The sequence below is a fragment of the Ceratotherium simum genome, chromosome 8 (assembly GCF_057802395.1).
Source record: "Ceratotherium simum simum isolate JZ-2026a chromosome 8, ASM5780239v1, whole genome shotgun sequence".
Lineage (NCBI taxonomy): Eukaryota > Metazoa > Chordata > Mammalia > Perissodactyla > Rhinocerotidae > Ceratotherium > Ceratotherium simum.
The window spans coordinates 72,545,007-73,698,439 of NC_141907.1; the positions used below are offsets into that span (position 1 = coordinate 72,545,007).

The 1,153,433-nt window shown below is 38.8% G+C and overlaps 9 protein-coding genes, 1 long non-coding RNA gene and 1 other non-coding gene across 27 annotated transcripts; 6 read left to right on the forward strand and 5 right to left on the reverse strand.

The window, feature by feature from the left end:
• The first annotated feature begins 6,970 nt into the window (after positions 1-6,970).
• HERC6 (HECT and RLD domain containing E3 ubiquitin protein ligase family member 6) lies at positions 6,971-57,709 on the forward strand. The gene is made up of 23 exons (XM_087434576.1): positions 6,971-7,169; positions 9,654-9,813; positions 13,775-13,851; positions 17,093-17,320; positions 18,239-18,333; positions 19,303-19,430; positions 20,339-20,475; positions 21,013-21,080; positions 25,161-25,282; positions 25,856-25,915; positions 28,480-28,573; positions 32,908-33,097; positions 35,396-35,550; positions 41,168-41,278; positions 41,861-41,968; positions 45,198-45,362; positions 47,446-47,589; positions 50,739-50,905; positions 52,190-52,253; positions 52,694-52,764; positions 54,740-54,923; positions 55,011-55,113; positions 56,744-57,709. Exons 1-23 carry the CDS (start codon positions 6,971-6,973, stop codon positions 56,968-56,970), a joined length of 3,057 nt encoding a protein of 1,018 aa, XP_087290702.1. The 3' UTR covers positions 56,971-57,709.
• Positions 57,710-62,337: 4,628 nt separating this feature from the next.
• HERC5 (HECT and RLD domain containing E3 ubiquitin protein ligase 5) lies at positions 62,338-102,505 on the forward strand. Of its 2 annotated transcripts, XM_087434574.1 has the most exons (23): positions 62,338-62,922; positions 65,180-65,300; positions 65,968-66,044; positions 68,339-68,560; positions 69,771-69,862; positions 70,127-70,257; positions 72,264-72,409; positions 73,766-73,842; positions 74,459-74,562; positions 75,912-75,971; positions 77,309-77,402; positions 80,244-80,433; positions 81,685-81,839; positions 87,546-87,659; positions 88,591-88,695; positions 90,237-90,407; positions 92,835-92,978; positions 94,129-94,295; positions 97,859-97,925; positions 99,042-99,112; positions 100,804-100,987; positions 101,070-101,172; positions 102,238-102,505. In XM_087434574.1, exons 1-23 carry the CDS (start codon positions 62,583-62,585, stop codon positions 102,441-102,443), a joined length of 3,141 nt encoding a protein of 1,046 aa, XP_087290700.1. In that variant the 5' UTR covers positions 62,338-62,582; the 3' UTR covers positions 102,444-102,505. The 2 variants fall into 2 exon arrangements, with proteins under 2 accessions (XP_087290700.1, XP_087290701.1); XM_087434575.1 differs by lacking the exon at positions 87,546-87,659 and having other exon boundaries at positions 62,339-62,922.
• A 7,433-nt stretch (positions 102,506-109,938) lies between these two features.
• Positions 109,939-110,661, reverse strand: PIGY (phosphatidylinositol glycan anchor biosynthesis class Y). Its single transcript, XM_014787879.2, has one exon. It carries the CDS (start codon positions 110,659-110,661, stop codon positions 110,446-110,448), a length of 216 nt encoding a protein of 71 aa, XP_014643365.1. The 3' UTR covers positions 109,939-110,445.
• A 98-nt stretch (positions 110,662-110,759) lies between these two features.
• PYURF (PIGY upstream open reading frame) lies at positions 110,760-112,824 on the reverse strand. The gene is made up of 2 exons (XM_004430948.3): positions 112,563-112,824; positions 110,760-110,901 (listed from the first exon to the last, which is right to left on the reverse strand). The coding sequence occupies exons 1-2, from the start codon at positions 112,772-112,774 to the stop codon at positions 110,760-110,762; spliced, it is 354 nt and encodes a 117-aa protein (XP_004431005.1). The 5' UTR covers positions 112,775-112,824.
• A 55,052-nt stretch (positions 112,825-167,876) lies between these two features.
• Positions 167,877-273,971, forward strand: HERC3 (HECT and RLD domain containing E3 ubiquitin protein ligase 3). Of its 6 annotated transcripts, none has more exons than XM_087434578.1 (27): positions 167,880-167,985; positions 169,397-169,526; positions 170,361-170,422; positions 180,326-180,580; positions 212,745-212,904; positions 217,334-217,410; positions 218,240-218,461; positions 219,453-219,544; positions 220,313-220,443; positions 221,029-221,189; positions 223,153-223,229; positions 227,942-228,066; positions 229,662-229,721; positions 232,611-232,722; positions 233,140-233,329; positions 235,118-235,281; positions 235,413-235,526; positions 241,960-241,983; positions 242,076-242,165; positions 243,385-243,555; positions 245,480-245,623; positions 246,543-246,709; positions 249,109-249,175; positions 249,910-249,992; positions 269,779-269,962; positions 270,194-270,296; positions 272,250-273,971. In XM_087434578.1, exons 4-27 carry the CDS (start codon positions 180,355-180,357, stop codon positions 272,456-272,458), a joined length of 3,153 nt encoding a protein of 1,050 aa, XP_087290704.1. In that variant the 5' UTR covers positions 167,880-167,985; positions 169,397-169,526; positions 170,361-170,422; positions 180,326-180,354; the 3' UTR covers positions 272,459-273,971. The 6 variants fall into 6 exon arrangements, with proteins under 6 accessions (XP_087290707.1, XP_087290704.1, XP_087290705.1 ...); XM_087434579.1 differs by lacking the exon at positions 169,397-169,526 and adding an exon at positions 173,225-173,308; XM_087434577.1 differs by lacking the exon at positions 169,397-169,526 and adding an exon at positions 173,238-173,308.
• Positions 259,007-261,313, reverse strand: NAP1L5 (nucleosome assembly protein 1 like 5). The gene has a single exon (XM_014787882.2). It carries the CDS (start codon positions 261,206-261,208, stop codon positions 260,681-260,683), a length of 528 nt encoding a protein of 175 aa, XP_014643368.1. The 5' UTR covers positions 261,209-261,313; the 3' UTR covers positions 259,007-260,680.
• Positions 273,972-289,419: 15,448 nt separating the features above from the next.
• On the reverse strand, positions 289,420-635,935 carry FAM13A (family with sequence similarity 13 member A). Of its 11 annotated transcripts, none has more exons than XM_087434589.1 (25): positions 635,736-635,935; positions 583,228-583,417; positions 576,428-576,637; positions 549,013-549,190; positions 500,864-501,017; positions 470,264-470,347; positions 418,318-418,481; positions 372,177-372,218; positions 356,379-356,420; positions 353,554-353,733; positions 348,222-348,408; positions 334,898-334,974; positions 334,470-334,512; positions 323,487-323,634; positions 315,229-315,442; positions 314,609-314,747; positions 313,523-313,604; positions 312,476-312,696; positions 311,731-311,814; positions 304,001-304,096; positions 302,431-302,514; positions 297,012-297,208; positions 296,337-296,438; positions 296,192-296,263; positions 289,420-294,069 (listed from the first exon to the last, which is right to left on the reverse strand). In XM_087434589.1, exons 2-25 carry the CDS (start codon positions 583,382-583,384, stop codon positions 293,943-293,945), a joined length of 3,084 nt encoding a protein of 1,027 aa, XP_087290715.1. In that variant the 5' UTR covers positions 583,385-583,417; positions 635,736-635,935; the 3' UTR covers positions 289,420-293,942. The 11 variants fall into 11 exon arrangements, 10 of the variants coding, with proteins under 10 accessions (XP_087290715.1, XP_087290714.1, XP_087290709.1 ...); XM_087434588.1 differs by having other exon boundaries at positions 635,703-635,935; XM_087434583.1 differs by lacking the exon at positions 635,736-635,935 and adding an exon at positions 611,578-611,840 and having other exon boundaries at positions 418,330-418,481.
• On the forward strand, positions 541,066-541,214 carry LOC147916502 (small nucleolar RNA SNORA57). Its single transcript, XR_015553079.1, has one exon. It is a non-coding gene; the product is annotated as a small nucleolar RNA SNORA57 (small nucleolar RNA).
• A 310-nt stretch (positions 635,936-636,245) lies between the features above and the next one.
• TIGD2 (tigger transposable element derived 2) lies at positions 636,246-639,582 on the forward strand. The gene is made up of 2 exons (XM_004430954.3): positions 636,246-636,563; positions 636,742-639,582. Exon 2 carries the CDS (start codon positions 637,660-637,662, stop codon positions 639,235-639,237), a length of 1,578 nt encoding a protein of 525 aa, XP_004431011.1. The 5' UTR covers positions 636,246-636,563; positions 636,742-637,659; the 3' UTR covers positions 639,238-639,582.
• Positions 639,583-741,051: 101,469 nt separating this feature from the next.
• On the reverse strand, positions 741,052-802,423 carry GPRIN3 (GPRIN family member 3). Its single transcript, XM_004430955.3, has 2 exons — positions 802,059-802,423; positions 741,052-748,544 (listed from the first exon to the last, which is right to left on the reverse strand). The coding sequence occupies exon 2, from the start codon at positions 748,428-748,430 to the stop codon at positions 746,091-746,093; it is 2,340 nt and encodes a 779-aa protein (XP_004431012.1). The 5' UTR covers positions 748,431-748,544; positions 802,059-802,423; the 3' UTR covers positions 741,052-746,090.
• On the forward strand, positions 755,533-759,200 carry LOC147916503 (uncharacterized). The gene is made up of 3 exons (XR_015553016.1): positions 755,533-755,670; positions 758,257-758,333; positions 759,045-759,200. It is a non-coding gene; the product is annotated as an uncharacterized LOC147916503 (long non-coding RNA).
• Positions 802,424-1,153,433: the final 351,010 nt, after the last annotated feature.

Genomic DNA, 1,153,433 nt, shown 5'->3' on the forward strand with positions numbered 1-1,153,433 from the left:
CATAACTGGTTTATTCCATCTGTCCTCAGCCCCGTGTGCTCCAAGATGATCTTTTGTTAGCTCATCCTCTTTCTCACCCCCTCTCTAATCTCACTTTGAGTCAGTGCTGTTTGGTGGAAAGAGGGAAGAGAAAGGAGACATGGTTTGAATCTGGGGTCCCCCATTTACCTTACTATTTATCCCGTTTATCTTACTATTTACCTGAGCAAGTCACTAAAATTTTTTGAGGCTCAAGTTATTCACATCTGTATTGGGGTACATAATACGGATGGGCATATAATGGGGTGGTTGCAAAGCTTAAATGAGGAAATATATTGTGAGAGAAATTGGCATGTGGTAGGTAGTTAGGAAATTTTATTTTCTTTCCCTTTGTTCATTTTCCTGTGCTCTATAAATCACTGTTTAGGGAAAAATTAGTAAAAAACAAAAAATAGACTATTGGTATGAAATATAAGGTATAAATAATCTTCAAAGTTTGATTTTTAAGATATGATGACAGTCGATTTAAATTGACTTTCTGGTTTTTACCTGGGTGTTCTCTGAGAAAGGGAAGCGCATTAAACATGGTTGTGTAGTGGAAAGAAAAACCATGGGCTAGTCCACTTACTCATCTGTAATTAGAGACAAATCACTTTCACCTCTCTGAGCCTAAGTTCTTCATCTGAGATAGGGACAGCATTCTCTCTCGTGCCTACTCACCCTGTGCTTATGAGGACACCTGAAGTAGAATAGCTGGAAGGAGTTTGTAAAGTCTAAAGTAAATACTAATGTGAGTAATAATTATCATCTTTTGTTTGCTCCATGTTATACACATAGTGGACGTTCAGTAAAGATATTTTTAAAAATTAACCATGAATTTTACCTAATTAATTTCCCTGATAGTCACTGAGAGCTAGCCACTATATTTAGCATGTATTGTGTAACACTTGGCTAGGCTTTGGTGGGGCTACAAAGACGATTAACATCCCTCACAGAGTTGGTTGGGCAAAGATGGAATTAATATAGCAGTACAGAGTGAAATTAGTGTCACGTCGTGGAGTGTGTGCGTGCTAAGGACATCCTTTGTTGTGGGAGCCCAGAAAGGAGTAACTGATGTTGTAGAGTCCAAGAAGCGTGTCACAGAGATGAGGCATTTGAGACATACGTATTTTCGTAAACAGAAATGGGGACAAGAAAATTCCAGGCGGAAGATACAGAATGAACAAAGACGTGGATTTGGAAAAAAGCAAGTAGGAAAAGGCAAGTTGTTCGTTGTGACAGTGGTCCCAGTGTGTGTGTGTGCGTGTGTGCATGCACGTGTGTGTATGATGTCTATAATTGTTGGCGAAATGCAGCTGGAAAGGTCAGTTACAAACAGATAATGGAAGGCCTTAAGTTTTTTCTGTAGCAATAGGCCTACAACCATTAAAAAAGGTAAGTGATATGATCAGAAGTGTGTTTTCTGCAGATAACTCTTAGGAGAACATAAAAGATCCATTAGAGATGCCCGATATTAGAGATACAGACACGCGGGATGTTACTGCAAAAGTCCTGAACTAGGATAGGGGCAGTGGAGATATAAAACGGATGGAAAATGAGATGTTGCTGATATGAGCCTGCATCCTTCAGCAACTCACTGGTTAGGGGAGGATTTTGCAGTGAGGAGGGAATATAAGATGAATTGTCTTCTCCTTCATTGATTTTATTCCTGAGCTCACTGAACTGCCTTTCTGAGTCTTCTTGTAGCTCGTTGAGTTCCTTCATGACAGCTATTTTGAATTCTTTATCAGTTAGATCACAATCTTCCATGACTTTATGTTTGGTTTCTGAAGAACTGTTATTTTCTTTTTGTGATGGCACGTTACCGTGGCTTTTTGTGGTGCTTGCTGAGTTCTTCCTCTGCTGGCGCATTTGTCATAGCGAACTCTTTTCTTATTTAGGTATAGCTTTATTTTGATTCAAACTTTTCCATCAATTGGAGATTAGAGGCCTTTCTTTTGTTTTTCGGTAGGTGGCGCTAGAGCGCTAGTTTTTGGTTTCTCTCACCTGAGCTGTCTCTGCACATTCCACCCTCCATGGCCTCTATTCAGGGTGTCTGCACCCTTGGGGGTCACTGATGCCTTACTGTTGCTGGTGTTGCTGCAGGCGGCAGCTTCGCAGCCACCGGGGAATAAAGGCAGGGATGGCTGATGCCTCCACCATGTCAGGGATCACCTTGGTCAGAAGCTCTGCCGCGCAGGGTGAGGCGGTGTTTGAAGGGAATGAGGGGAGGATGAGGAGAGGGAGGGAGATGGGTTCGAGCGGCAATGCCTCTGTTGTTGCCTGTTGCCTTATGGCTGCAGACGCCGCTGGAGTTGGGGTGTCGGGGTCCTGTACCCGCCTCCGCTCTGCTCCCATCTTTGGGATCACGGGGCTCCGCCTCCGCTGCTCCGATTCTCGTGGCCATAGGTGCCAGCGTGGCTGACTGGCCGGAGTTCTCTGAGGCTGGGGACGCCTGGCTCAGCCGCTGCTGCCGGGGATCCAGGGTCCTGGGCTCTGCCTCTGCTGTTCCCCCATTTAGGCCTTCTATACCTTCTCCAATCCACCCACCTTTGCATGCACAGATGTGTGCATCTCCCTGGTCCTGGTCTGTTGCGCAATGTGGGCTTTGTTGGGTTATGGATATTTTACTCACTGTAGATTGAACGGGAGAGACAAAGGAATCCTCTCAGGCCATCATGATGATGATGTCTGCAAGCTGGGATTTTCTAGATGGAATGGTTGTGAGGATGTGACATTAACCCCTCTAGGGGGCACGAGAGATGAGATCCGGGACTAAAGAGTGTTATAGTGGAAATTAAATAGGCTTTCCAGTCAAACTGACCAGTGTTAATTCATGTAACTTAAGGCAAGTCACCAAAACTCTCTGAGCTTTGACTCTTACCCACAAAACGGGAATGATAATAATACTTAGTTTACATGATTGATGCAGAGGATACTCCTGGGCATCCATCCCCCACTTCTTCCAGCAATGTGCCCAGCGTTCATCTTGGAATCTGCTACCCCTCACTCTGAGAACCTGCGCTTGGGTGAGATTCCATCCCCACCTCACAGGCAGTTCTGCCAGGCGATTGACTCCATCTCCGGGAATCCACAGCGACTGGCTCAGGGGTGGACATGAGACCCAAATCGGGTCATTGAGAGCACCACGACTAAACTACAGGACTTTTGTTTGTGAGCAGATTCCCCACAGGCTGTGAAGCTTGAGAGCTGGATAAAAAGTTTAGGGCTGCTGTAACCCTCTTGCCATCTCAGAGGAGATTCTGGAACTGCGGAGTACACCGCGTGGAGCCTGAAGATGAAGCCCACACAGCCAGAGGCGGAGTGAAGAGATACAGAGAAATGGAGTCATTAGGACACTGTCGAAGTCCTTGTGGACAGCAGTTCCTGAAATCAGCCATGCCGACGCACCTCAGTGATGTGACCGTCAGAAGAGGCTACCTTATGCTCTCTGTGCAATAACAAACACCCTCCAAAAGCTCAGGGGCTTACGACAACAAAGACTTATTTCTCACTTATGCTACATAGACCCGCCGCCACTCTGCTAGACTGTTGTCTTTAATCTGGCACCCAGGATGAGGGAGCAATCTCTGTCTGGAAAATCACCAGTTGTTGTAATAGAGGAAAAGGAGAGCAGGGAAAATTAGTGCTGCCTCTTAAACCGTCTGCCGGGAAGATGCTCCTGCTCGCATGGCATCTGCCAGAACAAATTCACATGCTCAAGCTTGATGCCAAACGGTGGAGAGGGGCAACAGATATTTTTGAATAATAATAATGCACTCTACCAGTAAATTTCCCTTTTGCTTAAGTGAGTTTAGGTCATATTTTCTGTTACTTGCAACCAAGACAATCTTTATGGAGAAAGCTGATGAAAGAATTAAATTAGAGGGCCAGCCAGGTGGCGCAAGCAGTTAAGTGCACGTGCTCCACTGTGGCGGCCCGGGGTTCGCCGGTTCGGATCCTGGATGCATACCGACGCACCGCCTGGCAAGCCATGCTGTGGCAGCGTCCCATATAAAGTGGAGGAAGATGGGCACGGATGTTAGCCCAGGGCCAGTTTTCCTCAGCAAAAGGAAAAAAAAGGGGAGGATTGGCAGATGTTAGCACAGGGCTGATCTCCTCACAAAAAAAAAAAAAAAAGAATTAAATTAGACATTTTATATAAAATAGTCAACACATGGTAAACATTCAATAAATGGGAGCTACTGTTTCCAAGTGCGTGAACACAGATGAACTGAGATTATATCTTTCTCAAGCAATAAAAGTATGCTCAATTTCTTTAATTTACATTTTATTCACTTATCTCACTAACCTTTATTGAGTTCTTTTTATGTGGCAGACACTGTGTTAGGTGGTGGGGACACAAACTGAGAACAATACATTTACATTTTAGTTCTCTAGTAGATTTTTTTTTTAAAGAAATGACTTAATATGAGGGCTCAGTGTCTTAGGCTGATAATATCAAACTCTACAGTTTGTGCCCAAGGAAAGTAATAAACATTTAGGAAATTACTATCCAGAAAATGGTTATATATGGTACATAGTGAAATGGAACCAGAAGTAGGAATGCTATTCATTTCCTCACCACTCATCAACCCATTTGTCCAGGACATACTCATCAGCATCTTGTGCTGGCATTCTTGTGAGAGAAAAACAAGCAATATTTATTCTCACCTTTAGAGAACTTAAAATGTAGTAGTAAAGAGAAGTGAGCTGAGTATACAAATGGATGCTATAATAATAAAAATAAAACAGTAATGGTGATGATGGCTAACTGTCCAAGTCAGCAATGACCCCCATTTTGCCAAACCTAAAGATTAACACTCAATCCTTATCTTGCTGGACAAGCGATTGACAGAGTTGATCATTCCCTTACTCTTCACTCGCTTCGCGCACACCATCCCCCCTGGTTTTCCTGCCAGGATCAGGCCTCTGCTCGGTGCCAGCTACACTCACCCCATCGGTCATCTCACGCAGCCATTGGGCTTTCAGTATCATCTCTACGCTGATGACTCCCAATTTTGTGACTCCACTCCAACTTCTCTCCACAACTCCAAAATGGTTGATCTCATCGCCTCCTCTCATAACAAGTGAGGGGGAGCAGAATATGCCACCCCAAAAATGCCACTTTGACATGTGGGTTATTTCCAGCTGAAGAGAATCAAGGCCCAAAAGACTCAGGAAAAGCTGTTTACTTTCCCCTAAACCACCTAAAAGAGTTTAGATAGAGGGCCTGTACCAGGACCAGAGCCAATACCAAAGATAACTTTTCCTATCAGACAGACTTCTCTGCATAGCAGGGCAAACATTTGTTTACCAAACATCTGCTCTTCTCATCTTCCTGTGATCTGTCTTCCTCCCCTTTTGAAGCCCCAGACCCCTACCCCTTCTCCTTAGCTCAGGATGGCATATAAGCCTCAATTGCCTGACTGTCTTTGGGTCCCATGTCTTGTCTTTGGGTCTCATGTCTTTGGGTCTCTGGTACGTACAAAATTTATTTTTCTCCTGTTAATTGTTTTATGTCAATTTAATTATTAGACCAGCCAAAGAACCTAGAAAGGAAGAGGGAGAAGTTTTCCACCCCTACACAAGCATCTCACGGTTATTACCAGACTGGACTCCCAAACACCAACCCCAAACTGGCGCCTCCCTCAGGGTGCCCATCCCAGTAAAGGGTACCACCATTCACCCCATTGCTCAGGCCAACCTTGGAGTAATCCTAATCCCTTTCCTTCCTTCCTCCCACTTCCAATCCATGAGCAACTCTGTGGACTCTGACTTTCAAAACATCTTGAATGTGATCATTTCTTCTCTCCTCCCCTCTACAATATCACCTTAGTCCCAGCATCATCCTTCTGACCTGGACTCCTATAGCAGCCTCTCCTAACTGGCTTTTCTGCTTCCATTTTTGTTCTATTATTTTCTACACACCAGCCAGAATGATTCTCTTAAAACTAAAGTCAGATCGTGTCACTTCTGTGTTCAAAACCTTCCAATGGCTCCCCTTCACCCCCTACCCTTAGAGATGAGCATGACTCATTCCCTCATTTCCCCTGTCCCCTTGCCCTCTTCTCAAATGTCACTTCATCAGAGACATCTTCCCTGAAATCTTATCAAAAAATACTAGTTCCTGGGCAGCTTTGTGGCATAGTGGTTAAGTCTGGGGCCCTCTGCTGCTGGCCCGGGGTTCCGGGGTGCAGGCGCAGACCTACACCACTCATCAGCCATGCTGTGGCTGTGACCCACATAGAAAATAGAGGAACACTGGCACAGATGTTAACTCAGAGCGAATCTTCCTCACCAAACACAAATAAATTAATTAAAATTTAAAAATACTAGTTCCTTCTGCCCCCAGCCTCTGTTCCTCTACTGTTCTTTCTTCATGTTGCCACATGACATTATACTAAGTATTTATTCATCCGTTTAAAAACAGGAGAATGTAAGCACCATGAGGATTTTGCATTTCCAGTGCCCAGAACAGTCTAGAGGAGGGTAGGCACTCAGATGTTTTTATTAAGCAATCTAGGCATTATTCTAACACATTATGGTTTATCTATTAAATTATCCTAACATGTTAGATTTGCTATGGACATTGCATGGACGTGGTAGCTGAGGCACAGAATCGTTAGGTAAGTTGCCCAAAGTCACAAAGCTCGTAGGTTAGGTGGCTTAGCTAGAATGTAAATCCAGGCGCTCTTCCTTAGGAGTGCCCCTCTGCTCCTCAGACTTGGCGCTCACGTTTGATCCCCAAAAGCCATTCGCGGGGAGACGTCAGGATGACGTAGCGTGCCGGGGCCGCGCTGCCGGTTCGAGCTGGACGGCGGGAGGAAACCGGAGCGGGGCTGACCCATCCAGCCTCCGGGTTTCCCGGAAATCAGCGCACGCCTGTCACTAGCCTCTGGGAGCCGGGCGGGACGGAGCGGACAGACGCGGGGCAGGCGGCCGGCGCGCGATGTACCTCTGTTGGGGCGCCGGCCGCGGGGGGCCGCTGCGGCGGGGGCCGGCGGGCGCGGGCGGCGCCGAGCTGCGGCAGGCGGCCTGCGGGGGGCGCCACTCGCTGCTGCTGCTGAGCGACGGCACCGTCCACTCGTGCGGGGACAACAGCCGGGGCCAGCTGGGCCGGAGGGGCGCGCCGCGCGGGGAGCGGCCAGGTGAGCGCCGGGACCCAGGAGCGGGGCGCGGGGCCGCGGGAGGCGGGAGAAGGGTGCTCCGCGCAGCCTGAGCGCAGCTTCAGCAGCGTCGGTTTCCAGACGCGCCTCGGTTTGTTTCAGTTTCCTGTTCGTCTTCAAAGCGAAACTGAGAGCCTAACTAAACTGGCCGCCCTCCCCCGAACAGAGAGAGATGTCCCTCCCGCTTGCCCTTCGAGACCAATCCTTGCCTGCGCGAATCTATCTGAACAGAGTGATGCTTTACGGTTTGCGCAACTTCATCAGTTTCGATTTCCGGACGCGCCTCGGGTTTGTTTCAGTTTCCAGTTCGTCTTCAAGGCGAGAATGAAAGCTTAAGTAAACTGGACCATCCTCCTCTGAACGGAGGTGTGGTCCCTCCCCTTGCGTTTCGAGACCAATCCTTGCCTGCGCGAATCTATCTGGAACAGTCAGAGTGACTGGTTTGTGGGTTGAACACCTGTAACTCCCTCAGAAATACCCTAGGCGTCTTGTTTCTTACGATTAAAAATATATAATAGCCTTTTTACCATTACTGATTATTGTAGAAACAGGGAAAGAAATCGCCTATAATTCCAACACCCGAAGGCAACTCCTAATATTTTGATGTTTCCTTTTTTCCTGTTATATATTTAATCTTTATAAAATCATGTCATTATACAGTTTTGTATACGCGATATTTATACAACTCTGTAAATTGCGTTTTCACCAAACATAATATTATGAATGTATTGCCCTTTTATTATGTATTTTTTGACAATACATTTTAAGTTGTTGCATAACACTCCAGGCTCTGAGAGTACAATTTAATGATTCAACTTTTGTGGAAATTAGGTTTTTTCTCATTAGGGGCTTTTATAAATACTATGATTGACATTATTGTAAGTAAATATTTGACCAAATTTCTGATTGCATACTTAGAATAAGTTCCAAGAGCTGTGTCTGGGAGGAAAAACTTTTCCTCTATCCTCTTAGTTCTTATCATGAGGGCCTGTGAACTAAACTAACAAAGATAAACTAACAAGAGAAAAAGCATACAATTTTATTAATATTTTATGTGCACAGGAGTTCACAGAAAAGAAGGGAAACACGGAGTGGTTACACTTAGGGGCTTATATGCCATTTTAACAAAGAAAAGGGGGTTTGGGCTTTGAAGGATAATCAGTTGTGGGGAAGTGACTTAGAAATATATGGGAAGAACTAATAGAAGATCACGGTTATTTTAGTAAGGGTGTTTGCAGACTCATATTTATTGATGCTGGCTCTGGTGATAAGAGTCACTCTTCTCTTCCTGGTATGGGGGAGAGGGGACACCTTCACAAGGGAAATTTATGCCCTGCTTTTAGGTGGATAAGGGGAGAGCAGAGAATTCTCCTGCATCTGTTGATTCTCAACTGCCTTCAGCTCAAAATAATCCTTATGCCAAAATGGCATATTTTTGGGGTAGCATATCCTGATCCCCTTCAGGTAGAAATAAGGGACAACATGAGACTTAATGCCAAATTGCTCTCCAGGAAGGTGGTTCCTGTTTCTACCTCCATGAGTGAATGTATCTTTGGGAAAATTTTTATTGTTGCATAGTTTGAAAGTAAATCATTGCAAAGGATAAGATTACAAAGTTAAAAAAAAAGAAAACTTAACTTAAATGTTAAAAACTTTACTGATGTACTTAACTCCAAATCTATAATAATTCAGAGACGAACACTTTGGGAAAGCAGTTTGGATCGGCTTGTAGGGTAATGAGATCAGGTTTTCATCTGCGGGCACATGTGGTGCATTTGGAGGCACAGTATCGCACTCTTCATTGTGAGGGGATCTGGCATCTGCCCCTCACACTCATAAGGTAGGCTCCCTGCCCCTTTCCTCCTGAGCAAGAGATTCACTATTCTCACCGTGGGCTAGGAAGCCAGGAGAGCAGAGTGGAGGCGATCACGTCTTCTCTCCAGCTGCCTTTATTTTGCTGGGTTTTGTTACCATCGTCATAGAGAAACGTTAGGTCAAGCATCATAGTCCCTACAAGTTCCCCTCCTCCATGATGCCCACCCTTTAAATAGCAGCTATATTCCCAAAAGGCAGTGTAACACACATCGAGTTTATTTCTTTCACACCTTTAGTGTGGACTGAAAGTCCATTGGGGGCCAGCCCCAGTGGCCTAGTGGTTAAGTTCGGTGCCCTCCGCTTTGGCAGCCCGGGTTGGGTTCCTGGGTGAAGACCTGCACCACTTGTTTGTCAGTGGCCATGCTGCGGCGGAGGCTCGCAAAAAAAAAAAAAAAAAAAAGAGGAAGATTGGCAGCGGGTGTTATTAGCTCAGGGTGACTCTTCCTCAGAAGAAAAAAAAGTTGGAAAAAAAAAAGTCCATTGGAAGAGATGAAAAATTCAAGTGACCCTTCTTTTTGAAGGCAAGTATTGTCATAAACTTGTTAAATTAATAATCTTGTGGGGGGTCTTGTTTTGTTTTTCTTCCTAAAGAACCAGTTCCAGCATTGGAAACCCTACAAGTTGCTCTTGTGAGCTGTGGAAAGGAGCACTCCGTGGCTGTCTGTCACAAAGGAAGGGCCTTCGCTTGGGGAGCTGGTTCTGAAGGGCAGCTGGGAATTGGAGAATTTAAGGAAATAAATTTTACCCCTAAGTAAGTATTTCAGTTCACTCATTCATTCAATATTTTTTTTTTTTTTTTTTTAAGATTTTATTTATTTATTTATTTTCCCCCCAAAGCCCCAGTAGATAGTTGTATGTCACAGCTGCACATCCTTCTAGTTGCTGTATGTGGGACCCGGCCTCAGCACGGCGGGAGAAGCGGTGCGTCGGTGCGCGCCCGGGATCCGAACCCGGGCCGCCAGCAGCGGAGCGCGCGCACTTAACCGCTAAGCCACGGGGCCGGCCCTCATTCAATATTTTTGAGTTCCATGTGCTAGGCACCAGGCAAGATGCCAGGGTACAAAGATAGACTATGACAAACACAGTTCCTAACCTCAACGATTACAGTGTAGTGAGGGAAGGAGGCAGGAAAAAACTTATAACCCCAATTATTATTTCGATAGAGCCCTGTGAGTGAAAAGGGCGGGGTTAAATGAGAACATGTGCACTCTGAACTTCATCTTATCTGTTGGGAATAACTGTGGGGACCCACTTGGACCCCCAGAGTTGGCATAAAGACTATTTTAAAGTGAAAACATGTGAGCTACAGAAGATGCAGCAACAAATTTTATCTGAACTTCTCTTATCTGACTAAAGCAGAGCCTTCTGAAAATACAGCAGCCATTAACCCTCCTCGGAGGGAGTTTCCTGTGAATTCAGCTGCTGTGAAGACAGACTGCCCAATCAGCATCAAAAAACCCAGTAAAACCTTCCCTACTTTCCCATGGAAGCCCTGAAAGCCCCCATTTTGCTAAGTTGATATATATAAACCTTTATTCAGGTTATTCCACCAATTTTCCATTACTGGGAGCTCCTACCTGTACATGTGAATAAACCTTGTCTTTTCTCCTGTCAATCTGTCTTTTTTTTTTTTAATTTTTTGTTTATTGCAGTAACATTGGTTTATAACATTGTAAAAATTTCAGGTGTACATCACTGTACTTCTATTTCTGCATAGATTACATCATGTTCACCACCAAAATACTAATTACAACCCATCACCACACATATGTACCGAATTATCCCTTTCACCCTCCTCCCTCCCCCCTTCCCCTCTGGTAACCACCAATCCAATCTCTGTCCCTATGTGTTTGTTTATTGTTGTTATTATCTACTACTTAATGAAGGAAATCATACGGTATTTGACCTTCTCCCTCTGACTTATTTCACTTTGCATTATACCCTCAATGTCCATCCATGTTGTCACAAATGGCAGGATTTCATCGTTTCTTACGGCTGAGTAATATTCCACTGTGTATACATACCACATCTTCTTTATCCATCCGTCCCTTGACGGGCACTTAGGTTGCTTCCAAGTCTTGGCTATTGTGAATAACGCTGCAATGAACACAGGGGTGCATGTACCTTTACAAATTGGTGTTTTCAAGTTCTTTGGATAAATACCCAGCAGTGGGATAGCTGGATCATATGGTAGTTCTATCCTTGATTTTTTGAGGAATCTCCATACTGTTTTCCATAGTGGCTGCACCAGTTTGCACTCCCACCAGCAGTGTATGAGAGTTCCCTTCTCTCCACATCCTCTCCAACACATGTTGTTTCCTGTCTTGTTAATTATAGCCATTCTGACGGGCGTGAGGTGATATCTCATTGTAGTTTTGATTTGCATTTCCCTGATAGTGATTTTGAACATCTTTTCATGTGTCTGTTGGCCATCTGTATATCTTCTTTGGAGAAATGTCTGTTCAGGTCTTTTGCCCATTTTTTAATTGGGTTGGTAGTTTTTTTGTTGTTGAGATGCATGAGTTCTTTATATATTTTGGAGATTAAGCCCTTATCAGAAGTATGGTTTGCAAATATCTTCTCCCAATTGTTAGGTTGTCTTTTCGTTTTGTTGATGGTTTCCTTTGCTGTGCAGAAGCTTTTTAGTTTGATGTAGTCCCATTTGTTTATTTTTTCTATTGTTTCTCTTGCCCGGTCAGATGTGGTGTTTGAAAAGATGTTGTTAAGACCGATGTTGAAGAGCGTACTGCCTATGTTTTCTTCTAGAAGTTTCATAGTTTCAGGTCTTACATTCAAGTCTTTAATCCATTTGGAGTTCATTTTTGTGTATGGTGTAAGGTAAGGGTCTACTTTCATTTTTTTGCATGTGGCTATCCAGTTTTCCCAAAACCACTTGTTGAAGAGACTTTCTTTTCCCCATTGTATGTTCTTGGCTCTTTTGTCAAAGATTAGCTGTCCATAGATGTGTGGGTTTATTTCTGGGCTTTCGATTCTATTCCATTGATCTGTGTGTCTATTTTTGTGCCAGTACCATGCTGTTTTGGTTACTATAGCTTTGTAGTATATTTTGAAATCAGGGAGTGTGATACCTCCAGCTTTGTTCTTTTTTCTCAGGATTCCTTTAGCTATTCGGGGTCTTTTGTTGTTCCATATAAATTTTAGGATTCTTTGTTCTATTTCTGTGAAAAATGTTGTTGGAACTTTGATAGGGATTGCATTGAATCTATAGATGGCTTTAGGAAGTATGGACATCTTAACTATGTTAATTCTTCCAATCCAAGAGCACAGAATATCTTTCCATTTCTTTGTGTCTTCTTCAATTTCTTCCAGCAATGTTTTATTAGTTTTCCATGTACAGCTCTTTCACCTCTTTGGTTAAGTTTATTCCTAGGTATTTTATTCTTTTTGTTGCAGTTGTAAATGGGATGGTAAGTTGATATATATAAACCTTTATTCAGGTTATTCCACCAATTTTCCATTACTGGGAGCTCCTACCTGTACATGTGAATAAACCTTGTCTTTTCTCCTGTTAATCTGTCTATTGTCAGTTAATTTGCAGGCCCCCAAGCACTGGACCCAAGTTGGAAGAGGAAGAGTTTTCTTCTCAACATAACTTTTTGGCTTGTCACAAGCCACTGGGTCCTAATATTTTACTCAGTAAAATGGAGGGGAAATGTCGTATTCTCACAAACAACTTCCTGGGACAAGTGATATGACAAGCTGTCTGAATTGTGTGTTCATGAATTACACGCTTTGGGAATTTTCAAAAGCCTGTTTTTTTTTTTCTTTTTTTGTGAGGAAGATCAGCCCTGAGCTAACATCTGTGCTAATCCTCCTCTTTTTGCTGAGGAAGACCAGCTCTGAGCTAACATCTATTGCCAATGCTCCTCCTTTTTTTTTTCCCCAAGGCCCCAGTAGATAGTTGTATGTCATAGTTGCACATTCTTCTAGTTACTGTATGTGGGCCGCGGCCTCAGCATGGCTGGAGAAGCGGTGCGTCAGTTTGCGCCTGGGATCCGAACCCAGGTCGCGCGCACTTAACCGCTAAGCCCCGGGGCCAGCCCCAAAAGCCTGTTTTTTAATATGAGGAAGTTACCTCTTGTTACCTCCTCTGATCATTAAATGGTATGAGAGATCCCTGTGGCGTGGGGGAATGAGTCTTGAATTTGGCATGAAAAGACCAAGGTCTGAGTCTAGTTCTATAACTTGGTATCTGTTTGACCTCTTTGAATTCTGCCAGGTTCAACCATAGGAAATTGCTGATAGTTATGTTTTTGATCCACAAAAATGTCAGTTTAATAGAATTCAACCTAATGGTTTCTTTATCTCACAGGACTTAAATTAGGTGTTGTAGGTGACAGTGTTCTATAAATTCTAAAGCCCTGTGCTATATGTGTATTAAGAAATTTATTTTTCTTTTAGGCTAATAAGTATAGAATGAAAGTTAGTACATTATATAATGTATTAAAAGTCCATAAAAATCACTTTTGCATTATATACTATTTTGGATTCTGCCCTGTACCTTTGTACATGTTGATGTCATGTTAAAAACAGTTTGAGGGCTTTGAAATGAAGGTACTAGTGAAATATAGGAAAATAAAATTATTTCCCTAGACCAGACATATTACCTGAAATAGTTTTGAATCTCTGGAGTTCACTTGATGACCGACTCTAAAGAAGAATTAATGGATTTTGTATCATTTTTATTATAGGAAGATAAAAACTCTGACTGATATAAAAATAATACAAGTTTCCTGTGGAGACTACCACTCCCTGGCATTATCAGAAGGTAAAGAAGGCTTTTTGGATCTCCTAAGTGTCATCAGCAAGTAATTTTTTCAATATGAATGATACCTGTAGATTTCTAATGCTTTGGGGTTCATATTAATGCATTAAGAAGTTTTTAACTCTCCAGATTTCATAAGATGTATTGCTGTTCGTATTTTTTTCAATTTTCTTTGTTCTTATTATACTCCAGGTAGCGCCTAATTCATGTCTCATTGCTGTAAAGCTGTCTCCATTCACGTGACCTGACTGGCTGACTCTCTCTCAAAACTCAGTAGGGTGTTATTTCTAGCACTTTGCTGTCTATGCTGAGTGGCTTGTCTACACTGGCAAACTCAGACAAAGGCCTGTTTGTCTTTTTTACTTAGATCAAAGAAAGACAAGTCAAGATGTCAACATCGTGATTTGACATTTTTTTCTACTAACATCCCCATCCTTTTGTGTGTCCCTCTGGTGATATCTTGGGCATAGTTGCAACTGTGCTGCAGGGGTCGTGTGGCATTTCTTGGTTGCCTTCTGTGTGCCAGCTACTGGGTTAGATGCTTTACATGTGTTATCTCATGTAATCACCTAACAAACACAGAAGCCAGGCATTATTCGTATCTCCATTTCAGAAATGAAGAAATGTGGGCTCAGAGCCTTTCAATAATTTGCCCAAGGTCACACACTAAGAAATAGAAGAGGTGGGATTTGAACCTCTGCTTGTTGACATCCCAGCCCTAAGTACTGAACCATTGTACCACGCAGGCCCTGAGACCAGGGCGATCCCATGGCTCAAGTATGAGTCCTTCTACCACCATTTCTAACTATTTGGTTTGGGGCAAGTTATTTAACTTGGATGAGTCTCAATTGTCTCTTCTGTAGGAATATTGATGCCTAGCTTACAGGTTGTTTAGAAGATGCAGTGAGAATAGGTACATAATATATCCTGTATAGTCTATAGCAGATAGTAGGGTACAATAAATAGTAGTCTCTTTTCCTTGCTTACTTTCCTTCTTTTTATTTATTTATTTATGTTTATTGAGGTATAATTGACGTACAACATTATATTAGTCTCAGGTATACAACATAATGATTTGATATTTATATATATTGTGAAATGATCACCACAATAAGTCTAGTTAACATCCGTCACCATATGTAGTTTACAGAGTTTTTTTTCTTGTGATGAGAACTTTTAAGATTTATTCTCCATGCAACTCTCAAATATGCAATACAGTATTATTAACTATAGTCACCATGCTGTATATCATATCCCCATGACTTATTTATTTTATCACTGGAAGTTTATACCTTTTGACCCCCTTCACTCATTTTGCCCTCTTGCCGCCTCCCCTCCCAACCGCACCCCCTGCCCCCCGACCTCTGGCAACCACCAATCTGTCGAGCTGTTCTCAGTATCAATGAACCTGGTTTTTTTTTTTTTGATTCCAGATATAAGTGAGATCATACAATATTTGTCTTTCTCTGCCTTATTTCACTTAGCATAATGTCCTCAAGGTCCATCCATGTTTTCACAAATGGTCCTTCTTGATTATTGAGATGGTTTGGATATTTCCTTGGGGTACTGATTTGTCTTCACGTTGGTCTGGACTGTAGAGGCTGTGCAGAGCCCAGCACTCAGTGCATTTCTGTGGTGAACGGTGAGTTCTCATAGACCTTCGTGAGAGTTTGACATTTTGCAATATGCCCTCAAAAATTCTTTTCAGGGGTAGAAATAACTTTAGAGGAGTTAAAAATTAAAACTAGATATAATAAATTATAAAAATCTGAGATGTATTGGCATTTCTCTGGGTAAATAATTATTAGAAGAGCTTGATTTTTGTGTGTGTGTGTGTGAGGAAGATCAGCCCTGAGCTAACATCCATGCTAATCCTCCTCTTTTTGCTGAGGAAGACCGGCTCTGAGCTAACATCCATTGCCAATCCTCCTCCTTTTTTTTTTTCCCCAAAGCCCCAGTAGATAGTTGTATGTCATAGCTGCACATCCTTCTAGTTGCTGTATGTGGGACTCCGCCTCAGCATGGCCGGAGAAGCGGTGTGTCAGTGCACGCCTGGGATCCGAACCCGGGCTGCCAGTATCAGAGCGCATGCACTTAACCGCTAAGCCACGGGGCCGGCCCTAGAAGAGCTTGATTTTTGACCTGATATAAATTATCCATCTCTGGTCAAATTCAACATAAAATGTTGTTGTTTTTTTCCCCTCGGAGTCATTCTGCAAGTATTTACTGAGTGTCTACAGTGTTTCTGGCAAAGAAGGTATAGCGTGAACAAACCTAAGACCCTGCGTTCAGGGAGCTTATATCTGGGGAAAGTTGGGGAAGTGACCATTAAACACACACGTAGTTACGTAGTATAACAGATAGGGATAAGGTGTGTGCAGGAAAGTGAGGCGGGATAAGGGGACAGAGAGCAAGCACCAGGGTGGAGGGAAGGGATCTTTTTATTTTAGAAAGGAGGTCAGGGAAGCTCTCTTATAAGGTGACATGTGAGCAGAGACCAAAAGGAAGGGAGAGAGGGAGACATGATGCTAAGGCCATGATCCAGAAGAATGATCCAGATGCAAAGGCCATGAGGTAGGTGCATGCCAGCAGTGTGCTCAGCAGCAGCAGGGGTCTGGAGAGCCTGAGCAAGGGGGAGATGAGGCCCAGAAGTGGTTGTGGGAGGAGTGGTCACGTGGGGCTTGTGAGCCCTAGAGAGAATTGGCCTTATATTGAGTAAGATACCTAGCTCCTAAAGGGTTCGATCTGACTTATATTTTTAAAAGATCACCCTGGCTGCTCGTTGGAGAACAGACTGCAGAGGGCAAGGGTGGACTCTGGGAGCCCAGTGAGATGCTGTTGTAATTTTCCAGGAGAGAAATGATGGTGAGCTGGTAGCTAAGGTGGAAACAATGGAGAGGTGAGAAGTGATTGGATTCTGGATAAACTCTGAAGATAGAGGCTTTAGGATTTGCTGGGTTAAAGAGTAAAAGAAAGAGAGGAGTCAAGGATGAGTCTAAGATTTTTGGCTTGAGTGGCTGCAAGAACACGGTTGCCCTTAACTAGGAGGGAGAAGAGTAGACGTTGTTGGAAGGGGCTTTTGAAGGTGGTCTTGACCATGCCTCTTGCCTTCAGCCAGAATACTTTAACTTCCTTTATCCCTGTTTTATTCTTTAAAGATTTTTAGAATTAGGGTGGTAGTTTCTACTTGATTTGGTATTCCAATGTGTGTGCAATTCTGAATTTCTCTTCTTTATTTTTGTAGATGGCCAAGTGTTTTCATGGGGAAAGAACAGCCACGGACAGCTGGGCCTGGGGATGAAGTTCCCCTCCCAAAACAGCCCACAGAGGGTGACGTCCCTGGAGGGGATCCCCCTGGCTCAGGTGGCTGCAGGAGGGGCCCACAGCTTTGCCCTGTCTCTCTGTGGGACTTCATTTGGCTGGGGAAGCAACAGTGCAGGGCAGCTGGCCCTCAGTGGGAATAATGTCCCAGGTAACGAGATAGTCTTGTTCCTACAATAAACCATTCTTTCTTTCCAGTTGGAAGACTCTGCAAAGGGCAGTCTCAAAGGTTAAAACAGTGGTTCCCAAACTTTGTGACACGTTAGAAATGCCCTGGGGAGCTATATTAATTTTCTATTGCTGCTGTAACCAATTATCACAAACTTAGTGGCTTAAAACAACACAAATTTATTATCTTCTAGGTCTGGTGGTCCGCAGCCTGACGCGGGTCTCACTGGGCTACAGTCAAGGTGTCAGCAAGGATGCGGTCCTTTCTAGAGGCTCTAGGGCAGAAACCATTTTCTTGCCTTTTCCAGCTTCTACAGGCTGCCTGCATTCCTTGACTCGTAGTCCCCTTTCTTCTTCAGGGAAAGCTAAGTCTTTCTCAAGTCACACTACTCTGACATTGACTCTTCTGCCTCCCTCTTCCTCAGTTAAAGTCCCCTTGTGATTACCAAGCTAATCTCCCTATTTTAAGGTCAAGAGATAAGCAACTTGAATTCCATCTGCTTCCTTAACTCCCCTTTGCCATGTAACCTAACATATTCCCAGGCTCCGGGAATGGGCATGGACGTCTTCAGGAGGCCGTTATTCTGTCTACCCTAAGAGCATTTAAAAATCCCAGTGCCCAGGTTGGACCCTATACCAGTTAAATCAGAATGTCTGGAGTTGGAAGCCAGGCCTCAGTCATCACTAAAGATCCCGCAGAGGATTCCAGCGTGCAGCAGAGTTTAGGAACTACTGGATTAGAAGACTGCTAATTACTGCCAACAATACTTCTTATTATTCACTTAAAAGTTATGTTAATGACTTATAAGATAATAAAATGTTAAAAAGTATAAAAAATATAAAAACTCATGATATCTGAGTCTGCTTCTTAGACTCTGGAGATTCTGCTTTCTTCCAACAGTGCAAAGCTACAAGCCTCGTTCGATTAGTGCGCTGAGGAATCTGGGTGTGGTTTATATCAGCTGTGGTTATGAGCACACTGCAGTGCTTACGCAGGTAATCCAAAATGTCTCGCTATTTTTTAAAATCCTAGAGAAATGTTACCACAAGGTACGTGTACTGATTGTTGTTGAAAGCAAGATGTGGATCAATATCTCAGCACATCCGTTCAATGTACAAATATCCAAAGAGAAGAAGTTAACCCAATATAAAGCGTGAAATTTTCAAGATCCCATGACAAAAGCTACTTTCAGCCTTAGGAAATATTTTTAGAAATCTACTAAGTTAGGTTATTATAGGAGCTAATCCCATTTAGCAATTATTCATTCATAATGCAGCGCTACAGATGAAAATTATTATAGAAATAACAAAATAATTTTTACAGTTTTCAATAACCTATATTACAGACTAGAACACACTTTGTTCCATTTCTTGGTTGGCACAGCTATGAGCCGGCTTCCTGAATGTTTTCCTCCCCTTCTTACACTGGCCATACAGTATATTCCAATGGGATGGATTCTCTCCATCACCATAAGGAATAGACTTGAAAACTATGTGGTTGAAATGCTTATTTAAAAACTAAGTATCTAAAATTATTTTTATTATTTGTTTTAAAAGCATGTTTGGATTATTTTATTCTTAATTGGCAGGAGAAAGCTAGAGTTGTTTTAATCAAGAGTCGTCTTTTGAAAAGAGATTATTTTTAGAGTGATGCTCAAATGAATAAAGCAAGCCTATGCTTAAATGTTAGTGTTACTCTTGAACCTGTTAATTGGTCCATCCATTCATTCTACAAACACGTATTAAGTGCTTAGTTCTTAAGGGAATTCCACTGATTTTTTTTTTCATGTTTAATGTGTTAACTCTACATTTACAATTAGAAATGGGTATAAGACCCCCTCCTCTTTATATAAAGCTTATATTTCACATAGTGCTCTCATATAACTCACTTATAATACTTAATCGTTAAGTTTTTAGTTACTTTTTTTGACCTGAAATTAGTCTGATTCCTCCTTTTTTAAACAGAATGGGAAAGTGTTCACATTTGGAGACAATAGCTGTGGACAGCTGGGATACAGCTCCACTGCGGGGGACAGAGGTCCACAACTCGTGGAAAGAATTGACGGCCTAGTTTCGCAGATAGATTGTGGAAGGTAATAGGCTTTATTATTTTTTTTTAGCATGAGTAGAAAGTGTTATCTTTTGTTACTTAAAAGTGACTCATATGGAATGTTATCAAACCTTAAAACCCTAAAATATGTGACTGTTCTTTTTATAGGTCATTTTCCTCTCTGAAAATTTACTTCTTTCAAATAGTATAGTTTAAAGATTTTATTTATTTATTTTTTTCCCCCCAAAGCCCCAGTAGACAGTTGTATGTCACAGCTGCACATCCTTCTAGTTGCTGTATGTGGGACTCGGCCTCAGCATGGCCGGAGAAGCGGTGCGTCGGTGCGCACCCGGGATCCGAACCCAGGCCGCCAGCAGCGGAGCGCGCGCACTTAACCGCTAAGCCACAGGGCCGGCCCTAAATAGTATAGTTTAATTTTTCCATTTTTTTCTTCTTTGTCCTAGGCATTTCACTTATTTAGTAAGAATTTATTGGAAGTTTACTGTGTATAGACCACCATACTAGGTACTGGGAGAGGGGTGGGTTTTTAACAAAAATAGTGGTACTTATCCACTTGAGTTGATAAAATTAATCTCATGCTTGTAGAAGATAACATATATTTGCATTTATATTCAGACTTTTGCATAACGTAATTATGAGGATACTGAGTATCATCTACCCAATTCATAAAAAGCACTTGCATTTAAAACACAAATTATAGAAACCATAGTAGAGACCATCAATAATATTCTACATTTAAGGTCAGTAGTAAGTTAGTACTCACCTCCCATTTGGTTAGCCACATCATCTGGTACCCTCTAAGCCTGACATTGTGATAAGGGATCTGCATGCTTAGTGTAAGATAAACCTGTTATTTTGTGTTGAGACATCGTCCTCCTCAGAAAGCATGAGTATCATGGTGTTTGTTTTAATGTATTCTCCGTCTTGCAGTTATCACACCCTTGCATATGTCTACACCACTGGTCAGGTGGTGTCTTTTGGTCGTGGACCAAGTTGCAGGAGCAGCCCAACTCCTCCAGAGGCCCAGACAGAGAACTTTGACATTAGCTGCCTGCTTTCTGCTGAAGGTATGAATGGTCCCACCAATTCCTGATTTTGTGTTACTTGAGGCAGTGGAAGAGAAATGTTATGCAGCTTCCTTTCAAAGGAGTGCACAGAACTGTGGTTCTTCTAGTACTGTTACTGTTCATTTGTATGATGTACATTTTTTCTTTTGCAATGATCCCTAGAGTATTTGGTAATCATTTCTAAACATTAAGGTAATATAAAAGAAGATCCCAAATAGGTTACTTAAGCATCAGAATGATACGCTTTTATATATTTAATCAAACCGCTTCTAAAGCACATCAGCCTGGCTTCTTTATGCAAGTGCTTGAAAATTTAAATTTTCAGCTGAGTAAATATATGACAAAATTAATCTTTTATGCTGTTTGTAGTCAAAATCCATTTAAAAGAATATAAATTGCCAATAAATAAGTAAATTTAGCTTGATAATACATCAGATTTTTTTAAAGGCTATTTTTTAGAGCAATTTTAGGTTGACAACAAAAGATGTATTTTTTACTTCTAAAAACAATAAGCGTGGATTTATGACTTTCTTTTAGACCTTGTGGATGTTCAAGTCAAACACATTTTTGCTGGAACATATGCCAACTTTGTGACAACTTATCAGGTATCCGTTATACTTTCTGTTTCTTTCAAAAATCATTTTTTTCTCTAGATTTCAGAACAATGTTTGAAACATTGTATCATTTGTATGGCTTCAAATTTCTTACTAAAATAATAAGATCCTCTGTTAGAATACTTTTTATTTATTTATTTATTTATTTATTTTTTCTCCCCAAAGCCCCAGGGCATGGTTGTATACCTTAGTTGTAAGTCCTTCTAGCTCCTCTATGCCATCCGCTGCCACAGCATGGCAACTGACAGATGGCTGGTGTGGTTCTGCAACCGGGAAATGAACCCGGGCTGCCGAAGCGGTGAGAGCGCCAAACTTTAACCACTAGACCATCAGGGCTGGCTCTAGAATGCTTTTTAAAATTATTATGTAATTCTCACTTCCTCGTTTGGCTTCCTAACAGATGAGATCCCAAAACCCAAATTCATTGCTTTTACACTAACTGTTTATTATTAAATAACGATATTAATGATGATAATAACAGTAATGACTAATGTTAATTACAGTCATCACGCGTTAGGCACCAAAGTACTCCAAATGGATCAATATGTTTAATCCTCACATCAACTCCCGTTGGTATTATTTCCCCCATTTTATAAGTGAAAAAACTGAGTCTCAGAGAGGTGGACTTCCCCAGGGTTGCACTGCTCAGAAGTAGCAGAGCTGGATTCAAACCTAGGCAGTCTAGCCCCCAAGCTTACACCATTACCCGTGGAGACAAAAGCATACACAGTTGTTTTCCTAATTTGTACTTTTTTCTGTTGTCAGGAATGTTTTAAACTCGACATCCATATAGCCTCTTACTATATTCCCTGGGACAGAAAATGGTCAGAGGCGAAGGTTTCCGTGCTGGGGATAGTCAGAAGAATGCCCTTGGTTGCTCTGTCATGGCTGTTCAATCAACCAGTGAACAAAGGCCTCCTGTGTCTCAGGCTCTGCTCTTGTGCTTGGGATAAAAGTGAACAATACAGACAAGGTTGCCCTCATTCATGGCCTTTGGATTCTGCAGGGAAGGACAGACAATAGACATGTAAATGCAAAATAAATAAGATCATGTTAGAGAGTGACAAGTGCTCTGAAGAAAATAAAACAGGCCATTTGAGACTGATGAGGTGGGCTTCTTTAGAAATGTCAGTCAGGGAAGGCCTCACAGAGGCTGTGACATTTGAGCAGAGGTCTAAACCATGCCTAGATCCAGAGAAAGGGCATTTCTGGTGAGGGAACTGCACATGGAAAGGCCGTGGAGCAAGAGTGAGTTTAGCGTGTCTGAGGGACAGAAAGAAGGCCAGGCAGGCAGAGCTTGGTAGGGAAGGGTGAAGGGTTACATGAGATGGAGTCAGGAATGTGAGGTGGGGTCAGTTATGAGAGATGGGTCAGTTTGAAATGTCCTCAGAGAGGACCTCCTGAGTCTTAGTTGGATGTCTGAATCTGGAGCTCAGGGAAGATGTCAGCACCAGAATAGCAACATGGTAGTTATCAAACTGTAGATGGTATTTAAAGCCAGGGGCCTGGATGAAAGGTCACCCAGAGAGAAAGTCAAAATGAGAAGGGGGCCAAAATGTAGCCGTGAGGGACTTCTCCATTTAGAGGTCAGGCAGTGAGGAGGAGACAGAAGAGACTGAGAAGGACTGGTTTCTGAGGTAAGGGGAAGCCAGGAGAGGGTGGCTCATCAAAACAAGAGAGGAAAGTATTTCTAGAAGGAGGAAGTGGGCAGTTCCGTCATGTAGTACTGAGAGGTCAAGTAAGATGAGCACAGAGTTTGTTTTTGCTTTGTTAAGGCTGAGTCATCTTGGGGGAGAGAGAATGTAACCGGACAGAGTGAGAGAGACCCAGAATAGGAGGGGAGCAAGTGGAGACAATGACTGACGATTCTGAGAAGTTTTTTTGTGAAGGGGAGGAGAGGACTGTGGGAGGGTTTTGTTGTTGTTTAGAAAGGTGGTATTAAGGTATGTGTATATGCTGGTGAGAATGATCCAGTTCAGATGGAGAAAGTGATGGTGATGAGAAAGAGTGAATAATTGCAGAATTGTCCCAAAATAGGAGAGCGGAGCAGGATCCAATGCGGAATGTAGGGGTTTGAGTGGAAATATTTATTCTGTTCTAATAAGGAACAGTGCAGGTGAGGGTAGGTGGATGGTGGAAGGTGATTATTGCCTGATGGCTTTAGTTTTCTCAGTGATGCACAAAGCGAGGTCTTCCTCCGAGAGTGAGTGCAGTGGAGGAGCAGTGTCACAGGTTTAGGAATAAAAGGAAAGTGTGCAGTAGTTGTCTCAGAGAGTGAGAAAGCAGATGTCATGGGAAATTACTAGACAGTATTGAATGCCTGTTTGAAATCTGTGGTTATAGACGTAAAGTGAAATCAGTCAGCACAATTGTAGGATTTTCTCCAGTGCTGTTAAACTGGTTGGATTGGATTCTGGAGTAGTCCAGAGTTGAGTTTAACTACAGATGGACTTGCTAGGTAGATACATTAGGAAAGGGACAGAAGTGTTAGAGGTGTTGGCAAAGGACCGATTATAGTGCTGACCACAGAGTGTAAGCTGGGTCAGGAAGACGTGAGGAGGGGATGGATAATGAACAAATAGGTCAATGGATTGGAGATCTCAGTGGCCTCCGAGAGTGTTGGACTGGGTTCCACTCTAAAATGAGTGTCTTGGCCTGTTTGGGCTGCTGTAACAAAACACTGTAGAAATGGTATGTAGGGGCCAGTAGGGATCACCTCATTGTTTTAAGGTTCCTGGGATGTGGGAGGGAAAAAAGCTTCCTCATGACTGAGCTACAGGGGACGCTTGGGACTCAGATGAAGAAGCTGAAGGGAACTTTAGGAGTCATGGTTACATATCTTTTTCAAGAGGCCTTTGTTTAAGCAATAAACAAAAGTGATGTGGAATTTCCTGACTCGTAAGTTCAGTGGAGGCACAGGTATAATACATAGCAGAGCACTTGTGTCTTTGGAAGACTGTATTAAAGACAGATTTTTCTTTCCACACACTGATTTCTGATACCTCTGGCTGAGCCATTTGGTTTTAACAGACACTGTGGTTCTCAAAGTGTGCTCCCCAAACCAGCAGCATTAGCATCACCTGGGAATTTGCTAGATTTAAATTCTTGAGCTCCACTCCTGACCTATTAAATCAGAAACTATGGAGATGGGCCCAGCAATCTATGCTTTGGCAAGACCACCAGGTGATTCAGATGCATGCCAAATTTAAGAACCACTGATATAAAAGTAAGTCTGCAGGTGATTAAAGGAGAGAAGGAAACCAATATTTATTGAGCACCTACTGTAATCTTTAGGTTTGTGTACCTAATATCACTTAATCTTAACAAGAGCCCAGAGAGGTAGGTATCGTTATCTCATTTTTTTATTGTGGTAAAAAATATACATAACATAAAATTTGCTATTTTAACCATTTTTAAGTGGCATTAATTGCATTCACAGTGTTGTGCAACCATCACCACTATCCATCTCCAAAACCTTTTCATCACACCAAAAAGAAACCCTGTCACTATTAAGTAATAACTGCCTATTTCCCCCTACCTCCAGCCCCAGGTAACCTCTAATCTACTTTGTCTATGAATTTTCCCATTTCATATAAGTGGAATCATACAATATTTGTCCTTTTGTATCTGGCTTATTTCACTCAGTATGTTTTCATCCATGTTGTAGTGTATATCAGAATTTCTTTCTTTATGGCTGAATAATATTCCATTATATATCTATATGCCACATTCACCCTGTGATGTTGTTGATGGACACAGGTTGTTTTCATCTTTGGCTATTCACAATAACCAAAAAGTATAGGTTGGTGTATAAGTATCTGTTTGAATCCCTGTTTTCAATTCTTTTGTGTTATCCTATTTTCTAAATGATAAAACAGGCTCAGACCAAGCAAAGCAGCCAAGGCCGGGAGTTGGAATGCCAGGCGAGCATGATGCCGAAGCTCCAGCAAACCTCGCTGTCTGAGAGGGCGGGGCCTGTCTACCACCTGTGCACAGCTTTACTGTGTTATTTATTACTCAGCATGCATGTGGGTTTTCCTGATTGTTCTTTTTTTTCTTTCCTCCTTGAAGGCTACTAGTTCCACAAGTGTTTCCAGGAAAACTCTGCCAGAAATAAGCCAAATGAACCAGTCCTTGACAGAAAAATGGATGGTCGTGACAAATGGAAGTACTGAATGTGAAGTGGCTAAGAGGTGGCTCTGTCTGATAAGTTATAAACCACTTTTATTTGGTTCTGAAGCCTTGGTCGTTTTATCCTAGACATAAGAAAGAGGGTTTGGCTTTGCTGTTAAGGCATTTGCATTTTAACTGTGATTCTCTCTTACCGTGTCTGAGTTTGAAGAAGTCATTGATATATTCATTCATTCATTCATTCATTCATTCATTCAACAGAGGTATACTGAGGACAGGCACTATCCCGTCCCCTTGGTAGGTGAGGGACATGCAGGAGGAAATCAGAGTCTTCCTTAAGGCAGACTGTTTTTATATCTTCATAGTTTATTCTCTGGAGCTTATTAAGTTTCTGTTTTCAGAAGGAAGCATTTTATTTAATTCTAGATGACTCAATCAAATCAACTATGAAGGGTTTTGGTGAGATTTAGCAGTAGCACTCACAAAGTATGCCCAGAATTTGGAAGACTCTTAGGAGAGTAGTTATTTTCATTAATAATGATTCCATGTCATCAGTTGTATATTCAGACATAAGATACAAGGAGGCAGGCTTTAGAGAATGTTGTGACTTAACCCTTATGTTATTACTTTCGCAGTGAAATTAGAATGATATTTTCATCACCTGCTTGTCTGACTGCAAGTTTTTTAAAGAACAGGTAATGTTTACATGAGATTGACCTCCTAAAACACATGGGAATATTTAAAATGAAATGTTTCGAGTCAGTTATTTTAATTTGTGAATTTTGTTATTTATGAACCAAAAATCCAACACAGAAAACTCCATAGGTTGTTACAGCATTCTTCCATTTTGTAAAGTGATTTTCTCTGAGACCACTGTAAAGCTGTCATTTCTAATGTACATTGTTCAGTTCCTCGGCCCGCCCTTCCCTGTTATCTGGTCGGCAGGAATGGTGTTTCTTCAGAATCTTTGTATCTACCTACGAGTGCTCAGTTCATTCTAACACTGCTTTAGCCCTCAGAGGCCAAGGCCGCACTTGGCAGTTCTTACTGTGGCAAGATCAATAAGGAAAATACATCTTACTTATTTTATCTTTAGTCTTAACTACTACAGAGGAAAATCTAACTTCTCTATCCGGTTTGATGCTTGGTCTGATCCAGTAGTTTAAACAATTCTTTTTTGAAATGCTCAACATTTGGTCTTCTATTTCTTCTCCTCCCTCTGTGCTCTCCAGTACCATGCCTGGGAACCGTTGAAAGATAAAGTGAGGGATATTACAAATTTTAAGAGCTTGAGCAAACATTGATTCGAATCAGGCAGCAGTGCATCGGAAGTGGTTAGGAGTGCTCCACAGACAGGAGCCAGGGGAAAGACAGATACAGAAGGTGCAGAAGCAAAGAAAGAAAATTATTTCATTGGCTGTAGCTGAAAGCCTAGTTGGCTCTGATGGGTTGTCCTTAGGTTTTGATTCTGTAACTGAGGCATTTGCAGGCTTAGATTTTGGTTGGCTTGCATCCGCCACCGTGGCAGGAGAGCCACCTCAGTGTACTGGCCTCTTGTTTAATTAGTTTACCAGTATCTAAGGGAGGGGAGGGTGGATAGCAGCATAAAGGGGCCCTTAGGCTGCCTCTGCCTTCTCTGGAGGCCAGTGCCTGCGGGTCTGTCTGCAGCTGGTGGAACTCATTCCAGTCCTCCTTCGCTACCTCAGGTCCTATCCCTCCCTGTTGACTTGGCCTCAGGTTGGCTCACTGGCTCAGAAGATAGTTGTACGCATCTCATACCCTCTCCTGGCCACTAGATGTTACGCACTTAACCCTTGTTGCAGGTATTCCTTGCCTCTACGTAACCTCCTGTTGTCAGTCCCTTTGGTTCTTAATCCAACTGCATTCTCAGTCACCGTTGAGGGGGACTGGAGGAGCTGTTGGGTCCAACGACTTCACCTGGGAACCAGAGAAGCCCAGGGAAGCAAAATGTCATGGCTTCCCGCTGGCGGTTCATGAGACAGTATCTTTCTCGAGCCCCCAAAAGCATCCCTATTCATCTGTACATATCCCAGCCAAAGGGAGGAGAGGAGAAATCAGGACACTGCTTCCCTCTGCCTGCTTTCTCTCCCATTTGCCTTCCTCTTCTTGCCATCTTTCCAGGCTGGAAAGGAGGGACTCTACCATACAGTGTATCCTCTTTCTTCCCAACTCTGGCCTCAGGCTAATTCTTATCCTTACTACATACAGGAGAATCTTCTCTACAGTAAGAATATTATCTTTCTAAAGTGGGAAAGTATCCATGCCCCACTCCCAGGAGTGATGAACCTCAAGGTTTGATCTTAAGATGACAAAGACTGCAAAGGAGAATATATTTTAAAGGGAAATTTACAATAGTACTTTGTTTTAGTACTTACATAAATGTTTTAGCCCTAGTATTACAACTGATCAAGTTAATCCAGCAAACGTAAAATATTTCTTGATAGTACATTATAAAAACAAGTTGTTCGGCAGAATGCAGGCTCCTCAAACATTACCAACACAACCCAGGGAAACGCCACACCTAGACAAAACTTTGGTAATATTTCTGAGGGGAAGGCCAGGTCTGAATTTATCGAATCGGCAATTTGGTTTAAGGCAGGTCTTTAAACCAAAAGCGGGGGGAGGTTTGGAGGTTTAACTGGGGTTGGGGAAAGACAAAACAATCCAGAGTTGATGGAAACAGCAAGGCAAGGATTTTGAGACAAGAAATTCAAAGAATCTTAAGGCATAAACTGTCTGTTGATGCTTTCCATTGAAGAATTAATGAATCTTTTCAGGAGGTTCCTCTAATGAACTATCAGGCCATTTACCTGAACAAGAGACTTTTAGGAATAGTGAAGTTATGCTAATGAAACAATGGAATCCCAGAGTAAAGGAAGTGTAGATGGTGAGGCGTGTGGGGGTAGGTAGGTTCAGTTCTCAGTGTGCAGGCTGAGTGTGGGGGTAAACAGTTTCCATTTTCAGATGCAGCATATAAAATTTTGCTATTATTGCAGCCCAAACTTGTTGTAGCTACTGTAGAGGTAATAAATTGTTAACTGCTTTCTTCTAGGAGAATATAAATTTTATAAATTTTTTTTGTGCCAAGTAAATTGATTATTTTGAAAGGAGGCAAGCTTTAAGAAAAAAGTTTATGTCTGATATGTAGTAAAATAAAACAATACATAGTGATATATGAAGTTTAGAAATATTCCTTTCCATCTGTTTATGTGTTTTTCTGCATTTCTTGTATCCAAAGAGAGTCTGGAGAAATGATTCCCATTGATGTGGACTTAGAAATGGCAAGAGATACCTTCAAGAAGTTAACGAAAAAGGAATGGATTTCTTTCATGGTAATAGCCAATATTTACTTGAGAAATAGAGCAATAGAATTTCTTTACAGGAACCAATATGGTTGCAGTTTAATTTTACTGGGAGCTGAGTGAGAGGGAGCTCTGAAAGGGAAGGGGGCTAGTGTTCATTATGAGGTTACTATATTCCAGACACTGTATTGGGTGCTGGCATTTATTTTCTTATTGAACACTTAAATGTACAGTAGATATGATATTTTTATTTTTAATATGAGGAAACCAATGCTTGAAAAGTAAAGAACCTATGAAAAGAGCACTAGTTTTGATACCGGCTCATAACAAGGTTGACATGAGGGAAGCCATTGGAGAAAAGAAAGCCTATTGTAACTTTGAAGGACCTCTGACTAACTAACCCAGCTGATGTGCACCCTCCAGGAGACCTACCTGCTCTGTAGATTGTATGACCCCTGCTTGTGCATGTGCCTCCCAGCTGCGATAAGATGGTAACTTTGTGCTTTTGAGTTCCTTAAGAATGTGATGACCCCCGAACAGGGAGTCTACGCTGATAGCCATCATCAGTGAAACTGAAAGATGTGGTGTGGTGACTCCCAGTCTGTAACATCAGAGGGTCGACATTCCTAACCCCCTCCCCTATAACCCACAAGCCTATAAAACTGCTGTAAGATTTTGTGCCCCCTTAGGATGGTTTTTTTTTGGACGGTTTTTTTTGGACATTAGTCGGCCATCTTCCCTCTTGCTAGCAAGCTATAATAAAAAGTCCTTTCTCTCCTACCACCTTGCCTCTTAACTGTTAGCATGTCTGCTGGCAGGCAGACGAACCCCCTTTTTCAGTGGTAACAGTTTGGGAAGCAGGATGACCTCATGCTGGGCTGGGAGCCTGAAAAGCCCATTCTCCATTTTGGGATGAATCTCAAATCTAGTCGAGATGACTCTGTTACGGATTCATCCCTTATCCTCTTTGGATGACATTTTCTTTACCTATAAATCGAGTTCATCTTGAAGGTCTATTCCAGTTTAACATTTTGTGATTCTGGGTTGTGTTTGGAAGAAAACTGTCTCTCTACCAGTTTAGGTTCATGTGTTTGCGTGCCTTCCAATTAACAGTAGTAGACAGATTAACAGGAGAAAAGGAAACAAGTTTTATTTATGTGCACACAGGAGCATTCAGATGAAAAGGCTCCTGGAACAGCTAGGGATGAGGGTCTGTATACCAACTTAATAGGAAAAAGGGAAGGGGGAGAGAGGGTTTCTATGGGAAAACAAATGGACATTTTGGGGAGACAAATGGAAGATATGATAGCTTGTAATAATGTTTGTTTATGCAATTTCTCATCCAAGTGGAGGTGGTTGGTCTTCTTCCTGGCAGTGAAGCTCGCCCGCTGAGAGGGGATTTATGGCTGCTTCACTCGTGGAAGGCCCTGCCTTTAGTCAGATAAGGGGAACTCTGAAGGCTTCTTTCTGCATCAGCTATATCTCAAATGTCTTTAGTTGAAAGTCATCTTTATACAACTGTGGGTCCCTACATTTGGAGAGGAAATGGGGAGAGTATTCCTTAATGTGCAGTAGATACTACATTTTTATTGTCAAGATGAAGTAAAAATAGTAAATGTTATCAAGTATATTTTTAAAATAAATTTATTTAGCTGATACGGGAGATATCTTGGGGTGCTATTCCCAGTGTAAGTTCCACGGAACATTTAATTTCACAGAATGTTCCATGAAAAAGGGTTCTTCGTGAAACAACTTTGGGAACACTGCATATTATTATGGAGTCATGATGCATATTAGTAAATCAAAGATTCCGAGATGTCATACACTGAAAGAAATCTAGCCTTTTTGACCCTCTTTTTCTCAAAGTTATTTGACTTTGTGACACTGTTTTCCCATATACACCTAGCATTCCACAGAAATCATGTTCTTCTGGACACATGGAAAAACAAATTATAAGAAGATTAATGTAATAATATACAGTACTGCACAGTTTACTGTTGCATAGATCATCTTACTTACCCCATATGACATGTAGAGGCAGACACTGTAGTTAAGCGTATCTGAGATCTATTGGAGTAAATAAACTGTTGGTTTACAAACTGGCTCCTGTACATGGAGGGTAAGAAGAGACCAAGGAAAGATGCAGACCACTACAGATTAGCAGGTGGCAGGTTTAAAAGCAAGGGAACTTACAAACGAGACTTGTCTTGGGCAGCCGTGAGATGGGTAGATCTCTATACCTGCCTGCCAGAATCTTAAAAGTTTATAGAGAGGCCTTAACTGGGTTTAGTCACATATGCAGTCCAGATGGTCTCAACCACACCTTACTCTCTCAAGGCTGCGTCTTTGGAACAGCTTCCATGGTGGGAACGGTAGGCAGAGTGTACATTCCAAGGAAAGAGGAGGGAGTGAGGAGCCTCAGATTGCCTGGGTTCAGCTTGAGGGTCAACCATGGTCACATCCTCTTGATTACCTCCTCCAACATAAGCTGTCATAACGAACAACTTGCAAATCTCAATGGCTTAACACAATTAAGGTTTTTTCTTTCTTTTTTTTTTTTGTGAGGAAGATTGGCACTGACCTAACATCTGCCAATCCTCCTCTTTTTTTTGCTGAGGAAGACTGGCCCTGGGCTAACATCCCTGCCCATCTTCCTCCACTTTATATGGGACGCCACCACAGCATGGCTTGACAAGCAGTGCGTCGGTGTGCGCCAGGGATCCGAACCGGCGAACCCCGGGCCGCCCGCAGTGGAGCCTGCGCACTTAACTGCTTGCGCCACTGGGCCGGCCCCAAGGTTTTTTCTCACATCCTAGTCCTTTGAGAGTCGAGATAGGAAGTACCTGTAGGGAAGGAAAAAAATTATTTTTCTTCTACCCATTTTAGTTTCATTGGGGCCCTGCAAATTACACTGAGAAAAGACAGATTAACAAGAGAAAAACATGTTATTAACATGTGCATCTTGCATATGCGTGGAAGTACGCAGTGATGAGTAACTTAAAGGGGTGGTTAGAATTTGGGCTTATATAGACTCTTAAGCAAAGAATAATAATTTTGTAGATAAGTGAGAAGACAAAGGAAAAGGACTTTGAGCTTCTGGGGTGGCCGATTGTGGGAGGGCAAATATATGGAGGAATGAATGGTAGATAAGGGCTAGTTAGTGAAGTTTGTTTGTATAGACTCTTTCTCAGTGCCAGCTCATTGGTGCTAATAAGGTGGTTATCTCCTTCCTGGTACAGGAAGTTGCAGGCAGGAGGACCCCTTCACAAGGGGAATTTGTGTTCTGTTTTCAGGTAGATGGGGGAGGCCAGAGAGCTCCTTCTATGTCTGCTTTTTCTTACTTGCCTTAGCTCAAAACCATCCTCATGCCAGAGTGGCGTATTTTGGGGGGGCCGTGTTATACTACCCTTCCCACCTCTGCAGAGGTTCATTCAGAATTGACTCAGCCTCCTTCTTTCCGGAATGCTAGGCCCTGGAGCCATGAAATCCTCCCGTGGATCTTTCTTTCTTTTTTATTTTTTTGCTGAGGAAGATTCGCTGTGAGCTAACATCCACTGCCAATCTTCCTCTTCTTTCTTTCTTTTTTTTGCTTGAGGAAGACTAGTCCTGAGCTAACATCTGTACCACTCCTCCTCTATTTTGTGTGTGGGTTGCTGCCACAGCATGGCTGACAAGTGGTGTAGGTCCACACCCAGGATCCGAACCTGTGAACCTGGGCCGCCAAAGTGCAGCACGTGGAACTTGAACCACTAGGCCACGGGGCTGGCCCCATTCCTCTAGTGGATCTTTTGTGTTTGGTTTTCTGTTTTGTTTTGTGTTTGGCAGGTGAGGAAAGAGAGTATGGAAGATCACCTGCGAGGTTTTAGGGGTCATGCCTGGAAGTGTCATATATCACCTTCACTCACATTCTGTTAGCTGGAACTCAGTCACATGGCCCCACCTAACTGCAGGGGAGGCTGGGAAATGCCATCTTCCTGGGAGCCCAGGAGGAAGATGAAACAGGATTGGTGAGGTTGAACGTATGGCATTCCCTCTGCCGTGGTAGATTTTAGGTCGGATAGATCTGGGGACAGATCCCTTCTAATCGAGCAACCTCCACGATTCACTCAGTATGTCCTTGCACATGTGATTTCACTTTTATTTCCTTCATGCGCCCCAATATAAAATAGGGAGAATGGCTCTCACATAGCACTTCAGGGGCATTTGGGATGCAAGGAGTGATGGAGTTTGAACAGCAGGTTTCGGGAAAGCTAAATGATTATTCCAATTGGAACATGGAGGAATGAAACCCCACAGCTTGTTGCTCACAATACCTCTGTATCTAATATATCCTGGGCCTTTCCCTGATCTTATTGCAACTGCAGGTGACTGCATGTCTCAGGGATAATCTTCTCAGAGCTCTTCCACGTCGTTCTCCACACCGAGAAGCGTTATCAGTTTTCCTTCTTCTCCCAGAATGTCCTGTGATGCATGATTCTAGGAACTGGGAGAGTCTAGTGGTGCCATTTGCAAAGGCTGTTTGTAATATGAGTGACAAGTCTTTACGAGTCCTGAGTAAGTCTGATTACTTTTATGTCACTTTATCTGTACTCGCAACAGAGTCACTGTCTGAAGTAAAAGTTGTAGCAAATTTTGGATAGAAGATTTCAAAATAGACAAATGTTTGAGTACGTGGCATGTGAATTATTGCAAAGGTTAACCTAAAGCTATTATAATCATTACTCTTATCATACAAAGCATGGTAATTCTTAGACTTGGACATAGCTTTGACATCGGAGTTTAATAACCATAAAGGATCCACTCCAGATAAATGCATACTTTAAAACTTTTTGCTCATGTTGTTTTAAAACTTTAGATGTTTTGACCAGAAGTGATGAAAAAAAATGTTAAACTTTGTGTTCTTGTTTTTTATTTTATTCAATACTATAGGATGTCCTTTTACAATTTTAAGCTAATGTTCAAGGTCCAAAGCTTAAAAGGTACAAAGGTATATATACAGTGAAATATAAGCCACCCAGTTCCCCTCCCAGAAAGCAGTTACAGAATAGAGTTTCTTGTGTAACCTTTGAAAGATATTCTGTATGCATAAAAACATAAAGAAATGTATTCTTTTTTTTTTTTTTTTAATGGTAGCATACCATTCACATTCTTTGGCAACTTGCTTTTTCCCACTAAAAGTATATCATGGAAACCATTCTGTTATAGGACCTATAGAATTGCCTTATTCCATTTAAGGGCTGAATAGTATTCTATTGGGAGGATATACTACAAATAGTTGTTTCTAATCTTTTGTTGTTAGTAACAGTGCTAACATGCATTTCTTTGTACATACATAAATTTTCACAGGCAGGAAGAATTCCAGAAAGCAAAACTACTGGGTCAGATTATTTGTGCATTTTAAATTTTGAGAGATTTTGCCAAATGACCCTCCACAGAATCAGGGCCACCATGTTGCGCAACTTTAAGTGGTCACCATTCACGGTGTAGTCTAAGTAAATTGCACCCCTGGAGTTGGGCAACATGGCAGCCCTGACAGAGGATGGACGAGTTTACACTTCACCAACAAATGTGAGAGCATCAGCCCACAATTTTCTACATTACTATCAAACTTTGGGCTTTGCCATTCTGAAAAAAAGAATCTCTTAATTTGAATTTGAATTTTCTCATTATGAATGAGGTTGCACTGGTTTTCCTATATCTCAGTTCCATTTGTATATCATATTCTGGGAACTATCAGTTCTTCCCTCTTACCCATTTTTCCATTTGTTGTTAGTATTTTTCTTTTTTATTTAGGAGCTTTGCAACTATTAAGGCAATTAATTCTTTATCAATAATATGAGTTGCAAATTTTTTTCTTTGGGTTATTATTTTTTTACTTTGTGGTATTTTTGTCTTGCATAATTATTTTTAAACATTTTTATGCAGCCTACTATATTAACGTTTTCTTTTGTGGTTTCTGAATTTGGGTCATACTTCAAAAAGTCTACCACACTGGAAATTTTTTAAAAAATTTCTTGTGCTTCTACTAGAATTTTTATTGCTTCATTTTTATGTTTAAATCTTTGATCCATATGGAGTTTATCTTAATTAAACTTTATTTTTTTCTGGATCAGTTTCCAGTTGTCCCCACACATTTACTGAATGATCTGTTTCATTCCCACTAATATGCAATGCCACCTTTATCATGTACTAAAGTCTCATGTGTATTTGGGTCCATTTATGAACTCTCTGCTACGTGGATTTGCCTGTCATGCATCTGGGTCATACTATTTTAATTACATTAGCTTGATAATGTATTTTAACGTTCGATAGATTTATTTTCTGAGAATTGTCCTTTAAAGGTACAAAAGTCCAGCTTGTAACCTCAGTAACATTACAATATTGTTATTGAGCTAATTTAAAAAGTATATCATGTATACCAGATGTTCATAAAGTCTGAAAACAGATAATATTTTATTTTTTACAGATTAAAAATGTCCTTGATGACATTGTGTGTGTGTGTATTCACCTATGTATGTTTTCAGGCTTTATAGATACCTCATAGAATATTCAGTTTGAAAATCATGAAATCAATCAAGTAATAAAGCATAAATATGAACTATCAACAAATTTCTTCAGAATCCTGAATTTGAGCTTTTAATTTCAATGATACTTAATCAGGGAAAACATTTTTTTTCCACATTCATGAGTAATAAATGTTGTTCAGAATGATATCCTTAGGAAAGATATTTTAGGGGTTATACTATAAGAAATGAAAAATATGATCTATTTCTTATATTAAAGAACCTAGTAGAAACTGAGGGAGTTTTATAGAGGGTGCATATTTATCATGGCTGATTTTACACCCCTCAGAGCAGTGTTGGGCATCTTTGCAAGAATCTTCTCTCAACACACTGGTCCAGATGCTTAAAACTGCCATCATTTCTCAAATTCATTATTGGACTGAAACCAGTCAGAGTCACTGCAATGCTAAAGCTCTTCTAGAAATGATGAAAACAGTGTATAAGGTAAGCATTCATCTAAAGGAATGTATATACCATTGTACTAAATCCAAAGCCTTTAGATCTCAGCCAATTGGAGTCTTGTTTTGTGTTGTTTCCCATAACAGAAAGAAAATATTTTATTCAGCCCTTTTTTTTTTACATTATTTATTTATTTATTTCCCCCAAAGCCCCAGTAGATAGCTGTATGTCATAGTTGCACATCCTTCCAGCCGCTGTACATGGGACGGGGCCTCAGCATGGCCGGAGAAGCGGTGCGTCGGTGCGCGCCCGGGATCTGAACCCTGGCCGCCAGCGTCAGAGTGTGCGCACTCAACCGCTAAGCCACGGGGCCGGCCGCTATTCAGCCCTTAATAATTCAAAATTTTGCTTGTTTTGCTAACTGGGTACACTCTGGAGGAGTATATTACATATTATATATAATATATTAGATGCACAAATACTCAAGTATGAGAATGATTCAGTATTTTCATTAGAGTACACAACATAATCTAGAAGGAATCTAAAGTTAGGCTACTAATAAACCTAATGATTGTTGGGGGATCAGGAAGAGCAGGAGCATTTTAAATAAAAGAGCAGAATTAAATTGGTATTGTTCAATTAAAAAATAATTAGCTAAAATAAGATGCTTTTACAAATATAAATTGCTAAATGGCAATCAAAGCAAATTTCACCATAAAATATCAATTGTAGGAGAAAATATTATGTACAAAAGTTAGTGCTTTTCAGAAGTACCAGTGTACTATTTCTAACCCCCCAGCTTTATTGAGATATAATTGACATAGAACATTGTGTAAGTTTAAGGTGTGCAATGTGCTGATTTGATACACTTATATACTACAAAATGATTAGCACTATAGCTTTAGGTAGCACCTCTGTCACCTCACATAATTACCATTTCTATACTGTGGTGAGAACACTGAAGGTCTACTCTCTTAGCAACTTTCAAGTATATATAGTACAGTCGTGTGCCGCATAACATTTCCGTCGATAATGGACTGCATATACGATGGTGGTCCCATAAGATTGTGATGGAGCTGAAAAATTCCTATTGCCTAGTGATGTCGTAGCCATCCTAACATTGTAGCACAATGCATCACTCACGTGTTTGTGGTGATGCTGCTGTAAACAAACCTACTGCACTGCCATAGGTTCATACAGCACACACAATTATGTACAGTATGTAATACTTGATAATGATAATAAACGACTGTGTTACTGATTTATGTATTTACTAACTATACTTTTAATCATTACTTTAGAGTGTACTCTTTCTACTTATAAGAAAAAGTTCACTGTAAAACAGTATGCCGCGTTACACCAGCAGACTTCATACATCTCGTGTTTATACTGTGTCTCTTGATTGCATCCTTTTATCTTGTGCTTGATTTAATCTCACATTGTTTTGCTCATCATGGCCCCTAAGTGTACAAAATCCACTGCTAATGCTGCCAGTAGGAAGGCATGTCGAGTAATTGACCTGGGAACAAAATTAAAAGTGATTAAGGGATATAAAGCTGGAAAATCAGAGATGGTTATTGCTCACCAGTCAGGCACGTCCCATTCCACCACAGCTACCATCTCGAAGAACAAGAACAAAGTGACAGAAGCTGTTAAAGGATCTGCTTCATTGAAGGCAATGAGACTAATAAAAATTAGAGAAGGGCCTCTGTCAGACATGGAGAAACTTCTTATGACCTGGATTGAAGACCAGAGACAGAGCATATCCCTCTCAGCACCATGAGGATCATAGTCAAAAAAACAGTTCGCTTGCAACGTTGAAAGAAAAGGCTGGACCTGACTACGATATTAAATTGACTACTAGCTCTGTGTGGTTAAAGGATTCAAGAATTGTTATTCATTACATAATGTGAAAGTGAGTGGTGAATCTGTGAGTGCTGATGTGAAGGCAGCTAAAGAATTTTTGGAAACTCTAGACAAGCTGACTATGGAGGAAAATTACTTGCAAGAGCAAATACTCAATATGGATGAAACCTCCCTATTCTGGAAACGGATGCCTGAAAGGACTTTCATGCATAAGGCAGCCAAGTCAATGCCAGGTTTTAAGGCTTTTAGGGACAGGATAACGTTTTTGCTTGGGCAGTGTTGAAGGCTACAAACTGAAACCCTTTGTGATCTGAGAACCCCAGATGGGGTTCAGATGGCCTTCAAACATGTCAATAAGCACACACTGCCAGTGAACTACAGGAGCAATAAGAAGTCATAGATGACTCAGCTCCTCTTCCAAGATGCCCTCCTGAATTGCTATGCCAGTGAACTGGAGAAGTACCCTGTGGAGAATAACTTACCTTTCAAGATTTTGCTTGTTGTTGATAATGGTCCCACACATCTTCCTTTTATTGGTGATCATCATCCTAATATCAGAGCAGTGTTTCTCTCTCCAAACACCACCTCTTTGACCCAACCAATGGATCAAGGAGTTATAACAGCTTTTAAGGCCTCCTACCTGAGGGAGGACCTTTGCCCAGGCTATTGCTGCAGCTCAGGAAACACTGAGAAGACACTGATGCAATTCTGGAAGGATTACAACATCTGTGATTGCATCAAGAACCTTGCTTGGTCTTGCAATGATGTCACCAAGGAGTGTATGAATGGCATCTGGAAGAAGACACTCAGGAGGGTGGTCCGTGACTTCAAAGGATTTGCCAAGGATGAGGAGGCTGCAAAAATCAACAAGGCTGTGGCTGAGATGCAAACAACTTTAACCTGGGTGTGGATGAGGATGACATTGAGGAGCTCCTGGAGGTGGTTCCTGAGGAATTGACTACAGAGGAGTTGTTGGAACCGGAACCGGAACGCATAGCTGAAGAAGAGGCAGGAGAAAAGGAAACTGCAGGAGAAGAAAAGAAGAACCCCCAAGATAATTCAGTGTGGGGTTTAGCAGAAGCTTGTGCAGACTTCAGCAAGCTCCTTAAAAAGTTTGAAAGCAGGGACCCCAACACTGAAACATTTTCATTAATAGAGAGGAAGGTTCATGTGCATCATCTGCTTACAAGTGAATCTATGGTGAAGAAAGGAAACAAACCAAGCAAACCACCATGGACATGTTTCTGGAGAGTGACACCTCCTCAGCAAGAGCCTCCGGCAGGCCCTTCGGGAGGCGTTCCAGAAGAAGGCCTTGTTGTCATAGGAGACGACGGCTCCACGCGAGTTACTGTCCTGGAGGACCTTCCCGTGGGACAAGATGTGGAGGTGGAACAGTGATGTCGATGATCCTGGTGATGTCTAGGCCTAGGCTAATGTGTGTGTGTCTTAGTTTTAACAAAAACAGTTTAAAAAGTGAAAAAAAAATTTTTAACAGAAAAAAGCTTATAGAATATAAAGAAAACATATTTTTGCACAGCTGTACAATGTGTTTGTGTTTTAAGCTAAGTGTTATTACAAAAGAGTCGAAAAGTTAAAAAAAATTTAAAGTTTATAAAGTAAAAAAGTTACTGTGAGCTATGGTTAATTTATTACTGAAGAAAGAAAAATATTTTATTATAAATTTAGTGTATCCTGGGGGCCGGCCCCGTGGCTTAGTGGTTAAGTGCGCGCGCTCCGCTACTGGCGGCCCGGGTTTGGATCCCGGGCGCGCACCGACACACCACTTGTCCGGCCGTGCTGAGGCTGCGTCCCACATACAGCAACTAGAAGGATGTGCACCTATGACATACAACTATCTACTGGGGCTTTGGGGAGACAAGGGGGGAAAATAAATAAATAAATAAATTTAGTGTAACCTAGGTGTCCAGTGTTGATAAAGTCTACAGTGTGTCCAGTAATGTCCTAGGCCTTCATGTTCACTCACCACTCACTCCCTGACTCACCCAGAGCAACGTCCAGTCCTGGAAGCTCCATTCATGTGAGTGCTCTATACAGGCGCACCATTTTTTATCTTTTATACCTTATTTTTACTGTACCTTTTCTATGTTTAGATATGTTTAGATACAGAAATACTTGCCATTGTGTTCCAGTTGCTTACAGTATTCAGTACAGTAACATGCTGTGCAGGTTTGTAGCCTAGGAGCAATAGGCTATACTGTATAGCCTAGGTGTGTAGGAGGCTGTACCATCTAGGTTTGTGTAAGTACACTCTATGATGTTCGCATAACAACCAAATCACCCAATGATGCATTTTCAGAACGTGTCCCCATCTTTAAGCAATGCATTAGTGTACAGTATTGTTAACTATAGTCACCATGCTATACATTAGACTCCCAGTTATTAGATATCCATCTCATAACTGGAAATTTGTACCCTTTGACCAACATCTTCCCATTTCTCCTGCCCTCCAACCCCTACTAACAACCATTCTGCTCTCTGTTTCTATGAGTTTGGCTTTTTTAGATTCCACATATAAGTGATATCATACAGTATTTGTCTTTCTGTGTCTGACTTATTTCCCTTAGCATAATGTCCTAAAGGTCTGTCCATGTTGTCACAACATGTCGTTAATAATTAAAGAAAAAAGATTAAGAAGACGAATAAGAATCATAAGGAGTCAAATTTTTTTTAAAGTAATGTATAAAAGGAAAATGTGTGGCATAAAATAATTGGGGATTTTAAAAGTGAGAAACTTTATGAGGATTTAAGATGTTTTGTAATGGACTTATTTCATTGAGGAAAAAGTACCCATCACAATCTGTAGTTTTATTGCATTTTCATTCCTGATAATGGTTATTGGCCTTTTTTTTCTGGATCTGTCTTACCAGGAAGTTTTGTGTTTTTTTACGACTCAGTCTTTTTATTTGTTGGTCTTCTCTCCTATACATCTGATTTTTTCCTTAATTTATGTTCTGAGATTTCTTATTTCCTGCCTTCTGTCTATTGGATTAATTTGATGTGATGGGGCTTATTTAGATCATTGATTTTCTAGCTCTGCTTCCTTTGGGAAGCCTTCTTGAACCCCCTAAGTCCTTGTCCAGTCAGGAACTGCATCCTAGATGCTGGATTACTTGCTGTTTTTACCTACTAGACCATGGGTTGGCAATCTACGCCCACGGGCAGCCTCCTGTTTTTGTAAATAAAGTTTTGTAAATAAAGGGACACATCCACATGCACTTGTTTACATATTGTCTGCGGTGGTTTTGTGCTACAAGATGGCTGAGTTGAATAGGTGCACCAGAGACTGTATGATCCCAAGCTCAAAATGTTGACTGACTGGATTTAAGAAAGAGTTTGCTGACCACTGTAGTAGACAAAGAGCTGTGTGTAAGTCAGGACCATTTTTAGCTTATGTTTTGTCCCATGCCTGACAAATAGTGTGTGCTAAATTAGTATTCATTAGTTAATAGAGAAAGTGCTGAATTCACAAGAATACCTTGAGTTTTTCTGGTGCTTTTATTCTCACGATCTAGAAACTGTTTCCAGTAAACCTGTGCCCTAAGAATTGGTTTCCTAATCTCCACTGCCAATATCTTATATCTTTTACAATATTCTTGAAAATTGGAGACATTATAGATCAAAAAATGGAAGAGTTATGGAAGTCTACTCCATCACTGACAAATATATTGGGTTTCTAGAGCTCTATTCTAATTATCTATGTAATAGCCATATCTAAAAAATAGATTAAATCATTTATTACTAGAAAATGAAATTCACAGGTCATATTCTCTTTAAGGTAAACAAAGCTAACTGTCTGCTACCAGAAAATACTTTCAACGTAAATGAACTCTCATATTTGTTGGACATTTGTAAAGATAAAAGAGTGTTCTTGAGGAAGAACAACCTGGTAAGAATAATATTTTTACTTCTGAAAATTATCATGCTTTAAAGGAGGACGCATGAGTAGCTATGTAGGTATCTCTTTGATAAATGAAGATTTGAAAATTTCCTCATTGAAATATTGAATTTCCTAAATTGGATGATCATTGAAAACTTAAATATCTTTCACTCACCAACAAATGCATTTTCTTAGAAATTTGTTTCTAGGTAATTTGGATTCTTAAAAACAGATCCCAAAAAAGTATAGAGGGAAATAATTTAAGGTTGATGAGGTAAAACGTGGAGATTTTTCGGGGCCGGCCCTGTGGCGTAGCGGTTAAGTGCTCGAGCTCCGCTGCTGGTGGCCCAGGTTCGGATCCAGGGCGCGCGGGCTTGTCAGGCCATGCTGTGGCGGCATCCCACATAAAGTGGAGGATGATGGGCACAGATGTTAGCTCAGGGCCAGTCTTCCTCAGCAAAAAGAGGAGGATTGGCATGGATGTTAGCTCAGGGCTGATCTTGCTCACAAAAGGCTAACAACCATTCTTTCTACTCTCTGTTTCTATGAATTTTTTAATTATCAAAACTATTATCTCTGTTTATTTTTTAGATACCTGCGGAAAATGCCAATCCCCTTATTTTCAGTGATTTTCCATTTATCTTTAATTTGCTATCCAAAATTAAATTATTCCAAGCTGAATCCTTTAGACAAATGCAGGTACGTATGCCTTACTTTTTTCATTATGTAACATTTCAAACATGTACAAAATAGAGATAATGGAGTAATGAACCCCATCACAAAGTTCCAGCAGCCATTAACATTTTGCCACACTTGCATCATTTATCACTTTTATTGTTTTTCTAGTTGGTACTATTTTTGCTGAAGTATCTTAAAGCAAATCTCAGGCCCAATTGTCACCTCTCCATACTTCAATGCATTATTTCTGGTTGTTTCCCTCTTGTTCAGGCTGAGATTCATCAGTGGGTTGAGGTGGTGACCACATGATTCTTCCATTGTAATGTTTCCCCTCAACCTTTTATTTAATAATTCATCCATTGTTTGGTTAAATTTTGAAAAGTGGTGATATTTCTAATCTTATCATTCCTTCCAAAGTTATAAACTGGAATTCTGTAAAGAACTTTTCTTCATCAATTCACCCTCAGGGCCATTTGGTTCCCCTGAAAAATCAATCATATAGGTAGGTTGAATGATGCATAATCCTTTTTCTTTAATTATTAAATGTTGCCAAATTACCGTACATAGAAGTTGTACCAATTTATGTTACTACCAGCAATGTATGAAATGCCCCTTTCACACACTCTCACCAATGCAGAGTGTTACCAAGCTTTGTGATCTTTTCCAGTTCAATGGGTTAATCCTGATACTTTGGTTTAATTTTAATTGTGTTTCTCATTATTATATAACGCCCAAGTCCTCACTTTCTTGAGATGATACTGTTTTCCTACTATGAGCAACTGAAACATCTAGTAATTACTCTTTCCATTTCCCTCCCTCTCTTCCTCAGTCCAGTGTTAGGCTTTAGATTTTCATATCTGCTTAAATTGGTAAGCCCCCCTGATACTCTTTTATTCCCAGATAATGCCTGTAAGTCAGTCAGTCAGTTTATTCTGTTTTCCACTGACTCTCCCTTCTCCTCCTTTTCTGGCAGTTGTATTATTCCCACATAACGTTAACATGCTATTTTGTCTCTCTTATCACCATCAGCCTTAGTTCTTAGTTAAATATACATAATGCTCATCCCGCCCCCAGCCCCCAGACGTTATGCTAAAGATTTTCCAATTTTTGATTGCTGAGACTTATTTTCCAGGCCATTCCTTAGGAAAGGATCATATCTATTTATCTGTAATGTTTATACTTTAAACACTCACAGGAATCAGAAGTCATACCCACTACTTTTATTCATAAATCAAAGGATACGGCCATCTGGGTGAAATGTGGAGAAGTCTGGTACATCACCTGCACAAAGGAGCCATTTCAGTTATCAAACATTTCCTTTTTATACCCCACTAATTATAGAGCTTACCTGACATTTTCCAAAGAGCCATGCCCCATAAATCCATAAGTTCCAGGTTTATTTATGATAAGCAACCTAGACAGACAAGGTACTTCCTGCTAAAAGCATTCCGTAGATAAGGACTCCCCCTCTAGTTGCTGTTATTAGTGTTTGTCATCAGCATGGTTACAAGGAGATTTGACTGGGTCATCTCGTCTTTTGTTTCCCAGCCACATCTTTTTTTATTTTCCTAACATCTCTGGTAATGGGAGAAACTAGATTGAGTCTTTCCTTCCCAAACCTGATTTCCCCTTCAGTTTCCTTTAAACAAGTCCTTCCTTCTATCGTGTTTTCTTCTACAGCAGTGTTCTAACCTGTCTACTCTGTTCCTGAGGGTTGTGTGGATAGTGGACCCAGGCAGGTTGCATATCATGAAGGTTTGGGGAACGTTTGAGGACAAGAGAACTTGTAGTTATAGGTGTCATGGGTAAAGTTAGAAAGCAGACTCCAGAATCGGGCCCTCCAAAGGAGAGATGCTAGACATAGTCAGGATGGTAAGCTCCAAACTGGATTACCAATTCAAATGCATGAATGTAGAAAGGGGAAACCAGTACATGGAGAATAGGGGTAGAGAAACTGGAAACTAAGATGCAGGTTTCCAGTCCCGACCTTGGTTACGTGAGAGAAAGTAGGCGTGCAGCAGGCCCCATACTCCCCTCCCTGCTGTAGTCAGTGGAGGACACTGCTGGCCACTCGCTGTCACTCTGAGCCGTGGGACGTGCTGCTTGCTCAGCAGGCAGTATTAGTGAAGTGTCCCAGAGCTGCAGATGCCTGGGCCACAGGAGGAGCTGACCCATCACCATCACCAGGAAGGACCAGAAATGGCACTTGATCCATCTCCCTACAAACCTGGAGCTTCTTTCCAACAAACATGTTAAGGAAAAACCCAAAGAATCTAGTGGAATCTCATATAAATTTCTGAGGATATAGTGCTGGCAGAGATCCGGGTCAGGGCCTTCCCAAGCCCGGAGCCACATGCACGCTTCTCTGAGATGCTTATAGAGTGCTCATATGGGCAACACCCCCAGCCTGGAAACCTGGAATAGGATAGCCATTGCCCACCTGTCTTACTGTCACTATTGCGGGATAGGCCCCAAGAGGGCTGCATTGGTTTGTGAGTCCTAAATACTCCTTTATTGTCCTTGTGATATAGCAGAAGCCCTAGAAGAGTGTTAAAGGTCAAAGCGAGGATAGCAAGTCCAACACTAGATTTCTAATCCAAGGGAGTTCAGCACAAACAAGATCGGGGGACTGAAGTAGTGAGGGAATGCTGAGAATTCAGAAAAGCTAAACGGAAGTACTATGTGTGGTGACTGAGAACAATGCTAGGTCCAAACTGAGGCCACCGGTGGCATATTTCTGGGGAGCTCCCATGCAGATTTGGTTGATGGATCATAGTTATTTGAAGGGGAAGAGTGGATCTTCTCTGAGCGAGTCTTTCCTCTAGTCTTTTTCCTATATCCACATTATCCTGGAGCTCCCGAACTGCCCTTGTATTCTGGAGGATTATGGTGCTAACACTCTGCTTCTTGAGACTGCTCGTGGACAAATGTCTCAGCATGTTGAATACCACTGTTGCCTTGAAGGATCATGTTTACCATAATATGTGGTCTGAGATAGCTTGTAATTACTCAATTGTACATCCATGGGGACTAATCCCCTGTACACAATTCCTAGGAGCCATAGTTTCACAGATCCCGTGATCTCTTTATCCATGAGTGTACATATGATGCCCTTTTCCTTAAATAGTTAGAATATGAGTATATATAGCAATGGCAGGTGTAAGTGTATGCTATCCAAAATATGTTTATTTGAAATATTAAACACTTCCTAGTATTCCTATGAGGATTCCTAAAATATTTCTTTTTCTAGAATGCAATAGTGTGTGCATCCCTGGGGCAAACAATTCAGCAAGGAAAGGATGAATTCCCTCCAGCACCTATATTTATACTTCAAGTCAGACGGAGTCACCTAGTTGAAGATGCTCTGCGTCAGTTAAGCCAAGCTGAAGTCACTGACCTCCGGAAAGAGTTAGCGGTACAGTAAAACGTCTCATCGGACCTTCTTACTAATGTGGGAGGGAAACATTTATGTAATGTAGCAAAGAAGAGCCTGCATTTGCAACTACAGTTATCAGCCTTATGGTTTCCAGAATTCCTCCCTTACCCTTCAGAGGAAAGCAGTGGGATGTTTAATTGAACACTGGGGTTGTGAGTTAACTGTTAGTTACCTATGGCTACAAAACTTTTGCATAATAAACCATCCAAAAGCTTAATGACTTAAAAGCACAGTAATTTATTTTACCCATCTGCTATTTAGCTGAGGATCTACTGGTATAGGTTGAACTCATCTGGGTGGCTTTGCAGATTTTGTCTGCGCTTGTTTACATATTTGGGAGTTGGCTAGGGACTGGCTTGATCTAGACTAGGCCTGGATAGGGCAGTTTGGCTCTGCTTCCTGTGTTTTTCGTCTTCTTCCTGGCACTGCAAGCATGTTCTTCTCACAGCAATGCCAGAGGTACAAGACAGCAGGCCCAGTCACACAACAAATGTTACTTTAGTCAAAGCAAGTCACGTGGCTGAATCCAAGTCAAGGGCTGGCAAAGTATATTCAGCCTTTTTAATGGGAGGAACTGCAAAGTCACATGCAAAAGACATGGATCAAGGAGGGCTGAGGAATTTGGGCTATTAATGCTATCAACCAGCAGCAGGTGGAACAGATACTTTTCCTACATTTGGGCTCTAGTTTTAGGCACAAACCTTCTACTCTATTGGTTCCAAATCTAGCCATCCTCCACTTCACCCTTTGTGGGCGCCTGTAGGGTTTTTGTTGTGTGGTACCTCAGATCGTCTGCCCTATTGAGGCCATAGAACAATGACTAACTCTGTAGGTGGGAGCAGGAGTCTGTCCAGAAGGGAGTGGCTTTTCCTGTTATCAGCCATTAGGGAAAGAGTTAGGTTCTCAGAGAAGAAAGCAGAACCTGGAGGGTGGGACTCAGATAGGAGAGGGCTATTTCCCAGGATGGGACTCCAGTGGAAAACAAAAAAACTGTGTTATAAGCCAGATTTTCTAGTTGTATGTCTCCCTCTGCACCTACTTTCCTTTATATCTTGATTATGAGGAAATCCATAGAAAATGATACCACCTGCAGGAGGTGATAAAGAGGTAAGAGGGTAAACTTCAAGACAGATTCAATCAAAACACAGACTCTGAACAAGGCAAGGTTGTCAGGGTCCATTATGAGTGGATTCTGACCACGGCGAAGGCAGACTTGCTAGTGTAAATGAGCAGAAATAAGAAAATTGGAGGTAAGCTTAATTTGTTATTGGGGTATCCAGACGGAGTGCGAGGCAGGTCCTTGGAGATGATGGTCTGTGGCCAAGGACTTGGTTGACCAAAGTGTTAGTAGATAAGATCTTTCAGGCAAAGAAGGAGAAAGAGAACTCTTAATGAAGCTTAGTGATGCTTATATTCAAAAGATCCAAAGAAATTAGCCGGAAAAGGAAGTAGAGAAGGAGTCATTGGAGAGGTCAGAGGAAAACAAGGTAGTACTAGGCCACAGAGTCCAAATGTGGACTTTAGAAAAGAAGGACTAGTCAATATTGATTTCCCCACAAGGGTATGGACAGTCAGTCTGATGGTTCCTGCACAGGTGCCCTGCCCAGGCTGGCTGGGAGGGCTGTTTATCAGAAGTCCTAATGAGGGCAAAGTCTGGAGAAACCCAAATGGTTGTTGACTGGAGGCAAGGTTGTAAAGTCTGGATGATGAGATGAAGATAGACAGCAAAACAGAATAACTGGGGAGTTGAGTGGCCCAGGGGTTTGAAGCCCATCAAAGTTTGGTTCAAGACGCCGGTCACTGTAAGTGGTGAATGCTCAGTCTTGCTCGAGTCCGCCTTCACTTGGTTCATGGGGCAGGCCCTCACTAGAAAATAATCTGACAATAAACAGGTTCATGGCATCTGCTGCTCAGTAGCAAATTGAGGCAGAACAGATTGCCATGAGGGAAGGTGTGTGGGCTTCTGGGAATTCTGGTGACTGCAGGAGGTTTGGAACTTTCCCATAAAGATCAAGACATGATATTTTAAATCTGGACCTGAGAGTGTGTTCTTTTTCTTCAGATTGCATTTGTTAAAGAAATTCGTCCTGAGAGTGCAGGGGTCAAGTCCGAGTTCTTCCACTGTATATTTGAAGAGATGACCAAGACAGAATATGGGATGTTCATATATCCCGAAGAGGGTTCCTCCATGTGGTTTCCTGTCAGCGTAAGTCTTCATTGATTTTCTTATGGCATTTCAGAGCAGAGCATTTTCTTATGGCATTCTCTATATACTGCAACACGCAAACCATACACATAATAATGTAAAATTAGGTCACATAAAGTCTGGCTACTCAAAATATGGTCCACAGAGGAGCAGCTCCAGCATCGACTGGGAGCTGTTCAAAAAGCAGAATCTCAGGCCCCGCCCCAGATCAGAACATGTGTTTTACAAGATCCCGGGTGATTCACATGCACATTAAACTTTTAGACAGCTTTAATTAAGAACACTTGAGATAGAGGAAATTGCACATATTTACAGTGTCCAATTTGCTAAGTTTTGATGTCCACATATGTCCCCATGAAACTGTCATCACAGTCACGATAATGAACATGTCCATCATCTCCCAAGGTTTCCCCCGTCCTTTTCTAATCCTTCTGCTCCCCTGCTTCTGCCCCTCCCCCGCCCCAGCACAGGCGACCACTGATGTGATTTCCGTCACTATAGAGTAGTTTGAAGTTTCCTAGAGTTTCACGTAACCGGAATCATAAGCGGTCTTTGTGTGTGTCCCTTTCACTCAGCATAATCGTGTTGAGACTCGTGTGTGTTGTTGCGTGTATCTGTCGTTCATTCTCTTTTATAGCCGAGCAGCGTTCCACTGTATGGATGTGCCACACTTCACTTATCCAGTCTCCTATTGATGGATATTTGAGGGGTTTCCTAAATTTTGAGAAGGAAGAATCTAGAATGTTTCAAATTAGGAGGGAAATTATTACTAGAATCCTAGAGATAGTTGCTAATTCTAAGGTGATTCATTTCTGCAGTGATCCTATTTTTATAAAGATCTTTGAAATGTAAACATTTTCTTAAAGTCACAAAGACTTGTTGTCATTTCTGTATTAGTAACTCAGAGCAAATAATTCTAAAAAGAATCACATGTTGAGCTTCGATTTATTGAGCCCCTTTCCCATAAACTTTCCCATAAAAGCTTCCAAATGGTCTTCCGAATGACATGGTGGAGGTTTGGAAGTCAGGAAGGACAGGGAAGAGGAGGAGAAAGATGAATGGGTGTGAAAAAATACTGAAAGGTGTTTTGTATCTTTTTGAGAAAGAATGAACCTCTAGAAGACAAGAAAGGCCAAGGTGTGCCAGTGGTAGGATTTTTATCAGTCAGTCAACAAGCACTTATTGAATGTTTCTTGAGGTTCCAACATTGTATTAAATATTGTGGGAGTTTCAAATTAGTATAAGACACAATCCCTTTCCTCTTGAAACGTTTTTGTATATGTAGATGGAGCAGTGAGACTGAGACACCAGGAACTTCAGCACTGGTTCTCAGTGATGGATGCTGACGTCCCGTGTAACAGTTGTTGAGAAGCAGGGTGGGTGTGGAAGGAAGCACGGATGTGGGATTTGAAGCCCAGAGTTCTACTCTTGGGTGACGGTGGCTGAGTCGTCTAGCTTCTCTGAGTTTTCAGTTTCCTCACCTATAAAATGGGTGTCATAATTTCTGCTCTGCCTGCTTTACAGGGCCGAGTGGGAATAAAGCAAGATGAGGTGCATCAGAGTCTGAAAGTGCCTGGCGAACTTAGGGCACTGTACAAATTTAAGGGATTTTTTTAATTAGGACAGAAAGAAATCAAGGGCGACTGAAGTGACTGGAGAAAGTGTCATGGAAAAGTGGAGACCCGAGGTTGATGTTGAAGGATAGGGACTAAATAGATCAAAGAGATGCAAGTGGGGGATGGAGAGGAAAAGATTAATCCTCACGTCAACGCTGTGAGGTAGGTGGTTTGTCCTCATTTTACAGATAAATGAACTCAGGCTCAGCAAGATTAAATAAACTGTCTGAGGACATTCAACTAGCAAGTCACCGGGCCAGGATGTGAACTCAGGACTGTCCGACCCCAAAACCGTTACTTTTTTTTTTTTTTTTTGTGAGGAAGATCAGCCCTGAGCTAACATCCCATGCGAATCCTTCTCTTTTTTGCTGAGGAAGATTTGCCCTGGGCTAACATCCGTGCCCATCTTCCTCTACTTTATATGGGACGCTGCCACAGCATGGCCTGACAAGTAGTGCGTCAGTGCAGGCCCGGGATCCAAACCTGCGAACCCCGGGCCACCGCAGCAGAGCACAAGCACTTAACTGCTGCGCCAACAGGCCGGCCCCCCAAAGCCCTTACTCTTAAGCATTGTGCTATGCTGCTAGATAGAACACACAGGAACAGAAGTTTGATTCGTGTATGGCTCAGTGAAGGGACAAAATCAGCCAGAAGCAGGGGACACGTTACAAATACAGGCCACAGGACCAATTAGGTTAGAGGAGGCCACATTTGGATCAAATGCATTTTTAGCATTTATCCTCACAATTACGCTAAGAAGTAAATGGGGCGAGTGGATGGAGGCACAGACTATTATGTGAGTGGCCCAGAGTCATGACCTGCTGACAGCAAGGCTGGTGCTGGATTCACAGTCTTATAATTTTCAGGCTAGTGATCTCTCGGCTGAGCTGTAGCGGTGGCCCGGCCAGATGTGGCCGGTGTTTTCCCTCATCTGGGACTACAAAGTGCAGAGAGCACAGTGAGGCCAATTTCATCAGGACTCCTTCCTTCTTCCTTCCACCCGCTGTCATGGTCAACAGCATTAGGCACCTTCCCTGACCCATGTGCCTGTCCCTGGAAGCACAGCTAGGTTGAGGGCTGTATTGCCCAAGGGGACACCACTCATCTGACACTCACATGACACGCCTGACGCCCACTGAACGTGTAGATCAAGTGCACCCTTCCTTCCACAGTGTCATTTTTCTACGTGAACATAAAGGCAGAGACTGTAGAACTAAAGAGTGAAAATCCTTCGTTTATGAGGCTGTCTGAGCTTATTTTTTATATTCCAGACATGCTGTTAGTAACGAAAAGTAACTTCATTTATTTAATATTCTGAACTGTTAATTCGTATTTTAACTTATGGAAGAAATTTGAATTGTATTATAGCCTACGTAAGAACCTCAAGTTTTTATTTTCCTGAAGTCCATTCTGTTTCTAATTTGCAACTTTTAGAAAATGGAACCAAAATCATTGTCTACGAATCTAATCATCCCTTTGGATTATTGATTCTTTAGACTACATTAGGGATATTTTTTCCTTCTCCTTTTCCAGCCTAAATTTGAGAAGAAGAGCTATTTCCTCTTTGGGATGCTGTGTGGACTCTCCCTATACAACTTCAATGTTGCCAACCTTCCTTTCCCACTGGCTCTGTTTAAGAAACTTCTGGACCAAAAGCCATCATTGGAAGATTTAAGAGAACTCAGTCCTCTTTTGGGAAAGTAAGTAAATGCTTTTCCAGGACTATATCCAGTAAGTCTCAGTTATTTAGGCATAATAACGTTATGCCTAAGACGTTAGACACACACACACACACACACACACACACACACAGATACACATGAACACAGACAAGATCTTTGATTTCAACAAATGTGTGCTCTTTAGAGGAATTTGAATTTTAGCATGAGTTATAATCAAGTAAACCTTCAAAAATGGAGACAAGCCAAATGCTCCTCTAAGTATCGACCAGTACAATAAACCAAGCTCTGGCATGGTCTCTTGAATTTATCCAGATGGAAACAGTTGCTTTGGACAGTACACAATATTCTTAATGAGAATCACGCATGCTATATTTATTTTAAGTAAATCATATTTAATCATATTTAATTTATTTAAATAAATTGGGATATCATCAACTTAATTTTTTAGGGATTGAAAAATACTTGTTCTAAGTTAAAAGGCAAACTATCCTGTGAGGAAAATACAGGCAACATACATGATAGACAAAGGATTAGTATCTCTGATGTATACATATATAAGTGTGTGTCATCACACATATAAATATATATGGCAATATCTCTGTGTGTATCTGTATGGCTAATCAAAAAATAAAAATATGCTCAACCTTACTAGTAATTGAGGAAATACAAATGAAAATGAGATGTCATTTTTCTGCCTACAGACTGACAACTGTTAAAAAGTTTTTCATAAAATATCGAATTGGCAACAGATTGGGGAAAAGGATTCTCTTCTCATGTAGAAGAATAAACTGGCTAGATTTACAATCCTGGATCCCCTGACAGTCTAGAGCAGGGTTTCTCAATGTTGGCAATATTGACATTTTGGTCTGGTAATTCTTTGCTGTGGAAGGCTGTTCGGGGCATTGTCAGGATATTTAGCAGCACATGGGGTCAGTACCCATTAGATGCCAGTAGCAACCTTCCCTCTAATCATGACAACCAAAGATGTCTCCAGATTTTGCCAAATGTCCCCTGGGGGGCAAAATCACTCCTGGTTGAGAATCACTGGTCTAGAGGAAGGGGCTCCTTTTTGTAATTTCCACCACGACTCAGCAGTGTCTCTGTGTTAGCGGTGGTCCAAACAATCAAACTGTAAATAGCGGTTAACTCTAGGCAGAGGGAGTGGGAAGGTGAAGGAGAGGAAATTTACATGGCATTTTATACATTTCTATATTGTCCAAAATTTTTTCCATTGAACATTTATTACTTTTGACATTTTACAAAATCAGTAAGTATAATTTTTTAAACCAAAATTTTCATTAGGAATTTGCAAGAAGTTCTAAATGATGAATCTGATGACATTGAAGAAGATTACATCTATTTTTCTGTGAGTACTAATGAAAGCCAGATTATACGTTACCTTTAATTTGTTTTTTTAAAATAAATTTTATTATAGTATCTTAAATATGGGATTCCTTTCTTGAAGAGTATTTTACTTCTGTACTGTAAGACTTTCCCCACCTGCTCCTCATTTGATACCTTATGTCTATACACTCTCAAATAAAGTGAAAAGAGAGCAATCACTCAATCAGTGTGAACAATGTAAACACCTAAATGGAATGATGTATGCTTAAAAGCAATGTACAACAGATACTAGGGAAGCCTTTTTATTTTTATATGTATTTAAAAGGCTGAACTTTACAAATAATTATTTAGCTCCCAGTTATTTAAAATTTCATAGGGAAGAATGTATTGGCAATAATGGTGTTATGGTTGATTATCCAGACTTTCTGTCATGTTTGGTACCTGAATACGTTTTGGTTATAGATACACTGGGACCAAAATGATGTTGATCTAATTCCAAATGGGATCTCTGTACTTGTGGACCAAACCAACAAGTAAGTTTTGAGACCTGGAAATATCTGCTTTGAATATACATAAAATGTTTATATCACTGTACTTGATAAATGTATTTTAGCTTCTCAGATGATCATTTTAGCTCCTCAGCATTTAGAAAGATAACAAGGTTACAGGCTAAGAGAAGGGCAGAAAGGAGTCAGGATTAAATATTTCCTTTGCAGCACTTTTCACTAGTTATTCGTTTAACAACTAGTTTTGAGCCCCTACTCTGTACCAGAACCTATTCTAGGTGCCAGGGATATAGCAGTGAAAGAGCCAGACCAAATCTGGAGCTTAAATTTCCGTGGGGGAGAAAGACAATACACGGATAAATTATTATGTAACAGAATGTCAGATAAGGATGAGCACTCTGAGGAAAATTAAAATCAACTGAGAGACTAGAGAGTTATAGGTACGCTCGAGTCAGCTGGTACCAGCTTGTGAGAGCTGAGTGTTAAATTTGGAAAATGTTGAGAGTTTATTATTAAAGTGTTAGTAGCTTGAAGTCAGCCATGGTGGAAATATTTTCACCACAGAAATCAGCAAATGCTGCAAGTGAGGGTTTCCTTCCTTTTCTCTCTCCTTTTGAGAGAGCTGGTTGTTAAACATTTACCAGCACGTCAGTGGTTACGGGGTGGGGGAGAGAAGGGAAGAAATTTTTCGTTCTCCTTTCTAAGTTCTTCTGGCTGTTCTAAAAATGAAACTGAAAAATGGATTTGGAGGGTAATAGAAAAAAAAAGGAATTAAATTGACATGAAACAGATTAACAGGAGAAAATCAAATTTAATTTCGTATGTATGGGAACCCCAAAGATATGAGGTTCCCCGGCCAGTCAGGCAATTGAGGCTTATATGCCATCCAGAGCTAAGGAGAAGGGGTCGGGGTTTGGGCCTTCAAAAGGAAGGAAGACGTTTCACAGAAAGATGGGAAGAGCAAATGTTTGGTAAACACACGTTTGCCATGCTATGCAGAGACAATGGGACACAGAGAAGACCTGAATCAAACAGGCCCTGCTCACTTGCCCCAGTCCAGCACACCTAGCTCATATTCCTTGTAGATATCTCTGGTGATAGCTCTTCTTCCTGGAACAGGCCCTTTATCTAAATTCTTTTGGCAGTTAAGGGGGAGGTGAAAGCTCTTCCTGAGTCTTTTGTTTCTTAAAAATCACCAGCTTAAAATAATCCTCATGCCAAAGAGACACATTTTGGGGTGGCAAATTTTGCTCCCCTACAGGTTGATTGAGATAGGGTAGTCGACAAAGGACGCTCAGAAGGTGGGAGACTATCGAGTTTCTGGTGGCTATCTGCTGGAAATACCTCTGGTAGAAACCCTGCCATCAGGAAATTGATCACGTAGTAGAGAAGACAGACTTGGGAGAAATAATTTTCACACAATGAAACTGTTGTGCGAGGGGAGAGAGAGGAACAGAGGACCGACCCTGAGAAAGTCATGTTCACACTGAACTCGGATGAATGATAGAAGTTGCCAGGTGAAGAGGAAACACTGCCTGCTATGGCCTAACTCCAAGAGAAACAGTGAGGCCTGGTGAACTGAAGGTCCGTTTGGCCAGAGATTCAAATGCAAGTGGGAAGAGGCTTCTGAGTGGGGCAAGGCTCAGATCATGGAGGGCTTTTTGATCTTGCTAAGGAGGTCTGGAATTTACCCTAAGGGCAATGGGAAGCCTTTGAAAGATTTTAAGCAGGAGGTATTGAAATTAGTGTTTTGGAAATATCATCCTAATTGTAGCGAGGAAAATGGGAGCAAACCAAAGTCTTCATCCTTCTGCTGTATTCTCCAAGGTTCCTTTTTCTAGCTGACCGGATGATTTTATATCCCTGTATAGTACAGGGCTGTGTGCTACGCAGAAGTAATTTACGTTACTTTCTCAATAAAAATGGTGAGAAGGGCAAAGTAGAGAATATTTTAGTCACTGGTAAAGTATGTTGATGGCCTTTTTTTTTTGCTTCCCTCAAGGAAAGACTATGTTTCTAAGTGTGTTGATTACATTTTCAACACCTCTGTAAACGCAGTTTATGAGGAATTTCAGAGAGGATTTTATAAAGTCTGTGACAAGGAGATACTTAGACATTTCCAGCCTGAAGAACTAATGACAGCAATAGTTGGAAATACTGATTATGACTGGGAACAGTTTGAAAAGGTAGGTGATACTAAAATGTCCCCAATTCTTCGAAACAACTTCTATATATCCCCCCTAAAAACTATTTTTCTCCCTCTTTTTCTCAAGAATTCAAAATATGATCAGCGATACCACAAATCACATCCTACTATACTGATGTTTTGGGAAGCTTTTCACAAATTAACTTTGGAGGAAAAGAAAAAATTCCTCTGTAAGTATTATTTATAAATGGATCTAGAGTTATATGTCTTTTTAAAACAAATATCTGATTGGGGATGAAGTCATTATTAATGGTGGGCCACACATGTTAATGGCAAAGCAAAGATTAGAACCCAGGTTCCTTGCCTTCTAGACCAGTGTTCTTTCTCTTACATAAGCCTGTTTGCCATTTTGAAAAAAATGATAATAATGATAAAGATATTGCTGTTTTCCTGCCTTCTCAACACTGACCCTAATCTCACCTCCAATTTGAGTTTCTCTCTTCTTTGTTCACTCTTGTTGGCTCCTAATCAAGCCTCTTCTCTCACATTCCTATCTTGATTTAATTATCTAAGTCCTATGGAATTAGGACAGCATAAACTGTCTCTAATACTATTTTAGAAATAACAATAGGGGCCGGCCCTGTGGTTTAGTGGTTAAGTTCGGCACACTCCACTTCGGCAGCCTGGGTTCATGGGTTCGGATCCCAGGCGCAAACCTACCCCAGTCATCAGCCACAGTGTGGCGGGGACACACATACAAAGTAGAGAAAGATTGGCACAGATGTTAGCTCAGGGCTAATCATCCTCAAGCGAAAAAAGAGGAAGATTGGCAACAGATGTTAGCTCAGCGCTAATCTTCCTCAGCAAAAAAGAAAGAAAGAATAACAATAGCAATGACCACTGCTGCTAATAACAACAGCAGCATTTATTGTGTACTTATTCTATGCCAGGCATTGTACTGATCACTTTATACCTATTACCTCCCTTTATCCTCATAGCAACCTTATGAGATAGGTACTTTTATTTTTCCCCATTTTACATATGAGGAAAAACAGGCATGAGGCATTTAGTAGCTTGCCTGTGTTCAGACAGCTGGTGAGAGCCCAGGCTCTGGACCACTAAGCTCTGCGGCCTTGTGGTGTGAGAACTTCTCTTGGTGGAAACCCTAAGGTTTCCCTAGGACAGATTTAATGACTTATTCTCTTAGCTTGTCATCCCAGTTTTCAGTTCTTCCTGAGATACACATCTTTCTTGCTATTTTTGTTGCTATTGAGGATGGTGGAGGACAATTCCAACTCCTCCACAAACCCAACCTACTTCTCCACAAGCCCAAACTACCTTTCCAATCTTCTCTCTTACCAGGATATTTTTGCTTCAGCCCAGTGGTTCTATTGTCTGTACATTCAGTGAGTTCACTCACATCTTCCTACCCCTGGCTTTTTCTTGGCTTTTTCCCCCAGCCTTGAAAGCTTACCCATCTCCTCTCCTTGAGAAGAAACTAGGCAGATGTGAGGTCTGAGGTCTCCCTGCTACCTGGGCCTGGCGCCTCTCTCCCTGCCCTGAGTCTCAGGGCTTCATTAGGCTCTTCACCTCAGACTTCCAGCTGAGCTACATTAAACTTCCTTGTATCTTGCTGTTATCGTTTCATGTATGTAATTCCTAGCCAACTAGACTAGGAAGTCACTGAGGACAAAGACCAATGTCATGATTATTCTCTGCTCCCCACGGTCCTGTGCAGTTCTTTCTGCTCAAGGGCACTCTCAATAAATACTGATTGAATAAAGTGGTTAACTGCTTCCTTTTCATTTTAAGTTTTGCTCTTTCTATGAAATATCTTAACCAAAGTTTATTCCTTTCTAGTTTTTCTTACAGCAAATGATAGGTTGCCTGTAAGAGGCCTACAAAAAATGGGAATCATATTTCGCTGTCCTGAAACCTTCAGTGAAAGAGATTACCCGAGATCATTGACATGTCATAATATTCTGGAACTCCCTGAATATTCGACAATGAGAAGAATGGAGGAAGCACTTCAAGTAGCCATCAACAGCAACAGAGGATTTGTTGGACCCAGGGTCACACAGGGATAGTCACCCCTGAGAGTCTCCCTGAGGCCTCAGCTTCTCAGGTCCCCCCACGCTTGGATTCCTCTGGTTTTCCTTAGGTCTAATAGTACAAAGGGTTGATGGATTTTAGTTAGAATTAGTGGACAAATGTTAGGATAAACAATGAAGTGATGAATCAGGATGGTATTTAATGAATCAGCATTTCCTGATCCCTAAACTTGCTGTGAGGATGTTTGCTTTTTACTGAATTATTTCCTGAACAATAATCATTTAAAAATAAACTGAATATGAAAAGCTAAAAGATATTTTTAAAAATATTGTACATCTAATAAAAACTGTCTGCAAATGTGAAAGACATGCTGAAGTTTGAAAAAAATAAAAATATAAACTAATTCCACATGTTTTTGAGGCATCTACAAGTACATTTTATATTCTGGAATGTCTCTAGAGTTTTGATTTTAGCCAACTGCCGAATAATTTATTTGGAAAATCTAAATGTGAAGGGATTCATTAATTCATGGAATAATTACTTAGGCTCAGTACTGTGTTCCAAGAATCATTCTAAATGCAGATTATCATTACTTTGGTAAAACGCTGAACCCAACCAGGAACTCCTGTCTAATTGTAATTGGAGAAAATGAAGAACATGAACTATGTCTCAGTATCATGGTTACAGAATGATTTAAAGGAGAGATATAAGTATGGAAATGGCCAATGATCTTTGTAGGCCAGTCCTTTCTCATATTAAATTTTTAAACTGTAAGCTGTTCTATAAATGCCTGCTGTTATCCCAAACCACATACAGAAGGTTTGTGTCGGTGGTACTTTGGGAAAGGAAAGACCGTGGGGCGAAGTCCTCACTGGGGTTCATACCAAACCTCTTTTTTGCTGAGGAAGATTCACCCTGAGCTAACATCTGTGCCAGTCTTCCTCTGTTTTGTATATGGCTCGCTGCCATGGCATGGCTGCTGACGAGTGGTTTAGGTCGGTGCCGGGGAACCAAACCCGGGCCGCTGAAGCAGAGTGTGCCGAACTTAACCGCTAGGCCATGGGGCCGGCCTGATACCAAACCTCATAACCTCAAGTTTGTGTGCCTGATGTGCAGTAAGCCAGTCACTGAGACATCGGTGCTTGGAGATGGAGAAAGTTTTTTTTCGAATTAGCCAAAATGGGAAGGTGGGAGCATGGGTTCACTCAAATCCACCTTAAGAAGAGCAGAAAACAGGGTTATATAGAGCGAATTGGCTTGTCAGGAGGAGCTTCGGAGAAACAAAGGGGTCACTCTTGAAAAGCCCCTGAGCAATCTGACTTCTGGGGTCAACAGCAGCTGGGGGCTGGCCATTGTGATCACACCCCCCTTGAAGACATTCTCCTTCTGCACAACAAGCTCACAAATCCTCCAGACCTGAGTTACCCCTCAAGTTGAATAAGAAAACTGCAAATGAACAAGATTCATGTATGTCTGTGTGGGGAACAAGGTCGAAAGGCAATCAGGTTCTTATTGAATACCTATGGTAAGCCTCAGCTACCCGGCTTCAGGGTGCTGATGTGGAAAGAGGGCAGGGTCACCTGAGGATACACAGAACAGAGAGAGAGAATTCACCAAGGACACCAGAATGTGTGGTGGTCAGGAGCCCCCAGCGAATCCTCAGAGTTATTTTGGATGTGTCTGGTTTCTACAAGAAATGGAATGAAGGCCCAGATCTATTCTATCTGAATTTTAAGGGAAAAGGTAACCTCTGAATCTTAGGCATCCCTAGGCTCCTGACTGTGGGTTGTGTTTTTCAGGCCTTTCAACTCCACCATTACTTTTTGTAATGCAAATGGATGAACTGTACTAAACATTTGAGGGAGAGAGAGTACCAATTCTTTACACACTCTTTCAGAAAAGAGGAAGAGGGAACACTTCCCAATCAATTCTATGATGCCAGCATTACCCTAATACCAAAACCAGACAAAGACATTACAGGAAAAGAAAACTATAAATCTCTCTCATGAACACAGACACAAAAATCTTTTACAAAATTTAACATATCAAACGTATCCAACAAGATGTGAAAAGGATAGGGCCGGCCCCGTGGCTTAGCGGTTAAGTGCGCGCGCTCTGCTGCTGGCGCCCGGGGTTCAGATCCCTGGCGCACACCGACGCACTGCATCTCCGGCCATGCTGAGGCCGCGTCCCACGCACAGCGACTAGAAGGATGTGCATCTATGGCATACAACTATCTGCTGGGGTTTTGGGGGAAATAAATAAATAAATAAACTATTAAAAAAAATGTGAAAAGGATAATATCTTGTGACCAAGAGGGGTTTAGTCCAGAAATACTTGAAAATCCGTTATATTTCACCATAATAGACAAAGAAAAATCATATAATTACCGCAATAGAGGCAGGAAAAAAATTAACAAAATTCAGTAGGCCTCATGCATGATAAATACTCTTAGCAAACTAGGACCAGAAGGGAACTTTCTCCACCTTTTAGAGCCTACCCACAGCTAACCTCATACTTTTTTTTTTTTTTTTGTGAGAAAGATCAGCCCTGAGCTAACATCCGTACTAATCCTCCTCTTTTTGCTGAGGAAGACCAGCTCTGAGCTAACATCTATTGCCAATCCTCCTCCCTTTTTTCCCCCAAAGCCCCAGTAGATAGTTGTATGTCATATTTGCACATCCTTCTAGTTGCTGTATGTGGGATGTGGCCTCAGCGTGGCCAGAGAAGCGGTGCGACGGTGCGCGCCCGGGATCCGAACCCGGGCCGCCAGTAGCGGAGCGTGCGCAGTTAACCGCCAAGCCACGGTGCCGGCCCCTAACCTCATACTTAATGGTGAAAGACTGAATGCTTTCCTACCACAACTGGGCACAAGGCAAGGATGTCTCTTATTGCTTCTATTCAACGTTGTACTGGAGTTACGAGTCCATACAATAGGGCAAAGAGAAAAAAGAAAAGCCATAATGATTGGAAAGGAAAAAGTAAAACTGTCTTATTTAAAGACTACATGGTCATCTGTGGAAGATTCTAAGGGATCTACAAAAATATTACTAGAACTATTAAATAAATATAGAAAAGTCTTACGATTCAAGATCGATATATGAAAATTAATTGTATTTCTATATACTCACAACAATCATAAGTTGACATTTTAGAAAGTACCATTTGCAGTATCGTCAAAAAAATAAGAAATACTTAAGGGTAAATTTAACAGTGTTGGTCTAGTGGTTAAGATTCGGCGCTCTCACTGCCACGGCCCAGGGTTTATTTGCTGGTCAGGGAACCACACGACCCTTTTGTCGGTTGTCATACTGTGGCGGCCGCATGTTGCCGTGATGCTGAAAGCTATGCCACTGAGATTTCAAATACCAGCAGGTCACCCATGGTGGGCAGGTCTCAGTGGAGCTTCCAGACTAGGCAGACTAGGAAGAAGGATCTGGACACCCACTTCCCAAAAATTGGCCATGAAAATCCTATGAATAGCAGCGGAGCACTGCAGAAAAGACCAGGCAAGATTCCTCTGCCATATACAGGGTCCCTAGGAGTTGGAATCAATGCGACAGCTCCAACAACAACAATTTAACAAAATATGTTTGACTGTACACTGAAAATTAGAAAATATTGCTGAAAGAGATTACCTCAGAAGTTTTCTCTTAATAGATGGAGAGATGCTCATAGACAGAAGAATCAGTATCATTGGCATGTCACTTCTTCCCAAATTGATCTAATTTAGTGCAATCTCAAAATCCCTCCAGTCTGCTTTGTAGAAATTGATAAACTGATCCTAAAGTATATGTGGAAATACAAAGGACCTAAAATAGCCCAAACAGCACTGGAGAAGGACAACGGCGGAGCACTCGAATGAACTGATTTTGAGACTTCATTAGAATCTACAGTAATCAAGGCAGTGTGGTCATGGAGTAAAAGTGGACACACAGATCAACAGGACACAATGAAAAATCCAAAATAAATCCAATCACACATAGCTAACAGAGTTCTGACAAAGATGCCAAGGCTGTCCAATGGGGGAAAGGCAAGCTGGAACGACTGGAAATTCATAAGGTAAAAAATGAACCTTAAACCATAAAGTAAATTCATTTGAAATGTAACAAAGATCTAAAACTCTAAGACTTCTAGAAGATAACATAAAGAAAATCTTTGTAACCTTGGGTTAAGCAAAGATTTCTTAAGATGCAAAAAAAAGACATGAACTATGTAAAAGAAAGAAATGGATAAATCGCATCAAAATTGAAAACTTTACCTCTTCAAAGACACTTGTAATAAAATTAAAAGGCAAGCCACAGACCAGTAGAAACCGTTTTAAAACACATCTCTAATAAAGGACTTGACATATCAAGAACTGTAATATGTATAAAGAACTTTTAGATAATAAGCAATCAAATTAATAAATGGGCAAAAGATGTGACTAGACACTTCAACAAAGAAAAGATAGAGATTAGCACTAATCACCACAGGAAAAGATGCTCAACATCATTAATCATTAGGGAAATGGAAATTAAAACCACAATAAGACACCACCATAGACCACTGCACTTGCTAAAATTAAAAACACTGCCAATACCAAATGTTGGCTAGGAGATAGAACAACTGGATCTCCCATAAATTGAAGGGAATGCAAAATGATATAGCACTTTGGAAAAGTTGGGCAGTTTCTTATAATGATACTCATGTACTTACCCTCACACAGCAATTCCATTTTTAAGTATTTACCCAAAATAAATGAAAACATTTACCCATTCAAAGGCTTGTTCACAAATATTCATAGCACCTCTATTCATTGTAGCCAAAAACGGGAAAGGACTGAAACGCCTGTCGGTTGGCGAAGGGATAAACAAATTGTGCTTTATCCACATAATGGAATACCACCCAACAATAACAATAACAAAGAACTACTGATGAAACACAAGATGACTCTCAAAAGCATTATGCCAAGTGAAAAAAGGCAGACACAAAAGACTGCATAGGTTTGATTCCATTTGCAAGAAATTCCAGGACAGGAAAACTATACGGACAGCTGATGACTGGTTGCCAGGCAGCGCGCTGTGGGCGGAGAGACTGACCGCAGAGTCCTCGTTTTCACTTTCGTTGCGATCCTGGAACAGAATGCTTCCCAAAACTTGAGCTTTCCTTACCGCCACAGTTCCTGGAAAGTCCGCCTGTGGCAGGGCTCCTCCTAGTGGAATTGCGGTGTTTCTTCGAAGGCCACTTGGTCCAGGAGTTCAGGCGGCCACTGCCCGCCTGGGGACACCTTCTCAGCCCTGCCCACCCACCTCGTCACCTGCCAGCGCCCTGTTTACTTTGGCCGCCTCCCAAGGCATTCTTGAATCGTTCGAATTTCTCTTTCCTTTTCCATTTCGATTCTGTCCCCTTAAAAAAAATCAGTTTCGTTTCCCACGCGAACTGCCGGCTCCGCCCCCAAACCGCGCGCGCGGAGCCGGGCGTCGAGCCGGGCCGGGCAGGGCAGCCTGCGTTTCCCCGACGCCGCCGCGCGGTCCGCGAGCTCCGGCTCCGCAGCGCGACGCGCGGGGTCAGTGGGCGCGCTCCGGCCTTGGCCGTTTCCCTCTCTCTCCTTGCCTCGGAAGGTCCGGGGCGCCGAGGCGCGGCCGTGGAACCCAGCAAAGCGGCGATGGAGCGGAGGCCACGGAGGAGGTCGCGGGGCGGCGCGCGCTCGGCGCCCAGGCCGGCCGCCGCGTCCCGCTCCGGGGCGTCCCAGTCCGGGGCGTCCCGGCCCCCTGTGTCCGGGTCCGCTGTGTCCCGGCCCGCCGCGTCCCGCTCCTCGGAGCCGCCGGGCGCGCAGCTCTGGCTGTTCCCCAGCCTCGCGGGCGTCCGCAGCGCGCTGTCCCGGAGGACCGAGGCGACGCGCCAGCTGTGCTGCACGCGCGGGCGCCTGGCGGTGCTGGAGCGCGGCGGGGCCAGCGTCGATGTCCACCAGCTGCCGGCCGGGAGCGACGGCGCCGGGAAGCCCGGTGAGTGGGGCCGGGCAGCGCCCGCTCGGCCCTGCCGCCTCGGGCTGGGGAGGTGAGGGCGGCCGTTCGGAGCGGGGCCCCCACGGACGCTTCTCTCCAGAGTGGCCCGAGCCGCGGGTGCGCGGTCCTTCTCTAAACGGGGAGGAAAGCTCAGGAGGGGACCCGACGGCAGCAGTGCTCGGTGGCCGCAGAGACGCGCCCGGCCGGCTGGATTCCGCGTTCCGCGCGTGCAGCGCCGCGGAGCTCCCCGTCGTCCCGGCTCCTGGTTGGCGCGGGGCTCGCGGGGTGGCAGCGAGACACGCCTCGTCCACTCCTCCAGCTGACCGCGCGTGGGGAAGGTGTACAGGCAGCATCTTCGCCTTAGCCAGTCTGCCTTTATCGTTGGTTTCTGTTCAGAGTTTGTTCTTCACTTACTGCGTTTTAGGACGTGCCTGCTCCGATTTCGTGAGCCTTTGGAGAATATAGTTGTCTCGTTCTCAATGATAGTCTTACATTTGCAAGCAATTTAAGGAGTGCTTTCAGTTGCACTTCTCCAAGGTGATCATCTCCGTGGAGGTTAGATCAGGTGCTGTGGCACCGATTTTTGGGGTGGGGGAAGGCAAATGGCCACATTCTTAATCTTCAACATGTTGCCCAGCGGTCGAGTGAAGGAAATGGTATTCTACTTTTAACTTGACCGAAGTCGAGCATCTTTTCTTTTTTCTATTGGTCATTTGGATTCCTTTTCGGTGAACTGCCTGTTCATGTCTTTGCCTGGCTTTTAAAAAATCGAATTGTTAGTCTTTTTCTTGTCTGTTTGAAAGAGTTCTTTGACGATTTAGCAAGAATAGCCCTTCGTCGGTCGTATACGTTGTAATCTTTTCCCCAATTTGCCTTTAATTGATGTTATTTTACAATCTGCCTCATCAATCTTTTCTTTTAAGGAGGTTTATGGATTTTGTGTTATGTTGGAAAGCTATCCACGCTCCAAGTCTTTTTTTTAATGTACTCATCTTTGTAGTAATTTTAAGCTTTATTTATTTATCTGTTTTTTTGAGGAAGATTGGCCTTGTCCTAACATCTGTTGCCAGTCTTCCTCTTTTTTTTCTCCAAAGCCCCAGTACATAGTGGTGTGTCATAGCTGTGAGTTGTAGCTCTTCTGTATGGGATGCGGCCTCAGCATGGCTTGGTGAGCGGTGAGTGTGTCCGCGCCCAGGATCCGAACTGGCCAACCCCAGGCCGCAGGGCCGCTGACGAGGAATGCTCCAACTTAACCGCTACTCCATCCGCCGGCCACTAAGCTTTTATTTTTAACACTAAAAATTTTGACATACCTGGAAATTATCTTGATTTAAGCAGTGAGGTAGGGGATCTGGATTTGTTTCTCCAAGTGGCTAGCCCGATGTCCCAATACCTTTTTTGAATAACACTTCTTTTTTTCAACTGATTTGAAATGCTGTCTCTAAAAAACGTCAGTCTGTTGGGCCGTTTCTTCTTATTACCAAACTGTTTTGGTTCTCCTAGCGTTTGTAATGTGAAGCGGTTTGTGCTTTGAGATTTTTACATGAATAGATTCTATCTGATTAGAGTGGAAAAGTGAGTCCCAAATCTAACCTACTTTAATTTTTGTGAACAAATTAAATGAGATAAAAGGAAATGGTAACTAGTGGACAATTTTAAATATCTTAACTTGTAGAAAGGGCTAAATATGCAGTAATGCCAATAAAAATTCTTTTAACAGCGTCTTCTTTAAAAATAGTCCCCCAAACACAACTCTTCCTTTTCAGAATATAGGCCTTGGCTTTGTATATGGAGCGGTCAGAAGGGGCTTGTTTTGTTATTCGTTTTGTTTTTGGAAAGAGTATATTTCAGAATACACAATATATTTGCTCCTAAGATGAATTATGTTACCCAAAAGTTGTTATATTTTCTTATCAACTTTTTCATTTCTGTTACTTCAAATTTAGTTTCTCCGTCTCAACTTATTAAACAGGAATCTAAAAGCAAATATTTAATTGGCTATTTTAAAGGTATATTTAATATAAAACAAAGTATGAATCAATGCTGTCCCAAATCAAAAAAATCCAATGTCAAGACAATAGTCATTGCTAATTTGTCTGCTTTCTGTACTTGAATTTTCTTTAAAGAGAAGTTCATGTTAAGTCAAAGGTTGTCTAGTTGAAATTTTTCTCCAGGTCTTTTAGCTGTATTATAATGAAATTAGTAATGTGCTTAATACTCAGAGTGATGATAGTTCTTGGTTGGATTTGCTCTGCAGAGTGCATTAAGTTAGGAAAAAAAATGAAGATACATTCCATGGACCAAGGAGCAGAGCACATGCTGATTCTATCCTCAGATGGGAAACTGTTCGAGTACAGCTATAGCATAGAACATGCAAGGTAGGGAACTTTTTTCTTTTATTAAAAATTATTTGAATTTTACTCAAAAGGCAATAATAATTTTTGTAGGAAAATGTAACTTTATATGACTCTTGTCCCCTGCTTTATATGGGGCATCTTAAGTAAACGGTGAATTCTGAACTGACCGGCGAATTCCATCAGTAAACTACAAAGCAATGTATGTCTCCTAGGGCACTTTCAAATGTGTTGTTTTGACATTTAAAGGAAACCATTGGTTAGTCTGCCGAGCCCCAAATTGCGTTAAACCATTTAACCCTCATAATAATCCTATAAGTTAAGTTTCCAGAAATAAAAATTTTCAACCTAGGAAAAAAATGCATTATCATGGAATGATTTGTGAGACTTTTCCCTAGTAGATCATGTGACTTAGAACTTATTTGCATCTTGTATTATTCCTGCATCATAAAATTATTGTTTGCAAAAGTCTTAGAATCATCTTATTACAATTATACAATGCACATTATTTTCCTTTTAAACCTAGAAGGAAAACCTAAATATAGAGTATTTATAATAATTTTAGATGTACTGACTGTGAAGCAGTAAAATTTTTTTCCTGAGCTTCAGTCCTTATTAAATACAGTTAATAATTCTAACATCAACATTGTGGCTTTCATTATGGTGATTAACATAAAATTTTTTTCATCAGGTTTCAATGCGTTTTACAAGAAAAAAATATACTTCAGATCACATGTGGAGATTATCATTCTCTTGCACTTTCAAAAGGTACCTCTCTGGAATATTAATTGTTTTTTAGAGGGAGTAAATGTGTGTGTGTGTAGAACTAGTAGAATGTGTATTCTTCACTTTGTAGCAGGACAGAAATAGGGTTTTGAATTTGATATGGCTCAGAGCCCTGCAAGATACAAGGTGAGAGAGAATTCTTGGACCTAGAAAATCTTCAGGTTTCCATCATTACTGTTCCTTCCTTTTGTTCTGTCAAGTGAGGAAACAAACAATTTAGTAGCGAGCCTGATGTCCTTTATTCAAGGGGAAACAATGCACGGATTGGGAGAGCGCTCTTCCCGAGGGATCTGGGGCGAGAGGAAGTTTGTTGGGGCGTTAGGAGTGCCACAGGGGGCAGGGTGTGATCGGCTGGGGGTGCACGGCTGGCGGCTGACCTCGTGTAGCAAGAGCGAGGAGCCAGGCAAGAAGTCGAGAGCCAGGGCTGGCTTGGTGTTAGGGGAGGGGCTGACTGGACACACGTACTGCGTTTCTGGTCCAGCGGAGCGTTAACGGGAACGCGAAAGCTCCGTTTGCTGACATGGCGGCCCTGGCAGGGGTGGCTCCATCTTGGGCCGAGAGAGTTATTTCAACAGTTCCATGTGTTTATTTTTTAAATGTGAAACAATGAAAATATTCTGAATAATGAAAATCATTCTCTCTGGAATCAGGATCAGGCATGGGCCACCCTTTTCCAGAACCTTCTTCCCTTTTCCTAGTGCTCTTCCAGGTCCCATGGCAGGAGCTCAGGGTCTGCTTTTGCGGCCAGTTTGCAGGTCTCTGAGGCGTTTTAACATTAACTGTTGAATTTGGGGGTTCCCTCCAGCCCTTTGTTATTTCCTGTTTCTTATCAGATGCTGTAATGGTGGGAAATGGAAGCATCGAGTATGGATTATTTCCTAAAGAAACTTGCCCGTGGAGGAATAAAGACAGGAGGGTGATAAAGGGGAATTCAGGATCAAGGACTCTTTTTTTTTTTTTCTTCTTCTTAATATATAGGACAGACATAAACATAACCTGAGTGGAAGCTGGGATTCAATAGGGGATTTGACCTGTACTGAAGGCTCTGTTGAGGTTTGAGAGTATGAACTTGTATTGGAAAAAATTGGCCTGGTCGTTTGACTTCATCCATTCATGAACAGATATTTCATACTGAGTGTCTGCCATGTTCAGGTTATAAAGATGAAACAGACACACTGTGCCTTCATGAAGCCCAGAGTCTAGTGATGTGGGGAAGGGGATGTTCAGGGTTTATTATTGGTAAATCACCATCTAGGAAGAATGAAAGTTGGGGACGCAAGAATATGGACTGATTATGCTCATCGTTATATTCATGTTGACTGATAGGCGCATGATAAATATGTTTGAGGAAAGCCTCTGCCTCCCGGCAGATCCTGCACAGTCTCTTGCACAGAGGTGCTCAGTAAGCATCAATTCTCTGATATATGTTTTCAGACTCCATTAGATATTGTCAACTCTGTTAGAAAACTTCTAAGAACTTTCTCGAAAACTCTGCTACACATAGGCAATTAATGGAAGATGGTGCTGACTTTCAAGATACCGTGCTGCAATTTCAAATGTGTTTTTAAGTTGTTTATTTAGGATCTTCAGGCACATGAGGGGGGGCAGGAGAGAGCAGTAGTTTTAGCTTTTATTTTCCCCGATGTAGAATGTTGCTGTTTTTCATGGGCCCATCCTATGGGTTTTTTCAAATAAGTATTTTCTGAGTTTGGTTATAATACGTTTGAATAGCTTGATTCTACCTGTCTTTGTTCGTTTGGGCTGCTAGAACAAAAATACCATAGACTAGGTGGCTTAAACAACAGAAATTTCTTTCTCCTGGTTCTGGAGGCTGGAAGTCCAGTTCAGAGTGCCAGCAGATTGGGTGTCTGGGGAGGGCCCATCTTACATGGTGGAGAGGGCAGGAGAGCTCTCTGGGGTCTCTTTTATAAGAGCACTAATCACATTCCTGAGGGCTTCACCATTATAATCTTAGTTATTCCTAATCACCTCCAAAAGGCCCCACCTCCTAATACCATCAGATTAAGGGTTAGGATTTCAATATATGACTCTGGCGGGGTGGACGACACAAACAGTCAATCCATAACACTACCCTTTGAGTATAATAAAAGAAGGTTCTTCGGTGTTTTTCTGACTCAGACATATGGAGTCCGAGAGTCCTGTCATGTTGAATGTGAGAGATTGTGATATTGTACTATGGATAGCGTACATACTGCCCTGGGGTGATGGCTGCTGCATTTTAAACTTCAGACAGCATTGTCTTTGTTTATGTCTAGGTGGTGAGCTTTTCGCATGGGGGCAGAACTTATACGGGCAGCTCGGAGTTGGAAGAACGTTTGACTCAACCCCCACACCACAGATTGTGGAGCGCCTCTCAGGAGTCCCCTTGGTTCAGATTTCTGCAGGAGAAGCCCACAGCATGGCTTTGTCCATGTCCGGAAACGTTTACTCGTGGGGAAGAAATGGTTTTGGACAGCTAGGCCTGGGCCACACCAACAGTATGGAAACATATTTTCAAATTCGTATTATCAGCAAATATATTCGTTAGATATGAGATGCATTGAAAACAGACCTCCTTGTCAAAAATGGCTCAAATCCTGGCTTTTATTGCATGTTCTTCTTGGTTCTCTCTCTGTCTTTAGGGCAGAATTGGTCTAAGAGACGTGCATAGTGTGGAAGTGGTTGCGATAATTGAGACGCCTGTCAGGGCTGAGTGGGAAAAGGGGAACGAGCATTGGACTGGGGATTGGAATACCTGGGTTCTCAGTTAACTGGCTGCAGGGCCTTACCGAGTCGCTTCACTTTTCTCTAGGCCTTATTTGCTTTTTCTGTAAAGTGACAAATTTGGATGAAATGACCTCCAAGGTACCTGTGCATTTAAGTGTATATTAATATAATCATACCATATTATGACAAAAGGATACTAAAATTCTATTTAGAAATACACATATCCTAATTTTACTCTATAAGGTGTAAATTACGTCTGTACATGCACACCACGAAAAGTCATGGAATTCCCATTATTGAACTACCTCTACAAAGCAGAAGGAAAATTTCTCATGATCCCAAACACCTTATTAGAGTTTTCAAGTGTAGCAAGCTCCACTGCTCTACCAGCTGTGGTAATGGACGCGTCATCCCCGGATTCCTGGTCCAATGCTGCATTTCTCCCTGACGTGGTCCAGTGCTGATTACTCAGGAGAACCTCATAAGTCAATGTGAGAAAAATATTTAAAGGAGGGAAGGGAATAAAGGGCACTTATGCTATTTTTGGTGAATCTCTAAGTGCTTGGATGAGATAATCGTGAAGGAGAGAAGAGGTAGTGTGAGGCAAGGGCATTGTAGTAGAGAATTTAAAAGAAAAACAAATGTTATGTTCATTAAAAGGGTGATTGTAGATGAGAATGGGAAATATCAGATGTCTGCAATTGAAGTTAATAATTCAGGTGAAAAAGAGAAGAACGGGCTCTGGGGGCTTCCTGACACTCTCACAAGTGGGTGCCCCCAAGTGTGGCCCTTTGACCTCTGCCTCACCCCCACCCTTAGGCCTAAATATAGCGACATGGAGCCTGTCCTGTCAGCATGTGTTGGGGACTGTCGTTGCTGGGCTGAGAGGAAGGAGTCCGGGTATTTTACCGGCAGCATGAACTCCAGTGTGAAGCTCAGCATCTCCTTTTGGTCACTTCAGCTGCTCTTTCCCTTGCGCAGATCAAGATTCTCCTTCCCTTGTTGAAGCACCGGACAGTAAGAAAGTGGAATTTCTCGCTTGTGGTGGCTCTCACACTGCCATGCTCACAAAGGTGGGTGTACCCTGTCTCTTCTCGACTGTAATTCTGGAGGACCACTTTGTAGTGGGGAAAGCACTAGAACATCTAGGTGTGGGTAGTCGGTGTTTCCCAGGGAAGAAAGGTCATCACTTCTCGCATGCAGGACTGTCCTCCTGATCATCTGGGGCTTTGCTTTGACAGTGCTTTTATTAATTATTCGCTGATGCCTTTGCCTCAGTGAATGTTATGTCTGCATCGTATTTCTCTGGAATCTGATATGAAGTTCCCTTTCCTTAGGATGGGCTGGTGTTCACTTTTGGCGCTGGAAAATATGGGCAACTCGGTCACAGTTCAACACAGAATGAGTTAAGACCCTGTTTGGTGACCGAGCTTGTTGGAAATAGAGTGACCCAGATAGCATGTGGAAGGTAAGTGTCGATGAAAATTGATAAAATCAGAACAATACATCTAGATAGGTAATTTAATAAAATTTCCATGAGTTTCTTTGATTGAGATAAAAGCATCAAACATTGTGGAGAAGATGAAGATGCTTAATTTACATTATTAGATAATCATGATAAGTCTTTATTTTAAGTCTTTATTTTAGTGTACATATTTGTTTTCATTGACCTTTCTTTTAATGAGCAAATATAATTCACTTTCTGTTGCCCCTTTAGTGAAATACCTTTGTAATTGTTCAAATGCACTTTTATCTTTAAGAAAAATAAGTCATTTGGGGAAAAAATGAACATGAATCACAAAGGATTATTCATTGATGTAATCCCTGTTTCTCGTAATCCCTCAGGGGGCTCAGCATACCTTGTTACCATAATTCTTTCAGAGTGATCACAGTAAAGTATAAGACAAAGTCAGTGGTGGTTGGAGTGGAATATTCTGAGAAGTTTGATTTGCATGGCTCTTTTTTTTTTTTTTTAAGCAAAAACAGAAAAACTTGCTCAAACCCCTTGGTTTACTTAATTATTTTCTTCCTTGAACATGAGATTCATCAATCCACTTCTCACCAGTTGGATGTTGGGTCTTGGTGGGGTTAAGAAATATTTTCACCCAGGTGCACTTATTCTTCTTTGGGTGATTGTTTCCTCACGAAACACAAGCAAATTCAGACTCTATCTGAATATTGGGTTCATTTGTTTGTTTACTAAAACCTTTACTATAAAACACTGGTGTGTGTACTTTCAGTCTATGAGATATTCTCTTATGATCTTGGAGTAAAATATCATAAATGGGATATTATTAAGGTAGACCAGATTATTGGGATGGTATGACTCTCTGCATTCCATATCTCCGTGTTAACGAAAGAAACAGCTATCACCACTTTGGATTTTTTGTAGCACACATTCCTCTGAATAGCATGAGTTACAAGAGGAGTTGTCACCTTAGATGTGTCTTAATGCAAACCAGGGCAGTACCTCTAATAACACAGGAGAAATCCCTGGAAAGACCCATGGAACTCACTGAAGGCTAGAATACTCAGAGTTGCATTTATTACAAGAAGAGGATACAAATGAGAACCAGTCAAAGGAAGAGACACATAGGACAGAGTCAAGGAGGGGTCCAAACAAGGAGCTTCTGGTGTCCATGTCCCTTGGAGCCGTGGAAGGTGTTACTGCCTCCTGGCCTGATACGTGACAATACATAGAGTATTGCCAGCCAGGGAAGCTCACTTCAGTCCAAAGTTGTTGCTGGGGTTTCATTGCTTAGGCATGATTGATTGAGTCACAGCCCATATGTTTGAACTCAGCCTCCAGCCTCTCCCTCCCCGTAGGTTGGGCTTATATTCGGCCAGAGGGGCCCTCCATGAGCCCCCTGGGTATACTATTAGGTGTGGTCTCCGGAGCCCCCATGAATAACACGGCACTCCTATCACTTGGGAAATTCTAAGGGTTAAGAGGTTACCTCCCAGGAACTGAGGACAAAGGCTGGACCTCTATTTGAGCAAAGCCAAATTCTTTACTTACACATCTGTGTAGTGGGAGAGACCACTGAGCAAATCAGTAAGAAAATCAGGGTGATAAAGGTCTTTGGGACATAGAGTGGGAGCTCAGAGAGGATCACGTAATTCCATCCTCCAGGATGGGGAGAGGAGGGAGTCAGAGATGGCTTCCAAGAGGTGGTGACTCTCAAGCCAAGGGTTGAAAAAGGAATGGAAGACAAGGGTTGATGCCCGTTCCTGACAAAGGGATCTCCATTTGCCAAGGGGTTCATCATGGTCTTGAGCAGACTTAGGTGTTCCCAGATCTTCTCAGCCACACGTTAATAATTTGGTAGTTTCCAGATGGCTAATTTCATCCTTTGGGAGTTGGTTAACTGGTTTCACTCACTGGGTAACCTAACTTCAGCAGTTTACCCTATTGCTGCTACTCTCGTCATTGCAGATACTTGAGAATTGACTGTATATGCTTTTGTTTAATAGGTGTCACACACTTGCCTATGTTTCTGATTTGGGGAAGGTCTTTTCTTTTGGTTCTGGAGAAGAAGGACAACTGGGAAACGGTGGAACACATAATCAGCTGATACCACTTCCCATGAAATCGCCATCAAATGAAGACCTCAAATTTGGTAAATTCTGTAGGAGCACAGGATTTGGCATAAATACCTTTGTCAAGAGACTCATTTTTCTAAGTGGGTAAGGTGGCAAGAAAAGAAATGCATGATTACGAAGGGAGTTTCTCTAAACATTGGTTTCATTTTTTCACTTGTAAACAATTTAAAATATCCAGTCTAACTTTATCAAGTCTAAATAACTATTAGTTTTCTCTTACCCCATCAGATGAAGATTAATGGGGACTTAACGTGACACAACATAAAATAGACTGTGGGATTCAGAGGCATATGCAGCTCTGATTCCGGTTTGCAGGTTTATTAATTCCACGGTGATTGGTTTTCCTACCTGATAAAATAGACTCATAACCGTGTAAAACCCTTAGAATGGTGAGCGGCTGACATGTGCTGGGCGCTGTAACTGCGCTTGACACTTACATGTGTCATCTCACCAATCCTTCAACGGTGCTGGGAGCTGTGGACTCTGAGTCCCACTGTACTGGAGGGTACAGAGACTCGGAGAGCGGCGGGTTAGCCGTGTCTCATGACCAGCAAGTGATTCGGCTAGATTTGAACGGTGCCCTGTGTGACCTCAGAGCCTGAGCTTCTGCTGTAGAAGTGCCTGGGAGCACTGTGGTTACTTGTTTCTGAAAGCTTCGTGGTGACCTAAAGTATGAAAATTCTCTCAGTTCTTCTGGGGAAATGACCAGTCGAGTTATTTCCTTAAGCAGTTCTATGTATTTGGTTTCTTATAACCACTTACATGGACGTGAAGTACTTATTTACATTCTTCACAGCACAGTCGTTGGTTAAATCTTGAGTTGTAGAATATGGTATTTAGTAATAGGAGCCTAATTAAACCAGGGAACAGTTAACTAATCAAATATTTGTTTGACTGTGTTTTATATACAGTCATGCATCGCTTAACGACAGGGATACGTTCTGAGAAATGCGACATTAGGCGATTTCGTCATTGTGTGAACATCATAGAGTGTACTTAACACTACCTAGATGGTATAGGATCTATACACACCTAGGGTATGGTGCTACTCTTATGGGATCACTGTCCTGTATGTGGTCTGTGGTTGACCAAAACGCCAATACACGGTGCACGACTGTGTAAGCGTTTATATTAATTATGTATATTAAGCTGATGCCACACTTCCGCTTTGCAGATCGCCTGTGTTTGCCAACTAGACTTTACCTTGAAGTAGAAATATATTTCTGCTTTATGAGTGGGAAATGTGCTGAGCCTTTGTGTATCAGAAAGATAAAAGGACTAAGTTTAAGAAGAATCTGAAATTATTTAAATTGAGTGTGTATGTTTGTACCAAATGACTTTCTGAACTCTTACTTTTTGTATGTCCCTTTCAGAAAGCCACACCTCAGAAAAGGAGTTAATAATGATTGCTGGAGGGAATCAAAGCATTTTGCTCTGGATGGAAAAAGAGGTAAAAATAGGTCTCTAGATGTTCTGTAACTTGGTATTTTAAGTAAAACAAAGGGTTCCAGAATCCAAGTTTAGTGAATTCCAAAATCATCAGGTTACTAGGCTGACTTCTGGGAAATCGCTAGACATTATTGATTCTTTACCGTCTAAACTACATAAATATTACCCACAAAAATCAGGAGATTTGTCTCTGGTGAAAGTTGAATCAGCCCGATTTCCTTAGATTCTGCTTACCTTTTGGGAGGCTCTTTGCCAACGGCATTTGGTCAGTGTCCTCGTGAGCCAACAGGTTGACATTCTGAAATGACTTTGCCAGTCAGTAAACCCAGCCCTTATAGGATCTCCCCTCAAGGCTGTCTGATGTTCAGTTTAATCCGTTCATATCTGTATCAAGTGTGGAGTGTTGGGGCACTCAGAGAAACTGACTTTGCATCTAAGCCCCCTTGGACAAGAAGTTGGCAACCAGGCAAATGATTACTCCTTGGTGGAATCTCACTTTATGATTTCCAAGAGCTATATTAGCCATATTTAAAAATCAATATTACCCTGTCTAAAAGTTGGATACCTATTTCTGTTGTGTCTAAACTACTGCATTGTAATTTTTTGTTTGTTTACAGAATCCATACGTTAATCTGAGGAGGAAGATTCCTACATTGAATGAAAGGACTATAAAGAGATGGATTGCTGATGTGGGAACTAAACAGTGGCAAAATACAAAAAGGTACACCCCACGTGTCTGACCGTCTGCTTATATAACTATTGAAAGTAACGTTTCCCCAGCTGGTTCTGCACAATACAGAGATGTAAGATTTTGTGGCCCACTAGTGTCCAGTAGACCATTTATGGTCCATTAGTGGTCCATCAGAGAGCTCAGGAGAAACAGAACTGATAGTGTTTGTGTGTGTGTGTGTGTGTGTGTGTGTATGTAGAGAGAGAGAGAGAGATTTCTTTTAGGGAATTGGCTCATCTGATTATGCAGGCTGGGAAGTGCAAAATATAAGGCAGGCCAACAGGCTAGAGACCCAGGGAAGAGTTGATAATGCAGCTTGAGTCCCAAGGCAGTCTGGAGACAGAATTCCCTCTTCCTCAGGGAACCTTAGCCTTTTCCTTTTAAGGCCTTCCACTGATTGGATGTGGCCCACCCACACTATGGAGGATAATCTGCTTTACTCAAAGTCTGCTGATTTAAACATTCATCTCATTTGAAAAATACCTTCACAGCAACATCTAGATTGGTGTTTGACCGTACATCTGGGTACTGTGGCCTAGCCAAGTTAACACGTAGAATTAACCGTCTCAGCTAGCGTGTAAGTTCCATGTGGGCGGCTTTCTTTCCTGCAGGACTTCTCTGGGCCTTTGATATGTTTGTGTATATTGTGACACTCTGAGCAGGAAAGATAGTCTTCAGTTTCCCAACCCTGTCTGACCTTGGAACCACTTGTTTGTGGACCTCCTATTCACAGCTGAACAGCCTGGGCAACCTTGCTGTAAACCGTAGAACTCCTACCGTCTGTAAAGATTATGCTCATTTTTGCAAACATCTCCTTGTTAGAGATATTGTTAGGTATGGCGTTCTGTTTCTGAAAAGTAGTTGTACAAAACAGTTGCATCGTAATTTGCATAGCATTAAGGATCAAGAATTATTTGCACAGTTATTTCTGAGATGGAACTGAGCATACCTCACCCCGCCCCGTGCCCCCACTATTCAATTTCTGGTAATTTTTTGTTTCCACTTCAGTGGCACAGAAATAAATAGGGTTTGGAAAGCTGGGTGGGTTGGACGTGTTTTATTTGTTCAAGAAGATACTGACCCTCGGTCAAGCCTTTTCCTGTTTCCCTGTGGCTTCTCTGAGTACATACCTTTTTATTTCCCATATTTGCCGCTGAGACTTTGAGATTTAGCAAATGGAACAGATGTTAAGATGCCCAAGGCAGTATGCCAACATATCAGAGACAGAGGGAGAAGTCTGAAGGGCAATTCTAAGACATGCTATTTTATTTATCATGTCTCATGCTATAAGGCGGCATATTCTATGATTTGTTTTAACCACCATCTTATTCTTCATGTAGGGAAATCAGAGAGATATTTTCATCTCCTGCTTGTCTGACTGGAAGTTTTTTAAAGGAAAGGTAATATAGTTAAGATATATAATAAATTTAAAATTCTTTTAACTGTTAAATTTAAATAACTATTAACAGCATGGTGATTATAAACAGCATGGTCATTATAAATAATACTACTATATTGTATATTTGAAAGTTGCTAAGAGAGTAGATCTTTAAAGTTCTCATTGCAAGAAAAAATTTGTAGCTGTGTTTGGTGAGGGCTGTTAACTAGACTTACTCTGTGATCATTTCTCAGTGTATACAAATATTGATTCATTATGTTGTACACCTGAAACTAATATAATGTTATATGTCAGTTCATCTCAATAAAAAATACACTGTGAAAGATTGTGAGGAAAATGGTTTGAAGGTAAAATAATTAGCTATATGCTCATTGTAGAGAATGTCAGAAATATAGACATGCAAAAAAGAAAAGGAAAATCATCCATAAGCCACCACTTAAGAGTAATAGGTAGCATTTGTGTATGTATCTTTTTTTCTATGCAAAAGTGTTCTTTTACAATGAATGGGATCATATTGTTTTATACATTGCTTTACACTTAGTACGTTCGTCCATTTTCCATTTTACTCAGTATTTTCCTATAAGATCATTTTAACGTCTGCATGGTATTCCATGGCAAAGACATACCTTATTTAGTCATTTCCTTCTTGCATGATGAATTTTTTAATATTACGAAAGAACGACTTTACACTTCTTTTCCTAAATATTTGTATAATATTTATTTATTTAAAAGAATTTTTGCTATTTTCAGATACTAAATATATGTATTATTTTACAAAGAATGTGTCTGCTTTTAGACAATGAATATATTCAGTTTAGTATAAATATAGCTCATGGGTTAAGATATTTACATGTTGCATTAATAATTTTCTATTGGAATGCTCAAAATTTACTGCTCTGGAGCCCCTTTTATTGGTCTCCCCTTTCAGTTCCTGTAACCGGGAGAAATGGTCATTTTTTCAGAAACAGGAAAAAACCTTTACCTTTTTTCTGTGACTATTTTTTTTTACCGGAAAATAAATATTTATTGATTATCCATTTAAGATAAGACAATATCTGAGTTAAAGTCTGATATCATATATATTGTTAATGCAGCCTTGATAATTTTTGGCATTTTAGAAGCAATTATATGTTGTCAATTACATTTTCGATTGTATTTGTATTCAGCAAAATTATTGAAGTTATTGTAAAGTTGAGCAAAAAAGGTAATTTTATTGAAATAAAGCAAGCTTTAGAAGAAATTTTTCATCTGGATAGATAATCTAATAAAATAATGAATTTTGAAATGTCTTTTGTGAGTTACATATCCATCTGTTTTTAATTTATCTTCCTTCCACAGATTAACTGCAGAAATGATGTCTATTAATTTGGATGTAAATAAAGCAAGAAACACCTTTAAGGAGTTAACCCAAAAGGACTGGATTACTAACATGGTGGTATTCTTCAGATTGTTATTTAGAAAAAGAAAATACACGAAAACATTTTTTTTATAAGAACTCAAAATTTCAGAAGAAACATTTTGTTTGGAGAGATTCTCTGAGACCCTGTAGCATATCCAAATGCAGTTAAACTCAGATAGCACTCGGGAGCTTGCCAACATAGAACAAAATGTGGTATAGTGGTCATATAGGTTACAGGTAGTCTGAATAGTTCATCTGTACGCGCACACGCAAACACATCTGCACACACTCCCCTAGAGGGAATTTTTTCAACTCAAGGCTTTAGGAAGATGATGAAAGGGTTTGTTGAGATTGGTGCACTAGAATAAGAACAACATTTTATTTGCAGTTCTTTTAAACATAATTATAGAAATGAGAGCACTTTATCTGATGTGACATTCCTTCGCCAAGGACTGCCTGGATTCTTCGTCCCTGTGTTTGTTCCATTGCACTTCCTTTTCTGTAGGTTCTAGAATGTTCTTGTTTTGGGGGGGTTGTTCCTTCTTTGTTTCAGCATTACTACTATCTGTAGGTTTCCCACTTGCAGATGCTTCAAACATGGTTCCTTTATTAATTTGGTTTTTCTTGATGCAACCTTTATTAATTTATTTCCCAGTTCTATTGTCCTGGCTGATCTAGGGCTGGTTCTTTCTGTGTTCTTCTCTCAATCTGTTTCTTTCTGGGTCTCACTCTGGTTCCTTTTTTCTTCTCTCTCCTTCACTTCTCTTCACCTGCCCCTCCCTTCCCTTTCCCTCACCTCCCCTGCCTCTCTCTCTCTCTCTTCTTCTCTGCCTCTCTCTCATTTGATCTTTCCCTCTGTTTCTCTTTCTTCATTCTCTTTCCCTCTCGATCTTGTTCTCATGTCTCTCCCTCCCTCCTCTCAGCTCCCTCACCTGCTCTGCTGCTCTGTCTGCCATAATCAGCATTCTGTATCTGAGCCACAATTTCTCTCTCGCACACACTCCTTTCCGTCTTTCTTTTCTCTCAAGGAAAGATGGAAAGTTGAATTCTGTTAACTTTGGCAAAACCATGGCCCAATTAGGGGTGTGGGGTAAAATAGATCCTAATTATGCACCTTCATCAGGACTCTGCAGCGCTCAGTGGAAAGATCACCACAAATAGACGGCCATTTCTGCGTCTGTGAAGGGAAGAAGTTGGACCAGTTCATCTCTAAGGCTAATTATACTGTGGTTGTGCCAGAGCAATATCATATAATGTGCAAGCGACATAATCATAGAGCCATCTTCCATTGTTTCGGACGCGACAGTTGGATCAGAAGACCTGTAATGTTTCTTTCTATTTTGAGAATTCTGTGATGTGGATTCACAGACTTTTGTCACTCATTCATTTATTCAGCAAATATTGGAATACTTGCCACGTGTGGGGCACTGTGACAAGGACTCCTGACGGCTCCCTGTGCTGAGAAGGTCGTGGTCTAGTTAGGGAGACAGACAGGTACTCTCAGGTCTTACTGGGAAGAGTGGGCGTGTGTTACACTCCGCTGTCCTCCCTAATGCCTAGCTTAGAACGTAGTGGGTATGTAATAAATATTTTTGGGTGAATGGATTCAGGCATTACTGGGGCAGTGGATGGTCAGCTCTACTTAGATACTCAAAACAAGGTGCCCCGGGGAAGGAGGAGTTGACCCAGGTTGCCACATGGGTAAGGGCGTTCCTGGCAGCCAGGAAGTATACACTGGGCACGGTGTGTGAAACAGTACAACTGGTGTGAGAGTATCACAAGAGTTCTGAAGGGTTGGGAGTCAGATGGGAGGTTTGGGGATGTGGCTAATGATGAGCAAAGAGGTGGGAGGGCTGTGTGCTATTGAGACGTGTTAAAATAGAGTTGTCAGGTGTGTGTAACTCCAAAGACTGAACCACGTTGTAGGAGCCCAGTGTAATGTTTTGATATAAAAATAGATAATTGTAAGAACTGTGCATTCAGAGAAAGCATTTAGCTAGTATCCCATAATTTAGTGATTAAGAGTTTGGGCTTTGGAGTCAGAAAGATCCAGGAGAGCTTCCCACTTAGCTGTGTGACCTTGAGCGAGTTAATTTCTCTGAAGTTCAGATTTCTCAACTCTAAAATGGGGTAATAATATCATCTATGTTATAGAAAAATGACAAGGATTAAAGGACCTAATTAATATATGTGAACCCTTAGCACAATGTCTGACAAATACGTATTCCATAAATACTGGCTTATCTTCTTAGAGGGTTTTTAAACAAATTATTTTTATTACCTGGGCGCACATAACAAATCTCAGGATTGCATTTGCATTTTGCCTGAATACTTGCATTCTGGATTAGGGAAACTGTAAGGAGATGGGAAGGGCTGGAAACTAGAGTTTGTGGTCGCGTTTGTGATGGGACAGGTGGTCCTGGGATAATAGGAAACCATGCCGGGGTTTAGGGGGCTTGTTGCTTTTCGTTTGGTTTGGGTTTTTGTTTTTGTTTTGCTTTGTTGAGTTCTGACACATTGCTTCTCTTTAAAAGAAATGAGGTGTGATAGTGGAAGGGACAGGAGAATGCAGTATCCGTTATTGGGAGGGCTGAAGCCACTGTTCATCCAGTCTCACTCTTGCACACGTGATTTCTTCTTGATCTCCTTCATGCACCCCAACAATTGAGTGGGGACAACACTTATCACATATCTACAGCTCAGGTATTTGGGAGGGCAGGTGAGACGGGATGGGACCATGGGTTTTAGACTAAATGATTATTCCAATTTCATGATGGAATGAACTCCAGGTTTAGACTTGATTTTATTACAACAGGTCACACCCAGTTCCTGCTGTGTTGTAACTGTCTTTTCCCTGATCTTTTTTGACCACAGATAACCACATCTCTCAGGGATAATCTGCTCAAAAATCTTCCATTTCATTCTCCACACCAAGAAGCTTTAGCAGTTTTCTTCATTCTCCCAGAATGTCCCGTGATGCATGATGATAAGAACTGGGAGAGCCTGGTGGTTCCATTTGCAGAGGTGATTTGTAAAATGAGTGACCAGTCTCTAGGGGTTCTGGGTAAGATTGATGATTTACATTTGAAACTAGTTTACCATCCTCTCAATGGAAAGACATGCCTAATAAAGTTACAGCAAAACTTAGGTGGATAATTGTAAACACATTCATGTTTTTTTTAGTTCATATTCTTAGCGTATTCTAAAGATGCTATAATAATTACTGTGGTCATACAAAATAGATTTTTCTAGTACATTTATAGAGTTCTTGTAATGATACACGTGTGGCTTGGTCATGAGGTCCTTTGTCCCCAACTTTTCCTTATGAAAAATTTCATACACAGAAGTTGGAAGAATGGTACAGCGAATACCATACAGTCTTTACCTTCGAGTCAATGACAACGAACATGTTGCCGTGCGTGCTTCCTCTCTCTCTGTGTACGGATTACATTTTATTTTTGTTGAACTATTTGAAATTAAGTTGGAGACATCATGACATTTCAACCATAATATTTCAGCATGCAGTCTCCTGAAAATATGGAATCCTGCATTAGCATGACGTCATTATCACACCTAATAAAAGTAGCCGTAATCACATAATATTATGTAATATCCAGGCCATATTCAGATTTCTGCGCTTGTCCCAAAAAGTATTTTATAGCCTTTTTTTTTTTTTTAGAGTCTAGGTCAGGTGTCCTGTAGAATGTTGCACATCTGGATTTGTCTGGTTGTTTCCTCCTTTCCCTCCGTTTCTAGTATACTGGAAGCTAGGTCTAGGGGCTTGATTAGATTTTAATGAAGTTTCTGTTTTTTTTTTACACAAACAGTATGTTCAGCCCAAGGAAGTCCATTCTTTCTTATGTTTTATTAAATTCAGATAACATTGTAAGTGATGAAAAGCTAGTTTAAAGCATTTTTTATTTTCTACAGTGCTGAGAGATTTTTTTTTAAGAGTTAAAAAGTCATGCCAGGAGTGCAGAAAGAAAGTTGTGCAGTCACGAATAGTTCTTAGTCTAGTTTTAGTACAGTATGCCGTTTCATCTGGACAAAAGTAACTAATTGTGTCTGGTTATTTTCACAAATTAATTAGATGAAGTTTGTGGTTCTCTTACTGTCGAGGAATTTTTTCTAGGACATTAAATTCTAAACTTTTAATTGTAGTTGTATTTAGTGAAAGATTTATTACAAATGTGTTTTTGTAACTATGATATATATGACAATATTCTATCAGTTTGGGAAAATATTGACCACTTTTTACTGTTAAGAATCCAAGAGAAATTACATGCTAATAATTATTTACCTTTGTATCCCTCAGAGGAATACTGGGCTTCTCTGCAAGAATCCTCTTTCCACAAACTGGTCCAGATGTTTAAAACAGCCGTCGTGGCTCAACTGCGTTATTGGGCTGAAAGTGTGGAGAGTAACTGTCACCTTAGAGCTCTCCTAGAAGTGCTGAAAAGGCTGCACAGGGTAAGGGTTCTTTTAGAAACCTGGGTATCTTTAGTTTGCAATAAAAATTCACTTGGTTTCAGTGACCTCAACGTTAAGCAGATTCATGAATCATGAAGTTTATATTGCTATTTTTTAAATTTTGTTTTTTGTGAATTAAGTCATGCATATAAACGAGTGTATTAGTGTCTATGTACCATGTGAAGAAAAGTAATAAAACAAAACATCAGTGTAACTACTGCCCATGTGAAAAGAGAAAACATTTCCAGTGCTTGAGAAATGTCTCTCTCTCTCTCACAGATTGTACCTCTCACCTCTTGGAAGTAGTCATGATCCTGGATTTTAGGTTAATCATTCCTTTACTCTTCTTCATTGTTTTATGACTATATATATCTCTCTAGACACTGGGTTTAATTTTGCTGCTGTTTTCAAATTTTGTATGAATGGAATACATGCTTCCTGCACAACATGTGGTTTCATAGATTCCTCCAGATTAGCACTAGTGGCTGTATCTCATTCATTTTCACTTCTGCATCACAGTCCATAGTGTGGATCTACCATAATTATCCATTCCACTATTGACACATATGTGTGCTGTTGGCAATTCTTAGTTTTATTTTTTTGGGGGGACTTACTCTATGAGAAAACATGCTGCTATCAACATTTCTGTACATACCTCTTGTTGTTCCAGTGTCAAGAGTTGGTCTTCAATTTCTATACCTAATCCTGGATTGAGGGGTTGTAGGATATGCGTGTGTTGTTCTTTTTTGGTGGCGACAAATTGTCTTCCAAAGTGGTTGGACCAGTTTAAATCCTCTCCAGGAGATGAGGAGAGTTCCTGTTGCTCCATGTCTGACTTTAAAATTTGGAAAATATTTTCAGTATGAAATGGTACCAAGTTATGATTTTAATTGTATTTCCCTGATTCTAATGCGTTAGAGCATATTTTCATGTCTATAATTGCAATACTTGTCTCCTCTTCTGTAAAATGCCTGTCCTTGACTTTTGCTAAATTTATTTATTTGTTTATTTATTTATTTTGTGAGGAAGATCAGCCCTGAGCTAACATCCATGCTAATCCTCCTCTTTTTTTGCTGAGGAAGACCGGCTCTGAGCTAACATCCATTGCCTAATCCTCCTCCTTTTTTTCCCCCAAAGCCCCCCAGTAGATAGTTGTACGTCATAGTTGCACATCCTTCTAGTTGCTGTATGTGGGACAGGGCCTCAGCATGGCCGGAGAGGCAGTGTGTGGGTACGTGCCCGGGATCCGAACCCGGGCCACCTGTAGCGGAGCGCGTGCACTTAACCGCCAAGCCACGGGGCCGGCCCCAAAATTTAAATGTGTTGTTTCTTTTTCTAATTGATTATAGAGTTCTTTTTATTTTGGACGCTAGTCCTTTGTCAGTTAATTGTGTTGCAAATCACGTGTCCCAGTTTGTACTTGTATTTTCACTTTATGGTGTTTTTTGATGAACTCACATGCTTAATTTTAATATAGATAAATTTGTCAGTCCATTTCTTCATGATTTTTACTCGTTGTATCTTGTTTTAAGCTTTTATTCCTTCAAGGTTTTAACTTATTACCCTAAATCAGGGGTGAGCAGGTTTTCTTTTTGGAAAGGACCAGGTAGTAACTGTTCCAGGCTTTGAGAGGCACGTAGTTTCTGCCGCAGCTGGAGCTCAGTCGCTCTGCAGGTGGTATGAAGGCAGCCATGGGCAGTAGGAAAGCGACCGGGCGTGACTGTGTTCCAATGCGACTTCACACAAATGAGCAGAGGGCCTGGTTTGGCCCCGAAAGCTGCCCTAGTCTTCTCACAGAGATGATAGCTGCGCCCAGAGCAAGAGTACGACCAGAGTCCCATATACCATGTGTCTAATGTGTAACAGGTTAGAAATCTAGCTAACACCCTGTTGAATAAATATACTCTAAAATAAAATATACTCCACCCTCCCAGCTTGACCAACAAACCGGAATGACAGAGGAGGCCGGGTTTGAACTTGGAAATCTCAGACTCCTTACAGAGTTCTGCACTGAAGGGTGGAGGCTCAGACAGAGGCCTCCCCAAGTCCTCTGCCTTCTTTTCCTACCTTGATTTTGTCCCACACCAGGGGGACACAGACAGTGAACCCCTCAGCCATGTGTCTGTGTTTCATCCCCACCTCCCACAACAGCCGCTCCTTAGCCAAGCCTGGAGCCTGGGGGTGTGCTCGCCTGTGACACGGTCCATTCTCCAGAGATGTAGCAGGGGAAGAGGCCTGTGCGGGTCCTGGAAGCTGGCTGGGGGCCATGCGAGCAGGGACTTCCAGGTCTGGGGTGTCGAGCTCAGTCTAGAAGGGGATGTGTGGGCTGCACATAGACAGGTCTGCTTGGCCCTGCAGACCCCTTACTTACCCTTTGTCTGGAGGAAGGCGAGAGCAAGGACCTTTAAGTCATAGATCTAGGGCAGAGGCCACTGTTGCCCAGATCTAAAGGGAGTATTGATTTTAGCTGTGCCTTTCACAATTTGTGTTTAATCCAACTGGAAATTTATTTTAAATTTGTTTTTATTATTTTCCATATGAAAACAATTACCTAGCACCACTTACTGAAATTCTATCCTTTCCCTACTGATAGGCAATGCAGTCTCTGTCATAAAACAACTTGTATGTAGGCCTTCATGTGCAGGCTCTCTTCTATACAGCTGGTCGCTTTGTGTAGCTCTGTATTAATTGTTTACGTCTGGAAAGAGAAGTACCCCTACCTTGTTCTGGAAGTGTATCTTGGCTATCTTTGGCACTTGGCTCTTCCATATAAATGTTAGAACTGGCTTGTCAGGTTTCACACACACACAAAAAACTCTTATTGGGAATTTGATTGGAGTTGCATTGAATTTATATTTCACTTTGGGGAGAATTGACATCTTTACTATTGTGAATCTTTGTGGTGTCTGTTTCCTCCACTTATTGGATCATCTTGAATGTCTTTCAATAAAATTTTGTTATTTTACTACAAAAGTCTTAGATACGTTTAGTCAACTCTATTCGAAGATATTTAATTCTTTTAGGTTTTTGTAAGTGGTATCTTTTAAAAATTATATCTGCTATTGATTTGTAGGAATACATTGATTTTTGGATATTGGTTTTCTTTTATAGCCAATGAATTTGCTAAATTCATCTATATCTAATTTACTCGTAGATTCTTTTGCATTTTCTGTGCAATCGTATCTTTGAAAATAGTAATGTTTTTTTCTTTCCAACCTTTATACACTTTATTACTTTATTTGCCTTGTTGCACTGGCTCGGTTTTCCTGTACAACATGGAGTAGAAGTGGTATTAACAGTGGACGCCTTATCTTGTTTGTGATTTTAAAGGAAAATTTTGAGTATCACTATTAAGTAGAACGTTTACTGTAGGGTTTTTGACAATAACCTTTATAGGTAAAGGATCTTCCCTCTTTTCTAAATTGTTATGCATTTTAAATCTAAACAAATATTGACTCTCTCCTTTCCTACTGAAATTCCAGTCATGTTTCTACGTTAGACCCTCTCACTCTATCTTCCGTGTCTCTTAACCTTTCTGTCATATTTTCCATCTCTGTCTCTTTGCACCCCATTCTGGATGATTTCTTCAGCCCTGCCTTCCTATTCATAAATTCTCTTTTCAGTGATTTTTGTCTGCTATTAAAACTGCCCTTTGAGTTTTTATTTCGAGTATTATGTTTCCCACTTCCACAAGTTCTCATTGGCTCTTTAAATTATTTTCTTGGTCATTATTTATAATTTCTTCATCCTTCTTTCATTTTAAAGCTTTCCTTTTACTTTATTTAAATCTATATGCCTTGTAACTCTGGTATCTGAAGTCTTTTGCAGGTCAGTTTTGCCATCTTTTGTATCTGCTGAATCTTCCTCATAGCGCCTTCATTATCATGTGTTTTGTGACTCTGTGTGTGTGTGTGTGTGTGTGTGTGTGTGTGTGAGCTGCCCATTTTTCTTGGAACTTCATCTTTTGGAATTCTTTGGCAGTTGGGTTTCTCCAGGGAGAATTTGCTTCTGCCAGGCTCCTGGAGACACCACCAGTTTGGTACTACTTTAAATTAAATTCTCGGCTGGAAGCTTTTTAGATCTTTAGGTGGTCTGAATTTGGTGTGCGAATTTTCGGGAGAGCACTTTTGTAATTACAGATTCTGGAGGTGACATTTACTCCCCAAGTCAGCACCATAACCAGCTGCAGTTTGCCTTGTCTTGGAGTCGAGGTGGGGTGGGTTGATGTCGGAGTAGAAGAAAGAGCTTGCTTGTGTCTGGTTCCCTCTCACTCTGATGGTTTAGCCCTTTTGAGTCCCACGTTTAGGAGGTGAGGTTCTCCTATTGGCTCCCTAATTTGAATAGAGTTGGAGCTTTGTCTCATTTCTCTACAGGCCCAACCACAGAAAACTGGAGTTGACATACACCAGGTTTGGCAAATACTCTCAAGGAAATGCCACCTTCACTTAGTTTTTGACCTGATTATTCCATATCTACTTACAAAATCAGTATTGTGTTAGAGAATGTTTAAGTTTATCTTGTATTTCTGATTGTTTTCAATGGCTCAAGTTGCCTAATCTATCATACTGCTAAAAAAGAATCTGCCATACTGCTGAAAAGCAGTGCCTATCCGTGGCTATTTTTAAAGGTTTCGTACAAAAGAGAAAGATTCATTGAAAAAAATAATTTGAGTTTTGAAATATTAGGAGATTTACTGAAGAACTCAGGGAAAGTGGACTCTAGTGAGCTTGTGCCACTTACAAAGAGACTGCTGAGAAATACTGAAGCAGCAACAAAAGAAGTGCTCAAGGGGTCCTGACTTGTCCTCTGACTCTGACAGGTGACGTCAGAATATTTGTCAGACCGCCCCTCCCCCCCTTAGAAAGGGCACCGGAAGGAGCTGTGAGGATGCAGCACCAGCTTCCTCCAGGGCTCTGGAGAGCTTGAGGCTGTGGACAGTGCAAGGCCAACATCGGCAGGGTCCAGAGCACCATGGTCACAGAGGTGAAACAGCTTCACCTCGCTTTGGGGGTGGGCTGGGAGGCCTGGATCACTTAGGCTCCTGGGCCAGAGCCAGTAAGAATATTCCAGATGAATTTCTTAGCTTACACAGCAAAGAGGGGCTTTCGGAAGACTACCCGAGAGTTAGTCATTTAGGCCAGGACTATGCTCATCCAGGTCAAATACTGATGGTCATTGACGTGCAGAGCATCTTGTGTCATTATCAGTGTCTTCACTGACTGATGATTAGCGCTCTGCCAGGGTGTTCATGCATGTCATAATAACCCTGGTCATCTCGGGATGGAAGGGTAGAAAATTCCCCCACGGTTTAGGAGGGGAATGTCCCACATATACCTTGCCAGAGGGGACATCTGTAAATGGTCTGTTGTTAAGCTCTGAAGAGCATGACGTGAAGTCTTGGGCCCCAGAGTACTTTGGAGTCATATTGCGCTGTATTTCTCTTTGGACTTAAAGTTCTTTAAAACTTTTCTACGAATTAAAAGTAACTAGAAGTTTATCATCGTATCATCAATTTCTATTAAATCTTAGGTATTGTTTGTGTTCCTGAAAATCTGGGGCTTTGGCAGTGGAGGAATTGGATAGAACTTGATTATGGTCATTAAAAGAGTATTTAATTTGTTATTTATTCTCATAATCTAATTAATAGCCATTAAGCAAAATTGTCTGTGTATGTAGAACTTTCTCACGGGTCATATTTTATTTAAGGTAAACCAGACTAATTGTCAAGTGCCTGAAAATATTTTCGAAGTAAACGAACTCACACACTGGCTTGATTTTTCTGGAGACGTGTTTAGGAGGTCTGCTTGGAAAATGAACCCAGTAAGTGTGGCATGTTTAAGGGGAGCTTGATCATCAATGAGTTAATACAGGCATCTGTGCTGTAACTTTCTACATATGTTTCCAAAAATCCTTGCACTCTGCAAAATAGCCCAATAGAAATAGCAAGGCTTATGGGAAAAGCAAGACAGACCCCTCAAAACCTATGCAGTTTTGTAGCCAGAGCACTAACAGAAAAGTGGTTGCTCCCTGAGGAGGTAGCTGGGATCAACCAGGCCAGCAGCTCGTGGAGAGTGCCCAGAAACCAAAGGGTGGAAGTCTCTGCACACTCTAATTAGAGCACTGGTGGTCCTGACATAACGCAGCTGGAAGTGGAGCTCTGCCCTCCAGGTGGGCGTGGAGGGCAGCGTGACTCACCAGAGCCAGCAGTGTAGGGCGGCAACTTTGGGGAGGGGGCCCAGAGTGTGAGTGCTCCTCTTTATTTTCTTAAAATAAAGCTAAAGGGCTTTTGCTGCCAGTTCAGCAGCACATACCTGACATTTTTTTCTTTTACTCTGAAGGTTATAATTCTGCCCCCAGTGCATCAATCCTTGTCTGGCAAAAATCATTTGTGAGCTAACCGGCTATCCTCATTGTATCATTCCCCTGTTTTATCAAATGCGTCTGAACTAATTCACATTTCAGAAGTGCAGGTTGCAGCAGAACAGACTCTTTGGGAAGGTGTCCAGAGTTTATAATTAACTGCTAAATTAAATGAGCACCGAAAATACTAGGTTTATATATACCTTTCATTGATGACATATAAAACATTTTCTTAGAATTTTATACGTCTGAGTACAACTGACCAGCAACTTGGATTGCTTTGGCTATAAGTGCTGAGACCTTAAACCATCAGGGATTTAAGGCTATGAGGAAAGGAGTAAGATTTCTCTGTCTTTTCATTTATCAGAATCATTGTCATTTCCATTTTTAGGATACTTCAAGAGACTCTCCTGTCATTTTCAGTCATTTTCCATTTATCTTTAATATTCTGTCAAAAATTAAACTACTATACGAAGACTCGCTTTTAAAAATACAGGTACGTATCTTTTTCTTTGTCTTCATTAACAAATCAAATGATAAATGCCTTCTTAAGCATGCAATACTTTGGGGGTGATAAGGGAGCAACCCACTGGGTAAACCAACGGCCGCAGCATTCAAGGAGCTTATACGCTAATGACGAAGGCAAGAAAGACTGTGGTACTTTGGGGTGGCGTGGCCTTGAGGCACATGAGGGCCTCGGTAGCAAAGGCTAGAGCTTGGGCAGCTGGCCTTGCTGTAGGGTTTTTCCCTGGAGGTTGGTGCCTGTGGTCCTTTGCGTGGTACTCAGGAGGCAAGCAGACTTGGGCCTCATTGGATTGGCCCCAATATATAAGGAGGTCCAATCTAATTAAAAAACAGAGCAGTGGGAATAGAGGTGAGAGAGGATTCTTGAAATTTGGACCAAATAAATGACTAGTACTCTGCGATGGTGCCATGATAAACGTGTGTAAAAAGTATCCCCTCTTCAATGTCCTGTCACCGGCTGAGTTGGTTCTGTTTGTCAGCATATCCGGCAAGCAAGTGGTTTTGAACTTAAAATTGGACAATTGAAAATGCCCTGGGAAATGTACCTCATTGCGTTTTTATATGGATCAAATTTGTTAATATAGGTAAAGCATTTAGAACAGTGCCTCGCAAGAAGTGCGTGCCCAAAAGCTTTAGCTCTTATCATTTCTATTCTTGATGTGCATCTGTATATGTATATGTATGAATAATATTCAAATATATGTCATAAAAGTAGATACTTTCACATAATCCAGTTACCGTAATAAAATAAAATAGGAAATTGATTTATGAAATCTTTGATGAAATATTTAACAAAGGAAAATGAAAGGAGAAAAGACATAAGAACTTTATTTTGCTTCAACTCTTCTAACTGTTCTCTCCTGATTAAACAGCCTTCCAGTAATAATTTTATAGAATTGGTATTGGATTGCTTTTTGTTTTGCTAAGTGCCACGGACTTTAATAATACCATTGCCATTTGGTTTCAGATGGACAATCTGTGTGTCTGTGTGTCTCTCTCTCATATTAACTTCTTAGATTATCTGTCCCCTAAAATCTGTGGTCTGGGTTTTCTCCTAGAATAGGGAATCTTTAGAGAGGTCTCTAATACCTGAATTTTTCCTGCAGCTATTTCCTTGTAAACTTCTGAACTTCTCCAAATGAGAATGTTTTGTTTCAGTGCACTGCTTCGCTGTTGACTAATGGCTCTCTTAGCCTATTGATGATAATTAGCTTTGGTTACTGAATTATTAATAATTGTGTTTACAGGATAAAGTGGTCCAGTGCATCCTGCAGTTTTTCCTGCTCACCCAAGGTGGCTCCACAAAGCTTCCCATTCCCTAGGTCCCATTTTCTTCTGCTCACTGGGGGTGAATAATGAATGTATAGCTTATCTCTAGTGGTGTATATATAAGGCTCTTTTCGTAAATGTTTGTGACATGCACTTAAAATAAAATGAACCGGTTTATTCCACTTCATGAATTTCTACTTAGAGCAAATGGTGAAATGAAGTGAAACGTGTCTGTTTTCCTAGGAGAAAAAACATAGAGCCATTATGACGTGGGTTGGAGTTGTGGAACAAGGAGAGTCCCCATTAGCTTTGGTGCCCACCTTTAATCTAACAGTCAGAAGGAGTCACCTGATTGAGGACGTTTTGGATCAGCTAAATCAATTTGAGAATGAAGATCTGAGGAGGGAGTTAATGGTGAAGTATAATTCTCACTTAATATTTTTGCTGCAGAGAAGGAAAACAGAAGAATGTAACAGCAGGTCTTATGGAGGGGAGATTGGCTCTCTTTGCCTCTGAAGTTGTCTGTTTTGAAGTTCCCCTAATTCCCAGTTACCTGTGAGTTCCAGACGTTAGCTGCAGTGCTCGGTCAGGACGGTTGGCTAAGCAGCAGCAGGCGGAACGGTTGTCTTCCCCCAGCCCGGTCAGGTAGAAAGTCCAGGACTAGCTCCAAGACGTCCAGTCCCTCCTGCAGTCTGACCAAGCCTCACTAGTCACCACCTTTACGGGTTCCAGTGAGATGGGGTTGACACAGAGGAGAATTGAAATTTGTTTCTGCTCTCATGCAGGAACCTAGATTGCTTTGTGGAAGAGAGAACTTTCTCTTTATTGACTACATAGTTTTTTGAGGGTATAATTGTAGATATCACCCTATCTTGAACATTTATAAATGATCTTTGGTTTAGTTACTTTTTACTCGTCTTACCAGTGGCTGTTTGACACAGAATAACAGAATAATAATAATGACTAGTAGATCTAGCGAATGTTTTCCTTGATGTAAATGCTTTACACTTACTTATATAACCCTGTCAACAGTGCTGTGTGGAAATTATGTTTTTCCCTCATTTTACAGATGAGAAAACTGAGGTACAGAACTATTAGGTAACTTATCCAAGGGTAGCACAACTAATAAGTACCAGAGTCAGGACTTGGCCCAACCATCAGGCTCTAGACTTTCCACCTAATCAAGACAAATAAAGATTTGCCTGATAATATTTATTAGAGCGCTTTTGATAGGTGACCCTAGTTTATTACTTAACCTGCTCAGATTAAAGAATAATTGACTTGACTGAAGCTCAACATTCTATTTTAAAAGTATGTTGCACTGGGGTTTGCAGTTAGAGTTGGCATTTCCGCATATTTTTGCACAAAGATAATTTTTTTAAAAATCTAATGAACTCATGTGTTTCTAACCTGTGTCAGCCAGCCAGTCCAATCAGTTATGTTAGTTCCACTTTTATATTTATTCATGTATTTTTAAAATGTAGGTAACATTTGATGAGCAGTTACCATTGTCCAGACTGTGTGAGGCATTTTGCAGCTGTTATCCCATTTAATCTTTCTGACAGTCTTGTGGGAAAAAGGCTTTGTGAGCTCGAGGAGCTTGCCCATAGGATGGGGCAGAGTAAGGGTTTGACACTGGTCTTATTATAAACATTTTCACTAATTCACTGAACGTGAACTGAATGGAAGAGGCGTTCGTATAAATAAAGAAGCAAGTAAATGGAGCTTTCTGGGGGAGTTGGTGATCCATCCAGATGAAAATGTTGAGCATGCCTTTGAAAATGAGTGTGTGTCAATCAGGAGAGAAAATGAAATGGATATGAAGGTTAAATGCCTGCAAGTGATAAACAAAGTTTAAAAAGAAAACGAGCATCCGGGGAAAGAGCAGAGAGAAAGGACAGACGTGCCGGCGTAGAACTGTGGGAATTTCTGGTATTAAGGCAGCAGGAAAAAGAAGAGAGAAATAAAAATCTAAATAGTGCTTCATAAGAGAAAGCAAGGGAGAAAAGAGTGTGAAGAAAAGGAGGTAGTCTGAGTGTAAAATGAGTTAGTGAAATCAAGGAGATGAGACACGAGAAAAAGTCCTTGGAAGTGGGGATTCACAGCTTCTTGGTCCTGTTGGAGAGAACCATTTAAGTAGAGAAATGGGTTTGGAAGTTGGTTACGTTCTTCTCTGCAATTTGGTAACCTGGAGTAGGGGGAGCCAGTATTGTCTGTATTGGAGACAATGGTGTTGAGATTTTTTTTTTCTTTTAAGAATAAGGGAGACCATAACACGTTTGTAAGCTGCAGTGAAGGCTTCCAAGAAGAAAAGGCAGGAACGGAGCAAGTAATTGAAGGAGCAGATGGGTTCTGATAGAATCGTCTTGGAGGGATGAGTGTCAGCAGGCGGGATACTGCCTCCTCAAGGAGTCAACAACCAAGCCAACAAATATTTTATGTGTGCTCTGGTTTTTCAGTTTTTTGAAAATCTTAATGTTTATGATTTTTTAATGTTTCTTTTCATTATACTTATTTTACCTTATGACTATAATAGTGATGCCAATTGAGGTCAATTTAGTGGTAAAGACTTCAGGCTCTGAGGTTTGACAGACATGGGATTAAATGTAGGCTGTACCTCTTAGCAGTTGTGTAACTTTGGGCAAGTTGTTTAAATTCTTGAAGCCTCTTCACCCTCATGGAATTAATGGGAAGATTAAATATGATAAGATGAGTACGATGCTTACCACAATGCCTACTTGGGTCCACAAATAATGTGAGCTCTTACTATCATTAAATGAGATTTAATACATAGCAGTAGAGAATCCTGAAAGTGGTATGTTATTTGCTCTGTTTCCTCAGGTTTCATTTAGTGGAGAAATTGCACTTGACTCTGGAGGAGTCAGGGCAGAGTTTTTCCATTGTCTGTTTGAAGAGATGACCCAGCCGGAATATGGGATGTTCACGTATCCTGAAGAGGCTTCCTACATGTGGTTTCCTGTCAGCGTAAGTTCTCTTTTCTTTGCTTATGGTATTTCCTGACAGAAAAGGTATGTCATGTTCCATAGAAAATTAAATTGTCTAGACTGTTTTATCTTAGGAGAGGAATTACTGATATAATTGTGGAGATAAATTTTAATTCTAAAAAGGTGATTATTTTCTCTAAAATGGAGTCCACTTTCCCTGGGTTCCCATGTCCACACAGGAGAACTTAAGCAATATATGTTTTTGACCGTTTATAGACAGTCTAGATAAAAATGAACTCTTTCTTTCTCAGGCGCCCATTCTTGGTTTCAGTTCTATTTTTCCTGATGAATTTGAAGACAAAGGCTATGAAAAGAAATTGTACAAACTAGTTTATAAGGATTACTGAGCCTAGTGTGTTTCTATTACTGTTAATGCTTTTATTTATTTTTTTATTAAAATATATCTGACATATAACATTGTGTAAATTTAAGGTGTACAACATGTTGATTTGATGCATTTATATATTATAATATGATTGCCATTGTAGTATTAGCTCGCACCTCTATCGCGTCTCATTGTGGTTGGAATAATTAAGACCTAGTCTCTTAGCAAATTCGATGATTACAATACAATATTGGTGTCTGTATTCATTATACTGTGCATTAGATCTCTAGGACTTACTTACTACTCATTGCAGTATTTTTCCCCTAAACAATATCTCTTCTATCCCCTTGCCCCCGCATCCTGTTAATGCTTTTAGTAACCAAAACTGTGGCAGGGATTTAAATTGATTTATTGATTGAATATAAACCCTAAATATTGGGCCGGCCCCGTGGCTTGGTGGTTAAGTGAGCGCGCTCCACTGCTGGCGACCCGGGTTCGGATCCCGGGCTCCCACCGGCGCGCTGCTTCTCCGGCCATGCTGAGGCCGCGTCCCACATACAGCAACTAGAAGGATGTGCAGCTGTGACACACAACTATCTACTGGGGCTTTGGGGGGAAAAAATAAATAAATAAAATCTTTAAAAAAAAAAAAAATAAATAAACCCTAAATATTGTTACCTCAAGCTTTTCAGTTTAAATTCATGATTTGATTTTGTGAAGGGAAAAAAAGGTTTACCTAATATAAATATTCCATTGTACTGGTAAAAATTCATTATATAGTAGGGTTTTTTCCCTCTCTTTTCAGCCCAAATTTGAGAAGAAGAGTTATTTCTTCTTTGGGGTTCTATGTGGACTTTGCCTATTCAGTTGCAATGTTGCCAACATCCCTTTCCCAATGGCTCTGTTTAAGAAACTTTTGGACCAAACCCCATCATTGGAAGACTTGAAAGAACTCAGTCCTGTTTTGGGAAGGTTAGTAAATGTAGTTCCTTTTTCAGAACCCTATCTAACATATATATAGATAAACATTTAAAAATACACACACTCCAGTAATATTTTCATGTTCAACAGTAGCATTCTAGGTGCTTTAAATCATTTTTAAATTTGGCAAGAATTGTTGAATAATAATTTAACTTTCTAAAATTAAGAAAAGTTGATTTTTCCTGTAATTAATCCTCAATGCTTACATTAATCTTTGAACCTTGTGTAGAAACAGTCCTGGACAGAGCACAGGTTACATCTTGGTGCAAAATCTGAAGTGATGTTTATTTTAAATGTGTCAGTTTTGGGCCGGCCCTGTGGCTTAGCGGTTAAGTGCGTGCTCTTTGATGCTGGCGGCCCGGGTTCGGATCCCAGGCGCACACCGGCGCACCGCTTCTCCAGCCACGCTGAGGCTGCATCCCACATACGGCAACTAGAAGGCTGTGCAACTATGACATACAACTATCTATTGGGGCTTTGGGGGGAAAATAAATAAATAAATCTTTAAAAAAAAAAAAAAATGTGTCAGTTTATCATCTTTAAAGTGAAAACTTTAAAACTTGCTAAGTTAAAAGACAAGCTGCCACCTCTCAAAAAAATATTGGTAATATATAACAGAAAGGGTTAATATCCCTCCTGTATAAAATGTTCCTACATATCCGTAAGAAAAATTGACAAAGTATACAAGAAGGCAACCCACAAAGAAGCAATAGAAATGGGTCATAAATAAAAAGACGATCAGTCTCACTAGTTAGTAATCATAGAATGCATATTAAAATGAGAGGCTAATATGTCCCTTATATTATATAGTACATAATATATAGACTATCTGAATGTTCTTCAATAAGGAAATTATATATTTTTGGTATATTTGTGCAATGGAATACTAGGGAGATTTTTAAAAGAATGAGAACAGTAGTCTGATCCTATTATTATCATCCCCATTTTACAGGTGAGGAAAGTGAAACACAGGTTATGTAGCTCGCCCCAGGCCCCGTAGTGACAGAACCATGATTTGAACACAGACAGTCTGGTTCCAGAGTCCAACTATTAATCATTATACTAATTATACTAATAAGGGAAAAAAAATCAAAAGCACAAGATTTAGAAGGGAGGTTAGAGATTTGTTATTTTTTACTGAAAACATTGAAAATGACCTAAATAATGCTTATGCCTAAGAAGACTTAATAAACTTAATGCACGTAAACTTACTAAATGTAAAGATCATTAAATCTATATCAGCATTTCTCAAACTTTTAGATCTTAAGACTCTCTTAAAAATTATTGAGGACCCCAAAGAGCTTTTACTTATGTTGGTTACATTTGTCAATATTTATAATATTAAAAATTAAAAGTGATAAATGTTTTAAATACAGGAATACACAAACACTCACTGTATTAGCTATCATATAGCCTCTGGAGAACTCTTTTCTGTACCCATGACTGAATGTGAAAGAGGCAAGTCACATCTTAGTAGTATTATGAAAATAGTTTTGACCCTGTGGACCCCTGTGAAGTCCTCGGGGAGTCCCAGAAGTTGCTGGTCTGTGTCACACTTGGAGAAGCACTGATCTCTGTATTCAATAAAACTCCAATTTTAATCCCAGCAGGCTTTTTATAAAACTTGAGAAGCTGATTCTAAAATTTATTTGGATGAACAAAGGGCCAGGAATAGCCAGCAATAATTCAGAAGGTGAAAAAGGACGAGGAACTTGGCCTATCATATATGAAGAACTATTGGAAAGCTGTATTAATTAGGACAATATGGTGCAGGTTTTCCGATGGAACCAAAGAGAGAGCTCAGAAACTGACCTGTACGCCTATGGAGCTTTGTTAGAGGGAGTATATTACATCAATGGGACTAGGAGTACTGTTTAGTTAATAGGAATACTGAAAAAAAGAGAGCAGATACCTTATGCCATATACAAAAATCGACTCCATGTGGATGAAGGACTTAAATATTAAATGCAAAAATGATGAAAATAGGGACAAATATCATTCTCACCTTTGGAATTTCTTAAGTAAGACAAAAAGCAACATTAAAGGAAAGATTGATAAATTTAACTGCAATAAGATTAAAGTTCTCTGTTCATCAAGAGATACCTTAATGAAAGAGAAAAGACACTCTTCAAAATGGTAGATATTTGTAACACATTTAGGAGGTGGTAAAAAAATGAGGTCAGGGAGGTATCCCCTGTAGGTAGGTGTAAGGTGTTGGTAATGTTGAAGTTCTTGTTTTGGGAGGCAAGTCTACAGGTGTTCTTCATAAACACACCCATAAATAAGCAAGTAAGCCATCCGTGGACATATAATGACGGAGTATCATGAACCAAGTATTATGACGAGTTCAATTTTGTCAGCTGAGATCCCATTACTCTCCCTCACCCTCAAAAAAACCACAATGAATAAACCATGGTCTGTTTTATCACAATATCATAATAAAAAATCCAGTGGGGAACAAGTCAACTTGATTTCCACGTTCTCCCAGAAGCCTTCCCCAATGATGCATATTCCTTCAGAGTTAACCAAGCTCTTCCAAGTCATACCTGTACCATATACATAGTTTCTGGCTGCACATATCTCATAGTACTGTAGGAGAGACTTTCATCAGCATGTCTTACCGACTAGTCTTATGTTTATTGACCATAATGTCTTAGTCTCAACTTTACATCCCTTATGCCTGCCACATTGGGTGCTTAATAAATGTTTGTTGAGTAGAGCGAGCAAATAATACAATATGGGATGTCCTACAGTCATGCATCCCTTAACAACAGGGATGTGTTCTGAGAAATGCATTGTTGGGCGATTTCGTCATTGTGCAAACATTGTAGAGTGTACTTACACAAACCTAGGTGGTATAGGCCACTACACACCTAGGCTCTATGGTACTGATCTTATGAGACCACCGTCATAAATACAGTCCGTCATTGACTGACACCTTGTTATGCAGTGCTTGACTGTACTTTGAAAGTATGTGTAAAGTATCATAGGACAACGGAGAACGGAGATGTGAGAAGACTGGCTGCTATCCATTCTGCTACAACCTCTGTTCTCAGAGATGCCTTGAAACAATTAAGGTAGTCAGATTTCAGGCCTGTCTTAAGCTTGATACTGGGATGGGAGATACAGAGAACGTCCTTGGACCTACCCACTCCTCAGATTTCCTGAGTGATACCTCATGTTTAAAAGGAGATCTATTATTTGTTCTGTAAGTAAAGCTCAAAAGCTTAAATAAAAAGGTAATGCCAATTTGAATGTTTCAGTATCAGTAAATATGTTATCAATCCTTTTCTAAATAGAAACCTACAGTCACTGAGTAAAGGAAGTTAGAGTGGAGGGAAGAGAGTGGGAATCAGGTGGGGAGCCTGCAGAATTGCAAATAAATTTCTAGATTGACGCTTAGAGTTGAGATCTGGCCCAATTTAGACTATCAATACACAGAGAAGTGGGCGCTGTTAACTAGCTGACTTCCCGCGTTCAGAATAGTCATGCACTTGACATTTATTTCAGATGATGTATCTAGTGCTCATTTTTAAAAATTATTTGTTCTTTAGGAGTTTGCAGACACTTCTGGATGATGAAAGTGATGACTTTAGAGAAGTATTTTACATCCATTTTAATGTGAGTAACAATAAAAACCAGATTACAGATTAGATTTAATCTGATAAACCCTTTACCTAATACCTTTACTTACCTAAACGTGTCACCCTTTACCTTAATAAAAAAACAAACTTCTGAATTAGCTAGCCCAAAAGGTTTTTTTGCCCCCATTTTTCATGAGCTGGGTATTATCAGTTAGATTTTACTATGTAACAAACAACATCTAAACTTGGTGGCTTAAAACAACGAATATGATTCTGTGCGTTTCTGGACTGGGTTGACTTGGCTGGGCTGGATGGTCTACAATGGCCTCACTCACCTACCTGGTCGTTGGCAGGCTCATTGATTTAGGGGGTGTCAGCTGGAACAGTTTGTCTCTGTTCTAGTGGTCTCTTACCCTCCAGTGGGCTGGCTGAGGCTTCTTCACAGGGTGGTCTCAGGGTTACAAAGAGATGGAAGAGATGGCAAGCCCCAACACACAAGCTTCTTTTCAAGCTTTGCTTCTGTCAGATGCCACTAGCCAAAGTACTTCACGTGGCCACACCCACTCCCCCTCATCATGGGAGGTGTTGCAGAGTCACATTGCAAAGAGGCCTGAATACCAGGATGGGAGGAATCTGTGGCCATTTTTGCAAATCTACCACACTAGGTCTGTATTGTATAAAGTGAATCCTGAAACATATATTTCCAATTAATTTTTTCAGAATCAGTTAAAATAGATAATTCAGCTTTTTTTTAAATTCACTTTTCATTCTGCATGATGAGGTGGTCATTTTTTATTTGTATATTCCTTGCTAATTTTTTTGTGTGTGTGAGGAAGATTGGCCCTGAGCTAACATCTGTGGCAGTCTTCCTCTGTTTTTTGTATGTGGGATGCCACCACAGCATGGCTTGATGAGCGTTGTGTAGGTCTGCGCCCAGGATCCAAACCTGAAGACCCCGGGCTGCCAAAGCAGAGTGTGCAAACTTAACCACTATGCCACCGGGCCGGCCCCCATTCCCTGCTAATTTTTATGACAAAAATGTACATTTCTGCAAATTCTTGAGGAAAAGAAGTATGCTTTAAAGTGTTTTTGTTGATGATAGATTGTTGATGATTATTTTGGAGATACTATCTGAGTTTATTTGTGGTTACAGGTGCATTGGGACAAAAATGATGTAGAGTTAATTCCTAATGGAAGTTGCATAATTGTCGACCAGACTAACAAGTAGGTGCAAAGAAGTGAAATATTGTTTTGTTTATATACTATATTTATTTCACTGGGCTCTAAAAATTTCGTGTAGTTATTATAATTTTCCATTCCCAATTAGTCATTTTTCACCAAGGCAGAGAAGTTTGTGTGTGTTGTGTGCATGTGTGTCTCCTGGAGTTTATATTCTGGTAGGGAAGGAAAGGGGTTTCTCAGAGAGGCTTTCCCTCAGCTTCCTGTCTGGAATTATACCACCAACCTCTCTCTTTATCCCCTTACCTTGCTTTACTTTTTCTTTTCATATCACACATTACCACCTGTAGGATTTATTTGCTTATTTACTTATAAGTGTCTCCTCCACTATCGTGAGCTGCATGATGGCAGAGACTTGGTCTGTGTAGCTCACCATTGTGTATCCAGTACCTGGACTAGACACAGTAGTGCCTGGGCCATGGCAGGCACTTAGTATTCGTTAATATCATTAGACTTCCCTGTGGTATCTTGACTGCCAGCACGTTATGGGATGCCATTGGGATTATAGAACGTTCCCTTGATAGTCAGTCAGAGTGGCAAAGAAGATATCCAGTGAGCATTCTGGCCTAAGCCGAATATATTTTTTTTTTAATTTTTAAGCATTATTTAAAAAAAAAAACCTTTGTATTGAAGGATAACTTACAGAAAAGTGCACAAATCATATGTGTACAGATCAAGAAATAGAACATTTCCAGCTCTAGAGTTTATTTTATGAATATACCCCAGTTTATCCACTGCATTATTGATGGACATAATAAGGTTGTCTGCCTCGTGACAACTGCTTTTTGCCTGGCTCCTTCCTGGAAAGAACTGGCAGATGCGCCCAAAGGCAAGAACTGCAGGTAAAATGCTGGGCTCACCTGAGTGGGCTCCCCTTCTCTCTTCAGTTCAGGCCTCTGGAGTCTTGACTCAGATTGAGAAGTCTGGAGCTACGTGTGTTTTGTATATTATCTGGCTTTTCAAATTCTTTTCACTGGGAGCATTTGCTACAAGCTACTCCATCGTAGCTGGAGGTCTAAATCCCCCCTTTGTTTGTGTTGAATCACAAATAATATTAATTACTCACTGTGACAAATTCAGACACTACAGAAGGGTATAAAATAGAATATGGGGCCGGCCCCGTGGCTTAGTGGTTAAGTGCGTGCGCTCTGCTGCCGGCGGCCCGGGTTCGGATCCCCGGTGCGCACTGAGGCACCACTCCTCCAGCCATGCTGAGGCCGCGTCCCACATACAGCAACTAGAAGGATGTGCAGCTATGACAGACAACTATGTACTGGGGCTTTGGGGGAAAAATAAATAAATAAAATCTTTAAAATAGAATATGGAATTTCCCGCATCTCCCAAACCCATTCCCTAGAGCTAATCCCTGTTAGCAAGTCAGGTTTTATTCTTCCAACCTTTTTCTATTCTAATGTGTGTCAGTTCTCTTAACGTCACCTTGAGCAGTCACGTAATTTACTGTGTCTTGGTTTCCCCTTCACTAAAATGTCGTAAGATTCTGCCTCAGAGAGTTTTATGAAGATTAATCTATGAACGCTAGCTATAAAAATCCATGGCACGTGGTCAGCACTCAACTGTTATGTATTCTAGCTCTTATTGTATGTTAACCCCACGCCTCACCCCTGTTTTGCTCAGGGCATTGCAGTAAGCTGAAATCATTTTTTGTATCGTTAAAGGAGAGACTATGTTTCTAAGTGTGTCAATTACATCTTCAACGTCTCTATAAAGGCAGTTTATGAAGAATTTCAAAGAGGATTTTACAAAATCTGTGACAAGGAGATTATTGAATTTTTCCATCCTGAAGAACTCAAGGATGTGATTATTGGAAATACAGATTATGACTGGGAAACATTTGAAAAGGTACATCATAAAGACCAAGTGGTTTGAATTTAAATTTCTTTTCTATTTCCTGAATTCTTTTTTTTTTTGCGTTTTTCTCTAGAATGCACTTTATGTGGAAGGATATGACAATTCACATCCCACCATAGTGATGTTTTGGAAGGCTTTACACAAATTGACTGTAGAGGAAAAGAAAAAATTCCTAGGTAAGTATTGCATCAGGAGTAGATCTATAATCTTATGTCTTTTTATGGGATAAGAGAATCTGGTTTGTTATAGGCGCCATTTGCAACAAATCATAGTCGTTAAGAGGCATTCCTAGTCCAGTGGAATGTCCTCTATGCCAGGTTGTCCCAACATCAAAAAATAAATGTTAATATACGTCTTTTTTCCTGTGATCTCAACCTTGTCTATTTCTTTTAAATTTTTCTTTTCTTCATCCAAGCTAAATATTGAGTCTTCTTTCTGTAGTTATGTCATCATTCCATTATCCAGGCCCTGAGGGATCAGCCAAGTTATATAATGTCACTGTCTTCAAGCGGTTGTACCTCACCTTCCAGATTTTGATCTCGGTTTCATGCCTACTCAGTGGTTTTCCTGAGATTTGTTTAATGAGTCTCTCATTTTCTTAATTTTGAGAAACATTTATCTTTTTATTATTATTTTTGGATAACATGTATGTTGGAAGATATTCAGACTTCTCCAGAAGCCCAAGCTAACTTTCCAGTCTTACCTCTTAGAGGAAATCTTTTTTCCAGCTGAACAGTTTCCTTGTCTGTACATTCCTGAGTGCACCTTGCACCCTCCCACCTCCAGGCTTTCTCTGAAGCTCCTTGTCCTGCCTTGAACCTTCACCCACCTCCTGTTGCCTCTCAAAGTCTTTCCCTCCTTAAAGATCCAGCTTAATTCCGAACTCTCGGAAGTCTCCCATCATCCCAGCCTGATTCTCTCTCTTTCCCTGCTCTGAACTGCAGCATTTACACTCATGAGGCACTGAATTCCATGGCCCCTTGTTTGGCTGTCTTACGCCCTTTTATTTTTCTCTTGCTGTTTGTCTTTTTCTGCATGAGAATCTAACATTCCCAGCCAGACTCTAAGCTGCTTGAGGGCAGTGACTGTGTCAGGCTTTGTCCTAATATGGTCCCCAGTGTCGTCTAATGTGGGACTCTGCACATGGGCCCTCAATAAATGTTTTTAAATAAACATGTTTTCTCTCTATAAATTTTGGTCTCTGTGAAGCAGATCACTCAATTTTATTCTTTTTTTTTTAGTGTTTCTTACAGGAACTGACAGAATTCAAGTAAAAGGTTTAAAGAACATGAAAATAACATTTTGCTGTCCTGCAAATTTGAATGAAAAAGATCCCATAAGAGCACAGACATGTTGTAGTGTCCTCTACCTCCCTAAATATTCTACAATGGAAAGGGTAGAAGAAGCACTTCAAGTCGCCATCAACAGCAGTAGAGGATTTGGCTGACCCCACTTCATACTCTTTACCCCTTTTTGGAAATATTTTCAAAAATAAAATTAAGAACTCAAAAATTAACATAAAATCTTGCTGACTATTCAGTGTGTTTACCTGCTCTTTTAGAATTGCTGTTACTGCAGTAAGATCTATTAGTTAGGGTACAGATTAGGCTGTTAAAACAAGGCAACCCCAAAACACAGTGCATTAAATAAGACAGAAGTTTGTTTTCTCTCATCATCGTTGGGGTAGTTCGTCCAGGGCTGAAGTGGTGCTTCTCCCTCTCAGACTGCTCTAATGAAAGTTACAGATGACTTCCTTGTGGCAAATTTCAATGGAAACTTGCCCATTTCCGTCTTAAATCATATCTGTTGCATTTGAAACCATTGACAACTTTCTCCTCAAAACTGTCATGAACTACTGGACTGTGGCTTTCTTTTTCTTGGCTTCTTTCCCATTTCCTTTGCATGCTTCTCTTACACTCCCCTGACCTCAAGTGTCAGTGTGGTCATCTTCTCTCACACTACACATATTCCTTATCAACTTCATGGCCTCACTTATTACTTCCATGCTGATGATAGCCAGAGCTCTCTCTCTGACCAGCAGTAACTGATATATTCCTGCACCACAGCCATTTTTCTGTGTAGTCTGTGTCTCTACCTGCATGCCCCTTGGCTCCTTAATCTCAACATTTTCAAGAAGAAAATGATCATTTTTCCTGTATTCCACAGTTTGGAGTGGAATATCCAATATCTCCAGGCAGAAGCCTGCACTAATCTTCTATTCCCCCCTCTTCGTCACCCCCACATTCAGTACATCAGTCAAGTCCTGACAATTCTAGTTCTAAATATCTCTCTAACCCACTGCCAGTGGTTTAGTTCAAGCTGTCATCATTTCCTGTCCCATCACTGCAATTGCCTCTCAACTGGTCTCCTTGTCTCTAGACCAGCACTGTGCAATAGAATGTGCTGTGAGGCTGGAAATCTTGTATGTGCACTGTACACTAAGGTAGACGCCGTATCTACCTGCTGTAGATAAGGTTTAGTCTGAAGAATTTTGAAGACAGAAAACTTTCATTGGTAGTAATTGGAAAAACAGTCTAGAGCTGTGCTGTCCAGTATGTGGCTATTTAATTAAAATTAAATAAAATTTAAGATTCAGTTCCTCAGTCACATTAGCCACATTTCAAGTGTTCAATATCTACATGGGAGTGGTGGCTACTGCACTGGACAGTGCAAGTATGAGCACTTGCCACTGCAGGGGTCTGGAACACAAACTGCCTGTAATTTTGCATACGCTTTTTTTTTTTTCTTTTTCTGGGAAGAAGAGCCATAGTGTTTATCAGCTTCACAAATCAAATGATTTGAAGATAGGCAATCAAGTCCAATTTTGTTAACTGTTATTACAGCTCACAAATCCTTCCTGACGTGCCCCCTGTACAGCTCCAGCCTCGTTTCCCACCATTGCCCTGTACACAGTGTACTTCGTTCTAGTCGTTTGTAGCTGTCTCAGTTCCTTGAGTGGGCCACAGTGGCTCTTGTGTTTTCACTTTTACTTCTGCTTGGAGCACTTGCCTCATCCCACCCCATCCCTCCCCCTTTTTCACCTCCTCTCTCTCCAATTCCACGTCCCCCTCCGTCTGGGTTATTCCAAGTTGTTTCCTGGGATTTACTCCAGCGGTCATGGTTATCTAGTAGCTGCCATGATGACGACTTAGTAAATGTTGGTGAGCTATGGCTCCCTAGCTCAGCATTTCACAAGCGCAGTCCTCTTTCTGGTTTCTCTGAGTGCTTAGTTGCCGGTGGCCCCATGAGTTAGCCAGAAGTGCCACCTAGTGGCAAATGCACAAGATGGCAATCACTTCCAAAAGGAGCATTTCACTAACGGAAAAAACTTGGCAAAGGGGACAGGCCTTTCTCCCCACAACTGCACATAGTAGTGAGAATCTACTGTGGCTCTTGCCTATGCAGGTAATTTCATATTTTCTACCTCATTCAAAACTCCCACCAGGTCTAGAAGTAGATACCATCATTTCCATCTTACAGATGTGGAGTCTGAAGTTCAGAGAGGCTTCCTTAAAAGCCCATTCCGCAGGATTGGGAGAAATCGAAGAGGGAGAGTAGGTCATGACGAGTCCTTTTTGTTCCCTCAGAGTGGGAACTTCTCACTTAGAAAGCTGGTGGGCAGGATCCTGTTCACGAGGTGGTTAAAGATGATCCTTGTCAGTGATGAGGACACTAAGGAAGATAATTTGTTAAGAGGCTCTAAAGAGGCAAGAGGTCCCCTGTCATTGTGCAGTCAGCTCACTATTGAAGAGGAGTGAGGAAGAGTCCCAAGTTGTGGAAGAATAAGACGGTGTTTCTCACGGTGGGTTTACAGCGCAACAGCTGGAGGTGGTGAGGTCACTGTCCCGGAGCGCGTGGCATGAGCTGCGTAACGGGAAGCTGGAGAAGGAGAGTCCCCATAACAGATGAGAGGCCAGCATGATTTGCTCATGAGGAACTTGGGAGAGGCATGGTAGAACACAGGTGGAGAAGTCCCACAAGAGGGTGTTGAATCTGAGAGGGTCACAGAAGTAGCACAATGTGGTGGACAAAATTCAGAAAGGCTGACAACCTACATTCCACTTTTGGCCATGCCTCTAACTGTGTGACCTCCAGCAAGTGACCTGGAACCACTGAGCCTTTTGCCGGACATTTAGATATTGCTTTATTATTTTTTTTGGTAACAGCTTTATTGATATATAATTCACACAGCATATATTTCACCCATGTAAAGTGTAAAATCCACAACTCAGTGGATTTAGTATATTCACAGAATCATGTGACCACTGACACAATCAATTTTAGAACATTTTCATCACCCCAGAGAGAAAACTGTACCTTTAGCTTTAACTCCACAATCTCCCCTTCGTCCCCAGCCTATGCAACCACTAATCTCCTTTCTGTTTGTATACATTTCCCTATTATGGTCATTTCATGTAAAGGAAATCAAACTGATATTTTGTAACTGGCTTCTTTCACTTAGCACAGTTTTCAAAGTTCACCCATGTTGCAGCATGTATCAGTACTTCATTCCTATATTGCCAAATAATATTTCATTGTATTCATACTACATTTTACTTATCCATTCATCAGCTGATGGACGTTTGGGCTGTTTTCCACTTTTTGCCTAGGATGAATGATGAGGCTATAAACATTTGTGCACAAGTTTTTGTGTGGACATGTTTTCATTTCCCTTGAGTATATGCCTAGGAGTGGAATTGCTGGGTCATAGGGTAACTCTGTGTTTAACTTTTTGAGGGACTGCTGACTGTTTGCCAAAGAAGCTGCTGCATTTTATAGTCTCACCAACAGTGTATGAGGGCCTGAGAAATCTTTTAAAACTGCAGATCTGTTCATAAGAGTGCCAGTGAGGTATCGAAACTACTTCTATGTAGCTCTATTCCCTCTCCCCCTTCTCTGCTATTATTGTCATGCATATTTCATCTACATGTTAAAACCCATTACTTTATTGAATTTAATGTCTCTTAAAGAAACCAAGAGAAGAACAAGTATATATTTGTAGCATTAGTTATGTTAACCTTCTGATTTACCTTTCCTGGTTGTCTTGATTTGTTCCTGTGAATTCAGGGTACCATCTGGTGTCATTTCCTTACTCCAGGACGGCTTCGCTCCCATCCACTTCCTTTGTGCTGTTACTGGCAAATATGATGTAGGCCCCAAAATACAGTTGTACACATTTCATTTTATACAGTTGTTCCACAAATCAGTTAAGAAAAAAGATGAAATGTGCATTTACACTTTCATAATTACATAATTCCCTTTACTCTGCTGGTGGCCTGCACCTCCTGGGAAGATACCATAGCCCTCAGCTAGGAGCTGGGGGAAGAGGGAGCCCTGTGTCATTGGCTGCGCCCTCCCAGAGTTGCCATCACTCTGAGCTGAGAGGGAGAAAGACATGGGTGGTGGTTCAGATGCCACAGACTCTGCTGTACTTACCAATTTTTAGATTTTCTTGTGTGTTTCCTCATTTGGCTGTATACCCTTAGGACAGTTTCCAGAGACTTTAAATGGTTGCTTTGTTTGTAATTTTCAGCAGTTAGGGTTGTTTCACTGGGGAATTGGTCTGCAGAGCTCCTCCTGCTGCCATTCCGGAAGTCAGTATGGCTTCTTTACAAAGTGCTTTCACATATAAAGTTTAATTTTGTTCCTCAAAATTTTATGAACGGAATGGAAAGGATTTCTAGCCCTAAAGATGAAGGTCAGAGATATTAGGTAACTTGTCTAAAGTTATATGGCTTGTCGGAGCCATGTATTCACTCTTTCAGGAAGGGCTTATTGCCTACTCTGTGCTAAGCATTAGATTAAAAATGTTGAACAATTTACTATCTAGACAGGAGACAAAACAGGCAATTACAGCACAAGGTTAGGTGCTAGAATGAGATAAAATGTATGCTGCTTTAGGAAAACTGTAAGGCTTGATAAGAATTTGAATCTAAGCATTTTGATTCCTAATTCTATTTTTCTTGTAAATAGAAAGGATGAGTTTGCTCAAAAGCAAGTAGTACTATATAGTGGTTAAGGCGGCAGACTGAAGCCACATTGCCAGATGGTTTCAACTTTAGTCCAGTTATTGCCTTGTTACCGTTACCACACCAGGTCCATTTTTGCCCACGGCCCAGAAAGCCAAACACCTAGACGACGAGATTGCAGCAGAAAGGGTTTATTAATCACAAGGCAGCCAAGTGAGGAGATGGGAGAATGAATCTCAAATCCACTTCCCTGAAAATAGGGACTCAGGGATATTTATGGGGTAGCGGGAAAGGTGGTCTGAAATGATTGGAGGTGAGAAGGGATGAGGTGATTGATGATCTGTGCAAGCGTAGTCAGGCTTCATGCCTCTTCACAGGACGCACGTTCACAGAATGGCAGCGTTAGCATGCCCCGAGGGTGGAGTTTTAACCTCTTGATGTCAGAAGGTCACTTATCGGACATGTCTGCATGGGCCCAGTTGATGGGTTGGTGGTCTCAACTGGCCTGAAGTGGACAATGGGTTCCAATTCCTGAAAAAATAGCTCAAACACCCATTACCATGGTAACCCCAGCTCCAGGGAGATGTTACCTATAGGAACCTACTGGGAGTCAGATAGCATATTGCCTAAACAGCACAATTAACGATGGGCAAGTTTATCATGCAGATTTAAGTCCTCCTTCCATTCTGTTTAAGTTTCTAGGTAAGGCCATCCCTCCCTTCTTCCTGGTACAGGGAAGAAGATACCTTTACAAATGGAGATTTCCTTTACAAATGTAAATGTCTCTTACAAAGGGTAACCAGAACTAAGACTGAGTTTAGCAATGACCCTCCCGGATACCCGGAGCTATCTATGGTGATGGCCTGTTCTGGGGGCAGGCCTCCCATCCCAAACTCTTTTGGTCAGTTAGTAGGGGTGGAGGCCAAACTGTCTTTCAGGCAGAGACATATTTTGAGGTGGGCAATTCCAATCCCCCATGGTTACTAGCTGCTTAACCATCAATGGCTAAGTGTTTGCTGGTTTCATTACCCTCAGTAAATCACTTAATCTCTGTGCTTCAGTTTCCTCATTTGTAAAATGGTGCTATTACCTACCCTACCCTTTAAAAGATTAAAGATTTTGTGTAATAATGCTTAGAACTGTACCTAGTATACAGCTTGTACATTATATATAAGTGATCGCTAAATAAATTTTATTAGTAAGAGGATGGAGTTAATACTGAACTCCCCCAGGGGTATGCTTGTCAGTTTCCTCTAAAATGATGAAACGCTTGCAAAAGCTTTAATTGACTTTTCAGAATACAATGCTTATTTTATCAGCAAAACTGTTTCATTTACACTGACCACCGCGAGACTTACGGTAAATTAAAAAGAACAATTTCAGGGCTGGCCCGTGGCTTAGCGGTTAAGTGTGCGCGCTCCGCTGCTGGCGGCCCGGGGTTGGGATCCGGGCGCGCACCGACGCACCGCTTCTCCGGCCATGCTGAGGCCGCGTGCCACATGCAGCAACTAGAAGCATGTGCAGCTATGACATACAACTATCTACTGCAGCTTTGGGGGGAAAAAATAAATAAATAAAATCTTTAAAAAGAACAATTCCATTTCAGTAAATGATGCAAACGTGTATAGTCTTCCAGGTTATTTGTATATTGCCATAGGGTAATTTTTAGAATGTGATTTATACTACAGTATATACATTGAATTAATGCAATATAAAACACCTCTAACATCATGTTTTAATTTTCTTTTGAAGGGGAAGAATCACTGTCTAAATCCTCTGTTTAAGATTCTAATAAGAATCAATTAAGTTTATATTCAATTCTTAGGTTTCTACAAGGTAACTACTGAAACATTTATGTTATACCTCTGAAATAGTTATTGTACTATTCTCAAACAGTCTTGTTCAGAGTTCTGGAAAATCAGTAACTATTAAAGCATCAAATGCTCATGCCCTTAGTAGTGCTAAATAATCTCCCAAGGCAGGAAAATAAACTGAAATGTGGCTCAAATCATAGCTCTAAGCTCAACAGGACACAGCCAGCTATTTGCAAGTCTTCCAACCTCACCTCTACCTGCAAAGTTACATACTTTTCTGGGAAATTATTCTATTTGGGGTATTAAGTGCCTCTTTAAACATAGCCTACATTTTAAAATTTAGAATTTTTACATTTCCTTTCCTTTAGAACCACACTCTTGCAACAACAACAAAAAAAAACAGTAGTCCCCCCTTATCCATGGGGGTATGTTCCAAGACCCCCAGTGGATGCCTGAAACTGTGGGGAGTACTGAACCCTATGAATAACATACCTGTAATAGTTTAATTTATAAACTAGGCACAATAAGAGATTAACAGTAATAATAAAATAGAACTATAAAAATATAATGTAATAAGTTATGTGAATGTGGTCTTTCTCTCAAAATATCTTATTGTACTGTACTCACCCTTCTTCTTGTGATGTGAGATGACACAGTGCCTAGGTGATGAGATGGAATGAGGTGAGTGACCTAGGCATTGTGACCGAGCATCAGGCTATTACTGACCTTCCAAGGGTAAGTCAGGAGGATCACTGAGCCATGGCCACTTTGATTTTTTTTATTTATTTATTTTTCCCCCAAAGCCCCAGCAGACAGTTGTATGTCATAGCTGCACATCCTTCTAGTTGCCGTACCTGGGACACGGTCTCAGCATGGCCAGAGAAGCGGTACATCGGTACGTGCCCGGGATCCGAACCCGGGCCGCCAGCAGCGGAGCACACGAACCTAACCGCTAAGCCACGGGGCCACTTTGATAGCTGGATGTCAGGAGCAGATGATATCTATTGACCTCCCGTAACTGAAACTGCAGAAAGCAAAACTGCAGATAAGGGAGGACTACCGCACTGCAAACTTATTTTATGGAAAGTATCAACATCTTATTATTACTAACATATGCATTTGATGCCAAAGAAATGAAGGTAATTTGACAAACTCAGAATTTTTGCAAGTACAAGAAACTTCCATTTTATTGTACAGTTTCATATCATACTAGTTGAAATGCATTTCTCTGTAACAACTCCAACATAGCTCCTTTGGAATTATTTCAGTCATCCTTAACATGTGACTTTACCAAAGATTTTGAATCTAAACAAACATAAAATTTCAAATTATTAACTTTTAAGTGAATGGGATAAGAAATAAAGTCATCAGATGATGGTTGGGGCTGTTAATTTCCAACAAGACACTTTGTAGAAATATTTCTTCTGATACAGCAGTTATAAATTAGAACCTTCAAAAAATAAGGGCAGAACGGAAGTACAATAAAAGAAGCTTCAGCAGCTTAACCTCCCATGTTCCTAAGCCTCTGACACAAGGCAAAGCATCTTTCCTGCAAATTAAGTGGGTTTCCAGTATTTCCATGCAGTTGAGCTTTCACTGACAGATGCTCAAGACATATCATTAGTATACATTAATATATATATACCCCATCTTGGCTCTGGCTGCATTAATTATGCCTGAAGAGTTTAATACCCATCCAAGTCCAAAGGTGGAAGAATACATAAACTGGTATGGTAATGGGCAAGAGCAGACTGTAAAAGCACAGGCTGGTGGTACTAGTGCAGCCCTGTGGGAAGTTTTCTTCCACAGAGGCCGAGTAGAACAGTCCTGCTAAAGAGACCAGGGGAACAAGGACAGTCAGTGTAGGAAGAGACAGAAACATTCTTCTCCCCCACTTATTACCCGTACCAACCACCCTGACTTTTTAAAAGGTGGAGGGTATTTAGTTGGCGTGTGTGTGGTGGTGTTTTTAATTATGATCTAGTGCTGCTCCATTTCTTCTTGCTTCTTATTTCGATGTGTCATCCTAGCTGCCTGTGGTATCATATTAGGAATCCCATCAATAATTGGATAGGCTATTCCCAACTCTTCATTAATCAATTCATTTGTTGATGCTTCATATCTGAGGGGGAAAAAGAAAAACAAAACACATTGTGGAAAACAAAATGCTTGGAAGAGCTTGATATTCAATAAACAATACCATTTATCCAATTCTTGACACACACTCAATTCCAGAAAAGCAAAATTAAAGTACTTTTAATTCTAAAAGCGGTAACAGCCAATTGAACCGTTTCTCTTAGAAAATGAACCTCTAATTGTTCCCATTTTAGTCAGTTCCTCTCATATTTGTTTCACTTTATTCTCAAACTAAGCCTTAATTTTTTTTTTTTCAATACCAGTCAGAAAAGATCTCCCCTTTTCATCCAAATATTCCTTCATTACTCTGGTCAACCTCAAAACCACCTAAGTCAATTTCCTACTTGGAACAGACACTACAGAAAACTTCAACATCCTTGTTTGCTTAATACAGCAACCTAACTGATCCATCAGAAGGAAACCACTGAAAAAGCAACATACACTAAATAGAAGTCTGAGAAAGATGAGAGGGCAGAAATGAGGCAACTTTGGAAAGCAGCGTGCCTGCACGGAGTTAGTCACACAATTAGCTAAAAGGGGGATCAAATGGCAATTTCAAGGTTTAAGAGAACTGAATGAGTAATATGTTCATTACGGGAAAAATCTAGAAAGAGAAATGCAAAAAGATGAAAATAAAAATTACTAGCAATCTACCACCCCAGGATAAAGACTGATAACATTTTGGTGTTTAGTACATTCAATCTGCAATACTAGTGTTGTCAACGTCCAGTTTCAGTAGCCGGGAAATGCAGAGCTGTCTATCCCAGGACTCTAGGTTAAAGGTTAAGGGGCCTGTACAAAACCAGCCGGTCCAGAACTAAAAGCCAAAGGGCAGCACACAGCTTACACGCTTAAGAGCGTCAGGCATTTTCACAAGAATCTGGAGGCTAATACAATATTTTTCATCGTCTTGGCTTAAAAATCCGGTGAGGCCGCACGGCGTAGTTGGGGTGCTCCGCCTCAGCACCCCGGTTTGTGGGTTCAGATCCGGGCGCAAACGGACACCACTCATCAGCCACGCTTTGGCAGCGACCCACATACTTAAAAAAAGTAGAGGAAGAGTGGCAAGGATGTTAGCGCAGGGCTAACCTTCCTCAAGGAAAAAACGAGAAAGCCTGGCAACAGCTGTTAGGTAACGGCTAATCTTGCTCAGCAATCAATCAATTAATCAATCAATAATAAATCTGAAGGTCTTGGATTAGCCCTGAATCCCGATCGCTCATAAACCTGGCCGCACATCTGAATCACTTAGGGTCTTTGTAAGAAAGTACCTACTTGCTCAGGCCCCGCCCCCAGACCCGCCCACTCGGCCGGCCCGGGGTGGTGCCCGGGAATCGTCATTTCAGAAAAGGTCGCCCTGCGGTTCTCAAGGGCAGCCAGTGGCGGACCTAGGAAGCTCCGACACCCCCCCGCCACCACCACCACCGCCGCGGGTCGCAGCCTGACTCGGGAGGCGGGGGCTCGGTTCCGCCCGGCCCGGGCCGCCTTCCCGCCGCGGGGGAGGTGCGTAGCAGCGGCCGGCCCGCGTCCAGAAGATGGCCGCGGGAACAGCCGCACCGGCCTGAAGGCTGCCCACGGGCGGCGGCGCGCGGCGCCCTGGCCCGCCCCGGAAGGCCGCGGAGAGGAGCCGCGGGCAGCGAGCCCCACCTGAGCGGCTTCTTGGAGAGCGGGCACACCAAGAACTCCAGCAGCGCCGGGTCGAAGCCGCGGGCCGGCTCCTCCGTCCCCTCCGTCCTCTCGCTCTTGTCAGCCGACTGCCGCGCCCCGGACGCGCGCAGGCACCGACGGACCACTGCGGACGGCGGCGCGCGCGTCCCCCGCAGCGCTGAGGCGAGCCAGCCGCACGAGGCCCTCAGCATGGTCTGGCGGCCCGCGCTTCTCCGCGCCCCGCCGCGCCTTCGGCCTGCCCCCGCCGCTCTCGCGGATCCTCGCGCGGCCCGCCCCGCTGGCCAGGCCGCGCCCCTCGGTGCTCGGGAAACGCAGCCCCCGACCGGGCGGGGCCTAGCGCTTTGGTTCCGAGGGCGCTCCTGACCCGCGTGGTTCTCCTCTCGCGGGGGTCTCTAGGTCCCAACGGTCTGCAGCCCGAGGCCTCGGGTGGCTGTCCCACCGCGTTTACAAGTTACAAACAAAACCAATGCTTAAGTCGGGGTGTCTTGAGTTTTCTCCGGGGCCTATCACAGGGGTGCCAGTAAGCCAGTGGCCGGACCTCAAAGTCACACAAGGGTTAGACTTGGAGCGACGTAGTTATCTCCAAAATGAGGTTTCAAACGCACCGTCATTTTGGGTGTGTTAAAAGCATTGATTTGTTTTATGTAAATCTTTACCACACTTCCTGTACCCTTGTTTGGCTTTTTTTTTTTTTTTTAAATAAATGTAAGGGGGCCAGCCCCCGGGGCTTACGCGCTCCGCTGCTGGCGGCCCGAGAGCGCTGGCGGCCTGGGTTGGGACCTTGGGCGTGCACCCACGCACAGCTTCTCCGGCCATGCTGAGGCCGCGTCCCACGTACAGCGACTAGAAGGATGTGCAACTATGACATACAACTATCTACTGGGGCTTTGGGGAGAAAAAGGGAAAAAAAAAAAAAAAGAAAAGGAGGAGGATTGGCAATAGATGTTGGCCCAGGGCTAGTCTTCCTTAAGCAAAAAGAGGGGGATTGGCATGGATGTTGGCTCAGGGCTGATCTTCCTCACAAAAAAAAAAAAAAAAAAATGTAAGAACCTGAAAAGAATGGCTTAGGTCTCTTAACCTCCAAGATGTCCAGATTCTTACCCTGTGGGACTTATTGTGAGTTCAGTTGCATAAAAAAAGCACAACTAATTTACTTCTATAAATGAGCTTGGAGACAGCAAGGAGTCTAAATAACTGTGTAATCAGGCAGATGTCTGTTAGTTTAATAGGTGATCCATTCACTGGATTTTTCGCCCCTTGTTTGCCTCTGACTCTCCAAGCAAGTGATTCCGGTTTGATCTCTTATCATGTAGTAGATAAGGGCTTGGGCTGTAGGGCCTGCCTGACCGCTGGGTTCCAGGTCCATAGTTTACTACCTGTAGAACTCCAGCAAACGACTTAACTACCCAGTTTCCTTATCTGTATAATAAGATTAATAATTGTACCTACCTCGTGAAAGCCCATTGTGGGGATCAAAATGTGATAATGCATATGCAAAGAGCTTTTAGAAAAGTGCCTGGGACAAATTAATGTTCAATTAATATTATCTACTGTTTTTTTTATTTCCTCTATTCTTCCCAGTTCAATGTACTAGAAGGTTCTTTGTTAGTCATCATTTTTTTCCCCTTTGTTTCACTGAATATTGACTTGAAACTTTTTTGCATCATTGGGTTTTATCATTTCACACTTTGAGCTCCTGGGAGGTAGGGATGGAAGTGAGGGATATACAGATACAAATATAGGATTATATTTTCAAATTTCTCTTCCACTCAGCAATGTGAAAATAAATTGAGAAATTTTTGTATTGTTTGTTCACTTTATTAAAAAAGAATCCAGGGCCACCCCTGGTGGGCTAGTGGTTGAGTTCCATGTGCTCTGCTTGGGAGGCCCAGGTTCATTTCTGGGCACAGACTTACACTACTTCTCCACCAGTGGCCATGTTGTGACAGTGGCTCACATACAAAATAGAGGAAGATTGGCAACAGATGTTAGCTCAAGGTGAATCTTCCTCAGCGAAAAAAAAGAAAAAAAAATCCACTACATTATTTGCTGCTCTTTCTTCACTAATGCCCGAAAGATTTCAGCATAGGGCTGTGTCAGAGATATAGCCTCAAGACGGACTATTGTAAAGTTCCTATGTTACCTTCACTTATTTCCTACTAGAGCAGTGAAGGAATTAATTTTTCAGTTGTAGTTAGTTGATACTTTGGGCCGTAGGGAGGGAGTGATCTACAGGAAAGGTATGCTTCAGTGAGGTATGGGGAGGCAGAGCTTGACTTCTGCCAGCACTGAGTGGGCCCAGGCCAGGCTGGGCAGGCCTAAGGCCTTGGCCCCTGTGGGATAGGCACAGGCACTCATGCTTAAGAACAGCTTCATTAGCCTCTGCTCACCTCACCTGGCTGACAGATCGCTATCAACTGGGTTTTCTAACCAGTTATAAATTCATTAGTTTCAGTTTGCCTCAACATAGAAGGTTTGAAGCAGATCAGTTTACTTTAATTTATATTAGTATTGGGGGAAAATGGAGAGTAACAGCAAAGTATTGAAAACATCTTCAAATTTATAACACCAAAAATCAGCAACCAATATTTAAGGAACATCTGAGTGTGTGTTGTATTAGTCCAAACCATGTAAATATTAAGTTGCAAAATGTCAAAGCAAAATATCCCTAAACAACCCTCAGTAATTCAGGAATATAACTCGTTTCTGCATGTAGTATACTAAGCTGAATGTAGGTGATAGTATAGAATTGTGAAATCATTAGTCCTTTCTTACTACTGGCATGACTGTGATCTTTCCCATCACAGTGCCCTGTGCACACATGTAATAACATGCTGGGCTCTGGGCTCAGGTACTGAATAGTTGTGTGACTTTGGGGAAGTTACTTAAACTCTCTGCCTCTATCTTCTCATCTGTAAAATAGTATAATAATAGTACCTACCTTATTAGAGTTGTTGAAAGGATTAAATAAAATTATATAAGTAAAGCAGTTAGCATAGGGGCTGGCATAGACCTCACATTTAAAGAATGTTCGCAGCAAAATTACTTATTGTGGTGAAAATGCCGATGAAAAAGGAAAGTGTAATATACCACTGGGCACCTTAATTTTAACTGACGTAGAATTTTTATAGTTTTCAATGTGGATAATATTGAAACACAACTCTTGGGCTATCCTAAACATTGAGGTAGAAATCTCCAGGCAAAGAAAAGGCTAGAATATATATTTTAATAAAGTCCCATAAATACCAAATTTGGGGACATTGAAATTTGGGAATCTCTGATCCAGAGAGAGAAGTCAAAATCAATTTTCCACTAGATGGCATCATCCAATATTTGAACTAACATTTATTCCTGCTTGTACTTTTCTTTCTGTGATTACAAAGATTTGCTTTTATTTTGCCAGTTTTTTCCTTAATTTGATGACATCTATTTTAGGAACAAAAATCACAAAATTTTATTAATAAGTTGCAATTGTAATGAGTTCTTTAAAATCAAGGGTCCAATAGACAAATGGACAAAAAGTGTGAAAAAAATTCACAAAAGAGAAAATGCAGTTGATCAATAAACACATAAAAAAATTCATCCTCAATAGTAAAGTAATGCAAGTTTCAAACATCAAATAAGTTTCCATTTCTCACCTATAAAAATAGTAAATATTTTTAAAACATAATTCTTAATATTGGTCATTCATTTATTAATTTATTGAATGCCCAGTATGTGGCAGGCACTGTCTGGATTAGTCAGGGTTCTCCAGAGAAACAGAATTAATCAGATGTATATATAGGAAGGGGTTTAATATGAAGAATTGGCTCACATGATTATGGAGACTAAGAAGTTCCACGATCTACCGTCTGAAAGCTGGAGACCCAGGGAAGCCAGTGTGGTATAAATCCAATCTGAGTCCGAAGGCCTGAGGACCCGCTGAGTGGATGGGGTAAATCCCAGTCCAGGGCAGGAGAAGACAGACGTCTGAGCTCAAGCAGCCAGGTGGAGAGCAAAGGGGTGAATTCCTCCTCCCTCAGCCTTTTTGTTCTATCCAGGCCCTCAACAGATTGGATGATGCCCACCTGCACTGGGGAGAGCAATCTGCTTTACTAAATCCACTGATTCAAGTGCTAATCTCATCCGGAATCACTCTCACCCAGAAATAATGTGTAATCTGGGCACCCTTTATCCCAGTCAAGTTGACACAAAAAATTAACCATCACGCTGTCTTAGAGGCTGGAGCTATCCTTTGGATGCACCGTTAGACAGTGTTAAAAATCAAAACTCATCACAACAACACAGAAAATGATTATTAAATATAATAGTGAAAAACAGCAGGACAAAATTTTATGCACAATGAGTACAATTATTTTTTAAACCAAGAACCTAGGAATAGAAAAAAATGAATAAAAACCAAAATGTTGGTTGTTTTTGGGTGGTTGAAATATTGCTAAATTGTTCTTTAACTGTTTCCTTAAATTTTTTCTTTAATGAAGTAGTTTTAAAATAGAAATATTACCAGTTAATATTTAAGGTTAATAATTGATAAAGGTGTATGTTATTTCAAAACTATTGATTCAATTCAATTAGTATTTATTGAGCACTTCCTATATTCTCAGTATTGTATTAGGAGGCAAAAAGGAGGGGTATAAAGGCATAAAAGATATGATCCTGATTTTCAAGAAGTTTATAATCTTAAATGGAGTAAACAACATGGGATAAAGTTAACTAAAAACCCTGGTTTATATATGATGCGTTCTTTTGTGTATTCATTCAACATTTGTCGAATTTATACTGTACATTGGGTGCACAAAGGAGGGAGTGAGACCTGCGCTGATGGAAGGCTTGGGGGTATCAGTAAAATATGGGTCATGTGGCACCATCAAATTACTTAGGTCTCAGGAGACACCCATTTTATCCCCTTTTATAATCTTTTTTAATCCATGAAAATGAAATTTTAATTTTGCAAATAGGATATAGAAGCTTGCTGGCAGAGATGTGTATGATGAACCATCAATACTATATAGCAGCTCAGAGAAGAATGATTAATATGGAGTTGAGTGAATATTGAAGGGCTGCATGTTAATATACATTTTAAAGGGCTTCTGTATATGACTGTCAGATTTCAAAACTGATTACAAAAGTGGCCGAGTATGATCTTCAGCTTAAAAGTTCAACATAATTAGGATATGAACATATGAAAAAAGGAATAGTATTTCTTAAAGAGACTTATAACCACTATTTTGTTCTTTAAAATATTCTATTCATATGTATTTTGAAATACTTCAAAACTAAGAAAAGAGGTCACTAAAACTATAAATATATCAGAGAGGAAATGTCCAGATAATCAACTCCCCATGACATTAATTCATCTATTTAAAATAAAGGAAATCGAGGAAAAATGGCAGGAAGTTCTTTCCAACTCAGCTTTAAATGGGGATAGTGTTAGGACCCACCTGTGCCAGCTACTTTGGCTCTCTCAACCTCCGTCTCACCCTCCTCTTTGGAGAAGTTGGAAAACTAACAAGTACATTTTCCAGACCCTCTTGCGGCTCCGGTTGTGGATGTGCGATGAGCTCTGAGATTTGAAAGGGAGACAGAGGCAAGCCTCCTGCAGCAGGGGGAGCTGACGAGCTGGCTGACCGACACCAGGTTTGAATGGGTTGGATCGGTGTCGCCCTCAAGACACATCTTGAGCGTGAGGCAGCTGTGGCTGCCAGGGCGGTAGCAGCATTCTGCCTTTGGGATCACAGCTATGAGGCATGGCCTTAATGCCAAAAGTCCAGAGCAAGCCCCCTATTTCTGCTCTTTCAGCTTTTCCAATGAATTTATAGGCACGTACTTCTCTTTATTAAATTCCTTTATACTGGAAATACCTAGAATAATTTATTTTTCCTATGCTGAACCCTGAGTGATAAACTACCCCAGAGTTTTGATGTGAGAATTAAATATAATAATATATATAAATCACTTAGAATAGTGCTTGATACTTTGTACTCAATATGTGTTAGTTATTTAAATTTTTATTAGGGAGATGAGTTCAAGCTGAAAAGAACATTCTAGACCAGTGGTCAAAAACTATGGCTTGCAGACCAAATGCAGCCCACTGCCTGTTTTTGTGAATAAAGTTTTATGGGAACACAGCCACAATCATTTGTTTACTTGTTGTCTGTGGCTGCTTTCACTCTACGAAGTCACAGTTGCAGCAGAGACAGAATAGATCACAAAGCCTAAAATAGTTACTCTCTGACCCTTTACAGAAAAAATTTGACAACCGCTGATCTGAACTATCGAAAAGAATGAGGAGTACGAGTACTGGGAAGTACTCATGAAAACAGTCATCCTCTTGACACACAGTTGTCATATTTAGGAAAAATAGATCGGGAAATTTTCTTTCTGCAAGGGTTCAAAGTAGAACATTGAGAAGGGGGGAAGATAACTCTACCATGCAAAATTCTGATTTTATAAGTAAAATTGACGGGATAAAAGGAGGCAAAACTGATGTCACCTGAGCCCCCAGCAAGTACTTTGATGGTACCCCTGCATTTCCCAAGGTTTTCTTCCAGATCCTGCAGCCTGGCTGGGAAAGGGTGATCCCTCAGTACCAAGTGAGAAGCAGCAAGTCTGTGATGGCACTGTCACATCCTGCTGGTCACCAGTTCTTACAATTTGTTTCCTCATAAGTCCTCTGGCGTTCACCCCCTTTAATCTTAATAGTCACTGTTCTAATCTAAGCCTCAGTAATTTAAAACTGTGGCTAACTTCATATAGTCCTAACTTCCTTGTCTTTAATTGTTTCCTCCTTTAAAATCCCAATAATAAAAATTTCTTTATCTTTCTCACTGGCAACTTTGTCAAAAATTTCACAGAAAGAAAAATTATTTTTGCTTGATTTATTTTTTATTATTATTTTTAGTGTTTTTTCTTTTCTTCTTTTTTTTTTTTCGTGAGGAAGATTGGCCCTGAGCTAACATCCGTTACCAATCTTCCTCTTTTTTTTGCTGAGCAAGATTAGCCCTGAGCTAACATCTGTGCCCATCTTCCTCTATTTTGTCTGTGGGACACTGCCTCAGCATGGCTTGATGAGCGATGCGTTAAGTCTGCGCCTGGGATTCAAACCTGCGTGTGAACTTAACCACTATGTCACTGGGCCGGCCCCCTATTTTTTATTATTTTTAAAGATTTAATTTTTTTAGAGCAGTTTTAGATTCACAACAAAATTGAGAGAAGGTACAGAAATTTCCCAAATACCCCCTGTCCCCATACATGCATATTCTCCCACATTATCAACATCCCCCATCAGAGTGGTACATTTGTTACAACTGATGAACCTACATTGACACAACATTATCACCCAAAGCCCATAGTTTACCTTAGGGTTCATTCTTTTTTTTGTGAGAAAGATCAGCCCTGTGCTAACTTCTGCCAATACTCCTCTTTTTCTTCTTCTTCTTCTTCTTTTTTTTTTTTGCTGAGGAAGACTGGCCCTGGGCTAACATCCGTGCCCATCTTCCTCCACTTTATATGGGACACCGCCACAGCATGGCTTGCCAAGGGGTGCGTTGGTGCGTGCCCAGGATCCGAACCGGCGAACCCCATGCACTTAACCACTTTCGCCACCGGGCCAGCCCCTTAGGGTTCATTCTTGATGTTGTACATTCTATGGGGTTGAACAAATGTATAATGACATGTATCCACCATCATAATATCCTACAGAGTGTTTTCGCTGTCCTAAAAATCCTCTATACTCCACCTATTTTTATATTTGATTTTAAAGTTCCATGTGTTTTCAATTTTAACCAAGTTTCTCTTTTATCTCTTGTTTTTAAACTCCCTTTGTCTCTCTTTTCAGCCCCGAAACTTTTTTCTTCCCCACTTCCTTCCTGCTGGTGGGTAAATATTATCCATATAATCTGACAGTGCTTTTCAAACTTGAATGGCATGAGTCACCTGGGAATCTTGTTAAAATGCAAATTCTGATTCAGTCTGACTGAGATCATACTGAACAGGCAGCTTGAAATCCTCACTTCGTAAAAGCTTCCAGGTGATGCTGCCGAGCCAGACTACGCTTTCAGCAGCAAGACTCCAGAACAGTGGTTCTCCAACTGGGATCCTTTTGGCCTCCAGGAAACATTTGGTAACATGTGGAGACACTCTTGATTGTTACAAGTGGGGTGGTGCCACTGAGTAGAAGCCAGGAATGCTGCTAAACACATGACAGCCACGCACAACAAAAAATTATCTAGCCCCAAATGTCAATAGTGCCAAGCTGAGAACCCCGCTCTAGAATGATCTTGAACATTGTAAGTACCCAGCGAGTGTCTTCTGTAAATCTAACAGGCTTTATTTTTTCCTGGGAAAAAGCTTTCCGTGTTGCTCCCAGTCGTCTTCCCTCTTCTGAGCCAGTTTCTGTGACTGAAAGGGTTTCTTATATCATCCCAGGAAGAACTTTTTCCTTTCAAAAGTCTACCGGCCCTCAGGTCATATCGTCTCCAATTTATTAAATGAAAATTATGAATGGAATTTTTCATGGCATTAACATGATTTTAAAGGCCCCATAATCCTGGAAAAGGATAAAAATTAAGGCAACAAGTTTATAGCCTTGAAATACGTGATGTTATAGACTTTTGCATTGTCTGTATTTAGGCTAACACACTATGTTGTCTTAGAAAACAGCTGAGGCGATTCTCAAAGGGATAATCAACAGGTGTTTTACTCTGTGTATGTTTCCAATGAACCTTCTGATTGCATCAATCAAATAGTCCATGGTGTGAAAGGAAAGGCACCTCAGAAGGAGCCTTTCCCTGTATTTAGATGAGGAAGATGGGGACTATCTCGAGAGTTCTTCACTCTGATCATAGGAAGCTGTGTTTTCCATGGTTGAAGAGATTCGGGAATTTGACAGCTGTAACTTGATTTGACCCTTCAGTGGTGTAGCTTGCACGAAAGAATTATTGCATGTGAAAAATGTGATGATTTTGCCAGAATCATGATTAAATGAAACAAAAGGAAACTGAGTCCTGAGTATTTTTATTTAAACTATAGTCACAATTCCATATTTTTGAAAGTCTGCTTTTCCTAATTTTCCAAGCCTGGCAGGCGTCTTTGGCTGACTCATATCCCAACACTGGACTTCCTACCGGGCACTCACTACCGGGCGTGCCAGGACCTGGAGCACAGCCCTGTGATTCACTCGGTCCTGGTTTCTTCTTGATTTCCTTGCAATGGAAAATAATACCAAATTTTTAAGTAGTGTTTGGTCTAGTCACTGAAGATGTTTTCTTTTCATGTAATGATCTCATTGAACTGTACCTTATTCACCAACTTATAGAATTTATAAATTGAAAAATGTTATATAAGGTGATTAAATCAGACAGAATAATCTTCTTAAACTTATTACCTCCAGCTCACCCTCCTCTTTACTAAACTTAGTAAATGATACCACCATCTGCTGAGTCACCTGGGCCCTGGGACTGAAGTCATCCTAGACTTCTCCCGTCCTCTCACCTCCCACGTCCAGTCACCGAGTCCTACCATACGCATCCCTACGGCCTCTGACTTAGTCTAGATCTTCACGCCCTGCTCTGTCCTCTCTTCCACACTGGTCTTCTAACAGGTCCTGCCTCCAGTCTTGTCCTTTTCTAATTCATCTTTCACACTGTTGCCGAAATATTCTTTGAATGTGAAAATCAATCACAAAACTTACCAACTAAAAGCTTTTGCTTAAAATATAATTTCCAAACTCCTGAATGCAGCTGCTTTAGAAGAATTTTTGGCATTAATCCTCTTCGTGGTCTCCAAATTTATATATATATATTTTCTTAATTAATAGATTTATTTTTTTAGAGTAGTTTTAGGTTCATAGCAAAATTGAGTGATAAGTACAGAGAGTTCCTATATACTCCCTCCCCCACAACCCAAACATCCTCCCCAGCTATCAACATCCCTCACCAGAGTGGTACATTTGTTAGAATCAATGAACCTACATTGACACATCATTATCGTGAAAGTCCATAAGTTACATTAGGGTTCAATCTTGGTGTTGTACATTCTATGGATTTTGAGAAATGTATAATGACATGTATACACCATTACAGTATCATGCAGAATAGTTTTATTGCCCTAAAAATCCACTGTGCTCCACTTACTCCCAAACTCCTCCCCGCAAACCCCTGACAACCGCTGATTTTTTTGATGTCTCCATAGTTTTGTCTTTTCCTGAATGTCATATAGTTGGAAGTATACAGTATTCAGTCTTTTCAGATTTGCTTCTTTCGCTTAGTAATATACATTTAAGTTTCCTTCATGTCTTTTCATGGCTTGATAACTCATTTCTTTTAGTACTGAATAATATTTCATTGTCTAGATATACCACAGTTTATTTACACTTTTACCTACTGAATGACATCTTGATTGCTTCCAAGTTTTGGCAATTATGAATAAAACTGCTATAAACACTTATGTGCAGATTGTGTGCACATAAGTATTTGACTCATTTAGGTATACACCAAGGAATGAGATTGCTGGAATATATGGTAAGAGTATGTTTAGTTTTGTGAGACACTGCCAAACTGTCTTTCTAAACAGGCTGTGCCGTTTTGCATTCCCACCAGCAATGAACGAGAGTTCCTGTTGTTCCACATCCTTGCCAGCATTTAGTGTTGTTGGGGTTTTGGATTTTCGCCATTCTAGTAGGTATGTAGTGGTATCTCATTATTTTAATATGCAATTCCCTAATGATGTATGAAATTGAGCATCTTTTCATATGCTTATTTGCCATCTGTATATCATATTTGGTGAGGTGTCTATTCAGATCTTTTGCCATTTTTTAAATTGGGTTGTTCATTTTCTTATTGTTGAGCTTTGAGTGTTCTCTGAACATTGTGGATAACAGTTCTTTATCAGATATGTCTTTTGCAAATATTTCCTCCCAGAATGTGTCTTGTCTTCTCCTTCTCTTTATACGTGTTTTCTATGTGGGAGTAAATAAAGGTTCACAAAGCTGAGACAGATATAAATTAGAAATATTTTTTCATTATAGTCCTTTTGTTTTTACTCGAAATAATCTTAAGTAACCAACATTTATTTCTTGCACTCATTCATCAACTTTCTGATTCAGGATTTCTCTCCTTCACTGCTGAACTCATTCAAAGATGTGAGCAGAGGTTTTCACCCCCTTGTCACCTGATTTACGAGAGCCAAACAAAAAAGAGGTGCAGCCAAGGTCAAGCACGGTGCTCTTGACTGAACCACTATTTCTCTCCCTGGAGTGACTGCAAGATAATTGACAATGATAACATTCAATTACAACCTGAACTTTCTCGTTTGGCACAATGAGAGTCGAGTCCCCTCCAATCTCTTACAGTGTATTACAAAGTAGAAAGAATGCAAATATTTCTCATGTCATAATGTAAGATATAAAGATGGCAGAACATCCCGTTCTCTGTTCCATTCCATCGTTGTAATTAACAGAAATCATCTCACAGGAATGGAATGAGCTACTTCGATGTACCTTGCTTTGTATGTGATAGTTTAACAAGTTAGATATTCACAGATGCAGACAAGTGGCCAAGAACTCCCAACCCCATTTCCATGGGATTGTGCAAAGGTTCCTGGCACAATAGCTTAATGAGGCACTCAGGGAACCAGCCTCTGGTTCTCTCCAGCATCTTGTCTCCCTGTGGCCACTTGCTGTCTTGGATTTAGCCATTTTGAATCATTTGTTGTCTCACTAATACTCTAGGCTGTTTTATAGCTCCATGTCCTTTTATCATGCCATTCCACCTGCCCCAAACACCCTTCCCTCCATTTGTTCATCTAAACTACTATTCATCTTTTGAGACCTTGTTTTAACACAACCTCTATTATGAAGATTTTTCTAACTCCCTCCTTTTCCTTGCTCCCTGGGAATTGGCCAATCGATCCTTTGTGTACAATGGTAGACTACACACACACACACACACACATACACACACACACACACACATTATAACACCTATACTACTTCACTGCAATTATTCATTTACATGTCTGTCTCCCCTGCTAATCTGTAAGATCCTTTAGGTCACATACCATGTATGTTTTATTTCTTTATCCCTGCATCTAGCACAGTGACCAGCACATAGTAGGTTTTTAATAAATGCTTGTAAAATGAATGCAATGTGTTCAGTACCAAGTGTTTAGCTGTCTCTTAACTTGCCAAAAGAAAAAATTACTACACAGTCACAGAACATGACAGGAATATAGCTACCAGTGAAAAGAACAGCACAACGAACTTTTCTTTTTCAATTTTAAGAAATTATAAACACATAAACTTTTTTCCAGTCAGTCTGGTTATAATTTTGAGCAGCATAAGTTAGGGTTGAGGTACTAGAAGAAGTACTGTATTAGATGTGTATTCTAAATTCTTTTTTGGTTGAGGGCCGGCCCCGTGGCTTAGCGGTTAAGTGCGCGCGCTCCGCTGCTGGTGGTCCGGGTTTGGATCCCAGGCGTGCACAGATACACCACTTCTCCGGCCATGCTGAGGCCGCATCCCACATACAGCAACTAGAAGGATGTGCAACTATGACATACAACTATCTACTGGGGCTTTGGGGGAAAAAATAAATAAATAAATAAAATTAAATTCTTTTTTGTTTGAGGTTATATATAAATATTTTTGCGTGTATGTGTGAGGAAGATTGTCCCTGAGCTAACATCTGTGCCAGTCTTCCTCTATTTTTTGTATGTGGGATGCCTCCACAGCATGGCTTGATGAGCGATGTGTAGGTCTGCGCTTGGAATCTGAACCCAGGAACCCTGGGCCGTTGAAGCAGAGCACTCGAACTTAACCACTACACCACCGGGCTGGCCCCTGAGGTTATATATTTTTTAAACTTACATAAGAAGTTACAAAAATAGAACAAAGAATTCTTATATACTCTCATCTAGATTCCCTAAGTTAACAGCTCTCTATAGCTAGATTTTAAAAAACTGGTGGGGAATAACTTACAGACACAAGGCTTAAACACTTAAAAAAAAATAAAACAAAAGACATTCTCCTATATCACCACCGTACAATTATCAAAATCAGGAAACTAATATTAATACAATGTTATTATATAATCTACAGTTATAAATGTTACCAGTTGTCCCATCGATGTACTTACAAAGCAAAAGAAAAAAACATCCAGAATCAAACATTGCACTTAGTTGTCATGTCTCATTTGTCTTTTTTTTTTTTTTTATAATTTTATTTATTTATTTTTCCCCCAAAGCCCCAGTGGATAGTTGCATGTCACAGCTGCACATCCTTCTAGTTGCTGTATGTGGGACGTGGCCTCAGCATGGCCGGAGAAGCGATGCCTCGGTGCGCACCCGGGATCTGAACCCGGGCCGCCAGCAGCGGAGCGCACGCACTTAACCACCAAGCCATGGGGCCGGCCCTCATTTGTCTTTTTTAATAGAAAACAGTCTCCTTGATCTTTTTTTCTGTCTTTCATGATCTTGATATTTTGAAGCATATGAGCCAGTTACTTCGCAGAAAGTCCATTCCTTGATTTGACTTGTCTGATATTTCCTGATGATTAGGTTCAGGTTATGCATCTTTGCCAGAAATATCCACAGAGTGGTGCCATGTCCTTCTCAGTGCATCACACCAGCAAGCATCACTGGTGATGTTAACTCTAAACATTTTATTAAGGTGGTGTTGCCAAGTTGTCTCCACTGTAAGTTACTGTTTTTATGTATCTAATTAATAAGTAATATATGAGGATGCAGTTACGTTTAAGTCTAAACAAAAGAGAGAGAACCAGTTTTCCAATGTGACCTAATGGGAAATTGTTTAGCTCTGTTATTTGACCTTCCTAGAGATTACAGATAAAAATCCATATAAAGCTAATATAACGTGATATATCAATTGTCTCTCTATAAAAAATAAAATTAGAACCAGCCCCAACTTTAACTAGGCCTAGCGGTTAAAGTTTGGCACGCTCCACTTCGGCAGCCTGGGTTTGGGTACCAGGCATGGAACCACACCCCTCGTCTGTCAGTTGCCACGCTGTGGCGGCGGCTCACAGAGAAGAACTAGAAGGACCTACAACTAGAATATGCAGCTATGTACTGGGGCTTTGGGGAGGGAAAAATAAATTAATTAATTAAATTAAATTAAATTTAAAAAATTTGAGGACCATTGGCAATCTTCTGACATTTTTAGTGCTTTAGCTGCAAAATTATTTGTGAAAACAAGATGTAGCTCTGAATTCCGTAGCACTGAATATTCAAGCCGTCAGTGAATGGGAGTTCTGCATTCAGCAGCTCCTCAGGGGGATGAGGCTTGAACAGCAGCAGCACTGTTGTTTCTATGACTCTATGCATTTGGCTCACTGTTGGATCCCTCTTCAAAAACTGTCTGACAAGAAGATAATGTCCCATGCTATTAGTCATACTTTACAATCAAAAGAACAGGTTTATGTTGGTGTTAAAGCAATGAGTCTTGACTTCCAGTCTCTTTGTTCAACCTGCATATTCTCTGAGAGAGAACTATGCTGAAATTGTACAGGTGATTTGATACATGTTTACTTGTTTTCTTGAGGTATAAATCCAGCACAATAAATAGGATGTTTTTAAACTATTCTTTCAAATGGTTCTATGTCATAGTAAAGAAATCACGCAGTTCTTATTTTAATGCTTAATTGCTAATTTTTTTTTCAAACTGAGAGTATAGGACCCACATGCTCTGCACGCTCAGCTGAGGCTGTTTCTTTTTTTTTTTTTTAAAGCTTTTTTCTTTTTGAGGGAGATTGGCCCTGTGCTAACATCTGTTGCCAATCTTCCTCTTTTTTTTTTCTTTTTTCTCCCCAAAGCCTCAGTACATAGTTGTGTATCATAGTTGTAGAGTTGTAGCTCTTCTATGTGGGATGCCGCCTCAGCATGGCTTGATGAGCGGAGAGTATGTCCGCGCCCAGGATCCCAACTGGTGAACCGCAGGCCTCCGAACATGTGAACTTAACCACCACGTCACCGGGCCGGCCCCCACTAATTTTTTTTTTGCTTTATGTGGGTAGAGTTGACAAAAAATTGCATATATTTAAGGCATACAACATGATGTTTTGATATACATATATATCGTGAAATGATTACCACAATAAAGCTAATTAACATGTTCATGGGCCGGCCCCGTGGCTTAGCGGTTAAGTGCGCATGCTCCGCTGCTGGCGGCCCGGGTTTGGATCCCGGGCGCGCACGGATGCACCGCTTCTCCGGCCATGCTGAGGCCGCATCGCACACACAGCAACTAGAAGGATGTGCAGCTATGACATACAACTATCTACTGAGGCTTCCGGGGGAAAAAAATAAATAAATAAATAAAATTATAAAAAAAAAAAAAAACATGTTCATCACCTCACATAATTACCATTTTGTCCCTGTGTGTAGAAGAACATTTAAGATCTATGCTGTTAGCAAATTTCAAGTATATAATACAGTATTATTAACTGTAGTCACCATACTATATATTAGCTCTCTAGAACGTATTCATCTTACACAACTGAAACTTTGTACCCTTTGACCAAAATCTCCACATTCCCCCCATCCCCCATCCCCTAGCAACCACCATTCTACTCTCTGATTCTGAGTTCAACTTTTTAGATTCCACATATAAGTGAGATCATGTAGCATTTTTTTTTCTGTGCCAAGCTTATTTCACTTCACATAATGTCCTCTAAGTTCATCCATGTTGTTGCAAATGACAGGATTTCCTTATTTCTTAAGGCTGAATAATATTTCATAGTAAGTATTCCATAATTCAGCTATGTATGTATGTATATATATATATATATATATAAATATATATACTCACATCACATTTTCTTTATCCGTTCACTTGTCAATAGACACTTAGGTTAACTCTATATCTTGGCTATTGTGAATAATGCTGCAATGGACACGGAGTATAGATATCTCTTTGAGATACTGATTTCATTTACTTTGGATATATACCAAGAAGTCAGATCATATGATAGTTCTATTTTAAATTTTTTGAGGAACCTCCACTCTGTTTTCCATAGTGGCTGCACCAATTTACATTCCCACCAAAGTTGTACAGGGGTTCCCTTTTCTGCATATCTTCACCAACACTTATCTTTTGTCTTTTTGATAATAGCCATTCTAACACTTGTGAAGTTATCTCATTGTGGTTTTGATTTCCATTTTTCTGATGATTAGTGATGTTGAGCATTTTTTCATATAGCTATTGGCCATTCGTATGTCTTTTGCGTATTGTCTATTCAGATCCTTTGCCCATTTTTAAATTGGGTTATTTGTTTACTTGCTATTGAGTTGTTTGAGTTCCTTATGTATTTTGGATACTAACCCTTTATCAGATGTATAGTTTGCAAATATTTTATCTCCTTCTGTAGGTTACCTCTTCGCTTTGTTGATCGTTTCCTTTGCTATGCAAAAGCATTTTAGTTAAATGCAACCCCTTTGTGTATTTTTGTTTTTGTTGTCTGTGCTTTTGGGGTCATATCCAAAAAATCTTTGCCTAGACTAATGTCAAGACATTTTTTCCTCCACGTTTTCTTCTATTGGTTTCAGAGTTTCAGATTTTACATTTAAGTCTTTAATCCATTTTGAGTGAATTTTTGTATACGGTGTGAGATAGAGTCCAATTTCATTCTTCTTCATGTGAATGTCCAATTTTTCCAACACCATTTATTGAAGAGACTATCCTTTCTCCATTGTGTTTTCTTGGCACCTTTGTTGAAGATAATTGACCGTAAATGTGTGGATTTATTTCTGAGCTCTCTATTCTATTCCGTTGGCCTATGTCTATTTTTATGCCAGTACCATACTGTTTTGATTACTATAGCTTTGTAATATAGTTTGAAATCAGAATGTGTGATGTCTTCAATGCCTTGCTTTGTTCTTGTTGCTCAAGATTGCTTTGGCTATTTGGGGTCTTTTGTGGTTACATATGAATTTTAAGATTATTTTTTCTATTTCTGTGAAAAATGCCATTAGAATTTTGACAGGGATTATATTGAATCTGTAGATTTCTTTGGGTAGTATGGACATTTTTAACAATATTAATTCTTCCAAGCCATGAACATGGGATATCTTTCCACTTATTTGTGTCTTCTTCAATTTCTTTCATCAATATCTTATAGTTTTCAGTGTACAGATCTTTCACCTCCTTGGCTAAATTTATTCCTAAGCATTTTATTTTTTTTGAAGCTATTGTAAATGCGATTGTATTCTTAATTTCTTTTTTGGGTAGTTCGTTGTTAGTGTATAGAAATGCAACTATTTTTTGTATATTGATTTTGTATTCTGCAAATTTACTCAATTCATTTGTTAGTTCTAACAGTTTTTTGGTGGAATCTTTAGGGTTTTCTATGTATAAGATCATGTCATCTGCAAACAGAGATGATTTTACTTTTTCCTTTCCTATTTGGATGCCTTTTATTTCTTTTTCTTGCTGAATTGCCCTGGCCAGGAATTCCAGTCCTATGTTGAATAGAAGTGGAGAGAGTGGACATCCTTGTCTTGTTCCTGATTTTAGAGAAAAGCTTTCAGTTTTTCACCATTGAGTATGATGTTAGTTGTGGACTTGTCATATATGGTTTGTTTATGTTGAAGTACACTCCTTCTATACCAAATTTGTTGAGAGTTTTTGTCATGAAAAGATGTTGAATTTTGATAAAATGATTTTCTGCTTCTATTGAGATGATCATATGATTTTTATCCTTCATTCCATTAATATGGTGTATCATATTTATTGACTTGCATATGTTGAATTATCCTTGTATCCAAGGATAAGTCTCACCAAGGTCTATGATCCTTTTAATATGCTCTTGAATTCAGTTTGATAGTATTTTGTTGAAGATTTTTACATGTATGTTCATCAGGGTTATTGGCCTGTTATTTTCTTTTCTTGTAGTGTCCTCGTCTGGCCTTGGTATCAAGGTAACACTGGCCTCCGAAAATGAGCTTGGAAATGTTCCCTCCTCCTCAGTTTTTGCAGAGTTTGAGAAGGATTGGCCTTAATTTTTCTTTAAGTATTTGGTAGAATTCATCCGTGAAGCCATTAGGTCCTGGGCTTTTCTTTGCTGGGTTTTTTTAATTACTGATTCAATCTCCTTACTCATTATTGGTCTGTTTAGATTTTCGATTTCTTCACCATCCAGTCTTGGTAGGTTGTAGGTTTCTAGGAATTTATGGATTTCTTCTAGGTTATCCAATTTGTTGGCATATAGTTGTTCATAATAGTCTCTTATGATCCTTTGTATTTCTGTTGTATCAGGGACAATGTCTCCTCTTTTATAATTTTGTTTGCTTGAGTCCTCTCTCTTTTTTTCTTAGTCTAGCTAAAGGTTTGCCAATTTTGTTTATCTTTTCAAAAAACCGACTCCTAGTTTCATTGATCTTTTCCATTGTTTTTCTTTTTTTTTTAAAGATTTTATTTATTTATTTATTTTCCCTCCAAAGCCCCAGTAGATAGTTGTATGTCATAGCTGCACATCCTTCTAGTTGCTGTATATGGGACGTGGCCTCAGCATGGCCGGAGAAGCGGTGCGTCGGTGCGCGCCCGGGATCCGAACCCCGGCCGCCAGCAGCGGAGCGCACGCACCTAACTGCTAAGCCACAGGGATGGCCCTTCCATTGTTTTTCTAATCTCTCTTTCATTTATTTCTGCTCTGATCTTTATTATTTCCTTCCTTCTGCTAAGTTTGGGCTTAATGTGTTCTCCTTTTGCTAGTTCCATGAAGTATAATGTTAAGTTATTTATTTGAGAGTTTCTTTTTTCTTAATTTAGGCATTTATCACTATAAACTTCCCTCTTAGATTTGCTTTTGCTGTTTCCTATAAGTTTTACTATGTTGTGTTTCCATTTTAGTTTGTCTCAAGATGCTTTTTTATTTCCTTTTTGCTTCTTCTTTTGACTCATTGGTTTTACAGGAGTGTGTTGTTTAATTTCCACATATTTTTGAATTTCTAATGTTCCTTCTGTTATTGATTTCTAGTTTCATACCATTGTGGTCAGAAAAGATACATGATATGATTTTAATCTTCTTATATTTGTTAAGACTTGTATTGTGGCCTAACATATGATCTATCCTGGAGAATGTTCCATGTGTGTTTGAAAAGAATGTGTATTCTGTTGCAGTTGGATAAAATGTTCTGCATATGTCTATTAGGTCCATTTGGTCTATAGTGTTATTGAAGTCCACTGTTTCCTTATTAATTTTCTGTCTGGATGACCTATCCATTGATGAAAGTGAGGTATTTATATCCCCTACTATTATTGTATTGCTGTCTGTTTCTCTTTTCAGTTCTGTTAATATTTGCTTTATATATTTAGATGCTCCAGTGTTGGGTGCATCCTCTTAATGAATTGACCTCTTTATTAATACATAATGACCTTCTTTGTCTCTTTTGACAGTTTTTGACTTTAAGTCTATTTTGTCTGATATAAGTAGAGTCACTCTTGCTGTTTTTTGTCTACCATTTGCGTGGACTATCTTTTCCCATTGTTTTAAACTCAGTCTATGTGTGTCTTTAAAGCTAAAGTGCATCTCTTGTAGGCAGCATATAGTTGAGTCTTGTTTTTTTTTTTTTTTTTAATCCATTCAGCTACTCTATGTCTTTTGATTAGAGAACTTAATCCATTTATATTTAAAGTAATTATTGGTAGGTAAAGACTTACTATTGCCATTTTGTTAATTGTTTTCTGACTGTTTTGTAGTTCCTTTGTTCCTTTTTTTCTTTCTTCATGTCTTCCTTTGTGATTTAAGGATTTTTTTATAGTGGTATGCTTTGGGAATCATGCAGTTCTGAGAGCAACACTTATTTTCCTCACTAGATTCCAGCTACTGAAAGCCTCTTTTACATTGAGATGCCCTCTAGGATGGCACTGTACAACATGGAGATGGCTGCCTATATTAGTTTACTAGGGCTGCCATAACAAAGTACCACAGACTGGGTGGCTTAAAAAAATAGAAATTTATTTTCTCACAGGTCTGGAGGTTAGAAGTCTGAGATCAAGGTGTCAGCAGGTTTGGTGTTTTCTGAGGGCTCTCTCTTTGGCATTTAGATGGCCATCGTTCTCCAGTGTCTTTATATGGTTTTCCCTGTTTGTGTGTCTATGTCCTAATCTCCTCTTTTTATAAGAACATCAGTCATATTGAATTAGGGCCCACCCATATGACCTCATTTTACTTTAATTACCTCTTTGAGGGCCCTGTCTCCCAATATATACAGTCATGTGTCACTTAATGATGGGGATATGTTCTGAGAAATGCATTGTTAGGCAATTTCGTCATTGTGCAAACATCATAGAGTGACTTACACAAACCTAGATGGTATAGCCTATGACACACCTAAGCTATATGGTATAGCCTATTGCTCCTAGGCTACAAACCTATACAACATGTTATTGTACTGAATACTGTAGGCAATTGTAACACAACAATAAGTAGTTGTGTATCTAAACATAGAAAAGGTACAGCAAAAATATGGTATAAAAGATAATAAATGGCACACCTCTATAGAGTACTTAGTGTGAATGGAGCTTGCAGGACTGGAGGTTGCTCTGGGTGAGTCAGTGAGTGAGTGATGAGTGAATGAGAAGGCCTAGGACATTACTGTACACTACTGTAAACTTTATAAACACTGTATACTTAGGCTACACTAGATTTATTTAAAAAATTTTTCTTCCTTCAATAATAAATTCACCTTAGCTTACTGTAACTTTTTTTTTTTTTTGCTGAGAAAGATTCACCCTGAGCTAACATCTGTTGCCAATCTTCCTCTTTTTGTATGTGAGCTGCCATGACAGCATGGCCACTGACAGATGAATGGTGTAGGTCCATGCCTGGAAGCTGAACCAGTGTGCCAGGCCGCTGAAGTGGAGCATGCCAAACTTAACCACTAGGCCACCAGGGCTGGCCTTTACTGTAACTTTTTTACTTTATAAACTTTTTAATTTTTTTTAAACTTTTTGACTCTTTTGTAATACAACTTAGCTTAAAACACAAACACATTGCACAGCTGTGCAAAAATATGTTTTCTTTATATCTTTATTCTATAAGCTTTTTTCTATTAAAATTTTTTTTTCACTTTTTAAACTGTTTTTGTTAAAAACTAAGACACACACACACATTAGCCTAGGCCTAGACATCACCAGGATCATCGACATCACTGTCTCCACCTCCACATCTTGTCCCACGGGAAGGTCCTCCAGGACAGTAACTCGCGTGGAGCCGTCGTCTCCTATGACAACAAGGCCTTCTTCTGGAATGCCTCCCGAAGGGCCTGCCGGAGGCTCTTGCTGAGGAGGTGTCACTCTCCAGAAACATGTCCATGGTGGTTTGCTTGGTTTGTTTCCTTTCTTCACCATAGGTTTGCTTGTAAGCAGATAATGCACATGAACATTCCTCTCTATTAATGAAAATGTTTCAGTGTTGGGGTCCCTGCTTTCAAACTTTTTAAGGAGCTTGCTGAAGTCTGCACAAGCTTCTGCTAAACCCTTCACTGTGAATTATCTTGGGGGTTATTTTCTTCGCCTGCAGTTTCCTTTTCTCTTGTCTCTTCTTCAGCTATGCCTTCCTGTTCCGGTTCCAACAACTCCTCTGTAGTCAATTCCTCAGGAACCACCTCCAAGAGCTCCTCAATGTCATCCTCATCCACACCCAGGTTAAAGTTGTTTGCATCTCGGCCACAGCCTTGTTGATTTTTGCAGCCTCCTCATCCTTGGCAAATCCTTTGAAGTCGTGAACGACCCTCCTGAGTGTCTTCTTCCAGATGCCATTCATACACTCCTTGGTGACATCACTGCAAGACCAAGCAAGGTTCTTAATGCAATCACAGATGTTGTAATCCTTCCAGAACTGTATCAGTGTCTTCTCAGTATCTTCCTCAGCTGCAGCAATAGCCTGGGTAAAGGTCCTCCCTCAGGTAGGAGGACTTAAAAGCTGTATAACTCCTTGATCCAGTGGTTGAATCAAAGAGATGGCATTTGGAGGGAGAAACACCACTCTGATACTGGGATGAAGATCACCATAAAAGGAGGATGTCCAGGAGCATTATCAACAGCAGGTAATATCTTGAAAGGTATGTTATTCTCCAAACAGTACTTCTCCATTTCGCTGGCATAGCAATTCAGGAGTGTAATTTGGTAAAGGAGCTGAGTCACCCATGACTTCTTATTGTTCCTGTAGTATACTGGCAGTGTGTGCTTATTGATATGTTTGAAGGCCCTTGAGTTCTCACTGTGCTAGATCACAAAGGGTTTCAATTTGTAGCCTGTAACGTTGCCCCCAAGCAAGACTATTATCCTATTCTTAAAAGCGTTGAAACCTGGCATTGAATTGGCCTCCTTTTGGATGAAAATCCTTTCAGGCATCTGTTTCCAGAATAGGGAAGTTTCGTCCATATTGGATATTTGTTCTGGCAAGTAATTTTCCTCCACAATCAGCTTATCTAGAGTTTCCAAAGATTCTTCAGCTGCCTTCATATCAGCATTTGCAGACTCACTATTCACTTTCACATTATATAATAAATAACAATTCTTGAATATTTTAAATCACCCAGAGTTAGCAGTAAATTCAACATCATAGTTGAATCCAGCCTTTTCTTTCAATATCACAAACAAACTTTTTGCTTCGATCATTATTGTCATGGTGCTGAGAGGGATATCCTTCTGTGTCTGGTCTTCAATCCAGATCATTAGAAGTTTCTCCATGTCTGATAGAGGCCCTTCTCAAATTTTTGTCAGTCTCATTGCCTTCAATGAAGCAGATCCTTTAACAGCTTCTGTCACTTTCTTCTTTGAGATCGTAGCTGTGGTGGAATGGGACATGCCTGACTGGTGAGCAATAACCATCACTGATTTTCCACCTTTGTAGTCCTTCATCACTTTTAATTTTGTTTCCAGGTCAGTCGCTCAACATGGCCTCTTACTGGCAGCATTAGCAGTGGATTTTGTACACTTAGGGGCCATGATGAACAAAACAACACAATATTAAATCAAGCACAAGAGAAAATGGTGCAATCAAGAGACGTGGTAAACACGAGATATATGAGGCTGCTGCCAGTGTAACATGACATACTGTTTTACAGTGAACTATTTTTTATAAGTAGAAAGAGTACACTCTAAAATAATGATAAAAAGTATAATATAGTAAATATACAAACCAGTAATACAGTCATTTATTATCAGGTATTATGTCTTGTACATAATTATACATGCTATGCTTTTATATGATTGGCAGCCCAGTAGGTTTACACCAGCGTCACCACGAACACATGAATAACGCATTGTGCTGTGATGTTATGATGGCTACAATGTCACCGGGCAATAGGAATTTTTCAGCTCTATTATAATCTTAAGGGACCAGGGTTTTATGCAGTCCATCGTTGACCAAAATGTCATTATGTGACACATGACTGTAGTCACATTCTGAGGTACTGGGGGCCAGGACTTCAACATATGAATTTGGAGGGAACAATTCAGCCCATAACACTGATCTTCCAGTTCCCCTGGCTTGGCACAAAAAGCTCTTGGTGATTCTACCAACTCTACAGGATTTAAAGGAAGGTATCAAACATCTTATAGTTCCTTAATAGATTTTACAATACGTATTCAAATTTGTTTAATTTTTTAAAGGAAGTCATTTGCAGACTTCTTGATGATCAGGGAATTATGTGTGAGAAACACTCATTTTTAAGGTAATAATGTTCCAAAGAAAATATGTTTTCTCTCTTTTTTTTTTAATTAAAAAAATTTTTTTTTGTGAGGAAGACCAGCCCTGAGCTAACATCCGATGCCAATCCTCCTCTTTTTGCTGAGGAAGATTGGCCCTGGGCTAACATCTGTGCCCATCTTCCTCTACTTTATATGGGACGCCGCCACAGCATGGCTTGACAAGCGGTGCGTCGGTGCACGCCCGGATCCGAACCTGTGAACCCCGGGACGCTGAAGCGGAGCACATGCCACTGGGTGGCCCCTGTTTTCTCCTTTTATAGGCTTGAAGGTAATTTGACTATAAAGAGCTTTTACAGACTGAACTAAAATAAATTTTTTTTTCAGGAAAAATTCTAAACTAAATCCCAATGTAAAGTTCTCCGAATGTAAAGATGTAATAATTCAAGTGCTCTTATATCTCATTCCTACTTAATAATGGTATAAATGTGAATAATGACGAAATATTTTAGAAGGGACTTCCTTGCCCTTTGAGAAAGAATGTATTAGGATAGGCTAGGTTATAGTATGGTGAAAACAACTTCCAAATCTCAGTGGCTTAAAACAACAGTTTATTTTGTGTTCATGATGTTAGGTTAAATTACATTAAATTACCAGTATTAATCATTTTTGAACTAGAGATACTGCAAGTTTGTATAGATAAACCTAATCCATATCAGTCACAGATTGATTGGGGTCTCTACTCCTTGTTGTCCTTAGTGAGGGAACAGTCTTACAGAGGTCCCACGGGGTAGGATGTTGCTGGTTACCTTGGAAGAAGGAAAAGAAACTAAGAAAGTATGCACAGTCCACTTACACTCAAATATTACTGGTCAAAAAAGTCATAAGGCTATGTCTAACTTCAATGGGGTGGGGAATTGCTATCCATATGCCAGGAAAAAGGAGAACTTGAAATATTGGTGACTACCAAATCTGGTAATATTTATGTCAATGTCAATCAGTAATAATGATTCTTTTATATAATTTTCTAGTCCTTTCATGCATTATAGAACCTGTTTTTAAAAAATCACATGGCTCAGTTATGCAGATGATTGTTTTTATTTTTGTGTGCTATAAAAATTGAAATACCCTGGACATTGTTAATCCTAGATGAATCTGATATTATTTAAACAGGCTTTGTCACAGAGTTTTAGAAATAGTTTTTGGACTTTGCTATTGTTAAAATAGTAGGCTCCCAGTAATTTTTCAATTTGTGTCATGTTCCCTTATAACATGTAATGTAATTCCTATGCTAGGGCTATTTTTTCAAACTTTTTCTGGGTCTAGAATTGGAATTCCACAACAGTCACTGAAAAAACCATGTTTAAATAGTTTCTTTACCTTTTTTCTTTCTTATTTAAAACTTGCCATGTAATATAATATATAAAATTTCAGATAATATCAATGTTTAATAATGAAATAACTGACATCTTTATTAAACTAGTTGGTCTTATTAACCAGATAAGAAGTTGCTGGTCTAGTGAAATTCCAGTTCTAATTTTGTATTCTTTTCTAACATAGTGGTGTAAGAATTGCTTTTTAATTTTTTGGTTAGGAAGTATAACAAGTATTTAGTTACTGTATTAAGTTAACCTATATCAAAGGAATGTATATTTGTAAATTTGTTTTAGTAACAGCTTTATTAAGATAAATTCACATATATACAATTTACCCATTTAAAATGTACAATTCAATGGTTTTTAGTATATTCACAGAGTTGCGTAATCATCACCAAGATCAGTTTTAGAACATTTCATCATCCCAAGAAGAAACTCCTACTTATTAACAGTTACTCTCTATTTCCCCAATCCCACCCCTCCCTCAGCCTTAGGCAACTACTAATCTACCCTCTGTCTCTACAGATTTGCCTATTCTGGATATTTTCTATAAATGGAATCATACAATATATAATTTTTGTGACTGGCTTCTTTCATTTAGCATAATGTTTTCAAGGTTCATCCATGCTGTAGCATGTATCAGTACTTCATTTCTTTTTATTGTCAAATAATATTCAATTGTATGGATATACCACATTCATTTATCCATTCATCAGTTGATAGACATCTAGGTTGTTTCTAAGTTTTGGCTATTATGAATGATGCTGTTATGAATATTTGTGTTAAAATTTTTGTATACATGTACATATGTTTTTATTTTGCTTGAGTATTTACATAGGAGTAGAATTGGGAAGTCATATGGTAACTCTATGTTTAACCTTTTGAGGAACTTCCAGATTGTTTCCAAAGCAGCTGTTCCATTTCACATTCTCACCAGCACTGTATGAGGGGTTCAATTTTTCCACATCTTTGCCAGCACTTGTTATCATATATCTCTTGGATTATAGTCATGTTAGTGGGTGTGATGTGGTATTTCCATGTGGTTTTGGTTTGCATTTTCTTGATAGCTAAAGATGTTGAACATCTTTTTTTCATGTATTTATTGGCCATTTGTGTATCTTCTTTGGAGAAATGTCTGTTCAGATCCTTTGGACATTTTTCAATTGGGTTCTTTGTCTTTTTATTATTGAGTTGTAAGAGTTCTATATATATTCCGGACACAAGTCTTTTATCAGATATGTGATTTGCAAATATTTTATCTCATTCTGTGGGTTGCCTTTCACTTTTTGATCGTGTCCTTTGAAGCACAGAAGTTCTTCTATTTTTTTCTTTGGTTGCTTGTGCTTTTGGTCTCATGTCTAAGAAAATATTGCCTAATCCAAGTTCACAAAGATTTATACCTATGTTTTCTTCTATGAGTTTCATAGTTTTAACTCTTACATTTAGGTCTTGGAACAATTTTTAGTGAAATTTTTTATATGGTGCGGGGTCAGAGTTCAATTTTATTCTTTTGCAAGTTAATATACAGTTGTCATAGCACCATTTGTTGAAAAGACTATTCTTTACCCCTATTGAATTGTCTTGAGACCCTGGTTGAAAATCAACTGACTGTAAATGTGAGGGTTTATTTCTGGACTTTCAATTCTATTCCATTGATATATATATGGATATATATATATATATATCCATATATATACACACATAGGCCACTACCACACTGTCTTGATTACTGGAGCTTTGTAGTAAGTTTTGAAATTGGGAAATGTGAATCCTCCAGCTTTGTTCTTCTTTTTCAAGATATCATTTTGGCTACGCTGGGTCCCTTGAAATTCCACGTGAAATTTGGGATCAGCTTGTCAATTTCTGCAAAGAAGCCAGCTGTATTTTTGATAGGGAGCACTGCTATCTTCATAACACAAAGTTTTCTGATCCATGAACATGGGATGTCTTTCTATTTAGGTCTTTTTAAATTTCTCTAACAATGATTTATAGTTCTCAGAGGATGAGTTTTACACTTTTTTGTTAAATTTATTCCTAAGTATTTTATTCTTTTTGATGATATTACAAATGAAATTGTTTCCTTAATTTCATTTTCAGTTTGTTCTGAAACTGTATGGCTACTGTATAGAAATATAATAGATTTTTAAATATGGATCTTGTATCTTGCAACCTTGCAGAACTTGTTTATTAGTTTAATAGTTTGTTTTTTACTAGATTCCTTAGGATTTTTTATAGCTGTTAACAGCTATAGAAAGGCATTATTCAACGACTTCCTTTTCTAAAAATTCCCCATCAGATCATTCACAAGTCCTATAAATTCTACCTCTCTATCCTAGCCTTGAGTTTGACCTTCGGTTGCACTCTGTTCCAACCTCATTACTGATCTTGCTTGCTCCTTCTTCTACAATCCATCCTCCATCCTGCCACCACAGCTATCTTTCTAAAACACCAGTGAGGTCATGTTGCCTGCCTGCCTACATTTCTTCAATGGTGCCCTGCAGCCTTCAGCATTAATTTCAAACTCTTCTGCATGGCACTTCTTATTCTCATCTTGGTTTCTCCAGCCTTCTTTCTCACCACATGTTCTCAGGTGGTCTTATGTTCAGACATAGGAAGCTATTTGCAGTTTTACAAAATGACCTCACTCATCTCCCTTTCCTTCACATATCCTTTCCAGGTTCATTTCCTCTGGGAAGCGTCCACCTTTTCTTTCTCCTCCTCTCCTTACCCTTCTGCTCCTTTCTCTTACTTTCCCCAGTTTCAGTTAATCACATCTTCTCTGGGCAACCATAGCACGTGCTCGTACCTCTATCATAACGCTTTCCATATTGACTTGTAATTGGTTTAACTGTTTGCTTCCATCACTGGATTAAAAGTTACTTGAGGGCCGGCCCCGTGGCTAGCGGTTAAGTGCGCGTGCTCCGCTGCTGGCGGCCCGGGTTCGGATCCCGGGCGCGCACTGATGCACTGCTTGTCCGGCCATGCTGAGGCCGCATCCCACATACAGCAACTAGAAGGATGTGCATCTATGACATACAACTATCTACTGGGGCTTTGGGGGAAAAAGAAATAAATAAATAAAATTATAAAAAAAAAAAGTTACTTGAAGACAAGAGCTATTTCTTTCCTTTCTATTTCCTTAGTAGTTAGCACAGAGCATGGCTCAGCGTGGACTCATTAAAGTGGTTATACACACAGTCAAATCTACCTCCTAAATATCTCTCATATAGTTCCCCTCTTCTCCATCTCTGCTGCCATTGTCTTAACTCAGATCCTCGTTATTCACCCGGATTCCTAAAACTTCTGTCACCACTGTTTTTGGTCCTTCCCAGCAACAATTCATTCTTCACACTGTCACTACTGACATAATTTTTTTAATACATAGATCTGATCATTTCATTGAATGACTTAAAATCATCTGTGCCTCCTCATTATATTAAGAATAAAGTATAAAAAAGCCAAACTTGTAGAAACGGAGAATAGGATCGTGGTTACCAAGTACTAGGGGGGTGGAGGAAATGGGGAGATGTTGGTCCAAGAATACAAACTTTCAGGTAGAAGACAAATAAGTTCTGAGGAATCTAATACACAGCATCGGGATTATAGATAATGATGTATTATATACATGAAAGTTTCTAAAAGAGGAGATCTTCAATGTTCTCACACAAAAAAGAAATGGTAATTATGTGCCATGATAGAGGTGTTAGCTAACACTATGGTGGTTGCCATTTTGCAGTATATAAGTGTATCAAATCAACACGTTGTACACCTTAAAGTTACACAATGTTATATGTCAATTATATCTTAATAAATTTGGGAAAAAAAGAGAATAAAGTCCAACTCTTTAGCAAAGCATCCAAAGGCTTTCGGGATAGAGGTCCTGTCACCCTTTCTAGTCTCATCATCCACCATGACTTATACTCAGTACAGCCACATGCTGCCCTGGAAAGTGCCTTGTTCTCTAGCTTCCATTCGTTTGTACACTTGGTTACTCTGCTAGTGCTCTCTTCTACTACATCACCACTGCTAACTCCTAATCCTCCTTTTTTTTTTTTTTGTGAGGAAGATCAGCCCTGAGCTAACATCCATGCTAATCCCCCTCTTTTTGCTGAGGAAGACCGGCTCCGAGCTAACATCTATTGCCAATCCTCCTCCTTTTTTTTCCCCAAAGCCCCAGTAGATAGTTGTATGTCGTAGTTGCACATCCTTCTAGTTGCTGTATGTGGGACACGACCTCAGCATGGCCAGAGAAGCGGTGCCTCCGTGCGCACCCGGGATCCGAACCCAGGCAGCCAGTAGCGGAGCGCGCGCACTTAACCGCTAAGCCACGGGGCCGGCCCACCTCCTTTAAGCAACGCATCCTCCCAGAAGCACTTGCACCCAATCCACCTTGTCACCACACCCACTATATTGTAATGGTTACCTTTCTAGTCTCTCTCCCATACAATTCTTTAATGACAGGGATTTTGTCCTGATCATTTGTCCAATTGCAGATCAATAAACATTTGTTGAACAAGCAAATGAAGGGCATATTTGATACAACTAGATATATCAAACTGGAATTTTATTTACCTGTTTGTTTCCAATGATGATTGCTTTAAAAAGCTTTTTGTTGGTCTAAGACCCCCACAATGGGGTTTAGGCCCTCAGTTAAACAACAGGCTCAGAACAGAAGTGTCATACTCATATTCATTCCAAGAAACATTTTTTTGAGTACTGATATGTTCCAGCTAATACACTCTATTGCTAGAGTTGATTCTGTTATCCTTAGCTGAACAGTCTTGAAATTATTCCTGTTAAACTTCCTCTGACCAACTATTTATCAAAGTCACTTTGAATTGTCTTCATTTAAAACATTAGCAACTTTTTTCAGCTTAGTGTTTAACTACAAACTAAATAAGCATGCTTGCTATTCCACTATTTCAGTTTGAGCACAAAAATATTAAATGACATTACCAAAGGAATGACCTCTGGTTACTGCCTTTTAATCCCTTTTTCCAGCATGATAGTAAATCAGTGACGATACTGTGCTTTAATTTCTAATCTGTTGTGTTTCCACTTAGTAGTACCACCAATGTTTTTTTATTTCTTAACAATGATCACATAATTTCCTTACTAAACTCAAACAGGAAGTTTTCTTTGCTAGGAGTTACCAGTCTCTATTAGCAGATGATGCTTATCCAGAAGATCCATAACAATATTTCAAAGTAACTGATGGTTTTCTTTTTTAGTGAAAACTATTATTTACCTTGGCTGACTTTTTGTTAATAAAGGGATAAGAAGACTTGAATTCTTGTCCAACTAAAATGGTATAGATTTTCATCTTATTTAATATAATGGGTGTGTCTATATTTTTATTATGTTTCTAGTTATTTTTCTTACTCATTAATATGAGACCTATATTTTGGACATGAATCTACAAGCAATTTATCAAATTGCCCAATTGCTTTACGGCTCTATAAAATGTTTATATGGTAATAAATACAGTATACCTGACTCAGGAATACTACAGAATAAGTGGTTTTTTGACTACAGTGCCTATCTTAGTTTCCTAGGGCTGCCATAACAAAGTACCACAAACTAGATGATTTAAACAACAGAAGTGTATTGTCTCACAGTTCTGGAGGCTAGAAGTCTGAGATCAAAGTGATGGCAGGGTCGGTTCCTTCTGAGAGATGTGAAGGAGAATCTGGTCCTTGCCTCTTACCTAATTTCTAGTAGCCTTAAGCATTCCTTGGCTTGTAGATGGTGTTCTCCCTGAGTCTCCATGTCGTCTTCCCTCTGTACACATCCTGTGTCCAAATTTTCCCTTTTTATAAGGACACAGTAGTGTTAGATTTGGGCCCACCTGAATGACTTCACCTTAACTTGGCCATCTGCAAAGACCCTATTTCTGAATAAGATCACATTCACAGGTACTGGAGGGTTGAGACTTCAACATATATTTTAAGAACACGTTTTAAAGACTATTATTATAAAAAACAGAAATAATATCTTCCAGAAAGGAAGATAGCTCTTCCTTTATATTTCCCAAGTTTTAAGAATGGTAACTTCTAAATCTCAATTATCTCAGCTCTTTAACTGTTTCCACAGTTCTAAACACAGTGCCTAGTATACACATGCTCAATAAAGGTTTGTGGAATGAGTGAAGGATACTTTTCCGAAAATGCGATCCACAATGTACACTCCTAGATTGCAAGCGATTGTTACAATGATGGTTTAGAAAAGTTAAGTAATTCTTTCAGGATACCAATATATTCCTGGTTTGTTTTTAGTACTAAATCTCTCTTTAATAATAAAATTGACATTCGAGAAAATGCAATTAATGTTTAAGGGTACAATTCACAACCCTGCCACAATACTGTACCATCGTGTCGTATGGCTTGCTTTGTGAGGTTATTGGTAGGCTGTACAGCTTCAAGAATAAGGTGGCAAGTTATGCTTCCTGGAGCACAGCAGGTTTTGCTTTTTTCATGGTTATAGATCACTTACACTAACTAGTCTTCTTGAAATGTGAAACATGGGAGGGGACAAGGAAGATGGTGAAAAGCATTACAGCTGGTTCAGCACCAGCTAGTTATCACAGCTGGAAGAAACAAATCCCCCAGTCCTCTCTCTCCTTCCACCTATTCCACTCATACCTTTAAAGAACTCTATCACAATATTCTGAAGTAACGTGGCTTTGGTGCTCCAAATTTACTACCTTGGAGTGAGTTAGGCATTGGGAGGCTGGTTCTTATGACCTTAAAATCAAAGAATCAGAGAATCCCAGAACTTTGAACTAGAAGTAACCTTATGCATCAGTTGGTTCAAAGTTCCAACCTAGTGCACAGAACGTGCCACAGCATCCTGCAAGTGTTATTTGTGCTACTTTTAAATATGAAGAAATGAAATATAACTGACACTTTATGATATAATATTAAATAGTAAATACTAAGTATAATGACAAAAATATGATGACTTCCATTCAAGAACTTATGTTTATGCATGCCTCCATAAAAAAAAAAAAATATTGACGGCTTAGATGTTCCAGTCACTGTTCCAGGTGCTTGGATAAAACATTGGGCAAGACAGACACCAACTTGGTTCTCCAGGAGTTTACAGTCCCTTGGGGAATGAACATCTATTTTCAATAAAGTGTGGAAAGTTACAAATGGGGAAGTTAAGAGTGTGATAGGAGCACATAGCAAGACTCTTAGATTATTCTGGGGTAAGACAAGGAAAGCTATGGTAGTGACATTTATGTCAGACTAAGGATGAGGAGTTAAGCATTGGGAGGAGGAGGAGAAAAGCCTTCCAAGCAAAAGCTATGGTATGCATGGAGGCCTGGAGGTCAGAGAGAGCATGTTAATGATGACTCTTACAAAGAATATAGCAAGTTGTTCCATATTATATTTATCTTACTAATTTGATGACAGTGCCACAATAGCCATGAACAGAGAAATATAGATATAGAACACTTTCTTTTCAATGAATTTAATTGTGAATCATCATCTACTCCTCTCATTTTTTAGCTCTTTCTCCTCCCATCATCTCAATGAGATTTCTCGGTGACAATCAGCAGTTCAAGGTCCCTCAGTTCAGGTTTTATTGAATTTATTTATTTCCTGAGCAAGATGCACTGTGTCTATGTTATCTCACATAATTCTCATAACAACCTTACCAGCAAGTATTATTATCTCCAACTTATAAATAGGGAAACTGAGACTCAAAGATGTTAAATAATATATCCAAGGTCACACATGGCCAGAGTGCCTACTCTTGTCTGTCTGCCTCCCTAGTCCATTCTCTTTCCACTCTGCTTTACTGCCTATAAATTACATAGTGGATTGTAAGAGGCCATGTTTCAGAACCTGAGTTAAGCTTTGTAAAATTGAAAGTCTCAGTCACAGACTCCTCTTTTCTATTCTCCTCTCATTCTAGTAAGTCTTCACTCCATTCTCCCACCTACATTACTGCCTTTGAAAAACTCATCTCTACTGAAGGGAACTAGAGATTCCTTAAGCCCTAAATTGTTCTAATATTGAAAATGTACACCATCAAGAAATTTGTTCCTTTATGTAAATTCATTCCTTCATGCTTCAGTTTAAATCAAATGTCTTATTAATGTCAATGGCAGGGAAAGAACAGAGAGGAAAGGGAACTAACAATTCAGAGCCCCTATGCCAGGAACTATGTTAGACCCTTTAAAGACATTAGCTCATTTCATTCCCAGCATAAACTGTAGGGTAGATATAATTTCCATTTAACAAGTAAGGAAACTGCCCTACCTGCCTAGCTGCAGAGCTGGGATTTGAACTCTTATCTGTAAGTATCCAAAGTCCATGATTTTTCTACTCTGCTGATCGTTCATTTATTTCTTTCAAAAATTTCATTGAGAGATTCTATGTGATAGCACTGAGAATATCAAAATGAGAACTGAACTCAGTATTTTAACAAGACTTTTATTTTCCAGTTGGCTCTATATTGCCGATTGGTAGTTTGTAGCATTAGTCCCTGGCGTGTAATAGGAATCTGAATATTTGATACATTGCATGCTTATTTAATTTTCACCCCAGAATTTGGCCACTTGTCACCGTGCACATTTAACTCTTCTCCCTAAGTATATTACTTTGAACTTATTAATTTGCCGCCATTAGATGCAGTCGTATATCCACGTACCCATGAAAGTTACCGTGTGTGTGCCCTGAACCTTGATCCTTTGTTTTCCAGGCCTTGCACATCTGTTCTTCCAGCCCCGTGGATTTGGCCCTGAGCAAGATCTTGAAGCGTGTGGACCTGGCAGCGCCCCCCACCATCCCGGTTGCTTGCCTTTGGGGATTGGACAGCGCCTTCTCACGTAGGACTGCGCATGCGTCCCGGACTGCGAAAGTTGGTGGGGGCTGGGGGCTGGGGGCTGGGGGCTGGGGGCTGGGGGCTGGGGGCTGGGGGGCGTTAAGCAAGAGGTACTGAGGAACTGTACTTCCGTTAACCTTGGTTTCCCTAATTTAATTCTGAGTGGGTGGGAATACATCTATGTGCAGTACAGTGCCAGCTTCTCCGTATTTTTTTCTTTAACATTTCCATCTCCAGACCACACATTTCCAGAGTGGCCGATAGGCAGGGGAAAGGAGGCAAAGGCAAGGCCTGCGCAGGTGGTTGAGAACCATTACGGCGTCTTTCTTTTCCCTTCGATCCGTTGGCATTTCTAAACTGTTTCACTGCATACACAGCGTGGGGAGTGGGTGTAGAAATAATCAATTTCAAGTTTCGAATTATTTAAAGTGGGATAGTATGCAGAGTAATTTGTGTTTTTCTCAAACAAAACAAAATATAAATTCTGAGAAACAGCTCTGACAACTGTGGATTTGAGGGAATTGTTTCATGAACTTGTGAGAGAAAAAATAATTTTCTCAGTAATGAAACAATCTCTTAAAGTCGGAGGGCTACTATCTTATAAAAATGCTCTTAAAATGCACTGACAACTTTCTTACATTAAAAAATTAATTTAAATATAGAGCACTCTTGTCTGCCTCCTGACTCCCCCTGTTTTTGTTTAAATGATCCCCAAATGGCATTGAGGTTAATCCACTGAACACCTATTTGTCAAGTGCCTCCTGTGTCCCAGGAACTGGGTACACAGTAGTGACTGGTCCAGACATGGCTCCTGCCCTCATGGAGTTTAGCTGATGTTGGCTACTATTTATTGTGTACATACTTTGTGCCAGACATCTAATACCATCGTCTCATTTAATTCTCACATCAGCCCTATGAGGTGGGTAATATTATTATCTCTATTTTAGAGCTGAGGATAACTCAGCTTAGGGAAGTTAAGTATCACAGCTAGTAAACAAGTCACTGTGGGAATAAACAGATAATATACAAACTGGTAATGTCCCTAAATAGAAGTGGGATGATCCACATGTTAGAGTGATGGTAGCCTCTGTGGGCTTTGAGTGTTCATAGCTCTAAACTAAGTAGCAAAAATAGAAACTAGCCTTGGTTTGAAAATATTTTCCAAAGATTTCTTCTGAACTCGCATTCACCCTTTTGTTTTTGCCCAGGTCCTAGGAGGACAAACTTGGTATACAAACTGGAGGGCTCAGGTACAGAGTCTCAGGCATATCTAACCAAAGCCTTTACACATTCAAGTGTTTCATTTCATTATACCTGGGACCTTGTTATTCCTGACAGGCCTTTGATATCCTCAGGCCTGTGAGATTTGTTGGTCCCCAAATCTGTCATCCTTGACAATAAGCATTTGAGAGTCTCCAAACAACTTCTGCTTGTGCTGTAATCTGACTATAGTTTGAATATAATTTAGATATGATTTTTCTATATAGAAGCGATTATCTGGGACTATTTTATTCCACCTAAACCAAATGAAAAATATGGGAGGTCTGTGGACTGATGTTAAAAATTAAATACAACATGGAGAGCAGACTTGAAAATTCCTCGGCAGACAAAACCATTTAAGCAACGTAAGCAAAACTAAATCAATTTCAGGAACATAAGTAAAAGTTAACTTAGGTTATTTCTCGTAAATGCCTCTGCTAATCGTAAAAGATACTTGTCATCTCCCTAAAAATGGTATGAGATAATTACTTTTAACCAATCCTCTGCCATCTGGAAACCCCCATTGTAATAACCAATCACTGTAAAGGGTAAACAGCTTCCTCATTTTCACTTTATAAGCCATCCCGCAACTTCATGCCCTGAGCTTCATGTTGGTTTCAAATTTCAAAGCTCCCAATTCTTGAACTGTTCTTATATGCACAATAAACTCTTACTAAATACTATTTATTGATCTGGTGGTTTTAATTTTGCTATTTCTAGATTGTTGACAATGTTATAGGCTGAATTGTGTCCATCTAAAATTCATATATTGAAGTTCTAACCCCTAGTATCTCAGAATGTGACTATATTTGGAGATAGGATCTTTAAAGAGGCAATTAGGTTAAAATGAGGCCATTAGAGTGGGCCCTAATCCAATATGACTGGTGTCCTTATAAGAAGAGGAAAGTAGGACAGACACGCACAGAGGGAAGACAATGTGGAGACATAGGAAGAAGACCCCCGTCTTCAAGCCAAGGAGAGAGACCTCAGAAGAAACCAACCCTGCTAACACCATGATCTCAGACTTCTAATCTCCAGAATTGTAAGAAAATCAATTTTTGTTGTTTAAGCCACTTGGTCTATGGTACTTTGTTATGGCAGCCCTGGCAAATTAATACAATTGGCTTTCAAATATGTGTTGAAAGGATTGTGAATTTCCAATTAGACACATTCAATTTAGGTAATATAGAACAGTGCCAAAGAAGAAATCCTCCAAAATAATTGAATTTGACAATGTAGTTTTCCTGATAATATCAACTATACTCTACTAAGGAATAAGCACTCAGAAATTCAGGGCTATGGTCCTTGTTCACTTGGTAGCAGTTAATGATGTATATGTGGCCTTAAGCCATCTTCTAACAGAAAATTGATTTATCAATATGTAAAGTTGTTATAATTGCAGTTTTTTCTTTCATAAAGCCCAGAAGTAAAGTTACATAAATGGGGAAACTTTAATCATAAATTCTACATTCAAAAAAAGTTGGTAATTTGATTCTGTTATTTGAAAAATTATATTTTGGTGCTACTTCTTCCTTGGGTATCAGATGCAAAAAGTATGGGGCAAGACTATATAGGGAGAAAAAGAACAGGAAAAAGATTCGCTGGATTTTAATTAAAACGTTATTTGTTGAGTGTTGCGCTTTACTAGAGTGAAAGATACGTATATGTTGTAAAAACTGATTAAGACTGCTTTTTGCTCACAAAGAGAAACAGCTGGGTTTTAGCATCTGCGTGTATTCAAGATCAGTATTCACTGAGAAAAAGAAAATCCATAGCAATTTGGAGAAGAAAATCAAAATTTAGCTTACTCATCAGTCATTAAAAAACATTCTTGACGTGCACGTGGAATATAAAGCTCATCAGGTTTGTAATCCAGCCACTTCCAGTTCTTATAAAGCTTAATCTCTTGATTCGATGCCATTTTTAGTTGAACATTTTAAACCTGAAGTTAGAAATTTATACAATGTAACCGTTTATTCACACTGCTACCAGGCAGTACCACTAGGGACCCATGAACCGTGGACTGTGTGCCTACTCTGACTTCTGGAATTCTGGGATAGGATGATAGGATGGTGGTCAAAAGAGTTCAGAGCATCCCTTTACCCGCACATCTTTGCACTGATTTGAAATCTAATTCTGACAACTCTGAAAATCTGAGAAAAGGAAAATCCTCATTATAGATTCATTCAAAGCCCCAAAGGAGATGCCCGTGCCTTAATCTGCCCTTTCCAAAACAAATTAGCAGGAGTAAAGAGAAAGTAATGATTTTATTTTTAAATTTTTTTTGTTGAGGTCACATTGGTTTATAACATTATATAACTATCAAGTGTACATCATTATATTTCAACTCCTGTAGACTGCATTGTGTTCACCACCAAAAGTCTAGTTGCCATCCGTCACTGTACACATATGCCCCTTTACCCCTTTCGCCCTTCCCCACTGGTAACTACCAATCTATTCTCTGTCTCTATGAGTTTGTTTGTTGTTGTTGTTGTTTTTATCTTCCACATGTGAGTGACATCATACGTTATTTGGCTTTCTCTACCTGACTTATTTCGCTCAGCCTGATACCCTCAAGGTCCATCCATGTTGTTGTAAATGACAAGATTTCATCTTTTTTTATGGCTGAGTAGTATTCCATTGTATATATATATACCACATCTTCTTTATCCATTCATCTGTTGATGGGCACTTAGGTTGTTTCCAAGTCTTGGCTCTTGTGAATAATGCTGCAATGAACACAGGGGTGCATATATTCTTTTGAATTTGTGTTTTCGTGTTCTTTGGATAAATACCCAGAAGTGGAATAGCTGGATCATATGGTAGTTCTATTTTTAATTTTTTGAGTAATCTCCATACTGTTTTCCATAGTGGCTACATCAGTTTACAGTCCCACCAGCAGCATACAAGGGTTCCCTGAGAAAGTAATGATTTTAAAGGACACCTGACTTGCAGCCCTGATAGCCTTTCCTAGCTGTCAGTGAAAAGATCTGTCATGTTCTAGAAAAGATGAAAACCTCAAACTCCCCTCCAAAAATGGTAGGATTTCTGAGTCTGTTGCCAGGATCTAAAAAGAATTTCTACCATCCATGAAGCAACAAAACACAACTGAAAAATGAAAATAGTGGACAGGCCACCTACATAATGCTGCCAGAAACAGAATGCTCTTTTCTAATTGAAAGTAGGTATAAAGACCCTTCATTTTTCCTCTCTACCATGCCTGGAAAGTGCAGGCACTACTTTCTGAGGCCGCCAGATTGCAGGCTTCCCTATCCCCACCCACCTCCACCCTTCCAATCAATCAATATCCGTCTGAGAATTGCAACTCCCTGAAAGCAACTGGGCAGGATCTAGGGAGGAACCACAGTGGCCCAGTGCATTCTGGGATGTATAAATCTCACCACACCCCCAACTCCAGAGCACTATAAAAAGGGACAAGGGTAAGAAGAGTCCTTGTGGCAGTGCCCACTGGGGGTTACAGCTTTATGCACATTCCATCTTTTCAGAGTATTAGGGCTCTGGAAAGTGAATGAAAGAATATATCATCTTACTTTTTCAGTGTTGCAGTAGATGAAATTTTGCTGGTTACTAGAAAAGAGTCTAGGTCAGGATTTCTCAACCTGGGCACTGCTGACATTTGGGGCTGGATAATTCTTTGTTGTGGAATGCTGGCATGTATATGTTTAGCAGCATCTCTGGATCTCTGAGATCTCTATCTCAGAATGTTTTGCAGCGTCTCTGGCCTCTACTTATTAGATGCCAGTAGGTCCGCTACTGGCCAAGTTGTGACAACCAACAATGTCTCCAGACAATGCCAAATGTCCCTCAGGGCAAAATCACTCCTATTGAGAACCGTTGGAAGAAGACAGTCAAAGACATAATTGAAGAATAGATTTTTGAGCATAAAAAAATGACCTAGGTATGTAGATCAAAACGGATCACTAACCTCTAGGTAAAATCTATAATTGCTGGTATTTATTGAGAGCTCATTGTGTGCCACATACTGTTCTTAGTGCTTCACCACATTATCTCATTTAACCTCAGACCGCTCTACGAGGTAGGTACTATTATCATCTCCATTTTACAACTGAAGAAATGGAGACGCAGAAAGATAAGGCAGGGGCCCACTATTGCATCAAGTTGAATCAAATGTGATTCAGTTCCAGACAATCTGACTCCAGAGGCAGTTTTCTAATCACTAAGCTGTAAACATGTACACCTGTACAGCACTTTATAAATTGCAGGGCACTTCCCCAGTGAAGTCCTGCCTCCTCCCCTGATTCACCTATATTCCAGATGGTTTCTTCCTACAGGTTTAACCTCAGGCAGGTGAAGAGTCTATTTTGACCAGGCAGGCAGTACAGTTGCAGCACCAGACCCATCAGCTGAGGCCTGGCATTCATTTTAAATGCTTTAAGGCTAGAATCTGAAATACCTAGGTTGAGCCACAGCCTTCTTCTGCTTCCCTCCACATTGACCTATACCCCTGGCTTCTCCCTCATTTTCTTCCTGTTTCGGATAACCCGAATCCCAATCACTTGGCTGAGACTTTGATCAATCTAGAAACATCTGCCCCAGTGGTTGTTCTCTATTCCCTGTGCCCCCCGGGCAATATATAAGAGTGTACTCTTGAGGCGTTTGTTCCCTTGTGAGACTGACCCACCATAGATAGGACTCTGACCCTCATGAAGCCTGAAATTGTTATGCCCCATGGTACACAGTGTTTGGGATTAATACTGCCTTACCCTCAGGGGCAAGCCCTATGATACAGCCAGTTCCTCTGGTTCTGGTCCCTGCTGCCCAGGCTTCCGCCCACCTTCCTCAGGGCTCTCTCTTCAAGTTCATGCATGACTTCTCACCAGTCAAGGTAAGGACATAGTTAGCCTTCTTGTTTTGTTTTTGATTGTTTTAAAATGTTGTTTTGATCCTCCAAAGAATTTATGTAGCAGGCAGGGTTTATATTATAATCCCATATGAGCAAAGCAGCTAAGTGACTTTACCTAATGTCACTGTGCTACGAAGTGGCAAAGCCAGGACTTAAACCTGTGTCATGAAACCATAGATCTTCAGGGCTTGAAAGGCCTTTAAAAGTCATCTAATCCAACTAAGTAAATGAAACTTGGATCTCCTCCATAACATCTCTGCCAAGATGTTGACTAGCCTGTGTTTGAATGCCTTCCCTCACAGGATGGCTCACTTTCATCTTTGGCTGGTTCTGACAGTTATTTGTTTAATCATTCTCACACTCTTTAATTCATTCAATAAGTATTTCAGGGCCTAATATGTGCACCAGCAGGTGCTTTGTGGATGTTGAGGTAATTTCTGGAAGTAACTTATTTAAAGATAGAAAGCGGAAAGTTCTGCAAGAGGGGTACTGATAAAGTGCTGTGGAAACTGTCAGCAAGTTCTTCCTTCTACTGATCCCAAACCTGTCTTACTGTGTAACTTTCAAAATTTGGTCTTAATTCTATTCTTCTCGGACATAGAGAACAGAATTACTCCTTTTCATTATAGCTAGTCCTTAAATTATTTCTCATAAACTATTTCTCAGATCCTTTTTTTCTCCTAATTACTCCTCCCTGAACCCATTTCAGGTTGTCTATGTTTCTCTGAAAGGGTTTCCCTATAGCTGAACAGAACTTGACGTGGACTGGTCAGAACAGAAGAGAGGTGGGCTACTCTTTTCTCTTTCTAGATAAAATAGTTCTATAGGGCACATTGAGACTACATTTGCTTTTAGGTGACCACACTCATCACACTGTTGCCTCTAATTGACCTTTCTATTAACTAAAACCCACTGTACCAGACATTTGGAAGGTAGTGTTGTGACTAGGATCCCACTTTTAAATGTCTTACCCTACATTTACCCACCTTTAAATGTCTTATTACAATATTGCTCATATGACAGACCATGTACTACTTAAAGTTAACTAATTAATATTTTTAGTTGTGGTAAAATACACATAAAATAAAACTTACTATTTAACAATTTTTAAATGTGCAGTTCAGTAGCATTAAATATATTCACATTGTTGTGCAATCATCACCACCATCCGTCTCCAGAACTTTTTCATCTTCCCAAACTGAAACTCTGTGCCTGTTAAACACTAACTCCCTATTTTCCCATCCCCCCATCCCCTGGCAATGACCATTCCATTTTCTGTCTCCATGAATCTGACTACTCTTGGTACCTCTTATAAGTGGAACCATACAAAATTTGTCTTTTTTTGTGACTGGCTTATTTCACTTAGCATAATGTATTTAAAGTTCATCCATTTTATAGTATGTGTCAGAATTCCCTTCATTTTAAGGCTGAATAATATTCTATTGTATGTACACACCACAATTTGTTTATCCATTTATCTGTTGATGGACACGTGGATTATTTCTACCTTTTGGCTATTGTAAATAGTGCTGCTGTGAACATGGGTGTACAGATATCTTTTTGGGATTCTGCTTTCAATTCTTTTGGGTATATACCCAGAATTAGAATTGCTGGATCATATAGCATTAATAATTATTTTTAATACTTTCAGAATATTTAAAAAAATGTTTTGCTTGGCTATCCTAGAGAGTTTTTTGTTTGTTTGTTTTGTTTTAGATATCACTTAGACAAGATATAAAATTTCAGTTCTGGATAAATCTAACTGAGTTTGAAGTGACTCTGATCAAATCTGATTTTCAACGATGGCTAGTGCCAATTTTTGAAAAGCCTTCATTGGAATAGTAAGGACACTAGATGCCAATTACCTGTTGAGAATTATTGACATCTAGATATCTTTTGGCAGAACACCAATGAAGATACACTTTTGTATCCTTCTGTATAGGATTTCTCTTTTTTACACATTGAATAATCCATATTCTAGTAAAGTTGGGACATGCAAACAGCATGTCAATGTGATTATGTAAAAAACCATGTTTCCCTCAGAGTTTAAAAGCTGAGTGCTGATTTGGTCTTAGTGTCCTTTGAGGGCTCCTCGTTAGCCTGTCAAATCTGACAAGCATCAACAGCTGACACAAACATGCTGTCACCAGCTCTCTTGTTTGTTCTCCCATCTACTAAAAGTCAGTGTGCAAGGCTGCAGTGCCTTTAAGAGTCAATTCATGGAAACAATAGAATTTAAGAACTGCAAGCAACAATAAAGAGACTTCATCTGTAGTGAAGTTTTTATGACTTTTTCCTTCCTGAAGAACCAATTTACAGCATTGAACATTCTGTAAAAAAGTCCCTTGCTTTACATAAGGCTCATATATGTAGAAGATATTAACTTATCACTGTCACTTCAATATGCAAATATTTGAAACGTGAATCTTTTAACTATATCTCATGCCCATTTAATATTTCATTTAAATTTACTGGACTCCTTTTTATAAGTGGTGAATCGATAGGATGTTACAAGATTGTCATCAAACCCAGTTCAATTAGTATTCATGGTGTCAGGCAGGGTGCTAGGTGCTGGGTATATACCAGTGAGCAAAGTTTAGACATAGACGCTCCCTCAAGGATCTTATACTTTTAGAGGATGCTCTTGGTTTGTATTCTAAAACCTGTTCCTCCCTCAATCTTCTTCACCTTAGTAAAGGGCATACCACCTGACCAGCTGCTCAAGCCAGAAATCTAGGCCTTTTCTTCGGTTTTCCCTCTCCCAGCCCCTCATTCCCAACTCTCTTCCCTTCTACCCCCAAAGTAGATCTTGGCTACATCTATTCTCTCCTTCTCTACTGCCATTATCTGAGCCCAAGCCACTACTATTTCTAGCCTGGATTTTCCATAACTTCCTAAGTGAGTTTTCTAATTCTACTATTGCTCCCCTTTCATCCCTTACCATCTAGCCGAGAACTAGTGATCTGTTTAAAGCCTCCCAGTGGCTTCTCATTGCAGTTAAATAAAATCAAAACCCCTGGAAGGCTCTGCATGCTTTATCTCTGCCTTTTTCTCCAAACTTATCCCCTCTCTGCCCACTCTGCTCCAACCACACTGCAATCTGCAATCCTTTCAGTGCCTTGACAATGACAAACCCTACTCGGCCTCCGAACTTTCACATATGCTGTTCCCTTGGCCAAAGATGCTCTTCCCCTGCCTGACATCTCCTCACGCCCTAAGATTTAAGCTTAAATATTTTCTCTGCAGGGAAGGATTCCCTAAAAATGTCAAATAGGTGTCTCCATTAATGTGTGTGTGTGCATGTGTGTGTGTTTTACCTACTTAAGACTTCTGCTATTTGTTAGAGTATTTTTTCTTATTTACTGAAAAAGCCTTTGTGATATATAGTACAGATATTTTCCTAGTAAGATGTTGCCTTTTAGCTTTTTTAAGTTTAATTTTCTGCTTTATGTCTTAAGTAATAAAACATCAATCTTTTCCATTTTGTTTTATGGTACCATGCTTAGAGAGTCCTTCTCCTCCACAAAATTTTATGAATAATTGCTTAATTTTTTTCTGAAACTTTTGTTGTTATTTCTTACACTTATCTGGAGTTTATTTTGCTGTATGGTGTAAAGGAGGAATTTATCTTTTTTTCCTCAAGTTGTTGGCCATGGCTAGTTCTTCTCTCCTCCAAGGAGGAGGACCTGCTATAGATTATTGGTAAAGTTAAAGGACACTAGTTGGGTCATGCTTTCTCAGAGTAGAGTCTTGTGGTAGGGGTATAAATAAGCTTGTCATGGGCATTAGAATAGCAAGATCTAAGAGTTGGATTTGAGTGATGGGGCAGAAATAGAGGAAACAGACCCCTGTTTTGCCAAGCTAATGAGGTTAGGCAAAGGTACCTTTTCTCCAAGTTCCAGACTAGTTCCCAAAAGTTCTTCTTTGAGGTCTGGCATTAAAGCGTTATCTAGTAACAAGTGGTTTTTTTTGTTTTGTTTTTTAACAAGTGTTTATTCTTATTTGCTTCTTCCTCTGTGCATATATTTCCCTTGTGGAACTTAAGGGAAGAGGTTGCTGACCTAGACTAGGATTCAGATATTTTTGGTCAAAGATCATATTAATTATACTTTCCTATTTTCTACTTTAATTATACATTTGTTTTTAGAAGTACATTTCATTATATTATCTTCAATCAAATGAACATTTATACGGGGGCTACATATATATTTTGATTTAAAAAATGTTTGCTTTAGAACAAAAGATATTTTAGGCTTATGTATGTGTAAAACAGGATTATAATACCAAAGGTAGTTTCAAATAATAGCTATTCAAGTAATAGCTGTTGACTTAATTATATCTAGCAATTAGCAGAAAACACTTTTATCCTTTGTCTCCGTAAACAGACTTATGTTATCATAAATTGGCACCACAGAATGGCGATATCAAAGTGAAAGCAGTATTTGAGGAGACAATTTAAAAGTAGGAATGGGTTATTTCTTGGTCAAATTAGTTTCTCACCCTATTCACAGAATTATAGGAATAGTGAATTTTAGAGCTTCAAAGGTCTTTAGAGATCATCAAATACAACCTCTTCATTTTTCAGATGATAAATTAGGAGTAAAGGAGACAATGTGACAGGCAGATTCTTGAACACTGGAAGATTCATTCCTTGTACCAATACCTGATGAAGGCCAGCTATTTGCCGACCATTGTCCTTAGGTGTTTCCACAATGAATCAAGTATAAATCTTCTCGAAACAGTTTAATAGAAATGTAAACAGTTTAATAGAAATGTAAACAGTTTAATAGAAGAGAAAATGTTGACTTGTATAACCAGAATGAGAAATAGAAGTGACAAGGACAAGATCGGTGTTCTGAAAACAATATTAGAACGTCCCTTTGTATTATCGTAATTATCATCATCATCAACAACAGTGATAAATGATGGATTTATTGAGCTTACAATGTATATGGCATAATATATAAGAAATAGTCCCTTCCCTGAAGGAAGTTTTAATATAGCTAAGGATGTATGTCATACGCTAAAGAAGATAAATAAGAAGAAAAAGGAGGAGGAGGTAACACTTATTGAGAGCTACATGCTGAGCATCCTAAGTGCACTGTTATTGCTTTGAACCCTTATAACAATCCTACGATTAGAGTATGAGTATTATCAGTTTTATAGACAAGGAAACAGAGGTGTGGGAAAGGAAAATGACTTCTCTGAGATCATGTAGTGGGAAAGTGGTGGAGACATACCCAAATAGCATGTAATAAGTGCTAGGGGCATCATCTCAACAGTAAGTCAAATTGGGAGTTGGACCTGTTGAGATGACCTCACAGAAGAGGTGGGACTTATGTCAGACTTGAGTAAGATGGGAGAATTTTGAAGGTAGGAGGAGGTGTGATCTGAACAAATTCATGAATATCCTTGGTTTGTGTAGGTAGGGGTACAGTGTGGAGATCAGTTTGACAGGAGTGACAATGCTGAGCCAAAGTAAGCTAGAGTCAGGGTCTTGGAATGGGTGTGGGGATGAAGAACTAAGTTTTGGAGAATATTTGTCATATCCAGACTGGCCAAAGGAATTGGGAGAGAAGCTGGGGTCAGGAAAGCCAGTCAGGGAATGATGAAATTGTCCAGGAATACAGATGAGGACTGAAACTAAGGTTGAGGAAGAGGTGATGTAGAGTGTGGTAGGCTGAATAATGGTCCCCCAAAGATCTCCATGTCCTAATCCCTGGAACCTGTGAATATATTCTCTTATATGGTAAAGGGGTTTTGCAGATATAATTAAGGATCTTGAGATGGGGAGATTATCCTGGGTTATCTGGGTGTGCCCAATGTAAGCACAAGGGTCTTTACAAGAGGGAGGCAGGAGTGTTCAAAGTTAGGAGAAGGTGATGTTACTACAGAAGTAGAGATTGGAGTGAGGCAGCCATGAGCTAAGGAATGTAGGCAGCTTCTAGAAGCTAGAAGAGGTGAGGAACAGATTCTCCTCTGGAGCTTCCAGCAGGAATCAGCCCTGCCAATACTTTGTTTTATCCCCGTAAGACCCATTGAAGACTTTTGGCCTCCAGAAGTGTAAGAGAATAAATTTGTGTTCTTTTAAGCCACTAAGTTTGTGGTAATTTGGTACAGCAGCAATAGGAAACTAATACATAGAGGAAGAGATGGATATGAAAGACATTATAAAGGAAAAATGATGGTGTTTGATGATTGACTGGATGAGGGGAGAAGAATTAAGAATCAAAGTAATTCCAAGATTCTGAATCTAGATTATGAAGGCAATGGAATTAATTTCTGGAGATTCAATTTTATATATTTTGCTTGGGTTCCTGGGAGGGCATCCAAAATCAAGCTTACCTTATATGAGGGTTTGATTTTTGGGTTTCAGGAAGGGGCCCTTAGGCAAAGTGCATCTCCCATACTGCACAGTGATGCTTATATCATTTAGATGAGTTATATCAGTTAGAGATGAAGTCACCTCACTTAGAATTCCCTAGAAGAGAATGACCAAATATTAAACCTTATTGCATTTTTTATTTTATTTTATTTATTTTTGGGGGGTGGGGGGAGATTGGCCCTGAGGTAACATCTGTTGCCAATCTTCTTCTTTTTCTTTTTTACCCAAAGCCCCAGTACATAGTTGTATATGTTAGTTGTAGGATCTTCTAGTTCTTCTATGTGGGACGCCACCTCAGCATGGCTTGATGAGCATTGAGTAAGTCCTTGCCCGGGATCTGAACCTGCGAACCCCAGGCCGCCGCAGCGGAACACATGAATTTAACCACTACGCCACCGGGCCGGCCCCCTTATTGCATTTTAGTAACCATGAGCTTATTAGATTCTTAGATTTGGTAAGGAGTTGAGGCAAAGGTTCATAATGAAGAGGAAAAGAGTGCATAAGTCCATCCCTAGATGCAGAGTCCATGAATACTCTTAGAATGGTATTCATAATGATGTGGGTATACGCACCATCTTTGTGAGGACAACATATAACTTTTGTCAGATTCTAAAAAGGATAGAGGATCAAAAAAGAAAGTTAAAAATCATGCTCTAATGGCATGGGGTACGAGAGGGCGGAGGAGGAAGGGCAAAGGGCAAGAGGAAGGAGAAAGGGCAACACAGGCCAACTCCACAGCCATTCTTTTGCTGCAGCTCAATACTGTAATTCCTTCTTCTCTTGCCTCTTACTAGACCCATTTCAAGGCTTCTTTTGTTTCTAGAACCAGCTTGCAAAGAGGCTGCAGAGTTCATTCTGTTGAGAGTTATTTTATTTGCTGACAATGTGTTCTTAAAAAAAATTCTGTTTTGGTGTATTACAGAATATTTTATCTATGTTTCTGAAAGGAGCTTTTCTAAATATTACAAATGCTAATATCTCCACAAAGTGGATATTAAAATAACTCAGTAAATAATTATCATTGGCAATCTTTTTTCAAAGAATAGATGAGACATAGAAAGCGTAGGTACCTTCTAATTAGCAGCAAATTTTTTTTTTTTCTTCAGTGAAATAAATCATGAACAGCTGCCTAGCTGATCTCTAAGTAAAATATTTCTGTAGTTAAATTTGATGTCAGTCCTACATGTTGAAGAGATCCCTCTCAATGTTGCTTAGATTCAGCAGGTTTCAGAGGCTGACCTGGGGTCAGAATTTCTTCCCTAAGCAATTTACTTAGGTAACTGATTTTCCATCTCTCTGAACAGATCAAAATGAACAGTTTCTATTTTGTTTTGCAATATAATGTTGACTTTTTTAAAAATAAAAATTATTAATGTCAAGATTTCCTTTTAATGATATAAAGGAGTGGACTAGATTTACACTTGATGGAGTTTCCTGTGGGAATGAGTGATTTTCCTGGGTCCTTTCCACAGACGTGAAGTTTCACTTTAACATTCAGAGTCTTGCTTTATGGGATGAATATTAATTCAATAAAAAAGTAAAATAAATTTAAATATTTTCATCATCTATAATTATAGCAAAATCATAAAGGGTACCTGCTCTGCTGTAATATCAAGGAAAATATGATTTGTCTTGGAAATGACTAGAATTTCATCAAGATCAAGGCTTGTATAAGTTCAATCTTATATAATTCATATATTTTGTGAATGAAACTGATACAGAGCTATGATTTGACTGATACTATAATCAGTCAAATCAGTCAAAATATCAGGTGGAGAGAGACACTTTGTAAAATGGATTTGGCTAACCTACATTTGTTTGCAAAGGGATGTTAATGCTTGTTGGAAAGATCTAGCCAGAGGGTACAGCTCCCCATATACCTTGACTAAGAATAGACTGTGTCAGTTTGGAAATGTAATTCTTTTTCACTGAGTTGACACTTTGGGAAGGACACACATGGAGCTCTCAGAGGAAGGGAACTCTGGACTGAGATGCCAGATCAGTCAGTCAATCCTGGCAATCAACTTGGTGACAGATGCCACAGCTAGACTACATTAAAGCCTATTATAGATGCTTTTCATAGCAACATACTTACCTTGGTACCACAAACTAGGTGGCTTAAAACAACAGAAATGTGTTATCTCACAGTTCTAGAGGCTGAAGTCTGAAATCAAGGTGTTGGTAGCTGGGTTCCTTCTGGAGGCTCTGACGGAGAATCTGTTCTTTATGCCTATCCTCGCTTCTGGTGGCTGCCTGGCATTCCTTGGCTTGTAGTCACGTCACTCCAATCTCTGTCTCTGTCTTCACATAGTCTTTCCCTGTGTCTCTCTGTGTTCACATGGCCTTCCTTTAACGGCACCAGTTACCGGATTTAGGGCCCTTCTAATCCAGTATGACCTCATCTTAATGAAACTACTTACATCTGTAAAGACTCTATTCCAAATAAGTTCACACTCTGAAGTTCCAGGTAGACATGAATTTGAGGGGAAAACTTTTTAATCCACTACATCTTCCAAGCCATTTACCCTCAGAAATATCAGTACAATTCATCAGAACCTAATACTAGTAAGGCCCAGGATGCACGTTTCATTCCAAGTACTGGGCAGGTTGTTTTCACTGGTTCTAGGCTGACAGCCATATCCCTACCTTAAAATTTTATCTAGTTAATCAAAAAGGGAACCAGGCATGAACTTGGATGGAACAGTACAAATCCACCCTAAAGGCCACAAAAGAACTCAAAGTACGTGTCTGTCTACTGGTTGGTCAGTAAGGTCATTTTCTTCTATAAAGCCTGGGACACACTGGTGCACATAACAAGGTTATTGATGGCAAAGGTGATTGGATCACAATGGATATTATAAATCATGATGCTAAGTTTTCTTTTTGAGAAATGGACAATAAAATGCCTTCTCTGGCTACCATTCTATTGCTGGATGACACAAATTCTGACACTTTGTCTGCTTTCTATTTTGCTATGGAACTTGGTGAACTATCAACTCATTGTTATTGGCTTGTGCATGTGTACTGTAAAATGATTAACAGCAGTTTTAGTTTGTACAGAACTTCTTTTCTGGAACCTTTTATTTTTGGCAGGTGTGTGGGAGGACCAGGAATCACATGACATCAAACAGAATTTCAGCAAAGGACCAACAACCCCAATCACACATTTTTATACATTTAGGTAATTTTTATATGAACATTTTGAGATATCTTACCTAAGCTAATATTTTGATGTGTGCCACATAGCTTTTTATTTACTAGAAGACTTTTTTTTGTTTTTTTTATTTGTTTACATCTCATATATTCTAGTCGAGACTTAAGGTGTCTTACAAAATTAACACAATAAAAAAGATAAAATGAAAACCAAAACAATACCAATACTGGTAAGGGTTGGACAGAGGCCACTTAGCGTGTGTGTATTGAGCTGGTGCCATTTTTTGTTAGGGAAAATTGGCAATACGCCACAAAGCCCTAAGAGTCTGCATGTTGCCTGACCTAGCAATTCCACTTTTAGGAATTTATCTTAAGGAAATAATCAAGGATGAGGGCAAACATTTAACTATGTTCACTATGCGTAGCTATGTTGCACTATTGTTTATAATGACAAAGAATTGAAAATAATTTAGACATGCAACAAGGGGAAATTTGTTAAATTCTAGTATGTTCATTTTGTGCATGTGTGCAATTATTTAAAATGATGTTGTATAATAGTATTTAATTCTTTTGAGGATGTTCAATATATTGTTAAATTCAGAAAGCATAGTGTAAAATATTATATATAGAATGAACCACTTTTAGAAATGCATATACGTGCATGGGGAAATGCAAAATATTAAGAGCTAAAAATAGGTGGTGAAAGGAAAGATCATTTTTCTTTTCTTTTTTTTCTTATACGTATTTTACACATTTTATATAGTGATTATTACATTTGTGAATGGAAAAACAAGTTGTTTTTATTTTTATGTAGATAAGAAAATGAGTACAAAAGGAAAATTACATAGGAAAGATAAAATGATCCTTGAGATGAGGTTACTTCTCAAAATGCGCGCAATAAGATTTTGTACAGGTGGGACATACATTTTGCTCTAGGCTTTCAAAAGCCAATGGAGGGCCGGCCCCGTGGCTTAGCGGTTAAGTGCGCACGCTCCGCTACTGGCGGCCCGGGTTTGGATCCCCGGCGTGCACTGATGCACTGCTTTCTCCAGCCATGCTGAGGCCGCATCCCACATACAGCAACTAGAAGGATGTGCAACTATGACATACAACTATCTACTGGGGCTTTGGGGAAAAAAAGGAGGAGGATTGGCAACAGATGTTAGCTCAGAGCCGGTCTTCCTTGGCAAAAAGAGGAGAATTAGCATGGATGTTAGCTTGGGGCTGATCTTCCTCACAAAAAAAAAAAAAAAAGCCAATGGAAAGAGGGAAACAGAATCAGCTATAGTATCTGTAAGATAAGACTTTATAGCATCTTAAGTATCTACATGGTAAGAACAATTTGCTGGTCAACAACTTAAAAGCAAATATAATGTTTGATTTCACTGGGCTTTTACCTACAGGTAGCATGAAAACAAAATGCTGAAGGCCAACCGAAAGTTAAATACCGTATCAGTTCCCCTTTATATAAAAGGTAGACACAAAGTTTGGAAACACAATACTGTTTTATTTTTTTACAGATATATGTTAAGTAAATTATGTTGTTTTATATCAGCTTTACAGATAGAACTCCGTTGATTACATATTTCTTCTGGAGTACACTAAAGGTATAGGTTTATTTAGCAAAAATGAGAGGGAGAAATCAACTGAGGCAATGTATTGCAGATGCTTCTGCTGGGATTAAGGAAAATGATGTATTAATGCACCACACTCATTGCAACCTGAACTGTGCATCGCTACAAGGGATGACACATTTAACATATCATGTAATGTCATGAACATATCACATATTGCAATGTTAAAACAACAAATCACTTATCATGCATATTTGCTTGTATTTCCAGAATTTATGGCCAATCGATAAAGCTGTCTATTATAGTTATATGTATGCTCTTTTGAAATTCCATAGGCTCACTTTAGCTTTTCTAGGATATAAGAAAATTCCTTAAATTTCATTTGACCCAGATTTAATCAAACTTCAAAGAAAGAGTGTTTTTTATTTTGATAATTTTATTTTGATTTGACACAAGTAAACTTCTGAAGAATTTGGGTTTTTTTTTCCATCTAGAAAGGTAGAACGACTGCCTGATTTTTGGCAGGTAAAATGTGTGTACACTCTGCAGCCACACAGTGACAGACGTGCTCTTTACTGCATGCCCTGTGCTCATTTTGTCAGTACAGCCATAGTGATAGGCTGGATGCCACTTCCAAGAGTACAGGTTTTGGGACCTTGTGAAAAGAGAAAACTTCATGAAAGAAGTCACTTCCTAAAGGTTTATTGCGTGCAATCTTCAGGGACAAATCAAAGCTCACTGTAAAGGCTTTCTTAGGAAATGCTCAACCATCCAATCTTGTTAACAATAATTAACTTTAACCTATAGGATACTAGTGCGTTTCTTATATTTAAAGTAAGGCACTTGTGCTTCATCCAAATGGTTTGATTAGAAAAAAAATGCAAATTTAAACTAGGAATAGTTTCATGAAAAGAAAGGAATAGTCATAATGGCTGTAAGCTCTTTGTAGTCAGGAATGATGCTTCTTGTCCAGCAACACTACATATAGAAGACGTCCGATAAATATTTAATGATTATTTGATGGATGGTGATATTGATTTATCATGATATCTTTCTTCCAAGGTATTTTTCACATTAATAAATTAATGCTGTGTGTTATAGGACACTTTTCAAGAAGCTTAGATAATTTGGCCTGGGTATACATAGGCCTCTTGGATATACTATATTAAGCAACTGAAAACAGTGAAAAAATGTGAAAATTGTTTTACAACCAATTTTTCCCTAGACTGACAAAATGAATATGTTTTGGGGGGAAGGGGGGACCAAGAGACACCTTTGTCATTATGTAGCTTTACAGGATACACACACATTACCGGTTAAATAATCAGTGTTTCTTAGAGGTGAAGACATTTATTCTTCAAAACTACACCGGAAAGACTCAATGTTGTGGCTGACCTGTTTTTTTCCCCCACAAGTTTGATCTGAGATATCAGAAGTCTGTCTCTTTCTAAGGTTACCAAGTGAATCTTTGTCTGCAGGGCAAGTAAATTAAACACAGAAAACCATCATCATTAAATAGTATTCCTACTGTACTGAAAATTTCTTTCAATTCAAAATATACATTTCAAGAAGTGAGCTGTGAAGCGTGGAGCAAATTGGCATCTGTTCAGGTGCAAGTGCAGCAGCCCTGGGAACCATCCCCTTGTCACCAGGGCTTCCTCATCTGCCCAGTGCTGGAGCTGGACCACATGATGCCTTCTGCCCGGCAAAAGTTATTACACCTTTTATTATTTAGTTATTTTTTGTTCTCCAACACTTAAAAATGTTAACTTTTCAAACATACAGAAAAGTTGGAAGTCATGTACAAGGAACACCCTTCTACCCACCAAGTAGAGTCTATAATTAACATTTTGCTATACTGGGTTTATCACATATCTAACCATCCCTCCATCCATCCTTCAACCCATCTTTTAAAATATATATTTCAAAACAAGTCGCAGACATCAGTATACATCCTCCTAAATATTTCAGCATGCATAGCATTAATGGGAGCTCAATTTTCTTTACATTTCTTTTTGGGGTTGAATCTTTTATTTTTAACATGAATGTTTTTCTTTCATAAAATTTATCATGGTTAGCAACTATATTGTCCTTGGTATGATTATTTGGCTGTTTGCCTCCTCCTTCAAGGCAACAGAGACTGTGCCATTTTGCTCACCAACGTATCCACAAGGCTCAATATACAGTATATTTGTTAGGGAACATACGGGAAGTCAGAAAGAAAGGAGTGGAAGACAGAGCTATAGAAATGGAAAGAGAAAGTAAACCATGGCCTCTTCAAACCAGTTTAAACATCTGCTGTTATGACTGTTGTTGCTGCTGGGGCGATTTAAAGCCATTTTGGTAAATGGAGCAGGACATACGTGCTGAGGAAAGTACCATTTTACATCGGTTCAATTAAGAAAATAAAATGAAGTACTGTGGGTATCTTTACTGGCTGTTCTACATATTAGTTCCCAGCGTTCTATTTATTTGGTAAGGAAACTTCAGTACCTCAGCTTGTAATTTAGACAGCACTCCTGCCCCACCTCCAGGCTTGAATCTTTGATAACCAACCTTTTCCTCAAGATGAAATTTCACATGAAAAACACTTGAGCCATGGGCCGGATATATTGACCTAAATGCAGATTGATTACAAACCTCCTATTTGACACATGAAAATAGAATCTCCCTCTTTCCTCAGCCATGGGGAACACCCCTTCCTACCAAGACTCTTCTTGGTCATTCCCCCAGTTCTTTTTGGTAATACCATCTCTAGATTGGGATTAGTCTTTGTGAGAGACTTGGACTTTTGTGGAACTGCCCCACCTCTGGAGCGTAAAGGAATTGTGTTGATCTTATCCCCAGTGTTTATAAAGGTGTCCAGTGTGATTCAAACCTCAAAGGTTTGAATTATTTTCTTAGACGACCTTAGCTACCTGACAACCGAGATTTTGCTGTCTTATTCTTGTCTCAGGAGCATTTGACAACTTGCCTCATGTCATTGAGAGTTCATATGCCAGCCAACAGTGCCCAACCCCAGAATACACTACTCCTCAAAACTTTTTTCTGCTTGGTCAATCTGTCAGATTCTCCGAGCAGGTAATTGCAGACCTGACCTCATTTGAACGTCCTTGGGAAGACTTCAGCCTCAAAGGGCCATCCCGGTTCAAAGGCCAGGTTATAGAAATCTTCCACTAGGAAAGTCATTCCTTTGGGTTAAAGTGGTACTTTCCCAGTGTTCTGGTTCTGTGTTTCAAATTTAAGGGAGGGACAGGGCACGGAAGACACATTAAGTCACCTCTGTGAGAATGTTTTCTTCAAAAGATTATCTGTGGCTCAGACAAGGCCCAGGGGAACTGTGAAAGCGCCGTGACCTTGGGGAGGAGGAGGAAGCGCAGAGAGATTCAGTGCCAGGGAAAGTAGGGGAGGACAAACTTTTATATCCTTTTCTGGGTTTTAAGCCACACGGTGTGTCGCAGATGATAAGATTTCAGATCTACTGCTCAGTGACTTCTCTTCGTGCTCCCTCGGCGCCCATCCTCCAATCTTCCCCCGGCCCTCCTTGCTTCTGCAGCCCCGCTCCGCTCTTCGACCCCCACTCTCCGGGAGGGCCCCGGCAGCGCGGGCCCGCAGCACCGACCTCCTTCTCGCCTCTCCACCGCGGCGCAGCCCCGCGTTTCGGCTCCGTGCATCCTCCAGTCCTCCGAGGGCGAGTGAAACAGAAGACTCCTCCACCATGGGATAAAATGCTTAATAACTCATCCTCAATTGTCACCCTCTAGCTTTTTCCTCTATGCCCAAGGCTTTTGGTCACCTCTGCATAAATAATGAGACTCAGAGCCCAGAACCTGAAAAACCAACCGCTGGTCAGTCCCGCTCGCTTCCCTGACAATGAAAAGCCATCGTATTCCGGCGCAAACGCTCTGTGTCCTGCAGCCGGATCTCGGCCGACGCAAGCCCGCGCCGCTGTCCCCTCGCGGGCCCGCGGGTCCCGTCACCTCGGGCCGCCCCCGCCTCCCTCCAAGGCCTGGGCCTCTCCCCGCCTCCCGCCGGCGGACCTCGCCGCCCCGCCTCCGGCTCCACCGCGGCTGCCATTGGTGCGGGCCCGCCCCAGGAGGGCGCCCATTGGCCGGGTGGGAAGTCATTCACCCAGCGCATTCCGCCGCCCGCAGGCTTGCGGGGAAACTTCCTTATTATTGTGACGCCGAAAACCGAGAAACCCCGAGCCGGGCCAGCTGGGCCGTCACAGTCGGAATCCCGGGGGGCGGTTCGGCGGCTGCTAAGGTGCGCGGGCCGGGGGCCGGGGTTCCAGGGAGGAGGGCGCGCGGCGCTGCAGCCGCGCGGCCGCCGCGTTGCGCGGGGCACGGCTGTCAGCGCGCGGCTCCCGGAGGGGCGGCTGCGGCTGCACGGCGCTTCCCTCGACGACCTGGGGCCGGCGCGCGGGGAGGTCGGGGCGCGGCGCCTGCAGTGCCTGCGGGGCGCGGGCGGCGGGGTTGCGCCGGGGCGGGCGCGCTGGGCGCCCCTCGAACCCGCGTGCGCCTCCCTGGCGTTCCCGGGGCTCCCTCTCTGGCTAAAAAAAGCCCCCGCGCCCGGAAAGGCCGGAAGCAGCGTTAAAGATGGGAGCGCCCCCCACCCCTCCTCGCTGCCCGCAGACCCGGAGGAACTGCGACGCAGAAAGTCAAAAAGAAGATCCTCCCCTTCCTCCTCGCCTGCCCCCATTTAAATCCCGGGGCTCCGGTGACACCCTCGCGGTGAGGGGCGCGGACGCTGCCCTGCGAAATGCGAGCCGGCGAGGCCTCCGCGTTTTGGGGAACCCCGGGGGCCGCGAGGAGTGTGCGGTGACAGCGCTGCTGGGGCCGCGGCGCCCGGCACCACCCACCTGGCGGAGGCCGTGCCCGGCTCGCCTGGCCCCAGTCCACTCCTGGGCGGAGCCGGGGCGAGGGTGTGTGCGGACACGTGTGTGTGCGTGTGTGAGTGTGTGCCGACACGTAAGTGCGCGGACGGGCGCGGGGGTGTCAGGAGCTGGGACGTTCGGGGGCAGGTGGCACTTAGAGTCATTTGTAAATGTGTGGAGTGGGCGAACCAGGACAACTGACAGAGAGGAGCGTGTAACCTGAAACAGATGAGCCGGGAAGTGCTGTCGAGACAGCACCTAAAGCAGCGGTGCATTGATTCTGGGTGTGCACTGTCGGCTCCGGGGAATACGTATTTGAAGTTTGCTTTTGATATGTGACTGTTTCTTGCTGTTTTCTGATTACGTTTTGCTTTAGCTTTTAAATCAGCCCCGTTAGGAAGTGTCTTAAATTCAGAGCTAAGCCTTCCAGGATTTTGCTTGCATTCATTACACACGGAATGCGTTAGGAAAGACGATTCAAGAGCCCTCTTCCATTTTTCTGTCTTCTGGCTCTTTCCACAAATAGGAAGCTATTTCTAGAACCTTTCATTTGATGATTTGATAACGTCGAGTGAGCTGAGTTTTAATTCCAGACTGAGGAGAAAGAAAAGTGAGAGAGAGGGAAAGAGAGGGAGGGAGGGAGAGGGAGGGAGGGAGGGAGAGAGGGCTGTCTTGTTTTAGTGGGCTGGTTACTGTGAGGCCTGAGTTTTTTGTACTGTCCTTTGCCCTGGGTGGACGGGAATAACACTATGAATCAGAAAAGGGGAGTAATATATTCAACCCCCTTTTAAACCAAAATAGATGAATTACACAGCATTGTCTGACCACGTTGAGACTAAGAACCTTCTGGAGAAAGTATGCAGGAATCAAGGAGGAAGGTTTGAAACCTCTTTGGCAGAACTCCTCCTTTGACATGAAAAAAAGAAACACGGTGGGTTAGCATGCAGTTTTACTTGTTCTGTAAATAGTTGGGTTTTTATTTTTGAAAAAAGAAACAGATTCCAAAATGTTCCAAATTGTGGTTGGAGCCATTGGTTATAGCATTTCATTCTGAGTAACGAATTTAAATTTCTTAAGATTTGCATAATAATTTAAACCATTTTTTAAAAACACAATGAATGTTGCACCCCTACTGGAGATAGAAGATAGTTTTGCTTCAGTTTCAGAAATAAAAGTAATATTCTCCAAATTGAATGGCATTTTCTTCATAATAACATAGAAATAAAGTTATGATGATATCTTAAAATCATGAGGTACTTTTTCTTTTGAGAGACTTAAGGCGCCTCTCAGATAGTCTCATCTTGTTTTGCATGAAAGAGGATGTGGTGATGAGAAGGAAGAAAGATAGAGAAGGTCTTCAAAACAGTTGTGGCAAATAAGTTATAGTGTGGGTGGTACATGGCAAAATGAAGGAAAATAGACAAAATTGAATTATTTTTCAGAAATTTCTCTTTTTAATCTAAATGAGAGAGTTAAAAATAATTTTATTTTTACTTTTATATCTACTACAAATGCCAGGAATTTTTTAAGGTGCTGTGTCTCTAGTTCACTTTTAGAGGTGACATCTTCGTAGTTGTTTAGAGGTTATCTTATTGGTATTTAACCTAACTCCAGTCTTGGGAACAATATTTGGGGAATATTTAAGCTTGCATAATTTAAAGATATTCATATTTTCAGAAGTTTACTTCTCAGTTTGTTTTCAATAACATGAAGGCACTTTGTCGAGTTCTGTACTAATGTTAATTATTGTTTGTTTCCCTTGCAGATCTGCAGGGTGAAGTGGAACCATTCTGTTGTCTAGTCCAAATGCCAAGTGGGTGACCTGTGGTGAGTTACTTAATCTCTCTGAAGCTCAGTTCCCTCATCTCATACATGGAGATAATATCTAACTCACAGAATTGATAAGGGGTTAAACAAGATAATCCATGCAAAGGACTTAGGTTAGTATAGCTGTCTAGAGAGAGACCTTAACAAATCCTTACTGACTGCCTTCTGCTGTGATGTAGTGAAGATAACAAGGTGAGCCCAGGAGGTAGGAGACCTAGTTTCCTGTCTCTGCTTCAGCTACTTACTTCTCAGAGGACCTGAGTTACTTGGCCTCGGAAGGCTTCAGCTGGCATTAAAATGAGGTTAGGAATGTAAGTTTCTTGCCTAGAGGTTGGATCAAATGGACTTTTAAGGTCTCTTTAATAAGATGATCCCTTTGATGATATAACTCAGCCCCCTTTAGACATTTGCTGCATGTAGAAATATACTTGCTGGTGTCAGGGGCATGTGTTTCTCAGTGTGAACCAGTAAATGAACTAGTTTTATTATAAGTCAGGGTGGACATGAAGGAAAGTCTGGCTAACTCTAAGATTGCTTCACTCACCGCTCCTTCTCTGGCTAACCTAGGTTCTAGTTTCCTGTAGACATCACCAGTGATTCAGCTAGTATGAGCTCACTTACTGTGTGCAACATCTACTTGAAACGTTTATTTGCAAAGTTGGAGAAGGGATGTAGCTTGACTTCGTTTTATTTGAGAGATGGTATAGCATCATGTTTAAGAGCATGGACTTTGGAGTCTAGTAGATGAGATTCAAATCCTGCCTTTGCCACTTACTAAGTTTCCATTTCACCTACTTATTTACATGTTCTTGGGCAAGTGACTTAACCTTGCTAAGCCTCAAGGTTATTGTAAGGGGTAAATTAAATAATTTATGTAAAGTTTTTAGCACAGACTCAAACGCACAGTAGGTTTGTCGTAATAGTAACTTACTTTTTCTTTATTCAACAAGTATTTTTTGAGTCCCTGCTATGTGCCAGACCCTATTCTAGTCTCTAGGGATAGAAAAATGAACAACAGAGGCTTAGTCCCTCCTTCGTGGAGCTTACATTCTCAATTCTAGCATTGAGAAACACTGCTAGTTAATGACAGCTTTGATTGTAAAAGGACTTCTACATTCAGATCTGCTAAAATGTCATAAGGGGAGAGTGCATTTTAGAATGGAGAAAATACATTATTATTTTTTGTTACTGCATAGAGAATGTTTATCTAACATTACCTGGAAAACAAAACTGTTAACAAATTTAGATTGTGGGAATTTTGGTTTTCGTGGATTTGGGTTCAGCTCACTAGGTACTTACCAACATCTGCTGTGCTCCTACTATGCTGAGAATTGGAGATACAAGGATGAGTAAAACTCAGTCCCCTACGTGGAGAAGCTCCCAGTCTGCGCATGGACGGGGAATTGGTGGATGAGATGCAAGAAGCAGGGATCCTACCTCAATAGTACTTTTCGTTTTCTTTTCTTGTGAAGTATTTGTAAGCATAAAATAAAATATGTAATATATCTGCTAAGAAACAATGAAAGGACAGAAGCAGAACATCAGCCATGCTATCGAAGCTCACTTTGTGCTCCTTCCAGATTGTACTCCCCATCTCTACTGCCCCCATAATCATTACCTTGTATTTTGTATTGATCATTTTTTTGCCTTTCTTCATAGCTTTCCCATCACTAATGTTTTTATCTCCAAATACTTGCTATACTTGTGTTTGGACTTTGTAAAAATGCATCATACCCTGAATTTTTCGGTGACTTTTTCCCCACTTTTTTAAGACTTAGCTACACTGATGCTTGTATATGAAGTTCATTTATTTTTCACTGCTGTACAGTATTCTAGTTTATGCATGTGCTACAGTTTATCCATTTTTTTTTGGATGAACGTTTGGATGGTTTTTGTTTTATGTATTTCAAACAATCCTGAAATGAACATTCTTGTGCATTTATGTTGGGGCATATATTCATGAGTTTCTTGCTGTGTTGTACAGTAAGATAGCCACTAGCCATATGTGACTACTTACATTAAAATTAATTAAAATTAAATAAAATTAAAATTTCATTCCTCAGTTGCATTAGCCACATTTCAAGTACTCAGTAGCCACATGTGGCTAGTGGCTGCCGTATTGGACAGTGCAGATATGTAACATTTCCATCATCACAGAAAGTTCTCAGTTTCGGGTTTTACCCATCTTTGTATCTCCAGTTCTCAGCGTAGTGCAGGAGCACCCTAGATGCTTGATAAGCTGGACAGTACTGGTCATATGTCTGGGAGTGAAATTACTGGGCTATGGGGTAGTCACATCTTCATCTTCACTAGATGATGCCCACTTGTTTTCCAAAGTGGCTACACCAGTTTACACTGCCACCAGCTGTGTGTAAGAGTCTGGGTTGCTCTATGCCCCTGACTTGGCACTGTCAGACTTTTCAGTTCTTGCCAGTCTGGTCAGTCGTCTTTTGAAGGCGGCCCAGAGCTTATGCAGACAGCAGAGAGATCATTCTTTTGTTTCAAAAAGCCCAGCACCAGGCAGTGAAGAAGGCACCACCTGTAGGGGGATCATCAGGGGAGGGGTGGGAATGTGTTGTGTGTTGGCTAAAAGGATCAGAGGACCAAAGACCGGTTGAAGTGAAGGAGAGAGAGAAAACAGCAAGGAGTGGGTTCACGTTGTTCAAACCTTCTCTTTGCCTTCTGTGCCATTTCTGCCTATGTTAGTAAAATTTTTGACAATAAAGCATATCATTATAATGAATCTTCTTTGTTACTGGAGTTAATTCTGCATTTGAGTTTTGGCTCCATATTTATTTAAAGCTGGGATTTGCAGAGCACTGAAGCCTTGGACATTGCCTTTGCCTGCTGTTGAAAAAGACTCTCCTTTCCCCAGACACCAGTCAGGTAATGGCTTCTAAGCTTATTTGAAAGGAAGCTTATTCCTATTATAAATGAGATTCAAAGTCCTGTGTGAGTGTTACTTAGGTTTCAGTGACTTTCAAACAAAGGAGTAAGAATCTGTTGTTAGGCACTGTGTGCACGGTCTGATTAATAAGACAGAATTTAGGAACTACAGCTTGTCTTTTAGCATTCAACTCACTAGGACTGATAAAAAGAGATTTATCTACCCCCTTGCCCTCCCGAGAATTTAAAAGAAAATACATACAAAACACTTTCTCCTAGCACCCTCAAGTCCCCTTCGTGACAGTTGTGACACACGGCGGTAGTGCTGCTGTGCTGTAGTGTGGGTTTGGTGGAGCATAGCTGGTGCTAACCACAGGAAGAAAGGAGGCACCCCTAGCCTCTGTTGGGAACCATCCTGTTTGCTGAGGTCTCTGAGAAGAGCACTGGGAGGAGGAGTAACAGCGACGATAGCAGCTGGCATTCGTTGGTCACTTATACTGTATGCTGGACACCATGCTGAGCGCTCTTTACGTGTGTTCTGTCATTAGTCCTTACAACAACCCTGTCAGTCTTCTCCCCACTGTAGAGACAGGAAACAGGCGTAGAGTGGTTAAAACCTTCCCCAAGGTTTCACAGCTCGCCTGTGGTTAATTCAGGGCTTGAACTTTAGTCCTTTTGACCCTTAAGCTCTGCTAAGATTATCCTGAATCTTTTACCAAAAATAGATGAGGAGGAGGACTGGGAAAAGTATCAGGTGTGACGTTGAGGGAACAGAATGTCCATCTTTCTTCTTTTTGTTTTCTGATGGGGAAATAAGAGGCAGGAAATCGAGGGGCTGGGACTGAGGTGGTTTGGGACAGCCAGAGTTGCTGGTTTATGTGCTGAGCTGGAGTGTAGTCCTGTATTCTCGTGTAGCACCTTTCATTATTGCGTGTTTTGAAGGGAAATAAAAGGTGCTACTCCTCTAGAAGTGAGAGCGAGACAGTGAATGAGGAAAAATGGGTGGGAAGACGGGGAGATCAGAATGCCAACTGATGAAGAACATTGCTGAAGCTAGACCCTTAAATTCGTGGACATCATTAGCTACTAGATTTGGGGGTTCCACCAGAGGGTACTTTTCAGTGAAAGCTATGTTAACGGCTGGCTTCTCTTCAGTGCACTGAACTTCTCTCCTGAAAGCTAGATGATTTCAGTGCCTCCTGCTGTAGTCTTGGCAGAGCATCATGATGACCTAGACCGTATTTCCAGTTAGGGTTAATAATCCATTCATAGGAATACATCTTATTTGTGGTTGCTATTTAATTGCTTCTCTAAGTAGTTTTTATTTGACTACTTGAAGATTTTATTACTATAACTCAGGTGGGGAGGATTTTGAACAATAGTTCTGTTTATCTTTTTTCATAAGTGGTTTCTACTGGTTAATCGGGAATGAGGCCATCCTCCAGGCTGCTTCACTAGGCTTGCAGTTGGCCAAAGCACCCAGAGTTCAGCTGACTCTCAAAGACTGACTCATGCTCAGCCGACTTAAAAGAAGGTGATAGATCCAGGATGCCAAATTAATAATGAGAAGTAGAAATGCCAAGAAGGCTGGGATGCTTTGGTCAACTGGTCACAGTGTTCTTTCTCTGTAGTAGGATCTGCCTTGGAAACCAGGTTATTTAAAGTTGCTTATTAATCATGGAATCTAAGCAAGGCTAGTGGCTCAGTGAATTTAATGACTAGTATTATGGAGTCTGACCTGCGTATCTCCACTATTGGGCAATAATTACTTAGGAGATCAAATAGTCAGTTTGGCTGATCACGGTATCCTTTCTCTCTGGACAGTGCTGGAGATGTTGGGAAGTTCTGACCCTTTGCTGTCCATTTTCTAGGCTCCTTATTATATATAGCATACTGGTCAAGGGCACATAGTCCAGGCTACAATCCCAGCTCTGCCACTACCTAGTTGTGTGATTTAGTCAAGTCACTTCAGCACTCTCTGTCTCACTTTTATTCCTTTTCTTCATCCCTTTTTTTTTCAGTTTCACTTTTTTCATCTGTAAATTAGAGATGATAAGAATAGTATCTACCTCACAGAAGATTAAATGATTTAATGTCTGTAAATCACATAGAAAAGTGCCAGACTCAGAGTAAGCTCAAATTAAGTCTTACCTGCTATTATTATTAATAATGTAATTATTAATATTATCAGTCAGGAGTTTTTTTTTATTTCAAATGACAGAAATGTAATTCAAACAATCTTTTTTTTTTTCCTCTGGTGAGGAGGATTGGCCCTGAGCTAACACCTGTTGCCAATCTTCCTCTTTTTGCTTGAGAAAGAGTGGCCTGAGCTAACATCTGTGCCCATCTTCCTCTACTTTGTATGTGGGTTGCCGCCACAGCATGGCTTGATAAGTGCTGTAGGTCCTTGCCCGGGATCGGAATCTGCCAACCCCAGGCCACTAAAGCAGAGCGGCTGAACTTAATCACTATGCCACGGGGCCACCCCCCCAAACAATCTTAAACAAACAAATAAACAAAAAAGGGACTTCTTAGATTTGTATATGGTTGATTCTCGTTATTCGCGGTAGTTGTGCTCTGTAAAGTTGCTGTGAACACTGAATTAGTGAATACTGAGCCATGCTCCTGGGGAAATACAGGGTTAGGTTCCTGCTGAGAGCCGCTGGTGAACAATTTATATTTAACCTTGTTTTATTGTGTTTCCGTTTAGACATGTTATTTGATGTGTATTTCTTACAAATGATGAATTGTATGCGATATTCCTTTATAATAAAACCCTAGTCAAGAAGGGTTTTTCACGTTTTGCTGACCTTGGGTAACGTGACAGTAAATTAATTTGGCTTTCAGCCTGACAACAGTGCTGTCTACTACACGCTATAATCAGTCATCACCTCATGAACCCACAGATTCAGCTGCTTTTCTTTCCATCTTTTCTAGAGCGTCATCATGTATTATAGATGTTACTTGAGCACTTTCCAGAGCAGCCACATGTACAGATCAGTGAATTTCCTCTTCCTTTTCTTTTAGATGTACCCTATTATTGATTCATGAACATTGAACTCACAGCCAACAGCACTATAACTCCTGCATGAACGAAGCTCATCTAATACATGTGTTTCTCTATAAGGCGCATCATAGCCTTCTTGTGCTTAGGAACACTAGACGGCACTTCAGCTCTATGCTTGGGGGCCATTTTAAACAGCAAAATCACCAACAAAAGAATATAAAAATGTGAAAAACATGGCACTAAATAGACTGCAAAAAGACCACTTGGTTACAGTATGAGAGTTGAAACAAGAAGGCAGAACAGCATGTTGTTTGATTTCAGCTGGGAATGTCTGTGGATGGTGACTCAAATTTTTCATCTCTTTGCACATGTCTGGAAATGACTGCAGAAATGCTCCAAGTATTGATTTTGGGGTTGCAGATAAATTTCAGTGAGTAGGCAAATTCACAGAGTATGGAATCCATGAATAATGAAGAACAACTGTACTTAGGAAGAGTGAAGGTGGTGGTGCTGATACCAGGCAAGAGCGGATCCAAGGCTCAGTCACATCATCGGGACTCTTTCTGTCTCTTATTTTTGATCCTCTGTGGCTCATAGCTTCATAATGACCTACAGGTGTCCTCTGTGTGGGAGGGGAGGTAGCTTTCAGCAGCCTCAGTTTTTCTTCAGAGGGGTAGCATTCTCTGATTGACTTAGCATGGATCATGTGCTTTGGCTTAGGGGTGGCTCTCTGGTTTGGCGTGGGTCATGTGCTTTGGCTTAGAGGTGGCATTCTCTGATTGGCTTGGCGTGGGTCACGTGCTGTGGCTTAGGGGTGGCTCTCTGATTGGTTTGGCGTGGGTCATGTGCTTTGGCTTAGGGGTGGCTCTCTGATTGGCTTGGTGTGGGTCATGTGCTTTGGCTTAGGGGTGGCTCTCTGATTGGCTTGGTGTGGGTCATGTGCTTTGGCTTAGGGGTGGCTCTCTGATTGGCTTGGTGTGGGTCATGTGCTGTGGCTTAGGGGTGGCATCCTCTGATTGGCTTGGCCAGGGTCATGCCCACTCTTGTGCAAGACGGGGTTGAGTTTGTTACCAGATAAAGAGGGACTTGGGCAGAGATATTAGACAGACAAAAAAGCAGTTGATAATACCCTTGAGGAACTTTTTTAAAATTAACCTTTATTTTTCAGAAAGGTTGCACCACAATGAGTTGCAGCTTTCTTTTACATCACTGCATTTCAGTCATGGTCTCCACCCCCCAACCCTTTATTGATGAGTAGTGTTCCATTGTATGAATATACTGCAATCTGATTATCCATGCTCCTGTTCCTGGACATTTGGGTTGTTGCTATTTTTATTTAGTATGAATAAAGCTGCTGTGGGTATTGTTTATAGATCTTTGTGTAGACATACAATCATAGCTTCTTGATACCATATTTTTAGATACACTGTCCTTGGCTGCTGAAGGGGATGGCTTAATGCTACAGCTACCTAATCTCATTCATTATCTCTTAATTCTGACTAGTTTCACTCTCAACTGGCAACTTTATTTTCAAGTTTCCAGGACATCCTCTATTATATACTGACTACAATTTAGTGAATCCACAAGTACTTTTTGTGTTCTTGCTCCTGTAGGTGACATATAAATCTACTTAGGTGGCAGTGTAGCCCAGTGGATAAGAGTGTGGACATTGGCATCAGGCCTAGATTCATAGCCTGGTTCTGGTTCCTTATAGTAGTGTGACCTTGGGCATGCTTCTTAATCTGTCTGAGCCTTGCTTTATCTGAAAATGAGGCTAAAAATAGTACTCATGGTTAGGGTTGTTGTGAAGATGAAATGAGATAATGATATAAAATGGTTAATGGCACAGTGACTGCTGTATAGTAAGCACTATGATGTTGCTTATATAATTATTGGTAGGCGAGATGAGACAAACTCATGGAACATTAAAAATGAAGAAAGACGTTAGTGTGAATACAGCAGTTTAGCAAATTGGGAAAATTAAATTATGGAAAGATTATGTGATCTTGCTGGTCTTTTTAAATGTATATCCAACTCCCGCCTCCAGTTGGCATTTTATCTCTCCTTTCTTTACGGTTAACTCAAAGAATAACATTTAAGGTTAATATTTTTTTAGTTCTAGAGTCTAGACAAGGAACAAAAATCTCGAGAAGCAGCAGAACTTTCTGATTAAGACAGCAAATTGAGATTTACTTTTATATTTTATTTTGGGTCTTTTCATGCCTTTCTTGAAGGCCTCAAGAGTTCAAAGAGTAAGGCAGATAGCATTACCATAGGTAGCCAAATAATATTCCATTGTATGGAAATACCACATTTTGCTTATCCATTCATCAATTGATGGACATTTGGGTTATTTCCACCTTCTGGTATTATGAATAATGCTGTTGTGAACATTTGTGTACAAGTTTTTGTGTGGACATATGTTTGCAGTCCTGTTGGGTATATACCTAGGAGTGAAATTGCTGGATCATATGGTCACACTTCTGTTTTGCCTTTTGAGGAGCTACCAGACTGTTTTCCAAAGCACTTGCACCATGTTACATTCCCACCAGCAGTGTAGGATGGCCCCAGTTTCTCCACATCCTCACCAACACTTGTTATCTGTCCTTTTTGATTATAGCCATTCTAGTGGGTGTGAACTGGTAGAGAGAGATGAGATTTTGTTTTTGTTTGTATGAAAGGGAAGCGTGAATTTTTAAAAGATAGTGAAACTTTAGGCTAGAGTCAGCAGTAATCATCAATTGGCCAAAAGTTGATTGAGTACCTGCTAAATTGAAGAGGTATATGTTATACTATGGTCTCTGTTTAAGGTGATTAAAATCCAGCTGAGGAGTTAAGTTATAAGATACAGAGAAAGTGTCCAATTAGGGCAATATAGTAGATGTGTCAGAGAGCTGCAGGCTGACTCTGGCTGAGTGGTCCCCCGAGGCTCTCAGGTAGGAGGTGAAGCTTGACTCAGATCCTGAAGGATGTGTAAGAGGGAATGGCAGAGAAGATAACGTTTTTTTTTTCCATTTCTCATTTCCATTTTGACTAGTGCGTTACTACTATCCATGCTAACAATAGGTTACCTAAAGGAGTTAATTAGTTCAAAAAAAAATTTTTTTTTTTTGTGAGGAGATCAGCCTTGTGCTAACATCCGCCAATCCTCCTCTCTTTTTGCTGAGGAAGACTGGCCCTGGGCTAACATCCGTGCTCATCTTCCTCCACTTTATATGGGACGCCGCCACAGCATGGCTGCTAAGCAGTGCGTCGGTGCATGCCCGGGATCCGAACCGGCGAACCCCGGGCCGCCACAGCAGAGCACATGCACTTAACTGTTTGCTCCACTGGGCTGGCCCCAGTTCAAAATTTTTTAAAAAATTAAATAAGGAGAAAACTCAAAGGAAAAGTGCAACTAGGAAGGACAAGGTGAATTCATGAGGGTAATTTGAGAACCATTATTGCCATAATGGTTTGCAAAGATTGTTTTAGCAAGTCTCTTGGACTCAAGGTTTCTCATCAGTGATCTGAAAACCACATTCTGTTTGTGTCCACTATTCATTTACACAAACAAAATTTGTGTGGAAATGTTTTTTAAAACTCTTACTAAAACGCAAAAATGGCATTATTATTACAAAACTACTTTCTTTTTTTTTTTTTTTAAAGATTTTATTTATTTATTTTTCCCCCCAAAGCCCCAGTAGATAGTTGTATGTCATAGCTGCACATCCTTCTAGTTGCTGTATGTGGGACGCGGCCTCAGCATGGCCAGAGAAGCGGTGCGTCGGTGAGCGCCTGGGATCCGAACCCGGGCCGCCTGCATCGGAGCACGCGCACCCAACTGCTAAGCCACAGGGCCGGCCCACAAAACTACTTTCAACAATATTAATATGTATTATTTTGGGATGCAAGGTATCTGAAGAATATTAAGGGGAAGTTGTTTTTTTAAATTAATTACAGTTATTACTTAAAGTGATTTTCTCTGACCTATTTTTTTTTTTAACCTCTTTTACAAAACTCTCTTCTAGGCTACATGACTCCCTGAAGGATAAGAACAATGTTATGTTGGGGATATTGGTCTCTGGGCCAACCTGGGATCAGCACCAACCTGCAGGGGATTGTGGCCGAGCCACAGGTGTGTGGATTCATATCGGATAGAAGCGTCAAGGAAGTGGCCTGTGGAGGAAACCACTCCGTGTTCCTGCTGGAGGATGGAGAGGTTTACACGTGCGGTTTGAACACCAAGGGCCAGCTGGGCCATGAGAGGGAAGGAAACAAGCCAGGTGAGTGCACCTGGTCTGCCTTGATGGTCGGGGAGAAAGGCTGAGCAATGGGGAAGAGGTGGTCAAGGATTTCTTCACCGAGCATTGATCTTCCAGGGAGGCTCTTTGAACAGTTCAGGGATCCCTACTTTTTGGAATTTTTGTGTCTAATTCAAGCCTTTTGATGGAAAACCAGACTTTTCCTTTTTCATCTTATTAGGTAACGTGTAATATCAGTTACCAGGGGAGGGAAGTTGACTAGTTAGCTCAGAGTTAGAGAAATAGATTTTCCCCAGTAATTGAATGCTAAGACATTATGATTGTTTTTGTGACTAGGTAATCCTCAGACAATCAGTATCAGAAGCACCTTTCCCTAACTTTTCCTCCTAATTGCCTGTTCATTCATTTATTTCTACAACATGCTTTTGTTAAGCATTTTGGGCTAAGTAAGCACTGTGCTTGGTGTTGTGAGTAGAAAGATGAGTGAGAGAGAGTGATGATGTGGCTCCAGGGGTTCCCTGTGGAAGGATGTCTGAGGGAAGTTGAAGAATATGATGGGAGGAGAAGGGGAGGGGGGGATTCATCCTGCCTTTGGGGGTCGAGTAGGTTGCATGAGTAGCAAGTATGTTTGTGTGTGTGTGTGTATGAATGTGGCAGGAACAGCAAGCTTATTGCACACTGGAATGTTCCCAGTGATAATGTCATGGGTATGAAGTGCAATCCTTGTTCAGAGAATGTCGAATAGTGAGGTAAGACTGGTGATGGAGAGTAATGAGAGGGGATAAGCTGGAAAGGTAGGGGGCTAATTACATTCCTTAAGTTTCAGTGTCTTTCATTTATTTATAACAGGTGCTGTGTATATGTAAATTCCATTGGTTTGAATTTTTTTCTTCCCACTTTTTCTCCCTAAGGAATCTAAGGTTGACCTTCAGTATATATGTAGCATGGACCTATGAGGTATTTTCTCAGTCTTGGATTTCAGCTGCATTTGGAGGAGTAGTGATGATTTTTAAATTCGTCTCCTTTTTGTGAGAAATGATAAGATAGGGTATTAAATTGTGGCCATATTGATTTGTCACACTGACATGGGCATATGCCATTTTCTTTGTTACTTGCTATCTTTTTTATTCAATCCAAATCAAATCAAGGTACCGAAGCTTCATTAAAGAACAGCCTTGCTGTTTTTTTCTAGAGGATATGACTCTTGTGTTCATTTAGGCAAGTCAGTTTGGCATCAGGGTGAGCTAGTTTTTTTCTGTGACACTGTCTCCTTCTTTTCTCATATTTATTCCCTCCCGTAGCAAGTGGCTGTGTTCCAGAGTTCCCCTGCCCAAATGTCAGTATTAATTTATAATCATTGATTTTTATGTTGACCATTGGATAAAGGGCTGCAAGCTGGTCTTGAGCAAAGTATGAAGTATGTGAAGTATGATTTGTGGTCTCCTTCCCTGTTCTTTGCCTCCAGATTCCCTCATGGGAGCCCTCCCTGAGACACCCCACCAGCCTGCTCACCTGGAACCCAGTGTTCCAGCCAGGGGATCCCTAACCTGTGCGCCCTGAACTCTGGGGATTTTAGGGAAGGGGTTTGTAGTGTGGCCTGTATGTACATCTTTATATGTACATAAGCCTGGGCCGGCCCCGTGGCTTAGCGGTTAAGTGCATGCGCTCCGCTGCTGGCGGCCTGGGTTCGGATCCCGGGCACGCACCGACGCACTGCTTCTCCAGCCATGCTGAGGCCGCATGCCACATGCAGCAACTAGAGGGATGTGCACCTATGTCATACAACTATCTACTGGGGCTTTGAGAGAAAAAATAAATAAATAAAATTATGTACAATGTCCCTGATAGTGCAGGTCTTCGAATGTAAGTAGATCTTCTTCACTAAAATAAAAATTCAATTCAAAGTGCCATTCATTCCAGTTAGTAAATCCTATTCATTATGTGTTTTACCAATTAATATAATACAAAAGTATAATATACAGCTATTATGGAGGTGGCAGGAAGGTTTTTGACTAGAAATGGCTTTCGTATTGGAGAAGGTTAAAACCCAAGGTCTTCTTTCCCTTCCTCCTGTTTAGACTCGCTTGTGTCTGACATGAAGCTCCTGCTCTTGCTGTTTCCCAGGTGCGAGCCAGTGTCTGACGGCTAGAGCCTACAGAGTGGTTAGAGGCCTGTCGTCGCCCCGCAGCGTGCTCCTTCCTGCAGGACTGAATACATTCCGCCAGGACTTAGGGACACTTAAGGCCCACTTCGCACCAATAATCCTTGAAGGGCTTGTACCCACCTGGCCAGCCTTTGAAGGGGGTATTTTCGGGACCAGGAGGAGACCTTTGCAGCACTCCTGCAGAGACACCATGGTTAGAGTGAACGCTGGAGGCAGACAAATCTACTGGAGGCTTTACTCCTCTCTGACTTGGGATTTCAGAGCCTCAGTTCCCTTTTCTGTAAAAGGAAGAGACTTCCTGTTGCAGTGTAGCTCTTGATGAAGTTGATTCAAATGGTAAAGGAGACTCCACAAAGCTACCTGTAGCCTGTGAAGGCCGCCATCCTCTGGCCCTCATGTCTGTGTGCTCCGTGACTCTGCCTTCTGTCAGGTAGCCTCCCAGCAGAGCAGTCGCTCAGGTGTGCCTCACTGCACATGCTTGTCTTAGAACCTGGGGTGGCGGTGGCAAAGGAAACAAAACCTTGCAGTACAATGATAGCAAAGATCTGTAGAAGGCACCCTGGTGAACACATCTGAGTGCCGCCTGACACAGCTCCATAGAGCTCCTGGTGATGGTTCGTGGCCTCTGGGAGTGAGCAGTGTCGGAGCAGCCTCTCTGCTGCTGCCTGCACATTGGGTCAGGCCAGCGCCTCAGTCAGCAGGCAGCCGCTCCCCGTAGGCAAGCCTGAGTGATTGCAAGAAACTTGTGCTAGAGGTGTGCCAAGAAGGCTTTCGGATTCAACCACTGAATCCAGCCCATGCTTGTACTCTAAATTTGGAATAAGCAAGGCTCTAGTGTAAATTACAAGAGATTCCAGAAATTTCTGTGTTGGTTAAGCTTTTCTGTTAATTATAAACTCCATCGCTGCTGCAGAATAGTGCCTCTCTGAATGGAAAGATTATGTGGGTGGGCGCCTCCCTCTCTTCCTTTAACTTTCTCATTGGTAGGTGTGTTCTAAATCTGTGTACCATTGGGATTTATTTTTAATGAGTGGGAAAAAGAGAATGAGCTTGTTGTCTATATGTGCTTACTGAGAACTGTTAACTGGAGAGCCACTAGGCGTGGAGGGGAAGACAGTGACAGACAGACCCTGTGCCAGGTAGTCTCTGGTGGCGCTGCCCCACAGGACTGCTACCCTCAAATAACCCCTGTGGTATTTGGGGAGAGAGCTTGGTAGAAGGCCACCTCCCCGGAGAGGATGTTTCTGGGGACAATGGACAGATTTGTGATTTCCACTGGACGTCAGTCCCAGACCAAAGGACTTGGCAGTATGAAGGATTAGAAAGAGTGAGGGGAAAGAAAGGTGGAAGAGGTGGTGCTGTAGGGGATGCACCAGGATGAAGCTGTTCTGTTTGAACGTGTGCCTTGAGTCTGTCCTGCAAGTCATCAAATATCGGTTTATACACTTTGTCTCTAAAGGGCACAGCTGCGAGGTACACGGATTCATTTTTTCGGAGGCATCTTGTACCTGTGACAGAGCGGTGGTACGAGGCACTCCACGGTGATTTAAGGGTTGCTTCTTGTTTTCTTCCTTGAGAACATCTAATAGTTTCCTATGGCTTTTGCTGCTCCCGAGGCTGCTGTGCCTTCCTTACTCTCGTTTCTCTCCTTCTTAGCACTGGCCTTATGTATAACCAACTTGGTGGATGTCTCTGTGTGTGGTGGGCAGAGGATGATCCAAGGACACGTCAGTACTGAAACTCCGGGTTGGGCCAGCCCAGGTATTTTCCCAGTGTGTCAGGCAGCCTCAGGTTCTAGCTTAGGTGTGTCCATGACTCATTTGTGCCTCGGGCAAGGGCACAGAGGCCTGTGATTCCCAGAAGCATATTTCATGGGCAGAATATCAAAGCCCCATCTACATTCAATGTCCAGCTTTTTTAAAAAAAGTGTTGGATTGTAACTGTTTTGCATATTCCTCTTCTGTGAGACTTTTCTCTCCTTCATTCTGTCCCTCACGTTGTGATATCAACCTTATCTCCCCCCAAATATCAGGGAAGTTTCAGCGATTAGGGCATTGTAGGATTATTGCTAACTAATTTCCTCATGTTTTTGCCCATGAATTCATCTCTGGATTTCCTAAGACATAGAGTTACAGAGCTACGTTACAGAAAGGCTTGTGTGCCTCTTCATTTTTAATAAAGCAAGCAAACGAAACATCGGTTTTTTTCCAAATGATGATTTTTTATAAGTGATCAATCTGTAACTGAACATTAAGCAAATCTTGAAATATTTTGTTAAACTAAAATAGAGACTGGTTGCCCATAGGAAAAAATTAAAAAATTTTACCTCGATTCACTGTGCTTCTCTCATTCCCACCCCTGCCACATTGTCAGCACTGCTCTCCAGCTAACCGGACAGTTCTCCTTTCCCCATACATACCCTGATTTCCTGAATTGGGACTTTAGCATAAGCTAATCCTTGTGTTATTAGGGATGTCTGAATTTATGTAAACCTCCTCTAACCTTTCTGCCTATCTTGAGTAGGCAAGAACTGGGGAAGGTGCAGTTATTTAGTTTAATCTGATTTGACTATGGTCAGTTTTAAAAATTCTACGTAGACATTCCAGGAAACCTTTTCATGGCAAACCCCAAGGGTAACAATTTATAAGCAGACTCTTAACATTTCTGTGCAACCCTGTTTGATTCATATCTATGATTGGTTCCTTTTACTTCCTCCTAAGTTAGTTCTCTCTTTCTTCCAGGTAATTTAATCCAATTCGAATTCACATTTTGTATTCCATCTAAGCATTTCCATAATGCCCATCACCATATGTAACAGTTCTCCCGCTGTTTGATAAATAAGGTTTATAAAGCAGAACATCTCAAAAAGCGTCAATTCCCAGAGCTGTGGTTGCTGCTACCCCTGTAGAAGTAACACTTGCAACTAGCTTATCAGGTTGCTCTCGGGCATCTGAAGGACGCGATAACTCTGTCATGTTAATCAGCTTTTGCTGAAAAGCAAACTAGCTGAGCTGAAAGGAAATAGAATAAATCCTATAATGACTTCCTATTATTGAAGTGTATGTTTTCATGGGCATAACTCTGATATAAAAGGCAGAAGGTGCCATAGGAAATGTTCAGATCTCAACATTGTACCTGTTCCAGGTCCCATCCCTTGCTCATTAGGAATGGCAGTTGGTCCTGGAGGCTGTACAACCCTTTCTGATGATGACAATAAGAGTAGTAGTCAAACCCCATGGGATGTGTTGACTTCTTTGATAGCTGAGTGGACAGCTTTCTGGTCCAGAGGCCTAGGGATCATCTGTCATTTAGTAATTGTCATTTAATAATTTTGTCAAATGTCATTTAATAGTTTTATTTTGTGGTGTGGTTCATCAAAAATTCCTTTTTTCTGTTTTTGGTACTCAGCCTACTTGAAAGATATTTGAATGTTTTAGAAAACATATACTTATTAGTGACCATATTCTTTAATGTGAGGTGTTATTTGTGACTTAAAAATTTGCAGTGCTGCTTTTAAGTAATTAACACAGTGGTTTGCATCGTGATACAAGAGACTCAGTTCTTTTATTAATTGTAAAATTGGTTAACTGTACATATTATAAGCTGTCTTCATCTTGTTGTGCTTAGCATTTTTAAGCTGATGAATCCTCATGATAGTCCTGTAAAGTAGGTCAGTAGTATTATCCCAGGTATACATAAAGGAGAACAGGAAAGGGAGTTGAGTTAGAGTCTTGCTTGGGTCCTGACAGTTTGGTTTTAATAATCCTGGAATTGTGTCCATGGACGTCTTTTTAACCTCAGGCTGATCGAGAAGGGCCAATAGAATTTTATTCTCAAAATGTTTTTCTTGTTTACATTTAATTTCCACTTAGTCTTTATAAAAGAAATAAAAAGTATATAAATTTGGCCACCAAGAAGTTTGTATTCCAGAATTTACTGGTTAAATACCAAATATGATCAAGGTGCTTTGATTAAAGGTACGGAGAAACAATTCCCTTTTCATCTTTAAAATCATTAGATGACTGTTTGTCAGGCTGTTCTTTCATGCTCTTTTGAGAACCAGATGATCTGGGGGAAAAGTACACATGATAATTCTTATCTCAGGCTGATACATTTTGCCTCGCAATTTGCCTCTTGTTCTTTGTTCCTTTATTTCCTTGAATTATTTACTTCTTACCATTCAGTCATGGATTCAGCACATGTTTACTGAGTGACTAGACTATTAGGATTGTTCTAGATACTGTCAGAACACAACACACTTAGTGCAGAGCCCACCCTTTTTGAGTTTACAGGCTAGGTGGGAAGATGAGATGTGTTCCTGTAAAGGTTACACAATGCAGTTTACCATGTGCTGAGCCGGTGATGAAGGTCCTAAGTGTGTCAAAATCAGAGTGACAGCGAAGAGTTAGGTCTAAGTCGGGTCACCAACAGTGCCGAATTCTGATTTATAACAAATGTCCTCTTTTACACCTACACACATATAAAGTTCAAGTTTATCTTAGGTATGTGACCTTGCAGGAGGAGCAAGCTCTAGCAGTTCAGAGAAGGGGCAGCTTGGTGGTGGTGTCTGTGCTCCAGGGTTGTTCCATGACTTTAGTGAGTAAGGCCATCCTTTAATTCTGAATTTTTGTGTTACAATAACGATTTCATTGTTTGGCTGTTTTGATGATCTTCTTTAGCTTGGCGATCTGTGATCTTGATAGATCTAGGATAGGTGAAATGTTTCTAAATTTGTCAGTCTGGATGGTGTATTCTAGTCAGCTGATACTTTACAGGTCTTCAAGAGCTACTGGAATCTTTGTCTTTCTGAGTAAATGCCCTATGATAGCATGTAATGTTGAAATCTTTGGTAACTCTCCAGCAGATATATACTGTCTCATATCCTTGTAGACTTTGAATCATTTTTTTCGCTCATTATGAAGACATGTATTGCAATTTCTATTATAATTATTTAATGACTCATAGCAATTGAAATCGTTATTGTGAATGATTTTAATTTAGAGTGTTAGCTAATTATGGAGGCAGTATAATAAATCAGAGCATGGACTCTGGAGCCAGACTTCCTGGCTTGGAATCCTGGCTCTGCCACTCCCTGGCTGTGTGGCTCTGGGAAAGTTGCTTAACTTCTCTGGGTCTCAGTTTTCTTAGTTGTAAAACATAGATAATAATAATATCTACCTATTAGGGGGGTTGTGAGGATTTAGTGAGTTGCATGTCAGGTGTTTGGAATAATGCCTGGCCCAAAGCAAACACTCAATTAGTGCTAGCTGTTAGTAGTAGTAGTAGTAGTAGTAGTAGTAGTAGTAATTTATGTTAATACCTTGCAATACAATTGTTTTGATCCTACTACTCCAGCATGTTAACAAATTGATAAATTCGTTACAAATATATATTTATATATATATAAAGAATTGTGTCCATCATTTTTATAGGTTCCCTATAAAAAGATCCTAAGATTCTTCCCTGGATCTTAGAATCTGATGAATGGTATATACATTCAGGGGAGGGAGATGATGTAAGCTAGAGTCATTAAGAGAGACGTCACACATTATGCTCATTTTTATATTTTGAGTTTTAAAGGACCGTCTGTTTTATTTTCAATTGCTTGGGGTCCTTTACTTTATTGGTCCCAAGAAAAGTACCTTGCATATATTGGCACTCTGTAAAAACTGGTTATCCACATATGGACGTGCATATCTGTATCTTATCTCTACGCCATGGTTAACATTGCCTCCAGCATTCTGGTCCAAAATTGCAAAGATAGGGGAAGCAAATTAGGCCACTGTGGGCACTGTGGCACACCAAGGGCTACTTTGTGATGCTCCTGGAGGACTTGAAGTGATTTGGCAACAGTTAGCCAGGTGATTTGATCTTGCCACAGGTTCAGAAAATAGAGTGAAATCCACTGATGCTGAGCCCAGCTGAAATTTGTGGGCAGTTACTTTAGGTTCCGGTTAGCTTTGATGGGGTGCATCTTTGGACAGGGATATAAATGACCTGAAGGAGGGTAAGTGGTTTTCCTTTCTGCATTCTGTAATTGCTTGAGATCACTCTGGAGTCTGAATCTGTTTGATCCCTGCTCTTTTTTTTTAAATGGCCTGCATCAGCCAGGATGCTTTCATCTGCGAGTAACAGAATACTAAGCTAAATGTGGCATGAACAATGAGTAAAACTCATGATCTCACATAAGTCCATGGAGAGAGATTTCGAGGGTTGGTAAATCAGGGGCCCCGTGACACCATCATGCACCCAGGTGCTTCCCATCTTTGTGTTCTTCCGTCTTCAGTTTGTTGACTTTCTTCCCTTGGCTTGTCCCCTCACAGTCACCAGGTGACTGCCACAGCTCCAGGCATCACATCCTCACACAGCTGTATTCAAAGGCAGACAGGAAGGGGAGTTTTCTTCTCTTGTGTCTCCTTTCGAAATGAGGACAGTCTTTCCCAGGAACCCTCCATATACATCCTCTTTGGTCTCCTTGACCAGGCCTGGGTTAGGTGCCTACTCTAGACCAGTCACTGGTGTGCCTAAGTGAAATAAGTATCCCCTGATGGGCGCAGTCAGTGCTTATCTCCTAGGCTTGGGGAGGGGCCCTGAGGGTTCTGGTGCAAGGCTGAGGGGTAGGCAACCCTAGTGTCTTCTACAAGGCCGATTTCATGTTGTGTGCAGACTTGGGTCTTTGACAGTTAAAGTGGAATCATGGAGTCTTATCTTTGCTCCGTATTATGATCTATAGTTCCTTTTATGAACTCAACACCTTCACATCTGCTTTTAGAACAAAACTAATGGCTGTCATCATGAGGCAGTGACTTTCTCTGTAGTGTTTATTATATATGATGTGGAATTGTGTATTTTCTGAGAGTTAGTGTCGTATTCATCTCTCTATCTTAGTGTTAAGCACAGTGTGGTAGACACATAGTGCAGGATAGTGTTAAATAAAATGGCTCATAGGTTTTATTGTTTTCTTATTTTGCATGTTCTGTATGGGCTCTGGGAGATTGCTGGGATTAGGTCAACAAAGATCACAATGATCTGTGTTTAAAGAAAATCGCTGAATTTTAAGGATGGAGGATAAAAGAGTGACTTGAATGGTAAAGATTTCCATTTATCGGGCCTTACATAACTAAAGCTGAGTTTGGTGTCACACAGCGGAACTTCTCCAAAGGGAGCTGTAGGAGACTCATAGCAGCTTCAGCTCAGTGAGCTTCACCATCAGCTTTACCCATTTTTAGAAAGACCACGAAGATTATGCGAGTGGCCTGAAAACTTTGTCTTTAACAAGTGGTGTCACCTGGTCCATGAGTCAGGCATTCATTTGTTAGTGGTCCTTCCCCCATTTAAGTGTCAAACTAGTTAAAATGAAATGAAGCAGACTCTTTTAAAGTCTGGTACCTTTTTGGTACCTCCCATCCCTTACTACAACATCTTTCCCCAGCAATACATAAATTCCCAGGTGAGTATGAATATGCATTTGTTAATATGATTGATACAAATACCTTCCAGGGTTAGGAGACTCTTTTTGCAGTGTGTGGGTGTGAGTTTATGTCTGAGGCAGTGGTGGATGGGTGGGAGTGGGATTTTGTGGTGATGCAGAGATTTATTCTTCCTGCCAATTCTGTAGCCTGCTGATGTGGTTGTAAGATTTGCTGGGCGCCATGTAAAGCCTGCATTTATTCCCCAGCTGCTTTACCAGCAAGGGTCAGCCCTGCCACTATGCTGTGTTTTTTCTCAGATGCCAGAAATCAGCCTGTTATATCTAAAGTTTTATTTTCTCCCTTGTGATATTTTTCTCCTTTGGTACTCTATCAGCTATTGAAATGGAAATATTAGCAATGGACTCACAGACTCTCCAAAGGAATATGATTTACCTCATTAAAATTTGAGAGTGCCTGAGAACTCTCCATGAGGACTAGTCACAATAACATCTCAGCCTGTTAACTTTTTCTGGGAGTTGTTCATACTGCTGGGAAAAGGGTTTTAAGCCTCTGTCTCTTTTTCTTCTTTTCAAAGTCATATTAATGAGAGCTTGCAGAGAGTACTTAAGAATTTAAAAAACCTGTTTCCCACTTCAAATAGATTTGTGGTAAATCAGTGTACTTTATCGTGTGAAAGGAATCTTGCATTCATTGGTTTGGAATTGGCCTAGTGGCGTATGAATGGTGCCGATCATGGTTAAATAGATTGTGCTGGTTGAGACATTAAGTTCTACGTTCTGCCTATATTCAGGCTGTTTGGGCGCAAAGTCAAAATAGAGAGTGCAAGAAGGTGGGGACTATTGTTTCCTTAAGAAGCAAGTACCCTGGTTTCCTTCAAGGAGGGAGAGGCAGCTGGTGGCTATGCTGGGTCTCCTCCAGGCCCAGCTGGAAGCAAGAATCTTGGGAACAAGGAGGAGAGAAAGGGAATGTAGGAAAAAATGGAGATAGCACTCGCCGTGCTCACCAGGAGGCACAAGTTAAACACTCATTTCCCTTCATGTGAAGGAAAGAAGTAATTTTATTTACTGTGAGGTGGCATGTGGTAGGGAGACCTCACACCAGCTAGTCATGAATGAGAAGTTGGACGTTTTTTGTGATGTCTTTATGAGTGTTAGCCCAGGCTTTAGCCATCTTTCTGTTCTTCATTCTTCGCTGAGGGTAGCTTTTGAAGCAGAAAAGCTTTGGTGAATGCCTTTAGTATTTGCAATATAGAGACATTAGTGGTGAACAATGTATAGTCATTCTGGCTGTTCATGCTCTCCCATTGGTCAGATTGACTAGATCTGACCTGTCTCCTTTCTTCTTTACTATTCTGATTTGTCATAAAGCATCTGTTACCCTATCAAATGGAGGGGGACTCATCTTTAGGTTTTGTAAATAGCTGCTTTTTATATTTCTGCACTGACAACATGTGATTAGGAGTAGGAAGGAGTGGGCCAGTGCCCAGAGAGCAATGAGGGATATTTTCTTCTTCCCTGTCTCTCTCTTTTTGTTTGTTTCTCTTTCTCCCTGACACACACACACACACACACTCTCTCTCTCTCTCTCTCTCCCCCCCCTCCCCCTCCCTCCCCCTCTCTCCCCCTCCCCCTCTCTCCCCCTCCCCCTCTATCCCCCTCCCCCTCTCCCTCCTCCCCCCCCAGACATAGGTTGCATCTGGGGAAGCTGCCAGTACCTTTCACCCAGGGTCGGGCAGGGCCTCTGGAGCTACAGAATTTCTTTTCCTTTGCATTTTAGGAGCTCAAGAATAAAACCAAACTCTTATTCCATTTCCTCACTGCCATCCCTTCATTAAATCACTTTATGAATTACCATTTAACTGCCTTGATCAAAAACCACTAACACCATTTCAAGTTTGTCCATTGTTTAAGTGAACCGATAACTTTGGCGGTTGGGAAGTCACAGCTGTTCCAGCCAAGCAGAGTGGTCTGGAGACCTTCTTAGGACTGACCGCTGAGTGTCAGCCAGGGGAGCTTCAGGCTTCAGTGCTGTGGATGGAACCAACCATGAAAGCTCTGTGACAGGAAAGACTGGAGGGAGCCAAAAATCTCAAGATAAATGAATCCTTTTCTGTTTTAGTTTAAGTGCCTACTCTCTGTCTCTTGCTCTGCACTGCTCATCATGGCAGGGCAGAGCCACGAGGCAAGAAGCAGCCATACTTCTGTCTTCTTTCACTTTTACTGTTTTTCCCCTTCCCTTAATGCATTCTTGACTCTGAATTTTGTATGTCACTGCTCTGTGTAATTTGCATATTTATATAAAGTACTAGGGCGCTTTGACTTTTCTTAGTCAGGCTTTTATGCAGAATTTATTTCTGGTCAGGATTGCATGGCTGCCCAGGTGAGTCAGGCAGATGATAATGGTGCATTTCAGTGGGAAAGGATGGTGTACTTAATAAATGAAGTTGATGTAATTGGCTATTCACCTGCAAACAGACCTAGGCTCCCTCACTCATTTCATATTCAAAAGTAACTTCCAGATGTATGAAAGACATAAATGTAAAACATAAACTACAAAAATAATAGGAAAAAAATTAGGGGAATTTGTTTACAACCTTGGGGATTTTAAAGTGAGACAGGTAGGGCTGGCCTGGTGGCATAGTGGGTAAGTTCGAGTGCTCCGCTTCAGCAGCCCAGGGTTTTCGAATTCGGATCCCGGGCGTGGACCTACACACCACTCATCAAGCCATGCTGTGACCGTGTCCCACATACAAAACAGAGGAAGATTGGCACAGATGTTAGCTTAGTGACAATCTTCCTCAAGCAAAAAGAGGAAGATTGGCAACAAATGTTAGCTCAGGGCCAATCTTCCTCACCAAAAAAATAAAAATAAAAAAAATCAAGTGAGGTTGGTGGTCCAGAAACCATAAAGGAAATGATTGGCAGATTTGCACAAAAATTAAAATTTTTTCTATGATATAAGGCATTCATAAGCAAGGCAAAAGACAAATCATAGACTGGGAGAAATAATTGCCATGAATTACCAGATAAATTTCCATCTCTCTAATTATCCTAGTTATAAGTTGATAAGAAAAAGATAAGCAACCCCGTAATAAAGTGGACATTTTATAGAGGAGCACTTTGCAAATGTCCCATAAATTATGCAAATTGTTTAGGGAAATGAAAATCAAAACGAGATACCGTTTTTTCATCCATTTGGCAAAAAATTTAAAAGTGATATCCGCTGCTCACTGGTGTGGGAAAATAGGCACTGTCATGTACTGATGGAGGACGTGTGAGCTGCTGCAATCTTTTTGTAAATCAACTGGTTGTATTTAGTAAAGTTTAAATTGGTCATACCTTTTGAATCAGCAGGCCCGTTTTTGGGAAGCTTCCTTAAGCAAATAAAAATGTTAGTATATAGCATAAGGAAATATTTCTAAGGATGCTTATTGCAGCAGTGTTTTTAATGGTAAAGTAACAAACAGCTTACTCATCCTCTAGGGAATAGGTTGAATAAACATAATGGATAGTCACAAGATAAAGCTTCAAGTACCATCTTTAGACTATTGACTCACAAATTATTTCCAGCCTCAACTTCACCGAATTCCAGACTTGATGTCCACTTGAAATCTCCGCTTGGCTGTATAATTGGCACCTTAAATTTAGCATGGCCAAAGCCAGACTGATTTTCTTCCTTAAACCTGTTCCTTACCATTTTCTCCATTTTTGTGAATGGCAGTTCCAGTCTCAGGTCAAAAACCTTGAAGTCATCCTTGATTCCCTGCCCCTCCCCCCATCTCCTCCCCTACTCCTCTCTTTCTCCCCATCCCCCTTCCTTTCACTACCCTGTGTATTTCCTACCCACCACCCCCAGCACCTCCTTATTTCTTTTCCCTGCTTTGTTTTTCTTCATTGTTTATCCCTCTCTGATATACCACATTCTCTCTCTCTCTCATATTTATTTAAGCTCCATGAGGATCAGGGCTTTGTTTTGTGTCTCCAATACCTAGAATAGTGTCTGGCACACAGTAAGGGAAGGCTTCAGTAATTATTTTTTGAATAAATGAATGATTATATTGTGAAAAGAAACAAAAAAGGTACTAATTAAGGAGTATAGAATTTCTTTTTTGTACGACTAAAATCAAGCCAAAACTTTATTTTAAAAAATTATGTCCCTTTGATTTTTCCTTCCTGTGGCTGTTACGTGGAATTCCTTTCCAGACACGCTCACGCAGCCTCAGCTGTCAGGCGTTTGCTTGGTGGCCTGTAATGATCTGCACCTCTGTAGGTGTGAAGCTGCTGAGAGAGAAAGATCACTCCTAGAAATTCTGCCTGCTCTCCTGCCGCAGATTTGCCTGATTTGTTTTTGGGAAAGTGTGGAATCAGTTGAAAATATATTGTTGGTGTTAGGGACCCAAATCTATTGAGTATTGATATCCTGCCTTGTGTTAGTTCCCTTACCCAAAACATGTAAGGAGTTTCTTTTGTAATCCTAAAACTCTAAGTGTTCCAGATTGAGAAGCCATATGATTCCATCTGTGGTGGATAATTGCACTTGCATTGCAGTGACAGCCTGCTGACTCAGGTCTGTACCCATTCTCCACCTTGAGACATCTTTCTTTTATTAATAGCTTTATTGAGATATAATTCACATACCATACAGTTTATCCACTTCAGGTGGACAGTTCAGTGGTTTTTAATAAATATACACAGACTTGTGCAACCATCACCACAATCAATTTTAGAACATTTTCATCACCCCAAAAAGAAACTCCATTCTCGTTAGCAGTCGCTCAACTCTTCCCCCATCCTCCAACCCCTGGTCCTAGGCAACTACTAATCTACTTTGGTCTCTGTAGATTTGCCTGTTCTGGACGTTTCATGTAAATGGAATCATACAATTGTGGTCTTTTGTGACTGGCTTCTTTTTACTTAGCATAATGTTTTCAAGGTTCATCTATGTTGTAGTGTATATCAGTACTTCATTCTTTTTTTATTGCCAAATAATATTCTGTTGTATAGATATACCTAATTTTGTTTATACTTTCATCAAGTGGTGGACATTTGGGTTGTTCCCACTTTTAGGCTATTATGAGGCTATTATAATTATTATTAGCCTATTAAATGCTGCTATGGACATTTGTGTACAAGTTTTATGTATGTTTTCATTTCTCTCAGGTATATACCTAGAAGTGGAATTGTTGGGTCATAGCGTAACTCTATGCTTAACCTTTTGAGGAACTGCCAACTATTTTCCAAAGTGGTTGTACCATTTTACATTCTTGCTAGCAGAGTATGAGGGCCTGAGAGATTTTTAAAAAATGCAGATCTGTTCATAGGAGTGCCTACCTCATAGAGTTGTTGTGGGGATTAAATGAGAGGAAAAAGTAAGGCACTTAAAACTGTTCCTGGCACATAGGAAGCAATCAATAAGTGTTGGCTATTTTATTATTATGGATATGATGGGTGCACCATGTGTATAACAAGTTCAGAATCAATGCAGTTTCTTTTTTTATTGTGGTAAAATACATATAACAAAATTTACCATCCTAACCATTTTAAAGTATACAGTTCAGTGGTACTAAATACATTCATAATGTTGTGCTACCGTTGCCACCATCTATCTCCAAAACTTTTTTTCATCTTGTAAAACTGAAACAATAACTCTTCATTTTCCTCTCCCCCAGCCCCTGGCAACCACCATTCTGCTTTCTGTCTCTGATTTTGACTACTCTAACTACTTCATATAAGTGGAATCATACAGTATTTGACTTTTTGTGGTTGTCTTATTTCACTTAACATAATGTCCTCAAGTTTCATCCATGTTGTAGTGTCAGAGGTTCCTTCCTTTTTAAGGCTGAATAATATTCCATTGTATGTATATACCGCATTTTGTTTTTCTGTTCATGTGTCAATGGATACTTTGGTTGCTTCTGTGTTTTAGCTGTTGTGAATAATACTTCTGAGAACATGGGTATACAGATATCTTTTTGAGACTGCTTTCACTTCTTTTGGTTGTATACCCAGAAGTGGAATAGCTGGATCATATAGTAATTCTATTTTTTGCGTGGGGGTGGAGGTGAGGAAGATGGGCCCTGAGCCAGCATCTGCTGCCAATCCTCCTCTTTTTGCTTGAGAAAGATTGTCGCTGAGCTAATATCTGTGCCAGTCCTCCTCTACTTATACATGGGATGCCATCACAGCATGGCCTGATGAGCGGTGCATAGGTCTGTGCCCAGGACCCGAACCCGCGAACCCCAGGCAAAGCATGTAAACCCAACTGCTACGCCACTGGGCTGGCCCCTAGTAATTCTATTTTTAATTTTTTGAGGAACTGCCATACTGTTTTCCCAAGGGGCTGTTCCATTTTACATTCTTGACAACAGAGCACAAGGGTTCCCATTTGTCCATATCTTCACCAACATTTGTTATTTTGTTTTTTTGTTAGTAGCCATCCTAATGGATGTAAGGTGCTACCTTGTAGTTTTGATTTGCATTTCCCTAATGAATAGTGATGTTGAGTATCATTTCATATGGTTATTGGCCATTTGTATATCTTCCTTGGAGAACTCTCTATTCAAGTCCTTTGCCCTTTTTTGAATTGGTTCCTTTTTTTTTCTGTTGAGTTTTAGGAGTTTTCTATATATTCTGGATATTAATCCCTTATCAGATGCGTGAGTTGCAAATATTTTCTCCCATTCTGTGGGTTGCCTTTTTAATCTGTTGATAGTGTCTTTTGATGGGCAAAATTTTTAAATTTTCGTAAGTCCAATTTGTCTTTTTTTCTCTTGTTGCCTGTGCCTTTGGTGTCATATCCAAGAAATCATTGCCAAATCCAATGTCATGAAGCTTTTCAATGCAGTGTTTCTTAACATCACAATGATCTAGCCAACTTTAAAAAAATGCAGATGGCTCGTCTTCCTTCCTAAATTTTCTGATTCAAGTGGCTGGGATGGACCCAGGTATGTGTGTTTAGAAAAAGTTTGCTAAGTGATTCTGATGCTCATTTTCTCTTGTGAATCACTGCTTTAAAGACTGTACTCTGGGCGTGGACTCCTACGAAGCTGTCCTTAGACCCTTTCAGGCTGGTTTGATTACTCATCCTTTGTCCTCTCATAATATGCTATACACAATGTTGTCATTGTATTTACCTCATTGTAATGTAATCTTTAAATCTGTCTCCTGTTATAGACTTTGGGTCACTTTGGATAGATGGATGAATAGCTTATCGCTCAGAGTACATCTCAGATGTTACCTCTTCCAAGAAGCCTTTCCTAACTCTCTCTCTCCCCCACCTGCAGGCTGGATTAGATGCCCCTCACATTTAGCAGCCCGCACATGTCTCTTTGCTGTAATATCAGTTCATATGTCTTGTTTGCCTCTTTGGTCAGAGGGAACTTGAGTGCAGAACTATATCTTATTTATCTTTGACCCCTAATATCTATAAAGAATCTTGTATATGGTAAACTCATACTTTTTTTTAGCATGTACTTTATTTTTAAATCAGCTTTTTGAGATATAATTTATGTAATAGGATTCACCAATTTTAAGTGTACAATTTAACAAGTTTTGACAGTCATAGAGAATCAGGTAATTACCACCACAATCATGATAGAGAACATTTCTTTCACCCCCAAAACTTCTCTTGTGCTCTTTTGTAGTCAATTTCATCTCCCTACCAACTGGTTTTTCCCCACACCCGCTTTTTGTCACTATATTGACTTTTCTAGAATTTTATATAAATGGAACCATACATTATGTAGTCCTTTGTGTCTGGCTTCTTAGAATAATGCTTTTGAAATTCATCTACATCGTTGCATATGTCAGTAGTTTGTAGTGTTTTGTTGCTGAGTAGTGTTCCATTTTGTGGATATTTCACATTGCTTATCCATTAACCAGTTGATGGATGTTTGGGTTTTTTCCAGATTTGGGCTATTTTGAGTAAAACTGCTATGAATATTTGAGTACAAGTCTTCGTGTAGACATATGTTTTCATTTTTTTGGGTAAATTTCTAGGAGTGGAATTGCAGACCCGTTATGGTAAGTGTATGTTTCCCTTTATAAGAAACTGCCATATTTCGACAGTGACTATACCGTTTTACATTTCTGCCAGCAGTTTATAAGAGTTCTAGTTGCTTTCCATCTTCACCATCACTTGGTGTTGTCAGTCTTTTTAATTTTAGCCATTCAGATTGGTGTGCTGGGGAATCTTATTGTGGTTTAATTTATTTATTTATTTTTGGGTTCCACAGCTGCATTTCTCTCTTTTTTTTTTTTTTATTGTGGTAACATTAGTTTGTAACTTTGTATAAATTCAGGTGTACATCATTATACTTCTATTTCTGCATGGATTACATCATGTTCTCATTTCACCACCCAGATACTAATTACAATCCATCACCACACAGGTGCTCTTTGTGATTTTAATATACATTTTGCTAATAACTAATGATCTTGAGCAACTTTTCATGTGCTTATTTTTAGCCATTCATATCTCTTATTTTTGGCCAAGTGTTTGTTCAAATATTTTGCCCAATAAAAAAATCAAATTGCTTGTCCTGTTTTTGAGATGTAATAGTTCTTTATGTATTCGTTATACAAGTCTTTTATCAGAGAGATATTTTGCAAATATTTTTTTCCTGATCAGTGGTTTTCCTTTTCGTTTTCTTTTTTTTTTTTTTATAATTTTATTTATTTTTTCCCCCAAAGCCCTAGTAGATAGTTGTATGTCATAGCTGCACTTCCTTCTAGTTGCTGTATGTGGGACGCGGCCTCAGCATGGCAGGAGAAGCAGTGCGTTGGTGCGCGCCCGGGATCCGAACCCGGGCCGCCAGCAGCGGAGCGCGCGCACTTAACCGCTAAGCCACGGGGCCAGCCCATCCTTTTCGTTTTCTTAACAGTGTCTTTTGAAGAGCAAAAATTTTTGTTTTGATGAAATCCAATTATCAGTTTTTACTTTTATGACTCACGTCTTTTGTGTCCTAAGAATTTTACCTAACCCAAGATTACAGTGATTTTTCTCCTGAGTTTTCTTCAACTTTTATAGTTTGGCTCTTACATTTAGGCCTTTGATCCATTTCAAGTTAATATTTTGTATTTGTGTAAGATAATGTTCCAGGTTAATTTTTTGCATATGGGTATCCAGTTTTTAGGACCATAGTTGAAAAGACTTTCTTCCTCACTAAATTACCCTGGCACCTTTGAAAATCGGCTGGCTATGTGTGTGCTGGTCTTATCTCTAGACATTCTATTCTGTTAATCTGTATGTGTCCATAGTCAATACTACACTATGTTGATTACTGTAGCTTTATAGTAAATTTTGAAAGTATATAGTGCAGATAGTATAAATCCTCTAACTTTGTTTATCTTTTTCAGAATTGTTTTGGCTATTCTACGTCCTTGGCTTTTGCATGTACATTTGAAAATCAGCTTTTTAGTTTTTATCGCAAAGCCCGCTGGGATTTTCGTTAGGATTGCATTGAATCAATAGATCAGTTTGGGGAGAATTGACATCTTAACACTATTGAATTTTTTGATTCATGAACAATGTAAATGTCTCCATTTCTTGAGACATGAGTCATGAGAAGACTCTTTTTTTAGCAATATTTTGTACTTCTTAGTGTAGAAGTCTGCACATATTTGGTACCTAAATATTTCATATTTCAATAGTATTTTTTTTTTTTTTGTGAGGAGATCAGCCCTGTGCTAACATCTGCCAATCCTCCTCTTTTTTTTGCTGAGGAAGACTGGCCCTGGGCTAACATCTGTGCGCATCTTCCTCCATTTTATATGGGATGCCGCCACAGCATGGCTTGCCAAGCAGTGCGTTGGTGTGCGCCCGGGATCCGAGCTGGGAAGCCCGTGCCGCCGCAGCGGAGCGTGCACACTTAACCCTTGCGCCACTGGGCCGGCCCTCACATAGTATTTTTAAACAATTTAATTTTCAGTATTCTGTTAGTATATATAAATTGCTTTATATAGTATGTTATTATATTATATATAAATTAACCATATATATATGGTTAATTGTTTTGTATATTGATCTTGACTCACGTTGCTAAACTCTCTTAATGGTACTAATTGCATTTTTTTTGTAGACGCCTTAGAAATTTCTGCATAAATGATAATGTTGTCTATAAATCAAGTCTGTTTTTTTCCTTCCTTCCCAATGTGTATGCCTTTTGTTTCATTTTTCTTGCCTTATTTCACTGAATGAGCTCTAGTACAATGATGAATAGAAGTGGTAAAAGTGGACATTCTTTCCTTATTCCTGATCTTAGAGGGAAAGCATTCATTTTTCACCATTAAAGTGTAATGTTAGCAGTAGGTTTTTCTTGGATACCCTTTATCAAGTTGAGGAATTTCCCTGATATTTACCAGTTTTTAAAAAATCATGAGTTGAATTTTGTTAAATGCTATTCTGAACCTATTGAAATGATTGTATGTCTTTTCCTTTTTAGTCTGTTAAGGTGGTGAATTACACTGATTATTTTTTAATGTTAAACCAACCTTGCATTCCTGGAATAAGTGCCACTTGGTAATTTTTATATATTGTTGCTTTTGATTTCTAAAAATATAACAAGGATTTGTGCATCCATGTTCATGGAGATTGTTGGTTTTTTTTTCTTGTAATGTCTTTGGTTTTGTTATGCAGGTAGTGCTGGCCATATAAAACGAGTTGGAAAGTGTTCCCTCTTCTTTCCTAGAAGAGTTTGTCTATATTATATATAGGTTTATTATAGGTTATTTCTTTCTTAAATGATTGGTAGAATCACCAGTGAAGCCATCTGAGCCTAGAGCTTTCTTTGTGGGGACATTTTTAGTTACACTTTCAGTTTCTTTAAAAGATATATAGGACTAGTCAGATAATTTATTTCATCTTAGATGAGTTTCATAGCTTGTGTCTTTCAAGGAATTTGTCCACTTCACCTAAGTTGTCAAATTTATTGGCATAAAATTGTTCATAATATTCCCTTATTATCCTTTTCATGTCTGTAAGATCTGTTTTTCTGATATAGATAATTTGTGTCTTCTCTCTTTGTTTTATGATTAGATTCGCTAGAGGTTAATCAATTTTATTAATATTTTCAAAGAAAAATTTGGTTTTTGGTTTCAGTGATTTTGCTTATTATTTTTTTGGTTTTCTTTTCTCGTTCATTGATTTATGCTCTTAGATTTATTATTTCTTTTCTTCTGTTTACTTTGTGCTTAATTTACTATATTTTTCTAGTTTCTTTTTTTTTTTTTTAATTTTTTGTTTATTGCAGTAACATTGGTTTATAACATTGTAAAAATTTCAGGTGTACATCATTGTACTTCTATTTCTGCATAGATTACGTCATGTTCACCACCAAATGTGGAAATTAAACCACTGATTTGCCACTTTTCTTCTATTCTAATAAGCATTTCATGCTAAAAAAATTTTTTAAAGCATCATTTTACCTGTTTTCCACAAATTTTAATTGGATGTTTTATTTTCATTCAGTTCAAAATACTCTGTAATAATTTCCTTTATGATTTCTTCTTTGATTCATGAATTATTTAGAAGTGTGTAGATTAATATCCAAATATATGAGGATTTTACTGATATTTTTTGGTTAATGATTTCCAGTTTAATACTCTGCGGTCAGGGAACATATTTTATATGATTTCAGTTCTCTTAAATTTATTCAGATTTGTTTTATGGCCCAGAATATGGTCTGCCTTGGTGAATGCTCTGTGTGCAGTTGAAAAGAATGAATATTGTGCTGTTGATGGTGGAGTGTTTTATAAATGTCACTTAGGTCAAGTGGGATGGTAGTGTTGTTTAGGTCTCCTATATGCTTACTGATTGTGTTTCTGCTTGTTCCATCAATTACTGAGAGAGTAATGTTGAAATCTTTGACTATCATTTTTCGTTCACTTATTTCTTCTTTTGGCTCTATAAATTTTGCTATATGTATTTTGAAGCTCTATTATTAGGTATGTACATATTTAAGATTGTTAGGCCTTCTTGATGAATTGATTCTTTTAACATCCTGAAATGTCATACTTTATACTTGATGATATTCATTGTTTTGAAATCTACCTTGCCTGATAGGAATATAGAGCAACTTTTGCTTAGTGTTAGCATGGTATATCTTTTTCTTCCATTTACTTTTCATTTTTCTGTGTCTTTATATTTATAATGGGTTGTTTTTTTTTTTGGTGAGGAAGATTAGCCCTGGGCTAACATCTGTGCGCATCTTCCTCTACTTTATATGTGGGACGCCTGCCACAGCATGGCTTGATGAGTGGTGTGTAGGTCCACGCCTGGGATCTGAACCTGCAAACCCTGGGCTGCCAAAGCAGAGCATGCAAACTTAACCACTGTGCCACTGGACCAGCCCCTAAAGTGGGTTTTTTTAAGGCAGCATATAGTTGGATCTTGGCCATCAATCCAGTCTTACTATTTCTGTCTTCTAATTGGAGTTTTTATATATGTATACGTTTATAAGAGAAAATGGACAAAGGACTACAATTCCAGAGGTAAAATAGATGGATCTCAGTGCAGGGATGTTTTACCCACTGTGATAAAATTTTGTCCAAATCTATAACCATCAAGTGGAATTAACACTTAACTGTCTTTAGGAAGCCCCTCCAGAAGCATCTCATCTTGCTTTATGATCGTGCAGTGATATTGTTTATAAGACAGCATACAGTTTAAAATAGTCAGTAAACAGTCTGCTGGCTTGGAAATGGTCTACTGTTGTTAAATCACATTGAATGAAAATGATTTGGGTTGTTGAAAAAAATGTGCATAGCAGAGGGACATGGTAAGCCCTTTTAAAATAACTTTAAAAAAGTCCCTATTACAAAAGCAATACATGTGTATTGCTCACAGTCTAAAAGGCCCATAAGCAAAAAGAAGCAAATAAAAAATACTCCCTAATTCTACCACTCTGAACAGAAAACATCATTACTTTGGAATATATCCTTCCCGTATTTTTTAAACATTAATGTAATTTTTGAAGTGAAGTCATATTATAATAGTTTTTTGTGATCTTCTTTTCCACTTATTGTCTTATGAATATTTTTCTATGATCTTGTTCATACCCATCTATATCAACCTTGTTAATGACTGCATATTTTAATTTATAGTGTATAATCCCAATTTATTTCTAAGTTTTTTCTGTTAATAGCAATGTAATGTACAGTATTTCTTTAGGATACATTTGTAGAAGTTCAACTGTTGGGTCAAAGAACATGAAAAATTCTAAAGCTTATGGAGTACTGTCAAAATGCCTGCCTTAAACTTTGTGCTGATGGGTAGTGTGCTAACATTAGGTGTCTACTGTTTACTTTTTTGGGAGGTATAGATTGGATTTGTATCAGAACTTCAATTTCCTGGTCTTTCCTTGATTTTTTTTTTTCCTAGAAGCTAATAAACTTGTTATCTCTATATCTTTTGATTTAATCAAAGATAATTTTTACATTTGCCACAGTTTAAATGGTGAAATTAGAGACTTTTTACACAGCCTCTTTGAAAAGAAGTGGAATAACTAGTATTTTGTTGTGATTGCAGAGTTAAAATGGGTCACTTTCTCAGTGTGTATTTTGTGACTTAGTATAGAGGGCTTTTTATTCTCTTTTGGGTCAGTTCTTGGGTTTTGGCTGCCTTCCAAGGAGGCCAAAGTTAAAATATTTGAGGTGTAAGGAGGTAGAATAGTGCTAGTGATTAAGTTTAGTTTGTGGTGAGAACTGGGAGGGGTAGGTTTTTATTCTGAATGAGAATAAATGTTTGTGAGATAATAGAAAATATATATATTGGTCTCTGCCTCGGGTTCCTTGGCACACAGCTCCTAAAACCCTTGTAATTTCGTAAGTGATAAGAACACTGGGAGCATCTCTTGTTCTAATATTTGGTCTTGGACCACATCCCTGACACAGAGCTCCTGAAACTCTTGTAAATTCCTAAGTGATAAGAGCACTAGGGGCATCTTTTGTTCTAATGAGGCAACTCTGGGTGGGCTCCTGGATGGGAGCTGGTCACCAGAAAGACCAAGCCGTGAATAGAAGCTTGGAATTTTCAGCCCAACCCTCCATCCTCCAGAGAGGGGAGAGGGGCTGGAAATGGAGATAATAGTTGATCACACCTCCTGTAGTAAAGGAGACATACAGGAGGGGGGAAAACTAGGTTTTCTTACCAATGTTCTATTTATATTAGTGGATCTAGTACAGATTAATTTATTTTCTAAATGGACTTGTTATACTTCTGTCACTTCTCTGATTCATATATCTTTTGAAAATGTTTGTTTATCTCTTCCCCCCGTAAAGGATGATGATGCTTTGAAGTATCCATGAACTCCTCCAGTGTTTTTGAAACAACCAGTTTGTTTTCTCCTCTTTTAATATGAATTAAAACACTGTAATTTGTGTGACTTCTTGGGCAGTCATTTGAGACATCTTAAAGCCTGACCTTTGCATTTTGATATTAAAGATTTTATATCTTCAGCATGTGATTCCTAGCATTTCATTCTCGTGAGGCAGTCAGTCTTCCTAGACTTAAGCTCTGGTTCTTGGAGGGACCACAGCAGGTGCTCTGGGGCTGTCATTGTACAGGAAAGGAAAGCTCTGTGAAAGTTGGAGCTTCCCTGTAACATGTGAGCTGAACTTTGAGGGACTGTTGGCATTTTGTGCCTGAAGACTAAGACTTCAGTCCTCTCGGAGGCGACTTGAATTATCCCCTGGGGGACTTAGCATATAACTCTGTGGCTATGTGGTTATATGCCACTGTATCACCACTGCAGGGGTCCCTTCTGCTTTTAGGATTCCCTCTACTATAGCTGTCAGGTTTTCTAATTTACAGTCTTTCTCTATTAAAATCCTGTTAAAGCATCAGACTATGCCATGGTTGGCAATTCTGAGTTCCTGAAAATAACCGAGTCACTGCAGCTGGTCCTATTCTGACGTGTGGAGTGCTAATGACTCAAAAACACAGAGTCTTCTCCCCTCCGTTGCCTGTGACAGGCCTCCGTATGTTCTGACTGACTTAGTCAGTGTATCTGGCTTATTGCATCCGAAAGCTTACATGGTAAATTTAGATTTATGGCTTTAAGAAGGAAGTATTCTCAGAGACATTTTTCAAGGTATAAGTGTTTTGGGGTTTTGTATGTGAGCATTAAGGCCCAAGATTAAAGTTAGCTGTCCCTGAACTGAGACATACTACTCTGAACTCTATCATAACTGATCTTTCTCTCTGATTCTTTAGTTGAAGAGATTTGGATTAATGATTATTTAAGCTTGGGCAGTCATACACAGGATTAAGCAAGTAAATGTTTGATAAGCTTGGATAACTTCAATGAAGTGTCAGCTGCTCAGAGATACTCCCCACCTCCAGGAATCCAGTCCTTCGCTGGGTAGGAAGGTTAAACACAATTTTAGTGGGAGCATTCATGGGAGAGCTGTGCCTTTTGATTTATTTTTAATTTTATTTATTTATTTTTTTCCCCCAAAGCCCCAGTAGATAGTTGTATGTCATAGCTGCACATCCTTCCAGCTGGTGCACGTGGGACGCGGCCTCAGCATGGCCCGAGAAGCGGTGTGCCAGTGCGCGCCCAGGACCCGAACCCGGGCCGCCAGTAGCGGAGCACGCGCACTTAACCGCTAAGCCACGGGGCCGGCCCTTGATTTATTTTTATTTTTGTTTATTTATTTTTTTAGCCAAGTTGAGCAAAGACAGTTTGTGGATTTTCTCTGATTTTTAAAAAAACACGTAGCAGAAAAAAAAATGTTACTTTAAAATCTGGCTGTGGGTTTCCAGTTCCAGGCAAACCGGAGTCAGCACATTTCTTCCTGTCTCTCCTACTGAATGCAACTATAAAACCTGGACAGAATGCATGGAGCAGCTATTTGGGGACTGTGAAAAGCAAATAATGGCAGGTGGATTGGGAAAGAAGACCAGAATTCTAAGTACCACTGAAGTCGCATTGAGTTTACCATTTTCTCTCTCTGATTCTCCTGCCATTTGGCCCCAGAGGAAGTCAGAGCTGTGAAAGTACAGTGTGTAGGCTGGAGAGCTAAAAAGGAGCCCTAGGAAAGCTGAAAGTATTAGGGAGATCTCAGAGAAGGAGGAGCTTGGGAAAGCAATTCCATATAGTTATCTGTGAACTCCTGGGCTCACCCCTGAGCTGTGTATTTGTGGCTCTGATCCTACTTGGCATATAAGTGACTTTGAGAACTGAACTAACAAATAGACCAGGACCCAGGTTTCAGACTGTCCACTATGTGGTGCATGCAGGGCACAAATCTGAATAGCACTGCAAAAGCTTTGAAAACTAAAACAAAATTAACATTCTCCAGAAGATTTAAATAAGAGCCATGGTCTTACAACATAATATTCAAAATGTTCATGGTATAATCCAGAATTACTTTGCATATGAAAACCCAGGAAAATCTCAAGTAGCACAAGAAGAGACAATTAACAGATGCCAATGCTGGAATGGCACAGGTGTTGGGATTATTGGATGAAGACCCTAAAGCAGCTGTTATACAGATGTTCCAACAAGCTGACTCAAACTCTTATGAAACAAATGGAAAAGTAACATTCAGTGAAGAAATAGATGATATAACGAAGAACCAATACAATAACCAAAATGAAAAACTCATTGGATGGCCTCAATAGCAGAATAGAGGTGACAGAGGAAAGAATCAGTGAAATTGAAGATAAATCAGTAGAAATTAAGCAATCTGAATAACAGAGATAAAAAAGATTGAGAAAGAAAATAAACAGAATTTCAGGGAGCTGTGGTACAAGAACAAAGGCCTAACATTCATGTCATTGGAGTCCCAGCAGGAGAGGAGAAAGAGTATTGTGCTGAAAATAATAACAGCTGCAAAGTTTCTAAGTTTGGCGAAAGACGTAAACAGATTCAAGAAGTCCAGTAAACCCAAGCAAGATAAACCCAAAGAAATCCAGACTCAGACGGATCACAATCAAACTTCTGAAAACTAAAGACAAAGAAAATGCTTGGAAGCAGCCAGAGAAAAACAGCATATTACCTATAGGGGAAATAATGATTCAAATAACTGAATTTCACCCCCGAAACTATGGAGGCCATAAGTGGCACGGCATTTTTAAAGTGCTGAAAGAAAAGAAATCAACCCAGGATTCCGTATCCAGCAAAAGTAGCCTTCATAAGTGAAGGTGAAACAGAGGTGTTCTCAGATGGAGGAGAGTCCTTTGGAAGTTCTTTAGACAGAAGAGAAGTGATACCAGAAGGAATATTGGAACATCAGAAATGAAGGGAAAGCAACAAAATAGTAGATATCTGGGTAAATATAATAGACTATTCTCTTCTTGAGTTCTTGAAAATATATTTGATGACTGAAAGCAAAAAGTGTAAAATTGTGATGGAGTTTTCAATATATGCAGATGTAATGTTTAAGACTACTGTAACTTAAAGGGGAGGGGTAAAGGCATCTGTATGATGGTAAGCTTTCTACATTCCACTTGAAATGGTAAAGTTTTGATTCTATGTAGACTCTGAAAAGATAAATATTTATATTATAATCCCTATAGCTATCACTTAAGTAAGTATACAAAAAGATATAGTAAAAAATACACATTAAAAAGGAATACTAGAAAATGTTTAAATAATGCAAAAGAAGTCAGGAATGAGGAAAAAGAGCAATAAAAAATAGAGGGAACAAACAGAAAACAAATAATAAAAAGGTAGGTAAAAAATCTGAACATATCAATAATTATATTAAAGGTAGTCAAAGAAACAATCAAAATACAGATATTATCATATTAAATTTTAAAAAATAACCCCACCATATGCTGTGTATAAGAAACTGAGTTCAGAAATAATAATATAGAAAGGTTAAAATACTCACTCCTGGGTATTTACTCCAGAGAAAGGAAAACTTATTCTCACACAAGAACCTGTACAGGAATATTTATTGCATCTCTATTTATAATCACTAAAAACTGGAAACGATGCTTTGTGCTACATCCGTAATACAATGGAATACTACTCACTAATAAAAGGGAACAAACTATTGATACATGCAGCAACTTGGATGCATCTCAGAGGCATTATATTGAGTGAAAGAATCCAGTCTTAAAAGGTTAGATGCTATATGATTGCATTTACGTGACAGTAGTGAAAATATGAAACTGTAGGGATAGAAAACAGATCGTGATCTCCAGAGTTAGGGATGAGGAGAGACTATAATTAAGGAATAGCACAAGGGACTTTTTTGGGGTGATGGAACTGTTCTGTATCTTGATAGTGGCAGTGGTTGCATGTGCTTAAATTCATAGAATTGTACACTAAAGAAAAGTTGGTTTTACTGTATGATAATTAAAAATTAGGAAAAAAGCTGACTCTGGTTTGAGCGCTTTGGCTCAGGAACAAGGTAGAATTCCTTCTGTGGAGATAACTCGCTTATGGGAGGGGGTGGTCACTTTAAATTGTGAGTTGTTATGGAGTTGAGACCCCACTAGGTGTAGCCCAGGTCCTTCAAAATGTTTAGATGAAAATAATTATGAAAATAGTTGGAATATGTTAGGAACAGGACCTTTCAGACACAGAACCAAAGAAACTGAGGGAGAGAGCGCCTCGTCATGTTGTGGGAGGCCAGGGGCCCCCAGGAGGAATGATGTGCACTAGGAAGTTCTCTTTGTTGGGAACTGCAGGGGACCTTGGGTTATATTCTGTTTTGATTGGTTTGCTGAGGTAAAGTTTATTTCCATCACCCCAAACCTTCCGTAAAAATCTGCTGCACCCCTCAGACTGGGTTGACAGTAACTTTGGAGAAAAACTGCCAGGAGAGAGCAGAGAGTAGCAGCAGGAAGCGAGATGTGAACTCGGGTTGAGAGTTCTGTGGTAAACTGAAGTCAGGGTTGGGGTGCACCTGAGGACTTAGAATCCACAGAACAGCAGGATGAAGCGCTGGGTTTCCCACAGTGTGCTCTGACTTTTGTTGTCTAGTATTAAAGAAAACTCTAATCTTAGAGTAGACAATTTGGAGAAATTTGCAAAGAAGACATCTAAGTGATGAAAGTTGAATCCCCTTTGGCATACCAATCACTGACATTTAATTTATTTTACTATAGTTTTATTATTAAAAATGTAGTACCAAATATTGATCAGTAATTTTGTACATTCTGTATACTTTCCATCCAACTACTCTTATTGTTAACTGCAAACTATTGGATATATTTCTCATTTGAACAGACAGTAAGAGTCAATTGCCCATTATCCATAACTAGATTTAACTAAAGTAGTTAGTTCATAGTTGCTTTTACCAATTTAAAATCTGCCTCGTCCTTTTCCATGAAGGAAGACATTTAGCTGTGGATAACAGAAAGTCCTGGGCTCCAGTCCTGGCTGCACCACTCATTCATTGTGAACCTTGGCCAAATCACATAACTTTTTCTGATCTGGGCTTTATTGTAGAACCCTTGCCTCACAGGGCTGTTTCAAGGATGAAGTAAGTATCAGCATCATCCGTCTACCCGCTAGGCTCATATCTTCCTTCTCTATTACCACCCTTTGATGGTTTAATGCCCACTTTACTGTTAACTTGAAAATACATAAAAAATTATGATGGGCTCAAAAGCCAAGTAGAAGTAATCCTAATAATATAAGTCCACTGAACTGCTGCCTTGCTTGAAGCAGCATTCCACGTTTGCCACTGTTCTGCCCTGTTACCTTGGCTCATTCAGAGTTGATAACATTGCTAAAGACTTCTAAAGACTTTAAAGTGTTGCTATGAGAGGATCAGAGAGAAAATATACTTTTATCCTCAAAAAATGCCAAATATTTCTTCAGTGTGTTTAATTATTTTAACGTGTGGGTTGAGGTTCTGTCATGATCTGCAAAATATAGCGTGTAGTCTTGACAGAATGAATCAGAAGAGACTGCATGTGGAAACGTGCACCACAGCCTGAATGTTCCCAAGTGGGGCAGGGGTGTTTTCAGGGAGGTTTGAATAAAGCATTCAGTGGCTCATTGGCCTGACCTAGGGAGTAGATTCTAGAAGAGTGGTTATAATTTCACTCTAACAGATCCCCAGTGTGAATCAGATGAGTTCAGTTTTCTGGCTAGAAGAAATAAAATAAGTTGGATTTGGTTCAACCAGTGGGTTAATTCTCCACAAGTCTTTGCATTACTGAACAGTACCCCTGCCTTTGGGGCTGCAAGTTTTGTTGTTGTGGTGACAATAGTTTGATGTCTCTTTTGGTGGCTGCTATGTGAGGGGACAGTATTTGGTTTGCTTAGGGCTTACCTGACTGGGAGTAAATGGTACTGGGAATCTAGACATGTCCTTTTGAGGCTACTCAGCTGTGGGAAACGAGATCAAGAGAGATGCTGTTGACAGATTTTGAGGCCAGGAAATAGGCGGCAGATGAGGTGGAGAGTGTCCTGTCCGACAGTGGAGAAACGTTTGGTGTCATGTTAGGCCGTATGCTAACATCCAGCTGGGAAAGGCTAATGGTAGGCATAGGTCAGGGATTGGGGGGCAGGCCTCAGTCACGGCTGAGGGATCAGGCAGGTACCCAGGCCTGGGAGAACATATAGGCTGCCCAAGTCCTGGAACTATGCTACAAGGCGGAAATTTGGTCAGAGGAGTAGTGTCTGAATCACCTGAGCTACTTTGGTAGGAGTTGTACATTTTTCCAAAGATAGGATGTTCTTAGTGTGTGGGGCAAGGCTGATTTGGGAGGTAGGGCTGAATAGTGAATAGAGGTTAAAGGAGATGGGCAATGAGAACAACAAGAGTTACAGCATCTTTCAGGAGATTTCTCTGACATGAGCATATTTTCAGCCACTTAATTTTAAAAAAGAATTTTTGTTTCCAAATAATATATTTACATGAACTATGTTTAGGTCAAATAGTGGTTCCCTGCCTCACCTGTCCGCACCCTTGAGTTTCACTCACAGAAGCTGTCACTTTCAACTCTCTTAGCTCTTTCTTTTGGTATTTACCTTTATATTTCTAAATAACATACTTATAATACTATTTCTTGATTTTTTTTCAATATTGTATATAATCTAGAGAGTTCCCACTGGGGAAGATTAGCATTCTTTTATATTATCCACCCATCCTTTCCTCTTCCTCACCCCTAGACGCTCATCCTTTACCAAATAGTTGATTTTTTAAAATCAAGTTTGACAATTAGATTTTTAACTATGTAAATGTATATTTATTTGGTTATTATTATTTTATGTACCATGGCTTTTATTTCCTGTAAAACATATAGTGTTTCCTGGAGTTATTTCATTTTTTTCTTTTGCATAGTAACCTCTATATTCTCCAAGAGAACTGTAAAACTCATAATAATATAAAGCTCATCAGATTGTATTTCATTTTTCACCTTGGAGATATTCCTCCCACTTTGCTTCATAGGCTTGCTGCGTAGCTGTCTTGGAAATATTCTTCACTTCTTCCTATGGAAGAGTCCCATTTCCTGGGTGCTGAATCTTCCCTTGTTTTGGAGGCATGATCTTATGGTAACTTTCTGAGAAAGGCAGGATGGGAGGTAAAATATTTTGAGAGCCTTAAATGCTTGCAAGTTGTTCTTTTTTCCCCTTTCCTCACATCTGATTCATAGTTGGCTAGGTATAGAATTCTTGGTTGGAAGTCGTTTTCCCTCAGAGTTATGAAGGCATTGCTCTGTCGTCTTCTAGTTTACAGCATTGCTTCTGAGAAATCTGATGCTGTTGTGATCCCTGTTCTATTGTATACAAACTGTTTTCCTTTTGAAACTTTTAGAATCTTTTTTGGTGTTTTGAAGTTTCAGGATGAAGTGCTCCTGAAGTGGGTCTTTTATCAGCCATTATTGTGAGCCCTTGATAGGTCCTTTTTTTCTTTTTTTTTGTTGAAGTGTAATTGATGATAGGTCTTTTCAGTGTGAAACCACATAGATCCCTGCACGATCTGTTTCTTCATAGTTTATTTTCTTCTGTTTATTTTGCTCTTTGTCTTTCATGTTAAACTTCTCCTCTCATATGTGATGATCCCTGACACAGGCTTTTCTACGGAAGAGTGAGGTACTAGGACCTGAGTGGAGCTGTGTGTGGGCAAGGCTTGTTAACCAGCGGGAAGCCGGGCATTTCAATGGGAGAGTCACAAATGTCAGTATCTGTGGGTCTTTTCTTTTGGGCCAGTTTTCTCAGAGAAATCCTCCTGTCTCCTGGCTAGATGTCTGTGAGGCTGTGTTCTGGAACTGAGGGGAGAAGGTGTTTTCTGGATGTGGGAGTGGGAGGTTTTGGGGAGGGGTCTCATTTCCGAGGCAGACTTAGTCCCACTGCTTTTAGTAATATGCCTCATTCCCACTCACATTTGGGCTTCTCTGGTTCAATATCTCCAAATATTAAACCTTCTCGCTTCTCCCTGGAGAGAAGCAGCAGGCACATGAGGGAACATCTGGGATTTGTGTGCTGCTACAGGTGTGTGTGTTACCCAGTGTAGCTAGGATCTAAACTGATAGCTTTGAGAGACATAAAACTTATAGTCTTTATAAATACACAGATTTAGTGGTTTTCTTCAAAAAAATAAAACTGCCTAGGAAGATAATTCTGTGTAATTCCTGTCTCTGGATATACATTTTCCTCCTCTGGTTTGGTCTCTTTCAGAGCAAATTGGAGCCTTGGCAGATCAGCACATTGTCCATGTGGCGTGTGGCGAGTCCCACAGTCTGGCCCTCAGCGACCGGGGCCAACTGTTTTCTTGGGGTGCGGGGAGTGATGGTCAGCTAGGACTCATGACTACTGAGGATTCCGTGGCAGTGCCCAGGTAAGAATGTCACAGACAGAAGGCTGGGTTCTCAAATGTCAGTTGTTGTAAATTTATTTCCTGTTGTTGCTTTGTTAGACTCTTTGTTTTTGGTTCTGCTTTCTTCATTTAATTGCAATTTCCTTTGTGCCACTGCTGTGCCCTAAACTGTTAGAGTGCTTGTCACAAAAATTGTAATTATTTATAGAAGTGTTTCTATCTCCCATTAAAAAATGTGAGTTAGGGCCGGCCCCGTGGCTTGGTGGTTAAGTGCTCGCGCTCCGATGCTGGTGGCCTGGGTTCGGATCCCGGGCGCACACGGAGGCACCACTTCTCTGTCCATCCTGAGGCCGAGTCCCACATACAGCAACTAGAAGGATATGCAGCTGTGACATACAACTATCTACTGGGGCTTTGGGGCGGGGGGGGGGAATTCTTTAAAAAAAAAAAAAAAAATGTGAGTTGGGGGGCCGGCCTGGTGGCGTTAGCAGTTAAGTGCGCGTGTTCCGTTTTGGCAGCCCGGGGTTCGCAGGTTCAGATCCGGGGTGCGCACAGATGCACTGCTCATCAAGCCATGCTGTGGCAGCGTCCCGTATAAAGTAGAGGAAGATGGGCGCGGATGTTAGCCCAGCGCCAATCTTCCTCAGCAAAAAAAAAGAGGAAGATTGGCAACGGATGTTAGCCTAGGGTTAATCTTCCTCACAAAAGAAAAAAAATGTGAATTGGTTGGGAACTGTACTTTTATTTTATTTTATTTTTTGTGAGGAAGATCAGGCCTGTGCTAACATCTGCCAATCCTCCTCTTTTCTGCTGAGGAAGACCAGCCCTCGGCTAACATCCGTGCCCATCTTCCTCCACTTTATATGGGACGCCACCATAGCATGGCTTGCCAAGTGGTGCATCGGTGCGTGTCCGGGATCCAAACTGGTGAACCCCGGGCTGCCACAGCGGAGAGCGTGCACTTAACCGCTTGCGCCACTGTGCCGGCCCGTGTACTTTTATTTATTCTAGTAGCCTAGTTGCTAGCAGAGTGCCTGGAACTTAATAAATGTTTGAATAAAAAAAGCATCTTTTTACATGATGGACTTATTAAGCTTTAACTTAAAATTGCAAGTCTAAATCAATTACTCAATTAAGCACTTTAAACTAGAATCATAAGGCTGACCTGTTACTCTAATAATAGGCCAAATTACCTTAAGCATTGTGAACAGCTAAAATACCAAATGTACATAAATTCTTTAACACAAAAAGACTAATTCAGTGCTTTTGAGTCTCTTAAGTTTTTACTTAATGCTGCTTCACCACTAGAAAACATCCAACATACTGCGGTTACTTGCAGGTGGACTTTTTGGAGGTGGTGTCTCAGTTTGTTGAGGGTTCTTAATGACCAAAGAGGCCGCCGGTTTATTTCCTTCATTTAATTCCTGTTCCTTTATACTACAAACGTACAGCATACCCCTTTTGTGGTACTTGTCACATTCTTTGTAACTGTTGATTTAATGACTATTTTTAGTGCAACACTGGGAGCTCTTGATGGCAGGAAACCTGCATTATTCATTTTAGCATCACCATAGCTGAGGGTGCCCAGCACATACATTGCTCAGTACAAGTCTGTTTAACAAATGGCCTCTCCTCCGCTGCCCAATTACTGTCCTCTTTAAAGGACAGTATATTCTTCTTCTTCTTCCTTTTTGCCCTTCTTAGATTTTTGTCTCTTTAATCAAAAGCTGTTTTAAGGAAAAGAGGAACATGGAGGCAAGAGTGATTAGATTCGCTTCCTGATTTAGAACAGGTAATGTCTTGGATTCATTTCTTCCAAAAATTAATTTAATTTTGGAGGAAGAGGGAGAGTGGTAGTAAGAAAAAAGGGGAGCTATAATTTTAATGAAATTGTGTGTAATATTAGGGGAAAGATTTATAACATTAATGACAAGAGTATTTCATTTGTTGATGACCAAAGACTCAAGTTAAGATTTTTAGTGGCATTTCATTTCTAAAAATGAATAATCTGTGTTATAGTAGCAATTTAATTTTCATTAGTCACATCTAAATTACGGATGACTTCCAAGGCTTTGGTTTGTGTATAATTTTATATTACAAGTTAATTGAAGTAAATTCATTAATTCATGCCTTAGTGTTGTGGAAAGTAACATAGCTTTGAAGTCTAACAGCCTCAGATTCTGATACTGGCTCTATTACTTATTAGGTGAGTGACCTTGGGCAAATTGTTTAACTTCTCTAAGCCTCGGTTTCCTAACTTAAAAATGTAATTATATATCGTGTGCCTTACAAAGTTATTGAGAGGATAGAATGAGATGAGTAGGTGAAACACACTATATACTTGCACTGTATAATACCCCTCCTCTCCGCCTCAAGAGTGTCATTTCCCTATTGTTTATCTTTCTCCTTTCGACCTACTTCTTTCTGTAACTGTGGTTGTGAAGGCTGTGACAAGAGTAATGTTGACCCATAAAGGGAGAATTGTGCAGAACTTGAGTGGACACTGGCCAGGAAAAAGGGCTGTTCCTGCATAACATTTCTGGAACATTGGTCCCCTAGGCAGTAATGCATTTTCCAATTTTAAAAACTAGTGGGCTTCTACAAACTATTGATATGTGCAACAGCTTGGATGAATGTCCAGGGAATTATTCTGAGTGAAAAAAAACCAATCCCAAAAGGTTACCTACTGTATGATTTCATTTATATAACCTTCTTGAAATGACAGTTTTAGAGATGGAGGATAGATGAGTGGTTGCTAGGGGCGAGGGACAGCGGAGGGGAGGAGTGGTTATAAAAGCACACCACGAGGACCTCTCCTGGTGTTGGGACCGTTCAGTATCCTGACTGTGGTGGTCGATATGTGAACCTACACACATATACTTAACACACACATGGAAATGAGTACTAAGAAAACTGGGGAAATATGAATAAGATTGATAGATTGTATTAATGTCAGTATCCTGGTTATGATATTATACTAAAGTTTTGCAAAATGTCACCGTTGGGGGAAACTAGACAAGTGTACAAGGGATCTTCTGTGTTATTTCTTATAACTGCCTGTGAATCTACAGTTATCTCAATAAGAAATAGGTGGGTGCTATTTGGTGCTAAATGCATATGTGAACTACATTTTAACTTTTTTATATCTGAGAAAATAAAACATTAACAAAAGCAAAATCTACCGATTCCTCTAAATAAACCCCCCTCCCTGCCCCATCTATCTCCTAAGATACCCCTCTCCTGAGGGCGAGTCCGTCTCACTCCTTTGTTCCCATGGCATACATGTAATGAAGAGGAACATGGCAACTTGGGAACTATTCAAAGAGCAGGAGGTATTCCCAGGCTGCCCACCTCTGTTGGACAGTGCCAGGCACTTTACATGGATTCTGTCATTTAATTCTCACCACAACCCTGTGAAATAGGTACTGTTCTTATCTCTGTCTTTCACGGGAGCAAGCAGAGGAGCGGGATTTGAAAAGTAATCATATGATCTTCCTCTTTACCGTCCTGGGAATTAGGGTTTCGGAGGTATTGCCCTTATTTTTTAAAATTGTGGTAAAATACACATAACGTAAAATTCACCATCTTAACCATTTTTAAGTGTACAGTTCTTTAGTGTTAAGTATGTTCATATTGTTCTGTAACCAATCCTCAGAACTTTTTTATCTTTCAGAAATTAAACTCTATACCCACTAAACAACAACTCCCCATTTCTCCTCTCCCCAGCCCCTGGCAACCACCATTTTGCTTTCTGTTTCTATGACTTTGACTACACTAGGTACCTCATATAAGTGGAATCATACAATATTTGTCTTTTGGGGACTGGATTATTTTACTTAGCATAATGTCCTCAAGTTTCATCCATGTTGTAGCATGTGTCAGAATTTCTTTTATTTTTAAGGCTGATTAATATTCCATTGTATGTGTATGCCACATTTTGTTTATCCATTCATCTGTTGATGGACTTGGGTTTGTTTACCTTTTGGCCATTGTGAATAAGGCTGCTCTGAACGTGGGTGTACAAATATCTCTTTGAGACTCTGCCTTCAATTCCTTTGGATCTATACTCAGATGTGGAATTGCTGGATCATGGCATTGCTCTCATTTTGAAAGCCATTTAGACACCAGCCGTATTCTTAGGATGTCTCTTCTGTAGCTTACTCCATTTGTCCCTGAATTGCAGCTCACAGGTGAGAATTAACAGAGGGTTGTGGTAATGGGTTTAAGTGCAGAAGAGTTTTTTTTTTTTTTTAAACAGTAACTATGTAGGAGGCAGGAAGTTAAGGTGAAAGACGTAATAGAATTATGTCATGTTAGATTATATATTTTATTTTTAAAACTCTTTTAGGAAAGATGATGTTATTTATTACAATTGTTTGATTTAGTTGGGAATGTGTCTGATCGTTGTTTGTGAATGCCCTTCTTAAGAAGAAAGCCTTTTCTGTTTCAGGTTAATACAGAAGCTGAACCAGCAGACAATATTACAAGTTTCCTGTGGCAACTGGCATTGCCTGGCTCTTGCAGCTGGTAATATAACATTAAAATATATGCTAATGTTATGTTAATTTTGAAACCATTTCTCTTTGCCTATTTGTGTGATATTATTTAACTGGAAACTTTTGACTGACTGGTTAGGATCTGTGCATTCCTGTGGGACAGTGGCAGTTCTCGGGCAGCCTTTGTGTAGCTCATACTTTGTCAGGGTGTGGATGATGAAGAAGGCGGTTGTCATTGTGGCCCCAGCTCTCGCAGGGGAAGAGGAGCAGGAGGCAGGACTGTACTTAACTGTTCTTGAGCGTACATAAGGTTGGTTTTTTTCAGCTACAGCCTACTATTTAAGCTACATTCCACTATCAAGCTCCCAAATAAATGAAAAAAAAACGAGTTAGAGAAACCTAAGCCAGCAAATAATGCTGTATTCTATGTTAGAATAAATTTGAGGGGAAGTGTGCACCAGCAAGTCGTGCTCGATGCTCTGTGGTGTAATCCAGGTCATAGCTGGACCTTGTGAAGTCCTGGGTCTCGTGGTCAGAACTAATTCAGCTTGCTTAGTGGATCTAAGCCTGGTAACTCTCCTTCAAAACTGAATTGACTTAAACATTTAACTTTGTATAAATGTTAATAGCCTTTGGAGGGTAATAAGACTCAGCTTCTCTCTCTGTTGTCAGGACAAGTGGGAGTTTTGGTTATCGCCGTCTTACAACATGAAGTGTCTCTGTTCCCTTGCTCTTGGTGCCTGTAGGGGGTCAACTAACAAATGACCCTACTGGACAACCATATTGTTCTAATGACATTATTTTTGTGGATGGAACTTGTATCATTTCTGGAAATACACCTTATCCTGTTCTTATTTCAGATGGTCAGTTCTTCACCTGGGGAAAGAACAGCCATGGACAGCTGGGCCTGGGGAAGGAGTTCCCCTCCCAAGCCAGCCCGCAGAGGGTGAGGTCTCTGGAGGGCATCCCTCTGGCTCAGGTGGCTGCAGGAGGGGCCCACAGCTTTGCCCTGTCTCTCTCAGGAGCCGTTTTTGGCTGGGGCATGAATAACGCAGGGCAGCTCGGGCTCAGTGATGAAGAAGGTAGGTAAACTCTTCATATGTACCTCCTGGGTTCAAAAGCACATTCATTTGTTTAACACATGCTTCTTGAGGGTCTACTATGTGCTGGACCCGTGTTAGGTACTAAGGGTACAGCAGCGAACGAAACAGACAACACCCTGGCTTAGTGGAGATTGCATGCTATTGGGTGGAAGCAAAACAACAAACCAGTAAATATATGGTGTGTCAGAGAGTTTGAGGGGAAAGTTTCCTGTTTTACATAAGGTGGTCAGGGAGGGCATCTCTGATCAGATGATGTCTGAGCAGAGCCCTGTAGGAAGTCAGGTAGGAAATGAGATGTGTAGGTATCTGGGCGAAGAATGTTCCAGTCGAAGAGAACAGGATGAACAGAGGCTCTGATGCAGGAAGATACGGGGTGTGCTCAGGAGTGGAGTGAGCCAGGGGAAGAGGGGGGTGATGTAGACTCATTTATGTAGGGCCCGGTGGGGCACGGTAAGGATTTTGGCTTCTTCTCTTGGTGAGAAGGGAAGACACTGAGGGTTTTGAGGAAAACAGTGATCCAATTTGACTTGGGCTATAGTGGGTCCATGGGGAAGCTGGGAGACCAGTTTGGAGGTAGTGGAAATAAAGTTGGATTTTGTATGTACTTTGAAGATGGGGCCAATTGGTTTTGCTCATTGTTGGGTGTGTGATTTGAAATAAAGAGAGGAAAAGCTAGAAGGATAAGGTTGCCATTTATGAAGTGAGGAAAACTGTGTGTGTGTGTGTGTGTGTGTGTGTGTGTGTGGCAGGGAGTGGGTGGGCAGAGTCAGGGAGTGTGGTGACACCATGAGTTGGCTTTTAGACATATTAAAAATGAGATATCTGTTAGACATCCAAGTGGAGGTGTAGGCAGGGACCTGAATATGTGAGTCACGAATCCAAGGGGACCCCAAATTCACACTAAGATAGCTGTGTATATTTCATCTCAAAGGCAAATGGTAGTGACATTCTGATATTTCTCTTATTCTAGATCGAGAGTCTCCTTGCCATGTGAAACTCTTACGAACGCAAAAAGTTGTCTATATTAGTTGTGGAGAAGAACACACAGCAGTTCTCACAAAAGTAAGGGACTCTGGAGTGTTCTGGTTTGTTCTGTGGCGCTTTGGTGCTGGGTATGACATGGATGATTCTCATTGCTTGCTTATTTTTATAGTGTTTTTTAGAGAGAGTAGTGATGGTGTTTAAAAATAGTTCAACATAAATAACCTTAAAATATGTATAGCAACATTCTGTGTTCTTTTAAAACAAGCCATTTAAATTTGTAAAAAAGAAAGAGCAATGTAATTAATGTTGTAAAATTATCAACCTATTTCTTTTGCTTCTAAAGCAGTCACATCTAGAGAGAATGAAAATGTATTTTCATGTTGAACAAATACTATTATAGATTCACTTTAATAAAATGCCTTAGTGTTTGTTCAAGTACAGCTGCTAAAAATATCTTACTTACCAAGGATTTTGTGGAGACTTTAATTTCTTAAATATGAGTGATCATGCACTTAAATATGAATGATCATTTCTGTCTCTGTTTCTCCTTTTTTTGTTTTGCTTCCTAACACATCATTGTACTTTTAAACAATTTTCAAAATTTACGGATGGCACACGTTCGCTTGAGCAGTGCTTTGTTCCGTAAAGTCTTAAATAGTCTTAAGTTCCTCTTTTATTATTTTTCTGTTTAATGAACATTCCAAAGAAGTGATTCTGGCTAAGTATCAAGTGAGCGTAGTGTCCTTGTACAGACCATTGTGATGTGAACTGTGTATACAGAAGTCTTTAGAGGAGTGCAGTCAAACTCAGATATGGTGCAGTCACGTGGTATTTGTTCCTTGTTAGAGTGGAGGTGTGTTTACCTTTGGTGCTGGTTCCTGCGGGCAACTCGGACATGATTCCATGAATGATGAGGTTAATCCAAGAAGAGTTCTAGAGCTGATGGGCAGTGAAGTCACTCAGATTGCTTGTGGCAGGTGAGTGCTCCTACGAGCTTCCTAGTGTCTGTTAAGACCCAGAAATGGATCTTGTCTTTGTAGTGATGGAGAATGTGGTTAGACCCAACCGCCATCATTTTAAGAAATCTTAACTGCGTGCACATCTACAGTGAAAGTTTGGAGAGAGTCAGATCTGAGCAGGGTGTGGCAAGGAAGGGTTTTAGATAGGCAGAGCAACATGGGGACATTAGGCTTCTTTTGGGATAAAGAGCAGCAGGATATAGGGAAGAAATGAAGAAAGGAAAGTGAGAGAGCCTCTAAGAACTTCTTAGAAATTTTGCCTGGTCCACCCTCCTTCTTCCCTCTCATCCCATAGTCCAATTCAGCAGGCCGTTCAGCTCTTTCCAAGTTTTGCCATCCTCCCATGACCTCGAGTGTCAGAGGAGGACAGTATTATGGAGAGCCAGCCACTGCACAAGAGGCACCTGTAATTATGGAGGAGGATTTCTGGGGACACCCCTAGAAATTGCTGTGCTCACATGTGGCAGTTAAAAGTCCGAGTCTGAGTTTATGTCCGTATCAGTAGAAACTACGCTATGGTTAATTTAAATTATTTTTCCCTAGACAACACACCCTAGCCTTTGTGCCTTCTTCTGGACTCATCTATGCATTTGGTTGTGGAGCAAGAGGTCAATTAGGAACTGGACATACTTGTAACGTGAAATGCCCGTCTCCTGTGAAAGGTTACTGGGCTGCGCATAGTGGCCAGCTTTCAGCCAGAGCTGGTAAGAGTGATTTTCATTGGAATTTAATGATAATTTAAATGATAAAAACAATCGTTTTTAGAGCATGTTTCTGTTTTTTACCTTGAGGTCTTTTGGAGGGAATGAATATGAGGTATTTTAACATCAGTCAACAAGTATTTGCGTACTAACTATGCATGAGAGTCTGTAGAGATCCTAGAGAATAAATAAAGCAGAAAATGTTATTTTGGCCCCAGGGACCTTGGTGGTGGTGTATAAGTTTTAATTATTGTTGCTAATCATGAAAATTAATGTTTATTGAATGCTTAACCAAGTTCCATACTATGCTAAGCACTCAAAACAACCTTGAGAACTGCTGGTGGTTATCCCCATGTTGGAGATGAGGAAACTGAGTCCTAAGGTGTTGAGTAACTTGCCTGAGATCACAGGGATTCTGGGGGCAGGATTTAAACCCAGGTCATTGTAAAGCCTGTACACCTAACGCTTGTGTTGTTACCTTCCCTTTGCTATTATTGCTATTTTGGTTACAACATGACAGTTCTTTTTATGCCATATTTTTTTCTCTTAAAAAATAGTTGAATAGCACAGTATCCATTTCATTGGAAATCAGAATAAGGCAGTCACTCAGTATGAATGACTTGAAATAAAATCCAGAGGCTGAGCTGGAGCTGCAGAGTCATTAAAGAGAAGCTTGATTTAATAATTCATTTTGATTTTGAAGACTATAAGGTGACAAACCTACAGCTTTATCAGGATTTCTTTTTTAATAATAACCATCCTCGGTCCCCTCCTGGATTATAAGAAGCTTAAGGACAGGGACTGAGTCTTTCCTCTTTGTAAACCTAGCATATAGCGCAGGGCCTGGCCCAATTTCTCACTCAAGAAATATTTATGAAATGAATATATGAGCATCTGAAAATGTAGTGGAACTTAAAATATAAATAAGATTTTTGCTTTGGTGTTGTTACCAAAAGTGAAAAAATGGTTTCGTGTCCTCTTCTCTGTCATTTGTAAATTTCTTTTTCACCAAGGCATTGTTCTCGTGCTAGGAATGCATGTGTTAAAGAAGTATACCAATTTTGAAAACTCGTGTTTTATAGGTTAATTTGAAACCACAAATTTTTGAAGTTTAATTACAACCTAACTTATGTGATCATAAATTTTTGCTTGGATGAATGCCAAAATGATTTTATAACTTAAGTAGGTAAATTTCAATTTATTCTGTAAATGCTGTGGTTTTAGGAACCTTCATGGTAATGTGGGAGCTCAGAGGAAGGCATCAAGGAGTATTCCGGTTAGAGGAAATTTGAGCTGTGTCTTAAAGAATGATTTGGAGTTAGCCAGGTAGAGGCCTCTGAGGGAGTGGGCAGTGGTGAGTACTACAGAATTGCCTAATTCCAGGAGCACTGTTCCAGTCATGCTCTAGGAGGCGCCATTCATGGAGAACACAGTGTGCACTGCGGGTGGTAGACGGAAAAGACCTGAAGATGTGAAATGCTGTGGTGTATTAGAAATAAAAGCAATGTGGCTGTATCACAGTGTCCCCATGGACACAGTGTGATGGGAGATAAGGCAGGGAGTAGGAAATGGAGGTCCTTATATGCCACTCTTCATCATGAAGGGGGCCAGGGACCCCCACACTCAGATGTTGACATTTCTTAGGCATATAGTACTGTTTATAGTAGTGACCGTTTTAAATTTCAGGTCAGTGGCATGACAGAATGCCAACTAGAAACAAGGTCAGGGTTAGCTGGCCGTTGGCGACGGGGTGGAGGTAGGGTGAGAGTGGAGGGTGCTGTTTTATATATTTATTTTTAATTGAAGCAAACAGTCCTGGGCAGAGAGCCAGGAAAGAAAGTTTCTTTTCTGAAATAATTAAAATGGATAGGAAACCATTCTGAAGCACACTTTTGAATATTAGAAAAGGGAATCAAGGAAAAACTTTAGTTATTGAAAAATATACTGTTGAAAATTTTTTTGACAGATCGCTTTAAATATCATATCGTTAAGCAGATCTTCTCCGGAGGAGACCAAACTTTTGTACTTTGCTCCAAATATGAGGTAAAATTTTCTTTTGACTATTATTTTGGGGGTGGAATGATGATGAACCAATATTTACATTAATAAATAATTACATGAAAAAATAATTACGTGAGAGCAGTGTAGCTCTTTGTTTTTACCAACTTTTTCTTATTAAAATAAGCAAACTAAACCTTGAAGAAGTTATCTCCATTTTACTTGCTTGAAGTGTCGATAATTTTCCTGGTATTTTAATCATAGAGTTCTAATTTATAATTTAAAATTATTTATATTTGTTCCAAAAGAAATTTAAGGAGGCCTAGAAAGTTCATACTTGGCATTATTTGACTTTCCATTTCTTTCCTTCCCCATGAAGTAGCAACAGATACTAGGTATTTGAAAACTCAGTGAGTTTCCTTGTTTGATGTGATTGAGTATATGCTAAACATAAGAGATACCACAATATTCAGATATCCTTTCTTACTTGTAGTCTGCTCATAGCACTACACTAAAATCTCCCTCATAGTGTCTGCTGCATCACTGGAGTGGGTGAATGAGGAGGAATGACATTCCAGTATCTTTTGGGAGAGAGAATGCAGTCCAGGTATCTGCCACAGAGCTTTAATTCATTCCCCTCTTCCTGGACAAGGGAAATTGGTCTGAAATTAGCACCACAGACTTGTTTTCTGCCCTCGACACTCGCCCCTGTTCCTGTGCTTTCTCTCCTCTCCTTTCCCTTGCCCATCCTGCTCTTATTCAACAAGTGTTTAGGGAGGACCAACCATATGTGGTGCATTGATCCCATCCTCTCCCGGAGGAGCAGGGAAGGGCCGGTGGTGATGATGAAGGAATCAGAATTGGTTGGGAAGAAAATGAGGAAGTGTAGAAACAAGGAAACTCTCCCTGTTAGTCTGATACTTTGCCATCTTTAAATACGCCACGTTCTTGCCTTCTAGTCTGCATAGTTCTCTGATCTTGGAGGACAAGGTGGTGGTGGAGCCTAAGGCTGCAGGTGGGCGGCTGAAATGGCCAGTTAGATGTTTTCCAGGTCAGGAGCCTGGAGAAGGTTCTGTTTAGTGCTGCCATTTTGGGTGATGTAGAATTGTTGCTTTAGACCTATTTTAGGCCCAGCTTCCATACTTCACAGAGATATCCTGAGGAAAGCTGAGATTATTCTTTGTCTCTTCAAGATGCCAATAAAGTGAAGTATGAAAAGCACTGAATCTCTGCAGTTAGTAACTTTTTGTCCACAAGTAGTGGAGTTTGAAATATTCATTACTTCCCTAAGAAACTGACTTGAATAATATTATCCAACTTTAATTTTCCTGTGAAATTCAGCATAAAACTTAATTTCCTTCCTTTGATAAATATGGTGTCTAGTATGTGTAGTTGGATTTTAAACTTAGTGTAATGAACACTGTTAGCACTAGCAAACAAAACGTTGATGAGAAGGAGGTAAAGTAGCATAGTGTTAGTGAAACCAGGGCAGGTTAAAGTTTAAACTGGTGACGGTGGTCTGCATTAAAAATGTAAGATAACGGGGGCTGGCGTGGTGGCGTCATGGTGAAGTTCGTGCCCTCTGCTTCCATGGCCCGGGGTTCGCAGGTTCAGATCCCGGGTGCAGATCTACACACCTCTTATCAAGCCATGCTGTGACAGGCGTCCCATATGAATTAGAGGAAGATGGGCTAGGGTTGTTAGCTCAGGGCCAGTCTTCCTCAGCAAAAAATGAGGAGGATTAGCAACAGATGTTAGCTCGGGACTAATCTTCCTCACCTAAATAAATAAATAAAAATAAATAAATCAATAAGATAACAAAGAAAAAAGAAACTAAAAAGAGAGTTATTACTTAGGAAGGTGCTGTTCTTTCCTTTGAAAACTTAAACCTATACTCTTTTGCTTAAGCCATTAAGCATAGATGTTTGTTTAGATAAAGAGACTGATCAAATTTTGTTTACCCATTAACATGTCACTTGAAGAATCACTTAAAGAACCGAGAAAAAGCATCTGTGTAGTGACAGGCCCCATTTTTATAAAACACTGACTCATTCGTTAATGCCAGGCCTGAGGTGGAAGAAGGGAGGGAGGGGTTATGTTCCGATGCCCCTTTGCTGCATTTAATTCTAGGTCCTGGCAATTGAAATTGAGTGAGTGTAAATTGTAGTCTCTCTTTTTTCTTTCGTCTTGTTCCCTGGATTGGATTGAAGAGACGATGTGGTTGGGATTGATAGAAAGAGAGAGAGAGAGCGCGAGTGTGTGTGTGTGTGTGTGTGTGTGTGTGTGTGTGTGTGTGTGTGTGTATCTGCCTGCCTGTCTCAAGGCCTGCTAGGTGATGTAACAGTTATTCTCACCTGTGGTTGCCCAATGAAATCTCCTAGGGGCTTTAAAAGACTGATGCCTCTAGAGATTCTGATTTAATTGGTCTAGAGTGTGACTTAGTTGTCGGGAGTTTTGAAAGCTCTGGTGATCCAAAGTGCAGCCAAAGTTGAGAAACACTGACCTAGACCATTTTTTTCTTTTTGGCCTCTATGTAATTAGAAGGCAGGGAAAACTGATGCTTTTTCTTGGGTCTGTAAGTGATTCTGAGATTATACTTCATCCAAGGCATCTGGTTTATTGGACATGCAATGAAAATGAGAAAATAGTTCCATGTTTATATTTTAAGTATGTGTTAGAGTCTTTGTTCAGCTACCCCTTTGAATGGGGGAACTAATTAAAATTTATGTAACAACAGTAGTTTTAAGACCAGGGTGGAGAGGCAGTCTTGTTTGTGTGTGCTCAAATGTCCACTTTGTCTTAAGATTTTTCTCTATGTAATTCAAGAGGACTTTTGTTCTCTCAATAGATGTCTGTGGCCCTTTTAATAAAATAATTGTTAAGAACTAAATGATCAAAACCCTTGGCAAGTGTAGGGGAGGAAGAACTATTCCTCTACCCTCTAGGTCTTTCTGGCTGGTCTGAGAATTTAATTGATATGAGGCAGAATAATGGGAGAAAATCAAACAAAGTTTAATAACATGTATACATGGGAGAAACGCAGGAAAACTGAGTAACTCGCCAAAATGGCAAAAGCCATTACCTTAAATATCATCTTCAGCTAAGGACAAAGGAGGATGTTGGGGTAGTGGTTTGGGACTTCGGAGAGGAGGAAGGCAATTTAGATGGAGATGGAAAAGAAAATGTGATAGACAAATGTTGACCATGCCTTGCAAAGACAATGAAAGGTGGAGAGGACATTGATTAAAAGGCCATTGCTAGGGGCTGGCCTGGTGAAGCCATGCTGTGGCGGTGTCCCATATAAAGTTGAGGAAGGTGGGCATGGATGTTAGCTCAGGGCCAGTCTTCCTCAGCAAAAAGAGGAGGATTGGTAACAGATGTTAGTTCAGGCCTGATCTTCCACACACACACACACACACACACACACACACACACACAAAAGGCCATTGCTAGCTTCCTCCCTGTCTACCACACCTAGTTTATATTATACTATAGTTGTCTTATGGTGTTAGCTCCTTCCTGGAACAGGCCTTCTGGCTTAAATTCTTTTAGGCAGTTGGGGGAAGGTCAAAGTTTCTTTCAGAGTCTTTTGTTCTTAAAAATAGTCAAGTCAAAGAGACACATTTTGGGGTGGCAAATTCTGACCCCCACATACACATTTCTGATTTGTTGCATGCCCTCCTCTTTTCCCCTTATAGTGATATCTTAACTCGTAACCATGGGAAAGTAACCAAGAAAATTTGAAAGTTGTCTTTTTATGTGTAGATACAAAGGAGAAAAAAATGATCACCCAATGAATGCTTTAATATTAGTTTTTTCCTCTTTTCTAGTGTCAAGTGTAGGAGATATAAAGCACTTTGAACTTGTTTCTTAGTTCTGGATCAAGAACAGGATTTGGGGAAAATAAGTTGAAAAAGAGCAATTATAGAAAATAAAATTGCTTATATTGTTGTTTTTTTAATCTCACTGAATAAAGGATGTACAGTGCCAGGCAACATTTGGAGTTTTCAAGGCCATCATTGACATGTCCTTTTTGTTACCTTTCTTACAAATTTATCGCTTTATACTTAGTGCAAGAAATTAAGAGGTGTTAAGTTTTCATAAATTAATTTCAGATTGTGTTATAGATTATAACTGAACTCTGACGTTTTATGATACTTTTTGTTGGAGTTTGGTGAACAGTTATGACAAATGATTAGTACTTTAAAAGCCTTGATGTTATGGTGATTCGAAGCAGAGAGGAGAGAAGTCTAGAAAAGTTGTATTGGGTTGGTTTCTCTGGGAAATGCTCTGAGACTGAGATTAATTTTTGAGAGGAGTGCACTCTAGAACAACATCTACTTAGGAATGAAGGAGACAGGATTGGGCAGAAGGAGAAGTTGAACTGCAGTTCAGGGTAACAGAGGCCTCAGTCAGTCTCCTGGGAGCTCTGAAGTTGGGATGACCCTTCAGCCAGTCCTGAGTGGAGACGAGGGGCTGGGCCTTTGGGCCACACCTCGACCTGCCACTGGATTTGAGTGGGGAGTGAGCCAGCAACCGAGTGCAGTTCCTGGAGAGCAGCCCAGCTGGGTGCTGCCCGGGCTTCTACTCTCAGCAGCTGGGAGAGTGAGTGCCTCCATTCTGAAGGGGTGATCTGGGCACCCCAGCTCCTGTACGCAAGAGAAACACAAAGTGGAGATATGTGGGGAGAAGGAGAGCAGAAAAGATCCATGCCATTATGTAATTTCTCTTTTTTACTGTTCTATTTAAACCTCCAGAATTCTTCTCCTGCTGTTGACTTCAGGATGATGAACCAAGCACATTATACCAGTTTAATAAACGATGAAACCATAGCAGTTTGGAGACAAAAACTCTCAGAACACAACAATGCAAATACAATCAAGTATGTGGTTGCTTATTTTCCTTTTATTTTTTCCCAGGTGTATTGGAACTTTCTAGCTAAGTGATGTTCTAGCTAAGTTGAGGGTGTGAATATAAATGGAGGTTTACATTTTAGGGAATCATTGTTTTGCACACATTTATTCAGGGTTTGATGCCCTCAGCCCCAAATGACATAGATTGTTCCCCCATTCTCTCACAGAGTGGGTTCCTCAGCCTGCCTTGTTCAGACCCTAGAGCTCCTGACTGACGAGGCCTGAGTGGCCCTTCTGCTCAGAAAGCCCAGTTAGTGTTTAACCCTAGGAGTTTCTGCACGTGCACATCCCAGTGCATCCCACATCGCAGGCAGTTTACCTAATCTGAATAATTTCTAACACTGTCACATTCAATATGATTAGTTGAGATGGTAATTCAGTGTCAAGTAGAGAAAAAAGTATAGTAAAATGGATTTAGGCCTTTTATCAAGTTTATTATATTCTTAAAGGAGAATTTTTTCCTATGCATTTTTCACATTTTAGTGGCTTTCCTCAGCATTTCCATCTTTCTGCAGTCTAACTCTTGGGAATGAATGAATCATGCTCTGTGCTACATGGTGGTCGTTCCCAGAAATGTGTATAATACATCTTGCTTTATGATATAGGTTGTAATGGGGCAAATGCCCAGGGCCCTAAACTTTGGGCACACCAGGTAGCAACTTTCTGAGTGAGGGATCATTGGGAATGCCCTAGAGCACCTCCATGGTGGTGCTCAGAGTCCCGCTAAGCTTTGGGTGGCTCTGCGGAGGAGTTCAGGCTGAAAGGTGGCAGGGGCCAGGGAAGGGGACGAGACTCACCACAGGAGGGCTGGGGGGACTATAGACTCACTTTGCTGGGACCTTGACACTTTACTGGTTCTCAATTTTCTTTTTATAAAACGAAGGTAGGGAAGAAATCATCTCTGAAGATCTTTCCTGACCCAGATTCTATCATGAACAGAAGTCACTGCGATCCCCTCCTCAACCATGCATTTGTTTATTCCTTCCCTGGTCGTTATACTAAATGAGAGGGTCTGGGGTTCGACATGCAGTTTCACTCTGAGTCCTCGGAAACTAGCTATTTTCCCAGAACGTGTGTAATCTAGATAATAGGAATAAACACTCATTTCACTTATTTTTAGTTTCTTTCTCAGAGGAAACAAAATAGAAGGAAGTGGTTATTCACTTATTAATTTGCAAAGATGCTTTGTGTGTTTGGTGCATAACAGCTCAGCTTCTCTTTTTTGGTTTTATTTTGTGTTTGTGTGTGGAGATGAGGTGGGGCGTGTCTTAGATGGTTGGTGGTAGACGAGGGTTCAAGGTCATTATCGGGAGCAGTAGTTTTTCTTTTGGGAGCTTTGCTGCTCTTTTTATTTTAACATGACTTATGGAAAACTTAAATTCTTGTCCGTTTTGAGATGTGACAGTGTTTCCCTAAAGCATGTGCATTGTCCAGGGCTTCACCTGGCTCAGCAAGAGCCGCTATTAGTGAAGCCCTGGAATCGATGACTCATCTATTGCAGACGATTAAATAACCATTTATTTGTAATTACTAAAGTTTTCCCTCCTTTTTTCTTTCTGAGCAGTGGTGTTGTTCAGATATTATCTTCTGCAGCCTGTTGGAATGGAAGTTTTCTTGAAAAAAAGTAAGTGACTTAGTCTTAAAAAATACTCACATATGATGCAGATACTTAGCAAAGGCCGTAAACCACTTCTGCTCTCTTTGGTGGTTGGCCTTACTTAATTCAGTGGATAAGCTGATGATTTGTGCAAAAATTGGAATGTCTAATAATGATGAGTGAGAGGACATAAGGAAGGACAAGGCTGATTCATGCCTGGTCAGCAGAGAAGCAGATTACAAAAGAGAGAGCCTATCTCAGAAAGAGTTGGTGTAATGAAAAGTAGGACTTTTCAGGGTATTCCAAAATGTTACCCCCACCGCGTGTACAGTGTTTGTTCTTAAAGTTTTAATTTTTAAAACCATCTCCTTGGATTCTTTGGTTTGGTTTCCCATAGTTTTTTCTTTTCTCAAGAAGAGTGAGCTTAGGGGGACGTTCCGAGGAGGCTTCAGGGGCTCCTTGGACTCAGATCTAACCACTCACCAGGAAATGACATTTGGGCTGAACTCCCAGGTGAATAGAGTGTTTCTTTGATTGGCCTCATCTCTTCTCCAGAAACCCCCCTTAGGAACCTGATGCAGCAGAAGGGTCTCGTCATGGGATTTGATCTTTGGTGATCTCAAGTCTTGACCGTCTCTCAGTCCTTTTCTGCCAGTACCCAGGCTAATGACTTAGACTTCAGTTCCGTGTGGGAATCCCCCCCAACCCCCCCAAAAAATCTATGTCTCTAACTGGGTTGCAAGAGATCACTTCAGAAATGCTCCTCAGTTACAGTTAGAGATTGCAAAGTCAGTTACTTTTATCATTAGGGCAGCTGGAATGAACTCATCCAATTCATTTCAGATTCAGTGCATAGCCTTTTCCTTTAGGGAAAAAGATTCTGGATTGTGCTGATGTTAGTCTTTTAGAACAGTGGTTCTTAACTGGGTGATTTTGCTTCCCAGGGGACATTTGGCAATATCTTGTTACATTTTTGATTGTTACAGTGGGAGAGGGTGTACTACTGGCATCTAATGGGTAAGAGCCAGGGATGCTGCTGAGCATCTCACAGTCCCACTCACCCAACAAAGAGTTATCTGGCTCCAAATGCCAATAGTCCCAAGATGGAGAAACCTTGTTCTAGGAGGACAAGCTTTTATGAAAGTTGGGAATGGCTCTTGGCCAGATCTTTTAGGTTATCCATCCTTAGTATCGTGGATGCCATGGAGTTGTGGGTAAAGCCTTTTTTGTTTTGTTTTGTTTTGGTGAGGAAGACTAGCCCTGAGCTAACATCCATTGCCAGTCTTCCTCTTTTTATTGAGGAAGATTGGCCCTGGGCTGACATCTATGCCCATCTTCCTCTACTTTATATGTGGGATGCCTGCCATAGCATGGCTTGATAAGCAGTGCATGGTTCCGCGCCTGGGATCTGAACCTGCGAACCCTGGGCCTCCGAAGCGGAGTGTGTGAACTTAACCACTACACCACTGGGCTGGCCCCAAAGCCTTTTTTATTTTAACTGACAGCTGTGCTATTTTAGGAGTCCTGCTCCTCTAGCTTATGCAGAATGTATCACAGGAAACCAATTAAAATGAAGAGTAGTTTTACAAAGCAATAAATACATATAGATCAAGTATTTTGTATTTTCTTTTTTTCTTTTTTTTGTGAGGAAGATCAGCCCTGAGCTAACATCCATGCTAATCCTCCTCTTTTTGCTGAGGAAGACTGGCTCCACGCTAATATCTATTGCCAATCCTCCTCCTTTTTTTCCCCCCAAAACCCCAGTAGATAGTTGTATGTTATAGTTGCACATCCTTCTAGTTGCTGTATGTGGGACGCGGCCTCAGCATGGTCGGAGAAGTGGTGTGTCGGTGTGCCCCGGGATCCGAACCCGGGCTGCCAGTAGCGGAGCGCGTGCACTTAACCGCTAAGCCACGGGGCCGGCCCTGTATTTTCTTAACAGCATAGTAGAAAGTACCTCTAAATATATGGAAGGTTACATATGGGACACCAGAATTAATTTCTGTTTTGGGCAGATTTATTTTTAGAACAACAACAACGAAAGACCCAACAAAACCCAAGCATCTCTTGATTTGACCATTTAGGTTCCGATATGTATAATTATGATTTCTAAAAAGATGTTAGAAACTTTTCTTATGTTTTTATAAATTATAACACTGCTGTCAAATGATGTTCAACTATCTGAATATGTCCATTACTCATAAACAGAGGCCTGTTTTCCAAATAGTTTGTTTTTAATTAATAGATGTGGTATGTTCAAGAGTGGGAATTTAAAAGAGACATTCTGTAAGTCTCTAAAAGGCTGAGACTTTATTTAAGGTTAGAAAAATGATTGGTTGCTAGGAAGTTAAAAACAGTAGCAGTAAAGTTAGTCCTTGGGTGAATGTAAGTGTATCCTTGTGTTAACTAAGACGTTAGCTTTGCATTTGTTGTAGATCTGATTTTTATTATAAATACTTTCTTAGGAAAGGCTTTAAACAAGGAGGTTCTACTTGTCATTTGTTGATGAGCGGGCCAGTTTGCAGAGAGAATGTCTTTTGTTTCCAGGCACAGCCTCTGCATCTAGTTCAGTGTCCCACAAGTGCAGAAAAACGCAAAAACACAAGAGTACATCAGGGAAATAACACCCTGCTTATAAACTTCAGGACCGCCTCAGATTGACCTGATGATCCTTGTACTTTGACTTGAAGGAAAAAAGATATGACTTTTTAAAGAATATCTTAAGAAAGAGATTCCAGGCAGGTTTATTCTGTTGGGCTTTCCCAAAGTGTAGTATTTTTGTGCATTGTGTCTGCCAGGTCAAATTTAAATCTGATCAGTATGGATAAAAGCTTTTGTTTACCTCTTTATAATTCCTATCAGCATGTTTGCTTGGTTTTTCTTTTATTACACACTTGTCTGTTTTTGTTTGTTTAGAATTGATGAACATTTTAAAACAAGTCCCAAAATCCCTGGGATTGACCTGAACTCAACTCGAGTGTTATTTGAGAAGTTAATGAATTCTCAGCACTCCATGATTCTAGAACAGGTATGTTCTTTACACTTACAAAGTGCATGCCTAAGAATGCATTTTTGCATTGCATTCAATAATTCAACTTTCAAGAGAAGAAAAAGAGTAAGATAAAAAAGCAAAAGTCTTGTATGAATCTTAGCTCTGTAAAATACTCACTTTGGGGCTTTGATCTGCCTTTAGCTTTCTCTTTGGTGTAAATCTTTCTAAGGAAATGCCCCTCCAGAATGTGAGGTCTGCACGGGCAGGGGTCTCTGGCTTTTCTTGTCACCAGTGAATCCTGAGCACCTAGACCAGTGCCTGGCTCCTAGTAGGTCCTCAGTGCATACTGAGTGAATGACAGCTGAGAGTCGGTTGATAGCTTACGAATTTAGAGATGAGGTAACTACATGTCAGGTGTGTTTGAATTGCTCAATACTCTTTTCTCTCATACAGATCTTAAACAGCTTTGAAAGTTGCCTGATTCCTCAGTTGTCGAGTTCACCACCAGATGTTGAAGCAATGAGAATCTATTTAATACTTCCTGAATTTCCCCTGCTCCAGGATTCCAAGTATTACATAACGTTGACTATTCCCCTGGCTATGGCCATTCTGCGGCTGGATACAAACCCTAGCAAAGTATTAGGTGAATGTGCTGAACTCAATACCAGTGGTTTTGTGCTTTTCATTTTATTGGTGTGACCACTGGCTCTGGGTAGATTGAGATCCAAGAATCTATTTGTTGTCATTTAATATCCTTAACATTTAAACCTTCTTTTCTTTGCCGTTAATTTCTAACTACACATATTTGCAGTTTGAACAAATTGAACCATTATTTAGGTTATTTGAAATGATTCATGCCAGACTAATCTTGATTTTGAAATATTCACAAAGATAGGTTATCTGACTTTAATCTATTTTTTCTCCTCCTACACTTGCTAGTAGTTAATAGTGCCTTAAAAATTAGTGTCCATCTGTTGCTCTTTCTCCTATACCTAATATAGGGGGTGGGAGTGAAATGAACAGTTTTGGTGATACGCAGGCCTCCAAAAAAGGAGAGGAAGAAAATGACCTAGTGGAGACTTACCAAATGTTTGTTTTGTTTTTCTTTTTTAGGACAGTTGAGTCCACACTGATTTTTGCAGGCTACGGACACTTTGCTGAGATAAGAACCTTCCGTTCCTCAGTGAATTGGAGAGTGTCTCTCATGGGAATAGCGCCTGAGATGTTTTTATTAATCAAGTGCAGAAAATCTGTCACCTGGCTTTTTCCTTTTTTTTCCCCCTGGTAAATTTTTTTCAGGTGTTCATTGCAACTCAGTAACTTCTGCGTTCCATGTGGAGTAGGATGTTACTTGAGTGTGGTCTCCCCATGAGTAAAGAGACCTGTGTTCCTAAGGATGGAGTACTGGTTTTCCCATATTGCTTCCACCTTTGTAGAAGATATAAAAACAGAAATAATAATGAAAGCACTAGTAATATGTTAGTCCTTAATTTTTTTTTTTAAGATCAAAAGCCCTTTGCCGTGTATTTTCTCGCGTAGTCTAATAGACTGTGAGGTAGAGAGATGACAGTTTCTGGAGGAATATTACCTGACTTGTAGGTTTTGGGGTTTTTAACTTTTATTTTTTCCAGGTAGGCTAGCACAAAGAAGTCAAAATTGTTCAGTTTTACACTTAATTTGTTTTTAACTTCTAATTATAGAAATTTAGATTTAAAAGAATATCTCAGAGTAAAGAGAACACCACAGGTACCCATCACACAAATTCATGATTATCAGTATTTTTCCCTTTTTGTTTCATGTATTCCCCCTACCACCACCTTTTTATTTTTGCTGAAATATATTTAAAAATCTCAGGCATTGTATTATTTCATTTTTTAGATATTTTAGTATGGCTGAATTTATTTCTGACCAAGTAGAAGCCAAGTCTTCTTGTCTGGTTATGAGAAAGCATTGTTTGGTAAGAAACAGAAATAGTAGTTTTTCAACTAATTATGCCTCTTGAAGGGAAGGAATAGTTGACATTGGTGCTACTTCTGGGGCATGTGGTCCTCTGCATCCCTGATACAGGATTTAGGTGGTGGCTGAGAAGAGGGCTGAAAAGACAAGGATACAGGAATGTTCCTGCCCAAAATATGTGCCTTAGCATCTTGTGCACATGTCCCCTTGGAATTGAACTTTTAGATTAGTCTTCTGAATGAGGCTTTCGGAAAAAGAGCAGATCAAGCTGTGCAGAAAAGCTCCAGGGATTCTTGTACAGCTGCTGCTCTCTCCAGAAGTGCTTTCATGGAATCCTTTCTAGTCAGTTTTGAGAAACTGTATTTTAGACTAATGTTCATCTTCTAGCCGGGAGCGGTTTTTAGCTAGTAGGCAGAAGACATCAATACTTGATCAAGACTGTGTATTGAAATATGTCTCTTCTTTCTTTCTAAAGATAACTGGTGGTCTCAGGTGTGCCCCAAATATTTCATGAAGCTGGTAAACCTCTATAAAGGCGCAGTCGTTTATCTACTGAGGGGAAGAAAGACATTCTTAATTCCTGCGCTGTTTAACAATTACATTACAGCAGCTCTCAAGCTCTTGGAGAAGTTATATAAGGTGAGGGTAGAGAGGGGCCCATGGGGAGGGGAGTGAATGGATGCCAGCATCAAATGTCTTACTGAGGCATTCTGTGGGAAGCATTTTCCAGTTGTCTGGGTTTTAGTTGTCCTTATTTTGTTCTTCATCAGGTAAATCTTAAAGTGAAGCATGTGGAATATGACACATTTTACATTCCTGAGATTTCCAGTCTCGTGGACATTCAGGAAGACTACCTCATGTGGTTCTTGCATCAAGCAGGCATGGTAAGATTTCATGTAAAGCATATCTTAAAGCTTCAGTCTTTTCTCCGAGGACAAATAAGGACAAGAAAAGCACATCTGAGCCCTGTCATTTGTCCTTGACTTTACTGTTAGCGTCACGGCTGTTTTATCCACTGGCTTTTGCATTCTTGAAACTCTGAGGTACTTTGAGTAATCATAAATAGTCATAAGGAGTCACTCAGAATGGTGTAAATGTTAGTTAGTTGTCAACATTACAAAAATCAAGGTATCTGGAGTAGTTGAACTCATAGAGAAAGTAGAATAATGGGTGCTAGAGTCTAAGGGAGGGGAAATGGGGACTTATTGTTTAATGGGTATAGAGTTTCAGTTTTGCAAGATGAAAAAGTTCTGGAGATCCATTGCACAATAATATGAATACTACTACTGAACTGTATACTTAAAAATGGTAAAGATGGTAAACTTTGTTATGTGTCTTTTATCACAAAACAAGTCAAGACACAAAATGAATGTCTAGCTTTTCTTGCAACTTGGAATATCTGGCCACATGACCTGTCCTCCCAGATGGCATCCATTGGCTGGCGTTCAAGAGTGGCTCTGTAGATGAGGCGCGGGTAAGCCACAGTCCCCGCTGTGGCTTGATTTGGACATTGAGGAAATGATCATTTGCTAATTATCTTCTTCCAAAGGCGAGCCTGCTTCAGTCGTCTTCCGTCAGCTGCCTGAACCATGCAGGCCACCTCTGACTTAGGATTATGTGTGTGACAATGTCACGTACTCCTCACCTAGCTCTACCTGTATATTACTCATGTCGTCCAAGGGACTGTGGATTCCTACCTGCCTCCCTTGACTTGGCAAGAACTGCCCAGTTTGATTGCAGACTGGTGTGGGATACCTGAGAGGCTTTTTTAGGATCCCCTATCTGTGTAGTGCGTGAATATTTGAGTTATGTCAGAAAACAGAATGATGATTTGGTTATTGTGTTTAGTGAAGCCATGTGCAGCAGATAGATTCAAGGTGAGTCTTTGCCTGTTTAACAGATTTGTCACCAACATTTAGGCAATATTTTCCCTGTATGGTTTTTGGAGGTCAGTAGTGTTCTCCAAAAGCAAGGCATTGAAATAGGTTTATTCAACTGAGCAAGATTGTTTTCTTTGTCAAGTAATAGAGCAATGTTGTATTTTTAATAAGATTTTATGATTACCCTGAAAAAACAAAATACTTTTCAGTAAAAATGGATTAGGGTCGGGCCGGCCCCATGGCTTAGCGGTTAAGTGCGCGCGCTCCGCTGCTGGCGGCCCGGGTTCGGATCCCGGGCGCACACCGACGCACCGCTTCTCCGGCCATGCTGAGGCCGCGTCCCACATACAGCAACTAGAAGGATGTGCAGCTATGACACACAACTATGTACTGGGGCTTTGGGGGAAAAAAATAAATAAATAAAATCTTTAAAAAAAAACAATGGATTAGGGTCTTCTAAATGGGTTTACATGGGAAATGTAACATAGAGGCTAGTGATGATCTCTGCTTTCACGTGCTGATTTAGAAATTGTTAAAAGATAAGCTTTTCTGTTTCTTCAACTTGTGAATAATTATTCATTGAATAATAAAATGTTAAGAGTTGAAATAAGCCTAATGAATTATTTAGGCCAACTGCTTTGTTTCTAGGTGAGGAAATGGAGGCCCAGGGAAGTGAAACAATTTTTCCACCAATTCAATTAGCTATAAAAGCCAGTTCTTCTGACTTCTGATCTACCCTTTCTGCAACTTGATGCTGAATAAAATAATTCTAATGAACCCTAATTCTTTTTGACTTTGAAAAAGAAGTCGTGGATGTTAAAATCTAGATTATCATGATTTGTAGTCTCTGAATGGAGGTGTTTAAGTGAGCAACTTTTACAATTTTTTAATAGTTTCTTTCTCTTAACATTTGATAAACAAATATAGGCCTTGAATACCAGGTGCTCATCTCTTCTTCAGTAATTAAGGTAGTTATTATAGAAAGATAGAAAATTAGGTGAAATTACTGTGTGACCTTTTGTGATTTCTGTGGAATTTTTTCTGTTGTGTAAGGTACAATACTATTAGAAATTGAAGTTTAAATTTTTTGATATCTTGGATTTTAACCTAAAATACTAAATATATTTCGTATATAAGTTTAACTACTTTTAAATGATAGTGATGAACATTTTCCCCGGCTTTATTGAGGAATAATTAACAAAATTGTATATATTTAAAGTGTACAGTGTGATGATTTGATATACATATATGTTGGGAAATGATTACCAAGATCAAGTTAGTTAACATGTAGTTATCACATAACAGTTATCACCTCATATAGTTAACTCATTTTTGTGTGTGTGATGACAGAGCTGAAGATCTCCTCTCAGCATATTTCAAGTATATAGTACCATATTAACTATAGTCACCATACTGCACATTAGATCCTCAGAACTTATTCATCCATCTTATAACTGAAAGTTTGTATCCTTTGACCTTCATCACCCCATTCACTCACCACCCCCCCCCCCCCGTAACCATCATTTTCTCTGTTTCTATGAGATTGGCGTTTTTTAAATTTTTGGTAGATATTACTTATAAGTGATACCATATGTTACTTGTCTTTTTCTGTCTGGCTTTTTCACTTATCATAATGCCCTTTAGGTACACCTGTGTTGTTGCAAATGGCAGGATTTTCTTCTTTTTATGGTTGAATAATATTCCATTGTATATATATACTACAATAAATGGATTTTTAGGTGTTAAATTTTTTAGCTTGGTAGTAGCTGAGGCAGTATAGCGTATAGTTCAGAGCACATGCTCTAGTCACAAAAGAAGTGGGTTCAAATCTCAACTCTGGCCTACTAGCTGTGTGACCTCAGGCAAGTCACTTAATTTCTATAGGCCTAGCATCCTCATTTGTAAATGAGAATTATAACAGTATTGTGAGAATTAAATAGGAGAAAGCATGGTCAGGTCTTACTTGGCAGAGTACCTAGTATAAGTGCCTGGTATATAATAAGCCCTCATAACTATTTTTCACCAAGCAGTTCTTGGGCACTTAATGCCCACCAATGTCCCACCAAGTGGGACATGGTGGCTGCCTCTGTGGGTGTTCAGAGCAGAGGCAGCAGTGAAAAAGGGATTACCAAGGGATCTAACACGTGTGTGCAAAGGGCTGTGGAGCACAAAAAGAGCATTCTAAAGTGGCTGATTTTTATCATTTTAAAGAAGAGGTGGTAGCGGCTTGTTTACTTCAGTTAATAAACTGCCATCATCTGTACTTGAGAACCAAATAGCACATAGAATGAGTGACTTCGTGGGCTCCCATAGAGGTCAGCACAAGCGAGAAAGTCAGTGACACAAAGTAAATGCTTCAGAAATACACACTAGAGTCACCTTCACATCCTGTTGTATGTGTCACACGGGGCAGTGTTTTGGCTCCAGGTACCAGTATTGTGCACAGGTGAGACATGATGGCTGTTTCTGCCTCAGCATCCACTGGTGCTGGGGAGCCGGATTTGCCCACGGTGGGTACAGGAACCCCTGGTGGCAGGCAGGCCCTAAGGCAGAGGCACCTGTGTTTCCTCCTCACACTGCAGGTCTTCGTGCAGTGCCTCCTGTCCCCCAGTCACAGCCACAGTTAGGAAGCGGTGACTTGGAATTAAAAAAAAAAATTCCCAATTCTCCAGTTCTGTACCATGTACTTTTTCATTGCTTCTATTCCATGTACTTTAAAAAATGAACTGAGGTCACAGTGCAACCCACTTCCAGCAGGAACATTTGAAATGTGATCCACCAGTACTTGGCTAGTTTGTTTGTTAGACTCGTTTTTGAGGAATGGATGGCCCAGGACAAACAGCCTTTCTGGAGGGGATCGAATATCTTATCAGTTCATATGCATCCTTCTAGGTTAGGGAGAGCAGTCGTGGAGCAAAGTCATAACACTGCTGTTTCAGTATTTATTTCACATGTTATGGAAATGCCAGTACTAATACCATTTCTAAAATATTCAGCATTCACAAAATAAAAATCAGTGAAATTATTATATTTCAAATACAAAAACTCATAGACTTACAAAAAATTTATAAATGTAGATACAGACCTTCATATAGGTCTGCTGCTCCTTTTGACAGAATACCCTTCCCTCCTCTGCCTTCCTTAGAGCTGGCACCACAGTCCTCCTTTGAGGGAGACGTCTTCTGGACCACCAGTACTCTGGCCTTGGCTCTGGTTCCTGACTGAAGCAGTTTTGGATTTTCTTCCAGCCATCCCACCCAACTGAGAGGATAGTGACCCTGCCCTCAGTTTAACTCCTCTCCTTCTCTGAAAGAGAGATCAGCCTACCTCCAAAACGGGGCTCTTTCAGGGAGTGGGGAGGGGTCAGGCAAGGGGCGCTGGGAGGGACTAGGAGCTGCAGAAGGGTGTTAAAGGGGGGCTGGGAGGGCTTGTGGGGGAGCTTGTAGGGAGAGCGTGCTGGGAGAGTCAGAGAACTGGAGTGGTACTGGTGAGAGCCAAGAAATACAGACACAGCTGCTGACTGATGTCTGAAAGAACTGTATTGCACCAACCAAAATACCAGTATTTGAAAATACTTGGTATACTGGGACACTGTAATGCCAGCAACGTTTTTTACCGTCACTCTTATTACTCCTCTGACAGCCACTTTTACATTTGATGTGTTCAAAACTTTGTCTTGCTTTGTAGATCAACACACATTAAAGATCTTTCTTTTCCCTTGAGAATGAGTAAATAATGCTTAGAATAAAATCTCTTCTGAGAAGATGCGAAAATTCTGAATATTGGCACCAGTTTTAAACCCACTTCCCCAGGATGCTCATAGGTACCTGGATTAGAAGATAACTTTGTGGAGTGCTGTTTTATGGTGTGTGTGTTTTTTTTATTTTAGTGATTTCAATTCCTAAATTCAAAGTAATTAGATATGTTGGCATGAGAATGAGTCACATTAGGCTGGGTTGTATGTGCGTGATTTCATACTTTATTTCACTGGATGGAATTGTTTCTCTGATTAGAGTTTCTCAGTCTAGAGAAATGTTCCAAGATCCCTAAAGGAACCTCTTTCTAAAGGGTAAACAGGGTGGATTTTAATTAAAATTGCTTTTAAATGATTTCATTCATTTACATGAAATGTACACAGACACAAAAGGAGGTTGGTATACACTTCTTATTCATATAGCCTTTAAGCAATTATAAAACCAAACCAAATTTACAATTTGAATACAAACAAAACTCTAAAATCAATAAAACGCAGATTAGCTTCATTGATTTAATATGATGAGCAAGAGCGTCTTGTCTTACTGAAACCAAACCCCACTTGTGCTGTGAATGAAGACTGCCTGCTGTCAGGTTCCCCGTGTGTCTGCCCGGGGTGACTCAGCTCTCTCTCTTCCTGTCAGCTGCTATTAAACCTTCATTCATGCAGCAAGCCAGGACTGCGCTGGCCTTTTTTCCTGGGCGCAAATGCATCACTTGCAAAGGAAGACTGCTTTTCTTTTTTTTTCGTTACCCTTGGGCAATTAAGTATAATATGGCACCGATGCAATCATTAAAATAAATGCAAATTATATGGTAACACACCATTATAAGGAGGTAATTCAGAATGTGTTTTTATTAATTTTGTTGAGGATATCATTTTTGAAAACCCCCACAAAATTAAAAAAAAAATCCATAGAGTACTCTCAGATCTCTGAGAATAAATCCAGTTTTCTGTTGGAGAAATATTGCTACTGGTCAACATGATCTATATTGTTGATTTTTTTTGTTTGTTTTATTAAGTTAATGAATAATATTTCTTATATAACAAAACTTTCAGAAGCGATTTCCTTTTTTTCCTGATAAATGAAACTGTAACATGCCTCTTAGATATGTTCGTGATTATTTTTATTTACTGTTATTCCCATCTTCTAAAGTTTATTCAGATTTCATTCACTATTGAGGGAGTGTCTTCCGTAGGCCATGCACTGGTCCAAGTGCTGAGTCAGAGACAGCTTTCCAAATATGTGGTTTCTCCTGAGAGCAACAACCTGTGTGTGTAGGGAAGAGATGGAACATGCTGACACATAAGATGTGATTTGCATTATCCACTTTAACCGAACAAATTCGTGTCTGAAGTAAAGATTGTAAAGCTCCTGTTTTGGAATTAGATTTCTTATAGAAGAGAATTCTATTAATGCTGTGAATTATGGAGTTAGTGAAATGGCTTGTAAAGGTGCTTTAATAACTTTAAAAAAGTGTTTTTAGTTTTTTTCTCAGTCTGTGTTCATCAAAACATCTGGTCTGTTCCGTCAGATATCCAGTTAGCCATTCAAATGTTGTTAGTTCCATGGCCAAATAGTCAGATAAGTTCTATGTTTTGTTATTTGTATTTTACATTTGTAGAGGGTAAAGAGTTGGGGTTTTGCAATCCAAGTAAGAGACTTTATTTTTCTTTACACAGAAAGCTAGACCATCTATAATACAGGTAAGTGATCCTTTTTAAATTTACTTACGTATTTTTCCAGCAGTGTTCTCTGTGGAATACTGTAATATTGCCAATCATATGTTTTGTTCTAGGATGCTGTGACACTTTGTTCCTACCCGTTCATCTTTGATGCCCAAGCCAAGACCAAAATGTTACAGACTGATGCTGAACTACAGATGCAGGTCTCATCTTTTAAAACTCATTTCCTCTTCTTACTGTGCTTCTTTCGTCCTATACATTCAGTTGTAATTGTTCCTAATAGGAGAAAGTATATTTGGATCAAGTTCCATTATAACTGTTAGAACTAGTCTAAATTTTTTCAGCAGTTTTATGTTGAATATAAGACGTACATGTGAATGCATGTTTATGGCGTTCAGGGGTTGGCAAGCATTTTCATAAAAGGCCACGTGGTTTATTTAGTCCTTGTGGGCCACACAGTCTGTCTCAACTATTCAACTCTGTCATAGCACAAAGGCAGCAAAAGACAGCATGTAAATGAATGAGCATGGCAGTATTGCAATAAAACTTTATGTACACTGAAATTTGAATTTTATGTAATTTTCACATGTGGTGAAATAGTCTTCTTTTGATTTTTTTCAACCATTTAAAAATGTAAAAACCATTGTTAGCAGCAGACTGGATTTGGTCTGTGGGCTGCTGTTTGCTGACCCCTGATGTAGAGAAAGGGAGGTAATTAAATGGAACTTGATAATTCTTTATTGAATAAAAACTTAAGGTATTGAGATTTAATTTACTTCAAATACACATTTTTATTATAAACTATGATTGATTTTGACAAGGCTACAAAGACATTTGTGAATTAGCAACCAAATCTACCAGTTCCTACTGTTGGTGGGTATGTAAACGTTGTTCATCTCTCTCTCCATCTCTGTCTGTTTCTCTCTCGATCTCTCTGTTTCTATCTGTATAAATATGTCTGTTTTCACAGTGATATATCCATGATATTTACAATTTCAAGTTTTTCCAGAGAAAAGGGATATTTTTCAAAGAATGAAAACTGTTCTACAAGTGGTTTTTAGGTTTCTTTTCCTGCCATTTTGAAAGTCATAGTTTTTACCCACCCTCCATCGTGTTTCTTCTGGAATGATGTTATTTCAGCCTTAATCAGCGGGTCTAAACATTTTCCTGGAACTGGTTATGGATCATATGATTCATAAACTATTTCAGTTAATCTCTTTGGGTTCAGATTAGAAAGATTTATGTGTTGCATAAACCTGAGTAACTTAGAAAATCTGTGAAAGTTAAGAGGAAGATTAAAAAAAAAAAATGGAGATGCAGTCAGCTTATGCCCCACCCACCCCAGTCCAAAGGCACAGCTGGTTGCTGTCCCCAATCCTAGGTGCACTCTGAGAAATTGTGTTGTTGGATATGCCATTCCAGGTGGCAGTCAATGGAGCCAACCTGCAGAATGTCTTCATGCTTCTCACCCTGGAGCCTCTGCTGGCCAGAAGCCCCTTCTTGGTCCTTCATGTTCGCAGGAACAACCTTGTTGGAGATGCCTTAAGAGAGCTGAGCATTCATTCTGATATCGATTTGAAAAAGCCTCTCAAAGTGAGCCTTTCAGTATATTTCTCTAAATATCTTTCTAGGTTTTCTTTAAATGTTGACAATGTAACAGAGATCTTATTTTTAAAATTGAGCAGTCCAGCCATTTATTATTTCTTTCATTCATTTTATAAGAATTTAATCACCTCTTGTCAAATCACCAAACAGAACATCTCAACAGAACCTCAGATAAAAATGCCAGTGGAGGGCCGGCCCAGTGGCGCAAGTGGTTAAGTGCGTGCGCTCCGCTGCCACTGCCCGGGGTTCACTGGTTCGGATCCCGGCGCGCACCGACGCACCGCTTGTCAGGCCATGCTGTGGCGGAGTCCCATATAAAGTGGAGGAAGATGGGCATGGATGTTAGCCCAGGGCCAGTCTTCTTCAGCAAAAAGAGCAGGATTGGCAGATGTTAGCTCAAGGCCAATTTTCCTCACAAAAAAAAAAAATTGCCAGTGGATTACGTGAGGGCTTATAGGGCTTTCTTTGTCTGTTGTCATCGGTGTAGCTGCTCCAGCTCTACCCCAGACCAGCAGACAGCAGCTGAACTGAAGGTGCAGCTAGAGAGAACTATCAAGCCAGCATCTAGGAAGTCTTTGGATGTCAGAGATTTAAGAGAAAGAAGGTGAAAAAGGAGAAGAGAAGGGTAGTGAAATTGTCCAGGAAGCTGTTGGCCTGTTAAAATAGTAGGCACTCTTAGCTCCCTGAAATTATTAAATTAAGAAATTGTCTTTCCTCATAGACCATGCATGTTTGTATGACTACTTATTGTATTCCTAGAGCTTAGCACAATGCTTGATACACAGTAGGTATTCAGTAAATATTTAGTGAATTATTTGAAGTTGTTTTTAGTCATTTATCTTTCAGAAGACTTCCGTATCTCAATTTCCAATCCTATTGTAAACTCCAGTTTCTGAAACTTAGTAGGCAAGAAACCGATGGTCTCCGTGACTGTCACCCTTTCCGAAATGTCCAGTAACTCATATCAGTCTCATCAGTCTGCCTGGGGGGTTCTCCCTAGAACTTCTGGGTTAGATTTTTGATGTTGCAAAGAGAGGGGGTGCTCTATGCCCCGTTTTCAATTGGTAATTCAGATGAGACAGTTCTTGCTTTGCAGCATGTCTGAATTAAGTCTTCTGCTGGCGTTCATATAATCAAGTCCCCGTGCCCGTCCGCACCTTTACTCTCGTCCTGCTCTAGGTACCTTGAACATAGCCACGAGGATAAGCTTTCTTGAATGCTGTTTTTAGCCCTGTGTGTGAGCCCTTACCTGTAAAATGGGGATGATAATGGTAATCCTTATGAATAAGGCTGTTCTGAGGATTAGGTTAGTAGACGTTACATGCTGGCCTGTAGCAAACTCTCAGTACATCTCATTGGTTGGTTTGCTGTAGTTGTTCCTGTGATGACCGTTACGGGTCCAGCGTGCCCCATGTGAGTCTGTTATAGCCCCTCACAGGGCCCAGGTCTGTGCCTGCTAGAATGCCTTCCTCCCTTCCATGTGCATCAGTCACTTCAAGAACCCCATCAAGAGAGATTTCTTCCAGAAAGTGTTCCTTTACTCAATCATTACTTTTCTCTATATGCCGGAACATTTACCTCTCAATATATTTGACTCTTTGAAAATAAAATGTGTTCTCTAATTGTTATTTTCTGTTCGCCTTACTGCCCCAAAGTAGATGGTAAACTTTCTGCGGGCATTTGGTAAACTTCTGACTTCCTTTGTAGTTCTCGAAGTACTTGGTAAAACTTCTGTGTGTCTGTAAGTGACTTGTTAATGCAGCAGGTACCCCTTGCAGTTCTCGTTGCGTCAGTGTAGTCTCTGTTCTGTCTCCCTTTCTTTGTCCTGACTTGGCAAAGAATTTACTAAAAAAAAAAAGATAAAATGCCAAAGATTTCCCTGAAGTATTAATTCTGCTTTCATTATTTTAAGGTAATCTTTGATGGTGAAGAAGCAGTGGATGCTGGTGGTGTCACAAAGGAATTCTTTCTTTTACTGTTAAAAGAACTTTTGAATCCCATCTATGGAATGTTTACCTGCTATCAAGATTCAAATCTCTTGTGGTTTTCAGATACGGTAAGTTAGTGATGTCCCAGTTAAACAGGTGGATTGAATTAGACTTTCTTTTCATTGTCAGACCAGTCCCCCGACTTCTGACTTTGCAAAGAGGGGAGAGTAACAAAGATAATAATTTAAAATGTCTAAATAATGTATCCAGTCTTCATTTTTTACCTGTTGCCAAGACCTCATAGTATATTTTGTCATCAGCCCCATTTCTGTTTCTGGTAGGTAAGATCTAAGTTTTGTTATCCTTGAAGGGTAGAAAGAGCAGTGTGGTAAAGAAATTGGTTTTATGACATGTGGAAAATAGTAATCAAATATGTCTTATTTTAATAACAATGATAGTGTGTGTCTGAATACTCATACAAACACACACACTTTAGTTTTGAAAATTCAGTAGGAGAGCTAAGTTTTAAAAGGCATTCTAATTTCAATCAGACTCTAATTTAGTTCTTTTAGTTCTACCAGACTTTTCTCCCTAGATCGGCACTGTCCTAAAAAGGTAGCTGTTGGCCACATGTAGCTATTTAAATTTGTTTTATTTAATTAAAATTAAATAACACTAAAGATTCATTTCCTCAGCTATACTAGCTACGTTTAAGGTCCTCGGTAGACACCAAGGCTGCCGTATGGGACAGCACAGAGTGGAAGGTTTCCCTCATTGCAGAAAGTTCCATTGGACAGCATTGCTCCAGATAACAATATGCTGTCCCCTCTGTCACTAGATGAGCTATAAATGCTTAACATTGTCCACATGGCATCTTTTGGGGGATAATTGAACTGTTATCAGAGTGTTTCTCTACTTCAAAAGATAACTAAATATTAATGAGATCTTTATTCTTTTATACTGAAAATATTTTGAGGTAAATGGCAGAGTGTGTTGAGGGCTGCAAATGCTGCATTTCTGTTTAACATATTTGCATATGTACTTAAGTGTTTTGTAGAGCACAACTGGTTTCACTTGATTGGCATAACCTGTGGACTAGCTATCTACAACTCCACCGTGGTCGATCTCCACTTCCCGTTGGCACTCTACAAGAAGTTACTGAATGTAAAGCCTGGCTTGGAAGACTTGAAGGAGCTGTCACCCACTGAAGGAAGGTACAAAGCTAAAAGATAGCAGATTGGTGTGGGAAACTGCTCTGGCTGCCCCTCCTAGGGATTGAAGGTTGAAAATACCACGTGTACAAGTTTGCGCTTATCAAACCATATGGTTAGAGTCTGTTGTGTATGCTTTGTCTTAAGACATAGCTGTACAGCCTCTCGCTTGACGTATTGCCTATGTTACTCTAAGAGCAAGAGGAAAAAAAGGAAAAGGGAGGTCATAGCTCCCCAGGAATACAAAATACTCTCTGCTTTCCTTATCCTGAACAAATAACGACTTTAAGACTTGTCATGGTCCAGAAATACAAGGGGAGAAACTATTGAAAAGGGGGTCTTTTTGGGGGAAAAAATAAAAAAACAAAAATAAAAACCAAATAGTTTAATTGAGATATAATTCACATACCATACAATTCACCCACTGAAAGTGTACGATCCAGTCACGTGTGTATTCAGAGTTGTGTAGCCATCCACCACAATTGATTTTAGAATGTTTTTATCACCCGAAAAAGAAACCTGGTACTCCTTAATGATCATCCCAATCTCCTTATCCCCCACGCCCTAAGCAACCACTAATCTACTTTCTGTCTGCATAGACTTGCTTATTCTGGATAGTTCATATAAATGGAATCCTACAATATATGGTCATTTGTGTCTGGCTTCTTTCACACAGCATGTTTTCATGGTTCATCCATGCTGTAACTTGTATCAGTATTTCATTTCTTTTTATTGACAAATAATATTCCATTGTATGGATATTATGCATTTTGCTTATCCATTCATCAGTTGATGGACATTTCGGTTGTTTCCACTCTTTGGCTATTATAGATAATGCTGCTGTGGACATTCTTGTACACATTTTTGTGTGGACTAAAGTTTTCATTCCTCTTGGCTGTATACCTAGGAGTGGAATTGCTGGGTCATATGGTAACTCTATGTTTGGCCTTTTGAGGAACTGTCAGACTATTTTCCAAAGTAGTAGGGCCATGTTTTGGTTGTTTTGTTTTTTTTCCTATTTTTTTTTCTTTTTTTTTGTGAGGAAGATCAGCCTTGAGGTAACATCCATGCCAATCCTCCTCTTTTTGCTGAGGAAGACTGGCCCTGAGCTAACATCCGTGCCCATCTTCCTCTACTTTATGTGGGACACCACCACAGCATGGCCTGACAAGCGGTGCGTTGGTGTGCGCCCGGGATCTGAACCTGGGCTGCCAGCAGCGGAGTGCATGCACTTGACTGCTATGCCACGGGGCTGGCCCCTGTTTTTTTCTTTCTGGCTTGTAAAACTCCTTTTGTTCTGAGTTTCTCTGTATTGATTTTGGGTAGCATAAGATCAAGTATGTAATAAGACACCATATCCTTGGCTTTCTGTAAACAGCGTAATCTTTTTGGTTTCAATGGAAGGAACATCCCTTTTCTGGAGAAAGAGTACTGGTTTTAAGATGGAGATAGAAGGGTAGTCTCTAAGATACCCTCTGGAAATGAGATTGTCACATCGCCAGGGTAGGACACCAATACTGAGAAACCGTAAAGGATGTGTGAGGGATGGGGACACAGAGAGAGGAAGAGAAAATTTGACAGGAATATACGAAAGTGGCAGAGGAGACCCACGCAGTGTTAATTTTTTGGTAACTGAAAGAGAAGGCTAGAGAATGACAGAAGTGTGTGCTATTTACTTTGCCAGCCTGGCTGAGAATGATATATTCCAAATAACGATTTGGCTGGTTAACTGGTAGTGGATTTAAATTCCACACTAAGACTTTTCTTCCTGGGCAACTCTTGATGGAACTGCTAGACTTGGAGCTCCTAAAGAAGAAAGTGTGAATGAGGTCTGGTTACAAACATATATTCTCTTGAGAGTGAGGATGTGACTGTTGTTAGCATAAACATATTCTTTTTGTAAGAGTACATGTTTCAGTATTCTTTAGTGTGACAGGGTGTCTTTACCATAAAGAGCCCCTTGCATTAACAAGTAAGCCATTAAGATCCCTAAGTGGGTGAAGTGACCTCGTGGTGAAAGGATTATCCTACTAATGTGTATGGATGAAACCAGTCTGTAGGGCCACTGCAGTACCGTTTCCTCACATATCTACTTCCAAGCAAATACCACGGTTAAGTATGTCAGATATAACACAAGTCAGAACACAAGTATGTCAGATATAAATCCATCTGAATTTCTTCACAAATCTAGTAAGACTTGTCGGTAGGAAAAGAGAACAGGCCTACTGCCGTATTTCTTTTCAAGGTACAGGTAACATTATCTGTCAGTCTGGATTTATGTTCATTCTAGAATCTTCTTTTATAGTTTTTCCTTACAAACAATCTGGACATGTGACTGAGGTAGAAACACTGTTGCAGTGTCTGATTTGCCTCCTTCCCTTTCTCCATCATTCCTTGATCAGGAGTCTTCAAGAACTTTTAGATTACCCTGGGGAAGATATTGAGGAGACTTTCTGCCTCAACTTCACGGTAAGGATTTCCACAGTTCACTTATGATTGTGGCAGTCTCTTTCATCGTGCTTACAAGTCATAATTAATATTAGTTTTTCTTCAAATCAAAGAACAAATTCAGAGACTTCTCTGAGACAAATTATTTTATTCATAGTGTCTTGAGTGTTACAGGAGTTCAGTAAATGTGTTGAATAAGTGAATGAATGAATGAATGATTAATCTATGCACTTAAGAAAATTTCTGAAACATTAATCTTAACTCTTTACTCCTGATACATATATTTCTTTTCTAGAGTTCATATCTTTTTCTCCTTGATTGCATTTATTGGCAACGCCATGTCTTAAAACAAAAGATATCATTTTTTTTGGAGGAAGATTAGCCCTGAGCTAACATCTTTCACCAATCCTCTTCTTTTTTGCCCATCTTCCTCTAATTTATATGGGACACTACCACAGCGTGGCTTTGATAAGCGGTGCGTGGGTCTGCGCCTGGGATCTGAACCCGCGAATCCCAGGCCACTGAAGCAGAGCATGCAAACTTAACCACTACGCCACCGGGCCGGCCCCCAAAAGATATCTTTTAAGGTGCTGATGTTTTCTAACTCAGCTTCTCTCTCTTCTCTCAAGAATTTCTGTAATGTTAAATAGTCATTAAGCTACATTTGTTACTAAAGCTTCTCTCAGTCATTTGGGTTCTAGAAGGATAAATGGTGAACAAAATTGAAACGTTTCTTTTTTGCCCCTTAAATATAGATTTGTCGAGAAAGCTATGGAGTGGTTGAACAGAAGAAGCTGATACCCGAGGGAGACAAAGTGACTGTGTGCAAGGATAACAGGTTAGTCTGACCTTGGACTATTGCAGATGTTGCTACTTTATTTCTCTGCAGTTTTGCTTTTAAGATCAAGGTTGAAGTTACGTTTTAATCCCTTCTGCAGAGGAAGGAAGGGTGATAGAGCAAGAATTTGCTGATTTCAATGAATTTTTAACAGTAGAGGAGGCACCAACCTAGATTCAAGAGATAACTTGTTTTCATTCTAGATCTGCATCTTATTGGCTTTGACCCTGAGCAAGTCATGTGAACTGTTTGATCTCAGTTTCTCATCTGTAAGGTCGGGTTGTGGGTCGGGTTGTGATAACTGCCCTGCCTGCCTCATGGGATGGTTGTGAGACTAAAGGGAAATAATTTATAGGAAAACATTTTGGAATGAATGAACTCCCAGCATCTAGCACAGGGTTTCCAGTACCCAGCAGAGTGCCTGGCACAAAAATGCTCAGAAAATATGTGTTGAATAAATGAATGTTATAAAGATGCTTACTATTACTGTTGTTTTACTGCTGAAGAATTTGTAATATAGGTTTTAAGTTATTCTCGCTGCCTCATGAAAATTAAGTATATCTGATTTTTCATGATGATTCGTAATCTCTGTGTTGCCTCTTTAGAGGAGGAAAAAAGATTCCATTTTGTTTATTTTTGCATTAAATTATGAGTGAGTTTGCTGGAAACCCGCATATCAGTTAATTCAGTTTACAAACACTGAGTGTCTGCTGTGTTCTAGGCATGTTGCTGGGTATAGGGAATAAATAACTTCTATCCTTGAAACTCAAGATTAGTCGGGAAGGGTCAATGTAAGTGAATGATTGCAGTACATTATGGTGCACGAGATAGGCGAGTATATAGGCCATGTGCCATGGAACCAGCAGGGAGAGGCTACAACACTGGCACTGGACGCTGAAGAATACAAGTGGGGGGAAAGCATTTTAGGCACAGGGAATAATGTGAGTCAGGACTCTCAGGCTTCACACGTGATAGGGAATGAGGGGTACTTGTTGAGGGAAGGGGCAAGTGTATGGATGGAGAGTGGGTGCAGTAGCATCAGGGTGGAGGTTGTCAAGGCCTGAAGTGGGACTTGGATTGGGCCATGGTTGATGTCTGTTTTAGAAAGATAACTCTGGTGGCCATATGGAAGTAGACTGTGTGCAGGGAGACCCATTAGATGGCTGTGGAGGTAGCTCAGTAAAGGGCGGCGAGGGCCGGAATGAAGGTGGCGGGAATAGAGAGTCAGCTACGTGGTTATGCGACCAGCAGGAGCTAGTGTCTGATTATTTATGGATGATATGCGAGAGGCACATATTGATAACAACACTGAGGTTTCTGATTTGGACCACTGACTAACAGGAAACAGAATCTGTGGAGCAGGGTAGAGGGGAAGAAGAATTCCATTTTGGATATGTTGATTTTGACGTGTCTGTGTGATACCCAGGTAATTATTTTTAGAGCTTAAAACTTCTGTGTATCTCAAGAAAGAAGTCTTACATGAATATTTTGTTTGTTTAGTTACTTACGCCAACCCCAGTCACCAGTGAATTTGAGGTCACTTACAACAAGAACCACAAAGTAAGAAGTAGTGAAATAAGTAAAAAGCGACAGGGAAAATGTACATTCTTAGAGGAGCTATATATATTAGAATAGAAGGTAAAGCCTTGAGGTGAGGATTTAGGGATCATGAGCACATTGGCTAGAGTTAAAGCCACTTGGCTTAAGAAGTGGTAGGGGTGTGAAGGATGAGAGAATGGCAGTCTCCACCTGGGATGCTTGTGAACGAGGAAAACCTTCACAGAGGAAAGCAAAGTTTCATTTAAACTGTGGAAAAACTTACAGATGTAGAGAAGTTGGATGCTGTTTGTAAGCACGTTGGGAAATTAAAACTAATTCACTCTAGGCTTTAGTTGGCTTCTTACTGTAAATAGTTGCAAAGATGGAAACAGAGATCCTATGAAAGTCATTGACTCCAAGTGATCTGCCTTGGCTTTCTTCCATAAATCTTCCCTTTTGAAAACAGGAAGGATAGGAAAACTGACAGACCTCTACCTGCACTCCTTTACATTTTTAAAGACGATTAAAAGCTAGTATGATCTATTGTAGCATTCAGTAACCTTTTTGTCATGTAAACCTTCCAGACCATCCAGGGAGCCTCAGATTGGGGGAACAGTGAGCTACAGTACCAGAGTTAAGTGAAATGGTACACAAGTCCCTGAGTACCCAACAAAGAAGGGTTTAGTGGATCAGATTATCTTGACTCTAGAAACCTAATATAGAGGCTAGTCTTGTCTCAAGTAGATATTTCCATCAAAACTCTTACTTAATAAGAATGTCCTGGAGCTAAGGGCACCGTCCTTTCTTTATCTATATGACATCAGTACTTTTTTTAACAGCAAATGATTTCATATTTTTAATAACAGGCTTATTATTTGATATAGTCTGATAATGTTTCTAGAATTAGGAAATTTATGGCAGATCATAAAGTGGATTTGTTGGCCCAGATGATTTCTCTTCCCTCCTAGTTTTGATGATCACTTTATAACATTTATATGTACATATATAGGTACATAGATAGCCTTTAGTTTTTCAAAGGATGTCTGAGCTTCTGCATCAGGTTTCAGACAAGATAATGTGCACATCATTTGTGCGAAGCTAACAGTGAGCTAGGCCCGCAGCCTGAGGAAGGGGAACATTCAGAACATCTTCATACTCCGGTGAGTCATCAAAACGCTGTGTGTGTGTGATACACCGGTGGGGAAGAGAGGGACCTAGTGCAGGCGTAGGCTGTGTGACGTCGTCTGTGGTTGAGGCAGTTGTTGGGACTTAAAGCTCTTTTTTATATCGTTATAAAATTATTTCTGTTAGAATGCTTTTTGTCTCTGCCTTTTTTGCTCTCTGTCTCTTTCTGAGGCTGAGTTTTTCTCTCTTTCTGGCTCTCTGCTTCTCTCTCCCTATCACTGGTACTGTCTTTCCTTATTCAATAGACGTTTCTTTGAATCAACAGTTGAATTGACTCAATAGTTGAGAGACAAACTGTGCAGGAATACTGAAATATAACCCCGTTTGTTTAGGGTGATAAGCTGTTCTCATATGCAACCATAAATGAAATATGAAGACAAAATTGAGTGGTTGAATTTGAAGGAGTTCGGAGAAATCCACTTGGACAGATGCATCTGGGAGGACAGGTATGGGACAGAGTGAGGCTGGGAAGCCAACTAAGATTTGGGCACTAGAAAGTCGAGATGAGGACACAGAAAGTAAAAGTACTCTGTAAAGTGATGGCTGAATCTTGCTTGTTATTTCAGGCAGAGAACAGGAAGGAGGGCATGAGATACGAATGCTGGGTAGGGGCGTGGCTGGGGGAAGCTTCATTTGGACGACCCACACTAGCTTAGCTGGGGGATTAGACTGTAGAAGTCTTTGAAAATTAGAGAAATTTAGACTTCATTCAACAGGTAATAAGAAGCCATTTGTGGCTTGTGGTTTGTGAGCAAAGGCGTCGCATGATAGAGGTAGGTCCATGGCACACTTTCTTTCTTCATCTTCTTTTTTTCCTTCTTCACTATTTATATCTGTTGCTGACACACACACACACACACACACACACACACTCACGGACATTGCTGAGCCCCACGAGCGGTGCTCAGAATCAGTGTGGAGAGTATGCTTTTGTTTAAAAGGCATGTGGGTTCCTTTTCTCTTACTTTGCAGTTACTTGCCCTTAACTGACTTCAGGGTTGCTCCTACAAAGCATTTTCCATAAGAATGTTCTGACGACACACAGGTTCTTGAATAGAAAGACGATATATAAATTTAAGAGAGTAATAAGAAGTAACCCACATTATTCTTTTACTATATTACAAAACTCCATTATTCTGTTACATGACTTTCTAAAAACTAGCTTCAGAAGTTTTCAAGTCTCTGTAAAATGAAGAATGCTGTCATTTAAAATATTGCCAGGCAGAGGGGATGTTTCCTATTTTTATTGCCAAGACATTGTGTTTGAGATTCAAGTATGAGCAGCTCCTGTGTTAGCTGAAGTTTAGGTTCTGGCTGCTCTGGGCCACTAGCTCTCATCCAGTACGTGGTGAGCTGTCGCACATGCCTCTGTAATTGGTGACAGGAGGCAGACCCAGCTGCTGTCACACAGTTACCTGTTCGACAGGCTTCCGAGCACCTAGCGTGGTTACTGCCATATTATTTAGTGTCGCTGTCATGGTTAGGGAGAACCAGAAAGAGACATGAGTGAATTTTTTCTTTTTCTTTTATGCTGCAAAAAGCAGCAGTCTTACCAGCGAAGCACATTGAGACCCTGCTAGGAAAGGTTGTCTCCGACTGTAGAAGATTCATTATTGCAGCTGTCCTTTCCTTTTGTCTGTATATGCCGTAATGTCGTCACTGGGGGTCCCTTTTGGGTATTTCTTAGATCAGTTTAAGAAAATTAAATGAAAGAACGATAAAAATAATACCTGTTGGGTGTTTATCTTGGGCAGTTGTGTACACAGATACTGCTGGCACTGAAGTTGTTTTTGTTAACTAAAATATTTGTTGTCACCACTGCCCTGGAGGAATTCAGTGTCCATAATTGATCACATTCCATGTGGTCTTAAAATTGCTTTCTAGCCTTGGAGAAGAGCTGCAGACAGTCAAATGAGTTACAGTTGTCCCCCCTTATCTGCACTTTCGATTTCTGTGGTTTTAGTTACCCGTGGTCAACCACGGTCTGAAAATATTAAGTGGAAAAGTCCAGAAATAAACAATTCATAAGTTTTAAATTTTGCGCTGCATGTTCTGAGTAGTGTGATGAAATCTCATGCCCTCCCACTCTGTCCCACCCAGGAAATGAATCATCCCCTTGTCCGGTGTATCCACATTGATAGGCTACCTGGCATTAGTCACTTAGTCGCCGTTCTGGTTGTCAGATCGACTGTCTCCGTGTTGCAGTGTCAGTGTTCAAGTAACCCTTATTTTACTTAGTGGCCCCAAAGTGCAGGAGTAGTGATGCTGGCGATTCAGATATGCCAAAGAAGAGCCATTAAGTGCTTGCTTTAAATAAAAAAGTAAAAGTATCAACTTAACAAGGAAAGAAAAAAAATCATATGCTGCAGTAACTTTTATTACAGTATATTGTTATAATTGTTCAATTTTATTATTATTGTTGTTAATCTCTTACTGGGCCTAATGTATAAATTAATATTTATCATAGGTATGGATATACAGGAAAAAACATAGTATATATAGAGTTCGGTACTCCCCTTGGTTTCAGGCATCCACTGGGGGTCTTGGAACGTATTCCCCGTGGATAAGGGGGGCCTATTGTGTAAGCGTCCAGGTAAAAAAAATATCTGTGGGTGATTGCTGGTGGCCGCATCATAGCCAAATCTTGCCACAGCTGGTAGTCACATCTGGATAATGACTAGTCATGGTTAGGTATTTCTCACACTCTATAACATGGTGTTATTGCCGTTAATGAAAACTCCATATCATTATAGAGTCCCCCAAATTTACCTCAATTTAATGTAATCAAATTAAATGCAATTAAATGGATATCTTCCCCTATTTCTCTTATATTAAAAAAAGGGTGGGGGAGAGAATCGTAAAAAGACCACACAGTGAGAAATGCCAGGCTTAAGGTAAGTGCTCCAGGGCCGGCTCCGTGGCTTAGCGGTTAAGTGTGCGCGCTCTGATGCTGGCGGCCCGGGTTCGGATCCCGGGAGCGCCCCGAGGCACCACTTCTCCGTCCAACGTGAGGCCGAGTCCCACGTACAGCAACTAGAAGGATGTGAACCTATGACATACAGCTATCTACTGGGGCTTTGGGGGGAAAAAACTGAATAAATAAAATCTTTAAAAAAAAAAAATAAAAAAAAAAAAAAAGGTAAGTGCTCCAGAAGGCACCTGGATTCCATAGAGAACCTGAGAATAAAACTCATACGTGACAGACGCTTCTAGCTCCTTAAGCTCTACTGAAGTTAGGACTGCTGACAGACTTCAGTAGATCTTTTGAGATAGTCTGTGAGAGGTGTAATCTTTAAGATCTGCTTCATATTTGCACTGGGCTGTTGTCGGAATAGCAGATAATTAAAATGCCGGGAACATTTCTTGAGTGCTTGCCATGTGTCAGGCACTATTCTAAGTACTTCACATGTAATCCTCCCCACTTTACAGATGAAGAAACTGAGGCACAGAGAGGCATAAGTTGCTTGTTCAGGGTTACACAGCTAGAACCAGGATTCACAGCCAGAGCCAGGATTCCAAGCCAGGTGGTCTGAGTGAGAGCTCGTGTTGTGTGAGCGTCGGCAAGCCACCTCCTCGAGGCCACGACCAGGCCTCCAGAGTTCCCGTCCCCTCCCACCCAGGAAGAAAAATGAGTGAGAAGTTTGCTGTTTTCCTTTCAGGCAGATTGTGCAATTTTTTAAAAAACAAAGTTGGCATAGTTAGAAACGTACTATATAGGTATAAAATTGTATGTCTGAATTTTTAAACTTAGGTTGAATGAAACAAAGGTTATATTTACAGTGTTATTACAAAGCCCTCGTGGTCACCCTTAATGGCTGCACAGTCTACCATGTGAATGTTTGTTTTCTATTCTTTCATTTTTGGATATTTGGCTTATTTCTGTATTCTTTTTTATTTCCCTTTCTTTTTTCTTTTTCTCTCCTCTGTTTTTAATAAGACGTATTATATCAAGCGTCTTGTGTGTAAAGCTTTATTTGCCTTTAAAGTTGCTTTTTAATGATATGGTCCCAAGGGTGAAACTGAATTAGTGTATATCATTTTGAATCTGTTGATAGATATTTTTGCTAAATTGATTTTTCTAATGAATGGTACCAGCTTATATATTATCATCAATGTATGAGAGTATCCATTTCACCTAATCCTCACAAACACTGAGTATTCTCTTAAAAAACAAAAACAAAAAACTACTTTAATAAATTTGATCTCATTTGTAAAATTTTGTATTTCTTCCGCATATAGGCTACTTTACATATTCTATACAGCATCGGTCTGTTTACCTCTAATATATTTTCTGCTTAAAAAAATGAATTAGATAGAAGTGGTTGCACAACATCGTGAATGTACTAAATGCCACTGAATTGTTCATTTAAATAGTTAATGTTATGTTATGTGAATTTCACCTCAATCAAAAAGTGTGTATGTGCAGGAGTGGTTGTGCCACACTTGGGCAGGGGGCATCAGCCTGCTGGTTTTCTGCGTAGTGCTCTTAGAGACTAGGTTGAATGTGTGTTGCATGCTGCCTTTCTTTCTGCCAGTTACTTTGTGCGTTGCTGACTAATTTGGGCTTGTAATGGATTAAACACGGTTTCTGAGTGGTAGTGTTTGACCCACCTTGAAGGGAGGGGATCCTGCTAGATGTTAACATGGCAGTTTTATGGCTGCCTGAGGAACTATCAAATAAGCAGTGCAGGAAACAGAGGGTAAAGATCAGCCCAGTTAGGAAATGGTGGAAATCGCTTGACATTATGAAGGGCGTCGTAAATGTCCCTGTATCCTGGGAAAGGTAGCAAACAGTGGTGTGACTGGTAGCTAGAAAACCCTGTAGCTAAAGTTTTATCATAAGTGAAAGAGAGATTGCTGGCCTGAGCTTGCGGCGTGCTCCAGACCTCGCTGGAGCCCTGGTCCACTTACTGCTGCCCTTTCAGGATGAGTCTTTCTGCCCCACACAGGGCGGCAGTACTTCCTCTGCTGATGTCCTTTATGTGTGTCTCTACTGGGACTAAATGATCTTCATATGATTTGTATGAGCTCTTTATTATATTAAAACTGTTAACCCTTTGCCATCCATATATATTGCGGATTTTATTCTGTTTGCTGTTTGCTTTTGAAAATGTGGAGTGTATTTAAACCTTTATAATTTATTAATTTTTGTGTTGTCTGTTGATTATTTCTTTTGGTCTTATATCACGCTAATCTTAGCCTTTTCCTGTCTGTTAATTGATAAATACTTAATGTATTTTCTTCTATTAAAAGTTATTTTTTAGGCTGTAGTCTAAGGTAAAAATCTGAATTGTTTCCATATTGCTAGTTTTCTTAGCTATTCTTACAGGTGAACATCGGGGTAATTATATTAAGTTCCAGATCCAGTTTGGGTTTTGATTTGAAGTGTGATAAATTAAAAGTTAATTGGGAAGAATTGACACTTTTGTGATATTCAGTCTTACTATCCAAAGATCTTTTTTACATTTCTTTGTGATAGTCTGTTTTTTCTTTTCATATAGGTTATACATATTTTTTATTAGAGGTTTTTTATATTTTTATTTCCTGTTTCCACTGTGAGAGCCTTTTCCATATGTTTTGATCATTATTAGTGCCTAGAAATAGTTATTGGTTTTTGTATATTTATCTGGTAACCGGTCAGTTCCTCAGACTTATTAAATATAATAGTTTTCATTTAATTCTCTTGTATTTTCTGTGTATAATCACATGCCTGCAAAAAAATTTTTTCCTCAATAATTACACCTCTTGTTTGTTTCATTCATTTTTACTTTTTTTGCTGGACCTAGAAAAATATTAAATGACAGTCTTTTATTCCTAGAGATAAATAAATATTGAATTTTATTAGATTTTTTTTGCTTCTATTAAGATAATCATCTGATTAAGATAATCATTGACTTTATATGTAATTATTTTGATTTTCTCTTTTGGTTGGCCTGGCCCTAGGAAGATTAATATTACCTTAAGGTTTTACTCAACTATTGCCATTAGCATAGGTCAGAGCTGCCTTCCATTCCCTAAGGTAAAGCAGTCTAAATTTTGCTTTTGTCTAATTTTAACTCTTAAGGGAAATGGAAGAAAATGCATCTGAGTTTTAAAAATTTTTTGGAGTCTTTAATTTTATTATTATTTGTACTTCATTCAGAATGCCCAAATGTAAAGTTGAAATAGCATTCTTTTGTATATTCATAATGTCACATGAAAGCCTTTTTATCCTTTCTGGGAGGATATCAAAACCTGATTTTTATATTGAGGAAACCAAAACAAGATAGGTTTTTGAATTTCCTGTGTTTCTGAATTAAAGGCCACATTTTTCTCTGACAATAACGAAGCGTAAACTTAAGAATATAACGATGTCCATTTTCTTCTCTTTTGTAACTAGAGAGACAAGGAGGATTGAATTTCCAATCAGTGTCTTTATCTTTCATGTAGTAATAATAATAATAATAGTGATAGCTGAAATTTCTGCAGCACTTAGTATGTGTCAGACACGGTTCTGTGGGCTTTTATGTGTATTAACTCACTTGTTCTCCATAATAACCCGTGAGTAAGGGACTGTTACTATGCCCTTTTCTAGATGAGGAGAAACTAAACACAGAGAGATTAAGTGAATTGCCCAAGATTCATTGCTAATAGGAGGCAGAGCTGGGATTTGATTCCAGGCAGGCAGAGTACCGAGTCCCTTTGTTTTTGGAAAATACTGCTTTATTAACACCACAGTGGTAAACAACTTTATGCTTATGTTTATAGATCACTGGGTCACACGCAATTCAAAATCCACAAAGAAGCTAAGAGTCTTTATATTAAATGTGTCCTTCCTAAAAATCCTTGACTGTATGCCAGTCTATCCTCCAGCAGTAAAATTTGATTATGCACCATTTTATATTTAATATGTCACATTTACGTAGCAAAATAATGAAGGCACAGCTAATACAAGCAAACTTAAACCCTTTCTACTTCTGAGCTGGGGGTGGGGACACACACTTGGATTGGTTCTTCAAGTATATATTTGTTCCAAACATTAGCTTCAGTGAAAAGTTCTGATAATTTTCACAGCTACATTTTAAAAGCTACAGGACAAAAAGACTTTACAAGGATCAAACTACATAACACTGGATACACATGCTTGACAGAATTTGCTACGTTCTACATCTCTTCAAGTAAATTAATATTTCTAAAATGCTAGGTAAAGGGATTTAATACTTAAACATTTGGGGTTTTTTTTTTTTACACTTTTGTAAAGAGACACTACCCAGAAAACACATAAATATGAGACTGTAAATAACGAACACATTATTGTTGACAATATTATACAGGTTATACACCCTCCTTCTCGGAACCATGTTGTTTCTCTAAATTCAAATATTCAGAACATTCTTTAGAATTTGAAGTGGCAGTTTTCCAGCCTTATTAACAGTACTGTCATGATCTCCATCACACGCTTGGTTCCATCACTCTTCTCCTAAGTGTAAAGCTGATGTCTGGGTTACAAAAGCAAAGTCTTAAAGATGGGACTTTTCTTGGGTTCTGGACTGGAAAATTTCAGGACTAATGAAGAATTAGGCATTGAGAACATGTTCAGTCTTGGCTTGGGTGTTCCGTGTGTAGTGTGATGACAGTGTGATGAATGAGTCTCAAAGTGACATTCTTTACTTTACATCTACGTGACACCCTTAATAAGCCTCAGTTCCAGTCCTCAAGAAGACATCATGAAAAAATTATTTTAAACACATTTTCTTTAACATCTTTTGATATATTTGTGTTCCAAATGAAAATCAAATTTGAAACGGGCTGGCCAGGATCTGATTGCTTCAATTTAATATATTTTTGGGAATGTCAGAATTGATTCACATTGTATTTTGGTCCAAAACCTGAGCCTTTTTTAAGTCCACCCATATATACATAATATTTTTAAAAAGTAGCGTTTTTGTCTTCGTCGTCATTCTCCTCTTCAGTCTCTGCCCCGCTTATTTCCTGGCGTCATCAGACAAGGCAGAGTGGGGACCCTCACCTTTGGCACCCTTCGCCGCAGCCTCCTCCTCCTCCTCTTCCTCCTCTCCCTCCTCCTCATCCTCGTACTCCTCGTCGTCGTCCTCCTCCTCCTCCTCACCCTCTAAGGTCCATACACATCCCTCCATCTCACCGGTGAGCTCTTGGATCTTAGCAAGTAAGGGCTTATAGATGTCATTATACTTTTTTTCCAGAGCCTGAAATTCCTTATCAAATTTGGCTTCTATCTTATCGCATCGCTTCTGCAGCTTTTTGAGGGCCAGGACTCGGCATTTTACCGAGTTAGGCAGGCTCTCGATAAAGTCATTTTTAGGCTTTGGTGCATTCTCGGCAGGGGTCTGGGGCTCCTCTGCCGTCTGACCGGCCGCGCTGTCCAAGTCGCCCGCCTGCGCACCACCTTCCGCCATTACCTCCTCCGCCGCCGCCTCTGCCGGCGCCGCCGCCGGGCTGGGCTCGGCCGGCCCCTGGTTCTCCGCGTCTGCCATGTCGGAGGAGAAGCCGCAGTGTCGGGGCTCCCGCAGAGACCCGCGCCGGAGCTGCTCCGGGCGATCTGGCGGATGCGGCAAGCGGCCGTGACGTCGGCCGCGGCCGTGACGTCGGCGGCGGCCCCGCCCTCGGGACTCCGGCCGCTGACTGGCTCCGGGACGGCTGACTGCCGTGCCCACTGCTGCGCCGGCTCTGTGCTGTTGCTACCCTGCGGGCTCCCGGGCATTGCCGCCGACGTCAGAGCCCGTTTCTTGGATACCCCTCCCGCAGTCGGCCCGCGTACCTGCGCCCCTGTGGAGCCGGTGTGGGAATGGCTTCGGGGGCCGAGGCTCTGTCTCAGGAACCGCTTGGCTGGCTTTCAGTTTGCTCCTCTGTCCCCCCCAGGTCCTTGTATACATCTGTCTGTCAGTACGTCTGTCTTGGCCGTTGTCCGCATCTACCCGGGGCTGGCGTTGGTTTGCCGTGGTAGGGTGTCTCTAGCTTACTCTTGTGGGGTCGGTTTGGGCACCTCTCAGCTTCCTCCGAATTCCGTTCCAGAATGTGGAGGCACGGGAGAGCTGACTCCATTCCACCCGCTCTGGGACCTGGGTGCACGTGTGTGGGTGGGCAGCTTGCATGTCAGTGTGCCCACCCAGCAGCCCCCTTGGCCGTTTCTCAGCCTAGCGGCATATATCCTGGTGGCAAGGTCTTGTCTCGGCAGGATGGACCCCGGAATCACTTTGGGAGCCGTGTGGCTGGGGAGCCTCAGGACCCCGGGTATCCTGGAATGTGTTTGAGGAGGTCCCTCAGTGTCCTTGGCCTGTGGGGAGGGATAAAGTTGGAGGAGGGCCAAAGACCAGCAGGGCCCTCCAAGGCCTGCGGCCCAGCGCGGGGGCCGCGGCTTACCCGCTGAAGCGTGTGCTTAGTCCTGCGGTTCCCTGGGGACATGCGGCAGACACGTGTACACACAGCCGCTGTCCCCAGAGCGTTCCACAGCTCAGCATCTGCTCTGTGCGTCTGGCCTGTGATTTGTATCTGAGAACATAAGAAAAAGATCTTGAATAGCCAGCGAACTCTTGTTTTTTAATAGCAAAGTGAGTAGATATTTTAGTTCTTTACTTTGTTTATTAAACCAAAACGATAGCTTCTTAAATAAGGATGAGGGCACATATTTGAGGTATAGAAGACAAATGATCCTTCCAGAAATTCCTCAGAAATGTCTTCAAATTCAGCATTCCTGATTTAAATGCTTTTCTTGCACTATATTGAGACTTGCTGAAACTTTTTCACCAAGCATATGAATGTTAGGAAATTACTTCCCAATATACATTTCGTGCTATCTTTTGTGTCTTGTGAATATTAAATAGTTAATAATATGTAAAACACTTAATGCTGACACACAGCGAGCACTTGATAAATGTTTTGGTTTTTTTTAACAAAATAATTGCATTTATTAATATGCAAAGATAACCTGCAATAATATTCTCTTTTAGAAAAGGACATCTTTGTGCCCTTCCCCAGAGAAAGTAACTGTTTACAAAAGACCCAATATATTCCCCCTAGCAAACATCCTAGTTTTTTATGTACGTGTGATTTCTGTTGTTTATTTTACTTTCTTGATTCTGTTCCGGATCATTTATTTTCCCCCCTTGCCTGTTACCATTTGTAATGACTGAGTTTTATTGCTAAGGCTAAAATTTCCATCTTAGACCTGACTGAATTTGGTGTAATGGTATGTCTATATTTAGTTGGCTGACACTATACGTATTCCATATATCACCATATATTTCATATATCATCTCTTGATGGCTACAGCTACCTTGAGGTTAGGAATGCTTTTTCTCATTTTAAAGATAAAGAACTTAGAAGCAGAAAAATAAAGTGAAGTAAATATTCTATTACTGTATGTATCACCTGATTGGCAGAATCAGGGGCAGAAACCAACCCTTCTAACTCCTATAGTATAGAAGTTGTGACAGATTTGAAAAAAAGCCCAAATTTTAATCAAATCCGTTTGACTAACTTGCTTGAGACAACCTGAATGTGCTCATCTTTCACGATTTTTATGTTCTCATCTTGAAAAATCTTAAAACTTAGTTTTAAGCTAGGCTACTTTTTTCCAAAGGTCTGTTTTATTGAAATATAATTTATGTGTAATAAAATTCACCCTCTTTAGGGTGCTTTGACAAATAAATACAGTTAGGTAAACACTGCAGTAATCAAGATGTAGAACAGTAACTGTATCCCAAAAAATTCCTTCATGGTCCTTTCCTTACTGCCAGCCCCGGTGACCACTGATCTGTTTTCTGTCTCTATAATTCTGTTTTTTTCCAGAATGTCATATGAAAGGAATCATATGTATGTAGACTTTGCGTGTGGCCTTTTTCACTTAGCATAGTGCATTTGAGATTCATCTGTGGTGTTGTGTCTATTAATAGTTTCTTCCTTTTTATTACTGAATAATATTCCAATTTGGGTTGTTTCCAGTTTTTTGTGGTTTTGAATAATGCTGTGATGAACATTCATCTACAGGTTTCTGTGTGAATGTAAATTTTAATTTCTCTTGGGTAAATACCTAGAAGTAGAATTGCTGGATCATATGGTATATGGAGGTTTAACTTTTTAAGAAACTTCCACACTGTTTTCCTAAGTGGCTGTACCAATTTATTTTCTCACCAGCAATATATGAGAGTTGTAGTTGCTCGCCATCCTCACCAGCATTTAGTGTCATTGGTTTTTTCCCTAATCTAATAGCTGTGATGGTATCGTTAATGATTAATGATATTGAGTATCTTCAAATGTGCTTACATGCCATTCATATGTCTTCTTTGTTAAAATGTTTGTTTAGATCTTTTGCCCATTTTGCCCATTTTCTAAATTGAGTTTTTTGCTTTCTTATTAGTTTTTAAATGTTTTTATATATTCTGGATACAAGTCATTTGTGAGATAAGTGTTTTATAAACTTTTTCTTTCAGTCCGTGGCTTGTCTTTTCATTTTTGTGACAGTGTCTTTAAAAAGCAGACATTTTTTTTTTTTTTTTTGGTGAGGAAGAGTGGCCCTGAGCTAACATCTGTGCCCATCCTCCTCTATCTTGAATGTGGGATGCCTGCCACAGCGTGGCTCGATGAGTGGTGTGGGTCCACGCCTGGGATCTGAGCCTGCGAACCTCAGGCCGCCGAAGTGGAGCACGCTGAACTTAACCACTGCACCACCAGGCTGGCCCCAGAAATTTTTTGGTAAATCCATTTAAAAAATTTTTCTTTTATGGATTATGCTTTTGGTGTCACATCTAAGAAATCTTTGTCGAATCCAAGGCCGTAAAGATTTGTTCCTATGTTTTCTTCCGTAAGTTTTATACTTTTGTTTCAAATTTAGACTGTGATTCATATTGAGTTAACTTTTATGTAAGTGTGAGGTATATAGATATATACGTTTTACATATGGATATCCTGTTGATCTAGTATCATTTATTGAAAACACTATCTTTTCTCCACTGAATTTATTTTGCAAATTTGTCAAAAATTAATTGACCATATACATTGGGTCTGTTTCTAGACTTTCTTTTCTGTTGCCTTGATTTAGAGCCATACCTCGTTTTATTGCACCTCGCTTTATTGTGCTTCGCAGATACTGCGTTTTTTACAAGACCCTCCACCACCCAAAAGATAATGATTTGCTTGAAGGTTCAGATGATGGTTAGCATTTTTTAGCAATAAAGTATTTTTTAATTAAGATATGTACATTGTTGTTTTAGACATGATGCTATTACACACTTAATAGACTACAGTATAGTGTAAACATAACTTTTCTATGCACGGGGAAACCAAAAAATTTGTGTGATTCACTCTATTGCGATATTAACTGTATTGTGGTGGTCTGGAACCGAGCCCACAGTATCTCCGAGGTATGCCTGTATGTGTCTCTCCTTTCACAGATACCACCCTTGATAATTGTAGCTTTATAATAATGTCATGAAATTAGGTAATGTGAGTCTTCTTTGTTCTTTTTCAAAACTGTTTTGGCTCTTCTAGTTCCTTTGCCTCTCTGTATAAATTTTGGAATCAGCTTGACAAACTTTTTAAAAGATCCTTACTACAGTTTGGATTCAGACTTCTAAAAACCATTGGCAATGCATACAGTACCTGCTCTTTTAAATTTATGTGTTCAAAAGATTATGTCAGTTTGTTACGAGTTGTCTCATTTTGTAGGCTCTATGGACTCTAGTGTGTAATTGGGTAGCAGTAACACATAGTTGTGTATATTGTAGATGAGCTCTTGTGCTATGAGGTCTTTATCTCAGCATGTTGTAATTTTTTTTTTAAATTAAAAAAAAATTTTTTTGTGTGTGAGGAAGATCAGCCCTGAGCTAACATGCATGCCAATCCTCCTCTTTTTTTTTTCTGAGGAAGACTGGCCCTGAGCTAACATCCATGCCGATCTTCCTCCACCTTATGTGGGACCCTGCCAAAGCACGGCCTGACAAGCGGTGCATCGGTGCGCGCCCGGGATCCAAACCCTGGGCCACCATCAGCGGAGCGCACGCACTTAACCGCTACGCCACGGAGCTGGCCCTGGCATATTGTAATTTCTCACGCTCCTGTCACATTGGAAATGAAAAGAAGCAAGATGGGGGAAGGGAGGACACTTTGGTAAGGTGGTCGGGAGCACAGGTCCATACTCAGGCATCTGGCTTCGATTTCTGCTCCTGTCTGTATACTAGTTGTTTGTCTTGGATTTATTTTTTTTTTTTTTTTTTTTTTTTTTTAAAGATTTTATTTATTGATTTTTTCCCCCCAAAGCCCCAGTATATAGTTGTATGTCGTAGCTGCACATCCTTCTAGTTGCTGTATGTGGGACTCGGCCTCAGCATGGCCGGAGAAGCGGTGCCTCGGTGCACGCCCGGGATCCGAACCCGGGCCACCAGCAGCGGAGCGCACGCACTTAACCGCCAAGCCACGGGGCCGGCCCGGATTTAGTTCTGATATTGGAATAATGATCATATAAACCTCAAAAAGTTCTTTTTTCATCTATTTATTTTTATTGGGACATAATTCTCATACCATAAAATTCACTCAAAGGATAGTTTTGAGTATTCACTGAGACAGTGTATATCCAAGAACTTATTGCAGTGATTAGCACCTGGTAAACACTCTGTAAATGTTAATGATCATTGTTAAGGAAAAGAATGTGTTGAGGGTAAAACTAATTGACATGTAGAGATTAGAGTCTATGTATTAGTTTGCTAGGGCTGCTATAACAATGTACCACAGACTAAGTGGCTTAAACAACAGAAATTTGTCTCAGTTCTGGTGGCTGGATGTTCAAAATCAAGGTGTTAGCAGGGTTGGTTCCTTCTGAAAGCTGTGAGGGAAGGAACTGTGCCAGTCCCATCTCCTTGGCTTGTAGATGGCCATCTTCTTCTCATGTCTCTTCTGATTATCTTCCCTCTCTGCATGTTTCTGTGTCCAAATTTCCCCTTGTTATAAGGACACCAGTCATATCAGATTAGGGCCCACCCTAATAATCTCATTTTAACTTGATTATCTCTGTAAAGACCCTATCTCCAAATAAGGTCACCTTCTAAGATACTATGGGTTAGGACTTCAATATATGAATTTTAGGGGGACATACTCCAACCCATAACACTTCATCCTCTGGCCCCCCAAAATTCATGTCCTTACCCCATTCTTAACCCATTCCAGCATCAACTTTAAGTCCAAAAATCTCATCCGTGATGGTTAATTTTATGTGTCAACTAAACTGGGCCATGAGGTCCCCACATATTTGGTCAGACATTACTCTGGGTATGTCTGTGAAGGTGTCGCTGGATGAGATTAACATTTGAATTGGGAGACTGAGTAAAACAGATTGCCCTCTCTAACATGCATGTGTCTCATCCATTCAGTTGAAGGCCTGGATAGAACAAAAAGGCTGAGTAAGAGGTACTTCTGCCTGACGCCCTTTGAGCTGGGACATCAGTTTTTCCTGCCTTTAGACTCTAACAGAAACAGCAGCCGTTCCTGGGTCTCGAGCCTCTGTCTTTGGACTAGAACTACACTATTGGCTCTCCTGGGTCTTCACCTTGCTCACAAGATCTTGGGGCTTGTCAGTCTCCATAATCTCATGAGCTAACACCTTATAATAAATCTTTTTCTATATGTGTACACACACACACACACACACACACACCACACACACACACACCCCCCATTGGTTCTGTTTCTCTTGAGAACCCTTATGTAAATATTTAAATCAGGTATGGGTGAGACTCGAGGTTTGATTCATCCTGAGGCAAAATTCTTCTACAGCTGTGAACTTGTGAGACCAGACAAGTTATCTGTTTCTAAATACAATGGTAGAACAGGCATAGGATAGACATTCCCATTCCAAAAGGGAGAAATCAGAAGGACGAAAGGGGTCACAGGTCCCAAGCAAGTCGGAAACCTAGCAGGGCAAATTCCATTAGATTTTAAGGCTTGGAGAATAATCTCCTTTGGCTCCATGCTCTGTCCTCTGGCCCACTGGAGTGGTGGCCCTGTTCCTCCACCCGTGCCCATGGGGCAGTGGTAACCCCGCTGGACTTTGATTCACCCTTGGGGTCGTTATTCCCTTGTCTTGAAAGATGACACCTGTTCGCAGTCAGTTACTCTCATCGACTCATTTCATACCTGTAGAATCCCAGAAGTCTGACAACTGTCCTTCATTTCATCCCATCTCTACTCTTTCGGTGCAAGCTGGCAGTGTTTCTGCTGGTATAAAATTCTCAAAAACTTTGTTGACCTCCCAGGCAGTTCACGGGGGTCCAAGCCATGGGAGAAGAGGGTCCTGTGCAGATCCTTTCTGGAATGCCACACCTCTATTCCTGGCTTCTGCTGAGGTGGTTGATTGGGTCCATGAGTGGGTCCATGAGTCACATGCCTAATGTCCTTAGCAGACCACTGTTCAGCCACACCCTGGGCCCTGTTTCCAGAGCATGCTATCTGCATAGGTGGTCTTTTCCAAACCTTCAGGGTCTGGTTTTGTTTTGCTTAACACTTCCCTCTTTAATTTATCCTTTCGCCTTGCATTTTACTATAAGCATCAAGAAGAAACCAGGGCACATCTTCAATACTTTGCTCAGAAATCTCCTCAGCTAAATATCCAAGTTTACAGTTACAAGCTCTACTTGCTACAAAACACTGGAACACAATTTGGCCAAGTTCTCTACCACTTTATTACAGATTGCCTTTCCTCCAATTTCCAGTACATGTTCCTCATTTTTATCTGAGACTTCACTAGAAGCACTTTAACATTGGTATTTCTAGCAGCATTATGTATATGTATTTTCCAAGACAACAGAAGCTTTCTCTTCAGCTCTCCTCTTTTCTCTCTGAGCCATCACCAGAATCTCCTTTAATGTCTATATTTCTGTCAATAGCCTCTTCAAGGCAATCCAGGCTCTTTCTATCAAGCGCCCAGAACTCTTCCAGCCTCTATCTATTACCCAATTCCAAAGTCACTTCTACCTTTTTAGGTATTTGCTATTGTAGTACCCCACTTCCTGGTACCAAAATCTGTATTAGTCAGGGCTCTCCACAGAAACAGAACCAATAGGATATCTATCTATCTATCTATCAATATTTTAAGGAATCTGCTCATGTGATTCTGAGACTGGCAAGTCAGAAATCTGCAGGGCCAGCTGGCAGGCTGGCACTTCTGGCAGTAGGTGATCTTGCATCTTAAGTCAGAAGGCTGTCTAGAGGCCAAATTCCTCCCTCTTTAGAGAATCTCAGCGTTTTAAGACCTTCAGCTGATGGGATGAGGCTTACCACATTATGAAGACTAATCTCAATCTGCTTTACTTAAAGTCTACTGATTTAAATGTTAATCACATCTAAAAAATACCTTCAGAGCAACATCTAGATTGGTGTTTGACCAAACAACTAGGTATGGGTACCAGAGCCTAGCCAAGTTGACAAGTAAAGTTAACCATCCACTTCCCCACGTCTTCACTCATCATTGATATTCTCTGACTTTTAAACTTATGCCAGTCCAGTGGGTACAAATGAGAATTCACTATTGTCTTAATTTGCATTTGCCTGATTATTAGTGAGATGGAGCCATTGTATAAGACAGTTCTTTCCAGAGGTAGTTAAGGGATTTATAGAAAGGAGTTATGAAATTACCTTCTGAAATAGATCATGTTACAAATATCAGATGGTCTAGCTTTATTTGTTTCCAAAGAGAGGCGAAGTAGCCTTGAACCATTATCTTAGACTTTTTCTTTTAAGCAGAAAAAGGCTTTTATTTTTTTCTAAACTAAATTTTAAGCAGGACCATAAACAAGATGAAACGTGGAGCACCTCAGGTAAAATAAAGTCAGTAGCATGGTTCTACCTGCCTGGCCTGCTCTGTCCCAGGTCACCTGAGACTCCTTGGTGGAATCCTAGGACTGGGCAGTTACCTACACAATGCCTTAGGATGCCTCCTGGCGTGAGAATTTGATGCAATTCCATTTTTCATCCCTCTCAACCTCAGTGTAGAAGGGGAGCCTGATAGACTCTACAAGACTTTGGGCTAAACATATTCTATTTCTTTGTCTTCTGACAGGCAGGACTTTGTGGATGCTTATGTGAATTATGTCTTCCAAATCTCAGTTCACGAATGGTACACAGCCTTCTCCAGTGGCTTCCTAAAGGTGTGTGGTGGCAAAGTGCTTGAGCTCTTCCAGCCTTCAGAACTGAGGGCCATGATGGTGGGGAACAGCAACTACAACTGGGACGAACTGGAAGAGGTAAGCCTACGAGGCGCTGTCTTTTACCTGTGAGGAAGCAGAAGCGGCCTGGGTAGGTGTGCCCAGGGCCTGCTCTCCTTCCCAGCCTTCTGTGGTTGAGGAGGCTTTGGAGGCCTCCTGCGTCTCAGTAGTTATTTCTTACTCTCAAATGCAAATGGTATACAGATGTCCACTGTGATAGTCGTCGTCTTCTGTAAGATACATTTTTTTCTTTTTGTCGTTTTTGGGCAGACTGCCATCTACAAGGGTGATTACTCAGCCACACATCCCACCGTGAAACTATTTTGGGAAACATTTCATGAGTTTCCATTGGAAAAGAAGAAGAAGTTTCTCTGTAAGTATCAGTAATCTCAATATGGTATTTGTCCACATTTTAATGTTGCATATGGTATAGGGTGATATACTCCACAGGTAAAGTTTGAACTCTTTTAAATGGTAAAGAGTAAGGAAGTAAATACATTTACACTTTTGTCTTAATCATCTCAGGCACATTGGTTGTTAGCCATAGCTATTGCCTAACAGGAGGGATTGCATGAAAGGAAGGAAAGAAACACTTCACTTATTTTCAATTGCTCTAAAAATACTAGTTTTTTTAAATATGTGATTCCTTTAAGTGTTACATGGATGAAGTCTAATCATTTGGATTAACCTCCCTTATCTCTCTAGCCTTTGGAAAATGTTACAAAGTGTCTACTGCAGGTTGCACTGGGGAGATGTGATTTGTAATAGCTTTATTGAGATATAATTTCCATACCATACAATTCACTTATTTAAAGTGTACAATTCAATGGTTTTTAGTATTTTCACAGAGTTATGAAACTATCAATTTTAGAACACATTCATCATCTCAAGAAACCCTGTACCCATTAGCCATCGTTCCGCATTTCTCCCTACCCTCCTCCTCCCAGTCAGCCTTCTGTTTCTATGGATTTGCCTGTTCTGGACATTTCATATAAATGGAATCAGACAATATATGGTCCTTTGTGACTGGCTAGATGACATTTGAGAAGGGTACTATGTTTGGAAAGGAGAATGAAGTCTAGTTTACATGAACAAATTCGGCCTTTTAAAAATAGTTGCAATCTTTGTGTCAGTGTATATAATCAGAGTCAGAAATTAGCCAATGAATATGATAAAAATTTTTATCCTTATAAAATAAACAGGATTTGCAAGCAGTCTCTCTTGCTTTAAGAATAAACATACATTAATATTAATGCAAGATTTACCCCTAGATTCTACTGCTCACGGGGAGTAAGGACGAGAGGAAGGGGGTATCTTACACAAGAATTCTTAAAAAGAGCCCCGCTTCTCCTCGGCCTGGTTACACTGGCTCTTGAGAAGCAGTGGCGTATGAGTGGAGTGACAGGTTGAAGTTTGCCAGGGGAGCTTGTAGAGCAGTGACAGTCAAGAGGAGCCTGCTCTTGGTCCTGGGGATTTCCTTAAAAGAAGACACTTCTATGTTCAGAGACCATTAGACTTAACAGAAATTTTTATTAACTCTACAGATTTTGGCAAGAATATCCTGTATCACAGTCTCAGGTAATGGCAGGTTATTTGAAAGTGCTCCTTAACTAATGATGTCATTGTAGTACTTTTCAGCACTTCAGCTATGAGAAGGTTATCCAGCACTAGAAAACAAGACAGCTGGGTCTGTTTTTCTCAGTCTCTCTTTTTTTTGCCAAGTCATAGTGTATGTCACAAGAGTGAAATCTCTAATGTCAGTCTCAGCGCTTCTGGTTTAAGAAGAATAGAGAGAGAGGGAAAGGAAAGCAAGCAGATCCCAAATGGAAATCCAGTAGCCAAGGTGGTAAAGGCCCCAGACCCTTGAGATGTGAGGAGACCTTGAGGTCACATAGACTGCGTTCTTCTTCCTGGTTTCCCCCTGAGGTCAACTCCTCTTGTCCTGTTCAGTAATTCCCTTTCTCTTTGATTTTGGGAACGCTCATAGCATTTATGAGGGTATACATTTGACTGAGGGTGTTTTTTGAGCATCTTTCCATTGGATGGATTATTTGTGTCAGTGTATAATCAGGGTCCAAATTAGTCAGTAAAAGGTATATAATTTTTATCCATATAAAACCAAAAATTAGGACTTGAAAGGCAGTCTCTTTTGCTTTGTAAGAATGAGCATATATTAATATTAATGCCATACATTTTGGCACATAAAAGTGGTTGTACTTCTCATGCGAGCCACAGGGTGTCACGTCTTCCTCTCTTTTCCTCAGAGGGCTGCTAAGAGCAGCTTCTCGTTTGTGTCGCTGGTAATGCCAATTCCCTTTCTCTGCAGTGTTCCTGACAGGCAGCGATCGGATTCCCATCTATGGCATGGCGAGCCTACAGATTGTCATCCAGTCCACAGCCAGCGGGGAGGAGTACTTGCCGGTGGCCCACACTTGCTACAACCTTCTTGACCTCCCCAAGTACAGCAGCAAAGAGATCCTGAGCGCACGGCTGACCCAGGCCCTTGACAACTACGAGGGCTTTAGTCTGGCCTGAGGCTCCCCTGCTGGCCCTAGCTTGCCCTTCCTTCCTCAGTGTCCACATTGAGGCCTATACAGAAAATCAGGGGGAGTGAGTTCTATTTTTTTTTTTTATCGTATAAGGGGATTGGGACCTGTGAATCCTGAACCTGCTTGATGTGTTTCTGGGGTTGTAAGCAGTAAGCAAACTTTTCAAAAAATCAGGGTTTGGAGATGGGGTGAAAAATCGGCTTTCGTATGGGAGGTGTTTTGTTTTTAAACCAGATCACCCCTTGTGTCTTGCACTTGTGAGTATGTTGCACTCTGCTGGACACGATGGCAGTGGATTTTTAAACTCTCTTTTCCCGAAAGTCTCAGCCCTGATCTTTCCTCACCATGCTTCCTTGTCCTTCTCTTAACTTCTCATTCCTCTGCAAGAATGATTTGACTGATCTGTCCTTTCTTAGCTGCACATGCAGAACGGCTCCTTTCCCTGCAGCCTTGGAAATGTGCCTGGCTTGTTGCAGCCCTACTCTAAGCACTGAGGAGGAAAGGACTACTTCAGAAATTCCCAACTCGAACAAGCTGAATCTGGGTCCATTACTTTGGCTGAACTCTTGAGACTTTGTGGGAGCCTTTATGAACAGATCTTGCTTTAAAAAAAAAAAAAAGAGTTCTTGAGGGGCTAGCAATCTCCCCATGGCTCTGCCTATTCCTGGAGCTCTTTAAAGTCGTGCAGAGCAGCTTAGAGTTGCAGCTGAGCCTGATTTTATTTTGTTGCTCAGACAAGTCTCTTTGACAATAAAGTGAAGCAATAGGCCCCCACCCCTTCCGTTATCTCGCTCTTGGAGCAAATTGCATTAATTTTTTTACGGATATCTTCTCCAAGAAAAGTAGAAATAACTTCTTGTCCCTTTCCCTGACTATCACTTTATGTCCTCTACCACTTTCTCTTTCCTCCCTCACTTTACTTTCCTCTCTTCTTCCCTTCATCCCATTCTGTTACCTGACTTAATGCTCCCTTCCTCTCCTCTCCTTCTGGCAGATGCATGCAGTCTATTTTTTTTATTTCTATTTAAATTGCAAAATTTCTACTCAGATTTTTTTTTTCCTCTTCCCTAATTGCTAAGACTTAAGCCCATTCTTTATTATGGAACTTTTGTTTTTTGCATTTGAAATGTTTGTTTACAGTGGGATTTCAGGGGGGATTGTGTTTAAAGCAAATATATGTATCTCGAAAATGACCACATGCTCATCCTTCTTCTTGGGATAAGAAAATTCTACATGATCAAAGAATCCATGTCAGCCTAATTTTAAATTCTTAGTCACTAGAGAAAAGACTTATTTATATAAAATGAAGTATTTATGAACCGTGACACAGCATCAAATCTCAATGAAGGATTGTAGATTTATTCCAATTGCTAAATTGGTAGTTTTTCAGTCTTTATAATACAAGATTAAAAAAAGATATAGTTATATGAAATGTTTATTTTCTATGTGTGTGCATATAGTTAAATATTATGCAATAAATTTGGTGTTTTAACTTAAAACTATTTCTTATTGTACTTGCAGAGTGGGTAGCTTGCTTTCAGTAGAAGAATTAAGTCATACACGCAAGTAATCTAATAGAAGGTCAAATTTGGTTCGAGCTATAAGAAAGTAGAACCGAGTGCTGGGGAAACACAGAGGAAGGGAGGAGCCAGGGGAGGGGGAGCAGGTGGTATTCAGTACGGATGGGCTTTCTGAAGGTTGTGATGGGTAAAAAGGCATTTCCCATGGAGGGGAGACCTTAGCAAAGGCTTGAACATGGACAAGGGCCAGGAACAATTTGAAGGGAGCATCAGAGGAAATAGGAGAATAATGGTAAATAAGACTGGGGAGAAAGAAGGTGGTAGGTTTGGGATGGAGGAACCAGGCTAAGCATTGGAACTTTAGTTGGTAGCCAAGTAGGATTTGTTAAAATGTTCAGAATTTTGGGGTGGGGGTAGGAGGCAGTAATAGGACTTGAGCCTGGTTTTAAGAAGAAAAAAGGGGATGGGGGTACATTTGGAGGAATGGGAAGACAGAGCAGAAAGACAGCTGAAAGCAGTGAGGGTGGCGGCAGTGGAAATGGAAAAGAGTACATGAGTGGGAGAAAGGGGAGAAGTGGAGGCGATGGGAGCCTGAAGGGAAAAAGGAGAAATTAAAGGGGAATCAGACTTGTTATCTAATGATGGATGCTCATTAGCCCACTTATACAGACCAAAAGTGTGTGAAATGCAGCAAAAAATATATATTTTTTTCAATAGATTCTAAAGACAATTACAGTGTATCTGTCGTTTTACCAGACTTAATAGATGATTTAAAGGTAATAAAGAGAACAGTAGCTGTCCATTCATAAGTTCCATTCAACAAACGTTTAATAGCATACTTAAGTACTAAGTTTTAGGGACAAAAAGCCTGCCACATTTAATTTTGAATGGAAATAGTGAAGTTATTTTAAACTTCTGGGCCTCAGAATCCTCAGCCATGAAATAAGGAGATTGGACTAGATAATTTCTAAGGTCCCTTTGAGCTCTGCAATTCTAAAATCACCAAGAACAGGGCATGCACATAGAGATGCCCACTACATCTTTCTAATTATTTGTTGCATGAATGAAACTTTGTGCTGTTTCTACAACGCTAAGATTTTTCTGGGGTATTTTCCTCCATTCTCTTCATCACTTATTGCTTTAGAAGACTCTTCACATTTCTGGCATAAATCCTGATAGGCTTTTCTGGATTTACTTACCTACCCTTCCTCCCCTGCAAACCTTTGGAGGTTTCTTCACTGTTTCGGTCATCTACCAATTTAATGAAATTATTCAGTAACTTTTGGTGGGTGGGACTCAATGAAAGTGTAACTAGGTAATTTACTAAATTCTGATGGCTCCATCTACCCCATGGGAAAGCCTACTGATAACTTGAATGGTTTTCTGTTAATAATCCTGGAGAGCAAGGGTTGGCAAACTATAGCCCAGGAGCTAAAATGGGCTTTACATTTTTAAAAGGGTTGAACATAAAAAATGAAGGGCATGTCGCAAGAATTGTATGGCCTAAAAAGCCTCACATATTAATATCTGGCCCTTCACAAAAAAAGATTTGCCAACCTGTGAGACCAGACATGCAAGAATCACGATGACAGAGTGGCCAGCCTTACTGAAGTCTTAGGAGGGACTCGGGTCATAGTTTGACATTGAACCAGAGAGAACAAGTGTTTGGGCCTTTCTGCTGCAGCAGTAAGAAACTCAAGCTTCGTCTAAGATTGACTCACGGAAAGGGATGCCAAAGTTTTGACCGTAATAACAACTACCACACATTGTGTGCTGTGTGCCAGACCCTGCACCAAGCCTTTGCTATGCACCATCCAGTTTAATTGCCACCACTGGCTTCCTGGCTCTACTACTTACTAGTTGTGTGGCCTTGGGCAGGTTTCTTAACCTCTCTGTACCTCATTTTCTTCCTACTTAAAACGGGAATAGATATAGTGCCTGCATCATGGAATTGTTATGAGAATTAAATGAATTAATTCACGGAAAGCACATAGAACAGTACCTAGCATATAACAAGCCGTCAGTAACTATGATTACCACTGTTATTCAAATGTTTCACATGAAGAAATGGGTGTTTAGAGAAAATAACTTGTTCACCGTCCCAAAGTGGTGGGACCTGGACTTGGCCATTAACTGTATTAGGCCCAGGTGCTAGAGATGGTAGCAGATTTGACTACAGATGGGCGGCTAGAGATGAGGCTGCTTTGTCGGCAAATAAAAAGGGATATTGCGATGTGGCAGGTAACCTCCTTGACCACACACCTGCGGAGACATCACAGTGAGTTTTGTTTTGCTGCCCATGTGCATTCAGTAAGGCAGTTCTCTAATTGTGGGACTAAAGTACCAATCAGGTGTGCAGTTCTCATGTCGTCTGTAAGTGGGTCTCAAGTGGAATTGGGTATCACTGCCTGGCGGGGATCTCTGTTGGCATTTAGTTGTCAGGGGCCAAGGATGCTTCCATGTTGTGTAGGACAGTCCCTCTTTATCCTGCCCAAGATGCCAACAGTGCCCCTTTGCAAAACAGAGAGGCCTGGACTTCATACCCTGCAGGGGATCCCTCTCTGTAGAATTTTTTTCCATAGACTTTTTTCTTTTTAAATAAACTTTCTATTTTTCAATAATTTTATATGTATGGAAAAGTAGTAAAGATAATACAGTGAGTTCTTATATATCCCTCATTCAGTTTCCCCTGATGTTAACATCTTACATTTATATGCTACATTTATCAAAACTAAAGAGCCAACACTGGTACATTACTATTAACTCAACTCAAGACTTTGGATTTTACCAGTTTTTCCACTGACCTCCTTTTTCTGTTCCAGGGGCCAATCCAGGAGCCCACATCGCGTTTAGCACAACAGGCTTTTAGTAAGTCCTGGGATTCACGGCTTTGCCCCTGGCTAGACTTGGAGTGCAGATATTCTGTGCCCTCCCGGGCAGCTCTGCTTCACAGTCTCGGCGTCAGAGGGTAAAGTGAAGGTCCTCTTAGCAGGCGGGTCGTTAGGCCGCTCCACGGGTCCTGGAGACCATCACGCAGGTTGACCCTTCCTCAGCAAGTGGCTGTGTTCTCAGAAGTAGGAATAAGTGGGCATTGAGGCCTCAGTGGTTGGCAGAGGGCAGAATTTCCCATGGAAAAACATTTTATGAAGAGGAAAAAGGTTTGTATTTATATAAGTTTAGGTTATCTCTGGGTTAAAGCAAGTTAAACTTTGTTGCAAGACCTCTTAGCTTTGTGAATCTCTAAGGGGAATAGAGTGTGTAGCATTTCCCAATTTTACTTTTCTACTGAATCCCCTATCTTATGGCAGGAGTGTGTGCGTGGGGAGCTTAGTAACTTAGCTTCTCCCAGAACCATAGTTTGGAATTTATGGTCAGATAGTTTTCCAGGTTGGTGGATGTGTGGAGGTGCTGGGAGAGTGGGTCTCCCGGAGAGGGCGCTGAAGCGCTGTGCCCCTTCCCACTACCTTGCCCTACGCAGCTCTTCCATCTGGCTGTTCCTGATACAGGACAGGAGGTGACGTCACCAAAATGGCAGCGTAGGAGACCCCAGCCTCCATGCCCTCACAAAGATCAGTAGTTAGACAGTTATCTATGAACAAAAACAGCTCTGAGAGAGCTCTAGAGTCCACTTAAGAAACTTTAGCAACACAGTGGAACAAAAAACCTAAGAATAACTGTACAAAAAGAGAAGGAGACAGCTTCATTTTGCCTGTATCATCCCATCCCCCAAGCCAGCACTGCTCAGCACCAAGAGGGAGAGGGAGCTTCCCAGCTAGAAAGAGATCCCCTTGCCAGGAAAGGAGGAGTGGGCTGAGCAACCAGCTTCCCCAGCCTTTCAGGGCACTGCATGAAGGTCCCACTTTGGGTTCACCCCACACCCAGAGACTGGCAAAGCTGAGACATGTCGACATGGCTAGGACCAAGGAAGAAAGGCAGGGGCTATGAGAAACAGGCACATGGAGGGAGCAACTGTGGTTCCCAGTGACCTGCTCTGCAGACAAATCCAGCAGCTTTCAACACTGAAGAAACCAACAGATCGCACAGCTGCCATGGACCCCCTGCAGATTTCACCAGCTTTCGCCCTACAGGTAGTTCATTCACTAACATCAGCCACCTGAGTCCCTATCTCCTCCCTCCCCCTGCCCCTCCCTCTGGCCCCTGCTGGAGCCCAGGAACTGCACTGGCAGCCAGCCCAGGCCTCTGTGGCTGCACAAGTGCAAGACGCCAGCCTAGACCCCCACAGCTGACCCCCACCACCATGTGTGCAGTTGGGGTAGCCCCTCCAGCTGTGCATTTGCACACTGCCAGACTGACACCTGTCACTGATCGCCATCACTGTGCACAAACATAGTGGGGACTGTGTAGCCACAGGAGAGCATGCCAACAGCCAGGGCCCCCACAGCTGCTTGAGGGCCCATATCAGGTCCTGTTTTCTGTCATTGGCCTGCATCATTGTGCTTACCTGTAGCTAGCTGCTTCTGCTGTGCACCTGCACGTCCTGGCCTGATCCTTGTCACCAGCCTCCACTGCCATGTGCCCATGGCAAGACCCAGCAGCCATGGTGGTGCACATGAACAGCCGGTGCCCCCTGCAGCTGGCAGGGTGCCCGCGTTTGGCCCCAGCCCTGGCTGCCTGCCCTGGCACTCACCACTATGTGTGTGTCTGCAACTGGCACCTGCCACTACATGAGCAACTGTAGCTGGCCCCTGCAGCCAAGTATGTGCACACCACTGGCTCTGGCTACCACTGATGCCTGTGCTGGTTCCTAGCCGCTGGACCGGGAGGTGTCACTGAGGACCCCAACAGCCACTGAAGCCTCTGCAGACTCCCCACAGTGCTCATCAAGGATCACACAGTTGTTGAAGCTGTGGACCCCAGCAACCTGAGCCAAGGAGACGTCATAACCCCCTGGACCTGTTGCCACCACAAGCCCCTGCACTTGGCACCCTGCACCACTAGATCTGGGGTCACAGCACGTTGTAGCATGCCCCCAACCTCAGGTGAAAGTCTTCACTTACCAAAGTTAGCCCGTAAAGTCTGGAAGAGGTGACTACTTCTTCATATGCACAGAAACCTACACAGGGCTACAGGGATCACAAAGAATCAGGGAAACATGGCTGCACCAATGGAATACAGTAAATCTCCAGTAAATGGCCCCAAAGAAATGGAGATGCAGGAATTGCTTGACAAAGAATTCAAAATAATTGTTCTCAAGATGCTCAGAGAGCTACAAGAGAACACAAACAACCTAATGATATCTGGGAAATAATACAAAACCAAATAAGACATACAACAAAGAGATAGAAAACATACAAAAGAAACAAACTTTGGAGTTGAAGAATACGACTGAGCCGAAGAATTCAATAGACAGCTTTAACATCAAACTTGAACAAGCAGAAGAATCAGTGAGCTTAAAGACAGACTGAAATTGAATTTATTCAATTAGAGGAGCGAAAAGAAAAAGGAATGAAGAACACCTACAGGACTTATGGGACACATTAAAGGAAACAATGCACACATCATTGGAGTCACAGAAGAAGAGAGGGAGAAAGGGGTAGAAAGCTTATTTAAAGAAGTACTGGCTGAGAACTTCTCAAACTTGGGAGAGATTTGCACATCTAAATTCATGAAAGTAATAGGTCACTCCAAAATTTCAATCTAAAATGATCTTCTTCAAGTCACATGATAAAATTGTCTAAAATCAAAAACAAAGAATTTTAAAGCAGCAAGAGAAAAAAAAATTATTTCAAACAAGGGAACCTCCATCTATCAGCAGATTTCCCAGCAGAGACCTTGTAGGCCGGGAGAGAATGGGATGATATATTCAAAGTATTGAAAGAAGAAAACCTGCCAACCAAGAATACTTCACCCAGCAAAGTTGTCCTTCAGAAATAAAGATGAGATAAAGACCTTTCCTAACAGAAGCTGAGGGAGTTTATAACCACTAGATTGGACTTATAAGAAATGCTGAAAGGAGTTCTTCAAGCTGAAATGAGAGGACACTAACTAGTAACATGAAAATATAAGAAAATACACAACACACTGGTTAAGATAAGTATATAGTCAGATTCAGAATACTCCAATACTGTAATGTGGTGTGTTAACCACTTAACTCTAGCGTAAAAGTTAAAGGACAAAAGTGTTAAAAATAGTTATAGCTACAATAATTTGTTAATGGATACACAATATAAAAAGATGTAAATTGTGACATCAAAAACATAAAAGGGTAGAATTTTTGTATGTGATCAGAGTTAAATTGTTATCAGCATAAAATAGTGTTATATAAGATGTTTTATGTAAGCCTCATGGTAACCACAAAGCAAAAACATATAGTAGACTCACAAAAGATAAAGAGAAGAGAATCAAAGCATTCCACTATGGAAAGTCATTAATTCACAAAGGAAGGCAGCAAGAGAGGAAGAAAGGAACAAAGGAACTACTAAATAGTCAGGAAACAATAAGATGGCATTAGTAAGTCCTTATCTATCAATAATACTCTAAATGTAAATAAACTGAATTCTCAAAGACAGAGAGTGGCTGGACAGGGAAAAAAAAAAAAAAGACAACTATATGCTAACTACAAGAGACTCACTTCAGCTTTAAGAACAAACATAGGCTCAAAGTGAAGGGATGGGAAAAGATATTCATGCAAGTAAAAACCAAAAGAGACCCGGGGTAGATATACTTTTATCAGACAAAATAGACTTTAAGCCAAAAATGGTAACAAGAGACAAGGTCATTATATAATAACAAAATGGTCAATTCATCAAGAAGATAGAACAACATTGGGGCACCAAATATATTAAAATACTAACAGATCTGAAGAGAGAAATAGACAATAATATAATAATTGTAGAGTATTTCAATATCCTACTTTTAACAATGGATAGATCATCCAGACAGAAAATCAAAAAGAAACATTGGACTTGAACCATACTTGAGACCAAATGGGCCAAACAGATAGATATAGAACATTACATCCAACAACAACAGAACACACATTCTTCTCAAATGCACATGGAACATTCTTCAAGATAGATCATATGATGGGTCACAAAACAAGTCTTAGCAAATTTAAGAAGACTGAAATCATACCAAGTATCTTTTCCAACCACTAGTATGAAATTAGAACTCAATAGCAGAAAGAAAGCTGGAGAATTCTCAAATATGTGGAAGTTAAACAACACACTCCTGAACAACCAACGGGTCAAACAAAATCAAAAGGGAAATAAAAAAATATCTTGAATCAAACGAAAATGGAAACACAACATACCAAAACCTATGGGATGCAGCAAAAGCAGTTTTAAGAGAAGTTTATACCAATAAATGTCTACATTAAGAAAAAAGAAAGATCTCAAAACAACTTAACTTTACACCTCAAGGAACTAGAAAAAGAACAAACTAAGCCCAAAGTTATCAGAAGGAAGGAAATAACAAAGATGAGACAGCAGAAACAAATGAAATAGAGAACAGATAAACTATAGAAAAGATCAATGCCAAGGAAATTAAGAGCTGGTTTTTTGAAAAGATAAAATTGACAAACCTTTAATTAGACTAAGAAAAGAAAGAGAGAAGACTCAAATAAATAACATAAATGAAAGAGGAGACATTACAACTGATACCACAGAAATACAAAGGATCATAAGAGACCATTATGAACAATTATATACCAACAAATTGGATAACCTAGAAGAAATTGATCAAGTCCTAGAAACATACAACCTACCAAGAAGACTGAATCATGAAGAAATAGAAAATCTGAACAGACCAATAACCAGGAAGGAGATTGAATCAGTAATCAAAATTTCCCAATAAGAAAAGCCCAGGAAAGCCCAGGACCTGATGGTTTCACTGGTGAATTTTTTATGAAACATTTAAAGAAGAATTAAAGACAATCCTTCTCAAACTTTTCCAAAAATGGAAAAGGAGGGAACACTTTTATGAAGCCAGCATTACCCTGATACCAAAGCTAGATAAGGACACAAATAGGAAAGAAAACTACAGACCAATATCTCTGATGAATATAGATGCAAAAATTCTCAAGGAAGTATTAGCAAGTTGAATTCAACAGCACATTAAAATGATCAGACACCATGGTCAAGCAGAGTTTATCCTTAGAATGCAGGGATAGTTCAATGTATGTAAATCAACAAATCCGATACACCACATTAATAGAATGAAAGATAAAAATCATGATCATCTCAATAGATGCAGAAAAAGCATTTGACAAAATGCAACATCCGTTCATGATAAAAACTCAACAAAGTGGGTATAGAAGAAACATACCTCATCATAATAAAGCCCATATATGATAAGCCCAGCGCTAATATCATACTCAACAATGAAAGGTTGAAAGCTTTTCCTCTAAGATCAGGAACAGGACAAGGGTGCACACTCTCATCCCTCCCATTCGACATAGTACTAGATGTCCTAGACAGAGCAATCAGGCAAGGAAAAAATAAAAGGCATCTAAATCAGAAAGGAAGAAGTAAAATTGTGTTTGTTTGCAGATGATATGAGCTTATATATAGAAAATCCTAACAACTCCACCAAAAAAAGTTAGAACTAATCAATGAATTCAGTAAAGTTACAGGACACAAAATCAACATACAGAAATCAGTTGTGTTTCTATACACTTAATAATGAAATATTTGAAAAAGAAATAAAACAATTCCATTGACATTAGCATCAAAAACAATAAAATACTTAGGAATAAATTTAACCAAAGAAGTGAAAGACCTGTACACTTAAAACTATAAGACTTCGATGAAAAAACTGAAGACACAAAGAAATGGAAAGATATTTATGTTTATGGATCAGAGGAGTTAATATTGTTAAAATGTCCATATTTACCAAAGCCATCTATAGACTCGATGCAATCCCTATCAAAATTCCAATGGTATTTTTCACAGAAATAGAAAAAATAATCCTAAACTTTGTATGGAACCACAAAAGACCCTGAATAGCCAAAGTAATCCTGAGAAAGAAGAATAAATTGGAGGCATCACACTTCCTATTGCAAACTATACTACACAGCTATAGTAGTTAATACAATATGGTACTGGCATAAAAATATATACATAGACCAATGAAACAGAATCAAGAGCCCAGAAATAAACCTTCGCATATATAGTCAACTAATATTTGACATGGAGCCAAGAATACTCAATAGGGAAAGGATTGTCTCTTTCATAAATGATGTTGGGAAAACTGCAAAAGAATAAAATTGGACCCCTATCTTACACCATTCACAAAAATTAACTCGAAATAGATTAAAGACAAATTTATAAGACCTAATACTGTAAAACTCCTAGGAGAAAACAGAGAGAGTAAGCTTCTTGACATTGGTCTTGGCAATGATTTTTTGGCTATGACACCAAAAGCTCTAGCAACAAAAGCAAAAATTAATAAGTGGGACTACATCAAACTAAGAAGCTCTTGCACAACAAAAGAATCAACAAAATCAACCTACAATCAACCTACAGAATGGGAGAAAATATTTGCAAATCATATATCTGATAAGCAGTTAATATCCAAAATATATAAAGAACTCAACTCAATAGCAAAAAAAATTCTCAATCTGATTAAAAAATGGGCAGAGGAACTGAATAGGCATTTTTCCAAATAAGACATATGAATGGCCAACAGGTAAATGAAAAGGTGCTTGACATCACTAAATATTAGGGAAATACAAATCAAAACCACAATGAAATATGACTTCACAGCTGTTAGAATGGCTGTCATCAAAAAGACAAGAGGTAAGTGTTGGCAAGGATGTGAAGAAAAGGGAACCTTGTGCACTGTTGGTGGGAGTGTAAATTGGTGCAGCCACTATGGAAAACAGTATGGAGGTTCCTCAAAAAATTAAAAACAGAATTACCATATGACCCAGCAATCCCACTTCTGGATATATATCCAAAGGAAATGAAATCAGGATCTTGAAGAGATATCTGTACTCCCATATTCATTGTAGCATTATTCACAATAGCCAAGATATGGAAACAACATAAGTGTCAGTTGATGGATGAATGTATAAAGCAGATGTGGTATATATAGACAATGGAATGTTTTTCAGCCATGAGAAAGAAGGAAATCCTGCCATTTGTGACAACATGGATGGACCCTGACAGCATTATACTAAGTGAAATAAGTCAGACAGAAAGATTAATACTGTATGATCTCACTTGTATGTGGAATCTAAAAAGCCTAACTCATAGAAACAGAGTAGAATGGTGGTTACAAGGGGCTGGACCGTGGGGGGAAATGGGGAGATGTTGGTCAAAGGGTACAAACTTCCAGTTATAAGACAAATAAATTCTGGGGATGTGATGAACAGCATAGTAATTATAGTTAATAAGACTGTATTATATCCTTGAAAGTTGCTGAGAGAGTAGATCTTAAATGTTCTCACCACAAAAAGGAAATGATAATTCTGTGACACAATGGAGTTGTTAGCTAACTCTATGGTGGTAATTGTTTTACAATATATGTGTTTTAAATCAACACGTTGTACACCTTAAAAACTTACTCAGTGTTATATGTTAATTATAGCGCAATAAAACTGGAAAAATAAATAAAAGAAAATGAATTAGTCAAATCAGTGAACTAGATGATAGAGGTAAAGGTGGGATGAGGGAGGGCATGCGATAGAATACCAAGATAGGTTTGAGGTGAAACCCACTGAAGAGAATATTTTGTGTTAGGGTTAGGAAGAAAAAGTAAATAAAATCAAAGCTCATCTGCAGAATTTTATTATTTCCTTGTAAAAAGAAATGTAAGTGTTGGTTGTCTCCAGTTTTCTTTGGCTCTTAAAAATGGAACCAAGCAGATTTTAAACCAGTTGTTAAGTCTCTAAAATATCCAAGAACATGATATGCCCGTGTTGCCTTTGATAAGCTTAACTTTGTTGGTAGCCCAGGTTGCTTGAGTATGAGTTTTCTGGTTTGTGAATTTTGCATTTTTAAGAGATGCCTTCGTGGACCGTTGATAGGAGCCATTGGCGGGCTCCACCTGCAGCCTTATCTCAGGAAACAGGTCTCACAAAGCTGAGTAGGAGCTTGCGATAAGGAAGAAGAGGAATGAGCAGGTCCTCGTGTCTTCAAAGTGAAAATTCTCCTGTGGATTAGACCAAGGGAGTCCTCCAGTTGGAAGTGACACAGAACCTCCCATCGTGCCTTTCCAACTCAAGTTCTTGGTAAAGAGGGGTTAGTTACCCTCAGGAGAGCAGAGTCCTGTTGAAGGGTGTGGCAAATGTTGATCTCTGACTATAACTCTCTGCTTTGGGATGCTAACCCAGACTGGCTCAAAGGCAGGTAGAAGCTGCTTGCCCACACAGAGTCAGGTGTGGATTTGGGTTTCCATCTGGAATGCCCTTTACTTGTGCAGTGAGAAGCCAGGATATGCAATAGAATAGGTGCTGGAGGAGGTATCCACCCCACTGTGGGCAGACTGTTTGGATCTGTATTAATAACAGCCTCTCCCACGGATTAGCTAGTCCAAGCTTTGGCGCTTTATTTCCTTCCAGAAGTAATGGAGTGTGTACCCCTCTGTAGTACGGGAAAAATTAGTTCAGATGTCAGCTTTTTTTTTTCCTCCCAAGAGGGGCTGGACGCCTGGTAGGGTGCACAGTCACATGGTCTTCAGATCCTTTAAAAGCTGATTTTCCTGGGCCTAATCCCAGGGGACTTGGACATAGTCTGTGGTAATTGTTGATTCAGCTCTATTGGTGTTGAACCTCCATGAGAAATTCAAATAAGAATTCTCTCCCACACACACACCCCTGTCCCCCTGCCCCCTCCCCACCGCCCTGATAAAGGCAAACAGTAAACCAGATTAGTCCTTCCTGGTTGCCTTTTCTTTAGGATTAGGAGAAAAAGAAAGCCAAGGAGCAGATTCAGAAATAACCCCATTCCCCCATGGTGTCATAAGAGGCTGGAACTCTTGAGGGCAAAGGTCAACAGCAAGTGCCAACTAGGTGCTGGCTCGTGGTCCCAGCAGGACTGTCCTGCCACTGCCAAGAGTTTCTTGTTAAAAATGGGTCTTCTGACCTTTCGTGCCTGGGCATTCTCAGGAGCTCAGATGTTTGTGAAGCAGGCTCAAGGACTCGCAAGTTCAAGTCACTGGCCGATTGTTGGGAGAAACCCGGAGTTTCTGAATTTCTAGGTAATGGGGGTGGGGCAGGGCCGCATTCAATGAGACTGTGAAATCTTGTGAACCCAGAGTTTGCCCTGTTGCTGGCCTGAGCAGTTTGCCCCCTTGAGGCTGATGAGAGTGAAGGACCCCAGGTAATCGCCCGGTCTCAACCTTGCCCACAGGCTTGATGAGATTTAATATGCTACTTAGGAGCTTCCCAAAATCGGCGCAACTCTCTTCCTAGGGTACGCTGCATTTTTAGTTGTTTAAAAATATACCCTGAGACAAATTTCAGGACACCAAGTGGCCTAGAAATCAGTTCAAAGGTTATTCTCTTCCTTCACTCCACAGAACTTGGGCATTCCCATGTTGGTCTCAGCTGCCGTCTCAGACAGTTAATTCTTTTTAGTACATGTCTGAGCAGATGTGGACCTCCCAAAATGTTCTGAGGAGAAGTAGACTTAGAGGAGTTTGCCCTGCTCTGTGAGGGAAGGAATTTAACAAGCATAGATCTTTCTGAGAAAGCCGCACACAGGTTTGTGAGATTGGCCGGAGAATACCAGTCGTCACAAAAGAGTGGGTCAGTGTTCCCGTAAAATCTTGCTTACCCGGTTAGCACTAATGTGTGCTAAAGTGCTAGAGGTGCATTCTGTTTTAGGAATCAGAGGGTGAGGAGGGTGATGGGGGGGGACTACACTTCCTTTCTGCAGCCATTCACAATGTCTTGTTGGACTTGAGCATAGAAAGAATCTTTGTCTCAGTGCTGATAACAACCTACCACCATCATTTACCGAAGATTTATTGTGTGCTCACTTTATGTTCATGCAAGTAAACTCCCATAACAACCCCATAAGGGAGACACTATGATTATTCCCATTTTTCAGATAAAGAATCAGAGACTTAGGGAGGGTAAGTGATGTTCCCAGATCGTGGCGCTTAGCCATCTGCCTGCTGTCTGGGCCTTAAACATCGAGCAGCATTTGGCCTCCGCTGACGTTGTCAAACGTGCTGGTCTCTGTTAACTTAGGATTTTGAATTGATTGGAGCTGCTCATTCTCACAAATACCCAGGATGCAGTCTGCACCTTCTACTGAAAGTGAGGTCCTTGGACCAGCAGCATGGCAGCACCTGGAAGCTTGTCAGAAATGCAGAACATCGGCTCTACCCCCGTCCCCCGCCAGGGATACTGTACCACAAGACCCCCAATTACACGCATGTTCAAGTTTGAGAAGCACTGCTTTCTGCCTTCAGAGAGGAATATATACTTCACTGTCTCCCTTCCTTCCCTCCCCTTTGTCTAATCTTGTCCAGTAGTTTTAAATTCTTTAAAAGTAACAGTTACAGAAAAATCACAATGTCTCAAAATATCTTACCAAGAAGTACTCAAAGCTGTAGAACCAGAAGCATGACAAGGATTTCTGAGCATTTTTGAATTGCTTTTGAGAAATTAAAGAAAAATTCAAATATCTAAAACGTCATGACTTTCAGAATTCACAGTAACATATAATTTATACACACGTGGGCCCAACTGGAACACGGAGGTCCGAGTGGTCCCAGAGACTCAGTTCATGCTGGTTTCACTTTGGGCCACGCTGCCTGGGCAGACGCTGCACAACACGGAGCCACCCACTGGTATATATGAGCCCTGTCGCTGGAGAGGAAAAGTGAGAACCAAGCTGTCAACAGCCCCAGTTCCTGCCAAACTCCATTTGCCTGCCTGCCAGCCAGGATTCTAAAAATGCATTTGGGAATTTTGACTTTTGGCTTTCACTGAATATGAAATTCTACTGTGTATATATAGCCTTGATAAGCTGACCCAGTTTAGGGATAACTCGGATATATTTTGTCTTACAAGATTCAGAATCCATTTCTAGAAGAGGTAATAATGAGGCCATTGAAAGGATTCAAAGTGACTGTTTCTCCCTCTCAACCTCCTCCACCATGCGTAGGTCCCCATTCTGAAATTCCCATTCAGGTAGTCCACAGGACTGCAAACTATGATAGAACTAGGAGCAAAAACATTTGCTGGGGGCGGGGGTGGGGGTTCAGAGGACCATGGGGCTTTGTAACAGGCTGTAGAACCTGGTGTATTGGGCTAGCATCACTTTCTGGTCCCTCATAGGGGCAACATCAAAACACGATGTAAGAAAATGGAGGGGCTGGCCCAGTGGCGTAGTGGTTAAGTTCGGCATGCTCTGCTTTAGCGGCCTGGGGTTTGTGGGTTCAGATCCCAGGCGTGGACCTACGCCACTCAAGCCATGCTGTGCCAGTGACCCACATACAAAATAGAGGAAAGACTGGCACAGATGTTAGCTCAGCAACAATCTTCCTTAAGCAAAAAGAGGAGGATTGGCAACAGATGTTAGCTTAGGGCCAATCTCCCTCAGCAAAAAAAAAAAAAAAAGAAAATGGAGTCACTAAATGCTGCCTGCCACTTCTGCCTAAATTTTATTACTTTGGACTCAGTGTTTCAAAAGTTGAATTATTCAGGGTAAGCTTCAGTTTTGGCAGAATGGCATCAAACTGCGCCATCGTTACCAGTGCTGGGTCTTTGTTCTCCGAGAGGCAGATCTCAGAATGGTGAGGTGTCAGAATGAATGGTGTCAGCACTAGGACAGGGTCCTTACACCAAAGCCTTTTTTTTTTCTAATTTCAGATTAAATACATAAGTAAACACTTTTGTCACTCAGAGCATACATAACATTTAAAGAACGTGCAGTTTAAAGAACTGCCCACCTATCCATCAGGTGGTGTGTCCTGTGCTGCATGCTGGGGCACTGAACTACGACTGCCCTTCTCTGGAGGCTGTTGAAGGCTTGGGGAGGGAGCGCCTGGGATGTGACAGGTGACACAAATGGTGAGGTGCTCACTTCACACAACTGAAATGAGCCTTTTCTCCCAAGTCAGTTTCCTGCTGGCCTTACTAGCTTCAGAACAGTAAATGGCTAATGTACTTACCTCTGATGGCCTCATAGACTTTGGAAATGTACTTAAATTTTTTTTTTCTTAATGCCTTTGTTTCTGCACCCCTTCAGCCCTGCCCATAAATTGTTTTAAAGGCAGCTGAGCATAGAGCACAAGCCCATTTTTCTCCCTACAACCACAGGCATGCCTAACCTGTACCCAGTTTGCTTCACCTTCCAGTGCCCTCCCTGAAGACAGAAGAACAAAACTTTAATCCTCATGGGGCTTCTGAGGAGCCCAGGGAGCAGCTCGATTCCTACCGAAGGGAAAGGTCAGACCCCACAGGTGGCTCGGTCATACGTTCCTGACGCTGTCAAAAATTTCAGAACAGTCACAATTAAAAATATTTTATTTAAGTTTATACAAAATACAGTCATGTACTAAAATGTACATAACATTTTTCATTCAGTTTACATTTTAAAAAAGGACAACCGTAATTTCAAATACTTTCTGCTTACATGTCATGTAAACATTGTTCTGGGCCCATATTATTTACTAAAAGTGTGTCCACTTGTGGAGAGTTTCATGACCGTATAGGTGCTTTCAGATGGAGAATTAGACCTGCCAAACCGACTTCTCGAGCCCTGCACAGAACCACAACTTGCCGGATTCCAGGCAAAATGAGATTCTCTAGAGACATAACTGCAGCTTCACTGCAATATGAAGTTGTGGATGTACAGATTTCATTTTACACACACCAGTGTGCAAATCCTTAATCCATCTCAGCCTATCTGCATACATCTATTAGAAGGGTCGTGGCGGAAGAACGCAGATGCCCACAGGGGCACAATCTCTACTCAGGAACGTGGCCAGTGCCGCAGTGCAGGGCCCGACACACAGCTCACTCTTGTTTGGAGGTTGCCATGTTGGCTGCCATGTGAAGAAGTGCCAGTATACACAATTTGAATATATAAATATTTGAAAATGTTTGGACAGTCTTTTGACAAAATGTGCTCTTCGGTACATTTTGAGGGTCAAGTGGGGAAAAAAATAAAAGGGAATTAATAAAAGGAAAGTACATTCTGGGTTCTGCCAAACACATGGGCTTCAGAGGAAACACTGCTTCACATTTTAGTAGTTTTGTCCCTCCCTATTGATGTAACCATGTGAATACTGAAAAAGAACATCAAGGAGTGTGGATCTTGGTGCAGAAACCACCTCTCCCCACCTAGGGGGAAAAAAACCCAGGAAGCAATGTGTCAGGAAGCTCTCTTGAAAGCAAAATACAATTTACTCTACAACCAACTTTTCACAAAGCAGTTAATAGTGTGTGTATGGCGTTCAACTATAAATGTACCATCAAAAGTAGGAAGGTGTCACCATTAAGAAAAATGGCATCTTCGTTACTAGATTGTCTTTAAATAAAGTTAATCAACAAACTTTAAAATTTGATTTTCCTTGTAAATCTGTGATCAGTTCTGGAGACTGGACCCAATTCTGTCTACTGAGAACTGGGCAGCCCCAGAAAGAACCAAATTAATTGGCACCCATGGCCGCCCCTTGATTCTGTTAATAAACCTAAATATTCAACTTATAAGGAATTTCAAGCTCAACCACATTAATAAGCGCTTGGCCCTCAGGGCCTCCAAGACCGCTGGCCTCAAGCCATCTCAGTGCAATATTTATGACACAAGCACAGCCCTGAAGCATTGGTCCAGGTAGAAATGCCACACTGGGGAGCAGGCACACCCTACATTAGGCTCTTCTGCCACCACGAAAGCATTGCATCAGAGGCAGACAAAGCAAAAATTACACTGGTGTTGCGAATAGAGACATCACTGATCCCTGCCTTGGCAATAAATAATAATCTTTTGACTCCAAACTGGCAACCAAAGGGAAGAAATCTAATTATTAGCTTGCAATGCAGTATAGCTAGCAACTAAAAAAAAAAATTAGTTCTCCAGTCTGAAATTTGACTTGCTCTTTCACGGAAATTTTCCCTGAATCGGGAGATCACTGAGATTATGTGAGCTTTCTTCTCCCAGCGCAAGACAAACTTCAGCTGTCTTGAGAAACTTCTAAGCAGGCCCTTATCCTACACCTTGCACAAACATGTCTAAAAAGTGAAATCCGGACTAAATGACTCAAAGATGAAATGCAGTAATGATTCCATGCCTAATATAAACATCTATTTCAATGTTTACTTCAGACTGAACACCGTCAAAGCAAATGCTAGTGAAAATTACAAGCCTCTGCTATCTCTGGTTCTTACAATCAGACAATCAAGTTTATTCATGCTTCACCTTTACTTAGCATTGTTATTAAATAACCCTTGACATTTATTTTGTTGGCATGTGCTAATAAACACACACATTCCCAAGAGCGCAAAGGAAAAAGCCCAGTCCAGAGAGTTCTGTGTGAAGCCAATTAAGACACTGCCTCTGGGGCCTTGAGACCCTGGGCTGCAGAAATGGTTGCTGTGGAAACAAATTTGTCTCAGCATTTTTGGCAAAGCCAGAACCTACTGACTAACATGTCTTTAGATAGGATCTAGTGTAAACAGGGCTTCCCCGCTTAATCTGGGCGCCATTCTATGAAGTATATAGATCATTAGAAATTACAAAGGAAAACACGACATTCCGTACACAATTTATTTTACTATAACTTGGTGTTTTCTTTTATTCAATCATACAAATTTGAATGTGGATTCCTGAACGAATCTTTTACTTAATTTAACTTTGGCAAAAACAATAGATTTCGCAACATTTAGTAGCTTCTCATTTATATAGTTTTTCTTTTTAAATTCTGTAGCATATTAGTATTTTCAAAACAATACTCGTAGATGTGCTTTAAAAGTTAACTGGTAATGATCTGATTTCTACTATAACTTATTTAAGAGAATAATTACTGAAAAAGGACAGACTAGACGTATTTTTTCTAAAAAATACAATTTTTGGTCATGTGAATGATTCATGTTCAGATTTCAAAAATAGAAAAGGTTCTAAAGTGCATCATTTATTTATAATATAACTCCTTGAAATTATAGCGATCTGCAATGTAAACAGTAGAGCAAAGAATACCAAACTATATTTTCACGAGGATTAGGTACTGTCTTTCAGTGTGTGGAGTAAACCAGGGCATTTCCAACACATAGCTCATGCTTCTATATGATTATTTTTAAGAGCAAACTTAAAGGTATTCTTTTTCCCCTACTCCTGACTTAAATGATTTTCTGCTAACAGAGGCTGTTCTCTCACTTCAGCAATGGAAAATGCTGCTAGAAATCCAAGCTGATCAGTTTCTCAAGAACCCATTTTTTTTTTGAAACTGACAAGTAGTCAGTAGAGTTTTACAATCTCTTTATTTTCTTCTTATTATTAAACAAAACAAAATGGTACCCTTTAAGAAGGCAAGTCTCAAAACATACAGGAGGGCATCCCTGCTGTCCTGTTCATCCTGCGACGTTACCTTCAAAAGGCAGAGCCTGCTCAATGCCTTCTCTTGGCATCAGTGGCTGGTGTGCAGACACCTGTGCTCGACCTCACCAAGCACACAGGTGGGCCTGGGATGGACAGGCAGAATGAGAGCCCGCCTTCCTCAGTGCAGACACAGACCCTCAGAGAGTAAGGACAAATCACAAAGTGACGTCAGCACACTACAGAGATGCATCATTTGGTGTCTTAAATTCCTGGTCCCTCCAAAATGTCTAATATGGACAGCTTTGTGACACAGTCTTTGCAAAAATTATAATCATAATTGGCCATACCCCATTATTTGTTCTCTTTATACACGATCTTGAAAAGAGCGTGCTTTTAGATTCTGCCTTGGGCTGAGCTCTGAGGGCTACATTTACCCCTCAGTTAGGGGATTTTAGTGTAGGCTTCCTTTAAAAAAAAAATTAAACTCTGCTAAGTCCTCAGGAGGCTGAGAACACAGGCTCTTTCTCCCTCTCTCACAATCCTCTACACTTAAGCTAGGAATTAAAAGCAAGACCCTATATGTCTGGCTAGTGCCAAAATGAAACTAAGCCCCCTACAGTTTGCCATGGCAAGCTGTCCTCGCTTAGTGTTGGATGTTAAAATCTGAGACTGATAAGTGCAGTCAATGTGTAGCAAAGAATCCTCCAGGCTCTTCACCCTGTTACCTGATTTAAAAATCAGCATTAACATAGCTACTGCTATATTCTCTCTGTCCTCTACAGATGATCCAGCCCTAGTCAGGGATCAAAATCCTGTCAGCTGAGGAAGTCCTGAAGAAACACACCTTCAAGTAGATGTTTGCCCTGCCATTCTGGGCAGATGCAGCTTCATCTACCTGAGAGCTGAAGGGGAACAGTTCACATGAGCGGGGAAAGGTGCGGCTCTGGGGAAAGGTCACAAGAATGGCCATGGCAGCAAACAGGGCTCCGATGCATGTTCCCACTTGACTGGGTCCAAAGAGAACACGGGCCTGCACAGCACGTTCGCTCTACAGAATGAAGTCCTGAGCTTGTTTTTATCACAGTTAGACAGAGAATGGTTTCATGCTTCTCAGTTATCCAGGGAAGAACAGTGTGTATTCTCTGTAGATGAGTGTGTCTCAATGTAGTGATTCATCACTGCTAGTGTTAGTAAAACTTCCACTACAGCGCCTGTGTGTGGGTGCGTGCACACGTGGAGGCACGCAGGGATCCTGACTTTCCCTTACAAAATTCTTAAGTCAGGGTGAGTTGCCTTCTTCCATCTGGGCGGTTTCTAAGGTAGGCGATGGAAACTGGAGCCAATCCCAACGGCCTGGAGGCAGAAGGGCTACATGCTTTGCAGGTCCAGCTCCACGGCTGCCTTCCAGTTTCCGCAGAGCTGCTATTTACCCGGGGGGGCAGGTGGCAAATTCACTCCGTGTCCCCAGCCCCCTCGGCTAGGGCTGGGGCTGCCCTTACATGGACTTGGAATCAGTGTCTCTCTTGCTGATCAACACCTCCAAGAGCCTTAGTTTTGCCTTTATGTGCTTATATTCGTTGTAGTCTTCAGCCATAGGAGTGCGGTCTTCCTTCTGGACATTTCTAATGGAAACAAAGGGAAAGGAGCCTGAGGATCATTTGCTCTCTCTCCTAGATGCTACTGCTCAGCAGGTGAATTCTCGTCATGTGGAAACTTTGTAGTTTATCACCTGTAGAATCAGTGCTGCCAAGTGTCACTTGGTATCCAGACTGCAGCTGGGTTTAGACAAGCAGCAAAAGGCAGCTTCCCCGCAAAGGCACCACGTGACGGAGTTTTTATGTTAATCTGGCATCTCGTAGAATGAATATGAAGGACTAAGAAATATAGAAATTTTCTCTTTCTGCTGCTGGTGTATATGAATTCACATTAAGAGTCTCCATATACTGAAATGGTTTATTTATACTTAATAATTTCTCACTTTTAATGTTATTTCATCTAATGAATCATTAAATTTCTAATTAGCAATTGGTATACCCATAATTTACAGGTTTTTCAAAAACAGATAGTTAATACTCCTAGTGATTATAAAATCAGCCTTGGAATTCAGCAATTGGATCATATAATACTAATAAGCCTTTACAATTTACTGCGTAATTTTATATTCATACTTTTTACATGCACAAGTATTAATTGGGAGCTTATTATGGGTCAGGCACTGTGCTAGCTACTCTGTATCCATGATCTCAGATAACCTCACAGGAACCTGATAAAATGATGCTATTACCCACAGCCTACACCCACTGAGACAGGAACAGGAAATCAGGCTGACTGCACAGCCACTGCTCTCAACCGTCGGGCAGGGCGGGCCTGCTTCTCATTTCACTTGGAAACGTGCACGTCACACATTCAGATGCCAGGCTTCCTTGACTTCTTATTAAAGAACAAATATGGGAGAGGGGGGAGCATGGGGCTTATTTAATTTTGTTCAATGAACTAAAAATAAACGTATTTTATTCATGCCCTGACTTCTTCAAGGAAAGGATTCTAGATGGCTTCTCAGCAGAGGGTGGTGAAGGGAACAGGGCAGTGGGAATCAGACTATCTGACACCCCAGCCGTGCCCTCTGAGGCGCTTCCTTGCCTCAGATACGAAATGACAGAACCAGATTTTATGATAGCTGAAGTCCCTCAGAGTTTTAAACTTGTATGATGATGATTAATTCCCAATTATACTTTCTTAACACTTGTGACGTTTATATAATTACATATAGTTTCTCCTCTATAGCCTATCTGAGCATAATGTGACTATAATTATGTGGAAAAAAGATAAGCAGACAAATCAGAAACATGCCTAGAAAGAAGATTGGAATGAAATACATCAAAATATTAATCCTGGTTTGTCTTTGGGTATTATTATTATTTTGGGTGTTATTCCCTTTTATCTGTTTATCTATATTTTCTAAATGTCCTGCAGTGCATGGAGAAAGAAAAGCAAATATTTAGATACAAAAACTTATAAATCTTAATAAGGTCATTACAGGACAGATGCAAATTACAGATCCTAAAAATAAATTTATACAATAATTGAAATAAATTGGAATACAACACATTTTAAATGCCAAAGTTAATTTTTATGAAGCTTTTTATTTCCCAATACTTTTGAGAAGTATGAAAGGGCAATTAAAGAGAAACTATATTTATACTGTTTAAATAATTTGGAGTAAAACAAAATCAATTTAAAATAAAAGAACTCCAACGTAAGAGATGCAAATCTATTCCTTGTTCTACCTTCTGTCCTTGTCTCATCCTGTGACTTGAGTAAGACGCTCTGGGGCAGTCACTCGCAAACAGGGAAGACCTTCCTCAGTGTAATGCTCTCTGAGGATGATCACACTATGCCTTAGACTTTCTCCAGGGACCCTATCCATCGGGTGGGCCTACTGCTTCTTGTATATTTTTATTCAAACTTGACAACCATCGTCTTTGCTTTCAAAATGAGCTTAAAACCCAGCAAGATTTAGAGTTCTCCTTTCCTCATTTCTCCTTCCGGTTTAAGACAAAAAAAAAAAACATAGAAAAACAAACCAGTGCTGTCAACTGGAAACTTAGCTTCCAGTTGCTCACTTTAGATTAGAATTTGATGTGACAGGTTAGTTTTATGAATGTTAGCTGAATCTGCATCAGTCCGGGGTACTGCCCCAGGAGCATATCTTCCTGCAGGACCACACACGCCTCACCATCTCACCTGCGCACAACCCCAGGGACTAGGTTACAGGAAGGATGCAGAGTGGATCCCACCTGGAGGGACTGCACAGACCTGACAGAGAAAAAAGAAGGACGTGTGTGTGGAGGGGGAGGGAGAAAGGGAAGGAAAACACAGCATGCACTACCTTCCATTTTGCCTGAAAAAATTGTCTTCAAAATCACGAAGTTTCTTTCGAATCCTTTTCTTTTCTTCTCTCATTTCCTGGAGGTGTTCCAAGAGTTCAGGTCTAAGAGGGGCAGAAACAGTTCAAGAAACTTGAGTTAAATCCGAATTGTTATAAACGTAATGAATATGCAACTCGATAGGGGTTGTGGACAAGGGGGAAGCACATAAAAGCAAAAACTACTGAGGGAGCTGAGGGGCAGGAGGAACAGACGAAGCCCAAGCAGACGGACAAGAGACACGGCTTCCGGGCTCCTGCAGAGCTCCTGCTCCTTATTTAGGGCTTGTGAAATCCCATGGCACTTTGTCACACTTTGCTTTGAAAGGAAGAGATGACATCTGTGCTCAGTGAGTGTTAAGTGATGAGCAGTGGAGCACAGAACCACACAACGCCATTTACAGAGACCTTCTGATTGTTCAAGCAAGATCTCAGATGCTGCCTTGAAGAACATGGGAGGAAGCATATAAAAACACTGAGCCAGAAGTTAAAAAAATTCACTGTTTTATCCATGCCGATGCACCCCAGGTAAATCACTTGGGTTTTGTCAGCCAATTTATTTAAATACAAAAGCTAAAATAATATTTAATAAAGTGATTTTCACCAAAACATTTCAACACCACCACCCAAATGACATACATTGAAGCAGCATGGAGATTTGAAAGCCCGGTGTCCTGGCTGCACTTTGATGGCATTTTATCATCCATTGGGGAAATAAACCCGTCAGCATCATCTTCAAATTGGTCCAGAAAGCAACGTGCACTGAAATCAGTCTTCAGAGTGACTGTGAAGTCTGGCTTTGTATTGGTGTCATCTTCTGAGCACTCTTCTTCTTCCTGGAGATAACAGAGCAACCCCAATAAAAATGTGGCCACTTTTTCTGGCACTCTTTCATTGCAAGTATCATATAACAATCATTTAATTATCCAGATACCATAGTTTCTTCTATATCTATACTTGGCAACACACATGCACATTGTGGATCTATTACAGAATATCTATACACAGTAAACAACACAAACAGTAAACACAGCCACTCCACAGAGAGAAAGACTATAAAATTATAAAAAATGAATGTACAGCACAATTAACAGTTATCAAGGCTGAGGGTAGGAAGGAACAACCATCATATTTTATACCCTAAATCAAATGAAGGAAGAGAATCTGAAAATTCCCAGCTCTCTGACAATACATAACAAAATCCACCACCAGCAATCAGTGCTTTAAGGATTCCATTACTTGTGTACCTCAGAAAATATTTTTTATTAAGCTATGAACATTTTCAGAAATTGAACAATACAGTCTTTATATTTAAGAGTTGAGATTATAAAATATTGTGTGGTTGTTTGATGCACAAAATTTAGGGAACTTTTGAGAAGATCAAAACATTTATCTTCCCACGATTGGAATCATAAAACTCTAAGTTTTTTCAAAGAACTTCCAAAGGCCATGGCTGTATTTTTCAGCATCCAAGATTCTAAGAAAACTATGATATTCTCTGTCGTGATGATAATGCAATTAGGAAAAGAATGAAGTCAAATTAGAACTGCTTAATGCCAATTTAAAGTTATGTAAGTCTATGGGAGAAATAACATCAGAGTCTGAAAGAAAGATTTTAAAAAAAGTAATTTACTGCCAAAATGTACAGTCAGATCAGAAGAGAATATCCTAATATCTTGAAAAATTAAAAAATTGGTTAGGAGTACAGTTACATGAACAACAGAAAGTGTAACATCAATTGTTCTAGTTAAACCAAGTGGCTTCAGTGCCAATGCAGCAAATGAATCTCAGAAGGCGGTGTAGTTACCACTGGTTGTCAAAATACCAGTATGCAAACTGCCTGCAGTGGATTTTCTTACCATAAAGTGTGGTATGTTTATGATGGTGCTTCTGAAGAGAAATAATGTAAACAAACAAACAGGCAAAACAAACAAAAAAAGGACTATTACGTAACTACAATGAAAGTACAGTTACGAAGGCATGAAGTTAAAATTGGCAAAAATTGGGTGGCTTTTCTCGATTCTGTCTGCTGTGACTTCAGATCTTCAATCTCTTTGCTTGGTCCATGGTCACTATTAATTTTTTAAAATTTAAATAATTAAAAACATTTTTAAATTTACAGAGTAAAAATGACTTTTAAATTAATAATTTAAGAGTTTCTCTTTTTTGTAGGAGGAAGTGACAGTTCCCCCCGTTGGTCCTGATAAGGACTGAGACACCCGATGAGGTTCACCTGCACACAGGCAGTGCCGCTCTGCCTTTTGCTCCCTCCCCCTTCCCTGGATGAGGAAGACCAGGTGGAATCACCCAACTGTAAACTCGACGGAGGTAGGGCTTTGGGCCTGTCTGTTCACTGCTGTCCCCAGAGCCTGGCCAATGCCTGCATACAGTAGGTGCTCAATAAATGTCTGTTAAACAGTCTAGTAATTCAGTTTTAAAAGAGAAATGCAAGTTACTATTGTGAGTATTAAAGCCTGAGATAGATAAGAAATGAAGTCAGGTGTCCAGGCCTTATCAATTATATCCCAAGGTCCTGAGAGAATTTAAAAATGTGAGAATGGGTCTTGCCCATAGTGAGAACTCAATGTTTTTTAAGATGAAGATAAACAAAACTATTCTCAGTAAGCTTTGAAAATTATGGGAAAAAAGAGAAATAGCAAAATAGATCTTCAAATTGTAAGACCATCAATCAGGTTGCTGTGGCTACTGGCTAGATTCTAGAAGGAATGAATACATAGATAATGCATGAGCAATTGAAAAAGAATCAGTGATCGACAGTGACTAGCGGTGGCTCCTTAAATACAAATCATGACAACTGACCATTTTTCCTTTTTTGATAGGATTGGCATAATATCTGGATTTCAATAAAGAATGAGGTGAGCTGATCTATCAAAGGAAAGCTGGTTGTGAAAATTTATGCAGAGGGATGATGCAACTGTGACGTGAATCTGGAGGAAAGTCCATAGCAGGCTCTTTCTCTGACCCTGCCTTACTCAACATTCATCAGTCACTTAGATAAAGACACAAAAGGCATATTCACAAAATGCGTAGATGATACAGAGTGGGCAGGGATATCTGGTGTGTTGGAATACAAAATTGATCTATTTCATAAGGCTGGAATAGAAGTATGAAAAGTAACTGGAAAACTTCAAGGTCCTATAATTAGGTGAGAAAGAAAAAAGCTGGACACAGACGATAAGCAGCCCACGGACGCTGGGGATCGCACACATCAACAGCAACACAGGCCCAGGAGGAGAGGTTCCCAACAGGGGCTGATTTTGCCCCCTAAGGGCCCTTTGGTAATGTCTCAAGACATTGTTGGTTGTCACAGCTGGGCAGGCGTGGTTGTAGTGCTCTACTGGCATCTAGTGGGGAGGCCAGCCCCCCAAACAAAGAGTTATCCAGCCCAAAATGTCTACAGTGCTGAGGCTGAGACACCCTGCCCTAGAAAGACTAAAATGAACTCACGATACATCGACAGTCATAGTCAATCTGTCAGGACTAGTCCTTGGTCCTCTGTCCTGCTGGTTAAACCAGATCATGAATAGTGTTCAGTTCTGGGTATCAGTTTTTAAGAGGGATAGAGATAAACTGGTATGTGCGTACAGAGCAGAGCCACTAGACTGCTGGAAGGTCTGGAACCCGTATCACACAGGCATAGTAGGAAGAACTTGGAGAAAAACCTTTCACAGGGTGTGCATAGGAGGGGGCAGGGCAGGTGACTGTAAATATACGAATTGCTCTCAAGGATGAAGTGGTATGCTTATTCTAAGTTGTTCCAGAGGGCAAAACTAAGCCTATGAAGTAGAAAGTAATATATTAATAACAACTATAGATATTATAATTTTTAATTATTTTCAAAAATTGTGATATTTTATAGTTATCAAACTTATTATGCATTCTAAAATTACATATATAATATTTTATAATTTTAAAAATTATAAAATAATACAAAATAAGTTTTTAGCTATTATTGATATTTTGCCCATTTGATGAGTGACCTTACTTTCCCCATTGCTATAAACTTTTCAAGCTTCAGGATGGAATCACTTCTTCGGGACAGTGTCTCTGTTAGGTGAAACTCTTATGTTGGATAGGAGAATTGACTAGACAATCTCTAGGATTTGGGGGTTGGAAGATCCAGGGCTTCCAAACTTGAGCTGGCTCTATTTCATACACAGCCGGTTTCCTGCCATAAGCATTTAAAACCAGGGACGGCTTTTAAAGAAACCACTTAGATACAATCTTCTTGTCTGCACACACACCAAATTCTAAATTGTACCAGAATTGCCAAGAATTATACAATCCAAATACGTGCTAATAAGCCTGGCCAATTGGAACAAAATGAACTAAAAGACAACACTATTTACAAAAGCAATGTAATCATTGAAAATTATCTGAAATTTTGACCATCATGTGGGCTAGTAGAAGAGCTATGGCTAAAACATACTTGTGAAAAAAATAAAAACTAAGCTAAAGGATAAGATTTGGGAGAATGTCCTCTTTTAAAAAGAGCATTATTAGTATATCTTCCGTTTGTTTAATGAGCCAATTATTAAGTGTCATATAGTGGATGCGTTAAAGAACACATTTGTATCTAGTAACAGTTCTATCACATGCTTCTAAGAGAAATATGCTAATTTTCATACACACAATTGCCCAAATTTCAATTAAGATTTAATTCTTGTGAAATTACCAGCTAGCCAATACTTGGTCTCTTTTCATCAACATCAAGTCTTATTGTTAGAAAACAGCTCTCATTTTTAAGATACAATATAGCATATTCCCTTAAATTTCACATTTAGAGCATTTTCATAAAATAAGTTCTATTTAAAATAACATGAATAGTGAGCATGAATCATTGCCTAACACCTTAAAATTAGGTATATGAAGTATTTAAGACCCCTAAGAGGTAAGAAAAGGAAGAGGGTAAATAAAAGAGAAGACTTCGTAGCTTCCAGTACCTTACCTCAGTTAGAATGATGAGAATCAGGCAAGAAAATGGAGTGGTTCTCAATTGGTGTCCCTCGGTGGGAACGAGGCCCCCATATTCTGAAATAATCGTTCCTAACTACAGCAAATAGGTGAGCACCCCAAGCTTGGAATTGTCATAGCAATATGACAACTGAAAACTCTTAAAACTCACTTCTGCTTTGGGTTTTACTCCCTCTTCCAATTTAACTGCTGAAAAATGACCACTGATTTTTGAAAAATGAGTGACTCTGACTTTTCATCCCTAGAGCCCTGCATGAGGCAGTCCGGCTTGTTAAGATGTCTAGAAACAAAAACATGAAAGAGGTTGATCCCAGCCCAGGCCAATTAGGTCCCTTCAGAGACGCACAGATCTGTGGGCACAGATTATACCTCGCATACTAGCAAAAGTAGCCACTGAGGAGAGGATTATCTGTATAAAATCCAGAATTGCTACTGGGAAAAAATCAGAGCATGTGTTCTCATGACTGCCGGTCATAGCACCACATTCACAGACCAAGAACGGATTATAAAACTCATACTGAGGACTAAACTTGCCGGAGAAAGACAAGAGGAAGGAAGAGTGGGTGGAAACGCACCGGCAAATCTGTCAGAGACAACTAGACATTTGTCTATGAAATGGTAACTTTTTATTGTGTGCTGTGTATATTGGCCTTTATTAATTTTGGTTTTTCTATAAACTCAGTAAATGAGGCTTTTTAAAAAAGTTACCCGATGAGCTAATGTAATAAAATTTTGGAATACAGAAAATCCATTCTCCAGATAGGGGAAAAAAATCCCAAAACAAAAAACATTGTGAAAATAAAACAAAACAATCATCCCTGAAAGCAAACTAAAAACAAAACAAACAGCAAAAAGCAGGGGCACGAAATGAAACAAAGGAAATCAGCTCGTCTATAATATAAATAAAAGGGATTGTTCAAGTTGGTTACACGCAGCTACCGATGTTTAGGGAACACAACAGGAAGCCATCACCCTAGCGCCCGATCAACCCCTCTCCATCCGAGGGAGGAAGGGAGGGAACTGGTGCAGACTGAGCAAGTGGTTAGCTGCTGGAGGTCTTCACCTTGATCTCCTTGAAGAAGGAAGCAGTTTCGCCCTCGATAATTGGCTGCAGCAAAGGGCTTCTCCGCTTGCTGGAGGGGGAACCCTGCGACAGGCGTTAACAGGGAGGTTACATGGCGAACTCCTTTCCCTTGCCCGCCAGCTCGCCGCCTCCTATGACTCACCGGGGTTTATACTGCCTTTTAACTATATACTCCAACCCCTCCCTGCCAAAATTCCCCAGGAAAAGCAGAGACAACAAAGTTCTTTTCCAAGTTGATGCTTCACTTCAGAGCCCACACACACAAACCAAAGGGGCCACAGAGAAGCAAGAACAGCACATGAGCATGTTAACCAAACATGCAGAAAAAACCTGAGGAGAAACACCCGCCTCCCGCCCTCTTTCCCCCCAAGCACAATAACTACGGGAACATCTCAACTGTCGTAAGCTTTAACTCGAATAACGTAAGCTCATCCAGCCATACACAAAGGCTGCCCCTTCACCCTATGTAGGGACACTAAGGGCTCCTGACTGGAGAATGAAAATGGTTCCTTAGATTTAATCCTTTTATTGGCTGGTTTACTAATTTATTCTGCAGAAAAAAGTAGATTTTGTCAAGCACACCTGCGTGAGGTCTCAGGAGCCTCCCTCATTCATATGAACAAGTACACTGCTAAAAGACACACAAAGACTTTATCTTAGGCCTAGAAATACAGAGGGAGATTTAAAGCAGGAACAGAAGAGCGGCAGCTAAGATGAATATGCATTTCAATGAAACATAAAAGCGAGGCTGTGTCTGCTAGCCAAAAACCAGGCAGAGGAAGCCCCAGGGCCCTGGAGATGAGGGCACTGACGCCCAGGCCAGTGATTCCCTGAGACATGGGTAGGGCACTAACTCTGCACTCACGAGCTGGGGTGGAAAAGCCGAGACGGGGACCAGGGAGGACAGCAAGCTGGCCAGAGCCCGAGAGGCTTTCCCAGAGCTGAGGGCGAGCTGCTGCTCCCTATTCTTGCCAAAATCAAAACTCAGAGCCCAAAGCGGCTAAGTCCAAGGATGGAGGCCACTGAGAGCAACTTCACAATCATTAGCCTCCCTCTCTCTTCTTCCAACTTACACTTCTCTGCATCCTCCAAAAAGAGGAGGCTCTCTCTCCTGAGTTCCTTTGAGGATTTCTCCCTGGATGTGATTCCCAAGGGCTTATCCCTCTCCCAGAGGGGAAAAGGAGACTGTTAACTAGAGAGGCACTCTTTGGAGAGGAGAGGCCTGGAGAAAGCACAGCCCTGTCTGCCTGGTGCTCTTTGAGGAGAGGGTGGGGGAGTCAGCCCAGCACGAGTCAGGTAGATGGATAGGGCCAAAGCACGTCTCCCAAAAGAAAAATACTCTATCAGCTTCAGATTTGCTCGTTTTTGGCAAACGTAGCCTCAGAAGTCTTTGATAAGCTCTTCATTTCTCAAGCTTACGAGCCACAGATATGAATGGCAGGTTCAACTATTAAAGCCTATTCTTTAATGAGAAAGTAGGTTAGGGCCCTATTAATACAGCCAGGGCCCATTCAACCAGGTAATCAACAACAGCGAGCGGCGTACTCACAACGATGGGTATGGTGTTGGCCCGGGACAGGATCTGTTTGACCAGCCGGTATCTGTCATAGAGTGGCTTCATCACCTGCCGTTCATTCTTGGTTACCTGAAAAGCAAGAACAAGAGAGCTGAGGAGCCTGCTCCTGACGGTCCTGCTACCAGCTGACAAGCATGCTCTGCGCCTAGAGAAAGCACAGATGATTCAACTGAAGTCGCAGTGTTCTCACAAAATGTATTTAAACTGACAACAATATTTAGTCAACGACTGTTTCAAGTATCTACGTCAGCTGCAGATCAGTGGAAATCACTCCGTCAGCAGTATTGCTTTTCCTAAATCAAAAATATAACCATTATTAGCTCCCTGCTTCAAACTCCTCAAGGTTCAGAGTTCCCAGATGATTTACTCTATTTTCTAGGTCCAGGGAAGAAGAAAGCACGTATTTCTATCATAATACTTATCATGCAGTTCTGTAACCAGTTTTTTTTACATATCTCTTTCTCCCATGACATTGTTGTGTTTTTAAGGATAAGATTTTGGCAAATAGTAGCTATTCAAGGAACATCTACTGATAGAATACATGGATTGATTCATCTCTGTATCCCTAAAATCTGGCACAGGGCCCCAGAATGTTCAAGGACTGGTTCTGTAGGCAGTGGGGAGGAAGTGAGCCCAACTCCCAGGTACAGTATTTGAAGCCCCTCATCATCTGCTTCTCCTCCCCCTTCATACCTCAAGCTCCAGAGAGAAACTAAGTTGTTTCACACCTCCTTGTCTAGTTCCCTCTGCCCTGAAATGGCTTCCTCTCTGCTCCTTAGTTTGGCAAATTCCACCTCCCCTGTGCAGCATTCCTCCAACATCTCCCATTCTGGGAGAACTGCTCATTCTTTCCTTTGTGTCACCTACTGCAACCTCTGTATACCCTGTAATTTCAAGATATACTTTTGCTATAAACTGAATGTTTGTGTCCCCCCAAAATTCATATGTTGAAACATCTCTGATGTTAGGGTATTAGGGCCTTTGGGAGGTGATTAGGTCACGAGGGTGGAGCCCTCATGAGTGGGATTAGTGCCCTTATAAAAGAGACCCTAGAGAGCACCCTTACCCCTTCTGTCATGTGAGGACACAGCAAGAAGATGGCTGTCTGTGAACGAGGAAGGGGGCTCTCACCAGACACTGAATTTGCTGGTGCCTTGATCTTGGACTTCCCAGCTTCCAGAACTGTGATAAATACATTTCTGTTGTTTATAAGCCACCCAGTCTGTGGTATTTTGTTGTAGCAGCCCCAGCAGACAAAGACACATTTTTACACTCTCAGTAATTATTTGGTGATGCACTCGTTTCCTCCTTTAGACTTTAAGCCCCTTGAGAGCAGGAGTTCGTGTTTTTGTATCCCTGGTAACTCTTTCAGTGCCTGATATATTCCATAAATATCTGTGAAATGAGTGAATGAATACTTCAAACATAAATAAGTGTGCCCAATTCATAGGTATGCAGGCATTTCCCCTGTTCACTTAAATGGTGAATGAGATGACGTATCTTTGTTTCTCAGTTGCTGTTTGCCTTCTGCATTTTACTTCCATTGCACACGTAATAAGGCAAGAATTACAGAGGTACAGAAGGGCAGGCACTATTAGCTTTGACCTTTTCTCTAATGGGCCTTTTGGGGCTCCAACTTGGAAGACACCTCTGGATTATGCATAAATGGGTTATCCTTTGTGCCCTTTTATATTTGCCTTTCCCAGAGTGACCAACAATAAGTGAACTATGGATAAACTTCACAAGCTAGGATAGGATACTGCCACTATGCAAAAACATTTTGTGGATTTTCTATCATCAGCAATGATAATAATCTTTTATCTCTATCTCTTCCTGTGATCACAATATTAAAAGGAGGATGGCATTTTCCTGCTTCTACTATCTACTGTAGCAAAGAATTTTAAAATTGGTATTTCATAAAAAAGGACTGTAAAACTGGAAGGGAACTCAGAAATTGTTTTATACGAAAAAGATTGAAGATCAAACCACAGGTGTTACTACTACACACCTACCACAACAGTGAAAATGAAAAGACAGAGCATCAAGCGTCAGTGAGAACGCTGAACAACTGGAATCCTCTGGAACCACTAGAACTCTAGTGGGACTAGATGTCCCACTCTAAGGATGGAACATTTTGGAAAACTATTTGGCAGTATCTACTGAAGCTGAACATATGGCCCATCAAATTCCACTCTTACGTATATACCAAATACATGTGGCCTTAAATTCACCAAAAGACATATATAAAAAGGTTCATAGCAGCACTATTTATATTAACCCCAAACTGGAAACCATCCATATACCCACCAACAGAAGAACGAATAAGGTACGTTCCCAAAATTGAATACTACATACCAATGAGAAGGAATAAGCCACAGCTATATGCAATATCGTGGATTAATCTCACAAAAATAAAGCTGAGTAATATAAGCCAGATACCAAAGAATACACACTGTAACGTTCCACTTATATCAAATTCAAAAATAAGCAAATTGAATCTACAGTGCTAGAAGTCAAGACATGGTCTCTCTTGGTCGGGGGGATGTCATGGTATTGACTGGAAGGGGACATGAGGGGGCGTTCCAGAAGGTTGGCAATATTTTGTTTCTTGATCTGGATGCTGGTTACCTGGATGTGTTTATAAAATTTGTGAAAATTCATCAAGACATATATTTATAATTTGGGTCCTTTTCTGTATTTGTGTTATATTTCAACAAAAGTTCAACAATAGCCACAAATAAGTCTGAGGAATAGAAATGGAGTGACTTGTACAAGCTCACATGTAAAATGATAAAATTTAGGACTGGAACACATGGAATAATTTTTTTATACAAGATGTATCTATTAAATGTGTTGCACATGAGGTTAAGGCACATCCTAATTGTCAACACATGACATGTGGTGAAATATTATTGTGTAAGATAAACAATAGATGGTTTCGTGATCAAAAGACATACTAAAAATAAAAATAATGACAAGGAGCCAGCATTTCCCCATGGTAGACTAGCAATCTATTACTAGTTGCTCGGCAGAAACATCTTCGGATTGTAGGCAACTTGGGATTTTAGAAGGAAACTTAGCTGGTAAAATCATCCAGATATAGCAAATTTGACAGAAATCAATTTCCTGTCTAATTCTTTGTTCAAAAACCAAATTTTCTAGTTGGAGTAGATGAAGAGGATCACTGGCTTAATTCTTTGGCTTATGATACTATTTAGATTTTCTATGAGCTATTCATATTTTAAATTAATGAGCCTCAGGAACTAATCCCCTGTGAGTGATCTGATAAAATCCAGTTTTTGACTGTGGAGAGTTAAAACTCCTCATGATTCCACCAAAGTTAACACTGGCATTTGATAGAAATATCTAAACACCAAAAATATCAAAGATCTTTAAGTCTGAGGTGATAGAAGGAATACTACTTGATTTACACCAGAATTATTTTCATGATATATGTCTGAAGCCAAAGGCTTGGTGATACTAAAAGTTAATACAAGTGTCACCCATCGTAAATCCACGTCACCTGCAATTATCAGTGCTGGATTTGTGAGTAGAGTCAAAATCTAACCAATAGTTAGAGAAACAGAGCAGGACCTTGGTTGAACTGTCGAAAAAGGGCCAGCTGATATTAAGTGGACCATGGGAAAACTTTTCGGAAGTTGACATCTCTTATTCTTGAGTCATCAGCTGCTCAGGGATTCTGCTACTAATTAAGAATAGGCCTTTGAATGAGTCAGTGAAGTTCTCAGAGTCTCGGTTTCCTGGGTAAACTGCAGAATTCAGATTCTGATTCATAATTGCTTGGAAATGACTTGAGGCCAAGCATGTAGTGTATTGTCTTTTCAACACAATTTCACTCCTCTTGCTTCAAACCTTTATTTAGTTTTCATTTAAGTGGTAGCTCTGAATGGCTTTCCAATGTGTGGAGCAGGATTATTACTGAGATGTATTTTTGCACACAAATCAAGACAACATAAAAACCTAGACATGAAGATCTAATGGGCGAAAGCAGCGCCTTTCACTCTATCTTTGCTTTTGATTGAAAGAAATCTTCATCCACTGGACTTGTACTACCCTATTTGGTTGCTCTGTAAGCCTCAGATAATATTTCAAGGTACAAAGGGAACACCAGCCAATAATTATCCACACTTGAGTAGAGGCGAGTCCTGAATAGAGATCACAAAAGCCTGGTTAGACAATTGCATTTGCCTGCCTTTACCTTTAGTGATAGTTTTTGTCTTAGCCTCAAGCAAAACTTCTCAACAGGAGCAATTTGGTTGCTGTTACCTGGACAGTGTCACAGAGGTGAAAGATAAAATGATTGATGTTTTTAATTTGAGGATAAAGATTAGAAGCATGGAATGTTAGAGCTAGAAGAGCCTTATTTTCATAAAACTAAGCACTGGAGAGGGCAATGATTTGCCCAAGGCAATAGATCCGGGGCAAGAACCCAGGGTTACTGACTCCCAGTCCAGTTTTCTTTCCATTCACAAATAAGTAAGACATGAAGTAGGATCTTAACACAGTGTCACAATGTAGCCTTATCCTCTATTAGGGTTTGACCAAGTTGCCTTCTTAATATAAAGAATCTGCCTTCCAAGCTGACAGCTCTGCTTATACTAAATTCACAAAGATCTCGAGCTATGAACAGTAGCATGGAAGCACCATTTTGTGAGAAATTATGCCACAGACAAGAAACTACACTGCCTCAAAATCTTCTTAGTACAACAAAAAGTGATTTGAGTTTGTGTGTGGAGGGGTACCTCTGAGTCATAAAACCACTAGCAGGAGAAGACAAATGGGATGGATTCTTATAGCTATTGCATTCTTTACCTAGTGACTGGGAAAACGGCAACGCTCCTTCTTCATTTTCAGGTAAAAAATAGTAGGCTGACTATGCAAAGATCAGATGATCCCAACAGCACATAACCAAAGGATAGTATTTACTTATATTTGGTTTTAGAATTTGCATTTAAATTTGGACATGGTATATTTAGTGTCATGTTAGTTCCCAAAGTTTTAAAACACAAGATTAAAATATATCAATGAAGAAGAGACTCCAGAAGAACCCAGAAGCTCAGATCAAGGAGCCCATTCTCCACCCCTCTGCATTATTATTGAGGCATGATCTATAAAGGTGATCCAGGGAGCTGCAGTTATCTGTTTACTTCTCTCCATGACATGGTCTTTTGATTAAATTCTTCAATGTTGAAATGGACATACTTTAATAATAATTAATAGGGATTTATGTGCCAGTGTGTAAATGAGTGTGTTTTTGCTTTTCAAAAACGTGCCCGTCTGTCCGCAAAGTGCCCCATTAAAGCAAACAGCCTAGTTAAAGAATGCGTAGAAGCGGCATATAACAGTCTGGGCCTGTGATTTCAACAGCCAGTGTCCTTTTGAATCAGAATCTGCAGACTCGGCAAAAGCCCATGAGCTCTGAGCTCCTGCTTTTCTCAAAAAAACTGGGGTCTGGAATGGTAGTTTAGCTCCGGAAGTACATGTATTTTTCTTTTAAGAAGTGTTGCCCAAATGGTATTTACAGTTCAGGGTCCATGGCAATACCACAGATCTCAGAATGAAAAGTTCACTCTTCGATTTTCAGACTGGCCAGACGTCAAATGAACTCTGCTTTTCCGCTGGAGGCTGGAGCATCACGTTCCAGACAGAGGCAGAGAGCCTGACCTGGGACGAGGAATAAATGACACCCAAACTTCCTAGAGCAATTCTTCCCTGCCCTACGAGATGCTAGAACCTGGACCCAAAAAGGTTGTTCTTCCTTCATCTGAAAGAATGATGGAAAAAAGGGAATAATAAGGCAGGGCCAAGAACTGATCTTTCATATTTCTAATGATAAAAGTGCTAAAAAATGTGCATTTGTTCTCCTGATTCAATCATTTAATAGCAAGTCGGCCTTACAGAGCAGAACATAATTGTAACAGAAGTGAAAACTACCATTTACTGGGCAAGTCTCCTCCCCAAGCCACCCCCCCTTCCTCAGTGCCAGACAGTACCTACAGGTAAACGTGTATGTGTGTGTGTGGGTGTGTAATGTCATTCAGTCTCCGTGACAACCTACAACAGACTGCTATAATACAGACAAAGCACTGAGCCCCCGAGAGGTTACCTAAGCAGCCCAAAGTTACAGAGCTGGTCTCGGGAGGGCCAGGTTCTGAATCAAGGTCTGCTGATCCCAGTGCCCACAGGTTGCAACAGTCCAGGCAGAATGAGAGAGTCTGTGTCAGGGCGACCAATACCATGGCACCCAAAACCCAGGACTGGTGGTAAGTTTAACACCAGAATGCAGCTGAGAGCTCTCGGGGCCTCGGGCACGGAAGTCTTTAAAGGAGTCTATCAGTGTCATAACCCCCATCCACACAATGAAAAGAAGGAAACACACAACTCCTGCCTCCTTCCCCGAGGACTGGGCCCACAGTGGAGAGGGGTTTTCTCCCAGTCAGAAGTTCAGTTCTACCTCCGCAAGTTCTGAATAATCCAGGAGAGAAGGACAAAGTTTCACAACATATTTGACTCCAGCGCATTTACTAGTTGGTTCATTGCCTTTAAAAAATCCAAAACAAAACTTGGCTTGAAACATGACCATTATCCTAGAGCGTCAGTATTCTTCCACCGCAGGGACAGGCCAGCAAAATCAATCATCACCAGCTCCAGATTTAAAATTTTTTTTTTAATTTAAATTTGATAAATTCAGAACCAAAATACTGTGGAGGATGCATTCTACAGATAATTCACTGGGCACGTGCTATGGGTCAGGCCTTGTGCTAGATGCTGAGGATTAGGTTCACCATTAGGTGAACAAAACCCAGAATCCCTGCCTGCACAGACCTTAGAGTCCAGTGCACTATTCTGTAAGCTTCTTTATTTAAAAGAGCATATTTTAGATAAAAAGAGTATCTCCATTATATAGCCATGGCTGAGACTGGAAAAGAGACCTATGCGTTTTGGCTATATAAAAAATTCTTCTGTGAACATAAACTTCATGCTCAGTACTTGCTCTTAAGAATTTGTTTTATTGGGTTCTTGACAACATTCTGAACAGAAGGTCACTGCGAGAAACCAACAAGGCTATCTGATTACAAGTTCCGTAAGGAGGAGAGCAGAAGCCTCGCACGCTCCTGTCTCCCACAGAACTAACAACAAACATTCAATAGACACTTGCTGAATAACAAACTGGCCCCAGCGCTTCCTGCCACATTCTGGGTTCCTCACACTTTTGGTTCTGAAGCGCCGCTGGAACTTCTCTACAAACACTGGTCACAACTGCATTGCAGAGATTGCATTTTAGGGCAGATCGTTCTAATTTAACACTTTCATTTTATGGGTAAGAGTGCCCACAGCCAGTGACAGCTTATGGGGGCAGACCTGGGGACACAGAAGTCTCATCACTCCAGGGCTCTGTGCACCAACCAATACCCCCTCCACAATTTTTCCCCTTGAAGCAGGACACCAGTGTCTAAATTTTAGTTGCAAACTAATTCTTTTTTTGGAACTCAATTAAATTCAGCATCTACTAGATAGTGGAACTCTTATCAGCTTAGCCTTCAGAAAGCTTAGTTATGGTGAAAAGATATAGTAATCTCCTAAACATCAGGAAACCTCATTTGCAAAATACTGAACACGGAAGATCTGTTTCTAAAGCCAGATAATTAACCCCAATCAGAAAATTCAGTATATTCACATACCGGCCGTCCATGAATGCTTTCATAATATAACAGAGCTTTCTGCAGAGCCACTTTTTCATTCGCAATCTGGTCTTTGGTCATATCCTGTATAAACACAAGGATAGAGAAGTGAGACAGAGGGAGGACATTTGTGAACATTCCAACTTCTTTATTTAGTTAAACAAATTTCCTAAAGGTTAAAAAGCATCCTCATACAACAGCTCTCCCTAGCTCTAACCAAAGCTCACGTGGGAATTAGCTACTCCTGACCTTTTGCTAGAAATACGGATAGCACAGCAGAATCATCATCAACCACTTGTATCTCCCACGCAGCAGTGAAGGCATGTTGAACACTGAGGTAAGCAAGGCTGTGAGGCACAAGGGGCTTAGCTTAATGGCCCCCGCAATGACTACAGTTACAGGTTACCCAGTCCCAAAGGTTTGTCTATAATCCTTCTACCTCAGAGAATCAACAAACCGTCTATTAATCTAAACAAGTTCATTCTGCAATCTGTACAACAGAGTTTCCTGCTTTCAGTTTTTAGTCAAAAACCAAAGTTCCTACACTTAAAACACTCTAAAGTTGTTTCATCTGCTTCTCTAGACATCTAAGAGTGTGGAAGATAAGGGAGGAGGAGGTTTAAAAAGGCTTCGCTCCGTCACTCTTTCCACTGGGATCTATGTGGCATGCCCTGTGTTTCTACCATGTTGACTGGGGCGGTTTAGGGTTAGCAGTCAGCTTGGGGCCTTCACAGAATCATCACACCTTAATGTCCTCAGGACGGCTGCTCTCCGCCCGCTTCTCCTGGAGCTTCCTCTGGATCGATTCCAGCGTGGCCTCAACGCTGGGCTTTATTGCTTTATCTAGCAACTCTTGCTTCTTCTCATCTTCTTTCTCAAGTTGGGAACCGAAACTCTTGGGTAGGGTGTTGCTTCGCTGCCGCATCCTGGGGGTTAGGTCCTCTTCAGATATCTTTAGTTTCGAGTCTATTTGAAAAGATTTGGGGGTAGAGCTATATGAGAATTGATGTCTGCTGAACCCAAACTGTTTTTCTGTGGTGTTAATAGCTGCTTAGCCCCATCTTTTTTCAGAGTATCTAATTATAATATTAGTTGAAAACCCTGGGTTATTACATAAAACCCGAGATAATGATAACGTCCTCCTGGATTATCCGGGACGTCTCCCTAATGCTAATTCCTGAGAAAGCTTTAGCTATTTAGCATCTGTGCTTTAGCCACACCAACCTGTTTGCTGGCAACTTGGCAGATGCCTTCCTATACTGTTCCCTTAGTGTTTACAGGTATTTACTGATCTAACACCCAGCCACTAGCCAACTTTTTCTGTATGACTTATGTACCTCATTTTGGAATTATTTCACTTTGTATTATATTTACTTGTTTATATGACTCTATTTCCTAAAAGACAGCAAGTTCTTCAAGGGACAGAGACAAACCCTTTTCAGATTCATCTTTTGTGTCTATATGTCTTCTCTAAGACCACAGCAAATGAACCTTGGAATAAACAGGTACTTAAGTGTTGAATTGAAATCAACATCCTTACATTAGTGACTTCAGGAAATGAAGAAATGTTGCAGAATTTGCATGTTAGCTGATCTGGGTTACCCTGTGATTGAGACCATGGGAAGACACAGGGAAGATACCATCTAAATACTGAGAGCACTGGGAAACAGCTTCAAGGAACCTATCTTTTCTGAAATATTTTAGCAAAGGCATTCGGCACTTGGTGAGATCATGGATTCTGCTCCTGGTTTATTTTATAGAAACCATGCCATAGGTCTAGACCTTCACCTACCTTTAAGTTGTTTTCGGAATTTGGCAAGGTCATTTGTCCATTTCAGAACCTCTGGATTGGCTGCTTTGTCACTGTGGGAAGGCTGAGAAAAGGAAATCTAGAGTAAATGTTTTGGAATTGGGTCAGGACAAAGAAGAGGAGTTTGATGATCAGTTTGTTGTAAACAGGAAGGAAAAGTTGAGTTCCGTTGGGATAAGAAATGAACTAAGATCAATCAGAGCAAACTTCACAGGTATAATTCCATCATCCTTCTTTACATCTGGTTATTTTTGATGCTTTCAAAGAACTTCTCAGAGGCGAAATGCTGGATTTTAATGATGATGGACTTCTATGAAGTCCATGGCCCCTTTCCATTAGTTGTAGGGTTCAACCCATCAGGCTAACAGATATGTGATATTTCACACACAACCACCATGGAAAATGCCCTTTTGCCACCCTTGTGGAAAATACTAAGGATAGAGCTGAGAGTAGAGTGAGGTCTGTACTAATGAAACTTTAGAAGATAATCTTGAATTAAGTTTTAGCCAAACAAGACTTCATTTAGTGACTTTTCCCTTTCTTCCTTACTGATAAATATACAAAACGTAGAGTAAAGCATACAATTTATTTGTAATGAAACATGCAAGGACTATGTAAGGAAATTTGCAAAGAAACATGTAATATTTAATATATATGTAATTATACATATATATTATATACAATATAATTACATATATATTATATGTATTAATATTAATATATAACATTAATATATATTATTGTACACACATAAAATTACACACACAAGTACATACATATGTATATACATAATACATTTAATATATTATATATTAATATTAACATATAATACACAATATATAAAATTGAATACTATATGTATATATAATATATAATATGAAATTTGTAAGGAAATGTTCAAGAAAAGTGCTGATACAAGATGTTTGGGGTTTATCGTCCAGTTTTTATTGCCTTTTTGTTTTGAGCTTCCCTAGAACTCTCCCTAAACCTTGGTCACTTCTCTGTATTGCTGAGGCCGGCATGTCGGGGAGCGGAGGCGAGAAGAGAAGATGGCGAGGAGGCACTTACTCTGTACTTCCTCTCTTCTTCGAATCGGTCTTCAAACTTTCGGATCTTTTTTTTAAGGCTCTGAATCCTTCGTGTGAGCTGGGCGGGTGTCAGGTCCTCTTGCTCATCATCGTAGGACCCCAGGGAGGAGCTCCGCCGCCTGGGAGGGGTACAACTCAGGTCACTGCCTGCTGGGAGGGGCTCTGGGGATGAGGGATGCGGCAGGGATGGGGAGGGTGCAAACAGTCCCCATCCTCTCCAATACAAAATGCTGACTACTCATTCATTTTGTGACCTTGAGCTCTGTATGTCCCGCCCATTAACAAGTCTTACCTTCTCTAGCTCACATTTACAATTAGCAAAGTTAGGACTGAAATGTGTGCTGCGGACTTCAAAATTAAATTTGACAGAGCTTTGGAAGGGAGATGCTAATGAATATTCAATAGGTGATACTGTAGTTGGGCCACAGTTCAACTGAAAACTTACAACAGGGCCTGTGTACTAGGACGGAGACTTTTAAATATGTTCCACCACAGACTTATAACTTAATTTAGACAATTACTAGCCATCAGCAACACTCCTAACCTTTCTAACATTATAGTGATGATGCATTTGCTTATCAGCAACACAAAGAAACATACCTCATGAAAGAATGGGAATCTGGCGGAGAAGGCGGCACTTCCGTGTCATCCAGGTATTGCCTACTCTGCCCGTAAGCGTAGAACCGAGGAGAGAGCATTGGGTCGCTGTCTCCGTCCAGAAGCTGACGAATCAGGCGCCCAGCCTGTGGGGAGAGGTGTGCTTCGTCCGAGTCCACGTTCTCCTGCTGCCACGAGGAGAAAGTAGGGATGGGCTCTGGAAAATAATGAGGGTGAGAGGTCAAAACTATTCTTTAAAGCACAATTATTTCTCAAGTTTTCTGAATGCATTAGGAAGCACCGAATTTAGGAGGCATTGAATGGTTTCTCATTTTAGATTAAAGGTTCAGACTAGGAACTCTATGCCCTGACCAGAATCACTAAATATATCTGACAGCCATCATCTACCTTCTATCTCCATCCTCACTTGCTTTCGAAAGAGAACTTGCTAGGGCTGCCCTGAGGAACAGCCTTGAAGGAGGAGAGCCGAGAGTGTATGCTTCCAACTTCCCACGCAGATCACTGACGAGAGCTTTCCATGTGAGGGCATGATGGAAAAGAAATGCCAGTGTGTCAGGGAGGGGGACATCCGGCATCATGGCTATCCATCCTTCACGTAAACAACTAAGGAATGAAGCTAAGGAATCACATTAACCTGTGGGAGCCCTTTTTTTTTTTTTGGTGAGGAGATCAGCCCTGTGCTAACATCCACCAATCCTTCCCCCCTTTTTTTTTGCTGAGGAAGACTGGCCCTGGGCTAACATCCGTGCCCATCTTCCTCCACTTTATATGGGACGCTGCCACAGCATGGCCTGCCAAGCAGTGCGTCGGTGCGCGCCTGGGATCCAAACTGGCGAACCCCAGCCCACTGCAGCAGAGCACACCCACCCAACCACTTGCGCAACCGGGCCGACCCCAAGAGCCCATTTCTTTAGGAGTCGGCACCTTCCGTTGAGGTCATTCAGTAAGGTGTTTTGTGTGCTTCTGCTTAGTGTGGTGGGATTAGCATGTTTAAGATGCATGCTTTGCACTTGAAACTTCAGAAGTTACTCAAGACTACAGTCAAAGTAAGATGTATACAGAAATTCATCAAAAAAAGAAAAAAAGAACACCTTACAAAGGACAAATCTGTATAAATTATTTTAGACAACCTTTAAGAAAATAACATACTTAGCACAAAATCCTGATTTGTCATTTTGGGAGGGAACAGGGTGATATTTCTTTCTATTTACTGCAAGACCCACCTCAATATATTCCTCTTCTCATTAAAAAAAATCCTATCTAACATATTTTAAAGATAGATCTGAGATGATGTAGGGTATTTCATTTGTAATACTCTCTACTTTAAAAAAAAAGTTATACTCTAAATACATGTGTGGATTACTGTGATTTATACAAGGCTGGAATCTGGCTAAGATCTTAAATTCTGGGATTCCAACAGTTTGATTCATGAAAGAATTGCTCCTTCAGCTATCAAGGTATTTATAAAATCTACAAAATTATCCTAAACAAGTTCTTAGTATTTTATTTAAAAAGATCATATTATAATCATAGAACATTAGAATTGGTTGAAGTGTCACACATCATCTAATCTAATGATTTTTCAACCCTGGCTGCACATTAGGGTCACACAGGGAGATATAAATAACTCCTAATGTACAGGTCCTTCCACCACCCAATTAAACAGAATTTTTATGTGAGGGCCCAGATATGCAGTGCACACACACACACACACACACACACACACACACACTTTTAAAAGTGATCGAGTGATCCTAAACGCAGTCAGGTTTAAGAACCACTGATTCAACCCAACAGATTGCAGACAAGGAAACTGAAATTCAAAGAAGTTAAGAGCAAATACCTAATCAATCATAAGAGTTGGGACTAGCAACCAATTCTCCTGACCTCCGGGACAGTGCTGTAATTTAGAACGTGTCAGGTGCTTCAACATCAAAGATGACTGTCGGAAATTTTGGAAGACCCCGCAGTACAGTAGGAGAGATAAGAACATTAATTAAAAAAAAAAAAATTAACCTCATGTGGAATGAGGTACGTAGGTTCTCAAAATTTAATGAGAACCAAGTTATCTGGGAGCCCAGGTGATGATATAAATATTTTGAAAAATGAAAGCCGTGTTAAAGACAGATTCTTGCCTATTGAGTTTCAAAAAGCGGCAGAGAATCTGCTGGCAGATACACTTGGCTAAAGCTGGAGAAGAACAGGAGTTGTTTCATCATTCGTGCTAACGCTATCAGCTAGCTCCTCCTAAGTGGCAGGGCTCAGATCTGAGCAGCTCAGAACTGCCAACAGAAAAGAGTAAAAAATGGATTGAGAGGTGAGGGAAGAGAGGGTGAGTGGAAAGTAATCCCTAGAAAAATAATAAAAATGTAGTGTTAAGTTGCAGAAAATGAAACTCTTAAACTGCCCAGATTGCATCTTCCATTTCATGATATGTCATAAGACAGCAGTAATTTTCTGTAAGGACTAAAATCAGTGGAGCCAGAACAAGCAAATGGTTAAGATGGCTTGAACAGTAATGCAGCAGGCAATAACTCACTGCAGACTGACAAGGAGCAACACAACGGGGATGGGGAGGGCAAGGTGTTTTCGGGGACAGAGGACATGGCAAAACAGTCTGATGTTGATATTGGCATATGGGTGTGCTGGCTGGTTTGACATTTCTGCTCATCAAAACTTAGTTTGAAAAGGTGTTACATTAGATCCTGAAGCCCTTTAATTTGTCTGAATCTAGCAGAATCTCTCTTTAAAAATGTTACTACTAACCTTTAAGTTTTCAACTATGTGGTCTCTGTTTACAAAAAATTTTGCAGAAAGAGTGTATGTCTGTGACTGTTAACCAAACATGTCTCCAGTAGAAGATATACTGTAATCCCGAATTAACTATAAAAAACTAATCATGGAACTGAATTACGGGTGGTTGATGCTTTGTGGCTAACATGGGGCCATCCTTCAGATTTTGTTTTGTTAACACAGCTGTATTTTGTGGCTCCATTCTTGACCAATCACTTCACTGATGAGAAGACCAAATATGTCATTTTCCTAGTGTCACCAGTAGTATATATGAAATATACAGCTTAAGAAATTCTACCTTATGGGTGACATTTTCTCTTATAGTTAGCATGAATGAATTCACTTATTTAAAAATGAGAAATGTAAAATCATTATGAATTTCAACCTTAACAAAACAAAAATGGATGTTTCATCATTAGTCTGCACGTAGAACAGAAGTGAAGTTTCTCACCTATGCAACATGAAAATGCTTGTATGATTTCTTTCCTTTTATCCTAAAGTCTTATCGTTTAAGACTCCTATTCAAAAGAGGTGTAAAATTACATGTAACACATAGTTCAATATAACTAAAGAATCAATGAAACCAACTATTCCTCTATTTTAGTTTGAACTAATGTAAAAATACAAGGCTATCTCCTGTTTTGATAGTTGGCACTCAAACAGAAAAACAAGAAAGAACCAAAAAAGACCAGTGCGGTACATGAGAGTACTTCCAACAGCATTACCTGCCCAGAGAGCCAGTTTTGAGGGTGTATTCCTTCCCAATTTTGAGGGTGACATTCCCAATTGCTGGTTTGGGAAATATTTTATATTTTAACCAGTAATTTGAGAGCAATGAAACAGACAAGGATATTGCAAGAAAATTATTCAAAGAGAAAACAGAAAAGATTTGAGGCTTCAAACTGGATTCTGGACCAGTTTGTCATACATAAGTATGACATGTCTCTATTAAAAATTAATCCACCCAGGTCAGCTGACATCACAGCAGGTCAGAAAGAGAGAGAAAAGCTGTATGCTTGCTACCTGAGTAATAAAAAGAATAGGTCCTGGGGGCGTTCCAGTTCACATACTACAGCACACATGAAATAAAGGAAATTCACTGCACAAGAGGGGACATAGCTCTGACTAATGCTAATGTGGTCACTGGGACATAACTGCTCTCTGCTTGTCGGGCTGGATCCATTTACTATACAAAAGAAAATTGGCTACTGAGATGATTTATTTCTAAGAAATCTGTACAGAATTAAGGAAGCTGATGTTTTCCACATCTCATTTCCAATTATATGTTATTTAGAGTCATTACTACCTGGCATGATGTCATACTGTCTTCCAAGGAGGCTACTCAGTAGTGCCAGGAGATACTTGCACATCCCAGACATGAAAAGATGGAAGCCTCATTGGGGAGGGTCTTTACTGGGGGAATATTTTCAAAAAATTTTCATTGCTGTTCCAAATTTTAACCTTAGCACAATGGTAGTCCTATTAAATTGTTCAAGTTGTCTTGCAAACTATCAGAGTTAGAAGGAACCTTAGTAGTCAGCTTTATCAATCCAAATTTAATCCTTAAATTTCATAACCTGCTTTGCCCCTATTTGCCAATTTAATAAGCAGACCCTCAATAGCTCCACTGAAGTCATTACTAAATGTGTGGAACAGGGGAGGGCTGAGGACTTTACTAATGAGAACACCCCATTTGTGTTGACCTTGATCCAGGCACCTGCACATTTAAGTGCAGTTGCTTAATCAGTTACTAATTCACTGTCTTCTATCCCTTCTACACTTCTCACAGGCTATCATAAGTCCCTGCTAAAGGCCCAGCTGAGTACCATTTCCCAAATCCAGAGTCAAAAAGAAAGAAAGGAGGATGGTGTGACATGATTAGTCCTTGGTAAATTTGTGGAGGACCTGGTAAATACTGATTTCTCTTATGCGTTCAGAGCCATCCATGGTCATTAGGTAGAATTGGACTCCGGTTTCAAAGAAGGCAAACTTAGGCTGGTTTTTCCTGAAACTATACTTGGAAACATTTACGGAAGATGGTAATAACATCACCTAAAACCCACATAGCACCTCCTATGTGCCCGCACTGTGCTGAGCACTTCCCATATATTAGCTCATTTAATCCTTACAACAAACTTACTAAGTAGATACTATTATATACATTATTCATTATTATCTACTGTTATACCTATTTAAAGAAGGGGAAGTTGAGGCCCAAACTGAGACACTATTACTAACTTATCAACAAAGCTAGTTAAGTGTAGAGCCAGGATTTGAACCCAGGATGCCTCAGGCTCTTAACCATTATGGTCCACTGCCTGCCAGGATACTTAACTGGCACTGCTTAGAAAGAGGCATCCGAGTGGAAGTCAGAAGACTTTGTTATCTTGAATCATGACTTTGCCTCTTTCGGCCTCAGCTTTCTTATCTGTATAATGGGAGGGTTCAATTGGAAGATCTTTAAAATCCCTTGCTTCTCTCTCATTCTTTTAGAGAATTTCCTTTCCCAAGTTATTTTCTATCAGCATTAAGTGATGAATAAGATATATGAAGTATTTTACGCCTTTTAAAAAATGTTCTTTTAAACTTAATTTCGCCAAGACAAGTCTAATAGGGTAGCTGAGTGTTGAAACCGCAGCACTTCCACAAAAGATACCCCCAAATCAACATGAATTGGCTGAGCAGGAACATTCTAATTATGCAACTCTGAGGAGCTTTAACTGACAAAGAATAGTATATTTGATTTGTGTATTCATTTAATTTTGGAGAGTGGAAACCCTAATAATAATAATAATAGGGTCAAGTGGATAGATCAAATAATGTGCCCTAATACATAGAGGGGAAAAAAAGATAAAGCATGTATCATTTATCTGCCAACAAGCACAATTAGACTTTGATCCTACATGGACTTTGAGAGGGTTCCACGCCATGTAGGCCATGGAATCTACTTATCAGTTTCATTTCCCTTTTTGCTTCCCTGCTACAATATGCCCCAAAGCCAGAGAACATCATTCCCATATGGCAGCACACACCGCAGAGGCTAGTAACCAGCAGGCTGCTCATTAAATACTATCTCACCTGATATTTTATGATTCTGCACGGATGTGAGAGTGTGAACTATGGTGTGGGGACTGAGAACAAGCAAGCAAACCAAAAAGGGGTTACGCTACATGGTGGCTTGGAGACTGGTGATGGATATTGGCTCAAATGGCTCTGGTAATTATTATTTCCATTTATATATTTTATTGCCTTGGTTTCACATTCACAGTTTAAATTAGTGCAAAGTTTACTCCTTACGGAGAGCCACCATTTTATTTGTTTCTTACTGAAGATATAAAAAAAGGGGGTATTTTAGTGATTACTCTCATGTTAACTACCCTTTACACAAGAATTCCTTTATTTTGACTATACTTATAGCTATATTACTGCTATAATGTAACTTGGAAATTTAAAATAAATACATAATAAAAAATGGCCACTGAAAGCAGTAACCAAATGATCAAAACAGCCTTGAAATGAATCCATGTAAATTTTTAAGATACGCAGGTTCAATGACAAATGTAGTAATTGGCTAAAAAAGTTAAAGCAAGTCATTTCATAAGTTACATGGATAATTTCACATTCCCAAGCCTATTGAAATGTATTTTTCCCCCCAATAAGCTTTTTTATTCCATCTAGTTTCCCAATACAAAATAAAACATTGGTTCCTTCATATTATTATGATTTTTCTGGAAGAAAGTTCTCTATATTAATTAATGAAATAGTTTTAAGGAAACTACAAGTTAGACTTCAACCTCTCTGGAGAAAATTTTCAGCTTTATAGTTAGCCTCTTTAAATGTGCTGAAAGAGATTATAATCTTAAGGTTAACCAAGATAAAAATAATCCAACTGAGTCCATTTCAAAACGAGGATGAAGACTCTACCTGCCCCTTTGCTGAATAAATCATCAAGATAATGTGGCTAATTTGTATTCTGACCAAAGATCCCAGTTTTTATCTAGAGCTTTACGTTCATGATATGAGGAGACCATATTACTGAAACCCAAATATAGCATTTGTTTTGGCTACTGCTTTTTTCTTTTATTTGGATGACAGTGGCTACTATGGGACTTTTTTTCGTGGGGGGTGTTGTTTTTAATGTATGAATTAAAAACACCTGATTATTTCAAAGTACACAAAACAAAAGAACAAGACACCACCCAGGAATGTATCAAATTAAAAGCAAAACAAAACAAAAAAAACCCACACTTTTTTTTTCCCCAGTGAACATATCGTGAGCTAGGAAGGTCTGACAAAATCTCAGATCACTGCCCAATTATTGAAAAGAACTAGAATGTGTTTCTGAGATTGCAACTAGGGAGAACCAGAATAAAAATCAGTTTGTTTTTGCTTCACTAAGCCCTGGATTCAAGGAGCATACTGGAGCTATTTTTCACCTTGTAGTCCTTTTTGGATCATCTTTTGGTCCTTCATCTAAGATCATTAACACAATGATACTTTGGTTAAAAAAGGGAGGGGCAGAAGACAAGGAAACCCAGGTGCTTTTAAAAAAGGCTGGGTTTTCATAGTTGTGCTTCTCTGCCAAGTCATTGTGTTAGGCCACGCTGCTGTTCTCAACTCAGGAGTATAATCTCTCCCTCTTCGTAGCTTCAAACACACATACTGCAGAGGGGCAGATGGGCATTTATTTTGGATACACACTGATATATGCTGGATGCAGACCCACGGATAACGAAAGAATAGCAGCTTCATGGAACTCTGCTGCAACATCCTTTCCGAAACACAGTTCTGACAAAATGAGGATTCCCTCTTCTTCCTCACAAGTCCATTTCTACCATTTTTGCCAAAAATCTCTAGAAAAACCAGTCTAAAACACTGTATTATAGGCTTTCAATAAGGAGCACTTTTATTCAGTGTTCTCTTTGATAAGCAAATCCTTTATGTTAGCTAACCTGGATTTTAAAAAATCTATCCATAAAAACAAACATACAAGCAAAGCAACCCAAAATATCCTCCCTTAAAAATGGGAAGGAGACTGAATGAAGGAGGTAGATGGTTGGCGTGTAGTAGGGGAAGATCAGTTATACCGAGACGAAATCCTAAATGCATACAGGTTCCCATTACTCTGCTTGCTACTACCAGAGGGAAAACACATACACATACCAGCACTCCTACCGAGTTAAAAATTTAAAGAAGGACTTCAAGGTGACACTATAATACAGGGCAAGCACATTTTCTTTTCTTCGATTGCAATTACTCCTGGCAGTGTTTAACGTGACACATTCCTATGGCAGGGAAAGGATTATCGGGCATTTAGAAATGCAGTTACGTCTGCACGCATAGCTCTCTCTCTCACCCATACATCCATACGATTACATGCCTCTCATGTATGCTAATTTATATCTGCTTTCCCATTATTAAATCCTGCAGGCATCAGTCGACCCTACCTTCCCAGCTCTTCTCATCACACAATGCAGTCAGGTCCAGCGGGGACACTTCGGAGACAAAGCTTTCCTGCTGGTCATTGGCATCTTGGGTCCTCTGCAGCTTGGTGTCAGGTAGGCTGGGATGCTCCTGAATCTTCATTGTGGGGCTCTGCAATAACAGCACAATATCCCCAAATATCTACTGCTCACCAAAACCCAAAAATGTCTGCAGCAATTCCACTCCTTCTGGATGAAACCTCCCAGCCACAGTTGCTGATGCACCCAGCACAGAAATCACCATCATAGCCTGATGCCCCCTGGATACTAGCTGGCCACTGGCATGCAAAAAGCAGCCATCCAGCTGCGCTCCTTTAACTTTTCTTCTGTGAGAAAGACAAGGTGATTTCCTCAGGCTGCTCCTCCTGATAACTGCAGGCAGCTGACAGTCTTGAAGATTACTGATTGGGGCCAGGAATGAGGAAAGGAGTTTGTATTTCCTTAAAGGAGTATGGCTCTCCAGAATGTAAACAACAACAAACCAGCTACTGCTGTTGCTAAGGCTGTAGAAGCAACATGGTGTCTTCTGCACGCAGACTTCTTTGCCCTTTAGGTAAACAGTCCTGCGAGGCCAGAAGCAGAGGCTGTGCACACGAATGCTCTCCTGCTGGCCCTGCAGGCTTAGATCAATTAAGCGGGGCTAGCTGCACATTCCCAGATTTCCTGTGGTTGCTTTCTCCCCGAGTGTGGGCAGAACAGACTATTTATGGAGGAGCACTGGGTAGTAAAGCATTGTTGCGCAAATTCAAACAGCGCTGGGGTTTGGCGTCTCATCTCGGCTAGCAGTAAGAAATATGGACTCTGGAAATGAGCCAAAATTACACAGGGAGCATGACTTTTTTTTTTTTTTAAGTAAAAAGCCAAGAGCTGGCAAGACAGCGATGCATAATTTATATCTTGCAAATATGCAACTGTCACCTGCTTTCCTACCATTCATTTACTCTGAATATTAAATACTCAGCTACACTTGGTTTTGCCCATTGGCAGCACCTACACCAGGCTAGGGTATCTGGTGGATGGGAAAACCCTTCCCCAAAGGCTGCTATTTTAGCTAAGTGATTTTATGTAAAAAAAAAAAACTGCATTGAAATTATTTCTTTTGTACCTTGCTCTTTTGACAGCTTGCAAACCCAACCATTGTCACTCTCCCCTCTCCCATAAAATTATAAACATAAGTGTTTATTCACAAATATATTTCTCAAATAGCACAGATTTGAACCAAAGATTTTCTTTGAGAATAACTGGAAATTTGTTTTAGCAAATACACTATCATTAAATGAAAAAACCAAAAACATCTGGAAATCATAAATGATTCCATTAATGTATGAGAAATGTTCTTATGCTTAAAATAAGGCACTACACTAAGACTTCCAGCTACTTTTAATAGCTGTTCAACCCACTTTCAGATCCCCAAGGGAGTAACAGGGCTTTTACCATTACGTTTCCACGAAATGACGCATGAGGACTGGTATTTTCTTCACATTTGGGATAAAATGAAATACTGTCAATCAGTTAATGATGAGCTACTAAAGTCAGATGCCAAGTACATCTGGGGCTTTAAGATACTTTAAATATGCTGTTTGTCTATTGGGGAAAAAAAGAGATTTTGCATTTATGCCACAAAAATGATTGTTCCTTGAGCTGAATCCTAAGTGGGTCAGGGGTGATTGACCAAATCTGCTGCTCAGCTTTTTGAAAGTTACAGGGTCAAAACACAACAAATGCAGGAGAGGGTGTGGAGAAACAGGAGCCCTCATACACAGCTGGTGGGAGTGCAAACTGGTGCAGCCTCTATGGAAAACCGTATGGAGACTCCTCAAAGAATTAAAAATAGAGATGCCCTATGATCCAGCCATCCCGCTACTGGGAATCTATCCAACGAACCTGAAATCAACAATCCAAAGAGACTTATGCACCCCTATGTTCATTGCAGCATTATTCACCATAGCCAAGAAGTGGAAGCAGCCTAAGTGTCCCTCGACTGACGATTGGATCAAGAAGATGTGGTATATATATACAATGGAATACTACTCAGCCATAAAAAAAGACAAAATCGTCCCATTTGCAACAACATGGATGGGCCTGGAGGGTATTACATTAAGTGAAATAAGCCAGAAGGAGAAAGACAAACACTGTATGATCTCACTCATATGTGGAATATAAACCAACACACGGACAGAGAAAACTGTATTGTGGTTACCAGGGGCAATGGGGGTGGGGGGTGGGCACAAGGGGTGAAGGGAGATATGTATATGGTGATGGACAAACAAAAATGTACAACCAAAAATTTCACAATGTTATAAACTATTAAAACATCAATTAAAAAAAAAGTTACAGGGTCAATCAATCACCAATCGCTTAATGTGTATGTCTTAGAATCTGCATATAGCAAATAAACATTTTCTCAATAAGGACTGATAACACTTGTTACACTTAGAGACATGAAAAAAGGAAGAAGAGACACGATCTCAGGTTGTAAGTATGGCATTTTCTTTATGAGGAACACGTATCAAGCCAGTGACACTGTAGCACGGTGGACCAGACATGGATTTTGCTTACTGGAGACCTGGGTTTGAAGTGTGACCAACATTTACTAGCTTCGTGCTCTGACTGGGCCACTTCACTTCTATGAGCCTCTATTTCCTATCTATAAAATAGCATTAATATAATACCAATCTTGCAAGGTTCCTTTGAGGACCTGAGAGAAGGTATGGAAGGCGTCTAGCTTGGTGTCTCAAGAATAAGACACACATGAATGGAAGCTGTTATTCTTTTTATTATTAGTAGGCACCATATGAAGATGAGTAAAACATTGCCAGATCTCAAAATACCAGAGAGAGGAGCTGTAAATGAGGCATATACACTGCAATTCGAGGTGAAACGTGCTACAACAAAGGGTGAAGCAGAGTTTTAGATGCATCACGCAAGAATATTAAAGAGCCACTCATGTTCCAGCCACGAATCAGCAACAGCAATTTTGATTTGGGGGCAGACAGTGTGAGTCAGAGGGGTCGGGGAGGAGGGCACTTCATACAGAGGGAGGAGGAGGAGCAGGCACAAAGGCAGGCCTGACAGCAGGGTACGCTGGAGCACAGCAGGAAAAGGGGTTCCGGGTGGCCAGCCCTTGGGATAGGAAGTGGGGATGGCAGATGATGAGGGTGTTGGATAAGCAGATGCTGGACTGAGACAGGCCTTGTATGCTGGCTAAATTTGGACTTTATCCTGTAGTAGATAATGGAAAGCCACTGAAGGATTTAAAAAATGGAGTAATAATGGTGAAATGTGTGTTTTCCAGGCTGAGGCCTTGCTGATGGGAATGAATGCTAGTGGGAACACCTACAGGCCTGAGAGCTGGGTTGTGCAGGCAGCCCACGTCCTCCCCCCAACGCCAGTCCTCCCCCCAACGCCAGTCCTCCCCCCATGCCAATCCTCCCCCAACACCAGTCCTCCCTCAACGTCAGTCCCCCCCAACGTCAGTCCTCCCCCCAACGTCAGTCCTCCCCCCACGCCAGTCCTCCAATGCCAGTCTTCCCCACGATGTCAGTCCTCCCCCAAATGCTAGTCCTCCCCCAAATGCCAGTCCTCCCAACGCCAGTCCTCTCCCCAACACCAGTCCTCCCCCAACGCCAGTCGTCCCCAAACACCAGTCCTCCCCAACGTCAGTCCCTCCCAGCGTCAGTCCTCCCACCACCAGTCTGCCCCACAATGCCAATCCTCCCCCAATGCCAGTCTTCCCCACAACGTCAGTCTTCCCTACGTCAGTCCTCCCCCAACGCCAGTCCTCCCCCAACACCAGTCTTCCCCACGTCAGTCCTCCCAACACCAGTCCTCCCCAACACCAGTCCTCCCTCCCCACACCAGTCCTCCCTACAATGTCAGTCCTCCCCCCATGCCAGTCCTCCCCAAACGTCAGTCTTCCCCCCAACGTCAGTCCTCCCCCCAATACCAGTTACTGGCTCTGCTCCCTGCAGGGCCTGGGTCCCCTCAGGGCACTCAAGAGTCTTGCAGTGCTTGACATGACACATGGAAAACCCCCAAATTCCACACACACACACACAAATTTAAAAACGTGTACTTTTTATAATCGCTACATCTGAATTAGCACCAATTTCCAAGTAAGAAAATTAAAATTAGAAAATTTTTCCTTGATTTTCTTTCTTCAGAGTGTATGGATTTATTCATTCCTTCAACAACATGGTCTGGCACACCCACCCACTCCTTGCTGGGCTCTGTGTGAGACGTGCAAGCAACCTGCCCGGAGAGAGCACACAGTTCATGGAGCAGGCTCTGGTATGCTCAATGGAGTTTTGAGGACAGTCAGTTTTGGCACAGTACAACACTTGTGAATCACAGTGATCAAATGAAGTCTGGGAGTCAGGAAGGAAGGAGATGGAGAGAGTACCACCGTGGGAAGGAGGTGGAACAGGTAACCTCTGTAAGAGTCTATTATTCTAACAAAGAATCAGGTCAAAATTGTACTAGTTTATTTAGCAATATAATACATATCACGTATTATATACATATAGTAGGGCTGTCTGTTATATGTCAGGGGCTAGAGATACAAAGATAACATTTATTTGCTTATTCATTCAAGAAATAATTGAGTACCTACTGTGTGCTAAGACAGTTTTTTAGACACTGGGGAAACTTCAGTGGACAAAATGAAGTCTCTGCCCTAATGAATCTTACAGAAGGGGACAGTTAATAAAGAAAAAAAGTCAGGTAGTGATATGGACTACGGAGAACACGAAAGCAGGGTAGGGTAGATGATGGGCAGGGCCAAGCTCTGCTATTTTATATTGGGTGGTCAGGGAAGGCCTTTCCAACAAGGCGCCATATGAGCCGAGTCATGAAGGAAATGAGGGAGTGAGTCATCTGCAGAAGAGCATTCCAGGAAGAAGGAAAGCACGTGTAAAGGTCCTGAGGTCATTTTGTACGTTTGAGGAATAGCAAAGAGGTCACTGTATCTGGAGTCAGGGCCACCATATAGGGGTGTTTAGAATGGTGTGCCACATATAATGGGGAATCATTCATACTATAGATGTATGTTAACGTACACGAGCTTCTGGACCTGCTGGCTGATTTCCTACACTGCAGTGCAGAGGGGCTTCCTACATAAACCCACACCAGCTTGTGCAGCCATGGACACACACGGCACGGCACTCACTCACCAGCACATCCACACGCTCGGTCCTGTCCTGCTGTGCTCTGATCAATCCCTGGGGTTGCTCTTTCAGTTGCCTGCTGCTCCTAGAAGCCTGATTCCCAATTTCTGGTCCCGCTGGTCTCTGAACCGGACACGGTTGCCTTGCCTGAGGTTGCAGAGTGGGCTGCTGGTACAGGCCCAGGGTCTATGTGCACATGGGAGCCAGGGCTGCTGCTCCATGGCTGCGCATGGTGAAGCTGCTCAGGCTCTATAGCAATATCCTAGCATAAAAGCCACTCCGCCTGCAAATACGACTTAGCCTAGTCTGGGTGAGGCACTCACCAGGTGGGTCCACACTCTCTAACAGTGCTTATCACAGAGTATTGCACTTGCCTATGTGCTTGTCTGTTTCTCTTACTAGATCATTAATGTTAAAATGTCAAGGACATTCTCAAATACCAAAATATTTTTAGTTTCAACTTTGTTGTTTATACGTCTTCTATCTTCTGTTAAATCAGAGAGTACACAAATTAATTTCCCAATTTTCATCTCAGAGCTCCTTTGCTATGATGTCCCACACCAAAACCTGTCAAAAATGTTGCACCATATGAAAACACACTAAATATTCATGTACTGAAAAAAATGGAGTGTTTGGTTCTTAGGAGAGACAATACAGTATGGCAGATAGAGGTGGGCTGTAGAGTCAGAGACCTGAGTTTAAATACTAGCTTACTAGCTGCAAGATCTTGAGTGAGTAAACCTCTTTGTATTTTAGCTTCTTTTTCTCTAATACAGGAACAAGACTTCATAAAGTTGTTGTGAGGATTAAATGAAAAACGTATAAAAACAGCTAGCCCATAGTAACTGTAAAAGACATGTTATTAACATTTATACCTTACCTCCCTTTCCTATTCATTCATTTGGCAAGTGTTTATTGAACACATACTATATCCTAGGCACTGGAATTACAGAAATTAACAAGATAATGGTCACAAGAAAAAATAATTTACTATGTATGGTGATGGATGTTAACTAGACGTGATCATTTTGTAATATATGCAAATATTGAATCACTGTTGTACACCTGAAACTAATAAAATGTTGTATGTCATTTATATCTCAATTAAAAAAAAAAACACAAGATAATGGGATTTAGTGTAGAAGGGAGACATTGAACATCTAAGTGCCAAGCGTCATTCATGTTCTAAAAGAAATACACAGGATGCTAGGGAGCAAATACAGAGAGCTCACCTTGCCTGTGGCCTCAGGTGACACTCCTCATTCAGGTCAAGGCACCATTAACTACAAGTCTATCCATCTGATCTTTGTCAACACTTGTCCCTGTCTGGCTGGGCCTGGCTTTTTCTATCCCCAGACTCTATTGATCCTGCTCCTTCCTTGGCTTCAAATAGTTGGTGAATTTTTGTTCCATTCCTTCTTCCCTGCACAGGATAGGAATAAGTAGCCTAACTAAGAGCTTACCAGAGCCAGCAATGACAATATCAGAGAGTGTACTGTATAATGCAGTTTGCACAGGAAGGAACCACACAGTGTTAATAGAAGAACCACATGGAACATAAACATTTACTGTTTGGCCTGACAATAAAGGAAAATGGACAAATTTCCAAAATCCATGTGAACTGCAAAGCTTCAGTAATCTTTTGAGACTGGACGGAATTGGAAGTGAATCTAAATAAATAGAGCTTTTTAAGTTTTCTGGTTCTAATATTAAAACCAATAACAAAATCCTAAAGCTTCCATGAAATACACTGAAGCTGAAATAACAGAGTCATCCATTTCATAAATACTTGTTGATGGGATATTTCAGAATCCATCTCAAACTTTCTTAGGGCAAACAAAAGCCTGCATTTAAGATCTTGTGATCATTAATATTAATTCTCAGTCTTGACTGGAAAGCCTTATCTTCTCTCCTTTCTCTCTCTCTCTCTCCTCCTCCTCTTCTTTTTTTTACAGCAGGATAAGAAAAAGGGAAATAGTCTTTTTTGTTTATTATGAATGTCTTATTTGTTATCAAAGGTATGCTTCTAAGCTCTCCTAAGCAGTAGGCTTAGAAAGCATAAAGAATGTAAAAATATCTTGAAAGAATTTAACACTTCATTAACTTTATATTTCTGACATAAAATAACCTCTCCCAGATAATCTAATACCCTTCAATGTAGTTAATAATTCTTACAGATTTTGCTTTCTTGACAAAGAGATCGAGTATAAGGTTATAGTTGTAATATTCTGGATTTTACACAGAAGCATAAAATATTTCCACAGTAGAAAATAACTTATCAGAAGGAATCAAATTGAAGTGTAAGGTATGAACTCCATTGTAAACAGAATTCTGAAAATCTGTGTTTTCAGTGATATCTTTAAGAATCTAGAAATTGCTAGCTTTAAGGATAACCTCTCTTCTGGATAATTTCAGCTGTTAATTGAATTTAAAAACAAACAAAAAACAAAGACTCTGGACTCCACATGCTCAGGGAACCTCACGCTGGGTTCTTCCTTATGTCATCTCATTTCATACAGCCCAAACAGGATATTTTATTAAAATGTCAGCCTTTCCAAAACCTACCTGAAGACATCATACTTTAATTTTTGGCATTTTGAAGTGACTCTAACTTTTTTTTCACTGCCAATATGTCACTAAACAACTTTTTTTTTTTCTTTTTTGCTGAGGAAGATTTGCCCTGAGCTAACATCTGTGCCAATCGTCCTCTATTTTGTATGTGGGTCGCTGCCACAGCATGGCCACCGATGAGTGGTGTAGGTCCGCGCCCAGGAACTGAACCTGGGCTGCTGAAGCAGAGCACGCCGAACTTAACCACTAGGCCATGGGGCCGGCCCCTAAACAAATTTTAATACAAACCACATAACAAACTCAGATGAAACAGAAAATAGATAACTCTGATTGACCATCCAAGATCTGAGAACTCTCTTTTTGGATAAGATTAGTTGCATAATTAAAAGAAACTAAAAAGATGTGCCACAAAAGGATAAACCCATGTTCACTTTTCAACACATTCATTCAAACAAAAACAGATTTAAGACTGCAAAATGATGATTTAAAAAATAAAGTCACAGTTTGCCTGCATTTGCCTTTGAGAAGCAGACTCTAAGAGGAGCCTCTCCCTGCCCATCTGTCCCTCTAAGGAGCATTTCTGAGGCTGAAGGTGAATGGAATGTTCCTCATTCAAATGGAAATACTAGTCAAAACAAGGACAAACCACCGTTCCCCAACAGCTGTCATTTGCTGTGTTATCTTGTATGAATCTGAGAGTTTCAAGGACAATATTAATGAGGACAAAATCTGCCTTAATTGAAAATGAAATGATCATATCCATTCATAGAGGGCATGTAAATTTTGGCATCTCAATCTGATGTTATATGAGACTTAAATAAAATACTGGCCAGGGGCTGGCCCCACAGCCTAGTGGTTAGGCTCAGTGTGCTGCACCTCAGCGGCCCAGGTTCGGTCCCCGGCCGTGGTCCTACACCACGCCATGCTGTGGTCGTGACCCACATACAAAATAGAGGAAGACTGGCACAGATGTTAGCTCAGGGCGAATCTGCCTCAAGCAAAAAGAGGAAGAGTGGCAACAGATGTTAGCTCAGGGTGAATCTTCCTCACCAAAAAAAAAAAATACTGGCTAAACAGAATTGTAGACTTAGTTTTCATCTCTGAAATTTAGGAATTATTGTGGTATTACCAGAAAATCATATTAACTATTTGGGTTGTATAATAAGTTCCAGAAAGTGCTACATATATTAAAAGTAAGAAATTACAATACACTGTAAGTAGGGAAAGAGCTTTAAAAATGGAAGACAGATATTTTCACATTAATTCATTAATAATGAATTATTAATCATATATTATTAATCATATAATACATTCATTAATAATAATAAAATATATTTCCTTCAGTGAAAGCAGCACACGCCTTCATGAGGAGAAACACAATCCCAATCTTGTGGAGTGATGGCTTTTTTCTCCTTCAGGGCAATTGTGAAAGAAAGGTGACACAGAGAGCTTAGTCTAGATTTTAACTCACCACCTAATTTTATCTCCTAGCTGAAATTATTATGACGACAATGATTATTAATAGTGAGTGCTTACTGAGTGCCAACAGTGGACTGGGTCCTGCCTGGTAAATGCACATGGGTGACACATGTAAGAATAGGTCCTGGCACATGGAAGAAGGATTTGAGATTCTTTCCCCATGATTCATCCACTGCCATGGGGCTGTCCACAAAAACACCAAGGCAAACTGAGTTCAGCAAGGATTTAGTTTGGGTGCCACTTGGAAGTTATGAGTTAATGTTATGAAGTCCATCCACAAAGGTTGCTCTACACCCTTTTATCTCATTGAGGATGATAAGCATAAAAGGGAAGAACTGAGAAGACCTCTCCAGGAGGCCGACAAAGCAATTTTCTTTAAAGTCACGTTCAGTGGCATGATGACTAGGTTCTCGCTGTGAGCAGAGGAAGAGCAGAGAAGGATGAAACGAGAAGAAAAATAAAACAACACTATCATGGGGAAACTGTGCTCTGAAGAACAGTGCCTAGAGACAAGGAAAGAATGTCAGCTTGTAGCCTGGGTCCCAAGGAAGGAAGCAGAGACCAGTTGGCAATAACAGATCAAAGAAGTGGCTCAGAAGCCATGAAGTCAGGGAGAGGAAGCGTTCCCCTCCTAGTATCTGGCTCAGTTAATGAAGAAGTACACATGGCAAGAAGTGAATAGAGGAAATATGAGGGGGCCACAGCACTGGGGAGGGGGTGGCCATTAATTTCCAGCAACTTTACGCCAAATTTTACGTGAGTGTGCGTTTTTCTAAGAAGGGGGCTTGCAGCTTTCAGATTCTTAATCTGCTAGATTGTAAAACTTGATGCAGGCAGGGACTATAGCTGTTATTAAATCCCAGCTCCTAGCACAGTACCTGTACACAGTAGGACTCAATATATATTACTGAATAAATCCCTCAGTGAATTAGGTCAGTGCCCAACAAAGATTAGGATTCACTGGGTTAGAGGGAGAGTTCTATGTATAATTAATAAACCAAGAGTCAGAATCCAAGAACAGGTTGAGAAAAGTCTTCATTCTCGCCCCCCAAAAAGCTGATAATAAGACTGCAGTGCAGTGGGCAGCGTTTGGCAGTAGTAGATTACATACATATCCATGACTGAAAACTGAGGTTGAACACAACGAATGGAAACTAGAGTCGGGGGCAAGGAAAACCCAACACCGAGGTCAGCAGGGAGGCCAGCAGAGAAAGTGGGACATCGAGATAGAGACAACATAAGGTAGTTACATGTTTTTTCTCTGTTGTTTACTTAAAATGAGACACAAAACTCAGAAAGCGAATTGCATTTAATAACTCAAGCTGATTTTATGTTAATTTAAAAATTAATGAGACCATCCCTGTGACAGATCCACTAAAACTCACTACCTATTTATTTCAATCACTTAAAAAGTGCATAAAATCATGGAAAAATCAAACCAGTAGCTTTGGCTTTTTGTTTGTTTCATTTTATGGAAAAATCTAAAGAGAAATCTCCATGCTATTGAAGTTTATCTTCACAAGCAAAATAAAAGAATTTAAAAAGCAAAAGAGTGGAGTTCTTATGATTTCTCAAGGAATCTTTGCATCTCGATACTTGCCTTTCTAACCAGTCACAGTCCTGTCACTTAATCTCATTATCCTTTACTGACAAGCTAATAATACTTCACACGTACCCTCAAGAATGTACGACCGTCCTGTCACAGTCACAGTCTTAATCGTTAGCTACTCACCTCAAAATGCTGGGTGTGTCCGCCACCTTTTTCATTTTCTTTGCTATAAACAACAGCAACAACAATAAAATATCATAAAATGTCACTGTTTTATAACAATGTTTTTCATCCATTGAAATTATGATTCAATTTATTTTAAAAGTAGGCTGAGTATCTCTAAATCAAATTCTTATGAAAATCAAAAACAAAACAAAAAATTATCAAAATAAAACAAAACTAGAAACACAAACAAGAATATGGTTATTTTCCTTTACAGCATCGTGATAGATTTTCCATTCTAAGCATTTTCCTTGCTATGAAATACTGTTGGTAAACATATAGTCCTTTAATTCTATTCTTTTTAGTTCTTATAATGCACATTGCATTAAATGAAAAACAAATCTATTCATATTCTTATAAACAATGTGAGGAGAAAATTCTAAAATTACCTTTCATCGGACATCAGTTCATCATCATCAGGTCCAGCCCTCTCATGAGATGGTGTGGAATTGAGACTTTCCATATTCTGTAACAAAACAAATCATTGGTTGCCCAGTAGGAATGGTAAGAAATATCCAACAACAGATCCTCCTTTAACATAGAAAAATCAGATGATATGCAGATATAAGTTAATTCCAGTCCTCATATTTCTATCTTTGTTAAAACTAGTAAAATTATGACAGTTTATTATATGCTGCTTGCATAAAATTGTATGTTGAACTTTATCATCCCTTTAATGAAGATTTCTGAAAGCATCAAGAAATGGTCATTCTGCCCTATGATGTCCTTGTTAGGTATTATCCCCATTTTATAGGTAAACATAGCAAAACCCAGATTGACAGAATATCAGGGTGGCATTAGAACTAGAATTTAGGAATCTGACCTCAAATCTCATCAGAAACTAATGTAACATTCATTCCTTATTTAACATCTTCTCTGTATATATTGCCAATATGATCTGGGGTAATATGCAGCTTATACTTAAGCTGTAAAATATCCATGAAAAGAAATGGAGTTAACTTAAGAACCTTTCTTTCTGTGATATTTTATGTTAATCTTTATATTAGCCAACATGGAAAAAGTATAAACAGGAAACTTATATTGAATAGCATGTATTTCAGGCTGACCAAGGGGGCTTAATCCTTAACCAGAGGCATATCTGTAAGATTTTTTGACTGCCTCTCTAAAAATGGGCAATGCTTCCTAAATACAATTCAGATGACTGAACACAGAACAAGTAAGCCATCCCCATGAACAAAGATGACAAATAAGCAAACAAAAGCACATTTACATTCAGTAGATTGAAAAACATAGCTGCCTTGGAGATTTGGACCTGAATTTCACTGAACTTAAAGATTCACACCTGCATTAAAAGGACATTAAGCACAATCCATCCATTCTGTGTCATTGAAATAAAGGACGAACACATATTGAAGCAACATGTGTTCATCTACATACTTATAACTTCCCAGTATGAAAAACCCTTTGCAAAGTAAATCTGATTAAGGTTCATAATAAGCCCATGAAATTAAGATATACAAAAATCTCCACAAAATAAACATATAATTAGAGTGGATAACTAATCTTTGGCTTGGTAGATGGATGAATTATTTCCATTTTTGTTGATTTGGCCAACTTGTCTGGAATTCTTAAAGTTTAAAACCCTAGGCTCCATCCAAGAATAGAAACAAAGGGAGATGGCATAACATAATAGTTGTAATGGTGGCTCTGGAGTCAGAATGTTTGAGTTTGAAACCTAGCTCCATCATTTACCAACTGTATGACTCTACTTGACTCTCAGTTCCCTCATCTGGAAAATGGAGATGGCAACAATACTTAACATAGGGTGGTCACGAGGATTAAATGAGATAATAAACATAAAGCACTAGTATAATACCTGGTACATTTAATGAATATTAGCTATTGTTGTTGACGTTGTTATTATTACTTCTAAAACTATGAAATCCCCAAGGAAAATATTTTACTACTATTTGTCCACAGTTAAGACAATGTCCCAGGAACTGGAAAGACAGTGTTTGTATCTGCCATGACTGAACATCGATTTACATGCTTCGATAATTTACATAGATAATTTTAGAACGGATCTGAGAAATCAAAAATAATTACAACATTCAATTATAGTTACATTTTTATACCTCTACAGTTTGAGTTAGAAGAGGCCTCTCTAAAATGGGTCTCATTAAACCAAAGCACAATTACTCTTACTTCCTGAATGTGATCTTCCTGATAAAGAGGGATATATCTATAACAAAGAATCTTTGTTTGTTCTCATTGGTAATCTTCAATAGACTATCAAAATCTTTAGTGTAAGATCTAGTGCAATAGCATTAGGTTTTCCTGAAGTTCTGACATGTGAATTCCTAGGGAAGGCACAACCCTTTACCTTCAAATCATTTTAATACAATGTCAAAGAAATACATTTATAATTATATGCAAATGACTATTTCAGGGGACATAAAAATCTTCAGATTAAGGCTAAGAAATATTCAGAAAGAGAGAACAGAAAATAAACCATAATAGCATTATATAAATTTAAAGATATTTCAGTTAGAAGGTGTTAGAAGATTGATTTTTTTTTTCCTAAAGAGAAAAAAACCAAGATAGAATCAATACAGGTTTCAAGAATTACAGAAAAAAGAGAGTTACATTATACAATAGAAAGCTTTGCAAAAAGCAGTTGCGAAATGTGAGAAAGTTTAGCTGATCTCCAGGTTTAAAACAAGCAATAACTTCTTCAACCCCCTCCTCTATCCCACTTTTAAAAAAATGTTTGATCCATATGGTTAAGAACTCTCAAAGGATCTGAGTTTTCATAGATGCCATTGATAAAGGGTGACTTTCAATATTGTTCAGTATTCCTCTCTAAAGATTTAAAAGAATCCCAATTTTCATGTTGTCCTCCACGCATTTGAGACTGTTGACTATTCATGGTCTGCTTTCACTAAAGCCACATGCAAGTGCACAGTGTTCCTTTGCTGAGGTAGTTGGGTTGCCCCTACACCTTCTGGAAACAGGGACATGTGAAGAATGTGTTACAACTGGCAACCTACCCCAGTTTTTTCAGAATGGAACTAACGAAGGTAGTAAAGATCTATGAGCACAGTAACAGAAGTACCTATTTCCATGGGTGCAAAACATTTGATAAATTCTAATTTCCGTCCTTTGCCTAAGGTTTAGGGAGGGAAGACTAAGATGAAGAAATAAATCAGCAATTCCCCCTCTTCATTGAGATGGGGGAAGGGGACAATGGAATGTACAGGTCAAAATAATGGCTGAAATGTAGAATGCTTCCATTGTACGAGAAGTACGTTACTGGACTTTCAAATGTTCTGTAGTACTTATCTTATGAGAAAATACTGACTCAATGTCTTTGGAAGGTTTGAACTGTTTTATGTCCCAAACGCTTCTCTAGATGTGGTAAAAGAGTAGTTCATTAATGTTTTCATTTATGAAAGGTTGAAGTAATGTAATTCTTACAAAATGTGTTATTGCATTAACTTTTATTTTAATTAGTCTTATAAAGTTAGGATCTTTTAAAAGTGATAGGTAATTTTAAGAAATAGCAAAGAAAAGATTATGACTTTAAATTACACTTTAAGTGTAATTTAATAAAATTGCTTTTTGAATTGCATTTTTTTAAAAAAAATAAAACAGATCAAGTCTAGTTTATAATCCATAAAGTTCTGCCTCAGCTAAGTGCTACCAGGGACTTTCAAAACACAGAGATTTACTATAATTTATTTGTACAATTTTTGGGTGTCAGAAGGAACTGAATTTTAAGACCCACCTTCTTCAATTATAAAACTAACCTCAAAAGTAAAAAGAGCAAAAGCCTTGAAAAAATTAGCTTTAGACTGTGGAATTTATTTCCAATTCTTTACCCTGGCCCCCTCTCTGTTTTGGCATTGAAACCTAGGCTCAAAACCTGTTTGACCACTGAAGCACTTGAAAACACTTGGAGCAAAAACAAATTTGTCTTCTAAAACTGTAAAATGTTGACAAAGCCGTTATAGAGGACACTAAAAAAATACCTTCTCTCAATGTACAAACAGCTCAGTCTGAAGGCTGCGTGAAACACTGCTAGTCAAAACAGGTTCATTATTCTAACCTTGATCTCTACAACAAGGAGAATATTTGACATATTCTCATTAACAAGGGATTAATGGCATATTTGAATTTATTTTTGTACCCTTTGTACCTTTTATGTTTTACTGCTTAAAACTGTATAAATTAATCCATATTCAAAAAGAACTACTGGTACTGTAAGCAGATGTCTATGGAAGAACTTGCTAGCTGTCCACCTAAATCCATTCTTTTTTTTTTTTTGTGAGGAAGATCAGCCCTGAGCTAACATCCATGCTAATCCTCCTCTTTTTTTGCTGAGGAAGACTGGCTCTGAGCTAACATCTATTGCCAATCTTCCTCCTTTTTTTTTCCCCCAAAGCCCCAGTAGATAGTTGTATGTCATAGTTGCACATCCTTCTAGTTGCTGTATGTGGGACTCGGCCTCAGCATGGCCGGAGAAGCAGTGCGTCAGTGCGCCCCTGGGATCCGAACCCGGGCCGCCAGTAGCAGAGCGCGTGCACTTAACCGCTAAGCCACGGGGCTGGCCCCACCTAAATCCATTCTACTTTTCCTCTATGGTAGCTAAGTAGCCACATGCCCAGCAACCACACATTTCCCAGCCTCGTTTGCAATTAGCAATGGCCACATGATTAACTCCTCTCCAACAGGATGTGAGAAGCCATGTGTGTGGCTTCCAGGTGTGGCCCATAAACTGACCCGCCAGGTACATTCCTCGATGTTCAGTCCTTTTGTGAGCTGGAACGGAGATCAAAACCACCACAGTGCCCTGGAAGCTACCTGCTGAAGATGGCACAAAGGCAGTTGGCCTGGGTCCCTGAAAAACTGCGTGGAGCAAGTCCTCCACTCCTCTCTTGGGCCCTAAACTCCTGTTTTAGATTGTCGAGGGAAAAAGAACTTTTACTGTGTTCAAAACATTGCTTTTTGGGTCTTTTTGTTATACAAGTTACCCTATACAATATGGCAACCATTCATTCACTCATTTTTTCCAACACATTTTTTGTGAGTGCTGAACTATGCTGGGCATTGGGGTACAATGGTGAATGGTGAACCAGACGACACCAGTCCTTATCATCACGACTTTTGTATTTTGGTTACTGCTCCAACTGTAGTTTGTTACACTGTTAATATTATCATCATTTCTAAGATAGGTTCTATCTGAATAGTAATGTTAAACATTAATCGACAAGACATAAAATTCACAGTGGCCAGCACATTCTTTCCTTACTCAGTAGTACACAAAGGAAAGGAATCTAGTTGTGTGCATAAACATGGAGAGATTAAAAAGTTAGGAGAGTAATCATTTTTCTTAGAGGAAAGGTAGGTTGTGGTTAGAACGTAGGGACGGACCTTTGCTGTTATGTGCAGGAGGCAGTGGGGGAAAACCGCTCAAGTTTCTGATGAGACGGTCTTTAGATTAAAGTAATTTATGATCAAACCCCTCCTCTAGGTCCCACGCCCTATCAATTACTCAAAAACTGGGTCCTTCAATGGATCCCTTTCTATTGCATCGTCATTTCTCCCTCTCTATTGGCTTCTCTTACACAAATACCCTGTAATATCATTGCCTTTTAAAAAACCTCTCTTGATCTTGCATTGTTTTTAGCTGCTGCCTTATTTGTCTTCACTCTATAGAGCAAAACCTGACTTTCCATATTTGCAGTACCCAATTCACTTCCTCCTCTTCTCTCTTGAACCCATCTAACTAGTCTTTTTCCTCCCTCTTCCCACCAAAACAGCTCCCATCAATGTAGATGTGGGTTAGCTAGATATAGGAGAAATTATCATTCACTTACTATTCAAATTTCTTTCTTCTGATTTCTTCTGACTCAAATCTACTAAGGCTCTTGACCCCATGTTGTACTGACAATTGCTAGCTGCTGCTTCTTAATCTCTTTTGCTTGTACCTTCTCATCAGCCTACCTTCTATATGTTGGTGTATCCCAGGGTACAGTCCTTGGACCCTATCTTTTTGTTCATTCCCTAGCTGTCAGCTCAGCCTCTCTCGAAGGCTTTAATTTTATTTTTATTTATTTATTTCCCCCAAAGCCCCAGTAGATAGTTGTATGTCATAGCTGCACATCCTTCTAGTTGCTGTATGTGGGACGCGGCCTCAGCATGGCCGGAGAGGCAGTGCGTCGGTGCGCGCCCGGGGTTCCGAACCCCGGCCGCCAGCAGCGGAGCACGTGCACTTAACCGCTAAGCCACGGGGCCGGCCCTCTCAAGGCTTTAAATACCAACTGTGTGCCAAAGACTTCCAAATTTATTTCATCTCTCCCCTGAACTCCAGATTCAGATATCTAACTGCCAACTTGACTTCTTTACTTATAAACATCTCAAGGTCAACATATCCAAATAGAACTTATGATTTTTTTACTCCAAACTTACCCCACCAACAGTTTTCTCCATCTTAGTAAATGGCAACTCCATCCTTCTAGCTATTCCAAAAATCTTGGAGTCATCCTGCCTTCTTCTTCACATCCCACATCCAATCCATGAGAAAATCCTCTTGGTTCTACTTCAAAATACATCCATAGTCTGACCACTTCTTACCACCTCCACTGCTATCATCCTGGCCTAAATGGATATCATCTCTTGCTTAGATTATGTCAATTATTTTGCTTTAGTTCTTGTCTATCCCTTACTGCCTGTGGGCTATTTTTAACACAGTTACCAGAGTGATCCTTTCAAAAGGTACATCAGAAAATGACTTTCTTCCCTTCAATCCTCTAATAGCTCTTCATCTCACTCAAGGTAAAAGCCGAAGACCTAAAAACGGCTACAAAGTCTTAAGGCATCAGGACTCTTGCTACGTGTCTGACCTCATCTCCTACAATGCTCCTCCCTCAACTCTGTTCCAACTACAGCAGCTTCTGGTTATCCTCAACAGGCCAAGCCTGCTGTCCCCTCTGCCTAGATAGTCTCTCCCCAGATATCCTGATGGCTCACTCCCCTACCGCCTTCAGGTCCCTGCACCAATATCATTCTCAGTGAGATCTGACCTGAGTGTCCCCTGTACAACATCAATCCTCAACCTCCCACCACCTCCTTTTTCACTCTGCTTCATTTCTCTCCACAGCACGTGTCGCCGTCTGACTATATATTTACTTTCATTCCACGAAAACGTAAACTTCAGGATGGCAGAAAGTGTGTCTGTAGTTTTGTGTGTGTGTGAGGAAGATTAGCCCTGAGCTAACATCTGTTGCCAATCCTCCTCTTTTTGCTGAGGAAAATTGGCCCTGGGCTCACATCTGTGCCCATCTTCCTCTACTTTATATGTAGGTCGCCTGCCACAGCATGGTTTATAAGCAGTGCGTAGGTCCGAGCCTGGGATCTCAACCTGCAAACCTCGGGCAGCCGAAGTGGAGCACGTGAACTTAACCACTATGCCACCAGGCAAGCCCCAAGTGTGTCTGTTTTGATCACCAGAGTGCTAATGGAAAAGAGATAATGAGAATAAAAATCTGGGTAACATTTATACCCAAGCATGCTTTGTGGAAGATTAGCCAGTGAAGGATATAGCAAAGAAGAATATAATCACTGTGGTAAGAGGACAAGGAGAGGTCGACATCATTGGGGTCAAGGGAGGAAGAGTTCTGAGGAAAAGGGACAAAGTATCAAGCACCACAAGGATTTAGGGATGCCAAGGACCAAGCTGACGTCATAGCACAGGGGTCTTAGAAGGCCAGTTCCCACCACATGTCCAACCAGTGACATGCTGAAAGCAGTTTCTGCAAAGAAGTGGAGGTGGAACCGGGACTACAGGGGTTGATGAGCAAGCGTGAAAAGAACTGGAACTAACAAGTGCAGACTGTTCAAAATGTTTGACAGCAAAATGAAGGAAAGAGATTGAATATCAGAGCAGAGGGACAGAAAGGAACTTGAATATGCACTGTTTGCGGGTTTTCCTGTTCTTGAGCACATTTTGTTGCATTTAAATCTCACAAAAAACCACAGTGAGATATTAATCTCCCCATTTTACAGATGAAACAACTGAAGCTAACATTCCCACTTGCCATAGTTACTAAGCGATAAAGTTGAAACTGAATTTCAGTTCTGATGGCAAGACCTACGCTCCTTCCTTGAACCCTGCCTGTGATTACAGAGGGTGTACATGGCATTAAATAGATGTTGCTTATGAATAAGAGAGCTATTAGGCTATGTTTTTGTCTTTTATATATTAAATGTAATGCTTATTATAGAATTAGTATAATCACATATAAAATGTTTGGAAAACAGGATGGAGTAACAATTGTCTCTAATACTACCACCACCACCTAATACAATCACTTTTAGGTATATTTCCTTTCCATCTTTTTTCATAGGAATGAACATTTATATATATATAGATATCCATACATATATATAAATATATACACATACACAAATGCATGCACTATAGATATTGCTTCATAACCTACTTTTAATATTGAGGAAGAATATAGGGGAATCCCAGCTCTACCACTATGTGTGACTGTGGACAAGGTGTTTAATTTCCTATGCCTCATTTTCCTCATGTTCATTATGAAGGTGATGATGATAATAAATATCTACTTTATCAGGAGGATTAAAATTAATAATATATGCAAAGAATCTAAAATATGACTTGTCAAAGATTTTCCATTTTATTACATAGTCTTCAGAACCATAATTTTAAATCATTAAATAATATTTTATTGAATTGACATACAAATGTTATTTATCTGGTCACCTACTTTTGAACATTTAAATCGCTTCTAATTCTCTATGATTGCAGACATCCTTGTGATGAGCATATTAATACTTATAGTCTTTCCATATTTAAGATTATGTCAGTGTAACAGAGTAGCAAAAGCAAGACTATTGGATAAAATGCATGACTGAGTTATGGCTTTGGATTCAAACTGTTAAATCGTGCCCTAGAGAGCAAGTTTTTAGAGATAGAGACTTTTTCTAGGCCAACAGAAATGAGCCAATAGAGAAGAAGCAATGAAAAGTGTGTGTGTGTATGTGTATGTCTATATATTTGTACACATACATGGGGCAGGGTGGGGAGAAGAATGTAGAAAATAGGATTTCCAAAGATACTTCTTTACCTTAGAGGTTAACCTTAGAATTTAGAAAAACCACTTTATCATTTGAGCAGGTGAGAAAATAAAATGAGTAGAGATCTAGAGAAATTGTGAAGCAGGAGTTAGGGAAGTTGCTGAAACACAAGCTGGCTGTCTTAGCTCCTCAGAGTAAACCACGGGACGCGGTTTCCTTCTGAGAGAGATTGAAGCGCACAGCTGTGAGCAAGGAGTTGACAGAGACACGGCAGAACACTCTAAATTTTTATTTATTTATTTATTTTCCCCCAAAGCCCCAGGAGATAGTTGTATGTCGTAGTTGCACAGCCTTCTAGTTGCTGCATGTGGGACGCGGCCCCAGCATGGCTGGAGAAGCGGTGCGTCGGTGCACGCCCAGGATCCGAACCCGGGCCGCCAGCAGCGGAGCGCGCGCACTTAACCCCTAAGCCCTGGGGCCGGCCCCGGCAGAACACTCTAATGCCACTTACCTCCACTAATTTCTGAGCTCTGAATTATGTGTAGTCTCTTGGTCTCGGCTCATCATGACAGCCTCGAGAGGTGAAAGGACAAAGGGGAAAGTGCCCGGATTGTTCCCACTTTGGAGATTCCAAATCTACAAGATGCTTTTTTTTAGGTTGACAGCAAATTCTCCTTTTTGGCTGTGTTGTGGGCTGGCAAGATCATTGGGAAATTATTCCTGTCTTCAGTTACTCTCCTCTCATTTTCTCTGGAAAACGGCTTTTGCTCCCATCTCTCCAACCAAACTGCTCTTCTTAAGTGATCTCCAGCTTGCTAATTCTAACGGTCAAACTCTCAGTCTTCTACTCGACCAATCATCTGACCCTCTCTCCAACTGGAGATATTGGGTTCATCTGGCTTCCAAGACACCAAACTCGCCTTGTTTTTCTACTTTGCTTCTTCTGTACTTTGGTGGTTGCTCCTTCTCAAGTCTCTTCTCCTGGTACCTTCTCACCTCCCCCATCTCCTAAATGCTGGTGTGCCTCAGGGCTCACAGTCCCCGAGGCCACTTCTCTTTTCTGTCCAGATTCGCTCCCTCGGCTTTAAATACCCTCTATCTGCTGATGACTCCCACACTGCATCTCCAGCCACAATATTCTCCCTAAAGTATCAGCCCAGAAATCCAGTTGCCTCCTTGACCTCTCCTTGTAGATATCTGATGGGCAGCTCAATCTTAACATGTCCCAAACTGAACTCATGATATTATCCCCAAACTTCTGTCTTCTCCATCTTAGTAAGTTGGCAACACAAATCTTCTAGTTGCTCAGGCCAAAAACCTTGGAGTCATCTTTGACTCCTCTATAAATTTCATACCCCATAGGTAATGTGAGGAAATCTTGTCAATTCTACCTTCAAATATATCCAGAATCCATCCACTGTCTCATAACTACTGCAACGCACTACTGCAGGAGGAACCATTCACGTTTTAGTTGATGTGAACAGTGCCCCCTAGAGTAGTGCATTGTACAGCCTGCAAGGCACTATGTGCTGGCTCTGGTATCACCCTAGTTCAAACCATCATCATCCCAAACCTAGATTACTGCAACAGCTTTTTAATTGGTTTCCCTGCTTCTGCCCTTGCCTGCTTACTGTCTATTCTCAGCATGGTAGTTAAACCAAATTTCAGTAAGTCAGATTACCATTCTACCTAGAACTCTCAAATGGATTCTCATCTCACCCAGAGTAAAGGCAGGTTCTTACAATGATCTATGAGGCCCCACTTAATCTGCCCTCTCTCCCCCATTACCTCCTTCACTTAGCTCACTGTGGTGTCTTTATGGTTTCTTGAACATTCCAGATAAATGATTGTCTCAGGGCCTTTGCACCTGCTATTACAGTATGGCTTGCTTCCTTACTTGCTCTAGATCTTTATAACTAAACGTCAAATTCTTGGGAGGCCTTCTCTCACCACTCTATTTAAAATTGCATCCCCAGGCCCCTCACACTTCCTTGTCCCCACTTCCTGCTTTATTTTTCTTCCTAGTAGTTATTGATATGTAAAATATTTTAAGCTTTACTTATTTATCTTGATTATGGTCTGTTTCCCCTACTAGAATTTAAGTTCCTTGAGGGCAGCAATTTTTCCCTGTTCTTTTCACTGTTGTATCCTCAGGATCTGAACTATTTCCTGGTACATAGAAGACGTATAATTACGTATAATCTTTTTTTTTCTGGCTAGAGAAACAAATCTTTAGTCAAGGTGTAAAGAACTTGGAATGGAGCAGGAAATGTTTTGGAGGACACGTGGGGAAAGTAAAATTAGAAGGTTAAAAATAAGTGGGAAGTTAAGAGGCACAATTTAACTTGCAGGATGTAGTCTAAATACTGGTCATTGCTATGTTCCCTGGCTCTTGCTTTGTGGTTACTTGTGAAGATTAGATTTAAAAATTCATGGAATATGAGAGTTAGAAAAGATCTTCGAGAACACCCTCACTTTACAGATGAGGAAGTTTTTCTTTTGTCTAAGCGGTGTTGGCAGGGTTTTAATTATTCATTGCAACAAAGACATGGTCCACTTGGCTCACTTATGCTAACACGTGACACGCACAATCCTGGAATGTGGAAACCGGCAACTATGGCGGGGGCAAATCCTTTCACTTAAAAAAGACCAAAATGGAATTAGGCTCTCCTATCCAAATGTTTTTAAACAAAGACTATGTCCACAGTTTTATCACACACACATATTCTACAGAATAAACGTACTTTTCCACTTTTATTAGCTATTACCACCTAGCTGACTTAAGGCACTATTCCTGGTGAAAAAAAAATTATTGATGAGTCAAGGTCATGTAAAAAGGGATTCAAACAGAGAAGTACATTCTTTTCAAAGAAGCCAAGCCCGACTTTTAGTCACTGTAATACATCTCTTTGGCAGATAAGCAAATCATGGGCCAAATAAAGAGCTAAAGAAGTTAGTATCATTTATTTTATTCAAAAATTTACTTTTCTCAAAAATAAGAATTAACTTAATGTTAAAAAACATTTAATGTGTAATGGTTCGAAAGCTTACATTCTTTATTTGGAGAACTGTGTCAGACATGGGTCTGAGGTAGATGATTGCTTCTGTCCATTCTAGCTGATCAGTTTACTTCTAGAAGCAGAATATCAAGACATTTTGGAGGGGGTGGAGGAGATCAAAAAAACATGTTTCCCCCTAGATTTGCATTTATGTTTATTTTACTTAGGGAAAAATTAGGAACCTTCTCTGAGCGCATGCAGAAATTGACAATGGGAAATAGGTGGCCCAGAAGTTTTGCTAAATGTGTGGAAAACCCAGCATGGAGCTAAAAACTGGTCAGAGATAAAGTAGATCAGAGGATTTAAACACTGAACAGTAAGAATATATACTACCTACTTTTATTAGGGACTCCAGTTCATGTTATATTATAAAATTTATCTTCAGTTTTTTTGTTGTTGTTAAAGTTTTTAAAACTAAAGAGATGGGGCCGGCCCGTGGCTTAGCGGTTAAGTGCGCGCACTCCGATGCTGGTGGCCCGGGTTCGGATCCCGGGCGCGCACCGACGCACCGCTTCTCTGACCATGCTGAGGCCACGTCCCACATACAGCAACTAGAAGGATGTGCAACTATGACATACGACTATCTACTGGGGCTTTCGCGGAAAAATAAATAAATAAAATTATAAAAAAAAAAAACTAAAGAGAATTAGAAGACAGACTTTAGTTCTCACTTTTCAGAGAAACTGATGTACACACAAAAAGGATGATGGATATTAATATTTAAATCATATAAATATTTAGTCATTGACTGAAACCACTTGTAATAACTTGTATACCAAATTAATCATCCAGGGTTCAGGTCTGAGGTAACTGTGTAGGAGATTAATTTTTTGTGTGTTTCTGATTAATTTGGAAGAAAATACTTTATAGAATATAGATTTGAAACTAAATTTCTGAATATGAAGATATTTCTGAACACGAAGATAGATGATCCTCTTTCCCTTTGTATTTTTCTTTCACCTTGCTTTACATTCTTTCAGTAAATTTTTTCCCTACATGTTCACATAAACAAGAACAAATAGAATGGGGGAGGGCCGGCCCTGTGGCTTAGCTGTTAAGTGCGCGCACTCCGATGCTGACGGCCAGGGTTCAGATCCCGGGCGCACACCGACGCACCGCTTCTCTGGCCATGCTGAGGCCGCGTCCCACGTACAGCAACTAGAAGGATGTGCAACTATGACATACAACTATCTACTGCAGCTTTGGGGGGGAAAAAAAAAAAAAGAATGGGGGGAAAATAAGGAAAAATGCTTTACTGACATTTTTGTTCCAAAAATAAAATTTAAAAATGCTGTAAAGAATGAGACAAAAATCAGATCAATTTGAATAACATGGAAATCAAAGTGTGTGCTGTCTCTGGTTCTTTGGCAGAATGTAATCTTTCTCAGCCTCGGTTTTTATACTTATTAAAAAGAAATACAAGTGTGTATACTCAGTAGTTCTAAGGTCTCCCTCAGAACTCACATTCTATAATTCTGTGAAACTCAAGATTGAAATTATTTTTCATTTTGTACAAAGCAAGGAAAAGAGATGTGATATTTCCTAACCAGCTACAAGTAAAAATTTTATAAGATTATTCACTTACCACAAGACCATCTTGATTTTCATTGAGCTCAGAAAGTTTGGAACTGGATTTCTGACGTTTGGGTTTGCCCCCTTCTCCAATATAACTGGAAGTATTTTCATGTAATTTTTCCACTTCCTGAGCATTCAAAATACAATCGTCAAGGTTGCTGAACCCAGAAGGAATATTTTCTTTGTTGATAAGTCCCCTTGAATTGAAAAAAAAAATGAGCTTAATTTTAAAAGGTAAAAGGGATATTTTAATGACACTGCCACTGCATCACATAGGAGGTCAGAAGAGTGCCTAGAAATCCCAGTTTGCATCTTGGATCAAAACCTGAGCAAAGTGCCACTCCTGAGAGCACTTGGTGCCAAATAAATCACACTAAGAGAGAAATTAATCCTAGAAGCAAATTGGCAAGGGCTGTTTTTCTACCAACGAAAAGCTTTTGTGATTGTACCAAAAGTAATTTGTATTCAAACAGGGAGAAAGTGCAAGCTTACAAAGAAATTTTGCATTACTCAGATTTTACATATATATACACACATATATACACACACACGTACATACATGCACACACACACAAATGTTATAAATTAATACAATGTATGGAGAAAAATCTGAAAGGGAAATATGATGTCTTTTTCTCTAGAATGGGACATACTGATTTTCCCAAATGATAAAGACATTTTAGCATAGTAGAAATGCATTAATCCTAAATCTGACTGCATTAGATAATCTTGGTAGAAATAGTATAGTAAAAACTATGCAATACAAAGCACTTTAACTGAACTATGGATTTGTTACTTCCCAGTACAAAGAGTTCCAGGATGTAAGCTTATAACTGGAGGTCCTTCATGACTTAGTCTTAGAAATAGATATCAATGTCACAATTATAGAATTTAATTCATTTAATGTTCTTTAAACAGTTTTCTTTAAGTTTTTAAAACATTCCCTATTAAGAGGTTTTCACAAAAGTGAATTACTTAGCAAAATGTCTCTTTGTCTTTTACTATATCACGGAACAAATTAAACTGTCAGTGCAGCACCATGGCTTGGTAACATACAAACGAGTGCGATTTTACTCTCCCTCATGGTATGACCCTAAGGGTCCCTCCCTAAACACCTAAAACTATATCTTGAAATAAATGAGCTCTAAAGAGTAAAAATAGATGACCATATTTTAGTATTGGTTCAACCATATCCGAAAATGAGATATCACGTTATATATTTATTCTGCAATCTAAATTCATATCCTGTCTTAGATAGGCTATAATGGTGGCAAAATTCTAAATGAAATATTGTTATAATATTTTCAAAGTTATACTATCTTTGGGACTTTTTTTTTTTTTTTTTCCCCCCAAAGCCCCAGTAGATAGTTGTATGTTATAGCTGCACATCCTTCTAGTTGCTGTATGTGGGACGTGGCCTCAGCATGGCCAGAGAAGCGGTGCGTCGGTGCGCGCCCGGGATCCGAACCCGGGCCGCCAGCAGCGGAGCACGCGCACTTAACTGCTAAGCCACGGGGCCGGCCCGTCTTTGGGACTTTTAAAATTCCAGTTTACTTTAGTCTTATTTTATACAACTTTTAATGTAAAAATCTATAGATTCAGTAAAATTATATAAAAGATTTATGCATCTTTCACCAGAAATATCCTAAGGATAAAATACTTGAAGGCCTGAGGAAAAGCTGATGGGGCTAACATGCCAGCATGTACGCTCACGCAACACCCTTCATCTCTCCCCTCTGCGCACTGAGAGCACGGCCTTCTGTGGATGGCTGGGTGAGTTTGGTCTCAAATTCAAAATTATTTGTCTTACTATTTAAATTCTATCTTCTTATCACTTTTCATATTTTTCCTAACTCCTGAGGTATAATTTTTTAATGGAGTGGGTTTTATGTTTGAAGGCTGTTATGGACTAAATTGTGTCCCCCTGCCCCCCTCAATTCATATGTTGAAGCCCTAACCCACAGTGTGACTGCACTTGAAGACAAGGCCTTTCAGGAGGTACTTAAGGTTACATGAAGCATGACCTCATAAGGTGGGGACTTAATCCAATAGAACTGGTGTCCTTGTAAGAAGAGGAAGAGGCACCAGGAGAGCACGCACACAGAGAAAAGGCCACATGAGGACACAGTGAGAAGGCATCGCCTGCAAGTCTAAGAGAGAGATGTCATCAAAAACCAGCTCTGTCCGCACCTTGGTCTCCAACTTCCAGCCTCTTAGAACTGTGAGAAAATAAATGTGTTGTTTGAGCCACCAGCCTGTGGTGCTTTATTATGGTAGCGTAAGCTGACTAATACCAAAGCTAAAAATTATTTTTAGAAATTAAAAGACAAAGTTTATTTTATAATCTTTTTGAATAATGAGTGAATGACTGGAATAAATCTTGTCTAAATAAATTTATGACAATCTGCCTGCGCAGTTGTGCTCATGTGGAAATCCTGTTCTCCTCAAAGGAAAGTCTTTGCTTTTGTGTAAGTCAAAGCCTTTCAGCCACGGTGCCTGTGTGACTATGAGGAGCACTGTGCACGGTTCCTTCCTGTGACATTCTGCCAGCTCTGATCATATCTGACATCACTTACATCTGACCTGAACTTAGATCTCTGTGGTCTCTCACTTTCACTTGCTAGATTTTATTTCTAGTTTTCTTTTTTCAGTTTCCTTCTCACCCCTACATACACACTTAATGTTCTAGCAATACTGAACTATTTGTTATTCTTCGAATATAGCACGCTTTTCTTTTTACTTTGCAGTAGGAATTTAATATAATACTTATACAACAAATTTGTATAATTTTCCAGTTCATTGTGTTTTGGAAGACTGAACCCATTTTCACTTAAATAATGGTTTGCTTTTGAAAAAATATTTGTTTTGAAATTTTCAAATATATAGAAAAATAGACTATCACAATGAACTTCCATATACCAATCAACAAGATTCAACATTTCCATGTACCTGGCAGATGGTAAATTTTTTAATAAATGAATTAAACTGAACCCTTTCACATAATGAATATATTCCTTAAACTTTTACATTTTTATTGTAATAAATAATAATATAAGCCTGATAATGTTTTCTTAGGAATTCAGACAAATAAGAAATCATGTGCAGTAAAATGAAGTATTTACAGTCTTAGTCTATCTTCTGTATTGCTTATTTTAAAAATCTGCCATGATGATTTTAGTACAGACTTTATTGATTCTTTAATCTCACCTTGAAATATGGTCACCATTGGCTTCAAGGATATATCTTTTAAATAGTTGCAGCTCTAAGATATCTGCCTGTTAGTGCATCTCCTGGGGACACGCTGGCAAGGACCTTCATGGGGGCAAAAGTAGCAGGTCTGGTGCTCTGGGAGATAAGGGCCTTGCTCTTCCAAAGACCTGGAGAGCTCAGAGAAGCGGTTCAGTATAGGCCGGGAGTTGAGGAAGGGCTACCAAGACAGGACAGTGACCCAGCGCCAGGTTAGGTGGGGACCTCACGACTAGGAGGGTGAAGCCAACAAGGAGCACACGAAGGGGACTTCTGAATGCCCAGACCACGTACTAAGGAAAAAGAATAGTGAGACTGTTTGTCACCTGCCTCGGCTACATACAGTCTGCACCCAAAGACTCTCTCCCTCAAAGCACAGCTCTGTTCTGACCACAGTGAGTGACCAGAACGAGCAGTGAAGGGGATACCAGAGAAGAGAAACTAAGGGAGACACTCGAGTTTCATGGGCCTTTAGACAATTCGTCAGTCTCCACCCTCCTTCATCTCCTTTTGCTCCCCTGATGCTGACAGAAAAATACAATCAAGATAAGTTATACTAGAAACATCTCTGGGCTTGGGAAGCTCCATACTTGAATTTGCAGGAGAGGTCACCCTCTGTTTCCTATCTTTCTCCCTGCCTACCCCCTCCATTTTGACCTCACCCCACATGCTGTCCCCGTGATCCACCGTGCACCCACCATCACCACTGCCACCGCCCATCTTTGCCTCTCTGTCACTCACTACCACTTCCAGCCTCCGCCTGCTAACCCTCTGTCCAAACAGAGTGGAAAGCACGATGCTGTGACACACAAGGACATTTTAAAAATGCAAAGTGTTGCTACGTACCATTTGGTAAAAAACGAGGCAGAAGATAAGAGTGTTAAATGAATAATTTGTACTTGCTGTATAACACAATATAGGAGGTACACAAACTAATTATACTTCTAAACACATCCTATAAAGTTTAGTCAGTAGCTAATTTTAAATGTAAATATCTCCTGTATGATACTTTTTCTATTTTCTAAAGGGAATATTACAACACCCGCTCCCAGCTACCAGCTCCAAGACAAATGTTTAAAAAGCGCTGCATATGCCCTGTGAAAAGTTAGCGGGTTATATCGTTGATACTGTTTTATTTCTAAAATTACCTTTGTTACTATAGCCCTTAAACATCTCAATGATGTGCAACACAGAATTTATTTATAATATCTACCTTTTGTGTCTTTAAGAAAAAAATTTTTCTTTGGTCAAGATTTTGATGTAGATTATGAATCCACGTGAAAAAGAATGAGTGGGACTAGAGTCTGGTTTAGTCTTTGACATTTAATCAGGAGTTCAAAACAGTAACTATAGAGACTAAATGCTACAGTAGATACAAATAAACTTAAAACTTTTGGGAAAAATATAGGAATATAGTCTATTATATACATTTATTTTCCTTGACAATTTAAACCATGATTATTCAATAATATGAATAGTAATTGTTCATTTGCATTTTATAAAATCTTTTAATGGGGAATAAAGTTCCTTGTAACACTATTCATGAAATTCATGCTGTGGGAATGCCTTAAAATGAGTCATTATAATAACAAAGAACTCAAGCCTTTCCTCTCTTGATTAGACTTCATCTCAACCCTTCTTATACTGAAACATAATCAGCTGTCAGACTATAATAGTGATAGTCTAGTATTTAATCAGGTCAATACAGTAGGGAAATCTGCTGGTTCATCAGCTAGTCTAACAGCCAACTGAAGGTTGTCTTACAAAAAAAACACACCGCTGGATAGGCACATGGCAATTTTCTCCTCCAATGGTTCAGCATCCTTCTAAATAAGATATTCATGAGGAAGCCATGAAAAGTGTTAATCAGAGGTGGCTTCTTACAACACATGAAATATCTAGACAAAATTGAAGTGTTTATTCAATCGCATACCAATTTCCAAATGTCAGCTAATTTTAGAATGGTCAAAATGAAACTTTTAAAGTTTTAACCTAAATACTGAAATGAGAGTGACTATAACACAGTGACTAATTCAGGTGTATATTTTTAAAAGAAGAAGAGAAAATACAAACAAGAAGTATCAATGCAAACTCACAGGTCTCTGCCACATAGAACTTCATCCTGCTCCTTGGATGGGCGTCGCCGCTGTCTGGTGGATGTGGTGGAAGATGCTGACGATGTTCCAGATTCCGAGTCCTCTGAACTTTGGCCTCCAGAGCTATTAACATCAAAAAGATGCTGTTCTACAGCTGACCGGATGGTTCTTTCTAAGAGTCTGGTAAAAAAGAATCAAGTCAATCAAGCAATCAGATTTATCAATGACTGCCTTTAAAAACAGGTGCCTGTAATTCTGGAAATATCAGTATTTCCAATGGAAGATCTACTACAGTTTCATGAGCAAAGACAGTATACGAGGCATTAATCTCAGAATATTTGCATTGTGCGTTAAAAAGAAAACTAATTCTACCAATTTGATAGTCATGTTTCTCATCTTTGTGAGTCCAGGATTACTGAAACGCTCACAGCAAGTCTAGCAACAATTACAGGAGGTATTCAGGAAGTAAAGGTCATTTAATATAATGCAGAATGAGGAAAGATTTTTTTTCCCCATGGAATAATAATGGACCTATTCTTACAAAGGTGAATTTCCTCCAGATTTCATACCAGTTCTGCAGAGGACAGTATGATTTACAAAGCAAACTGGCATGAATAATCTTACGATGTTTATTACCTATTTAGAATCCCTCTAAGATAAAATTATATAGGGAATAATGCTATCAAAAAAGAACACCTCACCAGAACAATTACTACTCATAACACAATGGCAAAATCTTTCCGAACCTCTATTTGATTAAACTGTGATGTACATAATTGAACTTGTACTCATGCAAACACCTCAAAGTATGTTACTGAAGAAAGGGCTGATTTACTTTGTTCAACCTGAGGGAAAGAGGTGAGCACGGGGGCTGAGAGGAGTGCATAATGAGACAGATAAGGCGTCATTTTTAAGCTATATAATCTTTCACTGTGTCTAAACCTTCTTTTATCACCACACTATTTAATTCTGAAGAAGCTGGCGTGGAAAATCTAAACTTATACTCCTCAAAGCACGTTTTCCTTCGCTTGAAAAAAGAATCACATCCAAACTCATCAAATTGGATACATTAAATATGTGTAGTTTTTTGTATATCAATTATACCTCAATAAAGCCGTTAAAAATTTTAACAAAAGCCACATATATATTTTTTTAAATGTTCAGATTGAGAAATACACTCACTTAAATGAGTTTTCAAAAATTTAAGAACTTTAGATTTTGCAAACGTCATTTTATAATAGGCTCCTGGTAATTTCATTAAAACCGTTTTAATAAAACAAAAAATTAAAAAATTAAAAAAAAAAAAAACGTTTTAATACAATGAGCAAGTATAGTCTAACTTGGGCATTAGAACTTTTATATTTAGAACTCCACATCCCAATGATTCAAGATTACCTAATAGTAGTACATAGGAATGTGAGTAAATTAATATATACACACAGACCAACCCCACACCTTTTCCAAACTATACAAGACGTATAAGTAAAGGTTATCAGGACACAAACAGGCAAGAACATGTCAGTCTTGGTATAATTCTGGAACCTCTTTAAAACTCACAAAGCTAAGAGAGGTCCATCCTGCCCTCTGATTGCTTTCTTACCTAACAAAGAAGAAAAAATATTCCCAATTCTTCCTATTAGATCCAAATTCATACCAATTAGTGCTTCTTCTAATTTTTCTTTCATCCTCCTTATCACTTCTTCCCTTCGTCCTCCACCTGATCCTGGCTGATGGAAGATGCTCCAAAAAGGCCCACCCGTGTCCCAGCAAGGAAGGAATAGAGGTGAGTGCGATGGAAAACCTTAGGACAAGGAACTATTCACAAACATTTATTTAGTACCTAATATATAGCAGGTACTTTTCTAGGTGTTAGGGATACAGCCATAAATATGACACACAAGGTCCCTGTGTTTATGGAGCTTACATTGCTATGAAGCAAGACAGACAATAAACAAATCATGGAATTTCAGATAGTGATAAATTTTCTACAAAATAGAGTACAGAGTTGGAGAGTGACTGTGTGTCGTCAGGGAGGCTTCTCAGATGAGATGACATTTGAACAAAGGGGTGAATGATAAGAAGGTGAATGGCTAGGCTGAGGCACAGCAAGGGCTCTGAGGTAGACATAAGCTTGGCCTGCTCCAGAAACAGAAGGTCGTGTGGTTGAAGCATAATGAGCGATGTGGTCAGAGAGGTAGGCAAGGGCAGATAACTGGAGTTTAGATTTCAGTCTAAGCGCAACTGGTAGCCTTAGGAGGAAAAAGATGTGATGAACATAATTAACAGAGCACTGTGCTGCCTTGTGGAAAAAGGACTTGTTGCCATCACTAATTTGCTTTCTTTTCTGTGTCCCTATTAGACTGTCAAGTCCCTGAAGGCAGAGCCCACGGCATATTTGACATTACACACTTCACACTACGCTTGGCATATTGTAGGTACTCAATAAACGCAGGCTGACTAAAAGTAACAAAGGAGTAAGTAAAGACACTGTTAATACTTTAACCTTTAATGGCATTCTCCACTGCAAAATACATCCCAAAGCATGCAGACTGCTTTGCAAATATTAATTGACTCTCACATTATTTTGACTGAAATAAACAAAAATCTTGCATGTTCAAATGGCTGAGCTGATTCTAGCCACACACCCACACGGCAGCTCAAATAGGAACACTTCTTATTTAAGTCTCTCCTCTGTGTAGTTTTAAAAATCATCACTAGTTGCTTATTGCATTAGTCTTCCAATACTATACACTATTAGAATAGCTTTTTTCTATTTAATAAATGGGAAGAGAGGGTAAAAAAAAAATCCAATCCAAATAACTTACTCTCCAGTTGTCGAAACATTGTTCACTTGGGATACACGGGTACTGTGGAAAAGAAGAAAAAGAGAGTCAGATTAGACAGAGGATCAGAGACTGTGAACCAAACATTTAAAGGAGATCCCAGACTGAAAGCATCAGCCAGACCCTCATGTGACGTTTAACCATCCACTGACATGCCGATTTTCACTTGTTTCTAGAATTAGAGATGACCCTGGGTGTTTATTGGTGAACAGTGTTTTTTCCTCCATGTTAAAGATGTCCATGACAGACAATTTCACCAGTGACCTTTGAAAACCATCTTTACCTCTCACCCTACTGCCACAGTCCTAGTTCAGGTTCTTTTCATTTTCCCCAAATGTTAATGCAGTTGCTGCTGACTGCCTTCCTGCTACCAACTCTACCCATTCCCCGCTCTCCCCAGCCCAAATCCATCCCAAGCTTAAGGTGAAGTTCAATGGTGAAATCACAGAGCACTGTCTCACTGCCATTCTTCAGAATTCTGCCCCTCTTGCCCAACTCTACGTTCATATAACCACAGTGAGGGCTGGGGCTGGCAGCTCTTTCAGTGTTATCTATAGCACTACCTTCTCACATTCTGCCCTCTAGTGCTTAGTGCACTTCTAAATCAAGATTCCAGAGTATCTAGGCTTAAAAAAATCTTTAGTGTATGTCAAACTATAGTTTTGCCTAATACATCTAATAATTCTCTCCTTTTTTCTTCCTTTATAGAAGACACCTGAAGAAAATAAAAGCTGTTGATGACCAGTATTGATGAGTTGCCTTTCAATTACTCCAAACATCCTAATTTATCCTATATAATTTTCAACATATGAACATGTTGCTTTGGAATCATCTGTCGAGATTTTCTCCATATATGTGTATATCTCATCTCTTTCCATTCAGAATCTAAGTGCCTCTGGATTGTATGACATTTTTCATTTTCTTTCATTACACTCCCTACCACTACCACCACCGTCACACCCAGTACAGTACTCATTCATTACCCCAGAGGTGATCAACAGACACTCGCTCTTTAACCCAGAGAATTCCCTTTAGTTAAAGCTGCAGCTCTTTGTCATGGCCACACACCACAGACAAATCCAAGAAAAACCACTTAAAATAATGCTATTGTGCACAAGGGAAACTGATGAGAAGAATCTTAATGAATAAGCGAACAAACAAACAAATAAATACACCCTAACACTCACCAAGTACTTATTATGTTTCAGACAGAGAAAATGTTTTTACAAAGATTTTCTCATTTGCTGTTTACAATAACCCCATAAGGTAGCTACTATTGTTTTTTTCCCCCTATTTTCAAATGAAGAGTTTATAGAGGTTAAGTAACTTGGCCACAGTCCTAGAGCGAAGAAGTAGATGAGTTGGGATTTGAACCATGCAAGTTTTAGCTTAGAGTCTAAGCTCTTAATCACTCTAGTAGACTTTCAATCCATCACTCACTAGAGTCATCCTTGCATATGGAACCCTGAACTTAGGTATTTTACTTTGCTTTTAATCACAACCACTTCTCCTCTGCCTCACAATGCCTGTTATTCACTGTGGTTCCCAGGTTACATAACCAACAATAAATCCTTTGCTGCTCTCTGTCCTCAACCGGAATAGGCAGTCTCTGCTCTTGATGTTTTGTGGCTCACCCTCTGTCAATTCAACACTGTATAATTAACTCCTGTACTCCACTTCTCAATGCAGTTACACAACCTTGCTTTTGGGAGCAGGGACGAACGTGAATAATGGCTCGGGGGCAACTAGAAGAGGAAAAAGAATGTAGACCTGCTAGATGCTAAAAACATTCCAAAGACACATAAGTATAATTAGCTAATTAGTCCTCCACGCCATCTCAGAATGAAGAGATATATTTCCCTTCCTCCCTTCTATACACGTTTGATTTGAACTTCTTTTTGCTTATTAAAGCACACATTGATATCTTTACGTTCCTTTTTTGGGGGTCGGGAGGAGGACAGAAAAGGAAAGGTGAGGAAGAAAGAGATAAGGAAATGACAAAAAACAAGACCAGGTTCTGAGATTACTAACTCTCTGAGTAAGTGCTTCTCAAACTCCAACGTGCATCAGAATCACCCAGGATCTTGCTGACACACAGGTGCTGATTCAGTAGGTCTATGTCTAGGGAAGCAGAAGCTGAGATTCTGCATTTCTAACAAATTCCTCAGTGATTCTGATGCTGTTGATTTCTGGAAGACACTGACGAGCAAGGCTCTAAATCCTTGCAACTAAAATTCTTTAAGACTTCAGTGACTTAGATCTATCACAATAGCTATCTTTAAACATTCTAATCTAAGTCATGAAGGTATGATTTGGAAAACTTATGCTACCCTGTGTGAATAAAAGGCAACATCAAAATTTTCCTCACCCAGCTTACAGAAAAATGACCAGAGCCATCTAAATCAGTCTTAAAAAGCCTTTCTCAGAATGCACAAGAAATGACTAAATCACAAATAAAACCAAGTTAAGTCATATTCATTTTTGCTAATATATTGATCTTAGGTTAAATTTACGATACATTTATATTTTTATGTTTAATAGTACTTTGGAATATTTTGGTATACTTAACGTGTCCATACTCCCATGTTTTTTAAACTGAATTTCTATAAAGAAAGTATTCTGAGAAGAGAATATTTTCCATTGGGAATCAGAAAAGAGAAGTTCTGGTCTTGGCTCTGCAGTTTACGTAGCTGAAATCACAGTCAGATTGTTGGTTAGCTTGCCATTTTGGGTTGGTTTCTTCATACAGAAAATGAAAGGCTTGGTTAGTGATCTCTGTGGTTTTCTTTTAGCTCTAAACGTTCATAACACTATCTCAGATTCAAGTTTATTGCCCTCAAGGTTAAATCGTTATGAAAGCTATAACTGCATATTTAGTGTTATGACACAGTGTCAATCATAGTTACGGCTTATTAGATACCAAAATGGCTTTGGTCAGGTGTTCAGCCACCTCCATAGTTCCTGTGGGATGTGTTTAACCATTCACCAATAACAAGATTTCTAAGAATATTTAATGTGAGACATAGGGACTGCTTCCATAGCTATAATTGGCTCATGGAGGTGATTCTAAGACACTGACAAAAAAGGCAATAAGCAAATAAGCTAAAGATATAGATTTCCTTCATCTACATGTAGCTTTTTTTACCCTCTGCAGACAACTAAGAAGAATGAACTTTTCTCAGAGTCCTTGACTGATTTGCTAAAACAATTTCTTACTTATGCAATATAAACACTTGAATATGGAAGAGTTCATTTCCTAATGTTGATAAAGCAAGTCTTCAAAACTGAAAGAAATAAGCTCACGTGCAGACTCCAGCATTATGGTCAATTTTATTACTCGAGCATAGTGTAAGTGATGATGCAACTGAATTCTCTGTTGCTATGGTCATTTAAAATAGATTCTAAGCCTACTCTAAAATATATTCTATGACATATTTAAATATATTTAGTCTTTATCTCTATTAGCAAACCCAAACTACATTTCCATAAGCTGATTATGCTCAGCAATATTCGTCTATAAAAATTTGCATGTGATAAGACGCACAGAATGCCTGTTGACAAGTGATTTTTAAATTAAATCTCTTGATTTGAAATTAAGAAATCTACATATAAAAATTTCAAATCTACTAAAACCAGACATCTTGAAAAAGCATATGTTCTCTTTTTCTGTATGTTTTCTTACTTTGGTATGTTCTCTTTTCTGCGGTGTAAAAAATTCTACCTGTACAATATTACTGTTTTAATAGAAACATTAAGTCTAACAGAATTATCCTTTTTGTCTAGAAGATAATATTTACATTTATTTGATTTTTTTTTAACGAATAAGGATTTAAAAGACAATTATGTGATGCTTCTTTAAGCCTAAGGATGAAGATCATGTAACCATCAAAATACGATGAGGCTCTAATTTGTTTATTTAACAGAATACAGTATTCTAAATATCATCTTAAAATACAAGTTGATATGCAGCATCAACATAATAACATGATTGTAACATTATTTCCTTATAATCATATAACAGATTTCTAAATTAAAATTTTTTCATGATTTTAGTTCATTCTTCATATTGCTATTCATTAAAACGAATATACTCAATCCTCAATATTTATTCACTTTGCTTTAACTTTTATCTATGATTATCATATGCAGAAATTTAATGGAGCATTTATAGGTTTTTAGACTGATAAAAATTGCATCATCCTTTTGTGGTGGAGTTATAGACAGTTTGGATACAAAAAGCCTCACATTTTGGTTTTAAATTATATTCTATGTACATAATACTAGAACATAAATTGAAAACATACTACATGGATATGACTCAGTAGGAGGAAAGTATTTATCCTCATACTTTATCAAACCTCATACTTCCTATTCCTTTAAATATTAGGACAGATTTGAAGGAAAAAAATTATTCTTTATTCCTATATCTTGACACTCTATTAAATATTTTCTAACAAATTAAATAGAGCCCATTAAAATGTCAAAATACTCCCCTCTGTATAGCTTCTTTCAGGCTCTAATTATTAAGAGTTTTCATTTTTACATATTTAGCATGTTTTTGCATAAAAAGAAATTCAGCATTTCTTTCGTTTTTAGACTAAGGTCTTTATAAAGCAAAATTATGAAATGAAATAGCTAGTTCACTATATATACTGTACCCATTTACAGATGAGGAAATTGAGCTTCAGAGAGGTTTAGTATCTCACTCAAGTTTACACAGCTCTGATTCTATCTCAAGTAATCTGGCTTCAGAGTGTGTCCTTAATAAGGTCATAATCTTTATTCACAAATAATGCCACTATTCACATAAATCTTTGGCTATACATCTAGTTATTTTCTTAGAATTAGAATAGATTACTAAAAATACTTTTTTGGATTCAAATGGAATTTTAGTCTTTTCAAAATTTATATATTCTAGAAAACTTTTTATCTAGATTTTCGTGTTTATTACTATAAAATTGCATAAAGTATTCTCTAATCTTTTAAAAACTACTATATCCCTTACAGCAAACTTCAATTCTGACTATTGGTACTGCTCTGTTTTTTCTTAAGTTTACCAGAGGTTTTTCTATTTTATAATTTTCATTTTTACTCCCAAGAACCAGTTCCTAGATTCAAATACCAGTTCTGCTCTTTTCCTGTTTTCTTTTATTATTACTAAATCCTTTTAGGTTTCCAAGATGTTGCTTTTCTTCCTTTTTGTAACTTCTTATTCTGAATGTGTGGCTTAGTTATTTTCAATCTTCTTAAGAAGGTAAAGTTATCTTTTAAAACGAGCTTAGACCTCATTCCACAAATTTTGATATGTACTTTTTCCCTTTTTCTTCTAAGTTTTCATTTCCTCTTTGAATTTTTTCCACCCTTTAGGAAAGTTTTCATTGGCTAGCTGGAAATTTTTTTGTTATTAATTAGACTGTGGTCAAAAAACATGACTGTTAAAATTTCTACTCTTCAAGAACTTTTACAGATAGTTGAATAATTTTTTAGAAAGTAGCAGGAATGCTTGAGCCCTATTTGCAGGGTGCAAAGTTTAGTATATGTAATGCTCATTTATTTTAAATATTATTAATTATATCAAATTCTCAGCGCTATTTTTATAAATTTTGTTTGTTATAGATATATAGTTGTATGTATAAGTTCCATACTTCAAATATATTTGCCTGTTTATCCCTGTTAGCTTAAGAGTTTAAATTTATACGATTTTGGGCCGGCCTTGTGGCTTAGCGGTTAAGTGTGTGTGCTCCGCTGCTGGCGGCTCGGGTTCGGATCCTGGGCGTGCACGGACGCACCCCTTCTCCAGCCATGCTGAGGCTGCATCCCACATACAGCAGCTGGAAGGATGTGCAGATATGACATGCAACTATCTACTGGGGCTTTGGGGGGAACAATAAATAAATAAAATTATAAAAAAAAATTTATACGACTTGATGCTATGCTATTTTACACATACGTATTTATAAACTTCTGGTCCTTAGTATGGATTTAACCTAACAGAGTAAGTCTAGGTTTGTTCTCTTTAACAAATTTGCCCTTGAACTCTAGTTGTTCTGGTATTGACGTCGCCATTTCTGCTTTCCTGTCGTTCACATTTATAAGATGTAAATTCTGTCTGTTTATTTTTAACCTTTTTGTGCCATTTTGGTTTAGGCATGGCTCTTTTGAACAAAATATAGTTCAAGTAGTCATTTTTTTTTTTAGTAATTTTAACCTTTATCAAAGAATTTAATCCATTTACATTTATTGGCATAGCTGATACATTTGTTCTAGTTTTGTGTTTTTGCTTTATGTTTTCTAATTTGGGAGCTTGGTCTTCCTTTGATTTCTGCCTTTGCTCTTATCTTCTAGCGGATTTGGAATACAAGAATCCTATGTACAATTCTACTAGTGGTTGCCTTTCATATCCATACATCTCTAATTATTAAAACTGAAGCAAAACCCCCAAAACTCTTGACTTCTGTTTCTATTCTCCTACCTTCCATGTAAGAGAAGAAATTAAGAATTTCATTACTTCCCTGCCTCTCCACCAATGAGTATAATCAGATTTCTACTTCTTAATCAAAAAAAATTTTTTTTGACTCACTTCTCAATTAGCAGGGCATATATTAACTTTGATTTCTACTTCTATTTCTATTAGTATGGTTTCTTCCTTAGAATCATAATTTTCAGGTTGGCTTTCCAATCTCTGACCTTCATATCTAGCATTATTTTTCTCACAGTTTGTTCTTTATCCTTTTCTTCTTCATTTTGGAAGAGCTTAAGTTTTTCTCTCATCATGTACTTGATTTGTTTTTAACAACTTCTGCTCTTTACTGCTTCCCACATAGTTTTTCAAGTCTCTGCTAATCCATTTCCAGGATTCCTTTTCCTCCTTATTTCAGCTGTTCTTCTGTGTCTCTAGCCTTTTAATTCTAAACCTACTCTCCCCCCACAGGTTCCTACTCATGTTTCAAAGAGGTTGGTTATGTCCTTCAGCATTTTTCAAGAAGATAAGCAATATGACTTTTCAAGCTTTCCTCTGAATCATATAAAACACAATTCCTGAAATCTATTTTTACACTGAGTCCTCAGAGAAAATCATCTTTTCCCTTAGTTTGTAACTTCTCTTCATAGGTTCCAAATAGTTCTTTATGTTTAGTGGTTCTTAAGGAGGATCCATCAATCCAGGCAGAGCCATTACCAACAACCTGAGTGGGTAGATTGTTCTTAGTTTATCTCATTGTCCTTTGGCTGTGGGCAGATACCCTCTCTTGGATTTAGACTTTAAGAGCCAGTATATGAGTCTGCTCTAGAACAATCTATAATGCATACTTGGGTGCACTTGCTGTTTGGTCCAATTTTATGACTAAGCTGGAGAATCAGAAACAAATTTGTAGTTGGTCTTCAGTGTACTCTTGACAGCATGCATTAAATCCAACAATCTTCCTGCCTTTATCCTTTTTTCAAATGCTTTAGTTAGGTGACTGAGCATCCCAGGGGGATCCCCTCCCCTTTCCATTGTTTTGTACTGAATGTTCTAGTCTCTGAACCGATACTGAAATAAAGAAGCTGATGGGAGAAACTCTGGATGGTTCAGAAAGTAAGTTTCTCTTCAGCTAGGGGAATGTCACTTGCTTTTCTGGTCAGTGCAGTAGACAGTGGAACGACTCCAAGCCAGTTTTTTTCCCTTTGTTCTCTCTTTGTGGCCATCTGTATTATTTAGATGGTGGAACATGAGGTCTGCAGGCAAAAATATGTTTCTCAATCCATCCCATTGATGTGTGACCTTTGATATATGGTTTTATCAGTATTATAAAGCTGTCTCTAGTTCTTGTCTTTGGTATCATCATTAAATGTAAATGGGAGGCTGGGAGTAGTTAGATCAGGAACAGCTAGCCTGCTACTTATTTAACTAGAGGTTTACATTTTATTAAAATCTGAAATTCTTATAAACAGAAGTCTATACGGAGGCAGGGAGACTGAAGAATGAAGCAGCAAGAGGTCTAGACAGAATGGCTACAAAGGTGTCATTTTCTACAAGTAAATTTTCTCTTTGCTTTATCATGCTAAGGGAAGACACGAAGAGAAGCATAAAAAACATAAAAACTTATACAATTTATCTTTATCAGTACAGCCTAAACATATGCTTAGTATTTTAATATTGATAGAATTAAACCCAGAATCTATATTTATCTATTACTAAGCAAAATATGATTAGTGAAGCTCAGATGTCAAGAACTCAGTATTGAATCTGCAAAGAATTGTATGATAAACAGTAGTAAAGTTTCTAACCAATTCTTCAGTATAAAATAACCACGCAGTTGGTCTGGGTTAGTGGTTTTCAGCTAGGGGCGTGCATCAAAATCTCCTATGACATTTTCTTCCTTCAAATTTTTTGACTGTGGTAAAATACACATAATACAAAATTTACCATCTTAACCTTTTTTTTTTTTTTTTTTTTTTGCTGAGAAGAGTCACCCTGAGCTAACATCTGTCGCCAATCCTCTTTTTGCTTGAGGAAGATTCACCTTAAGCTAACATCTGTTGCAAATCTTCCTCTATTTAGTATGTGGGCTGCCGCCATAGTGTGACCACTGACCAGCAGCGTAGGTTTGCGCCTGGGAACTGAACCCGGGACACCAAAGCAGAGCACACCGAACTTAACCAGTAGGCCACTGGGGCTGACTCCCATCTTAACCATTTTTAAGTGTACAGTTTAGTGGTATTAAGCACAGTCATGTGCCACATAACAATGTTTTGGTCAACAAAGGACTGCATATACAAAGGTGGTCCCATAAGATTAGTACCATATAGGCTAGATGTATCGTTGGCTATGCCATCTAGGTTTGTGTAAGTACTGTAGAGGAGGAAGAAATTTTCCTCTACACTTCTAGATTCTTCTGGCTGGTCTAAGAATTAAATTGACATGAAACAAATTAACAAGAGAAAAACAAACAAAAGTTTAATAACATGTTCATATGGAAGAAACCCAGGAAAACCGAGTAACTCCCCAAAATGGCCAAAGCCCTCACCTTAAGTACTATCTTCACCTACAGAGAAAAGAGGATGTTAGGGGTGAGGAGAGCCAGGGACTTCAAAGGGAAGGAAGGCAAAGGTAGGTGAAAAGGAGCAAACGTTTGGAAAAACAGTGTTTGGCCACAAAGAAACAGAACAACAGAGAGAGGCGCCCCACGAAGAGGCTTTTCTAGGTTCCTTCCTATCTATCACCTAGTTCACGTTATGCTAAGGTGATTACTTGCTTTCTGACATAGGTTTTCTAATCTGAATTCTTTTAGGTAGTAAAGGATGATGTAACAAGAAAAACTTTTTGAGTCTTTTATTTCTTAAAAATAATCAGCCTAAAATAATCCTCATGTTAAAGAGATACATTTTAGGGTGGCAAATTTGTTCCCCTTCAGTATACTCTATGATGTTTGCACAACAACAAAATTGCCTAATGCCGCATTTCTCAGAACATAATCCCATCGTTAAACGATGCATAACTGAATGTTCACATTGCTGTGCAACCGTCACCACCCTCCATCTCCAGAACTCTTTTCATCTTGTAAAACTGAAACTGTGTACCCATTAAACAATAACTCCTGATTCTCCCCTTTTTCCCTGGCCATGGCAACCACCATCCTACTTTATGTCTCTATAAATTTGACTACATTAGGTATCTCATATAAGTGGAATCAAACAGTAGCTGTCTTTTTGTGACTGGCCTATTTCACTCAGCATAATGTCCTCAAGGTTCATCCACGTTGTGCATGTGTCAGGAGTTCCTTCCTTATTTAAGGCTTAATAATACTCCGTTGTGTGTATATACTGTATTTTGTTTATCCAGTCATCTGTTGATGGACACTTAGGTTGCTTCTACCTTTTGCCTATTAAAAATAATGCTGCCAGGAACATGGGTGTACAAATATTTCTTCAGGACCCTGCTTTCAATTTCTCTTCATCTTTGCCAACACTTGTTATTTTCGTTAATTTTGATAGCCATCCTCATGGGTGTGAGGTGATACCTTGTTGTAGTTTTGATTTCCATTTCCCTGATGCTTAGCGATGTCAAGCGTCTTTTCATGTGCTTATTGGCCATTTGTATGTCTTCTTTGGAGAAATGTCCATTCAAATTTTTTGCCCATTTTTTAATAGGGTTGCTTTGCTTTTGCCGTTGTTGTTGAGTTTTAGGAGTTCTCTATTCTGGATGTTAATCTCTTATCAGATTTATGATTTGCAAATATTTTCCCCAATTCCATGGGTTGCCTTTTTACTCTGTTGATAGTGTCTTTTTTTGATGCACAAAATCTTTAAATTTTCATAAGTCCAATTTGTCTACTTTTTCTTTTGTTTCATGTGCCTTTGGTGTCATAGCTAAGAAATCATTGCCACATCCAATGTCGTGTAGCTTTTGCCTGATGTTTTCTTCTAAGAGTTGTATAATTTTAGCTCTTACGTTTAGGTCTTTGATCATTTTGAGTTAATTTTTGTATATGGTTTTGGGTAAGGGCTCAAATTCATGCTTTTGCATGTGGATATCCAGTTTTGCCAGCACTATTTGTTGGAAAGACTCTCCTATGACACTTTTCAAAAATATGGACACCCGGCCCCATCTTGGCCAGTGCGACTGAAGCATCTTTAAAGAGTTTCACATACTTCATACCATAAAGATGGTGTTATCAAAAACCAGAAAATAACAAGTGTTAACAAGGATGTGGAGAAATTGGACTCTTGTGCATTACTAGTGGAAACGCATTTAAAAATGGTTAAGGTGGTAAATGTTACATGTACTTATCACAATTTAAAAAACAATTAAAAATGGTTAAATGGTAAATTTTATGTTATTTATATTTACCACCTCCCGCTCCTCCAAAAAACGAGCTCCACAGGCAGAGGTGACATGCCTCCTCAGTTTAGAAATAAAATTTCAGTAAAAAAGGACAAGGAAAGCAAACATTTTTAATATACAGTTATTTGTGTCTAAAGACACCCAAATATCTAGCTGATTTTATCATCTGGGAAAAAATCAAGTAGATAATTAAGTAAACAGCCTGCTTGTTTCCTCCACATGTTAGTCAGTAGCCTGAAACAGGCCTATAAACAAATATAATATCTTAAATGCTACACTTCTCCAAACACTCCCATCTGATGAGAGATTTTTACCTTGAAATGATAATTTAGAAAACATACAGTATGGTTAAGGAGAAAAATAAACCATTACAAATTTAATGAAATATGACCAACAAATCCTAGCACAAGTTGTTTGGAAAGGTAATCCCCAAAAAGCTATCTAAAAATGATCTAGAAGGAATTTTTCTACATATTAAGATAGGAGTGGTATGATATAATTGCCAGGTCCCATCTAATGTCAGGTAATATTTCAATCTGAATTTATGCAAAGCTAAATTTTTTCTTCAATGTAAATTCTACAATTAAAAGACTTTAATAAAATTGATGGTTCCTAGTTTCTAGGGAAAAAAATTAGCAAAATCCTAAAGAATGAGTTTGTAGGCCAGACAGCTAATTTAGAAATAAATCTATTTGACGTTCCTGATTCAGGAAAATTAGAAAACATATGAAATACTGAAACTGACCCTAAGCAATTCTAAATCTGCTAAAACAGTAATTTAGCTTTAATTTGCACTGTGAGTATTAAAACTTGGACTGAAATTAATAAAGACAGTCAATTTCAGAGTTTCAACAGAGCATAAAATGAGAAAGAGAAAGCAGAGGAAGATCAGTGTAGATGATAGAAGACAAGTATTAGGAACCAAAGAGCCACCATTCAGAGGCCAGGTGCCCAGTGAACAAGACTGGTTACAGGTTATGTGGCCCCAAAGCACATATTTAGAATTTTGATACAGCACAGGCAAAGAGGGATTCCAGGTACACAGGCTATATGTATAATCCAGGAACTTGTAAAGAAGGAGGAATTCAAGGGTTGAAGTCTGACAGGATGGGAGGAGGACAGGATCTGACCCTGGTCATAGGGAACCAGAAGGTAGTGAAGGTGAGGTGGGAGCAGGCAGAGATGAAGAGGAACAACGTGCAGATTAAGAACAGCAGTCCAGTGGAAACAACCCCAGAAATCAAAACCCGGGCTTGCACACACTGAAGACGCAGACAAACAGAAGCAGAACTAGCAACAGACCCTAGACAGATCTGACTGGATGCCAGGAAAAGGAATTTACACAATAACAGTTCGAATGTGGCAGAGAACAACCACCACAGCGAGTTGCTTTGATGCTAATCTGAGCAATCAAGGTAGGGGATCCTTTTCCGGGATTCCAACCCAGATTATGAAAGAAGCCAGGGTACGGACATCCTGGCCAAGAACGTTCTTCACCGTAAGTTTACAGGTTCACATTTATTTTCTGCAATCTCACTAAGGGTTTGGCATAACCTGCCTTTCCCTTTCATTTCCTTAATCACTTCAACACGGTGGGTAATCTCTAATGAGCATCTGGGGAACAAGGACACCCACTGTTTGAGCTGCAATAAACCTGCCACATGGGACGGAGGCAGGTGTCGATTTGTAGCTACCATTTCTTTCCTTTGCAAAAAAGGACAAATGGCTCTGTGGTGAGTTAGGTTAGGCTGGAGACGTAGTGAAATCAGAGAAGACAGAGTTCTTATCACAGAAGACATTGAACCTAGAAGGAGAATATATGAGTGCCTGTCTATTATAACAGCCTTACCTTACTACAGAAAGGATCGAAGCCAATTGAAATGTACAGCAGACTAACATGTGGTTCAGCCATGACTGTTAACATAGAATCACAATCACAGAAACTGAAATTCTACAAGGTGAAAAGTGGAGCAAGCTAAAGACTGAAATGGCCTCTCTGGTTCCCTGTTCTTGCATCCCACTCCCCTTCCCGTAGCTACAAGAAGGTTCTGGAATCTCCACTAGTGCACTGCAGCCTCTCTGTATGCTCTCCATCTCTATCCCTCTACCCAGACAGACTGTCTTGTCATTATAAATAATGCACCTTGTCTCCACTCCAATAGCTGGAAGCCTGTCGGATCTCCAGTATCCGAGTTCCTTTATGGATCATTATTCTTCCTCTGAGACTGGAGCCCTGCTTTGCTCTTATCTTCTTTCTGTTTTGATCTGGTCTCCCTGAAGACTGCCCACTCCCAGGCTTGTAGCCACTGAGTTTTGCCATTCTATCTCATGCTGGACCTTTCAGAATAAACCACCAAACTGAATACCCCACCACTGACTAGCTGTCCCATGCCCATCCCCTCTGCTGGCTGCTTGTGGCTGGATCTACTACTAGTGAGTACCCACCTCAGCTGACTGTCTCATCTCTTGATGGGGCCTTTCATCCCCCCTTGCCCCCAGTCCCCCAGAAAAAACCTGACCAATCAACACTGTCAAAATACAACATACAGCATTCAATATCCCACATTCCTACTCAGGGAAGATATCATTTTGCAAATGATATCTTTTACCAGTTTACCAGTCACTTTTCAAAGGCAGAGTAAGTATTATTTTGGATTTAAAAGAGCCAATTTAGTTTTTCATCATGTCAACAAATCATTCTGAAATCCATGAGTCTTGCAATAACTCCCCTTTTTGAGCATTGCATTAAAGAGATCTTAAGTAATCAAGTGGGAGGGAACGAAATGGAACAAGGAAGCAACAGAAATTTATTTAAAACATTGAAGCAGTCATTTGCTCTTACTGGAGGTAGTGCAAAAAAAGGTGCACTAATTTATAAATTAAATTATCATTGGACATGTTATATTTCTAGTTGAAAAATCTAGAATTAATCATAATTAATAATCGTGTTTTCTGTCTTCTACTTGAATTGTGTATGCTAGAATAACCCAAGAAAAATCAATCTTAAACCAGCCATGCAACTAATTTGAAAAAAAAAAATAGGTTCACGTTTTACCAATAGATTTCCCTGCTTCATGTCAAGTGGGTAACACAAAAAATTAACTTGTACCAACCTATTCTTACCTAATTTCTAAGACTATCACATAATGTTAATTCAGAAAAAGAAAGTACATTTGAATATAATGTTATTCAGAAAAAGAAAGTACATTTGAAATTTTAATTTCAGGCCAAATAATTACTATTTTTGCATTCATGAAATAGCTCTACTTAGTTTAAACTCTCATATGAAAAGAATGCCTCCTGGTAACTTTTCTTTTTTCTGCAATTTTACCTCTACTGTAAATGTGGGCTAGTATGCATATTAATTTTTTTTCTATTTTTACCACATTTAATTTTTTTGACTCTTAATATTAAAAGGTCAAATAGCTTCTATCGAGAGTTCAGTAAATATATTAATTATATTTACATTCTTTTACTTTCATTTTCCAAGTACAGCATTTCTTTTTCAAGACTACATTATTATTAGTCTAGGTAATTGCAAAAATTATCACACTATAAAACACAATTATGTGTCTGTGAGGACTTGACTTACAAACTCATTTCCCTATCTGCTTTTTAAAATAGTGGTAAAAAAAAATTCAATACTATGCAAAACATAGATTGATGTTACTCAGAGTAATAAAAATAAGACTTTCAGAGAACTAATAGTTCTCATTAGTTGGCATGATCTAGTGCTGTAGTCTGCTGTACTGTGTAAAACTTAATCTCCATTAATATATGATAATCATTTATTTGATATTACTGTGTATATTTACATAATGAATACCAGAGTCACCATGTACTCAGCAACAATATCCTCATGTGTTTACAGTAATTGCACAGTTGAGATAGCCTATGAACCAGAATATGCTGATTTGGTTGGCAGGAAACCAGGATGAATCAAATGGACCACCATGTTGTCTCAAACTGAAACCTCAAACGTTCCCTCTCTTTGCCACCAAGTGATTATGCAATAGGCTTCAAGTCCCTAAAGGGTAGAACATTTCTGAAAAGCAGTTACTTGGCTAAGCCTGAAGTCCTATGACACATTTCTGAACTATTGGTGGTTCATATTAAAGTCTAAATCTAACTCTGGGACTACTGCAACAAATCAGATTCAAAAACAAACAAACGATGTATCATATATCCTGACATTTCTTTTAAAAAAGATTTCAAAATTGAGGAAAAATTTTTTAAAAACTTCAGCAATTTTAACTTTAATTTATATGGTCATATTATCTTCAAATATATTTTCTAAGCCTTTGAAATGGGTAAGTAATGAGGAAAGAAACGTAATAAGTAAGAAAAACTTGGTTTTAGGTTACACATAAGTCAAATGGTTTCATTGAAAATCACATCAATATAGCAACTTTTTAATCTGGAGAGAAGAGATTTCGTCTAATATCTACTTTGAATTCTGTAAACTTAGGTGTTTTAATAGTTGTTATTCTTGATTTATAAACTTCAGAAAATAACCCTGAACTCCACGAACTTGCCGAATATTTGGTTTCACCCTGCCCTACTATATAGAAAAAGATCTAACATAACCCAAGAAAGTGAGTGTGTGCTCACAACCGTCCCCCATCTGTACAGATGTACAGAATAGAGATTTTTAAATTTAGGTGACAGCCTAATCATCGGGCAGTTTTTGAAATTAAAATGCCTACCCTGACATTTCTGAATTTAAACAAATCTTATTTTAGTCTTTTCAACTATATTAAAATTTGTTTTAAGATTTCTTAAACCAAAGAGAAGAAAAATACAGCATGGACAATACGGTGAAAAGCTCCAATAAGGTTAGTCTGGCCACAGTGTAGAATATTCTGCTGAAAAGAATTAAAATGGGCAAATAAATCCAAAGAAGCCTTAACCCTTCTCCATTCCCTGTAACAGACCAACCAAAATCAAATAAATACCTCAAATAGAAAGGTGACATAGGTCTTTCATCTTCCTGCGAACTAAAAGGAAAATAAATTTTGAATTAATATAATTTCTGTTAATATTATGTCAATTTTATAAAACTCTGTCCTACCCGTCACAAATTTTGTTTTGACACATTAGAGCTGATCTAATGAGTAAAGTTAGTAAAATACTCTCTACATTGGACCTAGCCAAGGCCAATTACTACTTCAAGGAAGACCATCGAGAGAGGTTTCTTTCGGGGCCGGCCCGTGGCTTAGCGGTTAAGTGCTCGCACTCTGATACTGGTGGCCTGGGTTCAGATCCTGGGCACGCACCAACGCGCTGCTTCTCCGGCCATGCTGAGGTGGTATCCCACATACAGCAACTAGAAGGATGTGCAACTATGACATACAACTACCTACTGGGGCTTTGGGGAGAAAAAGGAAAAAAAAAGGAGGAGGATTGGCAATAGATGTTAGCTCAGGGCCGGCCTTTCTCAGCACAAAAAAAAAGAGAAGGATTGGCATGGATGTTAGCTCAGGGCTGATCTTCCTCACAAAAAAAAAAAATAGAGAGAGGTTTCTTTCAAGATTAGCCTAAGGCAAAAGTAATTCACATCACACTTTCAAGAGGAAGCTTTTGACAACCTGATTCTACAAGCCCAATCTAAGTATTCATACATTACACATAAATCCTTAAAGTAATTACATCCTCAGTTATCTCAATAAAGCTAATTACAGCTCATTAACACGATGATGAAAGTAAGAAACAGCCAAAGAATATTCCTGTTAAGTGAGAGCCACTTCAGGAATGACACCCTAGCAATGAAAAGCATGTCAGTAAGCAACGCTCATGCTCTGTCTTCTGTAGTTACTCTAGGTATTAACGAGTGTGGACAACACGAAAGGACATAAACAAAATTGAAAAAATAGGTTAAATTCCTTGAACGACACAGATGCAATATGAAGCTTAATACAAAAATATTTAATTAAAAAAATGTAAAACATATATTACAATAAAATATTTTTTCCTTTCTTTAATATGTTTTTTTCTTCTGAGAAATGACCTCAAAACAAAGAATGAGTCTCTCCCCCTTAGTGTCTCCTGGAGTGGTCTTTGAACATTTTTGATTATGCACTTGTATAAAATTTGCTTTTAAGCAGCCACTCCCCTCAATATATGACTAAGTATCTATCAGATTATGTGCATCATTAAAGAGACAAAAGTAAAAAAGTAAAGTATTAGATAAAATTAGAAAGAAGCTCTAACATTTTCTTTTTGTACTTGTATGATTAATCTTGTACACCACCTTTGAGGAAGCAACTTAACTTCAGCATTCTTTCTCTCTCTTTCCTTTTTGGCTTATTTTTTATTTTCTTAAGCATCATTGATGAAAAGAGAAAAGTTTGCTTCAATTGGTAATATTACACTGACAATCACCAAAATCTTATTACCAAGTTATAATGCACGCGCACACACACACACACACACACACACAAATCTGTCCTGAAAGTTGAAAAGGTCTCAACATTTTAGTTGGAAGATGGCACATAAAATATGACATACTATTTTTCATTCTCTCAAGATTTTGGTTTCCAATCTCAATACGGCTTAGCTGTTCTAATGTTTACGTTGCCAAAGATTTTAATGTTTGTAACTGATTGTGCTAGTTCTTCCCAAGTGAAGGGTAAGTGATGGATCAGCTTTACTATCGACTCCAATGTGGACGGGCTGAGGGCAAAGTTTGTTGAGTTGGGTTGCAGAGCTGAAGAGTTAGAGGCGACGACATCTTGGGAAGAAACCACCTGGAGCAGTGCTGTTACAGGACGTGACTACTTCAAGCCAAACTGATACAAGGAGCTTACACACTGGACTTCAAAATAGTCCTTGAAAACAGTTAAGTTATAAAAATGTTAGAATTGGGGGCTGGCCCCATGGCGTAGCAGTTAAGTGCGTGCGCTCCACTGCTGGAGGCCCGGGTTTGGATCCTGGGCGTGCACCCATACACCGCTTGTCAGGCCATGCTGTGGCAGCGTCCCATATAAAGTAGAGGAAGATGGGCATGGATGTTAGCTCAGGGCCAGTCTTCCTCAGCAAAAAGAGGAGGATTGGCATGGATGTTAGCTCAAGGCTGATCTTCTTCACACACACACACACACACACACAAAAATGTTGGAATTGGATTTGTTACCTAATCAAGGACTCAGTGTCAAAAAGTGCTAATTATAACCAACACTATGCAAAAAGGATGCAACTAAAAACCTATAATGATTTTGTTATCACAGGAAAATTGCCTCCATGTTATAAAATGGACACTGTATTAAATACTTTTTTTTGCCCAGAACGGATCCTTAACTCTAACACTTAACGAATTATAATGAAAATTAACAAGGGTACTTTATTGAACATTCAATTAGCAATATGGTTGGTTTTCTTAAAACTTAGAACTGCTGTGGGGAGATGATTTAGATGGTGCAGGGTGGGTTCTGAACACAGCTGTTCACGTGTTTTAGCTAATGATTTTTGTGTGTGTGCTACATTTCTTTGTAGCAACACAGGCAATCAAAATCAATCCATCCTTTCTTCCTTTATACCTTCCTCTCCCTCACACATGTATTCATCAGCTAGGCACTACTAGGTGCTCTATGTTAACTACCTCGTGCAAATCCTCACAAAAATTTTCCCTGGTACTTGCCCCACACTTGAGGAAAGCAGGCTCAGAGTGGGCACGTAACTTATCCAGGTCACACAGCCAGTGATGTGTAAATCATTTTATTACATGTTAGGCCATTTTTGTTGTTTACTCTCTTCCCTTCAATTTCAACCTATCAAAATATGGTGGGATGAATAGGTGAGTGAAGAAAATTCATGTGATGGCCAGTCTGCATTCTTGTAGCCCTCAACAAGATCTCGTGGACATTATAAGCTCTGTGTCATGCTTCTGATTATTGCAACTCTACAGCGACCTCAGTCAAAGTCCATTCACAATGCCTCATGCCTGATAGCACGTACAAAGTGATTAATTTATTAAAATGTACTGGCAGTATGTCAAGAATGTCTCTTGATAGAAACACAAGTTTTTAGTCATAAGCAAATATTTTTCAGGCTGCGTTTGCACAAAGTAAATTTGTCAATGAAAGACAAAAATCAGAATTCCTAATTTGGATATGTCCCTGAATTCTGAACTGTTTTAAGTGTTCCAAAAAAGAAAATGTGGGGCCAGCCCAGTGGCGCAAGCAGTTAAGTGCACGCGCTCCACTGCGGCGGCCCGGGGTTCGCAGGTTCGGATCCTTGGCGCACACCAATGCACTGCTTGTCAAGCCATGCTGTGGCGGCATTCCATATAACGTTGAGGAAGATGGGCATGGATGTTAGCTCAGGGCCAATTTTCCTCAGCAAAAAAAGAAAAGAAAAGAAAATGTAAGCAATTTAAATAAAATGAAACCAACTCACTATTAGATTTACTCAATCAGCAGTAGTCAACAGGGCAGCAATCCATGCACCATACCCAAGAAGAACAATATAATTTGAAAAGAAAATGAGGATAAATAAATCAATTTTGATCTTTAATTAGCATATTTCTCTTTTCCCTTTCATAAAATTACCCTTGCCTGGGGTTTGGTAATGTAATCTTCCCAAAAGTGCAAATTCTAAAACAGCTAAAGCGTTGATTTTAAGTTGATTAAATCAATTAATTCTAAAAAGCAATTTAATGCACTGATTAGGCCATTTTAAAGAAAAATGGCCAAGGACAATTATTCCAAGTAGAATTGAGAAAATAAAATTTTCCACAAAATTTATACATCCAAATGCAAAACATTTGAAAAGATCACCATTTCTACATCTGTGCAAAATGGATATTGCACTATTACGAAGGCCCCCAGGCATCTATGTAGAGAGGGTACTTATGCCTGTGCCTGGTTTGTGTCAGTCGCAGGCATGTCCAATGATATTAAATGAGTCATGAATTTTTGCCTAAATTTTAAATTGAGAATTCTGATTCACTTTTAGTTTTTTAAAATAAGCACATGTACTGTGAATGAAAAAGGGAGTGTGTGTCATGAAATTAAGCCAATGACAAATTGTAACAACTTGGAATTCATTCAATTTCCTCCTTGGATACAAGTATAAACCCCATGTTTTAATTATTTCCTGTTTGCTGACTCTGAATAACGGCCAAGCTTAAGCAGCCAATTATCTTCCCTTTTTTGTTAATTCAAACATACATTGAGAGATTGCCTCATCACCTCATGTATGTCAGGCAATCAGGCTGCTTAATGTCCTCCGACATGTGGTGTTATATTTATATTCCCTCAAAACAACTGCCTGTGGGAAGAATATTTATCAAATAGACCCAAGTAATAGTCCAAATCTAAGAAGCTACCACTGAGAGGGGCAACATAGATATTAGGGTTATAGCGAGCAGGACCCTATCTAACTTATTTTTTCATACGGCTCAACATTCGTAAATGCACATAAATGAATGACACCTAGACTGACAACCTCTCCATGAGCCGCGCTAATTTCTAAACTGAAGCCACAGAATGCAACGCCTATCAATATAATTACATAGCAAGCTAATTGAAATCACAAAAAGCACGGCCTTGTCTATGTCTAAGAAAAAAACAATACTGTTGGGAGAATTCCCAGAGTGAAGTATTCAGAATGGACCTTCAATTACTGGATCAAACCACCATTCCATTCAATTCCCTTTGAACTGTCCTGATAAACGTTCCAATTAGTCCAACTTTCTAATTGGTTAATGTGGCTGGCTACCAAAAAAATTAACATAATCAGCATATTTAGCTACATTTTCAAGGGATTTGAGCTAGAAGAAATAGTTTGTAAGTGTTCCTTGAGTACTGAAAAGTACAGAAAAATAGGTAAATGCTAAGGATTAGGATCTATTCATTGAAAAAACTAGGAAAACCATCTACGGCGGCTTAAGAAAAAAACAAAGAGCAAAAGAGAGAGAGGAAGTGAGGGACAAGTGAAAGGATAAAATTAAAAGTATTAAGTAAATATTTTTTCTGGAATTTAGATTTTTTCCTCATGTTGCAACAGAATGTGCTAAGGGGATGAATTTTCTTAGAGGATGATGAGGTGAGTGAAGTTAACACATTTTCTTTCCTTCCTTCCTCTGCAAAACATAAAGTGCCACGCTTACTCAAGCATTTGTGATTCGTCCACAGTCTCAGGCACTAACCATGCCCCACTCCAGTTGCGGAGGATGGAGTAACTGGTGTTCTGCTGCTTAGATTTTTGGTTTGAACCCATTCAGGTTCACGGAAAAAAACAATCTCCCTATTCTTTTTGGAAAATAAATGTAAAAGTTTTCAGATCAGTTCGTAGCTAAGTGTTGGTAGCTGTAATTTGGGGGAGATATTTTTGTAGATATATGTATACTTCTTCACTGTAAACCCAAGCAGCTTTGTTCACAGTTTTATTATTTGTATGTTGTGACTCGAATGCAACACCTGGCCAATAGAAATAAAAACAAATCATTGACGTTCCAGAGCAAATAGATTTTCTCAACCAAAGGGTCAATGCAAAGAGCTGAGGATGTTAATATTCACAGGACATGAATTTTTAGCCAACACTAAGAGGTATTATTTTGGAGGCAAAACAAACAGACAAAACAAAAAGACTTCCAAAAATTTAGAACTTTTTTCTCAATAATATAGGAAATTTCTACCATTGATCGCTAAGTGGAAAATTGATATATATTGTTAGAGGTTGAATTGTGCCCTCTCAAGAAGATATATTGGAGCCCTAACCCTCAGAACCTCAGAATGTGACCTTATTTGGAAACAGGGTCTTTACTGAGGTGATCAAGTTAAAATGAAGTCATTAGAGTGGGCTCTAATTCCATGTGACTGGAATCCTTATAAAAAGGGGCAATTTGGACCTAGAGACAGACATGCACACAGGGAGAATGCCATGTGAAGATTAGAGTTGTGCTGTCACGACCCAAGGAACTACCAGAAGCTAGGAGAGAGGCCTGGAACAGATCATTCTCCAGCACCTTCAGAGGGAACATGGCTCTGACAACATGTTGATTTGGGACTTCTGGCCTCCAGAATGGTAAGACAATCAGTTTCTGCTGTTCTAAGCCACCCCATTTGTGGTACTTTGTTATAGCAGCCCAAGGACACTAATACATCTACTAAATTTTTTTCCCCCAAATTCAGAAATAAGAACCTGCCTAATGAAGGTGTTTCCATCTTACAAAAAGGTTGTGCTCTGAAAGTTCATTTGTAGGGATGCTATCACTAGAATCAATTTCCCATACTGACATGGGATTAGATTTCCAGGCCTCTACCTTGCTTGATGTATATAATGCACACTCAATGAATGTTGCTGAATTAAGATTATGTTTCCACGAGACTCAGAGAAAACACTCTTTCCTTCTCTGTCCCACTGAAAGAATCAGCTCTGGGCCAAAGAAGTACAGATTTTGTTGAGTCTGGATAGCAGAGAAAATCACAGAGAGGAAGCAGGTCCAGATATGCCTAGCAGTGGGCATGAGAACATGGTTCTGGAAGGCCATGGGGATGCTGATAGAGTTTTTCCAAATCTCTTTCAAATATTCTTTTCCTGGTTGTACCACAGAATGGTGTCAAGAATGAGATTCAGGGACACATGGTCCCTTTGGATTCCTCCTTACTTTATGATGCATGGTCCCTTTGGAGTCCTCCTTACTTTATGGCATTCTTTATCACCTGCATTCAGTCTTTTAATTCAAAGAACTATTATACTTGGAAGGAACTAAGGAACGCCTCGTTCTAGTTCAATCCCATCCACCCAGCTAGTTCGATCTCTCGATGCCTGTCTGATTAAGAGCTTTCAACCTCTAAGAAATTGATGTATGCATGTAGGGGAAGAGGAGTAAAGGTTTTAAGCAGGGAAGGGTGGGGTTGCTTTATCTTCTACTTCTTTTGCATCTCTCCACACAGTTAGAAGGTCAAAAGTGAACCATAACTACCTGCTGATTGACTGACACACTAGGAGGCTCACACTGCCCTTCACAGGGGGTCCTGGCTGGAGACATGATTAGAAGTCACAGAATGGAATTCTCATTCCTGTTATAATATTTCAGTCATGTTAACAAGCCAACAGCTCTCCTTAAAGAAGTTTCTCTATTAGCCCCACATTTGGTCAATCACCAATTGTATTGATTCTATCTCAAAAAAAAAAAAAAAAAAAAAAGACAAGTCTCTTGAATCTAATCTGTCCTTTCCATTTCACGGAGTTGGTCTTTCACAGGGGGAATACTCTCTTTCCCTGCCACCCACACCAGTTTATCCTTAATACATACGCCCACCAGATTCATCCTCTTACCTTAAAAGCCTCTCCTGCTTCCCCAATGCCTTTGGGGTAAAATCCAAATGACTAAACCTGGCACAAAGGTTCCTCCCAACCGAAGTCCAGGATACCTGTGTAGACCTCTCACCACACTTTCGTAATGCTCCCCATTTGTACATGCTGTTCCCTCTCGCTTAAATGCTTCCTCCACCTCTCTCTGCCTGGTAAATACTTCATCTCTCAGCTCAAGTGTCATCTAATCCAGGAAGCCATCTCCAGCACCCTGGAGCTGCTTCTTCCTCCAGACTCTGAGACACTCTGTTCACAGCTATAAGTGAGTGCTTAGCACACCACACGGAAATTCGTGAGTTCAGACGCTGGCTTCACTTCCTGGATTTGTCTTTATCTTTGTACCCCTAGCACCTAGCAAGGTACCTAGAACACTCTAGGTGCCCAGTAAATCATTAAGACTTGGCTGAGTGCTAACAGTACTGTCCTAGGAAATATTCTGAAAACATACACTGTTTGTAAAATTAATTCTGCCAGCTAGAAGCATTCTCAGATATCTATATGTTGATTACTTTAAGTTATCTTGTTCCCTTCTATTCAAAACTCAATGAGATTGCAACTATGCCGTGGGTTTTCTCCCATTCTTACTTAAATAATTTCTTTTCTGACTGCACAATTAGAGGTGGGAGTTCTGCCATCATGCCAGTAATGTAAACGCTGTACTTTCTGTGCTGTACAGTGAACCCAGAAAAGGATATGTTCAGGCAAGGGAATGTTTGAACATGGCCTTGCCACACACTGTATCTGTTTGTTCTGGCTGGAGAGCAGGAAGAGAAAATTACTTCACCTCACTGCAAACCCAAAGGTTGTTTGGGGCTTAAAGAAATTTTTGGTTTAGTCACAGAACTATTCTCAAGGCAGCTGGAAGCTTTCATTTGTCTCTGAGATTCTTGGTCAGAAAAGTGATGTTTATCATTATTATAGACATGTAAAGACTGCCTTAGGGAGGCAGTAATTTAGAATGTAAAATACAGTAACTTTATTTTAGGGGGGGTTGATATTAGTTGAGAAAATATTTTTAGAACATTAGTAAACAAGTTAAAATATTTTCTAATCTTTAGTTACTGAAAGAAAACCAAAAGAATATGGGGATACCTGCAGAAGGAAAGAAGGAAAGAGTAAATTATTCTTCCTAATTTCAATAGTCATCTTTTTTATAATATTCTTAAAGGTTTGTTAATATAGTTTTTATTTAAAAGATATGTAATTTCCAGAACTGTTCATTCTGAATGTGGATTTCTTGAAGGAGACAAAAATGTGCAGAAAGCAATGCACGTTACCCCATCGCCCTCCCCCCACGAACCCTCCCTCTGCCAGGGGAGGGCTCTGCACAGAGAAGTAAGTTAAGGACTTGTTTCCACAAGTCACCATTTTATGTTGGTTTTGAGGATGATGAGCACCTGGTGAGTGTATGAAGGCTTGATGTCTGCCTACGTTGGGCTTTGCGAGCTTCCGTAACCACGTGCAAATGCTCACTCAGCATTTTTTGAGTGTCTACTACTTATCACAGCCTATGACGGATGCTGGAGATACCCAGGCTAATAAGATATGGTCCCAACCCTCACAGAATTCATAGCCAGGGAGAAACAGAAACTTGAAATTTAATAACTCTTATGAAAAAGAGACACTCAGCTACCATACATTGAGGGCTCACCAAATGAGCCAGGCTTTGGACTAAGAGTTTCCTAAAAATTTTCTCATTCAATCCTCAAAGACACCCGTGGAGGGAGGTATTACTAACCAGATCTTTCAGATAAGAAAAACGAGTCTTAGAAAGGTCAATTAATTGGCTGAAGGCCACAGATCCAGGCAGCGCCAAGATTCAAATGCAGGGCTGTTGAAGCCAGGGCTCCAGCCCTTACACTGAGAAGCAGCACGCAGTCTGGCAGGTTAGGGGAGGTTAGGTGATGTGAGTGACACTGGGAGTGAATTCTGAGGGTCACAGAGGCATTATTAGGAGAAGATAATGGACGGGAGAAGAACTCTTCAACAAAGACAAGAGAATGTGTGAGAACGCGTGAGGAGACACTGCCGGGCGCTCAGCACCGTGGACACAACAGGTAGGAGCCCGGCAGTGGCACTTGGTGACCCGAGAGAGGGGCAGGCGCTGGAGTTTTTGCTGCTAAGTCAAGGAGTCGAAAGTGAAGGAGAGTCACTTATAAAAATACGGCACAGTATATCAGTGGTCTCCTCTGGCTGGCTTCTGGTTCCTAATTTTAGTTTTAGGAGCTATTCTAACCTAGACAGTGAAGTTAACATTACTTTCCATCATCATTTTGCTGACAGCAAAATACTGATATATCATCCTAAGCTTTTTCTAAACCCTTCTTAACTTTTTCTAGCGTTTTAGTTCCATTCAATATGATCTGAGTAAGGCAGTTCAGTTCTTGGCTTTTATTTCTATTAAGTTCAAGTTTTCTGACTTTTATTCTTATATTTGATGAGAAGATACCATGCATGTTTCCTGACCCCAAATCTTAAAAGTTTTATAAAATGTATCCTGCGTCTCTCCCCTCTCCCCCCACCCAGGATTTTTATTTCTTCATTTAGACACCTTAATTTTAAAAATCAACTTCTAGGGCTTTCTACTATTATTTATTGATTGATTGATTTTTTTACTACCCCGTCCCCACTATTTGCCATTAACATGTCTTTCTTATGCAAGAACTAAAATCAATTTCCACATCTGGCTTAGTGACGATCTGTGCAAGGGTTATGATGTAGTGTCCCGAAGAGGCACATCTATAGAGATGGAAAGCAGATTAGTGGTCGCCTAGAGCCGGGATGGGGCATTGAGGGTGGCTGCAGTCAGTTTGGGCTGCTATAACAAGATACCACAGATTGGGTGGTTCAAACAACAGAAACATTTATTCCTCACAGTTTTAAAGATTGGAAGTCTGAGATCAGGGTGTCAGCATGGTCAGGTTCTGGTGAGAGCTCTCCCTGGCTTGCAGACAGCTACCTTCTTGCTGTGTCCCCACATAGTTGGGGTGGGGTTGGGGGAATGGGGAGAGCACGATCTGGTCCCTTCATGTCCTTATAAGGGCACCAATCCTATCATGACCTCATCCAAACCTAATTACCTCCCAAAGGTCCCACCTCCAAATACCATCACGCTGGGGATCAGAGCATCAACATAGGATTTTAGGGGGACACAAACATTCAGTCCATAGTAGGGGTTGATTGCTAAAGAGTACAGGGTTTCTTTTTGGGTGATGAATATGTTCTAAAATTGATTATAGCAATGGTTGAACAACCTTGTGAGTATACTAAAAATCATTGAATTGTACACTTTAAGTAGGTGAATTGCATGGTATGAGAATTATATCTCAATAAAGCTATTACCAAAAGAAGTTACATCTGGTTCTTCTCAAGGGAAGAATAAATAGTGCTTTTAAAAGGTTTTGTATAGTATAAACTATTTCTTTGGCAATTCATTCTGATGGTCACATAAGTATATAAGGATTACAGGAAAAAAATAGGGTAAAATGTTTTGGGAGTTTAAAGAAATTTGATTCCATGGTATTTTCAATGATACTTCCCACACGTCACTTTCCAGTATTCATCCAACGAAATGGAACGCAATGATAGAGCATCTCCTTAATTGTGTTAAGCACTCTGGCATTCAAGGAATTGAAAGGTATTGCAAGTATAAGGATAACAAAACCAAAAGAAAAGCCATATGCTACCCTTTATATCTGAGTAGTTTTACCATTTACAAAGAACTATCATATTCTTTAACTTCAAAATTTCCCCCATATGTAAGTATGTCAGGTGGTATCAGCCCATTTCATGAGTGAGGAAAATGACCAAATTCACAGGGCTAGCTAGCTGTCAGTGTCTGGATACGTTTTCTGATGGCAAGTTGACTACCTTTCCACTGCTTTCCCCACTGTTTTGTGCTGAATACCTAACACCTTTATTTTTTCAATGGTTTAGACAGGGTGATCTCTGTAAAATTTAAAAATATCCTCACCTTAGTTCATACTAACTTCTTAAGTTGGAGTAATTAGCAAATATCTAGACTCCAGAGGTACTGCAACTATCATGTAAGAGTAGAGCCCACAGAGATCTTATTTGTTCTCAATGACTTCTGGTTACCACCAAATATACACCATATTGGTGATGAAGTCTAAGTTCAGATACACAGCCCCTAAGGGTTAACCCAGATTTGAAGTGAGGCAGCTTTTAATTCCCTCTTAGGCTGTGTTTGTGGAAGAGGAAGGGGGAGTGCAAGGAGTCTATCAAAATGCCAAGAAGTTAGGAATCCTATGAGTTAATGGATACATGAACTGAAGGTGTCACCACCACAAGCAGTAGAGGGCTCTCTAACACCGCACAGGAGATGCACAAGCACGACCACCGTTACCTGGCGTGGTCCCTGGTTAACTCCCATATGACCCCCCGTTAGCAACATTTACTTGTTTGCAACAGGATATTCTAAAGACCAATAGTTAGAAAGACCAGATAAATTCTGCTGATAAGAAGTTTCAGTGAAAATTTCCCACGCTGGATCACTAACACATGTTCATTAACGCCGTTGCTATAATTCTTCTTATAAGAGCCACTGGAATTTGGAATTACAATGTATTTCACCATCATAAAATAAATGTCCAGTAACATATTGAATATCATAAGTTGCTAGATGAAGCAATGAAAAAGAGAATTACATAGACATTATTAATATCAGTTTCCCATTTTCGTAAATAAGGCAAGGAAAGAATAGGATGCTAACACGTGAAAGCAGATGCCAATGCATTAAAATCAAAGGAATCTAAATTAATCATTAGCGCTATTAACTTCATCCTCAATCATTATTCTTTGTGGATATAAATTGAGTTAGCGGCTATTGGAAAGTTAATCTAGCAAATCAAATTACTGCTATGAATGTTAAGAGTTTTGTCATAGACATAAGACACAAAGTTAAGACTTTGTTTCTTAGCCTATTGAAGTCTTTCTATTCATAAAATAGAGATCCTTACCTACAGATCCAAATACCTAAGGAAAAAAATCCAATGGAATACAACTCATGCAAAGATCCTGAGGTATAAGTAAACCCTGGAATCTGACAAAACATATGATCTCGTTACTGACAGAAGGTAAATTTAGTCACCTGAGAAAAGAAAACTTTTATTTAAATTCTTAATTTAACATAGTTTCTCCACTTATTTGCAATATTATTTTTCTTCTTTTGGGGACCTTTTTCAGATGGCAAGAATATCCATACAATGCTATACAGTGTGTTGAGTTTTATCATTAAGTATAAGAAGTACATGTAAATATCTTAGTGTCTTTAAAAATATTTAGGGCAATTTAACCATCTCAATAGATATGCAATAAGATCTCATCTTTAATTTAAGCCATTTGAAGTGAACTGTAAGAGCTGAGTTCACCTTACAGAAGGTCACATTTTAAACATTCAGCCTCTGCAGTTTTCTCCTAAAGATCATGAGTTTCTAAATAGTCAACTCCATCCTGGAAAGTCTACAAATTACATTAAGTAATAAACAGATAGAATTAAAGGGAACCAAAGTATTTTATTTCAGTCTTAGCCTTCAGCCTCATCTGTTATTCTTATCTGAGTTACAGATGAGCAGGAACAAATTTATCTTCTACATATTTTCACAATATGCTAAGAAAGGCTAAAAAGTCACTCGTGGAAATCATAAACTAAGTAGACATCAGGGTATCAACATGCCCTCCAATAAGATCACACGCTTACATGAGGTTAAATAAAACTTGGGTAATATTATCCACGTAGGCACATCTCCATTATCATGCTAATCACACCGTCCATTCATGTATTGTAATTGTCTGGTAATGTGTCTGCATCCTCACTAGCACGTGAGCTTTTCGAAGCAGAGCTTGTATCTTAATTCCCTTAGTATCACTAGCAGTGCAGAGTAGTATTCAGTCATAGAGAAAATATTAAGCAACACTGTAAGAATGCTCTGTTTTAGCATGTGACCCTGACCATGGAGTAAATGAAAGCATCAGTCACGAAAAAAACACCTCACATAAGGTCATGATACTAAATACACTATTTGGGGATGCTGAGCAGTATAGTGTTGGGTTCTTATATATACCTGCTGTCAATGGCTTTATACAAGCTATAATCATTAACTAGAGTTTAGATCACTGTTTTTCTGAGTGTGTGGGTCATTTGTATCAGCTTTACTTTTAGGAAGCTCATTAAAATGTAGACACTTTCCCTGTCACACCCAGATTCAGATTTAGTGAGTCCAGGGAAGGAGGGCAGTGGGAAGAAGCTGATTTTAAAAACAAGTTCCTCAGGTAATTCTCATGCACCTAAAGTATCAGAAGTATTGGCCTCTTTGCTTGATACAAATAGTGAACATTAATTTCTTATTATTTAAAGTATTTAAAGCTATTTGACTCATCCACTTTTAATTCTGTTTCTAGCCCCTTAAAGAGAACGGAGCAGAGCCTCATGCCGTCAGTCCTTATGGCACGTAGACCGCAGAGCTCCACAACCTTCCTGCTTCAGGCAGGGTAACAGCTGGGGCCGCCGGCAACACTCGTCACCCCCAGAGAGTCACAGAAATCTCTAGCCAAAGATATGGAACTGGGATTGGAAGCAGCAATTATACATAGGAACAGGAAAGTTGTCTGCCCAAGTGCTTAAATGCACAAGAGATCCTTAACGAAGAGAGCCACACAAACCTGGTCCTTGCCTTCAGGAGGTTTATAATCAAAGGGAGGCACAGGCCGGAAGTGAAGATTGCAGGTAATCAATCTTATTAAACTCTCAGAGCTAGGGAAACAGTGAATGCACTGATCAGCATTCTTGAATGCAAATTCAAATTAGTCTTCTTACATAGGTTTATTGGTAAGGACTAACGGTGCAAAATAATTTTGCAGGAAACTATGCTGACTTTATTTTAGCTCTCACCAACTTAACTCCCTAAACAATGTTTTACCAGTATAAAGATCCATTTTCTTTAATAATAAAGAAATAATAATTCAGTAATAGCCAATATTTTTATCTAGAATACGACTTGCTTAAGACCCTTAAGAACCGACGTCATTTTAAGAAAAACAAGTCTCTCATTTTAAAGTTGGAAACCAAATCAAGACTCCAAAGAGTGTACGTTAGTTTTAGTCTCTTGCAAGCTTCAAGCATGTGGACCTTGCCACTGAGCTAACATAGAAACATTTAAGATCTGTCCACAAACTACTTCCTGCCCCCTTGGGTTATTAATTTTTAGGAAAGGAATTCTTGGAACATCTCCATCAAGTTCCCATTCCAGTGCACCTGTCATTACAGCGAAAGAAAAATGACGACACTGGTTTATCTCCCAGTGTACATCTGCAGGAACCATTTTGCAAATAAACACTAAATTTTTGTTTCCATTATTTTCATTGTTAAAACATAAACATTCAGGAAAATATTGGTGGCATGATTTTTAAAGATGAAATACATTTTATCTAGTTTTTTTCAATCTTATTAACTGTATTTACTATTTGATTTCTAAAATCATTTCCACTAACAAAACCCTCAATTGTTATCTTAAAGGAAGCATTTATATGGAATTGAAGGCCACCGCATGTAAAGCAGTTGAAGTTCAAATATGATAACATGATTGGCAAAATAAACTTTAAAAAATCATAAAATGTGACCTAGGGCACCTCTGAGACTTCCTCCATACCTCAGTTTTTCTGTTGTGAAACTGGAACACTGGCCTCCGTCATCGCGGAGGTGACTTCTAGCTTTAACATTCCAGGACACATTATTCATTTATTATTTCACCAGCAGTGTTCTTTTTAACAAGCCCCTTTGTTTAACTTCACCTTTCTCTGCTTTGGTATCACTCCTCCACCCCACCCTCCACAATCCATATTACAATCATTAACTGAACAACACAGAGCCTGTGCGCAATCATTCTTACAGAGCAGTTTTTTTAAAAGTGTCATTTGTGTAATAAATCTATCTAGAATTATTCATGGAAAATATTATCCTTAACATTTATGTCCACATATTATAATGAATTGATTGATAGAAAATCCTTGCCTGGATCTGAACTCCAGAAGGGAGGGATCCTAAGATGCATTTTAAAGAAGTCTTTAGCCCATCAGTATCCTTAAAATGGGCTTAGCACTTACCACAGCTTCACAACGTCGGTAAGAAGCTGATTCAGTTTTATTAGAAACCTGCTCAATACATTCTTCAGTTTCTGCTTTTCCTCAGATTAAAGATATTTTCTTATATTTATTTTCATTCAAGGAAGGAACTAACCCAATAATCAAGTGAAACAGACAAGAAATTGGGCATAAATGTCAGTAGAAAGAAGCAGCATGATGTTAACATTTTCTAGTCTTAGGGAAGAACATTATGTACAATGGACTCTACACAGTTTGCAACATATTACTAAAAGATGCCAAGTATTGGCAAAGTTATATGGTTTTATACTACTCAGAAAATACAGAACAGAATAAAACAAAACGAACAGGAAAGAATACTACCTTTGCAGAGGCATGATTTCACAAGCCATTCTTGTGTCTAAATTTGCAAGGGACCCTCACAACTGTCTCTTCCACGCCAAGTTTGGTCGTCTGTACAGGGAATGTCTTCTCACAGCGGCTAAGCTGGGCTTGGGGCTTGAGGCTGCACCTCACAGCTGGAGAAGAAACTTGCTCTGCAGTCAGCCAGTGTCCTGCGGCTCTCAGCCTCCAAACTTCTTCAAGCAATGCTGTTTTATCGGCTGCCTCTCTACATTTACGCTGCAGTCCACTTTGACCTTTTGTTCCAGGGAAGCAGCTGAAGCCTCCAGCCAATCAGAGGAGCAGCTGCGGCAGTGCTTAAAGGCGCTGCCGCTTTTGCCGCTGTTCCTCCTCCTCCTCCTCCTGCTCCTCAGTGGGCTTGCCTAATTCTCGTAACTCGAAACTCTCCTCTGAGCAGTTCCACAGACAAGCTTGTCAGTCTGGGGAAAACAACCAATAACCGCAGCAAGGGCGAAGAGTCCCCTACTTCTCCACTTTACAGAGACTGCCAATAAGGAAATCCATTTGTCAAGGACAGACACTGCCTCGGAAACTGAAGGTTTCTGTGACAGAAGGCGAGAGCTAAGCTCCGTCCCCTTTCTTCCTTTAAAAAGCAAACCAGCCAGTAGCATCGGAAGGCACGATACTTTTCTAGAAGGAAGGCATGCTTCTAGACCCTTGCCCTACCCACATGTATTTCCTGCTGATGTTTGTGTACACTGCGGTGGTGACCAGTCACTGGTGACATCACCCAAGGCACGTAGCTCCCACTTCTGGGGAGAATACGTGTCCTAAGACCGCCAAGTTCTCAAGGGATCAGTGTCTACTCCCATGGAAGTTATTTCAACTTATTATTTCCGCATTTTATCCTTATAAAATCTAATGTGTTTATTTACATAGTCATTTTCCTCTAAGAACATCAACAGCATCTTTTGGTTTGCTGGTTACTTGTCTATTTATCTGTCTATCTATTTACTCACTACAGGTAACAGCAAATCAATTTTTCCGTAAAGTCTGCCAAATGCTTGTTAATGTTCCAGCTTTTCCCGACAGTTTCTTCTTCAGTATGGAACACTAAAGTGTTATTTTTAGGAACATAATTGCTAATCCATAGACTTCATGCGTTGCAAGAACAATAGTAGAAATACATTTTAATAAGATTTCTTTCACATCATGAGAGTGGAAAGAGTTACAACAAAGTCCAGAGCATTGCTTTTAGTAGAAGAAAGGCCACAGAGCCAGAGGCTACGGGGTTCAGAAAGAGTAGGGACTTGGAGGTCCGAAAAGGTCTCCTCCTCCCCTGTTGTTTTTCCCAGATTTTTCTTTTTTACAGACCACTCAATTCTGAATTTAGAACACAAAGTCCTATTGTGTCTACTTTCCTTTGCTATACCTGCTAATAAAAACATGTCATTGTCTGACTAAACCTCTATCATATATATGAAAATGGATTAGTCATCCTGAAACTTATGTTCAGACATTATGATAAAATATAACTAAAATCAGCCTTTTAAAACAATGGAAGGTGCCAAGTCCAGAACTTATTTTAACGGAAATTGTCAATATATTCATTTTTTGATTCGAGATTTGGAAATTCTAATTTGATTCTCCAGTAAAAATAACTTAGTTCTGTATATTTGCTTAAGTTTTTTATTTTTCAAAATGCCTTTACATCTTGCTTAACACTTCAACTGCCTTCAATTCTAACTCACTGCCTCAGTTAGAAAATCACTACAGTATATCCTAATATCTATTTTATTGATGAGTAAACTTGGTACTAGAAAACTAAGTAATTTGTTCAAATTCACATAGAAAGTCCGTGGCAGAACAGAAACTGGATTCAGAACTTCTCAGGTCTGCTCCAGAACTCTGCTACACATCACAGTGCTTACTCTATTCTACGTAAGTTTTTAAAATATTTCATAAGATATAAATATTTTTAGAAATAGTTGAAATTCAAATAACAGAAATATTTGTCTTTTCTGAATTTTATGAACACATCAATACTAGATGGCTAAAATAAACATATGAGTTCAACAATAAAGGACCTAGCATTACAAAAACATGTTCAACTACAATTTACATTCAATGCATACTAGAGGTAAAATACTGATGAACAGAAGCATTCAAATTTTAAAATCCGATTCCACATATATTTCCTGATAAATTAAGTCTTCCTATCAACCTTCCTCTAACATGCCGTATTACTAGTGAGATGTCAATGGTCATTTTTTAAAGTCACCTAACACTATAACTCAGTAAATACCTGCCTTTTCAAGTCTCTATCATTTATTGATAACAATTCCTCCTTTTTTTTGTTTTTGGTTTATTTTCTGGGCATTACTTGATGATCACTTATGAATTTGTACCTGGACTGCGGCCCTTCCTTTCTACCACCCACCGCCAGAGTCCTTGATCACTTAAATGCCTGTATTATTTCTATTTCTAACCTCCTCATGGTCAGGTAGCAGGAGCACATTCCCTGAACTCTGCCAGTTCTAACTTCTCAAACACTGATATCCTGACTGCATTTCCTCCCCACTGAGCCCCTTAACGTGCATCACTCTTAACCACCTGACTTCTGTCTCCTCCATTCCTCCTCCCTTTCCTTAGCTCTCGATGCAGCTCTGGCTGTTTTTCTATGTCTGCAGAGGACAACCTGCACCCAAACGAACTGGCATGCAGATTAAAAAAAGGCACATTCGTGGCTCTCCTCAGCATTTAGTTATTTCTAAAACAGAATCACTAGCATCCTCCACTTCTTCACCCTTTATAAATCCTGCCAGCTGGGTTCTCTACAGCCAGACTGCTAAACATTGCAAAAGAAAGTCACATAACCCTGGCAACTAGTTATACTAAAAATTCATGCTATTTAACCTCGGCATGAACCTCAACACTGTGCGGCTACATTTTTAGTTATCTTTAACTGATTTTTCACTGCATTACCACAGAAACTGTTGCAAATCTCCTCCAGTGTCACAGTCACTCACTACCTCGCCTCCTAAATTTACTGAGAAAGTCAAGATCATCAAATATAAGTGCCTTTGGTCTTCTTTGCTACACTTAAGGGCTTGAGTGCACCCTCCGCCCAAACACACACACACCTTGCCTCATTCTTTTTGACTTCTTCCTAGTCTAGGAGAAAATGTCCTCACTCATAGGACTCAAACCTCTTATCTGTGTGTTGGATCTCATCATTTTCTCCTTCCTCTGGAAGAAGCCTGATCTCTCCTACGTCTTAAATCTGTCCCCCTTCCAATAGGCACCCAAGTAAGTGTCCCCCAGCCTTAAGAAGTTTTCCTCAGCAGCCCTACCCTCTGGCCTCTCCTTCCTACTGACAGACTTCCCCAAAGCCTACCTCGGCTGCTCCCACTTCCTCATAAATTACTCCTCCTCCCCATGCCGACAGACTTGAGACTTCACCACTCTTCCGAAACTGTTTTTAAGGCCACCAATGCTCTTTTGGCCACTAAATCTAAATGCCTTTTCTTTGGTCCCTTGCTACTCTTAACTTTTCAGAAACACCCACCTTCAATTTTCTGAGTCTGGCTCTCTGTGATCTTTCCTGGGACTTCCCCAAATGTCTCTGATCACTCCATCCTCCTTTCATTTCATTCGTCTTTCCTCCTCTCTTACCTCGTCCCTGCCTCCCAGCCCAACACCATTCAATACAGGCATTCTATCAGGGCTTAATAAATTACTCTCTGGAATTGCGCTCCTGGGGACTGGATCCTGACTCGACCACAGACAGGCAGTGTGAACTGGGGCAGGGTGTGTAAAAGCTCTGAACTTGCTCTGAGGAATGAATGAGATCATGCATGTAAAACACGTAGAACCGTGCCTGGCAAATCATAAGTGCTCAATAATTCTTAATATTATCACCCTAATCAACACTTTCAAAGCCTCATATTATCTGGTTCCCAAATTTCTCCTCCTCCTCGTCCCTCTGGTTAATGATGTTATTATTCTCCTCATGAATCAAAGCATGAGTCATCTTTACTCCTCCCTCTCCTCTCCCTAACCAACTCTGTTGATTGTCCTGACATGTCTCTTTAATCAGTCGGCCTTGGTCATCCGCCATATTACATAACCTTCAATATGCTCTTTCCGCCTCCTCTCACCCCATCTCCAACACATACATTTCATTATCAGAGTGAATTTCCTGTGATGGTGATCTGGTCACTCACTCCTCTGCTCAAAAATTTCAATAGCTCCCAACTACTTCTTAATGAACGCCACTTCTTGTCACATGATGATCAAGACTCTCCACTGATTACCCCCAGTTTACCCTCCAGTTCAGCTGCTTATACCTCCTAAGGGAACTACTCCAGACCTATCGGGACACTATTTTCCAGTCTGCTCTGAACTTGTCTACCCCAAACATTTGTTGAAGCTGTTTCCTCTGTCTGGAACATTTTCCCATTCCATTTCCTCCTGGCAAAATTCTACACATACATCAGGCATAGGCCAGTTGGAAAATACCTGTTGCCCCTTTTAACTTATATAGCCCTTTGCAAAGCTTACGATATTTATCTTTTATTTTCCCACACAGCTTTACTATTATCTGAACCTATATATTATCTTCCTACTGGAATATAAGTTCTCCAGGACAAGAACAGTATCTTTCCTGCAGCCACTACACAGAACAGACACTCAATAAGTGTCGAATGAATTAATTGATAAATTAATCACTTCCAGACACTGAAGCATACCTCCTTTGATTAGAATTTATCACGCAATGTCTCGATCCACTTTTTAACATTTCCCATTGTACGCCTATACTTAAAGAAGATGCCTCAGGTAGGTTCAAATGAAGGATAATGATAACTAATAACTGACTAAAGAAACTATCTGGGGATATACACTGATGTGCAATCACAGAGATGTAAAAAGATTCTATTTAAAACTTTTGAAATCTTTTAAGCATTTTACATTATCGAATTTCTCCTAGGTTGTCTATTTCTTTTTCTACACTTCAGCTGGCTTGCAGACTTCTAATTTTCTTACATAACTTCTTTAGCTGATTCCAAGTGTTTGGTAATATGTGTGTTTGCCCCTGTGCTATCAAGAGCAACAATTGCTCTAAAAATGATGTGGCTTCATTTGTCTTAATTTCAACATTAATTTGAAACAAGCAAAGAACCAAGAACACTCCTTGGCCACATTAATTTGTTTTCATATATTGTTTTAAAATCAGATTGATTTGTTTCCTAAGAAAAATGATATATTAAAATAATATCTTTCTTACAAGTTTGGTAATAAGGTGCTTCTTAGGCAAGGTTTCTTCCTCAAATTTGTATCGCTCTTTGTAAAATGCACTAACGAGCAATACCTTCTACAAGACAGTCACAGAGTATACATTAACGGTAACAACTAAATCTGATAGAAGATTTTCATAATCATGAAGTCATGATTTTTAGGATAGATATAATTTAGATATTCTAGTATTGCTGCACAGGATCCTGATTAAACTTGTTCTCTGGCAATCTGTGTTAGAACACTAGCGAATTCCAGGGCCCATCAGAGGACACCATCATCATCAACAACAACAAATGTAAAAAAAAAAAAAAAAAAAAGAGAGAGAGAGAGAAGGAACTGGAGGGGTGGTATATATAAGGCAACTAGCATTTATTGAGAATCTATGCTGTGCTCATTTTAACAGTCGTGGAAATGAAGAATTGAGCACTCAGCTAGCAAATGGATGACGTGAAGCCAGCATCTGAATGCTACAGCGTTTCTACCGCACAAAAGCTCTTAAAGTTAATAAAGTATTGTACTTTACCCATCAATAATACATGTTATCAATTGCCTATAGGAAATAAAGAGCCCGTTCTTTTGGTCTTTCTTATATTTAGATGAATGTATATATATATATTAAATAAAGTCTATATAGTCTTATAATGGCTATCTGAACCAAGGAAATACACGGGACCAGAACAAACCTCTTCTGCTACTCTAAGTCACCATTGCATGTGTGTGTGTGTGGGTGTGGGTGCAGCTGTAGTGATAGAAGCCAGTTGTAGTTGCAGTTGGGGAAGGAAGTGGTTGGGGTGGGGTGTTGAGGGAAACAGAAAGGTAAAAAGAAAAAAAGATGGAAAATCAAGTTTTAAATTGTATTCTTTTTATTAAAAAATTAATATGTGGAAATGACAGATGAGCTATCAGTTGTTTTAATGCAAAAAAAAACAAACTGTACAGTATTTCTTAACTCAAAGAATAATTATAAGATCTTATAAAAGATTTACTTTAGAAAGCAAAAACACTGACATTCAAAACAGGCTCACGCTAATAGGAAAAGGAATTTCTAGTTAGGTAAACTATTTTCTTCAGTAACAGCAGAAATAAATATGAGTTCTTTACTTAAGGCCAAAATAAAAAATAACTAATAAAATCAACGTAATTAAAATGTTTCCTCATTTATTAGACTTATCTAGTCTATATTAGAAGATTGCTGAAAAAAATCCCATGGGGATGGAAATTATACAATTTCCATTTGTTTTTCCAAAGACACACCTCTTTAATTCTAGAGATGGATCTCGTTGTTAAAATTGTGTATGAGTTTATTTCATTAAAATATATCTGACTAGGGCCGGCCCTGTGGCTTGGTGGTTAAGTGCGCACGCTGCAATGCTGGTGGCCCGGGTTCGGATCCCGGGTGCGCATCGAGGCACCACTTCTCCGTCCATCCTGAGGCCGAGTCCCACATACAGCAACTAGAAGGATGTGCAGCTATGACATACAACTATCTACTGGGGCTTTGGGGGGAAAAAATAAAATAAATAAAAAATCTTTAAAATATATCTGACTAGTCTTGCTGGACTCTCAAATGGCCACAGGGTTCATTTATTCAGATTCTAAAATCCTGCAGAGCTGCCAGTGAGGGGCAGAGGAGAACGCTGCTAACAGTGAGGCAAAGTTCAAAGGCCACGACAACCAGAGATGCACTCCTCAGGGTTCCCTTCTTCACCCCACGGATGGCTTTGATTTCACTAACTGGTTCCAACATTTCCAGTATAGAAAATAACATTCAAAACATTCACCAGAAAGACTGAGTAATGATTTCAAATCAAAAGACAAGTAATTATAATTTATGGTATGTGAATACACAGTTATATACAAATTCATACAGAAGCTTTCTCTATTTTTTCTTAAAAACGTGAATTTCTTACAACAACTGAGAGACTGCAATTTTTCCATAAAAAGTTGCTAAAAATAAATTCTGTGAGACAACTTACATAATTGTTCCCCAACTTTCTGGGACAGGGAAAAATCCACATTTTTGCCAGATGGAATCTCAGTTAGTGATCACTGCCAATAAATAAGTGCTCGAGCACATTTTCCTGGAATGGGACTCCCTGGGCATGACTTTCTCCAAATCCCCCTTGGGAGTCCAGATAATAGTGTTTCTGTTCTCATAAAATAAGTCATGTCCCACACAACAGCTGCTGCCACACCTGAGATCAGCTGCCTTAGATTGCTCCAGTGACCTTTCACCCTGTTAAATGATATTTCCTGGAGGGGAGAAGCAGGCTTCAGTGGGGCTTCCTTAGAGAAATGTCAAAATTGTTTAGTGTGCTATGGTAACTGATTGGTAATCATAGCTGATTCTGTATCCATAAAACATAAACTCTTCACATTTCTGAGACATGAAATACCAAGCATGAGCTTTTGATGTCAATACACTGGCTGGTAAAATTAATTTACTTTAACACAAAGTGGCATGCTTTGCTTTAAACCAATCCAATAAATGAATAAGTGAAAATATATTTAAAAGGAAAATAAGAGGAGGTAGTAATTATTTGTATTACATAAGTCACACTAAAAAAAAAAAAGATCATCACAGTAGCGGTGCTTTAATGTGTCACCATCCCTAGTACATTTTAAATGATCTGATTTTTAAAAAAATCCTCTTAAATTCAGTGTCTCAGAGAATCGAATCCATTGCATCAAATAATTGCGTATGTGTTACATCTTCTCTTTGTAGTGCAATTCATGTATAGAGCATTATTAGAATTCATTATGAAACCGCAAGACTTTTTTCCTCATTGAATTTTAGTGAGGAGATATATAAATTGGAAAAATAAATTTGGAAATAAATTGGTCTTATAAATAAATAAATAAACTAATAAAACCAATGGTCCCTCCAAGTAGGCAATGCAATTAATTATTTAAATAGATAAAGAAAATACCTTGAAAAATGAATTATAATCCCACAATAACTTTCCAAAATATTACTTCAGAAAGACAACCCTAAAACATAAATGAATCCAGTTTGAAGAGTCCGGAAACAACCTAGCGAGATATTTTTCAATAAATATGTGTACTTCTGGAAATAATATCATCCTAGACTTCAAATTACTCTACATAAAACAGATAAATAGTACAGAATTTGGCCAAACTAAATGATAACTGAATGGATACTCTGTTACTGAGAAAGTTTAAATGAGATAATATTCTCTCTCTCTTCCTTTTCTGCCCATTAGTCCACTACCATCATCAATTCTTCTCCATTCCCCTTCCTCCTTCCCCGCCAGTTTAAATTTTTATTATTTAACCCCTGGATTACAGCTTTTTCTTCATAATAGGTTTTACTGATTTTGGTCTTTCCCACCATAAATCCAGATTATACAGATGTGGTCTTCCCAAAACACTGCTTTAATAATGTCAAAGAGCTTCGATGATTTCTCTTCATACCTTACAAAATAAAATCCAAATTCTACACACTCAACAGGGCCCTTCTACTCCTCCATATCCACACGACTATCACTCTCTCCTCTACATGAACTGGGAGTCCAGGCAGGCGGAACTACTCTCGCCCGCTGTCGTGCTTTGCCTTCCCACTTGCTTCTGTTTCAGGCATTTCTCCTAGCCTGGAATCTCCTCCGGGCCCCATACCTACTCACCCAAACAAAGCTCAGCCTTCCTGGGCTTCTCATACACTGTCCTTTCTGATTCCCCCATTCAGGGGATTTTATCCTCCTGAATGGGTGAAGCCACAATTACCAAGTCCAAAAGCAGTTCCGTTGTCATCCTGCGTGTTTTCTCTAAAATCTGACAATTACTACTTCCTCCTTGAAGCATTTACCATCCTTGATTTAAAAGACAACAAAAGGGCCGGCCCCGTGGCTTAGCGGTTAAGTGCACGCGCTCTGCTACTGGCAGCCTGGGTTCGGATCCTGGGCACGCACCAAGGCACTGCTTCTCTGGCCATGCTGAGACCGTGTCCCACATACAGCAACTAGAAGGATGTGCAACTATGACATACAACTATCTACTGGGGCTTTGAGGGGAAAAAAAAAAAAAAGGAGGAGGATTGGCAATAGATGTTAGCTCAGAGCCGGTCTTCCTCAGCAAAAAAAGAGGAGCATTAGCACTGATGTTAGCTCAGGGCTGATCTTCCTCACAAAAAAATAAAATAAAAGACAACAAAAACATTTTTCATATTACAAATTATACAGTATATGTTCACACAGAAAATTTAGAAAATACAGACAAGATGAAGGTAAAGGTCAAACACAATCCCATCACTTGCATAACCAGTGTTTCACAGGATTCTATATTCTTCCATTTTTTCTATTCATACACAATATACATAATTATATATAAAGATGGGACAATGTGAAGGTACTTAATGCCACTGAACTGTACACTTGGAGTTGAAATGGTAAATTATGTTATGTATATTTTACTACAATAAAAAAAATATGGGATTATGCAGTTTGTAGTTTTATAACATTTTTCATTTAATAATCAGTAACACATTTCTAGTCCTCAAAAATATTTTTATGCTTGTCTTATATTTTTATCCATGATGATGATAAGTTTAATCATTTGGTTCAAGTGGTGACTGCCAGATTTCTCCATTGTAAAAGGACTTTTCCTCTTTATAATGAAAAATTATTTGTGAGATGATAATTTGAGACTGAAAATTTAGATTCCAGATGTATTTTCAGTGTATATTTTGAAGGTAGAGCCAATAGGATTTGCTGATGGATTGGCTGAGAAAAGTAAAGGGATCACAGATTTTTGGCTTGAGTAATTGGGTGAACGGTGGTACAAATTATTGAGATGGGGGAAAACTTGGGTAGAAATGAGACTGTCTCTTTTTAGGCAGGAGCATCAAGTAGGAGTTCTGTTTCACATAGATGGAGTGTGAGATGCTCATTAAATATCCACAAGGGGGCTGGCCCCGTGGCTTAGCGGTTAAGTGCGCGCATTCCACTACTGGTGGCCCAGGTTCAGATCCCGGGCGCACACTGATGCACCACTCGTCCGGCCGTGCTGAGGCGGCGTCCCACATACAGCAACTAGAAGGATGTGCAACTATGACATACAACTATCTACTGGGGCTTTGCAGGAAAAAAAGGAGGAGGATTGGCAATAGATGTTAGCTCAGGGCGTGTCTTCCTCAGCAAAAAAAAAGAGGACTGGCATGGATGTTAGCTCAGGGCTGATCTTCCTCACCAAAAAAAAAAAAAATCCAAGCGGACTTGTCAGGTAGCCAACCTTGAGAGGTCTGGAAAGGAAGACAGATTTTGCAAATAAGACTAAAAAAGGGTGTCCGATAAGACCAGAAGAAAAATAGGAGAGTGTGGTATTTCAGAAACAAAGAGAAGAAAGCATCTCAAAAGGGAGTGATAAGTTGGGTCAAATGCTGCTGAGAAAGTAAGATAAGAACAGTAGATTGACCTTTGGATTTGGCAAGATGGAGATTGCTGGTGTCCTTAACAAGAATAATTGCAGTGGTATGGGGGTTGAAGAAAGAATGGGAGAATGAATATGGGATATGAAGACAGCAAGTACATATTATCCTTTACCAGAGATTTGCTCTAAAGGAGAATAGGGATATTGTTTCTAGGGAGGGATTTTTAAAATAACGTTGAGAGCCATTATAGCATGTTTCTATGCTGATGGGAAGAATCTAGAAGGGAGAAATTGATGTCATAAAGGAGGGAGGAGATTACTGTAAAACAGTCCTTGAGTAAGAGGGAATAGGATTCAGAGTACAAGCACAGGGAGGGGTTGACCCCAGAGAGGTACAAGTTCAGCTCATCCATGGCAATAGGAGAAAAGGCAGAGTGTAAGGGTACAGACATAGATACACTGGTAGGTTTGGGAGGTGGGAGGATAAGAGCAGTCTTTTCTGATTGCTGTGTGAAATAAGGAAAAGATCTTTTGATTATGCTGTAATATTTTATAGATCTAAGCCATGCTCATTTCTCTACTAAACTGAAGTTCATGTTTTCAGAAAATAAAGGTGGCAAGAGAAGAGCTAGGATGCTAATTTAGTTTTGTTTTTGTTTTTCTAAAATCAGGCTCAGATTTTTGATGATGGGACCAAAAAGACAATTCAATGGGAAAAGAATAATCTTTTCAGCAAATGGTGCTAGAACAACTGGATAGCCACATGCAAAAGAAAGAAGTTGGACCAGTACCTCACCCCATATATAAAAATTAACTCGAGGGGCCAGCCTGGGGGCTAGCGGTTAAGTTCACACGCTCCGCTTCAGCGGCCCGGGGTTCACAGGTTCGATCCTGGGCACGGACCGACACACCGCTTGTCAAGCCATGCTGTGGCGGCATCCTATATCAAGTAGAGGAAGATGGGCATGGATGTTAGCCCAGGGCCAATCTTCCTCAGCAAAAAGAGGAGGATTGGCAATAGATGTTAGCTCAGGGCTGATCTTCCTCACACACACAAAAAAATTAACTCAAAATCGATCAAATGTAAGAACAAAAGTATAAAACTCTTAGAAAAAAATACAGAAGTAAATCTTCATCATCTTGGATTAGGCAATAGTTTCTCAGATAGGACATCAAAATCAAACAACAAAAGAAAAAATAGATTAATTGGACTTCATAAAAATTAAAAATTTTTGTGCTTCAAATGACACTACCAATAAAGTGAAAAGACAACCCACAGAATGAGAAAATATTTGAAAATCACATATCTGATAAGGGTTAGTATCCAGAATATATAAAGAACTCTTCCAAGTCAACAATAAAAAGACAAATAATCCCATTTAAAAAATGGGCAAAGTATTTGAATTGACATTTCTCCAAAGGAAATATAAATGGCTAATAAACACAAGAAAAGATGCTCAACATCATTAATCATTAGGGAAATGCAAATTAAAACCACACTGAGATACAATTCTACACCCAGCAGGATGGTTATAATAAAAAAGACAAATAATAACAAGTGTTGGCGAGGATGTGGAGAAACTGGAAACATCATACATTGCTTTTCCCATTGAGCGCAAAAAGGAGCAGCTGCTTTGAGAAACAGTTTATAGGTTCTTCAAAAAGTTAAACATAGAGTTACCATATGATCTAGCAATTCTAGCCCTAGGCATATACCCAAGAGAACTGAAAACATATGTCCATAGAAAGATTTGTACACAAATGTTAATAGTAGCATTATTCATAATAGTCCAAAAGTAGAATCAACCCAAATGTCCATCAACTGATTAATAAACAAAATGTGGTGTGTGTATATATATCTATACACACATACAATGGAATATTATTCAGCCATAAAAAGGAATGAGATATTGATACATGCTGTGATATGGATTATGCTAAGTGAAAGAAGGTAGACACAAAAGGACATATATTGCGTGATTCCATTTATATGAAATAGGAAGGGTTAGAGGGAGCTTCCTAGAGAAGAAGAAATTTCATTGACCATTAATCGACCATTGACAAAGTGGGACAAGGGCACTCCAGATAAAGGAAATAACGTTAGCAAAGATACAGAGGTGTGAAATCACTGGGATATATATGAACACATGAAATAATGTGGTTGTGATGTAGCCTGGGTATAGGATAAAGAACTGTGGAAGAGTACGTCAGAAAGGTAGGCTGAACCAGATTTTTAAAGGCCTTGAATGCCTTGACCTTTTTTTTTTAATAAGTCCTCTTTGCTTTTATAGAACCTCTATTATGCCCCTTTTAAACCTCCTGCATTAAAAATCATTGTTAACCACATAAAAGTTTGTCTCACTTAATGGACTGGGAGACCACTAAAGATTAGAGACCACGCCCTAGTTCTCTCTGGCTTCTCAGGACCCAGGGCAAAATGTGCAGTACATAGAACGTGCCCAATAGGAGTTTGTTGACTTTGAATTATTAAAATAAACTCAGTTAACTCCACATCATGCCAGACTCTGGTGATCTAGATGCTACTAAAAATGATCTGCAAACATGATAATAAACTTCTTCACCATTATTCACCTTCTCTTTCATCAACCACTCACACTGTAAACAGATAAAAAAATTTTTTTTAACTGAAGTTTGGATCCCAGTGAAATGTCAGTTTGAATAGGCAGAGCAACTGTACCGAGCAGCAGATTTTGGTGAATGGGTAGGGAACTATTTGCTCTTTAATAATTGAAATACCAGAGACTTTCATTTTAAACTATAAGAATAAAAGACTGAAGGTAAACACTGGAAAATATTTTTAATATATATTCAGTTTATATGAAATAGTTTATCTAAGATCTTGGAATATTTATCATGGGAGCTAGTGGTGGTTAAGAAAAGATTAGAAAACTATCTGTTGAGACAAAGTTAGATATTTGTTCTAATTCAGTCTGGGACCTTGGCACCTTTTTCAAATCTAGTTTTCTATGAACCTTTGTTTTGAGGGCCAGAGAGAGGGAACAGCTCAGAAGATGGTAGCTCTGTGGGGGCCCTGTGTGGTGAGGTTTACCACTGTGCTTTTGACAAGATGGTTTTAAACTCTCCTTTTCTCGTATAGGAGCTACTGCAGAAAACCCTGCAGTCAGCAGCACATTTATAATATTCGGTAATTTTTCAAATTATATTGTACATGATATGGTTATGAATCTTGTAGCTAAGAATCCTAATTTCATTTCAGCTTCACTAGTCAGTTAAACATTTTGAAACTTGGCTCCAAGTGGCAGAGAGTGAAACACTATAGGGAACAAACACATGTTCAGGAAGTCACTGGAGTGCCCTTTATGAAGTACAAACACAGGATAGTTACAACTACTTTCTGTTGCTGGCTGGACTTCAGAAAGGAAGAGAGTCATATTTAACTGCAGGAGTTAACAGATTAGATAGCCTGAAGGGCAATGGGCACAGTTAACATTGCTGAATATTGATTCATTATTAATATCATTGAAAATCAATCTTATAAAATGCACTATTATAACACGTGACTAAAAGATGAAGTGTTGCTTGGCAAACATCACAAGGCACACACTTTCTGCCACAAGGGCAGAGAGTTGCACAACGTTAGGAGCCTCATAAGACAATGGATTTCTCCTGTATAAATAAGCGGCACATTACTGATAGAAGTTCAGCATCAGGGTCAGGGCCCCTGTGGGGAGATGGCACAGAGATTAAGTGGGGACAATGAGAGGGCACAACTGTCCTGACTTCTATGACATCTCTAAGGGTGGGCAGTGCAGGGTTCCTGTGAGTGAGTACTTTCCAAGGACCAAAAGAGAGAAAACTGACACATAAAATTCTATTCTTTTAGCATCAGACGTCAACCTCTGAGAGGTCTAGGTCAGCTAGATGAGGAGAATGGAATTTAAATCCACATTGAGCACATATAATAAAACCACAACGATAAGGACTATGGCAGCAGCATTTAAGTATATGTCTACTAGGTAGTGTCGTGGATGCAAAAAGTAAATAAATAAATAAAACATAAAACACAGTCCCTCTCTGTCAGGAAGCCATAATCAGGTTGAAGAGAGAAGTATAAACACACAAAAGGGTGAAGTAACTCAAGGTAGAAGACAGGCAGGAAATAACTTGTAAAATAATCAGAAGACATATATTAATCTCAGCCTGTCAACTAAATATATGATCCTAGATAATTCACCTAACTCAATAAATATTTGTGAAATGAATAATCTTTTCAGAACCATGGTTTCTTCATCCAAGGTTACGTTTCAGATCTGAAATTCTTTTTACAGGGCTACATGACAAAACTGATATAGACAAGAAAAAATGTTACATGTAGGATTATTATAATGTTTTCCAGCATTGAGGTATAATTGATAAATACAAATTGTTTTCCATAATGGCTGTATCAATTTACATTCCTATCAACAGTGTACAAAAGTTTCCTTTTCTCCACATCCTCACCAACATTTGTTATCTCTTATCTTTTTGATAACAGCATCCTAAAGGTGTGAGGTGATATCTCATTATGGTTTTAATTTGCATTTCCCTGATGATTAGTGATGTTGAGCACCTTTTCAAATACCTGCTGGCCATTCCTATGTCTTCTTTGAAAAAATGTCTATTCAAGTTCTTTGCCCATTTTTTAATTGGGTTATTTGTTTATCTGCTATTGAATTGTACACGTTCTTTATATATTTTGGATATTAACCCCTGATCAGGTATACAGATTGCAAATATTTTCTCTCATTTAGTAGGTTGCCTTTTCATTTTGTTGATGGTTTCTTTTGCTGTGCAGAAGCTTTTTAATTTGATGTAGTTTCTATTTTTTGATTTTTGTTTTTGTTGCCTGTGCTTTTAGTGTCACATCAAAAAAATTATTGCCAAGATCAATGTCAGGGAGATCTTCCCAATGTTTTCTTCTAGAAGTTTTATGGTTTCAGGTCTTACATTTGGGGCTTTAATTCATTTTGAGCTAATTTTTGAGTATGGTGTAAGGTAGGGGTCCAGTTTCACTCTTTTGTGCATGGATATCCAGTTTTCCCAACACCCTTTATTGAAGAAACTATCCTTTCCCCACTGTGTATTCTTGGAATCCTTTTCAAAGATTAGTTGACTGTATATGTATGGTTTATTTTGGGGCTCTCTATTCTGTTCCACTGTTATGTGTCTGTTTTTATGCTAATAGCATACCATGTTGATTACTATAGTTTTGTGATATAGTTTGAAATCAGGAAGTGTGATGTCTCCAGATTTGTTCTTCTTTCTCAAGATTGCTTTAGCTATTTGAGGTCTTTTGTAGTTCTCTATGGATTTTAGGATTTCTTTTTTATTTCTGTGAAAAATGCCATTGCACTTTTGACAGGGATTGCACTGAATCTGTAGATCTCTTTGGGTAGTATAGACATTTTAACAATATTAATTCTTCCAACCTATGAACACAGGATATCTTTCCATTTAGTTGTGTCTTCATCAATTTCGTTTATCAGTGCCTTATAGTTTTCAGCGTACAGATCTTTCAGCTCCTTGGTTACATTTATTCCTAAGTATTTTATTCTTTTTGATGTTGTTATAAATGAGATTGTTTTTTTAATTTTTTTTTTTTTTTTTTTGGTGAGGAAGATTGTCCCTGAGCTAACATCTGTGCCAATCTTCCTCTATTTTGTATATGGGATGCTGCCACAGCATGGCTTGATGAGCAGTGTGTAGGTCCCTGCCCGGGATCTGAAGCCACGAACCCTGGGCCACAGAAGTGGAGTGCGTGAACTTAACCAGTATACCACTGGGCCAGCCCTCTTAATTTCTTTTCTAGAGTGTTCATTGTTAGTGTATAGAAACACAACTGATTTTTGTATATTGATTTTGTATCCTGTAACTCTACTGAATTCACTTATTAGTTCTAACAGTTTTTTAGTGGAGTTTAGGGTTTTATATATATAAGATCATGTCATTTGCAAACAGAGACCATTTTACTTTTTCCTTTCTGATTTGGATGCATTCAATTTCTTTTTCTTGCCTAATTGCTCTGGCTAGGACTTCTAGTACTATGTGGAATAGAAGTGGTAAGAATGGGCACCTGTGTTATTTCTGATCTTAGAGAAAAAGCTTTCAGCTTTTCACCAATGATTATGATGTTAGTTATGGCTTGTCATATGTGGGCCTTTATTATGTATTATGTTGTACCTAATTTGTTGAAAGCTTTTAATCACAAAAGGATGTTCAACGTTGACAAATCCTTCCTCTGCATCTATTGTGATGATCATATGATTTTTATCATTCATAGTCTTAACGTAGTGCATGATATTGATTGATTTGCATATGCTGAACCATCCTTGCATCCCAGGGATAAATTCCACTTGATCATGGTGCATAATTCCTTTAATATCCTGTTGAATTTGGTTTGCTGTAATTTGTTGAGGAGTTTTGCATCTATATTCATCAGAGATAGTGGCCTGTAATTTTCCTTTTCGTTGGTATCAGGGTAATTCTGGTCTCACAAAATAAGTGTAAAAATGTTCCCTCCTCTTCAATTTTTTGGAAGAATTTGAGAAGAACTGGCATTAATTCTTCTTTAAATATTTGGTAGAACTGGATAGTAAATTATAGAAATTTCCAGTGTAGTGCATGATCCCCATTTTGGACCAATTACAAAAATAAATTCTATAGTTTTACATATGGATAGGGATATCTGGTAGTACTCAGTAAATATTTTTGAACTAACCAAATTAAACCTTTTTTTTTTTTTTTTGTGAGGAAGACTGGCCCTGAGCTAAAATCTGTTGGCAAATCTTCCTCTTTTTGCTTGAGGAAGATTGTCCTTGAGCTAACATCTGTAACAATCTTCCTCTATTTTATATGTGGGATGCCTCTACAGCATAGCTTGATGAGTGGTGTGTATGTCTGCGCCCAGGATCCAAACCCGTGAATCCCGGGCCACAGAAGCAGAGCGCACAACCCAACCACTATGCCACTGGGCTGGCCCCCAAATTAAACATTTATTACTCTTTCATTTTATATTTGAATGCACTTTATAGAAATTTGAAAAATATATAAAAGTATAAATGAAAAAATGACCCAATCTCCATTCCACCACTTAAAGATATTAACATTGTGGGGAATAGTCTTGAAGTCTTTTCCAAATAAAGAGTGTGTGCATGCAGAAAAACAATGTTTGGTAGAATTCACTCATGGCATCATCTGGTCTTTGGCTTTTCTTTGTTGACAAGTTTTTGATTACTGCTTCAATCTCATTACTTGCTATTGGTCTGTTCAGATTTTCTATTTCTTTATGATTCAGTCTTGGAAGAGTATGTTTCTAGAAATTTATCCAGTTCTTTTAGATTATCCAATTTGTTGCTATATAATTCTCATAGTAGTCTCTTGTGATCCTTTGTATATCTGTGGTATCAGTTGTAATGACTCCTCTCTCATTCATAATTTTATTTGAGTGCTCTCTTTTCTTCGTTAGTCTACATAAAGGTTTGTCATTTTTATCTTTTTGAAAAACCAACTCTAAATTTTGTTGATCTTTTCTATTGCCTTTCTAGTTTCTATTTCATTTGTTTCTGCTCTAATTATTTCCTTCTTTCTGCTAACTTTGAGTTTAGTTTGTTCTTTTCTTTCCTAGTTCCTCAAGGTGTACAGTTAGGTTGTTTGAGATTCATTCATTCATTCATTCATTTATTTATTTATTTGGAAGATCAGCCCTGAGCTAACATCCATGCTAATCCTCTTCTTTTTGCTGAGGAAGACCGGCTCTGAGCTAACATCTATTGCCAATCCTCTTCCTTTTTTTTTGTTTCCCCAAAGCCCCAGTAGATAGTTGTATGTCATAGTTGCACATCCTTCTAGTTGCTGTATGTGGGATGTGGCCTCAGCATGGCCGGAGAAATGGTGCATCGGTGCATGCCTGGGATCTGAACGCGGGCTGCCAGTAGCGGAGCGCACGCACATAACCTCTAAGCCACGGGGCTGGCCCTTTATTTTCTTAATGTAGGCCTTTATCACTATAAACTTCCCTTTAAGAACCGCTTTTGCCATATCCCATAAGTTTTGGTATGTTGTGTTTCCACTTTCATTTGCCTCAAGATACTCTGACATCCATTTTGGTTTCTTCTTTGACCCACTAGTTTTCAGGAGTGTGAAAATTTTCATATATTTGTGAATTTCCCAATTTTCCTCCTGTTATTGATTCACAGTATCATACCATTGTGGTTGGAAAAGATACATGATTTTAATATTCTTAAATTTGATAAGACTTGTTTTGTGGCCTAACTTGTGATGTATCCTGGAGAATGTTCCACGTGCATTTGAGAAGAATATGTTTTCTGTTGCTGTTGGATGGACTGTTCTGGATATGTCTATTAGGTTCATTTAGTCTACAGTGTTATTCACGTCTGCTCTCCCTTTACTGATTTCCTGTCTGGATGATCTATTCGTTGTTGAAAGTGGGGTAGTGAAGTCTCTGACTATTATTATATTGCTGTCTATTTCTCTTGTCAGTTCTATAAATATTTGCTTTAATATTTAGGTGCACACATATTTACAACTGTTATACCTTTTTGATGAAGTGACCTCTTTATCATTATACAGTGGCCTTCTTTTTGTCTTGTGACAGATTTTGACTGAAAGTCTATTTTGTCTGATGTAAGTGTAGCCACCTCTACCCTCTTTTGTTTACTATTTGCATGGAATACCTTTTTCTATCCTTTTGCTTTCAGTCTGTGTGTCCTTAAACTAAAGTGAGTCTCTTGTAGGCAATATATTGTTGTACTTTTTTTCATCCATTCAGACACCATCTGTTGATTGGAGAATTTAATCCATTTACATTTAAAGTAATTACTGATAAGTAATGACTTATTATTGCCATTTTCTTAATTGTTTTCTGTTTTGCAGTTGTTTTGTTCCTCTCTTCCTGTCTTCCTTTATGATCTGTTGATATTTTTTGTAGTGGTATATTTTGATTCCTTCATCTTTTGTGTATCTACTAGAGGTTTTTCTTAGTGGTTACCATGAGGCTTACATAAAACATCTTTTATATAGTTATAACAGTCTATTTTAAGCTGATAATTTTAATTGCATACAAAAATTTTACAATTTTACTTCTCCTTCCCCCTGACATTTTATGCTATTGTGTCACAATTTACATTGTTTTATTTTGTATATCCATTAAATTATCACAGCTATAGTTATTTTTAATACTTCTGTCTTTTAGCTTTTATACTATAATAATGATTTATTACATACCACCATTACAGTATTAGAGAATTCTGAATTTGACTATATATTTACCTCTACTAGCAAGTTTTATACTTTCATGTTTTCATGTTGTTACTTAGCTTCCTTTTGTTTCAACTTGAATAACTCCCTTTCACCTTTCTTGTAAAGCAGATCTACTGTGGTGATGAATTCTCTAAGCTTTTGTTTGGGAATGTCTTTATCTCTCCTTCATTTCTGAAGAACAGCTTTTCTGGGTACAGTATTCTTGGTTGGTAGTTTTCTTTCTTTCATACTTTGAATATATCATCCTATTCCCTCCTGGCCTACAAGGTTTCTGCTGAAAAATCTGCTCATAGCCTTACAGGGGATTCCCTTGAATAAGATGAGTTGTTTTTCTCTTGCTGCTTTCAAAAATTCTCTCTGTTGTGACTTTTGACAATTGTATAATGGTCTCAGAATAATCTTGCTTGGAGTCCTTCGAGCTTCATGCATCTGCAAGTCCATATTCCTTCTGAGATTCATGAAGTTTTCAGCCATTATTTCTTTAAACAAGCTTTCTTCCCCTTTCTCTCTCTCTTCTCCTTCTGGGACTCCCAAGTAGTATACATTCATTTGCTTGATGGTGTCGTATAGGTTCCCCATGCTTTCGTCAGTTTTTCATTCTTTTTTCTTTTTGTTCCTCTAGCTAATTCTAAGCAATCTATCTTCAAGTTTGCTGATTCTTCTTTCTTTACGATCAAGTCTGTTGTTGAAGCTCTCTACTGAATTTTCAGTTTGTTGTTGTATTCTTTGGCTCCAGGATTTCTGTTTGGTTCTTTTTTTTTTTTTTTTTTTTAAAGATTTTATTTATTTATTTTTTCCCCCCAAAGCCCCAGTAGATAGTTGTATGTCATAGCTGCACATCCTTCTAGTTGTTGTATGTGGGACTCGGCCTCAGGATGGACGGAGAAGTGGTGCCTCGGTGCACGCCCGGGATCCGAACCCAGGCCACCAGCATCGGAGCGCACGCACTTAACCACCAAGCCACGGGGCCGGCCTGTTTGGTTCTTTTTTATGGTTTCTATTTCTTTATTAAAGTTCTCAATTTGTTCATGTATTGCTTTCCTGATTTAATTTAGTTGTCTATCTGTGTTCTTGCATCCCATCAAGCTTTTTAAAGATGATTATTTTGAATTCTTTTCAGGCAATTTGTAGATCTTTATTTATTTGGGTTTGGTTACTGAAGGTTTATTAGTTTCCTTTGGTGATGTCACGTTTGCCTGATTCTTCGTGATCTGTGTAGCCTTGTATTGGTACCTGTGCATTTGAAGGAGCAAATACCTCTTTCAGTCTTTACAGACTGGTTTTGACAGGTAAAAACTTTCTTCTGTTGGGTCCCTGAACTGATGAAACTGCTTCTAGGATCTCAGTTGAGGGAGGGTGGAGCCAGGTCTTGTGGCTGCTGCTGGGTTTGCAGTGCGGTCTGTGGTTGGCAGACCTGTTACCAGGGGCTTAGGCAGGCATGGATCTTGTCTGGTCCCTGAGATGATGAGACTGACTCTAGGATCTTGGTCAGTAGGGCTGGTGCTGGGACAAGGGTCTGCTTCAGGATCCACAGACAGTGGGCCTGTTACTAGGTAAGCAAATAAGTGTGGCTTCTGCCAGGCAGTTCCCTGGGTAGGTAGAACTGGCCCCTGCCTGTAGCTTAGAGAGGCTGGAACTGAGTCACAGGGCTGCTTCAGGGTCCTCAGCTGTGCTGAGGTCTGCAACCCTGCCTCTGGAGGTATGGATGGGTGTGCCTCCTGCCAGAGTCCTAGGTGGGTAGGACTCCCCCTGGACCACGGCTGAGTGGGGTTGAAGCTAGGTCACAGGGCTGTTTCAGGATCCAGAGGCAGACCAAGTTCAATGGGCCTGCCTCCATGAGCTCAGAGGAGTGTGTCTCCTACCAGGTCCCTGGGAGGGCAGGACTATTCCTCGACTACAGCTGAGAGGGGCTGGAGCGAGTAACAACACTGCTTTAGGATCCTCAGTCAGAACGAAGTTGGCAGGCCTGCCTCTGGGGACATGGATGGGTGTGTCTCCTGCCAGGTCCCTGGGTGGGCAGCACTATTCCTGCCCCCAGCTGCAAGGGGCTGGAGTGAGTCACAACACTGCTTCAGGATCCTCAGTCAGAAGGAGGTTGGTGGGCCGCCCTCTGGTGACATGGATGGGCGTGTCTCTTGCCAGGTCCCTAGGTGGGAAGGATTGTTTCTGGACTAAGGCTGACAGGCGCCAGAGCCAGGTCATGGGCCACTTCAGGGTCTACAGCTGGGACTGAGGTTGGTGGACTTGTTATCCAAAGCATGGGAGGGTGCATTCCTCCCTTGGAGGACAGTGCTGGTGGCAGGACCAAGGCCAAATGAATGAGGCTGTAGCTGAATTCACAGGGGGACAGGGCTGTTTCCAGGTCTGTAGCCACAATTATGGAACCATGATTTGTGAGCCTGCCTCTTGGTTGCAGGCATGCCTTCTCAAAACAGCCCTCCTTGGTCGTGGGCTCTACTGAGTTTTTGCAACCTGAATCCCAAAGCTCCCTCAAAGGCTGCCAAGTTATTGTTGCCATGGGTGGGATAAGAGTGGGGAACCTCCTATTCTGTCATCTTGCCCTATAATTTTTAAAGCAAATATCAATACAAAATCTGACACATGATCTAATCTTGAAGAGAATATCTGAAACCAAGACAGTCCTGGAAAGTGTGGGTTATATGGTTGCTGTAGGTATAAGAAAAAGCCAGGCATAGAGTTGAAGAAGAAGGGGCTAGAAAGACAGGTAGAGGACAGAGGAAGGAGTCTCTTATAGGCTGGGCACATGTAAGCCACTAAACAGTTCTGAGCAGGAGTATGATTTGTTTAAACTTATGTGTCTGCAGAGGTGATGAGGAGTGTGGTAGTAATAGGGCAAAATAAAGACAGTGAGATTGTCAAAGAGCATTCTGGAATTGGCTGGCTATGGATGGTGATAGGGGTATGGGGCAAGGGAAGAGTTTGAGGTATCTGATGGATTAGGCTGACATGTCTACTAGTTAGAGTGACCTATGAGTATGGCTCAGTAGAGTATCCTGGATAGGAGATACAGATGCAGAAGTCATTGTATAGAGTTAGGAGTTGAAGACAGAAGCATAGGACCAACTTGAGTGAAGAAAATGAATCCATTAGATTAGTGGAGTGCAGAAAATATAGTAATTATCACAAGGTGATGGAGGCCTAAATTAGAGTTGATATCGCGGTGTGGAGGAATGGGGAAAGGGATTTTGGAAATACTGAAAAGGAAATACTGACAAGATTTGGTGACTGATTATATAGAAGGTCTGAGTCTAGTGTTTGAGAGAATGAAAGATATAACAAAGTTGAGAGGGAAAGAGGAGAAAATGAGTTCTGTTGGGGCACAGTGAGTTTACGGTAAAGGCTGGAGTGGAGACGGCTGGTAGGCACAGGCAACGTAGAACTGAGTTCGGGTCTAAAACAGTGATTTGAAAATTATCATTCTGTGACTAGATTAACTGTGGAAGGGACAGCAGACAGAGAGGGAGCAAGCAGCCAAGGAAGGAGACTTGGAGATCACTGAATTTAGATACAGAAGGGAATAGGAAGGAACATCACAGGAGGAAGGAAGGAGGAAAAAATATAGGAAACAGGAAATTTTCAAGAATACGTGAAGCACCACTATATTATCAGTATGACGAAAATTGTTAAAAAGTGGAAAAGTATGCAAAATATACTCCTGTGTAAACACACTGAAAGAAGTCTGGAAGAATATACAACCCAATCTATAATAGCAATTACCCCTGGAGGAGAGAGGAGGGAATTAGAATTGGAGAGCAAGAGATTCAACGGGAAATTTAGTCTCATTACTGATGTTTTAAATTTTCCTAAGAAAAATGTATTCCCCATGTAATTCAAAAATATTGAAAAATGGAATAGATAATAAAGGCACTTTAGAATACAACTCTTTCAGGCAGTACACGCTATCCCTGGGAAAGATTTGTTTTTAATACACATTGAAAAGTGATTTATTATAGTTTCCCTATTTGTCTATCAAATTAAGAACACCTCTGCAATATAAGCAAAGATATTTTCTTTAACTCTATATTCTTCATCATATTCTTTTAGGTAAATAATTGGCATAATAGTAGCTATTTATTTATTCCCATTGCAGAAAATGAAAGCATTTTAATCACTCCTAATTGCTTTAACTCTTTACATAAGAGCCAACTACAACACTTTGACTAACCGTCAATGTGTCTACAGGACATTCACCTAAAGGAAAGGAGACCATGAACTTCTGTTGACACTCAGACCTACTGACATTTTTCTAGAGTCGCAAAGCTCACCTTAATCACAGTAGCATACCAGGCAACTTTTCTGCTTATGAACAATGGACCTATGACATTTTTTCTGAAACTGCCAAGATGTTGGAGCTTTTTCTGTTTCGATGTCTCCCTGAAATAGTGATCACTTCACTAACTTGTGATTATTGCACAGTAAACCACAATCTGGAATCCTTCCAGGGATGAAAAAACAAAGAGCTTTGCCCACCTCTTCTTCTCCCTCCTTATGAGTCACCTTTCATGAGGACCTGACCCTTATCCTGCCACCATGCTCTGTAATACACAAAGAAAAGTATGAAGGAACAAATTCTTTTAAAATGGAACAAACACAATCTTCTCTGAAGAGAGCATTTACTTACAACAGTAGTTGTATTTTAGCAATTTGCAATCAAGTGACTTTCTTGTTAAAGCATCTCCATTTCTCCTTACCCCAACTTTTTTCTTCTGTATTTGTATTTTTTTAAACAATGTTATTGAGGTCCATTTTACATATCATAAAATCTACCTTTTCACGATTACAGTTCAATGATTTTTAGTAACTTTACCAAGTGGGATAACTATCGCCATAAATCAGTTTCAGGATATTTTCATTCCCCTTAAATACGGTCCCTCAGGACCATTTACAGTGAATCTCTGTCCCTCCCTGGCCGCCACCCCCAGCCTCAGACAGTCACAACTCCACTTTCTGTTTCCATAAATTTGCCTTTTCTGGACATTTCATATAAATGGAATCACCCAATATATGGTGTCTCGAGTCTTCACTCTTGTTTACAGAACAAAACAAGAGATTTTCCTTTGGCCAATCACACATTGAAGGAAATATATTACCTCTCAAATAAAACATTACAAGAAATACTATTTAACATCTAAAAGACTAAAAATATTAACCCTGTTCTCTAAGTTCTAAAATTAAAAAATTCTTAAAGTAATATTGTAGTGCTAGAAACATGAAAAATGATCATTTATCTATTTCACATATGAAACAGATAATAAGATAGCTATCTCTGAAGCTTCAAATCATTTTAAGATCTTAAACTTTACATATAATACGGAGCTTTCCCTTTTACTTTTTTAGGATAGATATGTAACTTTTCTTTTCAGAAAAACCTTTAAATGGCTTGTTTCTTAACTACCAGTTAATACCTGTAGTTTGGTTTTTGTGTTATTTTCTTCCTCAGTATCTTTAAAAGGAATAAGTAGTGAGAGGGACTGGAATGTTCCAGCCTTGCTCAAGGGCTGCACCTGTCCAGTTACCTCCTCATTTCTGCGAGGGACTCTGACCCACCAAACCTGTACACCTACTTCCACAGTGGAGAGGGACAGGCCTTCACTCCTTAAAGCAGGCATGTCAGATTAGAAATTATGCTTTTCAGTCTATTGTGAATTTTAGTGATGCATCTGTTTTAATTACAAAAAAGACTTAAAAGTATTTTAGGAATAAATATGCTGCCAGTTTTAGAAGATATAGATGGATTAGTTAACGCTTTCATTGAATGAAGTGAACATGTCACTAAGCACTTCTGTCTTTGGCTTGGAATTCAGTATAAAAAAGATCATTCCACTGCACTCTAACAAAATCAAGAGATATTTGTCTTTAGGCTTTTCTCATGAAGCCACTCTAATGGTGAGAGATTATGAAGATTAGAAAAATGATTGCTGTTTATATGATTACATCCTCAATGCCAATTTTAGACAATTACAGAAATACAGAAAAAATGCTATTCATCTAAATAAATAATGTTCTAAGATGGAAATCAGCCAATAAGCAATAAATGACATCCAGCTCTTCTTTGGACTCTCAAAACATCACATTTTAAAATGTGTTACTCTTCTATGCTTTCATTTTTACTGGCACTATCTGAAGAGTAGAAAAATAATGAACACTTGCTGATAAAAATTTGCATTTGTATTACATCTCAAGAGGCAATGAGACTATGTATAAGATTTGAAACTAAGAAGAAAAAAGATCAAAGTGACTCAACCTGGGAAAAAATATTGAATAAGGTCTAAACTTTAAAAATTCAAAGTTATCAAAAACACACTGTTAGCCAAAAATTACTTCTCAAAAGCCCTAGAAATCAACCTTTAACTTGCTGTTGAGAAATCACAGAACACTTCATCATTCGGGAAATCTCAGTACCAAAAGTTCTTTCTTGGTTTTATCTTTGCTGTTAACTGATATGGCAACTCTGCTGAAAACCACATTGTTATGTATAAATGTGTTGCACTGATTTTAATAAGTGCAAACAGAATGACTCTATTTTTCATTTTATAAAGTAAATCAAATTTACCAGATCATAGGTCAAACAAGAATAGATTTTGCTAAACTGTTTTTTTTTTTTTTTTTCTTTTTCAAAGAGCAACTAAAAAAAATAAAATCAATACTAGGAAAATCCCAGATAAATGCTTCTTGACAATTCTTTGGAAAAAAGTCAGTAGGCCAAAGTAAATATTGCATTAGAGAACACAGGAATAACCATATACTTCATAGACATTGCCAACCTTTGTACTTAAGACTGGGGTGACTAATAAACTGTTGAGAAAAGTGGAAACTTCCCTAAAGAAATGATTTAGAGAAAGTTGTGTGTGTGTACAAAACACACTTTTGTATCTATTTAAAATTTATGAACTAAACAATAACTTGTTCTGCAAAGTAACTGCAGATGAAAACAGCTTCCCAAGTTCATTTTTGAAATGAAATTGGCATAATATCTATTCTGTTACTTCAAAGATATATATAAAGCATTTAAAATTTATTTTTCGTTAAATTTATTTTAATTATCTCCATTTGTCTTTTGATAATTTGTCTTACAATCTATTAAGAGGTATGTAAAAAGTAAAAATCTCTGCACAGACCCTCTAGATTTATGGATAGACAGGAAGTTGAATGCGTTTCTGCGTGATGGCAAGTAGCAAGGTTTGACATGGAGGATGTTGTTCTATCTAATCCTTTAAGGCTTCTGAGTGTGCAGGAATCAGTTCTTCGAGGCTGGACTTCAAAAAATTGGAAAGTATATAAGAAATTCATAAATACTAATATTTGTTTTAACTGGAGATATGCTGACCAGGAACAAACATTGGCAAGAGCAATGTTAGCTGTGCCTTCTCTCCATAACCTCACTTCTTGATGTGTATCTCAGAAACACAAATTCATTCTCCAAACAAGAAGCTCTTTGTCACCTTTAGAAGCAGGCAATTTTTTTATTCTTTCATTTTCTGACTGGATGAATAAAAATAATGATAGAAACAACAAACATCTGAATTTTCCTTTTCATTATTTCACTTAAGACATTCTTGGCATAATTCTTCACAAAGTAGTTTGGGAAGATAATATCTACACTAGCTTGTGTCAGCCAGTCACTTGACCCTGGTTTTTAAACTAGAGAAGAAAACTTTAAAAAGGCCCAGTGTTTTCTATCTGTGCCCCTTATTCTTTTCTGGACTTTTCCTCACTGACCAAGGCTACTTCCTCTACGGATCACACTCTTTCCCCCTCCGCAAGGAAGACTGCCCTGCACAACACTGGGAGCCTGCTCCTTCACAGAGGCCCCAACGTGCAGAGGGCACGAGGGGCCCACTCTCCCTTACTCAGGGCGTGGCTGCCTGGTCTAGAGTCCCTCCTGGAGGTGCCTGTTCTATTATCTCCTGGCCTGTAACATCAGCCTCTGTCTCTCCATGGACTCTACCTGTTAAGCATACAAATCTGCCCACATTTCATTCATTAAAATATTATAATACCCCAAACGAGGCAAACAAACAAACAAAACGACCCAACCCTTTCTGGACCAAGTCCACTCCTCTAAGCAATAGCCTGTTCTCTCCCTTCCCTTCAAGGCATAGCCTCGTTCACACCTCCTTGTCCTCAGTGACTGATGAAGACTTCCCCGAGGCTCACCATTTGTACTGGATTACTCCCATGGCCTCCTGGCTGTTCCCTTTAATCTTTCCTTCTGCACAGTCGCCGCAGGATCTTTTCTAAAATACAAATCTGTTTTACATCATTTTCAAGAGAAAATCCAAACTCCTTACTACGGGATACAGTTTTTATGATCTGAACTATTTAGCTTTGTCTCTGAACCCACTTTTAGCCTCTCCTACATTCTCTATCTAAACTCCAGACATCCTGGATCCACTGCTGCATGTGCAGTGCTCCTCCAGGTTCTCCTCCCCGCCTGCCTGTCCTGGCACACGCTGTGGTCCTCCCAGGAGCACCTTATCTTGATGTCCCTGCCCAGTGAACTTCTGCTTATCCTACGAGCCTTAGTTCAGAAGTCGCCCTCTTTTTGAAGCCTTCTCTGACCCTCATCTCCCCACATGGTCTGTGTCCTTCCTCTGTCCTCGTACAGCACCCTGTATTTGAAGCCTTGTAAGAGGAGCACCTGAATATTACTTATGACTTTATCGCCAGCCCGCTTCACAGTGCCTGGTATATGATAGGCACGGAGTGCACGTGTGTTTAATGATAATTACTGAATTTTTATTCATGATCCTCTGTCTCCCCAAGTGCAGGACTTATGTCTCTCATTCTCTGAATCTCCAGCACCCACAAGTAAATGCCACATAACTAGATCTCAACGAAGATTAATAACTATTAAAGGAACCAACACTCTAACCGCCTCCCAACTCTCCTTCTTCCAATTGATCCTGCTGCTGATGGAAGATTGCTTTTCCTAACATACCACCTTATCATGGTTCCCATCACCCACCCCTAGCTGGCTGAAACTTTCACCGGCTTCCTATTACCTGTAGGATGAAGCCAAGCTTCCCTACCTCAGTCCTTTTGCTTAGAACTGCTCTTTCCTTGACTGTCACAGACTCTCTCCTCCTCCCCCTGTATGTCTCAATTCAGGCCTTCCCTGCCTACTCAAACTAAACTGGTCTTCGAGTCAGTCTGTTACATTCACCTGTTTTAGTTTCTTAATATTCCCATTTATTAGACCTGAAGTGATCTGCTTCACAGGCTTTTTTCCTATGTGTCTCGCTATGGACTCACTCACTGGAATGTAAGTCCTTAAACACCGAGGACTGCCTGGCCTTGCTCACCACTGCATCCTCCTCCATCCTAAAGCACTCCCTGGAACCAGAGGTTAAGTGCTGAACATTTGCTTAATGAAGGCAAGACTGAATGCAAAAATGCTTCAGGCTGGCACTCAAGGTCCTCAACGACCCGGCCTCACCCCACTCTCCCAGCCTCCAACTAATTCCTCACATGACACTCCGTTTGCTATTTCCCAGATACCCACCATGCCTCCTAACTAGGCCTATCTACAAGAGCTTTGTCTTCTTTTCTTTCTATTTAAGTTATCTTCATCTTTTAAATCCATCTCAAACTCCATCTCTTCTATGAGGCAATCCAAAGTGGTAAGCTCCTTAACTACATTATTTATCTATTTAATGTTTTAAACATCTTTCAGTTCTCTAGAGCTCTTTGTCTTGTATTTGTAATGGATTTTTTTAATTTTAGAAATAGGTTTTAAGTTATAATAAAAGATAAAAATATTCTTAAAAGGAAAAAATCTTAATGCTAGGAATAAATAAGATTCAGACCCCATTTTCCTTATTTTAAGAAAATTGCAAGCCTTTTTCTTCAAGTATACCAAAGAAGTTTGCTCTCAGGTATAATGTGCAACATAATGGTTAAAAAGCAACATTCACAATTTGTTAATGAGAGTTGGTTTTAGTAACAACTCTGATGTCTGCTTTAATTGCAGATAATATTGGCCACTGAACATACTGAAAAGGCATCCAAAAAGTAACTCTTCCAACTTTTAAGTGTGAGCCTACCTTAGTCCAATTGATTAAAGAATTTGTTTTAATCCAGAAAATAAAATATAACAAACCAAAATAAAATATAACAAAAAATATAGTGCTTCTGTGATAAGAACTATTAGTCAGAAAATTCTCAAAACTTAGAGTGAATTTTAAATAGTTTTACTGATCTGCATCCTGTTGACCCCAGTATCAATACAGGCAAACACACCTACATATGTGGGCCTACACATCAGAGCAGGCAATGCAGTATGTAACATGGAAACAAAGGAAACATGCCAACCTGGATACTGACTTGGCACCAATAGCGTCCTCTGCTGAATTCACGTCACCCCAGCAGAGTTTTCTGCGACTTAGCCGTAGGCTGACGTGAGGAACGCCATCAGATAGCTCTGGCTGAGGTACCCCGTGGGCCTTAATAGATCCCTCACTCCCGGACTCTGGGATCTAGAAAATAAAATTTAAAAAAAGAGAGAGAGAGTGGAATTAAAAAATCTTTCAAATTAAGTTATTGAAGATAATTTATTCTAATTTATTAATAACACTCCAGAAAAATATCAACTTAGGTATGGAATTAAAAATACAAAATTAAAAATACAAAAATTCTTATATAGCAAAGGGCACAGTGAAGGGGAAATACCAATATTTCCAAGGGGAACCTTTCAAACCATATATGGCCCACATCCCACTCCTGGATTCTGATACAAATCTTCCCCAGGCCTAGCCCTCCTTAGAATAATCATTCTATGTAATGAGAGATTATAAGAGTATATCAGACTGCAACCTGGAGTGGAGGAAAGAAGCAACAGAAAGAGGCAGGAAAACAAAAGGCTGAGAACCACTGAAACAAAGGATGCCAACGCCAGAAAGGTGTCCAGAAATATTTACTACCAATAAGCAAAATACACACCAGTTTGCTAATGGTTTCTATTGTAATCCTCTCTTATAGTGCAAAGTATGGTCTAATAAATTTTCAATTAAGAAAATAAATAGGAAAGACACAATCCTTTTAGTTCTCTTATATCTCTGGAAGCATAGGCAACACAAGTGCCAAATGAATACCGGGTGTATTGACTTCTCATATCTGAGGTTATGTGCTCCCTCCAAACCCCAGAAACACCCTCATGCTCTCTTATTTTAGATCAGAAAGAATGTGAATTCAACCAATATTCGTTTCCTAAAAATGTGTAAAAATCATGTCAGAATTGCAGGAAAATTTCAAACCTTCAGATCAACTCTGTTCGTTACACTGGAAGTTTTTTCTCATCTCTAGGACTCTTCTCATGCTTGTCCTTCCACCTGGAATGTCATCTGTTCATCACTGGCCACTCACCAATTGCCCAAGACCAAACCAAACCCTAACTTCCTTTGAGGCTGAGATAAGAATCCACTGCTCACAGAGCTTCTCTAGCTAACCTCAGGTCTTACTAACCTTTCCCAAGTCTGAACTCCCGTAACATTCCACCACACAATGTACGTTTGGTTATGTGTCGTCTGAGAACCTTAACCTCAGTTGTCTCGTGTTTCTAGGTTATATGGCCTCAACCAGATCCTGGAGATGGAGATTACAGCCTCATCCTCTTCCTATTTCTCCCCTTCGACCCCTTCCCCTTCTTCCTCTTCTGTATATTATTTTTAACATTTTTACCATAAAGTCTAGCAAAGTTTTGAACTCATTAATAAATACTTTTTGTCAGATAACACACTTTTCAACTACAAGATATTCCCAAAACACTGACTGGTCAAGAGGCTAAGATAACAAACAATTTTAAAAAGTAATATGGGGACAATTATGAACATAATTGTTTAATAAATTCATACCTCCCTGAGGATTACATTAAAATAATATATGAAAATAATTTAGCAAAGAGTTACATTTAGCATAGAGCAAAGTAAACATTCAACAAAAGCTAGCTGTTATTAACATTGTTGTTATGTAAAGTTTGCCCAAATCTGATGATTAGCAATTAATTGTTTGGTTGCATTTTTCTGCAGAATATTTATAAGCTCATGAAAATCAAGGAAAGAAAAAAATTTTTAAAAATTACGAACTAACTATAGTTCATAGAGATATTTGTCAAGATTACTTCTAAAAGAAATATTCAGATAAACAGCAAAAGAATATGAAAAGCACAAATATATGCTATTCTATATTTCATAAATGGGCTCCTTTTGCATGTGACTCTTTTTCATAAAAGCAGACATGAAAAATCAATGAAACACTGAAAAACTAGTAAGATTTCAAATTAGTTAGCTAAAAAAAATCTTACCCGATTTAATTCTCTCTCAAAACAAATACAAGAGCAGTTGTTTGGTAACATTTAACACCATAATGTTAAAATAAGGACACGACATGTTAGGTTCAGTGATAATTTCTGGGTTCTAAATTTGATTCAACAATTTATGTAAAGAAGAAATATTCTAAGGTAAAAAAGGTAATATGCAGCTTATTCCATTTTGTCAGTTTACACTAAAATATACTACATAATGCAAATCACTTAGAACTCAGATACCAGCAACTACACCAGATACATTTATCTGTGTATTTCTGTGATGACTTAATTTCTACGGAAATAACATAGACTGATTGTCACTAACCATGAATATTACAATATAAACTCATTATCAATATATATCAAGGTAGTACAAAGAATTGAACTTGTGCACAGAGAAAATACCACATGAAGCTTATGAGAGAACAAAATTGTTAAGAAAAAAAGTAGCTCAGTAACTCTGAGACTACTGGAATATACACACATATTTTAAAAGGAATGCATATTTTTAAAGGTCATTAATGATATCTTCTTGAGGATGTATCTCGAAGATTATACATTTTCACATAGGAAAAACGAATAGAGTAATAAAATTTTAAAACCTGCTATTTTACTGATGCAATTAATTTTAGTACAAATATATTCACTTTGATGAAAAGGAAGAGATCACTTTCTTTACTTTAGGTGGAAGTGAGCTTTTTTAGGAACACATGATTTGAGCCTTGGCCTTATAATGTAGGTAGAGAGATAGTTTTACTTTTATGCTTCTGGGTGTCCATGTCAAACTGTACACAGTTTAGTGGCGGACTCTTAGGTGGCACTCAAGGCCCCTTGCCTCGTGGAACTCTCTGAGGAGGAGTATGACACAGCCAGCCAAGACCAAGGATATAAGGGGACGTTGTTACAGTGTGGCCTTAAATCAGAGGTTCTCGTCTGGAGCCAATTTGTCTGGAGACATTTTTGGTCGTCATGATGGAGGTGAGGGTGTGTGCTATTGGAATGTAGGGGGTAGAGGCCAAGGATGTGACTAAACATCCTACAATGCACAGGGCAGCCTGCTATAAAAGAGAGTTATCTGGTCCAAAATGTCAGTAGAGCCGAAGCTGTGAAACTCCACCTTAGAGGGAATGGTAAGAAGAAACCTGTACTGAGGCAGTCCTCTCTTTATGTGCTTTTCTTCTTGCTCCATCCTCCCTTTCTGCCACGGGCATGTTGAGACATAATGCACCAAGATCAGCTCTGAGTTTAGCAGAAATGGGTCAAGGAGGCCACTTAGGCCTGCCTTGTCTAGGCAAGAGTCCTAGGGGCTCCAGGAGGTTCAGCCAAGCTCTGTTGGGCACAGACTCCAAATAGGGCCGAAAGCCTTTCTGTAACAAACAGGGTGAATGTGGGAGACCCATCTGCAGCCTCCCTCATAACATGTGGCTGCAGTAGGAAAATGGATAAGGACTCAGGATAATGACTGGAGTGGACAGCTTTCTCTTTCCGTTGGAGATACCCACTAGTTCACACTAGTTTGCTTCTTTATTTTAGTAATTTCTTCATGATAACTTTTGTACTTGAAAATGAAAAATATAAAAGCCCCCAAACCATCACTGAAAAAACATTTTGCTCAGAGGAATCCTGCCATGGGCCGTTTGAGATACGGATCTAGGCACATGCTGTATGATTTATGTGTACAACTAAAATACTAACAATTCTAGGAATCTTTAAAAAAGCACATTCCATGCATGTATTTGCAGGTATGGAATAGTCTAACTGAGAAACAATCTGAGCTACTTTAGTATTTGAGATGCCATGGAAATAGAAACTAAAGAACTATCTTTGAAAATGTAAAATGAAAATATATTTACTTACATGCTGTTGTTGTTATAAATAAATATTTAGTGAGCATTTACTCTGTACTAGGCATGGTTCTAAGATATTTACATAAATTAACCCATTTAATTCTCACAACAATGCAAAGAGTCAGGGACTGTTATCATTACCGTTTCACAGATGAGGAAACTAAGGCACAAAGAGTTTGAGTTATTTGTCCCAGTAAGTGGCAGAGCTACAGTTACAACCCAGAGAATCAGGCCTCAGTACCTGTACTTATCAGGAATAGCTATATTTGGTTACATGTTAAACATTGTAATTGCCAGAAGAAGACAAGGCATTTTTGGATGCAAGTCACATTGCATTCCATAACGCGACCCATTTTCTTCTTCTTTTTTTTTGGCATTCGTAGTTAAAACTTTTAAAAAATTTCTCTCTCTAGCACCCGCTGAACCATTCTAGCAATATAATCTCAGGGAAAAAAAATCAGATATGAGGGCAAAACTATATGGAAAATGTGTTCATCATATTTTTATTTATAAGAAGCCAAAAATGTAAGCATTCTAATAGCCAAATTACTATAATAGGTAAAACTCAGATCATCACTATACTTAAAACATACATAAATAAATTTCAAAGGCCAAAAAACAAACTCTGTCACAGTCAACACTACAAATGTTTTAAGATGGTCTCATCTTTAAAAATTGAACAAGGAATCCAGCACCAGAAAACCATATCTGTGATACCAGGCTCTGATTTACCCTGATACACTGACGTGACCAGAAATAAAAGAGACATAAAACAATACATGCCTCAACTTAATATTTATCATTTAAATTGGTCACTGTGAGGGCCCAACAGTGAGCCATGGGGTATAGGCCCTCCAACTCACGGGCAAGTTAGGGTAGGAGTTGTCTGTCCTGCAGGACTGAAACAAGGGAATGGCAGGTGAATCAGGAGGAGGGACTCAGTTTACTGGACAGGGACCTGCCTCTCCAAAATTTGTAGCTCCGCTTTCTTTGTGTAGGTGAAGGGGGTTTCCTGATTATCATAAGTTTCTTCCCAGAAAAGTAATTGCATGTGAATAAATTGCAGGAAAATTTATAATAATAATTTAGTATGCTATTATGAAATAGTATTATTAATACATAATTTTTAAAAGTTTAAGCATAACAAAGTAATGTTTTGGTCTCAGCAGTCACTCTAAGCACTGGTCAATTGCTGTGCCTGCATTTTGAAATCACAAAAAATTAAGTCTGTTCTTTTCATCATCAGATACTTTGAGAGATGATTAGAACAGGCAGAAAATTATATTCAAGGCTCAAATGATGAAGGAAGACAGCAGTAGAAGGAAGAAAGCAGAAAATTTAACATTTAGATCTTCTAATCAAATTCCTCAGATCTCATATCCTTGACGTTTTCTCTACTCCATTTGTCATCTGTAGAGGGCAAGGCCTCTTGCCTTTCCCTCACGCTCACTGAACTCACAATCTTCACAAAAGAAATGGTGAAACAAAGCATGAGAGAAGAGATGCTCAGCTCTGATTTTTTAAAAAAGAAGATAGGCATTTCTAGTTGAAAAAACCCTCTAAATCAGAAAGAAGTCTTTTTTCCCCTCAAAACTGTTTAATTTTGCTTTTCAAAAGTGAGGTTTGTCACGCCTGTCAGAATGGCTATAATTAACAAGACAGGAAACAACATGTGTTGGAGAGGACGTGGAGAGAAGGGAACTCTCATACACTGCTGGTGGGAGTGCAAACTGGTACAGCCACTGTGGAAAACAGTATGGAGATTCCTCAAAAAATCAACGATAGAACTACCATATGATCCAGCTATTCCACTGTTGGGTATTTATCCAAAGAACTTGAAAACACCAATTTGCAAAGGTACATGCACCCCTGTGTTCACTGCAGCATTATTCACAATAGCCAAGACTTGGAAGCAACCTAGGTGCCCATCAAGGGACGAATGGACAAAGCTGTGGTATATATACACAATGGAATACTACTCAGCCATAAGAAACGATGAAATCCAGCCATTTGTGACAACATGGATGGACATTGAGGGTATAATGCAAAGTGAAATAAGTCAGAGGGAGAAGGTCAAATACCGTACGATTTCCTTCATTAAGTAGTAGATAATAACAACAATAAACAAACACATAGGGACAGAGATTGGATTGGTGGTTACCAGAGGGGAAGGGGGGAGGGAGGAGGGTGAAAGGGATAATTCAGTACATGTGTGTGGTGATGGGTTGTAATTAGTATTTTGGTGGTGAACATGATGTAATCTATGCAGAAATAGAAGTACAATGATGTACACCTGAAACTTTTACAATGTTATAAACCAATGTTACTGCAATAAACAAAAAATTAAAAAAAAAAAAAGTGAGGTTTGTTTACTAAATGGTTGCAATTCTCCTAATAATTTAATCAATCTATTATGTGCTAGCTAATTAATGTCCCAGGTTTTTTCAGAGAAAGTTATTAACAGGCTTTAGGGAATTTTGGGGGGTTAGTTGCTTACACAGACCTTTCTCTCTCTCTCTCTCTTTTTCTGTAAAAATGGGTCAATGTTAAAGTTATAACTAATTAAAATCTCATCTTGATCTAATTTTTAGAGTGAATCTGTACTTTAGCATAAAATCAGTTTTCTAATTTTAATTAGAAAACTTACTCACACGTGAAAAGACAGGAATTTCACAATTTAAAAAGAGCTCATCTTCAAATATAAGAGATCAGATCAATTACAGATTCAGTGTGGCCCAAGGAAGTAACAAACCCCTCAACACTTGGTTTTCCTCAACTCTTCCCCTCTCACCTTCTCTCCTCTGGCAAAAGGGAAGTGCCATTGCAGCAAAAATTTTTGTCTGTTTTGTTAATTGCTGTAGCTCTGCCTCCTAGAACACACCCAGCAAATATTTGCGACCATTAAATATTTGTGTAATGAACAAATGAACAAATGACTGAACAAACTAAATAATATCTTTTGCCTTTCTCCCAGAAATACTAAAATGTTAATAGATTATCAGTTGATACCATAAAGCACATTAATTCCATTGTGTAAGCATCACTCTTATTTTAGAAGTTTTGTTTATATTCAGTTGCAAAATTTGTCAGTTTAAAAAATAGCTATGGTACAGAAATGGGAAGAATCTGAATTTATAGAGCATAGGAATTACTAACACAAGACCAGGGGCAGGAGACTACATTTATTCAGACTATGCGGCCCACGGTAGAGCCATCTGTCCTGCGACTTGGGCTCAAGAAGTCTCACCTTTTAGAAGCTGCTCACAGACAAATCTGTACACGGCAGTAAGGTGAGGCCTCTTATTAACACCAACACAGATCTATCTGCTACTTTACAAAGTTACTCATTTGAAACCCTGACTTCAGGTCTTTTATCAGAGAAAATTCAGGCAAAAAGTAACTGTGTAAATGGAGCAGTTTAGGAATTTAGATATAAGATTTTTACAAATTTTCCTTCTATTAGTAATATAAAAATTTGCTTTAAAATTTTTGATCAATTATCTCTAATGATCAAAATCAATGATCAATGGGAATGTTTGCCATCCAATCCCAAGTGCAACCCCTTTAGCCTCAAGTTCTTGCTAATTTAGAGAACAGGATTACCCAGGGTGATGGGGACTTAAAAAAAGACGCTCTCTGGAAGCTTGTTCCAAAGGGATGCTACTAACACCAGATGGAATGCCACGAAGCAGTGGTTCTTACCCAGGGGTGCACATCAGAATATCCTCTGGAAATTTTAAAAAGTACACTTGCCTAAACTCATCCCACCACCTCACTTCCTAGTCTCAGGGAATATATCTGAGGTGGATCATGGGCAGGCGAATTTTTGAAAAACCCTTGGAATAATGTGTGCTGCTGATTCAAAGTTTTAAATTTGTCAAGAAGTAATTTCTCTCTGAGGTTCTTGAAAATAAGTGTTAAGGTAAAAAAAAAAATAATAATAACATTAAATAACTGAATTGCTTCATTATAGCTGGTTCTACAAGTTTCATGTTTATGTAAGAAAAATTAGGTGGAAAATTAAGAAATTAGATGATGATTTTAGAACCACTCTGTTGTCGAGTTGAAGGGAGGTACTACTCCAATCCCCTCATTTCAGAAATGAAGGCCAGAGGCCCAAAGAACTGAAATGATCTTCCCGAGGCTGTACAGATAGTACAAAAATTGGCTATTAAAAACCTCTTTCTCCAACAGGAACCCTCATACACAGCTGGTGGGAATGCAAACTGGTGCAGCCTCTATGGAAAACGGTATGGAGATTCCTCAAAGAATTAAAAATAGAGATGCTCTATGATCCAGCTATCCCACTACTGGGAATCTATCTAATGAACCTGAAATCAACAATCCAAAGAGGCTTATGCACCCCTATGTTCATTGCAGCATTATTCACTAGAGCCAAGAAGTGGAAGCAACCTAAGTGTCCCTCTACTGATGACTGGATCAAGAAGATGTGGTATATATATACAATGGAATACTACTCAGCCATAAAAAAAGACAAAATCATCCCATTTGCAACAACATGGATGGCCCTGGAGGGTATTACGTTAAGTGAAGTAAGCCAGAAAGATAAAGACAAACACTGCATGATCTCACTCATATGTGGAATATAAACCAACACACAGACAGAGAAACCTGTATTGTGGTTACCAGGGGCAATGGGGGTGGGGGGTGGGCACAGGGGTGAAGGAAGACATATATAAGGTGATGGACAAACAAAAATGTACGACCCAAAATTTCACAATGTTATAAACTATAAAAACATCAATAAAAAAGAAAAGAAACCTCTTTCTCCTGACCAAAGAGAAGGTGAGAAGTGAAGTAATGAACTGTAAAATCCAGGGCAAACTAAGCGATTAGTGGTAGTCCAGGGAGACAACACTGCCTTCTGCGGTCCATAAGGAAAGCAGAAGGCAACATCTAGGGCCAGGAGGACCACACTGCTGTTGTGTGGAGTTGCAAGCTGAAGGAGCTCGGGTCTCTAGCAACCTCACAGAGCCTCATTACCAGCCCTGACCTGACATACAGGTTTTGTTTATTTGAGAGAAATACATTTCTATCTTGTTGAAGTCAGTGTTGTTTGGGCTTTATTATATGCAAGAAAACCTAATCACACTGATGCAAGATTTTGCTCAAATACTACCGTAGCAGTGAAGCTTTCTCTAACACTACACGATAAATAGCAAAATTCTCCCTTACGCACCACTGCCCATTTGCTTGGCCCTGCTTTATTTATCTCCATTGCACCTAGCACCATCTGACACACTGCATATTTACCTGTGTTTATTTATTTGTTGTCTTTTCCCCCTAACCAGCTATAAGTTCCACGAGGGCAGCAACTTTGGTTTGTGTTGCAAGCATGGTGGGATGGAAGGGGGGCCAAGGAAGGGCATGCCCCACCCTTAAAGGGAAATCCAACTGCTTACTTTTATTGGTCAAAATTTAGTCACATGGTGATACACAGCTGCCAGAAAAGTTGGAGAAAGTGGTCTTATAGCTGTGCATCAGTATACCCATCCAAGGAAGAGAGGGAGACTGTATCTTGGGAGGCCAGTAGCAGTCTTGACTATAAACCTAAAAGAAATAAAGGAATATCCTAGGAGGATGTCTGGAGAGGAGCATTCCAGACAGAGAGAAGAGCAGTGCAAAGGTCCTGAGGAAGAAGCATGATTTGCAAGTCTGAGGAACAGCAAGGAGGCCATTGTGGCTGGAGCCAAATGAATTAAAAGAACAGGTCATTGAAGTTACAGAAGGCCAGATCATGTAGACATGTAGGCATTTTAAAGACTTTGGCTTTTATGTTAAGGAAAATAGAAAACTTTTGGAAGATGTTGAGCAGAGAAGTAACATGTCTGACTTTCATTTTAAAAGGATCCTTATTGCTACATTGAGAGAAGACTGTACAAGGGTCAGAGTGATGCAAGGAGACCAACTAGGAAGTAACTGAGATGCTCGTTGATTGGATCAGGGAGATGGTGAGAAGAGATCAGAATCTGGATTTATTTTGAAGGTGGAGTCAACAGGATTTGCTGATGCATTGGACAGGAGGTGTGGGGCAGGTAGGAGTCAGGATGACTTCAAAAATTTTGGCCTGGGCACTGAAAGGATGGAACTGCCATCATGGAGTTGGAAAAGATAGCAGAAGGTACCAATTTTGAAGGGTAAGTCGGGAGTTTATAGATTTGGACATGCAAAGCTTGAATGTACATAAGATAGACAAGTGGAGACGTCATATAGGCACTTGGATATAAAAGTTGGACTTGAGAGGATTGAACTGAAAATACAAATTTAGGAATGATCTATATGTATACAGTATTTAAAAACCAAGTAATTAGAAGAGATCACCTAGGAAGTGAATCTAGACAGAGAAGGGAAGAGGACTAAGAACTGATCCCCAGAGGACTCCAAGGTTAGAGAGAGGACTCCAAGATTAGAGAGAGGACTCAGAGAGACTGAGGGTAGAGGGGAAACCAAGACAATGTCCTGAAAGACAAGGGGAAAGGTTTTCCACAAGGAAGGAGTAAATACAGTTACCATATAACCCAGCTATTCCAAAACACATGCCCATATAGACTTGTACATGAATGTTCATAGCAGCATGATTCATTATAGCCAAAAAGTGGAAACAACTCAAATGTCCGTCAACTGATGTATGGATAAGCAAAACGTATATCCATACAATGGAACATTATTCAGCTATAAAAAGGAATGAAGTACTGCTATAGCCTAGATAAATCTTGAAAATATTATTTTAAGGGAAAGAAGACAGACAGAGAAGGACATATACTAAATTATTCCATTTATATGAAATGTCCAGAACACACAAATCTACAGAGACAGAAAGTAAATCAGTGGCTTCCAGGGACTGAGTGATGGAAAGTCACTGCAAATGGGTATGGGATTTCTTTTGGGGGTGACAAAATGTTTTGGAATTGGATGGTGATGTTGGTTGCACAACTTTGTGAATAAACTAAAAATCATTGAATTGTAACTTTAAAAGAATGAATCTTATGGAATATAAATTATATCTCAATAAAGCTGTTATAAAAATAAAGGAAGGGGTGATTAAGTGAGTCAAATGCTGCTGACAGGGTGAATGAGATACACTGAATGTGGCAATGTGGCATCACTTGACAAGAGCTGTTTCATTCTGTGGTGGGATTGATTAGAGTGGGTTCCAGAGAGAACAGACAAGAGGAAGTGAAAATAGCAAGCCTATATAACTCTTTTGAGGAGTTTTGTTGTACGTAATAGCAGAGGAAATGGGTGATTGCTAAAGAGGCTGTGGAGTCAAAGGAGAGGTTGGTGGGTTTTTTTTTTGTAATAAGATGAGAGATATTACAGCACATTTCTATGCTAATGGGAATGATTCAGTAGACAGGTGAATAACTGATGACCCAGGAGAGAGAGGAGGAAGGAGAGAATTCAGGGTGCAGAGCTCTTGACTGGGTCAGAGGGTATGGGGTCATAGTGGAGGGCTGATCTTGGACAGGAACAAGTACAGTACATCTCCAGTGACTTGGAAGGAAGGAGAGAACACAGCACAGGGGCAGATAGTAGATGGATGTGAGGGTGGGAACAAGTGGACATTCTTTCTTGATGTTCTCAGTGAAAGAGAAAGTAAGGTCATCATCTGAGAGTCAAGGGTGAAAAGGGAGATGCAGGAGGTTAGGACCAAGGAGAAGGTATGAAACAAGTGTTTAAACGAGAGGAAGAGCAAAAGGAATAGGGAGGGCAGTAGGACTGCCAGTCACATGAGGGCCCATTTGAAGTTGGTAGTCAAGTATATAAGGTAAGACATCAAGCCCAAAGTTAGAAAGTAGGAAGGAAATAATAAAGACCAGAGCGGAAATAAATGAAACAGAGACTAAAAAGACAATAGAAAAGGTCAATGAAACTAAGAGTTAGCTTTTTGGAAGGATAAAAAGAATAGACAAACCTTTAGCTAGACTCACAAAGAAAAAAAGAGGAATCAAATAAAATTAGAAATGAAAGAGAATACATTACAACTGATAACACAAAAATACAAAGGATCATAAGAGACTACTATGAACAATTATATGCCAACAAATTGGAAACCTAGAAGAAATAAATTCCTAGAAACATACAACCTACAAAGATTGAATCATGAAGAAATATAAAAATCTGAACACAGCATCATGGCAGAGTGAGTTGTTCCCTCTGTCTCTCCCCTCCAAGTTACAACCAGGAGGACATCCACTGACCAAGAAAGGACTCTGCACAGCATGCCAGGATGCCTGAGAGATCTATACATCTATACATCTGAAGGTGGGTGGACTGGACTGCCTAGAGGCAGCAGAACTAGGGGAGCAGCTCCTGAGAGTGGAGGTTCCAGGATCTGTGGCTGTGCCTGCAAACAGAGGCCCCAGGAACTGAGGTAACACCCACGAATGGAGGCCCTAAAAGTCCAAGCAGCACACGCTCCCAGAGGCACCAGGAATCACTGTGGGTCTGTGACTGCAGACTCTGGGAACTGTGAGATACCTGTGACACAGCCCCTTCTTCCTCCTCCGGTGGAAGACCCTTCAACATTCAGCCATTCCAGCAGAGGGGCTGGCTCAGCCCCTCCCCCAGCAGTGGTGGGTGGTGCCCACGACTCAGCTCCTCCCACCTCCCTTGGCAGTGATGACTCTGACACGGGCCCTTCCAGCAGTGGGGGCTGCATCCAAAACACGGATACTACTGGCAGTGGCAATGGTGCCCATGACTTGAAGTTTCAAAAAGTGCACCAGTACCAGACCAGAGGCTGCAGGAGCAGCAGCAGTGCTCAAAGCTCAGACTCTACCCCTCCCCTAACAGTGGTGGATAGAGCCCAAGACCTGAGGTTTCAGGAAATGCAGTGGCACTTGTGGCTTAGCCTCTGCCCCTCCCCCAGCAGTGGTGGGTGATGCCTGTGACCTGAAGCTACAGGAGCCACAGCATTACCCTGGACCCAGCCCCTAATGGCAGCACCCCTGACACCAGCCTTACCTAAAGCGAGGGCTGCATACAAGACCCCGGACCCTGGTAGTGGCAGCAAAACCTGTGACTACAGTGCCACTGGCAGTAGTGCTGCCAGCACCCCTAGATAACCTGAAAGCAGCAGTGCAGGTGGTACACATGGCAGCAGCACCTGAGCCCAAGGAGAGCTCACTGAAAGCCAGTAGGGGAACACAAAATCCAGGCAACTCTGGAAGCAGCAGAGGTGCTTGTGGCCTGGTGACCCCAGTGGCAGCACCCACAACTGCAGTGACCTTGTAAGCAACAAGGCGTCAGCAACCTTAGAGGCACAAGCAGCACAAGGAGGGCACTGACGCCACCTCCAGTGAGGCAGTAGAAGGTATAAAGCATATGCTCTGCAATACAACCAGAAGCAGCTCAGAATCAAAGTAACCAAAGCCTTACTCAAATAAGAGAGGTGTTTACTACCAAAAATATGTTGGCAGAGGAACAACTCATCGAGCACCAAGAAAAACTACAGTAACATGGTAGCACAGAAAGAAAATGACAACTCTCCAGAAACCAAACATGAAATCATGGAAGACTGCAATCTAACTGACAGGGAATTCAAAATAGCCATCATAAAGAAACTCAAAGAGTTACAAGAAAACTCAGAAAGACAGTTCACTGAATTTAGGAATAAAATTAATGAACTTCACCAAGAGACTGAAAGGAGAACTTCAACAAAGAGATTGAAATTCTGTAAAAAAACAAACACACAGAAATTCTGGAGATGAAGAACACAATTAATGAGATGAAAAATAAAGTAGAAAGCAACGGAAATAGAGCAGACCATATGGAAGAGCCAATTAGTGTGCTCAAAGATAGAGATCTAGAATGATTCAGATGGAAGAAGAGAGAACTAAGTTTTTTTTTTTTTTTTTTGCAGGGAAGGATTCGCCCTGAGCTAACGTCTGTTGCCAGTCTTCCTCCTTTTTTTTTCTCTCCTCCCCAGAGCCCCAGTGCATGGTTGTATATCCTAGTTGTAAGTCCTTCTAGGTCTTCTATGTGAGCTGCCACCACAGCATGGCAACTGACAGACGGTGGTGTGGTTCTGTAACTGGGAAATGAACCCAGGCAGCCGAAGTGGTGAGTGCACTGAACTTTAACCACTAGTCCATCAGGGCTTGCTCGAGAGAACAAATTTTAAAAAATGGAGAAATTCTATGAGAAATATTGAACTCAATTAGGAAAAGCAACATAAGGATAGTGGATATCCCAGAAAGAGAGACGGGGAAGAGGGAGAAAGGAGCAGAGAGCTTATATAAGAAATAATAGATGAGAACTTCCCAAACCAGGGGCAGGAACTGGATATACAAGTACATAAAGCTAAGAGAACTTGTAATTATCTCAATGCAAAAAATACCTTTTCCAAGGCACATTATATTAAAACTGTCAAAAGTCAACGACAAAGAAAACATATTAAAGGCAGCCAGAGAGCAGAAAATAACTTACAAAGGAACCTCCATTAGGCTATCAACAGATTTCTCAGCAGAAACTCTACAGGCTAGGAGAGAGTGGAATGATATATTCAAAATATTGAAATACAAAAAATATCAGTTGGGCCAGCCCTGGTGGCACAGTGGTTAAGTTCAGTGTGCTCTGATTCAGCAGTCCAAGTTCGGTTCCCGGGTGTGGACCTACACCACTGATCTGTCAGTGGCCATGCTTGGTGGTGGCTCACGTATAAAAAGAAGATTGGCAGTGGACGTTAGCTCAGGGCGAATCTTACTCAGCAAAAAACAAAACAAACAAAACAACTATCAGCCAAGAATATTCTATCCGACAAAGTTATCCTTCAGATATGAAGGAGAAATAAAGGCTCTCCCAGACAAACAAGAGCTGAGGGAGTTCATCGCCATCAGACCTGCCTTATAAGAAATGTTGAAAAGAGCCCTCCTACCTAAAACAAAAAATGAAATGTATACAAAGTTTTGAAGAAGGTGATAGACAGAATCAGAAAACTGCAACTCTGTATCAGAATCTGTTAGTAAACACTTAATTATAACATAAAGGCTAAAGGAAAATAAAGCATCAAAAATAACTACAACCAAATTTGGTCACAAACTTACTATACAAAAAGGGATAATTTGCCACAAGAAAAACAGAAGAGGAAGAGGAAGAGGATGGAACCTGCATAGGCTAATGGACATAAGATGCTATTAGCAGAAAAGCACTACCTCATTATGAAATCTTTTATCTAAACCTCATAGTAACCACAAAAGAAAAAATCAGAGCAGAGCCACAAATCACAAATAAAGAGAAAACTGAGAAACATAACACAGAAAACCACCAAACTGAAATGACAGCAGAAATACAAGGAAAAAGAAACAATGGAAATATAGAACAACCAGAAAACAAAAGATTAAATGGCAGTATTAAGCCCTCATATATCAATAATCACTCTAAATGTAAATGGATTGAATTCACCAATAAAAAGACAGAGAGTGGCTGGATGGATTAAAAAACAAGACCCAACAATATGCTGCCTCCAGGATACCTACCTCAGCTCTAAAGACAAACATAGGCTCAAAGTGAAGGGATGGAAGATAACACTCCAAGCAAACGGGAACCAAAAAAGAAAGCAGGTGTAGCCATACTTATACCAAAGAAAATAGAGTTCAAGTCAAAAAAGATAACAAGAGATAAACATGGACATTATATAATGATAAAAGGGACATTCCACCAAGAAGACATAACATTTACTAATATATATACACTTAACATAGGAGCACCAAAGTATATAAAACAATTATTAACAGACTTTAAGGGAGAAACTGACAGCAACATAGTAATAGTAGGGGACTTTAACACTGCACATACATCAATGGATAGATCATCCAGATAGAAAGTCAACAAGAAAACATTGGCCTTAAATGAAACACTAGACCAGATGGACTTAATAGATATATATAGTACATTCCACACAAAAGCAGCAGAATACACATTTCTCTCAAGTACATATGGAATATTCTCAAAGACAGACATATTTTGGAAAACAATATAAACCTCAATAAATTTAAGAAGATTGAAATCATATCAAGCATCTTTTCTGACTGCAACAGTATGAAACTAGAAATCAACCACAAGAAGAAAGCTGGAAAAGGCACAAATATGTGGAGACTAAACAACATGCTACTGAACAACTATTGAATGAATGAAGAAATCAAAGGAGAAATAAAAATATACCTGGAGACAAACAAAAATGAAAACATGACATACGAAAACTTATGGGATGCAGCAAAAGCAGTACTGAGAGGAAAGTACACAGTAATAAGGCCTACCTCAAGAAACAAGAAAAATCTCAAATAATCTAACACTACACCTAAAAGAACCAGAAAAATAAGAACAAGTAAAGCCCAAAGTCAGTAGAAGGAAGGAAATAATAAAAATCAGAGCTGAAGTAAATGAAATAGAGACTAAAAAGACAACAGAAAATGATCAATGAAACTAAGAGCTGGGTCTTTGAAAAGACAAACAAAATTGACAAACCCTTAGCTAGACTCACTAAGAAAAAAAGAGAAGGCTCAAATAAATAAAATGAGAACTTGAAAGAGGAGAAATTACAACAGATACCACAGAAACACAAAGGATTATGAAAGAACACTATGAAAAACTATACAGCATCAAATTGGATAATCTAGAATACATAAATTCTTAGACTCATACAACCTCCCAAAACTGAATCAAGAAGAAACAGAGAATTTGAATAGACCAATCACAAGTAAGGAGATTGAAACAGTAACCAAAAACCACCCAAAGAACAGAAGTCCAGGACCAGATGGCTTCACTGGTGAATGCCACCAAACATTTAAAGAAGAATTAATACCAATCCTTCTCAAACTCTTCCAAAAAACAGAAGAGGAGGGAATACTTTGAAACTCAGTTTATGAGGCCAGAAAACACTGATATCAAAACTGGACAAGTACAAGAAAAAAAAATTACAGGCCAACGTCACTGATGAACATATATGCAAGAATTCTCAACAAAATATTAACAAGTCAAACTCAACATACATTAAGAAGATCATACACCATGATGAAGGGGAACTTTTTCCAGGGATGCAAGGATGTTACAACACCAGCAAATCAATCAAAGTGATACACCATATTAACAAAATGAAGGATAAAAATCACATAATAATCTCAATAGATGAAGAAAACGCATTCCACAAAATTCAACATACATTCACGACAAAAACTCTCAACAAAATGTGTAAGGAAGGAATGTACCTCAACATAATAAAGGTCATATATGACAAGCCCACACCTAACATGATACTCAATGGTGAAAAGCTGAAAGCTTTTCCTCTAAGATCAGGAACAAGACTAGGATGTCCACTCTCACCACTTTTATTCAATGTAGTGCTGAAAGTCCTAGCCAGAGCAATTAGGCAAGAAAAAGAAATAAAATGCATCCAAATCAGGAAGGAAGAAGTAAAACTGTCTCTGTTTGTAGATGACTTGATCTTATATATAGAAAACCCTAAAGACTCTGCAAATAAACTGTTAGAAGTAGTAAACAAATTCGGTAAAGTTGTAGAATACAAAATCAGTTGCGTTTTATATACTGATAAATTAAGAAAACAATCCCATTTACTTTGCATCAAAAAGAATAAAATACCTAGGAATAGATTTAACCAAGGAGGTGAAAGACGTGTATACTGAAAACTCCAAGATATTGATGAAAGAAATTGAAGAAGACACAAATAAATAGATATTACATGCTCATGCACTGTTAGAATTAATATGTTATAATGCTCATACTACCCAAAGCGATCTACAGATTCAATGCAATCTCTATCAAAATTCAAATGGCATATTTCACAGAAATTGAAAAAACAATCCTAAAATTTGTATGGAAACACAAAAGATCCTAAATCACCAAAGTGTTTTGAAGACAACACACTTCCTGATCTCAAACCATATTACAAATCTATAGTAAACAAAAACAATATGGTATTGGTATAAAAACAGACCCATAGATCAATGGAGAAGAATAGAGAGCCCAGAAATAAACTCATGCATATATAGTCAATTAATTTACAATAAAGGAGCCAAGAATACTCAAGGACACAGTCTCTTCAATGGATGGTGTTAGGAAAACCGGACAGCCAGCCACATGCGGAAGAATGAATCTAGACCCCTATCTTATACCATACACAAAAATCAAAATGGATTAAAGACATGAATCTAACACCTGAATCCATAAAACTCCTAGAAGAAAACATAGGCAGTAAGCTCACTGACATCGGTCCTGGCAATAATTTTTTGCATTTGATATCAAAAGCAACGGCAACAAAAGCAAAAATAAACAAGTGAGACTATATCAAACTAAAACGCTTCTGCATAGCAAAGGAAACCAACAAAATAAAAGGGCAACCTGAATAAGAGAAAATATTTGCAAATCATGTATCTGACAAGGGGTCAACATCCAAAATACACAAAGAACTCATACAACTCAACCGAAAAAAAAAATCGGATTAAAAAATGGGCAGAAGATCTGAACAGATATTTTTCCAAAAAGACATACAGATGGCTAACAGACACATGAAAAGATGTTCAACATAATTAATCATCAGGGAAACACAAATGAAAACCACAATTGAGATGTCACCTCACATCTGTTAGAATGGCTATTATCAAAAAGACAACAAATAACAAGTGCTGGTAAGGATGTGGAGAAAAGGGAACCCTTGTGCACTGTTAGTGGGAATGTAAATTGGTGCAGCCATTATGGAAAACAGTATGGAGGTCCCTCAAAAAATTAAAAACAGAACTACCATATGATCCAGCAATTTCACTTCTGGGTATTTATCCAAAGGAAACGAAATCACTATCTTGAAAAGATATCTGCACCCCCATGTTCACTGCAGCATTATTCACAATAGCCAAGACATGGAAACAACCTAAGTGTCCATCGACAGATGAATGGATAGAGAAGATTCAGTATGTGTATGTATATATATACCCAAACATGTGGTGTATGTATATACATATATATATACACACACACACACACACGGAATATTATTCAGTCATAAAAAGAAGGAAATCCTGCCATTTGCGCCAAGATGGATGGACTTTGAGGGCATTATGCTAAGTGAAATAAGTCAGACAGAGAAAGACAAATACTGTGTGATCTTACTCATATGTGGAATCTGAAAAAGCAATGAACTCACAGATAAAGAGAACAGATTAGTAGTTGCCAGAGGTGGGGGTGGGAGGTGGGTGAAACAGGTGAAGGTGTCCAAAAGATACAAACTTCCACATATATGATAAATAAGTCTTAGGAATATAATGTACAGCATGGTGTCTATAGTTAACAATACTGCATCGTATATTTTAAAGTTGCTAAGAGAGTAGATCTTAAAAATTCGCATCACACACACAAAAAAATTTGCAACTGTGTGGTGATGGATATTAACTAAACTTACTGTGGTAATCATTTCACTATACATATATTTGAGATATATATCAAATCATTATGTTGTACACCTAAAATTAATACCATGTTAAATGTCAAATATATCTCAAAAAAAAAAAAATAGCTTAGTTTTGTGGGTTTCTCCAGCTCTGCTCAGCTGCTAGGGTAGGCAAGGAGTAGGCAGAGTGTTGGTTTTAGAAAGGGCTGGGGTTTTAAAGTGACAGATATTAGTTTCTTTATTCTTGTGTTGTAATTGCTTATTTACACACTGTCAGCCTTATTAGACTGAGTGATTTCCAAGTGTATGTCTTTCTCATTGTTGTCTCTCCTGCATAAGTCTTTGACACATAGGAGGTGATTTATGAACGTTCAATACAATATTTTCTAATGAAAACAAATTTATAAATTACTTTGTTGATTATTTTCCTCCTCCCTAAACCATATAGCTGATGAATCAGTTAGATTGACTTACTTATAAATTGTATATTATAAAACTATAATCAGTTTTTCCCTGCAAGGTCTTTATATTTAAATCAAACAAAATAATATTTTCAAAAAGAAACTACATTTGCTTTTCTGAGCACTAATCAAATGAGTTCATCCAAGTACTAATCAAACATGAAAACATCTTCTGATATGTTATTCATGAGTTCTTAAAAATATTCTCTTATTCTTTTAGGCATAAGTATGGCAGGGGCGGGGGTGGTGTAATGCAGCCTAGGTTTCTCCAAAAAGTGACAGTTAACTCCCCAGGGAAAGATAAGTACGTGTAGGATTCCATGCTATAAGCAATGGAATTGCTTAGCAATAGTTGGGCTAATATCAGCAATAGTTGGGCTGCTTCCTCTGGAAAACCTCTAGAAATCATTCTTTCTTCTATGGCTGTGAGTAGTAAATACCACTATTATCTGGTGATCTGTTTGTATTTCTATGATAAATCCATAGGTAAAGGTATATTTTTCAGGGGAGGGGAAGCACCTCCCACATCAATAACAGTGAAGGAAGACTGCATTTAAAGCTCTTTCTGAAGCTGCTGTTTTGGTGAGCAAGACAGCACATCTGTATCTGCATGTATTTGTCAATGTGTGTTGTGAGCGTGGCTGCCAAAAAATGATTAAAGGGATAAAACAAACGCTATTTATAATCCAAGCTTTCTTTTAATGTAGTTCTTACTATAAACAAAGAAAGCTGATGGAATGTTTTGCAATCCTTCTGCCAAACTCTGAAACTAATGAACCCTCGTCCACAAAGCTGCCTGGAAGGTACAAGGCCTGGAGTCAGTGAGGTCTCTTCCATTTTGGAGGAAGTCTCCTCCATTAGAGCGCGGCTCAAAGTAACAAAACTATGACGCATTACTAGTTATTGGTTTTAGTAAAATGTACATTCCCAATGGATTAAAAACCATTTCCATTGTCATAAATATAAGCAAATACTTTATTTTACAACATATTCATTTATAGGCAAGAAAATGGCTTTGAATTCTATTTCTCCCTGTTGCTAGCTGCATGATTTTGGGCAAGTCCCCAAACTTCTCTGAGGCTCAATTGCCTCATCTGTATAATTAAATCCTACAACTCATAAAATGTGATGGAAATTGAATGAGATCATTCATGTCCCATTAGTGCCTGGAATAGATAAGTACAAAATAAATGACAGAAGTGAGAGCTATTAATTTTAATTATTAATAAAAAGAATAAAGGACTTCAGAACTTGGAAAGAAATGCCACTACTACCAAACTAACCTAGTGGTTTAATCTTAAATAACATTCTTCAGATTTGACAACAATGCAATTCAATAAGCATTTATTGAACAACTACGACATGCTGGACCTCGGGCTAGGCCCTGGCATCATTGATGCTGCTGGCCGTAGTCTTCAAGAAGTGGATGGTCTAGCAGGGAGACAGACACACACACTCCTACCTGCAGTAATAAGCACAACTGCAATAATAGCTAACTGCTGGGTGCTTACTACATGCTAGGCATAATATTTAAGCACTGCATATATATTTTCTCATTTTCAATTAAAAACAACCCTATGAAATAGGTTTCCATTTTATTGATGGGAGAACAGAGAGAGAATTTAGGAAACTTGCCCATGAATCCAGGATTTGAATTTCTGGCAGTCTGGAGGAGGATTGTTGCAGGAGCCAGCAACCTTAACTATTATGCCACCCTGCCTCTTATATTTTTAAAAACATTCAATAGCAACAAATATTTACTGAGCACTTACTACTTATGAGGCACTAAGGATAAAGGGAGAATAAACCAGACCTGACTTCCACACTCTGCAGCTTGCAGTCTAGTGTGCAAGACAAATATTAATCACATAACTGTACAAATATATACATATGAGCTGTGATAACTGTTAGGAAAAATTATAGGTGTTAAGTAAGGAAGGTATAATGTATGCAATGTCACTGGAGAATATACACAAGGCACACAATTAATTCTGCCTGAGGGAGATAAAGGTGAGGAGGGAAAGCTTTCTAGATAATGTGAACAGGAGCAAAGGTCCAAACAGGAAAACTGAAATGACTGGACAAGGAGGGCAACAGAGGTGGTAGCAAGAGTTGAGGCTGGTGGGTTGTGTTGGAGGCAGACTGTTAAAGGCAATGTGTACTGTGCTAAAGTATTCAGTACTTAGTATTTAGTACTCAGTGGGGGAACAAAGCATTTTGTAATAGTTATTTTGGCCAAGGTATGCAGGAAAGACTAGTGTGATATTAATATCTTTTTTGACTGAAACACCCCAAAACACTAACCCTTATTGATAATATATAAGGCCCCAGATTACATTCTTACTTTTTCATCTTCTAAGTTGATATTCATTAACTAGAGCTTGTGTAGTGGACAATTATTGGTTGCCTTCCTGGTGCTCATCTCTTTTCTTCTGTGCCAGTGTCCCCAATTTCCATTGGTGTTCCATGGGGTTCCCAAGAAGGTAACTCCTCTCGTGGCTCTAGGGGTGAATCACGTGACCTAGACAAAGCCAATTAGTGCACCTCTATCTCCTAACCACAGTAATTCGTTCAGGAAGGTCAACCTTAGGAATTCTCCTGGGAATGCTAGGACAAAAGGTTCTCTCTTGTTCCAGTGAACATGGTAGTTCTGGGAGAGAATTCTCGACAGGTCTCTTATGTTTCTGCATGTCTTGTAAGCAGAGACACTGACTGCCTTTGTTCTGGATTATCTTTTCAAGGATGTTTGTATAGTGAACAGCCTTGGAAGATAAGATAGTCTTTCCATCCGGAGCAAAGCCTGGTTTCCTTATAGCCTTGAAAGACAGAGATAGTATCTTCCTCTGGAGCAAAGGGTAGTCATGCTTACTGTGTGTTATAAAAGATTCAAGTTCCCTAAGTTCAGGATACCTCTCTTATAACACAACTGACCGCTATAGGTTTCATCTGAACCTCTTCACATCACTCTTTGGGAACTGCAGTTTAGGTAACCAGCACAAGAAAATGCTGGCTATTGATATTGCTGTGAGCAATAAAGTGTCTTTCATCTCAGATCCAGGAATCTCACGTCTTCTACTAGTATCCATGAAACGGTGGCAGATTAACCTGTCAGCTTGCAAGTAGGGTAAAATCTCAGACCCTTCACAGTTCTCAATCGGTAGCACACAGTCCTAGAAGCCATTGGCAGTCATCTTGGGGCTATAAGAGGGGTTGGCAACCACATGAAGCTATGGAATTCAAAAAGATGGAAAGCAATTAGACATCGTCTAATTGGTAGACATCGTCAAGCTATGTGATAAAGATTTGGCAGAAGCTCACAGTATTTCTAGGATTTTTGGTATATGAGCCAAAAAATTCCCTTTGTTGCTTAAATAAATTGGAATTGTGTTTGTCTGCTATTCGAAACCAAAGGCATTCTTACTTGTTCCATGTGAACTATATTTTAAATTAGAAAATATATCTGATTTAAAACACAAGCCAAATTAAATCTGGAATAATCACATGGTACTTTGTTGCTAAAAGCAATAGTATTATCAACTTACAGGTCACTGATTAATCTGAGTGCTTGGCAGAACTGCTTTCGACTAGATCACTTTCTGTAACAGCTCTACAGCAAAAAGGACTCACAAAAGTTTTTTGGGAAATGAGAATACTACTAGTTAAAACTTGTTTTAAAATTGAACTCTGCTATCCTGTTTTCAATTGTGTAGCAGGTCCAGCAGAATATAAGAATCCCATTTAAGAGGTTTGGATAGATCCAAGTATTGCTAGGCTAGTTAGCAGTCCTTCTCATTCCATGCTATATAATATGGTCACAAAGAGATACTTCTGACTGGGGATATGATGGGTATAAATAACTATGTTTTTCTTTCTTTCTTTTTGCTTCCCTCATTTAGGAAAAGAAAATGAAAAAGATGGGATAAAGGGATGTGAGGTCCCCGGTAACAGTATGAATAAATAAATGCCCGGTAGAGTCATCAGGGTTAAGAATCCAATTAACGAGTTTTAACATGAAATAGAAAACAAGTTCAAGTACAAATTTTCATGATGTTCTCAGATCCCAAAGTTTAAATCTGAAGAACGGAATTAAATACGGTTGTATTTTAGATCAAGATGTAAGCAAAAAACTGGAACACATTGTGATAACAGAATTCGAGAGGGAGAATAAGTCTTTCAGTCATTCAACAAGCATTTATTGAGTGTCTACACCAGGCAGTACGTCAGACTCTAGGTACAGAAGGATGAATACCACATGGCTTTATTCTGAAAAGAGCTTATATTCCACTGAAAAGTAGAGAAGTAATCAAGGAATGCCACACTGACTTTCCAGCAGGGAGAAGGACGCCAGGAAAGGCTTCCAAGAAGAGTCTTTGTGAGACTAGTGTTTGACTGGCAGACACGAATGCTGGTGCAGGTTCAAATACATTTCTTTAATCTTTCCACTGAATCATAATCTTTCCTTAGGAGTTACTAAATCAAGATAACTGCTAGAATTTCACTGGGTTTGTGATATTTTAACAAGGAGCTATCTGTGTTTATGAGCTAACTGATTTCCTTTATTAAGAGCATGTGCTGTGGGTTTTTTTTTTTTTTTTTCCCGGTAAGGAAGATTGGCCCTGAGCTAACATCTGTTGCCAATCCTCCTCTTTTTTTTTTTTTTTGTTGCTGAGGAAGATTGGTCCTGGGCTAACATCTGTGCCTATCTTCCTCTACTTTATATGTGGGATGCCTGCCACAGCATGGCTTGATAAGCAGTGCACAGGTCCGCACCTGCGATCCGAACCCGCGAACCCCGGGCTGCTGAAGCAGAGTGCGTGAACTTAAGCACTATGCCACTGGGCCAGTCCCCACTTTTTTTCTTTTTTTGGTGAGGAAGATTGGCCCTGAGCTAACATCTGTTGCCAATCTTCCTTTTTGCTTGAAGAAGATTGTCCCTAAGCTAACATCTGTGCCAATCTTCCTCTATTTTGTATGTGGGACACCACCACAGCCTGGCTTGATGAGCGGTGTGTAGGTCCGTGCCCAACACCCGAACCTGCGAACACTGGGCTGCGAAAGCACAGCACGCAAACTTAACCACTATGCTACTAGGCCGGCCCCTGTGTTTTTTTTTTTTTAAGTGTTTTTCTTTAAAAAATAGAAAAAAATGAAATATTGCTTCCTCTGTCCTTCATAGCTATAAGTAAGGAATCAAACTGAAATGTGGTATCTACTAAACTCCAGGCATAAAACCCACGAGGTAATAAATATATTCTCCCAAATATCTCTAGTTATTACGTGACTGGAGAACATCACAGGGTATTTGAAGGGAGTAACCAACAACTTGTGATAAACATCAGAAAAAATTTTCATGTACAGCCACTCAGAGAGAAAAATAAAATATCTGAAGAAATACAATTGAGTTCCTGGGGCCATATCAATACATAATTGAGTCTGACTTAATGAGTTGATTCTCATTATTTGTGGTAGCTACATTCTATAAAGTCACTGTGAACACTGAATTAGTGAACATGGAATCACTGTTCTTAGGGAACACACAGGGTTAGGTTCCTATGAGCCTCTGGTCACATTTTTGTCAACTGTTCAATATATAACCTTGTTTTATGTGTGTTTCTGTTTAAAGACACCTTATTCAATATATGTGTTGATTTATTAACAGCCAACAGCACCATAACTCATGCCTAAATGATACTTATGAATACGCACATCCTCCGTAAGCTACATCATGGCCTTTTTGTGCTTAGGAATGAACTCTAGACAGCGCTTCAGCGCTATACTTGGGGGCCATTTTAAAGAATGAAATCATGAACAAAAAGCACAAATTGTGAAAAATGTGGCTAAATAGACCACAAAAAGGCTATCTGTTTACAGTATGAGAGCTGAAACCAGAAGGCAGAGCACTGCCTTGTTCAACCTCAGCTGGGAATACATGCTTCGAGTGCTTCAAATTTTTCACTGCTCTGTTCATGTTCACAAATGACTACAAAGTGCAGCACTGATTTGTGGTCTATAAATAAATTTTAGTGAGTAGGCAAATTCATAAATATGGAATCTACCAATAATAAGGACCACTCTACTATATCTACATGTATCAACACACATCTGTCTCCAAAAAGATATCGAGCGGGGAAATACAAGTTGGAGGTTATATACAGTATAATTCTTTAAATAAATTTACTCATAATATTGAGTGATTTGTGTACATGTAATAAAAGTATAAAAACATGACCGAGAATGATAGATACCAATCTCAGAATAGAGATTACTACTGGGGAGGGAGAGAGCCTAGCAGTATCAAGGAAGGATACACAGAGGGTTTCAAGCCCATCTGAAATGTTTATTTAAAATAAAATGCATTTGAACCAGCTACAGATAAAACAGAATCTTAAGATGTGACAAAATTCAGAGATGGCTACACAAAATGTTTATCATATTATTCTATATAGTTTTCTACATGATTAAAATAATAATGAACATTACTAATGATGATAATAGACGTTCAGAGTTAATTCTAATGAGCTGTCCCTCATGCCCCACCCCAAGTGAGAACTCTGGCCATGTTTCAGTCTGCACTATTTCTCAGAACATTAATGCTGGAAAAGATCATCTAGTCCCACTATCAGACAGAAAGTTTTATTGATCAGAGACTATCTTCCACTTCTTAATCATTGGGCATACCTGTAGTAACAAAGGTTATCTTTGGAGAGTGAGTCTATAGGTGAAACCTTCCTTTCCCCTTTATTTTACTATTTTGTAATTTTTCTACAATAAGCTACTAGAGCCAAAAATCAAAAACAAAACCAAAAAACCCCCAAATACAATATTTTTAATGTTCAAAAACATACATAGTTTTTGCTTTGGCTTGAAATGGCCAAAAAGCTCCTATTAGATTCTCCAATAGATAATAATTATAAACTTTGGACAAAATATTTTTAAAAACCTATTAGAAGACACAGGAGTATGACCAAAATCAGGCACAACTTGGAAGGGAATTGTCATTAGGAAGAGGGTATGATACTGGATGAGTCTACTGTTCACTGAGGGCTGGCTCCAGACAGCACCATATGGAACAGCTAAAACAAGAGACTGCTGACTTACTGGCCTAAAAACTAGGGGACAGAGTTTGGGGTGAGCACAGCAACATGAAAGTGAGGGGGTGAATCCTGGGAAGGAAAAAGCCAGACATGAGGAGCCCCACAGTGTGTATGTAAACTTTGCCCAAATCTCTGGCTGCTCCCTAAACTACTCGTGCTCAGGTCAGACTCCAAGCAGCATAGCTAAGGGGAAAAGAGCTGAAGAGAAATTTGATCCGTTGCTCCCCTCAGGGAGACAGAGCTTGGAGTTTTTGTCCAACTAATATAAGAAAATCAAGAGATATTATAAGATATTATTCAAAATATCCATGATATAATAAATTACTAAACATAGGAAGAAACAGGACAATGTTTCTCACATACAAGAGAAAAACTGAGGAAGTCTGATCTGAGATTATCCAGATGTAGGATTTAGCAAAGATTTTTTTAGCAGTTACTATAACTGCTCAAGGATTTAAAGGAAAACATGCTCATAATAAATATGTTCAAATATGAAATATCAGCAGGCAAACAGACTCTATAAAATACAAGAACCAAATAGCATTTCTACTAAAAAAATAACACAATATCTGAGAGAAAAATTCAACAGATTTGAGATGACGGAGGAGTCATTAAACTTTAAGACAAAACATTAAATATCCAATTAGAAGAAAGAAAAAATAAAAAAAGATTTAGAAGCACCTGGGACACTATTAAAAGGTCTAACATATAGCTCCTTGGAACCCCAGAAGGAGACAAGAGAGACTGAGGCAGAAAAAAATACTTTAAAAGAAATACTGGTTTAAAACTTCACAAATTTGTTGAAAGACATAAATTTACAGTGAAAAAAATCACACTAAACCTCAAGCAGGATAAAAGAAAACCCATTATACATATCACAATCAAACTGCTGAAAACCAGCAATAAAGAGAAATGTTGAAAGCAGCCAGAGACAAATGACATTTTATACATATATACAGAACAATCATTCTGAAGTTATCATCAGAAAAACAAAAAAGAGACCAGAAGACAATGAAATGACAGTTTTAAAGGACTGAAAGAAAAAAAAAAATCAAACAACTATAAACATAGAATTCTTTACTCATCAAAAGTATTCTTCAATACTGAAGCTACTGAAAGCTAAAGTCATCTTTAGATTAAAAAAACTTAGATTTCATAGTACACCTGAAACTAATATGTTAATTATACCTCAAGTTAAAAAAAAAAACACAAAAAACTAAGATTTCATCACCAGCAAACCTGTACTATAAAAAATGCTAAAGGAGAGTCTGTTAAACAGAAATGATAACAAAAACTGCAGCTTTAGAAAGGCGTGAAGAGTGCCAGAAATGTCAACCATATATATATATGTGTGCAAACATAAAAAATTGTGTTTCTCTTAATTTATCTGAAATACATATGACCCTTTAAAGCAAGAATCATAACACTGTGTTGTAGAGTCATAAAGATATAATACATATGATAATTACAACATAAAAAATGAAAGGAGATAAATGGATCTATGATTACAAGGGTCTTACATTTTATGTGAAATAGTACAACATTAACTGAGTAGACTGTGAAATGTTAAGGATGTGTATTATAATCTTGAGCGCAATCATTAAAATAATAACGCAAAGAGCTATAGCTAAAAGCCAATAGATACATTCAAATTTTTTTTTAAAAAAAGTTCAATTAACCCTAAAGAAGGCATAAAAAAAATCCCCAGAGAAACAAAAACAGAAATAACATACAGAAAACAAATAAAATGAAAGACCTTAATCTAACCATATCAATAATTACATTACTAAAAGGCAGAGCTCAATCAGAATGGATAAAAAATAAAGACCCAATTATATCTGTCTACAAGATATGCACTTGAAATATAAAGACACAGAGTTTGACAGTAAATGACAAAAAAAGATATATTCATTTAAAAGTAAGCATAAGAAGGATAGAGTGGTTTTATTAACAAAAGATGAAGTCGACTTCGAGACAGAGTATTACCAAAGACAAAGGTAAACATATTTTTATGATAAAAAGTCAGTTAGTCAGGAACATTTAACAATAAAAAATGCGTATGTGCTTTAAAACAGAATTTCAGAGCCAGCCCTGAGGGCCTACTGGTTAAAGTTCCACTCCACTTCGGTGGCCCAGGTTCAGTTCCCAGGCACGGAACCACACCACTCACGTCTCAGCCATGCCGTGGCAGTGGCTCACATAGAAGAACTAGAAGGACTTACAACTAGAATATACAACTATGTACTAGGGCTTTGGGGAGGGAAAAAAAAAATAAAAAGAGAGAGACGAAGATTGGCAACAGATATTAGCTCAGGGTGAACCTTTCCCAGGGGAAAAAAAAAAAACCTTTAAAGAAAAACAAAACAAAAACAAAAAACCAGAATTTCAAAATACAGGAAGTAAAACTTGGCAGATTAACAGAAGAAATAGATAATTCTCTAGTCAGAGATTTTTAACACCCCTCTCTAAGCATTTGATAAAACAAGACAAAAACATCTGTAAAGATATACATGATCGCTAAAACTATCCTTAAAACACAATCAACCACCTTGACTTCATTGATACTTGTAGAACATCAGAATAAAAAAAAAAACATAGTTTTTTCAAATGCACATGCTCTATTCACTAAGATGGATCACATCTGAGTCATAAAATAAGTCAGTAAATTTAAAAAGATTAAAATCATACAGAACATGTTCTCTGATCACAATGGAATTAGAAATTAACAACAAGGTATCTAGAAACTCCCTAAATATTTGAAAATTAAATATCACACTTCTAAATAATCCATAGGTCATTCAAAACCGAATGATAATGAAAACATAATACGTTAAAATTTTTGTTGATGCAGATAAGGAAATGCTTAGATTAGAAAAGAAAAAAATTTATGTCCCAGTGTTCTACCTTAAGAAGCTACAAAAAGAAGAGCTAAGTAAACCTACAGACAAAAGTTGAAACTGTAAAACCTCTAGAAGAAAACAGGAGAATATCTTTGTGGATTGGAGGTGGGTAAAGGTTTCTTAGACAGGAGAGAGAAAGCAATAACCATAAAAGAAAATAATAAATTAGACCATCAAAATTAAAATCTTTTGATTATAGTACTCTCCTCTTATCCGAGGTTTCCGTCACCCATGGTCAACTGTGGTCTGAAAATATTAAATGGAAAACTCCAGAAATAAACAACTCATAAGTTTTGAACTGTATGCTATTCTAAATAGCATGATGAAATCTCATGCCAACCTGCTCCATCCCTCCCGGGACAAGATTCATCCCTTGGTCCAGTGTTTCCATGCTGGAGATGCTACCTGCCGGTTAGTTATTTAGTAGCCATCTCAGTTATCAGATGGACTGTTGCAGTATCACAGTGCTTGTGTTCAAGTAACCCTTCTTTTACTTAATAATAGCCCCAAAGTATGATGTTGGCAATTCAGACATGCCAAAGAAAGCTGTAAAGTGCTTCCTTTAGAAAAGGTGCAAGTTCTCAGCTTAATAAGGAACAAAAAAATTATATGCTGAGATTTCTAAGATCTATGGTAACTTTTGTTAGAGTATATTGTTATAATTGTTCTATTTTATTATTAGTTATTGTTGTTAATCTCTTACTGTGCCTAATTCATAAATTAAACTTTATCAAAGGTATGTATGTGTATATATAGGATTCAGTACCATCAGCCGTTTCAGGCATCCACTGGGGGTGTTAGAACATATCCTCCATGGATAAGGGGGGACTACTGTATAAGAAGACACCACTAAGAAAATGAACAGTTAAGCTTCAGGGTGGAGAAAATATTTACAAAACATAACTGACAAATGATGGGTACCCAGAATATAAAGTACTCCTAAAACTTAGTAAAAAAAAGACAAAGAACTCAGTAGACAAACTGGGCAAAGGATTTGAATAGACATTTCAAAAATATATATAAATGGCCAATAAGCACATGAGAAAGTGCCCCAAATTATCAGTCATCAGGGAAATGCAGATTAAAGCCAAATAAGATACCACTATACATTCTTCAGAATGGGTAAAATGAAAAACACCCAAGTCCCGGAACAGGAAAAATCTAATTAAAGCAAAAAAACACAAAAAATAAAATCGGAACAGTTGTTCCTTTTGGGTGGTAGTGTCACGGAATAGGTGCCCTGAGGAACTCAAAGGTGGGTTTGGAAGCAATTAACTGTTTTTCCAAGTTGTTTCTTTTCCTTTTGTATGTTAAGGAGATGTAACCACCAGCCATCCTGAAACTGACCAAGCCTCACCACAAGAGCTATGCCCATGACCTTTGCCTTATTTTTAATACAAAGATCTCTCCAGGAGCTTAGGCCTCATAATGTGGAAGCATGTTCTCCAACTGAGCCTGTGCAAGTGAACACCTGCCTCTCCCTTTTGAATATTCATTCCCCAACCAAATAAAATTTCCTGCTTTCCTTTGTTCAGGGACGCCATGACTTTGGAAACAATTCCTCATGGCCTCCTATTTGCTGCAAATACACTTTACTTTGTGAGACAACTTCCACTGGTGTAGAGTCTTATTGAACTCACCAGGAGGCCAGCCCACTTGGTTCAGTATCAGTAGGGATGGGGATGAACTGGGGAGGGGCATCAGGGAACTTTCTGAGGTGTTGGCAATGTCCTACATTTTGATGAAAGTTTAGATTACACAGGTGTATGCATTTTTAATAGTCATCAAATGACATATTTAAGATTGTGTATTTCACTACACAATGTATTTCACATTTGATTTCACATCAAAAAGTAAACAAGTACTGAACTCTAATGAACTGCATGCTCAAGTATTTAGAGGTGAAGTGTGTGTGTGTGTGTGTGTGTGTGTATATAACACGCACATATATATATATTATGCAACTTACATTGAGATACAGTCACGTGCTGCATAATGTTTCGGTAAACGTCGGACAGCATATATGATGGTGGTCCGATAAGATTAGCACCATATAGCCTAGGTGTGTAGTAGGCTGTACCATCCAGGTTTGTGTAAGTACACTCTACGATGTTTGTACAATGATGAAATTGCCAAACGACAAATTTCTCAGAATGCATCCTTGTTAAGTGATGCATGACTATACATCAAAAATAGCATGGGTTGAAAGATGGATAAAGGATGGATAGATCCATAGGTAATAAAGTACATAGAGTAAAACAATTATACAATGTGGGTGGTAAGTATATGTGTGTTCATTGTAAAATTTTTCCTACTTTCTATCTTAAAGTTTTCATAATAAAATGTTGGAAGAAATATATAAGTAAGAAATCAGTATAGTTTTATTTACATTGAAAGCCGGTCTAATATACCAGATTTTGTTTTCTAAAAACATAGTCTCTGCCAAAAGGAACTCCTTGGAGAAATGGCTGGTCCCAGGTTCACGCCAGGAAAAGTGCAAGGTAAGCTCAAGATAAATGAGTACATATTTCAAGTACACAGGAGCGAGATAGCCCTGATGGCCTAGTGGTTGAAGTTCGGCATGCTCTGCTTCCGCGGCCTGGGTTTGGCTCCCAGGGGAGGAACCAGGCCACTTGTCTGTCAGTAGCCACGTTGAGGTGGTGGCTCACAAAGAAGAAGAACCTCACAAAATTGTAAGGAGAACTTACAACTACACACAACTATGAACTGGGGCTTGCGGTTGGGGCGAGGAAGAAAAAGGGAGGAAGACTGGCAACAGATGTTAGCTTAGGATGAATCTTCCCTTGCAAAAACAACAAAAAATATTGTATTCGTTAAAAAAAGAAAAAAAAAGTATACAGCAGCCGGTTTGAAGGGTCTCCCACTGGCAAATGTGGGACATTTTAAGCAAACAATAAATAAACAAAAGGCTTATAACTCACTGAATTATAAGGAATCCATGAGTCTGTAATAATAGTAGAAGACTGGAGTGGGATGGGTGGGACACTCTTCTTACAGAAAAATGCCAGTTAATAAATGTAGAAGAAATGCTAGAATTAGAAAATTACTATTTTGTATTCCCAGGAAAATAATTGATTCATACAAGGAACATCAGTATAAGCTTACAACATTATTATGTGAGAGGTGTTGCGGAACAGGATATTCACTTGCTGTCAAAGATTACTTATCAGTTACACAAGGAGAAAGGTAGCTTTACAATGGAGAGATCTGGCAGACACCACCGCAACCAAGTTATCAAACTTAGCACCAGCGAATAATGAAAGAAGTAGATGTTACGTGCTTCCTGATGGGATGCAATGGGAAGCACACAACAAAAAAATTAATCTCAATCCACTAATGAAGAAACAATCAGATAAATCTAAACTGTGGAATATTCCACAACAAGGATTGGCAAATTTTTTCTGTACAGGCCCAGATAGCAAACATTTTAGGCTTTGCAGGCAGTAAGGTCTCTGCTGCAACTACTCAAGTTTGTGTTGTGGTGTGAATGGGTCTGGCTGTATTCCAATACAATTTTATTTTCAAAAACAGGTGGCGGGTCTTGACTGATGGGCTGCAGTTTGCCCATCTCTATTCTGTCCCATGAAAACTGTCCAAGAGTTCAAAAAATGTCAGTATCACGAAAGAAAAAAAAAAAAGGCAGGATGACTGTTCTACATTAAAGGAGTCTAAAGCTACATGGCAATAAAACTCAATGTTTGATCCTTGATCAGACACTGGACATTAAAAGCATTTTGGGGACAAATGGAAAAATTTGAATGTGGACCAAAAAAATTACATTATATTTATTGTATCAATATTTTTTTTTTAAAGATTTTATTTATTTATTTTTTCCCCCCAAAGCCCCAGTAGATAGTTGTACGTCATAGCTGCACATCCTTCCAGTTGCTGTATGTGGGACGCGGCCCCAGCATGGCCGGAGAAGCGGTGGGCGCCGGGGATCCGAACCCGGGCTGCCAGCAACGGAGCGCGTGCACTTAACCGCTAAGCCATGGGGCCGGCCCTATTGTATCAATATTAAATTCCTTCAGTGTGATAATGGGATTAACACGATGCCCTTGTTTTTATGAGATACATGCTAAAAACATGATGTCTGAAAATTACTTTCAAAAAGGAGAGATAAAGCAGATGTGGCAAAATGTTAAAACAAAATAAGCTGTCTACTAATCTGTGTTCATCAATAAAATGGGTACGTAAAAGAAAAACAAACAACAGTTCATTGAAAAGAAAAACAATGACCCAAAGGGCAACACATAATGGAAATTTTCTTAAAAACTGCAACTACTTTTTGGACCTTCAAAGAATGTAATTACATTTTATTGTACCAAGAACAACTTCTAAAGTTTCCAAACATACGAAGTAAGATCGATTTTGCCAAGGATGTTTAAACATCAACACCAAACTGGTTGTCTTGTCTCCATTTTCTGATTTCGAAAAAAGAATGATCCACAGGCAGCCTTTAATTTTCGCTAAGGTCTAATCAATAAACAAGATGCTGTGCTTGTATCTGCCCTGTCAAAGTCTATAATGAACGTTCAGTCAAAATATTTTTGTTAGTCTTAGCACTTTATGAGAGAAGCTCCCCACATTTTCTCAAAATATCCCAAACTCCACATGTCCCAAACTAAACTCATCCTCCTCCCAACCCTCAAATAAACTCCTTTTCCTTTAGTTCTCACCTTCATGAAGAGAAGAAACATCCACCCACTCTGATCTGGAAGTCATCCCTCTGTTTCCTCCCCATTTACCAAGTCCTGAGGTTTTTATCTATTTACCTTCCCTCTCTACCTATCACTTAGTTTGGGCCATTCCCATTTCTCATTTGGACCACAGCTTCCTAACAAGTCTCCTCCGTTTTCAATCTATTCTCTCTGTTGAGAGGGGTGATCTGATCTTATTCCCTGATTGAAATCGTTTAATGGCTTTCCACTTCCTATAGTCTATAATCCAAACTTTATGGCATCACATAAATTGCACCAGACTATTGCCACAGGTTCATTTCCTGCCACTTCTCTAGACACACTATACCCTGTAAGACCAAGATTTTTGCAATTGTATAAACTGGCACATTCTCTCTGTACCCCCCTCCCTTTGTACATGCTGTTCCTCCTGCAACACACCCTCTCACCAGACTTAAATTCTATCTTGGCTACTTAGTACGTATGAAATTTCTCTAGGACTTCAACACAGGCATAGTAGTAATCACTTGCCTTCTTTTTAGTTTGCGTATTATAATACAAAGAAGACTATGACTCCTCATTTATGCACCAAATTCCATCTATATGCTAATGATTCTTGAATTTGTATCTTTGTCAAGATCTCTCTTCTGAGCTCCAAGCCTATATCCAGCCATGATGTTCAATTAACATCTCCATTTAGAGGATAGTGAAACTAAAGAAGAAAGCTTACAGAGCACACAGCAGGGCCAGGGTTCAAACCATTAGGTATATGGTCTCCAGCCAGCTCCTTCCCCAGCCCTGGAAACTGAGAGTCATCTTTGACACTTCCCTTTCCTTTATCTCTCACACCAAATCCATCACCAAGTTCTAATTTTATCATTAATAAAGATCTCAAATAGGTCTACTTCTCTTCATCTCTATTCATTCCAGGCTTCCATAAATTATTGCTTGGACAACTAACTGCGACTGCTTCCTAACTGGTTTTTCCACTTCCACGTTTGCTCTCTCCCAACTGTATTCACCACATAGGAGCCAGATTTATATTTTCTAAACATAAATTTGGTTACAGTTTTCCTTATTTAAAGTTTATCAATGTTTTCCCCATTTGTTTTGGCGAAATCCCCAAATTCCTTTTTTTAAATTACTTTATTGAGGTGACATTGGCTTACAACATTGTGTAAATTTCAGGGGTACATCACTGTATTTCAGTTTCTATATAGACTATATAGAAATTGCGTATAGCAATTGTATATAGCATTGTGTTCACCACCCAAGTCCAGTTTTTATCTGTCACCGTACATATATGCCCCTTTACACCTTTCTTTCGTCCTCCCCCCACCCTCTTCTCCTCTGGTAACCATAATCTGTTCCCCTTACCTATGTGTTTGTTTATCTTCCACATGAGTGAAATCATATGGTATTTGTCTTTTTCTCAAATTCTTAATAGCCTACAAGGCCATTCTCCAGCCTATGTGGAGGTCCTCTCTGCTTCTCATACTGGCCTTCAGCCTCCTTCCAGGGGCCTCCTTCAGTTATCCAGCCCCAGGGCCTTCTCAAATGCTGTTACAACATTTGAAATTCTCTTCCCCCATTCCTCAACTATTGTCACTTACCTTTGGTCTCAAAAGAAACCTCTCTTCCTTCAAGAGGCCTTCCCTGATGCGTCAGATTAAATCAGCACCCCTGTTATATGCTTTCAGTGCACTCTATTTTCCTTCCTAGCAATTCACACAATTTGCAACTAAATGTTTGAGTGTTAGTCTGTGTTCCTCACTAGATTCAAAGCTCCATGTACCAAGTGCAATATCTAAATGCTCAGCTTCTACTTCAATGCCTGTCATATGGTAGACAATTAAGTATTTTGAAAAAATAAATTAATTCAGGCTAAATGCCTGCTAAGACAAAGAGAAGAAATAACCAAAACAGATATGACTCAGCATGAAACGACCAAGAGGATTAACATCAGAAGGTGAATACAACTCAGAATATGTAAGCAAAATCACTATGGGCCCAGATGACATACAACCAATTGCAATAATGTGCATAATTTATATTTTTACATTCTAATTATGCCAATTTTCAAAACCCAAGATTAACTCTAAACTGAGACTTTGGCAATCTAAATTTATGTTTCTATCCTGAGCCTATGATCTAAAGCAAATTATTTCTCTGTGCTTCCTTCTTCCTTAAGGACACTTAACATTTCTGTTGTGAAAATGAACAGTAATGATTAAAATTTAAACTTAAGAGGAAAATAGTTTGAAAAGTCCAGTATTATTCTGTAGTATGAATGAAATGGAAGTATAACAACCAACTCTGCCCAATGTCAGACCGGCATCATAATAAATAACGTAATACGGTTATTCTGTTCTAAAGTCTATTCAATAGACCATAGGCAGATTAACCTTTGTGTGTGTGTGTGTGTGTGTGTGAGGAGATCAGCCCTGTGCTAACATCTGCCAGTCCTCCTCTTTTTTTGTCAAGGAAGACTGGCCCTGGGCTAACATCCGTGCCCATCTTCCTCCACTTTATATGGGACGCCGCCATAGCATGGCTTGCCAAGCAGTGCATCGTTGTTCGCCCAGGATCCGAACCTGCCAACCCTGGGCCGCCTCAGCGGAGCGCACGCACTTAACTACTTGCGCCACCGGGCCGGCCCCTAGGCAGATTAATCTTAATACACACTTACCCTCTGGTCATGTCACTTCTTTACTCACAACTTTCACTGCCAATATTTTTAATATATAATTAATTCACACAGCTACTTAAGAAAAACACTAAAATTGCAATTGAGAGCTATATGGAAAAGTACACTGAACTGAAAGATACTTCAGAAAAGAGGAAATGTAAATAACAGCAAGCCTGGATACAGAAATACACAGAATTTCATTAGCAATAAATAAAGTATGCAATTTGGAACAGTCTTACTTTTAGTCCTCTTTGCTCATAGACAAGGATTAAATTTTAACACCCAATGCTGGTGAGGATGTGTGCAATTGGCACTCTCATATTTTCCAGTGGCTGTGCATATTTTTATAACTCTTTAGTAAAAACTTAACTTAGCAATAGGTTTTAAGGGCCATAAAAATATTTATACTTTTGAACTAGTGAATCCACTTTTAGCAATCTATCCTGTGGAAATAATTCTAACTAAAAAATAAACCTCATGCTGAAAAATGTTTAACAAAACAGTATTTATAACATTGAATAATATTATAACAATATATTAAGGGAAAATAGAAGAAAATTGCTTATAAAATATATCTTTCTCAAATACACCCACAAATATGTAGGAAAAGAGGCAAAAATATTACACATCAAAATGCTATGAGTGATTATATTAATAGAGGTAGAGAAAGGGGAGCTGGCTTTTTGCTTCTTTCCTCTGTTGTCTTTCTTTTTCCAGTGTTATTTGGCTTTTATAATCAAGAAAATTAACAAAAAAAACTTCAGTGGCTCCCCACTGTCTGTTTAATGAGGTTTAAATTTATGAGTATCAATCTCCTATTCAAAGTTTACCTCCACTTCCCCCTTTAATCTTATCTTATACCCTCAACCCTTATACTGTACACAGCCCTTAACAAGGCCCCTCACAGCAGGACCAATCGTGGTGCTCATTCCAGTTTAGGTAGTTAAATGAACGAATCTTTTCTTTCTGAAAATTTTCTGGCTCACTCCCTCCTGGAGAGTGATATATTTTAGTTAAAGCCAATTTGGTACTTTTAAGAGAGATTATATTTCCATAAAAAGACTATAAAAGTAGTAATCTATTTAATTTGGAAATAGGCATTAGATAAAGTCAATGGGGACACTATACCAGTAATTTTTTTTTCATTTGTAGACATATATATTAACTTACTTTATTTTCTACTTACTATATTTCTCTTAAAATAGAAAGTATAATTGCTTCAATAAATCAATTTAAAGTTATATTCCATACCTAGAATTTTGTTTTCTTATTTAAAATTCATTCCATTAACATTTGAGATGCAAAGTAAACTTGAACATTCTCAATATTGGTTTTCAATATAATTATTAGGTAAAGCTAATGATTTAGGATTATAAGAATTAAGGCAGTATTTAGTTATTGCTCTAAGAATCTTCTCTAGCATTTTTAGAACTATTTAACGCCTACAAATTCTGGATACAAGAGTCCCCAACAAACAAGTGGATTTTACATTTGCATCTGATACTGTGGGGCAATGAATAAACACTTGTTATCACAATGAGCAGAAAGTCCAAGCTTACATGGCCTGATGATATGAAACTTAACATGTAATTCTCCACAGCAACAGCCACATTGCAGGCAAGGTGCTAGATTCCTAGGATACTCTACTAAGGCCTAGTTAGCTTATTACACTGACAGTCTGGTAGGCTGGCCCGATAGAGTCTTGTATTCCAAAAGCTCATATAAAATGGTTTTCAGAATGGCTGATGAGAAGAAGTTGTGTGCAGTCAGACGCCTTTACATACAAAACATGTCTAATGTTGGTAACTGAGAATAGCTGCTGTCATCATGGAGAAAAATGTACAGTCACTATAAAAAAAGTTCAGACCTTTTGCACTTAAGACGGACTGTGAGTTATGGGTTAAGAAGTAAAATAAGAGGGCCGGCCCGTGGCTTAGCGGTTAAGTGCACGCATTCCGCTACTGGTGACCCGGGTTTGGATCCCGGGCGCGCACCGACGCACCGCTTCTCCGGCCATGCTGAGGCGGCGTCCCACATACAGCAACTAGAAGGATGTGCAGCTATGACATACAACTATCTACTGGGGCTTTGGGGAGAAAAAAGGAGGAGGATTGGCAATAGATGTTAGCTCAGAGCCAGTCTTCCTCAGCAAAAAGAGGAGGATTAGCACGGATGTTAGCTCAGGGCTGATCTCCCTCACAAAAAAAAAAAAAAGAAGTAAAATAAGAAAAAAAGATAACTTGCACTAGGCCCTACATGCTTATTCCATGTTCCAGACAGTATACCAAGTACTTAAATGTATCATCTTTAATTCTCACAGCTACTCTTCAAAGGAGGCAGTATCACACAACACGGCAGGGAGGACTGCGGAAATGGGAGGACTAGGAGGGCAGACTTTGAGCTTTAGGATCCGATGTCTCTGGCACTTACCTATACAACCTTGGGAAAGTTAAGTCGTCTCTCTAAGCTTCCATTTTCTCATCCATAAAGAAAGAAGGAAAATGCAGTAGAATCCTACTGCTGTTTACCAAATATTGGTAAAGTTCCTACCAGGCACATCATAGGGTTGCATTTCCTGTCCCCACACTGGCTGGGTGGAGCAATGTGATTAGTTCCGGCCAATGAGTCAGGAGCAGAAGTAATGAGATTACTTCTGAGCCACAGCATTTAACTGTCAATGCAAGATCCTACAGAACCCCTTATTGTTCCTCTGATGCAGTAACTGGCCACATTTGAGATGGGCTGCTGTCAGTACTGGTCCCCGAGTGACTAGCATAAGCAGAGCCCCCTTGTCAATCTAAATTGGACAGGCAACATGAGCAAGAAATAAACGTTGTTTTAAGCCACTAAGATTCTGGGATTGCTTATTACTGAAGTATAACCAGGGCTAAGTAGACTGATAAAGGTCATTTTTACCCCATAGTGTTATGAGTATTAGTGAAGTAATATTAGAAATATTTTTCACAGTGTCTAGCACACAGTAAATGTTCAATAAGTGACACCTATATTATTATCCTTCTTTTATAAATTAGAACACTGAGACAGCAAAATATTCAATAATGTGTCCAAGGGCACACTACTGTCAAGTGACAAGAGTTGCTTCTGTAAGACTGTAGAGCCAGAGATCTTTTCATGAAGTCACCCTTTTCTGGTCATTTGACCCAGCAAAAAAATCAAAACTCTCTAATAATCATCTTTTTGTACATATATATGCCTTTTTGTCCTTGTTCTAAAATACTCCCTCTGTTACAGAAAAATAAATTTTCTTTTATTCTTTGCTTTCTGTTAGTTTGGTGTTTATTTTGCATAATAAATTTTCTCATAAAGCAAGGCATTCTTTCTGCAAGATTTAACAATTAACCTCTTCTACAATTTGGCTGCAGCCTGTCTTTCAGAACTTATCTTCTGCTTCCCTTCATAAACCTTCTACCCATGTTAGTCTGGTCTACAAATGCTGATTAAAATATACGATGCCCATTTTCTCCTTCTAGCCTTTGCTTATGTTATTCTAACTGAAATCTTTCCTCTGTCCAGTTTTCCAATTCTTTTTTAAGATTTTGACTTAAATTCTATTTCTTCTACAAAGCCAGCTCTGACCAATTTAATAGCACATATGGTCTATTCTACTTATTTGAAATATAATTTCATATGCTTTTATAAGACACCCTTGTACTACTGCAGGGTCATAAAGCCTGGAAACTGCATTTCCCAGAATCCCTTGCCAGTAGGGTTCTGGTTAATTTCTTCCAATGAGGAATCCCCTTGAGATCTGGAAGGCAGAAGATAAGATGACCTACTCTGAGTACTGTTAACTGACTCACAGAATTCACTGAAAGCAAGTAGATCAGAAGAAAATTCGGTTTTTATGTTTTTGAGGGAATTTAATGTCAATCTCCCTCAAACCACAACAAACAAACGAACAAACCACTACCCCTACCAGAAAAAAACATCCGCTTGGACTAAGAAAAAAAATTATTTGCTGTTCAAGAGTTAAAACAACCCGTCACCAAACTTTCACGAGCGAGAGGCAAGCTGTAGTTTAAGGAAGACACACTCGCTATACCCACTTCAAGAAGAACGATAACAAGAAGGGGATTCTAAAAAGGGAACACAGAGCCAGAAAGAAAATGGACAACCGCGTTGCTCACAGAAAGCAGAATCTAGGGCTAATCAAAGCGCCTCCACTACTTCCTGGGCACATTTGTGTGTACTGGAGTGTGAATTGGATTGTTTAGTGTCCCATTTGTACATGGGGTGGGTGTGTGTGGAGGGAGGGACAGACAAGTTTATTTCATGGATTCTCAAACCAAGAGGAACCATCTCTAGACCCGATGGAGTATTGATGTATCCCCCAGAAATTCTGGAGCTTGAGCTGGTAGTAATGACTGGTTGGTTCTTTGGATTTTCACCCTTGTGGAAGGATTATGTTTTCTACTATTTTCTAATAAATGGGAAAATACATTTGGCAAACAGAAGGGCGGGCTGTGGCAACAACAAGGTTATGTATTCACCAACGCCTATTTCATTTTCCTCTTCCTGGGCACACTGGAAAACTACATTTCCCAGACTCCCACGAATATTACTGAGGTCTGGAATGTGAACAGAAGGGACAAATGTTGCTTCCGTGCTGAGGTGGTTAAGTGTCCGTAAACTTTGCATATGCTTTTTCTCTTCTTTTTCACTGCTGATATTAGAAGCCACGTTTTTATTTTGATTTTATTTATTTATTTTTTGGTGAGGAAGATTAGCCCTGAGCTAACATCTGTGTCCATCTTCCTCCATTTTATGTTGGACGCCTGCCACAGCATGGCTTGATAAGCAGTGTGTAGGTTCGCGCCCAGGATCTGAACCTGCAAACCCCAGGCCGCCGAAGCAGAGTGCGCAAACTTAACCACTATGCCACCGGGCAGGCCCCAGAAGCCACGTTTTTAGATGATACAGTTGAAAGAAGGAAGCAGCCTGTGATCTGAATCACAGCTTAGAGGCTTGCTGCCTAGGAATCTCAGCCCACTCACATCACACTGTGAGAGGAGTGAGAAATAAACTTTTTGATGGAAGCCAATGATATGACGGGGATGTTTGTTACAGAAGTTAGTGTTAATAACCTTGGTCATAAGTGTAGAACAGGGGAAATTGGAATAAAAAGGTCAGGGAGATCTTGAGGGTTAGTCAACAGTTATGGCAACCAGGCTAAGATTTGGTTGTTGGCAAAAAAGAACCGCAAACCAAAAGGTAGATCTGAGATCAGAAAGTCAGTCTAGCACATGTGATGTTTTAATTTAGTTGCTGTATATATGTCTGGTCTCCTGCTCGACCGAGTTCCTTGAGGTAAGAGACAGCGGCTTTCCACCTTTGCATCCCTAGCACCTGGCATAGGATAGATGTGATGAAATGTCCAAACTGAGCCTAAGCTTCGGGGTGTTTATCAAAGCAGGGCAGAAACCTAAGAGGAGATGATTCAGGCCAGGAGTGGTCAGGGATCAGGTATCCAGACTCAGTCTTAGCAGACTGGGTACTCGAGACCAGGGAGTCCAGGCTGGCTGTGCCCCAGAGTCCACAGCAGTGTTAACCTAGATACTCTCACAGAGGTCCTGCTAGTCCCTGGGTTAGGGTTACCACTGCTGACAGCATCAGCAAAGAGGCGAAGTATAAAGATGGGGATTAAATGAGCCAAATGATCAAGATTAAGAGATTAGGCAGGGACACCCAGATACACCATCACTTTCATATTATTATTTAAAATTACTACCTTACCCTGTATTATTGTCTATTTGACAATATATCTGTATGTTATAAAATATCACAGAACACAGGCAAATACACCCATTAGCCATTAATTCTAAAAGATTCCAGGAATTCTTCAAATAGATTAGTAGTGACTTAAGATACCAAATAAAGAATATTCTTAAAATAAATAAAAGATTTAGTCATAGATATAACTCTAATGATAAATGAACAAAGTTATTTATTTTTTAAAATCTTATGTCACTAAGCATTGAAGAGTGATTTGCAAAGTGATTTCCCAAGATAATGGAAAAGGCAAAAAAGAAACAGATTTTAATCATCCAGCACCTATGGGGAGATGGCAAAATATGGAGCTTTTTCTATCTAGTGAAATAAACATACTTTCATATACACAAACACATGGGGGCAGAAAAAGCAGATGGGAAATTTTAGCAAGAAAAGCTCAAAAGAGACAAATCAGGAAAAGATACACATAAACCCCCAAATCTTAAATTCCAGATATAATTATGTCTTTAATGGTTATTGAACTCTTTCCAAAGGAAATACATACTAAATTTGACTAGATTCTTACAAGAGGAAATTCTCCATAACCAAAGACACACACACACACTCACTGCACTCATTCGGAATAAGAGAAAAAATTGATTGATTCATTCATTCATTTTCAATATTTATTGAGGGTGCACTATGTGTTTAGCACTGTGAAATTATTACCAAAAACAAAAAAAGAAAGAAAAAAATCAAGGATGAAAACAGCATGATCCTACAAGAGAGTTCTCTAATGTAGTAAAGGACACTCACATCAAAAGAGGTTTTTATTTTATTTATTTATTTGTTTTCTTGGTGAGGAAGATTGGCCCTGAGCTAACATCTGTGCCAATCTTCCTCTACTTTGTATATGGGCTGCCGCCACAGCATGGCTTGATGAGCGGTGTAGGTCTGAGCCAGGATCCAAACCCGCGAACCTGGGCGGCCGAAGCAGAGTGTTCCGAACCCAACCACTACACCACCGGGCCGGCCCAAAAGAGGCTTTTAGTAAACAGAGCAAATACACTCAAAAGAACTGATCATCAAGCTTCAGTATCACATCACAGAAAAACCATATTTAAAATATATGTCTATGAAGGAAAAGCTGACAGACATTAGGAAATAAAGAAGGTCTACCATATGAATAGCAGATACAGAGAAGAAAGGAAATAATAACAATCAGAGATCAATGAAATGAGAAACAAAGATATAATAGAGAATCAACAAAATTAAAGCTGGTTCTTTGAAGGGACTAACAGAAGAGACAAATCTCTGGCAATCCTAATCAACAGCAAAAAAGAGAAGGTCCTAAAAGATAATATTAGAAATAAAAAAAAAGGTTCTAACTACAGATAAAATAAAGATTTTTAAAATAAGGGGAAACATGGAAATATTTTATGTTGATAAATTTAATTAGTTAAAATAGGCAATTTCCTAGAAAATATAACTTAAAGCTGATTCAGAAGAAATATAAAACATAAATAGAACTATAAGCATTAAAGAAATTGAATCAGCAGTTAAAAATCTACTTGCCAAAACAAATTTAAAAACAAACAAAACGAAGTTAAAAACAAACCAATAAACCTCACCGGACCCAGACAGTTTTATAGGTATGTTCTGCCAAATACTGAAGGGACTGATAATCCTCATCTTAAACTGTTTCAGAGATTAGAAAAGACAGACTCTCTTCAACTCATTTTATTAGGCTAGCATAACCTTTATACCAAAAGTAGATAAAACAAAAAACATATTTATAAACATAGATGCAAAAGCACCAAACAAAATATCAGCTATCCAAATCTTACAAGGTATTTAAAAATATGTATCAAGGCCAAGTTCACCACTGGTTTATTCCAGTGATGCAGTGTTGGTTTAAGGTTAGAAAATCTATCAGTATAACTTCCCACAATAAAAGAATAAAGAAGCAAAACCATGCAATTATCTTAACATATGCAGAAGAAAACATTTGCTAAAATTTAACACTCGACTCAAGATAAAAACTCTTAGCAAACTATCAATTTAAGGGCAACCTCCTTAAGCTTATAAAGCTTATCTACCAAACACCTACAGCAAATATCATAAATCTAATAATAAGTACATGTGTGAAAAAATATATATGAAAACAGAGACACTAACTACTTCCATATGAAACAAAAGAAGCAATTAAATAATTTATTTTTCATTTTCAAGTCTTTACGAGGGTCTGCTATGTGCCTGGCATTGTGAAAAAAAGGAAAGAGAGAGAAAGAGAAAGGAAGAAAAGGAAGGCAGAAAAAGAAGAAAGGAAGAAGTCATGCTAATACTAAAAGTCAGATGTAGAAACTTTCCCTTAAAATTAGGAAGCAAGTCAAAGAAGCATGTTATCACCACCTCTATTTAACCTTATACTGGAAGTTCTAGAACACAGTACAAGAAAAAAGAAATTAAATGATAAAAGGCTTGAAAAGGGATAAACAATGCTCAATATTTCCAGATGATAGGACTGTCTACTAGGGAAGTCAAAGAGAACTGATCAACAAAATATTAGACCTAGTGAGAATTTGGCAAGGTTTCTAGACATAAAAGTCAACAATAAAAATCAGTTTTGACACTAAATATCAGGAACAAAGTTTGAAGACATAAAAAGTATTCCATCTCTAATACCTACAAAATGTGAGCTACCCAGGACATTTAAGAAGAAAATTATAATTTTTTAATCAAAAGATTCAAGAGGACCTGAGCAAATGGAGAGTTATATGATGGTCATGGATAAGATACCAATTCTCATGAGATTCATCTATCAACTCACTTTAAATTCTAACTAAAATTTCTCATGAAACTTGACAATATTCCACTGTAAAACTAAAGAATCAAGAATGGCCAAGATAATTTTCAAGAAGGAAAACAAAGTTGAAGGAACGTGTCCTACCAGACATCACTAATTAAGACACTGTGGTAATGACACAAGACAAACGAATAGATAAAGCAACAAATAATACAGTCCAGAAACAGAAAAAAATTGAGGGTCGGCCCCGTGGCTTAGCAGTTAAGTGCGCATGCTCCGCTACTGGTGGCCTGGGTTCAGATCCCGGGTTCACATCAACGCACCACTTGTCCAGCCATGCTGAGGCGGCGTCCCACAAATAGCAACTAGAAGGATGTAAACTATGACATACAACTATCGACTGGGGCTTTGGGGAGAAAAGGGGCGGTGGGGAAAGGAGGAGGATTGGCAATAGATGTTAGCTCAGGGTCGATCTTCCTCAGCAAAAAGAGGAGGACTGGCATGGATGTTAGCTCAGGGCTGATCTTCCTCACACACACACACACAAAATTGATATGTAATAGAAATGATATTTCAAAATGGTGAAAAGATGAGCTAAATATGTTAATTGATTTTCATACATAAAATTAGATTCCTACTTGATGCTTTACACAGAATTCAATTTCAAATGGATTAAGATCTACATATATGTAACGCAAAATTTAAAACTTTTGTAAAACAAAAACAGGCTTTTTATACACCTGAAATTTATAAACCAATGTAAAAAAAAAGTTTTCATTTGAACAGAAAAAAAAAAGGCTTTTTAAATGACATCAAGGTAGGTGAGAATTTCATAAACAAGATGCAGAAAAGCACAAAAACTAAAGACTGATAAATTTGACTACATCAAAATAAAAAGCTTTTATAAATTTTTTACATTGGGAGAAAGTATTTGGAACATATATAATTGCCAGCTAACAAACAAACTCTTACAAATCATTAAGAAAAAGACCAATAACCCAACAGTAACATTGGCAACAACAGGGGAAGCAGTATACAGATTAATGATCACAGATACGGCCAAAGTTTAATAAACATATGAAAACATAAACATATGAAAAGCTGTCCAGACGTATTAATCAGGATAGACCACATTATAGTGAAGGAACAAATTAACCCAAAAATCTCAGTGGCTTAAACAAAACAGAGGTTTACTTCTCAGTTATGAGACAGATCCAATGCAAGTTGACAGGGAGCTCTGCTCTACAAAAGTCACTACAGGACCATGCTCCACTGTCTAGTTGCTGTTCTGTAAGAAAGGGCTGATGAGTCATGCACAAATTTTTGAATTCTCTGCCCTTGAAGTGACATCTGTCACTTCTGCTCATTGCCTATAGGCCAGAAGTAGCTGACTGGCCCCACATAACTGCAACGGGGCTGGTAAACATTGGAGGAACACACGGATACTCAGTGAATAATAAATGTCTCTGTGACAACTAGAAATTAGAGAAATGCAAATTAAGACAATAGCAAGAGTCGCCTCACATTCACGTTGGGAGAAACAACAACAGCAAAAACTCTAATATTACCAAGGATTGGTAAGGACGTGAAAAATGGAAATAATCATACACAGCTGTTGAGCATGTAAATTGGCACAACATCCGAAGAGAGCATTTTTAATTCCTGGACAAAGATGTACCTACTTATAACCCTACTTCCAGAGGTGCATAAAAGGTGTCACGTGAAAATGATTCACTTAAAAATGGTTTGTAGGGGCTGGCCCAGTGGCACAAGCAGTTAATGGGCGCGCTCTGCTGCGGCGGCCTGGGGTTCGCTGGTTCAGATCCCCGGCGTGCACTGACGCACTGCTTGTTAAGCCATGCTGTGGCTGAGTTCCATATAAAGTAGAGGAAGATGGGCACGGATGTTAGCCCAGGGCCAGTCTTCCTCAGCAAAAAAGAGGAGGATTGGCATTGGATGTTAGCTCAGGGCTGGTCCTCCTCACAGACACAAAAAAAATGGTTTGTAATAGCAAATATTGGAAATGATCTAAATATTAGAGACAACCTAAATGTTGGAAAAACCTAGAATAATGGCTAAATAAACCGTGGTATATTCTTACTGAAAGTGAATATTAATAGAGCATATTAAACAGAAAAAAAGTTTCAGAAGGTGATGTACCGTATATTTTTTTATACAAAGTTTTAAAACCTGCAAAGCTATAATAAATATTGTGTATAGATATATAGGTATGTAGTTAGCCTATGATAATGTGCATGGAAATGATAAATATTAATTTCAAAAGTGTTACCTTGAAGGAGGAGAGATGGTACATTAGAGTACATTAGTCACAAAACTATTCATATCCACTAATTCTACTATAGGTAATAAAATCTAAGAAAATAATACTCTTCAACATTCAAAAGTCATTCTTGATTAACACTTACATAGTAGTCCTTTTTATATTAATGATAAATTAGAAACAGTCCCAAATATTCAAACTGTCTAAATATATGACAACACATGAAATATGATGATTATTAGATAAGATAATGTACATTAAGTAGTTAGTATAGTGTCTGGCATTTGATCAATGTTAGCTATCACCATCATCACTATTACTTCTACTACTACTGTTATTACTTTTATTAAAAGTAAGCATGCAAACTAGGTTGATGCATGGAAACATATAGTGGAAATAATGTTAATCGGAAAAAGTAAAATACTAATTAGAATGTACACTTTAATTGAAGCAACATAAAATAGGCACATGTCTGATTAACAACGATTTTAAAATAACTTGGAAACTTGGTAGAATTTAATGTTTAAGTTACTCTATTAATTTACATATTAAAATGAAGTTATATTGCCACTAAATTTTCTCAAAACCCTACATTATTTTAAGTTTCTAGTTTACATTGACAATAGGCATAGGCATTTTTAAAAACATTCAAGAAAATACAACTGTGACAACTAATCTCATTATTTTATTGAAGAAAATCTCCTTCATACATGATTCATGGTCCCTGAACCCATTAACCTTTGAAAAGAAAAATAATTTAACAGGTGCTTCTACTACATAACTGTTTACTTGATAACTGCACTATTTTTATCACACATTTTATAGTTAATATGACTCTGTTTACTAAAGGAAACTGTTTACAAAAGCATTAGGAGAATTTTAACTTTAATTTTTATTAGTATATTTTTATCCACTGATAAGTCAGAAAGAAAATAGATTATCATTTATTTCATATATTCATCCCAGCACTGAACGAATTTGATATTCATCCTCATATAATGACCTGACCTTGAATTTTTTGCTGAGGTCAAGAACACAGCAACTGCAGTGGGAAGTCTAGAGCATATCCCAAAGGAAGACAGAAGAAAGATAGTTTTCTTCCCTTAGTTCACTGGATCTTCTTCAGGGTTTACACTACAGCCAATGAATATAGGTTGTAAGGCTTATTCAGAGTCATAGCGCCTGTGTTTGGTAGAAAAAGACTTTGTCTCCTCTCCTCTAGTCATGACTGTACTAGGATACCAGGAGGTGTGTCTTTCGATGTTCTACACCTCTGTAAAAATCTACTTAATGTTCTCTTCTGTATCATCTATTCCAATTATTTGTTTGCATATGTAGTCTATACAGTATTGGGCATGAAATGGTTATATGACTATGTCCTTGAGCTAGCAGGGCTGATGATCATTGCTCATCCAGGAAGCATCATGGCACTATGTAATAGAGGTATCATTTCTTTTCAGCTTGGACTCAAATCAAGAACTGCTTTCCTACCTAAGGAAGAGAAACATAATCCTTCCCATTGCCTAAGAGCAGAGACAACAACTGGCAGAGGGAACACAGATGGGGACAGATGGCTTAGAGTAGACAGACATCTCCAGAGCCAATGGACATATGCCATTTCTGGATTACCATTTTACATCTCTAGCCATATAGAGGTCAGAAATACTTAGCTGTCCAAGGCAAATACAGCTGTAACTAGAGATGTCTGAGAAAGACAGCTATGGAGGCCAAATGGAGTAACATTAACATCAAGGATACACATCATTCTCATAGCTCACTAAGTCACTCTAGAAAGGACACACTAACCATATTTTGAAGGTGTTCTCAGCTTTAGCTTTCAAAGATAAACTGGAAGACCAAAGATCTCAAGACAAAATCTTGGTAAAAGAGTGCCCTATAATCTCTTGTAGCTCACATGCTCTGCCACATTTCTGGGATTTGAAATTACCAAGATTTTTAATCACCCCTTAACTAAGCAGAGCCTAGTTTGCTCATGTGAACTTGGAACTTGCTCACGTAAGGCCACAAAGAAGGTAAAGTTACAAACCAAGGCTTAACCAATGAAGTAATTTCTCTATTGAATTAGTTTGGTCATGAACCATATAGCAAGACTGATAGAGGATAATAAGTGCACATTAATTATTGTTCCATATATGCCTGAAATATTCTAAATGGGATTAATTTCATAAGAGTAGTAGAATCCCTTCAAACAGTTTTTATGATAGGTTTCAAGATTATCTTTTATTTAGGAAGTGATTCATCTAGGGTGTCTTCACCTGAAAGTAGTTATACCAATATAAATGACGTTGATAAACAAATGTTACCTAAAAATTTTCCTCAAATCCTACATTTTTTCAATGCATTAGCCTGATTAGTATATTTTTTGACATTGAATATTTATTAACTGCACAGTAAACAAAATTACTATACATTTGAATTAACTATATGTAAGTTTGCACACACAAATGTTTCATTGAGAAAGATAGAAAAAATAGTTTGAATCTGGAGAGGAGAGCATGATAGATAATTAAAATAATTTTCCAGAAAAAATCAAGGTGGAATAAGTTTTATAAAAAAAGATGTTTTTATTTCTTTTTATTTTTTTTTTTTATTTTTTTTTTTAATTTTATTTATTTATTTTTCCCCCCAAAGCCCCAGTAGATAGTTGTATGTCATAGCTGTACATCCTTCTAGTTGCTGTATGTGGGGCGCGGCCTCAGCATGGCTGGACAAGCAGTGCGCCAGTGCACGCCCGGGATCCGAACCCAGGCCGCCAGCAGTGGAGCGCGCACACTTAACCGCCAAGCCACGGGGCCGGCCCCTTTATTTCTTTTTAAAATAAACCATAGACTCGAACCATAAATAAGACACTACTGACTCAATACTTCACTTGATACGCCTTTAAAAATAAAGCCACAATTATTTTTATAATAACTTGCGATTAAAATCAGAGACTAGAAATTTTTTTTTTTTTTTTTTTTTTTTTTGTGAGGAGGACTAGCCCTGAGCTAACATCCTATGCCAATCCTCCCCTTTTTTCTTGAGGAAGATTGGCCCTGGGCTAACATCCGTGCCCATCTTCCTCTACTTTTTATATGGGACACCGCCAGAGCATGGGTTAACAAGCAGTGCGTTGGTGCGCGCCCGGGATCCGAACCTGCAAACCCTGGGCCGCCGAAGCGGAGCACGCGCATTTAACTGCTTGCGCCACCAGGCCGATCCCTAGAATTCTTTTATATTTTGCCTACAGTGGACTCAAAGTTTGGAGAACATTTTGTCTTAGAACTAGAAAACAAAAGTAGCTCTATAAATGTCACAGTGGCCAGTGAGGAATATTATATATGCCTAGTAAATAGGAGAAGTTCTACCCAAAAGAGATTCAAGATTGGAAAGGGGTCTTAAAATTAATGCAATCACTTTTCTGGTTGGACAAAACAAATGATCAAATTCTCATGAGGTATTTTGCGTTCAAGGAATTTTTCTTTTCACTGGCCAAAACAATTACGTGCATTTTGGATTTTTCTTAACAAAGAAAACAAAATTTTACACATCACATCCTTTATTCTGTCATATATGTGATAATTCTTATTTTTTCTTATTAAAATTTACTTAAATACTTTCCATTGATTACGTGTTACTTCTGTATTTATGAAAATCAATAAAATGATTTCTATTTTGAAAAAGAAAAATGATAGTTGGATACTTTACCCCTTGAAGTAACCCAGGAAAGGTTTATGACACTTGAATATTTCCTATGTTGTAGGCTGGAAACAATTCTGATTGAGCAGAAGTAAAATCACTACTAAAAAATATCACTCTCTGTTAAATAATAGGAGTATACTGAGAATTTTTGGATGAATATAACCTTGAATTAAATGTACTCAATAAAAAGTGCTGTTTATACCACCAGGTGCAAAAAAGAAAAAGAGGCTGAGAGAAAAGCAAGCAACAGAGCATTGAAACATGACGACATCAAGAGCCCTGCTAAAGCTTTCGCGTGGCAGCCGCAAGAGCAGACATAACTCACCCTGGTTTTTGGAGACGGTTTTTGCATATCTCTCTCTATGTCTTTTGTTAGAAGGATGGGCAAGGAGTTCTTACAACTGGCCTCCTATAAAAGAAGTATAACAGAAACATTAGAGACTAAAGAACATTACCCTAGCCAGAAATTACAATGCAGTGAAAAGCAGAGAGATGAGTCATTTCTGCATTGAGTTATTCATATCAGAAGCTGGCAAGATTATAGTGAGGAGTCAAAACGTTCCTTTTTTTGTTCGTCACATACAACAGTGAAGTAAGACAAGATAGTGATGGAATAGGTGTGGGACATACAGGGCATACATATTCAGAGATGACCATTAAAAATCTCATCTCCACTATCAAGTCCCTTACACATCCGCAGACAGCTCACCTCTTCTTTGGAGAACTGAATAGTTAATTCTCTAAGATATCGACCACCAAACTTAGAGTTGCCAACTTTCCCCACAGTATTTTACAAATGGGTTCTGATTCTGTAAATATTTTATCTTAAATTCCTTCAGATAGTTCAGCAAACTACTATTGAATAGTGATAGTTTCATATCAATATCCTGAGGAAAAATATCTGAGTGTCTGTTTCCAAAATTATTAAGCTTCTACGTCCTTGGTTCACACCAAAATAGTACTTGCAAAAGTAATAGCAGAAATGACAAGGAGGCAGCTTACATGGAGTTGGATACATTTACTATTTATCTCTACATGACAAACAAAAACAAAAATAATGTTGTTATTTTTGAAAAAATACTGTAGGGCCTCACTTCTGAATAGCCATTAACTTGGTTAAATTTTCCATGGATGATTCTATCTCTAAATTAAGATAGAACAAAAATACCTAAGAGGAAAATTACAGACAACAATAAAGCCAAGGAAAAAATAAGCCAGGTTTCTTTCACTTGCTTCTTTGCATCCCATTTCTTCCCCAATCATGCCTAACACTCAATCATCTAAGTAATGTTTTCTTTTCCAGTTTACTTTAGGGTTGATTATAATCTTTTAAACAAAATTGTAGTCTACATACTTTACAATATTACTAAAATTTTCTGGAATTATATTCCTTTATTTCTAAAGGGAACACTATGTTATCAGGATAAAATATCCCTAAAGAAAATAACAATACTGCTTACTGCTAATAAATATTTACTGAATCTTAGGATGTATCAGGCACTGTGCTAAAGACTGCACTCGTAATATCATTTTTGCTCCCAACAGTCCTATGAGTTAGGTACTATTTATCATCATTCCCCTTTTAAGGGTAACACAACAAAAGCTTACAGAAGTTAAGTAACTTGCTCAATGTCACACGGGACTCAAAGATGGTTCTGTTTAACTTTAAGGTTTGAGCTCTTATCACCTTTATATACTACTACTCATTCAATATACGTGACATCTGAAATCACTGGGTTCTAGAGCTATAGCATTTTAAAGCCAAGAGTTTTTCAAGATCAACTGGTCTACCCCCACCCCCCACCCCCTAATTTTACAGATGAAAGACTTGGATCTTGAGGTGATGTGCCCAAGATCATACAGAGAGTGGCAGAGCTGAGACCTATGCCTGGACCACAGGGCTGTACACGGCACAGGGAGGGCTGTTCCCTAGCTTTGTGCTAGGGAACAATATTCCCAGACTCAGAAGGGATCCAGAGCCTCTTCTAAGCTGAGGGGTAGCTGCAGTGCTGCCAACACTCTCAGCTGCCTATGGCCTCATGTATGGCCGTAAGCAAGGACTCAAGGGTACACTTCTGAGATCCCAAATAAGTGTGCATTCCGGTCCTCCCCTTTCCCACCAGTCACAACACCTGCTGGTGGTAAGCTGCTTACTGGAAATAGCGAATGAACCCATTCCTGCTTCTGACTCACTGTGAGAGGGATAAACTATATCCAGCATGACATTTAGAAGATCCAGGTGATTAACTGCATAATCCATTGCTCAATTTGACTACACTTGGATAATATAATCATGCCTTATCCTTATACCCTGTTTTTAAACTACTGGTTTGTAAATGTTAGAATGTGATTAGAATAAAAAAGGCTGACCTTAAGGGAAATGAATAGGAATAGTTGAACCTTTGTTTATAATGGTCTGTTTACAAATGCCTATAATTCTTCCTTCCTTATGCACAGACTCACAGTGAGAATATTTCTTTATTGCTCCTATTTTCTCCATCTTTCCCTATAAATTATAGTATAAAGTAATAGCTTTTCAAGACTCTGAAAGCATTTCCTGTAAATTTTTATCTGAAAATGCCACCTACATGAATTATGTTTATTTTTTATGACTTTAAATTCATAAAACAGAGACAAAGTGAAGTTTAGTAGTCAGAGCACTGAACTAGGAGGCAAGAGATCTGGCTTCTCATCCAAGTTCTCTAACTAACCAGCTGTAGGAACTTGGGCAGGCATTCTGACCTCTTGGACCTCTCCCTCAGTTCAAAGATCTATAAAACAAAGGGATTGGATTAGATAAGCTCCAAGAATCCTGTCTACTTCTTAAATTGCAAGATTTTATGATTTTATGATTCTTCCAGGAAGAAGCAATATTTACTGACAAAAAGATAAGCCACCACCTGTTCAGAGTTGCATTCCCAATGCCCCACCAGAATGCCGCTGAAATACTGGCATGCACCCATGCAGTGGGCAGTGAGCCCAGGGGCTGCAGAGCCACAGCACACAGGGAACATTTCCTTCAGGGCCAATGTTACTCAGATTTCTGGAGAAAAATTAAGTAATGCAACTAGCAGCTTAAATAAGTAACTGGTAATACATTAATGTATTCTTTCAAAACATATATTATAAAGTTAGAATCAACTGATATATGAATACATATGGTATATCCACACAGCAGGACATAATACAGGTATAAAAAGGAATGAAGTCCTAATACCTGCTAAACACATAGATTAACCTTGAAAACATTATGCCAAAGTGAAAGAAGCCAAACCCAAAAGGACACATATTGTGTGATTCCAGTTATATGAAATGTCCAGAATAGGCAAATAGTGACAGGAAGTAGATTAGTGCTTGACGGGGATGAGAAGAGGGGGGAATGGGGAGTGACTCTTAATGGCTCCAGTCTGTATGGGGTTTCTTTTTTGGGGTGATAAAAATGTTCTGGAATTAGGTAATGGTGATGGTCACACAACTTTGTGAACATACTAAAAACCAATAAATTGTATACTTTAAACAGGTGGATTTTATGGTATGTGCATTATATCTAAATTTTTTAAAAAGCCATTTAAAGCAAGTCCCCACACTCCCAAGGCAAAGAGAAGAGACCTTGGGTTTATGTTCGAACACTTCCCTTAGAAGAATTTCTTTGAAAAGGTTTGAAGGGGGAACGTTTTATGTTTGTAGGTATTAAACTATATATGGGCATAAAAATCCACTCAAATATTAACTGAATCCCATTACGGGTGGCATTCCAATGCTGGTCACTGGAGAATGAAATGATAAACAAATTAGACATGAATCTATTATATAGGGTACATTTATATTTATTTTACACTTTTGGTCTACCTAAATGAGACTTCTGACTGAACCAATTGTTCACTCTAAAGACTTGTGCAACAACCGATTGCTTAAACCAGCTGTGTGACTTTGGTATGCATGAAAACACCACTTAAAAATACAATAGGGAAGGAAAAAATACCTTGTTTATCATGACTTCGCTGGCTTTACTATTCAGCTGCTAATGACATTAAAAAATAGAAAAGCACTGGCTGTTCCCTGAGCCTAGCACACTCCACCCATTGTCATTCACAGGTTTGTCCCATCACTCCATCCGGGTTGGTCATCATTGTTCAGTTTTACTAGAGAGCATTCCCTTCCTGGGACACCTATCTCAATCGCCTCTGCTCTCCCCTCCCACTTGATGCTATCTCCTGACCCCTTTCACACTTCTTCATAGCCCTCAGCCAATATCTGACTTTAATGCCTATTAGTTTGAATTCTTTATTGTCCATCTCACCCTACTCTGTGAAAGGACTCGATCCGTCCTGCTCACGAACATATCCACAGGGCCTAGAACAGTGTATGGCACACAGTAGGAGCTCCATTGTTCTAGCTAATGAGTAAACCAATGAATGAATAATATCCCTTTTCTAACCTTTCCCAATCCCCTGTGCATTCTTCCTGTTTTTAATTCCCTCCTTAATCAGCTTACATTTCACGGCCCTTCATTCCTTCACTAATACCCTTCATTTCCTTCCTCCAGTCTTCAATCATTGCATTCATCTCACAAAAGTACAACAGTGGATGAATCCAGCTATATCTCTTCTCTGTGCTGGGAATGGAGCAACTGAAAGTGGCTGGAAAAAAATTATAGAATTAGTTGACTGTTTCATATTATATTTGTTATCATAAATCTTGAATGAACTCTCTCTAATGCACAGCAACCCTGCTATACTTCTTTAGTAACCTGACTTGCCACTCTCCGAGATGATATTTTATGTCTTCTCTCTTCTCAAACCCCTTTCCTTCCACTCTCGCTTCATACTTCACTGGAAAAACAGAAGCATCAGAGCAGAAACTGCTCCTTTTCTCACCATCAAATTTACAAACCTAGCTGCAACCATCCATCTTCTCTGCCCTCCCTCCAGTTACAATAAAAGATAAGACCCTGATCCTATCAAACAGCCATTCCTTCCATAAGCACCCTGGATTTTATCTCTTCTCGCCTTCTCAAGGACTTCACTCCTTCAATTATCCCCTCCCACTCTGTCTCCACTAGATCATTCCCATCAATTGCAAGCATGCTCTGTAATTATATCTCTTTTTGTTTTTAAAACACTTCCTTAATCCCATTTCTCCCACTAGCTGTGGTCCCACTTTTTTGCCTTCCTTTATAGCAAACACCTTCAAAACAACCATCTTCACTCACTATTTCTACTTCTTCATCTTCAATGCCCCCAAACCTGTTTATCACTACTGCACAGAAAGTGCTGAAAACAGTCACAGCTTGGTCTCCATCTTCCTTGGGTTCTTAGCTACATCTGAGCCAGGTGATTCCTTGTTCCTGAACTATTTTCTTGTATTAGCTGCCACTATTTTCCTGTATTACCAGCATCACTGGTAGGGAAAACAAATTGCCTATCTGTCCACCAACTCCACATAGTCTTCTTGGCTGCTGCTTCTCCTCTACACAATAAAGTCACTTAGCTATTCATTATTGGTTTATTTTCTGTATCCTCTACTAAATAGAAGTTCTATGAAGGCAAATAATTGGTCTCCTTTACTCACTACTATAAGTACAATACCACAGAAAAGTGCCTAGTACAGTAGAAGCTCAATAAATATGTGTTGAATAAGTGAACGAAGTTGGAGTGACTCAAGGGTTGATGCAGACAAGTCTTTTCCCAAATGATGCAATGATCTCATCACACTTTCATGGCTTTTAAATACAACCAATATACTAACGACTCCCAAGTTTGTATCACTGCCTTTGACGTTTTTCCTGAGCTACTTATATTTAAATGCCTTCTTGGCAATACCACTTGGTGGTCTAACAAGCGCCTACATTTAGTATGTCCAAATCTGAGCTTTTGATTCATCAGCCAAAAATTCAGTCAGTCCTTGAGTTTCTTCCCCAGGTTAGCAGATGGCACCCAGTCGCTGAAGCCAATGTCTTAGGTATGTACTTTGATTCCTCCCTTTCCCATACCTCCCACCATCAGGTCCAGTCAGCACTTTCCAAAATAAACAGGGATTCATTCACTTCTCTCCATGTACGCAGCCACCCCCGTTACAACCATCATTGTTCACCTAAATTACTTCAACCATCCTGCCTCTAAAGCTTCGTATACGTAAATCAGGTGATGTCACTCCTCTATCAACGTCTTATCATTATTCCTGGAAGAAAAGCCAAACTCTTTACCATAAACTATGCAGCCCTGCAGGATCCAGCTCTTGCCTACTTCTCTAACCTCATCTTATACCATTCGCCCTCTCCCTTACTTTGCCTCAGCCACAATGGCCTTCTTTTCTATGCTTCAAATACCGTTAAGTCCCTTCTTGCCTTTAAGCATTCGCCCTTCACATTCCCTCTCCCTAGAATGCCTTTCCACCATGTCTTCGGCATGGCTAGTGCATTCTTATCCTTCAGCTCCTATATCACGTGCTCAGAGAGGCCTTCTTGAACAACCCCATCTGAAGTGGCTCCCCCTGACTATGCTCTTCTCTTATTAAGCTGCTTTATTTCAATCACAGTACTTATTCTCATTTGTAATTAACAATTTTATTTATTTTATATTTATTTATTATCTATCACCCCCAGTAGACTTTAAGGCTCATGAAGGCAAGGATTAGATCAATGTATCCCCAGCATCCAATAGGTATTTAATAAGTATTTGTTGAATGAGTATATAAAACAATGTCAACTCTTACATTTCCCTTCCCTTTGATATTAATTTCCAACTGTAAGTGAGCATAAGTGAGGCCACCTTGTTACACTAAATGGCCCCAGCCCCTCCTCTGTGTGCCTACTCACTGCTCTGCACGTACTCTAAAAAATTCACATGCTCTCCTGATTTATGGCCTCCACTTATGTAGGTACTCCCCCAATAGCTTGATAAATTAAAAACTTTGTTCTATGAGCTTCTCTCCAGGAACAGGCTGAGCACAGGCGGGAAACAGACGTACAAGGTATCCATCACAGCTGACAGAAGAATGGAACAATGTGATGCCCGGAGCCCATCACGCCTAGAGCCCAACATCCCTGGACTCCCTCCTTACTGCCCATTTTCCCTATATAACTGCCTCAAGATTCTGTAATCTTTGAAGATGGTTTTTTTGAGACATTAATCTGCCATCTTCCCAATTATGCTGGCAAATCAAATTAAAATTTCCTTTCTCGATCTCTAACTCAGGATTAATTGGCTCAGATTGCAGCGAGCAGAGTGAGCCCATTGCCTGGTAACACAACCATTTAAGAAATGTGATGGATCTCCATGATGTTGGGAATCAGATAATCATACAGTTTCTCATTGGCTGGGTAATATAATGATGGGTAAGGGTACGTGGAAAAGAAGCTGTTATTATGACAAGGAAGAGCTGTCAGAAAGCTGCATTTGGTGTGCTGGGGTCAAACCCACAACAGGTGATTTGGTTGAATTCCAGAGAGCAAATCATAAAGAGCGATGCTGATATGATCACAAGTTGAGGTAGCAGCCCTTGCCTGAGGCCTCCTACAGGAAAGAGCGTATGGAACAGTGTTACTTTGCACACAACCAGGATCCAACAAATGTTACCAGCAGATTACAAACCACTCTTGACAACAAAATAAACTCTCCTCTGTAATTCGTCTGCATCTACAAAATGAATTTTATTTGACTAACTAAAAAATAAAAATGATGTTTTCCTAAAACTCAAAAGCAATATGATGTCATCTTCACATAAATGAAGAGAATAAATTGAATAAAAAAATAGTACTTGATCGATCTTCACTACACATACTTTTGGGAAGAAATGTGTAATTCTCAGTCTCAGGCTTGGACCAGGGAAATAGAAATGGAGGAAGTGAGAAGCAGCCAAATTCTGGACTTATTACACTTACTTTATAAACTGCAAATATAATATTCAAAAAGTATAACCTTAATTGTCTTTAAGTGTATTAAAAATTGCTTTACAGGGAATGGCAACCAGTCATTTACATGTAGAGAAAAAAGGAATGAGAATGAAATGTAGCAAGGAGTGGTTAAATTAAATCAAAGATTTTAAGCATCATTAAACATTAGAATTTGGACTCTTGATGTTAATATTACAACCCAATGTAGTTTTCTCTTCCTTCAGCTCCTCTCTCACCTCTTTAGAGAAGCTTTTTGTAACAATCTCATCAAAAACAGCTTTCCCCAGTTACTCTCAACTTGCTTATTTCTGTCACAGTACCTAGTGGTTTAAGATCAGTTTAGGTGTCCATACGCTGCTCTGGTGATTTCAGATCTATTGTGAACACAGGCATACCTCATTTTATTGTGCTTCGCTTTATTGCGCTTTGCAGACATTGTGTTTTTTACAAACTGAAGGTTTGTGGCAACCCTGCATTAAGCAAGTCTATTGGCGCCATTTTTCCAACAGTATTGGCTCACTTTGCATCTGTGTGTCACATTTGGGTAATTCTTGCAATATTTTAAACTTTTTCATTATTATTCTATTCGTTATGGTGATCTGTGATCAGCGACCTTCGATGTTACTATTCTAATTGTTTTGGGGCACCATGAACCAAGCCCATATAAGATGGTGAACTTAATCAATACATGTTGTGCGTGTTCTGACTGCTCTACTGACCAGCCAGCCGTTCCCCCATCTCTCTCTCTCTCCTTGGGCCTCCCTACTCCCTATGACACAATATTGAAATTAGGCCAATTAATAACCCTACAATGGCCTCTAAGTGTTCAAGTGAAAGCAACAGTCACACATCTCTCACTTTAAATCAAAAGCTAGAAATGATTAAGCTTAGCAAGGAAGGCATGTCAAAAGCTGAGATAGGCCAAAAGCTAGGCCTCTTGTGCCAGTTAGCCAAGTTTTGAATGCGAAAGAAAAGTTCTTGAAGGAAATTAAAAGTGCTACTCCAGTAAACACATGTATAAGAAAGTGAAACAGTCTTACTGCTGACATAAAGTTTTAGCGGTCTGTATGGAAGACCAAACCAGCCACCACAACATTCCCTTAAGATGAAGCCTAATCCACAGCAAGGCCCTAATTCTCTTTAATTCTATGATGGCTGAGAGAGGTGAGGAAGCTGCAGAAGAAAAGTCTGAAGCTAGCAGAGGTTGGCTCATGAGGTTTAAGGAAAGAAGCCGTCTCCATAACATAAAAGTGCAAGGTGAAGCAGCAAGTGCTGATGTAGAAGCTGCAGCAAGTTATCCAGAAGATCTAGCTGAGATAATTAATAAAGGTGCTACACTAAACAACAGATTTTCAATATAGAGAAAACAGCCTTCTATTGAGAGAAGATGCCATCTAGGACTTGCATAGTTAGAAAGGAGAAGTCAATGCCTGGCTTCAAAGGACAGACTGACTCTCTTTGTTAAGGGCTAATGCAGCTGGTGACTTGAGTTGACCATTCGGAAAATCCCAAAGCCTTTAAGAATTATACTAAACCTACTCTGCCTGTGCTCTATAAGTGGAACAACAAAGCTTGCATGACAGCACATCTGTTTACAACAGGGTTTACTGAATATTTTGAGCCCACTGTTGAGACCTACTGCTCAGGAAAAAAGGTTCCTTTCAAAATTACTGCTCATTGACAATGCACCTGGTCACCCAAGAGCTCTAACAGAGATGTACAAGACGATGAATGTTGTTTACATGCCTGCTAACACAACATCCGTTCTGCAGCCCATGGATCAGGGAGTAAGTTCTACTTTCAAGTCTTATTATTTAAGAAACAAGGGCTATAGCTGCCATAGATAGTGATTCCTCTGATGGATCTGGGCAAAGTAAATTGAAAACCTTCTGGAAAGGATTCACCATTCTAGATGCCTTTAAGAACATTCATGATTCATGGTAAGAGGTCAAAATATCAACATTAACAGGAGTTAGGAAGAAGATGATTTGAACCCTCATGGATGACTTGGAGGGGTTCAAGACTTCAGTGGAGGAAGTAACTGCAGATGTGGTGGAAATAGCAAAAGAACTAGAATTAAAAGTGGAGCGCGAAGAGGTAACTGAATTACTGCAATCTCATGATGGATGAGGAGTTGCTTCTTATGGATGAGCAAAGAAAGTTGTTTCTTGAGTCGGAATCTACTCCTGGTGAAGATGCTGTGAAGATTGTTGAAATAACCACAAAGGATTTAGAATATTACATAAACTTAGTTGATAAAGCAGAGGCAGGGTTTGAGAAGACTGACTTCAATTTTGAAAGAAGTTCTACTGTGGGGAAAATGCTATCAAACAGCATCACATGCTGCAGAGAAACTGTTTGTGAAGGGAAGAGTCGATCAATGCGGCAAACTTCATTGTTGTTCTATTTTAAGAAATTGCCACAGCCACCCCCAGCTTTCAGCGATCACCACTCTGATCAGTTAGCAGCCATCAACACCCAGGCAAAATCCTCCACCAGCAGAAAGATTACAACTCGATGAAGGCTCAGATGATGGCTAGCATTCTTTTTAGCAATAGAGTATTTTTTAATTAAGGTATATACATTTTTTAGACGGAATGCTATTGCACATTTAATAGAGTACAGTATAGTGTAAAAATAACTTTTACTAAATGCACTGGGAAACCAAAGAATTCATGAAACTCGCTTTATGTCAACATTTGCTTTATTGCGGTGGTCTGGAACTGAACCCACAAAATCTGTGAGGTACGCCTGTATCTGTGCTTTTCTTTGATAATCTAGCCCACCATGCTTCCTTGTTTCACAGTCTTGACTTGGAGCAGCTCTACTTTTTATTGATGTGCATGGGGTTTGAATAGTGACCTACTGTCATAGGCAAGCTAGCGAGTGCCAGACTCAGGGCCTTTTACTTGCTGTTCTGACTACCTGGAATGCTCTTCCTCCCGATGTTTACATGACTGCTCCACCACATCATTTTGATCTCCACTCAAATGCTACCTCAGAGGGGCCTCCCTCATTTCTCTCTATAAAATAGTGCCCTCGACTTCCCTTTCTCCTCTCATATACCATTAATGTCAAGTCCTTCCTATGGTTCAATTACCTTCACAGAATCTATCATCAAATGGCATATTAATTTCCTTAATTGTTTATTGTTTCTGTCTCCCTATTAAAAAGGCAAACTCCATGAGAGCAGGGATTATTTTTTCATTCACTGCTAGTTCTCCAGCTCATAGAATACTGCCTGCTGCATAGCAGGTATTTAATAAATGCTCGTTGAATGACTGAATAGACTGATGATACAAAGACAACCTTTTATGACTCTTCTCTCCTCCTTCATTGTCCTGCACACCCCTGTGTTCATTGCAGTGTTATTCACAATAGCCAAGACTTGGAAGCAACCTAAGTGCCCATCAAGGGACGAATGGATAAAGAAGCTGTGGTATATATACACAATGGAATACTACTCAGCCGTAAGAAACGATGAAATCCAGCCATTTGTGACAACATGGATGGACATTGAGGCTATTATGCAAAGTGAAATAAGTCAGAGGGAGAAGGTCAAATACCGTATGATTTCCTTCATTAAGTAGTAGATAATAACAACAATAAACAAACACATAAAGACAGAGATTGGATTGGTGGTTACCAGCGGGGAAGGGGGGAGGGAGGAGGGTGGAAGGGGTAATTTGGCACATGTGTGTGGTGATGGGCTGTAATTGGTATTTGAGTGGTGAACATGATGTAATCTATACAGAAATAGAAGTATAATGATGTACACCTGAATTTTATACAATGTTATAAACCAATGTTACTGCAATAAACAAAAATTAAAAAACAAAACAAAACAAATTACGTTTTCTAATTTATGACTCCAATTCAAGTCACTCCTTTCCTGAAAAGTTTTAATTATTCTGCCTACCAGATCAAATGTAAAACCCTTATTCCTGCCATCCAATCCTTTCAACCCACCCTTCTTGTCTTATTTATTTCACATGTACATTATAACCTGTTGCCTGTGCTAATTACTTATGTGCGTGTCTCATTCTCTATCCTTGACCCTAAAAACACAAAGGGTGTTTCAATCTTTTCTGTCTCTTTATAGCACCAAAGTGGACAACTAACTGTCCTTAAAGAGTTTTAAAAGACTTAGTTTTAGGAAACTACCCTCATTCTGTTGGTTACAGTCTTTCAATCAGTGTGTCTCTGACCAACACTTGGGCATGTCTTTCAATGCTCTTACAAGTATCAATTAGATATTTATTCCCTGTCATAGCAGGAATGCAAAGACCCAAGAACTGAGAACAGCTGAAGCCGATTTATCCCAATGGCAGCTCTTTGAACAGACCGCCCTGCTCTCACACTGCAGGCTGCCCAGAATCCAGCAGCTGCCACAAGGTTAACGTCCTTTGGGAAGTCTGGTCATTAGCTCTTCTTTCTTTTTGATTTTCCAGCTTTATTGAGACATAACTGACCAAAAAAATTGTATATAAAGTGTAAAATTTGATGTTTTGATACACATATTCATGTGAAATAGCATCAAATCAAGCTAATTAACATATCTGTAACCTCACATAATTACCTTTTCCTTTATTTTTGTGGTGAGAACACTTAAGATGTATGCTGTTAGCAAATTTCAAGTATACAATACATATTCTTAACTATACTCACATTGTTGTACATTAGATCCCTAGAACTTAATTATCTTGCAAAATTGAAACTTTGTACCACTTGACCAGCATCTCCCCATTTTCCCCTCTGCCAGCACCTGTCAACCACCGATCTACACTCTGCATCCATGAGTTCAATGTTTTTAGATTTCACATATAAATGAGATCACACAGTATTTGTCTTTCCACATCTGGCTTATTTCACTTAGCATAACGTCCTCCAGGTTCATCCATGTTGTTGCAAATGACAGGACTTCCTTTTTTATGGCTGAATAATATTCCATTGTATGTATGTATGTACATATATACATATACATACACACCTGCAAGCACACACACACCATATTTTCTTTATCCATTCATCTGTCAAACATGTAGGTTGTTTCCATTTGTTGGCTATTGTGAATAATGTTGCAATGAACATAGGAGTGCAGATGTCTCTTAGAGACTTGATTTCATTTCCTTTGGATATACACCCAGAAGCAGGCTTGCTGGATCATATAGTTCTATTTTTACTCTTGAGGAATCTCCACATTGTTTCTCATAATGGCTGAACCAATTTACATCCCCATCAACAGTATTCCAGAGTTTCCTTTCTCCACATCCTCACCAACACTTGTCTTTTTTTTTGATAATAGCCATTCTAACAGGTGTGATATCTCATTGTAGTTTTGATTTGCATTTCCCTGATGATTAGTGATGTTAAGTATCCTGTCATGTGTTTATTGGCCATTTGTACGCCTTCTTTAGAAAAAATGTCTATTCAGGTCCTTTGCCCACTTTTTAATTGTGTTGTTTTTTTGCTAATGAGTTGTATAAGTTCCTTATATATTTTGGATATTAACTTCTTATTGGATATGTGGTTTGCAAATATTTTCGCCCATTCTGTAGGTTGCCTTTTCATTTTGTTGATGGTTTCCCTCGCTGTGCAGAGCTTTTCAGTTTGAAGTTCCACTTATTTTTCCTTTTGTTGCCTATGCTTTCGGTGACAAATCCAAAAAACCACTGCCAAGACCAATGTCAAAGAGCTTTTTTCTACGTTTTCTTCTAGGAGTTTTACAATTTCAGGTCTTATGTTTAAGTCTTTAATCCATTTCAAGTTAATTTTTAGGTATGGTGTAAGATAAGGGTTCAATTTCATTTTTTTTGCATGTGGCTATCTGGTTTTCCCAGAACCATATATTGAAGAGACTATCCTTTTCCCATTATGTGTTCTTGGCACCTCTGTGGAAGATCAATTGACTGTAGATGCATGGATTTATATCTGGACTCTCTATTCTGTTCCATTGGTCTATATGTCTGTTTTTATGACAGTATCATACTGTTTTGATTACCATAGCTTTGTAATATATTTTGAAATCAGGAAAATATGATGCCTCTAGATTTGTTCTTCTTGCTCAAGACTGCTTTGGCTATTTGGAGGTTTCCCGGTTCCATATAAAATTTAGGATTTTTTTTTCTTCTATAAAGAATGCCATTAGAATTTTGATAGGGATTGCACTGAAATCTGTGGATACCTCTGAGCAGTATGGCCATTTTAACAATATTAATTCTTCTAATCTATGAACATGGGATGTCCTTGCATGTTATCTGCATTGTCTTTAATTTCCTTTATTTATACTTTATAATTTTCAGTGCACAAGCCTTTCACCTCTTCTGTTAAGTTTATTCCTAAATATTTTATTCTTTCTGTTGCTAATGTGAATGGGATGTTTACTTCAATTCCTTTTCAGATAGTTGTTTGTGTATAGAAATATGACTAATTTTTGTATGTTGATTTTGTATCCCACAATTTTACTGAACTTGTTTATTAGTTCTAACAGTTTTTTGGTGGAGTTTTTAGGATTTTCTCTCCATATATAAGATCATGTCATCTGCAAACAGAGACAATTTTACTTCTTCCTTTCCAATTTAGATGGCTTTTATTTCTTTTTCTTGCCTAATTGCCCTGGCTAGGATTTCCAGTACTACATTGAATCAAAGTGGCAGGAGTGGGCATCTTGCCTTGTGCCCAATCTTACAGGGGAAGCTTTCAATTTTTCCCCATTATGATATTACCTACAGGATTGTTAGATATTGCCTTAACTGTGTTGAAGTAAGTTTCTTCTATACCTATATTGTAAAGAGATTTTATCAGGAATGGATGTTGAACTTTGTCAAGGGCTTTTTCTGTGTCTATTGAGATGATCATGTGTTGTTTTCCTTTTATTCTATTAATGTAGTATATTGCATTGATTGATTTGTGTATGCTGAACCGTCCCTGTATTCCAGGGATAAATCCCACTTGGTCATGGTGTACGATCCTTTTAATGTGCTATTGAATCTCGTTTACTAGTATTTTATTGAGGATTTTTCCATCTATGTTCATCAGTGATAGCAGGCTGTAGTTTTCTTTTCTTGTGATGTCTTTGTCTGGTTTGGTATCAGGGTGATGCTGGCCTCATAAAATGAGTTTGGAGGTGTTTCCTCTTATTCTACTTATTGGAAGAGTTTTAGATGGATTAGTATTAATTCTTCTCTAAAAGCCATCTGGTCCTGGACTTTTTTTTGTTGGGAGGTATTTGATAACTGATTCAATCTCCTTATTTATTTGTCTGTTCTGGCCTTCTATTTTTTCTTGATTCAGTTTTGGTAGGTTGTATGTTTCTAGGAAATTATCCATTTCTTCTAGGTTACCCGATTTGTTGGCACATAGTTGGTCATAATAGTCCTTTTATGATCCTTTTTATTTTTGAGATATCCATTGTAATGTCTCCTCTTCTGATTTTATTTACTTGAGTCTTCTCTCTTTCTTTCTAAGTCTAGCAAAAGTTTGGTTGATTTTTTAAATCATTTCAAAAAAGCCAACATACTTTTGTTGGTTTTTCTACTCTATATTGATTTATTTCTCTTCTGATTTTTATTATATCCTTCCATCTTTATCATATACTTCCATCCTTTATTATATCCTTGGGCTTACTGTGCTCTTTTTCTAGTTCTTTGAGTTGTAAAGTTAGATTGTTTATTTGAGAATTTTTTTTTTTTAATGTAGGCATTTATCACTATAAACTTCTCTCTTAATAGTGGTTTTGCAGCATTCCATAAGTTTTGGTATGTTGTGTTTTTGTTTAAGATGCTTAATTCCCTTTTGATTTTCTCTTTGACCCAGTGGTTGTTCAAGAGTATGTTGTTTAGTTTCCACATATTTGTGATTTTCCCATTTTCCTACTGTTATGGATTTCTAGTTTCATTTGATTGAGGTCAAAAAAGATACTTGGGATGATTCTGATCTTCCTAAATTTGTTACAATTTGTTTTGTGATCTAAGATATCACCTATCCTGGAGAATGTTCTTTGTGCACTTCAGAAGAATGTGTGTTCTTCTGCTGTTGGGTTGAAAGTCCTGAATAGGTCTGTTAGGTCCATTTGGTCTACAGTGTTCTTCAAGTCAGCTGTTTCTTTATTAATTTTCTGTCTGGATGTTCCATCTATTATTGAAAGTGGGGTACTGAAGTCTCCTACTATTATTGTATTGCTGTCAAGCTCTCCTTTCAGATCTGTAAATATTTGCTTGATATATTTAGGTCCTCTGATGTTGGGTACATATATATTTATAATTGTTAAATCTTTCTGTTGAATTGACCATTTTATCATTATAATATAATCTTCATCTTAGAGATAGTTTTTGACAAACTTTATTTTTTTTCTGATTTTTTTCCAAGTATAGCTAAATCTGCTTTCTTTTGGTTATCATTTTTATGAAATATCTTTTTCTATCACTTCACTTTCAACATCTGTGTGTCCTTATATCTAATGTGAGTCTTTTGTAGACAGCATATTGCTGGATGTTATTTTTTCAATCCAATCAGCCACTCTAGCTTTTTGATCAAGGAGTTTAATCCATTTACATTTAAAGTAATTATTGATAGGTAAGGACTTACTATTGCCATTTTGTTCATTGTTTTCTGTTTGTTTTGTATTTGTTTTGTTCCTCTTTTCCTCTCTGGCTCTCTTCCTTTGTTATTTGATGATTTTTTGAAGTGATTTGCTTTGGTTCTTTTCTCTTTATCTTTTGTATATCTATTATAAGTTTTTCTTTTTGGTTACCTTGAGGCTCACATAAAATATTTTGTAGTTATAATCATCTATTTTAAGTTAATAACAATTTAAATTCAATTGCATATAATAACTCTACACTTTTACTACCCAGCACACACACTTTGTGTTCCTGAAGTCAGAGCCTGCTTTTTAAATTGTGTATTTATTAACAAATTTTTATCTTTTAACTTTTTATAACAGGGTTAAAAGTAATTTACACATCACTATTACAGTGTAACATTATTTTGTATTTTTCTATATTTTTAACTTGACCAGTGAAATTTATGCTTGCATATGCTTTTGCCTTATTGTTAACCATGTTTTTATTTCAATTTGAAGAATTCCCTTAAGCATTTTTTTGTAAGGCAGGTCTAGTGGTGACCAACTCCCTCAGTTTTTTTTATTTTGTTTGTCTCTCAGTTTATTTATCTTTCATTCTTAAAGGATAATTTTTTCAGTTATAATATTCTTGGCTGGTAGATTTTTTCTTTCAGTATTTTGAATGTATCATTCTACTCTTTCCTTGCCTGCAAGGTTTCTGCTGAGAAATCCACTGATAGCCTTATAGGGGTTCCCATATATGTGATGAGTCACTTGTCTCTTCTTACTTTCAAAAATCTGTCGTCGTCCTTGACTTTTGAAAATTTGGTTATAATGTGTCTCAGTGTAGTGTTCTTTGGGCCGATCCTATTTGAGATCCTGTGAGCTTCATAAACCTGGATGTCTACTTTCCTCCAAAGCTTTGGGAAGCCTTCAGCCATTATTTTTTATTTTTTACTTTTTAATTTTTTCCCCCAAAGCCCCAGTAGATAGTTGTATGTCATAGCTGCACATCCTTCTAGTTACTGTATGTGGGACGCAGCCTCAGCATGGCTGGAGAAGCAGTGTGTCGGTGCGCGCCCGGGATCCGAACCCGGGCCGCCAGCAGCGGAGTGCGCGCACTTAACCGGTAAGCCACAGGGTCAGCCCAGCCATTATTTTTTTAAATAAGCTCTCTACCCCTTTCTCTCTCTCTTCTCCTGGGACTCCCACAATGTGTATATTGGTTCACTTGATATCTCATAAATCCCGTAGGCTTTCTTCATTCTTTTTTCTCTTCTGACTAGGTTATTTAAAAAAAAATAACCTATCTTCGAGTTTGCTGATTATTTTTCCTGCTTGATTGAGTCTGCTGTTGCTCTCTATTGCATTCTTTCATTTCATTTATTGTATTCTTTTGCTCCAGAATTTCCGTGTTTTTCTTTTTTATGATTTCTCTTTGCTGAACTTCTCATTTTGTTCATGTACTGTTTTCCTGATTTTGTTGTCTGTGTTCTCTCATAACTTGCTCAGCTTCTTTAAAACAATTATTTTGAATTATTTGTCAGGCAATTCATAGATCTCCATTTCTTTGGGAAGTCAGTTACTGGGAATTTATTGTGTTCCTTTGGTTATGTCATGTTTCCTTGATTTTTCATGTTACTTGTTGCCTTGGTGTTGGTGTCTGCACTTAGCTGTTGTAAGCATCAGCAAAGATGGTGAGGGTCCTTGGCAGTGAAAGTTGTGGGTGTCCATGGTGGCAATGACAGTTGCTGGGGTCCTTTTGCTCTCATTTACCTCCACAGGAAGTCACAGACAAGGGGATCCCTCTTGATGCCAAGTTGTGCTGGCCTGTGGAATAGGGTGGTGCAGGTAAAATGCTTCCTACATTTATCTATGTGGTCATCCTTGGTTTTTGTGCTCCATTGGTTTGCTGGAGCTTCTTCATTGTACTCTGGAGCTTTTCCAGAGCTATTTTCATCCATTAGTCAAGTTGTTTTTGTGAGGAGACAGGGTTGGGGCCTCCTAGTCTGCCATCTTGCTGATGTGCTCAGCTTTGCTTTCTATTTTGTGAACTACCCCATGTCCTTCCAAAAAATTCTTTTCTTTCTTGTTTTATAGTCTTAATTTTAGCCAGGGTTGCTGTTTGTTTTCAACCAAAGTACTTTAAGTTACACATATATTTATTATAGTATCACTTAGAGTATGGTCACTCAACAGAAAACTAGGGAATTAAATCTTACAATGATGATGATGATGATAATCAAAAAAATCACAATACTGGCTATCACTTATATAGCGCTTACTACATTGGCATGGCATTTTTCTAAGAGCTTATACATGTATTCATTTGATCCTCACAATAAGCCGATGAGATATGTATTGTTACTATCCAAATTTCTTATATATGGAAAATGAGGTACAGAAAGCATAAGCAGGTTGTCCTACATCACACACCTAATGAGTGGCAGAGCTGGAATTTGAAACCCAGGCAGTCTGTCTCCAGACTGCTCTTAACTGTATAAAATAATGCTTCTCTAGAAGAATCCTTTCTATTTAATTAGAATGGGAAACGTTGCCGGTTAGGTGACCCCAAAAGCAAACTAAAACAGGAAGTCATTAGAAAAAATGATATATATAAATGATACATACTTAATTTTTTTACTTCGATACTCTTAAATGTTCATTTATTTCCTAGTCTTTAGATGTGGGCCTTTGGGGATGGCAATAGCTTGGAATTCCATACCTTCTTTCCCATATAAACCATAATCATAATGTGTCACCTAGGGGAGTGAAAACAAAGCCTTTAATCTTTATCAAGTTTTTCCAATGTATTCAACTTAGCTTTTGTAACAGAGATAATTCTTTGCGAACCCCATACCTTCTCCTCATGTCCTCTATGTCCCCTCTCTAGGCACCAGGAAGACTACGTTTCCAGCCCCTTTACAGTTAGGTTGGGAGCTGTGTGACTGAATCTACTCATTGGAATGTGAGCAGAAGCATTATAAGCCACTTCCAGGTGTAGTCATAAAACTATTCCATATTATTCTCAACCTCTTCTTTTCTTACTCAGGCAAACTTGGAGGATGGTGAGGCAAAATGGAGGAGGGCTGCTCAACCACTGGACTGTGGAGTGAGAAATAAATTCTGATTGTGTTAAGCCACTAAGATTTCAGAAGCTGTTACAGAAGTTTCTATTAATTACTCTGACACATTTTCCCAGAAATAGCTGTAATGTTACATTCACATTGCATTTGTTTAATTATATAGGTACCATAAAAAAACCTGACATAAATAGTTTTGGAAACAAACACAATTGACCCTTGGTTAGCATACAGTAAAACTGGTAATGAACAAGTATGTGAGAGAACAGCCTAGCAGCCATAAGCGTTCAGAGTGGCTATAGACAGCACTCAATATGCTTTAAAAGCAAATGCAGAGAACTGATTAATCTGCCAAATTAGTTAGAGGGAGTCCTGTTAAGCAAACTTTTATTGTATACTCTAGAAATGTGAACCAATACCAATGCCTAGAATAGTTACCATCACTTTCCTGAAACACGTTTGAGTTAACTTTTATCTAGACATACATGGTGCAATTCAATGGACATTTTTGAGTAAATTAAAAAAAACTAGAATAAGTGCTTTGGAAGACACAAGAGTGTATGAGTTACTCCATAACTTTTAGAGAAAAGAATGTATAAGTAAATATGAGATATTGTTCCTACCATTGATGAATTTATAATGCAATACAAGAGAAAAAGGCAACTCACCCCAAGGCAGAATGTGAGACTTGTTCTCGTAGAAGGAGAAAGAAAAGCGCTAAGACAACAGAGGAGATGGGATTAAGTGTACCTGGAGGATGAGAGGGCTTCCTAGAGGGAGTAGAATTTGAGATGTCTTAGTTAGACGCCCCCCTCACCCAACTAGAAGTAGACCCTGTGACAAGGATTGAGGGCAAGTTGTTGATTTGGGTGGTTCGGCAGGGAAACATGGTGATGATAGACGGAGAAGCTAGTTAGTAGGGGGTGTCATTATTAAGCTACTAGAGCTCTTACAGCAGTTCTGAAGCTTCAACTTGGAGGAAAGCTCTGAGAAACACCATGCAACACACGCCTCCTAATTATTCCAACCACAGAGTAACGGAACTGGGAATTTATATCCCCATACTTCTCGGTCATTGGTTAAGGGCTGCCCCTAGAGGGATATTCTTTTTTAGGCTCTTCTGGTCCCAGAAGTATAACTTCTATCCCTAAGAGACCAACTGAAGAAAACAGCAGAAATTCATTTCTAAAGCAAATACAAATAATCTAAAAGTCTACAAATATTCACTGGCCATTTACTGAGTACCCGTATTTGCCAAATACACACAATACAATGATTTAAAGTAGGCACCTTCTGAGGTGTCAGTTCCAAAGTATTGTCATCTCACTGGAAGCAGTTTAAAGGTTGCATAGCATAATGATGTTTTCATAAGCAAAAAGCAATTTCATCTATCTTCTGTTAAACATTCCTTATAATAGGAAACAAGGAATTTAACACCTGACAGATATAGCTAATCTATTCCAATGATTCCTAAACACTAGAAAGTCATGTCTGCTTATGTGTAAGTAGTCTACAAAACAAACATCTGGGGAGAAGAAATTAATAGTAATCGCAATTGTAGATATGTGGCTATGATCTAAAAACTGGAGCCATAAAAGTACCCCAAGCTAAGCAATAACTTCTAACAGTACTTTTATAACTTAATGCCTTAGACTTATTGATGGTCTAATCAGTTTCCACTACTAAAAATGACCATTTGAATCATACAAGCAAACAACATTCTATCATGCTGTTTTATCGTTGCTTTTCTTAAAAATCACTGATTATTTTTTAACCTTCAAACTTAGAACCAATCTAGAAGGTATAGCTCACTATTCAAGGTTTGATCTGAAGAAACAGGAAATGAATTTTAATTCAGCGCTACCTCCGAGTTCCTAGGTGCTCAAATGATAACATACAGATTTCGGTAGGTACAGTCAGTCATTCGCACCATGTAAGTTCACCCACACAGAGAGACAAGACAGCCAAACCACAAAGTACCAAAAAACCGGATAAAAACCAAAATATTTTTTATTTCCTATGATGACTCCACTGCTACCCAGTTTGGAGTATTCTTGAGGGGCTATAGAAGATGCCAGGAGTCCTGCAATGAGTACTGAGATCAAAACCCAGCTCTGTCATTTCCTGCTATTGACCCTGAATAATTTACTCCATAGATTTCCTCACCTGCAAAGTGGAATTAGGATCACCTACTTTACAGGGTTATGTGAGAAGCAAATAAGATAATATGTATAGAAGAACTTAGCACAGTATCTGGCATAAAGCTCCCTTCTTCCTTTGGCTGCTCTGTTCCTGCACTGATTTTGTTTGTGTGCTATAGACTGTAAATTCCCTGAGGGACAGGGACACATCTTATTTATTTTCTGAAGAGGCCCAGCACTCAGTCCAGAGCTTTGCTGAGTAAGCAGTAAATAGGGAACAGACATTTGTTGAAATTAATTTGTTTAGACGGTAGCCCTAAATAAAAAAGGAAGACTCATGCAATGTTTTTGAGCATGAAAAAGAAGTGGGAAATGTTTTAGGAAGTTTATGTGATATATCAGTTTACGTGGTACATGACTTTGACTCTGGGTAAATTCACAGTCAATATGGACAAACCATCAAATCTTTATTTGTCACGTCTTAACCATCTCCTTTCCAATGATTTCTCTTTTTCTCCACTTCAGTCACTCATTTTCATGAACACAACCTATCATTACCCCAGATTGCTCCACCTCTAAAAATCACTCATGCAAACATCCCACTCTCTGTTCACAGCCCCCTACTCCTCTAGCTTGCTTGCTCATGTACTCCCATCTCAAGTATTCTCTGGCCTAACTGGGGTCTCTAGTACCTCCTATCATGTTGCTCTTTCATATCCTAACTTACCCTTCAGCTCTCCTCACCACCTTCCCTACCGTTACCCCGGTCCAAGCCACCATCGTTTCTTAATCTGACTATTGTAATGAACTCCCAACAGGTCTCCCTGCTTCTGCTTCTGCCCATCCCCCTCAACAGTCTATTCTCTGCCTAGCAGAGTAATCCTTTTAATATATAAGTCAGATCACAACCCTCTTCTGTTCAATACTGTCAACATAAGCCAAAGTCCTTACAACAACCAATATATATGATCTGGTCCTTTGTTGCCTATGTGACCTCATTTCTTTTAACTTTCCCCCTTGCTCACTGTAATCCAACCACAGTGACCTTCTCAACTCTGCTCATCAAACAGACCAGCTATACTCCCATCTCAAGATCTTTGTATTGCTCTTCTCTCAAGTGTCTTCATGGCTTGCTCCTTCACCTCCTCCAAGTCTCTGCTCAGATATCCCCTTGTCACTGAAGCTTTTCACCATCCCATTTAAATGAGCAAATGCCACTCCTCTATCTTATCTGTACTACTTCTCTCCTTCCCTGCTTTTTCTCCACAGAGCATACCACCACCTGACATACTACATATTTCCTTAATTGTTTATTGCTTGTTTCTTTTTTTGTATCCCCATTAGAATATAAGCTTCATAAGGGCAGAGACTTTTGTCCATTGCTCACTGGTGTATTCCCTGTGCCTAGAACAACACTTTGCACATAGTAGGCACGTGATGATTATTTAATGAATGCAGTTCAGATTTCACGGTCCATTATTTCAACCATATTTTTTGCTACTGAATTTTGAGTATGTAAATATCTGGGTGGTTAATTTAATTCTTGAGTAGATATGAGGGAAAAGCTTCACTAAAGTCTGTATTTAGATGACCTTATGGAGACTCTCAAATTATTCTGAAGTTGGAGAAATTAAACTATGGCCATTAGATGCCTACTTGAAAGATGTGATTCTTTTAACCCAGTTATTCAAAAAAACAGATTTGACCTTCCAGTTTGGCAAAATAAAGGCACTTCTACTTATGCTCCTTCCTTGAAACCTCTAAGAAACAAAAATAAAGAAAAGGAAAAAAGAAAGCTTCACCTTAAGTGAAGTAAGAAATGGCCATAACTGTAGACAACCAACTATGAAGACGACTTGCTAAGTTCAGCAAAATGTGGACCAAAATGCCAAGAGCCAACATAGACATTCTCAGACCTCTAGCAGACTACAGATTTCTCCAAATGTCATAGTCCTAAGAGGTCTATCCAAAATTCCTTTGATTGAAGTAACCAGATCTGGTAGACATGGCTAAACCACTGCAGAATCTGGAAAAATCTTCTAGGGACCGAGGTTCACTCCAGAGAATGGCAGTGAAAATGCAGTTGAAGGAGTCGTCATGTAGGTAAACCTTTTTGCTAATCTTTGCCTTGGCGTCCTGGTAGAGGAAGCCTGTCTGGAAGTGAGGCTGATGAACGCGTTGTACAAGCCATGATCAATTCTGCAGCACTGACTGGAGTCAGCTAAGCAGAAGATAGTTGTTAGGCTACTCCTCTGACAGCCTATGACAGAAATGCTTCACTGAGAGTCACACCAACTTCCTGGTTGTGCCAAAGGGATAAAGTAAAAATCTGAAGTACAGCTTAAATTAAATCCATCCTGTTCTTAAAACCTTTCATCGTTCTCCCATTCCTGTAAGTTTTAACTACATAGTTACACTCCATACTAGATTAACTCTAGTATCTAGCTCTCTCCTGCTACTTCCTATGGTCTAGCCGGAAATGTCTGGTCACCACTACACAAACACTCCATGCCCAAACACTCCAAGCATACTCTTTGGCCTGGAAGGTTTTCTGCACACCCACTTCCCTTCCTCTCCTCAGCAACTTGTTGAAATCCCAGTCATTTTTAACAGGGCCACTTAAATACCCCATTCTTCCACAAAACTTCCACTTAAATGAGTTTTGTGTTTTTGTTGTTTTTTTTTTTTGAAATGATTCATTTTCAAAAAGCAGATCTGGATAGATCCATTAAATACTAAAAAATCACACACGTTTATCCATTGAGGGTGCAATCAGATTCTTGCCTTTCCAAAGACAAAAGGATACTTAATTTAATCATACTGAAAAGCTAGAATACTGAATGAATAGTAAGAAATGTCTAGAGGCAGTAACTCTTCTGTCATGAGCAACACATTTGATTGGCAACTTTTCTGCTTTTGACTGTGTTCCCTCTATCATCAGGCCTGATTCCCTTTAAGGTAAAAGGAAGTCAGGTGACATCATAAAGGTGATTTGACCCTAATGATTCTTTATTTTAAAGGTAAAATTTAGGGGCCGGCCCCGTGGCTTAGCGGTTGAGTGCGCGCGCTCCGCTACTGGTGGCCTGGGTTCGGATCCCGGGCGCGCACTGACACACCGCTTCTCCGGCCATGCTGAGGCCGTGTCCCACATACAGCAACTAGAAGGATGTGCAACTATGACATACAACTATCTAATGGGGCTTTGGGGGAAAAATAAATAAAATAAAATAAAAATTTAAAGGTAAAACTTATTAAAAACTTGCTATCATTATCTCATTTAATCATAATAAGACACAGCCAAAATATTTACTGATATTTCTCCTATTTTACAGATGAGGAACTCAAGGTTGAAGAACAGAACGAGTAACTTGAGCAGAGTGACACAAACTGCAAGTTCTCATTGATTGTGATTCCAGACCTGGAGTTCTTAACTCTGTGCCCTAAGCTTATTAATGTATCTACTGAAGTATCTCTGACCAGATCGTTTCAGAGTAAGTCAACGGCTTCATCAGTTACTCCTCAGCCTATATTATCACCCAAGCCAAAATAGAAAAGTAATACTTGATATTTTTATAATACTTAACTGGCTTTGAAAATACTTTCACAAGTGTTAATGATTTAAATCCCACAATAAATCTATAAGATTTTCACCATTTTAGATAACAGGAAAGAGGAGGAGAGATATTATTCATTACCCAGCCACACTGCTGAGTAGCCAGGGTTACAGACTTCTTATTCTAATATTATTAGATATTATATAATATTATCTAATATTATTCTAAGCCTTCTTATTCTAATATCAGTGCTCTTTTCAGAACTGTTAAAAACTTTAGAAGTATCTAGTACCTGTTCTTAAATATGGTAGTCATAAAATATTCAGTGAACTATCATGTTTCCAATCTCATTCAATTAATTTAAAAACATTCATTATTTCTTTCATGCTATGTACAAATTATGATCATAGACATTATTTTCAGTAAAATAAATAGAGTCTAGACATTGACTTCAAGGAATTTTCAATGCCAAGCACTGTGCTCACTAGCTTGACAAGCATGAGGCCTGAAACACATGGTTTCAACCGCTACGTCAATCAATGACTTCTGGGGAATCAAATGTATGCGAGGGAGCGGCAGAAAAGAAGTGTAAATAGTTAGGGTGAGTTCAAATCATGAAAAGCCTTGTTTGTCACGCTAAGATTTAGATTTTATAATACAGGGATAGGTGAAGAGGAACCACTGAAGAATTTTGATATGGGAAGTGACATGTTCATATTTGCATGATAGAGAGTAACTTCGGCAGCAGAAGAGGGAAGATGGCGTCAAGGGCAGACTAGAGTCAGGGAAACCAATGAGAAGGCTATTGCGGTAGTCTCCCAAGGATCAATCAGTTCTCAAATCTGGCTATTAAAATTGCCAAGGAAGCCTTTTAAAATACGGGTTTTGGAGCTCTGCCACGAGTTTCTGACTCAGTAAGTCTGGGTCACCAGGTGACTGTGATAATGAGGCAGGTGTAGAATTCTCTTGCCTGGATGAGAGGCGATGAGGAAGCACTAATGAGGGTGGGAGAGACTGAGAGATACTTAAGCAGAAATAACAGGTTTTAGTGATTGATGGACACCAACTTGGAGCGATTGTATAGATAAATGGGCCATTCATGAAGCCCCAGAATCCAGTGGAGCATTAGATCTTCCAGGGCAAGGAAAGATGAGGAGAAAATCCGTGGGACATGCAGATGCAAATGACAACTAGGCAGTTGGATATGTACGTGTGGTTTGCCAGGCAGAACTCTGGAATGAAGACCTAAGAATGGCCCAGGAAATAATATTTAATTCTAAGAAGGAAAAGTCCTCAAAGGAGAATGAAGACAGGCCCAAGAAATAGGAAGAAGACAACCATTCAGTATTCATTCAAGTACTCATTCATTCAAGGCAAAAGTTTGGTTTGGGGATAGAGTGTAAATGGCCTAAATTCCAAGTAAAGGAGTCTTAATGGCATAATGTCAGCAAAAGGGTGGGAAGCAAAACAACAACAGCAAAATATCTGTTTACTCAAGGCAGGAACATGTTATGAGGTTTGTGTTTTAGGAACATCATTCTGTCACTGGTGGGAAGGGCGTGAGCCTGGAAGTGGGAGAGAACAGATTGAAATTGTGTGGCTGTGGTAAGGGCCTGACCTAAAGCAGTGGTGGTGGGTGGACACAAGACACTCATTTCAAGAGATATGTCTAAGATAGAATACGAGTCCCAGTGGGAATGGTAAAGGAGGACTAATTACGGATAAACTCAAGATTCTAGCTTGGCAGGCGGGGGGCTGGCAAACTAAGCTTGGAAAGGACAGAACACAGACAGTGTTTTGGAGATGATGTTTTGGGTGTGAGCAATGTGAGGTACCAGTATTGCTTTTTATAGGTAGCGGGAAACATGGCTCTACCGCTCTTCTGATAGGTTGGGGCTAGAGCTATGATTTAGAAGTCATCAGCAGCATGGTAAGTGAAGCAAAAGATAGTCACCCAGGCAAACATATATTTAGTGAGAATAAATGAGGACCAGTGGTGATTGTCAGGCGAGTCAGAACGTAGTTCTCAGAGTCAGATATGATAGTGCAGATACTGCCTGACCTACACCAAGGGCGTTGAGACACATTCTCTATTCTGGATACTATTGCTGTACTGGGTGAATGAATTTGTGGGGTTTTTGGCAATCACATCACGCTGACATCTCATATCGTGCTAGGAATTAACTAAAACCCATGGATGATTCTAATTAATTTATTTATATAATAATTTAACTATTATTAATTTTGGTCTCCTCTTGGAGGAGGTGTAAATCATTTTATGTAAATCATTTGTGTAAATCATTTTATGAACCTAAGTATAGGACTTTCTAATTATATTGATTGTATCAGATATGATGCGTTTGGTGCAAGAAACAATATTCCACTAAAAGTAGTTTATACTATGAGGAATTTATTTCCCTCATGCAACTAGAAGCCCAGCAATACACGTGTTCAGGGTTGGATCAACAGTGGTAAGGAACTGAGCCTTTTTCCTCCTTTAGCTGCCAACCTCAGTGTGTCAGTGATACATTCATCAAGGGCAAAAGATGGTGGCAGCAGCTCCAAGCACTGTACCTGTACATGAAACATCCGAAAGCAGGATGGGAGGGGTGGGCATCTTGACTCGGAAGCCTGCTTTCTTTCTCTCTTATTTTAATTAAAATTTTAAACAATAATTTACATACAGTAAAATGCATAAGTAGTATACAGTTGAATGAGTTCTGACAAATGCATACACTGGTGTACACCTACAGAACATTTTCATCACCCCAGAAAGCCCCTTGGACGCTTTCCTGGTCAGTCATCACCACTGCCGCCACCTCCAACTCCACCCAGGGGCAACCAAAGCTCTGAGCTCGTAAATCATTCTTTTTTGTAATAGGGATGAAAACCTTTCCCAGAGGCACTCTGCTCCCAGCACAATTTCCCTGACATCTCCTTGGCCAGAACTGTATCACAGCCAACCTTTAAGTCAAGCACTGGCTGAAGAGGATGGTATAATAGACCATTTATGATTCATCCATCCTTTGGGGGCTGAGGGAGGGGCCCGTTGACCTCAGCACATTGGTGCAGGCCCAAATAAAACTTTTTTTAGGCAAGGAAGGAGAGGGAAATGGCTGTACACACACACACACACACACACACACACACACACTCCACTTTGGTTGGTCTACATACCCAGCTACCAATATCTGGCCTGTTGTGCCAGTTTTATTTCACTTGCAAATGTGCTAAATATGTGCTCATTCAAGTCAATGATGAAAATACTGAAAACAACGCAAACAAAAGTAGAGACCTCCCCTGAAGTTAACATCAATCCACATTCTAACACTCTGGTCAAAGTTCTTCATCCAAGTCCAAATACAGTCAAATGTTTATTTGTCTGGGCCCCAAATCTCCATTTAGCCCACAAGGATATCAGGAGAAACTTCAGTCAACACTTGCTGACTGTTTCCCACACTGGGCTACACAGAGGCATGTCAGTGGATACATTTAGTCTTTTTTCCTCTTAAAAGTTGTTTTCTATATCTCAGAAGTTTTCATGAGCCTAAGCTCTTTTCAGCTCAGACGTTTTATGTCTTGGTCACTCTTGTGTATTTATCACTTGTTTTGTGCCTGTTTCCTCTTTTGGTACACATCCTTCTAAAAGCTGAGCTCATGAGAATGATCAGAATGAGAATTTGGTTTTTTTAGTTACCCTTCCATTTTTACTACTTTTCTATCTGTTAATGATTTCATTGTGAGCCTCCCACATCCTTTTTAATCCAGCTGCCTTTTGGTTTATCTCTAACATTTCTATGACCTTAGGAATTTAAAAAAAAAATTTGCTTTCTAAACAATGTCCAGGTTTACATATCTACCTGTGACTAGCATATTCTTCGTTATTATGGACTCTAAAATGGCACTGGCACAACTCATTAAAATGATTTCCATAACTTCCATTTCATCCATATTAGTTATAACTAAGTCCAGAAAATCACATTCCCCTGTTGCATTATCTACCATCTCAGAAATGAGACTATCAGCAAGATCAATATGAAAAATGCACCAAATATTAGCAGAATGATGCTTCAGAGTACAGACACGTAGTTTCCAATCAGGACATCTGTCTGACTCTAGGCCAGATATGAGACTTGCATCAGGAGAGTAGCAGTCATACTCATCCACCTAAGACTCCTGTACTTGGCTCCCAACAGTATTATCAGTTTGTGTGTCTTGCCTTGTCCTCTCATGCTGTGTTCTCCACCGTGCTTAGGCTAGTAGCTCAAGCACGTCCACGCAGGGCACTCGTCCACACAGCTCAACAGGTGTTATTTTACTTGCACAGCATATAACCTCCCATGCGTATTCCACCAACTGTCTGTATCTCAGCAGGTATCTCTTGCCTAGGAGATCATATTTATCTAGTATCTATCTAAATACTTTCTTTATATTTTAGGTTTACCTTATTATCTTATCAGCCCCTGTTAAAAGGCACAAGTGTTAAAAAGTGCCTATCAAAGGTACAGCTGGAACAAAGTCAACCATTTTTTAATATTTTAAAAAGAGACCCTTTGCAAAGTACAAACTTAAGGTAGATTTTTTTCCATTTAAAAAATAACGTATTTTAATTTGGGGGGGAGCAAAACTAATATAAGAGAGGTTTTTTTTCTTATTTTCTCTTGTGAATCACTGACATTTTCTCAGCTACCATGTTACCTCCACCTTAGGTTACACTTGATATTCTCCCAAGTATCTCATTTTATCATTTTATCTGAGCATTGTTCTTCCCTTCCCTCAAATTTCATTTTAAGGTTCTCTTTATCAGGTTGGCAAGATTCCTGCTAAAAGCATTCCTCTCAGATGTTCTCTCCCTCATAGGGAGTCTGTTGTATTAATAGCGTAAGCCCTAATTAAGAAAACCTAGTTTGGGTCTTCTTTCACTGTTTTGGTAGGGTGCTACTTGATACCCATTACCTTTTATTTCTTCTTCAAAGTCATGGCCTCCACTGGAAGAGATGAAAACACTCCTTCAATGCCCAAACCAAGTGCCTCTGGTTTTATCATTCATTGCCATATGAATCAACAAGAGTATAGTGCGGTCTGTAAATCTGATAAGTCTCAGGACACCTCCTGAGGAAACCTCCCGTATCAGTTCCATTATGCTTTACCTCAATACAAATGAGCAAGAAATAAGACACTTTCTCTCTTTTCCCACATCTGGAGGACTTGGTTTGGACGTTTATCCTCTGACTCTCAACTGTAAGTCTCTAGAGATCTATATGCATTCACCTAATAATGCATTCATGTTATAAATTATCAGCCAACGTATAAAAAGATTTAGATAGTATTGTCCAGGACTCTATAGGTTTTTAAAAGACTCTCCTTCACTGATGATAGTTACCAAGGACTACCTATATGGGACTTAAAATCTGATGTTGAATTTGAAAGTGTGCCAGACACAAGAGAGACAGAAAGACACAGTAATATTATCTTCAGGAATTTGCAACCTAGTCAGTAAGTTAGCACTCCTTAACACAGCCATCAGCATGTATCTCTGCTGTAACCAGGCTTTCATAAAAAGGTGGCACGCCCAATCGACCACAGCACTGGGCTCATATAAGTGCTTTAGAGAGAATTTTTATAGCAGCAAGGAACCATCAATCACAAATTTGGTACTTTACTGAAGATTAAGTACCAAAGTTACTTACTTTTACTATGATAAGCCTGGCCCGGCTTTCACACCTCTGGTTATCATTTTCTGTATATTCCACTTCAAAGAGGGTATTGTAATTCTCCAGTATTTTAGCCATTATCTTGTTGCAGAGGTCTTGTTCTTTCATGCCTTCAAGCCCAGGTGGCACACTAGAAATAAAGGGGAAAAAATTGAGAGGAATTACTTTGGAAAAACAAAAATGCCAGCACAGCTGACTCAGGCTTATATTTTGACATCTCCTGAATGATTGATTAGCCTTCTTACAAGGACACATGGGATTTTCAACAAGCTCTATGGTGACACATACGATGTTGCTGCGACAACTGGCGAGTTCCCAAGATCCGAATCAATAGCTGGTGCTGAATAAGAAAAGTACATGTTGTTCAGGAAGAAGGTTTAGGTGCAGTACTACTTTGTATATATTAGAACTTACTACACATAAGGTAACATTTATATAAAAGTTAAAGTAAAAAAAGAACAAGTGTTATGACAAAAAGAATGAGTGTTTTATCAAGACAGAAATAGCCACATAAATACTAGCAACACAATCATTATTTAAGGATTTCTTAGATAATGCACAAATATTACAAAACTTAAAGGAAAAGATGAATACTTCTGGGAAAAATACTAATAATTGTTGAAGCTGAGTGATGGGTACATGGAAGATTTATGACACTATTCTCTCTTGAGTATGTCTAAAAATTTCCATAATTAAAAAAGGTGAAAAAAAATCTTCTGAATGTAGAAGATACCATGAATAAGGTAGAAAGATAAGCTACAGATTAGAAGATAAACATCTCTTCAGGAATATGGAAACTGACATAGGATTAGTAGTTAGACTATGTAAAGAATTCCTACCAATCAATAAGAAAGTGAATTTAAAAAGAAGGAGACAAAGGGGGCCGGCCCAGTTGCATAGTGGTTAAGTTTGTGCACTCCGTTTCGGTGGCCTGGGGTTTGCAGGTTTGGATCCCAGACGCAGACCTACACACTGCTTATAAAGCCATTCTGTGGCAGGCGTCTCACATATAAAGTAGAGGAGGATGGGCATGGATGTTAGCCCAGGGCCAACCTTCCTCAGCAAAAAAAAGAAAAAAGAAAAAAAGAGGAGGATTGGCAACAGATGTTGGCTCAGGCCTAATCCTCCTCACCAAAAAAAACCACAAAAAAACAAAAAAGGAGACCAAGGACACAAGTTGAAAAACTCATAGAAGAAAACACTTGGACAATCAATAATCTTATGAAAACATACTTAACATCACTGAGTAATCAGTGAAATGCATTAAAAAAGCAACACTGAGGTATCAATATCCATCTGTACTAGTTTCCTGTGGCTGCTGTAGGTGGCTGAAAACAGCAGAAATCTATTCTTCGTTTTGGAGGCCATAAGAGCAAAATCAGTATCACTGGGCAGAAATTAAGGTGTGAGCAGGGCCACACTCCCTACAGCGGCACTAGGGGAGAGTCTGTTCCTAGCTTCTGGTGGCTGGCAGCATTCCTCGGCCATGGCTGCATCACTTCAATCTTCAATCAGGGCCTTCACAATTTAAGCACCTTCAAATTTCTCTGTGCTCTGTCTGCACATGGGATTCTCCTCTGTGTATGTGTCTAATCTCCCTCTGCCTCTTTCTTAGGATACAGGTGATTGCATTTAGCGCCACCCAGATAATCCAGGATAATCCCCTTATCTCAAGATCTCTATCTTAATTACAACTTCAAAGTCCCTTTTTTTTTTTTTCACCAAATAAGGTAACATTTACAGTTTCCAAGGATTATAACCTGATATCTCTGGGGGACGTTATTCAGCCTACTATACAACTTTGGGGTGCATGCCCTAAGGTGACTCCAAATGAGTCACACTCTTGTACTCCCCTCGATGCAGGCAGAACCTGTGACTTCTGATCAACAGAAAAAGGCAAAGGTGATAGGACGTCACTCCCACGATCATCTTACGTTACCCGAGACTCAGTCTTAGCACACTGGGGTGAGGATTCTGCTGCTGGTCTTGAAGAAATGAGCTGCCATACTCAGAGAGGGCCTGTGAGAGAGCCACACGGCAGGGGACCAATGTGGACCTAAGGCCTCCAGCTCACAGCCAGTAAGAACCCGGGGTCCTTACATGCAGCTGCAAGGAAATGAGTTCCACCAACAACCTGAATGAGCTTGAAAGCAGATTCTTCCCTAGACTCAAGCCTCCATGTGAAAATGCAGCCGAGCTGATAACCTTGATTTCAGCATTGAGAGACCAAGAGCAGAGGACTCAGCTAAGTTGAGCCTGGACACCTGACCCACGGAAAGCATGAGATAGCAAATGTTTGTTGTTTTAAGCCACTAAATTTGTAGTGATTTGTTACACAACAGTTGAAAACTAATATAGAGTTTGGTACCTGGAAGTGGGGTGCTGCTACAACAAATATCTAAAATGTGTGAGTGGCTTTGGAACTGAATAGTGAGAGGAGACTGGAAGAATTTGGGTAGCATGAGAGAAAAAGCCTAAAATTCCTTGAACAGATTATCAGTAGAAATCTGGACTTTACAGATGCTGCTGGTGAGAGCTCAGAAGGAAATGAGGAACATGTTACCAGAAACCAGAGGAAGGGAGATCCTTGTTCTGTTGGCAGAAAGCTTAGTGAAACTGTATCCTGCAGTTATGTGGGAAGCAGCACTTGTAAGCAACAAGCTTGGATACACAGTTCAAGAGACTTCCAAGCAATGTTTTGAAAGTACCACTTGGTTTCTTCTTGCCACTTACAGTAAAATCCGGGAGAGAGAGAGAAATTGAGATAAGAACTGTTAAGTAAAAAGGAAATAAGACTTGATTTAAGAAATTCTGACTCCACAGATGGCAAGACACTAAAATTAAATGTCAGGAAAGCAGGGTGGATAGAAAACGTTGCAAGTGTGACTACACAACCTCTTGCTAAAACCTCAGAAAGACCAGAAGCTGAGATTATTCAGTCACACAAAGGTCCCTTTCGGATGATTGAGGGCATGTCTCACAGATCCTTTGAATCAAACTAGAGAGCCTGTAAAGGTATTGCCCCTCAGCCATCTTAACATGAACCTGAGATAGAAAATGGATTATTTTGAAAAGATGTGTGAATGTGTCTTTTTTCTAATGGAGTAAATTCTAGCGAAATCCACCGAAGACTTGTAAGTTTTTCAGAAGTTTGTTTCAGCAGAAACACTGCCAACTTGGAACAAAAGGGACAGAAATGGTACAAAATGAAAGGAGGCTGTTGGATCCCCCAAATTTTATTTGCAGGGAGCAGGTTGATAAAACTACTCAGCTACAAACACGTGCTGCCTTTTGTGAAAAACAAAAGAACCAAGAACCAAGAGGGCGAAGTTGAAACCCATGGAGAAGTATTCCCAGCCCTTGAAACCTAGTCAAGAGATTCCCACCATTTGCCTGACAGATAGCAGAACTGCCATTGGCCAGTGACTTCTTTTTATCTTTAATTTCCCTCCTGTTTGAACCAGAACATCTATGGCTGTTATCCTATGTTTGTTCCATCATTACATGTTAGGTGTGTTGGGGTAGGTAATTTATCTATTTAGTTTCATCCTCTGAGGACCAGCCTTTCTCAACCACAGAGTCGCAGCCAGTTTTGAGATATATTTGTTGCATGTCATCTGTTACAACAAAGTAGAAACTTTTTCACATTTTTGCTTATTTAGAAATTAAATTAGATTTGAGGTATTCCGTATAACAAATTTAATCTCAATGTCTCAAATGATTGAGACATCATATGTTTCTTTAGTCAGATGAAAGGGTCAAGTTTTAGTTAAGTGATGGGACCCACGCTTTCCTTAAGGCCTTTTTCAGCAGCACTGTGTTGGAAACAGCTGTGAGAATTATAACTTTCTGTGATACAGTTATTTCCATTCACAAAAGCTTACCAATTTTAAATTTACTGATTTTTAAATAACCAACAAGGCAAAAAAAATGAAAAAAGGTAAGGAGAGGATTCTAGGAAGATGATGGGGCAGGAAGCACCATGACTCTGTCTCCCCACCTAGACAACAACTGCACTGGCAGAATCTGTCCGATGTAACTATTTCGGAACTCTAGAGACTATTGAAGGCTTGTAACTTCCAGGGGAAGGCTTGGAAGATAAATTGCAGTTCATTTTGGTCAATTTCAGCTCTTAGCACAGTGGCAGCCACTCATCCCGTACCCCAGCCACAGGGCAAGCAGCTGTGCCCCTGTTCCTAGAGTCGCTTACACACAGTTTGTGGGAGCTAGGATAGGCAAAAAGGACCCTGTCCTCCAAATATTGAGGATTAGTGCTCTGAATGCTGACTGTTGCTTCTAAGGTGCCAAGAGGTGGGCAGCCATGGTTGTTGCATCCCCGTCCCTTGTTGCAAGTACCTCTCTTTTGGCTGGACTGACTTCTAGGAGATTTAAAGGGCTGGCACCCTTTTAGTCCCCCCTTTGATGTTTTGTTTTTTCCTTCTTTCAGGAGCCAGACACTAAACACTAGAACATTCAAAAACGACTGCGTATATGCAGAAAATTAGAAAGTGATTACACATACCCAAGGAAAGGCTCAAAAAAACCCAAGAAGACCTTAAGTTTACACTTCAGGCTGACTTTGGCAGAAACACAGTCTACATCAATAAAAAAAACAAAAACAATCAACAAAAACAATAAAAACGGCAAACTCTGGGGAAACAGGAGAATCTGATTTCCAGAGTTATCTCATAATTAGATTCAAATGTCCACTGTTCAACAAAAAATCACATAGCATACAAACAGGAAAGTATGGCTCATTCAAGGAAAAAATAAATCAGTAGAAACTGTCCTTGATAAAGACCTGATGGCAGATATACTAGACAGACTTCAAAACAACGGTCTTAAACATGCTCAAAAAACTCAAGATTTGTATAAACGTCAAGAAAATAATGTGTGAACAAAATGGAAATATCAATAAAGAGAAAGAGAACCCCAAAAGAAATTTTGGAGATGAAAAGTAAAATAACTGCAATGAAAAATTCACTAAAGGGATTCAACGGCAGATTTGAACAAGTAGAAGAAAGAACCAGTAACCATAAAGATAGGACAATGGAAATTACTGAGTCTGAGGAACAGGAAGAAAAAAGATCAAAGAAAAGCAAACAGAGTCTAATGGATCTGTGAGACACCAGCAAGTGGATCAACATATACATCGTCGGAATCCCAGAAGAGAGAGAGAAAGGGGCAGAGAGAATATCTGAAGAAATAATGGCTGAAAATGTCATGATGAAAGACATAAATATAAATATTCAAGAAGCTCAAAAGACTCCCAAGAGACCCACATCAAGAAACATTATAATCAAACTTTCAAAAGACAAAGACAGAGAGAATCTTGAAAGTGGCAAGAAAGAAACAAATCATCACATACAAGGGATCCTCAATTAGATTATCAACAGATTTCTCATCAGAAACTTTGGAGGCCATATGACTGATATATTGAAAAAAAAATTAAAAGAAAAAAAAACTGTCAACCAAGAATCCTGTATCTAGCAAAACTGTCCTTCAAAAGTGAGGGAGAAATTAAGATATTCCCAGATAAACAAAAGCTTAGGGAGTTAGTGACCACTAGACCTGCCCTGCAAGAAATGCTCAAGGGAGTCTTGCACAGTGAAATGAAAGGACACTAGACAGTAACTTGGAGCCATATGGAAAAATAAAGATTTCAATAAAGGTAAGTACACGGGCAATAATACAAGTATTATTTTAACAATGGTTTGTAACTGCACTTTTTGTTTTCTACATGATTTGAGACATACATTTAAGGTGCAAAGATAAATTATTAGTATAAAAGCTAGCAATACTGTAACTTTGGTTTGTAACTCCAAATCTTGTTTTCTACATAATTTAAGAGACTAACACATTTAAAAGAATTATTAGTTACTCCCATATCAAAACCAGACAAGGATAATACAAGAAAAGAAAATTACAGGCCAATATCACTGATGAACATGGATGCAAAAATCCTCAACAAAATATTAGCTGGCAAAATTCAACAATACATTAAAAAGATCATACACTGTGATCAAGTGGGATTTATTCCAGGGATTCAAAGATGGTTCAACATCTGCAAATCAATGTGATATAATGCATTAACAAGATGAAAGATAAAAAATCATATGATGCTCTCAGTAGATGCAGAAAAAGCATCTACTGATTCAAAATTCAACATCCATTCTGCAATACATACATATATTAAGTCATTATATTGTACACCTCAAACTAATTATGTTATATGTCAATTATATCTCAATAAAAAAAGAAATATATTAAAACTCTAAGAAAAAGAATGATCAGGTTATGTTTTGGGGCACACAATGTATAAAGATGTAATTTTGTGACATCAACAACTGAAAAGGGTGGCAATGGAACTGTAAAGGTGCAGAGTTTTTGTATGTTATTGAAGTAAAGTTCGTGTTTATTCAAATCAGAGTGTTATAACTTTAGGATGTTAAATGTAATCCTCATGGTAACCACAAAGAAAACAGCTATAGAATGTACACAAAAGGAAATGAGAAAGGAATCTAAACATTTCACTACAAAAAATCAACTAAACACAAAAGAAAATAGTAATGTAGGAAACGAGGGACAAAAAGCTATAAGGCATAGAGAAAATAAATACCTCAATGACCAAGTCCCTACTTATCAGTAATTACTTTAAACATAAATGGGTTAAACTCTCCAATCAAAAGATAGAAACTGGCAGAATGGATAAAAACACATGATCCAACTACATGCTGTCTACAAGAGATGTACTTGAGATCTAAAGACACAAACAGGTTAAAAGTAAAAGGATGGGGAGCTGGCCTGGTGGTGGAGTGGTTAAGTGCATGCACTCCGCTGCGGCGGCCAGGGGTTCGGATCCCGGGCACACACCAACGCACCACTTGTCAAGCCATGCTGTGGCAGCGTCCCACACAAAGCAGAGGAAGACAGACACGGATGTTAGCCCAGGGCCAGTCTTTCTCAGCAAAAAGAGGAGGATTGGTGACAGATGTTAGCTCAGGGCTCATCTTCCTCACACGCGCACACACACACAAAAAGTAAAAGGATGGAGAAAGATATTCCATGCATATAGTAAGTAAAAGAGAGCAAGGGTGGCTATACTAATATCAGACACAATAGACTTTAAATCAAAAGAGGTTACAAGGGACAAAGAAGATCACATAGAAAGTTCAATACAGCAAGAAGATATAACAACTATAAACATTCATGCACATAATGACAGACCATCAAAATATATGAAGGAAAAATGGACAGAATTAAAGGGAGATATAGACAGTTCTACAATAGTAGTTGGAGACTTCATTACCCCACTCACAACAATGGACAGAACAACCAGACAGAAAATAAGGAAATAGAGGACTTTAAAAGCAACACACAAACTAGATCTATCAGACATATACAGAATATTCTACCTGACAACAACAGAATACCCACTCTTCTTAAGTGTACATGGGACATTTTCCAGAATAGACCATACGTTAGGTCACAAATTAAGTCTTAATACATTTAAAAAGACAGATGTCTTACAAAGTATCTTCTCTAACCACAATGGGATTAAGTTAGAAATCAATAACAAAGAAAATTAGAAAATTTACAAAATTGTGAAAATTAAACAACACGTTTAAACAATCAATGGATCAATGAAAAAGTCACAAAGGAAATTAGAAAATATTTAGAGATGAATGAAAATGAAAACACAACAAACTAAAACTTACAGAATGCAGCAAAGTGAAGTTGGGCAGGAAATTTATTCCTATAAACACCTATATTAAAAAACAAGAAAGATCTCAAATCAAAAACTGAACTTTACAACTTAAGGAACTAGAAAAAGAAGAAAAAATTAAACATACAGCTAGCAGAAGGAAGGAAATAATAAAGATCAGAGCAGAGATAAATGACATAGAGCATAAAAAAACAATAAAAATCAGTGAAACCAAAAGGTGGTTCTTTGAAAAGATCAACAAAATTGACAAACCTTTAGCTAGATGGATTAAGAATAAAAGAGAGAAGGCTCAAATTGCTAAAATCAGAAATGAAAGAGGAGACATTACTACCAACTCTGCAGAATTAAAAAGGATTATGAGAGAATACTATGAATATCTGTACACCAACAAATTGGATAACCTAGATAAAATGGACAAATTCCTAGAAACCACAAAACCTACCAAGACTAAACCACAAAGAAATAGAAAACCTGAATAGACCTATAACTAGTAAGAAGACTGAATCAGTAATCAAAAATCTCCCAGCAAACAAAAGTCCTGGACGTGATGGCTTCATTGGTGAATTTTACCAAACATTTAAAGAAGAACTAATACCAATTCTTCTCAAACATTTCCAGAAACCTCAAGAGGAGAGAATACTTCCTAACTCACTCTATGAGACCAGCATTACCTTGATACCAAAGCCAGACAAAAACACTACAAGAAAACTACAGACCAGAATCCCTTATGAACATTGATGCAAAAATTCTCAGCAAAATACTAGCATACAGAATTGAGCAGCATATTAAAGGAATTACCAAGGAGGATTTATCCCTGGAATGCAAAAATGGTTCAATACACAAAAAATTGATCAATGTAAAATGCCACATCAACAGAATGAAGGAAAAAAAAACCACATGGTCATTTCCATTGATGCAGAAAAAGCATTTCACAAAATTCAACACCCTTTCATGAAAAAAACATTCAACAAACTAGGGATAGAAGAAAACTACCTCAACACAATAAAAGCCATATATAAAAAGTCCACAGCAAACATGATACTCAATGGTGAAAGACTGAAAGCTTTTTCTCTAAAACCAGGAACAAGGCAAGGATGCCCACTTTCACCACTTTAATTCAATACAGTACTGGAAGCTCTAGCCAGAGCAATTAGGCAAGAAGAAGAAAAACAAGGCATCCAAATTGGAAAGAAAAAAGAAAAATTATCTCTGTTTGAAGATAACATGAACTTATATGTAAGAAAACCCTAAAGATTACACAAAAACCGTTAGAACTAATAAATGAATTTAGCAAAGTAGCAGTACACAAAGTCAACACACAAAACTCAATTGTTTTTTCTATACACAACAAATAATCTGAAAAGGAAATTACAAAAACAATTCCATTTACAATAGCATCAAAAAGAATAAAATACTTAGGAATAAATTTAACCAAGGAGGTGAAAGACTTGTACAATGAAAACTGCAAAGCACTGGTAAAAAAAAAAAAATTGAAGATATAAATAAATGGAAACAAATCCCATGTTCATGGATTGGAAGACTTAATATTGTTAAAATGTGTATATTTCCCAAAGCAATCTACAGATTCAATGCAATCGCTATCAAAATTCCAATGGCATTTTTCACAGAAAAAGAAAAGCCCACCCTAAAATTCACATGGAATCTCAAGGGAGCCCTAATAGCCAAAACAAACGTGAAAAAGAACAAAAAATGGAAGACTCACACTTACTGATTTCAAAACTTACTACAAAGCTACAGTAATCAAAACAGTGTGGTACTGGCATAGAGACAGACATATAGACCAATGAAATAGAATAGACAGCCCACAAATGAACCCTTGCATATATGGTCATATGATTTTTGACAACGGTGCCCACACCATTCAATGCGAAAAGCGCAGTCTTTTTAACAAATGGTACTGGGACAACTGAATATCCACATGCACAAGAATGAAGTTGGCCCCTTACCTAGCACCATATACAAAAATTAACTCAAAATGTATCAAAGATCTAGAACATTAAAACTCTTGGAAGAAAACAAAAGACAAAAGTGTTAAGACATTGGATTTGGGAATGATTTCTTGGATATGACAACAAAGGCACAGGCAACAAAAGAAACAAATTGGACTTCATAAAAATTTTAAAATTTTGTGCATCAAAAGACACTATCAGAGGCAACCTGGTAGCTTAGTGGTTAAGTCCACACACTCTGCTTCAGCAGCCTGGAGTTCACAGGGTGGAATCCGGGGCATGGACAGATGCACTGCTCATCAAGCCATGCTGTGGAGGCACCCTACATACAAAACAGAAGACGACTGGCAACAGATGTTAGCTCAGGGACAGTCTTCCTCACCAAAAAAAAAAAAAAAAAAAAGACACTATCAATCGAGTAAAAAGGCAACCCACAGAAAGAGAAAATATTTGTAAATCGTGTATTTGATAAGGGGTTAATATCCAGAATATATATAGAACTCCTAAAACTCAACTACAAAAAAAAACCTGATTCAAAAATAGGCAAAGGACTTGAATAGACATTTCTCCAAAGAAGATATACAAACGGCCAATAAGCACGTGAAAAGATGCTCAATATCACTAATCATTAGGCAAATGCAAATTAAAACTACAATGTGATACCACCTCCAACTCATTAGGATGGCTACTATCAAAAAAACAGAAAACAAGGGCCAGCCCCGTGGCTTAGCGGTTAAGTGTGCACGCTCCACTACAGGGGGCCCGGGTTCGGATGCTGGGTGCACACCGACGCACCACTTCTCTGGCCATGCTGAGGCCGCATCCCACATACAGCAACTAGAAGGATGTGCAACTATCACATACAACTATCTACTGGGACTTTAGGGAAAAAAAAAGGAGGAGGATTGGCAATAGATGTTAGCTCAGAGCCGGTCTTCCTCAGCAAAAAGAGGAGGATTAGCATAGATGTTAGCTCAGGGCTGATCTTCCTCACACACAAAAAAAACAGAAAACAAGTGTTGGTGAGAATGTAGAGAAACTGGAACTCTTGTACACTGTTGGTGGGGCTGTAAAAGAGTATAGCTGCTGTGAGAAAGAGTATGGCGGTTTCTCAAAAAATTAAAAATAGAATTAACATATGATTCACCAATTCCACTTCTGGGTATATGCCCAAAAGAATCAAAAGCAGGGTCCAGAACACATATTTGTACATGTTCATAGAACCATTATTCATAACAGCTAAAATGTGGAAGCAACTCAAGTGTCCGTGGATGGATGAATGGATAAGCAAAATGTGATATATACATACAATGGAATATTATTCACCCTTAAACCAGAAGAAAACTCTGCAATATGCTACAAAATATGGATAAACCTTGAGGACATTATGTTAAGTAAAATAAGCCAGTCATAAAAAAGACAAATACTGTATGATTCCACTTACATGAAGTACTTAGAATAGTCAAAAGCAAAAAGACAAAGTATAATGGTGGTTGCCAGGGGCTGGGATGATGTGGTGGGGTTAGCGTTTAATGGGTATAGAGTTTCAGTTTTACAAGATGAAAAGAGTTATGGGGATGGATGTTGGTGATGGTTGCACAGCAATGGGAATGTATTTAATACCACTGAACTGTACATTTAAAAATGTTTATGATGGTAAAATGTTATGTTAGGTGTATTTTACCACACACACAAAAAAGTAAGGACTACATCTGCCTCTACATTGCACATAAGGCAAAAGAGGACAATGACATGTGGTTATCAAGACTCTTCAGTTATGACTGCTTGATGAAAGGCAGATAAAGTGATGAGGCAAGATACATCTGCAATAATCATTCACATTAACCAAAAGTGAAAGCTATACGTGATACGCATTGCAGCATTTAACAAAAATAAGATTAACGTATATTCTTCAGTAGAACTACCTTGTTTATCTTATTAATATTATATGTTAAAGTCTGGATCTAGATTACAAGCCAACATTTAAAAAATTATTTTAAAAATTAGATTAGCCATACTTGAACTTATCCTGTTAAATAATATTTGAAGGTTACCCTAAACCGCTTTTACTTATCTACATGTTCTTAAGATGCTTTCATGAACATCATGCCAAAAGTCTACCATGCTATTTACTCTAAAATTTTTAGTGTTGTAAAAACTTGGATGTAACCTTGCATGTATTTCATACTCACTCAAGGGTCATGTGTCATGCATGCCAGGTGGGATAACAGATGAAGACTATTGCTCTAGTCTAAGCATTCTCAATGGGGGTGATACTGCCCCCAATGGGGGCAAATTGGTTCTTGGGGGAAGGGTGAAAAAAACTTACTCTTTTTATATATAAAGTATAGATACATACAGAACACACACAGATATATAGTATATCTGTGGTGTTAAAATTTAATTGGGGGGCAGTGTGATTAGGGGAAAAAAAATCTATAAAGGCTCCTTAGGGGAATGATAATATAAAAAAGATTGAGAAACACTGCTCTAGGTTCTCCTCTAGTATGTTACCGTGAAAGTTAAATACTGGCTCCTAATATAGGATCCACTTGGAGGTGACTGAACAAGGCAGAGAAGAGTGGGTGGGGATCCTAGAGAAAGGGGCTAGGCGGAAGAGTCAATGGATGTATTCAGGATTCTGTTAGAAAGTGAGGGTTCAGGTCTTGGCTCCACTACTTGTATAGTGTAGCTTTCAGAAAGTTGCTTAACTGAGACCTAGTTTCTTCATTTATAAAATAGACACGTTGGTAATATCCACGTTGAAGAGATCTTGTGAGAATTAAATTTTAAGAAGTTATGTGAAAAATGCTTTGCAAAACTATGTGGTCAGAAAACAATGGTTAACAGGAGCTGGGAGAAGGGGAGGGGTCAACTAAAAGGGACAAGAGGGAAGTGTCTGGATTGAAGGAAATGGTCCATACCCTAATTGCGGTGGTGGTGTTCTGACTGCAGGAAGTCGTCGAAACTCAGAACGCTGCGCTACACTAAAGTGGATGTATTTTACACTATGTAAATTGTACCTCAAGAAACCCAACTTTAAAAAAAGTGCCTTGCAAACTATAAATAATCACATCAATGCTTTTTATTATGCAGAGTAAGATTCTAGCTCTCACAGTAACACCGTTGGTCTACACTGAACTTGCAATTAGCTAAAATTCTCACCTTCTTCATAGGAATTGCCATTAAACTATGTCTTTCTAGTCCTGATCTCTCTTGAGAATCAAAGATCAAGACTAAACGTTTATTCACTGCATATATCAGTCTGCTAAGTCTCCATCCATTTTTCCTACCTATGATAGAATAAAAAGAAATGACTAATATTTTTGTAGTCTTCTTCAATCTTTTATTTCTAACTTTGCTATTCAACATATTAGTTATCCTTCTCAGCCTTGTTTCATTGACTACCTTTATACACATAAAATCTTCTATGTCTTAACCTAAGTCATTAATAAAAGGCATAAGTAGGTAAAGAGTGATGCGATACTTCATTTGCAGCTTCTCTTTGGACTGTCATCTTTTGGTTCATCAGCACCCTTAGAATATGATTGCTCACCTGGGTCTGAACGGACCCAACGGCATTATCACTAGATCACACTGCCCAATTTTGTCCACATACATTCCATGCCAATACTATGTCCTTATTATTTTGCAATTAAAAAATGTTGACACGCTGGGACATACTGCTTTATGTTGTTCTTTGCAAAATAAAAAAATCTATTATTGAAAGCAATCACTGGAGGCCAGGTTTAATAACCGTTTTAAAAGGTGTAAAAGTTTCCAAGTGTGTACTGTCCTATCTATGAATCTATTGTGATTGACCTATATTCATTTATACACTATGAATTAAAATTTAGTATAAATGAAAAGCTGGAAGATTTTTTTTAAAAGATAACATTCAAGGGGGCCAGCCTGGTGGCATAACAGTTAAGTTCGCACACTCTGCTTCAGTGGCCAGGGGTTCGCAGGTTTGGATCCCAGGTGCAGACCTACGCACCGCTTATCAAGCCATGCTGTGGTATGCATCCCACATATAAAGTAGAGGAGCGGGCCAGCCCCGTGGCTTAGCGGTTAAGTGCGTGTGCTCTGCTGCTGGCGGCCCGGGTTCAGATCCTGGGCGCGCACCGACGCACCGCTTCTCCAGCCATGCTGAGGCCGTGTCCCACATACAGCAACTAGAAGGATGTGCAGCTATGACATACAACTATCTACTGGGGCTTTGGGGGAAAAAATAAATAAAATTAAAAAAAAAAAAAAGAATGATACTGTTAACCCCCCAGTATCATTAAAAAAAATAAATAAATAAAGTAGAGGAGGATGGGCACAGATGTTAGCCCAGGGCCAATCTTCCTCAACAAAAAGAGGAGGATTAGCAACAGATGTTAGCTCAGGGCTAATCTTCCTCACAAAAAAATAAATAAGTAAATAACATTCAATAATAAAGCTCCTAATGTTTCTTGGCATTGAGGTGAGGCAGTGGAAACAAAAATTCCAGAATTCTTTTTTGTACCTGGCTCCGCCCTAGGCAATGTTTCTCTTCCTAAGAACTACCGATGTTGGCATTTCCAGGTATTCAATTTATATTACATATGTCAGCTTCATTTCTTTCCCTTCACATTGCAGATTTTATAAACAGTGCCACTTATCAATCCAATTGATGAGTTCGTCTTTTTCTATTCAAAGGAACTAACAGAAAATAACACTTCCTAAATGAATGTTCTAGACTACTACATCAACAACTACTCAACCATGTCTATATAATAATATTTTGGATAAATTGGAAAACTTTACATGAATTATTTAGATATTTTCAAATATCCAAATGTTTGACATTGAGTTACCGATCATTTAAGTGGATAAGTAATTTTTAAAAATTTTATACTGGAGAACTAGATATGTTTCAAGCTATTTTAGATACATGGTTTTGAACAAAACAGTGAAAAATAACTGACTGTTATTCTTAAGGTTATTAAACACAGATAAAAATCAAATAGAAATTAATTGATATACTTAACTACATTAAGATTGGAATATCATTATTGTCATTTCAAGAGTTCTCAAAAACTTTGCCATGTTATATTACAAGAAAATATTTCCTTAGGTGTCCTATAGGAAAGCTGTCAATAGTATAGAGGCAAGGAAAATACTGATGTGACGGTAAAGGGGTGGATGCAGTTTTTCTAGACCACTACTAGAATTAAAAGAGAGTAACAGTGTCAGCCTCTCGAAGATACATACTGTTTATCTGAAAGGGTCACAAATAGCAAGGATCTAACAGATTGTGGGTCAGGAGGAGTGCCCTAATTTAAAATCTGAGAGAAATTTTCCATTACTCTCATTTTTATACAAGGATGTAGCTGATGTTAAAGCAATAGATTTTAACACTGATGGGTTAACAACTCCATTCAACTCTTGTTAAATTGTAAGACCCAGAAGCAGCCAGGCAATCTGTGGAGTTTCAAATAACCTGCATTAGACAGAAAAGCTAAAATATGACAAGAAAAGACATGCAGAGGGAAGTGGGGCTCGTGTACAGAGGTGTAAGCCCCTTGCCGCTTCCTTGCTGTGCTGTAGACTGGGAAGAGCAAGGGGTTCAGAGCCAGAGCGACTGTGCTCTTGCACTGCTTCTGTACGTTACATTTGTCATCTGGGCACTTAACCTCTCTGGAAATCTTCTCATTTTCAAAATCAGAGTTTTATCCCGAATGGTATCTTGGATCTCTTCCATTTCTGTAATTCTACTTGTCTGAAGAAGTACACTGATGAGTTGGGGTGAGTGTAGACAACTGACGACCTTCGAGCACCAGTGAGTGAACAGAAGGGCAGGTGACTGTATGTGTAGGAGTTCTACCAACTGTAATAAAATATGAGGATTCTGTAGACACTCAACTTTAGGACAACTTCTCATTTTAAAGCAGGAGGGAAAACCTCACTTTCCATTTAAAGGATTAATTGTAGGGCCCTACCTACAGAAATTTTTTGAAGTCATTGTTAACAGGGAATATCAATCTAGTCCTGGGCTTGGTTACAAATTTTATGTCCACCAAAAGTGATTGGTGTCAGATTGTTAGTGGTCTGAATGCCTCAAGTAAATTTTAGTCTTGTTTTTCATCATTTTCTCCCCTGCACCTTAGGGTCCAGTGACATAACAATACATTTTCAATCTCAGAGCTTCCACTCATGATGTTCTCTTTTTCCCCTAGAGAAGTCTTTCCTCTTCTTCACTTACTAAAGTCTATTTATCTTCCAAGTTTCAACTAAGTTGTACCCCCCACTCCATCTGAATTAACTTCTTCCTTATTCTCACAGAATTCATTTAATCTTCTATCACAGCATTTATTCGAGTCTGTTTTGTATCATAATTTGCTGTGAAGGTATTTCTCTCCATCACACTGTGAGTATCTGAAGGGCAGGGAATCTGCCTAACTTATCTTAAATCTCTAACAGAGCCTAGTACTATAGAAAGAAATAAAAACTTTGCAACTAAAAAACTTTTGGAAGCAGAAGTTATCTTTATAGTTCCTTTTCAATTTAGTTAAAAAGTTACTTTCCACTTTCAGCTATAAGATGAATAAGTTCTGGGGATCTAAGGTACAGTATGGTGATTATGGTTAAAAATACTGTATTATAGACTTGAAAGTTGCTAAGAGAATAGATCTTAAATGTTCTCACCACAAAGAAAGAAAAGGTAATTATGTGACATGATGGAGGTGTTAGCTAACGCTAGGGTAGTGATCATTTTGCAATATATATCAAATCAACACATTGCACACCTTAAATGTACAAATGTTATATGCCAATTATATTTCAATAAAGGTGATATAAAAATAAGTGTTAATGGCAAGAAAAAGTTAATTTCCTCTTTGTACATAAATGGACCATGTGCTTATATAGTATAAAATATCGTGTAAAGAATATATTCAATGTTCTTCCTGTCCGTTATCAGAATAAACAGCATATATGACACACTGCATCTCCAATAAGAAGGAATACTCATTTTCTTCCATTGCTTCCCAATGGGCTGAAAAAAACACTGGCAAGGTCTGTGGGGAGATAAATACCAAGGAACACATGGTCATTGCCAAGACTTCATCCTGTAATGTCATGTTACTGAAAATAAAGGAAAACTTGGGTCCTCCCTTGCTATAGTATCAATCCATTTTCAGGTCTCGGTAGAGATGCATAGTGGGGGTTACCAAAACAGCTCGGAGTCTCAAAATCATCTTTATAATAGTTTGAAAGAAATTGTTTTGATATCATGCCCAGCTTCATGGTAACTGGCAGTCTGTTATAAACTGGCAAGAGTCCAATGAAACTTAGTTAAAACCTGGTGAAAATGTAAAGAAAAAGATGACCATCTCACTCTTGTTTTGCTCTGTACTATATACAGATACATGTGCTTTATTCTAAACCTTAGCCCACTGAATGCTATGGAAAAGTTTCTTCGAGTAGCAAACTTGACTAACTCAAATTTCAGCTCCTTGCCTCTTCTTTTTTTCTTATTGTGGTAAAGAACACATACCATAAAATTTATAATCATAACCATTAGTAAGCGAAAAGTTCAGTAGTGTTACGTATATTCACCTTGTTGTGAAACAAACCAAAAATTTTTCATCTTGCAAAACTGAAACTCTGTAGCTGTTAAGCTCCCCTTTTCCTGCTCCTCCCAGCCCTTCGCAACCAATAGTCTACTTTCTGTTTCTATGAATTTGACTACTTTAGATACCTCAAATAAGTGTAATCATATGATATTTGTCTTTTTGTGGGTTTATTTCACTTAGCATAATGTCCCCCAGGTTCATCCATGTTGTCACAAATGACAGGACTTCCTTCCTTTTTAAGGCTGAATAATATTCCCTTGTATGTATACACCACATTTTGTTTATCCATTCACCCATCGATAGACATCTGGGTTGCTTCTACTTCTCGGCTATTGTGCCTTGCCTCTTTTTACATGGAAGTGTTCAACAGCAAACAAGTGTTTAAATAGCAGGACAAGAAAGAATAGAGTAAGAACAATGCACAAATTCTAAACTCAGCCTTTACCCAACCAAAATGAGCCAAACTTTTGGTAATGACAAACATTTAGTGAGGCTGTTTACTTCTGAAAAAATAAAAGAATAAAAGCTAGACTACCTGAATTTAGTTGGTCTGCCCACAGCTAAGCCAAAGTGGGTCTCAAGAGAATTCAAAATAAGACAACTTAATTTGGACAACATATAATACCTTATAAGGTACTATATATTTCTGTATTCTTCAGCCAAAAGGTATTTTGTCAATTTTCAGAAAAGCTAAATACTTTATCAGTAGCAAAAATGAAAATGGATTCATGACCATGAACTTACTCCCTTTATCTGTTTCTTGAGGGTAGCCCAGAGGAACACAGGAGAACACTACTGTCCAAGAGTTAGAATACTTTTCTAAGCATTAACCTGTCAGCTATCCATCCATAAATCCAACCATTCATCCATCCACCAATCAATCAAAGTCTCAGTGGCTAGGCAAGTCACTAACACTTCTAAGACAAATAAGTCAGATTCTCGCCCTAAAGAAGTTTACAATTGGGATAATGGATAAGAGTCAGGAAGACAAATGTTAATAGGCTTAAAAAACTATAGAAAGATGATAGGGATACAAAATAGAAGGATATTCAAAATGCTATGACAACTCCAACAACAGTAGTGGTTACTTGTTATTCCGACCTCCACTGTCTTCCTCTTTTCTGGCTCTTGCTTCTTGATTCTAAGCCCATCAGGACATCACTCTGTCAGGTTAAATTAGCGCAAATTGAAGCACTCCACAGTGCTTCTTTAATACTCCTCACAGGTTTGTGACTTTCACAAAGATTTTCCTAAGATTGGATGCTACTTAGTCGTTATACTTCCTCTCCGTTTTGGTTGCGACAGAGCGCCAGGTAAAAGACCTCTCAACCTCAAAGTAAGTTCAGAACACTAATACAATCTATCTGGATAACACAGGCAGTCCCCAAGGAGGAAACCATTGTGCTCCAAAAACTCATGTTGTAAGTCAGTCACCTAGAACACAGAACATACTCTCCCATAGGGAAAAAAAGCAAGCAGGGTGTTTAGGTTCTTACGCCACACCCAAAGTCAATTTAACACATGAATTAGTAGATTTACATTACTCACAACATAAATAAGACTAAGAGAGTGACAGTTGCATATTATATTGTGTGTTAAAATATACTTTTGTGGGGCCGGCCTGGTGGCGTAGCGGTTAGGTGCACTCGCTCTGCTTTGACAGCCTGGGGTTCGCAGGTTTGGATCCCGGGCGTGCACCGATGTACCCCTTGTCCAGCCATGGTGTCTCAGCGTCCCATATAAAGTAGAGGAAGATGGGCATGGATATTAGCCCAGGGCCAATCTTCCTCGGCAAAAAGAGGAGGATTGCAATGGATGTTAGCTCAGGGCTGATCTTCCTCACACACAACAAATATATATATACTTTTGTGAGGTCCAGCCCCGGTGGCCTAGCGGTTAAGTTTGGTGTGCTCCGCTTTGGCGGCCCAGGTTCGGTTCCCGGGTGTGGACTTATGCCACTCCTCTGTCAGTGGCTGTGTTGTGGTGGTGGCTCACATACAAAAAAGGAAGAGTGGCAGCAGATGTTAGCTCAGGGTGAATCCTCCTCAGCAAGTAAAAAATATATATATATAATATATATATATATATTTTAGTGAATTTGTTCATGAATCTAAAAAAAGCTAACAAAGAATAAATAGTAGAAGACAGAGAAAAAGAACATTTACCGAGCACTTACTGTTTGTTGGACACTGTGCTAAACACTTTGAATTTGTGATCTGATTTAATTCTTACAACAATCCTGGGAAGAAGGTACTGTTACAAAGCAACATTATGCAAAGTGAAAAAAAACCAGACACAAGAGACAACATACTGTATGGTTCCATTTATATGAAAGTCAAGAGAAGGAAAATTTATAGAGACAGAAAGCAGATTAGTGGTTGCCTGGAGACTGGGTTAGCTGTAAAGTGGGCATGAAGGGTCTTATTGGAGGAGTAAAATGTTCCAAAACTGATTTGGTGATCGTTCTACCACTTGGTAGAGTTACTAAAAATCACTGAATTGTACACTTGAAAATGGGAGAATTTTATGATATGTAAAAATATATCTCAATAAAACTGTTATGAAACAAAAAAGATGGAGAAACACAGGCTTACAGTTTAAGGAATTTACCCAAGATCACTACCCCAGTTCCCTGCTGCTGCTGTAACAAATTACCACAAATGTAGTGCTTTAAAACAAGACAAATTTATTCTCTTACAGTTCTGGAGGCCAGAAGTCTAAAATGGGTGTCACTGGGCTGAAATCGAGGTGTTGCCAGGGCTGCATTCCTATCTAGGGGAGGATCTATTTCCTTGCCTTTCTAGCTTCTAGAGGCCACCTGCATTCCACAGCTCATGGCCTCTTCTTGCATTACCCTGACTTCTGTCATCACATCTCCTTCTCTGACCTTCCTGCCTCCCTCCTATAAGGACTCTCGTGATTACATTGGGCCCACTGGATAATCCAGGCTAATCTTCCCATCTCTAGATCTTTTTCTTAATCACATCTGCAAAGTCCATTTCACCACAGAAAGTAACATATTCACAGGTTCCAGGAATTGAGAGATGGACATCTTTGGGGGGCCCATCATTCTGTCTACCGTAGTCCCTTCTCTAGGCAGGTTTAAAACCAAATCCAAAGCCAGGCAGTCTGCGCACCTGCTTGCTTAAGCTCTACATCCCTACCCACCTGGTACACAGAAGCTGCCTGGCCCACAGCAAGAAAGCACGGGACAGCTTTGAACATGTTTTCTCAAAATAGCGGACACTCTGAAAGAAACGATTCTGGGGTCTTAAAAACACACCCCTCTCTCCCGAGTTCTAGGGGCAGCCATCCCAAATCCAAAGTGGTTGGCATTCATAAGCACGGAAATATCTATACTAAAACAAGAGCAATTTCCTACCTCTATGCAAACCCACAGGAAAATGCTACAGGAAATCCTCTAGGAAATAAACTGTCAGTTATCATCTCTCTACCTCTCTCTTGTTTTTGTTTTATTATTTTTTTAAAATAAACTACACAATTTTCGACATCCCAAGGCTTATTTGATTTTTGAGTGAGAAAGGCAGTTTAATAATTTTTATCCCTTGCTTCTACTCCCTTTATATGATCTGCTTCAAAGAAAGAGAAAATACACAAAAGAGCAAAACAGTAAACTGAATTTATTTCTTCCTACAACAACAAAACTTCAGTTGAAGTTAAGATGACTAATTGGGCACTCTCACGGAGAGAAGAGAAAAGAATGAAGGAAACAGCAGGTAGGAAGAAACAGAGGTATCCCCCAAACCATCTTAAACCACAACCCAAATGTAGGGTTTCTTTCCAAGTGTAGACATTGTCTCTTGCAAAACCGCTTCCTGAGAAAATTTACAGGATTATTGCTTAACACATATGTAACAATTTACATTTGCAAAGCAGAAGTTTTGTGCTAGTTGTAACACAAGGAACGGTGACTAATTAGAACAACACAAACTCTAGCGAGAGGAACATTCGTGAAGAAACTTTAACAAAATTATACTTGTAATGGAGATTGATAAACTGCCTCTTTAAGGAACACAAAAAGTATACCTGTACTTGAATACTTCTTTAAGGAGGCCCCCCCCCTTACAGTTTGTATTCCAAAGTTCATTTTAAGTCAGTTTTAGAACTCAGAATATACTTTCTGATAAACACAGTGATTAAATGGGGATTTAATTCCAAAGTTAGCCTAGAGCAAACAATATAACTCATTAAAGTTTTGAAATACCACACACCTGAAATGGGAAAAAAAAACACATAAAATATAGTTGCAATGAGAGCTTTAAAACAAAATACCCATTTAAAAAATAAGAGAAATAAGTCATATTTTACTTAAAATTCACTCATTCATTTAACAAATAGTACCTACATTTGCCAAGAACAGGGAAATACCAAAACAAATTCCCGCCTTCGTGGAACTTACCTTTTAGTGGTGCAGGGAGGAGGCAGGGGAGAACATATGAATAAACAAATATATGATATACCGAATATTGAATGTATCTCATATACAGATACTTGAAGGACTAATTCAATGGAAACATTTCAGATTCTGTCCATTTGAAGGGCTGTAAAAATAGCTTTTTATTTTAACTCTGTTTAATTGCACTTCGGAACTTATGGATTCTTGTTCTCTTATATTCAGTAGATGGTTTTATCAAGCCACGGAAAGTGGAGGGGGGAGAGGGAAAGTGAAAGAGGAGGGGCAGGGAAACAGGTAACTAGATAAGAGTCAGAAGAGAGGAGGAAAGGATGAAAGAGATTAAGGAAGATTCTGAACAATCATTTGTATAATAAAGGACTCTCTACTGGAGAACAAATGAATTCATGGCCTGTGAAAAATGGAAGGGTAAGAGGAAGAGTTCAGCATTTGCACAATTATCCAGAGGGGAAAGAAAGCACGTAGGAAACACACTGGAAATCCGAGTTCCCCAGATCAGGGAGTTTAACTGTAACCTGAGCAAGGAGTGGGCTGCTGGAGGGAGGCTCCAGGGTGGTGAGAGCAAGGGGTTACTGTGTGTGCCCCCAAGGAGCTGCTGCGTGTGTGTGTCAACCATGAAATAGTCATCTAATAAACTGTGTAGACTTTAATATCATGACATAACTAGAAGCCCGTGAAATATTTATGGGATATGCACCATTCACTCAGAGTAACCATCAACCTTTCTGGACCTCTCCGGCCACTGAAATGTGAGTGGCTAAAACTCCAAAATTGAAAACAACATATATGTTCATTGAGAGGGAATCAAGTAAATTATAAAACATAAAGGAATACTATAATGACTATTACAACAGTGGTGTACAGATTAATGTTTGCCGACATAGAAAGATGTTTATGGCATATTATTTAAACGATAAAGTTACTAATAGAATAGCAAGTGTGAATATTTCTTCTATGTAAAAATGCATTTAAATTTCTGTTTAGAGATTTCTAAAAGAATGTTCAGAAAAGTGTGAGTAGCAATAGGTCATTGGGTAATTTTCCCTTCTTTTTGTCCTTTTTGGTATTATTTTAGTTACTTACTAGGAGGCAAGTACCATTTTAATGAAACTAATAATGCTACTTAAAAAAATTTTAAAGTGATGAGAGTATATGCTTCTGTGAAGCTTAACAATCTGATTACATTATCATTACCTCACCCAGACCAAACAAACAACTTGTAATAAGATGTTCCCTTGTTCTACAGCAACAGCTGGCTACCCAAAGAAAGATTACTAATACTGAAAACATTTCAAATGAAACCGTTAGAGTAAGAATGAGATAATAATTTCACCTCCGTGTTACCTCTAGCAAAACAATTTTCATTAGTAAAAGAGGCATTACTAAATATCAAACTGTGTACTTTACATAAATAATTTTTATGAAAAAGTAAACAAAAATATACTATGTGAATGATAAAGAAAGCCTCTTCTACTTGTAAGTAATAAGTGGCATTCCTATATGTGACTCTTTTGGAAGATATTTGACATGTATACTCTTAGATCAACTAAATAAAAATCAGTTCCCTGGTAGTATTGAAAATTAACCTTATACCAAAATTTCATTATAGTATGTTTAACCTTAAAAAAATAGGTCTCTTTGGAAGAAGTAATGCTGATGAGTGAGTGTATTCTTTCTACCTCTATAGAATGGTTGCAAATTTCCCTAGAACAATAAGACGACCAGGGTCTCCTTTCAAAAGTTTTTTTAAAAACATAATTATATTACATAGCTCCTTGTTTATATGTTTGAGGGACCAATCTGTTAATTGGCGCTAAAACTTATAAATAATATGATAGGACACCTATATCATTTGAAACAAAATACACTAACATTAAGGGTATTTCAAGCTTGCAGACATTCACATGAACAGGTACAAGCAATCAATGAGTCATCTGACGGGTGAGCCAATGAATAAATGAATGCTTAGTGTAAACTGTTTGGTGTACAGTATGTTCCTCAGGCAGGTCCCATTGAACAATAGCACCAACAAAACAGAGAAGCTATAAACAACCTCCCATGTGCCAGAGAACTCAACAGGTCTGACTTCCATTCAACACAAACAAAAACTTCCTGAACAGTCAACAAGTAATTAAAGTAGCAGCAATATGTTTACCTTGGTTGGGCAACAGGAAACAGTGATAGAGTGGATTAGCATATCTTTCATATGTCTGGGAACAACCAGAACAGTTAATTTAATGAATATGTAAACAGTTTGATCAACAAATATTTACCAAGCACTTGTTTTCTTTTGCTGGCAGGAGGTGCTTCAGACAACAGGAGGACTAAGGGCAGGATAGCCCTTGCCCTAAAGGAGCTTATGTTATGGGGTGAGGGGTAAGAAAATGAAATAAATATCATCATTAACAGAATATTTCCATAAGCAAGGTACAAACTAGTGCAAGATAGGTCACGAGAGTCAGGAATCGTGTTTGGACTGGGGGGGGTTGTTTGGGGGGGGGGTTGTGTGTCTATTAAAAAGTATTATTATTAGGAAAGACCTCCTGAAGGAGGTAGTATTTGATACAGGACTTAAAGATTGGGTAACATAGTTATTACAACTACATTTTTCTAGAATCTCTTTTACAGAGAGCATCAACTAGTAGGCATAGCGAATCACGAAATTAACATACACTCTATTCTTTACAAGATGAAGTATTTAACAGAATAGCCACAAAGATGTATTTGCATGCTGGTACTAGTTTTCTCACTGCCTCTTCCGACATAATGGGAAAACAATCACAGACAAGTCTATATCTTTTATGTCGTCTTTCCTTTTATAATTGAACAGGCAATACAAGAGTTTGCCTCACACAACAAATGCTACAGTTGGAGGAGTTGCAGGCTTTCTGTCCTATGCGATGAGCATTAGGTCATTCCTGACCATCAGGGAGGAAAACAGTGCCTTTCAAAGAGGAAGAAACAGAGAAAGGAAAGACACCTGCTGATTATTCATGAACTACAAGGTGATCCAAAGTAGACTCTGGGTTTGCTTCCGGTGCACACAGTGCTTCTAACCCCAGAATGTTCCTCTATCAAAAATATACAGTAAATTTCTCTCTCAATTAAATGAAACGCTCCTCTCTACATTATAAACGCCAGACAATGGGGCAGAATGGAAAGTAAACAGCAATTCACTCCGAACATTATGAAGGAAGGAAAAAATGTTCAAATTTTGTGGCTACCTAAAACACAGAAAAGGAAGCTGAATATAGGCAAAACTATGTTATGTAAAGACTTTTTGAAAAAATTGTCTTAAAAAAACATGTAACATAAAATTTACCATCTTAACCATTTTTAAGTGTAGTGTTCAATACTGTTAAGTATCTTCACATTGTTGTTAAGCAGTTCTCCAGAACATTTTCATCTTACAAAACATAAATTCTATAGCCATTAAACAACTTTCCTTTTCCCTCACCTCCCGGTTCCTGGCAACCACACATTCTACCTTTCATTTCTATGAATTTGAATAGATATCTCATATAAATGGAATCATACAGTATTTCTCTTTTTGCAACCAGCTTATTTCATTTAGCACAATGTCCTCCAGGTTCATCCATGTTGTAGCTTGTGACAGGATTTCCTTCCTTTTTAAAGCTGAATAATATTCCCTTGTATGTATATACCCCATTTTGTTTAGTCATCCATGGAAGGAGACATGGGTTGTTTCCATCTCTTGGCTACGGTGAATAATGCTATAAACATGAGTGTGCAAATATCTCTTTGAGACCTTGCTTTCAATTCTTTTGGATAAATACCAGAAGTGGGATTGCTGGATCATACAGTAGTTCTCCTTTTAATTTTCTGAGGAACAGTTTGAAGACCTCTTATGTACTTTTTGACTATTAACATGGTTTCCAAAGTGAACTTCTATTTATTAAATTGTAATTAAATAGACTATTAATAGAGTACAGATTAATTCTGGGTAATTGCTTTTCCCCAAATAATTAAACATTAGACTCTGGTGGGCTATATCCCTCTGTCTTTTTTCTCGAGTATTAGAAACAAAATTTATCCCTCGTATTCATTCATTCATTCCACAAATACACATTGAGGGCCTACTATGTGTTGGCCATTGTGTGCTAGGCTAGGCATCGGCACCAGAATGAAACAAAGCGAAAATGAAGTGTTCACCTATCCCCTCTCCCTCTGGCCTTTTACCTGCTACAGTCAAGGAATTACAGTATTAAGGGTACCACGGTTAATCCTTCTGCCGAGAGGCTAGGCTATACCTAAATATGGCCAACAGATAACTATTGTATTTTTTCATCTCATTTATTATCCACTTTATTAATTCTAGGATGTAGGTTCAACTAAAGTTGAATCCCTGACAGTCCATGACAATATTCATTATTTTTAGTCCATTCTGTTATTCTAGGTTAAAAGGAATCACATTAGTGCTTCTTCCAATGAACTACAAGGAAAAAAATTCTTATAATCAGAAATGTTATATTCAATTAAGCACCACTAGCGTAGCTCAAATATATGCCAAAAAAATACTCCAGTCAGTCAAGCAGAATTGAAACATTTAACCTGCTAAAAAATTATCATCCTTTCTCTTTAGTATTCCCTAAAAGCACCTTGTTTTTCACTCCAGGGCCCTTGTTATGTTTTGTAATTAGAGTGTATAAGTCAAGAATTCAAGACGCCTGTATCCAAGTTCAAATCTTGGCTCTTTATGTTACAAGCTACATGACATTGTGTATCAATTACTTAATCTACATGTGTCTATTTCTTCATTTGTAAATTTGGGATAACATTACCTAACTTATAGGGTTGTTGGTTGAGTTAATATATGTAACTTGTTTAGAACAGTGCCTCATACCTAATAAACACCAAGTGCTAGCTGTGATTATTATTATTGTTATTTATTTATATAGTTTTTGTCTGTCTCCTTCCACAAAAACATAAGTTTACTGAGGGCAAGGAGCATGTCTCTCTGGTTCATTGACTGTATATCTGGTGCACAGTACAGTGCCCGTGACATAGGATGAGCTCAATAAAAAAAAAAAATCAGTGAATCAACAATCTCATTCCTTTCCCAAATTGTATTCTTATGTGACTCTTTTTTTACGAGAGCTTTCCCTAATACCACCAGTATTTCATATGTGATATCTCCAGTTTAGACATAATATACCAAATTCTTTTATTAGAACTTTTATTAGTGAGTTCCATGTTCAACATTTTAACTATCCTAGAAGATCAGCAACGACTATTGTCAGGGTCTTCATATTTATTTTAATTTACAGTGCAAGCCCTCCGTGGGATGATGCCTAAGTGGTCTTATCTTTGCTCATCACAGAAATAAGAGCTATTTCCATCTGACTTACAATATGGCAAAGAACAATGGGAAGAAAAATCAGTGGGACAAGCATTGTATGATCATAATTTTAGGGAAAAAACTCTGATCAACAACCAGTTATTCCCACTGTGGGCACGGGATGGGTAACGGGGGAGGAAGAGAAGGGAAATTCTTTTGGAGACCATAAATCAGTTGACACTTGGTTGTCACCAGGAGTTTTATGCATGTTTTTTCCAGTATCACATCCCTAAACAGTGCCTAGTACTGCTACAGGGAGGGGACTGGCTGAGTGACAGAGGCCACGGTGGTGTGTTTGCTCTCCACAATTACAGTCCACTGCATACAAACTTTTCCTGTTTATTCCTTTCCACAGGAGACCTGCCATAATGCCCATGCTTACTGACTAAAGGTTTGTTGACTCAAGGTGGGAGGCTGTCTGGGTCCAACGGCCAAGAAGGGCAGATAATAAAAACTGACTATTTGCATTATCTCTGATATCAAGCACCAGCATCAGGGCCCCAAATACCCCAGTTATTAAAATTGCATTCAACTCTTGGCCACATCACCCACTTCCAAACAAAGGTCATCCTCTGGTTAGGAAATTCTTTTTCTCCTGTTTGCTCAGGAGAAAAACAGAACACGCCTCTCTAAAGTTTCAACTTTGTATCACTTATGTTCTCAACAATGGAGGGAGTGGGATGCCGGCAACCATTGCTTCCCAAAAGAGCAAGTATAAAAATACTTGGATGGGGAGTAAGGTAAAATTGAATCTCCGAAAAAGGCTTTCAAATGTCCTCTTGGCCCTGACCTAGACTTCTCTTGGCCCTGACCTAGACTTAAGTTTTTTGTTTTTTTTTTTAGATTTTATTTATTCATTTTTTTCCCCCCAAAGCCCCAGTAGATAGTTGTATGCCACAGGTTCACATCCTTCCAGTTGCTGTACGTGGGACTCGGCCTCGCGTTGGACGGAGAAGTGGTGCCTCGGGGCGCGCCCAGGATCCGAACCAGGGCCGCCAGCATCAGAGCGCGCGCACTTAACCGCCAAGCCACAGAGCCGGCCCCTAGACTTAAGTTTTGATGAAGTGGGGATACAGTAATTACTCACTCCACAATGAAACATTTTGTTTTGAGTTTAGAACCCTTGGCAGTCTTGCTCAATCTTTTCTTCTGCCCTACAGGCACGAGACGATATACACTGTTCTTTCTTAATGGCAAGGGAATCACTGACAACTTCCAAAAGTATTTTGGAGGTTTTTATCCATCTGTGACCCCTTTTCTCCCACTTTTTAAAATTTTTTCATATTTCTTTCTTCATGTTCCTGAACTTTTCACCTTATCCAGTATAATGGGTATTTAAACTCCAGGATATATGAGCTAAATAATTGCCTTAAGTTTTTTCCCAAAGAATCAAGTGGCACTTATTTTAGCTCTGCATCCTCAAACTTTTATTTATTCATTCAACAGAAATCCCTATAACACTGTTAAGGACTTTTTGGGTCACATAAAGCAGTACAACCAGCCTCTTTCATCAAAGGAGCATATATTTTAACTAAGGGGATATGGAAATTTGTGAGGAAATTAAATAATAATGTCATCAATATAAAAGATGTTCCAAGGATGTCATATAATTGAATGTTATAAGTTATTAGTGACAATAGTAACTAACATTAAAGACATTCTTTCCACATTAGCTCATTAGATTTTATCCTTATGACAAGTCTCTGCTGTAACCTTCATAATTTCTACGTTAAATACAGAAGATTGTGGATCAGAAAAGTTAAATGACTCATCCAAGTGGCACAGTTTTTAAGTGGCAACGATGGAATTCCACCCCAGGCCTTAATTCCAGGCCCTCGATTGTTGTCTAAAACAGGATGGAGAGCTCATGGGTAGGAGAGGCTTCCTAGAGGATGCTGGGAAACAACCTGGCTTCCAGATAGGCTCATAGGAAGGTTCAGGCAGAAGGCAGGGATGGGAAAATGAGGGCACCCCCAACTGGAATAAAGGAGTGAACAGTGCATGTAAGTGGGAACATAATGGGATAGTTTACATTGAGCGGAGTGTTCAAGGCAGGAACAGAGGGACATAAGTGGAAACCAAGTCTGTCTGGGGAAAGCTTTGCCTGCCAGAGTCAAATTTTTTCCTAGGCAGCATCAGGCTTTGAGTAGAGAAGTGACAGGACAAAGACCGCATTTTAGGTGGATTAAGAGTGGTGTTGGAGAAGACAGAAGTGGTTGCAACATAACAGAAGGAGCGCTGGATGTGAAATCAAAGGCCCTGGGCCAGACCTCTGCTCAACCACTTACTAGCTGTATGATTTGGGCAAGTCATAGCCCTTCACTGCCACACTTTCCTCATCAGAGGACGGGAAGTCAAGTTTTTTATGAAAATCAAATTAAATAGATATGAAAGCACTTTTAAAATTAGAATGTGCTACACAAATGCAAAGTACTATTTCACATATTATTATGGATCAGAGAGGGAAGAGTCTTAAGGGAGAGACTTCGATTGGCAGGTTATTGTAATAATTCAGAGAAGAGGACAAATGTCTGGAGTAGGATGATGGGAGGAAAACCTTAAAAGATGATTCAGAATTTGAAAGACATTATAACGGAATAGTCAACAGAACCAGACACTGATTTTTATTATGAGAATCACTGAGAAAGGAAGGCATCAATTCTGCCTAAACAGGAGAATGGCAGAAATAGGAGGGTCGATGGGAGGCAGGGACGGAGGGTGAGGGGGACAAGTCAGATTTGTGGACAAATAAAAGCGACCACGAAGTGGGGCCGGCCCAGTGATGCAAGCGGTTAAGTGCGTGCGCTCAGCTGCAGCAGCCCGGGGTTTCGCCGGTTCCGATCCCCGGTGCGCACCGATGCACCGCTTGTCAAGCCACGCTGTGGCGGCGACCCATATAAAGTAGAGGAAGATGGGCACGGATGTTAGCCCAGGGCCAGTCTTCCTCAGCAAAAAAAAAGAGGAGGATTAGCAGATGTTAGCTCAGGGCTGATCTTCCTCACAAAAAAAAAGTGACCATGAAGTACATAGTAGAACAAGAGAGAAAGGGCAGGGCTAGTGTTAGAGATTTGGGGCCTGGACCTTCTTCTTTATCCCATTTCACTCTCTCCCCCCAGGGATCTCTTCCACATGATTTCAGGTGCTCAAAACACTTCCAAGTCTGCGCAGTACTCCACCTGTGACTATTACCCTAGGTCACAGCATCATCCCCCTCACCAGGACCGCCCCAACAGCCAGTCTACTGCCCTCCACACATCTGCCACCGCAACCAATTGTGATCTATTAAAAATGTGAATCAGACAACGTCACTCCCCTGCTTAAAACGTTCCAACTACTTCCCACCATGCTGAGAACTAGGTCTAAGCTCTTCACTCTAAGCAATAAAGCTCTACACAATCTGGCCCAGCCTCCCCTTACATCATCATTTCCTACCATTTTCCAGAAACACAGACCTATTCTTTATTTGTGGAACATACCAAGCTTATCCTCGTCTTTGAGCTTTTGTACCAGGTGTTTCCTCTACTTGGAAAAAAAAAAATAAGAGGTAACACTTACTGAGTGCTTACTATGTACAAGCACTTTACATGTCTTAACTCACTGAAGCCTCCCATCTCTACAAAGTAAATACTAGTATTAAGCCCATTTTACAGATGAGAAAACAGACTCAGAAAGGTTAAGGAAACTGTCTTAGGACATACAGTTAGTAAATGGCAGAGCTTGGACCTGAATCCAGTCAGTCTGGAGCCAGAGTCTATGTTCTTTTCTAACTGCTCATGCTTCTGTTCTTTGCTTGGCTGACTTCTTGTACTTCAGATCTCAATGTAAATGTCACCTCTACAGAAAGGCCATCTCTGACATAATCAAAAGTGGTCCATCCAGGCCCCTGCTATTATATCACCCCATCCTCAGCCATAAAACAGTGCCTGCCACAGAGCAGGCCCTCAAATATTTGCTGAATGAAGATTAAGAAAAGTTTGTTACAATTACTAGAATTTTAGAGCTGTAAGGTACCTTTGAAATAATATATTCCAACTTCCCTTTTTATATCTGAGGAGAGCAGAAGAGACAGTGAACTGCCTAAAGGAATTAGCCATGCTGTGATAAAGCAAGGACTGGAATACAACACTCCTAACCACCAGAGCTCCATCAGTAATATTATTTTGCTTCCAACTTTGAGGGAGTTTCAATAGCGTATTTTCAATCAAATTTTGAAGCCATATTTTATGCTTACTTAAGGGAAGGACTATTAAGAAACTAAAAGTCCATGGATACAGAAACACAGCTCATTTTATGTGTAGGCTTATGTTTTGTTTTGTTTTTAATATCCCTATATCACCACCTTCACTTGGCATTATCCATTTTTCTAATTTTGGCCAGTCTCAAGGATGTAAAGTGATAGCTCTTAAAAAAAAAATCCCGATTATTAATGAGTTTGAACATCTCTTCATATTTTGGTTTTCTCTTCTATGAACTATCTATGCACTATCCTTTGTTAAGTTTTCTTTACAATTCAGCAGTTTCTTGTATATTCTAGATATAAATCCTTTGCTGGTTTTAAATATTGCAAATATCTTCTCTGACCCTGTCATTTGTCATCCATTGACAAAAATCTTTAATTTTGGTATAATAAAATTAATCGTTTTTTGGTTTTCCCTATATGACTTGTTCTCCATATGGGATTTTATTTAAGAAGCTCTTCCTCTCCCCTAGATAACAATATTCTCCTGTATTTCTATTAATTTTATCTTTCACATTTAGACCTTTAATTCATCCGGAGTCCACCTTTGGACGTGATGCTAGTTAGGTATCCTGTTTAATTTTTTTCTCCATGTAAAAAGCCAGTTTTCCAACACCATCTACTAAAACAAATGTGTAGGTTTTAGTTTTATGTGTAGGTTTATGTTATTGAGTGGAACTGATAACATTAACTAACATTAAACCAAAAATACATGCCAGTCTTTAAACTCCCAGTCTGCCCAATTTTCCCGTCATCCAGATTGTACGGTATAGTACAAAACTCAGGCTAAACATTGTGTACCAAGCTTTGCACATCCAAGATTATCAGTACCTTCACCTAACTTAGTGTAACTCTGCCACGTCTCGAGGTGCACATGAACTCTCCTAATAAGGAAAGTACTATTGCTGCCTTTCATTTCTTTGGGCAAAGCTGTTTTGAGAGAGAGAGAACTAGGATATGTACCCATACCATAAAGAAAGGGTGAAATCAGGGCAGAGCTGAACATGAACTACTATTGAAATGAGCCACCTTGGTTTCTCTAAGGTAATTATATTTGGAATAGGGCCATTTTATCCATTAAAAAGAGCCTAGGGTTTATGAGTTTTCATGAGACAATGAAAATGTTTGAGATCTCAGGATTCCAAAGTACTAAAACAACCAAAAAAAGCCCCAAACAATGCAAAATTAAAATTGGTAAATATTTAAATGCCTAAAATATAATACCAATTATTAAATTACAGCTCAACAGAAGTCAATTCTTAAATTATAATTAGCATGGGTTGTGAGTGCATTTTAACAGGGTTTGATATAACATGGCGTGGGGCTGCCAAAAGCAAGAGAGTTTAAGACCTGGGAAAGTCTTTGGGAAGATGAAAACAAAATAGGTCTAGAAAAGCAATACATTGAAATAAATGCAAGGAATATTTGCCCTCTATGTTTAAAAGTACATCTACAAGCAAGAATTATTAATCCCTCAGATTAATCCATGCTCATGGAAATTACATTATTTTATATTAGAAATAAATATCATAATTATATCTAGGAAATAATAGTGCCTAAATATATACATGTCCTTGGACTTCTCTCTCTCTTCCAAAACACAGATTTATTTCCTATGTTAAGGACAAATTTGCTGTTGTAATACTGTCACTGACCTGAAGTCCCATGATGGGTAAATTTACAAACCAAAGAGAAGCAGCTTGTCTAGAAAATCACTAAACTATAATAATATGTAATATTAGTAGGTTCCAGGAACTATTCTAAGCTTCACATATATTATATAAATATATATTCATATATACACTTATATACATATATGTTCATATATATTATATAAATATATATTCATGTATACACTTATATACCTGTATGTTCACATATATTAAGAACCACTATATATGAAAGCTAATAATATTTCATAAAGAAATAAGAGGTTATTTCATAAAGAAATAAGAGGTTAAATAACTTGCCCCAAATCCTTAGAAAGTAGAGCCAAGTTTAAACTCTTAAAAAGTAATGGAGTATTTAAACTGAGAGAGTCTGGCTATACTGTCTTTCCACATAAAATTATATAAAACCTGGGGGCTGGCTCAGTGGTATAGTGGTTAAGTTCACGCGCTCTGCTTCAGCAGCCCAGGGTTCACAGGTTCGGATCCTGGGTGCAGACCCACACACACCACTCATCAAGCCATGCTATGGCAGCAACCCACATACAAAATAGAGGAAGACAGGCAGAGATGTTAGCTCAGGGCCAATCATCCTCAAGCAAAAGGAGGAGGATTGGCAACAGACGTTAGCTCAGGGCCAATCTTCCTCACTAAAAAGAAAACCAAACAAACAAACAAACAGTTATATAAAACCTGAACCATAAGTCTTATTACATCTTGATTTATCACAAAATTGTTCCCATGACCCTTCAAGGTAATCCTCTAGCCTCATTAGGAGGGATAAATTTTTGCTTATTAGCAACATCAAGGAGAACAAGATACCATATGACCAGTTTGCCTTTAAATATTCTATTAGTCTTTAATCATGAATGGGCTCTCTTATTTCCAGTTGTAATAGTTAAATCGTTAAAAACCAAAGTGATTTAACCTTTGACTTGAGCCCAATCTAACACAAAAATATTCCAACCAATTATGTACATAGCAAACACGTTATTCAATCACAGATTCTATAGAACTCATAAAAAATTAAATTCTCATTCATTTACATTCTATTTTGGGAATCTACACCAGAAAACAAACCTACCCTCATTTCTTCCCCCCTTTTGTTCTCATGGAAAACTTAGAGGTAGCATGACAAATTTAACAAATACTTTATGTAATAGTAAAAAGTTGAGAACTTTAAGTTTAAAAATTTAGTCAGCCACAATTTATATTAATACATCTTAAATGAATAATTCTAAAAACATAAGCGTCTTTTCTAATCCCAGAGGTAGATTTTTTTCCTCATGTAACATTATGCTTCTCATAATATTTTCTTAATGAGTGTTATTCAGAAGATTGTTCTTTTGAAAACAGTATCAAGTGTCATTATGTGTCTGCAATTATTGATTCTAGTGACTCTACATCTCCAAATCCAGGATAATTTTCTCAAGTTGTCTTTTTCCTTGATCCCTCTCTATAGTTCACCCTTCCTTGAAATTCCATTTTCTTTGGCTTTGGTGATGCTACACTAGCTTATATTCCTCTGATCTCTCCAATTGTCTTTTCCAATCACTTGGCTACGACATTCCCTAGGATACCACTGTTTCTGGAGAGTTTGTCCATTTTGTCTTCAAGAAGTAAATTAGAATGAATGACTTCCAAACTCTACCTCAACCCCAAGGTTTTCCTCTAATCTAATTATAGTTGCCTATCTTTATATCCCTGATGGATAGCTCTTGGGAAGTAGAGATGAGGCTACACAAGAAATTATGGACCAAATCTTTTTTTCTTTTTTGTGAGGAAGATCAGCCCTGAGCTAACATCCATGCTAATCCTCCTCTTTTTTTTTTGCTGAGGAAGACCGGCTCTGAGCTAACATCTATTGCCAATCCTCCTCCTTTCCCCCCCCCCCAAAGCCCCAGTAGATAGTTGTATGTCATAGTTGCACATCCTTCTAGTTGCTGTATGTGGGACGTGGCCTCAGCATGGCCGGAGAAGCGGTGCGTCGGTGCGTGCCCGGGATCCGAACCCAGGCTGCCTGTAGCGGAGTGTGCGCACTTAACCACTAAGCCACGGGGCTGGCCCTGGACCACATCATGAAAGGCTTTGAATGTCATGGTAGAGAAAAGACATATCCTTGAATGGAGGTCTTGCAAGCAAGAGAGATACGATCTGACTTATGTTTTAAACAGGTAATTGTAGCAACAGCATGGATTTGGATTGAAGTCGGTGACAGCAAAAAGGAAAACCAATTCAGAAGTTATCAAGACCAGCCAAAGAAGAGATGAAGAGAACTTGGGGGATGCGGAGTGCATTAAAGAAGAGAGCATACTCTTAAGTCAGCTAAGTTTGAATGAGCTACAAGCCACTTCTCTGGCACCCACACTCATATATTCACATGATCAGGATCTCTGTTATAAACCCCATTGCAACATGTATCACAACTGTAATTCAGCAATTATTTAAGGAACCTCTCCTTTTTCCCATAGTGTATGAGCTCCCTGAGGGCTTGAACCATGTTTGGCCAACATCTGGCACACTGCCTGCTGGCATATAAAATGTGTTCGAAAAATATTCGGTAAATTAATAAGTTTATCACATAAAAATTATAGAAAACTAAAATCACATAATAAAATCTTAATGCGGAAAAGAAATTCATATACCTAGTAGCAAGTAGAGGATTAGAAACATTAAGTGACTTGCTTAAGTCGTAAAGCTGGTTAATAACAGAGGAGGAAGTAGAATTCTTGCTCCTTTAAGACTGAGTCTCTATAGTAACCTCATGAAAGAAAATAAAAGACAACTATATTTGTAGAAGGCAGAGATGGGGGTGTTAGATAATAATTCTGGAGATTATTATATAAGTGTACATACACACTCCCACACAGAATGTTGAGAATATAAATTTGCCACTGGATTTTGTCAATGGCTAAGAAAAATGACTCAATATACATATATTTGGTTTTTTTATTTTCATGTATGCCTAAATTTGCTGTTTGTCATCACTGGATGATGAGGCAAAGAGTTTAAAAGGTCAATAGCTATTTTCCAGATTGTGCTTGAACAAGACATATGGCACTAGTTTTCATTTTGAAGTCTTACAGATAGCAACCACACTCCATGAGTAAACTGATTTTGCTTTCACTTGAATTTTCTGTGAGAGGCATGAAAAATGAGAAAAGCAGAATTATCAGAATCTGCATTTGCTTTTTTCCCCCCAAAGCAAGAGTATTCATTTAAAATGCTGTCTTTAGTTTTTCAGAGTTGTACTTAAAAACTGACTACACACATCAAGGCAGGCGCTACAGTGAAGCTCATTAATCCCACAAATACCCCACAACTGGTGAGATAAAGTATGGTGCAGCAAATAACAACATCCATAGTATTATCTTCAGAAAATATATGCTCTTGTGGAAAACACAGCAGCCCAGGAATCAGAAGACATCCTATTCTTAGTCGTCCTGCTTACTACTTACGTAACTTGACAACCCACCCACCAGCCACCCCACGGAGCCTCACGTCAGCCTTTGTAAAATAAAATCATCTGGCCTGCTCTCTTCCCGAGATTGATATAAGGAATAAACAAGATCATGAGTGCAGAAGTCCTTTGAAAGTATGTTTGAAGGGAAACATGCAATTTCATCCTTTAAAGTAGTATTTAGCAGAGTAGTGTTGATGTCTTCTGGCTGGGCATTTCTCTTTAATAAATAACTGACTGACTTTAAAAGACCGTGAACTTAAGTTGGACCATATATTTCTCCAGGTGATCATTAACTGCCAGGCAGATGTTATTGCTTAATCACTGCATTCCCACAGAGATTGAAGAACTCCAGGGATTATTTTTAAAAGTATAAGAAATCTTCGACTCCGGCCCTAGTCAGCAATGTTCAGCCACTAAGCCTGGCTATTCTTGAGAGATTCTGAGAGAACTCTTCAGAGAAGAGTTCACACATTTTAGAAACATTGCATCACACTGATGGGGTAAAAGACCCGCAAACCATCTACTTCATCCTTCCTCACATCAGCATTGACCTAACATGCACTGACTCAAGATTACTAGGAGAAAAAAAAAAAAAATCACTGCCCATTGCAATATAACAAAGTAAATATTTGTTATTTTTATTTTTAAGAAAATATTTATTTTCTTATTACATAAGAAAAAATGTAAATTACACCATATATTTTTCAATACTATTGGTTGCTAATCTCATATATTACAAACAAGCAATTGATTCGCTGGGCAACCACTTGCACATCTACTGCCACCTCTTGAGTGAGACCAAGGTCAAAAGCATCCTTTCTGATTATTTTTCTTTGAAAATCCAAGGCTTGAAGCATCATTATTACCACTAACCAGAGTAATAAAGTTTACTTTACCCTTCACGCAGAATACAGGGAGGAACAGCATGCATGGTTCATATAAAATTATAAACCATCATGATTCCTGGAAAAAATAAGTGGACATCTAATGGAGAATTTGTAATATCATCTTCAATATCTGTATTTAATTTCTTATGTGATTCAAACTCATGTTCTTAGCTGATAATAATGGGAATAAAAGATGAGCTTACTATTAGATTGAATTATATGAAATTGCAATATTTAGTCATTTTGAACTAGAAAAATGGCAGTTTTATATGGTTCAACCTAATACTTCTATCCATCTGATAATAAATCCAAGGGACAATGATAATGTAGAAATCTTTCTGCACCAATCTGGTTTTTTTCTCTCTCAAAAGCAATTGATTATTTTCTTGCCTACTTCAGAGTTTCAATTGGAACAGACAAAAATAAATGCTCTCAGTTCTTTTAGCTCTGTAATCCTAAAAACTGACCCTCTGTACACTTCAGTTTTTAATCCATAAAAGTATGAGAGTACCAACTATGCTTATGGATTCACCATGAGAAACAGATAATTCAAGAATATACTTTTTGTATACACAGATTTTAATATATACAAGTCTGTCATCTTCTGTATAAAAAGTCTTGACTCTGGGCAAATAAAAATGATGTAAACAAAGGATTTATGACATGGAAAACATTTATAATTTAATGTTTTGTAAAAAAGCAGAATTAAAAAGGTATATAAACCATAACATTGATAAAATTTTAAAAAATAATATATACATGGGAAAGAAGCTTGAAGGAAATAGATAAAAAAATTTAAAGTTATTATTTCTAAGTAATAGGAGTAGTGGATGATTTTCACTGTATGGTTCACAATTTTACTTTTTTTCCTCAAGCTTCTACAATTTTAGGAAACAAAAATACATACGTAAAAAGTGGACTAAATGGGGGGGTATGTTATTTTATTAAGTGAATGACTCAATATTAAATATTTCAACTATACCTGATAAACCTAAACACTCAATGGAAATTTTTAAATCTAGAAAAATATTCTGAAGTTCTTCTGGGAAAACATATGCACAAAACTATTCAGGACAATCCTGAAAAGGAAGAATTAAGTGGACGAATATCACTTGTGACATTAAAATATGAACAGTATGGTACTAGCATCAGAGAAGTAGACAGATTAGGGTAGAAGAGAGCCCAGAGAAGCCCAAAATATATTTAAGAATTTGATATAATGATAAAAGTGACATTTCAAATCACTTAGCAAGGTATGAATTACTCTCTAGATGTTGTTTGGTTAGCAGGCTAATTATTTCAGTGAAAAACCACATCCTTAAATCATACCTTATTCCAAAGTAAATTTCACTAGGATTCAGTAGATAAAAATTTCACTAGGATTCAGTATCTAAAAAATTATCTATATGCTAAGATGAAATGTAATAGAGTATTTAATAACTTTTAGATTTCTGTCATACCTTTTCTAAAATAATGTCCACATATATTCAAAATTTAAATACTAAAATATGAAACTGTAAAAATATTGAGACAATATAAGTAAATATTCTTATAACCTTGAAGTAGAAGGCCCTTTAAGGATAATATCAAACCCAAACAACACAAATTGATTTATAGGATTAGTAACATCTTTAAACTTTTTCATAGCAAAAAGAATTATGAGGTTCAAATTTAAATTATAAGCTGCAAGAAATATTTCCAATATATAATAGATTAATAGTTGTACTACAAAAGGAACTTTTACAAATCAATTACAAAAAAAAAAGAGCACCAACAGAAAAAAATGAAAAAGAATAAAAAGGCATTTTACAAAAGAAAAACTATGCGGGGAAAAAAAGGCTTTTAAATACGTTAAACCTCACAATAATAAGCAAAATTTAAAAAAAACTAATATTCACTTATTACATTGGCAAATATGAAAAAGAATGATAACATCAGTATTGGAGAAGGTGTGGGAAATGGGACACCATGATAGATTGCTGTTCACAGCATGAACTGGGACAAACTTTCAATGAAGACAAAATTTAATGACACGAATATTCTTCGACGAGGCAAGTCTACTTCTAAAAGTACATCCAAAGAAAATAATTAGTAAAGTGTGAAAAATGTATGTTCAAGAACAGTCACTGCAATGTTGTTTATAGGGGAAACAGTGACAGAGTGGTGATTAAGAGCTTGGAGCTGAGGAGCCAGGCTGTCTGGATTCAGAATCCTGATGCTAACCTCTTCCTAGCCGTGTGACCTTGAGCAATTCAACTGCCTGTGCTTCAGTTTCTTCATGTATAAAGTAGAGATAATAATAGTACCTGCCTCATAGGGCTTTAAGGATAAAATAAGCGAATAAATGATAAGTACCTAGAACACTGCCAGGAACTTAGTAAGCCCTCACTAAATATTACCTATTATTATTGCCAAGAAAAAGGAACCATGAAATGCCATTTATAGGGATGGCTTAAATAAAGGATATTGATCAAAAGATTAGAATGCTATGCTGTCATTAGAAATGACGATGTAAAATTATATTTATAAGCATGGAAAAATGCCATAATAGATGACATAAGTTTTTAAACAAAGATAAAGCAGGATTATTTTATTATCCCTTCTTTAATCAAACACAAATACAAATATATACTTGAGCATGCAGAGACAAGAATATGGAAGCACATAAGCCAAAGTGTGAACAGTGACTGAGTCTGGGTAGAATTATGGATGGTTTTCATTTTTCATCTTTATACTCTTGCTTTTTTGGATTGAAAAAAAGTTTTGTTTTACAACGAACATATTACTTTTGTAATAAAAAGTAAACTTATACCCATTTTGGAAAAAAAGGCACCCTCCTTTTCCCGGTGGAGATCGGGCGTGTGGTCCCGGTCCCTGTAATGTAGAGCGGCAGAGGGAAAGGGCTCTGGCCCCCTCGGCGTCACGCCTTTGGTGCCAGCGGCTTCTAGCCCCCTGGTTCTATCATCAAGCTTCGGGACACGGGCTCCACAAAAAATAAAAAAATTTTAAAAAGGAAACTGGAAAGTGAATTATCACGGTTACAAGTGACCATGGGATTGATAACACAGAAGTACAGGCAATGCAGTAACCACTGGAAAGGCTGGTACAGGTTTCAGCAGAGAAAAGCCAAACTTTCCAATCACCCGTTCTTTCATATGCCAAAAACATGTTTATGGAGGATGACAATAATAAATACAATTGTGCTAAAAAATTAAATGAACAGCTTGCATTTTACAAATAGATATGCTAACAGGTTATAAATCTATGCCTATGTGAGACTAGAGCTTGGGCTTAATTTTAAAAAATTTCAACTATCTACACTTTTCAATCCAAATTACCAATTTTCCAAAAGTAACATTTGGGCTGTAAACCAAACAAAGCTGCTTAGTAGCAGTCAGCAGATAAGATGAGGCAACATTATAGGCTTATCTGGTTACACATCCTGTTTGTGTCTACAAATTTAGCTGATCTCATCTAATATTTACTGACGTCTTCCAGATACCTAATTACTCACTCATACACACAAAGATAATGCAACTACAGGTTACCGGTTAGTAATTTGGTACCATTAACTTATTATGTCATTTTTCTGCAAGATTGGAAGGAGCCCAATAGCAGCTTTAAAACCTTTTTAATGCTGCCATTAAGCAAAAATGTAACATCTTGGATAGAAGCATATGTGGAAGGCCTTATTCAAAATCTAAAATTGTTTTATCTCTTTAAGCTTCAGAAATACCTATAATATTACTAATTACCTTATTGATTAGCATTGAAACACTTGTTTCAAGGGATAGGATTAACTTACAGATCTATGGACAAAAGGCAAAGGAAGCAAAGAAATAAAGCTGAATTTGACCAAAATGGCTTACTCATCAGTAGCAATTAGCAGATTTGTTTTAATTATTGGAGATTAAATTTTGACGTTATTGGTGTTATTACATGATGGAAAGTAAGCGTGCACAATGGATTTAATGTAGTGTCAAGAATATTAACAAACAATACCCCCCCAAAAAAAATCTCAGCGAAAGGGCATTAGGGAGTCTGGTCTCTTCATCAACGTCATTTAACAAATAGATTTTTAAATTAATTCTAAATAACACTAAACATAAATATTTGGGTTTTTCTAATATTATTCTCAGCTTTGAACGCTTTCTTGTCCAAGGAAACTTCAAATTCAAAGGAGTCATATAATAATACTGGAGAAGTATAGCATTTACAGTGGAATTGCTGTTTATGAGGAAATTAAGTTCCAAAGTCAGCATGTGAAAAAAAAATCACGCATAGCAAATATTACCCTTTTAAATTCTCGAAGTACTCTCATCTTATCTCAAGAAAATAGGTTTTCCTCTTGTATTGGAACAGTCTGCTGTATCGTTAGGTGCATGGTGCCTTAGAGCAGATTCTCAAGAAAACAGCGAGTGAGCCAAAGATGAGGATGTTGGTACACTGTTTTGGAACAGGGTACAGGGCAACATGGGTGAAGAAAGGAGGCAAGAGGGGACGTGAAACAAGGTGTACAAAGCTATTGCACAAAGAATCCCAAAGACATACAACAGTTTGTTTGACAGATGCTTTGCTTGGCAGTATGGAATCCACCAGATGGGCTGCAAGGAGAAGCCACGGGATGGAGTACTCCATGGGAGGGAGAGAGAAGGGATCTGCCTACCAGGGGAGATCAGTAGGGAGATCAGGGATCTACCAGTTTCCTTCTGACTCCTGTTTCCCATTGCCAAGGTTCACTCAGAGGGATTTAACTGATCTAGACTTCCAGGTTGCCTTATCCAGCCACTCTGGCAGTCCATCAGGAATTCAGATCCTAGTACAGGGTCCAAAAGTGATGGAGGAAGCCAGAAACTCTAGGCAGGTGGCTGGATGATCCAGCCGCAAGGCAGCAGCCAAGGAGAAGGAACCAGCATTCCCAAGGCAGATGAAAGGTCAATCCCTGGTGGCAGATTGGTCTGGGAGATTTGTGTCTGATACAAGCACTAAGCTGAAGAAGTTGGTTTGTATTTAGAAGTTTAATTGGACAAGGAAAATTTTTTCTTTAAATATTAAAATATATACTCAATACTGTAAGAAGCCTGTACTATATGTAAGAATAAACTGAAACCTAAGACAACTGAGGTAAGAAGAAAGTCATGTCTCCCATCTCATGTTTCTAAGGAGCCCAGTTCATTAAGTGGCATGGGCAGAATCTATAGAACCTGATCTTTCCCTTAACGCAATTTTCAACGTGTTCAGTTAAATGAACATGTATTCCAACGCCACTCTACCAATTGTGTACTATGCACCAGGACTTTCTCTTATGGTCTTGCTTAAGCTTCAAAGCAAACTCTGTAGGTCCTGTTTTACATAAAATGTAACAGAAAAATAAATAATGCAGACGATCAAACCTACCAAGTGGTAGAACAAGGGCTATATTAACTTTCTTTTATTATATCATGCTATCCAAACCACTGAAAATCCAGTACCCATTTTAATAACTATCAAAACTTGGAGAAAGTAACTCCTGCTGATCTCTAAGAATAACATTCTTCAGAAGGATTTTTACTTGCCTTAGAAACTAGGATATTAGGAATTTCCTTAGAAAAATCATATATAACATATACAGCTTACAGTCCAAAGTTGGCTAAATTTTTCATAGAAAAATATTTATTACCATGCCATAGTACATTATAAAAGCATTATTATAACATTATTATAAAAATGTAGTAGACTCTGTGGGGTGCTATTTAGATGCCCCCTTCATGCCGGAAGTATTCATTACCCCAGATGCTGAGTATGTTGCCTGCTTACGGCTCATAGCTGAGTCCCTCCCCTAAGATTACACCACCTCTCTGGGCACAGCTCACCTCCAACGACTGATGGAAATGGGGTCAATGGGCCAACTCCCTTGACTCAATTTGGTATATCTCAGAAAGGCCATCTCAGCTTCTAAGCAACCCTGGGACTGAGTGAGGCCTTTGTTACAACTATATGGCAGTTCAACTTCTTCTGCCTAATCCTACTTCCCTCTATTCCCTCCAGGTGTGGTTCCAAAGAGCACCACCCAATAAAACTTGTGCTTGAAACCTCACTCTCAGGGCTTGTATCTTGGACAATCCAACCCATGACAAGAAGTAATACAACAGTATTGAAAGTGAGTGACAAAATGATACTGAGAGGAAAATTAGAGTTTCAAATGTGTTTACAAGGGGAAAAAGAAACTAAAATAAATATTCAACAAGGAAAAAAAAACCTGAGGACCTGATAGGAGGATGGGCAAAAGACATCAACAAACACATCAAGAGAAAGATAAACAAATGCTCCTTAAACTTAAGATGCTCAGCTTCATTCATAATAAAAGCAAATTAAAACTTTGTCAGTACTAGCAATAAACAATCTAAAAATAAAGAAAACAATTATATTTAGAATAGCATCCAAAAGAACACATATTAAGAACAGATTTAACAAAAGAAGTGTGAAACTTGTACTCTGAAAATTATAAAACATTGTTGAAAGAAATTAAAGAAGATACAAGTAGACAGAAAAACATCCCATGTTCATGGACTGGAAGATTTAATACTGTTATGATGGCAATACTCCCCAAACTGATCTACGGATTCAACAGAATTCCTACCAAGATACCAGCCAGATTTTCTGCAGAAATTTACAAGCTGATCCTAAAATTCATATGGAAATACAAGGGACCTAGAAGAGCTAAAACAACCTTGAAAAAGAACCAAGTTGGAAGACTAACACTTCCTGATTTCAAAACTTACTAAAAAGCCACAGGAATCAAAATAGTGTGGTACTGGCATAAGGACAGATATATAGATCGATGGAATAAAATTCAGAGTCCAGAAATAAAACCTAACAATTATGGTCAATTGATTTTTGACAAGAGTGCTAAGAGAATTCAATGGGGAAAAAATCGTCTTTTCAAAAATGGTACTAGGACAACTGCACATCCACACACAAAGGAATGAAGTTGGACTCCTTCCTTGTACCACACAAAAATTAACTCCAAATAAACTCCATAGACTTACATAGAAGAGTTAAAACTATAAAGCTCTTAAAAGAAAACATCGTTGTGGGCTAGGCAAAACCTTCTTAGCTATAACACCAAAAGCACAAGTGACAAAAGAATAGATAGATTGAACTTAATCAAAATTAAAAACTTTTGTGCTTAAATCAACAAAATGAAAAGGCAACTCATGTAAAGGGAGAAAATATTTGCAAATTCTATATCTGATAAGGGACTTATACCTAAAATATATAAAGAATCTTACAACACAATAATAAAGACAAATAATCCAATTAAAAAATGGGCAGAGGGTCTGAACAGACATTTCTCCAAAGATATACGAATACCTGATAACCACATGAAAAGATATTCAACTCATTAGTCATCAGGGAAATGCAAATCAAAAGCACAGTGAGATATCACTTACCATGGAGACTCCAAAATTTCTCTGCAAGAGAAAATGTAATAGGAAAATGGAGGAGGACAGGAAGGAGCCATATAAAAACCAGAAACAAACTCGAGTATGCGCAGGAAGTTATTATGTGATAGAGTTGGCATTGTAAATTAGCAAGGAGGTATACTACTCAATGAATGGTTTGGCAACAATTAGCTATCTATCTGAAGAAAAAATCAAACTGGATCCATATGCGATATACAAAAAAGTAAATTCTAAAGTAAAAAGCTAATCATAATAAGCTATCAATATGACACAAGAAATTATGTGTTGTAATACCTTTATATTATTATTATTAAGCAAGAAATATTATTTAGAAATATTATTAAGCAAGATATAAATCCCCATAAACAAAAAGGGGAAGGGGTGACATTAATTAAATTTTAAAAATATAATAAAGGACCATAAATAAAGCTAAAAGGGAAACAACAGAATAGGAGAAAATTTTTGCAATTTTTATAACAGAGAAAAAAATACTTTTTAGAAGACCTAAAGAACTCCTACAAAGCAATAAGAGCCAAAAATAAAAAATAAAACAAGAGCACAAACCATGAACAGAAGATACAGAGAAACACAAATACTAATGCTCCCCTACCAATAAAATCTAAAAATATACTTAATTTCACAAATAATTAGAATATAATTTTTTCCCATTTGATCAACAAGAATGTAAATATTTGACAATACTCAGCATAGCAAAGTTACAGGGAAATGGGTATTAAACATTGATCGTGGAAACATCAATTGTTACAGCCTTATGAAGGGTACCACACATTAATTCTGAAATGTGTAAACCCCTCAGCCAAGCAATTCCACACCCAGGTCATCTATTCTAAAGAAATAGTTGCAGATGTACATAAAGAGTCACACTAAGGACGATCACTGCAATTCTGTTTTAATATCAAAAAACTGACAACAACCTCAGTGCTCACCAATAGAGGGCAAGTTAAACAAGTTAGGGCAAATTGATACTATTTAATAGATAAAAAGAATGAGGTATATAAATATTCTGACATGAAAAGCTCCAGTGCTACCATAGAAACAATCAAGCTTGACAATATATGCATCATGATCCCATTTATATGTAAAAATAGATTTATGGCTGTGTTCAGAAAGAAGGATAAAAGGAAATATACCCATAGGTTACTGATTTTATCTCTAGGGAGGAGAGGTTGGAATGGGGGGGACTAATGGAGGACATTTTATTTTTATTCTATATACCTCTATAGTGTTTGAATATTTCACGATGATAATATTACCTAATCGTCTAAATTCAATAAACCTGTAACTGAAAGTACATGTTAAAAACCCGGTAATTACAAGTTACCTAGCAGCCTAGCATCCAGAACACCAAACGATCATATGTTATTGGTAATTTTCCTCCCATTTTTATGATTATATATTTCATAGCATCATTTTGTATCTAAAGTTTTATATCCTTTAAAAAATTGACATTTCATGAGGATGTCCCCTTATTAGAAAAAATCTTCCTCATCTATTGACCATACAATGTCTTCACCTTAGTTATTAAGTAAAGCATTTCCTTTGTCTGTCTTCTAGTGGTTCATGGAGAGAGAATAATCCTTGAATGGCAGTTTTCCACTGTCCATCTTTATAACATTTATGGGCTAACTGTGGTCACTGGAGTTGAAGTATCTACTTATTCTCGACCTAGATAGGGGAACTTCAAGGACTAAATAAACCACCTCTGCCTCTTTAGAATCAGTCAGATAAATGAGAGAGTACAGTACTTAATAAGTACCCAATAAATACTATCTACTCTAAGTATTATACTCTATTTCAATGAGAAAAGTACCTAGTATGTAGCGACTTCTATATCCATAAGTTTAGAAATACATATCAATTTGTAGATCACAACAATGTGAATGTGTATTTAACGCCATTGAACTGCATACTTAAAAATGGTTAAAATGGTCAATTTTGTTATGCATATTTTACCACAATAAAAAAATTCGAAAAGCTATACTAATTAGTAGAACCTATAATAAAAACTCATTATTTAGTCGATACTTTGATTGACTAATTGAAGCAGGTTTACCAGAAAAGCCAGATCAAGCTCAATAAGTCAGCAATGAGGTATGGATCTGCGTGTTATTAAATAAGCATTCTACTTACAAATTCATTTTCACCTCTTCTAGAACCTAGGGTTTCAAAATTACTGAATGGGTCTCTCTTACCTTTGTTTCTTACACATAGGTCACCAAAGGTTAACTCTGCAGATAGCAGTAAAAAGAACAAAGACAGCCTTTTTACTTCCACAGAGCTCCTGAATAAGACAAGAAATTAGTGGAGCCCGTATTTTATATATTTACTCACGAGACTCGACTATATCCTACGAAATACCATTATTTAAAATTTAAATCTCTAAGGTTACAATGGGGACAGAAATTATTTAAGGTAGAAGTTCTCTCCACGGTGGGCTGTGAATGTCCTGGAACTCTGCAGTCACCAGGACCTAAGCCAGAGTTTATATTTAGACAGCCATTCCGGGGACTGGCATGTTACTAGCTCTGGACAGCTGAATGAGTCTGTAGATTAATGGAGTGGATAAGCAAATCCACTATTAAAAAAAAAAAAACTTGCTGAGAATTTCTGAGAGCTTTTAAGTATGAGTGTTCTCTTTTTCTCTTTCCTTATAACTAGAAGGAACGTGTTTGATATCAGCGAGGATTAATAGGAGAGTTAAAAGCAAAAAATCCAGATCCCTGGATTGCACGATCATGGTTCACATATCAACAATAAAGAGCTTTAAGGAATAACAGGGAAAATCAAATATAAAGCTTTACAAAAGTTCTTGTGGCTAGTGATATAGTACCCACCAAGGAGACTAGTTTCTTTCTAGCCTAGTTTATTCCTAGAAAATAAGTAAATGTAGCTAAGGTTACATTTTTCTGTCACTGACACATCTTGCTTGTCATTTTCTACCTATTAGCATTGATTTGAACTTTATTAAAAAAAATACACACTAAATCATACTCCTTCCTTTTCTGCTAATCAATGTTTCAGACTAGATTTTTTTTAAATGACATTTTTAATGAAAGTAAAACTTATTCCCAGAATTTTAAATAAGGTTGTTTGAAATAGCACACATTATGGTTTCATCAAAAGGCATATCTGCCCTCTTCAAAACTGGGACCAAAAAAACAAGGCTAAAATGCCCACTAGCAAGGTGGAACTTCTCCAACATCAGCTGATTGACTGTTCAGTCTGAAATATTCCTCTATAGCCCAGTAATTTCCGGCATTAGGAAAGGAAGTGGGGTACGTGATGATATTAACAGCAAAGCGCCACTAACTTACTGAAAGCAATTTGGCCCGAATACAGTGGCGAGATTGTGAACATTCATGCGATTCTGCACATGGTGCTTGGCTACTTTTGTCAAGAACTGGCACAGGTACTTGAGGAGGCAGTAGTGGGCGTCTGGCAGTTCTCTTATTAAGTCTCTTAAGCCACTCTCCTGAGCATCGTTTCTGTCATCTGAAAAGAAAAAGAATGAAAAGTGTTCTCAGGCAGATTGCACACAAGAACAAAAGCACACAGGTATAATAAATTCTAACATTTTATTAAAAAAAAAAATTCCTCAAGACTGGGATAGACCATCAAAAAAGGGGTATCTTTGCGTTTTCTTTGATCCTTAAGCATTGGACTTGTTTCTTAATGTTAAAGAATTACTAACTTATTCAAGACATCCTGAAAACCATGAGCTTTATTCAGTACATAAAATGGGTTCAATTTTGGGTTTTCTTGCCCAAAATTAAGATAATGTTTGGGTTTTTATCCACAGTGGAATCTTCCATTTGATTTTTCTCTTTAAGTTTGTTAAAAACAGGAATCTCTTGGTTGAATAAAATTTGATACAAGATACCTTCCCGGGTCACCATTAGTGACACTACACAGCGATCAGGAATCTATGCACAGAGAAAACCGAAGGAAACTTTTAATTTCTACATAGCTTTTTAATCTCTCACACGTAATAGAGTTTAGAATGTGATATGTGCCTCTCATACAAAAGCCTAATAAGCTCGGATACAGCCAAAAATATCCAACAATGTGCCAAAATTCTCAGGCAGCCTTTAGAAAAGTTTCCCTCAATTCTCCAAGATTCCTTTGTTTTGTCAATATTTAAATACAGTAAAGTTGCTATCTTAAGTAATTTTGTATACTACTTCCTATCAAAGGAAATACAAACCTTTATAGCAAATACTTTAGGGAAATAATCACATTCCATCCTTTAGACAGACATCTAAGAGAATGAAAACTTAATCTAGTTATTATACACATTGGATTCTCTAATTTACAGAGGTCAGCTGCTTTAGCCAGTCAAGTGAGTAAGAAACAGAAAAGTGAGGCAAATGAGATGCAAAGGAAGAAGATTAGTCAGTGTTACAAAATGCATGGGTAACATGATGCCATTGCAGCAAGTAAAAACAGAAAACACACAGAAAGTCACACAAAGTGCAACCGAGTGGCCGAAGAGCACAGGAAAAGAACGCAGGCTCCGAGTCACCTCCTGAGTTAGGATTCTGCTTCTGCCACGTGTTACCCGTGTGACTTTAGACTCTTTACTAAACTGTCCCCTTGTTTGTCAATGGGAATATTAACTATCTCTTCGGAGTGTGATGAGGATTAAATGAGTTGACAGTTGTAAAGTACTTAAAGCAGAGCGGTTGACACATAGTGAGTGCTATGTAAGTATTTGTTGAATAACAAAATAAAATAACTTTTAGTTTACCTTCATTAATTTGGTTTTATGAGCGCACTGAGGTTTTAATGAAATGCTTTTCAATAGGAGCCCATTTCACCTTTATGAATGTTAATAAGTGATGTTGTCAAAAATAGCGATGCCAAAAGTGTGTGGATTTAATCTTTGTTAGAATTGTGTTGGAGAGCATTCTACTTATGATTAGAATAATTATTTCTTACTGATCACAAAAAATGTGATGCAATAAACTACATAATGTTTAGGGCAAAACATATTCCTTAATATTAGAAGTTTTTCATATTAATTTAAGTTACTTTTAAAAAAGAAAAATCATATTCAAATACTTTGATAATCCATAAAAACATGTGGTATGTTGCTTATGTTGGCATTTTCCACTGCACTGTGATCTTGACTAGTAGGAATATGTAAGAAATAAAAATAATTAAGTCTGGAGTGATTAAAAACTAATTGAAGACTAACCATCTCTCATATCTTTATATTATAAAGATAGATAAATATGAACTAAGAGAAAATGTAATCCTGTTTTGCCTTTTTTCTTTTGCACAGTGACTAATCCAAAGTGAGTCTGGATGTTTTCATGGGTGTGTGCTCTCTGTTTAAAATTGTGGTTTAATTCCCAGCATTTCAGGGAACAAGCAACAGCATTCCAACAGCCTCGATAATAGGCCTCTGGCCTTCTGGCTCCGAAAGGAAACATCAAACCCTAAGGCAGACAATGTGTGAAGACACCAGATCAAACAAAAACAAATATTCAAAATAGCTATGAATTTAAGACAGTAACATCTTTGAACAAGAAGCACCCCTTTCATTATTTATCGTATTTCAAAAACTGGAAGTAATTTTCCCAGGAAATAAAACCAATAAATAATGGGAAGGGAGATAGATACAGTCAGAGAATCTCAGACTGAAAATAACATTAAATTCTTTATGGAATGAATGGAAGAATCACTAAATATGTTCTCAAAAAGCAAAAGTAACTGAAGGGATAAATGTTCTATCTGTCTCTTACCCCAAAACATTTCCACTTCCTATGATGGAAGATGGATCCATTGGTTCACTTACTGGGCGAGTATGTGAGTGTCCTCTACTTTAGTGGCCTTAACAGCAGCACACCACATTTGAACCTTAAATATTCATAATTTATTTCCTGAATCTTTGTTCAAATTTATTGACAGTGCAGTTAAGATCTTATTTTATTAGCATGACATTTCTTCTCACTTTTCATACTAATTATGTGCTACCATAATACTGAGAATCTGCAATTTGCACTGTTTCCAGAAATGTAAATATCACCATTATTGCCAGCCTGCAGCTATCCCACAGACAAGATTTCCTACATGTGAGAATAATAATTGCTGAACACCTTTAGAGGGGATTGCAGAAAAATGCCCAGAGTAGCACTGATCAGGGTTGTGTGGGTGTGAATGTGCCTAATAAGAATATGACTTTTGATGCTTAATGAGAAACAAAGTTCATAACGATTACTTTATTATTGCTTGCATTATTTTTAGATTCACAGACATCTAAATATAACAAACAATGCTTTATTCATTCATGTTCTTGCATTTATACTGGTAATTACAATGGCTCCCTCAACATCTCACATTATAAATAAGAGCACTGCTTCTATTGTTTGTGCACATTTATTCATAATATATCCTTATCGCACACCATGTGTGATATTTATCGCATGCTTCCTGTGTGTCTGACATGCCCTAATACCAAGGACACAGCACTGAACAAAATAAACTTCACGCTTTTAATAAACTTATATTATAATCAGGGGAGACAGACAATAAATAAATTAATATTTATGTGAAGTGGTAACATAAGTGCTGTGAAGAAATATAAAGCAGGATAAGGGGGAATAAAGCAGAGCGATGCAGGGGTGGGGGATGCCAGGGAAGGCCTCTGACTAAGGTAGTTGATGCATTTGCCTTATTAAGGTCAGGGAAGGCCTCTCTGATATGGTGACAATGGAGCAGAGAGTGAAGGAGAAAGGGAAGTGCATTCTAAACAGTGGAAACAGCAAGTGCTAAGGCCCTGAGGGGGTCCTCGGGCGGGGGGGGGGGGGGGTGGGGGGCTGGGGGTGGTGGCCAAGTGGCAGTAGGTGGGAGAGTGGCAGGAAGTGAAGTCAGCAGACAGTACGGGAGGGACAGGGTGGACCACTACAGTCTTGTTATAAGCCATGGTCTTTTATTTTTCTAAGTGAGGGTTTTGAGCTGTGGGGAGACTTAAAAGGACCACTCTGGCTGCTGTGCTGAATCTAGACTGTAGGAGGCACAAGCAGGGAGACTATAGTTAGGGGACTATTGTGACAGTCCCAGAAGAGACAGGCCAGTTGATAGTGGCCAACTATCAACAGGTTGATAGTGATAAGATGGCAAGACATGGGTGGATTCTGTCTATAGTTTGAATGTGTCTTGTTTTTCTTATGAAAGTTGTTTGTTTTATACATGAAAAATAAACATATAGAATACTCACCCAATCATCCAACAAATATTTGAGTGACTACTCTATGCTAGGCGCAATTCTAATCCCTGCCTCCATGGAGCTTATATCCTAGTGGGCCAGACATTCAACAATAAATACAGTAACGGCTGGGGGAATTGGGAGTGCCGCCAGTGTGAGGGGTGTTGATTGCAATCATAAATATGATTGTCAGGAGGGCCTCAGTGAGAATGATTTGATGTTTGTAGGCATCTCAAGTAAAAAATCCACAAACTGGCAAATGTAAGCTCTTTCCAAGTTGGAGGCTGAATTTTAAACATTTGTTAAATCCCTTCAATGCCTTGCATATAAAAGTGATCAAGAAAGAGTTTTAATAAATTAATACACACTTAAGATACACTTTTAAGAACCACAGATAGTAAGACAAAATAGTATAGCAATAAAGAGACATGTATCTCTTATATCTTTAACACAGAATAATTTAGTCCATTTACAGAACTAGCTGGGTCAGCATGTTACATAGGAATTGGATTACAGAGTATCTAAATGAAAGAAAAGGGTCATTTGGTTTTTGGGGGATAAGGATCCTCAGCAATGAAATTCCACAGAAGGGTCTCAGAAATACAAGTGAAATGCACCTTTGTAGATGTATTAAAATATTTTACCCGTTTTAAACTTGCAGTTATTTCTAGATTTAAATTAGAATAAAAATTAGAAAAATGTTATAATTCATGAGTCCAAAAAGATTTAAGAAAGCTTTGTTGATGGAATAGTGGTTAATAATTGAAATAGTCATCATTTTCCTTAACATTGATCTTCTCCTAGGACAAGAACTAAATGTCTCCATTAGACAAAAGTGCCACTTTAAATTATTCAAGTTTCTTGAAAGATTGCATCTGTCATTGGCTAAATTTGACCCATTTCTCAAGCTAAAACTCACACACACACGTAGTGTACAGGTAGAACTACTCAGCACTTAAAGGAGACTGTACCATAAAAACTTCTGTTCCAGGTTAAGCAGCAAACATTGAACCCTGTGACAAGGATTTGCTCTCATTAAAAAAAGATTATGATCATAATCAGCAAAGCTAGACCGGCATCACGGGACAGCACCTCACTCTAATCTGGACATTTATCCTTGTGCTTGTCACGTGCTTCGACTTTTCAAGGGCCATGAAGTTATACTGTACTTACAATCTTAGCCTCAAGGAAAAAAAAATAAAACAATTAGCAAAATGCTAATCTCTACCATGATATATCTCAGAGCCACGAGAAGGTCAGCCTCTAAAAGAACCAAAATATTTAGCTTCATGGCACCAGATTTATTGAAGTAGCTTTTTATTTCCTCATTAAGCCCCCCAAAGCATTTATGAAAACGTGCTAATCTACTAAACAGAACAATGAACTGTTGCTGAGTCTCAAGATGAAGAGAGGTCACAAGCCTGAGAATGCGGACGGCCTCTAGAAGCTGTGAAGCCAGCAAGGAAAATAGAGACCTCAGCCTTACAACCACATGGAACCGAAAACTGCCAGTGACCTGAATGAGCCTGGAAGCAGTTGCTCCAGGCTGACTGACATCCTGATTTTGGCCTTGTGAGACCGGCAGTAGAGAAACCAGCTGAGTCTACACACTTCTCACAGAAAACTGAGATAATAAATTTGTGTTGTTTTAAGCCACTACATTTGTGGTAATCTGTCACAGCTGCAATAGGAATCTAATATATCCCCAGGTAGAGATGACTAGACTGAATCAGAGAGATTAATTAACTTGTCCATGTTCACACAGCTACCAAGTAGCCGAGCTGCAATTCAAATCCGGGCAGTCTGACCTCACAGCATGTAATTTGATCAGTGGACTCTAAGAAAGTTAGCTGCTGTTATCCTCATTATTACAGAGCACCTAGCACGCTGTCTTGTACATGTAAATATTTAAGAAATGTTTCCTGAATCAACAAACAAGCAAAATTGGTATGAGGTGGGGGGTGGGAGCCTTAATCCATTTATGATAAATTACAGCTTCTTAGGTCCTGGGGTGTATGTGGCAGAACATTTTAAGAAAAGCCCACAAGACTGTCTGGGCACAAAATGCTTTATAAAATACATGAAAACAAGACGTGAATTATATTCCTTTATAAATATGTGTTTGCAAAGAATGGGAAAAAATAATCATAGAATGCCAGCTACCCTGGATTAGACTGGGTTTTCCCCGCTACACTCCATGCCCCAGGAGCAGAATCACTTCGTGAGAGCAACGAGAAGCCCCTGTAGACAACATAATTACATCTATGGTTAACGGAACTGGTATTTTTCTATGTAAAAGGAGGGGTTCTATTTTAACAGCTCTCCCACATCCCTTGCCCATGACAAAGGTCTCAAAGGTCTCACACAAATTTTTCAAAGTGCAGGATGATAAAATGACTAATAGAAAGTAATAAATTAGAGTCTATTCTTAGATAAATGAAACTACAAATCTTATCATTCTGATTAGATTCTGCAAGATGCAGAGATGTGTTTATTGCCAAATTAGCCAACATCTACCCTGATACTCCTGCTCCCAGGAGGAACCTGCATGTCAAAGCAAAAGCAAAAGATAGGCTTGCAGGAAGAACAATGAACTAGGTGATCCTTTCCATTTCAGTCCTAGAACAAAAAGTAACTCCTGTCGACACCTACGGAGTAGGTCAGCAAATCTATTCCGTGGGAATTTACTGAGTGCTGAATGCTTATCAGTGAGGACAGGTGGCAGAGATAAAAACATAGGAAACACAAAATAGTCTAGCTAAATTTCAAAACTGGGCGCTCACATCTGGGCTCTATGTTAGACACAAGCATTTAACAGCCGAAGAACTTGTTTGTGTGGGAATGTCAATACACGCGAGAATAGGAAAAACAATCACAGCACACAGGACAAGGAGGCTCCCACAATATAATATGCTAATCTTGAACAATATTGGCAATAGAACCAACTAATAATAAAACTTGGCTTTTTCCATAAATTTAGTGCTATATTAAATGGGCAAAGTACAGTGAATGTATTGCTGCAGTGGAAATTCTATTACCACTACCCCTCCCCAAGCCCCCAAGATACCCATCCAGCTGACCCTACTGTTCAGCTGTGAGTGGACTGACTGGGTGTCCTACGAGTTAAACCGTCAAGTCCAGAGTTTGAGCCTACTTTGGATGTCTCCTCCTTCTCTCTTACGTCTTCAAATTGTTTATGTATGAACTCAGTGTAAAGGTTGATTACGTCCATGGGTTCAGCAAAGTAGGTGTTCAGAACATTGCTTAACAGAGTTAAGGCAGAGACGTAGGTGGCTAGCAGGCTAATCATTTGGCGCCCCTTCAAATTGAAATTCTTTAAACAAATTTTCAATATTTACTTTATGGGAGTTGTTTTTCTACTAACACAAGTTGTATACTTGTTTTTTTGTAACTCATTAGTTGGCTGTTCTCTCTTTTCCTCTTCCAGATCAACTCAAATAAGATGCTCCTCACACAAAAGCATTAGTGAAAAATGCAGCATTTACTGAGGATTTCACTCAGTTCACAAGAATTCATTCCAAAAATCCCCAACAGACATTATCTTCTTGGCCTTGCAGTGGCTGGATCTCCTCTCTCTTTTTCCTCTTCAAGCCCATAATCTTTCTGCTATTACAAAATTCTATTGCCTGTATCAAGAGGATGTCTAAAATAAGAAACACAGACAATAACAGGTGCTAGTGAGGAGGTGGAGAAATTAAACCCTTCATTCATTGCTGATGGGAATGTAAAATAGCACAACTACTTTGGAAAATTGTTCTTTAAAATGTTTAGCACCAAGTCACTATTTGACTCAGCAATTTCACTCCTAGGTAGATATCGAAAAGAAATGAAAACATATGTCCACACAAAAACTTGTACATAAATGTTCATAACAGCATTATTCATAATAACCACAAGGTGAATGTCCATCAATGGACGAATGGATAAATAAAATGTGGTACAGTCATACAATAGAATATTAACCAGCCATAAAAAGGAATGAAGTACTGATACATGTTGCAACACGGATGAACCTTGAAACTTATGCTAAGTGGCAAATTCCATTTATATGAAATGTCCATAATATGCAAATTTATATAGATAGAAAGTAGATTACTGTTTGCCTAGGGCTGGGAGGAGGGGAGGGGGGAAAGGGAGGAAGGAATGGGGAGTGTCTCCTAATGGGCTTGGAGTTTCTTTCTGGAGTGATAAAAATGTTCTAAAACCAGATAGTGGTGATAGTTGCACTCGGAATATACTAAAAACCACTGAACTATACACTTTAAAAGGTCAATTTTATGGTGTGTAAATTGTATCTCAATAAAGCTGTTATAAGGAAATTCTGTTGACTTTAAAATCAAGGCGGGGAAAAAGAAAGAGAACTTGCAGTTAAAGATGAGTTTATCTACTTTTCCTCCTAATGCCTCACTAAAATGACAATAGAATAATTTTTAAAAGGTATAAGTGTCAAGGATAAAGAGAACAGCTAAAAGGACAACAGTACAGTAGATGAAAGATTTAAACAAAATTGACACACACACATACACACACACATACACTTCAAGACCAGTTGTTCTAATGCACAATCACTTAGCACAGTCAAGAAGTCTCTTTCCAAGTCTGCATAATCCCAGGGGCTACTTACTACTATCTCAATGTCAAAGGCCAGTATAAGGGAAATAAAAGACACAGACGTACTCGGCAAACAAAATCCTCTAGTTATCAGGATCTACAATCTTACAGTCATGGAGGATTATAAATACAAATAAGGTTTTTCCTGTCACATGGATCTGGATGGAAGCAGAACAAACTGGAACACCATCAAAATGTACAGAGTCATGTGCAGAAACCTGGGTTTCCCGGGACCACATTTCCAATTTATTTCAGTGAAGATTTCACACATCTGAATGACTGGGACCCTAAGCAAATATGCAGATGGCAACCCTTTAATTCTGCTCTGAATTTAGGTCTTCACCCAGAAAAAAGAATAATTTATATATTTGGCACTGCTTATTGCAAACCTAAAAGGCACAGACTGAAAACAGAAAGGGATTAAATTTGGAGTTTAATATAACGACTCTGTTTTTCATAGAAAAAGAAATTGGTGCGAGTTGAATAATTTCAAAAGAAAAGGAACTTCTCAGTAAGAAGGAATTAATCTAGGGAAGGAAATATGTCATATGCTTCCTATGGAGTTCCAACTATCCAAGTAGTGATGAGTTAGTAACTAGTATTATAACTAGCCAACATCTTCACAGTACTTTAAAATTTGCAAGGCAAAACCACTCAGCTAACCTCCAACAATGCAAGTGGCATTATAACATACAGAATGGATAAAAGACAGGCTTGACTCAAACTTACCTAGTGAATTCCTCACATAATGAAGAAAAATAGAACTCAAATCTCAAGTGCAAGTCAGCTTATTAAATTAGATTTCTTTATAATTAGGCATTTACTGATTAAAATGGCTCTATTATTAGGGTGGCTTTCTTAAGAAAAACAGTTGTCTAAATTATCAAATACTCATAAGCTAAAATTCACAAGCACTTAATTCTCACATTGTTTTGCACAGCTGCTATTATAAAATTCTGTTCCATTTAAAACCAAGTATGGCGGGAGAAGGCAAAAGGGAATGTCCATTTAAAGAAATAGATTGATCACATCTTCTTCCCAACACTCCACTGAAATGACAGTAAAATAATGTTTAAAAAGGAAAACACCTAAGAAGGGCAAAAAAAAGAACAGCAGAGAAGACAGAAGTAGATGAGATTTCAAAGACTTGGAAGTGAATGCAAGTGACTGAAAACAGACAGACGAAAGCCTGTCAGGCTCCAGGGAGCCCCCCACCCGAAGGCATCCAGGAAGAGTTGCTGAGGCTTAGTCTCTGGGTAATGTCAATGGATTCTTGGACACCTAAGTTAGCTAAGGTGAGGAATACAGTTGAAAATGTGAGGATTAGTGAAAATCTGCTACGAAAGTCTGCCCATTAGTACGCTTCCCACCTCCCTCCCATTCCTGCTTTTGAGGAATTCAATGGCTGACGAGAAAAATACGTCCACATACTGATGTTTGTGAGTCCCCAAATGAAATAGCTAGATTTTCCCTCTATCTATCCCTCTATCTAATCCTCCCAAAGTGAAGTCCACCAGTAGACAAGCCCACCAAACCCACATACCAAAAGTTATTCTTGAATCACAAGAGCCAAGGATCATATGTTTGAGTAAAGAAATATAAAAAGCAGTTCCATAAACAGAAATAATATAGGAAAAACAAAACCAAAAAAACCCAAAAAGCCATGTTAGTATTCTCAGAAAGATAGGAATAAGAATAGAAAGCTATAAAACAATAGACTGTTTTAAAAAAGAAACAGCATGAATATTTTAGATATTAAAAATATAAAAGCTAAAATTTAGAAAACAAACAAGGTTGGAAAATAAAGTCGATTAAATTTTGTAGAAAAAAGAATTAAAAGACAGTGATAAGACATCTAAAGGAACAATATAAGAAAGATAATACAGGAAAATTTCCAAGACCAAATGACAGTATTTTCCAGATTGAAGGGATTTACTGAGTGCCCAACACAACGGATGAAGAGAGACTCCAGGGAAGAGCAGGTCCAGGAAGACTGGTGAGGGAAGCTCAGGTCAACCTCTACAACCAGTCCAGGGGGGAGCAGAAGAAAAAGGCTCAAAGAGGAATCTCCCCAGAAATAAAGAATTGATATATTATTTGATAATTTTGAAAAGAAATATAGTTAACAGTGGATTTGTTGGAGTAGTTTGAAAAAAACTGCAGATAGAAAGTTATGTGAGTGAAAACATAAGACAAATATTAATATCAGGCAATACATCTCACACACATACACACACCCTTACAGAGTCATAACAAGTCAAACATTAACTATGAATTCAGCTAAAATTGTGATATAACAATATTGGAAGAAATCATTTGGAGTAAGTGACAATATAACAGCTAATTCCACATTTCATAAGCAGAAGCGATGAGATAATGTCTGAAAGCGAGAAATCAAAATATAACACAAGTATATTATCAAATGGAAGCAAATGGCAAAAGAATAGCTAAACAATGAAAACTGAATTCCTCTGGGAAAGAATTGAGGACTGCCAAAGGGTGTGTAGGAGTTTTCTTTATAAATCTTTCAATTTTATTTCATTTGATAATAAAACCATATGCACACATTAGTTTGATAAAAATATTTCTTTAAAGTAAGGAAGGGCCGGCCCCCTGGCTCAGTGGTTAAGTGCGCGCGCTCCGCTACTGGCAGCCCGGGTTCGGATCCCGGGCATGCACCAACGCACCGCTTCTCCCGCCATGCTGAGGCCGCGTCCCACATACAGCAACGAGAAGGATGTGCAACTATGATGTACAACTATCTACTGGGGCTTTGGGGAAGAAAAAAAGGAGGAGGATTGGCAATAGATGTTAGCTCAGAGCCGGTCTTAGCAAAAAGAGGAGGATTAGCATGGATGTTAGCTCAGGGCTGATCTCCCTCACCAAAAAAAAATAAATAAAAAAAAACTATTATTAAAATTTTATTTATTTTTAAAGGAAAATATGTTCAAGGCAATGAAGATGATAAATTTTATTGAGGGTAATAAAATTACTTAGCCACTTTAGGATTCAATTAACAGGTTTACTGAAAGATCACCAAATCCTATTACATTAACCACTCCCCCACAACACATATACTATGCTCACGGTTGCAATCACATACCTGTGTTTTCCAAACACCTTTGTTCATGTACTCTTCTCTCCCTGATGTACACACCACCTATGGGAATTCTACCAGTCCTCCAAAGCCCAGCTCAAGTACTACCTCCCTTTTCCATAAAACACTTCTGATCATCTGACTTAGAAAGGATCCCTCCCTCTCAACCCCACTTTATTCTGTGTATCCTGGCTCTCTGTGTACATGTTATATTTCCCTAATAAAACTGTAAGTTCACTGTTGGCAGGACATTATCCTAATTTTCTATGTGAGCAATAAAATATCAAACCTAATGTCTTCACCTCGATTTAATACAGTCATGTGCTGCATAAAGATGTTTTGGTCAACAACAGACCACAAATTCGATGGTGATCCCATGAGATTAGTACCATATAGCCTAGGTGTGTAGTGGGCTATACCATCTAGGTTTGTGTAAGTATACTCTATGATCTTTATACGACAAAATCGCCCAACAATGCATCTCTCAGAATGTATCCCCGTTGTTAAGTGATACACGACTGTAACTGAAAAGCAATTTTTCAATCATCAGTTTCATATAAAAAAAGAGTCCTGTACTACACATAACATGCAATATATATTTGCAGGCTTAATCTTTCACTTGAATTATATAAAATATAAAAAACTAAAAATTCTTAACTGGTAGCCAATTCAAAAATATTCCCAAATGAATTTATGGAAAGTTTGGTTCATCTTGTGTGTTTTACCAACTCAACCAACAATCAAAAGTTCAAGCAGGGGCCAGCCCCATGGCTTAGAGGTTAAGTGTGCATGCTCCACTACTGGTGGCCAGGGTTTGGATCCTGAGCACACACCGACGCACTGCTTGTCCGGTCATGCTGAGGCGGTGTCCCACATACAGCAACTAGAAGGATGTGCAACTATGACATACAACTATCTACTGGGGCCTTGGGGGAGAAAAAGGGAAAAAAAAAAAAATGGGAGGAGGATTGGCAATAGATGTTAGCTCAGGGCTGGTCTTCCTCAGTAAAAAGAGGAGGATTGGCATGGATGTTAGCTCAGGGCTGATCTTCCTCACCAAAAAAAAAAAAAAAAGTTCAAAATAAAAAGTTCAAGCAGTTTCAATTAACTTGGGTAAGAATTTTGAAATTTTCATCTTAATTCCAAACTGAAACCCATTTTTTTTTCCTTTTCCTTCCTCCTTAATTATTAGGCAGGTTAGTGTACTTATTCACCCATAACTCTTTTGTAATTTTCTGTTTTTTTAGAGACAGGGAAGTTAGGATACAGAAAGGGTAAAGAGACAAATTTTACGCTTGAAAATGAAAAAGTTGAGGGAATCACACTAAATGGTTTGCCATCTTCTAACCAAGAAAACAAAGGGCAGGGGGGAAGGCTGAGGATAAACTGGAACATAAGCATGGGGAAGGAAGACTGCATTAAAAATACAGATGCCTGTGTCCCATCTCTAGAGAGGACAATTTAATTGGTGTAAGATGGGACTTTAACTCTGGGATTTTTCAATGCTTCCCAGGTGATTCTTCCAGGCTGCTACAGATGAGCAGCTCTGGCTTAACATTTATTAAATATTTATTATATGACTAGCATTGTTCTAAATGCTTCACACGGATAAACTCAGTACCTAAAATAAGCTCAGGAAGTAAACACTAGTATGATCTCCATTTAACAGGGAAACCAAGTGTGGTGGTTCTAAAATGTCCACAAAGTCTGACACTTCTCCCTTCAAAAGATGGCGCCCAATGCCCCTCTTGAATACAGGCCAGCTTGATGACTCACTCCTGATGAACAGAATGTGGTACAAATGATGATCTTTGACTTCTGGGGCTAGGTCATTAAAAGGATAGCTTCTCTCTCTTTCAAACGGCTCTCTCTGGGGGAAGCCAGCTACATGTTATGAGAACACTCAAGTAGTCATCTGCAGAGGCCCATAGAGAAAGGCCCTGAGGCCTCTCACCAGGAGTCAGCACTAAATTGCCAGCTATGTGAGTGAAACTACCTTGGAAGCAGATCTTCTAGCCCCAGTCAAGCCTTCAGATAATTGCAGCCTTGCCAACTCTTGACAACAACTTCCTGACAGACCCTGAACCACTTCTGCCCAGCTAAGCCACACCTGAATTCCTAACCCACAGAAACTGAGAGAAAACAAATGTTTATTGTAATTTTAAGCCACTAAATTTTGGAGTAATTGTTATGGTACAATAGATAGCTAATACACTAAGGCACAAAAAGGTTAAGTAACTTGCCCAGCTAATAAATGGCAAACTGAGATTTGAAACTAGGCAGAATGGTCCCTGAGTCTATGCTCTAAGCCACATGCTGTAATTTCTTTCTTCAAAATGAAGATTATCCTGTCTACATCCCGTTAGAGCTGGCGCTGGGATCAAGAGAGATTATATAAATAAAATATCGGCTAGGCATTAAACTAAACAGTGAGTAGTCACTTAATAGCACCACCTATTATTATTATCACTAAAACGAATAAACTCTCAGAGAGAATCAATATTAAAATACAAACAAAAAACATACAAAAAATTATCTATACAAATGAGGAAAACACACCCCAGCAATGCTTTTTTCCCCACAGCATATCATTTATTTGAAACTCACTCCTTACTCTGCTAGGTCATAAGATTCCCAAGACAAAACCATATCTATTCTGTAATAATGATTTCTATCCCAGAGACCACCTAATTAGCATCCACTGTAGGCATTTTACTCATTAATTTTTACTCATACACTTATCAAGTTGTGATAAATTTTTAAAAGCACAGTGTTATGAACCGAATTTTGTCCCCACAAAATTCACAGGTTGAAGCCCTAGCCCCCAATGTGGCTGTTATCTGGAGATAGGAACTTTAAGGAAGTAAGTGAGGTTACATGAGGTCATCAAGGTGGGGCTGTAATCCAGTAGAACTGGGGTCCTTATAACAACGGGAAGAGGAGAGTGACATAACCAAGATGGAAACAGAGGTTGTTCCTGACTTCGCTCCTCCTCACAAGAACAACGAACAACTATTCAAGAACAAGACGCCACTGAGAGAATCCTAAGACACGAAGGTGAGGCTGAAACACCCCCTGCACGACAGAGACCAAGGCAGGCATCAGAAGGGTAAGGGAAGCAGCTACACACCGACTGCATTGCCCTCCCCCAGGCCAGCACAGCACCACGCGGAGAGGTCTCCCCAGAACCCCCGGTTCCTCCAGTGGGAAAAGAACTCAGCAGGGACAACCAGCCCACCCCACAGAATTGTGGGTCGCTTTACAGGAGCCTGTACTCTGATCTCGCACCACAGGGATTGCACTGGGAATCTGACTGAGTCGGAGAAGTGGGGAGGGGCTTGCAAAAACCAGCACACAGATCTTGGCAGACCAAGTTCATACCTGCAGTGCTTAAGTAGTAATTCCAACCAGCGGCCTTGCTCATCTGCAGAGCTAAGTTGTAGGCGCACTCTGACCAGGGAACTCAGCGGGGTGCAGATCTGCCTGATTCGGATCCTCAGAGGAGGAATTCTGTCTGCCCTATAGCCTTGTTTGCCCTCACCCATGCAAGAGGCAGAGTCACAGCCCCATCCACTGTGGAGAGTGCCTTCCGAACCCATCTGACAGGAAGGACTGGTGACAACTCCTGGAAGCAGCGTGGCCCAGCAGCACTCAAGCTGAGAAGCAGGCAGGCAGAGCTGATCACCCCCAGAGCAAAGCCAGTATTTGGTGTGGAGTGTTCCTGTGCCTCAGGCAGGGGGATTAATTCATAGCCAAGGCTGAGGGTAGCTCCCAGCCCCTCCCAACCAGACAGCCTGCTTAGAAAATTGAGAGTGGCCAGGCAATGGAGCTGAAACATAGCCCCACCTACTGTGAAGAGCGTCTTCTGGCCCTATCTTACCAGAAGGGCTGGATACAACTCCCGGAAGCTGTGTAGCCCGACAGCACTCAATCTGAGAGGTTGGCGGGCAGAGCTCATAGTCTGCAGAACAAAACTAATGGCCTTGTTTGGCCAGGGAAGTTGGGGTGCAAGTAGGCTTGAGTTAAGACAACAAACAGAGCTTTACTGGCTTTAGAGCTGCTTCTCCAATTCCCCCCGGGGAGGGAACTTAATTTATAGTCCTGCTCATCACTGAATACAGCCTTCCAACCACGGAACCTAACCAGAGCACACAGGAAGCTTCGAAGCCTATTCAACAGCCCTATGTAGAGTGGAACTTGAACAGAGAGCATAGCCTGTGGCTTCCCCTGCCTGCAGAGCAAAACCAGTGGCCTCACCTGACCAGGGAATTCAGTGCACACTCTGGGCTAATGCAGGTCCCAAACAACGAGATGTAAAGGCACTGGGTCCCATCCTGCTGGGGAACATGTAGGGAAGCTAATTCATAGCCCCACCTACTACTGAATACAGTACCCAGTCCTGACCGTCTAGTAAGCCTGATCAGAGAATCCAGGCAACCACCGAGCTCATCCTACAGCCTCACCTGGGTAGGGAACCAAGCCAGCAGTCCTATCCAACTGTTCTCAGCTAGTGGCACACACCCCTCATCCCTGTCCTCAGAGCTGGAACAGTTGCCTCACCCAAAAACAGACCATAATACCAGGCCCCACCTGCCTAAGGACATTACAAGCACACACACCCAGAAACCCAAACTGAGCTGACTGGTGAAGAATTGTCTCTGCCAAAGCAAACTTGTCAAGTCTAGGAGAGGAGCCTAATTACTCAATTGCACAGATACCAATGTAAAGAATCAAGGATCATAAAAAATCAGGTAAATATGACACCACCAAAGGAAACTAATCAAGCTCCAACAGCTGACCCTAAAGAAATGGAGATCTATGAACAAAACAGAAATCCTAGAGTTGAAAAATACAATAACTGAACTGAAGAATTCAACAGTGGGTTTGAAAAGCAGACTCAATCACACAGAAGAAAGAATCAGTAACCTGGAGTATAAGACATTGGAAACTACCCAGTCAGAGGAGCAAAAAGAAAAAAGAATGAAAAAGAGTGAAGAATGCCTATGGGAATTATGCAACACAATGAAAAGAAACAATATTCGCTGTATAGGAATTCCAGAAGAAGAGAAAGAAAAAGGGACAGAAAGAATATTAAAACCAATAATGGCTGAAAACTTCCTGAACTTGGGGAGAGAAATGGACATCCAGATCCATGAGGCCCAAAGAACCCCAAATAGGTTGAACTCAAATAGGGATACATCAAGACAAATGTTAATTAAACAGTCAAAATCAAAGACAAAGAAGTTTAAGAACAGCAAGAAAAAAAGAGACACGTTACAAGGGTATCCCTATAAGACTATCAGAGAATTTCTCAACAGAAACTTTTCAGGCCAGGAGAGAATGGGATGACATATTCAAAATATTGAAAGAAAATAACAGTTAATAAAGAATTCTATACCCAGCGAAGTTCTCCTTCAGAAATGAAGGAGGCATAAAGACTTTCCCAAACAAAAGCTGAGGGAGTTCATTAGCACATCTGCCTTAGAAGAAATGCTAAAAGGAGTTCTTTGAGTGGAAGTAAAAGAACATTAATTAACACCATAAAAACGTAAAAAGGTAGGGTAAATCTCACTGGTAATGGTAAATAGTCATAGCTAGATTCTGCAATACCATAATAGTGGTGCAATAATTCACTCACAACTCTAAAGTTAAAAAAAAGCATAGTAAAAATAACCATAACTACAATAATCTGTTATTACACAATATTAAAAAAACATGTAAACTGTAACAGCAATAACCTAAAATGTGAGGGAGAGACATAAAAGTGTAAAGTTTATGAATTCTATTGAAGTTATTATCAATTTAAAATAGGGTGTTATAAGTTTAAGATATTTTACGTAAGCCTCATGATAACCATAAGGGAAAATCCTGTAGTAATTACACAAAAGAACACAATAAAGAAATAAAAGCATACTGATACCAAAAGACATCAAAACACAAAAAAAGACAGCAGCATAAGAAGCAAGGAACAACAGATCTACAAAACAACCAAAAAACTGTTAACAAAATGGCAACAGTAAGTCCTCACCTATCAATAATTATCTTAAATGTAAATGTATTGAATTCCCCAATTAAAAGTCATTGAATGGCTGAATGGATAAAAAGACAAGATCGAATAATATGCTGCCTATAAGAGACTCACTTTAGCCTTAAAGACACACACAGACTGAGAGTGAAGGGACAGAAAAAGACACTTCAAGCAAATGGTAACCAAAAAAAAAGCAGGAATAGCTATACTTATATCAGATAAAATAGACTTTAAACTAAAAATGGTAAAAAGAGACAAAGAAGGTCATTATACAATGATAAAGTGGTCAATACACTAAGATACAATAATTGTAAATATTTATGCGCCCAACACTGGAGCACCTAAATATATAAAGGAAAAACTAACAGAGGTAAAAAATTGAAATAAATAGTAATAATAATAATAGTTGGGGGCTTTAATACCCCAGTCTCAACAATGGACAGATCATCCAGACAGAGCATCAATAAGAAAACAGCAAATTGAACAACACTATATCCAACAACGGCAGAATACACATTCTTCTCAACTGCACATGGAACATTTTCTAGAACAGACCATATGTTAGGCCACAAAACAAGTTTTAGCAAATTCAGAAAGACTGAAATCATACCAAGTATCTTTTCTGACCACAATGGCACGAAACTAGAAATCAGTAACAAGAGAAAAACTGGAAAATTCATGAACACACGGAAATAAAACACTCTCCTGAACAACCAATGGATTGAAAACGAAATTAAAGGGGAAATAAAAGTTTCTTGAGACAAACAAAAATGGAAACACAACATACCAGAATTTAGAACTGCTTTTGTTGTATCCCACAGAGGGAAGTTCATAGTAATAAATGCCTACATTAAGAAGAAAGATCACAAATAAACAACCTAACTCTATGCCTTAAGGAACTAGAAAAAGAACAAACTGAGCCCAAAGTTAGCAGAAGAAAGGAAATGATAAAGATTAGGGCAAAAATAAATGAAATAGAGAACAGAAAAACAATAGAAAAGATTAACCAAACTGTGAGCTGGTTCTTTGAAAAGATAAACAAAATTGACAAACTCTTAGCTAGATTAACCAAGGAAAAAACAGAGGACCCAAATCAACAAAATTATAAACGAAAAAGGAGACATTACAATTGTTACCACAGAAACTCAAAGGATCATAAAAGGCTACTTATGCCAACACACTGGACAACCTAGAAGAAATGGAAATACTCTTATAAACACTGAACTTACCAAGATTGAATCAGGAAGAAATAGAAAATCTGAATAGACCAATTACCAGTAAGAAGATTGAACCAGTAATCAAAAATCTCCCAGTGAAAAAAGTCCAGGACCAGTATGGCTTCACTGGTCAATTTTACAAAACATTTAAAGAAGAATTAACACCAATCCTTCTCCAACTCTTCCAAAAAATCAAAAAGGAGAGAACACTCCCAAACTCATTTTATGTGGCCAGCACTATCCTGATACCAAAACCAGAAAAGGACACTACTAGAAAAGAAACCACAGGCCAATATCCCTGATGAATATAGATGCAAAAACTCTCAATAAAATACTAGCAAACCAAATTCGGCAGTACATTAAAAAGATCATACACCATGATCAAGTGGATTTATCCCTGGGATGCAAGGATGGTCCAACATATGCAAATCAATGTGACACATCACATTAAAAGAATGAAAGAAAATCATATGATCATCGGAACAGATGCATAAAAAGCATTTGAAAAAATTCAACATCCATTCATGATAAGAACTCTTAAACTAGGCATAGAAGAAACATCTCAACATAACAAAGGCCATATACGGCAAGCCCACAGCTAACATTATACTCAATGGTGAAACACTGAAAGCTTTTCCTCTAAGAACAAAACAAGGACGCCTACTCTCATCTCTCCCTTCAACACAGTACTAGATATCCCAGACAGAGTAATCAGGCAACAAGAAGAAATAAAAGGTATCATAATTGGAAAGGAAGAAGTAAAATCATCTCTGTTTGCAGATGACATGATTTTATACATAGAAAATCCTAAAGACTCAACCAAAAATCTGTCAGAACTAAATCAATTCAGTAAAGTTGCAGGACACAAAATTAACATACAAAAATCAGTAGCATTTCTATAAACCAACAAAAAGTTTTCTAAAAAAGAAAGAAATCAATCCCATCTATAATAGCATCAAAAACAATAAAATATTTTAGAAATAAATTTAACTAAGGAGGTTAAAGATCTCTGCTGTGAAAACTACAAGACAGTGATGAAGAAATCAAAGAAGACACAAATAAATGGAAAGGTATCCTGTGTTCATGGATTGGAAGAATTAATATTGTTAAAATATCAACACCACCAAAAGCCATCTATGGATTTAACGCAATCCCTATCAAGATTCCAATGGCTTTTTTTTTTTTTTTTTAACAGAAGTAGAAAAACACACAAATTTATATGGAACCAAAAAGATCCCAAATAGCCAAAGAAACCCTGAGAAAGAACAAAGCAGGAGGCATCACCCTTCCTCATTTCAAGCTATACTATAAACTTATAGTTATCAAAACAATACAATACTGGCATAAAAACAAACAGACCAATAGGACAGAATTGAGAGTCCAGAAAAAACCCAAAGCATCTATGGTCCACTAATATTTGACAAAGGAGCCAAGAAGACTCAGCAGAGAAAAGACAGTCTCTTCAATAAATAGTGCTGGGATAATTAGATAAACACATGTAAAAGAATGAAACTGGACTCATATCTTACACTACTCACAAAAATTAACTAAAAATGGATTAAAGACAAATGACCTGAAACCATGAAACTCCTAGAAGAAAACATAGAAATAAAGCCCCTGACATGGGTCTTAGTAATGACTTTTTTGGATATGACACCTAAAGCACAAGCAACAAAATAAAAAACAAACAAGTGAGGCTACATTAAACTAAAAAGCTTCTGCATGGCAAAAGAAATTACCAACAAAGTGAAAAGACAACCTACAAATTGGGAAAAAAATATTTGTAAATCATAAATCTGATAAGGGGTTAATATCCAAAATATATGAAGAGCTGATACAACTCAATAGCAAAAAAACCAAATAACAATTAAAAAATGGGCAAAGAATCTGAATAGACATTTCTCCAAAAAAGAAATACAAAAGGCTAACGGGTACATGAAAAGATGCTTAACATCACTAGTCACTAGGGAAATGCAAATTAAAACCACAAAGAGTTATCACTTCACGCCTGTTAGAACTACCATCATCAAAAAGACAGATGAAAAATGCAGGCATGGATATGGAGAGAAGCAAACCCTCATACTCTATTGGCAGGACTGTAAATTGGTACAGTCACTACGGAAAACACTATGGAGGATCCTCAAAAAATTAAAAATAGAACTACCATATGATCCAACAATTCCACTTTTGGGAATATATTCAAAGGAAACAAAAACACTAACTTGAAAAGATATCTGCAGCCCCATGTCCACAGCAGCATTATTTTACAATAGTAAAGACATGAAACAATGTAAGTGTCCATCAATAGATGAATGGATAAAGAAAACATGGTGTGTATATATATATATACACAACAGAATACTATTCAGCCATAAAAAATGAGTCAATCCTACCATTTGCGACAATACGGAAGGACTTTGAAGGCCTTACGCTAAGTGAAATAAATCAGACAAATACTGCATGATCTCACTTATATGCGGAATCTAAAAAAAAACAACAAAAAAATGAAACTCATAGAAAAAGAGATCCAACTTGTGGCTACCTGAGGTGGAAGGCGGGACGAGGGGCAACGGGAAGAAGTGTCAAAAGGTACAAACTTCAGTTATGAGATAAATAAGTACTAGGGATGTAATGTACACCATGATGACTACAGCTAACACTGCTGTATGATAGATAACAAGTTAAGAGAGTAAATCCTATCAGTTCTTATCACACACACAATAAAAAAAAAGAAGGCGAGGAGGCACCAGGAGAGCACGCACAGAGAGGAAAGGCCTCATGAGGTCACAGTGAGAAGGCGTCATCTGCAAGCCAAGGAGAGAAGCCTCACCAGAAACCACCCCCGCCAGTACCTTGATCTTGGACTTCCAGCCTCCAAAACCGTGAGAAAATAAATTTCTGTTGTTAAGCCTCCCAGTCTGTGCTATTCTTTTATGGCAGTCCAAGCTGACTAATACACACAGTATGACGGAAAAAGCTTGGGCTTCAGAGGGAAGCAGATCCCAGCTCTGCACATTCTAGCTGCTTACTCTTTGGTAAGTAACAGCCTCACTGAGCTTCACTTTCCTTATTTATTTGAAATATTTGTAGGAGTAGCTATAATGGGGTTTAGAAGCCACACATATGTAAAGAATCTAGGCAAATCTCAGCATAGAATAGGCACTTAAATCATGATGCAAGGTATAAAAAATTAGCTTACCGCCATCTGTGTACAGCTATAATTGTCCAAACATAACTAACGCTCAGCATGCTAAGTGTGAACACTGATGAGTCTCCTAAGCACTGACATTCATTTTACTCATCTATTTAAAATGAACTCCTCATCAAGGTCCCACAATGATCTTCCCCTCTTGACTTCTATTATTTTTATGACTGGACCATTGTCAAGACACCACATCAGGATCTCTCTTTTTTCTTCAATAAAAACAGCTGGACTTCTGGGACAGACAACTAATAAAGCCCCCACAAAGAGATCATTAGATCCTACCAAGTTAATAGCTTCTGAGTCTTTGGGCTGAGTCCCAAATGCACCTGGAGGTAGGGAAAAAGAATTAGTCACAGCAAGTTCCTGGAAGGTTGAAGACTGTGCTTCTTCCTTTCAGGACAAAAGATCTCATCTGACAAGCTGAAGTATTCTAAAATGTAAAGGCCCCATCCTAGCTACAGATGGAAAAGATTTTGCATTACTGAAGACAGAAGAACAACAGGCTGTGTCAAAGCAGTTTGCAGGGAGCTCTCCCTGGTGCTACTTCAACCTTGCCCTAAAACTGCCTTCCTAGTTTCCGTCTTGGTTTCCACTTCCAACAGTCGGACAAATGCCCTCAGCCCCTGTGGTCCCTTTGGTTCTGCGGGGTATGGGCATCTCACCAAAGGTATGGGCATCAGAGTCAGGCCACCACACAACTCCTCCCTAACGCACTGTTTCTCAAGTCACCTAAACTCAAAACCTTAGGGTTATCCTTGACTCCTGTCTTACCCTCCTTATCTAATTACTGGCCATCATGTCCTGTTCATGTTTTCTTTCTAATGTCTGGTAACCTTCCTTTAAAATTTCATTGCCAGTGTCTGTTTAAGATGATAAGCAAGTTCTGGAAATGGATAGTGGTGATGGTTGTACAACACAATGAATGTACTTAATGTCACTGAATTGTACATTTAAACATGGTTAAAATGGTAAATTTTACGTTGTATATACTTTACCACAATTAAAAAATTCCACTGCCAACTATTTACCAGATACAGGTCCTCAGGACCAAGACCTAGATTTCTGCTAGTCTTCTAGCGTTCTCCCTGCACCCAGCATCTTCCTATCCAACCATCTTACACAGCACTGCCTAACATATTGCTTCCATCATACGACTTCTTTCTTCAAAAATTTGCTGCTTACAGATAAATATTAATTCCTTAGCCTAACATTCCAGACCCTCTACCATCTAGTCTCAGCCTACTATTTAAAATATATCTTTTACTAATCTCCTACAGCTACGGACAGCTCTGTCAGACATCTCTGTCTAACTGACAGTGTTTTTGCTCATGCTCTTTCCTTGCCTAGAAGATTTTTCTCTCCATCCAAATTAATCTTATGTACCCCAATGTTACTTTTTCCACAAAGTGTTCTCTGACTACCATAATCCAGACTGACCTCCCTCTCTCCTTGTTACCACTGACTGGATGTTCTTATCACTCATTTGAAGTACCGTAGAATGTACACCACACACATTCTGCCTCCTCAGTTAGGTCACGCACTCCTTGAAATCAGAACATTGAATCTTTTATTTCTTGGTATCATCCAGTGTCTAAGTAGAAGGTACTAAAAAACGATTGATGGATTGATCTAATATAACTCATCAAATAACAAAATATTCAATTATGAACTAGAAATATATGCATTTATATTATAGAAGATTTTTCAATAGGGAGCATTCGAGTAAAGGGATTTCTAGTTAATGCTAAATAAAACGAATCCTTTCCTAAAATTTTTGCTTGCAATTCACATCTATTCCCAAAACACACCTAAGATAATTAAAATAAAAAATACATATACTACTGGCCCACTGAGATAAGAATAAAAGATCAAAAGTCAAGGAATATAGCCAAGTGGAGATAATTATACTGGAAATGTCAGTTAAGGCAAGATGAGTTGTTGCAATCAGAGATAAGTTTAACATGACAACAAGAGAGAGAGATCGCTGAAGGTCCTTTGGAGTCTCTCTCAAATATGAATTGTCTACACTGGGCTTTTGACACAAGCAAAAGGTTCTGGCAGTCATCAACTTCAGATAGAAGTTTTTCATAAATGTTTGGTATGCAATACCAACTAAAACAATAAGTAATCTCAGAGCTTTAGACACCAGATAAGTCTACAAGTTGATAATTTGTTATAAAAATGAAAGAGCTTAAGTGGTGTTCTTCCACCCGAGGGCCACTGTTGATCCACATGATTGAGGATGACCTAGAGCAGCAGCCAGACTCTCCTCAGTGGCAGTTTTCGTTTAGCTTAAATGTCTGAAAAAATACTTAGTTGGGGCTCCAGAATTCCATCCTATAAAGCATGGAAGAGAGGATCTTGAGCTAAAAAATTTTAAGTATATTCAGTCATGAAATAGCTTGCTCTTTACACAGAATATAATTCGAAGGCCCATAACATTTTTTTAAAAAGAAATCTGGCATTGAGTTGTGAGAGAATATCAAGAAAACTATTTAATTTATCATTATAAGGACCGAAATATGAAAACAGCGTAGTCTTTCTAAGGAGATTATATCAAAACAATTTTATTAGTAGAAAAGCAGACATGCAAATACTATATAACTGGCTGAGCGTAACATCTGCTTTTAGTGAGTCTGTCAAGAGTCACCTCCGGCTTTAGAGGGACCAGCTGCAGTGCGTACCCTCCACGGTAGGAGAACTGCACACAGGATAAACCAGCAGAGGCACAGGGGCTCTTTTTATTTATTTTCTACCTGAATTACTAGAGAGCAAAGTTTATTTCATAGAGGCTATGCTGTCTGACACCTAACGCATTACTTAGCAGCTTACATAACTAGTAGGTACTCCATTAATACTTTTTTTTTATGGAATATCTCAAATCTAGCCCCTGGGGTTTCCAGGGAATGAGAGAATAATACCGATAAAGCAAAAAGTTAGTTTCTCTGCCCCATTCAGAATTTGTTATTTGTGCATAATCACACAACCCCTAAGGCTGACTATATAAACCAGTCTTCCTTTTAGAATGATACTGCTTGCTTTTTATGATGCATATCAACTTTTTTAGCCACCAAGAAAACATGTCAGGAACAAGGAGATAATTTATAAAGAAGACTTAAATTATAACAAAACATTACTATAATGTAAATATTAACAAAAATAAAGAGTGCATTCTCATTATCAAATGAAAGTTATTCTAGGAAATGTAATAAAAGCCTTTAAAATTCACAAGTATTCACAAGTTTAATATTGGTATTACTATTATTAATATTATACCTTAATATTAAAATATTAAGAATAAGATTCTTAGTAATACTAAATACGATTACAAAATATTTTGTATTAAGCACACAATATTTAAATCTTCAACTGGCTTTTATAGCAATTATTTAAAAATGATTTTCAGAAATTTATCTTAACATTTCACATCCCCATGATATGAATAAAATATTACTTGTAAGCAGTTGGTGGGAATGCAAACTGGTGCAGCCTCTATGGAAAACGGTATGGAGATTCCTCAAAGAATTAAAAATAGAGATGCCCTATGACCCAGCCATCCCACTACTGGGAATCTATCCAACGAACCTGAAATCGACAGTCCAAAGAGGCTTATGCACCCCTATGTTCATTGCAGCATTATTCACTATAGCCAAGAAGTGGAAGCAACCTAAGTGTCCCTCGACTGACGATTGCATCAAGAAGATGTGGTATATATATACAATGGCAGACTACTCATCCATAAAAAAAAGACAAAATCGTCCCATTTGCAACAACATGGATGGGCCTAGAGGGTATTATGTTAAGTGAAGTAAGCCAGAAAGAGAAAGACAACCTGTATGATATCACTCATATGTGGAATATAAACCAACACATGGACAGAGAAAACTGTATTGTGGTTACCAGGGGCAATGGGGGTGGGAGGTGGGCACAAGGGGTGAAGGGAGACATATATATGGTGATGGACAAACAAAAATGTACAATCCAAAATTTCACAATGTTGTAAACTATTAAAACATCAATTTAAGAAAAAAGAAAAAAATTATTTGTAAGTATCATCTAAACAGAAGCAATGGTTACCTCCTTGAACTGCTCATATACTTCAAGTAAACATAACAAAAGTTTAGTTTCTAACAAATAAGCCTCAAAGGTGTCACTTACCAATTGTCACTTACTGATATAGAAAGCTTAAAAGCACTGTAGGTAACCAGAACAAATGGTTCTGCAACTTCTGCTTTCATATTTTATCACTATTTTTCAATAGAACACAACATGGCCTTTCTTGATTGTACTACATGTGAACAGTTACACCACCGCTTTAAAAGAATGTAGCTTTTTAGTAATATCTTTCTTAATCTGGGAACTAACATTCTGAAAAATACATTTTTCCCTTTTCACTGTAACTTGGCAAAAATAAGGAAAGAAATAGCTTTTCAAGGCTGAATTATTTTTCTTTCTCTTTTTTTTTTTTTTAAAGATTTTATTTATTTATTTATTTTCCCCCCAAAGCCCCAGTAGATAGTTGCATGTCATAGCTGCACATCCTTCTAGTTGCTGTATGTGGGACGTGGCCTCAGCATGGCCGGAGAAGCAGTGTGTCGGTGCACGCCCGGGATCCGAACCCGGGCCGCCAGCAGCAGAGCACGCGCACCTAACCGCTAAGCCACGGGGCTGGCCCCTGAATTATTTTTGTTACTGTACTTAGGAGGGAGAACTCAATGATTATGCCTATAAATATTACCTTTAAAAATGAAATTTCTTCATTTAAAAATCATTTCATAATATAATCAAAAATCAATTTTTATTTTCCTACATAGAATTTAATGTCTTATTCTCACTCCTTCTATGGCAGTCACTAGTCTGAAAAGAATTTCTTTGGCCCAAAAGCATCAGGGCTTTTCAATATTATGTTATTTAAGTATTCATTTGCCAATTGTCTTAGAAAGTACATTTAGGGCCGGCCCCTAAATGGGTTGGGTGCGTGCACTCCGCTGCTGGCGGCCCGGGCTTGGATCCCGGGCACGCACCGACACGCCGCTTCTCGGGCCATGCTGGGGCCGCGTCCCACATGCAGCAACTAGAAGGATGTGCAGCTATGACATACAACTATCTATGGGGGCTTTGGGGGTAAAAATAAATAAATAAAATTAAAAAAAAAAATTTAAGAAAGTACATTTAATATTGGTATTTCGTAATCGGTTTAGTATTATTTTAGGGTAGAAGATGAGGGCCTAGAGTGAAATAGCAAGATGGCAGTTATGGAGAGACCACAAATATTTAAAAGCTTAGTTTTAACTGAAAACTAAAATTGCTTTAATTCCTAGACGGATTTACAGTACGAACCCTGAAAGAGCTGGATGAGTCGAGGACGCAGAGCTGAGGGGATCACGCTCTCCGGCAGCTCCCTCAGGAAGAGCTTTAGCAGGCTGGCTGCCGCACAGACATCGCCATCCCTCCCGAGCTCCACGGGCACTCCACTCTCGAACTTCAAGCGCAGTTGTTCCACCACCTTCACGTTGCCGTTCACCCTAAAAAGGCCTTCCTGGGTGAGTCCTGGAACAGTCAAGTAGACACACAGAAAGTAGAAGTCGCTCACAAACAGATACAAACCCTAAAAAACTAACAACCAAAATAAATAAGTCTCAGTTAAGGATTTTCTGAATGCAATAATTATCAAGCGTTGGAAGATTTTTACATTTTATAAAAGTGTGTTCTTAGAATAATAAATCTTTACAGTTACTACATATCAACTAAAAAGATCATATATGATTGTTATAAAAACTGACCTCTGAAAATAAGGTTAGGACATATATAAACATAGAATATATACTACTCTACAAAGAAATCTCATTCATATAATCTCCTACAGTACATCACAGAAACTTACCCTGGGCTCCAATAGCAGCTTAGCATTTTGAGTACAACTATTTTAAAAAAATAACATATGTAAGAAACTTCTAAACTACATGTGATTACTTTGGTAATAATTAAGTAATATTTCTTTAGTAATCACTAGATTCAAAGCATAAGACTCTATGAGACATAAAGTAGCATAAAACAAGAACCTTGCTTTCAGCCAATTGACGGGGGTTATTAGTGTTGGCTGGGGCCAGCAGAGAAGACTCCACAGAGGAGCCTCGGGCTCCTTCGCATAATCTGTGGCTAAAGCCTAGGCAAGATAGGAGGGCTGGGGCTGATGTACTGTGAAGCCAATGCAGTTTCAGCTTCAGGGCCCTTCGTTTATTTGGGTCCTTTTCAATGCTCTGTCCCTAATTCTATATTCTTAATTTTGTCTTCTTTTTCTTAAAGAGGGTCACAAAAGGATTAAGCATCAGGACCCCCAAAACCTTGATCTATCCCTGACAAAGAGGAACAAATACATTAATTGAGAAGCCAAGACAGGACAGCATAAAGAAAGGTTGACAGACGAAAATACAGAGTGTTTAGGTCGGAGAGCAATAGGGTAATAAAATGGAAGAAATGGCACAGTGAATCTCAGGTTAAAGAGTGAAGACTTTATCAGTGGAGTATTAAGCATGTATGTGGGGACAAGACACAATATAATCAAGGTTTAAGGAAGATCTAGCTAGCTAAGAAGTTGAGAATGGAGAGGACAGAGAGCTTGCCCTAGGGAGACTACATTCTATTGTAAGGCAGTAAAACAGAGATTATGGTGGGAAGGAAAGAATAAAGATGATTTGGTAACTTAGTACAGAAGGGAAGTAAGGAACAGGAAAGGTTGAAAGGTAACTCTAGGGTCTGAAATCTAGGAATCCAGGAAAAAGTGCCGTAAAGGATAAGGTGAAGTGGGGGTGAGGGGTGGCAGCTGGTTTAGGGTAGAAGGTAATGATTTCCAGCTTGGTTTGCTGAGTACGAGGAGACAGAACGCCACGTAAGCAAGTGAACCAGACTGTGGAGGAATGTCGAAGGTATAAGAAACAATCTTTCTAAGAAAGAGTAACCCAAGGACCCAACTTGCCACTCTGCTTTTGAGAGCCTAATGGTGAATTTTAGCAATGACATGAGCACTGATGCTTGTTAGAATCATTTAGACGGGAGGTGTTTGTTTTTAGCAGCCTTTGCTTTTTATCTTACCTGCTAATTGTATTGCTCTTCTAAAGAAAAAGGAGAAAGCTAATTTCATCTTAATTTGTAATTTGATAAAACATTTTATGAACCCTTTCATTCAACAATTATTTAATGAGCAACTAGCACTAAGTTAGGTACTAAAAAAAAATCAACTGTGAGAAAAAATTTGAATACTACCATTATCCTCATTGAGTTTGTACTCTGGTAAGATATTTTATATATGTTCTTGAATATACACATATTATTTGGCCATGAAGATGATGAATATCAAAAGTTGACATTTTAGCTCCAATTTACTCTATTTTTGACAAAAATCTGTGAAATCAGGGATGATATTAAAAATATTTAACAGTCAGTATGGCCAGGGCACCACGTAATCAGAGGAGATACCACTCATTATGTGTCGTAGGCAGCTTCTCAAATGGCCCCAATGATCCCTGGCTCTTGGTACCCACCACCATGTGTACTCCCCTCCCTCTGAGTGTGGGCTGGACCTAGCGCCCTGCTTCTAACCAACAGAATCTAGCAAAATGATGTGAGTAGGTTCTAATCTCACTCCTGAGATTAGGTTATAACAGACTGTGATACCCATCTTGCTTGCTCGTGTTCTCTCCCTCTCTTCGGCTCTTCTTGCTTGCTCACTCTGATGAGTCAGCAGCTATTTATTTTGTTAGCTAACTTATGGAGAAGTCCACGTGGCAAGGAACTGAGGGCAGTTTCTGGACAACAGCCACTGAGTAACTGAGACCATCAGGTCAACAGCCCACAAGGAACTGAATCCTGCCAATAACCATGTGAAGGAGCTTAGAAGTGAACCTTTCCCCAGTTAAGTCCTGATATGACTGTAGCCTCAGCCAACACCATGACTGCAGCCTTAAAAGAGACCCAGAAACAGAAGACACAACTAAGCTGTGCCAGGATTCTTGACCCACAGGAACTGTGAGTTAATAAACCTTATTGTTTTAATCTACTATGTTTTGGGGTAATCTGTTACGCAGCAACAGATAACTAATGATATGCCATTCCCTTCAACACTGCAGAATATCAGTTACTGTTGGAAGACCTCAGCTTAGTCATTTTTAAAACTTTCAAGGTCTGTTTCCTCTACTCTACAAAGCTTCATCTGTAAGTTCAGAAATGTCTACTGGCGTCAAGCAGAGAATCCCATCCCTGGTCAAGGCCCAGATCCTGAAAATTTAGAATCTTGCATCTTAGTCCTGTATCTCTCCAGCTCCTGAGCCTGTTTTTGGCCCAGCAAATGCCCCCTGAGTCTGATTTCAGTGCTTTTCTAGCTTTGACCTTAGGTTTTTCTCTTCCAACAAGGTTTTTTGACCCTTCCCTCAAATAAATATACTTTCAGTTACTCCAAAATAACTACCCAGCTCCAAGAACTGGCTTTTGTCTTCAAGGTTCCTAATCCCACTAGACCTCGCTAGTGGAGAGATAAGGTATAAATAGAAGTCAAAGTTAATGCTTCTCAATCATTTTTTTCTGTTTCCATTCCATTTATTTGCACAACTCTCTTCCCTCAGGAACATCTTTCACCCAAACAGCTCTTAGGATACCTAGTGATTTTCAAGCAGGGGAAGTTTACCCCAGGACATGGCTATATTACACTCTGGGGAAAAGAATCCATACAGTTTCTACGAGTCTTATGAACTTATAATATATCCAATACCCATATAAGGCTTACCAGACTATATAATCTCTAAATTTTCCTACTCTAAATTTTTAGGAAATTATGATTATAACATAAATGTTCAGAGGAAGGAGATATTCAGAAGGCTTTGTGGAGTTAGTCTCATGCATTTCCAAGATTCTATTGTATTTGATTTCAGGAGATATGAGTTAATCATCCAGAAACAGCAACTTAATAATGGTTTAGAAATGAAAGAAGAATTATATACGCTAAATAACAACTCCTAGCATTAATAGCTAATTTTTTGTACAATTGAAATATTTATTTCAAAATAGTGTGAATACATCATTAGAAACAAAAGATATCTGAAGTCAGAATTTGCCTAAGGGGCACACTTTGGCCCAGAAAGTAGTATGACAATATGTAAGTGCACGCTGACACCTGGTGGTGAGTGGAGAATCCTACACTATTTAAACGGCATATTGCACAGTATCTTCCCGGAAGAGAGAAGGAATCCAGTTAACTGTCAGCAAGATTCGTTGTTTTAAAATAGTAAAAAGATGATATGCCCCATAACTCATAAAATTTTCCTTTGAATGGAAAAAAAATTTTTTTTAAAGAAAAACAGTCCCAAGTCTGTTTAAAAGGCCTCAGTATAGGCCTTAATAAACCCTTCTGTCCTAAAATTTCTTAATAATGAGTTTTCCCTCATATCAAGTTGTTAAAAGTCTGCATTTACATTAAAAAACAAAGTATGACCAAAATATCTACCTATGGTTAAATTATATGACCAATCATCCCTAAATCCCACACCTGACAGAGTGCCTACTATATCGGAAGTTTACTTAAAAACACTACCAAGTAATTAAATAAAACTAATCCAAGTATCTTGCCCTCAGATTTTATACCACTCTTCAAACTTATACACGCTCTTTGACTTATCAACATGATAGTCTCAAATACAATGAGGAGCTTATGGTTGTCTACATAGTAATTTAACTACACACCCTTACAAAATACAGGGTAGGTGCCCTACCCTAGCTTGCCTAGTCAGGATTCTGATTCAGTAGATCTGAGGTATCACCCACGCACAGGTATTCTGAAAAGATTCTACTAGTGATTCCATTTCACATCCCTAGTTAAGAATGGCTGATTTAGCCACTAAAACATTTAGTTTGCATTACCTGAATACACCCTGTCAAAGTATAACTAAGGTATGCTAAGGAGAGGCAGAAGAAATCCAATCCCTAATACAAATTTTGCCAAAATTTTCATACATTGATGGTGTGAATATAAACTGGTTAAACTCTTATAGAGTTGATAATAAATGCACATATCCTTTGACCTGGCAGTCCACTTCTAGAAAGTTCATCTACAGAAACACAGTGCTTGAAATGACACATGTTAAAGCTTAGTCACTGAATCGTTGTCTGTAGACAGCAAAAACTGGAAACAATTCAATGCCCATTAGTATGTGACTGCTTAAAGAAATGATACATATAGTAAACAGTGTGCAGGGGTAAAAAAAAGAATTAAATGAGTAAAGCTCTTTATGCAATATGGAACCATCTCTAAAATATACTGTTAAGTGATTTTTTTATAAAAAAGATTCATATAGTGTGCATGGAATGCTCCGTTTATGTTAAAAGGGAAAGAAAAAACATATACACATATGCTTATATATTCAAATATCTTTGTAAGACTATATCAGAAACTAATATAGTAATATTGTTTCTGGGAAGGGAAATGAATGGTCAGGGGACAAGGTTTGGAGGAAGAGACTTTTTGCTGTATACACCTCTGTACTGTGAACCACATAAGTATATTAACCATTCAATAATTTTAAAAAAATTAAAAGAGGCTATTATTCAATCATTGTTGGGTAAAAGATCAGAACTCTGATTACACCAAAACCAAAATATTATTTTAGGTGGTCACACTTGGCATCCAAATGAGTACTGAACAATCCTATTTAAGAGACTAAATGAACTACCTGGAGATCCATTTGTATCTAAGTCAGCAGGACACAGCTTCACTCAACACTGACTGGGTAAATGAGTCCCGTCAAAGCTCTAACTTAATAACTTCTGGCTTCACGATCTTGTAGGCCAAGGTCCCATCTTCCTGCCATGTACATAACACCTTGTGTTTAACCTGTTTAAAGTATTTGAACAAATTCAAAGCTGTTCTCTAAGAATCTCGCCCTTCTGCAGCTTTCCTTCCTCCAAAAATAATGAGATAACTACCACAAGGTAAGGACGCAAGCTTGGCTCCTCAGTTCTCTGAGCACAATACCATTTTGTCACCTACATACCTAGTAACCTGAGCAAAAGGCTGTTCTGTCAATGAACACAAAGCACCTGACCTTCTGAGGTCTGAACTGTCTGCCGTACAGTCCCTGTCACAAGCTGACCCACGTTCCTGCAGAGGAACAGATGCACTGTGCTCCTCACGCATCTCCAATGAAGGACTCTTTTTAGCAGGGGGAATGGACTCGTAATCACGCGAAGACCTGGGGCCTGGAGCGAACTGCACCAAGGACAGACTTTCTTTCAAGTTAAGTTTTACCTCTAAAAATTCCCACAAATTTCATATTCTACTCTGCAGGGTCTTGTTTTAGTTTAAAAATGTTGTTTCAGTATAGAAAATAATGAAAATTCCAAGTTTTTCCCTCAAAATATTTCCTTTCCAAATCTTTTAAAGTTTATTGATATAGTTTGGAGTTCTTCCATCATACTGTTTAAAAGGCATGAATGTAGGGGATATTTTCTCAAATTATCCAGCTTTTTAAATCCTATTTTAAATAAAATCATAAAAAAGCTATAAGACAACATAGTTCTCAATAACTACAAGATATAATTTATCTTTTTATCATGCAATGTACTATGTTACTCTTCAATGGTTTCATATGCTTAATTTTATCACTCCAAAAGTAAATGACTCCCCCAAAATAGGCTATATACTTATTTTGGTATCCCCATTGAGCTTATGAAGGCAATCAAGGCATCCGATAAGTTCATGAATGACCTCAGCTGAAAAAGACACCCTAAAAGTCTTCTATTACGTTAAAAATTGACTACCAGTTGGAATTTGAAGAATCGAGAGAACTCACTATTAATATTAGAACAGTGTATTTTAGCATTTAAAACTAGGAATCATTCCAAACTAGAAACTTCTATAATTAAAGTGATTGCTCCACGGTAAACTGAATTCTTGTCAAAATAATGTCAAGCAGTAATAATGCTCTTAATGTCTTTCTATAAGGGAAAAGTATATTACACAATAATTTGATATTCTGATTAAAGTGTTTGAGGGAATAATCGAATCATACACTATAAACTAATTCACACAAAAACATTTTTCTCCTCATACCTGAGAACAGTAAAAATGACAATTAAAACACGACTTGACTTACCATGCTTCGTCAAGTACTCCACTATCGTCCCCACTATGGCTGGAATGCCATTCTCAGTCAGCCCCTGCTGCTGAAGGTCTTGGAGACTGACGCCAAACAGCTTCTTATAGGTCGAATTCCTCTGCTCACTGAGTGGCACTGCCACTATCTTTTTCATGTCTTCTTTCAGCCGCACGGCTGCTTTACTTTGCTTAAAAGAGCGTAAGAAAAAAGAGCAGTCAGTCATATTCACCACAGGAGGTTGCATGGTTACAATAGAAACACCTCAATTAAAACGTAAGCGTTTAGAGATGTACAGTAGAGGTTGTCACTTATTTTCACTTCCACTCAAATCAAAATCTCTAACATCTCTCACATGTTGCTCAGTGTTATGAATGACGCATGCTGATATAATGGTTAAAAGGAGTGAAAAATAACGAGAAACCTAAAGCCACAACTGAAGTGTAGCTGAGAGAGAGAGCAATACACTGCAGTATCTAAGATATATTACTACAGCAACCAAGGGGTGTGACTCAGAAGTACCTGGTTAACAGGAAAATAAAACATTTACAAGAACATTGAAACCTCATGCAGATTCTGAAACGGTAAGATGTTTCCAAAGATGAAAATTTATCTAGATGTCATTTTAAGGTAGCTTTAATTTGAAGTGTTTGAAATATATATATATGCACAGAGTGAACATTTACTTCTCTGATTTGATCACATCTGTGAATATCTCAGCAATATTTTGGCACGTGAAATCAACTCGATTCTCACTGAGGTTCAAAATGCTGTATCTATGAAACAGCAACATTTCAGGCAGTCACAATTTTAAAAATTAACAAGAGTGTACATATTATAAATAAAAAATACAACTTACATTCAGTTAATTCAAGTTATCATCATGGTGAAAAATCCATACAAATTTGTTTCCTCCTTTTACCAGTAATTTGTTCCCCAAGGAAATGTTACAAACAATAAATTTTAATACGGTTTAACATAACTGAGGGATTTTTTTTTTTTTTTAAAGCATGTGTCCTATATAAATGTATCTGTAAGTCTAAATGCTGAAAAGATGGCAAAATGCAAACAATTTCATTTGGGGACAGAGGTAGCAGATGGAGGAAATGTTCACTTTTTGAGAATGAATGTAGTAACTAACCAAAGTGTCAATATTATAAGTGCAAGCTAACGTAGCTGTTAGTATCTACTAGAAACATTACCTTCATTTTAGAGCTGAGAAAACAAAGATCAGACAGTTTAGTAATTTAGCAAAAGTCACAGAACTGGTAAGAGACAGCTTCATCCTACTCAAGTCCATGTTCCGCTTCTTAGATTTATATTAATGTCACATTGCCCTTTGTGTATAGTTACAGTAACGAACTATGATAAATGCTACGTGTGACACAAGACAATTACACCAAGTTAATTCCACAGCCTTGATTTTGAATCGAGTTCCTATAATTTCGATTCTGAATCTTACAATCTACAGAATCAGACCAACCTTCATGGACGTATTTGCATCTTTTAATATGTCACCCTTGAAAGTCAGATTTCTCTAGTGAAAATTCAACAGAAGTTACAATATAGATTTAGTTATCTATCCATATTATAGATAAGGTGCAGTGTTAGCTATTATGGAGTAGGAGTTTGGGCCAGAACTATGAGCTCTGTTACCAAGGAAATGATGAATTTGTTACTTAAGCCAAATTTGCAAGAGCTAATAATTTTTTTCTTGCAGGTTTAAAAATATATCAATCTTCTTCAACTAAACACATGGGGAATTTCAACCAACCACGTATTATCTGGTGAGTAAGCAGCCAAAAAGTACCAGTAATAATGAAATTTGAAAATAGTCTCAAACATAGCATTAGAAACAGCTGACAATATGTGGTTACATTACACAAATTTTATCTTACTTTTATTTTCATCTTCTTACAGAGACAATATAGCATAGTGGTTTAGAGCACAGACTGTGGAACAAGACTCCCTGTTTCAAATCCCATGCTCATCTAATTAGCTGTCAACCTTGGACAAGTCAGTTAACCCGTGTGCCTCAAGTTTCCCCATCTATGATATGGGGATACTAACAGTTCTTATCTCACAGGAACATAGGAGGCTGAAATAAGTTCACATTCATCAAGAACTGATAACAGTGCCTGGCACCTAAGTACTGATTGTTATAATCATCATCATCATCCTTCTTCCAGAAAATTGTTCTGATTTCTTCTCAAAAAAATGGAGAGACGCTTAACCACTCCTGTACTCAACATTTGTGTAGACTAAAGATTGCTGTTTAAGAAGGCATCGTGGTCAAATTGTGTTTGGTTGGTAGATAGTTTGATGATTTATTACTATTCTCCATATATCTGTAATCTCCTAAAATAGGACTGTTGAATGATAACGACAAAATAATTTTGTATATAAGTATCAGAATTCCTCAAGTTTTTATTAGAAATTCTCAAGGTTTTCTGTCTATATTTGAGTTTAAAACCTTGACTTAATGCTTTTTCTGCTCCTCATTCCGTCCCTTAGTCAGAATGTTGTGTCTCCTGTTAATCGACAGTGTAAATAAGCCATCTTGGCATTATGGCTCGGAAAGTTTGAGTTAGAGACATGCAATTAACCTCACACATTCTGAAGTAATTGCAAATTACACTACCTGTTTAATTTATACTACCTTACACTACATAGAGTCACACTACGTAGCAAATTTATATGTAATCACAGTAATAAAGGAATATCTGATTGTTTTTAATTGGTAATCTAATTTAGGTTAACACTTTTTTAAAAAGTAAATATTGTTTAAAAACAACCACAATGAAACAAAACAGCTAATTTTCAGAGACATCTGAATCAATTCTTCAGTGACTAAAAATACATATATTATAAAGCTTTGCTCCTCTAGCCTAGTTGGGGAGGGAATCAGCTAACAGGAAGCAATAATAAGATGTTACTTGTAGTTTACACCTAAATCACTATACTACTTCAGTAGTTTAAAAAATATACAACAGCTTAGAACAAATAGAAAATATCCTTTCTGGTAAGGAAGAAATATTCAATAGTCCCTTAGTCATGGAAAAATAAAATAACTGTGGAAATGAAAAGCCATGTGGAAATGTGCCTAAATTTACACGATTATCAACATTAAGAGCTAGAATGTGGGGCCGGCCCGGTGGCGCGAGCGGTTGGGTGCGCGCGCTCCGCTGCGGCGGCCCGGGGTTCGCTGGTTCGGATCCCAGGCGCGCACCGACGCACTGCTTTGGCAGGCCATGCTGTGGTGGCGTCCCAAATAAAGTGGAGGAGGATGGGCACGGATGTTAGCCCAGGGCCGTCTTCCTCGGCAAAAAAAGAGGAGGATTGGCGGTTGTTAGCACAGGGCTCATCTCCTCACAAAAAAAAAAAAAAAAAAAAAAAAAAAAAAAGAGCTAGAATGTAACCCCCGGTGCTCTGGCTTAGTGCTTCAGCTCTTAACCATGACACATTATCGCATTTCCAGAACCTTCAACACTGGGGGTTCTATAAGGGCCCAAGGGGGATGACACCACATGCAGCTCTCTGCAGAGCTTAATACAAAATCGATTTTAAACTACTGAAATCAACACCTGTATTTCCTTAAGGCATTCCTCCAAGAATGTAAGGACCATGATTTTAAGGTACTTGGAAGGACAAGCAGATTACATTACTGGTTAAATTCAGAACTGCATGCCTTAAAACTGTGCAACTGGGGCTAGGACTAATAAATCTAAGCAGGAATGCACAGACTAGAAAGCCACTCCACCACCAAATAAAAGGGGAACAAGGAAAGCACAAGAGGAGCCTGAGACATCTTGTTCCAGAAAGCAAGGAACGGCTCAAGGACTAACGGGGCATGCCCAAAAGACCTGGGGCCACTTAAACAGACTTCTACTGGCCAGATTTGGGGCAGGGGGAGCACCAAGAGTAAGAACTGGAAATGATTATAACATCCCGTTTAAATAAAAATCCTTGAATCCAGTGATGCTAAGAAGAGTGAGAGAAAGAGGTTAAGAAGCGGAAGTCTTCTTTCCAGAAGAATGCTGCAGCTAAACAGAGAAGGAATGACAGAATTAGAAAGTCAACATTTTCCACAAATCCTTTAACGAATGATTCCATCAAGGATTACCGATGGATGCTAAAACATCAGCTGAAAGGTTGCTAGAGAACAGGATTTTCAGTGTCAAAGATCACATACTATTTGCAAAGGGAAAAAAAAAATTTATCTTACAATGGATATCCGGGTGTAATCACCTTAACTCAAAAGATCAAATTTATCATCACTAATCAGGAGAAGAGTTGACATTATGTGCTCCTGCTGTGATGCAATATGCAGAACACATCATGTATAAAGAATTCTTGCCAAAAATGTTCCAGTTGATGCTAATCTAGCCTCTAAATCTAACTTACAGTTTACAGGAAATACAGGAGATTAAAGAACACCTTAGGGCCAGCCCGGTGGCATAGTGGTTAAGTTCACAGGCTCTCCCTCAGCAGCCTGAGATTCACGGGTTTGCATCCCAGGTGCGGACCTATACACCGCTCATCAAGCCATGCTGTGGCAGTGTCCTACATACAAAATAGAGGATGACTGGCACAGATGTTAGCTCAGGGACAATCTTCCTCAAGCAAAAAGAGAGGAAGACTGGCAACAGTTGTTAGCTCAGGCCAATCTTCCTCACCAAAAAAAAAAAAAGTTAGAGAGACCGTGAGGAAACAATCAGACAAATTCAGAATGCGAGACATTCTACCAGACAACCAGCCCGGACTCTTCAAAACATCAATGTCACAATGGAAAGACTGATTCTAGATTTAAATACACAACCTTCAAATGTTAAATATGAATCTCGACTGCTTCCCTGGTTGGAAAAAAAAAAAAAAAAAAACCTAGCCAATTGTCTCTTTGGGACAAATGGAGAAATTTCAATACATGTTGAATATTAGATGGGATTATTGTAAATGTTATTCAGTATAACATTGTGTGAGAGCTAATGTATTCCAGCTGTAGTGTGTTCCTTATTCTTATGAGGTGCACTCTGAAGTAGGGTAAAGTATCGCGATGTCTTCAAATACTTTAAAATATGTGTCTTTGCACATCTATATGTATGTATATACACAAACACAGAGTGAGCACAAACATAGAATAATTTCTAAGTGGACAGTATATGGCATGTTCATTTTATTATCTTTTCAATTTTTATGAATGTTTGATATTTTTTCATTAATAGAAATTGGAAAAAAATAAGGACCTCTCAAAGAGACTCCCTGCTAACAAAGAGTAACACCATTTTTTTGACAGCACAATTAAGACGGAAAGGAACATGTTCTCTTCAAATTGCAATTAAAAAGTTACTAACGGGCCAGCCCAATGGCATAGTGGTTAAGTTCTTGCACTCCACTTTGGCAGCCCTGGATTCATGGGTTTGGATCCCGGGCGTGGACCTGAACACCACTCATCAAGCCATGCTGTGGTGGCATCCCATATACAAAGTAGAGGAAGACTGGCACAGATGTTAGCTCTGGGCCAATCTTCCTCAGCAAAAAAAAAAAAGAAAAAAAAAGAAAAAAAAAAAAAGAGGAAGATTGGCAACAGATGTTAGCTCAGGGCCAAGCTTCCTCACACACACAAATAACAATTATGGGACTATTCTTACACAGAGACCTGGACAATCATATTAGCCTGGATGCGGCTGGATCATTGGGAAAGACTGCATCTGAAATTAGGGTACCTGGGTTTGAACCCAGGTTTTGCCACTGATTTGTGTCTTCTCACTGGGAACGTCAGCTTCTTTGGTCAAGTGTGCAGCTTTGGAGAGGGGCAGTTGCGATAATAAACAAGGACGGCCATGCTCTCTCTGTGCAGCCACGTCGGCTGAGTCAAGCTTAGGGATCTCTGGGAGGACAAGAGCTGTAGCCTGCTCACCTTCACACTCAGCCTATGGACCTTAAAAAAATTCTCATCTACACCAAGACAGGGTCCTCACCTGTTAAACTGCAATAACACCTACTTTAAAGTGTTGTGCGAGTCTGATAAGATAACGTATGTAAAGGTATATCACAGGAGAAGAGAGTTAATGCTGAAAAATGTTGATTAAGAATTTCTTTGTGGTGGGGCCGGCCCCATGGCGTAGCAGTTAAGTGCACGAGCTCAGCTGCTGGCGGCCCTGGTTCAGATCCCAGGCGGGCACCGACGCCCCACTTGTCAGGCCATGCTGCGGCAGCGTCCCATATAAAGCGGAGAATGATCGGCACAGATGTTAGCTCAGGGCCAGTCTCCCTCAGCAAAAAGAAGAGGATTGGCATGGATGTTGGCTCAGGGCTGATCTTCCTCACAAAAAACAAAACAAAACAAAAGCAAAAAAAAAGAATTTCTTGGGCTGGCCTGGTGGCGCAAGCAGTTAAGTGCGCGCTCTCCGCTGCGGTGGCCAGGGTTCGCCTGCTCGGATCCTGGGTGCGCACCGACGCACCGCTTGTGGCGGCGGCCCATATAAAGTGGAGGAAGATGGGCATGGATGTTAGCCCAGGGCCAGTCTTCCTCAGCAAAAAGAGGAGGATTGGCAGATGTTAGCACAGGGCTGATCGCCTCACCAGAAAAAAAAAAAAAAAAAATTTCTTTCTGGTAACCAATTCTTTAAACGACACTGGTCGAGTTTGAGTTAAGGAATTCTCCTCTTCCTTCATAACAGAACTCTAATTTTGTTTCCGAGGGTGGGGAGCAGTTAAAATAGACCCACCTTCCTAGCAGCATATCCTTGTAGATACAGTCGGCCATAGATCTATGTTTGGCCGATGAGATGTAAGTGGAAGTTGTTAGGACTACCAGCAAAACTCCTTAAAAGGGAGGCCAACTCAGTCTTTTTTCCCCGTACCCACTTTCTGCTTGGATCACAGATGTAATGCTTGATAGCCACCTTGTGACTATGTAGCAACCCAGAAGCTAGAAGCTAATCTCTAAGGGACAGTAGAATAGAAAAAAAGGGACTTATATCCTGATGACATCCTAGAGTCCGCCCAGAATACCCATCTATGGACTTTTACATGAGAGGGGGGAAAAAAAATCAGTTTCAAATATGCTCTGTCAGAATGTCAAAAATTATTTACTGAACATATTGTCAAGGAAATCAGCATCCTTTAAATCAATTTATCCAAATCTCAGCTCACTAATTTTAAAAACCAAAGCACTTTTTGGATATCTTATTACTTATCCTTACACAAACATTTTGTAGCATCTATTATCTACGGGCATTGCAAATCTAAACAACGGTTCTTAACCTGGAATCCATAAAAGTACGTGAAACATTTTTAGAAATCATCTCAAAGAGATCTATGATCTGAAAAGTTAAGATCCGAGAATCTTTAAGCATTTAAAGAAAAGTTAGGTTTAATTAAAAGATTTTTTAAAATAATGATTTCTCTATCCAAATAAATATGTACTTAATAGCTTAGATCACCTTATATCTCACAAATAAGTTAAACTAATTTCCATAATTTAGACTAAAAAAGATTAAAAAGTAAAGTCTTTATCTACTATTATTGAAATATTCAAGAAACTATTAAAAATAAGTCCAATAAACATTTTGTGAATTTTATCACTTCTCCTGAAACCACACAGACTAAGAAGATGATGAAGAAAAGTAGCAGAAGACGGAAAAGCTGTCAACTGTAATTTGTGTGTGAGTGCTGTCACAGGCGATGACGACGGGGCAGGAAGCTCCAGGCAGACCTCACACCAGCACTGCGAGGAGTCCGGAGAGGACCAGCAGGAGCGCAGCGGTGCAAGGTTTTAGGAGCTCCTAAAAACATTTATTACCTTAAAGATAGAGCACACTTAGAGAGGGAGGTGAACAGGGCTCAACTGCTTAGCGGAAGAGGAGAACAAAGGTGCAGGAAGTACCTACGGGGACCCTAAGGGGGCAGATACCAGGAAGCACCAGAAAAATACACCACCTACTAGAGCGTGCATTCCCTTCGAGGGCAAGTTTATGAAGAGAAGGCAGTAGAGCTCTCCTGCCCCAGGTTAGCTTCTGAGAGGCAAACGAAAAATGGGCAAACGGAGGGGCCGCATTTAAGAAAACAGTCCTTTTTGTAGCAATAAAGGAAGGAGTCCCAGGGATGTGAAACTTGAAAAGCTACCTTGGCCCCCAAACACTACACCCCACAGGAACCTCTTGCTACTGATACCACAAAAATCCATCACAGTGAAATATGAGTAAGAAAAAAGGAATATGGCCAGTTAACTATACAGAAACAGAACTTTAAGAAAATATTAGAAAGCACCATGACTTTCCTGAAATAACTCATCAGAAAAATGTTACCAAGAAGATGGAAACTGTAACCTAAGATAACAAAAAGAACTAACAAAAGTTAATAAGGAAATAACACCAAAAGCACAGGCAACAACAAAATTGGATTTCATCAAAATTAACTTTTGTGCATTAAAAGACACTATCAACAGAATGAAAAGACAACCACAGAATAGAAAATATTTGCAAATCATATGTCTGATACAGGATTAGTATCCAGAAAATGTAAAGAACTCCTACAACTCATGCAAATAAAACAAACAACCCAGTTCAAAAACGGGCAAAGGACTTGAATAGAGATTTCTCCAAAAACATACAAATGGCCAATAAGCACATGAAAAGATGCTCAATATCACTAGTCATTAGGTAAACGCAAATCAAAACCACGCGATACCACTTCAGGCCCATTAAGATGGCTATTATCCAAAAAAACCCTAGAAAATAACAAGTGTTGGCCAGAATTTGGAAAAATTGGAACTCTTGTGCATTGCTGGTGGGAATGTAAAATGGTACAGCACTGTGGAAAACCGATGGTTCCTCAAAAAGTTAAATATAGAATTACCATGATTCAGAAATTCCACTTCAGGGTATATACCCTAAAAGCAGGGACTCAAATAGATACTTGTACACCAATGTGCACAGCTGCAGTATTCACAATAACCAAAAAGTGGAAACAACCCAAATGTCCATCAATAGGTGACTGGATGAATAAAATGTGGTATACACACACAGTGGAACATTATTCAGCCTTATAAAGGAATGAAATTCTGATACACACTATAACACATGAATCTTGAAAACATCATGCAGAGCAAAATAAACCAGGCAAAAAAAGGACTAAAATTGTATGATTCTACTTATGAGATATCCAGAATAGGCAAATTCATAGAAAGTAGAACAATGGTTACTAGGCCTGGGAGGAGCAGGGGGACAGGGAGTTATTCTTTAATGGGTACGGAGTTTATGTTAAGGATGATGAAAAAGTTCTGGAAATAGATAATGGTAATAGTTGCACAACACTGTGAACGTACTAATGCCACTGAACTGTACACCTAAAAATGGTTCATTTTATGTTATGTATATTTTACCACAATTTTTTAAAGGTAATCAATCGATCACAATGATGAAACAATACCACAAAGCAGAAATGCAAAAATTTAGGGAAGAGATAATTAGTTAGTAGGAGAATGTGAAATGAAGACTGGCAGAAATCAGGAAAGGAAGAAAAGGAAAAGACAAAAACATTTCAGAAGTGAAGACTTTATAAAGCGCACAAAAGAGAAAAGAAACCATTGACAGCCCAGCAAGGAATATAGAGGACACAAATGAGAAAAGACGACATAATGAAACAACAACAACAAAAAATCAGATCTGAGAGCTACAGAAAGCAGTTAAATGATTCAAATACATGTGTTATTGGAGTCCCAAAGTAAAAAAACCAAACAATAAAGTAGAGTATTTAAAGATGTAATTCACAAAAACTTTGTTTAAATAGAGGCCTCGAATCCACAAACTTAAAAGGCACTCCACAGACCCAGAACAGTCCACACAAAGATATATTCTAGGGAAATTATTACACCAACAATAAAGAATCCTTTGGGCAGCCACGCAAAAATCATGCCTTAATAAAGAAAGAAAATAAGAGTGGCCTCAGACTTATAGATTGCAGTATTAAACACTGGAAGACAATAGAATAAGACCTACTAGATGGTTAAGGAAAGACAGCATGAGTCAAATTTAATAACCAGTCAAGGTGTCCTTCAACTATAAAAGTTACAGTTTGAATATACAAAGGCTAAGAGAACACTGCACACTTGAACCCTCCTCGAGAAAACTACCAGAGAACCAACCAACCAATTAACAGAAGGCTGGAAAGAGACGTCAATGAAAGGACGAGCAACGAAATTTTTTTTAAAAAGAAATTTAAAATTTAAAAAAGAAATTAAAAATAAAATGAAGTGTAACCATGTTATGTGAGGAAGGAATGAAGAATCTGGAACAAGTATACTCAGAAGACTTGGGGTTGAAATATTTCCAGATTTTAGAAGAGCTGCCATGTGGTTCAGAGGACAGAACTAGAAGTGAGTAGTAGTTATCTGGGGACAGATTTTAAGATATATAAAGACACAATAGTCACTTCTAAAGATGGAATAGATTTCCTCAGGAGGAGGTGAAGTTCCTAGTAATCAAAGACAGGCAAAAACAATAATGTGATACAATTTATCATCCATTCTACTTGTGGAATTTTTTTTTTTAAAGAAAAGAGAAAATAATGTCGGCCAGAAGAAAAGAAGTGGGATGTAAAGTGGTTCAAATTTCTGGAGGGCAATGTGGCAATGCCCAGCAAAAGCTGGGGCTCCTTTCCAGGGCAGGTCTCCAAACACAGAAAGGCAAGTGACAGTGAGCGAGACTCAGATCTTATACAAATGGGACCTCAAGATATCACAATATACTGTTATTTGGGGGGAAACAAGGCCATAGAACTAATGTCAAGTATAATCTGTCTTTATAACTTTATGTACTACAGAAAAAACTACAAGACATAAGCAAATATATTACACTCATTTCTGGGTTATGGAGTCTTAGATGATTCTTATTTTCTCTTTTATTTTTTCGTATTTCCTAAATTTTATATACCAGACATATTACTCTTATACCAAGAAAAATTAAATGTTATTATAAAAGTTAAATTCTCTGTATAAAATAAAGTCAAGACCTACTGCTGACTTCCAGTGATGGTGGAATAAGAGTCTGCAAACCCTCTACTGAAAAAAACAATATAAACTGGACGAAATTGTCAAAACAACCATTTCAGGGCTCTGGAAATTGATCAAAAGCAACAAACAAATTGAGAAATACTTATTCATAAAAAAACTGATGAAGTTAAGAATAGTGGGAATTTGTGGCACACTTGCCTGGGCCTGCTCCCAACCCCTTCCACTCCCCCAGGCGCTGCGCTGGCACAATAGTGCTAACACGGGGGAACCAGCAGCTTTGGTTCTGGCTGAATTAAGTTGGAAGACAGGACAAAAACCCCACACCCAGTGGGTCATGTATGTGGATAACAGACTTGTATCCAGAATATATAAAAAGAACTCTTAGGGGCCGGCCCCGTGGCTTAGCAGTTAAGTGCGCGCGCTCCGCTAAGTGGCGGCCCGGGTTTGGATCCTGGGCACGCACTGACGCACTGCTTCTCCGGCCACGCTGAGGCGGCGTCCCACATACAGCAACTAAAAGGATGTGCAACTATGACATACAACTATCTACGGGGGCTTTGGGGAGAAAAAGGGAAAAAAAGGAGGAGGATTGGCAATAGATGTTAGCTCAGGGCCAGTCTTCCTCAGCAAAAAGAGGAGGATTGGCATGGATGTTAGCTCAGGGCTGATCTTCCTCACAAAAAGAAAAAAAGAACTCTTACAACTCAATAAGAACAAACAGCTCGGCCGGCCCTGTGGCTTGGTGGTTAAGTGCACGCGCTGCAATGCTGGTGGCCCGGGTTCGGATCCCGGGTGCGCATCGAGGCACCACTTCTCCGTCCATCCTGAGGCCGAGTCCCACATACAGCAACTAGAAGGATGTGCAGCTATGACATACATCTACTGGGGCTTTGGGGGGAAAAAATAAAATAAATAAAATAAATAAAAATCTTTAAAAAAAAAAAAAAAAAAAGAACAAACAGCTCAATAAGGAAATGGGCAAAAGATATGAAAAGACATTTAACCAAAGAAGATATACAAGTGAATAATATGCATATGAAAAAATGTCTAACATCATTTGTCATTAAGAAACTGAGACGGCACTACAAATTCACTAGAATGACTATAATAGAAGAAGATTAACAATACCATATGTTGGCAAGGACGTGGAGAAACTGGAATTCTCATACACTGACAGTGGGAATGTAAAATGATGAAAACATTTTGGAAAACAGTTGGTAGTTTCTTAAAACATTAAACATAAACTTACCATATGATCTATTAATTCCACTCCTAGGCACTGACCCGAGAGAAACAAAAATACATCCACACAAAGACCTGTATACGAATCTTCACATTAGCATTATTCATAATAATCAAAACTGGAAATGACCCAAATGTCTACTAGTGAATAGATAAACAAAATGTGATACATCACATAATAGAATATTACTAAGTGATAAAAAGGAGTGAAATACTACACCCTACAACATGGATGAACCTCAAAAACATTATGCTAAGTGAAAGAAGCCAGTCACAAGAGAACATATATTGTATGATTCCATTTACATCAAATATCCAGAAAAGGTAAATGTATAGACACAAAGTAAATCAGTGGTTGTCTGAGATTGTGCGGGAGGCAGGCAGGTGGTACGAATGGGAACTAACTGTAAATGAGCGCAACGGATCTTACTGAGGTGACAGAATATTGTAGAACTAGATTGTGATGATATTTGCACAATTGGTAAATTTACTAAAAATCATTAAATTGTACACTTTCAATGAGTATATTTTATGGTATGTAAATTACACTTCAAAAGAGCTGTTAAAAACACAGAAAAATAAGTCATGAAGTCTTGGTAATTACCTGCCAAAATAAGACTACGTGTCAGTAGAAAGAATATACTGAAATTAATCTGCTTTTGGAAACATTCCACATTCTTCATTGTAATAGCACACTTTATCCCTCTTCAATAATTCTAGATGAAACAGGTAAGGTCTGGGGTGGCTCACTTTTAAGTGATTACTGTTGCTATACCAATGTATTAAAAACCTGGAAGCACAGAAACATTTATGTGCTTAGAATCCCTTGGTTATTTGGAGAATAGAGGGACAGTTCTTAATGTCGCTAATGTTAAACCTTTTGTTCATCATTGTTGGCAGTTTTAATAGAGCTGAGGAGGATTTAAACAGAAGAGAACTCTCTTGCACGAGGTTGCTATGAGTCAAATTTGCAAAATGCTCTTGGAAAGGCTATTCTTGCCATTGTTTCTCAACAAGTTTAGCAGAATGTAAAGTCAAAAACAGAAGGATGTTTTTTAAAAAGTTACAGAGACTCATTTAAAGTGAAAGACCTAAAAAAAATAAGAGCTACAGTTAAACACATTTTGGTTTTGGAAAAATTAAGACTCTAAAATGTATAGCTTCAGAAAAGCCAAATGTGCTTAAAACTAACGTTGCATGTCAGTACTTGCAGGCCTATGTGATTTATTTATAGTGTAAACCACAGAAATAATTTCTGAGATCATTTATTTACATTTTAACTAAAACTAGTTTCTTAAATATTAAAGGAATCTCTGGAAATTAATTAATGAACCATTCAACTGAGTTCTACTGTATAATTTTAAGTAATTTATACATTTTTCATATAGTGAAATGGAGTAAAAAATTTAGCAATCCTGTAGTAATATTCTGTAATTCCTTCATTTAAAAAAAAAATCTGTTTTTACACTTAATAAGGCTCCATTTACCGATTAAAATGTTAGCCTTCCCAAGGACCTAGCTCTATAATTAAGTCCTGGAATCCTGCCTTCAGCTTTGGCTAGTAATCCAATCCTCCACATAAAGGAAGCCCTAACTGAAACTACTACAGGGGGGAAAAAGGCACATCTGTGTTAAATTTCTGACAGTTTAACAAATGAAAAAGTGTAATTGGCTGAGTGCTACAAATTCTGGGAAGTATACAACAACTCAGAGAATCCTAGAACACAAGGAGGGCATCTCATCTTATAACTCTAATTCCATGACAGAATGCCTATGACAAGTCGACCCATGACCACTCAGCCTTCTCTTTCTTAGTTTTGGTGACAGGGCACTGACCACCCCATAGGACAACCAGCTTAATTTTTAGACACTGGAATCTTTAGACATTTCCTCCTACTGGATTGAAATTGCATTACATTCTACCCAGCTCTTGGTCTGCCCTATGAAATTTGCAGGGAAAATCTATTTCCTTTTATACACTAGACAATTTCAAGTAATTAATATATTTCAATATGTATCTGTAAAAGTACTGTACACATTCAAATTTAATATTCATTGCCTTTACGATTGTAAACCAATCTATTGCTTCTGGACAGAGCTACCATTCCCTGTTCTTTGAGCAGTCTTGACTTTTACTAATTTAAATTTAATAAAAGTAAAATATGCACATGATCAAAACTCAAACAACGCACAAGAACTTAAACTGAAAATTCTCCCTATCCCAGCACAATAGTTCTTGTGTTTCCTGCAGAAATTTTCTATGTCTAATTAAGCACATATATGCATATTATTTTTAAAAAAGCAAATGTAACTATACTATTGTACATATATGCACCTTGTTTTTGCTACTTGATCAATTTGGGAGGTCTTTCAATATTGGCACATGCAGCTGTTTAATATTACATTATATAGAGATACTATAACTGATTTAATCTTATTTACTAACGTTTAGGTTATTTACAGCTCTTGCTATTATAACTATTTCAGCAGTTAACATTTTTATATAATTGTATAGTTACCTGTAAGATAAATACCTAGAGGTGAGATAGCTAGATCAACAGGTATATCAATCGTAAGTTTTGGTACGTATTATCACACCGCCCTACAAAGATGCTTCAGCAGTTTACAGTGTGATCGACAGCATGTGAGTGCCTGTTTCCCATTCTCTTGTCATCCCTGGGTATTAAATTTAAAACCTTGCCAATATTTATAACTATGAATGAGACTGAGCCATTTTCATGGTTTTTTTTTTTATAATTTTATTTTATTTATTTGTTCCCCCAAAGCCCCAGTAGATAGTTGTATGTCATAGCTGCACATCCTTCTAGTTGCTGTATGTGGGACGCGGCCTCAGCATGGCCGGAGAAGCGGTGCGTCAGTGTGCGCCCGGGATCCAAACGCGGGCCGCTAGCAGCGGAGCGCGCGCACTTAACCACTAAGCCACGGGGCTGGCCCTCATGTTTATTAACACTTATATTTCTTATTTGTGAACCTACTGTTCATGAGCTTTGCCCATTTTTTGAGTAGTTTTTTCTCAATGATTTGCAGGAAATTTTTTTTTTTGGAGGAAGATTGGCCCCAAACTAACATCGATTGCCAATCTTCCTCTTTTTCTTTTTTCTCCCCATAGCCCTAGTACATAGTTGTATATCCTAGCTGTAGGTCCTTCTAGTTCTTTGTGGGATGCAGCCTCAGCATGGCTTGATGAATGGTGAGTAGCTCTGCATCCAGGATCCAAACCAGCAAACCCTGGGCCGCCGAAGCACAACACTCGTGAACTTAACCACTGTGCCACTGGGCCAGCCCCTGTAGGAACTTTTTGTATATTAAAAAAATTATTCTTGGAGTGACATCAGCATCATGGTGGAGTGAACTTTCCCGTAAACTCTTCCCCTGATAAGATACAACTAAAGGGTCAAGCATAGACCAACAAGAAAAACTCACACCGGACAGAGAGACATCGGAAAGATCCACACTGCTGCATATCTGTGAGTGGACCTGCTGGGGTCCCCAGAGGAAGTGGGGAGAGGTAAGGAGAAATCCTCTCCCTCTCCATCAGATCAGAGACTCGGGTCACATGGCTCCCAGAGAGAGGGGAGGGGCGGCCCTCTGCAGGGAAACCATAGCTTTTCAGGCTCTCTCAGCCAGTGAGAAACTCCACACAGAGGACTCAGAACTGCTGCAGGGGTGCTATCGACACCTGAGCGCCCCAGGAGAGCAAATAACGAGGGGCAAGTGAGAAGCACCCCCCACCCCAGAGACCCAGTGGGCAAGGGAGAAAGCCCCTTGCCCCCCGCATGCCCAACACTGCAGCTCAGCTGACCAGTCTGAGCAGCCCCGGCAGGGTGCAGGCAGCCCATGGCAGCGGAGCAGCCGGGGTGGAGTGTGGGCAGCCCGAGGTGGCAGTGTAGTAGCCGGGGCAGAGCATGGGCGGCTGTGGAAGACCCAGGGCGGAGCACAGGCGGCCCTCGGTGGCAAAACAGCCGTGGCGGGGCGGAGCAGAGTGCAGGCAGCCCGTGGCAGCGGAACAGCCACAGTGGAGCACAAGGGCCTCAGATTACACAGCCCTTGACCCCCACACAGTGACGGCAGGTGGAAACTGCAATCAGATATTTCCAGGATGAGGAAAAACAAAGCCAATACAGCAACCACGATGCAAAAGTACATTAAATCGTCAGACCAGAAGCAAAATGACAAGCACCCAGAAATCAACCCTGAAGGCACAGAAATCCATAACCTAAACCACAGAGAATTCAAAATAGCCGTCATAAAAAAGCTCAATGAAATACAAGAAAACACAGATAAACAACTCAACAAGATAAGGAGTTTCTTCACAAAAGAGATTGAAATCACAAAGAAAAACCAATCAGTATTGATGGAAATGAAGAACACAATAGAGGAGATAAGGGAGAATATGGAATCTTTAAAGAACAGAGCTGACAATATGGAGGAAAGAATTAGCATTATAGAGGATAGGAATACAGATAAGCTCCAGATGGAGGGGGAGAGAGAACTAAGAAATGAAGAAAGTCTCTGAAAAATATCCAACTCAATTAGGAAATGTAACAGAAAAATTATAGGCATTCCTGAGAGAGAAGAGAGGGAAGGAGGAACAGAGAGGCTATTCAAGGAAATAATAGCTGAGAACTTCCCAAATCTGGGTAAGGAGCAGGAAATACCAGTGAGTGAAGCCAATAGGTCGCCTAAATATGTCAACAGGCAAAGGCCCACTCCAAGGCATATAGTAGTAAAACTGGCAAAGGTCAATGACAAAGAAACAATATTAAGGGCAGCTAGACAAAAACAAAGAATAATGTACAAAGGAATTCCCATCAGGCTCTCAGTGGATTTCTCAACAGAAACTTTACAGGCTAGGAGAGACTGGAATGATATATTCAAAATACTGAAAGACAAAAACTTTCAGCCAAGAATACTATATCCAGGGAAAATACCCTTCAAATATGATGGAGAAATAATAACTTTCCCAGATAAACAAAAGCTAAGGGAGTTCATCGCCACGAGACCCCCACTGCAAGAAATGCTCAAGAAGGCCCTCAGGCCTGAAAAAAAGAAGAGAAGGAATACAAAGCTTGGAGCAAGGACAAAATAGGTAGACAAAATCAGAAAAATTGTAGGTCTTCATGGGAATAGGATAGCAACCACTTAAATACCAAAATCAAAGATCAAAGGAAGGAAATCACCAAAAATAAATATAACCTCATCACTTTAAACAAAACAAGACAGAATAAGCGTGACAAGAATAACTTAGAAGGGCAAGAGGAAAGAGGTTGAATTGACTTAGTAAAAGGGAATAGGAGGCCATCAGATAATGGACTATCTCATACACAAGATTCTTTACACAAACCTCAAGGTAACTACTAAACAAATAATCAGAACAAAATCACATAGCATAAGTAAAGAGAAAACTAAAAGAGTCATAAGACAGAACAACCAAACTGAATTGGCAGTCCGAAACACATGGGACAAGAAACAAAGGAAATGCAAAAGAACCGGAAAATAAGTAATAAAACAGCAAAATTAAGCCCTCATATGTCAATAATTACTCTAAATTTAAATGGTTTGAACTCTCCAATCAAAAGACACAGAGTGGCAGGATGGATTAAAAAGCAAGACCCAACAATATGCTGCCTCCAGGAAGCACATCTCAGCTCTAAAGACAAGCACAGGCTCAGAGTGAAAGGATGGAAGACAATACTCCAAACTAATGGCAAACAAAAAGAAGCAGGTGTTGCCATACTCATATCAGACAAAGTAGACTTCAAGATAAAACAGGTTAAGAGAGACAAAGAGGAGCAATATATAATGATAAAAGGGACACTCCACCAAGAAGACATATCAATTATAAACATATATGCACCCAACATAGGAGCACCAAAATATGTAAATCAACTATTAACAAACCTAAAAGGAGATATTAACAACAACACAATAATACTACACCAATGGATAGATCATCCAGACAAAAAGTCAAAGAAACAGTGGACTTAAATGAAAAACTGGACGAGATGGACCTAGTAGACATATACAGAGCACTCCATCCAAAAACAGCTGACTACACATTCTTCTCAAGCACGCATGGAACATTCTCAAGGATAGACCATATGTTGGGAAACAAAGCAAGCCTCAATAAATTTAAGATTGAAATCACAACAAGCATTTTTTCAGACCATAATGCTATGAAACTGGAAATCAACCACAAGAAAAAATCTAGGAAAGTGACAAAGATGTGGAGGTTAAACAACATGCTACTGAACAACCAATGGATCATTGACAAAATTAAAGGAGAAATCAAAAAATATCTGGAAACAAACAAAAATGAAAATATGCCATACCAACTCATATGGGATGCACCAAAGGCAGTCCTGAGAGGGAAATTCATAGCAATACAGGCCCACCTCAACAAACGAGAAAAAGCCCAAATAAGCAACCTTAAAGTATACCTAACAGAACTAGAAAAATAAGAACAAAGCCCAAAGTTAGCAGAAGGAGAGAAAAAAAATTAGAGCAGAAATAAATGAAATTGAGACCAAAAAAACAGTAGAAAGGATTAAGGAAGCAAAGAGTTGGTTCTTTGAGAAAATAAACAAAATTGAGAAACCCTTAGCCAGACTTACTAAGAAAAAAAGAGAAAAGTCTCAAATAAAATTAGAAATGAAAGAGGAGAAATTACAATGGATACTATGGAAATACAAAGGATTATAAGAGAATACTATGAGAAACTATATGCCAACAAATTGGACAACCTACAAGAAATGGATAAATTTAGACTCATACAACCTCCCAAAACTGAACCAAGAAGAAATAGAGAATCTGAATAGACCAATCACAAGTAAAGAGATTGAAATAGCAATGAAAAACCTCCCAAAAAATAAAAGTCCAGGATCAGATAGTTTCTCTGGTGAATTTTACCAAACATTCAAAGAAGATCTCACACCCATCCTTCTCAAACTATTCCAAGAAATAGAGGAAGATGGAACATTTCCTAACTCATTCTACGAGGCCAACATCACCCTGATACCAAAGCAAGACAAAAACAATACAAACAAGGAAAACTACAGGCCAATATCACTAATGAACATAGATGCAAAAATCCTCAACAAAATATTGGCAAATTGAATACAGCAATACATTAAAAAGATCATATACCATGATCAAGTGGGATTTATATCAGGGACACAGGGATGGTTCAACATCTGCAAATCAATCAACGTGATACACCATATCAACAAAACAAGGAATAAAAACCACATGGTCATCTCAATAGATGCAGAGAAGGCATTTGACAAGGTCTAACATCCATTTATGATAAAAACTCTCAACAAAATGGGTATAGAAGGAAAGTTCCTCAACATAATAAAGGCTATTTATGACAAGCTCACAGCCAACATCATACTCAACAGGGAATGTCTGAAAGCCATTCCTCTGAGAACAGGAACAAGACAAGACTGCCCACTCTCGCCACTCTTATTCAACATAGTTCTGGAGGTTTTGGCCAGAGCAATTAGGCAAGAAAAAGGAATAAAAGGAATCCAAATAGGCAATGAAGAAGTGCAACTCTCACTATTTGCAGATGACATGATTTTGTATATAGAAACCCTAAAGAATCCATTGGAAAACTATTAGAAATAATCAACAACTACAGCCAAGTCTCAGGGTACAAAATCAACCTACAAAAATCAGTTGCATTTCTGTATGCTAATAATGAACTAACAGAAAGAGCTCAAAATGATAATATCATTTACAATTGCATCAAAAAGAATAAAATATGTAGGAATAAATCTCACCAAGGAAGTGAAAGACCTATACAATGAAAACTACAAGATATTATTGAAAGAAATTGATAATGACATAAAGAAATGGAAAGATACCCCATGCACATGGATTGGAAGAATAAACATAGTTAAAATGTCTATATTACCTAAAGCAATCTACAGATTCAATGCAATCCCAATCAGAATTCCAATGACATTCTTCACGGAAATAGAAACAAGAATAGGAAAAAGAAAAAATTCATATAGGGCAACAAAAGACTCTGAATAGCTAAAGCAATCCTAAGAAAAAAGAACAAAGCTGGAGGCATCACAATCCTTGACTTCAAAACATACTACAAAGCAAGAGTAATCAAAACAGCATAGTACTGGTACAAAAACAGACACACAGATCAATGGAATGGAATTGAAAGCCCAGAAATAAAACCACACATACGGACAGCCAATTTTCGACAAAGGAGCTAAGAACATACAATGGAGAAAGGAAAGTCTCTTCAATAAATGGTGTTGGGAAAACTGGACAGCCACATGCAAAAGAACTGAAAGTGGACCATCTGCTATCACCATTCACAAAAATTAACTCAAAATGGATCAAAGACTTGAAGGTGAGACCTGAAACTATAAAACTCATGGAAGAAAATATAGGCAACACACTATTTGACATTGGTCATAAAGAAATCGTATCAGATGCCATGCCTAGTCAGACTAGGGAAACTAAAGAAAAAACAAACAAGTGGGACTTCATCAGATTAAAGGGCTTCTACAAGACAAACGAAACCAGGATCAAAATGAATAAACAACCTACCAGCTGGGAGAAAATATTTTCAAAACATATCTGACAAGGGGTTCATCTCCATAATATATAAAGAACTCACACAAGTGAACAACAAAAAAACAAACAATCCAATCAAAAAATGGACAAAGGAAATGAACAGACACTTCTCCACAGAAGATATATAGATGGCCAAAAGGTATATGAAAAGATGTTCAACATCACTAATCACCAGGGAAATGCAAATCAAAACAACATTAAGATACCACCTCACACCCGTCAGAATGGCTATAATCACCAAGACAAAAAACAACAAATGTTGGAGAGGATATGGAGAAACAGGAACCCTGATACACAGCTGGTGGGAATGCAAACTGGTGCAGCCTCTATGGAAAATGGTATGGAGATTCCTCAAAAAATTAAAAATAGAAATACCCCATGATCCAGCTATCCCACTACTGGAAATCTATCCAACAAACCTGAAATCAACAATCCAAAGAGGCTTATACACCCCTATGTTCATTGCAGCATTATTCACTATAGCCAAGAAGTGGAAGCAACCCAAGTGTCCCTCGACTGATGATTGGATCAAGAAAATATGGTATATATATACAATGAAATACTACTCAACCATAAAAAAAGACAAAATCGTCCCATTTGCAACAACATGGATGGACCTGGAGGGTATTATGTTAAGTGAAATAAGCCAGAAAGAGAAAGACAAACATCTCACTCATGTGGAATATAAACCAACACATGGACAGAGAAAACTGTATTGTGGTTACCAGGGGCAATGTGGGTGGGGGGTAGGCACAAGGGGTGAAGGGACACATGTATATGGTGATCGACAAACAAAAATGTACAACCAAAATTTCACAATGTTATAAACTATTAAAATATCAATAAAAAAATTATTCTTTTTAGTCATGTGTGTTTCAAATATCTGTCCTAGTTTTCTTTTGGCATTTTAACTTGTTTATGATATCTGGGGTTGTGCAGACATTTTCGTTATTTGGCAGAAAAATTCACCAATCTTTTTCTTTAGGGCTTCTAGCTTGGGTCTTCTTTAGAAAGATATTCCTTGATCCAAAATAAATTTTTAAATTCACACATATGTTCTTCTAGTATTTTTATGGTTTCACTTTGATATTTATATCCTTGATCCATCTATAGTTTAAAGAGTAAGGAAGAAATCCAGCAATTATTTTTCTTCAAGTGGCTAGCCATTATTAAACTGTCTTAATTCCTATCATTTTAGTATCTGATATGCTAAGCCCTCCAAACTTAGTCTTCAAGGAGTAGCTGTAATAATTCAAAGTGGTCATAAAATAAAACCATATAGTCTTTTCCCATAAATGACTCATTTTGAATGATAAATTTTTACAAGTCTCCAATCTGCCTGTTATTTATATGAACACATAAATATTTACTTAAATAACTTACATAAACTTAAGAATGTTATTACTTGCCACAGTACCTCTTTGTAAACAATTGTAGCTTCATGGTTACAGACAACAACTCAAGTAAGCTTTCTTATGGTTTGTTTCTGAAACTATTGGACACAGACCTCTTGTCTTTGGAATTTAATTTCCCTAAGTAAGCTTTAAGATTTAGATGAGAATTAATCTAATTTATCATCTTAACATAGTTTTCTCTACCCAATAACCCCATTCTTTCACTTTATATGCTACTTCATGCTAGTTTGCACTTTCCACCACTGTCACGAAAGCTCACTAACAATCTTCTGCACAGGAACATTAGCCAGAGCCACACAACCAACTGTGCTTCAAAAAAAACATGACCATGAAATAAGTAAGCTAGATACGAGTGACTTTACCTATACTCAACCTTTAAGCCCTAATCTATAACTGTGTTATCAACCACATTTGATTTTTTTTTTTTTTAGGTGAGGAAGATTGGCCCTGAGCTAACACCTGTTGCCAATCCTCCTCTTTTTGCTTAAGGAAGACTGTCACTGAGCTAACATCTGTGCCAATCTTCCTCTATTTTATATGTGGGACGTTGCCACAGTGGGGCTTGATGAACAGTGCATAGGTCCACACCCAGGATCTGAACCCGTGAACCCTGGGCCGCCAAAGCGGAGAAAAGCAGGTGAACTTGACTATTATGCAACTGGACTGGTCCATGATTTTTGAATTCTGTATGGCAGAGATGAAAATTCTTTTGGAATACAATTCAGATTTGCAGAAGAAAATATACACGCCTTCATTTGACTATTACTAATCTAGTCTGATACCTCATCATTGGTTTATTGTGGAAAAAAGCAAAACTAAATGTTTAATCATGTTTAAAATTTGGTCTAAGTCCAATAATATAAACAGTCCCTTCAGATCATAGAATTCTTTTCATTTTACATAAAATAAAGTAGAATCCACCTAAAATGACAATAATAAGGAAACCACCTTAAGGCGAGACACCTTAAAGCAGCCTGCCATATAACAAAGGTAATGTTTTTATGATGCTGAATAGTTTACAATGTATTTTCATTTTAGTGTCTGATTTGATTCTCATAATCTGATTTAGGCTGCTATTATCCCTATTTGATAGGTGAGGAAAGTGAGCGAGATTAAGCACCTTGCCCATGGTCACACAGCCCGAAAGAGGCTGAGCCAAGACTCAAAGCCATGTCTCCTGCTTTCAAATCCTGCCTCACTCCAATTCATGACAAGCTTCCCACAACCACTGAAGAGCAAGCCATTGCATGATGAGGTGTTATCAGTTAGGATGTTTTTAACTGCAAGTTAATTGAAATTCTAGCTGCAACTGGCTAAAATAATTCACTGGCTCATGAATGTCACCACTATTCTGCCATTCACTGATGTATTAAGTTATCCTTAGACTGCCTTCCCTCTTGATCCATAGATTAGATGTCTGCCAGCAGCACCTTGGGTGTATAATTCCTTGTTTACATTCAGTAGGTAAATTAGAGACAGACTGCTATCCCAATCATGGAATATACGTCCTTCTCTTTGTTTGATTTGAGCAATTAAGTTATGGGCCAGAGACAGCATTTACGAACATTCCATGAGATATCTCTCTACATTTCCCAACCACCTTTGCCTTTAGGTGGAACGTATGACTAGTTCAAAGCAATGAACTGTGAGAAGAGAAATAAGTCACTTCCAGAATGAGGCAGATAAAAGCATGTGTACCTCCTCCATCCCCTCCTTTCCCTGACAGAAAGCCTAGGGGATATGAGTCACGTGTTATAGCAGGAAAGACATCACAGCATGGAGGCAGCCTGGATACCAGAGTCACCAGATGGAGGAGAGAGTCCGTCAACCTGCACCAGACTTGGAGTAATCTACAAAATAATTTTTGCTTCCCTGAGCTACTGCAATTTGGGGGTTTGTCTGTTGGGACAGTCAACATTAATTACCCTGATTAATGCAGGTTACATGCCCACCTGTAGCAATGACGAACCTACATATCATCTGCGATGGAATGGACATGCACAGGCACCTGCATTGACCACATGCAATTTTACAGTAAGAGACAGTAAGAGAATTCCCATGCTCTTCAGTTGGAGACTCAAGATTTTTTTTAAATACAAAAACATTTACAATTATACTGCTAATTTCTGCTAAACGGAAAATTGTGCCATTTTCACAAAAAGCACCATCAAGATAGAATGCCTTTGCAGACATGCCTTTAGCTTCTTGAGGCTCTTCAAAAGATACATTTAAAAATAAAATACACTTAGGTAAAACTGTAAAATTTAGTGCATGACTTATCTGTTCTGTGAAAACATTTATTGAACCACTGCCTAGCCCCGAGCAAGAGGCAAGTAATGTGAATAAGATATAACCCCTTCTGTCCAAACTTTACTGCCTGCTAGTGAAGACAAATTGTGTCAAGGAAGTCGAACACATGATTATATATTTCCTAAAATCTGCTATCAAGATAGCCTACTGCTCAATAATGTCTAAGATCAGAGTATAATCAGTAACATAACCAGGATTTAAGCTCAAGTCTGCCAGGCTCCAAACAAAACCCATTTTCTTTCTAAAACTCCAAATAAAAAAATAGCAGGTTTAAAAAACAAAAATCAAGAAATTCATCATGGCATTTGAAAAAACCTATATGTAGCCTGTGTGGGATGAAGGTGGTATTAAACATCAAACTAGAAACTACAAAGAAGATAACTGTGATGGTTTGAAACTTGAACTTGCATAATATGTGTTTGTTGTATTATTTAAGAAAATTCAGTTAAGCTAAATAGAGAACAAGGAAAACATATAACTAAGTATTGATAACATGTAAGGGGATAGAGCTTGGTAGACACATTCAACCTAGATAATTATGTAGAGATGGAAGAACCAAGTTAAGCACCCAACATTTATGAGACACCACATAATCATGTCTGAGTCACCCATTGATTATACCCATTTTGGCCCCATGTGTTCTCTGCCTGAGATATGCAGATACAAATCCATAGCTGTTCAGTCGTTTATTCACAAGTTTATACACAGGCACACTTGCCCTGATGATAGAGCAAGCAGCGTTGGCTCCAGACACATTCCATCTGCTGAGCCTCCCACTGACACTTAATACTGGTCCTCAAAAACACACCATGATCAGGGAAGGCTGACGCGGCAGAGAAGACAAGACAGGCAGGATAAATGAACTTGACGTAACACAGGACTCAGGGAGTGTGGTCCTTTCATCCTACTTACATCCTTGCTACTAAGTAGGTAAACCTAGCCCATCTTGCCCCTCTTGCTTCATGTTGTGTTTTAAGATGATTCAATAAATCCGCAACTAGAATATCTTAATTTGGTCTGTGAGCCTTTCTGTATTGTGACCATAAACTTCTGCCTGCACTATGCGAGATGTGTAAGGTAGCTGATGGTACCAGGGGGTAAGAATACAGAAATGGAGGTGCCCAAGTTAGGGACAAAGGCCTGGAATTGTTTAGAATTGGAATTGTTGCCAGCACCAGCCAGAGTAAGGATTAAGTTAGGACAGATGGACCACCAATTCCCAGAGAACTGATCCACACATTCACCAGTCACACATTTGATACCTGAAGTCAAAAATCAGAACACCCAGAGAATATTATAAAAACGTATTACTGCAATAAATAAAAATTTAAAAAAAAAAATTAAAAAAATAAACACACATCATTATTTAAATAAAAAAACAAAAAACAAAAAATGTACACACGTATTCTAGGCCCCCTCTTTCTTCATCCACTAAAATATGCAAACTCCCCACTCTCAGCCCCCCTTTCTTCAAAATGCCCAGATATCACCTTGGACAGAGCAGAAGAGAGGCGGGGAATCTGCAAGGCTCAGGCTTCACCTGAGAGAGCCTGAGTCATCCAAATCTAACACTTAAAACTAGAAGAGACCAAGATAACATTACATAGGCAAGTATAATTTCCCAGTCTGCCTGGGGGTGATTTACTGAGGAAAAATAGCTATGTTACAGTAAAGAACCTACCTCTACCTTGTACATGAGTAGTAATATAGGTAAACTTGTGAGCCCACTTGAGTTTTACTAACAGCACTACCAATATGGGAAAGAGAAAAACAAAAAGAATGAAGAGAAAGTTGGTTAGTCAATGGACTTAGGAACTAAATACCTTTAAATCAGTCTGTGTCCCTCTTCAAGAATCCCTAAACACACACACGCACGCACATACTCTATAAATAACTGGTATTCTGTTATTTTGTCTGAAGAACGACTATCTTAAGTAGCAGGATCCCTGAGCAGTTGCACATATAAGATACACTATTCTTTAGTTTTCGACTTCTCTACTTAGACATATCAGCCCTTATGCATGCATTTGTGTGACTTAGTTCTCACTTTTCTGCCACAAAACAAAAAGGTGTTTTGTTCTCCAATAGCTATCTTTTTCTAGAAATACTATGCTACAATTCCTAAAAATATAAGTATTTACTTTCACAGTAAAACTGGGACATAGCACAATTCAGGCCAACTTGAACCTGAAGGATAGGAATGATTGAAAACCATCATCTACCAGAATGAATAATCTTAAACAATATGATCTTTATGTCAACCTTAAATGAGATTTCGTACAAGCTTTGGATATAAAATAAGGAAAAATATGGAGTCTCATTCATAGTCTGCATTTCAGTCAAGGCAGATATCAATGTATGCAGGCTGAGGGCAAGAAGTAAGGATCTAATCAGACAACCAGAGATGACAGCAAATCTCATGACAAATAGGTCAGTCAGCTGCCTCAACTCTACACATTTCCACTTCTAAAGTATTTCTTTGATAAAGCTGGAAAAATGCAGACCTGTGTCTGCAGTAAAATAAAAGCTCAGTATTTTACACAGTCAAACCAGATCTTGAAGGAAACTCTTTGGAGTGATAAAAAGATAACCAGTTGGATACCTGGATGCTACAAGCCTTGAGGCTCAAAGGAAAAGAGACAAAGACAGGTAGGCTGGCACACAGGATGCTGATGAGTTCTGAGCAGGAAAATGAGGGAGTCACTCTGCAGTTTGACTAAGAAAATTCAATCTGTGGAGCTGATACACCATCTGGTGACCATTCGGGGCCTTTGTGTCAAAAATTGCCCAGATGTTTCTAGATATTTTGGGATGCCATCACAACCTACAACAAATTGCAGCTCCTTCTGAAACTTAAGGAAAAAAAAGGGTCTGTCTTAAATGTAATAAAACACAAGTAAACAAAGTGACAATGAAGAATAAGATATTTCTCATTTAGTACCTCTAGGCACAAACAAAAGGCCCCCTTGGAATACAATACCAACTTGAAATATAGATATGTGTGCTATTTATGCATTTCTATACATTTAAATAAAAGTTTAATTACAGCATTAAATTATATAATTGACAACACTTAGTTATTGCAAAACGTTATGTATAAGCACCAACAGAACTGCTTTTGAAATTCATGAATTTCAGCCCTAGAAATATATACACATAGTTTTCCATGGATTTTATATCAGTGTTCTCTATTGATGCTACCGTATTATAACAACCAGAGGTTTCCACAGTTGATTAAGGATTCACAAACATCAACCAACCTCTTTCGCCATCACTTTCAGCAGCTATGCTTAAACAGAAATTCTAGAATTACTAAATGATAATAAGAATGTGAAATAGAAAAATGGCATATACGTACTCAGACGTAATAAATGGTTATTTTAATTCTCACTCTAGCCACAAGATTTTTCCAGTAACTACAATTAAGCATTCATATTTAACTCTTTCAGAACAAGAAAGTCTAAAATGCTTGAGAGTGCTCTACAGTAAACCAAGTTGACTGAACGGAATCAACTCAGCATGCATCTTCTTCACCTTTTTTGGAAAGGAAAGTGGACAAAAATGCCAAATGCTGCCCCCAGTACTGCTTAATGTCCATTTGAATAGATAGGAATTTCAGTAACAAATCTTCCCCCACCTCCTCGGAAGGAAAAACAGTCACACAAACATCTCAGCACAACCAGGAGGGCAGAGGCCTCTCCCGAGCCCCGGCCGTGTCCACCCAAGACAGAGGCGGCCTGTACTCACACAGACGGCGAGCGCTCCTGCCCCCATTCTCGCAGGAAGTGTCTGGTAGAACTGAAGAAGCCCAGAGGAAAACATCAAAACGACAGCAAAATACTAAAATTCCATTCAGTGGATATGCTTTGATTTGAAAAATCAAATTTTACAGCTCCTAACCCAGAGGCCCCACAGTAAGTGAAGAGCAGCTCCTAACATTTTCGGAAGTGTGGTTTTGCTTCTTAGTCCGCTAAACCCACATGGCCGGGAGGACGGCCTGGAGTTGAAATTTGATCCCGAGCGTCTAGTATTGGCAAGTAGAGGGAGTCATGTGACGTGGGTCTTAAGTCGCTGACATCTTTTTCTTAAACCTGACTTGCTGGATGCCACACACAGGCTTCTTCTGTTCAGGCAACTGCCAATCGCCCGGTGGTCTTCAATTGAGAGGACCGACAGGGCAGAAAGCGAAAACACAAACTTGCTTCCTTGCCGCTGCTCATCTCTAAGGAAAATTCACATATTCACACTCCAATTCAAGACTGCAGGCATATTCCTCACTTTTCTGAGGCAGTTTTGACTTCTATTACCCCCTAGAAACCAGTTAAATTCTATCAAAATTTTCTTTTCTCCACCTTTATTCTATCAGAATTGTTCTAAATGAAAATGCTCTATTTTATGTAGCTGTACCTTATGGCTTCTAATTACTTTCAAATAACCTTATTTGCATATACTGGTGATAAATATAAAAAAGCATGTTTCTAGACATCCACAATACTACATATGTAATTTACACTCTGGAGAATTAGCCTCTAGCCTACCTTTCAATAACTTCCTACTCCATATGCTGGGTCATTACAAAATCTGATTGATTTTACCATTTCCAAATATTTGAACTGATAGGTAAAATATCCATTTCATATAAGCCAGAAGGGAACTGTCCTATTTTTTTTTTAATTACCACTTTTCTGCCAAATCATTTTTACTGGCACATTTAAGAAAATGCTGACTAATATTACATGAGAAATTTCACTTGACTCAAAAGACTTAAATTGCCCCCAATAACAAAATATAATAAGGTTATATCTTAAACGGAGGAGGTGAGAGGAAAAAGGAAAACTGAAATCAGCTCCCATTTCAATACTTCCCTTCAAATCTAATATTTTTTGTGTATCTCTAGCCAACCAACACTATCCACAGCAAAGCTAAGATAGCAAAGCGTGTTGAGCAAGCCACAGGACAGGACAGACTGTATTTTATTTCTACATGTGCACAAAAAACACTGCACACACTCTACTTCCACAAGGCAGAACAACACAATCCCAAGGCCATACAAGGGAATGCGAGCAGAAGAATGGAGATAATCTTCTCCATTAAAAAAAAGAAAAATTTTTTCTACTTCTACCTTAATCTAGATTTTATCACTTCTGCTTCTGATTTACCCATTAGAAAACTAGGCTGATTACTAAAGAAAATCATAAAACAAACTAATACTTTAAAAATTTGTCTTCTTTTTCTGATTATAGAAGTATCACCGGTCCATGGTGAAAAATAAAAGCCTAGAGAATAGGTCACCTAGGTGCCCATCTCCCATCACCCAATCAATATTTATTCTCTACACTGGGCCAGGCACTATGCTAGACAATGTACATATGATGACAAGACAGACTTGGGACCTTTTCTCACAGATCATCCAATAGGGGGAGGGAGGAATAAAAATAAGTAAATAAATCTTTTGATTAGTAAATGCAGAGGTGCTAATAAAGCAGTAGAGATGAAGTAGTGAAAGAGAATAACGGAAGACAACCAGAAGTATTTACATATCTTCTTATCTCTCTTTATGGTTTTTTTTTTTTTTTTGCTGAGGCAGATTTGCCTTGAGCTAACATCTGTTGCCAATCTTCCTCTTTTTTTTGCTTGAGGAAGGTTAACCCTGAGCTAACATCTGTGCCAGTCTTCCTCTATTTTGTATAGGGGTCACCGCCAAAGCATGGGTGACGAGTGGTATAGGTCCACGCCTGGGATCTGAACCCGGGCCACTGAAGCAGAGCACACCAAACTTAACCACTATGCCACAGGGCTGGCCCCTCTTTTATGCTTTTTAAAAAACATAATTTAAATCTATTTTCTGATCACTTCATACCCTAATTTTTTCATTTAACACTGTATCAGAGGCATGCTCCCATATGAACACTATAAACAATTTTTATCATGTGTAATATTATTCTATAACAGTTTTAGTCATTTTTAGACATTTACATGGTTTCTTATGTTGTATGTGTGACTGTAAGTAATGCTTTGTCCCCATTCTGATTGTTTTCTAGTCAAGTCTCCTGAAAGTGAAATTTCTGGATCACAGAGAATATGAACATGTGCTGAGGTTCTTGACGTACATTGGCTCTGACAGTTTATATTTTCCAACTCACGCTACTGAAGTTTAAATATTTTGTAAAATATTTCCTAATAAAAAAATTTTTAAATGAGATAATTTTCACTTATCAGTAAAATTAAAAATATGAAAAATCCTCATTAGTCATTTGTATTTCCTATTCTGTGAACTGTCTTTGATGCATTTTCTTTGTCCATTTATCAACTGGAGTCTTATCAGTTGAAGTCTCTTTTATAGGGTCATTATAAGGATTAAATGATACTATCCATAAAAAATACTTAGTATAGTATTTGGCAAATAGTAATAAAATAATTTTGGATGTTTATCATATGGTTTGATTATATACCTACTTGGAATTTATTTCAAAATATAGTAAAAGATGAGAATCTAAATTAATTTGATTTTTATTTTTCATATAACTACTGTCGCCCAGACTGTTAACTCTCCCCAGTATGCAGACTGTTAACTCTCCCCAGTATGCAATCTCCCTTTCTGATAATATTAGAGCTCTTTGTCCCTCTTAGTTGTGGGTGAGCTCATGGTTGTCCATCTAGAGATTACATTTCTCAACCTTTCATACAGGTAGATAGACCCATGTGACCACATACTCATTAACAGAATGAAGAAATAGGATATGTGTAACTTCTGTGTCACATGCCTAATGGAAAATCCCTTGCCTCACATTTACTCTCCTTCCCTTCATCACAAGCTGGAGTGCGGGTACACCGGAAATCTAACTTCAACCTAGGAGAAGAGGGACAATGTCCCAGGGGACGGCAGAGTAACTAGAGGGAAGAAACTTAGACCTCTGAATGACCTTGTGCAGTATAAGTTAACTTACAAGCCTAGATCAACTGAACTTCTACATGAGAAAGAAATAAAACTCTCAATATGCTACTATATTTAAAGGTCCTGTATGTATGTTTGTGTGTGTGTGTGTAAAATAAGTTTGTCTTTACCCTAATAGACTAACCAAATAATTCAGCCCCATTTATTGAGCAAATTTTTCATTTTCCACTTATTTGTAACACTATCCATACTATATATTAAATTCACATATACACAGACACATGCACATACCAAGGCCTTTTCCAGGTTAATATATTCTATCTAGTTTTTTCTTTCTAGTTTTATACCACTTCTTTAATGTTTGAATAACTATCTTTATAATTCATTTAAATATCTGATCAATAGCCCTCTCTCATTAACCATCTTTTCCAAAATTTTATTGCTCTTCTTTCCAATCAGTTCTTCATGATGAATTTCAAAAACATTTAATAACGTTAGAACAAGTTAGAGCACCAAAATATTACACCTCTTACTGTTTCTAATAGGTACATACCATCTTCTGTTTTGGATATTATTACATAAGGTTGATGTAAGAATGACAAAAAATCTAGTCCTAATTTTCACAACTTCTTATATGCCATTATGAAGTAAAATTAGTACTGTGCCTAACAAATTTTTATCCTTATTCTTCTCAGTAATGACTAGATTTCACTTGCAAAAAAGAAACCCTGAACAGGCCATTTACCAAAAGTGCTAAAAGACACTCTACTTCAAACAATGTTTGTTTTCCCATGGAATATATCTGAAATTAGAATCTGAAGTATCACTTTTTTTCCTGACCCCAAAATGGATACAAGTAGTAGAGTCCAATTAATTCCAGAAAGTTCTGAGCTGTCATCCATGTACATTTCCATGTGCTGATTTATAAAGAACCTTAAGATACACAAACCATAGCCAAGAGATGTGCTGATATAAAATATGAGCTATTGCTTTTTCCTCAGAAAGGTTATAAAGGAATTTTTAAAAGTGCTTTTCTAAATAGCCTAATAGGCTAATTCCATGACTACTCCCAGAAATGCTGAAATACCACAGCAGGACAAAGGATATCCCATTTTCAAGAAGATCTATAGGCTCCCTGGGGGGAGGCTTCCTCCCTGAGGAAGGAGTCAAGGCGACTTCACAACTGATGGTCAGGCCCCTAGGATGCTGTCATTCAGATCACCCCCCGACCTGAGGAAGGTTGATGGAAGAAGCTAAAAAGGCCAGGCTATCCTGTAGCCTCCAAAAAAGCCAAAAGTGCTTTAAAGTCAAGCCCTCTGATGCTAGGGGCAGAGCTATCAGTTTTCAAAGGACAAAATCTCTTCAGCTGGAGTAGAAATAACACTTGTCAGAAGAACAGCAGTAGCCTATAGACACAAGTACTGTTAGCCACGTATGTAGCAGAGACCAGCGAGTATCATGGCGAGTGGCAATGGTGGCATCGACAGCGTGAACCACCTGAGGTCCACTGGAAATGGGACACTGGAGGCTCTTTCCTCCAAACTCAGTCAGTATCTACTCCAGCCCTAGCCCTACCCCAGCTATTGGTCAATGAGTACCTTAGCCTGATCAGAATCAATGGCAGCCAACCAGACAGGATATCAGAAGTCAGTCAGTCAGCAACTATTTAGTATTTATGTACTCTCTCTTGACCAGTCAGAGAGGTTCAGATATTTTGGTTTTTGAATCCCTGACAGTGGATATACCTGCAAGATTACTTGTTCTAGGCCAGGGGTCAGCAAACTACAGCCTGTGTGCCAAATCCAGCCACCACAGGCCAAATCCAGCCACCCTAGACCAAATGTGGTCGCACCCATCTGTTTACTTAATGTGTACGTAAGGCTGCTTTGGCACCACAACAGGCAAGGTGAGTAGCTGCAGAGACCAAACCTATGGCCTTCAAAGCCTAAAATATTTACCATCTGATCCTTGCTCTAGGTTGTTTAGTAAGATTGGGCATGAGTCCTCACATATCCATAGAAAGACTAATCTATGTGCTTTGGTTTCTTGGAAAACAACAGGAAATAGGTCTTTCTTGGGTTTGCTAATCTACTTTATTACAACTGCCCCATTACCTGGGGTTGGGCCTATTCTTACCTTTTCCTAATTATTTTCTGAAGGATTTTCCAGAAAGAGGTCTACTTCATAATCTGATGATCCCATTTCTGTTCTGAAATCTAGATGCATTCTCATCCCACTTCAGAAAAAGAAATATTATCACACTTCTAGGAAAAGATCAATTGTTCTGTAGCCATGGAAACAAATACCCAGCATAACTAATTTTAAACCTGTTCAATCAATTAGCAACTTGCCTCAGTCAACAAATGGGTTTTGCAAGCCAATCCATCAGTGACATCCCATCACTTCTGGCTAGTCAAGAATGGCTTCACTCCTAAAGAGTTTTCCAGACAAGCAAAAACTAAAGGAGTTTATCACAAAAAAGCCAGCCTTAGAAGAAATGTTAAAGGGACTTATTTAAGTGGAAAAGAAAAGACCACAAATAGGAATAAGAAAATTATCAAAGAAAAAAAAAAAATCACTGGTAAAGGCAAATATACAGTAAAGGTAGGAGATCAACCACCTATGAAGATAATATGAAGGTCAAAAGACAAAAGTACTACAATTATCTATTTCCATGATAAGAAGGTAAGGGATATACATACACACAAAAGAGGTTAAATATGATGTCGAAAACATAAAACGTGGGGAGAAGGGAGCAAAGAGTAAGGCTTTTAGTACAAGGTCAAACTTAAGAGACCATTAACTTAATACACATTGCTATTTACATATATTATATATGAACCTCATGGTAATCATAAGCCAGAAACCTATAATAAACAAAAAACTAAGAGAAAGGAACCCAAACATAACACTCAAGAAACCCATCAAACCACAAGGGAAGAGAGCAAGAGAAGAAAAAAGGAACAGAGAACTACTAAAACACGCAAAAAAAAGGAACAAAATGACAATAAATACATACTTATCAATAGCTACTTTAAATGTCAGTGGACTAAAGGCTCCAGTCAAAAGACATAGGGTGGCTGAATGGATAAAAAACAAGACTCATATATATGCTGCATACAGGAGACACACTTCAGACCTAAAGACACTCACAAAGTGAAGGGATAGAAAAAGATACTTCATGCAAATGGCAATGAAAAGAAGCTGGGGTAGCAATATTTACATCAGACAAAATAGACTTTAAAACAAAAACTGTAACAAGAGACAAAGAAGGACACTACATAATGACAAAGGGAATAATCCAACAAGAGGATATAACACTTGTAAATATCTATGCACCCAACATAGGAGCACCTAAATATATAAAGCAATTAACACATAAAGGGAGAAATAGACAGTAACAAAATAATAGTAGGGGACTTTAACACCCCACTTAAATCAATGGATAGATCATCCAAACAGAAGATCAATAAGGAAACATTGGCCTTAATGACACTTTAGACCAGATAGATTTAGTAGATATATACAGAACATTCCATCCAAAAACCACAAGATATACATTCTTTTCGAATGCACATGGAACATTCTTCAGGACATCACATATTAGGCCACAAAACAAGTCTCAATAAATTTAAGAAGATTGAAATAACAAGCATCTTTTCTGACCACAATGGTATGAAACTAGAAATCAACTACAAGAATAAAACTGGAAAAGCCACAAATATGTCGAGATTAAACACAATGCTACTGAACAACTATTGGGTCAATGAAGAAATCAAAAGAGACATTAAAAATAGCTGGATACAAATGAAAATAACATGTCAAAATTTATGGGATACAGCAAAAGTGGTACTAAGAGGGAAGTTTCTTGCAATACAGGCCTACCTCAAGAAACAAGAAAAATCTCAAATAAACAATCTAACAGTGCACCTAAAGGAACTAGAAAATGAACAAACAAAGCCCAAAATCAGTAGAAGGAAGAAAATAAAAATCAGAGTGGAAATAAATGAAACAGAGACTAAAAGAAAAACAGAAAAAAAGAGTCAAAGAAACTAAGAGGTCGTTATTTGAAAAGATAAACAAAATTGACAAACCCTTAGCTTGACTCACCAAGAAAAGAGAAAAGGCTCAAATAAAATCAGAAATGAAAGAGGAGCAATTACGACACCTCAGAAACACAAAGGATTATAAGAGAATACTATGAAAAGCTATACACCAACAAATTTGATAATCTAGAATAAATGGATCAATTCTTAGAATCATACAGTCTTCCAAAACTGTATCAAGAAGAAATAGAGAATTTGAATACACCAATCACTAGCAGGGAGACTGAAACAGTAATCAAAAATCTCCCAAAAAACCAAAATCCAGGACCAGACGGCTACCCTGGTAAATTCTACCAAATATTCAAAGAATAGTTAATACTTATCCTTCTCAAACTCTTCCAGAAAATTGAAGAAGAGGGGAAGCTTCCTAACTCATTTGACTAGGCCGACATTACCCTAATAGCAAAACCAGACAAGGATAACACAAAAAAGAAAGTTACAGGCCAATTCACTGATGAACATAGATGCAAAAATCCCCAACAAAACACTAGCAAATCGAATACAATACATTAAAAGGATCACACACCATGATCAAGAGAAATTTTTCCAGGGATGCAGGGATGGTTCAACATCTGCAAATCAGTGTGATACACCACATTAACAAAATGAATAAAAGTCACATGATCATCTAAATAGATGCAGAGAAAGCATTTGACAAGATACAGCATCCATTTATGATAAAAACTCTGAATAAAATGGGTATAGAAGGAAACTACCTCAACATAAGAAAGGCCATATATGACAAACCCACAGCTAATATCATCCTCAATGGTGAAAAACTGAAACATATCCCTCTAAGAACAGGAACCAAACAAGGATGCCCACTCTCACCACTCCTGTTTAACATAGTATTGGAAGTCCTAGCCAGAGCAATGAGGCAAGAAAAAGAGATAAAATGGATCCAAATTGGAAAGGAAGAAGTGAAATTGTCACTATTTGCAGATGACATGATTTTATATATAGAAAATCCTAAAGAATCATCCAAAAAACTTTTAGAAGTAATAAATGAATACGGTAAAGTTGCAGGATACAAAATCAACATACAAAAATCAGTTGCATTTCTATACACTAACAACGAAGTAGCAAAAAGAGAAATTAAGAATACAACCCCATTTACAATTGCAACAAGTGCCGGAGAGGATGGGAAGAAAAGGGAACTCGCATACACTACCATTGGGAATATAAACTGGTACAGCCACTATGGAAAACAGTATGAAGATTTCTCAAAAAATTAAGACTAGAACTACCATATGATCCAGCTATTCCACTTCTGGTATTTGTCCAAAGAACACAAAAACACGAATGTGTAAACATATATGCACCCCCATGTACATTGCAGCATTATTCATAATAGCCAAGACTTGGAAGCAACCTAGGTGCCCATCAAGGGATGAACGGACAAAGAAGATGTGGTATATATACACTATGGAATACTACACAACTATAAAAAAAGATAAAATCTTGCCATTTGCAACAACATGGATGGACCTTGAGGGTATTATGCTAAGTGAAATAAATCAGAGAAAGTCAAATACCGTATGATCTCACTCATAAGTAGAGGATAAAAATAAAAACCAATGAACACACATATAGATACAGATTAGACTGGTGGTTACCAGAAGGGAAGCGGGGAGGGAGAAGGGCGAAAGGGGTGACAGGGCACATGTGTACGGTGATGGATGGTAATTAGTCTTTGCGTGGTAAACGTGATGCAGTCTACACAGAAATTGAAATACAGTGATATACCACTGAAATTTACATGTTAGAAACCAATGTTACCTCAATAAAAAATAAAAAGAATGGCTTCACTCCAATAAACATCTTTGAGTGTCAACCAATCAATAACCATCTCATTTGAGTAACCATTCTCCTTCAAATGATGTCAACCCTCCTGAAAACCCATCAATCCTAATTCCACCTCCCCCAAAACCCAGTATAAGATCAGCAGTCTGCTCTGCTCAGCAAAACTATGTCTGACCAGTAGGGCTTTCCCCTACTACAACAGTCAATAACTTCAGCTTGGTCTTTTTATTTTAGGTACTGAATATTGGTCTCATCATTGTTTTACACAACCCACAGTTTAGACACCCCACTTCCATGGGTCATTTAAGTCCCATTGTTTGACCTGCATTTCTATTATTTCCTCACTAGCTTGCCCACTGCCCCTTTTTCCAGCCCTATCTATGGCCCCATCTTAACTCTCAGCATGCCCCTTGCTGAGGCTTGACTGCTGGATACCATTCTCTCTCCTCCCCTGGAAGCAAAGCAGATCTACTATGCCAGTCTCCACAGGAGGAGGGCATCAGAACCCAGTCCCATAAGAAGTGGGCTGATTTGGGAATAGGAGGCACCATATCTGCGATGATCATCCAAACCTCGGACGTGGGAAACAAGAGAACAGCTGCCTTTTCTTTTGAAGACAATTTTACTTATTTTCTCACTAAGTTTGCTAAAGCCATAGTTGAACTTTTTAATTTCACAAGCACTTATCCAATGCACAATGTGTACCTATTACTATTCTAGGAATTATGGCTAAGGGGAGGTACAGGGAACGGTGTGTTACTTGAGCTATGAAGTATATGTTAAAGAAAACTAGAACACAATTTGCAAATCATGTGCACGTATTCTGTTTGGCCGTTCTGCCTCACCTGCATGGTGACCTGAAAGCCCATGGACCCAGGTGGGAATTACCATTGCCTGCAATCAACACACACTTGAACACCGATTGTTCTTCACTCCACCAGCTTCCCAGTTTATGATTACCTCATGGCCCCTGAAGGCACCTGAGTCTTAATTCTTCAATTAGCAAATACAATACACTAAATTGTACAATCAAATTTGAAATGTGGGGGCCGGCCCCATGGCGAAGCAGTTAAGCGCGCACGCTCCGCTGCTGGCGGCCCGCGTTGGGATCCCGGGTGTGCACGGACGTATCCCTTGTCCAGCCATGCTGTGGCGGCATCCCATATAAAGTGGAGGAAGGTGGGCACGGATATTAGCTCAGGGCCAGTCTTCCTCAGCAAAAAGAGGAGGATTGGCATGGATGTTAGCTCAGGGCTGACCCTCCTCACCAAAAAAGGAAAAAAAAAAATTTGAAATGTGTGCCCTTAGAACTTGAGAATTAGACGACAGGAAAAACGTGCTGCATGCGGTGACTGGACCTAGGGCTGCAAGAAGGCAGGTTGCGGAGCTGACTCACACAGAAGTCACTGATCAGGACGGCAGGGGAGAGGGCGTTCTAACGGGTCTGTGTGACGAGCACAGACACAGACGTCAGCACGAAAAGTCAGGAGCTTTCAAGAGAATAAGAAACCTGAGCAGGACCTCATAACCAACCAGGAACCACTGTTAGGTTCTTAAATAGAATGAATAGCTTAATAAAAGTAGTGCCAGATTAATCTGGAAGTCTGACTAAAACGTGCTAGAATGGGATGGAGACTTACTGCGGATAAACGGACCCTGTTAACAATAGTCCACCTGAGATGACAATGTCTTGAATTTAGACAGAAGGATAAATCACCAATTTTGTAGAAAGAACTCATAAGACTGATAACTGACATTATATAAGAAGCAAAGAGGTGCCACGCTAGTCGAGATAAGAGAAGCACGCAGGATGATTCTCAAGTTTGTTTCCCAGCACACTGGAATAGTGCCCAATAACTAGGGTACCTTAAACTCCAGTCTGCCTGGGAAAGTTCCAATTTATGCTTGTTGACTCAGTGTCTATTAATAGCGTCCCCTTTCGCTCTTAAAAGTGTTCTGGGAAAGCTGAGGCTAAGGGAGGTGACAGAAAAGCTGTTGCCAGTGTAAGAGAAGAAACCCCCTTCTACCAGGATCCTAAGAAGGGAGAGATCAAGACTTCCATCTGTATATGTGGAATCCGGGGAAAAAAAAAAAAAAAAAAAAGAATGCGAGTAATCTGGGGGATAATATCAAGTCATCTAATTAGAGTCTGACAAGGACATCAGAGTAAGAATTGGACTGGAAAAGAATTTTGAAAATAAGAGCTGAAATGTTTTAAAATTGATAACAAACATTAACCCTCAGCCCCACAAACCCCTAGCAAGATAAAGAAAACACATATTTTCAAACTGCTAAAAGTGAAAGTTAAAGAGAAAATCTTAAAAGTAAACCAGAGAAAGAGACATTTAGCGGAACAAAAATAATAACTTACTTATCCTAAGAAATAAAGGAGACCAGAAAACAATGGATTGATATAGCTCAAGCGCTTCTGCGGAGTGGGAGGAGGCAGAGAAACCCTTACAAACCTAGAATTATATATCCAAGGAAAATATTCTTCAAAAAAATGAAGGTGAAATAAAAACAATTTCAGATAAATGAAAGATGAGTGAATATCACACTGTAAGAAATGCTAAAAGGAGTTCTCTGGGCGAAGGGAAGAGATACCAGACGGAAAAATGGGATCTACTCAAAGAAATAAGAAATGCTAGAAATGGTCAAGGAGGAGGCAGGTTTGATTCTGAGCAGAAGCTGTGGGTGGTCTGTGTGGTTTGCTGTGGTTCTGTGGGATACTGGCAACCAGAAACAGCTCAGTGATTGACTTTGCAGCCATGAAGGGACTGTGGGCAGCCTCATCGTCAGCTTCAGCATCTCTTAAAAAAGCTGTACAAGATTATGGGAGCTGAAAACTTGATTCCACTCCTCATCACTTCTAATTTCCTTGGGAGATGAGGGCATGGTCAGTGATCCTTGGATTTTTTATTGTTCTCTCATTTGGGGCAGAAATTTTTATTCATTAATATCAACCCTATAGAGAAGGAAGAAACACCTCAGTGTACAACTTACTATTTGAAATGTAAAATTCTTAAAGTTTAGCCATCTTAAAAGTAGGATGACCTAAAATGATCCTTAAGAGACACCTCAAGAACAGCAAGAAGGGAGACAAATGGTGAAAAGCTAAATAGGTCCAACTCTGAACTTGAGGGTGAAATATACTTTAAAAGAATAAAAGTTTAAATATTCAGACCTAGATGAAGTGATCTCTAACTTTATAAGAAGGCTAAAGCCACTAGAACATAAATCAAAGTCCACGATATCCTACCATGGACTCCTCCAAAGAGAGCATCCAGCAGACAGTATTCAGATATGGTCCTTCACCAAAAAGTCTATTTTTATGGAAAAGATATTTTTTCTCCCCTCCACATGCATTTGCATCTTGGCAACAAGGCTTCGCCCCTCCACCTCCAACTTCCACGCAAGGTCCTGTGGGCCAGTTCACGAGACCAGGACCTGAGAAGGCACATGTGACCATCCCAAAACACTGCCCCAGGAGGTACCCTGGACCACCACATCCTATTAAGGAAGCTTTACAGAAACAGAATTTTTAGGTTAGTGTTTTATAAGTAAGTTTGATTTAAATAGTTTAAAAATGGTTATAAAAATCATTGTCCCAATTTGGACTACGTACTGTATGGTTACTCCACTAACAGAGGAAATTGTTTAGTTGGGAAATAGAACATGTTTGAACAGAAAGTTGCACTTGATTTAGGCAGACTAGAAATCAGTCACACAGTGGGAGAAAACTTCAGAAGGGAGTGTACATTAGGATCATTTTCATAAACATTTCAAAGGTTGCTGCAGCCTCCTCTGGCTTCTTTCATCACCACAGCCTATTTATTCTACCTCTAAAAAGTTTTTCAAATCAATTTCCTCTCTGTTCCTACAGCCATTTTTTTTTAAAGTTTAAGAATTTTACAATGCTGTACCTCATCAGCATTGCTTTGGTACAACTACACCATTATATTTCTGAAACAGATTTGATTGTTACTTTCTTGCTTATTCTCTTTAAGTCTAAGGCTCCACAGATGGGCTTCAAGGGATCTGTGATCATCTATGTACTTGTATTTGAATTTTGAGTGTAGGGTAGAGTGAGCCTCTATCTTAATATTTTTAACCTTTTTTTAAAAATAAAAACTGCTGGCCTATACAGTAGACTAAATTCCAAACTCCTCAGCATGGCTTTCGAGGTTTTTCAAAATCAAATTTCATACTAGCCTTATCTCCATTATATAACTTAAATTCTAGCCTTCTTGGTCATGGGAGACTGGATAACGGCCCCCCAAAATGCCCACATCCTAGTCCTCAGAATTGGTGAATATGCTACCTTCCATGGCAAAAGGGATTTTGCAGGTCTGATTAAATTAGGGATTTTGAGATGGGGGATTAGCCTTGATCATCTGAGTTCAATCTAATCACATGGGTCCTTATAAGGAGGTGGCAGGAGGGTCCGAGTTAGGACTATGAGCATGGAGGCAGCATTGTAGTCAGAGAGACTTGAAGATGCAAGGCTGTGGGTTTGAAGATGGAGGAAGAGGCCACAAACCAAGAAATGAAGGTAGTGTGTAGAAGCCAGACAAGGCAAGGACTCTCCTAGAGCATCAAGAAGGACCTTGATTTTAGCCCAGGAAAACTGAGTTGAGACTGCTGACCTCCAGAACAGTCAGATAATAAAGTTATGTTGTTTTAACTCACTCAGTAGGCAGTAATTTGTTATAGCAGCAATAGGAAGCTAATACAATGTTGTTCCACAAATTAAATAAGGTATACATTTTCTCACTTCAAAACCTTTGTTCATGATCTTGTCTTTACCAGTAATGTCCTTGTCTCCTTTTTCTACTTGGGGAACTCATACACATCCTTCAATGCCCGGCACCAGTGTCACTAGCATTCCTGACTAACGTTGCTCCTCCACGTGCACATATGTCTAGTTTAAACCACTAGTATCGTGTTTATACGTGGCATTATTGTTGTTTGCAAACCCATCTTTCCAGATTGAGAACTTTTTGAGGGACAGGGCAATATTCTATTCCCTTACATGCTTCAAGTGTAAATATTTTTACAACTAATGCATCAAATGCATGGTGATAAATCTTCGGTTACTCCTGGAAGCACTTTGGGACTCTTTTAAAAGTTAGGACAAGGGGCCAGCCTGGTAGCATAGTAGTTATGTTCAGCACATTCCACTTCGGCAGCCCAGGTTCACAGGTTCAGATCCCGGGCACGGACCTACACCTCTCGTCATCTATGCTGTAGCAGCAACTAAAGTAGAGGAAGACTGGCACAGATGTTAGCTCAGGGCTCATTTTCCTCAGAAAAAAAAAAAAAAAAAAGACAAGAGGGTGAGCCTGGTGGCACAAGCGGTTAAGTGCACGCGCTCCACGGCGGTCAGCCCGGGGTTTGCTGGTTCGGATCCCGGGCGCGTACCAACGCACTGCTTGGCAAGCCATGCTGTGGCAGCGTCCCATATAAAGTAGAGGAAGATGGGCATGGATGTTAGCCCAGGGCCAGTCTTCCTCAGCAAAAAAAAAAGAGGAGGATTGGCAGATGTTAGCACAGGACTGATCTCACACACACAAAAAAAAGACAAGAAATAGGGATTACATGAGTAACATAATCATTAGAAAAAGAGTTGTAAGGAGTGAGCATAGATATGATTTCTAAGGTATTTCAGAGAAAAAAGTTCAGAGATCTGAGAAAGAAAAAAGTCAAGAATAATAAACACAGGGTGGGGGACACAGGTGAAGGTGGTCAAAAGGTACAAACTTCTAGTTGTAAATTAAGTTCTGGGAATGTAACGTACAGCATGGTGACTATAGTTAACAATACCGTATAACTGAAAGTTGTGGAGAGTAGATCTTAAAAGTTCTCATCACAAGAAAAAAAAAGTGTAACCACGTGACTTATTGTGGTGATCATTTTGCTATATATACATAAATCATTATGTTGTACACCTAAAACTTATAACATGTTATATGTCAATTATACCTCAAAACTGCAAGAAAAATACAAAGAGAAACCAGTAAGATAGAACAAACCAGTAGGAGTACAGTGCTCATGGGAAGATCTATTTGTAGTCCTTAATATCCAGTCCTTCACTTTCAACCTCTTTTTAATTAGGAAGAATCCACTGCATTTTTCAAGTCTTACTTCTGAATCTTGATATTCTTGCAGCAATTACTTTTGATTTTTAAAATAAGAATCCAGTCCACTAAGAATTTTTTATTTAAAAAAATTTTTTTTAAATATAAGACCTATGGCTGGCACAGTGCCTAACCTATTGCAAGCCCATAATAAAAACAGGACTTTTAAAAATTATTTTATTGAGGTCACATTGGCTTATAACATTGTGTAAATTTCAGGTGTACATATATTTCAGTTTATGCATAGACTGCATTGTGTTCACCAAGGTACTTATATTCTTAAAATCCAGAAAAGTAAAAACAAAAAACTTCCTTTGCATAAAAAATGAGCAAACCACAAAACATTCTTATTAACCAAATAATTCCCAGAACTAGATTTAAAAGAAGTTTTAACTTATGAAGAGGTAAAGGCAACAGTCACTAACATTTGTTTATTGCCAAAGGCTTTCGCATACATTCTTATTTAGTTATCTCAACAATTCTATAGTACAGGCATTATTCACATTCATCCAATGAGAGAGTGAGGCTCAAGAGAGGTTCAGACTTACACAGCCAGTAACAGACAAAGCTAGGTTTCAAACCTGTGTTTCTCTGACAGAAACCTATGTTCTCAAATGCATTAAATTAAGATCAGTAAACCGCTCTCTTTGGATCACACTTGATTTCCAATTGCCACTAGGCTAAGGGTAATGAGGTACTATGAACATCATTGCAAATCATAAGTAGTGGACCAATATTACAACTGAGAAAAATATTAGAGAAGAGGTACCCTCGAGATTTTATGTTTTTAAAAATTATTATGCACTTTTACCTATATTATCTCATTCAACCAACATGAAAAAAGGATATAAATGCCATCATTCCCATTTTATAACAAAAAAATTTGAAACTCAGAGAAATCCAATTACTTGTCCAATCATACTGCTGGAAAGATGTACAACCAGCTAGAAAACACTATTTCACTTATTTACTCATTTAACAATCAAATATTTACCTAGAGAATACCATGTGCCATCTACTATTGCAGACACTATGTTCCTCTCCAGTAGATTTTTTTTTATAGGATTATAAAATCCTAGAAGTCTTAAAACTCATATGAGTCATAATAAGCTAGGCTATCACGGACTGTTAGGAAAGATGAAGGGGGCACTGCTTTAGGATTCTCGTACATCCACGCAGCAGTTAACTGTTTAATAACATCGCACATTACCATAGCTGTGTAGTTTATTATTTACAGATGTGAATTGTTACTAAATCTCTCTATATGACAATGTTTGTTACCCTTCATTGGAGTATAACACAGCTCCTAGTGGTCAAGCAATTAACTAATACAATCTGAGTCATTTACATCAAAGAGTCTCAAACTACGCAAAAAGGGAATCCTTCTACCCCGAAAAATAAAAAAACAAAACGGAAGGAAGGTAGGTTAACTTCTCAATACTATATGTGGAAGTTTTCAGAAAAAAACTAAATATTCTGTGACTACAGCAATAACAAATTAACTAAAACTACCTATTGATTAAAAAAAAGAAAAACTTGGGAACAAACAAGGTCAGCACAACATTAACTCCTGTGTCGTAGTAACTGATATTATTAAATAAATTAGCCTGTTTCTTTAACATTGTTGGAAACAAACTACCAACTGAAGTGAGAAATTTTAAAAGTCCAGTCAACTTTAAAATGATGATTTAATAATCCCATAAAGGTCTCCTTATCACACAATCATGTCATTGCCAATCAGTTTTGGCACCCTGTTTATAGGGACTTTCCAAGTTGTTGGCTCGCTTCCACCGTTACATCCCCAAAGCAGAAGAACACAATGTAGAAGATAACGGAGAGGGGAAACAGAAATCTGTGAATACTGCAGGCTTAAGTGTGGAGAGGAAAGGGTTGGGGAAAATATGAAAAGCCAAGGGAAAAAAGATAATTATTACCTACCACCAACTTTCAGAATTGAGAAGTCAGGGTTTAGGTTGAGAGATACAATAAATACAAATAATAGGAAGGGCGAGTTAGACCCCTCTCTCCAATTTTTATGGTTTTTAAACCTTATAAAGGAGAACAAAGATAATAGAGTATATTTCAAATGTTTCCCAAAGGATGACTATTTGAAGACTGTGAATTGCATCATACCCACATTTTACATCTTTACCCTCCCCTTCAGATACCTATAATCAGGCTAAATATCTGCCAAAAACCATAGTATGTGTAATACGCTGTGATTTAGGTTTAAAGCAAAGAAAGAAAATGTGCATCTGTTTTTTATTAATGAAATGAGAATGTTCAATAGATAATTCTCACGTGGTTTTGTGCATCTCCTTATAATTACAACCATAGATATATAATCCACTCTCACAAATACCCTATACCATTACATGTGTATGAAATAATCTAGCCTTTCCCACTACACTTGTCTTTTAGCTATCTATAGCTCATTTAACAGCCTCCTTAGGAGGTTGAAAGAACGCAAGTATTTCCTTCTAGCCAAAAGAGGTAGGAAATAAAGTTATAGCCAGTTTTACTTAGTGCTTATTATGTATTGGGTACTCTGCAAAGCAATTTATACGTACTGTTTCAGTTCATCCTTACAACAAAACCAAAATCAGTATGATTTTTATTCCCATTTTTCCAGATATGAAAGATTGTATATAACCAGCCAGAGATACCATGGCTGGTAGGTGGCAGACAGAAGTACAAACCAGAGACTGTTTCCAGAGCCCGTAAAGTTTATTGCTAAGATGCACTGCCTGTCAGGTCTCTTAATTTTATTGTTCACATGCTTCCAAAGCAACGGTTGAGATAATTATAATATAAAAAGAGTTAACATTAAAATATTAAAATTAAAAAAACACAATCAGTCGATAAGAAAAAGAAAAGTACTAGGTATTCAAAACGAATTCGTTATAGCAATTAAGCACAAACTTAAGCTCATAGATTTGTGCAAGTCAGTTCTAAAATTCACGTGTCTAGTTCTCACGTCTGATAAAAGGAAGCCAAATTTCATCTGGAAATCATAACTTTTTTTCTGACATCCAAGACAGCCAGAATTTATCCTTAAGTAAAGTGACAGTATATCACCAGCAGTATCTTCAACATCAGTTGGGCTAAATACAGCGATATTCCTCAGAAGGTTATTTCTTATGACTCCCCTCTAGGAAAGCCCCTGGCAGAACAGTCAATTGGAACATTTAACTAGTAACATTGTAACTCTTATAACCCAATTAAAAACAGAGCTAAGGATCTGAAGAAACGTTTCTCCAAAAGATATGCAAATAGTAAATAAGCACACAAAGTGATGCTCAAATTAGCCATCAGGGAAATACAAATCAAAACCACAATGCAATACTACTTCACACCCACTGCGATGGCTATAAATCAAAAGACATAAGTGTTGGTGAGGATGTGGAGAAATTGAAGCCTGCTGTGATCTGAATGTTTGCGTCCCTCCAAAATTCATACGTTGAAATCCTAATGCCCGATGTGATGGCATTACTCATTAATGGAATTAGCGTTCTTATAAAAGAGACCCACAGAGATCCCCCGCCTTGCTACCATGTGGGGACACCCCCAGAAGGCACCATCTATGAACCAGGAAGTCAGACCCTCACCAGCCATCACACCCGATCTGCAGGAGCCATGATCTTGGACTTCCCAGCCTCCAGAACTGTGAGAAATAAAATTCTGTTGTCTATAAGCTACCTAGTCTGTGCTATTTTGTTATAGCAGTCCGAAGAACTAAGACAGAGTCCTCATACACTGTCTGTAAAAACGTAAACTGCTTTAGAAAATAGTTCCTCAAAAGGTTAAACATAGACTTACCATATGACCCAGCAATTCCAATCTCAGATATATACCTAAGAGAAATGAAAACTGTGCCCACACAAAAACTTGTACATGGATGTTCATAGCAGAATTATTCATAATAGCCAAACAGTGGAAACAACCTAAATGTCCATCAACTGATGAATGAATAAAATGTGGTATATCCATGTAGTGGAATATTATTCAGCAACAAAATGATGTGCTGATACAGGCTACAACACGATGAACCTTGCAAACATTAAGTGAAAGAAGCCAGCCACACAGGACACACATTGTATTATTCCATTTATATGAAATGCCTAGAACATGCAAATCCACAGACAAGGAGCTGCCAAGGGCTGAGAAGAGGAGAGAGGGTTGCGGGGGAACAGGAGTGACTGCTAATGGGATGTGATTTTTTTTGGATGATGAAACATTCTAAAATTGATCAAAGCTGAGTTTGAGAAATACTGTCATGAGGTCTTTTAATCTAGAAGCATTGAAGCCAGGTGCTAATAATGGTCTTCCTCAAGCATGAGTCTCTCACCAAGGCAGGATTGCATCATATCTCCCCAGATGAATTAGGGATAGCTCCAAGGCTGAATGAGCTCATCTATCAGTGATTATTATTTAAACTTTTTTGGATCATGGGTCCTCTGAGAATGTGTTGAAAGCTACGAAGAAGGTAGGGATGGTATTACCCTGGTGAATCTAAGTAAGTTCAGACATTAGAGGAGGACTCTCCGTGACTGTGGTGAAACAAGACAAAAACAAGACCAGTCTATAATCCTGCCTGAATAGAAATTTAACAAGGAGGGAGTGGGACTGCTGTACAACCACAAAAATGACCAAACATCCCCTCTCCTGGCTCGCAGGAGTGACTATTACTTCTTTTCCAGTGCTACCTCTGACCTCTCTGTTCCTCCAGCTTCTAGATAAAAATTAAGATGCCCTATAGCCAAATTGCCCCTGCTTTCTTACAGCACCCAAACCAGAACCGACTCCCCCTTTCCTTTAAACCTCTCTCAACTCTCCTTATCCAAATCCTATAATAAGCTCCACCTGGCTCCCTCTTATTGAGACACTCATGGTTTTGCCAGGCATGGATCTCCTTTGCTGCAGTAGTAAGCCCAATTTTGGCTACAGGTGTGTTCCTGGCGATATCTGGCTGATAATCAAAAATATCATAAAATATTTATAATGTTGTTAATAAGGGCATGTATAAAATTTTATGTATGACTTCATGTTCTCATTTTTAAATGTATATACATATATACACTATATATATGTAACTAACTACATTGATACAAGAGATAATGGATACACACCAAAATGTTAAGAGCAGTTTTCTCTGAATGTTGGTATTATTTTCCTTTTTTGCTTTTCTGCATTTCGTATTTTCCTTCAAAGACTGTATATAACTTAAGAAGAATGGGGGGAGGAGGGGAGGAAGGAAAACTCCCTCCTCAAAAAATGTTATGGGGGAGGAATCTCATATTGACAACCATTTTGAATGTAAGGTTTTCGAGCTTTAGCATGTTAGAATCACTTGGGATGCTCACTGAAGATGGCGATTCCCAGGCTTCTCCCCTGGAGTGAGCCCCAGAATCTAGATGTCGGACCTCAGGTGATTCTAACCCATCAAGTCTGAGGAGCAACCTTGAGAAATGCAGCTTCTTGGACAAACTAGAACTTGAAGGCTGTACAGAGGAACGAAGAAAGGAGAGGGCTTTCCAGGCTCAAGAAGCATGACAAGCCCCAAAGCATGAAGCTGACACGCCAGGGACAGGGGAGTCAGTGCCCTGGTGCACAGCGGGCTCTCAGGAATCCTGATCTGACCAACCTGACAGAACTGAGGCCTCCTTTCAACAGGTGGAAACTGGGCAGGGTTAGAAAGGTAAGGTGGGTACATCCATCAATTTCACTCAAGTTTCCTACCCACATGGCTCACATCAATCAACAATTCACCGATTTCTTCAACTTATACCCACACGTTTTTCTGGAAACAAGTCTGACTTTTCCTTAAACATTTCCACCAGCAATTTTCATCTTTCTGACTCTATTAAATCTTTTCTACCCTCCTAAGAACTCATTCTCTTATCTTTGCCTATGCTGCCAGTCAACTGAAAACCTACCACCAGCCAACAAAGGAAACATAAAAAACAAAATTAAGTTTAAAAGTCCCCTACTGGGCATCTATGTAACTCAAGAGTTTAAGAAATCGCTATCTTTCAAAATCATGTTAAACTTTTAAAAAAAAGATATGCGAATTTCCAATGAGTAATCTGACCTTTCACTCGTGTCTAGAAACTTAAGTGGAAAAGTGTTCCTACTTCTAACCATTTAAAAGAATTTTTTATATTAAAAATGAATAATTTGGGCTTTTGTCTATAATATAAAGTAAAATAACTTTAGAGCTAAAAAAGACTTCAAAGAACAAGCTTTCATTTTACTGATGACAACTGTTTCACATCCTGTCTGCCCTAAAACAGACATCCCAAAAGAAAAATAATTTATATTTTATCTGAAAAGTTCCCCTCAATATTTTACATCCCTTAAAGTAGGTGACAGTAAATGGTTTTTGTGAAAACCATTGATTTTCTGTTGGCAATAAAGATTTTTCAATTAACAGATAAATAGTATTTGGTATTAAATTGGTTTAACACACAAGGAATAATATGATCAAAAATTTCACGTCCTCCTTTTAAGCTGAAGAGTTTAAGAAAGAGTAGGTAATTTACGTATCATAAAAGTCTCCAAGTAAATGAGGATCAATGATAAAGTAAATGGAATCCCCCCAAAAGAAGCAGTTCCTTTAAAATTAAGAATTTACCCACTAATGTCCTATTCTACTACAAAACTATTATGCATAAAGACTACTACGGAAAGTGAGGCCACATAAGGTATTTGCATCGATATTATCTCAGCAGAAAAGGTAATTTAGAGCTTGTAACAATGAGAAACACAAGCTCCTTTCAGGTGATTTGGAGCAGTTTTCAGAAAACTCACATTCCCATGAACCAGATGTCATGTCTGGTGAACACCGTTGCAGACTTCAGTGCTCTCGTGACTAGATGCCTTTCTGGTAGGTTAATGTCAAAAATTCTATCTTAAATGGCAACTTTAATTATGCAGAAATAGTCACAATACGCTTTTTCTTTTCACGTCGCTGAGTTAAATACTTCGATTGTGATGGTGTGGGCCAAGCATGTTGCTTTAAAGCCAGATAGACCTGGCTCAAATCTCCATTCTGCCACAGATATTTGAAAGAGTCATATACTCTTTTAGCCTTTGTTTTCTTGCACATAAAATAGAGGTGACATCAACCTCAGAGTACTATTATAAGGATTAAGCGAGATTGTATCTATGTAGAATAAAAGAAATACTGCTGGCAGAATTCCCCAAAGAGTGAAATGTCTTTTGATTAGAGAATAAAACACAGTGAAGGGTAAAGGACATTAGAAAAAAGATCAAGAATACAAAATTGCTCTGCATAATAAAAATACATAAAAAGAATCTTAAGATTTCACAAGCAGCTGAGAGGAAAACAGAGAGGGGACCCTGAGGCAGAAAAATGCTGGGGAGAGAAAGGAGAGGATGGCACAGCAAGAGGGAGCAAGGCTGTGACCCAAGAGAACTAGCCATAAGGAGTTTCCTGAGGCCAACCAGGCTTTTAATAAAACAAGGATGCCCCATATCCTATTTTAAGGTCCTCCAGCCTTGTGCTCTAATATACATCTGCCACAGTTAATGGCCCCTCCCCCAATACAAAGGAAAAGTCGGTTAGATGAAACTAGCTTTGTAAAGACACAGCTGTCTTGGGTAAAGTCTTATTAAACGTCTGCTAAATACAACTGCCTTGTGTGAAGCGGTATTTTGAGGAAATCAAGGAACGTGGGCTGTGTTCCACATTTGAACTTAGACAAGGTGATGAAAAGAGAACAGCTCTAAGAGATAAGACACCAGCAAGCTGGAGAATTCAGCAGAAACGAGAAATGATGCAAGTGGTATCTGGAAGAAAATTAAAACCCAGAGGCATTGGGGGAGGGAGATAAGAGGCAGGGTTCATTATTCTTCAATATCAGGGGCCCGTGATCCCAGCAGTCTGGAGGGCGAGGGGGAACGCTAGGCTGCTAACATCTGGTTAAACGCGCCTCCCTTGGTTGGCAGTCAGTAAATGTTAGTTCTCTTCCCTGATGAGGAACGAATAACGTATCCCATACAACTGTTTTCACGCTCCTTACAAGTATCAGGGAAAAGAGGCAAACTTTTTAAAGTGATACAAAACTAGCATGAAGTTGTACTTGACTCAAAATAGTCAACCAAAACTGCCAAAACTGGTTGATGTGGGGCGGGGGGCGGGGAGGGAGAGCCACCTTCAGGAAGGCAACTGAGCAGCTTGGGCGGGGGAGTCAGCGAGGTGAAGGCTTAGAATCAACATCTCTTTTCTGCAGAATGAATGCTCAGTTCCCTTTGAAACACTCTAGCAACAATAGGGCCTTTGCAAATAAATGACGAAGTACTATGCTACTTTGAGTTAACGAAAAAAGTTAGACATTTATGTTCAGGTGTTAGAGAAACTAAAAAGAAAGAAAGAAAGAAAAGGCTAAACGGGTTTCCTCGGTAAACAGGTGCTGCAGGATGAAGGTGCAGCCGCTCGCTTCTCCCGGGAATGCTCCGAGGGCCCTGGGGGAACCGAGACCGGGAAGTCGGAGAGGGCACGGTTCACGCAGAGGTTATTAGTGCACAGGTGCCGGCTTTCGCTCTATTTAGAATGCCAACAGAAACGTATGGTATCTCCGTTTGAAACAAATCAAGGGAGTCTTTGTCAAACTGCAATTCCCTTATTACTACCGAGAAGCAGGGCGAGTCAAGAGGCAGCAGGAAATTCACGAGGGAGCCTCCCACAGGCTTACGCGTCTTCCAGGTGCAGTCGGGTTTACACAGGGTCCACTTCTACGGAGAGTTTGACTTAAATACTCGAGCTTCCCCCCAGGGAGGGGAAACCCGACACCCAGCTTGACGGCCCCCCGCTGCGCCCCAGCCACCCAGGGCTTGCTCGAGTGGGTGTTGCAGAGCGTAAGCCTCAGCTCCTCTCCTGAACCCCGTCCCCACAGGGAGCCAGCCTACCTGCCCTCGGCTAGGCAGTCCGCTCGTTCCTACCGTGGCTCATGATTCTTGCTCCGGCTCGTCCTGTCCCGGCGGGCGAGCGCGGGGCTCCCGGGAACCGGCGCGGGGAGACGCGGGCGCCGGGGCGGCTACTTGTAAACACGCTCCACGTGCGCTCGCCCTGCCCCATTTGTAGCTCGCTCCGGGCACCTGAGGCTGCTCAACTTTCTCGCGAGCCCGCAGAGGGTGCGATTTTTATTCCCCCTGAGGATGGAGGAAGCCTCGCCCGCAGAGCCGAGCCACTGGGAGAAGGGCCAAGACAGGGTGAGCTTGTACCGCCCCCTGCTGGCCGTCGACGCATCGGCAGGCTGGAGCAGCCGGACCATTGCCAGAACCCACGCGGTGCCGAGGGACGCGGCGGCGGCCGGCCCCGCCCGCTCGCCGGAGTCCCCGCCCCCGGGCCGCGCGCGCTCGCCCGCGCAGGCCCCGCCCCCTCGCCGACACAGCGTTCCTGCGGGGGCGCGCGCGTGCGCCCTAATCCCCCGCCTTCCGGCTCCGGCGCTGGCCCGTCGCCGCCGCCGCCGCCGCCGCCGCCGCGCCGCCGGTGTCAGCGTCCCTCCGGAGACTCCATTAGCTCTCAGGGCGGGCTGGCAGCGCGCGGGCAGGCGGAGAGCAATGTCCCTGGCCCGCGGACTGGCGTGCCGTGGGGCGGGCGGCCGCTCGGTGGCTGGCGGGCTGCGGCGGTGACACCCTGGTCGCTGGAGTCCACGGAGGAACCCGGGCTCCCTCCGCGTGAGCAAGGACGTCCCGCGCTCCGGAGCTCGCCCTGCGGGGAGAGGCCCTCGCTAACACGGCTTCTCTCTGACCTCTTAATTTCAGGAGGTAGGCAATTCAGGTCCCGCTCTCTGTGACTCCGGATGACGCTTAAAAGCATTATTGTCGTATTTAGCCATGACATTGATAGGAGGCGTTAATTTTCTCAACATAGTTGCAGGATAGATATGGGTAATGCCACAGACCCTGATATTGAAAAAAAAATGTTTTTGGTATTTTCCTTTAGGTTTCGGAGGGTCCGAGTGCCTATACAGCCCCCCACAGGAACTACTTCTGTTGGCCCAGCGAGGATCATCTTTCACCAGGATTGTTGTAACATCTTCACTGAGCCTTCCACCCCATACCTTCTACCATGGGCCCTGATTTCCACCAATGAAGTTTTTTAACGCTTTCTTTAATCACGTGACACCAGCTCCTGTCCACCTTTTTTCCTTTCCAGTTGCCAAATACGTTAGGCATAGTTTGTGTGTTAAAGTACAAAGTTTTCTGCCTGTCCGCTCTCACCTTATTTGCACCGTTCACTTCTGTCTAGCTCGTCTTACCTTGCTTGCCTGTAATTTCCATAACCACTTGCATTGTAACCTGTAGCAGCCCTTGCCTAGAAGAGGCAGCATTCCATACCATGCACTGCCTGACAAAGACGACAGTCAGGGAGTGAGTTTTCCCATTATATTTCCTGTATATCAAATCTGCAAGTCCTCTCTTGACTTTATTTATTCCCTAGCACATTTCCCAAAATACTCCCACCTGGGTCCTAGTTCCTTTAGCAAAGAACCTCACTTGTGATGTTGGCAAGAAATTGAGTATGCATTAGGACCATTTTAGAGACCTTGCTGGTTCAGTGTTGGTTGCAATCTCCATTGAGACTGCAGTTCATGAAAAGACCTTAAACTAAGTGAGGAGGAAGAAAGAGAGAAGATAGGGTTAGTTGGAGCTAGTCTTTGCTGTAGGAACTTTGTTTTAAAATGGCAAAGTGAAGAGAGTCACTTAGGCCTCACCTGGAAATTGGCCAGCACACTATCCATCTAAGTCCTAGGGGAACAGGGGAGAGATCTTAAAACCCAGTTTTCTAGTCTCATTGTGTTCAAATCTAAGTTGTTAAATATCTTGTTCTAGTAATCGCCTGAAATATTAGAAAGTTACAATGTTGGGGAAACGTAAGCGTGTGGTGTTGACAATTAAGGACAAGCTTGACATTATTAAGAAACTTGAGGAAGGTATCTCTTTCAAAAAACTCTCGGTGGTGTATGGAATTGGGGAATCCACGGTTCGTGATATTAAAAAGAACAAAGAAAGGATAATAAACTATGCAAACAGTTCGGATCCTACCAGTGAGGTATCCAAACGTAAATCTATGAAGTCGTCGACATATGAGGAACTGGATAGAGTTATGATAGAGTGGTTTAACCAACAGAAAACAGATGGGATTCCAGTGTCCGGAACAATTTGCGCAAAACAGGCCAAATTCTTTTTTGATGCATTGGGGATGGAAGGTGATTTTAATGCATCATCTGGCTGGCTAACTCGATTTAAGCAGCGCCATGGTATTCCAAAGGCTGCTGGTAAAGGAACAAAATTGAAAGGGGACGAGACTGCTGCCACTGAATTTTGTGGTAACTTTCAGGAATTTGTTGAGAAGGAGAATCTACAACCAGAGCAAATTTATGGTGCTGATCAAACTGGATTGTTCTGGAAATGTCTACCATCAAGGACAGTAGCTCTCGAAACTGAGCCGGGTACTTCTGGTTATAGGTCAAGCAGAGAGAGAATCATTATTATGTGCTGTGCGAATGCCACAGGTTTACACAAACTTAATCTTTGTGTTGTGGGAAAAGCAAAAAAACCCCGTGCATTCAAAGGAGCTGACCTTTCAAACCTTCCTGTCACTTATTTCAGTCAAAAAAGTGCGTGGATAGAATATTCTGTTTTCAGACAGTGGTTTGAAAAACACTTTGTGCCACAGGTGCAGAAGCATTTGAAATCCAAGGGGATTCTAGAAAAAGCAGTGCTGCTTTTGGATTTCCCTCCAGCACATCCAAATGAAGAATTGTTGAGTTCAGATGATGGCAGAATAATTGTGAAGTACTTGCCACCGAATGTCACAAGTCTTATTCAACCTATGAGCCAGGGAGTTCTAGCCACAGTAAAAAGATACTACCGAGCAGGACTTCTCCAGAAATACATGGATGAAGGAATTGACCCAAAAATGTTTTGGAAGAACTTAACAGTGTTGGATGCAATTTATGAAGTATCAAGAGCTTGGAACATGGTAAAATCAAGTACCATAACAAAAGCATGGAAAAAACTTTTCCCTAGCAATGAAGAGAATTCAGGCATGAACATTGATGAAGGAGCCATTTTAGCAGCTAACTTAGCAACGGTTTTGCAGAATACAGAAGACGGTGAACACGTCCATATTGAGAATATTGATCAGTGGTTTGACTCTCGGAGCAATGACTCAAGCTGTCAGGTGCTCACGGACAGTGAAGGTGCAGAGGATCAGGCCAGGCCTGCTGAACAAAAGCTTCCCAATAAGACTAGAAAAACAGAACTGAATCCAGAGAAGCATATTAGCCATAAAGCTGCACTTGAATGGACTGAAAATTTACTGGATTATCTGGAACAACAAGATGACATGCTTCTGTCTGATAAACTGGTATTGCGGAGGCTTAGAACAATAATAAGAAAAAAACAAAAGATCCAAAATAACAAAAGTCATTAATGCTCCTAAGGGTTTCAGTGTATTTGCATCTTGGACACTATCTGCAGTGGAACTTAATTATCTTGTTTGAAGTGCTGTGGATTTCAACGCCAATACATTTTATAAATGATTTTAGGATTTGATGCCATTTTGGATTACTGAAATTACTGCTCTTTAATGTCGACTCTAGTAAATGAGCATTGACATATAACTTGTCTGGCTACTGTTTTTACTCTGTATTATACTATTTAGATCATAAGGTACCTAAGGCCGGGGATCTTGTGTCTGTTTTGTGCCTGAATTTCATTGTGTCTAATAGAGGACCATGCACACTATAGGCAATCAATAAATCTTACATTGAATTTTTATGACTTTCTCTGAACTTCAGTTTCCAAATTGGAATATGTTGGGCTTAAGTTTCCATTTCCATGATTTTTCCATCAGCCGAAATGTTTAGAACTCAGCAAAGATTATGCTTGAAGTATTTTACTGTGAAAGCAGAGAACTGAAGGAGAATGGTCTAAAGCCTTAAATATGGCGTGCTATACCAACAATCTTTGGGCAGGCAGCAATTCCAATTGGCTATCTGAGTATGTAAGGTTAAAATGTCCCCAGGGAAAGGGTTTGCACTTCACTTTTATTCCGTCTGACAACAGGGAGAGTTCCTTCATAGTCATGGAAAGGGTGCCATCCCTGTTCCAGAAAAACAGATTTCAGTTCCCAAACCATTGCGATTAGAAGAGATAAGGTTAAAATTTTATCTGTCATTTTGATCCTTTATTAGTACTGTATAGATACGTCAGTAGTTTTTCTCTTTCATAAGCTATTTGATATAAGTATGTCATTTGCTTCTGTATAGCTTATTTTTCTGTGAGAACTAATACTGAGAGTGTATGCAAACATATAATTTGTGACAGTCATATAAACAATGGACTGACATTAAACAACCTGAGAAAGGCCCTATAGAGGAGCATGGGCTGTTGTATGGCCATGGCAAGTTACTTAACCTATCTGTAAAACAGGAGTAATACCTGCCTCAGAGAGTTTTTGTGAGGACTAAATGAGTTAATATCTGGATTTTAATTTATGTGGACTTAGAACAGGGCCTGGCTCCGAATAAGTCCTCTTTGAGTGTTGGCTACTGTTGTCGAGTTGTAGAAATTCTGAGTTTCAGAAGTATGCTGAACAGATCCAGTGTGAGTCAACTGTAACGTTGCTGCCTTGGGAAAACCCTTTAGAGGGAAGTGAGATAAGAGATACAAATAACTAGTTTCAGCTGAAATTGAGTAATAATTTATTTCAATGAAAACTGAAAGGTTATTGCAATTTACTGACCAGGTCCTGCTAGGCACAGAGAGGAATGCAGGCATGTTTAAGACATCTTAGGTTGAATTATAAAAGGAAATGAGAATGGAATTGTAATTTCTTTGCTCCAGGCCTGTTAGCATCCTGCTAATAAAATAAATAGATGTGGGCTTTGTTCACAGAAGAGAATCTGTGTTACTAATATTGGTGTAATTCACTGAAGGAATAAAATAGCTTTAAAATAGATAAGAGAGCAGTAAGCAGGACACTTGGAATATTTTATCAAACTAACAGGATCAGTAGAAAATCAGAGTAAAAGAAGTCACAGGAGCCCCTGGTTATGCTAACTAGGCCCAGCTGTGTATAGGGAGCTTCGTCGTGATTTGATTTGAGGAGATTTGAGAGCCCGTATGTGACAGTCCTTCATAAGGTCATCCTTAGAGCTCAGAATTCTGCCTTTTGAGCTGAGGCTTTGGGTTCGAGAAAGCCCTTTTCAAGAAACCTCTAAGGATCCACTTTCTTTGCAAGAATTCATAGTGTTATTATTAACACACCTTCCTTAGTCTACACAATTAATTTCACTTATCAGATAGGTCTGAGGAAATGAGACTGCGTGGATGAGTCCTGAGACTGGTCGGCTTCCTGGAGACTGAGGGATCCTGAAACTTAATCATGGTAATGACATTCGTTTGAATACTGGTTTGCATTTTTCACAGAACTTTTTGCTGACAAAACTTCTCAAAATTCTTCAGTCATGACGTTGAGATGGTTTAATTCTGTGTTTTATCATAAATGCTAATATTAACTGTGCATTCTAATTCCATAATTGAATGTACTGAAAAATCTTTTCCCCCTTCTACGTATTGTAATATATTAGATTCTCCAGGAAGATGCATCATGTTATCTTTGTTAACCACATGCTCCTTATATGTATCTTAGTTTGAGAAGCACAGAAATAATGTGCTCTCATTTGCCTTTGTGCACCTTAAAGAAAATATCCACAAATTGACTAGTGAGTACCATTTATAAATGTCATATTTTTTAAAGAGGATTTGAAAGACCAACAACTCAGACTAAATGGAAAGTGTTTGGCAACTAAGAGTATACTTTTTTTTAATTGCATAGTGGGAATGTTTACTATTTCATAATTCAGTCTCAGTAATACAGGGGTTGATTGAAAAACTTTGGAGTACTCAATAAATAACAATAGAATCGGCAGAGCCCAGATCAGTAGCCACAGTCAGTTCAAGCAGAATTATAGGATTAAAATGATGCTCTGTTCAATCTGGCTTCAAACTGAGCTGTGAGGTCACTTCCTCATGAATATTCCAGATTTAGGGAGGATCCCGGTGGAGTAAATGGCACAGTGTACATGAAGCGGAACATGGCTACTTAGAGACACTCTGCCTCCACTGATGTGGCTAGAGCCACACAGCCAAAGTACTACAAATCAAAGGTGGGCCCTGCACTTGGAGCTTGTCTTTTTCAGGAGGGCCAAGTCCATTATTACCTTAATATTTTCACAAAGGTGACCTTTTCTTACATATACACTTTACATCCTAAACAATAATATCTGCAAAATCACAGGTCTTGTGTGCCAATTGTGTTCTTTTTCTAATTCAAGCTGAAGTAAATATAAAGCTTTTTTTTTTAAAACTTGACCATCTGTACCCTAAAATCTTGCATGCTGCATTGGCACACTTTGAGAAACACTGGCGAAACAGGAGTAGGGTTGTGGAAGGCTAACGGATTGGAGCGCAAACACCAGCTTCTCCACTTTCTGCCTAGATAACCTTGGCCGCTTTCTGGACCTCTCTGAACCTCAGTTTCTTCATATGTAAAAGGGTGACAGGTTAAATGGGCACACGTTCACAAACACCAGCTGTCGAGCAACCTACTGCTGTTCATTGAGAACCGCTGGTCTCCAGGCTTGTCCTGGAGAGTGAGTCACAGCCCTTCTCTCACAGTGACTCTGCAGACCTCCAGGGGGCCTGGGCACCCCTGTTGAGGTCTACGGCACTGCCTCATTACTGAATGCTGGCTGGGGTGTCTGCATAGGTTGGAGGGCAGCGTGGAGTCCCCCAGGCCCCTAGAACTACAGTGTGTGCTGTCAATCACCACAGGAGCCCGTCCATTAAAAAAATAAAGAGGTAGGGTCTGCTCTAGCTGCAGTCTGGGATAACAGGGCTCAAAGAGAAACGGGTTTTTCCAAGCAGCTGAAGGCATACTTGGGAGATGATGAGCTTGTACGCTATAAACAGAAATGCAAACTGCCCGTGCAAATGCACTGGGGAAACTGAAGGAGCAGACTTGGACCCGGACATGAAGTAGCAGCTGCAGTAACACCAGCACCAGCAGTACCAGTAGCAGCAGGGTCAGCAGTAGCGGGACTGCCCACCATGTAACTGATGAGTCCAGGGGTCACGGCCTGGGTCGCCCAGCAACGTCCTGGTTTACGCTGGTTGTCCCAGAGTGCTACAGTGCCCCTTTCACTCTCAAGTGTCCCAGCTTAGAAGAGAAATTAAATGATTTCCCTACCAATGACCCAAAAAAGGGAGATAATCTGCCCAAGGTCACACAGTCGCCAGGGGCCAAGAAGGCCCTAGAAGTTGCTTCTCGGCTCCAGACAAGGTGGCCTAGTGGCCAAGGGCATGGGCTCCTTCCAAACAGCCTCTGAGGGCTGGACTGCGATCCCCATCCCATTTCATCCTGGAGCCCAGCACAGCACCCACCGCCTCGACACAGGTGGGGTGTCCCCTGTTGGAAATCTCTTTCCTGGAGGACAAGGAGTGCTCCCCGTTCATGTGCTGAATGTCTGCTCTGTACCAGGTGCAGTGGTGGGTGTTCCACAAATCAATGTCTATTTTGTGATCCTCAGCACCAATTTTGTGAAGTATAATACTTCACGAGTTTCAGAGGGAGCACCCAAACGGAGCTGGCAGAGACCCAACCAAAAACATTCCTGTCTGAGACAAGGACAGAGGGCTCAGCCCCTGCAGGAAGCTGCGGTCCTCCATTCTCCCACGGGCATCCAGGCTGCAGGAGTCCATGAGGCACTCAGCCAAAGCTCTCCTTAAAACCACTTTTAGCATCGAGAAATGTGCTGGTGTGTGTAATTCCAGAGAATGCTTCCACCAGTGTTATTCCCCAGGTGGCTGAGTATCATTGCAGATCCATCAGGCTCAGAAAATCCTTGAATGAAGCTCCATGCAGCTTACAGGCGCAGTCCTCATGAGGGCATCTTTTTAATTCCCTTCAGGCCTGGGCCTGGAGGGTACTCCAGCCATGTCTCCACAGGTCACTTGGGTGGCCAATATCCTTTCTGTGTGGAAATCACTTGGGGGGTGCGGGAGCCCCTCCTTGTTCTTGGCTCCTCACTCTTCCTCCTGGTCCAGGTCGCCCCAGCACCGAGCCTGCCTGGATCGCGAGCCCATGTCAAGAACATACTTGTTTAGTATAGTTTGGAGATCCAGAAACAAAAGTTGCTATAAATGCATGATGAAATGTATAAGGCATACTGTCTTCCACATTTGTGGCCGGCCTGAAGATGGATGTGAACATGTTTAGTGTAGTTCCTTTTCGGAACTTCGGGTGTGATTTTTGAAAATCCCTAGAACTTTGAACATAGACCTTTGGGGATTTTTATTTTCATAGTGACTCTGTAATGAGATTATCAGCTATTATCCCTGTACCTAACTGAATCACTGGGGATATGATATATTAGAGTTACTATACAGATATTAAAGAAATCAGATTTTGGAACATTCAGCATTTTGTTTTTAAGTTAGAAGGGAAAAATTGTAAGACTGAGCCCTATCAACCTATGAAGTAACCTCTACAAAAAGTACTTTTGTTCTCCTGGGGAATCTTAACAGCTGAACTTGTAACCAAATCACATCTAATTTCTTCTAAGACCAACAGAAATGACAGCTAATTCTTTCCTACGTTTCAGAATGTGTTGCTCTTCCGGAACTTGTTTACAAAGAAAACACAAGTAACCTTCGAGCCTAAAAAAAGACAAAGCAAACTTAAGGCACAGTTTTTCTCATCTACTGAAGCAATTAATTTTTTTAAAATGTCATAGAATAAAGTTTTAAAGACACTCTTTTTCTTAATGAGAAATGTCTGAGGTTGTGCACATAAACTCGGTATGTTCATTTAAGATGGCAGATTTTTTTTCATTCCCTTTTTGGCTTTAAAAAATTAATTTAAAAGTTGAATTCAATGGGAGTTTTGACAATCTGTGTGATCTAATCCAAACTAACATACTTTAAGCCCTTTCAATATGATAATCTCAACACAAAGCTGCCTCACAAACTATGGTTGTATTTTTTAAAATTATTGTTATTGTGGGAGAATATATAGAGATAGCATTTCCATTATCTGCTTATCAGCTTTTTGGAGCCCTTTGCCAATTTCCTTTAACATTTTCGGAGTTTGTGCCCCCTCAGTGTCTTATAAGATATTCACTTATAGCATGTAAAATACCTAAATTACTTTTCTATAAAAACTAGAGAATGCAGGGTTTTTTCCTGCACTGTACAAATATTCAGTACTGTTAATTAGACTCAGTTAAATTGACACAGTATATAATAAAAATGTTTCTACCATGAAAAAAACTATTTAATTGATTCTAAAGACATTTTAATACCTGTGAAATCAGGATACTTCTTTTTTTTCTAGTTTTTTTTTTTTTTTTTTTTTGTGAGGGAGATCAGCCCTGAGCTAACATCCATGCTAATCCTCCTCTTTTTTTTTGCTGAGAAAGACCAGCTCTGAGCTAACATCTATTGCCAATCCTCCTCCTTTTTTTCCCCAAAGCCCCAGTAGATAGTTGTACGTCACAGTTGCACATCCTTCTAGTTGCTGTATGTGGGACGCGGCCTCAGCATGGCTAGAGAAGCGGTGCGTCGGTGTGCGCCCGGGATCTGAACCCGGGCAGCCAGTAGCGGAGCGCGCGCACTTAACCGCTAAGCCGCCGAGCCGGCCCTCAAGATACTTCTTACAATCAATAGCATTTTACAATCATAGTTGACAGCATTTTTGTCTTTCTTAATGGTACGTAAAATAATGATGTGTTTTAGATTCTATGAAATATGATAAAAATTTTTGTGTAAATCTTGCCTTCCTTTTGAAAACAGAACTAGAAGATGGCATACATAAAAATTTTCCATTTAGTAGATTTATATTTATAAAAGCATAATATATTACTGTGAATATGCAAAAGTTAGATATTAAAAAGATAATCTAGCTCCCAAAGTCTTATTTCATAATAATGTTAATTGCTTGCATGCACGCATTTATGTTTTACTAACTGAGGAGAAAAGGTAGGGTAATCCTTTTAATTTTTGAATGTTTTTTAAAGACATGCTGCTTTATTTCATTTAAATATATAAAATAAATTGTAGAGCTATCAAAGTGTAGCCCAATAGTGGTTTTACGGGCCATACTTCTAGTGATTTGTATGTGAATTAATCTTGGTAAGAAGTTTTTAGATTGTTCAAGAATAGTGTTTTCCTTGTTTACATGTTCTAGCCATATAACATACCATAATAGGTTTTTGTTTGTTTTTCTATTATTCATATTTCCTTAGTCCTTTTATCCTTTATTTCCTAATATCCTTTTTCTGTTCCAGGGTCCTATGCAAGATACCACATCACATTTATTTGTCTTGTCTTCTTAGGCTCCTCTTGGCTGTAACAGTTTCTCAGAATTTACTTGTTTTTGATGACCTTGAGTTTTGATGAGTACTGTTCAGGTGGTTTTTAGAATGTCCCTCTACCATAATTTTTTGTTGTTGTTATTTGTGCATTCCTTGCCTGTTCTAACACAAAACAGATTTGTGAAAGTGCCGTGATTAAAGATACATTATAAAAAATAAAAGTGCAAGAGAGAGAAAGATAAATTTTGATGAGGATCTTGGAAGGCTTCTCACCACAAGTAGGGTGTAAACTTGCCCTTGAAGAAATTAGTTGTGTTTGCAGTGGGATGGGGGAATGAATATGAGGAATGCTGGTCATATTCTAGTAACAAACTCGTATGATTTCAACATGAAGTTTATTAAAGGTGTAATGAGGAGTAATGGTGTAAAGTTTGGTAGGGGCCTGAGGGTTGTTTTCCTTCTAAACCCAAATACATGGTGTCTTTCCAACACCATGTTTCCAACTCTCTGACACCAACTTGGGGTCCTACAGTTCTGACACTAACTACCTGCATTTAGACTCCACAGGTTTAAAGGCTGTCTTCCACAAGGCTGTCGTCACTTCAGATGCCTGCTGTGGGTATCAGGCCCCCAGGTTACCCACACTTCTGTCTGACTTGGCTACAAAGTCAAGGGCTCCTGCAACCCACTCCCCCATTACTATTACAGTTTATTACAGAGGATACAAATAAACAGCCAGATGAAGAGATTCATAGGCTGAGGTCCAGATTGGTCCTGAGCACAGGAGCTCCTCTCCCTGTGGAGTTGGGGTGTGCCAACCTCCTGGCACATGAATGTGTTTCCCAATTTAGAAGCTCCCTGAACCCCATTATTTAGGGGTTTTTAATGGAAGTTTAATCATGTAGGCATGATTGGTTAAATCATTGGCCATTGATAATTAACTCAATGTCCAGCTCCTCTCCCCTCCCCAGAGGTTGGGAGGTGGTACTGAAAGTTCTAAGCTTCTAATCAAAGCAACAAGCTCCCATCCTGAAGCTATCTAGGGGCCCAACAAGAGTTATCTCATTGGAACAATTATCACCCTTTTCACTCAGGAAATTCCAAGATAACCTAGAGAAAAAAATGGAGAGTGAGAAGACACACATAAGTGGAGAAACAAAAGTATAAATATTTGAAGAAGTAAGAATAAAAGAGAGGGATCGAAATGCAGAGAGATGAGCAAGTTCTCTGTGCTTTGAGGGAAAAGCTTGGAGAAGGAGGGTGTACCCTCAGAGTCATTGTCATTATCTTAACTTATTTGACAATGTGATGTATGTACACACAGCAGAGGTGTGTAAAAAGCAAGATATTCAAGAACACTGCAAGTGTTGTTGGGGGATTGTTTAGTTTCCTATTTCTAGACTTCTCTATTCCAGTTAAGCTAACTTATTCTCATCTTGGGCACTATCTGACACTCTGAACCTAGATTTGCTTCTAGAATGCTCTCCTTAGGCAGCTAATTTTAACTCTCTCTGAGTCCTTTTTGCTGCTATTTCTGTAAATGAAAACTTACCCTCTTTTGTGGCTGACACTTCTCTTTTCTTCATTCCTCTTGCTACTCTTCATTGGATCATTCATTTGTTTTGCTACACTAACACTTTTTGGAACACCTACAGTGTGCTCTAACACATTTAAGCTCCAGGACAACAGGGCCTTAAATGCCTTGGCAATTTTTGTATATCCAGTCCCTGAATAGTCCTGGCACAAGTGTGTTCAGTAAACATTGGTTGTCAGAATGAATTAGTACCATATTGAGCACTATAGACATGATTAAGATAAAAGTTCTAATCTCAAGGATGTTACAATAAAGGAGGGGGAGGGCATCATTTACTCAAATAATTACAGTAAAGAATTATTTAATAGAAGTCAGAGGGATAGGAGAAAATCTCCCATAAAGTTGGGACCACAAAAGACTTCATCTTCAGTGAAAGAAAATTAGAAATAAACTTGTAGCACAGGAGGGGCAGCAGGAAAACTTTCCTGTCTTGACCTTGGCATTGGGTAAGAGAAATAGAAACATTTTTCCTGAGAATTTGTAAACATGAGTCTGACCTCACAGAGATTTGCAATATGAATTTATTCTGTCTGTGTGGTCTCCAAACCATCAAGCTCTGTGCTCCCCAAACCATTAAGGTGGTCATGCTTTCAGGAGATTGGTAGGCATAAACACAAATCCTCTCTGAAGGAATACAGCTTCACCAGAGGCCTCAAAAAATTTCCATGGATAAAATTCTAGTGAACAAGAGCTCACAAGGCACCATAAGTGAGAGCCAGCAGAAACAACTGATAGCAGAATCAGATTCACTCAGACTCTAATTGGAATTATTAGATATAGAATGCAAACGTAGCAAAGTTTAAAGAGAGGCTTTAAAATAGGAGCAAAGAATAGGAGACTTAAAAAAAGATCAAGCAGGTTTTAAAAGGAACTAAATAGAACTTTGAAAAATAAAATATAGTTATCAGTATAGTAATTACAATTAAGTCACTGTGACCCTTGTCAGAGCAGGGTCATTGGAGGATGAGGGCATAATCCAAACATAGTCAGTTGAAGTGTTAATGGCAGTAAATAAACTGTACCTATATGTTTATGTGCTTTTCTGTATGCATGTAATATTTTGTAATTTTACAATATTACATAGAAAATGAGAGATGAAAAAATATGAATGGTAAGTGCAGACTATTTCTAGTAGCTTCTGTGCTGACAAAACAGTGATGGTGATGAGCAAAGAGAGGGAATCCCTTCCTCTATCAGTGTATGTCATTACTCCCAGATGCCAATTTTACTTCCTTCTTTTTGACTAAAGGAAAATGGGAGATGATGGAAAGGGAGGGAAATGGGAGGGAGAGTAGGAAGATGAGGGAAAGGGGAAAAGAGAATAGGAATAAGAACAAAAGGGGAATTGAAGGGGAAAAGGAGGGAGGGAAAATTCATGTGACTGCACTGAGTGATCCCCTGGACCCTGTGCTGGACTTGGTGGCCATGGAGAAAAACAAAATGGTGGGAGAGCAAGGACGAACATGTGAAGCACATTCTAAATAAGTCACCTTGAAAATTAACAGTATATTGATTTAGCTTTTTCACTGGAAATCATAGATTTCACTTAAAAAAATTTTAACACTAACCTAATCCTTTCTAATTTCATTTTCAACTAGAGGAACTGGATTTGAACCTAAGCAAGTGACAAGCTCCATTTTGCAAACCTTGAAACATCACTACCTCTTGAAGATAGAAAGTGTAAAGTAGGACATTGAATTGTCAGCTTAAATTACTTTTCCTTTTTAAAAAAATAGTTTAGGCATCTCAGAGATTCAGGCCTAGGACAAGGGGAAGGGGATGACGCCCACTGTGGAGTTCGTAGTGCTACAGAAACATAATTCATCTTGATTTTGTTGTATAAAGGATTCAACATCTATTCTATCCAACTAACTTGAATATAGTTCAAAGTCAGTTAATGTTGAAAAAGCGCAATATAATTTTTAGACAAATTGAATGGGTATGTCCATTTTAGTTCTTTTCAAAACAGCAAGTCAAAGCATTTTTCAAATAAAAAAATAACAGCATAATTATGTAATTAGAAGCAATATTTCTCAATTCTAGTGATTGTTCTCCCTTCTTATTTTACAAAACACTTTAGAAGATCATCACATTTTCTGCACATCATGCTTCTGCTTGAAAAGTAGCCTGACTTGGAATGTTATATTCATTATGACTCTTTATAATGCAAATATCATCATCCAGCCCATATTAGTTTCAAAGGAGGAATCTAGTAGATTATTGAGCACTACACAACAGTTCAGAGGGAAGCCTGGCTTTAGATGTCGCTTGATGACTCTCACTATGTTCTTAGGGTCCATCTTGGGAGTCAGCATTCCCTGTAAGTCAGCTTCAGCCCCAGGCTGCTTCCTCTCATCACAGAAAGGTGTTGTTAAGCTCCAAGACCCATGTTCTCATACCTTTAAATCCACCTCCAGCAAATGTCTCCTCATCTCTTATTGTCTCTGATAACTTATGGGTGCGCCTAGGCCTGAACTGTGACCAGCAGGATGGGTCTGACTGCCTGGCTTGACTCAGTCAGGGCCCATAGCTCTAGAGATAGGGCTGGGACTGTCCCTTCTAAACAGCATTGCTGAGAATGGGAGAGGGGTGGTTTTCCAACAAAACCGAAGCTACCATTACCTCATATTTTTGGAAGAGGAGTGGATGCTTGGTGGCAAAAAACAGATGTTTTGGGCAAGTATTGGTCAAAGTTGGTTCTAGGAAAAATATTGAAGAGGTAAAATTTAGTATTTTCTCACAATACCCTTTCATCCTATTTTCAGTTAATATTTGACTCATGCATAGCCTAAGGTTATTAAAGCAAGAGTCATTTTTTTTGTTGTTTTTTTTTGTTTTTGTGAGGAAGATCAGCCCTGAGCTAACATCTGCCAATCCTCCTCTTTTTGCTGAGGAAGACTGGCCCTGGGCTAACATCCACGCCCATCTTCTTCCACTTTATATGGGATGCCGCCACAGCATGGCCTGACAAGCGGTATGTCGGTGTGCGCCCGGGATCCGAACCGGCGAACCCCGGGCCGCCCCAGCAGAGTGCGCACACTTAACCGCTTGCGCCACCGGGCTGGCCCTTCTATTTTCTACTTTATTGATTTCCACCTTGATCTTTGTTATTTCCTTTCTTCTGCTTACTTGGGGTTTAATTTGCTCTTCTTTTTCTATTTTCTTAATGTGGAAGCTGAGGTTATTGATTTGAGAGCTTCTTTTCTAATATAAGCATTTAGTGCTGTAAATTTTCCCCTAGGCACTGCTTTAGTGACATCCCAAAAATTTTGATATGTTTTCAATCTCATTCTGTTCAAAATACTTTCTAATTTTATTTTTGACTTTTTTTTCTTTGATCCATGTTATTTAGGAGTATATTATTTAGTTTCCAAATATTTGGGGATTTTGCAGAGATCTTTCTGTTATTGATTTCTAATTTAATTCTATTTTGTTCAAAGAACTTATATAAATTCAATCATTTTAACCTTATTGAGACTTGTTTTCTGGTCCGGAATATGGTGTATCTTGGTAAATGTTCTGTGTATACTTGAAAATAATGTGTATTCTTCTGTTGGGTGGAGTGTTTTATGAATGTCAGTTAAGTTGTTTGATAGTATTGTTCACATTTTCTATTTCTTTACTGATTTTCTGTGTACTTGTTCTATGAATAATTGAGATAGACATACTGAAATCTCCAACAATAATTCTGGATTTGTTGGTTTATCTCTTCAGTTCTATCAGTTTTTGCTTCATGTGTATTGAAGTTCTGTTACTAGGTACATAAGTTTTTAGGATTGTTATGTCATCTTGATGAATTGACCCCATTATCCGTAGGAGATGAGCTTTTTATCCCTGGCATTATTCTCTGCTCCTAAATTTGTTTTCTCTCATATTAGTGTAGCTACTCCAACTTTCTTTTGATTAGTGTTAGCATAGAATATCTTTTTCCATACTTTTACTTTTAACCTATTTGGGTCTTAAGAATTTGAAGCGGACTTCTTACATGCAGCATATAATTGGATGTTGTTTTTTAAACCAATCTGACCATCTCTGTTGTTTAATTGGGGTATTTAGATCATTTCCATTTGATGTATTTATTAATATGGTTAAGTTTAAATATATAATCTTGCTATTTGTTTTCTAACAGGAGACATCTTGTTCTATGTTTACTTTCTCTGTTTCTCCTGACTTGTTTTGGATTAGATATTTTCTGATTCTGTTTCATCTCATTGGTTGCTTATTAGCTGTAACTCTTTGTTTTTTAGTTTAATTGTTGCTTTAGGGTGTATAGTATATATTTTTAACTTATCACAATCTGTCTTCAAATGATATTCTACCACTGCATGTGTAAGAACATTTCAATAGTTCCGTTTCTCCCCTCCCTCCCTTTGCACTCGTTGTAATATATTTTGCTTTCACGTGTGATAAACCACATGCTACATTACAATTAGTTTTGTTTAATTACAGATTTTAATAGTAAGAAATTGAAATTAAAAGAAAAAAATCGTATGTTTAACCATGGAGTTACCATTTCTAATACAATTTATTTCCTTGTGTAGACTCATATTTCCCTCTGGTTTCATTTTCCTTCTGACTGAAGAACTTTCTTTACCATTTCTTGTAATGTGGCCTGTTGCTGATGGCATCATTCAGCTTTTGTGTGTCTGAAAAGTGTTTTGCCTTCATTTTTGAAAGACATTTTTGAAAGACATTTTGAAAGACATTTTGGGAGCTATAGTATTCTAGGTTGTAGTTTTTTCTTTCACTATTTTAACGATTTTGCTCGTTACTCTTCTCACTTACGTTGTTTCTTATGAGAAATCTAAGGTCATCCTTACCTTTATTCTTCTGTATGTAATGAGCCTTTTTCTCTGGTTGCTAGAATCTTCTCTTTATCACTGGTTTGGAGAAGTTTGATTATAATGTGCCTCGATGTAACTTTCTGCGTGTTTCTCATGCTTGGGTATGTTGAGCTTCTTTGATCTAAATTATTACAACGTACTGTTTTCTTCAGAGGGAGGTACTAATGTCAAAAACTCTCATAGATGAAATGAAAAAAGTTCTAAGTGATGCTACAAAATAGTTAACTTTATTAAATAAAGACCAGTTCACTCAGAATGTTTTAAAATTGTGTTATCATTTGGACAAGGATCACATAAACCTCCTGTTACATACAGAAATCTTGTGGTTAAGCAAAGGAAGAGTTTGCAGCAGTGTGTTTTAGCTAAAAGGTAAATTACAGGAGGATTTTCAAGAAGCAGTATGCCAGATTTGGTCAAGTGTTTTGAAGAAGGCTGCAGCAACTAGCTACTTGTCAGGCATTTTTCATCCCATGAACAAATTGAACGAGTATTCACAAGACCCTGAAGAAAGTAGTTTGACTTCAAGTGACAAGATTCTCCCATTTATAAGAATCTGAATGTTTGGAAAAACTATATTGCAAGAGGAAATCTTGAAATTTTCCCACTGCTGCTTCGGCTTCAGAGTGAAGAAGGACATTAGCAAGACTTAAGCTTTATTGAAACCACCTGGAAGAACCACAGAACAAAATGAAACAGTATTTTCTCTTTCTTTCAACACAAGGGTGCGAGACCCTCTCTCTGAATCTTGTGCTCAGCCTGAGAACCTGACCTTGAGAGAAAAGCAAGGACTTTGTGAGCTGCAGTTTGATCATGCAGTCAAGATAAAGTTTACTGATCTGCCCCTAGACAAGTTTCGGATTTCTGTGAAGGATGAGTATCCTGCCATTCATAGGAAAGCAGTGAAGATTTCGCTGCAGTTTTTCACTCATTAGATATGTGAACAAGCTTTGACTTGTTTACCAAGCATCATGAGCAAGGAGGAAAATCATCTCATTTTAGTTGAAAATGAATTCCTTGTGTCCTTATCTCAAGTTTGATCTAGAATTGGGTAATTGTGCAGCAGGAAAACAAGCACAAGTTTCAAGTAATTTTATTCTTTATTTATAGTTTCAAAAATAACAATTTTTACGCATAATAGGTATATAAAAGAGATTTTAAAATAGATGTATAATATGTAATGTATACATAGATGTATAATAATTTCATAACTGCTAGGCTTATATTTGAGCCTGATCATATTACTCAGGAAGAAAATGAGTTTTTCAAAGCTTTGTATAAAAATCTATCTTAAGATATACTTTTATTCATATTCTGTTGGCTCATATTTAGTAGCTGTACTAATCATATTGTCAATAATTTTCATGTTGTAAATAACTAACTAAATCATTTTATAACTTTTATTTAAATTAAATCAACCAAGCCTACCTTTCGAAAAAGTAAATCACATATTTTGGCTTAAACCAGCTATTTAACAGGAATTTAATAATGTGTGCCTTATATGATTTTTAAAATAATTTGTGTAAAGGAAAGTAAGACACTAATTTCAAGAAAGATAAGCTAATGGGGATGTGATTATACAGCATGGTGACTATAGTTAATACTGTATTGCATATTTGAAAGTTGGTAAGAGAGTAGATCTTAAAAGAAAAAAATTTTGTACCTATAGTGACAAATATTAACCAGACTTATTGTGGTGATCATTTCACAATATATACAAATATTGAATCATTATGATGTACACCTGAAACTAGTATAATGTTATATGTCAATTATATCTCAATAAAAAAAAGAAAGGTAAGCTAAGCCTAACTTCTTTTCTTTAAGAAAGTTTGAGTAAAAAGTTGTTTTAGTTTTAAATAGGGAAAAAATCACATGGCTTACTTTATTAGCTACTTGTTGATGAGAAGTTTGTGATAAATGTTTAGGCCCACTTAGGTATGGTGGCCCTGAGAACGTCCATTGCAGACCTCCAACTGCAGGGAGCTAATTGACCACGGGCCCAGTGGCTGTGCTCTGACCTTCATCACTGTGCTGGTGCTCAGGCCACAATTGCCATAAACTGCTCCCAGTCAGTAACTGAGTGCAGCAGGAGCACTGAGGCAGGCTCATTCCTGGATGTCGTTAGACCTGTCTGATGGCTGACTTCGGCTCAAAGACTCCCTGAGAGCCTTGTTGGCCCTTCCTCAGACTTCATGGCAATCTTGAACACTTCCCCCAACCTTCCTCTCTCCTTCACGCAGGGTCAGACGTGCTTCATGGTCTGACGGATCACCCAGTCTTCCCAGTCCCCTGCCCCATTTTCTCTCAAAGGTGTTTCCTCTAATAAAACCCCTGCATGTTTAATCCTCCCTGGTGTCTTGGAGGACTTGGACTAACACACTGGGTATGGTTACAAAGCCAAATAGTAAACAAAAATAAAAGGGGAAGATAAATTTTCTCTACACTACCAATTTATGTTAGAGTTAGTGTCTTTTGTGGGGAGAGAGAACTACATAAAAAGACCAGACTAATAAGTTATTCACAATATTCACAGACAAAGATCATTCTCTTCTTCTGTGACAATTATTGACAATTGTTCTTGGATTATTATATCTATAACTTACCAATCACATTAACATTCTCTGATTTGTAGATATAAGAATATTTATGAGGGGTTCCCTTAGACTTGAAAATTATTTCAAGAATTCCTCCAGGGTAAAAAGATTGAAAACAAGTACTCTAGGCTATTTCTGACAGGCTTCAACTCAATTTCATTTTATTCCTTGATCCTCTGGGTGTTGTATTTTGTGTTGAAGCTGAAATATTCTGCTCCCACTTTGCAGCTGAAAGTAGCCCAGTCCAATTCTTGCCAACACAGAAGCCCATCCTAAAAGCCCTTTCCTGTCTGTTTCCTTCTCCCTCTCCCTTTATGTGAGTGACGGGGTCTCTGATAGAGTCTAGCTGCACTGCAGTTAATAGGCTAGATTCCAGTCCTACAGGAATTACAAATTTTTACAAGGTTATGAAGACAAAATTTATGTACAGGGGCATGATAGAACTACTTTCACAGATTTACGGGAGAAAAATCAATATATGGGTATTAAACATGGCAAAAATAATCCCAGTTGCTATTATTGGCACTCAAAATCAGGGCCAAGAGAGGAGCAAAGTATGGTCTCTCAGAACATCCTACATTGGAATCAGCCTGCTTAAAACCTGGCTCTATCACCGACTAGCTGTATGACATTTGGCAAGTCACATTATCTGTACAGTTTGCCTATCCTCAAAAATAGGAATAATAATACCTGCTTAGAAGAATGAAATACAAAAATATATGTAAAACGCTTAGCACTGTGCCTGGCACAGTGTAACCACTCAATAAAAGGTAGTTCTTATCATTAGCAAGGATGATTTGATACAATTGTTCATCTCAGTGCTATTCTATATAGTCATTTTGCATCTTGCATTGAGATCAAGTTCTTTTCATAAATTAAATTTTATCGCTATCAAAGAAATACAGGAAAATATGAAAAAAATCAAGGGTGCTGAGGCTCCCACAGTTCGGCATGCACATTTTCATTTATTGCCTCTCCTTGAAGGCCCTCATCTCACTCCAGCTCTCCATGGTGTCCCTAAGCCTGGGGCTTCTCCATTCATCTTCTCCAGAGAAGAAATGTTTGAGGGGAGAGGGGGGGATAGGAGGTTGTGGGAGGAACTAGAGGTCGCTGCTTCCTTACCTAGGCAGGAGAGGGCCCCCGGCCATCGGAGCGAGTTGCATACAGTCTCAATCAGTCCTCCATTTCCAGATCCTGACTTCACGGCCTTCTGAAGTAGTTGGTGCCTCCATTGCTGAGCCTCCACTTGTACAAGGCAACTGTGCTCGCTTCTGATCTAGGGTAACCCTCTCTGCGGGTTTTCAGGATGTCACTTCTACTCTGTTCAGTTCGTTACTACTCCTCCCTCTGCTCTCTATCTTCTGAGAACTTGTTGAAATATGTTGTTTCCTGTGGTCCCCTCTACCATTCTTTTTGTCCTTCTGAGTTAATACTTTTTTTTTTAATCCTTTCCTTTCATTTCAGGAAGATCTGGAGGACTGGGAGAGAAGATAAACACAATGTGGTCAATCACTAAGTTTAAACTAGAGGTCAGATTCTAATATCAGCTCACAAGATGAGAATTGCATTTCACCAAAATTAGTCTTGAACCCATATAGTATGGAAAGAAAACTGTCTAAATATTAGAATCTCAGTCAGCTTGGTGAGATGCTTTTGCTGTGACAGGCACAGGGGACCATAGGCAAAGGAGCAGCAGATTCCCATCTCCCATCTTATGCTCCCATCAGAACAGAATCTCATACAATGGCATGGAAAGTGGAATTGCCCATGCTATTTGTTACTTTTTATGCTTGTACTTCTTTTTAGTTCTAAGTCTGCATAAATTAAATGTGTATAAGATGATAAAATGTAAATGTGACTCTGCTATACTTTCTCAAACCCCCTTTAAAGAGACAATTTGGTATAAGAGAATCTAAGCTGAAAATCAAGGCAAGGTTAAAAAGTCTCGACACAGGCAGGGACAGTTGGTAGGTGCCAGCGAAGGCCTGGACAAGAGCTGAAAAGTGACAGCCCGTCAACTGGAAACACACACTCTTTAGTCTCTGACCTTTCTACGCCATGGACCCAACTCAGAGTTTAGAATCAAATTAAAATTGTGGACAGACTTTGACCAATGGTTGTTTCGGTTTTCCATGGCATGCCTAATAATGCAAATGAGTTGTACTTTGTGTTTCTATTCATATAATTTGAAAGAAAACAACATTTAAAATGAGATATGTATCAGCACTTTATGCTTTAATTCCTTCGGTTTCTTTACCTCACTTAATCCTCACAATAGGTTAGTAAAATAGATATTGTTATTACCCCAGTTTTACTGATGAGTAAACTAGGGCTTAAAGGGATTGAATAACCGACCCACCTGGGTGGCTTAGCTGTTAAGTGTGCGTGCTCCGCTACTGGTGGCCCGGGTTCAGATCCCGGGCGCGCACCGACACACTGCTTCTCCAGCCATGCTGAGGCCGCGTCCCACATACAGCAACTAGATGGATGTGCAGCTATGACATACAACTATCTACTGGGGCTTTGGGGAAAAAAGGAGAAGGATTGGCAATAGATGTTAGCTCAGAGCCGGTCTTCTTCAGCAAAAAGAGGAGGATTAGCACGGATGTTAGCTCAGGGCTGATCTCCTTCATAAAAAAAAAAAAAAAAAAAAGCGTTGAATAACTTCTTCAGGTCACACAGTGCCAGGACGGGACTCTGTGATTATTTTCACCACTGTACTCTGAGTGAGGGGGAATCTCTGTTTATGTAACTCAAATACTTAACAAAATGTGATTACAATGGCCAACACTTAAATAGCTCTGTATTGCCTCTACAAGTAAGTTCATGGCCCTTGGAATAGACAAAATTTTAGGGGCAACAAGGGGAGGAACGGGAGAAAAGAATATTTTGTGCTTGCCACTGACTCATCAAAAATAGAAGACTATGATGACAGTCAACTCACAAAGTTTTCTGGACATGTAGGTAAGAATTTTTCTCAAAACATACCTGGATTCAAAAATCATATTAGTCTAATGTTGCTGTTTTCTAGACTTAAACTTAGAGAAGTAGTTATTAGAGCTACTTTTTGAAAAACTGTCCAGTTTTACTTCAACTTTATAATGCCCCAGATTTACCCACACTAATGAAAACCTTTTTGCATAATGGCAATCTATTCTAAAACTACTTATCTAAAAATGCTAAATCTGCCAATGATGGTAATATCATCGTAATTAATTTTTTCACTTAAAAAAAAACACCCTTCCCTCCTTGCTCCCCCTTCTGATCCAACATTACTGTAAGATTTATCTCAGTTCATATTTTCAGACTACATTTGCTATCAGCTATAGAAAAATGAATTGCCTAAAACTTCAAATGATATCCAGACCAGCTATTATAACTTATGAACACATTTTAATAAGCTGACCTTTTTATATTTCTAGTTGACAGAAAACTGTTTTATGAATAAAGTCATCGTTTATTGAAAAAATATTTTTATCTACATTAAGGCTTGCATGATCAGCCTTTAATGTGATTACCTCATGCCTTTAAGATTAATAAAATAGAAAGTTTTTTCCTGATATAAAATAAAATAGTATTTGGAATCAAGTAATGCAGCTATTACACTCAGGAAATCACAAACTGGTTAACTGGGTGTGTATTAACGTTACAAGGATCAGTTTCATTTTATAACACGCTTTCTTAACAAAGCTACATGTTTAAAAAAGTCAGCGATGTAATAAAATACAATGAGCTATTGAAAGAAATCTGCAGCGTAGAATATTAAATATTTCCTTTAGAATATAATTCAGAAAACTCTTGTGGGTTTAAAAGACGGATTCTCTAAAAATATCTCTTATGTGCATTCAGTTAGAAAAATATTATGACCAGTTTGGTAACTTTGACATGTTCTACTTCCTAAAAATAGTATCTGCCAGTAATGTCCCAGTGCCTTCAAAGACAGTGGTCATTGAAAGATTTCTCTCTTTGCCTATAGCACTGCTGCTGCATGCAAAATTTAATTGCTTCCATTTATGAACATTACTTTTTAAACATGAATTATAATTGCTTGTAAAACATTTCTGAAAAAATAATAATAGCCTTACAGTGAAAAGTAATATACCATTTCCCAGAGAAAAAAACCATGAAGTTAAAAGATTAGTACAATTAAATTTAATCTAAGTGGGTCTTAAATTAAAACACAGCAGTTTGGCAACACATCGTGTCAAAACAGAATCAAGGACCCAGACAAACTGTTGCTTACAAGGAGAATACATGCCATTCAGTGCATCTGGGACTCCCAGTTCTAGTCACGGATATAACCGTTAAGCATATTGGCTAAAAATTGACTCGGACATGATCAATGCTAAGGCTTTTTATATCAACACATTTTTGTTTAAAAATGTGTTAAAATATAAAATGGCCCAATCAGAAATTTTAGACAAACTAAAAGCTCAACAGAGTTGTGATTACAATTTTAAGATTTGATAATTTTTTTTAAAGCATCGAGGTTATAATGATACATCCATTTTTTAAGGCCACTGAAGAGGAATATTTAAATCAATAAATAGTAATGTTTCTGTTTAATTGTGTATATATGTTAAAAGTATATAAATATTTTTAAATAATTTAATTTTATGAAGAGGACTAGATAGAAATTTTTGGCCAAAAGGACTATATTTTCTAGGATAATAAAAATCCACTAAAGAACAAAAAATTCGCTTAGCATGTTTAGGAAACACATTTCTTCATCATTAAAACAAGTGCATGTTAAGTTTTTCTAATTAAAAAAATATAGTTTATATTTCTAGTTAGAGGTTCTGTGAAAATTGGACATTAGATAACCTTGTATGCATAGACCAATAGCTTATTGGTCTGTTTCTCAGTGCTTGACATCCTTCTTTCTAATTAGCATCCTTTCACAACATAATGATCTTTTAATATCTTTGATATAAAAAAGCTAGTCAAACTTATTTTCTTAATAAACTTTGCTCAAAGAACTATAAGGAATGGAATCTATTACTAAATGTACCGATCCAGCCTTTTAAAAATTAGCTTTACAGTCTTGCACGTTTTCTGTGTAACATTTTGATCTCTCACAGGTACCAAAGACTGTTTGTTTTTAAGTCACTTCATGGTGATATGTCTTGCTTCACCACTAAAGTGTAAATCCAGGAATTCATTCATAGTGATTATTAACAGCATAGCTTTTGGGGCCAGACTTCTTGAGTTCAAATCTTAATTTTGCCACTTAATAGTTGTGTCGCTGTGATCAAGTTACTTAACCTCTTTGTGCCTCAGTTTCTTTAACTGTCAAATGAGGATAATAATTCTCACCTTGTAGGGTTATGGAAGGGACTAAATGTATTAATACAGGTCAAACATTTAGAACAGTGTCTAGAAACTAGTGAGATCTAAAAAAATCCAAGCTATTATGAATATGAATATTTATTCCCGCAACATTTTATTGCCAAGATACTGACTCAGCCAGCTAGGCAAAAATTATCTTAATCAGTATCTCTCAATTTTCTGATGGTTCCAATAAGCTGGATCTTGTTTATACAAGTGATGAAAGCCCTGTGTGGCACTTCTTTCACTTCTTGGTCCTTGAGAAAACTTTAAATCTTGTGCATTCACTGAATTTTTTCATGGAGGGAGATATATTATTATGTGCTGAATTCTGTCTGCACTAAAAGGTACATTGAAGTTCTAACCCCCAGTAACTAAGAATGTTACCTTATTTGGAAATAGGGTCTTTTCAGGTTTAACCAGGTTAACATGAGTTCATTAGGGTGGGTCCTAATCTAATATGACTGGTGTCTTTATAAAAAGGGGAAATTTGGACACAGACACACAGAAGGAAGTTGTGGGGACAACTGTGGGACTGGAGTGATGCACCTACAAGCCCAGGGTTGCTGGCAAACACTAGAAGCTGGGAAGAGGCAGGGAAGGATTCTTTCCTAGGACCATCAGAGAGAACACGGCCCTGGGACACTTTGATTTCAGCCTTCTAGCCTCCAGAACAATGAGACAATCAACTCCTGTTGTTTTAAGCCACCCAGCTTTTGGTACTGTGTTATAGCAGCCCTAGGAAACGATTACAGGTATCATATAGATTTATCCACTTTCTGATTACTTTTCCTCACATTTAACTAAAAACTGAGGAGGCTACAATTAATCATTCCCTTTTTTTTCTTGAGGATCATGCACTATGGATTTGAAGAAATGAATACTTAATTTCTAGGTATAAATGAATTAATGAAATTATTTTTGATCAGTGAATGAAAAACAAGCTGATGAGTGATTTACCAATGTCACGACAAGGTGATTGGACCTAGATGTTTTCATTTTGTATTTTCTTACTGTTACACTTTTCAAGGGCTGTTGTCGTTAACATCTTTTTTTTTAAACCACCACCGCTGTCTTCTAAAATGATGTATTTTTATATTCTGGGAGACAAGTGCATCTGTAAATTAAACTGTCTTTAGCTCCTTAGGTGCCAACCACAGTCACAGAACCACACAGTGGTTGGTTTAGCAGGGAATTAACAGATCAGGTAGTTCAACTGCTCTATTTCTCAGTGGAGGAAACCGAGGTCAAGAGAGGTTAAGTAACTTGGACTTCTGATACACAGTCTCAAGATTGCACTTATTAGAGCTTTCCTTTCTGCATCACATCACTAGGCATTTAGACACAATTTAAATCACACTTAAAAGATCAGATTTCCTGGATCTTTTTTATATCCTCTTCATAGCTTGAACACAGTGGCCTAGTAAAGAGTGATAACTGTTTGTTGGAGAGAATGCTTATTTGCCAGCTATCCTGAAGCTGTAAACGTACTTGCTATAATAGTGATATAGAATGTTGGTGTATATATAAACTTACCTGTCCTTGTTATAGGCATAATACCTTGAAGCCAGTGCATGTGAGGTCTACACTGTTTTCTAAAGGCAGAAGCCTCCTGTCGGGTGGTTAAGGCAGAAGGGATATTTCTAAATGAGACATCAAGTAGAGACTAACCCTGAGTTTCAGAAGCACATAGACATTTTTAGTATGACCTCATATCCCATCATAGCTGACTTTGGAAGTACTGGGTGAGGAGGTCATGAGAAAGATCAACAAACCAAAATAAAGAGAATCTAAGAAAAACTGTCAAGATTAAAAAAAGTGAAAAGGCATAACATCTTTAATAAATGACTTTGTCTAAAGGCAATAGTCAAGTCATAGCTTGCAGATTCTCCTTGGTAGATAATAGCTTAATTAATATCTACTTAAGTGCAGTTACTTAGAGATCTCCTTTCATCTTCAAATAATATTTGCTTCAAATAATACTATTACATTTACTTTCTGCCAGAAATCGTGCTGATCACTTCACAGATGTTGTCTTTTTTAATGCAACAAAACTATCAGAAACTACAATTATTGTCCTCATTTTACAGTAATGAAAATTGAAGCTTAGAGAATTTAAACAACTTGTCTAATGTTGCATTGCTAGCAAATGGTTGAGCCAAGATTTAGACTGAGATCTGACTCCAGTGGGCATTTCCATTCATTATCTCATCATGGAGTTGATGGAATCCCTGACTGGGCAACTTTCCCATCTCCCTGCTGTTAGGTAACATACGGACCCGCCTGCTGGTTAAGCACTGGGTCATCCTCTTCATCTGGGGTCAGCTTTCAGTATAATCCTTTTTTCCTGCAGGCCCTAGAGATTTGGTCTGCTTACTTTTCTTTTTTCCAGCTGTCACTACAGATTCTCCCTCTCTTGATTCATCTCCTACTAGAATTCTCGAGTAGAATACAGATTCCCTCTTTTCTCTTCCTGTTATTTCTGATTAAAAAAAAGAACTTCAAATTTTTAATGAGGATCTCACTAGCAACTTCAAGTTGTAATATAATAATATTAACAATTGCTACTGTGCTTCACTAATAAAGGGTTACTTTTGCTATTGCTGTTAAATTTACTGTTCATAATTATTTTTGCATATGTTCTTAGATACGTTTATGGCAATGAGTAGAATTTTAGTTTGACTCATAATTACAATTTCTTGACCCTTGACTTTTTGCAACCTTGCAACTGCCCTGATTTATCTTGCTATAGCTGGGACTTGAGAGATAATAAAAGATATTATCGAAGATCATATATATCAAGATTTACATTTTAAGAAATAAACTAAAAAAGAGAGACTTGAATATTAGGAATTCCAGAAAAAGCTTTCCTAATATTAGCCAATCTTGCCTTTATGGAGACTAATATTTATTGAGTACTTAGTGTTCTAAATGCTTTCCATATAAAAAGTCATGATAATGATTATCCACATTTAACTGATGGAGAAATTAAACTACAGAATCTGTTTAAGAACACTAGCCAGTGATGGACCTAAGGTTGAAACCCAGGGGTCTGTATAAACAGATGCATTAAGTGGCTTCTCAAAAATGCAGTATATGAACCCAAGTCATGAGTGTTATACAAAGAACAAATTTCATTTTCTATACTTTTTATCCTATGTTCCTTTGAATTTTGTGTTCACATTTGTAGTATTGCTTTTGAAAAATGGATCTTATTTTACTCTAAAACGTCGACCATTAAATAATAGATGAAATGCTTTGTAAATGTGAATTTTTTAATTGAGTCATTGTGAGGCTAGTTGGTTAGCTAATTCTTTTGGGGTCTTTGGTTTAAATTAGCATCTCTAAATTTAAACTGTTTCAAAAACTTAATGCTTGCTGTTTATCTTCTGAATTCCTTGATAAATACGAGTACGTAACACATATATGACAAATCTTCAGTTATACTATCAATTTCACAGTCCTCTTCTTATAAACTTTACTGGGTAAACCTTCTTTCTACAGTTAAGTGACTTCTGTATGTATTAAACCTTTAAAAGACATCAAGCATCCTGAATGAATTAACAATTTTTATAGAGGTTTGTTTTTTTCTGTTGTCTCTTTTTGAGGGAAAGAGCAAAAATGCACCTCCCCCATAATCCGAAAAAGAAAACTGGCATTGACTTCAGAACCCATTATTTGTGTTTAATAGACAGTTTTATATAGATGTATTTAGGAAAGTGTGCATAGGTCTTTTAACAGCATGGCTCTGTAATATCAGGAAAACTTTTTTAAGGAGAGATTAAAATGAAGATTATTTATCCAACAATAGAATGTTCACTTTACAGTAAAAATACATTATACTGCATAAAATATCTCCCCATTGTCATAAACTTTCTTGAAAATAGTCCTATGAGCTTACGATATAGGTGATATTGCTCTAACAAGCTTATCTTTTATCCCATTTTATTAGATTCTTTAGAGAATTAAAAAAAAAGATACTTTTAAAAATGAAACAGAACACGTAATAAGTGAATGGGAAATATTTTAAAGGTTATTGATAACAGCCAAAAATCAGTGATGCTAGAGAACTCCAAGCCCATTTTGGGGGCAACGATTATCTTATCAGTATCTTTCTTGATGAGATTATTTTTCTTCTATATCTATAGTGAGTTAGGTTCGAAAAGTTGAAGCAGGGAGCTTTCATCATGTAGCTAAACATATACCAGGCCCAGCAGTAGACAGAACTGAAGGAGGGTCCTGGGGAAGATGGAATAGTTGCTGGCTGCTGCTTCACACCAACGAGGTGAGAAAGCAGGTAAACAACAACGTGTGTGAGCTACAAAAATGGCCGCTGCTTCACCTCCACGCTCCAAATCTTACAAGAATCTCTCTTGAGACTCACCCTATCCAGAAATATACACGAAAAAGAGTTCTGGGAAATGTAGTTCAGCCTAGCCAAGTTGACACATTGCAAAGCCACCATCCATCTCATTGTGGAATGCTGCTTTAGTCATATGTAACAATCTTTTGTTAACTTCATAGAGCCATGTGTTAAAGCAACTAAAGACTACTTTAGGTATTTATATAGACAGATACTTAAATGGAGTGGATTCTGACTATTCTAGTGCCCCAAGGGGGCAAAACCAGATAAGCATCACTTCTGAGAGAATTTTATCTGGATGAGGAAAGGCCTATGTAATGTTAACCAGCACAGCCACATGGACATACTACCTTCTTGGGGGTTAGAATCACAAATTAGACATGGGCTTCTTCGTAAGTATGTAAAATTTAACTAGGGAGAGAGAAACGACAAGATAAAATTCTTAAGTGTCTCTTGACATTTACCCATGAAGTTGAGAAACCCCTCTATGCACGAAAATGAATATAAACCACATAAATATATCTCACTAAATCCAAAATGAGGTATCCTCTACTCAACTTGTATTTAGCAGGATCTCAAAATGCCTGGGTACTCTAAAAGCAATGAACATGAGGGGAAGCAGGAATTGAAAGAGACGGCGGTCTTAACTAATTGTGGTTAAAATTTCTCATTTTGCAAATTTTATAAAACCATATAAACATGTGAAACCACTGCCAAGTCTCCTTGGAACCATGAAAGTGAAGTACACAGAGCTTAAGTTTCTTTAGCTGGGATGGTAAATCTGCCTCTAGGTCATGCTTTATTACCACCAACCGTGAGGTCCCGAGATCACTACCCACACTGCTTAGCACAGTTATTAATGCATAGTTATCTCTTGTTAAAAGTTTGTTGAGGGGAGAGTAAAATAAAGGACGATGGTGAGAGAGAGAGAAAAAAGAAGGAAGAAAGAAAAATAGCAAAGAAAAGAAAGAAAGGGAGGAAAGGAGGAAGAAAAAGAGAGACGGAGGTGAAGGAGAGAAATGTACAAGGTCACTGAATCAATGCAAGACAAATCTTGGACTAGAATCCAGGTAATCTAGTCGGTTCCTTAAAATATCACATAAAACTACACATGTATTTTGTACGTCCATACTTGGTAATCTATGATTATAAGAATATTAGAAACATCCTATATTACATATACATTCATTACAGCATAATGTGGGAAAGTAACATATGTGAGAGAAGAATTAGTGTTCTGTTCTTCAAAAATACCTTATTAGAAGAACATTTCCAAGGATTGTAGGGTCTTAATGCAGATTTATTTTTGAAAGTTTTGATGTCTTATATTTTCTTGTAGTGATCAAATTTAAACTAGATTGGGGTCAGAAATGATGAACTTGGAGTCTCTGGATCTCAAGGGGCCCGTGGCTAGAACTAGGTTCATGGTGGTCCATAAACTTAGGAAAAAAATAACAAATTTCCCACTCATTTCTAGCTGTAATTTAGCATTTCCTTCAATTATGAATATAGGCAACAAAGCACAATAGTATTTGTCATGACACACATTTTCATATCTCATTACTGTTGCTTGCAATATCTTGAAATATGTTTCCATTATTTACTAATTTGAGATCATACTACCTATTAGACTCAACACTAGATTTTGTTACTTAATGTGTTAATTAAGAATCACACATATTAGGGGCCGGCCCTGTGGTATAGTGGTTAGGTGCTCGCGCTCCGCTGCTGGCAGCCCGGGTTCAGATCCCGGGCACACACCGATGCACCGCTTGTGAGGCCATGCTGCATGCTGTGGCGGCATCCCACATAAAACGGAGGAAGATGGGTACGGATGTTGGCCCAGGGCCAGTCTTCCTCAGCAAAAAGAGGAGGATAGGCATGGATGTTGGCTCAGGGCTGATCTTTCTCACACACACACACAAAAAAAGCACACATATTAGTCTATTACAGTCATTTTAAATCTTTTGGTAATTATATTTTAATATAGTTTCTAATACTAGTATTTTATTTTATACGTTTAAAAATATTACTATGAAAAGAGGTCCCTAGGTTTCTGAAGAGTTCCATGAGCACGAAAAGGATTAAGAAACCCTGCCTTTTGCAAGGACAAAATGTCTCCTTTCTTTGCAATATATTTTTTTGATTAATATTCTAGAGATGCTAATGGAAATGATGGTTCTTATAGGCATAGTACACAAGGTGGCAGCACATCATAGTTTAATTTCCCCAAATCCAATTCCCCCAAATCCAATTCCCTGATTTCCTGGCTGCATCTGGATGCTAAGTGTAAACTAAAAAATAATTAGAACGTAATATATTTTCCAAAAATAGCTTTTGATACTTTTCAGCTTTCTAGCTAATATTAATATGCTCTTTTTTTGTATGATATACAGCACACATAAAAAAAGTTTCTCAGTTTAAGAAACACAATAATAAATTAAGTTAAACTATTTTCAGAGCTTTCTCTAAATATATTTTCTAAAAACAAACAAACAAAAACACTCTTATGAAGAAACACTTTTTTCTTTCTGTAGGTGCCATGGTCTTGTCACTGGCACTGGTCAGATTGGTGCAGTGGGGTCCCAGGTTCTTGGTCCACAGACACAAAAGAATTTGAGAGCGGAAACACAGCAGAAGTTTTAACACAGGAGGATTTATTAGCAAAGCGAAAGTACACCCCAAGGGGAGGGGCGGGCAGGCTCGAGGTGAGCAACTGCCCCGAAGTCGTGGTGGTCGGTGGCTTTGGAAGGTCGAGTCCTGGGGCTGGGTGAGTGTCTTGGAAGGTGGACCAACCTGGGCATTGTCTCCACCCCCACATCAGGAGGAGGAGATTTTTTCCTTACATAGGCATCTTCGGAACTGTCATGGTGGTGTTCCCCCACAAGGGGGGTCAAAACCGCAGTGCAAATGAGGGTACAATGAGGCTTGGGGCTACTCTCAGTCAGAATCAAGGGGAGTCCTGCACTTCCAAAGAGCTACTGCCAGGTAATGAGGACGCTGCACCTGGTGGAGTGACCTTGCTCCCAGCTCATATCTAGCTTCTTGTCTATCCCAGTCTCATTTACATAAATACAGTCTATGTGCCCAAAGGGTATTGATGAAGTACATAAAACTTTTCCCACCAAAATACATTATTTATAATCACATGTTCTCTCTTATTAAAATTTGTGATTTTTTTTAAACTAGAAAAAAAGGAGGTGGGGGGAGGTGGTAAGATGATCTTTGGTGGAGTAGATTGCAAATGACTATAATTCCTCATTCCTCCCATGAAGGGGCTGAGTCTGTTTCTCCATCTTTTGCGTCTGAACTCTCCTGTGACTTGCTTTGACTAGCAGAATGTGGCAGCAGTGACAGTGTGCTGCTTCTGAGGTTAGGCTTCAAGACACCTTGAGAGTTTCCTTCTGCTCTCTGCTTCCTGGGCTGGTGACTGGGCTTGTTTGAATCTGTACCTCATGAGAGAACATGCCTGGACTAGTCTGTTGGAAGGATGCGAGAGACGTGGAGGATGAGACCTGGGAAGCAGAGTTGAGTTACCACAGCCAGTTAAATCCTAGAAAAATGAGACCTCAACCAACAGCCGGTCTACTCCCAGACAAATGAGACAGGCCAGTTGAGGTCAGGAGAGTCACTGAGCCTAAGTCTCTAACCCGCCCCTGACTCCAGTTGGATGAGCAATAAACTCTTATTGTTTTTAGCTACTGAGTTTTGGGGTAGTGTTTCATGCAGCATTGTTTGTAGAAGAGGTAACTGTTACAAACTATTGCTCATTACTAACTAGACACAAGCTTGTTGCCTGAGGAAAGATCACTACAATTTAAACAGCAGATATTTATTTGATCAATTAGAATTGCAATTCAGGAGACATAGATTCAGGTAGAACCCCAAAACATATTTCAATTACAGGAGAGGGGCTTAGGGTTTTCATGGGGAAAAGGGAAGATGAGGTGAGTAGTATTAAAGAAGAGTTCATTGGTGCTAGATGTGTTACCGCACAAACAGCACAATCTGCTTGCTGCAAGACAAAAGCCAATTGTCAAGAGGCCAGATGGTGGCAGGGAAAGGGCATTTCTTAAGTGATAAGCCAGCAACTCAGAAGATGGGGGGACTGGTGTCCTAAAAAACCATCTTAAGCGTGGCACAGAATCTTGAAGCACTTATATAGGCCAGTGGGTCGTGGGGGGGTGGTTAGGAATGTTGACCCTCTGGTGTTACAGACTGGGAGTCCCCACACCAGATCTTTCAGTTTTCATTGATGATGGCTCTCACCATAGACTCTCTGTTTGGGGGTCATCACATTCCTAAGGAACTCAAAAGAACAAAGTCATTATCTTATTGCAGCTGGGAGGTACATGCACAAGCAGGGGTCATACAATCTACAGAGCAGGTAGGTCTCCTGGAGGGTGCATATCCAGCTCGGTTAGTTAATCAGAGGTCATTAAAAGTTACAATATAGTTTCTTTTCTACAATATGGCTTCCCTTGTGTCAACCTTGTGTTGAGCTAGGTTTGTACTTCACAGATTGGCTTGAGATTCGGTCATCATGCAAAAGGCTAGCCTTGTACTTCAATGATTGGTTAGCGATTTGGTCATCAGCAAAGTCCAGTTTTATCAGTCCTTACAAACAGGATATTCTTGTCCTTACTGACTTCTTGGAAGGTTAGCAGTTTGGTTCAGTTTGGAGGATAAAGAAAACAAGATGTGCAAGACAATTCCTCTGAAATGACTGCTCTGCCTCTGTTTTAATATGGCTCCACTCATGTCATCTTTCACAAGCTCATGACCAACCCAGATGATATCTTTTAACAAAACACAGAAACTGTGAAGGACCTGTGACCTAGTATTCCACTGCATATTTTGGCCTGTGTGACATTCACTGTGTGTTTCTACTCATTTAGTAAATCTAGTTTTGACTTTAGGTATAGGAAGTGGAGGTAAAAGAGGAAATTGAGCATGGGTATGGGGAGGAATGTGTTATGGATGAACATTTATGTCCCCCTAAAACTCATAAGTTGAAGCCCTATCCTCCAGTATGGCTGTGTTTGGAGATGGGGCCTCTAGAAAAGTAATTAAGGTTGAATAGCGTCATAAGGATTAATCCCTGATAGGATTAATGTCTTTATAAGAAGAAATACTGGAGATCAATCTCTGTCTCTGTCTCTCTCTCTCTCAATCCCTGTGTGCACACAGAGAAGTGGTCATGTGAGCACCCAGCAAGATGGCAGCCACCTACAAGCCGAAAGAAGATGCCTCAGAATGAAACCTACCTTGCCAGCACCCTGATTTTAGACTTCTTAGCCTCCAGAACTGTGAGAAATAAATTTCCTTTGTTTAAGCCACATGATCTATGGTATTTTGTTATGGCAGCCTGGGTTGACTAACACACAATGGAAAGGCAAAATAGAGGGAAAATAATGATTACTAATAATTATTATTGCCCAGCATTCTAAGGACTTACCAAATATAATTTCATTTAGTCCCCCACAATAACCCAGTGAGGTAGATACTATTACTAGCATCCTCATTTCATTTACAGATGAGAAAGCTAAGACAAAGAAAGGCTAAGTGACATGACCAAGGCCTCATGGCTAGTAAGTGGCATAGTCAGAATTTGAATCAAAGATATCTGTCTCTAGAATCTGTGCTCTTAACTGCTACTTTGCATTGCTAAGAAGATATAAGGAGTGGCAAACGAAGGCAGGGAGAGAGAGAGGAAGGAGAAAATGATTTGCCTGGTGAGCTCAGTGCTGTGATCAGAATCTGTTGTTGTCTGTCAGGGCAGCTTTCCCTGACTCACAGATTTTACTCTGAGGGAGCATCTGAAAGCTGGCGGGTTCCTGGAGGCCCAAGTCAGTGTGAGATCTTAGATATGGAGATCTGCACAGGACTTAAATATGTTCTCCATTTTTTCCTTCCATTGTTTTCACAGACTGAATTGCTAAACCTTTTCAGGACCCCGTGGGCCCCCAGCCCTGAAAACTGGCTTTAGGTAGAAACATGATCATGACTTAATGATAAATGCTGTGTGTTCTGCTACATGATACACTGCCATGTATGGCATGCTGTTTTGTTGAAGACATGAATAGGCATGTTTTACTATAATAAAGCAAAAATCTATGTACTCTTGTGGGCATGAATAAGAAGGTATTTAAAAGCATTTATCTAGCATTGCTCCATATTGAATATATACAGGATGAATTTACAAATTGCTCATATTACTAATTCTACCTACAAGGTGGAAGGTTAACTTGATGATGATAAGGTCTCCCATACTTAATTGGCTAGGTAGACCATCTGAAGTATGGAAGAAAGATTTCCCTAGGACTCCTCCTGGCCAGAGACGGAGTTGCTGCTGTCTTCATGTAAGTAAGAAGGTATTAAAAATTCTGCAGCACTCCGACAGACTAGCTGGAGAAGAAAGGACTCCCTGAGCAAATTAGCCACCCCCACCCCAGGGGCTTCTCAGCTCCAGAGCATGTAGAGAGAAGCAAGACAACTTCCACATTTCCTCATTTCCACATTTTCCTCACTGAGAAGTGTGAGGAAGGTCTGAGAATCGAGAGCCACCATGCCTGCCAGAGGGTCCCTATTTTTAGGGACAGAATGGATGTTCTTGTGAGGCTGCAAGGTGACTTGATCAGTAGCAGCACTGATCTTCAGCAGATCAGTAGCACCAGAATGAGCCAAGGGCAAGAGATAGGTGGGGCAATGTGGAAAGTGGGGACCATAAACTAACTCTGCAAGAGAATAGTCTCCGCTAGTTACACCAGCCCAGATGCCTCAGCAGCCAAAGTGGTAGGAGAGAGAATGTCACTAAGCAAGGGCTCTCTCCACCCATGGGCCCAAAGCCAATAGTGGGTACACCAGTCTCTGAGGGAAGAAAGTTTATTACGCAATCGATTGGCAAGGAGACAGGAGAAGGGCTCTCAAATCTGTCTCCCCGATCCAGGGTATGGGGTGAGGTTTAAGGGATCAGGGAGGGCAGGCTGGTGTGCGGAAGCACCGGCAGGATGAATTTCCATGGGCAGATCAAAATTTTCTCCTCTGTGCATACTCCTGGCTGGCTCCCAGCCCCTGAAAAATAGTCTTAACATTCTGTTGTTAAGATGAGGTCAGCACAGTAAACAAGGGTAAAGTTGTTGTGTAGATTTAATTCATCGTCTTCTCCATTGATAAGAGTTTCTAGAGATTTAGTCATCCTCTCCTTCCTGGCACAGAGAGGAAGGCACCCTTACCAATGGAGATTTCTCTTATAAACGTAAATTTCCCTTACAATGGGTAACTTCTACTAGGTTTTCAGAGCTTTTCCCTGTGTCTGCTGTTTCTTAAGAATAATCAGCCTAAAATAATTCTTATGCCAAAGAGGCATATTTTGGGGTGACAAATTCTGTTGCTGGTCCTGTGGTTACAAGAACACCCCCCAAGAAGAGGCAGGACAAGCCACAGCTTAGAGAAGGCCAGTAAAGATGAGAGGCCAATACACAGATCAGATGGGCACCCTCACCTCAGATTTCAAGGCATTATGTAAGCTTCTGGCTGGATCCAGACCCTGTTCTGGGGAGCAGGTGGGAAGGAGAGAACATGTAGAGGCTACTGTCCAGAAATGAAGTTTGGCATTTGAATGGACTGACTGAATTCCCAGGAGACTTGGAGTTATGCAGGAACTGACTTCCTTACCTTTAATTGGCTGGTGTCAATGAGTCTCATTTCCTGCATCCCATCCCCACATCCAACCAGGTGAAATAAGGAATGCGCAAACTGAGCTTAGCCGTAGGCTACAGAAAAATCTGCCCTAATGCATTGTGACTATAAAAATAAAGCCGCCACATGCCCAAAACACAAGCTAATTTCCTATCAACAATTTACTTTCCTATCAAGAATTTAGTCTGCTACACATTAGAATTATGTTTATATGCAGCAACATTTCTTGTTACAAGTTCTGTCTGATATCCACATTACACAATATTGACAGAGATTCTGGTCAGAGGAAAAGGAGTGTGGAAATCATTGTTTGCACATTCAAATCAATGTTTTGAAAAGGTACTAATCCACTTACACTATGAACATGAAAAAGTATTTTTCTAAAATACAATTGGAAGATACTAAATATTCAAAACATTTGTACTAGTTGTCTATTGCTACATAACAAATCACTCAAAACTAAGTGGGTTAAAACAACAATATTTATTATCTCACGGTTCCTATGGGTCAAGAATTCAGAGAGGGCACAATTGGCATGGCTAGTCTCTGCTCTGCCATGTCTGGGACCTCAGCTGGAAGACTGAAGGCAGAAGCGCTAGAATCTCTGAAGGCTTGGCTCGAGCTGGAAGATATACTTCCAAGGTGGCTCTCTCACATGGCGGCAAGGTGGTGCAGACAACTTGGGTCCTCCACAGGGTTGCTTGAGTGTCCTCATGACATGGCAGCTGGCTTTTCCCAGAATGAACAATCCAAGGGTTCAAAGAAGTTGCAATAATTTGTAGAACCTATCTTTAGAAGTCTCACACCATCACTTCTGCAGGGTTCTACTGGCCACACAGGTCAGCCTGATTCTGTGTGGGAGGAAACTCCACAAGGATGTTGTATTAGTTATCTATTGCTGTGCTACAAATTACCCTGAAACTTAGCAGCCTAAAGCAACAAACATTTATTATTTGCAGTTTCTGTGGGTCAGGAGTCCAGGAGCAGCTCTGCTGGGTAGTTCTGGCTCAGGGTCTCTCAGGGGGTTACAGCCAGGCTGTCAGCCGGGCTGCAGCCATCTGAGGTTCAACTAGGGCTGGAGAATCTGCTTCCAAGCTCACTTGTTTGTTGGTGGGCTTCAGTTCCTCACCATGTGGGCCTCTCCAGAGGCTGCCTGGGTGTCCTTATGACATTGACACTGGCCTCCCCCGGAATGAGTAATGAGAAAGACAGACATAAAGAGTCCAAGACAGAACCCACAATCTTTTATAACCTAACCTCAGAAGTGACATACTGTATTAGTTCTCTATTGCTGCTGTGACAAATTACCACAAACTTAGTGGCTTAAACAACACAAATTTATTATGGGGACCAGAAGTCCAAAATGGGTTTCACTGAGCTAAAATCAAGGGGTTGACAGGCCTGTGTTTCTTTTCGAGACTCTAGGAGAGAATCCATTTCCCGGCCTTTTCCAGTTTGAAGAGGCCTCCTGCATTCTTTGACTTGTGGCCCTTTCTCTATTTTCGAAGTCATCAGCATAGCATCTTCAAATTTCTCTGACTCTGACTCTCTTCCATCTCTTAAGAACCCTTTTGATTACATGGGGCCCACCCAGATAATCCAGGATAATCTCCTCAGCACAAGATCTTTAATTTAATCATCTCTGCAAAGTCCCTTTTGCCATACAAGATAACAGATTGAACATATTCACAGGTTTAGGCTGTGGGGATTAGGATGTAGACACATTTGGGGAGCCATTATCCTGCCTCCATACACACCATCACTTTTGCTGTATTATACTGGTCACCCAGATCAACCCTGGTACAGCGTAGGAGGGGATTACTCAGGGGTGTGAATACCAGGAGGTGAGGATCATTGGGGGCCATTCTGGAGGCTGGCTGCCAGAATATTTTTATGTGACTGTTATATAACTTTGAAAAGTGTTCATTATTGCTTTAAAATACAATATCGAAATAAAAATCATACAATTATTAACATTTTGTTTTTATTAGCCTAAGAGTAATAACAATGATAAAATAACAATAGCTACTATTATTCACTGAGTGCCTAATTTGTGCTAGTCACTGTAGCAAGCATTTTACGTAACATCTCTATGTTATATAACATCTTTAAATATAAGTTCAATATTTTTATCATTTATAATGATAAATATAAAGATATAAAGAAACGGGTTCAGAGAAGCTAAATGATTTGAGTAAGTTCACACAGTAGTAGGTAGAGAGAGGGTTCAAATCCAGTTTGGTCAGGTGTTAGGAAAAGTGAGTTCCAGTCCCTCTTTGCCACTAACTACCCACGATCTTGTAGAAGTGATTTCAATGCTCATGACCAAGTTTTCCTCATTGTCATTACTTGGACTATAGATTCCTCAACTGTGTGATCCTGAAAGGGCAAAGGATCACAACTAGTCATGCAATTCATTATCAACCCATAGATGGCACTTTTGTGTAACTAGAAGCTCAACATGTGTAGAGAAGCTCAACTCCCAAATTTATGCCAAAGACAATTATATCAGAAAATGAAGTCCTCACACATTTAAATAGCATACCATTGTTCTTGGCTATATCAAAGTAAAAGGAAAGAAATAGTCTCATGTAAGAATTTCTAAATGAATTCTAATGTAGTCACATAAGCCACCCACTCAGACAACATAAAAAAGATCCTTTGTACTTAGGCATATCCTCAATTTACCAAACAACTAGAAAAATCCATTTTGTGAAACACCAAAGTTCTATCTGAGAACAAGACATAAGAATTCTTTCTGCTACCTTTTTCTCCCTTTTTCCTTTTTTCATGTTAATGTATAGAGTCTTTTCAGTAACGAATATTCACTCTATTTTCCATAATTGGCTTTGTTGAATAGCTCATGGGGAGAACACTTCTGGAAAGCTATTGTAATTTTAAGTGGCCCTATTACGTCCCCATGCATTATTCCATCTCTAAAGCAGTACCAGATGGTCGAGGAGATGTAGTTGGGGGTATGCTGGAAGGATTGTTACAGAGAAACGTTTGCCCAGAGTTAACTATTTCAACCTGGACACAACAAATGTTAAGTAATCTGCATCACAGTGGGAGGAATTAATGCTACATATGAAAGGTAATATTAAGCACTGTATCATTTAATCCCGTGTTCCTGTGTTCCTAGGAGGCGGAGTACCTGTCCAGCACATTTTAAAGAAAACTTCACAGGTAGTCCCTCCTCTGTACTCCTTCGAATATTGCTGATCCACTTAAATAAGAGCTTTAAAGGATCTGTATTTTACTTTGGTGAAATTGTGAATGGCAACACTACACCATAGAACTCTTTCCAATGACTTCAGAATCCTTCTTAACATATCACTTGTAGCAGCTATGACCAAAAAGAGTTTTGCAGAAGACAAGATTGAAACATTCAGACAACTACCACCTGAGAGTGCTACCAGCACCACCCTGTTTTTGAGAAAAAAACACAACACTCATCTTCAGAGACTTTGTGGGTCAATGAGAGAGTTGTGGTTTCTGCCCTTGAAGAGAAGGAGCTTCCAGTAAGATGAGATAGAAAATGCTCACATGTAAGAGAAGGTGTAAGAACACTGAGAGGCAAACAAATGCAAATGGATTAAATGCTATATTTGTCTCATACTTAACAGGAGAGATAAGAAAGGGAGTTAATAACTGTTGGGTGCCCAAATGTGCCTGCACTATGCTAGATTTTTTACATATACTGTATCACTTAATCCTCTCAATGGCTGTGTGAGGTAGGCATTAACACCCTTCAAAAAGGTTGGGGAACTTGCTCCTATCGTGCATTCGACAAGTGATGGGGGGTTGATTTCAGACCCAGTCTTGTGTAACTCCCAAAGCTTACCTCTTTGCACTTTGTTGAGCGGGCACATTAATCAGGTAAGCTTTCTAATTATAAAATGGGAGAAACCTGAATTAGCTTGGACAAACAAAATGTGTATATTCCACAAGTACGTTTGCTCAAGTATTGGAGAAGTGAAGGTTCAGTGTTAATGCTTTTTCAGCTATGTCCTCGACATAGAAATGGGTATCCAAGATCTGGCCCAGATTCACTGGTTTCTTTTCAGCTCAAATTTACAATACAAGTTATTCCAGCTCTAAAATTTCTTGACTAAAGAGAGGCACAATTTAAACTTCTCATATGCTAAAATCTTAAGAGAGGTAGGGTAGTTTAATGAGGGAAAATCTAACTATTGAAATTAGGTCAATTCTTCCTTAACCACTTGATAACTATGAGACCTTAGACATATCATTTAATATGTTTGGAAAAAAAGAATAAATAATACTAGACTTTTCTTCCCACCTATGTAGACATTTTCCTGTTTCTTCTTTATTTGAAACTGGAGAAGGAGGAAGTTTGAGTTGACACCTAAGGGAAAGGAAAGCGAGTTACAGTTGAAGAATATATTAGTGTTTTACCAGTATTATTCAGGGGAGAGTATTCCTAACCAGAAGATGTGTGCTTCAGGCTCCATGACAAGAATGATTCTTGTAGTAAATATCAATACTTTTAATTTCTAGAATAACAATAAGCATCCAGCAAGTTTATATAGCACAGAATCAATCTCCTGAAGTTCATTATCAATTCCCAACGAACTGGAAAAATTGAATTTTTGATCTTGTAAAGTTGAAGGCCACATCTAGATTCATGGTTACCAAAAGTACTTTCTTTCCCTGTGAGTGGAAGTGATATTCAAAATATCCAGCATGGTATGTGTACTGACCAATGGGAATGGAATCACTGACTGATTCACATTCTCTGGCTGTGAATGACCAATACAGCCCGGCCTGTGAAGATCTCAACCAATCGTGAGCATTGACATCAAGGAGAGAAGTGGCTTCTCTTTACATTTGATCTTTTTTTTTTTGGGCTGAGGAAGATTCGCCCTGAGTTAACATCTGTTGCCAATCTTCTTCTTTTTTTGCTTGAGGAAGATTGGCTCTGAGCTAACATCTATGCCAATCTTCCTCCATTTTGTATGTGGGTCACCGCCACAGCATGGCTTGAGGAATGGTGTAGGTGCATGCCTGGGATCTGAACCTGTGAACCTGGGCCACCAAAGCAGAGGGTGTCAGACTTAACCACTATGCCATGGGGCCAGCCCCTACATTTGATCGTTTTAAACCACAATGATCTTTTTTTCATCTAAGATTGAGTATCTAAGATGGACAAAGAAAACCAACATTGGCAAGTTCTAATTCCAGTAAGTAGCTGCTAGAGAGGCACACCCCCTATTGTCTTGAATATTTCTAGCCTATGCCAAAAAACAAAACAAAACAAAAAACTTTAAGAAATAATAAAGTTCTGTGAAAATGCATAGTAACTGGAAACTCTAAAATTAAAAAGAAGCTAATAGACTCCAATCCATGTGAAAGGAGGATGTGTTAAATAATTTTATGATTGTGTTTTCTCTTTTGAATTTTATTATGAATTTGATAATTGAACTTCAGGACATTTATTTTGGGGACATCACTGTTATTCCATGAATCATTAAACTACCAAATTTTTATTGAATGTTATTATGTACACAGTTTTCTCTTTGTCTCTCTTGTATTTATATATGCTATGTAACCTGCACAACACTGACATATGAATCAAACTGAACTTCAAAAACAAAGGAAATTGGGGACAGTACTTTACATAGTACGAACTATATACTACTAATGTTTTTATTGTGCAAACTCTTTTTTATATTGTTATACTTCCAAATTTGTATGTAATTTTACTGAAAATGTATGACTAAATATGCCTGTATATGGAAAACTTATTTTGTTACCTTGGAGGAGGAAGGGTCTTTCTAACTGTGATTCACAATCTAGACCCATAAAATAAAAGATTCAGAAAATTAACTGCATAAAAATAAATATGTATGGCAAAAGATTATGAGCAGAATCAAAAGCCAAATGTTGAAATGAAAGAAATAAAAACATATGTAACTCATGTTACAAAGAGAGGGCTAATTTCACTAATATATACGGAACTCCTAGAAATAGATTAATCAAAAAAAATCCAATGAAAAATGGACAAGAAATTTAAAGATAGCATTTACAGGAAAATAAATACAAGCAGCTTTTAAGCATATGAAAATATGCTCAACTTCATTAACTCATATAAGAGAAATACAAATTAAACCAAACTGATACCATTTTCCATTTATTAGATTGTGACAAACCTGAAAGGTTGATAACACAGTGTGTACATTGTTATAGACCCCATGGAGGGCAACTGGGAGATTGAATCCAATTACAAATGTAATCCTTTGACCCAGGGGATTCTCCATCTAGCACGATATCTTTTGCATATACTTGCACACATTCAAAAAGACATGCAAGAATGTTTGTAAAAGCAAAATGTTGGGAATAACTAAATGTTCATCAATAGGACACTGGTTAAATAAATTACGGTAACTCATATAATGCAATATCATGAAGCTTCAAAAAGAATGCTCAAATCTCTTGAATGTTGAAAAGAAAAGGGTCTCTAAGGTAAGGTGCAGAACACTGCATATTGTATGTTATCTTTTGTATAAAAAGGTAGAAATATGAACATATATTTGTATTTTCTTGTTTATGCATAAAGAGGTTCTGGAAGCATAAACAATAAACTATTTACAGAGGTGGTTAATTGGGTGGATGGGGGCAAAGATGGGAGGGAGATTTTTCATTGTTAATTAAGAATAATGTAATTAAAAAACATGTATATATATAATCCAAGTGTTAATCCAAGGTTTCTTTGTTTTCTAAATTAAGTTTACTGGAAGATGTGATCTTTAGGTGCATCTTCTAGATGCTGTGGAATCAAATGAGACAAGAGTTATAGTGTAGACAACCAATGAGCAAATTCCAAGATAACTACAGAAACTTTCATGGAAAGTATCACTATTTACCAACTCTATTTCTCAGAATCATTTCCTGAATTTAGCAGGCAGAACTTTTGATTAAAAAATCCACAGGCTTAAAAAATTGAACTGAACCCATGGGGGCTTACCCACGTTGACAGAGAAAGAAGCAAGAAGATTCTGGGGACTGTGTACGATGGTCATGTTTGTGACATCTGAGGGTCACAATCATATCTTATGTTTGAAATTTCACAAGGAATTACGGTTAGAACTCTGTCCTCATGCCTCCAGGCCTGAGGTTTTTTCTCTCGCCACGTTTACTATGAAAGTCGTGTACAATATGGCTGAGGAGAAATCAAAAGAAATAACCCTAGAAACAGCAAAATTGCTTCCTTTCATAACAGAACATATATAACAAAAAATGAGGACAAAAAAATCAGCTTTTGTTACCTTCAGAAGCCTAATAACAAATTTGAGAATGACGGAGTAAGATAAAGTACATACTTTCTATCTCCTTCCGGTACCCTTGTCTCGTCTAGAAATTTGTCCAGTAGGAACTCTGATATAACAAGTCCACTCTCAAACAGATGGTTTCAAACTGCTCTTTTGTTCTTGAAACTGGCAATTATTTTGTGCCTGTCTACTCATGGCTCGGATGGGAATGATTTTTTCACAGCTATCAAGCACAACATGAATGAACAGAGGCCTTCATTTACTGGAAATAGACAGCAAGAGTGGAAATCTCTATTGCACATATTTCAATGTTGTCATATAAAGCAGTGTTTCTTTTTATCAGCAAGTGGTTTATAAATGTCAACAGCATCCCAAAACAAACAGCCTGGTTTATAACAACATATTTGGCGGTGTTTTCAATTTGTAATATTCAGTGCCACGCTTAAAGTTACTATGCTCATGTTTCAAGTAGACTGTTTAATTAAAGCTTAAACAAGTCTCTAGAGTTTTAATAGCAATGCCTTATATTAGAAAGCACGGTAATGAATTTTTGAAAATTAAGTATGGACTCCTTATGCCAAATAAATAAACGTATATGAAATCTTGCCTAATATTACAAATCTTGCATTCTGAAAATCTTACATAAATACTAATCTAAAATCATACTTTATGAACCATATTTACATACTTATTTAATCGACAACGTATACCCCTAGACTTGAATTCCAGTTCTGCCACTTAGAAGCTACTTCACTTCTCTGAGCCTTGGTTTCTTCAGCTGTGAAATGGGGATAACAACTCTTAGCTCACGGGGTTGACGTGGAGTTTAACTGAGAGAACACATGAGACACTGCTCAGCGCATGGTGGAAGCTGGCGAATCCTGCATGCCTTTCCCCTCTCGTTTCAGTGGCACGCTTAGACTCACAGACACACGCACATCGGTGGTAGCAGAAGCCAACGGACTTGGCAAAGAAAAAAGAGTGCCCAAGTGGAGCCAGTGCCTTTACCTCAGCATCTGCATTTTCTACACCAAATTTTCTATTTTAGCTAAGTCTAAAAGGGTAGAGAGAGTAAGTATTTAATTAAACAGAAAAGCCTTTAGTACCCATGGCTCTTGAAGCCACTCTGGAATATCTATAAAATACCAAGAAGAGACAGAGTAACTATTTTATGTTGTTCTTTAATCTAATAATCTTATTCAGCAAATTGTGAAATCTTGCCAATTCACATTTTAATTTCTCTCCTCTGAAAGAGGGCCGTGTGAGGAAAGGATACATTTTACTACTGAAATCCCTTTTTATAATCCTAATATGTTATTTAACTGTATTCTACTTGAGGCAGAGTCATGTGTTCTGCAGTGAAAAGCTTCGGAGTCAAACAGTTTGATATTTGAATCTTGTTCCCTCTCATATTACCTGTGTGACCACTGTGAGCGAAAGACAGTTTGTGAGCCTTAGGTTTCCATCTGTAAAATGGGCTGTGTACCTCATGGTGTCATGAGGATTAAATGAGATAATATATGTAAAGCTTCCATCTCATTGACTCTGACACAGTAAGTACTCAAGGAAGTGAGCTGTTATGATACTAAAGTATTCCATAGATTCAATGCAATCCCTATCAAAGTTCCAACAACATTTTTCACAGAAATAGAACAAAGAATCTTAAACTTTATATGGAACAACAAAAAACCCCCGAATCCAAAGGAATCCTGAGAAAAAAGAACAAAGCAGGAGGTATCACACTCCCTGATTTCAAATTATGTTACAAAGCCATAGTAAGGAAAACAGCATGGTACTGGCACAAATACTGACACACTGATCAATGGGATAGAATCGAGAGCCCAGAAACAAACTCATACATCTATGGACAGCTAATTTTTGACAAGGGAGCCAAGAACATACAATGGAGAAAGGAAAGTCTCTTCAATAAATGGTGCTGCGAAAACTAGAGAGCCACTTGCAGAAAAATGAAAGTAGACCATTATCTTACACCAGACACAAAAATTAACTCAAAATGGATTAAAGACTTGACTGTAAGACCTGAAACCGTGAAACTTCTAGAAGAAAATATAGGCAGTATGCTCTTCAACATTGGTCTTAGCAACATATTTTCAAGTACTGTGTCTGACCGGGCAAGGAAAACAATAGAAAAAATTAAAAAATGGGACTACATCAAACTAAGAAGGCTCTACACAGCAAAGGAGACCATCAACCAAACTAAAAGACAACCTAACAATTGGGTGAAGGTATTTGCGAACCATATATCTGATAAGGGGTTAATATCCAAAATATATAAAGAACTGATACATCTTAACAACAAAAAAACTAACAACCCAATTAAAAAATGGGCAAAAGACCTGAACAGACATTTCTCCAAAGAAGATATACAGATGGCCAACAGGCACATGAAAAGATGTTCAACATCATTAACTATCAGGGAAATGCAAATCAAAACTACAAAGAGATATTACCTCATGCTGATCAGAATGGCTATAATTGACAACACAGGAAACAAGTGTTGGAGAGGATGTGGAGAGAAGGTAACTCTCATACACTGCTGGTGGGAGTGCAAACTGGTGCAGCCACTGTGGAAAACAGTATGGAGATTCCTCAAAAAATTAAGAATAGAACTACCATATGATCCAGCTAATCCACTGCTGGGTATTTATCCAAGGAACATGAAAACATGAATGCGGAAAGATACATGCACCCCTGTGTTCCTTGCAGCGTTATTCACAATAGCCAAGACTTGAAAGCAACCTAAGTGCCCATCAAGGGACGAATGGATAAAGAAGATGTGGTATATATACACAATGGAATACTACTCAGCCATAAGAAACGATGAAATCCAGCCATTTGTGACAACTGAGATGGACATTGAGGGTATTGAGTTAAGCGAAATAGGTCAGAGGGAGAAGGTCAAATACTGTATGATCTCACTAATAAATAGAAGATAAAAACAACAGAAAACAAACATATAGAGACAGAGATTGGATTGGTGGCTACCAGAGGGGAATGGGGTGGAGGAGGCAAAAGGGCTGATTCGGCACATGTGTGTGGTGATGGATTGTAATTAGTATTTGGGTGGTGAACATGATGTAATCTATGCAGAAATAGAAGTGAATGATGTAAACCTGAAATTTATATAATGTTATAAACCAGTGTTACTGCAATAGAAAAAAAAAAGTATTCCAGATGTTAGTTTTAGTCAAAATTTCCAGTTGTTGGCTATTCTTTGCCAGTGCTCTAGCTCCAAACCAAAACAAAAAGCCCATGTGGTGAATACTATGAGCCAATTCTGAAGGGGGAAGGAGACGTGGTTTTAAAATAAAACTTAGGGTGCAGGAGAAATGATCCAGTTTGTATATGAATGTTTTTGATGAGACCAACACAACAAAAGACACTTATGACTGGCTTTTCTAAATAGAAAAATTCACTTTCCAGACCATCCCAAGGTCAAGTTCAGAAAGTCAGCAGTGGGAGGTTGCGGTTGGAAGCTACGTGTGAACATCAAGAATAAATCAAGTGTACTTACCTTTCTGAAAGCAGGGAGAGAAAGTACAAGAGGCCTTTGTTAATCAGACAGGAAAATCATAGCCTGAAAATGCTGACAATGACATTTCAAAAGTCTCGATTCCTCAGTAACAGGCAAGAACATGTGAAGAAGGAGAAAAAAAATCCCTTGAAGTTTTAAAAACAAGAAAAAAAAGGATCAAATATCTATTATACGTGGGAACTTGATCTTGCAAGGTTACTTCAGTTCACATTTCCTAAACGGGGACACCTCTGCAGAGGGAACACGAGGCCCCCACTGTAAGGCATTGCGCTGGTAATTTGGGACCGTGACAAACGCAGTCTGATTGATGGCCCCGCCCACCCTACTTTAGGCAGTCAGAGACGTATTGAAGACAGTCATCCAAATCCAAGTTCACTTACAAAACACCAAAGAGAACAGAACCTCTCATGCCCTCCAACTCTCCTCCCCCCGGATCTGTACCAGGGGAGAAGTGTCCACTTACTGAGGCTGGCCCAGCGATGGGAGACACTGAGGGGGACCAGCGAACGTCCCAGGTACATCCCAGACACGGGAGCAGACAGGATCATCATTAGCCTCAGTAGAGAAAGATGTCGTGCTCTCTACCCCCACCCGCTTCCTTCCTCTTGAGCAACGACTCCTTCATTTTCTCTCTCTTCCGTCTACCACAATGAATCCACAAAACTTCTGGAGGCCTTAATAATGGAGTCCTTTGTCCTGAGAAGTTCCTCCTGTTCTTCCACCCACCCATTTTCCCCCAACTCTATCCCTTCCCTCTAGAATCTGAACCGTAAAGAATTTGTCTCTCTGTCAGTGTGACATCTGGGGATTCAAATGGTGAAATACTACCTAGCTCAAACTGTGGCTCCCCCAAACTGCAAATACAGACTCCGTTGTTCCAGTCACAATAAGCTCAACTGCCACGAAGGCAGTACTGGTGCATATTCTTAAATCTTAAGAAAGAAAACCAAGTAAGTGACCTGGTGGTAGTTGCCCTGGGAGAACTCTGTCTCTCCTTGTTACAGTGGCCACAGACGTGCCATTGCTGTTGTTGGCCATCCTTGCTCACTGCTGAAGGATTAGAGCAATCTCCATGCTAAGAAAAGGAGCAGGCTGCTTCCCACATCCATCGTCTCCACCTGGACGAGGGACACTGGGTTAAGGTACGGAAGAACATGGCAGATGGCCCAGAAATGATTGGAAACGGAGGCGACAACTTCAGACTCACAGAGGACACACGGAGGAAGTAGAGACTTGAGAGGTACACTGGGAATTGGCACAGAAATGAACTTGGGTCATAACGAATGGAAAAAAGGGTAATTATCTCAAGTTAAAAGCTCTTTTCTTCCTTTTGTTGAATTAAAAATCACAACTAAAAGCATAGAGGATTTATAGGCTTTTGTTTAAGGAGTATACCTTTTCTTTGCTTCAATAAAACAATATCTTTAGAGGTGAATAGGACTGCAAATGAATTTTTTAAAAAAATCCTGGAGGATACATTAAAAAGCAGGGAACAGTATAAACATAAATATTTTTGTCCAGTCATTGAAAATGTTTCAGCAAGCATGAATAAAGTGACCTTTAAGCTCTCATTATTCAGCCAAAAAAGATCATTTCAGCAAAGGAGGGAGACTTGCCGAGCTCCACACAGATAACAAAAGTAGCTTAGAAATAGACACAATTGTATCCACTTACAATCCAGATGGCTATATGAATTGGGATGCACTGTACCCCCAAAGTGCCATGGAATTCTGGGGAAAAACTTGAGCTGGGAGTTGCTCTGGCTTTGCATCTCCATGACTTTGAGAGAGTTCTTGAACTTCTCTGGGTCCTGGGTCCCCATCAATAAAAGGAGGGGGCTGGGGCTTGGATCACGTCAAGGTCCTTCCTGCTATAGAATCACTTCATCGTCAAGATGTATAGAGAAAGCATCGTAAACTCACAATTAGCCTAGAGTTTGGGCATTTGTTCTGTCCCTTCACACTTCATCAAGGGGTTCATTGGCCCCTTTCTTAATGACTAGTAGCAAAGCTCCTTAGTTGGAGTTGCTACATTGTGGGTTTTGGACACAGCCGGACCTAGGATAGGTCTCATCTCTGTCACTCACTAGCAGTGCGATGATGGGCAAAGGCCTGTGATAGACAAAGTCCTGTGCCTCTCTGAGTCCACTTGCTCATCAGTTAAATGTAGTAGTTATCTCATAGGGTTGATAGGACTAGAAGGGCGACGATCACATAAAGAGCTCAGCGTAGCACCTGACTTGGAAGGAGCACACGATAGGTGATGTGTTATAAACTCGATGATGCATCTATAATGTGAAAAGTGTTTGAGAGAGGCAGCAAAACATAACAGCTACGTGCGTGGGCTCTGGCCTCTGGAGCCAGACTTCTTGGGTTGAAATTCCCCTCTGCCATTTCTTAGTCATGTGGCTGTGGGCAGATTACTTAAATTCTCAGTGGCTCAATTTCTTCATTTATAAATTGGGGATCACGATAGCAGTATTTACCAAATTGGGTTGTTGTGACGTGTAAATGAGTTAATAATAAAACTCTTAGAACAGTGTCTAGCTCAGGGAAGGTGCTATTAAATAAAATACTCAGATCATCTTTTAATTAGAGGCTGAAGCCCAGAACATACTTAAACAAACAAAAAAATTTTTTTTAAATTAGCAGCCTGAAGTGTAATCACTTGTATTTACTTTAGTCACCTCCTGCTTAAAACCTTGCAAACAAGTGTTTGTCTTTTAGAGAGCAATCTAATGCCGTCAGGCTTGTGGGTGGGGGCAATGGTGTCTCCTTAGGAAGTTCTTCCTCTAATCAAGTCAGAGGTAACTGGCTCTAAGCTCCTGGCTGCCACATTTTATCTTTGATTAGTATGCATTCTTTCCGGCATGACATTAGAAACCACAAGATGAAATTAGCTGCCTTTGTGTTACTAAAATAATAAGTAAATTATCATAGCAAATGAATTTTGTGACATTTCTCAGATAGTCTTTGGGCTCAGGGCTTTCATAATGAAGCTCTGCCCTTTTCCTCTTGCATCTCTTCAGAAATGCTCTTGATTTTCCATTTACTTGAAAATGCACATGACTCACACTAGCCAACAGAGCCCTGTACCTCATTATCTGATCCTGTTTTATGGCCGGGTTAGAACAATATGTTAGCTCTATTTGGTACAATATAAGGCTTTTGGTGAAGAACATTAAATTCAAGTATCATTGATTAGTGAAATAAAATAGAGATTTTAACAGCTGTGATTTCAGGGAGATAAAGATTCATAATATTGATTAACAAGTCAAATGTCTTTTGTGATATAACTTATTTGAATGCACTCATCTAAAGTCGCAAAAAGTGATGTCAGACTTGTGCAAAATAGTTTCCAGTTAATGAAAAATGAAATGATGAGGCATCATTTCTTAAATTACAGGAGGATCCTGAACGCTACTGCTTTATGCCCCCAAAAGCAGATTTTACTCTGACGGTAATAAATGTGTGAAAATTCACTTTGCTAATGTGTGCTCTCGATGTGTTTTCAGGAAGGAAGAATGTCAATCATAATCAGTTACTTTGATCTCAAATGTCCCTTTCATCTGTAAGATTTTGATTCTGACTTACTGAACACCCACACCGTGTAAAGCACTTTACTCAATGTTGGCTTTTATACCAAATGCGGAAACAGGCTCCAGAATCTCCTCAGGGACCTTCCTTCACAAGAGAATGCAGACGTACTCTCTCCAATCACTGGAGTATTCTCAAAGTAACCCATCGTGCCTGCAAAGACAAATGATGCTTCTATTATGAAGTTACTAGTGAAATAAAGGTGATTTCTTGAAATACTCAACTGGCAATACTTTTAACATTCACAAATATTGGGAGAGCCTCTTTTGTTGCATCTTTCTCTTGTATCTACTTTATTATCCACCAAAAATTCAGAGAGGACTTGATGTCACTCAAACTGTCAGATACAGACAGTGGCTTGATGGTTATTTTAAGAAATAAGAAAAGCACCATGCTTGGCACTCAGTAGGTGCTCACAGAATAGTATTTGAATGAATAAATTCAAGTTTTACAGACCTAGGAATGAGTTTAGGGGTAAGAGGAGAGAAAATTACTGGAATAGGTCAAAGGTGCCATTTGAGATACCAAAGGAGGAGCGTTCACAGTTAGTGGTTCCACGAAAGATGCTCTTAAAATTGGGCACATTTTAATAAAGAGGCTCTAATTAATGATTACCCTAATTCTGCACAGGTAGGTAAAAAGAGTCAAAAATGAAAGTAGCTGCTTTTGCCTTACAGATTAAAAAAGGAATATTTTCATATTAATTTTGTATCTTTCACATGTAGATCTTTGGACTCGTTTTTGAAAAGAAACATAAATCTGTGTTATCTTTAGAGAACATCTTAATTTTCACTCATATGAAATACCCTTGATATTGTACTTTCTGGGATTCAATGTGAAGTGACCGTATTTTAATGATATCTGCTCAACACAGGTTGAAATTCTACGAATACTTAAAGAAATTTGTCATGTCTATTGATCAGCTATTTGAATGAAAAAAAGACAAATGTGAAAATAGAAATTCCAGTATTGCTTTCCTAGGCTCCCACATGAGTGCTGTGTCTATAATGCTGTCTAAGGACACAGTGTGGTCTGGGGAGGGATATAGGAGCTTCAGCAGCAGACGTAATAGCTGGAATTCTGGCCCAGCCACTTTTCTAGCAGGCCTCAGACATGTTACTTAACCACCCAGGGCCTCCATTTCTGTCTTTGTAAAATGAGAATAATATTTATACCATAAGGTTATTACATGCATTACCTAGAATATAGCAGATTTTTAAAAACTTTTTATTTTGAACAAATTTTAGACTTACAGAAAAGTTGTAAAAGTAGTACAGAGAGCTGTTGTGTAAGTAGGTTTTTTATTTATTATTTATTTATTTATTTATTTGTGAGGAAGATCAGCCCTGAGCTAACATCCGTGCTAATCCTCCTCTTTTTGCTGAGGAAGACCGGCTCTGAGCTAACATCTATTGCCAACCCTCCTCCTTTTTTTTTTTTTTATTTCCCAAAGCCCCAGTAGATAGTTGTATGTCATAGTTGCACATCCTTCTAGTTGCTGTATGTGGGACACAGCCGCAGCATGGCCGGACAAGCGGTGCATCGGTGCATGCCCGGGATCCGAACCCGGGCTGCCCGTAGTGGAGCGTGCGCACTCAACCGCTAAGCCACGGGGCCGGCCCTAAGTAGGTTTTTAACAAGTGTTGATTTCCTTCTCTTCCCATGCAACATAAATTTGGTCTATGTTTTCCTATTTCAAAAACAAAGCAAGAGCTTTAACTATTTCCATTCCTTTGATTCAGCCTCCCCAGTACATCAAAGATGTGCACGTATCTACCTATTTTGTTAAGTCAATAGACTTTAGATTTTAGAGCAGTTTGAGGTTCACAGCAAAATTGAGCAGAAATTGTAGAGTTCCCATAGACCTCCTGTCCTCACACATGCACAGCCTCCCCCACTATCAACATCCCCCACCAGAGTGGTAATTTGTTACCATCGATGAACCTAAATTGACACATCATAATCACCCAGAGCCCACAGTCTACATCAGGGTTCGTTCTTGGTGTTGTACACCCTATGGGTTTTCACATGTATCCACCATTATAGTATCATACAGAGTAGTTTCACTGCCCTAAAAATTCACTGTGCTCCACCTGTTTATTCTCCTCTCCTCCCTACCCCCTGGCAACCACTTATCTTTTCACTACCTCAATAGTATTGCCTTTTCCAGAATTCCGTATAGCTGCAACCATATGGTATGTAGCCTTTTCAGATTGGCTTGTCTCACTTATTAATACGCATTTAAATTTCTTCCATTTCTTTTCATGTGTTTTTATTTCTTATTGGCTCTGAATAATATTCCATTCTATGGAGATACCACAGTTTATTTATCCATTCACTTATCAAAGGGCATCTTGGTTGCTTCCAAGTTTTGGCAATTATGAATAAAGCTACTATAAACATCCATGTGCAAGTGTTTGTGAAGATAAAAATTTTCAACTCATTTGGGTAAATACCAAGGAGTGGGATTGCTGGATCCTGTGGTAAGAGTACATTTAGTTTTGCAAGAATTTGCCAAACTGTCTTCCAAAGTGGCTGTACAATTTTGCGTTCCCACCAGCAGTGAATGAGAATTCCTGTTGTTCCACATCCTTGCCAGCATTTGGTGCTGTCAATGTTTTGGATTTTTGATGCTTTAATAGTGTGTAAGGGTGTCTCATTGTTGTTTCAAACACATATTGTTTCAGTACTTGAACTCTTGGAAGGTCAGAGTTAAAGTCTTTTTCTCCCACAGGCCCCTGGGTTCTTATATAAATCAATGGATCAAATTGATAAATTAAGAGGAGATTAAGTTTCACTTTATGTTAATCAACAGAGTCACTTGAATACCAACTCCTGCTGCCAAGAAAACCAAGTCCATAATGAATATCAACAACTGTCTTCTTCCACTGAAACTTCAGCCTAGCGTTTTAGAGTTAAGCTTAGCTGCATAACATCAGATGGACTAGTTGCTTCCTATTAAGAACAATGCCATTCAAAGCTGTGTATGTGTGTGTGTGGCATAATTGTATATCCATCTGGAAGAAAGTAAAATTGGACTTATATCTCCTACCATATACAAAAGTAAACACCAAATCTATTAAAAACTTAAATGTAAAAAAATGAGACTACAGAACTAGCCTTGATGGCTTAGTGGTTAAAGTTCAGCACGCTCTGCTTTGGTGGCCCGGGTTTGGTTCTCAGGCATGGAACCACACCACTTGTCTGTCAGTAGCCATGCTGTGGCGGCAGCTCACGTAGAAGAACTAGAAGGACTTATAACTAGAATATATAACCATGCACTAGCGGGCTTTGGGGAGAAAACAAAAAAAGATAATACAGGAACACTGGCAGCGATCACAGGCCTTATGTTTGTGTCTGTGGCTGCTCATGAGGTGTGGCTGTATCTCTGACCATCCGCTTCCACAAAAAAAAAAAAAGAGAGAGAATAAAAATCTTAAAAGAAAATTTATGAGATTATATGCGTAATCCAGAGATTGAAAAAAAATTTTAAATCCAAGATAGGAAAATAAAACATATTTGACTATAATAATAATAATCAAGAACTTTTGTATGGTAAGGATATAGGAACAGTTGAGGAAATATATTTGTAATTTACATGACAGGTAAAAGTTTTTCTATAATATACTATGAGCTTTTATACGTTGATAAGAAAAAGATAAAAACTAAATTGAATAATGAACAAAGGATATACGAAACCATTCACAGAAGAATAATTCTAAGTGACCAATAAACACGTAAAGACACTAAACCTCATAAGTTGCAGGGAAATGGAAATTATGGTAACAACGTGGGAAGAAAGGTAAGTAGTAGGCCTGAGGTCAGGGAAAACCTAATCTTTCTCTATTACAGGCTTCAGTGAATAGCCTCTAAATAGTATAAGTTGAAACCTTAATTACTATTAAAAAAATAAAAATTTTTAAATGCACATCTGAGTCCCAAAACCAGAAACATTTATACTAAAACACTACAATTCATTACAATGGAAATAGCTCACAGGGGAAGGAGAGGCAACCTGGAGATTCACAACTGTAAGAAATTGCTACTAACTCGAGGGCTGGAGGACATTGGGAAAGTGTTTTGATTAGAGCCCAGGCCAGCAGCCTCAGCAGCTAGAACACTGAGGACATCCTGTTGGAATGGTCACCTCCTCAATAAAGCTGAAAAAAATACAAAATAGTTCTTATAAAGGAAAAAAAAAAAAAGCTTACTAAGCTTTTCAACGAAAGATTTAATAAAGCAGAATTCTCATATCCCACTGTTTTTCAAGATTTTACTGCATTATATATTGAATTAATTACTTTACATCTGCAAATTCTTTTAATCTTCCATAAGGATTTAGGCACTATTATTCATATAAAACAGAAAAATAAGGATCAGAAAGATTAAATAATTTCCCCAAAATTCTTTAGTTTTAAAAATTAAGCAAGAGAACTGAGATCTGAACCAGGCTCTGTCAGACTCTCATACTCTTTCCACTACATCATGATATAAAAATAATTAAATAACCACTAAATAAATGAAAAATGCCAATCAACCTAAATTTGTATGTTGAGAATTTGGGCAACATCACCTAAAAAATTAAAATTTACTTAATCTAAACTAGACAAAACCAATATAAATGTATGATATTTCGTCTCAGGTTCATGTTTTTTTACTAGACCAATATTTCTCACCATGTTCTCTGCATTATTTGGGGAGCTTTTTATAAATTTAGATTTCAGAGGCTCGCTTCAGACGACCTGAGTAAGATTCTCTGGGAGCAGTGCCTGGGAATGTGAGTTTGAAACGAGCTCCCTCGTGGATTCTTAGGCAAATTAAAGTTTGACAATCCTCATGCTACCTCTGCACTTGGTCATACTAACTCTCTTACCAAGAGTTACTTTTAAATGATTTTCCTTAAAAAAGGAAAAAAAATAAAAACAATCAAAAAAGACAAGAGATAACAAGTGAGGATGTGGAGAAAAGGGAATCCTTGTGCACTGTTGGTGGGAATGTAAACTGGTGCAGCCACTATGGAAAATAGTACGGAGATTCCTCAAAAAATTTAAAATACAACTACCATATGATTCAGCAATTCCACTTATGGGCATTTATCCGAAGAAAATGAAAACACTAACTCGAAAAGATATCTGCACCCCCTTGTTCATTGCAGCATTACTTACAATAGCCAAGATATGGAAACAACCTGAGTGTCCATTGATGGATGAATGGATAAAGAAAATGTGGTATATATACAATGGGATATTATTCAACCATAAAAAGAATGAAATCTTGCCATCTGTGACAACATGGATGGACCTTGAGGGCGTTATGCTAAGTGAAATAAGTCAGAGAAACACAAATACCCTATGATGTCTCTTATGTGTGAAATCTAAAAAAAAAAAGTAAACTCATAGATCCAGAGAACAGACTGGTGGTTGCCAGAGGCAGGGGTGGAAGAAATGAGTAAAGGGAGTCGAAAGGTTAAAAAAAAACCACAGTCAATATGGTGCACTACTAAGCAGAAAAAAAAAAATCAAAACAAACTGACCAGAGGGGAAATTAAAACCCTGAAACAAAAAGGAAACTACCTACTATCTTCTATATAGAACCTTAATTCAAAGATGCTAAAGCCTATTCAGGGTGGTAACATATTTAAAGAGTAACATGTCATATACAGTTTAGACATCTCACTTCTAAAAAATTTGGCCAAGTTACAAATACGAGGCTAGTTAGTAACTCTAAAATTCAATAATCCAAATATGTTATAAAAAAAAGAAATTTCCAGGTACAATATTTTAATGAACAACTTAAACTCTTCCTTAAACTACCAACTAATTAATTATTTCATAGTAGTATTATTACCATCAGCAGCAATGGATATCTAGTTTTATTCACATTAAAATTAATTTTGTTACTAAGTCAAATTTGCTCTTATTTGAACCTAATATTCTGATTCCATTTAACACATGAAAAATTGGGACTTTGTCTTAAAATACATACATTTCAGTTTATCCTTCTGATATTACTTTCCTCAGTCTTCTAATTTCTGAGAAAATCTCAACCAGGCAACAAAGAAACAGGTTTTATAATATGGACTCATACAAGACTTATGATGGATCTTGGACAGTTAATATATAACATCTAATATATATATCTTTTAATCCAAATGACAAAGCATTCACTCAGTCAATCATTCAACAAACATTTATTGATCACCTACAACCTGCAGGGAGCAGGGAGTGTCCTAGGCTCTCGGGATGTGTCAGTGGAGAAATAAAAATCGCTGCCCCTGTGGAGCATGCATTCCTGCGAGGGAGACAATAAACAACAAGCTTAGTAACGGACTAAATTATATAGTACGTTAGAAGGTAACACGTGCTGAGGGGTTAAAGAAAAGGGAGGGCAGAGTAAGGGATGAGGTGGGCTGCAGTTGCTAAGTGGGGTGGTCAGGGTAGGCCTTATTTGAGCAAAGCCTTGAAGAAATTGAAAATAAGCTGCTTTAGTTTTATAAATACGATGTTACATAATAAAATACAACTGCTATGTCTATTGAATACTCTTCTACTAGTTCTTCTAAGATGAATTAATTATCCTGTATCATGCATGTGTTTTCTCTTTTGTTAGACTCTCATCTCCTTGAGGAAAATTTTCAACTGAATCTCATTCATCTTTCTTTTCCAAGCCCTTACCACTGTGCTTGGGACAGTGTCTGGGGAACATGTATTGAACTGTTTAATAAGGTATGTTTAGAAACTGAAACAGCTCGTGAGAGTTTTGGCGATGGGATTTTAACTGTTGCAATGAAAACAAACCACTGCCGTTTTTCTTGTACTTGTTTCTTTAACACTCTATATAAACCATACCCTGTGATTCCATAATTTGACCATTTACTCAGAACTGGAAGAAAAATTGTCAGTAGTGCACTCCCGGTATGCATGGAGGGAAACAGAATAAGTCCTAATGTTGTTTTTTATCTTAAATAACAACAATTAAAATATATGTTAATACATGTAGCCTACAAAAGTGAATAAGAAACAGTTAAGTAATAAAAACTCATGATCTTCAAACAATCTAACTTTTTAATAGTATAAGATAGACTCCATGATTTTGGGTAGTAGGCATAATTCTTGGGTGTTTGGACAATTATTGTACGCTTCCAGTGTAGGCCCCTTATAACATCATCACAGCTGAGAGAGAGAGAATTTCTGGGTAATAGTCATAACCAGATTGTTTCAGAAAAGGAAATCAAACACCTTTGGAGGTGGGGTTGATAAAGTGAACTTTGAGAAACTGCAATCAGAGACATGCAAAGAAGTAATCATCCCAATAGTAGGCATTAGGGTCTATGAACAAGAGTCAAGAGAAGGAGAAGAGGGTTAGCAAAATACTGCAGAACAGAAAAAAAAAAAAAAGAAAAGAAAAAAACAACAATAAAAACAACTATGTCTATATATGTCAGCCTGGTGGTCTAGTGGTTAAAATTTGATCTCTCACCTTTGACCCAGGTTCTTTTCCTGGTCAGGGAACCACACCACCCATCTGTGGGTTGTCAGATTGTGGTGGCTGCATGTTACTGTGATGCTGAAAGCTATGCCATTGGTATTTCAAATACTAGAAGCATCACCCGTGGTGGACAGGTTTCAGCAGAGCTTCCAGACTAAGACAGACTAGGAAGAAGGATCTGGCCACCCGCTTTAGAAAAAACTGGCCATGAAAGCCCTGTGAATAGCAGCGGAGCATTGTCTGATACAGTGATGGAAGATGAGAGGAGGATGTAAAAAGACCAGGCAGGGTTCTGCTCTGCTGTCCACAGGGTCACTAGGAGTCAGAATCAACTCAACGGCACCAACAACAAATGTCTGTATATCTGTATCTGGATCCGCGTCTGCATCCATGTCTACGTCTGGATCAGACGTGGACATAAACAAATCTCCGTCCTAACATTGGTTTCAAAGGATTCCTCCAGCATCCTTAGAAACAGGATTGGGAGTTAATACCAGAACTACACTACATTCTTTGTGCTTTGTTGTGTGTAATATATATATATCCAAAATTAACTTAATATAACAGTAAATTGCATAAGTGTCGTGGCCAATGTAGCAATTCTAAATAATAGTCATTCTTGTCTAATTTTTTTTTATGGTAACCTGAGTTCAAGAATGTCAGATTAATTAAAGGTAAATATTGGCTCTGGCTGGAGCCAACTGAACATGGCAGTGCCTCTACAAGTTGTGTTACTGTCAGTGTGTTAAGTATTTTATAAGAATTGATTAAAAAGAAAAGATTTAGAGTGAATCCTCTCAATCTAGTTATCGAACACAGCAAGCAACCATAGCAAAAAACGCAAAAATCCTTTCTCAAAGGCTAGATCATTACTAATTCCTTTCTTGGCATAAATTTAGGCTTTAGCCCAAGAGTAGTCTTGAAAACCAGTAAGCTCTTATCATTTTGTACTTGGTTTCCTTCTGTGAGAATGCTAAAAGAAAGATTACAATTTAAAAGGTGCAACAGAAGTTGCTAGGCACTTTGGTATAAGTGCTGCATGGTATCAGCAGGAACCAGTTTGATCTTCTGATGTGTTTGACACAGTGACTACTGGAATATGTACCAAGAATTTCTGAGACATTTGTAGAAAATGCCTTGTAAATTTGTTAATGTAGGCATTAACAAATTCAGTCTTTGCTCACCAATCAGGAGCAGCCACTGAAATGACGAACCTTCTCCAGTGCCATGGGAACTCTAGAGGTCCCATCAGCCAAGGGAGGAGGAATTTTCCTGCCCAGACCAGAACTCAATTTATGCTATTCACTGGCTTTCTCCCAAGAGAGCACAAATGAACAAAAAATTCAAAGAGCAAGGGTCTACTTTTCTTTTTAGTCTTTACATTTTTAAAATATATAGAATTATCCAGTTTCATTTTAGCCCTGTCAAAAGATGAGTACTTATTAATTAAAAGGGGAACAACAGAAACAGCTGCCTCCAGCCTGGAACGATTCCGTATCTTTTTCTCTCTGTGAATAAACAAAATCCTCACTTCATTGCATAGTGCACAGATAAATATAGTTTTGAACTTCATTCTGCTTCCATTCTGACCAGTCTTTGCAGTGACCTTTGGCAAGTGATTTCTTTTTGCACTCCTTTTAGCAGCTGAAATGAATTTACAGGACAATCTTTCGACCTTAGTTGATGGTTTTAAAAGTGCTCAAATTTCGGGAATAGGTGTATTATATAAATGTTATATTGCCAGGTAGTTCTTTGACAGAATATTATTTGGGGTATACTCTTTTAGGGAATCATATTGAGGACAAATATATTTTAGGAAAAATAAAATTGTCTTAAGAAACTATTGTTTATTTGTTACTGAAGTCGTGTTTATCTTCGACAAGCTGGGCATGTTAGACACAGGGCTGTATTCAAAGAACTATATGATCTTTCTGCTAAGGAGGTTGTATTTGTGGTGGTTAATAATATGGGTTCTAGAATCAGGTGGATCTGATTTTTAATTCAGGCTTCATCATTTACTATCTGTGTGTCCTTGAGCAAGACATTTAAACTCTTTAAGCCTCAGTTTGCTCACTTGTAAAGTGAGAATACAAATTCTACCTATCTCATAGGGTTATTGTGAGGCTTAAACGAGAGAAAATATGTGGCATAAAAATACTAATTTGTATTTCATTTTCCTGTATAGAAACCAGTAGGAATGGGACTGTTACTATTTTATTTCCTTCCTTTCTTCTTCCTCCTCTTCCCCTTCTCCCTTCTTCTTCCTCTTCTTCCTCTCCAAGGTAGCCTGAATCAAATTCCTCTATTTCTATGGAGAGGGTGGGGTATGAAGGGTATGGGGTATGAAGAGAATTTTCTTTTATGGTGATGGGGCTCAGGACATGCTACCCCAGAATATGGCACCTTGGCATATTCAATATTTTTATTTCTTTATTTATTTTTTTGGTGAAGAAGATCAGCCCTGAGCTAACATCTGTTGTCAATCCTCCTCTTTTTGCTGAGGAAGACTGGCCCTGAGCTAACATCTGTGCCCATCTTCCTCTATTTTATGTAGGACGTCTGCCACAGCATGGCTTGATGAGCAGTGCGTAGGTCCGTGCCCGGGATTAAACCTGCGAACCCCGGGCCGCTGATGTGGAGTGTGTTAACTTAACCACTACGCCACCAGGCATGCCACCCAGCATATTCAATATTTTAAGCTGAAGGAGTTTGAGAAGATGGCAGAAGGTCACTTTGACCTCTCCCCATCTCCCTTCTCCCCTGAAACAGGTCATAAAACCCTCATGTGAGAGGGGCCCTCCCTACTATACCCAGAGGAAAGGAGCATCCTTAACTCTGAAGACAAAGGGATGCCAAGAAGAATCTGAAGCACCCAGACTCCCAGTCTTGAAACATCTCCACAAACAGGCTTGGCACACCAATGGTAGGACTGCCCTTTTTCAAAAGACCAAAGGGTTTGAGCAATTTTATGAGAGTTTATAATAGCAGCAATAAAAGTAGATCAAACAACAGAGAGGCTGTTCCCCAATTTCTGGAAATCACATACACCTTACACATTTTTGGGTGACCCCAGTCAGGAAGAAGCAGCATCTCTCAATAACGACTGAGATTGAATTCCCTAGTCGGTTTGGCAGGGTTGGGTTTGGTATATAATTTAATTTGATTTAAAGACTGTAGAGATAAACAACTTTTTTTTTATACCAGGTTTATGTATATAGAACATTCAACACAGTGCCTGGCAAATAGTAAGCACTTAGTAAATGATACCTACTGTTATGGCATTTTTAATTTCTGTAGAAATTCTGCTCAAGTATTAGCTGTTTGGAAAGCTTGTTAAGATTTCTGTGCTACATTGACCACCAATATCTAAGTAGTTCACGTGTTTCACTGCATTGTAGAATGGATGTAGGCTGTAGATAGCAAGAATGTAAAAAACGTCATGTTCAGTTTAAATAGGATGTTGTAGGTACACTGGGATATGGAATGGGAGTTGTCAGATGTCTGAAGCTGTCACCCCATTGTCAGCTAAGATTCCAATTCGTGAGCTGATGTGAATGAGTCAGAGGTCTTCTGAAGATTCCAGTGCAAGACTGTTAGATCTGTGTTTCTCTGGTCTCTGTGGCCATATAATTGAGCTTGGAGGCTCCACGCTGGAACAGAAGTTATTATCTGGAGGAAATGGAATAAATCCCCAGGGTTCTAACCAAGTCCAGGTCTAACCCAGTGCAGGAAAGCTCGCTTAACTTGCAGATCTTTGCATGCGCTTCTGACAAGTTCTTCCTTCCCGAGGATTGTCTTGTCAGCATTCATCTCTCACCCTCGCCCAGGGAATGCTACTCTGACAGGTATCCAAGAAACAGAAACACAGAAGTGAAATTAAGTGGCTCTGGCACTGCTGACGTGGAATCACCAACAGTTCAAACATCAGAATTCTCAAAAAGAAAAATTTAAGAACTCTGTTCCCATTATTACTCAAATTACAGTCTTTGGACACTTTTGTCTCTCTATTGGACCTGATTAAAGTACCAAGAAATGTCATTTTGCAAAATGTCTCAAAGTTAGTAAGTGTTCTGAAATGAACACTTGAAAAGCTTCATGTTAAACTAAAAGCTCTCATTTCTTCTGCAGAACTGCACCTTAATTTAAGAAAGTCCAGGGGCTGGCCCGGCCCCGTGGTGTAGCAGTTAAGTGCGCGCGCTCTGCTCCTGGCGGCCCAGGTTCAGATCCCGGGCACACACCGACCCAGCGCTTGTCCAGCCATGCTGAGGCAGCGTCCCACATACAGCAACTAGAAGGATGTGCAACTATGACATACAACTATCTACTGGGGCTTTAGGGAGAAAAAGGGAAAAAAAAGGAGGAGGATTGGCAATAGATGTTAGCTCAGGGCCAGTCTTCCTCAGCAAAAAGAGGAGGATTGGCATGGATGTTAGCTCAGGGCTGATCTTCCTCACAAAAAAAAAAAAAAAGAAAGAAAAAAGAAAGTCCAAGGTGGGCAAATCTGAGCTGAACAAACAGGTGAGAAAATAGAGGCAAAGAGCAGTAGCAACTTGCCCAAAGTCCCATAGCTAAATGCCTGTGTGGACACGGACAGTCTGTCTCCAAGCTCTGCGCTCACCCGTTGTGCTGTACATGTTTGATTGTTATTCGTATTTCACCTTTCTGACTTGCTTATTCCTGTCCTTTGCCCATTTTTCTCATATCTTCAGAAATATGTAAAATTCTCGGAATGTTAAACTTTTGCCATAACTTGTTGCAAACATTTTCCCCAATGTGTTCTTTATCTTTTACACTGTTTATGTGTTTTGAGGGTTTTCTATCAGCCTTTTGACTCATTTAAAAAGCATTTTTAACTACTCTTAGATTATAAAAAATATTTGTTATTTGCTGTTTGCTTTTATAACTTCCTTCCTTCCTTCGTTCTTTCCTTCCTTCCTTTCTTTCTTCCCTCCTTCCCTCCCTCCCTCCCTAATCCTCTAGCATTCATTTTGGTAAAAGGCAAAGCTCAAACTGAATTTTTTCCTCCAAAGGGCTATACAACTATCCAAAAATGAGTTTTGGTCAATACATTTTTTAACACTGATTTAAACTACAACTTTTATCATATATTTAATCCTCATATATAATTGGGTCCCTTTTAATACTATCTTTCTGCCTAAATCTGTACCAATACTGCATTATTTTATGATTTGATTTTTATACATTGTAATATCTAGTATGAAAAGTCCTTCCTTCATTAGTCTTTTTCAGAAATAAACTGCCCTTCCTGCAAGTTTATTATTCCAGGGGAATTTAAGAATAATTTTATCAATAATCTCCCCTCACTCCCCAAATTCCACTAGAATTTTTATAAAGATTTTATCAATTTTGTAGATTAATTTGATGAAACTGAAATTTTCAGATTATTGTTTTGCTATCTAAGGACAGGGGTTTCCCCATCCGTTCAAGTCTTTTACTAATTTTAATCATATAAATATTATACACTGCTTATTAGGTTTATTCATAGATTTTGTATGAATAAAATCTTCTCTTTGTATTTTCTAACTCGTTTGTACAAAGGCAAGTTTTTTATTTTTTGTATATGTATTTGTTTTTTAGCTGTATTAACTGAACCCTCTTTTTATTTCCAATATTTTTTCAGTAGCTTTTCTTGAGTTTTCAGGTAGACAACTATATTACCTGCAATAATGATAATTTGATGCTTATATATGCATGTTTGCATATGTATACTTTCATATATATCCTTTATGTTTTTTTAAAAAAATAATTTTATTGCTCAGCATTTCCAAGCGTACCATAAAGGAGCAGCCTAGTCTTTATCTTGATTTCAATCAAAATCAACTTTTCAAAAGCCATAGCCCTTAAGTACCTTATCATTCTATCTTTTGCATATCTCACACTGAAGAAAACATTGTCACTTTGTGCTTTCTGATGTCAAAGAAAAAAATTAATTATTCATGACACTTGTTAAAGAACGGTCAGGCGGACTTTATTGAGGGGGACTACTGCGATAGGTATAGGGACACCTGCAATGGGGTTTTGCAGTGGGGGAGAGAGACTGGGCTCAACTTCAAATACAACAAGGAAAAGTGGGAATTTACAGCTAAGGAGCAGGGTGGGGTCAGTGGATAGACAATCACTAAGAAGAAACATCAGGAGTAAGAGAGGATTCCGGCTAAACTGACCTCACAGGATTCTTGCTGAAGGTAGAGCAGGGTGATCAGACATCACCCAGGGGATGGTGGAGGATGAGGGTCCTTATCAGGTATCGAGGGTGCAGGATTCTGGCTAAATTGAGTGAGGATTCTTGTTAAAATTAGACAATGCAGAGACAAATATGGAAGCCCAAAAGTCAGGGCCTGGTTGAGAAGAGTTCAGAGGAGTCTGACTAAAGTTTGGTCAAGGAGAGAATCTTTGAAATTGGAGCTTTTTTAAAATCATGAAAACAATAGATAGACTGCATATATATTTTTTCAAACTATATCACTTTCGCTTCCAACCCCACCCCCGTCCTAAAGACTCTGGCAGACTGAGATGGAGGCTGTGGTTAAGAATCATTGTGAGGCTTTTCACGTATAGCGTGATTCCAGTTCTTTGTTTGCTGAGTCTTTAGGTATTTTGAAAGGTTTAGTAAGTAATATTAATGTATCTTATAATCTTGAACTATCAGCACATTACTGGAATGAACCCTACATTGACATGATATATTGTTCTTTTAATCTAGTGTGAGACTTAACACTTCTACTTTAAAATAAGAAATTTCCCATAGATCCTTTCAGCGTGTTACAAATCATAAAGCTCTTAACAAAAATGTTTTCAGGCAAAGTGATTTAAATAATTGATTAGATATCTAGAGTCGATTTTTGATTAATTAGATGTAAAAGGAAAGGCAGGAATTCTGAAATCATAAGTAAAAAGGGAATCTAATTTACAAAAATCTCAGCTACATACATTTTCTACATATTGAACAGCTTTGAATGTAACTATTTGGGGGCTGATTCTCTGAGATAAGCACTTTGATGGACCTTCAAAACAAAGCACCCAGAAGTTTAAAATGGTTGACTTTACTAAGTCTTTAACCCGGAGAACAACAAACACAGTGAAAACAGCTTTATTTCAGCAGGAATCATGTTTTATAAATAAAATGAAAATGAAGTGTAGTATTAGCTTGGAGAAACGAAAACTTCATAGACATCTTCTAAACCTCGTAACTCTTGCCCTAAGTTTACATCAGAATCGTTCTATCAGGTAAACTGTCAGTTACTTTGGCATAATAAAGGCTGAGTTAGCCATCACTTTCCAAGACACCTCCTGTGGTTGTCTTTTTCTGATGGTCCATTCAAATTCTAAGTCTAGTTTAGTTATCTAAGTAAATTAGATTTGTTGCAATACAGTTGTTGGATTATTTAGAGTTTTAGTCCTTTTAGGCTGCTATAACAAAATACTACAGACTGGGTGGTTTATAAACAACAGAAATTTATTCTCATGATTCTGGAGGCTGAAAGTCTGAGATCAGGGTGCCTGCATGGTCAGGTCTATGTCTGGTGAGGGCCTTCTTCCTGGTTCATAGACGACCATCTTTTCCCTGTAACCTCACATGGTGGAAAGAGCTGGGGAATTCTTTGGGGCCTCTTTTATAAGGGCACTAATGCCAGTCTCCTCGTCACCTCCAAAGGCTCTGCTTTCTGATACCATCATCTCGGGGATTAGAATTTCAACATATAATTTTGGGGGACACAAAGATTCAGACCATTGTATTCAGTTACAGTAGGTGGCCAGATGACCATTGTTTATTTTTTCTTGTGGGGAGAAGGGGTGAGAGGGTGAAGAAGTGGATTAAGTTAAGGAATACTTAGAGCTCTACTTCTTGGGGAAATTGACAATTTCCAGATAAATGGATAAATTTTGGTTTTTTTTTATTAGTAGCTGCTCTTTCATTTACTTATAAGCCCTGGAAGAAAAACAAATAAAAAATAAAATGAAAATAATCTAGAAGAGTTAGCTTCAGTTAACTTAGTTTACTGAAAATTTTGATAAGCCAGTGTCCTTATGCCAAAGAACAGAGCTTTTACAGTGTTTTGATCCATGGATATACAGTTACTGAAGTTGGAGGTAAGGAACTCATCGTCAGCACTTAAAGTGAATTTATTTCTGTTAGAAAAATAGGGAGGTGTATGTGGTTTCCTCTTAGCATGATGGAGGGTGCTATCATGATCTCTTGGTGTGATGGTACCAGTACAACTTTAGTTGATGGAATGAAAACAGATTCTGAAGAGGAAGGCAAAAAGTCAGAAAAGTAGGAGGAAGGAGTAGAATTATGAAGAATGCTTTTCATAGTGCTATAATAATAAACAGAACTTCTAAACTCATGGCTTTAACATACGTGAAAATATTTTAGAAATCATTTGTAGGAAATCGTAATGGGCTGAATTGTGTCCTCCCCAAATTCATATGTTGAAGTTCCAATCTGCATTTCCTCAGAATGTGACTGTATTTGGAGATAGGGTCATTAAAAAGGTAATTAAGTTAAAATAAAGTCATTCAAGTGGGGCCTAATCCAATATAACTGGTGTCCTTATAAGAAGAAGGGACTCAGACACAGACGTGCACAGAGGGAAGACCATGTGAAGATACACACAGAAGATGGCCCTCTATAAGCCAAGGAGAGAGGCCTCAGAAGAAACCAACCCAGCTAACACATTGACCTGGGGCTTCCAGACTTCAGGACTGTGAGAAAATAAATTTCGGTTGTTTAAGCCAGCCAGTGTGTGGTACTTTGTTACGGCAGCTCCAGCAAACTAAAGAAGCAAAGTGCATACCCATCTGAAATAAAAGTGAAAAAACATAACCCTCTGAAAAAGAGGTGATATGAAACCACACTTGATTCCATTTTCCCTTTTCTCCCGATGACATTTCGTTTCCTAGTTGATTGCTGTTGTAAATCTGGAGCTGGTCAAGCACCGAACAATGTCATGGTGGGGCGGGGCCAAGGACAACATCATGATAGAGTCACCACGAGCCCTGATGAGGCCCCTCATGACCAGGCCCCTGATCCCAGGCCGGGGTTTCCAGGGCTCCACCTCGTTGAGTCCAAGCAGATCTTCTCTCAGTGGACAGAGGATGTAGTACTTTGCAGAAGGAAACCCAGTCTTAGGAAGATCCATAGGAGTCTCAAAGGTGTATCAGCAGCTTGGTGGCTTGCACAGGTCAGTTCAAATTGCAGGATTCCCTTTGACGGGGTTCAGGACACACTACCCCCAAATATGGCACCTTGGCACACCGAACATTTTAAGCCTAAGGAGTTTGAGAAAACAACGGAAGCAGGAAGGTCACTCTGACCTTCCCCACAACCTCTTCCCTGAAACAGGTCATAAAACCCCCCTGTGAGAGGTGCCCTCTCTATACCCAGAGGAAAGATGCATCCTTATCTTCTGAAGACAGAGGGACTCCAAGAAGAATCCTAACAAACAGGCCTTGCTAAGGCCCCCTCAGTTACTACACTTACCTCATACTCCTTAACCTGTCATACTCCTCCACGACTGTCCACTCTTCATCACACCTAACATAACACACTCAGGTCTAACTGTTTCCTTGAGTCTTCATTTCCTCCTGAAAGCTTCTGCATCATGTAAAACTTACATTAAATAAATGTGTATGCTTTTCTCCTGTTAATCTGTCTTTGTCAGTTTAATTTTCAGACCCAGCCAGAGACCCTAAGAGGGTTGAGGGAAATTTTTTCCTCCCTACACCTTGATATCCTTCACATCTAAGTAGGGCTTTTTGAACTTAAAACTCCTCTAAGAGAAACAGCTTCCTCATCTCCTCCCCTCATCAAGAAACGCTGCTGCTCACAAATGAGCAGAAAGGGCAAAGACTTCATCTACGTTCCTTCCCTCTTTCCAAAGGCACCATCAAAGGCAAATGGACTGAGGTGAAGAGGCTGTGTCTAGTTGTATCGCCTTAGGCAAGAGTGGTGTCTGTAGGAGAGAAAGTATTTTCTTCCGACCGTGCTATGCATCTGCTTAAACCTTTTCTGATCATCATTGAGTGAAGCTTGTCTTTGTAGAAACAGGATTCTTGCAATATGGCTAAGCTGTTGTGACCTTCAATGATCTGTCAAGTAGATGTTTGTCTCATTAGATAAGTTACTCGGCCTGAAGGCAAATATGTTATCGTATTTTCTGCTCATGCTGAAAAGCAACTATAAAATGGGTGTCTGTGCATATGCAAAGAGAATAAAAGGAGGCTTTGAGAAGGCAACTACTTTATCAAGCATTCTGTGCCACCCATCTGTTTTGCATTTTTACATGCAGAAATCTGGGTTACTATGGCTTCCAACTGTCTTAATAAAATATAAGTACTTATGCTTATTTGCTTTAAGTACATTTGGGGTAAGGGGATCATTCTATGTAGTTTTCGATAAAACTTTTGCAAACGGTGGCCCCCAATATGCAACAAACTTGCCAAGCAGCGCAGCAAGATCACCAGTAAATGGCAACCTGTGGTATCCCTTCTTTGTTCATATTTCTTGTATCTTGCACCATTATTTGTGCTTCATCACACAAACTTTGATCATAGTAACCCAAATTGGGATTAAGGTTCTGACTAAATGCCAGACTATAATGGACACTTTTCAGTGCATTATCATTGGTGCATTAAAATTTCCCTGGAAATACAATAAAATGGAGAAAACGATATTCATCAGAATTCTTCCTAGGGAGAATTCTGTATGCAACTGGAAGGTATACTTTGATATCGCGCTCTCTGGTAGCAAAGCATATTTGCAATTGCCAGGCTGCCTTTCAGGAGGGTAGTGTTGGTTGCACATAGGATTTTATTTTGCTGAGTCAGGTATGTGAGTTTGGGGCCAGAGTGGATTTGTAGAGATAATAAGTGAAAGGACAGTCTACAGCAGTGGTGCATCACCGCCTGTTCTCCAGGTAGCCTGTAGCATCACCACAGTAAGACTATCAGTGATTGTGAGAAAATATATGTGACCCAACAGAAATATGGGGAAAGGATATTGAATTGGCAGATCACAGCACAGGGAGCTCATACAGCAAATAAACATATGAAAAGATGCTCAACTTCATTGGTCATGAGAGAAATGCTAACTAAAACCATAGAGATATTGTTTCATTCTCATTATATTGTCAAAAAGTTAAAAGCCTAATAATATTAGGACACACAAAAGTTCATTAGGTTATTCTCTATAATTTTTGTTTGTGAAATATTTCAACATAAATGAATTTGAAAAAAAGCACATTGATCTGAAGGGGTTCCCGCAACGCCCACGAGTCTTGGTCTGGCACTGTGCTGACCACTTGTCATTTGGCCTTGCTCCATGTCATGTGAGAGACCTTCTGATATTCCAGTGCTCATGTGGATATACCCGCACCAACTACAATCACTGAAATTCCTTTCAGGCCCTGGCAGTTTAAGTTCCAGGCATTTTGTCAGGAGCTGGGGGACTGAAGGAGGAGCTGGGGGACTGAACGCCGAAGGTATAGGTGCTGGAAATGGAAGGAGGTTCCCAAAATTGGACTAAATGTTTCTTGTTTTCTGTGAAAGTTCAGAAACAGAAAGTTAGAGATTTTGTGTTGGGTTGCATCATCTTCATGATTCTTAAAATATGGCCAGAATTAAGTAATGTGCTTTGGACTTAATGAGAAGTTAAATGAAAATATTTTAAAGACCGAAATAGGAAATTACTGCAGAGACAAGACCATATGTTGGCCAAATCATTTCATTCTCCTTCTGTGTACACAGGAAGATGACACTTGTGCCCTTCTTGCTACTACTTGTGAGCATGTGACTGAGTTCTGGCTAAAGCAAAGCAAGTGGAAGTGATTTTTGCCGCTTCTAGACCTGGCCATAAAACACCTTGTGCCATCTTCTACTCTGCCTTCCCCTGTCCATATGTCTGGAACTGTGAGATGGTGGAACAGCCTCATGAAAGAAGTCTGGATCTCTGAGTCATCACTTGAAGTAGAGCCACCCAGGAAAGCAAGATAACTAGGAATACCTACATAGGGTCTATGTGTGCATGCAAGCAATACATCTTTAGCGTGTTAAGCCACTGAGATTTTGGGGCTGTCACAGAAATTAGTCTATTTTGACTTCTCTACTAATTTATTATAATAAAATATATTTTCTTAAATGTCCTACGAAGTCCCTCAAATGTGCCAGGACAGCTACCATCTAACTTAGAATTATTTAACTATTAGGTAGACGTTTAAAGTAAATGGCTTTGAAATGCCTCAATCTATTTCTCTCTTGCCATTGTCACTATATGGGAGAGATAATGCCAGGAATACAACATGCTTTATGAAGAAATGATATCAAAACTGGAGAGGAAACTAGATTTTTGAACTCTGCTATATACATCTCAAGGTTTGATGTTAGTATAGCTTCTCTTTTCTTTTGATGTGATCTGTGTGAATGGTTTCCAGGGCACTCTACTCTTTCTAGAGGCGGTAGCTTACCAAAATATGTGTCTGACTGATATGACTTAGATTTTATCAGTATTTAGTCTTGGATTATAGTTACGACTAAAAGTTGGGGTTTTAGTTATGTTTTATGTTGGAGGGTTTTTACTTTTCAAGTGGGATAACTAAACAAGATCTGAGATATAGTGAATTTTTGAGGATAGATCTGAGCACATCACTCCAAAATTTAGATATTGATTGGAGCATAGACCACTTGAGACCAGAAAGCAGTAAGTGTGTGATGGTAGATAATAGTACCCCTACAGGGTGAAGCTGTGACTCTCATATCCCACCCCCGCCTCAGCATCTCCTCAAGGATTCTTAATAGTCATCTCAAAATTGACATGTTCAGACATGAAATCTGGTTCTCCTCCCACATCCTGGTAAATGCCACTCCATCCACCTCAGCATCATCCTTGATTCTTATCTTTCTCTGTCCTTTCATTTCCAATCTGTCAGGATATTCTGTGTTCCTTCTCTCAAAATATATCCTAAATCCAACTACTTCTCAGCCATCCCTACCACCATCTTTCTTGGATTATCTTAATAGCTTCCAGACTGTTCTGTCTGCTTCTGGTTCTATTCATGGTTTTCCATGTCATTCAGGTAAAGCCAACTCCTTAAAATGGCTTCCAGGTTTTACACCATCTGTGCCCTTCTCTCCTCCCACAACTCTCCTGCCTCATCAATGATCCCTCTCCCTAGCATTCACTTTATTCTAGCCACACTGATTCTTTGCTGTTTCTAGAACATATCAGACATGATCTACCTCAGGGCCCTGCATTTGCTGTTCCCTCTATTTGGAACACTCTTCCCTCATTTATCCACATGGATTAAATGTCACTCAAATATCACTTCATTAGTGAGGACATGCCTGACCACCCTAAATCAAACCCTTTCCTCAGCACTCCCATCCTCTGGAGCATGTGCCTCCATCCCAGTGGCTGCTCCCTAGTTCTCCTTACTTGTTTTATTTTCCTCTGTAGCACTTATTACCACCTGATATTCTTATGATTTTTTGTGTCTTTTTTTTGTTACCATCTTAACCATTTTTAAGGGCGCAGTTCAATCGTATTAAGTATATTCACATTGTTGTGGAACAAATCTCTAGAACTTTCTCATCTTGCAAAACTGAAACTCTATCTTCATTAAATACTAATTCCTCCTCTGCCCAGCACTTGGCAATGACCTTTCTACTTTCTGTTTCTACGATTTTGACTACTTCAGATGCTTTACATGAGCAGAATTATACAGTATTTGTCCTTTTGTGACTGGATTATTTTGCTTAGCATACTGTCTTTGAGGTGCATCCATGTTGTTACGTGTGACAGAATTCCATTTTTAAGGCTGCATAATATTCTATTGTATGTCTATCCCACATTTTCTTTATCTGTTAATCTGTCAATGGACAGTTGGGTTGCTTCCACGTCTTGGCTCTTGTGAATAATGCTGCAACAAGGTGCAGATATCTCTTTAAGATCCTGCTTTGAATTCTTTTGGATATATACTCAGAAGTGGGATTTGTCTCTTTTTTTATTATCTATTATCCCCTGATTGGAACGTGACCCCCAACAGGGGAGGAATGCTCTTTTATTTACCACTATCTCCCCAGTGCTGGGCAGAGATAGATGCTCAAAGCACACCTGTTGAACAAGCAAACGAACATTCTCTCTTTATTTGTGTGCTGTCTGCCTCCGCTGGAATGCCAGCTTTCTGAGGACAGAATCATTTTTTGTTTTGTTCTCTGCAGTGGCCTCAGTGTTAGAATTGCCCTAAGATTGTGGTAGGTTCTCAATAAATATATATATATATATTTTAGCTGAGGAAGATTCACTCTGAGCTAACATCCGCTGCCAATCTTCCTCTTTTTTTGCTTGAGGAAGATTGGCCCTGAGCTAACATCTGTGCCAATCTTCCTCTGTTTTGTATGTGGGTTGCCACCACAATATGGCGGACAAGTTGTGTAGGTTCACAATCAGGATCCGAACTCTTAAATACTTTGGCCTGTATCTTGTAAGAAAAAGGAAATTCTACATAATCACTATTCAAAATCACACACAGATAATTTGTCATTAATATAACACTACTGTGTAACATAGGGCCCATATTCAAACTTCCTTAGTTGTCCCAACCATGTTCTTTATTGGTATTTTTTTTCAAATCCAAGATCTAATCAAGGCTTATAAACAACAGAAATTTATTTCTCATAGTTCTGGAGGCTGGGAGTCCAAGATCAAGGTGCTGGCAGACTGTGGCAAGGGCCTGCTTCCTGGTTCACAGACAACTGTCTTTTTACTGTGTCCTCACGTGGTGGAAGGAGCAAGGGAGCTCTCTGAAGCTTCTTTTATAATCACCTCCCAAAGGTCCTACCTCCTAAGACTATCATATTGGGATTAGGATTTCAACATATGAATTTTGAGGATCACATTCAGTGCATTGCAATCATTTTTGCAGGAATATTGCTTAATTGGTATTGCATCTTCAGTACATCCTATTAGGGGCATGTAAGGTTGAGATTACATTAGTTTGTCCCAAATCTAAAAAATATTAAATTAACCCCAGACTTAGCAAGAGTGCAGTTTATTGGCACTTGTATACTGCTGTGTACAAAGCTAACTGGTGACATCCATATTATCCATTTAAAAAAATTGCATGAATTTTAGGTAGTATATTTAACAAATAGATCTTTCTTGTGGAAGAAGTAAGGTCAATTGTTTCCCCTCTCCTCTAGTGGAGGAGAAATGGGAAAGTTTGCCAAGCAGACACCGTGAACGTGAGCTAAGAGAACTGTCAATCTGAGATTCTGAGCATTGCTGCACTTCCTGTCCTTATCGTCCTTGCACAAGTTATTTAGTTATTGGTCATCTTGTTTCATCTTCAAAATGATGGAAAATCCTCCTCACTGCTCACCTAATCTCCCACAAAGGTACTGGTGGTCTGGGCCAAGCAAAGGCATTCAAGGGGGTGCCAATTTTGTAATTTAAATGAACGACACACAGAGAGGCAACACTCTAGAATTATACAGACTGTTTTCATAATTATCTTAAGAGTATCCCTTGGAAGCTGCAATTTCAATATATTGTACAGGTACTAAAAAGTAAACAACAGATGAGACGGGACAAGCATATCCTGAAGAACAGATAAAACACTTATCTTCAAAATCTCCCCTACAATTAAAACCTACCATCTTAAACACAATCCCATAATTAAAATGAAGTCTCTTTTTATTAAGAAAAATCAACGGGTCTTTTGTACAAGAGTAGTTTATAAGATGAATGGATCAAAATCTCTTAGAGTAGGTAACCCAAGTGTCAAGGCTTTGGGGGGATGACATTGCAATTAATACACTGGTACACAGTGTAGAAGACAGACATCATGTAGCTGAACAAAATTAACCATGTTTTAGCCTGTTACCTACTGAGGTAAGATCTACACATCCTTGAAAAATGCACATAGCTATTGCCATGCTCTTCCTCCCTCATCGCCTTGACTAGAATTTGGTTCTTGACAGAGGATACCACTCTCTGTGAAGCAACTTATTCTCCCAGATGTCATGTGTCAAAGGGTCATGAGTAGCATTGACATTCTTCTGGCTGTCTGTTGCTTCCAGACCTTGACAATTCTACATTTGTGAAGCTTAGGCATCTAGCTAGAGCCTTCAAAATCCCTTTTCTGTCAATGACCTGACCTTCTGACCTCTTCCCCTTGTTTAGTCGACATCTTGGGATCTAGCTGACCCATCCACCTCGACTCCTGCAACTGGAAATCTCAAAGAATATGTAGACTGTTGTTATCACTGGCTTCGTGGGTGTGCGACCTGTGCTATTACACAGAGCTCCACGCTTAGAAGGGCCCAACACTTGATTAAATGTTCTGCTATTTCCATCTTGAGGTTGTTAATTTTTGAACAACTTTCATTTTGCTCTGGGCCTCGCAAATTTTATAGGCAGACCTGACTTTGTTACAAGTTAGGTTTCCTAGGAAGCAGATTCTCAGATGAGATTAGCATAGAGGAGGTGTGCTGGGGACTGTTGCTGGTATCACCACTTGTGGAAGGTGAACGGAAAGAGGGATCCCCGGGCAGGGGGAGAAGCTGAGTTCTGGCACAGTCTCAATGACAACCTTTCCAACCCCACAGGGAACTCTGACACTGGGGTGGCCTTTAGAGTTGTTCTAAGCTGAGGCAAGAGAGCCAGGCTTCTATACAACTGCATTAACCTCACTGAATGTGAGATTCTCCAAGAGGGGAACACAGCCTTGGGAGAGCTGACTCGCTTCAAGGAAATTCCAAAGAGAGCTTGCAGCCACGGGCTCTCTCTCAGCAGCTGGGGGAGTGTGGGTGGCCCTCCACAGCATCCACTACAGCCATCCATCCAACCATTTAGCCCTTAGTTCTTCAAACGTCATTCTTCTAATAACCTCAATGCATTCTTGGGCACTTTGTCACTGCGTGGACTTGCTTCACCTTAGAAATCTTCATGTCCTCACTCCCACTGCTGTGACTGAGTTAACATTATGTATTTGTCACACGATTTTCTCTTTCTTGGGACAAAGAAGGACTACTTTTCCCTTGTACTTAGGTTGTAACTGAGTCCTTCTCAACAGAAATGTGAGTGGATATAATGTGCCACTTCTCATGTGAGACCGTCAAGGGTGGATGTGGGTTCTCTACACTCTCTTTTTCTTTTCTCTTGGTTGGATGTAAACATCTTTGAGGTGGCAGAGTGACAGGATAGGAGCAGCCCCGGTCCATGAGTCACTTTTGGAGGAGATCTTTGAGGGACAGCTGCCTCTGACATATTGGACTGTGATGACAGTGACTGAAGCACTGCTCTTTCGCTCCAAAAAAACAAAACAAACAAAGAACAAAAAACATCAACAAAACTCCAGGCTCTTAATTTCTGCTTTTTCCCCCAGGCTATTGGCCCCTCTTAGCCATCTGCCTTCGCAAGCCAGTCTGCAACTCACAGCTGATCATGAGAAACAATCTTTCAGCTACGTCTTTCTTTGCCTTGCACAGTTTTCTCCTGTTGTGCCCTCTCAGCAAAACCTCAACTCTGGAGAAATTTAGCAATCCGTTTTTCTACTCCTATACCAAAATGGCTGAGTACTGTGGGAGACAATCACAACAAATCTGTCAGACTAATACCACCAAAAATCATGATTTCCATTTTCAACTAGGCCTGTCGCATTTCCTGGAAGTCCTGGGTCAGAGCTCTCCTTGATCACCTCAACAACCTTTACCAAATTCACCTGCTTCCACCCGCCCTCTACTCAGTCCCCATCCCAATCTTAGTAGAAACCTTATTTCTCTTCAGGAAAAAAAAAAAATCTGTGGACAGAGTCTCCCTCTAACCCCCTTTAGCTATAAAATTTTGGATAATACTCAAGAGGGACCTGAGGTAGATGGGATGATTTTCCCCCTTCACATTTTTCTCAACTAAATTACAAATTAAGCCTGTCTTTGAGTCCCCATTCACCAAGATTGTGAGACATTCAATTTCCTCCTTGTCCTGAAGTTGTACAAGGATCCAGGGAGCTTGTGTGGGGGCTGGTACATGGGGAAAAGGTCTCTGGACTCCCGTTTCTTCGGGGTCTGAACCTGTGGGCCAACACAAAGACTGGCATCTCTACTATTTTGTTCCTATCTTCTGCTTGTTCTCTTAGAGGTCAGGTACCTCTCTGTCCAGTGTCCAGCCTTCTTATATGGCCCATATCTAATTTCCCTCTGAGTTTTGGCCATCTCCTGAGATGCCTTCAGAGACTGGCAACTCTGGTCTTTGCTTCTCTCAGGACCTTTCTAAACTTCCCTGCCTTCCTAGTTGAGGGAAGTTCCATGTCCTTTTTCTCTGACTACGTCAGCTTCTCCTCTTAAAGTTACTCAACTCTCATTCCACTCTCCAAAATGATAACCTAGCATAACTCCCTCAGTGACTTTCAGCTTGCAAACTCAAAAACTTGGAGGCAGTCTATCTTTAAGAAACTTCTGCTTGACAACCTAAAAGAAATGATAAATTCCTGGAAACACACAACTCACCAAGACTGAATCATGAAGAAATAGAAAATCTGAGGAGACAAATTACTAGCAAGGAGATTGAATCAGTAATCAAAAACTTCCGAAAAAATGAAAGTCCAGGACTAGACGGCTTCATTAGTGAATTTTACCAAACATTTGAAGAAGAATTAATACCAATCCTTCTCAAACTCTTCCAAAAAACAGAAGAGGAAGGAACACTTCCAAACTCATTTTATGAGGTCAGCATTACTCTGATACCAAAATCAGAGAAGGATATCACAAGAAAAAAAAAAAGAAAAGAAAATCACAGGCCAATATCCCTGATGATCATAGACGCAAAAATCCTCAGCAAAATATTAGCAAACCAAATTAAAAGATATATTAAAAGGATCATATATCATGATCAAGTGGGATTTATTCCAGGGATGCAAGGATGCTTCAACATCCACAAATCAATCACTTGTGATACATTACATTAATGAAATGAAAGATAAAAATCAGATGAATATCTCAATAGATGCAGAAAAAGCATTTGACAAAATTCAACACTCATTTATGATAAAAACTCAACAAAGCAGGGAAGAAATGTACTTCAACATAATAAAGGCAATAATAGTCAGTCCTTGGTATCTGTCAGGGATTGGTTCCAGGACTCCAACCCCACCTCCGAAAATCCCTGGATGCTCAAGTCTCTTATATAAAATAGCATAGTATTTGCATATAACTTATGCACATCCTCCCATATACTTTAAATTATCTCTAGATTACTTATAATACCTAATACAATGCAAATGCTGTGTAAATAGTTGTTATACTGTATTGTTTAGGGAATAATGACAAGAAAAAAAAGTCTTTAGTACAGACCCAACCATAGTATGCCTTTCCATCCTCGGTTGGTTGAATCTGCAGATGCGAACCCGCAGATACGGAGGGCTGACTGTATATGACAAGTCCACAATTAACTTCATACTCAACGGTGACAAGCTGAAAACTTCTCCTCTAAGATCAGGAACAAGACAAGGACGCCCACTCTCACCACTTTTATTCAACACATTATTGGAAGTCCTAGCCAGAGCAATTAGGAATGAAAAGAAATAAAAGGCATCCAAATCAGAAAGGAAGAAGTAAAACTGTCACTATCTGTAAATGACATGTTGTTATATATAGAAAATCCTAAAAACTCCCCCCAAAAACTGTTAGAACTAATAAACAAATTCAGTAAAGTTGCAGGATACGAAATCAACATAAAAAATCTGTTGCATTTTATACACTGATAACAAACTATCAGAAAGAGAAATTAAGAAAACAATCCCATTCACAATTGCATCAAAAAGAATAAAATACCTAGGAATAAATTTAACCAAGGAAGTGAAAGACCTGTATACCAAAAAATCTAAGACGATGATGAAAGAAATTGAAAAAGACACAAATAAATGGAAAGATATTCTGTGCTTATGGATTGAAAGAATCAATAATATTACAATGTCCATAATACCCGAAGCAATCTACAGATTCAATGCAATCCCTAATAAAATTCCAATGGCATTTTTCACAGAAATAGAACAAACAATCCTAAAATATGTGTGGAATCACGAAAGACCCCAAATAGCCAAAGCAATCTTGAGAAAGTGAAACAAAGCTGGAGGCATCACGCTCCCTAATTTCAAACTATGTTACAAAGCCATAATAATCAAAACAGTGTGGTATTGGCATAAAAACAGACACATAGATCAACGGAACAGAATAGAGAGCTCAGAAATAAACTCATACATATATGATCAATTAGTTTACGACAAGAGAGCCAAGAACATACAATGGATAAAGGACAGTCTCTTCAATAGATGGTGTTGGGAAAACTGGACAGCCACATGAAAAAGAATGAAACTGGACCACTACCTTATATCATACACAAAAATTAACTCAAAATGGATTAAAGACTTGAATTTAGGACCTGAAACCATAAAACTCCTAGAGGAAAACATAGGTGGTAAGCTACTTGACACAGGTCTTGCTAATGATTTTTTTGGATTTGACACCCAAAGCAAAGGCAATACGAGCAAGAACAAACAAGTGGGATACGTCAAACTAATAACTTCTGCACAGCAAAGGAAACCATCAACAAAAAGAAAAGGCAACCTACTGAATGGGAGAAAATATTTTCAAATAATATAGATGATAAGGGGTTAATATCTAAAATGTAAAAAGAACTCATACAACTCAATAGCAAAAAACCGAAACAATCTGATCAATAAATGGGCAGAGGATTTAAATAGACATTTTTCCAAAGAAGACATACAGATGGCAAACAGGTACATGAAATGATGCTCAACATCGTTAATCATCAGGGAAATGCAAATCAAAATCTCAATGCGATTACCTCACACCTGTTAGAATGGCTATTATCAAAAAGACAAGTAATAACAAGTGTTGGCGAGGACGTGGAGAAAAGAGAACATTTGTGCACTCTTGGGTGGAATGTACATTAGTGCAGCCACTATGGAAAACAGGATGGAGATTCCTCAAAAAATTAAAAATAGAACTACTGTATGATCTAACAACTCCACTCACTTCTGGATATTTATTTGAAGAAAACAAACACACTAACTCAAAAAGATATATGCACCCGCACGTTCATTGCAGCATTATTTACAGTAGCCAAGACATGGAAGCAACCTAAGCGTCCATTGACAGTTGAATGGATAATGAAAATGTAGTATATATATACAATGGAATATTATCCAGCCATAAAAAAGAAAAAAATCTTGCCATTTGTGACAACATGGATGGATCTTGAGGGCATTATGCTAAGTGAAATAAATTGGACAGAGAAAGATAAATACCATATGATCTTACTAATATGTGGAATCTAAAAAAAACCCCCCCAAAAAGAACTCAGAGATATAGAGAACAGATCAGCATTGCCAAGGCGGGGGATGAGAAGTGGTGACTGTAGTTAATAATACTGTACTGTATATTTGAAAGTTGCTCAGAGAGTAGATCTTAAAAGTTCTCATCACAAGAAAACAATGTTAGCTAGACATTGTGGTGATCATTTCACATACACAAATATCAAATCATTGTGTTGTATTCTGAAACTAATATAATGTTATATGTCAATTATAGCTCAAAAAAAAAAAAAAAGACAGGATTAATGTGCTGTCTGGTTTGAGCTGCTGCACTTCAGGGCCTCTTTGTTATCACAGCCTAGCCCACACCCTAACTAATCTATGTTACCCATTTTATGAATTATTTTTTAAATTATTGTAAAAGTTTAACTTATGAGTCTTAGAAAAATACGTTGTTCTCTACTCTTGCAAATTCATTGCGAGGCTACACATTTATACTCCACTATTACTCACCATTATTGTACTGCTTTCTTAACAAGGATATTTCAGGTTTTAAAATTATGAGACTTTCATTTCAGGAACAAAATAAATTGATTATGTTTAAAAGCAAAAAAATAATAGAATGAAATAAAAAAGAAACTTCTCTCTGCTTCCACTATGCAAATGCCCCTGAAGAAGGGAACACAAATGCCTGGCCACCTCATTGGAAAGGAGAAAAATTTAGTAAGAAAAAAACACAAATTTGTAACTTAGTTGCTTATTCTGCCCCTCTTAATTGCATCTACATCCATCCTTCCTTCCTTTCTTTAGGTTTAAGGTAATTCCTTAACCCTGACTTTTATCTCTTCCCTATTTTTTTCCACTGAAACCTTGATTGGGAGTGACTTTTCTTTGCACAGCATCCTTGACATGTCTCTCTCGTCTTTCCTCACCCCAGAAACATGCTGTAGTCTCTCCCTCTCTCAAAATTGCCTTTCAACCCCGTGTTCCTCTTGAGTATTGTCCATTTCTCTTCTCTTTCACATCCAAACATCCTCAGCGAGCCAGTCTTCACTTCCTTGTCTCGCACTCACTCCTCAAGCCCCAGCTCTCTGTCCTCTGACCACAGTTCATTGAAAGTGCAGTTGCTAAGGTTGCTTGTGACTTCCAGTTGCCAATGCCAATGAAAACATTTTAATTCTGATTTGATCAGACCACCTCACTGCATTTAAAATTGCTGATTAGTACTCTTTCTGGAAATTCTCTATACTGTTTCTCTTTATACCCATGATCTTTCTCCGACTCCTTTGAGGGCTCATCTCCCTCTGGGGACCCCTAGCATGTTGATGATTCCCAGGGACTGACCAAGACTCACTGCTTTTCTCATTGTACTCACTCTTCCTGGGTGATGTCATCCACCCTTGTATATTTTTGAAATAGGGAAAAAATAGTTAAAAATTTATATTTCATGTCTCCTAAATTAAAATCTCCAACTCTGAGGTTTCTGCAAAGGCTCAGACTTTCATATCTAATGGTCTCCTGGGCATTTGTGCTGGGTGAGGAACAGACTGACTCTCACAAACCCCTGTGTAGACATATGCAGCAAATTCCTAATGCCTTGTGATATTTGCATATTACTTTAAAATACTGTCTCATAGATAGTGCAAAAGTATATATGTGCTGAATATTTTAGAGACATTCACCAACCTTGCATAAACAGAGTTTATGAGTTCAACAAGCCCCGTATACTGGTGACCTTTGGCATGGAGTCCTAACCTTAATCCCTAAAGTGTCCCATGGGCCTCAGATAGTCTAGATTCCTTGACATCATGTATTAAAAAAAAGGTTAGCCCAACCCTATCTCTGGAATGGTATGACACTTGCCTCAGGTGAAACTTTTTCTGAAAAGAAGTTTTGGAGCAACAAAAAAGGACAAATTGCTGAGACTTCATCCTTCCTAGAGAACAGGTTGCACGACTGCGTTGTGCTGGTTTGCTAATTGTGGCAGATTGTATTTTCCACAGACGATGAAATGATCTTCTGTAATGTGACCTTGTCACTCTCCCATCAAGTTATAAAAGCTTGCAGCCACAGGCCCTGTGGCTGCACTGGTGATAGAATATGGCAGAAATGACTCTGTGCAACTTCTGGGTATAGCCCTTAACTGCCCTGCTTCCAGCCGCCAAGTTGTGGGAAGCCCAAGCCACGTAAAGAGGATATGCATAGGTGTTCTGGCCCCAGCTGAGCTCCCAACCAAAGCCAGCATCCGAATCAGCCATGTGGGTAGCCATCTTGGATGTTCACTCCATCTGTCCCCCAGAACCCCAGCAGACATGACTCCTGAGAGACCCCAAGGAAAAACCACTCAGCTGAGATCAGTTATATCCCAGAACTGTGAGAGATTAACAGTGACTGTTTTTTCAGCTTACTAATTTATGGGGTGGTTTGTTATGAGAATAAATAGCTGAACGCTAATAAATGCCCGAGTTTACGGCAGAATTTGGTCTGAGACTTGCTTCCTTTATAACCTGGTATTGAAGTGGGAGGAGGCTTAGCCTTTACCCACCCACCTCCAAATATTGTTGGCTATGGAGATATAACAAAAAGAATCCAAGAGTTGTACATGACCAAATAGACTTGAGGAGATAAGCTGTTTTCCCTAGTGCTAACAGAGCAAGAATTTCAAGGCTCAGAACCCAGACCTTAGGCTTGTGTAATGGTTTGTGGAATAGCAAAATTGTAGCTTCAAATGTTACCATAAGTTACTGGGTGCTGACATGGCTGGGAATAAAAAAGTCAGTAAGCCTATAGATTATAATTCTTTTGTCCTGGTGGATAAATTGTCCATCTAGATTGCTGAAACACTGAATTTACAACCCATCTCCTTAAGATAAAAGGGAGACAATGAGGAACTACATCCTCCATTTGCATCTTTATCTTTGTGTTGCTTATTTGCTGCTTCAGGAGCAAGCCAGAGCAAAAGCAACCTTGAATGAGTCCAAGTTAATATTCTCATCCATCCTCAAGCCTGGACCAGGTGGCCTCCTACAATATCTCCACCTGAACGCTCCACAGGCATCTCGAATGCATTGTGTTCCAAACCGAGCATGTCATATTTCCTCCTAAACCTACTGCCATTACTGTCTTCTCTGTCACAGTAGGTATTAATCTCCATCCACCTGTTCACCAGATTTCTCCTTCTTCCTCTCACCACATCCAAATGATACCCGAGGGCAGCTAATATGACTTCCTAACCAGTTTTTAGGAACCTCTTCCTAATGCTGTTTCAAGATTCTGGCCTTAATCTTGTCTCATTTGGATCTCCTGATTCATCTCCCCGCCGCCAGTTTTGTCTATCTCAAACTCCCCCTCTACTCAGCCAGCAGAGAAAGCTGTCTATGATATAAATCTGACCATGTCATTTTCATCCTGAAAGCAGCACCTGGCCTCCTGCTCACCTCTCTTGCCTCATTTCCTGTTGCTGCTCTTGTACACTGAAAGCATTCTGATGCCTCTCACAAAACTGAAACGCGTCTGACCCATCACGCACCTAGCTCTTTCTTGCCTCAGTGCCTTTGCTCGTGTTGTTCTCTGCTTGACATACCTTCTTTCCATGCCCTCCCCCACCTTCCCTGTCCTCAGCCTGGCTAGTGTCTACTAATTCTTTAGAAAAGTAGAGCTTGAAAAAGTTCCGATGCCTAGGCAACACCCCAGGACAATTACAACAGAATTTATGCGAGTGGCTCCCAGAATTGGTATTTTTTAAAGCTCCCCCATGATTTCCTTGGCAGCTAAGGCTGAGAACACTGCTTTTGAGTCATGATGCTCCTTTTTCCCCCAGATTAAGATGCTCTTTTATGATCCCATAATGTGATCCACAATCACATCTCTATTATTGCACATTCCACAACGCATTTCAACGAGCTGTTTACAAGTTTGACTCTTTAGAGGATCTGAGCTCCTTTGGGGTAGGGACTGTGTTTTTTCAAAGTTTTATTTTCAGTATTTAGCTTAGTGGCTGGTAGGTACTAAACAATCAATCACACTTTATGGAAGAATGAATGAATGAGAAAACAACTGAACTTATGCTAATAAACATTTTCAGAATATTCATGTAAAAAGTAAGTGAAAGGGCCATCTTATTTTACTCCAGCACTATTCATTTTTTGTAAGTCCCGGAGCACAGAGGCACGAGCAGGGTGAGAAGAGATGGTTTGCTTTATGATTTGGAATGAGGATATTAACACAGCCATGCAAACACTGCAGATTCGGAGAAGGGCCCCCTCAAAGAGGGACTCACAGGCCCAAGAACGCGACATGGGCTAGTGAGCTGGAAGTGAGAGGTCAAGTCTCACTTCAAAGAGAGAAATAGAAAAGAGACACATTTAGGGCTTACTCAACAATTTTATAGGAAAAAAACTCTTCTCTTATTTACTGTAGTTTGATCAGAAACTTCAGTGGGTTGGGCTAGATATAATAGAACATAAATGTGTACTTTTGAGACTTGAAAACACTGTAAAGAGGTCAATAATAATTTAGAGCAGAATATTCAGTAAAATGAGAATGTTTGACAAACATATCAACCTGAAAAACCACGTGCTGGAACCACTTCAATGCATTAACCCATTCCTGAGCATCCCTACTTCAAGCTTCTGTGAACTTGAACAAGAAAGTCCCTGGTGCCAAGAAACTTAGTCTAATAATAATGGTAACGGGAACAATAATATAAATGTATATTTTAAGCATCTACACTATGCCAGGCTTTGTCCAAAGATCTTTATGCATATAATATCATGTAATCTGTGGTTAATTTATTATTCTCACTTTTTTAGGTGAAGAAACTAAGGCTCAGAGAGATTAAGTCATTTGCCCAAGGTTGCTAGACCTAGGATTTAAACTTATATTTTTTTGGTTTGAAACCATTTGGCCTCCCTAATAGGTGAAATTAAACATATACATTAATGATAAAGGTTAGAATGTGATATGTGCTGTAAGCAAACGAAAGGTCATGAGAGTATGTAATGTAAGTTTTACTCCTCATTGGGGGGACAAAAGCAGACATCATGGGGAAGGTATCTGATCCAGCTTTTACGTGAGGAGTAGAATTTTGTTGTTTTTGTTCTAAGTTTAGTGACTCTCCTAAAGTTTTTTTCTTCAGTGGTTTATTATGAAATACATTTGGATTTACAGAAGAGTTGCAAAGACAGTGCAGAGAGTTCCCTTACACCTTTCACCCAATTCCCCTTGTGTGACCATCTTACACGCCCTCGGCACAATGATCAAGACTAGTAAATTAACATTGATACAATACTATTCACCAAACTACAGATGTTATTCAGATTTTCCTATTTTTCCCATTAATGTCCTTTTTCTGTTCCAGGCTCCAAGGAGTAGAATTTTATCAGGACAAGATGGAAGGGGCAGATATTCCAGGAATAGGGAAGTCCTTGTCCAATGAAAACGAATACAGTCCAGGGTACTTCTTCTAAGATGATCAATAACATTTATTAAATCTAAATTACTCTATTAGCAAGTGGAGAATTCTCCATTGCTGTTTTCCTTCCTGTCAGTCTGCTCTGTCTGATTGAACATAAAGTGATAAATGAAGAGGGAAATAATTCGCGCTATTCCCTTGCTGCACTGCTGTATTTTTCCTCTTGTATCACCAGTAACAGAAAATTAGGCTGCGTGCATTTCAGTGTTAATGCACTCTCAATGGCTCTTCTGTCCTGGTCAGACAGTTCTGGCCTAATCGTAACATACCACAGTTCTGAGAAAAATATGCCAGTCTATGCTGGGTTTCCTCAAATAACTTTTTCATTTTGCAGGGTAGAAAGAACCTGCTCTACAAAATAGGATAAACAAAGCCATTACGTCCATCCTAGGTCTTCTTCTAAAAAGTTTTCAAAACAGCCATATTAAAAAATATAAGTACCATAAACCCCATAGAGCAATAATACACTAGACATGAATTTAAAGAGTATGTCTCCATTAGAAACAACTATGACAGAAACATTTACCTGAGTCTTTGGGGAAACATAAATGATAGGAGATCTTGAACGTTGCCAAGTTCTATGTGAAGAATCAAAAGAGCACTTTCTCTAAGGAATACGTAATATGTCTCCAAGTTCATTTTCTTTTTTCTTATTCGATTTGATGCAATCCAGCCATGTTCATTTACTCGTCCATCTTGCCCTGTAGATGGACCTTCTATATCTATATATATGGACCTTCTATTTATGTGTGTATATATATAGAGAGAGCTACTGTCAACTTCTTTTCTTTAAGATAAAACGTGTGGACATATTCTGGCACAATGCCTTGCAGAGGCAGGGCTGCAAGCTAGATGTGCCCACGTTGTCAAGGACAATGATTCAAAAGTCACCGGTTGTCACTATTTCCTGATGTTGGTGGGACTGCAAACTGGCACATTTTTAGTACATTACTCATAACCACACGGTGGTTGTTTAAATTGGTAGGAATGATAATGAGAGTAATTTGTGGGTAATTAAGCCTCTCCTTTCCACCTGACAGTTATGCAGACTAAAAGGAGATGAACAGCATAGTCATGTATTGCTTCAATTAAGAAAAATTTCATGAGGACTTTGAATAGTATGGGTAGGCTATTACAATGTTGAAGAGGAAAAAGTTGAAATCTGTTATACTTCAAAAGAGTTTTATTGAGATATAATTTACTTAGCATAGAATTCACTCATATTAAGTGTACAATTCAATGAATTTTGGTATATTTAGAGTTGTGCAATCTACCAGAATCTAATTTTAGAACATTTCCATCACTCTAAAAAGAAACTTTGTGCCCATTTAGTCACTCCCTATTCCCACTTCCAGCCCTAGGCAACTACTAATTTACTTTCTTTCTCTATATATTTGCCTTTCCTGGACATTTCATATAAATAGAGTCATGCAATAGGTTTTCTTTTGTGTCTGGCTTCTTTTATTGAGCACGTTTTTGAGGTTCATTCATGTTGTAGTACATATCAGGACTTCATTCATTTTCATTGCTGAGTAATTATCCATTTGATGGATAGACACAACTTACTTATTCACTAGTTGATGGACATTTGACTATTTTCACTTTTTTGGCTATTGTGCATAATGCTGCTATGAATTTGTGCACACATTTTTGTGTGGACATATGTTATTCTCTTGGGTAGACACCTAAGAGTGGAATTGCTAAGTCATATGGTAAGTCTGTTCAACTTTTTAAAGAAACTGACCAACTGTTTTCCAGAGTGGCTGCATCATTTTACATTCTCACCAGCGATGTATGAGGTTCCAGTTTCTGCATATCTTTGGCAACATTTGTTATTGTTAATCTTTTTTATATACCCATCTTAGTGGGTGAGAAATGGTATTTCATTGTGGTTTTGATAAGCACTTCCCTAGTGAGAAATGATGTTGACCATCTTTTCATGTTCCTATTGGTTTATTGGTAAAGTTTATTGGTATAGCTTCCCTGCTTAAATGCCTATTCAAATTCTTTGTCCATTTAATTGGGTTATTTGTTTATTCCATCTCCTTCTCTACCCCCGGAGGACACCACTATCTTAAATTTTAGGGCCATTATTCCCTTGCATTTAAAAAGTTGTTTTCACAATGTATTGCATTTTAAAAATTGTTTTATCATGTATTCCTATATGAACATTGCTTTGTTTTGCTTCTTCTTGGGCTTTATAAAAATGGATTTATATTGTATGTAGTCTTCATCAATAGAATGTTGAATGTTCTCATAAATTCAGTTTTTGTGTTGTGTAAACCCAATTATTTTTCAATAGTGGTGCTAGAATACTTAACGTGGAAACTTATCTTCAGGTAAAAAAAAGAGTATAAATGAGAACATGTAGCTGTTGATTCTTGTCTTTTGGAAGACTTAATGGAGTTATTGTAAGTAGAGTACAAGGGTGACAAAAACATGTCTCCAGGATTGATCAACATCAACTACTGCACTAATATGATTTTAGATTGTAGAGCTATTTGCCTCTAAATAGTCTATCCTCCTGGGAATTTTTCAGTTTGCGAGACAAATTTTTACAGCTTTCCTTTCTCTTTTTCGGTCTGAATATGATAATTGCATCTTTTATTCCTCTCAGTACTTTCAGCACAGTGTTTCCTATCTGATGTAGATTTAGAAAACAGATAATCTAGAATTGTGATTAGGATTAGACTGAATATTTAGGCTCTGATTAAGAGCCTGGGGGATTTCCTTGGAGATGAGTTAACAAGCTTTAGAGCATGGATTATGTGAAATTTATTTCGGTTGCAGGGGCATCTTTTTGTTTCCTTCCTTGTTCTTAGCTTTTTCTAAGCAGAGATTTAAGAGTACGGGTTTGAAGTCAGATTTTGTTTTGAATCCTTGCTCTGCCATTTTATTGGCTATGAACAAAATACTCTGTTTTCTTTATCCTCTAAATGGGGATAGGAATGTGTTTATCACAGTATGACATAAAATAAGACAATATATCCTTGCTCTGCCATTTTATTGGCTATGAACAAAATACTCCGTTTTCTTTATCCTCTAAATGGGTATAGGAATGTGTTTATCACAGTATGACATAAAATAAGACAATATCTCTAAAGCACCTAGTAAAAGCACTCAACAAATTTGTGGGTATTATCTTTTTATAATATATAAAGAGGTTTATCAACATCAAGCTCTCAAATTGCTCTTTGGTGACATCTGAGAATAGGAAAAATAAAAACTATGTAGGCAATAAACATAGTACTTCATAGATATGTGATGCTTGTTAGGACAAGAGAGGAAAGAATCGAGGACAAGGATTGGATTGGTAGGAATGGTGATATGGAAGAAGTATTCCAGAAAAGCCACATACGGAAAACTCCCACATTCCTGGTGAGGACAAGTTGATGCCCCAAGGGCTGTACCATCAAGAAAGTTCTGAAAGGGGTCTTCCACATTACGCAGCTCAGAGTTCTCAAATTTTAATACCATTAAGATTTTCTTTTATTACTTTTTCCTCCACTGACTCCATTGAGTATATCTGTTTACCAAGAGATCTGCTGCGCCAGTGAATTAACTAATTTACGTGGGAGGACAGAGTCTGGAGAGGAGTATAATCTTTCTCCCCATTGTTCTCTTCAAAAATGAAGCAGGGATGGGAGTGGGGCCTCAGAGACCGTAAGATAGAGGTTGAGAGCATGTGGACTCTTCCCTAGCTCTCAGCTGGCTAGGGTCCATGGCTCTATCTGAGCTTTATATAAAGAAGCCATTCTCCCTCCTTCTGTGCTGAAGCTGGCTTAGCCTTAGTGCAGTAAAAACTATAGGGTACTGAGCTTGTCAGCAACTCAAGCCTCCTGCAGCACTGGAAAGTCACAGAGATAGCCTCATGGGCTTGGCACACATCGCTAGAAGGTGTCTACAACCAGGGTGGTGGTAATTACAATGTCAGATGGATTTACAGACAGTAGACACCATCTAGTTGACAGGAGAGCAAGAATAAGATTTCAGTGGTTTGTGGGCATTTGTCTTAACTCCCCAGGTATTCTCAGAAGTAACAATGGGAGAGATGATTAATGAGGTATCTGATAGTCATACAGATGAGGGTGATGAATCAGATAAATTTTGGCTTAAATGATAGCGTAAAGTCATTTAAATCCACAGAGAGCTGAGGTCCCAGGAGTTTTGAATTGTGTAAACAATAATTTACTAATTAAAACAAAAACAACTGAATGTAGTAATATAGGACAAAAGTAATTATTATAATGATATATTTTGCCAATCATTATGTAATTATAATTAAAGTCTTTAGAAATATTATATTTTAGTTAGCATATGCATTGTCATCCATGCATAGGCCCCTTGTAGTTCATAGTTCCTTTCTGTCGCATTCTAGAATCTATAGGAATATAAGGACCTTAAAGTGGGAATAGTGATGTAGTTCATCTCTCTCCATTCAGATATGGATAAATGAGGCCTGGAGTGATAAAGCTAGTATTAAAACTCAGCTCTCTTTTTCTAACTCAGGGTTTTTCTATACTTGTACTCTGTTCCTTCCAGTCATTTTTAATATCAATAGCCCATGTCATGTGTTACAAGAAGGTAACTCAGAAAATGTATAGAGCAGTTAGTGTACAATTGCACAGCAGTCAGATATGCTGGTAGCCCATTTCACTCACCTCGGCCCTAAAGATGAAGTACTTTGGTGTTTTGGGTGGAACTGGGGAGGGAGAGATGTCTCAGGCTTGTGGCAGAATATCACCTTGGCTAATAATTCGGTAAAGCAAAAATCTAAGGCTTGCTTACTTAGCGCTACTTAAGAAGCCACGGTACAGACCTCAGGAGAAGAAAGAACTGGCATGGTGGCAAGCTGGAACTGGGAGAGTAGAGGCAACTAGTCCAGAGACTAGTCTCTACGGGCTTAGTTGGCGAGGGAGCCTGGGGGGAAAATTGGCCTCTGGGTCCCACCAGAGGCTGAGAGCGGCTGGTCATCCAGGCCTTCCCAGCAGAGGGCAGTCGCGGCTTGGTTTTTCTCAGGCAATCCATGGTTTCATTCCTTGAGTGTCACCGCCAGGTCTGAGCTAAGTCCAGGGTCCTGGAGCACGCGGTAGGGCAGCTCCCTCTCTTATGTGGGGGGACTTTTCCTCAATCCATAGGGAAGGAAAAGGCATTTAATGAGGTCTCACCAGTGAGGACCTTGGTGGAAATCTAGCTACAGTTTCTCATGCAGGGCACTGAACTGAGGGTCCATCTGTACAGATTTTATTTTTGCTTCCCCGCTGCCAAGTTTGATCAGCTCTCTCTTTGGAATACGTCTGTTCGGAATTCAATATGATTTAGACAAAGGCTTGACTGATGTTATGGTTGCTTAACTAAAAGTTTCTTGCAAGAGAGAAAAAAATATAGATGACTGAAGAAGGAAAACAAAGTATTTAACAGATTTAAGAAATGTATGAGGAAAAATAACCCCACCTATTTAAGGGACTTCAAACACCTGGAAGGCATTTATTGTTCAAATAATTATTTTGCTAGTGATTCTTGCTAATGAAGGGTAGCAGAATATGCCGTCTCAAAACCTGCCGCATTAGTAAATATGGGTTATTTTGAGCTGTAGGCACTTGAAAAACAGCAAATGCAGGAAAAGGCTTTCTCTGAACTCCCCTTATCTGCCTAAAGACAGATCCTCTAAAAGGAGCACAGTTGTTATTAACCCCCTGCCCAGGAGTCTCATCACAGCAGAGGAGACTAGAAGTCAACACACACCCAGACAAACTGTCACAGACTATCACACCTCTCATCTATTCTCCTAAGGCACCATTCATCTTTCCTAAAAATCATTTACTCTCTCCTAAAAGGTCTACATTTCCCCTCCCCTTTCCCTATTAAAATGGTATTTAAGCCTGAATTCTAAGCTGCCTCAGAAAGTTACTCATTTTTCCCTGGGTGTTTCCCATGTTTACATGAGGTATACATACTAATAACCATCTGTTTGTTTTTTCTTGTTAATCTGTCATTTACTAAAGGAGTCTCAGCTAAGAACTCAGAAGGGTAGAGGGAAAATTATTTTTCTTCCCCTACGATAATTTATTAAAGTCCATAGTCTACAAGTTTTTGTCAATTAACTTTACGTCTAAAAATTAAAGAAAAAGGAAAGTTCTGCTATTCTTACCAGCAACTATGTTTTAGATCATCATGTGGCACAAATGATGTCAATTAACTGCCATTTGTTTCTCTTCTTTTATTCGATTTTAGGATTCAATGCATATTTCAGCTAAATTATGCAAACTGGTTTTTTATTCCTGCAGGGAAGTTAATTCAAGAGACTTACTTCCCAATAAACTTCCAAGTGGTTTATCATAAAGTCTTACCTATTGCACTGTTTTTTTTTTTTTGGTGAGGAGATCAGCCCTGTGCTAACATCTGCCAATCCTTCTCTTTTTTTGCTGAGGAAGACTGGCCCTGGGCTAACATCCGTGTCCATCTTCCTCCACTTTATATGGGACGCCGCCACAGCATGGCTTGCCAAGCAGTGCATCTGCGCGCGCCCGGGATCCAAACCAGCGAACCCCGGGCCGCCGCAGCGGAGCGCGTGCACTTCACTGCTTGCGCCACCAGGCCGGCCCCTTACCTATTGCATTCTTAATTGGGTATGTGTAAAGGTTATTCATTTCTTGCCATATTTTCATGACAGATATAAAGTGACTAGTCACTGATATTACAACTGAGTAAAGTAACCCTTCAGTTCCAAATTGTAATATAACTCAAGGGTTCTACACCCAATTCCAATGTGTATGTGGGAGGGGTTTCCCCATACCACCAAGCAATTCTGAGACTACAGCTGGGTGTCCTACAATTCAACTCAATTCTGACACTGCCTGGAGATAGCATCAGATCCCATAGGTTAAGGGTTCAGACCTACAAGACTGTCCCCCTCTTTCAGACACCAATTGCAAGTCTAGGTTGTCACCTGTGCTTCTGACCAACTGGCTATAGATCAGAGGTTACAATGACGCCCATCCTGGATTTAATTAATTTGCTAGAGCAGCTCACAGAACTCAGAGAAATATTTTACTTACTGGATTACCAGTTTATTATAAAAGGATATAACTCAGGAAGAGCCAGATGAAGAGATTCATAGGACAAGGCGTGGGGAAGGACGTGATGCTTCCGTGCCCTCTCCAGGGAGAGGATTTGAGACTTGTTCTCCCGTTTTCCTCACTTGGCTGCCTTGTGATTAAACCCTCTCTCTCTGTAATCTCGTCATCTCGGTGATTGGCTTTCTGGGCAGCTGGCAAAAACGGACCTGGTGTGGGTAACAGTGTCTCAGACAGGATGCTCTGTGATTTCTAATGCTAGGTCATAGAAAGGATGTGGTTTCTGCCTGTCTCTCTCTCTCTTTCTCTTTCCTGGAGGAATATTGGGGTTGTGTGCCCAGATGTAGGGGGCACTGAGAGAGGAGTGGGGTTGATACCTACAAACTTCAACATTTTTGAGGTACCAGCTTATACCTTAGGGAGCATATGGGCTCAGAGGACTCAGATATTAATCCTATTCATGTTATAAGGGCAGAAAGTCTCTGAAATCTAGAGATTAAATAGTCAAATGGTGAAGAGAAGAGGTTTGCTCCTCCCTGGCTCTTTTAACTTAAACTGAGAGAGTTTTCATTTTGAAGACTCTCCAATATCCCAAGAGTGGAAGTGGAAACTGAGAAAGAAAATCCAGACCATTGTCACCTTGCCTTTCTCCCCGACTAAGACATGTGTTACACACAAGATAAGCGTCATGAGACAAACCATGCAACTTCTGACCTGTTAGTTCAAGGTTAGAAAATAACTGTGTCAACTTTCAAGAGCTTGAAAGGACATGTTAGAGAGTTTTTGATTAAAGGCATAATTTTTGATTCATTACTCTTGCTTCTTGGCATCTCATTTTGAGGTTGATCAAGGACAGGCAAGATATGGACAGTGAGGAGCCCTGTCACCTGAACAGAGCTGCTAACGTGCATGGTGTTTCCTAGTACATGAGCACAGTCATTAAACTGCTTCTGCCTCAGATCCTCACGTACCAAATTCCTGATGGTGGTGTGAGGACCCCCAAACCCCACATACTGTAATTCCTAGAGGGCATACTGAGCACCGTGTGGTGAATTCTGTTAGAGAACCCCAAGCTGAGCACAATGAGAAGTACGTGTTCCTGTTTCACACCAGTTTTGTGCTGACCCACATGACTTCTCCACTCGACAACATCATGTGATTTATTGTTTTTGTATTAATAAACATTGAACACTGGTAGGCCATTTTTTTTTACCCTGCTCTGACATCTGGCATTCTTCATTATGCTATGTTCCAGAGATCACAAACACAATAAGTAAAACGAAAGGAAACAATGGGCCCCGCATGTTTTTACATAAAAAAAAGGACATACTCTTAAAAATTATTTTGGATCAGATGTACTTTCCTCAACTACTGGTTCCAAAGTGATTTATGGGTTTTGAATATTGGAGGTTCCTCTCTTTATATCATGTCTCATCATATATCATCTCTTCATATTTTATATATATGTATTTTATACTATTTTTCTTTTCAGTGTTCATTCACACAATGATTTTTCATGGTAATATCCACTTAAAACTATTGCATCTCACCAGTTAATGTGTGACTAAAAAAAGTACATTAAAATTTACCAATATAGTGATATTATATGCCTAGTGACAAATTGTGACATTTTAATACAAGATACTATAAATACACAGGAGTGCAAATATACACTCTGACATTCTATGCACTGTGTTTTCCTTTTTCCATCCTTTATCTTCTTGACTGAACTCTATAGGCAGGGTCAGCGCTTCATCTTCTGGGCTCCTATAGTCACTGGTAATAGCTCTATGGTGGCCCTTTTGATATTGCTCTTTTGTGGTTTACACATCCAGGAAACTCTGAAGGGTAAGAGCCCTGGGTCATTCACATTTCTAACACCTGCCTATCACATATGTACTTGGTACAGGTCCTTAATTTACACCTACTGAATGAACGAATGGTTCTTTTGATGTCATTTTATTTAAATCTATTTTGGGTTCTTGGATTAAGATTCTGGTTGACATTTGACCTAGTGTAGAAAAATTCTCCCAATTAAAGGCAGAGCTGGTTACTATGCCCCGAAAGTTCTCAGAAGGAGATATAATCTGTTTCTGCTTTTTCAAAATTGAGAATTTATCTGTCAACTCATCTGTGTCCATGCTTATTTCTTTGGTCTTTCTAATATTTTTCTCAGAAGAAGTATTAACACACTGTGTCTGTGGCTTCTTTTCCTTCTTTATCCACATCAAACATGTTGATGGCTCCTGTTCTGTCACAATACAACTTCTTGGAAGATAAATCAAAAACCTTCTCAAAATGAAATGTTTATATCACTTATAAATTCATAATTACTTTAAATGTCTCAGTCTATACATTGATAGGCTGTATGTTATTAGGATGTTATTAGGATGTTATTAGGATTTGTATCTTCAGACAAGCATTTCACCTTCAAGGGAAAAAAGTTACACAAGCTTTGGTTCTTTCATAAAGGAGGCTATAATTAAAAATTTATGCCTTCCAATAATTTTATTAATTATTTTAAAATATGCTCAAGGCTTTTTCATATATTTTATGAGTTACTTTTATAAAGTTCATAAAAATTTAACTTAATAATTAATTATTAAAACACTTATGCTGGTAGAAAGAAATTTAATTTGCTACAAAAGACAAGAAATAACTTTTAGTCAATTTGTGCAGCTTCAGATTGTACTTCAGATTGTGTGTACTTCAGATTGTACATAAAATGATGTCTTCATACATCCAGATCTTTTTTTTGCTTTTCCCCAGAAAAGGGCAAGTAATTTCATATAGTTTCAGTAAATATTCTCCAATTTTTTTTCAGTCTTGGTATAAAATTAATTGTTGTTATTGTAAATATGAGATTTGCATGGAGTATGAATGGATGTTTTGATACCTTAACCTGTTTTCTTTTCCTTCTTCCCGTTATACACTCTATTTAGAGCAATAATATTTGAGTGAACCTCATTTTCTTCTAGAAGTAATTGTTCCCTTTTTTTATACTCCATCCCTGATTTGGGGAGGTTTGTTTCTTTATTAGTATCTGACATCTCGATAATTCCTTTTTTTGGTTGTCAGCATTGGCAGTGTTACTGAATTAGTTAGGTACATATATGATGACACCAGGTTGAGTGGGTTTGAGTCTTGGTGCTGCCACTAACTAGCTACACGCACTTAACCTCTCTGCATTTCAGCTTTCATCTGTAAAATGGCAGAATAATAATAATAATAATAAATAATAATAATACATCATAGGGTTATTGTGAAGAGTGATAAGATAATGTATATAAGAAACTTAGAATAATGACTAGTATGTAGCAAACCTTAGCTATTACCTTAGCTATTATCAATATACCTTAGCTATTATTATTATGAATTGTAACATTCTGGAAAAAAAGAGTAAAGTATAATCATTTATATATAATTTTAATTGTGAGCAAAGCAAAGGACAGATAATTCTAATTGTCCCACTTTGTGAATGGGGAAACTGAGGCATGTCATTTCATTAAATGTTTATCTTAAGAGCCCTGAGATAAGGGCTAGTGCCTGAAGACATCTTGTAAAGAACCTAGTCTCTATTTCACACCAGAAGGCTTCTCCTCTACTGAAAATGACACTGTATCAAATAGTAAAGAAAATCTTAAGTGGGTATGTGCTACATTATTTACACCAACACATGGTTTTCAAACTTTATGCAGTATTATCTTTAAAGGTAGGTGAGAATAATAAGCTAACAATACTAGAAGGTGAAGGGGCATAGCTGAAAGAGGCAGCCAAAAGAGAGAAATTTATCTGAAATTTATTTATCACGTCTTTTTCATTTAAAAATGGTGAATTTGTCCTTTGACTCCTCCATCAGTCAGATTCTAGTAGGAAACAGTTGGCATTTTCAAACTGGGTAATTGAGGAGAATTTTATAAAGAGATTATGTTTAAAGGTATACGAGTGTTTTAGGGCAATCACAAAATACTTATGCTGTATTCACAGGTCTAGTGACAGTCTAGGGTCAGGCACATCACTCTTAGGCCTGAGGAGTCAAGGAAAGCATGAGTAAGCGGGACCCAGCCTAATGGAGAGGTCATCCTGGCAGGGGTTCTGGCTTTGTCGAGCATGACACAGCCAACACGGGGCACCCTGATGGGGGGCGAATCCAGGAAATAATTGTCCCAATGTTACTCTCCTGCCTACCACCCATCTCCATCCAGCACCTCTAACAGGCTGAAAGCAATAGGTAGCAGGAAGGCAAGGGATCCTGTGGAACTTGTCTATGCAAGTCAGCCTCCAAGTGCACAGAACTGAGTGAGGGTGAAGAGCGGATAGAGATGAGCAAATGGAAGATTCCAGCACAACTACATAAATCTATGTTTGCTTCAATATTAAAGTGACTTAAGTACTGACTCATTAAAACTACCATCAGGTGTTTTATTTCGGAAAGTTGATACTTCAGGATGGAAGGGTTTGTGTGTCTTGAAATAAACAAGTAGCTTAGAAATAAACAAGTTCTTGACTGCAAAATCGATCTTTGGTAATTTCAAATCCCTAATTGACTGCTGTACTACTTTTCTATTGCTTTATTAGTTTTCTACCGCTGTGTAATAAATTACCAGAGACTTAGCAACTTAAAACAGTACAAACTTGTTATCTCACAATTCCTGCAGGTCAAAAGTATTGATACCGGCTCAAGACAAAGTTGACATAAGGGAGGCCATGTTGTAGAAAAGAAATCCTATTGTAACTTTGAATGATCTCCAACAAACTAACCCAGCTGGATATGCACCCTCCAGGAGATCTAACTGCTCTGTAGATTTTACGACCTCTGCTTGGCATGTACCTCCCAGCTGCGATAAGATGATAACTTTGTTCTTTTGAGTGCCTTAAGAATGTGATGACCCCCGAACAGAGGATCTATGCTAATAGCCATCATCAATGAAAACTGAAAGATCTGGTGTGGTGACTCCCAGTCTGTAACACCGGAAGGTCAACATTCCTAAATTCCTAACCCCCTCCCCTATAACCCACCGGCTTATATAACTGCTGTAAGACTTTGTGCCCCTTAAGAGGTTTTCTTCAGACATTAGTGGGCCATCTTCCCCCTTGCTAGCAAGCTGTAATAAAAAAGTCCTTTTTCTCCTACCACCTTGCCTCTTGACTATTGGTGTGTCTTGCGGTGAGCAGAAGGCCCCACGTTGCGTGGTAACAATATGGGTGCAGCGTGTCTGGATTCTCTGCTCTGCAAGGGAGGTGCTGGTCAGGGCTGCAGTGCTCACCTGAGGTTGGGGCTTCTCTCCCAAGCTCACTGGTTCTTAGCAGAATTCATTTCCTTGTGGTTGGAGGGCTGAGTTGCTGTTTTCCCTCTAGTTATCACTGGAGACTTCTCTCAGCTCCTAGAGAATGTCTGCGAGTCCTCGCCATGTGGCCTCCATTTGCAGTCCACGTCACGGATGCTTCTTTCCAGGCCAGTGGGAACGTGTGTCTCTGACTTCTTCTGGGGCCAGCTGGAGAAAACGCTGTCCTTTAAAGGGCTCACATGATTAGGTCTGGCCCATGCAGGTCATCTCTCTATTTTAAGATCAACTGATTTGGGACCTGAATTACATCTACAAAAATCACCTCACAGCAGTGATTGAACAACTGGGGGAAGATGTGAGTACATCACGGGACTGAGAATCTCAAGGGCCATCTTAGAATTCTGCCTACCACAGTGGGCCTGAGTCAGTCGAAGTGGAATCCCCTGGACTCTCCCTCCACAACCTGTGGAAGGTCTGATGTTCTTGCTGACCTCTAAAACCTAGGGCAACCTTGAGGCCTCTAGACTAGTGGGAGCTGCCCATCCAGATACCTTCAGGGGCCAAGCAGGTAGCATGGCTCAGTCACATGAACTTCCAGTAGTTTCTGTCCACACAAAGCTTTAGGTCGGGTGGCAAGGCCATCATTAGTGACATCATCTATTTCAGTTTTGGGGACCCCCTCCCACTTGATTCAGCAGGCACAGGTCATTCAAAATTGCAAATGCGGTAGCAATTCAAATTTAAAATGCCCAGTGTCATGTAATAATTGTTATTCTGTTTATAATTGAAGTTCTCTCCTTATCAGCCCCACAGACCCACATGAAGAAGGGGATTGTGATTTGGACTTTTGTTTCTTTCCACCCCTTAGAGATTCTATTTCTGCCAAATAACCTGGTTAAAGGCCAGGGAGAGATAGGAACGGGGGGATCTGGAGAGTTCATACCTTGCTGAGTGTTGCACTCTCTGACAGGTGTTTATGTCTAACCTGCTCTCATGGGCTTCCTGTGGATTCTTTAGAGCACCCTCCACCCACTGTCTCCCCTCCCCCGTTACATGTGCACGTGCGCTGCTCATGGGCGCGCATGTGGGTGTGCCTATGTGCGCACACCCACACACCCTCCCTCCCTCACATATACACATCACCAGGGATCTCCAACTTGCAGATCTCTTAATGCAGGTAAAGTATTCTCTTTCAACTTTTGGACATAAAGCTCCTAACTCAGCCTCATGAATCTGGAATGTCTCTTCCAACAGCATACAGCTGTGGGGGATAGAGGTTTGTTAGTGAAGTTGAGCATATTTTCACACGTTTATGATGCTTGCTTATACAGTTTGACAAATCTGTTGTATTGTTCATGTCTTTGTAACTGATTTGTAGGTGTTCTTCCTATTTTTCTAGATTCTAATATTTTGTCAGTTACATGACTTCTCTTTTAATTTGCATATGGAATCTTTTATCATATCTAAGTTTTAAATTTTAGTGTAGTTAAAGTTACCAATTTTTTCCCTTTTTTCTTCCTTTTTTGAATTGGTAATATTTTTATTAGCATTTAACTTTATATCTTAAAAGTCATATTTGATGTGACAAAGTTAAACTTTAACCAAAAATCTTTTCCTAATTCTTAAAGATCTGACAACTCTAAATGCTTGAATGTATTATCCTCATGCTTTAAACAAAAACGGAAATGCATTTAAAGTCACAATTTAGGTATCTCATAGTCATATTTAAAACTATTCTTAATATTAATCTAGATTTACAAAAAGTTTACTAAATAGAAGAAGGTGGCAAAATGCCATCCTTTTTACAGTAGATTGATAAAGTTCAAGTACAGGAGAAAGCAAAACTCCAAGGAGTAGGAGAAGGAACCAAGGTTTGTTTTGCCTGTGTCATTTAATCCACACAATTTTGCAAAGTATGTATTGTTATCCTCAATTTACAGATGAACACACTGAGCCTCAGAAACATTAAGTGACTTAGCCAAGGAATTTAGCTTTACAGCTGAAATTTGAACCCATGGTTCTTTGGTTCTAAGCCTGGGTATTTGCCACTATATCTTTTTGAACATCCAGTTTACACGTGTCAGGTATCTACCACTGAAAAAAAAATTGAGGGAAAAACAGTGTGCATTTGTATACAATACCTCCCAAGGTTGAGACGCATGTGGAAGTGCCCAGTAGAACGTTTGGCGCATAGCCATTATTCTTTGTCTTGACTTTGGGCAAAAATAACATAGATAACAAGCAAATACTTTCCAGCCCTTTAAGAAATCTTATCTTGCTTCTAAACACCTACAATGTCTTTGACAATGACACTCTGCTTAGTTTTTTTTGAATGGCAGGCCAAGGTTTCTGTGCAGTTTGATTGAGAGGTGTCAAGTGGGAATATAAAAAGACACAGGGAACTAGCATCCTTGAGATGCCAGTACTCCCAGCAGAAATCTCTCCGAGCACTTTCAGCTTCCATCCTGGCAATTTGCATTTCGATTATGTCAGTCCTCTACACTATATGTAGAAAAATCGGCTGCAGAATTAAGATAGTTCTAAGGGTCTAAAGACTTTAAAACTCTTAGCTCACTGATTGTCTAGGATGGTGTTGAGGAAAATTAAACAACGTTGGTATTCATGAGTTCATTAAGGATGTGTGGTAGACCAAAAGTGATCCTATATGGTTTACAAAAGGCAGACCCTTCACAAGAAACAAGAGGTATTTGGAGTTCGAAATCAGTCCAGTGAAGCTAAGAACTGCTCTTGTGTTTACTACCCAACATGAAAGATGTGGATGAGTGAGAACAGTTGGCCGGAAATGGCATCTAATGAGACAAACGCTGGCTGGTGCGACAGAAACAGCTACAGGCGTAAGACAAATTATCTCAGCCCCCTGGGGACTGTTGCATGATCCAACTTCTCCATGAAGAGCATTTATATCTTTGGAAATGCACAAAGTTTAACTTTACCAAGAATGAATGTCTAAGTATACATGCGTTAGATAATAGCAGCCCTAGGACATCATTTTAGGCTGAAATAGAGTGTATTTATACACAGAGTAGTTGGAGGAAGAGTGTGGCCCTTGGAAGTTTTGAAGCAATCACTGTTAAAAGTTCATGGAAAATTCACTAAATCATTTTTTGAGACTTGGGATTCATAAACATTGTACCTCTTCCACTCTACAGTTCCTTGATGAATTGGAAAACAGATTTAAGGCGGCAAAACGGGATCCAATTATAGTGTTAGGGTTATTAATGCTTAATCTGGATTGGAGGACATTGCTGGGCTTTCTCTCTCCTTCTAGGAACCTAGACTCAGGACCCTGACTTATTTACCCAGGAGTAGGCAGAGAGGCTGGAACGACACAGCACACACCTGGATGGCCCTGGGTAAGAGGCTGTTAAACCTGGACATGAGACAATGTAAGCTTCAACACAGGTGGTCCATGCCATCACAAAAGTAGATGCGCCCTGAACTCCCACTGCTTCCTGTATTTCCATGAATGCTAAGCTCTTATCATTCTTACCAAACAAGAACAAAAGTACATACGTGTACACACACACACACACACACACACACACACTGCTATGCCATGAAGAGCAAGAAAAACCATGCTTCTGATGACCTGCAGGCATGGTGAATTCTATGGGAATTCTATTTGAATTAAAGGAGAAAAACGTTTCATTGTAAATACTTTCAGCTCCACTGCACATTCCTAGCAGAAGTGTGTCACACTGAAAATCAACTGATTCTGAACATCTAGGGCTAAAATAATAATTTTGACAGCAGTGGCAAAAGCAATAGCAATAACAACAAAAAACAAAGACAGTAAATTTTAATCTATATTACGTTTATTATGGAAAATGAATTGCAAAAAAGTCATATTTGAAATGTTTTCGAGGGTAAAACTAAGTCATCAGTTGAATTTCATTCATTCGTCCATTCGAAAATCAAATCCAAAATGAGGGTGGAAGTATCTGTAATTCCAAAATTTTGATCTATCACTATATAAATCATAACATTCCATCTTTTTTCTAGGAAATGAAATTTTATTGGTAGGTCAATTTCTGGAGGATGGGGACTTTCTTAACTAAACCATTTTATGACTTTTGTATATAGACATCATGAACAGATAACTTTAGATTCTAATGTTGGTACATTCATAAATGGAATTTCATTTTGAAAATTACTGGTTCTTTAGTGATTTAATATTACACTACACTTTTGGTCTTTCTCAGCTGAGTATTTACACACACGAATGATTCTCACATTGACAGCTATAATTTTTCCGGGTGGCATTTAAAGTAATACACATCTTCCAAAATAATTACATAAATTTATCTTTTAAGCAGCAGTAAATATTGACAAACATCAAGATTTCAGGTATGCAAACAGGTATGTTTTTAGTAGTTAAAAAACATAGCCAGCTATAGTTGTAACTGTAGTGTTCTTATGGTTGGTTAACCTTTTCTTTTTATGTAAGATATAAAGATGGCACAGTCATTCTCTAAAACATAAATATATATTACATGATATTATTAACTTTCTACTGACGGGTGGTTATATTTGCACTTTACCACACAGAATTCTCTATTAATGGGCAATTCTGATATTTCCATTCATAACTTCAACATAATACCCAGCCAACATAATTTTTAGTGTCAAGGAATCAAGATCAAATCATATTAGGTTTTAGGAACCAGATCAGACTTTTTGATCTTTAATAGAGTATTTCCTTTTAGAAGAAATGAGAGAAACTCAAGTAACATCAATTCACTGATGTTGTCTAGTGTTGACAGTCGGTGGCTAATGACTCTAATCTTGTTATCTAGTCCACACAGCATCACTTGTTATCATTAACAGTAATTTATTTGAGTCCATCTTAAGGAACTCTCAGTTGCTCATATTCTATTATCCTATCAATATCATCTGCAATTAAAAAAAAATTTTACTCTTTGACTTCTCTTTGGTGTTGCTAAACATTGTTTTGCTGATTTCAAGAGAAGAATGCCTGCAATCATTTTCCACTTCGAGTGATTACACACTTTTGAAATCTAGGAATATATCTCTGAAAAAATGTAGGGCTTTTATCAGCCTGTGCAAATAAACACACTAATAAATACAATAATGGAGTCTATAAAACATGATCGATTTTCCCCAGTGTTTGTCATTTCCAGATATAAAATTAGGTGCTTAAAGAACAGCATTAAAACTTTGCAGCTGTTCAGGTAGCAGTCTGCGCCTCAGTAAGATGCTCAGTAGGTGTTCACGGCCCAGCGGGGCTCGGCTTTCCTAAGCACCAAATCTGCTACCAGGGAGTAACACCACTTAACGGGGAGCATCTGATCCAGTGTTAATATATGTAAAACAGAACAATCATGGAAAGGTGCAGTTTTCAATGAGTTGTTTTAATTTGTGATTTATTTAAATATACCAGTATGAATAAAATGCATTTGTGTGCATATATATATATGTGGGTAAGCTATTTACAGTTATGTTATGTATACATTTTTATGTGTAGAAACTGAAAATACACATTGATTAGCCCTTTTGAGGCTTTTGAACAACTGTTTCTTCTTTCTGCTTTCCTGCCACTGCTTTGAGGATTTAGATAATTCATACAAGGTATGTACACAATCACACCCATAGTATGTACATCCTGGCCACACACTTAACACAGCGAGGATGTGTGAGGAATGTAAACCATCCCGGTGGTCAAAGAACAGACCTTACCTGTGACTAATGGCGTGGGTAATTAGCCCCGGCATATTTAGGAACATGCCAGTGTACTGATTACTATGTTCAGCCTTTATGATAATTATGTTATCTACTCTGGGAGATGATTAAGAAAAAAATAAAACAGCCCTTTCTGACCTTCAAAAATGAAAGGACAAATTCTGTTACTGAATACACATGCACACTTTTGTTGGCTTTATTTATTCACTTTCGCACATGTGCCTACCTGATGACAGAACTTGCCCTTAAAAAGGGATCAGCATGTTATTTTTTTCTACACATAAAAATAGAAAACCAACCACTCACAGCCTGTACACACTTACAGAATGTATTGACGTACTACAACCGGCTACAGTATTATGATGCACAATGTATTGTTTACACATTAGTACAGCAGAGATACATACATTTAGAAATGTAGTAATTGTTAGTATATTTCTTTCTTGAGTTGTCAGGCCCTGTTGACCTTTCTTAACCTCCGTAAAACGTATCTCCAGACACCCTTAAAACAAGAATTAGTCTCTCCTCTCCTCTAGGGATTGAGGAGTATGACTATAATACTGCGCTTCCTAATTTACCAACATAATTTTGAGACATGATGGAAAAGATTATGGAAAATAATTTACTCAAAGATGTGGTTAAAATAAATGATAAGGAATCTAAACTGAAATCATTAGGAGATACCGATAAAGATGGGTAAGCCCCTTCTGCTCCTTTAATAGTTTGCACTGTACATAACCTTTACGTGATATTAAAAGCAATAATACAAATCAGAAAAAAAATTGTCTTACTGCTTAAAAGTTTTGCTAAGGAATAGTCAATTTAAGTTTTAAAGTAACAAAGAGTAATGCTAGCAGCAATGTCAAAAAGCAAGCTATAATTTTCACCCCAGAAATAAGTGGATGACATCCCCACATCTGAAGAGATCAAGAAAGAAGTTAGCATTTCTCTCCCATTTAATTCTCCTTAACACACTTAAATCACTACAGTATCTCTCATCATAATTATCACCATGCTAGTTGATCATCAGTATCTTTTTCTGAAGTGTAAAATATGTGATTTTTATTCCTACTGTTTTGCAGCCAATCGATTTTGAGCTTGAACCCAAAGAGATACTTAATGAAGAATTAGCATTTAGAAACGCCCGTCTGGAACATCATTTTCTGGAAGGCTTTATTTGAGGCCCCTTTTGATATGAGTACTCATGTTTTAGTTATTTTTCCATCTGAGAACGCATTTTTCATAGCTAAGGCCGGTAATCCTCCAGGCAGAGTTAACCGAATTGCTTGTCTACACGCTAGCGTCCAGGAAGAGTAATTACCATAGAGTTGACCCCTCCAGTTCCGGTTGGAACTGTCTTGAGTTTTAAGCTAGCAAGACTTTTGGTGACTCCTTTTCTCTCGTGTCTAGCATTAAAACAGAGATGTTAACCACATGCCTACTAATGCTCACTAGGCTGTACCTCTTTATGGAGTTTTTCCAGCAAGAAAGCAGAAATTATGCCTTTGCTTATTTTATCCTGTGTGTTACAGTCAGTCTTCATGGAGCAAACCATAATTATATCACGGTATGCCCATAATAGATGCACTTGCTGGTATAACTGCCTCTTTTTGGCACATTATTGCTTGTCTTTAATTTCATATTCAACAATCTTTATTCTCATGATTAGTATCTGAGATATCTGGGTCTTAAAAAACAAATCCCACCAAACGTGTAAATGACATCTTGTTGCACCATTCTGGCCTCCGCAGTCATTTCACCAAGGCCCACGGTTATTTAAACGTCCTTTATAATTATCATCACCTTGATATACCTAATAGCCAACAGTAATTTTTCAGGACTTTTTGTTGTTTCTATCTACACATATATACAGATGTATTGGATTTACTTTGAGAGAGGTTATTTGGTTGTGGCAAGTGAGTAGATTAGCTGGTGAGTGTTCACAGTTAAAAGTAGCAGTAATGACCTCTGGCAGATGTCACTGATTACTTGTGAGACAGAATTTTTCCATCTCAATCCATCTTCATTTATGTCCTTGGTCATTGCAAATCAAGTTTATTTGATTTCTGTAGCCAAGGAAATTTTTTTTTTCCCCGAGAGTGGGATAAAGTTCATGGAAATCTGTTTCAGTATTTACAAGACTCTTTTTTCCCCTTTTGCAAAAATGTCTAAAATTTTGTAGCCATCCTTAAGCCTGTGTGTCTGCACAGATGACATTTATGATTACTCAGCCAGCTGCAGAGTCTCATTAAGAAGGCCGTAGTGACAAGGATGGACAGGAGATTCAGCACATCTCCTGTCATTTGCCGGGTGGCAGCAGCTGCCCCGCATTTGGAGAGATTCAACCAAAAGGGCCACACATGGCATCAAGGAACGTTGCTAACAGAAAACAAAATGCCCAGATGTGAATATAAAATAGTAAACACTGAAGCAGACGTGGACAAGACTTCTGATTCACTGTGTAGACAAAACAGGGGTGGGGACAAGATAGTCATCTCGTTTATCCAAGATACTGCTGAGTTCACTGTGTTATTATCACAAAGGGAAATGCGCAGGCCTCATTTCTCAAACACCACTTAGGACAAAGCAGGAGAGAGTCAACAGCGTCATCTCCATGGCAGCATTGTAGACAGTTAGTCAATCAGACAGGTAGAGGCCTACACAAGGCTACAATGGCCCAATGTTCAGTAAAAACATATATACGTATATGCAAACCTTATCCTAAAGGATTGTTTTTCTTTATACTGATTCTTAAAAAGTAGATAAGGGAAGTGGTGAATCATACCGTACTAGAAGTGGACAAAATTTTTAACACTTGCTCAATACGTAGGAGGAAGAGAAGATAATTTCTTACATTTTGGCAGCAAAACAGTAACGGAATGGATACAGCAAAGGCCAAACAATTTACACTGACAGCATACACTCGCATATATCCTCTGTAAACAAATTTTAAGTCACATCATATTCTATTTTTCATGTGGTATTTACAGGTATTTCCAGAATGATGGGAACTCCCAGTAATGAAAGGAATAACATTAGAATAAGCTAGGAACAGTAAAACCTCAACACCCTGGGATGCAACCAAAAGCATTTCCTCTTCTGCTTTGTACTTTAAGAGGGCAAGCTCCTATTAAGGATTTGGTTCCAAAATTCAGCCTCTAGGGAATATGTTACACATGCATATTTAGTGCAATTTATTTCAATTTTGATATTTAACCTATAACATGGAGAACACTGGTATCCAAAATAATGAATATCAGACAATTCTAAAGATTAAAAAATCATCAAAAATCAAATTATATTCAGTACAGCTGAACTTGTCAAGGTAGGAACACATATGAATGTATTTTATAAATATCTCATTTTGGATGCAAACAAAAAGGTTTCTGGTTAACTTTCACCTAGCAAAACGTTCAGCTTACGCCACTGATCCAAAACACAAAGGTTAATTAGGATTTTACTGTATGTACAGTAGTTGGTCTGTGGCATCAAAGCCAACAATCCAGAAAGACATAATTAGAAAAGCATTAAAAATAAACATGTGACAACTGAAGCGATGACATTTTTTCTCCTGGTCATAAAAACAGCAAAATCAATATTTAAATCAAAAATTCTAGTATTCACTGAGTAAGCTGTATAACATCTTAACATTTCAAATGTTTCATTATCTTTCATACACTGTGTTCTAACTCATCTCTCTTTTACTATTGGTTTAAGAAACAAAAACAAACCACTTTCAAACCACTGCATGTCATGCAGGTAAGGAACAGCAGAGCAAGTTCAAAGAGTCTGCCACGCCGGGAACATTGTTTTGCAACTTCATTTGTTGAACAAACCTAAGGAGTCACACGTGATGTACTGAATGTCTACGCTGTCACAGATTGAAGTGAAGGGAAATTTTCAGATAAAGGCTTTATTGTGAGAATACCTAGGATACCACAATGCCAAAACACTGCAGTCTTGAATAGGCTCCTATCTTACTCATCCATTTTGATGATCAATTTCTGTTACTGTTTTTAAAAGCTGTTCCTTCTATAAGATTCAATAGTAACATGAAAGCTTTTGTAATATTTTGTGACAATCTTTAGAGTGTGGTAGAAGTTAAAGATTAAAAGCAAAAAATTAAAGATTAAGAAGTAAAGGTTAGTTCCAGCACCAAAGAAAACCAGTTCAAGTTAGTACATCAAACATTAAGTTTCAATTTGAGAGGCACAACTACAACATCAAATTTAGTTTAAATTAAATTAAATTAATTAATTTAATGTTCGACAAACGCCTACAACTCTCTTAGGCCTCTGCTTCATTGAACTATTTATAAATCATGTGGTTACTCCAAACTCATGAAAATAAATATTATTGCCAGATGCTGAATTCTTCCTTTTCTCCCATTTTAATGCAGAAACAGCCTGTTCCAGCCACTTCACAGCAGAGGATAACCTGGGGCCCACCCATCTGGAGTGGGTATTGTTGACAGCTGCTACTGTGTACACAGGGTGTTCTCTGTGTACGCACAGCACGTATGCCAACCGGTGAGGGAGACAACCAGTGAGCGAGAGATGGAAGTCAGGTTGCATGCTGGCTAAGGCGTCTTCTACTGACGCAACAAGAGCACTGCTACGAATGGGTATTTAAGGCCAAAAGAGAGAGTTTTAGACTAAATCTCTAATCATTAATAGTAATTTGATTGCTAATTAGATGATAATTTCTACTTTAGATAGCATTCTTAATAGAAGCCAATTGGTAAAATACTGAAAAATATGCCTTATTAAAAAATTCATTATAAGTTCCAAGTATAACAACTGTAATTACATTGTCAGGCTCTGAGAACGCTGTGACTGTGGTCTACACGTATGCAGGCTTCATATCAGTCCAATTGCTGTGAAAGATATCAATGGCTATTTACTAATGTAGGTTGTGTCCAGTGTAGCTTGTGGTGTTGAAGTAGAGGTATGATTTTCCCTCATATGTTCAGAATCTGCAAAAGAGAATTAAAATAGAAAAAAAAAAAAAAAAAAAGCCAAAACGGAGATGGGAGTTTACTACACAAATGGCATTTATGAGTCTCTGGAGAGAGAACACACTGCCAGACACTGTGTTCTGGCTCATCCAGGGGAACGAGTTCAGAGAAGGCAACCAGCACCCCTCTAACGTCTAACAGTCTGATTTTCTAAGAGCAAGGTGGAGACCAGCGCTCTCCCTACAGTGGCTCCAGGAGGAGAAGGCTTCCCGGGCCCCAGCTCATGCTCCTCTTCCACACTCCCTAACCCTCAGGCCATTGCTGGTCATCCCAGCCAATGCCCTGCAAGACACTCATGAGTCCCAGGGACACGCTCCTCTTGTGGAGACAGGCGAGGGCTGAGCTCAAACAGCTGCTTGTGTTCTCAAGGACCACAGCTCACCCAAAGCTCAAACAGTGTTCTAGTAAAGGCCGCTTCTTTTATTGGGTTCGAAGGATGAGATATGATGGTATTTCTCTTAAAATCAACAAGTTTGCAGAAGTTATCTTTTTACCACGGATTAGAAATTTAAGCAATCAGCTGATTCTAGTCTACATACAAAAACTGTAAGAAAGCTCATGTTCTACTTGGTGCTGCCTTCATTTTCTATTAGAAGCTACTGAACCAAATCAAAAGAAAATCCCAAACTACATCCTTTTTACAAGTGTCTAAATTAAACATATTGTTTTTGTTACTCAGGGGGCTTTCCTTTTTTCAACACAGAAAAATGAGTGTTTGGTAATTGACTATTTATGATTCCTTACCAGAACCTTAACATTCTCAGTAGAATGTTATTGGAGAACACCTGTACAACAAAATTTAGCATTATCAATAATTTGATGACTCTCTTCAAGAATTCAGTCGTATGTCCTTCCTCTCGGGTAAGGAAATATGAACTTAATCTGGTCATAATCACAGAGAGGCACCCTGCCTTCAGTGCAGGAAAATCTATAGAAATAAATTCATGTTTTACGTGGGTAGTCTTCATGTTCAAAAGCTTAGCTAATTTTCCTAATATAACTTTCTTACATTTATTAACAGGTATAACAATGTTTATAAACAGGGTTCTCTGCAGATGTTTACAAATATTAATTCCTATTTGCTATTTTATGCATTTAAATGCTTTTATTCAATGTCATCTGAGTCAAATTTGTTTCAACTTTTTACATCACAGTTCTATCACCTACTTAAAGTTTATGTGGTAACAGCATTCTTATTGCAACAGGACCAGGAAGTATAACAGTGTTTTTGCTAACAGTGTTTTTGCTATTTTTAATATAAAGCAGGGACTTTAATGGAGATACCACAGTGTGATAAATTGAGGCAGTAATACAAAATGACCCATGTATAATGATAATGATAGTTCTATAAGCCACATCATATTAAAAAACCCAGTGAATGTTGTTTCCTCTTAATTAAGGTCGTAAAGCTTCAGTGAAGATTGCTTCTCTTCTCTTATTCTAATTGAAATGATATTTTTATTTATGGAGCCCCAGGCAAAGGACCTCACAATTCTCAACAGCAATTTCCTATAGTTAATACTCGCTTTCTCTTCCCCGTCTCTCAGGAAAAAACTACTTAGGCTTTGACACCGGCGGACACTCACTAGACGGTAAATGCATACGAGGGCTCCATACATGTTCCTTTCAATCTAACACAGAAGAAGGGGCAGGACGAACACAGCAGTTGGGGCGTCGGAAGTTCTGCAGCATGGACTGGAGCACGCTGTGCTGCCTTCCTTTGAGCTTTTTATTTGAAGAAGCATCTGAAGAAATGGATCTCCGGGTCTGGCTGTTTTGAGCTTTGATGAGTTTCTCGTGTTCTCTGATCTGTCTTTGTAAGTGGTTCTGGATCGCGACCCCCAGGGACTCCGGGTCCAGGGAAGCGCCGTACACTTCCCAGGTCATGCCCTGCTCGTCCCACACGACGTCCCTGACGCGCTTGGACTGCTTCAGCTGGAGCCTGGCGTCGGCGCTCAGCTGCTTCTTCTTCTCGCCGGCGGTGAGCCCCACCTGCGCGGCCGCGGCGCTCACGTTGAGCTTCTGCTCCTTGAGGAACTCGCTGACGCGGCTGGGCCGGCGCGGGCTGGCTTTGACGGCGCGGGAAGGGGTCCTCTTGCCGGAGCCTGGACTGGAGTCGCCCACGGAATCGGACGGCAGGCTCAGGCTGGCGGCTGTCTTGGCCTGCCTGTTTTCTTCTTCGGCGCCCTCCTGGTTCCTTCTAACTGGGGAGGGTGCGGGACTGGCGGCCGATCCTGTGCCTTCAGTTTCTTGAGATTTAGGATTGAGCAGTAGGGTCTTGCCCTCTGCCCCTGCCCTGGCATCGAGGACAACCGTGCCGCTAGACTCTCGTTCTTGTACTATCCGAGGAGACGCAGGCTTCTTCTCTCTTGCGTCTCCTTTATTACTGGGATCTAAGCTCCGGGTCTGGTCAGCTTTGCTGGCAGGGCCAGCGGAGATGGAGAATTTGCAGTCTGGGTCTGTTTGGTGGCCATTTGTGGTTTTCGCTGCAAGCTCGGATGGCTTGGTTTCAAATTTCCCCAATCCATGACTTGTTTCAGCTTGACTGTCTTCGCTGAGAGAAATCTGGTCAGTGGGGCTGGCTTTCAGGGAGCTAGAGTTAGTTCCTGAAGGCTGTTTAGAGGTGTGCTCTTCCCTCGCTGGGGTCATTCCTGCTGACCTCTCATCTTTACACGTATCCTGAGCATTACTGGATGCCACACGGATTGATGAGGTTTCAAGGACCTCAGCTGGTAGGCTCACTGATTTACTTTCCCCTCGGAAAGCTGTGGAAACAGCTGCAGCTGCCTGGATGTGCACCTCTGGCATGATGCCAGGGCACCGACTCGACTCCTGGGGGGCGAGGGTGTTGTCAGACAGCTCCAACGGGTGGCTCCCGCCGCTGCCGCCATGGCAAATGACACGCAGCTGCTCTTGTTCACAATGCTCAGGAGCAGGCGTTTGCTTTAAGAATGCAGTGAGGATGCTGGGGCTAGTGGAGACAGATCTGCTCTCCACACTCACCACCGCCTGCACCTCAGCATCCTGCCGAGCCGGGTTGGGAACTTCCTTGATCTCACTTTCAGCTTGGTTGGTCATCGTACCTGCTTCTTTGAACTTTGACACCTGATGCTGTCCTGGCAGCAGCACCTTCTCCGGATCTGGGGGAAACGTCGACCCTTTGCTAGTAAGGTGGGATGGTGGAGGTGTTACAGAAGTCACAGCCTGGGTGTCTGAGGTGGTGGCCGAGGGCTGTTTGTTCCCTGAACATCCATCTTCTCTTGCTGGAGGTTCACAGGACCTGGTCTGGGAGTCACAAACAGCTCGCTGCCTCTCCCCGTCAGACGACGATGCATGACTGGACACCTTGGCTGCTGTATTTGCAGTTTGCACCGATCCCTGGATTGTTTCTTGAGAAGGAAAATCACAGGGCACTTGATCTTTGCTGCTGCTACGGGTGCCCCCCACAGGACAACTTGGCTTCTCAGGTTGCTCCCCATCTGAGGTTCTTTGTGATTCCCCCAGGGTATCTTCAGGTCCTGATGAGGGGCTGGCGTTGGGCTGGTCACCTGGGATGGCCTGGTGGGTACGTTGATTGGCTGGCATCGTAAATCCTGCATTTATAAGATCCTTTCCTGCTGCAGAACACAAGCCTGGTGCTGTGGGCTCACTGCTTCCTGGCAGCTGGGTATTGCCAGGATTGTTGAGTGTGGGAGACGCTTTCTCCACCTCGTTGAAGACGCCAGGAGAAGACATGTCTGGCTGGGTGGTCTCATGCTCACAGGCCTGCATCAGGGCCTCAGCGGCTGCCCTGGGGCTGAGGTCTGGTTCTGCGGGAGCGCTGGGAAGGCCATTAGTGTTCTTACACGGGAGGGCCGGTAAAGGCGGAGATGAGGCAGCCTGCACCTCTCCTAAATCGTCTTCTTTTCCAGAAGCTGCGATCAGGGAAGTTTTAGCCGATCTCAGAGAGTCAGGTACAGTCCCCATGGAATTTCTCTTCAGGAAAACGTCAGAGCTCTTCCCTGAGCAGTGCTCCCACTGGGAAGCAGTCGTAGCTTGGAGTGAAGAGGCGGTCAGAGACGAATCCTCTGAAGGACCAATCTGCGAATCAAGAGACACTACCATTAATACGGTACCGCATGTAAGGATTGAAACTACACCAAACTGTCGTTTGTATAAGAGCTCAATAAGCACGTTAACCTTTTCTTCCCATATCTGTTGATATAAAAATAGACCTTGGGAAGAAAGATTTTGGGAAAAATATTTTAATTACGCAAGTATTATTTTGATACATTAGTTTCTGCTTGCATCCCACTGCTGTTTAGCAAATAGGTTTTTAAAGTATTTACCGAAGCATTTGATTACCTCAAAAGTTGTTTGTGTAATCTGATTCACCAGATATCAGAAAATCTTGTAAAGCTACTGTAATCAAATCAATAAGTACTGAAATAGGCCTAAACAGATATAGGAAGTAGAATATCTAGAAATAGATCCACATATAAATGAGGATTTAATATATGACAAGAGAGGCACTTCAATTTAGTGGCAAAAGGATAGATTATTTAATATAAAGGGCTGGCAAACTGTTTATTCATCTGGAAGAAAAGAAAACTAGATCTTTATCTTACACCAGCTCCAAAAATAAATCCTAGATGGATTAAAGGTTAAAATGTTAAATAAATAAATAAATATCCTGTAAGAAAATCTAGGAACCATAAATATAATCTAGGGACAGAGAGGGTAGGCTTCTTTTGGCAAGGCAGAAAATACAGAAACTATAATAAAAAGTATAAACGTAGGTGACTAAATAAAATTCAAAACTTTTGCATGGCAAAAGATACCATAAAGAAATACAATAGATTTGAAAAAAAAAAATGTTTGAATTCTAGAGGCCAGGCAGAAATGTCTATAATATAGCAGAAGCTCTTAACAATTTATAAGGAGACAAAATAGTACATCGGGAAAATGGATAAAGAATATGAAAACGCAGCCTGCAAGATAGGAAGCACAACAGCCAACAAACTTATGAAAAGATGATCAAATGCATCTATAGTCAAAGAAATGGAAATAATGTAACAATGAGATTTTGCCTTACACCAATCGCACTTGCTAAAATTAAAAAAGAAAAAAAGAATTATAACACTGTGGCCTAGGGAGACCCAGCAAAAGGAAGTATTTTTATTAATTGTAAGTGCAAATGTGTATGGTTACAGCTTTCTTAGGGAAGCAGTTCAGTTTTAAAACTAAAAATATGTATGTCCTTGACCTATCAATGCCAACGTTATTAATGGAAATAAAATACCAGCATATATAGATACAGGTACAAGTATGTTCACTGAAGTACTATTTGTAAAGGCAAAACACTGGAAACAAACTGATCTCCATAAATGGGGGACTGGTACACTAAATCATGACATAGCTCTACTGGAGAGCATTATGCAACCATTAAAAGAAACAATTAATGAGGCTATAATTTTTCACTTGGGAGGTATTTCCCCAAGGTATGGTCGAATGAGAAAAGCAAGGTAGAGAAAGGGCTATATATGTTTTCGTTTTTGTAAAACAATAATCTAAAACACTCCATAGGTATGTCTTGTGTGTGGGTGCAGATACGTTTGTATATGACTATCTAAAGTCTAAAAATATTTAGAAGGAGACATATTAGGTGTTAAATGGAGGAAGTGTGATGAGTTGGGGACAGGGAAAGAGAGATGGAGGTACCCAAAGGTGGGAAGATACTGAATTTTACAAAGTACATCTGAAAATTTATCTGTATGTGTTTACATATAAACATTTTTTTGGAAGAATAACCAAGCACTAGGTGATGTAGATGGAGCAGTGGTTCAGAAATCAGTGGATGACTGTTTTAATGTTACCTCTATCACTCACAGGCTCTGTGACCTCATGCTAAGCACTGAATCTTTCTGGACCCCAAATTAACTCGTTGGCAAAATGAGTTATATGATTTCTAAGGACCCTTCCAGCTCCAAAATTCAAGGATCCTACTTCTTTGCATGTGATGGATAATAAATCAAACAGCACAATCTTAACTCAGGCTATAAAGGGTCAAAATAAGGCAACGGCAAATCTGTTCAGGTCCAGATTTTGAAAATATATCATTTTTATCTTTTGGTTCAATGTTATTTGGCTGATCTACTATCATATGAAGTCTAACAATAAATCCAACTTATTGGATAGCTCTTCCTTCTAATTTCATTATTCATGTTAATGGTTGAATATTTTCCCATCCTTAATCTCAATCGCTTTCTGCTCATTCAAACTACTTCCCCAGGTTTACATCCATTTCTTCCTTTCTGGAGTTTTCTGTTGCACTCACTTGCTGTGCCCCAAGCTCTGTCTTTCCTTCTCCCTCTCTCACATCCGTTTTATTACACCTTCCTCCCACTCTCTGCCCCTCTCATCCTAAAAAAGCCTAACCATTCTTCAAGGCCCCACTTAAATCCCCTTTCTGTTCTGAAGGCCTCTAAAGCCTTCCAGTCATAAGTCTCTCTCTCTTTTTAAAATCCTACAGCAATGGTCATCTGTGTCCCTTGTATTGTGCTTTTTATGCACTGTTTTTGTACCGTTGTTACTTGTATAAATGCCTCATTTCTCCGAAAGTACTTCAAGCCCCAGGAGAGAAGGGGACAAGCTTATTGATTCCTTCCTGCTCACTCCACAGGACACACTGCAGAGTCTTATGCATGAAAAGGTGTTAATTGATCCCATTTCCCTCCAAAATGGTCATTATTAATGCCCTGCCAAACTTCAAAATAATAGGAAATTTTAACCTATAGCATGAAATATTAATGAAAACACAAAAAGAGTGCTGTTTTTGGAAGTAAGAACATGGTTATTCTCATTTATTAAACTTCATATATCTGTAATCCAGGTTTAGACAATGAAAAATAAGTACATTGGACACCTGCTACAAAAAGCTGGAAGGTGTCCTAAAGCCAGGAGTACAGACTGTCTCCTGTGTCATACACCTGCAGCCAAGAAACCTGGTTTGCCAAGAGGACTGTACAATACGAACGGCTCAAAGTTCAGCAACTGAAAGTTGAGAGACTTAGAAAAAGATGAGGGACTTCATAAAGCTCTCAGAAGCATTGCATTTACTTCCATTTCCCACAGATAGCTGATTGTACTAGTTTAACTTTGAAAGGGTGTTTTCTTTTGTTTGCTTTGTTAATGGAGGGTAAATTATCCATCAATTCAAGAATCAAGAAGAAAAGCCCAGATTGCTTGGCTAACACCTGTAATTAGAAATCTCTTGATTTATGGGCAGAGAGGAAATCAACACGACTCACATAACTGTCACGCATCTCCGTGCACCCAGGAGAGACAGCCTGAGACAACCCCCCAACCCATGCACTTTCCCCTCCCCTCACCAACCAAACAGCAGAAATCTTTAGTCTCCAATACGTTAGACACATAGGAGATTTTAAAAGCGTAATTACTTGGTGGTTTAGAGTGAGGAGTATATGTCTTTAAAATCAACGAGAGTCCATTATGATAAGATTTAACCTCTAAAAATGAGGTTGCAAACAGGTGGCCCACAGACTGAATGAATCCCTCCTGCCGGTGTGTGTATATATGTGCCTGTCCTGCGTGGTTTTCCCTTCCCTTCCCTCTTTTTCCCTTTCCCCTTTCTCTCTTTCCTCCTCCCTCTTTCCCTTTCTTTTCTTTTTTTGTCTTTTGAATTGAAGAGATCTTTCATAAAAATCCAGATTTTGCTCTCACTTCTCTCTTTAAATACTTGGAAGCTATGCATTTCCAGATAACGACACTAGATGGCGCTGATAAGGACTGGTCCCCGTGAGGGCATGGTCTCTCCAGGCGGCCCATTCCCCACCCGCCCTGCTTCACTGGTTTACATTACCTTTCCAGGACCTGGGCTCCTGTGGGCAGCTGCGTTTGACAGCTTTGCTCTAAGAGCACTGACGTAGTAGTCTTCCCAACTGAAATTTTAGTCCTCTGAGGGCAGTCTGGCATTGCATTTAAGAGCATGGACCCTGGAGCCAGAATCCCTGGATTAGAATAGTTCCACTACCTAGCTCTAGCTCTGTGTGCTTGCGCAAATAACAACCTCTCAGGCCTCAGTTTAATCTATAAATTGAGGATAATAATAATAGTACTGCCTCACTGGGATGTTGTGAGGAATAGATTTAGCCTTCAGAACAGTGTCCTGGCACATATTAAGCATTTTATAAGTGTTAGCCTCTTAAAAAACTCAATATTTAACCTTTGATCTGTGTTAAGGAAAAAATTATTCTGACACTTGTTAAAATGGTAAGGAAGGCTTTTATTGCGATAAGTGTCCAGACTATGGCAGGAGGGGAGAAAGGTCGAGCTCAACTCCAAATACAACAAGAACAAGTGGGGATTTATAACCAAGGAGCAGATTGGGGGTGGTCAGTGGACGGAAAATGATGGAGAGGAGCCATCGAGGGTAGGGGGTTCTAGCTAAACCGCTTACAGGACTCGTGCTGAAGGCAGGCCAGGTGATCAGCGATCACCTAGCTGTCAAGGGTGGGAGAATTCTCTCTAAACTGGTTTAGCAGGATTCTTGCTAAAACTGGACTCTGCAAGGAAAGCCATGGAAGATGAAGGTGGAGGCCTAGTTGGGAAGAGGGCTCAGAGGAGCTGAGGAAAGTTTGGTCAAGGAGGGAGTGTTTGTCATCCCCACTGGCAGTTACTGATTTTCTTCTAAGACTCTGTGGCATCATGAATTCTTCCTGAGTTGGTCATGAATCACACAGAAGGTAACGGTATCTCTAAGGGAGTTTGTCTTTAAGTTTGATGGGAACTGGACTCTCGAGAGCAGCTCCCGTTAGCGCTTTTGCCCTTAAAATCATGCGCAAAGATTTAAAGCCTTGTTCTGGCAATGCAGCAGGCCTGCAGGGTAAACATTGTCCACCTTCTACAGGGAAGGAAACCGAGGCCCAGAGGGTAAGTCACCTTCTCAAGGCTATAATTCCTGTTGAACTGAATTCTAATGGATGCTAATGTTTGGGCCCCTTCTGTGCTGTTTCCTTATTAGCTGTAATTCTGGAAAGAAAATGGAAAGAAAGGAAAAATTAAAAAAAAAAACTATATATATATATCTCTAGAGGAGAGGGAGTCTTCTTTTTGCAAGTGGTTTGCAACTCAGGGGCAGCCTGGATGGCTTTAACACTGACTATAATGACATTCATAACTGGTCACTTGATGAAAAGCCTGGCTTGTTGAAAGCTGACACCGCCACTGCTCATTCTGAAAATAGTGGGTTCCACTACTATGCCGTGCCACATATTTTCATAACAGACACCCACGCTTAATAAGACAGGCGGCAGGGAATCTCATCTGTTTGTGACTTGCTCCAAAGCTGCTCTGGTGGGAAGAGCATTAAACAGAAAGAATGGAGAGACGCTCGGCGGCCCTGGACCAGCAGGATGCTGAGAGACTGCAGGTCATCGTGATAATTCTGTGGGCAGCAATTACCTTTGCCCATGTTGTTAACCAATTGCACACAGGGGAGAGAGAGGGGCATTTTTTTTGTGGAGGCAAGCTCAATGATCTGGGCAAGAAGTATCATCAGACAAAAAGAGAAACAACAGAAAACTCAAAATACATAGCTTTGAAACCATCTGACTAATTCAGGCTGATAGAGATCCAGGCAGCACAGAAGTTCTTGCTCTTCATAATGATGAATCCCCCAGACTTTTCTGAGAAGCTGATGAAAACTAAGGGCTCTCTCTCTAGAAACACACGAGAACACACACATACATGTATGCAGATAATTTTAGGGGATTCATGCCTGTGAACCTTTCCAAGACTGCACATTAATATCCTTTTGTCTAAGGAAAAATGTCACAAAATTAAATTTACCTGCCTCAAGTTGTTGTTATAGAGCTTAAATGAAATAAGTTAAATACTCAGCATGGTTTTTGGAACATAACAGATAACACAATCATGAATTATTATTATTTTGGCATCATTTACCTAAGAAGGCAGGAACTATGCAATGTATTTTATAGAGAGTCCATATTAAATGATCCAACACTTAAATAAAGTTTACTTTATCTTCTCCTAAACCCCTGCCTAACGACTATCATTTGAAGAAGAAGCTTTTCGCTAACTTGAAAATTAATACAATAATGAGCTCTATTTTTTTTAGATTATGTGGGAGATGTGGACTTTTGAGTTCTTTCTCAGCAAAATCAAGACTCAGGTCTTAATAACCTTGAAAAATTAACCCCTCAATAGCTCCAATTTCCTACGGTGGAGATAATTCATAGCCAAATATCAAAGTTGCTGTTTAAAAATGCCTAAAATAAGGTTTTTTTTTTTTTTTTAAAGAAATTTGAACACTTCTAGGGAAGAAATTATTAAAATATTTGTTTTGTTATTTTTTACCTTCTCTAATCAAGCTGGCTTTTATCATTTACTTGGTTTGCCTGACATATCTAAATTTGAATGTTTTCCTTCTTTTTGTGCAAGTCAGCTTTGAAGGACTTCAATTGCAAGCTTATTTTAATTGCAAAGAGAATGCAACAGGATCTCAGGGCTAAATGGTGGTTAAACAACAAGCTATTAGAAATAAACTAAGCAGTTCTGCATTTGTATTTTTTTGCATTTGCATTTTAAAATCTTGTGTTGATACGATCAAAGCCGCTCTGCATCCCAATTTTCTGCGGGATAGATTTAGCGCCACTCAGCCTCACACACTAGGATCCTCATCCTTGCTTCGCTCCTCCCTGACCTTGCCGACCGGCCGTCCTTTTCCCTGGCCGCCACACGTCCCCACCCCATGGTTCTCATTAGAAGCCGGCCTCCACTCCACCTGCTGTCCTCAGGTAACGTGTCTCCCCACCCACGCCGAGACCCCTGCTACTGGGCTGCAGCTGAAAGCTTTTGAGCGATTTCTGCTTTGAGCTCATGTCAGACACCAGCCACGGGTCTTTCCTCCCAGCCCCACACTTGGATCTTTAATCATGTTGAACGATGGGAAGGTGTCTGGTGGCAGTATTTGCGGTGATGGAAAGAGATGTGAAAAGGGGGTTGTGCCAGGAGCTGCTCAGTGGGCCCTTCTGCTCCTAGAGAAACAGGGAAGCCCAGGAGAAGGCCAAGTTACAAAGTGGACCGACGCCGCAGTGTTGCTTTCTGCTGTCTGTAAGGAGGGCCCGCGAGTCTGAGGGAATCGGTGGTGCTCTGCTCTTGAGAATGAAGAGTTTCTTTGCTGAAGGTAGGATCTTCTTTGGGTTTGGTCTGAGAGTTGTGATTTTAAAAAAAGAGAGAGTCAAACAACCTGTCACTCTCCTGCATTAAAGCCTGTAAAACACTACATTGTACATCATGAGGTGCTTAAACGTTTTGATTTTTGCCCTTAACGCAGATTTCAATCCATTTGAGGAGACAAGACAAATTCAATCAGAAGCTATAAGTGAGCAAGAGTTACTTAATTAAGTGACTGATGCTGTGGTAGTAAACTACACTTTATAGAAGTCATATCAGGGGAAAGGCCAATATTACTTATTCCATCGATATTTCCTGGTACAATTCTTCCGTAGGATAGAAAAAATTGCCTGCCTAAGTCTAAAGAAAAATGGACATTTGAAATCAAAGAAAGATGAAGCAAGAGTAAAAAAGAATAGTCTTTGATTAAAAATAAAATAATCCCTTAAGTCACCCAGAAACAATTAGGAAGCACTGTTAACATCCATTCATTCAACAAGCTGACTGCCTACTTCGTGCCAGATAGTCAGGACACAAATATAAATAAGATACATTCATGTTTTTGAGGAGCTCATGGTTCCAGCAAATCATTAATTTCAGTACAACACGAATGTTGTAAAAGAAACAAAAAGCAAAAAAACAGATATACTATGGAAGCACAGAGGACCTATCATTTTATTCGTCACAGACCTTAGGTTAGAAAGAGTGGAGAATGCTAAGCTTTGTAAGATGTATTTAGTATGATCGAGATGAGGTAGATGTTTATCTAGGACAGATTTTCTTACCTCTGCACTACTGTTCTTTTGGACCAGAAAATTCTTTGTGGGGAGAGAAGGCGGGCGGGACTGTCCTGTGCATTGCAGGATGTTTCGCAGCATCCCTCTACCCACTGGATGCCAGCAGCACCTCCACCCCCGAGTTGGGACCATCAAAAACGTCTCCAGACATCGCCAAATGTCTCCTGGGAGGCAAAACTATCCCCAGTTGAGAACCGCTGATGTAGAAGGGGAGTGTAGATAGAAACATCCTTGGAAGGAATACCTGTGAGTTGATGTAAGAGACTTTGAACCTACTCCAGCTAGATAGGAATTAATGATACAGTTGTCTGCTCTCAAGTCAAAGATAGTGCTCTTCATACTCTACCTGTGAGAATGCAAATTAGTACAACTTCTAGAGAGAACAAGTTGACATTTGTCAAAGTCACATACACTCTGACCCAGCAATTCCACTTTAGGTACTAACCTGTGAGTAAAATAAATAACTGTGCTCATTGATATATGACAAGGTTATTCATTGTATAAAATAAAAGATTAGAAGCAATCTAAATGTCCATTAATAGGGAGAGAGTTAGTTGCAAAAATTATGGGACTTTCATATAATGGTATAAGAAGTGCCATATTCAATAATGAGGAAACTCTTTATGTATCGATATGCAACAATCTCCAAAATACATTAAGAAAAACAACAATAGCTAAAACAAACAAAAAAATACCCAACAATAATTAAAAAAAAACTCATTAGATACCAAGCAGTATATTTAATATGCTACTATTTGTATTAAAAAGGGAAAAATGAATATCTTTTGCTTGTATATACATACAATATCTCTATCACTCTATAGTTTGAATTTTAAACTATATAATGTATTATCTATTCAAAAATAATAAGGAACTTAAAAGCTGGTGCTCCTCACCTAGGCAAAACTGAACATGCATGGTTTTCTATCAGTGATGATGGATTTACTCTGGTCTATCCTTCCACACACTTTCCATCTGCTCTTTGCTATGCAAGGATGTCAGCCTGGCCATGCAACTAGTTGAAGGAAACCATAATTTCCTTATCCATCTCGGTTATCTACAAGCTCCAAGCTCGGTAATGTAATTATTTTTCAAAGTCAACAGCTGAGAAATGCTTTTTAAAGTGAAGTCTGTTGGGTCACAAAATAGAGTTTACTTAAGTTTGTTTTCCCAGACTCTCTGACTCCTGTTTATCAGTTGATTTCTTCTTTTCTTACCCCCTTTCCTATTCTTGGTAGCTCTAGTAGTTGGTCCTCAAATTATACATTCTTGAAACAATAAATCCAAGGATGACCTAAAGCCAAACTCTATGAAATTGGGTCAAAACATCAATGAAAATGATTAAGAAAAATTTATTTATTTTCTCTATATTATGCGAATTGACTAAATGTCAAGATATAAATTTTAGAAAACATATTTTAATTGCCAGTTATCAAATCCACCTCTTCTGTCACTACCAGGCTTAACTGAATTGATCATGTCTCACAACAGTGCCATATCATACCACTTGGTCTTGTTTAGTCAATTCCAAAAACTTAGCCTCCACTTGCTGTTAATGTTATCATTCTAAAACAAACATACAAACAAGACAGTTCTCTGCGCAAAACAATTTTAATGGTTTAATCACCTATAAAATTAGATACATTTTCCTTAGCACAATTTAAAAACTGTCCTATGCTCTCTGCTCCATTTATCTTTCAAGACTGGTGTCCTCTCTCATGATCATTTGCCAGATCTTGTATATTACTCAGTTTTCCTACAACAAGCTTCAAAGAAGGATTATTATCTTTATTTTACAGATGAGAAAACTGAGGCTCAGAAAAATCCAGCTCACCAGAGCTGTACATTAAGTGGAAGAGTTGGAATCCGAAACCAAGTGAGTCTAATTCCCAAATTCTACTGCCTCCAAGAGAACAAAATGGGAGGTAAAAATAATTCATGACGTATGTGGATAAGAGAAAAGACAGTAAGTGGTAAATTTGAAAAGCGTTTTTGAAAGATGATTCCTCCCTAAGACCTTTTCTGATAACATCAACCAGAAGCAATTGTGCTGTCTCTCATCTCCTGTAGCAGTTTGGTTATTGTTTTACCAACCTCAGGGCTCACATTTGCCTCATCCTTTGTGCTCCAGACAGAGGCCACAGCTAGTGCAAAGGCAGGAGTCGTGGGGAAGAGCTAAGAGTTCAGCAGGCAGTTGCGGCTGAGTAGGCAGGGAGGTTAGAGAAGTAAGGTGGAGGGATCACCCAGGGCTTCTTTCTGTCTTTGCTCTCGTGTCACATTCTCAGTGAGGTCCCTCCAGACCAGGCTACTGTTAAATACAAGTCCTCTGACTTCCACTCTCTGTCACTTCTGAAGTCCTACTGTGCTTACTTATAATTTTTTCCATAGCACTAATCACCTTCTAAAGTACCAAAACATTTACCCACTTATTGTGAGTATTGTGTATTGACTGTCTTCCCTGCTGGGATGTAGGCTCTGAGAGGGCAACACTTTTTGTCAGGGAATAGGTGTCTCGAGAAACGCAAAGGTGGGTTTGGAAGCAATTAACTGTTTTTCCAAGTTGTTTCTTTTGCTTTTGTGTGTTAAGGAGATGAAACCACCAGCCATCCTGAAACTGACTAAGCCTCACCACAAGAGCTATGCCCATGAACTTTGCCTTATTTTTAATGCAAAGGTCTCTCCAGGAGGAGCTTAGGCCTCATTATGCAGAAGCATGTTCTCCAACTGAGCCTGTGCAAGCGAATACCCACCTCTCCCTTTTGAATATTCATCCCCCAACCAAATAAAAGTTCCTGCTTCCCTTTGTTTGGGGACGCCATGACTTTGGAAATGATCCCTCATAGCCTTCTATTTGCTGCAAATACACTTTACTTTGTGAGACAACTTCCACTGGTGTATAGTCTCATTTAACTCACCCGGAGGTGAGCCCACTTGGTTCAGTATCATTTTGTCTACTTTTGCTCATTGATGTGCCGAAAGCGCCCAGTGAGGTGAATAGCTCATAGCGCGCTCTCAGCAAATGTACTGAATGAAGGAATACTGCCTTTTTCATTTTAGCCTGTCTTCATAGCATGCCACGGTTTCTATGATTTTCATTTAGCTTTTACTGACTGCATTTGAGGATAGGTTTTTCCCTAAGGACATACATACGCAAAGCAACCATACATTCTGGATGTTTTTGGGATAATTGTAGTTCAAAATACTGAGTTACATTGCTACCATAAGTATTCTTATACTTGCCTCAATTTTCATTTAAGAAGATATGTTCTTAGTGTAAAGGGATATATATGTATCAGTGTTCTTTTTCAGCTGGCTAATTTAGACAATAAATTCTACTCCTCTGCTGTGACATCTGCTATGTATGAAGACAGGCAATTTGTAATTCCATCACTAGATGGGGTACATCTCATTTGGGGGCTTGTAAGTAACTTATTACAATACCTGTTTTTGCTTAAAATACTTAGGAGAAAGTGTAATCTATAAATAAATTTATAGCAAAACGCCAAAAATTAAACAATATCCTTTCAGATTTGTCCTTCCAACAAATTATACTGGAACATTTGTAATTATACTGGAACATTTAAAACTTGGTGATGAATTCACTAAGATAACACTGGCTAGAAACATATGCTACACTAAAATTCCAGATTACTATGATTTTGTACAAGGTTAAACATTAAAATGTTGTCTGAGTTCCAATAACATTTCAGCTAATGCTTATTTAGTATGCTATTGATGGACCTTCCTTTCCTTCCTCCCTCCCTCTTTCCTTCCTTCTCTTCTCCCCTCCCCCCTTCCACTTTTTTTGTTGGTATAGGCCTAATATAATTTATTTACCAATATTTTATAATAGATTATAAAGCAAGAAAATAAATTAATATGCTGTTTTTATTACTTATAATTGTAACAATGCAATACACTTTGTAGCTAAAATTATAAGATGCAAAAATTTTTAAGAAGCTTCCTAGGTGAAGCTGACATGCCTGCAGAGTTAAAAATCACATTATATGATACCATATTCAGCTAAATTAACACAAAACACCATATTGTTGCTTATTTATTTGGCAAAGTTAAATATAATGTTTAATGGTTGCCATGGTGGGGTAAGAATGGCATTCTCAGTCTTGCTTATGGGAGCACAAATTGATGAATAGACGGGAACATTACAAATATCTATACCCTTTGAACCAATAATTCTATTTCTAGGAATTGAGCCTAAGAAAGTAAACAAAATAACTGGTAAGGGTTTATGAAAAATGAGGCTCATTGTAGGGTTACATAACTAAATAACCTCCACCTAGCATATGAGCTTTCCGTTCCCAGTCTGAGAGTTACTGATGAGGCCCATGACTCATGAAACCTTGGCAGCTGGTACACCCTCTCTGGTGGGCCTGCTCGGTTCTGCTCCTATCACTTACGTTGTGTGATGGCCAAGAGTCAGAGACTCTTCCAGAACTTGTTAATGCCGCTTGTTCTTGTTCTTGTTACCACAGAATTTGACTACAATTATATAACACAAAAAGGATGAAACATGAATGCAAGATTGTTTTTGTTTCTTTGAAACTAAGTTGAATGCTTTGGTTAGTCTTGACAAAGGTGGGTAGCTAAAAAAAATATGTAGCTATTGAATTAGGAGTGAGTGAGACAACTGTAAACTAGATGAAAATAATTGTAAACACAACATGTTTATTCTTAATTAGGAATTATTTGCTTCACTATAACAAAACTGAAGTAGAAAAATATTGAGGGTCCCATATTTTATATAAGTTTATATAAGTTAAATAAATTTATATAAGAAAGAGGATACAAAACTGTAACTCATGGTTCCATCATCAAAGAAAACATCTTCCCTGTATAAAAGGCTAGTGAATGATGCAAACTGAAATGTTTTAAATTGGAAGAAAAATCTTAGGAATATATGTATCATTTTCATAATTTTTCATTTTCCCTAAGTTTTGATAAATTGTGTCAATAAGTTGTTATGCTATAGGCTGCAAGAAATATACATCTAATACAATATGTAGAGAAAATACATATGTAGAAAAAATATTAGAAGGAAATATACTAAAATATTAGTGGGTTAATATACAGCGGGATTACAGGTGATTTTTAAAACCCTGTAAACATAGTCTTATTTCAACTGTGTAAAATGCAGCAAAAAATGTAAAGAAGAGTAGGAATGGAGAAACAAGATTACTACCAAATCGAAACCCGTAGCCCCAAGGTTTCCCATTTTATAATCCATGTCAAATCTTTGAGTTTCCCATTGCAAGAATATGCATGGTGCAAAAATAGGAAGCGTGTCCCTCTCTGAAGTGCACTTTTAGATCTTGTATTATCTTGACGCACTCTGGGTCTTCGGATATTACACGAGCTTTTTACTTTGTCTAAACCAGTTCTGCACACGAGGCCCAAGTATCTAATTAGACTCCGCTACATATCTGGGAAGAAATCTGGGGTTAAACCTGAGTCTTACATGTTGCTGTTTTAGAGTGCTTACCCAGCTTTAGAAGGGTTACAATCACCCTGACTTAGAGCTCATGAGGCTCCAGTTCAATAGCGTTAACACGCCTTTCCTAGGAGTTGCTCATCACTGCTCCCCATTGGTCGTTGACATTCTTTCCTATCTGGGCCCCAGTCAGTCTCTGGCATCCAGTTTAAGTCATTTAGATGCCACAGTCGTTTCTCTTTGACTTCTAGTTTTGAGAAATATTATCTCTACTTTCTGTTTTTTTAATATCTATGAGTGCTACATGCATTTGAGTCGGACCTTGACTGATAGGGAAGATTTCAACTGTATGTGGGGTGGGGAGGAATTCAAAGGAGCCTGCAAAGAGAAAGGTGCAGACGGAGGAGAATACACCATTTATTCAGGAAAGGGTAGGTTGTCCTGAATGTTTAAACATGGTATACTCAGAAGCAGGATATTATTAAAAATATTTATCAACTAGTACATGGCTGGATGTGCCTGACTTATCAGATTGGATGCTATTTGTAAAACAACTGTATTGGTATGCAGTAACATGACAGTGGCTCTTGGGAGCTAAAAGCTAGGATTTTAGTTTGGGCCAGACTAGAGAGTCTTAATGGCTTTGTCGACAAATTTGGACTTTTTGGGAGGCAGTAGAAAGCTACTAGAGGTTTTCCAACAGGCCAGTGAAACAATGAGGAAGTTTACAAAGGAAGCAGATTTCAGGTTGCACTGACCTAGCAGGGAAGAATCCACAGGTAGGGAGATCAATTACAGGGCTATCGCCACATAAGAAGTAGGGAGGAATCTATCAATGTTGTAGTATAAAGAATATAAAGAGAAAAGGGATATGACAACCATGGCAGAGGTAGCACTGGCAGCATTTAATGACTGGTGGCACGTAGGAAGCAAGGCTAGGGAAGGAATCAAGGATGATCCCAAGATTTCAAATCAGAGTGAGTAGGGGAAGGTTGAGATGGTTGCCAAGATGATTCAAGAACAGAGACCAAGGCTGGATTAGAAGACTTCTAATGGATGGCCATGCCAAGGGTGGGTGACTGACATGGAAGGAGGAGCTTTAGCTACTTTTACCACTGCTCTCTCTCTCTATGCCCCTAATTCACTCCCAATAAACATATAATCCAATAGAAATAGTGCACTTACCATACAGCCTCCCTTTCCGATTAGGTTGGTCTTGCAATTCCCTTTTATATAAAAATTCTGGAGCTACTACTAAGATACATAAGTGGTGAAAGATGGGAAGAGTAGGCCTACAACCAGTAGTGTGCAGGAGCTGGCTCACACAGCTGATTGTGTTCCTCTCTTCCTAACTCGATGATCAGTAACATCATGTAGGTAGCTTGAAATTGGTCATGGTGGGAGTATTTACACCACGGAAATCGGCAAACTACGAATCTGGGTGTTTCTCTCCCAGAGAGTCAGTTGTTAAATATTTATACCTCTCTTGAGAAATTGGCTATGAAAGTAAGCAAAATACTGAAGTTTTTAATAAACTCTTAAATGATTGTAAGGTAAAGTTTAAAAATACCAGTTGGAAGGAGAAAAAGGCGCAGCACATATGATTTTGAGGTATGCTTGATACACATTGCTATCAAGGTTCATGGAAGGTGGGACGGCAGGATTTATTCCCACCCAGAAGGGATCTCTAAAGATTTAAGGCTTAGTCATTGGCTCCTTGAGGAAAAAATTTCTTCTGATTTTTAAAACAATATTTAATCCTTTGGTACAAATTATATTTTTCAAAGATGACCATTATAGTAGTTCCTGCTTCTTATTCTTCCTGTTGCAACGATCTGCTGGGTTTCCTCTACAAATGTGTTTAACAATTCAACTGAGCAGTAATGAATTTTTCAGCAGACTAGCATGCTGAATGTGTGAAGCTATTATTAAAGAGAGAGAAAATCACCTCAATAGTATATCGCTAGACTTCTCTTTCATGGCACCTGTCTGGAACTAGGTCTGTGTTAAAATGTCTACGTCATCCCTCTATAACCCCACCTGCCTGGTCTTTCTCCTTCCTCCTCCAAAAGGCTAGTGTAGTTTGTATTACTCTTCAACATTAATCATTTCTAAGGCTTAATCCCTCAACTGTGAAATTTATTACAGAAATTGTTAACCAGAGCAGGCAGGATACAAAAGGTGATTATGCCTAAATGACATTTTGGTTGGATTAAGGTTAAGATACTCATTATTTAGAATCATATTCTCCCATACGGGATAAAACATGGTTCTTCAAGCCTCCTCAAGTGTTGAAAAAAGCTGTAGGTTGTGCAACAGAGATTCACATTTTATTCTCAAGAAAATTATTAGGCACTGCAAAAGAATGCAATCTCTTGCCTTGTGGTTTGATACACAATTTGTGCTCAAAAATGTTTTGAGCGCTATACTTTTCTATAGCAGTAGGGTTCCATTGCACTAAGCTTTAAATCAAATATTTGAGGAACTAATGGAATAAATGTCTCTTTCTCTTAAAATACTGTTTTAGAACTGTCAGATTAATTTACTCAATCAATAGCACATAAATCTTAAGCATTCATTCTTAGTCAGCTTGAGTATCTTTACTCCTCATTTGGGGAGAAAATATTACACAAGACCTGTTGATTAACTACCACTTTAAAGTTACCAAAACAACGTATAGTGACATTAAAAAAGTAAAAAAGAAGTGAGGAAAGGGAAGTGGTAAATTTATTCACCATAAAAAGGATAAAAGGAGTGGGAGAAATAGAGATAAAAGAGCTTCCCCTATCTGGTGCTGGTAGCACAGCTTCTCAGGGCTGAAAAAGGTGGAGTGACATTGATAACTTCTGAGGTCTATATAAAATCTGGTGACTCAGTCAGTCTCCCTGCAATTCACTTCTATGCTAAGAAAACAAAGGTCAGCTAACTAGAATCAAATGAACTTATCAAAGTTGCCAGACAAATGTGGTACCTCACTGAATTTGGAAGTACAAATGACTCATTTATTTCTTATTCTTTCACACATTTATTTTCCTATATCTATTGCACCAAACTTGGCACTTGCACTTTTTTGTTTGCCATGGCATCTCTCTATAAATTTCATGCATCAAGATACACGTAGGAGAAAAAATAACTAATCATATATATTGCTAAGGGCCAAATGAACGAAAGAAAACAAGAAGTACGATGCAGAAGTTGGAACTTGGTGCAGCTGAGAAGGATAAGTGTGCACTGTGGAAGTGGCTATTCAGGGAGAAGGCAAACATTTCAGAGGCTACAATGCTCTTGGATAGGTACAGTGGTCAGGCTGTGAATCAGGAGGATCTGACTAATATTATGAACACAATATGTCAGACTAAGGACAGTTGAGTATTGTCGTGAAGAGTGTACACCCCATCATATAGGTTAGCGATGTGTTATGATGTGGAAACTTATTTTATTGAGCACTTACTATGCTCTCTCTAGGTGTTCTTATGTCCTAAAGACTTCATAAGCATTACTTCATTTAAAACCCACAATAATCCTGTGAGGTGGTACTCATTTAACTCACATTTTATACTGGATGAAACTGAAGCTCAGAAAATTTAATTAATTACCCAAAGTCAATAGCTAATAAGCAATACCACTGATTTCAGAGCTCAAATTCTTTCAAACCATTGAAGTGCTAGGAATGAAGTGCACAGGATAGGAATAGCAGCATCCTGTACAGTTGGCAGTATGTGGGATTTGTGGGATTTATGGGATATATTGAGGGGAGTGGAGTAACGGGGATGGACAGGTGGTTAAAGCAACAGTATGGACAAGCAGTGAGAAAGGCTGTGAAAGAGATAGACATGGAAGCAACATATCTTTTGAAGGAGAATTACCAGGACTTTGACTCTAACTGGTTAGGGAGGATAACGGAGAAAACAAAGACCTGGAGGCTGGGCTTCTATGTTGGTGGGAAGGCAGTAAAAATTAAGTTTCTAATAAAATACTGCAGGAAGTGAGTGGAAAGGGGGAGGCAGTAGTCACAAAATGGCAATTGCTGGTGTCGGGCATTGAGACGGGTCACGCTCTGCCACTCCACACACATTTCTGCTAATCCCATTAGGAATTTCCTGTCGGAGTTTCATGGCAGTCATACCATCATGGCAGTCACGATTACCATAGCACTGACTATTTTAAGATTTATAAAAATGAAATTTTCTTTGCATATTCCCAATGGTTCTTTGGGCTTTCAACTCAAACTTTCATTTCCCCTGATTTTGTTTGATACTTTTCTGATGGCATGTTTCTAATTGTTTTAAAACAACTGCTAATGTAATTTTGTTTCAATGGAATATTTAGGATATCATAAATTTTCTCTGTCAATATATCAGTTATACCAGTGTATTTCATGCTTTTGACATGGTCCAGTGTAAAAAAAAAAATTACGTCACAACCCAGTACACACATTCGTATCCAACTGTTTATCTAGTCTACTAAAATAAAACGTGACTAAAAACATTTCTTAATTCTAATATTTCCTATTCAATTCCATTCTATTTAAAAATGCTAACTAAAATCCACCAAACTGATATCTATAATGACCCATAGATTGAAAAATGGAGCTTAACTCGGAGCTCCATATAAGAGACAACCATGTGTTCAGCTTGAGCCCTCTGGTGCGTAACACAGAATCTAACACGTAGAGCTTTAGAAATGTTGACAGCAAGAAAGAGGGAGGGAATCACATCTTTTTGGTAGATCATTTATTTTTCTTAATTTAAGAAAGATTCAATAAATTCATTACATGGCAATCTCACTTGGTTTATGGCATCTGCAAATTTAGTAAATTTTTTCCCACATCCCAAATTCAAGTCAATGGATAATCCCAATCATAGAATTAAACCAATAATCACTACAAACTGTGGTTTAAATCTCCCGAAGGTCATATTCCTATCTAATCGGAATATTACAGTGATTTAGAGAATTTTAACAAGCTGTAAGAAAAGTTAATCTGTAGTAAAATAGACTTATAGTAACAGAGCTATAATTGCTAGGACATATAGTAACTTTAAAAAACGTGCCTAATGATTACAGAAACACTTTCACACACTCCCTATTCTAGCAAGCATATCTATGCCCTGCAGATAACCTGTGTGTATAATATCCATGACTTGATATGTGTCCTTTCCAAATGACATCCCTTCCTCCTTGCTCTAACCAATTTCAGTTCAATTCCGTTCAACTAATAGTGTACTAAGGACTAACTAGACACTGAGAATACAAAATGAGCAAAAGTGGACTCTGCCCTTGAGAAGTAACATAATGAAGTAAGAAAGACAGATGTCTAAGCAAACGATAATTATAGAGCGGGAAGGACAGACAATGGAGAGAGCCCTCCCCTCGCTGGAAGAGGAGAGTATGAGACAAATGGGGATGACGGTTGACCAGACAGACAAAGACTGCCAGATGGGTGGTGCCATTTCTCTCTCATCTCAAGGAGCCTAGTACGTACAGCAGCACACCAAATAAATCATTGGTGATTGAAGAGAAAATAGCCCCCAAATCCTTTTAAAATATTTTGCTGAAGGTGAAGCATGCTTGCATTTAATTTTGCTTGTTGAAATGAAGTTTATGGATTTTTGTGTATTAAAATGAAGCATGTTTATTTTTTCTTGTTGCTGCTATTCTTATTAAGGTGTGGGATAACAGCAAGAAAGCCAATTGTCTACTTCAGAAGTTCTCCAAAGACAGTCTGTGGGAGTCTTTTTCTGCAGGTCTGTGAGGTCATAACTCCTTCATAATAGCATTAAGAGGTTACTTGCCTTTTTGGCTATGTTGATATTTGCACTTACGGTACAAACAGGTAATTATCTGATAGTAATCACGTTGAATTTCATAGTGTCCTTGAAGGCATTTGCTAAAGAAAATTTGTAGGAAGGCCGGCATGGGGCAGTAGGAACACTGTTATGTAGAAGACCTGAGCCTTGATCTTTTAGATCCCCAGTATCTTTATATGGATTTGAGGGAGTCGGCCTAGATTAGTGGATCCCAAACTTAGCTGTGCACCAGAATTATCTGGAAAGTTTTAAAGAAATTACAGATTGTTGTGCTCCCCCAAGCTACATAGAATCAATCTAGGTGTTGGTTAGGAACAGCTCCATATAAAGCCAGACAAGGTGGAGGTGGGGCTTACATCCTATTAAGGAATTTCAAGTGGCCCAGGTGAGCCTTTGCCTGAATAGCAGGCCATCCCTCCTGCCAAAGGGACTTCCTACTCACAGGGTCAAAATTTTCTTCAGAAAACTATTCTAGCTCTCCTCCAAATGTTCTAGAACATAATACGTGGCTGCAAAAAAATCCAAGTGGGCATTATCAAACACCCACTGCAGACACAATCTCAATAGAACACACAGGGGATGTAACTACTGGGTGAATGCAGCCCAGGTAACCTAGTGAGTTGGCTTCCTGTGTCAGAGAGCCCTACAAGATACACATTTCCTGGGGACTCACTCCGTCTCCTACTTGCCAAGCTGTGCAAGCCTGTACTCCCTTAACTCCCTACCACTGGCAGACGTGCCCGTTGCCTGGTGGGCCAGGGAACAGAGGTGTAAGGAGCTGGGTGAGGAGCAGCTCATGAGGAATCAAAGTCAGGTATTTATGGGACCAGACAGGGACTGAGACCTCCTGGGCTGATGCTACAGGAGGGGAGGGGAAAAAGGGGCTATTCTGTCAGCAGTTATTTCTCTCCTAACCCCTTGCTTCCCAGTGCTGCCCTCCTTCCTGATAACCTCTCGTGGCTAATTAGATCAGCACTGAGATGTGGGAGTGAAGACCAGGTGGCTGCTGTCTCACCTGGGAATGGTCAATTACTGACCGATAAATGAAGTAGGTGTGGGTGGCTGGGGTTTGGTATCAAATATGACCACTGAGATAGGACAGGCAGAGGAGCTATAGATGTGGCCAGAGGAGCTTCAGCCTCTTCGGCAAGCACCATGACCTGATGGCGTCTGCATTTCCCAGGAAGGGGCCCGGCAAACTTTGTGTGTGTGTGTGTGTGCACGCGCGTGTGGTGTGTGCATCCACACATCGGGGTGGAGGGTGGAAGGCAACTAACCTAAGAGGAAAGCAGTGCTTTTGTGTGGGAAGACAGCTTGAATCCAAGACAGGGTTGGCTTGTGATTTGAGTAATAGAACAAAAGCTAAATATATAATTTTAAATTTTGATCACTGATGTCTACATTTTGCTATTCAAGATATTCTAATCAATAATAAAATAACAGCAACCTGCCTAGAGCCAGCAGCTACTTAATGCTAGATGGAGTTAGCATATTCTTTGACCTTAGGATGTATTTGAGTATCTTGAAATCAGTAGAAAAAGGAATCAAAACAGAGATAAAGGACAAAAAGATAGCTTTCCTTTTCCTTCTTCAGAACGGATTCCCAGACAGTTGGATAAGATTTGCTCTGGCAGTTCTGTGCCCTGGCTAACACGATAATAATTGCATCCATTCTTGGAGGAGGAGCAGAATGTAGCTCTCCTTCCTCCTCACTCATTTCCTACCAGCCTTGCAAAGAGCTGCAGAAAAAATGATTGTGCAACCCCTTCTTTGGTTGCTGTTTACTCCTTCTTTAAGGAAATAGATCTTCATCTGCCTCCTTGTCCATGTCGCCTGTAATGACCAGCAGTAATGCCGTCACTGTAATGCAATCTGATCAGCCTGCTTACTCTTGGCTGACACATTTCATAAAGAAAAAAGAAAACCAAAACTCCAATCTGCCTAACTGATGTTAAGAGTGGGTCAGTTTTATGTGGAGCAGTCAGTTCTCTAATGAATAATGTCTACAGTTAACCTAGGCCAGGCAGACATAATTTCAAGGGAAGGTTCTGTGAGACTTACCTGCCTCAAGAGAATTGAATTCCAGGAAATTCTTGCTTAAATTAGTAGAAGAGGGATAAACAGTATGACCTGTCTTGGTGCTCAGAGCTCTCTTGTCTCTCTGCCACACAACAAATAATAGAGAATTTTTTGGTACTAACAATGAATTATCACCCATTCTTTCACAAACATTTATTGATCACCTACTATGCACCAAGTATAATCACGTCTAATTGTATTTTATACAACTTTTACTCCTCTTCTTATTTATTCTACCAATTGTCTATGCATAGATCTTTGGGTCTCTTTTGGAATATTTACTTTAATTAGATTATTATAGCTTTTGCTAATGATATTCTAATTCATACTTTAATGCAATCTTTCTTAATTAAAGATCCCTTCCATTAATTACTATTGCACTAGTCACTTCTATTATTAACAAGAATTTGGACTTTACTTTTCCTTATTATTTATATATGCAGAAAGACTAGATGAAAAAGATCAGCACTTAGTTTCTCTTTTTTTATTTTATACAGTAGAAATGCTTATAGTTGATATAACATCCTTTTTTATAAGGATACATAAAAATGGGAGATCAGCTTTGGTGGCCCATGGGGAGACAGTTAGAAGTGCAGTTGCAGGATAAAGAAAAATTAATTGATTAATCAACTAAACAAGATAGTGTCCTTACAGACCAGTGCTCATAAATTAAAATGAATTGAGAAGTATGATTAAATCAACCATCAACAATAACTATAACTAAATTTTAGAATGCAAAAAATTTAAAGAAGAAATTTTTTTAAATCCCTACCCTCACCATCCAGAAACACTCGATCTTTTTTTTTAAAAAATGGACTGTTTTTTTAGAGCAGTTTAAGGTTCACAGCAAAATTAAAAGGAAGGTATAGAGATTTCCTATATACTGCTGTCCCCACACATGCACAGCCTCCCCCATTGTCAACATCCCCCACTAGAGTGGTAGATTTGTTACAATTGATAAACCTACATTGACACATCATAATCACCCAATATCCATAGTTTACATAAGAGTTCATTCCTGGTGTTGTACCTCATATAGCTTTGGAGAAATGTTTAATGACATGCATCCATCATTACGGTATAATACAGAGTATCTTCACTGCCCTAGAAATCCTCTGTGCTCTGCCTATTCATGCCTCCCCATCTCAACCCCCATCCCCATCACCCCAACTCCTCCTGGAAAACACTAATCTTTTTACTGTCTCCATAGTTTAGTTTTTCCAGAACGTCATATAGTTGGAATTATATAGTATGTAGCCTTTTCAGATTGCCTTCTTTCCCTATCTTTGATTCATTGTATTGCCTTTGCTCTTTTGTCAAAGATCAGTTGACTATACTTATGTGGGCCTATTTCAGGACTCTGATGACATATCAATGTTACATTGATCTATTTGTCAGTACCAGACTGTCTTAATTACTGTAGCTTTATAGTAAGTCTTGAAGTTGGGGAGTGTCAGTCCTTCAACTTTGTTCTCCTTCAATATTGTGTTGGCTATTCTAGGTCTTTTGCCTCTCCATATAAACTTTAGAATCAGTTTGTTGATATCACAAAATAACATGCTGGGGTTTTGATTGGGATTGCATTGAATCTATAGATCAAGTTGGGAAGAACCGACATCTTGACAGTATTGAGTCTTCCTATCCATGAACATGGAATATCTCTCCATTTATTTAGTTCTTTGATTTCATTCACCAGAATTTTGTGGTTTTCCTCATATAGATGTTGCAGATATTTTGTTAGATTTATAGCTAAGTATTTCATTTTTTGGAATGCTAATGTAAATGGAAGTTAGTTTCTTTTGAAAAACTAGATATCTCTTTGATGTTCCTCTACAGAAATCACAGGTAATCTGTTACACATGAGAAGTATATTCTCCTCTCAACCACCCACAAGGCTTTAAAAGTAAAAGAGAAGAAACACAAATGTTTTAGAAGAAAATGTGTGTGCATTGCAAACTGTGAAGAAATGGGGGAAAAAAGTTACATATTATTATTATTGTCAGGCACAGTGCAGTACTTCTCAGCCTCTTCTCTCTTACCCCCAAGATGGGAGTTCAAAGTCAATGGTACAATTTCTCCTATTCTCATTTGTGGGGTGGGCATGTTGGCTGGGTGGTGCTCTGCCTGCTGAAAACGTAGCAGGAGGAGATGGGCTCCTGCAGCTCTGGTTGGAACTCATAATTAATATTCCCCTGGTAGTGGAGGGGAGGATATGTTCATGAAATGATAGCTCATAGGATATATGTCAAAATATGCTTGTTTGGGTGAAATGAAGTATAAAAATTTCTTTTGTAACAATTTTCTAATGTCTTTTTTTCTTTTCAACAATTCATTCTTTTTTTGTGTGTGTGAGGAAGGTTAGCCCTGAGCTGACATCTGTTGCCAATCCTCCTTGTTTTTTAGCTGAGGAAGACTGGTCCTGGGCTAACATCCATGCCCATCTTCCTCCACTTTATGTGGGATGCCGCCACAGCATGGCTTGACAAGCAGTGTGTCGGTGCACACCCGGGATCCGAACCGGCAAACCCTGGGCCGCCAAGGTGGAGCACACGCACTTAACTGCTACACCACTGGGCCGGTCCCTCAACAATTCATTCTGATACATGAGATTCTTATACATTTTGGGAGGGGTCTTCAGCCCAAACAAAGACATTTTCTCCTAGAACCACTAAAGTCAGGGCTATTGTGGCCTCAGAAGAGTCCATTCTCCATCACAGTGGCTTTCAGGGCCACAGCTGAGTCCTCAAAATGGTTTAGGAATTTTAGATCTCAGCCCAAATGGTGACCAGGGTAGCCAGTGTTCCCTCTATTTGTGGGCTTAACTCTCGGGACAAGTGGCAGATTCTGCCCTTGTGGGGTCTATGCCTAGGTGGGAGGCAAGATGGTCCCAGGGGAAGGCATGAGAGACCTGGAAGAGGCAGGGGCAGTCTGCAGTCCACAAACTGGGCACACCAGGGGAAGGACCAGGACCTGCAGGGAAAGCAGGACTAAAGTGTTTCCTGCTTCAGAATCACTTGTGCTGACCCAGATGTCACTCTACGTGAATGCCTGCCCATCATCACCCCACCCATCAGACCTATAGCTTAGCTTTGCCTCCTTTGTCAGAAGACCTTGTAGAGTTAATCACCAATGCTGACCTTCAGATTACTTGCCTGCAACAAGGAGACTGTCATGTCTGCCCTGTCCACCAACTGCTAGGCCACCTGACATGGACATCTTAGTCATTCCAAACTCCTTTTATCTGTCCTCTGCCCTTGGATGTCTGAGGCCCCTGCACATATTGTTTTGTCACCATTTGCCCATTATTTGACTCATAAAGACCAGCTTTCATCACTGGATTCCATGGCTACAATCACTGGTGACCTTGACGTGGATGAGACCAAAAGACTTTCTGCCTTCACCTTATTGACCTCTTTGCCACATCCAACATGTGCACGTTTCTTCTTTGAAGTACGTGCCTCTCTTGGCCTCCGTGACCCACAGTCTGTTCATTTTCTTCTGTCTTTCTGTCCAGTCCATCATGGGTAGCTCCTCCTCCTCAGCTCTAAATGCAGAGTTTGTCAGATTTATTCCTACCTCCTTTATTCCCTGGGTAATCTTACCTAATCCCATAGCTTGATAACCCACCTTACCAGTTACCTATTGCACCAATATTGCTGTGTAACAAACTACCCTGAAACTCAGTGTCAGACAGCACTGAGTGTTTTCTGAGGGAAGAAATGGAAACTCAGTGAGGAAAATTAACTTCTTCTAGGGGATGTAAGTGACGTGAGTCTCCAAATCTGATTCCTGGGTCACTGCATTTTCCACTGTATTGTTAACTTAGAAAGAAAGGAACTATCATATCCATCCAACTATTGAATCCATCTCATTTTTATCAACCAATGTGGAGTTATTACACTTCAAAATAGATTTTAAAAACTCTCTCCTATTTTAGTTCTCTAAAACTCTGTAGAAACGTGCCACTAATGTCGCTTGTTAGTCTCTGATTCTTAAATGAGAGCTTTCATCATTTGCCACAGCTACAATAACACATTCAAATTCTCCCTCTTTCTCCAAATCGTTGTAAATGGTCAATCCCTATAAAATTATTAATTATATCTACATTTTCAAGTTCAGTACAATAAAATCTTACTCATTTGGAATAAAGGAGGTATCCATTAGGATTCTTTGGTGGCACACAGAAACAAATGATGCTGGCTAACTTATAGCAAAGAATAATTTATTGGAATAATAACAACAAACCCCAAAGCACTTACTTTGATTAGGCACCATTCTAAGCACTGGACTCATTAATTCCTAGAAAACTCTCTGTGCATCGTTACAAGTCCCACTTTACTAATATGGAAACCAACGCACAGAGAAGTTTAGTAACTTGCTCCAGATCACAAAGTTAGGATGTGACCAAACCTAGATTTGAACCCAAGCTATGTGGCTCCAGAGTCTTAGGCAAAACAGCCTGTCCAAGGTTAAGAAGTAGTCACAGAACTGAGGGAAAGGCTACAGAAGCAGGTTCAGAAGAGGGTAGAAACCAGGGCATACAGAGAACTGTTACTGGGATAAATGAACTCTAATCACCCCATCCCCATCCCCAGACCCCTGTATCAGTTAAAGGCTCCAGATCAAAGTCCTGCGAGAGAGGCCAACTGGTCCTTGCCTAGGAGAAGGCAGGACACCATGACTGAAGGTTCTACTAAGGCTGCATGCAGAGGGGGAGAATCAATTCCCCCAGAGGAAAGGACAGTGTTGTTGTGAAAGGAAAGGGAATGGATTTGGGAAGGGTGGGCAGCAAAAAATACCCATTACATGGAGCATGAAGGAAAGAAGATTTTTATTCATATTAACAAAATGTCCACAATGGCAACTGTGTGATAAATCCCTCAACTCCCTTAAGAACACGTCCTCAGTAGACTCCTTTATTTGGAAGAGATGTCCCTCTCCTTTTCCCCATCCCCGCTACTACCCCCACCCCAAGGCCACTCTGTAGAGCCCATATTTTCCCACTTGAGTTGGATCACAGCATGCTCAAATCTCTATCATCAGCAAAAAACTCTCCCCAACCCCATGTAACTGTTGGTTTCTATATAGCTCTGATTTCCTCATAATCCAACTTCTTGAAGACAGTCTACAATCCCTACACCCATCCCTTCCTGCACAGTCACTCCTGAATCTGCTATCATCGTGTTTTTTTCTCAGTCATTCCTGTCATTCCTCTAAAACTGCCCTCGCTAAAGTCACCAATGACTGGATTTTGCCAAAACAAATAAACACTTTTCTTCTCTTTGTTGACATCTCTGCAGCATTTGACATTCTGAGCACACTGTCCTTCTGGAAGCTCTCCTATCTGTGACACACTCTGATTTGGCTTTCCTTTATTCTCTATAGATGTCTCCTTAATGCCATTCTTTGGTTCTTTTTTCCTCAGTCATTTCCTAAATGCTGGCATTTCCCAGACCTTCTGCTCTTCTCACTTTATACACTCAACCTGGGGGACACAATTAATTATACGTTCATGAATCTCAAATCCATCTCTAGTCAGAACTGTCTATCAAGCTCCAAAACAGCAGCCCTCCATTTAGAAGTGTTATTGATACTTCAAATTAAATATGTCCCAAAACGCATCCACTTTTACCTCTAAGCATGTTCCTCCTTAATTATCTCAGTCAATGTCACCTCCATCTCTTCACACAAGCCAGAAACTTCAAAGCCACTCTTGCCTCTCTCTTCTTGTTCCTCACACCTAACTAACCACCATGCTCTATAGATCCTTCTTTTTAAATATTTCCTCTACCTACCACCTCCTCTCCAGTCTCCCTACTGCTGATGTCGTGTAGGCGCTTATCACTTCTTGCCAGAATTATTTCAAGGACTTCCTATATAATCTCTCTGCCTCCAATCTGTACCTTCTCCAGTTCTCCACACTGCTGTTGGAGAGTTATCTAAAATGCAAATGTGATTATGTAACTCCTAGAATTAAAATCCTTCAATGACACAGACACATTTCATGAGGAAGTTCAAATTCCTGGGCTTGGCACACAGGCTGTTTGTGATGAGGCTCCTGATACCTGTTAAGCCTCATAACTTCTTAGGATCCCCAGAGCCTTTCAATCCAACCACTGAGAAGGATCTATGGTGGCTCAAACACATCAAGGCCTCTCCACCTTCATCCACGCTGCTTCCTGTTTCTTGAATGCCCTCTGTACTGGGTTGAATACTGTTCTTTAAATTCAGATCCACCCAAGAACCTGTGAATGTGACCTTACCTGCAAATAGGGGCTTTGTGGATATAATCAAATGAAGATGAGGTCATACTGGGTTAGGGTGGGCCCTAAATCCAGTATGATTGGCATCATAAGAAAAGGGAAATTTGGACATAGACACAGACACAGGGGAGAAGGTCCTGTGAAGATGAAGCAGAGATTGGAGTGATACATCTACAAACCAAGGAACACCAATGACTGCTGGCAACCACCAGAAACTACAAGAGGGACACGGACAAGATTCCCCCTAAGAGCCACTGGAAGCAACCAACGCTGCCGACACTTTGATCTTGGACTTCCAGCCTACAGAACAATGAGAGAATAAATTCCTATTGTTTTAAGCCACACAGTTTGTGGTATTTTGTTATGGCAGCTCTAGGAAATGAATACACCCTTCCTAACGCTTTATTCCCGTGCTGACCTCAATTCAGCTCAGTATCTCCTCCTCTGGGAAGACGTCCTTGCACTTTCCCACTCCCAAGCCTTTCCTACCACCTGATTCAGATGCCTCTCCCACCGCATCTATGCGTATCTCTATTATAATGCATTGCCATGCTGTCATCATTGGGTTTTTGGTTTTTGGTTTTTTTCTTGGTTAGATGTTAAGCTCTGAGAGAGCAGAGAGGGGGCCTATCTGGCAGCCCCAGCATCCTGCATGGCACCGGCAAGAAAAAAAAATGTGTGCAGTTAATATTTGGTGAATATTAACATGCCTCAAAAGAAGTGTGATGTTTATTTCCTTCAAATGGAACATTACAAATCATCAAGTAGAGTGAATATAAGTTAATGGGAAAAATAAGATCTCATGTTAGACCAACAATGTGCAATGCATTGCCAACAAAATTACCGAAACATAAAAAAAGATCTGTTCCTATCACTGAAGTTAATTTTATTCACTAACAATGATGAGAATTGTGTCCATGCTATCTCAAATCATGGATTATTTGCTTTGCAATTTTTTTTACTGCTTTGACTAGCAATTTATAACGAAAATAAATATCATGTGACTATTTAAGTAATAGAAATACCCTTCATGAATAATAAACTAAATGGAAGTCAGGAAAGTTTACATCACGCTTTGTTAGCTTAACCATTGAGCAGTTGTCATCTCTCACTTGCTTCAGTGCTGTGCTTCCTTTTTTGGGATAAACCCATGAATTTATAAGAGTTCATTAAGAAAGGATCAATCCAGAGTGTGCATAACCTTAGCCTGAGAACTCACTTGTCAGAAGTGTCAGTACTTTACTCACTAAAAATGACCTCCTCATGGCCTCAAGTGGCTTAGTGGGGTCTTCTCAGGTTGTTATGATGGGAATTGTGAATCTGTCTCAGAGTTTATGTTAAAGACTTCACAAATCTGTGGAAATTCACCTAATAAAGATATAATAAGCTGGACTTCTTTACTTTTCAGAATTCATTAATCTCATTATTTGCCATACATGCAATTATATTACCCTCACATGGTAATGGATGATATTTTTTTCTAATAGTGATAAGAACATCATCTACATATGTTTGGGCCTAAGAAGACCAACTATTATTAAGATTAACAAAGCTAGCCAAGGGCTTTAGTGTTTTGCTTGTAAACCCTCTTGCTTAATTGAAGGCTATGAGATGAGATTAAAGTGGGGCCTTCACAGTGATTATTTTGTTTATTCATTCAACTCTTAACAGCTAAATAAGAGCCTGAAGTACTAAACATGACACATACTACTTTTTTTGGTTATCCCAAATTGTTTAACGTATACTAGTGCTGGGTCTGTGGTAGGTACTAGAGAGCCACGAAGATGAGCAAGACTCACTATCTGCGTTCAGGGGCTGGCATTTGCTGGGGAGAAAGGCAATTTCAGTGCCAGAGATTTCAACGGTAACACGAGAGGAGAATGATTCATTCCAACTTGTGCAATCTGGGAAGGCTTCCTGAGGAACCAGTGGAGATCTGCACAATACTGGGAAGGAAAACGCATCAGGAACAGTGTGTAAGTAATCCCACAAGTCATGGTACATAGAAGGTGGGCTTCGAGAACAGCTCCAAATTTAATGACGAGTGAGTGGCAAGGAGAGAGAGTAAAGAGTGAAAGGGGGAAATAATGTTAAGTATATGTACTGATATATGTGACATTTTTACATGTATATTAACTCAGCAATTCATTCTCCAAACATTTACCAAGTAGTTGCTATGTCCCAGGAACTGAGAATATCCTGGTGAATATACCAGTTTTCCTCACCTTGAGGACATTCCTATCTAGTGGTGGAGGCAGAATCATAAAGGGATGATTGAAACACAAGGGATTGAGGCCCTGGAAAGAGTGAGGCACAGGGCGTTATGAGATACACTGTTGGTGCATCTGAGAGAGGGGCCACCCAGGGCCTCTGAGTGTAGGTGACAGCAAAGCTGCCTTGACAGGGGCAGGAGAGGGCATTCCAGGCGCACATGAACAACGACGTGGGAACAGATGGACAAGTGAGAGACAGCGTGTCGGGAGGCGTGGCTGCGGGCGGGGTGGGAACAGTAAGTAGTCAGCACTGCCGGAGCTCCAGAGGTGAGGCGGACGGTACAGAGCAGCCACCTGTCAAGAGATGAGGCTGAAGGGAGCGACAAAGCGAGACTGGGCTGGGCCTTGTCTGACTTTACCCAGGTCTTGGGCAGTCACTGAGGGCTCGAGGGACAGGTGTGGGAGGTAGAGGGATCTTTCAAAAGGCTATTGCAGAAGATACTGTGAGAACTAGGACAGGGGTGACAGGAACAGAGAGGAGGGGGTGAATCTAGACATATTGAAGAGGTCAAATCACCTGTGCACCGTGACTGACTGAACGTGAAGGAAGAGACAGCGGGAGCATCCCAGGTTTCAAGATGAGGCAGAAAGGTGACAGGATGCTATGGTAAATGTGATGATGGATGCATTCATAGGGTACCACGTAAGTCTGTGAAGTGAGGGACCCCGCCCACCTTGAGGAGGATTCTGGAGAGCTTTGCTGAGCAAGATGCCCCCTGAGCTGAGATCTGAAGGATGAAGAGTTAGCTGGGTGAGGAACGGGTGGGTGGAAGGAGGCCACTCAAGGCAAACGGCACAGCGTGAGCAGAGGCAGGAGACTGAAAACAACACACTAGAGAACTAGCAGCAGTTCAGAATTACCATATCCCTTACCTTCTGGAAACACTTCTTTGTGTGAGAGCCTGTACTAGCATGGTGGTTCAGAGTGTGCTCTAGGATCAGATGATTTAGATTCACACCCAGCTTGCCACTTATCAGCTGTGTGGCCTTGGGTAAATTACTTAGCTCCTTGGTGCCTAAGGCTTATAACACTTGTAACACAGGGATGAAAACAGCATCTACCTCACAGGGGTGTTGTGAGCTCTTAGAAGAGAGTGGGGCACACAGCGTTAGCAGCAGCACTATTAGTTACAGCGGTAGCAGAATTACTTGGGCTTTCTTACTAATACAAACTCAATGCCAGGTCTGCCTTCCAAGTCCACTGCCCCTTCCCTACCTCCCTTTCCTCACCCCAGCCACTCCATAATCACAGAACAAACAAAGGGTCATGGTCTGTAACTTGACATTTTAATTCTGTAAGTGTGTTGGAAACCTCAGGTTGCATTGCAAAAATCTCAATTCTTGACTCTGTCATCCAATTCACTTCTTTTTACTTTTCTTAGGTCTCACTATGTCCTTTCTCTATAATTATTCCTAAAAGAAATTACGTTAAGATTCACCTGTATGTAATCCACAATTGACACTGATGGAGAAAAGGCATATACTGTAAATCAGTGTATTGAAGAAGAACGGTGGAGAACCTGGTGTTCGGAGGAATCCCTCTGGATAGGGGCCTGTTAGAAGGTCCACTCTGCCTCAGTCTATAACTCTGCTGCTGCAACTGCTTAATTTACCCTCAGGGGAAAAAGCAGTAATACACTAGTTTTTCACTTCAATTAATCATTTTCTAACTTGACTTCATCAGTTGCTCATATTCTCAGCACTCTTTCTTTTGCAGAATATATCTTTTTCCTTAACTTCTAGACGTTTTCCTTTTTGTAGAGTTCGCTCAATTACACTTAAAGATTTTTTTAATAGAAAGAATATGTTTTCTTTGTGTATATACACATAAAAATTAAGAGAACACAATGCTTGAGCAGTTGTTGTATTCTCTGACTGTTTTAACAAGAGCAGTGTAGGGAAGGAGAAGGCAGGAGGAGCACCAATTTGCAAAATATGAAAATGTTCACTGCCAAAGCCCAACTTGCTTCAACAAAACTATGGTTTTTGCTGATCGTCTTGTTAAAGTTGTACAGATGACAGTGTGAGGCGGGTGATGCTCATAACCAGCACAGAATGATAATCTTGTACTCAATTTTTTGATTCCTCGTTCTCAGTCTGGGGCTTGCTTCTGAGCAGATTTGATACCTCCCTTTCAGCCCAATTCACCTTTCACTGGTGCTTTCCTATATGCTGTCTTTATCACATCAGATAGACTTTCTTTTCATCTGAGAATCCACCTCATATTCAGAAAGCTTACTTTAAAAAGTACTATAGTTCTTTTGTCTTTTTTTCTTCATATTTTAAAAATATGACTCCAATTTCAATGTATTTCTACTTATGTACATCTCTTCTTATACATTAATTTCCTATTTTTCTTTTATTCCTTGTCATTGGTTCCAGGAGCTTCTTGACTTTCAGAATGAGTAGAAAACAAAAATCTCAAAGAAGGAAAGTCACCAAGTACTGACAGGGAAAATATGTGCTTTCTCTCATTACCTGAAACGTACCTCAAATACCATAAATGCCTTAGATACAATAAAGACACTCACAAAAAACCCCAACTGTTAATCTTAGAAGGATTTGGAAGGTAGTACCACAAAAATACTTACAAAGCAAATTGTTTTTTTTAAATCTACTCCTCTAGCCTCAAAATCTTGAAGAATTCAGCACCGAACTCAATGGAAAATTGAACTGAATTCAAACATTTACTGAGGATTCCTATGTACAGGGCATTGTGCTAAGTTTTGTGGGGGCTATACAAAGATAAATAAAGACATACAAAAGCTGGCTGATATGCTCCCAAGTTGAATATTTTAGGGAAGATATACCCCTATAAACAACACTTGTAGTAGACATGTAGAGGAAAGTGCGACGGGAGTGAGGGATGGCAGTGTTAATTAACAATAGGGTGAACTTAAAAGGCTTTTTGGAAATGTTGGTAAAAATTTTAAAAAATATGTACATGTAATTTTATCTCCTTAAGCCATTGAGATTCTGGGGTTATATGATATTAGAAGTTGATCTACTGTGGTTGATACATCTACACTGACCAAATTGGACTGTGTGCTAGTCCCAGCACAGGATAAAGATTTAGCTGGGTTTTAAAAACTGAGCCATCAATTTCTTTGGGAGTTCCCACAATTTTTGATTAATCATTTGAACACATGGAATAATGTGCCATTGAATTTCAGAGACACGAAGGTCCTTAAAGATCACGGAATCCTGCTCCTCGCCTGGGGTGGTTTTCCCCCGATTAACTGCAGACATCCCCCAGCCTTTTCTGCTTTCTCACCATGTTTCCTTAATTGCATACATTTTCAAAGTCGCTGATTTGAGATGAGACACAAGATGTGATCCTGGAAAGGAATGTTTTTTTTTTTTTCCTCTTTGAAAAGCAAACTGACTCTTATATGAATCAAAGCAGAGATGCTCAGCCTTTAGATAAAAATTTAAAAAATAATCAACACAACACAAATAGACTTGATGATGGTTCTATGCTGTCTTGGTCACTTAATGTAAAAGTATGTATAACAAACCAATATTCTTTTAAATTTTTCCCCTTCACTAATGATTTTCTGGGTCAACTAAGTTTTCATTGCCACCTTCAGGACTGAAATTTAGCATTAATTCCACATAAATGATAAACTCCAGTGTAGGGCAGAGAGAAGCAGATGAGCAAGTTCCTCTTACCCTGTGTACCTACCTTGCTACGATTCAGCTTTGGCCTGGATGGGAAAAATTTGTTTTTCCATGCAGGACACCCTCATGAATTACCGAAAAACAATATGCTTCTGTCAGAACAGTAAGGAGCTCTTCTAAAACTGGGGTGGAACTGTTTTACCTTTTAAAGGTCAAGAGACGTGATTATGCAGCATATTTAGCCTATGATTTATCTTTTAAAAAGGCAACATCACACACACACGAAACTTACAAGGTCAGGGTTACAGTTTTAAAAATTTCCAAAGGATACTGAAAATGAGCATTAATTTCCAATAACAACACTAATAGCTCCAATTTAAAGCCTACGATGTATAAGATATTGCACTAAGTACTGTCTCTTATTTACTCTCCACCACAAGCCAGCCAAGAAGGTATTATTTTCTCAATTTAAAATGAGGAAACTGAATTTTATTCCTCATCTGTCTTGAACTGCTGGTACGGTTTTCACCACGGATCCCGTCTCCCTGACACTCTCCTTTGTTGACTCTCCTTTCCACTTCTGTGGTCCCTTTGTAGCCTTAGATCAAACTTATTCCTCCCTTTTTTTAAATTTTTGGTGGGGAAGATCAGCCCTGAGCTAACATCCGATACCAATCCTCCTCTTTTTGCTGAGGAAGATTGGCCCTGGGCTAACATCTGTGCCCATCTTCCTCTACTTTATATGGGATGCCACCACAGCATGGCCTGACAAGCGATGCGATGGTGCGCGCCGGGGATCCGAACCTTCGAACCCCGGGACGCCGAAGCAAGCGTGTGAAATTAACCGCTCTGCCAGCCGGCGGCCCCAAACTTATTCCTTTTTGACCCCTAAGTCTGGGTTTTACCCGGCATTCTCTTCTTCAGTCCTCTTCTTTCCTGTCCTGGGAACTCTCTTCCCCACTTAGAATATCTGACGTTGCTGATCTAATGGCTGAAATTCCAGGCATCACTTTCTCCCCACCTGCCCGTCTCCTCCATGTTATAACTGTGGGCCAGATACCTGACCTGCATGTTGCATCCCAAATTCAACTTCCAACCCAGGATTCGACATCATTCTGCCAAAAAGAACTTTCCCTCTTGACATCTCTATTTCTGTTAATGGCACCAACATTCTCCCAGTCAGGTCTGGCTGCAAATCCTGGAGTCATCTTGACAGCTTCCGCCCCCTCACCCCCTATAATCAATCATGCACTCTCCAATTCCTGTTACATCTCTACCAGAAATATTTGCAACTTGCTTTCCAATAACTGGGACTTAAATAACAATACTTCTCACATTTATATAGCTCTTGAAAATATACAAAGCTCCCTCAGATATTATGTCTTCTAATTTCCACATTAATCTCATAGATACAAAGACTGAGGCTTCAGAAACGTATGTGATTTGCTCCACAGTTTAGAAGTGGAGTTAGGACCTGATCCCAGGGCTTCTGACTCTGTCTTCCAGGTGCAGTATTCCAACAACTGCCTTCTCCAAGCCCTGCTTGAGCAGGTACAGGTGCCTCAGGCACGGTCTCTCTCCTTTGCTCCCATACAGCTTATATAATCACTAACAGTCACTGTCTCATAATCACTGTCACATGACATCATTTTAAAACACAGATCTGATCACAACATTTTCAGCTTCAAATCCTTCAGTGGCTTCCTATACTGAAAATGTTCAGATTACTTAACCTGGCTCTGAAGACCCCCCTCCAGTTTGATTTCAACACAATTTGGGAGCATTGCTCCCCATAAGCCCCCTATACTCCAGCCACATCAAACTACTCCTAGTTTCTCAAACACGCTTGAAGCATTTGCTTGATTCCTCTGCTCAGGCCAGGGACCCTTGGAATGCAGTCTCTGCCTTTTAAAATACTATCTGTCTTTTCTTTCTTTCATTCATTAATTCCAAAACATTGTTGAATCAATAGCGTACCAGGGACTGGGCTAGGTATAGGGAAAAATTAGTGAATAAGACAGAAAGGATCCATTTCTCAGAGCTTAGGATCTACTGGAATCTTAAAATTCAAGACAAATGCCATAATCTCTGCAAAATAAGCCTTTCCTGATACTCCTGGCAGCAAGCGATGACTTCCTCCTCTCAACAGCCATAGTGCAGCGAGGAAACCCCTATTACAGGATTTATCATCATCTGATTGAATTTTAGTCATTGAGTCACATGGCTTATCTCTCATCCTGGGTTGTAAGCTCCATTTTTGATAGACTCTAAGGAGCTCAATATTTAGCCTTCACAGGATGCAATACAGCACTTCTCAAATAATAAAACCTCAGTAAATAATAGTGGAATAAACGATTTCTCCCAGAGTCTGTGAATATGAGACTGGGGAGAGAGAGTGGCATGCCCCATTCACACACAGACAGTAGAGGACACAGCAAGCTCACACTCTCTCACACCCACCCACCAGATGGTTAACATAACATCACTTTAGGCAACAGAACTGTCAGAATATCCAGGGTCCCAGGATAGTTGCCCCCATCCATTTAAAGAGAGTTTTGAGATAGAAACTAACTCAAGATTTCTGGAAAGCCAAGCACAAATCTGTACAGTTAGCACATTTTTCTGTGTCAATAAACAGAGAATAGGATTAGCTTTTTCTCCATATGGACTGCTTTTCCCACCCCAGAACCAGGAGGATGCTATACTCTGGACCATGATTCTAGACTGAAGTTTTTTTTAATAATAAAAGAATTTACAAACAGTTATATTTACTCTTTTTGGTGTACCATTCTGGGAATTTTGACAAATATGTAGTTGAAGGACCACCACCACAATCAAGATACAGAACAGTCCTATCACCCCCCAAAGAAATTCATTTGGGAATTGATTATTGCTTTGTAATAAAACTCTCCCCAACTCTTAACCACTCTGTTCTCTACCACTAGTTTTGCTTTTATGAGAACGTCATATAAATATAAAAGTGCATAGCTGTTTCAGTCTGGCTTCTTTATTCAGCATAATATATTTGAGATTCATCTGTGTTGTTGTGTGTATCAATAGTTTGTTCTTCATTGCTGAGTAGTATTCCATTACACAAATGTGCCACTGTTTGTTTATTCATTCCCTAATTGAGGGATATTTGGGGTATTTCCTTTTTTTGGCGCTTATAAGTAAAGCCACTATAAATAGGTCTTTGTGTTACAATAGGTGTTTATTTCACTTAGGTAAATAGGAGTGGAATTGCCAGATCATATGGTAAGTGAATGTTTAACTTTATAAGAATTGCCAAAATATTTTCCATAGTAGCCGTACCATATTGTATCCCCACTACCAACGTATGGGAACCCCAGTTGCTTTACATCCTTGCCAACACTTGGTATTGTCACGGCTTTTTGTTTTTTGTTTTTTTTGTCTTTGCCATTCTAGATGTGTAGTGTGGGACAGAATTTTAAAATTTCATCTTTTTAGAACCATAATATTTCTGTTTCCATCTTAAGCTCACACTCCACACTTCCTCCTCTCCCTTCATTTGGATCTTTGCATAATCTCTCCCACTGGATTATAGACTCCTTTGTGGGCAAGGAGCAAATCTTAACCATCTTTGTATATACGATGCAGTGCCACCCCAACCCAAGTGCAGAGATTGGCAACAACAGGCAAATAACACGTGCTATTTAAATACATGTTTCTAGATGATCAGATTGGACCAACACACACAATGATATAACTAATGCATCAAAAATGTAATATAACATTGCCTAATCTTATCAATTGTTGTATACCAAAGAAATTTTAATAAAACTATACATTTTCCTCCCTTTTCATGGATATTTCTATTTTCATTTGCTTTTGTGAGTATTTATTTAAATTATAGATTTCTGTTTTCTTGCTTTACCAAGGGGTAAATTAGAAAATATTGTTGGGATACTGAAATATTTGAGTAGCAGATTTCTTGTGCTTACATGAAAGACAAGATTTTTCTTCCTAGTACTTAAGTAAGAGATAATGGAGTATTTTTTTAATAATTTATGTTACAAAATAGATCACTTACTTGCATTTCGATGTGCTTTTTAGGTGAGAGGAAAAGTTAGAATTACGGGAGGACCCACTTATAAACATCATTTATCTAGTGAGTTGGGGGAAAAAAAGAGGTTGTCACTGATAAACACTCAAAGAACCTCGAAAATGGAATGAGTTTCAGAAGCTCTGTAGTCACTGTAGCCATCGCAGTCAGAAGCTCCCAGTCACTGCAGGAATTCAGGCTATAGCAGCTGGTTGAATACTTCCACCATCGGTAAGCTCACCACTTCATACAGCACCACTGAATACATCCTTACAAGCAAAAGAGTCTCAAAAGAAAAAATAAATAAATAAAAAAAACACTGGGAAGGCAACTTCTTTCCAGCTGAGTTTTTGCTTCTCTGTAACGTTACATTATACGAACCTTCTGCAGCACCTACAGAAATCTAAAAATGGAGTTTGGAATCTACTGTGGCAGAAAATATGTTCAGCGTTACATCACCCAGCCATGTGCCAAGTTAATCTCATTAACTTTTATATTGCAAGATGATATATATTTTGAAGAGATGAGCTCAGTTGCTTAAATGACACGAATTTTGGAACTTTTTTTATAGATACTCCTTTTGAAACTTTAGTTTTTGAGCAGAAGTAAACCAACAGCTTAGAGTTGTGTATAGGAGAAAATTTGTATAAGTCTATAGAAGAAAACGTCTTACACATAATCCATGAGCAGACTGGATTCCGAGTCCTTCAGCAGAAAAGATGCTTGCAGAACAAGAGACTTTCTGACCTTAGACATTTCTCTTTCTATTGGGTAGCTTCTGTGGTGGTTTTATACTAGCTGTCAATCTATCAGATAAAAATCCGTTCCCAGAATTCCCTTCCCAAAATGTTTCTTCATTACACTTGGCTACAGGGCAAATTTATGTGATATTTGGAAGGCAGAGGTGAACAGCAGTGTCACTATGCTGGGAAGGGCGGTGTGGTGCCACAGGTGCTGCACACTGATCTCCTGGCTCACCGGACGTCAGGCAGCACCAGGCTGTGTCCTTCGCTTCCCACCAGACCCCACCTCCAGCTTCTGTGCCAGGTGCGTGACAGCTTTGCGTGGAGAGTGCCGCTCCTTCTCCAGTTCTCCCAGGTCACTGAAGTTGGAGGAGACAGGAGTCCCACACAGGTTCCTGTTTGTCTGGATGGGTTCAGTCCTTGCTCGGCTCCATTTCACATCCAGCTTTTCTTCCCAATCGCCAGCTCTGCTAACCTGTGATAATGCAGGCCTAATACCAGATGCAAAAGCAACCACTTCCCATAAACTTCTTTATAAGCTCCCACAATTGTGTCAGCTTTCAAACTCATAATAAATCCATTATTCCATATCACCATAGTGGCTCTGCTTTCCTAACTGATATGGCTTCCATTAAATCATTTCTATTCAGAATGTGTACTTGGTTACAAATATTCTTTTTGTGCATGACTTTCTCCTTTTCAAATTTATGATAGCATCAAATGCAATAGTACTGATTTATTAAGCCTAAGTACGTCATTTTATTTTACCTTGTTTTTGAGAAAGGGACTTGGAACGTGCTCTTTTGCCCAATTCCCCTCAAAACTACTGGGCTGGGGAATTGGGAGTTTGGTCCATGACCAGAGAACTGAGAAAAACTAACAAACTAATTTGAACTTTGGTGCAATTACTAGAGCTAAAAACCACCTGAGGTGTTTCTTCAAAATATGTTTTAATGCAACACTTGAAAAGTTATATCTACTCCTGATAAAACATGAAATTAAAACTTTGAAAAAAATTTCAATTAATTAACTTTTATCACAATGTATGTACATTGAAAGTAGATACATACTGCCGTGACTGCTTCAACCTCTACTTTTGCTTAATATTAAGATTTTATCGTCTTTATAGGCAGGGATGTGTCTTTTCATTTTTACATCCTCCCATAGTGGCCACAGATAAGTCCTTACTAAACATCAGTTGTAAAGAATAAATTTCAGCTTCCTGTTTTTACAAAAAAGAACAGAGCAGCAGTGTCTGAGCAAACACTACACCAACTGCATCCTCTGATGCTTTTCTCATTATTATATAGAAACTCCAGCAGGAAACCACAGCCATATCCTCTTCACCGGTATAGAAAAATCTTATGAATTGTTGGCAAGTGTAAAACAGTTCTATTGACATTAAATACTTGCTTGTGACAATTTATACTCATTACACTCAGGTGCTTTGCAACATTTTAGTGATGTTTCTCAAGAATAAATTCCCAAGGAAAAATAGTCATAATAATAGTTACACCTTAACCACTTGTTTGAGGGTAAACTATATAGAAAAACAATATACGCCACTGAAATTGAATTCCTCCCTCAATGTAACTGATTAAAAAAAGACTGATAGTGTTAAAATTCCTCATTTGACTCAGACTTGTAAAACTTTCTAACTGACCAAGGATGCATTACCCCTCTACTCAAAAACTATGAGAGTACTAATTTTTTCCCTTTGTGTTCAAAATGGCCCCAGAATTGGATCTTTCTAGCTATGAAATGTAGAAACCCCTTGTGTCCATTCTCACGTATAATCCCATTCAGGATTTGCACAAAACATGTTTTAAATTTGTCATATGAGCTTGATAATGTGCTTTTATCAATGAAGGGACTTTCCATTGAAGATCTCTTAGTTGTTCAGGAAGTACAAAGAAAAAATTAAGTCCAGAGCTTTAACTTCAATGGGAATCACAAACACGTATACTCATTCAACACAGAAGTCAGAAGTGTAGAACTCTGTAGCTTTTGTGCATGCTCACATTACCTAGTACCTAAATTCTCCATAGGATGTTTGTTTCATGAGTACACGTGTAAATGAATGAATGCATGAACACTTGGTGGTGATGGAGACAGGGAGATAAGAAAGGGATCTCTAAGTTCCAGAAAAGGCTGAAATGACCTAAAATTTAGAAGACAGGCCCAAGAATTTTTTTTAAAAAATGAAAGATTGTTAAAAAAAAAAAATCAGGCATTAGAGCTAAAATTGATCTTATGGATTTCTGGACCAAGCTTCTCATTTCTAGAGAGAACCTGACGTCGCCTGGGCCACTTTCACAGATTGTGACATTTGTGTACCTCTTTCATAATTTTTGCCTTATGTGCTTCTTATCTAAGCTATTTTTTACTTAACATTTTTCACTCAATTGACTTTAACTGGTCCACTGCTTGAAAATATTAGCCTAGTCTTAAGAAATGATATCTGTAAAATCACAAGTTTGATGTGCTAATAATAAATTTTTTCATACAGCATATTTTTAAAAATACAGTTTTAAGTTTGTTAACATATTTTTATATTAAAATAAATTCATAATTATTAAAATAAAAAGTAAATCTTTATCTTGAGATCGTCTCACAGGTCACTGATGGAAATCTCCTGCACTTTTGAAAAGCAGTGCATTCTACTGTGCCACCCTCTGGAAGAAAGAGTGCGGATTTTGACACAACACAAAGTGGTGATGACATGCCAGATTGACAACAAGTGTCCAGCAATGAGACTAATGCCTGTAGGTAACTTCCATCAATTTTTTTTTAACTAGAAAATAAATCAATTGCTTATTAAGGGACTAAAAAAAAAAAAATTAAGGCAGAAGTCATGGCTTTAAAAACAATTAAAGGAGTTTCATCTTCAAAATGGACAGAGATATGCATATTCATCTTCCTGTCAAATACCATTAACTTATTAGAAAGATAGTTTTAAGAAGAAACGGTCTCAGATGGGCCTCCTGTACATAGATTATCCTTTTTTAGCCGTCAATTTGCAACTAGAACACTTAACTGCAAGCTATAATAAGGAATTGTTCAACTTTCATAAGTAAATGAATGTCTATGATTAAAACATCAATCATGGAAACACTGGTTCTATAAATAGTTTCTAAGTCCAAAGTCCACAGGTAGGGCTAAACCCAGACACATGCCTGGTTTTTCTTGTTATAGGTGCACGCGCACGTGTGTGTGCACGTGACTATGTGAGATGTATTTAGTTTTTCTTTTGAGAAACAAAGAAACACTGTTTGCTGAACATATGTGTCATCTGGATATTTCAATAAAAAGTTTTGTTTTCTAATTTTACTGCATATACAATGATTTATAAAGTTTTAACCTAAAATGTTTGTCCTTTAACTCATCCTGTTTGTTTAAAAAATGACTTATGGGGCTGGCCCGGTGGTTGTTAAGTTCATGCGCTCTGCTTTGGCGGCCTGGGGTTCTCAAGTTCAGATCCTGGCCGTGGACCTACGCACCACTTATCAAGCCATGCTGTGGCAGGTGACCCACATACAAAATAGAGGATGGGCACGGATGTTAGCTCAGGGCCAATCTTCCTCGGCAAAAAGAGGAAGATTGGCAACAGATGTTAGCTCAGAGCTAATCTTCCTCACCAAAACAAAACAAAACAAAACAAAAGACATCACTGATTTAGAAGCGTTCACATTAGGTTTTTAAGCAACACAAAATGCAGTCTGAGATAGGAGAAAGCAGTCTATAAAGTCCTTTCTATTCCTCATATTTTGACTGAGTGTTCACAGTATTAATATTAATGATGTTAATATATTGCAGCGTAGCACAGTGGGGAAGCACATGGCCTTTGAAGTTGGATGACTCTTAATTCACACACAGCTCAGCTGATTTCTATCTGTGGGACCTTGGGCAAGTTATTTGATCTGTTTCCTGATCTCTAAAATGGGGGAAATAATAGTACAAACCTCATAGATTTCTTTGAATGAGAAATGGCTTTAGCAGGACGCCACTGGCAGAAAAGCCTAAAGAATGAAGTTTTGAAAGAGTTGGAGTTCATTAACTGTGCAGATCTGGAGTCCACCATCACCCATTTCCTCACAGTGGAAGGTAGACGGATAAAGAGAAGTGGATCAGGACTCTCATGCCCTAGAACCACGATGGCACAGTGCCCTGAGTGGGTCCTTTAGTCTCTTGCTCCCCCTGTGCCCCGCTTTACTTCCTCTCGCCTCGTGTACTCGGTTGGTTTTTTTGTTCTCCTCCCATCATCATCACCACCACCACCACCACCACCACCACCACCATCATCATCATCATCATCATCATCATCATCATCATCATCATCATCATCACCAGTTCTGTAATCTCGATACTCCCCCTTCTTACTTCCCCTGTGCCATGACCTTCTGGGCAGCAAGGCAAGGAAGTTCTCCTCTCAGCAGGGTGAACACACAGAAATGCAATCATTCACCAGGCATTCCCGAGACATGAATTACCGCTTGAACTTCCAGGTCCTAACCCTGGAGAGGACGACCAGGGAAGAGTGCTGAGAACTGCCATAGAAAAAACAGACAGCACGAGGGCGTGTGGTATTTCACGGAGCAGCTATGAAAACAGCCGGGTATTTTCAGCACCCTGAACTGGGAACATTACCCAATAATGATCTCATTCAAGGTCATCCCTCAAGGGTGGAGGTGATCCCTGAGAGTCCAAGCAATAATCTAAACAGTGGCCTTTAAACCATATTAAAATACACTAGCGTATCACAAATCACTTATGAGCAACGATCAAGTACCAATGACAGCAAACGATTTATTAGAAGAATAATTTAGAGCAGTTTTCTCTAATGTCACTTTTGCTAATCTCGATAATAAAGTAATTTCTGTAATAAAGTTACTCTCATTCACCTTATTTGCATATGTAGATATTTTCTTGAACAGAAAAAAAGACAGGGGATGAAGTTACATTGAGGTTCTGATCTACTCATGAGGAGGAAGCTTCCTATAGCGTATGGACTTGCCACCAGCAGAAACTTAGAAGATTTTTTCATCTTAGAGCTGCCCCATCTTGGTCACTCTTGCTATTCTCTATTTCTTAGTTGTTTTTAGCAGAATAAAGCAGAAAATACATGTGTCTGTGTTTTTATTTTCGATGCCATTAAGGAAGTGTAGTGTGGGAAAGGTTTCCTCTCATTTTCAAGTTGGCCCGGCTGGGAAGAAAGGAAGCCAGGTGTGGGGAGCAGGTGTGGAGCTGTGAAGAGGAGCGGAAGTCAAGCTGAATTGCTGGAGCCTCAGGAAGGAAGAGACAGGTACAGGGGGTGCTTGGGGGACAGAAAAGGGGCCTGGTCGTTAGGCTGCCAGGGGAATTCCTGGAGATCCCGGCCAGGAAAAGAGCCCGCTCTAACTTTACTGAACCATAGTTATTAATAAGTTTATCTAGTCCAGCAGTCTGGGAGTTATTTGAGAGTTCAGACTCTCAAATAATTTTATTCAACTTTGAATCCCTAGCACATATCACAGGGTCTAACAGATATATCAAGTGCTGAATACAAATTTATTCAATGATCCAAGCATCCATCTTCCTTAAATCAGGGCCTCCTGCCAACCCCCTTTCACATTCTATACTTCATCTCCTAGATAAATTCCTGTTTCCAGTTTGAGGAATGCTTTTATTTGGTTTGCAAAGGAGAAGTACTGATGTAGCCTCCATCCAATCCAGCTCAGGTTAGTAACTTTCATCATCCTTCCCCGAGACTTAGACTCACCACTCAAAAGCCACAAACCCCAGAGGGACGATCTTTTAAAAACCCATCATTACAATTTTAAACATCAAAATAACCACCAGGGGAATAGGAGAATAGTTTCTTCATAAGACAGCATAAAAGTTTCAGTGTAACTAAATTTATGTTGTTTAAAATCATTAAGAAAAAATTAACTTTATCCTAAAGAATTCTAACACCTATGGTCTATTATATATTATCGATACATTTCGGGTGACATGACGCCTCATCCTTAAAGACCTGGACATGGTTCTACAAGGAGATGCATCTGTCCAAAGAAAGCATAGAGTCAATGTCGCACGGTGTCCTCCGGTGGCTTCCACTGATACTATTCTCAGCACTGTCTTCTTGGAGTTAAGCTGCTGAAGCATCGACACTTTAGGATTAATAATTAGATGCGAGGATGTTTTTAGAAGTGAAGTAGGAGGCACGAGGTGGGGGTGGTATGCAGCGAAGTGTGCATGAGGACGGAAAGTGGCAGCAGAAGTTGAGAAAGAACGAGAGATTACAGAGAGCTCTTAGGAGCTTCCTCTACTCTAGAGATCTGCCTGCGTTTTCCATCTTATTGTCTCAGAAGGGCATTTGTCTTTATTTACAACCTGAATAAATCAACCCTCACACAGTCACCTCATTTTTAGTGACATTACCAGCAGTTGCACACAATCAAGTGGCCAGACTGTGCTGTGATCTGAGGAGCTTCAGCGATGGGCGGAAAGCATAGCCAACTGCTGTCGCTAGATGAGCATTTCTCAGCTGTACAGACACAGCCACACACTGGGTATGAGTCAATACTTCCCCTGACAGTTTATTCTCCACTGCCAGGCCTACTAAATGGAATGCACTATTACTTGAAAACTTGAGATATGCTTTGGGCTTTTAGGAGGCTATGCATGTTTGGTGTACACCTAAAGAGCTGTACATAAAATAAAGATATGGTGCATTTAAAAATACATAAAGCAATCCAATGTAAAATGTAATCATTGGTCAAGTTAAAGAATAAATAAATTATTGTTAAAACTACTCTTTTTTTTTTGCCATGTGTGATACAGTAAAAAGCAAGCAAGCAAATAGCTATAATTAACTAGACAAAAAATAACAAATGTTGGAGAGGATGTAGAGGAAAGGGAACTCTCATACACTGCTGGTGGGAATGCAAACTCGTGCAGCCACTATGGAAAATAGAATGGAGATTTCTCAAAAAATTAAAAATAGAAATACCATACAATCCAGCTTTCCCACTACTGGGTAGTTATCCAAAGAAACTGAAATCAACAATTCAAAGAGATTTATGCATCCCTATGTTCATCATAGCATTATTCACAATAGCCAAGATATGGAAGCAACCCAAGTGCCCATTGACTGCTGAATGGATAGAGAAGATGTGGAATATATATACAATGGAATACTACTCAGCCATAAAAAAAAAGACAAAATCATCCCATTTGCAACATGGATGGACCTTGAAGGTATGAGGTTAAGTGAAATAAGCCAGACAGAGAAAGACAACACTGTATGATTTCACTCATATGTGGAAGGTACACAAACACATGGATAAGGAGAACAGATTAGCGGTTACCACAGGGGAGGGGGGTTGGGGGGTGGGCGAAAGGGGTAAAGCAGCACATACGTATGGTGATGGATAAAAATTAGACTATTGGTGGTAAGCACGATGTAGTCTATATAGAAACTGATAAATAATAATGTATGCCTGAAATTACACAATGTTATAAGCATTATTACCTCAATAAAATAATTGGGAAAAAAAAGAAAAACAAAAAAGCAACCAAGCAAAGAAACAAACAAAAAATTCCACTATTCTCTTACTAACAGACCAGGTCAACTCAGTTTGTATGAGTTAACTACAGGCAGTACAATAATCTCTCTCATTTGTAGAATCACATGAATTGCATGAGTACAGTCAGAGCACTGGAGAGCTCAATGGTACTTAGAAAACATCTAGTCCAGACCTCACAAACTCAATACTTATGGGTTCTAGGTAGCTAACACAATGAAGTGAAGCTGTTGAGTATAAGCAACTTATATGAAGCTTCAGTGTCAGAGAGACAATAGGGAGTAGTGGGGACTGTAGTGTAATAAAGAGGTAGCACATATAGTTATTCAGCTGCAGCCTAGAGAATGTGGGTTGGTATTTAATTTTTTATAATAGATCATCCGATTTTTAAATATTGGCCTAATTAAAAATAAATACCTGCAAGCCAAATAAAACATGATCTTCCTGCTGGGCCCACAGACTGCCAGTTTTCAATTTCTGATCTGGTACATACATCCCCAAACTTGAAGTCTGGGCAGGTTAAGTGAAGTGCACCAGGTCTCTTAAATGATCACGGTAAAGCATTCTTCTAGCCTGAGAATCTATAATGGTTAGACAAGAAATCATCCCCCATGTGAAGGAGATTGCACAAGCATTTTCACTCACTTAATCAGAGCTTAGCCCCTGACCCTGGCGTTGACAGATTTCTGCTCTCTGACTGCTTTCAGAACATGTTCAACATGAAAACAAGACCAATCCTCCACACCCATTTATCATAAGCAATTTTTACTCATTCAAAGATGCAGGGGGAAACGCACATCCATTTATTAACCTTAGCTCTCATTAAAATTCTTATTAGCATTAAAATTCTAGTCACTTCATTTTCACCTGCATTTTTCGAGGAGAACAAAATAACTAAGTATAAATTAAAAATTCATGCTGTGTATAAAATAGTAGTTAGAAACAGGTCTTAAGAATCACGGAGGGTTTGCTGAAATAATTGAGCTTTAAACCACGTTTTAAGGGGATTGTGAAACTAATTTAGGATGAAGGAATAAGAATTCCAAAATGATGTAATGGCAAAGGCAAACCAAACTCCAACAAAGTAGAACCCACAATGAATCAAATACCACAATGAATCAGATATCTTTTGCATTTTTGAACAACAATTTTTTAAAAAGTTAAAAGAGAAAGCACATTCATATTACAGAGTAAAAAAGAAGAAAAACAACTAAAAATTTCTATATTATACTCAGCCACCCTGTTCTACACAGCCATAATTCAGAGTATAAACCCAGAGGCGATGCAAAATTCAGAATCCTGATCATATTTGCCACATTGTACTTATTAAGGCAGACACATAGGCACAGGCTATTACATTTTAGAAAAATTGTCAACAAGAATTGAAACAAAAAAAGATGCTCTGATTACTCAGAAAATATAGTGAACACAAGCACTTAACTGCCTTAAGCATTTCATTTACTCAAAGTTGTACGTTATAAAGAAAGAGAAGAGTCTCCCATAGACACAGTATGGTTATTTTAATTTCAGCCTATTTAGAAATCAATATCCTGAAAAAACAATCAAGAATCTACCCACTTAAAACATCTTGATTATTCTCCCTAAACTAGATCTTCCACTTTGCTGGACCATTTTGCTATCCAGGCTTTAAAAAAAGGATTCTCCGCAACCCCTTTTTCTCCAGACAATCAGTGGATGCAATGTGATTTTTAAGGAGCCCTGGAGCTCCCTGTCCAGCTGTCCGTCACCAAATTAGCAGCAGCGCTGAGGTCCCTGTGGGCGCCTGGGACTGTGTGGATTTTTACTCTCCAGCCTCGAGTTTTTTCCAGGGTTTTCTTGGTTCTGCACGTGTGACAGGCTGTGACTACTGACTAAAGCAATCTTCCTGGGGGTGGCTTGGGTATCCATTGGGTTTAGGACCCAGGAATAAACATTTTTTAATTGAATCTGATGTGTAAGGCCAAAAAAGCGCCTTGCCTCATCACACAGCTGATCCCCACAATTTTTCTGCCACATCAGACCCTGGGGACAGAGATCACTGCACTGTCATTTAGAAAGCTCACTGCATGACTCCCAATTTTGGAGGAAGGGCTGACTGAGTAATTTGATTCCATTCGCCCCCTCACTCAGGAGATGCCCAGACCTCCCTTCAGGTCCTGTCCTTCCTCCCTTTCTTTAGCTGAGAATCGGTGGAGAATTAGAAAGAGGAGTTCTAGATTATAGCCTCAGTTCCAACAGTGAGTTAGGACAAGTTATTAACTTGTCTAGGACTCATCTGTAACCTTTTTATTTCCCTGTAAATAAAGGCAGGACTAAACAGTGATGTCCAAATCTGGCTATTGGAATCCTCTTGGGACCGTTATAAAACACAGACTTCTAAGCCCCACCTCCAGACTTGAACTCAGATTCAATAGGTCACAGCATTTAACCTCCTAGCTAGGGGTCAGTTATTATTGGCTGGTAATAATAATTTGAGCCCCCAATTATGCTGCTGGCTTCAAAACAAAGCCGACAATCTAATTACAGACATGAAAAATTAGAAAGCTCTTACTGTGTCGCCAACTCCAATCTGCCCAGCTAAAAAGCTGTGAAAAATGTTCTCCCTGGCATTCAAGACAGTAAGTCATCTAAATCATAAGAGTATATCCCCTTACCCCCATGAAATTCAACAAATGTCTTTTCAATTCAAATGCAACCTCTAAATGTTTTTATTATTCCAGAATTGAATGCCATGCAAAAAAGTTTGATTATCACTAATCTAAACATTCTTATGTGGAGAAGGAAGACGAAAGAGGAGTCCATGACATCTTTATATAAAAATGAATTTCCATATTTGACGGCACTCCAAATCAACTAATTTAAGCACACAAGTCTCTATTTTAACTCGCACTGTTCTTCTGGTTAAAGGTATAGCTCTATCCAAAAGGGTATCAATGTCACAACATTGTTTTATTCTATAGGAAAGGCAGCAACAGCCAAAAGAAGCCCACTAAAAGTTTTCAGAAACACAAGTAAAGACTTTCTTCTCTGATTTTGTCTCCTCAAATTAACTACTGGGCTACAGCAAAAACACTCTGACATTAATTTCTTGAAATGCATACAAACATACTTAAATATTTAACTAAATGATGGACAAGTCATAGAGCAAGTGAAAAAGAAAATCTAGCAGATTCTGCCCTTCCTTTTGGGTTTACGAGCACCACGTGGTCTGCTTCATCTTCACAGGGCTTTGCACTTACGAGGCACTCAAGAAAGGACTTGTTGAAGAGAACAGAACGGTTTGCTCAACTTACGACAATCACTCGATCACCCTTGCCCCTCTGTGCCAAAGACTGTACTGTGTTCTTAGAAATGAAATAATCATGCCACAATGTGGTATATCACATAATTTCAATAGTTCAGCCATCCAATTCAATTGAAACAAGGCCTAGACAGTAGATTATTTCAAAAGAAATAAAAAGACGGCAGGAGATGACAGATTTATGAGATTATGGCCATTTTGCCTAGATTTTCTTAAAGTAGCAGTATTAGGAAAAGAAATCTGATATATAAAATGAACAGCAACTCTTGAGTAATATTTCAATCTAAACAGAAATTCTGCTGTAATTCTCTCCCCCCAACTTGATATTCATTTTTTCTTTTCTAAATGATTCTTAAATAAACCTCACATTACCTCACCTTATTCTTCACTTCCTCCTTTTATATCACCACCCCTTCCTCAGTGCCCACCCAGAGCCATTCATCTTTCATAAACTAGCTCAAGTACCACCTCTTCCTTGAAGCCTTTCTAGATTAATTCAGTCCCTAAGGATCTCCCCCTCTTCCGACTTTACTGCCATGAATTTACTGGTAAGTCATAAGGTCTTGCCTTTCTCCAGGCAATTCTGCTATTGAGAATATTGCATAAATGCTTGTGTGTCAGATTTCTTAGTTAACTCTTGGAGTCTTTAAAACTGGAAGCATCTCTTCTTTCTATCACTTAAAGCAGTAGCTTTCGGACTTTTGGAATATGATGCATAATAAGATATATGCTTTACATTATAGTCCAGTGCATATATATCTATAAACATACACTAAATTAAAAAGTTCAATGAACAATGCTTATTTACCCTTCTATTCTGCTTTACTCTAATAACTTTTCAAAAATAAAAATGCTATTGGGGCTGGCCTGGTGGCGTAGTGGTTAAGTTCACGCATTCCGCTTCAATGGCCCAGAGTTCGCTGGTTTGGATCCTGCACAGACCTACTCACCACTCATCAAGCCATGCTGAGGTGGTGTCCCACATAGCAGAACTAGAAGGACCTACAACTAGGATATATAACCATGTACTGGGGCTTTGGGGAGAAAAACAAAAAAGAAAAAGAGGAGGATTGGCAACAGATGTTAGCTCAGGGCCAATCTTCCTCAAAAAAAAAAAAAATGCTATCAGACCCGGTACACTGACTTCACAGTGGGTTGTGACCAGTTTTAGAAGGGCACTTATTTTTATTTTTATTTTTTTAAAGATTTTATTTATTTATTTTTCCCCTCAAAGCCCCAGTAGATAGTTGTATGTCATAGCTGCACATCCTTCTAGTTGCTGTATGTGGGACTCGGCCTCAGGATGGACGGAGAAGTGGTGCCTCGGTGCGCGCCCGGGATCCGAACCCGGGCCACCAGCATCGGAGCGCGCGCACTTAACCACCAAGCCACGGGGCCGGCCCAGAAGGGCACTTATTGATTACTATGGGATTGCTGTATATATTTCCCTCACTTAAAAAATACTTTTAAAATTGTCTGTGGCCTTGGGGCTCTCCTTAGCCTGTGTTGCTGAATTACTTTTTTCTTCACTTTTTTCATACTGTCATATCTTTGCCTTTTGGAGTCCTCTGGGACAATTAAATGCGTGGAATATACAGTACTTTCCATCCTTTTACACTGAGCACTGTTGACATAAGGATAAGATTCCCTGCATTTCTATGAGACTCAAATCTCCATTCCCTAATTCTTTTTTATTTTCACAATAGGCAAAGTAGATGGCAGGCATTTTGTGGATGAAGAAACCGAGGCACAGAGAACTATGACTTTCTCAAGGACACGTCTCCCTTTTAATCAGGCTACTGTCAATTAAGGTTAATATGGCTTGCAGATATTTGAGGGACATAAACTTGGGTAATGTGAACAACATAGAGCCTCAACACAAATGCACTCACCTCACTTATCCAGATCGAATGGTCTGCTGACCAGACGAGTTAGCAGCTCTGCTGGACTTCAGTCTGAGGAAGGATTCCACTTCCTACCCCACCCTCATCTTTCCATCTTTATCCGCTCACACTGTTTTTCAACCACCTAGAGCTTCTTGTTCTTCCTGGGTCTCTGTGTCGGGACTGCCCTTCTCTCTCCTCTTTACCAGGCTGGTTCACCTCATCCTTCAGGTCCCTGGAAACTCTCCTTGTCCTTTCCCCCTCTATGACCTGGCTCCCACAGCACCTGTACTCACCCTGCCATAGCATTCAACGAGCTGCCATCCCTCCCTCCCAAGTTCTGCAGGCTGAGATTGTCTCGTTCCCTCTTCTCCACAATCTGGGACCACATCTAGTTCGAGATAAACGTATGTTGAATGCATGAATGAATCAGCGAACAAGTGCGTACAGAGCAGAAACAGCCGCCACTGAAAGAGCTCAAGTGTGAGCTGGGACTGGGACTGTGTCCTGACTCTCTGAGGCTAATCCTTTATGATTTTGTGATTCCACGACCGATATTTTAGTGCTTCCCCACAGCTGCAGATTTTGTGACTGGAAATTCACACAGTAAAGGATAGCTGTATCTGACAATATTCTTTCAAGTATATTTGAGGCACTATCAAGGAAGTGTTGCAGGGACAAATAAATAGATGTGCTGGGCAGGCGTACTGAGGCAATTTACAAAAGACCCAAATTTCCAAACAGCTTGTTGGAACCCACCTGACCTTCGATTGAGAGTGATCTGATTCACAGCACGCTTCAGTCCTCCACTTCCCATATGAAGCTGTGTGCTTGCAATTCTGTCCTCATCATTTTCATAACAGTCTGGTTAGTGATTAAGTGAAGACTCACCACGCCACAGCACACTCTACACGGATCTCTATGAGTTCCTTTGCTCTGTTTCCAAAATAAATCCCAATGATATAACACCTAGACTTGCAACGGCAATTACTAGTTTTTTCTTCTGTTTATGAATCAACAACCCATTCCCCCCATTAAACGTACATGAAAACTTGAAAAATGTTCTTCGTAATTCTATTTCAAAAGAAGATTCTCTAATACAAACTCCTGCCGTTTGCAGATAGCAACAGAAAAAGATTTTCTTCCTTATGCTGTGACTCATGTGTCTTTATTCTCACAGTTGTTACTCAGGGCAGGCCAATGGTGAACAATGGGAAAGAAAGAATAGTTTATAACTGGAAAATAAGCACACTCAGGAGAAGTACACTCAAAGCATTGTCAAAGTAAAATATGCAGCAGCACCAACAAGAGCAAACAAAAGCCCACGCAAGAGATGTGTAAATATTTCATGAAGCTAAGCCTTCATCAACTGGCTCTCCAAATCTTGCTGGTGGTGCAAACACTTCAGTTTCTTCCAGTCCCACCATGACCCAGATTCCTTGCAGAAACAAAATGAAAACATGGACCAAGGGATCTTTAACAAATGTGTTGTGAAAAATATTTAGATGGAGCATATCCAAGGTATTGCTCTAACAGGAAGAAGATACCTTAACTAATGGTGGTTGCTTCTTGGTGACCCTCAGAGCTCCGATTCTCCTATCCCCCTCCAAACCTCCTTGCCTTTTCCCCACCACGTCTGCTGCTTTCTGGACATTCACATCATCTTAGCCTTGAACCGCCTACACCCCAGGCAGAGATTTCTCCCCATGCCCCTTCAGAGGGCCCTCTAAACCTGACAGGGACTTGCTGTCTTCCCACCACCCCAATTCACTTTCCAGTGTCTAAGTACCCCTCCCTGCCCCCTTCACTGTCCATTGTTGTGTCTGAAATTTTGCCGATGTCTTTTAGATCTGCCTGGATAGCATGAAGATCTGTTGTGTGTATTGGTTGACAGTGTTCTTCAGAGCTTTTCTAAAATCTATCTCCAAAGAACCGTTTATAGTCTCTAGTCTCTACCCTGATTTAATGTGGTTCCAAAGTTCACGTCTAGATACTGAACAGGTCTCTGCAATGATTTTCCTTTATCAACCTCTGCTCGCCCGTCTCTCTCGGTCTAGTTCAAGAAAAAACTATATATATGTAAACATGTATATACCCACACAAATGCATATATATTATATATAACTATAATGTTTTGACCTTAAAGGGAATAAGCGTAGGAAAATGAGAAAAATGTCAACCTAGTATTGTCAAACACACACACACACACACACACACCCCTATTTGGATATTCACAGTGTGCAGAGCCGATGGATTATAAATCCCCTGCCCAAGAACAAGAACAGCAGGCTCTTTTTCCATTTACCTTCCAAGCCAGAGCCTAAGGGAGCAATGACCTTGCAGAGAAATTCATCACCTGCGAGAAAGATGGTCCCTGCCGGAGCGCAGGATGGGATGGGGACAAGAGCAACAGGCAAAAATCACCGGGCAAAATGCGGGACCGAATCCACCCCCAGCAGTAGCGAGCACACCGCCAAGCTCCTGTCCCCCAGGGTGGGACGCCAGGCAGAGGCAGCGCGGGGGCCGTCTCCGCCCGCGGCCGCCGGTCGCCTACCTGCTGTCGCCCGGCTCTCCCCAGCGCGGCGGGGCCACTGCCTGCGCTGTGGCGGGGGCTGCCCGTCGCATATCCCAAGCAGCGGCTCTCAGCGCCACACGGATGGCTCCGGTGTGCTCGGGAGCGGCGGTCCCTTTCAGACCTGTTCCGGGAGCGAGCTGGGTGCTCGCAGGAACTGAAATTACTATGCAAAGAGCAGAGGCGGCGCGCAGGAGCCGAGCAGAGACCGCGGGGGCCGCCCCACCGCGGGGCTGCAGCCACCGCCGCCGCCGCTGGGCACAGGGCTAAACTGGAGGTGGGAGTTCACGTGCCCGACTGCTCATCCGTCAGGCCCGGGGCGCGCCCATCTGTCCACGCAGGGCAGCGCCGCCCGGCCGGAGCATCCGAGGAAGGGGAGGCAGCCTCGCAGGCGGCGGCAGCAGCAGCAGCAGCAGCAGCAGCAGCGGCAGCAGGACGTCGAGCTCCGCCCCCACCGCACCCCCGCCCAGCCCTCCCGGTCCCGCGGGAAGCGGTTGCAGCGGCGGCTGCTGCGCGCCAGGGGGGTAGCTGGGCAGGGGCTGGCGGGTTGTGGTTCTGCTGCAAGGATCCAGTAGCAGATGGAAAGTTAAGAAGGGGATTAAGGTAGAGGGCTGGGGCGACAAAGCGGGAATTCTGGCCCTTGCTCCCTCCCACAGGTCATCAGACTCCATGGCTGTGTCTAGACTGGAGCAGAAGGTTTCTAATAAAGCCACTTGCAGTGAACATCTGAAAACAAGGAGATCACCCGATGTTTAATGTGTTGCAAAATGTACACTGTCTTGCGTATTTGGAGCTGGCATTGCCCCCAGTGCTCCTGACTCCCCTCCCCACTCGCCCCCTCTTTCCATGGGCGTGGATAGCTTTGGAAATCGTCCCTGCTGAGTGACTCCAGCAATACTGAACGGATGTGTAGTATGGTTAGCAGCTGTAGACGGTGCGAAATGATACAATGAAAAGAACCATTATTAACTAAGTATTTGTTGGCAGACACTGCAAAATGCCTTATATGCAGCCTCTCTAATTCTTCTGACAACTCAATGAGGTGGGTCTTCTCCACTTTACTGATGAGAAGACTGAAGCTTTGACGGTTTAGACACTTTGCTCCAGGTCACACAGTAGTAACTTGCACAGCTGGGATTCAAACCACTCCAAAATATATCCTCTCAACTAGTACATGGGACTCACCCAGGGATCTTGTTAAAATGCAGCTTCTGATTCGGTAGGTCTGGGTGGGCCTGAGGATCTGCATTTCTAACAAGCTCACAGGTGATGCCATGCTGCTGGCCGAGGGACCAAACTTTCTAAACCATCAGGTCAGGGATTTTAAATAAGTTTCTTCTTTCATGTCAGCTCTAGCTGATTGATAGCAACTTCCTGAAGGTGGGTTAAGAAGGATTGTAAGGCTGTGTCTTGGCTCGTGGGCAAAGAAAGCTGCAATTACCCATGTTCAACTTGGTTGATGGAGGGAAGATTGTGACAAGTGTGCTGGGTGGCCCTCCCTGCAGTAGGCCACGTCTAAAACAATATGTTTATGACAAGGGTGGTTATGGTGCAATATTTAAGGTATCAACACACTAAGGACAGATGTTTTCATTCCAATTCTCGCCCTTATTAAGAAAACCTTAAGTCAAAGTTTTACACCTAACATGTGTATAACACAAAACCCTTGACAAAGAGCTCACATGAATAATTTGCTCTGTCTTCATGACAACACTGTAGGGCAGGTATAACGTCACTTTACAGGAAAGAAACTGAGGTTGAGTGATTTTCCTGAGATCACACAATTACTGTGCATGTAGTAGGGGCTAGATTATGACAGGTCTCTAGTCAGGGCTGTTTTTACTATACTACCGTATTAGTTTCCCACTGCTGCTGTAACAAATTACCACAATTGTGTGGCTTAATACTACAGAAATTTATTATCTTACAGTTTTGGAAATCCAAAGCCTGAAAATAAGTCTTCCGTGGCTAAAATCAAAGGGTCAGCGGGGCTGTGCATTCCTTCCGGGGACTCTGAGGGGAGAATCTGTTTCTTCTGGTCTTTTCCAGCTTCTAGAGGCAGCCTACATTCCTTGGCTTGTGACCACACCACTCTATTTTTATCATCTCATCTCCTCTGACTCTGACCATCCTGCATCCCTCTTATAAAGACCCTTGTGATTACATTGGGTCAACCCAGATAATCTAGAAAAAGCTTCCCATCTCAAGATCCTTAACTTAATCACATCTGCAAAGGCCCTTTTGCCGCATAAGATAACGTATTCATAGGTCCCAGGATGTAGATATTTTTGGAGAGTCATTATAACGCCTACAAAAACCTCACTTAATACTTATCTTATAGTTTCTACGGTACCTTACTCATCCTTCTCTTCTGCTTGATTTCTCAGACTGCTATGAAGTTCTTTCAATGGAAAAACTCACTTGAAAGTCCTTCAAGAGACAAGAACAAATGTGTACCGGCAAGAAATACCCCAAGGTCATAAAAAGGCCATAAGGATGTCTAGGATTATGGACCGAAAAGGACACATAGGGTTAGGAGCTGCTTATTGGTCTGAATAACACTGAGGTAACCCTTAGGAGAAGTTCTAACCACAGTTAAAAGCCTTCTTTAGTAATATGGAATTTTTCAAAATTCTTCTTCTCAAAGAGTACACTGTTTCACAGTAAATAAGGCAATTCGAAACTCATGCAAAATTGAGAATAACACCCAATTCCAACAGAGTGATGTTTTCAGAGTGATGATAAACCAATATGTCAAACAAAATCAACAAATATTATTGAAGACCTTTTATGCTCAAGGCACTGATAGAAAATTCTGACATACAGAAGTGTATCATTTCATTGGAGACACAGAATTTATGAAAAATGAAATACGGTAGGACTTAGAAGAAATAATAGGAGAAGCAACATGACATGGTACATGATTAATTGCCAAGTTAACTAGAAAAAGTGAAAATTTTATTTGGAAGTTAGGTTTATACAGGGGAGTGGAGATAACACTGGAAAGGTAGGTTGGAATGTTGGGTTGCAAAGGATCATAAATGTCAAGCTAAGGAGTTTAGACTTAATCTGCAATAATAACGATGATAACACCTTGTGTTCACATAATGCTGAGTAATTTACCAAGTGCTTTTTACATATTTTCAGTCATTTGACTTCCTTCCTTCTGCCCCCAGACAAGCAAGGCAGTGCACGCACAAGCATGTGAGCGCACGCACACACACAACACATGGGGAAGGAAATGCAAGCCTCTTATCAGAGATTGTCTTGACTACTCTGTGTAAAATAGCAGGCCCCCTCCCCACTCACCTGACGTCTTTCTATCCTCTTTATCCCACTTTATGTTTTTCCCATTGGACTTACTACTGCTTCTTGATGAAGTATGTATCTGTTGATTGTATGTCTACTATCTACGAGGGCAGGGACTTTGTCTCTTTTGTTTGTTGCCATATCTCTATCACCTAAAACAGTGTCCAACCCTTATTCAATGCTCAGTAAATATTTGTTGAATGAATCATTCTCCCAAATTTACAAATCAGGAACCAAAATGCCAGACCTTCACGACCACAGCTGTTAAGTGTCTTTACCAAGAGGAAAGCCCAATGCCCAGCCCAATGCTTTTTTGATACTATGTTTCCTTTCTGAGTCAAAGCTGTTAATGGTGTTTAAACAGGGGCAGGAATGTATTTTAACAAGATAAGAATTTGAGACTAGAATCTTCTCTAAATGTCACATCCTTCTTAAAAACTTCATCAGTTTAGCTGGATTGGCAAGAAGCACTGGCAGGACAGAGTTACCAACAGTAGATTCTGGAGGGCTGCCATCAGTCCTCCGTTAGTTGGCACTGAGGAATACTGTAAGTTGTTTTGTAATTGTTCTCAAGTGAATTCATGTGTGCATGTCTTGACACCCTGTATTATAGGTTCTTTGGGCTCAGGGACCATAACTTTTATTTCTTTTATATCCCTGCATTCTGCCCAGTACTGGGCTCTAAATAGACTTATCACTGCATGGTAACAAGATGGCTGCCGTCTCTCCAATAATCATATTCTTACAAACCACATTCAAGACAGTGTAGGGGATCCGAATACGCCACCACAAAATATGCCACTTTGGCATAAGGATTATTTGGCGCTGGAGGCAAACGACAATCAACAGATGCAGAAAAAAACATTCTTGGAGCTTCCCTTATCGGATTAAAAGCAGAAACTTCTGAGAAATGAGGACTGCCACAAATCCCCTCTCCTGGTGAAGTTTTATGGCCATGAAGAAGACAGAAAGTTGGCACCAAGATGGGTCTGCAGATAAATCTCACTAAAATAACCCTTTTGTTCCACTAGGTTCCCCCGAAATATTTACCTTCCCACAGTTTGCTGACCCTAAATGCCTAAACCCCTTTTTCCTTTGTCTTGTCACTTCTCTACAAATTTATTGTTCTTTTTTAGGATGTTATATAAGCCCAAGTTCTAACCATCCCTTTGAGTTCCTCTTCACTGAGTTTCTCCTGCATCTATGCATGCTGGATATGTTAATATACTGTTTTCTTTTCTTTTGTTAATCTGTCTTTCATCTGTCTAATTTTCAGGGCCCCAGCGAGGGAAGGGTAGAGGAAAAAGGTTTTTTTCCTCCTCTACAATAGGAAGAAAAGAATTCCAACGGAAAAAGGAACCTCTGGTTTTGTTTTTTTTTTCATGGAAGAAAAAATATTTTCCAGAACCCACTCTCCTACACTCAAGCCATTGGCCAGAACTAGGTCACCAAATCACCCAGGGGGGCTGTGAAAGTGACACCTAGCAAGGAGGAACAGGCTTGTGTTGATTTTTTCTAGGCTAGACATCTTGATGCCCCAATCCAAACTGAGGTTCTGTTAGTAACAGAAAAGGAAGGTAGGCTCTAGGATCCTCACTTAGTGGTGTCTTTCACAGAGAATCAGTATACAAATACTGAAGACTCTCATATCTATTTTGATGTTAACCTGACTGCATTTGGATATCTGGAACGCCTTTGCAAACCATATAAGTCAGGCTCCTGTTTATTTTCCTTTGCCTCCCTTTCTCCCTCCCTTCCTCTCTTCCTCTTCCTTCCTTCCTTCCTTCCTTTCTTTCTCCCCTCCTCCTCATTCCCTCCCTCCTCCTCTGGTAACAAATAGCCTTCTGCAGCATCATTTTTTTTTGTCATACTTAGTATTCCATTGCATATTTAATCAATGCCTCATTGTCAAATGTTTAGATTATTTCCTTCTAGGATACACTTAAGGTAGGCTTGTCCAATTGATTGGATAAGAGACACCCAAATCATTGCTTGTCCTACTGGTGTCGTCCCTTGCTGCTCCCTAAACTCACATTTTCCATTCCTGCAAGAGTAGTTTTCATAACACATCAGTATATTGTTCCACAACACTATGACTTTGCTTTCATCTGTGGCCTCCCCCACCCTGCTCCTGAAATGCCCTTTCTTCATAGCTGCTTATCAAATTCCTATTCATCTGTCAAAATTCATCTTAGCTATCACTCCCTCCAGGAACCCTTGCCCAAACCACCCATTCCCATATTTAATTACTTCTTCCTCTGTGATATGTCTATATCTGGTATCCATCTTTGTTGTGGTTAAAACACTGTACCATAATTTGTGTTTTTGTTTGTCTCCTTTACTAAACTCTGAGTTCCACGAGGACTGAGTCTTTGTATTATATTATTTTCTGTTATCAAAGTTGGTACAGTGCCTGTTGATTGTTAACATTTGTAGAATTTAAGGCAAACTCAATTTCTTAAAGGACCTACTCTGCTTCAGCTGTTGTGCTCGGCATTTTAAAATCTATTACTCGAGTTAATTAAAGTCAGAGAAGATGGAGTGATCATTTTATGACAAAAGATATCCAGCTGACTTTAAGAGAAGGGAGAAGTCCTAAATTGCTTTAGGCTCTGAAAACTGTGGTTGTGTCTACACTGCCATCATGGGTATGCAATGTGGAAGTGTTTGGCCTTTGTATTTGGCCATTTTAGCCATATGTGCTTATAGAAAGCCATCACTTTCTGTTTAAAAATTACATGTCAAACGTGAAAATCTATTTCATGCGGGGCCATTTTTCAGATGATTGTTTTTGCTAGGTACTTTTAGGCCAGGAGGAGCAAAAAAATGTGTTCAATTGACCTCAGCTACTTAGGACTTGGTTAAAGGACACAGGGATAGGATGGCCCCATGGTCTAGTGGTTAAGTTTGGCACACTCTGCTTTGGTGGCCTGGGTTCAGTTCCCAGGAGTGGACCTACACCACTCATTGGCGGCCATGCTGTGGTGGTGACTCACATACAAAATAGAGGAAGATTGGCACAGATGTCAGCTCAGGGCCAATCTTTCCCAAGCAAAAAGAGGAAGATTGGCAGCAGATGAGCAGATAGCTCAGGGCAAATCTTCCACAGCAAAAAGAAATGGACACAGGGAAGTAAGGACATACAAGGAACAGCTGCTGTTTCTGTCTTCTCGCTTCCGTTCACCCCTTGTTGATGACTGCATCTCAATTTTCCATTGAGAAACTGCACCTCAGTCCATGTGATTAGGTGGGGCTGACCCTGACCCAAGGATGAACGTGTGACCTAAGACAGAGCAGTAGGAGAACCACCTGTCCCTGGCCACAGTGATTGGTTCATGGATGGGTGCAAGACCCAAACTGTTGCTGGAACTCTTGGGAAAGATAGGGTCCGCTGGCTAGTAAAATGTAAAACTGGAACTACTAGTGAGGACCACTTGGAGGAAGTTTGTATGAGGGAGACACGAAAATACAGGAAAGGAAAGCAGAGCTGGGAGATGGAGATAAAGAGATGGAATTCTCTTTTTGGTGATGTAATTTAAACCACTACATTCAGCTATCCTTGAATTCAAGTTCTACCATTAATTTTACATTGCTTAATTTTTTTCAAGTTGGGTTTGTCTCCTGCAACGGAAGAGTTCTTATAGGCTCTCACAACAGCTGCACAGAAAGACTTCATCTATCGCTCAGAATATAGCAGCAGACCCAGTGGTCCACACTGATGCTTGTGGTCCAACAAGACGCTCTCTGGTGATTTGGTCACACTGTTCATTTTGAAGCAGGCATCTGCTGTTGCTTCTTTTTCTGAAGCTTCTGAAGGATCTTTTAACTGTGCTTCTTTCTGCTTCTCTGCTAACACTACTATTACTTGAACTCTTCTTTCTCTACACAACTTGCATTCAAGCTTCCCAGGAAAGAGAATCTGATTGGCTGCTTCATACTTTCCCTTAAATGTATTAAGCGCTTTCTTGCATGTTGTTCCCTCTGGCAGGATTTCCAGCCCCAAATATACTCCCATCATTTGGCTAATGCCTCTATGTCTTTCAAGCCTCAGGTAAAGCCATTTCCTCTGGAAAGGTGATTTGAGATTCTGGGATCGGGTTAAGGACTTCTCCTTTGTGTTCCTAAAGCACCGACCTGCTCATCACTCAGTATTTCATTACCTATTTACTTGTCTTCTTCACCACTTCTAGACTGTAATTTCTTTAAGGACAGGATATTTTTCTTGGTTTATGTTTAGCACCTGGCACAGTACCTAACACATAGTAGATACTAAAAATAATATTGGTTAACGATTGAATAAAATAGTTGCCAATGAGATTATGGTGTTTCCTAAGTCTCTACCAACAAAACCATTGACCAAAACAGGAAGAGATCTCTGGAGTTAGTTCACTCAACATGTTCAGGGTGTAACATCAGGCAAAAAGGACTGGAGTATAACTAATGTAAAGAAAACTGTAGAGTGTTGAAAGTTCATATGCACATTTAACTTATGTCAATATAAATACTTAGTGTTGGGGAGGGTGGGTGAGAGAAATAGAGAAATAATACTTTACACAGTACAGAGATTTGGGAATGACATCCCACCATTTAACATTTGACCCAGAGTTAGCATGGGATAAGAGCCAAAACCTGCTGTTCCTGTAGGGCTGCTCAGTAGGGCTCTCATGTGGGGTCCTCTTGACAGATTGGGGACGGTTCTGGTGTTTAAAGGTACATTTGTTTTTATACAATATGGCCCCTAAACACAAATCAATCACTTCATTTCGTATTAGACTAAAGATTCAGGAATCTGTTCCAATAATGGAAGAAAGGGTTCAAAGGAGGAGTTAGTGCTTTCTTCTAATGAGAAAGATAGATAGATAGATAGATAGATAGATAGATAGATAGACAGACTGACAAGCTAGTGTGGAATGTATCATTTGGTTGGAGAGCCTTGGAAATCCCTGCCTTTCTCATGCTCTACATCACTACAGACCTCAGGCTTTTTACCACATAATCTCAAGCTTTTCAGTTCCAAAGCCATGTCTGACCAAGACAGGCAGTAGACTCACACTCTCCAGCTGGTGAAATATGGAAATAATCTCACTGAATTTCCACACTGAATATGGAATAACTGGGGTGGGCCTGGAGCCACCACATCTGTAATGATGATCAACTTTCCTATCTGTTCTCCGCCAAGTTTTCTTGGTTCATATGGTCCCACTTCTGCCTTGTTTCCCAGTAATGTTTCATCTGCTGGTACTCCAGCCTGCTTGTTTCAAACCCTGACCCTTCTTAGCCCTTGCCAGCCCTTTTTCTCCAAGGGTAGTGGGCTGATGGTACCTAGGTGCAACTTTCTCCAATAATTGGATGAAGCCCAGCTCTAAATTGGATACACCTTCTGGAAAGAGAATACAACTAGCATGTGGCTCCAAGTATAACCACTATCTAGAGACTGACTGTCCTGCCTCATTTACTGCTAAGACTGCTCCACCTTCCTCCTCACCTTAAAGACGCTAGCTTTATGTAATAAAATTTTCCCCTTCTTTCAGACACTATTATTTTTTCCTGAGTCAGGCCTATAAACCAAGTTAGTTTCCCTAATCCAAATTTCCCTCCTTCTCCATCCTGCTGAACTCATCAACATTCTCCGTAAAAATACAAAAATTATTTAACAATGCCATCAACTGATGAATAGATACATGAAATGTGGTATAGTATTATTTGGCAATAAAAAGACTGAAATACTGATACATACTTCAGGTAAAAAATGAGCAAAGGATCTGAATAGACATTTCTCCAAAGAAGATATACCGATGGCCAACAGGCACACGAAAAGATATTCAACAGCACTAGCTATTAGGGAGATGCAACTCAAAACCACAATGAGATACCACCTCACACATCCATTAGAATATCTACTATCAAACAACAGAAAGCAACAAGCGGTGGTGAGGACGTGGAAAAATTGGAACACTCATAATTGTTGATGGGAATGAAATATGGTGTAGCTCTTTGGAAAAAAGTTTGGCAGGTTCCCAAAAGGTTAAACATAGAGTTATCATATGACCTAGTAATTCCACTCTGAGTATATACCCAAGAGAAATTAAAACATATATCCACACATAAACTTGTACACAAATCTTCATAGTAGCGTTATTCATAATAGCCAAATAGTGCAAACAATTCGAATATCCATCAACTGATGAAGGGATAAATAAAATGCGGTATATCCATAAAGTAGAATTTTATTCAAAAATAGAAAGGAACAAAGTATTGACATGCTACAGCATGGATGAACCTTGAAAACATTATGCTAAGTGAAAGAAGCCAGTCACAAAAGACCACATATTGTAAGATTTCATTGATATAAAATGTTCATAATAGACAAATCTATAGAGACAGAAAGTAGATTAGTGTTTGTCTAGGGCTGTAGGGCTAGGGGGAGAAGGGAATGGGGGAATGACTTTTAATAGATATGGGATTTCTTTTAGGAGTGATGAAAATATTCTAAAATTAGATAGGGGTGATGGTTGTATAACCCTGTGAATAAACTAAAAACATTGAATTGTATACTTTTAAACAGAGAACTGTATAGTATGTGAATTATATCTCAATAAAGCTATTGAAAAATATTATTTTAACAACTAGTTTAGCCCAATGGAATAAGTTTTAAGAATTCTTAACTCCCATTATTCTAAGGCTGAGCTCGTGAGCAACTTTTCATCTCTAATTCAGTTTCCTTGGTGCATTATCCCAACCAGTGACACTCATCCTGGCAAGTATGTCAACCTCTGGTTTGCATGTTCATCTCTCGTGAGTTTTTTCAGTCTAAACAATTTCCCTAGAGTTTGATCACATTTGGTGTGAACTGATAGAATTTATTTTAGCAAACCACAAAGCTAAACACCTGGCCTATGTTAGCCTCACACAGGTACTACCTCCCTAAGAGACCTGCCTAAAATAGCCAGCCAGTCAGCCAGGTGGCCTCTTTCTCTTCCTTTTTGACAGGTCTCACCTATGATAAATTGGATGGGATATTATTTTTTCAATGCAGAACTATAAAGATTCCTGGTGGAAATGCGTAGGATGGCATCACAAAAGAAAAATAAACCAGAAATAAATTAAAAGTAAGATATAGTTCCCAATTTTGTTTTCTGTAACGAATGTGAAAATATTGCAAGAATAAACAGTGATTTGGCATTCAGCACCACCACTACATCAATAATTAATGAGGATTGAATTAACAAGTGAATAAACTCATGTCACAAGCATACGGTTTGTGGATTAATGAATGTATTCAGTTTTCTCCAAATTGGTTGAGTTTATCTAGTTATCATGAAATTATACAACCCAAGGAGTACAGCTTAAATTGTATTCTATGTAAATGGTGCCCTCTGGATTTGTACAAAATGGAAAGTCTGATTTATCTAATAGCTCTTTTAGAATGGTAGGAGAACCAGAAACCTCAAAGAAAAGTTGTTTTTCATATCCTATCTTCTTCTTACTTCACTCAAGGGTAGAATTTTTCCAGGTATCTCATTTTGCTTTCTGAAACCTGAAGTCACTACAGTACTCATTATTGATGAGTCAATGGGGTTGATGTCAGTTCAAGACCCCAGAAAAATTTAGGCTATATTTGGTTCTCATAAACTCATATGCACTGATGACTATATTAACATTATGATATCCAGTTGGCTTAGTTTTCTATGGCTGGTCTTCACCATGATGTGGTAGCTGAGACATTACTGATTTTCACGTAAGAATCCGAATAGAAATGGGCCAAATGTGTTTTGTGGAATCACATGCAGTTTGGCTGCTATGTCTTAGGCCTGCTCTCTTGGCATGGGTAAAGATAGAACTAAGCATTTAATCAGTTCATAAAGTGTAAATAACATGGTAGAACAGAACTTAAAGACCTGATTCCCTATCCTGAGAGAGATGATTATTAACCGTGCTAAATATGAAGATTTAATATATATATATCACAGAAAATGTTATATATGTGTATATATATATATATAGTCATGTTCCATATAATGATGTTTTGGCCAACGATGGACCACAAATATGGCAGTGGTCCCTTAAGATTAATACCATATAGCCTAGGTGTAGTAGGCTATACTATCTAGGTTTGTGTAAATACTGTAGGGGAGGAAGAAATTTTCATCTACTTTTCTAGGTTCTTCTGGCTGGTCTAAGAATTAAATTGACATGAGACAGATTAACAAGAGAAAAACAAACAAAAGTTTAATAACATGTATACATGGCAGCAACTCAGGAAAATCAAGTACCTCTCCAAAATGGCCAAAGCCTTCACCTTAAATAGCGTCCTCAGCTAAAGACAAAAGAAGATGGAGAGAGTCAGCGACTTCAAAGGGAAAGAAGGCAACGCACAGATAAGTGGAAAGGGGCAAACATTTGGAAAACAAGTGTTTGACCATACAGAAACAGAAGAACATAGAAGGGAACCCAAAAAACAGGCTTTTCTAGGTTTTTCTCTGTCTACCACCTAGTTCATGTTATGCTAATGTGATAGCTCCCTTCCTGAGGCAGGATTTTTAAATCTGAATTCTTTTAGGCAGTTAAGGCGGAGGTAATAAGAAAAACTTTCAGAGTCTTTTGTTTCTAAAAAATAATCAGCCTAAAACAACCCTTGTGTTAAAGAGATACATTTTGGGGTGGCAAATTTTGTTTGCCTTCAGTACACTCTAAGATGTTTCCACAGTGACCAAACCACCTAATGAGGCATTTCTCAGAACGCATGCATGTCATTAAGTGTCACAGGACTGTATATAAAATATACAGTATGTACAAAATATACATATATAAATATGTATGTGTGTGTGTGCATATATCACAGAAAATGTATACACATACATAGGGGGTCCACAAAGTATAGATACATAGATAATATATTTTATGTTTCATAGGTGGAAGGTGTCTCTGACAAGATGACATTTGTTTAAATGTTGCCAGATTTTGTGGAAACTTTTATACACAAGAAGGATGAACGCAAAAAAGACTTCTCTAGTTAAGAAAAATACTTGATTTTCCCAATCACCTAATGGGTAATTGTTTCTGTTGGATATTCCCAGGAGTAACTTGTCTCCCTAATTATCTCTTTACCATCAGGAACCTCCATGTTCCTCTCTAAGACATTCCTAGAAGTTATGTCATGAAGCATATCAGTGTGAATGGATCTTTTTTCCCTATAGCAATAATGTTACCATTAGGTCTGGCTTCTCTGATCACAAATTCAATGCAAAATGATTCAGAGTTATAAACCAACAAATACTAAAATCTCTACAGTCATTTAAAATAAGATTATGTTCTAAATTCTATAAAGCAACATAAATGTGCACATCAATTATTCAAGGAATCTCAATGTACTACAATGTACATATATAACCCTCAACTATTATAACTATACTGTATCATGATGACTTATTTAAAACAAATAATCCATCTCTAATAACCATTGCGTTAATTATACATGATTCAAGGAATAATTTTGTTCGCATTCTTGTAATTCAGAAGGAGTTGGAAGGAATAATGTTTTGCCATATTCTTACTAAAATTTCTTAGAGAAGTGTGATTGGAATATACTTTTTTCTCTTGGTAAGTTTACCTGCAGCAAGAAAAAGTCATCTTCAAAATCATTGAGCAGTTCTGACTAGCAGACATTTGTTGTGATTCTTCCATATGCCAGACATTCTTCCATATGTAGGCAATGAGGACACAAAGTTGAATAACACACAGCCCTGCCCAGGAGGAATTCATAGTCCTATGAAGGAGAAAGATGCATAAGCAGTTGATTTCCATACAGGCATGAGCTATGCATGAGGCACTACAGAGCACAGGGCAGCTGGAGTGTTGGGAAGAAAGAGACTCTTTGAGATGAGACTTAGATTCAAGATGGATAGGAGTTGGAGGGATGAAGACGTGGAATGAACAGGAAATAGTTTAGAGAGGGTGTAACCTGTGCTGTGCTCAAGATTGGGTCATTAGAAAATAGAGCCATTGCAGTATTTACATATTGAAAGTCCTTATTAAGGAACATAGTTCATTCAATAAAATGCTTACTGAGTGTTTTGTCATGTCTTGGGCAATGTTCTAGGTGCTGCAAATGCAGCGATTAACATGCAAATTCCCTGACCTTCAGGAGATTTACACTCTAGTGTGGAAACAGATAAAAATTGAATAGACAAATAAATATATGTTATAATGTCAGAGAGTGATGAATATCATAAAAGAAAAAGAGCAGAATAAGGGACTAGAGAGTAACAGGGTGCTATTTTAAATGGGGAGAGGGGCGGGAAATCCTCTCTGAAGAGGTAGTTTTGAGCAGAATGAAGTTAGGGGGAAGTTATGTGAATATCTAGTGGGGAACAGCATTTCAGATACTGAAACATCTTGTACAAAGGCCCTGAGGCAGGACTTTGGATTGGTATGTTTAAAGTTCAGCAAGGAGGCCAAAATGGCTGGAGGGCACTAAATGAGGAAAGAATAACAGGAAATGAGTTGGTAGAAGTGGCCAGAAGTCAGCTTATCTACAGCCTTCATATTTACCAAAGCTGTTTTCTCTAGGTCCTAGTTCCATAGCTGTAATGTATTTCCCAGAATTCCTTGCAGTTAGGCGTGGATAGCCATATGAAAGAGTTCTGACTGCTGGGATGTGTAATGTATTTCCCAGAATTCCTTGCAGTTAGGCATGGATAGCCATATGAAAGAGTTCTGACTGCTGGGATGTGTAATGTATTTCCCAGAATTCCTTGCAGTTAGGCATGGATAGCCATATGAAAGAGTTCTGACTGCTGGGATGTGGTAGAAGCGCTGTGTACCACTTCCAGACTTATTCACTTAAATGTTCTGAATGATTCTCTCTTCTCTCTGCTTTCCAATCTCATGGAAGACTCCAAGGCCCTAGGGGGTTCTAGGTCTCTGACTAATCACATATAAGACTGATTGTTGACTAGGAACATTTACTTTGGGCTTTATATAAGCACAAAATACAGTTAATTATGTTAAGGCACCAAGATTCAGGAGTTTGTTACAGCAGTCATCGACTCTGACTAATCAAGCTTTGTAGTAGGTGGGGTTTGGAAACAGATGTCTATTGTATTTGATATTTGAATTCGTTTTCTTTTTTATTCTTTATCCTATATCCACCCACCACCAAATTAGGAAAAGCTTAAAGAAGCAAAGTGGCCATAGAAGATCAATATGAAGCTTTTGTTTTAAAGAGAAGGGGGATAGTCACCCTTCTTTGTCTTAGTGACGCTGAGGGGTATGGACATGAGCTTCAAGGTGTGTAGGAATCAACAGCTTCAGCCTCCTCCACATAACACCACCTTACTGATTTCCTCTTTCCCTGCCTAGTTCCAGGAATAGCAGGAGTGATCAGAAGCGTGGAAGAAGAGAAATATACTTATTAAGCAGAACTGAAGTTTGGACCACCTCATTCATAAATAACAAAAGATTAAATCAGAAAAGGATTGGTGTATTGGAGAATTTGGCTGAATAATTAATAAATTCACCTTAAAATATATATAATAATTCTCCCGCATCTGCATCTTTTGGGTGTAAACATGCGGCTAAGATATAGTTATTTTTATAGTTCCCAACAGCATTTTTAAACATTTTTTTTCTCCCCACAGGAATGTTCCTCTAGCTTCATTTTTACTTCTCATGTCTTTCTCAAGTGTCATGGTACTACTAGGAACATTCATTGCTTTGTTGTTTTTTTAATTGAACGTATATTCTATTTCTTGAACTGTTCTAGGTTCTGAAAATATAAAACTCCCTGCTCTCATGGAGGTCAGGAAAAAAATGAAATTTGGTTATAGTATGACTTAGTTTGGTTTTACTTTTTATATTAGTTTCCCGCTGCCATGGTAAGAAATTACTATACATTTAGTGGCTTAAAACCACACCAATTTATTCTTATAGTTCTGGAGATCAGAAGTTTGAAATGAGACTTATGAGACTAAAATCAAGGCACTGGCAGGGCTGGTTCCTTCTGGAGGGTTTAGGGGAGAGTCTGTTCTTTGCCTCTTCCAGCTTCTAGAGGTTGCTGGCATTCCTTGGCTTGTGGCCAAATCGCTCCAATCTCTGCTTCTATCATCATAGTAACTTCTCCTCTGTCTGACCTCCCTATGTCCACCTTTTAAGGACTTTTGTGATTTTATTACCAGAGTAATCTCACCATCACAAGATCATTAACATAATCACATCTGCAAAGTCCCTTTTGCCATATGAGGTGAGCTATTTATAGGTTCTGGGGATTAGGACACGGGTATCTATGAGAAGGAAAGACACACCTATCAGCGTACCACACTTTTTCAATATTTAAAGAACTTATTTCCTTTTTGGGAAATTTTCAGTTGGAGTGCCATAGCAGTTGTTTTTTATGAAAGAATGATTTCATTTTCTTTCCCACAATTTGCAGGTAGGCTGCTACAACACGAGGGCACATATGAGTTCCATTATACCAGTGAGCAGGGTGCTCAGAGGCTCAGCTCCACCACTGTGATCTCGAGCAAAGTCTTGAGCCTCTGTGATCCTTAGTTTCTTCATCTCTTTAAAATGGTGCTAAAACACCTCTGTCAACTGTTGTCTTCTATTGTCTGAGGATCAACTGAGATCCTATGAAGAGCATCTGGCTTATTGTAGGCAGGAGTCCTCAACAGCTGGTACACAGACTTCTAGGGAATCCATACACAGGATTCAGTGAATTTTTGATCCTCTAGATCTACATGAAAATTTTTGTTTGTATGTAAAAACACTCATTTTAGGAAGGAATATTATCTCTATTTTTCTTTACATTTTCTAAGGATCTATAAACTTGTCAAATCCTAAAAATAATTGAAAATAATTGTACTAGATAATCATAATGATATTTCCCTTTTTCTCTCAACTTCTCCAGGAGTGGGATTGGTACACTCTCTTCCTTCACCAAAACCACGAACCTGACATGTAGGCAAACTCTTCTGAGTGAATACTACTACATCACCACATCAGTGGAGCATCATTTTCTCTTTCTATAACGATGGTTGCAGGTACACAGAACACATCCTATTTAAAGCAGATGATACGCTTACCTAAAACATCAATATCTTTATGATATTTTTGCATTTAATGTTTCAGGTCCCATTCCAACTTCCGTTGTTCCTCTTAGAGGAATAAGCACGACTTCAGCTGCCAGTAACAATTTAGCCTTGATCTAGCAGGATTTTTTAAATCACATTTCCATCCCCATGATTCAAAACTCATCAAGCCCTCCTGTCTTCGCTTTGCCAACACTCACTGGCAACTTTTTCAGCTTGTGCATCTCAGCCCAGCTCACTGAACCGTGAGTGTGTTTTGTGGACTAAAGTGATTCGAATGGAGTCACTTTATTGAGCCCATGTACATGGCTTGCTTATTGCAGGACACATACTTTCCTAAAACTGTTGCTCCACGACACAATCTTATCACATTGTATGATAGACTATGAGTTCCTTGAGAGCAGAGCTTATATTTTGTCCATTTCTTTATCCCTTACACCTAATACCACACCTAGAAAACCGTAAGTGCTCAGGAAATATTTCTCATATTAAACCACATATTTATTAATACCAATCTTTTTCTTTTCTCATGAAATCTACCTTTCCTTATATCTCCTTCTCTATTAATGGTCTCAGTTTGAAACTGTGATCATTTGTATCAGGGGTCAGCAAACTACGGCCCTCGGGCCAAATCCGGCTGCCACCTGTTTTTGTAAATGACATTTAATTGGCACACAGCAGAGTTGAGTACTTGTGACAGAGACTGTATGGACTGCAAAGCCTAAAATATTTGCTCTTGCCCTTTACAGAAAATGTTTGCCAACTGCTGGCTTATGTGATGGTGCCCTGGATAGTTTTCTCCTGGGATGGACAAGATTTCTATTCACATTGCTTTCTTAAATACGGACTCTTCTCACTAATTCTTCCCCAACTTATCTTTAATCTCCGCTTATACCAAGTGCTACCTTGTTGTTGAACTCTTCATATGTCAAGAATAATAAATGTGAGCTCTGAAGGGCAAGAATTGCATCATATTTATTTTGCCTTCTCAACTGAACTCAGTAACTGTTGCTTGTGTGAAGTGTGTTTTTCTCCAAATATATGACCAAATATCTTACTGTTTGTGATCATCTCTAGGCTTTCTTGTAGGTATTTCGTGTAGAGCACGAAGTTCTTTAGAAGGTATTTACCTGTGTCTTACTGCAGCTTCTGCACAAGCAGAAGCTTCAGGCTTCATTAAAGGGGAGTCTTTATAGTGGGAAAAAGCCCAGGAACAGCGTTGTGGAAAACACAGAAAATTATGGGAGGGAATAAGAATGAAATACTTGCTGATTTTTATAGCACTTTTAATGATTTTAGAGTGTATTGTTTAGCAACAAAATAATCAATAATAATAAGAAAAGGAAAATCTATGTAGCATGGAGTGGTAATTTATGTTTCATCTTTTATCTGAAAAATATATAAACTGGTAATATAAAAACAAGTACAGAACCTTACTTAGCAATGGTAAGAAAGACATGTCTTATTCTGGACTGGTTGAATAACCACAGAGGTTACGGTAGATGAGATCAAATGTTTTAAAACACTTCTCTTTTAGGGCCCTCCCCAGATTCAAGCCTCAGGAAGGGTTAGTCTCCTCATCTCTATGTTGTCGTTGGAGGAAGACTTAAAACTGATGGACCTGTTTCCTTAGGGATTCTACTGACCTGATGATAGAGAAATATAAGATTTCGTAGGGCTGCCAGAAGTGTAAAGACACCTCTTTGATCTTAATTTCAGAACTTTATGCATACACTTAAAGGCTTGGCACATGTGACACACGTTTCTGTCACCCAATGGCTACAAAATAGCATTAGAAACTATCAGGTGCCTTGAGATAAATGGACTCACCCTAAACCTGAGCTGACTACCACACAAAGAAATGAAAGCACAATGAAGGTTACCTTAGGGTAGGAATGGTCTGTAGGAATGTGGGGGGGGTGAGGGTGAGGGGGTGGGGGGGCAGTAAGGGTATTCATTTTCTTCTCTTTTTTTGTATTTTTTCTCTGTGTCAACACAGGTTAATTTTGTAATTTCAAGATGTTTTAATGCCAAAAGTCCCAAAGACCACAAGTAGTCATATATGAGCCTGGTAATGGGTATTTAAAAATTCTCAAATCTAGAAATATTTCAATTAACCAAAAATTGATCAAAAAAATAAAGTATACACACATCACACAGAGACATATGCATATCTTTGCCTGCCTATCTATTCATCTATCAATCACCTACCTATCACTCTATAGCAAATGGCAATTTGCATGCCAGCTATTGCCAATATAATTACAATAGTAATGCGGCCTGTAAAGGTTAGGGTGAATAGTAACAAGATTTCCTCTTTTATATTTTGCTTCATAGCTGAGTCCTAGGAAACAGAGATAATTCATTTTTTAGTTATGGGTTACAATGAATGGACTCTTTACCTGTAGTCCCTTATAATCCATTATTGTCTTTGAGCATAAATATGCCACTCCTACTAGGGTAAAGATGAGAGTCAAAAGCATCAGTAGAATAGGAGAAAGATACTGGATTTGGAAATTCTATTTTTGTACAAATTCAATATATAAACCAACTTAATCATTAATCTCACTAAAAACATAAAGCCTAAGTGTTCTTGGGCAATATCTCAATGTTACAAGATTGTTGAATAATCCTGGACAAGGTTTCACTTATGTTAATGTGAAGGGTAGGCCAATTTTTATTATTGGAGGAGTCAACATAATTATGTAATATTTTGCAAGAAGTTCAGAGATAGTAATAAATCTCCGATCCTTCGAGTCTCTGTACATACCTTGTTCTAACCTAGAAACGACTCCTCTGACAGCTTATGTTTAAATCTTATTAGGTATACACTTAAAATTATGCCAAAACTCCACCGCTGCCAACCACACTATCACCCTCATCACCTCCTACATTCTTTCTATCTTACTTAGTATTTCTAAAACCTTTTTAATCTTATTGTTTCCTTCTCCCACTCTATCCCATAGTTAGTACTTATTTTTGCTCCACTTTTTGGATTTGAATATTATTCTGATTAAGAAGTGTCAAGCTTCAATCTCCAAATTTTCCTTTGCTCAAATATCTTCTTAAACCCACTCAAATGCTTATCTCACCAGGGTCCCCAAATGCCCTGCCGTGTTTGGGAGTCTTATAATGTGGATTGCACTGTTCTTCCTATTGAAAATGTAGACTATAGGTAAAACAAAAAGCACAACTAAAAACAATTTTGGCCTTCTCCAATTCTTCTCCATTATTGAGACCCTAACCATGGAAAGCAAGCAAGCCATCTCCATTGCCAGAGTAGGGGCAGTCTCGCTGAGGTTGGGCATCATTTCCAAACCTTCAATTTAGATCTAATACAGCTAGAGGATGGGGATTATAAACCAGAATAGGGTTAGAGAAGAGGAAGCTGTAAGAACACCTGAACCAGTTGAGATGCAAGTGGAAGTAATCTCTGTCCTTAATTTACCTGTTAACTTAACTGTTGGGCAAATTCTGGGCTTCTCAGACTCATCATCTGTAAAAGGAGCATCATAAGATCTATCTTGTATGTTTGTCATGAACGTAGGCATAATGTATTTAAAGCGCATAGCACAGTACCTAACATGTAAGTTCCACATAAGGGAACTCATTTAATGGCAGTTTTTGTTATTATTTTTTACTTCAGAGAGAGCAGGGCTTGTAAATGAATTTAGAAAGAGTTAAAGTTTTCAGAGGCATTGGGGCAAATTATATTTATCCTGGAGTATCAAGTAAGTGTGAGAGGGGGTCTAAAGGGCTTGGTTGTGACAAGATTTGTCTTCAGCACTCAATTAGAAAGACATCCCCACTAAATCTACTCAATGCTTTTCTCACCAAAGTCCCCAAATGCCCTGCCAAGTCTAAGAGTCTAGTAATGTGGATTTCACTATTCTTCCTATTGAAAATGTAGACTACAGGTATCTTAGTCAGTTTGAGCTGCTATAACAAAAACACCAAATTCGAGGTGGCTTAATCAAGAAACATTTATTTCTCACAGTTCTGAAGGTTGGGAAGTCCAAGATCAAGGTACCTGCAGATTCGATGTCTGGTGAAGGCCCACTTCCTGGCTCATAGATGGCCATCTTCTTGCTGTATCTTCACATGGTAGAAAGAGGACAGGAGAGCTCTCTGGGGTCCCTTGTATAAGGGCACTAATCCCATTTGTGAGGGATGCACCCTCATGCCCCAATTACCCCCCAAAGGCACCATCTCTTAATACCATTACCTTGGGAGTTAGGATTTCAGCATATGAATTTTGAGGGGAAATAAACATTCAGTCCATTGCAATAGGTTAAGTAAAAAGTACAACTAAAAGCAACAGTCTCCTTCTCTTGACCCATTAAGCACTGCTCCTCCTCTAGGACCTGTTTTCTCTTTTGGCTAAAAAGTGACATATTGGAGCTATGCTCCAATGGCACCTGATAATCTCTATTTTTTTATTGGAGCATCTGGAATGTAATTATAATGTTCAACCCAAGTTAGGACAGAAGATGGCTCTGTCCTTGACATATAACAAGAAGGGAAAAGTGAGAGGCAGGTTAATGTGTTTCCTTTCAAAGTCCTCTTGTATGGCATCATCAACCTAAGGAATTTAGGAATGTCTTGAGGATCTTCATTATTGGGGCTTTTGAAATAGTTTAACTCACTCTGTTTGGAGAAAGTCACCTACACAAGACTCATCTATGAGAAACAAATAGGTGAAAGAGCCAGTGAGGTCCCAGGAGTTGGCCTCACTTTTCCAGGTCCCAGTACAGAGAGCACGGTGACTTCTGATGGTGGTGGTGGGGAGAGCAACTCCATTGGGTTCTGCTTTTTCTCTGGCAACGCATATGAGCTCAGACAAATACAAATCTATCTGCCTCTCATATTTTTCATCTAGAAAATATGTGAGTTGGACGAGATGACTACATGCCTTCTAGCCATAACATCATATCAACATCATTATTTGGATTATTGTTCTGACTCTTCACATCCTCCAGAGACCCTGAATGCAGGAAATGAAAATTGGACAGGAAGTTAGGAGCCCTACTCTCTTAGTGGAGTGATAACGGTCACCACTCTATAGGCTTCAACTTCCTCTTCTGTAATAGGGTTCAGTGAAGAGCAAACCAGCCATTCTCCTTGTCCAGAGAGCAAGGCTGTGAGGGGACAGAGCACGCAGCAGATAATGTCAAGGTTCCTCCCACCTCTTAAATTCTCTGACTTATCTTAGACACTTTGTCCACCATTACTCAAGCAAAGCTGAAATGAGAGGACTTCATGGAATCTAAATTCCTGTTTTTTTTGTTCTGTGTTAGGTTTTTATTTTTATTTTTGGCAAGTAGAGAGAATGACTGACTAGTAAGGAGAAAAACACACTTCCTAAAAATATTTTTAAAATCCAGTCTCCTGGTATATAGAAGGACTTTTAAACCCAGGAAACAAAACAATTCGTAGAAAAACAGAACTTATCCACAAAATTGTTATTTTGTTTGAGAGTGTGAGTTTAATGAGCAACACTTGCTTAATATTTCTTTAAACTCTTGCCCTTATTTGTTAAGAAAAACAAAGCTCAGAAAAACCCACATTGTGTTACTGTATATTATTAACCTGACAAATTGCTATTTCTGCAAATTACAAAGAACAATTAATCTTAATGATCAAAGAAAGGCAGTGCATTGCTCTTTACCATTGGGTCATTTATCTGAGTGCAGTTAACTGCCCTTCCCAGTTCAGAGGGTCACAGAGGTTAGAAAGGACATGCCATTGTTTTCTGTTTGGTAGACGTAGATTGGTAAACCAGAAATCAGATTATTTTATGTTTGCATTTCAATTAAGCAGCAAGGAAGATAAATAAATAAAACTAAATATAGCATTGCAGAAAAGACTCTTTCCAGTTGTCTTCTTTAAAATTTCCCAAGCTCAGACTACTATAAGAAACATGAACTAGAATTCTTTTTCCAAGCTGTGTGTATCGAGACGCCGCCAGCCCCTGTTTTATAGATTATCTGGGAACAGCTCAGTTGAGCCATTAACGGTTAAAGGCATTGTAGCACTGTAGGAATAAACAAGTAAAAGAATGCATGGATAAAACTTCTAGGCTATGATTTTTAAAAATATGGTATTTATTTCTTATGATTCCTCAGCACACAGAAAGGATAGACCCTAATCAATTCTTGTTCTTGCTACTATTGTTAATTTCTCTATTTTTTTTTCTCGATCTGCATTATTTCAAAGTCCAAATAGCTAGAAGTGTCTTTAAATTGGGTTCTGGTATTTTTAAAAAGTTAAATGAATAATTCAAATATTCCTCGGATTTTTCAAGTATAGGACAGTCTTTCATATGACATAACCTTTCGTTTTAAGAGTATAATCCTAGCACATTACAAAAAAGAAAAAAATATAATAGTGATTTACTTAAGAGAGAAAGCTCGCTTGGATACTTTAGTAATAAATGCTACTTTCCCTGAATGAAGAATATTTCTTAATATTTCTGCTTTTAAGCTTCATTTCTTTCTCTCGAGAACTATCTTCAGAGATTTATGGCTAAATAACTCCCTGATTAATTATCTTGCAAAGACATCTGAAACCAGGTAAACCCAGAAGTGGAAGGACCAGCCTGCCAGAAGTACCTAGGCCCTCTCTTCATTGTGTCAAATCAACACAAGTGAGTAGTAAGTCTGCAACCTTGGTGTCCTGCCATTGCTGTATGAAATGGTTATTAATAGACTCATGAGCCTTGAATGGGAGACCTTGAGAGGGCCTCCAAGGCATCATCCTGAAGGCAGCAACAGTTTTGAAAAAATGGGCATGAGTTCATTTAGAATATACTGAGAAGGTTTTGTAAATATAAACTAGTGTGCCTGGTAACCCTTACGTTGCCAAAGTAGGGGACCTTGGGGGCACTGGGGATTTGTATCATGATTGCAATAGTATTTCCTTGATTGCTCCACCCCCACCCCAGAATTCTCATACCCACTCCCCATTCTTTCCTCTCTCCGTTCGAGGGTTCTGGGGACTTCACTTTCTTTCTCAGTGGCTGCTACCACGCTGCTGCTGCCGAATCCTAGATCATGCCAGGCCTGCAAGTGTTGCTGCTGCCTCTATTCTCATTAGATACTCTCTCCTCCTATCACTACTTTCCCTTGCTGTCAAAACTTCTGCCACTGGTAGTAACAATGATGGAGAGAGGTTTCTCCATCCCTGGCTAATCTTTCTAGGCCTCCAAGTCTCAACCTTCTGCTTGTTCCTTACTAATACTGTATTAGGAATTGTGAACACGATTGACTAAGCCCAAGGGTAGCACAGCAAAGATATTTCTCGTCAGTGATGGCTCAGCGACACAGAATGAGGCACACGGGCTCCATCAGCCTAAGATCTGATCTCTGCCTTCTCTTATGTTAAATTTCTGAGGCCTTTCCTCCCTCCTCCTTCTTTGTGTGGGTGTGCTAACATACTCAACTTGCAGTTTAGGCCCAAAGTTTCCTCCCCCAAACTCCAAGGAATCCTGTTCATAGAAATTTTGCATTATAGTCTGATCCCCCAGACTCTCTGAGGCAAATATTAGTGATCAGAATCCATATTCGTTTTCTATTGCTGCTGTAACAAATTAACACAAACATAGTGGCTTTAAAAAACATAGATTTATTACCTTACAGTCTGTAGGTCAGAGGTCTGGTGTGGGTCTCATCAGATTAAAATCAAGGTGCCAGCAGGCTAGGTTCCCTTTTGGAGGCTGTAGGGGAGAATACATTTCCTGCTTATTCAGGTTGTTGGCAGAACTCAATTCCTTGTGGCTATAGGACTGAGGTTCTCATTTTCTTGCTGCCTGCTGAGGGCCATTCCTAGCTTCCAGAGGACATGACATTCTTTGGCTCATGGCCTGCTTCTTCCATTTTCCAAGCTAATAATGGCAAGTAGAGTCCCTCTCATGATTAGAATCTTTCCTCATTCTTCTTCCTTCTCGTTTCTTGACCTCTTTCTGCCTCCCTCTTCTGCCTTTAAGGACTTACATGATTAGATTGGGCCATCTAACCTTGAAGTCCTTGTCCTTAATCACATCTACAAAGATCTTTTTCCATGTAAGATAACATATTCTCAGGTTCTGGGGATTAGGACATTCACATCTTTGGCGGGAGGATCATTATTCTGCCAACCACAGGATCTGCTCAGTGATTCTTGTTGTCTTAGTGTTTCCAAAAACATAAGTAGCATCTAATAGAAAGTTACAGACTGAGATTGTGCTCTGTATGAGAAATCTTTTGATTGAATTAAGAAACTGAGATAAGGAAAAAAAAGATATCCATCAGAGAATTAAATGGAGAAGTCCAGATGGCTTCAGGCACAGATAGATCCAGAAATTTGCCTTTCTTTATCATGTGGCACTCCAATCCACTGCACTAATTACAAATTCAGGCAGGTTGTTTCTTTGTCTCCAAACTTTTGCCCTATCATTCTAGCAACTCCAGTGGAGAGAAAGATTTTCTTTCTCAAGAGTTCTAACACAAGTTTGAGGAGAATTCTCATTTTTCATGCTTGGTCATATGACCATCTTGGAACTAGTTGCTCTGTAGCCAGGGTAATGTAGTACTTAGATTGGCTAGGCATGACTCACATGCTCAGCTCTGGAGTCAGGAGATGGGGTCAGGCCCACCTTAATCACATGGACTGAGACTGGCGAGAGGTTCTGTTACTCCAGAGGGGGTGAATGCTGGGCAGGCAGAAACAACAGATGTCTACCATTGTTTCTCAGAATTTTGAGGAAATACTATGTAGGGATTTAACATCTAAAGATAGAAATATAAGTTGCAGGAGTGAGAGAAAACAGAAATAGGTGGTCTTTATATAATGCACATTACAAAATATTCATGTGAATAAAGCAAAATGACTTTCATGTAAATATTGCAAGTTTATGTGCACTCTTCCATGTATTATCTGTGTGATTTTAAGCAAATTACTTAATCTCACATATCTCATATGTAAAGTAAATAGCCTTTACCTTTCAGAGTTGTTACAGGGACTAGAGAATGCATGTGAAGAACTCACCGCATAGTTGATGTTCAGTGAAACGCAGATATCGTTATCATTATCATCATTGTTATTTTAATAAATCTCAACCTTTCCCACTGTTGGAAAAACAGTTTAAGTTATAGCACTTCTACATCTAAGTTTTTCTTGAGGGCAAGTAAGCTACTTGTAAGGCTCTGCTTTAAATGTCAGACTTGAAATGAAACTTTGATCAATCTGTTCTGAAGCCATTAGGCCTTTTTATTGATTTAGCTCTGAGGAAATCCCCAATAGTTTTAAATATATCAATGCTGGTTGAAATTAATTTTAATTTAACATAAACCAAAGGCAAAATGAGGTCAGACTAGCAATGTTGCCAGGATGAAATTTGCACCTTTCCAAGATATTCATTCACTGCTGCTCTCCACTAAATCGAGTTTCATTTTATTAGTAAGATGGATATGATTCTGAACCTATATATCTCTCTTCTCAACCCCTTCTTCTTACAGAGGGCTACCTCCTATTGATAAATAGGATTGTCTGTAAGCTCCTTAATGTCAGGGAATGTGTCTTATTCATTGTTTCATCTGCCAGTAACCTTGTGCTGAGCCTAAATTTAGCTGCTCACTAAGAATTTCTTGGATCGATACTTGTTTAGAAATCAAGATGCAGAAACGAGTATGTACACGTTTGTATGTAGTTTGGTTGTTAATAAAATTGGGGGGTAAGTATAAGTGAACTGGGGTGGAAGAAAAATGAAGGAAAAATTAGAGAATGGCAATAAAATGGAAAATGCCTTTTAACAGACAATTAGGAATTAACTTGGGGTCCATGGCCAGATTCAGGAGTTCTGTGAACCTTCTGAGATTCTGTGCAAAATTTCAAGCAAATGTGTGAATGTGTGTTTTCTGGGAGAGGATTTTCATGAGCATCTAAGCTGTCCGAGAGGTTTTCTTTTTCTAGTGTTACGGGGCAGAGTGCAAGGATTTTATGTCAGAGAATCATCTTAGCGAGTGCACTTGAGATAATTTGTATTGTTGTTCAGAATTCTTTTTTAAAAAGGCTGAAGGACAGAGGAAATTCTCCTGCACATTAACAACCCTCCTCCTCCTAAGGATTCCTAAAGCGACAGATAAATCCAGTGTTCTGTAAGGCTTGTTGGGAGGTCCTAGCACATGGCATAGTCCTGAAATGTGAAGCAATCGAGAGTTTGCACTTTGACAATCAAATCCTCTGCTCAAGATCCCCAAATCTGAGACTTCAGGGCAGTTCTGTTGTGCAGGGCCAGGCTTGTTAATGAGGAGCCTGGAGGAGCATGCTGCCTAAATAAGATGTGTGAGCGGCCAGCGGGTGGTGAACACAGGTGTTTGGAATAGATGGAAACTGGGCCTGGCTAGCTGAGCCAGACCCCGATGGGGTAGAGGGTGAGAGAAGGGGCCTGAGCCTGCATGCCACACCTGGGAGGAGGAGGTTGTTGGTAAGGGGAATTCCACACGTAAATGAGGGGTGGACGGGGAAGAAGGAACGTTCCGAGGGGCAGGTGATAATAACAGCTAATATTTAGTGTAAGCTTATTATGCATTATATACAGTTGTAAACATTTTACAAGTATTTTCTCATTTAGTCCTTCCAATGCTTTGTCAGGCGGGTTCTATTATTATCCCTATTTTTCACTCAGGAAACTGAGGCCAGAGAGATGAAGCAACTTGCTCAAGGTCTCCCAGCCAGTCAGCAGCAGGGTAGGAGTTGAGCCCAGGCAGGGGCTCCATTGCCAGCCCTCATCACCACTGTGCTACATGCCTCATTATCCATCTAGTCCTACTCTAGCCCTTTCCTGCAGCCAGCAGAAAGGGCCAAGTACCAAAAAGTTCAGCCCCGCTTGTACCCCAAATCAATGAAGACCAGCACTGAAAATATAGTGGGACCTTCCTTCTTCTGTGTCAGTGAAGTCTGAAAGTTCCCTGCTCCCACTACCATGTCCCATGTGAGTGGGAGGAACTTAGTTTCCCTGGGTTCCCAGGTGAGCATAGGGCTGCAGCTTCACTTGGCTCCAGGTCCTATCGTCGCTGGCCTTCCTGCTCCTCTTCTGCCTTTGTTCTTGCTTCTCTAAGACTGGAGACCTGTCCTGGACTCCACCCCCATTAGCTGCAGCCCTAATACTCTCATCCCCTTCCCACTTAGCCTCCTAAGGCTCCCTTCCCCTAGGAGGTAACTGCTGACTGTATTAGTTGTATAGCCTTGAAACACATCTGCCCAAGACCTCACTGTATTGCTGCTAGAAGTCTCTGCACATGTTCCCAGTTAGATTGCCTGGGCTCAAGTCCCAACTGTACAATGTTAGGCAAAGTAAGTATGTTCCAGAATAATCCTCCTCAGTCCCCTCATTTGTAAAATGAGGGTAATAGAATACCCCCTCGTAGGCATTGCTGTGAGGATTAAATAAAATAATGCATGTAAAGTTCCAGGCACAAATTGAGCACTTAAAGAAATGTCAGCTATTGTTTATGTCCTTTTACTAGATTAGACCTTAAGAAGTTGCTCTCAGCCTTGTGGTTTAGGATGTTGATTATTCTCTAAAGGGGTTTAGCTTCTCCGTTCTGCTTTGTTAAGACCCTGCTCTGTGTCTGTGTGGGGCCCTCCTTCCCCGTGTGCCTGTGGCTGGGTGCACACAAGTTAGGGTAGCCATGGCTCCGAAAGCCTGGGGCCTTGGTCAAGATAGGACCAATGGGGGTCCAGATAGGAGCTCAGTGTTCAGAATAGGTCCACATAGATTGGGGAAGAAGGAGTGGACAGAAAGTGCTGTGGTTTCAAGGGCTACGAAGTCGCCATGTTTCTCCCCAGTGAGCTGTTTATTGGGTCAGACTGATGGCATAATTTAATTCATGTTCTAGTAGTGAGTGGAACTGGGGGTCTTCTCATGACATTTTCAGGACCAGGAAAGGGCTTGGGCTTGCAGCGAGGTCCTGCAGTATATGCACTGAGTATTCGTTTCCTATTACTGATGTAATAAATCGCCACAAATTTAGTGGCTTAAAAAAACAAATTTATTATTTTACAGTTCAGGAGGTCAGGATCTAAAATGGGTCAGCAGGGCTGTGTTCCTCCCGGAGGCTCTAGGGAAAAATCCGTTTCTTTGCCTTTTCCAGCTGTGTTCTTTGACTTGTGGCCCCTGCCTCCATCTTCGAAGCCAGCAGTAGCATTTTTAAATCTCTCTTTCTATCTGTCTCTGACCTCTGCTTTCACGGTCACATCTGCCCCTTCTCAGAGTCTCCTGCCTCCCTCTTTCACTTATGAGGACCCTTGTGATCATATCATACCACCTGGTAATCCAGGACCATCTCCCCATCTCGAGAGCCTTAAGTTAATCACACCTGCAAAGTCTCTTTTACCATTTTATGTAACATATTCCAGAGGTTGGGATGTGGACTTCTTGGGAGGCCTCAGCCTACCACACACTGCTTTGTGGAGCAGGAGAAGCTCATGCAAGAGAAACACAGCAGGGCCTTGCATATCACGGCCTTCTGGGTCTTTTCCAATGAGAATCTTCATCGTTGTGTGGCACATGTAGACACCTCAACAGTGAACCACTGTCCTACTGACTGTGTCTAAATGACAAGTCTCTACTAGAAAAGGAGACTTCTTGTTACACAAAAGCTTTCAAAATACAGAAAACGAGTTAGCTTTTTCCCATTGTTTGATATATAAAACATGTGCCCATCTTCAAATTCTGACAATTCTTTTTGGCACTAAAATGAAATGTTGATATTTTATATAACAAACAAACACACATGTATGTGTGTGCACGCACACACACATGTGTTATTTACAGAAGTAGTAAGAGAAAGCCCCATCTCAAATATAGGCTCAGTGAAGTAGCAAAGGTAAAAATATTAAATTGCCAGAGAAAGCAAGAAAAATCAGAGAAAGAAGAATTTTTACATAGAAATTGTCATTAGTTCCCAGAATCCACGGTGTGTGCTTAAGATGCCCAACAGCAGGTGAATAGGTCCTATTGCAATATTGGTTTTTAGGACATTTCCACTTAAAAAATGGCTCATCAGTGCCCAGAGGGGATTGATAGATATGGGATAAAAATTGGTAGAAATGGTAGATATAAGTGTGAAACTATTTAAAAAAACTTTCATGAATACCATGGTCATTTATGGGCATCTTCCATTTTGCCCAGATCCCAGTTTGCCAGGGCTGCCATAACAAAGTAACCACAGACTGGGTGGCTTAAACAAGAGAAATTTATTTTCTCACAGTTCTGGAGGCTGGAAGTCCAAGATCAATGTGTTGGCAGGGTTAATTTCTTCTAAGGCCTCTCTTCTTGTCTCCTAGTCAGCTGCCTTCTCACTGTGTGCTCACATGGTCTTCCCTCTGTCTAAGTTGTCTGTGTCCTAACATCTTCTTTTCATAAGGACACTGGTCATATTGGATTAGGGCCCACCTGAATGCCTTCATTTTTAACTGAATTACCTCTTTAAAGGCCGTGTCTCCAAACACTGCCATGTTGTAAGGTACTGGTGGTTAGGACATCTACATATAAATTTGTCGAGGATACAATTCAGCCTATAACAGGGACCAATCGAATTTATTCCTTTACGTTATCTTTTGATGGAGGAGTTTGTTCCAGCTGTGTCCATCACTCTTTCTGGTGAGAAAAGGGTAAAAATAGGGGTAAGCGTCCCTGCCCATCACCAGGTGGTGGTTCCAAACCTGCACAATCGCCAGTCAGTGTCACACTCAAACCAAGACAAGAGAAACCTGTTCTGGGTGCATGCCTGTCAAAATCATCCAGAATCTTGGGGATTTAGAGGTTACCACAGAAAGTTATTTAAAGCTGTCCAAGCTGTTATCTGTTCCTTTTTTAGCATTTCATATTAACTTGGTCCTTTTACAACAGAGGGTTAAATTCCTTGGCTTTTCTCTGTTTCAGCCATTTTCTTTTCAGATGTAGTGAGGTTTATATTTAAAGTCACTGCTTAGAAATGCAGAAATGTAATTTTATTTTCTGTAACTGAACTCAATTTTTTCATGAGCCCCCCGATTCTGGTCAGGAATGGGTAAGAACTTTAAGTTGCCCATTCAAGTTTTCTTAGTCCCTTTCAGTTTAAATCTTCTTCTTTTCCAGGGTAGGTCGGTATTTCTGCTCCCTTCCCTGCCCCCAGCATGAGCTCTCGATCCCTGGGAAAGGCTGCTGGTCCTTGTTCTGTTGTCCTGTTCTCCTTGCTCTTCCCTGAGGCGTCTCACATCCAGAGTTGAATTTGCTGTGCAGTTAATGAAGCTTAAACGTCAGGGCTTCTCATTTGCAGGGCTTCTTCTGACTCTTTGGAAGGGGCTGCAGTAATGGGTTCACAAGGTCATAGATTTTATAACATTTACAGAAGTAAAATATCTTAACAGCAATTGATTAAGATCACTGTTGCTTGCCACTTGATTTCCACTCCATCAGAACTTTCCCTCTAGTAAAGTGGCTTTGGAGTGGCTGTAGGAACTTTGGACATCTGGCTAAGGGGGAGTTGACATGGGAATAGATTCAGTTTGTATTTAGTGTGATATATTTGTGTGGTTTACAGTCACTTCCGTGAATAGTTAAATTACATGCTAGTCAACCTTGGGTAGAAATGCTTCTAGAAATATTCCTGTCACCTGCTGCACCAACTCAAAAGTGGGCAGGCTGGGGTGGTATCAGGACACAGTGCCTACAATGCCTGGCACCGGAAGTATGTGGGCAGTGGAGGAGAAGAATCTTGTAAAAAGCCTATGGAAGGTTCTTCTAGTCACCAGAGGGGTAAAATTATAAGCAGAAGATTTAGTTCTCATTGACAACTTGACATAGAGATTTTTGGGGTCAGTAATACACTCAATAATGCAGCATATACAATTATAAATGTTATATATATATTCTTTTCTGATGGAAATTATGCAAAATAGAATGTAGAATTCCTGGTGTTTGTAGGGCACAGGCACAAATAGCAGGTACATCTGTGTGTGAGGCCACGTGATTCATACTTTCCAACTATCAGCTTATTCATAAAAAAATAAATGTCAATCAACTATCCTTGAGGAAAACCTGAATTATCTACCTTTTTATTCTCTTTATAGAATATATCACAAAATAGTTACCATATGAGGAGGTGATTAAAGAGTATGCAGCCAAAAATGTAGGAAAAATGTCTTATTGAGGCATAAACATAATTAATTTACAAAACTGTTATTATCTAGATTTAATGTTATTTGTATTTGTTAGCTTTTATACATTTGTTGTTTTCTTTTCTCAACTTAAAGAAGTATTCACTTTCGTTTTTAGCATTGTATTTATCATGTTGTATGCTTTTTTCTCAGAGGGCTCCCCAAATCCTAAAAGCTTCAGGCCCTATGAACCTGATCTGGCTCTCCTTATGCCCCTTGAGCTGTGAACATTGTGTGCTGAAGTGATGGGGGCCTGGATTCCAGCCCCGAGGCAGAAACTCTGCTTCTCCTCGTCCCGACCCCAGCTGTCTTCCAGACCAGGGTTCCCTGAGCATGCTTATTTCAGCACACTTTCCCCCATTTCTGAATTCCAGGAGCACCTGATGCCCCAGTGACATTCAGGGTGCCCCTCTGGCATGCAGGGGCATATAGGACGTGGGAAGCAGAGGGCATGCCACTGCAAGTCCTGCTTCTGAACAAACACTCCATGACAGTATGTCTGCTGCTCCAGTGTTGGCATGAGTGTGACAGAGGTGGGGGTGGGGAGTGGGGACCCTCTGTGAGGCCATCTTTACACATCCTCCTCTGCTTTGGAATTTGTAGACATGACTGGAGATTTTTTCCCCATCCCCCCCAAGTGTTTGGATTTCAGATTGTTCCTGCCACTCTCCAACCACCTCCTCCCAAGCCCAGGACCAGGTTTTACAGCACCATGGGGCAATAGCTAAGAGCAGACTGGAGCCAGTTCACATAGGATCAAATACCAGAGCCATGGCTTACAAACTGTGTAACCTTGGACAAGTTACTTAACCTCTCTTAGCATCAGTTTTCTTATCTATACCAAAGGTTGTTATGAGGATGAGTGAGTTAATGTTATCGAAAGTACTTGGAATACAAAGTACATATGTTTGGGCTGTTTTAATCGCCTCGCTGTGGGGTATGTACCTCTGCCATATCTGGCATCTTTCCTCCTCTGTGGCTGATAGTAAAAAGACTATGCTCTGACCTCCAAGCCTGGTTCCTTGATATTTAAAGAGAAGCTTTTGGGATTTAGAACATGATTTTTATCACAAAGGCCCAGAAGTTACAATCAAAGCCTGGATTTCAGGACTATTTTTTCAGAGATGGATTTCAAGTGCCTATTTTGAACTCCAGAAAGGAGCATAAATTTTTGTTTATGCTTACATCCCAGCTATGAAGAGACTAAACTTCTCTGAGGCAATGGACATGTCTGGCTAGTAAGAAGGTCATGAGCAAAGATAAAAAAGTGCAGAAATTAAAGTAATAGCGTATTTCAAAATGCTATATAAATAACAATTTAGGAGAACCAACACTTTTAGTTTCCTTTAAGGTTGCCAGGTATCAGGTCATGAAATTTATATACATTTCTTAATCTTTACACTCTCCTATCATGTGGATAGTTTTATTTCCTTTTTACTGAGTAACCTGAGGTTTGCAGAGTTTCACATTTCTTGCCCAAACTATTAAGTGTAATAAGGGGTATGCCATGATTCAAGCTGACATATTAACTCCAAAAGACACGCTCTTTCTACTCATTGCTGTTTTTTTTGTGTGTGTGAGGAAGATCAGCCCTGAGCTAACATCCATGCCAATCCTCCTCTTTTTTTGCTGAGGAAGACCAGCCCTGGGCTAACATCTGTGCCTATCTTCCTCTACTTTATATAGGACGCCGCCACAGCATTGCCTGACAAACAGTGCATCGGTGCGCTCCCGGGATCTGAACCCGGGCCACCAGCAGCAGAGCGCATGCGCTTAACTGCTACGCCACAGGCCCGGCCCCTCTACTCATTGCTCTTAATGCCCCACCTCCTGCTCCCTAAAATTTAATTCTCTGAGAGAAAAGCAGCTAACTGGAAAAGAGCATTTTTCTGTAAATAAGAGGTTTTTATCGTTAGCCAAAGGCCTGTCAATTGTGGGGAGCATCTTCCTGAATCTTTAGAGCCTTCCCTCTGTCAGAAGAATAACCTTAACTTAATCAAAAAATCTAGGGTACAAGTTCTATCTGCAAGTTCGACATCTATTATGAAAGTATATCTCAGTGTGAGTGTGTAGTCAATTCTAATTAACACTCCTCTTCCAGTAAATTCTGCCAATACATTGATTCTATTTAAAAAATCCAAGCTGTCCTTGTGGAAAAACCTCATTCTGTCTTTCTCAATTATTTGTGGCTTTGACTCTAAGCCTCATCTTAATTCTTATCACAAATGCCTCAGAAAAATTGTGCCTCCTATTCCCATAATGAATTAAACTGATCATGCCTAAGATGGTGACAATGAAATTTTGCTCTTACTTCAAAATAGGAATACAGAGATCAAATATGTGAACTCATTATTCTGGCTAACAGCAAAAATTAGCACCATACAATATGTCATATGTGTTTTCAAGCTTGCTCCCAAGTGAAATCACGAGGAAGAGAACATTTGTTTTATATGATCCACTCTCTCCTTTCTCAGCACCTGCCACCTTGCCTCTATATCCGACTCACAACACTGTCTCTAACGTTCTCATTCATCCTTTACTTCTCTCTCTAGATCTGGTTTCAGGGAAGGGTCTGGTGTACTCATTCGTACTATCATCAGACCTCAGCTTTTTTCCTGTGTATCTTCCTTCTCAGTTTCCCATATGTGGATTCGTGAATACGCTTGTCTCCCTCCCACCTTCCACCCTTCTCTTACAATTATTTCTCTTCTGGTTTTCAATTTAATTATACATGAGTTAGGAAGCGTTTAAACTATTTCCGTTTTGTCACACATGGAAAGGCTTAAAAATAGATAATTCGGCTCACAATCACATTATCATTTAATGTTTTGTAAGTTCTGGTTAATGTAATAAGATGGAAATAGAAATAAGCAAATGTACATTTTGCAAAAGTGAAGACAACATTATTATTTGTAGATGTGAAGATATCCCTAGAAAATGTATGTGATTAAACTAAAAAAGTATTACAATAAAACAAGTTCAGTAAAATGGCATAGATGAAAAACATTTAACAATAACTGTGTCATTCCAGTAATTCTCATTTAGAAAATATATGAAAATATATGAATAATATATGAAAGAAAATATATGAAAAGAGAGGTCATTCACAGTATTAGCAAAATACACAAAATAAGTTAGAATAACCTTATCAAAAACTGCAGGGAGTATATGAAGTAAATTCATTTTTTTTATAAACAGACAATATGTTTTTGGAATATTTGGAAACACATGCCTTGCCCTAATTATGAGAAGACTGAATATCACAATGGTATTTTTTTCAAACAAATATATATGCAAAAAGAATTCTAATTAAAATTCAAATGGAATTAAAAATCAACAACTTTACAAATGTTTCCAAGATTTATCTGGAAAAATAGACAAACAAAAAGAACTAAATTTACTGCTAATGAAACTTACTTAGTTGGATTATAAACAAGTTTAAATAAAATATTGTATACAAAGATTTTGGGATTGATTAGAATTTCAATAAATTGCGTGTTATACATGGTCATTTAATACTTACTTGTTCTAGAATTCCCCCAGATCTCACCAACCTGTTAAAGTAAGTCACATTAACATTAATTTCCAAATTATAGTCACTTAGCCTCTATCTTTGCTACTGAAGGACTTCTTCAGTCCCCTGTCAAAGTCACCCCTAGTTATTTCTGGGATGTCAGGGTGTGTCACTTGTATCCAGGAACAAGTTAGCTCATGTTCTCCTTTATGAGTGACATCACTATGACCTCTGCTGCCAGTGTTCTCTGAGAGAATGTCCCAGGGTGGTTCCTCTGAGCCCATGGGCTGCCTGCCCAACCCCTCAGTGGCCCATGGTAAAGCTGGGGAGAAATGTTCACCTGGACCCAGAGCAGTAATGTTTGTGCCTATAGCCTCGAGTGTCCTTTATGAACACATCTCCTAAACCTTCTGTCCTTCATCCGTCTCATCATCACGACTGAAATCTAGTATGTCAAGCGGGGAGAGATAGATCCACGCCATCCCTGTTTTACCCAGTCCTGTTCCCCTCCTTTTTCTTTTCAGGCTTTCAAACTTCTTCATTCTATTTCAGCCCCAAACGAAAGCCCTGTGCTTCATCAAATCACAGAAATAGACTAGACTACCAGGTCATCAAACAGCCAGATCCTGAGTACAAGTTTGTGCTCAGCAGAGACACTCTGCTGTGCAAGAACTGTCCTAACTCTATTATAAATTGTTCATTACCGATGATTTATTACAGTGTATTAGGTGCCAGGCATAGAACATAGTTAAAAGGTCATGGCTTCTGTCCTCAAAGAAACTTACTAAGAGTCACAGCTCTTGTTCACTGGGGTATCATGAGAGGGCTTACCAAATGCATTTCTAAAATACATAAACTACATTTTCCTACTGTACCAAGCTAAAGATGCTACAAAAGAGCAATTAAATTTAGTCTGTCGTGACTCGTTCTCAGTTAACTGATGTTGACTCCTAGAATTCTTTACTCCATTTTTTTAATATTCTTAGAGTCCACTTGATAGTATTTCTGAGAATCCACATCAAACTCACCTGAATGTAGAGAAAAAACAAAACGACATCAGGCTGCCACCAGTCTTTTGGCAGGTCTCTTGTTCTCTGCAGATCTGCAATAGTGATTCATTGCCTTCCACATTCTGTTAATATGTTTACGTACAATCTACTAAGACAGAATGCCTGAATTCTGAAAATAATCATGTGCTTTCTTGCAATATCGCTACCCACATTATAGCTTGACATGACATAATTATTAAACAAACATTTATTGATCATAAACTCTTAATTGGCAGCTGTGTTAGGTAGACAGGGAAAATGGTGAACAAAACATAGTCTTGTTCAAAGATGCTCAGGGTTTAGTGGAGAAGTCAGGTTTATAAACACATGGTGATGATGGCGGTGATGATGATAATGACAATGATAGTGTCCATAATATGATAATGATAGAAGTACAATAGGGAGAAGGATTTTTTTAATTACAAAAATGGTGCTGTGTTAATTGACCATCTCACACCATACTGAAGAATCAATTCCAGATGGATTGTAGATTTAAATGCAAAATTAAAATAGTAACTTTTAGAAAATAGCATAGGAAAACATCTTCATTGCTTTGGGTAAGAAAAAAATTCATAAACCAGACATAAAAAGCATTAACCATAAAGAAAAAGATTGATAAATTGAACTTCATTAAAATTAAGAACTTTTGTTGACTAAAAGATGCCAGTAAGGGAGCAAACCACAGAGTAAGAGAAAATATTTGTAATACATAAATCTGGCAAAGAACTGTCTGCAGACTACTTGTACATCAATAATAAAAATGCTCCAGAAAACATCATCAGAAATGGGTAAAAGAGTTGAATAGGCACTTCACCAAAGAAGATATCCAGATGACCAAAACACATTTGCAAAGCTGATCAACCCTATTAGTCATCATGAAAAAGCAAATCAAAATAACTGTGGGAAACCCATACAAGAAAACTGAAGTTAAACAGAAAAACTGACAATACCAAGTGTTGATGAGGATATGGTACTGCCAGTTTAGAAACCCAGCAATTACTAAAGCTGATCATACAACACCCAAACACCCTGCAATTCTACTCCTAGACAAGAGAAATGTGTACATGTTTATCAAAAGACTTGCACAAGAATGTTAATAGAAGCACTCTTTATAATAGCCAAAAACAACAACGACAACAATAACAGAACAAAAACAAAAACAACAACTAGAAATGAATCAATTGTCCATCGACATTAGAATAAAGAATACACCATGGGGAAAGGAGAATCTCGTCAACAAATGGTGCTGGAAAAACTGGATATCCACATGCAAAAGAAGGAAATAGGACCTCTATCTTATATCATACACAAAAATCAACTCAAAATGGATTAAAGACTTAGATGCAAGACCTGAAACTACAAAAATACCAGAAGAAAACATAGGAGAAAAGCTTCAAGACATTGGTCTTGGAGATGATTTCTTGGATATGACTGCAAAAGCACAAGCAACAAAAGCACAAGCAAAAAATAGACGAGTGGGACTACATCAAACTAAAAAGCTCTGCATAGCAAAGGAAGCAATCAACAAAATGAAAAGGCAACCTACTGCATGAGAGAAAATAGTTGTAAACCATGTATCTGATGATAAGGAGTTAATATCCATAAGACATAAGGAACTCCTACAACTCAATAGCAAAAAACAAATAACCCAATTAAAAAATGGCCAAAGGACCCAAGTAGACATTTTTCCACAGAAGACATACGGGTGGCCAACAGTTACATGAAAAGGTGCTCAATATCACTAACCATCAGGAAATGCAAATCAAAACCACAATAAGGGGCCGGCCCCGTGGCTTAGCGGTTAAGTGCGCGCGCTCCGCTACTGGCGGCCCGGGTTCGTATCCCGGCCCCGCACCGACGCACCGCTTCTCCGGGCATGCTGAGGCCGCGTCCCACATACAGCAACTAGAAGGATGTGCAGCTATGACATACAACTATGTACTGGGGCTTTGGGAGAAAAATTAAAAAAACAAAAAACAGAAAAAACCACAGTAAGATGGCACCTCATCCCTGTTAGAGTGGCTGTTATCAAAACCAAACAGACAAAAAATTATAAGTGTTGGCGAGGATGTGGAGAAATTGGAACACTTGTGCACTGTTGGCGAGAATGTAAAATTGTGCAGCCACTATGGAAAACAGTATGGAGGTTCCTCAAAAAATAGAAATACCATATGATCCAGTAATCCCACTTCTGGATATTTGTCCAAAAGAATTGAAATCAGAATCTCAAAGAGATATTTGCACTCCAGTGTTTATTGCAGCATTATTCACAATAGCTAAGATGTGGAAGCAACCTAAATGTCCATCAATGAATGGATTTAAAAAATGTGGTATATACACAAAATGGAATATTATTCATCCTTAAAAAAGAAAGAAATCTTTTCATATGCGACAACATGGATGAAACTTAAGGAAATTATTCTAAAAGAAATCAGTTAGTCCTGGAAGGACAAATAGTGCATGATTCCATTTATATGAGGTATCTAAAGTAGTCAAACTCATAGAAACAGAAAGTAAATGGTGGTTGCCAGGGACTGGGGTTTGGAGGAAGTGGGGAGTTGCTGTTCAAAGTGTATAAAATTTCAGTTATGCAAGATGAAAAAGTTCTAGAGATCTGCTATATAAAATTGTTGCTTATAGTTAACAATAATGTACTGTATACTTAAAAATTTGTTAAGGTGGTAGATCTCTTGTTATTTTTTGTTTATTTATTTTTTACCACAAAAACCCCACAGTAGAATGAATAATTAAATTGGGGGTCTATTCAGATAACAATATTATAGTTTGCTCTACAGTAATGAAAATGAACAAATTATTCCTGCATGGTATATATCAAGATGGGTGGATCGCACAAGCACAATGTTGAGTAAATGAAGCCAGACACAAAATTACATATCGTATCATGCTATTTGTATAGAGTTAAAATTAAGCAAAACCAACCTATGCTGAGAGAAGTCAGAATTGTGGTTACCTTGAGGGGATGGGTAATGACTGGGAGGGGCCACTGAGAGGTTTTTAGAGTGCTGGTGAAGTTCTGTTTCTTATTTTTGATCTGGGTGGATATGCAGGTGTGTTTCACTATGAGAAATTCATCGAGCTGTACATTTATGAATTGTATACTTTATGTACGTTATGCCTCAATATAAAGTTTACTTAGTAATAATAACAGCCATCATTTATTGAACATATTAGGTATCAGACACTTTACATGTATTAGCTCAATTAACTTTCTCAAGTATCTTCTGCAGTAGGAATTGTATTATCTTTATTTTCTAAGTGAGGAAACTGGGACACGGAGCAGTGAGGTGACTTGCCGGGTGTCACACAGCTTACGTAGTGAGCGGTAACTAGGAATTTCAGTGCAGGCGATTTGGCTTCCCAGCTGGCTTCCTAACTCCTGTGCACAGAGTAGGACATCAGAAGAGTGAACCAAGGGCTGTGCTCTCAGTAATTAAATTTTTCTGGGTGAACAAATTCATAGTCAGCTTCTGGGGAGACCTGATGCTTGAGCAGCCTTGAAGGAAGAGTAGATGTTGTCCGGGCACAAGAGAGGAGGTACTCCGGGTAGAATAAATAGCATATGCAAGGGTAAGAGACATTGAACTTGAAAATGCCAGTAGTTTGGTGTGGCTGGTAAAAAGTGTGAGTGAAGGATCCCCAAGAACCTGTGCATAGACAAAGAAATTTGGATTTTATTCCTGATGAGGATGAAACTATTTTAAGCAGGATAATTATACGATTAAATTTACATTTTAGAAATAACATCCTTGGCAGCCTGGAGGAAGGATCGGAGGGGAGAAATTGGAATCGGTACAACCAGTTAGGATGTGAGGTCCTAGTAATGGTGAAGGTAGAAGAGGCTGAGATAATGGATATTTCAAATAGTACATTTCGGATATTACCACAAAATACCTATTTGGAAGGAAAAATGTTTCTCTTTCCTCAAAATTATAAAGAAAAATCTCTTCTTTCAAGTGTATTCAATGACTATTTGAGCGCCTTCTCTGTGTGAAGCTTTGTGTAGAACACTCTTACAGGTGGGCTGCCCTCTGGCCTGCCTGCAGGTGGTGCGGGCCAGAATTTCTGCAATTTTGGTCAATAAAATGCTGCAAGAGCCTGAGACACTTGTTTTTTAAAAAAGAAACCAACTTTCAGATGGTGACACCGAAGTAAATATGCAGATAATTCTATTAAAATTCTTAGTAAAAACATGTGACTATTGTAATAATAATAATAATTTAAATCATTTTAACAGTATGGCTAACCTAGCTCCATCCCATTTCTCCTTTGTCCTCTTGGACAAAGAGCTTGGATGGCCTGTGAACAAAAAGGAAACTATTGTATTTATACCTAGAGAGTGAAACATCCAGGTTGGAAAGTATGTGAAGAAATGGATCTAAGAATCTGTCTTGGGACTACTGCTGAATCAGTAGCCTGAATTTATTCCTCAAGTATAGGAATTCCACACCGCCAGTGCTGAGCATTCTAGCTCCCTTTCTCTGATGAAGGAATCAAGTTCAAGGGTGAACGAGGGAAGCCGTGGGTGGGGACAGTTCCTTCTGTCCAGGCAGGCTGGGATGGCTCCTGGCATATGTCCAGGCCTCCAGTAGATACAAGTGGGGACCGTAGCTTCTCTGGGCCCCATCCCACCACATTTCTCAGGCCCAAGCTTTCTTGGCCATAGGCAACAGATTTTCTGTTTACATTGGTTCCATTTTAAATTTGGTGATGGGCAGCGGGGACCATTGACTTGACTGGCTTTTAAGATATACAGTTGCCCAGCCTGTCCTACAGGTATGGACAATATACCACAGTTTGGCCTGGCTGTCTGCCTGTGGGATCCAAATCTGTTGTCACACAGGAAACTTGCCAACCCCTCTGGAAGCCATATGCTCAAGGCAGCATTCTTTTAGAGCACATCTCATGAAAGTATGTGGAATTCTGCCATGAACACCATGCTCAGCCCTCTCTATTTTCTTGGGGGCAGTAAGCCAGATTTGAATTTCTGCCACCACAGATACAGAATGAATTTGGTACAGTTTTAAAGGAAAGTGATCCATGATTGCATGTGCAAAATGGCTTTTTTTGGGTCTCCCCTCAATTATAAAAAGATCAGAACAGTCAGCTTGAGTTTTGCCTGAGAGGGGAGAACTGGGGAGAGTCCGGATGCTCATTATCCATAGTAGCTTTTTGTGTGTGTTGCTGAAAGAGAGATGCAAAAGTCAGAATCAAAGACCTGTAACCATGAGAAATGAGACTTGCAGAGTGCTTCAAGGAGGAAAAGCAAGAGCTTGGTGAGCAATGATGACTGTAACCATAATTGCGAACAGAATGAGGCCAAGGTCTGACGTATGGAAAGGATGGGGCAGGTTAGGAAACTGAGTCATTGAATAAATGTGTTGCTTTAATGTGATGCCCTGCTTAAAGCGTCAGGCCAGGCTGAACCCAACTCCTATGGAGCATATGTCCTTTATGTTTATACACTCTGTCTCTCTGTCTCTGTTTCTTCTAAAGGAATGTCTGAAAACTTCCATCAGAGATCCAATCCTAGTCAAGAGTCCAATTGTTCTCTGGATAGACAACTTTCACCAAATTCCTGCTATGTTCTTCTAATGGTGCACTGGGTTGGTCAACCTGAAAAACTCTTAACTCTTTTCTTTTTAACTCAAAATGATTACCGAATCAAAGTGATCTCAAGGCCACTTATATCTGAATCACCAGGGATAATTGTTAAAATGCAAACTCCTTGTTCTACTCAAGATCCACTGAATCAGTACCTCCCAGGAGTAGGTTCTGGGAACCTGTATTTTAAACAAGCCCTCTTGGTGATCCTTAAGAATTCTGAACTAGGAAGGGATTCTCCTAAGTGTCCTCTCTCAGCTCTTTTCTCCTGGGCCTTGGCCTCATCTCTTTTATGTTTCTAGAGCTCAAGATATTTTCTAGGCAAAAGATACAGCATCCACAGGAAAAACAAAACAAAGCAAAACAGCTAATATGATTTTCTTAAAAATGTTAGACTGTACGACTTTCCTGCTTGAAAATGTTCAGGGGCTTCCTGATGCACTGGGAATACAATGTTTTCATGGCTGCATGCCCTGCTTTGTGATCTCGTCCCCTACTACTTCATCCCTCCTGGCTTGCTGTCCTCTGGTCCTGCTGGCTTAAGATCTGATCCTTGAACCTGCCAAGATTATTTCTCTCTGGGAGCCTCTGAGGTAACTCACTCTCTGCGTGGAAAACATTTCCCATATCTCCCCACTCCTGACTCCATCTCATCATTCAGTTCTCAGCTCCTGCTCTACCTCCTCAAGAAGCTCTCCCTGACTTCCCTGTCTAATATGCATGTGCTCCCCATCTGTCTCTCTCTAGCACATCAGCTTATTCCATTTAAAGCTTACCCGCTGGCATTTATCACCATCTGAAATCAGCCAATCATTTAACCAATCTTCTATTCTTCGTTTTTACTTATCTGTCTCCTTCCCCTCCATCCTAACTGAATGGAAGAAGAAACTTCATCTGTGTTAATCATTGTTATATTTTCAGTGCCTGAAATTGTGCTTGACACACAGTGAGTTTTTAATAATTATTTAGCAAATGTTGAATTAAAAACATCAAAAGTGCAAAACATAAGGGATTTTAAAACCCCTAAATCAACCCTTCAAATCCACAATGCCCCCAATTCTTCTGATTTTATTTTGCTCTTTTTTCTACCCACGGAACTACCCCCAGCACTGTGATACCTGTCCCTAATTGTGTATGTGGGCAGAGGAAGGACAAAGACTGAGATAATATAATTTATAATTCTTCTGTAAATGGGACCTTAATCGTTAGTATAGAAGCTAAATGGCAAATCATTTCAGCTTCGTTCTCTACATATAAAGTAAAAATATTGACCTTTAATTAATTAAATTATCCAACAAGTATTTATTGCTTGTTAACTAACTCAGGCCTATCCTAGGCCCTTGGAATACATGAGTAAGCATTAGAAAGTTTCCCGCCCTTGTGGAGCTCACTCATATTCCTATCCGCTAACTAGGCCATTTGGTTCAACCCAGGGAAACTTCGAGTTGTGGAAACCTTGTCCTTCATCCTGAATTATCTTCCTCTTTATTTTTAAAATAATAGTGATATGCTTAGAAACCTCAACTCTTCTTAAATATGCAAATAAGTTGTTCTGAAACACACATATCTAATCATCTCAAAAATTATCATACATTATAAATTGAATATATGTCAATTCCATTTCCAGTAGGAAATTATCTGTATAATAATAAAGCTAAGAAAGTAGATGAATTCAGAGGAAAGAGTGGATGATAGAGATTATTCAATTAGGAAACTACAAACATCTCTTTTTCTAGAAAGAGATACCATTCAGTTACTAGGTCATTATTCTATTTTTTTTTGACAGTATCAATCTGCTCAACATTAATGTAAGGAAAAAAATTACTTGAACAAAACCCATAATTTAACTTGCATTCCATAGAGAGGTATCTGTGTATATAAAATGATGCTTTGAAAATTTATCTTAATACTATATTATTTGTAAATCTTAGGAATTAGTAAAAACACTTGAGCTCATTCAAGATTAAAAATTCATTGAACAATTTTATCTATATATTTAAGGACAAATAGAACCAGTCATTTAAAACAAGCCAAAGCACATGTCTTTTATACACCAGAAAGATACGATAAAGCCATCTTTATTTCTCTGTGTAGAAGAAAGGACCACCATCCTTGCATCCTGGGTGTTCTCAGGAGACACATGAATATTCAGTCTTCATTCTGTTCCAGAGAGCAGCACGCACATGTGAACAGGCCTAAGGCAGCGAAAGTGGGAAATGTCGACACTCCTTGTTCTAGACACCAATGGCTGGTGCCTCTGCAATTGTGCTCTTTTTATAAACAACCCAAAAGCTGAGAAGGGGGTGGGGACATGACTGACATTATTGTTTTGAATAGTATAAAGCCTGACTTCTATTGTGTGTGTGGCCTGTGCAGATCATATTACATTTAGGAAACTGCTTTTCTTCCTACGTGTGGCTCTAGATTCTACTCTCTATAAGAATGAATGCTTGGGCCCGCCCCCTGGCTTAGCGGTTAAGGGTGCGTGCTCTGCTACTGGCAGCCTGGGTTCGGATCCTGGGCGCGCACCGACTCACTGCTTCTCCGGCCATGCTGAGGCCGTGTCCCACATACAGCAACTAGAAGGGTGTGCAACTATGACATACAACTATCTACTAGGGCTTTGGGGAGAAAAAAAGGAGGAGGATTGGCAATAGATGTTAGCTCAGAGCCGGTCCTCCTCAGCAAAAAGAGGAGGATCAGCATGGATGTTAGCTCAGGGCTGATCTTCCTCACAAAAAAAAAAAAAAAAAAGAATGAATGCTTATCTTTGGAAGAGCTGAAATGTATATGCCTGATTAAACCTATGCTCCTAGAAGACCGGGACAAACCTTGATTCCTCGCTTTACGTTAGAGAGCACCAAAGCTCTCTGGACTGTATAGAACCGCCTCTGCCCACCCCAGAGGCTAGTCTGGGCCAAATAATCACAGCGCTGGAAAATGTGCTGTTGAGGAATATCTATTCTCCACGAACCATCTGATGACAGGGGCGCATTTTAGGGGACAACCAATCTTGGATAGGGAGTGAGTTTCCTCACAATGATTTGGAGACTTGCTTGGGGTCTGACATTCTTTCTAATAGTATGAATCTGAGGATAGGGGAGTAAGACTAAGAAATCTAAAGACTAAATGTAAAAAGTTGTAAAATAGAAAAAATGTAAAAATGGTTGTATTTTTGATGCCTGTTTTTTGGACTTCTAAAAAAATCAATTCACATGTACAGTTACAAATTTTTTCCTTTATATTCAAATTCAATGTATCTTAATCCTTAATCTTAATCCTTCAATAAACTCTGATACACCATCAAATTTTGCTGGTGATGTGGAGAATAAAGGGATGTGTCAGTAACTAAAAATGAGGTACATCTCATATTTACCTCTCCACTGATGTCCAGGCAGAAGATCCTATTATAGCCCAAGATTCAAGGTAGGCCCATCAGCAAATGATCTGTGGCCTCAGAGCTAAAGAGGTGACCAGATCATGTGATATAGATGAGCAACTAGCTGGTAGAAAATGGTTCAGGGATAAATACTAGACAAACCTCTTCTTTCCTCAATTAAAGTGGAAGAGAGTAACAGTGGAAGAGAGAGGACACTGATGCTCAGGTCACAGTTCAGTGGCGGGAAAGAAAAAACCCTCAAAATAATACCTTTTACATCTAATGAATTTTTTTGTCTTTCCAAAATTTGTGACTTTCTAGAATTTGATATCTTATCACTGTTTATCATACTTTCAGTCAAGACTAGCAGTAAGTATTCAATCACGTTAAGAGTGTTGAGCTAGGAAAAGGGTCAATATTGATGCTCTGTGACAAAAGAGACAAGTAAGGTAGTACTTACTGTCACTTTGAGTGAAGTATGGCTGCTGGAGTCGTCAATAAAAGAAAAGAATACCAAAATAACAATTGGCAGGGTGTCTTAACTCAATAACATGTAGTCTTTTCAAAGGAGTAATTATTACTGGTACAGTGAGTAAATTAGTAATATTGTGCATGGCCAGTTCATTCTGAATTTTGTTAGAGTCTATTAAACTTGAGAGTTTAAGTGATTTGCTAAAACACTGATTTAATCTTGAGTGTGTCCCACTGCTCCAAAGGCAGCAGACACAATGCAGAATTGATGAAAAGAAAGAGACGTGATTTGGAGTCTGGGAGCCACAGAGGGCAGTATCTACAAAAGCAAGTCCTATAGACGGACTGCCTGGGTTTGAATCCCAACCTCACCTAATCTCTCTAAGCTTAGTGTTTTTGTCTATAAAATGGAGATAACATTTGCATCTATTACAAGAGGTTATTGTGAGGAATAAATGAGACAATTTATATAACGCACTTAAATGGTATATTGCTAATGTTTAATAATGTTTAGAGATCAATGTTGCCTTCAAAGGTATTTATTTGCTCAGATAATTATATCTAAGAAAAGAAAGTAAAAAGTGAATTCTGAAATAGGTTACAGGGTCAAACCAAACTAAAGCTCAAGGCTTCATTAAAATTCTCCCACTAATCTTCTGCTAAGCTCATGTCTGCACAGGCAAAGCCAGATGAAATCCTAAGCTTGTATATTAGTTTGCTGGGGCTGCCATAACAAAATACTACCACAGACCGAGTGGTTTAACAACAGAAATTAAAGTTCTCACAGTTCTGGTGGCTAGAAGTCCAAGATTAAAGCGTTTACAGGGTTGATTTCTTCTAAGAAGAAATCTTTCTCTCTCCTTGGCTTGTAGATGGCTGCTTCTTGCTGTGACCTCATATGGTCTTTCCTATGAGCATGCACACCCCTGTTGTCTCTTCCTCTTCTCTTTTTTTTTTGTGAGGAAGATCAGCCCTGAGCTAACATCCATGTTAATCTTCCTCTTTTTGCTGAGGAAGACTGGCTCTGAGCTAGCATCTATTGCCAATCCTCCTCCTTTTTTTCTTTTTTTCCCCAAAGCCCCAGAAGATAGTTGTATGTCATAGTTGTACACCCTTCTAGTTGCTGTATGTGGGACGCGGCCTCAGCACGGCCGGAGAAGCGGTGTGTCGGTGTGCGCCCGGGATCCGAACCCAGGCCACCGGTATAGGAGCAGGCGCACTTAACCGCTCAGCCACGAGGCCGGCCCTTCCTCTTCTTATAAGGACACCAGTCATATTGGATTAGGGCCCCACCTTAATGGCCTCTTTTTAACTTAAGCAACTTTTTAAGGACTTTATCTCCAAATACAGTTATATTCTGAGGTACTGAGGGTTGGCACTTCAAAATACAAATTTTGAGGGACACAGTTCAGTCCATAACAACATGCATTTGTTTATTACAAATAATCATTAAATCATGAAATTTATATTTTGAACATTTCATAATTTTTAATTACAATGTAATGCAAAGTCATACATTCACATTATAAAAAATAGAAGCACATAGAGTAAAATGTTCAAGTTCTTTTTACTATTTGCCCTTTCACCTCTCTCAATCAGGGCATCTCTGGTGGCGATAGTTGGTATGTTTCCCTAGAGAACTTTTATGGATATACACGTGTGTGTGTGTAATATATTGCAAAATAAATATATGTCATTATGTCATAATTATATTATACAATTTTATTACATATATAATATAATTAAATTTTTTTCTAAGTTAATAGACTTAGTCTAACTTAATTCTTCTTTGATGTGCTTTTTTCACTTTACTTGCTTTTTTCTTGATGACTTTTCCATTTCAGTACACTTAGACATAACTCATTATCTTTATATATAATATATAGTTTTTACATATAATTTCATATATATATAATGTATTTACACTATATTACACAGTGTGGATACTCTGTCTCACCATTTCCCTACTGATGGGTATTTTGGCTACTTCCAATTTTTATTTAATTCAAACAATAATGTATATATAGCTTTGCATTTATGTGAGAAAGCTGTTCCTGAACTATATATGATACATGCAGTTTTAGTTTTGAAAGATCTGCCAAATTACCATCCCGTGTTGGAGTTGCAACAATGACAGAGTGCTTCCCCACACTCTGGCCAGCAGCACGTGTGATGAGCAGTTTATAAACTCTTCATCTAACACTGTTTTAGCTTAGAGTATTTCTTCATATATCTTTTGGCCTTTCGTGTTTTTTTTTCATGAATTGCCTCTTCATATGCTTTGCTTTTTTAATCACATCATCTTTGTCTTTCAGAATTGAAGCTCTTTATGTCCTGAATATTAATCCTTTTTAAAAGATATCCATTGCAAATATTTTCTCCCAGTGCTTATTTTTTTTTATGTGTGTTTGTGGCACTGTTGGCCTTTATGACTTTTGGGTATTATCACTTATTTAAGAAGGCCTACTCAACCCAATATTCTAAATTACCCCCTATATTTTATTCTAGTATTTTAGGCAGAGGAGTGAGGTGCTAAGAGAAAGGTTCAGTTTAATTGGCTCTGCCAGTTATTAGCTGTGTGACATTGTGAAAGGGCTTCAAACTCTTCAAATTATTGGTAATTTTATAATATCTTCCATTAACCCTTATTTAGACTTAATTACAAGTTTTACTGATTCATTTATTCACTCTTTGTTTTTAAAATATGCTTAATATTTATTGAATTAATTGTAAAATATTTGACTATTACAAAACATTTTAAACATACAAAAAATATGGAGAAAAATAAAAAACAATCGGGTAATTATACACCAGTTTTATAAAATCTTAACATTTTGCTATAATTTCTACACATATGAAAACAAAATTGCAGACACAGTTGAAACATTCTGTGTACCCCACCCTGATCCTAACACCTGACTTCCCTCACTTCTACCACTACCATGAAGCGGTGCACGTCGTTCACATGCGATTTTCAACATGTTGAATACACACACACACACACACAGGTAAATATGATGTTGTTTTGTGTCTGTTTTACTTTAGGCAGGCAGTATTATACTAGATGTACAATTTTGCAGCTTGCTCTTTGGGATTTATTTATGTTGATACAAGTCGCTCTGGTTTGTTTTTGTACTTACTGTATAGTATTTCATTGATTATACCACTATTTGTGAACATACCGTCACTTATTCTCATATTGATTGATGTTTAAGTTTTCAAATTTCATTTTATTTTTTTTATTTTTATTTTCTACTTTTTGCTATTTAAATCACCGTGTAATGTCTTCTTGAGAATATGAGTAGTTTTTCTAACATAAACATCTAGACATGGAATTGCTGAGTCTTAGGATATGCACACTTTCAACTTAAATTGTTATTAATAGATGTTAAATAGATATGGCCAGATCGCTGTCCAAAGTGGTGGAGACAATTCCACTCAAGCCATGAGTGTATGGACCTTCCACATTTTATGTCCTTATTTAACAGAATATTTTTCAAATTTAGTTTTACAAGTTTAGAGTTTTGCTTTTCTCACGTAACTCTTTAATCCACATGGGAATGATTTTTATCTTTGTAAGGAAGAAGATGGGATCCTATTCCCACATGGCTAATCCATAGTCCCAGTGCCATTTATGGAGTGGTTGTACCTTCCTGATTGTTTCCTCTTCAATCACGCACCAAGTTTTCCTAAAGGCATCACTCTGTTTCTGGGCTCTCCACTAGGTTCCGTAGCACTATTTGTCTTTCCCTGTCCTAGACCACACTGTCTTAATTACTCTGGTTTATTATGTCTTGCTATCCAAAAAGGCAAGCCCTCCTTTTTTGTTCATCTTACAAATTGTCTGTTTTTCTTCGTTCTTTAATTTCTATATAAATTTTGGGATCAACTTGACTTAATTCATTGACCAGAGTTATTGGAGTTATTCAGACTATAAACTAGAGTATTTTTTAAAGAATAGAGCATTTTAGTGTATTTGTTTTCTTCTTCTTCTTCTCTTCTCTCTCTGTGCTTCCACAAACAAGCACTTGGTCGATAGATGTTGGAATTCATAGATCTATACTCCATGCCTCATCTCCTAACTCTTCGCTCACGCTTCTTATCATTCAGCTTTTATTTCTTTACTTATTTGCATGGCATTCTGAGGCAAAATCTAGGATTGACTTTTCAGCTGCGTTTCATTTTTTATTCGTCCCACTTATTGATTGTTTTAGTAATTTCTTTCTCTTAACAGCCTCACTCTTAATGGATGAGTTATCCTTTTGAATCTTTCATAAGTTACTAGTTGTGCTTATTTTCAAATGCTCCTTGGTTGCTTAGGGCATTAGTTCTTTTGTTTATAGATTTTATTAGCTTTCCTTCATGTTGTTGATTTTGCTCAAATGGTTGCTGAATATTCATTGTCTCTTATATCTTCATTTGATATTGTAGATTGCTGTTGGGAGCAGGAGAATATTTCAGTGTTCAAATGACAGTTTATGTTGTCTTGGCAGTGAATATGGATTCAGACAACAAGAGATCTCACTCCTTGTGTGCGTGCATGTGTGTGTGCATGTGTGGGTGTGCATGTGTATGTGTGCATGTAGCAAAAACAGGGCCAAGCAAGCTTTCTTTCAGGGACTGCTGGTCACACATCTTCTGTGTGCAGGGGCTTTATGTCATTTATGGCTGCATTAGGTCACCTGGAGCACTGTCCTTCTCTGTCCTCAGGCTCCCATTTCTAAAGGGCTCTACTTGTGGAGGGCAGTTGCTCAGAGTCAGCTTCTGGAAGCAGGGGACAGGTATAGTCAACAAAGAGAACCATAGCTCACTTTTTTTAGGCCCCATTGCCTTTGAATTTACTATTACTTCATGATTCAGCTCTGCTGCATTTTTGCATCAGTTCATCCTCATCAGGAGCGCCTTTCTGTTCTGGTGTGCTCATGACACATTTCCTAGCTTGACAGCTTTGCTGAGGGTTTGTTTTTATGTCATTTCAATGTGATTTTTTGAAGAAAGATAAAGTCAGACATCTTGAACCAGAAGTGTTGAGTCAACAATATAGAAATGAGTGCTACATCATTTATATCGTGTTGTGCACTATGATTAGAAACAAATGAGATGATAAGTTCTCTACACTGAAAAAACATGTCATATATTTGACTGTATCTTCCACAGGACTTAGAACAATAAGTATTTTTACTGTTGAATGATTAAAACCACTTTTACTCAAAATTAGATTCATTCCTCTGAAGTATCTAGGTAAATGTTCCCAAAATTTCCACTTACTGTTTTAAATTCACTTATATAGTGCTATTTTTTTTGCCCGAAATTCTCCAGATATCATCTCTCTATTCCCCAAACTAAGCTGAGAAAATATTTTCAGCTTTTCAATTTTGATGCAATATTTTTTCTATCTTCTTTTTAACTTCTAACGCCCCTGTGTTACACCAGTTGCTGTGGACTGAATGTTTGTGTCCCACCCAAATTCACGTGCTGAAGCCCTAATCCCCAATGTGATGGTATTAGGAGGTGGAGTCTTTGGGAGGCAATTAGGTTTAGAGAAGGTCATGAGTATGGAGGTCCCATAATGGTATTAGTGTCTTTATAAGAAGAAAAGACACCAGAACTTCCTTTCTTCATTATGTGAGGATGCAGCAAGAAGGCAGCTGCCTGCAAGCCAAGAGAAGAGGCCTCAGAACGAAACCCAATCTTGCCAGCCTTGATCTTGGACTTCCCAGCCTCCAGAACTGTGAGAAATAAGTTTCTGTTGTTTAAGCCATTCAATCTATATATTTTGTTATGGAAGCCCAAGGGGACTAAGACACTAATAAACACTGAGATTTCCTGAACTAAGATGTCCATAGTGGCACCTCAAGTATAAGGCTCCAAATGAAGACTTGGGGGTGATTAGTTCCGTTATTAGCCTATGTTCAACACTTTCTCTTCTATTTCATTTATAGTTTTGTGCTCCTATAGGACAACATACATGTCTCTATTCTAGAATTTCTCATTTCTCTTGTATTTAGACTTGTGAGTATCTCCAGGGTGTTCATATTTTCATCCTTAATACTGTAAATAGAATAATTTCTGAGAAATAACATTGCTCAATAATGTTCTCTGAATGAATGAATCATATTTTTAAATACATATTTCTCTGTTACATCAAGTATAAATGGCTTAAGCAAAGGGGAAGGTTTTTTTTTTTTTTTTATCATTTTGAATCCAAACAAAAATTTAAACAGCTCTAATAGCTTAGTATTCACATAAGAAGAATCTCTATTATTGACAACTAAAGGTCTTGCTTCTGAGCTGGTGTTTAGCTAATTAACTTGACCTAATCGCATTATTGAATTGTGTATTTAGAACAAAGATCTGCCTCAGAGCATATTTTAACATGTTATTTTAGATTTTGATACGTACACTGAGCTTTGAGAAAATATGTAGGTTCTTTCATTGCATTCTGAATCAAAATAATGAGCAATTAAAATTTATGGTTGTGAGGGACGGAGAGCTGGGAAAGTATCCCTTTATTACATTTTCTTCCTAAGTCTAAATCATTATAATTGCTTTTGAAATAAACACAAATATGACTCAGTAGTCTTATCAGTTACCTTTTCAACCCCTAAGATTTACCATGTGGCCCTATGAGAACCATAAGTAGCTAAGGAACTCACTGAGGAAATGACGACAACAAAATAACCTTTTGAGTCCCAGTGACATGGGCCTTCCCATTGTTGTTACTAGAAAGCTGTAGTAGGTGCTGGCAGCCCGCACTGCTGTTGGGAAACGAGAGGACTTCACTTATGTTCAGCATTGTTTCTATGTGATAAATCATTTTGACTGAATTACTAAGGTTTAATTTTGTTTGAAATGTCCTAATCAGATAATGGATGCTGTGGCTTAGCTGACGTGGGTAGGAGTGACATCACAACTGTCTCATGGTGGCTGCTAAAAAGCAGCATTGAGGGTGTGTCTCTATTAATGACATGATTCTCTATTGACGGCACTTAAAAAAATCAGAATCAGTAAATAACTAGGGGGACATTTTTTTTTCCTGAGGAAGATTTGCCCCGAGCTAACATCTGTGCCAATCTTCCTCTGTTTTGTATGTGGGTCGCCACTACAGCATGGCCGCAGATGAGTGGTGTATGTCCACACCTGGGAACCAAACCCAGGCCGCCGAAGTGGAGTGCGCTGAACTTAACCACTAGACCACGGGGCTGGCCCCTTGGGGGGACTTTTGTTTGAAGCGAAAAGATCTCCAGGGTATGATTCATGAATCAGCATTTTTGATAAGTGTAAACTTTATAGATTGCTTTTTACACATTTTATTTTGATCACCTTCCTTTGCCAACCAATCTATTTCCCCTTCCTCATCAATAAGGCACTGTGCACCTTGGTGCACCACACAATTATTTATATGTTCCATTGCAAGCACATCTTGGTGAACAGGATTTGAGGCCCTTCCCAATTAAATGGGAATTGAAACATGTAGAGAAAGCCCAACGATGATTTGTGTTTACAGCCAGTCTTACATGTCAGAATTTCCAAGTAACATTACACCTATTTCTGTAATTTTGTCTCCAGCAAGCAATGTGTGGTTATATAAGCTGCACTTCATCCAAGTAATAAAACGTGCATGTTGACTAGGAATGTATCCTAAATCTATTATATTCCTACGAGGCACTATTTTCTCCATTTTAAGATAATTAAGACATTCATCATTTTTATTCTGTTATTCTGGTTTGTGTTAGATGAAGTTTCATCTTTTCTCAGAACATCTTGATTTTATTTTTTTGCTAAGTGACAGGTTTACTTTCAGGATCCTCCAGATGTGCTCTCTCAAAATTGTTAAATTAAAATTTCTAGCTACTCTTTCCTATGACTTTATCATTTTGGTGAGTCCTTGAAATTGGCAAGTGGGTAAACCCAACTCCCTCCTCTGCAAGCAAAGAATCCTTGTGCTGTATAGCAGATCTGCAGACAGAGATTCTAATCCCAGCCCCACTTAATGCTTGCTAAGCCATGTTTGAAAGTCATTAAACTACAGTGTAGTTTCGTTTACTAAATGGATTACTTCCTGACCTCAATGTGCCCTCTCTAAAATAAACCTGAAGTATTCTGTGCTTTGTAAGTACCTCATAACATGTTTGGCAATAAAACAGCACAGCGCAAAAGAACTCCATTAAAATTATATTACTAGAGGCAAATAATCAAATTTTTATAAGTGTAGGAGTAGAAAAGTACTAAAATAATGGTATGGACTGATACTAAACTCTAATGTTTGAAAACAAATGTGATAAAAGTTAAAAAAACAAAACACAACACCACCTGGGGTTCCATTAGTACTTTTAATAAAATAACCCAAGTATACTTAGAGACTTGATCTATATTTCCAGTTTCACAGAAGCACACATTCATAAGATTGGAAGGGACTTCTGAAACTATTTAATCCAATCTCCATCTCACTTTCATTGGGTACTTGAATCTTTTCCATTTTACCCTTGACAAGAGATTATTTACCTTCAACTGAAATACCTCTAGTGATACACACACTTCACTAACTACATTTAGCTGCTTAAAGATTCTTCCAAATTCAGCTTCCTTATAAATTCTACTCATTGATACATGTTTTGCACCCTGAGGGAACAGGAAAAAAAACAACAAACCAAACCAGACCAAAACAACTGTATCCTTACATTAATGGCCTTCAAACATTTGAAGATAATTATGATAGTCCCAAATGTATTATTTCTCGAAAGATTTTGTTCTTTGTGGCATCCCATGGCATCATTCTGTCTTAACACCTACTGCTAACCATGATCTACACGTCCTTCTGAAAGTCTGGTTCAGATTAACTCGGACTCCAGGAATGGTCAGAACAGTCTGGACTTGAGCAGAATTAGCCAATATCCCCCAGGCTCCATTATATTGTGAACTAATAGGACTCCACCTGCCAAGACAGAGGATGAAAGTGCTACCGTTTCATGTGTGTCTTTTAGATCTTCCCAAGAGGATGGACGTCTTCATTGGTATATTCGTTCATTCAAGAAAATAAACCTTTTGAGCACATACTTATTTTCAGACATTTTCCTATATGTTGGAGATCAATAATGGATAAGACAGAATTGACATTTGTCCTTATGGAATTTATAGTCTAGAAGAAGCGAGAGAAAAAAAGTGTTACAATTTTGGACTTGCTAAGTAAGACATCAGGTGCTAAAATGGATAGTAATGTGGTAAAGGGAAGAATGTAAATTAAATTAGGTGGTCCACAAAGTCCTCTTTGGGGAAGTGAGAAGTAACAAGTCATTAACTGTGCATTTAAAGCTGCCCACTGTTGCTTTGCAACTCCACTGTTGCATGTTTGTTGTGGTTTTCCCCATCTAGGTGGCTGTCCACCTTGACTGCCCCGCTCCTCTGGACCATACTCGAAGGGCTGCTGCCTTGCTCAGGCGATCTTCTGCAATGTGCGGCCTGTCTGTGCCACCCAAGCTCCAGCTGGGCTTCCCATCTTGGAGCAATGAGCTTTCTTTATATTCTGTTAATTGCCTAGGGTTGCCGTAACAAATTACCATGAACTTGGAAGGCTTTAAAACAAAAGAAACGTATTGTTTCTCCATTCTGGAGGCTAGAAGTTCAAGATCAAGGTGTCAGCAGGCCATGTTCTCTCCCAATATTCTAGGGGAAAATCTGTCCTTGACTCCCAGCTTCTGTTGGATGCCAGCAATCCTTGGCCTTCCTCAACTTATGCATCACACTTAGATGCATCACTCTCGTCTCTGCCTCTGTAGTCACGTGGTGTTCTCCCAGTGTCTGTGTCCAAACTGTCCTCTTCTTAAAAGGACATCAGTCATTGGATTAGGGCCCACCCTAATCCAGTATGATCTCAACTTGGTTACATCTTCAAAGACTATTTCCAAATAAGGTCACAATTATAGATGTGGAGGGTTAGGACTTGAACGTATCTTTTGAGGAGACACAATTCAACCCACAGAACACACCAGTGTTCCCAGGTGCACTGAGTCTGCCCTTGTAGAGCTTCTTGCTGACCACTTATGGGTCTCCTTGTTTAGCCAACTTCTCTTTCACAAGCAGGGAGAACTTTCCCCTTATAATGTCTAGCTCTTTCAGAGGAAGTCCCCTCAAAATAAACAGACAAATGAACAAACTGTAGCCTTGCTTGGGCCACTAGTGATAAAATTATTTCTTTAATATTTTTTTAACTATAATTCTTTGTTTCCCAGAGAGCAAACTACCCCAGGTAGGGAAAGATGAAAGTCAGCCTTATGAGCACCCAAAATCATCTTTTCCTCTTTGCTTTCCATCCTACAATGTTAAAATTTCATTGTACTTTTGGTGATTTCTCTTTTAGTAACTCCTGTGTTTCTCCTGCACTGCTTACTTTCTCCCTGAGTTCATAGGGTAGACACACTGTTCTATGTCTGTTCTCTAATAGAGGAGAGGGTTGCATTTTTATTGCACAGGTCTCCTGAATCCCATGCAAATTTTGAGATCTTTAGCAATTAAGGAGGCTTGTTTTCCAAGAGAAGTAAGTAGAGATCTGGGGAGACTGATGCCAGTTCTGGCCCGGTTAAGATACTTTGTTATACCTGTAACACCAAGAACATATTCTTCTCTCTGCCTAAGGAAGAAGATTTGAGAGTGATCTGAAAGATGGGAAACATCAAGACTCCGCCTTGGGGCCATCTGTCCTCCCTGCTAAAGTTGGTAACAGCGTGGGGAACTTAGCTGATGAGCCTGAGCAGCTTTAAAAAAGATATATGCGAAGAGAAATGGTGGAGTGAAATGTGGAGTTAGGGGCTCAACTGGATATTGAACTAAGTGAGGAAGAAGAAAAATTGATTTTTCAATCTATCCTCACATTTTTAGAACCCTTTAAATTATGATATGAATATATGTGTGCACGGGCATATGTATAAGTCTGTGTGTGTGTGTGTGTGTGTGTGTGAAATTTGTGGTGGACTCAAGTTTTCTGATTATTGGAAAGATAAACTACAGAATAGAGCAGCAATAAATCAAGAGGCTCAACTCTAGCTCTGTTTATAATTTTGCTTACTAGGAAATTTTCCTATTACTATTTTACATCATCACTTATAAGATGCACATTTTAGTTACATTTTAGCATCTCTAAAATCAGGGCATGTCTTACAAATGGTAGTGTCTTCCAACTGTTGTTGGCCAGGGGGCAGTTAGGACAAGGTTGTCATTGCCTTTAAACACAAGAATGTGGAAAACCTTTACATATTGTCATGGTCACTTCAGTTGAGTTATGTGCAATACATGTTGACTTTATTTGCTGTTTAAAATTCAAAAAGAATACAATATGCTTTAGCTTTACAATGAAAATTTATTGCATATGCAGAAAAGTAGAACAACTCTTAAAAAAAATTCATGTTTAAATAATGCTGAAACGACCCTTTCAATAAGTGTGAAACAAAATATCTCTATGATAGGAAAACTTTGTGTCATCATTTGAGAACATTTTTTTCTCAGTAGTGCATAAAATCATGGTGTATCTTCCATAAATGACATATTAGAGTCAAGAAAATGCAGTAATTTATTCCCTCAAGTACAGAGAAACATGAACGACTCAAAACCCGGTCTTCCATAACTTTCTGACTTCTAGACTAATTATACACTCGTGTCTATATAGCTAGGAAAAAAACTCTATAAATCTCAAATAAACAGCATCAGAGGACCCAGGGAAAAATGACTATAGTTGATAGAAATCTAAAAATAGTGTTATGAATCCCATTACTGCTACCCTGACCCAAACAACCGTCATCGCCCACTGGAACTATCACAACAGCCTCCTATATGGCCTTCATAAATGGCCTCCCTGCAAATTCTTCAGCAGCTTCCTACTGCGTTGGGAAGAAAACCTAAATTCTTAGATTTTCTAAGGGCAGAGCCTGCAAGGCTGCACTTTCTGGAGCTGAACTGGTCTTGCCTGCCTCGTCTTTCTGCTACTCTTCCTTGCCAGGCGTCTTCCCACTTTATTGCCTTCCTAATGGCTCTTCTCTCCTCCTGCAATCCCCTCCTCCCAGTTCTTCTGACTTACTGCCTCTTGTCATTCAGCTCAAAGGTCACTGTCTCAGAGAGACCTTCCTTATCCAGTTAATATAAAATAGTCCTTTAGTTATCATATCACATCGTTTTATTTTGTTTTTATAGCATGTACTACTCTCTGAAATGACCTTATTGGTTCTCCTCTTAGTTGTCTGTCTTTCTCTCACTTAAATATTACTGCACCAGAGGTGGGGGCAGTAGGGGCTTCTCTGTCTGTTCACTGCTGTTTCCTAACCCTATAACATTGCTAACTATTTGTTGAATGAATGAATAAATAAAGTGTAATTGGACCATCTAGTATGAAGGAAAAACTGCTTTAATGGGCTGGAGAAATCTATAAAATCTTATTTACATAAAAATATAAATAAATATAAATATAAAAAATATAAATATATAAAAGTTTATTTACATAAAAATCAAAAACCATTTCAGAAGGAATTGGAAGCTTAAGAAATAGAAAATGGAGAACATTGAAGAGATAGAAGAAGGCAAGAGTGACAGAATCCAGCCATGATGGTAGTGACGTAGGCATGGATTAGAACCAGCTATGTTGATGATGTGTAACGAACACTGATCCTGGAGAGGAGAGACAGACGGCAGAGCAGCTTGGAAGTCTTGAGGTGAGGAGAGTGCACCTGTTCCACCGCAAAGCCCTGCTGGCATTAATGTGTATCACTCCAAGCTGCCAAGCCGCTGAGCTCAGTGGTCTCGGACCAGGAGGTGGCATTCACTATGGACAGTACTGTGGTATTAATAAATCTTTACATTTCCAAAGTATTTCTGGCAAAGTCAAATGCTCACGAAGATCAGGGCAAGTAATGTGAGTGGGAGAAGCAGGCTGGGTGAGGAAAGCTCACGCCCCACCTAAAAGGGCCAGCTGCTGCTTAGCTCCAGCCATTGCTGCCCCCTGGGAAGTTGGGTCCAGCACTATGAGATCTTCTGACTTTTCTAGTAAGCCAGATGTATGGGTTTTTATATGAAATTTCCCTACATTTCAATGCTGGGATGAGGGAGCAGAATTTGCCTGTGTCTCTTTGGCTTGATTATTTTTAAGAACAAAGGACTCAGAAAGAAACTTTGACCTCCACTCACTGCCTAAAAGAATTTAAGATAGAAGCCCTGTCCCAGGAAGGAGCTATCATCATAGATAACTCTAGGTGTAGTAGACAGGAAGGCACCTAGCAAGGCTCATTTTTATCAAAGTTCTCTCTTGGGTCTCATTATCTATAGACGGCCCAGCAAACATTTGTTTATCAAACATTTGCATTTCCATCTCCATGTGAATTGCCTTCTTCCCCTTTGAATTCCAAAACCACTACCCACAACATCCTCCTTTGTCTTTAGCTGAAGGTGGTATTGAAGGTGGTGGCTTTGGCCATTTTGGTGAGTTACTCAGTTTTCCTGGGTTTCTCCTATCTATATGTGATATTAAACTTTGATTTTCTCCTGTTGTTCTGTCTTGTCGACTTAATACTTAGACCAGCCAGAAGGACACAGAGGGTAGAGGAATAGTTCCTCCTCCCCTACACTGGCAACAAGTCAATTTACAAAAATATACTGTGGAAACAAAAACAGATCTGTAGTCCAAATCTAACCCACAGGCAACCAGTCTGCAACCTTTAGTTTAGATAATACTTTCTCAGTATTATCCTTTTAGAAGTATCCAAGAACCTTAGGAAATAAATAAGTGGAAATATAAAATTTTTGATTATGGAATGAGCACATTCTTCTATTAAAATAATTTGAAAGTACAGAAAATCATAGAAATTTGGAAACAAGCACGTCTATTGTGTTCCTACACCAGATAACACTCTGATGTATTTTTTCTATAGTTAAGATGGATGATCACCGATAAAATGCACATATATATGCATATACAAACACACATACCTATGTATATATAGGTAGCTAGGTAGCTTTATGTCTGCTGTCTCTCTGAACATCAGAATATAATATTAAAGCATTTCCTTATTATTTAAATTTCTCATGAATATTATTTTAAAGGCTGCACATTACCATTGTAATTGTGGATGATCATTTACTTAAAGTGTTCCTTATTTTGGATGTTGCATTGCTTCTATTTTTTTACTATGACAAATAACTTAAATAATAAACATCTTTATGCCTATATATTGGCATATATTTCACTAGATGCGATTGCTAGAAGTAGAATTATTAAGTAAAATACTGTTGATGAATGAAACCAAATTAATTCAAAAAATTTTGCCACAAAATTCACTTCCAAGAGAAGTTTTGAGAAAACATAGCATATTCCTTTTCATCATTCAAAATAACAAAAAGAACACATTTCCCACTTGATGTAAGTTTATTTAATTACTAGTCAGAGTGATTATATTTTATATGACAATTAGCTACTACATGTGTGTTTTTTTTTGGGTTATTACCTTGTTTGGTCATTCTTTTAAGTATGGGGGTTTACTAAATATATTAGTCTTCTTTTTTCTTGTATAGGAAATAGGAGACTATTTTCCTGTTGATGTTTTGATTCTGGTATGTTTTGGGTGACAGAAGATGTCAGTAGACTGACAGTGACCTTTGGTGGGAACAGGGCTGCTCAGGGGCTGGAGGGTCATGGCATGGCCTGGGGAGGCTGAGTGGTCTTCCAGTGCGGGAGTTATAGTAAGAACCCGAAGAAGCATGGGGATTAGTGGTCTGAGCAGGTAGATTACACTCACTTGAATATGACCAGCAAGCTATCGACTGAGGAAAGCGACTAAGAAAGACAATGTGCAATAACAAAGACAAGTGTGGGAATTTCCTCATCATATTCAATGTTACAAACAAGTAGGCTGAAGACAGCCTGACTTTTGTGCCTTTGTAGGTAGACATATTTTATCCCCTTGGTTGGATGATCCTTAACTTTTTTCTTTATCCTTACAATTAAAATTGTCATAATATATGTATTTTTGGTTACTTTTTCATGAAACACAATGAAACTTTTCATTGTACCTTCTCATGCTTTTGTTCAGTTTAGCAAAATTTTCCTCTATTTATTATTGTTGCATTTCCATTTGTTCATATTTGTTCTTCAGTGACACCCAGGATTTGTAGGTTGGCTGTCTATCTCTCTATTTTTTTCTCTTAATCATTTCATTTTCTCTATTAAGTTGGTTCTTAGCATCATTTATTCAGTTATCCACATTTCACATTCTGTTTTCTGACTGCCACCAATGCAGATTTTAAATTTACTGTTGTATTTGGGCATTTATGTGTTATTTTCTCATTTTACTCAGTTCCTATTTCACCATTGTGTTCATGTTAAGCCTTTCTCTCCCTATGGATTCCTTCTTCTTTCCGTAAGAGGCCCTGTCTTCTCAGAGCCCTCTGGAGCATCAAACATGTTTCCTAAGAACTCCTGTATCTCATAGTACATTTGGTTTTATGCCTCTGTTCTACTAGTGTGGGCAGTTGTGAAAGAGAACAAAATAATGGTGCTGAATTCATGGCATGTGGGTTCTTCAGCATGAGGCCATATTTCTGCTCATGGGAAGCGTGTTTTTCTCTTTTTTCCATTTCCAACTTTTAGTAGAAGCTTGTCAGTTTCAGGGTCAGTTCAGGTCCTTTGATAAGCAGATGACAAGATGGAGTTAGGAATACAAGAGATTTATTGGAGGTAATGCCCATGAAAGGTAAAGAGGAGAGGGAGCAGAAGTAACTGCTTCAGATGGCAATCCAGGTCTGAATCCTGTGAAAGGAGAGAGTGGGGAGGAGGATTGGGTAGAAAGAGGTTGGGACTGAGGTGCTGGTCTGAGCACGTTTTGGCCAGCCCAACAGAGATTGCTCATTAGAGGACTCCCACATTGGGTAGAAACTGCCAAGCCCCAGGGCCCCCACTGTGCATGTCATTGGCTGGCAGTTGCCTGGAGAGAGGGTGGTCTGCAGTGGACCCTGCAAGCACGGCAGCAGGAGAGGCATTTGCAGCAGGCTCCCTTGAAGGATGATCCAAGGAAATACCACCATGGCTACTGCAGAGGGTAAAAGAAAATCAATACTTTTCATTTAAACATCTTAGTTTCTGACTCCAAGTGTATCATAGTTATTGAAGATGCTATTCTAGTATCTTCTGGAGGTGCGATTTCTTCCCACATAAAGCAGGAGGAGTGAGTCGTGGGCAGTAGGTTTGACAAAACTCAGCAGGCTCTATAAGATGTTGATAGTCTGTTCTCTTCCCTGAACACTATACATTTTTGCGTAAGCATATCTGTCCCATAATAGTGTCCTTTCACTTGACCTGGGTCACCTGTTTCAAATAATCCTTGAATCCTTTGTACTGTTGTTTTTGTACAACCTGCCTGCTCTCTGTTTTCATTTCCTCTCCTTCCAGGGCCTGTGTCAACCTGAAACAGAGAACTGATTGTTGATTATGTCCTCCTTTTGTGCTGTCTTCTCTGAAGAATTTAATAATTTCAAATCACACCAACTTACTCCCAGTTTAATGCCCTCCAATAGCCTTCCACTGCATTTAAAATAACCCCCAAACTTCTTACTGTGATCTACAAGATCCTAAGTGATCTGCTTCTTTCAACCTTCTGACCTCATCTTCTATGGCTGATTGCCCTTGCTCACCATATTCTAAACACACTGACTTTCTTACAGTTACTTGAATGCCTGAAACTTCATCTGGGCTCAGATTCTTCCCTCTGCTCATGACATTCTTCCTCCAGAGTTTTGCACCATGAGGCTTCTGCTCAAGTATTGATATTTCAGAAGACTTCTTTGACCACCCTACTTAGAATACAGTCACCACAGTCACTCTCTAGTCCCTCACCATGCCTTCCCCCTCCTTGACAATGCTGTCATAAATCATTTGTGTTCTGCATCTTACTATTACTTTGTGTCAGCATTTTCTTAGGCTTGGCAGAGACTTTCAGGGTATTCATGTACCGGTTAGATCAGATGAGACCTAATCCCTGCTACAGCAAGCTTGGAGACCTCAAGGCTTCTAGAGAATGGCAAATAATGTTAGCCAGTCTGGGCTGCACCCAAGCCTTCACCATCTGGCTCCAACTCTTTACCTATTTTTTTATTGTTTGAAACTATATTATTTACATGTTGTCTTATTTAATATCTATGTTCCCCAACTAGAAATAAAGTTCTAGGATGTCAAGACCTTTGTTAGATCAATAAATTACTGTATGCCTGACCCTAGAATAGTGCCTGGCACATAGAAGGCATTTCAGAGAATGTGTGTTCAGTAAAGGAGCAAGTGAGTGAATAAATGAATGGAAGTCTTTCTGTGAAGAAACTATATTTTATATTGACAGCACAGCTTCTCTAATCTCAACTATGTGCATGATGACTGTATTAGTCAGGGTTCTCCAGAAAAACAGAGCCAATAGGATACGTATATAAAGATAGATGTAAGAGGAGATTTATCATAAGAATTGGCTCACATGGTTATGGAAGCTAAGAGTCCCACAATCTGCTGTCTGCAAGCTGGAGAACTGGGAAAGCTGGTGGTGTGATTCAGTCCAAGTCGAAGGCCTGAGAATTGGGGGTTTGGTGATGTAAGTCCTGGTCTGAGACCGGAAGTTGGAGAATCAGGAGCACGGATGTCCAAGGGCAAGGGACGATGGACGTCCTGGCTCAAGTAGAGAAAGCAAATTTGCCCTTCTTCCGTCTTTTTGTTCTATTCGGTCACTCAAGGGGTTGGATGATGCCCAGCTGCATTGGTGAAGGCAATCTTCACTCAATCTACAGATTCAAATGCTGTTATCCTCCAGTGGCACCCTCACAAATACTCCCAGAAATAATGTTCTACCAGCTCTCTGGGCATTCCTTTGTCCAGTCAGTTTGACACATAAAAATAACCATCACAGTGACCATAATATTTGACAGAGGGGACTTAGGGAAGATATTATAGAAGGTCTTATGAGGTGAGGAATATCAGAACACATATTACCAAGTGAAGAATATAACCAACATCATTTCATATTAGGGAATACAGATTGGGCATTCTGTCGAGTAGCCAATTTAACTAGTCATTCTGAAGCCAAAGCTGCTGCAGATTTAAGAGCTAATCCTCTCAGGGCTGATTATTTTCATTCTCTTTCTAGGCCTCCGTGTAGCCTGAGGCCATGCCAGCCTGTCCTTCCTTCCCATCTTCACTATCTAGTCTTTGTCTCCTGGTTCTACTTTCTGTCTCCTGGTTAAAATTGGCAGTTGGACCACAGGTCACATTATAGCATCTATTTTGCTCCCCTATACAAATTTGAATTTTTAAAGCAACTTCCATGGGATTTTTTAGTTGACACTGAGGACTTTTTGAAACCAACAGAATCAAGATGCAATCAATACTGGATTAATTTTTTCTCAGCACCGCCACCTCGCAATGCAGGCCTCTCACGTTTGTGTCGAGACAGAAGCAACTCCAGTCATTTGTTTCTTACGAATTTCCCTCAAACATTATGACTCTTTTGGAGAAGATGGGGGCAATTCCTCTCACCATGTTAGATAGTTTAAACCCTAATGGAAATAGGTGCTTCAGTTCTAGCTATGCTGTGATGATATATGATGCACGTGGATGGTTTATTTCTTGGGAATTCCACATTCAGAGACTAGTTAAAGGACAAAAAAGGCCCAGAGACAATAAGTGATTAGAAAAACAGTGCTGACTATTTTTCTATTTAAAAGCTCTATCACTGTGGGAAAATATGATGTAGGGAGCACACTTATAGGTCTGCAGTGGCCCACGTGGCAAATGCCTGGCTTCTGGTGCCCTCTCCATGGACTGGCGTGTCCAGATTGTTTTCTGTGTGAGTGTGTGGGTAACACACTGCAAGCTGAGGGGATACTATGGTGCAATGTTGGCTGTCATCAGCGTCTGGCTTCCCGAATACTGAAAACATGATTTGACATTTTTACTCTGATACTGAGGGCTCTTCAATTTTTACAGAATCGAAATGAGCTTTATTTTTCTACAACTGCTCTGACTGATTAACTTTCTCTTGTCTCCATTTTTTGCTCTCTAACAAATTACTCTGATTAATCTTGCAGATTTTCATGTCAGCAGAATTTGAGCAGAAAAAATAAATTGTTTGTGTTAATCAGTCATCGGTTGTTCTTATTAATTGATTAAGCTATCCTAAGTCCTTTTTGGAATCCTATGAAGGTAAATATTATGAATTGATTATTACATTGCCATTCAATAGATGTCATGCAGTATTTTTTTCTGCATAACTTTGTGTAACAATGCAATAATGTTTGCTTCACAGATAAGAGAAAATAGCAAAAATCCTTCTACACAGTAGGAAAACCAGGGGAGCCAAGTGGTTTTGAAGGATAACAATGTCTTTTTCGATGTTGCTCCCAGCAGTAGTGCCAAGCCTCTCAGATTGTGAGTCATAAGAGCAAGATGCCTGACGCTTTATGCTCCAAAGCCCAGCCGGCGGTGCTACCAGCCTTCCCAAGGAGCCTCTGGCAAGTTGCAAGGACTGCTGATAGACAGGCTCTCGGGTGACAGTGTGCTTAATTACTCAGGCATATAATAACTATATTAATTAACATTATTTGATTCTTAAAAAGGTAAAGCATGCACACTATATTTAGCCAGACCTGAAATGCTTTCAAAACCATGTGGTTTCTCCCATAGTCAGCCATCTTTTGACTAATATCTTAATGGATATTTTAAGGAAAACTGCATTAGTATCTTTTAATGAAGATCTATTTGGAGACAAGAGATTTGGTGAGATGGTCGGATACCCGAGTCCTTATTTTGAAATTCTTTGTGATCACAGGCAAGTTAGTGCATCTCAGTTACTGAATTGTGAAAAGAGGCTAACAATAATTAACCAAAGCGGGGTGGGGTGAATTAAGTGATCTAAAGGATGTAACCTTCTTGGTACAGTGTCTGGGATATAGAAAGCAATGAATAAATGAATTCACTCAACAATATGTACTGGGGACTTATGTACCAGTCGTCGTTCTGGACCGGAGCTGCCTAACATGGTTGCCACTGACCATATTGAGCACTTGAAATGTGGCTAGTCCAAATTGAAGTGTGCTGTAAGTATAAAATAGATGCTGGATTTCAAAGATTTGGAGCAAATATATAGACAAAAGAACATAAAATATCATGTTAATATTTTTATGTTGATTAGACATTGAAATAATATTTTGGATATATTATGATAAATTAATACAATATGCAAATTACTTTTACCTTTTTTTTTTAATGTGTAGCTTACATTTGTGGCTCAAATTACGTTTCTAGTGGACAGAGCTGGTCTCAATGCTCATGAAAAAGTGAAAGAAAACCAACCAGAAAAAGTATCCTCTATTATAGAGCTTAGATATCAAGATAAGAAGACAAATAACACAACATGAACGAATAAATACAGTCCATCCTCATTGTTTGTGGTTCTATATTTGTAAATTTGCCTACTTGCTAAAATATATTTGTAACCCTCAAAATCATTACTTGTGGCACTTTTGCAGCCATTCACAGATATGTGCAGAGTGGCAAAAAATTTGAGTCACCCAATGTGCATGTTCCCAGCTGCAGTCTAAGACGATGCTTTCTTGTTTCTTTTCTCATACTCTAAACTAGTGTCCTTTTCATGGTCTATGTAGTGTCACATTTTTTACTTTTTATGATTTATTGAGTGATTTTGCTGTTTCCATTGGCCTCCAAGGGTGGTGGTGCTGAAGTACTGTCTAGTCTTCTTAAGCTCGGGAAAGCTATGATGTGCCTTATGGAGAAAATATGTGTATTAGTTGAGCTTTGTTCAGGCATGAGTTATACTGCTGTTTGCCACGAGTTCAATGTTAATGAATCAACAATACATATTAAATAAGGGGTCTTTAAACAGAAACACACATAAATCAAGGTTATATATTGATCAGGTGGTGAAAATGTGTCCAGAGGCTTGCAGGGATCTAACCCTGAATTTCCCTTAGGAGCAATGGTTCAGTGTTCGCTAATTCAGCACTCACAGTGACTTTATAGAGCATAGCTGCCGCGAGTAGCAGGAATTGTCTGTATATAATACAACATCAGGAAGTGATCAATGCTATGTAGAGTATGAATATAGAGAGGGATGGATGTGATGGGGGTGGAAGAACTGCTAATTTGGAAAGGACAGTGTGGAAAATCTCTCCCAGGTTGTGAAATTTGACAACAGTAGCAGAAGAAGACCTCAGAAGCATCTGAGAGCCAGATCATCCAAGCCTGTAGGTCTTGGTTAAGACTGGGGATTTTATTCCACATGTGATTGGAAGGCGCTGGAGGATTTTCAGGGGATGATAAGTTTCTATTACATTTTAAAGGGTCACTAGGCTTCTGTGAGGAGGACAAGTTGTCAGGTGGGAAAAAATAAAAACAGGGAGCCGAATTAGGTGGCTACTGCTGTAGCTCAAGTGAGAGACGGTGGTGGGTTGGAACCCAAATTGCGGCACTTACCGTGCTGTGACTTTTCCCCCATCATCTGTCATATTTGCCCAGAGCTCAAGGCATATTTTCTCTCTTGGTTTCCTGGTTGGCCCTCAATCTTCTGTTAAGAGCTTTTGTGCAGCTACTTTACCAGAAGCGATCCCAGGAGGCGGGAGTGAGGGACAAGGAGAGTGAGACAGGGTAGAAAGCACCACCATTACAGATGCGTCAATGAGCTGGTTACTGCTGTGAGCGCCTGGGCTCAAGCTCTTTGGAGCCCTCTGAGGAACCTTGAGAATTAGCCTCAGGATTGCAGCTACTCTCCGTGGGCGGCCGGGGCAGCCTCATCCCAACTGATTGAGGACTGTCCCCGGGGATATTAACTCTCTGCACTCCCGGGCTGCCCTAAGTAGGCTGGGTGCGCTCCTGTGGCTTCAGGAAAAGCCCCGAGGCGGCAAAGTAGAGAGACATGGTGGGCACCTGAGGTGGGATGCTGGCAGCAGGCATGGGGACTGATCCTCTCAGCTACAGCTAAAATTGTAGGTGGGCCAAAGGGATGAGGCATCGGCCACAAAAACTTCTGCTCCACCCTTCAATTCCTAGCTAGAAAGTGAACTTACCTAGGAACCTTGGGCTGCATGACTTGCTCTTTAGAAACCCATTTAGTGCCTGCACTCCCAGGAAACTGGATTCTGTACCAGACTGACCCCCTGAGACTCTGATATCATCCTCACCCTGTTGCAGTGTGAGTGCTCTTCCTGCCGAGAAACTCACTTAGATATTTGCCACCGTAATTGATCCTGATTGGACACAACAATTTTAACTGCAGGCCAGCTCTCTGGTGGACCGAACCTGTTGCTGGGTGAGTTCTGGTGCCACCACTTGCTAGATGACCTTGTGAGAGCCACATAACTTCTCTAAACCTCATTCTCCTTAATTACAAAAGAGGAATAAAAATAAGACCTACCTTGTGAAGTTGTTGTGAGAATTAAATGAAATTATGCAAATAAAGCCCTTAGCCCAGCGCCTGGTACGTAGTAAGTGCTCAATGCGCGTTCATGGTTCTGTTATCCCGTATGCCTGGGCTTCCTCCCATTGCTATCTCCACTTAGTTCTCCTCTTCACCAGCCACGTCATGAAGTCCGGGCGCTCACCAATTCTGGGAGTGCTCTTACCATTGGATTTGCATGTCTCTAGGCTCAGGACTCTGATCCTGGTTTCTTTCTGGCCAAGGATGTTAGCCTTCAAGGATCTTCCCCAACACCCTCTTTTATGAGCAAATCCTGAATTAAATCTCATTTGCCACTAAGGATGTTGTTTCTTTTATTTATTGATTTCTAGTTCACATAATGGATTTTGTCAGATTCTTAGTGGTGATTTTGTTTATCAAGTTGGAGTGGTTGTTGCTATAGCTGTTATTTTTACTGTTTTATATCTTTATTTCAATGAATAATATGTCAATTTATTTTGCTTTTATCTTTTCTTTAAAATGAAATAGGAATAGTAGGGAAAGGGGAATAGTTCAGAGGATGAATAGTGGAAACTGAATGCCTTCTATATTCTGATTATCTTTGCATAGATCCTTCCATAAACCTAAGGGATTCTCTGAGTCCTCAATGGAGCCTTGATCAAAAATTTATATATCTAGGAAAGACTGATAGAGCAAGTTAAACTTATGTTGGGATAATTTAGGAGCCTCAAGGCTGTCTTACTTCTGCAGGAGAGCAATGACATTAGTTCCAATGAGAATCCGAGAGTATTCCTGGAAAAATCCTGCTCTCCATTCTAGTTTTTAGAATGTTCCAAGCTCTTATGAGATGATTTCATATGGTGAACTCTTTGAATTCCTTCTGTGGTGAAACATGCCTAGCATTTGGGGGAAATGGGAGAGACACAAAGATGCATAAAATACAGCTTCTGCTCTCAAGTGGCTTTCAAATTAGAGAGGACAGTCAAGACAAATATAATACGAGGTGTTATGAGAAGGTAGAAAAGATAATAGCAGTGTTCTTTTATTTCTGTTATTAGTAAAAGTGTCAGGGGAGAAGTCACATTTGAACAGTCATTGCAAATGGGTGGGACTTAGGTACACGGAGTTATAAAGTAAAAGGAGACCGTGGGCATTAGAGGCAGAAAAAATAACTTGAGCAAACGCACAGGCATCAGAGCATATTGTGAGTTCAGAAGATGGCAAATGGACCAGTTGGACTGACATATAAACTTCCTTCTTGATATAAAGGGGTATCATCTTGAAATTTCTTTGCTTCCATCTTTGTGAAATCTTTATTTATTGGGAAAGAGGTGTTAAATTTCCTACAGTCCTAAAAAATAAGCAGTGTATATACATTTTATTCTTCAATGTAGATGTCAAAGAAGCATGCTATCACATAGTTTAAAGTACATTTTCGAGGCCAGCCCGGTGGCGTAGCAGTTAAGTTTGCACGCTCTGCTTCAGCAGCCTGGGGTTTGCCAGTTCAGATCCTGGGTGCAGACCTACTCACCGCTCATCAAGCCATGCTGAGGCCGCATCTCACATAGAAGAGCTACAGCTCTACAACTATGATACACAATTATGTACTGGGGCTTTGGGGAGAAAAAAAGAAGAGGAAGATTGGCAACAGATGTTAGTATAGGGACAATCTAACTCGAAAAAATAATAAAGTACATTTTCTATTTGTGTATTCTCTCGATCTTTGTATTTTGTGTGTTGGACAGAATTTTTTTCATGTATTTTGGTCTTTGTGATATTTTTAATAATATTTGAGGTATATTTTAAGTGAATGGAAGGTAGCAATTATTAACATTCAAACAAAGTTGTATAAGTAGATACCAAAATGAGAAACCACAGGAAATTCATTGATTAATGACCTACTTATTCTTCAATTTTCTGCTCAGTTCCTTTATTTGAGACACCTTTTCATTAGTAACATTGTGGTGTGAAAATCAGATCAACCTGGATTAAATTCTACCTCTGCTATTCACTAGATATATAACCTTGGACACATTTCTCAACCTCTCTGAGCCTCAATTTATTTATGTGTAAAATGGAGATGGCAAATATAGGGTCATGACAAGAGTTAGGGAGAACATAGTGAATCTTTCTACTCAACTGTAAGTCAATTGCTAGCTAGAAACCAGCAAGTGCTCTCCTTTTGGATCAGTTGCCCATTGCTTTATTGCCTCCTTGAAAAAGAGATGCTTTGTGCTGTGGGCGGATGTCCCCAGACAGTAACATAAGGCAGGGGATCTTGTTCCCTGGGGAGTTCTGAAGCCCACCAGGCGGCACCCTTCTTGATTGCCTTGACCTCTCGGCCATCACACAGCCTCGGAACTCCTGCTTGCTTCCTAATGCCGACTGACCCATATCCCTCCAAAACGCGGAGGTGCACCCTCACCTTACATCTTAGTCCCCTCTGACTTTTTTTGTTTTTAATATAGTTTTCACTTCTCAGAGTTTTTCTCACTATTGGTGCAACCAACACCAGCTGCTTCCCATTCTTGATATTGTTTACTGTCTATTGTTTTATCTTGTGGTAACTTTTCTGCTTACAACAAAGCAGGAAGCAGATGTGGTAGCAATAGATACAGCTCATTATCTGGATAAAAATTTGACTTGGCAGCAGTTCACCTGGGAGTTGCCAAGTCAAATGCAACAGAGGGTATGTAATTTGATTAAATAAAATATGGAATTTCCTTTTGTTGACCACATCTCCACATTTGGGGGCAGCTGGGGCTCTAGGCAGTTAGATGGGGAAGCAGAGACCTCAGCATAATCACAGCGGAGGTCCTTTCAGAGTTTCTCCTCCTCCTGCTCTCCAACTGCCTCCTTTTCAAGTCTGTCTGAAGTTGCTCAGGCATCTCAAGTTAGCCTGTCCCAAACCAGACTCTTGATTTTCTCCCCAAAGCCTGTGATTCCCCCAGGCTTTCCTATCTTATTAAACACCAACAATCATCTACCAAGATATTGAAATCAGAATCTTCGGAGTCATTCTTGATCCTTCCATCTTCTTGTTTTTCTCAATATAATCCCTTGCAATGTCCAATCCACTTTCAGTCGTCTGCCCGTTTCCTCCACCCCAGCCTCAGTCCCAGTCATCATCTCTCATCTGGATACTGAAACAGCCCCCACTTGGTCTCCCTGTGGTCCTTCTCGGCCATTTGTCCCCTCTTCAACCCTTTCACCACACCACATTGAGAGTGGTCTTTTAAAAATTTCAGTCTAATCAGTTTCTTCTCCTGCTAAAAGCTCTTTAATGGCTTCCCAATGCATTTAGAATAAAATCCTATTTTCTTACCAGAGCCAGTAAGGCCCTGTATTACCACTTCCTACCTAGCCCTCCAGCTCCCTCTCCTCCCACCCTCCTTGCTGCCCTCTCTGTCCCAGCCATTCATGCAGTGTCTCCTTCACTTCCTTTAGCCAAGCTCTTCCTAGCCTGGAGGCACCTCCTCTCCCTTAATGACTAGAAGGCTCCCCCTCCACCTTCGTATAGATGGCTTCTTCTCCTTCAGGTCTCAGCTTAGATATAATCCGTCATGACTTAATTCACAGTAAACCCCACCCCCTGTTATTGTTTGCCATAGCAACAAGATTTCCCTCCCTTTTCTTAGTATTTATTTGTAATTATGTATATATATATTTTTGTGCTTTACTTATTTAATATCTCTATGCCATACTAGAAAGTAAGACCCTTGAGGACCGATAGAGAGCCTCTAGCACTGTGCACACATAGGTGCTCTGAACGTTTATTCTGGATTGGTGAATGGAGTGGATAGCAATGGGAACAGAGAATTCTGAATAGACATGGAGCTAGAGGAATGCTCAGACTCTGTTTCACCACACAGAGAAGTCACATTGATCTTTTATTTGAATCCCTTTGCTTCATTCAATAAAAGCTTTTTGTCAGTAAAAGGAGGTTGAGAATATTATTCTCATTTTCATTTAAGGAGCAACATTGTTTCACAGAGCTAGGTTACTGGGGAGGATTGTCTCCCAGGCCAGGATCGAGGCATCCCCTCCCACCTAACTATCAAACAGAAATAGGTGTCTTGGTCTTCTTCAGAATCACACACTCTCTTTGTGAGGCAAAGCCCTTTCCATCTCAGTAATTACTGGGCTACAGTCCTGGGCTCCCCATTGGCGACCTTAGAGTTACATCTTTAGGGCATCTCAGTACATAAGCTGGTCACATCCAAATGATTAGGGACCTTTTTCCTATTGGGAGCCCAAGAGAACCTTTGTTTAGTTGTAGCAGGGACATCCTAAATTTAATAAAACTTAATTTGTAGAGTTCGAGCACTTAATGCTGAATTTATCATCTGGTCAGTAGGGACTTCTCAGTTCACAGGACGTTGCCAGTGCTCAGTCTCCCGAGCCTAATTGACAGCAAGTGGATGCTGGCTAGGCTTGTGCTCAAGGGCAGGGGAGAGTTTAATACAATATATTTACTCTGTCACCTGTCCAGGGCTAGTGTCACTCATCTAGAGTGTCCTATGCAACTCAGATCATTCTCAAAGTGGTCATATTCTGGAAGTCATTCTTGCCAAAAAAGATACGAATGTAAGTGCCATTGCTGTAAAGCAAGTAGAATTCAGGGAGAGCTGGGCACAAGCTCAATAAACTCAAAGAAGCCAAAGTTGTGGGGTCAGGCAAATATCAAGGAAGTCATCTCATGGCTATAGGTTATTGATGGAGAGTAGTAGTAGACAGTGGCTTTCAAAACATTTTTTTGGCTATGGTTCTGAGTAAAAATACAACTTCTATAATGCAATATTTACCCACACTGTAGGTGCACTTTTTCCTCTCTTCTCCTCTCCCCTCCTCTTCTCTCTTTTCTTTCTTTCTTTCCTTTTTTTTTTTTTACCCCCTCTCCCCTTTCTTTCCAAAATGACTGGTCCCAACTCATTGGGTTAATTTCTTGATCCTTTGATGGGCATTGACTTGCAGTTATGAAAAAACAAACAAACAAGCAAACAAACTTTGTCTTAGGACATACTGGAGAGTAACAGAGCCTCCCTAACAGTGTAATTGATAATAGTTCTGTTCTTAAAGTGAACTTTGAACAAGCACATCAGCAAAGACTTAGAATTTTCTGCACATCGTTATAAGGGTCCTGATGCAGGGAATCAATAGCCCAGCACTGAATGGTGTGAGACAAGAGCAGTGTGGGCTACACAGCAGAGGATCAATAGAAATTAATCAACACAAGAAGAAAAAATATGTTACATCAGAAGAAGTGGGTAAGAGAGTAAATATGTTCCTTGGTGAGGAATTATTATTAGAAGCCCATCTATTCTTTTGTTTGCTTATTCAACAAATATTTTTGAAAGCTCTAGACCCTAGATGGGAAAAAAACACACCCTCTGCCTTTAAGGAACATATAGAAAATATATTATTTGTGGGTTAATATATATGATATAATAATTAATACAGTATATAATAATATGTAACATAATAAAGCAACTGGAAAGAAGAAAACTACATATAATTCACATTCCACATTACAGTTTTAGTTGTTTTCAGTTAACTCTTTTTATTAGCTGGGTTAAGTCCAGAGTCAGGAACACATTTCTAGGTGTTATACCTCTCTAGGTAATATCGTATGTAGATGTTTAGACTATATGGACACCAAATCACAGTTGCAATCAAAATGCTGGTAGTTAAGAGTAGAAAGGTTGAGTAAAACCTTTAAAATAAAGTTGATTTTAACAGTTTATTTGTCTTTTGGAGTATTTTATATTATGCTTACACATATTAAATACATAACTTAAAAAGATAGTTTTCGTAGGAGATTTTTATATTAATGTTGAAATTTATAGTACTCTTACACTGTTTAATTTAGAAATGCATTAGACATTGCCTTTTGTTGATTTTTAATTTGGTCAGTGTCTTGCCTAAAATAAACTCTTTATAAGTAGAATTTTATTCCACCTTTTACATATTTCTTAAATGAGTGTGGGGTATAGAACACATATTAGATCAAGTTATGTGCTTGTTAAACGATTACCATGGAAAATTGTTCTCCTTCCTGAAAACAGGAAGTAGAGCCATGACATGCATGAATATAAGGTTAAGAAAATCATGTTTATACCTGCGGTAAATAGTTTCTTTGTTTTCTTAATAATCTGCACCTTGTTGCTGATATCAGAATTTATCCTCCAGTAGCTATAGCCAGTTAGGGCCTGAAGTAACAAAGAATGTATGAAGACTATTGTATTGGTTTCCTGGAGCTGCTGTAATAAGTTACCACAAACTGGGTGGCTTAAACACTATGAATTTATTGTCTCATAGTTCTGGAAGATAGAAATCTGAAACCAAGGTATCAGTAGAGTTGGTTCCTTCTGAGGGCTGTGAGAGAGAATCTACTCTATTCCTCTCTCCTAGCTTCTAGGGGTTTGTTGGCGCTCTTTGGTGTTCCTTGGCTTGTAGACAGCCATCTTCTCCCTGTGTCTTCATATCATCTTCTCTCTCTGTGTGTCTGTCTTTGGGAGTAAATTTCCCCTTTTTATAAGGACACAGTCTTATTGGATTAAGGTCCATCCTAATGACCTCATCTTAACTTGATCATCTGCAAATAAGATCACATTCACAGGTATAGGTTAGTATTTCAACATCTTTTTAGGGGACAGAATTCAACCCATAACAACTATTTTGTGAGAATACTCTTTGATTTTATTAAGAACATCACCTAGACCGTGCCAAGAGAGTTAGACAACATCCTCGTCTGTGCCTGACTCGGGGAGAAAGACATTTACCCATCTTTTACCACAAATTCTAAAGGGTCCTTCCAATTCCTGCTGTTAATTTTGTCAAGAGATCTTGTCAGCTTGATGATTCCATGGTTTAAAGTACCATCAAATAGATCATGTCTAGATTCTCAGTACCTGTGTCATGCATCAAATGTCTTAAATTACTGAAATTTTATTACTACATATTCCTTTGCTTATAGGTGGGAAATCATAAGGGAAACTGCCCCAGGGACTTCACATTTATCTGGAAACAACAGAAAAAAAATAGGATGTCTGTTAGAAAACTATCTAGCATCTTAAGACTATTTTTGTTTCTTGAGGAGAACGTGTCATGTTGAGTACCCACAAAAGAAGGAAGAAGATTCAGAAATGTTACATTTTCTGGGTTAACTCAAATTCTGGCACCCATAGCATCATGTCTCTGCCATCTCAAGTTGTTAATACACAACATACCTAGTATATGAATGTGTTAAAACTTGTCCTATTATAAATACATGCACTTTGGGTTTTTTCCCCAGAAGCAAGGATGGATGGACCACATCTACTCCAGCCTCTCATCCTGAATCCAGCTTGTGACTAAGGGCAAGCAGGTTAAGAAGGAGATGAAATGGTGGCATGTTCACTGACCCACATAGGTATGGTCTCTCTTGTGACATGTGGTAATCTCCTGCTAATGTGAACAGTGGGAGGATATTACCAAAGCTCAGATAGGATATTATTCATAAAGGATATGACTAACTGGAAGTTTGCTTGTAAATACACCGAAAAAGGCCAGGTGTTCACATCATTATGAGAAATTTTAGAGGGCCAGGATGAGAGAAAGAAAAGAGAGGCTTAACTTCGGGTATAATTTCAGTGTTTATTAGATTTGTCTATGTTTTCTTCAAAAGTAGCTTAGTATTTTAGATAGAAACCCATTTTGTCTCAAAATATATCATTTGACTTTTTTGTCTATTCATTATACCAATGATACTGAAGTAATTTTCTAGGTAGTTTTGAGTGAAATATATTTGTACAAATATAAAATAAGGATGATAATTTGTATCATCATAGTATCAATACAAATAAAGCATATTGGTTAAGAGCATGAATCTGGAACCAGAATGCCTGAGTTTGACTACCAGCCTTACCACTTGGTAGCTGTGGATTCTGAGAAAGGCGCTTAACCACACCTTGCTTCAGTTTCCTTCTTTGCAAAGTCGGGCTAAAAATAGACCTATCTTCTACAGCCATTGTGAGAATTAATTACTTAATATACTTAGAATTAAATGACTTTACATGCTTAGAACAGAGTCTAGTAAAGTGCTATGTAATTAATTTTATAAATATTAATAGAAAGCATAATATGTGCCCAGGTCTATATTAAGCATTTAAGAAATTTCAAGAAAACTGTGTATTTTGAATTTTTATTTCAAGGAACTGATATCATAATTTGGGAACCAATTAGATTAAAACATGTAATTGGAGAGCAATAAAAGAGGGTGTGTCATTATATCCCCAGCGTTGTGTATTGTTTTCAAAGATGACCATAACGTTTCTCTTCTTCCCCTCCCATTCTTCTCTGCAATGTGACTTTACTGCTTGTCCTGCCAAGAGATGGAGTCATTTCCCTGACCCTTGAGTCTGGGCTGGCCCTGTGATTTATTTTGACCAATAGAATTTGGTGGAAGTGATATTATGTTGAGTTTTGGAGTCTACACCTCAAGAGGCAGTGCAGCTTCCACAGTGACACACTTGGAACTCTGCCCTGAGACTGCCACAGAAGGAAGTTGGTCTAGCCAGCTGGAGGATGACAGGCCCATGGAAGAAAATGGAGGTGGCCTAACCAACACCACTGCCACCTATCAGACATGTAGGTGAGGTCATCTTGGATCCTCCTGCCCAGCTGACACTTAAGCTCATGCTCCATATGAGCAAGCCCAGGTGAGACCAGCCAAGGAACTGCCCAGTCAACCCAGAGAACCATGACAAACAGCAACCTACTGTTGTTGTAAGCCACTGAGTATGGGAGTAGTTTGCTATGCATTGATAGGTAACTGGAGCGCCAAGTGATGCAGAGCAAAATGCAACCACTTTTTAGAGGTTTAGAGAAGGGGGTGGGGCATGGGGAAATTAGGAAAGGCTTATGAAAGATGGGACATTTTAACAGGCCCTGGAAGATGTCTTCGTCCATTTGGGCTGCTGTAACAGTATACCACAGACTGGGTAGCTTATAACCAACAGAAATTGTATTTCTCACGGTTCTGGAGGCTGGGAAGTCCAAGATCAAGCTGCCAGCATGGTTGGGCGAGGGTCCTCTTCCTGGTCGACAGCCAGGCCCTTCTCACTGTGTCCTCATATGGTAGAAGGGTTAGGGATCTCTCTGGAAGCTCGTTCATAAGGCACTAATCTATTCACAAGGACTTCGCCCTCATGACTTAATCACCTTCCAAAGGCCCTACCTCCTAGCACCATCACTTTTGGGGACTGATTTAACATATGAATTTGGGCGGGATGCATTCAGATCATAACATTGGAAGATAAATAGGAGGTGAATAGCTGGAGAGGAAGAAGTCAGTATCTAAGCTAAAGAAGCAGCATGAGCAAATGAACTTGAGTGAAGAAGAATAAGTCGTGCATGTAGGTAATTAGGGGATCAGGAATGGGAACACCAGGGTCAAGGAGGAAATGACACCAGCCAACAAACGAGCTTTGTGTTGAAGTACTGTGAGAATTAAGATTGAATTTATAAGGTTAAGAAAATAACAGAGAGCTTTAAAAGCTAGTCAGAAATACCAATGTGATTTTAAAAATTCCTACCTTCCTTATAACACTTCCTATTTCATACTGTTTCTCTATTCAACAAATATTTATTGAGTGGCTGTTATGTGTTAGATACTGTAGTAGGTTGGCTGAATAGTGTCTCCTCAAAATTCACCTTTGCCTGTAACCTGTGAATGTGACCTTGTTTGGAAATAGGGTCTTTGCAGATGCGAAGATGCAGTCATACTGGATTAGGATGGGGTCCTAAATTCAATGACTGGTGTCCTTGTAATGAGAAGGAGATTCGGGGACATAGACAAAGACACAGAGATACACAAAGGAGAAGGCCACGGGACAACAGAGGAAGAAACTGGAGTGTTGCAGCTGCAAGCTAAACAATGCCAAAAGCTAGGAGAGATGCATGGAACAGATTCTTTCTCAGAGCTTCCAGAAGGAATTAACCCCGCCAAAATCTTGATTTTGGACTTCTAGCTAGAACTGTGAGAGAACAAATTTCTGTTGTTTTAAGCCACCTAATTTGTGGTAATTCGTTATGCCAGCCCTAGGAAACTAATAAAGAACTATCTATGTGTTGGAGATACAACAGTGAATAAAGCAGATAAAAATTCCTGCAGTTAGTCGTCTTTATATGTTATCTTTCCTCCTAGACTGTAAGCTCCTGAAGGGAGCATCTCCTTCTTCTTAATCTTTGTTTTCCATGCAGTTCCTTATGCACTACAGATGCTCAAAACATACAGGTTCAATGAGTAGTGTGCTAGATAATGAGGAAAAATTGAAAGTTATAGAGTCAGCAGGTGGAACTGAGATAGCACAGGTTCAAATATCAGCTCCCCTGATGATTAGCCAGGGGCGATCTTGAGCAAGTTATTAACCTTTCTGACTCTTACTCCCATGATCTGTAAAACAGAAATCCTAATATCTGCCTCATGGTATTGGGTGAGAGGACTTCATGAGGCAACATATGCAAAGTGTCAAAGTCATGCTTAGCTGCTCAATAGATTTAGTTGCCTCTCTTCCCCTTCCTGGTAATGGTGTAAGGAAAGCAGATTTTAGGAAGACTAATTTGGCAGTAGAATATCAGGTGGATTAGAGGGAAAAGGATGGCATCATAGCATTTGTTTTGGAGACAGTAGACGGAATCTGGCTGTGAAACTACGAGGGCATGGATTGGGGTGATGATGATGTGAACTGAGAGGAGAGGACAAATACAGAAGTGTATCTCAGGAACAATCTATAGAATTTAACCACTAGTTGGAGTAAGAAAAAAATAAAGTGAAGCAGAAATATTCAATGAGGGCCCTAGTGTAGTAGCCTGAGATACTGGCAGCGTTACTGACTTGGTCAGGGATATTTGGAAGTTTGGTTACTAAGGCTGGAGGATAAGCTTGGTTTGGTCCAGGCTGAGTGATGATTGGACAGAAAAGTGATGCCTTATAGAAGAAAATGAGGCTGTAGTGGAGTAAAGGGTTGGAAATGTAGATTTCACCACCCTCTGATGATAAGTAGCAACAGAAACCGTGAAAATAGATGAATTCACTGAAGGATACAGTATGTAGGAAAAAATAAGCAAACAAACAAGGCGTCAGAGCAGCATTTTGAGGAGAAATAAGAAGGACCAGCAATTGAGAATAAGAAAATGTTGCAGATTTCATGGTAAAATTAATCCTTTGACTTATCAATGGTTATGAAGCAAAGGTCTCACTTAAAAGAATGCTGGACTTCTAAATGGTCTCTCATGGGTGGCCAGAAAAATATTCAAAAGTCCCTAGGAGAGTCTAACTGCCTTTAGTGAACATAATTAAGTCTTTTTTTGAATAGATACAGAAAATTTGTTAATGGGTTCTAGGAATTGGGGGATGGGAGAATGGGGAGTCACTGATAATGGGTATGAGGTTTATTTGGGGGATAATAAAAGTTTTCTAAAATTAGGTTGTGGTGATGGCTGCACAGCTCTGTAAATTTACTAAAAACATTGAATTATACACTTTAAATGAGTGGATTTTATGGTATGTTAATTATATCTCAAAAAAGTGCAAAGCAGGTAATTACGCTGAAATGGTGTTATTCTCAGAAGAAGGAAGCCTAAGATAATTTGTCACAGGCATGCCTTCCTTAAAAGAATGGCTGAAAAAATTGTTCAAGAGAGCAGTAATGATAAAACAAGGATGTTTGGAATACCAGAATTGAAGAGAGAGCAATGGAATGAGTAAATATAACGGTTCATTTTCCTCCTCATGACTTTTATGCTGAGTTCATAAATTGAGTTTAGGAATGTTCCCTCTTCGATTTTTTGGAAGAGTTCAAGGATTGACATTAATTCTTCTTTAAATGTTTGGTAGAATTTACCAGCAAAGCCATCATGTCCTGGGCTTTTCTTTGTGGGAGGTTTGTGATTACTGAATCAATCTCCTTACTCAATATTAGATTGTTGAGATTTTTTATTTCATCACGATTCAGTCTTGGTAGGTTATGTTTCTAGGAATTTATCCATTTCTTCTAGGTTATTCAATTTGTTGACATATAATTGCCCACAGTAGTCTCTTATGACTCTTTGAATTTCTATGGTATCAGTTGTAGTGTCTCCTCTTTCATTTCTGATTTTATTTATCTAAATTGTCTTTGTTTTGTTAGTCTAGCTGAAGGTTTTAAAATTTTGTTTATTTATTCAGAAAACCAGCTCTTAGTTTCATTGATCTTTTGTATTTTTTTCTGGTCTCTATTTCATTTGATTTCTGCTTTGATCTTTGCTATGTCCTTCTTTCTGCAAACTTTGGGCTTTGTTCTTTTTCTACTTCCTTAAGGTGTAAAGTTAGGTTGCTTATTTAAAATTTTTTTCCTTAATGTAGTCATTTATTGCTATATACTTCTATCTTAGTACTTCTTTTGCTGAATCTCATAAATTTTGGCATGTTGTGTTTCCATTTTTGTTTGTTTCAAGTTATTTTTTGATTTCTGTTTGGTTTATTCTTTGACTCATTTGTTTTCCCAGAGTGTGTTTTTAAATTTCCATGTTTGTGAATTTTCCTCCTGTTATCTATTTCTAATTTCACACCATTGTGGTTGGGAAACATAGTATGATTTCACTCTTAAATTTATTAAGACTTCTTTTGTGACCTAATATATGATCTATCTACCCTCTTGGACAATATTCCATGTGTGCTTCAGAAGAATGTGCATTGTGCTACAGTTGGATAGAATGTTCTGTATATTTCTGTTAGGTCCATTTGGTCTAAAGGATAGTTCAAATACAATGTTTCTGTATTGATTTTCTGTCTGCATGATCTAGCCATTGTTGAAATTTGGGTATTGAACTCTCCTACTATTATTGTATTGTTGTCTATTTCTCCCTTCAAATCTGTTATGATTTCCTTAATATATTTAGATGCTCCATTGATGGGTACCTATATATTTACAATTGTTATACCTCTTTTTTTTTTTTGAGGAAGATCAGCCCTGAGCTAACATCCATGCTAATCCTCCTCTTTTTGCTGAGGAAGACCAGCTCTGAGCTAACATCTACTGCCAATCCTCCTCCTTTTTTTTTTTCCCCCCAAAGCCCCAGTAGATAGTTGTACGTCATAGTTACACAACCTTCTAGTTGCTGTATGTGGGACGCAGCCTCAGCATGGCCAGAGAAGCGGTGCGTCGGTGCGCGCCCAGGATCCGAACCTGGGCCGCCGGTAGTGGAGTGCGCGCACTTAACCGATAAGCCACGGGCCGGCCCTGTTATACCTCTTGATGAATTGATTTCTTTATCATTATATAACGACCTTCTTTGTCTTTTGCTATAGCTTTTAACTTCAAGTCTATTTTGTCTGATATAAGTATAGATATCCTTCTCTATTTTGATTTCCATTTGCATGGAACATTTTTTTCCATCCCTTCACTTTTATGCCGTGTGTGTCCCTAATGCAGAAGTGAATCTCTTGTAAACAGCATATAGTTAGGCCTTGTTTTTTAAATCTAATCTGCAATTCTATGCCTTTGATTGGAGAATTTAATTCATTTACATTTAAATTAATTATGGATAGGTAAGATCTTACTATTGCCATCTTATTAATCGTTTTCTGGCTGTTTTGTAGTTCCTTGGTTCCTTTCTTCCTCTTTTATTGTCATCCTTTGTGAATTGATGATTTTCTGTAGTGGTATGCTTTGATTCATTTCTCTTTATCTTTTGTGTATCTACTATAGGATTTTGCTTTTTTGGTTACCATGAGGCTTACGTAAAACCTCTTATAGATATAACGGTCTATTTTACACTGATAACAAATTAACTTCAACTGCATACAAACGTCTATCCTTTAATCCCCCTGCACATATTTTATGTTTTTTATGTCACAATTTACCACTTTTTTATGCTGTGTATCCACTAAAAAATTATTGTACCTATGGCTATTTTTAATACTTTTGTCCTTTAACCATTATATTAGAATTAAGTGGTTAACACACCACCACATTACAGTATTAGAGTATTCTGAATTTGACTATATACTTACCTTTACCAGTGTGTTTTATATTTTCATATTTTTTTGTGTTATTAATTAGTATCATTTTATTTCAGCTTGAAGAACTCCTTTCAGCATTTCTTGTAAGACAAGTCTAGTGGTGATGCACTTCCTCAGCTTTTTGTTTGTCTGGGAAATTCTCTATCTCTCTTCCATTCCTGGAGAACAGTTTGGCTGGGTAAAGTATTCTTGGTTGGCAGCTTCTTTCTTTCAGCATTTTGAATATATCATCCCACTCTCTCCTGGCCTGCAAGGTTTCTCCTGAGAAATTCTCTGATAGCCTTAAGTGTGTTCACTCGTATATAAGGATTTTTTTTCTCTTGCTGCTTTAAAAATTCTCTCTTTGTCCTTGTTATTAGACAGTTTTATTATACTGTATCTTGGAGAATCTCTCTTTGGGTTTTAATCTGTTTGGGGACCTGTGAGCTTCATAAACTTGGCTGTCCAAATCACTCCTCAGATTTGTGAAGTTCTCATTCATTATTTCTTTAAATAAACTTTCTGTCTTTTTCTCCTTCTCTTCTCTTTCTGGGACTCCCATTATGCATAAAATGTTTTGCTTGATAGTTTCCCATAATTTGGGTGGGCTTTCTTCACCTTTTTAAACTCTTTTTCCCTTGCTCTTCTCTGATTAGATAACTTCAAAGCACCTATCTTCAAGTTCACAGATTCTTTCTTTGAGTTGATCATGTCTGATGTTGATGCTCTGTATTTCATTTTTCATTTTTCATTTCATTAATTGCATTCTTCAGCTCCAGTATTTCTGTTTGGTTCTTCTTTATGATTTTTATCTCTCTGAAAAACTTCTCACTTTGTGTATTATTTTCTTGATTTCACTGCATTGTCTTTTTGTGTTTTCTTGTAGCTCACCGAATTTCTTTAAAACAGCTATTTTGAATGTTTTTATCAGACAAATCATAGATCTCCAGTTCCTTGGAGTCAGATACTGAAAAATTGTGTTCATCTAGTGAGGTCATGTTTTCTTGATTTTTCATGTTCCTTGAAGTGTTGCATCATCTTTGGTCTCCCCCAGATTGTGTCCTTGGCGAGGCCAAACTGCTCAGAGACCAGCACCAGGTCCAGTACAGCTCTGCTCAGAGCCATCCACTTTGCTGTCTCAATTAAGTCTTGACTTAGAAAATGTTATATTTATCTTAACTTTCAAGCTATATCAATGTATTGAAGAAAAAACCAGAAGACAATGTAGACATTTAGTCTTGATCTCAGTTGGAGAAGACAATATCTAGCATATGTATTTTTCTTTCCTGTTTATAGGTTCCATGATTCTTTAAACTAGTCAAAAACATAACAGCTGTGGGAAAATGCTTTGTGATTAAGTATAGGTAAGTGGCATGTTTTCACTTCCAGCTGAGATAGGTTCATTTTAGAATTTAGACATGTATAGGCAGTATCTGGGGGGGGATAGACGTCCCAGAACTCTATTCTGTGAATATGAGAAGCCTCCTAGAAAGGAACTTGTACTGCGAAAGATGTTGAATTAATAAGAGAGGCTCAAGGTCATGGACTGGTGTGGAAACTGTGGAGTCATTATGAGTCTGTGCAGCTCATATAGTCCCTGTTCTTGTCCATTATGCTACACACATCTCATGACCCCCCAACACAGACCCAGGGATTTGCACCACCTGAGTCCTGACAATAAAGCTCAATGGTAAAAACAAAACAAGACAACTACTTCCTTTAAGTCTCTTAGACAAAGAAGGAACAAGACAACACTCTTTTGGGGGCAGATAAAAGAGGTAATGCAAAAGAGGTATTCTTTTGGCCTTTTGAGCAACAATATGGAAACAGGGCCACGATAGAGACACTAGCGATATTCACATCAATCATTGGCAGCCTCTGGGCAAAATAGAAAAAAAATAGAAGTACATTTGACAGGCAATAACTTGATGGAGAGCAGAGGACTTGGAAAGAAATGAAAATAAGAGGTAGGGAAGCTGGAGTGTATAGCATCTGCTAACTTCATTAAGGGCAGTAGCACTTTGACTTCTAAATATATTATTTTATTTAAAATCTTTATGGACTCAATCTTCCACAAAATTCATTTCTGTCAATTTATTAACATAAAGAGATGTTATGAATGAAATTATCATCATAGATTATTAAAATAAATTAAACCTAAAATATAAAATACTTCTTTCCTTTTCTTTTTTGTCCCCTACATTTCTACCATCCATTAGAATACTATATTACAGAGATAAATATCCCAAATTTTAGCTCGGAAACCACACTTCTTGTAGAAGAGTATAATTGCATTATCTTTGGTAAATTTATAAATCTCTCATGTAATGTTGAAAAAATTATTTTGCATATATTGATTTTAGTGTGTAATTTGTGCTGGCAGTAGTTTTCCACTGGCCACAAGAACTATTTTAATTAACTCTGAAAATTCACGCATGTCAATTGGAGATGCACAAAAGCACACACACATGCAAATACACCAAACACACACACACAAAATTGTTACTCAGAAATGAAGCAGAATTTTAGCTTATTTTGTATAAATGAATCACAGTTCTTGGCACATAATAAGTACTCAATAAAATAGTAGCTACTATCATTATCAGCATCATGGCTATTATTAAGAAGTGTCACTGGCTTATGAATAGGCCCTACTGAAAAGTAAGAGCTACGTTGTCTTGTTACCACAAGACACTCTAAGAAAATGGGCTCGGGGTAGGGTTGGTTGATTTATGTTGCTTTATCGGATAATGGTTCGTGAATATGGCTACTTTAAGGCAAACCACATGCAACAGGAGAGGCAGATATGCTCCTAGAAATTTGCCGCAAGAACCCTTCTGTTCAGTCTAGTCCATCGTTCCATTCTGTTCACCATTTAAATCCCACTTTGGCTTCTTCCAGCAAGAGGTTGTATAGCCTAGTGCCCTGAGGTGTAGACTCTGATCCCAGTTGGACCTAGGTTGAATCCTAGCTTCATCAGTTTCTAGCTGCATGATCTTGTGCAATCTATTTAACCTCTTTGTGATTCATTTTCTTCAAAAATGGGGTTTATGATAATAATTCATAGGGGTATTTTGAGTATTAAAAGTATTGATACAAATATGCAGCACATAATAAGCCCTTGATATAAATCAGCCCTTTGTATTACCTGATGGTATCCTGGTTTCTCTTTTGGTGATGACGCTACACTACTTGATTTCATCTGTGACTCAGTGCTCCTTCGTGTCTTTTTTTTTCTCCCCTGATCCAATCTCTCATGATAGTTTGGTTGGTATTTCTGATTCCTTCCATTGGGCTGCTATCTCTCTTAGTCTATGACATATCAATTCACACTTAGTGATTGCAATCCGGCTATTTGGGTTCCAAAAGAGGGTCTCACAAGTCAGAATAAGAAAAGATCCCAGAGATCATGATACCACATGGACTGTTCATGGAGTATTAATTTTATCCTTATGACACATGCATGACACACTGAAAGTGTTGATTATTTCCTGATCATTGCATAAAGAACCTAATATTAACAGTATATGCTGCCAATAACCTCTTAGGGAAAAAGAATTACATGGAAAGTTGCTTCTTAAAAAAGACAATTTTAGGGCCGGTCCCATGGCTTAGCGGTTAAGTGTGTGCACTCTGCTACCGGAGGCCCGGGTTTGGAGCCCAGGTGCGCACCGACACACCGCTTCTCCAGCCATGCTGAGGCTACGTCCCACATACAGCAACTAGAAGGATGTGCAACTATGACATACAACTATCTACTGGGGCTTTGGAGAAAAAAAAAGGAGGAGGATTGGCAATAGATGTTAGCTCAGAGCCGGTCTTCCTCAGCAAAAACAGAAGGATTAACATGGATATTAGCTCAGGGCTGATCTTCCTCAAAAAAAAAAAAAGAAAAAAAAAGATAAAAAAGACAATTTTATTATTAGAGATTGTTTCTTTAAGTATTGGTAAATATAGGCAAAAGATAGTTTATGACAAAAAGTAGGACTTTTTGTATGCTCACGTTTTAATTTAACAATTTTGGTTGGTTGAAATCAACATAAAACAAAAACAGAAAATAGTGCAAGATGATGACCCTATTACTTTTTAGGCTCAGAACTGTGCTAAGTGTCTTAAAAGTAGAGTGGAGAGAGCTGCTGGTCATAACACCATCTTCTCCATCCACTGTAGAGGTTTGCAAAGCTGCTTTTGCAATAGAGGTGCATGCAATAAAAAGCTTATACCCATTCGTAAGTTAATAGAGACTTCCATCTCTTTAGGTAGTTTCTCTTCATGTTTCTTGGGGTTTGTTTTGCTTCTTGTATATGCAGATTTATAGTTTTGTCAAATTTTGGAAATTTTGCCTACTATTTCTTCAAATTTTTTTGTCTCACCCACCCTGAGAGTCCAATAACACATATATTAGGCTTCTTGAGCTCATTGATGCTCTGTTTATTTATTTTTTCAGTCTTTTCTCTTTTAACATTTCATACTGAATAGCTTCTCATGCTATGTCTTTAAGTTCATTACTCTTTTCTTGTGCTCTGTCTAACCTGTTGTAAATCCCATATCTTGTAATTTTTCCTCTCAGACGTTGTATTTTTCATCTCTAAAAGTTTTATTTGAGTCTTTTTTTATGTCTTCCATGTCTCCAACATACTCAAGTGTTCCTCCACCTTCTTGAACATGCGAAATATAGTTTCAAAAACTCTATCATCTTGTCATATATTAGTCTGTTTCTATTGAATGATTATTCTCCTCATTATGGCTCGTATTTTCTAGTTTCTTTATATGCCTAGTAATTTTTGATTGGATGTCAGACATTGTAATTTTTTTATCTTGTTGGGTGATGGACCTTTTTTGGATTCCTGAAAGTATTCTTGAGCTATATTCTGGAAAGTAGTTAAGTTACTGGGAATTAGTTTGACCCTTTAAGACATCCTTTTAAGCCTTATTAGGTGGGACCAGAGCATCTTATAGTCTTAGGCTAATTTTTCTCTACTGAGGCAACATCCCTCTGAGCACTCTACCTGTTGTCCCATGACTTGTGAGGATTTTCCTCTCTGGCTGATACAAACAAATTGTTCCCAGTCCTGAGAGAGCTTCAGGATTCTCCCTCTGCTCCTTTCTTCTGAGTATTTCTTTATCCTCAGAAAATTTTCTCACACACATATGTTGAATAATACTTAGCTTAAGACTCGAGAGAAATCCTGAGCAGATATCTGGAGCACTCAATCTCTCTCTCTCAGCAGAAATCCCTTCTCTTGTACTCTGCTCTGTGAATTCCAGCCACTTTCCTCTCCTCTGACACTCAACTCCATCTCTTTAACTCAGGGGAAACCCCTGAGCTTTACCTAAACTCCCTTTCCCTACTCCTAAGCTATCAGCTGAGGCTATTGTAGGGCTCACTTCTTTTGTTTTCCATCTCTCAGGTATCATTGTCTTGCACTTCCTGATGATCTATGTCTGAAAACTTTGTCTTACATAACTTGTCTGTTTTTTAATGTTGATTCAGATAAAAGGGCAAGTCCAGTCCATGCTACTCCATCTGGGCCAGAGGTGGAAATTCCCCAAGGTAGTTGCTCTTAATCATAGTTACTAAATTTGACTTATTTATACTGTAATGGATTTAAATTTCCATGATATAGCCGAATCCTGGATCATTTATGCTGGTTCTAAAAACTGTGTTCTAGAGTGTTTTAAGGCTGCCTCATAAATTCAAGCCTGTTCTTCTCATCATTCTCACAACAAAACTGACCTCATGTTATACACTTATGGGATCAGAAAGACACAATTTTTTTGACCAGCCCTGGTGGCCTAGTGGTTAAGTTTGGTGTGCTGCACTTCAGCAGCCCAGGTTTAGTTCACGGGCATGGACCTACACCACTCGGTGGCCATGCTGTGGTGGCAACCCACATACAAAATAGAGGAAGATTGGCATAGATGTTAGCTCAGGGCAAATCTTCCAAAAAATAAATGATGACTGGATGACTACTTTTGATTAATAGTAGTCAGAATGGCTCTAAAGAAGTAATATTATCTGAAAGGAAAAGGAGAAGTTTTAAGTGTGAATAGATCAGAGAAAAAGCTTTCCAGGTAGAGGGAACGAGCACAAATGTCCTAAGATGGGGATGTGTTTGAGGTGTTCAGGGCCAATCTTCTTCAAGCAAAAAGAGGAAGATTGGCAACAGATATTAGCTCAGGCCTAAACAATAGTTCTGTTTAGGCCATTTTAATTTTTAGATATTTACTAGAAAATTTTATGGAGATTTTGAGTAGGAGTTGGATATATAAATCTGTAAGTAGTTCCAGAAAGAGACCAAGGCTGAAGAAGTAATTTTGGGGAAGGTCACAAATAGCTGTTAGATGAAATGGTGGGTTTAGGGGAAGGCACCAAGGAAGAGTATACAGATAGAGAAGAAAGGGGAATCCAGACACAGTCCTATGCAATGTCAACATCTGAAGTTTATCAGGGGATAAAAAGAAAAAAGGAGACTTAGAAGGAGTGAGCTGTGACGTGGGAGGAAAACCAGGAAATGTGTTTTCCTGTATTAAAAAATAAAACACTTTCAAAAATAAGAGAATGGTCAATGTATCAAAAGCTGATGAGAATATCTGATAAGAACAAAAAAGTGACCGTTAGACAGGACAATGTGGAGGCCATCAGTAACCTTGATTAGAGCGGGTATAGTGGACTGATGGGACAGAAAAGCTGGAGAAGGAATGGAAGGCGAAGAGATGAAAGGTAGTGAGCATGGACCACTCTTTCAGGGAAAAACTGCGCTGTGAATGGAAGCTGAGAGATGGGACAGAAGCTGGAGTAGGAAAGGGGTCAAGAAAGGATTTATTTTATGAAAGAGAGAAAATACTCAACATCTTTTAGATACATGGCAACAATTCATTAGAGAAGCAGAAATTGATGCAGGATAAAGAGGAAGTATTCTCAGTAAGAGAGTCCTTGAAAGCAAAAAGAGAGGGCTCCAGAGCACAAGTGCAGGAGTTGGTCTTGGATAACCCAAGAGAAACTTCATGCATATCAAAAGGAGGAGACAGATACGAGTAGATTGGTTATTTCAAGGCATTAAGATACATAAGATATTGTCTGATATTTCTATCTTCTGGCTAAGTGTGAGGCAAGGTTTCCAGGTGACAAAGGGGTAGAGGAGAAGGGATATAGGGGGATTGATGATAGCAATGTGTGAAATAGTCATTTTGAAGAGTCACGTGACAAACAGAGTTTCTGAGCAGTGTTGTACACCCCTTCAAGTTTTGTGGCCATACAACACATTCAAACTCAGTAGATGTGTGTTTTGTTCCAGGAGAAATTGTTTGGTTGCAGGCTGAGACTCAGTGTATTAGTTGAATTTAATTAGGACTGGGATTTTGCCAAGAAAGTATGATACAGAGAGAAATGGGAGAAATAGTGAAGATTTTGGCAATAAATTATTTTAACGATGGACCGTGGAATCTAAGCTCTAGCTAAGGAAGGAAGTGAGCACGTGAGGGAGGTAATAGATAGTGAAAAAGCTGTAGAATCTGTGGACTGGGGGCTTTGATGAGGTGGAAGAATAGTTGATGTGGGCTGCTAAACAGGAATTCTGAAAAGAAAGGAGATGGTTGGACATTTTTTCATCTCTTTGCTGCATAATATTGAAACAAAACATCTGAAGACATAATGTGATCCCTTTCATATTAATACTGAAAAATAAGACATCTGGAGATAAGTTAACTGGCTAGACTAGACAAGACTAAGCTGTACTTGACTGAAATTTTTAAGGATCCAGTAAAAAGACGTAATTTAGGATGTCAACTCATTTTGAATTATTAGACCTTCAAGAAGTGTGGGAAGCATTTTTCGTTTTATATTTTTGGCCTACAACCAAAACTTCTCATCGGCCACTCAATTACACCTGAACTTTGGCCTTTCCCCAACTTTTAGATACTTTTTGGCTCTCTCCCTGTGTCAGAATAGGAGTAGAAAACCTTTTCCACTGAAAAGATTCACACACACTGAGTTTGGGTTTTGTCCCATATGTATGTTTTCGTATTTATTATAAGATTAGAGTCACCATGAGGCCAAAACAATAGAAAGAGAAGTTTATATTGCGAGCCTTGCCTGTATCAGACACTCCAATTCAGTATTGTGCACTGACTTTCCTTCTCAGACCCACCTTGATTCAGATTCTTCTGTCATAGAAGGCACATTTTTAGGCAGTCTGAGCTGAAACCAAATGCTTTTTTAGTGCAAGGGTTAACTTTATCCTCAGAGAGGACAGCCATGGCAACCAGGAGACCCTCTGTTCTCAACGTATAAATAGCTTCTCTCTCTTATTTCTTCCATGGCCATTTATAGAGCAGAGGGAACCAGAATATGGCCAATTTGTCATCCAATGCCATATAGTTCAGAAAAACTGAAATCATTAAAAGCTATCTCCAATCCTAACCAAAAACATAAATGTGATTCTTTGATATTTTTGTCAGCTTAATTCAAAAAACTTCCTTAGAGGAAAAGAAATTTGAGAAATGAACATTTGACAAGAGTTGTTTCTTCATGTGTCAGTTACTGGTAGTCACATTATTTTCCTCATTCTGTTGTTTGTAAAAATTCAAAACACAATCTCTGTTTCTGGTCTGACAATCTGAGAGTCAGATAGATGGTCATGAATGGTTTCTCTGAACTTATATGGAGATTTCACATCAATGTGACAATATGAAGAAGTAATCGCATTTTCCACAGTGCTGGTGTTGAATTCATTGAGCATGATTCCTTCATAAATAAAATATCTCATACAAAGTACGTCTTTCAGTTTTTCCATGTAAAGGAGAAGCTGCCTCTTATCAGACAATAAGAGTTATAACCCATTTTCTTTTTCTGTTTGCTTTGGCTTCCAAGAAATTTGAAAATTTTGATGCTTAATATTTCTAATTGCTCTACAAAATCAGGTCTCCTGTCCTTATCCTGAAATTTTATATTGTATCAGATATTTCTTTTTAACTTTTTTTTATTGTTTGATTGCTGTTCGTATTTTTAAAATACTGTTTGTATTTTAAAAATGTAAGTCATGGAACAACGTTTTGGAAAATAGAATTGGAATTTCAGAATATTAAAGTTGACAGGAATTGAGAAAACATACAATGTAATCTCCCAGTTTGTACAATGTGGGAAAGTGGGCTCAGAGAGGCTATGTCAATTACCCAGCTAGTAACTGGCAGAGTCAGTACCGAAACTAAGGTTTTCTCCATCTAAGTTTGGTGCAAGCTAGAAAAAAATTAGTCTAGAAATTGTATTTGATATACAAAGTTTGCTGTCTATTTTAAAATTAGTGTTATTGCCTACAAATTGTTCTTTACGGGTGAGATTTATCATCTCTGACTTGACTCCAAGCTTTTCCAGGGTAGGCCCTGTTTAGTTTTCCAGTATTCAGTAAACGCTTAATTAAATAAATCACAGACTGAAACTGGACTTTTTTCAGTTATTTATTTATTATCAGTGGTAATGGCCAACTTATTTCTTTCCCTGGAATATGATAGGCTTACCCTATCCTGAAATCCTAGAAATATTTGGAATTTTATGTGGTACTTTTTAACCATGGAATTATATTAATATGTTTAATTTAAAACAGCACATTTAACATTTACTCATAGAATGCTATGTAAAACTGACAAATTCTCTTCCTACTCCAACCTTAAAATACACACACACACACGTACATTCCACACAAATTTCTGTCATGGAGAGGTCTGAAAGCTTAATTAGGGTGATTGAAGACATGGGAATTGTGGTTCCCTTGGAGGCCTGTGGTGACAGGACTTCTCTGCTGGACGCAAGGACATCGCCTGTGCCTGTTCAGCCTTATCTTACCAATCATTTCTTTGATTTCCACTCCCCTATGTGGCACATTCCTGAGCCGTTGCTCTATTGCAATTACTTTTCTCTACAGTTAAAGCACCCATTATTCTATAGTATTTTTAAATGATGTTGTTAATATCTAAAATAGACTGATTCATGTTCACTACTTTTCATTCTCTGCTCCCCAGCGAGGTAGGTGATAATGCAAAGTGAAATAATGACAAAGAATAGCAGCAGGAATGACAAAAATAAGAAAAAGGTGTAGATATAGTAAAAATTGGCTAATTGCCCCTTAACATGTAATTCTTGTTGTCCATCATCCTGGTGAGTGGGAGGAAATGACCCTGCGTGACGAGGAGTGTGGTGGCAGCACAGTCTAGGGCTGGGTCTGCTGGCGACCAGAGGAACCCCTCCTATGGCACTGGGCCTGGGCTGAAAGGTATTAATGCACAAGAAGGGGAGTTAGGGTTGGTGACAGGTGATAGCAGTTAACTCAAGGCGAGCAAATGAAAGGCAAGATTGGGGAAAGAAAAAAAGCAGTGTACCTATATTATCCCAGTTGATATGAAAAAACTCTCAACCTAGGTGTTACTAGCTCCGTTTTACAAAAGATGAGGTGGAGGCATTAGTCAAATACAAGTCCATTTGGTTTAAAGCCGTGTTCATTCTCCTGTATGACTCTGCAGGAAGCCCAAGTCCTAGATTCCCAAGTCAAGACCAGAGCACGTCTGCAGGTAGTGAAAGCAAGAAATGTGGGGTTCAGTGTGAGGCAGTTCTGCCAATTTTAATAACAGTTTGTGAGTCTTGAGTTTTATCGGTTCAATGTAGTCTACCTCCTCTGGGTTTTGACTTTGAGTCATGCAGTATTAACATATGCAAAACTTCCTGATAACTTCTATTTGAATTTGGAGAGCTTAGTGTCTAGTATTTTAGATATTAACAATACTTTTAACAAAACAAAAACACAAAACTGAGCATTATATTTCTCCTTCACTCTCTGAAAAAGAGATCACTCAGAATAAAAAGAAAAGTACCAGAGTCTCTCTCTACACGCCCAATATGGTAGCCCCTGGCCTCTGCAGTTTGTTGAGCACTTTGAGTGTGCCTGGTCCACACTGAGATGTGCTTTCAGTGTAAAATACACACCAGATTTTGTAAAATATTTCATTAATAGTTTTGGTATTGGTTGCATAGTGAAGTGTAATAATTTGGATATATTCAGCTAAATAAAATTCATCACTAAAATTAATTTCATTTGTTTCTTTTTACTTTTTTTAGTGTGGCTACTAAAAAGTTTAAAATAACATATATATTTTGCATTTGTGGTTTGTATCATATTTCTTTTGGATGGTGTTGGTCTAAGTTGTCCCTAACTCTATCTCTCCAGGGGCAAATTCCTGCTTTCTAGGTATTTCTCAGTTCAGGAAATGTCTAGTTATATGTATTATATACATAATTTATTCCACACTTTTCTCTCTCAAGATACATTCCAGCTTTCCATGTATTTCCCAATTCAGCGAATGCCCAATTATGCCCAGTTATTCATCTCTATACCAAGACGTGGCGATATCTGTCACTTTCCCTGGCAAACCTACAAATGGTCTCCAAATTTTATAGTGGAATTTTACTAAGAACGTAAGTAAACAAAATAATTCAACCAAGGTAAGTTGATACACATAGGCAGTTAATATTTTGACTTGATGGAAATTTTGGCTGGCGTTCACTTATTCCTCCTTTCACTCGTTCATTTATGCCACAGACATTCACAAGGGCTTCCTGGGAAAGATGCCTGTTATGTAAGACTGTCCCACACCACAGGGACTGAAGAAGTTCAAGGAATGCAGGACACACTGTCAGTTGTTGAAGATGTTTTCACATAGATTGCTTATTATATTTAATCACTCTCAGCCCATGGCTTTGAGCATTCATCTATGTATTTGTTAAAATTTAGGAACTGCCTGATTTTTTGTGAGTCATTATACAGGCTAGAAAACCTCTCAAAGAAGGAAATAGACCCTGGATTTTATTTTTCCATAAAAGGAAATGTTCCCTGGGTTTTCGAACAACAACAAAAACAAAACTCCCTGAAATATTTTTGGCTCTTTTAAGGGTTATACAATATTTTAAAGATATTGTTGATGTTCGTTCTAATATTACATTGGGCTCATTGTGCCTTTGAGGCTTGTCATCATAAATGATACATCTAATAATGAGCTGGAGTTGTCATAAATACAGATGAGCTCTTAAACCTCAAGAGGTTCTTTCACTGAGTTGGGTTTCTACCTCATGTCTCATATCTTTGTTTTCTTAATCTATTAAATAAAATAATTCTTTAGTATTATTTTGAAAAGAAGAATAAAAAACCCTCAAGTATGTTGAAGTGGGTGGATAAAAAATATCCATATGCCTAAATTTACTGTTGAGAGACAGTAAATTATTTTCTTTTAAAGGTTTGTTGTCAGAAAAACGTTAGGCCACAGTCCAAAGTAATCAAAGTACAAATAATAGTCAGTACTAGTCATCAAAACAAGTTACAATCACCTAAAAATAAACATATGGTACTTTCTTTGTATGTAGGAATAGATCCATTCTGCAAAAACTTTCAATATCCTCATGGGCAACATCTCCAAGTACCCAGAACTTAGTCATGGTCAAAGAAATGCTTCAAGACTAGAACTGCCAAGACAAGACACTCAGTTTTATTTTTTCTTTCAGAGGCAAAAACATGTAATCATTATGAATTATTCCATAACATTTAGGTATGTAAATATAAATTTCTAAGTAAAATTAAATCTGATACCAACTCCATCCTCCTGGCCATTGGAATTGCTCAGGCACAGATTTTTCTTTTTCTTTCTTTCTTTGTTTTTGAGGGGGGAGGTACTCTCTTGGGTTCTTACGAAAAATTTCAGGGCCTCTTGAGTTCATTAGGGTGTAAGTTAGGCTACAGTAACAAAGACACTTATAAATTCAGTGCCTTACAGAAGTTAAAAACATTTCTTTCTCACATAAAATTCTGGGTAGGTGGCCAAGGGTTGGTGAGATTGCCTTCTGTGTAGTTGATTTGCTTTTCTCAGCTCAAGGTTTTCAATTCTTGCTCCACGATGGGTTAAGACCCACATTCCAGCTAAGGGAAAGAGAGAGGAGAAGTCAGGCCACCTCTTTTTATGGGTATGACCTTAAGGTTGTACACATTATTTCTTCTTCAATAGCCAGAAGTTGGTCACATGGCTACATCTAGTTGCGGTGGAACTTGGGAATGTAGTCATTGGTTGGGTGGCCATGTGCCTCACTAAAAATTCTATCACCATGGAAGTAGGGGGAACACATAGAAAAGCTAGAAGTCCCTGCCACGTTAGTAATTGAAGAAAATTAGGAACTGTCCTCTAGATTGAAGCCCATAATTGTCACCACTGGAAATGATTGTGGTCTAATCCATACAGTCCATCTGAAGTTAGGTTGCTCTACTTTTTTGGTGTTTGTGTCATGGAAATCCATCTCTCCATGCAGCCAGGTCTGTCATCTCCTGGAAATAAATGGCTCTAGGTCTAATAGAAGGACTCTAGGCTTTGCCATTTGGAAACCTGCCTCCCCTGTGTCTCTTAGTCCAAGGAAACAGAAAATTCTTTTCTGAGTTTGTGCCACTTTTTTCCCCTTATATCCTTCAAATTCCAGTCTCTGTACTCTCATATCCTGAGACAATTCCATTCTATTTTTCATAGGCCCCTGAACTCTCAAAGAGTAGAGGTTGTTTTTAAATTTTTTTTTCAGGAAAATAAAACAAAATGAATTTTTAATACCCCCTAGGATTAAGAAAATTACAGTCATTAAACTGGATGTCACAAACTGGCAGCTATGGACAGACTAAGTCCACTAATGTATTTTGTTTGGTTTGCAGGTGTTTCTTTTTGAGGGGGAGGGGTTGTTGTTGAATTACTTACTAGCATTAAAGAAAAAAAAAACACAATCCAGCAATCTCCATATGATCCAATAATCCCACTTCTGGATATATATCCAAAGAAAATGAAAACAGGATCTTGAAGAGATATCTGACCTCCCATGTTTATTGCAGCATATTTATAATAGCCAAGATAAGAAAAAAACCTAAATTTTCATCAGTAGATGAATGGATAAAAAAGATGTGAAATATATATACAATGGATTATTGTTCAGCCATGAGAAACAAGGAAATCTTGCCATTTGTGAAAACATGGATGGAACTTGAGGGCATTATGCTAAGTGAAATAAGCCAGACACAGAGAGACAAATACCGCCTAGTATCACTTATATGTGGAATCTTAAACAAAAAAATGTCAAATTCTTAGAAACAGAGTAGAAAAGTGGTTGCCAGAGGCTGGGGGTGAGGGGAAAGAGAGATAGGTTGGTAAAAGGGCATAAAATTTCAGCTATAAGATGAATGAGGTCTGAGGACCTAATGTAAAACATGGTGACTATAGTTGAGAGTATTGAATATTTGAAATTTGCTAAGAGAGTAGAACTTAAATGATCTCACCAAAAAAAAAAAAAAAAGATAAATATGTGAGGTGATGGATGTGTTAATTAACTAGATGGGTGGGGATCCTTTCACAATGTATACATACATCAAACCACCATGATGTACACTTTAAATAACTTACAATTTTATGTCAACTATACCTCAATAAAGCTGAAATTTAGAAAAACCCAAAAAACAAAAACAAACGTATTTCTGCCTTCTTTCAGGAAACTGGAAGATGTGGAACATGGAAACTGTGAGCTTGTGTTCCTGCGGGGTTGGAACTGAGAAGCAGCCATTCTGTTTAGAAAGCACCTGCCATTTCACCACTCACAGGTGCCTCTTCCACATCATTCAGTCATGTTACCTGTCTAGCCCTCATAGGCATTTTCTTTGAGATGCTGCTTAGAACAAAGAGACCTGGCTCTTGTGTAAGGGAAGGGGAAATATACCTAATTTTCATCTTCTTTTGAGTATCTGCACAGCAAAAATAAGGTACAAATTAGTAGCTCCCACTGCCCCCTCCCCAAAGAAACCCACAAACAAAAACTGACTTGAACGATATTTTGCTGATATTGTGGAAGTATATAAGAGGACAGTACAATGATCCGAGTATGCTGAGAGGCTCCACTTTCCAGTCAAAGAAACCACTACATCAAGAGACTGAAATCAAGAGATCGAAAAAGACACCAATTTGTGTTCTGTTTGCTTAAAGATCAAAACCATCAAGTAAAAATCCTATGAGGATGCTAATTTTAAGAATAGAGAAACATATAGGAGGAAGTTATTTTAACTTTTCACTTAATAATGATGCTGAAGGAAAGTCTGCAACAGTTTACTGCTTATTTCTCCTAAGTGGAATCTCAGCAGACTCTTCTCAATTGTGTGTCTGTTCTGTCATTTCAATTCTCTGTGATTTTATCATTATGTGAGGCAACGAGAAATACACATTGGATAATAAGCCCTTTGTACTGTTGATTCAAAAAAGTTATTTAACATATATGTCAGGCAGTTTGTTTGGTTCAAGAAATTCAGAAATGAATAGGACAAATGGCCCTTAAGTTGCCTCTGTGGGTCAGTGAGTAACCCCCACAGAAAGATCTTGAAAATTATAATACTATGGGATGTTTAACTCAGATGTTCTGTCAACTGAGTATTAATACCCTACCAATCAACAATGCCAAAAATCAAGAACAAATAACTTAAAATAACTTAAATTGGTGCTATAGGATTAACCTTCTAGCAATGATAAAACCCAAGGTAGACAATGGCTTCTCAAAACAAAGAATCATGGGTTAATTGGGCCAGAAGCAATCACAAATTAAAAGAGAAGGATTTAACCTGAAGTTTAAACTTCTGAGTGCTGGGAGTGTTAGAAGTCATAGAATGTTCTGGATGGGGAGTGCCATCAGGAAGAATTTCTGTGTAAGCATTTCTGGTAAATTGCCATAAAGAAATTTTAGAAAGTAAGAGTCCAAATCTTCAAGCTTCTAGTAATCTGTTATTATTTATTTTCTCATTCTAAATAAATATTAACTTTTACCTTAATTTGGCATTTATGAATTTGTATTCTTTTTCTTACGGAGCCCAATTCCTCCCCTCATTTTATTATCTTCAGGACCCACAAAACCTGCCCTGCTTTGTGGGCATCACAGTGAGACCAGGATGGATGGAAAGAATGTAACAGGTCCAATCAGAGGAAATAAAGCATTTTTGTTTGTTTGTTTTAATGGGAAAGAATACAGAAATTTATCATATGTGAAGACTTCCCTACAAATTAAAAGAAATGCATTATCCTTCCTGGTGGAGAGCAGCTTCCCAGGCTTCCTCAGGGTCCTCATTTGGGACATGGGCTGCTGATGCGTGGTGAAGACGTGTCAGGTAGCAGAATATGCCACCTGAAAATATGCCCCTTTGGCATAAGGATTATTTTGAGAAACAGCAGACACAGGAGAAGCTCTGAAAACAGGTCAGAAGTTACTCCTTTGTCAAGAAAATATTCATTTGTAAGCGTGTCTCCTTTTCTGTACCAGGAAGAGAAGAGTGACTAAATCACAAGAGAATATTATTACTGGAGAAGGCACCAATTTAAATCTGCATAACAAACCTTACCCTTATCTACTGGTACTTTTCCTGGTAACCTCTCCATAACTGGCCTCCCTCTACCCCTTTCTTCTTTGGTCTTTAGTTGAAGGTGGTATTTAGGCTGGAGTTCTAAGCCACCTCAAAGAGTTACTCATTTTCCCCTGGGTATCCCCCATGTATTTGTGAGGTGTACGTGTAAGGTATATGTTAATAAACTTCTCTTTGTTTTTCTCTTGTTAATCTCTCTTTTATTATAAGACTCTCAGCCAAGTATTCAGAAGGGAAGAGGGAACATTATTTCCTCTTTCCCTGAGAAGATTCTCCTTTGCCATTTTCAGTCCTCAACTCATTGTTTCAGCAACTTTGGTGAAGTATCTGCCTGCTAGCCAGGCTCAAGTTTAGAGAAACACCCAGGGTATAGCTGAGCTTTCCTCCCAGAGCTGGGTGGGTGGGAAGTCCATTCTTAGGGATCCCAGGTGTTCCACCAGAACTAGGTGCTGCATGTCCCTGAAGGCCTGTGTCCTCAATCCACTCCCAGATGGTTTGGATTCTGAGATTGTTTTGAGGACCATAATAAAGAAAAAAATTCTCTGCCCTTTTTTCAGATGTAATAGGATTGCTATGCTGGAGCGTGAAGCTTTTTGAACACTTTAATGAGACCAGAAAAGGTGTTATTTTAACATTGCAAGCTGAGTGGCAGCCTCCATGCTTATCTGTGATCTCTTTTCCTTCCCAACTCCCTGCTTGGGTGCCTTAAGTTTGGTTTAATAGTGGAACTGAAGCTAAGTATAAGTTCATTAGCATCCTGAAAAGAAATATGTGTGGGGCCAAATTGTTTATAACATGAGGGAGATAAAAGGAGCCCACGAACTTTGGAGGAGGGTTGCCTTTTCAGCAGTATCTGGGTCAAAGACCACTCACCTTCCAGAGGGGGTACCTAGCAAATGGGCGACTTAGTTGACTTCTAAACCCAGAAGAAAATTATCACACTAATATAGTTATCTCTGGAGAAGGCCAGATCCCAGAAATGTCAGCAGCTTTAGGGGGGCAATTGCATTGTTGATCCTGTTTTGTAGGGTTAGTTGAGAACACATTCCACCATTCCTTCATACCCAGAGTAACTTGAACATCACCTTCACACCTCAAGAGAGACCTCAGTTTGCCTACTTATCTTTCTACTGGAAAAGAAACTTCTGTTTTAACGGCATTACCTGTAAATCCATTTCTGGACTGGTCTGCATAGGTGCTGAGGTAACCATGTGCCCTGATATAAAAGGGCAAAGAAATGGCACAGATTTTTTAAAGGGCTCAGTAACTTAATGGGGGAAGACCAAGCACAATATCGGAATAGAGGGCTGCTACTAAAGCAGAATTAATAGTAGTAGCAGAAGCACACTCTGCTAAAGAAATAAAATTTCTAAAGGAGATAAAATTACTGAGAGAAAACAAAAAGAACTTTCTGGAATCAAAAAACATAATGTCTTCACTTGACTTTCAGAAAATCACAGTTTCTTGTTGATCCTTCCTTATTAACTTCTTTTCCTCAGTCTCTTTTGATGGATTCCTCTTTTCTCCCAGAGCTCAAACCTTTGTCTTCTTTATCTAAACCACCTCTACTATGTGACTTATCTGTAGGCCTACTATTCCCAAATTTATTTCCTTAGCCTAAACTTCTCTCCTGAATTCTATATTTATATATCTGTAGATGTATAAGTAGACAGATATATTCTGTAGGCAGAATAATAGCTTCCCAAAGATGTCCACGCCTCAATCTCCAGAACCTGTGAACATGTTGCCTTACACAGCAAAAGAGACTTTGTGGATATGATTAAGGTTAAAGACCCTGAGAGGGGGAGAGTAGCCTGGATTATTCAGGTGGGCCCAATCTAATCACATGAGTCCTTAAAAGTTGAAGAGGAAGGCAGAGAAAGCACGTCAGAGAGATGAGCTGAGAGGAGGAGGAGGAGAAATTTGAAGAGAGAGAAGGACTCAACCCACTCTTGCTGGCTTTGAAGATGAAGGAAGGGAGAGAGAAACCAAGGAAGGTGAATGGCCTCTAGAAGTCCAGAATGACCCTCAGATGACAGTCAGCAAGCAAACAGGGATCGCAGGCCTACAGCTGCAAGGAACTGAATTCTGCCAACAACAAATGAACAGGAAACTGATCCTCACCTAGAGCCTCCAGAAAGAAATGCAGCCCTGCCAACACCTTGATGCTAGCCCAATAAGACCCATGTTCTGACCTACAGAATTGCATGATAATAAATGTGTTGTTTTAAACTACTAAGTTTGTGGTAATTTGTTGCAGCAGCAATAGGAAACTAACATAATATTCAACTGCCAACTTGACATCTCCATTTAGATATTTAATAGACATTTTAAACTCAGCATGTCCAAAACTGAATTCTTGTTCTTCCCCAAAATACCTGCAGACTTCCACATCTCAGTTAATGACAACTTCATTTTTCTAATTGTTCAGGCCCAAAACCTTGGAGTCAGGCTTGATTCTTCTCTTTCTCTCACATGCTCCATAGTCAGTCTGCCAGGGATTCGTGTGGGTTCTGTCCTCAGAATTATCCACCTCACCTTTGCCAATGTCACTACACTGGTCCCAGCTATCATGACCTTTCACCCAAATTACTGAAATACCCTTCTTGTGGTCTTCTTTCATACTTGACGCCTAGAGTCTCTTTTCAACAGAGTAGAATAGACAGAATGAGCCTATGAAAACATTGGTCATGTTATGACTCCTCTGCTCAAAATCCTGCAGTGAGGATTTCACTGAGAATAGAAGCCACCAGAGGGGACTACTAGGTCTTAGACGATCCACTCCACCCTCCCCCATTATTTCTGACTTCATTCCTACGACACTTCCCATCACTCGCTCTGCTCTAGCCATATTGGTACTTAAACCAGACACTCTCTTATCTTAAGGTCAAGGTTGTTCTCTCTGCCTAGAAAGCTCTCGACCCAGATATCCTCGTAGCTAACTACCTCACCTCCTTCACATCTTGACTCAAATCTCATTCTCTCAATGATGCCTGCTCTGCCTATTAATACAGCCATCTGCTCCCACCTTCCTGCAATCTTAATCTCCTTTACCCTACTTTATTTTTTTTCCTTCTCTTCCATAGCATTTATCACTTTCTAATCTTTTATATAATCAACTTAATTATTATGCTTATTGTTGATGTATGTCTTTCCCCCCAAATTATAAGCTTTGTGTAGGCAGGAATAGTTATCTGTTTTATTCATTCATAGGCCCCAAGAGTCTGGACCAGTGCGAGGAACACTGTAGATGTTCAATAGCAGTTTGTTGAATGAATGTATGATTAAAAAACAACAACAAGAGGAAAGTAAAAGAGAATGGGCCTTGCTCAGTTGAATTAATAACTGGAATATCAAACTGATGTACAAACTAACAATATGGAGCAAAATACCAAGAAATGAGAATCATGATTTAAAAGATAAGGGATAAGGTAGCTAGATCCAGGAGTTTAATATGCAAATAAAGGCAAGTTTAAGAGGAGAAAAGAAGAACAGATGGAAAGGAAAAGCAATAAATTATAAAACAATGGGAAGAGAAAAAGTTCTGAGCTGAAAAAGTTTTGTATTTTAGATCAAATGAGCTTAACAAGCACCTTTTATCTTTTGAGAAAATTTGACAGACCAAATAGCCAAAGAATAAGTAAACATCATGTAGGGAAGGAAAAAATTTTCCTTGACCCTCTCAGGGTCCCTGGCTGAGTTTGAAAATTACATTGACAGAGACAGGTTAACAGAAGAAAAGCACATAAAATGATTTAATATGTTTTATGTGACGTAAGAGCCTTCATAAGGAAATGAGGACCTAAAAAGAGAGTTAGATCTGGGTATTTTTATGCCAGGTTTGATGAAGAGTGGGTGGTCACGGAGGAATAGGACAGGTTAAGGAGGTAAGTGAAGTAAACCAGGGGGACACAGCAACCCTTTCCTCTGGGGGTAGGGAGGGCACCTCTGCATGAGGGTTTTACGACCTGTTTCAGGGGAGAAGTGGGGGTGGGTTGGGGGGAGGGTTAGAGTGGCCTGCCTGCTTTGCGGTTATCTCAATCTCCTTCCGCTTAAAATATTCAATACGCTGCTGCCATATTTTAACAATATCATATATAAAAAAATTGAATACTAAAATTAATAGATTAATTATCCATATCCACGTCTATTTCTATACATGACAAACATAGAGTACAGGTTCTTTCTTTCCTTATGGCTTTGGGACATTTACCAAAATTACTCACATCCCTGAGAACCAATAGAAGACTGTAAGGTGTTGGTATGGTGGTGTGGGGTGGGGGAGACAGAGTTTGGAGTCTCGTCCACCTGGCTTGGATCTGTCACTTTTGCTCACTAGCTATGTAAACTTGGCCAAATTACTGGACTTCTCTAAGTCTCGGTTTATGGTGAGAGTGGGATAAAACCTGCTCCACAAAACAGCTGTGTGTGGTGATGAGTCAGTGCTTACGCAAGATCTAGCACGGTGCCTGGCACGCTTTGGCATTTAGCATATAGTGATTACGGTTATTAATAACTGGGAATTGGGATAGTAGGGAACTTTGATGATGTGTAAGGAGATCAAATATAGATGCCTTTCTAGATCTCTCCATTCCTTTTGTTGAGATAACTTTGAAAATAATTTCTACAGAGAGTTCTCAGTGGAAGGCAGCAATGAAACTAAGTAAACAAGACCTAGAAAGAATATTTGAACTCTTTAAATTGGTTAACAAGCATGATTGATGAGACAAACTTTAAAATAAATAAGCACTCTTGTATAGCATGCATTTCAAAATTATCTATGACTGACACTTTAGAATGTTTTATAATGTATTAATTCCACATTATTGCCACATTAGTGGTATTAAAAGGTTTAATATTCTTCTCTAATAACTAACAGTCTGTCAGAAAATGATTAGGTAATGGGAAAACTCGGAATGAAACTGTCTTTGAGGGTATTAAATATCCTTGGTTAAAGTACTTGAAGCTATACTAAATCGTTTCATAATTGTTTAATGGCTCTAATCTGTTTTTTTTTTTTTTTTAATGCATGTTTTAGTGTAACTCACTGAAGGGAGTTCTTGGTAGCTATTACAAAGACAAAAGGTAAGCTATTCGAACAAGTCAGAAGATTCGGGCAGACTGCGGCATCACAGTCACACTTTCCTCATTCTTCCAAGGAGTGAATCATCCAGAACAATCTGCTAGCTTAGAGGAATGCAGGACACGCAGGGCAGGGTGTGGGAGTTCATTGCTTCACTCACTTGGATATCGCCAGCACCAAGCCCTGGACAGGGCACATAGTGGGCATTTTAGTGAAATATTTGCTGAAGGAATAAAATGAATAAACGCAAGAATGAAGAGTCCTAATGACACAGAGCCTAAGGTCGTGTCAGTAAAACACAGAACCCCTTTCCCACTCCTTCCTCCTTTTCCCGTCAGCCAGGGGTGAACCGCCTGCTCCTTAATCTCAACTCTCTATGGGCTGGCTTTCTAAAACTTGCTTAATGACTACTGTGTTGCACATTATCTGTCTTCTTGCCACAAAAGATTTTTCCCTTGATCTTCAACTCCAGGTCTTTTCCCTGTTCTGTGCTACTTGAGCTCCCAGATGTAGAAGGTGCCCATCAGCATTTCACACAGAGACACCGATATATTAACCCCAAGGGGAGAATTATATGGGAATTTCTGCGTTTGCTAGAAGGATCGTTTAGGAATGTTGAGGAGATTGCCTTACTGAAAAACCGAGAAGGCTGCCTTTCTTGCCTTGCTAAACATCACACCACCATTGGGCACACTATTTGTTTACAGCAGCTGCCCCAACAGGGGTACAAGAAACCTTACTGATGAAAGCCATTCCGAGTTTCTCAATATTACTAAGAAATGGTCCTTTTTAATCTTCAGGCAAAGGAAGATAATCCATGAATGAATATTCAATTTTACATGATGTTTACTTATATAAAATAGTGTCCAGTAATATAGTTTGCTTCGTAGAGTTATCTGTAAGGATGAACACCTTGGGGAATTAAAGAGCAGTTTCGCAAACTGGCAGGCAAGTCAGCTATTATTTGAGACAGTTCTCCCTCTAACCAGCTTGGTTTAATCCTGATCCCACAAAGCAGCTGTCTTTCCTAAGCTTCACCTATTTTGATTTGCCAAATGCCTTTCTTAATCATCTGCTGCTACCAGATGTCAGAATTCCCTGCTGCTATCTCAAGTATTGATAGTCTTTCACTTGTGGTAAATATAGCTCATGTTGATTCAGTTGGTTTGTTCTCTGAACAGCTGGATGAGTATCAGAGGGGCTTGGGAAAGAGACGGAACACGTAGAGAAGAGTCCCGAGAGACTTGGTCACAGCTGGGAGAGCCAGTGCCTAGAAGAGCTGGAACGACCACAAGGCTTGCATCTTATGCAAAAGTTCCCTGTAAAATGGAAGCTTTTTTTCCATTTGCAGACATGCTTTGTCTGTGCTTGCAAAATGGTATGGAAGTCTGACACTTACTTTCTGTGTCCCTTCATCATAAATTACCACTATGGAAAATGTTAATCACAAACCGTTTTTTTCTTCACAAGGTTTGCCTGGAAAATGTTAATCACAAACCGTTTTTTTCTTCACAAGGTTTGCCTGGATCACTTACTACTCCAGTGTTTTCAGTGTGTGGCTGTTGGATGACCTGCATAAGCACCACGTGGGGTACCTGTGAAAAATGCAGATTTCAGGGCTTCTCCAAGATTCTCTGAATCAGAATCCAAGTCCTGAGAACCTGCACTTTAAATAAGCTTCCTGGGTAATTCCCATACAGACTAAATCTGAAACTACAAGCTTAGATTAAGCTCCATGAAGTTAGGATCCATGTCTATCTTGTTTCCTACATAACACACATAACACAATAACACATAACACATAACATAGTATATAACACAATACTTGACAGGCAATAGTATTTTGTTTTATTTTATTTCTTAAATAAAATATCCAACTAAATCCCAAATATATACTTTATTTTTCTTTTGAGGATCCTTCCAAATGATGGAAAGATAAATATACTATATTCTGTAAAGCAAGAAACAGATAATCTTGTTTTATAGACATTTTCAACTTTTGAGAAATGACTGCTGAGGGTAGCTTATCTTGCTTGCCAAAAGCCTATTTTTTTTTTTGGTGAGGAAGATTGGCGCTGACCTAACATCTGTTGCCAATCTTCTTCTTTTCGCCAAGGAAAATTGTCCCTGAGCTAACAGCTGTGCCAATCTTCCTCTATTTTGTACATGAGACACTGCCACAGCATGGCATGATGAGTGACCAGGATCCGAACCCGCAAGCCCTGGGCCGCTGAAGCAGAACACATGAACTTAACCACTACACCATTGGGCCAGCCCCCCAAGAGCCTATTTTTGCAAGCGTTTTTCAATTTACATCACTGGGTAACTCCACAGCCATCATGGCTTTGCTGTAATAATGTTACAAATGGAGAGAACATTAGTGTTGGATGTCTTCTGAGTTACTGAGAAACCAAAGACACAGATCCCCGAAGTAAGAGATGCCTGCTGCCGATCCTGCAGAGCTGGGCTTGGGTTGCTGTCATAAAGGAACATGCATTTAGTAAGGAATTCGACTGGAAGAATTAAAAGAACAAGTTGTGACTATCAAATCAGTACCTCATAGAATTCAGTAGCTCATTCATGACTGTGTTTTCCAGAAAAAAAGTTGAGGAGGAGGAATGTATTTTCAAGAAGAAATGCTTTTGTCACGTTTTTAACCACAATTAGCTGACTTTCTCTAAGAAAAGCAATAAATTTAATTTTATTTCTTGATTTGTAATTTATACAACTCATTTATAGTTACTTTGTCCTTCAGGTCTAAAAAAATGTAAACTACAATAGCAGGGGCACTGCAAAACCCCAGAGATGAGGCTGAATAAGCATAGAGGCTGTGGGCCTCCCTGGCTAGAGATGAACTGGGCACAATTTTGAATAATATTCTTGAAGTTTTTTTAAGTAACTGTCATTAATTGAGCACCTTCTTGTGCCAGGCTCTCTTCTGTGTATTTTAGACGTGTTAATTCATTTAACCCCCTCAACATACCTTGTGGAATGTTCTGCTATTTTCAGATAAGGGAGTCAAGTGAACGAGAAGTTGCAGAACTTGCTCAGCAGCATATTCCTCCAATGTAGCCGTGTGGCCCAGCAGGGGTTCATCAGGCACTTGGAGTTCCGCTGCCCCAGCAAAAGGCAGAGGAGTCCCCGGGGGCCAGTTCTAATGCCCAGTCCCCTGAGAATCAAACTGAAGCCCTGCAGTTCATTTGCCTCACCTCCTAAAATCATCTGTTGCTCCAGCATGCTCTCTTTTTTGGAGGGGGGCAGGTTTCCTCCATTAATTCCCCCAAGGAGCTTTCTGCAGTATTCCTTTCATTATACCTACTGCCTTCTGGGGCAGCTTCTGTAAATACAATCTTCACCATTCCCTAAAATTGCCAGTGAAGCTTTCAAGAGCCTTATTGAGTAGTCCTCTATGATGAACTAGAAGGCTGCTCAGATCCCCGGAAAAAAGCATTTACCTAATAGCCCTTAGAGTCAAGCCAAACTTGAGACATTTTGATGCAAATGCCTACATCTCCTGGGTAACAAGGAATGCTGATTTCAGCTCCTGCTTTCACTGGCCCTCCGCCTCATGAAAGGACAGGAGAATTATTTTGGGTTGATGTGACTGTAGGCCATTAACCTGTTATTATTACTTTTTCCTCCTTATTAGCCTACTTAGGGTTTCACTAACTAAGTGAACTAGGATCCCTAAGAGTTGACATCGTCAGACAATATACCAAGAATCATATGGCCGAGCAGAGAAGGCTTCCACTATCCCTCCACCATGCCACACAAATCCGAGGCTCTGAGGCCCAGTGCTCACAAAATGTGCAGCTGACTAACGTTATCCTTGCAGTATAATAGGCTGAAAGGAACCTCAATTAGCTCCACTTTTAAACATGATTTTCAGTGCTGATATGCACATCACTGGCTTTTCCCATCCTTCCTGAGATATATCAAAAAAATTACACCTTACTAAGAAGGAAGTTTGGTTTTACGGGAAAACACAGTTCCACACAAACTATAGAAGTTTATTGAAATACCAAATGCACACTTAAAGTCTCAATTTGGTAATTGAATCTCCTAGCAGAATCTACTTACCATACACATTTTTCATTAAAATAGCCAACCACGTGTGTTTGAAAAGTAGCAAGCAGTTACTTGTGATTTGGGGTCCTATGTCTTTAGTTTCTTGAGAACCCTAGGTAACATCCAGTAATAATATATAAGCATACCTCATTTTACTGTGCTTCACAGATATTGCATTTCTTACAAATTGGAGATTTGTGGCAACTCTGCGTCGAGTAAGTCTATTGGCACCATTTTTCCATCAGCATTTGCTCACTTGGTGTCTCTGTGTCACATTTTGGTAATTCTCGCAATATTTCAAATGTTTTCATTATTATTAAATTCTTTATGGTGATGTGTGATCAGTGATCTTTGATGTTACTATTGTAATTGTTTTGGGGTGCCATGAACTGCACTCATATAAGACAGCAAACTTAATGGATAAATGTGTGTGTTCTGACTGCTCCAGAAGCTGACCATGCCCCTGTCTCTCGCCCTCTCCTTGGGCCTCCCTGTTCCCTGAGACACAACAATATTGAAATTAAGCCAAAAGCCTACAATGGCCTCTAAGTGTTCAAGTGAAAGAAAGAGTCACATGTCTCTCACTTTAAATCAAAAGCTAGAAATGACAAAATCGTCCCATTTGCAACAACATGGATGGGCCTGGAGCGTATTATGTTAAGTGAAATAAGCCAGAAAGAGAAAGACAAACACTGTATGATCTCACTCATATGTGGAATATAAACCAATACATGGACAGAGAAAACTGGACTGTGGTTACCAGGGCAGTGGGGGTGGGGGGTGGGCACAAGGGGTGAAGGGAGTCATATATGTGGTGATGGACAAACAAAAATGTACAACCCAAAATTTCACAATGTTAGAAACCATTAAAACATCAACAACAACAACAAAAAAGCTAGAAATGATCAGTTAAGTGAGGAAGGCATGTTGAAAGCTGAGATAGGCTGAAAGCTAGGCCTCTTGCACCAAACAGTTAGCCAAGTTGTGAATGCAAAGGAAAAGTTCTTGAAGGAGATTAAAAGTGCTACTCCAGTGAACACACGAATGATAAGAAAGCGAAACAGCCTATTGCTGATATGGAGAAAGTTTTAGTGGTCTGGATAGAAGATCAAACCAGCCACAACATTCCCTTAAGCCAAAGCCTAATCCGGAGCAAGGCCCTAACTCTCTTCAAATCTATGAAGGCTGAGAGAGGTGAGGAAGCTGCAGAAGAAAAGTTGGAAGCTGGCAGAGGTTGGTTCATGAAGTTTAAGGAAAGAAGCCGTCTCCACTACCTGAAAGTGCAAGGTGAAGCAGCAAGTGCTGATGTAGAAGCTGCAACAAGTTATCCAGAAGATCTAGCTGAGATAATTAATAAAGGTGGTTACATTGAACAAGAGATTTTCAACGTAGACAAAACAGCCTTCTATTGGAAGAAGATGCCATCTAGGACTTTCATAGCTAGAGAGAAGTTAATGCCTGGCTTCAAAACTTCAAAGGACAGGCTGGCTCTCTTGATAGAGGCTAATGCAGCTGGTGACTTTAAGTTGAAACGAGTGCTTATTTACCATTCCAAAAATCCTAGGGCCCTTCAGAATTATGCTAAATCATCTGCTCTGCCTGTGCTCTATAAATAGAACAACCAAACCTGGATGACAGCACATCTGTTTACAACATGGTTTACTGAATATTTTAAGCCCACTGTTGAGACCTACTGCTCAGAGAAAAGATTCCTTTCAAAATATTACTGCTCATTGACAATGTACCTGGTCACCCAAGAGCTCTGATGGAGACGTACAATGAGAATAATGTTGTTTTCATGCCTGCTAAAACAACATCCGTTCTGCAGCCCCAGGATCAAGTAGTAATTTTGACTTTCAAGTCTTATTATTTAAGAAATACATTTTGTAACTCTATGGCTGCCATAAACGGTGATTTCTCTGATGGATCTGGGCAAAGTAAGTTGAAACCTTCTGGAAAGGATTCACCATTCTAGATATCATTAAGAACGTTCATGATTCATGAGAAGAGGTCAAAATATCAACATTAATATGAGTTTGGAACAAGTTGATTCTAACCCTCATGGATGGCTCTAAGGGGTTCAAGACTTCAGTGGAGGAAGTAACTGCAAATGTGGGGGGAAACAGCAAGAGAACTAGAATTAGAAGTGGAGCCTGAAGACGTGACTGAACTGCTGCAATCTCATGGTAAGACTTTAACAGATGAGGAGTTGCTTGAGAAAAGACAGCGGTTTCTTGAGATGGACTCTACTTCTAGTGAAGATGTGGTAAAGACTGTTGAAATGACAAAAAAGAATTTAGAATATTACATAAACTTGGTTGATAAAGCAATGGCAGAGTTTGAGAGGGTTGACTCCAATTTTGAAAGATGTTTTATTGTGGGTAAAATGATATCAAACAACATCGCACGCTACAGAGAAATCGTTCGTGAAAGGAAGAGTCAATTGATGAGATAAATTTCCTTGTTGTCTTATTTAAGAAATTGCCACAGCCACCCCAATCTTCAACAACCACTGCCCTGATCAGTCAGCAGCCATCAGCATTGAGGCAAGACCCTCCACCAGCAAAAAGAGCACAACTCGCTGAAGGCTGAGATGATGGTTAGCAATTTTTAGCAATAAAATATTTTTTAATTAAGGTATGTACATTGTTTTTTTAGACATAATGCTATTGCACATGTAATAGAGTACAGTATAGTGTAAATATAACTTTTATATGCACTAGGAAACCAAGAAATTTGTGTGACTTGCTTTATTGTGACCTTCACTTTATTGTGGTGGTCTGGAACCGAACTTGCAATGTCTTCAAGGTATGCCTGTACCTGTAACTGTGTCGAATAGCATTACGGAAATTTAGATCTGTTTTGTATCAAGAATTTATTTTTAAATACCCTGCATGAGCACTGGTAGTAGAGACACTTGAGAATTATGATGTAGCTTACTCTAACTCATACTGAGTACCAAGTGTATACTAAGCACTGTATAGTTTGCTGGGGTTACTATACTAAATTGAGTTAGAGAGAGTCTAATCCCAGTTTCTAAGGAGCTCATGGTTAAGCAAGAGAAACCGACTCATATAAATAAAAAGGTTCAAGAGGAGATCAAGGAAAGCCTCACAGAGGAAGTGGTGCTTAAGTAGGGTTTTAAAGAATGAGTTTGCATTCCCTAGTTAGACGTGAGGAAGAAAGAGGAGGGATAAAAACATTCCAGGTAGAGAAGTGACCTATGTCAATCGTGGTCACGTGGTAAAGGAGTCCTTTCAATGAAGTGAAGGCCCAGGGGACTTGTGATGAATTCTGGGAGAGAAATCTAGAAGAGGAAAATTGAAGGGTCTTAAACGCCACGCTAACTGAGTTCAGACTTGACTTGTAGACAATGGAGAAACACCTAAGGTTTTTAATTGGCAGAGCGACATAAGCACTTCAAGGTTTTAGAAAGATTACTCAGGTGGCGGTGGGAAACAGGAATTCTGGTGGTCATATGGAGACAAGGTGAACGGTTAGGGGTTTATTGGAATAGTTTGGTGAGAGACAAGGTTGAACAGAAGCAAAACCTACTAATGTGGATGAAAAGGAGAGGAGAAATTTGAGATGTTTAACTCCAGTCTCAAATCATTGGATTTTCAAAGTTTATTCTTTTAAAGTATTTTAATCTTCTATATCTCTAAGAAAACTTATCTGCAATACTAATATCATGTAAAAATTGTATTTGGTTAATAAATATAACATATAAGTTCAAGTATGCATTTATTTATAACAAACTTAATTATTGAAATCAATGTAGCTCATTTATTAAGACAGATTTGCTAGTAAAATCTATTTTATCAGATGAGAATTACTGCACTTTATCAGCATCAACATACAATTAATTTAATACATTTTTGGTTGCATATACTGGACTCATAAAAATAAGTTGTTGTAAAAGTGTAAATGATCATCATTAAAAAAACAGATCATTGGGGAGCCGGCCTGGTGGCATAGTGGTTAAGTTCGCGTGCTCTGCTTTGGTGGCCTGGGGTTTGCAGGCTTGGATCCCAGGCGCAAGCCAACACACTGTTCATCAAGCCATACTGTGGCAGGTGTCCCACGTATAAAGTAGAGGAAGATAGGCACAGATGTCAGCTCAGGGCCAATCTTCCTCAGCAAAAAGAGGAGAATTGGCAATGGATGTTAGCCCAGGACTAACCTTCCTCACCAAAAAAACCAAAAAATAGATCACTTTAAAATATCAGATACTTCTCATTCAATTCATCTGGAAACTTGAAAGAGCAGTATTCAGTCTGTTTGTGTCAAAACTGTATCCCCAATAATATTTAATTACGCTTGCATTCCCTATAACAAATGTGCAAGTCTGAAAAGGCACACCTAAAATGTAAAAGTACTAAATTATCTATGACATTATGTTATTGCAATATGATGTATTATACATTCACTCGTTATTGCACAGCTGATTTTTTTGGCCAAGAGAAGTGTATTCCCTGGGCTACTGTGCCCGAGTTTTGCCAGCATATGGTTGAGAGTAGCACACATATGCTTTAGTAATGAACTCTCTTGCACAGTTTTATGTGAGCAGACCTGGGCAAGTCTGATTTCCAAGAATGTGTGTGTGTGTGTGTGTGTGTGTGTGTGTGTATGCATGTATACATGTATATATATGGCAGAAGCACCACGAAAGTAATTTTAACCACCAATATATCTCAATATGTTAATAATCACCAATATGTTAAATTATGGTATATGGCATATTGAGCTATATAAAAATACACAAAACATGGAATTTGGCTTAAACATATAAAAATATACAAAACATGGAATTTGGCTTAAACATTTCCCCAAAGTCTGGATTATTCTGTCTTATAATTAACCACACACTGGCCATGACAACATCTGGAGTATCTTTAATTTCTTCTTCTGTATCAGGTTAAAATATTACCTAAACTTTTGTACTCTAGGAAATAATTTTTGTAGAAAATGCTTTGTGTAGAATGGCTTGAAATACATCTGTATATGTAGTTCCTACTTTATTCTAGCTGAGGAAGAAAGACAGTACTTATTGAGCACATCAACTAGGATTCTTACAATTTTGGAGAATGCAGACACTTCAAGAATCTATAATGGGAAGTTAGTACTCAATAGACAAAACTTATTCAGGAAAACATCATTGGATATCTTCTATGTTGGTTGTCCTCCACCTTGGCTGACCACTGGATTACCCAGGAAAGCTTTTTAAAAAATCCTGATGCCCTGATGCCTGGGTTCCTCCCCCAGAGATCCTGATTTAACTGGTCTAGGGTGAGTTCCGGGGGTTGGTATTTTTAAAAAGTGCTCTTGGGCATTCTAACATGAAACCAGTGTTGGAAAGCCCAGTTCTATCTGGCAGGCCTTATTTTGGGTACCAGAGGACCAAAGATTGTCAATGTCTCCAACAGGAGAGGAAAAGAAAGAATAATTCAACATACTGTGTTAAGTGCTTAAAAAAAAGGGGAGAGACAATGTACAAAATACCATATTGAATTAAGAAATGAGCAATTAAATCTGTCCTTCGGCTCATTCTGATAGACTTCTAGTAGTTATAATGCTGGACAGGCTTTTGGTGGATTTCTGGAGGTGATGACAGTTGAGCTGAAAGTAGGGTTCTCTTAGTGGAAAAGAAATGGTGTGAATAAAAGCACAAAGCTATGAGCTATAGGGAGTCATCTTCTGCTTTTGACAGTGGACAAAAATGCTTAGGCACTGTAGAAATCATCTGGCCCATTTTCCTGATCCTGAGCACAACTTCCCAGAATGAGTCCATGATCTCCCTTTTGTGGCATCCTGTGTGTACTGGAAGCCTAGGTCTTAGCAGTAAATTCTGTATGCTGAGAAAGAGCATTAACTCTTTCGGATAATAATGCCCAAGTAGATGTAATTTCATAAGTGGAATTTATATAGCTTGAAATGTTAATGCATCTTCCCAATGAGCATCTTAGTCACTTCTCAAGAGCAGGACAAGAGCCATTATGTTGTTAGAGTAAAACATAAAGCAAAGAACTCTTTTTCCCCATGGGGTTTAATGGAGCAAATAACCTACATGGAAAGACATTATTTTTGACTGAAAGATAGGAGCACATGGTGAGTCACAAATCAATAAAAACATAAGCATAAGCTATTTAGTGATTCATCCATTCCTTATTTCTAAAATAAGCTTCAAGCAGAAGAGCATTTTACTTGTGTCCTCAGATTGTGCTCTGAGATGCACCCATAAAATTCTAGGGTCAAACCATACCTTTGACTGCTAGAATAAAATTCCCCTTGACGCAAAACCACAGGAAATCTGTGGTTTGCAGAAAAAAGTTAACAATACCTATTTCTCTGCTTCCATTTGAGAAAGCTTTAAAATTTTCTTTTCTCTGCAGCTAAATGAAATTGGACCTTATTTTTCACACTTTGCTATTTTTGAAGAGAAGTTTGCTAAACGCGGCAAACTATATTTTCCAAAAATGGCCAAACCAATATTCCCAGGACCAGGTGTTCTAGTACTTTGCCATTCCCCCATCAAGAAGAATAGTCTACTTCCGTTCCCTTTGAAACTTGGCAGACCTTTGTGACTGCCTAGATGACAAGAATGTGGTACAAGTGACTTAGCATGTCTATTTCTCTTCTCTTCTCCCTTGAATTTGGGCAGACCCTTGTGACTGTCCCAATGAATAAAATGCAGTCATGCTTCTGAGGCTCAGTCATAAAAAGCAATACAACTTCCACCTGGATCTCTCTCTTGGGATGCCTACCTCAAGAATCCAGCCACCATGCTGTGAGGAGGCCCAGGCCACATTGAGAAGCCACTTGTAGACGTTCTGTAGACAATCCCGGCTGATGTCCAAGTCAACAGCCAGCACTGACTGACAAACATGGGAATAAACAAATCTTCAGACGATTCTGGATCCCAGCCTTGGAGCCACTCTAGCTCAGGCTGGGTAGAGCAGAGTCAAGATGCCACCAGTGAGACCTGCCTAAATTGCATATTTGGGAACAAAATAGTTTTGTTTTAAGTCACTAAGTTTGGGGGTTTTTTACACAGCAACATATAACTGGAATACTACACAATAATAATAAGCTGAATTTTTCATTTCAAGATGATTTTCAAGATTTAATCAATGCCACTTTGAATACATTAAAAAGGCATTAATCAATTAAGTCTACTGTAAAATAGCAGAAAGAAGATTCAAGAACTACAGTAGAATGGAGGGAGAGGAATCTGTGTTTCAGAATTACCTCCCACTTCCCACTTCCAACCTCTCATCCTCTTCCATCACCTAAGTTGGTTTGGAATTATAAGTCTGACATTTAATAGTCAACTTATTTAGGGAAGACCAGAGCTCAGAAATTTAAGTCAGTATACCCGTACCTGACTGATTTGCCTCAGACATCCTATTTATTAACATGCAATAAATATATCAGTCTCAAGAAATGGTGCAGGTTATCTTCCTAGGATCCTCTCTTTCTTCTCAGGTGGACGGATATATGGCCTGTACCCGATGGACAATTTTCCACCAGTGCCCTTCTCCCCAACACAGAGCAAGATTTCAATAATGGTAGCTGCCCTCCAGCATGCTAGACTCCCTCACCCACTCCCCAGCCTTTTTTCCCATGTCCCCTTGTGGCCAATCTTGAGCTACTCTTTTCTCTGTTCTTTTTCTAGGGTTGCTAGTGTGGCATATCATAGCTACAGCGACACTAAGTCACTCTGTATTAATTTCAAATGAACATTCACTGTTATTCGACAAGTCTTTTAAAAATTCAGCCCCGATGACTTCTTGAACTACTAACAGTTTGGAAGTTAGCTGTCCCAGACTTTTTCAAAATCCCTACTAGTACTCCAATAATAATAACAAAAAAGTCCAAATGACAGAGACTTGAACAAACCAAGGTGGGACAGAGAGAAAAAAACTTTAGGAAGCAAGTTGATATACACATTTAGAGACTCAAACCCAGTGGAAGGACAGGTGGGATACCTCATAAGTAAGTGGGCCCTAATCCTAAATACACTGGGATTGGGGTCATGCATAGTAGACAGAGAAGGGCTGGCTTCACGTTCCCTGCTGGGTTCTGGGGGGAGTCACAGTTCACTCGAGAGATTTGCAGATGAGCTGAGCAAATGCTTATGGAGGAGAAGAAGAAATCTAGAAAAGTTAGATTGGATAATGCAGAAAGATTAGAAAGAAGGCAGATACGTAGCCTCTCTGTTGAGGGAAGTTTCAGCAGTTGGAATATCTATGGGAAGGTGGATACAAGCAACAGAGAAAGAAGTTGCTCGCTTTAGAGAAAGCTCTAGGCTTATCCAGTTCTATGTGGGATGGGGCATTTGAGGACAGGAACCAAGCAAAGCCTTATTGCCTAAAGAAAAAACACAGACAAGCGTGCTAAAATTTCCTGTGTCTCTGATCTAGCACGGGTAGAAGGCAAACGGCCTTACGGTAGAAGGACCACCAGCAAAAGTATGGGGGAATTATTCTTAACTGTTCTGTGCCTCAGTTTCCCTAACTGTAAAATGTGGGTCATAATAGAATCTCCCTCATAGGATAATCGGAAGAATCAAGTGAATTTATAAGTGTAAAGAATTTAGAATAATCCCTGGTACACAGTAAGCATTAGGTAGGTGTTCCCATTATTGTTATTATTGCAAACTTCAAAGTAGTATGAAAACTTGATTCCAAAATTTCCAGAAGTCTTCGGGATTCTTAGAAGTTGCTGAGCAACTTCAACAACTGAGGCTTCAGCTTGAATAGGATGGAGAAAGGTGCATGTTTTGGGAGAATCTTCATTCCCTTTCAGCCCCAGTAACACTCCTGGGCTCTTCCCACCCCGTCACTCACCCAGGGAAGAGGAGCAGCTTGCCTAATGAGGGAGCTTGGGAAAATAGCTTAGACTGTGTCCCTCTATCCCTTCTCCTCTCTTTCACTTTTGGATCCAGTCTGCCTGTAGGAAGTATGAATCCTCTGCTCCTCCGTGTTACAAACCTGCGAGGTCAGGCCTAGAAATGTCCCGAGTTATCTGTTACTGGCTGGGGACATTGTCTAATTCAGGGGTGAAGTAGAGGAGGCCTGTTGTGGCTGTAAGTCTAGAATCCTAAAGTCATGCCTTCCGATCAGAATTTACTATAATAAAGCTTGTATCTCACTGTCCATCTCTCCAATCTCTGTGTCTTTCTCTCAGTTGGTTTTAAGCCCAGGAGCTGAAGGGAAGGGTGCTATTTTGTGGCTTCCTAAATCTTGGGAGCTGAAAATCATACAAGTCACTAAAGTTTTAATTTCAAGGCAATTAAGCACTTTATAAAAGGTATATTATTATATTTAGATGTTTATTTCTTTCCTGTCTTGATCCTTTTGAATATTCAAATATTTATTTCCTCCTGACACTGTATAGCTGACTAAGCCATTAGCAACTTTAATAAAGTGTTCTATTTTTACAAAAGGATGTTTTCCTAACATGTGCTCTATCCAGGCCCAATGAGTACTTGGTAGTCACCCAAATGGGAAGCCAATTTCCATAGTGGTAATTAATGACAACAGTGCCATTCCTATCACATTCAACCCTATGTCTCAATTAATATTCCCAACATATGGCAGCCTAATGAATCACTTGTATCTATTAGTGGGGTGCATCTGTCCAAACCAGTGGTTCTCCACAAGGAGGGTAGATCGGATTCACTTTGGGAGCTTTTATAACTGACACGGGAGCACCCTTCCCTTTCCTGGCACAAGATTCTAGCCACTTTATGGTCAGAGTGATCTCCAATTAGGTCAGAAAAGACTGACAGATTCTTAATTTGTCTTCTTTATTTATATTTTCTATGCTGGTACATGTCTTCCGATTTCTGAGTCTTTCGGCCTTGGGTTACTTATGATTTTATTTTAACGTATTTCCTATTTTCAAATATACATCAGATTGGTCTTTTGCTTGTAGAGGTTGATATTATTGAATGGATAGGAGCGTGCAATTTTATGCTATTAGTGAAATGTGGATTAAGGCCTCTGTGTGCATTTTCTTAATCAGTCTTAAGCCCTGATTTCTTTATCTATAAAACAGAGACAGCAGGAGTATCTCTCTCAAAGGAAGACTGTGAAGATTAAAAGACAAAAAGAGATGATGCATATAAAATGCCTGGCGAAATGTGCAGCCCAAATATGTGAATAATAGCAAGCATTCAATAAAATCTTGTCTATTTCTGTTATTTTTATCTTGTGTTAATTTCAAGAAGAGAGGTTTTTTTTGATCTTTGTCTAATCATCTTTTTTTATTTCTTACTTTCTATGTTGCTGTTCAAACCTCGAGGAGCTTTACATGACAATTATACATTTTTGTCAAGGGAATAAACTCACTACTCCATCAGCCTCAACTGGAATTAATTAAGAGCCATGCAGCTATACAATAGTGGACAATTTATCTCACATAATTCTTTCAATAAATATTTTTGTGTGCCTGGCAATTGACTAGATAATGTAAGATTTCTTTCCTTAAATTGAATCATTTACTTTAAAATATTTTACTACTTCAGACTGGCCTTCCCCAGTTATTCTGAATTAATTACGTGTGTCTATATAAGAAACAATAAACTGATCTCATTCTATCTATAGTGAACTATCCATCCAATAATTAATATTCCCATATGAAATGTCACCCCTTTCCATCTTCCACATCTTACTAAGAACTAGAGCTTCAAGATAAAATGCAAGATTCTCAGCTAAATTTGGATTTCAGACAAAAAATTGAATAATTTCTTAATATAACTGTGTCCCAACTATTGCAGGAGGTATAGTTCTACAACATTGTTCATTATTTATCTGAAACACAAATTTAGCTGGCATTGCTAAATCTGGTATTTTTGCTAAGAATGCAAGCAGAAAGGAGATTTAAAACCTAAAATAATGGTAATACATTTAGTATGACTGCTAAACTCAGAGATTGCCAGGCCATGCTATTCTCTTTTGTTTATATATATACATATTTTTTAACTTGATCAATCGGTTATTTGCCATAACTGAAGAAAAGGCAGCCTGTGCTCCTTCATTTTGTGGTTAGAGGAGACACAGTTCAATCGACAAATTCAGGACAAGAATGTTGTTGGCTGTCATGCTAGTCAAGCTTAATTGATATAATATCAAAGGCCCAATTCAAGCCTGCTGTCTTTCCAGGAGCCCTAAGCCCCACCCTGCTTTCCTGCCTTCCTGAATCCTGTCTGTGTACAATTCCTCCATTGATTCCTCAGGCTTCATCTGGAGTTCCACCTGGATAGAGCCTGCGGGGTCAGATTAGCACATCAAACACAGAAATAGCTCCATAAATAGATTGGTGAGTAAAGGCTATGAGATCAGTACTTACCAATATGACTTTTGCCTATAATTTAGCTGTCAACTTTATTTCTGTGAACTCAGACTTAATGACCATGTAACACAAACCTCAATTTTAGAAGAAATTAATTTGGCTTTGCGCCTGTTTTTGTAAATGGGAAAACAGAACTCCCTTTCTCTTTTCTGCACTGCACAATTTTGGCTTTCATTCTGTAAATATCCAGTCAACTTTACTGCCATTAACGTATCTTTGGTTGGCCTCTATTCCTGCCACGTAAACCGGTGAAAGGGCCAAGGTAATTAACGCATGGAAACTGCATCCTGAGCTGGGTAAAAGGAAAGTAAACTCTAAGATGGGTTGACAAATTACAGCCCACAGGTTGGATGCCTGTTTTTGTAAATAAAATTTTATTGGAACACAGACACACCCATTTGTTTATGTATTGTCTATGGCTCCTTTCATGCTACACAGCGGACTTGAGTAGTTCCAATAGTGACTATTATGCCCCACAAATAATTTTGGTAAAACACTTATCTATTATTTATCTGGTCCATTAAAGAAAAAATAATCTAAGACATGGTTATTGTATCTATAACCACAAAAAAACATTAAAAAATCATGTCTGTTTTAACAATTTCATAACATGAAATTCAATTTAGCTCTTCTGTGTTGGCAGAGGAACATGAAAGAATGTCAGCCACTGGGTGAGGATTTTAATGTGTGTGAGATAAGTAGAAGAAACTTTCCTGTATGTCTACTCCCATTTTCTTCTTCTCCTTATAATTTTGCTTATATTTTTCCCCTCTAATTTTTATTATTCTGTTTCTATCTTCTCTTGTCATTTATTTCTCTTTTAACATCTATCCATTTCCCACAAATATTTAAATTTGGGGATTCACGTAAAAGCATAAGGACTTTTTGCATAGAAGATCCATTATCTGGGTCCACATGAGCAATGTTGAAAACTTTTCACCTCTGATGAACTAAAAAGATAAACTGATGAAAACAGTATGGAGATTACTCAAAAAATTAAGAACAGAACTACTTTGGATGAATACCCAGCTATTCCACTGCTGGGTATTTATCCAAAGAACATGAAAACGTGAATGAGTAAAGATACATGCACCTCTGTGTTCATTGCAGTGTTATTCACAATAGCCAAGACTTGGAAGCAACCTAAGTGCCCATCAAGGGACGAATGGATAAAGAAGATGTGGTATATATACACAATGGAATACTACTCAGCCATAAGAAATGATGAAATCCAGCCATTTGTGACAACATGGATGGACATTAAGGGTATTATGCTAAGCAAAATAAGTTAGAGGGAGAAGGTCAAATACCACATGATCTCACTCATAAGTAAAAGATAACAACAACAAACAAACACATAGAGACAGAGATTGGATTGGTGGCTACCAGAGGGGAAGGGGGAAGGGAGGAGGGCAAAAGGGATGATTAGGTACATGTGTGTGATAATGGATTGTAATTAGTCTTCGGGTGGTGAACATGATGTAATCTATGCAGAAATAGAAGTATAATGATGTACACCTGAAATTTATACAATGTTATAAACCAATGTTACAGCAATAAAAAAAAAAAGATAAAATGAGCAACGTGAATAGACCTCTTGACAGTTTCCCCAAAGTTCGTTTGATGTTGTGTAACAGCAAAGCAGGAAAAATTCTGTTTGGTCCAACATACTTGTAATAAGCTTTGGCAGTAACTCTGGTAATTTTCCAGACACTGGAGATTAAAAGACAGATAAGATAGGTCCAGATCCCTTTTTGTTCTCTCTTGTACTTTCTTCTAAGTGGTTACGATAATTTGTACTTTGTATGTGCAAGGGTGTGTGTTTTACCTGGATCTTGCACTAGATTGTAATGTCCAGGAAGACAGGGATGATGTCCACTCTGCTTGCTCTTTTATTCCTTGTGTATATCAAACACTAGGTTCTCTAAGAATATTTATTGAGTGACTTGAATGCATGACAGAGAGTCATTGAAACATTTTAATATTTGGAATGGCAAGATCATTGAAGGTGAGATAAATCATTCTGGCAGTAGTTTGAAGTTCAGATTTAAGGAGGATTCCATTGGAGACCGTGAGCTGGATCTTGTAGTTTTCCAAGAGAGAAGATTCGGAAAACTCTTTAATTCAAAGAAACATTAATTGAACATGTTTCATAGGCCAGATATTGTTTTAAGTATTGGACAATCAAGACAAAATTGATTAAGACACAGTTCTGACACTTGAGATGATTACAATTTAGGATGCCCATGAAATGTGTGATGAATTCTGATTAGGAAACTCAAAGAAAAATATTTAATGGAGAAGATGGCATTTGAAAAGGGCATTGAGGGATGAATAGGAATCTGATTGGTAGGAAAGGTAGGTTGTAGGGTGTAAATAAAGCCAAAGAGGGGTGGAAATGTTTGCTGTCTTAGAGACTGGTGGGCAAGAGGTCTGTGTGGGAACAGCACTCAGGAAAAGTAACAGCTTAAACGATCAAGAAATGTGGCAACACATTTACTCTGACAGAAAGCAATGGAGAAGCACTGAAAGTTTCCCAGTGGATATAACATGATACAACCTGTATTTTAGGAAGATAAGTTTGGTGGCTTTATCAGGAGTAGGCTGAAGGCAGGAAATCTGATAAGAAGGCTATGGTAATAGCTCCAAAGAAAGACAATGAAACACTGAACTAGTGAATTCACCATGGTGGAGGAGAGGAAGACCAAACACTAGGACACTGAGGAGAGGAAGACCAAACACTAGGACACTGAGAAGAGAAAGATCAAGGAATTTGGACGTGATTTGAGTGTTATGGGAGCTGAAGCTAGCACCATTGGAAGATTCCAATTCATTGGCACTTTCCCAACACGAAAGAGACGGTGGAACCTATTCAGGATGAAAGATAACAGGACCCCCTTTCAGCTGGGAGAAATATGGGTAAACGGTTAAAGCAAAGATTGGATAAGGTTGTTCCCTCAGAATGCACTTCAAGCCTCAAGTACTTCAAGGTGAACCATTTTGGAGTCAGTGAGGGGCAGAGTCTATGTATCATATATTACTTGTCTTTACGATTTCATTTAACATTGAGAAGTTACAATGCTAAGAACGAGAATCACGACAGTGAGAAAAAGAAAAATAAGTCTCTCCAACTGAGAGTCTATCGTTTGAATTGACAGTCACACCATAAAATTAGCTATTGAAGTCTTAATGATACCATCCTTTCTAAATGCAGTGAGTTTGTAAAACAGAAATCTGAGTGAACTATAATCATTTTTGTTTCCACACTTGGTGAACCAGGGTATAGACTAAATGCAATTCAATGGGGTTTATTTTATTAAGGTAAGTTGATAAACTGGTTATAATCATATGAATCAAGATAGCAAAACACTGATAATAATCTCAATACAAACAACATCCCCAAAGTTACAGGGAAAAAGATGTCCTGAAGAAAATGCACAAATAATTTAAAATAATTATTTAAATTGGTAACTAGAATTTATTTTTTTAATAAATTCTTTAATAGGACTAGGTAGCAAATAGGATTGAAACTTCATTTCTTCAACCATCAAACAAGCATAGTTAACACCAAATTTCAGAAGCAGAGGGAAGAAGGAAAAAAAAGATCACTGTTTACTTGATAGGATCCTAATATTTAGTTTAGTTTTTTTTTTTTTGTAAAAGAAATTTGATCTTTCTTGTGCAGGAGAACAAAATAAGATAGTCATGTAATTCCTCAGTTTGGGGGTGTGAAAGGCATGAACCGAGAAATAATGCTTCTTCAATCCAGTCTGTTTTTTTGCCCCACCATAGTTACCACCTTTCCCCATCCCCTCAGTCGTGCCTCTTAGTTCCCAACTACTAGTCTTCATCCTAGTTGCCAGTCTACCTTTGACAGGATCTATTTGAGCAGCTGCAATCTGCTTTCAAGCTTTACCCCAGTCATGTAACTGGGATTCTGCACTGTTCTAGGAGTTATTCCTGCACTGTTCTAGGAGTATTCCAAAAGCACATGACAGGTGCTTTTGACATAATGGCAAGTTCTAGGGATAAAATGATGAATAAGACAGACCTTGCCCTGTCACAATCTATAAACAGAGGAAAAAGAGAAACATCAACAATAATATTGGGTGATAATTGCAATAAAAGATTTTGTACCCATTATAGAGGTGGAAGAACAGAAAGAGTGATTATGTCTGTGTTATGGGCACTGCAAAGGTTTTGTAGAAGAGGAGACATCAGGGCTGTATTTTCAAAGACTAATTCAAATTGTCAGATTCAAGAAAAGGGGATATGGGGAGATTGGGAGTAGGTATTCCAGGGGGAAGAACAAAAAACGGCACGGAAGAATTGAAAAGTTTGCCCCACTTTTTTTTCTCTTTTGGTGAGGAAGATTAGCTCTGAGCTAACATCCGTTGCCAATCCTCCTCTTTTTGCTGAGGAAGATTGGCCCTGGGCTAACATCCGTGCCCATCTGCCTCTAAATTTATATGGGACTCCGCCACAGCATGGCCTGACAAGCCGTGGAACGGTGCACACCCTGGATCCGAACCTGCGAACCCCGGGCCGCCAAAGCAGAGCGCACGAACTTAACCCCTGCGCCACCGGGTAGGCCCCTGACATGCTTTTTATAACTAGACCTCTGTGTTGGTTCCTCTTCCCATGTCCCTATTCTTATAACTTCCCAAAGTCCCATTCTCCTCCAGGAGAATTGAGTTCTGCCCCTGAATATCAATCCCTTTTGATAGTGGCCCTGAAAATTCCCTGATGCTGCTTTTTAGCCCCAGATCCTGATTCGACCGTTGCTGCCCCAAATCCCCGATTCTGCATCTACTTTCTGTCTTGGATACTTGTTTGCCTGAACTGAGACAGCGTGATTGTGACTCTTGGATTCAGAGCTTTCCCTCTGTGGTAGATCAAGCTCTCTCTGAGGTAGAACTCGAGTTAAGGATTGGATGCAAGCCCTGGAGAAACAAGTGAGGGGAGAAAGAGAAAGAAGCCAAGCAATAGTGTGATCTCAGGTGTAGCTCCACGGGGAGCTCTGGAGTATACGTTACATGTCAGAGATTGTCTTCTCTGGAGGCAAAGGAGCTGCGATTGTGTGCCCTCCTAGGAATCAGTCATTGGCTACAGGCAGACCTAGTGGTCTGTGTTTGGGGGAACCTAACCTACCAGGCACTTGCAGGCAAGGCAACTCCAGCACTCGAGGGTGAGCCTCTGAAAGCCATAGGTTCAGCTGTTAGCAGCCCAGCAATCAGAAGATGGTGAGTGTTGGGAAAGGGGATCAGAAGGGATCTGAGGAGGTACAGTGTCCAGCACAGACTCACACTGAATCTTCCCCACGTTCATGCCTGTGATGCCTAGTGGGCAAGAGTGCTTCAGGTGCCCAAATCTCCTCGGCCTTTTCCTTCCTGCCAGAATTAGCTGGGCTCTGCTGTGCCATTAAATGCCTGCATTCCTAGAAAGCTACAGACCCTTCAAAACAGGAAACAACTGAGGATGTTCTTGCTGCTTAGGAGGCTAGTAGAATCTCAGATGAGCAGAGCTTTTGGTTCACATCTACACACCATTCCATGTTACATACAGAATTTGCAACTGTAATATGCACACAAGAAAGGTAAGATTGATCTTTGGATTTGAAAAGCGTAGGCTGCTTCCTGATCAGTATCCAAAAGCAGGATAAAGTATTTCCAGGATATTTTGTATTCAAATTTGTTTATGCTCCAAATTCATCTTTTTGATTAGAAGATTTATTCTTGCTACACTATAAAAGTAAGTGTAGGACAGGGGTATATGGCTTAAATAACTTTTTGCAGCTTCAACCAGAATTTTTGAATATTTTAAACCATAATTCTTACTTTTGAATATTTTAAATCATAATTCTTATGATTAGTAATTAGATGTAATGTGCAAAAAACATGTGCCTTTTTCTCTATTATTCCCGTATGAGGATTATCATTAGAGTGATTTTCTCTCCTTTCTTCCCCTTTCTCTGAAATGAAATATTTAAAAAGCTGAAATTACAGGAGTTATAAAAAGGTTTTATGAGAAAGACAAATAATAATGATGTAATCATACGGCAAGAGTTTGTTGAAATTAACAACTTTCAGGTCAAATTAGAAAGCTAGCATTGATTCAACCCAGCATCTAGCAGCCTAAATTGATATTCGTAATTACTAGTATGGCATAGTTACTGTTGTGAACCAAATGAGTTAACTTGTACTTACTATAGTTTAAATATATTCTATTTTTATTCTACTTCTTGGAAAATTGGTAATCTATGTACAATAATTCTTACCTAATGAGACTGTTCAACTATCCATTTTCCTGTCATTCTGGATAAATGGGCACTGGCTATATCTTTGTTTCCATCATTCCATGTTTGTGGTGACGTCATACTCCAATTTTGAAGATAATTTTATTTATCACACCGGAACTGGCCAATGCCTGGAAAGGTTACATCTGTAAAGTAAACATAAAACACTAAGGAGCCAAGTGGAGCCCAAATGATTTGTTTACATTTAACATTGATTTTTTAAAACCTCATTTCCCTGTTTTGTTACAGATGGCAGTGGAAAAAACAATAGAATCTCTGAATGAAAAAATCCCTAGATTACTATGTTGTAAAAGTGAGTCCTTGACATTCTTCCTGTTCATCTAGGGAGATGCTGAAATCCACTTTGCTACCTTTGCCTCTGAAGGCAGGAGTGAAAGTCATTCACGCCTAGATGCTTGGATGTTTCTTCAAACACAAAATGGTAGCAGATAAAAGGAAATGACGTGTGGAATTGGCATGGATGACAATGGTCAGTGGGAGGAGAGATTATACTATTTATACACATTTGTGACTATAGATTATTTCCTTCCATGTTCTAATTTTGATAACTTTATGCAAATAGCAAATAGAAGTTAGCATATTCATTTTGTTCCCAACAAAATACTACTGTGAGGACAATGCTGATTTTTGACTTGTTGTTACCTTGCTACATTTGAATAATAATTAAGAAAAATACAGATGATTAGTCAAAAACTTATTACATACATTAGTAAATTGAGAGTTTTACAACCTTACCTTAGATAGTAGAGTTTGAGCAAATTGGTAGTCTTTCAAGAAATATCTGTGAAGTTTTATTTTATAATCTTGTTGGAATTGTCATTTGTAGGTTGAGTTCATCAAGTGGTACTTGATTTAAATGGCCTGTAAGTTAAAAAAAAAAAATCTTTTAATATGTTCCTATTTAGTGGCTGGATCCTTATTTGGCCTTTTATATAAAAGACTATAAAAAGAAGAGAAATGATGCATTTTCTCAGTACTCCTGAACAATGTATCGAGATTTAAATTGAAAAGAATTTCACAAAATGTCAAAGGCACTGTCTTTTTGTAGTAGACTCCAAATGTGGTACATGGGAGATGTTCTTTTAGCAGTTACTATGGATGTGAGGCTGGTTACCGACTTATCGATACATTTTCTTATTAAAGCTCTATGGTTTATATATTTATACACATGACATATTCCAAAAAGTGTTCATTAGTACCTGGAGAGCAAGAATTTTAATTTAATTTCTCTACCAAGGGATATGTCAAAGTGAGTCCTTCTGGACCAGTCTTCACCTTCTGATTACATTGTGAGTAACTTGAATTGCAAAAGCTCCATTTTAAATTATTAAAATATGGTCCCTACAGAGGCAGGGGTCACTGATGGACTTTTCTAGGCTTATTCAGTATTTCCTAAGAGGCTGTTATCCTGGAAAGTGGTTAATAGCAGAGGCTGTCATATCCAACAGCCAATTCATCAGGAATTCCTCTTGGCTCAACCTGTACAATATACCCAGAATCTGAGAACTTGTTATCATTTCTGCCCCACTCCTCCAGGACACCGTCACCTCTCACTTGGGTGGTTGCCATAATCTCCTAAATGGTTTCTCTGCTTCTATACTGCTCCCTCTCGGTTCCTTGTCAACACAGCAGCAAAAGCAATCCTTTGAAAACATAAGTCAGATAATGTTCCCCTGCTTGAATCCTGCAGTGGCAGCCTACATGGCTCTGAATCAAGGCTCAAATCATTACTACAGCCTTCACTGTTCTACATGACTGCTTCCCCTTCCCATCACCTCGTTGACCTCTCATCCCATGATCTCCCCCTCTCTTTCCCTCCACTCCGTCTTCTCCAGCCCACCGGCTTCCTCACTCTTCCTGCCTCAGAGTTGTTTCCCCTAGCCCTGGATATCTCCGTGGTCTACTCTCTCACTTTTTTCAACTCTTTGCTCAAATGTTTCAAATATTAGGCTCTCAATGAGGCTACCCTCTACCTCCCTATCTTACCCTGCTCCCCGACTGGACACTCCCAATTCCTTTAACCTGCTTTTCCCCCCACAGCACTTACTTACTGTTATTTTTATATCCTCTCCTTCCTCCTTCACTAGAATGTGAACTTCACTAAGACAGGGATTTTGACTGTCTTGTTCACAGATGTACCCTCAGGCCTAGCTCATTATAGATGCTCAATAGATATTTTTTAAATAAATGAATCCAGTGCTATTTTATGACAGAGGCAGAAAAGAGTGCTTTGGGTCAACATAACATGGATTACTACCTTCTGCTGAAATATGTAGGCATCTTTGAGGGGGCACCAATCAATAGCTCCCGCTGCCTGATCTAGGTCTAAACCAATTGATAAATAAAACTAAGTTTCAGCAGACAGAGGACAAAATATCACCACATTACTGAAGGGACTAGTGAAAGAACATGCTCATGTCTGTAGGCAGGTTGGTTACCTAACGCTGAACCCCCAGTTGGACACATGTGTCTATAAAGCAGCACTGGACCACGGCAGATCTCTCCCAACAGGAGCAGAATGAGTCCCTAGAGAAGCAGAGAAGAATTCTCACTCTCCAGAATAGGAAAGAGGAAGGAGCTGCGCTATCTGTGCAGTTTCTCCCTCTAGAGTCACAAATAACACATTTTCCTTCTTGGAGGTGGGTAGCAGGTGAGCAATTGAGGTGGATGTAGAGGAAAGTGTGGTGAGAGGATAGAGAGAGGCCGGTAGTGCTACTCTAACAGATATTCTTTCATGTAGAAGAAAACGTTAGGAGTGGAGAAGAAGCACCATCCCCTAATGATATCTATATTAGTCCTCTTTTGAAAATTTCTTTTGGTTAAAAGTAATATATCTCAGATATTTGGAATTGTTACTTTTGCTTGCAGCAAACCCATAGAGGTGAAAAGTCAGTCAACAAGCTTGGAATGGAAGGAATTGCTCAAAATATAAAACCGGGACCTAACCCATCAGCTGTCAGGGAAAAGTTAGGAGAAGGCTATGCTTTCAGCATAGAGATCTTTCAAAGGCCCCGCAACCCTAGTAAATTGCAAACGTTTCCAATCACAGACCACTCCTGTGGGTTTTCTTCAGGGTAATGAGAGGCACATCATAAAGAAAGGACAGATTTATTTGGGTGTTTGTTATGTGTCAAGCACAGAGGATACAATAGTGCACAAAGTAAATATAGCCCTTGACCTTACAGAATCTATTGAGGAGGAAGTATAAGTAGATGTCGGGTGAAAATAGTACCAGACAGGTATGCATATTGAGGATAAGGTGGGAAATAGTCAATCAATGTTTTCAGGATGCCTCTTAGTAGTATATCTTATAGTATCAAGTATGGGGGATATAATGATAAGACACAGTCCTGCCCTCAAAAAAATAGAGAGTTTGCAATGGGAAAGAGATAAATAATCAGGTAATTAAAATACAGTACAAAATGTATGATGTCTTGGCATGTACACGGAGCTCTGGTGACCCAGAGAAAGAAAACTTAATTCAGGTTCAGGTTTCAAGAAGACATCTTGGAGAAGTGAGTTTAAGCAACAGCATAGAAACAGCAAAAGACAAAAGAAAGTGAGTTGGAAGATAGACTTGAGACACTCACTCAGAAAATATCACAGTGAGTGATAAAGAGATGAAAACAAGGAATGAGAAAGTCCGAGATAGGCAGTATCAAGTGATCAAATTCTACATATGTGTAGTTGGAGTAAAAGGAGGAGAGAATAGAAAGGATGGGGGAAAGATAAAAGCTCAGACTTTTCCAGAATAAAGTGCTTGGAGCCCTCAGACTTAAAAAAATCATGCGGAGGGGCTGGCCCGGTGGTGTAGTGGTTAAGTTCGCGTGCTCTGCTTCGGCGCTCCAGGGTTTGCCAGTTCAGATCCCAGGTGCAGAGCTACACACCGTTTATCAAGCCATGCTGCAGCGGTGTCCTACATATAAAGTAGAGGAAGATGGGCATGGATGTTAGCCCAGGGCCAATCTTCCTCAGCAAAAAAGAGGAGGATTGGCATCAGGTGTTAGCTGAGGGCTAATTTTCCTCACACATCCTGTGTTCCAATCAGTGAAACTAAAACCAAATCACTCACACCTGTAAGAGTGAAACTGGAGCACAGTAAGGAAAATTGAAAAACCACCAAGTAGAGAGAAAAAGTAGGTTATTTACCAAGGATTAACAACTGGCATAAGAGCAGTGTTCTCGTTAGCAATGATTTATGAGAGAAAACGTTAGAATATTATCTTCAAAGGAGGGTGGAAAAATAACCGTCAGGCTAGAATTCTGTTCTTGGAGAAGTTATCACTCAAAAGTGAGAATGAAGCAAAGCCACTTCAAGATATACAGAAACTAAGTGTTTATTACCCACGGGCTGCTGAAGAAAGTACTCTACAGGATGAAGTTGAACACAGAAGAAACGAGTGGGTGCAAAGATCAAGGGTAATCAAAGGAATAGGGACAAGCTGGAAGTTCGAGTGGTGACGGTCCGGGGGAAGGGAGAGGTGGAGAGGGATGCAGGGAGAGGTCAGCAGGGGCCTGTGACAGGCACTCTGGTCCTCCACAGGGATCTGGGCTTCTCCGGAAGCTTCAGGGAATGAGGGAAGGGTCTTAGCAGGGTCGTGGCATGGTTCTATGTGCTTTAGTAGGATCGTTCCGGCAGGAGGGTACAGAATGTTGGAGGGGAACAAGACTGATGCCGCGAGGCCAGTTAGAGGTTGTGGGTGTAAATTTAGATGAGAAATGATTAGGGCCTGCACGAAGGTGAGGCGAGGAGGAAAGCGGTCGGATTCCGGGACTGTTAAAGAGGGAGACCTCAGGACTCACTGAAGGCTTCCACATGGGGAGAAAGAGAGGAAGCGTCAAGGGTGTATTGTTTTGTTAGGGCAGCTTCCATGGAGGCCAACTGCGGGAGAGGAGGAATGGGAGGTGGCAGTGGGGACACATAGCCCTGCAGACCTCACCTGCGCGTGGATGGTGAGACTTAGAGGAGGAGCCAGGGGAAGAGAAGAGTGAAGAAAGATTTAGGATGGAGACTTATTAGCAAGTTTAAATGCTAATGGGTGGAGGACAAAAAAGAGAGGCAGAGGCCGAAGGCAGAGAGAGAGAACAGGAGATGCCTGATAGAACAAGGGCATGGGAGGTGGGAGGTAGAGAGCCTTCTAATAAGGAAGGACAGGGAAAGAGGCAGATAAAAGAGACTCGCAACTCCCTCCTCCTTTGAAAGTAGCAGCATGACAGCACAAGGCAGTGATGAACAATGTTAAGTGAGTTAATGAATCAAGGCTTGAAAAGATGGGTAAATGTCGGGGCTGGCCTGGTGGTGTAGTGGTTAAGGGTGCGCTCTTTGTTGCTGGCAGCTCAGGTTCGCATCCAGGCGGGCACCGATGCACTGCTTGTGGAGCCATGCTGTGGCGGCGTCCCCTAAAAGTAGAGGAAGATGGGCATGGATGTTAGCCCAGGGCCAGTCTTCCTCAGCACAAAGAGGAGGATTGGCAGATGTTAGCTCAGGGCTGATCTTCCTCACAAAAAAAACAAAAAGATGGGTAAATGATGGATTTCAGGCAGGCCCAAAACATAGTATAATGATAAACCACGGTAAGCATGTTCTCAAGATAGGTATGGTAGACCTCTAGTGGCCAAAAAGAAAATGCAGAAATCTAATGGCTAAGAATAAAATGTGAATAAAATAACTAGAGTAAATTTATTTGCAAAAGAATATAAAAGCATTGCTCTACAAAGATCCTGTCCTACCTAATCTTTGCTGGGTTTAGCTTCTTATCAACACAGTTTAATGGCATGTGAACTACGAGTTCACTTTTATAATTAACTATTTAGAGTGAACGGCCTATGGAAATGAAGCCAGTAATCTTTTAATTATGATTAAAACTTAAAAAAAAAAAAACCCGCAGGAGGGGATTAATTACTTATGTACAGCTAGATAAGATAAAAGTACTTATTCATTTTTAAATAGAGAAAAGGAGAGACAATTTTAACCAAATGAGCCCTTGATTCCAGAAGTTTCAAATATGATGAAAAGAGTGTATGTAAAAATAGAGAGTATGTAAAAATAATAGCAACAGGGTTTTTAAAAATTAACTAAAAATATAAAACTGTAAAAAGAAGGATTAAAAACTATTTCAATCCTTAAAAATTAATAATAATGTCCTAATATCAACTTACTTTGAGTAAGCTCAAGAAAGAATTATTTGTTGATGTAAACTACGGGTTTTTTTTGATAAGCCTGAGTGTTTTCTAAAGGAGATCAAGTTGGGTGTGTTCTCAAATTAATCACAATCAAATAAAATATTTGGCTCCTACTCTAAGTGAATTAAACTGCAAAAGATCTCCACTGTGTGAATCAGGAAAGTATTTTAGATGACTTCTTAGGTCTACTTCAGCTTTCCCATTTCAATACATTTTATCAGCAATGTACACTGAAAGAAAATAAACCCATTTAAGAGTAGAATTACTTGTGGGAATTGCGTACAGCTGGTGAGGGGTAGTGTGATAGAGTGTGAAAATAGTGGATATAGGAGTATAGATGTAGAAACTTGTCTAATCTATCTTTGCAGAATTTAAAAGCCTGAATTAGCAGAATTGAAAGAAGCTCAGTTCCTTGGGGTTTCCTGTTTGATTCTGAATCCTTTTTAATGTTCAATTCATTCCATTCACAGCACTGTATTTGAGAATAACATTATTTAAAATGTCATACTTATTCTCTAGACTTTTTTAAGGTACCACTTTACCTTTTTCTGTTTTTATCTATTTTATTTTATTTTTTGCATGTTTTCCAAATTATCTTTATTGAATTCAACAAACATTTATTGAGATCCTAAGCTAAAGGCTCTGAGCTAGGACAATGATGTATAAGGCACTGCCGTGTTGTTTACTAATGCGCATGAGTTATTTTTATAACATTCAGGACAGTGATTTTCTCCCTGCAGAAGAGTTCTCAGGGAAAATAGAATGATGCGTCACAAAACCATCCACTAAGTTTATCATTACACAAAGTTTTGTGGTCTAAGATTATATCTATTTTCAAACATGTATAATAAAATACTATCAAGATTTAATAATTTTGGTTTACAATAACAACTTCCAAACTTCTAAACATCCAACCACTCTATCAAATATGAGAAAAGAGATAGAAATGACTTTTCTGTTTCCTCAGATCCCTGACAAGTTCATGGTGATACAGGCCTACCTCAAGAAACAAGAAAAATCTCAAGTAAGCGATCTAACTTTACACCTAAAGGAACTAGAAAAAGAAGAAAAAACAAAGCCCAAAGTTAGTAGGAGGAAAGAAAGAATAAAGATCAGAGCAGAAATAAATGAAATAGAGACTAAAAAAACAATAGAAAAGATTAATGAAACTAAAAGCTGTTTCTTTGAAAAGATAAACAAAATCAAGAAATCTTTAGCCAGATTCATCAAGAAAAAAGAGAGAGGGCCCAAATAAATAAAGTCAGAAGTGAAAGAGAAGTTAATTACAACTGACAACACAGAAATACAAAGGACCATAAGAGACTACGAACAACTATACACCAACAAATTGGAAAACCTAGAAGAAATAGATAAATTCCTAGAAACATACAACCTTCATTAATCATGAAGAAATAGAAAATCTGAACAGACCAATTACAAGTAATTAAATTGAATCAATAATCAAAAAACTCCCCAAAAACAAAAGTCCACGACCAGACAGCTTCACATGTGAATTCTACTAAACACTTAAGGAAGAGTTAATATCTATCCTTCACAAATTATTCCAAAAAATTGAAGAGAAAGAAATACTTCCAAATTAATTTTATGCGAACAACATTACCCTGATAACAAAACCAGACAAAGACACCACAAAAAAAGAAAATTACAGGCCAATATCTCTGATGAACATAGATGCAAAAGTCCTCAACAAAATAAATCAAATTCAACAATACATTAAAAGGATGACAAACAATGATCAAGTGGGATTTATTCCAGGGATGAAAGGATGGTTCAACATTGACATTCTTTATTGGCTTTGATTTGCCCAGGATTTAGTCATTAGGCATCACTGTATATTTAAATAACAACAAAGTTTTGAATTTGACAGGAATATGAGAAGTAACCTGGAAGCGAGTACAAAAGATTTCCAAGAGATATTTAGGCACCTATAATGAAAATATCTCTTAAAAATACAATTATATGCACAAAGAAGGAGTGATTATCTCTGGATTTTTTTAGTAGGTGGTTTTATTCTGTGTGTTCTTCTATTGCATGTATGTCTGAATTTCTCTACATTGAGCATGTGTTACATTTGTCATTTTCTTTCTTTTTCCCCCTCAGCTTTATTGACGTATAACTGACAAATAAAAATTGTATATATTTAATGTATACAATATGATGATTTGATATATGTATAGACTGTGAAATGATTACCAAAATCAAGTTAATTAACACATCCATCACTTCATATAGTTACCATTTTTTGTGTGTGGTGAGAATACTTAAGACCTACTCTCTTAGCAAATTTAAAGTGTAAAATACAGTGTTACTAACTATAGTTACCATACTGTACATTAGACACCCCCCAGAAATTATTCATTTTATAAATTGAAGGTTGTTCCCTTTGACCAACAACTCCCCATTCCCCAACCACCCCGCCCACCACCCCAGAACTTGGCAACCACCATTCTACTCCCTACTTCTACAAGTTTGACTTTTTTAGATTCCAACATAAGTGAGATCATACAGTATTTATCCTTTTGTGTCTGGCTTATTTCACTTAGCATAATGTTCTCTTAGCATAATGCATCCATAATATTGCAAATGACAGGATTTCCTTCCTTTTTAAGGCTAATAATATTCATATATATATACGAACATGTGTATATATACCACATTTTCTTATCCATTCATTCATCAATGGACACTTAGGTTGTTTCCATATCTTGGCTATTGTGAATAATGCTGCTGTGAACATGGGATTGCCAATGTCTCTTTGAGATACTGATTTATTTCCTTGGGATATATACCCAAAGTGGAATTTCTAGATCATATGGTAGTTCTATTTTTAATTTTTTGAGGAACTTCCATACCAATTTCCATAATTGTTGTACCAATGTACATTCCCACCAACATTGTATAAGGATTCCCTTTTCTCCACATCCTCTCCAACACTTGTTATTCCTTGTCTTTTTGATAGAAGCCATTCTAACAGGTGTGAGGTGATGTCTCATTGTGGTATTTTTTGTGAGGAAGATCAGCCCTGAGCTAACATCCGTGCTAATCCTCCTCATTTTTTTGCTGAGGAAGACCAGCTCTGAGCTAACATCTATTGCCAATCCTCCTCCTTTTTCTTCCCCCAAAGCCCCAGTAGATAGTTGTATATCATAGTTTCACATCCTTCTAGTTGCTGTATGTGGGACACGGCCCCAGCATGGCCAGAGAAGCGGTGCACTGGTGCGTGCCCGGGATCCGAACCCGGGCAGCCAGTAGTGGAGCGCGCTCACTTAACCGCTAAGCCAAGGGGCCAGCCCTGTCTCATTGTGGTTTTAATTTGCATTTCCCTGATGATTAGTGATGTTGAGCACCTTTTGATGAGCCTTTGGCCATCTGTATGTCTTTTTTGGAAAAAGGTCTATTCAGGTCTTTTGTCCATTTTTTAATTGGGTTATTTGGGTTATTTTGCTATTGAGTTGTATGAGTTCTTTATATATTTTGGATATTAACCCCTTAGCAGATATGATTTGCAAATATTTTCTCCCATTCTGTAGCTTGCCTTTTCATTTTTTTGATTGTTTCCTTTGCTGTGCAGAAGCTTTTTAGTTTGATGTGGTCCCACTTGTTTATTTTTGTTTTTGTTGCCCCTGCTTTTGGGGCATTTCCAAAAAATCATTGCCAAGACCAATGTCAAGGAACTTTTTCCCTATGTTTTCTTCTAGGAGTTTTTTGGTTCAGATATTACATTTAAGTCTTTAACCCATTTCAAGTTAATTTTTGTGTGAACTGTAAGATAAGGGTCCGATTTCATTCTTTTTCATGTGGATATCCAGTTTTCCCAGCACCATTTATTGAATAAACTATCCTTCCTCAATTGTGTGTTCTTGGCACCTTTGTCAAAGATGACTTGACTATATATGTGTGGATTTATTTCTGGGCTCTTGATTCTGTTCCCTTGGTCTATGTATCTGTTTTTATGCCAGTATCATACTGTTTTGATTACTATAACTTTGTAATATAGTTTCAAATCAGGAAATGTGATACCTCCACATCTCTCATTTTCTGAATGTGATTTTAAAGGGTTCAGTCTCCCTTGTTGACTAGAAACTATAGCATGACTGCCACAGAAGATACTGTGTTTTCGTCAGCAAGTTCTGCAGCATCTCTTAATATTCTGAAAACTGTCCAGAGTCAATCTACGTGCAACTCCAGACAACAATACATATTTTCTGGAACAGTGTGATGATGTCAGCCTTTGTTTAATCATTTTTACAATTAGGGAAATGTTAGAGGAAAGTAGGAAATGCTAAGGGTAGCTATTGATTAGTTCAAGACTTTGCAGAGAGTAGCTGTGAATGCCAGGAACAAGGAAGGCAGGAGGGGCCTGGAGAAAGTTTCACATTTGATTCAACAGATTTCTAACATTAGAAAAGTCAGACTCTCGCAAACAAATATCTGTTTCACTATGCAACGATATTTGTGCCTGGAAATAGGAGTGCTGTGGTCCTGCTTCTCAATAATGCCATTTACTCTGGTAACACTGAGTTCCCTGGGCTTGTGACCTTCACTGATGCTCTTGGATTTTGTCCCTTTCTCCAATCCTCCTCTTCTCCCCCCTTTTCTTTCATCTCTCTTTGTCCTTTAATAATTATGTGTTGTTCTCAAAGTCAGAGAAGGTGGTAAGTTCAGATTCGGAACTACTGGGCATGTGATGCCTTTGTGTTTTTATTTAGCCAACTCTTAATTTGTTCATTTAACAAGCATTTGTTTGTTAATAAATATTAACACATAATTACTGTTATAGAAAGAGTTTGCTTAGTGTAATTAAAAAAAGGAAAGAAAGGAAAACTCAGACACAGTCTCTGCCTTCAGGAAATTTACAGTCTAGTGGAAAGGAGTGAAAGTAAACAAATAATCACCCCAAATAATTTTTATTACAAATTGGGATGAGTGCTACAACAGAACAGCACAGGTAAATGAGTGAGAGTGGGATGCCAAGAAAGAATTCCCTGAGGATGTGACATTTAACCTGAGACCTAACACAGTGGTTCTCAACTGGGGCAATTTTGACAACGTCTGGAGACATTTTTGGTTGTCACAACTGCGGTGTGGAAGATTTAAATTTCCTGATTATGTAGTGAGACTTTGGTTTATGTCTATATCAATAATATTTTCAAAATTAAAAAAAAATCTATTTTGATTCCCCTCAATTTATCTTTTCCTGGGTATCCCCACACAATGGTTAGGGTTCAATTGTTTCAGGGTGAGAGTAGACAGCACCTAACAAAGAAGCCATTGCTCAGCTTTGCATGTCAAATTAGACATTTTTTGAGCACATGGTAAAACAATTGCCTTAAATATCAGAATTTTTAGAGAAAGAAAAGTTTTTCTTAGAATTCTAATATTTTCCTTTCGCATATCAAGGCACCCACATTTGACTCATGTCATAGAGTTTTACTATAAGACATGCAGTAGATTGAAAGAAGGTTCTGACGTCAGGGCAGTTCCCATCAGGTGGGAAGAAGTAGAAAGGAATCAAGGGACAGAGAGGAAGAGGAAAACAAAGCAAAGCAATCTGATTTGGATGTCTTTGCTTTGTCCTTGGTAGTGCTGGGGAGGGCGTCTCAAGCACTGAGATAATTTTGAGGGAATCCAAGATTCAGAGGCTTGTTCAGCATTTCTCAGGGGTTCTCTCTGCTTTGTCCTCCTCTCTGAGTTGCTGCCCTTGTCCTGACACTGGCTTCCCTCAGGTTAGCAAAATGGCTGAAGCTGTTCTCATAGCTCATATCCAATCACCACACCGTCTGGACCAAGAGAGAATGTCTCATTCTCAGCAAGTGTTCCAAGATCCATTCTGATGAGACAGGCTTATGTCACACATATGAACCAATCGGCATGAGGACCTGTTACTCTGAGGGGAATAAAATGTGTTAATCACTTAGTTATTGTCACATCCTCCACTAGACTCCAAGAGAGAAGTCAGCTTCCCTACAACTATGTGGATCCCAAATGGAAATCAGGCATTATTGGAAAAGGGGAACGGATTCTGGAGACAGACACAAATGCCCACTTTAGTCTACTCCTTAAGCTACCCGATAGCCATACAGACTCTTCTTTCAACACATTGCTTAAAACACGCCCAAGTTTACATAGAATGTACACACCTCACCTCAGAGAACACAACCCAAAGATTGATCCAGTTACTGAACCCAAATTCTAGGAGCTCCCATAAGAATCAACCATATGTAATCACACAGTTTATGATCCACATTAACATGATTTGTATTTGATTGACACCCTACATAATTCCAGGAGAGTATTGCCTGGAAGATGAAGTGGCAAATAACTTTTCTCAACCTGTCCTCACCGGGGTATCTCAATAGATCACTCAACTGTGATGATTAGACTGTTTACTCTTCAAGGCTTGCTTCAAAACTTTTCCCTTGTTGGGTCCACCAATCCTAACCTATTATATAACAAATTTGGCCCAATCCTCATCTGGCCCTCACACTAAAATATCCACAGATATAATAAATCAGAATGAAAACCCTAATAAATATCCCACCTTTGACCTTGTTATTCTGAAACACCACTACCATTCCATCAATGGTTACCTTTACTGTGGTAAATAATAAACTTGATTTTGTTTTAGCAACGTTATTTTGGGGAGCTCTTCAGAGAGTGAGTAGTTGACCTTGGGTGAGGTGCACTTTTTTTCATTGGATTCAAATATTGTTTCTCATGATTTGCTAATTTATGGCTAAATGGACACTTATCTATATGGAACACATATAATAATACAATGATGCAGGAAGAAAAGAGTAACTGAAGTAAAAACTCCCATTTGGAAGAAAGGAGACATCATAGAGGAAGGACTAGTCCTGATATCCATTATATGACAAGACTGCCTGCCCTGTGAGTTCCTTAGTTCACCAATCTGTTCACCTCTGGTTTGGCTCTGGGAGGATGCTTCTCGTCTACTGTCCTCCACAGCCATCTCTAAGGTGGGCACTAAGTATATCACCCTTCCTCCTATGCTGCTTAGAGGATCATTTCCTATTAGTTAAGGAGCTTAGAGATTATATTCAGGGCCTAAGAAATCACAGGCTTGGAGTTGATGTGGCAATAAAGCTCCATAAACAGTTTAGAGGCACCCAGCATCATGGTGGAGTGAGTTGTTCCCTTTGTCTTTCCCCTCTAAGTTACAACTAAATGGACATTTATTAACCAACAGAGGATTCACTACACAGCACAATAGGACACCTGAGAAATCCATGGAATCATATATCTGAAGGTGGGTGGACTGGACCCCTGAGAAAAAGTGGAACTAGATGAGCAGACCCCTACCTCTCCCTCTCCCCAGTGGAGCAATACAGGTCATGGGTCCTCACACTGTGGCCAGCATGATTGTAAAAGGAGGCGGGGGCATCCTGGCCCGCGTGCGAATGCTTTTGGAGTGGTAGCCTGGCCCACAGGAGTGCCCCCTGAGCCACAGCAGCCCCACCCATGAGAATGCTCCCCACTGAGTGGCAGCAGCTCAGCCCCTGTGAAGGAGCCCCACCCACCAAGCACAGCAGCTCAGCTGAATCTCCCTCTAGCGCAGAGCCGGCCTGTGCATGAAAGAAAGTACCCTCCCCCTCCAGCCTAGTGCAGCAACTCAGCCAGTCCACTGCCGAGTGCAGCAGTCCCGCCTGCAAGACAGCGACCTACCAGCAGAGTGCAGAGGCCCTGCCTCTGCCATGACCTGCCAAGCAACTGAGGCCATTGTGCAAATGCAGAGCGGCCCTACTGGTGCAACTTCCAGCAGATGGGGTGGGATCAGAAAACACAGCTCCTTCCCCCCACTGCAGTGGTGGCAGGTGGAATCTGCAACCTGATACTACTACAATTGTGCCCGCAAAGGATCAATTATCAAACACTGTGAAGAACCACAGTAACACTTCAGAGCAGAAGGAAATAGACAAGTCTCCAGAAACCAATCCTGAAGTCACAGAAATTTACAATCTAAATGACAGAGAATTCAAAATAGTTGTCATAAAGAAATTCAACGAGTTACAGGAAAACTCAGAAAGACAGTTCAATGAGCTCAGGAATAAAACTAATGAGCAGAAGGAATACTTCACCAAAGAGATTGAAGCTCTAGAAAAAAAAAACCAAACAGAAATTCTGGATATGAAGAACACAATTGATGAAACAAAAAACAACCTAGAAACCGTAAAACATAGAGCAGACATTATGGAGGACAGAATTAGTGATTTAGAGGATAGAAATGTAGAAGTGCTTCGGGTGGAGGAGAGAGAACAAAGATTTTTTTAAAAATCAAGAAATTCTTCAAGAAATATCAAACTCAATTGGGAAAAGCAACATAAGGATTATAGGTATTCTAGAGGGAGAAGAAAGAGAGAAAGGAGTAGAGAGCTTGTTCGAAGAAATAATAGCTGAGAACTGCCCAAACCTGGGGAAGGAACTGGACTTACAAGTATGTGAAGCCAGTAGGACTCCTAATTACATCAATGCAAAAAGACCTTCTCCAAGGTGTATAATATTAAAACTGGCAAAATTCAATGACAAGAGAAAAATATAAACAGCACCAAGGCAGAAGAAAATAACCTACAAAGTCGCCCCTATTGGGCTTTGAGCAGATTTCTCAGCAGAAATTTTACAGGCTAAGAGAGAATGGAACGATATATTCAAAATACTGAAAGAGAAAAACTTTCAGACAAGAATACTCTATCCAGTGAAACCATCCTTCAGATACGATGGAGAAATAAGAGCTTTCCCAGATAAACCAAAGCTGAGGGAATTCACTGTCTTACAAGAAATATTGAAAGGAGCCCTCAAATCTGAAACTAAAAAGCAAAGGTTTACAAAACTTTGAGCAAAGAGAGAAATAGACAGATAGAATCAGAAAATTGCAGCTCTATATCAGAAAAGGTTAGTAAACAATTATAACATAAAAGATAAAGGGAAAGAAAGCATCAAAAATAGCTATAAACACTTCAATTTAGTCACAAACTCACAACACAAAAAAGAACAATTTGTGACAACAATAACTCAGAAGGGGAAGAGGAAAGGAGTGGAAACTGCTTAGGCTAATGGAGATAAGAGGCTATTAGAAAATGCACTATTTCATCTAAGATCTTTTATACAAACCTCATGGTAACCACTAAACAAAAAATCAGAGCAGAGACACAAATCACAAATAAAGAGAAAACTGAGAAAAACATCACAGAAAACCACCAAACTGAAATGGCAGTCAGAAATACAAGGGAAGGGAAATAATGGAAATATAGAACAACCAGAAAAAAAAGAGGTAAAATGGCAGTGTTAAGCCCTTGTATATCAACAATCACTCTAAATTTAAATAGATTGAATTCTCCAATCAAAAGACATAGAGTGGCTGGATGGATTAAAAGACAAGACCCAACAATATGCTTCCACCAGGAAACACATCTCAGCTCTAAAGACAAACACAGGCTCACAGTGAAGAGATGGAAGATGTTACTCCAAGCAAATGGCAAGCAAAATAAAGGAGGTGTTCCCATACTTATATCAGACAAAGCAGACTTCAAGATAAAAAGACAATGAGAGACATAGAGGGGCAGCATATAATGATAAAAAGGAGATTCCGCCAAGAGGATATAACACTTATAAACATATATGCAACCAACACAAGAGCACCAAGGTATATAAAGCAACTATTAACAAACCTAAAGGGAGAAATTGACAGCAATACAATAATAATAGGGGACCTCAACACCCCACTTACATCAATGGATAGATCATCCAGACAGAAACTCAAAAAGGAAACAGTGGCCTTAAATGAAATACTAGACCAGATGGACTTAAAAGATATATATAGAACATTTCATCCAAAAACAGTAGAATACCCATTATCCTCAAGTGCACACGGAACATTCTCAAAGATAGACCACATGTTGGGAAACAAGTCAAGCCTCAATAAATTTAAGAAGATTGAAATCATATCAAGCATCTTTTCCAGCCACATTGCTATGAAATTAGAAATCAACTATAAGAAAAAAAGCTGGGAAAGTCACAAATATGTGGAAGCTAAACAACATGCCACTGAACAACCATTGGATCAATGAAGAAATCAAAGGAGAAATCAAAAAATACCTAGAGACAAGTGAAAATGAAACCGTAACATACCAACTCTTATGGGATGCAGCAAAAGCAGTACTAAGAGGGAAATTTATAGCAATACAGGCCCACCTGAACAAACAAGAAAAATCTCAAATAAGTAATCTTAAACTACACCTATCAGAACTAGAAAAAGAAGAACAAACAAAGCTCAAAGACAGCAGAAGGAGGGAAATGGTAAAAATTAGAGCAGAAATAAATGAAACAGAGACTAAAACAACAATAGAAAGTATCGATGAAACTAAGAGCTGGTTCTTTGAGGAGATAAACAAAACTGACAAACCCTTAGCCAGACTCACTAAGAAAAAAAGAGAGAAGGTTCCAATAAATAAAATTAGAAATGAAAGAGAAGAAATTACAACAGATACCACAGAAATACAAAGGACTATGAAAAAATACAATGAAAAACTATATGCCAACAAACTGGATAATCTAGAAGAAATGGATAAATTCTTAGAATCATACAACCTCCCAAAAATGAATCAAGAAGAAATAGAGAACCTGAATAGAACAGTCACAAGTAAAGAAATTGAAACAGTAATCAAAAACCTCCCAAAACAAAAGTCCAGGACCAGATGGCTTCTCTGGAGAATTCTACTAAACATTCCAAGATATAATATCTATCATTTTCAAACTATTCCAAAAAATTGAAGAAGATGGAATGTTTCCTAACTCATTCTATGAGGCCCATATTACCCTGATAACAAAACCAGACAAGGACAACACAAAGAAGGAAAATTACAGGCCAATATTGCTAATGAACATAGATGCAAAAATCCTCAACAAAATATTGGCAAACTGAATACAGCAACACATTAAAAGGGTCATACGCCATGATCAAGTGGGATTTACACCAGGGATGCAGGGATGGTTCAACATCTGTGAATCAATCAATGTGATACCTCACATTAACAAAATAAGGAATAAAAATCACATGATCATCTTAATAGATGCAGAGAAGGCATTTGACAGGATCCAACATCCATTTATGACAAAAACTCTCACTAAAAGGGATATAGAAGGAAAGTACCTCAACATAATAAAGGCCATATATGACAAAACCACAGCCAACATCATATTTAAAGATGAAAAACTGAAAGCCATTCCTCTGAGAACAGGAACAAGACAAGAGTGCCCACTCTCACCACTCCTATTCAACATAGTACTGGAGGTTTTGGCCAGAGTGATTAGGCAAGAAAAAGAAACAAAAAGTATCCAAACTGGAAAGGAAGAAGTAACTCTTGCTGTTCGCGGATTACATGATTCTATATATAGAAAACCCAATGACTCTGCCAGAAAACTATTAGAAATAATCAAAAACTACAGCAAAGTTTCAGGGTACTAAATCAACCTACAAAAATCAGTTGCATTTCTATACACTAATAACAAACTGACAGAAAGAGAAGTCAAGAATACAATCCCATTTACAATCAAAACAAAAAGAGTAAACTATCTAGGAATAAACTTGACCAAGGAGGTGAAACACGTATATACTGAAAACTATAAGGCGTTTTGAAAGAAATTGAAGAAGACATAAAGAAATGGAAAGATATTCCATGCACGTGGATTGGAAGAATAAACATAGTTAAAATGTCCATATTACCTAAAACAATCTACAGATTCAGTGCAATCCGAATCCGAATCCCAATGACATTCTTCATGGAAATAGAACAAAGAATCCTAAAATTTATATGGAACAACAGAAGACCCCAAATAGCCAGAGCCATCCTGAGGAAAAAAAAAAAAACAAAGCTGGAGGCATCACAATCCCTGACTTCAAAATATACTACAAAGCTATAGTAATAAAAACAGCATGGTATTGGCACAGAAACAGACAGACAACAATGGAACAGAATTGAAAGCCCAGAAATAAAACCACACATCTATGGGTAGCTAATCTTTGACAAAGGAGCCAAGAACATACAATGGAGAAAGGAAAGTCTCTTCAATAAATGGTGCTGGGAAAACTGGGCAGCCACATGCAAAAGAATGAAAACCATTATTTCACACCTTACACAAAAGCCATTATTTTACACCTTACACAAAAATTAACTCAAAATGGATAAAAAACTTGAATGTAAGAACTGAAACCATAAAAATTCTAGAAGAAAATATAGGCAGTACACTCTTTGACATTGGTCTTAGCAGCATCTTTTTGAATACCATGTCTACTCAGGCAAGGGAAATAAAAGAAAAAATAAACAAATGAGAGTACATCAGAGTAAAAAGCTTCTGCAATGCAAGGGAAACCATAAACAAAATGAAAAGACAACCCACCAACTGGGATAAAATATTTGCAAATCATATATCCAACAAGAGGTTCATTTCCAAAATATATAAAGAACACATACAACTCAACAACAAGAAAACAAACAACCCGATCAAAAAATGGGCAGAGGATATGAACAGATATTTTTCCAAAGAAGATATACAGATGGCCAACAGGCACATGAAAAGATGTTTAACATCACTAATTATTAGGGAAATGCAGATCAAATCTATAATGAGATATCACCTTACACTTGTCAGAATGACTATAATTACCAAGACAAAAAATAACAAATGTTGGAGAGGCTGTGGAGAAAAGGGAACCCTCATAAACTGCTGGTGGAAATGCAAACTGGTGCAGCCACTATGGAAAACAGTATGGAGATTTCTCAAAAAATTAAAAATAGAAATACCATACAATCCAGCTATCCCACTACTGGATATTTACCCAAAGAAAATGAAATCAATAATACAAAGAGATCCATGCACTCTTATGTTCATTGCAGCATTATTCACTATAGCCAAGATGTGGAAGTAACCCAAGTGCCCATCAACTGAGGAATGGATAAGGAAGATGTGGTATATATATACAATGGAATACTACTCAGCCATAAAAAAAGACAAAATCATCCCATTTGCAACAACGTAGATGGACCTTGAGGGTATTACGTTACGCAAAATCAACCAGACAGAGAAAGAAAAACACCATATGATTTCACTTACATGTGGAAGATAAACAAACACAGGGATAAAGAGAACAGATGAGTGGTTCCCAGAGAGGAAGGGGGTGGGGGGGGTAGGCGAAAGTGGTAAAGGGGCACATATGTATGGTATGGACAAAAACTAGACTATTGGTGGTGAGCACGATGCAGTCTATACAAAAACTGATATATAACAGTGTACACCTGAAATTATACAATGTTATAAACCAATATGACCTCAATAAAATAATTTTAAAGAAAAAGAGTTTAGAGGCATCCAGGCTATTTGTTTCGTAGGCCAGCAGCCAAGTCAGAGATCTTGATGAGTTGAAATCTTGAAGTCCAGTTCTAGCCATCAGAGATTCTTTGATGATGAGCCCCCATTTCCCTGCTTTCCTCCTTCCTCTAGTGCTGTGGTTTTCAACGGTTGGTTCCTAGACCAGCACAGCATCACCTGAGAACTTGTTAGAAATGCAAATTCTTAGGTCCCACCCTAGAGATACTCAGAAACTCTGGGGATTCAGCCCAGAATCTGTGGTGTAATGAGCATTCAAGGTGAGATAAAGTTTGAGACCACAGCTTTAATGATTATCACTTTGGGGCAATTTGAAACAATAAGCTGGGGCAAGAAAGTGCCATTAAAATCCTCTCTCCCTGCAGGCTGTGTGTGAAGGGCTTCTTCTCAAGGGGAGTGATTAGCCTTGTTCTTTCTAATTAACAGGAGCTAATTAGCAGAGGCCTGTATGAGGGACAGGGAGCAACAGCATTGTCCTGAGCCACAATCACATCCTAAATTGCTCCCCCAGCTAGCACCCTGACCTGCAGTAGATTACTGCTTTTCCAGTCTTTCAAGGTTCCAGGTACTAGACTCAGGCAACTGAAGAGAAATCGAAGGTAGCATTGCTCTACGCAAGGTCTTATTTTCTTCCTCTGCTTTCAAATGCTAGCATTAAACTCTCTTATCTCTTTCATGTAGGGATTTATTGGAGGCCATAAAACTTAGTCAACACACTCTAACATCCTAATTTATTTTCCTCCAAAGTCCCTTAATGCTATAGCTTCAATATGTACATGATCTGGTTGTCCAGAGTGCAGACAGACAAAAATGATTATTTTCACTACCATAAAACAGTAACTGCAGTCTTCCAACCACTGGATAGATGTGTCCCACTGGCCTCCATCCAACCTCCTTGGCTCAACTAAGACCACATTTTAGAGTCTTTTAATGTTAATCCTGCTCTCGGTCCCAATTTCTGCATCAAGGGTCTTAGTTTCAAACAACAGAAATCAACTATGGTTATCTTACAGGAAAAAAAATGTGTAGAAAGAGAGGGAGGGTTTGTTGGAATGAAATGGGACTGCACAGATTCACCTGGGGGCTGGGAGACAAGACAGGGTGAATGGGCAGGATACAAGGGTGATGAAGACAAATCAGTGGGAAGAACAGCCACGGTCATGCTGCAGGATGGGTCAGGTCAAAGTGCCACCACCAGCATTGCTGGCAATGAGTCATGGCTGCTGAGATGACCTGACATCTAATTATCAAGGCATGTTCTCATGTCAGACACCCAAAGTCTAAGTGCCAGGATGAGTACAGGGTTGAGCTAAGTGGCTCCACTGTGATTGTGTGCCCATCCTTGACCAAAGTGAGAAGATAAAAGAGGATCTGGGCCCTCTCATCTTCCATAATGGTGGGTGGACACCAGAGATCACAAAGTAATAAGAATAAATTAAGGAGGAGAATGAATTCTGGGAGGTGAAAATAACGGACACAAATGTCCTATTTATATCCTCCCTTTCCATTGACTAATGTATCATTAATAGTGTTCCTTATCAATAAATATTTTTTACAACTAAAAAAATTTTCAAGATCAAGATTGCATATTCACAATTCTATTGTGATAACTTGACATGGAGGCCTGATTATCACTGATTTATACAAATATAAATAAATCACTGATTTATACATAATATAAGCAATTAGAAAGATCAATGATCAAGAAATCTGTTATGTATTCTGTACGGAATAAAATCCGTAAACTATCTCTTAGCAAAGAATTGTTTTTTTAAATGCCATGTTTGGGGAGTTTTTTCTCAACATCAACTGTTTCTATTTCTCTATTTTGTTTATATGCAAAATTATTATTTGGGACACGGTAACATCCATGTGTGAAGGGTGGAATAAAGGGAAAGAGGGATGTGGAATGAGAAGGACAAAGAAAGGAAAAAAGAGAGCTAACATTTACTGAGTACTGTGCAACTTTCCTTTACACAAATTGTCTCATTTAATCTTTCAAATAACTCTGGACCATTTAAATCTGCAGAACGCATTCTGCAAATAAAATTTTACCTGAAAGCCATCATAACAAAGAAGGTAACTATTGAGTGAAGGGTTCTGAATGCGCAGTTGAGAGAGTGGGTACTCTCTTCATCTTCCTTGGGATAACACTCAGCATTATTTAAAATATGTATCTAATTTATATTTTAAAAAAAGGCTAAACTCTGGTGTAGTTTTGGCAGTTAAGTTAATTGTGTTGTATTCTAACTCTTCACAGATTGGTAGCATATACACTGAGTTGAAGTCCACAACTAACTTTTCCATGACTATACGAATTTTAAATTTCATCTTGAAGTGTGGAATCAAAGACTATCTATACTTGATAGAGACATTTCAAACATACACATATGCACACAGACTCAGTAAACCAAAATATTGTATTTTGCAGAATTTTTCATTCCTTAAATATTATGCATGAGGGAATTTTATGTGTAGTTATAATTTTAACATGTAAAAATAGACTAAGGATAAGGCAAAAATTCAACTAGTCTCTTGCTAAATCAAAACACCCTTAACTTAACATCACATGCTAAGCTCCTAACTACATGGAATCACTTACTAGATGAGGCAGTTACTGGTTCAGTTATTATGAACCAGTCCCTCACAGGTGTTCTCTAGGCTATCTTATGATATCTAGACTAAGGCCTAGAGATCTAGGCTATCTTATGATCTCTAGACTAAGGTCAAATTCAGATGGCTGAAAGAGGCACATATGAGGTTGAAAAGCAAGCTCGAGGTTGAAAACAGCATATAGAATCTGTACATATTACAGAAGGAGCTGCCAGTTAAAAGCACTAGAGTTGGAATTATCAAGGACATAGGGTATTATTTTGTTACTTTCATCTGTAGAAAAAAATGAATGGAAATATTTACAGATATTTGTTTCACCACCAAAATATCCCATCAGAGCTCCATCTCGTGAACATCATTATTCTGTAAGAGAAAATTTTTCCCTTGTGGACTGCAAATATGAATACATTCACAGCAAAATACATGAGATTTGAAATCTATGCTATATTTTCCCTTTCTATTGGCACTGGTTTATCTTTACAACAGCAGGACATGTACCCAAGAGGATGCTGGATCAAGTGCCCTGCTTACTCCCCACATCCAAAATCTTAGCTGATTGAAAAAAAAATTTGTAACCAGGTATAGATAGTCTTTGCTTACATACTTAAAGATGAAACAAAATTTATACATTCATGGAAAAGTTAACTCTGTATTTTAAGGTATTATAAATGGCTAATATCAAACCAAGGAAAACATGACTACCCCAAAATAAGTGAAAGGAGAAATTTGGACCTAGAGGCTGCAAGAGATTCACAGTTAATATCATTGAAGATGAATCTCAGAAGCCAGCACATGGCACTCCTGCATCTGCCATTGCAAGAGCATCTCGCTGGCTTTCCTACACCTCCTTGGCCTCTATTGAATCTATCATTTTTTCAAACTAGTTAAAAGCAACTGCTCAAAATGAAATTCTAATCATATCATCCCATCCTTAAATCTTTCATTGTGCTCGGGATAAAATGCAAAATCTTTAACATGACTTACACACTCCTTTTACAATTCCTGTGTCTGCCCTTTCTAGATCAAGGGCCTTACACTTCCTAACCCTTTGCCTGAGTATGATCCGTTCCAGTTTTTGGTGGTCTACTCCTATTCAGGTCTCAGCTGGAGCACCACTTTTTCAGGAAAGCTTTTCCTAACCCCTCAGATCTATGACAGAAAATAACAGACAGGAAATAAATAAACACATATTAAGACGGTATTAATTGCTATAGAGAAATATAAAGAGTGATAATGGGGCTGTTGTTTTGCATAGGATGATCAAAAAAGGCCCTGTTGATCAAGTAGTATCTGAGCAGAGACCTGAAGGGAGTGGAAATAAGACTTGCAGCTATCTAGTGAAAGAGCAGTCCAGGCAGAAGTGGAAGCTGGTGCAAGGGCCCTGAGGTACGATGGGCTTAATGTTTGAGAAGGAGCAAGAAGGCCAATATGACAAGCACCAGGTGAGGGAATCAAGCAAGGAGAGCACTAGAAGACAAACTCAAGGAACACGTAGACCATGGTGAGAAGTTTGGATTTTTATGTGAAAAAAGATTATTGTCTTTTTTTGTTAGAGTGGAGTGAGTAGAAGGCTAAACAGTAGGAAATGAGGCTAGAGAGGGAATGGGTTAGGGGTTTGGCCAGGGTGTAGTGCAAATAAGAACTATTGCATGCGCCTTGGCTCTTCCTCTGAGCAAACTGTGATGGCTTTGGATGGTTTAAGCAGGATAGTGACATGATCTGGCTTATCTTTTGGATGATCACTCTAGCTGCTATGTTGGAAATAGAATAGAAGGGGAAAGAGAAGAGGTAGGGATCTTAGGTGCCTCTTGCATTAGTCCCATTGAGTAATGATTGACTGCACAAGGATGGTAGAGGTGCTGATGAGTGTCTGGGACCTGAATTTATTTAGAAGATAGAGCTAACAGAATTTGCTAATATGAAGTGGGAGGAAGAGAAATGTGAACAATTATTTCAGTGTTTGGCCTAAGCAACTATAAAGAACAGGGAATAGAGTTGTCATATACCACAGGTGGAAAACTGGGAGAAGCTCTTTTGTGGGAGAGGGGCTGCTGCTGCTACTTAAATAAAGAATTCCCTTTAGAATATGTTGAGTTTGAGATAACTATTAGACTTTTAAGTAGAAGTATCTACTAGAGAGTCAGAAATAAGAATCTGGAGTTTAGCAAAAGATTCACGGCCAGAGGTATGCATTTTGGAGTCATCTGCAGTTACATGGTATTTAAAGACTGAGACTAAAAGATATTATATTGGGAGTAAGTGTAGATTGAAGCGAGGAGGTCAGAGGACTTCCAAGTGCACTCCAAATTTTAGAGGTCAGCAGCATAAGGAGGATACAGCAAAGCATTACGCTGGTCTATGAGATAGAAGGACACCCCAGAGACTGGTGTTCAGAGAGAAAGTCGAGAGTGTGTTTTCAAAAAGCACAGTGCCACATATTACTAATATCAGAATTGAAAGAGAGGACATTACTACAGATCCCATGGACATTAAAAGAGTTAAAAGAATACTATGAAGAACTCAATGCTTACAAATTTGATAACAAATATTGTTATCATGTTGGTCCATATAATAAAATGGACCAATTCCTTGAAAGACACAATCTACCAAAACTCACACAAGAAATATATCATCTGAATGGGCCTATGTATATTAAAGAAATTGAATTAATAATTAATGATCTCCCAAAACAGAAAACATTAGACCCAGACAGGTTCCCTGATGAATTCTACCAAACATTTAAGGAAGAATTTATGCCAATTTTCTAGAATATCTTCCAAAATATATAAGAAGAAGGAATGCCTCCTAACTCATTCTATGAGGCCAGAATTACCTTAATATCAAAACCAGACAAAGACATTACTAGAAAAGAAAACTATAGATTAATATTTCTCAAGATGTAATAGATGTAAAATCTATTAATGTAAGATAGATGTAAAATCTTCGACAAAATATTAGCAAATTGAATCCAACAATGTATAATAGGAATTATACACCATGATCAAGTGGCTTTTATCCCAGGTGTGCAAGGCCGCTTTAGCAGTTGAAAATTAAGTAATGTTATCCATCACATTAAGAGGCTGAAGAAGAAAAATCACATGATCATATCAATAAATGCAGAAAAAGCATTTGACAAAATTCAATACCCATTCATGATAAAAACTCTCATCAAACTAGGAATAAAGGGGAATTTCTTCAAATTAATGAAAATCATCTATAAAAACCTACAGCTAACATCATACTTAATGGTGAAAAACTAAAAGCTTTCCCATGAAGATCAGGAAAAAGACAAGGATGTCCCCTCTCACCACCACAATGTTGAAAAACATCGTACTGGAAATCCTAGCTAATGCAAACGAGAAAAAACAGACAACAGAAATATATCTAAAGATGATCCATATATTGGAGTTATCAGACACAGATTTTAAATAACTGTTATTTATATTTGAGAAAATAGATGACAAAATGGAAAATTTTACCAAAGAACTAGAGTCTATAAAAAAGAATCAAACAGAAATTCTTGAACAGAAAATCATAATAACTAAAATTAAGAATTCATTATTTGGATTTTTAGCAGATTGAACTGAACAGAAGAAAAGATTAATGAACTGGAAGATAGACTACTAAAAACCATGCAAACTAAAGCACAGAGTGAAAAACGTATGGAAAATACAGAAAACAGTGTAAGAGACAAAATTTATACTACAAAGATTTTGTGTCTGTAAGAGTCACCCAAAATCTGTGTGTCTGCATCATTTCATGGGAAAAATCTTATGTGATATCACGAAAGAAATTCTGTGCTGGTTGGTGAGGATGATCTGCTCACCAGGCCACCCTCTTGGAAGCAGGGTCTGGCTCCAGAACCTGACTTCAGGGCCCCAGGACAACCCTATAGGTACAGTTCTTGGAGCTCTCAGGCATCTGGTTGACCTCAATGAGTGCTGCAGAGAGTCAGGGAGTGCTCCTAAGGGATCTGACCCTTGTAGGTCCTAGTCTAGGTTCCAGGCGCCCTGCCTGGATAACACTCCAGTTTCTGGCTGACTCCAGTGATCAGAAGGTGACTATGAAAACTTTGAAAAAGGCATTCTAAAGTGGTGGGAGCTGGGGGCCTGAAAGGGGCAACTGAAGTGTGGGGCCCACGTCAGGGGTTCCACTTACTTGGGTCTAAGGCAGACAGTGAGAATTTTAATGATCATTTAGGAGCATGTGACCTAACTCAAACCAATGAGAATCATTTCTTGGCTTTTGCTTCAATTATTGGAGAAGATATTTCTTCCCGCTCAAATTCTTAAACTTTCTATAATATAAGCTTTTAAATTCTGTTGCCCATCTTTGCTACTACTGGGATGAATATGATTCAGAAATGAGCCAGCAAAGTTAAAAACAAAATTAAGTGACAGAGAGGAGGGAAACAATATTCTTGAAGACAGTGATTAAACAACTGGATTGAACCATGTGTGCAGCTGGTTTATTTAAGAAATATATGAACCAATGTGTTCCTTATTTGCTTAAATTGAGTAGTTTTGGAATTTTCTTACTTGAAACAGAAAAAGCCCTGACTCATATGCACAAGACTTTTATCCTCTCACTTCTTGGGTGAAGATCTTGAGGTACTATTTCTTGTGTTACTACCTAGACCATTGAGCAGAGCAGAGTCTGAAAGGTGACAGACTGATGGAATGACAGTAAGTTTTACACTAGTTTAAAACAAGGGATATCCTCGTGGGACATCAGGTGCTTGGAAACACGAGAGCACAGCTCAAGGGAAATGTTATAAATTTTGGTAGCACTACCATGTTAGTAAGAGAAACTTTGGATATTATGTGAGATATACAGTAAGAGAGATGACTGAGCATGAAACATAAGGGAGCTGATATTTAATAGGGAGCTAGAGGACAGGAATCAATGAAAAGAGAGACTAATCTGAGACGTAGAAGATCCAAGGGGGAACAATGCAGAAAGAGAAAGGAGAACAGAGTCGTGAGGAGATTTTGGTACCTGTGGTAAAGCAGAAGATAAATGACATGAGGCTATTCAATTTAGCATTTAAATACTGGGTTTGGCAACTCAAGTTAAATAATGACTTTAAGTCATATAAGATAGGATTTTTGTTAGAGAAAAGGGATGAGAAAAAATTTCAGAGTGTTGCACAGTGTATCAACTAAGATTAGGTTTGGCTCAAATAAAAATAATTTATATACAAGTAAAATTTTTAAATACCATATTTGTCTGATGAATTTTAAATATCAATAGTGATTGCATTCTTCTTTAATGTTAAATTGAGATTATTTTCTATGATCTCTCTCTGATTTTGAGACTTCACAAATAACTAGTGAATAATTTTTATCTAAAAATTTCCTAAGCTGATTCATAAAAATCAGGAAACAATCGAGCTTTTATAGAATCATTTTTACTTATATTCTTGCATCTATATGCATATATAAAATATCAACTATTTAAAATCAATGTAGAATATGAACTGAACTATATTATGTTAAAATATTATTTATATTTTAAAATTAAAGTTTAAAGCCTTAAATAATATCATCTAAACTTATATAGTTTACTACATATACAAGTGTTTAAATATATGCATTCAATACTGCATCAATCAATAAAAGAAGATACAAAGTGTAGTTAAAAGGAGAGTAATGATAATTGAAAAAATAATAATAATGAAACAAAACAAAAAGTTAGACGTTCATTTCTTTCTTTCCTGAAAGAAGTCAGGAACAAGACATCACAGAGCTAGTCTGAAACTCCATAGTTACCTGGTTCATAGACTCTTTTATCTTTACTTTACTGTGTTTAGTCATGGCTTCCATCCTGACGGTTTTTGACTTGTCCCAGATGGTTGCTGGAGCTCCAGACACCACACATGTATTTCAGACAGCAGGAAGGAGAGAGGACTAAGGGCAAGAGAGAACATGTCAATATTCCAACCACCTGTTAAGACACTTCTTTTGAAGTCCACCTATTTTCTGTGTAGAACCCGTTGAACACCCCTCGCTGCCCCAAAGACTGAGAAATAAAATATTTTAGCTGGGCACATTGATCAGGGTCCAGTTAGATACAAAGAACAGGAGCATGGATATTGGATGGGCAGCTAACAGTTTTGTCTTAATGGGCTATGATATAAAAAGGAAAATGCACTACATTTTCCAAGACATTTGGTAGAGACGTGGGGAAGTATGTTGAACAGATTTTGATAGAATGGAAATTTTTAGGACGGGAGAGACTTGAGTGTTTTTGTGAGTTGAGAGGAAGAATAATTAAGATAAAGTGCAATTAATTGATGGAGCAAGGCACCAGGAGAGATGAGAGACAGGGATCAAGAGCACTATACATTTGCTTCCTTTATGCTTAAAATATGAATTAATTAATCTAGTTTCATTTTAGATTTATTCAATGTCTAAAGTTATGGGTCAAAATTATAATTTAGCAATTACCATGTTTTCTGCAATTAAAAAATAATTAATGTTTTCAAAAGGTCAGTTGAGATGGGAGGCTTAAGAGAGACATCAAAATCCAGCCCATGGAGCATTTTCAGTTTGTATGACAGATAATTTTTTAAATCATCAGCATCTTCAATGAAGGACTGTGATGTTGAAGTTACAATGACTTGTAAAGACGGTGATATTCATATCAACATAGAAATATCACCATCACTACAAATACTCTATCAGCTTGATCCAATCCCTGCACGCTGTTACTCTCCTTCCCTACTCCAAATTAGTCCCTGGCAAATAAGATATGTGAAGGAAGGGAGAAGAAGGAAGCGTGGAAGAGATGGAGGAAGAGGAAGAGAGAGAAGGAGGGAGGAATGTTGGAATAAATGGAGAGAGCTCCTTTGACGTACAGGTTTAATATTTTAGAGGGAGGTGAAATGAATTCCACATAAACTTTTCATATTATTTTACTTCTTCCATGAAGTGTTTCCTGATATCTCTCACTTGCTCCAGCCACAATTCTACTTTCTCTCGATCTCCTTAATGCTTATTGTGCCTTTTAAATAATATACATCACTTGTATTATGGTTTTTTAAGTGTCTATTTTTCTTTTCTACCAGAATATCAGATATTTCATAAGAGGTATCAGGCCTCATTTATCTTTATAATTCCCATATACTTAACACAATATTGGCTACATGGGAGCTCATTAAATATTCGTTGGGCTAATGAATTAACTCAGAAAGTTTTTTAGGTGTTTTGGAATCCATTAGAATTAGAAGTATTTAAAGGGTAATAATGAGACATTAAGTATTCTTGTTGATTGCCATTATAATAATAATCACAATAATAATAAATATTCAGGACTTTTGAGCTCTCTTTTAATTATGCTAGATTTAAAATTTAAGTCTTTCACAGCAAATTTTGCTTTTCTTCCTTCTCTTTATAATATTAATATATTGCTGATACCAAAGAAAGTGAATACAGATAGATTTGCAAAAGCTGATACTTACTAAGTAACTGTCAACAGGGAATGTGAGTTATCAAGTCTGTCACCTTGAACAGTTTGGAAGCTACATTTAATAAAGGAGACCACATAAACAGCTATTTTTCACAACCACCACCACCACCAACAACAACAACAATAATCTCAAACCTAAAACAAAAACATGTACTTCAGCATCCAGGGCAGTCACATTGACCAACCCGTATCTGTTCTGATCAGAGGTACACAAATATATATCCTCTATTTGCTAGATTTAGGTTAAAATTACAAACATTAAAAGATGCTACTTCAAAACGAACAATTTTATTTTCTTTACAAATTATAAATTGAGTTGGCCAACGGTATCCAATAACCAATTTTTACAATATTGTTTACCATCTTTCTAATTGACTTGAAGAAATCACATAAAGGTGAAGAAGAAGAAGAAGACAAGAAGACAAAGAAAAACAACTATTGCCAATTTGACTTCTGTATAAAGCAATTTGGCTTTAGATGGCTTCGATGTCTAAAGAGAAGTGAAGGAAGATGGATATAAAGTGAAAAAGGCACAGAGATCCTCTTTGAACTGAACTTTTCAATACTGTCTTCAGGCCTTAGTGCCAAAAACAGCAAAAGAAGTGACTTCTACTGATTTTGAGAGTTGAATTTAATTTTAAAGTAGTTTGGTAAGAAAATAAGCATTGTGGGGCATTTGCTTATTATAAGCATTTACAATAAGTGGAAGCATTATTATAAATTCAACCCTAAATCAGTGGAATAGAATTGAGAGTACAAAAACAAGCCTTTACATTTCTGTGCAATTATTTTCAACCAGTGTGGCAAGACAATTCATTAGAGGAAAGAATAGTCTTTTCAACAAGTGAGACAACTTGCATGGATACCCACATGCAAAAGAATGATATTGGACTGCTACCTCACACCATATACAAAAATTAACTAAAAAATGGATCATAGAACTAAAACTATAAAACTCTTAGAAGTAAACATAGGAATAAATCCTTTTGACCTTAGATTAGGCAATGATATCTTAGATAAAACACTAAAAGCACAAGTGACCAAAAAACAAAAAATAAATGGACTTTACCAAAATTTTAAAATTTTGTGCTTCAAAGGAAACAATCAAGAAAGTGAAAAGCAACCCACAGAATGGGAGAAAATATTAGCAAATCATATATCTGATAAGGGACTGGTATCCAGAATATATAAAGAACTTTTACAACTCAGTAATTAAAAAGACAATCCAACTATCTTAGTCAGTTTGGGCTGCTACAAGAAAGTACCATAGATCGGGTAGCTTATAAACAAGAGATATTTATTTTTCAGAGTCTGGAGGCTGGAAGTCTGAGATCAGAGTGCCAGCATGGTCAGGTTCTGGTGAGAGCCCTATTACAGGTTGCAGACAGCCGACTTCTCCTTGTATCCTTCCAGCAGAAAGAGAGCAAGAGAGCTCTCTGGAGTCTTTTATAAGGGCACTAATCCCATTCATGAGAGCTCCATCTTCATGTCCTAATTAAATCTCAAAGGCCTTACATCTTAATACTACCCACATTGGGGGTTAGGATTTCAACATGAATATGGGGTGGGGAGAGTCACAAACATTCAGTCCATAACACGAACTTAAAAATGGAGAAAGGGTTTGAATAAACATTTCTCCAAAGAAAATAAACAAATGGCCAATAAACACATGAAAATACGCTGAACATCTTTAGCCATTAGGAAAATGCAAATCAAAACAACGATGTGATACCACTTCACACCCACTAGGATAACTATAATAAGAAAGACAGACAACAATAAGTATTGAGAAGGAAATGGAGGAATTAAAAACACCACGCACGGCTGGTGGGATTTTAAAATGGCTCAGCCACTTTGGAAAACACGTTGGCAGTTCCTCAAAATTTTAACCTCGAGTTTCTATATGATACAGCAATTCCACTCCTAGGCATATACTAAAAATTGAAAATATATGTCCAAACAAAAACTTATACACAAATGTTCATAGCAGTGTTATTCCTAATAGCCAAACAGTGGAAACAACCCAAATGTCTATCAACTGATGAATGAACAGATAAAATGTGACATAAAATCCATAAGATTCATAAAATGGCATATTATTCATCAATAAAAAAGAATGAAGTACTATTACATGCTACAATATGGATAAACCTTGAAAACATTATGCTAAGTGAAATAATTTACCCACCAAGCCCACATATTGTATGATTAAAGTTATATGAAATCCAGAATAAGCAAATCTATAGAAATAGAAAGTAGATGAGGTTGCTAGCAGCTCGGGGAAAGTGGGAATGGGGCACGACTGCCAAGGAGTACTGGGTTTCTTTTTGGCGTGATGAAAGTGTTCTAAAATTAGATATTGATGATGGTTGTACAACTCTGTTAATCTACTAAAACCCATCGAACTGTATACTCTAACATAGTTAATTTTATGGTATGTCAGTTATATCCCAATAAAGCTGTTCTTAAAAAAATAGTTCAAATCAAGATATTTAGGACACTTCTTTGATTATTGGTTAGAGCCCAATTTCTAGTTCAATAAAGTTTATATCTAAAACAAAGAAATTGAGTAGGTAATTTCTAACATTGCCTTGGATTTTATGATTCTATAATTATATCTTGAAATCTAAAGGAAATCAAGAAATCATGATCAGTATTTGCCTCTAATTGAAGTTCTCTCCCTCCCTGTCTCTGTCTCTCTTTTCATTTTGATGTATATTTTTGATGCATTGAGAATAAGAATATTCAAAATAGTGATAAAGGACATCAAATTAACATTTTATATAACATTTAAAGCTCGGTACTTATTACATAAACACAATTACATTTTAATAAAGTGGGTAGAGAAATTCAAATGAAAAACACAGAAGATTTGCTCACAGAATCCAAACTAAATATTATGTCATTGTTAAATTTGTATGTCTTTAAACCAAAAAAACAACAAAAAAAACCAAGTCAATTTACTTGTATGCTTATTCATGATCATTATTTTATTTGATTCCATGGTAGCTAATTTCACAAATAAGTCTCATTTACTACACAAGGCCACTGTAGTGATCACTTTAGCTTAAAAAAAGCATTCCATCTAACATCATCTGTTGGAAATATGTTTCAGGCCATAGCAATTTCTTTTAACTAATGGATTGTAAACTGAAACTCAAATCAAATCAATATATTTACTGAACGCCTGTTACTGTACCGAGGCTCAGAAAATACTAAGAAGCATAAAATTACTGCTTTTAACCTCAAGAAAGTTTCCAATTTCTCTCTAGTTCAGAAGATCCTTTTCAGACCCTATTAATCGTTCAAGATCTACATACCTCCTCTCTGAAGTCTTTTTTGCCCAGCCTAGGCAGAGATGCTTGGATAGTACCATATCTTTTATTAATGTTTGTTTTAAATATTTGTTTACATGTCTGCCTGCGTCTCCAGGTCTTGAGCTCCAGGGCAGTGAACTCATTATTCATTCATTCATTCACATGACAAATATTTATTAAATATCTATTATCACAGCATACAATGGTAAAAAAGAAAGATGCAGTTTCAGTTTCCACAGAACTTTCAGTCTAATGGTACACAAAAGTAAACAGGTATTGTTAAGCTCACTAATTTAGTAATTGCTTCTCATATTTGCAAATGAAATGTAACTTTTTAATCTTCTACAAAACACCCCACTTGAGAATATAAAGTAATGGTCTCTCAATCTGTTCCAGTATAAATAACCTCTTTGGCTTGTTTCAGGCTTTTTGGTGTAAGTAGTCAGTCTTTTAAATTTTCTACTTCTCCCCCTTGCTCTAATTCCAGATGATTTCTGGGGTTTTAGGAGGCTTAAGTTACTTTGTGGGAACAGAAGAGAAAGGGGTTTGGGAGGCATATTGAATTATATGAATCCTTGCTGGTTTTTTGTGAGGTGTGGAGTCTTATCTAGCCCCTAACTGGTATCCACTGGGATATAGCCACTTACGCATGGTGTTTTGAGATAGTGTGCTGGCACCTGCCGTGAAATCAATGGTTCTAGTCATTTGCCTACAGTGTTGAAATTTTGGAATATTTCAGCCCTGACCCCCAAGCCTTTGTTGGCCCATTGGTCCCCTCAGTACTCTGTATCTGGGGTCATGTGGACACTTCTGGATCCATACATACAGGACATGGAGATCTATGTATTTATTTGACTCAACTAGCTCAGGACCTTCCTGCATTCGTCTCATTACTGGTTCTGGGCTGAGTTGGGCATCACGTCAAACAATGGGCTTCTCACAGAGGCCTGAGGCTTCTGCCAAGCTATACCAAGGGAAGCAGATATTATCTCTGATGCTGTTAGATCTATCTAATTTCTTCAGAAGTAGACCTTAAAGACAGGTGTCATATGTCCTTTCACCCTAAGCCTGTAATGACAAATGGATTACAATTAGAAAAAATGTCTTACTCATAAGGTAGTATTAATTGCACCGCATTTATAAACCAGTGTGGTAGGTTTTTAACCTATCACACCTGAGGCAATTATATTGTGCTCTAATGACAATTTCCCTCATCCCTTAAATCTTTTTACTTGGAAATCTTTTGTAAAGAAGACTAATCCCTTCTCCCACATTTATTTATTTACTTTTTAAAAAAATATCAGTGTGGATATTTCTTTCTTTTTTTGGGTTACAGTCCAATACTATTGTTACTTATTTTGGTTTTCAAATAGTCCTATTTTTGGCTATTGGGAGCTTTTTTCGGCTTGTTTCCTGTGCCCTTTCAATACGTCTTGATCTTTTATTACTTATTTTTGATCATTTCCTGACTTTCTGGCATCACAAACTGTTCCAGGATCATCTTATGTTTTCGCTGTCCCAGCCCCGGAATAAACCAGTTTTCCAAGGAGTCTTGGTTCCTTTTATTAGGGATGATATTTAGAAACCAAGCTCATTGCTGCTGGGGTGACACTTCTTCTAGTACCTCTTAGTGGACAGAACTAGGGTATATATGTGTGTACCTAACTCATGCCTACAAATAGATCTGTATTCATTTCTGTCTATATTTGTAGGCATTTAAATAAAATCATGAGTTCGTTAAATACCCCATCTCCAATCCAGTACCACATGATTCATTCTAGCATTCACCCTTTCCTTATTTGTAACTTCTGCTGACAATAAGAAACCCAACTCTCAATTCCTGTGAGGAACACACTACCAACTGTAGCAGGGATTGGCAAACTAAGGCTCACAGACCAAATCTGACCCAGCGCCTGTTTTGATAAAGTTTTATTGCAACATAGCCATGCTCATTGGTTTGTGCATTGTCTATGGCTGCTTCTGTGCTCCAAGTGCAGGGCTCAGCAGTTGTGACAGAGAGTATTGTCTGCAAGGCCTGACATATTTACTATCTGGTCCTTTAGTGAGCAAGTTTGTCCATCCCTAAACTAGAGCACAGTGTTTGTGTACATTTCTTGTTGTTTTTAGCTTTAAAGTATCCAAATACTGTTTGCCAAAGTTACTTAAGTCAACAACTTTCTGTGATTATGTAATTAATTTGTAATATAGCTAGATTTGTCACAGTCCGCATCCTTCCGCACATGCTGCTTGATTTGATTTTTAAAAAATTAACATGCAGTAAATTCACTCCTTGTGATGTACAGTTCTTTGAGGTTTGATAAATGCAATGAGTCACGTATTTGCTGCCAGAGGTCCATACAGAACCGTTTACTGACCCCCAAGTTCCCCTGTGTTGTTCATTTATATTCAACTCCTGCCTTCACTCCTTTATCACTGGCAACCACTAATCTGCTTTCTGTGCCTATATTTTGGCCTTTTCCAGAGTGCTATATAAATGGAATTGTACAAAATGAACCTTTTCATGTCTGACTTCTTTCACTTAGCAAAGGGCATTTAAGATCTAAGCATGTTGTTGTGCTAAAATATTTACTACCTGGCCTTTCATAGAAAAAGTTTACTGACCCCTATTGTATAGTGTAGAAAAGAGTGAGAGGATATGGGTGACTGTGTTAGACATTTGATATGGGAAGCAAAGAAGAAATTAAAGATGGTTTTATAATTTTGAATTTGGGTAACTGAGAGAATGTTTTACCTTAATAAAAATAGTGAAACCCTATTTTTGGGTTTTCCTCAAATGGCGAGCTACTTTTGTATAATTGATCAGTATTTGAAGTTACAAAAATGAACATGAAGTAGTCATGAATTGGCCAAACAGCAAACCCCATCAAAGTAGCAAGGGTATCAGTTTTCATTCTAGTTGCTGGGAATGGGAGGCCATTCAGTACTAGGAGTCAGGAGGCAATCAAAGGAGAAAGAGTTTCTATGTCATTTGGCCTGTGTGATTTTCTCTGTCTAAAGGAGGGTTGTCCAGAAAGCTCTTCATAAGACAACAAAGGAAGTCATTTCATAATATCTTTTATTTTTTTCAGGTAACATATTCTCATTCTAAAATTTCAAATGGTCGAGAAGAAGTGAAAGTAACCCTGCAATCCTACATCTTCAAGGATAACTACTGTTACCCTGTTGGGTAATTCCTTTCAGAATTCTTTATGCATATAGATACATAGAGAGAGATTACTGTGCTATAATACTCTCCCATTAGCTGCTTTTTAATGTGATAATATATTGTCTATGTTCTTTTCTTATGATACTTTCAGTTCTACTTTATTATTTTTTAATGACGACATATTATTCTATTGTATAGTTGCATTGTTATTATGTAACCAATCCATTTTTTTGTGTGTTAATATAGACGAGGGCTAAATTTTCACTGTTAAAACTCAAAGAGCACCATTCTATGCATACATATTCATAATTTCTTCACTATTTTCCTAGCATAAATTTTTAGAAGCAGTACTTCTAGATAAAAAGATGACTTCTTTTTATCATTTGTATTTTTAAGGCTCGGTCCAAAAGAAAACACATTCTCCTTTTTTGTTTTTTTAAGCTCAGGAAGTCTGTCCATGATAATTATAAAGGGATATAACAAGGTTGTTTTGAAGGGTGGGAGAAGCACACCAAAGTTGTGGTTGTTAACCAAAAAATATCAATATTAAAGAAAAACAGTGGAGGAAAGTATAGACAATTAAGGATACTATTGTCAGCCTGTCTTCATCCTTGTCTGAATTTTGGATAGATTTCAGCCCTAGAGGATGAAGTAAAAAGAGATAGGAGGAACGGACAGGAAAAGATCTCAATTGTCTAACTGAGACTTTTTGTTTAAACTTCAGAAGAGTGTTCTGTTGACCTCGAGCATGATCAGAAAGAAGATTGTGTGTTGCATCTATAAGCAAAAACCTTAGAGAAAGCATTAACATCACTGTTTATCACTTCATTTATCCCATGGGTTTTTTTGTTCATAATTTCTTCACTATTTTCCTAGCATAAATTTCTAGAAGCAGAACTTCTACATAAAAAGATGACATTTTTTAATTTTGTGTTTTGAAAGAAAATTTCACTCGTATTACCAGACATTTTGGAATACTTTTTAAAAAAATTATCCATTTTTTTATTGAGGTAACATTGGTTTACAACATTATAAAATGATCAAAACAGAAAATATGTTTTAAAAAAGTATTCCATTGGCGTACTTAGCAAATACCACAATGTGCTGCTGGTTCTTTTATGAGTTTGGTCTCAGTACACCCAACTGGTAACATTGTTTGAGAGTACTATCTTTTCTATCCAGTGGATATGTTGAAAATGTTTGTTGATTGATTCATGTTACCTAGATATTGGTTCTATTGTGCTATCATTTTTCATAATCCATAAAGACAGGAAGTGGAAAAATCTACCATTTTAAATACGTATAAATGATCCTCATCTCCTACCATATGATTAATTTATCATAATTCTGTGAGTGGAGCATTTCCATTTCTGAACTGTGCCTATTTGGCTTTCTTTACTTTAGTGAAAGACATCATCATTTATCTAGTTGGTAAGTCTGGAAAACTTAGTTTTTCCTTCTGCTTAATGTTTCTGAGATCCATCCAGATCTCTCTATTCCCAGAATTACTTTTGGTACATTTTACTTTTCTAGACCCTCCAACACCCTCCTAGCTGGTCTACCTGCCTCTGGCTGTGCCCTACTACCAAACATTCACTTTGTTACAGCTACAGAGTCTTCTAAATGAAAAACAAATCTCATGATGTCACTCTGTTTAAGACCCTTTAATGCTTTCCGTTTGCCCTTAGAGGGAAAAACTCTGTAGCAGACCCTTTGAGACTCTAGATCTTGACTTACACAAATACACTGGATAAAATAAGACTTAGAAAAAACAAAGACTTTCAGTTTAAAAATGGGAACATACAGTCAGTATTTCCTCCTTCTCTAAGAAGTTACAGGAAGGCAACAAGAAGAATGAGAAAATTAAACACAAATTTCTTCTTTGATGAAACTAGTTAACAGGTGAAACTCTAGACCCAAAAATAATTGGAAAGAGTTCAATAAGCAGTGAAGACTAAACATTGAATTCAATGAGCACTTTAAGAAATTAGGGACGGACCCAGTGGCATAGCGGTTAAGTTCACACGTTCTGCTTCGGTGGCCCAGGGTTCCCCGGTTGGGATCCTGGGCTCAGACCTACTTACCGCTCATCAAGCCATGCTGAGGTGGCGTCCCACATAGAAGAACTAGAAGGACCTACAACTAGGATATACAACTATGTACTGGGGCTTTGGGGAGAAAAAAGAAAAAGAGGAAGATTGGCAACAGATGTTAGCTCAGGGCCAATCTTCCTCAGAAACAAAAAAACATAGAAAGTTTTTAAATAATCTCAGAGAGGAAAAGTCGATCTAAGTATGATTCAAAATTGAGAATATATAAAATAAAAGCTTGATAATTCAACCACATAAAACAACAACAACAATAATAAAATAATAAAATTTCTGCAAGGTAAACCCCTAGAGAAAAATGACCAACTGGAAGAAAGATTTGCAACCCCTTACATTCAACAGTCTAGTTTCCCTAATATAAAAAGAACTTCAAAAAATCAATACGGAAAGGATCATCAATCCAACGGAAAAGGGCAAATGATGTGAACAGACAATTAGCAGAAAATACAAATGGTTCTTAATTATAAAAAATGCCCAACTTCACTCACAATAAGAAAATACTATCACTGTAATATTATTCTTCACCAATCAAACTGGCAGATATAAAAAAAATAGTAGCATACTAGTGAGAATGTTAATTGGTAATACTTATATATTTTGGAAAAACTCTTAAGAATTACAAATATTGTCGTGTGTGAAATAGTAATGTACTTACAAGGTTGTTAATTATAGTACTATTTGAAACGGCAAAAGATTGAAAACAACCCTAATGTTACTAGTGTGGGTTGGGCTAAATAAATTATGGTACATGCAAAAAATTGAATACTAAGTAACTATAATAAGAATGTAGAAGATCTGTAGGTACTGATATGAAACTATGTCTACACATATTATTTAAAAATTAGCAAAGGGTAAAATCATGTGTATGGCTTGCTCCTTTTCTGCAAAAAAAGAACGAAGAAAGAAAAGAAAAAGTATATGCACCTGTTTATATATTCCTTGAAGACCTCTGGAAGAATAGAAAAGAAACTGGTAACAATATTTTTTTCCTAATAGGAGTGGGGAAGTGAATAGTTGAAGGATAGAGGAGTGAGGATGACTGTTAGTGTATATATTTTTATATCTTTTGAATTTTGAACCATTCAAAATTTGTACTATATTTACATTTGTATTATATATTCAAACAAAATTTAAGGCAAAATCAAATAAAAACTTTGACAATGTATACACTCATGATCTTGCACAATGATTATTATTTTTTTTAGTGAAAGAACATATAAATATTTATTTTCAGATTAAGGATAGCTGAAGAATCTTTATTAACAAGTGAAGATATAATTTGTGTTTGTGTTATCAGAAAAACAACTCCAGTTGTCAATTTATCTGCTAGAAAAATAATTAAATGTCTAAATGCAAGCAGAGTAAAAAATATAAGATTCTGTCTTCAATTTGCATTAATCTAATTGTACTCCATGGCTTGCTTATCAAATTATTCCTCTCTACAGAAGCTATTTCTTTACTGTCACACATTAATGGCAATATATAATCACTACACTGTCCAGAATTGTCTTTTCTTTTTGATGTGTAAAAAGCCGTACATATTTAATGTATACAACTCAATGAGTTTGAGGATAAGCATACACCCGTGAAACCATCCCCACCATCAAGGCCATAGACATTCCATTACCTCATAAAGTTTCTTCTTGTCCCTATTGTTATTATTAATATTATTAATTTTGTAGAAAGAACACTTAACTTAGATCTATGCTCTTAGTTTAAGTAGTATACAATACAGTATTGTTAGCTATAGGCACTATGCTGTATAGTAGATCTCCAGAACTTATCTTGCATAACTGAAACTTTGTATCCTTTGACCAACATCTCCCTACTTCCGCTCCCCCCAGACCCTGGCAACCATCATTCTACTCTCTGCTTCTATGAATTTGACTATTTTAGATTTCATATATAAGTGAGATCATGCAGTATTTGTCTTTCCATGCCTGGCTTACTCACTTAGCGTAATGTCCAGGTCTATCCATGTTGTCACAAATGGCAGGATTTCTTTCTTTTTTGAAGGCTGGATAATATCCCATTGTATGTATATACTACATTTTATTTATCCATTTATCCATCGATGGACATTTAGGTTGTTTCCATATCTTGATTATTTGAACAATGCTTCAATGAAAATGGGGGTGCAAGTATCTCTTGGAGATCCTGATTTCAATTCCTTTGGATATATGCTCAGAAGTGAGGTTGCTGGATTATACGGTAGTTCTATTTTTAATTTTTTGAGAAGCCTCCATGCTGTTTTCCGTAGTGTCTGTACCAGTTTACATTCTCACCAACAGCGTACAATGGTTCCCTTTTCTCCACACCTTTGCCAACGTTTGTTATCTTTTGTTATTTAAATTATTAATGACGGGCGGGCTTCAGTTTCAGATCTGAGCTTCCTGGTGGCCAATGCAAATAAGGGTACACAATCAATATCTAAATTTGTTTTACCCACAATAGAAAGCTAATATCTCTTTTTTCACCATGAAGAATGGGCCCTAAAGCAGATATTAATAATTTCCCATTTGACTGTAGCAAATCTGAATAATTCAACTCTGGAATATTTGATTTTAAGCAACATAACTTCCTGATGGAACTTCTAGGGTGAAGTTGTAGCAAAATACACATGTGTAAAGAAGTGAATATTTTTGCTACGTACAGTGTTGATCATAAGTCAAGTATATTTTGAAAGATGTCTCCTAAATTTGCTGCATTGAATTTTAGAGAAATTCACCTCTAACTTTTATTTCTGCAGTAGTTGATGGTAGAACTTGCACCATTGAGGCTAAATCTCTTCATAAATGTAGAGGAGACTAATCCTCTTTCCATCTCCTATAGCAAGAAGACACACATCTAGTATTTTAAAACAAGTTTGAAATAACTAAGATTTTAATTTTGAGAAGAGGATCAAAACATATCTGCTTTACACACCAGCTCTAAACTATAATCTGACCGGTCAGTGGTTCTTACCCACATTTATTCTCATTGTGGTGTTAAGATACATATTCTAAGATACATATACATGTTATTACCCTTGAACAGCTTGTCCCATATATTCTTCCTCTTTACAGAGTTAAAGGAGAGGAAATGATGATGGTGATGATGATAGTAACAAGACCAACAGCATCTGACATTTATTGAGCACATTTATTGAGCTAATCTATTGAGGCTCTATGATAAGTAAATTATATCCATAATGGCACTTAAGTCTCACAAAAAATCTGTGAGGTGGGTACTATTACCATGCCTATTCTACAGAGGGAGAAAAAGGATTTTAGAGGTAATGTTCGAAGTCCTATGGCTACTACATGGTAGATCCTGATAGTGTGATGCCCAGATTGTGTACTTGGTAAATTTAGAACAGATTCTGTTAAATGAGGGATCTCCTGAATTTTAATTTTTTTTTCATTTTGAAATATGTAAATATTGCCACCCAAATACATTCACACTTACTGTAATTTTTGTCCCCCCTTCAGGGTACTTTTCTTCAGCAAATACTTTTACTAGACAAAACCCATCAAATATATTGTCTCTATTTGTAGTTCTTTTGAATATTTTACCCAGTTTAGCTTCATCATAAAATTTCCCCACAAGTTGAGATATTCTGAAATGCAATTATAAAATTTCAAAATTAAATTTTTATGCCAGCAGAATTCTCATTATTTAATTTGTTTGATTCGTCCTCTTCATTTGTAAGGATAAATTTCAGTGTCTTCCTGTTTGTTAAGTCTGTTACAGTCATTACAATTCTCAAAAAGTTTTGAAAGTTGAAGATTTTTTTAAAGAGCTCTATTAAATATTTTAACTAAAAAATTTCAACTCTGAACAAACTGCGAATACCATTGTAGTGCAACATTGTTGTAGGACACTTAGGTTGATTTACAGAGTACAATGTTCTCAGACATTTTTAAATTAAAGCAATATAGGGACAGCTTTGGTGTCACTTGAAATGAAAACGGGACTTTTGATTATGGAACTGTGATTCTAGGCAACATTAGAAGGTTCCGTTTTCTTGGTTTTATTACCCTGGGGTGCTGCTTGCATCTTTCAGGTCCCATCTCGAACTGGAAACACTCTGTATTTTTGTTAAAAATGCTGAGCAAGGTCCTATCTGGGTGGCCTCTGATCTCCCACTGCCTTAAACCAATAATACCATTAGTTAGTGAGACATTCCATCTAACATGTATCGTAGTTAGCTACTCCACAAATTGCAAGGTTGGTTTATCAGACCGTTTTCCGCATGAGATACTTAGCTTTGCCATTTTGGCCCCTGTTGCATTTATTATTACCTTGAGGAGAAATCTATCGGGAACAATACGAGACCATATGACAAGGTCTGCCATTTAGCAGAATTTACTCTGAAAATTGTCAAGTACGTCAGCACCTGCAGAGAAAGTATTTTCCTAATTATAGCCTACAGAGAGGAGTTGATTGACTATATCAACAATTTCAAATTTATTAACCATAAAATATCCTTTAAAAAGTTTTCAGCAAAACATTTATAATTTTAAAATACAAAAATAATAAAATTTTATTAAAAATACACTTAGAAAAATTCAGGTGATGTATTAGAGACAGATACCACTACAAAATCTATTAAAGAATGTGAATATGTACCAAGAATATTTATTCTGCTTATGTTATTTTTTAATGTTCACATAATGAATATGAAGAAGTTTTAAAATTTTTCTTAGTTGATGCAGATATAAAATTTTTATTTTTAGAAAAAAAAATTTATATAGTTTTGAGAACGATGTAAAAAACTATTTTTTCACTCTCAAAAGTGTCCTGATCCGGACAATAAATTACATGGTTATTCTTCTTAAATCATCTTACTTAAGTGCCGCCTGCTCTGTCAGTAGATGGCAGTCCTCACAATGTTATCTAAGGGAGAGGCACGTGTGCAGGGAAAACCAGTATAGTGCATGGGTATAAATTACAGAGATTACAACTGGATTATAGAGAGAACTGTGGCTTATTTATAGCCATTTCATCAGTTTACCATAGATTTGTACAGAGATAAATCAAGATGCCTCACTCATGCAGAAATTTAAAAAATTAGTACAGAAATGTGAAATATCTTTATAATTCTGTCCATTGAAATTGTTCTATTTTCCTTCTATAGATTGTGTGAAGTTAAGTTGAGACTATGAACTAAAGAAAAAAGACAGTGAATTAATTTTTATTATGTGCTGAGGTTAGTAGAAGAATAATGATAAACGATGAAAAAAATAAACACATAAATTAGAAATTAAAAATTACACTTGTCTGGGGTAGAGTTGAGAACCCAAAACTTGATCTAGTAGGAAAATGTTTAGTTATTTCTAGAATTACGATAAATATTAAATTCTAGGCAGAATCTCAAATACCATGTGTATATTTATAATTTGCAGTTGAGTTGTAATCTGAATTTAATTAGCTCTGAATAGTTTTATGCTTATGTATTAGGCATTTCAAATAAGCTGTTCATATATTTTATTGACAGGTCACAGAAAGGATTATTTCAAACTTTAGGAGAACTGAGGTTTTTTTTGGAAGATGAGTGAAAAGAACTAAGTTGGGTGAGGTTCCCTCCTGCCTTCTCTATGCTATTACCTTTCCATCTTCTGTGATCAGGGGAGATGATGGATGTGTTCCCACAATGTCCCTTCACTTACTGGAAGTGGTAAGGGAAAGCCTATGCCTGAATGTGATAGAATGTATTCGGAGAGAGAAATCTAAAGTACTTAAAAACTGACAGTGAGCATAAAAAAATAATTTCTCAGGGCAAAACCGTGGTTATCTGTAATTTATAATTTTTAGAGGAAGTGGGGGAAACACAGATTTTTCAAAATTGAAAGTGTAAACTCATCTGGTGTGAAAGATCTACAGCTAATAACTTGCCCAAAAGCGTTAATCTAAGGTCAGGAAGAAATCGAAAGTACAGGAAGAATGAAGCTGGAAAACCCAACCCAGAGCAATAGCTTTGAGATGAAGCTGAAAGAAAGTTGACTGAAACTCAGATTTGAAGATATTTCCCTTCCATGATCTAGGGATCTGGAGTAAGGAAATCAGCTTTCCTGGTAAAAATATGCAAACTCTTTAGTTTGCAAGTCAGGGCCCTTTGTGAGACAGTTCAGGCTCTGCCTGTTTCCTGGTCACTCCTTTCATAGCCCACGCCTGTCCAGTGAGCAAATACACTGGGCTGCTCAGTGTCAGGCACATGTCCAGGCTTCTGGCCTCTGCGATGACCTTGAATTCCTCCTTACCTAGACTACCCACACCACCACTTTGAAAATGCACACACTCTTCATATTTGATCAAATGGATCACTTTCTCCATAAATTTTCCTCTGATTCCCTCACCTGGAAGTACTCTTCTAAATCATAATCTCATTGCTATATTTCTCATTTAGTCGCTTAATGCATTCTGATTTGATTTGAACTATTGAGGCATCCCTTTTCTAGGCTGTAAACTCTTCAGAAACAGCATATATTTTATTGTTCACATAGCGAGCCAACCTTGCCAATACATATTTACAAAATAATTAATAATTATATATTTAATTATTAAATTGTAATTATAAAAATAATGACAGAATAATTAGTTGATATGGGTTATTTTATTCATGCAAATTATTGGGCCTTGGGGTCATTAATTTAAAAAAGATACTGTGGGGGATCAGAATTGGCCATCTCAAAATATGTCTCTTTACCTTAATTATTTTCTCTGAAGGGCATTTGACATTCCCCCAAACTTCCTAAAAGCAATAGACTGGAAGGGTCCCTGCTAAGCCCATTTTTATCAAAGCTCTGTTTAAGGGAAATCTCCATTTGTAAAGGTATTTCCATCTCTGTATCAGGAAGAATGGGGCATGACCTTATCTCTAGAAACTCTTATCAGTGCAGAAGGCAAGGACTTAAATCTGCACACTCTTGATTACTGTGCTTTCTGGTCATCCCCCATAGCTGACTCCCCCACCCCCAACATCCTCCTTTGTCTACCTGAATATTCTATTTAAGGTAAAAACCTCCTCCATTTGTCAAGAAACTCAGTTTCCCCGGTCTCTCCCATGTATACATGTTATAAAGCTTTGTTTGATTTTCTCCTGCTATTTTGTCTCTTGTCAATTTAATTTGTAGCCCACCCAGAAAGGACCCACAGTGGGTAGAGGATAGTCTTCCTCCTCTTCAGTACATTGGACTGAAAAGAAAATCACACTGGGGAAGCAATTACTTAATAGTTTAAACCTGTTTATGTAACGTTATTTGAACTCTAGGTTTGTTTACTTCTACCATATCTGGTTTTTACCCTCCAGTGAACTTGAAATGGCTGTCTGTCCACTGGATTACAAGGGACAGGTTAAAAAGGTTTTTTTTTTTATTTTTATTTTTTTAGACTGAAGAGGCATGGTCAATGGGGAAATTCTCTTCTCATCTCTTACCAGAGTGGGTGAGACTAGGTTGTGTTATGGAACATGGGGCCCTTATTTTGAGGTTTTCTTTGGAGCTATACCATCTCATCCTATGTTACACTGGTGAAAGTATCTAGCATAATGCCTGTATATAATAGATACTCAATGAAAAATTGTTTACTTTGTTGTTGAATTACCAAATGCCTCTGAAAGAATTTCCTAGTTATAATCATGAGCTATGAAATGAAGTGTTTAGGTCTTCTGCAAACTATCAGCTGTGGAAGAGGTGGGGCATAGGTAGGAGTATAAATGATGCTTATTTCCTGGTGCACACCAGATAATTGTGCTTATTTTTTTATGGCTAGAATGAGAAATAGAAAGTCAAGTGGACAACCAATTAGGAGCTTTGATTTCCTTTAAAATTCAAGTTCTACTATAAATATTACTATTATAATATTAATAACATTTTAATTGGTCCTCATAATTGGTTGTCTTTAAATGTAAGAAAATGCATTTAAATATTCACTTCAATGTTTTTCCTAATATTTGAACAGAGGTTGAGCAAAATCTCTAAGTTGAAATGATACCTTTAAACTATGTACCAGAAAATTGTTAGGATTTGTCAGCATGGAGTGATATTTCTATAGCTCTGTAGTGCAATGAATATGGAAATTATTTAAATATCCTTAAATTTTTTTAAGGAGGCCAACTTATACTGACAAGAAGTATCAAAGTTGTAGCATTTTAAATACAAAAATAAAATAAAGTCTAGAACATGTTCTGGGTATAGAATGATTCCATGGAACTTCCCTCTTTGTACAGTAGATGTCACCAAAAAGCTAAAGATGCCTGAGTAACAGCTGCCCTTTTTACACAGAAGTGGTTATTATTTGAATCTAGTTGTGAAAAAATACTCGAGAGAGGAAACGTGATTTTTCATAGCCAGGGCCCCATTGATGCCTGTATCTACTAAATGCAATGTTTCCTCCTATCGGACAGATTTGAAGCCCCTGAAAGGACAATGTATTTTATTTTTTTTTATTATTCTATCCGTTTCTTTCACATCTTGAAATTCCATTTATGATTTTTATAGGTGGTCTGCAAGCTCGAAGAATAAAAATACCTCATTCATTAAAAGTTAACCAGCTAATTTCTATAAACCTCTAAGATTCTCAGATGAAAGGTGTTAAATGTAATGCATGCTTAATTGCAATATGTTCTAAATTATCATATTTTTCTTTTAAACCGGGGTAGAGGACCCTCCATACACTATCACTAATGCCAGCATCATCATGTTTAACTATTACTGCCTAATAGTCAATTAAGGAGGTAGAGACAGAGGGTAAGGGTGCTTTCTCCCAGCTGCTTTCTCAAGTTACCAAAGGCTGACTAATTCCAACCTTGCTCTGAAGGTTTGATCCCCAAACAACAGCTACAAAATACCTCAGCCCCTTGGGCTCAGGGAAGAAGGGGTGAGGCCATCCCACCTCCCGACCAGGGCAACCACATTGCCTTGAGGAAATCAAACTCATCAGCCAGAGCCCCAGGCTTTGTAAGGAAAATTGAGCCATCAATGAATTAGCAGGCCCTGGAGGGTAACCATGATGGGCCTATTCACAAGAACTTTTAGATCACAGTCATTTTCCCGCTAGTTCTGAGTCCAAAAAATTGTGTCTTATATAGGTGTCAAATGTGTCAGTGTAAACGCCTCTGGGACCAGGCAAATAACAAAAATGAATGAAGTGGTCGAGATTGCTTGCTCCACCATAAGGCATTCCAATTCAAACTTTCATCAGCACTGTACCCAAACATAAATGTGTAAACCAGACTTAGCCCCCAGGCCCTTAGCTTTTGACCTCTGCTCTAATGCTCGGTTTGGGTATTGATGTATAATATCTAGAGACAAATGGTTAACTTAGGCCTTTATGACAGCAACCAAAGGATCTGTGCAGACAGACGAAGCTTGCATTCTAATGAAATCCATGCAGCACTTTTTTTTTTTTTTTTTTTGGAAGATCAGCCCTGAGCTAACATCCATGCTAATCTTCCTCTTTTTGCTGAGGAAGACCGGCTCTGAGCTAACATCTATCATGCAGCACTTTTTACACATAATCATACAGGTAAAATTATAAAGGATATAGAGGAAAGTTCTGGTTCTCCTCACAAAGCACCTTGAGGTGATTTCTAATCAGAACTGTTCTGGTTCTGCTGTGTGGCCTTTTCTATCATCCTCCACCTGTAGCAGACCTCAGTGCCTTGCTCTAGAATTCAAAACACTATCAATTAGTTAGGTAAAACACCCTGTCAAACCTCGTATACCTGAATTGACGGCACTGATCAAATCTTTTATTGAATATAATTTCACAGCACATATATAATTGAAGAATGTTGTTTTTGAAATAAATTGCAATGCAGGTTTAGTTAGAAGAGCTTATATTTAATTATCTTGAAATTGTTGAATTCCAATAGAGGCCTGAACAATCTTTTACTTTATTATCTTTCTCCTCAAATAGGTTCAAACAAACGTGGATAAAAATTAGGTTCAGAATTAACAATATTTCCACTACTGAAGTTTTTTTCTTTTTCCACATTCTTTTCTATTCTCTACACCTATGCAGTTTTTCAACAGCTATTTTCACTTAATACTTATGATGTGTTGCTACAGAATCCTCACAAATAATATTTTAATTATTGCCCAATACTATTCCATCAAGTTGATAGGCCTAAATTTAATTAATCATTTCCTATTGCTAAATATCCAGGGTTTTTGCTACCATAAATAAATCTACAATGAGTATAGGTAGTCTTTCTTTAGATAATCCTTAGGAAAATTCCCTTGAGTGAGATTACTGCATCAAAGGATATAACATTTTGGAACACATAGTAAAAATGATTTCTAAAATATTTATCAACTTACATATACACATTACCAGCATAGATAATTATCTTATTTTTATTTTGCACACTTACTAAAGTATAACATTTTCAAAATTTTCATTTGCAATTTCTTTAATTTTTCCAATTGTTTGCTAGTTTTTTCTTATATGTTTCTTTTCAATTTTATGTCCTTTCCTGAAAATGTTTCCTTAGCTTTTTCCGATTTATTTTAGTTATGATATATTTTATTATAAAGAAAAAATCGTTAGTATGTGGAAGAATCTGTTTATCATTTCCTTTGTGGTATTTTCTCTCCTCCTTTTTATCAAGATTGTAAATGAGACCACTTTCCTCGAAGGTCTTTTGTTAATTAGTTTGTATTATTCTTCCTGGCAGCCAAGCTGTGGGTAATGTCCCTATTTAGTTATTAATCTCCTGACTTTGTAGGGAAGGCATGTGATAAAAATTATCTTTAATAATTCTCATTAACTTTGAAACACTTGCTACAAATATACCATTATTTACTGTCTTAACTAATTTCGTTGGGAGTATCTGAAACCAGGAAACAGTTAGCCATTGATGATTAAGTAGCTAGTAACTAAAGTTTTTTTCCTTTTTGCAATTACTGATTATAGCTTTTAGTTGTTCTCCTGCCCATTGTTAACTGTGCTATTTAGGCAATATGCTGACTCCCACTAGGTTCCTATAGATAACATCTCTCTGGCCCCTGGGTCATCATGGTAATGGGTGTTTGAACTGTTTTTCAGGAATTAGAACCACTTGTCCAGCTCAGACCTGTTGAGACCACCAATCCATCAACTGGGCCCATGCAGATGTCTGGTAAGTGACCTTTTGATGTCAAGAAGCTAAAACCTCCATCCCCGGGTCATGCCAACACCACCATTTTGTGAACATGAGCCCTATGAAGAGGCATGAAGTGTGACTATGCTTGTGCAGATCATCAATTACCTCACCTCTCCTCACCTCCAGTCATCTATCTCCACACTTCAGACCACCTTGCCCCCTATCCCATAAATATCCCTGAGTCCCCATTTTCGAAGAGGTGGATTTGGGACTTGTTCTCCCATTTCCTCACTTGGCTGCCTTGTGATTAAACTCTCTCTCTGCTGCAATCTCATCATCTTTGTGTTTGGCTTTCCGGGCGACAGGCAAAAACGAATCTGGTTCGGTAACATATCTAAAAATAAAACCTTTCTAATAATTGGAACAATTGAAAGTGTTATAAATTTCAACATAGTGTTTCTCAGCTCTGTGAATTTTAGACTATATTTTTTTCTCCTAAAACTTATCTTAATATCCAACTCTAAATACCAAGGAACCAATTCTTTCAAAGTTTTTTTCCAATGATGTAACAAAATCAATCATTGCTTTATTTAGAACATACAATTTGTTTTAACCAAATGACTAATTTTCAATTCTAGTTTCTAATTGGTTATTTAAAATGTTAACATTTGCTTTCAAGTTAATTTGCTTTTTTTTTCCCCCAAAAGACTGGTTGAAGCCACATGATTTATGAATGTTTTGGTTGTGTAGACACAGCTGTCCTTAGAATATTCTGATTTATGGGTCAAAGAATGATATTCTCTCTTTTCTTATGTAAGAATTTGAGAAGATGAGATGATATCATCAACTTCATAAATATGAAATGTATCAACTATACTACTCAGAATCCAGTTTAGGAAACTTTTTATGCACAAAAGGATTTACTACAACTTGCTGAGTGTTCCCAACAACCCTCTCAACAACAATTATTAACCTCTTAGGCTTAGTGTACTCACTCAAACAGACTAAAATAGCCTGAATATTTGCTTAGGCCTTCTCCACATATTTCAGGTGTAATTTTCTTCTTTTTGGTCTTCCTTTGTGACATCTAGTGATCTCCAAGTCAAGAGATAAGAGAACATGAATGTGTGCATGGAATAAACTATTTAAAGTTCACTACAAATCAATGTCACAGAAACTAAACCACCAATTAATGGAAAGGCATGAGAAAAATCATTGCATTTCTCATTAGGTCCTCAGCCCACTTTCTATTAGGACCGCTGTGTGTTTCACATTAGGCCCCCCTGATTTATTCTAAGCCCTAGATACCGTGGGCTGGTGCTTATTGTCATGGTCATTATAAGCCATTATTATTCATTCCTAGAGTGTAAATGAGCCCTTTTCCTTTTAATCCCTTTCTGGGAAAGTACCCCAAAAGAATGATAATTTGCAAAAAATAGCCACGTGATTTCTTTTTGCCTAGTGAGTTTAAGTTTAATTTTGGACTTTGAAAAGGAAAACCTAATGGGACCTGAGACCTGCAATGGTTAATTCTAATTGATTATATTAAGGATATTTCATACCCATAGATGACAGAATCTCAGGATCAGAAGGTATTTTGAGGGTCTTCTACTCAAGTCACACTAGTCTCAGGAGACTGCTGTGAGAAAGATAAAGAGATCTAGCAAAGCACACAAGGTATCAGTCTCTGGGAAAGGTTAGAAACAGGCAACAGGATGGCATAAATCAGTGGAGAAATTCCAAGCTTTTTGGAATCAATTTCAGTATATTTTACTCAGGAAATCTTTGTAAAAATGCATTTCTTTGTAAGGATCTTGCGAGATTTGTTTCTTTGGTATTGTAGTGAGATTGTTAGTGAAGCAAAAATATCGAACAACCTGGTGATCCACAGCTTAATAGAAGTATTGAACCTCCTAAAATGTCATAGAGGAAAAAAGTGCAGGGTTAAGGGTGAAGTGGCAGATGGTTCGTGCTGGCAACTTTGTTTGATTATGAAATTGCCTCTTTTTGTTTTGTAAGTGAGACCTTTATTTCCCAAGCTGCTGATTATTGCAAAATAGCATTATTCCAATATTTTCTTTAAAAACTGAAATTACTTTTATTCTTTTTCCCCATCCATGAGAAAGTCCTCCTCAAATATGGGATTTATATTAAAGTAGCGGTCAGTAACGTCTGAATGACTCTTGGTAGTCCTCTGATGAAGTATTCTGGATACGTAGGAAATAAGTGTGCTTGCCTTTTAGGCTCTATTATGCAGGAAATTCAGGGAGAAGCAGGAACACTTCCTTTCTTTAGCAGTTACATGTTTGGTTTCTCATGACTATGACTAATAATACATTTTTAATTTGGAGCATCTTTTTCCAGGAAAGTGGTTTAGGAAATACATAGCCGGAATACAGAATTCTTTTTCGGCTCTCCTTCCCGTTGCAGTGTTTTAGGATTATCACTAATCTTTGTCTGGGACCCAATACTGTGTTCTTTCAAGCAATCGAATAAAATAAAACCTGGACACATTCCTCATATTTAAAAAGGATTTTGTCTTCCTTGTTTAACAGCGGCTTGTATATGAAAAATCTCTTCATTTCTCCTTGGTTTCATTAGCCTTCTAGATTATTATCCAGTCCCTAAATATAGCATGTGAAGGGGTTCAGAATAGGCCTCCCCAAGATGTGTCACTTTGGCACGTGGAATATTTTGAGCTAAAGGCAATTGAGACCCTGCAGGCTCAAGAGAAACTTTTACCTCTCCCTTAAAGAATTTAAATTGGGGGCCTTGCCCATGATAAGAATTTTTGCCAGAAATAAATTTTTATGACCTATCTATATGGCGGGGCAAACCTCTATTTAGTGAACCTCTGTTCTTCTTAGCATCCTGTGAATTATCCTCATCCCCTCTGAAGCCTCAGGCCCCTCTCCCATTCCTCAGCTCAGGATGGCATAAATACCTCATTTTACCTCTCTGTCTCTAAACCTCTCATGTATGTGAAGTCTCTGACTCTCTCATGTTTGTGAGGTTCCTATACATATGAAATTAAATTTGATTTTCTCCTTCTAATCTGTCTCATGTCAATTTAGTTCTTAGACTAGCCAGAAGAAGGTAGAAGAGTAGAGGAAAATTTCTTCCTCCCCTACACAGGGCTGGGTTTCTGTACTGCCAATTACCGTGATCTGAATCTCTCTTACACTTCTTTCTGCGGATGATTAAAGTGCATTCCCAAATTTACCTTCAAATAACCACTTTATATCTCCTTTTTTGATGTCCTTCTTTATTTCCTGTTTGTAGAATAAAAGTTAAGTCTTTATCTACCTTTGAACTGCTGATTTCTTCTGATCCTGGAGGCTCAGCTTATGTACAATTTCTGTGAACTTATCTTTAACCATTCCAGTCATAAGTGATTGAATTCTTTTCACTAGATGTATTTTGAGCACATACTATGTATGAGGCATTGGACTGGGCTCTGATAGAAGACTTCATGGAGGACATGTCATTTAGAGGAGATGTCCTTTAGGAGATGCCTTCAAGGATAAGCAGAATTTGACAGGCAGATTTTTTTTTGGAAAGCTTCTTGAGTGGAGATAACAGAGCAAAGTCACATCAATGGGAAAGTCTGCAGCATGTTATGTTAGGAGGATATCCAATAAACTAGACAAACTAGAGACTGAAGTACAGGATTTACGAAGGGAATAATGAGTAAAAATGCTGGAATGGTAAGTTTAGGCTAGGTCATGAAAAAGTATGTATACGTAATTTTTTAAGCACTCTCAAACTTACAAAAAGTTGCAAGTTCAATACCAAGAACTTTTTTCTTCAACCATTTGAGAGTAACTTGTTGATCTGATGTCTCACAACTCCAAGTACTTTAGTATGCTTTTCATATAAACAAAGACATTCTCCTACACAGCTATCCAACATTCAAATGTGGAACAATCATTCAAATATGGAAATGGATCCTACTATTTATCTTATCCTTTTATCTCATTCAGGTTTCTCCAGTTTTACCAATAATGTCATGTAAAGTGCAAGGACTCTGTTAAAATCTTATGTTTTGGGGTATTTCTGGGCATTTCAAATACCCACATAGTCCCATTAAGGCTCTGTGTGTGGTGCTCCAGGAAAGAAATATTTAGCTTGGCCATAAGAGCCTTACTTTGGTCTCAAACTGTTACTGGATACATTCCCAGGTTCTTTACCTGCCACACAAGAGGGGCCAAATAAAACTAGAACGCCAGGCTCATGGCAAGGAAAGAGTTTTTATTTTGGGAGACGTCAGCCGGGAGACGAGAGCTCTCAAATTTGTCCCATTTCCCCGAAAGATGGGAAGCAAGAGGTTTTAAAGGTTGTGAGGAATGTAGCTGCTTGTAGGGAGGGGGAGCCTGTGGCCTTGCTGGTCAGCGCTTTCCCACCAGCCTGCGTTTGGTCTTGTGAGGCTGCCTGCAGGGAGGAGGATGGCCAGATAAGGGAATCTGGTGGGTGGGTGTCCTTCAACCGTCTCTGTCTCCATGGTGGATGGTGAAGTCTGGTGCCAGGAAGCCAAGGAGTTGAGGTCTGAGAAGCTTTAGCTTCTTGATATCAATTTCCCTGTAACAAATCTCAAGAACTGGTAATTAGCCAAAACTTCATTTGCCTTGTGGAATTCAGGGATACAAAGGTTAAAACAACCAAAATCTACCTGTGAAGGGACCTTAGAGAAGCAGGGGAGGGGAGTGACTGCTTTTGGTTTTTAACCCCATATATGCTGGGTTCAACGTAGCGGAACTGATATTAGGGCCAGCATCAAAACCACGCCAGCACTGTGTTCCCAGTGTATCACAGCATTTTTTCTGTAAAATCAATTTCTTTTTTTTTTTGTAGGAATTCTCTCCTGATGACTTGTATAGGAGACCATGTGGTTTTGACTAGACAATGAAGCGAGGACAATCTGAGTGATATCTTTCCTCCAAGACCAGGTGATGAAATCTTTCTCAGGAGACTGTGCAGGGGGCCTCTTGGTCAGCTCCACTGAACCTCCAGCTGAGTCCACGTGGGTTAACTTTCACTATGACAACACAGAAAATCGCCTGTCCCACATTTAAATTGTCTGGATCCAAGGTTTGAAATTTTAAGACAGCTGTTCATGATTTCTATTTAACCTGGAGCATGGAATAGATATATAATCATGAAATTATGCTGGGGAAAACAATGTAAAGGAATGTTCTTTATTACCTTCACTCTCCCTACCCCAGGGTTGGCATAGGCTTATTCATGATTCAATATTAGTTTTGTTGCTGATTGATCTGGGTTCTACCCACAGGTAGGTGCTCACCTGGCAGCACAGAACAGAGGTGAGCCTCTTCCCATCATATTATTTACATTCATAGTGTGGTCTCATCAGGGCCTTTGTCAGGACGAAGTCATTCTGTGTATTTTGGTGGGACTTCAGATCCTGCTTCAGTTAGGGAAATCTTTTCATCTTATTAGTAATGAATCTTTAGGTCAGAAAATGATTTTTAAGGCAACTTTTTGGAAAACTAAAATAATACCCAGCATAATTTAAAATTTTAACTCTCTTAAAACATTAGACTACCAATGGTATCGAGCTAAATAAATTTCAATGCTGTGTCTCCATGTTGTGATTACACTTGGATATAATATTTCTATTATATTATTCTTCATGATCTTACATATTTTCTTACTTTCATCTAGTTCTAGTGGAAAAATGTACCTGAAAGCATCCTAGGTTTCATGGTGCAATTTTATCAGACTCTGTGGCCGTCTCCTCTCCATGCTTCCTTAGTGAAGAGGTGGCCTTTTTGAAGTTGGCTGCCCAGCATCCTCCTGATCTCATTCCCACTGGTGTGGTTGGATCTTGACAAGGACAGGAGGGAAAACAAAGGATAACTATCCTTAACCGAAAGCCCTTGTGACATTTAGGAGAAAAATGTTCCCAATGGGACCTTCCCGACTGAGCTCCAAGGTTTGTACACATACGCTTAAATAACATTGGATTCACCTTTCAAAGCATATCATTATTTTTGAAATTAAATGTGAAACACAAACTTCCACATATGTTTACAAAACGTATAAAGACTGAGGCAGAAAATAATAAGAATATCCCTATTGTATCCATATTGTAAGAGGAAGAGGTGCTGAACTGGCATTTATAAAGGGAAGTGGAAGGAGCGGAGTTTCCAGTGCAGTGTGCCAGTCTCTTCTTTCGGGAAGATGTCCTTCCATCATCCCAAGCAAGTGTTCCTGCCTTTGACATTTACTGGTAGAATATTTGGTCATAGCAATGGAATACAATGTTTGTTGCTTTACTTTTTTAAAAGGAAATTTATCACTTATTGTACTAGTTCTGGATGAAGCTTACAGGATAACAGGCAATTCCTGATAAGAGTGTTAACAACGTAATTCCATAGCCACTTAATAACAGCTTGATCTTAAAATGCATATCAATATTCCTGCTAAATTATTTTGACTTTATTTTTTTACTTATACCAAAAAAAAAAAAAAAGATAAACTGTACCTTAAATAGAGTAAAACCTATTACAGCAGACATTATTATTGGAGTCCCAGTTAGATCATTGAATTCTTGTCCCTTCACATCACTAAATATAGCAAAAGTAGAAGATACCTTATATAGCTTAAAACGTGGGTTCTAATTCATCGAATCACCATGTAGTTTACAAGTGTAATCTCTGAGAGATGAAGGAGTGGTTCTTCTCTGTCTTATTGAAGGTACCTGCAGTCCAACATTTAGGTAAAGCAAGTTAAACCTTCTGGAAGTCAGAGTTCCCTTTGCTGCTAAGTGAAGCTAATAATAACTGATATGTCTGCCTCAGTGATTTGTACTGCTGATCAGATGAGAGCATGTCTGTAAAATTTATTTATAATTTATAAATTATATGAATTTGCATGATTGTTATTACTATTGTTTAGATTTATAATTACTTAAAGTTTCCTTTTTTCTGTAAAAAATTTAAACTACACAAAACCAGAGATTTAGTGTCATTAAATTAGTCATCCATTAGATACAGTCCCTCCCTTCCATGTTCACAGTCCAGCAGGGATGACACCAGTAAGAACGAGATGTGGTGAGTGCTGAGATACGGGGCACACGGGGATTGAGGAAATGAGGCAGCTGAAGACGAGCCGCTGCTTCATCTTTTAAGTAACGGTTTGAACTGTTTATTGTGAGAATATGTGGGACATCAAACTTTCTTTTGGAAGAGCAATTTTTATCCTAGTGACAGCCTGTGCACATTATATTATTCCATTTCCCTTTACTTTCTTCATTTTAAAGAAAATCTGTCAAAGGAATTCTAAGTAACCTAAATAGATTTTGAGCTTTCCTTTTAAATCTTCTTGATAGCTCTGTTAACAGCTACCTTTAAGATTTTTCTAGTTTTAAAGCTATTGAATGAGGAGGACACCTACAAAACTCAGCTTTGGAAGATATGAACATTTATCTCCTGTAGGGAGGAAAAAGGTTTCCTCGATCCTCTTAGGATCTGGCTGGGTCTAAAAATTAAACTGACAAGACAGATTAACAGGAGAAAAGCACATAAATTTACTTAATATAAGTTTTATGTGACACAGGAGCCTTCATAAGGAAATGAAGACCTGAAGAAACAGTTAAACCTGAGTGTTTTTATACTGGGTCTGATGAAGAGTGGACAGATGTGTAGAAATACGTTAGGTCAAAGAGTATGAGGTAAGTGTAATAAATTGGGGGACACTTAGCAAGGCCTGTTTGTTCAGATTCTTCTTGGCGTCCCTTTGTCTTCTGAGACAAGGATGCTCCTTTCCTCCCAGTATAGGGAGGGCACCCCTCACATGAGGGTTTTTATGACCTGTTTCTGAGCAGAAGGGCGGGTGGGGGGAAAGTCAGAGGACTGGAGAAAGTGGTATGTAATAAAGTATTTAATTAAATATAACCAAGTTCTAAATCATATCTTATGGGCAATTAGTGTCACAACAACTATCTATATAGGATCCATTTTGATCTAAATTGTAAAATAATTGAAACTTGATTTTGGTCTCTTTCCCTTCTATCAATATTTTGCATACTTACTTTTTCCTGTTCCCTTCCTACTCCTAACTTACTTGGATCTTTAAATGATCAGAATGAACCATGCTAAAATTCCAGTGTAATTGCCAACACTTTGCTCTTGTCTTCTCCTCCTCCTCCTCCTTTTTTGCCAAAGAGACTTTTTTCCATTTTATAATTTCAAAATTGGAGGATAGGAAACTGAAACTTTTACACATTTAAGTTAATTTGAGAATTTTAATAAAATGGTAGTTCTGGATATTTCCAAAACCATTCAGTGATATATGAAAATGCTACTGCTGAGATTTTGTTTTCATTAAGCCTTCCTGAAAGTTGCATATATTGTGCTTTTGAGTGAAATTGTCTCACTGTATAATAAAGGCAAAGTAATATGGGAGGATTGTAGGTTTGTGATTCCAATTTTTAAATTAGACAAAGAAAACAAGTACCTCCTGCTTTTGTAATGAATGTTTATCGTTATACTTCATGTTCCATTTCTTTCCTCATTTATCCCAGCCCTTCCCGAAAATCCTTCAGTCTCACTTTTCCTTTTCTCCTGCTGTACAACCGCATGCCTCGTTTTTGAAGAGCTATTTTGTAGGATGATTTCAAAACTGTTTTCTCCAATGGGACAGTGAATACATTGGTGCTTTCTCCATTTGGTTTATCTCTTGTTTACAGGTTTATGGGAAATGAGATTATTGCCATTTTCAATCCTCTCTATGTTATAGTTTTCTTGACAACCAGCAGAAATCCTTTACTGATGTAGAGTAGCAGTGAATGGAAAGCTTGAGCTGGACTAAAACTCAGAGAAACCAAGCAGTTTCTAGGTCATTCTTGAGTTTATTGATTAGGTAGTGAAATGGCTATACTCTAAATTTTAATAGGTCTGTATACAATATTAATCTCACAATGGAAAATCACTTTCTGGGATTTTTATGAATTCCTCAAAATTCCTTGTTAAATTAATTTGTATAATATAATTTTCTAAATGGGAACAATCACAAGAGTTTGAGAACATCACGCTTTTATAGGAGAGTGGAAGAGATAGTCTTGTCTCCTCCACTTATGTATATCATATCATTGTTTACTTGGAAAGAAAAAGGCCTTGAACCTTCTGGGCTCAGGGTTTATATCTCTGCAAAGATTTCCCAAAAGAGGTATCCCCTAATTTTGGGAGGAGTGTGGTTTATACCACAGAATGAGTATGTTATCAGGTACTTTCTTGTTTTCTAATTTTACCATATAATTGACTGAATTACATCATAAATGCAGTAATCACAAGTTCTATAAAACTGATAATGCCTTAATCACTAATTATTTCATGTATAATGTATGCTTCAGGTTTCTACCATGTTTTAAATTCCCTATATATTTTTGTTGTGTTGTTGAAACAGTAATAATTAGGTACTATAAAATCTTATTGATTACTGTGAGGTGAATTCAACTAGCATGAGAATGACAAACAGATATTATATTTTTTGGAATAAAATAATAGTGCTAGTTTTCAAGCTTCGCAGGGAGCACGTCTGTCTTATTCACATTTGTTCTCAGAGGGTTTGGTATAGTGCCTGGCTTATGAAAAGGATTGAGAAAATTTTTGTTGATGGATAAATGGAAGAACTTTTATTAAAAGAAACTGTAACTAGACTTCTATATGTTCTATAACTGGAAGGCTTTTCCCCTACATGTACTAAAATAGAAATACCATGCAAACACATATATCTCCCAGCAGGAAAAAAAAAAAAGAAAAAGAAATGGTAGAAGTGTTTTTAGAACACAAAGTGTTCTTGTCTAAGGGACTTTATTCATCATTGTAACCTGGTCAAGATTGTGTTACTTCAGAATTCAAAATATTAAAGGAATGATTTGCTTTAAAAATGACTAGTGTCTATGAAATAATTAAATTTGATATTTCAGCAGCCATCATCAGCTTTTTGCATATTATTTTCTTAGGAAATACTGAATCCATGCACAAAAACACATGTACAGGTCTTGATGTTAGAAACATCAAGGCTGATGTTTTAGATTTGTTTTGTCATAAGGTCTAATCAGCATTAATCTCTTCTTTTTAAGGTATTGTTATTTTTGAGTGAAGAATTTAGAAACTAAAATGGATGTGTGTTTGAACTACAAGAGCAACATTAGGAAAATTTTATGGGAAAAAATACCATTAAATTTAGCTAAGGGTCCTTGCTTTTCAGGACACCTTACACTGCCTTTTTAATGAATGACCCATTGAGATTTAATTTATACCAGTTCTGCAGTGCTGTAACAAGCAGCCATTATGTCACCAAAGCATGAAGTTAATGAAATAATGCCTATTTGGAGCTGATCATTATGTGCACAGAGATATTTTTTCTTGTTTAAAACTAATTAACATGAAAGACGACTTGACCATTTTAAATGAAATGAGAAGAAAATGATAATGATGTGTCTACAATGAGGCAGACAATGGAAATTTTAGCTATCTAAGAGAAGTGGAACAAGTAAAATCACATACACTTTTCAGATTATTCTAATGAGAAAAGAAACATTTTTTAACCATTATCAGCTAAATGATCTATTCTTCATACAAGTGTAACCTAATTCTGTATTATGTTATGTATATGAGACTTGATATTATATCATTAGTCTAGAAAATCTGGCAAGAAATCCATTGAAGAAAGTGAAGCAAGTAAATGGAAATAATGTTTAGATACATAAGAACGCATTTCAATATAGCCTCCTGTAGCTAGGTCTTGGAAGGGGCCTTATTTGGAAAGGGCTCTTGGAAATGCTGAGATTGAGAAATAATCACAAGAAGTTTTATTTCTATGAGTCCTTTATTATGAGATTGATGGACTTTTCCAAATAAAGAGTTAAGAATGAAGCTTTCTTCCTTTCTTCCTTCTTGTGAAGGAAGCTAAACCTAAGGGTGAAAATTCCTTGGAGATGTCCAGAGAGTGGTAACCTCCTATAACGGTGGACAAAAAAGTCACCTGGGAGCCAGTGTTAAAATCAGATTTCTGGGCCCCCCTCCAGAGTTTCTAAGTCAGTAGGTCTAGGCCAAAAGTCAATATCCCAGCAGGTACTGAAGTAAGTGGTCTTCACACCAGTCTTTATGAAACACTGACCTAGAAATAAGACTGAAGTGGTCAAAATAACTTTGAACACTATCCAACACTGATCAAAATTTATAAAATTTGTGATGGAAATAAAGCTTAATTTGTGATGGAAATAAAGCTCTTCTCCAAATTCTGTTGCTCTCTCTCCAAACAACAGAGTAAAGAAAAGGCAGTGATGGCAGAGAAGCAGAAACAGAAGCAGTTAATGAGGCTGCAAGACCTCATCTGGAACTAAAGCATACACCAGTTGAAGAGAAAGAGTGTGAAACACTATGAATTAACAGGGAAAGTAAGGATACCTCAGGTAGATTAGGGATCTAATAATGAGTGTTAGGTGAGTACTGAGAGAAAAATCTTTGAAGCTTTTACTCTGTGGCATAATGGTGTCAGGTTTGATATAGCTTGGAGAAAATTCTCCCTTGAAAGCACTTAAATAATATTAATCTTTTATTTGCTTGTTTCAGGAATAGGAAGTAAGCTGGTATAGAAAGACTTTCTGAATTGTCACAAAGAACTAGAACCATATTAAATTTTATGCATAAAACTTTCATAATATGTCCTTGGCTTCTCCCCTCTAAAATGCACCTAATTCACATTTTTTAAAAAATTACCTGCATATCATGTGTCAAATAAATGCTTTTTGATAGTTTTATCCCTCATGCTGTTGTAATGTTGACTTTTATTTTTTTCAATATAGTTTTTATTTTAGAATAGTTTTAGATTTTCAGAAAAGTTGCAAAGATAGTATGGAGAATCTCGTATACTTCTCAGCTGGCTGTTCCTATTGTCAACATCTTACATTTCCGGGGCACATTTGTCAAAACTAAGCAACCAAAATTGGTACGTTACTAGTAACTTAAACTGCAGGATTTCACTGGTTTTTCCACCAGTGACTTTTTCTGGTCCAGGATCCAATCCAGGATACTATATAGTGTTTAGTCATCATATTTCCTTAGTCTCCTCCGGTCTGTGATAGTCCCTCAGTCTTTCCTTGTTTTTCATGACTAATGGTTTTGAGGAGTATTGGGTAGGTATTTATAGAATGTCCCTGAATTTGGGTTTGTCTAATGTTTTTCTCATGCCTAGACAGGGGTCATGGGTTTGGGGGAAGAACCCCACAGGATGAAATGCTATTCTCATCACATCTTATCAGGGAATACATGCTATCAACACAATTTATCACTGATGATATTAACCTTGATCATCTGGCGCAGGTAGTATTTGCCACGTTTCTCCGTTGTAAAGTTACTATTTTTTCCTTTTCCTATTCTATTCTTTGCAAGCAAGTCACTAAGTCCACTCCACATTTGAGGGATGGAAGAATTAAGCCCCATCTCCTGAAGGGGAGAGTATCTACATAAATTATCTGGAATTCTTCTATAAGAAAGATGTCTCCTCTCTTCCATTTGTTCATTTATTCAGTCATTTATTTATGTCTGTATGGACTCATGTTTATTTATTTTATACTTTGGATTATAATCCAATACTAGGTTAATTATTTTGTTGTTCAAATTGTTCAAACTTTGATCATTGGAACCTCTTTCAGGTTGGCTCCTTTGTCCCTTTGAAATTCCTCGTCTTTTTTTTTTTAGCACTTCCTTACTTTCTGGCATTACAAAATGTCATTTTGTTTCCTATATATAATATCTTGTGCAATATCATGAATGATTTTGGTGATACTGATGGTACAAGGCCTAGAACAAAATAGATCTTATTAGGTTCATTTTATGCTAGGACAAAATGTAATGAATGCTCAAATCTGGCCTGAAGACATTGTTGGGAAAGTGATAAAAGTGACACTTGAGGATGGATTGCACACTTTCCTTTTCACTTCCTGTCATTATGTGAAATAGTTTGGAGAGAACGCTGTGGGGAAGGGCGGCGGTTTCACTGCTTACCACACACAAAATCTTTGTTTTATTCACCAACCTTAGTTTCCACGGTAAACAACCCTGGACCCAGACTCAGAGCAGCTGAGAACCATCTTCAGCAAAAGATATGAAAGAATAATTTATTGCTTTATTCTTTCTCCTCCTTTCATCTCCCTTTGTTACTTGATTATCATGTAATAAAAATTCTGGTACTTCCATTATTTCAGGCAACAAATGAGTGGAATTGTCCTCTTACACCTACTTTTTGATATTCTTATCTTTCTCACCATTGTTGTACTTAAAGCAAGTACAGACGTCACAGATCCTTTCTACCTTCTGGTACAGCTGGAAATTAAGTCAGTGGCTGAGTTTGCCTCCTTTGTGCCTTCTTAACAATTGGGGGATGCGCTGCCAAACAGGTAGTGACTATACAGTACAGCTTTGAGGGGTCAGGGTCCATTTAAAAAAGAGTCTCCTGCAATGGTTTTACTCTAAGCGAGGAAAATAGAGACGTATTGCCTCCAATAGGTATTAGGAAAAACAAGCAAATGAACAAATGAGATAAAATACCTCTGCATGGCAGAGGAAATCACCAACAAAATGAAAAGACAATCTATGGAATGAGAGAAAATATCTGCAAATCGTATATCTAATAAGGAGTCAACATCCAAAGTACATAAAGAATTCTCACAACTCAATAGCAAAAATTCTCCAATGAATCCAATCAAAAAATGGGCAGAGGAAATGAATAGACCTTTTTCCAAAGAAGACATACAAATGACCAACAGGTATGAATACAAATGAAAAGGTGCTCAACATGACTTATCATCAGGAAAATGCCAATCAAATCCACAATGAGATATCACTTCACACCTGTTAGAATGGCTATCATCAAAATGATAAGAAAAAACGAGTGTTGGTGAGGATGTGAAGAAAAAGGAACCCTTGTGCACTGCTGGTGGGAATGTAAATTGCTGTAACTACTATGGAAAACAGTATGGAGATTACTCAAAAAATTAAAAATAGAACTACCATATGATCCAGCAATTCCACTTCTGGGTATATATCTGAAGGAAAAAAATCACTGTCTCAAGGTGATATCTGCACCCCCATGTTTATTGCAGCATTATTTAGAATAGCCAAGACATGGAAACAACCTGTGTCCTTTGACAGATAAATGCACAAAGAAAGTGTAACACAAAATGGAATATTATTTAGCTATGAAAAAGAAGGATATTTTGCCATTTGCAACAACATAGATGGACCTTGAGGGCATTATGATAAGCAAAGTAAGTCAGACAGAGAAAGACAATACTCTATTTTCTAACTTTTATGGAGAATCTGAAAAAAACGAACTCATGGAAACAGAGAACAGATTGGTGGTTGCCAGAGGTGGAGGAAATGGGTGAAGGTGATCAAGAGGTACAAACTTCCAGTTGTAAGATAAATAAGTACTAGGAATGTAATGTACAACATGATGACTATAGTTAACAGTGCTGTATTATATATACGAAAGTTGTTAAGAGAATAATAGATCCTAAGAGTTCTTATCAGAAGGAGAAAATTTTTTCTTTCTTTTTATTGTAACTATATGAGATAATGGATGTTAAGTAAACATATTGTGGTAATCATTTCACAATATATGTAAATCAAACCATCATGCTGTACACTTTAAACTTACACAATGATGTATGTCAATTATTTCTCAATAAAACTGGCAAAAAAAAGGTACAAACTTTCAGTTATAAGATAAATAGGTCCTGGGATGTAATGTACAGCATGATGACTATAGTGAATAATACTGTACTGTATATGTGAAAGTTGCTAAGAGAATAAATCTTACAATTTCTCATCACAAGAAAAAAAATTTGTAACTATGTGTGGTGATATATTTAACTAAACTTATTGTGGTGATCACTTCACAATAGGTACATATATAAAGTCATTATGTTGTACAACATAATGTAAATAATGTACTTAAACTAATACAATATTATATGTCAATTATATCTCAATAAAACTGGAAAAAATTTTAAAAAACAGTCTGAATGTGTCTCCATAGTTATTTTACAACAAACTCCTGCTCTTGAAAGAAGCCATTTATACTGGAAAATCTGCAATGATTTGTTGGTATATTCACATACGTAGAAAGATGTATCACTGTCAAAAGGCATTCATGAAACTAAGGTTCTGGAGCCACCTAAAATAGAGCTCTTGGAACATTTAATCTCAACACATAGTACTTGAGACTGCCAGATACTCTCTCCCTAAAGATTTTGTGTTCTCTAATATTCTTTCCGTTATCCTGATTCTATTTTGGATACAAGTAATTAGCTGGTTGTACTAGATTGCAAAGTCTCATTCAAATTGTTGACAAACACAAACACAAAAACCAGATTGTCACTACTAATGGCACTATTAAAAAAAAACCCACTATTGGGTTTTAGTACCTAGAGAAATGGACAATGACATTTTGGTCTAAAATGTCATTGGGGAGATGTCTCAGCAAAAAGGAAAGAAAAATAATGCACTGATCATTCCTCTAGACAAGTGATTTTCTAACTTGGCTACACATTAGGATCACCTAGGAAGCTATGAAAAACTAATGATGCCTGGATTATTACAGCTTGATGAGTCCTAGCATTGGCATGTTTTAAGGCTTTCTAGGTGATTATAATCTGCATCCAATGTCATAGAACAATAATTGTCAAATTTTAGTAAACATTTAGAATATCTGGACAATTTGTTAACAATGCAGATTCTTGGGGCCAACTCTAGTACTCATATTTATTGCTCAAGTGTGGCATCCAGAAATCTACACTTTTAAAAAAATAAGTCCTCAGGTGCTTTGGTTCTTTGCATGATGCTTCAGTCTTAACCGCCATAACTGCTCGTGATGCCTATCAAGGTGGGGCAACAGCCAAGCCCAGACTTCTGCTGCTGCCTGGAGCTGGACAAGCTCCAGGGAACTGCTTAGTTTCTTTGCAAGATCTGAGGTCTCCTTATTTCACTTATGCCCTTCTTCATCAGCTGACTGGATACCTCATCCTTTAACCTTCAGCTCATATGTTACCTATTCTTGGAATGTCTTGATTCTTCTTAGCTCCCTATCCTCTGCCCCTGTGTCCCTATGCAATTGCCTTACTGTTTTGTAAACTTTAGTATCCTTATCTTTTTCTTCCATGAAACACTAAATTCCTTGAGGTGACCTTCTGTGACTTGTTAATTTCTATATTTCCAGTGCCTGCCTCAACTCCTTGTCATTGGGTGACCCCAAAACTCCAAGTCTCATAGACAAAACATTATAAATAATTATAATATATTGTGAAATATTCTACTTCAATGATAAATGCAATATGCCATGGAAATACAGATATTTTTGTTCATCTGTACATTTAATTTATTCATGACATTTCTTCTCCTTCTCTGCAATTAGCATGAATAATTCAGAGGCTATATTCTGTCTAGCTGTGAATAAGAAGCTCACATGCAGTTGACTCAATTTTCCAAGCTATTGGAGAGGAACAAAAGCAGATAATCCAAAAATCACTTCGATGTGTGTTTGGAATACATTTTGACATTTCCTTTGGAATAAGTGTGGCCGATGCTCTAACAATTCCCAATAACTCATACAGAAGACTGAAGTTACATCTGTAAGACCTGATTGTCCAGAAGCCAGCAACTGCCCTCCTATTTAGTTCTTCCGCACACTACCCATAGGGCCTGCTTTCCTGAGGACTCCTCTGGGGGTAATTTATTTATTGAAATAAAAAGGAACAAACAAGGGATTGACATTTGTGGCATGCTGTGTGTTTTAATCTAGGGCTCCTCCCCCTCAAATGTAGTGCTCTCCTTCTATTTCTTTCCATATGTAAAGGAATATTCTATTTATGTCAGCAAAAGAGTAAGCGAACTAGTTTGTGGCAACACTTTAGATCTTAAATCCGAGTTAAAAGAATCAGGGGTAATTTCTAGGGGTGATAGAGTGAATTTATATTTTTCCCCATAAATATTTAACCATTTATAGTCAAACATTTTTTTCAGAAAGATTTTTAGGTGCTCCTACAAATTGGACAATTTAACTTCCTTCAACATAAGTACTCTTAAGAAAAACACTGGAAGTTTACAAATCCAGGTTAGAATTAGTTATCGTATTTTCTATTAGAAGCATAAAAATATGTTCAGAGACATGTAAATGTGATGGGTTTTTTACTATATTCTTCTGTCTCTGTACATGATAGTGATATATTCCCCAGTATTGGTAAAGTTTACAAAGCAGTAATTAAAACATTCTCATGAAATCTTTGACTTTCATTGTGGCCTTCATCAGTTGCCTCTCCAGCATTCTCTCTACCACTTCTCCATTGGGTGAAGCCATGGGGCTCTGAGTAGGCAGAAGCCAAATAGCAAAATCATTTTCTTTCTCACTGTGATTGGTTCAGGAAACTGGACAAAAGTTGATCCACTCAGAGGAAAGCCCAGACTTTTAGTCAATAGTTGGGATGGCAAGTACTCTCCCTTTGGACTGGAAGGAAAAACATACATTACTCCAGTTGTACCTGGCAACCATCTTGTGACCACGAGAGGGTCAATCTTGGGATAAAGTTGACAGGCTCTCAGTGAAATCACTCAGTCGTCAAATCAAGCCATACCTGAAGCCTGTCGTCCTCTAGACTTTTTTGGCTATGCTAAGTAATCGTCTTTATTGTGTACAACAATTTAAGCTATATTTTGTTATTCGTAACCGAAAAACTCTTAATAGATAAGAGTACCTATGGCTGACGTGTTTATTGATCAGATGAGAGAGAAGCAAATTGGTTTTTCTAATATGTGACAGAAAAAATAACAATCCCACAATAAAATATAAAAGGATTTACATCTGTGGTACAATGTGTTTGAACCAGGCCTTAAAAATGGAGGCTAGTTTGTCTTGTTCATTTTGCATTTCCTCCTGATCACGACAGAATGAGAAAATGTCAAACAAAACCCGAGTGGCCTCCTGGGAAGGAGTTTTTCTTTGTAATTTTCTTATGTTTGCTTTACACTCCCTCTAAAACATTTAGTTGCTTAATCCAGACTAGAGGGTACCTCTCAGATGATCTAGTTCAATCCTTTCATTTTATAAATAAAGAAGCTGAATCTGGGTGAGGTGAAGTGAGATGGACAAGAGCCGAGACAGATGTCACTGCCTCCTGACTTCTGATGAGCCCTCTTTTCGCTGCCGTATGCCGTCTACAAACAAAAACTAAGAAAACAGGAGATGGAGTGAGGTAGACTGAGTTACTGTTCACAACTCATTGTTCCTTCTCCTGTAAGAGGATTCTATCTCATTGCCATTGCCATGTGACTTTCAGTGCCTCCCTGCACTTTCTTCTCCATCAGCAGGCCTGACCATGTGACCCACTGAGGTAAATGTGAGTGGATGTGGCAGAATCATGGGATATAATTGTGTGAGGCAGCTTGCTCTCATGCATCATAACAAGTTCCAGATGGTGGCTATTATTTCATTCCTGGGTCCTGGAATGAGACCATGGAGCAGTGCCACTGCCTGGAGTAGAGATGCAGTTACATTTAACATTAATAAGCAAGAAACATTTGTGATAGTAAGTCATGAAACTTGGGGCTGTTTGTTACTTCAGGAAAGCTGACTAATACTCTGAGAATCAGGAGCAAGTATACCATGTGTTGTAGGATGAGAAAAGAGGAATGTCCTGTGCGTTTAGAACACATTCCTTGCTTTCCTCTGGCTGTTTAAAGGACATAATACTAGTTGGTTGTTTCTCACATCACTAACATGTTACAAAACCTGGGTTAACCTATTTCATTATTTTTGCTAATTATAAAAAAGGAGAAGAAATGGCGTGAACAAATCAAGTTACAGAAAAACAACAATATCTTTATTAATATGGTACCTTAAGTCCATCCTGTGGTAGGCCATACCCTACTATATGAAATGTGTTTTAGTGTATCTCATACTTGACTGTGAGCTTTTAGCAAAAGGCACTGTTTCAGGGACTAAACTCATAGCGATTAGGAAGACACGGTTGTGACCTCAAAGAAGTCAGAGTAGATTGTTTCATTCTTGTTTAGGCTTTGGGACAAGTAGTAGAGTACCATGGTTTACACAAGAGAAGGAGAGACAACACCCAGGAAAGAATATGGCACACCAATGACACTACATCCATCTGGAAGAGCCAGGGAATTTCCAAGAGAGGGTGATAGGTAATCCAAATGCTAAAGAATGAAAAGGAGTTATCAAGATAGGCTGAAGGGGAAGGGACCTGCCAAAACAGGGAGTCATCAAGTAGGTCCTCATGGCTAAGCATAGGCTGAATGTGAGGCAACGGGGAGAAGCAGACCTGGGCTCGGCCGTGACAGGCTCTATTTATCATGCTGAGGACCTGGTCTTTATTTGTGTGTAATAAAACGTCACTGAAAAAACATGATCAAAGTACTGACATGGTCAGAATTTAGTTTTGCAGATATCTCTTTTTTGGGAGAATGAAGAAAAGAAAGTCTGGTAAAACTGGTGAGAAGACGTTAAAGATTATCTGTATTAATGTGGATAAGTAATGTTAACATCCTGCATTAAAAACAATGGCTGTGGGATAGAAGGGTATTTAAACTTATTTATAAAGTACACTCTGCCGAATTTTGTGAGGGTTGAGGTAGAAGAAGTCACTTTCCCTAGGCAAGTAGGTGTATAGGAAAGTTGTGTCAAATATCTTAATGAAAAAAAGAGAGAGAGAATCAGTCTAATGTAGTAATTTTGGACTCAAGACTAGGAGAGTACCATTTATTATCTCTTTGGTCTTAATTATTAATCTTTTCCAAGTCTCAGTTTCCTTAGCTGTAAAATGGATACAATAAAGTATCTTTCTTGTAGGATTATAGTGACAGTAAAATGAAATGGCATAAAATATTTTAACACTGATTCTGACGCATAATAAGGGATTTATAATATTTTTTAAATTTTTATTAAGGTCATAATAGTTTATAACATTGTGAAATTTCGGTTGTACATTGTTTTGTCAGTCACCATACACATGTGCCCCTCTACCCCTTATACTCACCCCCCCCAACCCTCTTCCGCTCTAGTATCCACTGATCTGTTCTCTTTTTCCATGTGTTAGTTTATCTTCCACATATGAGTGGAAACATATGGTGTTTGTCGTTCTCTGTGTAGCATATTTCGCTTAACATCGTACCCTCAAGGTCCATCCATGTTCTTGCAAATGGGACGATTTTGTCTTTTTTCGTGGCTGAGTAGTTTGCATATATATACCACATCTTCTTTATCCATTCATCAGTTGATGGGCACTTGGGTTGCTTCCATGTCTTGGTTGTTGTAAATAATGTTGAATGAACATAGGGGTGCATAAGTCTCTTTGATTTGTTGATTTCAAGTTTTTTGGATAAATACCCAGTAGTGGGATAGCTGAGTGATATGGTATTTCTATTTTAATTTTTTGAGAAATCTCCATGCTTTTTCCATAGTGGCTGCACCAGTTTGCATTCCCACCAGCAGTGTATGAGGGTTCCCTTTTCTCCACATCCTCTCCAACATCTGGTATTTTTTGTCTTAGTGATTAGAGTCATTCTAATGGGTGTAAGGTGGTATCTCAATGTAGTTGTGATTTGCATTTCCCTGATGATTAGTGATGTTGAACACCTTTTCATGTGCCTACTGGCCATCTGTATATCTTCCTTGGAAAAATGTCTGTTCATATCCTCCGCCCATTTTTTATTGGATTATTTGTTTTTTTGTTGTTGATTGTATGAGTCTTTTATATGTTTTGGAGATTTAACTCCTTGTTGCATATATCATTTGCAAATATTTTCTCCCGGTTGGTGGGTTGTCTTTTCATTTTGTTCCTGGTTTCCTTTGCCTTGCAGAAGCTCTTTAGTCTGATAAAGTCCCACTTGTTTATTTTTTCTTTTGTTTTCCTTGCCCGGGTAGACATGGTATTTGAAAAGATCCTTCTGAGACTGATGTCAAAGAGTGTACGGCCTATATTTTCTTCCAGGAGTTTTATGGTTTCAGGTCTTACCTTCAGATCTTTGATCCATTTTGAGTTAATTTTTGTGTGTGGCGAAAGATAATGGTCTACTTTCATTCTTTGTGTGTAGCTGTCCAGTTTTCCCAGCACCATTTATTGAAAGGACTTTCCTTTCTCCATTGTTTGTTCTTAGCTACTTTGTCAAAGATTAGCTGTCTGTAGATGTGTGGTTTTATTTATGGGATTTCAATTCTATTCCATTGATCTGCATGTCTGTTTTTGTACCAGTACCATGCTGTTTTGATTACTATAGTTTTGTAGTCTATTTTGAAGTCAGAGATTGTGATGCTGCCAGCTCTGTTCTTTTTTCTCTGGATTGCTTTAGCTGTTTGGCATCTTTTGTTGCCCCATATGAATTTTAGGATTCTTTGTTCTATTTCCTTGAAGAATGTCATTGGGATTCTGATTGGAATTGCACTGAATCTGTAGATTGCTTTAGGTATTATGGACATTTTAACTATATTTATTCTTCTAATCCATGTGCATGGAATATCTTTCCATTTCTTTATGTCATCATTGATTTCTTTCAATAATGTCTTATAGTTTTCCTTGTATAGGTCTTTCACCTCCTTGGTTAAATTTATTCCTAGATATGTTATTCTTTTTGTTGTGATTGTAAATGAGAATGTATTCTTGGGTTCTCTTTCTCTTAGTTCATTATTAGAGTATAGAAATGCAACTGATTTCTGTTAAGTTGATTCTGTACCCTGCAACTTTGCTATAGTTGTTGATTAATTCTAATAGTTTTCTGATGGTTTCTTTAGGGTTTTCTATACATAAAGTCATGTCATCTGAAAACAGTGAGAGTTTCACTTCTTCGTTGCCTATTTGGATTCCTTTTATTTCTGTTCTTGTCTAATCGCTCTGGCCAAAACCTCCAGTACTCTGTTGAATAAGAGTGGCAACGGTGGACACCCTTGTCTTGTTCCTGTTCTCAGATGGATGGCTTTCAGTTTTTCATCTTTAAGTATGATGTTGGCTGTGTGTTTATCATATATGGCTTTTATTGTGTTGGTGTGCTTTCCTTCTATACACATTTATTGAGAGTTTTTATCATAAATGGATGTTGGATCTTGTCAAATGCTTTCTCTGCATCTACTGAGATGATCATGTGGTTTTTATTCCTCATTTTGTTAATGTGGTGTATCACACTGATTGATTTGCAGATGTTGAACCATCCCTGCATCCCTGGTATAAATCCCACTTGAGCATGGTGTATGACCCTTTTAATGTGTTGCTGTATTCAGTTTGCCGATATTTTGTTGAGGATTTTTGCATTTATGTTCATCAGCAATATTGGTCTGTAATTTTCCTTCTTTGTGTTGTCCTTGTCTGGCTTTGGGATCAGGGTGATGTTGGCCTCATAAAATGTGTTAGGAATTGTTCCATCTTCTTCAACATTTTGAAAGAGTTTGAGAAGGATAGGTATTAAATCTTCTTTGCACGTTTGGTAGAAATCTCCAGAGAAGCCATCTAGTCCTGGACTTTTATTTTGGGGGAGGTTTTTGATTACTGTTTCAATCTCTTTACTTGTGATTGGTCTATTCAGATTCTCTATTTCTTCTTGATTCAGTTTTGGGAGGTTGTATGAATCTAAGAATTTATCCATTTCTTCTAGATTGTCCAATTTGTTGGCGTATAGTTTTTCATAGTATTCTCTTATAATCTTTTGTATTTCTGTGATACTGTTGTAATTTCTCCTCTTTCATTTATGATTTTATTTATTTGAGCCTTCTCTCTTTTTTCTTAGTGAATCTGGCTGAGAGTTTGTCAATTTTGTTTATCTTCTCAAAGAACAAGCTCTGAGTTTCATCAATCCTTTCTACTGTTTTTTGGTTTCAATTTCATTTATTTCTGCTCTAATTTTTATCATTTCCCTCTTTCTGCTGACTTTGGGCTTTGTTTGTTCTTCTTTTTCTAATTATGTTAGGTGTAGTTTAATATTGTTTACTTGAGATTTTCTTGTTGGTCAAGGTGGGCCTATATTGCTATGAATTTCCCTCTTAGGACCGCTTTTCCTGTATCCCATATGAGTTGCTATGTTGTGTTTTCATTTTCACTTGTCTCCAGATATTTTTTGATTTCTTCTTTAATTTATTCAATGATCCATTAGTGGTTCAGTAGCCTGTTGTTTAGTCTCCATATATTTGTCACTTTCCCAGCTTTTTTCTTGTAGTTGATTTCTAATTTCATAGCGTTGTAGTCAGAAAAGACGCTTGATATGATTTCAATCTTCTTAAATTTATTGAGGCTTGCCTTGTTTCACAACATATGGTCTATCCTTAAGAATGTTTCATGTGCACTTGAGAAGAATGCATATTTTGCTGTTTTTGTGTGGATTGTTCTATATATATCTGTTAAGTCCATCTGGTCTAGATTTTCATTTAATTCCACTATTTCCTTGTTGACTTTCTGTCTGGATGATCTATCCATTGATGTGAGTGGGGTGTTAAGGTACCCTACTATTATTTTGCTGTTGTTACTATATCCTTTTAGGTTTGTTAATAGTTATTTTATGTATTTTGGTGTTCCTGTGTTAGGTGCATATATATTCACAAGTGTTATGTCCTCTTGGTGGAGTGTCCCTTTTATCGTTATATATTGCCCCTCTTTGTCTCTCATTGCCTATTTTATCTTGACATCTACTTTGTCTGATAGAAGTATGGCAACACCTACTTTCTTTTGTTTGCCATTAGCTTGGAGTATCATCTTCCATCCCTTCACTCTGAGCTTGTGTTTGTCTTTAGAGCTGAGATGTGTTTCCTGGAGGCAGCATATTGTCGGGTTTTGTTTTCTAATCCATCCAGCCACTCTGTGTCTTTTGATTGGAGAATTCAATCCATTTACATTTAGAGTGATTATTGATATATGAAATCTTAATACTTCCATTTTAACCACTCATTTACTGGTTATTCTATATTTCCCTTATTTCTCGTCCCATGTATTTTGGACTACCAATTCAGTTTGGTAGTACTTTATGATGGTTTTCTCAATTTTCTCTTTATTTATCATTTGTGTCTCTGTTCTGATTATTTGTTTAGTGAATATCATGAGGTTTGTGTAAAAAATCTCGTAGATGAGATAGTCCCTTTTCTGATAGCCTCTTATTTCCTTAGTCTAAGCTTATTCCATCACTTTCCTCTTACCCTTCTAAGTTATTGTTGTCACAACTTATTCCATCTTGTGTTGTCGGTTTGTAGTTAAAATGACAAGATTATAATTATTTTTGATGTTTTCCTTCCCTGTATCTTTAATGTTATAATTAAGTGTTTGTTAACCTGTTCTGATAGAGAGCTATAATTTCCTGATTTTGTCTGCCTATTTATCTCCTTGCTCTAGGCTTTGTAAACCCTTTCTTTTTCTTTTAGGTATAAAGGCTTTCTTGAGCATTTCTTGTTGGGGGTGGGGAGTCTTGTGGCGATGAACTTCCTTAGCTTTAGTTTATCTGGGAAAGTTTTTGTTTCTCTATCATATCTGAAGGATATTTTCACTGGATAGAGTATTCTTGGCTGAAAGTTTTTGTCTTTCAGAATTTTGAGTATATCATTCCACTTTCTCCTGGCAAGGTTTCTGCTGAGAAATCTGCTGAAAATCTGATAGGGGTTCCTTTGTAAGTTATTTTCTTCTGCCTTGCTGTCCTTAACATTTTTTCTTTTTTATTGACTTTTGCCAATTTTACAACTATATGCCTTGGAGAAGGTCTTTTTACATTGATATATTTAGGAGTTCTATTAGCTTCTTCTACTTGTATTTCCAGCTCCTTCCCCATGTTTGGGAAGTTCTGAGCTATTCTGTCTTTGAACAAGCTTTCTGCTCCATTCTTGCTCTCTTCTCCCTCTGGGATACCTATAATCCTTATGTTGCATTTCCTAATTGTGATGGATATTTCTCAGAGAATTTCTTCATTTCTTGTTATTCTTAGTTCCTTCTCCTCCTCCATCTGAAGCATTTCTATATTTCTGTCCTCCAACATGCTAATATCAGCTCTGTTCTTCAGGGATTCCAGATTTTTCCTTATTTCATCCATTGTGTTTTTCATCTCCAGCATTTCTGATTGTTGTTTCATTATAGTTTGAATCTGTTTTGTGAAGAAGTCCCTCTGTTCATTAATTTTATTCCTGATTTCATTGAACTATCTGCATTTTCTTGTAACTTGTGGAGTTTTTTTATGTTAGCTATTTTGAATTCTCTGTTGTTTAGATTGTAAATTTCTGTGTCTTCAGGATTGATTTCTAGGTGCTTGTCCTTTTCCTTCTGGTCTGGAGTATTAATATGGTATTCGATGGTGTGGATTTGTGCATTCGCATAGTGATAGTATTTAGTCGCAGATTCCACCTGCCACCATTGGGGGTGGGTTAGGAGCTGAGTATTCTGAGACTGCTGTGATATCTGGCATCTGTAGCTGCTGCTTTTCTAATGTATGCACAGGTGCTCTGGCTGACCAGCGGAGTTGGAGCACTGGGCAGTGGGGAGGGGCTCTTCTTTTTTCACATGGGCTATCCTGGTGGCGTTCTCACTCTGCCCTCCCTATCTACTCTTCTGGGGTGTTGGCTTGATGAAGACACCTCCACAATAGCTTATCCTCCTCTGTGTGGGGCTTTCCTACCAGCTGTGAGGGAACTTGGAGAACTGCCACCTCCTTCTTTTCTCAGAGCCTGTGCCTGCAGTCCTGTGCCCTGGGTCGCTATTGGGGAGGGAGAGGAGATCCCCTTACCTCCTTCCACTTCCTCCCAGAGGTTCCAGCACCTCCACTTTCAGACGGTTGGCTGCATGGGTGTCTCAGATGTCTTTTGTGTTGTGTGAATGTCCACTATTGGTTTATGAATGTCCTTTTCATTGTATCTTAGGGTGAGAGCTTAAGGGAAGTGCTCAGTCCCCCATGATGCTGATGTCACTTTCCTCAGGGATTTCTAATTTTTTGGTCATGTATTTTTTCTCCTTGTTCTTATTAATTCTGTAACATCAGCTAGGATAGGAAATATGGAAGATTTGGGGTGAAAGTAAGGTAAGGGATAAAGCTCAATTTGAAAATCTAGAATCTGATTTTCCTGTGAGAAGCCCAGATGGAAGTATCTAGAAGGTAGTTGGCAATTCTAGGAGGTATCTAGTAGGTGATTAGCAATTCAAGTGTGAGACTTAGAAGAAGGTACTAGTGTGAAGTAGGTCATATTAAAGTTGATGTCATAGGTGTGAATGATATTGCCAGAGAGAATATATAGAAATAAGAAGGGAAGAGGGGCAAGGAACCAACAAAGGACTGAGGAATGGCCTGACAGTAGGTGGATAATCAGTATTGAATAATTTTCTTTAAAGCCAGGAAGAAATTTTTAAAAGAATGGATTTAATTATAGAGAGACACTCCAGGTAGAAGGGTATAATATGTTGAAAGGATTAAATATCAACAATTAGAAAGAAGTTAGATGACAGAAGCTACATGTATGAAGGAGTGAATTCAAAGTGATCAAACAGAGTAATTTAAGATTGTTCCTTTAAGACACTCAAGTGTGAGGGGAAGGAGACTGCAAGGACTCCTAGTTACCTACTCAGTATCAATTATGTCCTTCTGATGGAGTAATAGACTCCTTATATTTGTGGTCATAGTAATCTGCCCAGCTTAAAATTACATCTCCAAGCTCCATGTAATTGGGTGTCTACTGAGATATGATTGATCACAAGTCTTTGGGTGGGGCTTCCAGGAGAGCTCTTTAGAGGGCTGCCTCAGCTGGGACCCATGTCCTCTTCCCTTCCCTGCCTCTTTCTGCCTTCCTGAAATGGAGATGAAATGGTTGAAGTCAGAGCAAGCATCTTGGGACCTTGAAAGAAAGATCAAGAGAATGTCAGTTACTTCAGCACTAATATTCTTGAACTTCTGAATCAATGTCATCAACTGTTTACTTGTGTTATGTGAGAAAAATATATATTTTAAGTCCCTGTTGTTGGACCTCTATTTTTAGCAGCTGAATGAAATTATAAACAGACAAAATATGATAGCCAGGTGACATGAGGTTAAAAGAATATACATATATATATATTTTCAAAGCGTTGGCTTACAACCTTCTTGTGGTTATTTTCTTTGGATTATTTTGCTATTCTTCCCTCAACAGGGAACACTGATGAATCAGGAGCTGTACTTAGGAGGTTACACACAGGGGCCACATTCACGCCTGGGCCTGGTCTAAATGATTTTGAGTTGATGCTCTAATGGGATGAAACTCTTGGGAACCTTAGGAAGGAGTGGCGAATAAATGTATGAACGGATGCTTCTCATCACTGGTCATCAGGGAAATGCAAATTCAAATCACAATGAGATACCATTACGCACTCACTAGAAGGGCAGAGATTATGAAGACTGACAATACTGTGTGTTGGAGAGGATGTGGGCAACTGGACATCTTGTAAAATATACAGTGACTCAAACACTTGGGAAAAAGTTTGGCTGATTCTTATAAAGTTAAACACCACTTAGTGTATGACCCAGTAATCCTACTCATATATTTTTGTAAGAGAAATGAAAGCGTGTGTTTACAGAAACAATTGTACATAAATGTTCACAGCAGCTTTATTTATAATAGTCCCAAATTGGAAACAGTGCCAATATCCAGCAACAAGTGAATGGTTAAACACACCGTGGTACATCCTACAATGGAATACTATATCAGCCAATGGCCGAGCACAGAAGAGGTGCTGTTCAGGCGGATTCCTAAATGACACAGGACTCCTCCACTGCGAGACTGCCTGGAGGACACCTCCTTGGCCTGGCCAAAGCTTTCTTGGAACTGCACTTTGCAGCCTGAGAATCTCTTTTTACTCCCTCCTCCCGCCATCCCCCTTTTTTTTACAGGTGTCAGAGCTGCAATGTGCTGCAGGCTCTCCACAGCTTCTTGGCTTCCACTTTATCCTTCACATCATTTCCCCTAAATCTCTTTCATGGCTAATCGTGTCTTGGCATCTGCTTCCAGCATATGAAAATTAATAAAATGATTGCCTGGGGCTCAGGGTGGGGGCATAAAGGAACTTTGGAGTGATGGGAAAATGTTCTCTAGCTTTATCATTGTGGTGGTTACATGGGTATATTCATTTGTCAAACTTAATGAAGTATACACTTAAAGTGAGTATATTTTATTCCTCAATGAAATTGATTTAAAGAAGCAATAATCCCAGTGGTGCCATGGCTTACTGGTCAGGTCAGGTAGTGGTCAGGTAACGTGTTTTCTACAGACTACAAGGCAAAGGGGATTAACAAGAATCTGCATGGGGGGCCGGCCCCGTGGCTTAGCGGTTAAGTGTGCGCGCTCCGCTGCTGGCAGCCCGGGTTCGGATCCTGGGCGCGCACTGACGCACTGCTTCTCTGGCCATGCTGAGGCCGCGTCCCACATACAGCAACTAGAAGGATGTGTAGCTATGACATACAACTATCTACTGGGGCTTTGGGGGAAAAATTAAAATAAAAAAAAGAAGAATCTGCATGGCATTGGCAAAAGCACATTCTTCACCTATTGAGGGGTTGCATTTATAAATCTTTAGGAATTACAAATCTCCTTTTAATAATAAGCCTATATCATTAGGCCACTACAGTGACTTGCTCATAAGTGGGCATACAATGGTTAAATAACAAAAGCCCAGATGGCTTTAGCAGGGGCAATATTAGAATGAGACAGAGAAATTACCATTAGGTAATGGCTTCCTAAAAAAAAGGGATGAAGGTTTTGAGGTAGCTTTTTATCTAAAAATTATTTTTCCCCCATAAATCTGGAATGGTCCCTGAATTCGTGGCCATTGACGGTGCAGGGTAAGATGATGTGCTGAGGCAGACTCCAGTGTTTTATACAAGGCACAAACACTGGAGGAAAAAGGCAGCTCCAGCATTTATCAGTGTATTTGAATTCTCCTTTCCTTGTCTGTCATTCCTCCAGATTGTGACTTCCATAAGCCGGAGAACAGGGGCTTTGTTCTTTCTCTCTGTGTCTAGATCAGCTAGCTCACTGTGGGCAAGCAATATTTTTATTGAATAGACTACTGAATGAATAAATAACTTTCCATCATAACTCTGCTTCTCATGGGGCAAGCTTTCAAAACATACCTTGTTCATTTTCTTCCAGACTAGGCTGAGTACCTACAATGACAAGGTTGTTTTATTGATCTTGTTTTTCCTCATTTACTATCTATTAATTTTTACTATCTATTAATCAGGTTTAGCCTTTACTAGGAACTAAGGAGCCAGATCAAAAGAGGATTCTGCTATTATAATTGAGGTCAGAGAGCTCATGTCTTGCAAGATCCCCAGTCTAAGTGGTTTGATGTGGCATATAATTGAATTGCTGTGTTGCTCAATCTGAATGCAATCTTTTCAAGGTGACTTTAGCACAGCAGAACAATTAGAAATGTCAAAATCCATCTCATGTAGAATTTTTCATTACATACCTTTTAAGAACTCTATAGAGCCACAACATGAAGAAAGCAATAGTTCTCTTCTTTAAAAATGAACTTTTAATTTTAGAATATTTTTTGATTTATAGACTAATTGCAAAGATAGTACAGAGAGTTCTAGTTTACCCTTCACTCAGTTCCCCCTAATGTTAACATCTTGTATTACTATGGGACATTTGTCACCCTAAGAAAACAACATTGGTACACTACTATTAACCGAACTCCAGACCTTGTCCGGATTTCATTTATTTTTTCCTAATGCCCATATTTGTTCCAGGATTCCCTCCAGGATACCACATGACATTTAGTCACCATGTCTGCTTACTCTCCTCCACTGTGTGACAATTTCTCCCTTTCTCCTTGTTTTTTATGACCTTGACAGTTTTAGGAGTATTTTGTAGAATGTCCCTCAGTGTAGGTTTGTCTAATGTTTTTCTCATGGTTTGACTGGGGTCATGGAAGAAACTGGGGTTATATGAGAGAAAGACCAGAGAGGTGAATTCTCATCACATCATATTGAGGCTACATGCTATCACCATGATTTACTAATGATGATGCTCGTCTTAATCACCTGGCCGAGGTAGTGCTGGCCAGGTTTCCCCACTGTGAGGGTACTTCCTCTCCCTGCTTTCCCTGCTCTCTTCTGAAGCAGATCATCCGATGTAGCCCACACTCAAACAGTGGGGGATGTTTTAAGCTCTGCCTCCTGGAAAGGGGAATAGCCACAGAAATTCTTTAAAATTCATCTGTAAGAAAGAGTTATCTCTTCTTCCTCATTTGTTTATTTATTACATCATTTATTTTGTATCAGTATGGACTTGGGGTATTTATTTTATACTTTGGGTTATCAACCAATACCGTTGTTTGTTTTGTTGCTCAAATTATTCTAGCCTTGGCCGTTCGGAGCTCTTTCACGTTGGCTCTCTTTGACAGGCCCGGTCCTTCTGTTCTCTGAGCACTTCCTTGTTTTCTGGCATTATAGGATGCTCCTGATTCATCTTGTCTATTTCCTGCCCCAGCTCTAGAATCAGCCATTTCTCCAAAAAGCCTTGGTTCTTTTTATTGCAGAATGGTATCAGAACCCAAGATCTGGGCACTGGGTAATAATTCTTTTTTTGGAGCACAATTGTTGAAGTTTCAGCAGATACTAATGTATCATTACATCAGTGTATGCCTAGTATTTAGCTAAAGGAGAAGTGTTTTTCATATATTGGATATATTTATTAAGGTTTTCTGTCTTATATTATTTTTCTTAAGTTCTGTTTACTCTTTTATTTACTTTTAGATTCTCATAAGATGCATGGAACAGCGCATTATGATGAGCATAGTCTTGGCAGCAAGAAAGAGCTGGATTTGTAAATGAACTTATCCCTGGATTAATTTCCTCCCAGTAGCTTGCACTATGCCTATTAAGTTGTGCAGACTCACTGAGCTGAAGAGGGCTGATGAATGGATATAGGTACGTTCCTTTGGTGAATTCATCATATTAAGAGTTTTGTCCCTTATTTTTGTGCTATTTTATCGGGGCACTAAGAACTGATCTGTCTTTCAGGAGTGGGCTCATGTTATTCAAGCTTGTAGAAACTGATACACCTCCATAATTCTGATTTATTCATTTACAGTAAGAAATGTAATGGTAAGCAAACTAGAATCAGTAGAACTTGCATCAGTAGAATCTTTCCTATTAAATGTGATATTCAGGAAGCAAAATTACAATCAGAAGCCTGTCTGGTGAACATGGATCAAAACAAGGAGAATTTCACAATTTACATGTTGAATGGCACACTGTCAAAGTAGCCTGACTTCTCCTTGACAAGACCATCTCTGCCTCCAGGGGTAGAAAGTTCTAGATGGGCATAGCCTGCTTCTGGCTCTTTGGGTCTCTTCTTTGGTCCTCTGGGCTGACAATTCTTCCTTCTTTTTGCAATTACTTACAACATAGTACAATGCACGGGGGTAATTTTCTCAATGCAAAATTTCAGTCTTACTCCAGTTATACCTTTCCTGAAAATAACTGCCTGGCAGTTATGTGATCTGCTTGGTTCAAGATTTTGGTGTTTACAAATTCTTTAGTCACACATTAAAAAAAATAAAGAAAAGAAATCTGTATAGCACTTTGGGGTTTATGTCTACAAAAGGCTTAAGCAGATATTGCACATGGATTTTACTAGTTTAATCCAAACAGAGCAAATTTTTCCTTTATCCCTAATTCCACTCCCCACCCCCTTAAGCCTGGGCCTCCTACTCCTCTCCCTGGGAGAGGCACTTTTCTGTTATTCCCATGTAATTGTGTGACCTTGGGGAAGTTACTTAACTTCCATTATCTGTGTTCTTTATCTGTGAAATGAGGAAAAGTATACAGCTTCAGAAGGTTGATGTATGGATTAAACGAGATAAAATATAGCAGTGTCTTAAAAAAGTTGCTGGCAAATAGTAAGCATTCAATAAAGGTTAGCTGCAGGCAGTACTAACAAGATCCCCAAGTAGCAGCTTAAAACTGTAGTCAACATTTCAAATGCTGCGGCAATAATTTCACCCTGACTCAGTGCTGCCTGTTGCGGCAGTGCAGATGAGCCAGCGTTTATCTAGTGAATAAAGAGATAAGCCAGGCTAAAATATTCGCGTTGGAGCCTGAATTCTCTACATCAATCATCATTGCTGTGTAGATGCAGCAATTAATTGCTAAGTATTTTTTTAAATATAAAACTGATCTAAGAGCAGTTTTTCATGAACATTTATTCTTACTCAATAAAAGTGTCTAGCAGGGGTTGCCCAGTCTGGATTATGTTTATTAAGATATTTTTGTTTTAGAATAAAGTCTTCATATTAATAGATTAATAAATATATGTGCGTATTTTAAATTAATCATTGCAATTTTACAACTTGGCTTTATTTGAGGCAGCTCTATTTGGAAATTGAATGACTAGCCTACAAAACAACAAAGGCTGTCGTTGAATGGCCTTCCTCTGTTGTTGTGTCATAAACGCAGGATTGTAATGAGAAAAGCCTTGACAGAATGTGATCCGCTTGGATTATTGTGCACATGATAATCTGTCATTCAGGTCCTCTGGAGAGCCAAGGACAAGGCTGCTGTGCATCATGTTAACATGTGTTTGTGAAGAGATATTCACCAAAGATTAGGCTCAGCATTCATAGAGTCTCTCAGCAGATCTTGAATTTCATCTGTTTCATTAGCTAGATATTGGCTGTTAGAATTATTAGTGCTCCAGGGGGACCTACCTAGGTGCAGTCACCAGTGTCTCCTTCCTGTTGAGCAGACTGTATCTCGGAGGCTTATCTGTTCCCCAAACCAGGGGTCATGGGGCACACAGCTGTGTCCTACAATAGAAAATCACTCATACTTAGTTCTTTTGGGGAACAATTGCTAGTTTTCAATCCCCAAATTTAAACTCACCTCCCATTTGGACTCATTTCTCCTGCTTTTTCGTCCTGAATCCAGGCCGAGTGTACGTTGTCAGGTTCTGCTCTGTCCCCTTGTCCAGTTTGGTCATCTCAAAGCTGACCCCAATATTTGACTCTAACATATTTTCTGCCTCATGTAGCTGTTTGGACATCAACTCCCTGTTTTTACCCATATCCACTTGGGACGTCTGAAATTTAACTGCGGCCTCCTACTTAGAAATGGTCCTTGTCTATGTCCCTGGTTTTGACCTTATCACCTTGGAAAACAAGCTTGAAATCCACAGTCCTGCTTGTTCTAGCCACTCTGCCACATGGCTAACTGGTCTCACATCGGCACTGGACAAATGAAGGTTCACATATTGTACACGATACAGGTGATGGGGGAACAGTTCTTCTTTTTGAGGATCATGAGCACTTCTTTCCTGGAAAATCAGAAAAAACTAGAAACTATGTTATTGGCAGGTTTATTTTATTTTATTTTATTTTTTGTGAGGAAGATGGCCCTGAGCTAACATCTGCCAATCCTCCTTTTTTTTTTTTTTCTGAGGAAGACTGGCCCTGGGCTAACCTCCATGCCCATCTTCCTGCACTTTATATGGGACGCTGCCACAGCATGGCTTGCCAATCAGTGCGTCGGTGTGCACCCGGGATCCGAACTGGTGAACCCCGGGCCACTGCAGTGGAGTGTGCACACTTAACCTGTGCCACCGGGCCAGCCCCGGCAGGTTTATTTTTATATCTTAGAGATTTTTGTGAAAAGTTACACATTGGTAAACTTAGTAATTAAGTTTATTATTTTATTTAAACAAAGACATTCTCTTCAATTTCTTTCCTTCTTATATTTTTCAAACTCATATAACTTCTAAAATGTTTGAGATGATAATTATTCTGATTTCAACTTTAATAGTTAAAAGATATTAAAATGGGAAATGTGAAAAATGCATGTCTTTAAATCAATGAAATATAGTAGTAAGATCCACCTTCTAGAATTGCCGTAAGCATCATATGAGTTTATGCATGTAAAGTACTTCACTCAGTGCCTTGCACATGAAGTGTGCAATTAAATCTGTTATTATTATTTGATTTCATACTTATAAAATGAAATGAATAGTTTGTACCATATGGCTTACAATGTCCTCACCAATTTTTGAATATTTAGCCTGAATTTTACCCAAAGTAGGATCTCTGATGTATCTATGATATTGCTCACTTATTACTCAAAAAAATATTAAATGTATAAAATGTGGATAACATATACACATCATACATACATATGTATAACAAGAAGTGGCAAAGTAAGCATATAGTATATTAGGTGATAATTGGTGCAGGAAAAGCAGGGTAAGGGGATGAAGCAAGAAAGCAAGAATGTGGTCCTATTTTAGATCAGGTTGACCAGAAAAGGCCTCTCTGGTAAGGTGATATATGCACAGGTAACTGATTGACATGAAAGAGTAAGCCTTGTGGATACATCCAATGAAGAGAGTTCTTATTTTGTTTCTGAGAAGTGATATATGCAAAGCATACAATGGTCAAGTGGGCAATTCCACAGTGTCCAATTCAATAAAAAGTTTACCTCTCTGTTTTCAGAACAAGGGAGAGGCCATTCAGCTTTCCCTAGTGCATCTGTGACACATGGACTGACCCGTGTCCAAGAAGATGAATTTTCAAACAAAACCCCTTGGAGAGCTATGTTGACAGGATAAATATGCAACTTGGTAAGAAAGTTGTCTCTCGGATCACTGGCTTAGACCATTAGATATCACCAATAGATTTTTATTACCAGTTAAAGGTTAGCTTATATGATTGATTTAGACTATGTCTCCATGAAACCAAAGCAATCAAATGTACATGAAATATCTGGTGCCTTTGATGTTGTGTATGTTGATCTCATTGCCTTATTACTCACCTCACTGAAGCCAAGGAGCCAGAAGCATAGTAAAAAAATGAGATCTGATATATTTATTATTGATCAGAATAGTGCAATAGAAAGTTCCTAGGAACCATTGATTTATTAAGCTATTGATTTATTAATTCCTTAGATATTTGTGGGTTCTATGAAAGTCATCACGCTAAGGGCAGGGCATTTGAATTCTAGTACAAGCACTGTCATTAATGAGCGATGTGATCTCTGAAAACAGCCTCTCTCTGGGCCTCAGTTTTCTCACCAGTTCAGCAGTATTTATTAAGTCCATACTGTATGCCGGGCTCCGTGCTTGCTATTAGGGAGAGAGAAATGAATAAGACGGCATTGTGAGGGAGACAGATATGCAAACAATGAAAGCAAGCATGTTAAAAGTATATCCAAGCTTTCTGCTTAAAGAAAAAAGAGTGTTAGTGATTAATGCCAGGGGAAATAGGGTTAGAAAAAACTTCAGAGAAGAGATGTTTAAGAGTAAATAGGAGTCATTTAGACAAAAAGTGGAAGAAAGTCATTTTATACAGCTCATTAAGGACAGCTTAAAATTTCATGATTTTGGCAATATACTTTTGAACTTTTGGAGAAAGATGTGGGGCTAGATGCTAATAATATCAATTAACTATTAAAAGTGATATTCAGGTGCTCTGAAAATGTTGAAAGCCTTATAAAAAATTCCTCATCATATAGATATTTTAAAATTCTGTTTGGGATTTTTTGGGGGGTCCTTATTTGTACATTTCCAACTAGGAATGTCTCCGCCTGAAACGTGGAGCTCTTTCTACCATAAAGTAGCCCAGCTCTCCTGAGTCATTTGGCTAACAGTTCAAGAAAATGACTTGATTTTATCTTATGCTTCCATAGCTGTTAAGATATAAAAGTTTTGCATCATTATATGTAAGTTCACTTAAAATATATATTTCTATTTTTCTCACTTTGTGGATTTTTGTGAAATACAGAACTAACATCTGTATTTTTACTACAATATTGATATATGGCTTATTCCCTCAATGATTGCTGCTTTTGATTGAGATACTACAGAATTCACTTTTAAAAATATAAATCTACCTAACCCACCCCCTTTCCCCCTGCCAAGTTATCAGCTGAGGCATTTGGATTCACAAAGATTTTAACAAAAGATTACTCAACATTTTCTCTTATCTTACAATAGGACATATTCCCTTGGGATGAGACCTTGTCCAGTACTAAGACTACTCAACCAAATGGATTTCTTGCCTGGCTGAACTCGCAGACACTTAGGCACATCAACAGAAGAGCCACTGCTTTATCCAGTGACTGTATCAAATAGCTATTGTTAGGATATAAAGGTCTCAGTCAATCAGGACTCGAGAGTCTCACACAATTTGATTTCTCTTTAAGAGTCATTTAGAGCAGACTTGAGAACACAGAGCCATCCTTGTTCAATAAGAGATGAAGTTGGCTGTGAGACTAAAGGGACTTTTACTTCAATGGAATGTGAAAGGGAAGAACAGGAATAGATCTCAGAATAATAGAATTTTAGTGTAGGAAGGGTGCTTAGAAATAGCTAAGCAAATACTCTCCCTGCACATATGAGAAAACTGAAGAGCAGAAATGCTAAATGTCTTCTGAAAGCCATGTAGCATTTTCCTATAAAGGGCCAGAAAGTGCATTTAGTGTAGGACTCAAATTCAGATTTTTGACATTATCTCCAAATTAGTTCATATGAATACACACCAAGCTACAAAGATAACATTGAAATATATTCATCCCACAAATTTAAATCTGCCACAATTTCTATAATGCTGGTCTTTTCACAATTTGTATAGGCACCCCCCTTTTTCAATATTCTTTTCCAATATCCTGGAAATTTCCAGGTGTAGATTTTAATCATTACTTTGGCCACTGTCCACCTGGAAATAAACTGAAGGATGCTATCTAAAGGATATGAATTTTGGAGGAAATATACACAGAAAACATATGGGAAAGCATAGCTGTAGGCAAACTAGAACCAAAAAGTCTTTGGGGCTACAAAAGAAAAGTTCAGGGTAAATCAATGGTATAACAGAGTCGAAAGGAAAGCAAGACTAACGTGGTGATACATGATCCATTAATATATGAGAGCTCTGAGTAATCCTTCATGAGTACCTGACTGGAGAGGCAAGAACGACGGTTTTCACAGATTCTCATCTGGAGTACGGTGGGGCTAGTTGGCCGTTGGGGGTATCGGCTGCATGTTCACCAAGGCCCCGCTGCTGCTACTGCTATGGCTCCTGAGGAAGGGGCGGAGGAGGGAGGATGGCAGTGGAACCAGCAATTTAGAACTCCCTGTCCTTGTTCTGAGTTGGCAATATTTTTCTTACTTCTCCTAACATAATTATGGATGACAGAATTCAATAGGCTTCTGAGATCATGGCCTCAGATAGTCTTTACAGATCCTTGTGAAAACACTGCTGGTTTTGGGTTCATTTCTCAACCCAAGATGAATAAAATATAGTTGATTTAGTAATTAAACATCTATGATAAAAAACAAAACAAAATTAAATTGATGATAAAAAAGGTTGAAGGAGTTGATTAACCAAATTATTAAAACTATTAAATATGCTGCTTAATTACTCATCAGGAAGGTAGGTAGTCACTTTTGCTGGTGATCACCTCATAGTGTAGGAAATTTAGGTCAGCTACAGAAAGACTTACAGCTAATTAGGAAAAAAACTGAAATAAATCACCAGGGAATACTAACGGTTTTCCATGATGGAACTTCTTTAGAAGGTATATATATATGCCCATCTGTTAAAAATGGCTTTGCTCTTAAATATGTCTTGCCTCTCACAATAGATGAGAGGTTTGGTTTTAACTTTTTTTTTTTTTTTTTTTTTGCTGATGAAGATTCGCCCTGAGCTAACGTAGGTGCCAATCTTCCTCTATTTTGTATGTGGGTCGCTGCCACAGCATGGCCACAGACAAGTGGTGTAGGTCCACACCCGGGAACCAAACCTGGGCCACCAAAGCGGAGCACACCGAACTTAACCACTAGGCCACGGGGCTGGCCCCTTAACGTTTTTTAAATAAGATTTTTGTGATATAACCTCGTTGTGGAGAAGTTGAAAAATTCTTTTTTCAAATATTTTAGAAATTAGAAAAAATATTTTCTAAAAATGTAAGATCACTCATATTCTCACCACCTAGAGAAGTTTATATTAATATGAATATTTTGATGAATTTTCCTTTATTATTTTTAATATGCACACTTGTTCATACACATAGTACATTTACTACATACAACCAAAACTTGGCTTCATACTTTCCATGCATAGTTTTAAATTTTATTCTTTTAGTTTGGCCTCTCCCTTGACATTAAACTTTCTTTGAAAGTGGAGTTTTGATTTAAGCGACTTTTTTTCTTTCTAATTCCATGATTTTGAGGTATTAATTATTTTCATCATTATATTCTACCCAAAGAATATAAATAAGAATAGACAAGACTCATAGTCATTGAATATGGTATTGTCAAGATAAAATAATTTCAATTTGAGTTACTAACTAACCTTTACTAGCTCTGTTTTACTCTGTTCACATCTGAATTAATGTTGATAAGGTCCTTTACTCCAAATGTCCCTCAAAATACTTATAGTTGTTTCTTGTTTAAAAAAACATCAATACACTAAGACAATTAAATTTATAAAGCCAAATATTAGAAGATGATAACTTCCATCATGAAAAGATTTTTTTCAGTTCACAAAAAGCGAATGGTTATAATGTTCTACTTAAAGCAAGCATCCCTAGGACGTGACATGTACCGAATGTTTGCCAAGTTTCAAGCAAATTGTTAAGAACATTCCAATAAAGTTAGGCTGATGTATAATTCTGCTAAATTTGCCAACACCTCTGTCTTCCCTTTGAGGGTGTCTGTTTTCTCTAACTTACTGTGGCTAAGCTTACTGAAGTTTAGATGTGAAATGCCTGAAGTGTATCCTTCGCAGAAGAATTTTCTAGTATCATTAGTTTCTCTGCCTGGTTGCAGTTTGCAGTGACTGCCCTCCACTGTTACTGCATACTGCTCCTCTTTAGCTGGTGCTCTGGAATTAAGAGGGAAAAAGGAAAGAAACAGGTCTCTTTCTCTTTTGCTAAGTTCTCTATGCAGTCCCATCGTATTGCACAGTTATACGTGGATTTCTTTTCTGAGGGCCATTTCAGAAGGGAATTACAGCAAATTCTTCCCGGTCAGGAGACTCTACATTCTCATATGGCAGTTTGTCCTTCTTTTGGGGACAAATAGTGTTAACAGACTGTGGTTAGGGTTCCTCAGTAAGGTGCTGCAAGGCTGTGTGTGGCTACATCCAGTTGATAGTTTATACATAGTTTATACATTTTGCAAGAAAAGACATGTAATATTTGTGAATTTCCAGAAAAAGCTCTTTGTCTAAAAATTATATTTGATTGCTTTTCAGTATTTCTATTAGAGATTAGAATGAAAATTGCCCTTTAATATATCTAACGAGATAGCAGGATGCCCCCAAAGGCTCTTGATTTCTGCTTAAACAGTCATTATGACAAGGGTTGGAGCATCTCTCTCCTCCTTCAAAGGAGCTTCCCATCTGCCCACAGACTGACCCCAGGTGTGCCCCTAAGGCCAAGTGAGCTGTGCCAACCAAGGGTTCTAGGATTTTATGGCTGTTCAAGTAAATCCCATCTTTGGCAGAAGTCAAGTAATAGCTGAACACTGCTTAGCATCCCCTTACATGGGGAACCAAGAGGTATTACGAAGTTTAAGCGGGTCTGTCTCTTATCTCTGTAATGCCTGTTCATTGTTATTATAATTTAAAATTCTATCCAACTTATATTTTCCCTTGAATGCCCAAGTAAAAAGCACCTAAAGACTTCAATCTTCATGAAAAAAATAGAGTGGATGTCTTTCTTTTGCAGAGTGGGAGGAGAGGGAGTCCATTATTAATCCCTTCCCCTTCTTCTGGTAAGAGCACAATGTACCTTCACCCCCTCTTCTGGGTTATGTTCTTTAACCAACTTTTGTAGTTTTGTGGGACTGTCCATAGAGTATCCTGCCCACCCAGACAGCTTTCCAGCTGCCAGGGTGCATATATGACCCAGTCTGACTAGTCATAACACTCCATCCCTAGAACTAGAGTTGTTTATCAAAGGGTGTGTGACCTAAGCCAGGACAGTTCAATTTTATCTCTGGGATTTTATGTGAACAAGAAGGAAGAGATAAGCCCTATTTTCTCCAGGTCACTAAGCTGGAAAAAGGTAAACCCAGAACAGATAGTAGATCCGTGACTTTCCTTCTCCAACCCATCCTACCTGTAGACGAAGTTGTCCACAATGTGGGCAATGAACTCAACCTGCAGAGTAGAAAGAAGAGTGTAGCATGAATTCCCGGTTTCAGTTTCCACACTCCCAGACCTGCTGGGTTCCTTAGGTTTTCCTTTCTTCCTTTGAGTATTTCAGCAACTCCAGTAGCTTTACAACTCTGAAACAAATTTCTATCTATCTGTCTATCTATCTATCTATCTATCTATCTATCTATCTATCTATCTACTTGCTTAGGCTCGTTGAAGTTGGGGTTCTTTCGTTTAGGATGGGGAGAATCCTTACTAAGATGATGCTTTCTTTGTGAACTCTTTCCCCCATCCTACATGCGTTCTTCCACCATCAGGTTTGCACCTGTGCCTCCCAAGAGCCCCGCCTTCAAGTGCCTCAGTCTGAAAATCCACTTTGCTCCCTGCGTTAGTCTACCTGAGCTGATATAACAAAATACCACAGACTGGGTGGTTTAAACAACAGAAATTTATTTTCTCACAATTCTGGAGGCTGGAAGTCCAAGATCAAAGTGTTGACAGATTTGGTTTCTCCTTAGGCCTCTCTCCTTGGTTTGCAGATGGCTGCCTTCTTGCTGTGTCCTCCCATGACCTTTTCTCTGTGCACAAGCAACCCTGGTATCTCTCTCTCTTCTTAAGAGGATACAAGTCATATTGGATTAGAGCCCCACCCTTATGACCTCATGTGACCTTCATTACCTCCTTGAAGGCTCTATCTCCAAATATCGTCACATCAGGGGCTAGGGCTTGAACATATGAATTTTAGGGGGACACAATTCAGTCTATAACACTCCAATGCAGGAAAAGTCAATTATTTTCATCAGAAATAAAGATTTTGTTTCTTGGCCCCCTGCTCTCATCCACATAATGAAATGCCTTGGCCTGAGTCCCACAGTCCACTCTCTGGAGACCTGAACTCCCCTGGCCATCACTGGGACTGTTACTGCCCAGTTTCACAAACTGGAGGGAGCAGGGCTGGGGATGGTTCTGCGATATCCTTTTTGATGTTTCTGCCAGTTTCCCAGTTTCTTGACCAGTGACCTATTCAAGACAGCACATCTCCCGAGCACAAACATTATTATTATTATTATTATTATTATTATTATTATTATTATTATTATTATTTTCTGAGAGTAAATGTAAACCCAAATTGAGGGGAGAAGACATTTCTTCCATTAGAAAGGCATCTGCTCTGCCCTTGGTGTGGATGAGACCCCATTATTCATGGAAGCTCCTTTAATTCCACTTGGGCCTGTCAGAATCATAAAGACTTACACCAGCCTTTGACCTGGGTTCTTTTTTTTTTTGTAGAGAAGCTTTCTAAACATAATTACATTCTGATTCCTCTGACCTTTCTACCACATATTTAAGCCAGCCTGCCGCATGGCTGTGTGCCTTCTCTCCAGCACATTCAGTTCCTTAGAGGCAGGCAGAGAATAGGCAGGCAGTTGAACTTCACCAGAGGTATGGTTATGGTCATAGCAGGCTGGAATGATAGGGAAAAAGAGGGGCATGGAAGTTGAGGCTGTGTGCAAGGGAGTAAGTATACTGATGGATTGTGGACTTTAACATAGGGGATGAGAGAAGTGGGGAAAAAGTGATGACAGCGTCAATAGGATGGTGGTTAAAGATTGTTCAAGCAAACCAGAAGGAGAGGAGAGGGCAGGCAGTGAGAGGGACTTTTGAAACTGAGATTTTGAAAATGCTGCAGTTATTGGTAATGAGAAGTCTAGGGCTGGGGTCAGCAAACTTTTAAGTAAAGGGCCAGATAGTAAATATTTTCAGTTTTGCAGGCCATAGCATCTCAGTCTCAACGACTCATTCTGCCACTGTGACACAGAAACAGTCATAGACAATATACAAATGAGTGAACATGGCTGTGTTCCACTTAAAAATATAAAATCCACCCTTAGATGATTAGGCACATGTGTGTGGTGATGGATTGTAATTAGTCTTTGGGAGGTGAACAAAGGTGATGTAATCTATACAGAAATTGAAATATAATGATGTACACCTGAAATTTATACAATGTTATAAACCAATGTTACTGCAATAAAAAAAATTAATAAAATAAAATCCACCCTTAGTTTGTAGATGGTACAAAAACAGGCAGTGGGCTAGACTTGGCTATGGGCCATAGTTTGCTGACCCTCTGGTCTCGGTTATAACCACGGACGTTAAGTGACAGAAAGTGAAGTGTAAGACATTGGATGTGAAAACAATTATGAGTTGAAAAGCTAGAAGGCTGGATTAATCATCCACATAGATGTTAAACTCACCATGAATGATGACAGGATTTCTGTAGGAATAAACACTTGAAGCCAAGAACTAAAATCTTCAGTGAATGTAGAGAATGATGCGGTGGATGGATAGCAGACACCTATGAAAATGAAAGGTGCTATAATGATGACATATGCTTCAAGTAGGTCTTATTTTTTCCTTCTTTTTATGGCAAAGGGAGGAACATTGATCTGGAAGCCATGATGAGGAACAAGGAAGCTGCCAACCCCACCTGCTCTTAGTGTTGTGTGAGAAGAGGGAAAACATTCACCATTTTCGAGGCCTGTAGAGAAAGTAGTGTCCTCAGGGCATAGCCTGGTTTCAACAGAAGCAAGAAAGTTACAAGAACATTCAGAGAACTTGAGGATACCATCCTAGAGGGCACAGTGATAGTGAAAAGGCAGCCCAGTGGGAGGCTGAGTAAGCTAAGGGGCTAGACAGAAGGAGATGAGAGTCTGAAAGACTAGTGTCTGTGTTGAAGGAAGAAGGTTGTAAATGCAGTGAGGTTAGTCTGCATGATTTCTTTTTTTTTTTGTGAGGAAGATCAGCCCTAAGCTAACATCCGTGCCAGTCCTCCTCTTTTTTTTTTTTTTTTTGCTGAGGCAGACTGGCCCTGGGCTAACATCATGCCCATCTTCCTCCACTTTATGTGAGACGCCGCCACAGCATGGCTTGACAAGCGGTGTGGGTCAGTGCACACCCAGGATGGAACCCGGGCCACCAGCAGCGGAGCGTGCGCATTTAACCACTATGCCACAGGGCCGGCCCCTGCATGATTTCTTACAATGAGAAATAATGGTGAATAATGGTGAGTAATAACAGTGAATAATGTTGAATAATGGGTTCTAATTATAGTCTTCTCTTGGATACCGATCTCTTTGGCTATTATAGGGTGAGGCAGGCAATATTTTGGAATGGAGTAGGGAAGGAGAGAGGGGCTGTTTTTCTAGGACTGTGAGGATCCCTGTGGGGTTCCCCTAGCTCTTGCTGAGGAGCCATGCATCCTCTATCATCGTATTCCCAGTGTCTGGCACAAGTACCGGCAATCCATCTTTGTCTAATAAAGACAAATGTACAAACAACAATAATAAAAGGCAGAATAAAAGAACAGTGTAAGAAATGTACTGATAAAGTATTTGGGGGACAAAAGAAGAGAAAAATTTATGAGGTTAAGGCTTCAAGGAAAGATTCCAGAAGGCAATGCCTTTGCCATGGGCCTTGAGAGGTGAAATTTTGACAGGTCACCGACCGCGGCTCTGATGCTGCCGGAGTGACTGCGAGGGTGTTTATGTGCACAACCGCCTGACAAGGATTGCTTCCAGGCATTCTGGTTACATCTATATATGTTCAAGGATATGAAATAAAAAGATTTGGTCATTCCAAATTGCTGTGTTCTTTTTTTACATTTCCCAAGAGATAAGGAGCTAAAAATGGCCAAACGAGTAGGAACAAATTGAAAAGTCCAAATCATCTCATCAGTTGTCTGCTTTAAAAGGAAGCTAGGGCCCGTTTGGAAAGATATCAAAGGTGGAGCCAAAAAAAGAAATGGAAGATTATCTCCATTATTTCTCCAAGGAAATAAATGGCATCAAAAAGACAAAAAAACTGACTTCTCCTTCTAGACAAGTTTTGGTAAAATGTCGGTATTGTATAAAACGCCGTGTTCAGTCAGCCTCTTCAATATGTTCAATTTAGCCAGCAGAGAGCCTGAGGGTCCTTCTAGATATAGAATGATTTCCTTGTGCTGTCAGAGCAGGAAAGTAATAACTCAATGCTTTCAATTTGGATTTGCTCCTTTGGTCTAGTTTGCAATAAAATTATAGCCGTAGGCTATTTTCATAAAATTCCCAAGTTAGTACAAAATTACTTTCACCTTAAGGGTTCTTTCCCACGCTTAGATTCACTTTATCTCAGGTTTTTCCATCATTCTAGATGTAATCTGTGATGGACAATATTCCCTCTTCACAGATACGAACATAAATGAAGAAAGAGTCTGGAGTCCTCATAGCAATCAGATTTTTCACTTTGGAGAAATGGTTCCGAACCTGGAGTTTTTATGAATAAAAGTAATGTTTAAGCTCCCCTCACCCCCTCAACCAGGGAGAAGTGTGCAAGCCACCTGAAAGAAAAAAAGACATTTTCTCCATCTGGTTGTCTTTATCGTCAATATTGTAAAAACAAAATTAGTTAACTATTGCTGAGTAATAAATTACCCCAAATATAATAGTTTAAAATAACGAATATCAATTCTCACCCGGTTTCTGAGGGTCCAGAGTCTGAGAGGGTGAGGAATCTGGCCAGCTGGCTCAGGGGGTCTCCTGAGGTTACAGGTGAAGTTTTGGCAGGAGCGGCATCATCTCCAGGCTCCATTGCGGCTGGAGGATCCACTTCTGAGCTCACTCACAGGGTTGTGGGCAGGCCTCAGTTCCATACTGGCTCTTAGCTGGAGACCTCTGTTCCTTGCCAAGTAGGTCATGTCCTTATGACACGGCAATGCCTTCCCTCAGAGTGACTGATGAGCGAGAGACAACCCAAGACAGAAGCCACAGTCTATTATAACTTAACCTTGAAAGTGACGTACTGTCACCTCTGCCATTACCCATGGTCACACAGACCAACCCTGGCACAGTGTGGGAGGGGACTACACAAGGGTGTCAATATCAACCGGTGGCCATCATTGGGGACCATCTTGGAGGCTGGCTGTTACTAATATTGATTTAACTTAACGTTCTACTATAAAAGAATCACATTTTGGAAAATACAGACACGGAGACTTAAAGAAAAAAATTATAGTTTTGCTCCCCTGAGACAATCCCTGTTACTACGTTGGTATATGCATACCCTTCCAGGGATTTGCTGTGCAGCTGTTGATCACATGGCACATACACAACTGTTTTTTCTGAGTTAAAATCTCAAATTAATTAACTCTTTCCATTACAGACAGTTGTTTCACTGTAGAATTTTTACTTTTTGTCTAGAAATGGGACTCCTTCCTTTCTTTGTGGATAAATTACTCACTTGTACCTAGGCACGTATTGCCTTTAGTTCCCAGACCTGCCTTGCCCGACCTCCTTCAAAAGAGTCTGACCCCTTCGTCTGACTTCAGGGTGTGGCGTGTCAGGAGCACCCTCACACTCTTCACCATCGAGATGTTTTTCATTTTGGCAGAAAACCTTTAGCAGAGCAACAGCCACCGAGTAAAGCATTGTCACCACTAGCCTTGGACTGGGTGGATTTGGGGATAGAGACCAGGAGGAAAGGCAAGCTGGAATTGTAGAAATGATCTGAAGAGCTGAAGTGGGTCCACAAGCGAGAGGAAAGCTGAAAGACATGGAAGTGTCTCCTTCCCGCAGGGCAGAACTGATGTAGTCCTTTTGTCTGCAGTGCTGTTTCTTGGAAAGCTCTGAAGGAGGCACCTCTAGGTGGCAGCTAACAGGAAAGGAGGAGGTGGACAGACAGCTCTAATTCTCGTCCTCTGGGTGCTCAGCTGGCGACTTCCCTGTCCGTCTAGGCAGGGCTAGAGGTGGGGTTAGTGAAGAAGTGCAAGTCGTGGGCGTGATGCCATTTCCCATGGATATTTTATTTTGCTTTTTGCCTCTATTTTTCAAAAAAAATCTTTTTTCCTTATAAAAATAAAACTCTCCACTTTTTTAAACAGATATTAATACTAACCATTGATTTGGTGTTGAGTAATAGCCAACTTTTATTGACATTATTATAAAAGTATTTTAAATGTTTATCTTATTTAATCCAAGCAACATGATAGTTGCTGTTATTATCTCGCTTCTACAGATAAAGAAGGTGGGGCACGGAGTATCAAGGACCTTGCCCCCGAGTTACTAAGCTAGTGAGTGCCAGAGTCTGGCTTCCAAGGGAGCGCCCTTAACCACTGTGCTGATATTGTCTCCCAATGTGTCCCAGGTACTGAGCTAAGCAATGTGCATATATTCTCTCATTTAATCTTTATATGCCATTGTGAGGTAGATATTTCTTTTCCACGTTTTATAGACAGGGAAATTGAGTCTTAGAGAAGTTAGTTAGTTACTTTGGCCAAGCTCCCATGGCTGATATAGACAAAGTTTGTATCCAAACCAAGGTTCATCCAGGCTTCCTCTGCTGCTCATGTCCTCATGTTCCCATGGTCAGAGAACAAATTATTTTATGGTGAGCAGCAGATACATAGAGAGTGCTTCATGTTTCTTCTATGTAAATTAAATAGAAAAAAAAAGGTTTGAACAGAGCATACCAACTATATTTTAGACCCTTGGTTTAATTATGACATGATTTCTTGATTTTCTTAATGTTCATCTTCAGTCGTTTTCGGTCTCAGATTTAGAAGCAGTGCGTATTTTCATAATTAGATCACAGAGATCTGAAGTGTGATTGTGAAGTAACAAAAGTTACTTCTGATGTGACGTCTAGATTTATTGGCATAACTCAGTAAATAATGAAACGGAGATATAGATTGCTCTTTTTTTTATTTTTTATTTTTTTATGAGGAAGATCAGCCCTGAGCTCACATCCATGCTAATCCTCCTCTTTTTGCTGAGGAAGACCGGCTCTGAGCTAACATCCACTGCCAATCCTCCTCCTTTTTTTTCCCCAAAGCCCCAGTAGATAGTTGTATGTCATAGTTGCACATCCTTCTAGTTGCTGTAGGTGGGACGCGGCCTCAGCATGACCAGAGAAGCGGTGTGTTGGTGCACGCCCGGGATCCGAACCCGGGCCGCCAGTAGCAGAGCGCGCGCACTTAACTGCTAAGCCATGGGGCCAGCCCAGATATAAACTGCTCTTGATGCAAAATTTTCCACAAGCATGCAAATGCATACATATGAACATGTAAATACACGAACATACATACACACTGAGAGCACACAATCTTTGACTGGGCTGTAAATGTGAAATAAATTCACTGGGAAGGAAATCTAATTGTAAGTTCTATATTTGCCTGCAGATATTCGGGAGAGGTTAGACAATGGAGAAAGAATAGTGTTATTCCTATATTTTTTAATATTGTATTCATAAAAAAGGACTTTAAAAGCTTTCAGTAGTCTTCATTAATGAAGGAAAACAGTATTTTAAGGTTCTTTGTAACAGTGTGTAATTTTACAGTATTTTCGCAGAATGTATTTATGCAGTCGTACATGAATATTATGTCTGATGTTTTGCAACATAAGAAAATATTTGCAATTAATCCAAATCACAGGAAGGACTAGGGATTCATTCCATTTCCCATTCTGATTCTTGGCTCAGGTCTTCCCTAACATGGAAATAAAGAGCTTATGTGAAAATAAAACATTGACCTTGGTTGGAGCATTTTTTGTGGTTAAATGTTGAAGGTTCACACAATTTCCTTTCTGAAAGACAGACATTTATACACAACCAAGAGTAGGTTGATAAAGGAAAAGCACCGAGAATGTTGTCTGTTTTTCAGTCAGTACTTTGGTTTTCCATGGATAAACTACAATGAGGTTAAATATTTCAGGTCAGCCCTCGCCCTAATTGCAAAGTTGGAAACTGTTTTCTCCAGCATCTTCCTCCTTCTCCTTTCTGTTTTCTTTTTCTCCTTTGGGTTCTTGTCTCCTCTTCTCTTTCTGCATCACTATCACGCCCCAGATTCCCCTGCCCTCCTCCTCTCCAGAGGCCACATGGTATACGTAATGACTACAGCACAACCTTGTAATCAAATCCTCGTTCTCAAGTCCTGACACTGGACCTGTTACTTCAGATAATTCACATGATTTCTCCCAGGTGCTTTCCTTACCTGCAAGCTGGGATGAATGATAGTTAACTTACAAAGTTGTCAGGATTCCCAAAAGATGCTTATAAAATGCCTGATACAGGTAGCTCTGATCTTGAGACACCCAGGCTGTCCCCCTAAAACTACATTCCTACTTCAAAATTATTTCTGCTCCCTTCCCTTATCAGCACCCCTATTTCCTCTGTGACTTCATGTCAGATTACTAAATAAGGAAAGGATTAGACAAACTAACTTAAATATAAATTACTGATTACAATGTGTAAACGGATTAACGAACAATGTGAATTTGTTGGGACACAAATATTAGGTTGTTAATCACTTTCTTTTTAAAATCACTTCCTTCAACTGTTCTCTGTAGAATTTCCATTTCTATTCCTTAGCGACATCTTGGGAGAAATCGCATAGCTTTCTTGTCACTCTCAGTTATTAAACATCAGCCTGGGCTAGCTTTATATCCAATTTAAATCTTTCTCTTCCTTCCATCAGCAACAAGACTTTTGGCTCAAAGGAGTTGGAATTGGGAAGTGAAAAGGTCTGATCCAGGGACTCTTCCCCATCCTCCCTTTTCTGAAGCTCTTTTTCTTCTGGTCTATTGAGGGCAGAGAAGTGAGTTGTGAGAAAAGGGTCAGTCAAATGACTCTTACTTAATTGGGGTTGGTCTTTTTCTCCCTTGACTGTGACAGTTTCCTTGGTGATGACCTCTGAGTGAAAGACAACCAAATGCTGATTCCCTCTTGAGGTGCGTGTATGAATCTTTAGGAGACACTGCAGGATGCTCCCTGCTATAGTGTTCTCTGCCGTAGAACATCTGCTGTGCCTTGAACTCTTCCATCCAATGAATCCTTACGAGTGTAATTTCAGACAATAAGGCAGTTGTCCAAGGAGATTCAGGTTGGAGTTTGGGAGAGGTTTTGACATTATCTCCCAAATCATACTACAGTGTCTAATCCATGCATCCATTCCTGGATCCACCACTGCTTAAGAGAATTGTATTTGTGCTGTCTTTATTTGTCTTTGTTTCAAAGAATGTGGTGGCAGGGGCAGGCATAGCATTTGAAAAGTGAAGGAATTAAAATGGCGGTAACAAAGATGGGAAAAACTGCCGAAATTTGGAACCAGCAAAAGCTAAGATATATTTTGTCCACGCAAGCCAAAACCTTGGGGACTAAATACTCTTAGCATTCCTAATTTCATCTGCTCTGACAACGTGAATAGCCCTCACAGAGAGGGAGGATTTTCCTCTTGGGGTCTTAGGGATGTCATCAGATTTGTGCTATCAAGAAGGTGACACTCACATTTGACACCTGGGCTGCCAGAAAAGCCTGACCTTTTTATACTCCGGTCATGTAGCTGAGCGAGGTGAAACTTCAGCTGAACTCATTACCACCCCTAAAACAAACTGTGAGCCAATATTCATTACAAGAAAGCTGTTAAGAGAAAGTATATTGTACCACTTCTTGTTTGGTTCTTAACAAGAAATTAAAGTTCAGGTTTCTTTTGTACAGAGTAGAAATTCTTCTTCTTTTTTAAAGAACCAATATATCTTACTCAGAAAAGGGTTTACATCTCCATTATGGCAAGGGCAAGGCCGAATAGTCTTCCTCTCATTAGCTACTAAAAATGAAAGAGATTTTTGTATACTTAATCGTCTGTGTGTGTACCCACACTATAATGAAATGCAGACACTTAAGCCATTTTTACAAACTTCAGCATGAACAGCTCCTTTGAAATCGCCTATCAAGTGAAGTTAGAACTTGTGATCTCCCTCTGGGTTAGTAAAACTGTTACATTTAGGGTCAGTTAGCTTTTTACTAACCACATTTCCACTTGGAAGATGAATCCCATTTTGGACAAGAGTCTTACTTCACGTCAGGAAGCTTTGCCTTTCCTTTCTCTTTCTGTTTCCTGTTTAAACTGGCAAATTTCCCTGTGTTCGTACTTCAGTTGAATACTCTTTGCCCTTCGTATTATTTATTTCCGTCAGGGCTTCTCTTCCAGTTTCTTTCCTGAGAGTCAGGAAAGATTTGCCCAGCTGTTTTTAATAACAGCCTTCAGATGGACGTCAGCTCCTGCCCAAATGTGCCCCCCGCTCCCGAGGAGGGAGTGAGCCAGGGCCCATCGCGCAAACGGTCTGCACAGCAGCACCCTTCCCCTCGCACAAACATTCCAGTGCCCACCAGTGCTCTGTGGGTCCTTCTTTCTCTTTTGTCCAAATCTGGTGAGTATTGAATGTTTAATTGGTAAAGCCATACATTCAAAATCTAATTTATGACTTGTCGGCATTAACAAAATATAAAAATAAAGCTGTATATAAACCATTCAGGTTACAAAAGATAGAAAAATATTATTTTAGCAAAAGTTTCAAAACCAAAATGACTCCACACAAACTCTGAAATTAGTGTGCATATTCTAAATAATAAAACAGAATCTGGTTGGTGTTTTTGTTATTGTTGTTAAAATTTTATGGAAGCTTACACTAACTCCAACAGGGATAATTGTGAGAAAATCTTTATAGTGCTTTTCAAACGTACTTGAAGGTTCTGAGTGGAAAAGGATTCTCTAGGAATATTATATAATTTTTAAATATAAAAATACAGAATATAATTTTTCAGCATAAAAATAATCTGGCATCTTAACTAAGGGAAAATAGTCTTTATCAAATTCGCTGGAGGTGTACTGAATACATGATTTGGCCGGAGGTTGAATGGCCGAATATTAAAATCAACAATTGGCCAAGACGGGTATCATAATATAGAAAGAACTTGTCAAATGTGAAAATAAATCTGAAATGTTGTTAAATAAAGCTTAATTATTGAAATTTTTGTTATAATGTTAGTAATTGCACTTTAAGTGACATTATAGAGCAGAAACATTTTTTCGGCATTGGCAGCTGGTAGATTGCTCCTATGGTAATTGTTGTATTGCCAGTGAGACTACACAGACGTTCATTTTCAACTGAGGTTGGTGGAGAAGCAAATTCCTTTGTTTAGCTCCTACAATCTAAGGTACTGCTGATGTAATAATGTGACCAAGTTATTAAAACCCTCACCCTCCTAATTGTAACTAAGTTTCCTGCCTCTTTGGTTCCTGGACCACCTGATGATGATAAGGTTGCTAGTGATGTACCGCACAAACTGAAGCTCTGTATCTATCCTGAAGAAGATGTTTCTGGATATTTTCAGAAGCAGTTTTGCAACTGTGACTCTCACTTATATTTTTATACCTAATATTTTCACATGCATATTCTGCCTCATATAATCACTTGAGAAAATATTTCCTTAAACCTAGAACTATAATTTTAGTAACACAGCAATAGGATTGACTTTCAGGATACTAAAACTGTTCTTAAATTTCTATCTGCCACTCAGGTTTCTATCTGTCTCTCATCGGCAAGTATGATGTTTGAGCTATTTCTCCAGAGAGGAATGATAGGAGGGTCTGTCCATCAGGTAGCACATAAGAAATACTCATATCCTGAGATGTTGGTATTGTTATCTCAAAGTATGAAATAAGGCTTGCTTTCTTTCATTCAAGCAGCCTTTGAACATGTAATAGCTTTAATTCCATCTTGGCTGAACATCTTCTATAAGTGCAAGATAAGGCAGTTCAAAATATCTTGATAACATGTAGTCTGTCTTTGGTGAAGTAGATTTTCTTTGCAATTTTACATTTTACAGTGATTACCAATATTTTAAATTAAATATTCAGATGTTAATAGTGAATCCAAGATAGATGGATAGACATCTGATAAAGCAAATATAGTAAAATGTAAATGTTAGAATCTAAGTGGTAGATACATGGTGTCACTGTAATGTTTTTTCAACCTTTCTATATGTTTGAAATTTTTCATAGTAAAGCGAAAGGAAAACTCATAATTCTAAAACAACATGCCTTATATTACAGGTTAGGATCTCTGGGGAAAGAGACAGAGATTTGCAAGCAGATAGCACATTGGGAGTGCTCAGATAAGAGACCTGTGAGGGATGGAGAGCAGGATTGGGCAGAAGGAGAAGATGAACTGTGATGCGGTTACAAAAGAGACCTCAGCTGATCCTAAGGGACCATCAGAAGCTGGGATGACTTTAGAATACTAATGAGTCTAGGAGTCAAGGCCTTTGTACCCTCACTTCAACCAGTTCTGGACGCAGGCTGCCTGCAGGTGTAACCATGGGCAAGGCAGCTTCCTTCAGTGGGAGGCAACTCAGGCAGAGGGACTCAGCAATGAGCCTCAGCAGTCAATGCTCCCCACTGCAGGAATAATGAGCACCTCAGTGGTGTACCACAGTGTACCACAGTGTCCACTGCACCTTATTCATATTTTTAGTGATGTTAAAATGACTATGTACTAAGGTTACCTTTGTTGTCAGTGCCCTTGAGTTGATTCCGACTCTTAGCAACACTGTGGACAGCAGAGCTGAACCCTGCCTGGTAATTTCGTGCCATTCTCTCACCTTGCAGCACTATATCAGACAATGCTCAGCTGCTACTCATATTTTTTTGGGGGGAGGACGATTGGCCCTGAGCTAACATCTGTTGCCAATCCTCCTCTTTTTGCTGAGGAAGATTGGCTCTGAGCTAACATCCGTGCCCATCTTCCTCCATTTTGTATGTGGGTCACCACCACAACGTGACTTGATGAGCGGTGCTGAGGGCCCAGCCCTGTCATACGGTTTTTATGGCCAATGTTTTTGGAAGGGGATGGCCAGGTCCTTCTTCCTAGTCCATCTTAGTCTGGAAGTTCCACTGAAACCTGTCCATCATTAGTGATCTTGCTGGTATTTGAAATCCCAGTGGCAGAGCTTTCAGCATCAGCAACAGGCAGCCACCACATTATGACAACGAACAGATAGGTGGTGTGGTTGTATGATGTGGTTCCTTGATCAAGAAACAAACTCGGGCTGTGATGGTGAAAGCACCAAATCTTAACCATTGGACCACCAGGGCTGGCCAAATGTTACCTACATAATCTTGTATCCATTGATCATGGAAGAGTTCATATTCAGCTGAAGCCAAAGAGTAACACCATATTTTGCCAGTACTCATACCCAAAGCAAACATTGGTACAACCTACACATGCTGGCATTAGAAAAGATCAATGATTTCTTCAGAAAACCAATCTGTAAATTATTTTGAAAAACAAAGCAAATCAGTACAAGTTAACAGAAATTTATTTAAACTGCTAATGCCTCGTACAGAAACTACTGTCTATGTCCATTCTAAAAATTTCCATGTTATTTTTTTCCCTTCATGATTCTGTCTCCTCCTTATACGAAAGTCCAATTAAATGAGGAGATATCAAGGTTGAACATATAAATTTACTGACTAAGGAAGTACACTAATAAATAAATTTATTTGGTATGATACTTGCCATTTCTTATATGCTCACTGTGTATCAGAAATTTATTGTATGCTTTAAATACGTCACATGTATTATATCCAGCAAATCTGCAAGATATTATTATCCATTGAAATATATAGGAAAATGAAGATTAGAGAGATTTTTGATTTTTCTATTTCTCCCTTTATCATAACTTGCAAACTCTGGTGGTCATGGAGCATGCACAGAGGTGAGGATGTGGCCATCACTGGTATACATCATTATGTGTGGGGGTAGAGGTCGTAATTCATAACTCATCATTCTGGCAATATGCTTTGACTGCAGTGGTCACAAGGATGATTTCTTTCTTTGTTTTTTATTGTGGCAAAAGACAGAACATGAGCTCTACCTTCTTAACAAAATTTTAAGTGTACATCACTTTACCGTTAACTGTAGGCACAATGTTGTACAGCAGATCTCTAGAACTTTTTCATCTTGCATAACTGAAACTTTGTGCACATTGAACAGCAACTCCCCATTTCTCCCTTCTCCCAGCCTCTGGTAACCACCATTTTATTTTATGCTTTGATGAGTTTGACTACTTTAGATACCACATATAAGTGGAATCATACAGTATTGGTCCTTTTGTGACTTGCTTATTTCACTCAGCATAATGTCTTCACGATTCATTCATGTTGTAGCATATGACAGGATTTCCTTCTTTTTATGGCTGAATAATATTCCATTATATGTATACACCACATTTGGTTTATCCGTTCATCTATAGATGTACATTTCGGTTGCTTCCACATCTTGGCAATTGTGAACAATGCTGCAATGAACATGGAAGTGCAGATATTAAGTTTTTGTGTGTGAGGAAGATCAGCCCTGAGCTAACATCCAATGCCAATCTTCCTCTTTTTGCCGAGGAATACTGGCCCTGGGCTAACATCCGTGCCCATCTTCCTCTACATTATATGGGACGCCACCACAGCATGGCCTGACAAGCGGTGTGTCCTTTGGATCCCGCGTGCCCAGGATCCAAACCTGTGAACCCGGGGCCGCCGAAGCAGAGCGTGCGCACTTAACCGCTGCACCACCGGGCTGGCCCTATTAATTTTTTTTTTTCTTCAGTTCTTCTGGATAGATACCCAGAAGTGGGATTGCAGGATGATACAGTAGTTCTATTTTTAATTTTTTGAGAAGTCTTCCTACTGTTTTCCATAGAAGCTGAGCCATTTTACATTCTTACCAACAGTGCACAAGAGTTCCAATTTCTCCCCAAGCGATGATTTCTTACAAGAATTTTGTTGTGTTAACTTCAAGGTGGTTCAGTGAACCCAGATATTGATTGGGTGGCATCATTGCTAGCGGCCTGGACATCCATCCTAATGTATAGCTGTATTAAAAATCTCCAGGTAAAAGAACATGATGGCTTTTTTTCGCTCTGCGCCAGGTTATATTTTGAGGACCCATGAAACTGTAATCACTAGTCCAAGAATCATTGATATAAAGTTCAAAAATGTTGTAGTGATCTGTTTATGAGATTTTTTTCTGTATTATGGAAAGACAAAAGAGGAACTGTGACTTTAAATGTGGAATCTTAAAGTGAAATGATTTATTTGTCAGGCAACTCTGTTAATATTGTTGCTAACAGCAAAAAAATTTGCTGATAAGACTTCCCTGATAAGACTGTCAAACGGGGCTTCCATCAAAATTGAGGTATTTCTTGAACACAAAAACAGCCATAGGCATCATTTAGATCACTGTGGAGTGGTGTGACTCACAGGAAAGTGAACTCTGAAAGAGCACATGCTATTTCTTCCCTTTTGAGTGAGTCACCTCCTAACAGAATAGTCCAATTAAACAAGCTGATGTTCTGAGTGTTGTACATCTGGGAATCACATGTGGGAAGTAAGTACAGGGTCACTGCTAATGAACGTCACCTACCATATTTTGTGCCACGTAAGATCTTTCTATCAGTGCTACTGACATTTCAAACTAGGATATCACAGAGCTGATGACAGTTTGGAAACAGGATGCTAGAACTCAAGTGACTAAGTCAGCTGACACGCCGATAATTGCCAACTGAAATGTAGTCCTGACCGGTTGATAAAGAAGATAGCCCGAGGCATAGGAGAATTACCTTGGACCTTCTACCATCCTTGGAAGAAAAACATTAATACATGTGTATAGCATATCTCTCAATGTGCAAGTTATTCTTAATCTGAAACTGGAGTAAAGGAAGAGCTATTTGAAATGAAGTTAATTCTGAAGCATGAGAATGAGAATTTCCATCCCATGTCCATAATTTGGGACTGTAGAAAAAGATGATAAGAAGGGACAGGCAGGAGCTGAGGGTAACTGCTTAAATTGAATGCTCAAACCGAAGCCAGTCTTCAGTGCGGTAAGCCTGAAGAACTGAGAATGACAAAGTAAGGTCAGACAAAGGGAAAATGAAAGAATAATCACATGAGGAAATGTTTTTAACAGCTTCACCATAATCAGAAGAGGAGGTTGAAGGTCCAAAGTAAGCACAGGGCTGCCCATTACACCCATTATAATCTGAACAGTGATTATAGGGTTTAAGTGTGTTTAAGAGACCTCAGAGACGAGGGAGCAAGGGTAGACATTTTATAATAGAACCTGCTGATATTTCTCATCTCAGTGCTGGCCTGAGATATGCTGGATTCAGTTATAGATTAATTTCCTTTTTACTATTGGGGAACTATAATTAAAAACAAAATCTTCTCCCAACCCAGGAAATCTCTCCACAAAGGTAGTAAAGGAAACAGTTTTATTGTTGAATGAAGGTAAGCATAAGAATATGACGCACATCACAGGTAATCTGCTGAGAGATTGCAAAAACAGAAAGAAATCTCACCCTTTTGTAGACTTAAGCAGATAAAGCCCGTTACATATGTGTTCTTAAGATAAACAATGACTAGTCCTCAGGTAAGAGAACTTGACAGCACCTTTTGTCACATGTAGTTCATCCTAGATCTGCCTGCTAATTGGGGTGACCATTTTGTGTTAACTAATTAGCTTTATTCAGAGGAAAAATAAACTTGTCATATCTTTATGACAGGAGGTAGTTTTGCAACTTAGAACAAGGCCACTGAAGTTAGACTCCTACCTTCCCACAGGAACTGGGAGATAGAGACACTATCTCCTTTGATGTTTACATTTGGAGAGATGACTCCGGAGTCCTTGTTAATCCTTTTTCTTTTTTTTTCTATTTTTTTTGTTGCAGTAACATTGGTTTATAACATTATACAAATTTCAGGTATATGTCAAATACTGTATGATTTCACTCATAAGTGGAAGATAAAAACAACAACAACAAACAAACATATAGATATAGAGATTAGGTTGGTGGTTACCATGCCCTTGACAAATTTCAGGTATATGTCAAATACTGTATGATTTCACTCATAAGTGGAAGATAAAAACAACAACAACAAACAAACATATAGATATAGAGATTAGGTTGGTGGTTACCATGTCCTTGAGAAAGACATTCTTAGGTCATAAAGCAGGCAAAAGGCCTATCTGGTTCTTAAAGGATTTGTATACAATTCAAAGAGAGGAGAAAATACAAGTTTTTCTAAAGTAAATTCTCCAAGAAAAAATAGTGAAAGTAAACCTGTTCCCTTATTTCCAACAGGGAGAATTAATCCTCCTATTTTTAATTTGTATTTGTCTCTGCATTGCTCACAAGTAACATTTCTGGGAAACTCCACGCTCTAGCACAATAGCTCTTAACATTTCTGAGTATTATGACTCCTTTACATAAAAAATCTCCACTCTATCTCTCCGTGATAGTAGTTCTATAGTAAGAAAATACATACTAATCAAACACTACTATGAATTCAGATATTCTTTTAGGTCAACTTGCAGTTTATCACTCTAGATATTATCTACATCTATTTAAAACTAGTGGTATTTATACATGCCAAGCACGATAGTCTATAGTCAAGTTACATTCCTTAAAATAACCCAACAGCTCCCACTCTATCATTGGATCAAAATATGGAAAAACATTAGTATTAGCTAACATAGCTTCTGATCAACTGAAAATTGTTGTTTAAAAAAATCATCTGGCCACTGAAATTATTGCCTTTCAGTATCAAATTGCATTTCAAAATCGATTACTTGATTAACAAGAAATGAGCCTCAGGATCTCATTTAGGTCTTCCTGATTCCAGTTTACACAGAATCTGGTAGATCTGATTATCTGAAGTCTCAGATCATTGTAGGGAGGGTCTAAAACAGAGGGGAAATGATGAAAAAAGTGTGAGGGATAAAATTGTCACATTTGAGATTGATATTATAATTGATATTCATATGAATAATCATGGACCTTCAATAAAGATCAATTAATATCCAGAAACTTTTGCCTAAGAATATAAGAACATGAGTAATACAAACAGAAAAATTTTCTTTTCAAATCAGTAGACTTTTTCTTTGTTTTTTGGGGGGGTGACATTTGGTGGTTGAAGGAGTTTGGAGCTTGCCCTCTAAGACCCACTCTCCACTAACATTTGTCTTCTCTGTTAGGAAACCTACTTCTGTGTGACACTTGCCTGGTCAGTGAAACTTAAAACTAGGTATTTTTACCTGTGGAGTGAATATAGTGCCTTCTGTCTCAAACGGAGTTCCAATATTTGCCTGTTTAATGTGGCTGCCCTAAGAAGGGGAATCTAGGCTTGTGCCAGGGGCTGGGTTGTGGTGATGTTTGTAGAGGGCTATTTTTCTGACATCCGCTAGCAATCACCATTCCTCAGACTTACCCCTGGGTTGAGAATTATTAGAAGGACCTGTCATATAAATGTCCAGCAGTACTGATAAGATCTCCATACTGTGTGTAGAAATTATTGATTCCTGGAGTGAAATATTTACCTAGAACAGAAATAACCTGCATGTATCAAAGTTCAGTGCAAAAAGACAAAAAAATACTGTCTTAAATATTTTAAGCAAAAAGAGATATAATACAGAGAAGGAAGTGATTATAAAATTGTTGAAGGAACTAGAGGAGTGGATTCTCGCCCCACTGGAATAACTCTCTCAGCATCATAAAATTGACTGGTAGGAATTTAGGAGGCTGCCTCTGGAACCGCTGAGTTGAAGACCCTTTCACCATTGTGGTCACTAGAAGATCAGGAAGCTCCTGCCTCCACCCCGGCTGCTTTCAAAACCCGGGAGGCTGGTGACGGGAAAGCAGATGACTGCTGCAGAAAAACACGCGTCTTCGTGACTTTGCTTACTAGCAGAGAATAGCCCCAAACAACAGGAAGATGCATTCTATCTCCTTTCTGCCTTCAAGTTTTGGAGGAACTGAATTCACATTCAGAACCCTAGACATAAAGAGAGTCTTTACGGTTTTTGCTTTCTAGCCTCTGTAGTTCAGAAGAGCCCGCTAGAAGAAGATGGGAATGAATGCTGAGCACAAGTGAATTACATTCTACTCACTATGGTGATCACATTCAGTAATTAACAAAAGTTGGCTCTGAAAGGGAGAGTATCCTATATTATTTAGTTCTTCCACCCTACTCTCTTTACAGAGACAGAGCCCATGTACCCGAGAAATAAAGTGATATTCTCAAAGATAATTAGCAATATTGCCAGTTTACTAAACTGCCTTAGCGTGGCTTCTCCCTAAAAGCAGAACCTGAAGTAGGGCTTGCACACAGATAGTTTATTTGGGAAGTGATCTCAGTGATACAGAGTAACAGTTGGAGAGTGCAACAGAGGAGGGAAAGCAGGTGCAAAGCTCACTGTTGGAAGCAACTGGAATTGATCCTGTCCTGCAGCCTTCTGAGAAGCCAAAGAGAACGTGCCTCAGAGTTGGCCCCCCAGCGGTCGACCCACTGGCTTCCTTTGGTTGTGTGAGTGCCAGGTAAGTTCCTGCGGAAGTCCCTCAAGGTTGTGTTAGAGAGGCCGTGGGTGAGAAAGCGAGAGGTAGGTGGTGTAGCTGGGGCAGCGAGCTGTCAGGTTTTATCTGCTCAGTGCCGATTGCCTTAGAAAGGCTGGAGTAAATGTGGGTGGCCAGGGACAAGTGAGGGAGGGTATCAAAGGTGTTGGATCCTGTTCACAGATTATGCCACACAGTTTCACTCGTTAAATTTAGTTCATCACAAAGCCTTTAGCACGGTATCTGACAACAACTTCTGAAAAAGACATAAGAGCAGAGGGTTAGTGAAAACAAATTATTACATCCTGAGACCCTCACCTTATATTTGATGAGTGAGCGATCTCATCCCAGCATCCCATCCTGAAGATTTGCTTTCTAGTATTTGCATGCAGATGGTTTATTTGGAAAATGGTTCCAGCGAGAAAGACTCAGGGACTACAGACAGTACAAAGGAGAAGGAAGGAAAGCCATTGTGAAAGTATATTATAAATAGGTTACTGAAGGGCCAGCCCGGTGGCGCAGCAGTTAAGTGCGTGTGTTCCACTGCAGTGGCCCGGGGTTCACACGGATGTTAGCCCATGGCCAACCTTCCTCAAGAAAAAAGGGGAAGTTGGCATCGGATGTTAGCTCAGAGCTGGTCCTTCTCAAAGAAAGAAAGAAAGGAAAGGAAAGGAAAGGAAAGGAAGGAAGGAAGGAAGGAAGGAAGGAAGGAAGGAAGGAAGGAAGGAAGGAAGAACAAGAAAGAAAAGAAAGAAAGAAAGAAAGAAAGAAAGAGAGGGAAAGAAAGGAAAGAAAGAAAGAAAGAAAATTACTGAAATGGGTTCCTGGAGTTTGATCTTGCCTCGAACTTCTAAGGAACTATTAGAAAGAGCCTCAAAATTGCCCACCTGAGGGATGGAAGGAGGGAACATGTATCTACTAGCTCTCATCCTCCTTTGCTTGTGGGCTGCCCCATGGAGTGTTAGCTACTAAACACATCCAGGGCCATTCATGTCAGTCCCACACCTAGGGCTCAGGGAAGCCCCAAGGCAATACAGTGGGGCAGGTGAGGTCAGTCTGGGTCACAGCACACAAAACGAGTTGCAGAAGCAACAGTTGGAGTAAAAGTTGGGTCAAGAGGAGGAGAGGTAGGGTATAAGAGATATCCAATGCAGGAACTCACATCCCGGCCTCCCTCAAAGCTGCTTCAGTGATAAAGGTGGGCCTTCTCCTGGATGCTTATGGTGCCACTGGGGAAAGGTCTTTGGTGCGGAGCAACCTAATTTTTTCAAACTTTATTTTCTTGATTAAGACAGTTGGGATATAAGAGTAAACTATGGACATTTTACTGGTATATCTTGAAGAACCTGAAACTGAACATGTCCCAAACCCTTGATTCTTCCCTATGACCGCTCCAAAACTGCCCTTTCAACAGTACACGCCTTCTCAATAAATGGCACCGGCATTCACTCAGTTTCTCAGACCACACCGCGGAGCCATGCTTGCCCCCTCTTTTTCCTCATATTCTGTATCCAACACACCAGCTATCTTGTCTGCTGCACTTTTACAATGTAGTCTAACCCTCCACTTCACACCACCTCCACCACTACCACGCTAGTCCCAGGAGCACCACATCTCCTGTGGGCTATCCCAACAGCCTCCTGACTGCTCCCGTTTCCATTCTTGCCCTCTACAGTCTGTTCTCTGCACGGGAGCCACCGCAGCGACTTTTAAAAGTGTTAAGCTATATGATTTCCCTGTCTCAACTCTCCCATCATTCCCATCAGGTTTCAGATAAAATCCAAAATCCTTCTTATGGCCTTGTTCCTATGTAATCTTCCCTTAGATATATAGATATCTCTCTCTCTATGTGTATATATATATACACACACACATATATATACACATATATCTGTTTAGATTTGTATATCTTATCTCTCTCTATATATATATTTATATATTTTATATATATATATTTTTTGCCTAAGTTTGTGGCCTCCTTTCCTCCCACTCTAGCTCTCACTTTCTAGCCTCTAGTCACTCTTACCTCCCTGGTATTCCTCAAACTTACCAAACAAGTTTCTGCCCAGGCCTTTGCATTTGTCATTTCTTCTGCTTGGAGTGGTTCATTCCCTCACTTCATTCATACTTCAGTTCATTCCCAAAGAAATGTCCCAGAACCTGTTCTTTAAAATAGTCCCCTGTCATACTATGTTCTCTTATCCTGTTATATATTTTCTTCATAGAACTTATTACCTGTTTTATATATATAAACAGGCAATATATATAATATATAATATATATTTTATATATATACGTAATATGTGTGTGTGTGTGTGTCTGTGTGTATGTAAATTTGCTTGTTTATTATTTCACTCACTAGAATGTTTGCTTCATAAGGGCAGAGACTATGTTGAAATTGCCATTCTGTTCCCAGTGTCTAGAACAGTTCTTGGTCCATGGGTTCAACAAATGTTGTTAAATAAGTTAATTACTTAGATCAGATCAATGGCACTTGGGTTGTCAGACAGTAGATTTCCCTTTAACTTTACGTGTGACTCAGAAGCTACTAGTTAATAATGGAGAAAGAAAACATCAACAACAGCATTTCCGTAGTATTTGACAGTGTCAGCTAACTTCTGTACAACTGTAGCCATAGTCAAATTTAATTTATGCTCCCTTCCTAGTCAAATGAGTCTTCTGAGAGTACAGTAATTTAGGGGCCAATTCTGATGAATACTCCACATTCTTTGATGTTCTGATGTCATCTAGTCAGCAAGTGAGAGACAGAGCTTGGAAGATTGTGGAGGACATTTTAGGTGCCTCTGTTAGAAATGGCATACATCATTTCCACCAACACCCTGTTACCCAGAATTTAATCCTATGGCTCTACCTCACTGTTGGGGAGCCTGGAAAATAGACTTCAGCTGTGTTCCCAGGATGAAATATAACTGTATTAATTCTGTCATAATAGACATATGGATGATCTTCTTTAATCCTTAAAAATCCCTGAGAGATAAGTACTCTATCCCCATTTAGAGATTGAGAAATCTGACCTTCAGAGAGTTTGAGCTACACAACCAAGCTCATGCAGCTAATGTTTAATGTGGCAAAGCCAGGGCTTCACTCCAGGAGTCCTGTGATTGCCCCTGTCATTCTGGACAGTGGAAATTCCAGACAGAGCACTGATCATTCTGATGCAGCTGACTTTGCTAGTGATTTTTTCTACACTTACACATCAATTAAGAGTGCATATAGGTCTTGGACTTGAATATTTTTCAACATGTTTGTTAACATCCTGTGTTTTTTCTTTATAGTTCAGTCCCATTCACTCTGTGTTGTCATTTTTTGTGTGTGTGAGGAAGATCAGCCCTGAGCTAACATCTGATGCCAATCCTCTTCTTTTTTTGCTGAGGATGATTGGCCCTGGGCTAATATCTGTGCCCATCTTCCTCTAGTTTATATGGGACACCGCCACAGCATGGCTTGACAAGTGGTGCACTGGTGCATGGCCAAGATCGGGATCTGTGAACCCTGGGCCACAGCAGCAGAGCACGTGCACTTAACCACTGGGCCACCAGGCCGGTCCCTATAAGTGTCTTCTTTAATCTTACCAAGCACAGTATTTCAATAGTTTCAATAATGAAGATAATATAAAAAATTCTTTTTCTTCTTTTCCATCAACTTGGATAATGTATTTAAAATCTTACTTGATGGCCTGAAAAACATAGCCTTACTGCTTGATGTTTCTGATTTGTCTCATTAAATCACTCCCACTTTAAGAGAGATATGAATTATACTTGATTGCCTCCAGTTGTCAAACATTGACTCTTTAGGAAAACTTATATTCCCTATCAATTGAGAATAATTAACCAGAGCATCAATAAAATAATATTTGATTTGAATCAGTGGAAGTGTAAATTCAAAGCCAAGATGGAGATTTCATAGAAAACACCAGCTGGAGGGCCTTGTTTACATAGAATCTCTGTTCCCCAGGTGCTAGTCTTCAGTGTTGTAGGTCTAGAAACTCTATGAATAGGCCCTTCAAAATCTCACTCACCAAAAAAATTCATGAGACAGTGATAACTAAAATAGAATTCTAATTCTTCATTTATAGTAAAATATGTGACATTCAGCGACTAGAGACTGATTTCCTTTATCCAGGCCACCCATTCCTGCTTTTAAGGAAAAAAATTATAGGTCTAATGATTTCAAGGCTAATAAAACATTATATGAAATTTGGTAGTTTGAAGGGGACATTTTGTCCAGGAATTGTTAAGACCTGGCAAAATTGTTCCATATCACAAAATTAAAACACAAAACAAAACAATAACAACAATAAATCTTCCCTAGGGAATGGAAAGCTCTTGTACACTAGATATAATATTTCCATACCTTGAAGAGAGTTGGATAAATACATGACCAAATTCATGTTATCTCTTTCAACATTTTCTGAGATTCATATATCCCACCCAGGTCCCTCTATGAACATATTCTTTCTTCAGAGAGATCACAAACATTAATAAGACTAGAGTCTTCTGCAATCAAAATTATTTTGGGAGGAGCAGTATTTTTAGTGGAAAGGGCATAGAATCTGAAATTGGGCAAAACTAGGATTAAACCCATTTAACAGCCATTTACCTGATGAATAATTTTTTTAAATCTTATTTTACTGTGGTAAGAACACAACATAAAGTCTACCCTCTTAACAAACTTTTAAGTATACAATATATTATTGTTGACTGTAGGCATAACGATGTAAAGCAGATCTCTAGAGATTATTCATCTTGCTTAAATGAAACCTTATGCTTGTTGATTAGTAACTGCTCATTCCCCACCCCACTCCCAGCCACTGGCAACCACCATTCCACTCCTTGATTCTATGAATTTGACTATTTTAGATACCTCCATATAAGTGGAATTATGCAATATTTGACTGACTTATTTCACTTAGCATAATGTCCTCAAGATTCATCCATGTTGTCACATATTGCAGAATTTCCTTCTTTTTTAAAGACTAAATAGTGTTCCATTGTACACATATACCACGTTTTCTTTGTCCACTTATCTGTTGAAGGACATTTCAGTTGTTTCCACATCTTGGCTGTTGTGATGCAGCAATGATCATACAAGTGCTAAAATCCGAGATCTTGATTTCAGTTCTTTTAGGTAAATACTCAGAAATGGGATTGCTGGATCATATGGTAGTTCTATTTTTAATTTTTTGAAGAACCTCTGTATTGTTTTCCATAGCAGCTGCACCATTTTGCATTCCCACCAACAGTATGCAAGTGTTCCAACTTCTCCACATCCTTGCCAATGCTTATTGTCTTTTGGTTTTTTTGATAATAGTCATCCTGACAGGTGTGAGATGATAGTTCACTGTGGTTTTGATTTGCATTTTCTTGATTTGCATTTCTTTCATATACATGTTGGCCATTTGTGTGTCTTCTTTGAAGAAATAGCTATTCAAATCCTTTGCTCAAGGTTATCATTCAAAATGGAAGGAGACATCAAAAATTTCCCAGACAAGCAAAAATTAAAGGAGTTTGTCACCAAGAAACCAGTGCTACAAGAAATGTTAAAGGGACTGATTTAAGGGGAAAAGAGAAGACCACAAATAGGAAAAATTATCTATTTCCATGATAAGAGGGTAATGGATACAAATGCACAAAAAAGAGGTTAGATATGATATCAAAAACATAAAAGGAGGGAGGAAGGGAGTTAAAGAGTAGAGCTTTTAGACAGAGGTCAAACTAAAGAGACCATCAATTCTGTATAGGAAAAGGTCAAATACTGTATGATTTCCTTCATTAAGTAGTAGATAACAACAACAATAAACAAACACATAGAGACAGAGACTGGATTGGTGGTTACCAGAGGGGAAGGGGGGAGGGAGGAGGGCGAAAGGGATAATTCAGCACAGGTGTGTGGTGATGGGTTGTAATTAGTATTTGGGTGGTGAACATGATGTAATCTATGCAGAAATAGAAGTATAATGATGTACACCTGAAATTTATACAATGTTATAAACCAATGTTACAGCAATAAACAAAAAATTAAAAATAAATAAATAAAATAGAGATGCAGAAAAAAAAAACAAAAAGAAAAAAACAAATCCTTTGCCCAATTTTAAATTAGATTATTTGTTTTATACTATTGAGTTGTAGGAGTTCTTTATATACCATAGATATTAACCTTTTATCAGATGTGTGATTTGCAGATATTTTCTCCCATTCCATTGGTTGTATTTTCATTTTGTTGATTGTTTCTTTTGCTGTGCAGAAGCTTTTTAGTTTGAGGTAGTTCAACTTGTCTATTTTTGCTTTTCTTGCCAGTGCTTTTGTTGTCATATCCATGAAACCATTGCTGAAACCAATATTATGAAGCTTTTTGCCTATGTGTCTTCTAATAGTTTCATGGTTTCAGGTCTTACATTTAAGTCTTTAATCCATTTTGAGTTGATTTTTGCATATGGTGTGAGACAGGAGCCCAATTTCATTCTTTTGCATGTGGCTATCCAGTTTTCCCAACACCATTTGTTGAAGACACTATCCTTTATAGGCTGCAGATAAGATAGCACTTCTCCAGAATCTTCTGTAATTGGGGCTTACTATAAACTCCGCATGTATTCTTTTCTTATTGTAGTTATCTCATGGGCCTGAGCTACTTGACTCACAGCCTGAAGCTACTGAGGGATCTTCCCTTCTCTCTGTGTAGAAAGATCTGAGATGCAAAAATTCTTTCTTTACTTTGAGGGGATAGCACGGCATGCCACAGACTACAGGGTGCTTGAAAATTTCACTGATCAAGCAAGACCTTGAATCTTTGTAAGGTGGGTTTTCCACCCTCTAGAGCACATTTGTTTTACCTAAGCCTCCCATTTACATTTTAATCCAATTAATATGTCATTAATATAGTAGTCAACGTAATGTTCTATGGAATGTTTATATGGCTCAAGGTACTCTGGACTATACCTTGAAAGAGACCAGGAGAGTTTACATAGTCTTGGGGTCAAACTATACCTGCATACTGTTGTTTATCCTATTTGAATGTGAATTCTTTCTGATCCTCCTTACTGATAGGGATGGAAAGGAACGCATTCATCAAATCAGTGGCCAAATGATATGTGCTGAAGCCTATGTTAATTTGCTCTAACTTGGATATTGTATGTGACACAGAAGCTGAAATTTGGCCTTCTACTTGGCTGAGTTTCTGGATTTATTTAATTTTTGTAGGGGCTAGACTTTTGAATTAAGTGGAAGATTACAGGGACCAATACCCAGCAGATTTTATGTCTTAAATGTGGCACTAATGTCTTTGATTCCTTTGGTAATATGTTGTTGTTTTTGATTTACTATATTTACTATCTTGGCCAGAAGTGGAGGGGCAGTTTCAGAGGCTTCCACTTGGCTTTTTCCTCTATTATTTCTCTTATACCACAGCTCAAGGAACTAATGTGAGTGTTCTTCCAATTACCAGCTATGTCTAGTACAATTATTTATTTAAAGACTGGGAAATAACTATTGGGTATGACTACAACTGTGAGCTAAACCTGCTCCAGGACAACATTTATTACCTATATAACATCTATTCATATTCTATTAGTGGGGGTATGGTGGCACTTTAGATCCCCAAATATGAATGCCAATATAGACCCTGTATCCTCACATTCTCAAAAGATTTGAAGGTATTCTCTTTTTCCCAATGTACTGTTAACCAAGTAAATGGCTGAGGTCCCTTTGGGGAAGGATGGGGGAAATTACTAGTGAATATACTTATCCTAGTTTTGTATGATGCTTCCTCACAGGAACCTAAGATTTCCTTCAGTCAATGAGTTTTGGGTCTGAGAACTGGCTTAAGTCCAGAGATTATGCGTAAGATCAATTATATTTTTTCATTAACTTTTTTTAACATTTTATTATGAATTTTATCCAAAATACAGAAAAGTTGAAAGAATTATTCAGTGAATACCCATAAGCCCATCACCTAGATTCTACAATTAAGATTTTACTATAATTATTTTTCAAATATCTAACCATCTTCTTATTCATCCCTCTATCAACCTATCAAATAATTTTTGATGATTTCAAAGTAATTTCCTTCATCAGTACATTTCACCCTTAAACATTTCAGAATGCGTATCCTCATCTAGAATTTAATATCTGTTAAGAATTTTTTCTACAGTATAATTCCAAGCAAATTCATAGAGTAGGGAAATAACTATCACATTATTCCTTTTCATTTTCTTTTGGTGAATGTCTCCACTGTTTGCATTGCCTGACAAAGGGTTTTAAATATCTATACTACCCAGAAAACAAGAAGGGACAACAGATTGTCAAAAACAAATGCTACTTTTGGTCCAGAACAAAACTCTTACTCTAAAAGAAAATAAGAGATAAAATAGGCTATTTTTTTTACTTACATTGACCTGCTTGACAAGCAAAGAAGAGCTTTTCTAACATGAAAAATGTGCCTTTGTTTTTATTTGTGTGAGATCCTGTTTTCTTTGATGTTTAACAAAATTGTTTGGTCCATTTCTTTTTGATTTGTCAGATTATGAGAGTAGTGGGTATTAACAGGAAATAGTTGCCTTTCAAGTCTAGTCATTTATTGATCATTCAAGTTTGGAAGAGATAACTAAGGCAAAGTAGGTCTTGAATTTTTGGAGTTTGTCGTTGGAAGACTTTGCTTGTAATGTGGCTTGTTAAAAGAGACAGAAATATCCTTTCTTCTCTAAATAATACAAAGCAACAGAAAATTGCCAATAACAATATGAATAGAAATAGAGATTTGTGGTGGCCTGACTTAGATTTTATCTTTTTTCCTCAGTTCTCGTAATACTAACTCTTTCCTCTCCATATACAATTTATTTGGGCCTTGGGAGATGATGTGGCATAGAGTAAGGATATGCACCTTGTATTCATGTAGACAAAGATTTGCAAAATGACTTTGCTATTTCCCAGCTGCGTACTTGAGGAAGTCTCTTACTTTCTCTAAATTTCATTTTTTTCCAGAAAAAAGTGGGAAATAATGCCTTCCTTAGGGTGTACTTTTAAAAATGCCACACAATGCATAGCATCTATCATCACTATGTTTTTAGCAGACATTAATTGAGGAGTTATTATATTCAGACACTCTGATGTATCTCAAAAATATAAACTTAATAAGTTCCTAACCTAAAGATGCACGTTTTCTAAAAGAAAATTAAGAAATCAATAGTTAATATACTTTCTAATAGTGTTATCAGAGAAGAAGACATTGAATGGTAAAGAACTACAGAGAGACTGTGATAAGGAGCAACACCTAAACCAGCCTTGGGTTGAGAAGATGTGAGGGAAATTGGTGAAAGCTTTTAAGAACAAATTTGAGGGCCGGCTCCGTGGCTTAGCGGTTAAGTGCGCGCGCTCTGATGCTGGCGGCCCGGGTTCGGATCCCGGGCGCGCCCCGAGGCACCACTTCTCTGTCCAACGCGAGGCCGAGTCCCACGTACAGCAACTAGAAGGATGTGAACCTATGACATACAACTATCTACTGGGGCTTTGGGGGGAAAAAAATGAATAAATAAAATCTTAAAAAAAAAAAAAAAAAAAAGAACAAATTTGAGTTACTTCTTGAAGAATGACAGACAGTTGGGTGGACAAGAGAGAAAGATGTTACAGAAAAAACACAGCTGATGTATAAAGGCACAGAGGTAGAAAAGTGCATGGCTTATTTGGGAGTTTTGTACAATTGATACAAAAAGTGTGGGGACGTAACATAAAGAATGAGAGAAGTAGGCAGGATCCATATGATAAAGGACCTGTGAGATTTGTCAAAAAATTTCAGCTCTAAGCAAAAGGCCATGAGATATCACTAGGGAGCTAAAACAAGAAAATTACAAGAATTTTAGGAAAATCACTGTATCTTCAGGATACAGATGTGAGAATGAAATTGGAGAAACTAGTTATAATGTTATTACAGTAGTATAAACGTTCAATTTAAGGAAGTAGTAGTGGAAGCATTGATTGGGGATAAATTTAGATTATATTTAAAAGATAGAATGGATCTCTTAATTATCTTAATAGATAGGTCTTTATAACTAATTGGATGAGGGTAGTGATGGATCAGAACCAAGAAAGATTCAAATTTCTGACTTGTGAGTTTCTATGGATGGTGCGGCCATTCCTCAATATAAGAAACCCAGAAAGAGGGATAGATTTCAAGAGGGAGATAAAGACTTCTTTATATATATTGAGTTTGAAGTGTTTATGGGACATTCAAGTGGAAAAGCAGTAGGGAATTATATGTGTAAGTATATTGACTATATGTTACTATGCCCATGTACATACGTATAATTCTGGAGTTTCTGAGAGGGTACCAGGTAAGAGAGAAAAGTCAGAATGGAGATTAGTTACAGCCTTGGTGTGTATGGGAATGCTCAGGGTAATTTTATTTGCCTAGAAGGAAAGAGAGTGAAAGTTAAAAGTCTGGAGAAGACCAAAATTTAAGGCTGAGCAGAGAAAGAGTAAAGAAGAAGAAAGATGGACTGATCAGTGAGGTTGGAGAATAATCAATATTCACTTGTTTGTTTATTCGATGAATATATGTTGAACTTTTACCTAGCCTAGGTTGACCACAAGTCAGCGTCTGAGATAAAAGTATGCATTCAGTAATTTATTTAGAAATGAGCCTAGTTAGAAAGCAGAAATAAGGAATTAGTGGAGTAAAGTAAGAGAGCATTATCGAGGTGGCCATCATTGCTGGTAACCAATGCTTAACCCTCTGAGAATGTTTGAGGCACCCTACGAATGTTTCTCAGGACTGTGCACTCCAGGGATAAAAGGGAGAAACATTTATCTGTGGAATTCTAACTTCCATTGGCCAAGGGTAACCCACAGGTGTTAAATAGCTTGCACTTTTGGCTTGTGCATGAGTGGCTTCTGGCTTGTTTGAGTGGATTCACCTGGGAAACCCATACCGCAGCATTAGAAAGACCCTAGGGCAGGAATTGAGAAATATGTAGTATTGACCAAGGTGAATACTGGCAAATTAAACCTTCATGAATTTAGTTTCTTGAATGGAACAGGGGCTGGAAGAAGATGTAGAACCTAAAGGATAAAAACTGGTACAGAAATGTGTTCAATATAGTCCACTCCTTGCAGCACTGAAATCCTCTCTCTCGGGAGGGTTTGTCCAATTCATCAGAGAGTTTCCTTCCAGATGGGGGCCAGGTTGGGAAGGTGTGTGGTATTGGCCAATGTGAGACATTGATAAAATCCAGATGGGGGAAGGCGATCGAATCCTGTGGCTGGAATGATGGTGAGGCTGAAAGGAGATGAAGTGGTACCAAGAGTTTTCTGATACAAGCACCTACTCTCTGTGTTCAGTTCATGGTGAGCAAGATAAGATTGTCCACAGCCTCGGGCATTTCACATTGTAGCGGATGAGAGAGACAGAACATATAAAACAATTGCAGTAAGTGCTGAGATAAGAGGAAGACAACATTTAAAATGCTTTTAAGTTGTTTTGAAGAAAGGAGGAAGCTAGCCATATGAAGAGAAAATGGAGAAGCATTCCATAACTCTTCTCTTTTCTGCTGGACTTAGAAATGTAACTATTTATCCTGGAATAGAGAACTTCTCTCTTTACTCTCCACCTCCATCACCTTCCTTGTGTTTTCCACACAAACACTTTTAGCAACTAGGCAAGCTTTTGTCACTTCCTTGGAATCACCATTTCTGTTATCAGCCCAGCAGAGGGCTCTCAAAGATTTGCCTGAAACTGGAAGCTGCAAAGATATTGAGTAGTGTGAACAGCTCTGAACATTTTGGCTTTCCTTCTATATGCTCTCCTTTTACTAAGAGAGAGAAAAGAAAAACAAAGCCTGTAAAATGATAAAAGCAAGAGTGTGCGTCTTCATCCCTGACCACTGATGTTCATGTTCCCAGCGGGGCAGTGGGTTAGGGTTTATGTATATGTATAATATATAACAAAATATGTATATATTTTAATATCATATAAACTATATATTTTATGTAAATAAATATTATATATTACATATATAATGTATTATATTTTATATAAAATTTATATATAAATAATATATAATATATACAAATTTGTATAATTATATTAAAAATATATATTCTAAAATATATTAAAATGTGTATATAAATATAAAATATATATTATATAAAATTGTAATTACATGTATTATATAAAATATAATTTATATAAATATTATTTATATATATAAATTATATATATATATATATGTATAACAAAATTCTCCACTGCTCTTCTCCTTTTAAGGAGGGTTTAAACTCAGTATGTTACACACACACCTATATTTATCCCATCTTATGGCTTTAGGGCTCTGGACTGATAAATCACTAAAGGCAATATTTTAGTTTAAATTTTTCCATCACAATTTTATTTTTAATCATTTGAAGGACAACAGCAGCAGACAGAATCTGGTTTTGTCTCACTTGGTGACCCTCACTAGCAAGCGCATTTAATTATAACCCTTCTCATTTTTATTATAGTAGTTTGCTAATTTGAAATTCCACCTAGTCAATTAATATAGCTTGTGCTATCTGTAAGAAGTTATGAACCCATGGTTGCAATTTTAATTATAGTATACATTTTACAGATCTCAGCCATCTATCTCCAAGGACAATTTCCTTTGTGTAAAGTGTTGTGAAATTGGTCTCCTTCCTTTGACTTAATATTGCCTTCTTGAAATATATTGAATACCTTTTGGTGACAGCATCCCTTTCCCAGTCTTCACTGGTGAGAATCATGAAGTGTACTAAGAGGTATTTTGCTAAACGCAGGCACTGGAGCAAATGTGCCATTTATAACATGTCATCGTGACATGTGGCATTTTGGAAACACTGAAGGACCTTAGTGTCTAACAAGCTAACATAAAAGCATAAAGGATTTTTTAAAGGAGAAAATACTGAGAAAAAAGTGAAAAAAATAAAGTATATCATTCATAAATATATACAGTTATTTCCAAGAAATTCTAAGGGATAGTACCACTGCCTTTGGACCATTAACCAAAAATAACGACAGTAATTGCAGAAAGGATAAGGGTAAGGAGATCTAAGGTTCTTCAGATTTGGGTTTCTATGGTTTTATCGTGTTATGATTTAATAAGAAATAATATAATTTATAATGTCTTATAAGCAAAAGCATGTGAATTATTTATTTCCAAATTTCATTTCCTACTTATTTCTTTCTAAAAGACCCCTAATATATTTCAGTTTTGACTAATTATAAGAATGTAGCATCTCCAAGATCCTTGTAAGAAAAAAATCGTGCCTTTGGGAATTACATGTATGAAAGGATATTGAAAGCTAGTATCTCCATGGTCAAGCTAGGAGATAAATATGTTGGCAGTTGTAATAGATCCTGTACGATACCATCGCTACAAATCTGTTTACCAATTAAAGTGTTCTGTTATAACTTTCTTAAGTTTACACCCATGTTTCATATGATGGCTCAGAGTAACAAATGTGAGCCAAGAGTTTCATAGTGTCATGTTTAACATTTTGGGCCCTGGAGCCAGACTGTCTTAGCTCAAATCCCAGCTCTGCCACTTATTAGCTGCCCAACTTTGGGCAATTTATTCAACATCTTTGTGTCTCAGTTTTCTCATATCTAAGAAAAGGTATAATAATGATACCAACCTCAAAGCTTTGTAGTGAATATTGAAAAAAAATAGTGAGCATCTAGGACAGTATAAGTTCTCAAATATTATCTAATATTAATATTTTTATTGTTATTACCCATAAGGCATTACTTGCAACAACTAGGTCTTTATCATTAATACTCTTGCTGATTTCTGTCGTGTGCCAGTGATAGTGTTGGTTGTTTGCACCACAGGGAAAGGAAAGAAGAGGGTGAGAGGGAGGAAGGAAGGCTAAGGACTGAGGAAGTTGATGTTTTCATGTCAAGTATGATGAAATGGTTTTGCTGCACCCAGCAATCATCTGCCAAGTATGTTTTCCTGTGTCTCTGTGTTAATTCTCTCAATTATTGACTAATGCCTCACCTAGGCATCAGTAATTACAAATTACATTACTTGAGTAATGTAATTTTGCAGCCTTATCAGTGAGGCAGGACACTGAGAACTCCACAGACATGCTCACTGCTGTGTTCACTGTGCCTGGATGAGCACGCCAATGGCTCTTAAGAAGTACTTATGGGTGTCTGAGGCCTTCTATTTTCAGGAAGGTAGTTTTAAATAAGTCCCTACTCTCTCCTTCAAAATCTCCCTCTTCCTCAGCCTGCTTGGAAGCATAAAGACAGAATCGTTATTATTCTCACACATCATTCACCTCCCCTATTTCCCCACAGTAACAAGTAGGAGTTTAAGACCTCAGGGAAGAAAAAAACACATTACTTAGGGAGGGAGCTGGCACTGGCACAGAAAACAAAATAATCAAAACTATAAATCACAAATGGATATGCTTAGGACTCTAATGCCTAAAACCAAATTATTCTGTCAGCAAGAGCAGCAGGTTTTTATGGATAAATCATGAACTCTAATTTTTGTTTTTGTGAGGAAGATTGGCCCTGAGCTAACACCTGTTGCCAATCTTCCTCTTTTTGCTGGAGGAAGAGTGGCCCTGAGCTAACATCCATGCCAATCTTCCTCTATTTTTTATGTGAGATGCCACCATAGCATGGATTGATGAGTGGTGTAGGTCCACGCCTGGGATCTGAACCTGCAAACTCTTGGCCGCCAAAGCAGAGCATGCCAAACTTAACCACTGTGCCACTGGGCAGGCCCCTGATCTCTGATTTTGACTATGTTGATTTAAGGGATCTGGGGACTTAACGTTCCCCTACGCTCTTACACGCTTGATATAGACGCGCTGGGCTCTCCAGACACCCTGAAGTTCTCATCACTCCTGCAAACACCATATCCATTTCTTCTACCTGATATTCCTGTCCTTGTCTAGTGAGGTTCCAGATCACCCCTGAGAATGATGTTCAGATCCTAACTTGTCTTTGAAACCTCTTATTCCCTCTGGCAAATTGAGTTCCCCTTCCTCTGTGCTCCCTCTACATTGGTTGTTAAGATACCACAGTGTTTATTTCATTATACTGTGATTTTCTGTTCGTGCTTGTCTTCCCCACAAAACTGTGTCTTGATGGTAGGAGCTGTGTTTGGTCGTCTCTGTGTCCCCGGTGCTAGCCTAGTGCCTGGCAACACAACATAGGTGCTCAATAAATGTTTGAGAAATGAATCTATATAAGAATTTTCTTTATTATTTATTCATAATAATTAAGGGATTGGCAATTATTTTCTTAGTCAACCAGACCCCAAAATTTGGAGTTATTTTTGTATTTTCATTTCTTCTTTATCCTTTATATCTAATAAATCGATATTGAAGATATCTCTCAATTTCCTTTCCAGTGCCAGAGCTTTTGTTCAGAAGCCGAATGTCACATTTTGCAATATGAAAACGACCATTTAACTGGTATCATTAAGTCTGGTCTTTCCTTATCCAATCAATCATAAGCATTTCTGACCATTTAATTTTTCTAAAGTACCTACGACTCCATTGACAAGAGTTTCTAATTTCAAATCTATTTTATTTTTTAATAGGGGATACATATGTGGTAAGTAAATTCAAAATCTAATGTAAATCCCCCTCCTACCCCACCCCTCACTTCATAGGAAACCAGTTATCAGTTTCTTGGGTGTCTTTCCAGAGATTTTCTCTGTATACATCTGTGTGCATGTGTGAGGATAGATGCGTGTAGGAAGCCTCCATATTTTTTCCTTAAGTGGTAGAATAGTCTATGCACACCATTCTGCACCTTGCTTTTTTTGTGTGTGTGTGTGAGGAAGATTAGCCCTGAGCTAACATCCGATGCCAATCCTCCTCTTTTTGCTGAGGAAGATTGGCCCTGGGCTAACATCCGTGCCCATCTTCCTCCACTTTATATGGGACGCCGCCACAGCATGGCTTGACAAGCGGTGTGTTGGTGCGCGCCCGGGATCCGAAACTGCGAAGCCCGGGCCGCCAAAGAGGAGTGTGCGCACTTAACAGCTATGCCACCAGGCCGGCCCCTGCACCTTGCTTTTTTAACTTAATAATATGTCTGGGAGAGTATTCCTTGTCAACTCTTCTGGACCTGAAGATTTTATGAAGGATCTTTTATATATTTGCCCCTTTTCAATTTTTTATTGTGTTTAAATATATATAACATAAAATTTACCTTTTTAATCAATTTTAAGTGTACAATTCAGTAGCATTAAGTATATTCACGATGTTGTGCAACCATCGCCATGATCAGTTTCCAGAAATTTTTCATTAGCCCAAACAAAAGTTCTGTACCCATTAAAAAATAACTCCTCATTTCCTCCTTCCCTCTGTCCCTGGTAACCTCTATTTTACTTTCTGTCTCTAGGAATTTGCCTGTTCTAGTTACTTCATATAAGTGGAATCATGCAATATTTGTCCTTCTTTGACTGGTTTATTTCACTTAGCATGTTTTCAAGTTTCATCTATGTTATAGCATACATCAGAATTTCATTTCTTTTTATGACTGAATAATATTCCATCATATTTATATATCACATTTCGTTTATTCATTAGTCTGTTGACAGACTCTTGGGCTGTTTCCACCTTTTGGCTATTGTAAATAATGCTCCTATGAACATTGGTGTACAAGTATCTGAGTCCCCATTTTCAATTCTTTTGGGTATACACCTAAGAATGGAATTGCTGGGTCATATGGTAATTCTATATTGAACTTTTTGAGGAACTTCCAAACTATTTTCCACAGTGGATGCAACATTTTACATAACCACCAGCAATGCATGAAAGTTCCAATTTCTCCACATCCTCATGAACACTTGTTCTTTCATTTTTTTTCCTTTTTTTATAATAGCCATCCAGATAGGTGTGAGGTGGTATCCCATTTTGGTTTTGGTTTGCATTTCCTTAATGACTAATGACATTGAACATATTTTCATGTGCTTAGTGGCTATTCGCATGTATTTCATTCTTTCAAAATTATGAGATACTTTATATATAAAAGTTTACGTTTGATGAGTATGTAACTTGTAAAGCTTAATAATAGAACAAATCCCAGAAAACCTAACACACAAACTAAGAAATAGAGCATAGAGCATTCACCGTACTGTTCAAAGTCCCTGTACTTACTGTGTATATCACAACCCCTGTGAACCCCTAGCCCCAGAAGAAACTTCTTACCTGAAATGTATGTTTATTATTTTTCTTTTCTTTCTAGTTTTACTGCACATATGTATCTCCTAAAACAATATAATGCTTTATTTTGCTTGTTTATGAACATTATCGTACTGCACATATGTTTCTGATATTTCTTTATTCATTCGACATTATGTTTCTGAGATTCATACATGTGGACGGCTATAATTTTGAGTTATTCATTTCACTACTGTCTAGTATCCCACTGTGTAACCATACCACAATCTATTTATCTATTCTTTTGTCAGTCGACATTTAGGTTCTTTCCAATTTTCTTGATATTACAAATAATGATACTATGAACATTTCTATACAAGTCTTCTGGTACATATGTATAAAAGCATATTTAGGACAGGAATTTTTGGGTCATGGGGCATGTTTATTTTCAAATCTAGCAGATAATGTCAAATTACTTTCAAAGTACTTGTACAAGGTTATACTTCCAGATTATAAAATATAGATTATTTTTATACAGATTATAAATATACAGATTTTAAGAAACTCGCATGTTTTTCTATTATTTATACTATTTGAAAATATTTAAGCCTTTTTTGTGGTTGTTGTTGTCCTCATGTCTGCTTGGTTTCTGCAAATGTTCCAAAAATAAGTTTGAAGATACTGTGGGATCCCATAGCTGTTGTGTGAAGGAGTCTATGTATGTCCATATACACAATGAGTGAGGGATGCTAAAGTGTACCAATATGGCAATGGATTGGTTGATTTTTCAATTTTTGAAGCTGGGTTATGAGGTGAGTAATGATTTTAACTTGTTATTTTTGCCTGATGAACTGAAGCTTCTATTATAATGACTCTCAATCTCTGGGATTGCTTTCAACCTTAAAGTTGATTTTCTCTTACATGATATCTTTGTCAGTTTTTTAATAGTATCGTGATGGTTAATTTTATGTATCAACTTGACTGGGTTAAGAGATGTCTGGAGAGCTGGTAAAACATTATTTCTGGCTGTGTCTCTGAGGGTGTTTCTAGAAGAGATTAGCATTTGATTCAGTAGACTGAGTAAAGAGATCCACCCTCACCAATGTGGGCAGGCATCATCCAATCCATTGGGGGCCGGAATGGAACAAAAAGGCAAAGAAGGGCAAATTCTTCTGTCTCTTCTTCAGCTGGGCTGTCCATCTTCTGCTCTTCGGAGCTGCTGGTTCTTGGGCCTTTGGTCTCAGACTGAAATTCATCCCATGGGCTCTCCTTGTTCTCAGGCCTTTGGACTTGGACTGACTTACCCAACCAGTTTTCCTGGTTCTCCAGCTTGAAGACGAAAGATTGTGGGCCTTCTTGGCCTCCGAAACCAAGTGAGCCAATTTCTATAATAAATCTCTCATGTCTATCTCTCTATATATCCTGTTGGTTCTGTTTCTATGGAGAACCCTAATACAGTTTTATAGATATATCAACTTTTTTGGCTTATAGTTTTAATTTCAAACTTCCTATGTTCTCATGTTGTAGATTTTTCTTATAAGTAACACGTAGCTGGATTTACTTATTTACTTGTTTGTTTATTTAATTTATATCCAGTGTTTTAAATGGAGAGTCAGTGTACTTATGTTTACTATGATTACTGATATATGGATTTATTTATTTTCTGATTGCTTTGCTGATGTTGAAGAATCAGTTTTAGTCTAATTGCTATTCCCCTATAGTTAATGTAACTTTTTTTCTCTGAGTGGTTTTAAGATTTTATCTTTATTTTTGGTGTTCGGTGTGGTTTCAGCACAATGTATCTAGATGTAGATTTCTTTTTTATTTATTCTGCTTTGGATTTTATAATTCCTCATTATGATGATTTTCGTTTTATAACAATTCTAGTGATATTTCAGCATTATTTCTTCCACTAGTGCTGCTTTTTATGGTGTTTCCAATATCTTCTTCTTAAACTCCCATTAGAGGTTGTTTGGGCCTTCTACTATGATTCTCCATATTTTGTAATCTCTCATTATTTTCCATCTCTTTGTTTCTCTGTGATTTTATTTCCTGATATTCTTAGTCCTGAGCCTTTTGAGTTTTCTTCAGTATTGAGAGTTATTTCTAAGCATTCTATAAATAATGTCAAAGCTCCTAGGTGAAGATAAAGTGTAGACTCAGGATCTAATTTTCTTCCTTCCTGTGGTTTCCATTTTCTTTTTTATTTCTTCTCACATAGTGAACACAGTTATTTTGTATATGGTATCAAAACAGAGCAATATTGGATGTCTTTGTGATTTTAGGTTTGTTGTTTGTTATTTTCTGCTGATTCTGACATGGCAACTTATTTCCTTATGTGTTCTGTGATTTTCTCTTTTAAATTGTGACCTCTTATTTGTTGTGGCTTTATCTGTGTGGATTCTCTAAGACTGGCATCGAGGGAGAGTTCTTCTAGAGAGCAGTGGTTTCTCTTTCTACCAATTGCCTCAGGACTCTACCAACTAAGGTCTTCCAATATCAAGGTGTGTCCTTACTTGTTAAAAGTTGATGGGATTATTGAAACATCACTTTAAATGAAATTCAGTCAAATTATTATTGTCTACATGATAAAAATCCTCTTTTAGCTCAATTATTGCAAATTTTTAGCAGAATAGATATGATTTAAATGTCACATAGCTATTCTTAGATATGTTAGCTTCTGAAAAATTTTAAAGAATGCTTTCGTTAAGTGCTGCAGAAGTACTATTTTTCACCATTCTTTACTTTTAACCTGACCCATGTGTGCCATTTAAGACTTGGACTGCAGACTGCCATTTTAGGAGACATACCAAGTTAGTACCCTAGTTCTTTTCTCTCCTGGTTACTGCAGGAGTTCTAATGTACCACATAATCAAGTTCCTACAGGTTATTATGTGTGGTATGAGTCTGAGGAAGCATCTCTTACACGCAGGATAATGCTTCCTAATTTATTTAATGACACAGATAATAATCAAGTCTCAGAGGTGGAGACCAGAGTGCAGATCAGAAAGCCCCAACAAAAGGATAGTTGTGGGCATGTGAAGAAAGCTCAGTGGGTTTAACAGAAAGACCGAGGTTTAGGGAAAATGAGACATGCCACTAACCCTGGGTGGTTTAAACTGGATTAAAGACAACAAAAATTAACCAAGACCCCACCGGCCAGTGGAGCTCACCCTTCTGGTATAAGTATGGCCTGCCCTGGCTGGCCCCGGCTGAAGAACACACGGGGCAGCGCCTGGAGAATGAAGGTCTGGGAAAGGCAGCGATTAATACTCTAGGAATTGCCTAATATAGTGACAAATAACTGACAGAATTGAGATCTTCAGCTTTCATGAATTTATATACAACTGCTTCAGAGTAACGCAAATAAACAAAATAAGAAGTGTCAGATTCAAACAATTGCTCAAGTGTGAGATAAGCTGCCTGTTTGAATTGTTATTTCAGCAATTCTTAAAACTGCTGGATGTGTGCAGACAAAGCCTGAGAGAGCTGTGCTAATGTTCCCCTAAGATAAAGACCTTCTTCTTGGTTCATAGTTGTGACCTTTGACTCTATGGAGGACAGGTTAGCTCACTTCTGAATTATTTGCTTCCCCTTCCCAAATGAGCAGGCTGATTAACCATTTCTAAGCATTACAGAGAAAGCTTCTCATGGGAGTAAGTAAGCCCACTTTTTAAATTGCCATCTGAGTGTATGTAATTGATAATTGCATATTTATCTTTACTTCATTTCTAAATTATTACTGCAACTAAGTCCCATCCTCTTTGATATACTATATACGTCTTATATTATTTCTTACTTTTGTTTTGCATAATCTTTGCTTAGCTTCTTCCTAAACATAAAGGTAAAATTCATCTCTCTTCCATCACTTTATACTTCTGTTCATCTTTTCTTTTGCTATTTGATGAAATACTATATATAGATGCATCACCAAACAACACACGTATGTTTTCATCTAATTACATTTTCCTGAGAAATTAGGAATTCTAAAAGTAAAAGTTTGAGTAAGATAAATTTTTATATCTTTAAGTTATTTTTGTGCTCAGAGACTCTCAGTACTGAAAATTTTTATGTTTCATTTATTCATTCCTGCGTCTACCCTGTCCCCAAAAAGATTTAAGTCACCTCTTAGCTTTATAAATGACTTAGTGCTTATGCCTTGTTGGGAGGCTTACCTTTATCTAGCAAATGTTTAGCATTTTCAGGGACGCTGAATTTTGGCCTAATGGAATTAGTGATCCCTTACTCATTGTGGAGTTGTTAACATTCCACGTGGCTGATTCAATGTACCAATATTTACATTACAAGAGGTGCACAGATGTGTGTTAATAAGACAGACATAACTCCTGTTACAGAGGAGGAGGGGCACCAACTCCAGCCACATGGTTTTGTTTTCTCCATTTATAACGATGAGGTGAATTATTATACCACAACATGTGACCTTAAAGCATATACTCAAAAAAGGTCCTAAATCTTATTAGTTAGTGCAGATAATGAGATACACAAAACTACTGAAAAGCTAATGCATAAATGAATTAATTAAGTATGTTAATCTAGAGTAAAATGTTACCCAGCTTGGCAGAGGTTTGAGTTTATGTGGCAAGGCAGCGGCAGAACTGGAAAGCTCCGGTGAGTATATTCCTAGTCATTCATAAATATCTCTAAAGAATTTTAATGGAAAATTCTAATTATTATTGTCATTAAGGTTTACTAAAATGTCTTTTCAAATCTGCTTTTTTAACTTGACGTCTGTAGTAGTAGTATTTCCATTTTGAGAAAAGGGATCTAAATGACAGCTTTTTAAAAATAAACTTTATTTTAGAATTGTTTTAGATTTACAGAAAAATTGCAAAAAGTAGTGTAGAGTTCCCATGTACCTCATAATCAGTTTCATCTTCTATTAACATCTTTCATTAGTCTGGGTCATTTGTCATAATTAAAGAACCACTATTGATACACTATTATTAACTAAAGCCCATGCTTTTAGATTTCTTTAGTTTTTACCTAATGCCTTTTTCTCTGTTCCGGGATCCAATCCAGGAAACAACATTATATTCATCACTATGTCTCCTTAGGCTCCGCTTGGCTATGACAGTTTCAATGACTTTCCTTGTTTTTGACAACCTTGACAGTTGTCAGGAGTACTGGTCTGGTATTTTGCAGAATGTTCTTCAGTTGAAATTTCTGTTCTTCTTACTGTTAGACTGGGATTAAGGCTTTTTGAGAGGAAGACAACAGAGGTCAAGTGCAATTCTCATTGCATCAAGGTTACCTGATATCCATATAACTTATCACAATTGGCGTCCATCTTGATCACCTGACTGAGATAGTGTGTGTTTGGTTTCTCCGCTCTAAAGTTACTCTTTTCCCTCTTTTCAGGCCATAGTCTTTGGAAGGAAGTCACCATGCACAGCACATATGTAAGGAGTGGTAATTTATGCTCCCTTTCCTTGAGAGTGAAATATCTGGTGAAATATCTATATAAATTATTTATAATCACTCTGCGTGGGTGATTCGTCTATTCACCTCCATTTATGTATTTAATTCAATCATTTATTTATACCAATATGGATTCATGGGTATTTATTTTATACTTTGGATTAGAATTTAATACAATTTTACTTATTTGTCGCTTAAAGGCTGATCTTGTGTATTTCTTGCCCCGGTCCTAGAATCAACCATTTATCTAAGGAACCCTGGTTTTCTTTACTAGAGAATGGTACCAGAAACCAAGATCTGGGTGATAGGTATGCTTATTGCTACTGGAATGTCATTTCTTTTAGGTTCTCTTAGCTGACAGAGCAAAATATATGCGTATACTAACCTGTATATAGGCACCAACTATAAATATTGCTGTATGTAACCATATGTATCTATAGTAAGCTAAACATGAATTCATAGTGATGTCTAGAACTGTAATTCATTACCACATAAATCATTCTAGTCTTCTCCCATTCTTATCAGTAACCTCTCACTCCAACCGTGAGAAACCTGGCTCCCACCATTGCCATTCATTTATTTAATTGCTCGATTCCTCTCTATGTGTATCGTGGTTTCAGAATTATTAACATGTACCCTCAGGGGAAAAACTTTTTCAACTTAAGTACAGTGCTTATGTACAATTCCTTTGTCTTTAGTTTTGTGAGTGATGAATATTAGTTGAGGAGATATGTAAGCAAAGTGTTGAGTGTGTGGCCTGGTCTCTCTGTACTGCTTATAGTAAAATGTGAGAAGAGAAAGATAAATTGAAGGAACTGTTAAGCAAAAATGAAGCAGAATTTGAAGATTTGGAATATTCTCAGCCTATCCATGTTGCAAAAAATGAGAAAGCATGTTCTGGAGAGAACACCAAGGGTGTGGCTGGACAATCTCTGCATAAAGAGATTACCCATGATTCTAATCAGCCATCTCAGCAGAAACCAGGAATAGAGGTAGGATTACACCAGTAGAGGCTCTGCTGGTTTGAACTGAAGGGAGCAGAGACAGGATGAATAAAAGAAGGCTTTCAGACTTCTGGGATTCTACAGATGAGACAATAGCGTTATCCAGCTTTGAGTATGCTATATCCTGCAAGAAAAGGGAGGAATGACCCTAAAAACAATTCAGAGATCATCAGGGCCACCATTCTCATCACAGGCCCAGGAGTAAGGCTGTTTCCTCCTTAGTTGCAGAAGAAGGGCCACCTCCTGGGTTTCAGCAGCCAGGCTGCCCTATAAAGAGCCGAGCGCGGTGGGCAAATGCCTGGGGCTGTGGGGGTGATGCTGCCACCCCAGTGGGCCTAGAGGACAAATCATTGAGCCAAAGAGATTTATTGTCAAGCCTTAAGATCTATGGGAGTATGGCTTGCTAGGTTTTAGACTTCCTGGGGACTCATCTTTCTTCTCTCCTGCTTTTCCCTTTTGAGATGGGAATGCCTAGCCTATGCCTGCCCCACTGTTGCATTTTGGAAGTGCATAATTTGTCTGGCGTCACAAGCTCACAGCTGGAGAGGAATTTTGTTTCAGGATGAAGCATACCTTAAGTCTCACCCGTACCTGATTTAGATGATATGTAGATGATATTTTGGACTTGGAATTGGTACTTGAATGGATTAAAACTTTGGGGGACTGTTGGTTCAGGGTGAATATGTGTTGCATGTGAGAAGGGCATGAATTTTGGGGAGGCAGAGGGAAAAATGTTATGGTATGAATTGTGTGTCCCCCCCCCCCAAATTCATATGTTGGAGCCCTAACCCCTGATCTGGTTCTATTTGGAAATAGGGCATTTAGGGAGGTAATTAGTGTTAAATGAGATCATAAAGGTGGGGCCCTAATCTGATAGGATTGATGTCTTTATAAGGAGAGGAGGAAACAGCAGAGAGCTCTCTCTCTTTCCACATGCACACAGAAGAAGGGCCAGGTGAGGACAGAGCAAGAAAGTGGCCGTCTTCAAGCCCGGATGAGAACTCTCATCAGAAACTGGATTCTGTTTGGTTCTTTTTTATGATTTTTATCTCTTTGTTGAACTTTGTTCATGTGTTGTTTTCCTGATTTCACTGAGTTGTCTATCTGTTCTCTTGACGCTCACTGAACTTTAAAATAATTATTTTGAATTCTTCGTCAGGCATTTCACGAATCCCCATTTTTGGGGGTTGATTACTGGAAGCTTATTGTGTTTCTTCTTTGGTATCCTAGTTCCCTGTTTTTTTTGTGTTCCTTGTGGCCTTGCATTTGCGTCTGCTCATTAGAAGAAGCAGTGACCTCCTCCAGACTTTACATACTGGCTTCATTAAGGAAAGACTTTTATCTGTGGGTGGGCATGAGGGTGTCAGCTGGGTGGGTTGTGCAGTGGCACTGGGTCTGGGGACACACAGGTTCTGTGGGTGCTGGATTCAGGGGAATGTAAGGGCACAAGTTAGGGAGGGGCATGGCATCGCCTGGTCCAGGGGTGCAGTGGGCACTGGGTCCAGTTGCATGTAGTGGCACTGGGCCCTGGTGGTGCACAGTGGTGTCAGCTAGGGGTAGTGAACAGAGGTGGTGGCTTGCGGGGTGGGGGGGGGGGCAGGTTGTGCAATAGCTCCAGCTCCCAGGAGATGTGGTAGCTTGGGCTCCTGGCAGTTCCAATAGCTGGGGTTCTTATTGGTGAAGACGGCTGGTTCCTCAGCAGCAAAGACTGAGGGGGGGTCGCTGTGGCAGGTGGGGCTGCTGCTGTCCTTCTGCTCTCGTGGCTGAAGGGATTCATCTCACCACTGAGCTGTGCCAGCCTGGGGATAGGGTGACGAGGTAAAATGAAACGGTCTTTCCCTCTTTCTTCCCTCTTCTATGCCAGTAGCCTTGGTTCTTTGGCTCCACTGGCTAGCTGCAACTTCTTAACTGGACCATGGAATTCTCCCAGAGCTATTTTCATCCTGGGAGTTGTTAAATCATTCTTTTGTCGGGGGACAAGTGCTGGGACCTCCTAGTCCTCCATCTTGCTGATGTTACTCTACCAATTTTCTTCTATAGCAGGGAAACCTATGGGCAAGACACATTGCTGTGCTTCCTTCACCTAAAATTATTCCCATGGTCAGAGGTTATGTTATGTGAGATACGGCAATGATGAATAAGGAAGTCCACAAATTGCAATGTTGGCAGAGACATCCTGAGCAAGGAAAAGAAAGTAAATTTGTATACAGAATACATTTCTATTCCTGTGACAAAAAATGGCCGCTCCCTCCCTGATTGAAAGATCCCGGTCTCAGCCTTCATGTCACCCTGGGAATGGTTGCACGTCAGGGGCTCAATGTTAACCTTTGCTCTTGGCAGTTTGGCCTCTGCCTCATCCACGGCTGCTTTGTATATGTGCCCCCTGAGCAAGGACCAGGTTGGGCCACTCAGGAATTTGGTCTCATTAAGTTCTGGAAGCAGGGAGTGATTGTGACGGGGTGCTGGGAAGAATTGGCCTCCCTTGTGAAGCAACTGACAAAGAGAAAGTCATTTAAAGTTTACAAGCCCTTTGTAGAACATTTGGAAAATACCAGAAAGCATATGGAGGAAAAAACTTAAGGATAGGTCTATAAACGCAAAGCGTTTATCTATACATTGTTGGATAGATTTTTAAAAATCATAAAAAGAAACCCTAGATTTTGAAAATAATTATTTCCCAAAGCTACTATTTTTTCTACAGTTTAAGTCCCTGGCCTTGACTGCTAAAGAGATGGTTCACATAATTGCATCTATGAATGCGGGCATGAGCGTCTGCTGAGCACGGCTTGGAAATTGACAATTAGCAGTAAATCAAAGGTTTCAGACAGCCTAATGTTAACATCATCATTAAAATTAATGAGAAGATTACATTGATCAAATATGAAAAGAGTACTTAGAACATTGAATCTATGGGCTTTCCTGTAAATCGTTACCTTAGAAGGCTATGTGATCATCTCTCCTTTTCAACTCATTGCCAACACTCAGATGATTTTATTGCTGCATTAAAATTCAAGATTTAGGTTTAAAGTATTAAGATGACATCTTGTGTAAAAGGAACTATGCTTTTTCTCTATCCAATTTTCTTCATTTTGATCTTGGACTCTAAGATTTTGAAATATCTTAGAACCATTAGGAAGATACTTTTCTTTTTTTTTTTTTTTTTTTTTTTTTTGTGAGGAGGACCAGCCCTGAGCTAACATCCAATGCCAATCCTCCTCTTTTTTGCTGAGGAAGACTGGCCCTGGGCTAACATCCATGCCCATCTTCCTCTACTTTATATGGGACGCCGCCACAGCATGGCCTAACAAGTGGTGCGTCGGTACGCACCCGGGATCCGAACCGGCGAACCCCGGGCCGCCGCAGCAGAACGTGCGCACTTAACTGCCTGCGCCACCGGGCCGGCCCCAGGAAGATACTTTTCAAAAAGAACTCTAACAACACATCTTTGGAAACAGATGCGTAATGACACTAGTGTACTTACACACAGGACTTCAAAAAGCTAGGGTCTGATCCTTCTACATCATTGTTACCTAACATTGTTCATTTAGTTCTGGCCAAGGCAATAAGCTATAAAACAGAAATAAAGCATAATTAATGGAAGAAAGATAAAAAATTATCACTCTTTCGCTATAACATTCTGATTTCACAAATGAGGAAATTGAGCACAAAGAGATCAGTTGACTAGGACAAGGTTTAACAGCACATTAGTGAAAAAGCTGGGTTAACAGAGCAAAGGTTCAGAAAAAAATGAGACAGAGAGACTTTTTGTGTCTGGTTTATAATACCTTGGGATGATGTACAGAAGACATAATTTTAAGGCAAATCTTAAGGCACTTGTTCATTTATTTTTCAGTCAATAAATTTTCTTTTGTGTGCCTTCTTACGGAAGAAGACCTGGTGTTGGGCTCTGGGAGGGAGAGACGGCCTAGGAGGTGCTGTCTACCCCTGCTCTTAACTTGCCTTCATGCTGGCAGGGCTGCAGATGTTTAATCAAAATCGATTACTATTGTGACAAATCCTTCCAGAAAGTAAGACAGTGCTAAAAGCACACACGAGAGAGGGACCTGACTTTCTTTGGTGAATCAGACTGAAAAAACAAAGCAAAGACCCTTAAGCATTTGGGAAATTCAGGTTTTTGTTTTTGTTTTTTTACTTTATCCTTTTAAAATATAAGAAAGGATACAATGTTACATTTAGGAAATTGGTGGTAATGGAGAAAAATTATACTATAAATTTTTAAACTAACATTGGGTAAAAAGCATGATATAAGAAGAGAAAAGTATGGGCCGGCCCTATGGCTTAGTGGTTGAGTGCACGCACTCCGCTACTGGCAGCCCAGGTTCGGATCCCGGGCGCGCACCGACGCACCGCTTCTCTGGGCATGCTGAGGCCGCGTCCCACATACAGCAACTAGAAAGATGTGCAACTATGACCTACAACTATCTACTGGGGCTTTGGGGGAAAAAAGGAAGAGGACTGGCAATAGATGTTAGCTCAGAGCCGGTCTTCCCTAGCAAAAAAAAGAGGAGGATTAGCATGGACGTTAGCTCAGGGCTGATCTTCCTCACAAAAAAAAAAAAAAAAAAAAAGAAGAGAAAAGTGTGATTAAAAGTAGACTCCAGATTTATGAGGTTTGGGACAAACAGGTTTGCTTTTTTCATTATTAGCTCTCTCAGGAATCATCTCCTAAGCCACATGCCTCAAATAGCATGCAGGCTGCAGGCCTCGCATCACGTGTTCAGGATTCATGCTGTCGTCACTGCATACGTAAGCTGTCAATGATGGCAAGTTGACCTTAGATGACACTTCAATAGGACATGGCCAAACCTTCATTCTATTTCTGCTGACAGGGCTCCTTGGGCGGGAGGTGGCCATGTCTGAGAAATCAGAGAAGAGGGATGGCAGTTTGTTCAGATCCCCACTGCTTGATCACCGTCATTGAGGGTCAGGTGCTTAGAGGCTTGAGCAAAGACATACTGGCAACGTTTGAATAAATCCAGAATAATTCTACTTGTGATGGCTCCAGAGCATCCTTTCCTCTCCCGATGCAGGAAAAAAAGGAAATGCTACTAATGTGGATCTCAAGATTTAGGTTTCTGCCCAAAAGAGTTAAAACACTTTGCAAAATTAATAATGAATGCTATGATGCCGCTCAGTACAGAGCTGTTGCAAAGCAGCTATGCAATGAGGTGCTAGTGGCAGGTTATTTTTAAAAGAAACTTCGATAGCAGCTTTCTCATAAAAAAGCTTCATGTAAATGAGAGACAAATGTCGCTTTCAGAAAATTGTATATTTATACACTTAATTTGTTAAAAAATCTGGATAGCTAAATTTTATGGAGTTGTCTGATTGGTTTATGTAAGTCACTAGATGGCGGTACCAACTAGTTGGTATGATATTACCGTTCGGAGTCAGGTGCATTTTAGATACCAAAGACAAAAAGCAAAGGAGAAAACTAGGTTCATTCGATGGTAACTGTAGGTGAGTGTATGTCTTGGGATGGGGACACAGGCTTATAAGGTAATACCGAAGCAGTGACAACATCTCGGAGTCATAGAAGTGCTAGAAATTTCCAAATTTCCTACAAACTAAGTCTCAGCAGACAGAATAATACTTTTTTTTGTTAGGTGCGTTACAATTTATAAGGGACTTTCAGAAACATTTTTCTCATTTAATTCTAACATCAGCCTTGGGATTTAGGTCAGGTTGGTATAATTGTCTTCATTTTACCAAAAGGCTACAGTCTCTTTAGGCAGCATTTCTAAAACATGGAGGCTCCTGGTCACACATAGAGGGTTAGGATGCACTGTTTCTGTACCTAAATCTCGCTGCTCTGTCTTTTCCTTCCCTGTTGAGTTTGTTATATGATTTGAATTTGACCATAGAAGGAACAGTTTAAATATTGTTGTGATGAAGAAAAATAATTTATGGTTAGCTTTCAAAAATGTAGCCCTCTTTTAATTGAGGGATATCTATCCACAGAAGCTGGCTATATCTATTTTCTTCTGAGCCGGCTCAAGTGAACTCAACAGTTATTGAGTGCCTCCTGTGAGCTAGGGAGCACGGTAGGTGCTAGTGGTGATCAGGTGAATGGGAGGCCTTTGAGCAGCTCGTGATCCTGCCAAGAAAAGAGGCAGGAAAAATCTGACAGTAACACAATGAGGTGAGTGCAATATTAAGAGTTTGAGCAAAATGCTAGGGAGTGCAGAGGTCTGAGCGATTAATTCTGCCTAGGGGGGAAGCTTCACTGAACTGTCAACATAAAAGAGATGGAAAAAAAATCAATCCTTTGATTTTTAAGCCTCTTATTCTGCCTTCTAGAAATATAGGGGAAGAATATATTCAGAAAACAAATACTATAAGATTTTTAAAAAAGACATCTAATGACATAGAGTGAGAATGACCTAGTTTAGAGGTTGCCCCAAGGTAATTAAATACACATTGGAAGCTATATTAACTATATATAGAAACTTGTGACTTGAAATCCTTAGTGGCCTCTCAAAGAGATGCTGTCTACATCACATTCATGATATTGAACCAAACAATAGATGCTGTGTACTTGGGTCCAGATCTACAAGCCTAGATTAGTGGTATGCTGGTAAATATTTAAAAACTGGCTCCCCTATAAACAAAATTCTTGATTTGTAGCATTTGCTGATTTCTGTGGTGTAAATACACCCCTCATGGTCAATTTCAAATTACCAATATAATGTCACCAAATGCAGAGTTGGGAGATGCTGTACACGGTTCACTCTCATGAACCGGTACTAATCGGTCTGAGCAGGCAGGAGTTCCAGAAGCCAATGCCTAGACTCATCCTCAAGGTGTGAGAGAAAGCACTCAATCAGCAACTCTAACTCTGACATTGTCACTAAAAAGCTGTGTGAACTCAGGCAATCACTTAAACTCTGACATTTAGTTTGCTTAAACTCTATTGAGCGCATGTGCTAGGTGGTATGTCAAATACTTTACTGACGTGTTTACTCTTTACGGGTCTGAAGTAGACGTGGTTATGCCCATTTCACAGATGAGAAACTGAAGCTCACAGGCTTTCAGTGATTTCTTTCTTGATGCAATACTAAGTACAAGAAATATGAAGTGCTGCGGAACTTGAAGAACTATTACATTGTTGGAATAAATTAAAATGCCCATGCTCTGTTCCAGCGATTTGAACTATTAGATTTGTTTTAGGAAAGATATTTGCTGCATAGCACTCTTTAATTCCAGATCTATCCTCATTTGCTCAGTCAATTCTGCCATTTCTTGAGGATCCAGGAAGTGTTGTCTAAAGACCAGTTTGTTGAAATGTTTTGAAAAGTTTTTAATTTTTATTGTTATGCTCATAAAATACTCATATTAAGACTGCAGTTTTAATTTTATTGTTTATAATGTAACATTTATTCACTTAATAATATAGTGCGTACAAAGAATAAAATGAAATAGAAAACATGTCCTAATTTTCCCATCAGATAACCCTTTCTGTTGTTAAAAAAGCTGTATAAGTATAGAAATAGAAATTTTGAGTAGTACAGAAACATACAAATAAAATACAACAGCCACACCCCTCTTCACATGTGTTTCTCCTTGTAGGTAATTACTATTCTGGGAAACACAATTCTTTTAGTCTCTCTCTCTTACTCTTTCAGTTTTAATTGGAAAATAGAGTACATAGCTTATAAATGGGGATATGTCCCCTCTACTTTTGTCATAGTTTTTATATTATTTTTAGATAATTTTAGAAAGTGCTCTGATAATTTTCGAAAGTGCTTTGCTCTGTTCATGAAGTGCAAGTCATTTTCTTTGCTGCCTGTGGCATGTCCCCAAATCATCATATGATCATCAATAGCAGAATCATTTACTATCCATAACCAAGACAGTTTATAAAATGGTTACAATAGCTCTTAAGTAATTCTTCCTAAGCTCTTACTTTTATTATGAATTAATTTCAAATAATCCATTAGTGAAAAAAATCATCCTATGTTCGGTTGCAATAATTTTACTGAAATAATCCTCAGTATTATTTATCATTTCCATACTACTATTTCTTCTGAATCTTAATAGGATGGCCTACAGGTCCTGGTAGGTCTATTCCCAGATGCCTTTCTGATCATTCTCCTACAGTTCTCTTCTCAACCACACTGATCTCCTTCCTTTTCCTCAAAAAATGCCAGATACACTCAGGCTTCAGAGCATTTGCTCTCCCTTGTCCCTGTGTCTGGAACGTTCTTCCCCCAGATATCAGAATGCTTGGTTCTCTCACCTCCTGCAGGTCTTCACTCAAATGTCACCTCAGTGAGCCCTTCCCTGTGTACTTTATTGAAAATTGTAATCCGCCCACTACATTGCTTATCTTCCTCACCGCATTGCTGTTCTCCTAACCGTTTACCTAGCACACTATTCCTGGGGGCATTTGTGGTACAAGTGGACAAGCCTCCAGTCCCTTGCCCCAGAGCTTATCCCAGTGGTGACATGATAAGAACCAGATAAAATGTCCTGCATGAGGAGCTGGACACTCTATAGGTGAGAGATCTGGAAAAATGATATTTCTCTGGTTATAAAGGGGAAGGAAGAAACTGTCCTCCCCCCTTGGAAAAGTAATGGGACTGAATCCTAACTCCAACCTTCAGTGTGTAAATAAAATCTCTCCAGAAGCCAGAGAGTCCTTTGTGTCTGTGCTTTTCCAACCTAAGGATGTCTCCAGATTCCTGGGCCTCATTCCTCCTTGAAATCTAAATACTTAGGGAGATAGCTTCAGTCTTCTTGGCACCCTGGGGCTTAACTTAGGCACCGCCTCCGGGCTGTATCAAAGCAATTAACTAGACAGATGGCTACAGATCTCACTCTCATGGCCTATGAGAAATCTCAGGGGGCTAGATTTCTTTACAGGAATACAGAGAAATCCAGAGAGGCTTTATCCCACTGCAGAGCTGTGGTGAATACTGGATTCCAATGACTCTCAAAGGTTGTTACTGTGCTGTATTGATGATAACTACACATGCCAGTCTTACCCAGGGTATCTAGGAAAATGTGAATAATACTTTGTTTCCTGGTTGTGTTAAAATTACTGTTCAGAATTTTATAGCATAAATATAGAACTATGTCTTTTCTAGAACTCTTTGAATAGTAATCACAACATTCCTAGAATGTGATCTCTAAATGTTGATTGCAACCCTGCCTTCCACATTGTGCCACCAGTGGAGAACATAGGCAAAGGACCTGTGGACTGAGCAAGAACTGTCCCATTCACACAAGAAATATTTATCCTTTTTCTGGTATAGCTTAAGGCTGACTGGGGAGACCACAATGTCACCACATTGATAATAGGCAAGAGAGAATATCAATCAGAAGGTCGGTTGGCGTTGTGAAGCAACGATCTTGAAAGCCTTCAGAGGTGATGGGGGCAGTCACACCTGGAGGACTGCCTGACATGTGGCATGAAGCCTGCAGAGAGGATGGGACAACTGCCCTGGGAGTCAGCAGTAGGGGGCTCTCAGAGTAAAGGGCATCTACTAGTACTACCACTTGGGTGCTGTAAACCAGAGAGGGAACCTGCAGTCAACAACAGTTGAAATATAGAAGAGTGAGAGCTAACTCTTGGGTGCATACATGTGGCTCAAGCCCAAAGGTCATGGTGGACCTTTGGTAGCTCAGAGCCCTCAAGTTGTCCAATGTGTGCTATGAGTGAGAGTCACTCAATATGGGCACATTAGCACTATTCCGGTAGCCCAATCTTGTGTGATACCGTGAAAGAAATTCCATGCTGGCTAGAGTGGTCCTATCATCAGGTCATTCTCCTGAAATTGGGCCAAGGGGTCCCCAGATAACCTCATAGTCAACCTCATACATCATGGTGGTGGTGGTGGTTGTGGTAGAGCTGGACAACACCCTGAAGGAGAGAAATGGGGATTGGTGACCACAAGGATCCAGGTCTGAATCAGAACACCCCACCCTGATGGTACTACTGTCCCTGGCTCATCCCAGGCACTGGAGAGAGACTTTACCAGGTTGAGGAAATTTGCTTTTATTAGTAATTTGTTGATTGTTTTTATCATAGAGGGGTGTTGAATTTTGTTGGATATGTTTTCCGTGTCTATTGAGATGACCATGTGGTTTTTGTCCTTTATCCTGTTGATATGGTATATTACATTACTTGATTTTTGTGTGTGTGTGTGAGGAAGACCAGCCCTGAGCTAACATCCAATGCCAACCCTCCTCTTTTTGCTGATGAAGACTGGCTCTGGGCTAACATCCGTGCCCATCTTCCTCTACTTTATATGGGATGCCGCCAAAGCAGGGCTTGACAAGTGGTGCATTGGTGCGTGCCTGGGATCTGAACCTGCGAACCCTGGGCCACAGAGGCAGAGCACGCGCACTTAACCGCTGCACCACTGGGCCGGCCCCTACATTAATTGATTTTTGGATGATAAACCAACCTTGTATTCCTGAGATAAATCCCACTGGTTCATATTATATAATCTTTTTCTTATGTTGCTAGCTTTAGTTGGCTAGTATTTTGTTGAGGATTTTTGCATCTATATTCATAACAGATATTGGTTTGTAATTTTCTTTTCTTGTGATACTTTTTCTGGTATTGGTATCAGAGTAATAGTGATATCATAGAATGAGTTGAGAAGTGTTCCTTTTTCTATTGTTTGGAAGAGTTTGCAGAGAATTTTTCTTTAAATATTTGGTAGAATTTTTATCAGTGAAGTCATCTAGATCTGGGCTTCTTTTTGTGGGAAGTTTTATTACTAATTCAATCTTTTTACTCATTATAGATCTTACCAGATTTTTTATTTCTTCTTGAGTCATTTTTGGTAGTCATTTTGCCTTTCTAAGACTTTAGATTAAAGGTGATCTTTCATTACTGATTTTAGTAATTTGGGTCTTCTGTCTTTTTTTCCTGGCCAGATTAATTGAAGGTTTGTCAATTTTGTTGATCTTTTCAAAGAACCAACTTTTGGGTTTTTTTATTTTCTCCATTGTTTTTTAATTCTCTACTTAATTTTCACCCTAATATTTATTATTTCCTTTCTTCTATTTGGTTTAGGTATAGTTTGCTCTTCTTTTCTCAGTCTCTTAAGGTAGAATGTTAGTATATTGATTTGAGATCTTTCTTCTTTTTGAATATAGACATTTATAGCTATAAATTTCTCTATAGGCACTGTTTAAGCTGTATCACATAAGTTTTGTCATATTGTGAATTAATTTTTATTCATCTAAAATTACTTTCTAATTTCCTTTGTGACTTCTGCTTTGATCTATTGGCTGTGTTAGGAGTGTGTTGTTTAATTTACACATATTTGTGAATTTTCCAAGTTTCTTCATTATTGATTTCTAAAGTCATTCCATTGTGATCAGAAAACATGTTTGTATGTTTTCAATACTTTTAAATTTAGTGAGACTTGTTTTATGGCCTAACATATGGCCTATCCTAGAGAATATTCAATGTACACTTGAGAAGACTGCTATTCTGCTGTTTTTGGGTGTAGTGTTATATAGATGTCTGTTAGTTCTAGATGGTTTAAGGTGTTGTTCAAATCTTCTATTTCTTTATTGATCTTCTCCTCGTTGTTCTCTCCATTATTGAAAGTGGGGTGTTTAGGTCTCCAGCTACTACAGTTGAGTTGTGTACATCTTCAGTTCTGTCAGTTTTTGCTTCGTGTATTTTAGGGCTCTGTTCTTAGATGTATAAATCTTTTATATCTTCCTGATGGATTGACCCCTTTATCATTATAAAATCTCTCTTTGTCTGAAGTAACATTTTTGTTTTAAAGTCTATTTTGTCAGATATTAGTATAAATCTTCCAATTTTATTTGATTGCTAGTTGAATCTTTTTCCATTCTTTCACTTTCAGCGTTTTTGTGTCTTTAAACTATAAGTATTTCACTTGTAGACAGTATGTAGTTGGATCTTACTTTTTTAGCTAGCCTGATAATCATGGCCTTTTGGTTGGATTGTCTAATGCATTCACATTTAATGTTATCATTGATACAGTTAGATTTGTGTCTGTTATTTCACCTTTTGTTTTCTATATGTCTTATGTCTTTTTGTTCAGCTATTCCTACTTCACTGTTTTCTTCTATGTTAAGTGAATATTTTCTAGTGTAACATTTTAATTCCTTTAATGATATTTCAATTTTTTAGTTATTTTCTTAGTGCTTGCTCTAGGGCTTATGATATATATCTTAACAGAATCTACTTCAGCCTTATACTAATTTAATGGCAGTGAGATATAGAAATGTTACTCTTTTATAGCTCTATCCTCTCTTCCTTTCTTGTATTATTATTATTGCACATATTAAATATATGTATGCTGTAGCTCCAATACATTCTTATAATTGTTACTTTATATAATTTTATGTTTTTTAAAGAAGTTGAGAGAAGAAGAGCAAGAATATATTTTTAGAGTTTGTTATGTTGACCTTTTTATTTGCCATTTCTGGTTCTCTTCATTTGTTCCTATGGATTCGAGTTACCATCCTGTGTCCTTTCCTCACTTCAATACAGCTTTTTTCCCACACATTCTTTGTGTTGTTATTGTCAAATATATTATATTTCTAAATGTTATAGTCCTATGACACAATTATATACATATTGTTTTGTGCCATTGCTTTTAAAATCAGTTAATAGAAGAAAGGAGGAGAAATATATAATTATACTGTATTTTATAATTACATCATTACCTTTACTGGCATTCTTTGTTTTTTATATGTGGATTTGAATTACTCTCTGGTGTCACTTGCTTTCAGCCTGAGCAAATTCAGTACTTCTTGTAGGGCAAATCTACTAGGAATGAATTCTCCAGTTTTTGTTTGTATGGGAATGACTTTCTTTCACTTTCATTTTTAAATGATAGTTTTGCTAGATATAAGATACTCGGTTAAAAATTTTTTTCTTTCAGCTGTTTGAATATGTTATCTCAGTGCTTTCTTGCCTCCGTGGTTTCTGATGTGAAGTCAGCTTTTAGCTTATTAGGGCTCCCTTGTACCTGATGAGCCTTTTTCTCTTACTGCTTTTCGGATTTTCTCTTTCTCTTTGCTTTTCAACATTATCACTATGACATGTCTAGATGTAGATCTGTTGCATTTCTTTAGGTCATTGAGCTGCCTGGATGTGTTGGTTAATGTTTTTCATCATACTTGGGAATTTTTCAGCCATTAATTCTTCCAATATTTTTTCTGCTCCTGTCACTTTCTCCTCTCTTCTGATACTCCCATTATGCAAACCTTGGTGCATTTTATGTTGTCTGCTAATTCTCTGAGACTGTTAATTTTTCTTCATTCTTTTTTCCTCTGTTCTTGAGATGGTTCTTCAAGTTTGCGGATTCCTTCCTCTGCCAGCTCCAATCTACTGCTGAGCTCCTTTAATAAGCTTTTCATTTCAGTTATGTACTTTTAGATAATATAGCATAACAATTCTGGAAATGGATCCCTCCCTCTTGAGGCTTTTTGTTGTGGTTTGCTTGTTTAACATTTTGGTGATTCGGTTGGACTATTTTAGTGAAGTCTGTTTCTCCGTCAGTGTTCAGCCTCTCATGTCACTCCTCAGTCTGCAGTCTTGGGCATGCTCACAGTCCCCTAGGATGACAATGATTTTAACAGGGCTCTCTTTGACTGTCTCTTTCCCTAATATCTCTGTTAAGCTGTTTGTCTCTGTTGGTTTCACACCCAGCTGTTAGCCTCCACTAATTTCACACTAATTGCTCTATTGTTTTAGACAATGTGCTAGGCATAAATTGCTCCATCCTCTGATCCAATTAAACTCAGTCCCCTTTACAGGTGTAGTCTTTGAGGCCAGTCTCTGTGGTTTATTCCATCCCTAGGGTGGTGGGGGCTCTCCTTAGCTGTGTTTTTTCCTGGTTATCTCTGGTAGACTCTGGTCTACAGTTTAGCTTTCTGCTGTCATGGTGCTACCAGGCTCCTTTTAATTGCTTATCACCAAAATCTCCATTTGTTTTTCCTTTTATTTGGGGCGTGGGAAGGAAGATTAGACCTGAGCTAAGATCTCTTGCCAATCCTCCTCTTTTTGCTGAGGAAGATTGGCCCTGGGCTAACAACCTTGCCCATGTTCCTCTACTTTATATGTGGGATGCCTGCCATAGTGTGGCTTGATAAGCGGTGCATAGGTCCACACCTGGGATCTGAAACTGTGAACCCCAGGCTGCCGAAGCAGAGCATGAGAACTTAATCACTACGCCACCAGGCTGGCCCCGATCTCAATTATTTTTGATGATGCACTTAGACATTATCTTTCTAATATTCTCCTCCAAATAAAGTCAATTTCCATGGGGAGAGCTTCGGAACTGTCTGTTTTTATGGCCTGCCTTTGTCCTTGGGCAAAACCTCTGTACCACTGTTCTAGAACTGGAAATAGGGTCAGTGGCCACTTCTCTCAGAGCAGCATGCCTCCTTTATCAGCAGAGTGCTAAGTGGGGATCTTCTTGGAGTGAAAACTCCACCTTACATGTTTGCTGGGATGGGGGCAATTGGGGCCCCAGTATTCCCAGCCTGCTACATCTGAAATAGAGCCTCTGACCTTCTAATGGAAGCTGTGTGGTGGAAAGAGACTCTTGACCTTTACGCTTACCTGGATTTAGCCTCTGTAACACAGAGCTGGAAAGGATGAGAAATACTGGCAGCCCTACCATCTCTGGGAGACACTGTGGTCCTGGACTGGAAGTTGGGAGGGGGATTGGGGTTGTGGCTCAAATCTCGCATGTTCTGGCTGTTTTTGCCAAGATTTAACAGATTTTATTAAACGAGTGTTTCTTGATTTGCTATATGCACTTAGGATAATTTAGAGAGACTTTAAATGATGTTTTTTTATTTATTTACTTTTTTGAGGAAGATTGGCCCTGAGCTAACAATCATTGCCAATCTTCCTCTTTTTGCTTGAGGAAGATTCTCCCTGAGCTAACATCTGTGGCAATTTTCCTCTATTTTGTATGTAGGACGACTGCCACAGCATGGCCTGATGAGCAGTGTGTAGGTCCATACCTGGGATTCGAATGTGTGAACCTCAGGCCATCGAAGTGGAGTGCGCAAATTTAACCACCCTGCCACTGGGCTGACCTCTAATGGTATTTTTTTTAAAATAATTTTTACCAATTATGGTTGTTTTGCTGTGAAGAGGGTCTTCAGGGCTCTTCACATCACCATTCTGATTGTTTACTCCTCACATGATATTCAACAAGTATTAGAAGTTGAAATTTATTGAACAGTTAGTGTTATCAGAGAGAAGTTTTTAGGTTTTAGGAATTGGGAATTTGTTTTAGGAATTCACTTTAGGAATTTTACATGTTTTAACAAACTGAATTTTCACCTCAAATTTATAAAGTAGTTATTATTGTGATGTCCATTTTACAGATAAAGAAACTGAGGGACACAGAGTTAAATAGCATACACAAGCTAATAGGTAGAGAGCAGAATCTGAATCCAAGCAGTCTGGCTCCAAAGTCCAAGTTCTCAACCATTATGCTATTTATCATCATTGCTCCAATAATTCAAAGCCTCAAATTGGCTGACACTCTGCACATAATCACACCAGACCTCCTTCATATTATAATCAGATTCTCTCTCAGCATAAAAGTTCTTCACATGAATTTTTCAGCTCCTGACCTACTCAGAAATTAGAATTTTAAAATATGTACAAAAAGTCTTGCTTCCTTCATTTCATCTTCTTCTTCTCAGCCCACCCAAAGGGTCACATGTGTGGTTTGGTCCCATTAGCATCTGTACCTGGACCACCTTCTACTTGAATTGGTAGAGCTTCTTCCAGTGGTAGATAAGTCCAATTCTAAATCTTTTATGTATCTTGTATTTAAAATTCTACAAAGTCAACAGGTTGCCACACGACTCAGAACAAGTAGCTTACTTTTTAACTACCACTTCCTTCAGAAAATAGCATTTTCAAAACTGAAGCAATGTTCCAAAAGTCTAAAAATACGTAAATGAAAACTCATATTAAATATTATGGACTGAATTGTGCCCCCCCCCACTCCATTCATATGTTGCACCTTAATGCCAAATGTTGCTATATTTGGAAATATCGCCTTTAGGGAGTTTATTATGATTGGATGAGATCATAAGGATGGGACTCTAATCCGATAGGACTAATGTCCTTTTAAGAAAAGAAAGAGACACCAGAGATTGTTCTCTCTTTCCACACAAGCACAGAAAAGAGGCCATGTAAGGACCTAGTAAGAGGGTGGCTATCTACAAGTCAGGAAGAGAGACCTCATTAGAAACCAACCCCGACAGCATCTTGATCTTGGACTTCTAGCCTCCAGAACTGCGAGAAAATAAATTTCTGTTGTTTAGGACCCCAGTCTGTGGTGTTTTGTTTTGGCAGCTCTAGTAGAATAATACATTAAACTTACCTACATTATTTGAAGGAAATTGGTAAACAGAAAGACAGCTAAGAAAAAAAATGAGAAAGCTTTTTTGTTTTGGCTTCATTAGACTATTATTCAATCTTTGCCATTTGTTTGGAGTCTACACCTATGAACTTGAACCTCATTTGGACAAACGTCTCACTAAATAGTGTACATACATAGGGGAGGAGTTTGAAAGCCCACTCTCATACAGATGGCCTTCTCCGTAAGCAGCATCCAAACAGTGCTACCTTGTGGGAAAATTGAGGTGTTTATGGTGGTGTACACTCCAGTATCTATGTTTATCTGAAGTTAAGTTTTCTCTTTAGGGCCTACGTGTGTAGGCTCTATCTAGGACATAGCATGCACATAGGTAGGAACAAGTAAAAAAGCCAAGATTGTGGCCTTTCTTTTGCCTTAATTGCCAATTCCTGTTCTTCCTTTATTATTTTTCTAACTTCAGATGAATCCTTAGGCTTTTTCTCTTTGTGTCTGTTGACCTTTCCCAAGGCCAAACCTTCCGATGTCACAGGGAGAGCAATGACTTAGGCCACGGGCTCTTTCCAAAACCTTGCTTTTCCTGGTTTATTAGTCTCGCAGGTCCTAATAACTTACCTTTACGTCAGCTCACCCCTCACTGTGGCTACTTGTTTTCTGCCATGATATGACCCTAGTGACCCTCTGAATTTGGCTTTCAGTTCTGGATAAAAATAAACTATGAAGGGATAACAGCTGGTTCTGGTCTAGGAAACTGTTCCATCCTCTGATGACTAAGCCACCACCACCAGCTTAAAACTGCCTATGACCCTAGAGAGGACTGCTTTTCCCCATCAAAACCAGATCAGCTCACTCCATGCAGTTTGCAGCCCATCAAGACTACGGTCACACTAGCATTTTGATGTGCAAAACTTTGTCCAATTCTATCTTTGCCAAGACTAGTGAGGTAGGCTAATTTTTGACATAGTAATTTACATTTTTCTACCTATATTTCCTTATTCCAATCCCTGCCTTCAAATAACTGGCAGAGTCCACGCTTACTTGCCTGAGGGGAAGTTTGTAGCATGGTGGAAAACAGAATTTGCCTGCAAGAATGCAGGACACATCATATCTCAGCTTTTATTTTTTGGAGTCTAAGCCCTCCGAGGAGATTGTGGTAGGTCTTCTAAAGGCCAAGATGAGAGGGACATCTCCAAGCGAAACTTGAAGGAAGGAGAATCTCCTTTAGGAAAAGAGTGATTCTTTGAGATCGGGAGATGGTGAAATCTCTGAGCTTCTTGAATAGCAGACATGCATGCCTTGTTCTTTTTCAGCACCCCAAGTAGGTGACAGAGCCTGAGAGAGGAATGGCTGCATGGTTTCCCGAAGATTCATTTGCTCTACACCGGGATGAGAGCAGCAGACCTACAGAAGTTGGGGGACAATTGTACGATGGGAGTTTCCATGGTAACTAGCACAGATGACTTCTTACCATTAGAAAGGTTTCTGGAATGCCTTGCTAATGGATAAAAACCATGAGGCTCATGACACTAAAATGACTGAGGTTAAATTTCAAAGCAGGCTGGCCAAGTGAGGATTCAGATTTGAAATCAAGTTGATTTATTGAAAATAAACATATTGGGCCAGAGTGACGTCAGCATCATGGTGGAGTGAGCTTTCCCGTAAACTCTTCCCCCGATAAGATACAACAAAAGGAACAGTCACAGACCAACAACAGACTCCTAGACAGCAAAAAGGAAGATCGGAAAGATCCACACTGCCACACATCTGGTAGTGGAACGTGCTGGTGCCCCTGGAGGAAGTGGGGAGAGGTAAGGAGAACTCCTCTCCCTCCCCATCAGATCAGTGATCCCGGTCCGCGTGGCTCCCAGAGAGTGGGGAGGGGCAGCCCTCTAAGGGGAAACTGTAGCTCTTAGGGCTGTCTCAGCCAGTGGGAAACTCCCACACAGAGGACTCAGAACTGCTATAGGGGTACCATCAACATTTGAACACCCCAGAAGAACAGATAATGAGGGGCAAGCGAGAAGCCCCCCAAGCCAGGGACCCAACGGGCAAAAGAGAGAGCCCCCCCCACCCTCCCCGCATGCCGGACACTGCAGCTCAGCCAACCAGACCAGACCAAGTGGCCGGCCGATCGCAGCAAGCAGCCAGGGCAGAACACAGGGGACTCAGATTACACAGCCCTTAACCCCCACATGGTGGCAGCAGGTGGAAATTGCAACCAGATATTTTCAGGATGAGGAAAAACAAAGCAAATACAGAAACCACAATGCAAAGGTACATGAAATCACCAGACCAGAAGGAAAATGACAAGCACCCAGAAACCAACCCTGAAGACATAGAAATCTATAACCTAAACGACAGAGATTTCAAAATAAAGAAAGAAACTCAATGAAATATGAGACAACACAAACAATTCAATGAGATTAGGAGTTTCTTCACAAAAGAGATTGAAATTATAAAGAAAAACCAATCGGTACGGATGGAGATGAAGAACACAATGGAGGAGATAAGGGAGAATCTGGAATCTTTGAAGAAGAGAGCTGACAATATGGAGGAAAGAACCAGCATTATAGAGGATAGGAATACAGATATGCTCCAGATGGAAGAGGAGAGAGAACTAAGCCTAAAAAGAAATGAAGAAAGTCTCCGAGAAATATCTGACTCTATTAGGAAATGTAACATAAGAATTATAGGTATTCTTGAGGGACAAGAGAGGGAAAGAGGAACAGAGAGCCTGTTCAAGGAAATAATAGCTGAGAACTTCCCAAATCTGGGGAAGGAGTAGGACATACCAGTAAGTGAAGCCAACAGGTCACCTAAATATGTCAACAGGCAAAGGCCCAATCCACGACACATAGTGGTAAGGCTAGCTAAAGTCAATGACAAAGAAACAATATTAAGGGCAGCTAGATAAAAACAAAAAATAACATACAAAGGAACTCCCATCAGGCTCTCAGTGGATTTCTCAGCAGAAACTTTACAGGCTAGGAGAGACAGGAATGATATATTCAAAATACTGAAAGACAAAAACTTTCAGCCAAGAATACTCTATCTAGCAAAAGTGTCCTTCAAATATGATGGAGAAATAGTAACTCTCCCAGATAAACAAATCTAAGGGAGTTCATAGCCACGAGACCCCCACTACAAGAAATACTCAAGAAGGCCCTCAGGCATAAAAAAAAGAAAAGAAAGGGAATTCAAAGCTTGGAGTAAGGAGAAAAATAGCTAGACAAAATCAGAAAAATAGTAGATCTTTACCTGAATAGGTTAGCAACCACTTAAATACCAAAATCAAAGATCAAAGGAAGGAATTCACCAAAAATAAATATAACCTCATCACTGTAAACACACACCCATGACACAAGATAGAATAAGGTATAACAAGAACGACTTAGAAGAGGAAAGAGATTGAATTGACTTAGTATAAGGAAATAAGAGGCCATCAGATAATGGACTATCTCATACATGAGATTTTTTATACAAACCTCAAGGTAACCACTAAACAAATAATCAAAACAAAATCACATATGATAAACAAAGAGAAAACTAGAAGAGTCGTAAGACAGAACAACCAAACTGAATTGGCAGTCCGAAACAAATGGGACAAGAAACAAAGGAAATGCAAAAGAGCCGGAAAATAAATGACAAAACAGCAACATTAAGCCCTCATATATCAATAATTACCCTAAATGTAAATGGATTGAACTCTCCAATCAAAAGATACAAAGTGGCAGGATGGATTAAAAAGCAAGACCCAACAATACGCTGCCACCAGGAAACACATCTCAGCTCTAAAGACAAGCACAGGCTCAGAGTGAAAGGGTGGAAGAAAATACTCCAAGCTAATGGCAAAAAAAAGAAAGCAGGTGTTGCCATACTCATATCAGACAATGTAGACTTCAAGAAAAAACAGGTTAAGAGAGACAAAGAAGGGAAATATATAATGATAAAAGGGACACTCCACCAAGAAGACATATCGATTATAAATATATATGCATCCAACATAGGAGCACCAAAGTACACAAAGCAACTATTAACAAACCTAAAAGGAGACATTAACAACACAATAATAGTAGGGGATCTTAATACCCCACTTACATCGATGGATAGATCATCCAGACAAAAAGTCAATAAAGAAACAGTGGACTTAAATGAAAAACTGGACGAGATGGACCTAGCAGACATATACAGAACACTCCATCCAAAAACAGCTGACTACACATTCTTCTCATGTGCGAATGGAGCATTCTCAAGGATAGACTATATGTTGGGAAACAAAGCAAGCCTCAATAAATTTAAGAAGATTGAAATCATAACAAGCATCTTTTCAGACCATAATGCTATGAAACTGGAAATCAATCACAAAAAAAAAAAAACTGGGAGAGTGACAGAAATGTGTAGATTAAACAACATGTTACTGAACAACCAATGGATCATTGATGAAATTAAACACGAAACCAAAAAATATCTGGAAACAAATGAAAATGGAAATATGCCATACCAAATCATATGGGATGCAGCAAAAGTGGTCCTGAGAGGGAAACTCATAGTGATACAAGCCTACCTTAACAAACAAGAAAAAGCCCAAATAGGCAACCTTCAATTACACCTAACAGAACTAGAAAAAGAAGAACAAACAAAGCCCAAAATCAGCAGAAGGAGAGAAATAAAAATCAGAGCAGAAATAAATGAAATTGAGACCAAAACAACAGTAGAAAGGATTAATGAAACAAAGAGTTGGTTCTTTGAGAAGATAAACAAAATTGACAAACTCTTAGCCAGACTTACTAAGAAAAAAAAAGAAAAGGCTCAAGTAAATAAAATTAGAAATGAAAGAGGAGAAATTACAATAGATACCACGGAAATACAAAGGATTATAAGAGAATACTATGAGAAATTATATGCCAACAAATTGGACAATCTAGAAGAAATGGATAAATTCTTAGACTCATACAACCTCCCAAAACTGAACCAAGAAGAAATGGAGAATCTGAATAGACCAACCACAAGTAAAGAGATTGAAATATTAATCAAATCCTCCCCAAAAATAAAAGTCCAGGACCAGATGGCTTCTCCGGTGAAATTTACCAGACATTCAAAGAAGATTTAATACCCATCCTTCTCAAACTATTCCAAAAATTAGAGGAAGGTGGAACACTTCCTAACTCATTCTATGAGGCCAACATCACCCTGATACCAAAGCCAGACAAAAGCAATACAAAGAAGGAAAATTACAGGCCAATATCACTGATGAATATAGATGCAAAAATCCTCAGCAAAATATTGGCAAACTGAATACAGCAATACATTAGAAAGATCATACACCACGATCAAGTGGGATTTACACCAGGGACACAGGGATGGTTCAACATCCACAAATCAATCAACGTGATACACCACATCAACAAAACGAAGAATAAAAACCACATGGTCATCTCAATAGACGCAGAGAAGGCGTTTGGCAAGATACAACATCCATTTATGATAAAAACTCTCAACAAAATGGGTATAGAAGGAAAGTACCTCAACATAATAAAGGTTATTTATGACAAACCCACAGCCAACATCATACTCAATGGGGAAAGACTGAAAGCCATTCCTCTGAGAACAGGAATGAGGCAGGGCTGCCCACTCTCACCACTCTTATTGAACATAGTACTGGAGGTTTTGGCCAGAACAATTAGGCAAGAAAAAGGAATAAAAGGAATTCAAATAGGCAACAAACAATTGAAACTCTCACTATTTGCAAAAATAACATATTGGAGTTATTGAGATTATAAGCTGAGATTTCTGTGCAATCTATGGAACTTTACCTATACATGCAGCTCTCCCTACAGTTTTGCATTCCTAAATGATCCAGGTTCAGACTTAGAAAGGAATGTCAAGCCTCATCAATAGGAGACCCTGACTTATTCCACAAGAAACTGTCAACATTCCTTGCAATTGCAGGTCTCACCACTAGAGGCCTCCCCAGAGAAGCTTCACTCTTAGGGGGACTTGGTCTCCTGAGTCCTGGTCACTGAACACATACTCACTTTGATCAGCTGAGATAGGATAGTGGTGTTGATTGATATTTGGGAAGGACAAAAGAGAAAGAAGAAATAGAAAGGGGGGGAGGGAAAAAGTGAGAGAATGTGAATATGAACCTACATGTAAACTCTGAGTTGTAAACTCGGCATGTCACAAACTGTTTCATCCCCGTGCTACCCAGGTTCTCTTAGTGTGTTTGTCTTTGTTCCTGCTACATCTTTAGGAAGAGTTAGAGGAATTCTGAACTCCCTCTGGGGTAGTAATGCCAAAAGTATGTGACTGTGTCCTTTAGTAGACTGTAAGCAAATGCATCCTGAAGTCAGACATGGTGTTTTATTCATAGACATATTTGCAGTAGCTAACACCTTTCTAAACACGTAGTAGACACTGAAAAAATTTGTTGAGTGAATGGATGAGTCATATCTTCAATCTCCAGGTAGTCACAATTGGAGCACAAAATGAGGGAGATGAATAATTTAATTGAGAGGTGGTAGGAAGTAACCTAATATAGTTCTCTAAGACACCAGGAAAAATACTTATTTATTTTTTTATCTATTTTTTTTGTGAGGAAGATCGGCCCTGAGCTAACATCTGCCAATCCTCTTTTTGCTGAGGTAGACTGGCCCTGGGCTAACATCTGTGCCCATCTCCCTTCACTTTATATGGGACACCGCCACAGCGTGGCTTGACAAGTGGTGCGTCTGTGCGCACCCGGGATCCGAACCGGCGAACACAGGCTGCTGCAGCAGAGTGGGCGCACTTAACTGCTTGCGCCACTGGGCCAGCCCCAAAAATACTTTAATTATATGCCTTTCCTCACTTTTTCTCATAGACTGGTGGAGAGTATGGATCTCCTGGGTTCAAGCCTTGGTCTTGCCAATTATGAGCTTTGTGACTCTGTGCTCTCTGGACCTGAGTTTCTTCTCTAATAAACTAGTGATAATAGTGTTATAAAAACCAGATAAAATAGTGCCTTTGGAACTATGTTGTAAACTAAAGAATATTATATGGTGCTAAGGTGACATTATCACAAATTCAGTGGTGCTTTTCTTGACTGTTGAAAGACCTGGTAAAACAAATTCCTCTTATGAAAATATAAATATCTATTGTACTGCACTTATTCACACATACACACACCATTGCTCACATACACACACTGTCACAAAAATACATCCCAACATGCACACGCGCGCACACACACACACACACACATTCACAGCTCTGAAAACATTAAATTTAATTTCTCTCCATATGGCTCACAACATCTGGTGATTAACAGTTAAACAAAATTAATGAGGTCTTGCATTTTTGTTAGTCACATAGTCATCCATTGGAAGCAATAGCTTTTTCCAAAAGATCTCTGTTTTCTAATTCTCTTTGGTTCTAGGTTTCCCTGGCTGACCTGTCTTTGAACCGTGCTCTCTTGTAGATAAAGAGCAAGTGTTTAGCTTGCTATAAAGCAGTTAACCTTTCCCTGTGCATCTCATTGCAAGACTCCCAGCCGTCCCTGCTGGGCTTGCTGTAAATCAGAGGACTGTCTGCTTTGACGTTTACTTCTTTTTGTTTCTTTATTTCTTTTTTGTGTATAATAGCAAGTATTCTAATTGTGTGTGTGTGTATGTGTGTTATGTGTGACAAGCTTGTTCTATAGTGCATGCTAATGACTTTATTAGCCATGGGCATTTTATTGCAGTAGCTTCATGTTCAAATTGAGAAATAATTTATACTCCACCATGCCCTGGCAACATCCATTGCTACTAATATGGAAATAGTGTGGAATTGGACATTTTCTTGTAACATATTGCTTAATAAATTATAAACATTATCCTATCAGATCTGACAGTCGTACATAAATGACCATTTGCAATATCAGGTGGCTTAAGGTTCAGCATAAATATTTATTATGATTTAATACGAATACTTAATATCCAGTATAAAATGTCGTATATGCCATCACCAGTAAAATTAAAGGTACTGTGCTGATTTTAACATTTAAAAGTCATAGAGTTTAATAGCCTCACTAGGATCTTCGTATTCTAAATGATTGATTTTAAAGCTCCATAGGTTTCAAGAGGTGACTAGCAAACTTATTTCAATTGCATTAAACTACAAAGAAAATGAATCCTTAGACACCATCTGGCCACTTATCAAAACAGATAAATAAGAACATTTTCATGCTTACTGTTTCAAATGAAATGAATGCAAAGTAAAAATTCTTTCTCTTAACACAGCAGGTAAAACTATTATATTCTGATTACTTTTCTTACTTTTAAAATTCTTCCTTTTCCATTTAACCACAAGTGTTATTTAACAATTACTAGCATCGAAGAAGCTATCTTAAAATTCTCTAATTCGTTTACCCCATTTTCAAGATGAGGAAACACTGGCCTGAGAAGATAAGCAACTTGCCCATGGTTATGCTAGCTGGGTGGTGCACCCTGAAATCCAGCTCTCTGGGCTCCTTTCATATGCCATGCTGTGCTTCCATTGTATTGTAGGAAGAAATAGACTTGGCAATGGTACAAGTCTCTTAGATCTGGGAGTTGGACCAATTTTTAAGTGATTTGTATGTGTTCGTGAGTGGCTCAATGTGATAAAAAAAATAACAACTACAATGTGAAAAGCACTTTTCACATTCAACATGTTCCTAAATTCTTATAACTACTCTGTAAAGCAGTTATCAATGCTCTCCTTTTCCTGGTGAGGACATTTAAGCTCAGAGCAGTTTAGTAAGTTGTTTGCAGTCAGACAGCAAGTAAATAGCAGTGCTGTGACTCAGTCATAGAATCATTAGTTACACAGGTAACACTCTTTCTACTGTACCATTTTGCCTTGTAATCTGAGGCCATTAATAAATTTAGTGTTTATAATTACCTTAGGAGACTAAAGGTTCCTGGTAGTTACACTGAAAAGACTCCCTGCGTGCATGTAAAAAATGTGAAAAATAGTCTGAGCCTCTTGTCGTATGTTCTGGATTTTTGAGTTAAATTTGCTGATCAGTGGTTCTAGGGAATGAAAGTATCTATAGAACTACAGTCATGTATCGCTTAACAGGGGGCATATGTTCTGAGAAATGCATCATCAGGCAATTTCATTGTTGTGTGAACATCATAGAGTGTACTTACACAAACCTACATGTAATAGCCTACTGCACACCTAGGCTCTATGGTACTAATCTTATGGGACCACCATCATATATGCAGTCTGTCATCGACTGAAACATTATGTGGCGCATGATTGTGTGAGAGTTATCCTGGCTTGGGAGAGCGCATGTTCCTTGATTGAAGCTGCAGAAAAGAGGTGAAGGAATTTCGAGGAGGTGATGCTCTGTGATTATCCAAATTTGCCTTCTTAAACTGTAAAGAATGAGTACACTCATTAAAAGAGCTATGTAAACTACAAATGGCAACAGTGCCTTTTAGCTATAGCACTGTTAGGCAAAGGAAGGTCTAGGAGAGAGGGGGAGTATTAAGATTTCCATCTTGGTGGGGATAGAAGTAGAAAAATAAATGTTCAGGCCTTTAAGGAAAAAACAATAATCCTGCAACTACTTTATTGTCCACTGAAGTTTGAATGCTAGAACTTCTGGATGGGTCATGAGCTAAGGAGACAGTTTGAGGGATAGCGTATTAGTAATCTATTGCTAATTACCACAAAATTTAGAGGCTTAAGATAACAATGATTATTATTTCAAGGTTTCTGTGGGTCAAGAATTCTGGTGCTGCTTAGCTGAATGGTTCTGGTTCAGAGCTTCTAATGAGGTGTTGGCTGGACTTTCAAGGCTTGATTTGGAGGGAGGATCTTCCAAGACGGCTCACTCACATGGCTGTCGGCTGAAGGCCTCAGTTCCTTGCCATGTGGGCCTTTCCATAGGTCTGCTTGAGTGCTTTCATGACATGGCAGTTGGCTTCCCCCAGAATTTGTGATCTAAGAGAGAGGGCCAGGAGAAAGCTGCAATGCCTTTTATGACCTAATCTGGGAAGTCAGACACTGTCACTCCCACCACAATCTACTTGTTAGAAGTCAGTCACTAAGTCTGGCTCACACTCAAGGGAGGGGAATAGGCTCTACCTTTTGAGAGGAGGACTAAAAAAGGATTTGTGGACATATTTGAAAATCATCACAGATGGGTTAGACATTGTGTGTGTGTGTGATTTAATGCTCAGAATTATGCTTAGATTTAATGCTTAGAATGTTTAGACAGCACCATGTCTCCAACTCTCATTTGACACAAAATAAAATTGAGACTGAGTTTCAATGTTTCACCAAAACTCATGACTGTTAGTGGCAGCGATGTGGCAAGAGCCCTATTTGTCTGGATCCCAGACTCCTGCTTTTTCTATTTCCGAATAATTAGCTTAAAATTTTTTTTGTATCTCTTCTACCCATACATTTGGAATAGAGTGAAAGTTTGATAAATTAGTTTCAAGAAGGCCTAGAAAACTTAATGACAAGTCTCCATGGTCAGACAGCAAGGCAAAGACAGCCAGAACACAAAGCAACAATTATCTCTTCTTCTCTGTTCTATAAACAGAAGAGGCATCTAACAAGGCTGACCACAGAACACATGGTTCTAAGATAACAAACAAAAAATTTTCCTCCTCTGCTGAAGCATTTGCTGACTTCACTTCCCCAACAAGTAAAACCACTGGCCCCTTCCTCTGTGTTCTCACCGTACATTCTTCTCTTTCAGGAACTCTGCCACTTCATATCACCTCTCCTTTTACATGTCTGCTTCCTCTACCTTCCAGGACCTGGGCTATGTCTTACTCATTCTGTGCTCCCAGTACCTATCACAGTGTCCCTAGTTCATGATAGGCACAATGACGACATATAATAACAGTAGGAACATTGTTTATGGAATTACTGAATGCATTTGTTATTTTAAAAATAATAGTTCACATTGATCTAGCACTTAAAAAGGAGGCAAGTTTTGTTTGTTTGTTATAGGACTATCTACTGTGTGATCACAGGTTTTACAACTTCCCAGCCAGACTGTACATTTTTAAAACTTATTTATTTATTTATTTTATTGAGATATAATTGACATATAACATTGTGTAAGTTTAAGGTGTATAATATATTGATCTGATGCATTCATATTGCAATATGATTGCCATTGTAGTGTTAGCTAACACTTCCATCATGTCTCATAATTATTATTTCTTCTAGTAGTGGGAACAACTAAGATTTAGTCTCCTAGCAAGTTTAATGTTTATAATACAGTTTTGTTGTCTATCAGACTATACATTTTTAAAGGGTTTGGGACAAGTTCTTATATAGAAACAAAACAATAGTTTTTTTATTAATTGGCTTCTATATTTGTGGCACCTCTTGCCCAGTTGAAAGTGACATAGATAGCAGGCACCTGATAATCTCTTCTAGTGAAGTTCTCTCGTGTAATGTGAGACACAAAGCTTACACTGCACAAGAATGTGGCACTACACTTCACCACCACTAGGTGTTCTATCAGTTATGCTAGTCTATTTCCAGTAAATTTTTGCTTGATTTCTATCCTCCTGTTTATTTCTGTAAGATTTCACAAGCAGATATACTTTAATACTTTTTCATAATCACCCTTATAAAAGGGTGATTATAAAGGCACAATTAAAAATTGTGAGCTAGTCTGAATTAACTGAAGAGGTATATGAATGCTATGAGAGATGTTCAAACTCTCACAAGAAGTTCTTTGAATTATTGAACTCTTTTTAGTGACATAGTTTTCCCAGAATAGCGCGTAATTGCTTTTGCTTTCTCCTGCTTATCCAGTGTCTTTCCTTTCCGTATTTATACATTTCTTCATCTATAGAGAAGGAAGGAGAAAAAAGGCCATCTCCATTTAGACTGTGCTGTGTCTATTTCATGTTCTTGGCTTTGAAAACTGTCTTTCATGCTATGTGCTTTTTACAGAAATAGAAATAATTGGATCCTGCTGTAAGTTAAAATAAAAGTGCGTCTAAGCACTTTATAAGAGCGAAGCACGATACATCGTGGTAAGAGCTGGCTGCTCATAGACAAGAATGCTCACGAGCCCCGCAAAGTTACAAGCCCTTCATATTTCACCAAAAGCAATTTTACTTTATGCATTTGGGATAGGATCCCTCACTTTTTAAAGAGTCTCATTTGGACACATTTACTGTAACCTCGTAACCTCTTGGACTGTCTTTGGCATAAACCATCTCTTACTCAAATTTCAACCTGAGAGTCTATTATAAAAATTTTAATTTTTATTAAATCCAGAACTTTGTCAATTTTTTTCTGTTTCTTCACATCTTACATCTATAGGATGTGCTGTCCTAGGATATGATCTTTTCATCTAATGGGAAACTTCGTGTCAAGTCCTCCTCTTTTTACTTCTAATTCACCAGTTTTCTAATATCTGAAATGTATTACATTAAATCACAAACAGCTTAGAGAGAAAAGTAAAGCATAAAATTGTACTTGTCATTGCCCCTAAGTGTTGATGAATTTAATGGGCCATTTCTAATAATATTTGGATTATATAGAAATCAGGGAATTAAAAGTATGAATATACTGGGATAAAAGAGTTGATACAGAAGGGTTCCAAAGATGTATTTCTCGTATATAACTGGTCAAATAGAGCCATCATTGATTTAGTAGGCAAAGACTATTAAAGTGTTGCTAGTTAGAGAGTGTAATACTCAGATTATCATAGAGGAACAAAGATTTGTAAATTGCTAAGGAAATTAGCATCTAACTAAGGTGATACATTAAAAAGAAATGAAGAAGAAAAAAATCCGACGAAGCAATGCATCAAGAAGAACAAATGTAATACAATATGGTTCCCATACATAGGTCCAACATCTCAAAAACCCTCCTTGGAGGATTCAGACAATCATGAGAAGCCGCAGTAGCTATAGAAATGAGAGAAAGTGGAAAGAGAGAACAGGGATGTGATGAGGAAGAGACTGAGAGAGACAGAGAGAGAGATAGAGAATGATGATCCACTATAAAAACTCAAGACAACTCAGACAACATTCAAAGGGAAAGATTGAAAGGGGGATATTGACAGTCATCCTTTTTCTTTCTGGCCTACACCTTCCTCAGGCAAAGACATTACAAGTTTGGGGATGAAGGTGGCTGATGTTGAAAGGAACAAAGACCATTTTTAAGAAGCTAGTAAGGAGATTTTTGGAGGAAATTTTTGGGGACTACATGTGTTTCCCAATGTTGCCTTTGCATTGGGAGTTGACTTTGATTCTGAAAAGCTAAACAAGACAAGGGAGGTTTCCCAAAGAGAAGAATTAGGAAGATTAACAGAAAGGTTTATTTCTTAGATGTTAAGCTCAGATTTTAGGCATAGGAAATAAAGATGAGGAAAATATTAAGATCTGAAGCCCTTTCCATGATTACGATATCTATTTCCTGAAATATACACTGTGGCCAGATAGTTAGAAGTGACCTTCAATAGTATGGGGCAGTATGAAAGCCAAAAATAAGGAGGGATCCACCGGAAAACATGTCCTGGCCGACTTGCCTTTGAGCATTTTTTGAAATATAGGACTCATGGCGGTGTGGAGAGAAGGATGAAATATATGTGCTGTGACCTCAAATGGATCATCCAATCCAAACTCCAATTTCTATGAAAAGAATATGAGTTCACCCAACGAGCTTTTAAAATAAATAACCAGATGTGTAAAACAGTAAGTAGGACTCACAGAATTCCCAAGGTGAAACAGAAATAAGAGATAATATGATCTAACCTCTATCTTCTAATGAAGTCCTTTTACTGCATCCTTGATAATAAAAACCATGTCTCTGTTTGAACATTTTGTTTGGGAGTGAACTCCTTACTGCCCCTGACCACCACTTCCTATTTTGAGACAACTCCCACTGTGAAAACGTTCTTTCTTGGATTCTGCTACTCTTTATAACTTTTGTCTGACCAAGCTCTTTTCTCTGGATGTCATTTCCATTTCAGTATTTATATCCATATATAATGTCCTTCTTAAATTTTTTCTTTCCCAGACTAAGCACTCTCAAATCCTGCATCTGTTGCCTATATGTTTTTATTCATAGACTCTTCCCCATCTCTGGATGCTTCAGATTCACTCATTTGAACACAATGTCCATGTCAAAAGAAATGACAAAAATGAGACTGCTGCTGATTTGGTAGACAGCGTTAAAGAGTGAAATAATGACATTCATTATGGCAAAATTGGTCTAGAAATTCAAAGTGACAGTTAGATGGTAAATTATCATGTAAAATTACAGCTGGTGTAGGTACCAAGCCACATTATAGATAATAAAACCAGAGTTAGGAAATTGGAGATTCAATCTGACAGATCTGCCACTAGAACCAGGGGTTCAAGAACACACAGAGAGGGCTAGGCGAATGAGCAAGTGCTGTTGTCCAGACAACCAGAGTGGGGAGAGTGGGTGACACAGGACACAGTGTACAGGCCAACCAGTAAATCAGTTTAGAGTCACCAATTACTTAAAAAAAATGGTGTGAGAGCATTAAATTTGTACAGAATGGATATGAAAAAAATGATTCTAATAATAATCATTGACTTTTTTTCACAAGGTAAATGTTTTTTATGTTATGTAAATCACACATACTCATTTAAAAAACTCAAAATTCAGAAAACTATCTGGAAATATTAAAAATTACCTGAAATCACCCTACCATGAGAAAACCACATTTACCATTTGGTTATTACTTCCTTTAGTGCATCTCTTCATGCACACACAGAAACATGCATCCATAATATTACACATTTGGGTCATACCAAACATACTATCTTTATGACTACTTAACTTTTCAAGTTTTTTTTCCTAGACTTCTCTTTTCCTTTCCTCTTTTTTTCTGTCCTTTTGTCCCACCTCTATGTGATCCATGCTATAAACCTCATGTGTAACTTTCCATATATACCTTCATGCTCAAAATCACACATACAAATGAGTTTTATTTAGTCAGTTGGTTTTATGAAAGTGGGATTATATTATAAACATGTTTCTGCAATTTGATGTTTTTCTTGAAATTCCTCCAGTTCATTTTGTGGGGCTCTAGTGCATTCTTTTTTTATGGTTGTGTAATACCCCGTGGTGGGAATGTATCACAATCTAACTGTTCTCCTACCAAATAGCATTCTCTTCGTTTCGGCCTTTTGCTGTGATAAATGTGGAATAATCATCCCTGTACATAGAGACTTACTCACTGATACTTTTATTTCTATGGGGTAATTTCCCAGAAGTGAGATTGCTGGGCTTAAAGACATGTACTTTTTAAATTTTTAATAGACACTGCAAGATCGCTTTCCAAAAAGCCTGCAACAATTCACATTTCCACTTTTTTCCTGCATTGCTGCCAGTGGTGGCTGTTATCACTGTTTTGTTTCCAGCAGTCTGATGAGTAAACTAGGATAGCTGTTATTACTATAATTTGCATTTTTTTCAACTACTAGTACTGCCTATTCGTATCTTTGGTCATTTTTTTAATTATATGCCTGAGTATTAGGATTTAAATAAAAATAATATATTTTTTGCATCATCAGGAATAAATGTTATATGCGAAGGAAGATAAAACTGTTAAATATACTCTTTGTGATAACAAGCATTCCAGGAATCTCTGTGATATCACTTAATCTTGAGGCAATTAGAGAGTCTACCACAGGCTAGTCTATCAGCATCCCAGGAGCACAGGTAGGCAGCCTCAAGAGAATTCACTCACTGGTAGAAAACTGTAGCTCAAATAGTATCTGTTCTATGGGATATATATATAATTTTTAAAATAATAAATAAGTGGTTGGGTTTGTTGGGGAAGAAGGAGAATCTCTCTCAGCCCTTTCCCTTAAGGTTCTTATGGCTGGCAAAATAATTAAAAGACAGGTTAGCAGGAGAAAATCACACAAAGTTTAATAACATGTACACACGGGAGAAACCAGGGACACTGAGTTTCTCAACAAATGGTGGAGGTTTTTCACCTTAAACAGATTTAGATAAAGACAAAAGAGGATGTTGGGGGTGGAGGAGGAGACAGCTATGGGGGATTTCAGAGGGGAAGAAGACAATTCACATGGAGATGGAAATGCAAATGTTTGTCTGACAACCCTTTACAGGGCCACCTAGAGAATGTGGCCTGGGAGAGACAGAATTTTTGATAAGATGGTCTTGTTAGTCCCTTTCCTATTGCAACATCTATTTTACATTATACTACAGCCATCATGTGGTAGTGGCTCCTTCCTGAAACAGGCCTTCTACATTAAATTCTCTAGGCAGTTTAGGGGAGGTCAAATGTCCGTCAGAGAAAATAATCAAGGTAAAGAGACATATTTCTGGGTGGCCAATTTTGATCTCCCACAGGTTATAGAGTTTAAAGCTAGAAAGAAGCAACTACAAGGGTAGGTAAATGTGGTTGGACTTAGCGTACCAACACAAAATGCCCAAATCCAGAGAGGGAAGGTCCATTGAACATTCCAGAGGTCTGGTTGGCATGAAAGTCGTAACGCAGAAGTCAAGGCGAGAATGCAGACATTCTGATGTAGAGAGTACATATTTGTGCTAGAGGGTCCTTTTGAAGGCCCTACTGCTAGTCATCTCTAATTCTGCTTCAAAGCCAGTGCCTCTCAGCATGGCTCCCAACAGCACAAGACCACATGACTTCTCAACTCCAAGGCCAGAAGTTTTTTCCATTACCTTCAGATGGCTATTTACAGAATAATTAGGACTTGTTTTAGGCCAAATGTTAGACTGAATTATTCTTTATTCTGAACTCCTTATCCATTCACATCCACTTTAAGTTCTTATAGATTAAAACATTCATGTATTTTGATTCAATCCAAAGGTGAATTTTTCAAAATCATTTTGGCCATCAGGCTTTGACAACAGTGATAAAATGCCTTTCATAGCACTGATGAAGGCACTCAGGTTTCCTTGAGCTTCGATAACTCAAACGTATCTAAAGGTACTGATTTTATTCTCAACATGACAGAATTTTAAGTAGGGAGATAAAAATTAAAACAACAGTAAAAGTAAACTGAATGGGTTATAAAAGACATTACAGGTTTTGACTGATGTTTGAAAGCAAGCCTTCACACACAGGTGCCCTTGGCAAAGGGTAGAAAACACAGGAGCAAGACATTTAAGAAAATTTTCTGACTGATCATTGGTTGACCACGAAGTTACACTGATACAGGGTGCCCCCTAGGAAGACAGGCTTAAAAATAAAAACACAATATGCCAGACATGCCAAGAGATTATAAAATGGGTCCTCCCAACATTAGCTGATGTAAGAGTGGAAATGGACCAGTTGAGAGCGAAGGTTCTCTCACCAAGAATAAACAAGGGGAGTGGGGAGGAAGTTTTTCTTCACCTTAAGCCAAGTGAGGACTCTATCCAGAAAGGCCACCTGGAGGGGCAAAGTAACACAGCACCCCAGGGGCTGAGGAGAAGTCAATGTCAGTGAGCCAGAGAAGGCGATCACAAAAATTGCTGAGAATCTGAATGCCAGATGACAATATATAAAACAGACTCTAATTGTCTCTTTCTTTGGGACAACAGCTGAGTTGGAAATGGCAGCTAGTAAAAGCAGCTGGAGCTAGCAGGATACAGAGAAGAGCTCTTCCTCTGGGACGAGGCCCATCTCTTCCACTTCTGGCTTCTAGGCCTGAAGGAGTTCTAAACTGGGGGAACAGATAACTAAATGGAGTAAGGGTTTGGTGTTACCAGCAGTGAGGCCAAACTGGAGGGTAAGGAGGTTAAGGGCACAGTCCTCCACATGGCCAAGTCTACCCAAGACTTCTGACAGCAAATGTAAAGAGTTTTCTGAACTGTAAAGTCAGAGGAAACAGTCTCTACAAGACTGTCTTCACTTCAGACATCAGCTGAACATTCAGGGGTCCTCAGGCCACCCTCACTTCTGACCAGCTGACTACAAATCTAGGGGTCCCCATGGTCTCCCTCAGGTTGATAATTTGTTAGAACAATTCTCAAAACTCAGGAAAGTGCTATACATAAGATTACAGTTTTATTATAATGTAGGGGAGGAAGATAGTTCCTCTACCTACTCTAGGTCCTTCTGATACAGGCTCAAGAAAAGGTTGACATAAGGGAAGCCATATTGTAGAAAAGAAACCCTATTGTAATTTTGAATGACCTCTGACTAACTAACCCAGCTGGATATGCACCCTCCTGGAGATCTAACTGCTCTGTAGATTTTATGAACCCTGTTTGTGCATGTACCTCCCAGCTGCGATAAGATGATAACTTTGTTCTTTTGAGTTCCTTAGGAATGTGATGACCCCTGAACAGAGAGTCTATGCTGATAGCTGTCATCAATGACAACTGAAAGATCTGGTGTGGCGACTCCCAGTCTTTAACACCCGAGGGTCAACATTCCTAACCCCCCCCAACGTTGTATTCATGTGAGTAAAAGGAGTTGAGAACGGAAAAGATTGCCTTCATTTGATATTTTCATGTTTTGTTTTAGGAAAACATATGAGATATTTTCATTTATGTTGGAATAATTTGAATGATTTTCAAATTAACCAATTTAATAAGTAATTACCAAATGTCATGCTTTCTCCTTTGGATAAGATTTTGTTATTTCAAAGGAGAAGTCATTACAAGGATGAATTTCACATTAAAATGGAAAATTGATTGGGATTCCCAACAACAGTCTTCTGTTGACTTGTCCAAGAAAGAGATATCAAGTGGTGAGGCTATGTCTTTAACGAATCCATGAAGAGTGTCTATTCCAAAGAAAACCCTGAGGTTGATTTTAATCTTCCACCTGCTGCTTCCTTTTCCATTTCTCATCTCCTCTACCCTTATCCTCTACTTTTGCTTCAGTCTAGTGACTTCTATCAATCCAGGTCTAACCTCTTTTGAATGTCTCAAATATCTTCCTACTTAAGATATTTGCCTCTTCTCAGAGCATAGGCTCATTGATGCAAATGGCATTGATGCAAATGGATTAAAGTTTCTATCCATTCCAGGTACCATGTTTGAATTTTAAGAAGGACTTATTCTCTGAAAATAGTGGACTTAATCTAAATGCTGGAAGCTTCAGGTACTGGAACAGAATTCTTAGATAGAACAGAACCACTTATCCTAGTTGGAACCTGCTTGATTTCCTTCTCCTCTGAACAGCTTTATGAGGCAGAGCTTAAAAGACTGGGCACTGCCTGCGTTTATAGCTCCATCATCTATTAGCCATGTGACCTAATGAAAGTTAGTTAAGCTTCTCATGTTTAATAAGGTTACCTACCTGAAAGGTTTGTGGTAAGATGAAAAGAGATTATGTATGTAAAGTGTTTCTCCTGGTGTCCCCCTCAGGGTAAATGCTCAAGAAATGTTAGCTATTATTAATCCTATTTACGTATCATCTTGAAATGTTTGGGAATATTAATGAATAGAACAGAATTCATTCTTACTTTCAAAGTTCAAGAAATACCTTTGTTGACCTGGTTCAACTAGCAAAGGTTAAATAATTACTAGATTGGTGCCACCTAAAAAAGCACGTGACTTGTGTTTTCTGGTCTGTTAGCCAGGGGTTTGGCTGCAGGTTTTTTTATTAGCTGCTGCAAATTGTGCTTTGCATAACGCCATGGGACTGAATGCTGATTTTGATGCTCGATGTGTGCTTGCCAACGAGAAGGGAATTATACTGTTTTCTATGCCATGAAAGGTAAAATTAGCTATTGTATTGGAGTTTGCATTGTAAAGAATAACACAACCGTTCATCCCAACTCTTATTTGTGGCATATGTTAAATGGGTGATTAAATATCTCTGTTTCTAGGCCCAGTGCACTTTCTAATGTCTATTCTTTGCCTAGTTCAAATTGGTGTGAGAGCCATACATTTACCTTAAAATGGAAACAGTGATTAATTATTTTCAGGTAAGAGTATGGACTGTGATGACATAAATACAATAAGTGAAAATACTATGAACTATTTTAGCCCTGGACATGCACTCTATTTCTAATCTCATGGCAGTGGAATGGCTAACTGAAGTTCCAAGCTTGTTGCTTCCCTTTATAAAATCAATATATAGTATTCCCAGAAAGGCACTTAGAAAATAAATTCTTTTCCCATTTAATTTCCCTATCCGTTTGACAATGGCTGTCTTGAATAATTGGCTTAGAAATGTATCGGAAAGGAGAAAACCTTTCAGAACATTTCATACTTTTCTGGCAGAGACCTTACCATTAAAATGAGTAGAAATGAGGAATTTTGCAACTAGATATTAGGTTCTTGAGCCATTTTGAAGCCATGATGTCTAACAGGGTATCGTCTTCATAGTGAGCCCGGTAAAAAATATCTGTTGTTGATGATGATGATGCCTTATCATTCAATAGCTGTTTTCAAGTTGGCTGATTGGTATTGCTTTGACACTGATGAAATTCCTCAGCAATAGAGCCCAGAGCATGGCTTGACTTCCTCCTGGGAGCTGTAGTTATTAGGAACAGCAGCTCTCTTCAGATCAGTTGCTAAATATCTCATCTACCTTCAGAAAATTGGACTAAAACACAGTTCAGTGCTCTTCAAGCAGTGCAGGCTCTTCCCAGGCCCTCAGGGATGCCAAACTGCTGCTGCTGTTCAGTCCACAGCATTCCGGAGAGATGGGATGCAATATTAAATATTAAATATTAAAATGTAACATATTATGTTATTATATGGCAGGGATGGGGACACTTCTCTTGTTTCTTCCTTAAATAAGAAGAATGTAAATAGAGGAGAAAATGTAAATAAATTCATAAAAGTAAAACTGTCTTTCTGATAGAATATTCCTAATAATATTCAGAATGTCCCCACATATAATGAAACACATACAAGTTTAATGTTTTGGTACCATGGATCAATTGTTTAATTGTGAAAAACCTAATTGTAGCAACCTAATGGAATATATTTATAAAAGCAAGTAGACAAAGCCATGGAGGTTTATGTCAGATTTTTTCACCCTTACTCAGCAGAAGAAAAACTTGTAACTCTTCAGGGTGACTCGGGTTGCATTCCAGCACTCGGTAGACACTGTTGGTGTGAGTGTGTTTGTTTTTCCATTGCCTTGATGTCCTAACTCTTTCCTGAAATTTTACCCTTATCTTTCCCTAAATTAGCTTTTTGGGTTGAGAACTCAAGCAAGATCTCATTTTGTGGCAAAGCCCATGCTTACATTTCATTCCCATATCCCGTTCTCTCCACTATCATGTTAAAAATTAGAAAGTAAATGCAGATATCTGGTTGTCTCTTCAGGAGTAGAAAGGATTAAAATGGCACTATTGGTTTTTGTTTCAAGAACTGTGCAGGTTAATTTTAGTTGTAAGAAGAAATGAGCAAAGATGCAACAAAACTGAAGATACGTTTTTCTATGTTTTGATTTTAGTAGGAATTTCTTCATTGACTCTCTATTTTGTATTCACCAAAGTTCAGTCCTCCTGCAGAGAACTTCTACGGCCTAACTAATTATCCATTTACTCTTCTAACAGTTCTCTTAATTTTGCTGAAGTGAAGCAGTTCTTTCAGGATGAACAATGTGTTTTTTAATATGCTATTTAATTCCTTCACTTCTAACTTTGGATTTATGTGCTATTTCTTATGGATAAAAACATCACACTGAAAAGAATAGAAATTATTTTATGAGGATCCTTGAGCTGTAGCAAAACTTCTCCCCACACCATGCTCTGCTCTCCTTTGCTCTCTTCAGGGACTTCCGCCTGGGCTTTCTCTAAACTATTGGCTTTCATTACTTAAAGGGTCAAAAAGATGCCTCTTCTCATCACCACAAGAAAAGCTTCTGTTCTGCGCATGAAGCTTTCATTTCTTTGAAGCCTCTGTGCACTGTTTCCACTTGACCAACACCACAGGGAGTTCAATTATCAAAGAATCACTCCCTTCTGAGAATTCTTAAAGAAAAACACTCCCATTCTGAGATAAGATAGCAGATGGGATAAGTTTCCCATTCACTCCATAGGATACTAAACAATGTCAAATTGAATTCTCTGTAGTGCAAGGTTTGGAGTGGAGTTTTTTGAAATCCACTTGTTCTGTGCTCATTTCAGTGACCTCTTCACTTATACTAACATCATTTCAGTGGTAGGAAGATAAATCTATCTCACAAAATTTAGACTTTATGAAACCAGATTCTTGGTTATTGTCTGCAAATCTGAAAATATAAGAACACAAAATCCATAGGTATCTATTCTTCCATGAAGAATAGAATTAAAGTTGAGGACACAGAACAAAGAGTAAAGTTGATTTTGTTCCCAGGATATTTCAATGGAAACTAGGCTAAATAAAAAATGAGAATTAGGGCCGGCTCCGTGGCTTAGCGGTTAAGTGCGTGCGCTCTGATGCTGGCAGCCCGGGTTCGGATCCCGGGCACGCCCCAAGGCACCACTTCTCCGTCCAACGCGAGGCCGAGTCCCACGTACAGCAACTAGAAGGATGTGAACCTATGACATACAACTATCTACTGGGGCTTTGGGGGGAAAAACATGAATAAATAAAATCTTTAAAAAAAAAAAAATGAGAATTAGCTTTTTGGTATATTCATAGGAAATATGACCACCTGTTTAATATTCTAACGCAGTGGTTAGAGTAAGAGTGTACACACACACACATACACACCCACACACCCTTTAGAGGGACACATCACATACAGCGTGGAATTCCAGTATCTCCAAACTCCCACTTACAGAGAGTTGTAATGATGAATGTGGAGTCTAAAGTTTGACTCTCTGAATCATGTCCTGATGCCACCACTTAAGAGATGAATGAAAATCATGCAGGCATCTTAGCATGGTTTTTTCTCTTATATAAAGTGGAGATAATAATACCTAACTCCCAGGAAATGTGTGTGTATCAGATAGGATGCATGTATTTTCAAGCAACAGAGATATTAACTCAAAAAGAGAATTTTATGCTCATGGAATTGAATATTCCAAGGGCAGGTCTATCTTGAGATGTGACTTTATCCAGGACTCAAACAAGTTAATCAAGATCCATCTCTAGGTTCTGGTTCCTTTCTTTCTTGGCTCCAAACTCAGGCATAGAGCGGGCCTCTGGCAAATGCTGACTATAGCAAATCCTTATGCCCAGTGGAGAACATGTGAATTTATGCAACAGAATCCCCAAAACGGGTAGTAAGGCTCATCTTATTGAACTAGCTTACATTAAATGTCCATCCCTAAATCAATTACTGTGGTCAGTTGATGAGATACTCTGAGTGGCTTCAGTCATTAAATTCTTAAGAGAGGACTGAACTGAAGATAGACACTTGGGAGTTGTTAGCGTATAGAGGGTGTCTAAACTCATAGGATTGGATATGAGTTTAGATACCCAGAGAGAATAGATAAAGAAGAGCAGAGGCCCAGAATTTGAGCATTACAGCACTTTAATGTTAAAAAGTTGGGAGAGGAAGAACCCAAAAAGGTTGCCAATAAGGAGTAATCAATCGAGGTAGGGTAAAAATTAAGAGAATGATTATTCTGAAAGCCGAGTTAATAATTTTTTTTCTAGAAGGAGAGAATGATTAACTGAGTCAAATAGTACTGATAGATAAAGCAAGAGCAAGACCAATAACTGAGGAGCAACAAGGAGGCCATTGGTGACATTGATACAATCATTTGAGCGGAGCGGTGGAAGCAAAATCATGATTGGAGTGAGTTTATAAGAAAAAGGGAGGAGAGAAACTGGAAAAAGGAAGATTAGATAAATCTTTCAAGGAATTTGCTGCAAAAAGGGGCAAAGAAATCAGAGTAATAGCTGGCAAAGAAAGCAGAGCTGTGAAAAAATTTTTCTAAGATCTGAGAAACAACACTATACTTAATGATAATAAGAATGATTCAGTAAGAATGAAAAAGTTAATAATGAAGGAGAGAGGGGAGAATTGCTGAGGTGACGTCCTAAAGGAGGTGAGAAGAGATGGGATCTAGTAGATGGACTGGCTTTGAACAGAAGCATGGCAAACTCACGTGTAGTAACTGGATAGAAGAAAGGAAGGTGGCAGGTGCTGATGCTGGTAGGTGGTTAGATGCAGTGGCAGAAATCTGTGGGTGTCTCCCTCTATTTCAGTTTCTTGGTGAAGTAAGAAGAAAGATCATAAGCTGAGAGTGAGACTGGGGAAGGAGGTTTTGGGAGTCTGAACGGAGATGAGAAAGAATGAAATTGGTTTTTAGGACAACCAGAGGGTGTATGGACATGGAGGGTGAAGAATGTGATGTCTGAGCCGCATTTTAGGGGCCCATTGGCAGCTATTTTCATGAATTTAAAATAAGACCAGTCAGCTTCGTTGTCTGTTTATCCCCAGTCACATTTAACTTCTTTTTTTTTTTTTATTGATGTTTTAATAGTTTTTAACATTGTGAAATTTTGGGTTGTATATTTTTGTTTGTCCATCACCATATATATGACTCCCCTCACCCTTTGTGCCCACCCCCCACCCCCATTGCCCCTGGTAACCACAATACTGTTTTCTCTACATTTAACTTCTTGAGTGCAGGCATGGAGTTGACAAAGAGTTAGATTTAACCAGGGCGATGGTGTTAGCACTGTGGACGAGTAGAAAAGAGACAAGGGGATCAAGAGAGTGAGGGATTTGATGCCACTTTCTTGGCTTACACGAGCATCTTCTCTTACTAAAATTACTGCAACAATCTCCTAAATGGCATCCTTGCCTTAATCCTGCTCCTCTCAAATTCCTTCTCTATACTGTAGCCAGACTGATTTTTCTGAAGAACAAATTTGAGATCACTGTCTCTTTTAAAACCCTTTGATGGATACCCACTGCCCTAAGGATAAAGTCCAAAGTTCTTAACATGATTTCTGTGGACTTTTGTGATCTGGCATTGCTTACTTTCTTAAGCCAATTTCTTTCCACTCCCCCTTCACAGTCTTGAATCCAACCAGAATTAATAGATTTCAATTTCATGCTCTTTCTAGCCTCTGGAACAATCTCTCATTTCTATACTCTTCTCCTGAGTAACTCTCATTCGTCCTTCAGGACTCAGCTAAAACATTGATTCATCCAGGTGGTCTCATCTGCAATTCTGAGACTGTTTGTGGTCCTCCATTCTTACCTGTTTTTACTCATAAGATTTCTTTTGAAGAATATTTTTGCCCTATTTAAAAATGGGGGGGGGGCCATCTTAGAGACTACTAGTCTAGATTTTAGGTTAATCCTTTCATTTTATAGCTGGAGAAACTGAGCCTCAGCTCTATAGATAACCAGTGAGAGAGCCAAACTCAGCAATCTCAATTTCTTTCCCTTTCATTCTAATGTTATTTCCACTGTGATGGGAACACTCCTCTAACGACTGCAGTTCCTTTATTTTCAAACACTCACAGCATACAGAGGGCACAGTTCTATGCCTATACCTCTGACAAGCAGGATCTCATGGCTGCCTGTGAGGGATCAGAATTGGCCACCTCAAAATATGTCTCTTTACCCTGATTATTTTCTCTGAAAGAAACTTTGACGTCTCCCCTCACACCCCCACTAACTGCCTAAAAGAATTTAACTCTGGGTATGGATAGACTGGGAGGGTCCTTGCTAAACCCAATCCAAGTAAAAGTACAAGTTATCCTTTGTAAGAGACATTTATATTTATAAGAGATATCTCCATTTGTAAAGGTATCTCCCTCTCTGTACCAGAAAGAAGGGGGGATGACCTTATTTCTAGAAACTCTTATCAGTGCAGAAGGTGAGGACTTAAATCTGCATACTGCATACTGCATACTGTGCTTTCTGGTAATCTCCCATAGCTGACTCTCTCCACTCCCAATATCCTGCTTTGTCTACCTGAATATGCTATTTAAGGTGAAAACCTCCATTATTTGTCGAGAAACTCAGTTTCCCTGGTTTCTCCCATATATACATGTTATAAAGCTTTGTTTGATTTTCTCCTGCTGTTCAGTCTTATGTCAATTTAATTTGTAGCCCAGACAGAAAGGACCAAGAATGGGTAAGGAATAGTCTTCCTCCCCTTCACCCTCAAAGAACTTTTAATCTCAGGGGAGGACACATACCAACAGATAATTGTTAAATCATGGAGGTGGTGCAACATTAGCTATATGCATAATGTGTACATCAATTATAATTCTAGTTTATTGCTTATTGTTTTCATGTGTATTGATGGTATCGATCAAACTGAAATGTAAATTCTTTGCACAAAGAGGGCTTATTTCTCTTCCTTTGTGTCTTTCCTCATTTCTGCTTACTGTCCAGCACAGTGTCTGTCTTATACCAGGACGTTAATGAAACTTACTGATAGAGGCTAGGGGCTAGTGCACTGCCTTCTGTTTCATGTAAACAAATGAATGTAAGACTATACCAAGCAAGAAATTTAAAGCACTTTCTGAATCAGAATATCTCTAACATATTAGAAATTATAAAAACTAAGTTGAAAGTAAATGCTTAGACCTGAAGAAGGGAATGAAATAATATTAATAATACCTAACACTGAGCCATGTGTTCCCATAGTACTTTATTTATGCTATCTAATTGAATGGTCACAACAATCCAATTCTGTCATTATTGCTATCATTACCATTTTGCAGATAAGAATACTGAAGTACAGAGACTTTAAAGAAACTTTCACTGTGACACAGCCAAAAAATCACGGAGATGGAATTTGAACCCAGGCAGTCTGACTTAGATGCACATATTTACCCAAATTCATATAATCTTCCCAGTGATCTCCTTTAGGTCCCAGCCAGCAGACCAAAACATCTTCTCAGGCCCTGTTTTTTTTTTGTTTTTGTTTCTTTTTTTCTTTCAAAATGTACTTTCTTTTAGGCAGGAGGATCGTTTCTGATTAGGAACAGTGACATTTCCTTATATTTTGTGTAGCACTCACATTTTTCCCACCTACTGATATTAAAATAATTACAATGCACATGATCATTCACATTTTCTCAAACTTCTAATAAAATCAGAAGATTTGAAAACTGGATTTTTCTGGAAGAGTTGAAAAGAATTTAATCAGAAGAATTGAATACTTGATTAATCTGGATGAAATGCAATTGTGCATTTCTCTCAATTAAAACTATCACTAATTTAAAATCCTTTCCGCGTCACAAGGTCAGTCTGTTATGCAGTGATCAATGACTACGGCGATCTGTTTTCCACCAGGCAGAGGCTAATATTAGATAACCTCTACTCAGAAGCAGACAGCCTGCTTTAAACTTCCCTTTCAGAACGGGGCCAGCTCTCCAGAGAACCCAGGCTCCCTTATTTGGAAATGGATCTATAAATTGACTGATACTCATACGTACCAAAAAGGCTTTTGGGAAAGACTTTGAGAAGGTCAACCTTCCCCATGCCATGCACTGAAAGATAAATGAAGGAAGACAGTATTTTACAAGATATTTACTTGTTTGGTTGAAAGTATAAGTTCATGCTCACATATAGGATCTTGCTATACTTCCTATACTTGTAGTATACTATACTATATTCATGAATTTAGACTTAGGATTCATGGTTCTGCTGTTAGGACAGCCCCACACTACACATTTTCCTTGTAATATTTACAGTATCTTTGAGATGTTTCAGAAGACAGTTTCAGATATCCAAGGAGACAGCCACCCTGGCCTTTCCATCAGCTGAAGGGCAAATGGAAAGCACTACTACCTCTGAAAATGAGAAAGACTGAAATGTAAGTTTGACAAAGATTTTTAAAGAACAAATGACAACTTAACAAGACAACTAATGGCCAAGTGTGCAAGAAAACCAGTAAAAAGCTATTGCCTTTTGAAACGTCAGAGAAGTTTCTGCTTTAAAGTCTTAATCTTGTTAAGTTAAGAATTTGTCAATGAGCTCAGTGGGAAAATTGGATTATACTTTGACCCATGGTTGGATGAGTTGCAGAATATCTTTCAGGACAAGAAATTAAATCAAAATAAATTCAATTTTTCTTTGATGTGGGACATAAATATTCCCCAGCCAACATCTTTTTTCTCTTACCGAAAAGATAAAATGCTACTTAAATAAAGAGCTCTAGGGAATGAGTACAAGTGCTATCCAGGAAAAGGAAATTTTTTCCCCTCTACCCAATTATTACTTGAAGTCTTGCCACTACTACTGGTTTTTTTTTCCTCAGGTATAGTCCCTTGCATTTTCATAGTCTTTTAGATTTTTCAGTCACTTTCACAGACATTAGCGATTGTCTGCTTAATAGCTATTTCTTTCTTCTTACTAATTGAACTCCTCCCCTCTTCTCCCCCAGTTATCAGTATCCCAAAATGTGAGAGTATGCTTCAAGGAAGGCTGGCCTCTGCTCCTGGGCAGAAATCTTAATTACCCAATTATGTTTATTAGATAATTATGGATCAATTAAGCCAATTTTGGTAATTTCATTGCCTATTGACAATGATTGATTAAGGAGTGCCATGTGACCTAACTCAGGTCAATAAAACTCAGGAGAAGATAGCTGGGGATTCTGAAAAAGACATCTTAAAGAAGGACGCAAGGATTTGTTTTTTCCCCCTTTGTTTCACTTCTGGACATTGCTGTTTCTGCATGTACTGTGTGGTACTGCTCTAGCCATCCTGAGACCACAATAAGAGCCAGCTGACAAAATGAGAAGAGCAGAGTGGAAAATAGGCCTTTCAGTACTGATTTGTTTTTACAAAAGAAATCACAACACTTCATCAAAATGATTTGAAATGAAAGCATGGAGAAATAAAACCAGCATCTGTTGATGGACATAGAAAAGGAATTGTCAAGTAGTTTTAAGGATTAAAGAAGAAACTACACAATGGCAGAACAAGCCAAGTTGATAAATTTCCTCCTCATTTCTGGCACATAGGAGATTCTCAATATTTCAATAACTGTTTGGATTCCTGTTGATCCTTTTTGTTTAGCATATTGCTGTACAGGGATGTCATGTCAATGTGTGAAGCTCCTGTTGTCCATCAAGAAGTTTCCTGACTTGGATCTCTGCTGCTTGACTTCAGTGAAAAATAATGTGTAAGTCAGGAATGTTCCTAAAAGCATCTTCCTACCTCTCCATCTCCATCTTCATCCTCTATGACGCCCCATGCCCATTTAATCTTTAGCTACACCAAACCAGTATATTTCTGTGACACTGATGTCCTCTCTCATACATCGGTGCCACTGTGCATGTATATGATGGAACCCTAAGCTACCTCTGCTGCTTCTGTCTGTGGATGGAGCCCCTAAATGGTGTTCATGAGAACTGCGGAGTGCTGAGCAATAGAAAATCTGCTTTCAATTCTGATTGTGAGAATGTAATGACTCTTCCTAAAATGAAAGAAGAAAACCCTTCTCTTCTCTCCAGCAACATGGTAGAGAAGGCAAAACAGAAATATAGCTACAGTTCTGAGCAAAGAGAAAAAAAGCCATTTCAGGGGTTAACAAGGAAAGTTATTTAGACAGCAAGCAATTTGAAGAGCAGATGGGTTAGGAGAGAGGAAGAGAGAGAAGCAAAGTCTCTGTAGAAATCATTGGGTTAAGACTTAGTGCTTGAAACAAACTGAACAATGGCATTAGCAGGCACTAGACAACGAGTCTTCCAACATGGTAGAGAGATGCTCCCTCACAGGCAGCATGCATTTGGACCCAGGCGTGCACCAGGAAAGTCGGAGCCCAGAGGATAGGGACTCTCACAATCTTCATGTGGTGAGTTCTATCTTCTCAAACAATTCTTGCTGTGTTCACAAAATCCCTCCAGGTATTTTGAGATATAAGTACTTTTACTGAGTAGCTTGTCCCTACTGTTTTTAAAAAGTGCTCTAAATTAGCAAAATAAAGGAAGTAGAACTCCTTAGCGGTCAGGGTCCCATCAGGAACCAAAAAGCATATTAAAATTGGGTTCGTCTGAGGAGTGTTTAATAAAGAGACCATTTACAAAAGTATCAGCAAGATGTAAGGAAATCACAAGAGAGTGTGGATCCTCTGGGCTAGTATCAAGATGCTGTCACTATTCCTAGGTATAAAGGAACAAAAGGAACAGAGCAGTCACTGGAACTCAAAGAGACAGGGCCACGGGACAGGAGCTGTGACCACTGGCAGAGGTATGCAGCCAGCCCTGAGTGGCCCTGCAGGAAAAAAGCTGAGGGAATAAACACCTGGACCTCACTCTCTTTCTCCCCTCTGATATTCTGCTGGTGCTTCCCATTGACTGAACCCAACCACAAGCCAGAAGGCAAAGGAGCTTTTAATCCGGTTAGTGGAGGGCAACCTTGTGGGGCACAGTGCAAGACGGAGAAGGGGGGGGAGTAGAGATACCCACCACAACCCCTTTTAGGATGGCTTCTTAGCAAGCCTTAATGATTTAAGTCTAAGTGTCCTTACAGTACGTTTGAATATAGTGTTTTTTCTGCTGAAATGCCTCTTCATTCTCTATTCTTCTAAGTCACAACAACTTCCCTTCCCTTAACCAAGCTCCATCTGGCTGAAGACCAGTTTAAGACTCAAATGAAGTGTTACTGCCCTTGGGAAGGTAGGAACTATTTATGTCTATTCCTGATAACCAGCTGAATCAGAATTAGATCACCTGAATAAAGCAGAAAATCTAACAAAAGGGTTGCTTTAACATGATAGAAGTTTATTTTTTACTCATGTAAACTGGATCTGCTTAGGAAAACCCACAAATCTCCAGAAACTGTCCTATAGAAAATGAATGAAGGGCCAGCCTGGTGGCACAGCGGTTAAGTTCGCGTGCTCTGCTTTGGTGGCCCAAGGTTCGCAGGTTCGCATCCCAGGCACGGACCTACACACTGCTCATCAAGCCATGCTGCAGCAGCATCCCATATACAAAATAGAGGAAGATGGGCACAGATGTTAGCTCAGGGCTAATCTTCCTCAGCAAAAAGAGGAAGATTGGCAACAGATGTTAGCGCAGGGCTGATCTTGCTCAACAAAAAAAAAAAAAGGAAAAAGAAAATGAATGAGCTCACCCTGGGTTCAAGCAGAGGTGGTCTACAAAGCCTGTAATTGTCAGCTCACAATTTTGAGGTGGAGAGACACAGTTTCTACAGCCTTGTAGGAATGTCCAAAGAATCATTAGAAAACATTGCACCATAGTGCACCATTTTATATTTTAAAATGAAAAAAAGAAAGGAATAAGAACAATGATGGGAGAAGAGGACTTGACACACACTGCAAACACATTTTCTTTCAAGATGACACAAGCACTGTAGTGAAAGAGGAATCTAGTCATGTGAGCTCTTTGAAAATAGCTGTCCCAGTGATTCCCTCTCCAGTAAGGGTAATCATTGCCCAATTATACGGTTCTCCAGTTGCTAGTGTGTTTGAGACACCAGCACAGAGGACTATGAAGAGTTCTGCTAATGATGGTCAATGTTTCAAACTACATGAAACCTGGGGTAATAGGTGAATGGAGACCCGTTTACTCAGTTCTCCTGGGTAATTGTCCTAACTGCCAACTACTTAGGGAAGCTGTATACATCTGCAACCAGATATTGCAAACAGCGAAAGCAGATCCTGTTCTTTGTTCCAGTAACATCAGACCTCATTAGAAAAGAGATGACATTCAGAGGGACATTCTTGCCATCTACTGTTGTTATTGCTCTGGAATTTATCAGGTTATATTGGCTACTCAATTCTAGTATTAATTTCAAGAAAGTGATTTTCAAAGGATTGAGATGGGGGAGAAAGAGCTATGTCACGTTTCTTCTCAATTCTTGAAAAGATGATTTTGGAGCAAGTAAAACCCCTTTTTTAAAATTCAGATTATAGAAAACCATTTTAGAAGGACTAATTTTGCTCATTAGCATTTTTGCACTGACTATCAAGGTGGGGTGGGCACTTAGAGTAAACATTGTGATCATGCTCTGGACGTGCTTGGGGCTTTGTCAGTGACCTAAATGTCTCTCTTGGAGCTTTCATGATCTCTCTCTCTCTCTTTCTGTCTCTGTCTCTCTCTCTCAATCTAGCTCTTGCTCTGCTCCTGCTCTCTTCCTCATTCTCCCTCTCCCCATCCCCCCTCCCAATCCCATAAATGTCTCTTACACCTCATATTAAGCACTATACAGCATTTTTTTTGACAATTTTACTTTATGGAGAGATAATCTAAGTGTAGCTTCTGGAAGAAAACAATTTGAACTATCGGAGAGGAAAGGGGGTTGAATATTTAGACATTGTTCATACTTGAACACCAACTTTACTAACTCATAATAATCCAAAAAAAAAAAAAAAAAAAAGGAAGGAAAGGAGAGGAGGGAGGGGAGGAGAGAAGGAAGAAGAGAGTAAGGGAGCGTGGGGTGGGGGAAGGAAGGAAGGAAGACTATCCCTTCAAATCATAGGAGATGTGTTTGTGAAAGACTAACTGAATGAACTGATTCTGATGAGTCCTATTGCATTTGAGATTCTATGACACAAGTTTAACTTTTTCTAAGACATTTCAAAAATTGGTAAAACAATAATTTAAAGAGAAAATTAACATTGCCTCATTACACTTAGAAATTTATTTGGTAAAATGCTGAAGAATTTTATTCAATTGGCAGAATCTCAACACATTAAACCTATGCATTAAGTCTGGAGAGAAGAGAATAAAATTCTAACTACGTTTTTTACTGCTTTTGGTGCCATAATAGCAAAATATGTCTCTCTTCTCTGATTCATACACTGTTCTCAGGCTGGCTTTATAGAGATAAATTTAAATTAGGCTTGACTAGCAGGAGTTTGCTACAGGTGTTCTAGAAAAGAAGTATTTTTCTGGTTTAAAGGTTAACTCCCAAGTACAAAAGCCCTGGGTTTGCTTTCATATGTCATGGTAAAATTTAGCTAGAAACAGTTTTATCTGTCCTTGAAAAAATGTTTTAAAATTGGCTCTAAAGTTTCCTCCTCCAGATGGGCAGCCTTAAGCAGGCCCTGCTGAGATGGCATATTACAGGCCTAAATATGCCTTCAGTCTACACATGAATTCCCCAGGTTGACAATAAATATTTAAAGAGTTGCTGGTGTATCACGAAAACAAAACTGCACCTTGTGTCTATGTAGGATGGTTTATAAATAAATCTGTTTTTCATTTTTCCTTGTCTAGTCATTTTTATTTAAAGGGGCTGAACCAGCTGCATTTTCAAGGGCTCACCAGTATGCTGAGCCACATGGCTGAGTTACATAGTCCTCAGAAGCTACAAATAGGCGCCACTTGGAAGCATGAATGTGTTCTGTGGATGCTACCAATAGACACGTTTCCAATAGAAAACGTTGCTCTTCCTCAGAGAGCCAGATGACACCACTTGAGCAGCAGTAAGACTATAACTACATTCATTCGTTCACATGCAAACATTGTTCTAGGCACTACTAAGTACTGGGACTCCAAAAGAGATAATGGTAATCATGATAATAATAATATTCATATCAACAACTAAGCAACCACTGTCATTCATTGAACAACTACTATATGGCAGGCACAGCATTTACATCATTTAATCCTCTCCAAAATTCTTTGAGGTGGATGTAATCCCATTTTTATAAATATGAAATCTTAAGCCCAAAGGCAATGTTTTTATTATCACACAATGATAAACAATAGAACTAAGATATAGTTCCCAAACTGGGACTTAATGTATTTTTCTCTTTACTTTAAATAAGATTGGCTATGAGGAGGGCCACTTGCATCTAAGATGGGTTGACACCATATTGGATGGTGACAAACTGACCCAGAGAGACCCTATCTCATATGGGAAGGATGACTGCTATGTGCAAAAAATAGGAGAAGACAGAGGAGAAAAGGCAAGGAGTGCTTCAGTTCTAAGTGCATAATAAAAGGTACAGAGTAATACAGTCCCCATTCTCCATTAGATTTTTTTGAAAGTTTTGAGTTTCAGAATTTCCAAAGACTTCCTTTACCAAAGATATTCAGGACAACAATGGGAAGATTTGCTTCTGTTTATTGAGTTCTAACTCTGAATTAGGGACAGTACTAAGTGCTCACATACTTTAATTCAATCATACCTGTGAGGTAAGTATAGTTACTTCTGTTGTTTATTGAGGCTTGGTGAGATGATCTGGCTTCCTTAAGTTCATATAGTTCATAAATGCAGAACCAGGATTTGAATCTGGTCGCTGATCTTCACCACTGCTTCTGCTGCCTCCAACATTGCTACATGACTAATACAGGAGAAGAGGTGATTGGCACAGAAATGTATTCTACTTTTTTAAATTGAGATATAATTGATATATAACATTATATTAGTTTCAGGTGTACAACATAATGATTCAATATTTGTATATATTTTGAAATGATCACCACAATAAGTCTAGTTAACATTCATCACTATACATAGTTAAAAAATTTTTTTCTTGTGATGAGAATTTTTAAGATTTATTCTCTTAGCAACTTTCAAACATACAATACAGTGTTATTAACTATAATATTAACTCTATTAACTAATGCTATACATTACATCCCCAAGACTTATTTATTTTATAACTGGAAGTTTGTACCATTTATCCCCTTCACTCATTTTGCCCAACCCCACCCGCTGCCTCTGGCAACCACTAACCTGTTCTCTGTATCTATAAGCTCATGTTTTTTCACATTCCACATATAAGGGAGATCATATGGTATTTGTCTTTCTCTGTCTGACTTATTTCACTCAGCATAATGCCCTCAAGCTCCATCCAAGTTCTCACAAATGGCAAGTTTTCTTCTTTTTTATGGCTGAATAATATTCCATTATATATATATATATATATATATATATATATATATCACATTTTCTTTATCCATTCATCCATCAATGGACACTTAGGTTGTTTACATATCTTGGCTATTGTAAATAATGCTGCAACGAACATGAGAGTGCATATATCTTTTCAAGTTACTGTTTTTGTTTTTGGATAAATGCCCAGAATTGGAATTGCTGGATCATATGGTAATTCTCTTTTTAATTTTTTGAGGAACTTCCATACTGTTTTCCATATTGGTTGCAACAATCAACATTCCCACCAACAGTGCACAAGCGTTCCCTTTTCTCCACATCCTCACCAACACTTGTTATTCCCTGTCTTTTTGTTAATAGCCATTCTAACAGATGTGAGGTGACGTCTCATTGTAGTTTTGATTTGCATTTCCCTGATGATTAGTGATATTGAGCATCTTTCCATGTACCTGTTGGCCATCTGTACATCATTTTGGGGAAAATGTCTTCTATTCAGATCTTCTGTCTGTTTTTTAATTGGATTGTTTGGTTTTTTGCTACTAAGTTATGTGAGTTCTTTATATATTTTAGATATTAACCCTTTATCAGATATACGATTTACAAATATTTTCTCCCATTCAGTAGGTTGCCTTTTCATTTTGTTGATGGTTTCCTTTGCTGTGCAGAACACTTTTAGTTCGATATAGTCCCACTTGTTTATTTTTGCTTTTGTTGTTTTTGCTTTTGCTGTCAAATCCAAAAAATCATTGCCAAGACCAATGCCAAGGAGCTTAATGCCTATGTTTTCTTCTAGGAGTTTTGTGGTTTCAGATCTCGTATTCAAGTCTTTAATCTATTTTGAGTTAATTTTCGTGTATGGTGTAAGATAGTGGTCCAGTTTCATTCTTTTGCATGTGGCTGTTCAGTTTTTCCAATACCATTTGCTGAAGAGATTGTCCTTTCTCCATTGTATGTTCTTGGCCCCTTTGTCATAAATTAGTTGCCCATATATACGAGAGTTTATTTCTGGGTTCTCTACTCTCTTCCATTGATCAGTGTGTCTGGTTTTGTGCCAGTACCATTCTGTTTTGATTACTATAGCTTTGTAGTGTTGTTTGAAATCAGAGTGTGACACCTCCTATTTTACTTTTCATTTAATCTACATGCCCTGAGACAACAGCTCTAGACATTACAGATAGGAATCAAATATAAAAACAATTGTGTTCACCCAATTATAATAACAAATAATATTTATTGAACACATGACAGGCATTCAGGTGTTTTATTTAATCCTGACAAAAATCCCATAATACAATTATTTTTATTTTTCTCACTTTACAGATGGGAAACTGGGGCATATTCATTAATTTATTCCACAACTGTATTAGTTATCTACTGCAGTGTAACAAATTACCACAAAGTTAGCAGCTTAGAACAACATACTCAGTTTATTTTATTTATTTATTATCTCAATTTCAGGAATCTGGACATGACTTAGCTGCGTTCTTCACTTTAAGGTCTCACAAGGCTGCAATCAAGGTGTCAGCCAGGGCCAGGGTCTCATCCAACGGCTGTATTGGGAAAGGATTCCCCTACCAGTTCTCATGAATGTTGGCAGGGTTTAGTTCTTGCAGACTGTTGGACGAAGGGTCTCAGTGGCTTTCTGGACATTGGCCAGAGCTGCTCTCAGTTCCTTGCCATGTGGACTTCTCCATATAGCTTCATCAAAGACACCAAAAGAGAGTCTACCGGAAACACAGAACTTACTCTTTTATATAACCTAATCACAGAAATGATATTCCATTACCTTTCCTGTATTCTATTGGTCACAGGCAAGTTGCTGGGTTAGCCCACACTTGAGAGGAGAGGAACACACGAAGGCTTAAACAGCAGGTGGCAGAGATCATTGAGAATCTATCCACCAACACAAATATTTTTGAGCACCTACTATGTGTTCCTGTGTTAGAGGGGCTTAAAGAAGTTAACTAAATATCTCAACATGAAAAATTAAATAATTGAGGGAAGAAATCAGAAAAAGGAAGTCATTTTGGGGGAAATTTAAACTATTGAAAAGCCCTCTCAGAAGTAATCCACTATAGAATAACTTTGGAGCCAATGGTAAGATCAAGCTTCACATCAAAAGATGAGATATAATTCACATGCACACATTTAGACAGTAATGACTTTCGTGTCTCAAAAGATAGAGCAACCTACCATGGGTTTGGATATGTTTTGTTCAAGAGAATGGAATATTTTCCAACATTCAAAGCTGATGAATATAAAATAATTTATTTGCAGTTATGAATATATTTTACTTTGCAATGAAACTTAAAATATTGTAACATGGAGGTGAGAAGTAGAGACTAGTTGAAGATGATGCCACTACAAATCCTCTCTTTTTAAAAATCCACTTGTAAAATAATTTTTCTTTTTTTTGCTAAATTGATGTAAAGGAAGGTCATACTTACCTCTCAATGCTTTTGTTATTTTTGCCATCGGTAAAATGTCACTGAGATTGTCAAATGTTGATCTTTTATGGAGTTTAAAAGTTCTCTTAGAGAGCATTCAAGTACACAAAGAAGGGGGATGTGTAACCAGCAACTTGAATCATTCTGAAGGCAAATGCCTTCTGTTGCTTCTTTGTTTCACAAATATTTTATATTCATGAAGAAAAAATAGCAAATCAAAATTTCTGCTGTTGCATAACCATTAAAACATTTTATTCTATCTCTCTATCCTTTTTTTCTATGCATATATACTCTTCAATACATGCAATAATATTTACTTGCTTGCTGTCATCCTTGAATTCTGTCTTTCTCATGCACCCCATATCCAACCTTCCAAATATGTCCAGAGTCTGACTACCTCCTTCCACATCCACTGCTCCTGCTCTAGCTCAGTCCACCATCATTTCTCCTGACTGGTGTCCCTACATCCACCCTTGCCCGTTACAGTCCACTGTCTACACAGCAGCTAGTACCATTCCTTTTAATGTATGTCACTTTATGTGGCTTCTTCGCTCAGCACCTTCCACTGGTTTGCCACCTTAGTCATGATAGTCAAAATCCTTAGGTTTTGCCCTACAAGGCCTTGATGATTGATACCACTCTGCCTGTTCCCTGACTTTCTCCACCATTTGTCCTCTTGCTCACTCTTTGCTTCACTGGCCTCCTTGCCGTTCTTGAACACATCACCACGTGCTTTTCTGCAAGCCTTTGTACTTGCTCTTTTATCTTCTGAATAGAACATCCTTCCCCCAAATACCCACGTGGCTAGGTCTTTCAGATCTCTGCTCAGAGTTCACCTTACCAGAGAGACCGTTCTTGGCCTCCTCTCACTTTGTTACTCTCTACACCTCTTATCTGATTTTATCTCAGTGAGCTTATTATTTATTTAGTTAATTATTACTTGTCATCCCCACTAGAATGTAAGTTCCATGAGCGACAGCGGGGACTGGGATTTTTTAGTTCACTGCTATATCCTTAGTGCCGAGAACAACTCCTGGCATGTAGTAGGTGCTCCTGAAGTTTTGTTGAACAGATGAATAAATAGTTGAATTAAAAAATAGTAGTAGTTGTAATAATAATAATAAACTTGGGTTTTTGGGTTTTTTTTGTGAGGAACATCAGCCCTGAGCTAACATCCATGCTAATCCTCCTCTTTTTGCTGAGGAAGACCAGCCCTGAGCTAACGTCTATTGCCAATCCTCCTCCTTTTTCTCCCCAAAGCCCCAGTGGATAGTTGTATGTCATAGTTGCACATCCTTCTAGTTGCTGTATGTGGGACGTGGCCTCAGCATGGCTGGAGAAGCGGTGCGTCGCTGCGCACCCAGGATCCGAACCCGGGCCACCAGTAGCGGAGCGCGAGCACTTAACCACTAAGCCACAGGGTCGGCCCTAAACTTGCTTTTTATTTAACCGTATTTCATAAAATTTGTTCAATATTAATAAATATAAAACTACATCATCAGGTTTTCCTTTCTATGTGTATAGTATTCTATTGTATCGTAGAATATTTAACCCACCACTATTTTTGGATCTTTGTTTTCTTTCCCCATATTTTCCAAATAATAGATAATATTGTAGCAAAAATATTATACGTAACTGTTGTCACATATATGTATATATTTAGCATAATTTTCTAGGAGTGAAATTGTTGATTCAAAAGAGTATGATAATTCAGAGTAATACGTACTATCAAAATGTCTACTGGAAGGATGGAAACCATTTACATTCCTTCCAACAGAATACAAAAGTATTAGTTTTCTCACATCCTTGCTAAGACCTAATATTACCAGGCTTTTAAAACTTTTCCAAACTGAGAAGTAAAATATAAGGTTTTTCTTTAAAATTTCCCTTTCTCTGATTACTAACAAACTTGAACATACTAAATATTTTATGAATTAGCGTTTTATATGTTTGCTCATTGTTTTTTCTTTTGTTAAATAAATTATTTGCCATATGTATTGCAAAACATGCTTTAGTTTGTCATTTATGTTTATATTTTATGATAATGTTTATTTCAATAAAAAAGAATTTAATTTGTTTAATTAAATTTATATTTCCAATCAATAAAAAATTCATCTTAAACTGCTTAAAGTTAAACTCATAATGGGATTATGTGTGATCAAACATGCTTGGGGACTCACTTTCGACACTCCTTGAAACGTTGTCTAGTAGTAGATTTCTCTGCTGTAACCACCTAGAGCATTAAGAGAGCTTTGCTAGCATTTCTCAATATTTTCCATGCTCAGTCGTTAAGACTACAAAAGCAATTTTAGAATGTCAGGTTGGAACTTCAGGGGTAAATGAAATAAAATTTGATCTAGTTATAAGTATACCACTGTATTATGTTAACTTGGTGTACTTACTTCTCTGGAGGCCTGGTTAATCAGCCCACTCCTTCATACTTCCAATCTTTGGGTTCCCCCTTTGCTAGTTAGAATCATATTGTTATATAATATTATGAATTTTAGAGACTTTAGGGATCATTTATCTCCTCCATTTCTCAAACGACATTAACAACTTACATAAGGTGAGTATCTTGATCAAGACTGCTCTGCAGCAAGACTAAAAACTAGGTCTTTTGATTTTCATACTACATTATGCTTCTCCTCCAGGATCACCATAGAGATATTTGCTACCTTTTTTTTTGTGAGGAAGATCAGCCCTGAGCTAACATCCATGCCAATCCTCCTCTTTTTGCTGAGGAAGACTGGCCCTGAGCTAACATCTATTGCCAATCCTCCTCCTTTTTCTTTTTTCCCTTTTTCTCCCCAAAGCCCCAGTAGATAGTTGTATATCACAGTTGCACATTCTTCTAGCTGCTGTATGTGGGACACCACCTCAGCACCGCGGGATGAGCAGTGAGTGGGTGCGCACCCAGGATCCAGACCCCAGGCCGCCAGTAGCAGAGCGCCTGCACTTAACCGCTAAGCCATGGGGTCAGCCCCTTGCTACTTTTAATTTCACTCAATTCTTCGATTTCTGAAAACACAAGAGTAAAATTCTACGGAACGATTGAGACATTAAGTGATAATTCTAAAAAGAATCTGTTCCTTTGTTGATCAGAGTCCAGAACAGGGCTACTCAGTTGCTTTATCTTCACTCCTAGCACAGGAATCCCAATTTTAATGAACAGTACCGAGGAAAAGAGGGTCTCTGCGTGGGAAAGAAGCGGGAACTGAATTCTCATTTTTAGGAAATTTTTCATAAAAAATAGGAATATTATAAGATAATCCAAATTTCCAAAATCTTGTGAAGAGCACTAGAACTCAGTATTCAGGTGACTCAAGATATTCCACAGAAAAGAGGCCAGAATGTAGCTGATGAGGGCAAAAGACAGTACGAGTCAGATGCAAAAGCAGGGGCAGAGGCAGATCAACAGGCTAGAAATTGGCAATGAAGTCAAAGGTAGACCAGAAAGTCAAACTAGACAAGACCTTCCATAAGAAAGCACTCTGATCACTTGGACAGAGCCTCTGGCCCTCGCTGTCTTTTTCTTAAGTGGTCAGGGTGGGCGCCTTTGGGAGATGCTTGGTTCCTGGCAGCCCTGAGTCTTTCATTGGGATCGACATTCTTCTCAGTCCAGTCACTCGGATTCCAATGAGCTAATCCCACCCTCATTTCATGGCTATTGTGCGGACTTTGGAATCAGAAAAACGATTAAAACCTCAGATTCACCATTATTAACTATGTGACTTTGGGCAATTTAGTTAAAGTCTTTGAACTCACATACACAAAATTTAATGTATATATATGACTTAGCATCCTAAATGGCACATAGTAAGCGCCCAATAAAGGATGTGTAGTGAGACTATGACTCTTTCTATCATAATTCTCATTTGTTGAACTTTTAGATTGTTTTAAAATCTTTTAGTTTATACTCAGTGGTCCAATTGGGTTTCTCTCTTACTTTGAAGATGTAAGTTAAAGAAGTGACATAAAGGTAATAAAAAGATAAAACCAATTCTGTTTTGCCTTAAAGTTTCTTGCTCAGTGTTTACTTTGGTTCATTGAATGAAAATAAATAAGATATTAATTAGAAAGTGCAGCTGGAATCTGAAAAAATAAAACCCCAAAAACCCTCACAATTTCTCAACAAATTAGAAATCTCAAGAGAAATGAATAAATTACAACACAGTCCTATAGTCATGCACATAACCCTCTTTTTATTTCTGATTATAATTTCTCTGATTTGTACAAATGACCAGCATTTCCCTGGGGTGTGAGTCGTCCAGGAGACTAATAATAAAAGATTTGTATTCCTGTATTTCAAGATAAATTACCATTGTAAATACAGGAGTGTTACATCAGTCCCTGGAATTTAGATATCACAATTACAAACACTCAAAAAAATAAGTAAATTTACTAAAGGCAGACACGGTATAAAGCTGAATGTGATAAGAAAATAAATTCACTTAATGTACAAAATTTTGTACTAGTAGTTGCTTAATATAATATTTCTAAAACTCTCTTGAAATTTAGATATCAGATTTACCTGACTTATTTCCTAATCTATTTTATTCAGCTGTTACTACAAAAATTTTCATTGTCTAAAAGTTTATTCATCTTCTCAGTTTTTGCCTACTCAATAAATTGTGAAATTTATTTGAAAAATAGAATAAAGCATGGTAAAATTATTAACATTATTATATTTTACATGCTTATCCTTTTACTTTATTTTTATGGCTACTAGTATTCAATAAGCAGTATTTTTCATATGCATGTGGACCATCTCTCTCTCTCACTGACTCACACCCCACAGTAAACCACTAAATATCTCCAGTTTGGGTTTGTAGCTCCAAATCATATCAACACTGTCCTTGGCTCAAAAGAGTTTACTCAAGGTTCTTAGAGAAATCTATTTTCAGGGTTAACATAGTTGTCAAGATAGAGGCTATTACTACACGGCCATATATTCCCTTTTCAGTTTCAGTCAAAAGCATTTTGTTTTCAAAGATAGACCCAATTAGGAAACATGAAGTTCAACTTCACAATCACAATTAAATCCAGTGAAATGTGTCTTCTCACATACTGGTTGGAAAGTAAATGCAAAATAGGACCAACTTTCTGGAGGGCAATTTGAAACACTATCAATCTCCTTCAATTTTCACACATTTTATTAAATTAATTTCACTTCTAAGAATGTAGTTAATGGGGGGAAATCAGAGATGTATGCAGATATTTATGGAAAACAGGTAAATATAACAATATTTTACTATAACAAATTGAAACACTTAAAATGTCTAGTATTATGGAATTAGCTAAATAATCAATAATAAGTGAAAAAAGAGTAAACATTATAACCCCAGTTTTGGAAGATTATATAACATAATTATTAACAGATGATAGGAGAAACCTTTATTTTCTATTTTATACATTTTATGTTTTCCACAATAAATATATATGACATACAATCATAATAAAGTGACAAATTGTATATAAAATTTGTACCTATAGCTACAGACTCTTATGAGCATCAGAACTTCATTGGCAAGTGGGTGCTCAATACTGCACTACACTTTATTTTCTTGAATACCTCAAGCCCCACATATCCCTCAGATTTGGTACTCTTCCATAATTTCATAATTCTATTTATTTTACTAGTATCTGATTAGTTGCCCCAGATAGAAATTTAAATTCATATTGGTCTGTTTCTCTTTCATTATTCAAAAATAATTTGTTCCACAGTCTAGTACATCATTTTTCCTGATTCTTGAGTATATCTTCTTCTCCCTAAATCAATAGCGCCTACAAAGAAAGTTTCAAAGTTCTAAAGATGTTATAGAAAGTTCATGAATACATATTAGGCTTACTTTTTGGAGAGTGCAACTCAGTCATATGCTTCAGCTACACCAAACTCTTCTCCATTTCCCGAGACAGAAATGCTGTTTCCTTTAAAACTTCTGTTCACTGTATAACACAGCAAAAATGTCTCCTCTTCTCTGAATTCTCCTTTGAGTATTTGTAAGACAGTTAACTGAGCCATTTTTATTGCTCCCCAAATACTTTGCACAACCTACTTTTGAAGAACCCAGCATACCAAGTTGTAATTATTTGCTTTCTGTAAGCTCTCTTTACTAGATTGTGGTCTGCTCTTTAGAAAGGACTTTCCTTTGAATCTTATATTTGAATCTCCTTATTTCCTGTCCCAAATATTAACAAAGGGTGAAATAGATGGTAGGCATTTAATACTTTTTACAGTATAACATTATTTTGGTTGTTACTCTGTGTTATGCTTCTAAATTCAAAGCATAAATTTCTGTTGATCTATTGATAAACGTATCTATTTTATTTTAGTCTGTATTCATACAATGTTAAGAATTTATATTGATGTCATTTAACAGCCAGAAAAGCAGCCCCTCTTTAACTAAGAAAGACACTTTATATTATTAAGACAATTATAGTAACTTTGGCAAGAAAATCTATATCTTTGCTGAAAATCTACTACGTCCCAGGATTTTGCCAGACACTTTAGATATTTAATTTTACTTAATTCCTTACTTAAAGATGAAAAAACTGAAGCCCAGAACATTTACATAGCTTTGATAAGATCTCATAGCCAATAAGTATTAGATCTACCTAGGATTGAATCCAAGTCTGTATGATTAGAAAACAAGTTCCCTTAAATTAATCAACAAAATTATTTGTAATAAATAATACAAATCTATTTATATGGGTATTATGTCAGTATATGGATATTTTTGTGCTAAATCACAAAAATGTTACAGAAGCAGGAAATAATAGTACTGTAAAATTTCAACTATCTTAATAATTGTAGGAAATATCACTCTAAATAGTAAATGTTTGGTGTGATCCTAAATTCTCTTGTTTCCCATATGTATCTACAATTGACAAGATATTGAACAGGATAGCTCAAGATATCCTTAGGTATAATATGAAGAAATATAGGCTAGATATTAATGTAATTAAGGAGAAAAGAAAGTGCTTATACTATCATACTTAGAAGCCATTAGTGGATTGATCTCAGTCTGTTACCCTTTTATTAATTCTTTGAATAAAGAATTAGCATACTTATCACATTTGCAGATAAGATTGTTGATGTGACAAAAATACACTGGAGGAGAGAAGCAGGGTGAAATGATATTTATAGAGATTAGAAGATTGAGCTAACTGTTTAGAAATTGCAATTAAAAGGAATTAATATAAATTCTTGTCCTTGGTTCCAAAAATCCAAGTAGTGTATTGAATTTTTGGAATAGGAATAGGAAAAGAGAACTGAATAGCAAACAGAGGTAGAGAAAGTAGAAAAAAGAGAAGATTTGTTGTTTTCCTTCAATCATCAGCTCAAGGTAAGTTGATAGGCAATGTTACTCCCTCAAATAAATAAACAAAACCAAGGAAGGAGAAAAAAAATATTCCTAACTAACAGAGTCTGTTAAGGAATCATTTCCACTAAAAAATGCAGAATCTTCCAGGTTTTATCAGCTAGTCTCAAATGAGGGCTCTCCAGGTGGGGAAGAGCATCTGATAAAACAGACCTTATAAGATTGTCAATAGTTTTGCCTTTTCCTCAGAACTCAGCCACTTAGAATACAGCAGCCATCAGGAAGTTGGATGCCAGTGTGCATTGCTGCCCTCCAATCCAAGCAAAGACAAAAATATTTATTTTGCATGTACATCACAAAACTGAGCATGGTTGGAATTTTCAGAGACTTTATAGAACACTAAGAGAAAGCAAAAAAGAAATTACCATGCTCCACTTCGGCGGACCTGGTTCACGAGTTTGGATCCCAGACATGGATGTACACCACTCATCAGCCGTGCTGTGGCGGTGGCCGACATACAAAATAGAGGAAGATTGGCACAGATGTTAGTTCAGGACAAATCTTCCTCAAGCAAAAAGAGGAAGATTGGCAACAGGTGTTAGCTTAGGGTGACTCTTCCTCAACAACAACAGAAAAGAAATTATCAGAGACTTCAAGAAACATGGAAATAGTTTGACTCACAAGATTTGAGCCCAAGGTTCAAACTGTGCCTTCCTCTTTGAGAGTCAGTTACCTCTAGCTCTTAGCTTGCCTTCACTTGGAGAATGCCACTTTTTGATTCGTTTTCCAGGAACCAACTGCCCAAATACCTTGTTCTCTTGACACATCTAGTCTTCATCTATCCGGTTCAGTGTTTAGGGCTAAGAAACGTGAATCTTCCACAGTAATTAGACAGATTTATGTTGCATGAATAACTTCAATTTAACTTTTCAGGTGATTCTGTATCTCCTATACTTTTTCATGCTGCCAAGAGTAACAATATTACAATCCAAAATGTATCCTTCAAGACACTCTGTAAAAAGGGTTCCGAGGTCAAAAAAGTTTGAGAAATCCTGCACTATGTTCATCCCTCAGGAAGTCATCAAGGGCAGTAACATATTAAAGGTTCTAATGTGTTCTACGATTTAAAAACCTGTTAAATTTAAATTTGCTGAAAGTGAAATTAACTGAAAGTTTTCCAAGCTAATTTGACCAAAGAACAAATTATGTATATGTGTTGTGTATGTGTATAGCACCTATTAACTTCCCATGGAAGATAGTTTGTCCAATATTGCCCTATGCAAAGGAGGATCCAGTCAGATTTTACATGTAAACATGGAACAAGCAGGTCATTCCCTTCTAGGAATAACGTTCCTAAAACCAGATGGGTCCTGCTTGATATGTTCAAACACATAGTATTTCAGTTTTGAGAACCATTTTTTCAAGTAATCTGGACATAGGTAATTTTTTGTTGTTGAGAAGAACCAAGAGGTTTTACAAAATTACTGAAATCATGCCTCGTGATTCCAGTTTGGAGTAACTGGGGATGGAATACTTAGCAAGCAGAAGAGGAATATAGGGTGGGGAAACGTCATTGATTACCTCAATAATTGCGTGTGAAATAAATCCATGTCAAACAAGTTCCTAGTTTTTATGTATTGTCTCAAGAAAAAAACAAGGGTCTCTAAGTAGACTCTACAGGGAGAGAGAATTCAGCTCAATATAACAACACTATATAACAATGAGAGCTATCAAATATTTAATGGGCTGACTCCCAAGGAGATATGATTCTTATTATTGGGAGAGATTCCTTGATTCACCTGCATTCTAGGTACTTATACGACTCTTGAAAATACAAAGGTGACTTCTAGAAATACATATGTGTACACAACCCAGAAGCATACACATGCATATAATGGCATAAAAGTGTTCTCTACAGCATGAATAGAGACCTTTTCAAAGATCTATAAATCTACAGAGGGAGGGAATAGTTCTGACTAGAGAGATTAAGCCTGTTTTCCAGATGGTGATTCAGCATACGCTGAAGGGTGTCTTAGCCAAAACATCGAAGAGAGGAATCGAACCTTTGTTTTATGCTTGGATTATGTGATTTTGAGATTTCTTCAATGTCTATTTATTATCAAATTCCATTTGTTGTGTTTAAATTCTATTTATTCTTTTAAAACTACATCAATTGTAATAAGTTGATTTTACCATTCATTTGCATTCTTATATCCTTTCTTATTGAATTCTACCAGATAAGAAGTAAATGAAAAACTTTAATTTGAGTGATATATAACAATTAAATCCATAAAACCCCATAGTTAATTATTTTATTGTTCAGCACTTTGGATTTTTCTTTAAAACATTTTTTTCTACTGTCATTTCCAAATGCCATTTTCATGAGTACCATTCTTAAAGTATCTACGTAAAGAAGAGGCTAGACAACTAAAGATTTGCAAAATTGGAAGAATAAAAGTAATCTTTAAAGGACCGTAGAAATAGTTCTGCTAATTAAGGTGCTGACTGAAATGAAAAATAAATTGATACACAAAGTTGTACAAATCTCCATAAACACTCTGGCTGAAAATCCTCAAATCCCATAGGCAGGTAATGAACCAGAGAGGAAATACAAAATTCTATCAAAACACGAAATTCCATTGAAACCAAGAGGTCTCAGAACCCATTGGCTTCTGGGTGTTTGGGCAGAAATTAAGGGGAACAGGTCACCTTAAAAAATCTGCAGAGCTACCCCACTCCCAAAGATGCAGTTATATCTGGCCTATTATCGCTAAATACTGAAGCAGAGAACATAGTGACAGCTTGCTAAAAACAAGTCTTTAGGAAATAGATATAGAGGTGCAATATCTATAATGAGTAAACGTTAAACTTTAGTCTAGGAGGACAAAGCATTATGGCTCTCATGGGACCTTCTTACATCCATCTTTATATTAGCTAATGGACCTTCAAGTTCAGAAGGAATAATGCTAGAATCTGGACTTAGAAGGAGAGAAATAACTATATTTCTCTCAATATCAAATATTTAAGGAAAACGTTAGTATTAATTCATTATCAATCCTATGGCAGCAAAGACTGATTGAAATATATGATTCAAGTCCAAATATAAACAAATTGTTCCTGTCTATAAATGTTTCTTTACTTATGCAAATGTGATATATTTCATCTTATTCATAAAGAATAATAGGAAACACCCACAAGACCAAATATCTATCCAGCTTTCTCAAGATCACTTTGGTTAATTTATAGAAAATCATTTCTACTTGCTTTCATAGACTTACTCATTATATGATCTTTTTGGCCTATAACAAATATATCCATGTGGGAAGTGTTGCATTATCATGTCTGTTGAAAATTTTGCATTCTATTCCTTTGGAGGCAGCAGGGGGAAGAGATATTAATATAAAAATGTGCAAATTTTCCAGACAATTTAGTAGACAGGTAGAGAGATGGACTTTTTAACAATGCAAAAGAATTATTTACAAAAAAGAAAAATATCCTATAGGATTAAAAGAAGTATCCCCTTGCCATTTTTAAATTTTTCTGTAAATAACCCAAGGATAGAGGATGTGTTTATGTGTGTGTTTGTGCATGTATATGTAAATATGAATTATACATATGAAGAAAACAAAAATTATATACTATTGTAGGGATGCAGAAATGTGTTCATTGTGTTTTTTAAACTTTTTTTTTTTTAATTTATTTCTCCCCCAAAGCCCCAGTAGATACTTGTATGTCATAGCTGCACATCCTTATAGTTGCTGTATGTGGGACATGGCCTCAGCATGGCCGGAGAAGCGGTGCGTCGGTGCGCGCAGGGGATCCGAACCTCGGCCGCCAGCAGTGGAGTGCGCGCACTTAACCGCTAAGCCACGGGGCCGGCCCTCATTGTGTTTTTTAAATTCTGAATTTTCAAGTTTTTCTACAATGTACATATTTCCTTCAACGTTAAAAATTTTCCCAAAGATAGTCATGTGAACGTGTATATATGTTTATATATAATATATACGTATGTGTGTGTAGATATATATGTGTGTGTGTAAACATATACTTATATGATGCATACACATTAACAGAAATGTCACATCGTTAAATGTCAAACATCAGTATTTGGCCAAAGCAGATTATCATCTTCTAGAATGAATATCTAGGATAAAAGAATAATTCTGAAAGTCTAATTCATAAATCAATCATTTGAATAGTTGTTTGGCTTAATAGTGCAGGAACAATAACGTCTCAGCACTGTGAAGTGCACGATTGTTCCTCTAGTCGCTACGCTGAGTGCTGAGGGCACTAAATTGCCGCGAATTGTTTTTTGGCTGGTTCTGCTTGGGCTTGTGCCCCTGATATTGTTGCCACCTGTCACATGTGATGAACAAAGGAGGGAAAGTTGGTTGGTATCCATCTGTTAAATCACTTTTTCTAAGACTAAAGAACCACCAAATAGGACGTTTTATTGAAACACTCATGGCCAAAATAGGAACGAAATGATCCAACATTAAATTCAGTTCTTAGAGGTTGTTTTGTTTAAAGTTATATATACTAGTCCCCATACAATTCTATGAAGATAGAAACACAGTATGACCTAGTCTTTATTTTTGATTGATTAGTATTGAAATTATTGATAGCAGCTGTAAAAGAACATAATGTTCTTCCTAAAATTTATCTATGTAATGTATTTTCTCTCAACCTTCGTAAAGGTCAATCTATTCCCCTACTTATTTTACTATTTAAAAGTTTTCAAAAGGGTTGATGTAAATATAATTCATAACTTGCATAATCATCATTAATTATTGCTTCATTTTACTACTGCAATAATAAATATACATTTATACTTCAAATTAACTGATAAAATTTTATCATAAAAAGATTTTCACTCCAAGTTTCCTATATTTGAAAGTGAGTAATGAGACATTGACAATAAATCTGAGGTCTATATTCTCGTTCCTTGTTCGTGTCACTGCTGTTACTTGCTTGGGTGTGGTGGTGGTTTACATGATCACATTGATGACACATGTGCTGACTATGCCAGAAGTAGCATTGCAGTAGGCATTTGGCTCTTTGGGCTTTCAAAGGATAAGACCAAAAATGAGTTCAAATGTTAGATTTTAGCCAAATGCAGAGGCCAAAACTAAACTCGGACACATCCCTAAATTCTGTCCATCCTCTGGCAAATGTCCCCCAAATCGCCATAAAAATTGAGTGACACAGCTCCAAGACAGAATTAACCCAAAATCACTTGGACAAGTAGCACTTCTTGACACAGCACTAGGGGTTTGAAAATATTTATTTGATTGACTCGAAAACAATGTATACATATCTGTATATGTACCCTAAGGCCAATGTATATTACCTGAACATTTTATGCATTTTAGTTTGCTTACTATTTTAATGTGCTATGTGCTATTTTTCTTTTGCAGTCATTTTAAGGTTTTTTAAAATATTACAGTAAACTATAAAGTTGTAGGATTAGCTTTATTAATATAGCTTCAATAAAGACAAATTTAAGCTTTATTTTTTTAACCTAAGCAACGTCAATAGATTTTCATTCTGAAAGGGAAAAAATAATTCTTATTAGTTTTGAAGTAATATTTTAAAAATCTTTCACTATCAGTTCTCATGGAATCATTACTTGGAGGATATATGAAATTCATTAACAGCCGTTTTTTAGGCACACGTTAAGTGATTACTATTTGATACTTGCTTTTTGGAGTAGTTTGACCAGGAGGTATTAAAGGAAAAGGGTGGTATTCACCCTGATCAACGACCAGGATTGGTCTAAATGCTATCCTGATAAGGCTCAGTATTGTAGCAATGTTTGGAAGTCATTGCAACAGACATGACAATCTGCTTTCAGATGGCTCAACACAGAGAGTGAACGGAACCACCTCCTTCTGTTGTACACGGCTTTAGGCGCGTCTGTGCAAATCCATTATAAACCCTGCATTGTGCTCCGGATCTTGCTTTCTGATCTATTTGGAGTCATGTGAGAATGTGACTTCTGCTATAATAGGATGATAACATTTTTGAATGAATCTATAAACATTTTTAATGAACATAAGGTCCTGAGAGCAAAATGGTTGAACAGTCTAAAAAAATCTCACCTAATCTTAGTGTATATCTTGGGTTTATATTTATTTAGCCAAGGCCAGTCTTTTTCTCCATTGTCCATAGAACTTGAACCTTCTCTTGATGCATTGCTTAGTTGCTGTAATGAAGTGCAAGGATTTAGTATGTCTTTAATTAGCCTGCTAGTAAGAAATGTAACTGATGTTTTTCAGGCCCCTGCATGTCCCAGCACAACCATAAAATCATTCAGAAGGAACAAGAATAATAAGACAATAGGGAAAAGATTCAAAAGTAAATGAAAATAGATTACCTAAAGGAATATCTGGGAAGTAATTGTCACATTATATTAGAAAGACATTCATTATCACCAGAATCTATTCCAGAACCAGCTCCCTCCCCTCAAAAAAAGCACAACAGCTTGTATATTCCAGGTATTGTTTTTATCTTTGAATGTGTGATCATTTCAACATAAATATCTAAATGTATAACTATTTTATGTAAGTTGTATTTATAAAACTTATGGATTTTTCTCCAAACAAAATCCAAATAAACTACAACAACCAGGTATTGTGGAACATTTTCTCTTTAACTTAATTATTACTTATTTTCCTGGATATTTGTAGATTAGAAAAAAATAGTTTATTTATTGTTTTTTGCTTTTTTCCTAGTTTCAATCTCTCGATATAAAATAAAAAATTTCAGATGGTGGGATTATTGGTTTCCTTTTTACACCCTTCTGTAGTGATGGAATTTATAAATATCTACTTCTATTTTTAGAAAAATAAATCAAATCAATTTTGAGAACTCTTGATAACTAAGTAGAACCAAAAAGATACAAAAAATGAATATTAGCAAAAAAAATTCTGTAATTTGAAATAAAATATTTTTGACTATTTTTTAAGACCTATCATCATATATTTAAGAAAACACTTGATAGACAAGTTTTTTTCTTCAGTTTTAACACAAGAATACCTGCATCTTCACAAGTAAAATGATATACAATTAAGAAATTAAATATTCTTTCAGAAATATAACTGGTTTATATTTTCACTTTCAACTTATTTTGTTTAAAAATATAACAAACAGTTGGATGGGTTTCTGGTAAGATTGTGGTGCTATAGGATAATGAAGCTAATAGAGCCCTGTAGGAATCAGACTTCTGCATTTGGTCCATTGGGTCCATTAATGCTACCTTCCAACTAAATGCACTAACACAATAAGCTCAGGGAAAGCACACAAATTTGGAAATACTTGAGGCAAATTGTGCTCCTGAGGCATAATGGTGTAGTGAACAGGCCATTGGTTTGGGAGAAAGCCATAATTATGTAGATTTCTAGCTCCTCCAAATACTAAGTATATAACCTTGGACAATTTATGAATTGACTTAATATGACAATTCAGAACTTGAGAACAATATATTATGTATCAAAAACCTAGAACAATATACAGTAGATGATTTATAAAAATTAGTTTCCATATTATTATGAATCTAAAATCTTGGAGGGGGGGACATACAGAGTTAATATGATAGTCGTTAAAGTTTATAGCACTATATAATACTAATAATGACAATAACAATAACAACAACAACACCATGAAGAAGGAGGAGAAGGAGAAACAGAGGAAGATGTGGAGGGGGACGGGAACAGAGGAAGGAGAGGGGGAGAGGGAGAAGAACAACAAGCAGAAGTAGCCAGATTAAGTGTTAGTTATTCTTTTTTAGTAATTTTGAGTTTATCCAAATGTCTTTCTTTTAATTCTTTACCTTTCATATTACTTATGCATAATTACATTAACATGGGATTTGGGGGTTGTATTAGTCTGATCAGGCTGTCATAATAAAACACCACAGACGAATGATTTAAATAATGGACACTTATTTTCTCACAGCTTTGGAAACTGGAAGTCCAAGATGGAGGTGCCTGCAGGGTTGGTTTCTAGTGAGGGCTCTCTTCTTGGCTTGTAGACTGCCAGATTTTCATTGTATTGTCACATGGTCTTTCCTCTGTGCACATGTGGTGTCTCTTCTTCTTCTTATAAGGAGACCAGTCCTATTGGGTTAGGGCCCCACCTTTATGACCTTTTTTAATCTTAATTATCTTCTTAAAGGCCCAATATCCAAATACAGTCACATTGGGGGTTAGGGCTTCAATATACAAATTTGGGGAGAATGCAATTCAGTCCATAATAGGGGTGGTGAGCAGAAAGGGAAAGGTCATAGTGAGAATTTAGTTGCTGCAAAATCAAGGAAACTGGTTAGGAATAAAAAGAACATAATTTCTCTAATTCACAATCTCATTCACCAACCTTACTCTTCCCCAAAAGGAATATTATTTAAAAGCTTGTCCTATATTGTTTTGTTTCATTTGTATCATTGTGCAAATAATGGACCCTTAACAATTTTATTTTTAATTTCATTTGATGAGGAAAACGGAATGTCATCAAATAAGGGATTTCTCATTGTCTTTCCATAGCTGACACAAACATTTGCACATATTACTTGAGAAAAGACCTTTTTCTCTCCCACTTTACAATTACAATTTTCATTAGTGTTTATGATTATTACGTTTATCTCCAGAAGCTGTGCTGCTACCATACGCTGCCAGCCAAAAGCTCTCATCACCATATGGAAAATGTTTGACTTTAATGAAAAACCTGGACAATGATTATGCTGATGCCTTGGCTTGACTAGTGACAGCAACAGCTTCATACCACTTGAGTTAATGCTTTTCTGGACCAACTTTTAATTTCAAGTTGTCTACGGGGGCTCCTTAGCCTGAGTAGCAAATACCTGTGCATGAATTTAGGTGTGTGAGGCTTGGCCAAATGGGTCCCACTTTGACACTCAGGGTGTTGACTGCCTAGCCTCAGTCTCTGCTACTCAGGAAATTTTCTCCTTTGGTTGAGAAAATCAAGTCTGATTGTTATGACCTTCATTTTCTATCCCTTCAGGCAATTAATAAAATTTTTCTTTAGTGTTTGATGGAGACCCAGTTATTACATTAGTTTTTTTACTATTTCTCCTCTTGTGTATTAATGTTTACCTCATCTTTTACTCACCTTCAACAATACAGCAAACTGGACTTTATCCTCACCTTAATAAGCCCAAAATTATGAAATGATTTTCTTCTTCAAATATCAATATATGTCTTGAATGGGGATTAAATGATCAGAATTATCAAGGTTCAACTCCACAAGCAGCTGATATTTTTCATATTTTATTTAACACACAAATTTTTAGCTCAACCCTGATAATCGTGGACTAGAGGAAAAGCTTTTAAATTTTTTCTTTAAAATTAATACATAATTTTGCTATCTTAAATAATTTTGAAACAAAATTAGGATTTGCCTTACTAGAAGGCTGAGATTTAAAACATTTACCCTAAAAGCAATATTGGGTTTGCAAGATTCTGTGATCTGAGATTTGTCTGACTGATTGCTAATCTGACTTATGGTTACAGCTCTGGCTAGCTGTAGCTGATTATATCTGGTGATTGAATGAGGGATATATTGCCTAGAAACTATATTATTGATGAACTGAAATATTAAGGTCTCCTATAATCTTTGGGTTCAGTGAACAATGACAAGTGCCTTTAGGCACTGCAGACCCCAAGAAGGTAATTCTCAAGGAGGAGGATTTGAGTCTCCCAGCTGAAATAAAATCCAGATGAGACATAACCTGTCTTGTAAATAATTATTTACTGACTTGATTTTTATAGGAAAGTTAACATTGTATTCTAAAGATCTAATATACTAACCTATAAGCTAAGCTTTTATTTGGGATATGTCATTGCCATCTAACTTAGCTGTTTTCTTTACATTAGTATTTATCAGTTCATGGTCTGAGCCCCACCACCTGCTGCCTCCTTCTCACTCACTGCTGAGCCCAAGCTGACAAAGATACCAAGCAGCCCCAGCCCCAGCCTTCTAGAAGGGGCAATTCCTTAATGATGGATACCCTAAACATGCAGCTCATTCTGTCCTGCCACCTTATTCCAGAAGCTAAAGTGTTTCTTCTTATGTTACAATAATACTGAAGACTACTCAGTACCTTTAATTCATTACATTTCAATATAGAATTTTTCCACTGAAGAAAAGAATTTCAAAAGAATCCGAGAAAGCTAATGTGCTCTGAAATTCTCTTTTGCCACCTCAAATATGGCTAGGTCCAAGTCCCCAAGTCCTCGATCCTTCATAAAGACGACACCATTGTTGAATTGAAACAACTGTGTGTTCTATGTCAGAGTTCTACTTCAGCTCAGCTCTTCACTGAGCCATTATGTGAGAGTGAAAGCAGGGAATCGAATTAGGTGCAATGTGAGTCTCCATCAACTATCATTTTACTCAACTCTGTGTCTTCATCACAAAAATTCAAACAGTAGGGGCTGGCCTGGTGGCCAAGTAGTTAAAGTTCCACTCGCTCCGCTTTGGTGGCCTGGGTTCGCGGGCTCGGATCCTCCCTTGTATGTGGAGGTATCCCACATACAAAAAAATGGAGGAAGATTGGCACACATGTTAGCTCAGAGCTCATCTTCCTCAAGTTAAAAAAAAAAAAGAGGATTGGCAACAGATGTTAGCTCAGGGAGAATTTTCCTCACCAAAAAAAAAAAAAAATTCAACCAGTAGATGGCACTATTTATTTCAGTGAGAACAGTACACTTTCAGCACCTTAAAAATAAGCAATTAATTGCTGAATGCGAAAATAAGTGGAGTTCTTCACATTTTCCTGAGTCTCCCCCAATTGATTTGTATTCAAACACCACAGAGACATAAAATCAGCACTGATTTCCTCATTCAAGAATGGACAAATACTTGCTTCTGGGACTTTGTATGTTTTTCAAATAATGATGTAAGGAAAGACATGGTAAACTTAAAAATATTAATTTGAGGACTTTGTTATCAGCCTTGAAAATATAAAATATATGTATTACATATATAGACATACAGATTTATATATTTTTAAATGTAATTAAATCGTCATGATACAACTCGAAATTTGTTTTCCCAATGCTTCAGCCAAAATAAGCACACTAAGTACACATTCTGAGGATCTCTTCCTCTCCCAACACGTAAATAATGATAGATTTAGTGTGAAAAATGAAAATTATAAAGACTTGACTATTTTCAGAAGCAAGACAAGGATCTTTGTGGACCAGAAATGAAAGCGAAATACCAGGTGACAAACGAGGCAGAAGCTGCAGGCCTGCCAGGCGTTGAGGCCAGAAGCAAGCTGATGCTGCCAAGAAATCTGGATCCTTTTGGATAATGGAAAGCAAACGCACCTCCTGTGGGGTGGAGGACAGAACTGGGTTCACTGCTTGAAACCAAAGACTCCATTCAAGCGGAAGGAAGCTCAAAAGAGCTGTGGCTTGAGGAAGAGGAAGGAGAAAACCTCCTAGTCAAGAGCTGAGCCAAGCTGCCTACCAGGTCAATAGCTGGTCTGAGGTATTTGTCAACATTGCTGGCGCACATGAGCTCAAAACCACAGTGCAGTGCGAGTTGTCAGGTAGATGCAACTGTAGAACCTCTAGGCTATAGGGTTAAGGTTCAAATGGAAACTTCTGGTCAGTATCAGCCTGCAAATCAATATTCCTGACCATGTGAGGAAAAATTAAGAAAGGCAGCCAATACACTAAGAAATTTAAAGAATAAAGCATTTTATTTTAGTTTTACAAGAAAAAAAAGGATTCAAAATTTTAATAATTATTTCCAGATTTTAATAAAAATGAGTCTTAACTTTGAGGGCTAAGCAAGAAACTAAAAATGTATTTATATCCAGACACATCCTAGAGAAACTTCAGAACGTCAAAAATAAAGAAAAAATCCTTGAAATCTACCAAAGAAGAAAAATTTCCGCAAAAGAACCACAGTTAGACGAAAGACAGGCTGCTCAAGAGCAACAAAGCAGGCCAGAGGATGATGAGACTTGACCATTAAAGTGCTGAGGAAAGCTGATTGGCCACCCAGGATAGATTAAGAGGGAAAGGGAAATATATTTTCAGACACATAGAAAGTAAAAGAATTCACTGTTCATATTTTTCCAGGAAGACCTGCTCAACGATTTACTGTAGCAAGGAGATTGAATCCAGAGAAAAAGAATAGGAAGAATGAAAAAACAGTAAGCATGAAAATTGGTGAAATATATTGGCAAATTTAATTAACTATTTATTATAAAATTAAAGAATAAACAATCTAGGGGTTAAAAAGATGAAACTAAAATATTGTCAATAATAACAGATTGGTTGGGTTGGAGGAGGGAGGGAAAGCCAAGATCCTTGCATGATTTAGGAGAAAGACAAGGAATAATTTTATATATCATAGGAAAAAAATATACAGTCAAGAAATAAAGAATAAAGAGAAAAAATAAAGAAAACTTTAGAAATGCATAGTAACGGGCCAGCCCTGTGGCTTAGTGGTTAAGTGCGCGCGCTCTGCTACTGGCGGCCCAGGGTTCGGATCCCATGCGCGCACCGATGCACCGCTTCTCCGGCCATGCTGATGCCACGTCCCACATACAGCAACTAGAAGGATGTGCAACTATGACATACAACCGTCTACTGGGGCTCTGGAGAAAAAAAGGAGGAGGATTGGCAATAGATGTTAGCTCAGAGCCGGTCTTCCTCAGCAAAAAGAGGAGGATTGGCATGGATGTTAGCTCGGACTGATCTTCCTCACAAAAAAAAAAATGCATAGTAAGAAAAAATGAAAAATAAACAGAAAGAAAGGACTGTCCCTGATTCAGAACAGTGACTGTCTCTAGGGAAGAAGAGAAACCAGAATGTGGGGAGTTAAGGGCTTCAGGTTATATTTTAACCTTTTATATATTAAAAGACAAAAAGACATGAAGTAAACATGCGACAATGTTAACGTTTGTTGAATGTGAGTGGTAAGTACATAGATATTTTTCATATTATTCTCTGTACTTTTCTAAATAACTGAAATATTACAAAATGTAAAATAATACCAAGAGAAAATAAAAAGAAAAACTATATCATCTCACTATAAATTCACCAATTCCTCCCCTTCTCAGGCCCTGCTGAGAGATGTGAAACATTTTCCTAGAGCTAAGATATTGGAGATCCCTGAAAAGCAGTTTTCCTTAAAAAAATCAAACAAAATAAAATAAAAATGAAAGATAAAACTTGCTCAATTTCTTTTGTATATTGCTTGCTTCTTTTTACTTTTGAAGTCCTTAGTCTCAGGTTCATTTCACGTTTGTTTCTATTGGTTCTTACTAATTAAGCAAATCATCACTGGGACACTGAGACATGCATATGTATTTAAGATTATCTGCCTACACAAGTGCAAATTGAGAATCTTTCTCTAGCTCTAAATTCGCCTTAGAAAATAATACTGGGAGCATTATAACTGTGCATTTTTTTGTGTTTCCATGAACCAGAAAAGACAACTGGACTACTTGTGGCATTTGAAAAAACATCTAAGTTGGCAGTTTTACTAATGAAGACAAGTTAGCCTTCTCCTAAATTTAAGGCTCACTTTGGTACACATGACTAGTTTGGAACATAAATAAATTTAAACTTGGGCACACTAAAGGATATTAAGCGTTTACACTTAGGTGGGGGATATTATCCCAACTCCATACAACTTCTATTTCTGATATAAACAAGAGTTTAAAAATTTCAGCTTGCATAAAACCAATCAATAATTCTCTCATGGAAAAAAATATATCTTGTTTATATTCAGAGGCAGCCGCAAATTATGCTTGGATCCTAGACAACGTAAAAAAATTACAGAAAACTTTCTAATACCAATATGATTTGACAGGCCTGTTGAGAAAAATATAAACGTCAGTAAATAAATAAATTAAAAATCATCAGAGGCCTGATTCAAAATGACAGACTGAGCACACACATTAAGTCTATCCTGTCTGCAATTCTATTGATGTTACAAAAAGAAAATATACATATGAAGCATAAATCTGCAAAACAAGGGTGAGTTTCGAAAATAGGCCAGATATTGTGAAAAAATCTAGAAGATGGAAAGTAGATAGGATCAGATGGTAGAAAAACAGAGATAGAGAAAGCCACAACCAAAACATATGCAGAGATCCAGTACTGGATGGGAAAGGGCAGTTTATCCCACAAAGGTCAGAGAAATGCCATGTTCAGAATAAACACAAACATAAAGCAGAAAGGACCTCTAGACAAAAATCAGGACCATTCAGTCAAGGCTGCAATCAAAACAGACTCTGCAGTCCGGCTTCCTCCTGCTCATGAATATGGAGGGACTATCATCAGCACAGTGATGATAGGTTTCCTTCCTGAGTCAGTGTGATCCAGAAGGAGAGAGCAGAGAGAACGGAGGAAAGAAATTAATCAAAGAAATAGTAAGACAACATTTTCAGAGGTAAAAAAATATCTCTCTTCAGATTTACAGGGTCTGCCTAGTGCCAAATGGGACCAACAAAAGAAGAGTCGTACTTAGACAGAGCCTAGAGAAATTTTGGAACCCTAACGTATTAATTTCCTAGGGCTATCATAACAAATTTCCAAGAACTGTGTGGCTTAAAACAACAGAAATTTATTCTCTCACAGGTCTGAAGGCTAAAAGTCTTAAGTCAAGGTGCTGGCCAGGCCACATTCTCTTTAAAGGATCTAGCAGAGGATCTTTTCTTGCATTTTCCTAGTTCTGGTGGTTGCTGGCAATCCTTGGTATTCCTTGGCTTGTAGACATATCACTCCAATCTCTGCCCCTGTCATCACATGGCATTCTCCCTGTGTGGGTCTGTGTCCAAATTTCTCTTTTCTTACAAGGAAACCAGTCATTGGATTAGAGCCCACACTAATCCAGTATGAACTCATCTTAACTTGACTACATCCGCAAAAGACCCTATTTCCAAAAAGGTCACATTCACAGCTACCAGGGCTTAGGACTTGAACATATCTTTTTGGGAGACACAATTCAACCCATAACACCTAAAAATAATTTTTAAAAAGAATCAAAATCCTCGACAATGATCATCACCACCAACAAAATGAAAGGTTACTAATAAAGAAATAAAAATAAAATTGGCAGTGGCCTAGGCATCAACACCACTGTATGAGAAAATAAAATTAAGTAATGTCTTCAAAGTATTGAAAAGGTATAATTTGAAACTCAAATATTATATCCCCAAAACCTATCATTCAAGTTGAGGACAAAATAGAGTTTTTCCAGTCATGTTAGCCCCTTGGACAAAATGCTGTTTGTTAGTGGACTCAACCCCCATTCCCATCCTCTTTTCCCATAGCCTTATTATAGCTAAGGTTGCCCACATTATATAATTCTGGCCAATGATGAGTGGAATTTTGTCATGGATTTCCTTGGAAAGATTTTTATTTCTTGATGCAGATTCCACTCTTTTCCTTTCTTCTTCTTTCCTACTAGAAGGCTTGCATGAGACCTGTAGCTGTAACTATTCTGTAACTATGAGGAAAAGAAAAGTTGCAGGGATGTTGGCCTAATATTGTATAACCCTGAACCAAGTCTAGAGCCACCTACATCCAGTGTTCTATTTATGAGACACAAATAAATCCTTATTTGTCTAAGCTACTGTTATATGTGTATCTTATTTGCAGGCGAAGATATTCCTAATTAATACATTACCATTAGATGCTTCTTGAAATGATTATTTGAGGATTTATTCCAGCAAAAGGGACAGAGACTCTAAGAGAGGATAAGATGGAAGGCAGGAACAGTGATGATCAAAGAAATTAGTAAATTTATAGTTAACAATGATACAAGTGTTGATGAAATTATGAACAAACTAGTAAAATTTTAAAATTTAAATCCTAGATGCTTTCAGGTGGTAATTTGGGAGAGCAATAAAGGAAAGTACAAATAGGATAAGGCTTCTGATACATTTGGAGAGTTAATATTAATCGTACATTTACTAATTGTAGTATAGAACATAAGTTTAAGTTTTTTATTAAGAAATAATATGATCACAAAAAGAATAAAAAATAAATTATTTCACTTCTAAATCAATAGATAGAAAAACACATTGAAGGAAACACAATTATTCCTGTGAAATGAAGAAAAAGTAAGACAGAAATAAATAACAAAAGCATGGTGAATAAAAAATATGTAAAATAAAGTGTGGAAATAATTATAATCACTTCCCAAATAAATGCTCAGTAAATTACTCTACTAAAAAAGGGAGGTTGGGGCCAGCCCGGTGGCATAGCAGTTAAGTTCATGCACTCCACTTTGGCTGCCCAAAGTGCACAGGTTAGGATCCTGGGCAGGGACCGACACACTGCTTGTCAAGTCGTGCTGTGGTGGCATCCCATGTAAAGTAGAGGAAGATGGGCATGGATGTTAGCCCAGGGCTGATCTTCCTCAGCAAAAAGAGGAAGATTGGCAACTTCCCCACAAAAAATAAAAATAAAAAAGGGAGGTTAATCACATTTGGTAGTGGAAAAAATATACAGCACAAGCTGTTTGCAAGAGACATACCTAATACAAAATGAATTAAAAGGCTGAAAATAAAGAGGTAAAAACAGAAATCTCAGACAACTGGCAACAAGAACAGCAGAAATAGTGATATAAATAACACACAAAAGAATGTATAACAGCCATAAATCTTTGATACCAAATAATATAACATCAAGATAAATTAAGCAAAACATGATAGAAATATAAAGATAATTTAATATTTCTCAATTTTAATGAAAGACATAAACATATTTTTCTCAGAAATCAACAGACTAAACATATAAGAATAAATTAGAAAATGAAAGATTGAATAAAGCAATCATAAAGTTTTATTTATAACCATGTATTAAACTTTATGTCCAACCAAGAGAACCCTTCTCTCTCTTTTTTTTTTTCTGTGAGGAAGATTGGCCCTGAACTAACATCTGTGTCAATCTTCCCCTATTTTGTATGTGGGACGGCTGCCACAGCATGGCTTGATGAGCGGTGTGTAGGTCCGTGCCCAGGATCCAAACCTGAGAACCCCAGGCCACCGAAGCAGAGCACGCGAACTTAACCACTATGCCACTGGGCCAGCCCAAGAACCCTTCCTGTTAAAGCACCCAAGGAATGTTTATGAAAATTGACCATACATTAAGTCACTAAGAAATTCTCCAAAGCAGAAATTATATCAATATTTCTTCTTTATACAATATATTAAACTAAAAATTAAAAATAAAAAGAAAGCAGAGAACAATTATAAAATAAAATTATTTTTAAAAGTCAACATTAGCATCAAAATTTAACGAAATATGTGCCATACTTATACAGAGAAAATATAAAACATTGCTGAAAGAAGTGGAAGACCTAAATAAATGAAGACATAGACCATGTTCATGGATTGGAAGACTCAATGTTGTTCAGATGTAAATTCTAGCCATAAATGTATTTATTAATAAAAGCATTTAACATTAAATGAGCCAAGGAGTTCAGAAAGCATATTAAGTTCATATAATGTGAGAAGAAAAAATTAATAGATATTCAAGGAAACAAACTAGAAAAGAAATGATCTGATTAATAAAAAACCAATGCTAGTTATCTTAAAAGATGAAAAAAGTAGACAACCATTGGAAAATGTGATGAAGAAAAGAAAAATGGGTCAAACATTAGGAATGAGAAAGAGAATATAGCTATTGATACATATTTACACTTTTTAATACAAAGGAATTTACATATAATTATTAGTGGTTAGCTTGATAATCTAACTTAAATGGATGAAATTTTAGGAAAATATAAACTACCAATGTGACTTAAGAGATAGAAAACCTTACTGATCCAATGACTGTAGACAGCTGTATGAATTAGGTATTATCAATATTATTTAATAATATTATAATATCAATATTATTTCCATTTTAGAAATTAGTATCCTAAGACACAGAGAGGTTAAGTAACTTGCCTCAGTAACATAACCAATAAAAGGTACAAGTCTGTCTAGAAAATCCAGGATATTAAGCACTATATTATGCTATCCAAATAAAATTTTGGTTTCATTTCTGCCATAAATAAGATTATATGCTCTAACTTAGGAAATATTTCTGCAAGTTATACATAAAGAAAAAAAAAACAAATTTTTATTTATATGTGTATAATTGCCATATTATGACACATTTACCTTCAATAATCTCAGAAAGTGTTGAAAATTCATTCGTCCATTCAATAAGTACTTATCAAACATCTATTTACCTATCAGGCAAAGTGGGCACTGAATATCCAATGGTGATTAAATCACAATTCTTGTCCTCAGGAACTCTCATTTGAAAACAGAGTTAATTTATACAGTCATATTAATACTTTAATAACCAAAGTCTAGTAAAATAGCAATAATGATGTGAACAAAGTTCAATAAGTGGACAAAGAAAGGAATGACTAACCATGTGTGGAAATCAGGAAACAGCCGTAATTTTCTGAGCATCTACTGAGTTCTAGGCAAAATAATATAATGACGGTAAAAACTTATCAGAAAACCCTAAAAAATGTCTAAAAATTATAAAGTATGCCATAACATCCCCTACAATGCCCCAATACTACCACTGATGAAAACTAGTGACTGGAAATTGTCGTTTACCTTCAATTCATTGTTAGAACTAATTTGTTGTGAAGACTGGCCTGTCAGTCGTTTATCTGAAGGCGCTTTACATATGTCAATACATTAATCTCCACAGCATTGTTATGAGGTAGACATTTTTACCCATTTTACGATGAGGTAACCAAGGCCCAGAGACACTAATTATCTTTCTCTAAAAAATGTAACTACAGCAAACGGAAGAACAAGAACTAAACTCCAGGTTATTCTTCTTGTGTCTGTGAGAAGATGGGGGCAGTGATGATGCGGGCAGTGCAGGCAAATGATATTGTTCTAGGTTGATGATCCTGGAGAAAGATGTGGAAGTTACAGGAAGGGAGCTCCGTTAGAGTGACATCCAGACTGGACCAAATGGAATATGATAGACTACAGCTAGAAAAGGTCTGGGAGGAAGTTACAGATTCTGGGGTGTAAAAGAGGAAGAAATCGGATGTTCACAGTTCCAAAGTGCACATTTTCTGTGAGAAGGGAGTTGAGCCTTTAAAAAGAGTATTTGAGATGTGAAAGAGAAAAGCTGGTGGGAGGACAGGTAAGCAGAAGAGAAGGGTGCCCAAGGGCAGACACAGAAGACTAGCTTTGCAGACATCACTGTGTTGTCTAAAGATGGTGCTGCTTATCCTCACTTGGCAGAGGGAGGGAGGGGGACAACACAAGGCTGTATTTAAAGAAACTCTGTCATGTTCAGCTGTGAGTGTAGGCAGCTCTGCTTAGAACAAGACTTTATTATAAAGATAGCATTTTTTCCAGAAGACATGGTTGCTTCAGAAAATTATATTAAGGCAGGAGTCCTTAAGTTCTTGGGGGGTAGTCAGGGTGGTCTAAAGGGGGCCTTTCTGGAGGGCAGAGAATGGGAGATCTCTGGAGAGGAAGCAGGGGACAGGATGAGAAGGGCTGTCAGAGAGGTCAGTGGGGTTTCTCGGTTTCCCTCTTACTTATACAACTTGGCCCATCTACACGTCATTTGGTCAGGAATAAAAATTGGTTGGAACATTGTTTAGTTTAGGTGGAAGGCCTATGGGCAAAGGAGGGATTCCTGCCTCTAGTGGTCCTGGAGTCTTCTCCTAATAATACATTTGCTCTGAAATCAGATTTGAAATATTAATAAGCCCATTCCTCTTGAGATCCTTTTTTTTTTTTTTTGTGAGGAAGATCAGCCCTGAGCTAACATTCATGCCAATCCTCCTCTTTTTGCTGAGGAAGACCAGCCCTGAGCTAACATCTATTGCAAATCCTCCTCCTTTTTTTCCCTTTTTTCCCCTCCCCACAGCCCCAGTAGATAGTTGTATGTCATAGTTGCACATCCTTCTAGTTGCTGTATGTGGGACGCCACCTCAGCATGGCCAGAGAAGCAGTGTGTCGTGTGTGCCCGGGATCCAAACCCGGGCCGCCAGTAGCGGAGCGTGCTCACTCAACCGCTATGCCATGGGGCTGGCCCCTTGAGATCCTTTTTAATTACTATATCTCCTATTATATAACCTAATTTTTTTTGTTTGTTTTCCACTTTCAGGACAAGTGTCAGCTACAATGGTGAGACAGGAAAAGTTTGGTTTGGGATCTCCTTTCCCAATTCATGTAACATTCTTTCTCAGACCCACTCCTCCAAGTGCCTAGAAGACTCACATTGTCTCTGCCAAATACACCTAGCCTCCTGTCTCACAATTACTTGTCCCTTGTCCATTCCCTTACTAATCCTGTCAGGGAAATGTTGGAGGATGATAAAGGTCAATGGAATATACCTAGCAGGGCTGTTTGCATTTTAACTAAAAATACCTGAAGCCTGAAGATCCTTATGATATGCAAATAAATCTTTAAAAGTGGAATTTCAGGTACCCAGGCAGGCTGTGGCAAAGAGATTCGTAAAGTTGGAAAAAAAAATTATTGTGTGACTTTTTTGTAATCTACACTGAGAGATTGGACTGAGAGACCTGGAACCGATTTTCTTTACAGGCCCTATGGGAACTAACACAATTTTGATCTGCATTCTGGCATATTGGAAGGATGCACTTCCTCCAGGCGTACCCCTAGTTCTAATACAAAGGATTACTACAAAGCTGCATACTTCATCAGTGCGTAAGGCGAGCTCTAGCTCCTGCCATCAGATACATAATACAAGCAATGTCCACAACGAATTCTAGTACAGTCCACCTTTAGGTCAAGAGAGGCTATATGATCTTCCATTATGGAGTTTTCAGGAGAGACAGGGGAACACAATTCAACAGACTGTATAGCTTTCCTTCATTATATTGGAATAGCTTTTCTTTATTTTGGGAGGAAGTCCAGAAAGGTGATAGCTGTGACAACTCACCCAGTAAATTAAAATAGCCATCTGTTTCAAAAAATAAAAGACATTTTTCAGAGGATCAGGCAGAAATATAACAATCACAGCCAGGATTGGTATTTTTAGTAATTGTCATTCTTATTGGAATAATTCCTTTCTGTCACTCTTCAAAGCACAGTACATTCCATTCTTTTTTTTATAAGCACATACATTCTTATTGGACTTTTCATAAAACATGACACATTTCTCTCCAACTGCCTTTGTTTTCCATTCTCAAACTAACCCCTGGTGGCTTCACCATTGCTAACAATTTAAAGATAATTCCCTGATTGACATTCTTCTTACCAAAATGGTAATTTCTCAATGACAGATGGTAGCTAGCTTAATATCAATTATTAATTGGGGACATTTTTTTTCTTGTAACAAAAATTAGGCCAAACCAGTTAGTTATGAGCTTCTACTATGTGTTCACATTTGGATGACAAAATGTAAAAAGGAAGAAACTAGTTTCTGAGTGTCTACTATGGTTTTAGCATTTAAACATAACCTCACTTGAAGTTCAGAGAAGCTAAGCAAGCTTCACAAAATTATATAGATATAGAGCTTTAAGTAATAGATTCAGGGGTCAATTTCAAATCTGTGTAATTTTAAGATTGAGAAAAGACCCAGCAAAACATGCTGCCTGCACGCAGAGAAAGACCTCTCAAGGTGCAGAAAGCTAGGGGGAAGACTAAGGAGCAAAGAGAACGTCTCGGCAATCCCAAACACTTCAGATGAACAGGGAAAAGAAAGCGGATATCCCCGTGGCCAGTAATTCTGTGACAGGAAATGTCTTGGAGCATGCTTTTCTGGAAGCAGGGAGCAGAAGAAGGAACTTCCTAGAGATCCAGATCCTGGGGGCTGGAGGTAGGGGAAGTTGGTAGCTGGAAGAATGGTTTCAGTATTGAGGTGCTCTCGACATCAAAGACAAGCCAGGAATGAGCAATGTTGTCACTGAGTCTCTGGGATGCCCCCTCGCCACCCTCTTTCCCCGTGATGACAACCCTAGGTTTAAGGTCATGACTAACTCCAGCATCCCAGAGTAATCAGTAAGATTGGCTCTTTGGACATTAGAAGAGTAGCGCCCTCTCCCTGAGGCAGTAGACAAGGGCTGTTTCTGAGCACAGCGTGTGGATGGCACAGGTCATCCAACCTCCCCATCACTGTCCATATGCCTGGAGAAAATGGATGTCTGCACACAAGAGGAGAACCCAAAAAGCTGTATCTGTGAGGCGCTCAGGCCTGGGGTGGCATGGAGTGGCCATAGTTTAATCGAACTCCGGGAAGGAGAGGCATCTTCACCTTCCTCTAACCACTGAGAAACTACTGCTAGCCCAGCAATGCCAGTTTATGCCTCAGTCCCTGTGGCTGATTGGTCAACCACGCTTGTCCCACAGCTACACCACACAGAACAAAACAAACACTCAAGGAACTCTTTCCCCCAGGCAAAGTGCCAATCAGATTATCTGCTGTTCTGTTAGTGGGATGATGCTAACGAGGACAAATACCTTGGACAAAGTTAGTGCCAGGCCCTGCTACTTATCAGGGATTTGTAGACAAGATCACTATTGTTGATTGGAGGTTCAGAGTCATTTAATTTTTATATATTAAACATAACATTTGGCATCCTAATCTGGTAGGTGGAACAAATCAGTTGTAGGAGGTACCTCCCTCTAGCATCTGTCTGTCAACTTTCCTGTTCAAATACTATTCAAATCTGACTACAATAGGAGCTTTCAAATATCTCTGACATTGAATTTAAGATAAGAAATATATCTTACATTGTGAAGCAGAAAATACATACATACATATAAAATGAAAATAAAACCGTCACAAAACAATACTTTCCCTCATCACATGCAGTGCACGTTACTTTTCTCTTATTTTTTTATGCAAAAAAAATTCGTTAAATAGGTTGGATCCCGCAGTTAGAAAATCACTAGCTTAGATTAGTCCATCAAAGAGAAACGAAAACCGGCTGGGTATGCTTTGACTGAAAGAATGAACATGTACTGGTTCCATGGAATCACCCCATTTTCAAAGTGCTCATAAGCATCTTTATAATACACCATTTTAAAATTTCTTTGGGACCATTTTAACTATACGTAATAAAATTAATATTTTCCTCCTTTAAACATCCAATCTCTACCCTGTTTCTACCTTCCTACATGTTTCATATATTTCTTCAAATTTCCCTAACTCTGGTTCTATGATAATGTCTCAGACTTCTTTAATGCCCTATCTTATCTATGTATTTTATCTATGTATCTGGACTTGATCTCATTCAAAGAAGTTAGTTGCTCAGCTAAAATTTCTTTTTTAAAAGAGAGATCATTTTTTAGAGTGGTTTTAGTACGACAGCAAAATTGAGAAGGTACAGAGATTTCTCATATGCTCCCTGCCCCCACACATGCATAACGTTCCCCATTATCAAAATTCCCCTACGACAGTGGTACATTTGTTACAATTGATGAACCTACATTGACACATTGTTATCACCCAAAGTGGATAGTCTACATTAGAGTTCACTCTTGGTGTCGTACATTCTATGGATTTGGATAAATCTATAATGCTGTGTATCCACCACTATAATATCATACAGAGTAGTTTCACTTCCCTACAAATCATCTGTGCTCTGCCTACTCATCCTTCTCTCCCCACAACTTCTGGCAACCACAGACCTTTCTACTGTCTCCATAGTTTTGCCTTTGCTGGAATGTCATAGATGGAATTGTACAGTATGTAGCCCTTTCAGATTGGCTTCTTTCACTTAGTCATATGCATTTAAGGTTCCTCTATGTCTTTTCATGGCTTGACAGCTCATTTCTTTTTTACCAGTGAATAATATTCCATTGTCTGGATTATCACAGTTTATTTATCCGTTAACGTACTGAAGAGCATCTTGGTTGCTTCCAAGTTTTGGCAACTATAAATAAAGTTGCTATAAATGTCTGTGTGCAGGTTTTCGTATGGACATGTTTTCAACTCCTTTGGGTAAACACCAAGGAGTGCAATTGCTGGATCATATGGTAAAAGAATGTTTAATTTTGTAAGAAACCACCAAACTGTCTTTCAAAATAGCTGTACCACTTTGCATTCCCATCAACAATGATGAGAGTTCCTGCTGCTCCTTGCCAGCATTTGGTGTTATCAGGATTCAAGACTTTAGCCATTCTAATAGGTGTATAGAGGTATCTCATTGTTGTTTTGATTTGTATTTCCTTGATGACATACAATGTGGAGCATCTTTTCAGATGCTTATTTGCCATCTGTGTATCTTCTCTGGTGAGGAGTCTGTTAAGGGCTTCGACCCATTTTTAATTTGTTTATTTGTTGTTTGTTTTCTTATTCTTGAGTTTTAAGAGTTTTTTTGTGTATTTTGGATAACAGTGTTTTATCAGATATGTTTTTGCAAATATTTTCTCCCAGTTTGTGGCTTGTCTTTTTATTCTTTTGACATTGTCTTTTGCAGAGTAGAAATTTTTAATTTTAATGAAGTCCAGCTTATTAATTCTCTCTTTCATGGATCATGTCTTTAGTATTGTATCTAAAAAGTCATTGCCAAACTCAAGGTCATTTAGATTTTTCCCTATATTATCTTCCAGGGGTTTTATAGTTTTGTGTTTAACATTTAGGGCTATGATCTATTTTGAGGGGTTTTTTTTTTGTGAAGTATATAAAGTCTGTGTCTAGATTCACTATTTTGCATGTGGATGTCCAGTTGTTCCTGCACCATTTGTTGAAAAGACTGTCTTTGTTCTGTTGTATTGCCTTTGCTCATTTGTCAAAGATCAGTTGATTATATTTATGTGGTTCTGTTTCTAGGCTCTCTGTTCTGTTTTAGTGATCTATTTGTCTATTCTTTCACCAATACCACACTGTCTTGATTACTGTAGCTTTATAGTTGGTCTTGAAGTCAGATAGTGTCAGTCCTCCAACTTTGTTCTCTTTCAGTACTGTATTGGCTATTCTGGTTTTTGCTTCTCTATATAAACTTTGGAATCAATTTGTCAATATCCAGAAAATAATGTGCTAGGATTTTGAATGGGATTGCAATGAATCTTCAGATCAAGTTGGGGAGAACTGACATCTTGACAATGTTGAGTCTTCCTGTCTGTGAACACAAAATATACCTTCATGTACTTAGTTCTTTGATTTTGTTCATCAGAGTTTTGTAGTTTTCCTCATATGGATCTTGTACATATTTTCTTATATTTATACCTAAGTATTTCATTTTTGGGTTACTAATGTAAATGATATTCTGTTTTTAATTTTAAATTCCACTTTTTTATCGATGGCATATAGGAAAGGGATTGACTTTTGCATATTTAACCTTGTATTCTGCAACCTTATTAGTTCCAGAAGTATTTTTTGTCGATTCTTTCCAACTTTCCACATAGATGATCATGTCATCCACAAAGACAGTTTTATTTCTTCCTTCCTAATCTGTATACATTTTATTTCCTTTTCTTGTCTTGTATTAGCCAAGACATTCAGTAAGATGTTGAAAAGCAGTGGTGAGAGGGCATACCTCTGCTTTGTTCTTGATCTTTTTAAGAAAGCTTCAAGTTTCTCACCATTAAGTATGATGTTAGCTGTTGGTTTTATGTAAATATTCCTTATCAAATTGAGGATGTTCCCTTCTATTCCTAGTTTACCGAGGGTTTTTTATTGTGAATTGGCTTTAGATTTTGTCAAATGCTTTTTCTGCATCTATTTACATGATCATTTGATTTTTCTTCTTTATCTTATTGATATGATGGATTATATTAATTGATTTCCAAATGTTAAACCAGGCTCACATACCTGGGATAAATTCCACTTGGTCATGGTGTAATAATTTTTTATATACTATTGGATCCAATTTCCTAATATTTTGTTGAGGATTTTTACATATATTGGTCTGTAGTTTCCTTTTCTTGTAATGTCTTTGGTTTTTGTATTCAGGTAATGCTGGCCTCATAGAATGAGTTAGGAAGTATTCTCTTCTTTTCTATCCTCTGAAAGAGATTGTAGAGAGCTGATATCATTTCTTCCTTAAATGTTTGGTAGAATTCACCAGTGAACACATTTGGGTCTGGTGCTTTCTGTTCTGGAAGATTATTAATGATTGATTCAATTTCTTTAATAGATATAGGCCTATTCAGATTGTTTCTTCTTGTGTGAGTTTTAGCAGAATGTGTCCTTCAAGGAATTGGTCCATTTCATCTAGGTTATCAAAGTTGTGGGCATAGAGTTGTTCATAGTATTCCTTTACTATCATTTTAAGGTCCATAGGATCTGTAGTGAAGTCCCCTTTTTCATTTATGATATTAGTAATTTCTGTCCTTTCTCTTTTTTTCTCAATTAACCTAGCTAGAATCTTATCGATATTATTGGTTTTTTCAAAGAACAAGCTTTTGATTTAATTGATTTTCTCTATTGATTTCCTGTTTTCAATTCCATTGATTTTGCTCTAATTTTTTTATTTTCTTTCTTATGCTGACTTTGAATTAAATTTTCTCTTCATTTATTTATTTAACATTGGTTTATAACATTATATAAACTTCAGGTGTACATCATTATATTTTGACTTCTGTGTAGACTATGTCGTGTTCACCACCAAAAGTCTAGTAGCCATCTGTCACTATACAAATATGCCCCTTTACCCCTTTCACCCTCCCCTCATACCCCTTCTCCTCTGGTAACCACCAATCTGTATCTATGTGTTTGTCGCTGTTGTTTTATTTTCCATATGAGTGAAATCGTATGGTATTTGGCTTTCTCCATCTGACTTATTTTACTTAGCATAATACCCTTAAAGTATATCCATGTTGTTTCAAATGGCAAGATTTCATCTTTTTTATGACTGAATAGTATTCCATTGTGTGTGTGTGTGTGTGTGTGTGTATATATATATATATATATATATATATATACAACGTCTTCTTTATCAATTCATCCATCAATGATCACTTAGGTTGTTTCCAAGTCTTGGCTATTGTGAATAACGCTACAATGAACATAGGGATGCATATACCATTTCAAATTAGTGTTTTTGTGTTCTTTGGATAAATATCCAGAATTGGGATAGCTGGATCATATGGTAGATCTATTTTTATATTTTTGAGGAATCTCCATACTGTTTTCCATAGTCGCTGCACCAATTTACATTCCCACCAACAGTGTATGAGAGTTCCCTTTTCTCCACATCCTCTCTAACACTTGTTATTTTTTCTCTTTTTAATAATAGCCATTTGATGGGGATGAGATAACATCTCATTGTGGTTTTGATTTGCATTTCCCTAATAATTAGTGATGTTGAACATCTTTTCATGTGCCTGTTGGCCATCTGTATATCTTCTTTGGAAAAATGTCTGTTCAGATCCTCTGCCCATTTTTTAATCAAGTTGTTTGTTTTGCTCTTCTTTTTCAAAAGTGGAAGCTTAGATGACTGATTTTAGATCTTTCTTTTCTAACATATGTGTTCAATGCTACAAATTTCCCTTAAGCACTGCTTTTGCTGCATCCCACAAATTTTGATGTTGTGTTTTCATTTTTATTTAATTCAAAGTAATTTTTAATTTCTCTTGAGAGTTCTTTTTAACCCATGTGTTATTTAGAAGTGTGCTGCTTAATCTCTAAGTATTTTGGGATTTTCCAGTTATCTTTCTGTTATTGTTTTCTAGTTTAATTCCCTTGTGGTCTAAGAGCAGACATTGTATGATTTCTATAATTTTACATTTGTTTAGGTGTGTTTTATCATCCAGAATGTGGTATGTCTTGGCAAATGTTCCATGTGAGCTTGAGAAGAATATGTATTTTGCTGTTGTCACATGAAGCAGTCTATAGATGTCCATTACATCCATTTGTTAGATGGTGGTTTTGACTTCAACTATGTTCTTATTGATTTTCTGCCTGCTGGATCTGTCCATTTCTGATAGAGGGGTGTTGAAGTCTCCAACTATAATAGTAGATTCATGTATTTCTCCTTGCAATTATATCTGTTTTTGCCTCAAATGTTTTGATGCTCTGTCATTAGGCACATACATGTTAAGGATCGTAATGTCTTCTTGAGAATTGGCCCCTTTATCATTATGTAATGACCTTCTTTATCTCTGATAACTTTTCTTGCTCTGGAATCTGCCCTTGCTGAAAGTAATTTTCAGCTACGCACATTTTCTTTTGATAAATGTTAGCGTGGCATATCGTCAATGTACTTTTAATCTGTATGTATCTTTATATTTAAAGTGTGTTTCTTGCAGACAATATATAGTTGAGTTTTGTTTTTTGATCCACTCTGAGAATCTATCTTTCCATTGGTTCACTTAGACAATTAACATTCAACATAATTACTGACTTAGTTGAGTTAATATCTACCATGTTTGCTACTGTTTTTTATTTTTTTCCCCTTGTTCTTTTTCCTATTTTTGTCTTCCATTATTTTTCTGCCTTTTACTAAACATTTTATATGATTCCATTTTCTCTCCTGTCTTAGCATATCACTTGTACTTCTTTTTTACTTTTTTTAGTGGTTGCTCTAGAGTTTGCAATATACATTTACAACAAATCTAAGTCCACCTCAAATTACACTATACTATTCATGGGTAGTGCAAGTACCTTATAACAATAAAATAATCCTAATTCCTCCCTCCCATCTCTCCTCTCATTGCTGTCATTCATTTCACTTATGTTTGAGTATACATAACAGTGCACATGCACGCACACACAAACACATACATAAATGCATACATAATCAAATACATTGTTGCTATTATTATTTTTAAGAAACTATTGGGGCCAGCCAGGTGGTGCAGCAGTTAAGTGTGTGCCCTCTGCTGCGGCTGCCCAGGGTTCGGATCCTGGGCGCACACCGACTTACCGCTTGTCAAGCCATGCTGTGGTGGCGTCCCATATAAAGTAGAGGAAGATGGGCACGGATGTTAGCCCAGGGCCAATCTTCCTCAGCAAAAAGAGGAGGATTGGCATCATATGTTAGCTCAGGGCTGATCCTCCTCACACACACAGAAAGAAACTATTATTTGTTAGATCAATTAAGAATAAGAAAAATAAAACTTTTTATTTTACGTTCACTTCTCCAACACTCTTTCTTTCTTTATTTAGATCCATGTTTCTGACCTATATCATTTTGGTTTTTTCTCAAGAACTTCTTTCACTATCTCTTGCAAGGCAGGTCTACTGACAACAAATTCTCTCAATCTTTGTTTGTCTGAGACAGTCTTTTTTTTCTCCTTAACTTCTGAAGAATAATTTTTCAGAGTGTAGAATTCTAGGTTGGTGGTTTTTTCTCTCAAGAGTTTAAATATTTTACTCTACTCTCTTCTTGCTTGCATGGTTTTTGAGGAGAAGTCCTATGTTATTTTTATCTTTGGCCCCCTATAGGTAAGATGTTTTTTCTTCTGGCTTCTTTCAGGAATTTTTCTTCATCTTTGACTTGCTGAAGTTTGAAACTAATATGTCTAGGTGTAGTTTTTTTGGTGTTTGTCCTGCTTGGTACTCTCTAAACTTCTTGGATCTGTGGTTTGGTATCTGACATTAATTTGGGGAAATTCTCAGACATTATTGTTTCAAATATTTCTTCTGTTCCTTTATCTCTTGTTTTTTTACTTATGGTATTCCCATTACACGTGTGTACACCTTTTGTAGTTGTCCCAGAGTTCTTAGACATTTTGTCTCTTTTTTTAGCATTTTTTTCTCTTTGCTTTTCAGTTTTGGAGGTTTCCACTGAGAAATCCTTAAGCTTATATATTCTTTCCTCAGCTGTGCCTGGTCTATAAATAAGCCCATCAAAGACATTCTTCATTCTTGTTATAATGCTTTTGATCTCTAGCATTTCCTGTTTTTTTCTTAGAATTCCCATCTTTCTGCTTACATGGCCTATCTGTTCTTGCATGCTGTCTACTTTATCCAATACAGCCCTTAGCATATTAATCATAGTTGTTTTAAATTCTCAGTCTGATCATTCCAACAAACCTGCCATATCTGTGTCTAGTTCTATGCTTGCTCTGTCTCTTCAACGTGTGGTTTTTGCCTTTTAGTATTCCTTGTAATTTTTTCTTGATAGTAGGACAGGATATACTAGGTAAAAGGAACCGCTGTAAAAAAAAAAGCCTTTAGTGAGGCAGTGGTGGGGGCAGGGGGCAGGAAGCATTCTATAGTCCTATGATTAGGTCTCGTCTTTTAGTGAGCCTGGCCCTCTGGATCATGAACTTCACACAAGCTTCTCAATCCCATTGCCTTAGGTGAGGTAGGATGGCTAGAGTGGGCTGGAATTGTGTATTTTGTTATTTAGTTAGGCTCTGATAAAACCCCAGTAGGTTGAGCTCTGGTTAAATAGTGTCTCCTGAGGGCTGACTATGATAAGAACACAATGCTGTAGTGTATTTCAAATTGTTTCCTTTTTCCTCCTCCTGCTGGAAGCATGAGGAGATTTTTCTCTAATAATCACTGTGAGAAACCGGTAGAGCTCCAGGAGGTAAAAATCCGTAAAAGTGTGGGGACATTCTCTCCCACACCAATGGCTTTGGCGGTTTTATCTCTCAGACTTATCTACACTGAGACTCCAGCAATTCATCAATTACATTTCAGGTTTCCCTGTCTCTATGCTGGTTCCCATGAAGGTTGCTGCTCATGAGTTTCTACTCCACTAAATTGTGCTTCTCTGTAGTTGCCTGTCAATCATTCTAGTTTGGGGGGCAGTGGTTTGCCCTGAGTCCTCACTTCTCTTAGAGATCTAAGAAAAGTTGTTGACTTTTCAGTTTGTTCAGCCTTTTATACTTATTAGGTAAAAAGTTGAGGAGTGTTGTTAGGATGGAGTGGCAACTTCCAAGCTTCTTACATGTTGAACTGGAAATCAGAAGTCTACACTTTCTTTTAAAATATGTTTATCTGTTCTTTCCAGTGTGAATTTGTTACTAATTTTTTAAAAAATAAAATATTTTATTTCAATTTGTCATTGGTACATTTTGGATATTTTTGCAAGTAACCCTACTTTTCTTCTCTCCAAAATTCTGCTGACATCTTTTCCAGGCTTCCCTGAGTAGCCACATGTTGAGAATCCTCACTGAAACCTTCCTGCTTATCATTTTAGACATTTCACTACAACTGAACAATAAATATTTAAAGCTTACCAAGAGTTGTTCATCATTTAAACCTCTCATGTTGAACTGATATTTCTTTTCCTCTGAATTGTCATTCACATAATTCATTTGGTGACTGCTGCTTTCCCACTATTCATAAATATTTACTTAATTTTTGTCACTTAATATTGTGTATGCCAATGGTGCTAATATTCCAAATATATTTTAAAATTCTCAGATGAAAAATTGGTCTAATACCATTTAGTATAGCATTTTTAGGGATTTTAAAAAATTGATTAAATTTTTATTTATTTGTATCTATTTTAATATAAATTTACAATTTATAAACCTTTAAATTTACTTATTCATTTTTAATTATTTTTTAGATAGATTAAAATTGTTAATTTACATACAATAAATGCATAATTCTTAAGTGTTCACTTTTGACAATTGTGTACATCCTCCAAAACAAGAAATAGAACATTTCTTTCCCACAGAAAGTTCCCTTGTGCTCCTTTCCAGTCAAATGTTTTTCTTCCCAAAGGCAACCACTTTCTGGTTTCTATGTTAGGAACTGTGAAGAGTCTGTGATTTTACTCTTCTTGCAAGTTAGTAAGTTATCCTGCCACAGTTTCACAGATTCTGGCAGAAGACATGAGTTATAATAATAGTGAAATGGTTTTGGATTCCAAGCAAAGAAAGCAAAAATAATTACAGCTATCCAAGCAAGGACAAGGATGAAAACCTCATAAGGGATAGTGAACAAATAATAGAAGTGTTCAAAGAAACATCATGTATTGCGTTACAGACAGAATGTTTGTCCTACCCTAATTCATACAGTGAAAACCCTAACGCAAAGGTATTGGGAGGTGGGGCCTTTGGGAGGTAATTGAATCATAAGGGTGGAGCCTTCAAGAGTGAGGTTAGTGCCCGTGTAAGAAGAGACTCGAGAGCTTGCTCAGGTTCTCTGCTTTCTGCCATGTGAGGATACAACAAGTTAGTAGTCTGCAACCCAGAAGAAGGCCATCACCAGAACCCAACCATGCTGGTACCCTGATCTCAGACTTCCAGCCTCCCGACTAAGACAGACTGGCTTCATGTTTACCAAATGACTTCTAAGATTCTAAGTTTCATTCTTTGATTCTAATTCTTAGTTTGAACTACATTAATTTAAAAGGCAAGAGTCCAATTTAGCATATTACAAAATTAGAAAGACATACGTGAGACGATTTTACATTTTTTTGAGGAAAGTTTTTCCACTTTACACATTAATATAAAAGTGGTCTATAAGTGCCTAGGGTTGATAGCCCATGAGGAGACCTAAGCCAAGCCGATTGTCATCTCAGAAGGAGCCAATAGAGCTTCAGGTCAGAGTGATTCAGCTGAATGAAGCCATAATTGTGCTTGGAAAAAAGGCATCTCTTTCTTGACACTTGGCTGTGCAATAATTTTTCTCCAATTTTGGATTATTTTCTTTCAACTGTGTTTTTTAAAAAGTAAACATGATGTACAAAATGGTAAGTCTCAAAGGCAAGGATAAGTCTCTGTCTGAAAATTATGCATGGTTTTGAATAAAAAGACTTTAAGACAGAATGAATGAGCTAGCCTCCAAATTTATATTGGTTTATTCAACTGTGAGTACAATTGTAAAAGTCAAGACAAGACAAAGATTCTGTGTCTTCCTTATTAAGTTCAAGGCCTTTTTTTTCGGGGGGTGGGTAAATGTTGATCAACATAGTGGGCACTAAGAACTGAGAGAATTTGTAAAAAACTTAGGGGGTAGATCCTTTTTACACTAAAAATAGAGAATACAGGGTAGGAAA

Coding starts and splice junctions, on each gene's coding strand:
- HERC6 (XM_087434576.1), top strand. CDS start 6,971: ATGTACCTCTGTTGGGGCGCCGGCCGCGGGGGGCCGCTGCGGCGGGGG. Junction 47,590..50,738: donor CCATGTGGTTTCCTGTCAGC/GTAAGTCTTCAT, acceptor CTCCTTTTCCAG/CCTAAATTTGAGAAGAAGAG. Junction 55,114..56,743: donor GGAAAAGAAAAAATTCCTCT/GTAAGTATTATT, acceptor ATTCCTTTCTAG/TTTTTCTTACAGCAAATGAT.
- HERC5 (XM_087434574.1), top strand. CDS start 62,583: ATGGAGCGGAGGCCACGGAGGAGGTCGCGGGGCGGCGCGCGCTCGGCG. Junction 92,979..94,128: donor ACATGTGGTTTCCTGTCAGC/GTAAGTTCTCTT, acceptor CTCTCTTTTCAG/CCCAAATTTGAGAAGAAGAG. Junction 94,296..97,858: donor CTCAGTCCTGTTTTGGGAAG/GTTAGTAAATGT, acceptor TTTGTTCTTTAG/GAGTTTGCAGACACTTCTGG.
- PIGY (XM_014787879.2), bottom strand. CDS start 110,661: ATGTTTCTGTCTCTTCCTACACTGACTGTCCTTGTTCCCCTGGTCTCT.
- PYURF (XM_004430948.3), bottom strand. CDS start 112,774: ATGCTGAGGGCCTCGTGCGGCTGGCTCGCCTCAGCGCTGCGGGGGACG. Junction 110,902..112,562: donor CTCTCCAAGAAGCCGCTCAG/GTGGGGCTCGCT, acceptor TTTCCCCCTCAG/ATATGAAGCATCAACAAATG.
- HERC3 (XM_087434578.1), top strand. CDS start 180,355: ATGTTATGTTGGGGATATTGGTCTCTGGGCCAACCTGGGATCAGCACC. Junction 241,984..242,075: donor CTAGACCATCTATAATACAG/GTAAGTGATCCT, acceptor GTTTTGTTCTAG/GATGCTGTGACACTTTGTTC. Junction 242,166..243,384: donor ATGCTGAACTACAGATGCAG/GTCTCATCTTTT, acceptor ATGCCATTCCAG/GTGGCAGTCAATGGAGCCAA.
- NAP1L5 (XM_014787882.2), bottom strand. CDS start 261,208: ATGGCAGACGCGGAGAACCAGGGGCCGGCCGAGCCCAGCCCGGCGGCG.
- FAM13A (XM_087434582.1), bottom strand. CDS start 611,652: ATGTTTTCCTCTGGGCTTCTTCAGTTCTACCAGACACTTCCTGCGAGA. Junction 583,418..611,577: donor CAGGAGCGCTCGCCGTCTGT/GTGAGTACAGGC, acceptor CGCTCTTTTAAG/CAAAGTAAAGCAGCCGTGCG. Junction 313,605..314,608: donor AAGAAGAGAGGAAGTACAGA/GTAAGTGCCTCC, acceptor TCCTTTTCTCAG/CCTTCCCACAGTGACAAAGC.
- TIGD2 (XM_004430954.3), top strand. CDS start 637,660: ATGTTGGGGAAACGTAAGCGTGTGGTGTTGACAATTAAGGACAAGCTT.
- GPRIN3 (XM_004430955.3), bottom strand. CDS start 748,430: ATGGGGACTGTACCTGACTCTCTGAGATCGGCTAAAACTTCCCTGATC.